This window comes from Lathamus discolor, chromosome 1 (assembly GCF_037157495.1).
Source record: "Lathamus discolor isolate bLatDis1 chromosome 1, bLatDis1.hap1, whole genome shotgun sequence".
Classification (NCBI taxonomy): domain Eukaryota; kingdom Metazoa; phylum Chordata; class Aves; order Psittaciformes; family Psittacidae; genus Lathamus; species Lathamus discolor.
Genome location: NC_088884.1, coordinates 114,607,447 through 115,760,879, shown reverse-complemented (window position 1 = coordinate 115,760,879; position 1,153,433 = coordinate 114,607,447). Strand labels below are relative to the sequence as shown.

The following is a 1,153,433-nucleotide window of genomic DNA, read 5'->3' as shown; positions in this document are numbered from 1 at the left end:
CTTCCAGAACTTACTCCTGGACTGCTAATTCTGTGGTTATATTCAAGGGGAAGTTTTCATTGCAGAAAAAAAGCCAAGATGCTCCTTGGCATGCCTGCTTACAGAGCTGAGTGCAGTGCAGCGTGGGGGTACCCAAGTAGCTCAGCACTGGTAGTGGTCAGCTGCAGAAGCAGGGTGTTCAGCATAAGACAATTTACTCTACTTTGAAGGATTCACTTATGTGGTTTATTGTACTGGGTTTGTTCAGAATTCTGCTCCATAAACCCACTTCTCTCTGAGTGAAATGGTGCTGGGTTTGTTCTATACTACGACAATTTTGATTTATTTCTGCAACGCTGCCCCCAGAGTTTTTTAGCCCTGCAGCAGCACAAACGGTTTTGGTGGATATTCCACTTTGTCAGAACCTTTCTGAAAAATCGAATCCCCCAAAAGCACCTTACTAAGCTGAAGCAAAAGCTGGAAGTCTGTTGAAGGATGTTTGTATACTCCCAGGGAACTGATGAAAAGCTGAAATGTGCGATGCATGTTTTGTTGCTACCTGTAGAGAAGGAGCTTCACTCAACCCAATGGAAAACAACATTTTTCATTGTTCGTCTCTGATCAGAATCAATTGAAGGTTTTACTATGATACAAAAATCTCATATGTTGTGATCTAATAGGGACTGGAGTATTCAAAGTAAACTTTGAATATTTTTTCTCTTTGATTTCATAGATACGCAGTAGTGTCCCAGCAAGAAAAGGGCCAAGTTCAGTTATAAACCCTGATCTTTAAATTCTTTTTTTTTTTTTAGACCTTACATAATTGAGATAAAAGACATTGTTTTAGACATTTAGTATGCTTAATGAGAAAGGAGACAAATTAGCAATTAAAAATCAAAGGGACTGTATGTAAACTGCACACAAACCTGAACTTTGTATTTTCAGTTTCCATGAAATAATTCAGACATCAGTGAGCAAGCTTTTAGTGTAAAATGAAAGTGATATTCGTGAGATTTACCCTGGCAGTATAAAGAACTCTGATGGTCTAAAGGAGGGATCACCTCCTAAAAAGAAAAGAAAGAGGGTGAACATGTGCTTTGGGGAAAGATTATTGCTTTCTCTTTTTTTTTTTTTTTTGGAGGAGGAAGAGTCTGTGTCATTTTAAGTTAACTTACTTATATCACCTTATTAACTATAACAAGGTGATGATGTGGACTCTAGAAAGTAAAATATGCTGTTAAAAAAAATCATAAAAGTAGATGTTAGACTTAATGACTAATATCTGTCTTCAATGAAGCTTTTTTTTCTCTTCCCAACTTCCTGTCATTGACAATGTATTCTGGGTAAGATATAGCCAAGTCTAATCAGTTAATTAATTCTGAAAAGCAAGTATGTTTCTCATCTCAAGTGGTTACTGGCATCTCTATAGATGTTGACCAGAATCCCCAGCCACTAATAAGATGCTGTTGTCAGCTGTTGCACTTTTTCCTCAAATATCAGCAAAAGAACAAAAGCCGCCTTCTCACAAAGGTCATTTTGGCATTCCAGCAATGCCAGCAGGTGCCAGTAGCCTGCATGCATGTGTTTTCTCTGTGCTCTGTGGTTGTGGTACAACACAAATGAAGAAGGATGAATACTTTCCCTGTGAAAGCTTGCTGCTGCGCAATCCCAAGAACCACTGGGATTTCCAGTGAAGCTTTTCCTGCACAGCAATCCATACTGAAGTGACTGAATGGCAAAGGTGTGATGTCTGCATTGGGTCAAAGAACAGGATTTTCGGAGTATTTGACATTAATTGAAATACGGAGTCAGTGGGAAAGAGATCGTTATCTGGCTCATTATTATCCTTGTCTGGGTCTTTGGAATTTTATAAGGATTTCAGGGGATGGGAGTGAAAAAGAATTATGAAAGATGAAAGCAAGAGAAGCAGGGCTATATAATAATGCATTTTGTTAAGTCCCATCTCCCTCATAACTAGAGACAGAGGAGTTGAGTGTAAGTTTCCTAAGAGGACTGCCTGAGAGAAAAGGAGATCCAAGGGCTAAAGAGAAAGGACCCAAAGTGATTTGAAAGATGAGTCAAAGCTGGATGAAGTGAAAGGTAAGGTCCCTTTACCAACACAAACTAAACAAAACAAAAAAAGGTAAGACAGGAAAAAGGAATGGGAAACAGGGGGAAGATCAAGGGGAAGAAAATCTAAAAGGAAAGAAAGTGTGCTGAAATTACACAGAGAAATGGCAAAAGGCATTGCAGTATAGGAAAGAGCAGGATAACTATAGGTTAGGGAACTGCAGGGAGTACTGAGTTCACAGAGAGGACTAAAGAAGGAAAAAAGGGTGTTTTCTAATGATAAAAGAGAAGACACTTAAGAGTGGGAAATAATAGATTAAAACCACCAAATTTCGAATGAAATGGAAAGTAGTAATAGAGTACGTATCCAGAGATGAAGAGGGGAAAAAGTGAGGGACCATTAGAATGACACCACTGCCTTGGGTAGATGGCTCATTATCTTTGAGATGTGATGATTTACTATATTTTCCAGAAATCATGCCATTAGAGTTTGTCTGGAAGCTTCTAAGCATGAGCTTCATGAGCAGAGCACACAGTGTGAGAACAGCTATGCAGTCTGCGCTTTTTTCCCTGTACATTTAACATTCGTCAGTGGTCTAAAACATCCAATTATAGCTTCTGGCACCAATCTGGGTGCATGAGTCCATGAGAAAACGTTGAGTCAAAAGCTGGTAGGCAAACAAACAGCAGGTTACCAGCAGGTAACTTTCCATTAGCTTCTTTATTTCAATTCAGTAAGAAAAGGAAATTTGGGCAGTCTCCAAAGCAAAACACTTTAGTAACTGTGTGCAGCATTATTCTGCCATGTGCTTTGGCTTTTAGGAAAGAAATTCTCACTTAGGTCACTTGCATTTGTGTCTATTATCAGTTACTAAAACAAACAGACCACCTTGACTGCTGCAATTATAATCCTTACGTCACAGGATATAAACCTACACTTCGGTATTCACGTTCTGGAAACATAACTTGAAAACAACAGATTGAGTCCAGGAACAGGTCATTGCTTCTAGTCCAGAGACAAATTAAAGCAATAAAACATACTGTACAAAATAATTAACTGAATGCATAGAACTCTATAGGTTTCAACACAGGATGTAGGAGAAACAAGTGCTGCTATACGTTATCCAATTTGTTGAACACAGTATTTTCTATTGATTTTAACAACTTATTACTTGCTGACTATTACCTAGGCTTCAGTGAAGGGAGAAGTTAAGCACAGAAATCTTTCCTCATAACCAGTCGTCTTAGGAAGCTACTGTGAAAAGCATAACTGATCTTTGTTTCTTTAACCAAGCCCAGGAGTACAAAGGCCCTCAATTAACCCCTGTCTGTTGGTATTTTTGAAAGGTCATTTGACCAACTATTGAGTGATGGTTCAGGAGCTCAACTGAAAGGACTCTAACCAGATGACAGAGCGATTGACTAAATTTTATGTGACGGTGTCAGAATGAGAACCAAACATACCTTTTCTGGCGTTCCTTCTCTGAGATTAATCCGTAGGATTAGTCTCTGATTTCCCAGTCACTGTTGGGCATATTGTTGGACAATAACTGACAAGAGGCACCAGGAATACTCTGTGCAAAGCTATTTCTGTGATGTCCTGCTTGAATTTTGCCTAAACTGTCGTCCTACCAAATTTTGTAAGTGCTTAATCGACACATAAACAAAAAACCAAAGCCTTTTTCTTCATTATTTTTTGTTGTTTATCCCATTTTGAGTCTTCACAGCACACCTGGGAGTTAGAATCTCCTGAGTGATGTTTCATGACAGCTTCATGGTGTCTTTTCCAGTTGTGTGAATTTATTAAGCTTTGGAATGGAAAAGGGCATTATTAATGCGTTTCTTCTGGTGAAGATATATCTTGGAAAAAGTCAGTTCCTAAAGCAGGTTGGACCTGGGTGAAAATTGAGAAGGGAGTTTCTGAAGAAGATATGGGTACTACAGGGGAGGAGTCTGGTATTTCTGTGACTCTCTTACGAACTGCTAATGGAGCAGTTCCTCAACAGTGAACTTTGGTGGGCATTTCCACTCAAAATGTTTGGTCAGGCTTTGTGCAATAGAACTAAGATGAGTGATAGTGATCCTGGTGTCCTGATCTATTCCAGTTGCAGATATAATGGTGTTTTTTCTTTCAGATTTCCTTTTCAGCTTCCCTAAAATGTCTCTTGACTGTTTTGTAGTGTTGCTGTGATGCAGTTTGAGTTCAGAGGTTGTTGCGTTGCAGTGCTGGATGAACCGCTTCCTGTACCTTTTCTATGTTAATTGAAGTAACATTCTCTAGTTAGAAGCACTTAAGTAATGCATTCATTATCAGTATTCTTGTTTTACTTATTTACTGTGATTGTTCTCAACTGTGATCACACCAAGCCAATGTATTTTTACTGATCAATTGACAGTTTTAATCTGCAAATACATTCTGCTAGAAAAGAGGCGAAAGCTGTCACATACTCAGCAGAGTTCACTGGTTTCATGGTAGGGGAGAAAATCTGACTGTAAGCTCTGTCGTACAGGCATTATAGATTTTGCTGTTCTAAGTTCCTTATAAATCAATGTCTGGAAATTGCAGATATACATAAAACAGATTTTGCCTATTTTAATATGGGTATACAAATTGCAGACCTTCCATAATGCATAGTTCATATAGGCAAAAATTTCTAATGAAGACAGGAGGCCGGTTTTTGGCTCTGCCAGCAAAACAAGCAAACCCTGTTCTAATAATGATGGTGGAAAGGATAACAAGCTGGGAGGTGAGATGATCAGAAAAAGATGTAAATGGGGTATCCAAGGACGCAGAACATTGACAACTTTTCCACCTTCATAGTTTTATATCTGAATGTAGCAGAGTGAATGCTGTCATCAGAATAAATAAAAGAAGTTGAAATGGAAGTAAAAAGCATTATCACTGACAAAATTCATGTGGTATGAAGATGGCAAGTATTAGGCTCAGTAGAGTTCCCGTCACCTGTATTGTTCTACACAAATCTAGCAGAATTAATGTGAGATTCTGTCATTGCCTGATCTATTCTCTCATTTCAACTATCAGAGAGGGAACAAAAGAAAAAGGAAGTAAATCCAGAAGTAGCCAGTGTTTTGTAGAACTGGTTTAAGTGAGAGGTAGAGCTCCAGGTAGCTTCATATCACCCCCATCTTGCTGTTTCAGCAATAGTTACATTTGCTTCTTGCTGCAATGACAAGCTTAAATTGTCATCAATAAATGTTGATTTGTTTTCACCTCATAATAGTAAGCAGCTCCACTCAAAATCAATGTCAACTTTATTGGCAAGGCACTGCACATTTGTCTTTGCCATGGCTGTGCCGTATAAAGGAACAATTGAATTGAAAATTAAATGAACAATAATTGAAAATAAAATGTGCCTTTTTAAAGGAAAATTGGTGCTATGCTAAATTTCCAGGAATCAGTTATGTTGGGTTTGTTTCTTTTTTCCTTAAAAAGATATAATGTGTTGGGCTAAAAAGTTAGTTATACAAATATGTGCATATTAATGTACATAATTAGAAATGGGCTTTAACCTCCAAAGGATACAAAGGCTTTTCAGTAACTTTCTAGGGTTTTAAATTTGGCAAAAGCCGTACTTTTTCTGTGGTAATCATGCTTCCAACACATTTGGATATGCTAATTGGATCAAAGTTCTAATTAGTTTCTTTCTGTGACTAAGAATGACAGTCACTGAGTAAATTTAATGCACTTTGTTCTGAACTTAGTGCTGTTTTCAATATTTTTAGTACAGAAAACGTAGACTATCAAGTGATTTCCTTTATTGGATGGCAGTGGTTTATCACAATCAGTGATAAAGTGCACACGCTTCAAATACATGCACTATATTTCACCTCATCATTACAGGTAACAAGCTTCAGCAATTTTGTTGTTCAGCTCAGAGTGTGGAGGGCTTTGCCCACAGGAGTGTTGAGGACATGGAATATGTCAGCAGTCTATCCATACTGCTGTGAACATCTAGACATACTGTGGAGGTATAGAAGAAACAGATATGGCTACTGTAAACTGATGTGGCTCTTTGTGATCAGATGGGGACATGAAATGAGGAAACCAAGCAGTGAATGTTTATGTTTTATTTAGAAATAGCTATTGGAAAGATGAGTAATTGCAAGAGATGAATATGATGCCTTATACTTTAGTTCCTCCTTGTATCCTATTGCTACTTCCAGTGATTTCTGCTGCAGTTCTGAATCCAGTACATCCTTATTACTTGAGATTAAAACTCAGCTCAGCATTACCCTTGCTCATTCCCGAAAAATAGTATAACCTTACCTTCAGAGTGGCAATAATTAGGACAGCTCTGAGCACTTCTGAAAATGTCAGAGAGAAATTATAATATGGGTTTAAGGTCATCTTCTATTGGGAAACATAGAATCATAGATCATCAAACTTAACCTTTATCATCACAGAAAGGTTTGGTTTTTTTCCTTTTTGAGGCACCCATTTCTTAAGGAGGAATCTTCAAATAATTGATATTAATATATTGAAATGAAATAATTTAGAAGTTACTCTAAGATAGCCTGGTGGGTGTAATGAAGAAAACAAGTATTTCAAATGGTCCAGTTCTTAAATTGTTATATGTGTGTACTTGGAGTTTGTTCTTTGGTTTTTGTCTCACTTCAAAAGATCTATGAAACACGTATACAAATGCCTTTCCCATGAAGGAACAATAATGCTTTCGGTAAATTTTTGTTCAGTCATGGTCAGGAAAGGTACTGCTATTCTTTCACAGGCCCCTACAGCTGATTAAGGCACCCTGCCATTTCAGTGATCGTGCATTAAAGTACAGTAATGTTTTAGTTGTTTTACAGTTTATATTTCTTGCAGCTTATAGGGTTGAATTATCTGAAAGACTAGTCTTACTAAAGGCCTCTGGGCAATGCAGTAACCTGCTCATGTTAATCTTGGTATTAATCCTGGTAAATCTTTTGTGCTTTTAAATATGAACATGAAAACGGGTTTAAACGGGTTTAAAAATGGTTTAAAAGGCTTAAGTCAGCTGCCCAAGTCAGAAGATGAGCATCCCTCCATAGATTTCATGCACAGACCACACAGGAGGTAATTCAGAGCAAGCACTGGAACCTACAGGTGCTTACCTCTGACTGCATAGCAGGTTTACATGGGTAATCAGTTTACATGACATCATTGAGACCTTGCTCCAAAGTCCAGTCATTGTCCTTCTGTTGAGTTTTGGTTTTAATACTGGTAATTGTGCAGGCCAGATGAATGTGCTAATGAATTAAAAAAATGAAATCAGTAGTGTTTGTATATGGTGCTAAAGGACAAGTGGTTGGTTTGTTTGTTTCTCCAAGATAAGCATCTACCATCATATAAAAATGTAGGCAAGTTATATTTTCAGACAAACTAAATTACAGGTCAGCATCAACTAAACTCATATTGAAAGGCAGTTAGTCCTAGAGAGATCCCTGAGAAAAAGCTTCTGTCCACAGAAGTCCAAGAAATACAGTAGCACCAATGCAAAGCATCCCACAGCTGAACTCCTTCTTCTGCATTATCTGTTGCAGTCCTTTCTCAATACTGTTATGTGCCTTTCCAATGGTCTTTTCCTCAATCAACTTAAAATGTGATTTTTAACCTGCCTAGAAATCACTGCTGTTTCATTATCAATGAGTAGTATAAGATTTAATTAAAACTAGTGTAATTCCTTTCAACAGAGTTCTGCTAGGAAACATAGACTAAGGAGACAGTGTGCTAAAATTATGGTCTCTATTATTTCTCCAATTAGTGTAGTAGTGAAAGGTGGAAGTATTGGTAAAGCCATACTACTTTTTAAATGTTTTTCATTAATATAGAAGTCCTCCCTGAGCTTTTCTAATGCAATACATATGCCCCGAAACCGTGGATGCTGTCATCTGCTGCACATTGGTATTTAAAAAAGCACAAACTGATATCCCTAATTGCTTAATTTGCAATTTAAAGATGAACCTGCACAAGCCTGACTTTCCCTCCCTTTGATTCCAGAAGGTGTTCTGTTTATTTCATACATTCCTTCTTAAAGCCACGTAAAAGGAATGACTGGTAAACTTTTATGGGCAATGACAGAATGATTTCTGTTTTCTTTCAGCTTGGCTGTTGGAATCCCATCACTGGTCTGAATGGGTCACTAACAGACAGAAAGTTGGAGAATAATATGCGAGGAGTGGTTCTGCGTGTGGTGACTGTGCTGGTAAGCAGATCCTCACCCTTTGCACTAGCAGGAATGTATTTTCTTCCTCTTATCTTTTTATTAAGTACACTATTTTACCAGGAACTTAGTCAGTGTTCTGGTGTCTGATTTTACCTTGTTAATACCAAAGCAATGGAGCAATTTCTGCAAAATAAAGTTATCTATCAGTAAAGTTCATTTAAAGTGAATCAAACATGTTTAAAACCATTTCTTCCACAAACACATACTAAATTAGATAACACAATAGTATCAACTGATAAAGGGCAACTTCAAATGCCCTTTTAGCTAAAGTTACCTAGCTAAAACTCTAAATGTTTCATAAGATATAGCTGTGTTCCAATTACCTTGCCAAAGTGAGTGCAGTCTGACACAAATTGCCAGACTTGGAAATATTCAAGGTCAGCTTAGGGTGAGTAGCGTTGTACAATAAAACTTCTGTTGTTCCATCCTAGCTCTTCTTCAGCCAGGCTCTTCCCCTGTGCAAACACCTTGCATTAAGCACCTGCAGCGAAGTTTTAGGTTTAAAGCAGAATGTCTACCAGAATGGGAAGGTATTTTATGATATGAGGCCAGTGTATTCCCTGTCATGAATTTTAGCTGCTTGAGCAGAAGGAGTGGAAAAAGAAGGGGGAGAGAAGTGAGGGGGCCCAGGAAAGGGATGGAGAAAGGGATGAATATGAGATGTATAGATCTTTTTGAACCAATGCCCAAACAAAGTTGACACAGGGTTGCAGAACTGTAAAGGTTATATTGAACTATTTCCATCTCCCTACTATCTACTCGTTGTTTTGATTAGCAGTTTAGTGTTTGAGGGCCTGACTGCTTGCTTATCAAAACCAAGGTACAGTTTGTATTGCTGACATTGCATGATGAAGAAGGAGGCTCAGAGAGGGATGGAAAGTGAAATCACCAGGGCGTGTCAGTGACAGAGCAGTTTTTTACTCTTCCAATTATTTTATGGGTCTTATAACCTATTGCCTGTTAGGGTGTCCAGTCTGTTCTGGCTCTTAGTACACTAGAGAACTTCCTGTGATAACATCTACAGAGCAAAGAAAAAAAAAAACAAAACAAAACAAATCAAACAACCACCACCAAGTAAGATATATGAACGCATAGAAAAAGACAAAGCAGTACAGTGAGGGGTTTCTAATTTAATTGCATGTTCATCAAAATAGCATTATGGTGGCTATGGCTGGTCTTTGTGTTCTGCCTGATACAGATGTTCACTGAACCAGTATAATTTTATGTTGATAAAAATGTTCAGAGGATTTTGTCTAGCAAAATACTTTCAAATTAAAGCCTTGGGGCTTGTGGGTTTTTTGGGGGGTTTTGGGTTGTTGTTTTTTTTTTTGTTTTTGTGGTTTTGTTTGTTTGCTTGTTTGTTTTTTATTATTTCTTATTCTGTCTCCCCACTCTATTCCTCTGATTTCATCCTCAGTTATCTTGGGTTGCCAGAAAGCATTCTTCTTTCCAGTCATTATAGCATGAATATTTAGCAACTTGCAAAAATACAAAAATGTCATTAGTTATTCTGGTAGGATTCTATATTAATAAGAAAAATAGAAGGTGGACATTTAAAGTTCAGCACATTGCACATGGCAGTTCAGTCTTCTCATTGCAGGCCTTCTGTTGTCTCATGTGAGCACACAAAAACTGGTTTTGTTAACAGTTTTAAAGCACAGCGGGTGATAACTTCCATGCACAACTAGTGAAAAACACAATTAGTCTGAATTTTGTTAAAATATTTGTTGAAATCTGCTAACTTATTTTGCTACCTGGCTCTAGTTTTATGTTGGATGTGCACTGAAGGCGATATATGAGAAAGATGCAAATTATTCACATTGGCTTCATAACATAAAACTTCCTTTATTCTCTTAAAATTGTAGAGCTTTGCAAGGGTGGTCAGTGCAATCTAGGCAAAACCACCTGTGAACTGCACTACAAATCAAAGTTCATCTGATTTTGCTCAGCAAAGATGAGAGGCAAGGATTTTGTAAACTGCATAAAAAAGGGAGGAAGCAGATGCTTATTTAAACTTATGAGGTAATAACAGTATTTTTCACAAGCGGTTCCTCTGACTGATGATACTTTTCCTCAAACGCCAGAAATCAGGAAGATACAATACCGTTTCTACCTCATCCACAAACTGTAATGGCTGAGAGGAAGGCAGGCAGGCAGGCATGCAGACAGACACTGATATAAAATCAAGGTACTAACAAAAAGCCTGAGAAGTTGAACAGTGCAGATGCCAGGATTGCAAAGTGCTGATTATTTCTAACCCCTTCTAATCTTTGGATATCCACAGATGTTGCTGCCACTCCTGCGGGTGACAGAGATTTAGGGTGCTTACCCTCTAGCAGTTTCTCTTACTGCTTTTAAGATGCATAAGTAAGGGTTATTCATGAGGATATGGTGGCTTCTAAATAGGTTTCATTAGCATATCATTACTTCAAATGTATATGTTGCTATAGGATAAATTTAGAAAGCATTTGCTGGTTACTAATTATAGCTTGGTTCCCATCTTTATTCATGTAGCTTATTACAATGGTGCAATTATGTTATTTTTCCTGGAGTAGAATGAATAAATAGATACAATATTTGAATTTGAGTGGAGTCTTGGCTGGGATGCTGTAACACCTGAAATGAAGCAAAGCTATTAAAAAAAGTACTAATATTTGTTTTATCTCTTTTTAAAATTAGATTTATAATCTCCCTATTTGTTGTTATTCAGTTTATAAAAACTTGTTCCTAGATATACTTGGTCAGTAAAGACACTGACTAGAATTTCATTAAGCCCTATTCATTTTACAGCTATTATCAAAGGACATCTCCTTTTAATGCCATTAATTTTGCAAAATTAAACTTGCAAGTTTTAGTTTGGACAGATCAACAGAACTCTTTCAGGTAAATCAAGACTATACTAATAGGTGGAAGTGTTCATCTGATTTCATATCTTCTGGATAGGACAAAACTGGAGATTTATATTTAACCTGTTTGCGGAAAATGTGCGATTCTTGCCTTTTATGTGAGTGCAGGAGGGATTTCACCCATCATCTTTGCTCTAGCAATGATCTTTACCATACTTCCTTTTACATCTTTTTCCAAGTTCTTCAAGTCAGTACATTTCTGTTAAAAGTGAAGAATCTATCCCTGACTATGAATGGTTAGTTGTTACTAATTCTGCCAGTTTCTAACAATATGGTCTTGATCTGGGAAAAGAAGGCAGCTTATGTTAAAATTAAATAATGATACCTTTGAATATGAATAGGTTTCCTTTTCATTGAGATTTGAGAAATTAACATTAATTTGTTAATTTTTTCTGTTAACATTTCAAATCTCTTGTGTCTTTCTAGATATGAACCCTTCTCCTCTTCCAATTTCATTTTGTTATGCCTTCAGGTTGAAAAGGACACATTCTAAAAATTGCAGTAGAATTTGAGAGGGTAGCACCTGAGTTATACTGTATTATGCTTACTATGAAATGAAACATCCTGCAGTACAAAAATGATAAATTATTGTGATTAATTTCCCTAAAGCAGTCCTTCAAAAAGCAAATGCTGAACAATTCCCATCATCTGCATCCGTCTACTAATTCCTTGCCCTAGATAAATTTAACAATTATGGGCTACATATCTGCAGATTTAAAACAAAATCTCTTTGTGAATATGACAGAATATTGTATGTCCCCAGACTGGAAATCTCTGGTTCCTTTTGACAGTGAATCCTGGCTCCTCGGAAATTAATTGGAATACTCTGCTTTGCACAAATAGGAATAAGAAATAGTTCTTTGAGTTTTATTCTCAGGGGAACTATAGTCATGCTTGTGTACATGTGATTCAGCATTTTAACTTGACTTGGATTAGTACCACACTTTCTACACTTCTAGAAAAGTTTTGTCTTGTCATACTTAAATATCAAATGTCTCTGTCTCGAACTCTTCCCCAGGTGTAGCTGAAGTTTAAAATTCATGTTTGACAAGTTACTTTTAAGTTCAAGTGACTTGCTGGTGAATTTCTGAAATATATTGTGAGTTTCTGAAACACAGCTCAATCAAAGGTCAGCATAATAACCCCAAATGAATTCAGTATCTTGACTGAACAATGGTCCAAGAACAAATTTAGCTAAATATCCATTTTGTCTATTTCAGCTTATCCTCTTTCTCAGCTGCTCTTTTTTTATTGAAAGGGAGCTAGAATACAGCAGATATTATATCATTTTAGCAACAGTGGCAATTAATGAATTATTCATATGAATGTTAAGCCATCAGAAATGGGATGAGATTTGGCCTGTTTGACAATGAAGAGGCCATCAGGTATTCACAAAATCATGTTTCTAAAAAAGCCCCTGTTGTGTGAAAAAGGAAAAAGCTTGAAATTCCATGTTTTAAAGAATTAACACCTTGATTGAAAAGTACAGATCCTTTCCTGAAAGTGCATAAGGTAGACCTTTCTAATAGTGCAAAATATATTTGTGACTTTACATGAAAATTCAATACAGCTCCCAAACAGGAGGCATTTATTTTCATATCTGGATAGTCCTGCAAATGGAGGCAGGATGAAGGAAAGAAAAATAGCAGCAATACTGAATTATGCCTTGCACTATTTCTTGAGAGTTATTGCCTGGGTTACTTGTACAGAGCTAGGTGGACCAGAGACAGTTTGGTGACCCTTGGCTCTGGGTGGGCACTGTGGCGCCTGGTATAGTCCCCTTTCACTGTGGGACATGGAGAGGGCTGGCAGAAGGGCAGCCAAGCATAGCAAAAGAATAAAATAAAGTGTTATTTACACTAGGGAAAATGTTGCCATATATGGGCTAGTTTAATTCTCAATGGTTGGCATTAAATGCATGAGCATTTGTTGCCCAGATTAGGAAAGAAACAAACCTAAAAGCAGACAGTATCTTTAGGGACATGAGCTGCCCAGAGGTCTGCATCTCCAGCCCCTTTTTCTATTGAACTTACACTTAGAGAAGATGAAAAGTAAGATATGAAGCTGAGTCTTGGCTTTGAAAGCTGTCTTTGGGATTTGACTTCCAACACGGGTTTAAACAAAGTTTTAAAAGTCCTTTCCAAAAAGCTGAAGTAGCTTTCAGAGTGATAGGAAAAGGAGACATATAAGACCAAAGAAACCCAGTGTTTAAACATACAGAGAGGTACAAACAGGATAAAAAAAAATGGCAAGACAAAACTATTGGTGAATGACTGTAAAATAAAAATCAACTGCAGCAAAGATTATGTGTGGGATACCTCAGAAAATACTGAGGTAGTATTTTGTAATAGTGCACAATCAGAAATGCCTCTTCCATTTTCTCCCAATTTTTGGTGCTCACTTTTCTCATGTGGTCCTGATCACTTTCCCCACTTTTACAATTGAATGGTGTGTACTTCTGTGAATAATTCTTCATTCTGTAATGCTTCACTTTCTATGCACCAGTGCCTGCAGTCTTCTAAAGAATAATTCTAGTTAAGGTATGCATTATGTTAAATTATATGTTGCTCTGTATTTCAACATTATTGGCTTACTGGACTATAGTGCCCCACTGTACATTTTCTGCAGCAGCGGAAGTTCCTTAGGAGGTAGTAAGGTTAAGAGACATTACATGACTATCTTCAGTAGCTGCAGTATTTGTGGTTTGAGCAAACATATTTTGCTTTTTTACCTGTAAGGGATGAATTCATATTTGGCTATTAACACACCAGATGGCTGTTAACACAACAGAGCTGGAATGGCAGAAAAGCTGTGGCTGATGCAGTTTATTCTATCTGAATTCTGTCATAAAATCTCTATATACACTACATCAGTAATGTTTTTAATGTACACCGTCTGCTGTAGTTAAAAAATTTCACAAATACTTCAAGTTTTAGAATATTCTATTGCTAGTTGTAAAGAATGTTAAATTTCCTAGGCAGCAACAAATCCCTGTGTCTTAATTCCTCTTCCTTTCTGCTGCTAATATCCATCTTTGAAAGAACGTTGGAAAGAATGGACCTTTTATAGGTAAACGCATTGAGAAAAATGCTCAATGAAATGCTGGGAAATTATAGCAACAGTGGTAGAGGAGTTAATTTCATTGGCAAATGAACAAAATCATCAGGAGTAATGATGCATGACAGGATTAGGCTCACTATTTACTATTCTTCATAGGTACCCTGGCTGTTGGCATGAAAGCTGTCATTCTGTATGAGATACATATGAGCAGACTGGCTTTCACTCACAAAAGTGTATTGGAACATCTTTGGTATTGGAATATCTTTTCATGGGGCAGATTTTCCAATTTGGAAACCTGAATTCATATTTCAGGGCATGATTCTGGACAAGCATTTATTGAAATGGAAATTCTGACATAAAAAAATTATTCATTTTTGCAGGATTCAATAGTTTTCTTATTCCTAATGTAAGGAGGACTTTTTTAAATGGCTTGGGATGTATACTGACAATATGAATCAGTTTTAGTCTCCTAAGAAGTTATTGTCATATCTTTAAAATGTAAAAAATCAAACTTAATTGCTCTGTTTGGCTAAAAGTTTTCTCAATGATTTTAAGGATAAGCAAACTTAACAGCAATTTTTTTCCCATCACAAGGTACATATACAGAGAGCTCCTATTACTCTTTCTAGTGATAGGAATACTTAGGCATTCAGTTGTAAGAAGGCTGTGGAGTCTGCTTTGTCAGAGGTCAGTCCAGAAAGAGTAGACTGATGTTTGTCTTGCTTAGTCTAGGTACTTTCATCCTGAGTCAATGAAAGGGAACAGGGTTTTAGAGATTCTTTCTAGCTTGCATTTCCATAAAACCGTATCTGTTTCTAGGCAAATAAAATATTACTGGAGTAAAGGAACATAGTAATATGTATAGAGAATTACAGACTAAGGAGAGGGGTTTGCAGGAGCAGTTTGCATTGACCTAACTCTCCTTGGAAACTTTAGTCAGAATTATTTGTAATTAAGGGTTTGTTTTGTTTTTTTTTTTTTAATTACAGAGTTTGCAGAAAATGCAATAGTCCTCTTATCCCCCGACTCTATATAATGTGTTTTATACTGCTTCTTAAGTAAAGATTTCATCTTATGAACATAATGGTTAGAAACAATTTAATTGTTAAAAAAAAAAAAGGCACTTTTCTTGCAGTTCTAAGCCTGATTATTATCTCATGCTCTTCACATAAAGACTTTTATTTCGGAAAGTAAGGAAAGACAACTAGACTTCAGTTGAGCTAGCTATTGTTAGAAAGCAAGGATATACTAGCTCTACGGTGAGCCAACTTTTTCACCACCGTCATTGTAAAAAATTTCTTCCTTATACCTAATCTGAATCTACCTTCTTTTAATTTAAAACCACTATCCCTTGTCCTATCACAACAGGCCCTACTAAAAAGTTTGTTTTATCATTTCAGAGAAAGTGGCAGTATTAAAGCAACAAAGCAGATGGGAGAGGAATTTGTGCATTTCTTTCTTGGTGACTAAGAACAATGACCCATAAACAGAGATGGAAGAAAGTAAGGTTCCTAAAGTGCCTCCTGCCCTCAGCCATCTGCCCTGCTTCTCTTCTGAGGGTTGTCAGCCCCGGTTAGATTTACTCTACTAGGCAGAAAATGGGGGCAGGAGCCATTTCAGCTCCCTTGCAACTAATCAGTGTTGATAACTGAGCACCATAATTGGCACAACTGCACCCATCAGGGCAGAGTGTGCCTTGATTAAGTATTCCTTGCTTTGCCAGATATTTAATTTTGATATAGCCTCCTCCCCTTAATCTTCCCATTCCATTTTCTTCTGTCTGCAAGCATTTGCATTTGTATTTGGGTTTCTTTTGGAAAACACTGATTTTTTAGGTTCTACTGTACCATGGTAAGATTTCTTCAAAATATGAATAATTAAAATTACTATTATAACAGAATCTGATATCCCTTGATAGAGGCAGAGCCTGTCTTTCCATCACTTTCCCCCCATCACACCTGTACACGGGCCAAAGTGAAATTGCTACTGACTGGGCACAGGTTACTTTTAATAGCTGTGTTATGTCCCTTTGAGCTACCTAGCTTTTATTAGAGCAGATAGGTCATAATCCTTATAGCTTTTCATACTGGACATGCCTACTTTGATTGTTAGTTTTACATGCTTTAATTTCAGAATCTGCTGGGAAACCCAGCCCCTTTTAATTAATACTTCAATCCATTTTTCTAAAGTAGCAGGTGCTATATACTAGATGAGGTGAATGTCGAGGAATTCAAATGTTCTGGGACCTGGCAGGGGCCACAGTCTGACAGCAAGGTAGGTCGAACACAAAATCTGGTAGGACCAGTCTAACTCCCCTGTATGTCAAAGGCTACCTCTCAAGGCTCCTTAGCTCTGCTCTTCTCACTGACCCTTACGCATCTGCTCTGTGGGCATGTTTGTGTTCCAGAGTGATCATATAGTTCACAGAGCACACAGGAAAACTGACTTTTAGCCAGAAAGGGTTTCTTACTCTGATTGTAATTATCCATACTATGCAAGACAGAAAAGGAGGTGAACTGCCTGACAGTGCAACGTCATGAATTACTATGTGAATTCGTTATGAATAGGAGCTCCTGTATGGAGGCTGGAAAAAGTATAATGCAGCTCCCAGGAGATTTACATACCCATACTACACTTTCGCTAGTTCCAGTGTCTGAGCTAACTATGTTATAGCTAGTGTTGTGCTGTTTATACATACTCTGAAACACTCCAACTGTTTCCAGTCTCAATCCACATTCCTATCCTGTAACTATAGGGGTTCAGAAAGAGCTATTAGGTGCATGAAGTTATTGTGAATTAAAATCAATACACAAAGCTTGGCCACATCTTAATTGACCATTGCCATAGATTGCTTTGAAAGAAGCCTTAGTCCTATTGCAGAGCAATTGGAAGTCTTGGGGAGGGGGGCTAACATTTTTTTTGGTTGTTTCTTCTAAATAGTACTAAACTAAATAGCATAATAAATTCATAAGCCACCATTCCATTCAGGAGAAAAAATGTTGCTTAAAGTACTGTAACTAAAAGCACAAACTTATGTCTTGTTGAAGATGACAGTAAAGCTGTCATTTAAAAAAAAATGAGAGACTAAGTACATGCATAAGGATAGTGGTAAACAAAGGCCAAATGTAAAATACCTTTCCTTTAATACTGTATTCAGCTTCTGGGACATGAGCTAGCTTCTTGCTGCAGACAAGGAGACTTTTCTGTTAGTACAACTGACTTTCTAATCAGTATATTTGAGAAGCACAGGATCTGAGAAGAGTGTTTTTCAGTATTGTTACACAGCCCGTTGGCACAATAGGATATTGAATGAGAAGAATACCTTAATTATCCAAGAGTTTGTAGGTCTGAAACCTTCATCTTTGTTTTAGTGCTATTTGGGATGGGGATTGTGTTATGTTTTGCAGCAACTTTTATAACCGTTGCTAATGGGAGAATTTCTGTAATGAGAGAATGAAATGTTTCAATTAAAATTTGGTCATTGATTCTAACATGAAGTAATGTACATTGCTGTTCAATTAAAAATAACAAGCTGTTGTTCTGTTTCCAGCCAAAAAAAATCCGCAAAACAGTGGTCAATAAAGCACTTGAGGAAAATAAGTATTGAGGGCTACATATTTCACTAAAATCTTTTGGGGAGAGAAATGCGAAATAGCTAACAATTAAAAGCAAGGGGTTAATTATTTTATGAGTCAAGGAAAATGTAATTACTCCTAGCAACAACACAGTAGCATCCTGTGCTTGAAAATGTTTTGGTTATGGTTTATGAGACAGTGCTTCTTGTTGGTTATAATGGCTCTGCTTGGTTATCCAGCAGCCATTGGAAGGGAATTGAGAGAACCACTAATGAGAGTCAATTTCAGTTTTGGGAGCAGTTTCTTAATATTTGCAGGTGATATGAATTTTAAAGTGTCACAGTGAATGTTTATTTCATGCAGTTGCCAACTCCCTTGGCAATTGGGCTACATGAATCACTTAATGTGTCTGTCCACTGTTCCTAGTCAGTGCCGAGCACAGATTGAGTCTTGCACACAACTGAGCTTCATTTCTTGCTGCTGTGTTTTAACACTGTCTTTCTACTTTCAGTGGAGAAGGGAGTATTTAATGAATACAGAGTCCCTTTAATGAATACAGAGTGTCAATATTAAAGTATTATATTCCATTGTGTTCAGAAATTTCTGATGAGTGGACACAGAGGTCATTTTCATATGCTTTGTGAATTCTAATGACCCATATAATTACCTAATTTCAAAACTCTCTTCCAAACATAGTTGAAGCACATACAGCCATCTATCTGTAATTTTAGAGTCAAGGCCCAACATGTGCTGTAGATCCCAGCAGTGATCGATTTCTCTGATCTGAAATGCCAGTGACTTTTTGTTCACTTAATAATTTCTGTATAGCCTCTTGGCTAGGAAGTTTTTTTACCTGTGCTAAGGAGAAAAGAGGATTCAGATGTGCCAGAGAATAATCTCAAATGTTCTGTTTTGCTTTTCCATTTATAAAGTATGTCCCAGAATATTTTTTTTTTTAGCATTTTTATCATTAGAGCGAGCATCAGACTCAGAAATGAGTGCAGCAGAGCAGTGTGCCATGGTTTCATATAGTTTCTAACATGAAATAAGTCTCAGCTTAAAGCCACAGAATCCACCCTTGTAATTACAGGGAAAATCTGCCCTGTTGCCCATTCAGTCATCTCCTGACAATATGGTGTGCTCATAAAACCATTAACAGCTGGGCTGAGACCACCACAGGCCACTGAATGCAACATTTTCTTCTCACATATTTAGTTAGTGCTCCATTGAAGATTTAAATGATGCTTTTTCTGCTCTTTCAAGAGAGTTTTCTCTAATTTGTCCAAAAAGAGAGAATCTATGAAAAAATACCAGAACCTCCAAAGCCTGATTTTCATTGACGAAATAAAAAGATTACTATCAAAGCTTGGAATTTAAAACCACTTTTCCAATGGCCTCCACAAATCATCCTGAATAGAGACTCTTGAGTTTAGGGATATGCTTTTTCCCTATGTGTAAGTTGTTCCTGAACGCTTACACATTCTTGCTTTCCCTCTTGCTTTCCCTCCCTGCCTCCTCTAAGGCCAGAATTTATTGCTTGACTTTATCACCCACCTCTTTAGCACACTTACAAATCAATGTTTCTCTTTGATTGTCTAATTAATTAACGTAAGTTAAACTCGGAGTAATTGTTCTTTTCTTCTATTTAGCTTAAGTATTGCTCCTTCTGTTTCCAAAGGTGAAGGTCCTCTCAGCCCAAAAGCTTTTCTCTTCTTCCTTATTTTTTAACTTTATTAGGTGGTGTAGTAAAGGATATTAAAAGATTACTTCAGATCAACTACTGCATCCAAATTATTGAGACATGTCTGCAAATTTCATCAGAGTAAATAAAAACACTATTTTCTTCTTTCAATCTTAGACTCTTGAAGTGCTTACAAAACCTGCTGTTACTTCATTTTCATGTGCACCAGAACCTAAGTCCTAAATAGGCAAAACTGTTAGCCCTTTATCTTGTTGGAAAAAAGCAAAAAAGAGCAGCATTTCTTTATACTAGCCTTGAATCTACACTGTTCCAAGAACTATACTATCAACTTCTGATTTCCACTGTTATGTTTAAAATAAAACAAAATTAATTCCCTACCCTCTACCCTGTGTAAAATTCAGGGTTTAGATGTGTGACATTCCTTTCTGTGTCTATACTGTCTTGTTATCTGTTCTCCCTGGACTAGGGCACATTACAGTTTTTATGCTGGCAAGCAAGCCTTTCAGGAGTAAGACTTTTCTCTCCCTGGGTCTAGATCTCATTTTTTGAATCCCATTTTCCTTAGTTCTCATATAACGCTTGCTTTCCACTATTGGTTTTCCTGCTCTTATGCTCAGCGTTTGTCCGAACACAGGTATAGTTGTAAGTATAAATGTTTGAAAGCACTAAGATAAAAGGAAAATTATCTATGGCTAAGGCAGTTGTCCCTTGGATTCACTTCTCAGCTGCACAAGTCATGAAATCTGTGTGTTTTGGTTCTGCATGTGAAAAAATGATTATAATAATTCTTCTTACTCGACCAAGTATTTACCAGTGGTAAATCCTAATGTGTTAAATATGCTTAAATAATATCATGTTGAACATCTGAAAATATATTTGGGTAGGATGTCTGAGCTGCTTAACCCTTCCTTCACACCATAAAGGGCACATTCTAGGTACTTTCTTCGCTTCTGCTTGTTCAGTCTTACGCCAGTGCTTATCCTTGCTCTGGCATTTGTCTGGACCTCTGGCAATTACATCAACTCACCTGAGGAAGAATGAGTAGATTTGTGATGAATTAATTTAATTAAGGAACCAAGCATCAGCAGAGCTGTTGCATGAGAAGGTAGCTAGTTGATCTGGTGGAAAGGTGATGTGTGGCTTTTCAGTGTGTAACTTCTTCCTTAAAAGGTTCTATACACCTAGTGATAATTAGTAAATGAATGGAGATGAGTGGTTTTGTGAGCTGCTTCTCCAATGTACTTGTACTATCATGTCATTTTTCCCAACACTTTGAGGTTTTTATGCCATGTTGCTTTAACTTGGGTCTGTCTTTAGGCTTCTTAAGATAGTGGGAGTCAGCTAGTATTTTGTAACTTCTCTTGCTCAGGGGGTAATCATCTCTTGAACCAGATTTTGCATTCTTGCAGTTTTAAAAAGCAATATTCACAGCTTCACCCAGTATCAGGGGGAATCTTATTGTTCTCTACAGCTACCTGAAAGGAGGTTGTAGTGAGGGGGGTTGAGCTCTTCTCCCAAGTAACAAGTGACAGGACAAGAGGTAATGGCCTCAAGCTGCACCAGAGAAGATTTAGACTGGATGCTAGGAAAAATTTCTTCACTGAAAGAGTAATAGATTATCAGAACAGGCTGCCCAGGGAAGCAGTGGAATCACTGACCCTGAAAGTGTTCAAAAATCATGTAGATGAGGCTCTCGGTGGCATGGTTTAGTAGTGTCTTGGCAGTCCTGGGATAAAGGTTGGACTTGATCTTAAAGGTCTTTTCCAACCTAGTTGATCCTATGATTCTAATATAAACTTTACCTCCTTGCTACTGATTTTCATTTTGTTTCAGGCTGTGTGGTGCTTATCTGTCTACCAGGGTTAACCCACAATACTGTGTGAAATCCTTTTGATCCACATCAAGTCTTAAATCTATCAGGGTAGCACATCTTCGATCCTGAGAAGAAAACAGCCAGTGAGAACTGTGCAGCTGTTCTGAGAAGGAGCCTTTATCATGGGCTTAGTAATGCTATATTCAGTTGCAAAGGAAGCACATTGAGGCTAAAGTAGAAGGAAAGCAGCTGCTCTATTAGAAGGATCTCCACTGAGGTTGGATGCAAAGGCATCCCCTAAATACATCTGACAGCTGTGGGGCTCAGTGAGGTATATCATCCATCTAGCAAAATCAAGAAGTTAAGGGAGAGCAATCCATCCATTTCCTTTTTTTCTTCCTTCCTTTCTTCAGTCATGCAGATTGTGACTTCTTTGCTTTTCCAGACCTCCCAGACTTTACAGGCTGGTAAAGTCTGCTCTTGCCTCACAGAGGCTCATCAGTCCCCTATAGAAGTGCTCCAAAAGTGGAAGAAAAGGAGAAGCAGGAACAGTAGACTTCCTTAGGTGACTTAACTGCATCCAGAAACAACTTAGGTTTGAAGGGACCCTTGGGTGGCATCTCTGTGAAGCAGGGTTAGTGTTAGAGCAGGTTATTCAGGACTGTCCAGCTGAGTTTTGAGTATCTGCAAGGATCATGATTGTATGGCTTCTCTGAGCTAGACCTTATATATATAGACCTTATATAGTCTTAATTACCACTTGCCTTGGAGAGAAAATGTATCTGGATTTTCTTGAATTTGTTGAGATAGAATGGAAGCTTCATCATGCAGGCGAATTTTGCCACCTCCAAATTTATCAGTTAGCTAGGCAGTTTTGACACCTATTTTCTATAAGCTTATGTTTTGTTCTTATTATTTTTCTGTTCAGTAGGTGAGAAATATATAGGCTGGGTTTGTTTTGCATATTTTCTTTCTACAAGATCTGCCTTCTTAAGGATGGAGACAATCATTTTAACACCTATATTGATGGCATGTGTATGGCTTTCCATAGTAGCTCCCTTAGCACCCTCTTAGCGTACAAAAGGACAACAGGCATAGCTTCAGCCTGCAGCATTTAAAGGGGGAAAAATTAAAGGTAAATATTTTTGTCCTCTTTCAGTACCTTTTGAGAAATATAAACAGTTACCAAAAAAAAAAAAAAAACACAAAACCCCACACAGCAATAGATTTGTTTTGTTTGGGTTGGAATATGATTAAATATTTTGCTGTTCCAGGCTTCAACAGAAATTGAGAAGTATTAGTTGGTTTGCATAAAGCTATTTGACTATTTGTATTTCATTAAATATATAGCGCACTGGACACTGGGGCTTTTTTGGCAAATCTCTCAACAGCAAACAGTATTACAAAGCTTAATAAAAGACTGAAATTAGTCATGACAAGCTGCATTTTAAACAGTGCTTTAAATCAGTACAATTAGAAATTGCTTTGTAACTAACTGAATAAAAATTCAGTTTATGAGCAATTATTTTCTAATAACTTAGAAGCGATAGGAATAAATCCTTTCTAATATGAAAATTATCAACTCCTAAAATACCCTTTGTACACACAGATCTTGAGACTTCTGTGCATAGTGTGCTTAGATTGATAAATTGCAATTTTTTTTTTGTGGAAACACTTTTTTCAGTAGTTTTGAGTCTGTATGTAGGGAATCTCTCTTCAAAGTGATCAGCAAAGCTCAATTCACTCTGTGTTTTCACTTAGGAGACGCTTTCATCAATTTAATCTTAATTTCTTCAATATAGTTGAAACCCATGCACTGGAAAGCTACTTAAAATAAAAAAATCACGTGCACTTTCTGTCCCCCGTTTATATTCCGTTCGGCTGATTTTGGATAATTTATAAGAAAGAAATTCTGAGAACGGGGAAATAATAGCTTGAGACAGTCAACCCCTTCTTGCTTTTTTGTTTGTTGGTTGGTTGGGTTTTTATTTGTTTATTTGGTTTTTGTTTTATTTGTTTTGGGGTTTGGTTTGGTTTGGGGGTGGTTTGAGGGGTTTTTTTCTGGTTTTACTGCAGACAGATAAGAGCCTCCTGCCAGTGCAGTCTGGTCGCATGCTTGCTTCTTTGGCAGCATCCTCAGCATGTGGCTGTCCTCATGAATGTTAACTTAAGCATTTACAAATGGTGCTTTCGTATTCCAAGAACATCCTGCCTACAGTTCAGTGGTATCTGTTCACACAGAGTGACATCCTACCAAACTAAAAGTATTTAGGTACAATGCTTCAGGAGATACAATTAAAGTTTGGGCCACAAATACTGCAGGAAAACAAATTGTTTTCTGTATGCCTGTGGATTATGCAGACTAGGAGAAATTAGTCAAGAAGTGATTTAATGTGCTTGTCACGGCCAAGCCACAATGAGCCAGAACTAACTTTTTGCACCACACAATAGATGTTTCTGATAAACTCATACTAAATTACAGCACCATTTAAAGAATTAAAAGGCAAAAATGTAGCATAGTTAAAAAAAAATTGGTGTTACAGTTCCATTATGTTTTTTGGAGGGATTTGATGATTTTGCTCTTACTTGGGTAGATCACAGGTGTTCTCAGAGAAAATAAAGAACAAAAATAAGTAAGATCCATCTATGGCAAATACTTTTTTCGTCTTCAGAAACATGATGTCTTTTTGTGTTTCACTAAAAAGCGAAGGAGAATGTCTACTAATTAAATACTCAATAGTATAATGGTGGAGGAGGGAAGATAAAATTTACCAAAAAGTAATTTCTTTCAGAAAATTTTATTAGAAACATTAATTAAGAAATAATAATAATTTATTTCTGAAAATTTTATTTGAAATACTAATTAAAAAAAAAAAAAGAAAACAAGATCTTGTGGAAAAGGAAAAGAAAAGCATATTGTTAGGAAGTCTTTCCAGCCAATTCCAACTTTCAGTATCTATTTGTATCCTTTATGATGATCATCCCCTACAGGGGACATGGACTCTCCTGGTGTCCCTGCCCATGGCAGGGGGGGTGGAACTAGGTGATCTTAAGGTCCTTTCCAACCCTAACTATTCTATGATCTTTTGATGAATATTCACCAGTTGTTCTCATAAGCAAACTTAAGTCCCAGAATTGATTCTCCCTAAACTAATCAAATGGATGCTGTTTGGATAGAACTGTTTAAAATCAACCATTCTATATTCACATTACAGAATAAGGACAAGAGAAATGCATGTTTCTCTGGTATAGCCTATTTTGTCATGTTTTACGTTCCTGAGAGCATGAATTACTTACTTGTTGTGTTTGCTGGATACAGTGTTTGTCCAGCCAGAGGCACCCACATATGGGATGTAATTATTTTACTAACAGTTAGCTGCTTTGTTTTCCATTTAGGAAGAGCCTTTTGTCATGGTGTCTGAAAATGTTCTGGGAAAACCGAAGAAGTATCAAGGCTTCTCAATAGATGTGTTGGAAGCCTTGGCTACTTACCTTGGCTTTAAATACGAAATTTACGTTGCACCGGATCACAAGTATGGGAGTCCTCAGGATGATGGGTCATGGAATGGACTGATAGGAGAACTTGTATTTAAGGTAAGGCTATTAATAACTTCCTAAATACTGTCATGTGATAAAGCTAAATAATATGTGCTGTATTTTTACACCAGTTCAGTAGCTTTTTTTAGCGAGTCATTGATAACACTGTGTTCACTGTGTGTTGCCAGCATCAGATAATGTGCCCAGGTGCATTGAGCGGTAAAGAAAAAGCTAGAAATAGTGCTTGCTGGTAACTATTTAAGAAGCAGGGCAATCTCTTTTTTTCCAACCGAAGTACAGCAGTGTGAAATTTGAATACAGTCAAATAATGGGATGCAGAGCATCCTAATTAATTTGGCAAGACCTGACACAAATGAGTTGAAGAGGCTGTTTGAAAGAGGAAAAATTGGTGTTGCAGTAATTAGTGATACATTACATAAATAATGTATAGCACTTAGAAAAATGTTGGTGTGATGAATAGATGAAGTATGTAATCAACAGTAAATGTTTTATTGATATATAATAACACTTACATTATGTAGATGTATGAATCGAGTAGTATATTCTCTATTCTGTAATTAATAAACCATTTAGTCTACTTAATTTTACATTAAATGTTCAATATTGTATCATAAATAAATTAAACCAAGTAAATGTGCCAATTTTTTTCCCACACTTCACATCTTATCTGGTTGCAGTTTCTCACATTGAGAGGGAAAAAGCTGTGTAGACTCTATTCTGCTGATGTCTTATTTGTGCCATGAACATATATATTTTCTTTGCTCTTAGTTAACCTGTAGAGGCAGCTTTTACAGCTATAGAGACCTACATTTGTTGGTGTTCCTTAAATAACTGCAGGAGATATTAACTTAAATAACTTACTGGTTGTTCATGGAAGTGCTTTTCCAAATCTGCAGATGGAATTTAAGAACAGTGTGGTCAGATACAGGACCCAATGCTTCAGATAAAAGTTAGCAAAATGCTAGAAAATAAGTCTTGTAGTAAAGGAGGGGAAAAGGAAAAAAATTAAAAAAGGAAAAAAAGTAAATAGCAATAGGTTTAACCTATTTTGCCTTCCTGAGCAGTAGGAAGCCTGTTGAAATGGAAAAGAACCACACATGCCATATCTGTAGCACGATTTATAATCTACACTGTTACTGTAACAATAAACTTCATTTGCCATCTCCCTATGGCCTTACAAAGCTGTGATTATAGCTGATAAGCTGGAGCCACTTAGAAAAGTATATTTTCCTTCCTCTTCTAAACTTTACCAGCAGAAAAGCCTTCATCTAATTATGAGGCATGACACTACAATTGCCTGTTGATTTACTTTTGCCATTTTTTCTGCTCCTTATATCTGATGTTATACTATACCCTACTGTCAGTACTACAGTACTCAGCAAAGTACTCAGCAGGCCGCTGCATTACACAGGCTGGAAGGGTCTTAGTAGTAGATGGCTCTAGAGATGGAAGTGGGCCTGAAACATTTTTTATTTATTTGATATTAATGATTCATAAGACAGAACTCATAACAACTGAAATCAAATGGTTCACTGAGAAATATATATGGCATTCTTGTCCATTTAGTAGACAGGGACTCAAATAACTCTAATAACACACTTAAGGTGGTAGCCACTTAGAACTGTAAGTAGATGTCATAAGTGGAACAGATTTGCCAGTCTGCTAAAGTTTTGCTGTAAATGAGTCTTAATTTATATGGAATCTTTCTGTATAGTTAGATAGTAAAAAGAGTTAATGGAATTGCTTTTGGAATTCAGAAAATGCGTTTCCCCAATACTGTGTGAGTGTACAATTTTTTATCTTCCTTAATCCCTATATAATTAGCAGTAAAGATTCACTGTGTCCTGCTCTCCTGTTCTCTGTGCCTCCTAAGGCAAGAGGGAACTTCTGGGCGAGCAGCCAGTGTATATCTACCCCTTACCAAGTGCAAGCTGTTGTTGAAAGGCTGCCTTCTGATTTACTGTAAACTGCATTCTGCTCCAAAAACTCAAATCTGCTTGGCAACTTTGCAAGGGGGAGCAAGAGAGAGGAGAATAGTTTTAAATTAAAGGTATAACCTGTTTAAAACAGAAGGTTTCATTGTTTTCCCAACCAAGTATTGCATTATAGTCTGTCCAACACATGGAGGAAGTCCAGAAACAGAGGGAGTGCGCTTTGCGTGTTAATGCGTGAGCCAGAAATAAGTTGGGAGGTATGTATTTCTGCAAAAGACAAGGCCCACTTAAGGTTAATGGAAACTGGCCACCTTTTCTTTTCAAGTGCATAAAAACGTAGAATTGCTGAGGCTGGAAAAAACCTTTAAGATCAAGTCCAACCTTTAACCCAGCACTGCCAAGTCCACCACTAAACCATGTCCCAGAGTGCCACATGTATACTTTTTAAATACCTCCAGGGATGGTGATTAAACCACTTCCTTGGGCCGCCTGGTCCAATGCTTGACAGCCCTATCAGCGAAGAAATTTTTTGGAATATCCAATCTAAACGTCCTCTGGCACAGCCTGAGGCCATTTCCTTTTGTCCTATCACCTGTTAATTGGCACCTGTTAATCTGGCACCCCCTTCACTACAACCTTTCAGGCGGTTGTAGAGAGCATCTCACTGAGAAGGAGGTCTGTGGCCACTACAGTGTGCCATATGAAATGGAAGTTGCTGTAACAAGCACATAATTTCTGTGTTCAAGATCAATACATGCTGATTGCATTAACCTGATTCAGCATTCAGCAGGCTCTAATGCAGGTCCTGGTATCAGTGAGAGCAGTCCTGGGCTGCTCTTGTCTGCAGCAGCCCTGCTTGAGCTGCAGTGCAGGGCAGAAGCCCTGTGGTGCCAAGGACATGCCCTCGGTCCACAGCTGGCCTCGTGAACATGATGTTTCAAGTTCACTCTGTTCCAGCTTTGAAGACAAGGTCCCCGTTGGCTGCTAAAACAGGAGCTGGAATCAGCAGATCAAATAACTAGTCTTTGAATTTGGAAATGGATTCAAGCCTCTCCTCCTTTGATTGTGAAGATCTGTATTAGGTACACCTTTGCTCCATAGCTTGACACCTTCTGCTGTCAAAATAAACAATGTAGCCATGCTATGGAGATCTGTGTTTGCTGAGTGCCTGAGCCCAGAGGTCTATAGAGAATAAATTCTGTTTGTGTGAAGAGCATGGTTCTTTTGCCCTTCGACTGTCAAATGACCAGGGCTTTCAATGCATCCCACAGAGCTTCAGCTCACAAACAGGATCAGTTCAGAGAGCAGCAGCTTTCTGTGGACATGCTAAAACCGTCTCAGGGGATCAACACTCTATTGCAAATCTTTCTCTTGCTGTTAATTATCTGTGTCTTTTCACAGTGCTTCCCTTAGTTGCCCTCAAGTGCACATCAGCAGAGGGATGAGCCTGTGTGACAGGCAAGAGAAGTGGCTAATGTCACTTCTGGGAGAGGACAGTAGGTTTTCTTTCCAGCACAGCTCTGAACTTCCTGGGGATATTCACATCCATCAACCATTATTTCCCACATGCTACCTTGATTGCTAGGATTTTTGGGTTTTTTTCCAATGATGAGCCATCAGGAAGCAACTAGCATAGGGAAAAATGCCTGATTCCACTTAGGCCCAATAGAAAAGGAAAACTAAATACATACCTAAATATTTTTAACAGAAACTGCAAGTCAACTAGAAGCCTCTTATGGGACGCTTTTATCACATTTTCCTAAGGGGAGCAGCATAGGGAGGAAAAAGCGAGAGTTAAAAATAATATCTGGGTAAAAGGACAGTTATTTGCATGTATGTGTGTCAACTTGAGCAAAAAATTCTCTCTGCTTAATTTTTGCATATCCATATTAATAACTGAATAACAGGGGTTTATTGCTTCTGTCATTCTTTGAAACTTGATTTAATATTTAAAATTGATAAAATGGTAGGCTCATAGGAGAAATTTAAAGTAGATTCATTTATTTTTCCTGTTCTTGATGACAAGCCATAAGAATCATCATAGGATTGCTTTCTATGTGTACGAGATGTGCTTGCTAAGCAATAGCACAGAGTCATTTCAGAGATTTCGGGCTTTGCTGATGAGCTGGTTCTGTGACACCAGTAACAATGCTATCAGACCCATTTGTCAGACATTTATTTTGGATTTTCCAATTCTGGTAATGTTGCTCTACAATGACCTCAAGAGAACTGATGTTAAGGAACATAAATTCTTAAGCCAGTCACATAAAGAAAAATAATGCCCTCTGCTGTTTTTATTCGGTCAGTCATTTTCAGAAGTCACAGTTTCATTCATCAGAAATGTGTTAAACAGGCATCTAAGATGATGATAGTTGGTTTTGGTACTGCAAAAACCTAGTGAGTGGAGAGTTTTACATGTTTATCACTCAGATCGGCAGCTTTATATCTAAATATTGATATAATTGCATGTGTTTGCCTTTCTATCTTAGAAGCACTAAGTGAACCTTGACTATTTCAAATGGATGTCTTCTCTGATCCAATTTGACAAGTTAATGACAAGCATTTAATTTTTTCATCTTACAATTTTAATACAAGTTGACAGAATCTATATATAATGAAGAATGCTCGCCATCAGTAGATCAACTGTTAAGTTAGGCTTAACTTTGGTTTTGTGCTAAGCACAGTTTTCTGGTATACTGGTGTTTGGTTCAATATAGTAATTTAAGAATATGAGTTATCCTATTTCAATGTAAATTTTTTTCCTTTACAGTTAAAAACAGGAGGACTAAGAAGTCAGGACTTTACTCTCTCCTTTCAATTTTGTACTATACTACCACTCTTTAATTGCAAGATGTATCGTGATTACTGCTGCAGTATGACAAAGGAAATGCAACATTTCCATTAGGACAACATTGATCCTCTGTCATAGCTGGCTGATAGCCAGAGTAGAGCCATAATGCTGGGGAATTTGGAGAGACTGTTGCCCAGAGTAAAATAGAAGCAATATTTCCACAAATGCCACACACTGTGCTTTTTCATGCAACGTTCGTCAATGTATTTCATAGATAGATATAGGGGGTTTTTGTTGGTTTTTTTGTTGTTTTTTTTTTTTTAAGGGAAAATAAGCAAAAGAAAATTCTGCTAATCATGACATGGTCTAGTCTGAGGCATCCCTTAGAGGGGTGGGAAGTAGATGGTCATTTCCAACCTTAGCTGTTCTATGATTCTCTGATTATATGATTCAATCCTATAGTAATCCATTGTTTAGTAAAAGTACCTTTACTTATCTATATTTTTTTTTCAGTGGAAAATCTTTAAACATCTTACAAATGCAACTCGCACCTCACAATAATCTAGTGTGGTAGGGAAGTATTTTGATGACATGCTGGTAATTAACAACATAGCTGAAGTTAAACAGCAGGGGCAAAATCTAGGACTTTATGTTTTGATATGTCTTCCTTTAATCCTGAATTCCTGTTTCACTTTTTGATATCTATTCAGGAAAAAAAAAAAAACAAACCAACCCTATTCAGTAAATACAACCATATTTTCCTGTTTGACAACTTTGGGTAGGGAGCATTGAACTTCTACATTTGTAAATTATCTGTACAATAAATTTATATTCACAATTTTTTCTATGGATAATTCTGATGAATTTTTTACTTGGATTACTGAGTTTGCTGCTGCCCATATGCAAAGGGCAGTTAAATCATCACTCACAAAAAATTGCTAGGAAGGGACATGAAGTGAATTCATGAAGCCATGCTTTCAGCTGTGCACATCAACACAGGTTCACTTAAGACACCAGAGAATCTAGCCCACAAATTAAAGCTGAAGCTCTAATTTATGGCTTTCAAGCAAATCAGTATTTTCAAACACTTTTTTGTCCAAATCATCGGGCCTCCAGCTATCTTCTGCCACTTTCTGAAGCAAGTGGACAATTAATATAAAGTTAACGTCATTGAAACCGAAGTCTTAAGTGCGCTGTGATTAAAAGTGTGTTTGTACCATGGGCAGCAAAGTGTTTTGCAGATGGCATTAAAAGAGCCCAGATGATTTGCAAATTCAGTTCTAATCAGTTTCAGCTGCCATACCTTACCACTTAATATTTCACATCACATTTCTAAGGAGCTAGTAATCTCTGCATTCTTTGGACAAGAAGAAAGAAGTTCAAGAGGGTTAATAAAATATGACACAGTACTTTCAAGCCTTAGTGCTCTCCTCACCCGCTTCTGAAGGACCACACACTGCTTTAGGCAGAGCAGAAATGGATTAAATCAAACTACTAACATCTTAAAGTATTTTAAGTACTCTTTTTTATATTAAAATGTATAGAATTTGTAGTCTTTGTTTGGTATTTTGGGCTTTTAAAAATCATGTTAATGTGTCTGTCTTAAATATTCTTTCTTGTTTTCACTGCATTTATCATTGTACCTGTGGAAAGTAAAATAACACCTGCTGTAGTTGTGCCTGATGTCTCTGGAGACCTAATACCCAGGCATGCTGTGAAATACAGGGATTAGATCAAGGAATTTTATTCATCCTCATCTCATCTGAAATGGGTTCTTTACATTACAAATAAACAAAAGCCCTAAACAGCACAAAGGGAGTCCAAGGTAGCCGCAGAACACATTGGCTAAAGCTTTGCTTAGCAGGAGGATATAAAGGAATTAGTAGCAAAGGAACTGTGTAGAACATCTGCTTTTCTGCACTTCGGGCTGCAGCCAAAATAGATGTTTTTCAGAATTTCAAGTTACCCCAGTGCAGCGGCCCTTTGTCATAATCATCATGTCACCAACATGTTGTATGTCATGTGGTTCTGTCAGGCAACTAATTTCCTCTGATTGGAAATGCTATACACAAGGTCCACTTTTTGCCACAATGACAGTGATGGCTTCAGTAAGCCAGACTGAGAAGAATGACCAGAAATAGATTTCCTCCAGCTATTATCTGTATTTGAAGTGTTTTGATTCCTTGGAAAATAACAACATGGAAAGCTAATGTGTCCAAGTCCACTAAGTGAGGTTTGCTTACAGACAGACGTGGTACAGCTATTCTGTTCAAGCCTTAGTCACATTTCTGTTTTCATATATACGATACTTAAGACATTGGCCTTGGCATCTGTTTCTGTATAACTTGCTTAAATCACAGAGGAATGAAGATCCTTTCTATAGCCTCTACTTACGCTTGTTGTTCTCTCTCCTTCTTTTCTCAGAGAGCTGACATAGGGATCTCTGCCCTAACCATCACTCCTGACAGGGAAAATGTAGTGGACTTCACAACACGTTACATGGACTACTCGGTGGGTGTGCTGCTTCGAAAGGCAGAGAAGACAGTGGATATGTTTGCGTGCTTGGCACCATTTGACCTCTCCCTGTGGGCATGCATAGCTGGCACTGTGCTCTTAGTAGGGCTACTGGTCTACCTCTTGAACTGGCTCAACCCCCCACGCCTTCAGATGGGCTCCATGACCTCCACAACCCTCTATAACTCCATGTGGTTTGTGTACGGATCCTTTGTGCAACAAGGTAAGAGACAGAGGGAGACTCCTCCTCTGAGAGAAAACATTGCTATAGAGACCTTCCTCTTCCTGCCTCCCTCTCACAGCCCAGAGAGGCTGGAAGCCCTGGAAAGCCTTCTGCTGTGAAGCTTCTAAGACATTTGTCTGCCCAGCGTGGGAACTATGAGACATCGTTACATGCTAGCTTGTTTTGATTTGTAGTTGTCTATCACTACAATTAGAGAAAGATGATTTTCCTCTGGGGAAAAAAGGAAGCATTTTGCATATACTGGAGAATTATTGTGAGTGCTGTGTTCTTGTGCCGTCAGACAGAAAACGGGTATTTAGCTTTTGAACTAAGTTTAGACTAGTCACCAGTGCAAAATGGTCTTATTGTAGCTGATAATCTTTCCTCTTTCTTCTGCTATATCTCAGTTTTCCCATATAATGTTTAGACTCAACCTTCTCTGGCCTTCCTGGATGCTTTCTCAATACCCTCTAGCAGCTGGTGTAGCCCAGGCTATTCTCCAATTCTGTTTATATTCCCAAATTCTTCACAATCTACCTGTTCTGGCAGAGCTATAACCATGAATCCTAAAGACATCAGGGACTACAGATCTTGGTGTGGTACATACTACTTAGAATTCTGGTCTACAAATCAGGGTTGTAATGCAAAGTGGAATACAAAAACACGGCTTCATATGAGAACAAAGAAGATTTGGATAATAACACTTGACAACAAAACAGAACGAATACCTTCTGGCATATCCCCTTGAAATTGTTCGTCAGTCACTACTGGCACTGCAGGTACACCTATTTGTAATTGCATGGAACATCTGCTCTACAAACAGCCATGGCTGCTGCAGCCTCAACACTCCCACTTAGTTTTTTTTTTATTTTAACATGAATTTGGATGGAACACTGTAGGTAAAAGCACCATTTTAGATAGCACTGGCAACATATAATGCAGGAATTATATTATTCCTTGTTAGAAAGAATCAGATGGCATCTGTAAAAGCTAAAGGTACGCACGAATATCAAGTATGAAACTCATAGAACAGAAAAAAAAGCTAAATTAACACCACCATCCAAAAAAAAGAAAACCTGAAGTTAGAATTTCCACAAGAGATATGATTTTAAACACATTGATCTAGAGACCTTACTTTTAAAATTATCATTTGCTTTTAGCAATGATGGTGATCTGAGGAAAGCTGAAGAGATTGTTTCATGTTTGTTGTGCAATTATTTTTTTATAAGAAAACCAAATACTTCAGAGCCAGCTGAGAGCTACACAAGTTTTTGAATGTATGTGGGTGGATTTATAAAGTTTTCTTTCTGTCCAAAATATTCCCAGTGTAATTGTTTACAGAATCCAACTGTGAAATAGCAGTTGGTCTGTTACAGCACTAGACTCATTACATCTGTCTGCCTGCTAGGTTAAAACTTGTGAATTAGTTTCTTTGCTGCATGATTGCAACTAATTTTACATAGGTTTATTTCTTGGTATTAGCCGTAGCATCCCTGCTGTACTCCAAACATCATTAGTCCCTAAAAGCCTTATAGGAGACTGCCCAGCAAACATTTAAAGGAGGCAAAGCTAGGTTAATCATACACTTCACTCCCGTGAGTTACTATCTGTATTGTTTGCCTTGTATCTATCCAAGTAAACCTGCCTTGCCTGGTGTCCCAAAGTTTCCCAAGTCATAGATCCAGAGTAGTAGCTGTCAAGGGAACCCTTCAGTAGTTCTCTGTTTGCTTACAAAGAAAAGATTTCTTTGACCAGTAAGTAAAAATGAATGCTTGAGGAGGGCTTAGAGAGAAGCCTTGAATTAAGCATGAAGATAACGGAGAAAAGAGATTAAAGGAAGTGGGACCAGATGACAAAAAAAAAATGCAGAATTTACTGGGAAAAAAGAATAGTAATTTGTTCGAGGAGATCTGTATCCACTCCCCATGGTAAGGGGGTCAGGAGGTGCAACTCATTATTGGGAAAACCTGATGGCAGGCCCTGGCAGCTGGGAGCACCAAAACTGTTGTGGGACTTCAGACATTCAGAGAACTTGGAAAGTAAGAGGCATTTATTCACAGAAAGAGAGATCTTATCACCCTAGCAAGTGGGTTTTCAGCACAACTGTTTAGAATCCACTAGAATAATATATTTTCTTGTTTCCTACTGAGAGAGGGGAAGCTGTAGATACATCTCACCTTCAAACAACAAGCAGGACAGCCTTTAATTTGCTAGAAGGAAAAATTACACAAATTAAATAGATTTGGTACCAAAATACATGAAAGTCACAGACGAATTTAAACATAAAGACTCAGAAGACCTCAGAAATCCAGTGCAAAAAGAGAGATCCATTTGTAATGTCAGCCTGTGTTTCACATTCAATTTGAATATAATAAAAACATTATTAGCTGAAACATTATTGTTTACTAACCCTTGTGAAGACAGACAAATGAAAGTAATTTCCATTGACAGTCTAACTGGCTATTGTGGTAATTTTGCTTCTGCTTCCACTCATCATCTCTTCATTTAGCAGAAAAACTCTGCAGGTTTTATTTGTTTTGGAATAGCAAATCTGTTGCTATTAATTATGATTGGCATATCTTAAGTGTGGCAGCATGGGACATTTCATATACTGTCACGTTCACTTAAGTCTTTCAGCTTCTGATTTAAAATATGACAAGGTACTCATTTCTGTGATCAAAATATACAACCAGTGATGCTTTTTTATCCTGTGCCGACAGAAACAAAGCAGCATGAACTGAAGATACCACTTTGATACCACTGGATTCTTTGTTTGGGGCTAGCAAGCACATTCTGGCATTGTCTTCTCTTTCTAGCACACAGGCTGGCTCCAGGCCTACCACGGCTCTGAAGACAAAAGATGCCTTAGGTGCAAAAATGCAGATCCCTCTTTAAGGGAACTCACAACCTCTTTTGACTAAAATGGAAAGGATTTCTTTTGCTTGTTTCTTCTGAAAGAGTTAAAAATTCTGCAGATTTTAGCAGGTAGCTCCAGTCCACTGTGTCACTTCATATTTTCTTTCAGCCTTGACTCCAATGTTCTGATCAAATTCTATTAACAAGTTTTAACCTTCGCAGTTTTCGAAACCAGAGACAAATACTGTGTCATTGGCTGTAGACTGGAGTCAGCACAAACCAGTCCAATAGTTTTTCAAGTTAGATCTACGATTACTGTCATACTCAGTTGTAAAACTGAAGTATTTTTAATGGTTTCCTTGAAGGTAGACTGAAGCTTAATTTCACTGCTGCTTACATCATTTAAACTTAGGTCTTGAACTTGTCCTTCAATTTTTTTTTCCCCATGTTGGAGTGACCAGTCTAGGTACCGTTTTGAGACTCTCATAACACTAAGGTGTATTTTCTCTCAATTGCCCTTTTAATTTTATGTTCTTTCATTACCAAGATGAGTGTGTATGTATTTATATACATTATTTTTGTATTTGTAAGATACGTACTGTTTTTCATTAGAAGAGACAATTCTGAAGATAGAGGTACAATATAACTGGAGAGGCTCGATTTATATATAGTGTATAAACTGATAAGTGGTGGGGGGTTCTTTTGCTCAAGCCCTTCATTTAAATAGAAAATAATAATTAGTGCATTGAAATGCTTCATCTTACTACTCAATATACCTGCTTAATTTGCAATATACTGTGACCACTAAGAAGGGAGAGACTTTTTGGTGATCTTGGCCATGCAGCACTGGGGATTATCTTGAAAACAAATGTTTCTAACTTGGAACTATTCATACAGACTTGAGTAGTTTAGATATCTTCTGTTACCTATGAACTGGTTGGTTACGTCTAAAGATGAAGCAAATTCATAGACTTAGACTGGAGGATTTCGATTATGTTGAAATTTAGTTTCATGGCCTCTGAATTTCTTCTTTTCCACTTGCTCATCTTAGAAAACTAAGTGGCAAAAGCTCTGTATTTTGCCTCTTTTCAAAATTATCTTTTGCCAGTTGGACAGAAAATGTTAAGGCTTCCTTTTCAGTGGGTTTCCTTTCTCTCCCCCTCCATATTTCCCCTTGGCTTCTCAGTCTACTCCTCACAGGTTTTGCTCTGCCTGCTCACACTGCAGCTGATGGTCACCATTGCTGTAACATTCTTCTTGGGACCCTACTGGTCCTACTGCTTATGTTCTTCACTGTTGACTTGGCTCTTCCTCAGGCCTCTATTATTATACATGCAACAAAGCTCAGCCAAGAGAAGTGCAAAGTCCTACGCCTGGGGAGTAACAATCCCATGCACCACTGCATGCTGGGGCCTACCCAGCTGACTGAGCACTGGCATTCAGTGGGGCAGTATATCCCTAGGATATATTTCAATCCTTGGTGATATTCAAAAGCTATCTGGTCATGGTCCCGGGCAACTGGCTCTAAGAGGCCATGCTTGGCCTGGGGGACAGGATGACTTTCAGAGGTCATCTAACTCAACGGGTTGTCTCAGTGATGTATTATACAGTCTTTGGTCAACTTTTGTGCTATTCTATTCAGTTGTGATGTTATTTCTCTTCAGCCCTGGTACTGTTGCGATTCCCTCAAATTTTGCCCTCATTAGAACATGCCAATGTTGGATATCTGCCATATGAACAGGGGCCAAAGAACTGTCTCAGAGGGAAAATTTGGTTTACTAAAAACTCCATCAAGATTAACTGAATCAACAGACTGCAATGGCACAATGTCTGTTTACACTTGCTGAGAACCTAGTTTAATCTCCTGAAGGTTTTCTATTAGCTTCCTACTACTTTATAGGTTCTTGTTATGAAATACTCTAGAGAGCACTCTGTTCTCACCATTACTGGAGAAAACTAATGATTTAAGAAACATAAGTTCAGGATTTAGAGTTATTCCAAACCCTTTTGGTATAATAGATCTTTTATGGAGACAGGTGAAATACTGCATACTTTTTATCAAGAACTTGCAGAGGAATGTTCCGGAGCATTTTATTTTGAGAGCAGCCTCTCAAATTTTGCTTCAGAATGTAGTGATAAGTTTACTTAGTTTAATAGGATTCAACTGAACGTAGACAAAATAGTTATGTAGAAAATGACAATGTTTTCTATCTCGTATGAAAGACACAATAGAAAGACTGTCTCTTATCCCTCTTCCTGTTCATTTTAATTTGTATTTTGATGTAAGAGAAGGTATTTCTCACTGGTCTGGCAGGATTAGGCAGGTAAAGATGCAAGGCTCTGTTTCACTTAGAAATATCTGTAAGAAAGGGAACACCAAGCAGATATTTTTTGGTTTCTTTGCTGTAACAGGAATTATTTTTAAAATGACTGAATCATTCAAAATTTAATCATTTCTCAGTGACTGCAACAAAACACACATTCATTAAAGTTTTATGATAGGGTTTGACCATAGGACAGTAGGTTTTTGAAGTATTACCTGCAAAAGTATTATTTTCTTCAGAGATCTTAATACTCTGGCTTAATCTAGCAAAGTTATGAAATGAATGATATGAAAGCATCACTGGTGGGTCTTTTTTTTATCCCCCTATGTTTTGGTTAGTTTAAAATGCTGGTCACAACTGGAGGTTTTGATTGGTCTTCAGTGGTGTCTGTAATGGCCATTATGTTCATAATGCCCAGCAAATGAACAAATCTTACTGTTTTCCTTGTTTAAATTACATTTCATAAGAGCACTAAAATAGGCTCCAAGCCTTGGTGCTTCCAAGTTATTATAATACTTCTCGGATGGTTAAAGCTGCTCAGAATTCTCAGTCCGTTCTTTGTATTGCCACCCAAGGTGTGATATAATCCTCCCGAAATCTTCTGCTTGGAGTGTGCTGTTGCTTCATAAATTACTCTATCTTGCTTATCTCACTCTCAGCATATCCCTATCAGCAGGAAACCATTATGCTGTAGCAACATATTTTCTTAGTGACATTTTCTCTTAATTAATTGTACACCAATCTCTATGTATTTAATACTGAGAGGAAAAATTTAAAAGCATTAAAAAAAAAAAATTTAGAAATCAATTATATCTTCACATGGTGAAACCTAACTATTTTTTAAAAAAATTTAGAAAATCAGAAAAGATCCAGTATGAAGGCTTTAGGACTAAGACCTGGTTCCTAATTTGGACTCTGCCCCTGATCTGCTGGCTGGTCATAGAAAATTCATTAAATATCTTGTATGTCAGTTCTCAGTTGTAAAATGGAGATATTGCCTATCTTCCTTCATAAAAACATGTTTCATATCTTCTGATGCAAAGCAAAACTTAAATGCCATTCTCATTAATTAACAATTTTAATTGCTCTCAAGCTAATGCCATGTCTTGACATATTCCTGTAACAAGGTGAACAGAACTGCTGAGCCTAAAATGCACAGCATTATACTGGGAAAATGAAAAGTCAAATACCACACAAGTTAGGAAACAAACCATTCTCCATGTTTTTTCTAGCATATAATCACCAGATGTATTCGTGACATTCGAGTTCCACCTTTAAACATGAAACCGCCAAACTCCGGTCAAAGGAGGTTATCCTGCCCCTCTGCTCTGCTCTCGTGAGACCCTACTTGGGCTATTGTATACAGCTCTGGTGTCCTCAACATAAGAAGGAAATGGAGCTGTTGGAACAAGTCCAGAGGAGGGCCATGAGGATGAAGAGCGGGCTGGAGCAACTCCTGTATGAAGACAGGTCGAGAAAGTTGGGGCCGTTCAGCCTGGAGAAGAGAAGGCTGCGTGGAGACCTCATAGCAGCCTTCCAGTATCTGAAGGGGGCCTGCAAGGATGCCAGAGAGGGACTCTTCATCAGGGACTGTAGCAGTAGGACCAGGGGGAATGGGTTTTAACTTGAACAGTGGAAGTTCAGTCTAGATACAAGGAAGAAGTTCTTTACTGTGAGGATGGTGAGGTGCTGGAACTGCCCAAAGAAGTGATAAATGCCCCATCCCTGGCAGTGTTCAAGGCCAGGTTTGATAGAGCCTTGGGCAACAGGCATCCCTGGCCATGGCATGGGGACTTGGAACTAGATGCTCTTAAGGTCCTTTCCAGCCATAACCATTCTATGATTCTATGTTGCTACGAAATTCACATTTTATTATATTAAATCTAGGCTTTGTATTAGTCTGTACACGTACCTGCATAAAGTCATCTCCCTGGAAAAGTTACAGCAGCCCTGGGGGTACCCATGCTCCTTTACCTCATGTCTCGATGTTTTGGCCAGCATAAAAAAATAACTAAATTTTGATAGTTGTGTCGTATGTCTCAAATGTGTTTGGTAACAAGTGATCACTGACAACATATACTGAGAATTATTGTCATGTATATAGTACATGTTTGCAAACATTGGATGCAGCTTTATGCACGTACCACTTCTGGAGGTTTATTTGATTGTCTCTTTTTGAACATATAATTCCAAGAAATAAGCATGCTCCGAGTAAAATGTTCAGTAGTGTGGGCATTTGTTTGCAACAATGTGATATCACTAGCATTAAACTGCCAGGGGATATGCTTGGATTTTCCCCTAAATTGAAGTTAAGAATCAGGCAGTTCTCAGAGGTATCCGAAATCATGATTTCGGTATCTTGTGTGCACATGCTTGCTTGAGTAATAGCACTGGGTACATGAGGCAGTATATTTAGGGATGTTCTGTCTGACACATCTTCTGTGAGGAGGTGGGAAATGAATGGTGGTGTGAAAGCCCAAAAAACATCTTCATTCCCTTTGGACTAGCTCCAAGACTGATCAACTGACTGTGAGAAGGTAGTTTCTGTCTGGCTATAGTATAAATGCTGATCAAGACCAAATGAGACAAAAGGGAAAGTAGAATTGGATGTCTGTAGCATCTATCCATCCTTCTGGGTTTTTTTTTTTTTTCAAAAGCATTCTAACGTGAATATTTTACTTGGAACAGTTTCTTTAATTGTTATGATTTTTGATATTACTTTACACTACATTTGGGTAAAGAATGTATAAATTAGATTAAGTAATCGGTTTTGGTTTTAGGATTCACCTGTGTATAATGTAGATTTAATTGAGGAAACGAGGAAGAACAATTTAGCCAGGAACTGAATGTTTCTCGCATGAAACAGGACTGTAACCCACATTTTAATCTGCAAAGATGTTTAGAAGCAAGCTTTGCTTGTCCTGCTATTGGATTTTTCTGCAGAGAAGCTTATACTTAAATTGGCAATTTTGGCTGTTTAGGATAGGGAGGAAGTGAGAAATGAGTTTTAGCTTTATTAAAAATACTCCCCCTCTGTTTGGATGACAGCAATTTCACCTACAAAAAGATCAGCCTTTTTCAGCAGAGGATATCCAAGGCACCAGATGAACATGGGTTTAGAGGGGAACCCATGGTAGTTTCCATTGCTCTTTTGGTCTGTGGGGAGCCCCTCCTCTGCAACAGCTGTGCCATGGCTGTATCCACCCATGAGGCTGCTCTTTATAACACCAACTGGTGGGTAGGTGCCAGGAAAATTGCCTGCAAACTGTAAAGGCATGAGTAGCAAAGAGGGTTTGAAGCTGCTCAAGTCCCCCTTCACCAGCTGTTGAGTTTTTTATCTCAGACCTCTTGTAATATTAAAATGTGTATAAAAGAAGTAGGCCAAACTTAATACTGAAAGGAAGCAAATAATGACACCAAATAATAGTTTAAGTTTACCATCCTGTTGATATCTCCGATTGCTGCGATGAATGTCCACTCTCAGCAAATATGGGAAAATGAGAGCTGTTGGGGGGGGGGTGTTATTTCTTTTTTTTTTTAGTCAGCTTCCCAGCATACAAATTATGGGGATTGCCTTCATTACAGCAGCATCCTGCAGTAGAAACCTTCTGCTGCCTAATTTTTACTCTTCCACTGTCAATAGAGGAGGGAGAGGTCATGAAGTAGGACTTTACCTTTTCAGTGCTTCTGAAGTTAGTGAGATGTTATTTGGTTAAAAGTCTGTGATACTTCATCTACCAGACAAAAACTGATGTGAAGGAACATGTGTAGTTTTAACTGAAGACTCTCCTTCCCTCACACTAGGATAGAGTAAAGATAACAATGAAGGGGAAAGAGAAAGTCGTCTGCAAACAGGCTACTAAGGAATGGTGATAATAAATCTGTTGAGTGGGAGTGTTCATTGTTCATGCTCAAATATACTTGCTAATAGAACATTTTTAGGTACAATCATGTATTCTGTTCTTACAATAGCCTCTTTCATTTCTACATCTATCCCCCAGGAGGAAAATCCTCACTATCCAATAAAGTCATCTTTTAAGTTGCTTTTCACTTCTAACAAATCTGAGTCAAGATCTTAAGCTAGGTGATAGCTGATTTGCAGTAAAAATCAGGTTATTCAACTTTCAGACGTAAGCATTTGTATTAGTGATTTTCATCAATAAATGACATTATAGCATTATTCTCAGTGGAACTTAAAAGGATGAGGGAATTTTTCTTTCCTCTGTTCTCTATGAACTGTTTCAGTACTACTTTAGGTCATCTGAGTTTTAGAGATCACTTTGATAACAACATCACAGGATGTACCTGAAGTGGAATTTTAGTCTAAATCCTAAAATGTGTTATTTAGGAACATAATGAGAACTCTTGCATTAGTGATGATTGAATTATGCGAGGTTAGGAGTTCATTGCAGAGGAGCACTCTGAAAATTAAAGGATAACTGGAATTAGTGACATGAAAACTGAGCTAATGTATCTGAGAAGTCTGTGATTCACTTGCCTCTAAAGTAGTCAGGTACCATTCTGTGATGATGTATGCTTGGAGATCTTGCAAGAACAGATTTTTAAAGCATTTCATAATACTTTGAAAATCCAAGCAAAAAACCTGTCTTTCAGTATGTGGTCTGCTTTTGAAATTCCCTTCATTCCCAGAATCTGGCGTCACAGAGCTACATAGAGGTGAAAAAAAAACAAAACAAAACAAAAAAAAAACCAAAATTATGGGAGATGATGGGGGAAGCTCCTGCCAAAAGACGTGGAGGCTTTACTGGAATTATTGTTTGTCCTTATGATCTCACTGAATTGTCTTTTGTTTTGCTTGGTTCATAGTTGCTCAGTTTCAGCCAAAAGGGACTCTTTCTCCCTCTTGTTCGTAATGTCCTCCCTGACAGGCGCCTAGCTAAAGCAGCATTCTAATACCTCATTAATGACATTGTTGAGTTTAATGTTAATTGTTTGTACAGATGGCCTGTTTTCAGTCCATTGTGCACAGTTCTTTTTGACATCCCAGAAGGTACTACATATTATGCTGTCAGTAGTCTATGGAAAGGCCACCACTATGTTACAATTAGCTTCCTAGCTACTTATGAGTATGCACCACAGATAATAATTGTGGTTGATCATTTCAGGCATTAGAGCATTCATATCCAGACATTTGTAAAAGGGAGATTGGGTCTCAGCACCTCTGGAAATCTAGTCAGAAGGTTGCCAGTGTTCAAGGTTAGTTGTTAAGATTGGGTGCCGATATTCTCTAAAATAATAGTAAGCATATATCATTTTGATGTATTCACAGTGGCTGCAAATAGTGCCTTTCTATGGGCATGCAATGAGGTGCAGTCTTAAATCTTATATCACAGTGCTGTAGAATGTCCCCGGCAGCTCCTTGTGTTTGTTACCCATGCACTTTGAGCTCTAGTCTGTGTTTGCTTCTGCCTGTGTGTGTGGTTGTAATTATATCATGTGAAATTATTGTCCTATGTTGTAAAAGTGGCAACAAAACATTATCTGGTCAGAGCTGCTTTTGAGCAAACAGCTGTTGGTAAAATTGCTAGGCTTATTGCACAATTATTTATCATTATGTAATTGAATGGTACTGTATTTGGTAACCCCAAAATTAAATTTGAAACCCTGCTAAATCTTCTGATAAAACAGTGCATTTCAACAGCATTAGCTGAGAGATTTTGGTCAATTTATTTATTAGAGGTGCGCAGCAAGCCTCGCAGTTCCAATCTGGTCATACTTACAGCAATCAAAAGGTTTACTTTCAAATATCAAGACTTGCATGATATTTCAGCGTCTGGATATGTGTAGTATAAGTATAGTAATGTTTCATCAAAGAGCTCCTGGTAACTACACCAAATACAAGTAGACACTTCCATTTTCAAACTTCAGCTGCAGTCATTATTCTTCTTTTGTAATGACAGCAGAAGAGAAAAATGAAATATACTTTTATGATACATTTTCCAGAACTTTTGGAAGCACTGTCTCGCATAACTGTGTTGCACAAGTCACTACAGTGTATTGGCATTAAATTACTACGCACTATCATTTGTAACATTTTATCTGTGATGTACTTTGATTTGATTTTCAACTGAAAACATCTTATTTTGCTAATTCCACAGAAAGATGGAATTTGACCAGAGCAAAGTTGTTGATATCTAAAATAAGTAATTTGTTTTGTGGGTCTAGGCTTAAAAGCCAGAAATTAATTCCTATAGCTCTTAAAGATTCGTACTGTAAATACTATATAACAGAAATGCCAGTCTGATTAAAGTATGTTGTTGAAGTACCACTGATGCCAGAAGAAGCTAGACCACTGCCATTTGCTATGTGGTGGTATGACATGTTTTCCTCCCAACTTTTGCCCTCATTATCACTGTTTCAGCAAGATGGGTGGAAAGAAACAACTTATTGTTGGGAAGGGAATTATAAATATACTATAACTAATATTTTATGCTAACATCGTTTTAATCAGGTAATTATTAAAGGACTGTTTGGCCTTTAAGGACATTGATTTAATGGGAATTAATTTAATGATTGAACACTGTTTGTGTAACATTATCATTGCTAGTGATGCAGAAAATTGGAAGCTCAGCTCAGCTGAAAAGAGGTTAGACTTTCCATTATCACATTAGATCCCTTTCTTCTGGAATACATTTATTAGACTTTTTTTATACTTTCAGTATATATTTAAATGTTTGGGGTTTATCTAAAATTTCCTGAGTAGAAAAAGTAAGTAAAAATGTTCATCATTGTACTGTTCTCATTTTTAATCAGAGGCTTGCATTTCTGTTTAATATAACCTTAAACAAAGTCCATTAAATTTGGGGTTTAAAGTGCTATTGCTTCTCCCATGAAGCGATTTTTCTCTGTTTTCATTTTCTGCTTTCTTCTCTCTGCAGACCTGATCATTAGGTTTAGGATGAATAAGGTTTTGGTTTATGGAATGGTTTTACAGCTATAAAAAGGCAGCTTTTAGAAGCAGTAGCAGAGCACAGTGCTATCTAGATTATTCTGAGGCTGAATCCTGCATTGTTTAGACATAATTTAGGAGTGATTTAAAAGAGGCTTTGACCCATTTGTTTTCAAAATGGAAATAGTGAACATTATAGAAAGCCTGTATTCAGTACCTGAGGGTTAGGACGGAGTTAAAGCTGACCTTTATAGATACAACTCCCATTTACCTAAACGGATGTTGTATCTGGCTGCCCTCCTTGATTTGCCCTTAGTAGTGCTATTGTCACAAATTATTTTTCAGCTTTATAGAGCCTCTAACTACTGTTGTGTGTAAATTAGATCCAGGGAGAAAAGGAGTGCTCTGCATAAACAAGTGATTGGAAGCATGTAGTAAATAGCTATGTCTGACAGACTTCTGCAGATAGATTAATTTTGAAACAAAATTTTAATCAAGGATGTCTATGACAGTTCCTGCTGTATCTTGGCAGAGGTTTACAAGGGAATCTGGTGGCCAAATGATTAGCTCTCTGTCACTAGATTGCAGTGGTTACAGTAGAAACAGCAAGGTGAGCAGGCTTGGTGTTTGAAGACAGAGAAATAATTTGACAATAGAAGTAGCAGAGACTCAAACTTATAAACAGTCTGTGGGTTGCTAACCCAATGGTGAGCCAGGACAGTAGTAGGCTGAAATGATTTGCACCAGGTAGCACTACCCTTTTCCTTGGTGCTAGAGCATTTTCTAGCTCCAGAAAGGAGAGTTTCAAAGAACAGGATCTTACGTTTGAAGCAAAATAATTTGTGAGTAGTCATTTGGGCCATCTTCTGGATATATCTGTTTGTCCATCAGGTTATGTGTCAAGGCCCTCTGACCAGATTTATCAGATGGGTACACTGGGCTGCAACTTGATGAGGGCTTAGTGGCAGTGCCCCTGGTCCTTGATTAGCCCCAGCATTTGAAATCTCAGCATGGGTAATCTCTTCCTATTAATGAGGAAACAGCTGAGCAATGAGCCTTAGTATGCAAGCCAAATGCCAAAGGCACATCCAAACAGATGCACAGCAGTAGCAAATGGAGGATTTTCAGATGGAGTCTGCAAGATACAAAATACAACTTTGAGGGGATTACTGGCCAGCGGTAACCAAGAGACACAAGGCAGCACGGCAGTCTCTCTGTCAGGCTGGAGCTGGCTCATGCCTGCCCTCCTTGGTAGGAGGTTGGAGGGAGCCTACGTCTACCTGCACAAGTCTGTGCATATACCGTCAGGTTAGCTGCCCTTCACAGTTGTTGATAAGGATCTATAAGAATGTATAAGAATGTATAAGATGCATTCAAGCTACTTTACAGATTTCAGATGACTGGGAGTGATTTGAAATAAGCCTGAAGGTGAAGAAAGATCATCTCAGATATTCTCCCTGTCACATAAAGGAGAGAAATAAATGAGGAGAGCTTTCTTTTGTGAATCATTGCTTCCCTTCTGGGAGGGCAATGAGGGCAGTGCTTCCCACCCAGCTGACACAGTCTTCCAGAGAGCAAGCGTAATGAGATTAGTCAGGGGATCATTACACTAACAACAACAAATGAGAGAGAAGTGATTGTTAGTTCAGAAGTAAGACATTAAAGGGGAAAAAAATTAATCAGGGCACCAAATGACAAAGTGAACACATTCTTTAGTCACCTATAGACCATTACGAGGAATCTGAGTAATAAACAAGAATAGCTGGAGTTACTACGAATATAGATTTGGTCTTCATGGTATTACTGAAATCTTATAGGAACATATGACATTATGAAGTACTGAAAGACAGATGGTCAAGGTGGGCAAAAGGGGATGAGTGTCACTATGTCAAAATGGCATTAGGCTTTTAAGAGGTATTGAGAAAGACTAGATCTTGATTTCTTGTAGGACTGTGTGCTAATGGCTGGAGCACAAAATGAGATGGAAGTCAATGTCTGCTGCAGACCACCAAATCACACTGGAGTAGCAGATGATTGGCTTCTGTAGGGCACATCTGTAATGTGTAAGGGAAGATGTGAGATATAATAGGAGCATTTAGTCTGAATTATGTATGTTTCATGTCTCAGGCTGCCCAAGTCGAAGCATTTTGAATGCACATATAGAGCAGGGGGAAAGAAAAAGGAACATTAATGGCACCGAAGAGTTAGAAGCTACAAACTTCAGGAAGAATGCTATGGGGGGCAAGTGTACACAGAAGCAAGTCAGAATTGAGGACAACAGGGAGGAGGGTTTTGAAAATGTTATTAGGAGCTAAAGAAACCTTAATGATAATAGTTCATTAGGTGAAGGTGATACCATTCAAAATAGTTATTCCAGAAAGGCAATTAATATTTCTCTTCTGTGTTTGTTAAAAGGAAGTTAAATACTTTTCATGTCAATAGCAACTCAAGAGAATGTTAAATGACAGTTTCTAACGTCAGACATTTTCAAGGCAGCAAATCCAAACAAACTTTGCCCAAACATTTTTAAAGAGCTTGCTAAGGAGCTTCCAGGACCTCTATTTCTAAATCTGACTCCTGGAGTCTTGTGCAGGTTTTAGAAAGCTGACCAAAAAATATTATGTAAAACCTGAAGACCAAACTAAACCTTCATTTCAGGTGTTTCTTCTATCTGAATATATGGATGTAACAAATTGAAAGACTTCACATGTATAGACTTAACAGTTCCAAAAGATATCACCATTAAAATGTTTGATATTGAAGATATGTATTTATACAAACTATCAGTATTTCTCAAAAAGAACAATAATAGTCCTTCTGAAAATCATCCAGGTAAGAAGGAGGAAGTCTGTAGAAATAATGGGAAAAAGGAAGCCAAAGCATGTCCATGGTAAGTACACCAGTGGCATACAGAAAAATGTTTTATGATGTATTGCTAAGAGCCACACCCAAGTCAGGGACTGAACAGTACCTAAAAACAGTTAATACTGCTAGAAGCTGATGGCAGAGGATATACAAGGAGATTTTCAGTATAGACAAAGACAGGGTAAGTTTGATTTGTCCCTTAAGCACAGTGTTTGAAATATAAAGGACTTGCTTTCAGAAGAAACACTAGGCCAGCTATAAACTCACAAGAGCTCTAATACTGCTGGAGTAGGCATATGAAAATACCTCCTCTATCAATTATATTCTAGGAAGACAGACATCAAAAAATTATCTAATATTTCAGATTTTAAGATTAATGAATGCCAACATTTCCATGACTTTACAATGGGTAATTATTTTTGTGGTAAATAGAAGAGAGTATAAACGTTTCTAAGCATTTCAACATTCTTAAATGTTTCAAATATCTCTTTTGAGGTGTTTTTTCTTTCTAATTTACTTCATGTTTATTTTTAGAAAACTAATATGTGAAAATATCTTGACAATGAAACCCCATGCTACACATGATTTTTACTATTTATGAAATAAATAAATAAAGAGTTGCTTGATTTTTTGGCTTTTATGGAACCTTTTATAATTACTTCAGTGAAAAAAATTGGTTCCACTCCAATCCTATTACTTCCAGTGAATGAAAAAAGCAATTCCTATAACTTACTACCTAATGTATTTGTAGTATTGTCACAGTACTAATAGTAATGGCAATAATAATACCTAGATGCAGTTTTCTCTCTTTAGGAAGTTAAGACCTGAAGAAATGTGTGAAACAAAATACCTGAAAGTCTCTCTTCATATATGTTAGAACTAATTAAAAAACAAACAAAGCATAAAAGAAAGAAACAACAACAAAACACCTATGTTTTAATAAAAACAAAATGCTAGGGGAGAAACAGGTGGCGTGGAGAATAAAAGCAATAGCTGGCTCTTGAGCTTGTCCAGACCTTGTCCAGGGCTGCCAGCCCTGCCTCATGCTCAGTTCCTTCTCTATTCTCAAACCACTGCAATCTGCCAATATTTGCAAGGCTAGGGAATTCAACCTCTGATTTACAAGTTTATTTGGAAAGCATTACCAATTCAAGGGGTTGTATTCTCCTGTTGAAGAATACATGTCAAGCTTGCTGTGGTCACTTCAGCACACAATGTAACCTTACAAACTCAGGTTATGACACGCCAACTTGTATGTTAAGGAAATTAATGTACTTTGAAGTGTTTAAGGAAGAATGGAAAAGTATGGGTGAAAAAAGAAAGGAATAAAAATTCATGATAAGAGATTTTCCAACAACTTGCAAACCGTATTTATTTCACAGCAGGTAGAAATAGGTACAGGCTTCATTGACTGCAAAGTGTTTTGGTTTTTTTTTTTTTGTCGTATACTGACTTGAACATTTCCAATTGAAAACAGGAAAAAATGTTATATTATCAAGAAAGGTGTTAACGGAATAGTAGCAATAGCTAATGCCTTGGAAGATTCTGCCTTTCAAGAGCTCTGCTTTGCAGAGTTTTGTGAAGATAACAGAGCTCAGTCAAACTTTAGGTTTTGTTTCTTGTGGCAAAAATAGCTGAAATATAAAACGCCTTTGCCTCTTTGTCGATATAAACTGCTCCCCTTACACCAACTCTCTATTAATGTCCTTTTCACAAAGAAAACATAAGACGTACATTGATCTAAAGTGTTTGCAACAGAGTTCTACACTTTGTATTTGTGCAAATGGAAATTGCAGATGCACAGCATAATTGATGTGACTGTTCTAGCAAGCTAAAGGCTAAACAGCAGCCAACTCTCAGTCCTTTGTGCTTTTTTCCAAAGGCCAGTAATTCACTGACTGTGGACAGAATTTTTGCAAGAGAAAACAAAAACAAAGTCTGTCCCTAAATAGCCCACCCTATTATTTCTTCACCTTCCTTTTCCAGACACACTCAAGATCCTTTCTTTTAAGTTTGATAGTATTAGAGTTCCTCAACAAGACCATCACAATTAATATCTTTTTCACAATTCTCAAAATCATATGAAAATAAATCTGGCTAAAATTCCTTCCACAGAAATTCAGCTCACTGCAGACCTCTAGCAGAAACCAATGCAGATTGAATGATTGAAATTTGAGAAAGTTATTCACAACTGAGTTACATTGATGGTAAGCATTAGTGACAAAGGTTTGTCAATAATGAAAACTTAGTCATCAGTATTTCCAGGGCAGCTGTGGTTATCACACATTAAATTCCAAGCCATGAGTTTTGTGGTGTCCTTCCTGTAGAAAAAGGGTAGAGCCTTCTCATCCAAGCCTCTCTTTCGCAGATGGAATAGTTGCAGCAGACTCCCAGTTCAGCTCTCAAATCCGCCCAGAAACATCATTTAGTACAGTTATCAAATTCAGGACATAGAATAATGGTTTATGGCTTTTCTCTCTGTGTTTAGTTGTTTTGAAAGTGTATTTCAATAATTAACCGTCAGGAGACATTATTTTTCTCAATAATCAATTCCAAGTTTTCTCAGCATTGTAGGCTCTATGCTGTGGAGCTATTTACTTTAGCAATAGTAAGAAAATTATTCTTGAGCTGTTAAGAAATTAATTTTATTTATAAATATTGCACATTCCCAGTGAAGTTGTTAAATTTATATTAAACCAGAGCAAGACCTAATCTTGCCCATTTACTGCCTGGATGACTAGTAACAAAAATTGCATTAGTTTTCAGCAAGATGGCTATCACCAAGCTTGATCTCAGAAGTGCCAGCTGTAGTTAAAACTTCTCCAAGAAACATCTCACCATTTCTTTTCGTCCATGAAAAAGTTTTTTCCATTTCTATCTGAAACGCTGTTGTAGTTCTGGACTACACAGATGGAATTATTTTAATTTAGTCCAGAATTATGGACTATATGTCCATAATTAGTCCAGAATTATATTTTACGAAGGGCTATGGTCCTCAGTTTGCATGTGTTGCTCCTTTTCCTGTTATTTCATTCCTCCTTCTTGCCTGTAATCCTCTCTTGTGACTTTTAACTTGAAGAAACCTTCAAATTTACTACTAACAAGGTATTACAAATCTGCATGGGAATCGTATAGGTTAATGTTTTATCTCCTAAGGTGGGGTTTTCCTGATATTTAGGTCTGTCGTAATTACATGTTATATTGTTTGCATTATCAAGACAATGCCTTATTTTTCTTACCTTCTAATATTTAGCTTGAAGCACTTGGAAAGAAATAGGAATAAACAAAAATTCATAAGATAATTCATAAGTTGCAGTCTAAGCCTGTCATCTGAAGTAGGCCAGCATTAAATGGGTCTAGGATTGATGAAGGAGAGCTGCACTAGATGAGAGTGGGAGGACTGAAAGTAATTTCTTTCACTGTCACTTCTGCTGTAATTCAGGTCTTTCAGAAAACTCCCAATAAGATTGATTTTTGCTAGTTCAGTTTACTCTGGAAAATATCTTTTCCTTCCAATCAGAAAATTTTAAAGGCAGATTAGATTTTTAAATTAGTGGTAATACACATCAAAAGTGTCAGCTGAATTTTACTAGGAGCTGTAGCCACAACATAGGTGATCTACAGGTAGTGGCATTTTGTGCCATATTATACCCTTCTGCCAGTGTTGAAAGGTCAAGTCTAAAGAATAATACAACCTCTGTATTCATTTGAGGTCTGTCTCTCAAGAGGACAAAGCAACTCCAGGACTGCTGAGTGTCTTCTCTGATTTCCATTCGTTTCATGAGTAAAGCTGAGTACTTTCAATGTGTTGCTCAGCATGCTACAACAGTAGTGTTTTTAGTGTAACCACAACCAGCATGTTAAATTCCATTGACAGATTTTACTATTGGAATAAGGTGTCAAAGGATAGACTTTACTCTGGCCACCAGCGTGTTAGAGGTTATTAAACTTTGCAGGTATGATATGAAAGACAATAGCCAGGAAAGACTTGTTTCATCTTCTTGGCTTCCTCTGTCATTGCGTTGTGTGTCCTATGCATAGTCCCCCATAACTAGAATATGCTGTCATCCATGAAGATGTCTGTGCACCTGAAACTTACACGAGATATTGGCAAGGAAAGCTCAGGCAGTTTTCCATGCATGTCCCTTCTGCATACTAATTTACGGTCAACAATAGTGACAGTTAAAGTCTGTAGCTCTTTTTCATGGTAATGTTAATGAAAAACCATTGAATGTTGCTCTCCTGAATAACTTGGTACTCTTCTGCACTGAGAAAATACATAAAATTGGACTGAGAGAAAGCTCTGGAAAGTTTTATCCATTGGAACAAAACTGGGGGGAGTGAAGAGGTTTCTTAAGGTGAGCTGTCAGGGTGTGGTGAGTGTTTTAGCAAACAGTACAATAGAACAAGACTGTATCACATTAAGTCTCCTAATAGATGCCAAAGAAATAATGCCGTGGTACTAAGAGATCTCCTTTGGTTTTTGTTTCTTTATTTCTTTCTTTGAATCTTTCACAGGAGAGGTGGAGTACACTGCCTGTAGTGCTTAAAAATCATGATTCTATGCAGTTGCAGTGTCAGTTCTGCTTTAGAAATGGTGGTTTAAAAAGTGTCAGTGCAAACATTATGGAGTACAGGCAGGAGTGATTAATTATTTTGATATGTATTTTGCATGTACTTGAATGCAAGCATTGTCCTTAAGCTTCATTTATGGACTGTTGATATACAAGGCACAACTGTGAATTAGGAACAAGACTTCAGAAACACCTGGGTGAAGTAAAAGCCCTTGGGATGGCAAGCATTCACCAATTTTTTAAAGTCTATTTTTAATATATGTGTTAAAAAAGAAAAGGTAGCAGTAAATACTGGGGATAACCTTACCGATGTGTGGGAAAACTATGCTGTATGAACAGTAGGGTGATGCTGTGACTGAGGGGTCTACGATGGCTCTCATGGTCGCTTGTTGCAGATCATCCTAACTTGAAAACCAGAAAGCAGGTGTGTGACTTTCAGCTGTCCTCTCTTTTCTGACATTTAATTTCAATAAAAAAATGTGAGAATTAAATTTTACACATTAAGCAGAAACATGCAAATGCAAGGATGTCTGGGAGATCGTTGACTTCTTCTTTATCACTCTACCCATCTCAGTTCAATATGAAGATTATATGTAGAGATTGGCACCTGAAAGTTAAAAGGACCAAATGCCTTTTCAGATAAATTGATGTAGCTGTCTTCTCTTTTAATTTTAGTAAAATTCATTTTTAAATTAAGTATTCCAAAGATATTGCAAAGACTCTTATAAAGTAGAAATATTCTTTTAAAAATAATTTAAAATTTGTGTAGGAGTGAAAACCACATCTTCAGATGCTGACACTAATATTCATCTTTGAAAGCCTTTGTATTGGAATAATATCTCCTGATCTGACCAATAGATTCTTATTTCAGAAAAATACATGGCATCTTGGGAATTAAATTTATTTCTGACTGAACAGGTCTAAAATAGATTCTGTCTTTGCAGTTCTTAAAAGGCAAAGGGTTTCAATACTTATATACAAAAAATATAAATGGAGTCAATTATTATTTCACATATGATACAACTTCATATCACTGAAGTAGGAAGAAAGCTTCAAATTTGTTTACTGTATGGTGATGCAGTTCCCAATGCTTTGTTATAAATAAGACAAACTTTGAACCAAACAGTAAGGTAGTCCTTCATATTCAAGCATTGATTAAATATCTAGTTTGTGTATATAATTGAAATCTATTTGTACTTGGAATGAGAATAATTGTAATTTGTATTCCCTTTACACCCACTTGCTGGGGAAACGTGGAGGAGTATTTGCATAAGTGAAGATTCAGCACAGCATACTCAGATGACTGAATCTGTAACAGACTGCTTTTGCACAAATCCCAGATATTATACCATTGTAAGATTTTGCATCTGAGAAAGCTACCTCGACAGTAATGACATCTTTTCAAATTGCTGAGTATAGGGTGAGAGGAAAAGGGTGAAGTTTTAAGCAGTTGACTGTGGGTGTTTGCTGCATTCACCTCTCCCCCACCTAGTTACTTGTAGCTGTGGTAAAGCTTACGCTGCAGACAAAATGGGTGTTTTCAGAATGCTGAATTTTCCTTCATCTACAAATCTGTCATTTGTATGTTTTCAACTGAAAGAATTATTTCAAAACTCTGAACTAGTGTGTTTTGGGAGCAGCAGTTTGAACAAAAAATAATGCTTTTCATGGCTTGCTGAACTTGGCTCTGGTCTCATAAGTGGTGATGTGCAGCTCCTGGTAGGTTTAATTGCTGCTAATGTTTTGTTTAAATGGCAGTTGGATTTTTAAAGAAAAGCAGCTGTGGGAATACAAAACAATTTTGCATTCCTCAGTACATGTGATTAGTTTTTTTGCATGTCCAAGTTCACTTGCAGCAAGTTGTACACATACACATATGCTTCTCATGAGCATATGCCTGCCTACAGAACTGTGAAAAGTAATTATGTTTCAATGGGAGTTTTTTTAACTTTATGTTCCTTAGATCACAAAAATTCTTAATTACTGTTTGTAGATAAAAGAGGAAAGAATGTTGTAAGAATTTACTTTTGCTGGTTTTGTTCTTATATTTTGAAGTCTATTTCCATTACTGGACAGGACTGGCAGATGAATTGTGCTTAACAGCACAATAGCAAAAGAAGTTAAATACAGCTGACACTGTGGGCTTCCTTCAGTACTTTTCATTGCATAGAAAGTGTAGCTCCCTGTTGACCTTGAGGCCTAGTTCTCCAGAGCAAGGCACGAGCAATGAGGATCTGGGTTTCCCTCTGCCAAATGAAAACTCTTGCTTTTCCTTCTTCCCCACAGGAGGAGAGGTTCCATACACAACCCTGGCAACCCGACTGATGATGGGAGCTTGGTGGCTTTTTGCTTTGATTGTCATCTCCTCTTACACAGCAAACCTAGCAGCTTTCCTCACCATCACACGCATTGAGAACTCAATCCAGTAAGTTGATAAAGAATGAACTGAAGGAGGGTGAACATATGTGTGCGTGTAGAGGGGTATATATGTTCTACTTAAGTGTGAGAAAAAGAATTTTTTGTCATCCTGAGAAGTAGTTTGGAAGCCAAAAAGATACCAATATACCATAGACTGCCAATCTCCCTGGAGACACTTTTGTCTATAGGATCAGAATTGTTGGCCTCTGGCAGATACTCTTTTGTGGCACTTCTACATACATGTACACTTATACATACATATGCATACATGTTTTGAAAGAAGCAATTGGGTTTGGGATAACGGGTGTATCAGTATTTGAAATGGGAAAGTTGTGTGCTGGGTGTTTTCAGGTTATGCTTTCCTTTGAAATGCTTTGAAAATATACCCAAACCATAATACTTGTGCACTGACACTTTAATGAGGAGGAGCTCAATGCTTCTTCAATATATGGGAATAGTCAGTGAAAGCTGAATTTGCCTTTTCTTGCCAAGGCAAAGATGTGTTAATAGCAACACACAATGAAAAATAACTTCTGGTCACTTTGCTTCTTCTGTTCCCAAGTGCTTTCTTACTACATTAATGGATCATATTGTTCTCTTTTTTCCATCTATTGGTTCTTTTGCTTCATCCCTCCCTAACATGAATGTCCTTGTCTTCTCCTGTTCCTTTTATTCAGAACTGTTTTCCTGTCACTCCTTCTAGCCCTTTTTCCAGATCATCTCATCTTTCTGTACCTCAGGAACCTTTCTAGGTCTCCTACCCTTTCTCTCTCTACCCTTTTGTTCTCCAGTCTCCTCTCCTTCAGCAAGCTGCATGCTGACTTATCCTCATTCCCACTGCTCTGGTGACCTCTCCCACCCCTAAATCCTTTCTCCTGGGTAAAAGCAGAGATTATAAAATACAGTGAAACATTAGCTAATCAAGTACTTCAAGGGCTGGGCTGGCTAGTTCATAGAAGGTTTTTAATCTTGAGGCTACATATCCATGAAAGTACGTGCAAGTGACAAGGTTAGCCTTTCCCATAAATCCTTCTTTGCAAAAATGGTAGAATGACTTTAAAGAAGAGAAGCATGGGATTTTGTACATGCAAAATAAATAATTATGATATATTCAGTCATTCAGTTTGTCATTACAAATACGAGCCATGCCTCTGCATCCTGCTTTGAAATTATGTCCCTTCTAGTTTTGAAGTAGTCCAGGAAAATGTTCAAATCACTGTGACAAATGTCTTGAGTTTTATTATCATATGTACAAAAGAATAAAATATACCCAAACTATAATTTAATACATCTCAGCTTTTTCTTGAAGTTTATTATGATGTCACCAGAAAACCCTCAGTGGAATTCTGAGGTTATTATGTATAGTTGGGACTACATTGGTCTTTGTGCTGTATTATTTATGGCAAAGTCACTGGAAATGTTTTATTCAGTAGAAAATGTTGCAGCTGGAAAGCTCCTGGAATAAAAGAACAAAGATGTTTTTCAGCAGCGCTTTCAGCTCAAAAATAGAGTAATTAGATGTGTTAAGTATCCATTAGGGAAAGAAGTTATCCTAACTACAGTGGGAGTGTAAAACTTTAGTTTACAAAACTGCCAAAATTGGACCTCAAACCGGCACATAAGAGGGAGGCTGTTTGTTTACCATGCTGAATTACTGCAAACTGGGAAACATGAATAAGCAATAAAGAAAAAAGCTGATGCTTTTTTTTTTTCTTTTTCTCTTTTTTTAACAGATCAGATTGTACCTTGGGGAGTTTTGAAGGCCAGAATGGAAATGAGTTTAAGTAGTTACGGCTTTACTGCTTTAATAGCAGATTCTGCTTATAGTGCTATCCAGCCAGGTTCAGAGAAGTCAGAAAAATGAAAGGAATTTAAGTCAGTGGGTTTGCACACATGTAACAAGTAGTTAATAAGTTTTCATTTCCAATTTCTAGCTAGCATCAGATATTACAGTGTGTTGCTGAAGGCATGGTCCTTGTGATATCTTTTACAGAAGATAGGAGGATTCAAGCAGCCCACAGCACATTTCATTTCCATGAAACATTTTGATAGTTACTGAATTTCGGCTTTTCGATGTGTAGCCAGAGCTCTTGCAGCTTGCTTTTCTTGACTGGTATGAATGTCGGGCCACTCATCCTAGACAGTGTCTCAAGGTATCCAGAAGCCTGTTTTGAGACGAAAAGCATAATAAGCTTTTGTTAGACAGTGTGCTAGGGAGGACTAATGAAATGCTTCCTTTCCCTATTAGTGTCTCCTAGTAGATCTTTGCTGTATAACCTCACTTGAAGTTGATGGCATTTGTTCTCTGCTTTACCGATTAATTTAGATCAAATTGCTACAATTTCTAATGAACTTAGAAGAATATTAATCTCCTTTTGCAGGCAAATTGCTACTATTCATAGCTTTGGGAGCTCAGCTTCTCATCTTCTGCCAACAGGCAGTGTCAGGAGTGGAGGCACTGAAGTCATTGAGTAGTTCCTAGATGCATCTTTTGTTCACAGTTGCCCCACATTGCAGATGACATTTAAATCAAGACAGTCAGCATTTCAAATGCCAAAACATTGTGGCAGCAAAGCAAAGCATAACTTCTGTGATCCTTAAATCTTTAGATCACTGTCTCAAATGCAACATGAATGAACAGTAATTAAGAGTGGCTTTTCTTGGTAAATGCCAGATAAATTTGGAAGTCTTGAGCTAGCTCCAGCATGACCTCAGCAGCAATCTGCCCTTCCAGGTAACTCCCTCAACTCTGTATACTGGGCATGAAGTGCTGTGGTATGGAATACCCCTTTCATTAGTTTGGGTCAGGTGTCCTGACTCTGCTTCCTCCCAGCTTCCTGTACACCTCCTCAATGGTAGAGCATGAGACTGAAAAGTCCTTGATCAGGGTAAGCAACAACTAAAACATCAGCGTGTTACCAGAGTTGTTCTCAAACTAAAGCCGCAACACAGCACTGTATACCAGCTACTGGGAAGCAAATTAACGCCATCCCAGCTGAAACCAGGACACCATCATTCACTTGAAGTTAACATGACCCCAGGGCTCTAAAAAGCTCAATAAAACTGACAAGTTTTCTGCAAGGATGGTTACACAAGAATGCAGTAATTGCAGTAGATATTTCCTTATGCAGAAAATCACAATGTTCTTAAACCTTTCCTTTAATCTGATTCAACCAGATCTTCAAACTGGCTAGTAAGCAGTATTACTAGATTTTGACACAGCCGTCACTGCCAACAGTCAAATCTCACTTAGTGTGCCCTGTTCCCTAAACCTGGCTGTGAATTAATCCTTCATGTCCTATCAAAAAATGAGGTGGGGGGAAGCATTGGAAAGCTCTATCTGAATTAGTCATAAATAAAGACTTCAGTCTAAGCCATGACATCAGTTATTTTCTCCTAAAATTTTGTGACTACTTCATGAAGACAGTTTTGTGGAACAGCCAAGACTAACAACACAGCTAGCCTAAATCAGTCTGTAATCCAGATCTACAGAGATACTTTGATGCCCAAGCCTCTGACCTCAGTGGTATTTAACCAACTAAAAAGGAATTTGGTTATTCCTTTATGGAGCTGACCTTCTGTTTTTCTACATTTTCTGTGTACTTTTTAAATGCTTTTGGCTGACATATGAGAAAAACATGTTACCAACTCTAAGCCTAGGATTTGAATTACAGAAGAGGGTATGCTTTGGGGAAAGAAACATATGCAAATCCTAATACTTTTTTTTTTTTCATTCGAGTTGAAAGCAGAGATAATTTTTTGAATTACAAAGTCATTAATTTGTGCTAAGCCAGAAAATTAAAGTGACCCGAGAACTGCTGCCTGAATAAGGTGGAGAATACTAAACAAAATCAACAAAGGCTGAAAAATACATGTATCTGTTAATAATTCATTCTCAATTGACTCAGTTCATCCTCAAAATAGCCCTTTATTGTAGTTAATCTGTATGGGATAGTATTAGTATCATCTCAGTAACTGCAATGAGAAAAAAACTCAACTTAAAGACCAGACATAACATTTTTGCCCACAGTGCTTCACGATTGATAACCAAAAATAAGGTGAACTGTTAACCTGACTGCATGGTCACTTCCCTAAAAGTAGAATTTGTCTATAGACAAACTCATTTACAGGTATTTTATTTTATAACAATTTTTTTCAACTATATCTTCCTTTTCTAATTTTTAAACAATTTTTGTCATTCATTACCTTATTGCTTCAAAATTAGAAATTCAAAGAGATAAATATTTTAAAATGTGGGATCATAATTCTCTTACTCATGTTAGATGTGTGCTTTGCTTTGCGGGTGGTTACAGAGATCAGTAAAACTATCACAAAATTAAAATCCCATCCAGTGTGGATAACAGTATCAGAAACTGGACATCAACAGATACCCCATAGGAATTAGCCAGCCTGACAAATACTTTATCGTTATTTTGAGATCTTGTGTGGCAGCTGTGTAGTTAGACTGGGTGATCCAGTGAGGATGGGGATTTATGTCTCCACTAACTGTATTTGTCTGAACAGAGAATGAGCTGTTTAATCCAGGAATAAAGGTACATCGAACAATGTGTAACCTACAAACCAGGCTGGAGGCAAAGTAGTTATAAAAATTCTTTCTGCTGGAAAGGAACCTCAATGGTTTAATAATTTTATTAGTTCTTTCAAGGTTTATAATTTCTCTTTCTTTTGCTGTATCTTGGCTGCAGGGTTGTGAATATCATACCAGTAGTCTGCAGAGTTGCAGGTTATAAAAAACAGTTTCTAAAAGAGGTCATATATATTATGATTCCATTCGACGTGTTTGTGTGAGGGGATAAGTCACTAATGTGATAGGTTGTTTCCATTTTTGCAGCTTGCCTACTGAGCAGCATGCATACACGTACACCTTGAAGGCTCCAAAACTTCTTTGTTGCTCCTCAGCATAGGGTCAGGCAAACCAAAACTTGGGTTTACTGCTGACAGTGTTTAGCACATCTGTAGAGTTTATACTCATACTTGGCTTGCTCTTGTCCTCTTGACATCATTTTCTCAGCATAGAGCAGCACCTGCAGCTGTGAAAAGATGCAGAGCAGGGCAACTGAGATAAAACCTATGTTTTAGGACAGCACACCAAACAGCAAAGAACCACAGGCTAGTTAATGCCAGACTTGGCAGCTACAACATGCCTTCCTGAAAGCATTGACATAATTCTTCTCCTCGTTATTTCCTGGCTGGTGATGCCTTTGTGTCTTGCTTGCTTCACAGACTGTTTATAATATGCTTCCCATACCTGATTGTAGCACACTTTTGGACTAACAGCTCATGTCTTGTGTTGATTTGCCTTTCTGAAAATAGCAAGATTGGGTTTATAAGCACAAGATATACAGAGGAACTGTTTTCCTTTTGTGTTCTTTCTAACTGTACTGTTTTGTGGCAGCAGATACATGTCATTTATATACCAGTTAGCAATAATATTTCACAAAAAATGCATTGTTGCTTGTTATATTAGAAATTATATGGCTTGTAAAGTAATGACTGCAATTTCACTAGATGTTGTCACTAGAAATTGGAGACTTAGTAAATACTTTTTGTAGACTTTTCTAACAGTTTGTATGACAAATAACACAGCAATTACAGGACATAACAGTACGCACCTTGTGACAATTCATTGCACTTCTAAGCACTGCCAGGACATACAGAAGTGAACTGGCAGCAGCAGCACAGAATTGATGAGTATAGAATGTTGTATTTAGCTAGTGCATTTCATGAATGATGCTTTTAGTAGATGATTTACTGTCAATGCAACAGTAATATACTTGCTTCTACACAACACTTTGCCTAATGGTGAAGCAGAGAGAAATCCTCACAAGACCCACCATTGTCTACCCGGGTGTCTTTCTACAGAGCTGCACCCCAGCCTGGGCTGTTGCAGGGGTTATTTTTCCACAGGAGTACATGTTTTTGTGTTTTGTCATTGCTGACTTTTACACTACTCCTGTCAGCCCATTCCTCCAGCCTTTCTAGGTCCATCTGAATGATAGCCTGTCCTGGAGCAATCAGCTGGTCACCCAACTCATGTCATCTGCCAACTTGACAACAGGGTAAGGTCATGTCTCAGGCTAGACTTCTGTGGTACATGTTACCAGCTTCCAAGTGAACTACCGTGTGAGCCTGATTATCCAGCAAGGAATTTATCCATCTTACTTCCTACCCAGCCAGACCTAATCGCTTAATTTGGATACCTGAATGTTATGGGAGACAGTATTGAAAGCCTTGCTAAAGTTAAGGTAAACTACAGCCATTTTTCTAGTCTTGTCCACAAACTAAGTCATTTTATTATTGAAGGCAACCAGATTGGTCAGGCACAACTTACCTTTCGTAAATCAATGCTGACTGCTCCCGGTCAGCTGCTTCTCCTTCATGTGCTCAGAAATGCACTCTTGAGAGGACTCACCCAATGCTGTTGGATAGCCCACCTGAATTCCATGAATCATCTTTTGTATATTTTTTTAATATAGTCTGGACATTTCCCCAGTGGTCAGGGATCAACCCTGCTCTCCTTCACCTTTCAAAAATTAAAGGAAGAAGTCTTGTAAGGACATTGGCCAGCTCTCTCAGCACACTTTGATGCAGCCTGCCAGGTCCATGGACTTCTATGTGTCTAGTGCTCCCAACCAATCCCTGTCTTGTCTGGTTGGCATTTTCTTGACCACCTCCTGCTGTTTGTTCATTGCCTCCTGGAACCCTGCCTCTAGTCACAGGGACCTGGGAGACCTTGTTGGGGAAGAGCGAGGCAAAGAAGGCAATGAGCATCTCAACCACAGCTGTGTCTGCTGGACGCCTCAACAGGTCCACACGTCCCTTGTTCAGGCTGTTAGTTCTGTGAAAGCTGGTCTTGTTACCCTTGAAGTCCCTCAAAAGCATCCACTCTGAGTATTTGCTTTTCTAATGCTATGAAGAGTTATTTACAAGGAAGCGTTTCTAAATTCTACCGTTATAGCCAGTCCATACTTCCACTTTCCGTACATTGTTTGTTAAGATGAAAGCCTTTTTTAAATTCTTGGGGTTTTCAGTAGTTTCAAAGTCTAGTAGATGATTGAATTGCTTTCCCTGGAGAAACCTACCTGGTGGTCGTATCTCATTTTCAGGACTGATCTTTAAAATTGTATCAATACTTATTTCAGTTTATTTACTAAATCCAACTTCTTAGTAGTTTACTTTCAGTAATTCCCCTGCTTACAACTACATCCTTTCAAAAATATTTACTGCTTCCTTTTCACACAGTGGCTGTAATGAGGTTTCACAGTTCTGCTAACAGCTCAGTCATTTCATATTTGATCTTTCAGAACTCATAGGTGTTTATCTGGGCTTGATAATTTTAGTTTTTTACTTTTCAGTTACAGATTAGCCATAGTACTTACTCTCCTCATACCTTAGTCCATTAAAGTCTCATGTTTTTCTTCCTAAAAAAAAGGGCATGTCTCAGTCCTTTGGTAGAATACCAATATACTTGGTTTCAGGAAAAGTTTCCTCTAGCAGCTTACCTTTGATGATCCCATTATGTGTAGATTCTTTGAAGGTTCTCTGCTGCTTATGTTCTTGAAGACGAATGCAATATTGTTGAAGAGGAGAGGACTGGGGGTGGGGGTTAATACTATTAGCTGTTTACTCTCAAAATTTAATTTACCCCTTCCTTATATTTGCTATATGTTATCTGCTTAGAATTTAGCTCTCGTTCAATGTTCTTCTAAGCCCACATGCCTGAAATTTAAAGGATTTCTTTTTGACTCAACTAACCTCTAAACCCTTGCCATTGAGCTCTATTGATTTCTTCTGTTCCTGCTTTCTGTTGTGTTCAGAGGCATACATATCCTTTGAGATTCAATTACTGTTTTCTCCAGTGCCATCCCTGGAACATCTAAGAATTCCTCCCCCACCCCACCCCCATAGGGCCATTTTCACTAGCCTCTATATTTACACATTTCAGGAACACAACTTGGAATTTGATGAGTTTTCTGCATTTGTGCTTGCATTTTCTGTGGCTTCAGTGAGCTTTTACAATTTGCTATTGCTCACTTCAAAACAACATTCAGCCCCTTGATTTGTCCTTTGGTGTCATCCACTACATTTAAACAGTTTATACAGAGTTAATTTGTGCCAGGAAAACTGTAATGGATTTTAGGCATAGATGTTTTCAAGTAGTTATTTTGAAACCTTAATGAATGTCATTAAAGAACCAAAGGTACTGGAAAGCAATTCTATGGGACAGGAAAATAAAGGCCAAGAGGTAAAAACACTTTAAAGGGTTATAAATGCATTTTTAAGTCCAAAGCAGGATTGACAAAACCATATTTGGGATGCTGTAGTAACTTCTAAACCGATTAAATTTTCTTACCTATAGGGAATGCGTAAGACCAGATAATATGTAAAGTAGAACAAATTTACTGGTCTAGATAACATGTACTGTGATGAAAAGGCAGTTCACAAAACCACAACATAAATCTTCTTGTTGCTGAAAATAGTGTAGGATGTGACCTGTGTGGTGGGTGCACAGTTCAGTGCAGGAATACCACAAAAAAGCTGCTCTTCATTGTGTAACCCAATAGCACTTAGAAGGACTCAGAGCCAGGTGCTTTGTGCTAGATTTGGTGAGTTCTGGTGCTAGTACTCCTGCTCCCCAGCAACCAGATGTGTGGTGGTACTGCAGGCTCATAAGGGGTTACTCAATTCCTGCTGGACTTGCTGTGTATGGCTGGAGAGACTGTAATGCTCCCTCCTCTCCTTTGCCCCTGCTCAAAGGAGCTTGGCATTTGACAAGATCCTCTTACTCCTTCTGTTATTCTCTTTCCATTCTTTTCAATTTTTCCACCCCTTCCTTTCACCTCATATTTCCCCTTGTGCTTTAAACCATACAATTTTTTGGCCTCACTTTGTCTTTTAAGAAAAAAAAAAAAAAAAGAAAGAATACAAAAAAAACCAAACCACCAAACAAAAGAAACTGGCTTGACATTTGTCTTCCAATTATTGCCCTTTGTTTGCTTGCAGCTCCTTCCTCTTGAAAATGTGGCTTCAAGTCCCCTGTGTCTCTTTTCTTCACCCACAATTAAGGTCTCTCCAGGATCTCTCAAGGCAAACGGATATTCCTTATGGCACCGTGTTGGACTCCGCAGTCTATGAGCACGTCCGAGTGAAAGGGATGAATCCTTTTGAGAGGGACAGCATGTATTCCCAAATGTGGCGGATGATTAACAGAAGTAATGGTTCGGAGAACAATGTCTTGGAGTCGACTGCAGGTATCCAAAAGGTACTGGTATGACTTATTTTTGTCTTCCCATTGGAGATGATCTGCTTTAACACCACCTTTGCTTAGTTGTTGCTTTTAACTATAAGGAATGCATTTGCACCCAGATAATGATCATGCCTGGTACCAATTTCTGCAAGCCGATTGCATCAGCACAGATGATTGTGACTTCTCAGTATGTAGTTGCTTTCAACAAGATTTAAAAATGTAAGTACCTGGACTGTTTGCTCTGAAAAGGATTTATAGGTATGAGAGATGAATGCATTTGTCAGAATGCAGAATGGGAATAGGATCACTGGACTATAACCCCAGAAGTTATGTGGCAAGGTACTGTACAAAGCTTAAAGCACTTAATACAAGACATTGATCAACTTTTTTTTGTAGACTCCTGGCACTGAAAATCTTGGCTTTCAGTTGTAGCACTGAGTCATGTATGTTTTGAGAGAGGCAGGCAAAAAAAGATGATCTGGCTTTAAAGAAGAGTCTCCCAGCTACCCTCTGTAGCTACCCTCACTGAGAGCCAGAGACAATTTATGTAGGCACATTTGTGAATGCAATAGTTCCCTCCCAGTGTTTTGGCTGACAGCTACAGCTTTTATAAGAACACTAGTCCATGAAAGGGTTCGGTATGAAAGTGAATATGGGTTTATGAGTGACTGTATACAGACTTTTTTCCTATTGTTGTATTTTCACAGAGAGAGTTTTAAATAAAATCTGAGTGATATTGTATTTTATAGATCTTAAACTTCAACCTTTGAAGGTTGATTAGAGCAAATATCCATGAAGTCATGTGTTCACTTGTTCTAAGCTTGGCTTAGCGACTTCTGAAAATCCAGACAAACACTGCCTTTTGTCTCCACCAATATCCATTTGCCAGGAAAACCTATAATTTCTGGTATTTTCACACTGGATACAAACATATGAGAGAAAAGAGTATCTTAAAAAGAATGATGAAATCGTTGGTAATCTCTTGATAATAAAAGAACTACAAAATAACAAAAATATTTTGAGTCTTAAAAATCGCTAATCCACCCTCTATATAACTGAGATAATATTTCTCCTCTGAAGGACTAAACAGCATGAAAGAAGAGGCAAGAGAGGCCTTGGGGAACAGTACTTTTGAAACCCCTTTAGATAAAGTCATAAGCTGAAAAAGCAAGGAGAAGAAAAGACAGTTTGAAGATTTATTGGCTAGAGGAAATTGCTTTTTTTTGAGAAAATATATTTTAGCTCAGTTTGGAAGAGGCTGATAAAGCTGGGGTTTGCCTTTTGTATATATATTAAAAAAAGCTAGCCTCTTTCTGGTTTGCCTTTCCACTTTATACTCAGGGTTTCAGAAGAATAAAAAACCAGAGCATGTCAAACACACCTATGTTGACTAATGGCTTTTAGCTGAAAGTTCAACCACTGTAACATGGTGGCAGATAATTCCATATTACAGTCTTTGACTTCTCACTCCTAGAAACATGGCAGTTGCTGTCCTAAAGCCTACAGTACCAGAAATATCTGAGTTATTTAATTTCCCATGCCTCTGCTTCCCAAGAATAAGCACTTGGAAATGATGGTGTTGAAAAGCCAAGCTGCAGCCTGTGATCGAAACACCCACCCTTCAATTTTAAAATACCAGAGAGCTCAGGCCTCATTCTAATGAACATATGTGTCTACCTATGTGTGCAGTTTCCTCCCGTTCTTTCACCTTAAAGGAAGAAACGACAGAAAAGGATTATTTGTCACTTGCTGTTCAAAGGGAAGCTTTTGGGAGACCACATTTGGCCTGATAGGGAAGAAAGCTGGATGAAGAATGTGATATTAAAAGCTATTATTAGGTGAGAAAAAATAATATGTAAAAAGGTATCTGATAAAAGGCAGAGGTTATAATCTGTGACATGCTTCAGAAAAATGAACACATTTCAGAGGAAAGAATTCATGGATCCCTTTAGTTTATTTATGTACTTTGTAATGTTCTTCAGGGTTTTGAATGAATTTAACTGGCCACATCAGAGCTATTAACTCAACCAGATTATAACACTGGACAAGCTAAGCCAACAGGTCTCCCTCTGTGCTTTGTTTTGTTTCTACCATTAATCAGCACTAAAGCATGACTGAACAGCAGTTTATTCAAGTTCTCTGAGGCCGTTACCTTAGAGTTCCTAGAGTGCCAAGCGAGGGCTGAGACTTAAGTGCTTCCAAATGGGTCTGTAGAAAGGGATTTCCACTAGGCTGTCTAATTACCATGAAGGGACTGTGATAGGAGGGACTGCCATGGGAGAAAGGTGTGCAGGAAGAATGTTATGTATGCAGTGGCCATGCTTTTCTTTAACAGCAGGCTCTGCTGCACCCTCTCCAATGTTAAATGAGGTTTTCAAGTAAACATCACAGAAGAGGCTTTGCCAAATGTCTTTAAAGTTCTTCAGTGCTGTCTTGATTTTATTCCACAAATTGCAGTGGTATTCTTTTTCTTTTAAGAAACATAGCAGTTTAATAGCAATGTATATATAAACAGGAGAAAGGGGAGCGGGATCAGCTGCTGATTTACTTATTGCATCATCCCGCTCACTCAGCAGGGCTGTGTGCTCTCTGTACCAGTGACTGCATGGGGAATAGCACCTGTGTGAGTGAAGCTACAATACAGCCAAATGACAGTGATTGCGTAGTCCCATTTTGCATCAGGCAATCTACTGCTTTGACCTGCTTTTCCTGGCAGGAGGGCAGGGCAGGCAAGAGAAATAAGATGGGAAGATCATTTTATTGTAAGTTTTCAAGTTTTGATATTTATTGGTTCTGTTCTTCTCATAAATCAGCTGCATACATGCATGTTTGTGCTCCTATTCCATCCATAGTGAACAGCTGTATACACCATCAGGTCTGGTTAGAGAGCAGCTGGGTAGATTTACCCTGAAGAGAGAACAGAGATACATTAAACAGGAGACAGCCTGAAAAGTGCAGGCACTTTAGATATTTTCTGCCGCTTATTGTCTCTTAAATTTCTCAAAAGGCAACAAAAAGCAGTCAAAGATCTGAACTGAAGGTAGGGAGGTATTTAGTTGTTTTCCTCCTCAGCCAAATCAAACCAGATGGGGAGGGTAGATGTATTCCTGTATATGCTTGGATTACTCTGAAGAATATTCACTTCTATCTTTTTTTTTCCTTTATTATTCCTAAGTGTTTCGTGGTTTTCATATTGATTTTCCTTTTTTGCATAGGTTATGAAATATGCATCTCATTCTGTTAAAGGAATCTCTATTTTCATGGAAGTTATTTATTCGGAGAGGATTTACAGAGGCCTAAGTCATGCCTGCTTAAACATTCATTGAGGACTCCAAGAAAAATCATTTAGGCTTAAACATATCACATTACATACCTCTTTATGTCTTCTTGAAAAGCACATTACCCTGCTTAATCCTTTACAAGCACTACAGGCTTTCCTATCCTTGGAACTATTCCCATTTAAAACATAATGAAGCACTTCCATTGTGCCCCTGTCTGCTCTTTATTCCCTAGAGTATAATATTGCCTAATGCCCTGTCCTACCCACCTTGTTCCTCTGAACGTGATACCATAGCCTACAGCGTCTGCATTTTTCGCAGCAGTACAAAGTGGAAAATTCCTTTTACCGGCTGCGTCGTCAGAATCCGAATGCATTTGAAACCTCTGTCTGTTTAACTCTATCTGCAAAACATTTAGCCAGTAGGAAACTTGTGAGTGACTGTCAGATGAAATAATGCTTCTGGATGGTGTATTAAAAGAAATTCCTCTTAGGCTCTCATATTTCCTCTTCAGCTTGCACATGATATCAGAAGAGATATTTGTTTTTCTTATGATCCTACTTTCATTGCCAGTGGAAACATTTTAGCAACTGCCAAGCCTGTTTGTTTTCCCTGGGCATGAGGAGGGCCATGATCAGGGGATGATCAGAGGGCTGGGGCACCTCCCATATGATGACAGACTGAGAAAGTTGGGGCTGTTCAACCAGGAGAAGAGACCTAATAGCAGCCTCCTAATATCTGAAGGTGGCTCACAAGGATGTTTGAGAGGGACTCTTTATCAGGGACTGTAGCGATAGGACGGGATAACAGGTTCAAGTTTAAACAGGGGAAGCTCAGGATAGATACATGGAAGAAGTTCTTTACTGTGAGGGTGGTGAGGCACTGGAATGGATTGCCCGAAGAAGTAGTAAATGCTCCATTTCTGGCAGTGTTCAAGGCCAGGTTGGGCAGAGACTTGGGCGACATGGTCTAGCATGAGGTGTCCCTGCCCATGGCAGGAGGACTGGAACCAGATGATCTCAGCCCAAATCATGATTCTATGACACTGGGGATGGCACTTTTACCTTCCTGAGAATACTGTAATAGTAATAATGCTGTTTAATCTACCTATGAATAGGCCATAACAAAGCTTTGCTAAGCTGATTTGTCTGAGGAAGAAAGGGGTAATAATGATTTATGACTCTGTGCTAGAACAAGTTGTTAATAACTGGACATGGTTATTCTTAATTTGTTTTCAGCAACAGTAACAGCATGAAAGTTGGCCAAAAGATGGGCCAAAAAATTAACTAATTATTTACTCACAGATTTGCCATGAGAATCATGTTTTAGTGGCGTATATGTTGATCACACCACAAAAATACCTTGTTAATATGTGCAAGTCCATACATCTTTGTTGTGAACATTTCTGCTATGGAGTTGGCCAATAAAAAGACACTGAAACCAAGAGATAACTGAAACAGACTTCTTGGGTATTGGACCTGTACCAATAGCAGTTTGACAGTGGCTAAGAAAGGCATAGGAAGCAAAAAAAGACAAGAGCATATAAAAATTCTGTGGTTGTACTCCAGTCCCCTTTATATTTTAACTCACTACAGGGGGGTCAGCTATGCTGTGCAGCTGTTGGTTAGCAAACTAATTATCAACCCAGACACTGGTTCCCTGGTTCCCCTATGTCTCTGGAGGTGATGCTTCCTGGGCAGATGAGATGTTCCGTTGCCGCTTTACAAGTAATAAGGTTCAGCAGTATTCTTAAGACCTTGACATGTTCAGCCCCACAGCTGAAAGTGCAATTTATCTATTTTGCAATTACTGTCTCCTCTACAGTCCGTGACTTGGAGCTGACAGGTGCCTGAGGGTACAAAATGCACCTACTGTCCTCACTTTGTATTATCATGGATGGTCTGGCTATTTATTTTTATTTTTTCCTATAATCTCGTGTATCTTTGCTTCCAAATCTAGGGCTTGCAGCCGTGCAAAAATTTAGAGTCCTGACCAGAAAGCCCTTCAAGTGCACTGTGAGGCTTCTTTCAGGCATTATCAAAAGCCTAATAGTTGCCTGTTTTGGTTAGGCGGCCCTTGTGTGGATGTATAATAACAGATATGTGACATTTACAGAGCATGAGGAAGATTCTGTGCATGGCTTTAAAAATGAGATGTAAAACTGTTTTCCTACTGCCTCATTTTCTCGGAATTCAAGGTAGGCTCAACAAAAGGCTTGCTGTCCCTCACAAACACTCCTAAGCATATATTAAAGTTTGATCCAACTTTGACTTTCTAGAGTTTTCACAGATTTTATCTCGAGTAGAGCACCTGTAAAAGTTATTTTCTGCAGTTTGGCTTTATTCAAATGAAAATGTAAGTCAAAATTTGAGTCAGACTATATATCAAATACTGGATCTGCACAGACGTGTTCACCCAACTACTAAGCAAGCCAGCTACTGCTGTATTCCTTTTGTCTCCAAAGTTTCCTGAAAATTTTATCTGAGTTCATCTTCTCCTGTTTCATCTTACATGCTCCCAAATGCACCTTCCCCCTTTTGCTTTCATTGATATGCTATACAAGTTGCTCATGACTTCTGTTCAAACGTCAGTCTGCATATGCCTGCCAGTCACTTCAACAGCCTCAGATGTCACTGACTGATGTCCTGCTGCGGTGCCATGCCATTTTACCCTCCACGACTGTCTTTGCTTGCTCGCTCTCTTATCTCTGTATTATTTTGGAGAATTTTCCAGATCTGTTCTCCAATTTTTGTGGGCTACATCCAAGACCATAGCCCTTTTTATCTGTATCTCATCTCTGAGTATTGTCAAGTCCAAACAAATTCAACTGATGGCTCCAGGGAGCCAACTTACAGTTCTGCTTCTCTTATGCTAAAGTGAGCTCCTTTTATCTGAAATTAAATGTATGTGTTTTCCTTTACTGTCTTTCCATGTCTGACCACAAACTTAGTTCAACATACAACCTGCAGTAGCTGACTTAATCTTTTTTTTCTTTCCTGTAGCTTTCTATTGCTTAAGCTTGTGTATCTATTTCTATTCTTCCCTATAAAAGTGATGAGACACTGGCACAAGTTGCCCAGACACACTGTGGCTGCCTCATCCCTGGCAACATTCAAGGCCAGAGTGAATGGGTCTTTGAGCAACCTGGTCTACGAAGGTGTCCCTGTCCATAGCAGGGGTTGGAACTAGCTGAACTGGACTGAAGGTCCCTTCCAACCCAAACCATTCTATGATTCTATGATTTAAGGTTTGCATATTTACCTTCCATAACATGTCTATTATTTGCCCATACAACCTCCAGTCCGTCGCTTCAGTAGTTTGCTGTGTTATTTTGCAGGGCCTTATAAAGCACTCTTTTTACATTTAGTTCTATTGGAAATGCTCCTGGAAAAAAAAAGAAAAAAAGTTGCCTTTAGTTTCAAGGCCCTTCATGGTCAATTCTGACTCCCCCTGTAGCTTTCTCATTTCTGAATTAGAAATCATTTGTGTGAGATTCCAATGCAACTCCTCTTTCAAGCAAGCACCTTTATGCTTTCTCCAAGGACTTTTCTGTAAGGTATGAAGTTTTCCCTCAATACAGTAGTCTGGTCTTTTCTTCAAACTCCTTAACACTCTCCTTTGTTATTACACTAACAAAAATCTTGTAACTAGGTCTCTGGTGTGCTACGAACACTACCCATCAACTGAGCAGCACTGTCTTCTTGTTTCTTTATGTTTTCTTCCTCTTCATTTGGCTTACTTTATAGCTAACAAATAAGAGGGGAGAGAGGAACTCATGCTGTAGTCATCTAAATATCATCATAGATGTGACATGAGTAAAAACTAAAGAACTGCTATATTCAAGAATGAACTAATTGACACAGCCATTATCCAATGAAGAGTATTTCTCAGAAAACCTCTCTGTGTCTGACCTTTCAGCCTTCATCCTCAAAGGAGAGCTACAGCCTAACTTTAAAAGATGAGTATGGGAGCTAAAGTTCGTAAAAGTCTGATAAAGTATAAAAAAGTAGGGAGGAAAAAAGCAATTTTATTGAGCAATCAGTCCTTATTGTCTCTCCTTTTCTCCAGCTTCATTGGTGCCAACTACGTATTTCTCTTGAATTGCCTCTTTGATTAACGTAATTGTATTAATTTCTGAGACAGTTTTCTAATCGTCAGGTTTTCTGGTTGTTTTCAGAAGTTTGTTTGCCTGAAAGCTTGGTTATTTAGGGGTTTCCCCACAGGTACATCCTTTCTCTTCAAAGGTAATTCTTTCTTAAAACCTTAGTTCACTTAGATCCTTAAACTGTCATGGCTACAACTATACACCCATCATGTGCAGCTTTAGGTGCCTAATTTAGGTGCTCACATTTCTTTCCTAGCTATTTTAGACATACAATTTTCTTCTCTAGATGATGGTTGGGAGTGCCTAAGCTGGGAATTTGGTTTTTTTGGCAGCTTATTTTGTACAGTACCTACCGAAATAAGATCATATTGCATGACTAGAAATGGCAATAAATAAAAAGAAATAGCAAAATATACTAATTTTGCTTGAATCCTGTAGAATTGCATTCTGCAGAGAGCTGAATCCAGACTTTTCAGCTTCCAAAAGGACAGCTAACAGCCCTTTGAGAAGTAAGCATGGGATGGAGTAGTCCCCATGGGGGTCCCCTCCCTTCATCCTGATGGCCAAATGCAAAGCTGAGTACTTCATGTCTGTTGTTTTCACAAGGCAAAACGGTCCACAGAGGAAAATTGATTCCTTTGTTGGTGGAGATTTCACTTGAGGTTCCTCTTGTGTAGAAGTGGACTACTTAGGATGGTGTTGTGCGAGAAAAACCTGGCATGTATTTCTGGCCTCATGGTAGGAAACCAGATCTGCAGAACTGTGAGGCTAGCTGCCACTGTAACGCATGTAGTGTGCTACCAAACGTGGTCTAAAACAACCCTCATGCACGTGCAAAAAGTAGTATTAATTTTGTGTTCATTATCCCTCTGTCTCTACCTGTAGAGATAACAAATAGGAGTTTCCCTTTTTCTTTTCTTGTTTTTTTTTCTTTTTTTCTGGAGAACTTTGGGTATTTCTGGTAAGTGGGGAAGGTAGGACCGCAACACCAAGCTCTGATAGCAAGTGTAGCTGGACCACAGCATGCAGAAAGCTTGTGGCTACATATATGAAGAGTTTGTATCTGGCGATGCTTAGTTTATCCCCCTTATACCTCGTTGTGCCTTTTTCTGGTAGTATGCAGCTTTGGGAATTGCTGCCAGAGTAGTATGTATTCCTGCTTGTTTCTGTGCCCATATCACATCTGAATACCATAATCCTGAGCTTTATATATGAGCAACTTTAAATTTCTGAATACTAAGCAGCATGAGTGTTGTTTTCATTTGCACTGGCAAGTGATGAATTGTAGAAATTCCAAGCTCTCTCCTGAAGCCGGGATTTTAGGGGATGAGAAATTTTGGAAGAGAGCAGGCAGTAAGAAAACTGACAGCTACGTGATGATTTAAGAAAAGAGTGCATTTTCAGTCAGTGATTGTAAAAGCTGAGCATGAGTATGTCAGAATAATGCTCAAAGGAAATTTTTTTGCTAGCATTATTTGTCGCTGAAGTTTTCTCAGCTGGCCACACTCAGTATTTGGGAGGCACTTGTTAGAAAGAGTAGCATAAACAGGAAAGGAGACTGAACCCACCCCTACAAAGAAGTAGCTTAATTTTTGCATATTTCGATCTAACAGAGCAATGCTGTTGTCATATTCCATTAAAAAAAAAAAAAAAAAAGGCTCTTGCGTGTTTAGTATGTGACAAGTGCATTTATTATGCATTAGCTCAGGAGAGGTCTGAAAGAGAAACAGCTCTCATGGGTGCTGTTACAAACCATCTCATGAGTAAAATACAGGCTTTAGTAAAGAGTGCAAAACAGGAGATGTCTTTATGGATGTACTCGCAGCAAAATTAAAGTTCTGCTGCATATTACTCTCTCAAAACCAGAATTAGATTATGTTTTCCGTTCTGTTTACCAGCTGCAGAGGACTGGAAGTGTTTGGGACAGGAAGATTCTCTGAGGCAGAGAGGTACTGTGGAGGCAGTTTTGTTGCGTGTCAGTTGTCATCTGGGCACTACTGCTAGAGTGACAGTGGTTCTGATGTGGCATCTTACAGTGAAAGCATGTTGGATTTTATAGTGAAAAAGAAATACAGGGAAACCTCTGCTAGATAATAAACTTTTTCCAACCCATAAATCTACTTCTAATGCAGTTGCTAAAATTGTATGTACTACCTTCATAGGCTCTTCCATCTGTGGCATTACCTCAGAAGAAAGAGTTTGACCAGCAGCTTTAAAAGACCAAAACCTGGAGAGGAATGAGCAAGCTGTGCTGTGATGCTAGCAGAGTAGTGAACCTCCCCTTGTATGTCAGCAGCTTGTGGAGGGATACACCCTTGTTTAGATTTTTGAGTAGCACGTATGTTACTTCAGGTTTTGTCACTGCAGGGTAACTTTGAGTTCAGCACTCACTGCTTTGCTCTGTTAAAGCCTGGTGTCTTCAGAAATGGGGTGTGCTGCTTGCATGTCATTCTGTTTTGGCAAGTGGTGTTTTATTTTGATTTAGCAGGAACTGGAGTGAATATGATGTAACAAGTCCTGTTATGTTTTTGGCATCTGAGATTGCTCTTTATTAAGCAAGGGAGATGCCTGATGGAAGTTACAGACTCCTACAAGTATGCTTTCTGAGTGTGGTCAGAAAATGTGAGCCATTTCTGTGCAACCTATGAGGAAGAAGGTTGGGATGAGTAAAACATCCTTGAATTATTTTTTGTTACTTCTTTGGGTCACTTCCTACAGCTAATTTCCTATGGAGGGCGAAGGAGAGTTTTGAATTAGTGCAGTTTAACAACCACACAATTTCTTTTGTGCGCAAATCTAGTTCCATATATGTTTTCAAAACTATCAGTCGAAAAGGTCTGTCAAAAAGTGCTGCCTCAGGGAGAAACAGGAATTTGGATTATATCCCCTCCTTTGTCGATTCCTTCTGTCCTCCCCCTGTTTTTTCACTCACTCATGCAAAGGCAGTAGTAAACCCACAGCTCCCTCACCAAACATCCTCTGTGGCTCATGTCGCTTTCCACAACAGAGACATATGTCCATGGTTTGATTCTTCATTTTGGTTTCTCATTATCCTAAGAAAGAAAAACTCTGTAGAGTGCCTGACAGAGAAGAGTAGTTTGGCATTTAGAGCATTCTTGTTTGGCTACAGGGGACACAAAAGGTATTAGGCAGCTGTTATTCCGGTCCTGTGAGCTCTCATTTCTCCATTTTATCTCCATTAACTTACTGTTTGTCCTACAGAGGTTCTGTAACATTTCCAGATTCATGAAGATGCTGGGGACTACACAGACTCCTAGCCAGATCCAGCAATCCTGGCTCATTCTTCTCCTTCTGAATTCTCACTTCACTTTGTTCCCCCACCCTTACTTTTTCAATTTTCTGCTTTTGACACTCTGTCCCTTCTGTTTGGATACCAGCTATTCCAACTGTTCCCCAGCAATCTGAGCATTTCTTCTTTCCAGCCTTTGCCTCTCTGTGCAGTCACACATCCCCTTTGCTATCTCCACCAGCTCTACATTGTTTCTCTGTGGAATGAATTCTGTGAATTTCAATTTGCAATCAGATGAAGCTTTCCAAAACTCTGTCTGTCTCTTTGAAGCCCAGTTGCAGGCTCGCAGTGTGGTGGGATGCACTGGGGACATATCACATACAGATCAGGGGAAATGCAGACTGTTTAATGATCGATTGATGGAAACAGGAGAGTATACTCTTGCTTCAGGCACAGAACTTGGTAATGTATTCACTTTCTTGCTTTAGTGTTTCCAGCTAGTATTTTTGTATATTAACATATTTTAATAATACCCAAATACATTGTGATGCATTAAGAAATGCAAATTATGGGATTAACTGTAAGGTTGTTTAAAGGATATATGCAACAGAAAAGAGATATGAATAGAAGTAATGGACTATGAGGCTGTGAGTCTAAAATGGTAAAGAGGTATAAGAAGTAACAGAGAGATCTCATTTCATATTTTTTTTAAGCTGCTATGCCAATCATTCTTAAAAGTTTGACAGATGTATATAATTTCTGGTAAATAACTTGTTACTAAACAAGAAAAAAGTCTATTCTAGAGACAAGCAAATGCAGTGAGTAGATCTGTAGCACTGTTAGACATTTGATAGGCCCTCATTAAATCATTAAGAATTTTTAAATTCTAATACTCATACAGCTGCAGATAATAGGAGAGCAAAAGAGAATAGCTCAAGGGGAACCTGCAGCTGCTCTGATAGCAAATTTTTAGACTATCATCCTTAAATAATCAGTGCATTAACAAGCATATTGGTAGACAATGAAATGCTAGTGAAGTGATAAGGATGCTGTAGGAAAATTAAGTTGTAAACTAAAAAGCACTGGCAGAATACTTAGGAAAATCAACCTACATCTCTAACATTTACAAGTATCTAAGTATCAGAAGCTCTAACTAAAACAAATGATTGCCCTTAACGGTCATCCTAGACTCAAAACAGGAAGGAGGAGGAAATCCAGTGTGGTCTAAGATACCATCTAGAGATACAAAGCATGGAAAAGACTAATTTTCAAATACAAAAGAGGAACCCAAAATTTTACCTATGCATCCTGGCTGCTTTATGACATTGTCCTCAGTCATCTGATTATACATAGTCGGAAATATTCTAGTAAAACTGTGTTTTATTGGAATTTATTAATTTCTTGAATCCCAAGTGTTTTGAGGAAAAAAAGATGTTTATGTTGTGTTTAAGGAGGGAGAAAGGAGGAAGAGAACTAGTTTGAAGCACCAGATTTGGTGGTTCAAAGTGGATAATTCTTACACAAAAATAGCTGGTGTCCTACTCAGCAGAGTGCCAGAACATATGATTAACTTTTGTGAGCTTAAACCAGGCTCATGCCAACAAAGTCCTGAGGTTGGGATGTAGGGGATTATTTCTTTAAAGGATAATTATTGGAAGCAGGAAGTCTCCGGCATAGATGCTGTCAGGCTGCACTAAGGTCTGGTGTCAGGACATGATCTTTACCTCTTGAGGATGCTTTGCTCTCTAGCCTTATCCACTTGCCATCTCCAGAGCAGTGTGAAATGAAAATGCACCGCTTTAACTCCCACTGAATATTTCAGGGAGGGTTCAAATCCTATTCAGCAGTTTCCCACAGCTTTCTTCCCAATATCTGTGCAGGGCTCTGAAACCTAGGAGAGGAGTGCTTTAAACTAAAATGGGACTCTGCATGCGAGTCATGGCTGTGAATACAGGCTGTGGATGGCTCCTGGGGTGGACCAGAGAGCAGCCTGGGAAGACATTATTTGGTCTCTGCCTCCTGACATTGTCTCTCTTGAGCTCTTTTGTGGGAGTTCAGAAGAGCTTTTCTAAACATTACCTGCACAGTTTGTTCAGCTCCTGCAGGTTTTGCATGGTTATACTCAGCAACACGGCAGCCCCAGCTGAGTAGAGGGTCAGATGGATGTAGAAAAATAGTTTTCTCTCTCCTGTTACTCAGACCTGCAAGGCTGGGATGTGTCAGTGGTGTACTTGCATAGGCAGTGACAAGTGAAAATGATAAGAAAACTTCATTTTCTGGCATTAGCATGACACCTTTCATAAGCAACAAAATCCTTAGAAAGCCAAATAAAGTTAGTATGTTTTCTAAACAGTGTATTATGGTGCTTCATGCTATTGTCCTTTTCTGACCTGATTCAAGCAACTGAGATGCTTTCTGAGTGCTGTTCTTGGAAAGTAATGTAGATGGAGTGAACTTTCCAGTCATCAGCTTAAAAATTAGAAGTAAGAGGAGGACAATGAGGAAGGTGTGCCAGGTAGGTAAGCTGGCTTTCTTAAAGAGCGTCAACTGAAAATAAAGCTAAAATTCTTGTGTTAAATAAGCAGAATCTTTCCTTAGGCTAAAGAGTAATGATAATTGTGTTTTTTTCCACCATTTTATTCTCTTCAGTTAAATTGCCAGCAAGTAGTTTTTGTCTCTGTATTTGATTTAGGTGGCAGAGTTGTCCAGTTTGAAACTGTGACTACAATAAATCAGTTCCTTTTCAATAGCCCAGCTATAGGAGGCGAGGATTACAGTGCCATGTGGAGTATTTTAAGAAATATTTTAACCAGGCTGTAATCACATTTCATTCTTCTATCAGTTTGCATAAAATACCCAATCTAGATAGAATGCACAACTCCTTCACTGAGATTGCAATGGCAGGAGAGGGTTATTTACCATTCCTGGCCCTAAAGCTTTCCCACTATGGGGGGGTTGATTGGTGTTTATGGCTGTTTGCAGAATGGCTAGTTAATCAAATGAACCAGACCCTATTCCCCGCTGAATATAACAGAGGGAGGGATATAAATACCAGAGACTGTGTCAAGATGGGTGGAAAAGACAATGCATCTGTAATGAAAAAAACAGTAGATAAACAGCTGTATTATGCAAGTCTGTAAGTACCAAGGGGTTTTGATCACAACATTAATTAAAGAGTGGAAGCTTTGGTTGTTTTATCACTCTGACCTCAGGACGGGATTTCGTTGTAATACTGTCGTGGTGTAACCCCAGCTGGCAACTAAGCCCCATGCAGCCGCTCACTCATTTCACCCTGGTGTGATGGGGGAAAGAATCAGAAGGGTAAAAGTGAGAAAAAGAGAGTTCAGTAGGTAAAGCAAAAACCTTGCACACAAGCAAAGCAGAGCAAGGGATTCGTTCACCATTTTCCATGGGCAGGCAGGTGTTCAGCCATCTCCAGGAAAGCAGGGATCCATTGTGTATAATTGTTACTTGGGAAGACAAACGCCATCACTCCAAATGTCCCCCACTTTCTCCTTTTCCCCCCACCTTTATATGCTGAGCATGCCATTATATGGTCAGTTGGTGTCAACTGTCCCGGCTGTGTCCCCTCCCAACCCCTTATGCACCCCCAGCCTACTCACTGGTGGGGTGTGGTGAGAAGCAGAAAAGGCCTTGACTCCGTGTAAGCACTGCTCAGCAATATCCCTGTGTTTTCAACACTGTTCCCAGCAAAAATCCAAAATGTGGCCCCTTACCAGGTACTGTGAAGAAAATTAACTCTACCCCAGCCAAACCCAACATAAATACCTTTCTAGAAAGAGCTCTCAACCTGAGTAAACAGGACACAGCACCTTCCTATTAGCGAGTCTTTTCTCTAACTGGGATAAAAATTCCCAGGAAACCTCAAAATTTCTCATCAGTCTTCCACAAAGCACTGGCTGCAGTTCCTGAGTAGTCCTTCGAATAAGAGATGGATGGCCAGGACACCTTCTTGTGATTGATCCAAGGTACTGAAACTTACCTTGGTCCAAAACAGTTTGAATTTGTGACCTCTGGGAGACACTAAAAAAATAATGTGTGTCCTGCAGCATGGAGAAATGGCACCAGCTACCTTCCTACATTGCAGGTGGTCAGAAGATGACACATCCAAATTTGAAAGCATCTACATTTTGTTTCATGTGTGGCAGGAGTTTTGAGCATGGCTGTGTTATACTGTGACACAGATATGCACTGGGGAATCTGCTGGACTGCGCCTCTCAACAGGCAGTGGTTCCCTGTCACCTCATTCATGGGTCTTCACTGAGTGTTGGTGTGAGAGAGGATACCTGCCTGTACATCCCTTATAGAGGAAAGGCACACAGCTACTGCTTGATCAAAAGCAGAATTTGGCATAGAAAAAATTAGGATCTTTAGAATCAAATTTTGGCCTCAAGTGATAAAATTTTCCTCAAGGCTTGTCTTAAAACACAAGTTTCTATATGAATCTCTCTTGGAGTCCCAAATGTTGCAGTTCACAGCATAGTGCAGAGACTACACACAATAATTTAGGTGCAGATCAGGCAGGTGTAAACAGCAAAGGCAGGAATAATCTATCACAAAAGGAAAATGTGAGCATTGGTTAATGAATGTTTGCAAAATGCTTTCAGTCCTTCAGATGATGCTGTTAATAAATTGAACATCTTTGCTTGTGCTGTAGTTGTGCTGAAAGCTAAGTGAAGGAGATGGTTTTCTTTAAATGGTAAAGTGTTCTTGGTTAGCTTAATCATTAAATCACTTTGGATTCAACAAAGTGAGCAGCAGATGGAACACAACAAAGGGAGCAGAACAACAAAAAATGAAACATGGTACGAGATCATGGAAGAGAATCAAAGTACGCAAACCTCAAAGTAAATCATAAGAGCTCATACCAAAATTCTGTCTAAAATAATGACATACAAAATACATTTTGGAATTACAGTTGTGGAAAATACTCAGGGTATTGTTTTTTTCTTTCCATAGCTGCCCATAATTTAGACCTTGATATAGACAATTGTGCTTCTGAATACATCCTCTAACACCGTGGTGGTGAAAGTCTCTCCACATTAGCAGACATAATAGCAGCTTTGCAAAATTAAAGTGAAGTTTACTGGGGTGTAAACATCAACCAAGCATGTAACTCAGTATCACGTAAATTCTTGGTATATGATGGATCTTACTACCCTTCTTGCCATGCCCCTCCACCCCTGAACTAACACCCCACTTATCAAAATCTTGCATTGCCCAATTCAGCCTCTCATCAACTGGCATTTCCACCTGTTTCTCCACCTTCCTAGGACATTCCAGCAATGGTTTGCCCTGTCATTCTAAAACACCCTTTCTCATATCTTCATAGTTAGTTGCCCCCTACATTCAACACGCGAAATCATTAGCTCAAATTTGCCATCCTTTGAAAACAGTCAGTGGTAGACTTTGGCTCTGTATTTGCATCCACCAATTTGGAAGCTGACTTGAGTGTTCCAGATCTCATGAACCAAGTAACATGGAAGGGAAATTTCGTAAGGGCAACAATTACTTTACGTAACACTATATAACATCCAGATCCATTCCTAGCTGAACAAAGACAAATTGCACCCACATAACAGAGAAACTTGTAGAAGGTTTGTTTGAATTTCTTTCTACTAGTGGTCCTAGGCCTGGTGGAGTTTCTTCAGTCCCCATAGAGTTTTGCATGGTACACCTTTTGACAGCTACTGTGTCAAATTCTATTGCATCCTTTCATGATTTACACTGCACAAATTCTGTATGTGTTTCAGTATGTTGTAGTTATTACTAGTCTATAAAATCTGTAACATCTGTGACATGTTTCCAAACCCCCATGATAAATTTTATGTACATTATGTGACTGTGGTTTTGATTTAATCTTTATCGTATTATACTCAATTTGTAGATTTATTTAATTTTTATTATGCTCTTCCCATATTTTATGCCCATAGAGGCATTTTAGCTTTCAGTTTATTCAGCTCATCCATTGCTAGACCTAGGTTCTGCTCTGAGCATGTGCCCTGTGTAGGTAAAGAGCAAGTCTGCTGAACTATTACTCACTCAGTAGCTGCCAAAAGTAGATGCCTGTACTGGGTCTCAGTTTCCCACTGAACTTGCATTATTGGGCTCTAAATAACTTGAAATACAACAAAAAGAATAAATACAGCTAAAAAGCACTTAAAAGAGACAGGATAAAATATTATTGTGGTTTTATCTTCTTCAGCTACAATAAAATAAGCTCTTCATAGATATGTCATACCTAAGATAAAGGAGAATATATTTTCTTGGCATTGTATTTACTCAACTCTCATATACATCTTGTGAATTAAACTCTATCTAAAATTGAACATGAATCATATAACAACAAAGATACTACGTTGGACTTGATGTAGATGTCCATCAGTAGGAATTATGTTCTCCATTTGTGTCTGAAGGGATCATATTTTCAGAAGAAGAACCCATATGTGTGCTCTTGCATTGCATACAATTTTGTAATTTAACTGAACACAGAAGGAAGATGTAGCTATACACAGAGCACTGCACAGCTGCATAGCTCTTGCGTGGGCTCTGCCTGCAGATGCAGACACACAGCTGCTTTTCCTGAAAACTTGGTCAGGCATATATCACCAATTTGTGAGAAGCTGTGTAGCATCCTTTAATTATCTCCCCAAACAAATTAAGAATAAAACTGTGTTCATTTTTTTCCATTTAAAAATCCATAAGGATAGAAGGAATGAAGAGTATGCCAATAGAATAGGGCCAATAGGCCTGGGCAACCAAATGTGGTTTTTTGCCTTGGCACACACTTAAGACCTTTTCTCACTGTGCTGGCAGCTCACATGTTTCCAGGTACAGTGAAGTACTGTGGCTTCTCTCTATTTTTGTCAAAGCCAGATAAAAACTTCAGTTCTTCCCCACATTTAGTATATGAGTGTCCAATGTACTATCCCTCTCATGGCATAGTTCTGTAAAAAAGAAGCTATTTTTAAGTTAGGTTATTATATAAATGTAACTAACAAGTAACCATCAGTTTAGATACTAATTCTTCTTCTAGTCAAGGTTGTTTTGTTTTTCAGTAACATAAAAGGACAACACTGAATGCGATTACGTTTCCAAACAAGGTAGTGGCATTTTTCAAGCCATCCCCACACAGATGCTAGACGATACCCACCGCACATTGCTAGAATGTGAAGTTGATAATTTTATGATGCTGTTGCTTGTGGTTTTAATTTACTTGCCCCTTGTTTGATGCTAACGAAATTATTTCATTCACTCAAGTAAGATATTTACTGGTGTACGTGGTTAGCTGGGCACTTAGTTGTCCGTGCTGCATGATCAAATACCTGATTTGCAAGTGCATTTTGTAACTAAAAGAAAATCTCACCTGTTGTTCCCAATTCTAGGTGAAATGCTACTTCATTTTAAGGTGGCAAATCAGCTGATTGCATTGTTGAAAAACACTGGACCATCAGTTTTTTCTATTCCATATATATTTTAACACCACTTTTCTCATTATTTGTCTCAAAGACGCTTTGGCATTTTTACTAATGTGTTAGGGCTAGAAAAAGTACTTGCCTTTAACCCAATTGTATTATATTTTTCGAAAGTACACCAGTGACACAGGGTATACACATCAAACTCAAATTAAGAAAATGAGCAAGACTGGCTGATTAATTGCATTAGATGTTTACCAAACAGCTATCCTTCTTGTTTATGATACAAGATCTTACAACATACTTTGTCCAAATTTGAATCTGAGGGGCACTATAAGGAACAGAGTGATTGTTTTTCAACCATTTTAATTTTTTTAATTGATTTTTTGCTACTTTTTCTTAGTTCTTGTAAATTAATTTCTGGCATCTGAGCTATTGTGTAGGCAGAGCAGGATGAATCAGAAACAAATATAATGGGAGTCTGTGGCTTGCACTTCATTCATTATTTACAAAGATGTGCAAAATGAATGTTATAACCTTAGATAAGTGCAAATACCTGCACAGGTTATATCCAGAGGTTAACTAAATTGTGTGCACTTTAAGGCAAAAGCTGTAAGTATTTCACTCTTTAAGGGTGCAAAAGCCAAACCTATCACCTGGAACTAGGTTGTGATAAACATATAAAAGTACAAAGTGCTTAGATGCATTAGCTTCACCGGTTTGGGTGCTGTCTGACCTTGAAACTCTTTCTGGACACCATTTACATCTCTATTTACCTTGGTGCGTAAAGAACTCAGGTGCCTGGCAGGGGATTAGTTGAGTGTTTTACATGACTGTAACAGTATTCTTGATATGAGCTATTTTATATAAGAGATTTGACTTCCTAGGTAATGGCCACAAAATTCTGAGTGTTTTGAATTGCAGAACATGTGCTTTTTCACCTTAGCACCCTGCTACCCCAGCAGCTTGCTGTGAGGTGGGCAGCAGCAGAGAGGAGCTGGCTTTTAATTCTATGGGGACAACATGTGACGTCTTGTTAGCTTGTGTCATCTTCTCAGTTGTTTGCATGGTGATAACAAGTAGGCAGTCCGAACTGAGTAAAAAATGCCGCAGCATTGGTCTTCCTCCTTGCACAGCTCCTAATGTTTTCCATGGGTCCTAAACTGCAAAAGAAAGAGAAAATTTTCTCAGCTCAGATCTGTAAAGTTTTCTTTTCCTGTGGGTTCAAAGTACCTTCTTGTGCGAATTAAAATGCATTGAGCAGCGGGGTCTGCAAGACCTGACAAGCTGGTGACAAGGGGAGTTCTGGAGGCATCAGGAACTCAGATATTAAAGGAGCAGTGGTTCTTAACAATGTACTGACCTGGGGGTACAGGAGCATGTATTTGTGCAGCATTCAAAATCTGGGCCGCATGCTCAAAAGGGACCAATCCACCTGCAAAAGACCTGGTGGGGCTTAAAATGGCTGCTTAGGTGGAAATACCATAGGGCAGAAATTTCTCTGTGGAGCTTATCTGGAGTACTTTGCTGGAAACCGTTTGTGGTGCCAGTCTATGCAGCAACCTGAACTTACAGCCTGAAAGAAATACTTAGAGACACCCTGTCCTGGCCCTTATCGAATTGTCAGAGAAAGGGGGTGCCAGTTATCACTGATAGGTAAAAATCTTAATAGGCTAGGACAAATCTCAGTTTCTTTCCACAGACACATGAACCACTGTACTTAACTGGAAGATTGACTGCTAGAGAAGAAGATTGATAGCTTTGTGCAGGTTTTCCAGATGAAGTAGCTTTCAAGATCACCGAATTCTATATGAAAGCAAACTGATGTGGAAGCACTTAGCCTTGTGATCTAAATCTGTTCCTCCATGCCCCAGCCCAAGCTTGTGAGATACAGTGGAGGTTGCCAGCAGTTAGCGCTTTTTGCCTTCTGCATTGTACCAAAATGAGGGGAAACTTGCTAAATTGTGCAGTACAGTTTCAGAGTGAGGAAATAAGAGGGACTGAGAAGCATTTCTTCTGGAGCATTAAAGTACCATTGTCTAGGTTTGCAGTGTCAAGCTGGCTCCATGCAAACCTGGGCAGGAAATGCTTATCAGAGAGAAGTATAAAATGGTTCAAGAGACGATAGTTAAATTCTTTTACGTAAGTAGTGGGACATTCTGAATCCTATTACTACTATGAAAGTGGTCAGAGCTTTTGTACAAGGAATATGAAACATGGGAAGTCAATGTCTTTAAGTTTCTAAAATGAAACGTATTGTTTGAAATGAGCTTTTACTGGAGGATTTTTCAGTAATGTTGGTAGTCTTACAAAGAATTTTCTGTGGTTAAACTTCTTTCTCAGATGATGAATGGTTTTGATGAGTAGTTTTTTGACTTTTGATCATTTTTCTATCCTTGCAGTTGGTATTCAATAGGTATTTCTTTGAATAAGGAATGCTGCCCAAGAATTGCAATTAGATTGACTCTACTTCTCTTCTAAGGAACAGGACAAGAACCCTTCAGTTAGTGTCATGCTGGATTGATTTAATTTAAAGTATGCTGCTTCTCTAAATTCACCTGGGTTTATCTTCTTTGTGAGACTTCGAGTTCTGCTTTCCCACCCAAATGAAGAAAATTGATCTGTGCACATTTCCTCATGTAAATACTCTTTTACTGGGATTAGCTGCCGCAAGGATACAAATATACCAGAAGAGGGGGGGGTCAGACTTTAGTGACATTTGGTTTAAGTTTGCCTCATTATTGAGATTGCCACTTGGCCACCACAGATGTAAGTTTTTGAGGAACCTGAAGTGATTCCATGTGATTTCTGTATATGATCTTCACTGGTGGTACCTGTAAAATAGTCTCTATTACTGTTTGCAGCACTTAGTTGTCATAAAAAAAGAGAAACTGGCATTAAAAAAAAAAAAGAAATCTTCCCTTTCAAAGGTCTGCTTTGCTGAGATGTTTTTTTAATGATGTTTTTTCTCCTGCTTCTATTCCATCTGAAATCAATGTTAGCTGTAATGAACCTGTGGTTCAGCTGAATGTCAGTGATCAGTGTGATCTGCTGCCTTTTTCATGTTTTGCTGTGATTACCTGGAGAAACAGCTGGCTCTGTTCTCCCACCTCCCTCAGAAATTGTACCTTTGATTGGCCTCCTCTCTGTCTTGCTCTGCATCTTCTTTTCTTTCTTGTAGCTTACAAGATGCATTTAATTACAGTGCAAGATGTGATTGCACTGAACACTAGGAAAATTCTAAAACAAAGGCACCCTCTCATTACAGAGCTGTCATACCTTTGTAATTCTTCTAATTCCAGATGAATTATTCAAAGTCTGCTGAGTGTGTCAGGCAAACGCGTGATCATGAGGCTTTTCTCAAGAAGGTGGTGGCAGGGTGCATATGAGGAATTAATGTTTTTCCTGGTGAAGCTTTGTCTGAGCAAATAGGCATGGCATTGAAGCTGATATGACGATGTAATGAAAGATAAACTTCATACTGAAGAGGAGATGAGGCTGGGATTTCTAACCTCTTCTTTCTTCCCCTAAGCTTCCTCGTGTTTCATTTCCTGCTGCTGTGCACTCCTGGGTACCAGCTTAATAATGCTTTTAGAAATTACTTTGCACTATTCTGTTTGAATAACTACAAAGAATAAGTTTCAATGTTTGTCAGATAGTGCCCCTTGAATTTAAAAAGCTTTCTATACACCCTGCAAAATGACATCCTAAAGGGTTATTATTATTATTTAATTAGATGTTTGCCTTGATGACTGAATAGAGGTTTATGTGTATAGGTATATTCATTCTGTGCTTTAATACCGCCATGGGAATTCAGCTCCTGTCATGCACCGCAGAGAGCTGTCGGTCAGATTTGTATTCTGCCTCCGCAATTGCATGACTGCATTTCACTCTGAAGTTACACAGATCAGCCACACGTGCTGGCCTGCAAAGGTGTGTGGGGCAAGAAGCTCCAAAATGGTACTTCAAAACTACAGAAAGTTTAGTTCTGAGAGAACTGTAAATTAGGGGGGTTTATTCAACAAAGCTGAAATGTGAGATTTTGTTTCACTGGGATCCAGATAGAAGCTAGCCAGAATTGTGCCTTTTGTGAACAAAACCATGGCTTGAAATCTTTGTCCCTGGGGGAAAACAAATCAGCAAATGGGAATTTCTCAAAAGGCAGAAGATCTGAATTCTGCTTCAGCCTGATAAGCAGCAACTTCACTGGCCTCTTGCAAGAGGATTATTGAGATATATGTGTTTCCATTCCCTTCTGCTGAAAAAAATACCTCTGTTGTGAATGCTGTCAAGTTGTTTGGCAACATCTGACAATACAAAAATCAAGATTTAAGCTTCCACCACAAGTTTTATCTTTGCCTTTTCCCATTTTGAAGTACCATATCCACATTATGTATATTAGCTCTCACTTGAATATTTGTAAATGTTCATTCAGTCTTGTTCCCTCTGCATTCCACATGTCATAGCAGTATTAGCCAGGCTGTTTTGCAGAATGGAGTACAGCCCTCTGCAGGCTGCAGCTACTCCATGCTTGTTGAATATGCAAAGATTATGTCAGAAATATAGTTTCTGTATTTATATATGCCAAAGCCTCAGGTCCACACTGATAGGCATAGGGCTAGCAGCATCGAATGGTGTTTTTTTCCCCTGTGTAGTCAGCGCAGCGGAATGGTCCGTACTGGAGAACATAAGCGCTGTCTGGAGTAGGTGATTAATCAGTGTCCTTGCCAGATTTTAGGTCAGAGCTGGGGTTGCTGCTGCTGTGCTGTGGGAGAGTCTGTTTCTGTTCATGTGTTCTTGGCTAAAATACAACTGACAGCTTTGTGGGCAAGGAAATGTATACAGCACAGGGAAAGGATGGCACCTGATTCTAGTGGAAATGAATAGAGAGAAGCATCAGCACTCTGCCACCTGAGTGTAGGCACAGGGTATTCAGAAAATGTGCTTCATTTGCTTCATTAGCATTATTAATAATCTTCTCCCAGGAAATTAATACCATTTTAACCAGTTGAAAATTAAGACTTCTCTGGTCTTAAAAGTCGCACTGTTTTTATAACAGGTATGATTAAATATTTGAGAGGTCTCAAGGAAAAAAAGAGGAGCCAGCTTTGTTTAACCTACAGCCTGTTGTGTATATTTTTTCTTTCGAGAGGATTCTTTGTATTTCATTTAAAGATTAATTTAAAATACAGAAAAGATATTGTCAAAAAATTCAAGTATGAAATGTTGCAGTAGTTGATGTTTACTTATAGTTATTTTTTTCTGAGGTTTATAATTTTCTAGACCTAGAAATGTGGGTGTGGAATGCTGGAATTGTACATAAGTACATTATTCAGCGTACTCTGCATGAATGGATTAGCTGTAAGAAGAAATATTATCCACATCCTTGTTGGCATAAAATATGTGCATATGCAACAGTGTAATGGCTTTAAATGATTTCCTAGTATAACTCAACTGGGTTTTGGTGGAATCATCAAAGGTGAATTTTGACTAATATATACAGGCAGGGCTTCAGTAAATAAAAATCTCATAAATGTGCAGTGATAGAAAAAAGAAATATAACAGCATTAAAAAAGTTGTTTGACCATCTAAGTGCTGGAGGCCCATATTCTATGTAACAACTCTTTTTACAGTAACTCCATTACAATTGCTTACAAAACCGTGAAGTCAAGCATTTCTGCCTGGTACCGTATCTCCCAGTTTCACTTAATGACCAGTGTAGCACATGAGTTCAAAATACCCCGATGAACAACCAACAGGTTCAATTTTGTCTGCAATTTTTTTTGTTATATAGGGGTGAGGTTTTTTCATTTTTCTATGGCTATAGTAATCAGATACTCCAAAAACCTTTTTAGCCTCTGTCATACTGATAGGCAGGATGCCACAGGGAAGGAGACTGAAGTGTCAGCTCTCTGTGCCCTGGTGGACTGGAAAGCTGGGGTTGCTGCTAAATGATAATACACTGCCCTCCTACAAACGCTTCCCTGGTGATCCTGGGCTGCGCGGTGGTATGTGAGCAGCATGCAGATTTGTCACCATGCGGAAATGGTATTATCTCAACAGAAAATGCAAATCTGCTATGTGGAAATGTAGAATCAGGGATGCAGATCTTCGGCAAGTAGTAAGATATGTATTACAAAGAACCATTTCTTTTCCCAAGGAGCTTCTGCTTTCATTTAGTCCCCATAATTGTCTGACTGTAAGCTCCTTAACTTTTTCTCATAATGCAGAGCTATCCTTTTTGCTGTTCGTTTTGAGGCCTGAAGTGGAAGTCTTCACCATAGCTATTGCAATACTACAAAATACGTGCTTCTCATAGTAAAAGGGAGAGAGGGAAGGATGTGGGGGTTTGACATTTTGTTCTGAAATTCCCTTCTCCTTTCACAAGGAGCATCATCCCCCCTTTTCCTAGTATAATTACCCCATATTTGTAGGTACAAATGTGTGCAATGTCATCAGGGCTCCAGGTACGCTAGACTCTAGCAAAATTATATTCTTAGATCTTTGGGCAAAAACCAATCTTAAGCTGTGTGAAAGATCGATGGGCAGACAGTTTAGACTATGCATCTCAGCAGAAGGGTATGCTGAAAAGGGAATCGTGTGCCCCCTGAGCTGCCAGATAACTGATTCTCTCTTAGTGAGACAGGTGTTTTTCTCGTGCATAAAAGTTAAGAATTGGAGGCAGTTCAAAAGTAGTGTCACTGCTAATGGGAGGACTGAAATGAAAGATTTGGAAGGAAAGATTAAAGAAAGCTGTATCCAGCTCAGCTAAGTAACAGAAAGGTTCATCAGGAATTGTAAAGTGTCAGCCCCAAAGTGAGAGTATTTAGAACTGAAAAAGGCAAAGTATCTAGGAAAGTTATTTTTTGTAAGAAGTAGTACAAATAAATACACTGAATAGCAACGAAAACTCTCAGACTGAGGAGCAGTTCCATAAAGAAAGTGATTGCAAGCAACAACAATTGCATCTTAGGTTTGCTCCATGGATTTGAATTCCCTAGATTTGTAAATGGATAGGGCAAAAATGCTAAAAATTATATATTTTATGGCATGGAGCAATCATGTGACGAATGTAGATGGCTGGAATGATCCCTTCTGGCTCTTCAGTCTCTTTCCTGCCCCATGCACTTTAACACAAGCTCACTGTGATCTTATCTATGAAATGCAATATCTTTGTGGAAACCTGAACTGTGATGCCATTGGGTCTGCTCTAAGGATCTTTTATACACCACTTCATCACAGATATTGTTGTCAGTAAATGCTTTTACCACTTTTATATATTCTCACTGTGAGTTGTTTTACAGCCAAGCAGCCAAATCAAGAGAATTTTTCCTGACCAGCTGAGCAGCTGATAAGTCTCTTTACACGTACTTAGGTGAATTCAGTGCCCTAGGATGCTAAAAGGGTGGGTTAGGACAAAAGCAGGTGTCAAAACATAACCCTCCGCTCTTGCCATCATCTCAAAGGTTATCTCCCTGCATGTAAAATTACTTGCCTTTTTGAACCCCAGTTTTCCTTAATGCCTTGTTTGAAAGGTCCATCTGATCCTCCTCAGGATTCATTTCCCCTCTTCTGATCTTTTTCTGAGCTTTTTTTTCCTATTTCCCTCCCTTGCTGTCTGCACATCATGATTCTTTTTCAGGCTGAGTCACTATCCTTTTCAATGCTCCTAGGAAGGGCTTTTTTATTTAGTTGTGTTATCTATTTCTTAGCCAAGTGGTGCCCGTAAGAAGATCAGAATAACCTAAGCTAGGAAGAGCTCTGTGAGTTGCAGTGCCTGTTAGACAAGCATACAAGTCATATTGTTTGTTAACAGCAAGTTCACTTCTATCCCTTATTTGCTGGCCTTTTAGATAGACCTAAACCTCCTCTGAGAGGCCAAAGAAAAAACCCCAACTATTGACCGCTTCCAGACCCAGAAGATTAAACTGACCCAATCCTGCATTGGTGTGTGTGTGTATTTTGAAAAGAATTTTCTTTATCTTGCCATTCCTGTGGAGTCCACAGATAGTATTGCTCCATTTTTGCTCCAAAATCTGCACAAATCCTCCCTGTATCATGCTTATGAATGGAAAACAAAAATACTCCTTTCCCAGGCTTGCAGTGAAAAGGAATGTGTTCCAAATGCAATTTGTTCCTTGTGCACTACATCTTGTGAGCAAGCAGCCGGTGTGCCTTGCTTCAGTAACTTTTATATGTAAACAGTCTTTAAAAACATAATCTACGTTGTCAAAGACTAATCTAAATGATGTACTGACATTGCTTATTTTGATATGCTGAGTTGGTTTTGAATTCTCTCTGGATTGCCTGGCCCCAGATGGCCTTTTTGCATTTTGTTTACTTTTCACTTAGCTGTCACATATTTATTCCCTTTAGATGTACAAAGTCAATGGGTTCAGCGTGGTTTTACAGCTTAGCTGGCTAATATGGCATCAGGAAAGCACTGAGTGAAGCCAAGCAGAGGGTCAAGAAAGAAACAGTGTGGTTCTGCAGGTCTGACATAGAGACCAACAGAACAGAAAACTGTAAAAGATCTGGTAGAGCCGCTAGAGTTTATTATTTTTTTTTTTCGGAAAAAGCATGATTTGACTGGAAAGTAGAAATCCACTGAAACAGGGAAGGATTTCTTCAGACTGAATTTCTGTTTTTAAAAGCTTGCTTCTGAATAAGTGCTGAAATTACACTATGCTGAAATATATCCCATTTAAATGAAAAGAAAAATCTGGATTTGTTTCAAATGTGAACAGGTAGCAAAATGATACTTTAAAAGCTCTTCAATATAATAAGTTGTTCTGTGTATATATCTCAGTAAAACAGTTAAAATGGCTCGCATGAACTTGCTGTACAAAAAGTCTTTGAAGACATGAAAAAACCCTTCATGCTGAGAAAAATAATTCCAAAAAATCTAGTTGTCATGGTCTTGCCACAATCATTCATAGAGCCCAAGAGAGAAATTCATTACACCTCTGGCAACCTGAAGCGTGACTGAAATGTGGGCCATCTTGAACGGTGGTCTTCCATCTGGATAGCCATGCCTACTGTCCCACTGTTCTCCCAATGTGAATATCTACCTTCCTCTGTATGGCTGGGTTTACAGCCGAAAGAAAAAAAGCTTTAAGGGAGATTTGGAGTGGAATTTAGCATTGACGGAAGGAGCCTGATGTTCCCTTTGTTTCTTGAAGAATGACAGCACAGATCTGCATGGCGCTGTTTGACTGATGCCATGTTCTTTTCAGGTCACATTCTGCAGAGGTGCTTAGCCAAAGCAGCTCTGCAGCACTTTTTGTGCTGATAGCTGTTGGGCACCCGAACTTCACTTCTTTTAAAGAAGTGACTCTGCAGAAACTGCCACATTTTTAGGTACACCAAGTTCCTTCTAGACTGGACAGTCCATAGTCTGAGCTCTTCTTCTGTTTACCACAGGTGAAACATGGGAACTATGCCTTTGTGTGGGATGCAGCGGTACTGGAGTATGTGGCCATCAATGACGCAGACTGCTCTTTTTACACGGTCGGGAACACTGTGGCAGACAGAGGATATGGGATCGCACTGCAGCACGGCAGCCCCTACCGAGATGTCTTCTCACAAAGGTAAGGGTTTGGAGAAGGAGGAGCAGGTCCTAAGGGATGGTCTTTCTTAGCTCTGGAAGCTTCTTCTAATTTAATTTTCCACGAAGGGAAACATCTTGTGCTTGCAATCCAGCTCATTTCTTACATAGGCATTCATTTCCTCAGAGACATAGGATTATTCACTTTTCTAGAAACTGCATTAGAAGTACTTTGTACTGCTCTAATTTGAATTGTTCTTGTTTCATTTGGAAAACATTAATGAGATAGGCTAAACTTCATTAGCAGGAAAATGAGGAAAGAGTTGAATCATTTGTTATAGAGGGACAGCATAATTCAACAGAAGCTGTTTCTTAAAGAAAAAAGTAAATTGGGACGCTGATAGGAAACCTGAAGGGGATGTACAAGAAAATCTGATGCTTCAGTGAAAAGAACCCTACTAGTACCCAAAAGCTTAGATGCTTATCCCACTACTAATCTGTCTCTTGGGCTACCACAGTGAGATCTCGAGGTGTTTCTGGTATTGTGTTTCTACAAGGTTATGTATTGTGCCTTTGCAGTATTTCTGTTTCACTCCGGTATTGATTCCTAAATCAGGATGTGTGTGAAATGTGAAAAACAAACATTTAAAAAGTGTCATATCTCCAGTCTGTTTGTTAGAAAATGTGGGCTAATCTCATGATCGTTTTCCATTCTGCACCTATTCTCTCAACCCAGTTTCTAATGGTTTGTGTTAGAGGCATGTAACAAAATTTGACAGTTGCTGTGATGGAATTTCTTTTTTTGTGTGGTTGCTATAATGAACATGAACCATCTTAAGAATATGCTTCATTCAGGCTATTGCATTTGCCTTCAGTACATAGGATGAGGTAGAGGGAAAGCAGTCAATAAGTAACAGTATGCAGACTCAAAGGACTCACTGTCTGCTCACACATACTGCATGAAGAGAGAAGGCTCAAATTCTTTGAATCTGTTCTGTGTTGGGAGTGGTTTGGTTGAATTTTGTGCTGACACAGTAGTAACAGAATACAAACTCTCACAGGATCAATGAAAAATTAATTTTGATGAAACATATATAACAGATATATTACAATTAGCTTTATAGGCAATTATTTACTGAATACTTTAATACTTTTATATGCCAGCTATGATCAGGCTGGCTCTGCTAAAAATCTCTGTCTCTGTAATGTTCGGAGTCTCCGTGCAAAACAAAGGAGTAAAATTTCTTCTGGTAATCATTCTAAAAAGTGCTTCCAGAGATCTCCGGTGCTGGTGAAGGTGTTAAGTCAGACCCTTCAGAGTGTTACCCGTGTAAGCTTGAGTACAAAAATCTGAACACATAGGGGAGTTTCGTAGGCTGTGACTTTATCACTAAATACAGCAAAGCCTGCCAAGCGGCAGAGCGTGGCTCATGTCCGTGCAGATGAGTATTCTCCATCCCTGCCACCACTGCTCTCCAAGTGAAGGTGGATGCATCCAAACCACCCCTTAGGGGCTGCTTCTGGCATCATTTATTATACTTGTTATTGTTCTCAGTACATAGAGGAAATGGTTATGGCTGGTTCTGGTAAGCAGTTATCTTCTTTGTCACAGAATTTGGTACCTGGAGAGGCTAGGTTACATCTTCTGATGCTCTGTTTTTAGCAACTTCTGGATCATTGGTCTGTGCAGGCCTGACGTTTCCAAGTACAATTTTGGTTTGTATAAAAATTTCAGCATGTCAGTGCATTATTATATCTTGAAGTTGTAGGAAAGCAGAAAGAAGCATAAAAATTTGCACATATATAGCTCTCTTTATCTGAGGATCTTCAAGGAATATATAAATATTAGCATCTCTCAGTGGAAAGTAAATGTCATTTCCATTTAATGCTTAGGGAGGCCATAGCATAAGGGGAGTTAAATGAATTCCCAAGGCCAGATGCTTTCCCTGGTGGAAATGGGGATCACAGGCATTTAGAATTCCCCATTTTCCATTTCCTGCTATAGTTATCAGAATTCAGATGGATAAAAAAAGAGATTATTTGTGAGATATTGGGGCACAGCAGGGTCTGGATGGATACACAAAACTTAGTACTGATGAGAAAGTAACTCATAACATTATCAAGAGTAATGGTTGAACAGAGAAACTGGAATTTGCTACTTACTGGAGAATTTAGAGAGGCCAAGATATATATTCTGAAAATGTATATGCTGCCACTTAGATCTTTATTTCCATATTATAAAAGTATATTATATTGCACTTCTAATTATGTCCATAGAATTTTACAGTCTGGAGCTGTAAAACACCATATAAGAAACACATGCCAGAGCATGCTTGCAAGGTAGCTTACAAGGTTTTGTTCCAAAAACCCTTCAGTACTGTTCCCTATGATTACTTCCGTGTGATTTTCACAAATCATCCTTACTTTTCTTCCTAATGAAAAATATGACCAACCTTCAGCTGCTGCAGCCTGCATGCTAAATAGAGAGGGAAATAGATTTCACTATATAGGACTCGCAAATGTTCACATGAATATTTCACATTCTTTAATGCAGTAGGGAACTGGTTTGAAATATATTGGCATTTCTTGATCTTTCCCAAAATAAATATATTTATGTGAAAATACAGGGCTTCTCTTTTATGAAATTTCGCATAAACCCGTAAGCTGTACAGTATTAAATCCCTAGGGTGCTGCTGTAAAAGGTCTGGCAAGCTTACTGGAGATTTCGGTCTCAGTGCAGGAAGCATGGGCATGAGCTTAAGGCTTTTCATTACCTTTTCCAAATATTCAGGCAATTCCCAGAGAAGCAGGAAAAGCGATAGAGAGGTATAAACACCCACCGTGTATCTCTAGTGCTATGGGGTATGAGCTGTAGTCAGAATAACACTGTAGTGAAGTTGCTTAAGCATTTAGGATTTCCAAAACCACTTTTATGTTTGGGATGTCTGCTATGTTGTTCTCCAGGGGATTAACACATGCAAAATGCTGTTGCCTTTGGGGACTGCAATAGTATTCACCTCTGTTAAGTATTCAAGTCTCTATGGGAGTTTGTTTACCCATCAGTTAGGCTACTTAAGAAAGGTATTAAACCTGCAATCAGTTTGACATGCTGGGGTGCCATCAAAACACTTCCATGGCCTTGCAAAAATTAAGTTCCCTGATATTTCCTCCCATAACTCATGGTAATGGCATGCCCCTTTATACCACAGGCAGTTTAAGTGGTGCTAAAAAGAAGCCTGAAACAACCGAGAACGTGGTGAAAACCAAAGTCATGGTAATGGTCCTAGTGGCCATGTGCCTGTGTAGTACCTGTGTTAGGGATGTGGGGCTGCAGCTGATGACCTCCTGGTTGTCTGGTACCCACCACACTGAAGAAGAACTCAAGACGCGGTACCCTGAGCATGCTGTGGAGCCGGTGCTGACAGCCACCCTGCCCCCAGGCTCAAAGTGTTGCTGCCTGCTAGCACCCATGTGTTTGCATGTCCTACCAGTATGGAATGAGCTTTCAGTTACTAAGGAACCAGAAGGTGAAAATGCTTATAAGGCTACAGCTAAATTAACACCAAAGGTTCAATATGTACATGATTTTAAATTGATGCAATTAAGCAAGTATGGTAAAAGAATGTACTGCCATTGAGGTACATTTGCTTGTATTGGTTCATATTGTGTTTATAATTTTACAAGTATAAGGTGATGTCTGTACTCTTTAGAGAGAAGAGTGAGTGCTTTCACATATTTGAAGTGATTCAATTTAAAATCAGGATTATTCTTACAAGTTTGGGTATAGTGAAATATTAGTGGAGTGTGTGGCAAAATGCACATCACTTAGAAACTCCACATACATTTGCTGGGCTTTAAAGAAATTAATTCTAGCCATATCACAGAAGATGAAACCCTGTTCCTGATTATTCTTCCCAAGGAAAATCAAGGAAATTAGACTCAAGCAAATCTATCATTTTGGGGATGAACAAGATGTTTTTAATGAGAAAAGTTATACCTTTCAGATTGCAATATCAGTATGCCTTCAGAAAAGCATTTTGTGCGGTTACAGTTTAGGGGAGAAGGGTAACAAACTGAAACCACTGTAAAGAATCCAGTCTTTGCGCCCTCTCTTTTTCACATGCAGAAAATCTCCTCTAGGCCACAACAAAGACATAAGCAGCAGTGCATGGTCTGAATGCAGAATGAAACTGGCTTCTTGCTGTTTTGGCATGGCAAAGTGGCCAGCTGGGATCCCACTGTCCAGCCTGTGACCACTGACTAGTGCTGTCTCTGAAAACAGATGCTTCAAGTCCATCCTGAAAATAGACGTGTGACTATAGCACAGCAATATAGAAAATAATGTGGGTAACATCTGAATGATGGACCTGTCATAACATCCTGATGACTTTATTCACATGTTGCAGATCTTAAGAAACATGTCTGGCTATGCCATTACGCAGCCAGCTGATATGCCCACGTAGATTGCTGTCCCCTTTTCTTTGCCACTAAGACTTAACCTTCTGAGCACCAGCAGCATCCAGGCAGAGTGTCAGTTTTCTCTCAGTATGTATTTTTCTTTCCAGGTAATGACAGGGGCTGTAATAATGGAACTGCCAAATTTACTAGGAGAGTTCAAAGAAGATGTGTCATTTAGTTTATGAGGAACTGCGTGCTGACACTAAATTTGACACCTGTTAGGAAGTCTTTTCAGCCCTAAACTCTGAAACTTCCATTGCACCCCTGGGAGGTATAAATATAATTGCAACCTCCTTTCAGAGTGTTTCATAGGATGTCTGTGCTTCCTACAGTGCAGGAGCAATGGCTCGGGCACTGTACTGGTGGCTGGCTTTGGTGGGGGTCAAGGAGGGGGCAGCAGCAAAGCATTTGGATCCTGCTCACGTCCCTGCTGCTTCTGCTGGTTCTCTCTTCTTCTGTACTACAGTCCTGGCCACACAATGCATTAGAAGCAGAGGGAGAGGAAACACCAAGTTCACACTTATCAGAGGCCAGCAGCCAGCTCTTCAGTTAAGTAACTAGAAGCTGTCAACACCCAGTACTATTGAAAAAAAGCAAGCTGTAGTTGTTTTGCCTTCCTCATCTCCCAAGAGCATTCATGTGCATTCTGCCCCTAAGACTTCACTTTGAAATGAAAGGAAACAGTGACAATATTTTAAAAAAGGGCAAGATAGCCTTCAGAGCCCCCAGAGTGGGACTCTTGCTTGTTGTCCATCAGCTGAGTTGCCCCAAATGGCATTCACCCTGCCCGAGCATGAGCTTACGGACACTTAAAGTTGTCTGTGCGCCAAAAGAAGCAGCAGCAGTAGCATACCTCCTGGTGGTCATCTGTGAGAGGTGGGGCATGTGATGGAATAATGTATGGAAGGTACAACTACCATATGGCTTCTGCAGAAGCTATTGAATTTGGCATAAATCACAAAAAGAAGCAAAGAATTTGTGTTACTGCTAGAGAAGCCAGTCATATCTTTCTGTCCTGGAGGCTGGAGGGAAGAAATAGATACTCATAGTGATTTCCTCATGGCAACCCCAAAGACACCTCACTAGCATCAAGTGTTGCCCTTTCAGATGTCCAAAGCTTTGGAGGCAAAGAAGAGAGCCATCGTGTAGCATTTCAGAATCTCCCTTAGTGAATCAGAAGCTATATGCTTTAAATAAATGGTATGGATTTTCTCTTGTCCTTTTTTTATCTTATCAGCAAAACTCTGAGTTTTAGAAAGTTCCTGCCCTCAGTCATAAATATATGTTCTTCCTGTCTCCTTGCTATTAATTCTCTCTCCTGAGATTTTCTTTCAGTGTCTTAGAGGTCAATGACGTCCAAAGACTCCAGTGCAAAGAAATTTACTTCCTTCCTAGCTACTTTGATTTCTTTTTCTGAGTCCTTGGGACTGTGTACCCCTTTCTTTGAGGGGCTCCTCCCCCAGCCTGGGTTTTAGGGGTTTTTTGTTTCTTTTCTTTTTCCCAGTAAAAACCCAAGAGGGAGTGTTCCTTACTTGCTGATTTATCTTTTACCACCTATGGGGAAAATCAGTGTTTTGGGTAACATTCTAACCCTGCAGAGGACTGACAATAATGGTCTAGTTGGATTTGTCATTATTACATAGAGTGATCATCTGCAGAATGGTGGATGTATTATTAAGAGCTCAACTTCGTTTTGCTTTGGTTATTTGCTTAGAATTTAAATGCTGTTCTGAGCTGTATATATAACATTCTGAAAAACACAGGAGAGAAGCTAATAAAATCCTCACCCAATGAACCTTTTTCTATTATTCCAGAAAATAAGAAAACTGCAGGTTGGGAGAATTATTGAACTTGAAGCAAACTCCTGAATTTAAGTAAAAAACTTTAATTCTTAGAAGCTGCCTTTAGATCATGTCACAAGTTCATATAACTTGAATTACATTAGTGAGAGGAAAACAAAAATCAAAATTAATTCCAGATTTCTGAGCAATCTGTCATGAGTATCCAGTCCTAACTTATTCAGATACAGGCACTGTTAATAAACGCCTTAACTTCAGAGTGGCACATAATAAAAAGACAGTTTCTTAGATAACCAGGATCCTAAATAGATACCCTGTAGTAACACACCAAAGTAATATTTCCTGGCTATCTAAAATAACGCAGTTTATCCTTTTTTTCTCTATGTTACACGCAAAGGGGTGCAACTGGTAATTGCACAGGCCATAGGCCTCAAAGCACATCCACCTTCCCTTTTCCTGACTCAAGACCTCAAATATGAACTGTAATTGCCCTTCATGCCAGGAAACTCACCTTGTGGAAGTGCTTCTCAGACAGACAGCTGCCTGCTTCTGCATTCTGCAGAGTTCATTCCCAGGCCACCAAATCCAGGCTGAAGTTCTGTAACCTCCAATGGATTATAAGAAAACACGTAGCTTCATTCTGATTTTTAAAAGTGGTATCCATTACTTCACATAAAGCTCAGCAGAAAGCTTTTGTCCCACCACTATTCTCTCTTTTTCTTTCTACTAAGCCCACAACTGTCTGATCCAAGCTTACAGTGTTCTGTAATCCTGCATGAGCACATTGCCAATAGCTGTCCCTAAGGATGTCCTTTTGCATCCAGCTCCCACTAATGCAGAGATGCAGAGCCTAATGCAGAGATGGGAGTTTTGAAGATTCCTGCACTGACATCAGAATTGTTTCTCGCTTTACTATCCATTCACACCTCACTTGCTAGCAGGGGCCACTGGCTGTGGGACCACAGAGAAGCTCTGGCTTCCACATATTGTGTTACGAGGGCAGGAGAAATGGGTTTATTGACTGCTGGCGGTGTGCATCTGATGCTTGCAGGTCTCACTATAAATTCATGGTTAGAAGTTGAGAGAGATGGAGATGCTACAGAAACACAGACTTTAGCAACTTTTTAATCTGCTGTAATATTCACTGATGAGGTGGGTTAAAAGTTTCCACAGCATCTCTAAAGTTCATAACATGCACATAATGGGGAATTAATTAATGAAAACATATAAAGGCAGCAGGCAGATTAGTGGGCTTTTTAAATATACCATAATATATTAATTGATGGAGTAAGTTGAATGATCCTGAAGTAACAGCACTAGGATGAAGCATGAGAAAGAAAATCATAAGAGAAAGGCATTTGATCCTCTTGTATTTATACAGCACAGAGCTATGAGAATCAGAGGGCTGCCTGCTGGCTTCATGATGAGACGGAATCTCTGCGTCCAAATGATACTGTGGTGATGGAGCTGTTGCACAATGGAAAAGAGGTGCCATGAAAAAGACAGCTTCATGTCTTCTCTTTTTCTTAAACAATGGAATGATTGGGAACAAAATCACTTTCAGGAAGTGATTCAGAAATTGCATTCAATGTTTCAGAAAGGCAAGCTTTGTGAGTTGTTCGTGCATATTAATTATCCATCATTGCCCATGAACCACCCCAATGAAAGCAGTCTAACTAACTGTAATGTGTTAAATTGCCGGTAGATACCACTTTGAAAGCTATTTCTTACTACTTTCTATCCACTTTACAGCTTTAGGCACCTCAGACGTGGTATGTAAAATGACCATATTGTACCACAACATGTGTGCAGTACAGCCATTGGAAGCAGTGCTGCTCATCCAACTATATGGAAGCAGCATTTATTTTAAGCTGAGTTGTTCGTCTGTTTTAAAGTTTTATAGAGTGAGTAAGTGCATGGCTGCAGAATTTGAAACTGCTTGGTTATAAATCTAGTGACAGTAAAGCTGAAAGTCTCAGTGAGTGGCTTCCCTCCAAGCATTTGCCTTTTTATGAATTCCTAAAGAAGAGATTAGGTTTACAGTTAGCGCATATGTTCCCCTAGTACATTCTTTGCTTTCTGGCTACCTTATCTTACATTTGTGTGCATCAGTCTTGAGAGGAACGGGTTTAACTTCTCACTCCGACTAAGCTGGGCAATAGCATTGCCTTTTAAGTGGGGTGGAAAATCAGCGCAAAGCTTTCCCTGGACATAGGAAAGAGCTGGTGTCCTGGGTGTAGCAGCAGCAGTCATTTTTTCTCCTTCTTAGTAGCTGGTGCAGTGCTGTGGTTTTGACTTTTGGCCTCAGAACAGCGCTGATAACACCAGTGGTTTTAATTACTGCTCACATGTTTATTCTGGCCAAGGACTTTGTGAGCCTCATGCTCTGCCAGGGAGGGGGGGAAGCCAGGAGGAACCAGAGACAGGACACCTGACCCAAACTAGCCAAAGAGGTATTCCATACCACAGCACATCATGCCCGGGGAGGTAACTGGGAGTTACCCAGAAGGGCACTCTCTTCTCGGTCGGGCTCATTTCAGCAGGTGGTATCGTATTTTCTTCCCTTGTTATTTCCCTTATCATTATTATCATTGGTGGTAGCAGCAGTGATTTGTGTTACACCTTAGTTACTGGGCTGTTCTTATCTCAGCCCGTGGGAGTTACATTCTCTCGATTCTCCTCCCCATCCCTCTGGGAGCGGGGGTGTGGGGAGGGGGGAAGGAAAGAAGAGGGGGGAGTAGAAACTGTGTGGCTGACTGGGTTTAAACCATGACAGCTGGGCATGCAGCTGTCTTGATGACTGAACATAATAACCACAAATAAAGGTTAAGCTTGCCTACCCCATACCAGCATTACCTGCCAGAGATTCCCAACTCTTGACCTAAGTTGCTCAAAACACTGGTCAACCTATTTCGGTTAAAATGAGCAAGAGCAGCAAAACAGGGGAGAGTAATAGATCTCTTCTAACCCATTTTGTTGGCTTAAAAGGTAATTAACCTTTAGCTGGACCATAGTCTTCAGCTGGTCCTGTTTTTCAGATAAAAATGGAAGGCTTTTGTCCAAAACTAAAGTTTGTTTTCAAAGTTGAAATATGCTCTGTTGAATAGTGAACTTCATGATGTGGCAGCTGAAGGGATTTATCCATTCCTGAGCTAAGAATTTTGCTTCCATCCATGGAACTGTGCAACAGTGGTTACCTTAGCCTGCCATAAAACACCTGTTTGTTATTTGTCACTCATCCTTGAATCATCAGTAGGTGAAGAAAGGTGCTAGCCTTTACTTTATGACTTCAGTCAAGTACAGAGATAGGGAAGGGGAAAAAAGAGTGTGTGGAAAGTCCCTAGGACATAGAGCCAAGGAAGAGTGGTAGCAGGGTTTGTAGCAGAGGTGTCCTGCTGAAATTGGATGCAAGCAAGAGGAAAAGCTGGTTGCATGGACAGAGGGAGTGAGATGAGAGGCACCGGGGACAGGGAGGAGCTGGGTGCTTGGGAATGATTATTGGGTGGGTGGATAAGTGGAGCCTTCCTTATTGCTCAGCTCCATACAGGGAGGAGATTACCAAAGTGAGAAGTCTAAGGAAACTACCCAGACAAGTTCTCTGTGGTGTCTCAGAGCAAACCCTTGGGGTAGGCTGCATCCCAGAGCAATCAGGTGGGGATCGGGAGGAGAAGTCAGACAGTGTCCGCAGCAGGATCACCAGTATGTCTAAACACAGACTGGATTAGTGAAGATGGAAGGTCAAGATGGTGTGGGGAAGCCTTTACTCTCTGATGTATGGGACCTCAGTATCCTTGAGATAAAAATGCTCTGGAGATATCATGAGGTCTTAAGGACCTCTGCACAAATCCCCAAGAAGACTTGGTGGTGACAAGGCAACCAAGGCAGTAAGCTGCAGAAAGGCTCAAGATTTTTTTTACTGGCATGGTGTAAACAGTAAGTGGTTTTGGAAGACTTCTGTGCTATGTGCTTTCGTTACCATGTGGCCTCAGTGGGCTCCACCAGAGCCTGCAAAGGTCCAAGTGGTGGGAAGCGGGCATGTAGGCACCTGGAGCACACATCCAGATGTCAGCTGCTGCAGGCGTTACAGAGCCTCTGCCCAATCCAGGCAGAGAAATAGCTCATGGACTTGGTCTTTAGCCTTGTCCTGGTTCAGAACAGGCTCCCAGACAAGCACAGCTTGGCTCTGTATTTTTGCAGGGTCAAAACAGATAGAAACATTTGCTAACATGAATGAGCTGTATATGTTGGGGGCTCCTGTTTGCACAATGTGGTTTAGTGCCAGTCAGGTTAGGTTGGCCCAAAACAAAGCAGGGCCCTGATCCCAGCCATCATAGCTTCAATGGCTTTTCTAAACACCAAGTGTCTTTGCAGACCCAGGGTTTGTACTTAAACATTACTTCATTCTGCTTTATGACTAAGTGCAGGCAGAAAGAAAGGATATGGCCAAGGAAAAACTGCTTGCCACTTTATTCATAACACACTTCTGCAAAGTGCATTTGGTAATTTGCCATTGTAACCACCTGCATGTAGAGCTTTCAGTGCAGAGCTCTGACACTGTATTTAGTTCATACTTTGACTGCTCAGCTAAAACTTCCATTTGTATGCATTTATTCTGCTTCACACATTATGTTATCAGTCACTTTCAATATTTCAAAGTCACAGCAGTTTTTTTCTGACATAGATTTGTCAGAATGAACTGCCTTGATTGCTATTATTATAGACGGCAGTTCCTGACTAAGGGAAAAGTCTTATATAGAACCAGAATATTTAAACTGCTCAATAAAACAATAGATAACGCAGAATAAAATTAGAGCAGATGAACAGAAATAGATGTTTTAAATGACCAGCCAAGTAAACGAAAAAATAAAAAAATAAAAAAAAAAAAAAGGCAGGAAGGCAGGATTTATAATCCTCTACAACAGAATTAATCAGGAAAAATCTAATTTTTTAAGTTCATGTGCAAGGTGTTAAAAATGGCTCTTTTCTGCTGCCAGTAGTAAGTCAGTAAAGTATGTCATACTTGGACTTCTGTTAATCAAATACTTTATCATATTCCTCTAATGATCCCTCTGAATAGAAAGATTTTAATAATCAGTCCATTATAGTCACAGCACAATATAATGAGGGGCTTTGGCCTAACTCGAGAGGGTGCTTACACTCCTGATTAAGTCCTGGTGGTAGTAATTTGTCATGGCACATGAGCACATCTCTCTCTTGCATGTGTTTAATAGCATGCAGGGACTTTGCTAGTTCACTCTAAAAGCCCTTGCAGTTTTGGACTGAACCCGGGGGAAACACACTTGTTTGGAAATGTAATGGTCCTTTTATGCTTACTTTAACTTAAAAATCCTTTTACTTATATTTGCTACTGTTGTCTTCAGCTGAAAGAAGAGTATAACAATAGGCAAATTTCCAAAGCACTGAACAAAATCTGCCACTTTAACTACCTGGCTTTGTAGATAACGACTTGTCTTGTAGATAACCCCTTGTCTCCCTACATACTACAGCTGCTCCCACCAGTGCAGAAAGGTTTCAACTAGTAACAAGCATGAAAGGGCAAAATAATTGTACTGGCTGCAGTTTCACAGGTGTGATGCCTAAACGTGACCAAAGAGATCATCAGTAACTCCAAAGACATCAGATTCCCATAGAAAGCCCACATGACAGATAAGCTGTTGGTTTAGGTTTGTTTAGCTTTTTTAATTAAAAATTTGATTTTTTTTAAATTTCAAAAACAATTTCCATTACAGTAATATTTGGAGAGAAAAGTAGCAGAGTAGTAAGCATGGATTTGCAGCTTTGAGAGAAGGGACTAGAAGTTCCTGTCCCAGGATTGATTTTTTTGGCTTTGGTTAGAGTATTCCTAGAGCCACGTGTGAGAGGAAGTGTGCAGGGCTGAGCCTTGAGTTAATTGAAAAGTATGCACTCTATTTTGAATGTTGTCTCGTTGTATTAATTTCCTTGGGTTTGGAGGGACTTTAATTAATTAGTAGCGGATCTTCGGATCATGGAATTATGCCAGATTTATGCTAGTTTAGCTGATGGGAGAATTTAATCCTATAAATATGTCTGTGGCATAATTTAGATGTAAGACTTAAGATTAACATAAATTCCCTGTTTCATGGGGATGTTAATTTCTTTTTTTGCCCGCAAAGTACTATGCAAAGCTACAGAAATGTGTCAACTCTGACAGTCACACTTGTGCAGCAGTCAGAGCTTTCAAAAAGCCATCAGGGTTCACCTGCAGCATCAAATTCACGGGCATTCTTCCACCGTTTTATAGAAATCCGGAGAAAACTGTAAATTCCGTGGAAAAAAGCAATTGAAAATGAAGCATGGTTAATACCCAGAGGAAGTGAAGGTTTGCTGATCATCTTTATGTTCTTTCTAAATTAGAAACACATAAAATGCTCATTTTTTGTTTTTCTTAGGCGCCATGGTCTAGTGTGAGGTGTCCCTGCCCGTGGCAGAGGGGTTGGAACTGGATGATTTAAGGTCCTTTCCAACACAAAATATTCCATGATTCTGTGATTCTTGAGTAGCAGTCTTGCTCCAAGTTAAATATATAATGCCTCTTGAAAATAATGGGTCTTAGAAAGAACTTCTGACTGGTTTTTAGAACAAGAACAAATACATCCATGGTTATATATATAAGTCACTGTGCTGACAGCAGCATTTATATTTTATTCTTACCTGTAAAATGAAATGTATGTGTATGTGGCTGGGCCAGTAGCAGAGAGCAGACAAATAATGTATAGCAGTACCCTCTCCTCCTGCTTTACAAGTGAAAGGGCTGTCGCTCCAACTTGCAGGGGGAAACTAAGCTTGGGGAGATAAGTAACACATCTAAGGTAACTCCACAAATCACTTTGCCAGCTAGCAAAGCCGTCACTTCTCCCACCACACCTTTTCTCCCCATTTCCCAGCTTTTCGTTCTTCATTCCTAGCGCAGGCCACACAGTTAAAACACTTACTTGTTCTGAGGCCTTTATTGTAGAAGAAATCCAGGGTGGTTTTGCGGTGGGGGGGGGGGGGGAGTGGTAAGGCCTGAGGTTAGGAGAAACAGCCTCACTGCTTCCACAGAGAGCTGCAGTAGCTGAGATTAAGGGAGACTGCAGGCTGCGGAGCCAGCACAGCCACAGGCACAGCATCCTTCCTCTCCCTCCTGCCAGCTTTATTTCAAATTACCTGACGCCTTGGCACCACCAGCTGTGTCCGTTTTTCTGCCCAAAGCGCTTTCCTACTGCTGCTTCAATTAACAGCGACCCTTTTAGCTGCTCCAGGGTTGTATAGAAACCTGTTGTCCTTTGCACTGCCAGACAGGGAAAGTGGTCTGCAGCAGGGCCCATGGGTTGCAGGGGAGCATTTCCCATTGTGGCTGGGCAAAGTCAGGGTTGAGTCAGTGTAGAGAGGGCTGCCCCTTTGGGTTGGTGGTCTCAAAACCACCTCAATAACACAAGTATTGTCTGGGACCAGAACTGTTGTTCATTTTTGTTCATTTGTATTTCCTTTTTTCTCCAGTATTTAGGAAGTGTGAGTGGTTTGTTTGTTCATTGACCGATACTGTCGTCTTTGTGTTTGAAATAAAGCCTGGGTAAGCAACTGTCCCCAGGAGACTTCCGTCCCAGGCTGTCAGGACTGGGAGCAGACCATGCTGTGCTCCTTTCAGCCTGTTGCAATTCAAGATGATTCCCACAGTGCTGTATTTCAGGTTCAATTCTGAAGATCTGCTTGCTCCCAGAGAAGCTTTCTCATCCCCCACAGGCACTTGCATACACACTTGTATCTGTTTCCAAAATTGAGGAAAAAGTAGAGCTGCCAGCCCTTCATCTTGTTTAGGCAACGATAAGCTGCTTGCTAAAATGCTTAAATGTTTCAGCCCTTTAGATCACTAATATACATCCAACTGATCCTTTTTACAGCTGGAATCGCAGGGATGAATCTTAATAGTAATGGTGTGGGTTATCTCTGTGTAAATAGCACAGTATCTTTATTCAGCAGGAGAAATGGTGCAGGTCTGCACTGATATATTGATCTGGATAAACAGGATAGTTTATTCCTAGCTGGTGGCACCTTCTCAAGGTTCAGTTTGTGATGCTTGCAGGTAAACCTGATGATTTACTGTTCGTGGATATGGCAACATACATAGTGCGCTGCCTACAAACCAAAGTCTTTTTCTCCATAGGCCTGATGCTGGACCTCATGAGCCTCCTGCAAATACCGTTGTTAACATTGCATCTGGGCAAGAAAGTCCCTCATTTCTGTTTGCTGTTCTTTCCGGCAGTCTACTTTGCTTTCATTTGGGGCGTTAGTGCTTGCCTTGAGTCATAGTGCTTTGACAGCAGGGTTGCAGGAAGCTTTCTTGGCAACATTTGCTTTTCTAGAGAATTGTTTCCTGGCTGGAGGCTCATTACCCCCGCTGAACTTGGGCTTTCTTTCAGAGAAATTTCAGCCAAGTTTTTGGACTTGGTTTGAATGAAATTGAGTTGAATGAATTTGTGGTTGAATGAGAAAATATTCAAGGATTACTTTTAAACTCAAAGTAGGGAGCAAATTATGAAATCATGAGGCATTTCCTCAAGGCCTTGTCAATCAGAACTCTTTTTAGCACACCATTTCTCCTGTGTTACACTGTCTGCTCCACAATAATACTATAGTTAGCTAAATTAGCTAACTATTAGCTAGATACTCAGATGTCATAAGACATTCCTAAACTGAAATCTTTGTTAAAGTTGAAAGAAATTCATTATTTGATAGAAGGAAATAGAAAAAATGCTTATTATAACTCCAGAATCAGTCATCAAAAAATGAGGAAAGCCTGGATTAAGGTTTCACATCAAAGAAACCTGAAGGTAAAGGATACAATTAATTCAGACAGCCAACTCCGTATCAGCCCTGTAATGATGCCATGTAATTAACCTATGCTTATAATTAAGGCATTTTCTTAATTATTACAACCTCAATAGATTAAAAAAAAGTGTGCTTAATTGTTTTCAGTTTTGTAAGAACATGTTAGATTTTTGTTTTCAGGTTATTACTTTTTGGCAGGGATGTGAAGGGCAGTAAACTGAAAGCTTAGGAAGCTGAAAATGAAATGCATGGAAGGAGGATGCCTAATCCTTATTCATGCTCTGTAAATCTTCCTCTGGCTTTTCCTGCATCAGTGTGGGATCCTCTGTGGACCAGGATGCTGGACTAGGTGTTGTAATGGCCTTTCCATCCCTATTGTCTGCAAATCTGTTCACTTCATTGTAAACTGCTCTTCCCCTGCCATCAGCCTGCTGGCTTTCTCCTCCAAGCTTATAGTTTGCTACTTTGCAGCATCTCTCCTTCATGTTCAGGGCACTTAGGTCACCCTCACCAGCATATGTGAATGCTCCAGCCTGGGATGTGGATAGCTCCAGGGCATATGGGGATCCTCCACGTAGCTCACTTGTCCATTTCATGAGCCCACAACTAACTTCCCGTGATCCATGCTACTTCATTACCCTGCTGATTGAATTTTGCTGGCAGTATTGTCTTTCATACTCTTGGGACCAGCATCAGTTGTCATGGCAATTACTGTCAGACAGTTGCAACTTGTATGCTTGAAGGAAGAGGGTAGGAAAGCTGATGACCAAAACAAGTAGCAGTTCAAAGAAGCCTAAAATACTAGTTACTAATACTCCTTGTTGACCAAAATGTTTGGGGCTGTAATGGTTGGTAGTTTGACTTCAGTATCTTTCATATTAACTCCTAGGTGACTATCATTTGTTGGTTTTTAATAATGATGACATTTGAAACAACTAATGAAAGAAATAGGTCATTCTCTATGAAGTCATTCTTCAAATAGTTATAGTAGTCGTATGTCTGCCCATCCTGCATGTGATTTGGCCATTTTATACTAAGAAATAGTTTACAAAGGAGCTACCCATGTTTGAAAAAACATGGACTATCTTTAATATCCTTTAGCCTCTCTGCAGTGCTTAGCTCCAGCTCCCCTGATGCTCTAGGGAAGAAAGACTGCAGAAGTAGAAGCTAACCACATATCTTCTAACATCTGACCATGTTACACTGTGGATAGGGCCCACAGGCTATTACTTCCATCTCAGTGCTTTCGAACATCAGGCCTGCCTATTGACACTTCTAACATAGGTGAGTTGGTTTGTTTATAGTTTTTTATGAAGCTGATGAAGAACTAAGTCTGAAAACTTCTTTGCATAAGGTTGAAGAATATCCATACATGATAATAGCATGCCATTACCACTAACTCCTTGATGGATTATTTTTACCAGATAATAAACACAAAATAGAAGGCTTCATACCCTCAATGTCTAAACCTGTCTACCCACTAAATTTTGGCTGTAATGACTGAAGAAGTTGAAATCCTTGTAAATAGACATAAATTGACAGAAGAAATGCAAGATAAAGAAAATTATGTAAACACGCCAGGTGCTCATAAGAATAACCTAGCAGTGCTCTTTTCTGTAAAACAAGGACAAAGAAAATTAATAGAGTGGGGCCTTGAAGCAGTATTACAATATATATATATTCAAATATGCTCTCCTGAGACCTTCTTTTCTTAAAATAAAGCATCCCCTTCCACGCAAAACAAGTCTGGCAAGGAGGAGAGAAGTGTGTATTAAATTTGCTCAGCTCATAGCTCTATAGATACAATCAAATTAATTTCTGTCAAAATTTGGAGAAAATGCTTCACAGCCTTTTCAAGTCAAATACACCTAATAGGACAAAATCATGTCTCTGGAATATCTTGGTGTGAATTTATTGTTTTGCTGAGCAACCTAACACAGATGTTTTGAAATACCCCAGGCTGATTGATGGTTGGTTTATGTTTGAAAAAAGAGAAGAAGGATTTTTACCTTATTGACCGAAGAAGTCCGGGCAAGCATCGTCTACTTCTCTGTTGAGCCTGGCTTTCATAATGGAGGGAAATGAGGAGTCTTTGCACACAAGTTGTCACACATGTGTTTCAGCTTTGCTGCAGGGAGGCTTTGTCACATGCTTACTGAAGTCACACAGCCACTTTTCCAGTGCTTTTCTTAACCACAAGTTTTGGAAAACAGCGAGGGCTTTTGCCTTGTGTTGGGTAGCACTCAAAAACATCTCAACAGGGGATGTATCAATATTGATCTTGTGCTGGAGACTGCATTTCTTGATGCTTCACTCTTTTGTAATGAACACCTCTAAAGGAAAAAATGTGATAATAATACTCATTCCACCAGGGTTTCAGGGGAATGGAAGCAGGTTTCTTGTCACACTTGACAGTTTTCTGATTGATGCCATTTAGGAGGGGTTGAAATAGGATTAAAGCTTCATGATGCTGGTTTATTTCAAGAACATGACATGTTCGATATGATAATAAAGTGGAGATTTTTCTTCTGTGGTTTTTTTTGGGCTTTAGGTTGTTTGAGATGAAATTATGGATAAAATGATGGCTGAAGTCAGCTGCACATGTTTCTGAGGCAGTCAGACACAAGCTGACAGGAGCCATTATAAAACTTGACAGCAAAACCAAAAGGAAACTAATACTGTAATGGTACATTTTGTGTGGAAGGCCAAGACTTTTAACAGTTTTGGAAGGAATTTTGCCCTGACACGCTTTAATATCATAGTTGTATATCGAGAATTATCATCAGGAGAAGGCACTAAAGATAGTGGTTTGAGATTACAGATATTTAGAGAGCTGGTGAAGTGAGAGTTAATCTTCTATTTCTTTGTGGACACGTAATGAGTGAGAGGAAAGAAAATGTTTCCTTGTATCACATGTTAGCACAGAGTAGAGTGTAAAATCCTCACAGAAAGGAAGAGTAGTCCCTGAACCATCCATCCAACCCTTGGATTTAACCTTCAGCTCACTAGTATATATGTTTTACCCACTAATAATAAAACCAGAATAATAGAGTTGTAAGCCCTCAGTACTAAAAGTTGGTTGCTGTAAATAAATCTCTGCTGCATCAGGAAGCCTTAAGCATATTTTTAATAAGAAAACCTTAACTTTTGAGTAGTCTTCAGGCTCTCACCAGAGTGAAGTTATGATTATTAATACCCCCTGTGGAGCTCTGAAATAACTTTGCATTTACTTAACTATTTATATGCTCCCTTACAATAATATTGTAAGTAAGCTTGGTTGGTATTAATAAAGTTAATGGTTCATTACTATTATATAGACATTTTTACTTAGAAAGGCCACTTGCTGTAGGCCATTGAAAGCTAAACTGCTTCAAAAGCTGACTGTTGGCAGCTTGCACTGCACAAGGGTCTCCTGCTGTTACTTTACCTTAGGTCCTCTGAAATGCTTCTGATGTCATCTTTGGGCAGAGATCTTTCTCGCATTCTGGCTATAGAAAGAACTAAGTTTGGGACTTACAGCTGGACAAGCCGAGTGTCCTATGCCAGGTTTCACTGACAGGCCCACAGAGGTGGAACACCAAGGGGCACTGGCAAGGAGGAAGGCAGAGCAGAGAAGGGATGAGTGGTGGGATGAAAAGTCTGATGTCTTTCATCTACCATGTGTCTTCTTTATCACTGGGGGAATACCAACAGGGTATGCCAAAACCCATTACTCTTGCTTGTTACTGGGATGCTTGTTTTAGATCCACACTAAAATCCATTATCCTGTTATTCATAGGCAAGCATACCATATGGGTCCTTTCGTAACTTCATCAAGTGCCATCTCAATACCAGTCCTGGGGATTTCTGTTCACTCTAGTGTTTTCTCCTGGAAGATCTGTTGGTTTTATGGTGCTCTTCCTGCTGGGAAGCTTTTCCTCCTTCGTGTGCATTCTTTACAGTCCAGATTTCTTCATAGCCAGTGTGTAACTGTTTCCTTTTGTTAACATTGTCTTTTCCCTCACATTGCTTTTCTCTGTCACTGTTTCTGCCTTCATTCACTCTCAGTTCTCCTATTTTTCATGCATGTCAAAGAAGCTTTTATTCTCTTGAGATAAGGTATCTTTTCTCCTGTTCATCCCTATATCTATCTGCACTGGTTCTTGTTGCTTGAAGGTGGGTAAGGGCAGTTGTGCAGAGTGTGTTAGGTGAGATCGCACCTGTACCTTCCACTGTTTGAATCAGAAATACCTTTCTTGGTGTATTCCAGCAAAGTATTTGTCCATTGTGCAACTTCATGGTGCTAGAGGTCACTAGTCACTGTTACAGCCCAACCTTTGTTGTCCTCATTCGCATCCAAGCGATGAATTACTAGCTGGTATGGTGCTAGCATCCTCATCAGCTGTGCCCTTCAACCTTCAGCATGATAAATAACTTTTACTGAAACCTCAGTAAAAAATGTTAAATTTAGGAGGCATAAATTTGGGGGTGGTGATTTTATTGTTGTTGTTGTCCTTGAATTGAAGATGGCCTTTGGTAGGAAAATCTCAATCATGTATGTAAGTAGCAGTGTAGTAATACCAGTTTGCTCATTCATGTATGAATAGGCCTGAAGCGAATGTATTACTGTAGTTCAGGGAAAAAAAGCTTTATTTAGGGTTTGTTTTTTTTTTTTTTTTTTTTTTAGGAGAGAGCTCAGTTCTCTTCACTTTTCTCACACCTACACTCCTTCAGCATGAAGTGAATGGTAGCACAGGAGAAAATGCTATTGTTGTAAACTAAAGCTCGGAGTTCTTGCTAGCAAGTCTCTCTGTTCTTTGCAAACTTAGAGAATAATAAATGCAGATTGCATCAGAGATGTAGCTGATGATAATAGCACAATGTTTGGTCTCTGATTATTCATTGTAGTAGAACAATTACAGGAATCTTGAATTTTTCTATTGCGCTACTGAGATTTACTAAACTTTGTTGCAAAGAAAAAAAGTATAGAACAGAGTTTATTTTTCTCTTTTTCGTATAGTCAGAGGTGGTATTTGTGATTGCGAAGAGCCTGGTTTCGTATAAGAGCTGTGAGACGAGAAAAATAAATTGCCTTAGTGCTCTTCACCTGGGTCCTTTACCTCTTAGCAAAACTGGGCTTGCTTTTGAGTCTCCAGCAAAAGCCAGCCTCCAGTGCATTTCCCATTGATTGAAATTTATTGTGAGCATTTTGAACTACAGCTATAGTTATCTCTGCTTGACAGATAAATTTATTATGCTTTCTGATGGATTTTTACATGTTAAATAACATATAAAATACTGTTGTTATTTGACAGGCACAGGCTATTGGAAAGTAATAAATGCAATCAAAAAAGAGACACTCTTCCTTTACCACTTTCTTTGGAACAACAACTGCATGTTTTCATTCCAATAATGGGAAGTTTTCAATGCAGGTATACTGCTATACCTGTAGGAGAAATTTGATCTGTGGTCACTGAGAAATAGTTCATTTTTGGCTAGTACTAGTAAAAATAATTGCAATGTCAGTTCTGTACCTGAATTACTTGTGATAGATATACTTTTGGATTAGGCAGTCTGCACTGTGAAATAATGAGAAATGTCAGGTTTTGGTTAAAAAATGAGAAGTGAAATATCTCTGCAGGTTATTATCACTTTGAGGGATTGTGGCTCCTCTCTATTATGCCCTCCACCATTGTTGAATTGTCCAATTTAAGTGAATAACAGCACATTCTTTCTAGAAACTGTTGGTGGGAGCCAAGAAAATAAAATGCAATAGAGGGATCTATTACATAAAGGATACCTGTATATAACAGCCATTGGCAAAGTTGAGAGCCAATAGCCAGGATCCAAATTCACCAAATTGAGAGGTTTTTCTCTTTTGTTTCTCAAAAGTCTGAGGTACATATACTGAGCATCCCAGTCTTACCAGAAAATGCATGCTTTTGTACTGCCCTTGCCAATATTGTTAACATGGCAGTCGCTTAGGTTGGATGCCTCCTACCTTCATTAAAACTCATAAAGCTGCTATTTAAATCTTTTGTAATTGTGCATGAGTAACTATGGAAAGCATTTAAGGTTGTGCACTGTCACATTTGTAAAAAAGGAGAGACATATTTTAGTTTTTCAGAATTTACATTTTTCCATATGTCCTGCAAAATCAGCTTTAATTTCAATCCCTTTTTAATGAGTGCATTAATGCATCAGCTTTCATATTGACTGGATAACAGGCAGGGATAATAAGGAATTTTGCAAGTCTTTTCACACCTATTTTCAGTCATTGACTAGATCCCTGAGGATTGGCTCACTGCAGCAGCTCACTGCAGCAAACTTCGGGGTATTTTTGTTTGTGCAATTTGTTGCTGAAGCAACTAAGTATTTGCTGAAGTTGATATTTGCCTTTGACAGCCACTTCTTTATTCACTATAAATATGCTCAAATTTCACTTTTAGTTAGCGGTCTGCAGGCTCTGGTCATCTTATAACTAAAACTTTTGTATGCCAGCCTGCACAGAGGATGTTTGTAAAAAACATTGTTCTCTTGTTTGTTTATTCCTTCAAGATTTCTTGCCATTTGGCACAGAACTGGTCCAGCATGCTGAGCATCCTTTCTGTGGGGAAAAAAGGGAGTCAGATTCTGCAAAAAGTCCCTGTTGGAAAGTAGACCAAATAAGGGCTGTACTGCCACAAGGGATCTGTGGAGCTCCTCTTCTGTCTCAGCAACACCTCGCATATTCCTTCCCTCACCCCAGTTTTGCAAGGTCTGATTGGGCTGAATAACCCATATGATCCAGTGGAAATATAAAACTCGCTTCTCACAGACTTCAACAGCTTTAGGCCAGTTGTCATTACATATTTATATGAAGCATAACAGGGAGCTTTAAGAAAGGAAACTCTGTTTGTAATGATAGCTGTCCTATAAACTATAGAATTTGTTAAAATGCCCTAAGTAACTAAATAATTACACAGAGTAGCCAGATTTCATTGCTTAGGTCCCAGCTGCCATTTGGCTCATGAAGGCAGAATATTTCTAAATGAGGAACAATCTTGCTTTCTCTTTTTTGTGTGTAAGATAGGCCAAACTGTCACGCATAATTCATCTTTAATAGAAATGTATTTACATGTTTTCATTTTGTAAGTGAATTTAGGATTTGGTCTGTGCAGGGAGAAGGAAATCAACAACTCTGTTCTGGGCTAAGATCTTCTTGTGCTTGTGCCAAGTCTTATTATGGAGCAGTTTTTTTATGGCCACATTTCAAAGCCTTGTATAACAGAGATTATGATAAAAAATGTTCCAAGGGTCTACATCCGTAACAGTGCTGGGCGTCGCTATTGTACAGAATTTAATTTTCCCTCATCAAATTGCATATTGCCGCAGTATGTTGTGTCTGTCTTTTTGATTTACATAAACAAATTTCAGAGTAGCTGGACTACTCTGGCATGATGAGATGAACGTGAAATATCACCCACCACCCTGAATAGTCCACGTTTCCTTTTTGTTGTTATTCTTTACAGGTAGTGCTGCTGCGTTGTTAAATAGGTTTTCATTCCTTCCCAGTCTCTTTCGTTCTACTTTACTTAATGATCCATGTCAGAAAGTAGATCCCAGTTTAGAACAAAACAAAGTAAAATTGATTTTCCCGGTTGTATTAAATTTATTTTACAAGATAAAAGCTACCAGTTTGATTCTTAGCTGGAGTGACAAAGGCTGCACCAGTACTTGGTTAGAGCTGTAGCAGCTGAGACCCTTGGAGATGAAGGGTGCAGGCTACCAGGTTTGTGTGCTTTGTCCCTGCAAGAAAGAGGGCAGGAGATTTCCCCTTGCATGCTTTCTCTGACTGGGGCAGAGGCAGTTCTGCAAATTGAAGAATAGGATCCTAGAATAGAATCATAGAATAGTTAGGGTTGGAAAGGACCTCAAGGTCATCTAGTTCCAACCCCCCTGCCATGGACAGGGACACCTCACACTAAACCATCCCACACAAGGCTTCATCCAACCTGGCCTTGAACACTGCTAGGGATGGAGCACTCACAGCCTCCCTGGGCAACCCATTCCAGTGCCTCACCACCCTAACAGGAAAGAATTTCCTCCTTATATCCAATCTAAACTTCCCCTGTTTAAGTTTTAACCCGTTACCCCTTGTCCTGTCACTACAGTCCCTAATGAAGAGTCCCTCCCCAGCATCCCTATAGGCACCTGCCCTTAGCACAGGAACAGGAGCTGGAGATGGAAAAGACTTGTTAGATCACTCAGTTCATTTCCCTGACAAAGCAGATCTGTCCTTTGCCTTTCCCTCTGCTCCATCTGTCCTCTGCATTTACCTGTGCTTCTTCTGTCTTGCGTTTTTTCGAAGTGGAATGAAGCAAATACTTTATCTAGTCATTAATAAGGAAAACTTCTTTCTCCTGTGGCACTCCTGTCTTTCTTGCTACAGAAAATATTATATTATTGGTTTACCCACATTTCAGTGCTTTGTATTCCTTAATGGTACTTTTTTTAGGCAAAGGCAGTCTTATTTATATTAGATGAGCACTATCCATTTGTATGGTGCCCATCACTGTGGTGTCTTAGCACCGGAGTGACAGCTTTCTTTTCCCTTCCTGTGCGCAGTGGGTTGGCATGATTTATGATTGTCAGCTGTATCCTTAATACTTATGCTCGTGTGTGCAGATGTGTTTGTTTAAACAAGTTACAGCATTTTACAAAGCTTGCTGATTTTAGCCTGTATCAGCGTTTTCTGGTGAGAGATAAGACAGGCCTTTCTGTCATTTCCCAAATTCCCGGCTTTTTAAAAAAGAGAAATATGAGCACCTAAGCAACCACTGCAAGAGCAAATGGGCACTGCAGTTACAGACAAATCCAGCCTTTCCATGTCTGTGACTGGTGCAACTTGCCCACTGATGTCTGCCAGCAATTTTGTACCCTGCTTCTTGGTCTGGTCTGTGTGAGATCCCAGCAAAAGCAAAGCACCCATGAGCCAGAGCATTCCTACTCTGGAAGCCCCATAATTTAGGGTTTGTGATGAGCTGATGTCACTTTGCATCCCTCCCTGCTTTCTTCTTCCCCGATCAAGGCTCCTCAGCCAGCAGCAATAAGGGACAGAGCTGATGGCTGCTGTGTTTGTTCCTCTGTCGTTTCTGCTAGTGGTTAATAAGAACGCCTCACATTGCTAATGCCCTGTTTACTGCAGTTTAAATGTGCTGCCTTACTTCAGCTCTAATCTCCCCACTGTTGAAAACCATCCCCAGTTAGGGCAGAGGAAGATTTTTCCAACCTACTGAGATCTGTTGGTATAATGTTTACTGTCAATGCGCAGCCTCCTTTGGCTCAAAAAGTACATCACACATGAAAAACATTATCTCTGATTTTCTGCAAAATATCTGTTTTCTTTGAGAAGTTAATTACTGATTTCAAACCAGCTGAAATGAGACCTAATGATGGCCTTCTCTTAATTTTTGACAAGTGATGGCTTGATTGGAACTAACCTTATACAGCTTCAAATGAGAAATTTAGTTGTTACATTTCCATTTCATCAGTTCCTCCAAAGGCAGTGCCAGAGACCAGTTTAATTTCTGGACCTTTAACAACAAGGAAATTGCAAGATCAGAGCAAATAAAAAGCTTAAAAAAGTAAAAAAGTAAAAAGTGGTATTTTGAAAACTCTCAGCAGGTGATGCTTGAGTCTTCAGCTGAAGCAGCTAACCTTCATGTCTAGCATCCAGGTAATAGCAGGGCGAGACAAGTGGGTTTGTCACATGGCAGTGCTGAAGAAAGCAGCAGTCAGGAGTGACAATGATGGGAACCTGGGGCTGCATATATTAGCTAAGCCAAGTTTTCAAGGTGGTGACTTCTGTTGTTGTTGCTGTTAAGATGACTGAGCAAGGGAAATGAGGTCGCTTTCCTTGCCCCGGTGCCAGATGATTGATGCGCGAGTAGCTGCCTGAATTCAGAAATGTTTCGCGCCATTGGGCACACTTACACCTCCCCGTGCTCACCAGGTCAGCTTCATCTGAGCAGGGATTTATTCTGCCTCATTCAGCACATCCCCACAGTGCCCTGGCCTTGTCTCCTTCCAGCCCTGCTCTCTGGGCTGCAGCCACCATCCTTTCCCAAGTTGGAGGAACATGGAGCTGAGCCTGGGTCCCTCCTCGCCTCCCTTTTTTGCTGTAAATCAGTGCGTGGAGCCTTGTCTTCACAGTTGCACCATTGCTCGGCTCAGTGCTGCTGTTGCACAGAGAAGCATTTTATGGGCTGGTTCATTTTCAGCAACAGGAGCTGTTTTCTGTTTTAAAGGGTGATTTCAGAAGTTTCAGTTATTTCCTGGGCATGGCAAATATTTCTAGCCATTCATCCAGAAAGCCATCAGTTGCTCTATTACTTCTTTTTCTTTCCTTCAGCCTCTTGGTAGAAGGCTTCCATTTTATTTTGTCTTTATTTTCCTTATTGTTTGCCTTGCATATGGCCTTAATAACTGATTAAATTACACACCCTTTGTCCCACCGAAGTTTTTAAAACCCAACAGGATTAGGCCTTTAGTGAGTTATTACAGAAGCAAAGCCTCTAACTCACAGTAAGCCATTTCCTGCCTTTCTATGTTTTGCTGCCAGAAACAATGAAAAAAGACACAAGAGACAGAAATAATGCAGTCTTATTTAGTGAGCAGCAAATGTAGAGTCTGTGTTATTTACACTTTATCATATTAAACTGAACTGAATGTTTGCTTGACATCTACCTTTGTGTACCAGGCCTTATTCTGATAGCAGAAAGCAAATTAAAAAAAAAAAAAAAAACAACTAAAAACAAACCTGGAAATTAGGAAAATAACAGGGATTTAGAAATTGGTTGGACCGAGGCAACAGAGCTTGTCGGACTCCGCTTTTCTTTGCTAAAAGTCTGGTGGTGGCTTTGCACTGAGCTCTCCACAACACATTTTTGGTTTGAGTAAGAAACCTCTAATGAGTGCAGACTTCAGTTCTTCACCTACAAAACTATAGGTCCCTTTGGATGCAAAATGTGTGTTCTTTCTCTCCTCCCAGTCTCTGTAGCTGGGTTTTTCATCATCTTCGCAATGTCTGCCAGTGGACCAAAAAGTTGTTTCTTCCTGAAGTTTCCCAGCAGGTTATTCTCTTCTACCAGAGAGTATGTCTGTGCCCATACTGCTTCACCTGGCGAGATTGCTTACCTGTAAAGTCAAGGTGATGAAGTACCTCTTCCCAAGCTGTGATTAGTCTTTCCTCCTCTGCTTTACTACCTCATCCTGCCGCCCAACTGCAGTTCCTCAAGCAGATTCCTGATGGCCACTACAATGACTGCTGTCCTGGGCTGGAGAAGGAGCAGCCGGAGACCAAATGATCAGGGAAGCAGAGAGCATTTCACACCTTGTAGCTTTATGGGGGACATTTTAAGTCATTTGAAGAGGAACCAGGGAGAAGCAGCAAAGGGGTAGAGAAATGTTACAGAAACCTGTATCTTAAGGTCCTTTCCAACTCTAACTGTTCTATGATTCTATGTTTAGCCTTCTTTTCTAGCTTAAACAATAAGGGGAGGTATTTGATCATATTAGGTTGTATTTAAATCACAAGATTATTGCTAAATTTTTTTGTGACTGATGCCACCAGGAGAGCGTATATTCAGTGTAATGTGGGATTCTGATTCTTAACATAATTTTACAATTTCACTGATTTTCCCTTTCATTCCCAAGGTTTGCTCTCTGTCTTTCTACTGGGTGTTTATGTAATGCTTGAAATTTTGACAAGCCCTTGCGTATTTCATCCATGAAGACATATTCTCTTCCCCATCAGCAAACACAGCTGTTGGCTGCAAACTAGGCAGGTTCTGCCATAGATAAATCTGCAGGTTTTCCCCCCATTGCCTGCTGCACGAAGGTCTCCAATGAGAAACATCACCCACCTCTAAATCAAAACTGACCACTCTCCCTAACGACTGCAGATACAGCCCGCTTCAGCTTTGCATCTCCCTTGTTGCCTGTGGAGGCAGAGATTTTATTGACACCTCCACATGTCCCTGCACACTGATGAGCACAGAGCATCTGCATTGCAGTCCCTTCATCCCTGGGACACTCCAAATCCCTGCAGTTCTTGATGGAAGGGTGGTGGTGGGTGCCCACCCCACAGGGTGGGAGGAGAAGGTCCACACAGGCTTTCCATCTGTGAATGCGACGCTAGCTTCAGGGTTAACTTTTTGGACTGGACCCTTTTCGGTATCCCTTCTACACTGGCATGGTGTTCCCAGTGTTCCTAGAGTTCCCTGTTCTCCTGCTATTTAACTGCTCTTTTCTTCTTCCCTTTCCTGCAACTGGTAGATGTACCAGTTCCCCATCAGCCTCAAGATGGTATTACGATTTCAGAGAGGTGGGACAAGGAGAAGGAAGCACCCATGAAACTCCAGGCAGATCCTGCATGTCTTGGGATGTTTCTCCTGGTTCATCAGCCCTGCAGCTGCTCACGTGTCTCTGCCCTGCTGCCTCCCTTCTCACAGTGGTTTGATATTTTCTCCTCTGGCCCAAAGGGTTTTTCTCTTTGTAATTCGCTTTTCACTTCAAACCTCATGAAGGAGAGACAGCATGCCTCTGAGCTCGGACTGAATGGTGCACAAGGCTTTGAATCTCTAACAAGCAGCTGGCTGCAGCTCTGAATATGATCTGATAGGGAGAAACATGCCCAACAAACTCCTGCCACATTCACTTGAAGCAGGAAAGATTTGTATGTACATGCTTTTGCTGAAAGACTGTATTATGCAGAGCATGCAAAGTATCAACTGCTATCCATTTTTAGAGCCATTGTTAAACAGAAAATTAGCATCGTGGAAGAGACAGTGGGAGATTTCTCATTCTCCCCTCCTCTCCCTCCCCTGGTACAGTGCCTTTATTCTGTTTTCTGTAGTTCTCTTTGTCTTACTGGCATACTGGTCTTCCAACCATCCTTTGGTGCATTTATATTGAAATCAGCTGGCAGAAGACGAAGTTCACAGCATATATTTAGAGCCGGTGTTTTTGAGACCGGTAATTATTGTTTTCCTCCATCTTTCCCAGGAAGCCGCTAGTGATTTGTTTTCAGGTTCATTTCATGAGCGCTTACTGTCATTTACTCTGAACTCTGGTCTTTTCCTTTCTCTGCCTGTCCTTCAAAACGCTGACCACATGCTGGCTCTGCTTTGCATTTCTGTATCTGAGTTTGTATTTTAATATTCATTAGGTATTTGTACTGACAAGCCCATCAATACATGAAATTAGTATATATGCAGCTAACAAGTATGGTACATGCTTAACTGACTTATAACAACATTAAAACAGACAGACACAACAGATTGTCTCAGCAGGGTTTAATAAACTGTACTTATCCACAGTCCCTCTGAAAAACAGACACACAACTGCAATGTACAGTGCTCCTGGAATAATAAGATAAACAGTAAATGTGCTAAGCTAAACATGTTTTGTTCTTCTGATGAGAAAATTAAACTTTCTTCCATCATAGAAGGCTGTTTCCGTGGCTTCTATTCTTTGAAACAATTAGGCTTTCAGTTATAAAGTACCGTGCATTTTAATTACACAAAATATTTAATGAATATCAAGTAATACTGGAGTTGATAAAAGGAATGCAGTTATGCATTGCTCTACTCATTCTCATGCAATGCTTTGAAGGTACTGAAATCTCTGCATGTAATTAGTATCATCATTAGAATATTTTTTTTTCTTCTAATTAATGCTAATGTGATTAAAATGGGAGCTTTTTTGGGATAAGAAGTATTATCTGTTCTGTATGTGAGTGAGAAAGTAGCTCTTCTAAAACAGACAGAAGAAAACAGGCAGAAAATAATGTTAGCTGAGGGGGGAAGAGAGCTTCTCAGTTTGTTCCTTTGCAAATGTGACTATCTCCCATCCAGAAGTTTCCAGAAGAAATATCCTGCCTTGCCTCTTGGAGAGAGCACAGACCCCCTATTGCATTATGTGCATCAGAGATGTCTTTTAATCTTTTTACTGGAAAATGCAATAGACATTACTTATATGTCCTGCTTCTTTACTCAAAAATTGTGTGATTAAAAATGAACAGAAGTGATATAATAGACAACAGCCACTTAAAAAACACAAGTGGAATGGGTTTTGAAAAAGTATTTATGTACTCTTTTTCAGCTTTGTCCTGAAACATGTCCTCATGCAGTTAACTTGGCTGAGGTGAATCATCCTTTAACTTCAACGGAGTTACTAAAGAAGCCTCTCATCCTGCATTAGGGCATTAGCAGTGCTCACACTCCCGGGAGTTTAATCCACAGTGGTCCCCCTCCAAGAACTTCATTTACATCAGGCCTAAGTCCCAAGAATGGGTATAGCTCCTGCCGTGCCAGGATCCACTCTGGAAGAGTTCTGCAGAAGGTTTAGGGCTTCAGAGAATCCCCTAACCAGCACTGCCCTTCATGTTGCTTTTGACGGCCCATCAGTCAGCTCCAGCAACCAGGGAGCTCAGAGCACATACGCAGGGCAGAACGCTGCCAAAAGGGAAGCCAGGGTTAATGTACTTGCTCACATGAGAATAAACATGGGGAGCATTTAAGTATGGTCCATGTAGCATCAGTCTCTAGACAGCAAGTTACAGAGGCAGTAGGGCTGCCAGCATATTCCATTAGAGCATGCAGAGTTGCCCCAAGAATCTGGAGATTCCTTAACAACATGTTTAAACATCCTTTTAATTTTTCTTTTTTATCTTTTTGTTTTGACTTGATCTGTATGTATCTATTGGTGGTGGAGAGTTGTTGGCTTGTTCACTGTTTAAAACATTTAAACTTGCTTAATTCTTTCTTCATTAATAAACAATGTTACAAAGCATCAGAGAAACTGCACTGGGTGCAGCAGCAGTAGCTCAGCAATTTCAGGTGATTCTTTAAAATCAGGTTTTGCACACTTTCCTAAGGAGGAAAAGTCATCGGGACTCATTTGAGCTGTTCTTGCCTGGATAATGCCACTGGGGTAAGTTTGAAGCATCTTCGCCTATAGAGAGAATGTTAGAAATCACACGTAATCTCTCGTAGCCTTGATCAGACTTCATATTCTGAAAGGTCAGGGGCCTTCCTTTGTATTTACATTTGTTTATAGTTTCTTGAAAGGAGAAAAGAAGAGACCTTCAGTGTCAGCTTTCTCCCCAGCCATGTTTCTTTAGGGCCTCCCCAGAGCCTTGCACCGCCTCTCCTTTCCAGGCCACATCCAGCCTTGCTGGCATCCAAGGCCAAAGCTGTGGTGGTAGTACACTGCCAATATGGGGTGGGAGACCCCAAGAGAAAATTGCTAGCTTGTTAGGGATGCCTGTGCATTTTAACTGGTAATATTATCCCCACACAAGAATATAAAGGTATGTTGCAATTAACACTGCTTTTATGAACTCTTAAGAGCATCCCAATTTTTTCTCCTTTTTTTGTCTTACGGATAGTCTGCAAATTTATAGGCAGGCAGCACCTAAAAGTCTAAGCTCTGGGGCAGGCAGTAATTTTCTTTCTCATAAACAGGCTCTTTTACAGACCAGCCTCCATAAAAGATGCACAGGTCTGGCAGCGCTGGTGCTTTCAGTTCATTAGAAGATGGGTTTCATTTCTGATGTGGCATCACCCCGAAAGATAAAAGGGATTAAGAGGTGGCTGTTTATTTATTTTATTATTCTTTTAAAATGCTAGTATATCAAAATTAAATAAGATAAGTAAGTGGGAAAACTGTTTGTCCCAGAAATGGAGGAGTCTGAGAGCTAAACAAAGCCAAGATACTTTGCAAACATCTCTGATTCAGGCTTGCTTCAGGAGCTTCCACTTAAATGCAAACAAGGTGGCATCAGGCTTTTGACAGCAAGAGATGGTAGTTCCCAGGAATACTGCTGTATATCTCAGAGCTGCTGGAACATGTCTTAATCCCTTTTACTGGGTACTTAGCCAATAACCACCCAGTTCGGTAACTGTCCCATCTCAGCTATCAGACAGCTATTGCAAAAGCAAATTCATAAACAAACACCTTTGGGAACATGCATTTGTTGACACACATTGCTGGGTGGTCCCGTTGGGGCAGCAGGGACACACTGTGGGTTTTCATACTTCTCCTTGGTTCCTCTGCAGCAGTTTGGAGGCAGCAAACGGGCTGAGCAGTGCTCCCTTCAGCTGCGCCTGACCTGCATTGCAATTTTTCTGTTTGAGAGAGGTCTAAAAGCTTCTGTAAAGGTGGAAAACACTCATTCCTCATTTTCCAACCAGCAGAAGGTGACAAACGGTGTGTGCTGGGGAAGGCAGTCTAGAGAGAGATTTCCCTTTCCAGTGCTGAAGCTTTCCCCACCAGTGATCTGGTGAGGTTGGCTCACTGCTACACATATGTCATTTTCCAGAAGGGAGCTTCTCACTTGCAGTTTTTTAGCTAGCACCGAGAACTGATTTTATTTATTTTTACTGTTAACTTCAAACCTATGCTCTTGCTCTCTTTCAGTCTGCAGAATTAGAGCTGTGTTTTACTATTGCCTTTAGGCAAAACCTTGCATTGCTTCTGGTATTGCTTTTAAAAGCTAATAGCATCAGAAACCTGAGTTTACTCTAGCCATTAATTTACTTTCCTCCCCAACAGCCTTGGTGTTGGTCTTTCTGGTAGATACATACTGTGTATTTTGCTCTTATGCTATTTTTTTCTATAAAGCTTTAATAAGTGATTTAGGAGGAAGAACTGTATCATGTTATTTAAGCAAATGGGGCTTTAGGACTGCCAGGCATTCCTTCAGTGAGCTATAATCACCCTGACTGTGTCACAGAGCCTGTCTGATTGGGACTGGGGTGCTCAATAATGAATCTTGAATCTGTTTTATCTTTGAATGAGTCCAGATGCTTTGTTAGATACCAGTTCTGTTCTCCTTCTTTCTCCTTTTTTTCAATCTCCTTTTTTTTCTAATGCCAGAATGAATTGATCCCAGGCTGCTCCTCTGTACTCTGACACTTCTGAATATGGAAGTGTCACTGTAAAATGAACCATAACAAATTCTTAATAAGCTACCTTCAGAGAGAGTTATAGTTTTTGACATATAGTTATAGATTTATCCCTTGTGCAGGAAGCCTCATTCATTTCGTGCATGCTAACCCATGGTGAGAAAAAGTCATTACTAAGTATTTTTCATACTTTGGTCTATTGAACAGCCACATCACATACACTGCCAGGCTCTAGCACGCAGCAAGAACGGGAAATGGAAGGAAAGGCAGAAAAAATGGAGACACTGTGAAACCTGTGAACCAAACTCCTTTCAAATAGTTTTAGGGTTCCTGTGCCATTGTATGGGGTTGGTATCACTGCTGCATATTCAGAAAGCTGCTGACAGTTATCCAGGCTTATTGACCCAGGTCAGATCAAGGCTCTGCACTGGTTGCTATGCACCCAACCCTGAAAGCAGCTATTTCTGATGGTAATAAATAATAATTGTTACGTAAATTTACATGTTATATATTAAATTAATTGGGGTTTTATAGTGTATATTATAATTTGAATAAGTTAATGGTAAAAAAGAAGTAACATGATGACCACTATGAAATTTATCCATTCCATTTGCTGATATTCTGTTATTCTCACCTGTTTATTTAGAATAAACAAACTGAATATAATCTATAAACAAAATCCATTAATTCACCTAGCAAATCCCACTTTTAATAGAATGGCAAGATGCTAAAGTTCAGCTTTTAAAAAATCCCCAATATTCCAGTTTCTGAGATAAATGTGTATGGGTCTGGAAACAATACTGTTATGTTCACCTGTGCTGGTTTTTTAAGTGATACTAGGTACATCAATTTTAAATTAATGTTTTGGACCTGATAAAAAAACCCAAAACCTGCTTACTATTTTGTTCCCTTTTGTACATGCAACAGTAAGTATGTTGGAGTAACTAAAACCCATCTGAAATGGGAGAGAGCTGCTCCTTATCTGACAAGTATGCTTGGAAAAGCATGACTATTTTCTTCCAGTAAGAAGCTTACAAACATATTCAGAAGGTTCACTGCCCAGTGTAATGTTAACTGTGCTCACTTTTTGTTCCTAGCAGTGAGCAAATCTTACTTAAAAAATTGCAAAATCTCTGTTCCAGCTTAACTAGTATTAAAGGAATGGCAGTGACTTCAGACAGTAGTGGTTTTTTGCAAGATACACAGTCTGGTTTTTAGTGTTATCAACTCTCTCTGTCTTCTCCAAAGACATTTTACTTTGTTCTGGATTTTCATAATTAGGTGTAGCAGGGTATTTCCAGAAGTGGCACAGAAGCTTATGTGAGATAAAATAGTAATCCTGCAAAATGAAGGAGAGATCCAAAACACACCAATGTCAATTATTCTGCAAGTAATAGAGGAGCCAGCAAGGAGAGGTGCCATGCTTGACCTCATGCTCACCAACAGGGAAGGGCTGGTTGGAAATGTGACGCTCCAGGGCAGCCTTGGTTGTAACGATCGTGAGATGGTTGAGTTCGAGATCCTCAGCACAGTGAGAAGAGCGTGCAGCAAGCTCACTGCCCTGGACTGCAAGAGAGCAGACTTTGGCCTCTTCAGGAACCTGCTTAGTAAGGTTCCATGGGATATAGCCCTAGAGGGCAGGGGTGCCCAAGACTGTTGGTTGATATTCAAGGATCACCTGCTGCAAGCTCAGGAGTGCTGCATCCCAACCAGAAGGAAGTGCAACAGGAGGGCCAGGAGACATCCATGGATGGGTAAGATGCTGCCTAGGAAATCCAGAGGGATAAAAAAAGGCTCATAAAAGGTGGAAGCAAGGACAGGCAGCCTGGGAAGAATACAGGGATGCTGTTGGGGAAGCTAGGGACCAGGTTAGGAAAGCTAAGGCCCAGTTAGAATTAAACTGATGTTCCTGATGGACAGGAACAGAGCAGTTGATGTCATCTACCTGGACTTGTGCAAAGCATTTGACACTGTCCTGCATGACTCCCTTGTCTCTAAATTGGAAAGATATCAATTTGATGCATGGACCACTTGGTGGATAAAGAACTGGCTGGATGGCTGCACGCGGAGTTGTCAGTGGCTCAATGTCCAGCTGGAGACAAGTAACGAGTGGTATCCCTCAGGGATCAGTGTTGGGCCTGGTCTTCTTCAACATCTTTGACAGTGATTGAGTGGGATTGAGTGGGATTGAGTGCACCCTCAGCAAGTTTGCTGATGACACCAAGCTGTGTGGTTCGGTTGATAGGCTGGAGGGAAGGGATGCCATCCAGAGGGACCTTGACACGCTTGTAAGGTGGGCTTATGCCAACCTTATGGAGTTCAACCATGACAAGTGCAAGGTCCTACACCTGGGTTGGAGCAATCCCAGGCACAGCTACAGGTTGGGCAGAGAAGAGATTCAGAGCGGCCCTGCAGAGAAGGACTTGGGGGTGTTGGTCGATGAGAAAATGAACATGAGCCAGCTTCAGTGTGCGCTCACAGCCCAGAAAGCCAACCGTATTCTGGGCTGCATCAAAAGGAGCGTGACCAGCAGGTCGAAGGAGGTGATCCTGCCCCTCTGCTCTGCTCTTGTGAGACCTCACCTGGGCTATTGCGTGCAGTTCTGGTGTCCTCAACATAAAATGGACACGGAACTGCTGGAACAAGTCCAGAGGAGGCCATGAGGATGATCAGGGGACTGGAGCACCTCCCGTATGAAGACAGGCTGAGGAAGTTGGGGCTGTTCAGCCTGGAGAAGAGAAGGCTGCATGGAGACCTCATAGGTCTGAAGAGGGCCTATAAGGATGCTGGGGATGGACTCTTCATTAGGGACTGTAGTGATAGGACAAGGGGTAATGGGTTAAAACTTAAACAGGGGAAGTTTAGACTGGATGTAAGGAAGAAGTTCTTTCCTGTAAGGGTGGTGAGGCACTGGAATGGGTTGCCCAGAGAAGTTGTGAATGCTCCATCCCTGGCGGTGTTCAAGGCCAGGTTGGACAGAGCCTTGGGTGAGATGGTTTAGTGTGAGGTGTCCCTGCCCATGGCAGGGGGGCTGGAACTAGATGATCTTGAGGTCCTTTCCAACCCTAACTATTCTGTGATTTTATGATTCCCTTCCAGGAATTTAGTAGACATTGGCTTAGTTCCCCATCACCTATCAGCTTGTTTGCTGATTTATTTTCGCTTTAGGAGAGAAGATGAGTTCCTGAAAATGACGCAGCCCATTGCGCAAGTGCAGCCATGCAAACGTGAGGGCAGCATACCTGATAGCTGCCTGCTGGGGGCTGAACCCCCTTCCAGCTCTGGTTTACAAACTGAAAACTACCACCCATGCAATTCTGAGTCTTCACTCCTCTGCAGGCACAGTGGACATCATCATGACACCCACACAGACTGATTTTGGGGTGCAGCCTGACCCCTACGTGTCTAACCAATACCTACTGTGTTTACGCAAAGGTGCAAGTAACATGGCGGGTGGACACAACAGTTTGCACCTGCATACGGACTGAAATAGTCCAAGTCCTGGACAGTGGGATAAGAGATCAGAGTAGTGCAGAGGTATCTGATACAGTGCTCAATGAGCAGCGGGGGAGGCTGGCTGCAATCCTGCAGGCTGATAAACCCATGTACCTGCTCTATAGGAGCAAGCAGATGCCCAGCGTCTGCCAGGGATGGCCTTAACAGCACCAGACCTTGAAAATTTAACCATAAAAGTTAAGTAGGGGTGTTACTCATCTCCCCAGGTAAAGGTAAGGTGCTGAAATACACAGCTGAGTTGAATTTTGAAAAAGGAAAAACCTCCTAATTGCATAATTAAACTGTAGTAAGAGATGAAAGGGCAACACCGTGCAAAGCATGGCTGAGCAAAAAAAATTGATTAAATGCTTATCTACCTGATAAATAAGACTGAATGATCCATAAAGTGCCTCTCTGTGTTGCAGGGAAATGCAGGTTTATTAATACCAAGAAAGACATAAACATTAATGTTACTGAATTAGGAATAAATAGAGAATTGTCATCAATATGAGACCACATTTTTTAATGCTACTTTCTAGGCTGTTAGCGGTGTCTTGCTATGCGTTCCTCATTCGATCCTGTGTGTTATTTTCGCGCAATTCTGTGAGACAATTTAGAGTAGTTACAGTAATGTTCAGGAAGATACTGATTTTACTGGCCTGTTGGGTAGTTCAGTTCCAACTAAAATCAGTTGCTAGGTTTTTATCAACTTCAGTCAGACATGACTTACTAGACAGGACCCAGATCTGTACTTGTGTTTATTTATTGTATCCTAAGTTATGCTGTTCAGTGAACAGAGATGCACTTAAGGTAATGCTTGTCCTACATCTCACAGGAGTGTGGGTTAGAGCAAAACTTTGATCGGTTTAAGGGAAAGAGTTCTGCCAAAATGTGATATATTGTGCAGATGAATACTGAAGCTGTTATGAGGCTGGACACATTAGGAGAAGTCTCAGCAAAGAGAGAGATTTGGGGAGGATTCTTTTAAGAGATCAAACATCCATTAGAATTATTTATGTGAGTCTCTGGATTTTAATGCTGCAGTGTGTGTTGAGATGTCCCTTTTCTATGTTAGAAAAGGGCGAGCACCCAGCTCTAGGACACTCAATTCAGAGTGATTAGTTTGGGCTCTAAAAGGGAGGAGAAGAGATTTGGGACAGTCTTCCTTCCTGGTGACCGCCATTCTTCATGCCCCATTCCTACTCACTCTCTTGTTTAACAAGCAAAGGTAAGTTTTTCCATATGTGGGGCCAGGAAGCATCTTTTTGTCTGGGGACTCTGTTATCACCTAATGTAAAGAATATTCAATAAGTGCATTTCAACAGATAACAGTTGTGGTTTATTCTAAAGCATTAAAACAAACCAAAGCAAAAAATCCGAAATGCTTTATCAGATGCATTATTTAAAGAAGCTGCATGTTTCCAGCTATGGGAATTAGGTGCTCACTTCTCTGCCAGCCTGTGCAGACTGATGCCTTTCTCCACCTTCTTAAAAGACCCAATTATGTCGCAGGCAGCTACCTTGTTCTGTTCAGTCTTGTATTCTGCCACATTACCGTTGGAAGCAGAAAGAACTAATTAAATAAATATACTAAATTACTGTTTTCACATTCATTTATTCTCTGTCCAATCTCACTGCGTATTCTCTTTTAGGCAGGGGATAGCTAGAGGAAGGCAAACCCTGTTCTTTCATGGGTTCTCAGGGGCTTAGGCTGCCATTAGGACTACTGCAGTTATATATAGGTTATTTTTCAATTCCGTCTGTGTTCTCAGATTGAAATCTATTCCCTCAGCATATACTGTCCTCTACTTAGAGGCATCAGAGGAACCCAGACTTTAATCCTGCTTCATTCCCTTTGTTTCAGCATATTGAAATTTCAGCTATAAAAGAGCCCTGAGATTCTTTAATAAAGACACACTATGTCAAACCAAACTCAGCAGCCTGTCCCTGATGCTGGTCATGCTTGCAGTTTACCAAGCATATGAAAACCTGGTGGCTGATGCTCTCTGGGTAGAAAAGCAATTGTAGGCAGCAGCAGACGTCCCATTTCCCTGCCACCTCACATTAGCCTGGAGTGGGACAATGAATGGCACCCTCTGAAAGGAAGGCTCCTTTAGGCAATGAGCAGGCTCCCTTTAGTTTGTGGGCATTCTCTTTCTGCCTCAAGTCTGAGCAATGGGCAGTTCATTATATTTTAAGCCTTTCTTGGGATGTCAGGAACAGAAGGTAGATGACACCCATTGAGACTTTAGGACTCAGGGATCCACACATCGTGTAAAATAAAGTTCTGAAAACTATATAATTTATCAGGCAGATGTAATTCCATCAAGGGGGTCTGGAGACAGTGCAAACCACATCATCCAATTATGGCCCGGAAATTCAGTTACTGTGCCTGCAGGAGCAAATACTGCTTTTATACCCTATAGTGTGATTCTGCAAATCTTGTTTGGATGGAAGCAGTGCTGCCCTCTTCCCACTCAGCGCAGATGTAGAAGTATTTGTGGGATGAATTTTGGTGGAGCACAGAACATATTAAAAATATCACTCGCTGATGCCACAAAAAGCCAAGGTGGATGGAGTGCAGTGGGTTTTTTTTTTTCATGAGCTCTTTATTTCAGTTTCATGGTAACAGGTTTAGTACTCAGCTGTAATCCAAGCAACATGGCCACAAAAGCAGGAGGGGTCAGATAAAGTATGCTGGCTTTGGTACAAAATACTAGAGCTTCACTAGTTTAAGTAAACTTTTGTGTTTGATTAGGCTTTGCTTATCCTACTATAGAGAGACTTTATTGAAATCGAAAAGATTATACAGATTGGATTTATCTCAATTTGAAGGATTTTTCTTAATAGGATTGATAAGTGTTGAATTATTCAAAGATGGAACCTCTCTGTGGGTAAGGTAGAGTTTGCTCTGGATGTGTTTTATAATGTACTGTGAAGGGACTTGCTGTTAATACGCTATTCCTAAAGGAGATATTAATGCTCACAGGGCCAAGTCCTAAACCTCTGATACACAAAAACAACTCCCAGACTACTCATTTGTCATTACACACGAGTCATACTTAATCTTGAGAGTGTATCATATTTTGTTATGATTGTACATGTTGACAAATGCTGTCAAACCTCTAAAATACTAATTTATTTTGTAAGCAATATTTTTTCTTTTTTCCCACTGAAATAATCCACATCTCTGCATCTAGTCTGAGAGAATGCTGCATCGGGCTTTCTCATATTAAAGTTCCCTCCATCTGGTCATAATCCTGTCAGTCCAGGCACCTGAGTGAAAGGCAGTGAGACTGGGCTTCTAATATCTGTGTCTTCATGTGAGCTGTCTCCACCCCAGCCATGGCATTGAAGGTCCTTTAGTATTTGCCTTAAGACCAGGAAACAGTCGAGAGGTCAAGGCCAGATTTTTCCCTTTTCTCGTCAGGGAGATGCACTTCAGAACCCCCCATCATTCTGATTTTTATGGATACCCCACAGAGCTTTCAGATATATCCCACTGCAGGAAAAGAATAATAAAAGCCTGGTATCAGCTGTGGTACTAAGCCACAGCACCACAGTTGGCCCATCAGGCCCCACACAGTTTTCTTACGCTGCCTCTGTATTTAGCTATATGGGATAAATAAAATAGATGGGGTTTAGTTCTAGCTGGCTTGCATGTAGCTTTTTAGATGTCAGTTTGCATTCCATACTGAGCTTTTGTAGTTGTGTATTGAACTTTTAGAAGAAATAATATTTTTATTCCTGAATATACAGGGAATATACTCCTCTTTCTCAGGAAGATGAGTACCATGTTCTTACTTAACTTAAAGTTCACTCTAAAGTGGAATAAACTGCATGGAAATGAGACCTTTGCATATTTGAATTCAGAATATTTGTGTGAGGTAATAAGGTTTCATCTCAGGTGAGAACATACAAAACTACAGGCAGACTTAGCAGTCTGCACTGTCACTTGAATTCATTGCACGTGAAAGGTGCGCACTGCCTTGCCATACTAACTGTGAATGGATTGGTGCTAGTGGATAGATGTGACCCATCAGCCATCCACAGACTCTGAGCTGTTGTGTCCTGAGAGTAAGCAGTAGTTCCTTCATAAGCAACAGAGGCCCCTTCATGCTGTGCCCTGGGCCCAGCTCCTGCCTCTGCACCAGCAGTGAAGCTTTATGCTGGCTCTGGGCATCATCTGGGAAGAAAGTGAGTTTACAAACTGGGTCCATTTGCTGAAAGCAAAACTGTAAGAGGAAAGGCTTCTTTAGGCTCTGCATCTTGCCTTCCTCCTTACATCAACTGTGATAAAAGACCAGGGAAGAGGTAATGGCAAGCTGTTCTTTGTGTTAGCACTGAACATCCTACTTCTTCAGATGGGGATGGGCCCTCACCTTCTAGATTAAGTCATTTTAGGACTTCACAGGGCTCCAAATACAATCTGTGAGCAGAGAGACTGCTGCTTTTGGAAATCTATCTTGATTGTTAAATGCCCTCTTAAAATGCAAAGTTCCTCCCAAACAAAAGATTTCATAAAAGATCGTTTTTCTTTTATGGCACTTTTTACAACCACTGCAGTGTGTGGTACCTTCAGCAGTTTTACAGCTCCCTTGCCATTGCCTTGAGTTTACTGGCCGTAGTAATATTTATAGACAGTGCAGACGTGCTGTAAACATAGAGTCTACTAGCCAGCATCAAGGATGATTCACCGGACTGACATTTTTATGTGATGAGATTTGCTAGTAAAACAGAACACATACTGTTTATTATTCACAATTTTGCACGCTCTGAAACATTCTGGTCAGCCTTCTTTATTTCATTAAAACTCCATTTGGAAGGATTCTTGCTTTTCAGTATTTGAGCTTTCCTGTTATTTTGAAATAAATAGTTCAGTTCAGTTTTCCCTTTTACAAGGATGGACTTTTATGAGGGGGAAGTCATGTATGACCAACCTTATAGCCTTCTATGAGGAAGTGACTAGGTGGAGGGATGATGGTAGAGCGGTAGATGTAGTTTTTCTTGATTTCAGTAAGGCATTTGATACTGTCTCCCACAGCATCCTCATAGATAAGCTAAGGAAGTGTGGGCTTGACGATCAAGTAGTGAGGTGGATCGAGAACTGGTTGAAAGGAAGAAGGCAGAGAGTTGTGGTCAATGGCGCAGAATCTAGCTGGAGGTCTGTGACTAGTGGAGTTCCTCAGGGGTCGGTGCTGGGACCGGTGCTGTTTAATATTTTCATCAATGACCTGGATGAGGGAACTGAGTGCACCCTCAGCAAGTTTGCTGATGACACAAAACTGGGAGGAGTGGCTGACACACCAGAGGACTGTGCTGCCATTCAGCGAGACCTGGACAGGCTGGAGAGTTGGGCGGGGAGAAACTTGATGAAATTTAACAAGGGCAAGTGTAGAGTCTTGCATCTGGGGAAGAACAACCCCATGTACCAGTACAGGTTGGGGGGTGACCTGCTGGAAAGTAGTGAACGAGAAAGGGACCTGGGGGTCCTGGTGGATAGGAGGATGACCATGAGCCAGCAATGTGCTCTTGTGGCCAAGAAGGCAAATGGCATCTTAGGGTGCATTAGAAAGGGAGTGGTTAGTAGGTCAAGAGAGGTTCTCCTCCCCCTCTACTCAGCCTTGGTGAGGCCGCATCTGGAATATTGTGTCCAGTTCTGGGCCCCTCAATTCAAGAAGGACAGGGAATTGCTTGAAGGAGTCCAGCGCAGAGCCACAAAGATGATTAAGGGAGTGGAACATCTCCCTTATGAGGAGAGGCTGAGGGAGCTGGGTCTCTTTAGCTTGGAGAAGAGGAGACTGAGGGGTGACCTCATCAATGTTTACAAATATGTAAAGGGTAGGTGTCAGGATGATGGAGCTAGGCTTTTTTCAGTGATATCCAGTGATAGGACAAGGGGCAATGGGTGTAAACTGGAGCATAGGAAGTTCCACGTTAACATCAGGAAGAACTTCTTTACTGTAAGAGTGACAGAGCACTGGAACAGGTTGCCCAGGGGGGTTGTGGAGTCTCCTACACTGGAGATATTCAAGGCCCGCCTGGACAAGTTCCTGTGTGATGTACTGTAGGTTACCCTGCTCTTGCAGGGGGGTTGGACTAGATGATCTTTTTAGGTCCCTTCCAACCCTTGGGATTCTGTGATTCTGTGATTCTGTGATCACTCTTAGAGCAGGTGTAGCTCTCCCACCTCATCCTCCCATGGAAAAGGCTAATCTGAAGTTCTAAGATGAGGATGTAGGAAGAAGGAACAGAACTCACACATTTTACATGATGAGGTGAAAAGTTTAATGAACAGCAGAATGGAGCATAGCTTCCCCTCTGGCACTATCTCAGATGCTCATCTCTCTCAGCCGGGACTGGCAAGATGGATGGAAAGAAGTGTGCAGAAGGAGAGTAGGACTATATGTGCAAAGGACTAGGTGCTGAAGGACAGAGAAGTGGCAGAGGGAGATAAAGGAAGAGGGCTTTTTTATTGTTTGGTGATTTAACCAGTCTCCTCTGCAGTCTCTAAGTGCTGCAGTGCCATGCTCAGTATTTTATTCCTTTAAATTCTGCCCCAGTCAAGGCAGGCCATATCCATCTTCCCCAGCTCCTCTGCCTTTCCCCTTGTTAGCAGCCACTGTTAGTGCAGAGGCATGGCTTCAGGAACAGAAGTAGAAGCACCTAGGATGAAAAGCCCAAATGCTGTTTTGCTTCAGTACTTCTGGGGCAGCTGCAGAAAACCTCACTTAGGACCTGCCACATACAGGTGTTTGCTCATGTATTAATGTTCTTCTTGTCTCATGGCCCTTTGGAAAGTGTAATGTTCTCTTGCATAAGATTGCAGGAAGATCTGCAGATCAAGACCAGCCCCACTTACGGTTATTTTATTTCTGTGTATGGTTGTCACTTCTGACCTGTATGGAAATGTCCTGTATGTCAGAAACAAGGCTTGTCCTGGTGCACTGCTCCTGGAGAAACAGGACTTTCTCCAAAACACTTCAGATATAGAATAATTTCACTTTCACATGGATAAAATGGATGAAGCTCTTTTCATCCTTTTTTCCTTCCCATATCAAGCATCCCTCTGCCTCTGTCAAAACCTAATCACAAGTGAAGATGTCTCCCACAGAGGACCTCTTTATAACCATAGCAACTCCATCAGCAGCTCATGGTCACATCGCAGAGCTGCTTGTCGGCAACAACAGCTTTCCTTGCTCAAAGTGGGCACCTGTAACTGTATTTACCCTTTCTGTAATGAAAGCAGGAGAAAAGCACAGCCAAGGCTCAACTTTACTTTGTCTTGGACATGCAATGACTCTTTAAAAATCAGACAGACTGGAAAAGTGGTTAGAATAATATAAATGAGTGGGGAAATGCAATTTCCAAACACAGCAGTTACAGTGGAAAAGAAGCTGATGATTTATGCGCATTAGCAAAGTGCTTTGACTGTCTTTTTAAATGACATTAATATAGCTATTGCTCTTGCAGTGGCTGAGAACCCTTTATTGCATTTGTTTCCCTTTTAAAAAGTGATGCTTAAGGCTGTTTTCCAGAATAGTGGCAGTGTGTATCCTAGCTATTGTTGTGACAATAAATAGTGCGGTGAGGTGTGTTGGTTTATTTCAGCATTGACTGCTCTTGTATTAGCTCTCTGAAAATTAACTTTAAAATGACATTGCTGGGTCCGGTGTTTGTAGTTTCAAAAATTTTCAAATCAGAGGTATTCGCGTTTCAAACAGGAATACTTCTTTGCTTCCCTAGCCACCAGCTGCCACCAGCTCAGTTCTAACTTGGCATTACAGGTAATAAAGTTCCCCCAAGCTGCATTTTGCTTTGAATGACTCAGTGCACTCTCCTCTTCTTTTGGCATGTACTGGGGCCCCACATTCAGGTTTTTACAATCCACCTTCATCTAGACAACTGTGCACTTAAAGATTATTTCTGAGCAAGATGAACATGTTCCTACTTAACTTGGTTCACTCTGAATTGGAATGAACTTCATGGAAATGAGACCTTTGTAGTCACTGTGTCTTGGTTTTGCAGTTTGCCTTAACCCAAATTAACCCTCATAGAAACTGTGACATTTTTGAGATGATTTCAGGAGGGGAAACAAGGCAAGAAGAGGCAAAATATGCTGGAATGAAGACATAAACTTCATTCTCTTTCAGAAATAGGGCCCCAAAATGAATGTCAAATACTGACATCAAAATGTTAATAGTAGTTTTTGTACTCAAAAATAATTTTATATCTAGTTGTCTTTCATTTCACTTCAAAAACGTGGAAGTTCTCTTAGGTGCATAAGTCTGAAACAAAACGTTTTACTCTAGGCCAGATGAAATATTTTTTTAGAAAGGAAATAATCTTTTTCTATTACAAACTGCCCCTAAAATTAATTATTTGGAGAGTCCTAAGGAGAAATAAATGGGAATTGAATATGCAAGTTGGACGCTACTGAGCAGGCAAAAAGGACTTGTTTCTGTATGCAACACTGGTGAGGTTTTTATTGGTCATTAATACTAAGTTCATTTCTGGTACAAATACATCATAAAAATTCAGAGCTATAAAAGCAGGCTGGAATCCGAGAAAAAATGGCTTATTATGAAAGATGTTAGAAGCTCAAGCTATTCAGCTTATCAAAATCAGAGAGAAAAGGTGATCAATTGTGGTGTGATTATAGTGTGAGTACATTGGAAGGAAATTTTGATAACAGAGTACTCTAAGCAAGAAGAAAAAAGCATTGCAAAGTCTAAAGGTTGCTATTTGAAGCTAGGTGAACTCAGTCATGAGTTAAAGCTGGGACTTGGGGTTTTTTTGTTTATGTTTTTCTTTTAAACGCTGGTAATTAAGTTTTGGAACAATTCCATTGGCAGGGAAGGAGGGCATGAAAGATTTTCTATTAGAGATTTTAAATCTTATCTCGAAGAAAGATGTGCCTTTGCTCTACCACCAGCTGGGCTTGTGATGGGACCGGTAGGTGGAATTGTCTTTCTCTCCCTCCCTCCAGTAGGAGACCACACTGTCATGATGATCCTTTCTGGCCTCCATAGCCTCAAAGTTTGTTAGCATATTCTATTTTCTAAAATCAGCATTGCTTATTGTAAAAACTCACATTTTTTCCCAAAGAAAGAATGTCTGGACTTGATGCATGATTTAAGAGTCTGTTTTCTCAGTTTTGGAGATACGTGTTTTTAAGCTGTTCTAGTACAGAAAGAAAGGAAGTAATTTACATCAACATTATGCAGACTTAATTTATTTCCAAGGTTTGAACCCAGATTTCTAGAATTGAGAGTCAAGCTTTGCTGTATCCCTTAGACAAAGTTCCTCTGCAGAAACCCTTTCCATAATGATATTTATGGATCAAGACAGGAGAGTAGATATAGCCTATTGGTTATTCATTGCATTTAAATGAGGACATAGAAACTCTGAAAAGAATTACACTTTTGTAGAGGAAAATGTATTTTTCCCTGGCAGCTCAGAATAAAAGATCGATTTGTACTTTGCATTATTTTGCCTCCTCTTCAACTAAGTTGCAAATCAGGGTCTCCTGTAGGAGAGAACAGCACAGCTGCTCCCTGGCAAAGAATCTATTGCTTGGCTATTACTTCTGAATCTTTAACACAGAGCCAGCTCTTCTACGGGTGATAATGTTCAGAAATATTACACCTATCCCTAGGAAAAAATGCTGTGAGAAAGCCCTGACTGCAAGAGCATGAAGAAAAACAGGAACTGCAAGTATGAGCAGTTCTGTTTGAACAGAAAGAGGAATTGCAAGTGCGAGCATTCCCATTTTAACCGATGTTCCACAAGCCATCATGATAAATAAAATATTGAGTTAAAATTATCACAAATTGAGCCAAATGACCTTTTTGGATATGAGTAATCATGTATGCCAGACTGGGTGCTGAAAATAACAATTTGTAGGTTTTGTTTTACCATTGCAGCACTATATTTTCAAGGGTTTTCTTTCTCAGCTTGCATAGCTCAAACTGTTATTCACATTTGAGTGTAGTTTTTCTGCACAAAGTAGATTAGCTACTGGCAGCACTTGAATTAATGGTGGCCTATATATTTGTACCGTGAGCAATAATCCTGCCGTCATTGTCACATTTGACACTGTGCATTGTGTAGGATCATAATATTTAGAGTGCAGCTGGACATTTGCATGGAATATTTAGATTTCCTATTTATGTTGCACTGTATGTAGCTTTTACCAAACAGAATTGTGAACAGATGTTAGGCAGGTAAATTAATACCTTTGGTTTGTTTGTTTGTGTCATAGATAAATTAAGCGAATTACAACTACTTTCCCAAGCAGTGCTTAGGATGAGAAATCTTATTATAGTTTGTCCATATCGAGAATGGGTCCATAGTGGATGATGCATTCTTGACAGAAAAGGAAGTGTTCTTGTCATAACTCATCTTGTGAGCTTGACATGGACCACTGAGAGAAAAACCTAATTAATGAAAATTGAGTGGAAGAAGACCTTTGGGCCTAAGTCTTCTTGTTAGGTTCAGGAGGTGCACTTTCTCTACACAGCACCGCATGCCAGGTGGGAAATACTTTTGTGAGCTAGGCAACCCTACTTCAGATCTTCCACAAATCTGAAATCTACCAGTATGTTTCCATGAGTCTCACTGGTCTTTGAGCAGCCTCTCTGACGGTCACCTTGGTGACCAAATTCAATGATCCTTTCTTCTAGTGGCACACCAGGGAGTGTACTTCAGCCTAGTTCCTTGGATATGTAAGTATATCAGTGTGGATTACTAAGCCTGACTACAGGCCTGCTTAGAAATATACTTTGGCCTCTTTCAGACTTCAGTTGCTCATGTGGCACTCTACAGTGACACTTTGAGAGCTTCAAGAGCACATCTGGCATCACCAGTGCTGGGACCATCTATCCAGCATCTTCTGACTGGCATACCCCCAAAAGATCAGATCTGTGCTTCAGCCCCTCTCCACTTTGACAGTTAGTTTTCAGGGGCTATTGGGGCAAATAAGAAATACTTTCCAGCTGCAAGGAGGAGTAATGTCATAGAACACCTCCAGCTTCATGTTTGAGATATTACAGATCCTACCAGGAAGTTGTGGCTCTGCCCCTTAGCACTGGTGTTCTCTGCTCACCTACATCCAAGCAAGCACACAGGATGTGTTGTCTGACTGATAAAGGACATCTGAGTCTGCTGGAAACAGACAACTTTGTGGTGACATTGGTTACAAGGTGAGCTAGTGGCAACAAAACATCTTTTCCAACCTATGGAGTGCTGTGAATCTTCAAGTAGCTTCCTATTTTTAGGTCACTTCAGTGTTCAGTGGTGAGATTTTGGTCTTTTTAGAAGAGTATGCCTCTTTCATACACTGCCCTTGAACCTTTCAGGAGTAACTGTGGATCAGAAAGACCTCCCACATAAAGAGTTCAGCTTAAGGCTCATATGAATCTTTCATCCTGTATGTCTTTGGTAGTCTTATAAGATGGCCTTAAGTCTCAAAGTTAACCTGATGCTCTCCAAGGCTTTACTCCTACTTAGGAGAAGCATACTTTTGTGCAAGATCTGAAAAAGATTTCATATTCCCCTCTAAAAGGGTAATGCTATTAGAGAATTTAATTGATTATTTATGGCACTGCAGGAAAAAATGTAGCAAGAAATGCTTTTAATGATATTTCTGTTAGGGCATAACCTGTGTAAAATACTGATATATCTTCAGAATCTGTTACAGTTCTCCTTGGCCAGAGCCACTCAAGCATCCAGCATCCTTGGTGAATTTCCAAACGTGAAGAAACAACTTTGTTCTAAGTTATACAATTTCAGCTGATGTGATTTTTCAGAATTAACATCAAGAGTGGTTTCCCCACTGGACAGTGCAGTGCAATACCACGTATTAGCTAAGGGATACCTACCTACATCAAGGAGGGTTGTGGAGTTTTACTGTCCTTTGGGTTTGGTTTGGGTTTTTTCTGTTTTGCTGAAGACAGAAAAATGATTGCAGAACAAAGAGATTATTTGCCAGTAGCTCCTTTTCAGCAGTCTCTGTGGAGTAGACATCCACAGTATTCCACCACATTTGGCTTTACCTTGGCAACAGACAGGATAATAGAACCACAGGGGATGGGAACAGGAACAGAAGCAGCCAGTAATGCACTGCATGCTACTTCAGAGCAGGGTGATTTTTGAGTGCAAAGTGGTTGCTTTGGGCTTCAGCTGAGGCACCAAATCGCACAAGGGTGAGTGGGTGCAGTAACGCTTCCTTGGGGATGAACAACTTTTTGGCTCAGATACAGTTTCCTGGAATCACCTGGAAGACCAGCCGCTGCATGGGGAGCAGAAGGCAGAGGATCATGTCTTCCACCTCTGCAAATTTGTCTGTTGTATATACAGAGGAGACAGAGCAATGCCTGCCATAGCAAAAACCCAACCAACCACCCACCCAAAAAAAGACTGAGCAAAATATCCATTGCTATTGATTTACTTTGTTGAATATCATGGGATATTTAATGCCACAGCATGGGAGCTTTACAAAGTGAATCTGCAGTCCTGGGAGAGGAAAAGGATGTTTTTTATCGACTAGTAATATTCTGAAATAGAGTAAATACAAGTTGTGAGGGGTTAGACGTTCAGCGCAGCGTGCAAACTACAGTCCTATTTTAAGTGCATCCTCCATTAGAGGATGTCTTGAGAAAAAATTACCTTCCCATTAGAGGACAAAGCTGCTGTGTAATTAAGATAATTATTTTTTCTATAGTTGTCTTTTATCTTACATTTCAAGCTAGGTTTTTTTTTCTTTTCGACTATTACCTTTTTGAAATTAAACATGTTAGGAAATCTTTTACAAGGTGCTAATAAGAAAAGCTGAGCAGCTGCAGGCTGCTGAAATGAGTCAGCTGAGGGGTGGTTTTGCTCAATTTAGCCCAGTGGGAACAGATAATAACCTAGTGAATAAGAAAGACTCCATCTTTGTAAGGCTATGGTCTCCCTCCTTAACACAGTGGTTGTGCTGGAGACCTTTTCTGAACAGCATTTTGTCAGATGCAAACCATAAAGGCATCAAGCTAAGCATCATAGCTGTGGCTGCATCACTTTTATCACAGTGGGTTCTGAATGCTGGGGGGATATCTGACACCAAGTACAGCTTCATATGGCTGCTCTTCCCACCTTGTAACCAAGAGGGAGCTGCGGAGTCATGTTCTGTTTTCTGTCAAGGTCAGTAACGAGCTGGAACCCATGTTGTACAAGCGCTATGAGACTAGGAAATCTCTCTGTGCCCCTCAAAAGCTTCATGCGTGCTCCATATAAATCTCTGCTCTAAACCATGGTAACCTAATTAAGAGCTTTTTGTACCTTATACTTGACGGCTCCTGAGGTGAGGTGTGGGATTCATACCTCATTTGCAGGTCGTAGCATTTCAGCAGGGTGGGATGCAGTGCTGTACAGGTTAAGAAGTGCTGTTGTAAGTAATTACAAGAGGGAAAATAGCTTTGCTGCTTGACTGCCATATACGGTATTACATGCTCCATAAAGATGATGGAATTTGCTTGCTACCCTGCTCTAACACAGCTCTGTGTGTACACCTGGTGATCTCAATGCCCAGGCTGAGATCTTGCACTGTCCCAAAGCGAAAAGTGCTAGTGTGAGAAACATTCATCTCTCTTTGAACAGCATCCGCACATAAGAAAGTGTTGCAGCATGTGCTCCTCGTGCACATGCTTTTGAGGTGCTGGTGTTCCCCAAACCTGCTAGCAGTCCACCAGAATATTGCCGCAATATAAAGACATACCAGCTAGAGTCAGATATTAATATAGTAATGTCTAAGATGCAGTCATATAAGGGAAAATTCAGTAAGCATTCATTGATGGGCAGGGCTTGTCCTGGTGGTTAGAGATGAACTGGGTGGACCTTTACCAGCCACTGCCAATAAAGTGGCAAGAAAGGTAAAATTGCTCAAACTTATTGTCTATTTTTGAAAAATCCTGAGATGCTGATGTTATTTAACTGCTTTGGAAAACGTTGCCTGAAACGGTCAGCTTGGGAGGTAATGTACTGACGTTATACACTGTGTGTCGGTATGAAAAGAAATTAAATTCGTTACATTTTAAGGCCCCATGACTAACAAGATTTGGGCTATTTTTCCATGTCTTTGTGGAGCACACAAATGAGCACTGTCTCCAGTGCCACTTATCAGGTAACTCTGTTTTTCAATCAGACTGTCATAAAAGCTCTCATACATGATTTTATTGAGATAGAAGGCAGGGAGACCATAAAATTAGCCTGTTGACTTTCCTTGGCTACTTATCCATGTTACCCCTCTGCTAAAAATTTAGTTGTAGAGAGCAGCTCCAACAAGGCATAGAAGGTCACAATCTCCTTGACAGAGAATAAGGCACTAAATAGCCATAGACCCTGTTTAGGGAGAGATTTGCCATTTACTCTGCTAGCACCATTCCTCCTTAGTGTACCAGCCATCCCAGCATGGGGACATTTCCCTGTAGCTGATGGGGACTTCACCACAGTTGGTGCTGCAGATCCCAGTCCCCCACCAGGATTCCCTTCCTCTGCTGCAGATGGCCTCAGTTAACTGTTCTGTCTCAGCTTCAGCCACCCAGTTATCTCTACCAGCCTAATCGCTTCCTGTTGGCTGCACTGCTACTTGTCAGGTATTTACGGTCCCTGCTCATTGCCCCATCTCCACCTCTCTTTCCTAAAGGTATGATTGCTTGTTTAGTCTCAGATCATAACCCTTTATGCTCTGGCTTTGCATATGATCTATTCCACCTCCTTTTTAATCTGTGATGCATATGTAAAACAGAGGTCAAGTAATATTATAAGGTAAACAGAAGTGTATTAAATCCCCTCATTTTAAGGCTGAAAAGAAATAGTGAAGGTGTAAAGGACTGCATGCCCCAAAGTTATGAACCAGACCCCAACAGAACAGATACTAGCTTTCTGAAAGGGATGCATTTAAAGAAAAGGAAATGCATCTTTCACTTTCCTCACTGGTTTTTAAGCATCTTCGGATGACGCTCTGGCGGTTCTACCCCATAGCAAAGCAGACTGCAAGCAGTGAACAGGTAACGAAATGCAAACCTGAAATTTTCACTGACCTTTCTCAGTGTGTACTTTAGGGACGAGTCTCTATCACTACAGCTGGAAACACTGCCCATGCAAAGGATCACCATGTCCAAGGAGCATGGAAGTTTCTCCATGTTTTCTAGACATCAGATTTCAAGCAACCCTGTGATCTTAAATGTCTCCCTTGCAAGCAGAGCCTTCTTTCCCCAGACTGAAAAATCTAAGCAGGTAAATGAAGCTGACGCCTCCAAGAACCCACTGTAATATGGCCACTTACCCAGTAAAGTCTCTTCCTAGCCCCAGGGCCATGCATAGGACTGGGATGGCAGGTAATAGTGCCAAATGCAAAATAGGTTCATGTCCTCTGAAAATAAAACAAATTACAAAAGAGAAACCTGAAAATGTAATGTGTCCCAAAAATTATTTAAAATTAAATGTGAGTCTGTTTTTCTACTGAACCCTCCCATCCTCACATGGGATTTATTCTTTGCTTGATTTATTTAAGAAAAAGAAACAAAAGAGCAAGCAGTAACTCTGAACTTCATTCTTAACTCTAAGGGATTTCACCTGGAACCTGATTAAACTCAAAGCTTGCCCTAAAAATAAGTCTAAAAAATGCATAGTGTATCATGTTAAATATTAATTCAATTTGCAAATATGTGCACAGTCTTTGGGAGCTCATCTATAAGGAAAAGAAGTAAAACCTGACTTCTCTTGTAGATGTGAACAAGAATTAACTGTTTTGCCAGTATTACTGCTCTAAAGTAAAATGAATGTAAGAAAATTAGCCACTGTAAGTATTTATTTGCCTGCAAAAGCTTTCTGTGCTGGGCTGCCTGCCCTGTCTTTCCCCTCTAACAGCAGAGAGCATTAAAACAAAATACATCTTCCACTCCTGTTACATTAGTATTGCTGCCTCACTGTGCTGGCTTCTGTTTCCAGCAAGGGGAAAAATCTCTGCTGTCCTATTCTGCAGCTGGTTCCATTTAATTTTATCCCATTCACCTGTAGTTGGATTTATGCAATCAAAAGACATAGGCCATGACTGGAGGCTCCTGGAGTAACAAGGGTGTGTTTATTTCCACAGTGGGAGTATGGCTTCATGCTCAGTGTGTTGCTGGTTGGGATTTCTGGCTGCAGTACTCTGCTCATTCTAAGAGGTGGGAACTGAGAGAAGATAGGTGCTAGGAGGTAGAGGGTTTGGTCTGACTTCTGAAAAGCAGTCAGTGCTGCTGCCAGCCATCTGTAGTCTTTCTAACGGGTACAAAATGCTTTTCTTGAGCAAGCAGTGTGGGTGAGCTTTGCCTTTTTGAATCTGTGTCCTTCCTGTGCCAGAGAGGGTGATGAGTGGCTAGTGCAGGCTCTGGTCCAACAGCAGTACAGCTGAAGGTGGCCCTCTCCAACAGAGAAATGCTGTGCTGATGTTTAATTCTTGTTTTTTGAAGGGCTTGGTGGAAAGCAAAAATGAAATTTCAGAAGGAGGGGGAAGGAAGAAACCTAAGCTTTGGTATCTGCTCTTTCCAGAGGCTTACAGCTCTCCTTAATGCAGACAGGTTCCTATATCTGATCTTCTTGCACCCTGCAGTAGCTTCCTAAACTAGAGATTTACTTGCAGGGACAAGAGTCTTTTATCAGTGTCTCTGGCATGACTTCTCTACCTGATAATCCCCGTTATAAAGGAGATCTGGCTTCCAGTCCGTGCTTTGAATTGCGCAAACAGGGTAGGAAGCCAATTTGCCTATGTCCTGCACGCATGTCTTTTGCTCTGAGAAATTCTGCCAGAATACCTAATTTGACCTGATGCCCAACCAAAAAGCGAGAGTTGGGGAAAAAAAACTCAAAAATCTTCATGTTTTATAACTGAAATGAGAATTACAAACTAGTCTAAACAGAAAAAAAACCTCATTGGAATTTTCTCAGCCCTAACTATCCATATAAAAATATCCATGGAAATCTCCCTTTATCAACACTACTCCACAGTCAATAACAGTCGTATCTGAATGTTCCTGGAGTTGTGCATTTAACCAGTTCTCAGAGCTTGGATGCATCTTTATGAGGTGTGGCCCAAATTAGGTGAAGAATTTGCAGCTGGTACCATAAAGGACTGGGAAATGTTACAGCTCTGCTTGGGAGTGTAAGGAAGGATCTCAGTCCCTTCTTGTGTCACCCCTTTATGTGCACTGGTGCTGCTCTAATCCCTCCAGAGCTGGGCAGTGTCTGAGGTACTGCCCCGCTGCTGTGACAGCCACGTCCTTTCCAGCTCCCCTGTCTGCAGCTCATCACCTCAGGGTTCCCCTCTGGGCTGAGCCTGCCCGGAGCTCAGCCGCGCTGGTAACCCTGAGGCTGTGCCCATGCTCGGGAAGTGCCTACAACCAGCAAGGGAGAGACTGTGCGGCAGCACAAGTGTTCAGAAGCTGTCATTGATGTAGAGGCTGAGCAATGAAGTCAGCCAACTGCTTGCTCAGGAAGTCATGGCTAATACACTTGCACATCTTTGGCCTTTTCCACCTGTCATGTAGGCTGCCAAACTGTTCTTTTTCCTTTCCTCCTCTTCCCCTCCTCCTTCTCTTAGGAAAGCAAATAAATATATCCACTGCAAATGGAACAGAAAGAGTAGAGACTGGGTTCAGCCACTGCTTCCACCTCTCATCTGATGCTTGGTCTTGCTGTGACTGCTTCACCACTTCTGCCTCAGCTTTCTGCTGTGTAAAAGCAGAGTGGTAATATTTGCTGTTAATGAAAATAGTGCTAAGATTAGGTACTTGTGGAAAATTAACGTAGCACTTTTCTGAAATTTGTCTGAAGTTATGACAACTTGCTTATTGAAATTCTCCTGTGGGAGAGGAGAGACAAATATTTTGAAAAGCTTAGAAGTTAATGTGATTAATGTGATGCCAGGATCTTATTTTCAGGCTGCTCTGTTTTACCTTCTCTCCATTCCCTGTCTGGGGGCTGTGTTACATCTCTGCTCCTAGCAGTTGCAGGCAGCTGCTGGTTGCAGGGGGAGGACTCCTGTGGCATTATTTATGGCAGCTCTCAGTGAAAGGACAGTGATTTACTGTACATCATCTTCTGCAGCTGTGAATCTGCAGCATGGCAGCAGGGCCATTTAGTGGAATCCTAATTTTCAGTCTGACACAGAGGTAAGGAAAGGTGAACTGGCTGGTGAAAATAAAAACCTTTTAATATCCTCCTTTGCCCTCCCACAAATGAACTTTTACTTTCTGGAATTGGAAATTGGAATTGTGAATATCCCACCATTTATGTTCCCTTTTCTCCTGCCAGAAAGCTTTTCAAGAGAAGCTGAGATAGTCTCAATTCTTCCTTTAAACTTGGGAGGCTTTAATTTGTTCATATGTCTCCCTTTCTCTTATATCTCTCCTCCAAACTCCACTTTTGACTGCAGCAGACCTTGCTAGGGAGAATTTCTGATGGGACCTGGTTGTCACCAAACCCGCTCTATGCTCTGAGCTGAGCAACATGAGTGGGGCAGCGGCAGGAGCTCTCATCCAGCTCTTGGATCTGCCTCTGCCAGCAGAAAAGAAGGAGCTTGCTTTTCTGTGCTATCAAAAAGAAGCTGCAGAATTTGACCTTGTGCCCTTGGTCTTGAAAAAGATATGTACAGATCGTCTGAGCAGGCTCACCGCTTATCCAAATTGAATCTTGGTGCCAAGTCACTTGGTTTTGACCTACGCTATATTAAGTGCTGAATCCCCTACAAAGCCATTGGTGTTTTGCAGGGGAGAGTTGATAGGAGTGCTTGGGAACACCTTGTGTTTTATTCCTGGGGTTCTTTATTTCAGTCGCAGTTTATCTGGCACAAACCACAGGAAAATTGAGTATGTTTGGTGATGTTACGTTACTAACCCTGGCATTGCTTTCTGTCAGTAGTAGTGAGCCATTCCAGTCTGCTGTGGCATGGTGTCATGAGAGTATGAGCAAGCCTAGCAGACCCTGCGGTAAGCTGCTCCATGAGCTGTGCCTGCCAAAGAAGGAGGAAAGGCAGAAGGAGAGAAAGGTTCACTTACTTGCTCCCGAGGTTCCTCCTCTGAGTTTTGGATGGTAGAAATTGCATAACTACAAGTAGGATTGATAATTTTATAAAAGAAGTGACAGTAGGTACAATAACAGAGGGTAAGCGTGCCCGTTATCCAGTCTGGCTGGCTATGAAAGATTCTTGCTTTAAGGCATCTCCTGTAATTGCAGATTTCTTTGGTTAAGCTGTAAAACACTCTAAGGGTACAAGTGAAGCTTCCATAGCAATGACAACACACGTATATTTTGTATGTCTCCTATTCCCCTGAGCAAAATGGACTGCAATCTTCAGGTCAGTTGTCAATAGATTGGGGGGGGGGGGGGAGGGGGAACCACACCTCTGAAAACATGGAAAACCCCCAAACATTTAGAAATAATTAGGATCTCTAAGACTGAAAAACTAAGTATTTACAGAATCATAGAATCATGGAATAGTTAGGGTTGGAAAGGACCTTAAGATCATACCGTTCCAACCCCCCTGCCATGGGCAGGGACACCTCCAACTATACCATGTCACTTAAATCATGCTGCTTACTTCTAAAAATAGAACAAAAGAAAATTACTTGGTTTAACCATGTGGACTTCGATAATGAAGATATGCAGTGAAAGAAGGCAGAAAATCATGAAAATCACTAAACTTTGTCACAATGTCAAACGCCTTAAAATCTTTCTGGAATTAAAAAAAGCCCTCAGATTGTACTACTGCTCAGTCAGGAAGCTGATGAGTATATATTTTTATTTTTTAACATTAGTTAAGAAATTAAGCTTGAGATTTCTCCTTTAAACTTTCCCTGTTTAGATTGTTTCTAACTTACTCTTCTGTATGTTTGCTGTTGATTGTAATCATTGGACACTCCAATATGAAATATTAGAAATATAGGGCAAAAGAGGGATATGCGCTTGCGGGTGGCAAGAACTTAATCTTATGCTACTTACTGTCTTTTTCACCCTTCTTACTCTATGGAAAAGTCTCAGCTCTGACCTGGATGGATTAGTTGCAAAGAAAAGCAGTTATTTTCTCCTTCTGCCTGGGCTGAAATGATGGAAGGCTTAGGTACACCAGGTACACTAGTGGCATTGCTTTGTGTATATTTTGCCTAACAAGCCTGGTTTGCACAGAACATGAATAGCATGGGACTAGATTTGAGGGGGAAAAAAGTCATTAGGTGAAATGCAAAGCTTCAGATCTTCCTGCTTCCTCCAGCAGCAGTAAAAGTAATGGTAGGTCTGGTTGCAATGCCTTGTTCCAAAGCACTAAAAACCCCAGAGGCTGAAAAAAATACTGTTACAGATGTTGACAGGATCAGCCTTTGCTTACTGTAATGCAGGAAGGACCAGAGGACCCGATTAGGCTAAGTCTGGGTTACAAGCTTAGCTGGCTGTGGCTCCTGAAAAACTGCAGCATTACCAGGGAGATGACTTTATTAACAGAACCAACACACTGGGTCCTCCTGCAGGTTGTTACCTGGATTGAATGGCACTGGGCACTCTTCTGTACTACAGAAGTGTCACGTAGCATGATCCTGTGAGTAAACACCGTGCTGATTCCTATCATGCAAAGTAGACTGCAGCCCCTCAGGACATACACTGCAGTGGAAGGAGGGCAATAAACCAGGAATTATTAAGTTTTGTAACCCCAGTAGCTAGCAGAGTGTCTGTGCCAGCCTTCATCACCTCTCTGTATTACTGGTAGTCCTGCAAGGGCACTGAAAGATGCTCTGTCTTCAAAATCTACCAGTAAGCTCTCATGTCAGCAGAAAACCTATGTGCACAGGGTTGGCAGCCTGGCACGCTGATGCGTTATTAAAGGAAATCACTAAGTCTGGTGAAGACGAGTGACTAGGCCAGCTCCTAGCATATCTCCCCACACATAGGAGCAGCCCAGTTGCAAAAGGCAGTATACATGGCATGGATTAGGGCTGCTCACAGATCGAGTATAGCACAGCACTCGTGCAGCTTCTTTGCTTGCAGAGTTGTACTACTTCATCTTTTGTCATTTCCAACCCGAGGAGGTTGGAAGATCTGAATGCTCATCAAGGTAGAGAAATTTATGATCTCGTGTGCCTTGGAGGAAGGCTTACCTGATGCAGCTTGGAAGAGAAAGCAGGCAGAGCTAGCTCCAGGCCAGACCAGGTGCCCTAGGCAGTATTTCCACAGGCACCCATCTCTGGCAGATGTAACTCGGGCCAGCCTTGTGTCAAGGTGTGGTTTGACACACATTTAGCCTGAGGAGCAGGGGGAGCAGTTCTCAAATCGCAAGATTTAGTGTAAGAAATCTCTCTTTTTTTTATATAAGTATGATCAAATTCACTCTTAGGTGCCTCCTGTAAATTTGGCAGCAGCTCTCATAATTTATTAGGCAGAACTGTGGCAATTCCTTAGGCTTCCCTAGATAGCCGCTATATGGCTGTGTGTATTTGAAGAGTATTTATTAGTGTGATTTGAGAAAGGCTTTAAAGAAAGAATGTATTTTGGGGGTGTCTCTAGAGATGATTCTTCTATGAAATGCTTTTAGTTGGGAGAACAAATTAAAGTAATGAATTAAATTCTGAAGGACTAATATATCATAGGGGATACCTTAAGCATTTTCACTTTCAGTGTGCAAAGGATTGTTTGGAGACAGCTCTCAGGATAACATTAATCTCTAAGGCTGGTTAGTGTAGTCTTGATGTTCAGAAGGGCTGTGTTCAAACCCCAATATGTATAAAACCCTGGATGGGAATGGATCTGAGAAGTTTTCATTGCTGTAACTAAGTACCTAGGAGATGAAAACCTTTGAGATATTTTTAAATGTCAGGTTTCAGGCACGAAGCATATTAGTGTGATTTGATCTTCAGACTTTGTATTTACCTGTCTAGCTTCTATCAACAACTCTGTTTACCTTGGAGATAACTTTAAACTATTGATTTGGGTTCTTTATGGTCCAACTGATGATATTTAAATCAAGCTATGTAAATCATTCATTTAAGCACTATCTAAAAAAAAAAATTTGAAGGCTTTGGTTTTCATTTTTAAGGGCTTAAAGAAAAACAAACACTGGACAAACTGTTTAAAAACCCAAGAGAATCATCAGCTGTATATTCTGCCATTTTTATTTATGTAAATAGCAAATAAATGTCAAATACGCAAGTGTCACCTAGATCTCTTACTTTAAAAAGAGCTATTCTAGACTGTCAGTTAATGGAACTTAATGTGACTGATGTGTCTTCTGTTTCTCAAAATGAGGATGTAGGTAGCTTGTATAAGAAGGAGGCTTTGCACTGCCTGAAGCATGACTCCAAGCAAAGATGATCATTTCCAGATGCTTACCCTAAAATGAAATATCTTTTCTTGTATTTAATAACCCAAATATCACAGTATGCTTAAGGATGATGCTGACATTTTCAAAGACCACCAAAGGTGTTCCCTTCCTGACTGCAGATATGCTCTTGGTCTCCATGGAACTTACTGTCTTTTCTGCTTTCTTGTGTCGTTTTGGCTTGCTTTCATTCTGCCTGTTACCAATTTGTTGGAGTCCAGCTTCAATATTAGCAAGTACCAGATTTTCATAGCTGTAATGAGTGCTTGACTTTTAAAGGTAACATAAACACATACAATATACAAAAAACTAAATTTCACTAGTCACCACAACCCTCAAGATTAATCGTGTTAGTAATTTGATTTCTCATGTAATTGCTTCTTAGCTGAAGATGAGGCTTGCATATTCATTCAGTGCTAGGTCAGGTTCAGTGAACTCATTTATTTATCCTTCTAATAGGACACCAGAAGACTGTCTAAACAGATGAAAGTAATCCCTTATGATCTGACTTTTTCTTAAAAATATCTTTTTCCTCAAAAGACAAACACTTCAATATTTCATTTTGGTGTTTTCTTAATGGAAACTTCATTGTTTAATTTAGTACTTTATGCTCAGAAAAATCTGAGACTTAACTAGGTTAAATAGTAATTGACCCAAATAACTACCTGTTTGCATTTCGCTTTTGAAGAAAACAATCACAAAATCAAACTAAAGTACTTTTTTCAGTTGTTTGCTTTCTCCTCCTAAGCAGGACAGCAGTTCTTTATGTGGCTTGTTACCACAGGGCTTGTTATGTGGCTTGTTACCTACCCTTGAGGCAGGGGGCAGCTGCAAGTGACGCTGGAGGACATGTTTGGTTGAGTGAGGTTTTGAGGAGGAGTTGTGTAAGAAGTATGTGCTGACTGAAAAGGCACTTTCCAAGCTTTCTATTTTTGCCTAACCTGGGTATCCTGTCCTGATGCAGAAAAATGTCACTTCTGTCACGGCCTCACCAGAAAGGCTGGGTTCCCAAGTGTGCCCTGGGTTAGTCTCTACTGTCTGTAAGTTAATGAAACTCACACTGACTCTGCACACTGACATTTCCCAATTCTGTGTGAAGCTGACAATTATTTCAGTTCTGAAAAGAGATATTGATTTGCTTATGTGCAGCTTGGGACCTGAAGTTGTATGTACGTAATCATACTGTCTCCTCATATAGTCAAAAAGTCATTTATGACTGCCTCTGGTGTTGCACAAGAATTAATGTAGGGGAATGTTTGAAGAAAGTGTAGTTTTAGGAAGAAGCGCTGCCTGCATTATCACATGCAACACCACAGCTGATCTTTGGATCTCAGATCCAATGTTAGCATGGATCCAATGGAAGCATGGCAGTTAGCAAGACAGCCTTTTGGGGTGCAAACCAAGGAGGAGAGGTGAAGAGCTGCCCCAGTTGCTTTGTTCTTCTGCAGACTCCAAGAGCTTTCCCTGCCTTTATGTGCTTTTGGTATATGGTAATGAAGCAAGAGGAAAATTAGGCCCCAGGCATTCAGGTGTCCGTGAAGTACTGAATATTTTACAAAGATTAGTAACTGTCATTTTTCAAGGAATTTTGTAAAAGAGGACTAGAATACAGGTAGTGCACAGGAACCAATATACCTTGAAAGTACATTTATTCATTTTAATAAGGCTGGCAGTGTACCATGACTCACCATAATGAATTAATTTGGTGTTTACCATAACAGCACTGAGCCTAATGAAGTCGTGATATTTATGTAACTGTCTGTAGATGTTCTCTTGTCACTCAGGATTTATAAATGGGTACTACTACTCTTATCGATGCTCTCTCTATGCAGGGAAGACCTGCATAGTGAAATGACAGTTAAGCTCACCTCAGCTTTTTCTGTATTAAAATTAAAATGAAAATCTTTTAATAATTTGATTTCTGCTTTCATCTAGGTTTCTGAATTGTCAGTATTCGGCAAAACTGTGTGGCTTGTTTGAACAGAGCTATTACAGAGCTGTCCTTATAAAGTTCTACCACAGTTGTATGATAAATACAGTTACTATCTTATTTTTTATTACTGCAGATGCTATTTCATTTAAATTTGGCCTTCTGTATTTGAGAGTGTCCATGTAAGTTTAACAGAGCTAAGTAGTTCACTAATTTGAACAAAGTGGCACTGATTTGTGGGATCCAAGTGATGGGTGCTGCAACTTCTGAAGCTGATGGTTCTTTGCTGAGCAAAACAGGTGGTCAGCCACTTTCTCTCTTTTCATATTGTTTCATATGCAAATCCATAATGCTGAACAGCAGGTCTGGTTTACTACTGCTTCTTCTATCATATCTAGAAGGTGAGATGCTTATCCTTGTTTCTGTGCACTGACTTCCTAGCAACAGCAGTGTAATGCCAAGCACTGCTGAAGGGCAGATCAGAAGGCAACCACCTGCCTACCCTCATGGGGCACAAGTTAGTTGGATTTAAATCTGCTTGGAGTCCCTGCCAGAAAACAGGCTTCACAGCTGGACTCAAGGGCACTCTTTTGCTGGGTTCAGTGGTGGAAATGGGTGGAGAGGGAGCACAACTTTGTCTAATCTGGCAGCCCAAGCTGCATTTGGCTGGCGTGAAAAATTTCCTCTCATGGAGCCCATGATTGGCAGCTCATTAAAACACTGGCTTAAAAATAAGAAAGAAAGAAAGAAAGAAAAGAAAACCACACAGAAAACAGTCTCTTCAAAAACAGCACTTCTGTTTACAGATACCAAGACTGGTAGTCAAAGGCTGAACCTATATGAAGGTTTAGAAAGAACATTTAAGCATTCAGTCAAGAACCTCATTCCTGTAACAGACACTTTATAAGATGAGAGGAGTTAAAGAGGAAAGACGAACCACAGGAGGGTGGTGAGGCACTGGAATGGGTTGCCCAGGGAAGCTGTGAATGCTCCATCCCTGTTGGTGTTCAAGGCCAGGTTGGATGAAGCCTTGGGTGGGATGGTTTAGTGTGAGGTGTCCCTGCCCATGGCAGGGGGGTTGGAACTGAATGATCTTAAGGTCCTTTCCAACCCTAACTATTCTATGATTCTATGAAGAACTGGAATAGCAATGATCTAACCCCAGGTGCTTTGTTCACTTGCAAGCATTGCCTCAGTCTGCTCAGGAGTAGGCGCTGCTCCCCTCTTTCTTTCACCTCGGCACAGCTACTTCTGTCCTGCACCTTCTCATATCTCCTTCACCTTTGGGCTCTATTTTTCAATGATCTGGTGTCCCTTTTAATTTTAGGCTTCTGTTTAGGGATAGCTAACTGGGTAGTGCAGCCGGGGCTGGGCAAGCAGCTCGTTCTGAATGACCACCTTCCCACCAGCTCTTTCAACACTTTTGAGTTTTATTTCCAACCATTCCCTATCTCTTTATTCTGTCTGTTTGAGAGAGACAAAATCGAGCAGGAACATTCGCCTCCTGTAGGTGAACACGGATATATCCTTCGCTCTGCTCAGCAGCTTCATAACAGTCCATTGCTGCAATATGATACAAATGTGATTTGTTGGGCAGCTGGAGAATGACAGTATTTGTTGGCACTGGGGTTAGCATCAACATGTGTCTCCCACAAGGCTGAAGGGATAAGGTCAAAATAATGAAAACCCATCAGACAATGAAGTGCTGCTGGTGGGGAAGGAGGTGACAGGGATCACCAACAGCCTCCTGTTTATCTCCATCCTTATTTCGTGTTTTCCTCTTCCCCAAGCAGGAGGCACCAAGCTGGGCTGAGCAGTGGCCATCCCTTTCCACCACTAAAGCTGGTGGCACCTGTGAAAGCTGCTCTGCTGCATAGGAAATAGGCCTGCTTTGCCAAAAGCTAAAGACTGCTCAGGGAGATGAAATAGGAGTTGGCATCACTCCTATTCCACTCCTCAAATAAAGAAAGACTTGGGCAGTCACTTCACTGAAAAAAAAGAAACCAAACAGCTCTTCCTTGGGGGTTCTTACCTGTCTGTTTTGGTAACTGAAGGATGGTCGCAAATCAGCTTAGTTTCATCTTGTTTTGTGAGAGGGAAAACGAATTCTCTGACGCCTTCATATCAGATTTTTGTTAGAAAGGCTCCAGTGTGCAGGTTTTGCCCAAGGAATTTGACTCATGGCTAGCCACTGGGGATGTTACCTGAGCTCTTTCAAGTGCCTGACCCCATCTGCAGGCACTGAGCGCTCTCAAATGTGACCTGTGCAAGCTACCCAGAAGCCAGCAACCAGACCGGGGCCTTGGCTCTAGCCCCCAAGGCAGAGCACACTGAGGTACACAAATGGCTTTTTATTTACTTCCTTGCTTACTTTTTCTTCCCCTTTCAACAGGGCATTCATTGCATGGCTCTGCACATCTCTCTGCAGCAGCCTGATCCTGGAACCTAGGAACAGAGTAGCATCTCCTCTTCCTTGTCAGTGCCAATGGTGAAGCTATCCCACTGCATAACATGTGCATTTCCTGATGCAGGAAACCAATACTGAGTAACCTTTGGCATCTCAGAGACCATGTATTGGCATTTTTGATCTCATTCTAAATGGCCTGTCATGTCTCTGGCTCGCTACTCAGAGAGACTAAAACAAGATCAAAAAACAGTGTTGTCAGAGATGTCTCAATTTTGTAGCATTTGTGACAGCTTGGTATCATAGAAACATAGACTGGTTTGGGTTGGGAGAGACCTTAAAATAAGCCAGTTCCAAACCCCCTGCCATGGGCAGGGACACTTCCCACTAGACCAATTTGCTCAAGGCCGCATGCAGGCTGGCCTTGAACATCGTAGTAAGTTGGGGATTTTTTTATCTGTGGGTGTTTTGCAGGAGTAATTGCATTTCACTGCCAGCAGCAAAGTACATAGTAACCAAATCCAGCCCTTTTCACATTGATTGAGTAGGATTTGTTCACATGACTGGCAGATTTGGAAGCCACAGGCGGTTTAGTTTTCTATGCTTAGATCCACTAGACATCACTTGGCACTGTGAATTCAAGGCCAAATTAGTTAAAGTGCATGCAGACATTTTCTTTTGTGCAGCTCAATAACTTTACATCATTGCCTTGAAAAATGTTATTGTAACAGTTTTCCTGCCAGAGAAAAATGTATTAAGACCTGCACTCTATCCATAAGCAAGTTTTAAAGGTCATGTTTTTCAGACAAATTAGATCATTTCAATATATAGGCTTCTTTTGTACGCTTTTTTAAGACTGCTGTTTCAAAACAGCAGGAACTCTTGCACCCTACTTACTACTTTTCCACCACTCTTGCTACTGGCTTATGTGTTGCAATACAACCAATACAGCAGGCTCAAACGAGCCAAGGTTGTCAAGGAAAAGTTCAGTTGTAAAAATCAGGGACTTGTGAGAAGAGGCACTTGCTGGAAGTATAGCATTTATCACATCATTATCATTCAGAGCAGTTAGTTAATGCATTATTATTTTAGTCATTTATTAAATTTGAAAATCAAGTATCAAACTGATTGTAGTGTCTGCCGCCCAACAGGTATCTGATTAGAGTGTGCGAGGGCACCCACCGGGAGCTGCAGCAAAAACACGCATTCTTATGGAAAGAGTGCCATCGTGTGGGAAGCTCCTGCAGCACCCGAGCATAGCAGTGCCTGTGTGCTTGCGAGAAGCCTTCCTTCATCACGTTGTTTTTCATGGAATTTCAATAAAAGTACGATTTTCATTTCTGAAAGTGTGCTAAAAAAATAGGAAGTTTTATAACTAGAAACAGGTTGGTAGTGTTAAATCTTCTTAGTATGTTAACTATTATTTTGGTTCCATAAACAGGTAAATTTAGAAACAAAGTGTTAGTACTGAAAGTCTAACAGAAGGAGGATCTCCTTTTTGCTCTCTGTGAAGTTAATATAGTTATATATTCATGCTGTTATAGTTTCTTTTGATATGTATTTTATCTCTCAACATCTGTTTTCAGTTTTACAAGGCTTCATTATAAGCTTTCCATTCCTCAAGCTTTTCCATGAGTTTATACAATTACTGTCTCTGGTTTCTGCTTCTTTTTTATGTTTTCCTTTAAATAATTGAACTTATGTGTCACATCCATAATGAAAATTGCCGATAATTAGCAGGAGTACAATTAGGAATAAATCTCTGCTAAGGAACAAGCCAAAGTTCAGTGTCTTTATGCAAATGCCAATTGTTAAAAAGATGTCTTGTGTAATCAGGAATTATACTGACAAGTGAAGAATCATTTAATTAATGAGAATAGAGCAATCATTTGGATGGCTCATTCTACCACTGCCTGAATAAAAGAGAAAATAGCCCTGCTCAGGGATTAGATCTGCTGCTGGAAGAAATAAACCCAGCAATGTTGTTCTGTTACTGACTTGGTTAGATAGTACAGTAATTCTCAAATATAAAAACACATACGCCAAATGTTTGGATTGGGCATCTAAAATTCATCTTCTATTATTCCACAAGAATTTATACAAGAGAGTTCTGTTTATGCTGGCTATCTGCTGCTCCTGCTAACCTGACAGACTGTAATGTTTGAGCCAAAATATTTGCATAAGTCCTATTGCAGGATGCTAGGGCAGCGAGGACCAGAATTGTGGTGGGTTATGTCTGTAAGCACTGTGTGCCATCACAGAGAAAAGCGTATGGACTGTGTTTGCAGCTGCAGAGGAGTAGTTATGGTAAGAAAGGGCCTCTGGAGGTCTCCAGCCAAGCCCTTTGCTCAAACCAGGTCCAGTTAGATCAGTTTGCTCTGGGCCTTACACAGTGGGCTTTTGAATATTGCCAAGATAGAGATGCTACAAGTTCTCTGTTCCAGTGTTTGACCTCTCCCATTTTCCTTTCATCTAGTGAGAATTGCTCATGTTCCAGTTTATTCCAGTTACATCTCTTCTTATCACTGGGTCTGGCTCTGGCTTCTCCACACACTCCCAGTAGGCAGCAATGACAAGAATCCTGTGTATGGTCCCTGTGCCTCCAAAACTCTTCTGAACATGGAAGTCTCATAACAGCTATTCTGTTTCTTGCAACAGAATAGAGTCCCCCCGTTCTTGACTTATCCTTGCCTCTCAGGAAGCTTTGGGATGGGGCTTCCCTCAGTTGGCATTGGGTTTGGAACAATTTGAAATATAGCCCAGACAACTCTGACCTTGTTTGCCATTCTTCAAGGCTGGATCTTCAGTGACATGCTTACTAACACAAGGTATTACACAGCACTGCTCAGCAGTAACTAAACTATCTCTGTGTTATCAACAGTTGCTGGCACAAATCCAAAACATGGCCTCATACCAGCTACTCTGAAGAAAATTAACCTTTCCCCAACCAAAACCAGCACAGGATGTGCCATAGAAAATTTAGTGGCTTCATTGACACTACCTGGTCAAGTTGCATTAGAGATTGAATGATCTCTGTATGGAGCAGTTGCTCTGTGCTTCCCAGGTGCATTCAATCTCCCTTTCATGCTACTGTATTTTTCTGAGGTTGAGGTAGACCACTGCATTGAGCTCTTATGGCAGCCCTGAGTCAATGGAACAGCTTTTCTTCCCCCTTCAATGCAGTACAGTCTCTGGTAGCAACATCCCAGATCTCTGCTGCTTTGTGTGCACTTGGATTTTTTGCATGCTGTGTCAAATGATTGCACAAGTAATTGTTTGCCTTCCAACACTGAAATGAAAAACAAATTTATTACATGAAGGAAAACACTCCCTTTGTTTTATTGTTTTTAAGTGTAATCATTGAAATTTTTATTTGGTTAACTAGAGGCACCCAGCTGCTGCTCTAGTCACTGCTGGATGTTTGTTAAAAAACACTTTTCTCGGGGATAAACAAACTAAATATGAAGATCTTCCTCCAAACAGAATTCTCATTTCTCAAGCTGTTCATCCCACAGGAAGCCTAGCTAAGTACACAAACCTTGCAAGCTGCCCAGTAAATCTTTGGCAGTGACTGGGTATGTAGGTGCAACAACGAGTGAGTTCTGCAGCAAAGAACCTTCCTATGGAAATTACTTACCAGCAGGTCGCATACTGCTGCTGAGCAAGATTACTTTAAGTTGTCACGGTTCTGCTCTCTCTCCAAAGCAGCAAGTAGGCAACCTGATAAAGATCAGCAGAGAAGGTAGAATCATAGAATAGTTTGGGTTGGAAGGGACCTTCAAAGGTCATCTAGCCCAAACCCCCTGCAATTTGCTGGGACCTCTTGAACTAGATCAGGTTGCTCAGAACTACATCCCAGCCTGGCCTTGAATGTCTCCAGGGATGGAGACAACCCTCGAAATACTGAGGAAGCTAGACTCCTGGTGGACTTCTGTCAGTTTTCCTGTGGAAAGACTGCCATGTCCTTTCCAAAATCTCTTTTGGAAAGAGAAATTTTGCAAAGAGATTTTTGGAAATCTCTTTTGGAAAGTGAGCCTCTCTTCTAGGTCTGGAAGGACCTGTTCCACTTGCAGGTGCCACCCTAACGCTTCTAGCGATTCCTTCAATGGTTGGGGCATCTTTTCCTCTGTAGGTTGCCAGAGCTGACAGCCACGTTTGTAGTTTTGCAATATATTCTGCCACTAGTGATTTGACCCAAGTTGATGCATTAACATGCCACCATAGCAACCATTTTGCCATTTGGATATTGTCTTTTTGAATCTTAAATAATTCAGCAGAAAGAATAGCTACTCTACCAGATGCGGGAAAATTCACATCAACAGTAGAAATAGCCTCTTGAGTCTTTGCAAATAAGGATTTCCAGTCTTCCTGAGGATCACAGTAGTCACTAAGGTTGGCAGGAGGAGTTGCTTAAGAACCATCCAGCTGTCTGGCAGCAATAGAAAGCTGACTTAAGGCAATGGTTGGACCCAGGAATCCTTTTATTAAATCCAGATAATGATCACCCCAAAGAACATGAATATTTTGCCAATCGTTGTTAAGAAAAGGTGTTAATACAGTTTCAGTATGTTCAATAAGTTGTGATATTTCAGGGAAGAAATCATCAGGAAGTTTTTCAATGCTAGACAAAGATTTTATAATTACAGGATCCATATATAAACAAGAGACAATACAGAATGTAATATCACAAGGTACAGCATTTAGCAACAGCAAATACAGACGTAAATATACCTTGGTTCTGAGCTCCCGTGGAGGTCCACCACCTCTCTAGGTAGCCTGCGCCAGTGTTGTATGACCACTGCACCCTCATTGTCCTGTCATACATCTGAACTGTATTTTCCTTTTATTTTTTATTGAAATATCTCTTCTCCAGTGATTAAAATGCAAAAAACATATTGTTAAGTATCGAATGCAGTACAAAAATCAACTGGCGTAGTCTGTAGTGAAAATCAGTTAAGAAAATACAGTATATTAAAAGAAGGAATGAGAGACTTATTTGTGCTTTCCTGTATCTTGAGTGGAGCATAGATGCCCATATGCTCCGTTTTACAGGTAGCCCAATATTCAAGCTTACTTTTCCAGCTACATCAGTCTGTCTGGATTCACCAGCTGCTTGGATTTCCAAGACATAAGGAAAGGTTGTGAGTAGCTGGATTACATCCGTGCGCTCTCAAGTGCTACCTCCGCTGCTCCACTGTAACCCCTGATTCTGTGCTTTCTCCTCAAGGATTTTGGAGCTGCAGCAGAATGGCGACATGGACATACTGAAGCATAAATGGTGGCCGAAGAACAGTCAATGTGATCTTTACTCATCTGTGGATACCAAACAGAAAGGAGGTGCCCTGGACATAAAAAGTTTTGCAGGTGTTTTCTGCATCCTCGCTGCTGGGATTGTCCTATCCTGTTTCATTGCAATGTTGGAAACATGGTGGAATAAAAGGAAAGGCTCCCGGGTTCCGTCAAAAGAGGTATTAGACCCTCCATTTCTCCTGGGGAGTTTTCATGCACCCTAAAGATTGCTGCCTTGACATTATAGCATTAGAGAGGGTGGGGAATCAAATTCAGAGATATTTCCTTAGCTTCCTGATTTTTTAAGGTAAATGTTGTTCCTCAAAATCTCTACCTATTCTAAGAAAAACTTGAATGAAAAAAAATTGTATGTTGATGATGTATAAATATGCAACTATTCTGAGTAAAACACAACTGTTACTTGCAGAATAGTACATTATTAATACATCAATGTTTCATTCATTATTCCCACTGGTGAAAGCTAACTCTCACCAGTAAGTTCAAAGGTTTCTTAGCTTCTCCTTGAAAAATATATCCCCTAAGCTCAGTGGCTGAGTCTTTCAAAATAGATTTGCAAAGTTTAGCCCTTTAATCAGCAGTTAGCTTCTTAAATAAGCTTGTCCCCATTTCAGAAATGTTAACCTCTTGAGGCTTCCGTGAACTTCAGCTCTTGTTATTTCATCTGAAGTCCAGGGACGCAAGAGCACATCAGATTTTTCACATTCAGGCCAAACTTATCTCCGAAATCTACTACAGATTTGTTTCAGGAAACCTTGGACAGAGACCACGGGGAGATATGTTATTTTACACCAGAGATGAGTTTGTTTCTGCACCTGCACATGTAATGCTTTCCTTCCCGTGGCAATCTACTTGTCCCTTTACCAGCCATCTGAGCCTTATTGAAGTCTTACAGCAAATCTTTTAGCTTCATAATTAAGTCTTTAGTTCTACAAAATACTAGGAAAACATTGGAAAAAAGAAGTTACGAGAAGGTACTTGGCAGCAATGCCCAAGCTGAACCTAAAACTGAGCTTTAATATAGCACTATCAGTTACATCTTTTCTATCCATGTAGCTTGTGGGGTATTGCTGTTAATTTGTGTGCAGTGGTCTCACCTTCTCTGTAATTTCTCCATTGTGTTTATTCCTGCTTAACCTAATGCTGTGTAATCAGGCAGGATTAATTATACTACCTAATTAGACAGCATTGGCACTGCTGATGTTAGATGTTAGAATGTTTAATCTTTTCTTGCCTGTCTTAATTCCCAAGCTTTTTTTTTTTTTTATTCAAGATCTGGACCAGACCATTATTAAAAGAAAAACAAAACAAAGAAAGAAAAAAAAAATCTCTAGTGTTTGAATTTGGTTTCTCAGGAATGGAAAAAAAAAAAAGAGTTTCAAGTGGGTAATTATTTTAAAAACTAAAATGTACTTGATTGCTCTTTACCCAAACTTTCAGAACTTCTTCATATTTATCTGACGCAAAACAAAAACAAAGGAAAAGAAAAAAAAACCAAAAACAACATGGATATTGCATATAAAATTTCCTATTTTGATTTTCAAATACAGAAAAATTCAGGTGTATACTTTCCACAAATGGTATAATTTGGCCTCCTTGATCTTTGCTACATGGTCATTAGCTTAGCATTTAAAATTGCATCTCAACGCTAAATTGAAAAGCTTGGCTCAAAACTGAGTTTAACGTGGATGTGTGTGCTGAATGTCCCCACTATCCAAGATGTGGGGGTCATTCAGCAAAGAAATACATCTTAACTAACTTTCTTAAAATTCATTTTAGCTTCCATGAAATCCATTGGCTCTTCCAGGCCACTAGTCCAGAATCGGGGGTCAGATTGGGCCAGTTTGTGGTCCGCAAGCCAACCCTTTTTCCTGGTGGCTGCCAACTTGTGCTCCAGAATGCAAGCATTTATACTGAAACAAATTGTCTTATGGTTGCGAAGATAACATTTTGGTCGCGTACCAGAAGTAACCCATTCAGTGATGTCTGCCTGAGTCTGCAGACAGCCTTAAACGGTAGCTCTGAGAGAAGTATCAACCGCCCCAGTAATCTCAATGGGATGTTGACTCTGAAGCCTGATGATAATTTAAGTGTGAAAACTGCTGAATATTTCACTACTGATCAGACGAGAGAGAAGAGGAAAGATCATATTATGGAGATATGCACAATCTTACTGTGAGTGGGTCTCATTTTGGTGTATCAGTTGGGTGGAGATCGGGTTGTGGGCTAAGCATGGGAGAATATCACCGCTTATATATTTTCACTGGTCTGACCCTAGCCCCAAATGCATGTCTGTAAAAGATGAATATTTTGAGTAACTTATAGAGGCTCAGAAGTGATGAAAATCCAGTCTTTTCATGATTGGCATTTTAAATTAGAAAGCGCTTCTTTTTTTTTTTTTTTTCTTTTTCAAAATTAAAAACAAATAAACAAAAACAACAAAAAACCACACAGATATTTATGAAAATTTTTAAAAAGGAAAAATATTTAGGATTGTACCTCAGAGACATAGTCATGATTTGCACGTGTTGCAGAGAGCCTCTGTATATTTCTTTATCTTCTGATGTGGCCTCAGTTCTCCTGCATCCGTATGCAGCTCCAAAGTTTTTAAGAGAGAGCGTTTGGTGAATGCGTTTGGTTTTGATGTCACCTGTGTAGTTGTTATGTGCATCCATGTCTATGTCCACATATGAATAAACTATAGACAGAAAGCTAAGTCCGAGAAATGAGCACTGCATTTTTTCCTTCCCATGAGGACCTCAAACCAAAGCCTCCATGGTCAGCGATCATCCAGTCCCTGGAAGATCCCTGATGCCCCATTCCCTGCCCCTTTTCCCTGTCACCCTGTCCCCACCCTCAGAAGATAAAATCCTGGAGTAGAGCTGGCCTGTCAGTCTCCTTCCAATCAGACTCTGTGTTTGGTGTGGTACCAGTGCAAATATTCAGTGATCCATATTGCTAAGTAGATGAACTCCTGCAGTTTGTTCTAGGTGTGGACTCTTTCAGAGTACTTGTCTTCATTCCTAAACAAAGGAGGGATCTCAAGCCCATACATTATTCTAGGAGTTCTGCCATTGATTCAGGGAGCTCTGGATCAAGCCAGTCAGTGAATTGCAGTAATCAAGGCTGGAAGTCATCAGTGCACATCTATCGGCTGCCTAATTATCCTCTGTGAGGTCCTAGAGTGTGAGATATTTCTAGTGGCCTGGAAGAGCCAGTAGATTTCACAGAGATTAAGGTAAATTTTAAGGTTAGTTGAAATCGATTTTTGTTCTGAATTAGCTGCACTGACTAGACTGAGGGAATACCCCTGCTTGTGTACACTTAATGCTGCTTTGAATTAAGCTTTGCAGTTCAGTGGAAATATGTATGTGCAGTGCAGGTGATTTACTACGTCACCCAGGACTTTCTCCTCTTCCATGCTTTTAAATTCTCAATTATAACAACCAAACCTGTTTAATTGAGTTCTCTGGGAGGAGAGATTTTAGAAGGAAAGGGGACAGAGGTAAGAGGAGGGGTGGTACTATAAATACCCCAGGTTGCCTTTTCTTCTCACCCACAAGAGCATAATTCCATTAGAATCAATGGAATTGCTTCTTTGTAGGTAAGGGGAGAATTAATCCCTCTGTTGGCACCTTAGTTGAAAATTGCTTGGTGTTCTTCTTTCTGTGTGATGTCAATGAGTCAATAGTGCTTGGTTTTTTGTCTTTAAGTTCAGCTTTTCTATGCCACAATTTATATTATAAAGGCAAAAAGCAACATGAGATGTTTTTAGCCTTTCCATAAGCCCTGAGAGGATGGTAAAGACAGCAACCTCATCCCTCGGAGCCTCCCATGTTGCCATCCAAATTTAGTCCTCATTGCCAAGTTGAAGAACTGGCATCATCCCTGACATTCGAGATCATGCTTCGCTTTCATGGCGGAAAGTTTACTGTTTTCAGCTGTTCCTAGTCCAGTCCAAGCTCTAGCTCCAAGCCTGGCTTTTCATGACAGAAACCCAGCTGTAGCACATGGAGTTTTGTTGTTGGGATTCAGAGTTTGAAGGCAGCTGTGGTATAAGTTTGGCTTAGCCCACACAGCTTCAGGCAGTGGGGGTGTTTGCTGGTGATACTCAGAGATGCCATCAGCCAAGAGCCAGTTGTAGTTGATTGTGTGTTGTGCTTCCCAAGCATTTCTGATCGCACTGTGAAGCTTCAGCCCAGCACAAATGGCAATGGTGAGCGGTGCCTCCTGTTTTTCTCATTCTCCAGGACGACAAGGAGATTGACCTGGAGCACCTCCACAGGCGAGTGAACAGCCTCTGCACAGACGACGACAGTCCCCATAAACAGTTCTCCACCTCATCGATTGACTTGACCCCGCTGGACATTGACACTTTACCCACACGTCAGGCACTGGAGCAAATCAGTGACTTCAGAAACACTCACATCACCACAACCACCTTCATACCAGAACAGATCCAGACTCTGAGCCGCACGCTGTCTGCTAAAGCCGCTTCGGGTTTCTCCTTCGGCAGTGTGCCCGAGCACCGAACTGGCCCTTTCAGGCACAGAGCACCCAACGGTGGCTTTTTCAGAAGCCCCATCAAAACAATGTCATCTATCCCTTACCAACCAACTCCTACTCTGGGGCTGAATATCGGTAGTGACCCAGACCGAGGCACCTCCATCTGAGCATCAGACCAAGTTTCTTCACTGTTTCTTTTTTAGGACTCCCTTTGCAAGGAGCAGCTGTAATATCATGGGACTAACATGGATGTAACCTGTTTTCTTTTTTTTTTCTTTTTTTTTTTCTATTTTGAGGGGGTTTTTTTCTTTAATTTGTTTGGGAGTTGTTTTCTCTTTGGGGTTTGGGGTTTTGTTTTGGGATATTTTTTTTTATTTTATTTGAGAATGAGGATTATTAGTAACAACTCTTCCTCTTCCTCTTCTCTGTTTTCTCAGTCTGGTCTCCTCTATCTCCCCTTATTCTCTTTACTACTTGAACCACTTAGTCTGTGGTTTATCGCTGCATTAGGTTTTGGTTACTTCACGCTTTTCGTATACTTTAAATATAGGAAACATGCAGCAATTTGTGCATAGAAAAACCCTGAGGATTACTTTACAGAAGGGCATTTGCTCCTCCTCCCCCACTGCCTTTTCTTACTATAACTGCAATAACTGAAATCCTTTCCATGTATTCTGCTGCATCCAGTCAGAGCTCCACTGCTGTGTGTCCTTTTAACTGTGGACCAAAGGCAAACCCTGCAGTTTAAAAAAAATGGAAAAATTAAAAAAAAAAAAGGAAAAAAAGAAAAGAAAAAAAATAAAACAAAACAAATTAAGTTAAAAGACCATTCAGACCCCGTAATACCAGAATGCAATTTTGTAGGATTACAAAAAGCCATTACTATGCCAGTAAAGACTACAGTTAAATCTACTTTTGCACTGCAACAGTGCATATGACCTTTATGTGATTGTACAGTGTTAAAAGTTTTTCTTATGTACAGTAAACTGTATCATATGGCAGAAGCCTCTCTTATGTTAAATAAATTAGTATCTCATACATATATATATACATATATACACACAGGTATGTATATATATATACATGTATATATAGCTAAAAAATGGCAGCCGTTGCTATTGCGATTCATTTAATAAAGCTTTAGTAAAAATGTGTTGTATACAGGAAAGATGTACAGTGCAGGGGGTCTTTTCATTTAGAAAAGACAGGTTGCTTTAATGTTATTCTGACTTGCATCGTTTGCCAACAAAGCATATTTTATACTTTTTTATTAGAACATCTGGGGCAATTTAACGTTTGTACCTAGATGTAACTCCTTTGGTTAGGTTTTGCATTGGCTATTGAGCATTCTATAAGGCTAACCTTGATAATTTTACTTTTAATTAATTAGACAAGTGGAACTCTCTCTTAGGTATACCATGTTCATGAACAACTAATATAGCTCTAGAGAAGTTAAACATAGATCAAAGGTTAATAAATTATTTTCAGATCAGTACAGTTGATCAATAAAATAATGATGTTAGTGGAGAGAAAAAAAAGCCCTCAAGAAGTACAGATGTGGCCTTAATTATAATCACATATTGTTATAAGGAAAAAAAAAACAACATATGAACAGGCACTCATTTTAATCCTTTGTATGTTAAGTTAGATGTAGAGGAGCTATGTATTTTTTACATTAGTGCCAACTGTGTAGAACAAGAGAAAGAACAGCAGTGAGAGCAAAACCAGTGCCCACTTTGGCACCAACTTTTTAAAGTAACACTGTTACCTGTTAGAAACGTAGGAAGAGCTTTCAATTTGTAATCCTTAAAACTAAAAATGCAGTTAAGTAGAAAGCAAGCAGTTTATCCTGTGAGCTTCTTTTGGTTTGGTTTGTTTTTTAATGCAACCATACACTTACTTTAACCTAACTCATTCTTTGGCTAGGATTAATAGGAATCAACCTATGTGATTTGCTTTAGGATAAATTAAAAGGTATATTCTTCAGATCTATTCTATTTTGATGCTAATTCTGTTCTGGGGGAGCATCTTGTACTGTCACTGTTTTTTGTACTAAATCTTCAAATATTGTCTACTGTGTAAGGCAGAACAAATTCTTACCATGCGGCCATTTTGTTTCCAGGGTAGCAAGTGTCTAAAAGCATGCACAGCTTGCTTCCCCCTTGTAACATTCATGAACTCATCCACATTTCTGAGTAAAATAATAATAATAAAAAATAAAAAAAAAAAAGATAATTTCTTTCCAACAAGCTACGTAGGGACATACCAGATGTTGCAGTGATTTTAGCTATTAAAAAAACAAACTGTTAACCATGTATGATATTTAAAATAGGCCTATTTTGATGTGTTGCCTATTATACAGATACACAAAACACTTTTTGGAGGCCTCAGTTACAAGTGGCAGAGCTTTCTGTGTATAATTTGTCTAAATAATTTGTCTAATAAAATTGTTTTCTAAACTTGTGTTTCCTCTTGTTTAATCCCGAGTGCTCTGGGATTTTCAGTGCCCAGCAAGGTGTCTACTTGTGGATGTTTTTGCCACACCATTACTGAAAGGGATTTAGCCCAGAGAGATGGAATGAGCTTGCCAGGCTGCCATGTCACTGTCAGCTCAGTGTACAGCATCCATGTAAGTCACCAAGATTTACCATGTGTATCAGCATCAGGCTTAGATTTCACACAATGTATATGGACAGCATTTTGGAGAATGATTTGAGAGTTCATTGGCACTGACATGTACACAACATGATCTGTAGAAATACTCCATCCCACCTCCGCGTTTTTTAGTGTTACCTGCGAATTTTTTTGGAACGTGGTCATTATTTTCATCGAATCACATTCTGCCATCTGTATTTGCACAGAAGCTAGTTTGCTCTGATACTGGACCTATGCTGTCTTTAAATTTGACAAAAGTTTTAGTGTGAGAAAATTTAGCCCGTATTTTATTATGGCCTTCTCAATCCTTACATTTCATTAACATAGAATTATAGAAGAGTTAGGGTTGGAAAGGACCTTAAGATCATCTAGTTCCAATCCCCTGCCATGGGCAGGGACACCTCACACTAAACCATCTCACCCAAGGCTCTGTCCAACCCGGCCTTGAACACCGCCAGGGATGGAGCATTCACAACTTCCCTGGGCAGCCCATTCCAGTGCCTCACCAGGAAAGAATTTCCTCCTTATCTCCAATCTAGACTTCCCCTGTTTAAGTTTTAACCCGCTACCCCTTGTCCTGTCACTACAGTCCCTAATGAAGAGTCCCTCCCCAGCACCCTTACAGGCCCCCTTCAGATACTGGAAGGCTGCTATGAGGTCTCCATGCAGCCTTCTCTTCTCCAGGCTGAACAGCCCCAACTTTCTCAGCCTATCTTCATATAGGAGGTGCTCCAGTCCCCTGATCATCCTCGTGGCCCTCCTCTGGACTTGTTCCAACAGTTCCATGTCTTTTTTATGTTGAGGACACCAGAACTGCACACAATACTCCAGGTGAGGTCTCACAAGAGCAGAGTAGAGGGGCAGGATCACCTCCTTCGACCTGCTGGTCACGCTCCTTTGGATGCAGCTCAGGATACGGTTGGCTTTCTGGGCTGCGAGCGCACACTGCTGGCTCACGTTCATTTTCTCATTGACCAGCACCCCCAAGTCCTTCTCCGCAGGGCTGCTCTGAATCTCTCCTCTGCCCAACCTGAGGCTGTGCCTGGGATTGCTCCGACCCATGTTAAACTTAATGGCCTAGTCATTAGTAAGCCTCATCAGTCATGATGATTTAACTTACAGCATCCAAAGTTTGTCTTAAAGACAAACAGTTTGTCTTTTGTTTTGGCTTTTTACCTTCGGTATATTTCATTCACAATGTTTTTGACGTCTTACAGTTTTCTATCAAGCTTAGCAGGCATTCAGGGGATTTTATTTTATAGTTTCAGAAATACATTGGAAGGAGTCCTCAGTTCATTGCTATGTTAAAAATATATATATATCTGAATTCAAATAACTTAAAAATGTTAAAGGAAGTTAGATTATTGAAAGTGACTTGAGGTTAAACTTTAAAGGTTCTTAATGCAGTAATGCCAGTAGGCTTGTACGTCAGTGGGCACTAAGTGCCTAGCAACAGGGTGCTAGAAGCTTTTATAATCAGGCTACTTTTATTATTTCATAAACTTTCAGCCAAGAGACAAGCTCTGCTTATTTTCTGAGGCAGAGCTGTGGCAAACTGAGGCACTGACCCTACAAGCCCTTATGCACATTACAGGGGGTCCAGTAGGGGTTCCCTTAGTCACAGAGATGTTTGCATAATCAGGGTCCTAGTTTTAGGCTACCCCTGATCTGTAAAGTAGTCATGACCTCTTCGGAAGAGCTGTCTTGCTAGCATCAGATGTCATTCGTTTTGTCTTGAACATAGGCATTGTCCCTGTCGCTTACTCACAGACACACCTGTCTAAACCTACAAGGTTTTACACGTACTATGTACGTTCTCTCTGTAACAGGCTACATAAATGTGAAACCTATGTGATGCTTCCCTTTCTTTAAATAAAAATCCAGTCAAGTAATGGTGTTAAAGACCATCAAGTGTGTCTGCTGCTGCAGCTCCACTAGAAATACAAGCCAGCTAGCTCTATGTAAAGATGAGTTGTTTGCCTGGTGATTCCAGTCATACATTTTCATGTACCAGCTACAAACAGAAAGCAAGCAGTGGAAGAAAACTTATTTATCCCATTCCAAAGAATCACTTATTAGGACATTTTTATTGACCAACAGTGAAATACCTAGAGAAAATAAATAGTCCTGCTGCCCCAATCAAGTGAATTACTGTAGCTGTGATTGTAGCTGTCACTGACTCATCAGCTGCAGCATGGCCAGAGCCAGTCTCCTGGGTTTCCCTCCTATCTTCACAAAACTACATGCTAGTATTGTTTCCCTAAATAGATCACAGTTTTAGAAGCATCTTTTACTCTTTCTTTATCCTTCATGTAGGATGCTATGAAGTGATGAGAGCATGAAGCTGGCCTTTCTGTGAACACTTGTAGTAGGGTCAATAGCGCATACTCAAGGTCAATACCCCTTTTAAGTTTAATTTCTCAAATCTGCACAAATGTGATGACATGAAAAGTAAACCAGCTTGCTGTGTGCATGCTTCTGGGTGTAGGTAATAAAAAAAATAAACAAAATAGAGCCTCTGAAACAACAAAGGCATCAATAGCCTACACAGCCCTGCTTTACCCATTTAAATCTCAGTCCCAATACCCATGCTTCCTCTTCATTCTGCAGAGCTGTTTTGGAATAAATCAACTATCTGCTCCTCAGTATAGTCACAGACAAAGTTTTGATAAACACTAGGACATGAACACACGCTCATGTGTCACGCCAAGACCAGTGGGCAACTGAGAATGTACCATCACAGTGTATCAGCTTGTCATGTCTCACTGCAGGCATGAGGTCAGAAATAGAATCCTCCAAAGGATAGTCAGTGCAGGCAAAGTGATTCACAGCCTAATGAATTCCTAACCAAAAAAGTGTAACAATGCCCCACATTACAGGAGCCATGAATTTAATTAAAAAAAAAAATATTAAAAAAATATTGCCTTTCAAGAGGTATAGTTATAAATTTTCTATCTTTCAAGACTTACAAAATCTGCCCCTCCCCCCCCCCCACCTTCTGTTCATCACAGTGGCATGACACTTTGTGTGTACTACAGTATTTATTTCTGTAACATTCATCAGAAGGGAGGAAAGTATTACACCTGGAAAACTGAACGGTCAAGTCATTAACTACTGAGCTCCAGGTCATACAGGAAATTTGAAATAGAAACAACAATTCAGCATATCAGAACCAGCTTGCTGCTCTGTGGGGAAGAATAAATCTTTGTGCCCTGAATGCTCGAGACAAAGACTTTGAAAACAGTGAGGCAAGAGAGGCAAGCAGAGAGCCGAGAGGGTTGCACTGCCTGATGGGTTGGCAGTGGGAAGAGGCAAGGGTCGTCCTGCTCACAGGCCAGAGGTACACTTTCAACACTGCTCCATCTGCCCCAGCAGTCACTTCAGATCAGCCTTGGCCCCTTAAAAACAGCAGCAGGGGCTGTTACATACCTACCTGAGGCTCATAAGCAGGGCTACAGAGATGGGAATGTAGGTGACACATTTCTCCCTAGCCCCTCCAGAAGTGGTGTGTGAGCCCACCAGCAGCTGGAGAGTGCCGTGTATCAGGGCAGGAGGCCTTTGCATGCCTGGCGAGCCTCCCACAACAGTGAGCTTTCCCCAGAGGTGCTGGCGATGGTGCCCAAAGCAGGGCATATGTGAACAGGGGCAGTGGCCATATGAGCCCCAGTACAAATGCCAGGGATCCATAACTACCATACCAGTGGGAAATGCAAGCTACCTGCAACTGAGCAAGCACATGACACCCCCTCCCCACAACATGTGGTCCTGGAGATAATTCTACCAGCGCTAGTAAGGCCATCCTTTGTTTTAATGTTCCAAGGGAGTGATGCACCAACACTACACGGGATAAGGGACTGCTGCAGAGCACCAAAGCAAGCATTAACAACAAACAGCTTTATTTTCAAATCCAGCTATCAGCCATTATAAGACTTCCCCTTCCCAAATCAAAATAAAGAGCTGAAGGCAAGCCCATTAATTGATTGGTGGGGGGGCGTGCCCTTGCATGTCTGTAGGAGATATTTAGCTCCTCTAGTAACCATGAAGCTACCGGTGCTTCCAAGCATTGCTGTCCTGCTCCATGCCACAGCCAGTCCAGCCTCACAGGGTGTGCAAACTGGCTGCTCAGATATAGCTGCTGCCCAGGAGTACCACACAGATTTGTTTCCACATTCCTGTATGTGGGCTGTATATTACAGCACACCAGGTGAGTGCTCTGTAGCTGGGCTCCCCCAGTTCTGTTTCAGCTGCTTCCTTCCTCCCTCCCTCCCTCCCCCACTTCCACCTCCATTTGACCCTCAGCACCGGAGTCAGGGGAGGCCATGGAGAGCAGGAAAAGAGAAGGAAGGGATGCTTATTTCAGGGCAAAGATGCTCCCACACTGATTTGGGGGTTCACATCTGGTTGCCCACCAGGACAGCAGAGCTTTGCCGGCCTTTTCCCTCCCTGCAGGGCTGTGGCAGTACCATTGCTATAGGGGGGGTGCAGTGTCCCAGTCCCCCACACTAGTACATGACCATCAATGGGACATCACTGGGAAATGTAGCAAGCCAGAGAGGTTGAAAGCGGACCCTTGCTTCTCAGCAGTCCCTTCTAACTACTCAGGCTTTCTTGCTAGCTCTCTGACTGTGTGTGGGGCACATCATCAGGTGTATCAAAGCCCTCTCTGCAAACATCCTTGTGAACCAGCCTCTTATCATATCATAGAATGGTTTGGGTTGCAAGGGACCTTAAAGACCATCTAGTTCCGACCCTCCCCTGCCATGGGCAGGGACACCTTCCACTAGACCAGTTTGCTCAAAACCCTGGCCTTGAACACTGCCAGGGATGGAGTAGCCACAAATTCTCCGCATAGGAAATTGACCCACCTTGAATCTTAACTTTGGTTGGCCCTGAAAGAAAGGCTCAGAGGTGTCTTTTATCCCCTTACTCAACTACAGAGGGACCTTCCTTTCAGTACCCAGAAGATGCTGTGGCAAGGGAGCCTGGTATGAAGGTGGTAAGTGTTGTATGACTGCTAGACATTACAAAGCACAGCTGGGAAAAACAAACCAACCCTTCTCACAGGCTGTGTTATATTTGACTTGCTCTGCCAGTCCAGCTTGTGTCCCTGCCAAGTGCCAGGAAAGAAATAAAGAGCGGGGTGGTAGGTGGGCAGCTCTGTGAGTGCATTGTAGGCCTGCCACCGCTGGTAAGCTCGCCCCTCTCCCCCACTGGCCAGGGACATGCCTCTTCACACACACAATGGGGAGGTCTTGTTTGGTTTTGAATATTGCCTGTGTATGAATATTCACTGTGGACCACAGCAAGAGTAATCACAGCTGACCCATGTTGTTACTAATTAATTCTTTTGCTTACACACGGGGGAACGGGAGGAAGAAAGCAAATACTGTGAACAAAGCTAATAATGTGGTTATTTGCTACTCCTGCTATCTATCTGACACGTTTCTAAGGCATAGTCTCTGTGGAACAACAGTGAACACAGGGAAAAATTGATGTAGTGTAACGGAAAAGCATGTTTCTTTACAAAATACTGCTCAGGCAACACTGGAATGGTTTGTCTTGCTCTGACTTTTACAGGCCTTTCTGAGTGATCTCTGCTGTTTCTTGGAGCGGTTTTACATCTCTGCAGGTGTCGGAGATCACAGGTGAAGTTTGCTTCTCTCCCCCTGCTCTGACAAAACAGAATCTCCTGAAATACTTTATGTGATAGAAAATAGTCCTGTTAGACTATCTACGCAGTACAGAAGGGGTAGCTGATGTGGGGCACAGGGAGGTTTGTTTTTCCTGCGTCAATTTGGAAGATAGGTAGGTGTAGAGCTGATATACTGGAAGTCTGATGTTTGAAAGACGTATTTACTGTCTTCAATAAATACCACTGTTATCTTCAGTTTTAAAGGCTCGCTGTATCATCTGGCAAATGTAGGCCTATTCATGTGCATATGAGGCCTGTTATATATGAGTTCTTCGAAAGAAAAAACTTATTCCCATAAATATTTCCTCCATAAATATCGACACATGCAAACAGCTCTCCTTCTCAAACTTACAGCCAGTGGGCTGGTATCCATGACATATAGTAATCTGCTGGCTTAATAATAAAATTAACCTGGAATGCAGACATGAGTTTCTATTTCACAGGCTGAGCCCATACAATGAACCGGCAGGTGCAGTGGTTTTGCACAGGTCTCCATTCATTGCGCCACAGTCCTTCCTGAGTGAATGGTGGCCAGGAAAAGGGGAAAAAGCTGGAAAAACCGCTGCTGGTGGCCCTGGTGACTCAGCTGCCGGAGTCAGAATCCCCCATCGCAGCAAACTTCTGTCTACACCTAGCTGGATTTCCCCCTGATGGAGAGTTTTGGGGTTATTCTGGTTAATTCTCAAACAGTGACGTTTGCTTCAGTGCTTTTTTTAATGACAGACTTGGAGGAACCAAATTTGCCCTTGTCTGTTAGCCTGGCTTGAATTCGCTGCTCGCTCGCTGTCGCACACACCTGTCTCGGCTGACCGCCGCTCTTACTCGCTGGTAGCTTCACCCGGCTCCTGACCGGTGCTGACGGCCTCGCACAGGTGAGTTGCACCCGCCGTAGGGAGGGAACGAAAAGGGGGGGAGAAAGCTGCGGGGCAGCCGGCGGGGCTCGGCCGGCACCGTTAACCCCCAGCTGCGCGGGGGCAGCAGAGAGGTTGATCTTGGCGTGCGGACCGGCAGGCCTGCCCTGGCCTGCCCTGCCCTGCCCGCGGCCGCCCGGATGGTGGCGCTGCGGCACCGCCTCAGACTCCCGCACGGTGGCGGCGGCGCTCGGGTCCGGCTCGGGCGGACTGGGGCTCCTTGTCCCGTCGGCTTCTCGGCTGTGCCCCCCAGGAGCTCCCCGTCTGCCCTCAGGGTGCGGCCGCTGAGGGGAGCCGCTGAAGGGGAGAGGCACTGAGAGGGCAGCCGTTGTTGCGGGGTAGATGCATTGAGGCGGTTCGCGTGGAGCGGCCACGGTGGTCCCGCGGCGGCCGGGGGAGCCCCATTTCCCGGGAGACGGGTCGGGCCGCGCCGCTATGCCGCCGGGATAATGACGGGGGCCAGCGCCGTGTCACCTCTTGTGTGCACTTTCCAAAGAGGAGCCCGGGCGTGGCGAATGGGACACAGACCGCCATTGTGCCGGCGACACTTTAATCGCCCACACCTACAATATTCAACCTGTTGCCGGCAGAGGGGCAGCCCCGGGGCGCACACCCCACCCGAGGGGCTCGGGGAAAGGGGGAGAACGGGGACGGGCCGCTGGGCTTCACCGCTGTCTCAGCAGGGCAAGGGGTTGGGGGGGCATCTGAGGGTGCACGGCCTGGGCTCTGCAAACCTCACGGGCCCATTGGAGCGGGTGCCCTGACCCAGGCAGACCTGTCTTGCTGTGAAAGAGATGCATGTTTGCCCATGCAGCAGCCTGCAGCAGGGCACGGAGGGACCACCGGAGACACCAGGCTGTTGTTTAGCAAAGCAGCTCTTGCTGAATGTCGCTTGCGTGCTACCTTCCAGGCAAGATGTGGTCTCCTTATGCTCTCACTGGGATGCAAATGCGCACAGGCCTGCCTTAAAACCAATTTCTAGTGTCATGGATGCAGCAGCTGCGCCGAAGCAAGAGGTGGGATTTTGAGCTCCTAAATGAAGGAGATGGGATGGTGACTGCTCCTGCCATCCCTCCTGCCAAAGCCAAGCGCTCGGGTGCTGACAAGGAATGCTTGTGCAACCCACACAGGGAATGTCTCGTTCACTGTGAGAGCTATACAGTCAGGCTGGTGAAAATGGGGCCGCCGCAGGCCCTCAGCTGTCTCTAATCTCGCTTCCTGCCTCAGTGTATCTCTTGCACACTGAAGGTGAATATTAGGCTTCACCCTGTGGGAATTCCTAAAACTTTCATGGAGTTCAAGACAACCTGCTTGAACAGTAAATAGAAATGCTTAGTCTATAGCAAGTCTCTCTCCAGCTCTGGAGCAATCATATCCTGCAGCTTGGGGCTATGCCAGAGGTACAGATCATGCCACAGGCAGGGTTTAGCAAGTCTGCTGCTGCAGAGGACTGCTTCCAAAGAGTTACAGCATTGCAACTGAGTGCCGCTGCCTCTGAACACAACCAAAGAGGACACCTGTAGCAGGCACTGCAAACAAAACGAAGGAGAAAAGGAATTACTCTGCTTCCACTTCCTTAACACGTTTTTAAAATTTCTTAAAGCATCCTAGTTTACAAGGTATCAGGCCAGATGATGTCCTCAGAGGGGTTTGCTTTTCACAGCCTTTCACAGGGGCAGTTCCTGAAAGCTCTGTTGGTGCTGTGTTGTGCTGGAAGTTGAGTGTTCGTAGAAGCCCTTGTGCTCTTTTACCATCAGGGATTAAATAGAAGGATTTCCTGTGCATGGCAAGGTAGTATTTTTTCTTGGCTGACAAGCGTTTCTTTCACGGGGAAGTACTCTCCACTCTGGGGATTGATGTCAGGTGCAGATCAGCACCAGGTTGGGCCCATTCATTTGTGTTTCTCCCCTTAGAAGGACCAACTCTGCATTGTTTTGGCTTCTGCAACTGTAAATATTTACTCTTTGCACTGTAGAGACCACCTCTCCTCAGGAGACCAGCAAAGGTTCAAATTCCAGGCTGGCATTTCCACTACTAAGAAACCTTCAGGGCTGCCTGATTGCCAAGAGGTTTGTACGTATGGATGTAAGAACATGATGTTAAACACCCAGTACAATTGAAGCACCCCTCATGCTCCCAGGTTACTGCTCTAGTAATGCTGTTGTTGAGAGGCAGTGCAGACAGTTTAAAATGTCAGATTTTTCCTGGTTTCCTCTTGCTTACATGTCAGCTGTTAGTTTTTTTTCCTACTTGTCCACTGAAATATGTTACTACTGTGCCACAGAGAGTCTGCAACCTAATAGTTTATGCTTTAAGCCTATGACTAGAAAAAACAAAATCTAGTACCAGCAATTCTACATGCTTAGAAATCTGGAGTACTTACACTTGCTGGGATCTTGAGCAAGAGACATCGCAAACAAGTGGAGGTGACCATATATGATTTGAAGGGAATATATTGTCTTGATGGATGGATGGATGGATGGATATCAATTCTCCAATGTTAAATCAGATGAAGTGTTGTGCTGTAAAACTGTTGATGGCACTGGTCATTTTCTTGGTTAAGTGATTTGTATCAGTAAAATGTATTAAGCAACAGCCTAATGAAAGCATGCTGGTCAACTCTTGCTTTTAAAGCACCTTTTAAGGAGGGACAGTTAGTAGTGTTCTGTTGTTGCTCGTTTAAAGAGTTGCTCATTTAACATCGCTATTAAAAGACGATTGTAGCTGACGGACACAGAGGGTATAAAGCCTCTGACACAGGTCCCATGGGTCTGATACTAGTGTTTCCATTGCATTAAAGCAGTTCTGAACTGCAAACAAAAGCTTCCAGTTCTGTGCAGGGTATAACTATTTTTAACTCATTAACTCTTCTTTCCCCGAGAGCTTAGCTCTGGGGTATACTTGGTAATGCAGATCCTAACAGCTGCCTGCCTAACCCGTTTCTAGCTCTTCTGGTTACAGTTTCTGTCAGAAGCAGTAGCCAAGCAAATGCAAACCTCTGTGCCCCTGCGATCAGAGCTCCCAAGTTCAGTACAGGAGGACACTGCTTGCTGCCTGCCAAAGCATGCCCTGTGATTGTCTGGGACCAGGGCAGTGCTTACCAGACCATGGTGACAGCCCAGCAAACCCCTGCATGGTGGTTTTGGTGGTTTGTGTTTATTTTTCTAAAGGCCTGCAAGTGTCCTGCAGCCGGGTAGTGTCTCAGCTAACCAGACCTCTGTGGGACTGAGGTATTTGGCAATTTTAGTAGAAACTCCTTTCCAAGCTGAGTGGAAAAACAAATGCTTAAAACAAAGCGACGAAAGGATATTGTTATTAGTGATGCTTCCTTGAATATGAAGGGTCTTATTTTTCCATTATGAGCATAAATCAATTCTCAGAAACAGTTACGGCCGTTTAAATAAAAGGGCAAAGTGTATGTAGGTGTAAATTCCATAGATAAGATTTCCAAATATATTATAAAGCTGAATTCATTATGCCTAACAATGACCCCAGGAGGTGGGCAAGTATTGTTACAGCAGTGCTTTGCCTTTCTCTTGGAGGCAGTGGAGTACTAGCACAAGTACTAGAATTAACTGTACAGAGCAGAAAGTGTCTGCTGGGTTAGCCTTAGCGTGCAGGTCTGTGCTGGGTCTTCATGTGGCTAACCATCACCAGGAAATGGGAGTTGGTTGTATAGACCCTCAAAAAGTCGAAGTGAGTGACATCAGGTAGTTGTAATGATGTGCCCAGGAACACTGCTCTGCAGAAATGGGAGCACATCTGCTTCAGCGGCAAGGTGGTCCTGGTCATTCATGGGTGGAAAGGGGCAGGTTTCATTAATGCTCGAGTCTGGGGTGATGTTCCAGGTACCTGGGCTTTTGCATTCCTTGTGGTTGGCACTTCTCACGTGTGTTTAGAACATACCTTACAGTAAAGCATCAGGCACTGAGCATAGAAGGAGTCTCAAGAAAGACTTGCTGCTGGACCCTCCTCTGCTTTAAGCTCACCTGCTCTAAATAATGTAAATATGAATACTTTCTCTGTATGAATATTCTGATGGTGCAGTTGATGACACTAAAAACTATTAGGCTGTGCATGGGTCTGTATGTGTCTGTGGTAGCTCACTGTTATAGCTTCTAGATGGGGTGATGGGGTTTGTCATCCAGGGTGTAGGTCAGTTATCAGGTAGGCAGGAATGGACCTTCCCTCCTCTTGCTGGAGGCCTAGGCAGGTGGCAGTTGAGATTCAGTGAGGATTACCTGACCTCGGTGAGTGACACTCACAAGTTTGTCTCTATCTGCTTGTGTGTTTAACTGCCTGAAGACCAGATCAAAGGCCAGGGGAGGCACAGTGCAGGTTCCCCCTGCTTTTCAGAATGAAAGGTGGAAATGAGAGAACACGTGGAGAAAGTGGGGCAAGGCAAGAGAGAGAATAAAATACTTCCTAAGGGGTAATGGTGCCGGCAGAGCAGCCTGCTGATCTCTAAATGGGATTGAATGAGCAATTAGACTGTTGAGCACAATTAAGCTGAGGGCTGACCCGTGTGCTTTGTGTGCTTTGAAAATGTCTCTGGCCATTGTGATAGAGGAGGCTTTTTGCAGGTCTGTTCTCCACACACACCTTTTATAACCCATCTTTCTGTAACACTAGTATGTGCCTGACCCCGAGCTGTTGCCTCAGCCCTTAACCAGGCTGGGGGGGGGAGCAGGGGGAAATCTGCATAAAGATATGGGGGTAAGTTCAGTTTGTTTTCCTCTGAAAGCTTTGACACTTTCTTAGAGAAAGCAGATTCATTTTCAAGGCTTTCTACATTCCTGCTATTGTACAGTAAGTGTTTCAGACCGGTGTGCTTGTGTTTCCGACTCCCGTGAAGTTCCCTTTGCGGCAGGGCGTGCCTCGAACCGCTTCAAAAGAGCCAACTTCTACAAAAGAAAAAAAGAAACTCAAGTAGGCTTGAACATACAAAGAGATGGAGAAAGGGAAGAGAAAAGGGCTGGGCAGTGCTGAATACAAAATGAGTTCAGCCAGCCCCAGGAGTTCTTCGTCACTTACATTTATCTTATTCTGGGAGAGCAGAGCTAAACCCAGCACTAACATAAACCACCCCTTGCCTTTGACTTTGACTCTGAGTTCGTGTGCACATACAGCACATATGGGTGTATGCAGGGCAAGGGGGTTCAATGAAATATATTTTTCCCTCTCTGAGCAGTGATGTTGGTGGGGAAAATGGCTTTCTGTGCATGCCTTTTCAAAGGCAAACTATCAAGCGAGTCTTGGATGCCTCCAGTTTCAAAGTGTGTGCTCACAGAACAAACACTTGGAAAATAAGCAGCCAGTAGTGTTTCCCGACTGGGCTGACCATCTGAGGAGCGTGCCAGAGTATAGGCTGAGCTTCCCTTGTGCTCCATAAAATCACTACGTTCCTGCTAAGGGAAGCCTCCAGCACCTGCTGTGAGTGGGTCTACCCAGAGACCAGGGCCCCTCCTGGGCATCAGTTGCCCCACATGCACAGGGGATGCTAATGGGATGCCGCTCTCCTGCCTGCCCGGGGTTTTGGCCAGGTAGCCCTGGAAAGCGGGTGGCTTGTGGGGCTGGAGGACTGGGCCTGTGTCAGCCTCATAGCCAGGAGTAAGGCATTCAAGGCTTCAGCACTGCTCTCCCCATGCCTCAAGCTCACTAGGCTTCTGGAAGTGTGTGTCAGCAGCTGCTACTTGGCAAAGCTCCCGCTCAGCTCCAAGCATTGTCCCGTGGTCCTTGCATCGAGTGGGTCAAAGCTGCAGTGCCCAGCACTGGGAACAGGGATGAGGCAAGTACAGCAGACTCCTCACAAAGCAAGCCTGGATCACCAGGACCCAGTCAGGGAATGTGCAGCACCTGGGGACAGAAAGGCAAGTCGAAGGGTTAGGTATTTAGCTAGCAAACAGAACCATTCTGCACGGTGGAAAGAGGATTTCTTATTTTATTTAAATTATAAAAGCATCTCTGTGTGTGCAGTAATACAATAGGAGCTTATAAAAGTTGCTGCTTGATATGAGCAGACGGCCTGCCAGTGTCACAGATAATATACGGAAACAAGGCATAAACTCCTCCTGCTGCTTATCTTTCTTGCCAAATAAACGTTTTCATTTTGATCAGAATTTGACAACTTTTTTGCGGTGGGAGGGTTCAGCAGCTTTGGCTTTGAAACATAACTGCAAGCAGAAAAGAACATCGGAGGCTCGCTTCGGTTTCCCTTCATAGAAGGCGGACCCCGAGCACCCCGTTTGCTCGGTCGAACACATCCAGCTGTTCGTGGAAGGTGGGTCCCAGCCGCGGAGGCGCGCAAAGCGGCTCAGAGAGCTCCGTACACTCACGAGGTTGCTCATTTTATGTCACGGCCGCATGGCTTTGAGCTGCTGCGCTCCCTCCTCGGCTTGCCAGTTATTCACGTTTGAAAAAACGTATCTACCTCATACTGTGCCCATCACTTTGTTCTCAACACGCCTATTCACACGGAAAAACCTCCTCTCTTCCCCGCGAGCGGGCGGCGGCGGGGAGGCTGCGCAGAAGAGGAGTTAAGATGCGTGCACGAAGTTACTTCCCTCTCCGCCACCTTTGGGGAGCCATTGTCGGCCGAACAAAAGAACTTGCTTGCGGGGGCACCGGGACCCGCCGAAAGCGGGGCAGCTCCCGGTGTCCCGGTGCGGTGCACATGTGCTGTCCCGGCTGCCGATCTCGGCTGCCCGCCTGTCCCCGGGAACCGCTTACTCTGACCGAGGGTGCACACGCGTCCGCGCCGCACATAAACCCCCGCGAAGCGGCGCAGCGTGCCGCCCGGGGGACGGGCTGCCCGGGCACCGCTCCGCTCCACCAACTCGGGCAACGCCACGGCTACCGGGGCGAGTCGGGACTGGACGGGACGGCCGGCTACCCCCGGGCGCGCACGGAAGGAAGGGCATTCACCGGAGCTCTCGGGCGGGGAGGGACGCGGGTGCCCCTCTTGCCCGGCGCGACGGAGCATCCTCGGCGGTGGCGGAGCGGGGAGGGCGCGCTGCCGCCAGCTCCGGTTCCCGCTGCCCGGTGCGGGACGCGTCGCTGCCAGTGGGCTTCGGGACAGACACACAGACAGACACACACACAGAGACAGACAGAGAGACACAGACACACACAGACACACACACACACAGAGACAGACACACAGACACACACACAGAGACACACACAGACACACAGACACACACACACACCCTTCCCCGAATGCTGTTGCGTGCGGGGCGCCCGCCAGGCGCGCGCCTGCCCGGGCGGGGCGGGACCGCGCGTGCCGCCGGCCGAGGCTCACTCCCCTCGCCCCCCCGCCCCCCCCCCCCCCCCCAATCCCCCCTCCATCCCCAACCTCCGCTCTCCCGCGCCGGGCGTCGGGCGCGCCGCGCCCCGCGCGCGCCATTGGCTCACCGCACGCGCCGGCCCCCGCGCGCGCGCCATTGGCCGCGCCGACACGCGACCGGCGCGAGGGGAGGGCGGGCTGCGGGAGGGGTGGGGCGCGAGGGAGGAGAAAGAGGGGGGAACGCGGGGGGGGGGGGGGGGGGGGGCGGGGGGGACCCCGGCGCGTGCCGCTCCTTAAAGGGGGGCGCGGCGCCCGGCCGACACCGGAGACGTCGGGGCGCCACGCGCGAGGCGGGCTGCCGCGCCGCGAGCCGCCCCCGCTACCCGCGCGCCCCCCCCCCCCCCCCCCCCCCCCCCCGCTCCGCCGCCCCGCGTGTGCGCGCGGCGCCCGCGCCGGGAGCCATGAGCCTGCAGCGGGGCGCGTGGGCCGAGGACGCGCGGGAGCCGGCGGCGGAGCCCGGCGGGTGCGCGTTCGGCGCGGGGTGGCTGGGCGTGTGCTGCGCCGCGCGCCTGCCCTCCGCCGCGCCGCGCTACCGGCTGCCCGCCGCCCAGGGGGAGGGGGAGGAGGGCGACGCGGACGGGGACGCGGCGCGGGCCGGCGGGAGCAGCCCCGGCGCGGTGCGCGGGGCCGCGGCGGCAGCGGGTGGCGGGCGGCCGCGGGGCGGCGGCGGGCCCGGTCTGCGGGCGCAGGTGAGCGGCGTGCAGAAGCAGCGGCGGCTGGCGGCCAACGCGCGGGAGCGGCGGCGGATGCACGGGCTGAACCACGCCTTCGACCAGCTGCGCAATGTCATCCCCTCCTTCAACAACGACAAGAAGCTCTCCAAGTACGAGACGCTGCAGATGGCGCAGATCTACATCAGCGCCCTGGCCGAGCTGCTGCACGGCCCCGCAGGCGCCCCTGACGCCCCCGGCAAAGCCGAGCACCGCGGGGCTCCCTTCGAGCAGCCCTGCGCCGCCGGGGCCGGGCCGCCGCCGGCGCCGCCGCCGGGGCCGGCCAGAGCCTCGCCTCCCGGGCACGGCAGGACTCGCTTTCCCCCGCCGCCGTCAGCGGGCGGGTACTCGGTGCAGCTCGACCCGCTGCGCTTCCCCTCCTTTAGCGAGGGCGCCCTGATGGGACAGAGAGCCCCTTCCCCCGCCCTCCTCATGCCTCAACCCGGGCAGCCGCCGCAGGAGAGGAGCAAGACGTCGCCCCGATCCCACAGGAGCGACGGCGAGTTCTCGCCCCGCTCGCACTACAGCGACTCGGACGAGGCCAGCTAGGGCCGGGGCGCCGACCCCAGCACCTCCCGGGCTCCTCTCTGGGCACGGACTCCGCCGCGGGGTGGAGCGGCCATCCAGGAGGCATCGGCTGCCTTCGGGCACTGTGAGATGCTGCCGGCTTCTCCCTCCCCCGGCAGCTCCTGGGTTTGTCCGTCCAGGGAAATGGCTGTTAGCGAGTGACTGTGCCCGCCCTGTGTGTCAGGGTTGGCTGGTTGGTTTTCTCGTTTTGTTTTCCTCTTTTTGTTTCAAGTTTTAGTTACCACTGTTAAAGTTTCTTTTGCCTAGAAGTCGTTGCCGTCCCCTCCTGCCAACACGCCACCTTGCAGCGCGGAGCCTGGCTTGCACCGCCGGCGAGCAGGTGATGCTCAAGGAGAATTTAGTCTGGCCCCGCTGCCGCTGCCCGGCGCTGACGGCGATGTCGCCGTTCCCCTCCCTGCAGGACAGCGGTCCTGCCCTGAGTCGTATCGCTGTGGAAGCACACATACACACACACACACACACACACAAAATAACGCACCGTCGTGGCCTGAAAATAGCGGAGAAAAGGTGGAATTTCCTTAGCGCACCACGTCGGCGTCTTTTGGGGGAAAACTCCGCGCAAGCACTTTATCAGCGGCTGGAGATGCGGTTTCAAGAGGACTGAATGACTGAATGCCAACCCGAGACCGATATTTAATTAAGCCACTTAATCCCAACGCTCTCTTAAAAACGAAAACAGTTTTGTCGTGTCAAACTTTTATGTCCGTTTTACTTTGCTTTTGTGATAAATAGGAAACGTATTTATTATGGAGTGTTCGCTACTATTTCTGCTTCTCCTTAAAAAAAAACCAAAACCAAACCCCAAACCCAACCTTTTCTACAAGAATCGTTTATTTTCATTTTAGCAAAGCCAGATGCCATTGTTTTCTGTATTTTAATTTTTTTTTTTTTTTGAGATCAAATAAACGTGGGAATAAATTTTAAAACACAAAAGCAGCCTGCAAGCGCGGTCGGGTTCAGCTTTTCTCCTCGCACGCCCGAAGCTGAGCCGGTGTCAGAACCGGGCGGAGATGCCCCGGGGCAGACTTGCCGCTCCGGCTCCGGGCAAAGGGGCCGTGGGTTCTGTGCCCGCACTGACGGGTAATCGCAAGAAGTTCGGGGCTCGGGGCTGTCCCCGCACCGCCGTCGTTCGAGTCCTATCGTTCCCTTCTCCCCGCCCTTCCTCGGTCGGGACAGGAGCCGGTTGCCCCACTGAGTCTCGTCTGTCCCGGGGGGGTCAGCGTAAGCCCTTGGAAAAGGGTTAGGAAAGCCGGCATGATCTGGGGGACACGCGAGCAGCGCGGTGGGTCCCGGGAGGAGCAGGATGTGGGCCCTGGGCTGGGGTTACACCCCGGGGGCGTGGAGGTGGTGATTCTTTGCCCAGCCTGCCCGTGGCACCGGACCCGGGGCTAAACCGGAGCCGTGGAGGGGTCCCGCTGGGTTCAGCAGGTGATACCGGGGAGGTGGGGATTGTCCAGGCGCTACCGGGAGCGAGCAGCCCCCGCGGGAGCGGAGCCCTTGAGGGAGTCTCTTTCTCCCGCAGAGACAGAGCACCTGCCCCCGGTAACCCGGCGGCCGCCCGGCTCTGCTGCCGCCTCCGCCCCGTACCTGCCGAAACTGACACGGCGTACGGCCCCGTCGGGTGAAAAGGTCACCCTACCGATGGGTAGGGTCAGTTTCCCTCCTAAAACCCACCAGCTTTGCCCAGGTGGGTCACCTTTGGTTTACAGTATTTATTTATGGGCTCTGGGAGCCGGTCTCACTTTACATAGGGAGCACGTGTGGGCTCCTACCAGTGGAGTGATGCGGCGGAGCGCAGTGTCACTGGTTTGGGGTGTTGTGCTCCAGCCACAGCGCAGCACTCCCTGACCGAAGGTCTTTATCTTCTTCTTTTCCTTTTTAACACTTCTTTGAAAGAGATACCCCGCCGCATTTCCATGTTAAGGTTCAGCTATAGCGTTTGCATAACAACCGCCTGGCAGCCCCCCTCTCTTCCACTCCGTTAACAAGCTGTAACGTATAGCTGCAGGTTGCTATAATCTCATTAATATTTTGGAAACTTGAATATTGAGTATTTCAGTCTGCTCATTCCCCATATGCCGGGCCACTCCCGCTATGCTGGCTGGTTCCTTTCTCTCCATTATTAGCAATTAGCTCCTACCTTCCAAAGTCAGATCCAAGTATCCAAGATACTAGCAAAGGAATCAACTATGTGTTGCAAGCTAAGCATGCTTAATATCTCCCAAACAAACAAAGAGACAACATTTCTTTAAGTAATGAAGATGGATAAATCGCTTTATTGAGCCCACGACAGTGTTTGTTTTGTACAGACCGGCGCAAAGTTTTTTAACAAGAGCGGGGACGCGCTCCAGCCCCTGGAAGCGGTTTCGCCCTCTTTGCTTCGTGGGGTTTTATCGTTTTAAACGGGCTTTTATTTGAAAAGGGCGAGTCAGATGCGCACTGTCCGAGCGTTAAATTTTGGCTGAACGCTAGATATCCTCCGGGGTGTGCGAAACCATCGCAGAGGGGGAGGTCTTTTGGGGAGCGGGGGTCCGCCTTTGTGCGAGGCGCACGGCAGCTCCGCTGCCTTCCGAGCCGCAGCCGCGGGGTCCGGTGCGGGGCTCTGCCCGCCCGGTTAGCCGGCGGCGTTAGCGCGGGGGTTTCGGGGGCCGAGGCGCGGTGGTGCCGGCTTTGCCAGGGCGCATCGTTGCCTTGCAGTTCCCCGGCTGCTGTTTGCTCAACCTCTGGCCTCGGGGAGGGAGGAGGGAGGGAAGGGGGCGAAAGGGTTAAACCCGGAGAGGGGAGACCAGAAAAGCGCAAGGACCACGGAGGAGGGAGTAGGGGGGAGCTGGTCGTGGGGCCAGTGTTTCTTAATTAGAGCGGGGCGGACAATGCGATGGGGCGGACAATGGGGGGGGGACGGGGGGCTGGGGGACGGGAGGGAGGGGGGTCTGGCCTCGCTCCCGGCCGCGGTGCGCCGTGTCTGGAGTGGAGCACGCGTTGTCAGCTGGTGAGCGCAGCGGCCTTTCAGGCGGCTCCCCAGGGAACTGCGCGCCCGCGGTGAGCTCCATCGTCACCCCTCCCCTCCATCATCATCATCATCGGCCTCCTCCTCCTCCTCGGCGGCCCCCCACCCCAGCCGAGCACAACAGCCAGCATTCAAGCCCCCTTTCCTCCCTCCTCTCGCACAACAGCAGCGCAGTGGCAGCCACGCCACCTCCCAGCAACCGGCAGCACGCGAGGGCACCGCCGGGGCACCTGAAAGAGTCAAAGCCAAAGAAAGGGAAGACAAAGGAGGAGAAAAGGATACGCAGGAATGGCCCAGCGTGTCTGCTCCGACAGCGCGGAGAGAGGCAGGCGCCCACCGAGGACGGGCCAGCCTACGCGGAGCCCCGCACGCCCGGGCGCGCACACGCGTACACACGCTCACGGGGGTCAGAGCCGCAGCAGCAGGGATGGAGACACGCAGTCACCTCCCCGCTTCCTACAGTGCAGGAGCAGGGGGCAGCGCCCCGGCCCCTATCCTCTCCACAGACCCGTGCACCTCCCGGCTGTGGCCCCCCGACAGAGGTGACCCCACCTCTGATACTGCCACCCGTGGGCATCGGCCTCTGTGTCCGTGAGGAGCCCTCCTTGTGCCCCGCACCCCCGTCGCATTTGCCTGTCCCCGGCAGAGGAAAATGCTGGGAAGGGATGGGGGGTGCCTCGCGCGTGGGTGAGGAGGGGATCCCGCATCCCGGCGTGGGGAGCATCCCCTCCGCTGGCAGACCAGCCCTGCGTGGCTCAGGCTGGGGCGCAGAGTGGCCGGCGCACCCCAGGGGCAAGTTGTGCCGCCCTGGCACCGGCCAAGTATCAGAGACTTTACCCGGAGCTGGGTGTGCACCAGGACCAGGGCCTGAACGGGGGTGCGCAGCTGGCAGCGCTCCGGGAGCGGAGGTCTGGTCCCGGAAAACCATATGCTGCCCTTTTGCCACCCTCCGTTTGACTTGAGGCTGACTCTCCAGAACCCCTTTTTCCCGAGCTAGTCCCCGGCCCGGGGAGCTGGGTGGTGGATGCCCCCTCTTCTGCCGTCGCTGGCCACGTCCAGGCTGCCCGGCGCGGGAGGACGCAGAAGCCCCTTCTGAAGTGCTATCGAATGGCACAGGATGCCTTTGGGAGCCCGGCCAAGGCGTGTCAAAGGCGGTTTGAGCGGCGAGCCATTTAAACTCTACAATGGGTGGCTTTCTGGCGTGTGCTCCTCTCCCTCTCCGCTTCGGACCGGGAGGAGGGAGAAGGCGATATTAGCGAGCTGCTACAGGGATGGGTAGGATCCCCTCCGGCGCTGCAGCCCGGTGCCGCAGCTGGGCGCTTCACTGCGGGCGCCAGGCTCCCCTGCCGGTTCCCGCTGCCCTCCGACCCCAGCTCGGTTTAACCGAGGATGCTCGGGGTGTGTGTGAGGGGTGTCGACCCGCTTCACTTTCTTCAGCACGGCGGGTACCGGGACTGGCGATGGGACCTTGTGCCGAGATGGGGATGGGCTCTGTAGCACTGCCAGGGAAAGCGAGATCTGGGAGAGGGAGAGCAAATCCCCTCCGCTTATGAAGAGATTTCGTATTTCACCTCAGCTTATTTCCCTGTTCTCCCCCACCCTCCCTCCTTCCCCCGATTCTCCCCTGTCGTTATCTCCCCTCTGCTCCAGTCTTCTCTCTCTTTCACGGTCCCTTTTTGGGAGACCCCCTTCCTCCGCTCCCTCGCTCTGTACCGGGGCAGCAGCCCCGCAGAGGCACGCTGCTGCCGCCGGGGTGCCCGGGAGAGCGGCGGGCGAGCGGGACCGCTGCACTTTTATGGGGCGGTTAATCAACTGCACATCAGCGAGACAGCGCATCAGCCCATCTGCTTAATATATATTCAGGAGGGCTCCAGCCCTTTTGAAGTCTAATTTCTTCCCCGGGAGAACGCGCCGGGTAATTTACCATCGTTTCACAGGCAGGGCAGCCAGCGGGTTAACCTTTTCCCCAAGCGCTGCTGCTGCGCGTTTTCCTCCCGAGCGATCAGCTTTTAATGCCTCGTCGCCTCACCGCCAACTTGGGAAAGTGCCTCTTAAACGGTACGTGACTCGTTGAAACAAGACACCCAGCCCACCGGCGCGGTGTTCGAAAGATCAGTTTGGGGCAAGCAAAAGCCCTCGATCCCACCGGCCCCGCACGTATCATTTCACCTCCATCTACCTGCTATTATTTTTATGTTTCGAGTTCTTTGGTTTTGGGCGGGTTTTCTTCGTTCCCAACCAATGCTCAGCAACGCACTTTTTTATCCAGAGGCAGAAGCAAGAGGTGCATAGCGTGGCAAGCGAGCAGCGCATCACGCATACCCCTGGCCCGGAGGTGCAGGAGGAATTCCTCTCAACGGGCTCCCTGAAGCTGCGGGACCCCGCCATCACTGGCGATGACAGCTGTGCTGGCTTTACCCCACCCGGGGGTGCCCGGTCCCTCTACCCCCTCAGAGGCTGATCCATGCGGGCGCAGCCTGCTCCCAGTCCCCGGAAACCCTCGGGGACCCATCCCGAAAGCGACCGGAACTCCGGGCAAAGCGTTTCACTGTGCGAGTGTCTGAACTGACACTGCCAAGCCGGGAGGCAGATGCACCGACGGAGCCCTTCACTACCGCACGCCCCCTTCCCAGGCGTAAAGTCTTCTGGTTCAAGGGGCACTTTTGAAACGAGCCTGAGGCCGTTTAGCGACATCACCTGCTTGCTATTAAAACCCCACAGCAATACCCAGGGACCCGTGCGGGAGCCGTCGCCGGGTGCTCAGTTCCCCACCTGCACCTCGCTTATCTACTGTCAATATTTTCATCCTGCCCGAGGAGGGATCCTGCTCCTCCCGGCTCCGCGGCGGCACCCGCGGCCAGCAGCTACGCCCCGGTGTCCCGCCGCTCCTCCGGCACCGGGCAGGGGCAGCCACCGCTTCCCCTTGCGCGCAGTGCGAGGAGGCCGGCTTTTCTCTTTAGTTAGCTCTTCATTAAGTTCTCCGGCCCAGCTTCAGAAAGAGCCGTGCGCGGTAATGTGCCCTGCAACACCTTTTATCTAAAGCACCCTTTTTAAAACGGGTCTGTGTGGTCGTGCATTCTCTACGTTTTACCGTAGAAAAGCCAGTCCTTTTTCCCAAGTATTTTGCAGGGAGGCTTTCAGCTGGCGTGCTGCTGGTTTGCACTGAAGTAGGATGAGGCTGCCCCAGGGCAAGAGCTGGGAGCCGGGGGAACAGGGATGGATCCCTGCCAGCGGGAGCAGGGCCCTTCTGCACGCCATCTGAAAAAAAGCAGTGGAAAGCAGGATAAGTAGTTCCAGAGAGGGGGATTTCTTTGCGTTTCCGTTGCTGTGGGCGAAAGTATCACTTTAATGTGTCACATACTCTTGTTATTATTTTTCTCATGCAAGTACTAATGAACTGAACTAAGGGCCAGTGTTATATGAAGGTCCCCTAAAATGCTGACTCTTAGCAAGCTGTGTAGGATGACTGTACTACGCACTCAACCCTACAGAAATAGTAGAGTTGACAGCTTGACTAAAGCTGATAGAGGTGCTTCTTACATAGTACTCAGTACCTAAGCTGCTCTTCAGTGTCCTGAGGAGGTATTAGCCTGTCTATGGAGAAGAATCTGAGGCCAAGCAATACTAATTGACTCGCTAAGGACAACAGGTGCCCAGGGCCAAAGCAAGGCACAAGTGCAGGTTTTGTGCCACTGCTGCCTTCTTGTACCATATGCTTTCTTCCAGTAACTAACTTCAAAACCATTTACACTTGCAAGACTTTATTCAAAGCAAAAGTTATTCAGTTTGGGGCTGGCTTTTCACCAGTGGAGAGATGGTTCACACTACCCCTTGACAGGGTCATCCTCTCCCATCACCCAGGGAAGCAAGATGCAGCGCAGATGCCTTGTCCCAGGTGTAGCCTGTTATTTAAGGTAGGTTGGAGGGTGGGAGAAGTGGAGTTTTCTGTTGCAGAGTAAAGCTGAGCAATACTTTGGAAGGATAGCAACTGGGTGCAGGTTTCTGCCAGCATAATCATTCTCCTGACCCACAGGTTGTTCCTTCATTAAGTTTGATGAAGAGTACCTGGAGGTGAACCAGCTGAAACTGGGCTGTGCCAATTGCTCATGTTCAAGCTTCCTTTCTGGTGTGCGTGAGGGTATGGGGTTGAGGTAGTTTTCCCTACTGTCTACGTGAGAAGGTAAGGTACAGCTCATGCAATATCTACCAGCCTTGGTCACCTCTCAGGTAGGAAGAATATCTGTTGTTATTCTGAAATTACTGGTGTTCTGATGTTCGTAGTTAAGCTGTGATCAGTCCAGTCAGACTTGCATTGTCACCTTGCACTACTTATCACAATGTCTTGCAAAAATACTCTCACAGTAGACTTACATACGAATTTTCTCTGGTCATGAAGGCTTCTGGATGAAGTCACTTATACCTCTATTACTTGGTTAGTGAAGCATACCAATAACCCTCTTCTCTACCTTGAAGTCAGGTGATTTCCTCTCTGCGTTGCAACATATCCTGAAAGCGTTTTGTTTAAAAAGGTTTGAATAACTGAAGTCTGGTGTTATAAAGGTGGAAACTGGGACCCAATAGCTCTGAATTACCATTTTCTGTTAAGAAGGGTAGTTGAAAGCTCAGAAGCATTGCTGGCTGTAACTTTGGGGCTAGCAAGTAATGGGATTACTTAATTTGGCTGCTGCTGCCTGTGACTGTTGACTCTATCCCTGGCACCCACAGGGAACTGGAGTAACCAGCATTCAAAGCTGAAGCTGCGTGAGTGATGCATGTTTTAAGGAGAGCCAGTTTTAATTGGTTTTGTTAGCTGCTCCTGCAAAGGCTGGTAGGTATCACTGGAATGAGCTCATTTCTCAGCTGGTCTCCTTTAGGGCTGTGAAGATTCTGTACTGTGGTTTTAATGGCTATTTCACAACCTTGGCCTGCAGGTCTGGGCTACTCCAGAGGCTGGGTCATGGTCTGGTGTGACATAAGCTGTTATGAGGAGCTGGCAGCATGCTAGGGAGCTCTAGTGCTGCCACATACCTGCAGTGTGCAGCTGTGAGGCTTGGGTGATACCCCAGTGTATAGCCACAGGTATCCCTAGGGCTGTAGCTGTGACTTCTCTGCAGCTGGACCTTGTGGTGGCAGCCACCAAGAACAACCTCCGCAGTGCTGGAGGGTCCCTGGCTGTACCTGTGTGTGGCTATGCAGCTACAGGGCTGTGTGTAGGGGGGCATTAACCCCTATGTATCCATGGAGAATACTTCTGTCTTTGGTTTCCTTTTGTTTTTCGAGTAATTCAGAAGAGTAAATAGGAGAGCATCATTCTGGCCCAACTGAAAACAGTGGGTCAAAAATTACCATAGAGAATCTGTGGTTATAATTATAAGCCTCCTTAAAACAAGGAGCAAGAAAAGTTATTCCCAGAAATAGAAATTAAGAAATATTAAAGATTAGTATCTAAAGCCAGGCTTTTCGTTTTCAAAAGTGGCTGAATGTTCAGAGGGGTTTAGCTCTTCCTCACATGAACACTGAAGTGACAGCTCTGGGTGCATTTTGCAGCTGTATTTATAATACCTGCACACCTTGACAACATTGGTGGAGTTGATGTAGAGACCTGACTTGGAGATTCCTGAAATAGATGGTGGGGCAGCATCAGGGTCTGTGCAGAGGGCTGGCAGGTGAGACCTTCGGAGTTTGCAGGAAATACTGGGAACAAATAGCTGGTTGTCTTCCTTGGCAGCTCTTTAATTTGTTTATTCAAATAAAAACCACCCATCACATTATCAGAGTTGAATTTTTTTGTGGATCCTTTCAGTTTTCAAAACCTAAAATTTGAGAAATGTAAATGCAAACCATCAAGTCAAGGTGTCTCTGACTGACAGGAAAAATTGCAGGGGCAGTTCTGAGCGATGCTGTGCGCTTCTTACACATCAGCCTCAGTCTGCGTTTCCTGCAAGTCTTACGATTCCTCAAATGGTAAGATGAAGCAATGTGGTTCTGATAATGAAATGCATTTTTGCGTTTTGTTTAATTTGTTTTGAAGAGACTGGCTTTTTGGTGAAACTACTCGAGTGTTAACCTTTTTGGGCAGAAAATGTATTCTCTCAGAAAAATCTTCAGTTGGAGCAAGAATCGTTTTATTTTGCTAATGGGCAGCATCAGATACCTTCACCAGCTTTAAGTATTTTCATTTCTTCCTTCGACTTCAGTTTCAGCTTTTGATGATACTTAACTGATTTCTATGACGTGTCAGCATCTGGCCCCTACTGAGCAGTTTAAGGATACGAGCTCTACTTTAGAGGCTTTTTGAAAAGTTATTGGAAGAAGTGCAGTGTCAGCAGATCCGTTTCAGCTTTTCTTTTTGCTGTTTTGAGATTTCCCTTCAGAATCGCATCATCTGGGAAAAATAGGTGTTAATGGCGACCATCCTTCGGGAATACTAGGTTACAAAATCGGTGTTAGGAAATTGCTGTGTTGAGGGGACAGTGTGCCCAAAACGTAAACTTGTGAGGAGTCACCGTTTCCTTTTCCACAATCTGCAGGAAGAAGTTTGCCCAAACAAAAGTGTATTTAACTAAGCTTTTGTATTGTAAATAGTAGGACGCAGTGATGTTTAACAAAATAACCTTTGAAGTTGCCTGTAAGCTGCTCTTTAGATTAACTTAAAATTTTAGGCTTACACACCCTGCAATAAACTTCATTTTTATCATTAACGTTTTATGGCAACTGAACTTCACAGCTCTTGAGCCCGCCTAATAATAACTGCCGCGATAACCGCCCCGAGGCAGGTGTTCCGAAGGATGCCCCGGACCAGCAGCAGCGCCAGCGGGAAGCCCGGCTGGGGGCTTAGGACCGGTAGGAGCAGCGCCCGCCGGGCCCCCGCTGCAGCCCGGGGCTGGCTCTCAGCTTCCCGGTGCGGACGCCTGTGGCAGCGCCGCTGGAGCCTTTGCACGAAGGGGTGTCTCCTGCAGCGCTTGCTTTGCCCAGGGCCGCCACCCAAGCACCGCTGCGGTGGCTCCCTCCGGTCCCCGTCCCGGTCTCCGTTTCCCCCCGCCACCACCGCCTCCCCGGGGCCGGGCCGTGCGGCGGGCTCTGTCCATGGTAGCGCCCCTGCTGCCGTGCTGCATGCTCCCGTGCTGCGGCTCCAGAGACCCTTCGGGGGGTTATGGTGCCTTTCCTTTCTTCCCTCCTTTCCTTTCCTTCCCTTTCCTCCATTTATCCTTGACTGACTCCAGTTTTGTTCCCTCAGTTTAGTCCCTTCCTGCTAATACCAACCAATACCAAAAAAAATCGCCACCAAAACACACCAACAAAAACTTTTTCACCCTGCCCTGCTCAATGCATTGTGTGTATTTCAATCTATACAGCATCCGTAGCCTTAAGACCAGAGTAATATGTGAAATATGAAGCTTGGTTCATTACACAGGTGACACAGTAGTGATTTCTTCTGGGGTCTACAGATTGTCTTTTGTATAAACTGTGAAAGACGATGATGATATAACTGAAAACAGACAATATTGATCCAAACTCAATTTATGAGCTTTAATGGAAACAAAATATTGAAGAAAAATGCTCAGAATGAAATGTACAGAGAAAAAAAATCTTACCGTACTGTTCTAAGAATCGGACCTAATGATCTTTGGCGTATACATGAGAGATACAAGGACTGGGCAAGATGGGTGATTGTAGTAAGTAATTATTTGTGTGTGGCATGAACCATGTTTTCAGAGTACACAGCTGACAGACCCAATGTGTCAAGATAGTGCACACACCCCAGAAAAAAGAAAGAAGAGCTAAAGAGAAGAGCACATATTTGAAATCACTGCAAGTCTCTCTTTGCTCTGCTTTGCCTCAGTCTGCTAACTGATATGACACAGCAGCTCTCCTAAATTCAGTTAGGAGACATGAGCAGGTGGCACAAATCAAGGGTCAGACTGTTCCAGTGTCTCCATGTCTAGCTCTGGCATGCCACACTGGCCTTTGCGCTCTTCCTCCTTTTCTCATCAGTCTCTGAGGCCTCAATGAAGAATGCAACTGACCAATGCAAAGTATTTGCCCCAAATATCACCCACAATTTTTGCATAACTTGACCCTTCTTTAAAGTTCTCAACATTTGAGGTCTTGGTCTTCTAAAAACTTACTTATTAGCTTAGTTTAACACAAGGAAGCAATCTCTGGAGCTCAGTCTCTGGTCCTTTTCTCTGTTTACACAGCTCAAGTAGATTTATACTGGCAGGTGCCTCTCCCTGAATTGCTTCTGTGTAGGGAGAATCCCAATAGTTTGTGGCTGGCAGGAGAAGATCTCTTTCCTTCTGAGCTGGCTTTGCCTCGGGGATGCTAACCTGTCCCCTGCTGTGGTAGGGTCCCTCTCCGAGAAGCAAACAGGATGAAAAACTGTAACAGACTGGTAAATTGTGTGGGGAAAAGAAGTAAGATGGAGACATGGAGACTTATTGCTGGTTGAAATAAAACCAAAATATAGTCAAAGCAAAGATTAAAAACACCAGTTCCTGCAGAACTGTAATCACTTTGAATCTGAAATACTCATAGCATTAAAAAAAACCACCCCAAACCCCACAGATGTGGCATTGGAAGGTAGGTGTTTCTTTCCTATGAAATAAACAGTAGCAGAAACATGTGTCTTGGATCCACAGTGAAACAAGAACTTTTCATCCTTCCAGGAACGGCAGTTCCAGTTTCCTTCTCTCGCCTTGCACCAGGGCAGGAATTGGAAGCTGAGGGAGGATCCTCGTTTATCCTTCTCTGTGTAGTTTTGCTTTGCTCAGGCATGGCTGAAAATGGAATCTATTTTATTTTTGTTGTCTGCATTATAACCACATTCTCTGTAAGCAGGTGAGCGCTGGAACGATAAGGGTGTAGCTCTTTATTACTGTAAGTCATCTTTATGCTCATAAATAAGCCTTTGGAATTGAATGCGATTACTCAACTGTGTAAGAGTGCACAGGATGTGCCCATAAACTGAACTAAAACAAGCAATCCAACATAATTAAAATGAGGATCCCATGCACAGAGGGAAAGCCCTTGTTGATGTTACAGAGCACTGTTAAAACAGTTAACACTGCTAAAACAGCATGTTTCATGTTGGTGCTTGAAGATTCTGTATATATATCTAGCTTTGGTGATTTTATGTGGGCAACTTTCGGGCCAGCAAAGTCCTGCTTACACAAAGGTGTGTGTGTTTTAGCTGGAGTCATACAGGTGTCTCATTTAGGACTCTAATGTGATCAGTTGAATAGGGGTGGTAAGTCCTGACTTCGAATGTCTTGTAATCATTTATGCACTTCATGTAAGAATGTATCTGAAAGAAATTAGAGCAGGTGAACTGATGGGCTCAGAGCCTTGAAGGTCTCTGTCACACTGCACAAATGCAAACTTGTGGTGTGTTTTGAGAGAACCTTGTAAAAGTTAACCTTTGCCATTTAGGTTTCTGAAAACTTGATGATCTTCCAGGTAATAAAACACATCTCTCCCCTTATAACAGAAATAGATCCCTTGCTACGTTCATACTTTCATTTCAGGATCAAAGTACTTATTTCCAGGAGCATTTCTGTTGGTTGGGTCATGTGGGACAGATCCCTGCTTAGAAGAAGAAGAGGAAAGTAAAATAGGAAAGTTCATCTCCTTTACTTAGGAATATACGTCCTTCCTGTTTCTGTAGCAGACACAACTGGCAATTTGCCAGTATAGCAATTTCTTCTGGCATGGCAACTGCCCATCAAAAGGGCAAGGACTGCTACTACAGCTCTTTGTGAATCTTCTACTAGAGGGATTCAAAATGATGGTGTTTATAGTGGGTGTTTGCCCTTTGCTGTGCAGCCATAACGGGTGTTTCAAAAGCCCCCTGCACAAATAAATATCTATTCAGTCAGCGGATGGGGACTGGGAGAGTAGGCAGAGTCTGGTGTGCAGTACCAAGCCCAGTATGTTGCTGGACCTGTTTTGAAGGCTCCTGTAGCTGTATGTGTGTGCGCACGCTGTTTTTCAGCCTGAAAAGAGGTGGTAGATGGTTTCTAAGAAAAGGTGATAAATTTGGTAACTGAAGAGCAGCTTCACTTGATATTGATGGCACTGAAACATTTAGTCCTGCTTATAACTGGGAGGTGCGCTGTGACAATAGAAGTCAATGAATCGGCTAAATATTTTTCCTGCACAGGGAGTTGGTGTTCAGGTTTCTTTGGCTGTGAGTTTAGCTGCCTAATTTTATCCAGGTTGGGATAGTTAGTTGGCGTTAGTTCTGTTCCATTTCAAAATGGAAATGATGTTTTCTGAAGGGGCAATAAAACCTGAGTGCACACGACAGGGTGTGTGCCTGACTGCCTTATTAACGTCTCTTGGCCAGGTGGCATAAAGCCATATGAGCGCAGCATAAATGTCTTGTAGCATTTCAGTGGCACCATAACTCGTATTTTATGGCTGAAATAAAACACACGGAAAGAACTTCCTTTTGAAGCTTTGTGTAGAACTTGCGTCACAGAACAGGGGAAAAATTAGTTTCTTAATAGGTTACTTTTGGTTTTCAGATAATTTGTCAATAGTGTGAATATATAAAAGCCATGAACCATAAAACACAAAGGTGAATATAACTTTTCAAAATGTCTTTTTATGTTTCTGGTCTTATGAGTGGGAATTGTTTAAGTGCCGAGTCTTGGGAGGATTAGAGCACTAAATTTGTCAGTTGTTTTGTCAGTATTTAGTTTTTTGATGCAAAGAAGATCAAGGTTTCACTGTTGGATTTAATTCAAAATGAAACAACTATGCATTTTCTTAGGTGCAAGATTTTCCTACAAAAACACTTTGATTGCTTGCTAGCTTAAGATAGATATGACTTTTTGGTTTAGTATACTGTCATAATGATGATATTACTCCTTCCTCTTTCCCTAATGTCTCTCTTCCTTATTTTTAACTCAGAATGTGGGATTTGGACTGACATAAAGTTTCTTATTCTGAAATCCTTCTAAAAGCTTCCTTTCTTGCCCTTTCATTTCATTAAGTAGTCTGATAGTTGGTAGTTATGTAGTTGGAATGGGGTAACTCTGAAATGTGTGGACTCTGTTTATGTCCTTATGCCTCATCTTAAATTTTCACGCTTCCAAATATCTTCCTTTAAAAAACGTTCAGGCTCTCCTTATCTGCCATATACCTATGCAGTCTTTCATTGGCCTGTTTGCTTCACCCGTTGCTGCAGGAAGCTTTCTACCTTCTTTCTGAACTTTTCCTCTCAACAGGGACCAACCCTATTTTCTTTAAACTCTTCTTGTACTTCATAGCATTTGTCATCCAAAAATTACAACTCCTATTATGTACTTGGATGAAGCAAGCCTAAGTATCCTGCTGAGTTATGTTTGGAATTAACACCTTCATTTTGGATATGGAGGACCCAATTCAGAGGTGCTGGTCTAAGCTCTGTGATACAGCCAGGAATAAACCAGTGCCTCCTGACTACTCGCGGTTAAACATCCTATCATTGCATGCTAGTCTCTAGAAGCAGAAAAGGTCAGAAGTTAGGTGTTGCATCCTAGTGAGACCCCAGTAATAGTATTTTGGCTGGTGGTATCCAGAACACAGTGTCTCTCTGTTGGGTCCCATTGGCCACTCTTCATCTCTTTGACTCTCTTGCCCTGGTAACCTTCTCAAGTGCCCCTCTATTCAATTTCTAACTTTAAGCAATTAAATTATTTTTAAAAATTAAATCATTTTGTGGGGAAAAAATGTTGCTTTGTGATGTATTTTGCAAACTGTTTTCAGAAAACCTCCTGCGCTCAAGTAACTTTTCTTGAGATGTAGGTAGATTTTGCAGGCTTCCAGGAACCTGTAGCTCTGTCAGAGGTACTGAGGCTTGAAGGTCCTCTGCCCTCAGAAGTCAGCCATGATAAAGAAGGACTTAGACCTCCCACTGGGTATGGCTACAGGGGAAGCCCCCAATGCCAGGACCGTCATTGAGCCAGGACAGCAAAAGTGTCAGAAACAGCACAGGGGATGATGTGGTGGTCTTGGATTATCTTGAGGGAGCCTGGAAGAACAGTGATTTGAAGCAGTGGCAGTGTCTGGATGTAGCATAATTTGCCCAGAGCCTGGGACTCTGCAGGGCAGCTGCTGTCAGAAGCTGCAATTTCTCTCCTTGCACAGGCATCACACAAAACAGAATTCACTTCTGAAGCTCTGAGGTGGCACGTTGCAAACCATGTCTGTGAGTTTCCAGTGAATGGGCACTGGAACAAAATCAAGTCTCAAAGCATTGATCTTCCAGGCAGCTTGACTAATTCCCTTCTCTTGAAAGGCAGAGGATTTACCACCAGCTGACTGCATTAGTGAAAGTGCTGCTAATACTCACAAGTCTGATTCTGTCCTCTGCTAAGGGTATCGCAGACAATCGGGTCCCAAATCAATTGTAAGCAAGAGTCTTCTATTATTTGACAGTGGGCATGAATTTGGCTTTCCCATGGAAAGTGTATGCTCAAAATTAACAGTTCTTATGATTTGCATGCATTTTAATAATTATTAGCTGGCTTTTCACTTGTTAGGTTTGTAATCATGTTCTTCTTGTCAGTAAGATTACAGTATGTGACGCATTTATATATATATATATATAAACAATCTGAATGGGCTTTGTAGTTATTTGCATGATGTATATCAGCGGGTGAACTGTAGAAATGTGTCATCTTAACTTTTTTAACCATCAACAAAACCAACAACACATGCTTTGCTGTCTTGGCTCATAAAATCCTAACTGGATGGGTATTGTGTGAACAATACGGAGTTCATCAGCACTACTCTATAGGCAAAAGCCCACTTCAGTTGGTTTAAATGAGGCTGATGTGCATTCATTGCTAGCGCAGTGCCTGAATGCTCCTGGTTACAGCTGTAGCCATAGTTTTGGTACCTCTTTGAAGACAGAAGAAATGTATGCAACTTTAGCTTGAAAAAGCAAAATGGATGCCCAATATTTGAATTTCATGGCTTGCCTAGTCTGGACCATGTGTACTTTTCTTTTGTTGTTTGCTTTTAACGTTCACCTGCAGTTTGGGCATTTTCCGCTTCCTTGCCCCAGGTGTGTTCCTCATCACCTGCACAAGACGAGAGCCAGAGTCCCAAAATGACTGAACAAAATGGCTGCTAGCGCAAAGCAGTGGGAGTGAGGAGGAGGCCAGGTCTTGGTTTAGATGCTGAGCTGGAAAATTAAATTAAAAATGAGTCTTTAGAAGTCGGGGCCGTCACAGGGAAGTCAAAATGAGCATCCCCTGACCCAGCTTTTGTTGCTGTGCAGGGAAGCGGAAGCTTGTCCCTGCATGGAGGGCTGTGAGTGCCCGTGAGATGGCTCTGCTTCATAGACTCCTGTAAGTTGTCACTTGCTGGTTGGGGCAAAGATCATTTTTTGACACTTGTGCATTGGCTGTCAAAATATGATAATACGAGTGATAAGTGGGTGAGAGTGTTTTGCTGAGCCACGAGAGGCAGGGAATTCAAGTGGCATTTGTGGATGCTTGGAAGACACCCTGAGAGACAGGGATGACATAGACTGGTACTTGAAAATGAGAGAACTGTTTCAAGTACCAGTCTAAGGCATTTGCAGTGATTTTCATGCTGCTGTAGATGGTCTGTGCGTTTTTGCAGTACTTTATAAAGATAAGGCTAGGCATACTGAATTTTCCTGTATAACAAATGCCACAAAAGTGACCTGCAAATAAGTAATATACCTCATGGTAGCTTGAACTTTCACCTTGCTACACTTTTATTTCCTCCCATTTCTTTATTTCAAACATGTAAGTGATATCAAGCCCTGTAAACCAAGCTGCTGGAATAAACTAGAAAATGGCATAGACTAGGCAGGAGAAATAGGGTGGGAGGGATTTGGCTGCAGGTTATCAGCCATTAATTATTCATTCTGTAAACAATGAGGGAGTGTAAAAGCAGCCAGGACAGGTAGGTAGAGGATTAGGTTGTAAGATAATAGAGATAGGGGAAAATAAGGAAAAAATCCTTAGCAAACAAACCTGAATGTTATGAATAACTGTCACAAGGCTTCCTATACCACAAAAGAAAACATCAGTGAATTATTAATCATTTTCATTAAAGTAATTGTGCCAGTATTTGATGACAGAGTTACATATGATGAATATGACTTCAAAAGCCAGAGTTTTACCAAAAACTCAAGAGAAAAGACATTACTTAGGGAAACAATTGCAAACATTTTTTTTTACCTCAAGTTTGAGTAAACCCATGTCAGAAATCTCAGCTGGTTAAGGCAAAAAAGGGTTAGGATTTTACTTACTTTTTATTGTTACTATTATTTCCTTTTCTTAAAGTCTGAGTTCAGCAAGAGGAGGAAGTAGCGAGTAGAAAAACCCATGTGGTCATGTGAGTGTCTGGTCTTTGTGGTTTTCTTGCCAGTGTGCCTGAGACTACTTGCGTGCTCCCAGTGGCTTGTGTACATATCAGTCTTATGTGGCATCCTATCAGTGAGTATTCATGCAGAAATGATTGTGTTGAAGTTTTCTCAGCAAGAAGGAATTGGAAAAGCAAGAAACATGTGTAGACATCACATTATAGCTGCACAAGCTACTCTTTAGCCTGAAACCTCTTACCAAAATTCTCCAAGCAAGCATACCTTAATCCAAATGTTATTTAATAAAGGCAAAGGTCTGTTTTTCCAGGAAAAAGTAATTGCTATAAATGGCATGGAGTGACACTTGCTGCCTGTATGAGAAGTGAGATGCCTTCCAGGAATCTGTTTTCTTTTGCACAATTTAACTGCTAGGGAGATTATATTTGGACTACCTACTAGGGCTGCTGCTGTACATTGGGTCCTGGCTTGGCCGAGGCAAGCTGTCAGGTCAGAGGAGTGCTGTTTCCTGTGCAGGAGGTAAGGGAGCTCTGTAGAATGACCCTCTGCCCAGATGGTTGGGGAGCACCATGCTCCCTGACCATGCATTCTGACCTGTGCAACCACATTTTGTTTTTGCCAGGGAAAAGAGGTTGGGACAAGAGAGGTAGATGCTGCTGTGAAGCTGGCGTATGCTGTACTTTGCATGCTCAGGTCCCATGTTGTACATGGAGCTACTGAAATCCACGGGCTGCTGATGCTTAGCCTCCCCTGTGACTCCTTCCCACTGAGCTCTGCTTCCCCAGGCCACAAAAGCTGGGGGCATCATGTAGCTGCAACAGCTTCTTCTCAGGTCCCTCCCCTCTGCTGTGATGGATCCTGCAAGGAATTAATTGGGATGGAATGGAAGAAGGGACCCCTCCACCCTGCCTCCTACCGTCCCACATGCCCAAGAGAAGGCTTTGCTCAACATTTGTACACCCCTGGCAGGTGGACTGCAGACACAGCACGGGACAACACATAAAATGTCTTGAAGACTTGTTTTATCCTCACTGGTGGTGGTTTTCTTTTTCATCTGATGGCCAGCAAAGCATAAACCAACATAGTAGAGGGTGATGTGAGAAGTGAAGATCATTTCCATAATGCTTCATGGAGAAGAGGGCTTGAGGAGTTGGAGCATGCTCCTGAACTACACCATACAACTCCTAGCCTCAGAGGACCATCTTGTGGAAGCTGTTTCATAAGGTGCCATGTAGACCCTCAGTTCAGGTGATATCAGATGTCCAGTGGTTTTGTGTTATTTTCAACAACAAGAAGGTCTTGCCATATTGCAACCATGTTTCCTTCTCTTTTTGACCTATTTGATTACCCATGCCACTTCAGATCAATAGGACATCAGCAAGTCATGACCCAAGCTTTACTTGTAAAGAGAGTGCTGGTGCTGTAGGAAGTTGCAGAGTCTGTGTGTGATGCTGAATTTTCCCTGCATCTCCATCATACTTGGGTCAAACCCTGCCCGATGTTAAAGCTGCATGGAGATTACTCCCTCTGCTGCAATAAGGTGATTTTTGTTTAAACAATCGGTTTACTGATTGTGCTTCCTGAGAATCGGGAATCAAGTTATGTAGTGGCTGTAAGGTTTTTGTTTTGCCTGTAATCATGGTAGCTTGATAATGCTTCTGAAATAGCTGAACAGAGCCTGTGATCACTGCAAGAGCTCTGAAGTGTGCATGAGCCCCATGAATAAGTGTTTGTGACCTGAAATGAACTGTGCGTGCTGGCATCAGGGCTGAAAGAAGCACTGATTTCAGTCAGGTGTCAAGACAATGGAGACTTCTCTGCCCACGCTTCACCCATATGGGATTTTCACATGTAAAGGGCAAACTGCATCTTGGAGGAGTTGTGTTTTCTTCAGAAGACCAGAGTTGGGACACCACTGCTTTCCCTATTGTGAGTTGGGTGTGTACTTGTGGTTCTCTCCTAGCAGGCAAAGTCAGACCTGGCATGTGGGGCATACATTGCATTTGGCTTTCTTCCCCACCTTATGGAGGAACACCTAAAACCATGATTGCACTTTAAATTGGTAAAAAATATCATTGAGTGACCAATGGATATGGAACAAAATCTTGGAAGTTGTAGCCTTGCTTAGGAAAGAAGCAATGTCCTACACAGTCCTTGTTCATCTGAACCAGGATCTATTCCTATATAGCACCACACACACACACACACCCCCCGGTTTATCCACCACTTTTGGGTTTGTTTAATGATTTTTATCTAGACAATAAACGAACTCCCTGGGGGGTGATTAACAGAGCCACGTTCTGCATTTATATTGCTTCCATAGCCCATCTCAAGTATTCCTTGTGTTGGACAGCAGGGATGAGCTCTCACAGTTGCCACAGTAAGCACTGGGAGCTTCTGTCCCTTCGCACTTGCAGGGTGAAAGCACAAATAGGAAGGTTGGGCCAAATGACAAAGCTGGCTTCTACTCAGGCCATTCTGCCTTCCACTGTTTTGCTTGATCTCGTACCGCATCTTTAAAAAGCACTGTATTTAGCATCTGAAATAGTTCCAAAAACTTGACTGGTATATGTATACCACTCATAAATGGCATCTAATGAATGACAACAAGGGCTTAGCTACTGAGAAAGCTTATCAAAATACTTTCACATCCCAATCTTTTTGGCAGTTCAGCAGTTTTCAGTGTCTGTTTCCCCATGTGTCTCTATAAATCAATTTTCTGTGCTCTTTTATTCCTCCTTAGTTTATGCACTACATTAACTTTAACACTAAAATAAACATGAAAACAAGAATGTTTAATGCTTGGTTTTGCATCTCTATTCCTGTGCAAGTTTGTTACAGGCATGTTTTCTACCTCTTCGTGATGATAGTTCAGCGCTAGCAAAAAGGGAGGGTGGATAATGTGACACGCATTTTACTTTCAGCAAGCTTGTTATACCAGCTCTGAATTTTTCATGAAGGCTTCAGTAACCTGTAGCCGAAGCTCGGGGGGTTTCTACCACAAAGAGGTGGATCGGCTTAGCTCTCACTTCCCATCTGGCACAGGGTGACAGGGACAGTCGGGGGCTGAAGGAAACCTGAAGAAGAAAAAAGTTCATGTGGGACATCCATTGTGATGCATGAAAAGCTAAACATGTGCCTCTTGTAGGGACGCAGCTTTGAAACACTTACTTATCTCTGGCTTCAGATTATATTTAGCCAGGGTGTTTCACTTTAGTCACCGGCACAGCTGTCCTGTCTGTAAATAATACTGCAGATAGACTCCCTCAAACCTTTATTTTGCCTGCACTTTCAGCATCTCTTGACAGCTTGTACCACAAATTCTCTGCCTGCTGCCTAGCTAAAGTGCGGCTTTAGAGTCTGTATCACAAAAGAATTGCTTGTCAGTTTATTGATTTTTGTCTATTCTTTTCTCCTAAATAATAAAGCCTAAGCCAGAGGAAGTGATCTAATTTTTCTTTTACATCCAATTAGTTAAAAGCAACCCAAAAGGGGTCTCTCTAGAGTTAAATTCATGTCTGAAAACACTTTGAAAACAAAGCTGTGTGTTCTGCAGGCTCCCAGCAGTTGGTTCCCAAAAGCCATGTAACCCCTGTGTATGGGAGCTGAGCATCCCTCTGCACGCTCAGTTACGTACAAAAAAGTAACCATCTACGATGTATTTTATAGACAATGTTAAAGTTGGGAAGACAAATATTTCAATCGTTATGGGATGCCAGGGTAATTTTTGTCATGAAAACTGACTTCCTAAGGCTTGTTTTAGTGTCTTTAAAAGCTTGTGAGGTTTTTTAGTCTCATTTACATGATCATGGGGTATTATTCTTCTGCACAAAATGTCACTATTGGTTAATTGGTTAATTTGCTGGGTAACCGCTGTTGTGAGAGTATATACTGACCTACTGAATACATGGCTCAGTTGGCCCCTTACTTTACTGTTCTCTCCTACAGTTTCTCTCCTACATTGTATGTAAAGCAGCTATTTTTATTTTTTTTACAGGGATTTTTTTCAGTCTCAAGTGCTTCACAGGTACAAGTTTAGCTCTAAGACTCCTCTTTGGGATAAGGCGGCAGGATGGGGTGTTTGGGGTTTCTGGGGGGATGCACTCAGGAAGAGAAATAATGAGACTGTGCCTAAAGTCTGGACCACCCAGTATCCTGTAGCAGGCATCACTGTTATTGCTGCTTCAGCTCTAGCTTTTCAGAAGCAGGGTTTTCCAAGAGGGATAGAAATCACATCCCACCTGTGAAGAACTTGGCCATGTTCCTTGCCCACCAGTGTTAAGCATGTCTATAGCAAAGGACACATCTACAGTCTAGGGAGGGCTCTCTCTGGTACTCACTCTAAAGCGCAAGGCCACTCTGCCACCCCTTGACTGCTCTCTAGACCACTTGTGATTTCTGCAACCCTGGAGACAGGCAGCAGGCTTTCTTGCTACACAATCCTGATTTGCACCCCAAGTGCATTTAATGAAGCAATTATCCTATAGAAGAAAAAAACAGTCCATGTTAACATAACTAGAGATATTTGCATTATGTTTGTATCAGCAACTTCAGCTCTAGCATTTCCCGAACTTTTGGGCTGCGATGTTGCACCCTCAAATGCCTTTATTGTGATTTCTATGTTTAATTTTTTGAAGTTGTTAGTAACTAGAGTTTCTGTTGTGTCTTCATATTGACATCTGTGTTTGCCATCAACACGACTAGATCCTTTTGTGACTTGGACTAACGGGTTACATGTAACAGTAGTTAGGTTTCAAGCTGTTGTTACTGATGGTTAAAAGTCCATTCTTCTCTCAAGGTTCAGAAGTCATTGCCTCTCCCAGGGAACTGTTGAGGCTTGCGGGCTCAAAACTGTTTGCCAGGTCTTCAAGCGCCCATCTCTCACCTTTGCAGTGGCCCAGCCTCTCCCATGCTTTACCTGCTTCCCTTTTCCTGTTGCAGTGCTGTCCCAGATGTCCTTATTGCTGTCCCCCCTGCTTTTTGAGAAGCAGGAGTGTGAGCAAGTGTGGTCTCCTTGCCCTGAGCTCCTCTGTCCAGGGCTGCAGCTGCAGGGGAACTTCTTCAGGTATATTTGGTCCCTAGAGCTGTGGGATTTAGCATCCTTTTAGTAGCTCAGAGAATGCCTCTGTCAACAACTTGAAGTTTTGCAAGCAGAGTTTTTCAGTGGCTTATAATTTGGACAAGTCAGGTGGACTTTTGTATGTATGGCAAGAAATACTACAACTGAAGATGCTTGTTGAATAGCAAGGCTATTCAGCCTTGCTATTTTTCCAGCTGTTGCCAGATATCCCACTTGGGATTGTGGCTTTTCCAAAGGTAAGTTGGGGAAGTGAACAAAATCGTGATGCATAATACTAAAACAGAGCCTAGCTGAAGTCTTTACCTTTTTCTTCTAAAAAACAGAGAGGAAAGTCTCCCTGAATATGTTAAATTGCCTGGCTTTTACTAGCTTCAGACCATGGAATTTATTCAACAGCTACCTGGCACTTGCCTGTCGTTACTTTGCTTTTTTAGTGAAATTGGATTTCTTGATGTTGGGTTTCTTTTCTATGTATGCATTTTTGAGAGAGGAATAGCACGTACATTCACCAGCCCTTCTGGCTGTGAGGGTTATGCAGTGGTGCGCAGAAGCCTCTGGGCAGAACTGTGCATAAGACCTATTAAGCGTGGCATGAAACGGCACCAGTCGTGGGAGGCACCGGACCTGGGCCCTTCCTAGGAAGCATCCACCCTTCCCTCCCGGTGGGACTGTTTGGATTTAATCAAACAAAGGGAGCTGCTTTCCTGTGGCTTGGTTTCTCGGAGAGCAGCTTCCCGGGGAGCCGGGCGAGCCGAGGCAGCGCCAGGCACGCCGGGGAGCCGATGACACGGCGGTATGTGCCGCGCACGGGGCTGCCGAGACCTGAGCTGCCGGGACTCAGGAGGGCAGAGCCATGCAGGCAAAGCCGCTCTGCCCCTGTCCGCGCCGCAGTATTTCTGCACGGGAAAGGCTGCCGGTGCCAGGAAACAACGATGTTTTCGGCACCCGTGTGGTGTGCGTGCGCACGTAGGCAGCGGCGCGGTGTTACTGAATGTCAGGAGTAAACAACCCCTGCCAGATAACAGACCTTGTTGAAATTATCAGTCAATCTCGAGATGTCGAGGCACGGTCTTCCCAAGGAGCCTCTTCTGACAGATAAATGTGTTTGTATTTGGATTGCAAGCTGTTTGTCGCTGTTTAGGTAGCAGGTTTAAGGTAGGCGCTCAATGTTGAAACCCACCTCTGCGAGTGACAGTGGGTCTTTTACCACCAAGTATCTTTTCTGCCTGCCGCACTTTGCTCTGTCTTTTTCAACCCGCCAAAGCGTACTCTTGAAGCTCCCATAAGCGGTTACATCGATTTCATGTGACTGGATGCTTTTTATGAAACACTTTACATTTGTGATAAAGAAAATGCCTTTTGGTAACGTCCTCCTATCTATATTTGATCATGAGAAGTAACGTGGCAGGCACCACAAAAAATGAACCCTGTGATTTTAAAGTTGGACCCAAACCCAAAAATATCACATTTAAGATGCCTGGAGTGAAATATTTTGTTGTTCTGAGCTGCATTTGTCAGCGAGATATTAAATAATCAATGCCAGGTTCAGCTTTTGTCTCTGGAGGTCAGTGGATGTAACCTGTTCCCCGTAAATTCACAGTTTATGAGGCAGTGGTGATCTCTGCACAAGTGGGAGATGACTTTTGAACTCACGCAGCCTCAGACAGGAGGAACATTACACTTTATGAGCATGTTCAGAGTCTGTTAAGGCTGTTCAGAGGCTGAAAAGTCTTCCCTCATAAATCGCATAACTGGCTTAAAAGAGACAGCTCTGTTCATCTTTAGGCAAACAAATCCACCTTACGAACACATCCCCTACATCTATTCCTACTGGAGAAAAAGAACAAATGCTATCATAAATGTTATTTTCTTTGCCCTTTTCCTTGGGGTTTGTTATTGGAGAGGGAAGCCACAGCAATCTATACCAATGTTTTTCTTTTCCATGTTGCTGCATAGTCCTAATGAGAAATAACCCAGAAAAAGGGGAAAGAAAATGCAATGATTTCAGAGGCTTTGCAGCTCACCGGTGGTGGTTATGTGTGTTTCTCCTGCCCTGTAAGAGTCAGAAGCTTGCCCCTCCCCATGGGCTGTGAGGAGTCTGTATGCACAGAGGATGCCCTTTCCTAGACCGCTTCTCTGGACCCATTTCTAATTACACAATGGCCCAGGCAAACCAAGACATCTCTTGCAAAAAAAAAAAAAGCAAAGGATGGGGGTCTTGTCTGGAAGAGAAGACAGTGTGGGGTGTCTGAAACCAGTGTTGTTTTCCCCCTCCACCCAGTAGGAGCAGCTCGCTGGGCTTGTCTGCTGGTTTTTACCTGTATTTTACCTTCTGTTCAACACCCTCAGAGCCCAGGGAAGGTTATGTCAGGCTAGAGGAAGCCAGGAAAAGCAGACATGCAGCTCTTCTGCCTCCTTCCAAATGCAGATAGGAAGGGGAAGAGTGAAGCTTCTGCATGTGTTTTGCATTATTTGGGGTGGATGGAACAAAAGGTTGCTGTATGTCCATTGGCATTTTCTATGTAAGGGTGACTTCTGCAGGAAAAGAGAATTGAAAGTGACTCTAGCACCCTCCCCTCACAAAGTGCTTGAGCCTGTGCCTGAGCCTGGCTGTCAGTAGCAGGCTCTGGGTGAGCAAGTACAACAACATTCAGCCCATGCGTGTGCTATGCTTTCTGAACACCTGTTATTTTGCACTTCTTACATTTTCTTCTCAGTATTTAGGGCCGACCATGTTCATACTTACAGGTATTTTGGAATGTATCTGTTAAAGCAAGCAAAGAACCCTGTTGCATGCATTTTGCTAATTATAAAAGGAAATAAAGTGAGACAAAAAATTAACAGTTCTCCCCCTCAACTCAAAGCCAGCAGTTAACTACAGGGTAAATGAGATCAGACAGGGCTACTACTACCACCGTCTGAATGGACAGCTTTACATAACCATAGTTAGGTTATTCTTTCTTTACACAGTTGTTAGCAGTCAGATACATATTTAATGGGGTTTCATTATATCCTATAAATGCTGGCACTGGAATACTTTCCCCAGGGCATTCTCTGAATAAAAGAAAGGAGAAAATGACGAATGCACTTAGCACATGCGCCCACAACTTCATGATAAAAGCCAGCATTTCCCCATACAACACCTGTTGTTGTAGCTGGGTTAATTACTTTTCATTGTAATCAACTGCCTGAAATATTTATCACGGTGCCTGTAATTTCCCAAATCTGAAAGCGACACCCATAAAAACAACAACACTGACTCTAATATTTCAGGTATGAAATTCTGTGGGCTCCACTTTTGTTTCGGATCCCTTGTGGGGTATAGTTCTTAATTCTCATCAGAAACTCCCATTAATGAAAAACCTTTTGTTTAGTAAAAGTGAATCTTCTCTGATGTTACACCAAAACAAAGAACTACTGCTTGTGGTGGTGTTTCTATAGCATTATGATTGCTAACATAGAATAGCATAATGCCTCCTTCCTAGGTTCCATTTTCAAGCTCCCCTCTCTTGCCTTCTAAATTACAGGATCTGTAAATCATACGGACCTGTGGTGTGGCCCTCATGGATAATGTAGACTGTTTTCTCTGAGATGAGACTGACTTTCTCCATTTCCTTTTTGTTTTTTACTCTTGAGAAGTTTGCAGAAAGGGAAGAGGTGTGAATGGAGGAGCCCCATGGATAAGTACTTGGAGCAGGTTTGGGGAAATCTGTCCTGCAAACCACCTGGCTGTACCTGACTCTGTTCCTGCTGAAGGTGATGGAACTGCACTAATATAACCATGACTGTCCTCAAATCCAGTTTCTTAGCAGTTCCACAAAGTCATTCACGAAGTGAGTGTTGAGCCAAAACTTGAGCAACCTGAGAGAATCTCCAGTTATTCTAATCTAGATTTTGACCAAGGGCAATGACATCCTGGTACTCAGCAATGACTAAGTTCCTGCAGTGCAAAGAGATAGTTTAGCTTCACAATATTCCCAATCCCTTTATATCCCAAGAACATTAATTTTTCTCAAGGTAAGATGAGGAATGCTGTCTTTCCCCTTCTTTTGTGCTAATGAGACCTCGAGATGTCTCATTAGCACAGAGAAAGAAATGGTTACCTTTGCAAAGCTGGCAGAAGTGAGAGAAAAGTAGATCAGCATGGCATGTCATGTCTCCTACAGTTTTCCCTTCCCATAGCTTTGAAGCATGGACTACAGTTAAAGTTAAGAGAGTATATGTGAAAAAGCCAAAGCAAAATGAGAAGGAAATCTATACTCTGGATTCCTGGGAAATAATCCACTTTCTAATTGCATTAGACTCTAAGGAAATCCTAAGTGCTCCAAAGAAAGCTGTGAGGTTAAATGGTCTTGGCACACGTAAATGATACTGGTGTGAGTGTCTGATAGGGCGCTTAATAAATGTGGTGCTTCTGCACCATTTAGCATCCAACACATGTAGGAGTTGGGTCTTTTCCACCATGTCGTGTCCTTTAAGGATTATTCTCCTTGGGGGAGTCCTGTTGGCCAGGGCAGGACTAAAACTGACTGATGCTGAAAAGCTCCCATACATTCCCTCAGCACGGTGTTTCACTCACCTCTGATGCTTAGAGCTCTTCTCCCAGTTCATCTCAGTGTACCAAGCTGGCAGTAATACCATTCTCTTCTGCTGTAAGTTGTCTTTGAGTCTGGTGCATGAGAGAGGGCAGGATGTTTTGGCTGGGCAGGACCTGCCAGGAGGTTGGTGAGTTTTGGATGCTGGGGAACTGTGGCGTAAATAGGGTCTGCTGCATGGACCCCCGTGGTTCTGCACTCTTGCATGGCTTTGCTTCACTGGAGCTTTTAAAGTAAGATGCTAAGCCTGAATGGCTGCTGGCAAGTTAACAGAAGCCTTTCTAGTTACAAGGAGGGTAACAGCATATGAATGGTGTAGCAGGAAACAGATAAGCCTTTTTGATACCCTTTTGGCAGCAGAGTGAGCAAAATGGCACAAAATGAAGTCAGGTATATATTTGGAAGCTATAATGATCATCTCAAACAGGTGTATCCTTTCTAATTTATCCTGACGAGTGAATGCTTTTACCAACCCCTCTCCGTCGCAGTAATTTTTGGTTGCCTTCTGTGATAAAAGGTAGAAGAGGTGGAGTTCTTTGGGAGTCATGCTCCCTGGAAGTACTCTGGTAATGAGATAATCTTTAACTGTAATGAACAGGTTTTCAAGACCTGACTGGGTAAAGGCCCAAGTAACCTGGTCTGATCTAACTGACCCTGATCTGAGCATGAGGTTGGATTATACAGCTTTTGCTGTTCCTTCCCCCCAAATTACACTGTGATTTGAAGTCAGGGAGTTTGTTTGTAACTACACTCTAAGTTGAGTGGTAAATGCATCTTAACCAATGCTTAACCAATGTTAACCAATGGTAGTAGCTACTTACTACTACATTTGTGATAAAGAAGGTGCGAGGTTTCCTGGAGAGTGACTGCATCCCAAATGGTGGAAGCTGTAGTACTCCTAAGATGACTCTGATTTTTGTCACTGACTCTCTTGGTTTAGAAATAAAGTTATTTTATTTAAATCTAAATTCCACTCTTTTTTCACCTTTTTTTTTTTCCCCTTTTTTTCCCTTATCCAAACTGATAGTTGTTAAAAGTAATGCCCTGAAAAACTCCCAGTTTAAATCTCACCCCCCTTGGTGGGGGGGGGGGGGGGGGGTAGGCTCTAACAAACCTTCAGTTGTTCTCTTGCACTTTTTCTCCATTTCCCCTAGTTTTCAGGTGTAGCCCCAGATGCTTGTACGTCTCTAGCTTGCTTATTTGCTTTGGGAAAATTATAGTCTGCATGACTATTGTGTTTTGCCCAGTATCGCTCTCGGATTAGAGGGGAGTGTTGTTAGTTGGCTATTCAAGGCTTTAAAGTCTGGGCAATTTAAAGAGAGTCGTTGCAGATGAGCTGTCCATCAACAAGATTGTTATTCGTAGATCTAATGTCATATCTATGTATAACAAGATTCTGATTGACAGGAAAGTTTGTTTCAGAGGGAGCAAAGGTCAGCGTTTTGCTGACAGCTTGACAATGGAAATATTGCATCATCAGTGTATTTTATGGAGAGATACATACATCTACATAAATGTAACATATGATGGTGAAACACTGGCACAAGATGAAGCTCTCAGCTAGGGTGAAGTTACGGAATACTTGGAAATAAAGAGTTAGCTGTGCTTTATCCATCTTTTTAAGCAATAGACTTAAAACATCTGTGGGTATGGCTTGTGCAATGAATTTGACCCACATCATGCAGAATTGCCTTCTCTGCAGGGCACTGTGGCTGAGTGGACAAGATGTTAATTGACTTTGTCAGTGACTTCCTTGGGGGACCTGGAACAAATGACTGCACCTGTGCATCAGTTTCCCCCCCATTTAAAAGGGAGAAAGCATTTTGTCTGCCTTGAGTTTTAGGGATTAAAAAGTCCAGAAGTAGTTTTGGCTACAAAAGAATTAGTTGAAAAAGACCCCTCTGGAAGATACATAAAAGATATCAGTAACTGAAAAGCCAGATGTTCAGAATATTGGTCCTTGTAGCAGACCTCTTCCAGACCCTCTCTTGCTTGGGTGGGGAGAAGTCCCTCTTTAATTTCTTCTTTGAATCTCTCTGCTGAACTTTGTCAGGTGAGTTCATTTTCTCTTGTCCCAGCCAGTCAAAGAACTGGCATTTTCTTATTTTACCTATGCAGATTTTTTCATTTAAAGTACATTAAACTAAAACGTAGACTGTTATTTATTGCTTTAACAAAATCGAGCTACCACAGTTGTGATTTGAGCTACCTTATCTGCTTTTTCATGTCCAGTAGCTCTCGAGACTCCCTTTTTCCAATCTTTGCTCTGATGAAGCTATTTTTGATGTTCTTTTTCACTGCAGCCCATCAGTTTTCATCTTCGCACTTACCTGTGCTATAAAGAGACTGAAAACTGGCAAAACAGAAATTCGAAGGACAAAGTTCTCCAAGCATCCTCCTTGCATGCAGCCAAAGTGTTTAGTTAACATTTGAATTAGATGCTGAAGGTCAACAAATCCAGGCCCTGCCAGAGCAAGTGAGTCACTGGAAGTGTATCTGTGAGCTCTCATTGCTGCCCCAGTCCCTTTGTTCACACATGAGGATATCACAAAAGGCATCATCTCCTCCAGATCAGGTTTCTTTGCCACACTTCTCCACCAGTTACCCCCTGCCCTTGAATCCCTAATATGTGGACTCCTTCTCCAGTATTCAGGGTACTTTTCCATGCTGGGTGATAATTCCTGTCTTCTCCCATATCTAGAAAACTCTGGACCCTGGGCTACCCAAAGCCACTTAATTTTCAGAGTATCTCATTCCATAAAACAGTAGGAGGAGGCACAATTATAAAATAGAAACAACGATAATGCAGTGAAGTAGCTTCCAAGAAGTGTTACTCATCGAGTACTTTAATACTTGAATAATGGATGAATGATTTATGCTGGGGAAGGACTGTTCATTAGGGACTGTAGTGACAGGACAAGGGGTAATGGGTTAAAACTTAAGCAGGGGAAGTTTAGATTGGATATAAGGAAGAAGTTCTTTACTGTGAGGATGGTGAGGCACTGGAATGGGTTGCCCAGGGAAGCTGTGAATCCCTGGTGGTGTTCAAGGCCAGGCTGGACAGAGCCTTGGGTGAGATGGTTTAGTGTGAGGTGTCCCTGCCCATGGCAGGGGGGTCGGAACTTGATGATCTTAAGGTCCTTTCCAACCCTAACTATTCTGTGATTCTGTGATTCTAAGAATTTCAATTTTTTTAAATCTAAACCTCTACTTTTTTTTTAACCTGAAAATACCCATCACCTTATCTAGCTGAAATAAAAATTTATAACATTGCTACCAGGAATGGTAATTTTTGCACTAAGTAATTCAGCTTTGTAAGCTATTCATTTTTTGCTAACATTTCTTTATTTCTTACTGGACTCACAAGTACTAATGCTCCTGTTCTGTATAAGCAGAAAAGTTGTGCCATTCATGCCTGATGGATACTGATGCAAGCAAACTAGGCAGAAGCTATGTTACTCCTCTTCTCTTGACAAGAAAAGCCAGTGATTTAACTTTTTAAAGGTTTCTTGTTTTTATTAATATTTCCCATAGAATTTTTTTGTCATTTTGGCAAACTAAATATCTAAACCCATAATGTTTGTCCCCAAGACAGGATATTCTGCTCTGCCATCCTGGCTGGGGTATTTCAGTTCGGATTCCTGTTTCAGATTTCACTCACGGTGCAGCTGCCTCATCCAGAGCACGCTGGCCTGCAAACACTGCCCAGTGAGGGCGAAAGTGACTATGGTGAGAGTAACTCTCTCTATGCAGAAATGCATTTGAGGAAGGGGAAACAGTGCAAAGCAAGTGTACTTCCTTGGAGGCTTTAGTTGACTCGGTAAGGCTTCCTTCATCACTTTGAACTACCTATATGTGAAGTATCTGCCAAGTACATCTTCTTGGTGGGGACAAATAATACAGTGCCGTATTTGTTCTGGTTTTAACGATTTAACACTTCCATCTCTAAAGGACAACTTATCTATGGATTTTGTTAACCATGTGAATATAGGTGAACCTATAAAGCCTTTTATGGGTGAACCATATAAAACCTTTTATGGGTGAACAAGGGATGAACAATGTCAGTAAGATTCTCTTCCTCCTGATTCACCCAAACTGGCCCCTGAGAAGACTCTGTTTGCCCACTGTAATTTAATGGTCTCATCAGCCTGGCTTTGTAATGCAGCAGCACTACCTGGCCAAGAGAGCATTTGACCTTTGTATGCTGCATTTCAGGGCTCAGTTGAAGATATAGAGGTGTTTTAGCGACCACTTCCTTCTCAGATCCCCCTCCACTGCAGGGCTGTTGCAGGTGATCTGTGTGTCTGTAGCAGTACCAGGCAGCAATGCTGTGTACTGAGAGGCTGCTGGCTCTCTGCACATCCCTGAGCATGGCATGCCTGCTCTCCCCGAAGGATGGGGTTTGCCCATTAGGAGAACAGGCTAGCAACAGGCTGCCTTTCCAGCAATGGTCTATGTGTTGGGCAGCATTGGTTGATTAATGTGCATAGCTGTGGCCCTTGATACAAGAAGGTGCATATTGGGTGACTGTATATTGAAAGCAGGGATCCAGCAGCTTTCAGTATGGCAGTGGTTAGCACAGGGATTGCCTTGCAGCTTCCTTCAGGTGGCTCAGAGCAGGCTGGAGCACAAATGCTTCCCTCTGCAGCTTGCTTTTTCCCAGTTCTGGCTCCCTGGTTATGTTACCAAGAGTCAGCATTCAAGGAAGCCTGAGCCACTGATGCAGACCGGGGACCAGGCGTGTGCATGATGCTGGACGCAGGCAGCATTAACCAGCTTTTGAGCCAACATAACTTTGTTGCTTTTAAATGTGTTTTTCTTAAACCTTGTGGAGTTTGTCTTTTTTTTTTTTTTTATTTTGTTTTACTCCAGTGTGATTGCACTGGCTGAGTCCTCCATATGCACACTGAAACACTGCTATAAACACGCTTTACTCCTCTTCCACTGTAGCAGCAGCAAGAGCTGGGCAAGCACCCGGCTGGTCCTGTTGTTAGGCTACCCAGCTGCACCAGGGCAAGGGCAGCCCCACATCTGTTGTGTGCCAGGGAGATGCACTGCCAGAAACTGGAGCTTATTTCTCTGCCAAGAGGAGCAGGAGCAGGGCCAGCGCGCCATGAGCCCACGCTATTCTGTGAGCTCACACAGGCAGAGAAAGCTGACAGGCAGCTCTAATCCACTCTGCTGGTACTCGTAAATGACAGAGCGTCAGTGAAGGAAGGAAAAAACCCTAATAATTGAAGTTGCACAACAAGCGGCAGGATTGATTCCTGAGGAACCATAAGGAAGGGCTCCATTAGGACCGAGTGTGTGCCTCTTAGCTTAGTGTTAGCAGGTTTTGTCCATATTCATATTTATGTCACCTCCTCTCTGCAGAGGGAGATAATATGCCCTGAAATGATATATGTTACAGTATAGGAGGACACAGAGTCTACACCAGGGGTGTAACATAAACATGTTTGCTGTGGGTTTTCTTTGATTTTATCATATAGGGGCAGGCATGAGCCTCCCACGTGTTTATATTTCTAAATGGTTTGCACAAGATTTACTTTCAGGAACTTCCAGTTTTCACCCTCAGATTCAATTTATAAGGCAATAACACATTGACGTTACATTGATGTCATTTTTTGGCGGCAAGTGATGGGATGCAACAGAAGAAACACATAAAGGTCAAATGTGCTTTGGGTAAGCAATTGCCACTTTGTACATATTTGCACTATCCCGGGCGCTATGGACCCTGACCCAGCTGACTCTAGCTATTAAGCTATAATATTAGTAGCAATCATAGCAATCTGTGGTTTGCTGTTGTGATGCCCGCTGTCCACAGGCAGAAGCTTTCAAGGAGTGAAAGGGAGGGCTTTCTGACAAACACACTTGTGCCCAAGTTCAAATTTACTATTTTTATCTTCAAAGCCCAAACCAGAGCAGGGAAGGGACTGCCTCACGCCTGGGAGATCATGACCTCCCATGACAGCTACATGCTTCCAAAACAATGGATCTGTCAGCCACAACAGAGACACTTGGAAGTGTGGGAGACAAAGATCTCTAGGCAACTTGGCCCACGATTATGGAATGCCTGGAGGAGATCAAAACCACCACAAAACTTGCCACCTTCAAATCAAATTTAAAGACCATGGCTTTTTATTTGTGCTTCCCCCCAGTACACCGTCCCCTCAGAGAAAAGAAGAAAGTCAGTGTAAAAACACTTGCTTGTAGGGGTGTGGAGGCAGGAGGTAAGATGGAAATGTAGATCTGCTTAGCTGTTTACTTGTATGGGAGGTGCTCAGGGTCCACAAGGAAGAGTCTGATATAAATGTTCAGCCACCTGAGCATAGTTGGAAATAACGGTGGAACTTATTACAGTGACATTTACAGAGAAGTGCATTTGCCAATTTTCTTTACCAAATGCTGTATCCAAATCCTTGTGACACTATCTTAGAAGGCAGATACTAAGTGTAGGATGGGCACTAAAAATGAAAGCCGTTCTGAAATACATGCCTGGGAAAAGATGATCAAGAGAATACCCCTACTCAGTTTCATGTCTCTGCTTCTAAGGATGTATGTGATTAAATAGAAACAGGCTTGTAGATGTAACATCTACATTTCTGAATGCTTCCCAGGAGGTCCACTCTCAGGAGCACTTCACATTTCTCCTACATAAATTAAATTGAAGTGATGTCTATGTAATTTAGGATTACAGAATTAGAGGCACCTCCCAGTGCCTCTCAAGAAAATTGCTGGCATTTTGTTGATATTAGGAAGTATTTCTAATACGAAACATGCCCTTTAGTGGGAATAACATTATTGTGTATAAGAAGAATAACACTGGATGCACAGATGTTCCTGGAAATGAATTAATGTTTTTCTTTGTAGTTAGAAAAAAAGTAAGTAGAGAACAGTTATGGTCCTTAGCTAGTGAGGATCTTACTAGTACTTTCCAGTCCTCAATTCACTATACAATATTTTAATCCTTAATATAGGTATTCTTCTTCAGTATGTTTTGAGTGACTTATCTATGTTTCATAAGTCTCATTTGATTTGCTTTGTAATTATTTAGAGACTTTAGTTTGCTTGATTATTTTTTTTATTTTTTTTAATGTTTTCTGGAAATAGACTCACAGCCATCAGAATTATTGCGACACCTCTTCTTTATGTTCATACTTTTTGACTAAACGCTGCATTCATAGAATAGAATTACAGAATCATTTAGGCAGGAAAAGACCCTTGACCCCATAGAGGCCAATTGTAAACTCATTAAGCAGTAAGCAAGGGTTCAGAGACAGCTTATTGTTTCATTATAAATTACCTGCTTACACTCAAAGCATGAATTAGTCACGTAAATAATAGCTGGTAGTAATACCAGTACTTTACATCTTATCCCAAGCAGCAACAGGTATCTTGTGCTCTTTCCCATAGATGCAGGAGTAGGAAGTCCTGTGGTCATTACCCTTCTCTTGCCAGTGTATCTAGTCCTTTCCTCCTAGCCCAAATCCCTTTTATAACCCTTTTTCCTGAAAACTCGGCAGATGCCTGAAAGTGACTGAGGGATGCACTGGAGACAGAGAATTGAGGGAGCATTTTGTACGGGTGTAAATGCAAATACAGGCAACTCTTTCAGCAAGAAGCACTGACTGAAGAAGAGTGTCCAATATGTAGGAGGAAGGGGGGTGTTGCAGAAGCAGTGCAGATTAGTAGTGGGAGATGGGGAGAGAAAAGAAAAGAAACCACCTTATCTGCAAGACCCCTGTCATCCCTGGAGCACCCACATCCACCTCCTGGCTCTGCTCCAAGACACTTGCTGTGGCCCATTCCCCAGAGCTGCTGAGATGCCTTGATCCATCCAGTTTGACCTGTAGTATCGGCTGCTCTCTTCTCCAATTAAAAACCTGTCTCTTATTTCAATGCAACTGTTTGTTTGCTCATAGAAAATAAAAGCCGCTGAGGGTCAACTGTTCAAGACAGAGTATTAAACTAAACAGTGCTCTAGACAGAACAACTAAACTAGTACAAATCCACAGACGTATCAAGGGAACAGCTTCATTTACCTACAGATTTACACACCTTGCACTTCTTATAACAAGCTACTAGTAAGCAGTAACTTTGTCTCATTACACTCTTTTCCAAGACAATGCTCTTTGACATCCTAAACAATTTCTCCTAGTACAAACCGTGGTGATACCATTGTATATGATTTAATTTCAGAGGGCTTGGTAGTAAATTTTTTTGGCATGGAAAGAAAAAAAAATCCCATTCTGTTGATAAGCAGCAAAAATGGGAAGAGCTAAGCATTAAGGAGCCACACTGCAATAAATAGGTGGCATACATTGAGTATATTGTTTCTTCTATATTAATCAAGCTTTCTTTTTTTGATAAACCTGTTTTTTACTGATCTAATTTGTTAAGATGTTTTCAAATTTCAGGTAGATTATCCCAGGCAGGTGAAACAATTTTCACCTTCCAAAAAGCAACAGTAAAGTAAAGGTACTAATTTAAATTTTCTTCTTGGCGCTGTTGTTTTAAAGGTGGGAACTAAAGACCAGAATTGGGGGAAAAAAGTATTTTCTTTATAATTTGGTCAGTTCTGAATATTGTTTCCCAAGGGAACGACATTAACTAAGCATTTTCTACCCAGTAACCTTACTTATGTATCGGTCTGTTAGATGGTAACACAAGCAGGAAGAGAAAGCAATAGTGTTGGTTCCTTTTTTGTTCTTCTTGTGTCTTGGCATGCAATGCAATGCTGGGTTCGATGTTTCAGGTTCGGTTTTTCTTCTTAGTTTTTGTTGTTTTGGGTTTTTTTTAAGACCAGTCAGTTGCTGTCAGCAGCTTCCCAGTCTTCCAGCCACAAGGCTCAGGCTAAAGCGTGCAGGTTACTGCTCTGTGGAGTCTTTTTTCCTCCAGGGTACTTACAGGGGATGCACTGCAGGATCAGAGCAGGGTTTGTGACAATTGTGGTGCTTGAATTTCAAACAGGGCAACCATCCTTGAAGACGTGGGAGGCAGAAGTGATTTGTTATCCTTTGCTTCAACACTGGGCTTTAACTGGCCCCAGTACACGAAAACTGTGCCCAAGAGAACACTAGTGGGGAGGTACTGTCCAATCCCTTGACCTGGGAATTCACTCAATAGAATTTAAAAATTGCAAAAGGTTTTCGATATGGTGGTTTCTTGGGAAACATTTTGATTTTAGCTTGTAGTCCTGGGAATAAAAATTAGGTCTTTTCTTGCTATGATAGCTAGTTTCAGATAAGCATGACTTACTCAGAGCTGTGCTGAGAATGCACAGGAAGAATAACTTCAACACCATTTAAAACTTGACTCGATAAACCAAATAGAATGGTTTTTGAAAGCAATCTGGCATTACTAAATAAGATGCATTCTGCAGTTTAAGGTACTTTTTTTCCTGCTGATCTGTTTGTGGTTTTCTGTTCTCACCCTTTGTCTGGATAGACAGTGTCTTAGGAAAGTGTGTGTTTATGTCAGCGTTTCTATTGAAATCTGCTACTGATGCCTTCTTTAAAAAGTATTTTTGTGCTTTTATAAGCCCACTTTTTGGAAATAGCCTCCTTGGAAACTGTCAAGGACCACCACACTTACTTTATTTGTTGTGTTTAAAACCTGGATAAAATGCATGGATAACTGTCTTTTGGCATGATCTATGGAGATCTCCCTTTCTATCTTTCTGATTCTTTTTCCTCTTAGACTGCAGCTAAATTAGTATCTTCCTCAAAAAAAGAAATATTTATATATTAATAAAGCTGACTATTTTTTTAATTGCTGTGTGTAGAAAATTAGTGAACATCTTTTACACAGGTAAACTGTTTTACAGTTTTCATTAGCCACCATACTATAGTTACATCTCTCTCTTACCAGATGTGTGCAGTGTGCTTTGCTGAACTACAGACAAATCTTGGAGTCTTCAGCAATGTAGAATGTGCTAAATCTCAAAAACATGTTTTGTGGTCAGAGTTTTACCTGATAGACCTCTTTAAATCAAAAGGTTTAACTGAATGCGGAATATTTACTTACGGAAAAGCACCAGATTTTCCCAACCTGTCCCCTGATATTTGTATTCCTGTAGGTGATTTTGGATGGAGTTCACCAGCTGGACTTTAAACACTATTTGACTGAAGGCATTTTTAATATGGAGGTGGCAGAAGCACGTCTCCCTGTCCGTATGAACAGCAGTCTTTCCCCTTTAATCCTCTTTGTATGGCTAATCCCAATCCATGTGTAGGTGATGGCTGGGCACCGGAACTGGTGGACCACTGGCAGATGCTTTTTGCTCATTTGCCTGTTTTTGCCACATGGTGTTTTCTTTTTCCAGAGGAAAACAAACTCCCGTTGGTTCCAAAATGCCTACTTTGTACGAGGACAGCCCTCTTTCCTTTTTATCTCTGAAGAGACCCAGAGCAAGGGAATTGTTTGGATGCACAAAGCATTTCTTTTACAGGAGAGAAATGCTTTTGCTTGTAGGCTGTGATGCAATTCAGCTTTCTGCAGTATTAGTTTCCACTCTTTTTGTTTTTCACTGTCAGCAAGTGTTACCGTGTATGCTACACTGCATTTTCCTGTCTGTGACTAAGGATTTCTGTGTTGGCTGAGGATGGAAATAATAGCAAAAAAGGTCGTGGTGGCCGTGGGCCTTGTTCTTTTCAAAAAAGCCCACTCCCATGGCAACAAGGCCTATTAGAAGGTAGCAGTCTTGTCACCACAACTTTAAGTCCTAATAATTCAAGCAAAAAGATAAAACGAGATGTGGCAACTTTATCTTGCTCAATCTCTTACATAAAGTCATTTCTCAGAAACTTGATCAGTGGTAGAGACAACAAGCGTTTAAAGGGGAGAGGCTTTGAGAGGAGAAAAATCCATTCACATCCGAGTTTTGAAAGATGAGTGAAAGATGGAAGAAAACATGATATTACAGCAGTCTCTTTGCTTCTCCTGCATAGCGAACAATTGACCCTAAGTTTAGGATTTTGAGATATTTATTTTTCATAGGCCAGCTGGAGATGTGAAATTTGCCTCCTATCTGAAATAACATTTGCTTTATGAAATAATTGATTACAAACATTTCTGCCAAAAAAAAAAAGAAAAGAAAAAAAAGGAAAATGAAAAAAGAAAAATAAAACAAATGGTTGGACTATTCTTGATCAAAGCAGTTATATTTTGTTCAAAGACAATTTTTAAAAGTGGCCTATGCTTAAAAGGCATGTTGCTTCCTAAAGGTTGGCAACATGCCTGAGCAGAAGTTATGACAGGGATGCTGCTTTGATACAAGATAAACTGGAATTTAATTTTTGATGTGAAATCCATCACAGGCCACCATTAACATTAAAGTTATTGGGACTAATGTGTGTGGCATTGAACCTGGGGTGTTTTGGGAACAAGAGTGAGACTCTCTTGTCCCAGGGAAGGGGGGGTATCTTCCCATGTCACAAGCAGGGACTCACCTATGCAAGGTTTGCAGATCCATTGCTTTAACAGAGCTGCCCGGTATCCAACTTAACTGCAGGTCTGACAGGCTGCTCAGAGTACTGCAGTCAGCTTCCAAAGTAGGAAACAGGCTTGTGGAGCAAGCAGCTGAGAAACTGGACAAAATAAGCCAAACAGGAGAATGACATGGCAAGCACAGAATCAAAGGCTTCTGAAATTGTGACCAGTTAGGTAAATGAACTAACATGTGAGTGTCTGATATGGAAAAGGGTGTAGCAGGTAATAAAAATAATCACAAAGTCAAATGGTTTCCTTTTCACAGTGGAGCTCTCATTTTTGGTACTGGGCACATCCTTGTATGAGGCCAAGTTACTCTGAGACTGGATCTCCTTTCAGAGATAAGGGCAGAGTAATTTGTTTCCCTTTGATGGGAACATGGGTTAAAACATTCTTTGCCAGTACTCAGATCTTTATTCTTTTGTTGGTATAATCAGAAAAAGCACTAAAATGCCTCTTAGCCAATAATAAAGAAGTCCACCAGCTTCTGAAGTTCAGTTTTATTTCCTTTGTGAGGATAATATTGTTACAGTATTTTGTGTTCTAATGCACACAAATTTCAGTGCCCTCACAAAATGTAAGCATATGTTAAGTCCTTTCAAAAATGAACAGGTAGCTTCAGCCTTGGTTGTTGTAGAGATGTTGATGTTCTGTGAATCAAGTTCTATTTTTTACCAGTTATTTCCAAGCAGTTATTCTGGACATTAATTACAGTGTATTAAACTTGTCCAAACCTGTTAAAATTTGTTGTTTTTTTTTTTTTCCCAGTAAATTTGGGTCTAGCACCTGATTTGAGGTCCGCATCAGTTTGTTCTAGTGACTCAAGTGAAAACCTCGTAACAGCCTTTGTGAGAAAAATCAGATTAAGATTTGTGCTTGAGGGAACGGATTTCTTTGTACCTAAGTAATGTTGATGTTAGCATGATTTTAGACATTATGTTCCCAAACCAAGCTGATGTGTGAGCATGCACAGCAACCTAAAAATATCTAATACTTTTCCATATGTGGCATTAGGGTGTATCTTCTACATCTGCTTTGTTTTGCTGCTGCCTCTGGGTCATGAGCTAGTCCTTTGGGTTGAACATCTTATATAAAACGTTTAAAAATGTCTCTGCAACTGTGAAAAAGGCAGAAAGAGAACTAAAGGATATACAGCTTGTGTTTGCAGTGGATACACTTTGAGCTGGACTGTTAAAAGTTGAACTAACACATTCAGGCTCCAGCTCAAAAGAAGCCCACCTAGTTTGGGTAGCTGTATTACACACCAGTCAATAGAAAACTAAACTAGGTAGTTTAGTAGCAAAAGTAGTTAAAAAAATATTTGAAATGAAATTTAATTTGTTGTTAAAGGTATGGGGTATTTCTAGAGACAGAGCTGAGGGAATGATGTAAAGACACAGAATACTTGTAGCTGCCAAGCAATTGCTAACATCAAAATGCTTCACTCCTGGACTACTGCTTTCCAGTCCCTGTAAGTTTTTCCCCAAAGAGCTTACTATGTTCATGTATTGAGCATGTTTTTTCTTGGAGCAGGGCAGTGAAAGAGTTATATAGCGTGTGAAGAGGGAAGTGAGTCCAGTAAAGGTAAAGCTTTTGTTGTTTTCTTGCCTTGCGTCTACTAAAGTAACATGGAAGATCCAGCTCTTGCTGCTTACAGTGTGCACCCTTACTGGCCTACCTGTAATTTTGGCAGTGCCGAGTAGGGATGTAAGAAACAGATGGATGAACACTGAGAACTGCAGTCCTTATTACAGTACAGTAGGGCTGGTACCTGGTGGAATAATGCAGCTGGGGAAGAGGATTCTGGCCATCTGCCTAACCTAACTGCTCACAGTTCCAGGTATAGTGCTGCTGTGTGTGCCGATCTCAAGTGTACAGCATCCCATAGTGTGACCTGTATGGGTTGGAGTGTGCAGATATCCCTGCAGATATCGCATAAGATATACATGCACATGTGCCTGCTTGGAGAATTTGACACAGAAATCGATAAACTGTCAGGACGGTAAAGAAAACTGAGTAATTCTTTGAACTAATGTGTGTTGTTCCTGGCTAGGGCACTTCTGTAAAATGGCACAGAAATCTGCAAGTTTTGTAGTGGTTTTAGTAGTGATGGGGAGCACGCTGACTTGCTAGAGGCTGTGCTGTTTATAAATAGGCATGGAATCAGGGATTTAAAAGGCTATATAAATTGTTTTCTGCCTTGCATAGATGGAGGTACAGGATTTTAGCACAGATCACTAAGTCACTTGGGCAGCGGACCTGCACGAGACTCCTCCACCACAATGTTGCATTTTCCTTACCACTGAATTCTCTGGTATTTCCTTATACATTATTCTTTTGTAGGTTTTGTTGTTGTTTTTCTAAACTCAACAGGAGATCACACAAATACAAACGCCCATGCACAAGGTACGACTTGAGTTACCGTCGCACCCTGGAGAGTAATACTGCTTTCTGGTTTTACATGTCTCCCATGTATGAGGATTTTCACGTGATGCTGCTTAAACAGAGCAACCAAGAGGCAGGAACAATGTCCCTCTATACGCCGTCGGGCCTGCATTGTTCTGCACATAGCCTGTTGATGAACGTGAGATGGCAAAGTCATCGTCATTAGGCGGAATTTAATAGTGAATCAAAGTTCGAGGGGAGAATAGGCTGATCTCAGCTTTAGCCTCCCTTGGGTCCTGCTGAAAGATTAGAGGGAAAGAGCAGGGCCTTGCTAAGTTGAATGTATCAGATTGTTTTTCAGGAATAGTTATGTGTGTTGTAAACCCCTGAGAACCACCCTGTTTAACTCTTTGGAAAAACAAATCCCACAAAGGCTGGGGAAGAGGGGTGGGAAAGGACCTGTGGAGGAGGGAAAGGTGATGCTTGATTTTATTTCCCTGCCTTTTTTTTTTTTTTTTTTTTTTCCAGAAAGAATCATTTCACTATTCAGAAATTCCAGTTTGTGTAAATTAAGCTATAATCTTCTTTAAGAAACAAAATCATAAAGCTTTATTGCACCCAACACAGGCAGGATACTGGAAGACTGAAAGTATAATGTCTTGTTTTCAGTGTACTTCTGCCATCACAAATCCTTCAAATTTTCTGTGGAAGACTTTTGTAAATCCTTTGTCAATAACCTCTCAAAATGCTGTACATGGGCTATGTGGCAGCTGTCACCGTGGGGCAGTGAAGGAGTTAATGCAGAATGTGAAGAGGGGGAGTGACCCTAGGTAAAACTCACCTACCAGCACCTGTATTTCAGGATCAGACAAAGCTACCAGTAAGAAAGCAAAATGCGTTAGGTGATCTTCCTCCTGTGGTCCCTGCTGTGTCACTGGGCACTGTCTCCTCGCCTCTTATTTCCAGCTTCCTTTCAGTCAAGGCACTCTGTGAAAAGATAGATGATGGCAACTCAGCATATCAGAGCCTAGTGATCAGCTGGGTTGTCCCAGCAGCTTTATTCCTTTGTTAATGCCTTGAGATGTGTTATGTAGCAGTGATAAAATCACTACAAAGAAAGCTAAACATCAGCCAGAGAGATCTCCACATAGATATGAAAGTAAAAAACCAGCAAAATAGGCAAAACTGGCCCTGGAGCCCCTTTTTATCTATGCCTCCCCAGGACCCTGACTCCACTGGGCTGTGCTAGGGTATGTCTTCAATAGCATCTTGCACTTTTACCATGTTCCTTGCAGCAATCTGGGCAGCTTCTTATAATCCAATAAACCTCCCTCTGATGTCTCTCCAGGGTTGTTTCTGTGGTTTGCTTTCTCAGGGGAAGTAGAAGCTCTTGAGGATGAGAGGATGTTCTGGGTTTTTTTCTTGGCAAGTCTATTGCTTTATGTTCAGGAAATAGGTAGGACTGGAACCCATTTGGGTTTTCATGGATACTTAGCCTGAGTTGGTTTATGTTATAGCTGCTGTTGCTTTGCAGTGCTGCATTGTGTCTCATAATGTTGGTATTTTTTATTCGACACCAGGCATTTCTGTCAATTCACATTATTGCAGAACTCAGAATTTTGTGTAGCATTAAAAAGCTGTGGGTTTTTCTCCCATTTGTTTTCCAAGCCTCTGCTCCAAAATTCGTGTGAATGCCCAGCAATCTCTGCTCTAGACTCTCCCATCCTCCCTCCCAAGACAGCTTCAGCTTTGTCACCAGAGGAAACTCACTAAGTAAAAAATTATACACTCAAGAGACTTTTGCTTTTAAATCCCTTGTTTTTGTTGGAATGGAATCCCAGTATTTGAGATGGGCTGAATCTAGCCAAATTACTGGTCAGGGTGAGGACATTATCCCCTTCTGTAACATTTGCGGCTCAATGCCAAACACAGAGACCCTCACCGCATCCAAGCTGGGACTTCCCTGCCCTCTAGCTGCTTTGTTTCCTGATGAGTGTCGATCTCCACTCTCCTATAAGTATTCCCAACAATTCCAAAGTCTCAGGTTTTCAGCTCAGCATGTTAAACAAACAAAACCCAACCAACCACCAACAAACCCCACCAAAACCCCAGCAGCTTTTTGGTACATTCTAAATGTTTTGAGGGTCTCCATAAAAATACAGATTACTTGACCCCAGGTCATTGGAACACTGGAGGTATGTCTGTTGATCCAACCAGCACTGCTTGTACTGCATGGGGTGTCTGCCTGAATGTCACAGTGGGTTTTAGCTCAAAATGTTGGCAGATCATGTTCTCCGAGTCAAAGCCACATCTCACAAAGGACCTCTAACTTACAGAAGTCAAAGTACACTCACCTGGGAAAAGGGCTTGAGCCAAACATTTTAGAATAAGAGACCCAGGATACAAAGGCCACCACAAATAACTGCAACATTAGTAGGCAGAAAACTCTAGCTAACCATCCTGCCCAGAGAGGCATGATTTTGAACACTGATCAAGGCTATTTTGTCTGCTGACCACTTATAGGTTTGAGAGGTAGACTCATGGGAGTCTAACTAAAGCACTAACTCACCATGACTGACCCAGTGTATCGGCCTTTCACACTACATGACTCTGCGCCAGCGAGCTTGAGTTTACTGATGTGTTTCAGACTAATTAAGGTTGGTTTTCTTTAGCATTTGTAATGAAATCCTACCTCCCCAGAAGTATGTGCGCACACAAAAAACCCCAAATGAAAACTGAAATGAAACAAGAAGAGCTATACAATAGTGACAAACTATTTTCTTTCTTTGCTTTATTAACCTGCAAAAATGTCAAGCCTCTCCTAAATAGCCTTGGGCAGTACAGATATTTTTTGCTAATACAAAGATGAGAAAAAAAGAATGCTCCTTTTTTCCTCAGAAGAAACACTGCCTTTGCAGTGTGTGTGGCTTTCCAAATTAAACCTTTAAAGGGAACATTAAAAGAGGTCAAAGCATTTATGGAAACACAAAGACTTTGGGGACAGTTAATGTTTAAAGAGACCCCTCCATCAGTCCAAGAAGCATTTGGTTTATTTTTCTATCAAGTAAGCTACTTGGCAGAATGCAAAATGAAAATATCCTCATACAAAAATACACTAATTCCCTGACAAGATTTTAATCCCCCCTCCTAGATCTGCTGTCATTACCAAATATTCTACAAAGAGAGGAGAGGAAATTTAATATGTGGATTGTTTCATTTAAGAAATCATCTCTTTCCAAAGTTTTGACTGTTTTTATTTAAGCCTCTATTAGGAAAGCAGGCAGCGGGGGAGCCTTTTGAACACAAGGAGTGTGATGAACAACAGCAAGCAGAGAGATGCTGCCCTTGAAGTGGGATTGTCACACACACTTTTTTAAATGCAATTGCAAAGCCTCCTTCAAAAATGGTCTTAGGGCTAGCCTCCCTGACCCAGAGAACTCTTGGCAGTTTGAGAGAGGAGCTGGGTACCCAAGCGGGTGCTTGTGCTGGCTCTGTGCATGCAACCTAGGAAGAAACTCAAGACCTGTGCCAGAGTCCTGTGCACTCAGGGGTTGCGAATGCTTTCAGGATATTTTGGGCCCATAACATCAAAAGGGAAAGGTTTCTTGACCTGTAGATGTCAGTGTTGTGTACTTGCACCTGACACCACACTTGTGAAATTCAACTCTTCCATCTAGGAAGAGTTCTCAAAAAAGCCATTTAGGTAGATGTAAAAATATGCAAACTTTCCACTGTGTGTGCGTGTATGTATAAATTTCCATGTGTAGACACAGTATAGAAAAAGCATAGTTATATATTGTATATTTATTGCTATTTGCTCATTACCTATCGTGAACAAGTCTTCCTTAGTATGTAGCTAGTTACCATACTTAAAGTACCAATATAAACAATTAGGCTGGTGATATTGTATGAAAATGTATATGCTATATATTTCTAAAGCCAGAATTGCATTTATATACTTGGTATCACTGGAAGCTTCTTATATTTTGTAGTATTTGGAATTCTACTATAGGATGCCAGGACACGCATGCATTCTCTCTTTCCTTCTCTATCCCTGTACATATATTGTAAATCAGTGGTGGGGGAAGAAGGGAATAATAGTGGTCCCACTATGGCATTTGAGTTCTCAGTTCATGAAAAGTGCACTAGACATTGCCTGTAAATACAGTCCCTTAGAGTTTCAGAACAGAGAATAAAAATCTAAAAGAGTAAAAATGAAAATTTGTCCCGCTTGTTGCAGTGAAACCAGAGAGTTATAAAGGACCTCTGAACAATATTGGGTTTGGGGTAGCACAATCACATCACAAAAGATTTACCTTCACTCTGCAAACTCAATATAGGGCAATAACAATCTATTACAAGCAGAGCAATACAACATCAAAGGAATATTTAAAAGAACGAGACAGAACCTTTAAATCACCAAAATTGAGTTAGGGTCTCCCAAAGGAAATACCCTGGGGACAATTCCTTGCAGGATTTTCAAGAGGTGTTGTTCATTTACCAAAAGTTATATTTAATGTATATCTTAAACATAACCAGTAACCTGGCTTCTTCTAAAACCCTAGAGGGCAGTAAGCAAAAGGCACCAGTCCCCAGGGAATTATTAGGGTGGCAGAATGACAAAAATTGTTGAGTACAAGCACGTCCATGTGTCACCTAGGTCAACATAAGTGATTCTGTCGTAAAGCTTCTGTCTCTGCATCGGCTGTGGAAGCAAGATACAGAATATCTATCGTATACACCATCCCCTAAGTGAGCAAGTCAGCCTGCAGAAGAAGGAGATGGGATATGTGCCATGTTTCTCTGATAGTCTAAGGATAGAAGTGATAAAACCAGCAGATATAGTGAAGGATGGAGACTTTAGCAACATAACTCTACAGGTACAATTCTGGTGATATTCCTTCTTCAGTTGCTATTCATTCTTGCCATAAGTAAAGATTTATAAAACAGTTATAACTTGGTAAATTGTTGAAAATAACCAGCACTGATGTTGCATCAAATACCCCTATTTTCTAAAATGTAACTTCTAAAAATATCTCCTTGCTGCCTATTCTGCTGCAGTAGTTTGTGGCTAGAACTAAGGATGTGTTGCTGCAGAGTGACAGAGTTACCTGACTTGCAAGAGAAGCTGATCCTGGCTGTAGCAGCAGAGTCAATCCAATGAGCACTGCAGGAGTCATGCCAGTGCAGCTGCAGTTGCCTGTGCTTTCTATGGGCTAACAGGTTGCCCAGAGAAGCTGTGGCCGCCCCATCCCTGGCAGTGTTCAAGGCCAGGCTGGACATGGCTTTGAGCAACCTGGCCTAGTGGAAGGTGTCCCTGCCCACGGTAGGGGGGTTGAAACTGGATGAGCTTCAAGGTCCATTCCAACCCAAACTACTCTATGATTCTATTAATTAAGAGGAAGCACTTTTACTAAGGAGGCACTAAGCTCTATATAGCCAACTGCCAGGATAACTAGTTGCTGATATTTCGAAAACATTCAGCAAAGAAAATCAGATTCAAGAAGGTGAGCACAACAAAACAACATTCTCCACCTGTGTCCCACTGGTACCTTTGCTCTAAAGTGTAACAGAGTATGTACAGAGCCATTAAGGAAGCAAAATAGGAATTATTGTGCACCCACATTTCAGGAGAATTTGATTCCAATTAATGGAAGGGGCAGTTTGGTAGTTAATGAAACTGCCTTCAAATCAAAGGTAATTCAGAGCAGGTCACGGGATTGGGTTAACTGCAAAAAGCCTCTTGCTTAAATCCCCAGGTGATACCTGACACACCCAAGCATTAACTTTTTAGATGGGAGTACAGAAGATAAGCTCAGAGTCACACAGTGGTCTCTTTGCATTTGGCCCAAGAACCAGGCTTAAAAATAAAACCAGGCTGTCCTGCACAGAGCGTGAAATGCTTGAATGTCAGAATAGTATTGTTAAGGCTCTATCTGTATGCATAGCAACTATCATGTGTACAGCAGAGAATAGGGCTTGCTTCGTGAAGGCCAGCAGGAATAAAAGCCCATATCCTGTTTTAACTATTCCCAGGTGGCTTCAGGAAAAAAAATTCCTTAGCAATTAAAATGTTGTTGACCTCAGTGACATGTGTCTCGTGTCTCTCAAAACCAACAGTAAATATACAAAATGTTTATGTAAATACATATATGTTTAGTGCAAGTACTGGTCAACAGAAGAAACATGAATAGTTGATGAAAAATGTTCTGCCTTTTCAAGAGGGTATTGAGAGAGATTTATTAACTTCTGTTTTTTTCCACATTCTTCAAAGGGCCTATTGTAGGTCACTGGGCCACATAATCCCATGTCTTTACACCACAATGCATAGGAGAGGGGTGGGGAGTGCAAGAAGCCAGGTTGTTCCCAGATGTCTGTGAAAGAGCTAGGTACCACTGTAATACATATGTTTAGGTAATACAACAAGTGTTTTCTGTCCTGAAAAATGGCCTTGGCACGCCAGGAAAAACAGGCTGTGGTGCATATTCATGTCTTCTGACCTAGGTACTCTACGAAAACTGAGACATCTCTCCACTTCCATGGGTGGGGGTATCTGTGGCTGTGCCCTGTGTCATGACATTGTTAATAGAGCCCTGGTAGCTGCTGCATGGGGTTTCTGTATAACATAGGAAGCACTGGTCACGTTGCTGCAAAATTAACTTGTAATTACCTCTCTGAGCTGAGCAGTCCCATGCACAGTGACAGTGCAGTTGTACACCCATTCAGCCTGTAGCAGAACTCCTCTGGGTACCCCTGAAGTCAAATTTATCATTGCAGTGAAGCAGTATCTTTCCCTCTGTAAGCTGGCTTCTGGAGCATATTTCTCCCTAGATGGTCATTTGCATTTGTGGAATCACATAAACATAAGAGGAATTCTAGGAACTGGTACTTAGAAAGCTTGGCATATCTAAAGGAAAGCATTTAAAGTATTAAAAGAACATTAAGTGGAAAGGGACACAATTAATTTCACTGCTATGCACAGAAGTTTTCTAAGAAGGAGCTTGGGGGAGGAGGAGTTCAGAAGCGTAGTTCCCTTAAATTCCTTTAAGGAAATGAGTTTTGTCCTCATCATCTATTTATGGGAATGTGTCTACAGTGAGACAAGGAAAAGGAACAAAAGAGTACCACTTCAGCAGCAAGAAGGGAACATGGGAATAGTCATGAAGTTAATGCTGTCTGGAGCAGCTCTGGTAGCACTTCCTGTTAGGGATCTGGAGCCTCCTAGAAAGTAACTCAGGAAAGAGATGTGGCAGGAGGTGTGATAGGAAAGGGGATTTCCTCATCACTAAGAAAAGTTAACCTTCTCAGAAAAATTACTTCAGTGAGCGAGGTCTGTGCTCTCTCTCTGTTCCTTTTATCAGCAACCTTTATTTCTGCAGTGTTTAGCAGAGACAAGGACATCTTCATATCTCCCAGGGCAGGAGTTAAAAATGAGAAGTGTCCCTGCCCATGGCAGGGGGGTTGGGACCAGGTGATCTGTAAGGTCTTTTTCAACCCAGACTACTCAGTGATTCTATAAAATGTTCTGCAGCTGACTTTCTGTATGTATGATTAGTATGTGCGAAATACCTGTTGGACTTTCCCTGATTGTATGCTTTTGCTTTGCCTTTTTTTTTCATGTGGTGGCTACATAACTTTAAATACATTTTGCATTTCTTTAAAAGAAGATGAATTTCATTTTTCCTATTTTTCTCTGCTTTGTATCATCAAACCCCATGTGACTATATTCACTCTGCAGAACTTCAGCATCTAGATGCACTTGCTTACAGAACAGAGATATATTTTGCAATCAATCTGTAAAGTCCAAATGTAAGATGTGGCAAGATAGATGTCACCCCTGCAGCCTTCATTTCAGATAGGATGAATGTCAGTTACAGGAATAATCTCTGGAAACTGACTCGAACCTGAGAGTCTTCCAAGTCTGAAGTTGTGTGTGAGCTATTTCAGAAACAAGTTTTAAATGTTTTCTGTGAAACTTCAGCATTGTCAGGACCGTCATTCTAACTCTGCTAATGATGCTCAAATTATACGAGGCTTAGTTCACAGAAAAACACTATTAAATCTGTGGGAAATTGTTGCAAAGGAAGGTATTCCTAACGGAGAGTGAGTCTGGCAGAGTCTGGGTCCATGGTAGCATGTATTTGTGTGGTAGATGTATTCAGACTTACATGTTTTCATTAATAAGTTATCAGGTGTGACTGTAGGAGCAAGAAGGCAAATCTGGATCCATCCAAACCTGAAAATAAAATAAATCAATATTTGCTTTTTTTTTTTTTTCCCTTAAGAATTAAATTTGTAAGTTATGCTGCAAAAAACTAGGCAACCCATCTGTCTTCTCTTCTTGCAGTACTGTCTCTGTGGACTCAGTTGCAGTAGGTCAGCCCTGTATAACCAAGACAGAGAAAGGAAAAAGTTTTGTACTTTGTCCTGAACTGAGGATACAGGGTAATGATGAGGATGCACCAGTCCCACAAAAGTTGCTGGCACCAAGTGAATCAGCCTAGGTCAGTCCTAGGCTGCCAAGAGAGAAAGGAGAGGGGTATTACTTCAGTAGCCAGACATTAAGTATTGCTCAAAAGAGAAATATCTCCATTCTATTTGTTTACCCAAATCTCTTGTCTGTTGCTCCTGTCATCAGTAATTTTGAAGCGTAATCTTTTTGTCCTCTAGAAATAGGTTCCTTTAGGAACTCCATAAAGTTGGAGATTCAACTGCAAGTAGATTATTGAAGATAGAGTGTTTCTCTACCAACATTAAAAAAGTCCTTGCTGATTGGGACTGTTGGCAGGAACTGCCTTCCCCTGCAATAAAAGGTATGTTAACAAAACCCCTCCAGACCTTAGAAAGCAGTAGGTGGGTAGGTCTTCCCATCTATAAATTCTCATAGTGCTTTCGTTTTCACTTCTGTGATGCTAATAGTTTCCCTCTCTAATTTCTCAGCTAATTAGCTTATCTCTTCCATGCAGGTTGGGGGAATGAAAACATAGCTCCTACTGGAGCTCTCTGATGTTCAGACAGACATCTTGAGAACACAGATCAAACTGATAGTGGGCTATTTTATAGGGCCTTAAAAGCCACTAAGAAACTAGCAAGGCCCATTAGACTTTCTGTCATGCATACGATGAGAAAAATATACCAGCATAAAATCCACTTTATTGTCCTGTCATGACAGCAGCAGCTATTGTGCTGGGAAGCTTTTTGGATGGTAGTTGTACCTTAGTGTTTCTGCTCTGCTGGCTGGTGGGGTTTCGGGGACAGTATCCAAACAGAGGGGCTTTGTGATAGGCTATCAGTGATCCATAAGGAGTATAACACACAACCCGCTGGTTTGACAAGAAGGAAAAGCCCAATAAAAGGAGAATGACCTCTTTCAGTTTCCCATTTCAAGTCTTAGCAGTTACTTCCTCGCACAAAGATTGGTTTGGAGAGCTGGTACCAGTTATATTAAAGGCTCTTTTCATCATAGGCAGAGTTCAGCTGGCTTTCCTTAGGGGCCTTTACACTTTCCTCTCTGATATCTTTAAACAGACAGGAAAAAATATTGCACTTTAACCAGGGTCCACATTCACTTTATGCTGCAAATATTTTGCATCTACTAAACTAGAAACTCACGGCAAATAACACATTTTGCTTAGGTTCTATCTTATATTCTAAGTAATCTATAATTAAAAGTGATTACTCATTCTTTTGTCTTCAACTCATTGCTGAATAATCATTTGTCTAACTATAACTGCTCTGCAGTTATATTGCAATTTAGGGAACCTGGAAGAGCTGATAGAACTACACAAACTGTGCCTGGAAGACTAATTCAGACAGATCTTTCCCAGAGCTCCCTGTGCGAGGGACTGTGGTCTTTTGTCACTGCAGTCTGACTGACAGTACATGGAGAAATTCAGTAGTCAGCAAGGAGTTACCTGTGCTGAGTTTTGCTACAGCACTGAGTTGTCCCTTTCCCTACTCCTCTAAAAGAGGGTATGTGGAGCGCAAGCTCTCAGAACTTTTCCAACCCCAACCATTCTATGATTCTATGAATAACCATTCCTGTAATTCCTTCTGCCAACATTTTTTAAAATCTACTTTTCTTTTTGCTTGCGTTCGGAAATGCCAGGTTGGTTTTAGGAAAGTGGCCAGCTTGGTGAATCTGGGTGATGTTTTATTTTACTGAGTAAGCCTCTTTTGGAAGATCTGTTTCCTTTTAGCCCTTCCCTTCTCAAGATGGTATATGCTGGCAAGTGTCTTAGTTCCTCTTCAGTGAAGCATCATGTTTATGTGAATTCATGTGTTACAACCTCTGAGCATGACTGTTGTGAGACACTATTTCTGTTTCTGTTAATTCAGGATGGACTGTGATTTTTTTGGGAGTCCTAGCTGAATTTCTGTCCCTAAAAGACCCTAGAGAAATAAAACACTTGGGTATACTAGACATAGTGTGTACAGACCTAATGGTGTGCTCAGAAAGGGCCTGGTGGCATGCCCAGTGACTGACAGCTGCTTCTTACTGTTAATTGCTTATTTGCCAGACAGGCTTCCACACTGTTGCACAACCTCTCCTGCCACCTCTCCTCCTGTGTTTACACTATTGTGACAGAGGAGACTTGCATGAAGCCTCCTTGCAGAGCTATTTTGTTTTATTGCAGGTGCTGGCCAAAGATGATACCTGATAGGTGGTGTGTTTTTTTCCCTAACAATCTTGAGATGATATTGTGGCACTGTTCATGGATCTTACTAGTCTTGTAATGCTGGGACTGAATTCGGCAATGTGATCTAGTGCTCCACTATGCTTCCAGTATGTCTCTGAAATATGTTTTAATATGTTTATTCACTGGCACTAAGGTTGTCTCCCTGTTAAAACTGTGTTCTGCACATAGCAAAGATATTCACTGGCTACTTACATATATGAGGAAAGTGAGATAAGTCTTTTGGAAGTTATTTTTCAATTAATTTCCCAAGAATTTCTATTAAAGATAGTGGTGGTTTTGCTCCATGTTAAACTGTTGCTTTGTTCTGATTGAACTTTGTAATAGAGTAAGTGCATATTTCTGATTTACCCTCACCTTAAAACTTACTGAAATTTATGCAATTACATTTAAGAACTCTTTAAATGTTTAACACATTTCTCTAGTTGTCAGAGTCCAATTCATAACGGTAATCTTCAAGGGCATCTCTGAAAGATACTATTAAATGACTGCCAGCTCCCCTTATTCTCGGACTAAAGCAGAGAAAACCACCAGCCCTTACTGTTTTCTCCTGTAGTTTTTATCTAGAAATGCTAGATATGCAATGGTACTTTCCCCCCAAAAAACAAAACCAGCAAAATAAGAACAAGGGAACAGCACTCAGGCTTCTTGCTTCGAGACTGTATTTGTGAAACTGACTGCTCTTTGGTCAGCAAGTGTATCTGTGGTACAAACACAGGAGCACGTATCTTCTGTAGCCTCTGCTCCACCAGCCTACTCCATCTGCGAGGGCAAGCAGAGCAATGAGAAATCCTGGGAATCCAAGCCCTTCTGTCTGAAAGCTGCCGTTGCTTTTACATTCACTGTCTGTTTTCTTCCCGGAGTGTGTATGGGGTTTTGGTTAAGCTGTTACCTGTGAACAGGCATTTTTCTCACTTAAGCAGTGATGAATTCTGCCAGCGAGAAAGCCAGTTTATCGTGGAAGCAAAACTGCTCTCTGGCTCCGATAATCAATCACAACTGCTGAAATTAATCCATGCATAAAAGCTGAGCTTTGGCTTTTAACTATGCACTGGCCACGATCTCTGATTTTAATTTTCATTTCTTAGCTCTAGAAATAGAAAACTCGTATTTGAAAATCTTCACATTACTGCTTATGCCATTCCTGAGGTTTTAAAAGGTGATTTTGGTTATTTCACATACACTGTTTCATACACATACACTTTACGATGCACTGCTTTACTCTGAATTCTAAGCAGTGCCCAGCAAGAGTTTCAAACAAATCAATAAGACAAACAGTCAAGGCAGAAGGTGATTTCATTATCAAAAGATACAGGTTTGTGTGTGAGCAGTGTGAGGTAAATCTTTTTTGTTTTGATCAGAAATGTATATTACTTTTAGTCCATTTTTAAACTTTGCCGTAACCTACATTATCTATGGTGGGCTTCTTTATTTACACACCCTGAAACTTTCCTTATGATTTAAAAGCAAACTTTTCTTTCTGATCCAAGCTGCTGGTAGCAGGCTCTGTCTGAGGGTGAGAATTAATGCTGACCGCCCTGTCCCCTGCCAGGCTGCGCTGACTCCCTCCGCCGTCCCTGCAACCTCTCCCATGCTGCTAAGGTCCATGTCAGACAGAGCCCCCTGTCATGTTCCCCTTTCACTCGCTGCTTTCTTCTGAGAGCTGTCACCACCCCCTGGAAGCACATCTTCAGTGTAGACACAAGGCTCCTACCAGCCCCGGCGGCAGGCTGGAGATGTGAAAGTAAAATTTATGTCTGGTGGGACTTGGGTTGCACCGGGCACGTTCGAACTGCGGATTACTGCAAGACAGGCTGTGTCCTTGCACTGATATGGGAATCGAGCCCGCCTGAGAGTGAGCGCAGAAACTGCTAGCAGCAAAGTCCTTCCCTCTCTCATTGAGACTGCAGTTCACCGGGATACGTTTAAAAAGTCTTTGGGAGAAGTTCCCTCGAATGCCAACAGGCAGGATTGCCACCTGCAGGGTACTTTTGAATTGCTTTGCCCCAGTTATCAATGGCGAATGTGTTAACATATCCCTCTTAGTTTATTAAGAGGAATTTGAAGTGCAAGCAGACAAGAATGGGAAAAGCAGGAAGTGCTGGAGGGAGATCACATGTATACCTGGGTTTCTGTCCTTTGGCATATGCGTACCCTTGCTCTCTTCAGCTGTTTTTGTTCTGCTTTGTCAAAAGGCCAAATTGTGGCCTTAGCGCTTAACATTTCATGGCTAGTAGTACTGGGTGCTGGCAGTGGAGGCTGCAGGGGTGGCCTCTGCGGGGAGAGGCCAGGGCCTCTCCTGTGCTGGACATGGCTGGTGCCAGCCAGCTCCAACAGACCACTGTTGAAGGGAAAATGTATTTAAGGGCAAAATGCTGCTCAGGAGTAAGAAAAAAATGTGACAAACAGCCCTGAGGTAAAAGAAGGAGGGGCAGGAGGTGCAGCAGACACTGGGGCAAAGACCCCTCTCCTGCAAGCCACGGAGGGCCCATGGCAGGACAGGTTTGTCCTGCAGGGCTGCAGCCTGTGGAGAACCCGCCCTGGAGAAGGCAAAAAGTGTGAGGAGGAAGGAGCTCAGAGAGGGGCTGTTATCACTGATTGCGGTCCCCCAGATCCATCCCCCTCTGCTGCTCAGGAGGGAGGGCTGGGGAGGTAGAGGAGTCAGGAAGTCATGAAGTGAAGTTGATGCAGGGAAAACGGGGAGGAGAGAAGGTATTGTTTTAATTTCATCTTTGTTTCTCACCATCCAAGTCTATTTTAATTGGTAGTAAACTAAATTAACTTACCCCAAGTCCACTCTGTTGGCAGCTGTTAAGTGAGCTCCCTGTGTTTATCTCAGCCCATGACCTTTTCTGTCTTATTTTCAACCCCTGTCCTGCTGAGGGTGTCTGTGGGCTGGGTGGGTGTCTGTCAGCCAACCCACCACAGAATATACAGATTTGGAAGGCAGGGGCGAAACTGTATTCACGTCAGCTGTTCACAAGGTATTAGTCATGACAAAAGCACATGCAAGTTGCAGCAGTACTGCAAAAAGCAAAGTGCAACAGTCCCCCCAAAAAGTACAGTGAAAAAAATCTCCAGGTTAAGAAACTGTGTCATATTTCTATTAGGTCTTCCTAACCTTGACCAAATGCACAGCTTTCTCATCCCTCTTCTTTCCCTGAACTTTCCTCTAGACAAAGTGGAATGGCTTTATTTTTGTTTTAAGATTGAATAACCTTTTCAAATGGCTGTCACTGGAGGATATTTAAATTCCAGCCTTCACCATATGCTGTCAGTTCAGGACTGCTGCCAATAAACATGGAAGAACCTTGTATGAACTGAATGTTCCTCAACTTTATTAGAGTAATTCACATTTGGACCCTTTCCCTGCCCACACACCTCTGTGCCCTGAATCTGTATTTCCTTGCCAAGACATGTAAGCCTCTGATCTTTTTTTCCCAACTAAATTTTCCAGACTCCAAATAGAAAACAATATAAAAATTGTACTGTTAGTACAATCACCCTTTCTTATCCCTTCATGTCATGACTGGGTTTAGCCAAGTTTTAGACTCAAAGCAGAAGCCTCCTGATTTGAGGAGCAGGGAACCTAGTGGTAACTTTGTCTACCTAAAGTGTCCCCTTTGATAGCATTCACTTTTTTTGCAGTACTTTCCAGTGCCAATCTTCTGGGCATGATTCAAATCAGTTCTTCCAAACATCTGTGTTTGAGGTGAGCTTTGAGATTTGGATTGCTATCTGGACTGGAGGTAACTTCATTGGTATGTTGGTGCATTTCTATTATTGAACAAGGTGAGCAGCTGTTGTAGTTTCTCAATGTGTAAATAACACAGGATGTATAGCACATGAGATGGATTCATACTTGTCCACTTCAGTTTAAAGAAAGTTGTCTTGTATTACATGTTAATTCCAATTTTAATACATCAAATCACCCTACAGATAAAAATGGATTAATTCTATGAAAACCTTTTTCATCTCTTTTACCAATTTCAGTTTGGATCCTATGAGTCTATAGTGGGAGAGGGCCTTATAAAAATGGCAGTGTTTTTCCTAAGCATGCACTTTCAGAAATTAATTAATATATGATCTGTTGTAATAGGCAAAAGAATTTGAATTTTAGCGACTTGAGTTAAACACTGGTGAAAAAATATTGGATTTGCCTTCTCTTGCTGACTTACATGAAAATCACTAACTGTGCTTTTGTAGCTGTGCACAGTAAATCCTACTGAATTTTCTTTCCTTCTTGAAAAAACAAAGCTCTGTGGTTAATGTTATTTAGCCTTACAATTGCTGTTGAAATTAACAGAAAGGTGGCCAAGGAGTTTAAATGTTGAGCTAATAACATGCTCTTGGTTTTCAAGGTATGTACTTGGTTTAAGATTCAAAAGTTCTTCCTTGTGAAATCAGGCTTTAGACACAAAACAGTCTAAAAGTGGCCACACCAGGAGGTGACATGAGTGGGAGCTTATTCCCTACCAAATACAATGTTATTTTAAGGCTGCTGAGTCCAGTTTCCCACCCTGGTCCAGCTAAGAGGCTGCTCTGGAGAGAGGCAGATTCTTATCTCTGCCACTTCCAAGAAAATCCTGTTGTTCTGTTAGGAAATACCTGCCAGCTGTTACTTTTCAGGCTGTTAGGAAAACAATACTATTTTTTCCTCCCAGGTTCCTAGTGAAATATTTGTTCCATATTAGAATCATAGAATAGTTAGGGTTGGAAAGGACCTTAAGATCATCTAGTTCCACGCAAGGCTCTGTCCAACCTGGCCTTGAACACCACCAGGGATGGAGCATTCACAGCTTCCTTGGGCAACCCATTCCAGTGCCTCACCACCCTTACAGTGAAGATTTCTTCCTCATATCCAATCTAAACTTCCCCTGTTTAAGTTTTAACCCATTACCCCTTGTCCTATCACTACAGTCCCTAACGAACAGTCCATCCCCAGTATCCCTATACCTCCCCTTCAGATACTGGAAGGCTGCTATGAGGTCTATTCATTTCTTGAATTGCAGTTAGTTACACCAAATCAGACACATCTTAACAGCTTTACTTTTCTTGGAATAATAGTCTTCTGAAAAGTAACTTTTTATAGCCTGGAACAGGAAACTGTTGAAACAAAAAATTGGGTGGCTTTTGAGACAACACTAACTCCTCTTTCACATAAGAGTTTCTGCCCAAAGTGTTTCTTAGCCTTCTTACCCTTCCTCCCTATTCCTCTTTTAAGACCATATAATAACATCTCAAACTTTTCCCCTCAACCTTTTTGTTTATGTTTAAAAATAATCTTTAAAACTAGCAACTTCATACAATTTATAGATCTATGTAACATGCTAGTTTTGACATTTGTTGTAATGTGGTTTGGGGGAGACTTATGTTTGGTTGATTCATTTAGATTATTCTGTCTTGACAGTTGGAAGTCTCCCAGTCAGTAGGATTTCAGCACCGTTTTGTTATGCTTCCCAATGCTTTCCACTGGGATTTGGAACCAGATTTTGGTACTGTGTTTACCGTTAGTGAATGCCATGGGCTGTACCTTGGGTGGTAGGTATTTCCAGTGTTAAGAACTATTAAAAGCACTGGCTCCCTGTGTTTCAAGTGGCATGAGCTTAAGTTTAGTCCTAACTACTATGGCAGAAAGCCTGAGACCTGTTGGAGCAGTCTGAGTAATGCACTGATCCTGCAAGCTCCTCACATCTTCCAGTTTTCGGTACTGCTTATGTGATACAGGTTTCTTAGCTTCTAGCAGGCACCAAGTGGGATTATTAATTGTTCTTCCTTTGTATTTTAGTGTAGATCTAAGTTCTGATTGATGACAAATGGAGGTCTTCTTTCAGTAAGTTATTGACAAAAGTCTTCGACAGCAGCAGCGCACACCTTGGAACAAAGCAGTGCAAAGCATTGAGTATACGCTCCACTAAAAACACCACTTCAGTAATAAGTGCACAAATATTGAACAACCTGGTAGCCAGGTGATCATCACTTAAGAAAGTTTATAATATCCCTAGATAATTGGGAGTAAAAGCCAAAAAGGAAGAAAGATACAGGAGGGTGAGGAAATCCTATTCTTCTAGTATAGGTGTCAGAGTGGCTTCTGCACAAGGAATGCCTGAGAAGGATTGGACTCCTCAGCATGCAGCAGAGGGGACTTAGTAGAAGGATAGCAGAGATCAACAAAATGAGCAGTATGGAGAGAATAGACAGGGATGTGCTATTCTTTGTTTCATCTAACATAAAATATGGGGAGCTCAGATGACGTGAGGAAGAACCAGGGTCAAAATAAATGCAAGGGTGTTGTTTCTTTACCCCAACATGAAGTAGCTGCATGAAATTCTTTGCCAAAGGATGTTGTAGATTTTAAACAGTTTACATGGGTTTAAGAGGAGAACAGAGAAATATTTGAAAGAAATATCCATGAAGGATTAGTAAATAAGGCAAACCACATCACTCTCAAGAAATCTCCTGAGCTGAAAGGAGTCTGAAATAGCAGCTAAGGAAAGTGTCATATACTTTTCCCCCTTCTTAGGCACCTGATTCTGGCCCCTATCAGAGACACTGGCCTAGAAGGGCCCTTGGGCTGAATCAGCATTGCCTTTCCTGCATTCTCCAACTAAACCTGACATCACTCATGTTAAGACTCTGCTAAATCAAGATCACTTTCATATTTTGCTTTGGACCATGGCAGAAGACTTCCTCTCTTCAGACCATGGATGAAGCAAGCTTTCTATCCCACCCGTTAAGTCTCAGTGAAAGATGAAGCCCACTTTGCATCCCCACCAGGATGGAAGCTCTAGGGAAAAGTTTGCTATTTTCATCATACAGACTTACCTAACATAGCACTTATATTAGCGTACATCAAATATTGCAGTATAGATTAGTGCAATGTAACCTGTTGTCAAATATTTCACTCGTGTGAGGTGCCCCAAAAGATGGAATGATTTTATTTGCCACCCAGATCAATTTCCAAGAGATGTGTAATGTGGAGTCTCAAAAATTGCCTTCTTCATAAAAGGCAAAGCTGACAGATGCAGGTTTTGTGGCTTTAAATTAAAAAACCTTGTAAAGATATATATATAAAAAATAAAAGAGAACACAATGCTCTAAAACCAAAGCAAATAAAAATTCAATCGGCCTTCATATACTGGTTTTTGTACTCAGAAAGCAAGGTTTAATAAAATTCTTTAATTTTATGGCAGAAGACATGTCAAGTGCAGTTTACATTTCTCAGCCAATAATCATATTTTCTTGCAAGTGGCTGATACATTTATTTTTTAGAGACAGACACAACAAATAATAAGGGTTTTTATTTGAGACGAGAAACAAGCATTTTTATCAAGATGAAAGGGTTATAATAAATTTATGAGACCTCACATACAGCTATAATATAATAAATTAGGAGGATTAATGGAATTGTGGGCTACAGTAACCCTCACTAGTAGAATGCCTATTTTATGGAGCTTGATAATATAGTTTATCATTGACTCCATGGGAATTCCCACAATATATTAGCTGTGGTGTAACAATAAAGCACACACAGTAAGAGGCATGTCTCTTTTGACACACATTCTCTTCCCACACTTATTTTACCAGGGAAACAACTCCGGTGCAGTTTAATTAAACTGCACTGCAATGAATTAGTCCAGGTCTTAGCCCCCTGACAGTGAGGAGCCTGGCATTACCACAGGGGGCTGTCCCCCCGTGACACCAGAGACTGCAGAAAACCTGGGAAAAAAAGTGTAGGGTCTCTCAAGTGACACTGTCACTGTGCAAGGCCTTAGCTGTCAATCACAGGGCCTGAAAAAATGCTTAGACCCCTTTGCATTCAACTTTATCTGCCTACATTTGTTCACTTTGATCTGACCTTTAGGAGGAGACCAGAAAGTGATGGAAGAGGCATTTAGAAGACCTCCCCATTTATGAAGAAGGCGGACTCTGGTGGCAGATAAAAACTGGTGCCACGGATGTTGAGCTGAGGAGACTCTTAGTTATTTGCATGATTTTTAAAGTTTTCAGGAATAGGAACAAAACAAAATCCGGATTCTACAAAAAAGTATTTTTTGGTAAGGGGCAGTGGTCCAGGCAAGTGTCAAAATCTGTATCCAAGTGGGAAATGTTTAGGTTACATGAGCAGATGAGAATCATGTTTCTACAGCCTCTGGGATTCCTTGCTGTTAGGTAGATCATCGGACTGCCTGAGTCTGTATTTCTTTGAAACAGAGCATAGCTTTATATAGAAAAAAAAAATTAAATTCCCTCTGTATTTAGACATTACCAGGAACAGGAAGGTCATGAGAGTCTTTGGGAACTCTGTGACTGGTTACTGCTATCCCATTTTAAATAGGGACATCTAACTTTGTGGATGAGTTTGTCCATGTCACGCTTGTTATATGACACCAGTGGATGGTGTAATGGCTTGTATTAAACCAGCTGAAGAGCAATCTGTCACCAAATTCTGGTTCCCCAAGAGGTGCTCAGAGGGAGTGATCAAGTCCTCTTAACTGGAATACACAGAGGTCTTCAGTCTCCCAACAAATGACATTTTCTACTCCTTTAATCGATGCTTTGTATCTTGAATCTGTCACTAGTACATCAAAACAGCCATAAGCTGATATACTCTTCAAAGAAAGGTGGTTGATAATGATTTTTAAAACAAAAAATTGAATTGTATAATTCTCATCATCTTGGAGGAGCATTTAACACAGACAACAGTATTTCCCTAGAGCCAAATGGAACATAGAGAAAGGTAATTCCCAATAAAACAGCAAAATGGTCTTCCATTATTTATAGCTATGCCTGTATGGATCCTTTCATTAATTCATGAGACTATTTAGGAGTAGAAAAGAAGAATTTAATCTTTCAAACACGCATTTTTAGTGAGAGTACCTTGCCAGACTCAGCCTAACACTTTTTTGAACATACATGCCACGCCACAGAGGAATTCATTAGACAATGGCAATTAGATCTCCAATCATTTGGCACTGCTGGAATTACTGCACTCTATTTAAATGCCAGACATGGTACCTTAGTGATTGGTTCATCCTGTCGCCACATTTCCATCGGCTACTGAGCCTGAGAAATGACAGTCACATTAGATGTCATGTAAAGCATCTGACCTTGCTCTTCTAGCACTTGATCTTTGCACTTCAAGTGGACATTTATCATTGTCTTGCAAAGACAGAACTCAGGTGGTTCAGATTTGCCACTGGTTTTCATGTTATAAAGGCATTATAATATTCCCTTAACCTTATCCTTCTATCGCAGGAGGGATAGAAATACAATTTTGCTACTAGCTGGCCAGGTGAATTTACTCAGTGGAGGTAGAGAGGAACAGGTTTGTGTGTGTCAAAAGACTAGAAAGAAGAGGTGTTTAGTCTCAGAGGACATAGTCTTCAACTCAAGTTCCGTGATGCTCATCATTGCTTTGTTAGTAGAGTCGAAGACTTTTATTAATCAATTTTCACTGCTTTGTTCTTTTTATGACACAGGGAATGCAGAGGTCAGAGATTTTCAAGTGGAATAAACACAGCAGATAACAGCGGCCATAGCTGCAAAACAATGGTCCCTCAGCTTCAAAAGAAACACAAAATCCCATCTGTAACTAGTAAACTTTCCATTAAATTCCTTTCAATACTGAAAATAATTGCTCTGGCTGCAGTTATCTTCTCAGATACACACACGAGGTTCAGGAGGACTTCAGTTTTGTCCCTGTGAAGAATTCGACCCGGTGTGCTGTTCCTCAAAGGGATCCAGTAAAAAACTCAGTTTTTTTGTTTTGTTTTTTAAATCCTAAAATCTCATGAAGAAGCTCGTTGTGACTTTCTCAGGTATTGGTGTTTAAGGTTGCAGGTTTCTCTGTGTAGCAGAAACGGGTTAATGCAAACTGTGGGTCTGAAAGTCATGGTTAATGCCCATCTCTGTGGATAAGCTGACTGGATACCTAAACTGGTGGGAAAAGTTTGCATCAGTTTCAGAGTGTGAGTTTGGGGCATACCTCATCTTCTAACACTTGAAAGGATAAATTGAAATATCTTTTGAAACTAAGGTCTGCAAAATGGGGTTGATTTCACTTTAGGCATGTTTTGTGTTTTTTTTTTCCTGGGATTTTACCTAGGATTCTCCCTCATCAGTGTAACTCACAAGTGGTTTTTTTAGAGGCAGACAAGAAAAGATAACATTTACAGGCATCACTTTGTCTGACTACCCACTCTTATTTTAATGTTTTTCATGACCACAATTTTTATCCCAGCTATTAATGTCATTTTGCCTTAGTAGTTAAACAGATTTTGCTGTAATTACAGAAAAAAACAGAGGTAAAAGGATACAGCGTGGCTGTAAAATTCCAACTATTCAGAGTTTGTTTCTAATGCCTGTTTTCACCCATTGGGTTTTGCTTCACTGTTCAGGCAGAGATATGACATTTTTTCCACTGATTTCATTCCCTTGACACTTCCCAGCTGGTGACAGTTGTCACCCAAATGTGGCAGTCTTTCAGGCCAAGGCTGGGAGCATTTCTGGTTTTGTTCAAAACTGATTCTGTAAGGTTAGGTGTTGTGAAAATAAATATTCTGATTACAGGTTTTAAATGTTGTCTGTAATCTCAGTGTGGTTAGAACTGTAAACCACATATCAGTGAGTAAACCCACACTCCAGCATATCGCCTTACTGTGGGAATACACACACTCTGACTTCTGTGAGAGGCACGGCAGACTCCATCCAAGTATGGAAGAACAAAAGGAATGCTATTTTTTCTTGTGATTCACCACCACAGTTGTCAGCTAAAACTTAGCTCCAGCTTTTTTTATTACTGCTACCAAATCCAAAGAAGTATGAAGCTTTTTCCTATGCTGAGCTGCAAAAAATAAGTGTACAAAACAAACCTTGTAGCTACAAAATGTACAAATTTGATCTAGGAGTTCTTAAGAGAGCTTATATGATGCTTGACTTTCTTACCACAACTCTTCTTGCCACTGTGGGCATGTCGATGGGATAATCGGTTCTAATGTGAGTTATGCACCCAGTGCCAAAGGTGAGGGTGAGAGTCAAGGTCAATGATCTGACAGTGGTGTCCACAGCAAAGGGAATTTTTGTGTCTCAGTATTCTCAGTGAGGGAAGGAGCACTATGTCCCACTGAAAACCCTTTACTTTCTAATTTGACTTCTGAAATTGACTAGATCTAGTTTCTGCCTTAAAAACTTTATTAATGAATTTCTGTGATTTGAAATTGTAGAACAAATACATCGGCATGTCTGACCCATTGCTTTTGTTAGCAGCACAATTGTAAAGTAAACCTAGAATTCTATGTGAAAGGGTGAAACCATCTATCTTTGATGTTTTAGCTTTCATAATAATGCAGTTTCAACCAGAAATGCAATCCATAAATTTCAGTGCAAAGACACAATATTTGGCACATTTTCATTGCATTTTGCGTGGATGAAGTCTTGCTGTGTCTGAATGTACGTAAGCAATGTCTGAAATTCACAGCTGTGGGGCTTTTTTCTTAATCACTGCTTTCCTGGATAGCAGGTGTTTTAAGAGGCTATAGAAATAAATCTATTTGCAGAGGATATAGAAATAAATCTATGGCTTACCAGCTATGTTAATATAATTCTTAACGTCTGAGGACATTAAGCTACAATTGAATTTGAACGCCATGTTGATTCTGTGTACCTGAGCTTGAGACTAAACGTAGTTGCTGTTCACTAGCTGGGCCTCCTGCAGAGGATCTTGACATCAAAGAGACAAACTAGCTAAGTCATAATTAGCCCCAAGCTTGTTTGGTGTAAATTGTAAACAATATATCAAGTTGACTAATTGTAATGAGTCTAACTACCAGACACTGAACCTTAGGGATTGGCGCGCCTTGTCGCCACATTAGCTCTTGATACGGCATCTGAGAGAAGAGCAGTGCACGGTCTGTGCGCCAGGAATCCCAGCACTTGAACCCGGCGCTGCTCGGGGACATCCATCACTGTCTGCAGCAAGCAGGAGTCAGGTGCCCCTGCTTCTCTGGGGTTTGCGCAAACACAGCAACTCAGCTGCAGGATTTCTCACATTAATCTGTGCAATTTGGGAGACTCCTTCAGAGGTAAAAAGGTTGAAAGCCACCATAGAAACTGTCAAGGAAGTTACAGGCTCTGTGTTGCCACTTTTGGTGATCCGAGCTGTCTTCCGAGACACACAGTTTGATTCTTCCTATTCTACTTCAAAATGTTCAAGCATCTCGAAGCTGACACATCTAATCTGTAGGAGCTCACTAAATATTTATTATTTATTGGGAAGATTGTCCCTGACATCACATAAAACCAAGCAGCACTAAGCTGGGTGGGAAAGAGTCCATGCATTTTAACAAACAACAAAACCCCTTGGACTAGTAATTCTGCCTGACTGATACAGATTCACTGTACTCCCACATCACCACATGTGACTCTTTTTCAAAGTTGGAGGTTCAAAGGCTGTGTAATAGGCACAATATGAGAAATGGCACATGTTTGTCTATGGGTGTCTGCTCTATCACAGGATCAACACAATAAAGGACTAGATCAAAGCTTCCTAATAGGAAAGATTTTGATTAGCTCATATTAACTCTGAACATACGAAATATATACGCATACCTATATCTTGGGGAATGTGTAGTGACATAAAAGAACAACGATGAATGGACTTGCAAACCAGCAGGCTATTGCAAGATAAGAAAAATAATCTTTATGCTCTTTTGTGAGGTCTTGGTGAGTTTAGCAGCCTATCTCTCTTAGCAAGCTATTTTTCTCTGTTTATCCTTACTGAGAGAATTTTTTCCTGTTCCGCAACCAAATTTGCTTTTCTAAGTACTTTGGGTCCGAAAGAAAAATTGAGACAAATATTTTTAGGAGCAAAGAGCGTACATAACACTTGATATTGAGCTATGGTGTGAGGACGCAAAAATCTTTCAGAATTCAACTAATGTACACACTAGGGCATATAATGCCTGTTTGCAAGAATTAGGGATCTTTCACTACTCAGTTACAGGTCTTACTTTATTGGAAAATTAAAATGTTCATTGTGTTGTTTCTGGCTCTTACAGCAGTAAGCATAACTTTTTCTGCTGCCTATGCAGACACAGATCCTGACCAGGTCATCTTAACTGCAATTCTGAGTAGACTTTCTCCCAGAGCCAGAGAGAAGCATCAATGAAATAGTTTCTCAGTCTCAAAGTGAACAAAAGAAATGCTGTCTTCAGTCTCATAAGGACCCATCATGAAAAGAGAATACCTTTGTCTCATTCCCTTTAAAATATGTTTAGTGCATCAAGGCTGAGGAAGTTATAGAGAGAGCAGCCAGCTGCCTACCACGCCAGTGCAGAATCTACTCCTCTCATCAGAGCTGCTGTAGTCCTGCAGGGCCATCAGGAGGAGTGAGCAGTGTAAATGTATTCCAGCCATCAGTCATCTAGTCAGTTATTATGCTAAGCCCAGAAGAGAAGCTTTGAGTTTTACTTCCTGGATTTAGCAGTAGAACCACACTGGGAAAAAGTGTATGTGAGAGTCTATTTGCCAATGTCCTCTTCCAAAAGGACCTTTCCCTTATGGCTACTCTTCTGAAGGACAGTGGTGTTTGTGTTTGACAGGCTGGGTTTTGTAAATTATTTGTTGTGTTTGTGGCATCTGTGTAAACTGTATAAACCAGTATTTCAACTATATCAGATTATCCTTAGCCTGCAGTACCACTTCTAATTACTTTCTAGTGTAGTTACCTTTCTCCTTTGACCCTTGATTAATCTGATGGAGTTAATTGTTTATAAACAACTCAGGTGCTCCTGGACTTCTCACAGATTCTCTTAATTTAAACACTGCAGCTAAAACCACCTCATATCACAGTGGCGAGCTTCTAGCTTTGTACTTTATGAGACTGAGGAAGCTATGCATCCCACAAGCTCTAGAGTCACTGGTTTCTGAAGCAAACAGACTTTACAGGCCAGTTCACAAACACCAGAAAACCAAAACTGATACTCTCCATGTCAGCCAGTCTGTGAGATAAAAAGGAGTTTCTACCAAGTGAGACTCACTGTCCCGTGGAATCTGAAACCCAACTGTGCTGACTTAGCTGGTTTATTTTAGCGCAATGGGAAGAACAGTGAGTCTTTGTCATAATGACAAAGGTATAATTTTTGCTTGTCACCAAATCCTACCCAAAAAGAGAGCACCGAAGATGTCATGCTGTACCTTTCAGTTTGTGACAACAATAGTGTCCCTGTGGTCCCCAGCATCCCAGGAAAGATATTCCCCATTTTGAAGGGATTCAAGATTCTAAACAGGGATGCACCTGGCACCAGGTCAGAAGTTTTGTTAGTTCAGAAGGATGTTCAGAGCTGCAGATGTGTAACTCATGCTCCAGGCTTAACATGGTCTCAACACTCCATCTGATTTGCAGGAATATGCTTTGGAATTAGCTACAACTAACCTTGCTGCGCCACAGGATGATGACAATAAATAACCTTATCACCCCTGCGCTGAGCTGATAAAGGGTCAGCGGGGCTCCGCCAGGCACACGCAAGTTGGTGCACTTTGGAATTGCCGTTCAATACCTGTATTACAGAACCTGCTGTTTGCCAACAGGGTGTGCTCCCCTGAGGCGAGTCCACAGAAGAGATGCATAAAGCAATTAAGAAGATTGTTATTCTAAAGGGCCATATCAGCTTACCCTTTTTATTATATTGCCCTCCCTTGGAGAGCTATCACAGGGGTCCAGGGAATCAAGCAATAAAAAGCCACACCTTCATTAAGCCTGCATAGCCTCAGTTTGTAGCAGCCTTATTTTTGGCTAATGGTGTTATACCTCAGAAAGCAAGTCACGTGGTTTCCCCATGGTTAATGTAGAAAGTCAAAGGAAGAGCTTTTAATTTTGGCCAACCACTATTTTAGTCATACTGAAATAAGATTGTGTGATTGAGTTTACATGAAAAAGGGAATACATCTAAACCACAAAAACATAGCTGGGATATGTCTGCTTTTTACAACAGGGCTGGATGAGGTAGCAATTGAAGGCAAAAGTGTAATTTTGTGGCCCATATAATCTGAAACCTGTATTACATGTGAGATTATCCTTTGTCCCACCTACTGTGGGATGGTGGGGATCCAGCTCTTCATTCCTGCCTGAGTCTACATCTTCACTGGCCATTTGGTCAAGGTAAAATCTCTTGACTATAGTTAGCTGTCTTGATTTGAAAGGCTTTTCCTGTTTATTTGGTTGGTTTGGGCTTTTTATCTATTGGTAGAGCTATTTTAGTAACACAGTTTTACCAAATCTTGAGACAGTCAGACTTCCCTCTGGTTTAAATGACTTAATTGATGATGTGGCTATATTATAGATTGTTACTGCGCTTTAGAACTGGTCACTGTGGGTACATCTCAATTGGTTTTACCTCTTTGGGGTTCACATTTGCCAGGTTTACCATTCTGGGTATTTTACCTAAGACATTTTGTGCCCTCCTCTGAAAATGCAAGGAAGAAAATTGAAATACTGGGACTGAAAGCTTACATAGACATGTACAGGTTCTAGAGTGTAAATGTGTGTACACTGATGTTTGTTTCAGTCTTGAGCCCATATTTGGATTTGAATTTAAATACAATGATAATGAAACAGTTGGTTTAAGAGTCAAATGAGGATAAGTGAACTATGTACAGCAGTTTTTTTTAGACACTGGAAACAGAACACACATCAAACATAAGTTTAGGTATCATCCAATAGCAGAATGAATCACAGTATCCATACTTTTCAAATGATGATTTAAAAATTTTCACAGCTATATTCTTGTAAAAGTTTCATTTAACCATGGCTTAAAGAATGCAGTTACTTGGAAAAATGAGTTTATTTTTTAAACAGCCCTGCACTAAGATCTGACTGTGCAACCAGAAAGAAAATAAATGATGGCAACATCTTTAATTCCCTAAATGTTCAAAGGAAGTTTAACTCTGAAATAATTTCTTTTATTAACACTAAGATCCTGATTTGACTTGTAAGATTTGGTAACTTATGCTTTGTTGTAGCCATTGCTGTAGGAATCTGATAAAATTCCAACTGATATCCCAATATTTGAATTTGCTGCTCTGTATCAAGCACAACATTTTGTCACAACCTGCTTTTTTACTCTTTCTTAGAGAAAACTTGTTCTTTTAGTTTGCTGTTTTCTTGGGTTTCGGTGGTATATCCTTCAATTTCAAATGAGAACTAAGCCTAGCAGCATGTGTTATATCATTGGTATATATTACTGCTGGAAGAAAACACAGCTAAAAAGTCTTAATGGCAAATTCATTGTAACATGTATAGTTGTGTCCACTAGGTAGCAATTACTGATATCGGGCAACTAGGAGCGGTGTTTTGGCTGTCAGTGATGTGTTCTACCCAGGGAAGAGAGAATAGTGTTTTTCTAATGAAATATTTCTATGATTATGCTAATTATGCTCAGCATCTCTGTGGTTCAGATGTGGTGCCCTCACCTTGCTGGTTGTTAGCAAACCCTCTGGTTGTCACTACTTCCTTGGAAGGCTGTTGTTCCTCCCAACCTCTCTGGTACCTGCTCATGAACCAGTTTATGCTATTTCTGTGGGGAAACACCTCTTTATTGTTTGGGTTCATCAAAGAGCATACTGGTTATGGGGTGTTATCACGTCTAGGTGTCCCTACTTATAGATTTGCTACATGGCTGGGTAAGAAATACCTCATTAATAGTCATTTACTTTGAACTCACCCTTTACTTATTCCAGGGGAAAACGGTAGTAAAAACACGTGTCTAAAGAACCATGACTAGCTGACACACTTCCAGGTATTCATAACAGATACAGATGAAGGAAAGCACATCATCTACTTGCAAGAAGATTAAATGTGAAATGAGATTTTTATCCCCACCCTGCCATCCATTTAGGTCTCAGTCAGATCAGTGAACCAAACTGACTCACCTTACACCTCTGAGCTCCTAGGAAAACCCTGGCGCCAGAGGTAGGAAGCATGCGGCCAGTTTTGGGGACACAGTAATACTTAGCTAACTGGTCCAGCCTTTTATTTGCTTCTGATCTATTCAACTTGCTCCTGCTAGTCAGGTATATGCTACTGCTCTGTTTAAGAGAAAGATCTGACACTCCTTTAAAGAGTTTAAATTTGGGTGTCCCCTTTTTGGAGATGCAAAAGTTGTTTTGTCGAAGCAGATCTTGTCTCTTGCACTTGACTGGCCAGTTAAGAAGTCTGACTTTCAAGAGGTAAAACTCTTCAGTTTTCCTGACTTCCTTCATGTTGTTCTGTATCTTAACATGTAGCTCATTATTAGGTCTTAATTAGACCAGACATTGTCTACTCATTGCAGGGGGGTTGGACAAGATGACCTTCGAAAATCCCTTGCAACCCAAACTATTCTATGATTCTATGATCACTTCGTGGTGTCAATAGACTGGGGGGTGATTATACCCTTAAGCCTTTTTTTGGCATTATCATATCAGCAAAGTTTTTGAAGTGGCAATAAGGGGAATAGGTTGGTTCAAAAGGTGTGTGTGTGTGAAGGAAAATCGTAAGTAAAGTGTACGTTAAAATAAAACTGGAATACTAGTCCTACAGATATTCAAAACCATAAATTTATCTAGTCCTGTTCAAAATCTGAATTGGTGTCCACACAACAGGACCAAACACAGAATTAAAATGCAGACGAATCTCAAACCAAAATCCATATGACGTGCAGCAGCACTGGGCAATCATCATCAAGAACATCTGTGTAATGAGCAAGGAGGAACAGAGGAGAAGGCTGAATTAATTCCACTCTTCATCCTTAAAGGTAACCAGAAGTCTTGAGCAGATTTGCCATTTTTATCTGGCATCTCCTGGACAGAAGCATGTGCTACACAGCACACATCCAAGGGGAGCCTGAGACATCCGACCTTCATGTGTGTGCTAAATTGAGGAAGAACTGTAACTAGTGCACGCATGCTGTGTCATCAGTCTGTGCATGTGTAAAAGCCACTGGTGTGAAATTTGCATTCAGAACAAGAGGCTCACACTAAGTGGGGCAGCCTGTAAAGACCTAGACAAAAGGCCAGAGTCTTTGTATCCCACCTGGAGAAAATCTCCATGTGGAGAAAGCAAGCGTGTCTGGGAAATATGGATGGTCCTACTCTTGCCACTGTTTGGGCAAGCATTTCTGTGACCCTTTAGGGATAAACTGTGCCTAAGAAGATGCTGTTATTTTTAATGAAACTTAAATCTATGCTTCCACTATTAGATTATTCCTAGAGTGCTGCAGCCTCAGGGACTGAAGCTGATGAGACTGATGTCCTTGATCATACCATGGAGCTTGGTTTAAACCTAGGCTGCAAACAGCACTGCCTCAAACCCAAGCTTTTTAGAACCTGCTTTCCCTAGAGAATAGATCTTATGATGTAAAAATAAAAAGAAGACCATGTAGTCTTTGCTACATGATCTAGATATATAAAATAGTTCAATGTTAAATGACCTAAATAAAATAAAGCTGGGTCCTTAATCTGTTCTGAATGGAGCAAAGAAAGGGCTAGAGAATAAACTCTTTTTTTTTAATGTGGACACATCATAGATATGAGAAACATTCAGGCAGTAGGATCATGAGTAGCATGTATGACCGTGTAATAGCCTGCTAAAATAAATAAAGGTGGATAACATCCTGTTTCATTTATGATGTACTGTACTGTAGAAGAGTGGCATTTTCTTTAGTTTGAGTTCCAGCAGGACAAATAAGTATCCTATTTGCACTTCATTTAACGAGATAGATACAGATTGTAAGAATGTGGTGTGCAGAGGTAGTCACCTCTTCTCAAGTGTTTTGGTCGGCACGTGGAAATAGCAGAAAGTGCTTGTGTGTTTGCTTACTAGCATTCATTTGTGAGTATGCGTGGGAGAGATGGTACACCTTACTAGGGATGCTTTCAAAATTGTGGCTGTTATTCTCTGATAAAGTATTAAGAACAGGCTTGGGTTTACCATGGAGACAAACAGAGATAAGCACCATGAAGGTACCAAAAAGTTACAGAAAGAATATAAAATCATCATAGACTTTATAATTTTCTAATCACAGGGACTCTCCAAAGAACTGTAAACCAAGGGAACAATTTTTTGTCAAATGTCTTTAACTGTAAGAGTGACAGGCAGCAGTGTTTCACTGTGGTACATTTACCTGCTGTAAAACTTACCTCCAAATTAATAGCAAAAATACCCTTCTTCTTTTCCTTTCCCACTTAAAAATAAACAAAATGTATGATTTTTAAGGACTATGTTTTGAAATACCTACTTCAAATCAACACTTGCACGCACTTACAGTCAGTCTCAGCTTTTTCACTACTGACTTTCACTGCAAGTTAAGGAAATCAAAATGAAAGCTCCTGCACTAGTACCTATTCATAAAAGTCACATTTTCACAGCTCTTTTGTGTCAAAAACCCACAAAGTATTTATGAATTTTAACAAATGTAAATTCAAAGAATTTGTGCATCAAAACAGTTTGATTCTAAGCTCTCTTTTCTAAATACATGTTAGGTCGCTTTTCTCAAATGTATTCAGCCATGTGATATGTAGTACCAGCTCATTCATATCAGATGAAGTGTGACTGGAAATAAAGCTGGATCTTTTTAAGAAGACACAGTCCTTGGCTCCATATTTCCAAACCAAAATAGCCGTGTTCTTTGTATTTTTCCCTACATTTCATTACTGCTCTTCTTCCTTCTAAGTGCAGACTAATGTAAAGACAATTGCTAAAGAAGCAGCAATCATAATACCCTATACTAACTAAATTCAGACTTACGGCTACCCACAGGAGAAATACATGACAGATCCATTGTTCTGTATTAGCAGGATATTGTCCCAGTATATGAACACATGCAAACTTTGAAGGCTTTGAATATTTAAGGCAAGACACTAGTGGCTCATCCCAGTGGGAACCACAGAAAAGGGGAACCTGATTAAATTTAATGTCATTGTCACTTTTTTTTCCATTGCTAAGAATTATATAGGTAGCCATAGCTACCACACTGTTCAGACACCATGACCACAATATTCTCCCTCAGAGGTTGGCGTCAAGGGCTGAATTATTCACTTCAAGAATGTGATTCATTACTAGATGTGATTCTTGCAGATTAAAAGATTTGCCAGTATATAAAATACATGTACATATTCTAGCATCTTATTTTAAAAATCAGTGGTTTGCCCTCACTAACCTTAAAAGACACCAATTTTTATTAGTACAACTTAAGTTTGGAGAACATCTGCCCCTGTCCCATTCAGAAAGCCCTGAAGTAACAGAGCAGCTTTTTACTGGTTACTGTACAACAAATTACGAAGTTGAAAACTAAGGCAGGAATACATAAAAGGCTACTTAGATACCCTGCAATTAAAATAAGAATGTTTCAAAACTAGTTTCTTAGAAATGTTTGCCTACTTGAGCTGTCCCCTTATCTATTGTTTATTCTGTCAAATGAAGCCTCAAATAAATATTCTGCTTAACTGTGGTAAGCGCATAACTCTGTTTCTTCACTGCTGTTTTGTTGCTAACTCCCATCTTCCCCAGACTTGCCTCACAGTGTTATTCGTAAGTTGGATAGACTAATTAGACTCATTTCCATCCCAAATAACTTCTGTGAGCATGCCTCATTTACCACTCACTGAGATACATGAATAAAGAAATGTCTCTATCTACAAGGATCTGCCCAGTGTAAACCGGCTGGGTCCTCATACATGTTTAGAGAACAACATTTTTTCCTGTATATGATACCAGTAACTGCCTTTATCATTTTTCCTTTTTACTCACAGGGAAAATTGAGTTCTAAAATAAATCTCTAGCTCACAGGGTTGACAAAGTTTAATACCGCAGCAATCCTTTCACATATGTTGATTACTCTGACTCAATACCACAGAGTTTTGCTGAGTTTAGGGATGCAACAATGCTGAGCATGAGACAGGCTGGACTGTTAACATTAATGCAACTTGATCTCAACTGGGAAGCTGATGACAGGCAAAGTGGCAGAGAGCCCTATTCTATCCCCCCTAATTGATTCCAGCGTGTAGTGTATGGCAGGATTACTGGGAAGAGATGGTAGGTGAGTAGAGAACTAACTGCTCTGCTCTGAGTGATTTTCTCAAATCCTTCAAGCACCTGGATCTCTGCTTAGAATCTGTGGAAGCTGCACAGGATGCTCGCTGCAAATTCCCTTCAATGAATGAAAGAAGTTAAATGAAACTGAAGAAAATGTGTTAGTCACAGAGTGGCAATTATGTTATTAGGTGGAAGTAAGCATTTATTACTATTTTCAGAAGTGTTTTTTTTTCAAATTAATCATACTATTTTGTTGTCCAGAAATACTTCATTATCCTAATTTGAATTCAAGAAAGGGCTTTCTGAATAATATAGGCCGGTCATTTTTGAGTAAGGTTCTAAGTTAGCAAAAGGTAACCTAACTATTGTAGCTTGTAACTTGCCAAAGGCCCTTACTCAAATTGGGCATTTTCTTGTCCTGCGAGCAGTCCTTTGAAATTAAGATACCTACTCACAGCAGTAATTGATCCTCTGCACTCGGCACTTAGTGACACTGCACCTTGAATACTGTGCTTGGTTTTGGGCCCATCACTACAAGAAAGACATTGAGGTGCTGGAGCATTACCAAAGAAGGGCAACAAAGCTGGTGAAGGACCTGGAGCACAAGTCTGATGAGGAGCGACTGAGGGAACTGGGGGTCTATAGGCTGGAGAAAAGGAGGGTCAGGGGAGTCCTTCTCTCTCCCTATAACTACAAAAAAGGAGATTGTAGTGAGGGGGTGTCGGTATTTTCTCCCAAGAACAAGCACTAGGACAAGAGGAAATGGTCTCAAGCTGTGCCAGGGGAGATTTAGATTGGATATTAGGAAAAATTTCTTCACCAAAAGGGTTTTCAAGCATTGGAACAGGCTGCCTGGGGAAGTGGTTGAGTCACCATCCCTGGAGATATTTAAAAGACACAGAGATGTGGCACACAGTAGCACAGTTTAGTTAGTGGTGGACTTGGCTGTGCTAGGTTAACTGTTTGACTCAATCATTTTAATGGTCTTTTCCAACCTCAACAATTCTATGATTCTAATGATCAGTAAGTCAGACCACCAGCCCCTCTGTTTAATAAGACAACAAGTACCACACAGCTCTAGTCTCTTTAGAAGCTAGAGCCAGTGTGGTTCCTGATTGCCATGCCATTTTCCTAGAGGTAACCCAAATCCCACCGTAAAAGCCTGAATTTGTGCCAGCATGAGGGAGTAGCGCCATGAACAGCTGTGACCTCCTAGAGAGGTGTGCAGTACTGCTGGAGCATGGGGTGCCCAGCACCAGTGCTCTGCCTTGGTCCTTCACGTGACAGTATGCCCTACCCCAGGCACTGGTTGTGGTGGGAGAGCTACTGGCCCATCATCCCCTGCTTCCCTCCTTGCAGGGGGATACTTGCACTCTGGAAGCCACTCTCAACAACAGAAGCGAGATAATCAGAAAGCAAATATTGCCCCAGTGTAGTTTTAAGTCAATATTTTGAGCTGCTGCCTAGCCTATTTGATGACAGCCAGAGCTGGAGGTCACCTACCTGTCGACGATGGCACCAGGAGAACAGGAGGCAGAGTCAGCAATCTTCCTTGCCACTGTTCAGCTAGGTTTGTTTGCTGATTGAGTATCTCAATCACAAAACTCATCCCGTTCTCTTCACTGGGAGCTTTTTGCTGGTAGAAAAGAGGGACACAGAAACCCCCCAATTCTTCTTACTGATAGCTCCTATTTTTAATCCTTCTGAAAAGGGTTTTGCCTCTCAGAAATTTCTGGGAGATACAAGAGAGAAATCCGGAGGGTTTGCCATGGAACCTGAATGGGATCAGGATTTGGTGCTAAACACTGAAGCTTGTGTCCACTACACAAGCGAGAGCTGACTCAGAGGCCAGCCGTATAAAGCAGGTGGAAAGCCGGGACAGCTGCTCTGCTCCGCAAAGGAAGCCTGGCATCTAGTGGACATTTAGCTGTTACATCACTTCTAGCTTTTCGGTTAGTAGAGCGGAGGGCTACCTATTCTCCACACCTAAACTGGTCCTGACCCGAAGTTCGTGTCCCTGACTGCAAATTGTAGTGAGCTTTAGACCTAATAGTGGTTAAAAATTCATGCCAACTTTCAAATTTGACCCCTGCCTCTTAAAAAGGTGCAGTGAACTGTGTTTTAAATAGCTCTTCTTTAAACTTGCTTTTGTGCCATGCATCCTATTTTCCGTGTTTTTTCCCCACAATGAATGTAAAAGTGGAAAAAACAGTATCAGAAGATATGTGAGGAAGTCATTCTGAATACATGCTCAGAATGAGAGATGCAAGGTATAATACACATAAAACACTATGGGAAGAGCCCACATTATAGCATTTAATGTAAGATTCTCTTTTATTATTTGTTCCAACAAGATGCGAACCCTCCTACATTTTTTCTTCCCTTACATTCTGTAATGTAATGCACACGTTACTCTCTTTGAGTATCAAGTCGACATTTAAGTGAGGGGTGTTTCTTTTTATTTTCTTTAATATTCTTATACAGAGTTTCTAAGAGGTGAAGGTGTAAGTATGTGTTATGCTGTATAGTTGCTTTAAATAGATTAGTTCCTTTCACATACAGCAATATTTTTTGGTACTAACTCATGCTAAGTTATATCTTACTATGCACTTGGACCTATTAAAAATGACATTATTAATTTTGAAAGACAGTAATATGCAACATTAACAGGTTCCTTCCAACCCAAATTATTCTATGATTCTATGATCCACGTAATAATTAAATAGGTTTATATTTATTAAGTAAAATTGTATTATATGGGGTTTAAAAGTACTTCAGGGAAAAACTAAAATGCATTATTTTCTCCTAAGTAATTCAGGAAGACTGCTACTACAACTGATGGACCTAAGTGTCTGGAAAGTCTTAGCAAGAATAAAAGGTACGTCTTTAAACTAAGCTTGACAGTATTCCAGATCCCAGTGGCAGTTTTCTCCCCCTGGTGGCCATCAGAAGGGGGTTGCTTCAGGTTCCACACCCGGCAGCATCCCTCATCCCTCTCTCCCTGCTTTGGCTCTTGGCGACCAGATCGCTGTCGAAAATGAAAGTTGCTAGTGGACCAATAGATAGCACAGAAGTCATCTTTTGCTACAGAGAGCAGTGGAGAGAGATTTCTCCACACTGGCACTCAAGGCATTAATGGAGCAGTAATGAAATTCTTGACATGCAGATGCAGCCTTGCTCTGGTAAAAAATTCAGCCATGACTAGATTGTTTCATGAAACAGCCATAGAAAAGACAAAGGCCTAAGAATATGCATTTTATTGTTTTTACTATAAATGAGAAACGTGCTTGAAATTAATTTGTTTATAAAGCTAAGTCAGAAATGACATAAGTGTTAATGACTTCATTTGAAAACTGAGCTGTTAGCATAGCAGTGAGTTAGAAAATAAGACACCACAGTACTTCCTAGGGAATACTTAGAAAATATCCTCTTGGCTTTTGCTATGCAAGCAATACAATGTGTTTATTTGTGTTTAATGTGCCGTGCCAATGAAGAGGCATATTTGATTTCATCCCAAAATGTTTATTCTGTTTTAATTGAAAATCTCAACAAAGGCTTAAATGCGAAGCATGTCTTCAGAAACACTTGTCCTGCCCTCCAAAAGGAAGTGAATATAAAAGTCAGAAACTAAAAAAACCCTCTGGAGATTAATTCTGTGTTGTACTGAGCTCCTTTTGTGCTAGTTCTCACAGTGGAAAAGGGACCTTTTGTAAACATGTGGTACAGGAACAAACCAGGGGGAGCATTGCATTTATATGGGGTCATGTCCATTAGCCAATAAGTGCTTTATGGATTGCTGTATCATCTTGGTTTCTCCATCTCTGGGGCAGAAGACACATTAGCTGGATGACATCTGTCCTCCAGCTCTTGGCTTTGCTGCGGCAGAAGACTACCCTGTGTCTGTGCTGGCTATAGTTGTCTGTCTTTTTGATGTTCATCAGAAAGTGTGGTCGGCAGCAGGGAAAAGAGAACTCTTGTCAGCCCCAGCCCTTAGCAGACCAGCAAATACCTGACCTCAGCAATGGCTGCAGTTACTGTAAGGGGCTGTGAAGTCTTCCTGCAAAGCCATGGCCTGTCTTTCCTTTTGTCCCTATGCTATAGAGAGGCTGATAGCATGGAGGGAAGAAGAGGCAGGTAGCTAGAAGCAGTGGTATCTAAGAGCTGTAGTTCAGCTCATCGTAGCTTGAGAACCAGAATCCTTATTCAGCATTTGTCTCTTCTTTTTGCTCTCACCTCAGAAGCAGGAGCTGGGAATTTGCGCAGTTTCTTACTTCCCTAAAAATCTAATTGCAACCTATATTGTAAATAGACTCAAACACTGGGTTTTGTCATTTTAAGAAAATTGTACAAAGAAAATTGTGTTAAATGCAGCTGGAAGGGGCTGCAGGAGATCATCCCGTCCTTTCTTTGCCTGAAGGCGGGATCAACTATGTTAGCTTTGACAGATGTTTGCCTACTTGTTTCTTAAAAGTTTCTACTGATGATGAATTCACAACCTCACCAGATGTTATACTCCAGTGTTTAATTATCTCTTTGGTTTGAAAGAATTTCTTTAAGCCTAATGCAATCACTACTTGTTCTGTTTTTCACAAAAATAGGGGACAGATGTTTCTCTGCCTCTTGCCGTTCCTTTCCATGTACTTGCAGGCATGTTCTCCTCAGCATTCTCTGCTTTATATTCAGCACGTCCCGTTTATTCAATCTTTCTTGATTAGATGATCTAGAGAAATGAGAATAAACAGAAGTCTTTTCTGAACTATATCCAATTTGACCACAACAAAAATAGCTGTATGTCCCAGACTGGACACAGTGCTCTTGCCTTACCAGGCATTAGGTAAGAAGAACGGTTTTGGAATGTCCTTGTTTTCATACAGGCAAACATGGTGCTTCCATTCTTCATAGTTGTACGACCTGTCATCACTTCTAGGTCTGCTTCTCCAGAATGGTTACGTAGGCATTTTTTCCCCCCCTCAACAGTATTTGCACAAGTTTTTTATTGTTCTGTGCTTTTTGCGGTTCCATAACATGTAATTTTTTCCAAACACTTTCTTTAATTTGCAAGATCACTTTGAAACTTAATCTGGACCTTCAGCATGCTTACAGTCCCATCTGTTTGGTGTCACTTCAAATTTGCTATGTGCAGTGTGTATCTCTTGACCCGGATTGTAAATACAAGGATTGGACAGAAGCCATGTGATTGATACATTTTTCTGTGCTGACCATTCACTCTTAGGCTATTAACCAATGCTAGAGTTTAATCTGGATCATGTTTCTATGGCTTATGGGTATCACAGGATCATAGAATGGTTTGGGTTGTAAGGGCCCTTAAAGACCATCTAGTATGCTATAGGATACCCCAAATTATGGGTAAGTCGTAAAGACACAATGTGAAAAACTTTACTGAAGTGAGCATATATAACAATTGCTGTTTTCCCTGTATTCATAAGTCTTCCTGCTCTGATTCAAAAGAAGTTAAATTGGTTTGACATTGCTTTTTCACAAATCCATGCTGGCTGTCACTCCTTAGCAGGGGGTGTGGGTGTGCATTAAGCGCTTGTAACTTCTTGGCATTTTGTTGGCATAATCATTCCCTCTCATAAAGTTTTTCAAGCTTCAGCTGGTCATGTTGTAGCCCTTTTCACTTCAGAGTAAATAGAAAATTTTGCTATGCAGATATCAACAGGAAACCATCATCCTTTCCCCAAATGTGTGAAGCTTTTACTGTAACTAGTTAAAAGGCAGTCTAATAACAGTAATCGTTACTTGCAAAGTTTAGTATATGAAAAATTTCAGTTCAAAAGCAGTTACTATTTAACAAATGTTATGTAAATTCCAGTGTAAGTATGTGAGCTTTTGTAAATCCCAAAGTTTTAAACACATCTTCTTAATAAGACTATCAAGTTTGGCAACAAGAAGTAAAATTATTTTTGTTGAGATTTGTTTTTAGAAGTAAGGTTTCTTTTCCTGGAAAGCAAAATAAAATGAAACACAGTATATTTATCCCATTACAAAAACAGAAATGAAGAAGAAACACCGAACCTAGGAGTGGAAGCACACTTGTATTTAATGTTTTCCTGTATGTAAAGTAAGGTATTTATTCAAACCTTTATTCAAGATTTTAAATACCAAAAATTGTTATAACAGATTGTAGTAAGTTATAAAGAAACTTGAAGAAAGTATAAAAATAATGCAAATAACTATTTTTCTTCTAGAAAAAGAACTGATCTAAATATATGTATGCTGGAGAGGGACTCTTCATCAGGGACTATAGCAATAGGACAAAGGACAGTGGGTTTAAACTTAAACAGAGGAAGTTCAGGTTAGATATACAGAAGCAGCTCTTTACTGTGAGGATGGTGAGGCACTGGAACACGTTGCCCAAAGAAGTATTAAATGCTCCATCCCTGGCAGTGTTCAAGGCCAGGTTGGATGGAGCCTTCCTTGGGCGGCTTGGTCTGGTGTGAAGTGTCCTTGCTCATAGCAGGGGGGTTGGAACTGGATGATCTTAAGGTCCTTTTCAACCTTTACCATTCTATGATTCTATTTAGAGTTAGCTGGTTTTTTTGTCCCGTGCAGGGAAGGCTTCTTCTAGCACCCTTAGAATTTAAAAGCATAAACTGAAGGAAGGAGTATAAAATAACACATAAATGTTTCTAATGAAAGACTGTATATGCCTTGCTTCAGTTTCTTTGAGATATTAACAGTACATGACAGAACTCTGTTACTGCTTATGCATTAATAATGTGCCAGTGAATAAATTTGCTTAAGGCCAAATTCTGTCTTGAAAGATACTCTTTCTGAAGTCCAGTTCAGTCCTCCTCTCTCTCAAGAGTAGCTGGGAAAAAAAAAGCTGAATCAGGTTTTACTAATACACTTTGTAAAGAAAGAAGTATGTTTATGCAAATGTGGGTTTATTTATATGTGTATTTATTTATGCAAGCCCCTGTGACATTGCTTCAGTGAACTATAGGTACAGTTACATGAATGCTGGGCCAAAGAACTTTCATTTGCTGTTCATTTTTACTCTTTCAGTTTATGTCCTATACAATGTCAAAAACTCAACAGTATAGGATGTTACATCAGTGTAGCCTGACAACAGGAAGCCAAAAAGTAAGTATGGGAGCATACACTGAAAACTTACCCATTTCGTTTGAATCAGAAGGACTAAAATATTTGTTGGCATGCTCTTTCAAGCTTATGCTCCTCACCAAATCGTTTCTTGAAACAAAAAGTGATTAGTCTGTGATTTGCAAGCAACATGGGAGGTCTCAGCTGTGGGTGATCAGCCCAAGATCCCTGAGAATGATGCATGCTCATACACCTCCAAACCTAAGTTCCCTTTAAAGTCCTAAGGACTGGTAGAATTATGTCCACAGGACTGCTATCACCTTTAAAACCCAGTTTCTCATACTGAGGAATTTGCTTCTAAAGCCTTGTTAGGGTTATTTCTTCAGTTGTCAGCTACTGACTTTGGGCTATTACTGATAGCCTTAACATGTTAGGAGTTTTCCTGGTAACACATAAACTCTTTAGATACAGTGTAAAGAGAAATAAAAAATGTGTTTATAAACTACGGGAACTGTCTTGCTGAAGAACTGTATCTAACTGATAAACTGTGGGCATTTTTTTGCAACGTAACTTAGCAAATGAAGGTGCTGTGTAAAAAAGCAAAAGGTTCTAAGGTCTTTCAAAAGGTTTCTACAGCTCTTGTTCTAGGTCTATTCTCAGCTTTACAGAGAACTTAAGCTCATTGCTATGGCATCCTGTGGTCATCTGGTGGAATCAAACCCTAAGCACATGCCTGGGATTTTTTAGGTATGTCATGTTCTAGCAACCTAAAATTTGAGGAACTGTTCTAGCAGGTTTAGTCATCTACAGATCTGTGTTACAAGAAACTCCCCCAGTTATTAAAGCAGACTCTGTCATACAAGGGGTTATAAAGTAAGAAATGTCTCCAGTTGTTAAACAACATCTTAACCTTAGAATAACCCCCCATATGTAATCCAGTGTGCTTCGTCACCAGTGCTGTTTTAAAAATAACTGTAAGGCTTACGATTATACTGTGTATTTCACTAGTTAATAACACCAGCAACGACCAATATGAGTAAGACCTGTATGCCCCTTCTTACTGTTCCAAAGGTCATACATTCAGCAGTTCAGGCAAAACTAATTTGGATGAAGCTCCATTTTCTTCAAATGTTTTTAACTCCTTAATTATTAAATAAACAACAACTACAGCTTTCCTTTCTAGCATAATTTTCTGAGCCAATACTCATTCTAAGTCCTTAGGATACATAGGAGGCCACTAAGTCAGGGGTGCTGAAGGAAGTACAAATTGTGCAATAGATGATTATCCTTGACTATGCCCTATCAAGAATGTTTTAAATTACCTAAAGATAGTCTGCAGTCCTGAGGTGAACTCTGCATGGGTGATCTGCTGTGCCCAAATGCAAGTACAGCAGAAGCAGAATGAAATGTGAAACTCCCTGATTGTTCCAATGAAACTGATATTCCAGCCTCAGACAGATTTATCTACAACTCAGTAGGTCCTTCTAAGGAGCAGATCTGGACAGAAGGAAGTCCTTTGGTATAAACCATAGTTTTAAAAAGTATTTAATGAAACAGAGCTTTTCATCAGGCTAGCTCAGACTAGTCTGCTTGCCTTTCTTATAACAGGAGGAAATGTTAACTGCAATATCACAAGGCCCACACCTCCAAGAGGTACATAAAATGGAAGTGGTACCAATCTTTGTAGCTGCCACTCAATACAACTGCTACTCCAGTAGATATGGGAAGCAATAAAGCTCTGTATTGGCTTGGTTTGTTGTTCCCCACCCCGCAACGGAATCCGCTACTTAAGCAATTATTCCAGTGCTGGTATTGCACATGGTTTAATTACTTTAGGATCACGAAAAGACTTTGAGAAAATATACACCACTTTAATAGTCACATTTTTTGTAAACAATTTATAAATGTCCGTATTTACTTATAAGTGGAAAGTATTTCTGGGAAATAACTAGTGGAAATCCATTCCTTGTACAATCAGCAATAGACTACACATTACTCCTTTGCATCAGTACTATCTAGCATCTTTGGGAGAAGTTCCTGCTTTTTGTAGAAAGTTTATAAGAATCATATTATGTATGAAGAGCAAGATACAGAAACAGTGAGTTTATAAAAATCATTACATACAATGAGCAAGATACAGAAAGCAACGAGGAAAGGCTCCTGCAGTGCAGGAACATTAATACGTGATACTTGGCCAAAGAAGAATTCCCCTGATGTAGGCATGGTGTGTTGTATCCCTCCCAAGGCCGTGCACATAAAGGCCAAAGGTTATGCCTGCAGGAGAGCTTGACAGTGCGAATACCCTAGTTGACATTCCTAACTGTGGTAAGCTATCACGACTGGGTAAGGTATCAAGTGCTGATACAACTTCTCAGTACCTAAACAATCCAGACATGTCATCTGGGCTTTTCTCTAAGACTGCTTTCTGAGACTAGCCCCTGGTTGCTCTGCTCCTTCCAAATACATACCCAAACTTCTCTCATCAAAATGGTCAGTTTGGACAGAAAAGCAAACAAGCAAAAAAATCAGTCTGAGTGGGAATGCCTAAGAATTGAAGTCTCCTAAGAGCTTAGTGAAAAATTAGCACCTGCCTTCTGTAATTATTATTATAAATAATTTCACAAGTGTCAAAATGGCATCTTCAAATTACTGTAATCTACTGCAGGAGACTGTTTGGCTGCTGTAACATGTAGCCCAGTTTCCTAAGGAGGACAAGCTTCCGATCAGGCGAACACTTCCTTCCTTCTCCACACAAAAACTTTTGCAATGGACATCCAAATTTCACCCAAATTTGAAAGAGAAGTCCTCATAATAAGAAGTAGGCCCTTGGAAGGAATAGTTTCCTTGAAACTTGGAGAGGATAAGGCAGAACGTTTTTGTTCCACAGTCAGCTGCTCAGCATATACAGCATGTGCTACGGTGAGGCAGCTCTCTGCTACGCGAGGGTATTGTGCAGGACTTAAGTGGGGAGCTGGGACACTACAAACAGTAAGAGAGGAGGATCTGAAGGACACAGACCCAAACTAATATGAAACCAAGCTTCATTAACTCTACTGTTGCCAATAAATCTGTTTAACTTCTCACTGAGCCATTACAAGGTAAATCAATGCTGTCCAAAGGAGCAGGACTACTTAAAATGCATGTAAATCTGCGGAAGGAGGGCAGTGTGGGATAAAACTGTGGAAAGTTGTGCTTATTAGGCTTCAGTATGCTGTCATTTCCATCTCTAGAGAAATAACCACCATCTTTACTCATGCAGAATCCATTTATTCTATGATTAAGTACTGAATCATATTGCATATGCATATTGCTTCTGGAGCATCATGCTGGAAAACACGTAATAAACTTTAAAATCAGTGATGCATTATATGTATACACACAGTTTCTGACAAGACAGAGCCACCTGACAGCCAGCCAGTTTCTAAAACATGTTTAGCTTGATTTTTGAGATAGCGTTTGCCCAAGTAAATGAAAGGGGTAACAAGTACAATGTCCTAAATTCTGGTCAGGTTTTTTCCGTCTTGTTTCTTGATCAAATACATGTAAAACCAAGAAGAGCGACTGACTACTTCAGAAAAGTGGAAGAAATTGGAATAACTAAAACGTGTTTATTTTTTTTACAACAATTATTTTTTTTTTCTTTAAGATTAATCTTGAAATAATAGTGCTTGAAATAAACTATATCAAACAGCTGCAGGTGAGAAAAAAAAGATACTGGAATAACACTTTCCTAGTAAACATGAACCACTTCTACAGTATCTTCGGACACACAAAAAAATGAGACTCATACAAAGAAATACCAATACAAAACCAGTCCTATCCTCTTATACTTCCCCAAAGGGTGTTATTTTTTATTGTCTGCTGAACAGAATAAGGCATCTATTCAATGGACAATAAAAAGTAACACCCTCTTGGATAAGAGAAAAGAGACAGCTCTGGGACAGTTCCGACCTGAGGCCTTACTCTGTAATCACTGTGCAGCTCACACATTAAAATAGTTTGGATATTCATACATTTAGGTATGGTGAGGTTGCTACAGCAACATCAGGTACTACGCACAACTCCGAGCACTCCTCCGGCTGCAGCTGAACTAGTTTCAACATTTTATTAGATTTTTTTTTTTTTTTTTAATTTATGATCAAGTAGAAACCCATCTGCATTTGACAGCTTGTCTTGTTGCTTACAATTTATAACAAAGCAGAAACACTTCCCACCAATCCTATACAATATCGGGGGGCAAGCCCCAACAGATGTGCTATGAGGATCTATGTTACGTTACAGACTCTGTTGATTTTACACCACGGTATGACTTTGGTGCGTTCCCCATTGTAGTTAATGCAGACTTTCCCCCCCTCTCGCTTTTTTATTTAATACAAAACAGCACCCTTACCAATACCTCTTCAAGTGACGGTGCAGAAAAGGCATGAATCAAAGATGAAAGAACAACAGTTGAAACAAAATAGACTTGTTAGGAACAGCTATAGACATATTTTGTTTTGGCTTGTTGTTTACTAATGAACATCAATTTTACTAATGCCTTGTCAATTTGTAAAACCCAACATGAAATGCGACCCTTTGTATCTGGACAGATTTTAACTCCCCTTATCAAACCCTTAATATTGAACTTACTTTTACTGCAGAGAACGCAAATTCAATTTGCATCAATTCCAGAAAAAGTAATTTTAATCTGATATTTTTGTTTTCCTCTGCTCCTCTCAGTGTTTGGGCCATTATTATATATCACTGCTCTATAAACCTTCCTAATTATCTCTGAAGGCCTACACACCACCTGGTATGCTTCTCTTTATCACTGGCATCGCAACAAAACTGTAGCTTAAGTAAAAACAAGTCGAATTTAACAGCTCTAATGTTGCATGTAAAGCAACTCTGTACATAAACAGATTCAAATTTCTGCTATCATTCTTCCAAAAAAATCTCACAAATCTGCCTTCAAAACAATAGCAGACAGCAATCTGTCAGTTCTCCATGAAGCATGAGCTGTCTAACTGGTGTCATTAGCACCTCAAAAAAGACGTTTTGCTTGCCTTGCTTGCCAGGAATTCACGATAGCTTGTTAATAGTACTAATACCTACCAATTACCTAGTCTTTTCAAGTTCAAAGCACTGTAAAAAACCTGAAATAATTTGCTGCAGCATCTTCTAGGTTCATGCTAATTCCTGTTAACACAATACTTTTAAAATCTAACATGTTCTGGAGTGCTGAATTTAAGCCTTTCCATTTTCACTGTTTCCTTAGCTTGCACTTGCTTTCTGTCTTGCACTTGCTTTCTGTCCCAGGTTCTGGAATTCATGTCCTTCCCCCTTGTCCTGGGTTCAGCAGTAGTAGTCATTTTTTCTCCTTCTTAGTAGCTGGTGCAGTGCTGTGTTTTTTACTTTTGGCCTGGGAACAGCGCTGATAGCACTGATGTTTTTTAGTTACTGCTCAAATGTTTAGTCTGACCAAGGACTTTGTGAGTCTCATTCTCTGCCAGGGACGAGGAGAAGCCGGGAGGAAGCAGAGACAGCACCTAACCCCAACTAGCCAAAGAGGTATTCCATACCACAGCATGTCATACCTGGGATGTAACTGAGAGTTACTCGGAAGGGCTGGTTCACTGCTCGGTCAGGCTGGGTATCGACGGGTGGCATTGTGTTCTCTTCCCTTGTTATTTCCCTTATCATTATTATTATTGGTGGTAGCAGCAGTGGTTTGTGTTATACCTTAGGTACTGGGCTGCTCTTACCTCCCCGTGGGAGTTACATTCTTTTGATTCTACTCCCCGTCCCCCTGGGAGCAGGGTGGGGAAGAAATGAGGGGAGTGAGCGAGAGGGCTGCGCGGCTGACTTATGGCCTTTGCTTAAACCACGACACCTCTCCACCCCCCCAAGACTGGTGGTCCTGACTGCCTTGTTGAGTCGCAAATACAGACTTACCTGACTCTATACTCTCCTTTACTCCTGCTTTCTTTGATTCAATATTTCTTTTCTCAGCTCTTCTATTACTCCTTCACTTTTTCAGCTTCACAGTCTATTTGTCTCTACACATTTACCATCGCTGTTTGGCTGTGTCTTCAATGTCAGTCAAGCAACGTGGCTTACAATTTATCATGCGTGTACTTTATTACAGAGTCATAGAAAGATTTGGGTTGGAAGGGACACTAAAGATCACCTAGTTCCTAGTTCATGGTTCATCCTTGTTCCTCCTATAACCCGTAGCTTCTGAGGCACCTACAAACTGCTTTATCCTATTTTGGGGGACAACTTGCCTTTCAAGTGGGTGGAATTTCAAGCTGGTAGTAACCCAACCCCTGCTGACAGGCAAATCCCTCTTCCTTTTTCTGAGTGACCTGCTGCTTCCATTATTTATCTTAGATATGAGTTGCATAGCAGAATTCTCCTATGTGAGCCCTAGAACGGTTGCTTTTTTATGTCCATAGTGCCTCTAGCTGAGGCACTCATCCTTCTCCCGCATAATTCAGCCCTCCTCAGGCTCTCTGCACCATCTACTGTTAGATCATCAGCCACATTTGTAAATCCACCTGTGCCTTGACATCCATCTCTGCCAGGAGATCTGTCTTCCCTTCAATTTACATGTTCAGCTGCAATTTATTATATGAGTTTGGGATTAACACCAATGCAGCTTTCAACCAATTTCAACTCATCTGCTATCCAAATGTTAGATTAGTATCTGATTTGGATGCAAGACATCTTCACAGAAGCTTGATTTGGAAAGGGATTCCTCCAAATCCTTTTGCTCTTTAAAGATTATCTGTTTGTTCAGTAAGGAGTTTATTTTCTTGCTCTCACATAGACCAAAATGACAAACTGTTCTGATGCAGCATTGAGGCTGGGGTAAGAGGAGACACCATTGATAAACATGAGAGATGGGTTTGTTGCTTAGGCATGCGAGACAGATTAGCCTTTTGAAGCCTACACCACTTCTCCTTGCCATTTGCTAATAGAAAGGGCAAGAGAGTTGGAGTCAGGCACAAATGAGTTGAACCAGCTGCTAGTGCCGGGTAAAGGCACCTGCCAAGCACCACAATGTATTTTAAAAGGCACAACAGCAAAGTGAGCACCAGAAAACATCCATGAGAGTCTCCTTCAGAACACCAAACTTTATTATAATGATGATGATGATGATGATTCAGTATGAGATAGCCAAGACCTAGATTTTCTGACTACTGTTGATAAAAACTAATTCTGATAGAAATTTCCAGGTAGAAGTAACATGTAGGTGGCATTTCTGGAAATACCTGAATCACCTTCAGCTTTCACGCTGTAGCAGGTTTGCCAGACAACAGTCAGCCCTGCCTCCATGCCACCTGGTAGTAACGCTGACAGCAGCACACAACGGGTATGCGATGTCTGGGCTACTTAAATTTAAATGGTGAATACTCTCAATGGTGAGGGAGCACCCCATAGGCCTCATGCTACAGAGCTGGCGCGACAGATGAGGAAGTGGCTTTTTCCGGTTAGCTAGCACCACCTCTTCAGGATGCCTTTAATAGCTGTTGCACCTGGCTCCCCAGTAGAATATTTCATTTCAGCCATGCCTTGAAGCACTTTATTTCACAGGTGGCTGATATCTGAAGGACAGCCATGTAAGGGTAGCTTCATGACCTCTCTGCCATTTACAGTACCTAAGGACACCATTTCACAGAACGGTTTGGGTTGGAAGGGACCTTAAGATCACCTAGTTCCAGCCCCCCCACTATGGGCAGACCAGGTTGCTCAAAGACCTGTCCAACCCGGCCTTGGCCGCTGCCAGTTTCAGCCCTGGCAGTGCTCTCGGCACAATGCCAGCTCACCCCATGGGCCTTTCCCTGCCCAGACCACACTGTCTTTGCGCAGCCACCACGCAGCATCAGCTGAGAGCCAGTCAGGCACAGTGATACCCAAGGCATCAGCAGGTGGTTGTGTACTTCCATCTACCCTGGCAAAGGGACACAGGCCTGGGCACCCAGCCTGAAAACTGCGCCAAACGCTGTGTTTTGTGGCTCCAGAACTTTCCAAAGCGCTCTTTCCGCAGCCCGCCCCACACCTTTTCACCATGGTGGCGGTGCAGGTGCAGTACTATGTGCCGGGCCGACTCACGCCCTACCAAGGGCCAGGGAGCCCCCGCGGGACGGGACCTGCCGGGCCCCGCTGACGCAGCACCCCGGGGCGCTCCCGCCGGCAGGCGACGCGCGCCGTTCTCGAACGAAAAGGCGCGGAAGCGCCGGCGCTCGCGCGCTCATTCCAGGCGCGGTGATTGGCTGCGAGGCGCTGACGTTATAACCGAGCGCCGTTGCGCATCGCGTGAAAAGGAACCGGGTTGCTGTCGCTGCCGTCGGACGCGGCTGCGGCTGTGCTCCGTGGCGCCTCGGGAGCCTCGTTGCCAGCAGCCTGGTGCTCCGGGAGCCGGCGCGCCGCCGCACGGTGTCGGCTCCGGGGCGCGGCAGGTGCGTACGGGGCCTGTCGTCAGGGTTTGCAGGGTTCAGGCTGCCGTGACGGGGGGCAAGCAGCGGTGCGCAGCGGCCGGCAGGCGTGAGCGGTAGGGGAAGCGGAGGGTGGCGGGCAGGGGTGAGCGGCGGTGGGCAGCGGCGGGCAGCGGGCAGGGGTGAGCGACGGTGGGTAGGAGGAGGGTGGCGGGCAGGGGCGAGCATCAGCGGGCAGGGGTGAGCGGCGGTGGGCAGGAGGAGGGTGGCGGGCAGGGGCGAGCATCAGCGGGCAGGGGTGAGCGGCGGTGGGCAGGAGGAGGGTGGCGGGCAAGGATGAGCATCAGCGGGCAGGGGTGAGCGGCGGTGGGCAGCAGCGGGCAGGAGGAGGGTGGCGGGCAAGGATGAGCGTCAGCGAGAAGAGGTAAACGGCAGCAGGTAGGGAATGGGCATCGGCGGGCACGGATAGGCATCGCGGGCAGGGGTAAGCAGCGGTGGGCAGGTGCCTGGTAGCGTGGGTGGTGCCGTTTCCATGGGAACGCGGGTACGAGTTCGAGAACGCCTGGCCGGTGGGGCGTCCAGGTGACGTCGCGGATGCCCGGCACTTCGCCAGCGTCTTCTCGAGCTGCATTTGATGAGCCCGGCCACCTCTTCCTGGCTTTTCCTACAGGAACTGCGCAGCCCGTCTTGCCTCCTGCAGACGGGACTGAGAGGTGAAAATGAGTTTCTACAATTTGGACCGCTTTCGCTTTGAGCGGAAGAGAAAAGCCACCAATCAGTGTCCTTTGACAGCCAAGGTGTCAGCAGTTAGCTCTGCTGCAGCGAGCGGTGCTGCTGGAGGTGATGAGAGTGAAGTTACAGATGACAGCAGCGAGTCGGATGCTTCAGCTTCGGATGCGAGAGGGAAATCTGGTGAGTCAGGTGTTTTGCATGTGGTGTAAAAGCAGTGTAAGTACATCGTTACTAGAGGTAAATGTAATTTATTTCGTAAATAGCATGTGCTTTTCTGTGCGTATGTATGTCACAGCAGGTTCCACAAGAACATCCTTATTTGTAACAGTGCTTGCTCTAATTGAACCTGTGCATTTACAGTCAAGTCAGAAACATTCTGATAACTAAAGCTGAAATGATTTTTTTTTCAGTTGAACAAACCAGCTACAACTTAAATGTTTAAAGTATGTTACACTTTCTTTTTTATTAATTATCTTTATTGATACTTATTTTACCCTAACTTTGGATTTTCAAAGTACGAAAAAACCCTCCTTTTAGTTGTCTGATAAATACAACACTACATAGGCATACCTTTTTCACTAGAGTTCTAGGTTAATGCAGTGTGGAATACCAGAGATAAAACTGGAAAGAAAACAGTTTATTTTTGGTTGGGCCTGGTTTTGTAAGGAGCTGAACAAGCTGCTGCTGATTCTTACAAGCTGATTGCATTAATAGTTTTGTAGCTGTGTTTTTTCTGGAAGTAGCTTGTGGTTTTCATGGAACAATGATAAGTGAAAAACTTGCTTATGTAGTAATTTATTGGTTTGCTTGGCTGATACACTAGAGATGTGCTGTTTCTGTTCGGATCCGTCAGTTATTACTAATAAACTGTAATGGCTGTCAACTGTGTAATCACAGTTTTAATATTTTTTTTTTAAATATTTTAATTTTTTTTTTAATATTGCATCTTTTCCTCTAATGTGCATGTGGACTTGTCTTTGTCAGGGGAAGTGTGTAGGACTGAGGAAGAGAAGGGATGTCGTATCCAATTTGGAGGCATGACTATGAGTTTAGGTAGGCAATAAAAGCAAAGATAAAGGGCAGCCTAAAAGAGGAACCGCTGTGGAAGTGTAATTGTGAGGAAAACTAGTGGAAGATCTAGCTAAGTACCAGTTAAACAGAGTACAGTAGATGTGCAGGCAAAATTACGGCAAGTAGCTGACTTAAATAAGAATCTGTGGACACAGATCCTGACGTAGGACTGGCGTGCTATTTAACATTTTAAATTGAGATGTAGTTACTACTACTTTGCGTAATGTTTTGTCATTCACAGATATTGCATGTTTAAAGAAGATGGAGTGGTTTGGTGACTTCTTTTTCCACTTACTTATACGTCATTATGTAACCCATTGAAAGGAATTAACCATTAAAAAAGCCAGATAACATTTTCTACAAGTTAAGCAAAATTAAACCATTCAGATTTTGTCTGCAGGGTATGAGGCATTTAGATGTAAAAGAGGAGACTAGGTTTGATTAGGCGATGCCTGTCCTTGTTTCCAAATTAGCAACAGAGGAAGACAAGTTTTCTTGCTTTGGTTCAAACAAAACAGACTGGGTTTTTTTCTTCTTGAATTATAGTGGAAGATGTACAGAGATCACCAGTTTATGCCACTCTCTGCTTTGCTGCTAAATACATAACTCAGAGTCCTTTATTTATTGTAGAAATAATACTTTTTATACTCATAAGACAAAAAAAAATAATCATTTATTTGATATAATTTTTTGTTTCTATTTCATTTGGTATCATGTAATCATATTGTATGTGTAAAAAGAATTTCAAAATCGGATATTTTTCCTCCAGGAGTGCAAATGGTTCAATGTAATTTCCTAGGGATTTCTTTAGGTGTCTGTTTTGTTAAGAATCCTGAAATATGCGTCAACAGAAGGAGACTGTTATTTTCAGTCATCTTGGAAAAAACAGCCAGGTGATGTCTGTTCTGTGTCATGAAACACCATTATCTTTTTAGCTAAATTTTTTGTTTTGTTTTTCCAGAACAAACAATGTTGGTAAATTGTTCTGCACCCTGGGTGTAAATGCATGTAATGCTTCTTGTTTTGTATTGAACATGTTTACCTTATACTTTAATAAGCAATTTATTGTATGATCAGTAAGAATTGATTGTCTTTATACACTTGCATATTCAAAATTACCCAGGCTTGCAGTGACTTTGCAGCCAAGTTGTAGGTGGTGATTCTGAACAGTTAACTCTGAGGGGTAAAAACCAACTATGGGGGCAGTTACAAAGTTATATCTGAGAGATATCTCTGTAAACACTTGGGAAGTGTGTTGAAGTGTCATGCTGTAATTTTCTGTAAAAAAAAAACAAACCCAAAACAACAGTATTGTTTACTAAATAATACATACATTTGGATTGTATTAGTCTGTTAGAAAACAGGTTATCTTCTTAATTTGCAATTAGATGCTTATAATTATGTAAATAGCTTGGTGTACTGAGACTATTCCAATTGTAGAAATGGAGCAGAACTGTATTAGAACTACACGGATTAGAATAATTTTGATCATAAATTTCAAAGTGAGATTTGTATTCAAAAAACATGCTTTACAAAGCTTTGATAGTTGTAATTGAAATTGTAGATGGAATTAAATGACTGTATATAATCCTGTATTGATGGTTGATCGTGTTGATACCTTCTCCGTACTATTCAAACACATAACCCGAATGACTGAATTTCCAGGTTAAGATGTTGAGGGTGTCACATCATTCACTTGCACTGGGACTGCTGCTTTTATTATTGCCCGGTGTAATTTTCTTAATGAACTGAGGAAGTCCTGTCTTTTGCTTATGTCACAGTTCGTACAGTATAATTCTACTTAAAGCATATTTGGAAAAAAGCAATTGCTGCATTACCTAGTGAACTTTTCTGAGGGTTCATGGGGGAGGGTATGTTGAATTAATCATCATTTTAAAATGGTCTCTTTAAGAAGCACCTTAGAGTAACACTATTTAGAATTATTTTGGCAAATGAAAAAGAATTCCCTTAGAAAATGGAATATTAATTTTCTTGTAGACTTGAGCAGCATGCATTTGATAGTGCTTTCCAAAACTAGGGGGAAATTACTTTACATTTGAGAGTGTTTGTTGTGCAATGTTAGTAAATGTGGGTAAGCCTCTAAGTTTGCTTTTATTTGGGAGAGAAGAGGCTGGCTTTCTCAGAATATGAGGTATGGTTTGTGTAGGAGACTATATTTAGAATTATAGAGCATATGGGTCAGTGTATTATGGCTCTGCTCTAGGTATGTGCTTCCCAAAAGACTGTAGTGAGCCTGATTTTAAAAAGGGAATAAACAATAAAATTCAAGGTGAAGGTTTTTCAAGAGTAGTTGAAGCTCTGCATTTAATGACTAAACAAAGCAAATTATTTGCTCTAACATTATAAAACTGGTTGCATTTGAGTACCTTTATCCATAGTTTAACTCTCCATATAATCCAAGGCATTTTGATCTAGTTATTCTCACGGAGCCTTTTTGTATGATAAAACCAAAACCAACTTACTTTTGCTGTTGTTTACAGCTCCAGTTTAGGGATACTTTGGTGTTTCCTTAGTAGAGTCGAACACTGATTTTATGATTGCAGGCGTTCATTAATAGTCCTTTGTAATTGCCTATAATCAAGAAATTGTGCCTTCAATAATTACATGCTGTGGAAATAACTGTTTAGTCTGCTACTACTCTACAAGGGTATAATTTGCTCTGAATACGAAGACTCCATACTACATATGGGATTTCTGTTCTCCCCTTCCTTCCCCATTAATAAGGTGTTCTGTTCAGTGGAATAAGTGGAAAGAGGGCGAACGCTTTTTCCAGGGAACTCAGCATTTCATAGGTGTAGGAATTAGGAGTTGTCATGAAGACTGGATAATTATGTAAAAATAAAATGAGAAGTCACCAAGTGAAACACTTAAATACTCTTTAAATCTAAATCTCTCCCAAGGATTAGATTGTAAAGAATAAAATTATTTTAAAGACTGTGGTGTTTTTGTAAACTTTCCTTGTTTGTGTTTGGGGTTTTTGTTGCCTTAAAAAAATCCTCAGACAACTAAAACCAACCAGCTAAATAAAAAAACCCAACAAATCCAACAAGCTGCTTAGCAAAGCTGTCATAAGTACGTGTCATTTCCATGTCATGCTGCTTGCAGAAGGAATATATTTGAAATATAATTTGGCCTAGAAGGCAAAGATCATGAAAACTGGATTGATCATTTTTGTTAATTCAGCTGAGATGTGAACTTCTCATGTTTCTTATAGACCTGTTTTGATATTTCCATTTACAACTTTTTATGCATCTTGCATTTTTGTCCTGTTGTGATAACCCTTTCTTGGCTAGCCCAACTTTATAATCTTCAGAATTTTTCTGCTTTATTTTTGTTTGCTAGACAGGAATTACTGAAATTTCCATGCATCTTTATGTTTAAATGTAATAAAAATATTTGATATGTTTCCCAAGGTTTCTCTAGCTCTTCTCCGGTATTAAACAGTTTTCAGGTAAAGCAAAGCAACTCTATCAAGGACAACACCTCTCCTTCCAGACATGCATAGAAGAAGATACTGCTGAGGAGCTTCCTACTGAACACGTTGGTCTTGGTTACAGGGAGGCCTGGCTTGGGACAATGTGTTACTGCTTCTTAAGCAGAAATTTTTAGGCCTTCTGAAACTTACATGTGTATGGGCTTTTCAAGATGACAAGATTACTTCTCGAAGTGAGACTGTGTGCTAAAAATCACTACAATAATCCTCTGTCATGTTTTCAAACATTAGGAAAGGTTTAGGTTTTTATTTTAACAATTAAAATTGAGGCCTTCTATCCCAGATGAAGGAATTGGACACCATGTAGCTCGTTTCTGCATTTGGTTATTAGGTTAATTTATGCTGTGTCTGGCCTCTGCTGGCAAATCATCTTTGAAAACTGGCATTATGCTTTATAGCAGCCTGTCTCAAGTTTCTGCCTAAGTGGACAAAGGCAAAAGAAACTAGCTTTATTTCCAGCTGAAATTACAGTTCCAGAGTTAGCAGCTGAGAAAGTACCACTGGTGCTTGGATTATAGGCATGTGAGCTTTAGGAAAGGATTGATGTGCTAGAGGGGAGAGGATGCCCATGATGCTATATTTGCATTATGGGTATGAGAAGTCCTTTTACATGAGGGCTTAACACTGAGAGATGCATCATTAAAACTCTCCTGGGAGTTTTGTAGCTGACTTTCCTAAACCTTCCCTATGTAGTTGGTTTGGTCTCTTCTTATTTATGATGCAAATCTCTTTGGTGTGGGAAGTGAGTGGAGTCTATTTTTTGCATCAAAATTGGAGTATATTACTGTCATTCTTCACTGAGGCTGTTAATAACCATAGCTATTCTTTCTCTAATTCTTTTCCCTCTTGTTCTGTGTTAACACCCATCTTCTTACAATGCAAATCAGACACTATCAACAATGGAGAGCTCCTGTTTATTCAATACCAGTGACATAGGTGGGATCAGTCTTTGCACAGAGGCACGGTGGTGGGTGGGGGGAGCCTGAATAGCCCAGGCTGGGAAATGGCCCCTTCCCTGTCTCTTCTTCCAAGCCTGTCACAGGAGAGCCCACAGCCTTATGGTTTGAATAAGCATGCTTCACACTGTTGTGCAGTAGCAGCAAGGCTTTTGGGAGCGCTGTTGAGACTGAAGGGGGTTGCTACCTTTTGGGATATGCAAGATGCATAGTAAAAGCTGCGTGGGTTTGTACAAAGCTTACTATGGGATGCTTAATGGACGGAGCTGAAGGTGGGAAAGTGGAAGGATCAGAGTAGTTTGAAGAGGAGCAAGTGGGGAAAATAGAGGGATAATGGGGGTTAGTTGCATGTAAATAAGTCAGTGTACTCATCTGGCCATGTGCTCTTCATGTTCATCCTTACGAAAATCATATTCTAGCTACTTCCCTGGGTAAGGGGAATCTTTTCTGTGTATAAGAACTAGGATAAGGGGACCTCTGGGTAAGGACCAAAGGTCACCTGGGCCCATATGCCTGGAGTGCCAGCAGCTGGAGTACCACAGTGAGTGGAAAATCATGTGACAGCCAGCATGGGGCATGGAGGCCTGTGTTATCTGTGGTACCAGCCCGCTGTGTGTCCCCTGCGCAGGCAGTGGTGATACCGGGGGTATAACAGCTGGCGGGTGCAGTAGCCTGGCAAGCCAGGGAGGGACCAGAGGGTCTCAGTTGCTCGTTCATGCATGGGCCAGCCCAAAATGAGGGACTCAGTGCCAGCCACAAGGTAGAGGGTGGAGAGACCCATGGCGTGTGTCTGCAAGCCTGTGCAAGGGGGGCTGTGCTAACAACCAGAGTGCGGTGCAGGCCCTGTGGGCTGACAGATAATGAGGAGACTGAGGCTCCATCGTGGGGGGATTGGGTGTCTAAAGCCAGCTATCGGAAGGTTCCTAGTTGTCTGTGTTCGCAGCCAGAAGGGGAGCAGGAGGCAGCCATCATTTGTGGGCCCTAGTTCTGGAGCAGGCAAGTGACTGCAGGCAGAGTGGCAGCAGCAGCAGGTAGCAGATACAACTTGGTGGTCCCCAGGAAAGCAGATTCTTCTTTGGCACTAAAGAAAGACAAACCCATTATTAAACCTGGTCAGTAAGAAATATGGAAATGCTAGATAATAGAGGGTTTTAGATAGAAATTAAAACGTGTGTTTCTCTGGTGAAACAGGATGCTGAAACAAGACAATTCTTGTAAATAACTCTCTGCCAGACTGTGATGGTCTTTAATGAATTAGAAGCTGAGACGACAATAATTGTGTGCTCCTCTTGATTTCTCCGTTACAAAACTGGAATGGAGACATTAATCGACAAATGCGTGGTTACGTTTCCTCATGGGTGTTAAAGAAGCTTGAGTTACACTCACTCCTATCCCTGTAACCAGTGTTAAGCTCCATTTTGGGGGTCTTCCATTCCACTAGTACGTCATGTTTTTTAGTTTGTTGGGTACCTTTCTCTTTCAAAGCCAGTATTACTGGTAGTTTCCCATGTCAGCAGATCGCTTGTACTTTTAGGAGTTATCTTTGCTTCTATCAAATGCTGTCACAGTGGGTTATTTTAAATTTATTTTCTGCAAGATTACTTTCATGTAGAAAGTGCTTTCTGCAGCTGTCACATTCTCTGCTCCATGTGTTCTTCCTCTCCTCAGTCGTATGCCTCTGGGGTCCGTAATTTGTCTGGTCTTAAACAGAATTACTCAGCTTGCCAACTGTTCTTTCTTTCCAGCACTGGCTGTAAAAGTGGTAAAGTGGTAGAAAGGAATGAAGTCTTGAGTGTATGGGGCTGCTGCAGTGGGTCAGGCTAAGTACAGTTCTTGGCTCATGCCTTTTGCAAAACGCCTTGAATGCTTTTCTTCAATTACTGACATGAGATAGCACACTTATGGTGTGACAGTTGTGTCACAGAGTTCTCTTTAATGCAGGTTTATGCAGGTTAATGCAGGTTCTCTTTAATGCAGGTTTAGAGACAGAAGAGCTAGAAGCTGTGTGTTCAAGTCTACATTTATCAAGTAAATTATATTTTTTTCCTTACAGTTTTCTGGAGATTGTATCAGGACAGTTTTAGCCTCCATAGGCTTGTCCAGGCTTATATGGGAGCATCAAGAGTTTTAGTTGAATACGCCTTGAAATAACACCATGTATGTAGTTAGAGCATACTGTGCCTTAGCTGCATTTGGTACTCTACTGAAAGAGGGCAAAGTCTAATAAAGCGTAGGCTTTTTGATTTTGTTTACTGTATTCCAGTTCTCTCTGTGCTTCAGGTTCAAAACCTGTATGGTCATGTTTTCTTCATCTAGATATGTGCATGGAGTTGGTTTCAGGTGTAGCTGATGTTAGGGGACTTAGCCATTCATTATTCATAATTAATTCAGGAATTATCTGAATAGACTGCTTATGCTTTTGTTTGTCTTACAAGCATGTTCAAAATGGAAAAGTTAATACATGCTAATGCACACACAGTAGGTCAATTTTGCTAGTGTCGTTGAAGGTAGTATATGATTCATGAGGTGTCTTTGCGGAGACATAGCTTGATTACATACGGATTCTGTATATGCTGATGCTTCGTGTATAACACAAAGCATCCTTACATATGCTAAGTTTCCCTGTTAAGAATCGTCTAGAGCATAATGTGGAAAAGACTGGGTAAACAGATTATATTGCTATAGGAGTTGCAACTTACCTGTCAAGTGCCTCAGAGTAGCTTCCTAGTTTTCTGCAGTATAATGCTGATGTTCCCTTTCAAAAACTATCAAGACAAGGAGACCATGAATCAACCATCAGATACACCAGTGTGTTCCTCTCTGTGTCCTGATCAGCCTGGAAGTATTTCAGAGGATTTTGTTGATTATTAATTTTTCCAAAAGTAAAAATGTATTTACGAGTAGTTGTTAACATAAAATACATGATCTAGTAAACTTTGCAGTATAAAAATTATTTGTTTGATGTAAGAGGGCTGAGGATCTTTTGCCAGGTAAGTTAATACTTAAAGGAATACAGCTTACAGGAATTTTCCATGCATGAGGATGTGAGTTCTCTTTGAATGGTTGCTGTGTGTAAGGAAGAAATCATAGCTATCTAATGCTGTAAGTACAGATAAATATTTGAAGTCATGAGTTATATGTGATTGTCTCCAATCTTTTCTCCTTTTGAAATGGCTTCCACAGGGTACTTGGCCATCCCTGAAACTCCTCAAGACAAGAGGCCAAAGAAAAAGCCCCATTTCAAACACCGAAAAAGGGTACAGTATATAGTTGTGTCTTCAGACAGCGAAGGTGAACAACCAAGAAGCTTCAGCACTGCAAAAGAAAACAAGGCTCCAAAGACGGATGTAGTTGTAATGTATGCATTAATTAATTTTTCTGTAATGTTTGTGCAACCTGATACAATGTTCTAAATTGAAATACTTAATTCAAAATCAGAGGCTAGGTTCTTATTTACTGGTTGGTGATTTACCTGCCCTAACTAAACTTAACTGGAATTCCAGAGAAGAAGAATCCAGCTCTTAAGCCATTTTCTCAAAGACACTTGAAAAGGAGTAGTTCTCTTAATACTGAATGATACGTGTGATGTTCATTGTATATCTGTGCATTTGTCCCTCTGAAATCCTCTTAATGGCACTAGAAAGCTTAACCATAAAATACTTGCTTTATTAGTTTTAAACCATACTGGAGTTGCTTTTAGTTTGTTTCATTTTTTTCTGAAACCTTAATGAACAGGAAAGTAAATAGAGCTTCAGTATGAAGTGTAAGAGCTCAAGTTAAGTGTTGATTGCTTGATGTGTTTGCTATGCTTAGTGAAAACTGGTTTTTTTTTTATGATTTGGAAATTTATATATTTGAATTGGCTAGAAGGGCAGAGAATCATGTGCTAGAGTCACTGGTGTGGATGCTAAAAAGGCAGCATTGAGAGTGCAGGAGAGACAAGATGTAGACAGATACTTTCCGCAACCAGCTGGAATGGTTTAAAGAAATGCCTGCCATTTGGTGCTTGCTAGTTATATGTCTGTGTGACTGATATGTGCTAATTGCCTGTGCCCCTTAAACGTTCTTGTGCTGTGCAAAACAAGATGGCTTAATCTGCATTTTGATAGTCTAGCTGAACTCATCTGTGGAAAGCTTTTAGGGAAATAGTAGCCTGAACAGGCATAGTCTCTTGTCAGATTTTCAGCCCTCAGAGCATGGAGTTGCTGGAGCAGAAATTCTTGTATTTTTTTTTATGCACCTTCCCCAAAGTTTCAACCTATGGGAGATACTTTGTAAGAAAAAGCAAACATAGTTAGCAGAGTGAACTCCTGTTTGTCTATGGCTTAAGGTACTGGTTCTGCAAGGATACAGAGATGGCAAGATGGTTGCATGCACCGAATTGGTTTGTGTGCAGTGCTGTGTGAACATAGTTACACTGCTTCTGGGATCAACCTGATTGGGAAGCACGAGTGTTTTTTACCATGTGGTACTGACACTAATAATCTGTGCAGGATCCAACTTGCAGAGCCACAGCTTGCTATTTCTGAACTGTTTTTTGATTACCAAGGGTGAGAGACGGACAGCAAACTGGCTTCTAGTGGGAGAGATGAGCATAAGTTAGATCCTCTTGTACTTATCATTATTCCTATGTAGCCAGTGGTCTCATGCCCCAGGCACCCTACTGCCTGACACGTTAGCATGGTGTGTTGGCTTGGGTGCTAATCAGTGTGTGCTGAACCCACTAAGCTGTCTCACAAGTGGTATTCAGTTGAGCTAATAAAGCTAATAATTTGAGAGCGTGGCAGGAGTTAGCTTGGATCTGGCCAAGCTTATAAGCTCTGGCTTGTGCTGAATTATCCTGGCTTTGCACAGAATTGGTCAACCGAGTATCCTTGGACTGGGCATTTTGGTGCATGTGTTACCTAATGTTTGGGAGTTTTGTGAATTTTTATCTTTTTGCAGGGTATTCCAGCCCCTACTTATCCTGAATCAGGGATACTGATTTCTTCAGAAAGCAGAAAGTTTAGAGCAAAAAGCACAACTTTCCTAAAGGAAGTGTGCTGCAGGCTTTACTACCAGAGTCACTGTCTGGACTCTGTTGGAAAAAAGCAGAAAGCAGAACTCTCACACAAGTTTTTGTGGATTGGGTTCATACTCATTTAACAATTAAATGAGTGTTCCTTCTTGCTTGGTAAGAATGTGATTATGATTATACAGAGAGAGCAAGATTTCTGGTGTGCACAACTCTGGCTTTGTTGACAAGTATCTAGATGTTGATCCCCCATAGGAAATGATAGGGCAGTTGCAATGTTGAAATGTCTTTACTGTGAACAAAAGACTGTACATAATTATATATGCTTTATCTTGTCCTGAATTGGAGATACTACTTTGAGTACAAGTTGATTCAGTGTTACTGAATGCATCTAAACACATTTTGAGAGATCCCATTTGTTTTGGTTTATGGTAATGTTCTGATAGGGTAAACATCCATAAACAAAAATAAATTTTAATTCTTCCTCCTTCCCTATACATCATAGCTCTGAACTGTCTGATGAAGAATCTGAAGATGACCTGTCCCAGTTGGCTTATGCTGGGGATCCGCTGTCAGCTGTGAAGAAGGGTGTAGATGAAGACATCAGAGCTGCAAAGCTGCCAACACTGAAGGACTTTTTTCCTAGAAAAAATGACCAAGGATTACGAGAAGTAATAATGTTGTTTTGCTTTATTTTCATGACAATTCTGTAGGCAGGTTTCCTAAGCATCTGGTTTTATTGTAGGGAACAGCCTTGTGCTTGCTACTCAGTTGTATGTAGTGCTGATGGCATTTATTCTCAGGAGAGTGTAAGATAGCTCCTGTATCATCAGAACTTTGTAGTACACAGAGGCTGTGCAAATTTTGGTCGGCAGTTACATATCCACAGCATTTTTGAAAGAAGACAGTGAAATATTAGGCAAGTCTCTTGTTCCTTCATGAAGGATCTGGAACAGTCTGTCCTGACAAACCCTATACAACCAGTGAAGGTGATTAAGGAAAAATCGTGAGCCTTTTGAAAAGGACATTTTTTTATTATAGCAGAATAGTGAGATGCCATTTACAAATGTGGACAGATACTTGTGAGTCAGGATTCACCGTAACTTCATTTTTTGTGTTTTCTTCATATTTGTAACTTTTAGGCCATTTGCTTCTGTTGCAGTTTTCTCGCTTGCAAAAACCATTCTGAAAGTCTCAACATCCAACTAATTTGTAAAAGTTACCTATTTTGAGTTTACACTTGGACAGAGAAAGAATCTAAGACTGCAAGGAAGCAGAGATAAACTTTGAAGCATGTTACAAGTTTTGTGTGTGTACTGTCAGGAAATCGACCAATGTGACTTAAGTCACAGACATAAGTATACAGACATGAGTTAAATTATGTTTTTGGATCATCTGGTTTTGCGATAGTAACATAGAATGGCTTTTGACAAAGAACTTTTAAGTAAACCTGCATGGTGTGTTTGAAGTAGGGAAAAAGGTGGTAATGGGATTGTGTTTAAAATGTTTTCCAGTAGGTTTTTTCAAAAGTATTTCCAAATGCAGCTTATGTGATCAGTCTAGCTAACTTAGTAATGTAAATTTTGTGCTTGGATTTTATATGATACATGTATTTTTGAGGTGTTTTTCTTAAAGTGTATTTCAATACACTTTTAATACACACTGATTTATTGTCCTCCTGTGTTCAACTGGATTAAATCTCATCACTTAGCAGTTGTCCTTCTTTTTTTTTTCAGTTGTTCGAATCAGCACACACAGTGAATGAAGCTGCTGGTTTGCAATTCAGTTATGAAGGTATGTTTAACAACAACAAAAAAACAAAACCAAATTTTAGGAGCTGTAACTAATTCAATAAAGTAAACTTTGCTGGTATTTAAAAAGTGGTAAAGCATATGCTAAAAGTTATACTATTTTTTTATTGCAATCACAAAACTGAAATGACAGGCTTTGCAAAGAGAAAGTTGAAAAGATGTGGACCAGAATCCAAAAAATAGAACAAAAAGGGGGAGTTTGTTCCGTGAAGCCCAGGATTGCTTTACATGTGTGTCATGAAGTGAATTCTGTTCCTGCCTGTTCCTTCCTTGCCCAGAAATTGAGGCAAATAGTAATGGGCTAGCAATAGTAATTCTGAATGCTGTAGGTAAGAAATGTGGTGATATGGAAAAAATATACTGAGTATGTAGCCACTCATAACTGTTTGTGTCAAGGCCCATCACAATTTTCTCTTCATGTTGACTTCAACACTTGCTTGTAATTCTCAATAAGAGCCATTAGTCTTTAGCACTAGACAAATCCCCATGGTTCTCTAGCAAAACATGTCCCAGAACATGTCCCAGAAGATTTTTTATTCTGCATCTGAATTTATGCAGCCTCATGCTGTTATCAAAAAAACCCCACAAAACAACAAAACAAAACAAAAACCAACACTTGATGTGTGAGTTTGTAGGAAATGGTAAGCATGTAAAAGGCTCGTAATTCTTGAGCTTTGGGTTTGCTTCTTGACATTGCCTAAATCCAGGTTTAAAGCTCTTGCCTTTATATTAATCTTTCTGACTGATGTACTGGGGTAGGTGGGGGAAGAAGGGAAGGTTGGTATGAATATTAACATCATTATAAAAAGCTGAAGATTCCAAATGCATTTCATTTATTGCACAGTTCTCCTGAGATATCTTCATGGTTTGGAGATGATTGAAAAGCTAATTATGATCACTTGATTACTTTAGTTGTTCTAAGTGGTTAATGTGGCTTCTTATGCAGTATCCTCTGGATTTTGAGGCAACATGGCTAGGATGCTCATGTGCTGAGGGAGAACAGTTTTAATCCCTCTCTAAAGTAGAAGATCTATAGTGAATTCAGTTCCCCATTGTACTTGCCATATTTTTATCTTCTGATATTTATATACAACTTCAAAGATTTTTTTAGAACAGTTATCAGAAAGTTTTTTTTTACCCAACCAGACCAACATTTTGAGGTTTCTAGATGATCAGATTCTAGAAATGGAACTTCTTGGATGCTGGCAGTAGAAAACAAAAGCTAGCATATTTTTGAGGGACACACTAGTTTTGAGTGTTGCTGCTCCTAGAAAATCCTTTCCTGGAAAACTGAGTACTTTTCAAGGGTTTTGATTAATATTAACCCAATTTAAGCAAGAATATATACTTAAACTTTGTTGCAGTCCACAGTGTTTGAACCAAACCACTTTGATTTGTGTTAATGTAGGCCCTGCCTTTTGGCCATTTTTGTGTTGATCTAAGAATGCTATTTCACATACTTTCAATATGAGCCCACAGAAAAATCTTGGCAGCAAAATTGTCACTAATCACAGCTGTTGTATAAAATATTTAGTTAGGAGTAAGCATGCCTGAAAGTGAAGGTATAAATCACATAATTTTGGACACATTTTTAGAAATCAGGACACTACTGAACATCTGCTTATCTCTGTCAATTTATGATATGCTTAACTTGTTGTGAAGCATTGACTCTCAGTGAGCTCAGGGACAAGATACTGTTTTGTGAAGCATGGCTTTGCTAAAAAAGCGTGGCTGAGTCATCCTCAAATTTTTCCATCCTTTCAAAATGACAAAAATCTGTATTTATAGCATGAATTCAGTAGTTGTATGTAGCTAAAACAAGACACATTGCAGATGGCTTAGAGGTATGACTGATAGGTATGTGACACTGAAAATAGGTATGTGAATGAGAGATGTGAAGTTATATTGATGCTTGCGGCTTGTGATTTGTTTCTGGTGGTGTTTTCTGTACATCTCGAAAACCATGAAATCACTGAGGGTGCTTCTAAGCTGAAGCCTCAGGTAAACCTGTCTGGTATTCACTGCTTTTTGAACAGGTAGAAATGACTGTTCTGTAGTATAAGAATGTCATAGTAATAAGGCTTTTTTTGTAGTGGTAGCAACAAATACCAGTGGAAGTAATTGCGAATGTTTCTCTACATTTTGAAACCCTGGAGCTGCTTTTCTTGTTGCTCATTAATCATAAAATTTCTGGAGAGATCAAGGATTCCTCTGGAAGGCCTGATGTGCTCTGCCTCCACTCCAGGGATTGTTCCCATCTAGCAGTAATAGAGTTTCTTCATCTCCTCAGCTGTATGCTCACTTAACACATGAAGGAGTAATTGAGTGTACCTGGCAAAATGAATGTTTTCAGAAAGTTAGGATTTTTTCATCATTTACAAATGTGGTGGGTTTCAGAAGACCACAGGTTGATTTCTAATTAATTCTGTGTTGATTGTCCAGGCAATCTTCAGGATTGGGAGCGTGCTCTGTGCGCATGTGCTTGTGCACTGGTCACCTTTGACAGTCTGGGAGGGAAGGGTGGCATGCTGATGCAGGCAGTTCTGCAGGCAGTTATTCTTCTAAAAAAGACTTAATTTGCAGTACAGTAATTTACAATAACTTGGTCTGGTAGCAGATGCTGCTTCAAGCAAGGCTAATGTGCGGAGATAATGGTAATGTGTTCATGAGCTGTGCACAGCAGAGTCAGAAAATGCACCTGACTGGGCAGGTCTTAATGCTGAGATGATAATCTCTTGATAATCAGCAGGGACCAAAGATATTCAGAAGGTTCTGGCTCATATGAACTATTCATAAGTATCATAGTTATCATTGATACTTAGTTATCACTGACTTAATATGCATAGTTTTCTTTCATACATTTGGTTTAGTGTTGAAAACTGTTTGGTGATAACCTCTCTGATGTGCAGCTGGGCCAGAAATCAGTCATCAGCACTTTCAGATTGGCAGTAATGTACATATTCCAACTTGTGAATGGGGTTCAACCTTCATTAAATACCAACTTTCCAAAAGCAGTCAGCTTCAAAAAAAACAGACAGACCTTTATGCAACTTATGTGTAAAGCACTTGGCAATTATTAAAAAAACAAAATAAGCAAAGCTATTTCAGTTGTAATGTATGAGAGGTAATTGCTTGATTAATTGCCAAGCTACTAAAGAAAACTTAGGAGGCAAATAAACATGTATTTTCAAGCAGCTGCTTTGCTTGAAGTTTCAATGTATGTGTGGACTGTGATAGGAAACTATTATGGAGACTAGTAAATGTCTTGTGCAGTCAATAAGTAGCTACTGTAGTGTTAGTTTGAATGATCCTATTGTTTTGGGGTAAGCTTAATGAAAGTCATTAATTCTTCCTTTCTACCTCAACTCTTTTTAAAGCTACTTCTCATAAAAGGAAACACAACGATAGTCCCCCAACTTGCAGAAAGAGGACTGAAAAACTCACAAAAAAGACAAAGACACATGACGTGAGTACTGTTTTTTCACTCTGTGCATTGTAAAATAAATGGAATTACCCGACTTGGTCAGTGACGGTGGTAACATGAACTTGGTGTGTTTCATCAGAAAGTCTACTGAAATTCAAATCTTGCCATCTGAATGAAGTTTTTCTGTGTTCTTCTTGGGAATTCGGAATGGAATTATCTGTTTTGTTCGTTTGTGGATTTGTATCCCAATATCCTGTTTGCTGCTTTTGTGGAAGTGATTAGAAAGGAAGCTTTACTGAGTTATTACCCAGTCACTCTAGCAAACAGTGCTTCAATGGACCTGGGTTTATGCAGCGGTTTGATTTCTGTGCTTTAACAGTTCCATTACAGTTAAAAGGGTAAGGATTGGGCAAAAGTAAAGCTGAAACATGGGGCTTTAGAGTTTGTGAATTGTAGTGAGCAAACACGCAGGGTTGGTTGTTAGGTGGTTTTTCTTTCCCCTTGCTTGTGCTTTTCCTCTGGTTCTTAAGGTTGTTCCTCAGACTAGAGCATACCTTGCCAGCTACTGTACCATACTGCAGCTGTATTGTTAATGATACCATACTCTCACTGTGGAAAGGAACATTGTCCTCTGTTACTAGGAGTGCTTCTGGGTGATCTGGTTTGTGCTCTTTCAGAAAATAGCATCATTCAACGAAGTAAATATTGATCAAGCCTGTTGGCATCTCTGCTGTAGATAAGTAGATCTGTAACCACTTTGCATTCAAAGCTTTGTGAAGAAACCTGTATAATTCTTTGTGGTGAATACATAACAGAGCGGCTTGTGGCATGTGGCACTTTTGGCACTGGTTCATAAAAGAACTCCTTTTTTTGCAGGCTGATAGTAGCTATTAGTGAAGCTGTTGTTGATGAAGACTTTTGCCAGGTTTTGGTGTGACTCCATGGTGCTGTGACATAGTATTTGCAGATTTTTTTTACTTGTACATGTTCATATAAACACACCATTCGACACATTTATAGACTCTGATGGGTTAAATACTGCATGCTTAGTAATCTAACCTAAAGTGGCTGTTAACCCTGCCATCTTCTGTCTTAAATATCATCCAGAATCACTATTGACATTTTACTCGAAATAAATGCAGACTAGAGAGTTCTAAATTATTTATATTTTGGTATGTAACTTTGAAGTGTGTATGTTTATCAAATAAAGAATGACAGCCTTTCAAGACTGAAGACATTTTTTTCTATGCCTATGCAAGTTTTGGTCTTGTATCAGCTACGGAAAAGGAATCACTTCCGCAAATCAGATTTGTCTTTAGTGCTTTTGTAATTCAGAATGGCTTTTTAAGGATAACCAACATTAATTATGTTTGATTGGTTTCAATTGTGGAGGTTTTGTTTGTTTTTTGTTTTGCTTGTTTCTAGGCTCATAATTTACATTAAATCTAATAGATTTCTTTTTTTAATGTAGCTGGATAAGGCAGACCCCCAAAGACAATGGGAGAGGCAAGAGATGCTGGTGAAGAAGCTGCAAGATATATACCCTGTATTGGATAAGGAGGTGAGCTCATCTCTCATGATGGCACATCAGGTTTTGACTTCTTGAGAAAATTGCAGCTGTTTATAATCAAAACTAAACAGGACTAATACCAGCAGCACTCTTGAAAAGAGCTCATGGTAGGAAGGTGTTCACTGCTGCTGCTTCTGGAATGTAATTTGCTCTGAACTGAGAGCAGTTGGTTGTAATCAGAATATGGAACTTCTCATCCTGCTTTTGGTCCTATGACAGGCCTGGCATAGTGCAAAAATGCGTGAGGAAATAATCCCTCTCTCTCACATTCTCCCTTGGATGACTAAATATACTGTGAGATTTGTACTAGTTTAGTACCTGATAATACTCAGCAACTGGTCAGGTCATTTTAGTTCTACCTTTTTTTTTGGAAGCAAAATTCGTTTATGTGTGTTCTTACCCTTTTGAAAAGTGGAGTGCAGCTCTTGCCTAAACTGAGTGTATAAAAGATAAACTGTTTTCTCCTTTTGATTTCCTTTTATTTTGAATCATCTGATTTATAGGGGTTTTCTTTGCCTTATGCAGTTAAAATTGTTAGTGCCTTAATGTTATACACAGAAAATCAGTTTTTGCTTGTCACAATACAAAATTTCTCCTACTAGGAACTGAGATACGTACTAAAGGAACATGACTGGCTGTTTCATAAAGCACTGGAGACCCTGAGAGCATTTGCGGAAGATGAGAGTAAGGACAAATTGATAATCTATTTTATCTCAGGATAAGATAAAAAGACTTGTGACACAAATAATTTCTAACGTCCATCAGTGACAGCCCTGACATCAGTATGCCTAGAAACTTGCACTGGTACTTGAAATTAGTATTATGAGGAGGATAAGAGTTTTAAGTGTCATGATTATTATATCTTTTGTTCTGTAAGTAGAGATAAATATCTTTGCCTTGCTAATACAGATTTGCGTAAGAAGTTGTAATTACCTATGGGTATAGCATAAAATATGTTTTGAAATGTCTCAAAGCTGACATGTGCTCCCCTCCTGCTTGTTTACAATTAAGCGCTATTTTTTAACTGGAGTGATTTGTAAATCGGTGATTGCCAATAACTGCATTGGTGACAAGTGACATATGCCATTTTAGCCTTTTAAAATACATTATAGGAGAGGAAAATACTAGAAATAGGCCCTAAATTATGCAACCAATTTACGAATACCCAGTGCATTAAATGTAGTAGGGAGCAAGAACTGTGATTCCAGGTAAATCTGTGAGTTACAACTTAAATAATATTTAATGAGTTGATTACTTTTCAGTATTAAATGGCTGTCAGAAATGTGTAAGTTTTGCTGTGTCAGCTACTTAAGTATTCTTGGGATAGGACTGGATTCTTTACAAGTGGAAAGAGTTAGCAGTTTGCATGAGGTTGGGCCCTTGCTGCTGCTTCTAAGAAGGTACACATGAGGGTTGGAGTCAATCAGCAGCGAGCTGGGATTGGGCAGAAGATAAATGTTGCAAATACTTTCTTCCAAAGAAGACTGCTGTACTGAGATGTATTAAACTGGGAAAAATACCCAATTTTAGTGTTGAAAGTAGGCTTGTTTTATGAAGTCAGCAGAATTAATCTCTCTGCAGTTGGGTGGAGTGGGACCAGTATCTCATCCCAGTGATACATCAGGTTCTTAACTATCTGCTATTACCTCAGAGCTTCTGCAGCTCACACATACTACATTGTGTTGATGACCTGTATTTTAAGATAGCTACTTAAAACCTTCTCCTGTGAGTAGTGTACAAGTTAGTATGGCTTGTCTTACACTCACAGTTGGTACTATTTACATGTTTTAGACAGACTTCCATGGTGTTAGCTACTCTTTTCTCTTAGTAACACCTGCTGTTGACATGTTGTGTATTAAATCCTCGAACTGTATGTTATATCTATATAGGTTTATTTTGGAAGAACAGTATGTTTTAATTTGCTCCTAAACAGTACGCATTGACTTGTTGCCTTCTATATTGCATTCACAGACGTAAAATTTCCTCTCCACCACGACACTTCTGGCAGGACCAAAACCTCCGACAAGAGCAGAAGTGGTAAGAGTAAAGAGAAGCTGAAGAAATCTCCCAGAAAAAAGGAGAGCAGCTTTCAGGAAAAGGCCAAAGACCAAATGAACTTCTGGAGTACCGAAACAGATTCAGAGGACACGTCATCTTCTGAAGATGATAGTAGCGTCTTTGACAAGGACTACCACAGCAGCAACGAAGTGATGGAGGATTGCTACAAAGCAAAAATCCTCAGCTTCCTGCAGGATGCTTCCATGAGTGAACTGGTTTTGATTCCCCAGTGTTCTCAGAAAACAGCTCAGAAGATAATAGTGCTCCGGCCCTTTAATAGCTGGGAGGCTCTGGTAGGTCTGCATTCTTCTTTTTCTATCCCCAGCTTGCCTAGAGTCAAGGTGGCTTCAGCCTAGGGAGGCTCAGATGGGTGGCCTTATCCTGATTAGGCTAAAATGCTATGTTCCTCCTAAGCCAATAGCGTTTCAAATAGTGTCATATGACCTGATTTTGAATGAATTAAGGGGTGATTTTTCTGGAAAACTCAAGCTGATTGGCTGACTTTACTGCCACTCACTCTGTTGCATAGAAAGTTGGTTGATTTCACTGCAGAAGAAGAAATTAGAGCTTTCTACTTGGAAAGGAGGTGTTTGCTCGTTTCTCCTGAGCTCTTAGAGCTGAAAACCTATGCAGGAAGCAAGAATGTGGCAGGACCTTTATTGCAGACATTTGAACAGCAACAGCAGCAGCTTCCAGAGTAGCTCCATGATTGAAGGTGCCAGCATGGATATTTTCAGTTGCATACAAGAAACAGTCATTTGGCGGGGCAGAGGGTGTTTGGCCATTTTTCTTTAACCTACTGCAGCTTAGTCTCTAGCATGATTTTACTAGCTGCGCAATGCAGCCATTTTTTAGTGAAGCAAGCTGCTGTGATTTTATTAGTACAAGGTAAAGCATCAGAAGTCTAATCCACAACAGAGGGAAAAACGGTATCTCTTGGTAAGTAGATTATCTACTGTCATAGGGATGTTACTTTCACATGTTTCCCATGGTTTATTTGTTGCCTTTACATTTCATGAAACTTCAGTTAAGTGCCAGCCATCAGACCCCGGTAAGAGCAACATTGGTAAAAACTTTTGACATTACAGCAGATTTTCTTGATTTAATTTATTAGTGCTTTGGATTTTAAAGCAGTAACTGTGCATAGGCCGTCTTACAGAGTAATTGATATGTTTTGTTATCAGTTTGTGCTCCGAAACCTCTTGTACTGATGTATGCAAGATCTGCTTGTACTTTTTCCAGAGTAGAGCAGAACAGAACTTCTTCAGTATGTGTAAAACAATAACATTTATTATTCCGTGTGTGAAATGTTTTACCACAAAATAGTAAATTATACTAGACAGATTTTTAAGGAAAACAAAATGATCTTTGTATGCTGTGTGGCAAGGGGGGGAGACAAGAGGAGGATAGATGGAAAAAAATAACAAGGTGCAGGTATGCTGCAAAAGAAATCCGTTTTGCCCCAAGCCTTTGGCTTCTCAGAGAACATCTGTCATGTGGCTATTACTTTCTAAACTTGTTGGATTTTGCCTGAGCTTAAGTCTTTGCAGAAATATTTGCTACAGGGCTGTTCTCCTGTTCTGTGTAAAATATTTAATGGAAAAAAAGCTGCATGGGCCTGTTTGTGTTCGAAATTTGCCTTTCATAAAGATTCCTGCTGTCAGCAACCACATATTTATATAGTACTGTGAATACTTGCCCAGAGTAGAAGAGGTTTGCAGCAGATTTTAGCAGACGTTTTGTATCAGTATGGATTTAATTGTTTGTAAAGTTTTAGTAGCTCAGTGACCCAGTGTTTTTCCTACTAAATAAAAAGAGTGGTAGAATAATGGAGGGAGCTGATTCAGTTTCAGCATTAAAGAAATCGGCTTGTTTTTAAGGTTTCTTTTTATTGTAATGGTATATTTTATAAGACAATGTAAAGCACTAGAAGTTGTTACCACTTATGCATTATTAGAATTGAGAAAGACTGGAAGGCTTTCAGCATATATGGAAATTGGACGTCTTATTCCAGGAATACATAAATTAAAATGGCTTTTTTATTGTAGACAACCTTTTTAAGTTGGTCTTGTCCATCATATTCTGTATACTGCAACAGTATCTGAGTGAGGAGATAGAAACTCAAGGGAAAGTAGCTTTGGCTTTTTTATATCTCATTTTGTTTGGCTGCAAATGTGCAAACTGCTTTGAAAACCGAACTAGCAGGAAATCCAAAAGCACTTCTCACCAAAGCAAACTGAAGGGAAGCAGCACATGCATCAGGTTAGAAATGGAGGCTGCTTAAAGTGGAGTTGGAGTTTGCTGGTTGAGGCTGACTTTCACCCTTAGGGAGTAAAGTGGAATCAAAAAAATTGCCTTAAAGCGGTGTAAAGTAAGCCTGGACAGGGTGTGCTGGCATGGTGGTTATGCACTGAGGAGCACTGCTGCAGCCCTGAGCTCCACTGGACCTTCCGTAACATATGCTGTGGACCTCCATGGGTTCAGTTGTCTGTGATGGTCTCATTGCTGTATTCTGCATGACAGGGCAGCATTGTGTGTTTGACATCTAAACCAGTGGCTGAAGTTTTTCTTGTTTTAACTTTGAGACTAATGTTATTGTGCTGATATGAAACAGTACAATTTCTGTTCATAACAGATGGCTTCATTCTCCACACCTTCATTTATAGATTACAGGATTTATATTCATGCCAACCGAAGCTTTAGGCATCAAAACAAATGTTGAAATTTTTTAATAACCTATTAAAAATCACATTCCTTATGTCTCTGTTATATCTGAATAGAGGTGTTTATTTAGTAAACTTCATTGTGAGTGTTGACATGTGTATCTTGGCCTGCTGTAATCTATGAGTGTTGGTAAACTGGGTTTTCTTTAAAATGGAGCAAAACCACAAATGAAGAAAACCCCAAAACTGTAACAGGAGGCTTTCAGTAGAGGGCACCATTTTGTTATATTTTTTTTTCTCTCCCTCTGCTTTTACTCTGCAATGTGGCAAAATTGATCAGTTACTTAACACGTGTAGGTTTTTAAAGGAAAGAATTCTAGGGGGATTTATATTTCAGAAAAATCTGTGTGGAAGTTACTTCTGTTTTAACAAAAGAATGGCGAATCCAACGGACCTGCTATTCTTCAGTTCTTTAAAACCATTAATAAGGAAGATGTCTGTTCTTTACAGTGAAATAACTTTATGCAGAAATATGCATGAAAATACTATAATTACAAATATGACCAGAGTTACTGCAGGACTAAATTTATTAGAAGGCTTTACACTTTCTGCAGACAGCCCTCCATGGAATCAAGGAGAAGCTGGTGGGCCTGAAGGGTGTGTTTTGGCACAACTTCAGGGTGCCTGGCTCTAAAAACAGAGAATATCCATATTGTAGTGAAGATAATGAAGTTTAGGGGAAGAAAATACGAAGAAGTGTGGCCTTGAGGAAACACGTGGTAGAAGTAAGGTTTCTCTGTCAATAAGGCTTTATAGTTGAAAAGGGGAAAAAAAGGTACATTTAAGTATTAAAGATGCAGTGTCACATGGTAGGTCTGTATTTGGCACCGGTTGCAAGAATGAGACTTGTAAGTAGCAATTCTCATAACAACTAAGAAGCTGGGAGCTCTTGAAGAAAGTGTGTGTTCATGATTGATGTAGGAAGGATTGTGACATGGAGATATTATTTAAAAGGAAATAAAAGTTAATGCTAGATTATATACATACTCTAGAAAGCACAAGTGAGCCGCCTCTGGTCTTGGTAGTCTGAGTGTATGGAGCAACAGAGGAAGTTAGCCTTGATCAAGGTGGGAACATGTGTGTAAGGAATACTTGAAGTTTTGAGAGGAGATCAGAGTGCCATCGCTGTCCTGAATTACCTGCTGCTGCAGTAGCTGTGGATTTTCACCATAGCACCTTTGTTGCTATTATCAGAGTTCATAATGTCTATTTTTTCATTATTATTATTTTGCAGCTTGCAAAAATTACTAAGACTACTGGCTTGACTGAAGACATAGTGTGGAACTGCAAAACACTGCTGAAGGGGAGGGAGGTGATTCTAAAGCTCATGAATAAATGCGAAGACATTTCAAGGAAACTGACAGAACAAGTAACCAGACTTTCTGTAGGTGGAGCATGCGGATGGAACATTGCTCAACCTTCCATTCTGAATAAGAGGTATCTTTCCCTTTTTTATTCTTGCAAGGGTGTCAGGTAACAAGGTATACTTTTGAAGACTGGGATTTTCAAAACTGCGGTCTCTGAAAGTAGAGTTGCATATGTTTGACACTTAGCTCTCAGTGAGCTAGACAGTGATGTGCAAGACTTGAGGGAATCCAACAGCTGGTTTTAAGCATATCAGGAAAGCTGGTGAGGTTTTAGAACAGTGCTCAATATCTTGTTTTACTTGCTCCAGTTTTTTGTGAATGTAGAAAGCCATCTTTGAGTGATGGGATCATGAGTTGTCAACTTACTCCAAACCGAAGACCAAAAAAAATTGCTTTTGTAATGGGGGACCTTATATTTCAAAGATGATAAATCAAAATTTATCTGAGCTAACTTGTAAAGTTTATCAGCTGGGCTTAAGACATCGGTTAGGAAGCTCAGATGTACAAAATTACCTGGAACCCTGTATCCAGTGGGACAGGCACCAGGGATGTAATAGAAGGAAGGATTTATTTTAGAGAGATAAATTTGTAAGGTTTTCCAAATGAATATTGGGAATAAAGAGAGCGCTTAGGAGGAGCAGAAGTGGATATGGTGGGGGAACATTATCCTAAGGGTTGGGAAGCATAGGGGTGAAGTGTTGGAGTAGCAACCTGGATTAGCCTTGGAGGCTGTTAGTGGTAAATAGCAAAAGGGTTTTCAGCTGGGTCAAAATGAAACCTGAGAGGAAGATGGAACTGTTTGGAGGGAGCTTATTAGTGATACTCCATCTTTGGCAAAAAATTATGAACTAGGTGACTTGCTGTTGAGTGTGTTTTGTAGGTTGTGTTTGGTTCCAACACCACTAGTAATTGTACAACAGAGCAAATTTAGTGATGCAACTGCTAAATGCCACTTATTTTTTTTTGTGTATTTTAAAAATTACCAGTTGTGTAACTGATTTTAACTGGTCATGGATCACTGATTTTTGAAGAAAGGTATGTATTGTAACATTAATTTTGATCATTTAAGATGTTGAAAATTCAGATAAATTGCTTACAAGGATCAGAGATACTCTTTGGTATTCAGGTGACTGATTAAAGTTTGTGGTTTTCACTACATGAGGAGATCTAGAGCGAATTAAAATATAGGCAGTATTGAACTTACTATTCTGTGATTAACAGAAGTGTAAAGTTGTGTTTCATGGAGAAACAAATGAGAAATCAAGCTTAATATGTCACCATCTTTTAACAGTTTTGTTCTCAAGCCATATCAGAAGATTGGTTTGAACTGGCTAGCACTACTGGATAAACACAAATTGAATGGCATATTGGCTGATGAAATGGTAAGTATACACCCTATTTAAGAATCATTGAAAACTTTGGAAAAATGAATTTGTTGAATTTTTTAATTTCCTGGAAACCCCAGGCAGATTCTAAGTAACTTGTTTTAGCTGATATAACTGAAATTGCAGACAGTTACTCCAAATGTTCAGAAGCTGCTGAGCTCTTACTTTCAATTTGAAAGTCAAAGGTAGCCTGGGCACTAGTAAGTACAAGATGCACAGTGTCTTCTGATGCAGTGGAAGTAGTTTCTACCACAACAGGTTATCCTCAAATCCACTTATTTTAATAGCTCCTTGCCAATAAATAAAATTCACTCTACTTGTCTAGCATTTAGTTGTTGTGAGCCCCTAACTTCTACACTTCTCCATCAGTTTCGAAACAGGTAGTTAGAAATACAGGAAAAAAAAAAAAGTGGGTAGAAATGTTTTCTGCTTCTTCAGCATTTCAGCAATCTCTTGTCATTATGCTCCCTAGAAGTTTTGAAATAAAAGAGAAAATATTATAGGTTTGAGGTTTTGTTTGGTGCTGATGCCACCAGTAATTGTATAGCAGAACAAACCTGGTAAGGCAGCTGCTAATTGTGTTGGCAGTTGCTTTTAATCCTGGCTTCTGTTCATCTTGTGAACCACAAGTGAATGGATGGGTTTGCTTCACTAAGATGTAGGCGTAGTTTCTCAACTTCCATATGTTTCATATTTGTAAGAACTACCTTACGTATATATTTTGTGGTAGATAAGGTAAATTTTTAAATCCATGATACAGAAGACGGGAAAGTGGGTGCTGGCAGAAACATAAGCTTATCTTGAATTTGATTTCCGTGTTAGATTCCACTTCAGAAATAGCTGGAATAGCCTCTGTACAACTGCCTCAAATAGAAAAAAGCAATTAGTTTCCAAGTAATCGTTTGTTTGCAGCACTGTTTCAGGAAAGTAATTTTTTTAAGAAGATTTGAGGTATGAACTTGAATAAAATAAAAAACTCCATAAACGGAAAAAAATAATCTCTGATGCTCAAATGCTGAGCTGAAAAGATAAGTGAGTTTGACTGCAATTGTACTTAAGAAGGAATTGCCTTTTGTAGCACTATGTGGGTAAACAGAACAATTTTTCTGTGCAGATTTGTAATCTCTAGTTAACATCGACTACACTGTAATTGTCTTCTGAGTACAAAACACTGTTATGTTCTACAGATTGTAAATTTTGTTTAAATGGATTTGTTTCCTCTTAGGGCCTAGGAAAGACAATTCAAGCTATTTCATTTCTAGCTTATCTTTACCAAAAGGGCAATAAGGGTCCGCATTTGATTGTTGTGCCGGCTTCAACATTAGGTAAGTTACAAGCTTCAAAATTATTTGTTTGTTTAAAAAATAAAAAGTCATGGACAGGCTGAAACAAAGGTAATTTTGTAAAGGAAAACTTGATTTTCTTAGGGTGTTACCCAGCTCCTTAAGTAACTTGAACTGGAATGCAAACCATACTGAAGGCATGTTTGTTCTGAATTAATTAGGCCTAACATGGAATTTTTTCAATATGGCATGTATGCTTCACAAAAAAAAGTCAACCTGCTTGTTGAAATTTGTCTCTTTTAGCAAACTAGTCTTTTTAGTTACTAAATGTTGGCTGAAATTCCTAGTCTTCAGGCTGTGCTTGGGATTAGGTTTCATGGCGTTTGAGACATTCAGTGCCTTTTTTCTTCAGAATGTGTCAAAGCGGATCAATACCCTAAACTGATGAGGCTGTCTTTTAGATGCGTATTTTAATTGTTCGGTGGCCTCAGTCAAAAGCAGAGAGAATATGGTAGAATAAAATGTCAGAAAAGCTGGTGAGTTTGGAGAAACTAGTTCTGCATGGAATTTAACTTGGTTTTGTTGAGTGATTATAGAAAGAAGAAAGTAGCAAGTTTAATTTAGACGGAAGATGTTGCTTTTCGTAGAAAATGCTTTTTTGGACTTCAAAAATTCCACTTAACACATCGAAAAACGTTGTTTCACCGTCAGTTTGAAATTGCTATTTTCAGTATGCTTTTAAAATCCACTAAAACCTGTTTTTTAAAATAACTCTTAAAAACATGTGTTACTTAAAACCTGAGGTGTACATAAATGTGTAAATGAAGGTGCTTTTCTGAAGTGAGTTGTAGAGGCTCATGAGTTGTAGTGGCAGGTTGGCTTAAGCCATCCATCTTGGGGATGCCTGGGAAGTTCCATCTCCCTGAGCTTTCCTGACACTTCCCTGGAGGTGTCTCCTCAGCCCCAGTCTGGGCCGAGTGGCATTTAACAGAGACTCCCTCCTGATGTGTTTTTGGGTCAGCACTTGTGTTGGCTGTCAAGCAGCTTCCCCTTGGGCATGGTAACATCGCGGGTGGCCGCTCTGCTGGCTGCACACCTGGAGCTGGGTTGGGCTGTCAAGCTTCCTTGCCTATTCCCAGAGGCATTGTTTCTCCTGATGAAATGCTTGCGGGTGTGAGTACCAGCAAATGAAATGATTTGCCCTCTGAGCAGTTAACTGTCTAGGGAAGAAATCGGGCTGAAAAGTTAAGTGTTGCGTTATTTTTACATGGCAGTTACAGACCATGCAGAGTCTGTTTCTGTAGGACTTTAAAGTGCAAGCTGGTTAAGCAAGTTACTTAAAGCACTGTTGTGCGTTGTTTAATTTTCCTAAATATTACCAGTTTTTCCAGCATTGAGACAGAAAGTTTCTTGACCTTCAGTAGAATTTAAAGGGATTTGCTTTAAAATCAGATGTTTGATTTAATGCTGAGGTGGGTCTGAAGTTATGTAAGTCATAATAAAATATAAATTATTTGTTTTCTGTTTATTTTAATGTTTTACAGATAACTGGATAAGAGAAGTTGGTCTGTGGTGCCCTGATCTGAAAGTCCTTTTATACTATGGTGAGGAATCCAATTTAGGAATGAATCCAAAAATACATTTGCTTTCATGGTCACCCTAAGAAAAGATGGAATTGCTATGGAAGCATTGTTTTAAGACAGTTCTTTAATTACACAGATTTATTGCTGAATGTGTTTCTGCATACTGTCCTAAATTTTTTATGTATATAAATATATGTAATTGTACCCATTTTGTACTTTGTTCTTTTATAGGATCCCAAGAGGATAGGAAACGTCTCAGAGGGGAAATAATTCACAAAATGGTCGATTTTAATGTGATTATAACTACGTAAGTACAGCAATTAAATAGTAAATGAGATTTAGTTAGCTCCTACTGACCTCTAGTGGTGCAACACAACAAACAATGTTAGGAGTTAGGTATGGGAAAGGAACTTACTTTTGTTTTCAGAGGTAACTAGGATTTTATTAATGTGTGACAGATACTGTGTTGTAGAGGCTTTAGATACTATCTCTCAAGACATACTGATAGATAACATATTACTGTGTAATAGATTTGCACAGTTTGAGGGAAAGTGTTACTGAGAGTACTGGCTCATAGAGTAAATTTGCCAGTAGTAAACCGTGTTATGGTTGGTTACTTCTAGGCAGTTTTACTTACTGCCCTTCTTGTATTCTCCCCATAACTCTTCAAAATTTTAGAGTTTCTGATTTGATTGTCGTAACAGGATGTCCATGTTAAATTTACATTTAATGTATCTTCTATGATGTCTTTCTCTGACAGATACAACTGTGCCATTAGCAGCTCAGATGATAGAGGACTGTTTCGCAGACTGAAACTTAGCTATGCAGTTTTTGATGAAGGTCATATGCTCAAGAACATGAACTCTGTACGCTACCAGCACCTGATGACAATTAACGTAAGAGATTTAATTGTTGTTGGGTTAGTGGGAACAACTGCTATTTTTTCTGCTTTGTGTTTACAAGCTGGGGCAAAATGGGTATTAACTGTAAAGTTCATATACACATAATGTTCCAGAAACTGCAGTATGCAAGTGGATATAAGTGTTGGTGTGGTCTCAAGAGTGGATTCGGTGGTGGTGTTCTGGGTTCAGATAGCTGAACCCAAAGCAGTTGTGAACTCTTTCAGGGAGACAAGCTCCCAAAGAAATGTACTAAAGTCCCTATAGCGTCATTACAGTGACGGTTCAGTTTCAGTATTGAGCGATTTCCCAGTTTTCTCTCACTGCAAAAGTAAACTAAAGATGGTAAAAATGCTATTCTGGTGAGTTGTGCTGAAACACTGTAGTATTTAAGGACCTCCTCTGATTGGACTGTGCAGGAAAAGCTAGCTTTAAAATAATTTTTTCTTGTAGCTTGTGGCCTGAGTCAGCATTTTGAAAAAGAGCAAACTTGAGTATAGCTCTTTCTCCAATTACTGTGATTTAGCACTGTTAGTATCTGTACAGTAATAATATACATATGATCACCTACTTACAACTTGCTTTTCAAGATCATATTTTCATCAAAAGCCTTTTTAAGAAGCTGATCCTTAAGCAATTAAACTATTGCTTGTACTTGCAATTCCAAACTAGTGCATAACTAATGTATGAGATTAGAAGAAATATGACATACGAGCAATAATTAGACAGTTACTTAAAAAAACTAAACCGCCAGTTAACAAGCCAAACAAGAAAAATCCTAATAAACCCAGGAAGGCTTTTCTTAAATCTGGATTAGGCTCTTGAGTAGTCTGAAACTGATATGTGCTCAATTCCCTACAGATCTGTAAATAGCTTTTTTTTAACAAAGGAATTATTGCATGAGACTTAAATATTTATTGAGTTTAAATAGCTATAATTTAAACCAAGCTCTTTTTATCACTTCTTTGTAGCTGTGTTGTTTCTGCCAATATTAACATTTAAGCTGTTCAACTGATGTTTCTCACTGCTGTTTTCCACTTCGAACAAACAGGCGCAGCATCGCTTACTGCTGACTGGGACTCCGGTTCAGAATAATCTGCTGGAATTGATGTCCCTCTTGAATTTTGTCATGCCACATATGTTCAGCAGTAGCACAGCTGAAATCCAAAGGATGTTCTCTGCAAAAACAGTAAGTAGTGCATATTCTTCCCTTGAAAATAACGTTTTCATTTTTTTTGCTAGAACGCTGCTCTTGCTTCGTAACTCATGTTACACTGGTATATTATGGAAATGGGTAATACGATTATAAATATCTAGAATATGAAGCAATGAAATGAACTATATAAAGAAATAATGTGTTGTATAACAGGGCATCTCAGAATGCTAATGGTCCTGTTAGATCTGTCTGTTCCGGCTGGGTTTTTCAATGAGTTAGAATACTTAAGGTAGTTTTGTTACACCTGAAAACTTCACACTAATTAAATTCTTGCAATGTTTTCCTTAAAAGAATGTTGAAGAACAAAGTGCATATGAAAAAGAGAGGATTGCACATGCAAAGCGGATAATAAAACCATTCATCTTGAGAAGAGTAAAAGATGAGGTAATGTTTTATCTTTAAAATAATGGTTTCATGTTATCAAAAATCTTTGAGACTAATGATAAAATTTAGGGTCGAATTTTGTCAGTGCTAGTTTTAGCTTTTTATCTAGGGAGAGTAAGAAGCTTGAGCTATCTCACATCTTTCACGAGTTTGCAAGAAAAAATGTGACCTGCTGCAGCTTTGAGTTTTGATACTTATTTGCTGTCTACAGTTAAGAATTCTAGTTGGGAAAGATCACTGAAAGATGATTTGGCACACTGAGAAGTGAGAAATCCTCCACATTAACCACAAAAATATTTGTGACTTCATAGTAATGATATTTTATTTTAACTGAAAGGATTAAGGTAATGAATGTGCCTATGTGTATTTGTATGTATGCATGACTAGAAATGTATGTTACAAGTTACTTTGCTATCACCAAATTTTTTCTTTTTTCATTCTAAAATCTGAAACCTTTTTGGATTCTTCTATTTAGAATTGCATATATAAAAGAAAGGGAAAACTGAATAGTGACCTGAAAAGTGTTTCTGTGTATAAGTGTGCTTCAGTAGTCAGTAGTTTGAAGAGAATATCTCTGATTAGCAGAGGAGTAGGTTCCAGGTATTGCATGTATTATTATTTCATGCAGTTTTAGAATGTGCTGGTCATGTTACTTGTTGAGGGCTGGTGGCTGTGATGTGTAATCCACATCAAGTTCTGGATAAGTCAAACTGCTGACTCAGTGAAGTTGCAGCCAGTTAAAGGAGTTGGGATGGGGAGAATGAACAGAGTAGCTTAAAAGCAGGTTTGTAAGATAGTACAGAATTACTGACTGTTGTCTGCAGTACTGTTTTTTTACCTGGTATGATTTTATTTTGTCAGGTCCTTAAGCAACTACCTCCCAAAAGAGAATTCACTGAACTGTGTGCCTTGTCTGAGAAACAGGAACAACTATACTGTGATCTCCTAAAAAATTTGGAGAAAAATATTAAGAGTAATGGTATGTGACAGTCTCGTTTCCTTTTGCTGGATTTTTTCCATGTCTGGAATGTCAAATGTGACTACAAAGCCCTTGCTTTGTAGAAATGTCTTGATACGCATAAACTGACTGTATCCCTCCTGTGCATTTTTCGGAAGTTCATGTTATAGGTGAAATGTCAAATTCAGCTATTACAAGTAAAGTTCTGAGAGGCAGAGATGTGTCAGATAGGAATCTGTGTACCTCTCCTGAATATGCCTTATTTCTTTATTAACAGATAAAAAATCCGATATGGGAAATGTGATGATGCAACTTAGAAAAATGGCTAATCACCCTCTCTTGCATCGCCAGTATTACAGTAATGACAAGCTCAGGAAAATGTCCAAGCTTATGCTCAAGGTAAGATGATGACATTCCAAAGCTGTCTTTCATTTCTCACAATTTTTAATGCAACTTAAATAGATTTTTTTTTTTTTTAATTGTCAGTCCTCTGGTCAAAGATATGTCTTTGCAAAACTTAATTCGTTATTGCTGTTTTTTATTTCTCTGCATCTATCCAATGTTCTAATCAAGCTCTGCGTTTAACACTGATTTTTTGCATCAAATATTAGAATGGAGAGAACAGTTATGGGACTGCAGTCCCCTTCTTTTCATTAGCTCCCCCTTAACACCTCTTCCTTCAATCCCAAAATTTAAAATCAAAGTAGTTATCTTGGGTGGGCATTTGAGTTTACTAGTATTTTCTGAGTGGCAAGAAATCCAGGCTATACAGAACTAAAATAGGGAAAGTACGAGTATTGAGTGGTTGAGGACTTTTTTTGTTTTGTTTTGTTTTGAATTTGGCTGGAATTAATGCCTGTGGAGTTTGGGGAAAAATGTTGCTTCTTTCTGAAGTATAAAAAAGAATAAAATCAGAATGTGCACAAGGGCTTTAAGAAGGTTGCAGCTAGCTTTGAATGTCTTCAGCTTTGTTTTAAGATAAAGCCAGCCAAGGCTGGGGGGAAAGGAAGAAGTGACCCATTGGGTCGTGAAGGATTTTTGTCCCTTTTTACTCCTGCTCATACCATTGTACCCTTTAGATATGGCTTTTCTTCTCCTTTTTCTTCCAGGCATGACATCCCTCTACCCACCCTACATCTTGGGCTGGGCTTACCATGTCTTCTACCATCTATCCAAGGATTGGACCTTCCTTTTAGGGAATGTGTCATCAGGGGAAGAGGTCTGATACGGGGGTGAAAGGTTGTAGGGCTTGATGGGAACTAGGTAATTGTTATGGAGGTTACACATACATCTTAGTTTTTGGTAGTGCAAGTTCTTATAAACACTGAATTGCAAAATAATGGTCCTCTACTATAAACCTGGGGTTTCAGAGTTCATCTTCTGTTGCTTGCATGAGCCACGCCTTGGCCGTTGTCCATGTCTTGTTGTGCTACTTTGGTTTTTGGTTTGGTTTTGGTTTTTTTCTCAGAGATTCTGGATGTCATTGTGTGGTGTTCTTGGTTTTTCTCTTCTGTTTGCACGATTGTGTATTACATTATTTCGTTTCATTTCTGCTAACAGGAACCCACACATTGCGACGCTAACCCTGACCTTATCTTTGAGGATATGATGGTAATGACAGATTTTGAGCTGCATATGCTTTGTGAGCAATACTCTTACATGAATAACTTCAAGTTAGACACGGACGTGATCTTGGATTCTGGAAAGTTTAAGGCACTGGACCACATTCTCTCTGACCTTAAAGAGAAGGTTGGTAGTGAAGATGTCTGAAACATCTTTTCCTGTCCATCTGAAGAGTGGCTGTAAATAACTGATCAATTTAACATCTGCTAGCTGTATATGCAACCCAGTTGCTTTTCTGTGGAGTATTACAATGTGTTTTAGTGCACATGCAGTATTGCAAAGCAATGCTTACAGCTTTTAATGTGCAGTCCTGCCTATGCACATCCCTTTAGAGACAGCTGGAATAAGCTTTCCCATTTTCCCAAGTTTCAGAATAGTCATCCCAAGTTAACACTACTTCTCAATCTACATAGGGATAGCATTATTTTCACAGCTCATTAACTCTGACCTTTTGTCATTCAAGTAAGTCTGTATTACAGTAAAATAATCATGCATGTGTTAAGCAAGTGTAATGGTAAGATGAGGTCACTCACAGATTCAGGCTGGCTTATGTTACAAATAAGCATGTACCATAGTACTTCAGAGTATCCTGAATTTGCACAAGGGTTTGCTGTGCATCTGTTTGATTATTTCAGACAAAAGGGTGCTGCTAGTCAATACTGTATGGAATATAGCTTAAATTTAAATTTTAATGAAAATATTTTCTTGATGTTTATAGAGGGAGTAGATCTGTCATTTATGCATGTGACATGTGATTTCTAGGTTGAGTCACCTAAGTGCAAAGTATCTAGAAAACAAATTGCGCTCATAAAAGGTGGGTTAATGCAGCAGCAGTACTGGGTATGATACCTTCACTGAAAGTTAGTCCTGACTTGTTGCATTTCAGCGTAGCCTTTTAGTTCAGCAAATAGGGATTCAAAGTAAAATCAACTATGCATACATATTTGCACTAATAAAGTATTTGTGTAGTTCGTTATCTGTAATTGGTGTGTTTTAAAACTTTTGTTTCACTTTGTCATTTCCAGGGAGACAGAGTTGTATTGTTTAGCCAATTTACTATGATACTGGATATCTTAGAAGTTTTCCTAAAAGAAAAGCAACATAGATACTTAAGATTGGATGGAAAAACACAGATTTCTGACCGGTATGTGACTTTTTTTGCTGAAGATGCGAGGAAAAAAAATGGATGTGTGAATGGGGAGGGGAGGGAAGAGAAGGGTGTGTGACTTAAAACCTTTGCTTTGGTTTTGCAATGTGTAGAATTTTGTGGTCACTGGCCATTACCTATAGGAGGGGGTTATATATAACTGAGGGATTATGCTTGATTTCAGATCGCCTTAGTAAGGATGAGGCAGAAAGGTGAGTTTTAAATGGTTGGGTTACAGTCTCAGCCACTAAAATTCAAAACTTTAGTCTTCAGCAGTTCATGGCGTGTATGATTTGCTTCTGTACAGCATGCCATAACAAAAGCTCACTTGCAAATATTCCTTGGAAGTATAGCGTATATCTGTTACAATAGGCATACAAACCCATTTGTTTCTCTAGGACAAGCCATTTACTCTGTCCTTTGCAGCTAAAAGTAGTGCAGTGCTTTTCTTTGAGGTGTGCTGTTTTTCTGCTGCTTCCTGTTTTATTTTTTTTATGTTTCTTAGATGCTCTTTTCTTCATCTCAAAAAACCCTTGTTACTCCTTGTTACTGCTGTGATATTACTTCCTACTTACAGCTGATGTCTGTTACTTTCCTTGTATATGCAATTAGTACAGAAGACAGTCATGAAGCTAAATTCCTCCTCCCCTCTCACCATTTGCTTCATGTATTTCAACCTTGGCTTGTCCTCCAGCTTGCTCATTGTGTTCTGTGGTCATTCAAAATCTTTTTCCAACCCTCTTTTCATTCTTTGCTATTGATCTGTTATTCTGAGTATGTTTCTCTGGTCACTGCTGAAGACTGCTGGTACCCTTTTTCCTTCTGCATAACATCTGTACTTTTGCGCTGCTTTGCAGTGCTACCCTCCTGCCTTTCAGAAGATCATCATCCTAACTACTGTATTTGACTATGGAGCCAGCGTAGTGGTTTCTCTGGCCTCATGTATGTTTTCTTGTGTTCTGCAGGATACACCTAATAGATGAGTTCAATAACAATAACGACATATTTGTATTCCTCCTGTCAACCAAAGCTGGTGGATTGGGAATTAACCTGACCTCGGCAAATGTTGTTATTCTTCATGACATTGACTGCAACCCATACAATGACAAACAAGCAGAAGACCGATGCCATAGAGTAGGACAGACAAGGTAAGACTTTTTAATTGTAATGCTTGACTTTTCTTGGAGGCAAGTTCTCAAAGGAAGCTAAAAGAACAATATTTAATGATTAAAAAGTCATTTTTAAGCAGAGATTTGTGTAAACCAGCTCTGGATTGTGTGGGAGCTAGGTAGTTGTGTCTCAGCACATGTTGTGGCCAGAATAAACTTTATTTACATTGTCTCCTTATTTTGTCTCTAGTTCTCTAGCTCACAAATTCTCTATAATCCTCAAATTTGTGGTGGTAAGTACTATTTCAAGGCAGATCTGAGGTCTTTGAAACTGTTTGGCAGAGCTCGTTGTTCTCTTTGGGAGACTTCTAAGCTCTGAAGAGTGAAACCATGGACTGTTTTAAGAGTCCGCTGTCAGAAGAAGCTGACGTGAGAAATAAAACACATTTAATAACTGGTATTTTTGTAGTATAGCGTGAGAGGGAAGTTAAGTTGTTTCTGTTAATGGAAATTTTGGTGACAGCCCAGACTTACGGTGGCTGGAGTGCAGGAGGAAACAAGTTTTCTGGCAGCGCAGAGCACAGTTGGTCCCAATAGAAAAACCAGCTTTTTCTATTGCCCTTTTGTTCATTTCCTCCTTGTTTTAAACTGAGCTGAGCAAAGGCATAGCACCCCTCCTTTTTACACTAATCCAAAGAAACTGTAAAAATTGATTCATCCTATTTTGTGGTTTTCAGGGAAGTGAAAGTCATAAAGCTAATCAGTAAGGGGACTATTGAAGAATACATGCTCAAAATCAGCGAGCAGAAACTGAAGTTACAACAAGATATGACTGCAACAGATTCAGGTAAGTTTCTTGCACGTAATTGTGTCCACTTAAGTGAATTAAGGTTGTTGCTATGTATTACTCTGAGAAAGAGAGGGGGGAAAAAAAGTTTTTGATGCAGACAAGCCTTTGTTTTTGCCCCATGTTAAATACACTAGAAAGATGCATTTGTGCTGATGATTGTGCAGTTTGACAGGCAGTCCCTCTGAGTTTGACCCACAAATCAATGACAGACTCTTACAAGTAGAGGATTTCATACAGGTTTGGGGATCTAGACTTTTGTCTGTGTGAAGCATTTTGAGCTCTACTAACCCTTGTTCCTGTTCCCTAGGAGAAGAAGGAGCCATTCCAGCGGATATAGCCACGCTATTAAAAGCTTCATTGGGTCTCTAAATATGCTGTGAAATTCAAGGAAGACTGATATTTTACTCCATGGACTCTACATTTCTGATTAACTTGAATCTTACGTACTTTTATAACTTTTGGTAGCTTATTATAATTATTTCATCTTGTTGAAAATTTTTAACACCAACAGCATTCTTTTAATGCTTAAGAACATTAATGGCCCAAATGTGCCAACATTGGATGCTGAAAAAACATCTTTTACAGATTTTCAGACCAGGGACCTGTGTAGTCATCATTTCAATAAATGTGCTACTGCTTAAGATCTGTCAGTATTTTTATAATTATTTCTACCTCCAAATATGTGTATTTAAACTGTCAGTTTCACTGGATTACATGTATAGATTTTTTTATATGTGCCTTATTTGACAATGCTCGAGCCCGTTCCAGCTAGTCACGAGTCATTTGACATACCATTCTGGCTTTGTATCAACTTGTTCAAATAAAATTACACAGGTTAACCAAATGTTTCATTTTGTGGTTTTTGGGGGAAGGGGAAAGGGGGAATAATTGCCATTTATAAAGCAAATAGCTTTCAAACTAGCTGAAATGTTCCATTTGAACCGATTTGGCTTTATCCAGCAGTAATTAATTACTGTTTCATCATTCTCCAATCACAGTTGTTTTAAGGATACTGATTATAAAAGCAGAATTCCTGCCAAATGGACTTTCCATCCAGGTTGCAGGGGTTTTTGTCAGTCCTTGGTGTAGGTACCACATCTGTGTTCTGACAGTGAAGTGCCTTAAACACAAAATGTATTTCTTGCTCTTCTCTGGAAGTTTCAATGAATTTTTAATTCATCTCAGTGAAATGAAGAGCTTCAGTGCTATCAATGGTGAGGTGTGCCTTCAGCCAAAGTTTATAATCTCCTGGCAAGGATGTGATTTGAGGAGGGAGGAGAAAAGGATGTCCATTTCCTTGGACAGAGGAAGAGACTGAAATTCAGTCTTTTGATCCCAGGAGTATTTAAGTTTTAAGACTGCTGCTTTTTTAGAAGCTGGGGGAAGGCAAAGTGTGGGGAAGTCCTTATTGTCACGGCTCTCTGTTAAAGCCTCAGCTGCTGTGTGCTCTGTGCAGGGCTCAGTAGTTTGTGTGGTGTTGCGATGTGATATGTGCATGTAATTGGTTAGTGTAGCCCGTCTGAGCGGTGGTTACTCCTTAAACCATCTCTTAAGGGGTCTTAAGGGATTGTAGAGTCACCAAACTTGGCGATACTCAAAAGCTGTCTGGACACAAGTCTTGTGCAGCTGGCTGCAGGTGGCCCTGCTTGAGCAGGGCGTTCAGACCAGATGCCATCGAGAGGTCCCTTCAGCCTTAACTGTTCTGTGGTTCTTTGTGTGGAAAGATGTACAGGGGAAAAAAGAAATAATACAGCTGTCTGAAGTCTGTTGAAGAGAGTGGGAGCTGAAGAAGGAAAAACCTCTAGAGAGGTAGAACAAAGCATGCAAGGAATTGGAAAGGAGGTGAAGATGCCATATTGGAATGAGCAGAAGACTGGACCTTGCTTTTAGTTATGCTATTACCTGTTTGTCTCTGAACTGTTAGTGGTTGGTTGGTGTTGCTTAAATGGTTCAGTGAAATTATATGGTGAGAGGGAAAAGCAAGTGTGAAGGGAAATACTTTCCCAGCAGCGGCCATTTTCAGCCAAGAGGATTGCCCAAGTTTGTTGTGGCTTATCTGCTTACACGACACAGTGGGGTCCTCTTGCAAGCACTTGTCTCCCCTTGAGTGTGTATAAACTACTTGCATCTACAACCCTCCACCTTGGCAGGGTTTCCACCTACCTGTTTACCCCAGTGCCAGAACAACGCACCATTCATTCATTCATTCTAAACCTGGTTTCCACCACTGCCCCCCACCAATTTGTCTTCTCCTTAGTGGAAGAGATACATTCGTTTTGCAGCTGGTGTGCATATGGAGAACTGGCACTGGTGTGGGTACCACCTCAGCTGTGCTGCTGCTTTTTGTTTGATTGGGGCTTTTGGTGGTTGTTTTTTTCAGTGGCACAGCATGCGTTTCAAAGAGGCTAAAGAAACTGCTTTAAGAAGCTTGAAGTCCATTGACTAAGCAGGTCTTGGGGTTTTTTTTATCCTCTCTGTTAATTACCCTGCTTTCCTCCAGAGCAGGAGTCTGCAACAAACAGTATTGTTGAGACTGCATCTCTCCAGGAAGGTTTATTCATCTCGTCTTCTTTTAAGATCCCACAGGACATAAATTGGGTTGATCAAGCACTTTATTAGTGGGGGGAATGTGGTTGAAACCATACCTCTCCCTCAGGCTTTACTAAATCAGCTTTTTAGTCTCCTATAAATGGATACAAGTGGTAGATTTTGATTTGGCGTAGCCTACCCATCTGAAATTAATTTAGATGATTCTAAAATCAATAACTTAGGATGTTTGTCACGTTGAAAACTAAACATGCATTTGTATTTTCCAGTCTAAAAAGCTGATCTACATTATGGTCTTGGGTCTTTTCTGGATCCAGGCTGCAATGGCTGGAAGCGCTTGCACTCTGTCCCTGAGAGCCAGCAGCCTGGGGTAGTTGTCTGCCAGGTCAGGTTTGCAGGACAGAAGTGTTGTACTGCACACATCCCAGTAGAAATCTGCCCATGTTACCTGTTGGAAATGGGAGAGAAAGCGGTAAGTTTTAGTTGGTAATCTCAAAAGATGTAACTGCCGCTGCCAGTATCAGCGAACTGCAGAAATGAAGCATGGGTTGATCTGGTTTGTGTAAGGGTTTTTTATATATGTATAATTATAGAACGTGTAACTAGGTTGCAGTGCAAGGCTTGATTTAAGTAAAAATTGGTTAAATAAAGCCCTTGTTATGAATATTACTTGCATTATAATATTGATCTTCCCTGCTGAAACTGTGCTGCAGAGAAGTGTTTTGATTAGTTTCCGAGCAGTTTTGGGTAAAAAAGCAGATTACATTTTCAGAGTTATTTTCATATGGTCCTATAAACTGGTCAGTGATTATAAGCGGGGTTCTAAACTCCCATCTGTATTGACTAGTACAAAGGCATTTATAATGTTTTTTGTTAACATACATACTTCTAAACTGGTTTAGAAAATGCAGAACCTAGTCCTGGTTTGCCTCACTTCTCTAGTAGTACAGAAAACAGTTTTCACTTTGCGATTGAGTGACCAGTGGTGTACTGGTAATAACAAAGAATTACAGGAGTGAGGAGAATTGTTTCATGGGCTGGCACGAAATCCAGAGATTCAGCAATAGTCAATGCGTTTATTTGTCTGGCAACCTGATTGGAACAGAGAAATGAAAACTATACTTACAGACTTCCCTACCAGCCAGGTGTTATCCCCTAAGAAAGTATCCAAGTCTTTCAGTAACTCGGGTGCTTTGTTCGTGAGGATATCATCAAATGCTTGTTTCTGGGGGATGAACAAAACACGAAGATGCACAACAATGCAGGACAGCAGTTCACAAAAGTGTATTTTGGGGGTTTCTTACTTGTGAAAAAGCAAGCCAACATCTGAAAAAGGGGACAATGAAATCCTTTGGTCTGACCCAAACTTCAGAGGATGGCCAGTTCTCTTTGGAAGAAGGAATGTGTTAACATCCAAGTCAGGATTAATACAGCAAACTGCTATTATTTAAGGTAAGTAAAGAAATACAGAGGATACGCTTGGGTAGATGCAGTGGGGCACTGCAGAACTTAAGAAAGCTGAAGTAATTGCCCATGAAGTGGCTTAGATGCCCAAAACACAGCATTTGTGGTTCAGTAAGCCATGACTTAAGCCCCAGTTGCTCCCTTATTGCACAGCTGAGAGCTCCTGGATGCTAAGACATAAGGTGTGGGATGATGCTGTTCATTCACCTGTGCTAACAGCCACCCAGCTTCACCAAGATGGGAGCCCTGCCATAGCTTTGGGAAGACTCCATCTATAAAACAGACTCTCAAGGTCTTATGGTCTTTTGGGGCACCCTTGGATGCTATGCTTTCTAGTGCACAGGGTCTCAGGTTTCCAGAATCCCTTAAGCTCAGTCTTTGTGTGCTGTCAGATGCTGGTCAGTTATCAGCCATTCTCATGTGAGATGTGTAACCTGGGTTTTGAGCTTTTGCTGGGTTTATCTTTGGACTTTGCTGTTAGCAGGTTATTCTGCTTTTTTTGTCTTCACAGCAATGAGATTTGAGATGGTTAAAAAACATTTTTAAAGGCTGAAATCTGCACTGAAGTGTATAGGCCTTATTACTTCTGTGTTAATGGATGAAGGATGAGGTTGTGTATGGTGGTGTTTCTCTGCTAGCTGCTCCCCACAGCAGGAAGTTTTAAGGCTAATTTAAAGGGTTAGCTGTTTCTTTTAGAGAGAGAAACTGGTTAATCCTAGTAAATTCTACTAGTAATTTTAATGCTAGTACTTCTAGAAATGCACCATCCCTGGCAGCGTTCAAGGCCAGATTGGACAGAGCCTTGGGTGGCACGGTCTAGTGTGAAGTGTCACATGCCTCAGGCGTGATCGTGACAATAATGACCTCTCCCAACTACAGAAGTATGCAGTCAGCCAGTGACACTGGTCGGGACAGGACCAGGATCCACCTTCTAGAGTGGCAGGACCTCTTGTCTCAACCCTGGAGCTCTCCAGTAAGGCATGGCAAAGCTACTGCAATGCCAGCTATAGTTTTTTATGAGGGGTGTAGGTGAAGGGAGACTCTCTCCCTGGCACCAAGGGAGCTTCCACAGGCAGCATCTCCCTTTACCTTGCTTCGTTTTCTCTTTTCTGCTGGCCAGGTAGCATAACGCATCCTTTCATCCTTCTCTGAGGGATGTGTGTTCCTGTAAACACTTGTCCTGGAGAGATTTTCTTGGCTCGTGTGTGTAAATAACTTCTGTCTTTATGAGACCATGAGACGGGACTTCTACCACAAGGTGGTAGCAGTGGATCCGGGAGGAGAGAGGGAGAACAGCTAACAGTGGGGAAAACCGATTCCCAGTAAGTAAGCTTCTTGATCTTCCTCGGCCCTGAAACACTTGCATGCATACGTGCGTACAGGCATATGAGGGCTTCCTGAGAACTCTCTCCTCTTTTAAATTAACCAGTGGTGACATGGTCGGGGTCATTATTTTGGAGAAGTGCTTCACCATGAGCTGGGACACACGCAAGCGTTACAATGGGAGTTTCCCTGTAAAGGAGTAGCGGTAGTGCTGCTGCTTCTACACTAGCACGCTAGCAATAGTGTGGTTGTTCCTAAATGATTAAAAATCATGAGTCAGCCTCCCCTCCCCATATTAGGAAACTTCAGGAAATCACTAAGAAATTAAGCAATTCATATTTTTGAACACTAAACCCTCCGAATACTCTCAGATTTTAGCCTGCAAGATTTCAGAGCACTTTCATATCTTTTCATTATTTATTATTGGTTTGGGGCAACATTTTGTGGTTTCTGAAATCACAGAATGGTTTGGTCTGGAAGGGACCTTAAAGCTCATCCAGTTCCAACCCCCTGCCATGGGCAGGGACACCTTACACTAGATGAAGTTGTTCCAAGCCCCATCCAACTTGGCCTTGAACACTGCCAGGGATGGGGCAGCCACAGCTCCTCTGGCAACCTGTGCCAGCGCCTCAGCACACTTATAGCGAAGAATTTCTCCTTAATATCTAACCTAAACCTACCCTTAACTTCAAACAAATGGAAGGTGGCTGCACCCATAGCAAATGGTGGGACCTGTTGTTATGCTTTCCTAAAAGGGTCATCTGCTTAGCTCAGAACCATTGTAACACAGGAGTTAACTCATCCATCACCCTCTTCCCCCAGCAGCTCATCTGCATGCTTGCACTTGGGGCTGTGGTGAGAAGAACTGGGCTGATGTCAAAAAACAACCCCAAATGCTATGGGACTTGCCCATAACTGTGTGTTGAAGCAGCCATGGCAGCGTTTTAGCCTGGTCTTAGTATATGCAGAGGCACTGCATAGGACCAATGAGGTGCCACGGGGATCTGAAGAGCAAGGCTGCAGCGACAGTGAGGGATGTGGTACCTCCCCTCTTTAGCAGCACCCATTACTAGTAATTGAAAAGCATTTGGCCCTGGCAGCTGATGTTATTGAAGACTGATATGTACTAAAATTCCCTAAGAAATCAAGGTGCAGAAGCACAGAAACAAGATGGGATGGGGCTGTTAATCTTGTTGAGTTAGCAGAAAGAGAACTATTCAATCTTAGTCTGTTTGCAACATGATACAGGTATTGCATGGTGTTGGCTGGGGTGGTGTCCGGTCTTTCCCCTTTGAAGTGCAGTTTGATGTATGCACATATGGCGCCCTTGATGGCCTTATTGCCACCAAAGGTGGAAAAAAATCTGAAGGAGAAGGTGGGAGGGAGCAGAAGGCCTTGGCTGGATTATCCTCAAGGAAGAAATACAGAGCTCCTCCAGCTCAGCTTTGCTGAGAAGAGGTGATAGGCCCAGCGGCTGACACACACAGTGTCTCCACAGGAGATGCTCAGGTATGGAGTTGTGCCCTATGTGGTATTTTTCTTTAAACTAGTGATTGTCTTTGTTTAAACTAGTGATTGTCTTACTCTCACGTCCTGGTTTTTCTCTGCCCAAGGGAACAGTGTCATGAAATCATCGATGGTGTCCACGATGGCATCAGCAAGCGCCTGTTCCACAGGTGTCTGTCCTGCCAGACCTATGGGAAGCAAGCATATGAAGGGAGCTTAGAGGCAGCATCAACAGGAATTTCTGATACCTCAAAGGCAAACTCTGTTCTTTGTGAACATTTCCATATATATATACATGCTCTCTAGGGGGCATTTGATGCTAGCAACATGTATTTGACTCCTTGCTTCCAGGTTCAATCTCGTCTACCCTTGCCTTTTTCCCCCCTCCAACCTCATACAGCCATCCCAGGTAGTGAGCTGCTCTTTTCATCACTTGAACCCCCAGCCTGACTCCTGCTTCTTCATCCTTCTCTCTGCCTTCCACTATCCCAGCACATTCAGTGAGGCTCAGCACTAATTCCTTTCTGTTAATCTTTCGCTATCCCAGCTTTCAATGTCACTAATTCCTTTCTGTTAATCTTTCCCTATCCCAGCGTTCAATGTCCTTCTCCACCTCATGGCCTTTCCCTCTTGGTCAATAGTCTCCTGCTTCTGTGAAAGTCTGCTTCTCTTTCCCTCTCCCCTACTCATTCAGCTCCATTTAGAATCTTCTTGTTACGCCCTGCTTGGTTTTGATCACTCCACTGTAACCAGACACCTTAGCCTGACTTTCTCTTGTTTACAAATCTGGTTTCCTCCCCTGTTGTCCTGTGGCTTGCCTGCAGTCCTCTTAATGCTGCTACTTCTTCCCCTCACTCTCATTTCACAGACCTATGTTCATGCTTTCATTTCTGTGCATGTTCAGGTCATCTTTCTCCTCTTCTTTTAGACTCACTTGGAAGCTCTGTGTTTCCCATAAACCATATACCCATCCTCTTTCAAGTCATCTCCCATATTGAAACAATATGCTCTTGAAGGCGAGAGGTGTGCTTCCCCTTTTGGGCATCAAATTCCGTGAGCCTTCAGTAAAGAGTTGTTGGTGATAGTCACTGAAAAATTCTTAAAGAATTGGTGACATGTATGCAGACTTAATGGCAGGACTAGCAAGTTTGACTATGAAGCTGAAAATACTTCTTTCCCTTTCCATGCATACTCTTTGTCTTGCCATAGCTGACAGTGTGACCAACACTGTCAGGAGACTAGAGTGGTCTGAATGTGCTCCAGAACCCTGGCTTTTGTGGCTGTTGCAAGGCAATGGGAATGCCCAAGTCAGAAATCCAGACTGTAAAAAGAGCACAGGCCCAGATCAGCATCCCATCAGGAGGTGGGGAGGGCTGCAGTGTGAGTGGAAGGCAGGCTTTCCCATCCGTTTCCATTACCATGTGGACGCTCATCATTCTCTTCTCCTGCAAGTAGTAGATTGTATCATGGGTGGAGGAAACCAGCAGGAACACAGTATTGCAGACATGCTGTGTCCTGAAGAATAACCCTGTGCACTTCTGCTTGTTTCCTTAGTTGCAAAATGTGGGATATTTTGATAGGTGGGTTATGTCTGTTTGCTCAGAGTATGAAGAAGTAGGACAGTACTCACTTCCCAGCCCCAGTCGGCACTTTGCTGATGTTCAGCACACCATGAACACATCTGCCTTCAGCCGGACCAGTTTTGCAGATGGTTTTGAACGACAGCTTGCTGACCTAAAGCAAGCCCTGACTACACTCTTTGATTACTTGCATTACTAAGTCTTATATCACTTTATCTACCCATTTGAATACTTCCCTAACGTGTAAGTATTTAAGGATACAAGTGATGTCACCATATGATCTAATCTCTCTGCCAGCTCAGAATTGTTGCCTAAATCTGCCGCAGAGTGCTCCGTCTGCTGACTGTGATCATCTCTAATGCTTCCAAAACCTCCTCTTCCTGCTCTCTCTGGTTAGCCTGGCAGCTCAAAGTTCAGCTCCAGGGGAAACTGCCCCAAGAGCCTCAGGGAAGCCACAGGTTCCTGCTTTGTGTTGTTCCTGACACATGTATAAAGCTCATTGTCTGGAGAAGTAAGTCCACACTTTGTATGGTATTGTATGCAGAGAGGAAACTCAATTGGACCTAAGGGGGAATTTCTGAGTTCTTCTGCAGGCACTTTACACACAGTGCAGGTGCGGAGCTGAACCACCTGAGTCTGGCTCTGAACAGCATGGCATTTCACAATATGGGTTGTTACTTTGAACCCTTTTTTGTCTGCTTTTTTTACTTTCTACATGACCTTTGAGTGACTCCAAACCCTGTCACACAGCATCCTAGCAATGTGCCTTGCTCTATTTCTTCTTTCTGACCTCAGAACTGCAATGGGATGTAGCCTGAGATCTCATCAGGATTACAACAGTAGCCCCAACCCAGAGAGCAAAATTGGTACCAAATTATGGTAAGGAAGGCAGTTAAACATGGACATGCCACCACACAGTGTTTTTAAAAACCATCACTCTTCGAGTGGCACCTCGAAAAGCATCCTATATGATACGTTGCTTTTCTGTGGCCAGCATTTGGTGCTGACAAGCTATGGATGCAATAAGAATCTGATAACTATTAGCTGTTTGTGCCTGGGAAAAGCCCTAGTACCATTGTTGCCACATTGGTATTGACTTCTACTTGGTTGGGCTTGCCAAGCTGTTTGTTTCTATTTTTGCTGCGAGTGTATTTTTCCTGAGCTTTAAAGGTGGGTGCAAAACAGAGCAAGAAAATAGCCAAATGTGTTACCTGATTCTCTGGCAAGGTATCTTGCTATTGCCAGGCTCTGGTGAATGGTAACTCCGTCTACTTCCAGAACAGGGATTTTGCCAAATGGGATAGCTTGGAGGAGAAAGCAAAAAAGAAAAAAACAACCAAAAGTTAAATCACAGCCCTTGATGGTGGGAGTCTGCAATAGCTGCACTTCTACCACTTAAGCACTGTTATAGCACTTAACAGTATTTCTGTATGGAAATGCGTGGGCTAAAATGAAAAGAACTAAGGTTGAGGATATAACCAGCTCACACTGCGAGAAGGCAACTATAGAGTAAAAACCAAGTACTGCATTTCCTACTTCCTAGGCTTGTGCTGTAAAGGCTGAATGGGCCCCTACATATCCTAAATTCTTTACGCAGGGAAACTTTTCAGTAGAATCTTGTTTTTTCCTTCACTTCCCTGCTTTTTCCTCCCCAGGAGAGTGACTGCTAAGGTTAAGCAAAGTATTACTGAAGATCTGCATGATCCAGATGGGGTATGAAGTAAAAGACTGGGTAAAGACTACAGAGGTGCTTTTTCATTTACACTTGTTTTAAATTCAGCAGCAGTGACTCAGAGAGGTATCTGTATTTCAGAATTTACATTGTGACAAGGCATTTCACTTGACAGTCATCACCAAGAGACAAATATATCCTCCATACTGAACCACAAACGTTAAGATACTCAAATTTAATTGACTTGGCTTGAATGAAGAAGTCATGGGGGAAAAGCTTCATAGAGAAGAAGCCCCCAGACTTCAAGATTAGGGGAAGACAAACTAAGCAGCTGTCATGGATATCTGCAAGATCATGGATATCTGTAATAGAGTTTGAGATAAGAAATCAATCGTACTTTTCAGTTATTAATTTCATAGCATAATGCACATGAAAACTTGGACTGCTGTTTTGCTGCACTATGGAGAAGCTGCTGGCATGGTATCAGACGGGGCTGGAACATCTGAGGAAAGCTTAAGCTGGGAAGAACTGTAGTGTTTAGGGCAGTGAAATCCGCTCATGGGAACCGGGTGCTGTTCACCAGAGGAAGTTTAAATCTCTGCATTTCAAGGAATGTTATTTCATAAATTCCAAGTATGTGACTGCAAGTGCTGGTCACAGCCAAGTGCTTTGTACCTGATTTTCATCTGGATTACACTTCCTGTATGCTCATTTTAAGACTGTAAAAGGACGGTAGCAGAAAAATTAGCATGTTGACCATTGGAAATGTGCAAAGCAATTTCCAGGAGAACTGTCTTTACGGGACAGATGCAATGACACTTCTACTCCCTGAGTGGTTTTTAGTTCTTAATGAAAAGTAATAAACAATGAAGCCTCATGTACTTGTGTTGTTTAGCAAGCTGACTTCACCAATGATGAACACTGCCATGTGGCTCTGTTGTTTAGCATGCAGTGGGTGAATCACATCAGTTACAAGATCTCAGATGCCAAATCTGTATCTGCAAAATGAATTCGGCAGCTGCATAAGACATCCAGGACTCCTTTGTGCAATTTTTTCCCCTTGCATCTGAACACACTACTCGTGATACCTTTTATCCCTCTCAAGTTTAGCACACTGTGAAGATTAAATTTTGATACTGATGACTAGAAGAAGCAAGAAAGCTCAAAGAGCATTAGCTGCTGTACCCCAGGGAGAAAATGTGTACTGCTACTTGTTATTGAAATGAGAATAGACATGTTGCATAGAAGACTTCATATGTTTATTATCTAGCGAGCAGCAAGGCCCTGGCAAATCCATGTATTGCTTCACTGAGAATTGAGATGCACTGCTGAAGGCTAAACTGAAAAGCTTTCTGGTTGTGAAAATGAGAAGAGCCTTGGTTCTGTGCTGTGGATTGATGGTGCAGAGTGCCCTGAGCATCACTGCCTTCAAAGCCAGAGCTGTGAAGGAATGTTTGCTTATGCAGGATACCAGCACATCTTTCAAGCAAGTGTGAGTAGAAGGGATGAGAGCATGCTTGACTGCTGGAGGTGCCAGCATGGCAGCCTACAGCTACCTTCAGATCCCCAGACCACACAGGTCTGTACATCAATGTCTGACAAGAGGTAACAGCAAAGTGCATCCAGCTCAGGAGCAATAGCAGCCACCCCTGACAGAGTTAACCAGTCTTTTCAGAGGCCCCCGTAGGAATGCCACAGGCTGATGAAGCTTTGGCTTGGTCAACTAAGCCAGTGACTAAGCCAACCTCTGTGGCAATAACTGTCTAAATGACGATTGATGCTCAGGTTGGGAAACTATGGTTGCTTCATCTAGAAACTGAATAGAATATTTCTGCCGTGTTTAGATACAGGGGAAAGTCTAAAAGCCACAACTCTGTCTGATGTTTCACTTTATCTGTTGCAACAAGGAAAATGAAAGATGGTTTGTTCGTATAGATATACTACTTCTTAAGAAACATTTACAGCAAAAGGAGGGAGGCATCTTTCTGACAGTTGAGGAATATGGATTAAGGTGTGAAAGGCAGCTGGGTTGCAGAATGGTTGTAATCTCTTGTATTCTGTTTCTCAGGTATCTGACCATTTCTGGATTCACTTTTTTTTTCCTAGTAGTTGACAGAATTAAAGAGAATTGCTATTCATTCCTTGAAAACTTGAGTAGTGCCTACAAAATGCTTCTTCCTCAGTGCTGAGCTATATTCGTTAAGATCTTGTTACTCTTTCTTGGAAAACAAACTGATTTTACAGTTAGAAATGCAAATACAGCTTTGTTTTGTGTGCATTATAAATATTCATATACTTGCGTGATTCATAATGGAAGTCTAAAATTAATAAATGAGAGCGTATTTTATCGTACATTGTCCCATGTGACTTAAATTACCAAAAGGCATTATGCTTTGATTTATAATGAAGTTTGGGGTTGCTTGTTTTTTGCTAAGAGGCAGCATATCTGTTGCCATCATTATTAAACAATGGATTATCTTAAGCATAAGAAATGGTAAATGGGAGATGTTGCTTCCTTTCTTGTGTGTTCAGAATGCCATTTGATTTTTTCTTAAAAAGAAAAGGGGGAAAAATTGTGATTTGAACATAAGCACGGTGCTTATGTGCACTTGTGCTGAGCAGATCATTGTAAAAATCATTGTTTCTTCTTGGGTTCAGGGTGTGCTGTTCTTGCACACCAGAAAGCACAGCAGATACCCTGATGCAGCTGAAGAAATAGCAAAGAACAGTCAAAGAGCAGAAAATATTTATAGTACATCCCTTCTCTCTTGGGCAAAAAGGTATAATGGCTTATAAAGTTGCATTTTCAGTCTGGAAAAGTTGGGGAAGGGGGGAAATCTCTTTGCCTTTGAAGCTTTATTATCCAAAATTCATGTATCAAGACCAAAGTTTTTAGTAACCGGCAGCAAAATATGTCTTTGCTCTTGTAACTTACAAGAACAACTTCCTATATTGATAAATTCATAGCAAAACCAGAAGATTGATTGATTCCCTGTGAAAACTTGAGACTTCCTTTGCCAAGTGGAGAAGAGGAGGGTGGATTTGTATCACACAGTTCATCCTAAGGCAGGATGCGAAGAGCCTTCAGGATGGATGGGTGCAGTTTGATTGCTGGAGGCAAGGTCAGGGTTTAACAAGCTACCTCAATGTGACTTGTAGACACCTTGCCTGTAGCCCATTTCTTGAAGTGTGACAAAAGCCATAGCCATCTACACAAGGGCTCCTTGTGCACAACAGAAAGCCATATGTCCGTACATAAATTTGGGCTGTGTTACCCTAAAATTCATTGATACAGGCTTCTGTGGCTTGCTTTGAGTTTCCTGTGGTGGTTTTCACCCCGGCTCTGCTCATTGACAACATATGTTCAAAAAACCTCTGGGCATGGCCAAATGTGCCATGTGTATAAGCATTGTATCAAAACTGCTAATTTTTACATGGTTTTGATGAAAGACACAGTTTGTGTGACTCCAGATGAGCAAAGCATATAGGTTCTTTCCTGCCAGGCTCCTGCTTTCGTCGAGCAAGTGAAAGGAGGTGCCGCATGAAACTGGAGTGTGAGAGGGATCTCAGCTGGGGAGAATGAGGTTGTGGGGGCAAGTCATGAAACAACATGTATCAGAAAGCAATCGTGAATGAACAGTTAAGCCAGAACAGTGCAGACTGGAAGGACATGCATGTCACTTGGCTAGTTTTTCTTTAATCTTGGTCGGTTAGAGGGCTGCTTCATGCTTACGTCAGTTTATACCCTTGTGTATCCATATGGATGTCATTTCCATGCTTTTCAAAACAACGTTGTCTTGCAGAGTTTCTGACTCCCACTTAAGCAAATATATTTTGAGAAGGAAAACTAGAAAAAATTCGTTGCTGTCATCGTACAAACAGCATCATTTCTCAGGCATGCACGAAATATATGACCTTTCCCTTTCAGTTTCTGCTTGCTTTGCTGCTCCTCTGAAGTAGAAGGTGCTACGAACGCTTGTGTTGATTTCCAGATTTGGATTCAAAACTCACTGAAAAGAGGAACAGGGTTTTTAAAAAGAATACGGTTTGGATAACCGAAGTTAGTTATCCAAAAAAGTTAGTTAGCTCCTTTAAGTTGAACTTCATGAGCAAATTCTTGCTTTTCCTGCTATCTTGGTTACCCAACGGTTTTAACATTGAATGCTGGCATGAAATCTGCACAGGCTTTACACTGTCCATGAAGAAAACATTGACACAGAGGGTGAGCATAAGTCATCAGACCGATGCGCAGTTTCTCCTCTCATTTTAGGAAGGACCCACTGAAGGGCCTGTGAGGTGTTCAGGATTCGGATGAATTCCTTTTTACACTGCTTTAGTTTTGGTTGGCTTTTGTGAATAAAACTGTGATGTTTATATAGTCTGCTGGATGCTGAGCAGGGGAGATGAGGCCCAACATATGTTAAAAGCAAGGACACCTGTGTACATTGCCTCAATCCCATGAAGTCCCTAAGGGCTGTGATAACTCTTCCCATTTTGGCATGCCTATAGGCTCTCACTAGTGTTGTTCAGGCCTTCCCTTTGGCCATGAGCTCCTTAATCTGCCTCCTGGGCATGATTCAGTGGATGGTGCTCATGTGGGCCAGTTTATCCGTCAAGGACAGGGAGGGGAAACACAACACAACACAGCTGTGCAGAGTTTTGTCCTAGCCTGGCAGCTAGACTGGTGGGCTGCTGGTGTGGAGAAACTAGCACTTGGTGCTGTGCTATGCTTCTCATTGCTGTCCTCCCCTAGCCAGCGAGGAGCCCCTGTACAGGTACCATTTTAGTTTTCTCCTTCACTTAGCTCTTTCTTCCTTTTCCACTCAACTTCATCATTCTTCTTCTCATCTCTGTTCTTTCCTCCCCACACTTATTCTGACTCAGCTTTGCTTCCAGGAGTGAGTTCAGGTTCTCCTGCTTCCCTCAAGCTGACCCATTTTTCCCTATGCTTCCTCCTGCCTCTACTGAAAGCATCTGCAACCTTGATGCTAAGCCGCCTGTGTTTAAGCATTTATTTGTCCCTCAAAACCTGAATAATTAATGGTTTTGCAATCAGGTAGCTTAGGTAGATGCAATAGTAAGGCAGCAGGTTTGGTCAAAGATGAGGGAAAAGAAATGTCACAGCCATGCTTTTCTTGCTATGACATCTCTGCCTAAACAAGTTCTCCTTTGCCTTGGAAACTAACAGTAACTTCTTTTCCTTTTCGTTCATATTTAATTGGATCATGAGGAATAAACACAACAAAAAAGCCAAAACAAACAACAAAACACATTGCACTCTTCTGTCTAGGTCAAAATTAAACTTTCAGCAGCTACAAGTCTGATTTCTACTGTATTTATTGATGTTATGCATGTATTTTCTGGTTGATATGGTATGAAGATTTGGCTGGGAGGTGAAATTTATTACAAAACCTTACTTTAATTTTGTGAAAATGGTTGAGGCAAACCTACCCTCTGTGCAGAGACCTGACTCCTTGTATTCTTAGGCAAATCTGAATTCTCTGGTTTGTTCCCTTAGTATCTCATAAAACATGAAATGCTCTCCTTGTCCAAATTTCTGCCTTAAGTAGTTTTTATTTTGTCCTATTTCATCGTATTTGAAGTTATTAAAAGGAGAGACATCACATTGTACTTGCAGGCTCTAAAGTCAGAACTGGGTTTAGATCTTTCATAGACAAGTGGGTAAACGCAAACTTGGTATATGCACGTGTGCATAGCAATTTGTCAGATATTTCTTACTCTCACTTCAATATATAATTATGTAATTAGTTTAGTTAATTGGACCAATGTTTAGTTATTTTTGAGGGCTGCAAAATAAGTGGTGTACCAAACTGTTTTTATATTAGCTGCTGTTACATCAAATACAGCTGTAATTCCCCTTTATCATTGCTAAACACCCTGTACTCCTTTTCTGTTTGAAGTAAACCCAGTCCAGGCAAAAATGGGGAAAAAAAGCCTGATCTTCATAAGAAAGATCTGAATGCAGAATACGAATGATAGCAGTATAGAAGATCTCAGCAGAGTGAACTATGCTTCTCGTATGTGCAACGGCTTGGATGGATCCCCTCATTTCATATTTACTGTTGAACACAGCAGTAATTGAGGTTTTCGTTTGGCAAGGATCCTGCTTTCCTGAGGATTGGCTTTTTCCTTTTCAGCCCCTGAAGCACATTTTGACAACTCAGGATAGTAGGGAATGCAAGTGGTTTGTTTCCTTTACAGGGCATGGTTCATCTCTGCTGCATGCAATATTGTTGTGGTATTAAGACACAAACCCTATACAGCCTAGTCCCTAGCTAGGAGGTAACCATTTCTTGTGTCTAGTCTTAGCCTGCCATGTCAGTGTTTAGGTACCTCATGGCAGACTAGGGAGGTGGCTATTGGTTGTCTTGTACAGTGTAAGGCTGTTTACTGCAAAGCCCTATTGCTACCTTTTATTCAGAGTTTTGCTGAATGATTTTCCTGTGGGATATTACTTTGTCTGGAAGTACCGTGACTAATGATTGTTTCACAAAGGAGGAGACAGTCGTCAGTTAGTTGATCTCCAGGCGATTTCCTTAGCAGCATTACATTGTTAATCATGCAAACAAGATACATTTACTCTTGTTTTAGTTGAGGAACCTCTTAACTTGCATATTGTCTGCAGTGTGGATGCCGCTGGTGGCAAATGCTACCATTACATTGGTGCTTGAGCTAGAATTCAGGGAGCCTTCCAGAAGCAGAAGTTTAGCATCCTGGTATGAGATGTAATAGCACTTTCAGGCATGCATCCAGCTATTTCTTTGTAGGTGTATGTTTTCCCGGTCAATTAGTAGGATACATTCCAGTTCCCATCCACTGGCTGCCTGGGTGTCTACAGAAGCCTGAAGTTCAAAGAACTCCTAGGCCAACATAAATTTTGCACAGATGATTTCACAAACCTGAGAGCAGCAGCTCCCACATTTTACTAAACTCCTTATCTGCTTTGGCATTTCATCTCGGGATCAGTCATAGTAGGGGCCCCTGTGAAAGGCCATTATGCAGAGAAAATGAAAAATCTCACTTAACCCTCGGTAAACCTGCTAACAAACTGTTCACTCCACAGAAAGAGAAACAAAGACACCCAAGAGTTAGATGACTTATCCAACACTCATTAATGCAGCAGATACAGCTACAAACTGTGTGTCTTAGTATTTCTAGGGTGCATCTGCTCCCAGTGTTTTCATGGCCATACACTGTAGTGAAAAGTGCTGTACACATGAAGCTTCACTGGGAGGTTTATGATGCGAGCACATAGGAAGGATTTTTGCACTGGCTCAGGTGTTAGGGACATCATCACTATTCAAAGAGGGATGCAATACCTTCTCCTTTTCTGACACACCTGCTGTTAGAGCATCTTGTCCTAGGATAGTAATGCTTCTGTAACCTTTAAGTGACTACATATGCTTTGCCTTTTTGTCTTACTTTAAAATCAGTATGCAAAACGCTACATAGAATTTTACTTTGCTAATATTATCTGAACCTTGGTTCAGGACATAAATGGGTGTGTGTATATGTGTGAGTATGTGTGTAGTCAAGTATGAATAAGGTCTATGTAGAGCTCTCCTCAACTCACTTTCACAAGTGAATTCTTGATCTCGCTTTTAGGTTCTACCCTGCTTCCCTGAGAATTGCAGTGGGAGAGAAATAAGCTATACCACATGGTCAACAGGCTTAAGCTCTTACAAAGAGGAGGTTTCTGAAGTCAGCCATCCCTAACTGAAAAATAGTACCCTGTTTCCACTCCTTCATTTACACTCCTCTCTGTGGATTGTTAGCCAGTGTTTTCCAGATTTGGCACCATGGGTGGCTTCAGCTTGCCACCTGGAGAGCAGTGGTGCTTGAGTATTTGTCATTCAGGTCACTGTGAACATTATGGGAAAAGACCGAATTTAACTGCACCCTACAAGAATTTGGTAGCCCGCTGGCTGGGCTTATTAAACGAAGTGAAAACCTATCAAGACACAATTCTTGATTAATAGAAATCACCTTGTGCATTAGTTGCGTCTTTTCCTCAAACTAAAGGTTCTTCATTCTGGATGTGAAAAGTCATAGCCTGTTAGTAAAATACAGGTCAAATCAATGAAATTTAGACACAGATAGCTCTGATTTCATATTCTCAGTCCCCAGACTCGATCTGCTTCATTTGAACTGAGGCTTATTTAATGAACAGAAATAACAAATAGCTTTAATAGCTGGAGAGAGGTTACTTTGGCTAAAAATCATGAAATGGATGGGGTATAGCAGCATGCAGAAGTACTTTCAGAAGGTCTGGTAGGGCTTGTTCTTAGAAACAATTGTTTTCTAGCACCTCTTTTGATCCTTTTGTTTTCTCTTTGCTGTATTGACTTCTTTCTTTGTTTTCTATCATCACTCTCTCTCTCTGAAGACCTTTCTGGTTGCAAAGGGGTGTCCTTCTTGACACTTATTTCCAGTGTGGCTTTCCAAAACCAAGGTGTAGGCTGCAGTGTGATATTTCAGACCAAATCCTCCAAAGTAGCTGAGAAGATTAGCATGCATCTGGTTAGCTTTAGACAGACAAAAGCTGAACTGAATCGATAAGCAGTAAAAGCCCAGCTGGTTGACAGCAGGTAAGTCACTTTAGATTGTCTAAAGATTTGGATCTGGACTTGTGTGAGAGCATTAGAAATGACATTTGGCTGTGTAGAAAATCAAATGTCCATATAAGTAATTAAAGAAAGGAATTACATGTATTTCTGCTCATGAAATATATAAGTACCTCTTCGTTCGCTATGCTTTTTGACAGCATTTGTGCTTTGGGCATAAGAAGTCATGCTACTTACTTGGTTTGATTTTGGGCCAGTCTGCCGCTTCTATCCTGTGGTCTTCATACTTCTTGCCTGAATAAGCAAACAGGTAGCGGCTGATTTCTGCTCGTCCTCGCAGATTGAAGTATGTCAGCTTGTACTGAGGCATGCTGGATCCCTGAAAGGGAAGGCACCGTGTTGTTTTAGAAATGGGTAACTCAACTCCTATTTGCAAAAGTGCACTGTATGCTTGTTTTTGAGACACATGCTTGTACAATGCAAAGGACATATTACAGTAAAGACATCATGTGTTGTACTTTGCAATCATTGCATTGCTCACGCCTTTTTGTTCTGCATTTGTCAACCACAATATTCGGACGTGGACAATGGCAGTTAAACCTGCAGTTCCTCCTTGTGTATCTCCAGAAAGATGGTTTGAATTTTTTGGACATATTAAGAACTTTCAGCTTTTTTTTGTTTTTCTTGTGACTCCAAATTTGAGCCATTTTTATTAAGTTTTTCAGAGTGCAAATCTAAAATCACATATTGTAACAGAAAATAGCTGTTGTCTTGAGTAGCAATTTTGCTCAAGCCTGCCTTGCACAGGCTCTATTGCTTATAGAGACCTTAATCAAAGACCAAATCATAGGAATTGCCAAACTGTTGTGATTTTTCTCATTAACTATTACCCTAGTTGCATAGGCAGTCAGCCCAAGTTATTTTAGAAGAAAAAATTGATGCGAAAACCAGTCGCCATGGTTGTTTTGGAGAAATGGTCATAGAATTCTCAGTTTCTTGCATAGAAGCCAAAAGAAAACCTGAAATGACTTTGTTAGGTTTTCATATGATTTTTCCCCCGCCCTATAGTTCTAGTTAGGACTCATCTAACAGGAAAGCTCTATTTGGCTCTTGGTGTAACAGGCAACAAAAGAAAACGTTCATGAGTTTGGTTGTACAACAACAATGATGCAGGAAAGATAAACAGCTATGTCTTCTTTAAACCAAAGTAGACTTTTAAACTCTGCACACACAGCACCTAAACTAGAGAGATCTATGAGCTCAGCTGAGATGTAAATGTACTGTCTAAAGCAAACTAAAACAACCATCCACCTCCTCACTGAAAGCAAAACCCTGTCTCATTTTGGCCTTAAAGTAGACCTTGCATGTCGTTTACCATCTTTATATATCCATCAGATTCAGAGTGTTAGTAATAAAGCACGCAACACAGATCATCAGCTCCAGGAAAGAAAGGGAACTTTTTTAATGAGTAAGTGCTACTACGTAACCTTGTGACAGAAACAACCCCCTATTTAGTCATCTTGCCTTTGGAAACATATGCTTGAAGGCAGATGTATCATCAGCTTTCACTTTAGAGGGAGAGGCTTTTTGTTCAGAAACTGAAAAAGTTTGCACTTCACTCTTGCTGACAAGAGCAAACTGCCTTTGCCGCTTTCTCCTCAAAGGTCAAAACATCTACTTTCCATCCTCAGAGTAGCAAAGGCAAAAAAGAAATATCTACAGCAAATTAACACACTGGAGGCTGCTTAATTCAGAATGAAAGTTACCTGGTCCCCTACTACACACAGCAGGGTCAGAGGAGATTAGTAAATGGAGATTTTTCACAGCTGATGTCCCAGCAGAGAAGCAGAATTATCAATGGAGATATCTACAAACACTTCAAAACAAGGACATCACTACAGTTGTTATTTTTCCTTTTTCTTGTCTTTAAAGTCAAGCAAGTGCATTCCTTTGCACTGTATAAAAAAGGGAAGACAAGCAAAATTGGTTACATTAGGATGTGATTTGTTTTCTAGATGTATTAGCCACCAGTTTGTCTGTTGCTTGGTAAACACAGTTTGCAGATTACAAGAGTAATCTTCCTCTCTAAAGAGAGAAATTTTGCAATTCCAAATTTTTCAAGCAAGTTTTAGCCAAGTGGCGAAACTTTGTTACTCCATTTTCAAATTCAGTGCCCAGATTTATTACTACTTATGCTTTATTGTGCTTGTATGATAACACTATGTATTATTATACTTTATCATTTATTTATGCAGGATGAGTTTGGATTATATGTCCACAAAGTTAATGTTAGAAGAAAGGATGAGTTTGTAGATTTATTTTCTTTTCCCCCACCATTCATCCCTGTTTCTGACTTTGTGTGGTCATTTGAGAGCAAGATGATCTCATTTTAGATGAGATTTTAGGCATTTTTAGATGATCTTAAGGTCCTTTCCAACCCTAACTATTCTATGATTCTACGATTTTTAAAAGAGCATGTGTTATCTGAGGTTCAAGTTAGACATGACTTCATGATTTGGGAGTCCAAGAGGAGAAAAAAACCCGCTTGGTTCTTACCTTTCACTTTTTTTTAGAGGCAAGCAGATACTACTGATTTAATTTGCTTTTGGAGAGGACATGACCTTTAACATGCAGAACCCACAGTGTGTGCTTTCCTTCTTTGACAAACAGCCACAGAAGTTCATTAGCAGAAAGTTGTTGACAGCTGAAAGGCATTTAGAAGCACAAAAATAAAAGGTCTCAAGGTAGAGAGAGGCATGAGGAGGGCAGTGGGCAGCTACTTTACACAGGGGGCTGGAGATAAGTGAAGTATAACATTTCTGGTGGTGAGTATTTTGAGAGTCTAATTCTTACTGTGGGAGAACTTTGTATATAAAGACATGTATAATCAGGAGTAGTGAGATGATGTAAAGAAAAGGGAATTTTGGCTGAAGATCAGGAGGTCTTTCTGGCTGTTGCAGTAGACAGTGGAATATTTAGGTCTGTCAAGGATGCGGTGGGAACTATTGTTTGAAACTTTGAAAGCAAAGCTAAACAAATTTCTAATGAATACACCATAAGGAGTAATCAAATATTTGCAGTGCTGATGCACATTTAAGCTTATGGATTTTTTTTCTGTCTGTGAACAAAAAAGTCCTACAAGGAGTTTACCAAAAATACTTGACATTTGAAAGGTCTCTATAGCTTTATTGTAAGCATGTTTTTGTAAATGTTTGTCGGTTTTATTTTTTATTTGTATTTATTGTGAAATGTCAGGAGTAGCGCTTCCTAAACAATTACAGATACTTTTCTAAATGAAAGAAATGGCTGTTTTGGGAATAGCTTTTGGCCAAACATACAAATTCAGTTGGTGGTTTATTCCCTTATGCCCCTTTACTTTGTTTCCCAGTGTGTTTTGTAAATGAATGGATCACGAGGAACAAATTAAAGCCATTTAAAAAAACATCCAAAATCATTAAATAATCGAAAAATGTCATTTCTGGGGGAAAATAAAAGTTCTATTCTTAGACTTTGTGTTTGTGCTTTAGGGATTTTTTGGGGGAGACCTGTGGAAACCTCAGCCCCAGTTTTATGACATACCCCAATTTTATGACATACTACTTTCAAAGCAGTGAACTAATCTAAATTTGCTATTAAATTAGCTTTAATACTTTAAAGTTGTTGACCTGCTTAGCTGATTTTCTAGCTTGCTTCTGCAGCTTTCTTAAAGCCAGCTTAACTGGCTTTAACATACCTTTAAACAGAAGATTAGTGGATCTTGTGATTTAATTCAACTTTTGGAGCCACTCAGTGACAAAGTCAAACAGGAAAAGAGAAGGTCGAATATGTTTAAAAGGTGTTACCCTCTGTTTCACTCATGAGTCAAAATTCAGGTTGACGTTACAAGTGTCTCAGACCTCTTAGAACAGATTTCAAATAATTTCTGTTCATGTCTTTATGGAGATACTACATAACCTGCTGCATTTGGGATACTTTTATCAATTTCAAATCGATTTGAAAACTTTAAGCAAGATCAGGGTGAAAAAACAGAGCCCAGGAAGGAATCAGCATCATTCTCTGAGAACTAAAACGCTGAATTTCAGAAAGTACTAATGCAGAAGAGAAAAAAGCATTGGCAGACTGGAAACTCTATGAATGTACCAGAACAATATAGAAGCAAACAGTCCTGGTGACTGCAAGTTGTGCAATACTTTAGCTTTCACTGGATGACAGCGTATGTGTCCCTGCTCTGTTTTAAAGGGTAAATCACAAGTGCGCCGCCTGCGTTTTGCTTCCTCAAGATGAGTTTATGGTGTGTGCCCAGTGCAACTGGAGCAAGCTGCTTCTGTCAGACAGTGTGCAGTTCTGCATTCCCAGCCCAAGTCGTTGCCCCATGAAAGCTGGACTTTGTAGATGAACAGGGTTTATTTCTGTTTTGGAAAATCCAGCCCTCAAAGTAATACATGGAAATATTACTCAGGCTAATAACAGACACTGAAACCTGGATGCAGGTGTTCAATACGTGAATTCAGAAATCAAAAGAAGAAGAAAGCAAAAGGCAGGACTTTCTTTCATTTTCTTGGATAAGGTTATTAATACTTGAGGTGACAGGCAGCAGAGAGCTTTTCCCTGAGCTGGGAGCAGAGGAGGAGAAACCAGCTAATTCGAGCCATTTGTTCACATCCATCCAAAGTCTGACAAAGGACCCTGTGATTCAAAGTCTGCTTTAATTGTACTTCGCACTGTGAGAAATGAAGGGTTTCCTTGCCTTAAGGTTTCATCATTGATAGAAGATTTAAAAAAGCCCAGCTGTTTCCCCTAGCAAGCAAGACCAGTAGGGTTGGGTTAGGGTTCCTCTGTGTGTCTCTAAAAATCTGGAACTCGGGCTGTCTGCCTGGAAGAGATGATGCATAACACTGCATGTGTACTTTTTTAATATAGAATGTGAGGGTTCTTCATTAATTTAGGAGTCACTCATGGAAAGCACTGTAGCTTTCACTCATGAAAGCACTGACACAGCGCTGGCCTGGCCATGAGCCTGCCAGAAAAGGGGAGCTGGATGTCTTGGCTGCCTAGTGTCATAATCCTCACTTGAATTGCAAGCAGACCAAAATGTGGGCCTTGAAGGAGCTCCGTTTCCTTTCCCTGTGCTAATACAACTTCAGGCTGCATCCGTAAACTTGGGGCCTGTGGCCGGCAACCAGGAGAATGTGCTGGACCTTGGATCTCCTGGTGGAAATCCAGTGCTTGCTGTAAGGCCTTTTCTGATGAGAAAGGTGAAAAAGTCCCTCCAAGGACTATGACTGATGATCCGGCCAATAGATACCTCTGTGGATTTTATTACAAGATTCAGCTGTCATGCCAGTTTGGAGTGTTTGCGTTGCTGGAGCTGATGTTATACTATTGTTTTATAAAATCATGAAAATGGAATGTATAATAACAGATCATCTTCCACTCACGTAAGCCTAAAGGTCTCTTACTGCCAAGAAGCATCCTGCTTTATGAAGTGTGAAACAGAGTTCATGCCTTCTCTAAGCAATAATCTAGCCAAAGCTGAAAAACTTGGTGAATGTTTCTTTTCTTTTTGTTCTTAGTGCTGCTTTTAAAGCAGTTACTATTTCTATACAAGGTGTTTCTGCAAAGTTCGCCTGGATATTTGATGAGTAGGTTTGAAATAGATGCATACCCAACAGCCTGAGCTGGGTATCCTGCTCGGGTGGAGAGGGAGCTGCAAGCTCAGGCAATTCACGTATTTACTCATCTCTTTCTGTGATGTCCTAGATGTACCATGCCACCCATGAGGCTTGAAGGTCTTACAACCAGTATCAGCTGAAGATCAATGGGAACACTGGCATTTCAGAAGGAAAATTATTCCTTCTCTTCCTTACTACCAGTCACAGGGTCCAGTAGTGTTAAAGTCCAGTAGGAAGCTAATTTTAGAAAGGGAAAGAGAAGTTGGCTGCTGTAGGGGTTGTTTTTTTCTTTGTATACACAGACAAAAGAGTCTTGACACATTATGGGACAATTTTTCCTTAGGCTATTAGCTCAGGATTTTTGATTCTAATCCTTAGGGATTGGGGAGAGTCGTGTTACTTTACACAGTACTAAAGAGAAAATTTTAACCAGGGAAGAGACTTACTTTGTCTTATTTGACCTGAGAAACATTAGGAATACAAAGTTCCATTTTGCCTGTCTTGCTTATTATCTTTCTCAGATCGGTGAATTCCTCATCCCTGTAATTGGAAAGCCAAGTATTAAATTAGATTTCTCCTTCCTCTGTTAAAAAAACCCAACGATGTTTCCCTGTCCAAGTGAGTCTTCCTGACTTAATTTTTTAAGTTTTCAGTTTTCAGAGGAAGGGAGCAGAAAGACAAGATTTAAATAGTTATAGTAGGAGACAAGTGAAGAAAAGCTTCCACAGCCATTACTTTGTGAAACTTGCCATTTTAGCAAGCTAGGAAAGACAGAAAATGTCAGTGTGTCCAGTATTTCTTCCTTTCTATTTTACCAACCTAACATAAGGGTCAGAAAAGTTTGGGGAAAGGCATGCTTAGTCATCTTTTCCTGCTTGAGCAATGCCAAAAAGGGCTGCTGGGAAGCAGCCTTGCCCTGTTTGCAGGGCATGGTCCAGCTCTTGTGGCTGCTGATCAAATCGGTTACTGCAGGAACGCCTTAGATTTTTTTCTCTGGGATGAAAAGTTATTCTCTCTAAAGACTCCCTGTGTTTAGATTTTATACATAACCTCAGGGCTGAAATTCAACGCAGAAATAACCTCCTATTAGCCCTTTTTGGAGAGGAAAGAGTTTGATGTTGAGAAATCCATCCACGTTAGCAAGATCTAGCCTTGGCCTTGCTGTTGCACCCTTCTGATTCCTTGCTTGTAAGGGAGGTTGGTGACTGCCAGGTGGTGGCACTGGCTTAATCCAAGCAGTTTATCTGGATGTAAGTAACACTAACACAAATAACTTTTGCCTTTCCCTGCTAAAAAATAAGGGATACAGTAGGTATCTTATGTGGTATAGTCCCTGAATAGGGTAGCTAGTGACTTTGGGATTCTCATGAAGAAACAGAATTGAAGAATCAGGATGGTGCTCTCTTTTGCACAGCAAAAAGTAGAAAGGCTCATTTTCCCTTTCTCAAGCATAACCTTCTTCTTTTAACATGGAGTAAAAAATATCAGAGGCTTAAGAGATATTTTCAGCCTTTGAAAACAAAAAATGATTTTTTTTCTGTTTCTTCTCTTGCAAAAAAAATTATATTAATTCTGTTGTTGTTGTTGTTTTTTTTTTTTTTTTTTTAAGAAAATAGGAAATGTTCTGCCCTCCTTTTGGGGGGAGATGGATTGGATTAATGGAAGACTTCAAATCTTCCAACAGAAGATTTCCAAAGCAGTCTGTGTTTTGACAGCAAATAGATTGAAAAGCTTTAGTAATTCTATCTAATTCCTGTCAGCTCTCAGTCTGAGATAAACTTTTTATGAGAAGCAATGTTCTCTTTTTCCTGCTCTGCCCCAGTTATAGAACATCAGTATTTTAATTGGATCCCTTCTCTTTCTATGCCAGATAACAGTCTGGACCTTGGAGAGAAAAGAGAAAAAAATCTGCATTCTCTTTTCTGTTTAATACACAAATAATCTGAAGTAAATGCTGATGCAATTTGCTGTAGGGTTGAGTTTTGAAATAACAGATCTCAAATGTAATGGTTGTGGCCTGATACTTCTAAGCATGATTTTCAAGATTAGATATGTGCGCGGCTTAAAGCATGTATATGGGGGGTTTTAGTGGGATTTTGCATGTCTTTACCCAGTTATTTGCAACCTGTGGTGCAAATCAGCCTCCTAACATGAGGTTTTCAAGGAATTGCTGTGGATTCCTGAGAAGTGTTAATGATATGAGTACGATAAGTGACCCGATGAGTAAACTCTGCTGAATGAGCAGGGCCTTTTGAAAGCCCAATCTGTGAATGTGTGGGTTTAAAAAAGAGGGTGTGGAGACCTTAGAGTAATTGTCTCAGAGCTATAGAAAAATCCTTAGAGAAGACAAGGGGAAAAAAACCGTATCTGTATGAAAGAGGAGGATTAGAAACAGACTTATTCTGAGAGGTATTTTTGAAGGTGAGAGTCCCCTGTGACTGGACAGTGAATGGGTGGTTGCTGTCAAGACTGTTCTGTGAAGGAGAATACCAGGGTCATATGGGTTTCTCCAAGCTGACTTCATAGCTGCTGCTCTTCATGTGAGTGCCCCTTAGGCAGCTGCAGTCAAAACGACAAGGATTCAGGCATTTGAAGTTCACCCCAGTCATTTGAACTGAGTGAGGGAGAGCTTTCATGTCAGCAGGGACACGGAGGCAGAGCGGCTGTGACAGGCAGGGCTTTGTTGGGCTGCTTGCGTGCCAGGCTCTTCCGTTTAGGGCCTGAGCATCTGTGATGACTTTGCTTTCTGTCTGATCCTCAGTCTTTTGATTTGCAGCTACTTGGCCTTAGTTTTATGCAAATAACTTTTACAGCTGTTCTGCGCAGCTTCCCAAGCTGCAGTGAACTTCAAATGAACAAATTGCACACCTCAGTCTATGAAATACTGGGAAATAAAATTGCAGGAGGAGAGATCTCAGGAAAGATGCAGACTAAGGAGCAGTTAGGATAATATTTCAGGAGAGACTATTTAAGTCTTTTATTTTCTCATCAGATGTTTTAAGAAATCCCTGAAGCATTTTGTGGTAGAACAAAAGCCTAAATAATCTTAACTCCTGACGACACCAGTCGTTCCCATAAAACTCATGTCTTGCATCTGCCTCTGTAGTCTTCAGATAAACTGGCACCGCCTCATAGCATTCCTCCAAAGCAAAGAATGCAGCTGTGAGTGACGTTGCTGTGTGTTAAGTGGCTGCTGGTTTTGCCAACTTGCACCTTTCCTTGGATAAGAAAAAAATAGCTTTTTTCCTGTCTCATCTCAGCCATGTGCATGTGTGTATGTACAAGGGGGAATGCAAACACTAAATCCTCCCCCTGTTAGTCTAAACTACTTTGCTCTGAACTGTTGCATGTTGTGAGTCTGCTATACAGCTTGTCACAAATACGCAATATTACAGACATGAAAGAAAATGAATTAGGTAGGTTTTTCAGCACAACATGTGCTCCCTGTAGCCAGAACAAGGCGAGATGGTGTTCACTTTGCAGAGTTCTCCAGCATCACTCACCAGCTCTCCTGGTCACACGTTCCTGATGTCCCCTTGCTCTGCCCTGGCGTGCCTGGTGCATACCACCCTGCAAAGGAGGCAGCAGCACAGTGGGCTGTGGCACAGACCTCATGTGTTTTCAGGTATTTTTAAGCTGTTTTCACAGCCAGAGCCAGCCTGAGGAGACCCAGGACCTCTCTAAAGTGCACTTCAGACATAGCCCGTTGCCTTGAGGGTGCTAGCACTGGTAAGTGTGGACCTACAGCCCTGAGCACAACCTGGCTAGAAGCCTGGGGAGTGCCTAGATTTGGCCATAAGTAGTGAACGTCCAAGATCCCATGAGCTATGCATACAGAGTGCTTGGTATGTAAAGCCATAACCTATGTGTCCCTATACTTAAGAAGAAAGTACTTTTTGAGCACTGGTTTACAGCACATTTTGCCTTTGCTCTTGGCAACACCAGGCAGACGCTGGCTCCAGGGCAGTGCCCATTGCTGTGGGCTCCCCACTCTGCCCCAGAGTACCCTGGCGCACACACAAAAAATGCTTGTTTACCTGAGGCATATGGTAACAGAGGCCAGTCTCCGGTGTCCCGTATTTGTTCTTTCCTGTTGTCAAACATCAAACCATCCTTTCTGAATACCTTTATTTGTTCTCCTTCTCTCTTTGCCACCTGTTACCCAAATCCAAAGTGTAGATGTATCTGCCTGGTATCACTAAATGTCCCTGTTTTCTCTCCTATCCCACTTCATGCTCATGCTTTACAGAGTCATTCCAGCAAAGTTTTTAGTTACTTTTGAAGAAGTGCAAAATAAAGGTTGTTCGGTTTTGGCTTTTTTCCCCCTTGTTCATTGTTCTAGTGTATTTTATTGGAGTTTTAATAGATTGGCTCCAGATAAAAGAGGTTCTCTAAGATGATGGCACTTTAAAATATATATGTGGGATTTGGCAGATCCTATTTTGTTTTTCTTCTCGCCCTGCCCCTCCTTGGACTAACTGACAAAAGGGTAAAAAAATCACCTGAGATTTGCAGCATATATGCTGATGTGAATAAGCAAAGCTTTTAGTGGCATGGGATGCCACTTGCTAAGCCAACACCAGCAATACGTCAGTGGCTCCTAGGCGGTGTAATTACTTGCTAGTGAGATTTTGATCAAAGGTATTTTGAAAGTGAGCACTGTCTTCAATTACTTCTGCTTTCTAACTGCTTAAAAGAAGGTGATGTATGGCAGACAGCAACTAGAAATCTTAAAAGAAAACCCCTAGAGCAGCAGAGTGTGTTTTTCAGTGACACAGAAATGTGCTGCGTTGAAGGTGACTGCTTGACATGCTTGCGTGTGCACAAACCCAGCAGTCTAAGAATCGCTTTGTGTATATTTTTAGTTTAAAATTTGGAGAGCTTCAGTCTTATTTCCATCCAAATAGATTTGATTGTGTGTCTGGGTGTGCGTGCATCTGCAGCATGGATTCGTTCACACTATGTATGCATCTTTAGGGAGAGGTGGATTCTGTTTTGGATTAAAGAAAGCAAAAGAACAAACAAAAGTAAACTTACAAAAGACCTCTACATCTATTGCAACTTTTGAGTATGAAAGAACCAGTGTTTACTAGCAGTTCTAAGGAGTCCAGGGAAAATACTTTATAGCTGTGGTTTGTTTGCTTGGATAGTTTGAAATGAGCAGTGAATAAAAGATGGCTTTTAAGAGATATGTGTGCAGGAGGATTATGCACACGGGCAAATGGTGGCAATTAGAATTTAAAGGTAAAAAAAATCATGAACAGTTATTCAGCATACCATCAAAAAAAAAACTTGTGAGTTTTGGTAAGGCGAAAAATGGAGCAAGCGGAAGCAGAATCAGGAGGTTTCCCTCTATAGGATAATGGTGGGAATTAGGACAAGAATATGTTAATCCATTGGTGAACCAAATGACAGGAATTTAGAAAATGGACAGAACAGCAGATAAAAATGACCTGGAGGAATTGGTTGGTGCTGCTTAATATAAATCTAATTCCTCTGACACTAGCCTAGATTCAGCTTGGTTATGTAAGTAAATGTATATGAGTCAGCCTTTACATCTAATAGAATATTGCTTTGAAATGGTTTTTCACTGAAAACTCCCTGCAGAATGCCAGGAGCTTCCCCACACCAACTGCTATGCTGATGAGGTTGTCTTTTTGGAAAGTGTCTCTCTGACATGTACCCAGATTATCAACGCAGCTCAGTGCTGATAGCATCAGGCACTGGTGAGAGGAACAGGTCTTGCTGTAACAACAGGGGAGTCATCTACCTTTTTGCCTCTAGAAAAGCAGTTCATAATTTATGAAGTCTGATCTTAACAGTGCATGTGATTGTACAGATGTCTTAAGTACAGCAGGGGCTTTAAAGATGCCTGTAAGTAGCAAAGAACATACACAGATGGGGTACTTGAGTTACACTTACAGCCACTGTGTAGAGCTCATGGGTATCCCTCTTTATGTCAGTAGCACTAGTGTGTTGAATAAACCAAGAAAAACTCTAAAAATGAGATACTCAGTACTTGTTCTACATGTAGCACAATTGGATGAGACTAACCCCCATGCAGCTGGTGTAACAGCAGCCCTAGGGAGGGCAGAGTAGGATTAGAAGAAGAAAAGAGAAAGAGAGGAGCCAGACTGTTGCAGTAAGCAAAACTGAAACAGAACTCACTCTGGTGCAGTGATACGTGGTCCCTTCCTCGGTGCACAGGAGTCCCTCTGAGCTCTGGCCCCGGTGGAAAAGGTTCATATATACTGTTTATTAATATGCAAACCACTCCCCGTGACATGCTATCATGACTCTCTCTCTCCCCTCTCTCACATGCACAGACACACACACAAAGCAAATGCATCATTCCCTCGGATAACAAGCAAGCTTTGTGACTTTTTGGACTAAGTACAGCAAATTGGGTACTTGAGTTTTTCAGCTTGTGTTTAAGGGAAAGAAATACTTTTAAAAGCCATTTTAGAAAGAACATAACAATAATAATAAAAAAAATAGATACTGAGGAGCTGAGTCAGATGATGGGTGTTTTGGGGATGTTTTTAAATGTAAAAAGTGTGGAGCAAGCCAAGAAACATCTATAGTCTGTGACTATTTCTAACCAATGTGAAACCTTACAGTATCTGATCTAATTATAGAACAATGCCTTAAATAACTGCAATCTCATAAAACAAAACAGAGGAATCAGAAATTAAAACAACCAAAAAAGGAAAATATCACTTCCAAGTCTTTGTCATACAGAACAAAATGATTTAAGGTGGGGTTTTTTTCTGTTATCAGTAAAGAAGAAGAAAGAGGATTTGAGCAAACTCTGTCCATGAGTAATGCATGTTAGTAGTTAGAACTCTGTGCTGTTGCTGATTCTTATCTATCATGGACGTTGTGCTTTTTTGTTTGCTTTTTCTTTTTAAAATTCATTTGTACTTTGACTTTCAGAAAGTCCGTTCACTGTTGCTGTGCTTTGCTTCCTTCTCTGTGTGCAACCAGAACACGGCAGTATTGGAGCCAAGCTTTATGGTGATAAAGAGATAGGTCTGATGTGTACCCCACAAACGTGCTTTGAGGCCTCATTCACTTTGTATAAATAAACAGCTGCAGGCATTCTCCAGGAGCGCAGAGAGCAGCTTTACCCAAAGGACTCTTCCCTGGAATAAGGAGGTGCCAGATCCCCGTAGCTCACACCATTAATCACTTGCTGCAGGTCAACTCATTTCCATGCAATTCATGTTTTATCCTGATGTCAACAGCTGAGTTTTCAACCAGCAGCCTCTACAGCTAAGGTAAAGTTTACAAAAATCTCTGAAGAGTCTTCTATTTGGTCCTGGTATAATCTGAGTTGTGAGCCAGATTACTGGGTTTTACCTTAATAGTGGCACTTCCTTGCATTTGGACTTGCCTTGGTTGCAGGTTTATGCTTTAACATTCTTTTTCTGCAGTATGTCATTGCAGTGGTGGTTTTTGAGTACATCCAGAAAGGAAAGTTTAAAGTAGTTTAACTAAAATCATTATTTCACCAGTTTTTAATTGTTGACTATACAGAAAGCATCCTCTACGGGGTATGACTGTTCCTTCAGGTGCAGACAAGCTTGAGATTTTTTTCTCATTTCATTAGTAGAAAACTGAAGCAATATTTACAATTCTCAAAAACTTTGCTCTTGGAGACAAGTAAATGGAATATGAAACAAACTTACTTTACAAATACCAAGATTTTGAGCCACAAGAAGTTTAATTTATTTTAAGATGGAGTAGAATGTGGAATATATTGTGGGATCTGGTTCTCCAGCTTCTAGAACAGACAGCAGTTTACTCCTACCTTGACAAGGTCACCATACACAGTAAAGCATCAGTAAGAACGTTGGTAATCTAGCCTTTATTTTGATGTGAGGTGGCTAATAAATTGAAACTTGTACCTTCACTCAAAGAGCTCCCTTTGTTGAGCTAGTATGAAGCACAGGCATTTCTTTGTGCTACAATTATACCTCAAATGTCTGGCAAGGCATCAAAAAGCCCCTTTTCCCTTTGCCTGTAGGAAACCTTTAATGTGCATCAGGCAAAAGAGCATTTCAACCTACGGCAGGACTGCCCTGGGAATAAATTTTTAACTTCCTATTTTGAATGTGTAAGCAAGTCAGGCCCTGCCCAGTGGAAGCCATGCTCAGGCCATGTATTGTGGGCAGGCGCTATTTGTTCCCCTTGCCACTGCTCTGAGCACCTGAGGGTCTGGCAGCGAGTGTGGTCATACAAACAGTGGGATTTAGGGAGGTTGTGTTCATAGCACCTATTACCCAAGAGCACAGCTCTTTACAACATCAGGAGGTAGGTTTCTTCTCCTGAAGAAAAAGTAATTCTTCCTTTCTGCCCATTTGGGCTCAATGCGCACGTACACAATAAAATCCTGTACTTCCCAAAATGGGGAGTGATCCATGCCTGCAAGTTTAAAATAATGAAGTTAGTAATGCGCTGAACTGATTTAACTTTAGTTCCCTCTGTTGATGATTAATCTCTCAATTTCTGTTGCCCTTTTGGCCTGCAACAGCTGTTGATGGCATGAAAAATCTGCTGAACTGCAGTCCAGCTGGGGCTGTGTATGTTTGTTGCATGAAGCTCTTGAACAGAAGCAGAAGAACACCTTAGGAAAACTTCTGGAAGCTTTAGGGCTGGGAGAACAAACCAGTCGACATCATGATGCATTAAATAAAGCTTCTATGAAACCTGGGTGGAGAGACATCCATTCAGGTCACACTTCTTTCCCTTGGACAGCAGCAGGGTCATCTTCATGGGAGGATCTTCGGTTAAACACCCGCAACTCAGTTTGCATTTTGACAGTTTGCCTCTTGGTCATGGATCAACACCTACTTTTCTTGCAGCTGGCCAAGCCCATGGCCAGCTCTGTTCATGGTGTGTCTAGCAGTTGTGTGGACTCACCAGGTCAGTGAAAGGATGTTTTCTGTGTGTTATATACAGGGACACAAAGACATTAACTAAATGACACATTTTCTATCTTGGTCAGAATGGAGGCTCTCTTAGTTTGAAAGCCCTGGATAATGCAGAGGAAGTCACATGGATTAAAATTAAATCCAAGATTTAGTTCGGCAGATGTCCCTTTCAGAGCATTCGTAGGCTATTATGGGATCAGTACAGTACAGGGCAGATCTCTTGCCCTGTGATTCCCTAAGCACTGTGGGATCACTCTGGCTGTTGACTCACAGCCAGCCCTTACCCCCCTCTTCTTTCCCAGTTGCTGCACTACCTTGCACTTCAGTTAATAGTTAAGCAGAAGTTTTGAAATGAGCCACAGCATTTCATGCTTTTGAACTTGCTTTAAGTCCCTTAGGTGAGCTAGCTTGCTTACTCCATGTGCCAGTAGGAACATCTGTAGCAGAAGTGTTTCCTGATGGCTTGCTTTGGGAATGGTATGAGTCCAGCTCCACATGAGCTGAAATGGGAGTAAGTACATGACTGTGCTGCAGGCTTTTCCCTACTGGGAGGGAAATCCCAACCAGGCTTTTACAGTGAACCAACTTCCGCACTGCACATCACCTTCTTATCGAGACTGGTAACCTTCAGTTAGTGCTTCTAGTTGTGTGTCCAGGAGAATAAATCTACTCAAGCTGAAAGTTTCACATATATTTAGATACAGCTGTTGTGTTCACTTCCTTGGTAATTTTCTCATCTCATCCCTGACATTTATCTTTTTTTGTTTTTAATTTTTATTACAGTATTATGGTGCAGATTTGACAAAATAAATATTTAGTATAAGATATAGGAAGTGAATAACAGTTGTCATAATTTTTAAGCCCCTTAAAATGAGGGATATTAGGCCTGTATTTAGAAACCTGCGAATGCAGCAAAGGTGCTTGATCTTTTATGTTTATAACAGAGGTGGTGAATGCCCCATCCCTGGCAGTGTTCAAGGCCAGGTTGGACAGAGCCTTGGGTGACATGGTCTGAGGTGAAGCGTCTCTGCACGTGGCAGGCGGGTTGGAATTAGAAGATCCTAAGGTACTTTCCAACCCAAACCATTCTGTGATTCTATGTAATAAATCTCAACAGTTTCCCTTCTCTTTTGGAAAGCACTAAATTCAGACGAAGAAACCGGCTTCAGACAGTCCTAATGTTTGGCAATTGCAACTTAAGTTTACAAACAGTTTTGCTCAAAGAAACGCTGGGAGGTATTGAAAAGTTTTAATTTATTTTTAAGTTGACATGTTTAAAATGTTTATTGTGAGTCAATGTTCTTGGTGCTTTTCTCAGATTTGAAATCTAACCATAAAAACAGTGAGTGTACTTTAAAAACACCATCTGTGGGACTATAACCATGCTCTAACATTTGCTGCTTGCTTTGTTCATGCATATGGCATTGCTTTGTTTACTATACTCTGTCAAAAGTATTCAGAAGTGTCACAAATACATTTGAAAGAAATTATCCATTCTTAGTCAAAGGTCTTTCCAGTGTTACTATAGCTCTAGTAAAAGGCAATGTTTAATGACCAATGAGATTATTAAACAAGCAATAATGAGATTTGCTTTTGAAGCAGAGAAGCTTAGAGAAGTCATCAACTACAGAGAAGCCTGCAGTTTGGGGGTTTTGAATTTAGATGGTAACTTCTTTTGCTTCTGCTCCTGGCAGCAGGGAGCTTTTGTGCATAGAAGAGTGAAAAGCATCAGCTGAAAAGATTCATCTTCAGTTTGCTACTTGGAGAGCATAAGCAGAGAAAAGCAGACTGTTAGACACAGTTCTTCATGTTCAGAAGCTGTCTCTTGGCTTTATTCATAAGAAGTAGGGAAGTTCATGGGTGCTGGTGGTTGTATATGAAAGACCCTGATACAAAACCTGTTGAAGCTTGCTTAAGGACTTGTGCTAACTTCAGCAGGCTCTTGTCTCAGCTGCTGGTTTTGCATTTGAGAATTTGGGCAAGGCCATAATGGCTCACTTAGATGAAGCACTTGGAATTACTTTTTCCAGTGCATTTGCTTCAGCATTTCAAGTAAGTAATGCTTGGTCCTGAGTTAGCTGGCAGACTGTTTATATTCTTTATCTTAGCCCTCCTACTTATGAGAAACTGGCCAAGGTAGTGAAAACCTGGTTAACCTATAGAATGTATTATCCTAAAGCTTCTCTGCCTTTGCAGAGGAGCAATGACATTCTTCCACACCCGTAAGGAGTTACATGCATGCAGGATATTTAAGCACAAATTCTTGATGAATTGCCAGAGGATCCATCTATTCAGAAGATGCAGTTCACCATAGACACAGAGTAAAGGTCCTTGGTGTGTCAGCTGACAGCTAACCTATGCTCTTTTGTGGTCTCTGTACTGATGCTTTATTTCCCATTACATCTTGCAGAAATTCCTTCGTGAAACATTAAAAACCACATAGCCAAGTCAAGGCCAGTCAGCTGCTTTTCTTATTTCAATTAATGTTTTGTTATCAGTCTACCAAAGTGAAGTAAGATTTAATAATTAATTATCTGTGTACAAATGAGATTTGTTCCTCATTTCATGTATGTGATCAAAGTATTGCCTGTTCATGTTTGAATAGTAAAATCACAAGGTCCGTCCCCTTGTGGGCCCTTGCAATTGTATCACATTGCAGGAGCAACTACGTAAAGCAATCAGACGTGCTTTATGAGTCTGAGAATAATCTGTGATTCACAGAAGTAGGCCAATGCAATTAGTGAAATGTTAAGCCTTGTAATGGAATGTAACATGTGCTGTCTGCCTGATTCCATCTGCATCAGTTTCAGCACAGATAACATTTCACAAATATGCTGCTTAACAAGCAAATATCAAAAGCTTTCAAAGAGAAGCCTTCTTAAAAACATTAGGCTGCTTCATCTTGTCAATGAGTATTGGATTGTCTTGCTAGGAAGCCCCCAGGAGTCCTGAGCAGGTACAGGACCTGTGCAGGGAGGGCACATTCCCTGTTAACACATAGGCACTGAAAGGCTGAAAGAGGAGAAATCCTTCACTTCAACCTTTTGAAATGTGAGTTTCCCCAAAAAATTATCTCCAATGCCATCCTCTGTGATTCAACAAAATGAATCATTCTGTATCACAATCACTTTCAAGGAAACTAACATGGATTAGGAAGAATAGTGTTTGAAAAATTTGTGGGACTTTTTAGTTTCGGGGTGGGGATTTTTTGGGTTGGTTTGTTGGTTGTTTTTTAAATTTTCCGGGTTATTACTGTGGAAGACCTCTTTCTTTGCATTGTCTTTTGGGTCAATACAGTGTTCAGACCTGTGGGTATATCTTTCAGGGTACTTCCAGTTGCTTGAAGCTCTGGGTGCAAAACTACAGGTAACTGTGTGGTAGGCAGCTGTGTTCCTGATTTGCCCACAGAAGGGGAAGAAACACAAAGCTAGGTGCATGGACTTGGAGGCCATTTCTAAATCTAGCTATAAACACTTTACTGCTTTATCTCTGTCTTCTGCTTGTCTGCAGTTGTTGAGGCCCAGACGTTTTAAATGTATTAAGGCCGTGTCTTTTGTTTAGTGGCTTAAAGCAGAATGGAAAGGGGTCTAGCATTCATTTGACATTAGACAGGTGTAAACCGCAAAGCTAAACAAAAATGAACAAATACCAGGCATGATTAGAATAAGAATCAGTCTAGAACGGGGAAAGCTCTGCAGGGAGAGCAACAGGGGTTGCCTTTAGCTTCAGACACTCCTCTCTCAGCTCCAGAGAATAGAGGGATGTCAGTCCTTTCCCCTTTTTCTTAGGTGCCAGAGAGACTAAAATAGCCTTGTCAGCATGGTGCATGGAAAGATGCTTGGTCAAAATGCCATTTCCAACAGCAGCTGTGCTCTATGTTCCTGCTCTGATAACCAGATGTAGAGGCAATTATGAAAAATACAATTATGAAAGCGTGGATTGAAACACTCTCTTTACACTTCTTCTGTAGAGGCAAAATGGAAAAAACACCATCTTTTCTGGTAACATGCTAATTTTATTTTTGGGGAGATACTGGGAGTTGTTATTAAATGCCTTGGATACATTTGGGTAGAAAACATGAGTCCATCACCAGCAAACAGCCAGAGATATTTGCTCATAATGGTACAGTTCCCAAGGTGACAGAGTTGGCACAGAACAAAGTGACATTTCTGGAGGAAGTAACTTTTGGGTAAAATGTTCTTACATAAACCCAATACAATTACTGTATTCTGTCAGTGCAAAAATATTCATCAACTTCAGTTCCTGTGAAGAGCAGAGCTTGCCTTGTTGGGATTCCTGGATTTGTCATGCTTTCTCCTCAGCATAACTGAAAGTGATGTGAAATGCCTCCAACTCTCCACAGATGATCTTTGCAAGGTCAGTATCAGTACTTCTATTGCCTCACCAAAGTCAGAATATGTTCCACCTGTTTCCTTTGCATAAGTCTGAAATTATCAAGATTCCTGTCTAGTGAGTTGTTACCAAGAGGTTTCTGGTTTTGAATGCTTGGGCCTCCATCAATCACGATACTGTGAAAATGTTTATTTCTGCCCTCACTCCTCCTCCCAGTTCTCTTTTCAAGAGATGCAGATAGCATAGCAGACTCTGAGAAACAGACTTTCAAATGGCCAATGTCCTTTAGTTATTTGTCACTCTTTTGCATAAACTGCACACTTTTAAGCAGTGAAAATCAGAAGCGAGCCTCCTGTTTCTGACAGATGCTGCCATATAACTGACTTCACACATCCAGCAAATACTGTGAGGACTATAAAGCGGATGCATGTACTTTGCTGTTAAGTTTTTAGCACAGAAAGTGAGAGTGACAAACTGCAGTGGTATTCACACAGCAGCTTGATCTTTGTGTTCCGGTGCATGTACTGGGAGTGTTACTATTGCACTACTTACAGGATTAGACAAATACAATTGGCACTTCACCAGAAAAGTTTTTGGGCTTGGGTGCAAGTTGTGTTTGAAAATCCTTTGGTAACAGGAAAAACAAAAGTTAAAAGTGCACCATGTGAAAAGAACGAGTTCTGCGATGTTGTAGACATTGGTAGTTTTGTCATTGTTTACTGTGGGAAGGAAAAATACTTGGACATCGATGTAGAACATTTGATTTACTCCTACATAGCTTGGACCATTCCATCTATCCTCATAAAATAATAGGCAAACATAAATTTCTTGAACTACAGCTATTTTGATCTCTTATCCAAAATATTTGCTGTAATCTTGAGGCTTTTGCAACATCATCTTTATCTGTGTTTCTTAGCAAAAACAGATTTTTCCAAGAGCATTAAGTACCTAAGTGTTCCTTTTCTCCGTGGTGGTTATTTTTTGTTTGGTTTTGGCTTTTACTATTTTGATAACTAAAATAATCTCTAACCTGCAAATTCTTGTGGAATTCTGACCCATTTAGAAATGTCTTACTGCATGGCACATGGATTGACATATTATGGTATTTTATAATAAGCATTAAAATTTTGAATATAATGCTGCCCATTCGTGATAGAGGCTCCTTTGAGCCCTATGTATGTTAAATAATCAGTGCACTTCTGCAGAGGACTGAAATTGAGACAGGATAAGGTATCTGTTTCCTCTTTTAGTGCTTAGCTTTTCTGTGATGAAACCACTCACCCGTTCAGACAATGTGCCCTTTTGTTCCCACTGATTCAGACAGCGGCAGGAAGAGGGGAAGGAAAGCAGGTTGCAACACGGGCTTGGAGGAGCTGACTGTGTTGTCAGGGTGGGGTTGAATATCAGATGTACACCAGACTGACTGCAGTCCCAAAGGTAAAGCAGGGGTATTTGTCCAACCCTAACTGTTAGGCTGTCAGCCAGTTTGCCTGCAAGCAGCTTTCTCACCTCTTTAACAATCTCTCACCTCTTTATCAATCTCCTGACCTGTCTGAATGAGCAATTAGGGTGCTTTTGCTTATGCAGGTGGTCTTCTGAGTCCCTTAGAAGTCACGCAAGTCATCCTTGTCTCATTTCGATCTCGGTCTCCCTGTCGAGATGCTTCTTTCTCCTCAGGCATCAAATACCAGTTGCTCAGACATGGCATGAGATCCCTTCTTGGGGTGGCAGTTGGAGCTGGAGAGACTGTCTACACTAACAGCCAAGTGGGAGCTAAGATATTTGAGAGCTCACAGGCTGAGTGTCGTGTCCTGCACAGATCCTCGCAAGAAAGCTTGCAGCCTTGGTGCATGCCTGAAAATGAGAGAAAGACATAGCGCTTCACTGGGTACTGCTATCTCTTCTCAGATACAATTTTCTCCTCTTTTACTGATTGCAGCATTCCCAGATATGACATGATACTGTATCATTTCCTTTGGTGCTGAGTGTGAAAAGCAGAGAGTCTCCTTTAAGTGGTGAACATTATCTCCTTCTCACTGAAGAACACATAATCCTGACAAATGGATTTTATGTCTTCAGGCAATAGAAAAACATTGAAGAATAAGTTCACCATGCTGCACGTGTCTCTTCTTCCATGCTCGATACCGTACTGAGTACTTTCTGCTTTGAAATTTCCACTTTAGTTAAGCTGGTAAACTCAATAAATTGCTTTTAATTGGAGCCAGACTCTGCTATTATACAATTTTTCAGTAGTACACTTCTGGTGTACTGAAAGAAATGGAAGTAGCTTTGTATTCTTTATAGCTAATAAAATATTTTGCAAACTTTTGAAAGCTGTTGAGTTCAAGCAGCTGAAATTAAAATTGTACATTTAAGGAAGGCTATATATAAAAGACAGAGTTATCTGCCTATCCCTTGCAGTGCTGATCTCTTACCATGGGTAAGGGCCAGAAAGGTAATGAGAAGAGTCCATAGATGATAAAATCCAGCTAGAGAGGTAAGGATCTCTTTTCTGAGTTGTCTGTGGAGATTTCTCTCCCTAGTGGAAGCTGAAGGATGACATTTCTCTTTCCAACCTGAGATGGATCGGTTACTTTCTGATATGAATCAGAAGGTGTAAGGGATTTCAGGACACTGCATGAGACACAGTGCAGTGCTCTGGAATGAGAGTACAGTAAGTTTCTCAAGGAGTAGCTATATGTGCATGTAAGTGTTTGAAAAACAAAGGTGAATTTTGTCACCTGCGGAAGCACAATTGTTGATTTAGTTACTCAGTGGTGCAGGAATGTATCTGCATTCTTCTGGGGGGAAAAAAAAGGTAAAAATTGTTGGCATGCATCCTTCAGCTTATCATAGTTTACACTTTCTCACAGGTTTATTTTATGTAGGTCCTTCTACTCCTAAGCAAAGAACTGAACCAAAAGCAATCATAGGCAATGCAAGGATTATCTCTTTTAGCACAATGAGTTGCTGAAAAGAGGATTTGCCCTTTGTATGACTTTGGTTGCAAACACTTTAGGGGACCACTAATGCTGCAGATGATGTGTTTGTTCCATTGCTGAAGCTGTCTTTGACCTCATTTCCTCATGTTACCCACCAACTAGAGGCTAATCAATAGGAACTATTTGCAGTTACTTGTAGCCCAATAAAAAACAGAGATAATGCAAAAATTGATGTTATATGTACAAGAACATAGTAATGATTTTGTGTGTGTGTGTATTGCTGCTGCAGATTATGGTGTTAATATTAGAGTTATTTGAGTTGGAAGGCACCTCTTGAGATCTCCAAGTCCAGCCCCCAGCTCAAGCAGGGTAGCTAGAGCCAGTTGCTCAGGACCAGCTGGCCTTTACTATCTCCACAATCTCTGGGCAGCCTGTTCTTGTTTTTGACTCCCTTTGCAGTAAAACAAAAAGTGTATTCTTGTGTACAGATGGAATCTCATGTGCTTTAATAATATATCCGTTGCCTTTTGTCCTGTCCGTGGGCACTACTCAGCAGAGTCTGGCTCCCTTATCTTTACCCCCCTGTGCTTGGGTATTTATATACATTGATACTTTTATATACAGCAAAGAACTTTATTCTGGAAAGAATAAGAATATTTCTATATAGCAAAGAACTTATGCATTTTGACTTGGCAGTCCTGGGGTTACAGTTGGATGTGATGATCTTAAAGGTCTTTTCCAACCTACTTGATTCTATGATTTTATGACAAGATCCTTTGAACCTTCCCTTCTCCAGGCTGAATTTCCCCAGCTCCAAATGATGATGTTAATTTTTAACAAGTTGAGTAAAGAAGTTACGGTGTTATGATCTATAGCTATTGTTCACCTCTTCCTCATTTGGAAACAGTTATGAAAGTGATCTCTTTTCTGAATTTGAAATCAGTGACTATCTTCCCGGTCACAGGATGGGAGGGTTATTTAGCAAGTCCTGAATCACTCTTTGTTTCTGAAATAGTGAAGGCAGAAGCCTGGAAGCAAAGTTCCATGTTCTTATGGATGACATAAACATGGAATTTAATTCTCAGTTTATGAGTACTGCGTACAATCACCGTGACTTATGGAAGTTTATGAAAGTGCTGTTGTAAGTAGATTTGCCAGAAGAAATATTTTACCTAATTCTTAGAGACAGGTGTCTTTCAGGCAAAGAGAGCAAAGACTGTTGAATAAGTAATCCAGCTGTATTTGACTTCTGTGCCTCAGAAAATTACTGGAAATTGATATTTCAATAAAAATATCTCCTAGTACCACATAGTTAAAGTTATAAAGTCAGTGGAAACTACCAGTAATTTTGTGAGGCCACGTGTTTATTTGTACTATGTACATCCTCATTCCAGAAGAGTCATAGATTGCATCTTCCAGAAGATTAGAACTTGTCAAATTGGCATATCTAATCTTAGTGTTCAGAGTGAGACATGTTCCTTCAGATCCTATTTTCCAATGCTTTCCAGCTTTTACTACACTTTTATCATGGAAATTTTGCTGCCCTCCCACTCTGGGAGCCCATGTGGCAAGTAGGGCTCTGCTCAACATGCCCAACATGTCAGGCCCATTGGCGAATCAGATCAGAGGCTGTATGTGAGCTGCTGGAACATGTCCTTTGAAGGCAGGTTCCCTAGCAGCAGTCAAGCATTGCAGTGTGCTTGTCGCATTCACAGGGGCACATCTGCCCCAAGTCATGTTCCTCCTCATGTGACCTCAACTTACGAAAAACCTGTTAAACTATAAAACTTGACAGAGTAAACTATAAATAAACTATAAATAATTTGGAAACTTGTGCTTTGGTGAATGATCCAGTTTTCCATAAACATCAAATTTTGAAGTTGCTTGGAAAATGAAGTGATTATTGTGAAGCAACAAAAAGCCTCATTGTGGCTTAAATTTTTCACAAGTCCAGCATGTTATAGTTGTGTTCCATGCTTAGTTTCAGTTTCTAAAATATTTCACTGCACTAAAGGTGTTTCAGCTCTCAGTTCTAAGGAGGTTGAGCTGTTCTGCAGGAAAGTATGAGTGTACTGGCAAAATGTGATGCTGAGGATGGTTTTATGTATGCGACTTCTCTCCTTGTCAAAGGTTGTGGAAGCAGGGCTTTTAGGCAGGCAGGAAATAGCCTCTGGCTGGTACAATTGATCATACCACTTTGGATGATCAGGTGAAATGCATTCATGGCATTGGTTTATATCCAATATATTATTTTTTTAAAAATGAAACTGTTCTCCATACATACTGTGTGGGGTTAGTGCAAAATATCCTGACTGCCTGCAATCTCTTGAATACCAACATGCTACATTTTATAAGTAACATATAAAATGACTAGGCAATCAAACAATTAATTGATTTTATAATGAAGCATGAAAATCTAATAGACTTTGAGATAGATTTGAGAGAAGCTGGTGTCTGATCTGATTAAGATCAATGTCATTTTCTGCTTGTCAGAGCCCATGGGCTGCTGTTGAAGAAGTAATTAGTCTTAGTTTAGTGGTCATAGAACAGTTTGACAGATTTTACTTTGTGATACTTGAATGACAGCATAGTTTTAGGGATCATCAGTGTGATTGTTTTGATGTGGCATGACTTACATCATGGGGAGAAAAATGAGACTGCAAGAAAGTGGATGCTTTATGTTTTGATCACAGAATAAGTTCTTTGCTGAGCTGGAATGGGGAATCCATTGTGTCCTTATGGGTAGACATATGAGAGTACTTTGTGGAAATGGTAGACATCAGTAGACTCCAAATTTCTTTGGTTTTAAATCATTTTGGGTTTAAATCATTTCAATGCACAGCAAATTCACAAAAATTCAAGATGCCCAACTGCTTTTGTTCTAGGATGTGTTATTTTTCTTGCTTGTTTGATTTCTCTACAGCACTTTCCATGTGAACAGTGACCTCGGAAAGATGAGTTTGTGAGGCTTCTCTACCTGGCAGGTGTTTTGCATCTAGATGTTGCCCCATGGAGTTAAGTTTGCACAATCATGATGAAGCTGAGTCATGTGTTTAAAAGATTTTTTGGATTTATAGAGTGATACAGAGAAATGTCAGCTTCCGGAAGTTACAATTTTATCACTGGGTAACAGCCTGGGTGAGGAAATGTTCTTTACCTTGGCGTATGAGTGTTAAAAGTGTTAATAGAAGAATTTCTAGGAGAGTAATAATTACACTCACATGGTGCATGTTACAAAAATCGCTGACTGAAGGGGACTATTATGAAAGCTAAGCAGAATTTGGAATTGCCCTGCGCAAGAAAGTCTGGTTTACACGCAGAGCTTTGCTGATATGAAATGCTCATGTTTCAAGATTTTTTCCCAGTGAATCAAAGTCCTTAAAAATCAGGAATTTACAAATGTAGAAACACTTTCAATGTCAACAAAATATTTTAATGCTTCAGAGTTCATAAATTGCACATGACTTGGTGAAATCTCCTAAGGCACTTTAACTTCAGTACTTATCCAGATTTTCCTATTTTGAGTGCCCTGGAGGGGAAAAATGTCCTTAAAAAAACAATTAAAAAAATCTTTTATAGATAAGCTTACGTTACTAAAATAATTTTTCTTTATAACCCACTTTTGTGTGACTTCCAAGTATCAATCAGTTCAGATAGAAACTTGCAATGTCATCTCTGAATGAGAATGTGAGTCAATATATTTCCTCTGGAGTAAAGGGAGAGGTAGTTTGTTTTGTTAACTGCTAGAAAGTAAATCATGCCAGCTGGCTCAGCAAAATTAAATACACTTACTTCTGGATAAGCCAACCTGAAATGAAATTGTGGTTGTGTTTTTTAACTTTTCTTGTCTGTTTGTTTTTTTGCGGTTTTTGCTGTTATTTATTTATTTATTTATTTATTTTTCTTATTCTAAATTAAATCAGAAAAATTACCATAAAATCTGTGCTTCCCTGGAAAATTTACTGAAAATGCATTGCTGTTTGAAATAACCTCATTAGTTCTATGATTGCATAGCATTGAAGATGTATTTAGTCCTTTACTGAGTTCTTGTTTTTAGCAAAACTTTAAGTAAAGTTAATACCCCTCTGCAATATCACACTGATTCTTTTTCATTGTATTACTGACTTTCTATGTTATAACTAAGATGTAGTATTAAATGTTTCAAATTTTTTGCCACGGTAGGAAAGGGAAAATCAGCAACATGTTAGGTATAGAAAATAGTTGTGAATATGTTTGGGAAGAAAGCTTAAGAGAGTCCTTAAGCAGGTAAGTCAAAAGGGAAAAAGTACTTATACAATCAAATATGGTTGCAAAAATTAATAAATTTAAATAACTTCTAGCATCCTTTGTTTTCTGTAAGATGCTCCTTCATGTTCATAAATTCTGCTTTTATACTTCTCACCAAAATCCTTTCCCCCACCAAATATCCCCACCAAAATATCCTTTCCCCCAAAATAGTGATAAGGTTTAGCACTGCCTTTTTTAACTTCCGTTAACCACAAAATTTATTTGTCAGTATAAGGACCCGGAAAAAAACAGAGTTTTGGAAACTAAATCTATACCCCAGGCTAACCTTGCTACGTACCTACTTCTCATACCTTAAAGTCAAAGTTTTTTGTAAGATATTTTTGTAGCAGCATTGGTAAACCTAAAATTATCTGCTCTCTGGCAACCTGGTTGTTAAGTGTGCCAAGTTACCACTTTAAAACAAAAATACTTTATAACCATAAAAGTAAATTTTATAAACAAAAATAATTTCTAAGTGTTCAAAGTTTTGGCCGTAGTGTATCTTTTAACGAGCCAACTATTAAACCTGGTCAGTGCCTGTAATTTTTATGCCACAAAGGAAAAGAGCAAACAAATGTGCCTTCATCAAGGCAATTTGACTTTATTTACTTTATTCTTCTTTTCAGTTCCGCCTGAGATGCATTTTGCCTACAGGCTTTTCATGAGATGTATGGCATCATGAGGAAATACCATGTCCAGAAGCAATCATATGATATCGACTTATGCTTACATTTCCTTTCCAGATGTGACCACTTCAATTAGGTGGATGTGGAGCAGCTGTGAGAATAGATGAAAGAGTTTTGAATCCTTTGGAGAAAGCAGGAGGCTCTCCAGGTGGCACAGAGGCAGTGGTGATCTAGATGTGGGGAAATGCTTCTGCTGGGAAGGGACTGTAGAAATCATTATATGTGCCAAATCTGTCAAGACTAATAATTAGTATTAGCAGTAAGTTATGCTGTTATCATCAGATCACAGTGAAATAGTGACAGCAAATTTAACGAGATGTTTATGTAGTTAATCCTTCCATTGATGGATGGTTTATAAAGTGCTACAGTGGTAAGGAAAATGTCATGCTTCAACGAGGAGACTCAAATGAAATACAAACAAGTTGTTGCATGGGTAAAATTGAGGCTGTACAATTTTGCACAGTGCCACACTATGCACCATGTTACATTCCTGTTAGACCAAAACAGGATCAGGGAGGTCTGAAGTGGGAGTCCTTGAAAGAAACAAGAAGCAGGGAGACAGAACAGCCTCAGTTGCATCTTGGGCAGTGATACCCAGAGGCAGCTGGGCTGGAGGTACCTGTTCCACTGAAAGGTTGGCTCTGAAAGATGGCGCCCTTGAGAAGGATGAGTCTGAGTGCTGTTGTCTTGGCTCTGTGACTGAACAGAGCCAGAGGCTGGCTTTGGCAGGCAAGGCAAGATGGTGGAGAATGGCATGCTGGTTTTCCAGGCCAAGATATATATCTCAAAGAAATCTCTGGTCAAGCAAGAAGGACAGACGGAGATTAGGTTTGTTCTCAGTCTTGTCATGTCTGTATTTTTCTTTTCTAATGTTGTTTCATACTCATAATCCAAAATTTAAACCTTGACCCTATTGAGTAAATTTGATGCTTTTCCTTTTTTTTTCTCCAGCATTTAAAGTGAGGTCAGCTGACTCATGAGTTAGGCTTTCCCAATCCCCAGGGCATGAGTTTCCCACACCACTCCCTGGTATGAAAGCTGCTTTGGGGCTTATTGGTATTAGTTACACACAGTGTGAAACAACTCCCAGCAGGAGACAAGGCAGTCAGCCGCCGAAAGAAGTTTTCTGGTTGTTGGGAAGCTGAAGCCCATATGGGCAAAAATGGTTGGAAGCTCCAACATCAGTCACTTGAGCAGCCTTTTTCTGGCCATGTTTAGCTAGCATGAAGCAAGTTAGCTAGTCACTTCCAAGCAGAGGAAGGAACCATAAGCTGCACCCAGCAGCAGACAGTGGAAACAGATTCTCAAAGGCCTGGATCAGATCCCTGCCCAAACTGGGACTATTGCAGCAGACCTGGTTATTGCAGTCTACTATGTTATAATTAGCAGAGGAGCTGCATCTTCTAGCCTACTTTGGCTACAAATCACCATGTGTGAATATGCATTAAGAAGATCTACATATGTGATGGACCAGGAGCAAACGCGAGAGCAACTGCTGTTGCTGAGCGGAGTGAGGAACTGACAAGGCTTTGGTAATGCTATCAGATGCTATTGCTAATGCATTCTGAGAGGCATTTCCATGGCCAGAGGAGTAGGTCACAGAAACCCAGCTGCCTGCCCAAGAATACATTTCTTTACCACCGAATGTTGCAGGTATCTAGGCAGCCTAGAATATTCTGGTCAAATCTCCATTTATCAGCTCTTATTGTTGCTGTTTAAACTATCAAATCATTTTGGATGCAAGCAGTTTGGTCACATCAAAATACAGCCTCAGCTATCACCTCTGTGATCATTATGTGGTATTTGGCCAAGTGAACAAATATATGTGAGAACATTTCCAGTCTCTGTATAGTTACTCACAGTTCTACATTTCTGTTTCTTTGTCATAGGCAGACAGAGGTTGCCTTGTGCTTGGCTTTTTTTTTCTTTACAATTCCTTTGTGTAATGACTTTTACTTCTATCTCCAGCCTACCAGCCCAGCCAACTGGTGATTTATCTCCTCTTTTCACTTCTTCCTTTCCCTTTGCCTACTTAGTAGCCTTTTTCTGGCTAGCTTTTCAAAGGCTTAATCTGCTGGTCTTTTTGTCTGGTACTTCAGTTCCTTCTAGTTATTTTTTCTATTCCTGATCCTGGAGCCATGACCCTCTTCTGAAGAATGCAGCCTTCTGTGGTTCAAGACATTGCTGTGATTTAACACAGCTGCAAAACCTCCGCTTGGACTTCTGAGAAAGTTGCTTAAAAGTGAGAAAGTACAAAGACTAGCACCATGCAAGATAAGAAAGGTAACTGCAGGCAGGGGTAAGATTAGCAGCTCAGAGGGTCAAGGAAATAAACCCCACAGTGATGTGAAGAGGTATAAAACTGAAGAAGCCAATGGGGAAGCTTGAAGTTGGTAGTTCAGTGATATGAATTAATGATTTGTGCTCAGAAATAGCTCTCATCGGCAATGTGAAAATAGGATAAGGCTGTGTTTTTAATGCAAGTGCGAAGATCAATGCTGTAAACCAATTTCTGTTCTTGCTACCCTAACACGAATATGTAAGCCCAAATGAAGCTTGAGATTTAACAGTAGAATTTAGTTCCATGATTCCAAGAAAGTGATTTGTTACTGAGGTCCCAATGGCTAAGGGAGAAACTGATTGGAGGAATAAAAATACTGAATGACTGTATGAACAGGTTCTGCTGAAAAGCAGTTTATTGCTCCACTGTATCATACCAAGTCCAAATTTGCCATCATGTGACTTTACTAGATTGAGGTGAATGGAGTGACATTTTCTTTTAATTTTTATTTTATTAACAGCAAAAAACCCATGGAAAATCTTGCCGGCTGAGCACAGGATTTTTTCCCTCCTTGACTTATGAAGCTATACCATTGCTGTGATGCTGCATGAGGTGTCATAGTCTGCTTTCTTGGCATTAGTTGTTGGATTCTGACAGAGCTGCAACACTGAACTAAATAGTGTAGCTGGACAGATGCTACAACATTAAACAGACTTGAGAGCTCACAAATCTATGCTGTCTGCCTGACAGAATCTGCATTAGGCTGCTTTGGTTCTTCTGAAGCAAATTCAGTAAATTCCTCTTGTACTAACTGACCTGCTTATAGCTCTAATCCAAAATTTGCTGTAACACCTAGGCATAAAATTGTGTTTTGAAAACCCCACTCTATTTTAAATGTTTAAAAAAATATGAACCCCATTTCAGATAAACCTGAAATGGTCCTCAAAGGAGCCCTCTGTAATTCACCACATCTCCTGGCAAAAATCTCCTTTTAGGCTGTTGTTTTAATAAATACCTTATTCCATCTGCTTCTCTCTCTGCCCTGCAGCTTTGAGCTTTGGGGAAGAGCATCTATCCCACTGTGGGAAACCACTGAGGGCTGATAGCTGCTTTTACATTCTGGCTATCCCTTATTCACTGTGTGTTTTGGGGAAAAAAGTTTAACTCATTACAAAGCTTTCTTCATGATTATAGAGGAAGCAAAGCTTTGTCTCCTTCTCAGAGAATTTGTTTCTCTTCGTGCTTTGGTTTTTGTGAGAAATACAGGACAGCAGCTCCGGCAGTACCTGCGCTTACTATGCCTGTTGCAGAGGGAAGGAGGACACCTGCTGGTCTCAGGAGCCCGGTCTCTTGAGTTCCATACCAACTTCCTTTCTGGTATTCATCAAGTCTCCTAATTTGTATGCCCTGCTCTTAGGAAAGGGGCTTCATTTTAAATAATGGATTTCAGTGAAGTGCTGGATTTTCAGTAATACCTATTTTGCTGAAGAAGGTAAGTGCACCCTTATGACTTCTGTACCAGATGGGATAGGGATTACAGGAACCCATGTGGCATTAGGCAGAGAAAAGCCCAGATATGAGCTCAGTCCATGACAAGAGAAGAGATTTATAGGCCAGGGATTGTATGGTGAATGGAAGAACATTTGAAAACTAGTCTCAGACTCTCATATCAAATTGTCACCCAGAAGGTATTACATTATGCTTATTTTCAGAGCAGAGACAGAATTCAAGTTTCTTCTCAGTACAAGTGTATTATTATGCATCTATTTCAATTATCCACACTATTGCTTCTGTTTTCTGAGGTAAGAAAACAGTGGGGTTTGTATTTGCCATTGAAGATATTTAAGATAAGAAGAAGATATTTAAGACAAGACTAAAAAAAACATTTTAAAGTACTTTGTAGTTTATATTCCATTTTATCCTGGGTCAGCTTTTGTTTTAGGACAATGTTATGTGAAGGACAATTCAAAACACAGGGTTATTGGACCTAAAATGGTTGCAGAAATTGTTATGTATTGGTCTTTGCATCACAGTACATCTTGAGAGCTTCTGAAATTCATTATTATTTTATACCCTTAATTTTAATGGGAACTGGATTTTAGTTGCCCTAAATGGATGGGAATGCATTACAATGAAGACACCTGCAGAGGTGGAACTGTCATCTGCTCACTGAGGTGCCGTCTGTCAGGGCAAAGCTCAAGGTCACATCACACGTGCTTCCATCACTGCACTCTGCAAAGTGCCATAGTTAGGATATGTTAGGCCATTACCTGCGAGCATTTTGCCTGGTACATGCAAAACTGATGTTACCTTATCACCAGGGTGTCAGAGCCCTGTTAGGTGCTGTGCTGGATCCCCTGGAGCCAGCACTTAACAGGGCAGAGCATTTCCTGCTAAGTGTTTGGGAGTTGGACATCTGGGCAGTAGCATGGATATTGCCTAACATGTATTCCTTCTGGATTTTAACAATTGTTTCTTTGGCTCTTCAAGGTCATGCTGGTCACGGTTACTTTATATCCAACTATATTCTTCCCTCCTTCAACATGCAGAAACTGAAGACCTATGAGGTCTTCCTTGTTTTGGCATGTCTCCTTTTAAAACAGTGTTTGAATTAGGGAGCCAGTAACAAGTTTGGGTTTCTGGGTTTTAAACTCATTACAAAGAGTCTTTGTAAGCATTGATAGGACCCTGGTGAATTCAGCTTCCAGGATTAAATACTCCAGGCTGGCTTTTTAGGCAAAAGGATTTTGTTTTAAGCATTTAAAGTGTGAAAATGTTTCTGTTTATAGAAATAAGTCACCTTTGACCAGAAATGGAAAATTTCAGTATAGAAGATAATAGTACAACAAAAAAATGTCTGTGTAGCTGTCACTGACATGACTTTTGCAGCAAAAGTTGTGACTTTCAGTGTTTTTCTGTAAGTTCTTGGAGAAAACTTTGTGATTGAATGAAGCCAGAGGAAAATTTCTGAGTTAGTGAAAACTCAGTGTCTTTCCCATGGAAAATTCTTGTATCACAAGTGTGTTTTTCAACCAAAAAGAGAGTTAAAAGTAAAAATATTGAATTTTGTCTGCTGAAATTTTGTCAAACAAACATAATTGGAGTTGGTTTACAGGATGCACAGCAAAGATGTAGATCTGAGGACCCTGTTCCAGGACAGGTCCATTTCCATTTCAGTTCAAACAGTCTAGAGGGTATGTAGCAGTGTCAGAAGCACCAGCTAAGAGCCAGGATTCCTGTCTCCCAGGTGAATGTCTCCCCAGTGGACTATGGAGTTGAATTCCTCTTCTTTTGCCCTGTGGCCCTTCGACATCTGCATTTTTTCCTCTGCTATTGTCAGTCTCCAACAGACATAACACTCCTTGGATGTGGCTTGGAGCTGAAGTCCGTCTCCTGGGAGGCAAGAGTTTCAAAGGTCACACAGACCACAAAAGTTGTGGCTAAAAAATCCTGTACCCAAAACAATGAATGCCCTCACCTGAGGAACAAGACTGAGAGTGGATCTTGGCTGGGTTGTTCTTTCCACAGAAAAGACTCTAGGAGAGGATGAACCTGGGATGAAAAGTCATGGCTGAGTCCTGGTAACTCACTCCTGCTAGTGGAATAAGGGGATAGGACAGATGTCAAAGGAACACCATTTAATGCAATTAAAATATTTCAGCTGCCATGTGAAATATATGAGACTTTTCAGAGTTCTTAGAAGCTCAGTAGGATGACAAGTGTTGCATTGCAGTTTATAACAATCCTGAGATTAATTCCTGGATCAACCTTGTAGCTACTTTAAACCGTTGGATGATATGGGCTGCTGAATAAATCCATTTTGCTCATTGGCATACGATTCTGTTCTCGCCCTTTATTTCACTCTTCCTTATTCTACAGCTCAAAACACACTTACAAACATGCTTCTGTGCCATCCCAAAATGCACGTGACTGTAGATTAGCCATCTATTTTTGAAAACCTAACTTTTCTTTTGGTCTAGCAGCAAATCTGGAAGGGCCTTTGGATGCTATTTCTTTTCTTTTTAAAGCTAGAATATACCAGTTCAGTGGCCGTGTACTTCTCTTTCATTGCACTCTCTTCTTTCCGCCAGTTTTTTGTTGTTTCAGGTTTTTCTAATAATCATGCTGTATTTGCCTTGGTTTGCACTCTTTAGTGATCCATAGCATCAGTGGCCGCAAGTATGGCCTTAATCCCTTAAAGGAACTGAGCTCCCTGACATGACTGTGAGAGAAGGGCAGTGTGAAACTTGCTCCCACACCACTGAATGTGTAGCCTGGAGGAGATTTTTGGTGTGACTCTGCTTTTGTTGCTGTTCTAGATAATAGTCCTTAAGGCACAGTGAATTTAGCCTGCTTTGTTACCCTGTATTGTTAATGTTGGCAGATTTTCAAGGAGCTTCTGTCTTTGTGCCTGGATGTTTACAGTCAATCTTTGCTCTCTCTCCGTCTGACAAATACAGCACTAAAGCATTGCCAGGAGTGGGGCTATGGGTTGTGAAGGCACCTCATGCTGAGGCTGGTGTCCCAAGGAGCTGGCTCATGAAAATGCCTGCCCTGGGCATGGCAGGTCTGCAAGATCTGTGATAAAGTCTTCATCACCGGCGCTAACTGGACAAATACTAGCAGACTTTTCCCAGCCAGTGCTCAATCCAGGATTCAGCACCAGTTCTGTCTGTTGACAAATTATACTCTCCCCGTAGCTTCACTTAGATGTGGTGTTTGTCACAACAAATCTAACCTGTTAAACAGACACTGCTTTTTGACCCAGCGGGGATACCTTCAGTGACAGATAAAAGGATTTCAGTGTACAGTAGATAATGTCCTTCAATTCGTTAAATTTCCCAACTGCTTTGGGGGCCTGTGGGATGGAAGGTGTCACAGACATGTAAAGTGCTATTATTCATCCTAAATTGCTCTGCTCCATTTTCTTTTTTTTTTCTTTTTTCTTCTTTTTTAAAGTATACTTTCTCCTGCATTTTGTTCAGTGATCTGTTGGTTTCTTTAATTCTCCACATGGAACTACGGCCATTAGTTCCTTAGCCTAGGTTCTTGACCTTACCTACTTCTTTAGTTACTTGAGCGATCTGTTTCCTGTGACTAAAGTACTGATTTTCAGTGCTTTATATTCAAACACATAATGAGTTTAAGCGTGCAAATGCAGTTCATAATGCTCAGTGAGTCCAAATACTTTGTCTGGTTGTATTCACTTGAATGATTAACTGTATTTTCCTATGTCCCAGGATTAATCACAAACAGCTGAAACAGAAAGGCCTGATGAAGAACTAATCCTGGTGTAAGTGCAGGGAAAAGAGATGTGTGAGATAGGAGTCCAGTAAGCTGCTGGCTGTAGGCTTAATTGCACCTAAACTCTGTCATTCATGGAGCCAACTCAAACCATCAATCAAAACCCTGTCAGTCTAAACATACCTGAAACTTGAAAAAGTTTGCTTTAGTTGGCATTTAACTTTCCCTTCATATTCGATTCTTAGCTTTAATTCGAATACCTCACACAAAATGGGGTTGATTTTGAGTCCAGCTCTGCTAGGTATTGCGTGTGGTGGCCTGACCTCAGAGAAGTTTCAGCTCCAGCTTGCAGACGTAGGAGTGAACAACAACACGAGCAAAGCAAGCAGTTCCTCAGAAAGGACATCTGAACAGTTCATCAGGTCTCTCATTGTTTCAGAGAGCAGCATTTCACATTTCTGTAAATGGAGGAAAAAAGGGAACCCATCTGGGGATGTTAGACGGCTGATCATTTCTCATGTGGCCTCTGTTGCCTTAACAAAAGTCTAAAATGCATTAGTGATAAAATACATTATCAGCCAAGAAATTATGAATCTATAGGTTCTGAGACTGCAAAGACAGTATATAGTACTTCTGAAAGTGTGTATAAATTCTCCTCTGAAATCCAGTGTTTGTGGAAAAAGTTGCAAGGTTAGCAAATACTTGATGTCTCATGATACCTATAGGACATCAATCATAATATTTTTAAGGGCAATAAATATAATCTAATGGATCACATCATTTAGATAATAGATGCGATGAACAAAGAAGGAAAAAGCTTTGTAACTGTTATGATGTCTGAAATATGTGTCATTTGGTGGGTTAGAGCTTTGAGCATATAAAGCAATGGAAAGAAAACTGCAGCTTGCTTCCAAACATATCTGCAACTCCCAGATCACAGAGATCAAGTCAAGAGGCTGACCTGAAAAACAAAGCATTGATAAACCAAGGTATGACTGACTGTGAGAGAGAGCAGCTGATACCGATCTTGTGTTTTACTTGTCGTCTTCACAGGAGGGAAGTTGACTTGTCGAGTCAGATAACTGAAAGGAAATAAGGTGGTTCAATAAGGAATGAAAGCCGAGGATGAAGTAATAATGATCAACAGACAGTACCAATGTCTGAACATCTGTTTGACAATGATATCATAATTTTGGCTTTTATAGTACAATGCATAACAGCATATTGTGTTTTCACTGAAGCACTTTTATTTTTCCTGTTCTGGCAGATTATTCATCTTATGATAACGTATCCATCACGTCTTTAGTATATTAAATGCCAAAGCAAGCTCTGTTTTGAAGTCTAGGCCTGCCATTTAAGACGTTCTGCTCTATTCTTCAGCATTTTACAGATTATCTGTGGGGTATATGTTTGCCATATTTTTAAGTTTTATGTCTGCAGTTTATTTCCTATCATCTTTAAAAACATCAGTTAAAAGAGCTAATCTGGGGGCAGAAATATTGTTAAGCTGTGACCACTGTCATGTCCCAGATAGAGGGGGAATAATATGTTTAATTTGCTATTTCTACTCCTCACTCTACTACTTCGAGCCCTTTTTCTCCAGACAAAGCTTAGTCTCACAAATCCTCTCCATTCATGTCTTTTAAAAGAGAAATGCTGAAACCAATCATGTTGAAAATATTGTCAATGCATTGGATAGAAAAAATAAAAATATTACTATTTTTGTGATGTCTTTCTGGCCAGACTGCAAGAGGCTCTTGGAGAGCATGCCTGCCATCAGATCCATGCTGTTTTCATCATGTTTCAGTGCCTCTGGAGAGCTCAGCTTTACAAACACGACACCAACAAGATGCTGTAAGTAAGAAATTCCTGTGCCCCAACTGGTGCCGTTTACTGTATTTTTTGTGGTTATTCAAGTGTCTTCAGGACAGCAGGTGCTTGAATGTTGAGGCACGTGCCGCAGATGAAATTTTGGTAACTCCAGGGTGATTTTCTGTTTTTATACCCAGTCCCTGCTCCTTGACAGCCCCTCAAGAAACCCAGCTGTGGGCTTAGGCGTGTGGCTGCTCACATGGGCAGCAGGGCAGAGCCACCCTAATCTAGCCATGGGGGTTCATGGGCCGTAGGGGTGGAGCACAGGGCATGCAAAGTGAAAGCCAGAGCTGGGTTTGACCAGCCAGGAGAGGCGGGGGGTGAAGGGGGTGGCGGTGGGGGTGCTTGGCTGCTGTTCTCAGCCACCTAGAGGGGGGTTATGGGAAAGGCAGAGCCAGGCTCCTGGCAGCAAAAGCATAAGAGGACAGCGGTGTGAGTTGCTGTGAGGGACATGCAAGATTCAGCCTCCCTCCCTGGCTGCCCACCCAAGACTGCAGGGAGCAGGTACGGAGCAGGCAGAGTCCAGGGCACTGACTGCCTGAGGATGCGCAGCCTCGGGGGTGGTACCCTTTGGGGCTTGAGATGCTGCTGGGCTGTGCTGGGCAGAGGTAGCCAGCTGGGATGCCCTGGAAACAAACTCCTCTGGCTATTCATCCTTAAAAAAAATATAAAATATATGCAATAATAACAAAACAAAAAGAGTGTTGTGGGATTTTTGGGTTTTTTGCTTGTCTGTTTGTTTTTTTTAAGTAATCTTTTTGCACTTTTAACATTTGTGGTGGGACCAGTCAGGCTGAATAACGGGATTGGTGATTTGTTGTGGGTTAGTGGTGCAGTTCGATATGCTCCTGGAGCTGTCAGGCTGTGAGCTGAGGAGGGCTTGCTTGCGAGTGGCTTTTTAAATCCTGGGATTTCAGATGCTCCTCGTCATGAGTTGCAGCTCGGCAGTCCTGCACAGAGCAGATGTACGGAGGGAAAGGAGATGCTTACGGCTGAACCCAAAAAGTACGTGCCAGGAGGAAGGATTCAGAGAGTGGGAGCTGGGCAAGGAGAAGGGAAGGGTGCATTTCTCTTCTGCTTTGTTTTCTAAAGAGTGGTTTAAATTAATTTCTTCTCCTTTAAAAGGAAAGAAAATTCTTATTTGAGTTGTTTTGATGTGATGAATTTTGATTTATTTCTTTTTGCAGCTGACCCAGCTCTCCCCAAAGGAAAATGTTTTTATTTGTGCTGTTTTGTTTTGATTTTCAGGATAGATTTGGAGTTTTGGCTGATGGGAAAAACTGGCTATGCAGGGGAGGGTGTAGCAGGTAATTGCTTATGGTGATACTTGTTGCATCATCAAGATCTAGCTGATTAAACCTTAGTGTGATATGGTCATTAACAGCAGAAAAATTCAAATGAAAAGTAAATACAAATGAAGTCCTAAAACAGATTTCAGAGTTGTTAGCCTTTCGTGGAACTTATTAATGTAATGGAAAGTGACCTAAATGAAGTGCAGTTGGAAGGTTTGTCAGTTGTTTATATATTTACCTAGGATTATTTGAAAGCATTCATAAAGAGGATTTTCTTGTGCATTACAAATTAGTTATGATGATTTGGGGTAGAAGACTGAGATAGATCAGCAAACTAAATATGAAGAATTTGTGTACCCCTGTCCTCAACCCCCTCCCCACCATGTATACCCTGACCTTATCATACAATACTTTGTATAGATTTTAGCATAGAAGATTTCCTCCTAAATCTCTGATAACTTGCCTGGAATTAATGTTTTTAGACAGCCAAAGGCTGGCATTTGAAGAAGTCTACCAAGAGTACTTGTTTCTTTTTCTAATCTTAAGAGTGGGGGAGAAAGGGTTATGGGAATGGTATGGGAGAAACTTCAGCTTGGGAGGGAAGTTGTGGATATCATCTCATTGCAACAGGTCATTGTCCTGGAATAAATCAGAATGAAAAAGAGTCAGGCAAACTTTTTGTTTTAAGTGGCAAGTGAACAGGACTTTAAGCACATATCTCACAACTCCAAATTACTTACATGTACTGTGTTCTCGAAGTGCTAACGATCTTTACTTTTAATTGATTTTTTTCTATTTTTATATCTTTCCCATGGTGGCTCTGAGGGTTATATTTTTGCTGTTAAACATTCTCTAAACTTTCCTAGGAAGCCCGAGTTGTATTCTCTGTCATTATTTACTTCCTAAATTTTGAACTAGTTCACATTCTCTGTTGCTTTCTCTTGCCATGAACTTAGCTTTAAAAAACATGCATATGTGTAAATATACGTCAGTAAGCTACCAATAGGTTTAAAGTTGAAATCTTTCTGACATTGTTTGACTGCTTTCAGAGGTTGCAAATTATGCCCCCGAGGATGTCCTGTACTTTCAGTGTGCTGGGGTACCAGTCTGCACAGAGAGTGTGACTGCTGAAGATGCTCTGCTTAATCCAGCAGTCCTTGGCCAAGCGGAATTTGAAGCAGAATTCATTGTGCCTGCTAGACTGGACCCACAATAGAAGCGTGTGTCTCCATATCATTGCAGGTGATTAAATGAGGCTGATAAGATTCCTGAACCACCACAGCATGACAAAGCAGTGTTACTGAGATGATTCAGCTTTTGGTTTCAATGTACCCAAGAGTTTCTCAGTAATGTAAACGTAACAAGAAACACAGAATTGTAAGACATTGCAGCTCAATACAAGCAAGCTCTCCAAGCCCTCAAAAGTGGGAAATCTTAGTATATTGGTGCAAGTGAATTGAAGGAGTTATTCATAATGCAGCTGAGAGGCAACCATCGGGCTAACTTGCACAAACAGATTGCACTCTACTAGAGCACTTAAAAATATGGCCACTAGACACTTCATGAATTCTGTGATGAGGACAGATGTCACCCTGGGAAACATGGAAATAAGAAGATGTTCAAATGTCATATGTAGCTTTGGTAGGTACTGGGCCTTGAGAGCATTCTTAGCAAAGAGATAACTAACCAGTTGGAAATGACTGATACCAGATGGTAGTCAGTAGTTCAGTATGTGATGTGACACGTGCAGAATGCATGGTGTTGTACAAGTATGCAGATGTGGGCTGCTCTGCAGCTGGATCACTATGTATGCCTCTGGGGCAGCTTGGTGCAGTGAGGTTCAAGCCTGGAGTTACCGGCTCTTCTGCTGAGAGTAGACCCAGAGAATGGTATCAGCTGCTTTGTTTGACAGCCTCTGCAAAGTTGAAGCATACTTCAAATAGTAGCAAGCTGAAGAAATAAGCCAATGAACTTTTCTGATGTTTGCCATGCAAATGCACAAGAGCAGTGTGAGGGGCTGGCATATTTAACAGGCAGCAGAGGATGCAGACCAGACTTGAATGCCAGGTGGGATATGTGCCTGATGCCTCTGGAAATTAACAAACTACCATTAGGATAGCTGTGCTACCAATGAAATGACTGGCTAAATGAAACCAAGTCCACACTGGATAGTGAAGTGAACATTTAAACACCTACAGATAGTCTAGTGCTAATAGAACAACAGGAAGAAGCATGCTTTATTTGTGCCCTGTTAAGTTAATAGTGCCTGCAAAAGGACTTGATCTCAAATGAGAAGGAAATTTATTGGGGTTTTTTGTTTGTTTTTTTTAATTATAGCAACAAAACTAACAGCAACAAACTGCTGTTAAAGTTCAATGCAAATTTGCAATTAACAGAAACCGTTTGTTTTCAATGCACTCTTTAGCTATGGAGAAATCTTAAAGTATCTCTCTTACCCCCCAAGCTGTTGTAAGCAGATTTTCTCTTCATCCATTTTTCCATGGAGAAATGCTCTTTAATGTGAGTTGTGTGGACTACAAAAGGCCCCATGTGGGCTTAAATCTAGTATGAACATGACTTGAAATACACACAGTACTTTGTTAGACTTTTGTTTGTTTTCTGAGATTCTCCAGTGCACATTATTTTGCTGGCTTGCTTTTAAGCTATTTAAAAATACAGTTTCAGACGGAGCTAGTTCTCATCTGAGATGAGAGCTAAGGCTCTGCAGGAAAAAATACTTGTGGGGATCACTGAGGCTTTCTGACTTGGCACAGTAAAACCAGGTCTGAGCCTAACTGGGTTGTGGGCTTCTCTTTTTGTGAAATGGCACTTTCTCCTTAACTCAGAAAAGTAAGCTGCCTTGTGCTGAGATTTTCTCTCCTGGTAGTTCATCATGGTTCCAAGCTGATGATACAGAGGCAGTGTAGGAGTTGCTTCAAACACATCCCATATCTGGAGATTATTGTGAGGGTGAGAGGAAGATGATGTTTCCTAACACAGAGGTGCTGAAAATTTTATTACTTTTCATAGTCTTGAAAAATGGTTTGCAGAATTAAAACAAGTCACCACATAAAAACAGCTACGTCAGTCCTATTTTCAGTGTGCTGCATATGGCAGTGGAGAGGGAAAGAATGAAGCTTCTTCACTGCTTTATCATAGTTGCCTTGATGCTTCCCCAGATCAAAGTAAAGGCATTTGCTTTTGTGTGAGATATTGCTTCTTCCTCCAAGATGAGCACTGCCATAAGATAATTAAGTTTTCTGATACTGAAATTAATTTTAATATACACACTTACGCCCACCAAATGTACCAAGGCATGCTCCATTATTTTAGCATTTTATAGATCTGAGCTTTTTGGTTGCTGAAATTTCTTTCTAATTATGCCCATATTACAGTTCCTTATTAGTTTGCCAGTGCTGCTTCAACCTTCCTCTGAAACAAGTCTTCATTACTGCAGTAGCTTGGTAATTGTAAATTGAGCTGCCAGTTTCACTTGTTCATTGCACGTTCGTCTGTTTGTGCCTTTAGTAATGCTAAATCCACAAGGAATTCATAAGCACTTCACCCGCCAGGTGACTAGAATGGCAATGATATCCTTTCTGGCTGAGAGCTTGTTCTGTTCTTGTTTTGAAGAGTTAAGGGAGGTTACTTTATTGCCAAATGCTTTCACTTGACAATAAAGAGTTGCCTTTCAGTGCAGAGATGGGATCTTGAATATCTCTCAGTTTCCTTCTGCTCCCAGTTATCTCCATCATCTTCATCACCTGTGGTGGTTAGGTGTTTTTTTCTAAACAGAGTATTTAGAGTACGTAGTGGGAATCTGTCAGACTGAAACATGTAGGCTATTAGACTAAACAGTGTTTCAGCGATCCAGCTAAATTCTTTAAAATTAATCACAAAATATTTCAAAGCCAGGTTTTCATGAGACTTAAGCGCCTACAGTGCAATAAACACCAAGGAGTATTTTCAGCAACACAGAAGAGTGGGTGTATTGCTACAACTACAATCAATAGGTGTTAAGTGCCTAAAACCCTCTGGAAGTCTGTCTTTCCATGTGGGACTTGAAGCCAAAGTAGGAAAACCGTTACAAATTAAGTGGAGCACTTACCACAGCCTTCCTATTCAATATGGTCCCTAACTGAAACTACGCTCTCTGGGTGCAAACACGCTTATAGGTTCATTTGGCTTTTGTTGTCTGTCCCCCGTTCCTTGTGAAAGTAAAAGAAAGCAAGTAGGAAGATTTTCAATTTACTAAGACAGCATACCTGTCCTCAAATCACTGAATTAAGATTTCATTTTACTTATGGCCTAAACCCCTTTGGTTTTTTAACTGTATGTTTAGGAGGGTTTTATTGCTGGCATCATGGAATATTTTAGGTTGGAAGGCTGGTTATCAAGTCCCACCTCCTGCTCCAAGCAGCTCTAACTTCAATGCTTTATGGATGAAGACTATGCAGCCTCTCTGGGCTCATGTTTGTGTGCTTCACCAATCTCATTGAAAACTTTGCCTGATGTGACTGTGTCTGTTGCCTCTTGTCTGTTCACTGTGCACCCCTGGGAAGAGTCTGGCTCTGCCTTCTGCACATCCCCCTTCCATGCACAGAGGAATATGAAATAAAAGCAAGCAGATATTACATGGAAATAATCCTCAGCTTAGTGTGATTAGATATTTCTTTGATCTAAACAGAACCTGAATGCTACAGTGCTCATACTAATATCGCAAACACGCTTAAAGTTAACAGATTGAGGATGTACCCTTCCTGTATTCCCCACGTTCTTCCCCTAAAAGCATCTGTCGCCAGACACTGTCAGGTGTAAGATACAGGAATTGGTGGGCTTCTGATCTGACTACTTTTAGCAGTTTTCATGTTCCTAAATGTACATGATAGAATGATGCAAATGGCCTCAAGAAGCTGGGGGAGTTGCTTTAAATTGCTCTTCACCCCCATCCTACAACCCAAGGCCAAAATCTCTTGTTGAAATATGGAAATAATCCTAGTTGGTGAAGAATATCTCCTGTTTCAGGCCTTCAATTAATGATATATACTGCAGAAGAAAAATCGGTTTGCTTATAGGTAGGGAAATGTAGGGAGTGAGATGGGTTCTCTGGTAGAACTGCAGGTCTTTAAGGTCAGAGAGTAAAAATTATAAATAAAATTTACTGAAATGTAGTTAATAGAGCAAATGTATTTCCACTGTTATCATTGCACTTCATCATTCATCACACTTCTTCAGAGATGACAATAGAAGAAAATATAAAGCAGAGAATCCAGCAGGAACCATATTGCCATATTGATGAAAAATATTAGCTATGTGTGTTAAAAGTAGCATTAGGAAGAATACATAGGCTTAGTATAAGTTATTAATATCTTGCCTTAACTGGTTTATTGGGGTGGATGTTTTCATTTTGAAATCACCCTTTGAAAAGCTGATGTCAGCTGCTGATTCTTTCTTTTTCCACAAGCCTTAAAAGTAAGCGTATGTTTTCATGGGACCTATTTAAAATGCAGGCCCACCTCTCAGAGCAGTTTTCACACATGGGTCTTCTGGCAGCAGCTGAGTGGGTCTCCTCAGGAAGCAGAACAGACAGCAATGAAAAGACTACTCATATCTTGATTAGATCCATAAACCCAGAGGCAGCCAGTGAAGGAATTATAGAATCATAGACTCAACCAGCTTGGAAAAGACCTTTAGGATCATCAAGTCTAACCCTTACCCCAGCACTGCCAAGGCCAGCACTAACCCATGGTACTGAGGGCCTCGTCTACACAGGGTGTGTGAACACTTGCAGGGACAGTGACTCCAGCACTGCCCTGTGCAGCATCTTCCAATGCCTGAGCACCCTTGGGGGAAGGAATTGTTCCTTATCTCTATCTGTTCCTTATCTCCAACCTCCCTGGTGCAGCTTGAGACCGTTTCATCTTGTTCCATCCCTTGTTTCTCTGGAGCAGAGAGCAGCCGCCTCCTGGCTCCATCTTCCTGTCAGGTAGTTGTAGGGTGCAATAAAGTCCCCCTTGAGCCTTCTCTTCTCCAGAATAACCCCCCCGCAGGTCCCTCAGCCATTCCCCATCACACTTGTGCTCCAGGCCCTGCACCAGCTGCACTGCCCTTCTCTGGCCCCACTGCAGCACCTCAATGTCTCTCTTGTAGTGAGGGGCCCAGAGCTGAGCGAAGGATTAGAGGTGTGGCCTCACCAGTGCCCAGTGCAGGGGCACAGTCACTGCCCTGGCCCTGCTGTCACACTGGTGCTGGTACAGGCCAGGATGCTGGTGGCTTCCTGGCTGCCTGGGAACAAGCTGCTCATGTTCAGCTCCATCAAACAGCAAAACAGCACCCCCAGCTCCTTTCCTGTGAGCCGTTTCCAGCCGCCCTTCCCCAAGCGCTGCAGGAGGTTCTTGTGGCCCAAGTGCAGGCCCTTTGCCTTGTTGGACCTCATCTCTTTGGCCACAGCCCATGGAATTGCTCTCAGTTATCAACAGTAAGGAAGAAAATATTCTTTATATATATGTATACATATATATATATATATATAAAGTCTAGCTGCCCAGAAGCCAGATACATGTTCAAGCTCTTTGAAACCTCATGTCAGGATGTTATATCAGCTGCCAGAGATCAGAATTCCAAAGTGTGGTAACATGGTGCCAACATCTGTGGACAGGCAAGTGTGCTCCTGTTAAAAACAGCAACATGAGCATCACCCAGCAGTTGTGCTTGCTGTGCCTGAAGCCTGGGACTGCAGGAGTGGGAGAGGGCTTGATATGAGCAGGTAATGGGTGCTGCTGCACTGTTGCCATCAGCAAACAGTGGCAGCTCATGAAATTGTTCCTGATGCGTGGCACAGTGGGCAAGCTAGAGTGATGGGCAAGCTCCATCCTGGCTGGAGGCATCCATGACTGGTGAAATGAGAGCAGCAGTCACCTGGCAGCCTGGGATGAGATAGACCAGGACAAGCTATAAGAAGCTCAAAGGAGGTGGAGAGGAGAAAGCAGCTCAGGAGAAGAGCTCCGGTTATGCCAAAGTGCTACAGTGCCAGCGAGTTCAAAACGCTGAATGGTAAGCGTAGAATAAAGGGTTTTATTTGTTTGGGGTGAACTTCGTGTGATTATTAAAGAACTTCAGTTAGCACTAAGATGCTCTGAGGGAGAAAAACTACCTAGGAAAATGCGATGTGTTATAAGATGAAAATGTAAATATTTACTGTAGTGTATAAATGATTTCTCCCTGAAGACTGCAGAATATCTTATGTTGAAGGAAGTAACTCTGATGCCATGTTTTGACTACACATGATTTTATTTAATATTCTTTAATCCTCTAAAAATATATCCTGAGAGTTCTGCCTACTGCTTTGTTGTTGCTTTGCATTAACAGTCATCCGTTCTCTCATGGCCAAATGGATATGCATTGATGCAGTGTTAGTATTGATTAGATCTGTTGAGTGTGCTGCCTGCCTAAGCATGCATACCTTGTGTTGTAATTTGAGGTGCATTTGGACATAGTGTCAGATAATTCTGAAGGCATTTATGGCCCACTATACCTTCTGGTAGTGGGCTTTTGTTTGTCTTGCTTTTCAAAAAATGCTTAAGTCAAATTAAGGTTGAATTATTATTTTTTTTTTTTTAATTTTGCACTCTCAGGTTAGATTTGGATGTGTTTAAATGAACATAAAATTTCTGTAGAGGAAGATGTTGTGAAGACCTGGTTAGTGCTATTTGATTATAAAAGTATACCAGTACCGCAACAGAAATGCCTTCAGCAAGCATACCTTTGGTATCTTGCTTTAAAACTTTCAGGTCTAAGAATAAAAATCTGTTGCCTCAAAATTTTATTAACTCAGATTAAGGCAGGGAAAAATATGTGCTAGCTACTTGCCAGTGCTTTCCCACAAAAACAAGAGTAACACTGTGTTCCTCCCAAGGTTGGGTTGTGCAGACACACTCACTAGAGTAACTTGCGGAAGTTCAAGTAAGCCCTCCCATTTGCTAATCGCTGCCCAAGTGGTGCAGATAGTGCTTGAGGTGGAACACAAGCCGGATTGTTTTACAGCCACACTCATTTTCATGTTTATTGTTTACTTTTTATTGTATTATTCTCATGTGAATAACTTTTAATGCCTTATTAATCATAAAACATATTAGTGACTGATAACCCTTGATTTCATTAACTTATAAGGCTGGATATGCAGACATCTTGTTGAGTACCTTGTTGAGTAACCAATATAATGAGTTCATATATATCAATATTCTCCTGATACTGAAAACTTTATCAGGTTTTGATGGTTTTCTTTTGGATTTTTTAAGAGATTTTTCTATCACATTAGCTATATACCATTAGATTGCTTGCAACTGTGAGAAGTTTAAGCACAGATACTGAGGACCCGAAAGAAAGTATCTTGTCAAAAAAGCAGGGGCTGTGCTAAACGTATGAAATGAAAGATACATACCTCAAGTGAGTCTTGAAGTCAAGTACTGAAAGCTTTTTTCAACTGGTTGTTCATTTCACTAACAGTCCAGAAGCACTTGCTGGAATGGAATTAACTAGATACATATCTTATTATAGAAGAATATTCTTTTTTCCACAAACTTATGACCTCTGACTAGATAAACACCCATCTAAATCTGGAGCAGACGCCTGACTTTGGTACCCAGCTGTCTTTGCTGTTTGTCCTGTTGTACACAGCACTGGCAGTTCTTGTTCTTGTTTGTCACTTTTGGATGAACTGCATCAAATTCACAGTTCCATTTGTTTAACCAATTGTTTTCTTAATTAAATGCATATGTGTTTGAGTACCCCTGGCTTTGGCATGTGAACTGTTTGGAATGAGCTGTGAAAGAAGAGTGTCATCCAGAGACTGGTAAGAAAGTGGCTTTTCCACATGTGGATGATCAGCAGTTTGATTTGACTTTCTGAGGATGAAATTCATATGTACTTACAGTGTGATTTTGTAACGCAGTACTTTTAACCAGTACAAGCACAGATGTTGGTTTGGTTTTAGCTGGGGTTTGTTTGTTTATTTTAATACCCAAAGGTACTAATATTTTCCACAAATTTTCATTTTAAATATATCATCCTTTAAAAAATGTCTGACCATCAGTAGTCACCACATAGCAGTAGTCTTCTGTTTGCTGATTCAAGAGTTCCTATGTACAATATAATCACTAAGCCCCAAATAATGTCATCATTTCAAACCAGATGGTGCTTCATACTGAATTACCTCTTACGCTGACCATCACAGAAATTACAAGGAACTTGGCAAGTGCTACCTACTATCTGGCACATGTGGGTTGTTCCTATCTCATCATACCTAAGTATTATTTAGTACTTTTCTTTATACAGTTACACTTGGAAATTTCAGACTTAAATGTTTTATACAGTAAAATCAAACTTCTACATTGTAAATCCACATAGCAGGTCAGCCCAAGGGAGGCTGCTATGTTGTTAATTCTCTCCCTTGTTAGTGTGCGTTAATCCTGCATGTAAGCAAGCCCTTACTTAAGCTCATTTTAGTGTCATTTCCACAAGATGGGCTTGCATCCATGACCAAAATCAGAGTGTAAGTAAAGCTTTAGATACTCTTATATCCACCTAATACCAATCTTACAACCATTTCTGAGTTCGATCCAGTATTTTCTACCCCTACACGCTGAAGGGAGCCTGCCCTTGCCCTCCTTTTTTAACTACATTTTTTTTGTCTTCTGCATTGCAATCTTTATTAAGCTTACTAGCTGGAAAACAGAAACAGATGGCTCTAATTATTTGGACATCATTTTGTCACTAAAAATCAAATTACAAAAGCTTTCACAGAGTAACTTTCCTCATCTGTTAAGTTTTCCATCTTTATTTTGGGAGAAATAGACCAAGTTTATTTTTATATCTGGTGCCTGCATCCTTTGCCAGCTAGTTGAGGGACAGCTGTTAATTGTTTATTCTCTATTTGCTTGCAGATCTTTTAGTTTCCCTGACAGGAAAGCCCCCCAAGCTGCCATGTAGGTGACAGCATTTTGATGTTGTAGTCACATCACATATAAGGGTAAAGCCACATCATAATTTATATGAGTTGTCAAGTCCAACATCTTATAGAGCCAAAACTCAAGTGACTGTAGCATTAATTTAAAAGGAGCCAAAGAAAGTGAGTACAGAATAGGCAAGGATGCCAGAAGCTGGCCCTGCTGCAATTACTGGCACCTTCATGGGCTGCTTGTTTACATTTGTGTTTTTGAGTGAAACAGTATAAATTCTCTTTGATAAAATAAATAATTTAATCAAACTAGTGGAAATTTTCTAAATAAAACAGGCTAAACTGGTACAAATAGCTTCAAACTAATCAAAGTTGAGGTTTTCTGTTGAAATATATATATGCACACACACATAGATGTGCACATTTATCTTCTTAGATCCAAATTAGTGTTATAAATGGTTTTCTGTCTTTATCAGATTGCCACATTTCATGTAGCTGGATGCTTGCCACATTCTGCTGTCTCAGGGTAACACCAACAGAAGTGAATAAGTAGCTGTCTTTTCATTTGGATCTTAAAGTTGTTCTTACTACTATTAATATTGCAGCAAAAGTGAATGGTATTTTATGGACTCCTCTGAAGGCAAGATCCCTTCTTCAAAGCCTCTGTAATCCAAACATTCCTCACTTTAGCTTCTCACTGAGATTGCAGGCTCTGTGTAGCACTGAGTATTTACTGCCTTCCAAATTCCACTCTGTAAGCATTAGTAGTTTATATTTCATCCAATATCACCAGCAAACTGTAATCTGAGTTTACAAATGTGTCACATGAGGCATTTTCAGCTTTTGACATAGTTCATCACCCTTAACTGAATGAACGAAGCCAAAACATCCAAGTCAGCATCTCTTCAGCAGAGAGATAAGGCGAGACACCTTTGGGTGTGAAATTCATAGTGCATTTCTGAAATGAGTTTCTGCAACAGTGAGTACTCGTATGGTGAAGTAAAGCGTAATACAGACAACAAGAAAGTCCTCCTTGCCCTGAATTAGATCTGTGTAATACTCCTATGTAATAACCCTCTATATATTTAGATGTAAATCTTGAGCATACCTAACAGATAAGCTGGAAAGGAAGAAAAGAAAAAGGATCCTTTCCATTTCTCCCCAGTTTAGCCTCTTTAGTATGCATTGCCAGAAATGAGGTAGGGTTCTGATTTAGAAACGAGGTAGGGTTCTGATTTAGTGCACACACTAAAAAATGAGGTAGGGTTCTGATTTGGTGCACACACTAAAAAATGAGGTAGGGTTCTGATTTAGTGCACACACGCTGCTAAAATTACGTTTGAGGGAAAAGGAAAGGAGTTTAACATGGTTAATTTCTGTGCCCAGGCAGTCCTGCTCTGAAAGCATGGTGCAGCCTGTGCTTGGTGCCACTGAATGGCCACGGCTGCATTTCCTCTGTGCACTGCCTGCTCTGACACTACCTCTTGCACCTTCTTCAGGGGTAAATGCTGCACAGGGTGACATTTTTTCTTGCTGCCTAATTGCTGGGAGCAGCAATGGAAGCCTCCTGGTGCAGCCAGCATCAGCAGGCACTCCCCTTTCTTTCTTTCTTTCTACTTCTGAAGTGACGTTAACTTTGGTGAATTGTCATGTTGGTGGTAGCTATCCTATGATGGGTAGAGCCCATCAGGTTGATGAGAAGGCTTGAAGGCAGCTTTCTGCTTTAGAAGACATAGCTTTTGTACCATTTCCTACATCTTTTTAGCCCTGGGAGCTTTTCTGTCAGTGTTTCTGCTACAGACCTGCTGTTCTGTGGATGCTCGGGCTTATGCATCTCACCCAGTGCTCCCTATCTCTGAACCCAACCCACCCTGGGGAGCACTGCCAGTGGGATTGTACAGCTGAGGGAATAATGTCCAAAGCTAGAACCGTTGTATGACGAGGGAGCTGTAGTGTGTGCACTTCACAGATGAGTGAGGAATAATAGAAGGCAGAAAGGAGAAGCAGCAGTATGGGAGATGAGGAGCTAGCAACAGGGGGAAAGAAAGACTCTTCTCACCATTTTCAAATGACTGCTTGAATTCTACCAATGGGGTAAGTATCATCTTGAACCTGTTCTGTCACCCAGCTCCTCTCTCACAGACCACAATCAGCTTTGTCTGACATTCGGCGCATCACTGAGCTGCACACCAGCAAAATGCAGTGATGAGAAGCAGGTCCTTAGCTGTGACAAGTTGCCTGTGTGAGTGCTCTGTATGGCTTAGCTGCTTTCGACTTGATCAATAAGCATCTCCATTGGGCAATTCAGACTATTCTTGTTGATAATGCTCATGAGAGCTGAGTGGATTAGCTGTAGGCTGCCCTTCTGCTGAGTTTAGCCAGTGATAAATCTGAATTTATTTAGAAAGAAAAGTAGAGAGTTAGCGGGGTTTTATTAATGTGCTGGAGATAAAGGGCAGTGAAAGAGGTGTTAAGACTATTTAATGCATTTGTGCTTACACAGGCAATGCTACACTGCTGTTTGAACTCTGGTCTCCTACCTTTTCCATGGTTTTGCAGCACTGTAAATTAGTGGATAGGAGTTTGGGGAGACCCAGAGGACTTAATGTTTGTTAAAAGTGGGATTTGGTATCAGTGCTCCTAATAATACGAAACTCTGATGGGCAAGTCCTTGTTGAACTGAAGTTTGTATTTTCAGGTAGCTCTGAGAGCTCTAAGTGCAGCAGTTACCATGAGTGAGTTTTATGCTAGTACACCTTTGCCCTTTCCACATCATCATCGTAACTTCCTTGGTATTTTTTCCCAGTCTGTTTCCCCTGTTGTGCTTTTTAATATATGTACTGTTAAAGTAATGAAAGTTACTCTAGGAAACTTGACGATAGGGGCTGTAAAAAGAGCTCAGAGGTGTGTATTTGATTTGCATGAACTGTGGAAGTGAATGCTCTGCCTTGCTTCAACAGGCTGAGCATGTGACTCCTGAAATAAGTGTCCTCAATGGGCTAAGCTTTCCTTTTCCTCTGTTTTCCACTCAGGGTTTCAACATGGGCACCCAGCTACACACTGTGACCAAGGCAGAGATCCCCGACTATGTTCTTTACACCGTAGGAACATGTGTGCTCATTATTGGCTCCATTGGCATCATTGGAAACCTTCTAGTTCTGTATGCATTTTACAGGTACAAAAATTCCTTTTACAGTTCATCTGACTGGCTTTTAGGTTCACATCTTGCAAGAAGAGTTTAATACTTTTAATGATAGAAACCACAGTTTCTTAGTTACAGGCTTCTACACTCACCCTGTAGAATGTGCAGAAATACTTGACAAAAACTGATAATCCTGGAAAGACCCGATGGCCTGGAAGTACCAAGAAAACAATGTGCTACATGAGATGAACTCATGCCATCAGTGTATTCCCTGCTTCAGGCTGATCATAGGATTTCTGTCCGTTTGTTTGCTCACTTGGCTTGTGACAGTGTAATAGACAGCCAAAGCTACTGCAGCTGGAGTATGCAAAAACCTAATGGAAAAAAAATAGGCACCTTCTGTCTTACACTGTGATGCTGGCTTTCAAAATCCTCCTCGCTCACTGCTTACTGTCATCATACATGTTTTATGCAAAGGGGGCTTACAGTGCTAGAAACACTGGTGGGGTTATGAACCAAGCATTGGTTTTTTATTCTTAAATGTTTATGACAAATAGTTTAGTTATTTTGAATAACTGGCTTTTAATATGAGGTAGAGAAGAAACTGGATTCCCTGCAACTGTAGATACCTTCATGATTTTTGAAATGCAGCACAAGCTGTCTGTTTTTCTTGAAATTTCTTTGTTTAGCTGCTATAATAAAAGCATTAAATTGTCAAAGGAGGAAAATCTCCATAGGCAAAGGTGTGAACTCTCTCACGCAGGCAGTTAAGAGACCCAAGGTTTTGTTAGAATTGCAGCAGCACTGAGATGGCTTTTTCAATTTCTTTTTCAGTATTACTTTATCTGCATGAGGAAAGAAATTAATGTTATCTGCAAATACTGGTATTTTAAAGCACATCAGAAAGGCCTCAGTTGTTCAACTTTCTGCACTAAAGGAGGTGTTTGAGGGAGAAGAAGCAAGTCTTGAAAATTACTGCATGCAGTTTGTAAGAATAGAGTTATTTATAAATCCTGCTTCTTCCCTGTATCTCAAAGAGTGTGCCATGTTACCTCTTTTTGCATTATATGTACCTAACTCTGTGAAAAGCCCTGAATTCATACGCTAGGTATCAGAGCATTTTACTTCACCATGCAACTAATACAGAGGTTGACAGTGAGGGACTACTAGTTCACTGTTGCGCTTTCTCAGTATGTCCTTCAAAAGTGACAGTCTTAAGGTAGATTTGGGTGACATTAACTCACAGCTTAACTTAACTTTCCTAATGGGACATAATATTCGATCAGAGCAACAAGGGCATATTCAACCAAATAACCCTAATTAAAAGTGAGAGGCTCTTTATTATGTTACCAGTATCTTTATTCCTCTTGGCCAGAGCCAAGGGTAACCTTGAATACCAGCAGAAAGTTTCCAAGGAGGTTGTGACCCCAGATATCCCTGTCAAGTGAGACTATGTGAAGTGGTGAGATGTGGGGAAAAAACCCTGGAAGTGATGTTTGTTTTCTTTGGATAAATTTTGCTTGCAGACTGGCTGCTGCTTTCACACTCTTTGTTCTGGAATTCAATGCTGCCTGCCCATCTGCAGCTGAGAGCTTTTGTTCTCCCTTACAAGATGTATATGAGAAGTATTTATTTCAAATTTCTGTGCACGCTTTGCTTGTGCCATAGCACTTTGCAAAGGGTCATTTGATCAGTGGTAACGTGGTGATTCTTCAGGTCAGCACCTTTTAAAAAGTCGCCTAAAGGAGGTTCTTTGGCTCTGTAACTGCTTCAGATCTTGGTCTTGTGTAGTGCCAGACACTCGCAGTATTACTGCACTTATAGGGAAGCGCTCTTGTCCTGAACAAATTAATATTTTTCAGGATAGCTAGAATTCTCCTCATTTTGAGGTGGAAACAGCCTATTTTATCCCACCTGCTTTTGTCAGTTGTCATTTTGAAATAGCTACATCTGTGGCTGCAGTAATTGCTTAATTATTAGCAATTGACTGTAAGTAACCGCTGGATAGTATTTGTTCATGCTAGTAAGCCAAGTTATAAAGTTAACTGTTCACTTTGTCTATTTAAAATCATGTTATTTCTCATGTCTTTAAGCAACAAGAAGCTGAGGACACCCCAAAACTACTTTATAATGAATTTGGCTGTGAGCGACTTCCTGATGTCAGCTTCTCAGGCACCCATGTGCTTTGTCAACAGCTTGCATAGAGAATGGATACTTGGAGATATAGGTACTTTTCAACACTAATTTGTTTCTCACCAGCTCTATACTGGCTGCAGCCTATTTTAGCCTTAACCTCGGCTTGTGCTGCTTGAGCAGCACAAGACTCTTCAGTGACATCAGTCAGCATGATAGCACGTGTTTTATGTTATATATGTCATTCTTTGATCTTACTTATTTTGGAAAGAAAGGAATCAAGATCAGCACGTAATCTTCTTACCCTTTAGCTCGTAAGGGCAGATGCAATGACTATAGATGGATAGAAAAGCTGTATTAAGTTGTAATTATTTTTTGCTGTATTAGTTTAAGAGGGAGTTATTTTTACTTAGAAATATATGCTGATATCCATTAGCATGCTTCTAGGAATCTCGCATTTAATTAAGAGATTTAAATAACAAGAGTCAGTTGAGGACTCTGCAAATTTAAGCTCCTTTCTTTCCAACTATAAAAAACCAAAAGTGATGCATGCTCAAACTATATTTGAAATGTGAGTATAGCAGGTTCCTCAGAAGGCTTAATGCTCTGTTTGGTGCTGCTGGTCACATCATTGGGTGAAAATCTGCACCAAATAGTGGTCGTATATTGGTGGAGCAAGCCCAGAGACCATGTATTATTTAGTGGCACAGAAGGGACTCTTCTTCAGTTTGAGGAATGTTTTTAGTTCTGTTTATACTCTTAGATAAGATCAGTGTAAATTATCATGCTGCCACAAAGTGAAGCAATTATTTGGGTTGAGTGTCATTCGGTCCTTTATTACAGGTTACTTATAAAACCTTTAGAAGAAGTCTCCTTTAAGGTTGAATCTGGTGTTTTGACTGCCTCCTATTACCAGTGGGCTGTTGTCTATATCCACATGGGTTGACACAAGATCTCAAAAAATGAATGATCGTTTGACACAGGTTTCTGAATCAAATTAGGGACAGTTTAACTCTACAAGATTTCATCTGCTGGTGCAATACCTGAATGCAAAAAAAGAGAAAAACCCCTGCTTTATTTAAAAACTCTCAGGTTTTTTAAAAGGGCTCCAGCTGGTCTTTTAACCAGCAAATTTAAACCACTTCTACATTTTTAAGCCATATAAACCAAAGCCATTGTTTTAAACACTCATCTGTCATTAGCGGACAGATGTCTGCTGCCTGTTAAGATCAATATACTGGGCAATAATCCAGGAAAATGTAACATTAATTAGATTTGATTTTATTTGAGGCAGTTTTCCATTAACAAAAGGTTCCCAGTTGCAGCCCACAGGGGAAAGTAGGACTTGTCAAATACATATATTTGTATTTTATTAATATTTGTGGGTTTTCTAATGAGCTTTTAATAACCATGAAATTGTGAGACTAAGAAAATCCTACTAATGTGAGAGAACTACTGAGCCAGGAAAAAGATGGGAGGTTTTTCATGTCAGACTCTGAGAGCAAACATGCATCTGTTTTAAGAAAATCACTGACATTGCCATTTTCTACTTCAGGCTGTGACTTGTACGCTTTCTGTGGGGCACTCTTCGGAATAACCTCAATGATGACTTTATTAGCTATTTCTGTTGACCGCTACCTTGTGATCACTAAGCCCCTGCAATCCATACAGTGGAGCTCAAAGAAACGCACCATGCAGATCATCGCTGTTGTGTGGCTGTACTCGCTGGCATGGAGCGTGGCTCCGCTCCTCGGGTGGAGTATGTTGTCCGCTCTCTCTCTCTTCTAGTATTCCCTATGTGGCCTCTTTTAGCCTTGCTTGGGGTACAAAACAATGAGATTTTTAATAGGTTCTTGGGAGGATGCCTAGCCACTGCTTCATGGTTTGTTGTAGCAAATATCTGTATATGTTGCAGAGCAGGTTGTATCCGAGCAGAACAAACTGCAGATGGAGTATTAGGTGTATATGAGAGTCTGGCAGTCAGGAGCTACTCTCCACACATGCACTCACATTCTCATGTCACATGTATAATATGGCCAGCCTAGCTCTTGCAGAATATGTATATAGTACACGGTTTATTTTAAGTGCTCAGTTGTTGGATCAGCAACTGCGCAAGCTTTGGGTGTATGTGTGAATAATGTATTCCATGTATTTCATAGGTTCCTATGTGCCTGAGGGGTTGATGATATCCTGTACATGGGACTATGTAACCTACTCCCCTGCAAACAGAAGTTACACCATGATTTTATGTTGCTGCGTGTTTTTTGTTCCCCTGATAATAATATTCCATTGTTATTTATCTATGTTCCTGGCCATAAGACGTACTGGCAGGTAAGCAATATAGCTGAAATAAGTAAATTCCCCTTTTCTTGTGTTAGAAGACTTCCTCGATTTCTTTAGCTGCAGAAAAACCTGAATCAAAAATTAATCCTAGCTGAAACTGGAAATTAAGTGACAGATCATTAACAACTGTGACTAGAGAAATATTTTTATTAATGTAAAAGCTGGAATGGGTGTGTGTATTTTGGCGTAGGGGAAGAAGTCTTTGGTGTTTCTAATCTTATCACAATGTGCGGTAGTTAATAATACATCAGATGATTTGATAGTTTGGATTATTTGTATCTCAGATTTGCAATAGAAGGAACATGGTCCTTGTGCATTCCAACAGAGTTTTCAGCGTGTAGCAATGGGGGCATCATCTGCCTTTGAGCTGCTCTGTAAACATAACATTCCTTATACTTTTTGTCAGTTTTATTTAAGGCAGGCATCCCAGAAAACCTTGTGATTCACTCAAGCCTCACAACTGTACACACAATATCTGACTGTGCTTTTTCGGACACTTTCTTTTTTCTTTCCCGAATTCTTGGTCTAGATTTGAAATAAAAAAAATCATCAGTTTTAGATCTGTAAAGTAACTTCATTCTGTTAGTTATTTCCCTCCTAATAAACACATGACTTATCTCTGGTCTGATCCAATACCAGATGGGACTGTGAGTCCTTCCCACTGCTTTCAGTGTCACCAGCACTGATGGCTTTCCTCTGTGCCTAGGCACTTGGTGAAGTTGCTTGGCTTCACAAGGCTAAATTCCATTTTAACAAACATGTTTAGCTGTATGCCTAAATTGAACTTCTTACTGAACTTTATATTTTGTCCTTAGTCTTGGCTTTTAAGAATAAATCTTAAAAACAATGGCGTCTTGTACACCTATGAAGCACAATGGCTACAAGATTTTTCTGTGCCTTTTGCTCACTAATACAGTACACTCACTTTACAAGTATGTTCACAGTGCACCAGGAAACAGTTTGTTACCCTGGTGGCTAGTAATCACTGACATATGTCTTCATTTAAAAACACTGATATATAAAAATTGTTATTTCTGTGCTAAACCATATGAAACAGTCTTTCTAATAAAGTGGGGGGGCTGTTTGTCAGATATGAGAAGATAATTTGATAGGGCCTTTCTGTGGCAAAACCAGTAGGACTACCTGTTGTACCCCCCTCTGAAAATACTCTTCTTCAGTGAATGAATCTGCAGGGAATGTCTCCTAAGTGTTTGGGGCCAGGTTCCTCAGACTAGTCAGGCTATTCCAGCACATATTACCTCATGAGCTGAACTTCTGCAAGCTGTTACTCCTTGAAAAGCAAAAGCCGTAAGATTTGATTTTTGCATCCAGCTGTGACTTTGCTTGCTTCACTTCTGAGAGCAATGAAGGGAAAGGGTTGCCAGTTTCTTTACCCTCCCAAACTGAAACCCTCCTTGTGATAGGATAAGGACACGGCAGTGCTGTCCTGGAGTCCCAGGGGTTCTTCTGGCTCAGTTCCACAGACAAACAAAGCTCAGACAGAATGCCTGGGACCATTTCACTACATGAACTACCAGGGTTTTTAAATATCAGAGGACAAAATAAGAGAGAAGAGGGAAAGATGAAATCTGCTTCACTTTGCATATTGCTGAGAACATATTAGAGATGTTGCACCTCACTTTTTTACCCTCCTGCTGATGTGTTTGTATTCTTTTTCCCTCACAGAGATGTTCAAAAGCTGGGGTCCTGCAGCCGGAAATCCTACCTCTCTCAATCCATGAAGAATGAATGGAAACTGGCAAAAATTGCTTTTGTGGTCATCATTGTGTTTGTCTTGTCCTGGTCTCCATATGCTTGTGTCACCTTGATTGCCTGGGCAGGGTAAGTAGAAACACTATCCAAAGAGCATGGGTTATTCTGAAATATAAATATGATTACTACTGTACCCACAAGAAGCAGATCTCCCTTTGAAAGGCTTTTAAATAGTTATTACATTAGAGTTGATATTGCATTCTTCACTATATTTTTGTGGATAAAGCTAGAAAAGGGATTATTTTTCTTTGTATTTTGAAACTATTATGACTTTCTATCTACATTTTGGTGTATGTTGTTTCCTCTCCCCCGTGATACTTTACATGAATTGGAGGAGTTATCTCTCTTCTCTTCTAATACCTGTTCTCTCAAGAAGCTTCCTCCATACACTGCTGGCTCTGACAAAGGGCAGAAGATAAGTTATATTACCTCATACTCACCCTGAGCTCTCAACTTCCTCCAGCTGCTCACTGCTCCAAAGGGATGTTCTTTCTTGTCAGTGCACATTCTTGATTACAAAGTCAGGTTGGATGGGGCTTTGAGCAACCTTGTCTAGTGAAAGATGTCCCTGCCCATGACAGAGAGGTTGGAACTGGATGATCTTTAAAGGTCCCTTCTAACCCAAACTATTTTGTGATTCTGTATTAGTTGTAATTATCCAGTGCTGACACTGATCAGACATGACTGACTGTGGGTTAAGAAGAAAATATTGGTTTCAAATCACTTCTAGTCCTCTCTTCCTTCTGCAGTGTTTGCAGCTAAGTCATTGACAACTATTTCTGTGCAGCACAGATGTTGTTGCTGAAAGATTTTTACGTTTGATCCCATTTTCTTTTTTTATCGCCATTCACTTTTCCCAGATGGCCACAACGGGCTTGATTTAGCATATTGTTCTTTCTTTTCTTTTTTTCTTTTTTTTTTTTTTTCATTTTTCTTTTTTTTTTCTCTGGTATAGAAACAGGGGAGGTCATTCTGTGTATTCCTGGTTACCCTCAAATAAATTACTAATTACTTGCAATTTTCCATCTTCTCCAAATAAATGAAATCAAGTACGTGCTGTCAAATGCAAACCTTTCATCTGAGCAAGGAATACATGTGAATGAATTAACATTTCGTACACAGCACAAAAATGGTCAAAAAGAGTAATAAATATGTTTTAATAATTTGGTATCAATCCATGGCATAGCTGTGTGTAATGTTTTTGCTTTGTTTTAGTCGAGCCAACACCCTAACACCATATTCCAAATCTGTGCCAGCAGTTATTGCCAAAGCTTCTGCAATCTACAACCCCATCATATATGCAATAATTCACCCAAGATACAGGTACAGTAAACATATAATTATGACTATAACTGTACATACAATTGTGGTTTTTACAATGAATGAACTACACTCATTCCTGCACCCTTATCCCATGCAGCGTGTGCTCCTGCCCTGATCACCCCATGATGGGATCCAGATGATTAGAGCCTTCACTGCATCCATCTGGTACAGGGCAAGCTGTATAGCACATGGAGCTCCAAATGTGGCTTCAGGGGTGGCCAACAGGGGATAACAGTCCCTGTCTTCACTTTTCTTCCCCCTCACAGCCCTGCTTTGTCCTGTGGAGCTGCACAACACTGTGACTGATATAAGAAGGAGTTGATACTCAGGGTCATCTTTTGCCATATCAGGGGCAGCCGCAATAGGTTTCTCCATATAATAGGTCCCAACCAGCAGGGTTCAAAATCCCATCATCACAAATTTAAGAAACTGTATATGTATATGTTCAAGGTTTGGTTTTCTGAAGCACTTAAGTTATTCTCTTTACACCAACTTCAGTACGAATGTGAATAAGTTGTTGGTCTTTGGGAGACGTTCTGTAAGAAGCAAACAGCGTTTTCATAGCAGTTCTGTGCAAAGTGAGAGCTGTAGGAAGCTGGTAATCCAGGTAGAGCTCCATGCAAATCAGCAAGTTTTCCAAATATACTGAAAATACTGCCTTTTCATTATCAGGCTCGCTAACTTTGGTCAAATATTTGCCTTTGAAAAACAAAGCAAACATTTCTGGAATACTCTGTGGACAGAAGCGTTTTGTGAAGGCTGGTTTCATATTTGTTTAATTTAGTTGTTTCAGGGAAAAGAATCTCAGTTCTTGGCTTTTTCAAAAATTAGCTTTGACTTGAAAAAGAAGTTTTGCACTACACTAATGGGGTTCAATGCGCAAAATGTTGATCACTTCTCTGAAACGCCTGAATGGATTTTGCAGGCATAAAATATTTCTGACCCTATGCCTACATAAACAAATTATAGTATAATTCTACTTATTATTACAGATATCAATTACTGTGTATTTTAAAACAGAACACTGCCAACCCAGCACAGTTTCACTAACAAATACTTAAACACTATTCAGTCTCAGTAAGGTGCATGGGTAGCCAACTTTTCTTGACTTTTTAGTTCCTTCTCAAGCCTCTGACAGTCAGTGAATGAGTTTCTGAGCTGAAAGCTATAAATTCTGTATTTTTATCCAGGCCCTTTCTGACTGCAGCAAGGTAAGGAACAGAGAGTATGAAGATGTTCCCACAGAGTAGATGATTAGAAAGGTAATGATGCATTGTAAAAAGATTTCCATACTGTCTCTCTGATTGGAAATCTACAGGAATAGGTGAATAGAATGATAATTTAATATACCATAACAGACGCTTCTCTAAAGAATCAGAAACCTTTCCCTTTGCAGAAGAAGGTCCATTATAATCTCCTTTAATAACTTCTCTAGAGCATCCCAGTTGGTCTCCAGAGACCAGATCAGCCTTCCCTGACATTTGAGGAAAGCATGAGAAGGAGCCACCTTGCATTTCAGAAAGGTCACCTGCTCTTTGTGCAAGTTAGGACCTGCAGGCATGCAGAGCATGGACACATCTGAAATGATTATGTTCTCAGTCATGTGGTCCTAGAAGGTGTCACAGAGGACTTAACAAAGTATTTTTGCAAGGGAATAAGCTGGTGTGGTGTTCTTCTGAATGGTTTCAAACAAGGACAAACTTACCTTGCTCTTCCCAGACACTAAACAAGCTAAAACTTCTTTTTTGTATTCAATGTTTTATTTAGACATGTCCTGCCAGCTTCAGCTGAGAAACATATTCAGGTCCTGGCAAAGTCAGTCACTTCTGTCAAAACTTCTGAAATACTTGGTTTCCAAAAATCTGGTGAAATTAGGGGGTGTTAGAGGGTTGTTTCTGAGGGTTTTATTTGTTTGGTTAATGGAAGGAAAGAGATACAACTCCATTGTGTTCTCAGTCTTATCTCCAGCATTAGGTGGGCAGCTAAATGATTTTTTCTTTCCTACCTTTATAACCCACAGCAATGCACTCTGAAGAAGCTATACCTCACATACAAGATATAGCTCAGAGCTCGGACCTTCCAGAGCTGTACATAATGTGTTTTTGAAACACTGGCAGTGAAAAATACTATACAAGCATTTTGCTTTTTATGTAATAAGAAACTGCTATTCAGCATATCTCTAGAATTTTCTGCAAGTCTTTCAAAGTGTATCTTCCACAAAGGGATGCTGCATTGAGCGTGGATGAAAAATGGCTATGCCACCGTGGTAAATGTGATAAACGTGCAAACGCCACTAGATGGCAGGGTTAGTCGTCGGTATGAGGTTTGTTTCACCCAGGAAGTGGAAAAGCTGCTAAGTTATACAGCCTGAGAACTAGGATTTGGGGGCTGGAAACTGGGTTTATTGTTTTGAATGTCTAACAAATGACAGTGAAGTTGTAAGAACAGCTAAAGGTTCTCAGATGGCTGGTGGAAATACACCCAGAAATGGTGAAAACATATATAATGTCTGAAAATGCCTGTTATCGTAACTAACATCTTTTTACATCCTCCAAGAGCCTGAGCTTATCTTACTTTCTGAAGGATCCAGGGAATTTTAATTTAGAACAGGAGAAGGACTAGTCTCTGATGGGTTGCAGAAGTTGAATGAGAAGTTTTGCATTGCTGGCTGACCCATTGCTAACCTGGTATTATTTTTTGTGATCCAAAGCTACTCTGTTGAATGATTCCTTATATTATTTCTGCAAGGTCAAGTGAGTGTTTTCAAAGCAGATACCATAGAGCGAACTACTTCAATTAGTCTTTTTCCTACCACCAGCATTGGCTTTTCCAAGTAAAGTTAAAAAAGGCTGGAGTTCACAGGATTTCAGACACTCTCTTAAAAAGTGGGTTTTTTTTACTTTTTCCCTGCCTCCTAATTTGTATTTCCAAACATATCAACAAGATAAGTGTTTATGGAGTTATTGTGAAGGCTTTTCATAGACCTGGGAGTTTTCCAGTCAGGAAAAGCAGTAATGTTGGGTCCCTTGTGATCAATTAAACATGCAGTTTTAAAACTGAAAAAGCAGCTACGGTACACCAGCAACTCAGCTGGTGACAATATGTTGGCAGGACCAATTTTGCTTGAACAGTAAATAATGAATATGTATGTAGAGATCAGTGTTTCTGGGTAATTCCCAAATCTTCTAATAATTCATGTTAGGAGTTGAAAGTAATTTATTCGATGATGGATAAATGGGCCAGTCTGTTCAGGCCGAAGACTTCAGGGTTTGGGCAAGGGATGAATTACCATTTTGCATTGGTAATACTGAAACAAATTAAATCTATGTTATTTTCCAGATCTTTCTAGAAGGAGGCATCTAGAAATCAGGACCTAAAGAATTCAGATATGGCCCAAACCAAAAACGTACAGCTACAACAGCATGGGGCTTTTTTTGCACAGAGAATTGCAGTCACTGCATCTTAACACCCCAACAAATCAGAGAGGTCTTTTTGTGTGGTTTCCTTACCTTAAGCAATGAGAAATAAAAGTAAATTACAATGGATGTAACAGAAAATGTAACAATGACCTTTGTGCTAGCACTTGGCTTTTAAGAACTGGTCTAGAGGTTAATTGTTGTATACCCCTGCCAACCCCTTCCCCACCAGGATAAAGAAGAAAAATACTTCTCTTCCTGATAACTGTCACTAGAAATAACAAATATGAATAAGTGAGGAAATGTGTACAGATTTTTAATTCAGGAAATGCTGTTTTGTGTGGGAATAGAGTTTTTACTCCTTGAGCAATCTCTATGGGAGAGAATGTCACTTGGCTGTGTTAGTCATTGCAGAAACTTCCTTTGCTTTTGGAAGTTTTAGGTTTTGTAGTCATTTGTTTGTAGCAAGCAGTGAAATTCTGTACCTTTGTGTTTCCAATTTGCTCCCAAGGGAAGCACAATTATACAAAAAAATTACTTGTTCAAAACTGCTCCATCATAAATAGCTGAATAATCATAAATCTTATTTTTATTTGTATTATTTTATCAAAAATGTGTTTGCAATTACTACATATTTCAGTTTTGCTTACTTTTATTTCAAAGGATTATAATGATACCATTAAATAAGCACCTCAGTTTATACCTACTTTGTACTTCATACATACAGTATTAAAACACCTTTCAAAACCTGTTATTTCATTCCAGCCCACAAAATGTCCCCCAACAGTCCTCCCAAATATTAGTAAAATTGGGACTCTGGTCCCTCAAGACATCAATAATGTTGTTATGTTGTCCTTGAAAATTCACCATTAGATATACATTTCATGAACCTTCAGTGTGCCGAGGTCTCTGCATGAAATCCTTCTTAATAAACAGGATAGCATGTTTTACACAAACTTGAAGTTCTTGAATACTTTACAGCCCTGGATAGGCTGTGGCAGACATTAGAAGTTACAGCTATGTCTGAGGGAAGTGGTTGAGCTTCTTAGCTGGGGATAAAAGCTGTCAGCTGCTTTTTCAGCACCAGCCTGAGGTCTTCAACATGAAAATGAGCTTATCGGGTCCTGGCATTTTCTCATGTCCTGCAAACCCCTGCTGATTCTCAAAACTTATTTTCTGCACAACACTAGCTCCCTTTTCTGTCCAGCACCATGAGGGCAGGCTCCTGCACCTCCAAGCAGCTGGCAGGCATCTCAGCAGAATCAGGAACAATGGTGTGACAGGAAGCTTTCTTCAGTCCTCATCTCCACTGTAGGCACAGAGTTGCAGTTCAGTTGCCTTTGAAGTTATAAGTAAGGACACAGAGGAGTCTGGTATACTGAGAATCATGAGGATGGCAAGTATTGGGGTTTGTGGGGTTTGGTGGTGGTGGTGGGTTTGTTTTTGATTGACAAACTTGTGACCCCATAATCAGGTCTCTGAGACCTGAATGTGTGGGATCTTTTCTGAGAACAGAAATGATGACTTAAAATGTACTAATTATTCAACAAACCTGGCAACTATAGAAGCAAAGATTCTACAATATACATCCACTTGACTTGCATCTCAGTGTGAAGTCAGTATTCAAACATCCTCCACTGATCCTTAAGTCCTGTGCATCAGTTGTTTTCCATACACCTTGTTGCTGACTTGCTTCTTGGCTCATTCATTTAGCTTTGTGCCATTATTAACTTAATCTGTTGGGCTGAAATAATGGACTGGGGGGCACTGAGGAGGTGTTATACCAAATGCAGCCCTCTGGCTAGCATCACCCTGCATCACAGTCCTTGGCGGCAGCAAGGAGCAAGGCCAGCTGGCATTGCACAGGGGAGGCTCTTGGGCTCTTCTGCTCCATATGGGGCTAGGGATGGGGTCAGGAGAAACAGAAATATCGTAACTGAGATTATTATTTAATGAATAGGAAGGTTTAAAATTCTTTGGGGCCTAGATCATTCTTCTCCCCTGTGCTTGTATGGAGTGTTAATTCCAAATAGGACTTGCCATGATACAAATAAATAACAATATCTGATTCTTCTGGCCAGTTCCCCCTTTGTTTTTTTCCCTTGTCCTGTGCCTTTGCACAGTGAAGAACTTCATACCAGCTAACCTGAAAGTTTTCTGGGCTAACCTTGTAATTAAATCAGAAGCAATCATATTCTTCAATATATTTTCAATTCTTATTACTTATCCATGCAGCTCTTCCATACGTGTTTTGACTTGAGGCCCAGAAGGCACCTGCTATTTTCCTTTCAGCCTGTTAAGTAGTTTCCACTAGATATACCACACTTTTTCCATGTAGTCTTTAAGACCTCCTCAGTCAAAACAGGAGCGGTGCTGAGGTTATGGAAAGAGACGGTACTTTCACCATGTGATTTTCAAAGCCATCTCATCAATGTGCCATCTGTTTTGTTTCTTGTCTCATTTTCCTTCAGAAAAACCATCCACAATGCTGTTCCCTGCTTGAGGTTCCTAATACGAATATCGAAGAATGACCTCCTGAGAGGCTCCATAAATGAATCATCATTCAGGACCTCTCTCTCCAGCCATCAGTCTCTTGCTGGCAGGACCAAGAGCACTTGTGTTTCATCAGTTTCCACTGGAGAAGCTGTAAGTCTTTTCTTGTTTCCATGAAGGAAAGTGAGTATAATGTTTCTCTGACTCCCAAAATAAGTGACTCTACAAATACATATTCAGAATTAGAGAATGGAAAAGGGGGGAGAGAGAGGCAGCACATCTGCGTGGTTCAGATGCTTACTGGGAGCATGGATGTCCCAGTTAAGCCTTTAATATGAATTTAAAAGAGCCATTATCAGGCATGTCCTATGTAACCAACCACTTCCTATAATTCATTATCCGAGGAGGCTGGAGGAGGGGAAAACAGTCTCCCTTCCGAAGTTTTCAAACCTATCCAAAAGATGTGTTACTAGTTTAAAGGAAGTCCATTTCCTGCAGGACAGAAAATCTTTTGATTTGTTTCCCTGGATTTTAACCATGAGGAGTAGAAGATTCCTGCACCTAGGGCACGGTGGGGTGTTTTGTAAGGCCGGTGATTCAGGCAGTTAGAAATAAAAGGAGTGTCTTCATAGCCCCTCTTGGTATAACTTCCTCTGCCCCTATAAGCAACAAGAAACCAGCCTTGCCCTCAGAGGTGCCGGGAAGGTGGCTCTGGGGAGAGGTATCTGCCATGGCTGGGGCTGGTCCTCAACAGGGATCAGCACTGCTCCACACTCAGCTTGGGTGTGAGAAACCTTCCAGAGCAATGGCTGCAGTCAGTAACCTTTCACAAAGGTATAAATCACTGCGACAGACTGAGTGTCAAACTCTTGGCTCCCCACCTTGAGCCAGGTGGCAGCTGTCTGAGTGAGGACAGGGCTCTGTTATTTGCATGCTTTCAGGGTGCTGCTTCTGAGAGTCAAGCCATGGAGCTGCATTTCAGTAAAACTGTAATGACTGAGTATTTGCAGGAAGACTGAGGTCCTTAATGTAGAAATGGACCACCAGGAAAGCACACCAGTCTCAGACAAGATAATTTAGCATTGAATTTTCTGCTGGAGAATGGAAGTTCTTTTCAGGTAGCAGCACTGGGGAGATTTCTGAACTTGTTCATGCCAGACAGACTGTAAGGCAAATGCACCTGGGCAAAAAATGCAGTGTTTACTGGGAAACAAAGCAGTCCCAGCCAATGCGAGCACTATGCCCAGGGTGCTGACATGAAATTCAGGCCTCCTAGCTGAGAAATCCAAAAACAGAATGAAAAACACACTCAAACCCAACAACAAATGAAATAAACACTTTAAGTGCCTGAGGGGAAGGCTCACTGCCTGAGCCCTAATGAATCAAAATCTATCCCATTGTGAAAGACAGTTTACTTCGCAGTCCCTGCTGCTGCTTCTGCTCTTGCACATTTACCAGGCAGCCATATCAGGTAGACTTTCAGTTAAAGTAACTAACTCTGCTTTACTGAGTAGCCTCAGCCATACAGCTTGTGAAGTTGTGAACCGTTTTGGGGCAAGGATCCTCCTCCACTTGTGACTGTATGTCACATATCACAGCAACATTCCTAGCTATCACTAAACAGCCTATGGATTACTGCATTACAGACAGGTATAATGATGATTAAACATCATGAAATTACTTAAATGGGGTGTGTTTTGTCACTCAGAATTAAAAGGTGTTTAAATGCCATGCAATGGATAAGCTAGTTCTCAGGAGAGACCTTGTCTAGAATTGGCAATCTTTTTCTATAGTGTTTCATAAAATGCATCTATCATAAAATTTCTTTTAAATAAAACAATAAAAGGAAGACTGAAAGGCCTTTCTTAGCCCAGGCAAAGCCTTTTTTAAAGTACTGTTGTTCATCTTTAAGTGAGCTTGAAGTGTGTGATGGGACTTCTGTGGAGTGTGATGCTTCTGTACTGCACATCACGAGGAACCCAAAGTCATAGAATAGTTTGGGTTGGAAGGGACCTTCAAAGGTCATCTAGCCCAAACCCCCTGCAATGAGCATGTACATCGTCAATTAGATCAGGTTGCCCAGAACCACATCCAGCCTGGTCTTAATTTGCTTGCCTAGGCTCTCATAGTCTTCAGGGCACAGGAAGCGCTTTCATATTTATTTCTGTAGTAGGGCAAAAACCTTAATAAGATAGAAAAAAAGAGTGACTCACTTTGTATGGGCTATGAAATTTAGCATTTGTCTTGGCTCTAAATAATAATAAATTTATTATATATATGTAATAGATTTAAACAGATTAAGTGCCCTAACTAAATAAATGCAGATTTCTTTTGCAATGTAAATTAAAGTTAGATAATCTATCCTGCTGACTTAATTCCATTCACAGACCACTGATTACACAATGATGCATGAGAGTATCAACTCTGATGATTCAGTAAACTGTAAAATACCCAGATCATCCTTGAAATATGAGGTTAGTATATGCAACAAGCCAATATCCTACTTTTAGAAAAAGAGTGTGTGTGTGTGTGTATATATATATATATACTATATATATACATCAGCTTGAGCAAACAGAGCACACATACATATCTGATTGCCATTAAGATCATGGGTACTACTTGCCTGTTTACATTCATGCTTCAGCCCCCCTCTACTTGGCACTTGTGAGGGCTCACCTTAGAACACTGTTCAGTTCTGAGCCTCTCACTACAAGAGAGACATGGAGGTGCTGGTGTGGGTCCACAGAAGGGCAACAAAGGTGGTGAAAGGTCTGGAACACAAGCCTGATGAGGAATGGCTGTGGGAACTGGGGATGTTTAGTCATGAGAAAAGAAAGCTCAGGGGGGACCTTTTCTCTGTCTACAACTACCTGAAAGGAGGATGGTACAAGGAGGTGGCTGGTCTCTTCTCCCAAGTAACAAGTGATAGGACAAGAGGAAATGGCCTCAAGCTGCACCAGGGGAGGTTTAGGCTGGATATTATGAAAAATTTCTTCACCAAAAGGGTGCTCAGGCATTGGAACAGGCTGCCCAGGGAAGTGGTGGAATCACTGTTCCTGGAAGTGTTCAAAATCCATGTAGATGAGACCCTCAGTGACATGGTCTAATGGTGGACTTGGCAGTCCTGGGGTAACAGCTGGACTTGATGACCTGAAAGGTATTTTCCAACCTAGCTGATTCTATTCTATGTTTCTATGATTCATTCACTGGTTGTAGAGAGCACGTCTAGTGACATGGAAATGTGCTGGCATAGTTTAAAACAGGGGTGCCTCCTTGTTTACTTATTTCCAACCTCTTTTGCCCCTTTCATCTTTTAAATTGCCTTGACTTAAATTTATTCCTTCACTTTCTCCCCATTAATCCATTGTTTGATGTCAAGTGAGGTAATTTCAATTGTGTCACCTACCTTGATCCAAGAAGCTTTCTGTTCTTCACTGTTGGTCACTACATGGTTTTGGTTCATTGGGGTTAGCAGATTATTGTGTGTGTTTAATTGGGGGTGCTATTAAAAGAGATGATATAATGTGGATAAGAGGCTTCAGTCTTTGGCACAACTTTGGCTTAGGATTCTCAAATAATGCTGTTAGTAAAGTGTGGCACTGTGTTGTGAGTGGATGCAGCCAAAGGTAGTTGTCCTTGGGGCAACCAACAGCTCAGTGCAGTTATACAGATTTTAGCTGAAACAGCAGCTGCTGAAATAAAAGCTAAACTCAACAATTCTTGCATGGCAGCAGGACTGAGTGAAAGTTTGGAATGCTCCAATAAAGTATTGATGAGCAGGAATGGCACCACCAACACTGTAAAAGACGCACCGGTTACCACCAACACTTCCCTCTGTATGTTGTGTATGACATTAGTGTAGGGAGGCAACGCTTTCACAAGTCATATAAAGTTGTATTTACAGTTTTATTCTACAAGGGAGAAGAAATAAAAAGGTGGCAATACATAGATGCACAAGCAACGTGATGCAGTGGAATTATGCACTAGCTTCCCACTTGTGTGGAAGCCTTCCTGTCCGTCCGTCCGTCCTTCGATCCATCCATCCATATCTAAAAGTTGGTGTGGAAAGTAGTGGAATGGTTTCATCACTGATATTCAATAAAAAAGTCACCACAAAGTTAGGGATGATAGGTGGCTTCTGCCCAAGCCTGTAAATAGAATGGCATGGTTGCAGTGTCATGATAGTGCTGCATTACTGGCATGCTATCAGAAAATCAGCGCAGAACCCACTCATTGTGACACATCCACGAATGATGGTTCAGAGAAGAAGCAAGGTCATGGGGCTTAAGAAGGCCTGGATGTTCTGTGTATCCAGTTAGGATATATACAAATGTGGATTTGGACCTGTCCATGTCCATGGTTTTGTACCAGCTGATGGTCATGCAGACTGCCATAAGCCAAACAGATTGGTTGTACTTGCTCCCATCTTTAGACTTCAGGCACTATGGAGCTATAAGCGTAGCACAAACAATGAGATAAAAAAGGGTGTAAAACATATTGGTGAAAAGAGATTAATTAATTTTTCATTATTTCAAAGTTTTGTTTTGGTTCAGAAAAATACTCCAGGGTAAGTGTCAAGATTAAAAATCAAGCCTCTCCCAGGGCAGTTTTGAGGGCGAGACCTGCGTTAGAACAGCTTTAGTTTCCTATAGGTGTGCATGGTTTCTGCTAGAGTTGGAGAACTTTTAGAATTTGAGAAAGGATGCACCTGTCTGAATTTCTTCATTGTTTGTGATTAGACCTGGAGTGATGTAGAACTTGACCCTGTAGAGCAAGCTCATAAGAAGCTGCAGCCATGCCGAAGTCACTCTTTCTCAACAAGTCCAAGACAGGAGAAGAGAGATCTGCTCCCAAAGACCTGCAGCTACGATGCAGCAACTACAGAAAAGGTAAGGAAAAAAAGTCTCTGCTGGGGACTCTCCATTATAGTGTTAATCTTGCTACAAGCACATAATCTCTGGAATAATAGTTCAGTCTTTATACCTAAGTGTTTTATCTGAAGGCTTTATTTATCCTGATTCTTATGTCCTCTTCGTCATTGCCTTTATTTCTTTTTTTGTACCTAACGAGAATGCCAGTAATGCTTTATTCATTTTTTTCACTAATACGTTGCCTATTTTTGGAAAGCCAGCATCAACTCATAGCTCTAAAGCTGCGTCAAAGCACAGTCAGTAGTATCAAATGCAAGATGTTGAATTCTTTGCCTCTTTTCCTATTTATCTAAGCCAGTTCTGCTTCCTCCCATCCTGACCCTTGTGTCCACATTGTGGTAGCCTCCTTTCACTACCAAGTCAGGGCTGCAAAAGAGTTTGACATGATAGAAGCCACCTTTTTCCTTCTTTTCAGAAAAAAAACATTAAAATGTTTTATTTCTGTTGAGGGGGAAGACTCGAAAGAAACTCCCATTTCTTCCAGTGGTGGGAGAGTCTGGCAGCTGCCACCCTCCCTCACTGAAAGAGGAGATGGTGAATACTCAGTGCATCTTCTGTGGATGCATCATGCTCGTTGCCCAAACTGTTGAAGTTTTGGGCAACAAAAACTTTGTTCCATAAGGAACCTCTGAGGATGGGAGCAGTAGGTCACCCATGAGTCAGCATCTGCCAGAACTGTAACACCGGTTTCAAAATGAGTGTTTGTATGGGTGGCACAATGTCAAGCGTACATCAGTGCTGTTTTTCCAGGCAGGCTTACAATCCTCTGTCTGTGGGTGGACTGAATAGCACCCATTTTTTGATTCAGGCACCTTTTCATGGTCTTACTCTATTGTGTTTATCCAAACATCCACATCTTGGTCAGCTGCAGCATCTGCTTCTGTCCCTTTTGCTCCCTTCTAGCTCTGACGCTGTGTAGAGACAGCATAGTTTAAAGCAGGATCTGTTCTGGAAATTTTCAGCCAGCTGATGAACTGGTTCCTGCATGCATCTTTCCTGTCTTCTTTCATGTGTCTCTTTAAGATCAAGTCCTGAGAAACCTTGGTCTTTCTCTGCAACTGTTGTGAATAGTATTGATGGAAAACCAAGGAATTCAAATGTAGTGGCAGGCAACATGGGATCCACGTTAACATCAGGAAGAACTTCTTTACTGTAAGAGTGACAGAGCACTGGAACAGGTTGCCCAGGGGGGTTGTGGAGTCTCCTACACTGGAGATATTCAAGGCCCGCCTGGACAAGTTCCTGTGTGATGTACTCTAGGTTACCCTGCTCTTGAAGGGGGGTTGGACTAGATGATCTTTTGAGGTCCCTTCCAACCCTTGGGGTTCTGTGATTCTGTGATTCTGTGATATCTACTACCCGCTTCTGCTGTCCTCCATCACTAGCCCAGTGTGTCTGAAATGGTAGCCAGGTGTCAAAGACAAGAGATTGTCTCCAGGTTCTAGAGAACCACCAGCTTTCAGTCTCATAAGGAAGGAGAAGGAAAATAAATCTGAGGTGGTCTGCATAAAAGTACTCAGCAATTAAAAAAAATGACCCTGGATTCTGGAATTTGCCAACTGCATAGCCCACAAGAAGGCTCAGATGCTATAATTTGTCCTTGAAAAACATCTGTTGGATTATTTTGATAAATAAAAATGTATTTTAAACAAAATACTTCCAGGCTGAGGCTTTCAGTGTTGTTCACCAAGATGTGTAGAGTTCATTTACATTGAATATTCAAAGCCTCATTTGCTTAGTATTTTCAGCAAAGATTCCTGCGTGGTGCGAAGTTCCCTTGTGTGTTAGCCAAATGCAGTGCATCACTACTAATTCTATCAGAATAAATATTTATTTGTCAAGCTCAGTTAGAGTGTTTCACTATATGGCCACCCATTTATCCTCAAAAAAAACCCAACCAACACTAAAGAAACCCCACTATGTTTTTAGATATTTAAGGTTTTAATAGCATTACTGGATTGTTTATGGTAGAATTCCAATTATAGCACTTTCAAAAATGCTCAGTTATGGAAATGCAAGTGTGAATTTGGTGCAGGGTCACCTAACTTTTTGATTTAACGAAATAGATTTTTTTAGGTAAAGAATCTTCACACTTCCTTTGTTTTCTTTAAGAAGACCATCTCAACAACACCTGAAAAATTACGTACCTCTGAATTCTTTTCACTGACTGAGATCAAAACTCCTTAATGCACAGTTGCAGATGGGTTGTCAAAAAAGAAAAGGCATCCCTCAAGTGAAAGTTAGAAAGCCAATCAGTGTCCCCAGCTTGTTGCTTTGCAGAGCACAAACCACATGGGACTGTTTTCTGTGCTGCCACAGAGATACACTCTAACCCCATGACTTACTGCAGTTAGTTAGGATGGTAGGAGATGTGATGTAGACTGACATCTGGAAACCTGGTGTGGCAGTGAAGAGGCCTTTTTGGAAGCATTAAGATGCAGGCATGTATTACGAGTGGAAGATAGGTTTGAATACTTGATTTCAAAAGAGAGTTGCCAAGTGTGCTCTCTGCATCCAGGATTCGTGTCAAAGGAATTACCTGGCCTGAAAACTATTTAAAAAAACTTGGAAGTGGTGTCCATATTCAAAAGAATCTCTTCCTTCTGCTGTGGTGAAAACAGCACTTGAAGCAGGGAGGACTGGTTTTAGGTTTTTCATTCTATAATTAACTTCGATTTGGAAGAATGGACTTTTCTTGTCTTGCAGGTTGATTTAAACCACTGTTTTTCGCACATTGTTCTTTGCTCCACTTGAATAAGTAGAGTGGCTGGAGAAATCTTCATCAATAGGAATCAGTGAATGATTCCTGCTTGTGGAGTAGATTTACACAATGCTTCAGAATATACTAGTGTCTTATTCTATACCCAAACTGACAAAGAAACAGAGGGGAAGGGAGTGAGACTAAAAAATCTGTTGTGGTTTGTTGGGGTTTTTTTGACAACATAATTTATATGAAAAACAAATATGTTTTGTTCTCTGTCTTTAAAATCAGACTAGACTTATGCTATGCACTAAGATATTCTGCTAAACTACTTACTGAGATAATGACCCCTAAATTTTAAAGAATAAAAACCAAAACTAGCCACTATACTCCCTCTCCCTCCCCCCCCCCCCCCCCCTTTCCCTTTTTGATTTAAGGATTTCCCAGTATAAAGGCAGTATCACAGGCCATGGACTAGGTGGAGACAGAGGAGCCAAATTATACCTCCTGCTGGCTGTAATCATGCCAGAGATCAATATCATTTTGAAAAGATGTTTTAGCATCAAAGCTCTATAAATCCATGGGAATTACATGCCTTAATGCTTGAAGAAGACTAAAGGTGAATTAATGAGGTTTATGACTAGAACAGAAATATCTGCAATAGAGGAAAAATATTTACAAAACTATTATGGGAAGCTCAAACTGTGGAGAGACTCATTGTAGCTAGTTAATACGCCTTACAAGTGTATGAAGAGAAATAAATAGAACTGCTACTCTGATAGAAGCTTCATAGTAATCTGAGTAAATCTCTGCATGCTGAATTCCATTAGGCTTCATGGGAATTCACATAGTAATGAGGTAAAAACTACATTTTTTTTTAAATGTTGTTCTTCTCCAGGAAGGAGGGACTTCTAATTTTTCTCTCTATATGGCATTTTATAACCTGAATTGTCATTTTGTGTAGGAAGCCAAAATTGATCACTCATGCCTTCCGTTGCCAGTGTATTTAAATATTAACCAATACTTTAAAAGCTTATTTAGTTTACTCTGGATTTGCATACTGTGCACAAAGAGTTATGGAAAGGTCACAGGGGAGTTGCCATCAGGGCCAAGTAGGAAATTAAGTTTTCTCAAAGAAGGCAGATGGGAAGTGGTTAGCAAAGCAAAATAGCAGTTGCTGGTTTTCTCTTCTTTGCTCTTGGAAATACTATCCAGTATATGAACGCAAAGCCACTGACTGCCCTGAGACAGTAGCAGGAGCCATTTGGGGATACCATGGCAGAGATTGTCACAAGGATGATGAAAGTGTAGGCAAATAAAGAATACAGTGTGCTTGAGTCTTACCTGAGATCCCTCCAATGAGAGACAGAGAGAAGTGCAATTATCTGGTACCTTGAGATGTGTTAGAAAGGGAGAAATGCTTTTTTGAAACATAAAAGAGTCAGATATAGAAATGGGCTTTTCTTTTCTTTCTTCTTTTCTTTTTGGTGTCTGCTGATATTTAGGCATGCTTTCTTTTGCCTCGTTTAACATCCTGCTTTCCAAGCTGTAGATGTTAACACACCATGATTTTCCCTCTTTCTAGTGAGCGATTCAAATGTTTAGAAAATATGACTGGTGACTCAAAAAATGTCTAGTTGTAATGAACGTTTCTGCTACTGGTTTCCGTAGTCATATGCTGTATGACAACACTAAAACTTATGTCTCCATTCCAGGTTTCACTCTCCTCCAGCTGTTTGGAGAAGGTGCTTAGGCAGCCAGTCCTACACGGAATCCCTGCAACACTTGTGACCAGCTCCCTAAAAGCAGCCTCTCTGCCTGTTGGTCTGAATAGCAGCAGTGTGAGTGGAGGAGAGGGCTCAGGTACTCCACAGACAGCAACTCAAGAAAGTCAAGTGAATGGAGTCCTGGGCTCCATCATTAGCAGTACAGTCCCTCGCATCATTATCATTCCTACCTCAGAGACAAACCTATTTCCAGAGGAGCTGGAAGAGGAAGAGACTGAATTATTCCACTTTCATGACAAAAAGGGCAATCTGCTGGACTTGGAAGGGCTTAGCTCATCCATGGAGTTCCTTGAAGCTGTTGAGAAATTTCTATCATAAGTTTCTCAAAAGAAAACTTTCCAGTAATTATTTTATTGGCAACTTCTCCACTTAATTATACCAAATAACCAAAGCCTTGTAGGTTAGATCATCAGACTTTCTGTATGTTTATACAGTAGTCACTAGGCAGCCTTCAGATTTATCTTTGTCCAGACCAGCTCAGGCATGGAAACAGGCTTTCTTTCAGATTATGCTGCAGGAAATGAGCAGTGGAAGATCTAGCAACATGATCGAGTGACATTGGTCGAGCTGTCTGCCTGCTTCACAGGGCCCTGACTTGTAACCACAGATGAAGGTGCCAGCAGAAGGAAAACTGACTGAGCAACAGCAGGGGCAGCTGCTGAATGTTTCTGCTACCTGCGCATGAAGTGGCATTCCTGTTTTGGTCCCTGTCTTTTGGATGGTGATGGGAAGAGCCACAAGACCACAGTTTCCACCAGCCGCAGTGGTAACGCAGATGGCTCAATGATCTCAACTAAATTGTAATCAAATTATTTTCATCGTGACTTCTGTTGCATTTTGTTTTTTACAGAGGCAGCTTGCTAAAAATAAACAAACAGATGGTGTAACCAGGAAGTGACTGCTTGCCTTTGAAGTTTAGTGCTAGAAGTCTGGATTTTACCTCAGCATGAGCATGATTACCTGAATGTTGAAATGCCAGGTGCTGTATGCTAAAACATACGCTACTACCTATAGAAGCATTTAGAGCATCTTCAGAGTTACAGTCTTGATTAGATATAGGTGGACCCTAATTAGTCTGTGATTAAAAGGGTGAATGTTTACAGCTGGCTTGACAAGTCATTGATAAAAATAAAGCCTTGGCTGCTATGTATAACATCTTTCTTCAGAAGAGATTCTTCTCTCCTCTAAAATGACACAGTGGATGTCTTCTCCTACTGGTCACTTACCAGAGGATTTCAGAGCAGGTAAAACATTGTCCCGGAGAGAAAACATAGTACTGTGGTGTTTGCTACAGGATTTGTACTTGCATTGTTATCTGTGGTTACTGACTGTGTTATTTCATCTGTACTTCACTTTATGGCTCAGGCTCATGAGAGCCTTCTAGCATTTTATTCCTAACTTTATTCTTAATTTCATTATTCATTTTCCCATTTCTCCACTTCCTTTCAGTCTCTGACTTTCAAATGTAGACAACTTGAACTATATTTTTCTCCACATTGTATTAGTATAACTTAGTAGAAAGCAGGCATTTATCTGGATATAATAGTGCAAATATTTGGTCTCCAGTGAGTCTAGTCAGATTCAGATATCCCACAAGACAGCGAGAGTTTATGTTTGTAGTCCTGATTTATCCCCTTGACTTCATCCTTGATTGTGCAGAGACCACTGAGAGCATTTCCAATTCTTGTGTATGCACTGGCTGGTCTTGAGAAGTAATTTCTCTTTTCCTGTTCTACCAATGCAAAAAAACAGATGGAAAATGGAAAGCATAGAAGTATATTCTTTAAATTATTTTTTTATTACGAAGTTAACACAAATCCTGTTTGCAACTAGCTAGACAGGAACACTACTGAAGAACAAGCTAAAACCCAAAGCAGTACAAGAGAGAGAGGAATACCTCACTCACAGATCTGAGGCTTTGCAGGGTGTCAGCACAGCAGACCTTTGAGACAGTTGCTTTTGGTACAGGCTGTGCTTTATTTTTTAGGGCTAAAAAAAAAGCACTGGTGGGTTGCAAAGCTGATTGCTGAGGTTGGCTGCCTATTGCAATGCTAACACTCTTTATGCTGCTATTATTTGAGGTACCTTCCTGTCTAGAACCCTCACCAGAAACAAGGCCAATGTTTCTCCTTACGTTGCGGAGGAGGGGTGAAAGTGGCGGTGGAGCCACATCACATATATATGTTTGCCTGTATGCCGCCCTGGTGCTGGCAGCCAGGGCTCAGCTGGGGCAGCACCACGTTGTGGTACCTGCAGCAAGGCTGCCAAAGGCTGCGCCCACCCAGTGCTGGGATTTCTACTGGGGCCAGGAATGACAAGGTAATTTTCCCTTATGTCAACTGTGCAGTCAGTGACCTTGCTACTTCTTGCATTTAGTATCCTCTGCTGCTGTACCTCCTTTCTTCTTGAGCCAGATGTTGGAAAGCAAGTGGTCTTATAAGGCTTCCAAGTCTTAATCCTGACTTTTACTGTTGTAATTACTCTAAATAACAATAACAAAATGTATTTGGTGTTCCAAGATATAAAAAACATGCCCTGGAGAAGATTTTTCACTCAGATGTTGACAGATTTGTGCTGGTATGCCTGTAGCAGGATATTGCTGTAGTTTCAGACAGGATGAAGAAAGTAAGACCTAAAGTAACAGTCAACAAATTCCTCTGTATCTGGACAAAATTTTGCATTCTACTTGTTAGGCTGAAAGATGACTTTCCAGTGATCTCTTGGTATGTGCTGGTATTAATAAAGGGTATCAGAAAACTGGGGGGCTAGAGATATGTACAAAGAAGTGTTTTACACTGTTAATGTCATATACTATTAGTACCATTGCTTCTAAAGCTAATGTCAAGATTACTGTTTACATCAAATGATGTAGGCTAGAATGACAAATAAGATAGCAGTAGAGAGATAAAACATAAAGTTGTATGGAATATCAGATAGATTTATTCCATTCACTGTGAGACTTCTGCAGAAACACCAATCACAGAGTAAATGAGTCTTAAATTGACTACCACAATGCAGGAAAAATCTGCAAACGTCTCTGTTACCACGGTAGAATAGATGGCACATAAAATTGTACAATGTTAACTGTTGCTTCCCATTTCATAAAGGAATGTACTGGTACACTCAAATGGAATAAAAAAAAATCTTAGGCATTAAACTGAACTATCCATTGCTTGTTTTTCTTATTTAATCATTAATTTCAGGAGCCAGGAGGAGAAATGACAAAGATGAATCAAAGCTGTTGAAAACTGTGTCGTGATCCAGTGAGTAGTGAGTTACATATGTAACCTTATTTTCAAGTCATTGAGGTGTGCTCATACACAACCAGGCACTCTCCTGCTTGAGTGGAGAGCATCTAAAATGAGAGTTCACTGATTTGGTAAAAATCTGAAGTTGATCAGCAGCTTTTGAAATACAATGACTTCAACTGGGATGTCAGGAATTGGGTGAACAAAACTGGGAAAAATTAACCAAAGTCAATACAGTAGAACTGTGATAGCAGTCTTTGATCTTTGTCCTATAGCTGAATGACAGTTAACCAGCAGTTGCTTGTTTATGCTTAATCTTTGTATAACAGCACAGTTACGGTGTATTTCCAGTTTTCATGAGTAGCAGAAGATTCAGACCACAAGTGTAAACATTTTCTTTTTCCCTGGAGAATGAATTTATTTATTTTTTATAGCTAAATCAATGGTTACATAAAGGTTTCAAACAAGAAGAAAAAAAATACTTGAATCTTAATGAATTTTGCTGCCTTGAATTGGTATGAAACATTACTTGATACCACTTTCTTCCAGAAAGCTCATTCGGTTGCCAGACATCCATCCATTTCTCTCCTTTCAGGAGACACCCCTGAATAAGAAAACCCTTCCACTCTGCTGTCTGAAAAAGGTTTATGCTGTGATGTGCATACCCTCTTTTGTAATTTTCTCACTTTTATTTTTTCACCCTCTTTTTTTACAGCTGTTCTTTACTGATTTCTTGTGTATCCTTGATATTGTTTGTCTGGTTCTTTCACAAATATATGAAAGCCGTATAGGTTGGTAAGGAAGCTAGAAACTTAGGTGTGTATTATGCAGTGTTTGAAGTGTCAACTTCTCTTGCATAGTATATCAAAACTGACCATAGTGATTTGGTTCAAAAGTGAATGTACTGGATAACTGCAAGATGAAGTCAGACAATATGAATGCAGCTGAGATGAGTCATATCAGCACAAGCTGATGATCATTTCTTGCTTTGCACCTCATCCATACCCTCAGACTATACATCAATGTTCTGTCTGCACACCTTGAATGGATAGGTATATAAGTGGAGATTTTGGTGCTGAGATACTCTTGTTGCACCTGTCACGTTAACCTGTGTATTAACACTATAGGTTACTAAGAACTTGGATGTCTGTCCATATATTTTACTTGCTTTATGATGTGCATGGGTAGCACTCATGTATGCACTCTGGTTGCACTTGTCAGAGCTGCAGGTTAGTAGCACAACATGAAAAGTTTAACTGTGAAATGTCAAATGTCAGGTGTAAATCCACCGTTACTAATTCTCCCCTGCGCCAGTGTGGGGATTTATCTGTGTGCCAGCAATCCTGGTGCCAATACTTCATGGTAGAATTTCCCGAGAGAAAATTTCTGTAGGGGATGGAGTCTTATACAATATATTGACATTTTTATCCTGAAAATTTGACTCTTTATTTGTGGTTATACATCATGTAGGCATTTTTATTTAAAAAGTCAGTTGTGTTCTTGCCTGAAAGCAAAGCTTCAGAAGACCCTTGTCATCTTCAGGACCTTGTGCTGGATGGAATGAGCCAAAGACCTGGGCAGAAACATGTGAGGAGATGGGGTGCGTGCCATGCATGGTCCTCAGGGTGATGCACCCCAGCCCTTTTCCTCCATGCAGAGGGGCAGGTCTCATTCCCATATAACAGTCAGAATCATGTTCTAGTGGGTGCACGTGAAAATGGTGTTTTCCATAAATTCATAGGGAACTAACTGTGAGTAGATTTTCATGGAGACAACAGAGGATACCTCCCTAGAGTTTCTCCTTCCAAATTTCAGGTCCCTTTCCATTATAAGCAGGTGGTAAAGCCCTACAAAGGAACAGATGGATATATTTAATGTTAACAACTAATTTTCCACGGGCGTGCTCTTGGAAACAAATGATCCCTATTTCCTGAGATGGAGAAAAAAAAAAATCCAGCTCAGAGCAGACTACAAGTGTGGAAAATGTGAGGCTGAACACATTCGAGTTTGGTAAATGTAAACCAAATGAAAACAGAAACTTATAGTGGAAATTGTTGAGCCACCAGGAGTGCAGAGAAATGGTCAACTCCATCTTCATAAAAAATGTTAAAAGCTCTATCCAGGCAATTAATACACCCAGGCCTTTTTGTCTAACCCTATCTATGGGCAACTCAACAGAAATTAACTCAGAGCTACCAGCAGCTTTGTCAAGTTTGGGTCACTCTCATCAGAATCAACTGTCTGGGGACCAGCATATGAAGGAAAGGGGGATAAAAAGGTTCTCTTACAAGAGCAAACTTTATTTGCCTTGTTAAACCCAGCAGAAAAAGACAGAGGGGGGATATGACTGCTATCTTCACATATGTCTGGGGAGGAAAACAGGCTGTACAAGCAAAGTGTCTATTTTGGCACAGGAATAAGTTACCATAAACTGTGAATTAACGTATTCTGAAAATTACTTGGGGGTTTAAGTGCTGGGGTTTTTTTTTTTGAGCCTGAGGCATGTGTGTTGTGAACACAAACGAAACAACCGTATTTTGTACCAGGCTCAAGCCTCATATGAGTGATGCCATCTGGCCAGCTATAGCCCCAGCGACAGCAATCAGCGTCCAGTCTCAGACACTGATTGCTTCAACAGGTTTACAAGTAATTCTTTCAAAGTGCAAATTCACACAGAAACAAATCCTGGTATTAAAACTGAGATGAATGATTTGCTGACAATTTTAAATAGGCTGAGGTTGGTTGAGTCTCAGTGCATGGGTGACTGTCAGGAGAGTGCGCGAAGCAGGAGTCTTGCTGGAGAATGCAGCAAATTTCCTGAGGATGAACAACCATCAGGCAAATAACTGCTTTCGATTTGATGAGGGGAAGTTTCCAAGTGACCCGTAGAATCTCTGTCATTCTTTTTGCAAATTTAGTGGAAAAATTGCCTGGTATTTTGCAACGTGGAAATAACTTGAGCTCCAGCTGCCTGGAAGGGCTGAGCCTGCATTTTGTTATATTTCGGTCCTCGCTGTCACGCTGCCTAAAAGCCACACTCTTTTCTGGGGCTGGGAGTTGAGCTTATTTGGCCTTCTCCCCTGGCCCCAGGTTGTGTTTACAATTGCAGTATAGCGTAAGACCTTATTTTTCAGCATCAGAGAGCCCAGGGACAAGTGCTGAAGCCCCCGACAGGCCCCTGGGGACCTCCACTACATGCCTTTTCTTTCCAGCCTTTAGTCTACCAGATGTGCCGGTCTGCGAGGCCAAGAGAAAGAGGCAAGTGAGAAGAAGCCTTCTGTGTTTTTCCATGGTTTCACTATCTTGCCTATTTTGGAATGACTGGGTTTTTTCTTTCTTTTTTTCTCATGGATGCCTTGCATGCATCCCTGCTGGCAGAGGGTGCTTACTCAGAAAGCCTTTAGGTTTGTGCTGGTTTGGATTTATTTTTCCTGCATGATGACTTTTCCTGGAACAGCTTCTGAGCATTGCTGGAAGTGCCTGGCTGATGGGCCTTCACAGTTGGGTTATCCTGCCACACTCTGGTGCTGCTGGTGCACCTAGACATTTGCTATTGGGTGAAGCTTCCTGTCCAGCAAGACTTAGCAACTAAGACCTTCCAGAGGAGAAGCTCCCATGGCATGTTTCCATTTCGACTGAGGTACTGTTTCCAAACTTGTGTAAGAGCAGGGATGAAAATGGAAAACTTGGAGGATGGTTTAACCATTCCACAAAGTCTGCTGGTTTGAATCTGTCTTCACATGCTTCTGTTTCAGTAAAGGCTGTTGTGTAATGGAACGTTCATTCGCGTTAGAATACTGAAAACTCTGCTACCACAGTTCTGCAGAGAAGGCAGTGGTCTCAATAACCCAAGGGGAAAAAAAAAAAGGATAAAATCAGCCTGTAGATGGGAATCAATGCACTGTCTAGGTAAAAGGCAGGTAATAAAGAGGTCTCCTCCATTGTGGCCCTGAAGTCCAGACCTGGACTCCAGCGGACACAGAGACACTCAGGATGGGTGATTGTATACACTCCAACAAGCCAGACTCTAAAATAACAGACCGTGTAAAAAGCAGAGGACTACCACAGTGAATTTTCGTGAGTCCTGACCTTGTTTTCAAGCTTTGCTCTCCAGCCTGAACAGACAGAAACTCTTTTTGTTCGCAGAAAAATTAACAATAAAAATCATACAGACCAAGGAACTGGCTGACTTAATATCCTGACTCTGAGAGTGACCAGCAACAAGTGTCTAGGAAGAGAAGCAAAACAGGTACAAATACTTTCCTGCTCTGCTCTCCCACCCTTCAGCAGTTCTGTGCCAGAAATTATATCTAATAAGCTTTCACAGACCTCTTTTTCTTTCACGGATTTATGGAATTGCTTCTGGGACTCATGTGCAAGCTTAACTGCCAAAACATCCTGCAGACTCTGTGGTTTAATTGCAATGTACATGAAAAAGAGCCTCCCTTTGCTTGTTTTGAGGCAACACCTGGTAATTGCATTTGGTGCCCTCCAGTTTTCATAGGGTGTGAGAGAACATATAATCACTGCCTGCTGGGCACCTTCGCTGCAGCCCCCCTGGGGCTGCACAATCTCCACTGGTGGTCTCCTCTCTCAGCTGAGGGGCCCTGCCTTGTCCTTCTGAACCCAGGAAGTCCATCCCATTGGCAGTGCAGTGCAGTGAAGCCACTGGATACCATGGGAAGACTGCAAAGCTGCTTTGGTTGCTCATCCCGGGAGGAGCTCCTGGGTCGTTTGTTCTTACCCCTGGATGCCCTGATCTGGAGCCTTGCTCCTTCCTCTCCCACCCCCGTGTGCCTCTGCCCTCTATCTGCTCTTTCAGCAGCAGCATTGCTGGGAAGCCAGGAAAAAGCCTGAAAAACTTGAAGCAGGAATGTGATGTGCTTGCAGTTAAAGAGTGTCTGCAAAATATTTACAGACTATTGAAGCAGTTGGCAAGCACTTTCGGGAATAACTTATCAAGAGGCTGTCTTCCAGCTCTTCTGGGAGGAAGAAAAACTTAATTATCCTCATTTAATATTAGCAGAGACTGGGATGAAGCAGGAGCATGTGCCCAGACAGTAGCAGCATTGTGGCAGTCTCCTCCTCACCCCAGCCCAAGCCCACACACCAGACCCTTCACCCTCCCTGACTGCAGTATGTGGTCAAAGTCACTGAAATACTTGGGTTTCAGCTGTGGGTATTACATCAAAGAACAAACCAAACCCCTAGATCTAAACAATGCAATAACCGTGATGTTGGATCTCAACTGGGCTCCAAATTCTGCCATTTGATTTTTCTACCCCTATAACATGGTGAATTTCAATGATGGATTCAAATGCACAGCTGGAATAGCTACCAAAACGTACACCTGGGACCCATTCTGGGACACATGACTAAATAGCAGGCACTAGAATAATATTATCCTCACTCTTTAAGCTGGCATGCCTCATGGCAGTAACCAGAAATCAATATAAAAAAGGTGTATTTAAAGGCAGGGTTTCCCAGCCTTCTCTGCCAGAGGATATAACATTTTTTAGTAACCAATTTAGAGCAAGTGTTGCCCACACTTCTATCCCAGCCTATAGGATGTTTTCTTTCTGGCACAGTAGCTGAACTTTCTAGTCTCAATGTTACAAAACACTGGCAAATGACAGTGAGAGTCCAAGCGTAGTGAGTGTGCTGCATGGGACATCCTGTTAGAAAATCAATATTATGCTTATATTGTCTTTGAAGGGAAACAGCTGAGGGTGGCATAAGGTTGAGGATGCACAGCACATCTGCCTAAATGTCCTCATACGGCCGTGGCAAAGCACAAGAGCACTGTCATCCTTAATACCCGTCCTGCCTCTGCCAGCACAGCATGACCTGTCATAGCCACCACTGCAGGCAGTCATTGCCTCCCGTAGGCTCACGAACAGGGGCCCAGGAAAAGCCTTAGTCTAGTTTTGGTGCCCCAAACCCCCGAGTGCCAGAAGGTAAGTGGCTATAAGCCCTGGCTGGATTTCTGCAGCGCGGAGTAGGTGGGAGCATGGAGTGGCTCAGCAGGCGGTATTACAGAGTCATAGAATTATAGAGTATCTCAAGTTGGAAGGGACCCATTAGGATCACTGAGTCCAGCTCCCTGCTCTTGTCTCCCTGGAGCTGGGTCAGGGAGAAAGTGACATCTTTCAGGGGCAGCTTCTGCTCCATTCAGGTCAGCGAATAACTTGGGTGAATATATTTCCTCTGTCTGTCTGTCTGCTGCGGCTTAGGGAGAGACCAGTATTGCTTCAGCATGCGTGACCCTTGTTTCTCTTTGCCAGTGCAGTTCGCAGGGCTCACCCAGACACAAGCGAGTGAGTCAAGTCTTTCCTCCCACTGGCTGGACAGAGAGAAAGGCAGGGGGAGGCTGCTCTATTTTTAGCTGCCTGAGACACGCAGACCTCATGGTGGTGGTGGGTAGATTATTACATAAGAAGTCATACTAAGACTTGCTATTTAAGTCTATCTGGCCTCTTCCTTATCTCAAGTGCTGTACTAGCAGTTCCCGCTCTGAATGCCCGTAATCAAAATAGAACACTTCTTCCTGGAATTCATTACATCAATTTAATGAGCAGCTTTTCTCCGTATGCTGTTCTTCCCGGCTAATGCTTACAGCTAGGTGCTGCTGCAGTAGCTATATTGGCATGCCCAGATCTGTTGTGGCCCCACAAGCAAAACTATGGGGTGAGCATAAGAGGGTCATTAACCCCCAAGGAAGAGGGGCTTGCTTTTGAGCAGGCTGTCGAATACTGTGGGTATTACCTCCACCCTGCTGCTGCCACCCCTCTCAAGGGAAAACAAACCTAAAAAAAGTCTCCTGTAGCCAGTGTGTCCTGGATGCTTTCATGCTGCTATAACCCAAAAATGCACCAACCTATGCATTACCCAGCTGCTCACAAAGGCAGACCAGGGCAGGCAGGCAGGCAGGACTTTGGGCATAGTCTCTTCCACAACAAGGATATTTCAGGTGTATTTAAAATTCCTCATGATTGATTTAGGGATCTTGTATCATGCCTGAGCTCCTGGCTATGCCCCATTAAGCAACTCTCTACATGAAGTTTGCCATGGGTATCTCCACACCTGCTTCATCGGGTTTTTTGCCAGTAAAAACACGTTTTCCCAGTTCCACCAGCAGCAAAAGAGGGGAGCAGTGAAAGCAAGGAGGCTAGTTTGTAGGTAAAGGACAAGGGAAGCTGCAAGGCCCTTTAGCGGCATTGTCCCAGGAAAGGCCATGTTACTGCAATTTGAAGCAGCAATATCTTTAAAAAATATAACCTGTTATCTCCATGCTGCTATAACACACTCTGAGGAAACAAGCCCATTAAAAACAAGGCAGAGGCCTGCAGCTCCTGGGAATGTCCTGTGCCACATGCCACAGGGGTCCTTCTAGATTTCAGGTGATGCAGGGGCTATATCAAGCTCCAGGCCACCGGGGTGAATGGAAACACTTCTCATCACATTAATAACGAAGGGCCAGACTCCAGCCCTCTAAATGCAAGGAATTAGTTGGTAGTCTGGGGAGAAACCAGAATCGCTCGCTGCAAAGTTTTTTGTTGTGCTACCCATGAACTGTGATAGATCTGAAAAAAAGTGGACTCAAGGTCTGTCTATTTTTATACAGCAGAGTGAAAGTGTTGGGTATCTGTGGCAATATTTAGTCCGAAGGCAAGTGAAATTGAATCTGAGTGACATAATGAGAGAGCGCCTGGCAAAGCCCGCGCCAAAAGAAAAGCAGCAGGGATCGTTGCCTTCTAAAATGTAATTTTTAATATAAATACACAACAGACCTGAAAGCTATGGTATAGATAAAGCTGTTGTGTAGTGGAGGCACACTGTGGGGGGAGAGACAGAGGTGTTGGCATTTTAAAGCATGAAATGTATGGGGCAAGAAGTAAGAGAAAATTTTAGTGGAAACTTGGAAGAGTTGCGGGGAGTAGAGCAGCGAGCAGCAATACAGGGGGGAAGAAGCGAGCGCAGAATAAAGGGAGACAGGATGAAAACTGCCGAAAACTGGCACAGCGGGGTAACCTGGAACATAATTCAGGCAGTTCCAGCTCCTGAGCCTTTCTTTGAGACACTTTTCTGCTACAAGTCTGCTACTGTGGCAGGTGCCTCAAGCTAACGTAAGTCAACACCAGTGATTTCGCTCCTCCTCACAAAATGGGGCAGGGAGGGGTGCTCCTGCAAAGAAAGGGTTTTAAGAAACAGCTCTGAGTCAGGTAATGCTTCTTTTTGTTTCCTTGAGTTCCTACAGCAATAAATAGTGAAGTAGTCAGTGTGAATGAAATAAGATGTGAGGAGTGAGGGAGTGAGAAATCCTTCAGATGTGCTGCAAAGATTCAAAAGAACAGGCAAATCTGAGAGGAGCAGATAATGTTACTGCAGACTCCATCCCTTCAGCAGCCTGAGGACATGCCTGCCAGTGCGGCTGTTAAGTTCTGTGCACATATATATATATATATGTATATATGTATATGCTCAATGGGTACGATTTTTGGAGGGACTGATTTCTCCCTGGAGCTCTGTCCAGCTGAGCAGCGTGCTGTAGGTTGTTTTATTGTGGCGTGCTGGTTGTCACAGCCCCACTGCCCTGGCATCCCCTCCTCAATGGCCCAATGCAGGCAGCAAGGGGAGCTTGAGGGAGCAGGAGCCTCTGCTCTTCCCACATGTACGCAGGCTCTGATCCATGCTGTGTTTTGTGCCTTCCTCCTCCTGGCATAGATTTACCTCCCTGAGGCCCAGCAAAAACAGTGCAAAGAGGTTACAGGGCTATTTTCCCAGGAGAAAATCTTCAGTACACATCTTTAGTTGAGCTTCTGTCTGTACAAGAGATATCTATGGGGTTTCTCAGCTACTTTTATTAGTGCAGGAGATACTGAAGAGCTGTAGTGGTTTTCTAAACCTCAGGTAAGCCATAACTATGAGGTCTAGAAAAGAATCTCTAGCACTGTATTCCAGGCTGTCCTGTAGCTCTTGGTGCTTTGTTACACTTGGACATTATTTATTTACACCTGCATTCAAAAATGCTTGGTGTTGGCTACCATGTGAAATTAAGATACCTGAATTAAGATACTGGAGCTGCAGGTGACAGGTGAGTTGAATTTCTTCTGCAGAATCACTGCTGCTGATAACATTTGCTGCAGTCAGCAAGAAGTGCAGGGCTGGCTTCTAACCACGCTGTTGCTACAAAGCAGCTTGGGAGAAAATTATCACAAAAATTATTAAATCCTTTAAAAAAGGAAAAATACCTTTTTTCTTTCTTCTTTTTTTTTTTTTTTTTTCTTTTCTTCTTTTTTCCTGCTATGGCTTTGAAAGCTTGCCTTTGAAATACTAATAGTGATAGAGGAATCCAATAACAGTCAGTAACTGTGAGATGTACAGTCAAATTAAGCTTTTAATCAGGATGCTCCTTGGTTCTCATGCTCTGCAACCCAGTAATTGATGTGCTTTCCCAAGGCTGCCTTGCCACTTACGATGCCGTTACTATACTTTTGCTGGCGTTAATACATGGTTGCAACCATACCAATTGAAAGCATGCTGGCAATGATGAGGAGGAAACAAAGGACAGACGAAGGAGATAGATAGACAAAATCTATAAAAAGACAGAAAAGTTACTCCGATGTTCTCTCTCTCTGCTATCAAGAGCCTATTCTTCAGAGCAGTAAAAAGAAAATCTTAGTCTGATCAGTATTCATGGCCACCCATCATGCTGCTACAAGATAACGGATGAGATAGCAGCAGGAGTTGCCATTAAAGCTGTAGGTGTAGAACATGTAACCATTAATAATGATAACTCATTTTTCCACTAATTGCTTTCAGGACCTTTCCTTGGAGAGACTGCAGCTCACCATTAGCTGTGTGCAGAGATACAAGGGGGCTTACCAAGAGAAGAGCTATGTGCTAATTGAAGAATAGCCAGTCTTCTAAACCCAGATATTTTTGAAGTGGTGCTCTGTCACTTTATTCCTAGTTTCAAGTGCTCTGACCTGCAGGAGAACCAGTAGTGGCCATGCACCAAAATGCAAAGTGAACACAAGCAAGAAAAAGTTGAAATCAAATTGCTGGGTTTGTGCTGAACTCTTTCAGGAGGTTTTGTTGTTTGTTTGTTGGGATTTTCTTTTTTTTCTTTATATATATAAGCTAATATTTAAGTGTTGTGCCCAAAGAGAAGCCATGTTTCCTTGGGGATTAGCAGAGCCCCCTTATTTTCCATTTTTAACTGGTAAAAATGGAAACATTGCTCCAAGAATGCCTCAGGGTCCCATCTGTTACCTAAAGCTGAGAGATGGAGGAACTGGAGGTCAAAGTTTGAATTCAGCTTCCTGTGAGAAAGCAGAGCCAAGATTCCTTAAACATGTTAAACCTTTGCTTTATACGGATTTTTTTATCTCCCAGTTCTCATTAAATACTTCTAAAGGAAGCATTTACATCTTGAAAGCATTCTTCCTTGGTTTCCATGCTTCCTCACTGAAGGTAACAGAGTCAACTGAGCATCTATGGCTTGGCAGTTCTCCCTTTTTTTTCATTTTCCCTTTTGCTGTTTTCCAATGCTTCCCTATACATAGCCACATTTTGAAAAGCTGCAGTGTAACAAAGCAACCTGATGGAAATGGATCTCTGGGCCATGTAGCAGAGCAAAGAAGGAGAGCAGGAATGCAACAGAAAATCCAGCTTTTCTGCTTTGGTGGAAAACAAAGTTTGATCAAGAGCAAATTGAAAGGCAGTCTTAAAATGCTGATGGCCTCACATGATACAATCGGCTGAGCTAAGCTGCCTGGTTTCATTTTTGCAGTATATTATATACAGCACTGAATACTCAGTGGCTGTTTGCCTAATGCAAAAGAAAATGGAGAACACATGGGCCAGATTAATAGGGAAAAATTGGACTGTTTTTTCTTTTTCTTCTACTGCATTGCTTCCCCTTACTTTGGTGGAGTTATTAATGATTTCTGCTGCCATGCAACATATATAGCTAGCAGAACTAAGGTAAAAGAACAGCAGGCATTTCAAGTGTACAGGACAAGGAGAAGAGCTTAAAAACAATAGTAGGTGGAAATGCATTCACTAAAATTGTGCCTGCTTTTTCCTCCCATAAGCTAGAAATGAGCATCCTCTTCTCCCTCCTATGCTACCTGGCAGGGGAGACACTGGAGCCTGTCTGGAGAAGTGTTCCAGGGCACCTGGCTGCTAAGGAGAAGCTGTACATTACAGGGAAGGGAGCTCTGGATGGAGGCATTTCTTTCATCTAAACAGCAAAATAGAGAAACTACACTGTATGTTTCAGTTTTGGTTTGTTCAGCAAAGACAGAGCTTGACTCATGTGTTTTCAATTGCCATTGATGGGTAAGTAAGAACGACCCCAGTCTGGCTGAGTGATTTGTCTTTTTTTTTTTCTTCCAGTTCACTTGATCTGGAAATCAGTGAGACGCAATAAATAGAAAGCTATGAGTTTATCATTCACAGAGTTGCTTTTCCTAGTAGAACCATTCTTTAAATCAGCAGGACTGTCAACTCCCTGACACGGCTAGGCTGTAAATACTCAGTTATCGCTTCACTCAGCGTTCAGTGATGTGCTGAGAAAGGAATGACCGGAAGCTTTCCCAGAAATACACTACATTGAGGATTCATTTGTTAAATAGAGCTGTGCCAATGCATGGCTCTGCCAGCCATGTACCTCCATTGAAATGTCTCCACGGATGTATTCTCAGAATCTGCATTCCCACATGTGAATTCTGTATCTGTCTTTATTTGCCTTCAAGATCTATAGACTTAGGCTAAAGTTTACAGGATGCTGTGTGCAACAGTACAAGGCAAAGACAAATTTGCTCTCTTTCCTTTCCAGCTAGTCTCAGCGCTCTTCTCTTACCCTTTAAAAAACATGTTGGGTTATTTTCTTTTTACTGTTTTTGTTGGTTAAAAAGAAAAGGTTTCTAAAGCTTTATCCACTGTTTCTAACTCTTCAGGAATTAGCCTGGGTACTGGCCATTTGTAATGCATGTGACTATGTGACTGGTCCTCTTTGTTTGGACTGGTGTCTGAGGATTAAGAGATTTGGGAAAACTCATTCACTCTTTCATTCTTTCGTGATCCTCTCAGTTGCTTTGGCTGGTTTTCCGTCTGCCCAAAGCAGTGAGATGGAATCAAAGATTTATGACTCTACACCATGCTCCTCACAAACAGCTAAACTGGTCACTTGACAGGAACCAGCAGGACTCCTATACGAGCTTGCACCCAATCTGTTTTTTTCCTTTCATACCATAGTACTGATGTTGAGTGCTTCATATCAGCTGAAAAGCCTGACTCCAGGCTTTCTTTCTACTTTGCTGTTGTACAGCTGCTAAATAGGCCCTGTCAATAAACACAATTGTATACCTGCTGCTGAAAGTGGTCACTGCTAAATTCATGAGAGCTTCTTCTTCAAACTAGTTAAAAGAGAAGTTTCTATTCTTGGGCTCATTATGCATCCACAGTCAGAAGTCCATTTCTTCTACTGAAGATCAGTAGAAATTACTTCTTCCACCCCCTGTGTTTTATTATCAGATGTTGTTAGGAGTTCACAGCAAATGTAGTCAACTTGGAAGTTGTGTGTTACTGTGTCTAAGGCTGTGATTTGCTTTCTACACAAGTAAACCTCCTTGCACAAATGCCCTTTACAGGAATTGGTTACCAGGTTGCTGGGAAAGTGACAGATCGGCGGGGGTTTGTGCTTTGTCAGCAGATGTGAATTCACTGAGGTTCAGTCTCCTTCCCCACCGGCATGATGGCAGCAAAGTGGTTTCTGTAGCTCTTCTTCACTGACGTAGTTGTGGAAAAGCAAGCCCTTGGGCATAAACTGCGGCTTTGCCACTGGCCATCTCCCTCCAGGGCGACCCGTGGGTGGAGAGGCCTCTTGGGTACCCTTTAACGTCTTCTCAAGCGTGATTTGGGAAAACACTAGGTGTCATCAGTGAGGTTTCTTCTCCCAGCAGTAACATCTGCATTTGAGAACCCACAGCAATGCTGTTGATAAAGTAGCTGCCCAGGATCTTGACGCATTCTTATAGGAAAGCCAGGAAGAGTTTCTGAAATCCCTGTCCCAGACAAGTCTAGCCAAGAGTTCAGGTTGTCCAGTAATAACCATGTCAGGATTAGGTTTGATTTTCAAGTGCATAAAAGGCTATTTTTTAAAGCCTGTTTTTATGAAGATAAAAACATTATTAAAATACCAAGTGAAACAGATTTTTTCCTTTATTTGTTTTTAAGTTATCAGTTAGATCTTACTGAAGACTTCTTTTTTCCTTTTCTCTCTGTTGCTCTTTCTCCTCTCTGCACAAATCTTTTGCAGCACTGTGTTCCTAAAATGAAATGAGAATTACCTTCTTGTTCAGAGAGGCTATTTTCTGTCATTGAGATGCGAATAGCAGTGCACCTGCACAGCTCAGCCTCCTGGTCCAAGAGGAACTTTCTGTCAGTAAAGAGGACAGGAAACATACTAAAAACTGATTTAAAGAGAAAAAAAAAAGGGGGTGGGGTGGGGGTGGGGGAGGGAACCCCCCAAAAGAAAACTTCACAAAAACATAAAAATTACAGGGAGAACAGAGACAAGCACAAGGAGCTGAAGCTGCCCCAGCAGTTTTCAAAGAGGTCAAAACCCTTCAGGCTGGAAAAATCTCCTTTTGTCTCTTCACTGTCTTCACTGTCCCCTGCTGAGTCCTCCAAACCTCAGAGAAGAAAAGGGACTTTTTTTGACCACAAGCAGGCAGACACTTTTTTCTTTATACATAATGATCCTTTTGCTTCTTCTCTCCCTCCTGGTCATCTCCAGTGCTAAGGTTACAAGGAGGGAAGTGGCAGCCAGAAAGAGACAAACTACAGAAAGAAAAATGTCCTTTTATCTCTTTTCCTCTTCTTTTCCTAGACCTGTGTGTGTATCATTCATACTAAATAGCAGAGATTTTTCAGTACACTCTTAGGTAGCTAGGATTGTTATTTATTTATTTTGGAGACGCACTCTCTGAGCTGCTGGGAATGAGGGAGTTTCATCTGTTTGTGTTTAGGGATTAAACTCACTACAGATGCTCCAAATGCTCAATTATGTTCTTGCAGGTGTTAGCTGTAGTGGCACTGGAGACTTCCAAATCCTGGCACCCACCTAGTCTAGCAATCATTTAGGCACGAAAACCTCCATAACATCACATTTGACAAGATAGTGTGCACTCTGAGCTACAGGAAAACCCTTTTGCTACCTCTGCAAGCTTCAGCAATATTTCAGACTCCTACCATTAGAGTGGCTCAAGTGTTACATCTATAAAACTAAGACCTACATTTAAACTAAACTCTAATCTAGCATCTATTAAACTAAAGCAGACTCTCTTTGCAGTCTGAGAAATAAATGTATGGCCTAGCCCCCCTTATCTGACTGGAGCAAATCCTGGATTACACAGTAAAAATACACTTAACTCCTGAAGAAAAACAAGAAGCCAGTCAGGAAATTGCAGCACATGAGGAATTAGCTGTAAGTAGAGGAGATGGCAACATCTGTGGGAGAGAACGCTGCCATAAATAGAAATTGCCAAAATAAAGCTTAGGGAGTTACAAATGACAACAAAACTTTCTATCATGGTTAAGCAGAGACACAGGTTTTGAGCTGAACCTGTTAGGAGAGGGACCATCACATAGAACAGTTCTAGCTGACGTGATCCTGTGTCATGCTCTGCAGTTAGTATCGTTTCTGTAGCTCCTTCCCAACTAAAATGTTTTTTAAACAGCCGTTTTTCTTCCCCATCTGATGAAGCAAAAGATTTTGCTCCACAGTCTGCTTCACTTCCCCAGCCTGAATGACCCTAGGTGATAATTCTCAGCCACGTGTGCTGCCGAGTGATGGCTGTGCTTCACCAAGCCAGAGGGAATGTGGGCAGTGTGGTTCCCAAGATGACTGCAGCTAAACACCCAACAAATTTTGGGACAAGGTCAGTGATTCTGGAGAAGGGTGGATTGGAACAAACATGTACACGTTTTGTCCTTTGTTGTAAGGCTGGCAATTTCTTTCAGTTCTTTGGCTATATCTCTGCCTCTGAGTCAGCTCTCAAAATAGTCCTTAACTAACAGCATGCCTTACAAATCCCTCTTAAAACAAGAGATGCACAAAAACTGTTGTGGACCTATGGGATGCATTAGTTCAGCTGGGGTTTTTTTGTTCTCCTTTAAATTTAACTGGAATAAATCTTTTTTATTTCTATTGCTCTGACATCTCTACCTACAGGGATGACAGGATTGCCTGTCACTTAGATGCCGCAGCTGGAGAGCAACAGGCAGTGGAGTGAATCCAACAAATTCACCTTCAAGCCCCATGATGTCTTTTCCTCCACCTCCACATTCAGCACAAAGGTACAAGCCTTGTTTCTCTGATTCTCATCTGCTTCCCCATCTTCAGTCTGTTTCATTTTCCCCAGCATTTAAAAACAAGACAGAAAAAAGCCTAAAATCCCTCTGGCATGATCCGCCTCCTTTCTCACAGATTTTCTAGTAAGCAATCCCTCCTTCTAAAGCAGGAAGTCTTTGCATCCTTCACTGTTGTTCCTCTCCTCCTGCTGGGGTATGCTAGGGTTGTTCCTTTAGGTGTAGCTTTACTCATCTGCATGGGTTAGAAAACAGTTAGTTGCCTTTAAAGGTGCTCAAGATCCATTTCTGAGGAACATCTATGGGAAAAAAGAGGATTTTGTTCAATCCTTCTTTTTTCACTGGACACTAGGACTGGTGGTGAGCCCTTGGGAAGAGACCACTGTCCCTTGAAAGAGGGCTCATAACTTGACCTCAGCAGGGTAATTCCACCCAGTCCCCTTTGTATCTTAAAACAAAGACTTTTTTCCTTGCTTTTAGTGTAAGACCTCAGGGAGTTTATGCACATATACGTACACGGCCGCAACATACCTTTGAGTGAAACTGAAAGACGAGGGCAAGCAAAGACATAGAGTAAACACTCAGAGCGTAGTAGATGCTTTTTAAAGCACCTAGGATCTACAGCTATCTTTCCATTAAATCCCTTTCATCACTTGGATACGCTATTATTAGAATAAAGGTACACAAAGTCTTCTGAGTCCATTACATAAAGGCTGCTAATAAATCTTGTTTGGTTCCTTGCTGGTCAATGCCATTTCTCAGTAGAGCAATTTCATTAATGCCCTGGTGGTTGTTGACCAGGCCTATGGCAGTCTAAAGTGGGAGCAAAATGCTGCCCTTCTGCTGTGGAATCATTTGGCATTCGCTGTGGGGATGTATCCAAATGAACACACAGGCAGCAAATGGAGACTCACAACCACCGCATACGCATATGCTTAGATCAAGAAGCAAAACTACCCCCAGTTTGTATATAAATAGAATTGCATATAAAATCCCAACACCATTACCTTGCACAAATTGTGTATGCCAATCATTCTAAAAATTCTTTCCAAGCAAGCAAATCCTCCATAAATCTCAGAGATAATCAAATACAATGTTTAGCAGACACTTTACACCTTTGATGACCTCATCAAAGCATGCCAGTGCTTTGCCAAAATCCATGACTCTGCTTGCAAAGTTTAGCTGTTCCAGAAACTTTGTGTACCTGATGCAACGTTACTTTTATTAAAACTCCTGCTTGTTATAGTTCCTCCTTTAAATTTAGCTAGGGTCAAATCAGGTTTCTAGCCATTGGAATAAAGTTGAATGTGAAGAAAGATCACTACTGGAATAACATCCTGTACCTTGTCCTTACCTAGAGAAATCAATACTTCCCAAAGATATGCGAAGAGGAAAAAGCGATAAACTAATAAATTATTCCTGATATTTTAAATGTTTCAAGGATTAAAGATTATGTTCTGTATTACTAATCTTTTAGACAAAGTGAAAACATAAGATCATTCAAAGCCATTCCACTCTTAAAATAGCTCTTCCAAAACTGATTAATGAATATAAAGGGCAAGTGTGTATTATTATTCCTGATAATGGATGCAATAGATTCTAGGTTTATCTATGGCTGCAGTCTGAATGATATCAAAGCACCTCACAAACCTATCAGTCAGACTTTTTGTCTTCGCCTTGACAATCCCAATTCAGCAATGAGTAATTACATCTCTCAACTGGGTAGCTGCAAGGCTGCATGAAGAGGTGCTCCTGGTTTTGCTCCTAAAGAGCAAACCCACATCACAGCTTGCAGTAGACACCCACCCTTTGTCTCATCACATAAAGGCAGATGTTTAAGACAGCAAAACACTTCCTGTGGTTGAAGTGACGTAGTCACAGTTCACAAGCTATATCCAGCCATGAAGAGGTTGGCCAGTGGTCACCAAAGGCACAGGCCGAAACAAACACCCAAAACTGTTTTCCAGGTTCAGAACTTTTTCTTTCTGCTTAAGCATGAGGAGGTAGCAGTAAGTTTGATGTGCCAAGCTGTTCTTTGGAGAAAACTGAACATGTTTCAGAAACAACACTTCAGAACTTTGTCTGAGGGTGAGATGAGGATCTACCTGTATTCAAGCAGGTGGAAAATTCATTGGCAATTCATTTTCTTTAAATTTGATTTCTCCTACAGCAAGCCAACTTGAGTTACACAGCCTTGTTCACATCTTTCCTATTCTGCTCATACCACACAGTCTTTTGCAAACAAGACCAAATAACAAACTAAAAAACCAGTGAGGTTTCCTTGTCCCAGCCGCTCTGAAGTTTAGTCCAGGGTTTCAGTCCTGCAAGGCTGCCAGCGTCCAGCCTTAATTTATTCCATGCTCTGTCTTTGTTAAGAATGCCCCCTAGTTATTTATCATCAAAAAGAAGAAAACAGAGTTTTTGCATTAGGACAGCCAATGAGATATGTAATACTTTCTGTTTCAAAACTTACCCAGAGTAACTGCATGAAGCCCTCCTACATCCCCGTACGTCCCTTTGTTACAAAGACTCGGGGGGTTCTTTGAAATTTCCCGTTTGAGAGTTGCTTACCAACTTTCCATTTTTTGTAGGCATTCCCGTTTCCTGCAGTTCGTTTAATAGCTTCCCAAGCAGTCCTAGATCTGATGGCTTCCTGAAGCTCAGGGAGATAAAATCTACTTCATTTCCATAGTCTAGCAAAGGGATTGCTCTATCCAGCAGAGCTATGGAGTGAGTCCTACAGCACCTGTTTTTAGGTAATATCCTTTGTTTTGGCCTACCTTTCATTCACTTTTCTACCTCCATCACATGACAACCTTCTTTACAGTCCTGTATATTTCTAGGCTTGCAACAAATATATATGGCTGTTAAACTTACCTTTTTCCCCATGCATTTGCTCTTAAGTCGGACCTTACTAACACCATCTCAAGCAACTGATGACAGTCTCCTGCTAGAGATGCTCACAAGTTTGGTAGTTACAGTTTGGCATGCCCACCTTGCCAAGGCTGCTTGAGCCCCAGTAGCTGGCTGACCCCAGCGATTCAGGGACCTGCCCAGCCCCTGGATCAGTGGTGCAGCTTTGCAGGGATTAAGGCATTCCTTATACAGCTGATTGATTTCCTAGGAAATCACTCTTCAGGTTAGCCAGAACATGCAAGTTGTGCAGATGGACTGCCCAAATCATTGCAGGGATCAGTGAGGCAGGGTGAGGGAAGTGATGCAAAAGTCTGGCTAGACAGACCCAAAAAAAGACAGAACATAAGCCCACACCCTCTGGTGATCCTGATGACTGAACAACAGTGGAAACGTGTTTATTTGCCAAAAGGAGAGCTTCTCTCCTCCTTAAAAGGAGCTGTGTACATTCATCCCTCTCTTTGTGGTCCCCCTCAAGGGCTGCATCTCCAGTGACAGGAGTGAAAGGCTGGTCAAAATTCGTCACTGGAATGAAATGCCAGTTTCCTGCCATCACTCATCCTTTACCTCTTCCTTTCTTGCTGAATAGATAAGGAGGTGGTTCAGCCCAGAAGGGTTTGTTTGCTTTATGAGGCATTTCAAGCAGAGTGCCCGAGGCTGTAAGGTTACCGCTTGTTGTAGGACAGGGCGTATTGTTCTCAGCAGTCAAGTTCTGATTTGTGCAAGAAGGAAAAAAGTAATTTCTCTTGCTCTTTTCCCTCTCATAACTAGAGCTGGTTAGAAGCCTTTTTATTTTGCAGAAGTTTTGGTGAGACACGGAAAATGTGTTCTGTGCTCTCTGTTTGCAATCAGCTCCTCTCATCTCTTCATTTTGTTTTTCTATTCTACAGCAGCTGTTTTGAAATAAGTCTGCCTAGCCTGCTCCTAGCACATATTTTGGGTTATGGCATTTTAAGGTGGTTTATGGTATGTATGTACTGTATACACAGTGTGTTATTTTCTTATATCGTTTTTTTTTCTTTCTTCTGCTCTTCCTGTCAGCTAAACAGAGACAACGGAATCTGGATGTGAATTTTATGGGTGGAGAGGGAAGGAAAAGAGGAGGTGGAGGGGAAAGGAGCAGCAAACTGTTTTGTAAAAAGCCTCTGGGCCTGAGCCATGCTTTTGTTTGAAAACATAGATATATGCCCAGTGACTGCTAGTGTTAAAAATAACGTGATGGCAACAACTTATGAGAAGGCCTAAGTTATAGGTCATGTAACTATTAATGAAAGCTTCTATGGCTCCTAAGGGCTCTTTTGCAACATGTTTGGTTCCTGCTGTCTCAGTCCACAGTTTGTGAGATGAGTGAAACAAGCCCACGGAGGCTCATCTGTCTGTGCCCATGTCTTCCCAGGAAATTGTCATTAGTCCACTGAGAAACAGAAATTGAAGATTTCTGCATCCAAAGGAGCGTGACCAGCAGGTCAAAGGAGGTGATCCTGCCCCTCTACTCTGCTCTCGTGAGACCTCACCTGGAGTATTGTGCGCAGTTCTGGTGTCCTCAACATAAAAAGGACATGGAACTGCTGGAACAAGTCTAGAGGAGGGCCACGAGGATGATCAGGGGACTGGAGCACCTCCTGTATGAAGACAGGCTGAGGAAGTTGGGGCTGTTCAGCCTGGAGAAGAGAAGGCTGTGTGGGGACCTAATAGCAGCTTTCCAGTATCTGAAGGGGGCCTATAGGGATGCTGGGGAGGGACTCTTCGTCAGGGACTGTAGTGACAGGACAAGGGGTAACGGGTTAAAACTTCAACAGGGGAAGTTTAGATTGGATATAACGAGGAAATTCTTTCCTGTTAGGGTGGTGAGACACTGGAATGGGTTGCCCAGGGAGGTTGTGAGTGCCCCATCCCTGGCAGTGTTCAAGGCCAGGTTGGACAGAGATTTGGGTGGGATGGTTTAGTGTGAGGTGTCCCTGCCCATGGTGGGGGAGTTGGAACTAGATGACCTTGAGGTCCTTTCCAACCCTAACTATTCTATTCTATGATTCTAAGATAGGTGAGCATTGGTGTCCTGCTAGGGCTGGCCTGGTGGGGTGGGAATGGGAGAGCAACCTGCCTTGGGGAGGGCCAGGCTCCATGCTTAGTGTCTGAGCTGTGCCCCACAGAGGGAACCTTCTCAAAGAGATTTTTCCCTGCCAGGCTAGGAGTGGTGGAAACCCTGCCCACAAAAGTAAGGTGAAAATATTTTTATAGCCACTTGTGCTTGTGCTTCCCTGGATTATTCAGATACTCCAATGATGAATGCAGTAACGCTTGCGAGGTACTCAGCTACTACGGTGTTGCAAGCTATATGAGGTAATACAGAAATATTTCATTCATTTCCAGAGGCCAGCTTTCTGGCCCTTTTCCAGCAGCACTGTAAACTTGTAAAACGGATGGATCAGTTTCCCAAGGGTCTTTATTACCAAGACTTCTGACTTCTCAGCAACTGGAACAGCCTTGTAAACTATTCAGACCATGCAAGATGCTTAAAAATAAGCTTGCAATTAGTGTTCCCTAGGGTTTTGTGCTGGGCTTCTTTTCCCAAAGACTCTTTTCTGTCATATTTAGCATGAGCACTGGATGCAACTCTCTAGGGGCTTATCTCTGTCAACAGGAAAAGGGCCCTTTCGAATGAAAGTAAGTGCTACTGCTCTCTTCCTCAAAGGCAAAATACTGCAATGAGTGTAAGTTATGTCTCAGGTAGGTTTGAAAAATCCTAGCCTTTGGGATGACCTGGATCTGGTTCCAGTGAGGCTTAGCATAAACATGTATAATTGAGCTTCAAACATAGTTCTGCAAGCAGATTAAACTCTGTGGAACACTGATAATTGTACTTGTGCCATATCAAATCTGAACTGGTGCATGCCCCCTGTCTCTCTCAGCTGTTTTGCTTTGCTGTCTGTGTCTATCTGTGTCATTCACGCAACCAGTTCCCAAGTGAAGCAGTCTTCTGTTCGCTGACGTGCAGAGCACAGATCAGGTACATCATCATTACACGTGGGTTACCTTTAGGGCGTTTTTGGTTTTGAAAGTTGAAATGATATTTATACATAATAACATGTATATAACACAGTAGTACACAGACGACTCTTCTTTTAACCAAAAAGGTTAATAAAAGAGCATTGCTCATGCATGCTTCTGGGTGATAAAAGCTGTGCCCTTCCCCTTCAGTTTCAGGCAAATAAAGTGGGAGCAGAAGAACAACTTTGCTCCCCAGCCCTGCCCCCGGGGTGTATAAATAGCAGGCGTCCCTGTGCCCGGGTGGCTGCTGGAGTGCCTCTCATTCCAGAGATCTTTGGCCACCCTCTTATCAAAACAGAACGGCTGACTTCAGCCCTGCTCTCCCCTGATTGATGTCCTGTTGGAAACAGGTAACACGACAGCTTCCATTGTCCTTGAATTAGCCACCTACTTCCAGAGGTCAAACAAACAGGCTGAAGGTCCAGAAACTCACTTCAGCTAATTGCTGCCAAAATTCCTTCTCCACAAAATAAGCAGGGGCTGGAGCAGTCCCGGGTGACAAATGTTCTCCAGAGGGATGGACAGAAACCATCCCAGCATCCCAGGCAGGCTAACAAGGGGTATTGAGCTACAAGGGCTGGGAAGAGGTGAAATGCGAGACAAAGCCCAGTGCCAATTTTAAACTTAGGAGCTGGAGACGCAGAAAGTTTCTACTTGATTTTAATAGGCTTTGAAGTTTCAGTCAAGCTGATGATAAAGCAGAGCAGTAGCATTAGGACGTGGCTGTCTGAGCACGTTCCTCATGCTCAGGAAACTCAGTTTTACACTGGGCACTGGCCCTTTATTTGCTGAAAGTTTTCTACTGGTATCAACATTTCCTACCAGCTTTCTGCTTCTGTATTTTCAGAAATAATACGAGTTTAGAGGTGATGGATGGTGGCTAAAACTTTTAACTCTTCCCCCTCACATTTTCACTTATTTTCCCCTTCCACCAGCTTTCTAGCTGTTTTTCTAATTAGTCTCCAATATGTTTTTATTATGTAGCACAGACACCACAGCTGCTGCCCTGCAGCCTGAGTCAGACATTTGACATGTACACTGTGCGAAAGGTAATTGGTACCACCCTCTTGTCACTGTCATACTTTCTTTAAAATGGAAGCTTAGAGAATGAGGGGATTGTATCACTGTGCTTTGGAGAGTTGTCCTCATAAAAAGAGAAGGGAAGTGCAGGCCTGTGCCCAGCTAATACATTGCAGACACTTCACACTCCTCCAGAGTACTGTCAGCTCCTGCTTATCCCTAGATTGATTAACCTGACTACATGTCCCACCTGTAGCTGCACAGATGCTTTGGACCGCACAAGGCAGCTCGTAAAGACAACTGCATTAAGTCCTGCTTCACTTGCAGTTGTTTATATACTGTCCGTCCTCTATAGGAGCTGGCTGATACGTTTTCCCACAGGCGGATACAATAAATAAGCTCTTAGAGAATAACCCAGATATCTACAGTTTTGATTTATCCATGTTAGACCACCACCTTGCTGACAGAAAGCATTAATACTTGCCTCCCAGCAGCATATTTTTCTATCTTTTCCTCTTTCCTTAATCTGTGTAAAGTTTTTTGCCCTTGCTTTAACAGCCTAAACCCTACTTTAAAATACTGTTTTCACTATCTTTCTTATGTTCCTTGTCCAGTTTTGAAACAAATGGGTCTCTGAGCAGCCCGATCTAGTTGAAGATGTCCCTGGATGGACTAGATGACCTTTGAAGGTCCCTTCCAACCCAAACTATTCTATGATTCTATGAAACTGCTAAGTTCCCTGCTTCCGCTGTCTTGCCAATATTGGTATGATAATGTTTTGTGTCTAAGACATTGTGAAACTTCTCTATATTTTAATCCTGGTGCTCTCTGTTTCCTCCTTTCCTCTTTCCTTCTTCAGACTTCTGAGTGGCCCGTGACTCCTGCTGGATCTTGGCTCTGGTCTGAACATCTCTAGAGTTACTTGCAGTATATTTGTGGTTTCCTCTCAGCAAGTCTTCTTGGGCTTGCCAACGGCAGCTCATGTCAGACTAACCTCATAGCTTTCTTCATTGCAGCAATTATAAACAAAAGGAATGTGTTAGATCCCATTTGTCTGGGCTTTAGGACAGCATGTGGTGTCCTGCTCCAGTTGTTATGCTGCTGAAGTCCATCATTTTTACACAAGGTGAGCAGGTAATACTGCAAAGAAAGTACCAGGCAGAAAGTTTGTTAATGGATTTTATATACGTGTATATATATGTATAAAATATATAGTTATAAAATTAAAAGGTCTTTGAATCACTCCTTCTTATTATTTTCATCAGTAAACTAGGCACAAAGACAACAAATTTGCTCATGACATTTGTGGATGATAAAATGTTGGGAGGCACTATCAGGAGGGAGGAAGATCTAAAAAATGTTATGGCAAGAATGAAAACTGAATGAAGTAAAATTCAAAAGTATATATGACATAGGCACACTTATGGGGATTACTCATCAGTAAGCTGAAAATGGAAGTATTAAGAAATTAATCAACTTGGCAGCTCTCTGCTACTTCTGGAGCACTGATACAATTTTCTTCAGAGAAGAACGAAGTGTCATTCTAGGACATGTCAAACAAGATGTTTCCAGTGGAAACACTAAATTCATTCCAGAAGATGACATAGGTAAGGTGTCCTCAGGACGCTGGATATGATTTTGATGTGTCATGTCCAAGGAAAATACAAATCTGAACAGGTGTTAAAGAAAGGCTTCTGAGATTGCCAGGACTGCCGTGATCTTTCCTTACAAATGGAAGCAAGGCAAGCTCAACTTGTCCAGTCCAAGAAAATGAAGGTTGACAGGGGATATGGTTTCCATCTAAAAATACCCGGGCGTGAAACAGTGGTGAGGGAGAAAAACTATTTAAACTTGTCTGTGACTAAACTTAGTCTGGAAATAAGATGCAGGTTGCTGGCCATTAAAACAAACAGAGGCAAGGGCAGCCTTCTGATGGGAACAGCTGGGGCCAGAAATGTAAATTCAGTTGGGAAGATGTAAATTTATTTGGGAAAAAACACTGTAGCACCTCAGGAGGGAAAGGTTCAGGCTCGGGCTGGTGACGCTTCATGTTTGTGTGGCTCCTGCATCCACCCAGGGGATACACAGAGAGGGCACTCTTAGGCCAGTTAGGGATGCAGGATGCTCTTAGGTGCCTATCGTCCCTTCCGTCTGTCCTGCTCATTTTATTTTATGTGTGGCATGTCAGCCAAAAATACTGGCACAATGCAAGTTTTATTCTTCTGACAATAAGACCCAGATACTATGTGGCAGCCAACCTAGCAAAGCCAACAAGGAACTGGCTTTTTCTCAAATGAATCTTTGTAATTCACACAGAAATATGCTATTGGTGTGTGCAAATTTGGTTCAAAATCTTAAAATGTATAAATATAAGCTTCCTTGGTGTTTTGCTTTGTTTGGCTTTTTTTCTCCTCATTCCCTTCTGTCAGTAAGGATTAAATGTATTTTATTTACTGTGGGAATAGCTATTAGCTGCTTTAATATATATATAGATTATTTTTCTGCGGGCAGCAGCTAAAATAAGATTTCCCTGACGTGTTCTCAGATCTTACTGCTCTTATGGTTGGTTTCTTTATTTTTTTTACCAGAGAAATGTAACTCTAGAGGTGGTTAAAAAGGGCTAGAGAGGTTTCTCTGCATGCAGAGGTTTTTGTATGGTTTTACCTAATTAGTTATAAAATCCAGGTCAGTTAAGTCAACATAACAGGAAAGCTATGTTGATTTTTCTTTTTTTCCCTTAGTTCATTTCCATATGCATATAAATGTATTGTTAAATCTGTTGATGCTGTGAGATTTCACTGGTTTGGGCAATGTTCAGCCTTGTGACAGTTCAGTTATGTGAACTGGCTGAAGGGATTTGGTTTGGTGAAGATGACACAGGGCTGTAGTGGCTGAGCCGCAAGAGGCATCTTCTGTATGCCAATGTTTGAACTGCTGAACAGACCCATCTTGTGAAAAGGCTGCGTGAATTACTGGTGACAGCAGGAATCACACAGGGAAACTGCTCACTTCCCTCCTGCGATGCCTGTCCAAACCCCTGTGCCAGGCTGCTCCCAACCTGTCAGGCAAAGCTTTCTTCATGCCACAGCTTGCACCCACTCCCTCCCTCGCTAAGGCGATATATTACACAAAAGATTATAGGTGAAGCTGCACCTCTTCTCCCATGGCATTAATATAAATAACTGCAAGGATCACTCTGAAAGTTTGGCTGTTTACTTGCCAAACCCTACTTAATTGGTGTTTGCGGCATATGTCAAATGTAGCTCAAAGACCTCACTCAGCAGGACATTCCTGCGCAGCTGATGGACTGTAACTAAATCACACCGAGCCACGGATTTCTGCATTAACTGTTCCCTGCCATTAAGGAAAAGGAAATTTAAGCAGACAGCTCGCTTCAAGAGGCACGAGTGGATGGCTGAAGGCGTTACTCCTGTAATGTGCTTGGCTCTGTCAAGAATGGTAAATATGAAGTCTGGGGGTGTTTTCACTTTTTCCTTCCCATGCGTCGTTGTAGTTAAAGAAGCGGAAAGGGCTTTGTCAGCCTGGGGTAGGGTAATCCAGTAGTTCGGAGCTGCACAGGAATTTGGAAGAACTGGTTTCAATTCTTTGACAGTTGATTCCTCGCATGCATAAATGTTTATTGCCTCTGGTTACCATCTGTAAAACGAAGCTAATGCTTCACAGCGGGGCTGAGGATGAAGCTGTCCAGGCTGTGATATACTGAGAAGCTTCACATTGGTTTCACTCCCCAAAACAGGCCATGTTTAACACATAAGTATGTAACCTGGAATTTCTCAAAAGGCTTCTTGTGTTGTCCAGAATTGAAAGATTTAGTTGCTGCTTCACTGATTTGGACTTGCTGGGAGGAATTGTTTAACCTGTACCATGGGCTGTGGCTTCCACACTGGTGGTCCTTGTTTTACCTGAGAAGGAGGGAATAAACCAGATTTGCCTAGTTTACAGCTGCTCAATGAATAAGCAGGCTCCAGATGCTTCCACTCGGTCACTACAAAGGAGTCCAGTAATAACATACACTTATTTCCCTTGCTTACACAATTTACCAAGATTCTGGGGGACATTTTAAATAAAGAGTATTTTATTAGTAGGTATATTTTTTTTCTTTAAAAAGAAAAAGCACCAATAAAGCTAAAATAAATTCATAAGCTTAAAAGGAAGAAATCACAATCATTAAAAGGCCATAATTTATAGCAGTAAAAGCTTTAATGGATAACAGTCTAAGGTGGGAAGACCAATGCTGGTAACGTTTCAATCTGATGAAAGCTACAGGCTTAAAACCTGGCCTGACCACTGACACGGTGAGTGAACTGCAGGCAGAGAGGACAGCAGCTGCAGAAGCAGTAATGCCAGACAACATGCCTGTGGCAAACAAACTGATGAAAAGTGAAGATGGTCAGCATAGCCACAGGAAGAGCAGGGCTCTAAGGGGAGAAAAAAAGGGGTGACAAGTAAGAGCAAATTTGACCACGGGGGTCTTTTGGCTGACATATCTGCCCCAAAATTAATTGTGTGGGTATAGCTGCCCAGCTGGCTGGGTGCTGACCCCCTGGCTGGCTGCTCTGTGTCCCAGTGCTGGCTTCTCCTGTACAAGGAATTTTTCCATCTAACCGGAGTTATTGTGGTGGACAGGATGTATGAGAGAGGATGTAATTCAGCACTGGGTATCTTTCCAAAGCAGGACAGGAAAAAGAAAGAAAAAAACCCAACAAAACCGAAATAAAACCCCAACAAACAAACAAGCCACATAAAGAAATCAAAACAAAACAAAAAAAAAAAAAACCCAACCAAACAAAACCCCAGAAAAACACAACCAACCAAACCACAAAACACCAGCAAATAGAAAAAAGAAAGCACTGCCCTGTGATACCAGTTTGGGGCAGTTTGGGCTTCACCATGACTGAAGCATAACAGCTTGCCCTCTCAAAAGCTGACTGCAGCTCCTGCTTCTCAGAAACACTTAGAACTATCTAATTTATTTCATTGTTTGGCCAGAAAGCTATTTCAGCATGGGAAAAAAGCTGTTAGGCTATAGACGATATTCCCATTACCCTCTTTAGAGAGAGGGTTACTTTGCACTGAACTCCAGCTATATGCTGACTGTAAATATTTGCCTTAGCTTTACCTCTGGAAAAAAATGCAAAAGCGAAAGCAGCAGTGCCATCAAAGCACAGCTCGCAGTTCAGTGCTGCAGCACGCAGCTAATGTTAGATTAACAGCTGCTTAATTGAGAATAATTTCACTGTGCATTGTTAATATGTTCATAATTTATGGGCTGCTTTTTCTGTTTACGAGTGCCTTTTTGTAGTTCAGGACCGCAGGTGATATTCTTTGTCAGAGTTCTGCAGTGCCCATTATCTGGTACCTAAGGCATTTCATTAGCATTTAAACAAGACTTAAGTGCCTGAGTAATTTTGAGATAGGCTGTATCTGCATGGCTAACTGACTACTGCGTTTAATTAATTTCCAGACTTGTTTCCTTGTTCAGAGGGAAAAATGCAAGCTCTGTCTGAAATCCTGTGGTGGTAAGAAGAACAGGCAGGCCACAGTTCTGGCTGCTCCTGAGGTTTCTTGCTCAGCTTGCTATCTCTTGTTTCACTATTCAACTCTAATGAAAAGCTTCTTCTCAAAGAGGAGCATATTTGAAAAGTGACCAAGAATGGAGAGATCTCAAACCAATGAGTTGCCTCTAATTCTGTGCCCCAATTCTGTGCCCTGTCTATGGAGGCAGATTCATTTGTTACGAACTGATCACGCCGCAGTAAAGTGACGACGGACTTAAGGCTGAGACTGCCAGCTTTGAGCTGGGAGTGGTGCTGGCCTGGGTGCAATGGGTGCGTATGGTGCAGAGTGCATGCAGGCTTGCCAAGGGTGAAACTTGCTTCAGCGCGAACCAGCAAAAGTCTCTCTGCAAGTTCTTCTTCAGTCCTGATGAGTTAATGTAACATAGTCTTGAGATGCTGCATGTGCAGATACCTTGGGCAAGCTGCTGCTCCAAGGAAAGCTGAAGGCTTTTGGAGAACTGAAGTGGAAAAGGATGTTTTTCCCTAGCGCGGCTAAGTGCAAAATGAAGCAAACCACGGTCTGTGCGCTCTGGTGAGCTGAGAGCAGATTGCTACCCAAGCAATCAGCATAGGGACATGCTGACCGTGGAGATGTCATGTGAGTCATGTTGGAGAGCGGGGTCCTGGCGCTTTTTCTACTCTAATAAATAAGACAGCATGGGAGTGACCTAAGGGCCCTGTGACACAATGTGAAATCCCTGGGTTGGGGAATTTTTACCTCCATGAATTAGAATCATGTGAGAGAGTCTGTGTGTGTAATGGGGATTTCAGTTTTGCCTGATTAGAGATACTTAATAGGAAAAGAGCAGAGTAAAGAAGAAAGATTTCTGAACGAGTGGTTTGGCTGCATTAGTGTGGGATTTAGATGCTTTTATTTTTGTGATGTGTTTTGAGATGTATTTTTCCTGGTCGTGGCAACTGAGAAGACACACAGCTCAGAGGGACAATGTTAAAACACCCCTGGTTAAGGTTCACCTAAACAGGGCTCAGAGGACTGGACAGGCCCTGGTTTCACACACGCCCATGCACCGGGGCTTTAGTCTCAAGCCCCAGCATCATATCGGTACCCTGTGTAGGCATGGGCAAAGCATTGGCAAACGTGGCCTCTGGGCTGTGCGGGTGACAGCAAAAGCAAGGGGCAGTGCCTCCCACCTAGATGGGGACAGAGGTCTGAGGCAGGGCCGTCTATGATGAGGACTGCATGCTGTGTTGGCCGGTGATAAAAATAAATATAAAGCTTTCTTCTGCACTGTTTCTCCACAGCAAATCCGTGCTTAAAGAGGGGATTGAAATCCTTTGAATTGTAGTGCTGATGGCACTGTTAACTAGATGCACGTTTCTTTCACACCATTTCTACTTGTAGTAACTTTTAGTACACATGAAGTATGACATGAACCTCACCTAACTGTGAGATACAGCTACACTAAACTGAAGTGCTATCGCTTCATCTTTGCCCAATTCCTCTGTCCTGTGAGGCAGCAGCTGCTCTCCCAGTGAGAGTGTCCTGCTCTGTCCTGCTCAGCGAGCTTCTGGATTGTCAAACTGATAGTCTGTGTTCAATAATTCTCCTGCTCTCAGGCAAGCATGTCATATAACATAATATGATCAAGCATCACCTTAGAACCAGTTTGATTTCTTGCACCCGCTCCTAGAAAGAGGCTGTGCCAGAAAGCTCCTTTTTCCTCCTTGCTTGTGAACCTTTTCTAATTTCTGAGCTGAATTTATTCATGGCCAATTTATACCTATTTGTTCTTGTGCCAGCAGTGTCTTTTAGCTTGAACAGCTCTTCTTCCTCGCTGCAGTTCCCTATCTTGATGTGCTTCAGGAGCTGAGTTTATCCCTGCCAGTCCTCGTGTTACTCCCCGCATTAAACCGAACTCTCATTTTCTAAGGTCTCCTGCTCCGCTGCGGGCTGCCCTTGCAGCTGTAGCCGCCTATTACTGAAGAGAGCGTACATTTGACGCAGCGGGGGGCTTCCTAGGGGGGGGGAGACACTTTGTGGGTTGAGCTCCTTCCCTCCCTCCTTCGCCCAGCACAGCAGCCCTTTTAGTCGGACCTGGGACCGGAGCGGCACCCGGTGAGCACCACCCCTTCCCGGCTCGCCCTCGCGTTCACAGGTGCGCCTTGAGGTACTTGTGTGTAACGCACAGCGGAGCGAACACGTACCTTTCCCTGGTAAAAGTGAATCAATAACTTAACCAGGCCCGCCCGGGAGCGCCACTTTACAGCCTCCCCCGCTCTGCTCTGCCGTCCCGTCCCGTCGCTGCGGGGCCGGGCCGGGCCGGGCTGGGCAGGGCTGGGCTGGGCTGGGGGAGGAGCGGCGGGAGACGGAAGTGAAAACAAGACCGGGGGGACGGAGCCGCCGCCTCCCAGACGCGCAGCGGGTGTCCTCGCTTTTCCGCGCCGAGCTGCACCGCACCGACGGGGTGAGTGGCGGCCCGGCGGCTGCGGGGTAGGTGGGAGGAATAAGGAGTCAGCAGGTTGGACGGGGTTTCTGCAGCCCCACGGTGCTTATCTCAATTCTTTCTTTTTAATGCAATTTGTTTTAAAGCGGGTTTGTCGCGCACCGGAGCTGCCGGTGGAGTGCCGCGGGTAGCGCCCGATCCGGAGGGCAGCGGCTCGGAATCCCGCGGGGAGCCCCGTCCTGCGGCTGTGGGGCACCTGTGTGGTTCCTTGCTCTGGGCCGAGTAGGCTGGGGCTTTGGGGTGCCCGCTCCACAGGCTTTGCGACATGACGGGGTGCCAGCGGGGCTGTGGGGCGCTTTGGACCGAGAGCAGCGCTATGTGGGGCTCTCTGGTCTCCGGCTTGCGGTGGCCTTGAGGGTTCTCGTCCCGGAGCGCTTAGAGGGTTCGGTGGAGAAGCTGTGCAAAGGGGGTGCCGGGGGGTACGGGGTTTTTTGCTGGCGCCGCTCACCCAGGGGGTAGAGGGGCCCCGCTGGCCACTACTGGGATCTGCTGGCCACTCCTGGGCCCCTGCGGCTCAGTGCCCTGAAGGGCAGTGGTGCAGGCGAGCGTTTCTGCTTTCGTTTTGAAATTCCCCCTTCCAGAAGGAGATCCCCCGAGCGTTTGATCATCTAAGTGAAAGTTGCACAACTTCACCCTTGGTTGGTTGGTTTGCGCAATGCCAGTGGGGTTGGTGGGTTTGCAACGCTTTCTTTTGAGGTGTTGCTTTAGCATGTTTTAAGACGTCTGTTAAATTAAACTTTGAGTGGGTCTCCTTTGTCTGCCATGCCTTCCCTGGTGTGTGTGTAAGCCTAGAGATGCAGACATGGCAGAATCGAGGGGTTAGAAAGGAAAGATGAGTGATGCTGAGTGTGATGTGTGGTGTTTCAGCCTGCAGTCTCTTCCCTCCTGTTTGTAGTTGCTACAAGTGGAAAAGAACAGTAGTATTTTCTAATGGAGTTTAATCTTTTCCTAGGTCTGTTATTGTAACTAGCTGTTGATTAGAAAAGAGAGAAAAGCTGCACAAGTGCTTCAGTTTCAGCTGCTAGGTAAAGCTTTCTGCCTGTGCCAATGAACTGCTTGTGTGCTGGTCACGAGCTGTGGTTTGCTTTTCTCCAGTCTCTAATTTATAGCGACCTGTCACCGCGGTGGATTTCATTTAGAGGGAATGAAAAGAATTTGTGTTTTTATATGGAAAGAAATCTGTGATTAATTAAAGTCCCCTTTTTATAAGGGATTCGGTGCGCAGAGCAATTAAATGACTTGTAGCCTAGCTTTAGTGTTGAGCGAGGCCCCTAGGAGTCCTAGCTGAAACTTCGTGGAGCCTTTTTGTTTCTTTTCTTCCTCTTCAGCCACATATAAGCTCAGCAGTGTGTGTTTCCCCTCTGTACATTGGTGCTTGTTGAGACTTTTAGAGGTGGGCTTATTGGATGCCTAGAGTCAGAGCTGTCCTTTTGCTGGATGCCAACAGGCGCGTCAGGAACTGGCTGGGTACCCACTCCGAATTCAGTTTCCTAATATATATATTGCTCTGCCTAGTGTCAGTAGCTGTGTTCTGGTTACCTGAGTGGCCATTGGTGTGGAAGGAGTTTACTGTTTGATTTGGAAACTTGTCTGAGCAGTGGATCTCTGTTACTGCTGGATTTCTAAGGGGGCGACATTAAATGTTCATCTGTGCACTGACAGAGGCTGCATGACAGACCTGCTCTGATGGTCGGTGGGGTGGGCTGGTGGAGCTCAGTGGGGTTTGCAGCCCGCTTGCTTCTGTTTGACTGAAGGTCCACCTTAAATGTCCCTATATGAGTATGGAATCAGGCTGTGCCCCGGTGTAGTCTTACACCAGCCCGCCCTGGTGTGCTCCTGCCTGGCTTCAACCATACAAAAATAGACGACATCCACTACCTAAGATGTCGTTGTAACATTACTTATCTGAGGCGAAACTGAAGCCCTTATCTTTGACGCTGAATGGCAATTAAGTGCCTCAGTTGCCTTTTAAAGGTAATTTAAAGGAGGGAGATGCCTGGGTTTTGCTTCCTCAATACCAAGTTGTGGCTGTGGGTATTTCACTTTAGTTCATGGCTTTCATTTGAGGGTTGGTTTTAAGATCCGTTTTGTCTGTTACATTGTTCTACCAATATGAAGCTAATGCTATAAAAATAAAGAAGTCACAGGGTTTTTATTTTCTTCTGATTAACTTCAAAACGGCGTTGTTTTGAAACTGTCAGGACATAATGTGTTTAGAAACAAGCTTCGAGCTGATGACATAGAAGCATATGATATTCATTTTGTTAGAAATAAATGTGCCAGTAGTGCTAATTTCTTCCGTACTTGGATTTAAGGGATGCTATCAATTCATGCTTGTTTCATTGAACTTTTTTAATATGAGCTTCAATGCTTGGGGTCCCCCCACTTTCCCCCCCCATGTTAGTGTTAGGGAGAAGTAGTTGTCAAGATGTCTGATGCTGGGAAGTTCCCCAAGTCCCAAGTCTGTGTTACGTTCCCTAGCTATGTTGCTTCCTAAGCTATGGAGGAAAACAACATATGAGGAATAAAAGCACAAGTAATGACCAACCTGATGTGTATTTATTGGCTGGTTTTATACTGTGAAGGGGAAAAGATAAAGAAGGCTTTCAAAATGATAGACGGTGCCTTTTGTTTTTTTAGTCTTTAAATTAGAACTCTAATCCTTTTCCACAGGCATCAGTTCTTTGGATTTGATCCTTGAAAACTAAGCAACATGAGCAACTACAGTGTGTCTTTGGTCGGCCCGGCTCCTTGGGGTTTCAGGCTTCAAGGGGGCAAGGATTTCAATGTGCCTCTGTCTATCTCTCGGGTAAGTGCCTGTGTCTCTTTGTCTGCATGTGGGTATCTGTTATGCTGTGGCCAACCTGCAGCCTTCAGGCATAAGTATGCAAAGCCATTAGAGTTGCTGGGGTTCAGCTTGCCCTGTGGCATGGAGGGCTGTTTGGGGTGGGGAGGAGGGGAGAGGGGAAGACACTGGGAAAATAAATCAGTGTTGTCCGAAGGCTCCAGCAAAATTATTTTAGGAAGGATGTGTTTGCTTGGAGTGGTCATTTTACCTGCATTTATTCATGCAACAAGAAAACAAGCCACCCTTTAATTCCCACCGAGAAAACACCAACGTGGAGGCTGGAGGCTGGCAGGAAACAAGCAATTTTGTGTGCAGGGCTGAGTCTGTGCTGTTCAGATAGGAGGCAGCAGGGAAAAATCACTCAGGTTACCCTTGTTTATTCAGCAGCTCTTAGCAGCTTGAGGATCTCCTGGTGTCTGTGCTTGCAAATCCCAGTATTTACAATAAAAAGGCACTTAAATGGCAGTAGCTGTAAATAGCAGTTCATCAGTATGTGCCTGAGTGAAAGTGACAGTTTCTCATGAGTGTTTTATAGTGTATGTGTTCTGAACTGGTATTCAAAGGATTTGAGGAGCTAAATCAAAACAAATGTGATTTCTGTACCCAGGCACTAACTAGTTTCCTACTTTAAAGCCACTTTTTCATGGAAGGCTGGCCTTTCAGTACCGGCTGAGTTTCAAAGCCTTCCTCATACAGCTGAAGCACTTCACATATGAAATACAGGGATGAACAGTATTGAATTTATAGGATCATTGGAAATCTCTGGGTAAAGAAACTGGTTCCTGATGGCTCTGTACTCTGGGACCTTTAAATTTGGTTTGCAGCTTGGAAGCATTTATGTACAATGGCCTCTTGTCTGTTGACAGCTCTCCTCTGCCTCCTGCATATTCATATAGTTTAGTGACAAAGATGAATTATTTTTACACCTGTTGGGACTGCAGAACTGATACTGCCCTGGAAGATGGAGCAGGTTTCTATTTGGGTTTCTGCATCACGGGAATATTTTTAGCTAATCTCAACTAGCAATTCAAACCCTGCCAGTTCATTTAAACTTGGCTTATTCTACCCACTGGTGGATTATGCTGGTGAAGTTAAAATATGGTTTGGCTCTACAGCATTACTTTCATATGGCTAAAATGGACTGGAGAGCTGTAGAAATACCTGTGTACAGATGAGTACAGATGATATCTGAGCCAGAAAGGGGCTGAGAAGCAGCTTATTCCCAAATTCCAGGGATTTTCAAGCCAAACTGTAATTCAGTTTTGTGTTCAGTAGCTGGTTACTCCTACAGTAATGAGAAATTTGAACTAGGATTGCGGCTAATGCTCTTCGGATTTGATGATAGAATTGCTGTCATAACAAGGATTTGAAAAAGCATAGGCTTCTGCCTACATAGGGTATTCGTACATGGTACTGATGAGCAGTTAAGTGCTTGGAGGCAGTAAACCCTAGTAAACAGCTAGTTTTAGGAAAGGGAAATACTTTTGTTGTAGGAGCCTTTGCAGTCCTGGAGATCTACCATACAGTTCCACTCTTAAGCAGCCTTCCTCTAAAGAGGAAACATATGTTGAAATTAGTCTAGACTACTACTTTATTGCAGGAATCAAATATGCTGTCACATGGAGTAGCCTAGGGGAATTGGCCTAAATAGCTACATATGAAAGCTTCAGTTATGGGATTCCCTAATGACAAATGTCAACAGCCACAAAAGCAGAATGTAATGAAAGATGTGGACTGGGTGGTTTTAGGAGTTTAATTTGTGCATGGGATGGGAAAGCACAATATCCAATTCAGCTATTGTACCTTAGCACCGCTCCACAGATGAACTGTTTCTTACTTGTAGTTATGTGTGTAAGAGTATGCAAATATTAGACTGCCAAAAAATGGTGTTTTGTTTCCTCTCCTTTGGATTAAAAAAAGTGCTTAGTTCTGGTATGCCAATCCAGCTTTGGCCTGATAGCTGGGAGAATTCAATGCTGTGTTCCTGGTATGCTAGAACAGTGCGTACCATTCACACCCCTCCAGCCCTTCTTTTCCTGATGAAGCATAAATGACTTCCTGTGTCCGAAGGCTGCTAATTAAATTATTTTAGCAAAACAGTAATGAGAAAGCAGAATTATGTTCTTTGGCAAGGAGGACTTCTTCAGTTGTGCTTTGATTTGTTTTTAGTTTGTCCTCTAGATGCTGAGGATGAATCTGGCTGCGCTGCTGAGGGCCAATTTCCTGCTTTAGTTTATACTCCTTGAAATTAAGTTCAAATAAAGTACAATCTATGAAACGCAGAAAATAAACAGCTTTAGAAACCAGTGTATCTGAAAAGCTAATCACTTTTTACTGATGATTTGAACAATTTAAGGTCTCTTGTGGTTCTTTAGAGAAAGTCTTTAGTAAGTTAGGTAGTTCTGTGCAGAATGCAGTTTTAATGAGTGTATTCCTTTTTGCCTCTGTAAGGTAAACCAAGTCTGGTTTGTGTTCTTCAGTTGAAATTCTTGATGTCAGCCAAGGTGTAGCAGGTTATCATTAACGCAGGAGTAGCAGTAGCGTTTGATTTTTCATGAGCTAGTATTTTGTAGACTGGTTGCAGCATAGCCAATAGCAACAGTTATTGCAGGGTTACATCAGTTTATATAGCTCTCTTAGTGCTTTATAGTTGCTGTGTATACTTATACAGCTGTACACATTTCATGGTAAGTAATATACGTGATGTTGGGTATATAGCCTTATAGTTAGTGGCATAAATCAGCACAACAAAGATGCCTGCAGTGCCTTTTATATATACTTGAATCTGGTTGGACTTCAGCAGGGTGGCATTTCACAGTCCTTCTCCTTACCTTGGGAAGGCACCCATCTGAGCCCTGCAGAGCCATTATGCAGGTCAGGAATTCAACACTGGGAAGTTGATGTGGGGTGGAAGTGGTGATGGTAGTGTGGTAGTGGGACTGAAGAGGGGTCAGTGGGAAGGAAGCTGCTCTGAATGTAAAACAATTACATATTTACTCTTCAACCAGGAATAAAGGGTGGGCTGAGGTAGTAGATCCATATCTTTTATTAATAGCTAAGCGTTAAAGCAGCTTGGGCCACCACATGTAACTGTACTGCAGGGCTTCCAGGTGGTTTATTCTGTGGTGGTACTTGCAGAACAGGAGATTGTGCAGTCTCGAAACAGTACTTGTCTCTGGTTTATTTACCACTAGAAACAAGGAAATACTGAAGTGAAACCTTGCGTTGAGCAGCAATGTAGCCTGTGTGCATTATATACCCTTCCACCTAATGCAAATACATGGGATGTTTTCTTTTATTTAAAAGTTAATTTTTGTTTAATCCTCATGGCAGCTCTAGTCAACTTCCTTCAGAAAATGTTTTGCTATATGTCTTTCTCCTCATGCAAGAATGAAATGCAATATATCTTCTTGAAATGCTTGACCTGACTGACAGCTCTGTTTTTAATACTGCAACTTCTTTGAGCATGTTTTCCCCCAGCTTCTTACTGCTTCACTGGTCACTTTGCCTCTTAGAGCAACAACAAAAAAAACCTAACCCAACCAACCAACCAGAACCCAGAGAAACAAACAAAACCCAAACAACAAAAAACAAACCACAGAACAGCCCACCCCAGAAAACAAACGGGAATTCCAAACCTTAGGAATAACATTTTCTTTTTGCAATTTTTAAGTTTTCCGTATTTCATCTTTTTTGAGTGTGTTTTTCTGTGGTATAAGTGTTGCAAGCTTATAGTTGATGGGAGACTCACAATAATGAATGTCAGCAAGCAGTACCACCAGGGAGTAGGTGGAAGAGCAGCCCACCTTGGGATGAAGTAGGGAGTACCTGTGCATTCAGCTATGCATCAATGCATCAACTGCTTGGTATTCATCCCATGTGAACGTGTTGAAGTCTCTTCATGCTGGTACCAGGAGGTCACTGTCAGAGAATTTGACTCCTTTTCTCTCCTGCTTTCCTTCCTTCCCGCCCAGGTACATACATGGCTACCCAGCAAACTGTGCCCATGAGTGGAGCATGTATGATTGTTTTTGCACAGTGTTTGCTTATTCAGGGGTTTGGCCTTGGCCACCTTAATGTTTGGAAGCAAGCTGTTTTAAAGGTATTTACATGTGTGAAAATAATGTCAATGAGAAGATAATAAAGGAAAATGGTGCATTTAATACACCTAGAGCATGTCAGCTTTGATTGACTGAAGTCTGGCTGAGACTGTTGCCCTTGTGTTTGAATTTTATTAAGCCAAGTGTGTAATTTCGAGTAAAATCATGGTGGTTTTTTTTTGTAAGTATGAAATAAGTTACTGAAGGGGGGAAGGGGAGCACAGGGACGGCTTGCGGAAATGGTCTTTCAAGCAGGCATGTGAAATAGGAGAGAAAAACTGGAACAACTGGTGGCCTGGCCAGTGATGATTGTGTCAGTAACTTTATGCTCCATCCTGGAAGCTACTGACTAAGCTCTAACTGGCAGCTGCTGCCATTGCTGTGCTGGTTTGATCTGCCACCGAGTTGTGATGTTTTGCACAGAATACAGCTGAAGATGTATTCCACTACTGCAGCTTCCTGGCACAGGGTCAAAGGTACTGGTGGAGGTCATGGCACTTACCTGCCGATCCTGCTCCTAGGTCAATAAATGCTGTGTTTTACAGGAGCTATCAGTGCTTATGAAATGGATTAGCCAAGACATACACGAAGAAGTGTTATTCTGTTCTGTTTAATTCTGCTTACAAGATAAAGTTTACTGCAAAAATACTGAGAATGACAAGTGAGCTATTAGTGCCAAAGTTTGCATCCTCCCTGCACCAAGCCCTGAAGGAGCAGAGTTTTTCCTTTGAGAACCAAGTGGAATATGGACAACTGTAAAGCTCCCAGGTGCACAAGTGGCTTAATATGAGTGTTTTCTAAAAGTCCTAAGAGTGCTAGTTAGTGCTTCAGAGCTTGTGTAGTTGCCTGCAAGCAACATCCTTCTTTAGGGCTCCTCAGTTTAACTTGAAGATGGAAAGAGAGATCAGTTGGCACATTGTTTCCTGACTGCCTCTTTTCCCACCACTGTTTAACCTCTTGTGCTGAAAAACTGGGAGAAGGGCTGTGTTTCCCCAGACCATTTGTTTCCCTTTGTTTGTCTATTCTGCTGTGCAGTTTAAAGCAAGACAGATCATCACTGGAGTGAGGGTGGGAAAAAGAGGGAGGTATGGGGGAGAAGAGGCTGAAGAAAAGTGTCTGCATTTCATCTGTTCATGACTTTATTTGTCAGAGAACCTCCTCAGACCATGGAGGAAGCTAACTTATTTTAAAATAGTTCCTCTACTGATGTCATTGCCTCCAAAGTGAATCTGGCTGTACTGGGGGGTGAAAAGAACCAAAGAGCTTGTAGCTGAAGGATATTTGATTGGATGTGTGAACATGTTCTTTTTACATTCAAAAATGCTTGTAACTCCTTTTTTTTTCCCCTTGGAAGTGACTGTTCAGTTACAGTATGAGAAGTACAAGCTAAATACTTCATGATGGAAAAACTAAAGTATTTGTTTGCAGTGTCTGCTTCTCAAAGACAGATGTAGTGGAAAAAAATAAACTCTGATTAGATGTTCAGAGCAGATGCAAAATTGGCAGTTCTTCCAGAGGCCAAAAAGCAGGACCATTTATTGAATAGTAACTGCAAAGAAATTAAGCATGTTTTCTTCGCAAGTATCTGGCCCTGGAGGCTTGACAACTTCTGTCGACTTCCTCACCGTTTGGAGATGCTATTTTTAGTGTAACTGTTTTTCTCATTATTCATTGGCTGATGGCTATCAGAAGGCATTGTGAGAAGAGACATGGTGTTGAAAGGTTTGATTGTTTGGCTTTGGTATGGAGCCAGGAGATAACATTGTTGGCTTTTTTTTTTTCCCCTCATTTGTTTTGACTTTTTAAGAATAGATTTCGTATGTTATCAATATAAGGGAAAGTGTGAGAGAAAACTCTCTTGTGTGCCTAAAGCAGTGGAAATACGGGAAAGGTGATATTCCTCCTGCCAGTGGTCAAAAAGAAGAAAAATGGAGGCTGAGGCTTGTTTGAACAGATATGAGAAGTAGAAGTACGTTTACTTTCATAGCTGGCTCTTACAAGAATAGTCAGAAGAAAAAGATGCCACTCAGAAGGTCAGTGTTACATGAAGCTTTGGATGACGCAAGTCGTCAGGGAAGTCAAAGTAGGGAAAATACAACAAAAGTGCCTGTTTAGGTCCTCCAGCTGAATCTGTGGAGAGCTGTGCTAGCTCTTCTTGGAAGAGTTGACATGGCTGGAAGAAAAGGTCTATGAACTTCGGGCACAGAGTCCTTTGAGGGCTTCAGTTACCATGCTGACGTGTGTTGCATTTAGGAGTTGCTATGCTTTGCCTTTCTTGTGTTTAGAAGTTTATAGTGTCCTGCTGCTCTGATGTGTTCTGCTGAAGGCAAAGCTGATAGGTAAGAGGCTGAGTGTCACTAACTTTGCTAGTCTGGTTTAAATGCAGACAAGCTGTTGCTGTACATATGATAGCAGGTCATTGTGAGCTGTATGTGTCTAGATTAGGGCTACGGTGATTTTAGCAGACAAGTTTGCTGGTAGATCAAGTTTGTAATTTCATTTGCTTCTATGAACTGATCTTGAAAGGGTTTTCTTCAGGAGCGTGGTCACGCTAGTAGTGCTGTGCTGTGGCAATTGAGTCCTGTCTTCTGAAAAGGAGGAAAAAATACCAGAAGGCATTAGGATCTTGTGCTGTGATTGTGCTGCAAGAGCAGCCTCTCTAATTACTTGCTTAAAACTAGATAAACAGGGAAATGGAGTTCAGGGAAGAGTAGGAATGGGCAACAGAGGAAGAGGGAAACAAAATGTGGATGCTGTTTGGTTTGGTACAGCTGTGAGGAGGGGCAGGTGCTGTCTGTGACTGACTGCTACTCAAGCACAGGCCAGCTGCAAATGCCCGTGGCCACTAAACACTTCTGCAGAACAGACCTAAGGTTTCAAGTTTGGGAATGCAAGCCACCCTTAACAGACAGGCTGTAAAAGCCTGATTTTAATGACTCGCATAACCGTGCACGGGGGTATTCCCATCCTCTTTTTTCCATTTCTCAGCTTCATCCGTCACTTGCCTTTCAGTGCTGCCAGTTAATGAAATGGTGTTCCACACTCAGTAGCTTTTCATCTTTTGTCACTTTGTGACACCAGTGCAGTTCCCATCACACAGTCCTTTGTGAATGCTGGCCCAAGTAGAGAAGTAGTAGGGGGACAAACTAACATGTTACAAATCGAAGACTGCATCATGATGCGCACCCTCAAAGCAAATGAGTAAGTGCTACACCAATGGAATAAACTACATACCAAAACTACTGAGTAAGCAGCCACAGAACACAGAGTTCTGCTGTCAGTCACTTTATTTTTACTTAACGGGGAAAATAGTAGTCTTCAGCGTTTTATGATACAGAAAACTTGGAGTGAAATTAATAATTCTGTGGAGCTGAGTGGCTTCTGCCTGTGTACTGTTGAGTTTCAAGGTGTATGAAGTGTTGAGTCCCCACTTAAAATGGGAAGATGCTATGTATTGCTCGAGATTGGTGTTTCTTCTTTTAGTGTAGACCAGAAAATTTCGAATGGAATAGTTCATAATATTTTTTTATTGTGGATGATTATTATAGCTTTCTCATTCTGAGTTAGTTTTGCATTAGAAACCTCAGCTTAAACAGTTAAGCTTAGTAAAAGCAAGAGAAAATAGCATGTATGTAGCTGAAAGTATGATCTCTTGCAATTGCTGTCAGCTGTGCTTGTAACAAAGCCCTGAAGTAAAATGTAATGCCTTGTGTGAAGTCCCATAGGATAAGACGTGGATCTTGCCAGGTCTTTAGTAGTCCTGTTGGAAAGGTCAAATGGTTTGCATGTTAACTGGATATGAAAGAAGTTTGACTTACCCTGGCCTATATTAAGGGATGACCTAATGCGGTATCTAGTTCTTTCCCTAACAAGTGATTGAACAATCTGAAGTACTTAACACAAGAAGGTACCAGAAACATTTATTTTGTGTTAATTATTTCATAGCTCTGGAAGGTTTGAATAGTTATTTATATGCTAGATCTGGATTAATGTAGAGTCCATAAATTTCAGAAAGGTAGAACTCCCTGTTTAAGTTTTTGTGTTTATGAATGTAATTGGATTATCTGTATGTGTTTTTACACCCAAAATCTATTAAACCTGTGCAGAAATCGACTGAAGTGTGTCTCTTAAGTGTGGTGTTGTGTTGGTTATAATAGCATTTGAGATCTTTAACAAGGAGTTCTGTCGAGTGAAGGCAGAATGCTGTAAATACGAAAAATGCAGATATACATAAAGATGTATTTTTTTTTTTATTAAGACTATCACCCTAGTGGAAACTCTAGCTATAGAACACTTTTTTGTTTAGAACCCTTAGAAGAAAGGCAGCTTTGCTGTGCAAATACTTCCTCTGCCAGACAGAGCAGCCTGTTCTCAAAAGTTTTTACTATTGCGTGTTATTAAAGCTTTTTCTTTCTAATGTACATCTGATACATGACTAGCCAGGCATAGTTTCTAGTCCGGTGCTGCTAGTAAGTGAAACTATTCTTATCAAGTAAGAGGTCAAAGTTGTTGGGTTTTTTGGGAAGGAGGATGAGGACTTCTTGCCAGTGATTTCTGCCTTTTCTCTTTTCGGTACTAGACTCAGCCTGGTGTTGTGAAAGACACGGAAAGGTAGACTAACGGGATTGCTTGCTTCCAGCTTGCTCATGTGTCTCTGCAATTCCTTCTATGCTGTTCTGGTTTTCTTCACCATATGCCTTTAAAAGGAAAAGCCAACAAAAAAAAAAAAAGACAAACAGTAGAGATCTACAAACCAGAGAGCTTGTGGAAGTTAGGTTGGGCTTACTTTTATTAGATCAGTAGGGAAATGGAAGGCTTGTAAAGCTTTAAGACATCTTGGTAAATTCTCTTGTTTCCTCCTGGCTTTCTGCAGCATCTGGTCAGGTCACAGGGTTTTCAGTCCAGACTGAGTAAGAGTGTTCTCTGCTTAGTGTCTAAGGTGGTTTGCTAGCAATTATTCAGGAATGAAAAGGCGTCCCCACAGATATGTTCTCTGACAAGCAGAATATAATCCAGCCTCAGAGGACAGTTAGCTGGTACTTTGCAAAGGACTTTTTATGGCTTCATCAAGTGCCATGTAGATAGTGATCAGGGGATGCAATCAACCTTTGCAAAGGAAGCAGTAGTGGTTGGAGAGTAGGCAGCATTGCATCCTATCTGGCAGCCTGAGCTCTTGTTCTTTTTAAATTTTTTCCTAATGTACAGAGGGGAGTGTGTGTGAGGGTGGTGGGGGGGACCGAAAACACTGGTAGTTCACTAAAACAGGAATAAGCTTCATTAAGAAAAGTTAATGCTTTTCTTGTACATGAATTAGCAACCACCCTTCTGTCAGTGATAGTGATTGGCTGAAGAAGGTTGGCAGAAGAAAATGTGTGCTTGTATCTGCATGTCGGAGCTCAAAGTAACTCTATGGATGAAACTCTCAGTGCCCTAAGCAGGGATAGTAGGTAGGACTGGTGCAGCTCACTTAGCCCAACAGGAACTGGGGCTGCTGTCACAATAATAGGGGCACGTATCTGGGGACAGTACAATTTGAAGTACCAAAGCCAGACTTGCTAGGACATGTCTGTCAATGTACTAAGCTGTGAAAACTGCCACTGAATGCTTATTAAATTACAGCTTTTGTCAGCTATGGATGCAGTCTATTCTTTCCACTTTCCAGCTGTCGTATTTTGGCAACTGGCTACAAGCAAAAGTCATTGTAGCAGGGGCTGACATGAATTTCCTTTGAGAGCATACTCAATTTGTAAATTAAATTATCTTGCTATTGTGCAGAGTGAGCATAATTCTGTAAATGTGAAGAACCCAAGCCTTGGCACTGCAAAAACACTTGCAGAAGTATAATTTTAGGCATACAAGTTGCATCCATGAGATGACTCTTGCTTAAGGCTCAGCCTATGGAGATGTACATTGCTGCTCAGCATCCTGCAGTGCTGGGTCTTAAGACTGTTGTTACCAGAAGGAAAGAAACACTGACTTGCTTGGAGGAGACCTTTCCCAGCCATCTCTCTGCTTTCTCTCAAAGATGCATTAGCCAGTGACTGTTAGCCATAACACCTTGAGATGCGCACTTAGATCTTGGAGACTTGCCAGTATCTCTCTGTTCCAGAGGGAACGTGATACTCTCGGGCCCGTCGAGTATCTCCTCTGCAAGAGCGTTTTCTTCTGTTGACACATCTACACTTAAACTTTAGAAACTGCTGATTATTGAAACTTCAAATGATGTTAATTTGTGTTGATACCTGACCTGATGAAAACTGCTGTTGTTGCAGTTGACAGCCCAGATCAGTTTATAGCTCTGTACTGGATGGCGTGGAATTAAATAACTGGAAATTGCTCACAGGAAACTCTGATTAAAGCAGTTGAAGTGAGGATTTAGGGCAAACCAGTCAGTGTTGATGCTATACTTTGTAAACTCGTGCTGTTGAGGAAGGCTAAACTACTGGGTTTCTTTCCCTCTGCTTCTTCCTTGCAAGTGTAAGCACAATTTTGGCATGGTGATGGAGGCAGTGTAAGTACATGGTTCTGGATGCTTTAAGCCATTGACGTCAACTGGCTCCTGACCTCATCAGCAGGACGGAGTGCCTCGAGTGTTTTTAGTAACTCTGAATGCCTCCTCTTGTCATTCACTTGCCATGTGTGCAACTCTGTACTTGGTTTTATTGCATATCCCAATCCACGCTTGTTCAGTTAGCTCAGTGATTCCCATTCCTGCTCTCTGACTTCTGTTGCTCTCTTTAGCAAACAACATATGCCCAGGGTACCAAATGAGGATTTGTAGAGATTCTTTTATTCTGCTTTGCGCTGCTGATGATTACCTTGTATAAGTTGCCCTTTGTTCTGCAGCATAGACTTTTTCCCTTGAAAGAAACTTCTGTAGGAATATGGGGGAGAGGTGAGACCTCACAAGGGAGAATCCCTCATGGAAAAAAAATGTTATTCAGAATGAGGGGGTAAAGATAAGCTTTGTGGAATGTGTAGCTGCTGTGCTTCAGAGGGGTGCTATGCAAATAGTTTAGACTTAGATGCAATGACATTTATGTAATATTAGTATCAATTCTGGGAAACATAATAAATAACAATAGGCATTAAGAGTTAGGAAATACCTAAGATTGCTAACCACTCAAGTTGAATCGAGTTGGTTTTCTAGTGCTGTTTTTTGAGTTTATGCCAAGTAGATTTGAGTCTTTCAATTTGTCACCTGTTTTAGCATAAAGAGGAAGGTAGTTTTGCAAGAACATAATTTGTACTGGCTTCTATTTCCCTCCCCTTGCTTTCCTTAGCCTGAGGATGTCTTTCTTACTGCTGAAATAAGTCTACCAGGTGTTTTTTGCTGTTAGTTATGATTTAAGAGGAATGCTGTTCAGAAACCATTATTATTTGTGGCATTAACAGAGCTTAGAGTTCAAAGAAATGTATGATGGTATAAGAATGAAGGGAATCATAAGAGCTAGGTGGAGAAAAAACACTAACCCCCAAACTACAAAACCCCACAAAACTATTAAAATCAAGTATATAGGATATTTGTCAGAAATCTCCAAATAACAAATGGTGAAGGGTTTGGACTTTGTATACCTCATGGTATAAGTTTATAGGGATATTTTGCTTTTGTTTTGAACTAAGTACTGCATATAAATCTGTAACCATCCTTTGCCTTCTAATTTACTCTTACTGTGCCAGTTCTTGCCAGGCTGTAGTGCTCCTGGTTTTACTGTGCCCAGCAATGGGCTTCAGTTAATCAGAAAAGCAAGGCTGTATGGCATCTCTTTTGCGTTATTGGTACGGTTGCGGGAAATGCTTCAGCATCAAGAAACAAGATGCTCTTTTATGCAGCAGAGAGCACCTTGGATACCACTGGATTCTTAAGCATAGATGTCGTCAGCAGCATGTGCACCCTTTGGGCCGCCAACCTAAAAAGCACTACTGACTTCTTCAGGGAGAATACGGTAGCTGCAGTTACATGAGAGGCGATCAGGTGGGTCTAAAGGTGGCTTCTGACTTTTACTCTCCTGACAGGCATGAGACCACACTGGCTATGTAGACTTAACTATCTATTTCAGTTTCGTGAAGTCCCATGCATGGGGCTGTCTTTTGGAGCCTGCCACGAGAATCCTATTGCTCTCCCAGGTTCATGGCAAGAGTAGCAGCTATACTCCTTCAGCCACTTCAGGCCCTTCTGGTTCAGGAAAGCACAGAGGGTTTAGGTTTCACTTGCCCATGAGGTTGTAACAATGTGATAGGGCTAAAGGGCTTTGTAAAGAAAGTAGCAGCTTGCTTGGGTTGATCCCTGTTCAGCAGTAAATGCAATCTAAAAGCAAAGTGTTGGTTAAAAATCACACAAAAGATACTATTTTGACCATTACCCATCCCTTTCATTCATGCTGGGAGGAGGGGTCAAGTTGTTGAAAGGCTTGAACTAAAATGGACTCAAAATCTAAGTAATCAGAGGGGCCACACTGCAGTTACAGCAGAGCCGGGTTTGTTTTGCCAATCCTCCCATAGAGGAGGAAGTGCTCCGAGTCTACTACCTCACCAGTAACCCTAGCTGGACATTACTCTGGACCACCCATTGCTGTCTTTGACCTCTTTTGCAGTTTTCCTGCATGCTCGAGTGATATTCCCAAAGCAGCCCTTTTGAACGGAGGGTCTGTGGGAAGATTGCTACGGTTGAGATTGTAGAGGAAGTCAGAGTTACTCCTGCTGGTGCCATACTTGAGTGTCACTGTGAGCTTTTGGGAGGGCAGTGTTGCAGGGGTGCTGTTAAGCTCCCAGTTCTTGGCATTGGTGTGCTTTTATCAAAATTTGGTTTTGATTGAAATTGCCAAAATAATTCTTCAGTGTTGCATTGAAGAGTCAAGAGAAGTAAGTTGAATAGCCCAGTGAAACCTCAGAGTGTATCTTGGCATTAAAATCGTGAGATTAAAAAGCGCTCCTTATTTCTAGGGCCTGACTCATGGTTTTTGAATGTGTGAGGGTGGCAGTGCTAGCTCCTATGGTCAAGTAGCATTATAAATATTTCAGGACTGTAGGGCACAGAGCTGTGCCAAATATTTTTCTCATGTTTGGGTTTTTTCCTGTTTCCCAAACCAAATTTTTGCAGATCTCATATAACCCGGTTTGTGTGTGTAATTAAATGGACAACATGTTAAATCTCCCATGTTTCTGGCAACGGTACATCAAATCCAAGTATTTAAATTGCTTATATAGTGACAAAAGTGTTGCTGACCGTCTAAAAGCTGTTTTATTGGGACATAGTGTATGCGTTTTCAAGTCTATGTGGTAGGGGAAAGTGAATTGCAGAGCAGCTGGCTGGCTAGAGACCTTCAGAAATAAACAGCACATGGCATGTGTAGTAGAATTTGACCCTGTTAGGAAAATAAGTAGGGCAGAGTGGCTGGTTATTAATGGTGGCTCCAGCTTCTGGTGGCAACATAGGCAAGGCAAAAGAATGGCAGGGGGGAAAATCAAGTGGGATTTGAATAATTCTTCCTGCCTGCCAGGAAGCCCTCCATGCCCTGAAGCTCATTTAGCCAGGTCATAAATGAATTCTCCTCTGACAGATTGCTCTCTGGGGGAAGTATTTTTCCATTAGTTTTCATGAAGCATTACAAGCTGCCACGAGTCCGGAGCAGTAAAGGGCGGAGAGGGCTTTCAACAGAGGTGTGTGGGAATGTCTTGCTTGGGACTTCAGCAGACACTGGGATGTGGCGTGCTGCATGTGAGGAGTCGGCACATCACCCGCTGTGCCATGGGGTCACCGCCAAGTGGCATGGGGAGGAGCGGGTGGCTGGGAGTTGTTGGCTTCATGAATTTCTTCTCAGAAATGCTGACAAGGTCCCTCCGTGCTTTAGCATGACAACTGAACTGATAATTTGCTCTCTCTGGTTACCAGACGTGTGGGTGTGAAAAGGCTGCCCAGTGTGCTGTTCTGTGCAGTGGTGAAATAATGAGGTTGAGCACTGTGGATGGAAAGTGGTGGGTCTTTTCTGCCTGCATTATATACAGATGAGAAAAGATGGAGGATAAATACATACAGTTGTTTGTCCAATACGAGTATGCTCAATCCAAACTGCTGTGCTATGTGGAATAAGCCCTTTACCAGATAAAGCTTTGGGCTCTCTTTGTCCTTCAAGAATTCTAGGTTTCTTTTAATCTGGAGATTCTAATCTGTCTCTGCTAAAGGGAGACAAACCTTTAGCCAGTGAAAAATGTGTATTACTATGGAAAGATGCTTTGCTTGTTGTGTTTGCTGCTGCTTTAACGAGTGTGTGTCGTGAGGGAAATCCTTGGAAGTAGGAGATGGAGTGTGGCAGGCAAGATCCTGAGGAAATGTTGGAATAAGTAGATATGCAGATAATGGTAACTTAAACTTCTCTTGAAGAAGTTTAGGAAATTTATTGCTTGATTTATAAATTTGTTATGCTTCTAAAAGGCACTGAAACATAAAGATGCTCAAAGAAGGTATAGAAAAGATCTGTATCGTGTTGCATAAATAGCTAGGCTGGGTCCTTGTAAACAGCCATTGTAAACTGTATGGGACTGTAATATAGGTAAACTCATGATTTCTTTTTCTGCAGAGGGGGAAGAATGATGTTTACAATGTGTACCTGATGTGTCTTACGATGTGTCTCCGTATGCTATTGATTAAAATGAGGTAACTGAGAGCAGAACGTAACAATGTGTAAGCACAGTACTCCACACTTACCAATGGGACATAATTTTGATTGGCCAGCTGTGTGTCCAACACATGTAATTTGAAAACTGAATTTCAATGTAAGAATGGGCTTTATATTGTAAGTTAAACTGGCTTTTAGATTTTCAACTAACATGTTGTGGAGGAAAAAAAAGATAGAGGAATGAATACAATCCCCTTAAGTGAAACTAACCTTAATTTCTTTTCCTCTCTTGATTTACTTCACTCTCTATATACATGAATATGACAGCTGGCATGATGCCTTCTTTTTGAATTGTGCTATTTAGCATTTCTGGCAGCTGGATACGTGTGGAAAGCTGTATAGTGACAAATCGGTTTCTCATACCTTTTGTAGTCTGGTTTTCATCAGATAGAAAAATGTTAATACCCCCTGAACTTTCCTCCTTTGGCTCACACGGACAGTAATTTACTTGAGCATTTCCTGTATGTTGTCTTTGGGTATGGAGCCTGTGCTTTCCATCTCTGCTGCGTTGCAGAGCTACATCAGGGTGCTGCCTTGTCCCCAGGTTTCTTGGAGCATTTCTGAGGACAGCCTGGACTCACATACTGCAGTCAATTGGGATGCTGCAAACGTATGGAAGGGAATTTATCCTCAGTATCTGAAGTGAACCTTGGAGAAATACTTCATGTATTTGTTGCCATGCTGTTGGTGTTCCCTGCACATCTTAGCAGAATTTCGTAAGTTTCCTGGTCGAGCAGAAGTCTGCCTACAAAGAGTTACTGCTTAGAAAAGAAAAGCTTAGACAGTCCTGACTTTTCCACATGCTAAAATGTATTTTGATGCTAGTAAATGAATATTTTCATAAGTGATGAATAGAACCTTTGTTTTCAAGGGAATTTTCCTTGGTTTTGTTAATGTGTTTTGGCTTCAGAAATGTACAGACAAATGAAGAATATGGCATAGAGCAGATCTGTCTGTTAACTGAATATTTTGCGTTTATTCAGGCTGCATGAGGAATTTTGTGTTGTTTGTGGGCACATAACTGTTTCTAGCCAACTCTGCCCAGAGTGCTTTAGTATTTAAGCGGGTGCTGAATTTTGAGCTCTCGGACATGCAGGTATTGTGATCCATACACTGCAGTCTGGAATGGATGCCTACTGTAAGCAATCACCATAATGATTTTACCTTCTATTCCTTTTCTTCTCCACTTGGGCACTTAATAGTAGTTCTGCAAGCACACATAGTTCAGCTCAACAGTTTACAGTTACAACTTTCTCATCATGCCAATATACAGACTTCCAGCAATACAAAGAGCTTTTCTGGAGATGGAGCTTAGAAGCACTGAAATGCTCCTTGGAGGTCCTACCTTCAGTGCATGGATGGATGCTATAGTGATGACAGTGCCTGAAAGAAAAGCATGCAAGCCTCTTTTTCTGACAGCAGATGGTCTTGTCTAAATGTTTTACTTGACTAACCCCCTTTAACAGTATAGTTGTTAAAAATGCAGTGTTGAGCCCAGAACATCAACATTTTGCTGGTTTTCACTTGGTAAATGTTTCTTTACTGGAGCTTCTTTATCCTAATTTTCCCTTCTTCAATTTCATTGATGGTTTTGAATGCTACCGAAACTGTAATTTGTCCTTCTTGTCTCCTTTCCTCCAGTACTAAGACTTGGAGCAATCCTCAGACCTCAAATATTTTCACATTTGGAAAAAAAGAAAATCTTAGATTATTTGAGGCAGGCTACAAGAAAATAATAAAAATATGGAAGGACCAAAGCATGGTCACACCCTTGAGGGGAGGATGAGGCGTTGTCTTTGAACAAGCTCTTCCTCAGCAGCAGTTCACTGGAAAAATTACTTTGGCTCTCCTTAGAAAGTGCTTTGAGTTATTAACAGACTTTGAAGCTTTATTTGGGACACTATTTTCTTTTGTCAAGAGTGTCTTGAAGTTCTTCAAAAGCCAATTTGTAAGTTATTGCAAGGATTAAAGAGACTCATGTTGACATAAGTAAGCTCCTATGTTTATTAGGTTTTAATGTAGACATAAAAAACACGTATGTGCAGGTCTCCCTGCATGTTTTATTTTAGCGCTGCAGAACGCCGAGGAGAGATATGTTGCAACACTAAGTTTTTTGTTAAAAGTACAAGCTGACCTGCTGCCAGCAGGCACTGGAAAGTTGTCATGCAAAGCCTTGCTGAAGGAGAAATCAGAAGTGGTTTCCTTAGTACAGCTTTTTATTGATGCATACCAGCCCTAAAACAGGGGTGGTGACACTTCTGCAGGGATCATGCCTTTAAGAACTAGCACGGCACTATTGCCAAAATCTTCAGGAGTGGTATAGGGTTATATATATAACTGAGCATTGCTGTTCAGTTGGGAGCAGATTTGGGTCTCTGTAAGCACCCACTGCAAGCCTTGGTCCAGGATCAAAAACTTACTCCTGGATCAAAAGCTTGCTCCCAAGAAAAGCAATCTCTGTTCTGGCACCTTCCTGGGGAAGGTGTGGCTCAGGCCATGTCCTGTAGGGCAGCTTCATTCATGCAGTGATTCACTGTGGCCTTACCCTTCTCCTACCTGGCAGCATCACAAAAAATGCTGATAGTTAAATTGTGCTTGAATTTACTAAGAAAACCAACCTGGTCTGTATTTTCAATCCCCTTCTGTCACTGGGGCCTTCAAACAAGGAGTGATAAGTTATACTGTCAAATTAAGTATCACTTACAAATGAGGTGGCAAAGGTCTCCTTTTTCTTTTCTCGTTGTGGTTATGTTCTACATACAGCATTTGTTACCTAGCACATGAAGCAGCGGTGGTCTGCAATGCTTCAGTGCTTTGTTCTGTTTTCACATTGCCCTTCAATGTGAAGTTTGCATGTGGGTAATGCCATAGCTATGGGACAGCCTGTCCCTTGCCCTGCCTGACCCTGTTTTCTGTGCAGCATGCCACGTACGTGCTGCTGGTATAGATGACCCCAGCCCTCCAGGCACAGCGCTGGTGCTGTCCCTGCCCTCTTGCATTTTCTTTTATCTCTGCCTGAGCCTGGCCTAGGAATGCACCCAAGACCTTTGGTTTTTGCCAAGTATACTTCAAGTGGATACCGGGATGCTTTTTGTATTTCTACGTTAAAACGAGGCTTTTGTTCGCACTTGGAAAGCAGTGAAGACAGAGGCTGTAAATTGAATGTGGAGTCTGTAAATCCTAGTTAAATTCAGCTGCAAGCTGAGTTCATTTCACTTATTCACTGTAAATTTTATCATTTTTCAATCTGAGACCCTTTGCCAAGTGCATATGACATTTTTCACTGCCACAGGATACTTCTGCACATCTGGATTTGGCAGAATCATTGGCTAAATCTCATAATTCTTAAAACCCTGGAGCTGTGGCCGTCTGTCTGCTCTGTTTCACCAGAGAGCGAAGCCTGTAACATAATCTATAGGCAGCATATTGAAGTGACGTGCCAGCTCGATGTGCCATGGTTTTAAATAACTTGCATTCATCCCCCCCAAGTACTAGATGAAAGTTTAGACCCTCGCTGAGCAGCTCACACCACGATTGGAGCTTGCTGTTCAACACGTACACTCTGGGGTGGCTGTGTCCGTTTTGGAGGCTTTCCCCTACTACTTGCTCTTCCATTTCTTTTTTAATCAGACTTGTGTTGTAGTTTGTGGGGTTTTTTTTTTAAACCAAATTAAAGTGACAGCTCTGGAGACAAAGCTTTCATTTCATTTCCTATGCCATATTTGTCTGCAGGTGAATGACTGCGCCTTTACATTCCAGCTGCTTACAACCCTGCTGTCTTTGGTACCACTAAATTAGGCTAGAGTGATATTATTTTTCCTTCCAGATGCTTCATGTAGGTGAAGCAGCATTTGACCAGAATTAGATTTTTGGGCAACCATACTAAAATGTCATGACTGGATGATATTTAAAATTAGAAAACAGTATTTAAAAGTATTTAGTTATGCAGAACTAAACCAGAAGACTCTTATCCTAATGAAGTTATTGTTGCATCAACCAAAAGAGATCAGGTAACTTGGAGAAATAAAAAGAGAACCTCTTCATTAGAGGACAGTGTTGTTGAGCTGTGTGACTAGTACTAATTTTGTTATGCGATGTGTCCCTGAAACGAAGAGGAGCTTGCCTGGGATTGCCTTGGTAATGATGTGTATTTATGTGGTTCACAGTGTTACTCAAATTCTTTTCTAATCTTGGGTGTTCCCTCCGGTATTGCAAGTTTTGCTCTTATGGTTCAGTGAGCTCCTCAGCCCCATCTCCAATAACCTTGAGTAGGAAGGCACAGTCTTAAGGACTGACTTAAGCCAGTATTGACTCAACCCTGCCATTCCCCTGACCCCATGTACCACCCTCAGCCCCTGTGCTACCACCGCTGCTCATCCATTCGCATGCTGTGTGTATCCTAAAAATTTGACTGCCATGAGAGCTACCTGTAACTGCAGGCACTGTGTTATTGAAGTGTCAAGTTTAATTATATGAACTGGAAGCTAGAGCAGACTGTTGTTTTGGTGAGGTTTTCTTAATCTCCCTCTAGGGACATAAGAGTTTTCCCACCTGTGCTGGAAAATTAACTTTCACTTATTATTGACCTGTGCTGGATTCAGTGATATAAAGGGAGATGGTATGTAGCATATCTGACTATTAACACCTGACTTACTTGCCTCCTCTGGTACCTTCCTTTTCTTTACCTTCTTGTGTGCCCTTTTATACGCAGTGATCTGGGTCACCCTCTTTTCTCTGAGCTGTAACTAGCAGACTCTGATGAACGTGACAAGTTATTTTGTTTTCCAGCAGATTGTACTTGATCGCTGCTGTTGTTCCACCCTGCTCCTTATGCTGTTGAGTTGCTACACCAGTCTTGTACTCATCAAGATGATGAAAACCAGCCTGCCTGTGTCTCCTCTGCAACGTTGGGGGGGGGGGGGGGGGGGGAATGACAGCTCTTTTATGTTCAGTGAGCGCTGTGGTTAGTGTTTAGGAAGTGCATGTGACAGTAACAGAGAAGCAGGGAGGTCTGCTGTAACCTTAGGCAGGTTAATCACTATACATAGTGACATTTGAATGCAGATTTTCAGCGGCACCAGTATTTTCATGTCTGCTTAGTATTTCTTTTGTTTTTTTGTTTTCATTAGTATCTTGGTGTAGTCTGGAAGAAGAAAGAAAGATTGTGTTCTGTTTTAAGCTTTGTTTATTCAGAACAGATTTTTTTTCCCCCTCAATTTAATAGGAATGTGGAAGAACTCTTTCTCTTGTGTCTTGTGCTGCTGTCATTTTAATTTTAATTTTACATGCTTTCAGTTCTCAAAGGTTTGAGCTTCCTCATTCCAGTTAAGCAATGTGGGCTGAAGAAGTGAACTGCTTGCTTGTGCATCTGAAGAGCTTGAAATGTGACTTCTTCAGCAGTTGACTTAGTGGTTTCATGCTCTTCAATATGAGTCATTACTAGAAAATACAGCTCTGCCAGTGCTAGTCTTTCCCTTGGCACATTTAGTTTGTTTTATTAATGAGAGGAACACTTCAGAGGTAATTAAACACTTTGTGAAGTTTATGTTAAGCTCCTATAAATAGGAGGCTGACGTCCTCCCAATGCTCTGTGGTGGCAGAATACCCAGAGGCACTGAGAGTGGCTGGGCTGTTGGCTTCTGAGCGGGGGCCTGTCCCCTGTTGTTCTGGAGACAACATCCACATCTGGGAGCTAGTGGAGCAAACACCTGGGATGGACACTTTGAAGTCACCAGGTGACTGGTCCTAATGTGGCATGGGCATTATTTGTGTGACTCTACACAGGGTTGCATTAGTCCCATCACTCTTTGTCAGGCTAACAAATACCTGTTCATTGCTGCATAAGTGACTTCTTACACTAGCAGTGATAGTGGAAGCTCACACACGTACGCATATAGACAAAGGAGTGTGGGACTGACCCTATTGCTATGGCTCCAGTCAATGAGCACCCCAGTGAGAGTGCTGAAGTACCCTTATCCTCTACATCTGCTTACTGTGTTCATGCCTTTATTTAGAAATGTTTGCAAGACTGATTTCTCCCTTTCCCTTCCCACCAGTCCTGGTTTGGATGCTGCTATTTCAGAGTCTTCAGGAATACGTGCAGCAACATGCTGTGCTTGGTGTGTGGTGCTGGAGGAGACTGCTGTTCACACCATTGTACTGGTGTGAACACCGAGCCTTTTTGTATCAAGCTCTTCAGAAGTGCCTTCATTAATGAATTTGTTGTCTCTAGATTATGGTGTGAGGTAGAAGGGTTTTGGGGTGGTCCTCATATTGGGGGGAAGGATGGTTAAGTGTGAAATTAAATGGTTGATACCAGGTCAGTAAGGGTGTGTTGTCACCCAAGTGTCTTGCTAATATAAACTCTGCAGAAATCTTCAGTTTGGCATCACTGTCTCGTGGAAGGTGCTCAGACCTGTGCACTCTGTATTTTGGTGATGACTTTCTCACATCCTTCCCTCAGAACAGAGACTGACAGTTGCATGAGTTTTCTTGTGGTAAGGAACTCAACTCCAGGTTAAAACCACAAATGCTTCAAGTAATATATGTATTGTAAGGAGGATCTTCAGTGTCTTTGTTTAACCTGATCATACTTCCAGGTCACAGGTGTCCTTTTGTGAATGGGAAAAGAGAAAAACCCATAAAGCAATGCTAAACTAGTACTCCCCTCACCTCATTGGTAAATGAGACTGAAGGTTTGTTTCTGGGAAGATGTTTTAGTTCCAGGGTTTTCAGCTTCATTAATTTTCCTGTTCTAGTCATGCTGATTTTTCCCTCTTGCTTGTATGGTTTGCTTTTGTTCTTCATCTCTATACGTAAAAAGCAGTGCAAAAGGTACTCCTGTAATCTGCATGAGCACTTGGATAACAATTCTTTTCTGGGAGAGGCTGTATTTTATCTAAGGTGGAATATTTGCCCTGTTGAACTACCAAATACTAACTTTGCTAATGCATTCTTCATTTTCTGGTCATGAAGACCTTGTGGAAGCTGGGTTCTCCTGCCCATGTGGCTGTTGTTTGAGTAGGTGACTTGTAGCGTAGTTCACAGAGATCGGAATACTTTGGTGTATAAAAAGGCATTGAATCCTTCTCCAGTTAGTGCCTGAAGATGTTTAAGGACAATTTTATTGGAAAGCTGGAGGGAAAAGGAAAAGCATCTCCAACTACCCTGCAGGCCTCTCTTGTTCAGTATTTGTTTCTCACTATAACCAATTACAAAAATCCTACTGATATTAATAATAGTTTAACTTGCATATGATTGTTCTGGGTCAACTTGAATTATTTTATGTAAGTGCAATAAAACTTCAAAGTCAGGATTTATGCATATTAAAATAATTTTATTATCAAATTCAAGTAACGATAGACCTTACTACTTTTTTTTTGTACCTGTGTCAGTGCTAATGCTTTTCTTCAGAATTCTTAATGCAGTGTGCTCTTGGTTTTATTAATCCATGAAACCACTATATTCTCAGCATACCTAAATATACTTTGGATGCTATAATTGTGCTAAGTTCCCATTTAAATCTAACAGAGAAAACATCCCTGTGCTCCCTGGCAATGCGAACCTTTTAGTGGATTAGAGATATGGGCTGTAACTGAACACCCAGTAGCGAGAGGTGTAAAATGCTTCCAGACTCTTCAGTCACTGTAAGACCCTGTCAGGGATGCATGTGTAAATCTGGGGCTTCTCTTTGGTAAGCTGCGTAATTATAAGATACCTGATGCCTTCTAATAGGTGGCTGGTGAGGTATATATGTATGAGCCTGTTAGAAAGGCATGATGGATAGCTTTGTGAAGAGCTTAGATCCTTCTGTACCTTTTCTATTGTCCCACTGAACCTGTTTTTGTTTTAGAAACTGGTTGAATAAAAATGATGTATTTATGAGGAAAAACCTTTTCCTTAAAATAGGTTTGTTAAACAGGCAGTAAATGTGCAAACGATGCATTTTAGGACTGGAATGAGGTGATCCCTTGATCTCACCAGCTCATATGACTTAAGGACCTTGCTTGTCAAAGGTCACTGGCTGCTGTTTAAGTCTCACATGTGTGGTTATTCCTGCCTTCCACCTGCAGAGACAGGGCTGGGGATGCTATTGCTGTTTGATGATTGAAGTATGTCTTGAATGGTGGTCTTGGCTGGGGAGTCATTGGACCCTTCTTGCTCTGGTGGCGAGCCTGATCCTGTGATAGCCTTTGAGTAATGCGTCTTATCCTGCCTGCTGATGTTTGGGGAGGGAGGGAGCTAACTAAAAGATCCTTAATTTTGTCTTGAAGAGCTCTGCTTCACAAACATCTAGTGCATCACTGCTCAAGGAAGTCTTAGGCCCTGTGAAGTGAGTTATATGCTTATGTGTCTTGTTAAATTATGGCTTAGAACATTAGTGACAGCTGACGGATGTATCTTGCTGTTAGCTGAGGGGGGAAGGAGCAGATGCTGCAGAGTCTTGTAGTGATGTCCTGCTCCGTCATCGTCCCTAACTTGGGCAATAGGCCCTGGCATCTCCTGCATGGTGATACTGACCTTGCCAGCAATCCCAGCTGTAGTAAGCCTCCAAGCGGAAAGAAGCATGAAGGTGTAGTAACCCTGCCAGGACAGTTATGCTGTCCTGCTTTCCAAGGTATTTCTTGGATATTCTCGCTTCCTTATTTTGGGGGGCTAAAGAGATTTTCATTGCTTTCAAGAGGCTGTGTTAGTTGTGTAATTTCTGTTGAATTCTGACTGATGCGGAGAATCTCTTTTGAGGATAAGCTTTCAGCAGTGAATGTCCCTGATGTTTTATTCTGATACCTTTTCAGCTTGAAAACTTTGCTCTTCATCTGGTACAGTTGATGCAGAATTCAAATGAAAGCAAGCTGAAAAATACCCAATTAAGTACAGATTTTTATGTATTTAACACTTTGGAAGAGTTTTATAAATCAGTATTTCCAGCAGTTCTGGAATTAATTTGTTTACTTCTAGAAATACCTGAAATCTAGCAAAATCTAGTCTTCCTACACTAAATTTTGTTGTTGGGTACTCAATGATAAAAAACAAACCAACAACTGTTAAGTGACATGCTTGAAAAGAAACTACACAGATTTAACAGGCATAAAGGTAGGCTCGGTCATGTTTATCAAAAGCCTCCTGCTTGTGTGATGGTCAGACTTTTATTCTTAAATAGCTTCGGAGGCGTTCAGGAGACTGTGTGTAGGTCTTGGAGGTTGAGAAGAGTGTAAATCACATGGAGGCCAGTGACATCTGTGCAAGTGATCAATATCTTATATTGTTATCAGGATTAATAAAACCAAACAAACCCAATCTGTAGGCTTTCCATACCACCTGCCTTGGATTGAGTTGGAGAAATGAATGGATATTGGGTTTTGATGTTGTGTTGTTTAACCTGGAATAGCTTTGTCTGTAACCAGCAGTGCATATTAGATTTTACTTCACAGTTTTTGAGCAGTGTTGGTGTTAGTCCTAAATTTTAAGACTGCAAATTATTTTTATTTCCTTAGATGTGAAAATGAAACAGAGTTTACAATGAATGTTTAGGGTGGATTGTGTGTGTGTGTGTGTGTGTCTTAATTTTGAAATGTCCTGATTTTAGTTTTGGTAGTACAGAGCTCAGAGATCTTAACATACAAACTGGGGGGAAGGGTGAAGGAGGAAAAAGAGAAAATAAATAAAAAGACACCAGAGAGCTAAGGTGACTACTAGGCTCTATTTTACAAGACTCTTCTGCAAGTCCAGGCCTTGAATGACTGGACACTTTCCACTGCACAGTGGTAAGCAGAGAGCAAATGATAGACTGTTGCAAGGAGTAAATTTGAAGGGTTGAATTTTCCTCATCGGTTTTCCAGAGGTAGTTGATAACCAGCCTTATACATTGTTCAGTTGTGTACAACTTTTGGGTTTCAGTATGTCCAAGTAAGAAAACACATGCTGCAGTATAACTCAGACTCTAAGTTATGATTAGCAGTTGCAGGTTTCTAGCAAAACTCAGAAGACTGTTAAAATAGAGAAGCAAGAAATTTAGACAGAGCTCACAGTGGAAACAAGTACACTATCATTTTCCTTTCTGGAGCTTTAGTAAGGAAATTTTGTGTGGGTTTATATTCAGTCCTAAATGCCTACAGTGCATTTAGGAATCATATGGTAAAGTGATTTTACTTAAAAAGAGGGTCTTCATTTTGCATCCAGGGTATTTGTCCTCAATAGTTTCCTATTTTCTCTGGACAGCTTCAAAAAAAGCTGATAATCTTCATGTGGTTTTAAAGGCACAGATCCCCAGGAGAGAGGAGAAATGCCTTTTAATTTATATGGCGGTGTGTGTGTGTGTGTGTGTGTGTGTGTGTAAAATAAATATTTATACCTAAATACTTAAAGAATGTATGTGTGTAACACCATCGATAGTAATAGATCTAGTGTTTTACATACATGTATAAATGTATATATAAAAACCCCACACCTGGGACGGTATAAACAAATGACATAAAAGTGATGCTTAAAGTCAAACTGAAACTGTGTGTGTGTATACATTAAAAATGGCAAATTAAATTTGAGATTGTTTAATAAATTCATACAGCTGTTTATAGCTAAGACACAAAAATATTTATTGCTAACTAATGAAGCTCATGAGAACATTTAACAATGTGCAACACCTTTAAAATTTGTTTCTTGTTTTCTAAAGGTGTTTTTTATTGGCCTTTTTTTCCTGCAGTGTTTCATACTTTGGGGTTTTAGCCAATAAGTGTCTGGCTTAAAATAAATGTCTGCTGTAATGTTCCCTTGAGACATAAAAGGCAATATATCCACTTGGATTTACTAATATCTTCTATTTCTGTTTTATTTCTTTGTGCCGGAAGTTTGTGTTGGACTGAGGAGTTATCTTTCCATTGTGCTAAATAAAGGTACATACATAGAGGACTGTGCTTCATTGATCTAGAGTAGGTCTCAGCACTACTAGTGTATTATCATATATACTAATTAGTTTAATTGTTACTTTACATGCACTTCAGAGCATGCTTATTTTTCTGAAATGAGTTGTCTTTCACATGTTTAAGGTTGCCTTTTTCTTCCATATGAACAGAGCGCCATAAGCACTAGTGCCTTTATACTTGACATGTGAACCCTTTATTGGTGTAGCATGGTTGAGTGGGAGAAGCTTCTGCACCTTGATGCATTTCTTCTGTGCTTTCTTCTTGGGTGCTGAGCTGAATGCTCAAAGGAGAGCTGGCAGAAGTGCGGCTCTGAGTCTCCAGCCTTTGTGTCTGTGGATGTATGTGGTGGCTCTCCTGGCTGCACTTGGGTTTCACCTAGAAAATGGACTTCTGCAGTTCTTGCAGAGTGCCAGTTTGGGATGGCGTTCAGGTGAGCTGTGCTCCCTGGGCAGATGACTTGTGCCAATAAGCAATACCTGCAGTGTCTGAACTTGTCTCCATTTTCCTCTTATGTGTTGCAGCTTATCATTATCCCAATTCTTTGAAACAAGCATGTTGTTTCCTACGTGTTTATACATGCCTGGTTTGTTTCCAGATAGGAGAAAGTGAAAGAGCAGCTGGTGTGTCATGGGGGATCCAATACGTAGTAGTGTTTTCTTGCCACTGGCTGGCTGTTAGTTTCTGTTAGGTGAGTTTCTGGTTCACGCTTCCCCACTTAACTCTTTTGGCTTTGCTTTCATATGTGGGATTGCTTCATTAGTTGAATCATGTACCACCCCCCCCACCCCCCCCAAAGTGGAATACCTTTAAATTACACAGTATAGCATAACACTATGTTTGTATTCCTAAATTGGATGCTCTGGGAAACATGGAGTGAAATTTATATCCCATTAAGAGGGACTAAATCACAGACCATGAAAACAAAACGAGATATGTTGGGCTACTAAGGTTATTAAGGAGATGGATGTTCTGTTAGTTGAACTAATTTTATCATCTGTATATGAATAAAAAGAAGCCTTCATGGGAAGGGAGGAAGTACACTGTTACATATTCTGTGAAATTCTTCATCTTTATGGCCTTACAGTATGGAAACTAATTTCCGCTTTGGAAGAAGCTGAGCTGCTTTTGTGCCCGTTCACACTTAACCTCCATTAAAGAAAACTAACTCTGCTTTGGTTTGGGTTTGTTCAGGACCAAGTAACTTTTTCCAAACTGTTTATTCCAAATGAGGCAGGCACTTGAAACTTCTGTTCTGACGCAAATCACTCTGCTCCTAAGGCAGTGCCAAGTCAGCAGTCCCAAGTAATTGTGTGCTTTGGTTATGGAGTTAATTTGTGTTGGCCATCCAGAAAAACCCAACCCCAGAGCTGAAGGAGAGACTCTAAAGACTTGCAGCTCCCAAAAGCTTAAAGCAGTCACACAAAGCCTACGTTGTGTTTCTAACTACATTTTCAATTTCCTCTTTCTGCCTCTCTGAGAAATTAAGTAGGCAGTAATTTTTACCCACTGGCATATAGTTTCCTAGGGAGAAACCTGGATTAATTCTGTAAACACTCTGAACACAAGAATAATCTTCAGAGAGAAGACAGTTAAAATAAATAGGCTTCTAAGGCACGCTGGCAGCATGAGAACACAACTGAGCGCCTTGAGGGAAGGCTTAGTAAAAGCTACTAATTTAGGGTCTTAAATATCTGCAGACATTCTGGCACTTGGCTGTAAATCATTTTCCTTCCCTTCAGTATTTGGAAAGCATATATTTTTTGGAATTGCCCATGTTCTTCTTGCAGGTCCAATTTTAGCCGCAGTGTCAAAATTATTTTGCCTTAGTCCTTTTGTCACCTTCCTTTTTGACATTGTGACATAATTTCTTCTCCAAAACAGAATGTTAATTGTCTTCTGTTATTCAGGAAGTATTGCCCATTCCACCACAGTGGTGATATTTTCACCTCTTTGTTCTTTACAGTGCTTCAAGCGGCTTGGAGAAGCAAGACCAGATGCTTAGTCTTGTTAGATGCCAATAGAGCTACACTTGCAGGGAGTAGTTTCTTTATGCCTTGTGCGAGGTGAGAATGAATTTTGACTCATTTTAATAATCCTGTAAACCCAGTGGGTATTTTGGCATTTAAGCTTGTCTGTCAGCACCTGAATACAATGTTTAAGGTACGCGTAAAATGCATTAATTGTATCAGAATTTATTGCTATATGTATAGTTAACTGTTTCCCTTTCACACTGCCAAGTTCAAAAGCAGGGGTCATCCTTTCTAGGAACTGTTACTGAACTTGCAGTAATGATGAGGTAGTGGTGTTCTGTGAAAAATTAAAGCTGAAGGCATCTTTCGTGAAGTTGTTTCTGCTTCCTTACATCCTGCAGCAGTTGTAAGGGAACGGGGAGAGGTAGCAAAGACAAAACCTGCTCATAGAAGAGCAGAGCTTCAAGGCAACCATGATCAGTCAAGCCATGACAAGTGAGAGATGGCAAAGTTAATAAGCCTTTTGGCATCAGCATGTGGAAACTGTTTCTGCTTATTAACAGCCTGTTCTGGGGCAAGTGTAGGAAGCTGAGGGCTGCTGCTTTGGCTTTACTCCGCTGCCATTCAAATTGATTTGTTTACTGCTAGCTGATTGAAAAATCAAGGAGCATGTTTCCAAAAGGCCTGGACATTGTGCAGTTACTCTATTTTGTAAGCTTAATTTGTATTTTTGAATCTTTTTCTGTATCAAGCCAATTGTGTGTCAAAGTGATTTATGCTGTGTGGTGCCTTTCCTGGTTTTAGCAGCAACAGTCCTCTTGGGACTTCTCTGTAGGTACATAGCTCCATGTTTGGTGCACAAAAGGATGGATGAAGTGAGAGGGCATTAGCTAAATATTAAGGTTGAAATATAGTAAGAGAAAAACTTTAAGAAGGAAAAGAAGAGGGTTGAAACCAATTGTCTTTTCCCTAAAATGTGAACCCACAGCTGTGCTCAGCTAAGACTTCAAACTTCATGTTGCTTTTGTTTTGACGTAGTTCCTCAAGGTGGGACTACAGGCATATACAGCTCAGCCATGTTAAAATCTATGTTGTCAGGGTTACTCCTGAGGATGAGTAGCAGAACTGAGAATGAAATGTGAGAGATGGTTTTGTGGGTTCTTTGCTAAATGCCTGTGGGATTTTCCCATGCTTACCCATGGGCTACGATTAGTCAAAGCATTGGTTCAGGGCTTCATCAGCCAACCCACTGCCACACCGCAGCAAGGGAGCTGCTGTGCATGGAGAGAAGGGGTGACGCAAAGCTGGAGAACCTGGGAGGAAAGGCCAGGAGGCATGGGTAGCCCTCTTGCCAGGACTTTAGTTGTATCTGTTCTTGGGCACCACAGCCAGACCAAGAAGTACGGTTGGTACTTTGCCTTTTTTTTTTTTCTGTTACACATTGTCTTTAATGGTTATTGGCATGCTGTGCACACTTTAGGTTACAGGTGTATAAATCAGTCAGGAAGCACCTTCAAAGTTATGGAGAGTAAAAGGAGGGAAATGAAACCTAATCTAATTTTGATCCCTGCTTGGTTTGGGGAAAATCTTTGGCTTATTTGTAGGACTGCCTCATAACCCCTTTTATAGCTGGTTGTGTCGGTGGTTTCCACTGCAAACCCTGCATTAACATTCTTGTAACTCAGCTGTATAAATTTGATCTGGACTTTAAAATTGGTATGTATGTTCTTGATTTGGAAGCAAGTATCAAGGCTGGTGGTCTAATCTGTTGGCTATGTGAACAATATTGCTGTAGTAAAGGCTGTTGAGGAATATGATACAGCTCTTAGTTTCCATTGAGTGTAGAGGAAGCTTATTTGTTACAAAGAGCAGGTGCTCCCATGGCTTCTGCCCCCCAGTGCAGAAGCAGTAAACGGGACCCTAAATGTCCCAAACCTGTCAGCAGTCTGAAGTATAAGCTGGGGTTTTGCTTCTTTCCCAGCAGGGAAGGTGGTGAGGAAGGGTTTTGTCTGGCCACCCCATTAGGAAAAGTGTGCTGGAGCAAAACAATACCCTATTTGTGCTCATGGTGTTGAGGTGTCAGATCCCAGTACCCTGTGCTGCTGCTGCTACTGTGAGTTGCATGGTGCTGGGGCCACGCATCAGGAAGGAGTCGGGTCAGATGTGCACAATTCATGTGAGGGAGCTGGTGCAACTACAAAATATAAGCATGCCCTCCCCATACCCTTTTGGGGTAAGCGTCTGTTCTCCAGAAATACAGTAAGACTTTGTATAGAATCATAGAATGGTTAGGGTTGGAAAGGACCTTAAGATCCTGCTTTCTTTTGCTGTATTTCCCCAAAGAGGTACTTTTTAATGTAATTTGAGCTCTAAGTACATTTGAGAGCATGCTGTTAAAATACTGGCTATTGTGCAAGGTGGTACTTTGGTCAGGTGAAATGAGGCTAGGGATACAAACAAGGTAGTAACAGGTAATGAGTGTCAATATTAGCATAAAGTGTATTATAACAGGGAGATAAAGCTCCTGTGGTTTGAATGTCTGTGTGAAAGAGCAGAGGGTTATTTGATAAAACAGAGGTTGTCTGATTGCTCATTTTGTGATTCTGCGAAGTTCTCTTGTAATGGTCTTTCTGTACGTGGATGTGTTGTGTACTTATTTAAAACCCTTTGTTATAGGGAAGGATATTGACTGAAAGAGGAGCAATAGTGGTAATGATACAAAGATCATTGTCTGGTTGACTTCTGCTTCGATTGTGCATGTTTTTAAACTGAATTGCTATACCCAGCCCAGTATTGGAAGTGTTCAAGGGGTAAAATTCAAGCTGGAGGGATGTCAGGTAGCCCAGGGAGTTTTAAATTGGGAGCAATGAATTATATTCTGAGAGAAAGTTGCAGATGACATTGAAGGATGTTTGTGTGATATGGAGAACATTATTTACTGTCAGGCTATGAAATACATTCTGTGGGAAAGTAATTGTGATGTACTATCACATGACCTGTTTTCAGCTAGGATTGATTCAAGGCAGGCAATGTGGAAAAGATAAAAGACAGCTTCCATCTCTTGCCAAATAGGCCTTTGTTCTATGAGTAACGGCAGTTTAAGTATTTCATTTATTACTGCATAAAATCTAAATAATGACAGTTCAAAGAAGAGATGCTTGTCAAGTTTTCTTTGCTTGTAATGTGAGTAGAAATAGACTGTTATGTGTTAATTAGAAATTCATTAAGCTGCGAATTACATTGATTTAGAGATAGATGCACATGTATGTGCACACATACGATTTTCCTGGAAAGGATCTTCCAAAATTAAAGCAGTCTAAAACTTAGCTCAAGAAAACAGTTGTATTCCAGTATGCCTTGGGTTGTTTGCTTTTAAAAACCTGAGGCATAGATTGCTTATAGTAACCTATGCTGAGATTACTTTTTATGCCGTTGCTTTTAAAGTTCATCCTGGATCAAGAACTGCTTTATTTTTGTTTTATTTTCATCAAAAATGTTCTTTAGGACAATATTTGCAGGTTTAGAATTCTGATGTTTAAAACAAGAACAACAAAAAGGTAATTTTTTCTTTTTTTGGGGGGTGGATGTCAAACAAAACTGAAAAGTGAGATTAGATGGGTGATTTTACTTATATGTATTAGGAAGTGTCCTGAGCATCTCTGGATGGCATAGGCTGGCTTTTGGCTTTTGGCCATGAAGCTGATGGGGCCAAAATGAGGTTTGCTTCTGAAGGCTGTGGGAGTGATTGGCCTCAGCAGGTGCCTGATCATGAAATCTGTCCTGCTTGACTCCCCCTCTGCCTCCAAATGAGCTTCCCAGAGTATGGAGACATGGAACAGAGTAGGAGGAAACATCTCTGGTTTGGCAATTTTGTAGCTTTGAAGTCTGCTGTGTAACAGCAAAACAAACTCCCTTTCTTTAGCAGCTATAATTCATGGTTGATTTTTAAAACTTGCCTCATGCTGTAACTAAGATAGATCCATCAAGGATTTGAAGAATCTTTGTGGTGCTGAGAAGTTAGTTTGATTTGTAGGTAGCCAGTTGTGTAATTTTAATGCTGTACTCTTCTGTACCATACGACTTGTTGAATTGAATGTATTTGTTTGCACGTATACATTCAATAAAGGTATGTTTTTTAAGGCTATGCCTCTTTTTCCTACTTGGAATTAAGCATTAAGTTTTTTTTCCTTTTGCCTACTGGTTTACTCTTTTTTTGGCATTTAAGCATAGGAAATACTGTAGTTCAGTGGTGACTGATGCCAGATAATTTCATTAAGCTAAGGTTGAATTTGCAGTTGAAGAACAAAACTGCTCATAGGGGGCAGGGGGAGGGGGAATCAGTACTAAATGGTAAGGATTTATAAATGCCATTTAAAACTTTCCTACATAGCTTAGCACCTACATATTTTTGTATCTCCTGCATCTATTGAATTTTTCAAAATCTAGAAGGGGAAAAGAAAGATAAATGGAGTTTCCGTTGTGACAAGGAATATGGAAGCTTTCTTTTAGCTTTGGTCGAACCAATTTCAAATATGTATGCAGTTTTGCTTATGTGATTCCTGGTACATATATGAACCTATTGTTTGTAATGGTAATGCACATTTGCAGAATCTAGGAAGTGTCAAAACTGAGATTTCCAGACTATGTATATCTGCAGTCTGGAAAAGATCCTTAATTATTTCAAATGTTCTAATTCTCCCTGCTGTATAAAGTGTAGATGTTTGCTTATTTTTATATACCTGTTCTTGTGATTATTTTCCTCTTGCATCTCTGGTGAAACTCTTCCCTTGTACCTTCAGTCCACTTCATTATAGCTGCTTCACAAGCTAAGAATGCTGACTGGTACTCTCAGGGAAGACTTGTGCTTTGGCTGAAATTTCCTAGAACTATCGAGTTCACCTGTCTTGGTTAGTCAGACCTCTTGTTCAAAATCAGTAGGTGTTACTTAGAAGTCTTATCCACTGTGTCTAGAAAAGGAGATTACTGCTCTGGCATCCCTCTTCACACCGTTGTCCAGTAATTTGTTCAGATGGGTCTGTGACAGCCTCGCCTACCAGGCAGATTCAGTACCCTGCCTACACAGCAGGTCTCATGGATGCAGCCAGGGCCTTGTCATGCTTCTTAGGACCTGTCTGCTCTTTTTCTCATCTCCAGGGTGCACTTTCCAGACGTAATTTAAAGGGATCTTCAGCCTGGGGTTTTGCTGAAATAATTTTATAGCTGCCTGCCATGTGTGCTTGCAAAAACCTTCAGTCCCAGTAGGCAACAGTTTAAGATTGACCTCTTGAAAGTGAGGCGATTAGTTGCAGGTTGTTGTGTGTTGGCCACCAGAATTGAGGAGAAAAACCAAACAACAGTTGTGGGTGGGTTGTTTGTTTGTTCATTTTTAATTTATCAATTTGTTTTGTTTTACACTTCTGTGGATGAGAAACCTATCCCTCCATGAAAATAGTTACCCTGAAGGCTGCTTTTAAAGTCTTACTGCTGAATGCTATTTTCTAGTCACAAATTACATGCGAGCATCGTGCATATTTACATACCTTCAGAGAAAGGTGAATTTTATTCACCTGGGGAGTCCAATCACAAAGCACAGTGATCCGTTTGACCTTTGGTTTTTAGCACCCTTACGTTCCTTTTCCTTTTCCAGACCTTACTGACAAATGTCAGCATGCTGTAATGTATCGGTTTAGGGATCTGTTTATGGCAGGTTCCCCCCTGCTCCATGCAAAGGTTTGAGGAGCTTCCCTATAAATAGCTGTGTTGGTCATAGCTTTCTATATGCTTGTGGGTTTCCTGATCTGTGTTTTATAGTAACTGGGTCTCTTTGCTTGGAATTTAGGTATGAACACCAAATTTTGGAGTAATTTTGGCTTTGTTGTTGCAGCCCTTTATAAAAGGATGCACTATACAAGTTGTAATTATTACAAATTTAGCACAACAAAGAGATGAAAGCCTTCCTTCTGCCTCCCTTTGAAAAGTCACTTGCTAGAGTGCAATTGTGGCCCAAGGAGAGCTCCACTTTTGGAAATAAAGTCATTCTGCTGTTTGCTACACCTCCCTAAAACCATAGCATTTTCTTCAAGGAACACGCTCGTGTTTGCAGGCAAAGGAAAGACTTGTGAGGTTTTGCATGCACAGCACAAGCAGCTACAGCTTTTCTGCTGTAATACAGGAAACACATCTGGAAACAAAGAGGGAATTTGCACCATTCAGGACCGCTCTTAGCGGCCACCTATAAAATGCAGATTGAGGACCAGGGATATAAATCAGTACATAGATCTTACCATATGTTGCTTTATTTCTGCTCTATTTCAGTTCTTTGGGATGAAGTTTGTTGAAGTTCAGTGGCATAAAATTAAAAGATTCCTTTTTTTTTTAATTCAATTTGGGTCAATAATGTGAACTTTTACGAAGGTTTTTGTTGCAAGATCATTTCGTTCATGTGGACCATAGGCAGTTAAACCGAAGTTTGGCAGTGACTTTGATCAAAGAGGTAGATTGCTCAACAGGCCTTTCTTATTCTGGTCTGAATATACTAAGGGTCACTGGGGCTATAAACCTACCGAGAGAAAGGCAAAACTAAGTAACAGGTCTGTGTGATGTTGAACTTCTGACTTTCTAATAATTGCCGCTGGGGAAAAGTCTACTTCAGTATTAGTAGTCATCTGTGCATATAACCAGTCACTGACAAATACATGAAATTTGAAGGGGTTGTTTATATGGAAAATCTGGAATGGGGAAAGTCTTCATCTCTCCTCTTATGATTAAAGTTTCATATATGAAGAGATCAGAGGCTGGAACTTGGCATCCAGGAAACTGCGTGCCCATTTCTGCTTATGCCTTTTGGTGAGTGTACACAGTTTCCAGTAGAAGTGGTGGCTGATTTTGAAAAACAGGCAATACTGTGCAATACTTTTCCTGTCATTCAAGTGCCTATATCTGTTTTGTCACCAGAAAGACAGATAATGCAGCAACTTTCACAGGGACATACTCAAAAAGGAGAAAAGAGAACTTCCCCCCGCTTTCTATGGAGCAGTACTGTGAATAAGATACTGTAGTCCTGTGTTCAGAGGACACAGACAAACTATCCAACTTTCTCATTTACTGTTCTTGTGATATTTCAGCTTAATGATGGTGGCAAGGCAGCCCGAGCGCACGTCGGGATAGGTGATGTAGTTCTCACCATTGATGGGATAAGCACAGACGGGATGACTCATCTAGAAGCGCAAAACAAGATCAAGGCATGTACAGGCAATTTGAACATGACTCTGCAAAGGTAAGATACCTGTTAGAAAAAAAAATGAGAATTAATTATCTTTTTTAACAGTTGTTTGGAGGTTAAAACCATGTAAGTGATTTGGCAAAGTGCATGGAGTTAAATGCTCACAATTGAAGGATATGCTTCTGTGGCTTGAAATGTGTCTTGATTTACCGCATTTTAGAAAACATGTTATGTGAGTCAAACTATTTTTTCCAGCCTTCTGTCAATGCAGTCTAGTTCCTCTTCCTTTTGAGCTTCAGTTTTGTTAACAGTTTTTTAATTAAAAACAGATCTTATCTTTTTCCCTCCCCTTCCCCTGACTGACTAGGGGCACTTCTTTTTTTGGGTCAAGTGCTTCATTGTCTCTTTTACTGGCAAACAGAATGATGGATTTGGACAGTTAACCCCTGAGTTACATGGATTAGAATACTGCAGCTTAAGAGTCATGAAGAGATGTTTCCAAAGTGATACTGCTGTTTCACAAAGTAACAGCTTTCGTTTGCTAATTACAGTGTCCACTATAGCAGTTACAGCCTGGTCTAGCCTCATTCCTGAAATGTACAGTTTACTGAATATCAGCATACTTCTGTTAGCCCAGGATTATGTTTTGGGAGGGATTGGAAGAAGGACAGGATGCTCACGTGTGGGTTATTGGAACTAAAGCAGGAAGAGCAGCAGTGCAAGCAAGAAATTCCTTAAAGCTCTCAAGAGTCTCCCAGAGCTAACTATTGGCTTTTATTCGAAGACTGCTATTTTTACTTAATGAAGTGAGTGAGCATCCTGGAGGAGGATTGGCCTCTGAAGCCATCACATAATGAGAACCATCTTTTCTTGTTATCAAAGAAAACAACAGCACTTGCACCCTGTGATTGCTGTTTGTGCCTGCCTTCAGCAGTGCAAGGTTCCTGGATGAGTATTGGTTGAGTATAAGTGTTTCTTCACTAGTTACTATATTTCCTGGTAAATAATCCTGCCTTTAACAAAAGGAGTTCCTCTTTCTGAGACTTCATCAGTACAAGAGTTAAAGAGATGACATGGTTGTAGGTCTGACAAACACCCCAGGGTGGTGGTGCTTGTTTCCAGTCCTAAGTGATATGTAGTTGAACAGTTGTGAGTGCTTTTTTCTCTAAGAGGCTACAGTTCAGTCCTACTTGTTGATTCTTGTTTTTCCTCTTGTCCTTCTGTGCTTTGATACTTAGCTAGCCTTAATAAGGGATTCCCTTTGTTAGTCTCTGAGGAAAGGATCATCTTATGGTGTGGTTCATGCCTAGGGCATCTTCTTGAGTGAAACTTGTAAAGGTGGCATTAAAAATTTCTTGATGAAAAAGGTATTATACCAGATCATATACGCATAGTATCTAGTGTGTCACTTGCTCCTCTTTCTCCTGATGAGGCAAGCAGATCATTTAGAAATGAGCTTTCCAGGAGCCCACTGAATCACTCCAGCAGGCAGCTGGGAGTGTGGGGGTTTGGCCCACTTTCTCCTGTCACCACAGATTGATGGGCAGGGTTAATATCAGATATAGGAAAGGAATAGCAGGTGTGTCTCGGTCAGGCAATAACTTGTCTGAGGCTGCTTCTGGTTGAATGCAGGGATGAGTGGCTTGAAAATAGAATTAATCATGAGTTAGCCTGGTCCCTTCCTGTTCTCACCCTTCCTGCCCAGTGCAGCATCTGACTCACCAGCGTCTGCTACCTGACAGCTGAGGGCTAAGTCAGGATCAGACTAGCAGAGATCAAAGAAATAGCATCTGGGGGTGTGACAGATGTCCTCTCTTGCAGCTCTGTCAGTCTGTGGTCCCATTGTCTCAGCTGTTTTGAATTCTGTCTGGATCCCATGAAACCAAAGCTGTGGATGGCTCCTCTGCCTGTGAAAACTTCCTTGCGCAGATTGCTGTTGAGCAGGAGATTTGCTTTGATTGTTTATTTGTTCTTTATAGCCTGGAAGAAAGTGCGTCTTGGAGTCAGACTGGCACACGCCAATTGCAGAGGCTGGCTGCCCATGGGAAGGATGACTTGAGAGTATAAACAGGGTGGCAAGATAAGCCATTTTAATATTGAGGGACCTCCTTAATTATGTTCTTCTGTTCCTGCCTCTTCTTCCAAAACAAATCCAAACTAAATAAAATATTTGGCTGTTATTGTTCACATGCAAGATTAGAGATGCTGTCAATGTGAAACAGTGTTGGCCTTCAAATTATGAGTTGATGCCATAGGTATGAAAATGTAAGGCATATTTTATATGGGTTTCACTGCTTTTAATGATCTTTAGGGATTTTTACACTTTTCTGGGCTCTTTTCTGTTTCCACATGGACTACTGATAGTTTGAACTACAATTCAAGAATGCTGAAGTTAGTCTTGAAAGAATATATATATTCTTAGACACTGCCCGATTTGCTGCTGCTTTAGGGGAATACAATGATCAGTTGGTTAGTGGTGTTACCTAGAGGTCCAAGAAGATTGGAAGGGCCTTCTGGCTTGAGCTAATGGCTTTTGCACTGGGAGCATGTCCATGTGGCATTTTATGAAAGATGTAAAAGAACTCAGTTTCATCAGTCAGGGGAACCAGAATGTAGTTTGTAAATTCAATCTGGTACATGTTCAGTGCTAGCACAGGCTAACCTTTATTCATGCAAATTGTAGAAGTACTTTGTAGCCATCTGCGGATGCCTGCTTTAATCTTGATCAGTTATAATTTGTCATATATTCATGTGGAATATGTAGAAATTAACATAGACTTAAGTATAATGTGAAGATAATATGAGTTAAAAATGCTGGATATGCCATCAGCCTCACGGCATGTCAAGAGAAGTGGCTGGCTTTGCTGTTTGCTGAGGAGAGATCAACCAAAACAATAAGTAGTTATTTGAAAAAGAAACAGGGTCTTGCTCTGGCTTTTTAGGATTTTGTGTATGTGTTGAGGGGATCCAAGTTGATAGCTGGTAAGAAAGCAGTGGTACATCCTAGGGATTAGTAAGCTGTTGAACCTGAGTGGGTCCCATCTGGGGTTGATGGGCTCCAGCATCCCAGTTTGCATAGTGGCCAGCACATGGCAACAGCTTGCCTTTTAAAAGATACGAAAGAAATTTCATGAGTCTACATGGCAAAGGAAATAGAGGCAATTCTTCATGGTCAGCTTCCTTATTATAAATATTTTAACTTGATGAGCTTTTGTAGCTCTGGTCAGGCTTTCACTTGACTTCCTCTATTCTTTACGTACAAACTGGAAAAAATAAAATTAAGAGAAACAAAATAAGGGGCAAGTAGCTGCTTTCCTGGGAGTCCGGAAGGGATATTGAAAGCAATGTCTTCAAAAACTTTACTTGCAGGTTGTCAGCAGAGTATTTATGGAGGCGGATGTGTGTGTACCTCTTGTGGAAAACCGGGTTAGGTGTTTTGTAACTTTTAAAGAATGTTTGCGATATATTTGAAGGGAGAATAAAATCTCCCTTTTTTCCCCATGTAAGGCAATGTTACAGCTTGGTTTTTTAAAAATGGAATTGTTCTCTACCCCTGAAAGAACTGCAGCTGTCACAATTGCAGGTCCACCTTGCTTCGGGATTGCTTAAATACAAATAGATAAAATAGATGTAGTAGGTGCCTAATACTCGCATGTGTTGGCAAGTATTTCCAGGTATATGTCTTTAAAATTAATCCTGTAAACAAGTCTCACTGTTTAGTATGAAGGTTCTATTTTCTTAAGTTGTGAAATAAAATTCTAATTTTGGCATGTTTTGGCATTTTTCTCATTAGATATGGCCCAAAAATATGGGGTTTGTTTTTCTTCTTTGTAACCTGTGATTTTAGCCTCTTGGTAGTGGGCTGAGGTTGGTTTTTTTTTTTTTTTTTCATTGTTTCAGTTTGGGTTTTTATGTTGTTGTTTCCCCTCCCTTGGGAAGTTCTTTTTACATGCATCCCTCCTGCCCTGAGATCTTGCTCTTTTGCACCCCAATATTTTATTTTCGGTTAAAACCCTTTCCTGGTTCCCAGGAGGTCAGATGGAAACCAGATGCTCGCTTTTTGGATGTATTTTCAAGTTCAGTAACTTAGTATGGGCTTCCATAAATAAATCTGTAAGTTGCTGAACAGCTAAGAGCCACCACCTATTTTTTAAATATTAACTTTGGGGACTGTTTCTCCAGACCCCTGATTGAATGATTCTTTGGAAATGAGAAAGATACAGAATTGTGTGTTTCTACTGTTGCATTAGATCACGATACCCGTGGAACTTCTGGGAAAAGTGTCAGCAATCAGGGATAAAAATAATACAGCAAAGCCTAAAGACTTGATTTGTTTTTTGTAATATACAGCTTACCTCTATTTCATAAAACAGATCTGCACAGCCATGGTGTGCTTTTTAAGGAAATTTCTTTCACCTATCCCTATGAATTTAGCCATCTGGGGGTAAAAGGCATTGGGATCATTTGGCTTGGGAAGTGAAAGGAGGATTCTGAAGGGTGTTTACCTCTTGCTGTGTTACAGTGCTTCAGAAGTCTTTCTTGGTACAGTTGGTAGGCAGTGAGCTGTTGCCACACTTCTGCATCCTTCGATGGATGTTCTAATGGCTTAAAAGCACAGGGTTGCCCAAGTGTCACAGGAGAGGCCAGGGCCTGCTGGGTGTTTTTGATGTCCATGTTGAGAAGACTCAGAGCCAAAATTCTTAAGAGCCTTAAGGCTGGGCTCTGCAGCTGGTAAATCTAAGTGTTAAAAACCATGATGCTTATTTTATCTGCTTCCCTGAATACGAATCTTTATCACACCATTCTCCCTCATCTTTTTTGGTTTTTCTTTCAGGAAACAAAGTCTAGACTTCTAGCTGAAGAGCGGCTGAAATTGTTATGATTTGAGGTGGGGTAATAGGGAAAAAACGTTACGGATCATTTGATTTCTATTTTCCACGGTAATTTTTAAAGTTATCCAATTGAGAAAGGGTTTTCTGCAGCAAGACTAGCTCATATGCTTTTTACTATTTTTGTTGTTCCCAGTCCTGCTTTTATTAGAAAACAATATAATGATTTTACCATTTATTGTATTTAGAGTCCTGCTCTGCTTTGGAATTGCAAAGGAGGAAGAGCATTTGGTGTTCGGGGAATGTGTGTTCTGACAAAATGGATGCTTTTGCTCCCTTTTTGAAGATGGGGAAGTGAAGCACTTTATAGACTAGGTTTTAAGAGACTCAAATCCTTTGTTCCTCAGGTGTTGATGCATTACCGTAGTGTAGGGTACCTGTAATCTATTTAATTTCTCAAAAATAAAAACCAGCAGTACAGGAAAGTGCACCATGGAATCCAAGAGCCAGCCTTAGTCACTGTTACAGGGGAATCTGAAGACCTGAAGTTCATTGCCTCTGTAGAAAAGAGCATAACTGCTAAATCAAATGGCAGGTGAGTCTATTGTAATAAAAATAAGAGAAGCAAGCAGAATACAAGCATAGAAAGGATTTCTATATAGATATGTATATGTATATATATAAACTATTAACAATACAGGCTTCACTTTAGATGATGGTTAAAACTCATGCTTTCAGGTTTATGAGTCATGGGTTCCTTGGGGTGGATATCTTGTTTCCATAAACCATATAAGGATGAGCTTTAAGAAAGCTATGATAAGAATGCATTCGGAAGTCTGATTTTTCTCCAACTTTGGTTTACAAGTCATCATCGTTTCCCTTACATAGGCATTTTGACTTAAGCTTTGTTCTTTAGTGATTTGCTTTTTCTAGCACATAGAAGAAGGCTGATTGTCCTGTGCCAGTTGAACAGAGGCAATAAATGGGTTGAAAGCATCACAGCTTCAGAGTATTTTTTTCTAAATCTGTAAGTAATTTTGGTTTTTTGCTGGAGTTTTTTTCTTTTTTTTCTTTCTCCTGTAATGTTAATTCTTGCATAATTTTAACAGGGATGTCAAAACTGAGTGTTGGACGATTAAGGAAATAAGCACCATTATCCCTTTTCAACTGAGAATTGAGACACAGAAAGATTGCAAAACTCAATAGAAGTCATATGGCTAGGAGTACATAAACTATATACTGATAATTTAGCTGCTAGTCAAAACTTTAGGCAACAGTGGGAGATTTTTTACCCTCAGTCATTAATATTAGCTTTCAGTAATTATGCCTGAAAAGAAACTGGCTGAAAAATAATGCCTCCCAAACAGAGGGTCACTTCTCTCCTTTGTCAATGTCTGTAAGCTTTGAGGTGGTGGCTATTCTAGGTAGCTTGCTCAGTGGAGCCCTGTATAGCCCTGTGAGACTTTAAACATTCCTGTTGAACTTTCTGAATTAACCACAGACTCTTCTGGAAGTTTCAGTAGAAAACACTTAACCCATTTCTGATGTGTTGCTGATCTAAATGGTCATGGCCTCCTCCCTGCCAAATGCCAGCATTTAGAATCATAGAATCATAGAATAGTTAGGGTTGGAAAGGACCTCAAGATCATCTAGTTCCAACCCCCCTGCCATGGGCAGGGACACCTCACACTAAACCATCCCGCACAAGGCTTCATCCAACCTGGCCTAGAATACCGCCAGGGATGGAGCACTCACAACCTCCCTGGGCAACCGATTCCAGTGTCTCACCACCCTAACAGGAAAGAATTTCCTCGTTATATCCAATCTAAACTTCCCCTGTTTAAGTTTTAACCCATTACCCCTTGTCCTGTCACTACAGTCCCTGACGAAGAGTCCCTCCCCAGCATCCCTATAGGCCCCCTTCAGATACTGGAAGGCTGCTATGAGGTCTCCACGCAGCCTTCTCCAGGCTGAACAGCCCCAACTTCCTCAGCCTGTCTTCATACGGGAGGTGCTCCATCCCCTAATCATCCTCGTGGCCCTCCTCTGCACTTGTTCCAGCAGTTCCATGTCCTTTTCAGTGACTTAAAGACTTAAAACTCTCTGGTGAACTTTTAGGGGAAAAAAGAATCAGTTTTCAAAGTCTTACGTAGCCTGTAAGCTCAAAGCAGTACAGGCTTGGAGACTGAGTCTAATCAGCTTAATGATGCAGGTATGGATCTGTTTTGTTCTGCATATTACAACTCTTGTTTTATTATTGTTTGGAATTGTGTTTTCCCCAAGAAGCATTCAGGTTACAAAACCAGGCATGAAGAAATAGGAAAATGTGGTAATGGAGAAGTCTCCATTAAAACCAAAGCTATATCACTGAAGGCTGCAGACAAGGGTTTTCATGACGAGGCAAGGAAAGTAGTAAGGTGAAGTAAGTAATATGGCCCTCGGAGCTTCTTGGTTGAAATATATGGTGACTTGTTCCGCAGTCCCCTTCATGATCTCTAAAATCTCTATTTCAGCAGCACTTAACTCACATGTGTTCAGAAGTTTTTGCTGAGGGTGTGAAAGGTCAGGAGAGCAGTGTCAGCAGGGCTATATGGATGTGAATATTTGCATGGGGGGCTGGCACTGGGAGCAGTTTTCAGTATGGAAGTGTAATGGACCATCGGTGCATGTGGTGTGGGGCTGCCTGTCCTGTCAGACCCTCATCCTGCTGCTTTGGGGTTTGCTCTGTGGCATGGGGATGAGGAGACAATCCATGCAGACCTGGGGCTTGCCCAGCCTGCTGCGCTCAGTGGCGGCTGATGGAGATGCTCGGTATGTAGCTCATTGAGGAGGGAGGTGATCCAAGGTTGTGTGCCTTGCAGCATGAGTATTGCCAAGTGCTTTTGCCAGCCTGACCTTTAGGCCTGTAAGGAGCCTGACTTCAGGACCAGTGCTCCTGTCTGATTCACAGTAAGTGGATGCTGCTGAGAAAGCCACTTCTTATCTGCAAATTTGCAGAATCTCTGTCTGAGCCTTTGAAGGTAAGTCCTGTCAAATCTGTGCAGGCTCTTCAAATTCCTATGAGCTCTGTGAAAGCCAGCTTCAGGATGTGGAGGTGAGGCATTGCTGGTCTGGAGTCGGGCAGTTTCACCTCTCTTGGCTCTGCTGGTGATGGTGTTGTATGGAAAGCTTCCTTCTCTCATCAGAGTGTGGGCTGGCACCTTCTCTGACCACATCTGAAGCTGCAACTGCTGCTGTGTGCTTAAGTGCAGGGTGACAGCTGACCCGAACCCTTCCAAGCTCATACCCTTGCATCTTAACAAAAGCTTTTCTAAAGCTGTGAAAGGGTTTTGCCTGTGGCTTTTTATGCTGCACATTGCAGTGTAAGCAGCTGAGTCATCTTCAGTTCTCCTGTTTTATCTGGCTTTGAAATTAAGCAGCATTGAGTAAAACATTATCCAAGGAATTCTAAGCTAATGAATGATGCTGGTCTCTTCTTTGCATACAAAGGTGTCTTGGTATAAAAGCATATGGGATTGTTTGGGTTTTTTTCTTAATTGGAAGCAAGGTAGAAAGCTTTTGCTCCTAATTCAGCTGCTGAACAGGTTTTGCTAGCTAAGCCATGCCTTTGGAAAGCCTGCCCGCAAACTGAATAAATGGAAGGGTACAACTCTTGCTTCTAGCTGGAATACAGAACCTTCTGTTGCACACAGCACTTTGCTGCACGTCAGCTAGCAATTAGGTGAACCGCAAAACATGCTGCAGCTAAGTGAACCTGACAAACTAAAGACTTGCCTGGAGGTTCAAAGGAGAGTTGCTAGGATGAAGATGGAGAAGGTTGCAGCCTAAAAATGGAATTCAGTGACTTTGTAGGATCATACCTACCCATCTGCCAGGAAAATGGGTGGGAGTCAGTGATAGTTAAGTAATAGCAGCTTTCTTCACATTGTGTTCTTTAGAGCCTTCCTGGGGATTTTAAGAGCTGCAAAAGATGAGGATTTGTAAAGGTGGTTCAGTTTCTTGAGCCTGATACAATATATAACATAGGAATACAAATATATATAGTGGACAATGTCAGATGCTGATCTTGGATCTTTACTTACTGAGTGTTAAAATGTTCAATTCAACTTTAAAGATGTTTTTTACTTCAGTTTCCCTCTACCCAATCATTTATACCACCATAGAAGAAAACAAGGGAGGAGGGAGGCAAAGAAAATGAAACAAAGGAGCAGCCCTGCAATTAAGTATTTAATTTGGTGAGGATTGAAGAAGAAACATGAAATGTGTGTGGGTTTTTTTATTTTTATTTTTTTATTGTTATTTTTTTTATATTTCATGTTCAGTTTGCCCCCAGGGAAATGCAGAATAAAATCTGTGAGTTACAGCATTTGTGGCAAATTTACCATTATGCTTTTGGGGGTTGTCTGTGTGTAGTGTTTTGGTGGGCTGAACCAGAGGACACTTACATTAGGAGGATATTTCAAAACTCCATCTTCATGTTGTATGAAAATAAGGAGGCCAGCATCAAGTAATTTCCTCTTGCAAGCTGGGAACCTGTAAGTTCAATTTGGGATAAATTTTCAGGATTCCTGCACTCATAGTTCAAGTCCTCAATGGAACAAGGGTTGGCCAGTTGAGAGGCTGCCTGGGAGGATAGCTCAGATGTTACAGATATATAGAGCCTTATAAGCTGCTGGATGGGAAATGAGTTGGGGTGTCGTTATTTAAAGGGTAGTGAGTGCTTGTGGGAGGAGGTTTGCGAGTCTTGTGTAATCTGAGAGTCCCTCGCTGAAAATGCTGGGAGAAAGAGTTGGATCCCATAAGTCCCCACCTGTTTGCAATGGATCAAGTGGTAACTAAAGGGCCTAACTGGGGAGAAACGTCTATGCCTTTGCTTCGTACAAGTTGTTGCATAGCACAGACATCTGACAAATACAGCAAAATCTAATTCTGAACTTTGTCTCTTAACTTTTACTTTTTAAATTGCTTGCTTTCAGAGAGAAGGGAAGATTTTTTTTTAGTATTATATTTTTTTTCAAAGTAATGAAAAGGATTTTGCTGACCCTATAAATGTTTGCTGTAAGGTCTGAAACTATGCATATCTTTCTGATATGTTGGGACTAGCCAAAGAATAGATGTTTATCATCTGTTGTTATCACATGGACTGTATTCTTTAATTCCCACATTTAAGATGTGAAAATAATTGCTTTCTGTTATAGTTCTGATATAAGGGTTAAGCAACTCTGATGGTAACTAGTGTTCCTAGGAGTTTGACTATTGCCTAACAGCAATCTACAGGATGCCAATGTTTCAAGTTAATTTTGCTTGTCTTTTAAGTTGATTTACATTTCCAGTGTTGAGAAGCTTTTTCACTGCTGATGGAGAGTGGAAGAAGAACATGCAATACATGCTCAAACAACCCCACTTTGAAGAGGTGTAATTCTTCCTTAAGCAATCTTTAGATTTAGTAGATTGGATTTATTTCAAAATCATTATATACATGTATTTTAGGAATGTGGGAACAGAACTAAGCCAATAGGTATTATGGAAGTCTAAAAAATCTCTTGAAAACCACAGAAGCTAACTTTGCTGACTGTTGGTATCTATGTGATGTGCAATAAAACTCCTATTTAACAGAAAGAAGTGCCAACTTCCTACATGAGGGGAAGGTTTCAGCTGACAGTGCAATACCAAATCAGTCTTTCTGTAGTCATATCCCAGGTGCTTTGGGCCACGCCACTGTTCTCAAGACCTGTAGTGGCCGTAGAAGTTTGCTCCGTGTGCTTTTTATTTTTCCTTCTCTCCCTTGCTTACACAGATGATGCTGAAAGGCGTGCTGGGGTTCTTCGGGGAATGTGGGGTGCATTGTGTGGTGTTGGTTTATGGGTTTGAATGGGTGATAGGAAAGCAATATTGTTTGCTCTTAGTGTGATTTCCTGGGTAAGTCCTGCTTTTTAGTTATTCTGAGGAAAGGGTTCATAGCTGTGTTTCCGGAAGTTCTTTTGGTAACTTTCTTCCTCCCATTCAGAAATAATCCTCAAAGGGGAATGTAGTTTTGTTTCATTTTCTTTAATGAGTTATAGCAAGCCACCAGAGAAGTGATATTATTAGGATTTTGGTGTATTTTGTTTCATCTGAAGTGATTTTCATGGAGGCCTTTGATGCCATTCTGGATATAATTTCCTTATTTTCTAATAGGCTTCCATGGTATTCAAGGTGACAGTCACTGATACTCCATAAGCACTGCAGCATAATTTAGCAAAATATTTTTTTGCTTCCCTGATAATATTATCTACTATGTATGTGTTGATCCAAGAGTTTCAACATGTGATTCTGCCGTTATTTTAATGTTAGAAGTTATTAATATTTCAATATGAATAGCAAAGAGCTCCATATATATTGATTTTTACATCTCCACTAGCTGCCTCACATTTTCTGATGGGACGTGTTTTGGCCTGACAATGAATAAGATGTGTTTCAGTGGACATGTTCTGGTCAGAACAGTAAGCCTGAACAATAAAGAATGAATTGAAAAGCTGTAGGGATGGCTTTGTTTTAGAGGAGTGTACTGGATCAGTGAGCCTGTTAGTCTGGTATCCATACCCGTTGTGGCTGGTATCTGATGATTCAGCAGAGGAGGGGGGTGAGAACTAAACCATACCTTGGTAACCCCTTCGTGGTGAAAACCTGGGTGCTTACACAAGAGATGTGGGTTTGATGATCATAAACACTTGTAACTAATAATTAAATTGGTATCTTATGGGCGTTGTTTCGTATATCTAGCAACAATACTGTCATCACAGATAGTCTTAACAACATGAAGGTGGGCTGTGTGTGGATGGAAAGTATTTTCTCACATTGATACTTTGCTTTTTAATTGCCCTTCCCTCCAGCTTTGTGCACAGTGTATCCCCACTTTCACCTAATACATGATGAGTTGTTTGGGAAAAAAAAACAGTTTTCTTTACTCACTTCTATATGCCATTCCTGCTTTTAGAATCATAGAATAGTTAGGGTTGGAAAGGACCTCAAGGTCATCTAGTTCCAACCCCCCTGCCATGGACAGGGACACCTCACACTAAACCATCCCACACAAGGCTTCATCCAACCTGGCCTTGAACACCGCCAGGGATGGAGCACTCACAACCTCCCTGGGCAGCCCATTCCAGTGCCTCACCACCCTAACAGGAAAGAATTTCCTCCATATATCCAATCTAAACTTCCCCTGTTTAAGTTTTAACCCGTTACCCCTTGTCCTGTCACTACAGTCCCTGGCGAAGAGTCCCTCCCCAGCATCCCTATAGGCCCCCTTCAGATACTGGAAGGCTGCTATTAGGTCCCCACGCAGCCTTCTCTTCTCCAGGCTGAACAGCCCCAACTTCCTCAGCCTGTCTTCATACGGGAGGTGCTCCAGTCCCCTGATCATCCTCGTGGCCCTCCTCTGGACCAGATCTGAGCCTCTGTCAACTCTGTGGTTCAAGACTTGAAACAGAAAAGCTCAAGGATTCACCTGACACATCAATTTAGTCACAACTGAATCCTTATTCCCACTAGAAAAAAAACAAGCACTTTGTGCACATGATCAACTGGAAAGACATTTACTGAGATGTCATTCACTGAGATGCAGCTATTTCTGGTCTTGAAAGGCCTTTGGTTCCCAGCTGGGGTAGAGCCCTGGAGAACATGCTTCCCTCCTTTACTCTCTCTGTTTCAGCCTCTGCCCAAAAAGCCTTGGAAAGAAAATGTTTCTTTCCTTCCCGTAATAAGTAGGGAGGTTTGGGAGACAGTACCTCAACTTGGCAAATGTTTTGAATTGCATTTTAACCTGCTGCATTTGTTTGGTGTTTGCTTCACAGTCCTCTGTCTTGACACCACCAGCTACCACTTGACACCACTGTCCTGACACCACCGGTACTGGTGGCTACTGGTCAGGTCCTCGCTGTCCCCAACTGTGGGGCAACTAATTCATATAAGGGAAGAGTTTGACGCTGCCAATTTCAGAGAGCTCTAAGAAGTGGGAATCTAGATAGAAAGGTGGAAACAGATGTCAGAGCAGGAGGGAAACAATTCTGAGAAAGAATAATAAGTTTCAAAGAATGAGCAAGCTTTTAAGGAAAGATAAGGTAACTCTCAGGAGAAGTTGTGGCACATCCTCAGCGCAGAGATGCTAGTGCTGGCTCAGATCGCTGAATGACCATCTCTTCTGCAAAAATACAAGATGATGAAGACTTGCCTTTGCTTCTGATCCATGAAAGTATAAAACCGGAATCAGTAGCAATAAATGTGTAGGGATGAAAAAAAGTTTATTACAAACGTATCAGGAACCCTTCAGCTAGTAATTTGCCCACTTAAAAGTTTGGGCAGGTGTGGGGGAGTCTTGCCTGCCTGAACCAGAACTGGACCTGGTTTCATTTATTTATATGTTTTTACTTGATGATAACTACTTTTCTTATAAACCATGCAAATGGTTCTGATTCTTGCCTATTTTTTCAGTTTAGGCTGAATTGCACTTGATTCTAACAAAGTGTTTAGTGCATGCTTTAGAAAATGTTGGCACAAAATTAGGGTTTAGCTTTCTTCCAGCATTCTTGTAGACTGTGTAAACTGAGCACAGTCTGTTAAAATGAAATTTGCAAAAGGTTTCAGTCTCTTACATTTAAATTCACAACAGATTCATATGCCTTCATATTTTGGGATCTTTGATATTCCTCGTAATGCTTTACAACTTTCAAGGTTTTAATGTCTGCTGAATTTTGGCACAGCTTTGTTTTCCTACCATTTCTAACTCTTACCAAGAAACAATTAAAATACTACTTTCAAAAAACCAAACCAAATCAACAAAACAACAAACAAAAAGCCCCAGAAGGTTTGCTAAGTTATTTTTATGTGGATGTAGCTGAGCACAAAATCTTCCAAAATAAAAGAAAAAAGGGAAGTTTTGAGAGACTTCACTTTCAACTAGACTGTTGAAGCTGGTGTTTGTTGCTTACTGTTCGGAATACTTTTCACTAGGCAATTAAATGGGTTTTCTGAGTGGCAGTTGTTTGGGGGTGAGGGAGCTTGCTTTTTTGGCCTAGTCTGTTGTTTGCATTTAAGCTGTGACTGATTGCTGCTATACAAGAGAGAGCATCTTGGCAGAAGGGAATGAATTATGGAAATAATGTGAGCATCAGTAGAGGGAACTTTTAATGCTCGATATCTTTTGGAGGGGAAAATGACCAAACCCAGACTAGTTAGTTTATTGACCATGTAGTATCCTTTTTAACTGCTAAGCCTCCATGCAAAAAATGGAATGTGGAATACATTCTTAAAATATATTACAGAGTTTAGGAAGCCAAAGTTTTAATGAGCACAGTGACTTCAGAGGTAACTAATGCTTCTCAATTACTAACAGATTATTTTTCCTTTACATACAAATCCACTCCCCATGAGCAGAATATAAGTTTCAGTGACACATGGAGTCACTAAAATACACGTACTGGGCTAAGTATAATATATAATAGTTTTTGCAAGCACAAAAATGTGTAATATTTTCCATTCAAGGCCTCTCAAGTACTGCAGTTCATAAGTGTGCCTGCTGTTACTAGTCATCTTGGGGTCCCCTGGCCAAAAGAGTTGCCAGTTATCTCCTTTCCAAGTTTTGGAAGGAAGGTGATGGGTTGACAAGTAAGAAATTTTCCACAAAGTCTTGTTAACCCGTAAGAGGTTGCCCTCTTAGTGTGATAGCTAAGTGAATGCTGGGGCTAATATTTGCGTGTTGCATCTCTTGGAGCTGCCTACGCAGGAGCAACATTGAATAGCTTGATTACAAAGAGAGTATGGTTGTGGGATTTTTGTATCTCTAACTCTTGCCTAAAGGGAGCAGAAAGCTTTTAGTGCTGTTTGAGCAAGTTAGAGAAAGGGCAGACTTGATTTCTTCCCCTTGTGGGCAGGCTGCTAGACTAAGGTGACAGGAAAAAAAGTATTGAATCTCAGTTATCACATAACATGTATTTTGGTAGGAAATGGGACTGGGGAGAGCTAGGTGTCTCATGTAGTGAAAATTGTTTCCAGGACTTCCTAATGAATAAAATCCATGGGTCACCAAATGGTTGTTCCTTACATTAGCTGTAAAAGTATTATAGTGATACACAATGTAGTTGTTGCAATTTATAAGCAGTATTTGTTCTTTACTAATTCTGTCATGCAGAATGCATAAAGGTAAGTGGAGGTAGCATGCCAGTGATAAAATAATTAATAATATACTAATTCAATGTTATTGTGATAATTTCAAAGTTGGGGGGGAGGGGAATAGTTGGAGGAATCAGAGCTATGTGTTTTGGAATTGTTAAGTGGTGTAATCTGGTAGATTTAGGAGAATGAATTCCTAATTTACATGTTGGTTTATTTTTATACTAGAAATTAAAAATGCATTTTTGAATAAAATAGTTATTAAGTCTTTAATTTCTCTTCATGTGGTGAAAAAAGAGTTCTTTGTTTAATGAGAGACTTAATCTGCTGGTAAAGATAATGGAGCCTGAGGCATTTAAGAGCTTTGCTGGAGAAACATAATACCTTGCAGGGCTGGACCTGAACTGTTTCTTCCATAAGCCAGTAATTAGCTGACACAGCACATATTTGATCAAGATTTGAATAAAGGACACTGCTAAAACTGTGCCTTTTGTTTTCCTTTTCTTTCTTTACAAAAGAGAGATGAAGGAGGCTATGTGGCTTTGTGGATATAATTTTATGGCAAATTTTTGTTTTAGAAATACACCTTTAATTTTGATAATGGATATTTTTTTTGGATGAGATGGATTATATCCCCTTTTTTTTTTTCCCCAGTACATGAGCACTGGAGAGTGTCTCCTTACTAAGACATCATGAATAGCTGCACACTGTGGGTGAGGCCAAAAGGAAGTGTGGGTGAGCTGGAGTAGTTGTGATATTGACTCTTCAGTACCCCTATTCATTGTATAACTTGCCCAAATGATTTTATTCTTAAAATATGCTAAGAATTTGTCTGATCCTTCTTTTGATGCACCATGGTCCTCTGGTTTTTTTTAAACACCACAGAAGACTCACGATGAGTCACCAAAGCATTGCATTACCTCTTGACATTTTCAGCATTCTTTTTTTTCTCTGTCTGTCTAGCAGTCTGAGTGGGGTACTTTTGTTTATGGGGTTTTTTTTGTTTGGTTTTTGTTTTGTTTTTAAATTGATCTTCCTAAAGTTCATCTGTCAGACTTTGCTACTACTCATTTAGGTAAAAATGTGGAAATGAGTCATAGAACCTTTTAGGTTGAAAAAGACCTTTCAGACTAAGTCCAACTGTTGATACTGAAGACTCAGTATATGTAATTAATGGTCTAATACTATTCCGTGCTTTATGTCACTGTAGATTGCTAAAAGTCATGTAGGGGAGGCAAAAGGAGAAACTGGTAGAAAGGGGAATAAACTGGTAAAAGTGGGCAGGACCCGGAAGATGATGGTCACGATAGATATGGTAGTCTTTCAGTGTGGTATTAGGGAGCTCTTGTAGTTGCAGTAATTTCTAACTCTCTTCACCTCTAGGGCTGGTCAAGCCTGTAGGAAAGGCTTGGATAGGCAAGGACCAGCACTCTTGAGAGGTCTCCAACAATCAGGCTTTGTGCAGCCTTCAGGAGTCAAGATGACCATGGACTATCACATATGGAGACTGAAGGTGGCCAGACTTTGTTGGTTTCCAAAGTATGGTACCCAACCAAGGCGTTGTGTGATTACACAATGTTTTTCAGGACTGTGTAGAAATGCTTTCCATTGTTGCATGAGACTGCAGAAATCTTAAGCTTTCCACAACTCATTGATGTGTTTTTTCCCCTCATTTGTGGATGTTTCCTCTTGGAGATAGGAGTTGGCCCAGGACAAATAATGGTGGTCCCTGGTCTGCTTAACATAAATGCATTATTAAGAAAAGATGTGTGGACAGTTGAGCTTTTCATCTTTGTCCAAAGAGATCACTCAAGAAGCACAATTTACAGTGTGGAGACCAATGTTTCACATTATGCATTTCCTAGCTGCAAGACAAATGGATGCCAAAAAGATGTGGTAGAAAGCATCTGGGTCCTATGACTTTCCCCTCTTCTGAAAAACGTCTTCAAGCAGTAGACTATGGAGTTGCAGTCCTCACTATGGCCTACCAGGACAGTATCTTCTAGTAAAACAGCATCCATATAAAAATAATTTTCAGGATCAAATTAGTGTATAACTGTTTGGAATGGGTATTTTCTGCAGTCAGTAAGCTAATGCTTTCAGAGTTCTTGTATTTCAGGTAACTAATTTAAAAGTTCTCCCCAGTGCTGCTGTCCATTTTTTTGCTATTACCTGTGAGAGTGTGTAGGTGTCTTCTGTATGACTGGTGGCGATTTACCATTCACAATCTCAGGTGAAACTTTTCTCCCTGTTCCTAGTTTGATCTGTGCAACTCATCCAGTATCTCTTTGACTGTTAGGGGGCTCTCTAGCTAGTCACCACTAGCTGTGGTGCTGTTGACCTGCCCATTTATTTTAAGCTGCATTCGTAATTATTGAGTGAAAGATTTACGGAAACAATGTGAGGCTGGACAGTTTATCTTCACTTCTTAAAATAACACAGATACCTCAGAGGGTGGCATGATCTTTAGTGACATTTTAATTCTGTTGGCACACTCTGAAATAGCCAGCTGGGGCATCATAGGCAGACTTGAATTTTGAAGCCTTGCAGATACCATCTAAATGCCAAACTTTTGAGCAGCAAAATAATGCATTTATATATAGATTAAACATGCAGTAATCAAAGTGTCTCACAATGCATGCCAGTAATTGTGAACAGCTGCATTAAATAGCTGTTAGAACTACTCTATGCCCCAGAATGCATGTATTGCGTCCAAATATTACTCAGGGGTATATCTGTATGCTTGTTTTGAGAATACAGAGAATCATTTGGGATGCATTCATCTGAGGAGATTGGTCCTTGATTGTATCCTGTCAAGAGAATAGAAGGTATAAGCAGGCTCAGCCATTTAAAAAAGTAATCCAGCTCCAGTCTCACACAGCAAATGAGCAGTATCCTGCTCCAAGGATCTTTGCTGTGTTGTCTGAAAACAAGCATTGCTTTAACAAAGTTGTATGGTGTCTATATGTACAGTGTATAGTACTTTGCAGTGCTACCTCCTCACAGGCTTTAGGTGTACTTGCAGAATAAGCAGTGCCACCATAGAAAAACCTAATCCTCTATTTCAGCTTGATTGCTATTCACTGCATACTGTGTTTGGCTGCTCATTATTCTGAAGGGGAAAAAATGCTTTAGCCAAATCTTTAGTTATTTTACAAAGGAGTAGGCAAGAGTATTGAGGGGCAAGGCGCTCGGATGTGTCAACATAAGCTATCCATTGCCATGTGTTAGGACAACTCTCTGACCCTTTTCCATGGAGTTGGTAATCTAGGCTCTGTGAGGCATTTATCAGAAGAGGTAATGGTAAGTTTAGATATGGAAGAATCACAATCATTTTTTTTTCTTGGAAGGATTGCTCCTCTCTTAGCAGGTAATAAATTACTTCTCAAGTTTTGCTCACTTTGATTTTATGACAGCTATAGTAGTTGTGTTAGGGCAGGCCTGGCCCTGCGTTGCCAGCCTGAAAATGTTGCATTCAATTCACTGAGAAAGTGGGACCCTTTAGGTTGCATGTACCAGCAACTTAATCCAGTGGCTGGATAGGTTTTTATGTGATATGAGGACATGAAACACTCAAAACTCTCCTGTCCAAGTGATTGAACACAAGATTGAGAGGTGTCAGCTCTTAATTGCAAAAATCTTTTAGTGTTTCGGGTGGCATATTTTTGTTAAGAAATACTGCCTGCAAAATGTATGCCTAATTTCTCATATGACTGAGATGACAGAGGTAGTTTGATCACTTTCTTTGTGTTTGTTTTCCTACAAATTCCTTTATTTTAAATTTCCTTGTATAGCCTAAGGTATTTGTTTTGTACTTATTTTCGTTTAAAAGCATTAAACATAGGATGATTTAGAGGTTAGAAAATTGAAGGTGACTTCATCATTATGCTGTAACAAACCAGTAGCAAAATGGAGAAAATCTTGGAGGTGCTTTAGCCTCCTCTAGTATGCCAGTGTGTAGCTATAATAGTAATTGGTAGTTACAGCTGTTATTCTGTACCTGTTGGTGAGGCATGTTTTGTGCCAGTGAGTGTTTGAGGACTGGAGCATGAAGACGTAGAAATTCTTTCACCATGATGGAAACCAGTCTTGTCATCATAGTTGTCCTCATGCTGTTTGTGTCGTGTTCCCCTTGGGTTTTTATTACAGGATGCCTCCAGCAGCCTCCAGTTCAACTGCAGAAAGTTATGTCATGCAGAGGAGACCAAGTGTAAAGCTGTTAAGGTCTCAGGCTAGAAAATACAGGGGAAACCTGTGCCTCTGCGTGAGAAGCTTCACTTTTGAAGCCTGATGTGCTTCATGTGCACCGTAATTTGCAAAGGAATACAGCAGCACAGATCTGATTTGACTGTTACTAATTTACAAACAGCCTGATTAAAATCTCCTTGAGGCAGTCATGACTGTACTGTTTGTAGTGATTTGGAACACTGATAAATTTATCTCCACACACAGCCCCCCCCCCCCCCCATACTAGTTATGTAAAGATAAGTGTTAATAGAAGGTAACCAGAAAAGCAAGAAAATTATAACCCCCTGCAAATATTAAGCAAAACTTTCTGGCTACTGCTTTTGAGTCTGCAATGCTAGCGTGAAGTCAAATGTCCATTGAACTCAATAATTTCCTAAGACTGCCAGAAGGACAGCAAACTTGAAGAATAGCAGTTTGACCCAGGTCCAAAAGTTTCCTGATCAAATAATTTCTAAAGCCCTGTTGATTTACTTCCCAGAACCTGAAAGTAGCCTTGGGATTTGGCAGTCGCTTGGTAGTCATGCGTGAGCAGTGGTGCTTCCTGCACTCCTGGCCAAGTCTAGATAAATGGAAAAGCTTGCGCTCAGGAAAGTTGAAACATTTCTTAGTTTGTGACTGTTCTTACCTGTGAACTTGAATAGTATGTGAATATATTTGAGAGTGAAACTTTTTGTCCCCTTTCTCAGAAGATGTGGGGGGGTGTGTTTGATACATAATCTGGATTGAGTGACATGTCTAATGGCATTTATTTAAAATCTTCTTTTGAAAATTTACTTAATGTTGCTTCTGTTATCCCAGTATTAAGAATGGGTTCTCTCTTCTATGGGTTTCCTGTGGCTCAAAATCTGGTAATGTACAGGCAGTTTACCTGACTTAGTGATGCCCGAGTCCATCCTACCTCAGTCCACTGTGTAATGTGTGTCATTTTTCCCTTTGTAAACACTCAGCTGATTGTTTGGGTGCCACAAGTGATGTTACTTTTCTCTATTTACACTTCTGTTTTTCAAATACACAATGTGCCCTGCACCTGTTGCTTTACTTTGAAAAACACCTCTCTCCGATGTACATGGTTTGTGATGCTAACTTGCAGGCATTCCCCAATTATTAAAGGATATGTGATGATCTGTCAAGGGACAGTTGTCTCTAAATGGATTAAAAGAAGCTTACACAGTTTAAATGTGGACTCTGCCCCTCATATGCTGAAAATAGTTCCAAGATAGCTTGAAGTAGCTAAATAGTATATTTAGTACTTATGCAGGTCACTGTTTTCTAGATTTCAGGTAGTTAATTTTGCACCTCTGTGAATGTGCATTGCAAAGACTAGAAAAAACCCTAGGGTAAATGGGTGAACTAACCAGTGTTGTTAGATAAACTGTTCCTAAGCATCAACTCACAGGACAAAAAGAGACACTCTGTAAATAAAAGCTGTCCTCTGCCATGCAAGATCATCTCTCAGCTGTTGAGAATCAAAATTGTAGTGTCCTGATGCATCAATAAGGCTTTCGCTATCTTTTCCTCTAGTAAAGAGTGGGATGAAACTATATTAATGTTTGGCTGTTTGGAAAATAAATGTCTTACTGAAAGATAGTGGTAGTATCATGAAAGCATAACAGCATGAGAAAAATGGGATGTTTGGTAATGCTGGGAAAAACAGGCAGGTTTTCAGGAGTACAGGTCTGAAACAAAGCTAAATACAAGTTGAGAGCCATTACTAAGCAAGTTTAACTAGATAAGTATCTGTTACATCACCTAATGGAAAGGTAAATGGTAGTGGCAGAGTTAGACATCTATTAATAGCTGAACTGCACAGCTGCACTGTTTCTGGGCTCTTTTTTTTTCCATCCAGTTTTGCAAAAAATTACTGCCTTTGAGAAATTCCAGGGTATTGTCAGTAGAAAGTCATGTCTGTGGCACCGAACCACAAAACCCCATGAGGTAATAAAAACACACTTTGTGCCTGTCAAACATCGCTCACTTACTTGAGTCTTGCATTACAGCTGAAGTCGTGTTTGCAGCATTGTGAAAAATCCCAACAGGTTTTGTGGCCATCGGATGGTCTGTTTTGCATCAGTGATTAGTTGCTCACAAAGGCAGTTAATTGCTTCATATGCTGTGAGCCTGCTGTGAATGTTATTCCCTAAGTATTTAAGGCCAGAAGGATAAAAGCTACTTTTTCTAAAGCTAGGCTGTGGGAAGGGAAAACTCTTTAGTTAGCTGGATCAGGCTTGGTCAGATGGGCTTATTAATGTTTCTCTTCTTTCACCATTGTTGCAAACAACAGAATTGCAGTGCTCTGCTTTATGCACCTTTACTTAATCAGTGTTAGCATTTCCAGTAAGTTGGTTCCCTGTCTGATTTGTTGACTACAGGAATTAACTATTTGAGATCACTGCTGCTTTTTGTTTTTTTTCATGCTTAGCTTTTGCAGGAAACAAAATAACTTCCAGTTACAGCTTATACTCTGGCAGCTGCTCTTTGACTTGGCTTTCCCTTTAAGGTGTGGTGAGACCTGTTGGTCAGGCTAACTTGAGGTCTTCTAGATGCAATAGTTGGAGGTTTTCTTGTAAGACTTTTTTTTCAAATTGAAGTTGTTAGCTATCTAAGGCTATAGTAGACAGCAGTTTTGAGGCATAAATAGCTCTTCTCAGCACATTAGACCTGCTATACATGCTGCTAAACCAGTGACCTTAAATACACAAGCATATAAACAATACACGGAGATGATAAAGGTCAACAAAAGTGAGGACTTTTAGTAGAAAAGTTAATTTCTTCTGGCAAGTGCATGTTCATTAAAAGGATGCTGTGATAATTTTGTAAGACGGTTTACAGTGCTTCAGCTATGATGTTCACAGCCACTACCACCTCTGGTAGTGTCCCCTTTGGGGACAGCCTGGGGGCCACCCCTTTAAACATGCCTGCTGCAGTGAAGACTGGTGCAGGTATGTGCTGGCTGCAGTATCCCTGCAGTGGAAAAGTCTGTGATTGTCCTGGTGGTAGTTTGCCAGTCAGGTCCTGGGCTCATGCACTTTGAGGGTGGATGTTCATACCTCACTACTGGGGTGGTGTGGGAGAGAGGAAAGCGGTGTCTGAGGGGCCAGATGGGAAAGAAAACTTGCTCATTTGGTGGTGGGTCATGCTTGGGAGTTAGACAAATGCTAAATAGGGTTCCTGACCTTAAGAAGAATTAAAACCACAGCATATCCTATGAAAACCAGTGGAATTCATCCTTTCAGATGCAGGTAGCATCATGCTTATTTATTGGTGACCTCTGGCTTTTCTGGACCATCTCCAAGCTCAGCGATTTTCATGATAGTCATGCAGTCGCAGCAGGTTCTCCGCAAGTCCACATGGTTGAGATGATGTACAGGTCTGAATGCCACAGATGGAAATTCAGAAGTTATAGTCTTAGGTTGCTCATACTGTTCCCATATCATCATTAAGTCATTAAGAAGTGGGAAGTGTGAGAAAGCAGCTGGGATTTGGCCAGAACTGCCTACGCAGTGCTTCTGGGCTCTGTAGGGGTGACACCACTTCCCCCCATGCTGATGACCTAGTGAGGGACATGGGTCTTCTTTTGTATTGTTGCCTGACACCTCAGAAACAGTTCTTGTCTTACTTGGTTAACTACGTTTCCCGTCTTTTCATGTAGCCGTGGATAGGTGAGCTGCGTCATGGAGGAGGGATATGCTTAGCCGCTGTAAGAAGTAAAATATAATAATCTAACATCTCTCTAAATGGCCAGATTCTTTATCTGAGAGAAAAAGTAGTTGTACAAATACTCGTTTGTCAGCATGTGCTGAAGGGGGAAGAAAGTAAAAATCCATAATAAGGATATGTTTGGGACTGGGGAACTGTGTCATGAAATCCCAGTTAAAATAGATATCACTGCACTTTTAAGCTTATTTGCGCTGTGTTCTAAGTAAAGGAGGTAATCCTTGGAAGTGTTTAAGGCCAGCCTGGATGGGGCTTTGAGCAACCTGGTCTAGTGGAAGGTGTTCCTGCCCATGGCAGTGGTGCCAGAACTGCGTGATCTTTAAGATCCCTTCCAACCCAAACCATTCTGTGATTCTAATGTAAACATTGTGGAAACCACTGGAAAAAAGAAAATTAATGTTTAGTTTTCAATCTCCTGAATTTGATGGAATTTGATTTGATCTCCTAGATTTGATGACAGACTGAAAATATGAAGTGGGCTTTGAAGGACTAAGTCCAAAAGTCATTTAGGCTTCTGCTTTTTATTAAGCTGACTATTTTTAAAAGGTAGCTTGCTGTGTTAGAATTAGTATCTAGTAAGCACTTCTAAAGAATATCAAATGAATAAATTCCACTTTATTAAAAGCCTGGGTATAGTTGTTTTGTCTTGTTTCTTGCACTTAACAGTTAAGGGGATACTGTTATGTAGCAAGACAGCTTTAGGAAAACTTTTATAATATTCAGGTTATAACAAAATATAACTGATAAAAACCTCCATCACTGAAGGTAATGTAAAGGAGGTCTTACATACAAGCCATTATTTTTCCTATGGCTTGTGAGTAACCAAGGATTGGCGAGGTGGGATTCCTGCTTACCAAACTTGATCATATAGACATACTGAGCTACCATTTCTATATAGGCTGCTTTTTAACTTTTCTAGGACAACTGACAGTGATATGCCATACAGGATTGTAAGGCACTGGCCATACTTGGTTCTGGGAGTGCTTTACCTGTTTAGGCTCTGATTAGGGGAATCATGGGCAAGTACAGACCGAGCTGCTCCCCATGTCCAGTGCTGGCCATATGCGTGGGCTCTCCAGGTTTCTAAGCCTTCTCCCTCATGGGAGTAAGAAGCTGTCGTGGTTTAAACCACCCCACACAGGTCGTCCACTCACCCCCCCCCCCCAACCCTCCCCACTCCCAGAGGGATGGGGAGGAGAATCAGGAGAATGTAACTCCCACAGGCTGAGATAAGAACAGCCCAGTAACTAAGGTATAACACAAATCACTGCTGCTACCGCCAATGATAATATTGATAAGAGAAAACAACAAGAGAATATGATACCACCGCCGAACAAGTTCGACCCCCCCAAAGAGGGTAACTCCCAGTTACCTCCCTGGGCATGACGTGCTGTGGTATGGAATACCTCTTTGGCTAGTTTGGGTCAGGTGTCCTGTCTCTGCTTCCTCCCGGCCTCTCCTCGTCCCCAGCAGAGCTTGAGACTCACAGAGTCCTTGGCCAGAATAAACATTACTTAACAACAATTAAAAACAATCGGTGTTATCAGCTCTCTGCCCAGGCTGGAAGTCAAAACACAGAGCTTGCACCAGTTACTAAGAAGGAGCAAAACGGCTCCTGGTAAACCCAGGACAGAAGCATGTTTTAAAAAGTCTGGCAGTCAGAAGGTAAGTGAGATAAATTCTCCTGTTATTTTTTCCTTAGCTTTTTATTAGGCTTTCGGTTTTGTTTTAATAGAATAAAATATTATCTGCCTGCACTTAAACTCTCTTTACAAATGCATTTGGTAGGGTTGCCACAGACCACAGGAATGAGACTATGAGCAGTGGCCTTTGGGTGGTCTTGAAAACAACTAATCCTTTGTGGGTAGGAATACCAAAGCAGAGGGCAGCTTGTTTCCCTCCTAAAATGTCAGCAGTGTTTCTTTTAACACATAATGGTGAAATCCTGAACCTTATTTAAATTTAAGAGGGGGGCAGAAGTTTGATTTGGCCAAATATCAAATAGTCAGTGAAGCAAGAACATAATTTTTCTTGTTTTTACCTGATGTAGTGCTTTATCATAATCTGGTGTGCTGGGGAGTACAAGGATGTAAAGGTGTTACATAGTGTATAACAGTATGTGTAACAATGGTAAAATACTGACATGCACGTGAAGTTGGTTCTCCCTCTTTAAACTTACTGAGAATGTAGAATCTGTTGAAGGTGACTCATGAGCTAATACTCCCTGGCTAAATATAATGAAGGTGTTAAGTATTATCTCGAGGTATTATTCTATCCAGAAATAAATACCGATATTCTGGGCATACTTCATTAAACATGACTCATCAAAGAGCATCAAGCCCAAAAGTTATAAAATGGTTTAAGTGGCTCATCTGACTGAAGAGATCCTTTTCTGAAATTCTGCATAGAAATAGAGCATCTACAGAAACTCTCTTCAATATTTTGTTAATGCTGAGACAAGTATGCCTTACACTGCATTTTAATGTTTGAATTATCGCAAGTTTACGGCATGTATTTTGTAGGCTAAGAGGGAGAGAATGTGTTTATGTAAGAATTAGTTTGCAGAATAGGATGTTTGTAACAAGACTCCTGGAGACGTGTGGTATCTGAGATACAATTATGCATCCCATCTTCTCTGCTCTGTCACTGATTTGAAGTTGCCATTTGCTCCTTTCAGCACGTTGTCAGTGCTGATGCCTGCATTGTTTGATTGTAATTAACGTTCCCATATTTGTCATAATTTGGTATGTTCAGCTAAATGAAAACTACCATAGTAAACTAGGAGAATGACTTAATAAATAAAATGTTGACAGTCATTTGCTTGGATGTTAGCAAGCACGATGACTGGAGTATTGATTTGAAAATATTGCTGTGTTTCTTAAGGCAGAAGAAAAAATCATCTCATTTTTCAGTGACTGCAACAGATTTCAGCCCTTATTGAGTGGTGCTTAATGATAATCTTGCTGCCTCTGCTTTGCCTTGCATTGGCAGAAGTTTGCAGTCTCAAGGCCATAGGTGCTTGTCCGGGCAAGATTGCTGAAGTGCTGATTTACTGACTGGTGTTGCCTGGGGCAGTGTGTATGTTTCTGTAAAACTGTGGGAAATGTATAGTCGTATGTTATATTACTGTATGTAAGGAAGTAATTTCTGATGCTGTGTAAGTTGCAACAAGAAGCAAGCTGAAGAATGTTTTCACTTTTGTGTTTTGCTTTTCTGTTGAGCCAGAGCAAGGTTGGTAAGAAATGAATTATGTCTGTGACAGAGAAGGGCCTTTGGGTCTAAGGAAAAAAAAAGAAATATTTGGATTAGGGTTTTTTTTTCTGGGCTTTAAATTACATCTGCGTTTGTTTTTGTTCAGATAACCCCTGGTGAAAGTCATGGCTTGTTATATATGTTAAACGTTTTCTGCTTGTCATCTTATTTCCAGGAGTTGGCTAATTTATGAAAAGCAGCTTCATTTAGCTTTCTCCCCTGACAACTGACTGCTCTCTAGAAATAAAATGAAGCAAACAAACAGAACTATAGGCTACAATGGCAAAATCACTAAAAGATCAGGTTTGGGGAAAGAAAATCTAACCAGTGGATTTTGAGGGCATAGATTCTACTGCCAAAGCCTCTCTTCTGGTTGATCAGCTGGGAAAAACGAGTTAGTTTTGAAAATGAGATGTGGGAGCAAAGATTCCTTCCTTTCTTTCTTCTTTTCTTCTTAGAAAGATTCAGTTCAGAACAACAGATAAAATTTTGTGGAAAATCATCCAGCCTTGACTCTATTTGGTGGACATGGCGGTGTTATGTTTAGGGTTGGACTTGATGATCTTTTCCAACCTGAAGGTTTCTGTGAAGGTCTTGCAGCTTTTTGTTGTATCTTACACCAGAGTTAGAGCAATTCTGTTGAATTTCTTGCGTACTTTTTTATTTTTTTAATATGGGTGAAATATTTGGAATGAATAAAAGGGGAATTTAAAGAATGAATAGTTTTTGCTGGGCATATTGCTTCCAGCGCAGAGCAGACCAATTCATTTTCCTAATAAGGCTGTGCTGCATGTTGGAATGTTTTGAATTGCATTAAATGTCATGAAAAGCATTCATTGGAGAGGAATGGCTTGTGGTATGTTTACAGAGCAAATTTGATCACGTTTGGTCGAAATGAACTGTTTACACAGGCTAAATATAGTGCTTTTTTTCCTCAAAAGAGAATAAATGACTTTGATGTAGAAGCCTGTGCAAAAACTTTGTGCGCTTTTGTTTTCAATATTAGGCTGTCAGTAAGTGTTGGCTGCCGCTTTTATTTTTGTCTATAATAATTCATATGAAGCTTGAAACTGTAACCATTTGTCAAGGTCTTTTGTGTAAGTTGTTTATAATAAGCATTTGTGTCTTTGCTTTGTTGGTATGTGATTGAAAATATTGCATAAACTAATATGCTGGTTAGTTTTAAATCATTTAGAAAATATCCTGCTTTTTTTAGTAAGTAGTAACAGAGCAGGTGTGTCATCTCATTGTGAAAGCCTTTATCATCAGTTATTATACATTCAATGTGACCAAACCAGCATGAAATCCTAATATGTTTAATTGCTAGATGACAAGCAAAGTGCTAATAGCTAAGAAAATATGCAAGATTATGCAGTTTGGTTTTTTTTTTTTCTATGCAATTTGATAGTATCTATCAAAACCTTAAGGGAAATAGCCCTGAAGGAAGTATTTTCTTAAATGACTGTTGGGTATGTTTTGCTCTCAAGCTTGAAGTGAGCATTTCCTTTTGTACTGTCTTGTCTAACAACGATGCATTTTTCACATTCAGAACTTGGTGGCTCAGTTTGCTGGGTGAGCATTTTCTTTATATGATACAGGATAAATTACAGATTTCAGTCAGATTATGATCTGAGGTCAAGAAAGCCAAGTTAAACTGTTTGAAGTATGTCTGGGACACACAAATTAATGTCCTTGTTTCAAGTATATTTAGGGGAAATAAAGTAATGTTGTCTGACTCCAGTGTTAAAAGAACATTGGGAACATTTCAACCTCTTTTTTTCCCCACCGTTTTTTGCTGCTTTTTGTGTGATACTTTTGAAGATGAAATTTGAAGAGTATGTCTTCAGATCATCTGGACGTTTTGGTTTGAAGTATTTCCTCCTCAGTGCTGTATTGATGGATACAGAACAATTTCATCCATTGCAAACTCAAATTTGATTTTGTAAAAACAAAATAATATTTAAGTATGTTCCTTTTATGAGACTAAACCTTCAAGGTCCAGCATTAGGCAAAGAGATTTTTTTTTTTCCTCAAGCATGAAATATGGTCATTGACTTGAATAATTAATGGCTTTCTACTTCTTGCTCTTAGATCAGCTTAATAAATACACAAAATGTTCCAAGTTATTGTATTAAAAAACATGTCTTAAAATATGGAGTGAGATGCATGTTTCCTTCTAACTTAAAAAGAAAGGTTTCCGTATGTATTGGCACTTTCTTCTTCTTGCTTTTGTTGCTGCAAATTGACAACTCTGCAATTAGGAGTGATTAATGATGCACCCTAGTGCTTTGGAGGGCTGGAGGTCAGTCTTCTTAGAGGCTGCATACTCTGTGGGAAAGGGGAGAACAGACCTGTTCCTCAGTGCAGAACAAAACCCCCTCTCTGTTGAGAATTACTGTTGATGTGGACATAATATTTGTCAGCAGCAATGCAAAACTGGTGAAGGCAAAGTGCAGAAGATGATCTTCTCGTGGTGGATTTTTTTCCTTTTTGTTTTTCTTTTCCTCAAAACATAGCATGTAGTTTTTAATGTATCTTCCTTTTTGTAAATTAGCTACCGACCCTGCAACACGGTTGCTGTTGTTGGAATCTGAGCTCTCCATGTTTTCCTGGTAGAAATAGGATAGCTGATAGGTTTATACAATAGAGGTGTTCTAAATTGTAACATCTGTTAGCTGATCTCCAATTAAACAAATGTATTTGTCTCCCTGGCAAATTATCTTCTGGAACTGGGATTCCAGATTCAGTTCTTCAGAACCTTTTTTAGAAGACTTGTTGGAAGCTGTAGTTGTTCAGGCAGGATATGATTGTTAGTTCTTGGATCATTAAGGATGCCAGCTGTTATTAGCAGCTACCAAATACGGCCAGAAATGTTTTGAAATGTGGCAAGAATCCACTTTTCTACCAAAAGAGCATGGAAAGATTGAAGTGTATCAGCAGCAATATTTGCAGACAGAATGTTAGTGTGTCAGGTTTTTTTCTGGTTGGTTTATTTATTTTTTGTTTAATTTTGTGTATGTATGTATTTTTACATAGAAGTATATGCAAATCTGAAAAAAAAAACCCAAACCCAACCCAACTATGAAGTGAAGTGCCTTTATCTGTAACGTATTGTCAGTTCACTTCAGGTATAACAGAATCTGTCAATTCTTTATCATATTAATCCTTTCCATTGTGATACTTCCTTTCTTTCCCACCACCCCATAGTAGTTTCAATGCACCCATTGTTTGGAAGAAGTTTTTTTGCTCTGTACTGTGGAGTTCAAGTGACATTAACCTTACCCTTGAAGACCAAAGACTGTGCAAAAAGTTTCTGTGTTATTTAATTTCCTAAGTCCTTCAGAAGGATTTTTGTTGCTGTTCTAAAAGGAAGCCGTCTGATATAAGCCTGAATATAAAGGTTATGCACTATTTAAAATGCAGTTTACTTGACTAGAGCTTTTGAGTTTTATGAAAGGAAGGAAAACAATAAGCAAATTAGTCTTCTAACTGGTGATAGGGTATTATGAATTTATAAATGAAGTATTACTTGATGATAGGTGCTAGAGTTCCTAACACTGTATCTGGATAAATTAATCCAGTTTGGTTTTGCCTTTTCCTCGTGCTAACAACAACGTTGTAGGTTTAACTTGAATGCTTCCGTTCCCTTTAGAGGAAACAAAATGTGATGTTTTATGTATCTCTGATGACATGATGATTTGGAAGAGATAAATTCTTAAACATTGAAGAACTTTGTTTTTTAACTTATATGTATGGGTTTTTTTCTGTTACAGAGTGTCTGCTGTGCAAAAACCCGATATTGTTCAGGTACCAAAGGTATGTATATAACAACCAAGAAATGCAGCATGTGGTACTGTTACCCATCTGTCACACCCTGTTCTTGATAAGCAGTAATTCAAACTTTCCTTTCAATATAACATGCTTGATTTCTGTGTCTTATGTTAACAGCATTGCAGCGTTTGAATCTGAGTGATCCCTGCCCACCCCCCAAAAAAGGAGAGACATAATTAAGAGACTTGAGAGATAGTGATTAAAAAAGAAGAAAAACTTTGTATTTTCTTCCAACTCTCAGAACATTATATAGAAAGATATTGGTCAAGTTCTTCCTTTATCCTTAAGGGAGAGACTTAGTAGGGTTTTTTAGTGATGGGTTTTGCTGGTTTTTGTTTTGTTTGGGTTTGTGGATTTTTTTGGTGTTTTTTTTTTTTGGGGGGGGGGGGTTGGTTTTGGTTAGTTTTTTGGGGGGTGTTTTTTTCATTTTTTTTTGTTGTTTGGTTTTTGTTTTTTGGTAGGTTTTTTGGGTTTTGTTTTGTTTTTTTTTTTTTTTTGTCTGGGGATTTTTCAGTGAGGACTGAAATCTTCCTTTGTGTTTGGAGAAAGCTTATCTAAATATTAGCATTTGAGAGAACAGTTTCCCTCACTTTGCTTAAAACCCTGGGGAGTTTTTTATTCTCAAGTGCTTCTAATATTCAGTTCTCAAGCAAATCCACCTTTTGGATAAGAAGGCTGTTTGCAAACCTGAAATTGCTTACGAATGTCCGGTACATGAAAATCCTCTCCAGTGGACATAAATAATTTATAGTATATTATTGCTTTGCTGACTGTGATTTGAAAGGCCACAGTTTGGGAACCACCATGGTAAAACATAGCTCCCAGAAAAAAAAAGTGGGGTTTTTTGAGCGTTTTGATCTGACAAGGGTATATGAAGACATTGAGGCCCATTGATGGAGTGCAACTGGAAAAGCTCACTGAGTCTTGAGGCACTGGACACTAAAAAGTGAACTCCAGGGCTCTGGTTCCTCTCTTAAGGGCCGTATCAACAGATAAATACATACAGTGTGTGTGTACACACACCCATGCTGTTTGTTTATGGGGAACGTACATATCTCAAGTTGGGTTTTAGAAGTGGAATGTGGATTTTATAAAAAGCCACTAATTTTTTCCGCATGAGTTTACCTGATGGGTTGTACAGTGGAGTGGTTCTTCAGTTTCTCTTGAATTTGATTTGTGGGGTGTCTGTTTCGGATAAGATGAGAAGAGTTATCATCATGGGATTACATTTTGACTGTATGCTTGGATCATTCCCTTTCCTAAATGCATGGCTTGTTTTCTTCTATACTCTTCATGGCTGCAGTCTCAGTAAAGCTTGCTTCTATGCTTCTCGGTTTCATGCTAGGTGGGTTATCTCCCGTAAGAGCAGCGAATATCCCTGCTGAGGAATGTGCATGCGTTTGGCGTGGTTTTGTGTGTTTCTTTTTTGTTTTTCATCTCGCATAGGGAGAACCTAAAGAAGTAGTTAAGCCTGTGCCCATTGCCTCTGCTGCTGCACCCAAAGTCACTGCCACGGCGAGTGTGGCTTACAATAAGACACCGAGGCCATTTGGAGCCGTAACCTCTTCCAAAGTCACCTCCATCCCATCACCATCCTCCGCCTTCACCCCGGCCCAGGCAGCTGCTGCCCCGGCCCCGTTCGCTGTGCCCGGACTGCATGTTAACGCCAAGCCTAACGCTGAGCAGTGCTCACCAGTGCTGAGCACTGCTAAACCTGCAGTTAATGTCCCACGGCAGCCCGCCACGCACAATGCCGGCCTGAGCGCCTCTGCTGGCGACGGCACCCAGGATGTAGCCGAGGGGCAACGACGAGGATTCAGAGAAAACCAGGGGGAGAGTAAACAGCAAAATGGGTAGGTGGGATTTCTTTTTGCTGTGAGGGTCTTTCCTCACAGGAAAAAAGCTGGGCTTGTTTAAGGGCTAAGTCAAACACAGCTTGGAGGCGGAGTCGCTTCGTCCTCAGACACGAATCTCTGAGGGAAGGACTTGTGTTTAAAAGGGGTGGTTTGAGGGGTCAAAGTGGTGGTTTTCCTCTGGAGTGACATACCAGTTTATAGAGTGTCACAGCTAAATTGAATCAGGAGCACAAAATGCTTTATATAATGGGTTGTATGGACCCAGTGTGTGTTCTGGACCTTACAACAAGCCCAGCGTTAATTTCACTGTCTGTATCTCACTGTGCATTTTGACTCTTGATACAGTGACTGAAAGCAGCAGGCACACAAAAATGCAAGAGTGGTCTGTTAGTAGGTGCTGTGATGGCCAGGAATGAGATGCTCTCAGTGAAGAGAGGTACCAGAAGGGAGGCAAAGGGACAGATGTCTCATCACTTCTCTGCACACATATGCAAGAACATGTGAGAAATTTTTAAGGTGCTTTCAAGGAAGCCAGCAGGGTTAGGCAGATTTTTTGTAGCATTATAATATTTCAACTCTAAATGTTGTCTTTATCCTAAAAAAGAAATAGGTTTAAAATTTCAGTAACTTTCATGTTCAAATAATTGTTTATGTTAAAGCAGTATTGGAGACCTAACATTTAGGGGACTGTAAGGCTGCATAAAAGGCTTACACTGTATAGTGTGTAGTATCTAGACAAGTAAACAAAGATTAGTAAATTAAACTGAGCCCAGCGGCAATCCTGGGCACTCAGACATGCAGTGCCACCCTGTTTCAGCATCATGCTTTTGGCAGGGGCCACCTTGGGCTCTCCCAGAAATTCTTGGGCAGGGCTTGGGAGTTGTAGCGCCTTAGGGACTGGTTCCCAGCGGCTGTTGTGCTGTGGGGAGAGGAGGAGGCTGGGCAGGAGTGGTTCCATGCCAGTTGGCCTCTGTGCCCAGCAGCAGTGTCCAGCAGATGGAATTAAGTAATAAAAAGGGCTGGAGGGGAACTATAGGTTTCTCTTCAATCTTGAGAATGTAAAACCTGAGCATAAAACCTAAAAGCTGTCGTTACTGTTTCACATCCCTCAAAAGAAAGTGTCTGTAGGAAAAGGCTTAGTGCCTCTCGTCTGGTATTCTCTCAGTAGATGAAGTATATAAAGAACCCTACAGAAAGGTAAACATCCACATCAACTGAACTACAGCATAAATTGCAGTTTCAGTTGAGCACCTCATGGAGGGGAAACTTCTTTAGGTACCTATTCCCTTTATATTGTGGTACAAATGTTTTCCATATGTGGACTTGTATAATGCAGTCCGTATGCATTTTATATCACACTGCTGCCATGGTAACTTCCAGGCTTTTCTTAAACAGGTGTTGGCAGGAGTCCACACCACTGCATAGAAGTGGGATGAAGTTGGGAAAACCCAAGGACTTGCTTGATGCTGGTCGACTTGTTGAATTCACTTTGGCAAACCATCTCTTTATCTTTCCAGGAATGTTGTTTTAGCAAATAACCATATGAGGAATATTTAAAAGCAGTAATTAGTACTGAAAAAGAGGAACAATAGCAGTAAAACTAAGTCTCTTGGAGGGAAGTGCTGGGAAGTGTGGAGTAAGCACTTGACAATCAAGATAGAATGACTGGATGAGCGCTGTTTCATGCCTTACCTTATGGTTATGAGATGGATAATACCAGCTGAAGAGTATCACAGCTGACAGGTGAAGAAATCCCTGTTTTGCTGCTAACCTTCCAGATCTACTTTGGGAAAGCTTGAAAACGTTCAGAACTGTAAAAACCTACTTTATTTTGCCATCTTTCTTGCAATAGTGTATTTGGGCGTGTCAAACTAAGGCAGAAAACAATAACCCCTAAAGTGATTATATTGGTCTGCCATTACACTACTTATTTTACTTAGAAAAATCGCATTTCTACAATGATGTCTATCTCCCTCCCCATTTAAAATGGAATTGGTGACATTTATGAACTATCAGAAACATTGAAGTTTGGAATAATTGAGCAGTCTGAAATAAATTCCATTTTGCTTCTGTGTTTTATAGTATTCATTTTCTCAAAAGAAAAAGAAGTGTGTGTGTGGGAAGTTTGTATCTTGTTCATAGCTCTGCTGAGCAAATGCAGTTCTTCTGACATGCACCTTGTACTCAGAATTTCCCCTCTTCCTTCTGGCTTCCGTCAACCCATATTCAGGATATAAACTATTTGTCCTCACTTCAGTATGAGGAAGGAAGTTTTGTTTCCCTTGTTTAGTCCTGGCTTAGAAAGAAAGCAATTTGCCTTCATTAGGCTGTATGCAATTATGCTTTAAGACCTTCTTGCCAACTCTTGCATGAAAAAGTGCCTGCTGCTTTGAACAGGTAAGAAAGAGGTTGATGGATTTCACTCAGTTTAAGCTCAGCTGGGCTGATTTTTTTCCCCTTGTAGGTTCTCTTGATGGTTTTAAGTTTGAATTACATGGTATATGGCTTTACCAGAGCTTGGATTTGGAAAACTCCTGTAATATTTCAAGGAGCAAAGAATGTGTTAACACATGAAATACTTTTTTTTTTTTTTCCCTTGCAGATAACAACAATGATAAAGTTAGTATCGACAGCACTCGAGTTGAATTATGGTCATTTTTCCTGTTGGTATAACCAGCATGTATTGTTGTTTTGAAAAATTATAACTCTTAAAGTTTCATATTTAAATTTTGCGCGACAGCTTCAGCTCTTCTTTGTAACTTCTTAGTGCAGTAAATGATTTTGTCTGCATTGGACATGATGTGGTCTTGCTTTTCTCAGTGTGTTACATTTTGCAGCTTTTGAAAAATTATTATTATTGTTTACTTTTATTATTTTTGTGTGGCGTTTGTGTGTATTGATCATTTCTTGGTGCAGTTGCGGCTAATTGGTGTTGGTAATACCGCTAGTTAATGGTGAAGTACCCTATAAAAACAACCATGGTGTGAGGACTATGGAATGAAGGGATATTGAATTTATACAACAAAAATAAAAGTAACATCCATATACATCCGTGTGTGATTTGTACATATTAGGGATGATAAAAATGATTGAGGGTTTTATTGGCTTGTCTTTTCTCCCCTCGCCTGAAGGGTGAGTTAAGGCAGAGCCTTTTCTCATTGACTTTTCCTTTGTCTTTGGTACCACCTTGTGGCCTCAACGAGTCATTGTTAGTAGAGTCTTAAACCTTTAAAAAAAGGGACCAGTAGGATCCTCAGAGGGTCAGCGGGCTATTTTGTTTATAATAGTACTTTCAAAAAATGTGAAAGACTACTTATTTTATTGTGACATTTGCTAGAATGCAGTCAACTGCATGTAAATAATTACATTTCCATGTAGTTCCACACCTTTAATTACTACTTTAATGTTCAGATTGTCTTTTTGCTATTAAATGCTTTTTAATAATGTTTGATGCTTTACTTTAGTTTTCTCTGTACTTCTTGTACTCCATCCTGGAAAAAACGCTGTCCTTCTTTCTATACCTTTCTCTCTTTTAGTAACTTTGATATATGCATATTTCACTAATAGTATGTGTCACTAAATTAAATCTTTCAATATAATTTCATGTGATACCGTATGAAGAAATATAATTTTCTTTATATACAAAAGAATAATTCCAGTATTAATTATTCTTTTAAGCTTAAGTATTTACTTGTGCATTTCATCGAGTGGGCCTAATTCTTACTTTTTGACAATTAACAATTTACATCATTCTCATTAATATTTTCCATCTTTCTTCACCATAAATACTTTAGTTATTAAGAGTACAGTGGGGGAGTAGTGGCAAAAATGAAAGCTACTTTTTAAGTTTTGTTGGGTTATTTAAAATTACTATGCCTAAGGAGCTAGTTTTGCACAATTGATCTCCTGTGAATTATGTAATAGTAGATCTACATTTAGAGAGTCTTAAAGATTAATGCTTTGGAATGACGAATGTAGCATTTAGAAATAATATAGATATAGTATGGATCTTCTGTTCCCTTTTCCTAAATTGATCAGTGCCATTGCATGTTCTTTACATTAGTTACTGAAAACAAAGCTCTCAAATTCTGTCTTCTTGCAAGTCTGCTAGTGCAGGCATTGATATTAGCATGTAGGTTACTGTGGGAAAAGTTTCTAGATGAAGCATCACCTCACTTTTTTGACTTCCAGAGAGGAGGGTACTGAGCATCAGTATCTCCACGTTATGCTCCAAAATGTCATTCCTACTCTTCTAAATGGCCTGAGCCTCATCCAGTCTTTGACAAGTGCAAAAGACTTGCCCACAGTGAGTGCTTGGCCTTTTGTGAGCCAAGAGGAGAATCAGGGCACCTGATCTGAACTAAGTAGACTACGCTGCTTTACCAAAAGAAATTCCCCTCTCATACCCGTGAGGAAGTTCATGCAAGTTTAACTATGGGAATTCTCTGCTGCAGTTTTGGTAGTAGAATGAGAATATCTCTCTCTATTGGATTTCAGTGCCCTTTCCCACAAATCTTAATTCAATAGAATAATTAGCTGCACTTCTGTTTCATGTTTCTGACTTTATCTCTTTTCTTTTTTTCCTTTTTCCTGTTTATGCTGGGGAAACTTTCTCTTGCTGTCTTACTCTATCATCTCCAAGGAAAACTCCACCTAAACGGTAAACATCGAAACATGTACATGTCTTGACAATAAAATGTCTTTTACTGTTTCAAAAGTTCTGACAGTGAAACAAGGGGAAATATTTGTTGGGTTAGAGTAATTAAAAAGCTGTGTTTGGTTCAGAGAACTGAATCTATGTTCATGTGTGCCTGTGAAGCTCACTGTGGCACATCTGCATCCAAACACAGAAGCTGCCTTTTAATGCTGTGAGAAGTCACAGTCCTGCCTGTGTCTTTGTAGCTACACCAACGCAGGCGGTCTCTGAAGCTGTTCACTCACTGCTCTCTCTTCTCCTTGCCGCAGCCCCCCGCGGAAGCACATTGTGGATACCTACACAGAGTTTTACCACACACCCACCCACAGCGATGCCAGCAAGAAACGATTGATTGAAGACACTGAAGACTGGCATCCCCGGACAGGCACTACCCAGTCCCGCTCTTTCCGTATCCTTGCCCAAATCACCGGCACTGATCATAGTAAGTAGTGTGGTGTAAGCCAAGTAAAATTAATGGCCTTGGGCAGATAGATGTTTTTAATAGCTGGGGGTGGGAACAAGTAGTAAGAAGATTCAGTCAAATTTCTTTCATTTTTCCTCTTTCGTATTAAATTCAGTAGGCAGAATTTTGGTTGTTTCTTTCCATCCTGCCCTGTTCATATTTAATACTCCAGAAAACTTAAGGTGTTTTCAGGCACATAGAAAATATTTGACAGTCTTACCAAAAGTGTGTGATCTGCAATGCGTTAGTCAATCAGAAGCATAAATCCATAGTTCCTCAGTTTATTCCCAGGTTATGTTTTCATCCTCTGCTTATGCTATAGTTTGATTACATATACTGTCGACTGTAACAAGTGATTCATTTCCAGTCATATAATTTTATGATAAAACTTCAATTTCATATTATGCTGTCAGTTACAATTCATTGGCTAAGATCTGTAATGTGTAAAAGCCATCAGAAGTACCATCAGGAGACTTGAGCTCAGTGATGTTCAGACTGAAGCAGTTCATGTAGAGGTGATTATTTCATTCTGCTTTTCACAGCTAGTGCTACAATAAAGAAGGCAGTGAGGAAATTGGAACCCTTCCCTGGGGGCAGGTTTGATTAAATCGACTACTGATTCTCTGGCAGAATTACTCTAGAAGCCAATGATAACCTCTTCCCAAGTAACAATTATTATCCATCTGTGATAAAGATTCTGAACTTGGACAGTTACCTTGGTGGGTCACAGCCTGGCTGCAAACAGACGCTTGGATTATCACCTGTTATAAATGCACTGGGTGTTTGTCCAAAACAAATGCCTTCCAACTTCCATTCCTCTTCCCCTTCTTAACGTGCCTTTCTCAATGCCTACATGGAGAATGGCCCAAGAGAAAAGGCAGAGACCAGCAGAGCCACCTTTCAGCAATACTGCTGGCAAAGGGGCTTTGCCCACATAGCTCATTTCCATCGGGGTGTCGTTAGAATCTAGGAGTCCCAACAAGCCTTTTTGTGATTTCCTGTTGTGAATGCATTGGCACAGGGTAGGATCGCAGTGTACGGTGGTACAGTGCTATTAGTGCCTTAAAAAGTAAAAACTTTCTTCTTTCTTGCAGTGAAGGAACCAGAACATGAAGCTTCGAAGAAGACTAAGTGAGTTGATGTTTTACATTTTTATTACTTTAATACTTTGCACGTCTTGATTCTTAACTGATAAGTGATTGGTGTATTTGTGTGACATCTGGTGTTTTTAAAGCATTGCTGCTTTTTTTGCCTTCTACTTCAGCATGTAAAAATCAAGATATTTTTCTGTGTAGACAGACCTTTTAAAATCTGCTGCTGCAGTCCAGTAGTAGTGTTTGTGCAGGAGTTTGAGATTTTCCATAAGCTTGGACTGATTTGGTTTTCTGTACAAGGTCAGCTTGGCAATTGTGTTTTCCTTTTCGTAAACCTAACCAGGCATTTTTGATTTGCCAGTGTAGATGAGATTGCAAGGCATAGCTGGAAAGTATTACCCTTCTGGACTGCAAATAAGGGTCAGCTGTTTCTTTGCTTCGGGATAAGTGTTGTTCAAAATGAGGACCAACCAGCGGCTAAATCTAGTCAGTGGGAGATTTTTGTGCTGACTTTGCCTAACACTGGATCCAGATTTTTGACAGATAGGAAGGCAATGTGCAGATAGGAATAGTGCATGGAGATTGCATGCTCGCTTGTGAAACTGCTAAAGGTAATCTTTCTTCCTTTCTTACTTTTCTTCTATCACTTCTTTCCACAGGGAAAAGGTTCCCATCCACGTCTTTAGTCCCAAATACACAAAATTACGTGACTGGCACCATGAAGTCTCAGCACGTGTTCTTAATGTCCAGTGATTTTACCCAAGTTGCAAAAGCATAACACAAATACTTCCTTCTTTCCTTCTTTTCCATCTGCTTTGCAAAAAAGGAAAAAAAAAAAGGAAAAGAGATCTTATTTCATTAGCCTTACTGCAAGAGAAATTCTGTCCTTTTCTATACTTTTCTAACACTTTCCTACTGATGTGTAAAAAATGAGATTAAAATGTTCTTGTGCTAATCAATAGTTGACAAAAACCCCTCATTTAAAACCGAACAACTTGGGTGCCTTAATCTCCCAACGTGGGGGATTAGGTGGCTGTTGCAGTTCTTTTGTTGCCTTGAAGGAGTCATTTGCATTGCTGAGTTTGAGTTACTGTAGGTTGTTAGGAAGAAAGTTATGAACAGAAGAATAAGAAATTGTATTACTTTGATTTTGGGTCTGGGGGAAGAAGACGAAGAAAGACTGTATGCACTTATATCAAACTACCAGGATAATTATCTTGGATTTCACTAGGTATTTAGCTGGTCAATTTTAGAGTGGTTGTAAATGTTTTACCAAGTACAACAAGAAGATAGGCTGCTTTAAAGCAAATAAATAAATAAATCCACTGTTGCAAATCGAAGTGCGAGCTCAGTATAAAGATTCTACTGCTTAGACTAGTAATATGTTCATATTGTGGAAGACTTAGAAAAAATTAAGCAGAATGTTGCTGTGTACCTGTAAAAGCTTCAAAACATCCTCTAACAAGAACAAGATGGTAGTATTTATTTATTACAGTGTGAAGCTCATAAGCTTTTTTTTTGTTTATAAAGGCTTAAAGGCCCTATGGTTCTCCTGTAAAATAATGTATTATAGTAGCTACACATTCATTTATTTATGCTTTTTGAAGCTTGAAGAGTATTTTAATAAAAGTTGCTTTTATCTTAGGTCTGTTTGTTTTTCTTTTGAGTCTCTCTGACTCCTTGAATATTCCTCTCATGCACAGAGCTGTAATTTCATTGCACTTTCGTAGATTATATTATTAAGAGAAACAGTTAAATCCCTGCTGCGTAGTAGAGACAACCTGCACTGTAAAAAAAAAAAAAATCTCACAGTAGTAGAATGGGGTTTGTGTGTTGTCAAAATCGACACATTTGTAGGTATCAGTCAAATGAAGGAACTTTGGGTGGCAAGAAATTTACCAAGTAAAACTCAGTCTTTTGCAGTGCTTATTGAATCAGAGAAGTTTCAAAGCTCAGAATTCAGTTGTAAATCACATATAAAAGCTGAGTCTTTCCTAACTGCTTAATAAGAACCACTACAATGGCTTGTAGTTTGTGCTGCTGACCTACACTCTTTTCTGATGTGCAGCTGACCTACACGCTTGGTCCTGTGAACAAATTCATGTCCACTGCAAATGCTTCTGCAGATTTGGTGGGGGTAAACATTTTTGTTGCACAACAGTGAAATAGGAGACCCTTGGAAGCATTTTAAGCTTGTGTTTCCTTTTCAGATGGTTTATACTGCTATACAGTACAGTAGTAGTTATCATATTTGTCATTTTATCTTTAGGAAAAGCCAAACAGAAAATGGAGACTTCAGGTAATAGCAAAGTTATCTAACACTAACAGTCACTGATCTGGATGCGTAACACCGCACAGCATAACGTACAATTAGATTTGCACTGGTAACAATGGACCACTGCATTTTGCACACCTTTTGGGTTAACTAATTAGGGACAGTAGGGGAAAATATTAATTTCAATAATTTCACTAAAGACTGTTTTAATGAGAAGTGCCAATTAGTTATCCCCCCTGCTTGTTAGTAAGAACTGTTACTAAACGCAAGTGTATTTCTGAGTGCACATATGCCACAATATAATAATTTTATATATATATAATATAATAGCACACTGCTTATTAAAGTAGGAATGTGAAGTAGTGTATTAAAATAGTGTTGCTGGTTTTAAAAATTTTTTATGAATGGAACAGAAGATGGGAGTTTTAGAGGACACCAGTGCAATGAAAACTATGCAAGATTATTGCTTAGGCTCTCCCTAATGTTTTCCTCATAAGAGTAGAATGATTTGGCCTTCAAGTATTTTTGTATTTTGGAGATGTCCGTAGGTAATGAGAAACATCTTCACATTATTATTTCACTCACCGTTATGTCTGTCTATCTTGCCAGCTCTTATCCCTTTGAAGGGTGAATTGCTTTAATGAAAAATAGAACAAATCTGAAATGTAGATTCTGAAATATAAAGCCTCTGTTTTGTGCAAAATTAAAAAGTCATAGAGCCTAGCTGCTGAGGATACGAATAGTGTGAGAAAGGCAGGAAAATTATTTGTTGCCTATAAATTCATATCAAGAACTCATTAGTTCAAAAAATGGTTTATGAACATATGAAATTAATTCAATTTAGGGCTTTAAAGATGTCATCTCTTCTCCTGTTACCTACATTGCAGAACACTTGATGTTAAATTTTGGACTTCATTACTGTTTCCAAAACAATGGAATGCTTGTCCATTTGCATGTGGATAACATGCCCTTGCTCATGTCCAATTCCCAGCATAGATCTCATCTTTGAAAAAAACATTTTGAGAGGTTTTAATATAAATGAATAAGCTTAAATTTAAGAGATTACCTTAGAAGGATGAATATGATGAGCAATGACACAGATACTTCTCTTCCATAAGTAATCTAGAGATGAATACCCCAATTTAATAATATTTCAACTTTTTGTGTGGATAAACCAGATTTTTCTTTCCAGGAGCTGGAAGGACAGGAAATAGGAATAGAAAGCCCTCACTGAAATGTGTAAATTACAACTCTTTAAACTAGTTACATAAAGCTTAGAAAGGCAAAGTCTAGCCTTTGTGTAAAGTTAATTTATGTGCTTGAATAACTGATTAGTTCTAAAATATACTTGGAAATAGGGTGGTGCAGAATTAGATGTTCACTTTGAATCATTTGCTTTTGAGCAACTAGGTACAGATTTGGGTTTGGCCTTGAACTGTAATGTCTGTTCATTGTCCTGGGTGAAGGTGTGTCTGGATTTTCCAGATTTGTAGCTTACTTAATCCATAGCCAGTGGAAAATACTTCTCCCATGCTTGTTCAGTCCTGAAACAACCTGTCTTAAAGGATGTGTTTTTCTTTTTTCCTCCCCATGGCATAAATATCTCTAAAGCATACCTGCAGATCTGCCTAATGGAGCAGGAGTCCAGGATATTTAGAATCATAGAATCATAGACTAGTTACGGTTGGAAAGGACCTCAAGATCATCTAGTTCCAACCCCCCTGCTGTGGGCAGGGACACCCCACACTAAACCATCTCACCCAAGGCTTCATCCAACCTGGCCTTGAACACCGCCAGGGATGGAGCATTCACAACCTCCCTGGGCACCCCATTCCAGTGCCTCACCACCCTTACATTAAAGAACTTCCTCCTTATATCCAATCTAAATTTCCCCTGTGTAAGTTTTAACCCGTTACCCCTTGTCCTGTCACTACAGTCCCTGACGAGGAGTCCCTCCCCAGCATCCCTATAGGCCCCCTTCAGGTACTGGAAGGCTGCTATGAGGTCCCCACACAGCCTTCTCTTCTCCAGGCTGAACAGCCCCCAACTTCCTCAGCCTGTCTTCATACAGGAGGTGCTCCAGTCCCCTGATCATCCCCGTGGCCCTCCTCTGGACTTGTTCCAACAGTTCCATGTCCTTTTTATGTTGAGGACACCAGAACTGCACACAGTACTCCAGGTGAGGTCTCACGAGAGCAGAGTAGAGGGGCAGGATCACCTCCTTCGACCTGCTGGTCACGCTCGTTTTGATGCAGCCCAGGATACGGTTGGCCTTCTGGGCTGCGAGCGCACACTGAAGCTGGCTCATGTTCATTTTCTCATCGAACAACACCCCCAAGTCCTTCTCTGCAGGGCCGCTCTGAATCTCTTCTTTGCCCAAGCTGTGACTGTGCCTGGGATTGCTCCGACCCAGGTGTAGGACCTTGCACTTATAATGGTTGAACTTCATGAGGCTGGCATCAGCCCACCTCACAAGCGTGTTGAGGTCCCTCTGGATGGCATTCTTTCCTTCCAGCGTATCAATCGAACCATGCAGCTTGGTGTCATCGGCAAACTTGCTGAGGGCGCACTCAATCCCACTGTCCATGTCAGCGACGAAGATGTTAAACAAGACCGGTCCCAACACTGATGCCTGAGGGACACCACTCGTTACTGGTCTCCAGCTGGACGTTGAGCTATTGACCACAACTCTGTATGTGGCCATCCAGCCAGTTCTTTATCCATGCAGTGGTCCATCTGTCAAATTGATGTCTCTCCAATTTCGAGACAAGGATGTTGTGTGGAACAGTGTCGAACACTTTGCAGAAGTCCAGGTAGATGACATCAACTGCTCTACCCCTGTCCATCAGTTCTGTAGCCCCATCATAGAAGGCCACGAAATTGGTCAGGCAGTATTTCCCCTTAGTGAAGCCATGCTGGCTGTCACCAAGCACCTTGTTGTTTTTCATGTGCCTTAGCATGCCTTCCAGGAGACTCTACTCCAAGATTTTACCAGGCACAGAGGTGAGACTGACTGGTCTGTAATTCCCTGGGTCTACCATTTTCCCCTTCTTGAAAATGCGTTTATATTTCCCTTTTTCCAGTCATCGGGAATTTCACTTGACTGCCATGATTTTTCAAATATGATTGCCAGTGGCTTAGCAACTTCATTGGCCAGCTCTTTCAGGACCTGCGGATGGATTTCATCGGGTCCCATGGACTTGTGCACATTCAGGTTTTTAAGATGGTCTTGAACCAGATCCTCTCCTACAGTAGGCCTAAGGTCTTCATACTCACAGTCCCTACATCTACCTTCCAAGACTTGTATTAGTCTGAATAAAAACTCCATGGTTACCCACACTTTGGAGAGGCCACCTGTATCAGAATTTCCATCTACACCTTTACTGCCTGTGAGGTCTGTTCTCTGGTCGTTCCTAAGACTCTTCAATGATTTTCAGCACTTAAGATTCCATATGTCATTAAGTTACTTAATTCTGAATTCTTATATATATAAGGCAGCAACACCTACTCCTGTGGATAATCTAGCCTGCTCAAAACTTGTGGTTGTGATTGCTCTTCTTATCTCGTAGTTTACTTCTATTTTTGTGTATTACAGTGACATGTTCTTTTCTTCAATTAGAAGGCTTTAAGACGTTTTCTATATTTTTTCTTTTTCCTATCACAATTGAAAGGAAAGATATGAAAAAATAGAGAAATATATAGTCTAACCTCCACAAAGCTAACACCCTAAAAAAGTTGCAGCAAAAAGCATGACTTGGAGAGTGAATTCCGCTAGCACTTTGGTCTGTTTCTTTTCCATTATTTCCTAAAAGTTTTCCATCATGTAGCCTGATACTAAATATATATATGTTCCATATTTTTAAAGGCAAATATTGTTTGGCTTTCTGAGTTTATATTCAGCAGGACACTTCTTAACCTTCATTAAAAGCGTGACACTTCCTAAGTGTATTGTGCATCATTTGTGCATTGCTGCAAAATCCACTTTTTTCTTTAAAAAGAAGAAATTACTAACACTTACATGCACAGTCCCTCCTGTTCAGCACGGTATTTCAATGTGGATTAAAAATCTCTTTTCTGTGTGTCTCCATTTTGGTTTTATTATTGTGAATGGTGTGAAAATGGTGCTAGACCAGAACCTGCAGCCACTCTTTTGCCACTAGCAGAGTCCTTCTCTGGCAATGTTTGCTCTTCCAGGCTTTCAGAGCACATTGCTGCAGCAACTCCTGGGAGGTAAATCATTCCGATTCTGTTAACGATCTACCTATGTGTTGCTTTAGCCTAGATTTGTCTGTCTTAGGGCAGGGAGGGTCTGTCATTCACTTAAAATAAACTTTGTTAACCTACTGCGATTAGGGATTTTTCCTGGAAGTCATAGGAGGGGGAAGGAGAAGAGAAATTAAATGAAGCTGAGCAGATTTATGAACAGTTGTGTGGGTACCAGTATAAGAAAACATGATATGTAGTGCGTGTTGCTGTGTTGTCAGTGGGTGTCCACTCTGTCACCTGGATGGAGTAACTTCTCAATGATCTCAACAACCCAAAAGTGAATTCAGTTCTCTTCAAAACACAGAAAAAACCTTTTAAAACGATAAAAATATTTTTTAAAAGTAGATAATTTTGTTCATAACACTATGCTGTGTGCTATGATGTAATCAGAAAAAATCAGATGATTATCTGGCAAATTCTCTGTCATTGGCCTAGCTTCACCAGCACTTATTTTGGCAGATTGATGGTGGTTTGGAGGTCATTTGTGGGTACTAGACAGTGACAATTTTGGATATTAGACAGAAACAGTAATTTGGAGGGGTTTGATGCCATTATTAAAGGTAAATAACTTTTTCTGATGGTTTGTGTTTCATAGTGCAGGGGAGTCTTTTGAATTCCAGGTAACTGGAGTTCCTTACATATGCACAAGCACAAAGTTAAAGCACAGAACAAAGCTGCTGCTTTGAAAGTGAGAATTGAATGAGCAATGCCTGGTCCTGCCAGGCCCCTAGACAGAAGTATTTATACAGATAGTCAAAAAAGTAGATGATGAGTATTTTCTACTCAAGAATGGCAGAAATCAGAGCAGCTTACACAGAGCCGTAGAAGGAAGCATTAGTGTTCAGTGTGGGAAGGAGAACATAAATTATTTAGCAAAGCTATGTAGTCTTGCTACTCTCCTGAAATTAGACGTATCAGCATAGCAGCCATATTTGACATTCATGTTTTGTTACTGAGCGTCACTGCATTTACAGTATGTTTTCATGTGGGAAATACACCCAGAGCTGATCCCTAAAGCCCTTCATTTTTGTTGTTTTATTTTTATAAAATAGCAGCTATGGAGCAATTGGTGTTTGCCATGTTAGACCTTTGGTAAAGCACAATTACCCATCCAAAGGTCAGTAGACTTGCTTTTGACAGTAAAGCCCCACATCTGTTATTGATGCCTGGCATGGGTCTTATTTTCGTACTGGGCTCCATCTCATTTTGGCTGAAGCTCTGATTTGTACCACCCAGTACTGAACCACCAAGAAAGAAAAGAACTTGCTGTGAAATGTATGAAGGGTCTGGATTTGATTACTAGTTTAAAGTTAGGTTCATTACGTATAAGGTAGACTTCATAATATAAGGTATAATGCTTTTCTATTGTAGTTTTAGTTCTTTAATGAAAGCCTAAACTAGTCATATGGCAATATAGCCATCTACTGTAATTTATAGTGTATTAGTACTCAATTTCATATATGCAATGTCCTCCTATTAGTTTAACAGTAAAATATTTCAAAGCAATTGCAGCCTTTCCGCAAAGTTGCAAAAAGTCATCCTAAAAAGTCATCCTGGCAAATTTAGATCATATAAACCGCAGAATCTGGCACTTCCTAAGAAATACATAACTAATACAAGGCAGCTCCAGTGCCAGCTAGTCTTTACATTGCTCTTTTATATACACACTTTTTAGTCATACAGATCTACTTTTTTCTTTTAATGGAATTATTCATGATACTCATAAATACAAAGACTTAGTATTAAGTAGTAGGTATTAATCCTGATTTTGGTTGTGTATTTTCTGATTAGTGGACAGCCAAGATTATTCTCTGCAGAAATCGTGACTTCCAAGAGTAATTTCTTGCTCATAACTACTGCCAAAGCAAGATTAAAATGAAAATACAATATGTATGTATGTATGTATGAATAAGATTTGGAGTTGGCTTCCTCTCGCTTTGGAGCATATACCCAGTGTGATATATTCCCCTTCTCCCTGCCTTTGTCAGGGCCCTTTTTTGTAACATACACAGCTTCGCAAAGATGCTCTATAAAGTTTTGGAGAACTTGAGGGCAACTCCAGGAAATACAATCTGTGCATACCCATGTTTTGTCATGAATTGTTCTAACTGCTGCTGTATTCTCAACTCAGACAGATCACCTTTTTGGCAGGTTTGGCATTTCTACATTGATTTTAAATTACTTCCCTTGACTGCAAAAGAGAATTTGCAAAACTGGGAGCTGCTCATTTAATTGGTCAGTGAGCGTCAGGTTGGGTCTCAGACTGACCAAACTGAAACTGTCAGATCTTTTACGGTTGTCTTTGTTTAGTGATAAGCAAGAAGAAGTAAAATGGGGGGTGGGGGGGGGGATACTACTTTCCTGGGGTGAATGCTGTTTGTCCTTCTGCTTGCTTTTACTTTACTGAACTTTTGTTTGAGAACACTTTGAAAGCCTGAGCAAAATGAGTATTTAACCCCCCTGCAATTGTTCAGGTTAAATACTAGCAGCCAAGTAGCTACAGTGTCTAATCTACTTATACTAGGTAGAGTTTCTAATACACTGTTATCTGTTTTTTTGAGTAACTAGTTTAAACTAGCCAAATAGTTTGGTTTTGTGGTTAAACAAGCCTGGTTCTGAGCTTTCAAGCTTCAGCTGTAAAAATGCCCCAAAGAACCAGTTTCAGCATGGTCTGATTCCTAGGGGATGAGTATTTGTTTCCTGGGGAATTAGAAACAGCCTTCATTGGCTACTCACTCTTTTTACGGAAGATACAAGAACACTGACTACAAAGGATTGTCCATTGCTGATAGGTATCTTTAGCAGATGAGAGATTTCTTCTCCATGTGTTGTCTTGTTATAATTACTTGTGAAATTAACATCAACTAGGGAAATAACTGTGGAGTTGCCTGCTCCGGAGGCAGCAAGCTTTTTGACACCTGATAAAGCACCTCTCCCTGCAAAGTGCACTGTGGCCACACAGACCTCCGAGCTCCCGGTACCTACCACCGCAGCTGTGGGACTGCCTCTTGCAGCCCCAACTATGGAAACAGCCCTTGAGCTGCCTTCTGCTATAGCCAGGTACATCCGAGCCTGCTCTGTTAAAAGGCATGATGAGAAACTAAGTTTGCATATGGTTTTACTTGATTTTTTTTTTTGATGCTGCTGCTGCTGTCAAGATGGAGCAGCTTGCAGGTGTCTCCTGACCCTCATGTGGCTCTTGAAACCTGAACAGCATTTAGAAATCAAAGGAGTTTTTAGACAAAATGTAAAAAAATACTTAAAAAAATGAAAATGGCCATTAGATGGAGGCGGATAAACCAGTAATGGGTAGGAGATTTGGTTCAAAGGTAACATTGTAGTCGGAAGTTGGTGGCATGGGCTGAATACATAGTGTCAAAAGTGTTGAGGAAGGTTTGAGGGGGGAAAGTACATCAGAATGTGCATAATATGTGATGCTTTGGTATTCCACATTTTATTCTCTCAGTTTTCAAATGTTAGTCACCCATGCTATAAAAAGTGTATTTTTGGATTGCCCACTAGCCTTAAGTTTTTGGAGGAGAATACAACCATTAACTTGTGTAATGATGGGACATCCAGAGTATAGTGTTTACCGATAGGTAAAGAAAGCACTTCCTTCAGTAATTAACACTTTGGGATATTAAACCATACCTGGGTGGTTTTTTTGTTGTTTGTTTGGTTTGGTTTTTATGGGTAAAGAGGGCTTTTGAAAGTCCTTGAATGAACTCCTCCTGAGCTTTAGTTAGCAGTGCCAAAGATATAATGAGGGCTTGATTAATGACTTTTCTTCTCTTGCTGCTTTTGGGCAGGCATGAAGCATCTTTGCTTACTTGTGAAACAAATTCTTTCAGTAAAATTTCAAGCTACCAGTCTAAATCATCTATAAATCATACAAGGTAAATCTTTTAAGGTATATCTGCAGCAGACTACTAGGTGTAGGCAAGGTTTTGAGGCAGCATTTTTGCATTTAAATCTGAGAAGTAGTATTTAGTTGTGTGAGTGTTTTGTTGATTTCTGAAATAATTAAAAAATATACACAGCAATTCTATGGATAATATTGACATTTTAAAGTAATTTACCGCTGTGGAAATTACTTTGGATCCAGTCTGGGATTTCCCTTTTCCCCTGTTCATATTCCCCCCGACTTAGATAATAAGTAGGGAAAATTAAAAGGGGGTGAGGAGTATACTGAATTTGTACAGGTGACTAAAACTAGACCTGATGAAATTGTATCAGCAAATATTCCAATGTTTTTCAATGTTTATTATTTATTATGAAAAAGAGAATCTAAATGATTTTCAGGGGTCTTTCTGTCAGCACCACAGAGACTCAGGTGGATCCCCATGGAGTGTCCTGGGTCCTGGTTCAGTCGGAATGACCTAGGGGTATGAGGCAGAGTCTGGAATGGGGAGTTTGAATACATGCTGAATGCTGGCTTGGTGAGGGGAAAGTTTTGTTTGTGGGTGAAATCAGAATTGCTTTTTCTACATTAGTATTCAAGTAGTTAATATATTGCCTGACGTGTCTGTGAGCTGGGAACCTACATTCGCATAACTTTCCAACTGTTAATATGGTCTGGTATTGTGCCTCTGTCAATCTTTCCTGCTTTCTCTGTTTTCTCCTCTGTTGGCTCAAAGCTTCTGTGCTGACAAAGTACTGCTGGAAAATCCTTTGGGAAGTCTGTCCAAGTTGGGACCTACTCCTCTTCCCGTTCTTTCTCCTTTCAAGCAGAGATCAACAGTAAAGAGTATGGCTGCTGCTGCTGTGTCTGCTGCCATTGCTGCCCGGGCCAGGTAGACATCAATTCTAAAAGGAACATTTTATAGCTTGGTTTAAGAAAGTTCAAGCTCACACAAGAATAATGGATCCCTCGCAGGGCTGTGAAATCAACTTTTTTCAATAGCACGGTGGGCAAGCTGTTGGGGTATGTCCAAGGCTCCCATGCCATTTTCTTAGCTTAGTTCCACACTGTTGCTCTGAACCTGGGTGAATAATTCTACCTTTCTGATCTTCATGATTTCTGTTTTACGGTTCAGTCGGTAAACTAACTGTAAATAACAATTGTGTTACATGAATGACAGAGAATAATTACATCTTTGAGTAACTTTTAGATGCTCTCTGAGTTCCATCTACGTCTTTACTGCACTGCTTTTTATGAAGGCTTACTCAAACCAGTGGTTTCAAGTTCTCTCGTGCATTCATATCTGTAAAAAATTTTTGAGTATGTAATATATGTATATTTATGTATTTCTAAATTATATAAATGTCCTAATGTACTGATACATATACTGATATCATAAAATATACACAAACCCATATACCAATATAGGATGAGAAAGAGATGAAGTAAAAGCTATTTTCAAGATCTTTTCTATTTTACTTCATTAATGGTAACAATAAAATAAGAAAAGCTTCTCACATCCCAGTGGGTTGTCTTGTGCATCCTCTGTAGCATGTAACCTCCACTTTGGGGATTGTTTATTTAGACATAACTTTTATATCAGTTACCTTAGGTTCAGTGTCTCCATACTGCTACATAATTTACAGGCTTTTCATAAGGGTTTAGGGGTTTTCAGTGGTCCCAGCCAACATGAACTTTGTTTGATCACCTAGTTTGTTTACATGGTCTTTCTAAATGCTTGCTAGACTCTCCGAACCTAGTGTCTATCGCTCACTCTTGGATGCCCTGCTCATCTCGCCTGTTGCTAAGCCTCCTCTGCAGGCCATGAGGCCCTCCAGGAAGTCCATGAGTGCTCTGGAGTTGCCAAAGAGCCACAGGTATTATCCGAGTGCGGTGCATGGTTGGCACTTAGGACACGCAGGAAACTGGCTCCTACTTCAAAGCCTTTTTCTGTTTGCACACTTGAAGCAGTCTGCCTGTTGTGGTCTTTGGCATGAGGTCACCAACCCCAAATCCTACTCGTTTCACCACTTTGCAGAACTAATCTGCACCCTGGTCCTGCTGATGGAGTTTGTGTAAGTCCACTGTACTAAGCAAAGACTTCCCCCCTGGTATTGGGGGCATGCACTGAGGTGCACGGTGCTGTTCATGTTGCATCACAAACCTCTGAGGGAGGCACTGTCACTTTGAAGAGCTACCTAGAGAAGAAACAAGATATTCTGGCTTGAAACTTCTATCCAAGTGAATTATTTGCAACAGTTCCTTGAGCAAGTAAGTGGCACAGTAGGCTGCAACAGTGCTGCAGGAACAAAGGGCTGCTATTTTTCAAAGCTTACTTTTAATGTATAAAATAACTGGCATGTGGTGCAACAAATAACTATTGAAAATATATTTGCTGTCTAGGCCCTTTGTTTCAGTGCTGATTCTGTCCAGTGCACAGGACTTTCTATTCTTGTTTCCTGACCGCAGCTGTGTTAACACTCACTTCTGCGGAAAGCTGCTTTTACGTAACTGACTTCAGCCTCAAAGTTGGAAATCTGTTTCTTGAGTTGGGTTTTTTTTTTTTACAGGAAAGTACCTATTAAGTTGTGCTAAGGAAGAAATAATTGTGGGGTTTCATGTACGTATTTGTATTTTAACAAGATTAAAACTCCTCTAGAAATAAGGCCCAATTCTAAGTAGAGCTGAGATCCAGTTGATGTAGGAACTTGTATTCAGTAAGAGGTATTTATTATTTCCATCCTGTTTCATGGCTTCTAAGGTGACCTCAGTCACTAGAAAAGGCTAAAGTACCCCTAGCCTCGGGGAGCAAAAAATGGTACTTACTAGTCACAAACAGGCAATCTTAGATTTTATTGAAGTTTCTTACATCATGGCTTATCTGCTTTTAGAAGAAAAAACTATTAACAGAATTATAGTGCTGTAACACAACCTTAAATTTTAATTTTCTTTTTGCTGCTAAATGATACTCGCTAGGAAGTCTTTTTATTTATGGTTCCAAAGGGAAAACCTCTCCAGGTGTTCTGATACTTGTGCACTACGGATGAAGTCCAGGATGTGCTGCCAGACTTTTCTTTTTTCCTTCACTCACTAATATGCATCGTTTCTGGCATAAATGAAGGTAGATTGCTACAAGAATGGGAACCTTTTCCTTCTTTATTCTGAAACTGACTTTATGTTTGCCATTGTTTGCTCACCGTACAGGGAGAAACCCTCCTGGTTTTGAAGTTTTATTTTTTGGAGATGCAAGCACTTATTTCTGCTAGAAAGTTGAGATTCCCAGACTAGCTGCATTCAGTTGCTGTTCCTTGGTACATAGGACTGTCTGTTGGGAAAGGCAGCAAGCAGTGGAGAACTTCTTTCATCCTGCCATAGTTAAATTGCAGCCTTGGAGGTTTTTCTTTGTTTTGGCCTTACAACTGGCAGAGCTGCGTAGAAATGTGCTGGGAGCCAGGAGGTATACAGGGAGTACAGAGACCATGTAAGCCTGCCCAGCTGACCTTATCAGTATTGGATATATCAAGATCCAGGTTGAACGGCTTGAAATAAACATCTGTAGATTATTAGGGGGAGGGTTAGACGTTATTTCTAAACTTACTAATTTTCTCTTAAACCATTTCAATAGCCAGGTTATTCTGGTTCAGGTTGCTGTATGCAGTCTGTGGAATAAAGCAATACAGGAAGTATACGATTTTCAGACTGTTAGGCACCTCCCAAATGGGGTATGGCCTGAAATTTGGGAAATGCGATGTAGCAGTACTATTAGTCTGAGAATGTTATGCATAATCTGTATTTTGAAGGATTTTTCCCTGAATAACTGCTGTTGGTCTGCAGTTATCATCCAGCATACCAGGGTAATGATTTGTTTTCCTTATTATCATCCTGAGCCAGTTGCCAGTTGATGGAGCTGTAGAAATGAAGCTTTGTGCTGCCTATCTTAGTGAATAACGGAGCATAACCTTTATTGTGTGGCTTGAGAAACATATAGGAAAAGGAGATAAAAGAAGATAAATTATGCTTACAGTTTGCTGTCAGTAAGTACATAGACTCATTTAAGTACAACAGACATCAAGCAAAATGAATCAATTCTGCCAGAAAAAAATAAAGACAAATATAACAGATTTGAAAGAAATGTAGCCAATGAGTGTGTGAAACTAGGTATTAAAATGTCTTTGCACTAGTGTGCCTCTAGTGACATATTGTAATATGTACATGAATGTAATGCTAAAAAGATGTTTTAAGTGTCAGCTCACTTCATCCCACAACACAGTAGCTGATAAGAAAGACCTGAAATCTTATGTCCCGTAAGTACAGAAATGAGTATACAACATTGCGTAGTAGAATAACTTGTTCAAAAAACAATCGGCCCAACAATGTAAGGCAAGTAAATTAGCTTAAACAACTTTGGCATTTGTGTTCTGGATCTAACTTGTATAACTTTCATGAAAAAGTAATGGGTCTATTTTACCAAGGTAGCTTAAGTTTGTTTGAATTATCTCTGGGGAATATCTCAAGAAGGGTGCAGCTATAGCAAAAGCAGGGGTTTGATTTTGTTCTGCAACACGGTTGTTACTCCAGAAATATTTTCCTTTTATTCTTCTCTCTTCACTGTGTCTGTTCCAGAAAGCTGGCTGTCTTAAACTGCTCTGCACTGGTTAGCTGCCAGAGAACTTAACCTTTTTTTCTGGCTTAATATCTGTTATTAACTGGTCTGAAGTATGCTGAACATCCACACATTTTCACTGCCTAACAAACTCCTCAGAAATGGTCTTTTTTTCTTGGTAAAGAATCAGCTGGGTCGGAAGAGACCTTTACGATCATCAAGTCCACCAGTTACTCCAGCACTGCCAAGTCCACTACTAAACCATGTCATTAAGAGCCTCGCCTACACGGCTTTTGAATACTTCCAGGGACAGTGATGCATATCTTGCTTCTCCCCACAGCTCAAGGAAATGTGTAGCTTTGTTGTATAACAGCCATGCAGTCTTTCAATAAGCTAAGTTTTCATCCTGATGTCAACAGAAGTAGCCTTGTGTTTATAGAGGCCTATGTTTTATAACAACATATATGCAGCAGAGAGAATGATGTATTTAATATCCAAGAAGTGGAGTCTGCCATAAAATCAAATCACATGCAAAAATGCTGTAAAATTTTGGGGAACGCTAGTGAGATTGGGCTTTGACATGGCTTTTGCTTTATTTACTTGACACTGTGCCATTACTTGAAAAGAGGATAGTCTGGCCATGTGAAATAAACAATGGTGTTGACTCTGGGAGAATTCTTGTTCTGAAAGATGCTTTGAATTGTTTCTATGTAGAGCACTGCTTACGAAAGGGTTACATATTCCCTTACTGTAACTTGATATGGAAATACCTACAACCAGGTGACTTTCTCTCTCCTGTATTATTTTATTTTGCATTTTCTTCTTTCTTGGAAGTCGTTGGAACACTGCTAGGTCAACACAAAACGTAAACACCATTTTAGAAAGCTGACTGAGACCGTGGGTTTGCACTAGGGGTGGGAACAAGCTCAGCACTCAGTATTTTCTGTCTTGTGTTTCTCTGTTATTATATCAGAACACCCTTGCATAAAAGGCATATGTATTTGCTCTATTTGTGAGGTTTTGTTCTCATTCTCATACCTTTTTCTGGCCTCCTATATCTGTCTTCAGCTAATGTGTATTTTGATACTGGACAAAATACATCATGTGATGTGTATGATTTAACACATCTTAAACCAAGAAATTTTGATCTGAGATTCAAGTTTATCTCAGCTGTGCTAATGCCTTGCTGTAAAGCTCTGCAGAATCATCTGCTTGACAGTTTACTTGGTCTTAGGGCAGACAGATCATTCTTTGAAGTTGCAGTTTCTTTAATATAATTGTTTCAAAAAATTCATATTGAAAAATTCTCTTTCTTCCCCCTCTTCCTCTTCTTCAGTGCTATATCAAGTACTGTGAATAAGTTAGAAGCTGTTTATTCAGGTTTCAGCAGCATGCTCTATGCCTGCATTCAGTTAACAGACAACAGGCAGCCGTGTGTAAGGCAAGGGAAGCCTTACTTTTTTTGCCACACATTTTTGGTTTTAGAAGCCATAAAGCAGAATCAAGGCTATTCCACTTGGTTGTGCCAGAAACCAAGAAGAGTGATTTGCTCACATCTTTTTTTGTCTTGAAATTTTTAGTACTCTTAAGGGAAAATAACCTCACAGAATTCCTGGCTATCAGAAGAAAGCATTTACAGACTGTCTCTTAGATACTACATGCAAGCTTCTTAGATTCTGTCAGCAAGCTTCCTTAGATCACAGAGTTCCTGACTCACACAGTCATCCTGGACAAGTGGGAGTTAAAAGTATCATTTATAATCCAGAGATGTAATAGGAAAATCCTGATCTACCAGACTGAGGTCGGGGCTCAAGTGATGATGATTACCAATGGATAACCTGGTGTTTTGGGCTTCCATGAGAAAAAAGTCCACCTAAACCTTTTTGAATCTGCTTGGGAAAGTCTGGGAGACTTGGCCCTTGTCAGCATTTTAGTGGTGTTAGAAGTTATATGACAAAAAGCTGTATTCATTTTTAGATAGGACCATAGCTTCTCCTTTGGCTAATAACAACATGACACATAGTTAGTCATCTTCTCTAAAGCATGTGTAAAGATATTCTGGGCAGCCTTATATAGGAGTTTCCATGGAAGGATGGAGGGAGTTTAGGCATCTATAGCCCCAGACCATGTGATTTTCTTCTGTTGGATTGTGGGGGAAGAGGGAAAGCAGGGCGTCAGAACCTCTGAGTACATTCAGAAGGATTTTCCAGTGCAAATTTCTTAAAATGCCTTTGAAATGTGTTCAGCCTTGTCTTGATGCACCTGATTTTGGGAAGAAAGCAGCTGTGGTATGGATGCAAATATCCCAGAGTGGTCTCTGAAAAACTGGTGCTCATTTCACATGTGAACTGGACCGGCTTCTTCCTCTGCAGGTTTCTTGCCTCTATAGCATCCAAGAAGTTCTCGGTGCCATGTCCAGCAATAGGACAGTCATCTGGCATATGTCTTTTCCCCCCTGTCCTCCTATGAAAAGCCAGGGTGTAATACAGTGGTTTAGATGCAGTATAAAAGAGCAGAGGAATTATTACTTGTTTTGTAGTCTATTTTTCCACAGTGCTTTTGTTGATCAGGAGAGGCAAGTCTGAGGAGCCTGTTGTGAGCTCTGGATAACGTTTGCACTGGCACTGGAGCCCTGTGTGTGTCCCCAGGTCTCAGACCGGCATCCCAGGAAGTTATTTATTTTCTGTACCTGTCCTTACTGTGATAGAATGGGGCTGCAGTCTGTGGGTATTTATTGTTCATGGAAGTTCAGGAGATGTGTCATGTACTAGCTATCATGTACTAGCTAGCATGTATCAAAGGTGGAGAGGTATCTTTGGCTTGTTCCTTTGCTGAACTTCGTCTTCCTTAAAAAGGAGTGTGGCTCATGGTTACATTAGTTTTCATCATGGAAACCTTTCATTTTTGCTGTAAGTATTCATCAGGTGTAAGAGGAATAATGTAAGAGTTATGAAACAGAGGTAAAAGGTTAAAGCTAGAGTTAGAAGGTAGGCTTGTCATTAATAATAGTAGAAGTGTTTTGACATCAAAATGTGCTTGACCTGAACCTGGCCTACGAGTGTCATCTGGGAAGTCTGAGAAAGCTATTCATGTGAAACTTGGTAAACACGTAAGGTTTATCATTCCTCCTTCAGATTTCTAGTGATGACACTGAAAAACAGATGGGAGCTCTCTTCCATGACCCATTAATTTTCTTAAATTTCTGTATATTTTTTTGTCTCTTCAAACCATGTATTTTCTAGGTAATGAATCATGTACAATATCCTAGTGAATTACAAAAATACTAGCAGGGCTAATTGTGGGTATTTTACAGCCACTTTGTAGAAGGTAAGGTTAAGTGTGCTTCTAAAAAGGCATAGCTATATTTATAAAGTGGATAAAAATAATTGGAGTTTGAGTGTTTTTCAGTATAGAAGAACATAAAGTAAAATGTTGAGGAATTAATCTTGAAGCATGAATTTGAAGAAGCTTAACATTTAAAAGGTTGAACGTCTCCAGGGTGCAGCCGCTTGTTTGAAAGTGAGACAAAGATGGATTTCTCTCTGTCAATGGAGAACACTGCACATGCACTCCCAAGCAATTGTGTGATTAGAGGCTATAATGCAGGAAAACAGTCATGAGCACCTCAGCCATTTCTACAATTTTTCTATCCTTCTCCTGCCTAAACGATACTCTTTTTACTTGTCTTGCATCCATTTTTGCTTATTGAGTAGCTTCTTCTGTGTAAAGGCAGAAACCCTGGCAGCAGGGTTTTCTTATTTAGGACAGATTATTTATATTATGTATGATTTACGTATTCCAGACAAAGGCAGTAAAGAGATGCTATGTTTGAGAAGTGGTTTGATAAGTGGATGTGTTGTTTGGATGGAGAAGGAGGAAACTGTTTTTAGTATCAACAGTGTTTTGAGGAATTCTTTAAGTTGTAATGGGGCTCGGGCCTGGAGCAGGTTTGATAGGTTATGTGTCAAATGTACTCAACAGTACAGAAGGGCGCTTCTGTGACACTGAAGTTACAGCCTTGTACTTTTTTCATAGTGGAAGCCAGTCCTAAACTGCCTTGTCATCTTCACCCACTGAGCTGCTGCTTCATGTTGGAGAATGTCTTCCTATCTTTTTTCTGTCAGTCTGCAACAGTGCTTTTATGCAGTGTATCTCCGCTGCCTCAAAATTTTGTTAAAAGACCTGGATCCTAAGCTTTTCAGGAGCCTGAAGTGTAACTTGAGTGCCTCTGTTTCCACAAATGTCTTTAAATATCTTTTAAAATGTAAATGTAACAGAATGCAAAGTCTCACTTTGTGCTTCACTGGGTTTGTGCACACTGCATATTGCAAATCCATCAATGTCAGGTAAGCTTCCACTGTTCCCGAAAGCCTACAAATGCAATAGCTGTTACTCATTAAACTGAACATTCATATATATTCTCTAAACTGTGAATATTTTTTTTCATCCATTACCAAGAAAAGGTCCTAAATGCATCAATTATTAACCCTGTAAATCTAGACACAAAAAATCAGGGTTATGAACTTGCTTTTTGACCTCTCAGTGTGTTCAAGTTCTTTCATGTCATACGGGCAGGGCGATATTGTGCTGGTGTAAAGCAAAAATAGCTCAAGGATTTTTACTTTAGGAACTTGGCACAGTCTGTAATTCTGTGAATGACCCTGGTGAAATATGAACGATGCACATGTGCTGTAAATTGTTGTTATTTAAATACAGGAAAGAATACAAGACTTCTAATGTGTTGGCTGACGTGTTTCCAGATTGCACAAAATATGTATTTAGAATTGTGCTTTGGCTGTACCGTGCAACATTATTGAGTTAATTTCCTGGTTTTGTGATCTTCTTGGTTTGCAAATGACCTTCATTAGCAATTACTCTTCTACTTCTAAGATTTTCAATAAAAATATTTGTTTTCAGCTTCTGAAAGGCAAATATCCATTACACCAATACTATTACAGTGCATAAAAAACATGTTATGATAACTTTCTCATTCTTGAACAGACCCTGGAAATGAGAAATGATTTTTTTTCTGTCTCGCAATGTAATTAGTGGCCATACACATTCTACATGAATTGTGATTAAGTACAGTTTTCATCGTCCATGGTTTATAAATAGCTGAAAGAGTTCTGCTAACCCTTAAAATGTTAAAGCTGCTGTGAAGACCCAATATAAAATACTGCTTAATGAATAAAGAAACTTACAGGTCTTTTAAAATACTTAATTTTTTGGAGGCGCAGTGGCACATAGAAGAAAATTGCATTTAATTAAAGCACTTTTAGGTAGATAATTTTATTAAGATCTACAAGTATAATCTGACTAAATGAGTATTTGCCTACTCTCCAAGAAAAAAAGAAGTATTGAAAAAGTCTAGGAGTGTACAAACTTTACAGTAAGGGATCTGCTTTAACCTGTGTCATGCCAACAATTATTGTAAATGGAAATTGTGAAGGGATTTAGTTGTCTATATTGAATTTTGGCAGGAATTACTGAAATGTGCAGTTCTTGGGGGGAGGGGGGAAAGCTTAAAAATGCAGCTTCCCCAGCATTGTCGATGACAGAGTAGTGAGGGCGGCTCTGTTGCACCAGAGTGCCAGGGTGTCACTCCACATCTCCAATTCAGTGATTGTCTTGGTCTAGCAGGAAATGCATTTTATTTTCTCCTCCTCATTTCTGAACAGTGATTCCCTGGAGGCTGCCCAGCCTGCTCCTTTTACAGCATCCTCGTCAAGGAACATGCCTGCCCACCAAGAAAACATGGACACGAGACCTGCTCCCGCCAGTGCTGCATCTGTTGCCGGTCTCAAGCCAACAGGACCCTCAGGTGCTGCCAAGTACTCGGGCTGGCAGCCTGCAAGCCAAGCAGGTAAATGTCAGGGAGGCTTTTTCTTGTTCGCCTAAAGAGGCTTGGATAGCTCAGGAAAACATATTTCACCTTGGGTGTAAAAGCAACAGCCTTCAAATGGCTGCTTGTGTGTTTTGAGTACAAGCCAGTTTATTTAGGAGAGAGGAGAAGAAAACCAAATTTAGCAGTTTTAGTAAACCACTAGCCCTTTATAAGTTACCTCATAGATGTGATTGGTTTCACAAGCAAGCAAAATCAGATGTCCCTGACCTCTATTAAAAGCATGTATGTCAGTCAAATGTGTATGTATGTATATATATATATGTACACAGACCCCTCAGTTTCAACTTGGCACTTCCCATGTGACCTCAAATTTCATGCTGTTTCAGGGGTGGGAATATCAACAGACAAGTGTTTTCCAAGTGATCTTTCCTGAAGTTAATTACAAAAAATCAAATCAAAACAAAAAAAACCACCCAAACCATAACTAAAACATCATAGCAGTTATGTATCTGGTATTTGTAGGGTTTATTTGAGAAGAGTGCTGGAGTATTGCATAGGTTTGTGATACGGAGGTTTGTTTAAAGGTGCGTTCTTGCAAGGACAATGTACATAGCTACCTACAGGCTTTGACTGTAGCTTGGTGTTTCTTGTCCCTTTAAACCCACACCAGAATGTCTTATGCCTGGAAAGCATGCTGTTTCTTTCATGAATTTCAAAGGATCTGGGAAATCTGTATTACTAATTAAGCTTTCACTGTCATTCTTGTAAGAATGAGATTAATATCCTTGATACTCTTTCTGACTTTTTTTAGTTCTACTGTTAAGGGTCTTCTGTCTTTAAAAGTGTATTTTAAAAGTATATCCAGTCCAGAAAAGGAACTGCAGAGGCCCTAGCTTAAAAATAAATATAAAACATATGGTGTTAATGTTGTGTGTTTTGTAACGGCTTTGGCACATCTGGCTCAATTACTGTTGTGCTTGGTAACAAATATATTTGGACATGTAGTTCTGGTACCAAGCCTCAAGATGGCAATACACTGTCATTTCTATACTTCCCTGTCAAATGCCGAGTATATTCTTAAGGTCAAAGTAAAGATATATTTAAATTTAGATCGGTTTAATTCTAGCATTGTTTTACTTCTTTGAGTTAGCTATCATTCGAGGAAAAAAACTCAACTTTTTGAAAGTTACATTTTTCATAGTATGTGTACTTAAGGCGAATGTTTGTGGAAATATGATAATCTTGCAGGTTTGTAAGTGACTGAGTGTGCTTCATGTTTGACATAATTCTCTGAGTTACCAAGTGATAGTTTTATTTCACTTGCACAGAAATCACCTGTCAGCTTGGGGTTTTAGTAGTACTGCAACCATTTTCAGTGTGTTTGTAGGTGTGTCATTGTTAAAACCTGCTAATGCCTTAGTATTAATACAAGTCTAATGTTCGAAATAGACTTTTTAAGTGACAGACAAGTGACAACAGACTTTTTAAGTGACAGAAAGATTTTAGATTTTTAATTTAGGATTAATTAAATTACAGTTGATTTCATACGTCTCCAAAAATTGGTGCCCATGCTCTTGGATAATGTTAAAAATCTCTTCACAAAGAGGTACTAAGTCGGTAGATGAGAGGGGAAGCCAGCCAGAGAATTGCTGGGGCTTATGTTGCAGAGCACCGTACCGAAACACTAAGGAAATTTATACTGGTGGAAAAGCAAGTGGAAGGCAATGGTCGTGAGGATGTCAGCTCTGCACTACCTTGCTGTAGGGTCCTGAGACGCACTGCTTAACTTCCAAAGGAGCAAAGTCATTACCTCCTCCAAAAATGTTGGGGGATCCAGAAGTAAAAACTATAGGAGAAAGAGGCATTGAAAACTCGAAGTTTCTTAAAATAGTAAAGTAGAGGGAGCAAAACACAGCAGGGAGAATGGCAATGCCCAGGAATTAACAGGGGCAGGAGAAGATAGGATGTCACGGATGCCGGAGGAGCTCTTTTAGCATTTGCATCTCAGGAGTGTGAGGAGTCACGCACGGCCCCAGGAAGCTGGTCCCTGATGAGGAGCTGCTTGCTGAAACAGTGAGGAAGAGCAGGCTGTTTGGAGATGTCAAAATAATCTTGGGGTTTGTTCATCTTCTACATTATCTGACTTCATCAGTCTGAAGGCACCTTCATCTTATAGCGGAGTCTGCAAATGAGTAAAGAAATGACAGACCTAGTGTGCCTGCTAGCCTAATTTCTGAGTTGAAAGAAAATGTTTTGTGATTTGATTAAATTCCAACAGTTGCCAAGGTGCCAGAGGCTTGTCCAGAGGTTATCTGACAGGTTTCACTGCAGGTCTGCCCTGTAAACCTGCCCTAGGCTCACCTCAGGTTTAATCTGCCATGCATTACCCACGTCATTCAAGAAGTCAGTAGCGCAAAACTAGAACATAGGAGAGACTTGAGCATGGTTACAGCAGAGATGGACTCAGCATCTATTTCTCAGGCCTATATTTTACAAAAATAGAAGCATTTGGTGTACCTGAGTTTACTCAGAATGGCTGAACCCAACAGTCCGACAGGTGAAACTGTTGCAATAGTTGAGTGTTTCGATAAAATTAGTCAGATGTTGAAGAAAAAGAAAGACTAGGACTGTTTCTGCTGTTTGTTTGCAGTCTGTGAGCATAAAGTTTTCTTTAAAGTAAAATTGCCAGTGCTTCACAAGCCAAACAAAATTTGGCTTCATAGGTCTTATGCCTGACAAAATTTTAAACAAACAACCCCCCCCAAGATTTCATAGTTGCAGTCTAGCTTACGAAATAATTAGAAAGAAAACATAATCTCATGTAAATGTGTATATCAGCATGCTATTAATAGCATGCTTATTTGTAGTGCAGTTTTGTAGGTCTAATAGCACTCACCCTTCTAATGAATATTGTATGTAACACCAAGTTGTTTCCATAGCAAAGCAGGCATGTCGCAGGATTTTGTTTGTCTAGGGAAGCTGTAATCGGCTGTTTGATGGCGTGGCATGAATATTACCAGTGATTTTTATTTATTAAGATGTCTAACTACACAGATAAGTCATTTGGTCAGACAGCGTCTTTTCATTTATCGGCTGGAATCTCCCTTTCTTGTATAGGCCACCAGAGAATGCCCTTACGATTGATTTTTTTCTTTTTTTTTTTTTTTTTTTTTTTTAATTAAAAGTAGCAAGGTTTCTTGTTTTGGTTTTAGTTGGGTTTTGGTTGGGTTTCCAAGATTGTTCAGAGATGCCTAAAGCTGTCAGAGGGTTTCTGTTGGAACTGAACGTCTCTATTTCATGACCTAGCAAAAAAATGGTGTAGGGGAAAAAGATGGTCTGAAATAAATAGCTGAGATTGTGAGCCTGGAGCTGCTTCAAGTACTGGGTTTCTCTGTAGAGAAGTCAGTCATGATCCAAGAGATCTCGCAATGATAGCACCCTTAGAGCTGAAGTATCCTCATCTGCTGCTGCACTTGTATGTTACCCACAAATATACTGCGCTAGTCACCCACTGTGAAGGTAACAGAGGTTTTATTCTCCTCTGGAATAGAATCCTGGTATTACAGGATTCCTGAGTGATTTGGTAGAAAAAATGAGGGGTGACTGCCTTTTGTTTTCTTTTAAGGCATGGGTAAGAAGGTGGATAAGCAGGATAAAAGCCTGGCTTGTCAACAAATGAACAAAAAAAGTCTCATCTTTGGCACATAGGATGCATGAGGAGTTGAAGATGGGGAGCATGTGAGGGGTGCAGCAGTGCCATCTGCCTGGAGAGTGGTTTCCAGGTAACGCATTTGCTACCAGCCTCCCTTGTCTGTGTTGCTGATTTTTTCAGCTGTTGAAAAAAAGTCTCATTGTGGCTGTTACTGTGTGTTAAGCGCAGAGGCTAGAATTTATAACAGTCCTCACTTCGTTTCTATTGAGCTGTGATGCTCTGTTCACCCACCAAAAGGAAAAGCTTTTTACCAGATTATATCCAATTAAAAAAAAACCCACTCAGAACATCCTAGCTACATCACGGCGAGTTATTCTACTATTTGATAGCTATTACCCTCTGCTTATGCAGCATAGCTCACCCCCAAGGAACCCCAAAGCATTTTCCACCCCTGGTACCATGTGCAAGCACATGATGCACGCACAGGAGTGGTGTTCACCCGCCACTGCTATGCAGTCACTTCTTGGGTGAAACGTAACAGCTGCTTGTCAGCACACAGTAATACTCCATGGCATCTTGAAAGGAAGTGAATAGCACCGTGGCAAATTGAAGCTGCTGGGACAATTGAAGAAAGTATAATTACGCAGTAAATGCAGTTACACAAACTGGAGTTTGGCCAGGAGACGAACTGTTCTTGCAAAAAGAGCAGCAGGATCTGTGATGGCCAGAAGTGGTCAGGACTTCCAGTGTTGCATTTCTCACACAAAAATGCCCCCACTTTGTGGCATCTTCAAAAGGCTGTTGTTGGCAGGGGAGCTGCTGGTGCAGTGGGACCAGAGAGGCTGGGTACCAGGTATGACACTGCAGCGTGCTCCATGCAAGAGCTCAGGAGGCAGCATCCTGCTTCACTCTTGGGGGTCTGTTTGGATCGCGGGTATCTCATGGTGAACTGGTACAGCTGGTGACCAGAAAAGCTGGTTTGCTCCTTGGAGAGGAGGGCTTGTTGTAATTGATGACCTTTGTTCCCCCTAGGCATAGACAGCTGAGTTACAAAAATGGGATGGGGGTGGGTTGTGTTAGAAGTGTCTGAAGCTTGCAATTTTAAGTGAACAGTTACTTGCCTGTGCCAGTTTCCATATTCCCAGGGTTTCTCTCAGCCTGATACCACTGGGATATATAATCCCCTTCCAGTAGAGCTGCTTGGGAATGTCAGCATATTCTGCAATACCCACAACTGTCAATTGCCTAATCCCGAGCCAGCACATGTGTTAAGCACATGCTTCCTTCAGCAGAGGGAACACATTTGGAAGCTGACTATAAGCGCAGAAAAATTCTGCTCTTTCCTTGCAGTTGTTTTCATGTGTTTGATACACTTGTGTTTACCATCTCTGCAGTTATCCTTAGCATGCTGCTTTGCTATATTTTTTTTCTATATTCCATTTCCTTGATAATATTAGTAGTTTAAAAGCAGAACAAAATATAAGCCCGCTCCTAGGTGTGATTTGACATCTTCTATGTATACTGACAGTTTGGGTCTTTGTCTCCTTCCTTGCTGCTTTTTCTGTAAAGGTTTGTTAAGGAAAATGGGGTAAAAATCCAGAATGTATCAGGTGGGGGAGGTTGGCCATCAGGTCAAACAGTATGAAGCTGGGGAGAGGGAGGAAGGCACTGACATTTATTGTGTTATCACAAGATACTTGTCCTGCCAGTAAGGCTTTGCTGAAAGTCCATAAAGGATGGACTGCAGTACTTTCTGTCCTGGTCACCTTTGATTTTCTGTGTTACCCAGCCTCTATCTCAGTTCTGTTGACCTTACAGGCCGCTCTAACTGGGTAAGTTAAGTTGATGGCCCATTAGTCTTGGAAATACTTTTGCATGGAAAAGGCAACCGAATTATTGTATCAGCATCGCCTTGATCATAACCTCCTTCAATTTTGTTTTCTAGTATACTCTTATCCCATTTTTTTTTCTTTGTAGAACAGAAAATTAAAGGCAGGGCTGTATGTGCCCATTGAGGACAGTGGTCTGATCTTGGGGAAGAAACTGGAGTAGCAAGTTGTTAAGACAAATACTTACATATACTGCTAGAGTCTCAAAATATGAACAGTTCCAGTACTTTTCATTGGAGAAGATTGTTAAAGATTGCTCCTTCCATGATGCACTTGCCATTCATAGAAACAGGAAGCCTTGTCCATAAAAGTGGTATGATTGACAGGTCAAAACACACAAGCTTCCTGGTCCTGGTGTATGAACTGTTATTCTTATTAATTTTTCATTTAATCTAAGTGATTATATCATTATGTGACAGCGAACCACAAGAATTTATTCTATAAGTTATGTTAAGTCACCTAGCCAAGCAAAACCCATTGTGAAACCAGAGTAATTTATAAATGTCAACCTTAATTTGATGGTAGCATGAAACTGTAACTACTGCAGACATGGTGAAAAAATGATTATGTGTCTGAAACTTGAATGTTTATATGCAAGAAGTAAATAGTAATGATGCAAAAATGGACCACCCACTTGTTGGAGGCTGAATGACCTGGTGTACCTCACTACAGGATTTGCTGAACAGAAACTCAGCTTTCTGTTACAAATAAGACCTTTGACAATTTCCATGTGATTTGATGTTGCTGAATTCATATGCTATTGCATCAACGTGTGTACTTAAACTAATTGCATACATGAATCGGATTGATGCATGTTCCTTTCTCTAGTTACTTGAACAGATTGTTTCTCTCTGTGATTATTTCACATCCATTGAGTGGGAACATTCACTAACTTTCAAAATTAGATGCTCATCACCTTTGATTTGTTATAAAGCGACTAGCCCATTGTTATGGACTGACTTGCCAGATCAGTTCCCCCCCATTCGCTAGTGCCAGCTCAGAGCAGTAATGTGTCCTGTTCAAATGTACAGGTGTAAGACATCTAAGAATTATGCCTAATATTTGTTCGACAAATGAAAAGTCAATATTCCTCTGGTAAATGCATTCTTATCAGTATTCAATGTTAAACATCAGCTCCACGAAACAGGCAGATAATCTGCATATGAACGAGACTGGGCAGTCCTGCTCTCCGCAGGCATAGTCAAGCTGTCACAGTCAGAACAGGAGCTTAAAAAGCAAGGGAGGCAAAATGTTACCTGCAGAATGCTACCAAATGGGTTTCTAAATCCTCACTCCAGAGAAATGAAACACTATTGTACGGATCTTCATTTTCTCTTCCCCCTCAAGACACGTTTTCTGTAAAAGCGACTCCAGTTGTGCCAAATTTGTGATGGTATGTGATGTAACAAATCACACGGACACAGGCTGAAGAGAGCCAAACCCACCATACTCATTTTAATTAAGCTGCTTTACAGCTAATTCAGCCGGAGCCTTTCCAGTTGAAAGTCTGATTGCTACCACAGGAACTAGTCCCTCCAGTTGCAGGGGTTGTTGAAATTGGGTCCGGGTGGCACCTGTTGTGATTTTCCACGGGGCACATACCAGCCTTCGTCAGCATTTAAAGACATGATAATGGTATAATCCTTCCTGTTCTGCTTTTAATCAGTGGCAGGGGTTTAGCTCTGACTGTAGTTCCAAAACTCGTAAGAAACAAAAGGAAAACGCTGAACACAGAGGTTTGGGAGGTGAGGGGGTGGATTTTGTGGTTTTGGGTTTTTTTTTTTCCTTTGCTCTTGCTTGTCCTGTAGCTTTCTCCATTGAACTTGTGCGATTTCATATGGGCCTGGGAGTGGATGGGGTGTTACATACAGCTAATGTAACAAGCTGACAGCCGAGCTTTTCAGACACGTTGCTTCATCCGGCCATCTGTTTGGTTTGGAGGGAAGGAACAGGAAGATTTCTTACTCTACAGATATATTAAGAAAAGTCAGAAAATGCGATGTATGAAGCTTTATATTTTCCATTTATAATACAGTAGTTTGATAGCAGTGTATAAATCACTGAGGTAGAACACTTTAAAATGAAGTTCTGGCACTCCCACCGCTTAAAGTAGCATTGTTATTTATAGATATTACATGAAGTCTGATGTTATGTTTAAGTGAGCGTTAAACAGTTCAGGCTGTTGTATTGTTGCTATGCACCAGAGAACCTCTGTCAAAGTGACTTTGGCACCGCCATGTATCCGCCTTTCTCCCTTTGTCTTCCAAACCTTTTGCCAGTGTTTGCAGTTATCCATGTGCTCAGTGATGGAACAGCCTATTGTTAGTTCCTCGAGGGCAAAGTCACACTGGGATTTTTGAAAAAGAAAAAAAGGCAGTTCTTCGCCTTGCCTAAAACTTTGTTAAATATTAAACTAGCCATACCAAGGAGTTTAGTGAAAGCAAACACTGAGGGTTTGCTTAACTTAAACCTAATAAAGTAGAAAGTTAATAGTCAGGTACAGAATGTTTTCTGTTTTAGAAGAGCCAGCTATGACAATGCACAAGAGCAAATCAACAGAGCATTTGAAGGTTTAATTAAGGAGTGTGAAGGTGAAGCGAAGCCTGGAAACCTCTGAAATTTGTCCACTAAGCTTTTTTCATGACTTGCAGAGAACCCAAATGTCTTTGGCACTTGGGGTAGAATAGCTCCTGATGGGGTGTGTAATTCATACAAATTATTAATTTTATTTAGTTATCATAATTTGTAATTCTTCTGGGCACTCACAAAAGTTGCTGTGCTCTGTCCTGTTTCAAGCAACAAAGGTAGTGCCCAGAAAACATGTGCTTCTGAAATTGTGTCATAAGGTAGCTGGAGTGGTTTCCTTCTCCATCCCCATGCAGTCATCATTTTCAATTAAAAATGTGTGTGCACCCCCCAGACCATAGGTACCAAGTCACCCCCCCCAGCACTCTTTGAGAACAGAGCTGCTGATGGGATCCAAAATCATGTATGTAAAATGTAAAAAGCAAAGTATAAAACATAAACCACACGAGAGCTCAGACTGATTGCCAAGAGTTGAGAAGCCTTTGCTTAGATTGAGTGTAATAACATGTACCTACCCTGTTACTACTGGTATGCCCTGGTAAAAGCCTCTCATTGTGAGAAAAAACACTTGCATAATTTTTCCAGGCCTCATATTTTTCTTTAAATCATGTGGTTGTGTTTCAATCTGAAAGGTTTCCAAGGGAATAGGGAGGAGAAAGGAGAGGAGGAGAATGTCCCCTTCCTCTCTGCCTGCAGAAAAAGTATCTTGTCCAGTACACGAGTGTTAAACTTGCTGTTGAAGTCACAGGGATATTTGGGAAACATCACTGTTCATTCTAAACGAGAAAACAGACCTAATATATGAAATTCTGTATCTACAAGAGGTGGATTATTGTTGGAAAAGAATACTGAGGATTCATACAGATTTTAAGTAGGGAACTACTGGTGGGGTTTTTTAAAGAAAAAAAACCCCAAACAAGCTAACAAAACAAAAGCCCTAAATGCCATCACAAACAAAAACTTCTCCATGGGTTGAAGTGGAAGTAATGAACCTTTGGTAGAATCAGTAGAGTGTTAAAGGCACGTTTGTGGTCTGTGGAAAGACATAAGTGGGCAATAAGAGCTGCCCTCCAGCTGGTGTTCAGATGGGAATGAGGAAGATAAAAGACTGAGGCAAGTCAGCCAGGGAGAAAGGGAGAATGATCTATGGTGAAAAGAAGTCTAGCAGAACAACTGCTGAAGGTTTACAAAGAAAGACATATAATAAATGTGGTGAAATAGCTGTTAGTGTACTTCACTGGTGTATTTTCTTTAATAAGAATATGGATCTAAAGGCAGTGGAACCAAACTGACTCCTCTTCTTTAAAATGAAAAATCTGAACTGAAAGGAACTTGAGTCCACTTCAGAACAAGAATAGAGGGGAATAATATTGCGCAAGATCAGTAGGGTCTTCATGTGAATACTAACAAAGAGAAAAATAGCCCTTGAGAGAAAAGAGGTATATTTTGCTGTGAGGGCAAATTGTGAGCGTGGGCAGGGAGCTTCCTGGCTTGACACTTGCCTCAGGAGGTGGAAGAAGAAAGTGTTTCATAAAATTCTTTTAAATCTTGCTTTTCAAGGATTTTTGAGCAGAAAGCAACCTTTTCGGTCTCAGATCCCAGAGAGATTAGCTACTGTTCCCATTATAGAATGATAGGGTCTCCTCTAATGATCTATGACTGGTTTCTTCTCCCAGATAACAAGTGGTAGGACAAAAGGTAATGGCCTCAAGCTGCACCAGGGGAGGTTTAGATTGGATATTAGGAAAAATTTCTTCACTGAAAGGGTGGTCAGGCATTGGAACAGGCTGCCCAGGGAAGTGGTGGAATCGCTGTCTCTGGAATTGTTCAAAAACCATGTAGATGAGGCCCTTAGTGACATGATTTAGTGATGGACCTGGCAGTCCTGGTGCAACATTTGGATTTGATGATCTTAAAGGTCTTCTCCATTCTAGTTGATTCTGTGATTCTATTACTGTATGATAGTAGACCAAATGGTGACATAAATCTGCAAATGACAGTCCAAAAGCCCTTTACAATTTAGCCTTTGTCTAGGATCCAAAAATATTCTGACAAATATAGAAGTATCTGAAAGCTTAGGGCTTATTTGTTATTCCCCATATTCTGTTTGCGTTGTGCTTGTGATCCCATAGGAGTCCTGCATCTGCTGAAGCATGGGCACTGAACTTAAGTTCGCCAGTTTCAGTGGAAGTAGAGTGGGTCTTTTTGCCTTCACTGCTTCTCAGTGCTAAAAGCCCAGTTTGTTCTTGCTTAGGCCACAACTCTTGCTTAACACAGTACTAATTTGTGTAGTTTATATTATGGTTCGCTTAAAAGAGTATATTTGCTTTAACATAGGATCGTTAATAGACCAGAATTATTCCCCATACAGATGGATTAGCTCCTTCTCTCCTTTTTAGTGCTTTGAGTAAGTCGGAAATGACTGATCTGTCTAAGAACTCTGTAGAGAAAGTTTATGTAGAAAATTCTGCTCCTGGACAGTTGGGTAGAGCTGAGAAAAGCATCATTTGTAAAAGCAGCATTACTGAAAGCTGTAATGAGACCAAAGAAAAGGGAACAATTGTGGTGTTTGTACTTCTTTTTGTGTGTGTGTGCTTACTTTAAGCAAGCAGAAGGTTGGGGTTTTTTAAACTTCACAGTGCAAACGACCTTACTGATGTGTCTGAATGGGCTTTGGGATTCAGCAGATAAACAGAAATTAGCGATATGCTAGAAGCTGGACTGCAGTTTGATTTATGGCAAAAGCAGTCTTCAAACAGATTTGGTTTTAGTGTGGATTTTTGTCTTCTCATGAAATGGGACCTGAAAATTAGAAAGCCATATGTGATGACAGAGGAGGAAAGTGCAATTAATCAAAACCACTTTTGTTCCGATCTTCAAAGCCTTTTAGCCACCTTTTCCATTTTTATCTGTTCCTGTGTTTTCAGTTTAGCAGGAATTTGTAATCTAAAATGAACTACAGTAGCAGAGTGACTTGTTGAAGATCAAATGCTAACACATTCCTCAGTACTTTATCCTCAGGAATGCTCAATATTTCTAGAATTGACTTTTTTTTTAAAGTTACTGCATATTAATTATACCTTAAATATAAGTAACCTTGTGTTAAAAAAAACCAACACCCACAATAAAACAAAATAAAAACAAAACAAAAAAACCCCACCACCCAAAACCACAACACAAACAAAACAACACCTCCCCCCAAAAAACCCAAAACAAAACAGCACTAAACCTCAACAGCCACCCCCGATGAACCGGTATACTTTTTGCTACTTCAAATACTGAAAAGGATCCAAAAATGTCACTCTTGAAATGACCTGATTTGAGAAAATTTGACGAACCAACCAGTTAGACAAAGAAACTATCTGACTATATTGCTGCTTCATACAGAGATAGAGTAAGCAAAAGTAGTATATTGAGCCCATATCAGCGGATTAATACCAAGCGTAATTATAGAACAAAAGCATTGGTGTTAAAAAAAGATTTCTCTTCCAGCTGTGTTGCCTTAGCCTACAAATGTGCATAAGTAAAGGGGTGTTTTGTTAACTAAAGTTCACTGTATTGTTTTGATTAAATTGTGTAGTGTGCGGCTATCTTACTTGTGTAAATAGCAAAGGATTGGCATTTCTATAGAATTTTCTGTGTATTTACTGTCACTTAAATTTATCTTCTCTGTGAATTAGTATGCCACTTCCGTTTGAGCAGGGAAGGCAGTGTTTCACCTCAAAGGTATTTGCAACTTTTCTGTGGGGTGGAGGTTTATCAGCATTACGTTAAGGGAGATAATGACAAACAGTTTTTCATCTTTTCCCTGAAAGATGACATGAAAGGTGAAAGAGGAAGACTACCACAAAGGTTAACAGCCTCACAGAAACTATTTTTTTTTTTTTTTTTGCAAAGCTACCAAATGCTGAATATATCCTGAATGCTCTTGTTTTGAAGAGCTGTATCATTGCAACAGAAGCATCATCCTGTGCTGTCCGATATCTCTGTCATTGCTTGAATTTCTACTCGGATCTTAATTTTGCTTTTTGATTTACAAGGTTTAGTATGGCTGCACTAATGTCAGGACACAGAGTAAACACGGTTTCTCTTGCCTGTGGTTACGAACAAAAGGTTATGGAAATCTGAGGGGATTTTAGCATACTTGAAAAAGTTACTCCCCAGGAATAACTGCTCCTATAAAACCGTGTTGCTGTAGCTTTTCTGTTACCAAGGTGCATATATCAATAGAGGAGAAAGGAAAGCAGAGGACTGTTTCTTCATTACCCATGGCAACAGTATCATCTGTGCCTTTCATTTTTGTAAATGCATTTTTCATACTCCATAAAAGCTTGTGACTATTCTACGCCTCTAAAAACCTGAGCACAAATGGAAGTCTGTGGATGTATACATTTCTGAAAAGTCAGGTTTTTATTTGAGTCATAACTTTTATAAGAGGATGTGAACATGGCCTTTGGCGTGCTTCAGAATGGCAGTATCTAGTGATCTAGGCTGGTGTTTAGATTCACTTTAGAAATATGTTTTCCTTATGCAGTACTGCTTTTTAAGTTCCTGTACATGTTGTATTGAATGTGTACTTTTGTTTAATCTGTTAGTAATGACGTATGATGTATTGCACTTACTGTAAAATGTTTTGAGTAGGTATGTCATGTTCTCCTGTCTCTGTTCAAACACTGATACTCTTGGTGTCAGCTTTTGTGTCTAAAGCAAAATAATACCTTCATGGGTTCTATATTCTTTTGCCTAACTTCTTCAATATGTTGAAATTTGTCCAGTCCTTCTGCAAGTTACCAAAAATCACTTTGTGTTATTTCACAGGCATTTCATAAAGTAGGTGAGGACTTACTTGGTGAGGGAGGGGGGGAAATAAGTGCTTTTTAATTTGTTCCTTTAAGTAGGCAGGTATACAGTGGACAAATATGTTAGGCAAATGTTGATGGTTGCTTGTATTTCAAGATAGTTTACTTGGCACTGAAAGATGGTCTTCTTTCCCCAGCTCCTGTCAGTGGATGGACATCAAATAGTGTTAAACCACCTGGAACGGCTGCTCCTAGTGAAAAACCTGCGACAGCACCCCAGCTAAATGAGCAAGACACGTTGGTTCAGAGGGCAGAGCATATTCCAGCAGGAAAGCGTACTCCTATGTGTGCACACTGTAATCAAGTAATTAGGTTTGTATCTGTGTGCTGGGTATACTCTTTGCTGTGTAAAAAACCCGTTTGGGTTGCCAGGCCCAAAGAGTGGTGGTGAATGGAGTTAAATCCTGTTGATGGCTGGTCACAAGTGGTGTTCCCTAGGGTTCAGTAGTGGGGGGGGAAGTTCTCTTAAATATCTTCATCAATGATCTGGATGAGAGTATTGAGCGCACCGTCACCAAGTTTGCAGACTACACCGAATTGGGTGGTAATGTTGACCTACCTAAACGTAGAAAGGCTCTGCAGAGGGGTCTGGACAGGCCAGATTGATGAGCCAAAACCAATTGTATGAGGCTCAACAATGCTCAATTCTGGGTCCTGCACCTGGGTCACAACAACCCCATGTGACACTACAGGATATGTCCCATGTTTGCAGTGCACAGAACAGGAGAGCCTGCACTGTGTTTCACCATGGTTAAAGAAACTTGTTTGATTAGAAAACATGAGTTTGAAAAAATGAGTAGCTTTATAATTTTCATTCAGTATAATAAGCCTTTCCACCACAGGTTTTTGTAGCCTTTTGAGCCCTGGCCTGGATTCTGCATCAGAAGATGCAGCTAACTCAAATTACTTGATCTCTAGGGGTCAGCTGAGTCCAGCTTGTTTATTTCCATCAGATTTCTGTTCTGATAGTTCACTACCAGTTCAGTTAAAATTGGGTTAATATTAGAGGATGCTTTACTAACCGATCTGTGATCTTTTGGAGGATTTTTTTCCTACTTCCATTGTATATGTCAAGGAAATAAAAATACGTGACCCGAATCCCCTTGAAGCAATAGAAAAAACTATTCAAATTCCCAACATAGGTGCAGATTTTTTATTTTACTGCAAAATGGAAGATTAATATCAAAAAGGTCCACACTTGTGGGATGAGATTGGTCTGATTCATTGAACAGCTTGACCTCTATAACCATTCTGTCTGTCTGCTATTCTGACCTTTTTGTTCCCTGGCTTTTGGATTTGTGTCTAGTAAATAATAAGCAAGCAACCATGCACTGTCCTTTTTGTTACTATCACTTCAGTTTAAAATTAAGACTGAACAGAGTAAATACATTACATGCTGAATCTTTAATGCAGGAAGCTTCACAGCCTTTTGCAGTGCCTTTGTGGTTTAGCAAGGTTTGCTGAAGCTCTGTGCTGCAGGGTCTCAAAGCACAGTCAGCAGATTGTTCTTGAGCAGCCAGCATTTCCTCTCAGCCCTTAAATCACTTGCTGCTACTCTCTGCTTTTCCACCTTGATCACCACTAAAAATGAGATTAGCTGCCAGTAGGGTAGTGTACTGGTCCGTGGAGCAGCTTTTGCTCCTTTTGTGTATGCTTGAGGAGGACTACTTCATAGAATCATAGAATACCAGACTGGAAGGGACCTCAAGGGTTATCTGGTCCAACCTTTCTTGACAAAGCCTGGCCCAGACTGGATGTCCCAGCACCCTGTCCAGCCAAATCTTAAACTTGTCCAGTGTCAGGGAGTCCACCACTTCCATGAGGAGATTATTCCAGTGGCTGATTGTTCTCATTGTGAAAAATTCTCCCCTGGTGTCCAACAAGAATCTCCCTGGGAGTATTTTGTACCCATTGCCCCTCATCGTTTCCATGTGACTCTTTGTAAAAGTGGACTCTCCATCTTCTTTTAGCCACCCTTTAAATACTGGAAGTATTAAGTACTTGACAGTACTTAAGCCATTGACACCTATTGTAAGTGATACCTCTTCATGAATAGTAACTGATACTCATGTCTAACTTCTTTGTAATCTGCTGGTGGTGTTTAAATCCTTATATTTTTTCATATGTTAAATGCCACTTCAATTATTAAAAGCAAGCATTATTGCATTTGAGGATGAGTTGATGTGCATTAATGTTAAACATGCCTTGTGTTCACAGCATACAGTGGATTTGGAATATTGCAATGGCATTTTGAATTCGAGTTTTAGCATAATTACAGTTCATGCCCTCAGGTAATGCTACCACTATGAAAAGGTAGGAGGAGGATCAAGCGACATTGCATTGTTCATCTGTTTTGAAGCCAAAATGCGTTGTGGAGTTGGTTACTTTACACTCAGGCATAGAATAACCATGGCTGCTCAAGCCAAAACCATTTCTTAGAGGCATCTTATAACTTTTTAATATATCTTTAATTATTCATGCAGTGATTGTCTGAATATTCCAGTTTTTTCCAAAGCTTCAGTAAGTAAGCTTTTCTTTCCATGTCTAAACGAATCAAAGCTGGAGGCAAACTAAATTTCCCATGATCTGCTTGCTGTGATGGTCTGATAAACTTCTGACATTTCCTGATGAAGACTTCTGGTTCCCAGGCAGTCTTACCAAGTGCTGCAGTGCAGAGTTGGCTCTTCCTTTGAAGTCCAAATATGTGTTCCCTGAATCTCCGCTGAGAACGTACTTGTTGGCATGTCTGCTTGTGAATGATGAGTTGGCCATGTCATCTTTTCATACAGGTTAATTGTTTTTAAAGGGAAAAGGGAAAAATACAAATGGTGCTTCCCTTCAGCATCTCCTATACAAAAATTATTATTCTGGCATTTTCAAGTGAGGAGAAAAAGAAACTTCCCAGAATGTAGACTGCTGTATGGTTAACTGTAAAGTGATTGGTCTACTTAGCAGATGTGAGGATCCTTTTGATCTCTCTACCACTAAATTTCAGTTCTGGCTTGCTATCATAATAAAAGCCACATGGGAAGTTAGATTATTGACCTACTAACACATCATGACCATACTGATGAGGTTATATTTAGCTACAAGTGTAAAGATAGAGAAATTGTGATTGTATTCCCTGTATGTTACTTACTTCTTCCTGGTGGCCCCTATATCATTTCTGCATGCAGAACCCAGATGTTTTAGGTGGCTAATCCCAAAACCAACAAACAAAAAACCTTACTGTTTGCTTCCTTCTGTATGGTTGCTTCATGTGGTCTAGATGGTAATGCCAAAAATTTGTTCAGAAATGCTTAGCATGTCAAAGTAGCCTGGGATAGAAGCGCATTCATAGCCAACTTTTGCCTCTTTGATCATCCCATATCTTTGGATGGAAGCAACATGGGTTTTTAGCACCACCTTTAAAAAATATGTTCTAGTTGATAGAGGCATGGGGCAATTTTTATTGTTTTGGTTTGGTTTTAAATGGGGAAGGAAGGATGCAGCCATCTTCCTAATATTTCATAGCCTAGCTACTTGCTGTTAGTTGCGTAAGAGTGGGCATGCATCCCTCTTACTCAAATCAGAGCTTTAAACACCTTTTCAAATGAATACAGCAAATTAATACCTTTCATTACAGAAAGCTGTCGTTTTGATCACAAAAATGTGCAAAGACCAGGAACACCTCCAAGTTCTGGATATCACATTTTGGTGTATTTTATGTGGCAGGTGTTTATTTTTTTCTTTCTTCCATGTGCTTTGGGGCAGCTTTTAAGTCACTGGTGTCATTAAGCTGCAGCGATGGCTTGACATATTTAAAATACTGCCTGATTAAAAGCAAAATTGTATTTAGAAAGCCTTTTTCTAGACATGTGTGTGCAAGGAGCCAGCCCACTAATGGAACACCTTGGAGACATTGTGCAGGGCATGGCCACAGCTGTCTGGGGACTTTGGGAAAGAAACTCTGTAGATGCACTCTCAGGCTGTTCCCCATCCGTCTGCGTTCCTGCTCGCTGTCCTGAATGGCTAACCTCAACATGTCAGAGTTGTAAACTCTGGAGGGCTAAATGCAGCAGATGTTGTAAAAATTCCTTCCTCTCCTGTTGCTAGTGTGCTTTCTTTCCATTGCAGAGGTAACCGAGCCTATTGTTTCAGCGCAGATGGCCAGAAACTCAATCCTACCTGGAGCCAGGAGAGCCTCTTTGGTGTCAGCCCTGCGTTAATGAATCTGTTAAATTAGCCTGTGCTGACACGGCGCACTGAGAGCACTTGTTGTACATAAGGGCTTGTATTGTTTGATCAGTACATAACTGAAAGGGCATTGATGTAAAAAGGTGCTTGTAGAGCAGTGAGAGGGTATCAGGTTAGGTCAGTGTTTGCACTGCTCAGGCATCCGCTGGGAGTGGGGGCCAGAGAGCTGTGCTCGACCCTAGCTCCCTCCTTAAAGGGCTATGAGCTGCTCTCCGGCAGACTTTTTCACTGCTTTCTCTCCCGTATCAGAGGTGAATAGAAGAAACTGTTTCAGATTAAATATGTTCATCATCTCAGATGGTGTGTGAGTTGTCCGAAAACTGTTTGAGGCACTTATCTTTGACTTCTTATCCTGTTGAAAATCCATAGCAGCTCCAGAGAAAATGTGGAAGAGGAACGAATATAATTACCCCCTACTCACGATGGAGTTGCCCTCTGTCCTCTGCCCACTAAAGTCAATATAACCCTGGAAGCAGATTTTGAGGGGTTTTTTTATTTCTCTATTATTGTTGCTTTGTTCACATGAAAATCTTATCTTACACAAAAATGTTCTCGTAGCTTACTCAATTTCCAAAGAAATGTTTAGCAACGGCTTGGTGGTATTAGTACCTTACGCTTTTCGTGCAGTGAAGTATTAGATCGAAAAAGAAAAAAAAGATGTGTTACTGAAAAGATATCATCTTTATTGGTCTTCAAAAATGGGAAATCTGGTGGGGGAGATGAACTTGAATCCCAAAGTTCACCTGAAACCTAAAATTTGAAAGGTTGAGTATTGGTGGGACCTTAGAGGCACCTCATTAAATATGTTCATTAAAGAAATTAGCATGCAAAATATGTTTTCAGATGAACACAGGTAGAGTGATATACGCCTGGGATTTATGAGTTACAAACTGAGATTTTTTTGTTGACTAAGAAAAAGACAGTTTATCTCGTCTGTTAACCTTGTTGTATTAGTCACACAAACGCTACTAGAAGCATCATCATTTTGTGTTTGCAAATAATAGAGGAGGCTCTGTATTTGGAAAATACGGTCCTATTTTAACTGTCTTTTGACAGAAAAGAAAAAAAATAAACACCAATAACTGGGATGGGTTATCCTGTAACAAATTTGTTGGATAAGGACGGTGATTGAATTTTTGTCTCGCGAGAAACAGATGTTATCAGCTCTTAATGGAGGCAAGTCTACATATATTTGTGTGCTTGATACAAATGCAAGCTGAGAGTGGATCATATCACTGCATCAAATATCTCTTTGCAGTAGATGGAAATAATTGGGAACACAAGAAACATCCTTCTTGTTCTCCTTTTCCCTAACCTCCACTTCAGCACTGTATTTAATGTAGTTTTTAAATTAAGATTTCTGAAATGCAATGAAGCGAAGAGAATTCATATTTATTGCGGTCAGGTGTTTCTGGGAGATGGTTCAATGGGAATAAATACAGTCAACACTGGATGCTTACTCGAAGTCTGTAGAGGGAAAGTGGGATGAAGTGGTTTATGTTTGTGAACTGTGTAGTAATGGCACAGAAGTGTCATTGTTAATAGGTTAAGCCTATTAACAGCTTTTGCAGGAGCCAACCCAGGGGCATTAGCTGACAAAGTCTCTTCTTTCTAATCAGAGGACCCTTCTTGGTGGCTTTGGGGAAGTCATGGCATCCAGAGGAGTTTAATTGTGCTCATTGCAAAACGTCCATGGCTTACATTGGTTTTGTGGAAGAGAAAGGGATGCTTTATTGTGAGGTCTGCTATGAGAAGTTCTTCGCCCCCGAGTGTTCAAAGTGCCAGAGGAAGATTCTTGGGGTAAGTGACTAGCAAGTGACCCACTTCTCAGTGGGAACAATAACCACAATGTCATTGCTTCTCTGTAGTGAAATTCCCCTTTATCTGACAGAGTTTGCATTCTTCCAGATATAATCTGACATACCTTTTCAGCTCCAATCACACACAGAATATGTTTTTGGCTCTTCCAGTGTTGTGCCTTTTCGGTCTCTTTGAGAAGCTGCAGTCTTCTCGGCACTTCAGATTCAGCTCCTGTATTTGTGAAGCTGTTCTGCAGCTGTGGTGATTTACTAGGTTTTCTTGAGCAAAATTTAATTGGCAGCTCTTTACAGAACTGGGGGGGCAGGGTGAGTGTGTGTGTAATAAATAATGCTCTTCAGCTGAACTGAGCACTGCAGAACTTGCTGGTTGGCTAGACGTGAAGTACTGAACTATTCCCAGGGGTAATGTAGATAGAAAGACACGTTATCAACACCAATATTGCTAATTTGAGCCCGCCAGCTGATCATCCACTGCTCTACTGCAAACAGCAATGTGTCTGGACTCTTGTCCAGGGCTCTGCAGGGCTCTGACAGCACAATTCTCAAGTCATATTTGGCACTACTGCACCTTCCGAAACAACACAGAGCAATCGTAATTTTCTACATGATGTTTTCTGTTAACTATTCACAGACTTGAGGAGACGTCAGAGATGCTGCTTTTCTTATTTCAGGGGACTGTTGTGAGATCCTAATTAAAATGGAAAGGGTGAACAAATGAGCTGTTAAATCTGTCCAGCTCTACATTGAATCTTCCAAAAAGTGAAAGGCTGCTTATGACAAACAAGGGGATGTACTGTAAATAAAGCACTTTGTTAAGTTTAACATCAGCAGAAATTGCATGTGCAACCCGTTTTCAAAGTAACAGTAGGAAACAAAATATTCTTGAGACGAATCAAGTGTGGAGGCATGGTCACCACAGTCTAGTCATCACTTCAAAATAATGTGTTAATAACACGTTTTCTAATCCCCACAGGAAGTAATAAATGCTTTGAAACAAACTTGGCACGTTTCCTGCTTTGTGTGTGTGGCCTGTCATAACCCCATCCGCAATAATGTCTTCCACTTAGAAGATGGCGATCCCTACTGTGAGACGGGTAAGAAGCAGCACACCCAAGTTTACTGCAGCTGTGTGGGGAAGGAAAGGAGAGCTCAATAAGGCTGGAAAAGAAAAACGATTCCTTTTTCTTAAGCTTCGCTTCAGAAGCAGCTCTCCAGAAAATTTGTGTAACTCTGATGTGTCAGTTCAAAGCAGCATCAAACACTGTAGACACTTCCAAGTTAGCAGGAGAAGTTGGTGACAATCTTTTCACTGGCTTCAGCAGGAGCAGGCTTCTTGTCACTGGTTTTACTGGTTGTTCCTGTTAAGCCCTCAGCTGTCAGTACCAGTGATACAGCAATGTTAATTTTGGGGTGACTTTCTGGTTGACTTTAATCTGGAATTTATGTAAATCTCCTTATTTACTAAACCACCAAATGCCAGTGGAGTAATGTGTTTCATTGTGAATAGCTTTACTTACAGCCGGGAGGGACTTCCAAGAGTAAGCAGTCTGCCCAGGAAGTTTTTTGCAGGATCAGGGATAACATCTGTTGAACATAAGCTTGGGATAAAAAAAAAAAACAACAGGCTGTTGGGGGAATACAGTGATATGATTATAGCACTTGAAAGCCTGATGAGCAATATTACATGAAAGATGTGGCTTAGAAGTTCGGAGGGACTCTGTTTTGGTTTTTAGCACTTCCAGCTAATCGTATCTTTTTATTAGTATGAAGTTTTTATTTATGTTGGTTTCCTCACTTGCTTAAAACTTTCCATGTAGCCTTCTGGGGTTGGAAGGAAAAAGATAGTATTTGTAAAACAATTCCCACAAAATTGAAAAGAAAGAAAATTGTATCAAAATTGTCTATTTTCACACTGCATGATATTTACATCTGTGTTAGAACCATCAGTCAAACCTTTTCTGTTTTCCCTGTAGTTTAAGTAGAGATGGAAGTAGATTGGCCGGGAAAAGATTTAGCATAACATCCTGGCAACCTGTTTAGAGCTAAGATTTCCTTTTGGATCAATCCCGCAGTTGTTCACAGTGGGTGCCATGGAGAGTGCTAGGTATAGAAAGGATGAGGAAAGCAGGCAAAATGTATCTAAAATTTATCTGTCAGAGTGGCTGTAATAAGGTGTTGGCAGATACGGAAGGACGCAGTAGGTTATTGCTAATTCAGTGACATGAGTAGGGTAATGTATTGCTCCTATTGAATTCATGGAGCAGCAGAGGAAACAGATACATGAGCAGCATCCTCCAGTGTGACAGCACGGTGAAATTTCATCCTGGAGCAATCCGAAGCCCTTAATCTTACAACCATTTGATGATTCAAAAATAGTACTGAAGGAATCAATAACTCCCCTTGGGGTGGAAAGCTCGTGACCAAGTTTGTTCTGCTAATATTGAATTCTTGTTCCTGCCACCAAATGACCCGTATGTTGTGTGGTGCATTGATTTGTGCTACTGTTACAACTTCCTTGCTCAAATGCACACTTTTCTTTACTGTGATGAAACTGGGATAAAAATATCAATATGCTTCTCACAAAGTTTATTTCTGAGATAGAAGGTTTCTATCACAACTTAATGTAGGTACATTCTGTGAGGTGTTATTGGCAGTGACACATTGTAATGGCCATGGCTTTCTAAGTAGATGGTAATTTGAGATATATTTGTTCTTCAAAGACTTCCAGTCTAGCTGGAGCTAAGAGTCTATGACTAATTTTAAAGGAATAAGGAGTAAATGTCATTGCCAACTTTCCTTCCTAGTCAAAGGAACATTCTAATTTTAAATCTATGTTTGAAATTATAACAGCATTAGCTATTAGTATTAAGGGGGGTTTAATCTGCAAAATGTTCTGGGTTTGGATGTCAATGCTAAATTAAATTAAAAGTGCAGATATCTACAACTTTGAACTTTAAGTGCAGAGTTAGTAATCTAGTTTTGAAAATGCTTTGTGCGGGAAGCATTGATATGTGACTGTATGAGAAGTCTGCTTTGGAAGGCTTCTATGGTATCACAATTCAAGCATGCAAAGGAAAGCTGATGCCCTTCAGTCTGCCTTATCTATTGCCCTTTCTTCAGAAGAAAAGCCAATAAACTTATCAACACAAGCCACAGCTAACTTATAAAGGGCTTTAACTACTGGCACCAGGAAAATATCACTGAAAGAAGAATCTGTGTATGAACACAGATGCAAAGAGCTGAAACAGTATGGTCATGAGACTGTGTCCTTCAGGGGGTTTGCACAGATGTGTCCTACCATTTCACATTTTTATCGTCTGCTGCTTAAACACTTGCAAATTCATCCCAATAGCACAAATTAAGGAAGGCAATCAAGGAAGCTGTTTCTTGCCACTGGCAGCCATCAAGGGCTTTGCTTTTCCAGAACACTTGTGTTCCCCATTCTTCTGAGATGCCTCCTACGGTTATGCTTTTTGAGGTCATCATACAAAACACCGTCTTACTGAACAAAAAGAGGACGTTTTTTCTTGGGCTTGACACACGATAAAGCCTCTGTTGGCTCTCCTGCAGTAGTTACTAGAGCTTCAGCACATCTGTATAATCTGGTAGAGAAACAAAATCTCCTTGTACCCTGTGTGCCACTCCTTATAAGTCTCCTTGAAAACAATTCCTGGTATCTAATTTCCCTATCAAAGTCAGACTGTTACTATTAAGGATGGAGTCCAAAGCTTCATTATGGTTGCCACTCTGTTCTTAAGTTCGTCTTACGAAGATGTAATGTTGCATGACATTATGTATTTGCTATGGTAGCGTGCCAGTTCCAAATTCTTTCATTTTATAGCACTCATGCTGTTGTCTTCTGTGCAGGAACATAGCATTTCCTTCTTAGAATGGGGTGGTTGAGGGTCGAAATAAGTAGAAAAGACCAGAAAACCTGGGGTAAAATTTAGGTCTGCACTGGCAGACAGCAAAGGGCTGTGGTGACTTGCAGCCCCTGAGATGGCTCTATGCACAGAAAAATGCGTGCCACACACTGAGGCCATGGGGATGGCTGTGGATGTCAGTGCCTCCCACCCAGTTTTATCCATGCATTTTATCTTGTTAGTCTGCCCTGCTCTCTCTTTTTCAAGCTCTGCAGTCAGTGAGGAATATGAACAATTCGGTGCCCTTTGTTTTGGTCCCTTTTCCCTGAGACTGGTGGAGGAACTTTTTTCTGCTGGCTCCAGGGTAGCCTCCAGCATCGCCAAGTCAATCTTGTGCCTAAAAATGTGTGGTGCAAATGCACTTCAGTTGATGGCAGTCACTAAGAACCACCCGAACACCTTACTGATACTTTTCATTAGAGGCCTCTGGTTTGGTTTTGGTTTGGGTTTTTTGTGGCGAGTTTTTGGTTGGTTGGGGTTTTTCAAAGCCATAATAAACTCCATTGACTAGAAAATTGTTCTGGCTTGATCTGCATTGCTGCTGTTTAGGACAGATGCCTAACGATTGCATGATTGTGTGTGGTGCATTCTGGGGCAAATATTGTGCCAGAATGTAGGCAGGCTCTCATTACTTGCTGAGGTCTGTCCTGTGAACAGCCAGGGTGTGCTTTCAAGGCAGAGGTGGAGAGAACGTAAGGAGCACACAGAGCCCACACAAGTGCTCTTGCATTTGTGTGGCACACAAATTTCCCTACCTTGAGTACGCTATTGATCTCAAGGAAATGAAACACCAGAAAGATGGAAGCATTGCTCACTTGAAAGGGTAAGGAGGGGGCTGAGAATTGAATTAGCAAGGAAAGGAGGGCATCCTGGTCTCTTGATCTAGGAGCTCTTTGCTCAGGGTACCCAGTATTACAAAACTCAACTAGTGTAAACCCACTGCCATTGAAAGAAAAGCACAATGGTTTCAAAGGTCTTGCTTTTCTGCGGATGCTTCAGCTTTAAAATCTGATTGTATTTGTTTGCAGATTACTATGCCCTCTTTGGTACTATGTGCCATGGCTGTGAATTCCCCATTGAAGCTGGAGACAGGTTTCTTGAAGCTCTGGGCCACACTTGGCATGACACTTGCTTTGTATGCTCAGTAAGTAAAACTAATGTACATTTTAAACAAACCCGTGGCAGCAGTGCTTGTGCTAACCTGACCAATGTGGGAGTTAACAGCTATAGCCTCTTTCAGTCCTCTGAGTCCAAACAAAAAGCACTTTCCCAGTTATTTGGAAGGTGTGTTGCTATTGTGAGCCTTTGGCACCGGTCCAGAGGAGTTGGCCTGTGTCGCAGCCATGTGTCCTGGCATTTAACCCTTGATTTAACCCTTCTTCATGGCAAGCTTTGAAGGCCGTACAAGAACAGGCTGTGTTTTGATATAAAGACACTGTAGCCAAAATATCACCTGCTAATATTGTGTGACCAAAAAAACCACCCCAAACCCCAGTCCTAATGATTGGGTTTCTTTTTAAATGCTGAACCTCACGCTGCTCCCAGTTAAGAGCTTGCTGACTTAAAGAAAGAAAGGTTATGCTTACATCAACCATTAGTATTTCATCAAAAAGAATGTCCCTAAGAAAAATGTAATAATTCTTACTCTTTGAATATATTTGTGCACAGATGCCATGGTTTAGCATTCTGAATAATGTATGGTGTAATTCCTTCCTCTGAATTGGATGATCTTTTACCTTTTTTTTTTTTTTTCCATCCCATTTCAGGTATGTAATGACAGCTTGGAGGGTCAGACTTTCTTCTCCAAGAAGGACAAGCCACTGTGCAAGAAACATGCTCACTCTATCAACATCTAATGCATGTAGCTCATCTCGTGTAACAAATGTACTGAGCAGAAAGAAAGGTTAAAATGTCCATGTTCAATAATTGGTTAAAATTATTTATCTATGATTTTCTGGAGTGGAAAAAAATGTAGAAACTTGTGGAGGGGGTTCTACACAAATTTAAAATGTTTATCAATTATATGGGTTTCCTTCATAAAAAGATAGGAATCAGGGAACTGCATCCAAGCCAAACAATTGGAGTGCCTTTACCTCTACATTTGGCACGTTAGTGTATTGGTTTCATGATGTTATGACCACATTTATATCTGCTTCACTATGAGAAGTGAAGCATCTGTAAAAATAAATACTGTTATTAGAAGTCTTGGGTTTGCTGCTATTCAACAAATAAAAAGAGATTGGCTTCAGCAGTTCAGATCACTTTACTGCAATGTCATTTGCAGTGTGTCTAGAAGTGTTGCAGCTAAACTCCAATAAAAGGAATTCAAAGCAACGTTAATATTACAAGGAATATAGACTTCAACTGATATTTTTAACTGATACTCATATACATGATGAAGTCTCCTGCACAATTACATGTACCTGTGCCTTTGCAGTTAAATCTCTGATGAATCTGCAAAGGACAGAGATTTTTACAAAGCAGTTACATGGGGTGGTGTCTGTGCTGGTGAACAAGAATAGTTTAGAAGATGGTACTTAGAATAAATCATAAATGGGATACTCTTGCTTCTTCCTTAACTACCAGAATACTAGCCAAAATTCTGGTGTTCTGGTGTACTAACATAATACTAGCCAAAAAAACCTTGCTAGTGAAGGTATGTTTGACAGGATGCAAATGTCAGAGCAGATCTTAAAAATAAGGAAGCGGGGAATTACACTCTTATGTTCGCAGTTCAGATTTTAGATAGTTTTAAGTGCCTTGGAAAAGGGAAATTGCACTGAATCTGCACGCAACAGGTTTATATCCAGAATGTGAGACTCTGGTGTTGAATGAGGGAGACTGCTGAAGTGCAACTGAGGACATTGTTTTTCTCTCAGTACATTCTTTACCATGTAGCTCATGAATATGTGTATTGGTGATGTGCCAGGTAGTATACCGAAGACTTGCTTTCTTGCTCAGCTGGTATGATTTTTTTTATTAGTTTAGGTTCTATTTGTCTCTCTTCCTTCATGTGTAGGGAATATAATGACTAATATAATATTGAGTTAGGCAGCTCAGTATCTCTCAGTTCTTGCAAAGGAGCAGAGAGACAATGCTGTCATCATGCATTTACTGCAAGCCAGGAGATGTAGCCATTTCTGTGGCTTGATATGGATTTTGCCTCCATACAGAGAGTCAGTGCAAGACCTGTGCACCAGCTAGGTCCCACTTAGGGATAGGGATGGTGTTGGTAGGGAATAGAGAGGGAAGAGGTGGTGACCCTTGGCGTGGGGTGAATGTCACACTAGCAAAGTTGCACAACAGGGAAGGGGGCCCTCTTGGGGCCAGATCAGATTCCTGAAGGAAAATGAATTTACTTGCTATTTAATTCAACTGGGATATCACAGCTGAATCATTAGTCTTTACCGCTCTTTCCAGTAGACATTAAAAGTAAGCATTTGCTGATTTTGTTGTTTTGGGGTTGGTTTTTTTTGTTGTTGTTGTTGTTGGTTTTTTACTAATACAGAAGACAGGTTTATGCATAAAACCATGTGGAAAATCGCAAGAAATTGCCATGGTTGAGTGAAGCAATTTTAACAAGGAACGTCGACAAAAGTTGGGGGGGGGAGGGGGCACTAAAATTCCTACTACCTAAAATTCCTAAAAGAAATTCCTACTAAAATTCAATACTACCACATCTCTTTAACTTCTGGTGGTACGGAAGAAATGGCATAAAGCTGTTTAAAATGTTTACACTCTTGCAGATGTGTTCTTTCATGAGTTTGGCTGAAAATCAGAGGGGTAGAAGCAGACTGGACAAGATACAGTAATATATGAGCCAAGTTGCTTTTGAAATTAGGTGAAATGGGGAGAAATGAGGCTTAGAGGGTAGGTTTCAGCGGAACTACATTGCACATGCATGAGGAAAGAGAATGGGAATGCACAGGATAAGGCGTTCAATTATTTCTGCAATAAAAACCTTTCTGTTTTAAAGTAGGGTAGAAACTTCTCATTTTGTCATCGTCCTTAAGATCAAATTGAATTTTGTTTAGTTTTATAATTTTAATTGGACTTATACTTCTTCATCTATAAACTCTAGGGATTGAAATTTTGCAGTCAAGAATGAATTTGAGGACAAAAGCCTGGAAGGCTCCAATAGTACTGCTTCATTTAGCTGCTTTGCCTTTTAATTTCTGCTTTTATCTATTTGTTTAAAATTTAAAAGGAAGCATAGAGTTGCTGATACATAATAATATTTAATGGCTCTACCAAATTATATAAATCAACTAAAAGGAGCATAATTTTTATTGTTATTTTAATAAGTGAGATTTTAGTAGAGCACTTTATAATAATGCCATATATCTCACTGAATATTTATTATCTGTTTTTTGTTTAGGACTATTTCATACTAGTATCTTTGGGTTTTATTTGTAAGCCTGCATATTTACCTCTAGAATTTGCTGGTGTGTGTGTGTATGTGTTCATATATACCTCTCTATACATGCACACATATGCATGTACATTGGGAGATATACATATATATGCACATGCACATGTGTATTTAACTGCAGAATTGACATAGCAAAAAATCAGCACCCTTCTATCACCATTTGGGGATTTAGTGAGATTCCCAACTACTTTTCATACAACACATATACAGCATTCATGTTTTGAGGGAATGTTAGAAAGTCAGGAGAGATATGTTATTAACCTAACTACTGTAGTTTTTTGCATGCATTTTTCAGTCAGTAATTATTTTTCTTCCAAAAAATTATTTTTTTCTGCCTGTAAGAATACTGGGTTTAATTCTGTTTGAAGGTAGAAAGTCTGTATAAATTAATAATTGAAACATCACAACAGTTTCAGTATATTGTAGCTAAATAATTCAGAATTATATGTAAATATAAATGCTTAATATAACAATGCAATAAACTTGAAAGCAACAGTGAGTTGAAATGTGTGTTGATCTCTTCAGTTGCGTACCTGTTTCTTCATGGAGCGACTTGCATCATCTAGCCATACAAGTGGCTTCGCAAACAAGAGTAAGAAGGGGAGCTATGTGAATTCACAGATTCCTTGTTTGAATTTAATATTTTTTTCTCATTATTTTATGCTAAACCACCAGCTGTAAAGTCCTGGTGATTTCCTTGCTTGTGTTTAATAGTCTTGAGCATCAGTTTTGGCTGTTCACATCTGCAAATTTAATTATAATTAAAAACCAAACAAACCCAACACAAACCTCCAAACTCTCTGTTCTCAGTTGTTTTGTGGTTGCTGGATGTTTTTTTTCCTGAATCATAGGTACTAAAGGAAAGTTATGATTGTACACATGAATAGGTATTATTTGTGTTGCTTGTTCTTCAGATTTTTGGGGTATAATGGAGGTTTGCTTTACAGTAAAGGACCTGGAGGTCCTGGTGGACACCAAGTTGACCATGAGCCAGTGATGTCCTCTTTGTGACAAGAAAGACCACCAGCCTCCTGCCGTCCATTAGGTGGAGCGTTATCAACAGCATGAGGGAGGTGATCATCCTTCTTTGCTCATTCTTGGTGAGACACATTTGGAATGCTGGGTCCAGTGCTGGTCTCACCAGTACAAGAGAGATGTGGACATACGGGAGTGAAGAGCTAGAGCTTGGAGCATTTGTCACACATGGAGGAGCTGAGAGCTGGTACTGTTTAGGCTGGAGAAGAGAAGGCTCAGGGGACATCTCATACATGTGCACAAATACTTGGAGGGAAGAGTAAAGGAGATGGAGCCAGACCTGGCAAAGTGGTACTTAGTGACAGGACAGTCAGGATGAGGATGTCAAACATTGTGAGGTTGTGTCAAAACTGTGAGGATGGTCAAACATTGGCACAGGTTGCTCAGAGTTTCTGTCCTTGTTGATACTTGGAACCCCACTGGACATGGCCTTTGGACTAGTCAAGGTCCCTTCGTCTCCGAACACCCGTTCCAACCTCAGTGAGTCTCTGATTCTCTTCCATTCCATCTTCCATTCTTAAGATAGAGTGGAAGATGGAAATGTGATAGTGAGCACTGTAGAATATGGAACAATGTAAAACTCAATATTAGTCAATTACTATTTATTTCCTGTTGTTGCTTCATTCTACAGACCATCTTGGAATACTTTGCAATGCTTGTTCAGAAGTGGTTAATATTTTCCTAAGTTGAGACTGTTCAAGGAAATACTGCCTACTCTGGCAAGCAATATCCAATACTGTAGCTAGCCTTGGCACACAGCAGTCTCTGCTTTCACCACGGGATACTTAAGTGTCTACTTATAACATGGCCAATTACTTCATGATAATACCAGCCTGGTAAGACTCTCCTTAGCTAAGTATCTCTTAATTAGGCAAATGAACCGTTGTTTTCTACCTTTATTTACACAAGCAAAGGAAAACACTGCACACAGCTCTATAAAATTTAGAGGCAACTTTACAGAAAGCTTGCCTCCCCTTCAGTGTTTAGGCTATGAATGAGACAAATGCACGTCTATTTGCAAACAGTATATTAAGCTCCAGAAGCCAAACTTTTAAAGGCATCAAGTCTGTATTTGACGTTTTAATGGCAAAGGTTTGGTTTCTATCAATCACAACGTCATGTAACATTAAAATGCTCTGACAAAAAAAAAAAAAGAGATCTGTCATTCATTCATTAAGATGCTGTAATCCAGTGTAAGATTTATAGGCTTTAAACTCAACGGTGTGTTTTCACAATAAATCCACTTTCACTGCTCAGCACAGAACAAATCTCTCTGTCACTCAAAATGTTTGCTGGTCAAAATGCCCAGTATGAGATCTTCAAAGGATTTCTCACAAAATTGCATATAAATCCTTTTACCAGTAAAGGCTTAATTTAGGTTCAAGTTTTACTTTCTTGGGACATTGGTTAATATCTTGTGCTCAGACAAGATCTTGGTTATATCAGAAACACATAGGGCCTAATTTATTATTAGCAGGCTGGTGTTAATTAGGGGGAATTACCAGAAATAGTTTGCTTGATGGAAATTTATTATGGGATCACACTTTACTGATGGCAAAATAGGAGTCACTGAAAGAGTGCAGCTCCTTCTCATAACCAACTAATTAATAAGGTGCCAAAATTCCTCTGAGAAGGGTTTGGTCCTAACTATGGGAACCTCACAGAGAAAGTGGTTCCTATGCAGTATTTAAAATTTAAAAGGGGAAAAGAGAGAGGAGGAAAAGCTGCCCAGCAGAAGTCTCAAAAGTGGTGTGGCTTTCTCTTGAATTTATGAAAGAAAATATTTAGCTGTGTTTCCAAGCTCGTTAAAGAATTGCTTTTCCTAGACAGAAAAACAAGAGCTAGTTTATAATCTCATTTGGTGTGCTTGAACTTGGTTTTCAGTTTTACTTGTGCAAACTGCACACTACAGCCTGTAATTTTATGAATTGGGCTTATAATGAGCTTTTATATTGCTCTTTATTGCTTGCCTGAAGGTCTTTTTCATTATTGTTTACCATGAAAGTTGAGATTGGCATAGATAGGAAACTTGCATCAGTGACCAAAAAATAAGGCAAAGTGTTCACATCTCTGATAAGCCCAAATCTAGCAGTCTCATGAAAGTTTGTCTTGGGTCAGAATGGCATGTTATAGTAAGATGGAGTGCAAGGAAAAGTGTGACTAAAAAAATTTAAAATAACCATGCTCAAATTTACGTGTGGCTGATTTGGAAAAAGTATTTTCCATAAAATCTAATTTTTTCCCCAAATATTTAGTAATAAAGCACTTTCATATTTGCACTAGAAATACCTTAAACTTTTAAAAAATATCTGTTGTTTTGAGTAAATTTTGAAAGCTTTCTCCTTATACTGAAATGAAAGATTGTGTCATTGTGCTCTAAGTAATATTCACACTTTCCATGGAATCACAGTTATTTCCTTTTCAGCACGCATGCCTTTGCTTTCCTTTTTCTTACTGCTGGGCAGTGCCATTGTTTGTTTTAAAGCATGTCAATACGAGATAATCCTGTCAGGTGTGTCCCTTATTTCTCTTTGTGATGCATCAATGAAATGTCAAATGTTCCTTTGGTAAATATAAACTTGCACTGAGTTTTGGCATGTTTTCCAAAGTGTCAAGTTTTCCCACCCAGAAGTTTCCACTGGAAAAATAACTCAAGATACTAGACCAAAGCAGTAATTATATCCCACATACATAACTCTTTCTTTCCCTTGAACTCCATTAAGCAGAAGGGAAACACATGAAGAAAAATGTAGGGCCAAAATCATTGATAACCTAAGCAGATACAGCGTCACTGATTTCAACTTATTCCCCTCCAAATTAAACATGACTGTTATCAAAGCTGTATTTAATCTTCTGCTGACATTCACCCAATGACTGAGATCAGAATAAAACTAAGTATCTGAGTGTCACAAATCTACTTGAAGGAATGCTCTCATTTGGTAGATGACAAAACAGGCGAGTAGCATGTCTATCCAGAGACAGGAGCATCACTACAAGTAAAAATCCTTCCTAACTGTATTTCGTTTCTCAAATCTCAGCTGTTCAGTTCTCTGCATGAGCAATAACAGGTTGGGTATGAAAGTGGAAATCTTTCCCTGATACAAATCTGCATACTCAAGCACCTTGCTGGTTCGATTGAATTTAATTAAATAGCTATGCATTTCTACTCAAATGTAACATAAAATTTTTGACCCTGTGCTTGGATCAATATTCTCTAAGACTTAAAAAGATGGTAAATTCATAAATAACTTGGCTCTGTATGAAAGATGAGCTATTGGCATTTTCACTAAGTGAAAATTAGATTTTACCAAATCAGAATTAAGTAAACCCTTCAAAGTGTCCATTAGGGGTGGATTGAGAATTACTCAGATCAAATTAATGGAGTGTTTGTTTTTTCAAATTCACTTCCATTATTGAAAGTGTTGATCATGACATATAAAAGCAATCACCTTTTCCTGCTGCATGCAAAGAAATTATGTTTTATAGGGAAGGATTATAGATAGATGGATGGATGGATGGATGGATAGATAGATAATTTTAATATAGGGCATGCTTTTCTTCGTATGTGCCCAGCCTCTGCTTGTTGGAGGCAGGTAGGTATTATGAAATAGAGCAGCTTCATATTTATAGCACCTAGGCCCCAATCTTGGACTTACTTACACTTGGCTTTAATCAACCCCAGTGAAATTAATCTGCTGTGTGACTTTTTTTTTCCTCATGTGGTACCCACTGACAAGCAATAAAGGATTTCTGGGAAATTCTGACCAGTGGTATGTGGAGAAGCAAATAGGTTGGGCTTTCTCAGAAATAATTCAGTGTATATCAATGAAAATAAAATGGTATTATAATAAGGATGCAAATTTGTCTTTGAATCTTGCATATTCCTCATTTCTTTATATATTTTCCCAAGTATGTGGCTGATCAAGTGCTTTTCCCCCGTTTTAACAGAACTCATGTCATAGTTGGCTAGAAGCTCCTGCAAAATCTGGAGAGATGTTAGGTTTTGGTGCTTTCCTTTTTATTTATTCCAAGTAGATGTCTGTGGTGGTGTCATGGTTTAACGCCAGCTGGCAAGTACCATGCATGACTCAGTGGAGATCAGTTTCTAGGGATGTGCTGGGGAAGCCTATGGTACCAAAAAAGTCATCAATAGCCTATTTTCTTGCTTTTAAAGTTTGTCTTTTACAAGGTTCTAGAGCTTTGGTACAGTTTTCCTGATACCACAATCATCTTCTAGGCAGTTAAATCATTGTAATAGGAGAATTCTGTATTTGTCTGCTTCATGGCAATTAGCTGTCAAGGAGTGCGGTGCATTGTGGGAGGACTGGATCACTAGCTAAACAATGTTCTGCCACTGTGAAACTGAGAGTCATAATTTGGAATGACAGAATAGGTGCAAACAGTTAAATGAACATCAATATATGAACATCAACACCACAGCTGTATCCAGGCTCCAACTCCTTTCCTTGGATAGGTCCTGTGGCTACAGAGGTCTTGTCAGAAGCAGCCAGCCAGGCCAGAGATTCATGAGAGCATGGTCTGAAAAAGGGGGAAGATCTGGCGATGGCAAGGTAAAACAGCAAGCAGGAGACAAGGATGCTCTGAAGCAGAATGCAGACTGTGTAGCTTCATGGGAGGGGACTTTCTTCCCTTCCTATTCTACATTTATATTCATCATTAAACTGTACACATTTTTCTTCTCCTTTTTTTTTTTTTTTTTCCTTGAGGTCAAATAGCTTTTTCATCTTTATGGTGTACTTGGGAGCACAAAGAAATCCTTTTCTTTCATCAGATGATCCTGGGATACCCAGAGGTTGAAGGAACTGTTGTTTAACATTACCAGTGCCAACTGCTGCTTCAAATTACACCATCCCATCCTGTGCTGTCTGGAGGCAGCAGCAGCAGCCGTATCTCAAATTCCCTCTGGACTTTGCTTCTCTGAACTTCTTCCAGCTCCTGGCATAGCCACCTCTGCTAAAGTCTATGTAGAGATTCTGCAGAGCAGTTCCATGGGACTGTGAGTGGGAAACACACCTCGAGCTGCTGCAGCCCTTGTGTACCACCAGAATCTGTGGGGAAAGAAATGGACTGGAAAATCTCATCTAATCATTAAAAGTAAGCTTTATACCCGCTGCTGTGTGCAAAGTCAGAGCTGCCCTTTTCCACACACTGTTTAAAGTGCTGCATGAGGGAGCACTGAGAGTCTGTGCTAACCCATGCCCCAGTGGAAGGGGCATCCAGCTGCTCTGGGAGCTGACTAGTTTCTGATTGATAGCTTTTTGCTTGGCTCTTGGCTAAACGAATCCATAGCTCCTTCTGATCTGGGTTATGAACCTTGTCCAGCACTACCTCAGTGCACAGATTTCATATCCTCCTCCATGTCCAGCATGTCGAAGGAGGTGATCCTGCCCCTCTACTCTGCTCTTGTGAGAGCTCACCTGGAGTATTGTGTGCAGTTCTGGTGTGCTCAACATAAACAGGACATGGAACTGTTGGAACAAGTCCAGAGGAGGGCCACGGGGATGATCAGGGGACTGGAGCACCTCCCGTATGAAGACAGGCTGAGGAAGTTGGGGCTGTTCAGCCTGGAGAAGAGAAGGCTGCGTGGGGACCTAATAGCAGCCTTCCAGTACCTGAAGGGGGCCTATAGGGATGCTGGGGAGGGACTCTTTGTCAGGGACTGTAGTGACAGGACAAGGGGTAACGGGTTAAAACTTAAACAGGGGAAGTTTAGATTGGATATAAGGAGGAAATTCTTTCCTGTTAGGGTGGTGAGGCACTGGAATCAGTTGCCCAGGGAGGTTGTGAGTGCTCCATCCCTGGCAGTGTTCAAGGCTGGGTTGGATGAAGCCTTGTGTGGGATGGTTTAGTGTGAGGTGTCCCTGTCCATGGCAGGGGGGTTGGAACTAGATGATCTTGAGGTCCTTTCCAACCCTAACTATTCTATGTTTCTATGTCAGCCAGAGATAAATAACTACATGAGGATCCACAGTTTGAGACCCTGCTGTGTCATTTTTGTCAGTGCTACCTTCTTTGGAGTTCCTGTCCATCTAGACCTCCCTACCTACATACTGCTAGGTACCAGATACGATTTGACCAAGCAGTGTCTGGTCAATGAGGATGCTGGAGGAGTGAAATGCCTCGCCTCCCTCTCACAGTCCTGGGCATCCCCTGCTTTGGCCAGGCTGGTGCTCTGGACCATGGATGGAGGAAGCCTTCAGGAGCTGCTCCTTTTCTCTCATTTAGGATTCTTTCTCCTGGTGCCTGTCCAGCCCCAGCTGGCTCTCATGGAGCAGGGTAGGAATGGTACCCCAAAGAGCACATGGCATGAACCTGCAGCATGTTTTAATGCACAAAATATTTTCTGTGTTTGGGGGTAAAAGACAGCTTAGCCCAGAGAAATTTATTTAATGACCCAAGTGATTAGGCATCAGTGTGTTCTCTGTTACTCTCAATGAACTTGGCAATGTGATTGTGTTAGATGAGCATAACACGCCCTATGGTAAAGGCTCTTTTTGTTATTATACGTAGTTTGATGCTTCAAATAATAATTTTTTTAATAAAGGGAGGGAGGAGAATAAATTTTGCTTTTGATTAATCAGCTTTTGAGGGCATTGTTCATCTCAGTCCCAGTGTAATTGAAAATTAGGATCTGCATCTCATTTAAAATGTGCCAAGAGCAGTGGGGATGGTACCTTTAGGAGGTGCTCTCATTTCGTTGTGTTGAACTGTACTGAATGAGAGTGGATTCCTATGGAAACCAGAGCATACAGAGGGGTAACTGAAGGTCCTATCTGAAGAAGACTGAATTGGAGTGCCAGAGTTCGAGGATTCCAGGTGAGAGAAAATGAGAGACAAATAGACAACTCGCACCTAGTGTGTTAATATAAGAAAATATAGAGATAGTAAAGGGATACAGTAAAGGATATTTCTGATGTTTGGTTATCTTACCAACCCCAAGGACCTTGTGAAGATGATCAGGAAACCAGCTCTGAGAATCATCATCACAGTGTGAGGTGGCAGGCTCAATCTTAGCGGGCATCCCTGTGGAGGCAACATTGACCTGGGTGGTATGAGGTTCTGCCTCTCAGCATCGCATGAGGTTCGGGCTTTTATACTGATAAAAATGCACACTCATTCTGGCGCAGGGGACCAGCCTACATTGGAAGAAGTGGCCAGCAATATCTAGAAAGGTCTCCAAGGGTTGAGACTTTTCCAGGGATTTCTAAAGCAGAACTGTCTGGGAAGGAACCAAAGATGGACTTTTCAGGGAGCAGCCAAATCCGGACTCTTCAGAGAGGAGCCAAAGTGGACAAACAGTACTTTTCTATCTTCGTGTGTTTCACCACAGACCATTATCTGTTGTCCCTGACACAACTGGCACCATCTTTTAAATCTTACAGATGTTCTTTAAATGGAGTATAATCTGTACAGCAAAGGCACATGCTGGTATGATGTTTATATCAGTGCTCTGGTCTGGTTCAAACCTCGAACTATTTTGAGGTTTGTAGCATAATAATAAATCCCAGGGAAGATTTATTAGCCGGCAAAGAGCAGGCACAGCAGTCAATGATATAACCTGACTACTGCAATATCTATATGGCTTGTATGTGTTCATGCACGCAGAAATGAAGGCCCTATAGTGAAAGATAACAGTGAACGTCCCCTAAATTTTCCTCCTCTAGGAATGCATCAAACGTCACAACAAATGGCATATGAGGAAAAGGACTTTGCTCTAGGTAGAAAGAGATTAGTAAAAGGGCAGGTCAAGGTCCTCTAATGAGCAGAAATGAAGACGTTTTAATTTCTACCAGAGATTTCGGGCAAGCTCAGTTCAAATATTGATGTTGATACACTAGGCGTATACTCAAAAAAGCTGAAGTGAAATTTGTATAGCTGAAGTAAAGGCTAATATACAGCTTTCCTTGCTAATGGAAATTCTAAGTAAGGTAAAAGTAACTAAATACTTTTGGGGTTAGTTTAATAAAAAACATCCTGGTATGTTACTTAGACTCCTAACAGTTGGCCAGAGACGATGCATCAAAGACAGCAAATGGAGATGAAGAAAGAATTGATGATACTGGAGAAGTGATGCTGGCCATTCAAGCAGGATCAAAAAGGAGATTGTTTTCAGGTGAAGTAAGCTAAATATTTTGCTTTTTAAAAAAAATTCCTCCACACACACACAGAGAGCTTGTACAGAAGCATTTGCTTCACTTATAAATTAGTCAGAGATATTAAGCAAACTGTTTATTATTGTGTTAATTCCAATCAGGTTGGCTTTAATTATCTTTTGTTATGGTTGTCATAGGTATAATATGCAGATATAGGCAAAGAATAGAAAAACTTATTCTCTGACTCAGGAAGATGTTGAACACAAAACACAGTCTGCAGCTCATCTCTCATTCTTGGTCACTGGCTCTGGACAGAGGAGCTGCATTGCAACACCCTATGTACAACCTTTTGACCTGGGATCTGGACCCATGGAATTGCCCATTGGAGTAAGCCAGAGACTGCAATTTGCGCACCACTTGTTGCAAACACAATACTCAGTGCCTGGAACCCAGCAAAGCTCTGATGCACGTGCTTCTTCCTAAACATGTAAGAAGTCCACTTGAAGATAACTACTTTATTAGGCTTTGACTTCAAGCAGTCTGTCACAGGCATCCTTACAATAACATTTGTAAGGCAAGTTTATCAATGTTTATATTCCTAGACTTTTTAAACAAAATTATTATTGTTGTGAAATTGAGCAGGCTGCTTCTCTTCCTTGCAGACCCAGGCAATATACACACTTTCTAAACCCCTTACATTTGTCACTTCATACAGAGGGTGAGTTTTATCAAAATTATTCTCAACATCATTATTATTCCACATGTAGAAGGTAACAAGTCAAAGTGAACTTGAATGAGTGCAATTATATATGTGAGTCTAGTTACAGTGTGAATCTTCTCCTAAAAGTTACAGCAGCCTAAGAGCCAGCAGTGGCAATTTTTAATTCTGGACAAGTGACATATTTAGTATTTGATATGTTGTATGTTTGCACAGCTAAAAATAGCTGTAGTCTTTGCGACTGTTCTGTCCTGATGCTTCCCAGGTCCATATCTACATGTTGTCCACCCTATGGTGTAACAAAACTATCCTCAAGTTAGCAGCATTGGCCTCTTCTTGTTGCGTAGCGGTCTAAGATGCCAAACCTAAAGCATGGCACTGCTCCAGAATTGGGCAGATACAAGTTAAGAGGGAAGTTTTATGCTAGAACTAGAGGAGGAAATAGGTATTTATAGATTCCGTGAAGACAAAAGAGGTCATCTGAAGTTGGTCAGGTTGGAGTCTGGTACAGATAGAGCAGCTGTGAGGGGAACTGTGCCCTGGCAGTGCAGGGCTCAGCAACAATCATCCCTGGGCTTGGCCTAGATGGCTGCAACTGGTAACCACTGCACCCTCTTATGAGAAAGCAGCTGCTGTTTTCCTAGGGGATATCTTAAAGTACCTTGTGTTTTGACAGAGTTTCCCTGTTCATGTTGGAGAGGGTTTCCATGCCTCGCATCGTTGGCTTTATGCATCAGTCTGCCCGTGGCAGGAACGTTTCCCTTCTGCAATGCCATGGAGGAGCCAAAAGCAGTGCTGTGGAAATGAGTCCAACAAAATGTCAACGTGTGCTGTATGCAGACTGTGCCAAGCAGCCATTTACCTGTTGGGATTACAGCTGATAGACCACCTTCACGTGGGAGAGTTGGCTTTAACTTTTAAAACTCCACATGAGAATTACGCTGTGTGCAAGAAACATGTTGCCTGCAGTTTTACAAGTGAGCCCCAGGTGCCCCAATACACCAGAGCACAATAAGAAATAAATGGTTTACAGAAGAATTTAATTCAGTGGCAAATAACTGTAACGAAACAGATATCCAAGAGTTTGCTGGGGTAACTTGGCAACTTTGGTGTAAAGAGATGGATATCTGCAAAGAAACCAGGTTTTGTAGCTGTGGTAGCTTATTCATGTCCAAGGTAGGATCAGCCACCATCACATTTATCACATGCTTGCATTTCAGGGGTGGTTCAGGCTGCCTTTGCTGTTTCATAGGGCACCCGGCTCTTCTCCTCCCTGGGAAAAGTGCAAGGATGCATGCAGCACCCTGTGAAAGGGAGAGGAGACAGTAGAGGTTTGCACCATCACGCAGCTCTCATTACAGATGCTGTCCAAGCCTCTCAAACTCCTCTTCAGAAATGAGATAGCATTACAGTGCATTTGCACAGAGGGAACACCTAGCAAGAACTGAAGTGAAATGATTGCACTGTAAAGGCTGGAGACTTGAATAAACAAAAACTAAAACCCAAGCAAACCAAAAGACAGCAACAAAAGTCATAGAATTCAAGCGGGTTTGGTGATTCCTTTTTAAGAGACTGCAGGTAAAGTTACTATATAAAAATATATTCTGTCACATTTGCTCAGAATTTGAAGCCTCTGTAATATATACTGTCTGTGTAACTTATAAATGTCAGAGCCATTCCCAGCAGATTTCACCTGTAATATAATTAATGTATGGCTCTTATGCATAGCCAAAATTACCCTTCCTAAATAAGTTTCAGCAAGGATTACAGCCCTTGTTACAAGAATAGCTCAAGCTGGCACATGGTGTGAGTTTACCCAAGTGGACCGAGATGAAGGGAAGTGTTACCTCAGATCTTGATATGATTATTTGTCCATCTGTGTAGTCCTTCTTCGAATATTGCCAAGATAGGAAATATAACATAGCTTCGAAATGTCAAAGTCTTTAATTAAAAAGTAAGCAAACCAGTGAAATCTGAAGCCAATATTATGGGGAGAAATAAAAATAGGAACGAAAGCATAGGTAAGGACTTCGATATTAGTCAAGTGCCAAAACTCAAGCTCTGAGGGTATTTTGTGGGAAGCGATTAAAGTGATGGCTGCACTGCTTGCTGTGATTACCATTACTGGGTGCTGCGATTACCATCAGGGTTAGGACTGGTCTGTTTGGGTTTTGGTTTTTTTTCTGAAACACTATGATTGAGAAGTTGGAACCAGAGAAGTGGTTGGGATGCGCACGGCAGCTCCTGGGGTTCTGTATCTGCCCATCTTTGGCAGAAAAAGGGACAAAAAGGAGCCTGTCCACTCCTCACCACAGCCCGTCTGGGCAGCAGAAGCTGAAGCCAAAATCTTATGTGTTGTATTGCCAGTGTGCTCCCATGCTTACAAAGCATTCTGAACTACAGAAGCAGGGTGGATGAGAGAAGCCTGGTTATGATTGCTGTTTCATCGATGAGCATTTCAGTCCTGTTCTCTTGGCTGCGTCCTGATCTGCTGAGGTAAGGCAGGAGCCAGCCCTCCTCCCCTGCACCTGTGGTGCCTCCTGCACCTTGCACCGTAGTGGCTGTCCCCACCTGCAGCTCTGGGCCAAAGAAAATATGCCCCAAGAAAGCAGAAAGGTTAGCTCATCTGTTGGTTCTAGCCTGCAGTCTTTGTTCACAATGGCTACTATATTGGGAGTTTTCTTGGAATACATAGTTATAAACAGTAATGGGAGTTCTCAGAAATATCATTTCAACCCCATGTGCTTGTAACAGATGCCAGAGCATTCAGGCTCTGATCGCTGTTTCCAACCTTGCCCTCATCTTTGAGGCACTCGGCTTCCTTCCTCCCCACAGACAAAAGATGTTGGCCTATAAAATGCTGGGGACAGCAATCTGGCAGAAGAATAGGGCTTGTCATATGCGTTTCAACACTTGTCTCCCAGGAGATGCTCATTAGCCAGCTTGAAGTGACTGCGTTTACATCCAACACCAAGGGACAAATGTGCCCTTGAAGTGATCAGCCTGTAAACATTCCATGCTGTTCCAAAGGAAAGGATGATCTTTATTTTAATTTTTTTCTATGGAGAATGACAAATAAAATGGTTTTGAAGGGAGTTTTCCCTGAAAGCAAATCTCTTAACAGAGAAAAAGTTCTTTATTTAGAAAATGTCATTGGCTGTTGGAGAATAAAGAAATGTGAATTGAAAGGGGTATCACACTTCAATTTTAACTAGCGGTTTGCAGTCACTTTCTTTGGATATCCTCTTTCCTAGCTGATATTTCCTCTGATTTATTCCACTGCCGAAGTGGATCATTTTGGTGAGTTTTATGTAAGTCCACTTGGCTGGTTTATAGTTCTCTGCATGTTTCAATATATTCCACTGTTAAAATTTTTAAAAGTAGGTGGGGAAAGAGGAAATTTCTGGTTAATATATAACAATTTCTGAAGTCAATGTGCCTGGACCCAGTTTTTCAGGGCATTTTTCCAGACATCTAATGATGCCAGAAAATAAAAATAGCCAGCTAGCAGGACCTTTCCTACAAACTGCTCTGCAACCCAGCAGAAGTTTCATGGCCCTAATCAGGTCCTTTTCTATCCTCACTGGGGAGAAACTGAGAAAAAAACCCCTATCACAGGCACACATTAAAAATAGAAGTGCTGTATAAAACTGTAACAGATGACCAAGTCTATTACAACAGGAAGAGCTGAAATGAATTTGTGATTTTTTTTATAACATCAGAACAATCATGGTTGACCAAATTGCCTAGCTGAGTTTTGCTTGCAAAAATACTGCAAACTTCAGCTGATCGTTTGTATTCATTTACAGTTGGCCACAGGAAGGGCAGCAATAGCACAGACACCAAGCTGGTGCTATTATTGTTGCTGCTGCACATGCTGTGGACAGAGGTACATCTGGAATGAATGTATGCAGTCCCAGGAGGTTTCAGGTAAGTTCACATACAACTGATGAGAGCAAAATGCGGTATTTGAAAAAAAAAAAACAAACCAAAAACTACTCATTTTCAAGCCATTTTCATATTTTGAATCATAAATAAGAAAAGCCTCACACTGATAGTAGTTCAAGTAATGAAAAACTAAGTGGGTGAAAAATGGGAATAGAAGACTATTTTTCACTTCTTTTTAGGTCTCCAGCTTTGTGAGAGGATGTACATCTTAAAAAGAGTGCAGCTTGTGGGTTTGTCCACAAGATTTATTGCATTGGATTTAATTAATTTCTGTCTTATTGGGGTATTGTGTTATCCAGAGAGGTTGTGTAGTCTCTGCTCTTTTTAAGACGCAGCTGAAGAAATCACTGAGCAACTTGGTGTGACCCCACTTGGAGCAGGAGTTTGGGCTAGATAACTTCCCAGGTCCCTCCCAGACTAAACTATCCCTGCGACCCTCTCAATCAGACAAAGGAGGATGATTTGTATTTCACACCTTTAGGCATAACTTTTTGCATTTGTGTGTGAGAAATGCTTTTCTTAATGGAAAGCAAGGACTTAACTGGATTCGTATATAATTTTACACACTTTCCAGGAAACGTTGCTGAAAATATCATATTAAACCACCTTCTATTTCATTAATAGCCTTGTATGATTTTAGGTGTGAATTAAAATATTACAAAATGTGGAAGTTAAATAAATGACGAAACACAAGAGCAGTTCATGACTGAGCTTGGCAGGATAATGTGAACTATATTAGCTTAGTAGGTTGAGCTATGCATATTGTTGATAATACTCTATGTATGATCAACATAATGGGCTTTGCATTTATTGCTAAAGCAGAAAAGCTGATCTAGAATACCTCTGGGAGCACCTCATTCAACCCACCTATGATTTATGCCAGCTGCCAAATGTTCTCTATGAAATTCTTTCTCATGTCTTTATTCTTATTCTTGGTTTGGCTGATAAGACAATATCTGTGCTGCTGTTCCTTATTATAAGATTTTTTCTGTCAATTAGTTTGTGTTGTTAATACTTAGACATGTTTCTGATAATTTATCTGAAGAAAAATGGATGTGTAAGAGACTGAATCATAAATCTTATGCTTGTGCCATTCTAATATTTCAAACTCTTCAGTAAAATATTATTTTGATTGGCCAAAGCTGTTAGAATAAGCATAGGGAAGAGGCTCTATATTCTTGCCTCCGTGAGTGCATACATGTTGTTTTAACCTGACTGCAGCCCTATATAGTAATGTTCACGGAAAACTCCACAAAGCTGATGTGCCATATATTAGCTTAGCAGCTGAAAGATGAGTAAATTCAACAGCAAGAGAAAAATGAAATTAGGTAAAGGGAAAAATCAGACATGTATTTAGTGATCCAAAATCACTTAGACCTCAGCTGTTTTGGGTTTGAACACAAGAAAATAAAACTACATGGGCTTTATGCTAAATCTCTTCCATCTGGTTCAAAAGGGAAGCCAAACTCTCTGTCGTTTGGTTAGCTATGAATTTTTCAAACATGTTTTTCATAGATGCATCCTGAGTTTATTGTGACGTCTTCCAGAGGTCACAGTAGAAGTCACTGTAAACAGATTGAATTACCGTTCCTGTACAAAGACAGGAGTGTACACAGTCACTGGAGTAACCCCACTCTACTGACTTGCCAACCTTTTGTGCTTGTTTCAAACAGCAAAGTGAAAATCTTTATCTGCATTTCTTTTGCCTTTGGATTTTTCCAAGCAAGTCATCAATTTCCCCTTCACCTGCACAGGGCTATCCAAATCCTCTTGATACATGATTCTCTTTCCTTTTTTTTTTTTTTTTTTTTTTTTATAATACTGATACTAGAAGGATCCAAACTAAGGCAGAGTGACTTCTGGAGACGCTTTCTGTCTGCGGGGTTCTTCAAAAGCCAGATGACTTGAGAATAACATTAAAGAAGAGCCCCTTGTCGTTGTCTGAGAGGTTAAATCTAACGGACTGTAATTCAAATGTGGCAGTGAGATTAGTGAATTGTGGGCTGTTGGCATTTAGTAGAGCATGTGAAATTTTGGTAAAAGATTAACAGGCTTTGCAAGGAAGATGTGAAGCAGAGAAGATGGACTAGGAAGCTTATAGGAAAGAACAATTTGGATTCTTACTGTTTTGCAGTAATTATTTAAGGCTCAGGGTCTCTCCTCTGTCTTCTGGCCACATAAAGAGATAGTAGAGCAAATATATTCAAAAAGTTTGAAGCATGTATTAGTGCAAGTAGGCTTATGTATAGTACCAAAAACTAAAGTGTTATGATTTGGAAAGAGGTAGACCTAGATTTAGTCACAGAACAGTGTCTGGAGTTGATGGTAGCACTAGATAGAATATCTACTTTTGAGAAAGAATTTACAATAGCTGTAATTTTAATTACAGCTATTACTATTTAATTACTGGGATTAGAATTTTGCCTTACAAATTAACTGCACAAGAAATGGAGATATACATGTTAATACAGATAGGGTAATACACGTTATTTATTTTTTTTAACGATAAATCAGTTCTGAGGTAAAATAAAAACCACTTGTTTCTAGGTTTGATCTCTGCCTTTTCCAGAACTGGAAAAAAAATCTCTGTCCACAACTTTTCAGTCCTCAGATGAAACTGCTTTTGGGACTGTGAGATGCTCCTTTACATCTGCCTGTGAACAGAAACTTGCTCTAGTCCTCAAGGTGAAAATAATGGAGAAAAGGAAAGCGATTTTTTATAGGTGAATCGTGTTTCTTAAAGTAATATTAGAACGTACTGCAAGGTTTTAAATTTTAGAGGTAGTTGCAAAAATTACATTATTGAAGAGATACGGGCAGAATGTGGACTGACTGTGTCACATCCCTTCCAAACTATCACATGGGTTCTAACTTCCACATCAAGTGTGCTTGTGGATATCAATATTGGGGTAATATGTGCATGCATATATGTGTGCACTTGAAATGTCCTGTATACTTTATCATGGGTTACGCCCAGCACATTCACTTAATTATTCAGTAACGACACACACTACCAGGTTCTTGGACCTTTTTCTTTGTAAAAGCTTTGATACTTTTTGGCACTGGTTCATGTAGTCAGTAGAGTACATTTAATGGGCCAAAGGCATTTTTATTACCCTTTAAAATGTTTAACAGAGTTTCTATATAATTTCTCAACATGTTCTATTTGTTTATTTCTGTATATTTTTGGTATAAAGAGGTAACATTGTGGTGTTAGATTTTATTACCTTGGCCCTGTCACCATTAAAGATGTATCAATCCTTCCATTATGTGCCCATATTTTAGGAGCTTATATTCTGTACATGGAACTCATTCCCAGTGGGTGTCCTGATACAAATACTCCAGTAGGATGAGAATCATGATTTTCTTTAATTAAGCTTAAAAGAAATCGGTTTGGCAAATTTAAATAGCACAAAATCTGTTTTGAGATATTTTTTTCAGAAGTGAAACAGAAAAATCAGTGTTTTTATTCTAACAGTTAAGGACTTTAGGGATTGTTCCAGCACTTCTCAGACACTTTATTATCTTAGTTGTAATGGGATATAGTTTGAGATGACAATGAAGGTTCAAGCTCCAGAAGAGGCATACAGTTACTGAATACCTTAGCCTTACTTTTACCCTTATGTAAGAAATGCAAGTGGACTGGGCACTAAATAAAAAAGAATAGTTTTTTCATATGAAACAGATAAAAACTGAAGTGTATAGAATCTGGATTTTCTCATCTACTACAAATGGGGAAAAAGAGTGCATACTCTTTCGAGTCTAAAATAACAGCAATGTGTTACTCAAAAGCATATGCACTGCATGTGGTTTTGTTTACAGCTTTGATTATTCCTTTGTTTTTATATGTGGGTATTTTGCTACTTGAATATTCTGATTTGTACTTGATTCAATGTAGATTTTTGAAGAGAATAATCAGTAATCAGGATTTGGTTATAAAATCCAGGATAAGGAGCTGTACTGAAGTGCTGGTTGCTTGTATGCAGAAGTCAGACATCATTATCTGAATTTTGTAAGTATAGAGGTATTATTAATTCAGTGAATGTGTGTGTAGTAGACCACCTTCTAGGCATCTGGTGGGTGGCAATGCAGGAGCTTTTTTATTGCCTGAGTTCCAGTCTGTTGCTCCATAGAAAGAAACGGTTCATGGTTAAAACAACTTAGAGTCAGATTTCGTTTCTGACTCTGCTGAGCTTTACCATTCAGTAGGAAAGAGGCAGCTACAGCAACAAACTCCTCAGCATTTGGAATCTCTTTCTCACCGCTGTGTGTATTTTGCAAGGATATTTTTTTCTTTTTTGGCAAAGAAGACATAGCAAGAAGCCAGCAGCACTGTTATCCTGTACTCTATGACTCCTCCTCCCAAATGGCGCTGAGAAGCTGGAGTTCTGCAGATAGAGAAAAACAACAGATCTGCAGTTTGACCCTAGATTCTTCCACCTTTCCCCATTATCATGTGCAGAATACAAAGTTTCAAACAGATGCTAGAAAGATCAGTGGTTAAGTCCAGCGCTACACCAAAATGATAAATACAGCAGCTATATTACAGAGCCCAGAGCATTATTAATAATCAGGGCCAATATCTGGGTACTGCTGTTCAAATAGTCCAAAGGTTCTTGAGAGCTCAACGCAGAGTCAAAAGCCAGTTTTCTTTTCAGTTTCTCCAGACAAGGCCCACCAGTGATTTCAAGTTCAGTGCTATTCCCAAATACAGAATAATGCATTAGAAAGGTCCAGTGCTTGGAAATGAGACCATCATCAAAGATATATTCACTACTGTTCTGACCTTATGAAAAATGGCTCCACTTTGTTGGAACAAAATAGTCAATGTATGTCCATTACAATTTAGAGGCCTTCTAAAATTATTCCAGAAATGTCAGTGCATGTCATTAATGTACACGCAGCATATATAAAATTTACCTTGTATATATACAGATAGATACATACATATAGATTATCCAAGAAGTTGGGAGGTAAAATGTGTAGGAGGCCTGGATATCTTACCCAGTTTGCAGAATGAAGCATCACTTTCAAATCTGTTCTAGAAGCTGATGAAAAATAACTAGACTGCAGTCATTTACTCATACTACATGATATACTAAACTGATGGGAGATGAGTAAGTACAATACCAACTACTTTTTTCCCTATTAAGGATTTACTCTTCCCATCTTTGATCAAACACCATCCCCCGCTGGAGTGGCATGGAGACTTGCTCCCCACGAGAATTAGCTTCGCCATAAAGCCATGAGGCACTGCACAGGGAAGAAGCAGGTCAGAATGAAAACCTGTATGAAAAGCTCCTATATGTCACTCGTTTCCCTGCCTCAAGAGCAGCTATAATCTTTGCCTGTTCTTGCATGTTTGGAATCTGCAGTGTGGAATATAATGGTTCATAAATCACAGCATATCAACTTGCTGATTGTTCAACTGCAGGTCCCAAAAGTCATGTGCTGTTGATGAAGAGCCAGTCTGAGCTTGGGCAAGTGAAAGAAGCCATCAGGTTCCTGCTGACATTTGGAATCTGCCATCTCAGAAACTGTCATTTTTAATGCATGACTGAAAGCCTTATTTCAATTAGGGGGCTGTGCCATTGGCTACCAGCTGTGATGCTGTGGAGTTTGCTGTGACAGGGTACTCCCTTTTCCCAGACCAGAGTCTCCACTGAGTCTCTTGATAGTCTGCCAAGCTTTGCAACTGGAATGTGTGAAGTTCAGTTTAGAAACAGTTTCTTTCCATCATTCGTGCCTGTTTTGATCTAGTATGTGAAACAGGTTTCTACTGTTATATGATTCTTGTTCATTCTTGGCAGATTCAAATTCATTATATAATCTAGTGGCATCAGATGACTGCCTAGGAGTGAATAGCAGATGCATCTCCTGAGATACAGATTTCCTTGCTATAGCCATGCATTGGTGACTTGATAGCCGCCACTATATGACCAGAGTGGTGGCAACAAAGTCATTATGAATTTGATAAAATCAAAACCAGATGTAATGGACTCTGAAGTGGTGTGATAGAGAACTGGCCTCCCACACCTGAAGAATGATGGGGAAAGCATTTATCCTGGCACAACCACATGGTTATGGTAATCCTTTCCTGCCTAAGCACAGCTCAGGACTATCCACCCTGAGGATAGTCATAGCTATTGTCAGCGTTAGTCTGGCTTCTCCATTTACACGCTGCTGTGCTGTGAGCAGACTCTGTGCAACTGACGTACCACTAAAGTATGTTACACAGCTCCTCTTGTGGCTAATCTACCAAGAATGACCACGGATCCAAGCTAATGGATGAGGCCCTCTCATTTGTGGGGCTTTCAGACTGTAGTCTGGGTTTTCATTCCCGCTGTTGGCATAATGAAAAAGAAGTTACAGGTGGCAATGCTCATGGAGGTGCCAACTGCTGTGCACTTCAGAAACTTGGAAAGAGCTTCTGAGAAAATGGACATGACGTATTTTCCATCTCTTTTATTTTTTTTTTTAATAATAATCTACAAAAGACAGCTGTCTGCTCCTGCTACCAGCAAGCAATGCTGTGGCAAAGGCTGTTAAACAGCTTAGGAATCTCCATCCAAAAGTGCTCCTAAAGAGCTGGCTAGGCTGCTACTAGACTCTGGAGGTACCTGACCCCTCCAGGAGCTTTTCTGCTTGGTGTTAAGCTCTCCAGGTGCCTAGAGTTGTACCTCTGAGCATTTCATCCTAATCTTCACAGCACTGAGCAACCTAGCTGCTAGCATGAAAGTGAAACACACCAAAGTCTTTAAACAGTACATTTTCCCCCTGATGTCCTCAGGAGCAGTTGATCTTGTGGCACTGGAGTCCCCAGAATGGATCATAATCACTGTGCAAGCCAATCCAAGGTGGTACTTAAGTCTGAATGGAGCTAGTAGATTTTGCCATCAGTGGTGGTACCTAGTCCCATAGATGGTGACTCCCTAAAAAAACCCCAAACCAACAAACAAACAATAAAAAGCCCCACTAGTGGTTTTACCCAGTTGCAGGCATTCTCAGAAAATGACTGATAACGTACTTGAAAGGATTAGGTTCCTCAAAAAATGAACTCACAGATGCCAGTGCCTTTTAAAACATAGCTAGAAGAAGAGAAAAAGGCCTTCATTTCCATAATAGTATCCTAGTCAGATTATTCACCAAGTGAGAGGATGCTTTTGTTTCTTCCTAAACTGAAGGGAATTCAAGGTCAGGATGTCCCATCTCTGAAAAGCATCCCAGAGCCCCTGCTATAGGTCTTTGTGTTTTGGTTTGGTTTAATTCCAGATTCATTGGCCCAGATGAGATGTGTGACTTCATAGCCCATAGAGCAGAGCTTCAACATGTAAAGGGTCTTGGGTTCTCATCTCATTATCCCAGATTATTTGTGTATTTCAGAGCAACCTGTCCTTGGACAAGTTGTACGGGTGAGTCCTTCAGTGGGGGCTTAGACTTTCTTCCTTCCCTGTCCAATCTATCTTCAGTTGCTGAATGAGAGGAGTCCTGCTTAAGATTACTACCTTTTAGGTATAGAATTATGAGTGGTATGAGACAGCACCATCCTCTGATCTTCTTCCCTCTGTTGGTTCTCAGCTGCTTTTACTCCTGCTCTGACACCCCAAACTCTCTTGCTTCATGCAGAGGTACTGGTGCTACTGCACTTAATACAGGGCTCGTTGACCTTCACTGTGTTACCGGTTTACTAGCTCAGCTAGTAAAGGTCTGTCCCTGACTAGTAACTGGGGATAGATACCCTAAGGCCCTATTGGGTGAAACCATGGTGAGAAGAAAGGGTCTTTCTTCTTAATCCATCATTGTATTTTGCAGAGGTGGGCATAAATTAACTCTAAGCTTTGTATACCAATGTTTATAAACAGTTCTGCAAGCAGTGTGTTACAGCTTAAACTACAGGCAGCTCTATAACCAATCCTCACTAAATTATTTACAGGTTTCTCTTGTTGATTATCAGTTGGCAAGCAGTTTCCCAAACCTGACTAATACATTATATGCACTGTCTTGAGAATAATAAATGGAAGAACATCTGTGCCTAATACTTTTCTGCCTTTCAGAAATTCTCCAAATTCCACAGATGGGAAATGAGATCCTTCATAAGCGAACAGTGCTTTTGAATTTCTTTCAAAGCTAAAGAGGTTAATAACCTGACAACCACAAGAAAATAACTTGGAAGATAAGGCTTCTTTGGCTATTAGATGAAGTAGTTAAATTTAGTAATAGTGGTTGCTGTATAAAAGATCCCAATGTATCAGTCATGGAAATCTAAATGTGATACTGGTACATATTGTGTTAGATGTTTGGATATGCATGTAGCAACTACCAGAGGGTTTTACAGTTCTCAGCTGGTGATTGCCACTCTGGTTACTAGGGGTGCTTAAGAGTTTTCATTTCCAATAACTGCAATTATCAAGAGTGTCAAGAGCAAGTTGAACAAACCTGGGTTGGCAGCATGAGGGAGGGACATATATTAGGAACGACTATCATAAATTATATAAACCACAGCCAGCTGATTCATCACAAATAGAAAAGCAGAAGGAGATATTTGGATCTTGAATTCTGTGCTAGGTGTGGGTCACTTCTTGCCTTGAGACAGAGAACATGCTGTAAAGGGTGCTTTGAATTGTTTGGAAGGCAGTATGCTAAGATTACTCATTAATAATTGATTTTTTTCAATCTTATTTCCCAGGTAACAGTTGCTGAGTCATAAAGTGGAGCAGAAAAAGCAATATGCCACAACACTTGCATAGCCCAGCTTGTGTTCTCTACTATATGTGAAAGACAGCAAGCAGTTCATCATGTGCAATGCGCACCTGTTTTGACACACACTGAGACTAATTTTTGGTATAGAGTACATCTGCATGATCAGGGGTAAGGACTTTTTGTTGCTGTTGCCCAAACATTCCCAGTGGGCTTTGGTTTAGTCAAAGTATAATTGGTTCAGATAATGAATCTGCATTGTAGTTATCTACAAGGGACTGTGTGAACACTGTCTGTCCCTCTCTCTCGCTCAAGAGTTTCCTCTATATTATTCCACTGTGGAATAGGTGCTCAACTACTAAAGGCTAGCTAGCAGCACAGGACCTCATCAGCATGCACTGAAGTCTCCTGACACAATCCCCACTGAGTTTCTCAATCTAGCAAATTGCTCTGTTTGCTTCCTGCCAAGTTGCTGACTTGATGGGAGATCTTCCAGGACTCCTCACCTATAAAATGACTATAAGCAAACCAAGAAACAAGGTTTCTTTATGTAATATGGACAGCTTCTGGCACAGGAGGAGGGGAAGAATGATGTGTATTTGGCAACTCAAATTTCAGCGACAGCATTTCTTGGGTTTTGGTGAGAATACTAGCTTCATGGATCATGCATACTAGACTGACATTCTTCACTTGGTGTTTCTGGTCTTATGTCATCATCTTGCTGATTTGAAATCAAGAAGAATTTTCTTCTGAGGTCAATGGCTCTGTACTTTCCTTGGCTAAACTCCTTGCCTCAGCAGTTGTCAAACTGTGAGGGCATCAGTGACTTTGTAAACTACACATTACTATACAAAAGGGAGCTGCTAAGTTAAAGCCATCATGTGGCCAGATTTTCTTATAATACCTACCTGAAGGCTTTGGCTTCATGAAATATTGTTAAGTGTATTAGTAGCCCCAGATTTTCCATTTACCAGATATAGATGATGTTCTTATCAAAGACCTGTTTCATATGTGTCAAAACCACTGTTTGGCTTACGTCAGAATTCTTCAGTATTTCTGAAATTGCTGAGTCCCTGGGTCTTTGGGTCAAAGTGAGGATCTATTCTAAAAGTATGCACGTTTCAGATCAGGGCATGTGAAACTGCTTTTTGTGTTGTCCCTTTGTGGTCCTCCAGAAGTAATTCTCCACCCTTCTGGGCTGAAAACTACATATCTGCACGTATTGCTGCACTGGGTTGGGTGTGCTCTTTTTACCAGGAAAAAACAATCTTGGGGAATGAATAAGCTGTCACAAGCAGCTTTGGAAATAAAGAGCAAAGTCAGAGAAAGCACAGAGCTATGAAGGTTCTTTTTGTCAATGCTCATATTCATGGTTCATAAAAATCTTATTCAGAATGTTAATTTACACACCCCCCTCAATAAAAATAAAAAAATCTATGCAGACACTGTGCATTTCTCACTTGTGAGCCAGATGCTGACAATCCTGGTATTGTCCGGTCTCACAGTCCAAGAAAAAACAACTTTTATCTTACGAAAAATTATTTATTGTACCTAAAATGCTGCAATATTTCTGGGGAGAGGGTGTTTGTAATGCATTGCTATATTACAAATATATTACAGTAATCTATCCTTTTGTGGTTTCATGTTCATTTTTTAACAGATAAAAGGAAAATAAGAGCAATGCATCTGATGCTGAGGTTGTAGTAAGACAAACTTCCAGATCATAATGAATTCAAAGTAAGATTCCTGCCATATATTTCTTATTTGTTAGAATGCTCCATCCCTGGCAGTATTCAAGGCCAGGTTGGATAGAGCGTTGGGCAGCATGGTATAATGTGAGGCTTTCCTGCTCATGGCGAGGGGGGTTGGAACTAGATGATCTTAAGGTCCTTTCCAACCCAAACTATTCTATGATTCTATGTGAAAGACCAGAGCTTTTCTTTTCAGGGTCCAGTGCTAATGCATGCAGAGAGTCCCTTACTCAATGAATTTATACCCTGAACAGAGAAGATGGGTGGCAGGGGAAATAGAGGCACACTAATGGAAGCACTTGGGCCAAGCTATGCAGCAGTTACTGCTGGAGCTTGCCACAACATCCAATTTGCCTGACTGGAAAATCAAAGCTGCTGGTCTTCCCTGGAGACATCATCTTTAATTTAAGCAAAGTATTTATTTAGGTTGATTTCCTTATCTAGAGATTTTTATTTTATATAGCCAGGAGGTTCAGTGATGTGGCTGTAGAATAGGATCAGAAAACCTTTCTGATCCACACCCTGTTCTTGCTCCCAAATCTGTCAAAAAATCTGCCATAAAAGATTCCTCAGATGGCCACGTAGGAACAGCTTTTGGCTTTTTCATTAGTCCAACTTGTAGTGACAGGTTTGATGCCTCTGGGAGGTGTGAGGCTTTGAGGCATATCAGGACATCTACGCATGTGTGCAGAAGGACATTTCTTCCTCAGTTTTGCAAGCAACCAGACAAAGCTCTGAAGTCTGAAGGCCACGAGATTCCAGTCTGCAGAAAGATGAGTATTCTGCACCAAATGGAGAGTTTTCTCACCACAGAAGGCACGTCTTTATACAGGTTGGAGAGATCTCTAGGCAGTCAGCTCCGTACAGTTCTAAAACCTGTCTGAAATGTGTCCAGGTGCTCCATATCGAGCTGTCAGGCAGTGTCCTACAATAATCCTCGGAGCAGAGGAACTGAAAGGAAGGACCTTCAGAGGCAGGGGTTGTAGCCCAAACTAAGCAAAGAACTGTTTTGTTTGACATTCTGCCCAAGGTTCATAATTGAAAGAAAAAGCTTTGACCTGTAAGAAAACTCTGGGTGTGGTGGAAAGTGCTTCCTGGGCTGGGGGAATCAGGCAAGCTGCCCTGTCAGCTGCCTCAGGCAAGGGTGAACAAATACAGTCTCTGGCCGAAAAATTATGATGGGAAACATTTTGGATGGACTCATACTTAACGATATTTAGGATTACTCAGGTGCTTTTGTTTAAAGGCTTCAGAAAAACTGTTCTTAAGGGCTGTAGGTACAATCTTACGCAATGAAAGTTGCTGATCATAGAATCATAGAATAATTAGGGTTGGAAAGGACCTCAAGATCATCTAGTTCCAACCCCCCTGCCATAAGCAAGGACACCTCACACTAAACCATCCCACTCAAGGCTTCATCCAAACTGGCCTTGAACATCGCCAGGGATGAAGCACTCACAACCCCCCTGGGCAACCCATTCCAGTGCCTCACCGCCCTAACAGGAAAGAATTTCCTCCTTATATCCAATCTAATCTTCCCCTGTTTAACCCGTTACCCCTTGTCCTGTCACTACAGTCCCTGACAAAGAGTCCCTCCCCAGCATCCCTATAGGCCCCCTTCAGATACTGGAAGGCTGCTATGAGGTCTCCACTCAGCCTTCTCTTCTCCAGGCTAAACAGCCCCAACTTCCTCAGCCTGTCTTCATACAGGAGGTGCTCCAGTCCCCTGATCATCCTCGTGGCCCTCCTCTGGACTTGTTCCAGCAGTTCCATGTCCTTTTTATGTTGAGGACACCAGAACTGCACACAATACTCCAGGTGAGGTCTCACGAGAGCAGAGTAGAGGGGCAGGATCACCTCCTTCGACCTGCTGGTCATGCTCCTTTTGATGCAGCCCAGGATACGGTTGGCTTTCTGGGCTGTGAGCGCACACTGAAGCCGGCTCATGTTCATTTTCTCATTGACCAGCACCCCCAAGTCCTTCTCTGCAGGGCTGTTCTGAATCTCTTCTTTGCCCAGTCTGTAGCCGTGCCTGGGATTGCTCCGACCCAGGTGTAGGACCTTGCACTTGTCGTGGTTGAACTTCACAAGGTTGGCATCAGCCCACCTCACAAGCGTGTCAAGGTCCCTCTGGATGCCATCCCTTCCCTCCAGCGTATCAACCGGACCACACAGCTTGGTGTCATCGGCAAACTTGCTGAAGGCGCACTCAATCCCACTGTCCATGTCAGCAACAAAGATGTTAAACAAGACCGGTCCCAACACCGATCCCTGAGGGACACCACTCGCTACTGGTCTCCAGCCAGACATCGAGCCATTGACCACAACTCTTTGTGTGTGGCCATCCAGCCAGTTCTTTATCCACCGAGTGGTCCATCCATCAAATTGATGTCTCTCCAATTTAGAGAGAAGGATGTGGTGTGGGACAGTGTCAAACGCTTTGCACAAGTCCAGGTAGATGACATCAACGGCTTTACCCTTGTCCATCAATTCTGTAGCCCCATCATAGAAGGCCACCAAATTGGTCAGGCAGGATTTCCCCTTAGTGAAGCCATGCTGGCTGTCACCAAGCACCTTGTTGTTATTCATGTGCCTTAGCAAGCAAAATTTTACTCAGAATATTTACATTTTCCAATTCTATAAGCAGAGAGACCATTGGTGAGGTGACAAGTCGTTTGCTGAAATGCACAAATCCTAACAAATGAACATAGTACAACTTGAAAGGCTCCAGAAATGAAGCATCTTAATATGCTGCCAATATGCTGCGTAGAGTATACAGCAGAAGGCAGCATGTGTTTGGGAGCAAATGTAGGTGTGTGCACGTGTGTGTATTTTCTACAGGACAAAAGTGCAGGCCTTACATTGATGAGCATTAAAATCCCCATCAGATAGGTAGGCAGATATTACTGGTCCTAATACTATGGTTGTAATTATTGTATTTTGTGCTGAAGACCTTTTTTAATTCCATCAAAAGAAAAGTCCTTTCCTTAGGCCAGGATGTGAGTTTTACGCGCTCTTACACCCCACCCCCAGACTTCTTGAGGGAAACACATGTGGGTTTTTTTCTTTAAGTAATTTGTATTGAAATATACACCCAAATCCCTCCTCAGAAGAGTAAGAGCTTTCCAAAACAGCCTGAAACTTAATCCGACATGAGAGACTCTCCCCTAAGTGGGAACATTTTGGAAGGGCTGTAGTATTCCTGGGCCTTTCTTTTTTTTGCATGATACTCTTGATAAAACATGCAAGATCTTGTGACCCTTGAGCTTAGGAAACCCAGCATCAAACATCTCACAGACAAGAGCATCTTAGTACAGATGAAGAAGTCTATGCAAGAAGACTTTGTACAGCCTCCCAGCACGGAGGAATTTTAGTCTGTACATGCCGTACACTCTCCTCATTATTTCACAGTATAGTCTTGCTTTCTTTTCACAGACCAGCCATTTCTCTGTCAGCTGCTTGAATTTGGCATTTTCCTTTGTCCCACAGCCATTCCCATGAGAATGGGAATATTCTGGCTGTTATGTTGCTTCTTAATGCATGCGCTCAGAGGCCAGATGACACTGCTTCTTGATTCCCCAAGCACCATCTCATTTAAGAGTTTAAAATCTATCTAATCTAGACTTTTCCAAAATGTCCATGTTTATAATTATAGAGCAGCACCTCTGGAAAACTTCTGCCACTGTATAACCACTAGGTTATCTATAGAAGGTATTTTCACCATCACCTTTCACCAGAAGTTTCCATCACCATTTTGGTTGTAGCTGTATCTCTGTAACATCTATTCTGTTCTGCATGTGGGCTTCACCAACAGACGTAAATGGGAAGTAGATGATGATTTATGTGACCAAATGGCTGCTACCTGTTTTCCTGCCTGTCCTGCTTCCCACTTGTGGCCATTGGAATCATCTGGGATTCTGTTTATTAGGATTTCTTGTCTCCCCACCCACTGCATCTGCTTACGCTGCTTGTCCCATCTATGCTTCATGGAAGAAGATGAAGACTTTTTTTATTCCAAAATATCTCTTACAAAGAGGGACATAAGTAAGCTGTGAATTCATTCATATATTGCTTTTCAATAGGGAGATGGGCAATAAATTTCTTAAGAACACATGACTTTTTTATGTCCTCCTCTGATGTGCAAGCTTTCCATACAGAATGATCCTAGCTCAGAAAGTATATTTATTTGAAATAACATCATTTAGTGGCTGAGCTATGGCTGACAACAATCTGTTCACTGTTTTGGCCAGATCCTAAAACTCCATTGAACTCCACTGTATGTACCCATCTCATGCTGCTGCTGGTCCCACTTTGGAGACTGTGGGAGATGCTACAGGATAGCTTACATGGAGGCTGTAATAGCACAGAAGAAACATCATTACAACTTGTAAAACAGATTGTTTTAATCCAGGAGACAATAGTAACATCCAGTAAATGGTAACCAGCTGGTCCAAAGAAAAAATCTGAACCATAACATTGTCACTACTGGGAACCGTGAAATAAGAGTCTACTTTAGTAGCCCTCAGGAGTACTTTTTTTCCTGGTAAATGTTGTGGTGTGGGTAAATGGAGTGTATGTTTATGGAATAGCTTTCTCTTTGAAGGGATCAGTAGAACTCTGATGATGCTCATATCTGCAAAAACAGAATTTCATTAGGGAATTTGAAAACACTAGTATCCATTATTATGAACAGTAATGTTTCATTATTATGTGCCTTTATGTATGTGCTAATTGGCAATATGTGACAGGCTTTTGCTTAGCGAACTGGTCCTGAGGGTAATCTTGTTGTTTTCTCATGATTTAACAAGGAATTATAATCCTAAACATCAGTAAAATGCATTCAGAAGTATTTGACCTTGACCAAATCACAGCTTTTAGTTTAATTTTATTTTCCATTCTCTGTGGAGATTTGATAAAGCACAGAAACTGGCTGTGAGTTTTGCACCTGCTGTTACTTATTGTTTGAGTGCTGTTTGGAATTTGTGTGTTTTGTGAGACATTTAGCATATTTATGTCAGTCTACCCAGCACAGTCTGTTCCCGTCACTGCTCCAATATAAAGTGCCTGTTGTTTTTAAATTCGGTTACTTTCAGAACACTTCAACAGAATACGTTTCCCTGAAAAGAAAAAGAGAGGGTCTTGTCTTAGCTTGTTCATGCTCCAGTTATAGTTGGAGAAGCTGCCTGTGATCTAAGTGTCCCCAGCTTTCCCCAGACAGGGCAAATGAAGGGAGATGATAACTTGTTTCTGGGACCTTGAGAGAGCCTCAGTTTCCAGTGTTTGCATTTATGGCATGTAGTTTTCATGTGCAAAATAATAAACTGGGAAACAAGCTCCAGTCTTACAGTAATCCTGTAAGCTTCCCATCTGCTACTGCTCTCACTGCTCTCTTTGATGGCCTGAGCAAGCTAATGAACCTTAATTGCCCAGAGGCCCCACCTGAGACCTCCACCCACAAATCCTTCCAGGGCCTCCAGTTCTGATCTGATCTGAGTACCTTCTCCTTCTCTCTAAGCCCATCTTTCTCCAACCCTTATTTCCAGTCCTCTCTCCTGCTGTTCCTATCTCCTTTCCCCAAGACCTAGCTCACTCCTTGATGTGTCCAGGGCTGTCAAAGAACCTAGCTCTACCTTTTGAGTTCAGGTACTGTGTGGGGACGCGGTTCTGGTGGGTGTGGGCATGGCTGGTGCTGGGATTGCCCTCTGCTCCTTCTGCACTGAGCAGCCTGTCTTGCTGTTCCCTGACACTGCAGCTTTGCAGCTTAGTATTCTTCATTGTGGTGGGGTAAGGACAAAAAAGAGCATAACTGAATAGTAACTAAAAGCAGTTTGTGCTTTAGATAGGCTGTTTGCCTACCTGGTGAGCACGTGCTTGAGTGGGGACCAGCCTACTGGCCCTTCAGCTGGGTTTGTTGCGGGTAATGTGGACAAGTCTGTACTAATGAGTTTGTTTAGAAGCTGTGTTTGGTTTATATGTTGGTGTGTGAAAACTTTAAAAGGTAATTCTGCAGTGTGGTCCTTTTGCTTTTGTTTGTCATTCTCAGTGTTCACTAATTTGGGGTGGAAGAGGAAGAAAGCCCTAGAGGGAAGGGCTACCTGGGGAGTCCATTGATTCCAGCCTTGGCCACAGACTGGGAGAGTGGCAAGGCTTTTGACTATGTTGAGATCAGCTGAGTGGGTAAATGCTGGTTAAATTCTCAGAAACATGATGGCATAATGAGTTAGTACAAACTAGCCAGACCTCAACGTTTTTGAATGTGCAGATTGGGAAGCTGAGATGTGAATCTGGAATGGGATTTGATTGCCTGCTCCTGTCTTTTTTGTCAAACTAAACTTTGCCTGTTTCAAAAGACCACAAAGACAGTGCTTTGCATTATAGATGTAGAGCCTTTGCATTTTGCTTACCTAAGGAGAAGTGAAGTTAATCTCACCAGAGTATCTCATTTGTGCAATCTTCTGTGCAGCTCTTGCATGTTTGCTTATTGTCTAATGCACTTTCAAAATCCTAATAGCTGGGGATCTTTCTGTATCTGCATTAGTACAGGCCATTACAGATGTTGGTTTGTTTCTTGCTTGTTGTTTTGTTTTGTTTGTGTTCGTTTCCTTGCCATAAATTTCTTACATGGACTTTTTAATTTACATTTTCTTTCATCTGGAATGTCAAGGCCTTTTATTCATATTTTCTCCTGGCTTTTGGTGTTTGGAAAAACCTTAAGACATACTTGGCTTTAATAGTTTGTACAAATTTAAGCACCAGTAATGAATAGAAATATTTGAAACTGACTGCATCCTGGTGTATTTAGGGATTTCAGTTACCATACGTTGCGAAAGAACCTTATTATCTGTATTTTATTAGTAGATCTTAAAAGAGTAGAATCAGCAATAGTTTACATGCTTGCTGGGTGATATTGGGTGTTAAGGAGGAGAGAAAGCTGAGGTTTGCTTCCAAAGGATTCTTGGGAAGTGACTTTGAAACTCAGCTTAAAGGGTAATTGCTTTTCCATCATAAATTTTTTAAAGGAGAGTGATTTTCCAGGTGTTTGATAAGCACTTGGTTAAATAACATGTCTAAAGTCAAATGCTCAATGAAAACCTGCGTTTGGAAAATAGCAATTGTGAAGAGAGAGGAAAAAACTCAGCTACTCCAATAGTATAGCACCTCACCCATAAAGAATGTAAAGGGCTGTAATCAAAGAGTAATCAAATTTGTAAATCCAAATTTTATGGCTAAGATATTGATGGATTCATTTATTTTTTCTTTCTTTAACACTGTTCAAAAAAACGATTTTAAATTGCAAAATGCTTATAGCTTTCCACAGTCTGGAGAGAAAAAAAAAAGCCAAAGCCAAATATGCTTTGGATAAATAGGACCATATTTTTAAAAGCTTTACCTCTATGTGCCACTACCTTTAAGCAGCACCTCAAAGGAATAACAGAGTTCCTATGTCATGATAGCTGTAAGTCTGGGAGGAATACTGGTGTTGTAATAAAGTTCTTCAACTTCCATTCCAATGGCTGTTTTAGTTGTGGGTTTTCTTCTTTCTTTCCAATAACGGCTGGGATTTTCTATCCCTTGATTAAAAAACAAAATGAATCCATGTTGTGTATGTGCTGTCTCTGCATTTTATGATCGCATGTATCTGCATTCTTTAAAACTTCAAAGGGTTAACACTGAACAAATAGACACAAAACTTCTTTCCAGAAAGATCTCTGAAAAAAGGTGTGAGGTTTTTGCATGGAAGAAAACTGGATCCTGTGGTTGTAGAGTAGAAGAGAACATTTTTCTCCAGTGGGATTTCCTAAATCTTACTTTTCTCCCACAAGTATATCTCTTTCCAGCATTAAAATGAAAGTCTGTGGGAGACAGAGAAGGAAACAACCAAGTCATCAGGGCAATCTTTTCTTGTTTTCAACATTTGCATCCTCTGAGCTTTACCTCTTGTGATCACTGCTTTTCTGTGCTCGGTATAAATACGTCTGCTGAAACACACTTGTGCCAGCCCTTTGCGCTGCTTCCCTCCCACTTGAATCTATCCAGCAGGGTTTCAGTGGCGCTCAGGCGCTGCCCTCAGCTTCCCATCCATTACCTAAACCTTAGCAGGTCCACTCTATCACAAGAGCTTGTGGGCCAAAAAGGGCTGAGCAGGAAGGGATTTGTAAAGCTGTGTTTCTGTATTGTAAAACACTTCACAGAACTGGCGGGATCTGAAGCTCTACAGTATAATTGCTTCTTCACCTTGGGAACTGGAAGTAAAATATAGAGATCTTGTGTATTTTTATCTTTGTGATGGATGGTGATAAAAGGAACTGTGCCTCATCTGCTGCTGCTTTTTATTATTATTACAATAACAGTAATAGGAAAAGGTTTAAAGGGGATTTCTGTAGCTCTTCATGCAGGGATGGTTGTATTTCACTAGCAGCGGTCCCCTCTCTGTATTACGCTCCTGTGAATGCAGGATACTGCCTAAATGCTTACAGGTAGCCCGTGTGTGATTATTGGTGTTGACAACCAAGCCTTCATAAACTTTTAATCTGCCTTAAGAAGACAGAATAAACGTCAGATTTAGGTGATGTCGCCATATTGGTAGCACGGGAAGAAAGAAACATGTTCTCCTGATACACCTTGTTTTACCTATAGCCCACATGGAAGGTACTAGATCATCATTTACTGTGTGAGGTTGTTAAGACCTGGAGAAAGCTGCTCAAGGTTAAATAGCTTGGTCAGAATGAAAGGGAGCAGAGGATGAAAGCGCATAGACCTACCAGCACGCAAGGAAATGATTTGTTGCTGGAAAAATATTTCCTAGAGTCGCAGCTCCTCCCCTCTTGCTCTGCTCTGCTTCTAGCACAGCATCACCATACACAATGATAACATTACCTGTGTCCTCCATGCATATTTAGATGCCTGTGCCTTGCTGATCTGCTGAAAAACAGATTAGTGCAAGCATTTATTAATAGGGACTGCTAACATTTATGTGCAGTAAGTGTATGTATGTTGATCTGCAACTTTTATCTGCTGAGACATATTTAGGATTCTGGGGGAGTTTTGCACTCAACATCTTGGCAGTGTAAGGAGACCACTTTCAACTTCATCATAGTATGAAGTAAGAGCCATCTATTATAATTGACCATACCTAAGCACTACAGTGGGAGTTTTAGAAATCCCACTTTATTTTCCACCAGATAAGCATCTGCCTGTTTTTTGGCCTGGGTCTCAGAACACAGCAGGAAAGTAACTGTCATCCAGTTTGTGTAGTGTCTTCTTGCTTCTTACAAAGGTTGGATAATTTCACTGGTGGTTCTCCCGGTTCTTATCTACACCAACTGTAATGGAGCTTGTGGTATCCAGTTACTGTACACATTTGAAGACATTTCTTCACATGGCTTTTGGTAAATGCAAGTTATTTCAGTTTCCCTGCTTATTTCAGTTTTCCCTGCTTTATTCTCTGTCAATAAAACTGTCTAAACCCAAGCAGTGCCCTAACAACGTGGCTGGAATGCATGGTTGCGCCTGTAGTAGCCTTTATAAATGACATGGGGATCTCTGCAGCTGAGCTGCAATACATGCCAGGAGAGGGGCTGGGATAAAAGACACTAATGGGAAGCTCAGGATCTGTCTCTTGAGACATCTTGGGTAGTCCAGGGAAATTTTGCCTGGCTTCTCTTGAAGTTGTTCTGTTGACTAGGCCAGGGAAGGAAAAACAGGCTCTCCAACCTCTGGTTAAGGGCTTCAGCTGGAGAGAAAGGGTCCTTTCTCAAACTATTTGTTTGATTGTATCTCTTACTGTAACAGGACATTGGCAATTATATGTAAGTGGTGATTATTTTGTTGTTGCTTCTTGCTTCTTTAATAGCATTTACCTCTGGGTTCTTTGGTTACAATTTCTATGGCTAAAAATTGGTTTTAAAGTTTTCCTCCTAATGGTATTATGAAGATTTAAGTTCTTTTATTGTGTTTTTTCTCTTTATTTTAGGAGAGAAACCGTAATAGCAAGATTTGGCCCAAATTACTAGCTTTCTAAAGTTTCAATACATAGCTAGTCCTTTAGCCAGCATGTGTAGAGAGGAATATACAACAATGAATATTTTAAATCTGAGTAGCATGAAGGCATGGCAAAGCTAGGGGTGCGGAGGGGATGTGGTGGGTGATTCCTGCATGCATCAATGGTTTTATGTGTTTCCCTGCCAAGAAATTTTTATTTTTTCATAACAAACTGGCTACAAAGAAGCTTTCTGGATGTTGTACTCATTGGGTTTCACCTGATGCAGTGCTCTGCCATTAACTCATCAAAAAGCTGATTCCTTGGAGCCTCATCAGGAGAAAACTAGGATACAAAACCACTAGAAATCATCTCTGCATTGCAGAGAAGAGAAGCAGTCCAGTGGATTATGTGACGTGGCAGATCTTGAAAGCATAGCACATCAAGGAAGGAAGGAGTGCCATAACTGCAGGGGTATTTGGCTTTTATTTTTAGAGTTGTTTGACAGATCGCCATGCAACACTGGTGTGTATGGGGACAGCTAGTGAAATAGTGCTGGAGATGGTTATAGTCTGATGTAAGTCCAGTGTGATGACAATTCCCTGGCTGTTCATGGTGTTTTATCCCTGACATGCAATGTTCTACATGTCAGCTTTCTTTTGTTTTCCATGGCTTGTTTCTCTTTGCTTTCCACACCATATAATAGTGAGCAAATGAAAAGGATCCTTTTATGAGATGATAAATTCCTTGTGTATTTTTACATATTCTGCTTTACGTACAGGAGAAATGCACTGCATGGTTGGGCCTGTAGCTGGCAAAATGGGTACCCACAAATAAAAGGACACCTGATTTAAAACAAAGTGAGACCCTATTCCTTTCCAGTGGGAATTCTCCAGCCTCTCAGCATGCGACTTCTTTGCAGCGGGTGGGTCATCAGCTGTTTTATTACTCCCATTTTCTAAATCAAACCTGACACACGTAGAAAAGGCAAAATAGGTCCAAAGGAAGATCTCAAAGAAATGTACCTTTTTCCTTATGCAGGCTTTGCGGACTTCCTCCGGCTTCCATTAGGGTCTCTTTTTGACGTGGTAGTCATATAGCTCACTGGATAAGAGTAAAATGGCTTAAACAGTTTTGTTCCAAGAACTTTCTATGGCTGCTTCGAGATCGAGCCCCTTCGAGATCTTTGTTTTGATTTCTTAAGGAATATCTAGATCTTTCTCTATCTTTCTGCAAAAGGTCAGATTTTATCCCCTGTGGCAGCACAGCTGTGCTCAGAGAGAACTGCTGCTTTTATTGCATTAAATTGGTCAGTTTATGCTCTCCAGAAAGCCCATCCCTTTTCAAAGGTTTAAATCCAAGAGGAAATCCCACTAATATCAAATAACATTACAGTATAGAATGAATAAGAATGTTTTTATATATATATATACTCTATGCAGAAATAACAAACAGTAAATATAAAAGTCATATTCTTTATGTGAGCCCCAAGTTAAAGCGTTGCAAGAGGAAGAAAATGTGTGAAATATACTCTGTAGTAGTGAAAAGAAATTAGTATTATAAAAGAATGATTATAGACTTGCTTTTAATTAAAATAACACCTGTTGTGTTAAGTTTCAAAGAAGTGATCAAAGAAAACACTGAGCACAAAACAAGGCTCACAGTAAGTGTTTAGTAGATCGAAACATTTAAAAATGTTTCATAGGGTACTAGGAGATGTAAAAGGGGAAAAAAAAAACAGGGATTATGTTGGGATTATACTGAAACTTGACTAAAGGACCAACAGTCCTGAACAAATAACATTACATTAAACTAATTAGAGTTCAGAATATGAAATTGTTAAAGTTTGCTATCTCAGCTGTTTCTTTAAACTGGAAAAAAGATTAATCCATATTGTAAAAATAGTCAGTGGTTCAGGTGGTAAAAGCTATAAAATACTGCTGAAGGTTGGAGAAACAATAACAAAATCCACAAAAAAGTGGAGCCTGAAGTCCTAGTCCAAGGAAGCCTTAGGCAAGAGAAGAGCTCCTTGTGCGAGACCATTCACCGGACTTGGGTGCGTGGCTGCTATCAGGAAGGTGTAAGTGGGTGCTCTGGGATGTATCCTAAATCCAGGATTGTCTGCAGTTTATGACTGAGTAGTGTAACTGAAGTTAAAAACATCACAGGCAACAGATTTCCTCTTAATTGGAGGGCCTTATTCCCCACTGCTGTTGTTCTAGAGACAGTAATTTGTTTTTATTCTTTTAAATTTCCCCTAAAGACTTCTGCACTGTAAACTTTCTTATTTAGTAAAGATGTCTAGCATTCAGTTCTGACGGCTTTCAAGCCCCATTTAAATCAATAAGGATTGTGAATGCCAGAAATTTATAAGGAGAGGACTCTGGCACATTGAAACTCGTGGAGGATGTTATGGCTGACTGCTGGCTCCTCTTGCTGGTGAAAGATGCTGAGGCAGGCAGCCAGCTGCTCTCCCCAGGAGGGAGTTAGTGCCTGGATCTCAGTTTGGGAATGGCTGTCTTACATAATTTTGTTCAAATATAGTTCCTTTTATGTTCTTTCCAGTTCTCCATCCCTCTCACAATTACCATTTCACATGGGAAGCGTGTACGCTTTCTTCTTGTTCCTCTGCTTTTAACAAGTTGGGCTGTCAGTGTTTTACTCCTATTGTAATACACATATTCATATATACATATGTGAATATATATATTAGATATATACATATGTGAATATATATTAGATATATACATATTACATATATGTACATATGTATCCTATGGCAGTGATGTAATGAGAAGTACATTTGACTCTAAACCTTTGGACTTTGCACAGCAAGTATGAAATAAGACTGTGCTGCATATAAATAAGCATAACTTGAGTCTGCAGTTAACGTTTGGATCAACTCTTGGTCATGAAAATGTGTTTAACTTGGTTGGGTTTTTTGTTTTTTTTTATAAGTATACTCTAGGAGATGCTGGGGAAGTGATCAGTATACCTGATGAAGCATTTTTGACAAAGTGTATGTGGCAGTTATCTCTTCCGTAAGTAATTTTCTAGCTGGCTGATAGAGCTTTTTGATATTCTGTTTATGACAGTTTAAGGGCTGATTTGAAAATCACAGCGCTGCACTACAGACAGTATATTCCAGCAAACAGATGGTAAAGAACCATCAGTTGTAATCCGTGAGTAAACAAAGACAAATGAAGTTTGGTATTCAGTTTGGAAGACGAGGTGTAATTGTGCGATAGAACTGTAAGAAAGCCATGAAAATGTGATATCTTTCTGCCTGTACAGTAAAGAACAAACACTGTTTAATCTGGCATGATAACACCATTTCTTGCTGCCTTGCTGAAAACTGCAACTTTGGTACAGTAGGAAAATCATAGTGTCTGATCAGCAGTTCGGAAAATGGGAATAAATTGGTTGCATGTGTTTGTTTTTCCCTTTGTGAAATAAGTAGGGCCACTGAATGACAAACAGACTTGGTGAAGTTGTTTACTGAGGAAAAGCAATGCATAAAGCACAAAGCCAAGGAGCTCTTCACAAGACAGAAAGAAAATACTACTGTTTTGGAATGAGAGCATTCATTACTAGAATAGAAGGGGTTATATTGCCTTTTCTAAGCACAGCCAAAAGGTGAAGAGATCACACAATATTTGTTTTTCCACCGGATGGTTGATTTGCATGTGTTTAGGGGGGGTTTCTTCTTTGACTACACCTAGTATCTGAAGGGACTGGAGTAGTGCAGCACTCAACATGTTGAGGTCAGGAAGGTGAAAGCATGCTGAAAACTTTGCCGGGAGGCTTTAACATTTTTGTGGTTTCATCTGTTTACCTTAGCAATGATAGAAGATTTAGACAATTACCCAATAACCTCAAACACTGTCTTGTACAGGAATATCACATCTTCTTTTCGGCATCATCACTGGGAGCTCGATATTTTGAACATTTTCATTCAAGTGTTGTTATAACCAGGCCTGATATAATTGGGAGCTAAAGAATGGTGTCTGAAGTGATCCAGTGAGATTAGCTGGAAAGGAGGGAAACTGTTATGCCTTCATCAGAGCTTGGTCCAGGGCTGCATAGTTTCTGTGGCTGCTGATTCATCTCCGCTTGGAAGGGTATGCATTTTGGAAGATTTGGCATGTGTTTTCAAGGCAACTAGTAAACAACTTGCCGCATTTGGGCTGCACGCTGGCATTGCAGCACTGTGGCACAAATCCTTGATTCTCACATACTCAGCAGATATTTAATTGCCTTTGTACTTCAAAGGCAACCACACTCTCAGTTCGGCAGTGTGAAGCAGGAATGTTCACAACACCTCTTCTCTCCTTGCCAACTGTTTTACTTTATAGCGCTTTTTAATTCTGTTACACCTTCCCTTTGTTCCCTATTTATTTTTATGTTTTCTCTTCCTTTTTATCCCTCCCTCTATTGCTTCCTGAGGGTGGGTTGTTTTTTTTTTTCCTCTTTGAGTTCTCTGTTTTCTAGGCTTCTCTTGCCAGTGCTGCATGGGGCAGTTACTCAGCTGTTTTCTGGAAGAGCCAGTACTTCTTATTTGTCTTAGTCTTGTTTGTCTGCAGAAGGCAAAGAGAAGCAGGGAAACCAATTAAAAAGTGAAGTGTCTCTGCTGACAGCGAACCCTTAGGCACACAACAGGGAGTATACCTGTGTTATAATGAACTGTGCCTAAGATACAGGCCAAAACATAGCGCAGGACATGAAGTGCACAAGGACAACTTGCACACACAGATTTCACAGAATACCAGTACAGAAATCTTGCTGGAATAGCTCTCTCCTATATATTACAGCATTTCCAGATTTGCCTCAGCCAGAAATAAGTCTTTCCCCACTTCTGCATCTAGTATTGACTGACACACGTATAGAGATAAAACCATGCCTACAGTGATAGAGAGAGTATAGGTTTGGGCCCAAGAACAGACAGATGCAGTGGAAGAAGTTAGTTTGCTCTCTCCTCTAAGTATGTGCCCCAAAATCTTGACACAGTATGCTGCAAATTAAATGTTCTAGTCAAAGGGGGATAGACTAGCTTCTTTGTACATGAATGTACAAGCCCCCTTGGAAAGTGAGGGAGAGTACTAACTCATCCCAAGTGTGAGAAATTGAAATTATACAAAGTTAAGGTAAAGTGTGTCTGTGCTACCAGCAAGTGCGGCCTGGTAGATTTGCCATCTGGAACAGATGGTGCTGAGGACCTGGTGCTCAGGTCAGTGCATGTGAAGAAGCTGCAGCCTTGCCTGGTGCATGGGATGCCTGTTGGCCCCGTAGTGCATCATAGGTGTGCTCCTGGGATGCATTTTCTGGCTTACAGCTTGGGGTCTGTGCACTGAGGCTGCTCCATAACCACTTCAAAGTGCACTCCTGTTGCATGCTGCAGTGTTAATGTAGTCATAGCTCAAGATCTTAAATTTGCCTTTTCCTCAGAAGTCACAATTTTAATGTATGTTTTAACACACTAAATTGTGAGCACAGACTTCTAATATGATAATCTGAACTGTTGATGTTTTTTTCTTTAACTGATCATAGAAAAGAGGGAAGCAGTAATAAAATAATGAGATTGAAAACCCTGGGCTGAGGTTTCTGTTGTCCCAGCACAGGGTGGTACTAGGCTGCCTGGGACACGTAGTAGAAGTTGCAGCAGGAGTATACACACGGGGGTCATGGTGCAGCCTCCACTTTACAATAATTTATTGCTGATGGTATGAATGCTGTAGGATGCATCGGCAATTCATTTCTTAATCGGCCGTTCCCACGCTGTCCGTTTTATCTCGGTTGTTAATTGCATCCTGGCAGTAAATGGCCTCTCTTCTCCTAAATCTTCCCGTCTTGCCGTCCTAGTGCGGGGAGACTTGGCCGGGAGTGTGGGAGGACGCGGCGGCCGGTTACTTGGCCGGTGATGAATGGATGTGGGTAACGGGCCCGGTACACCCCGTCGTTGTGCTCGGCAGACCACCAGGGTACCCGCGGGCGGCGGCTGGGCCGGGGAGGCGGCAGCTCCGCGGCGGCCGCCCGCGGGGGGGCGGGAGGCGGTGGCTAGTCCTCCGCTGGCTGGCCGGCCGGGTGTGCGATCACTAGTGGGAGCTGGAGAGGGCGGGGGGGTTGGGGGGGTGGGGGAAGAACTGCAAACCACCTCAAGCCCAAGTGCAGTCTGCGGGCCGGGCAGGAAAAGGAAGGGGGTGTGTGTGTGTGCGGGCGGCAGGCGGGGTACGAGCGCGGCGGAGAGGCAGCCCCGGGGAGTGCAGCCCCGCGGAGCCCGACAGCCTCTGCAGCCGGTAAGGACACCGCGGGGGAGCGGGTGTCGCGGAGCGGGGATGCTGTGGCGGCGGCAGGGCACCTGCGCGGCCGGGGTTGGACGAGGCGGAGCGAGGCGCTGAGGAGTTGCGGTGCCCGAGCACTGGCCTGCGGCCGTCCCGCACCGCGGGCGGCCCCGGGGAGAGCCGGCTCCGCGCCCGCCTCGGCGACAGGAGCTCCCGCAAGCTCACCGGCGCGTTCAGCCCGAACCCGGGGTTCTGGCTCCCCCAGCTGCGGTGGTGCGTCCCGTCCTGTCCGTGGTGTCGAGCATGTGCTTTAGGCTGCTCCGAACTTTCCGCAGCGCAAGAAGCTGCGGCGGAGGGTGACTTGCTGGCCCTAGCTGGGAAGCTGCTAGGAAGTGTTTGGACCTTCTCTGTTGGGTCACACGCGGCGCGTTGATACGATCTCGTTGCTTGCGCGCCAGAAGCTGGCGATTAATCTTCAGTGCTCCCTAAATGCGCTTTTAAATCAAAATGCCAGTCTGTCGAGGTAACGTCTGGTTCTGTAGCTGAAGATGATAGAGGGCTCTTTGGGAAGTGGTAATTCCATGGTGGAATGGGCTTTGTTGCTTGTGGTGGGCTGACACAAACTCTGATTTACCAGTTAGATCACAGCAGTCCAGTTTTTTTGGTGATGCTGTTCAGAAACATAGCGTTTGGCTGGTAGATTGAAGGATCCGATTAATCTAAACTACAGAAGTTGTCGCTATTTAGGAGACTCTTGTGGGTAAAACTAGAGGTCTGCCTCGCGTCCCATGTCTGACAGTGCAAGAAATGGTGCCTGGGGGGGTGGGGGTTAAAAATAAGGCAGGCGTGTAAGAATAATTCTCCAGAAGGCTCTCTCAGCATGCAGTCATTTGCAGCTTGGTTGCTTCCTAAGGGAGAGCTGGTGTCTTTATAGTTCTCACTGATTTTTCCTTTCATGAACTGCTTTGATTGCCCCTTGACCCTGTGTAAACTTTTAGCATCTGCAGCGTGGTGTGGCAGGGAATTTCATAGCTTTAACTTTACACTGTGTCAAACACCACCCCCTTTTATGTTGAACCTTTGTTTGATAGCACCTATATCTTGCTTAGAGATAGTGAGGAATTGGTCCCTATTCCTCTCTGTCCCATTCACACTTTTAAAAACTTCCAGTATTCCTCTGCTGTCTACCTTTCAAGCTGAAATGCGTTCTTCTGCTTCATTTAAAGTTTACCTTAAGAGAAGGGAAACAGCCATTGTTCTTGTCTGAGGATGGATCACTTTGAATGACAGGCATGTTAAGGTTAGGATGCTGAAAGGATACAGTCTTTGGATATAATTAATGGAGGCACTGTGTAATAATTTGACAGAATGGCTACCATGTGATTGGCTACAGAGGGCAAAATTGCCTCTGTCTGATCACTAGTGAGAAACTTATGGCTCCTCTTACTCCTGTTTTCTTTTCCCTGCCAGGGCTGCCTGCACAGGGAGTGGATTTCTTTCAGAGCTTTTTAAAACCAACCAAAAAACCCAGAGCATCACTTTACTATTAGAGCAATATGATGAATCCGTTATCTGCTTGTAAGCAGATTCTCTGGTCCACGTGTTGTAATTTTGCACAGTTACGAAACAGTTTTGAAGTTATTTCAAAATAAGGAATCCATCACAGTAGATACAACCTAAGGGCCTTGACTGCCTTCCCACAACCTACTACCCCGTTAGGCTTCAGCTGAGCTGCTTTTGACTGACACTTGTGCAGTCAGGAAGAAAACCCTCAGGCCTTTGGGGGGGTTGTATATGCACCTATCTATATTTGTGTGTGTGTGTGCATCACGGACTTAGCAGTCCTGCTTCTGGGTCAGTATACCGAATTCTCTGGCTTCACCTTAGCACTTAAGAACGTACTTAATTTTAGGGATATGAGCGGGTCCATTTTAATTGGTGCACTTGTGTAATTAAAGTGATGCATGTGCTGGGGTCTTTGCTGCAGTGAGGCCAGATCACACATCGCTTTGCAGAATGAAGCCCTCGGGTCTTGAAACTCTCTTAAAGAGCTCTTAGCTGGTAATGATGTAAGCTGACAGATTGACAAAGGCTGTTCCCAGCATCTAGTCTTTCTTGCCTGTTTCTGCCATTCTTCTCTATGTATTGTTTCCTAGAAAACAAGAGTTTCAATAAATAAGACAGAATATCTGTTGCCAGGTGCAAGAAAACAATGAGAGAGGAAGTCTGATGCTCAGGTGGGAAATGATGTGTTACTATTCCCAAGAAATAAGATTAACTTTTTGTTTAGATGAATGTTTCAGCTGCTCTGTTTCTTAACCACTGATCACTTGTTGTAGACTGCAGAGAACTTACCTGGACTGTAAATTCTGTGAGGGACTACTTTGCCTTGTCTTATGAATACAATACTTGATGCATTGTGCTGAGGGAAATGAAGGGGTGTCTCTGGGTCCTGCCAAACACTGCTGCTAACACCAGCAGTTGCAAGTACTTTACAGCCTTCAGACAGAACATGGGAAAAGCCAGAAAAAGTCTCTAAGAACACGAGATATTTTCTACTACCTTTAGGGTGGTTGCAAGGATAAGGTAGTAGGTAAGGCAGCATGGTCATCCTGGTTGTCATTACTTAAGAAGTTGGTGGGAATTTGAAATGTATCTGTACTTGACATGTACATGCCAAAATGATCTAGATCATTGTGCTGTAAATACTGCAAATACTGAACAGAAACAAATATCATGGATCTTTTGGAGGTACCCCGTAAACCAAATTACCATTCAGATTTTTGTTCCTTTTCAGAAGAGATGAGCTCCAGTTTTTAAATTGGCTTGAACAAACTGAAAATGTGGCTGCTCATAGGCAAAATTTGGAGAAAACTGATTAGAAAACATGGCCATTTCATCTAAAGTTTGTGTGTGTCAAACTCTTTTTTTCACTAGAGCATGTTTCAGACTGGGCTTCTGATAAGCACTTTCCTCTTGCTGTGTTATATCTGGTTGAGGTAGCAAAAATGTAACAAGGGTTATACCATAAGGTTTTCAAAAAGTCTACAAATTGTAACATTCTGATGATATCCGTGAATTGTGTCATGATGCCTTACATCGACAATCTTGTTACGAGTGCATGAAAGAAGGAAAGACTTAGCTATTACAGCTTCTGTGAAGGTTGGACTTTTTTGTAGTAAGGTAACTAAAATACATTATAATGTAGTGTTTGATTACATTATGCCATTTTTTTCATGCATTGCATTACAGGGTTTACTTTTCTCTGTTTAAAACGTCAACACCTCACCAAGCTGTAAAGAAATTCCTATGTGATCAATTATTCTTTATGATCAGTTCACGTCACGCTGTGTGCGCACACCCAGGTGTGAGTGCTTACACAGCGCGCACACAGGGATGCGTGGGTCTGCGTGTCTCTGCTATACAGGCAGTACTTTAAATTGCTCTCATACACAGAATATATTGCAGGATTTTGATAAGAAGCAAAACTCAAAGGAACCTTTATCTTCAGGCATTGCATCTCAAGGCTGGAGTCTCCACTAGCTGAGTCTCAAGTGCCTGCTCCAGCCTTTCTCTTGACATGGTCATTAACAGGGGCTGTGCTCTCAGCCCAGCTGCCTGCTTTTCTGCCACTTGTCAGAGTGAATATCTTTTAAGCCTCCAAACCGATGTCAAATTTGGTTATAATTGGCCAATAGGCTCAAAACTTATTAGAGGGTGAGGCAGACATGTTTATCTGCAGATAAGTGAGTCTAAACATTTCCTTGGGAAAGCAAGCTGGAAGAATTATTTTCTGTTTGAGCCTGGATGTGAAGCAGGCCCTAATCTGGTGGTGCAGCACCAGCTGAGAGGGTGTTTGTATGGAGGTTGTGATTACAATTTTGAGCCCCATATCATCAGTATTCGGAGACATTAGTGGCAGCTTGCAGGACTGCAGGTACAGGTCCACAGAGCCTGCAGAGTGATGAAATGGTCACAAACCATTGAATGTAATGAAGAGACTGGTGTAGTGATGTGGGCGCAGGGGAGAGCATTGGTGAGTTTAAGTTCCCCCTGTACATGTTCTACAAAGTATTTTTCAGCAGTAAGTGAACTATAGTGCATGTTCACGGGTCCTGAAGTTTCTTCCCCTGAAACTGTTATTCATTGAAAATTAATTCAGTGCTAAGGTCGAAATACATTGCTACAGACCTCTACACTTGGACATTATTAAGCCAAAGACTTAGTTTCATAGAGCAGGGTGAATAAAGGCACGTATTTAAAACATTCATTCTTTAAAACTACCACTGATTTTCTAACACAGATACAACTGTTGCTGTTTTTTCTGAAACAAAAGCAAATGCTGTTTGGTGTTCAGAAGTATTGCACATGTAAAGCCTAAAATAAAAAGTGGCTTGTATCTAAGAAATATTTATAAAGCAGCTACTTATAAGTCTTTAAAAGGTTAAGTTATTCAAGACTTATTCCCTGAAGCTACAAATGTATTTGCTCATGCATAACTTCACTGAGGAATACTTTTGTGAATAAAATTACGCACTTGCAGGTTTGTAGAATCAAGACCATAATTAGCTCCAGGTTAATTCTCCCCCCCCCACTTCCTAATTAAAAGCGCACAGGTCAATTAAGGATCAAATGAGACATTACCTTTGTGATTATCATCCTTGGCAGAAGTAGCTGTTCTTCTAAGTGTTTCAATTGCAGTATAATGCAACCTTTTGTCCAATTTGCTTTCCCTTATCCTTACCAATTTTGGCCAAGGAAAAAGGGATGTATTTAAAACAGATTCCAAAAAGTTGAAATGCTGAAACACGTACTTTGGGTACACATTTATTTCAGAGGACAAAACTTCAAATATGATAGGTGAAATAAAAGATTTATTTGCGTTGGGTTGGTAATGTGTATATGAACAGGATTTGGCTAGTTTTTTTTTGTCTCTCCTACATACACAAATAGAGCTTTATTTGTAACCAGATAATTAAATAAAATTCTCTTCGCACGTCTGCTGATTTCTCTCTTCTCCATTCAAAATGCTGATGAAATGACATCCGCAAGTGTGTGTACAGAATACAGTGCTGAGAGTATAGGTGTGCATACAGGCTAAATCTTTGCTAGTCAGATTTGCTTCATAGGCTGTTGTTTGTAGGCTCCGTACATACATGAGAAGATTTGGACAAGGCAAAACATTTTTGCTTCTGTGCCAGAAGTATTGCAAAGTCAGGACAGTGTAATGGAGATAAGGTTAATTAGCTATTTGCATTTGCTGCTGAAGTTGGATGAACAGTTGGGTTGGTTTTTTTTTCCTTAGCAGGGAATTTCTCTTCAGGCATAACTATCTGGTGGAGTTTGTTAAAATGAGTCTAGCAAGACTTTTGTAGCCTGAAGAAACACAATTAAATGTGTGCAAGCATCATAGACTTCTTTTATCCATAGGCAAGTCTTGTAGGGTCTTGTCCTGCTGAAGAATCGAAGTGGAGAAACCCTCTGAGCCAAGCAGGGTCCTATTGTTTCCAGGAGATGCCATAGGAACAGTAACACCTCTGTATCTAAGTTTCTGTCCAGTGGGGTACGGACAGGAGTACCCTTTTTAAAGTGTTTTGAGACCCTGGGGCAAGGATGGGATTGAGTCTGAGATGCTCTTGATGGACAGAATGAGACTTCAGTTACTCAGAAGATTCTTCCGTGCTTTCATCTTTAAAAATATTAATGTCTTATCATCTTTTACCTTAATCCACAAGCGTTCCTAGGCAGGGGCTACTGCATTCAGCACCGTGGAGCTATTAAGAACATGAAATTTTGAATCTACGTTGCATTTAGGGTTTAAGAAGTGCTTTGTCTGAAGTCTGACAGTGTGATTTCTGTGTTCAAGCCGCAGTCAGCCTCACTCAGTGGTTTTCACAGGACACCCATTCCTATCACATGAAGTGAGCTTCTTAGGGCAGGACACGTTTTTCCCACAAGTATTGATTTCCTTCTCTGAGTTTGCCTTTGCATAGATATAATTGCTTTACTATAGCTAAAGAGCAAAACTGTTTTTCTCCACAATTTTGTCATTAATTGGAAATAGATGGTAAACTTTGGAGGTTTATTAAGGGATTAAGTCTGTTTACATAGGGCATGTGAGTTATGCTTGCCAGTGGTACATGAGCAGCAATGGCATCGAGTTTACTTAATTTAGAGCTTAATTTGTGGACAAATGTTCTGCAAAAGACTAGATGTCATGCTTTGTGCAGAACTAAGTTTTTCTGATTCACCTTGCCAGTTCAGGCAATGTAACTTGGAATGGTGTGAAGAAAAGAGAGCTTGTCAAAAGAGTTTGATCTATTTTTATACTGCCCTTCTGCTCTCAAATGCTGCACATATATTCAAAATTATTAATCCCAATGTAACTTCTTTCCTTAGTATCATTTCAGCTGTTTCTATAAACTATTCCTGGCGCTTCTTTTCTCTTAGTGCATATTTAATAATGGCTGAAACTGTGTGACTCTACATCTGTAAATGGATATATTCTTATAGGTTTCATCTTTGATCCTAAATCTTTTTAAAAGTTAGAGGGTCCTTTGCATGAAGACAGGAGTTGTCTTACATGTACTGAAATGCCTTTTGAAATGTTTTTTTATGCTACTCATACTTAAATACTGGACTTAACTCATAGTGAAAAGTAAACTCTTAAGTAGTCTGATTGACCAAAAGCAGTGCTGTTAAGGATAAATTAATGTTTTGAAGGCTGAATTAAGCTTTTAAAAGTGCTTTGCCATAAAATTAAGAACCTAAACAGGCAGTTGCTTTGGGAATTGTTGGAGCATTTGAGGTGCTGCTCTTCCTAGCTCTTCTTTTTATCCTTCTTGCCTGAAAATAGGGTCCTCAGCATTCGCTGCATCTGGTGGGAATGTGCCTGTCTGCACCAGTGCAAAGGCACCTGCCTTGTTTTGTCTCTTCCTGAACTGCGATGTGAGAACACCTCACTCACTGTCCACAAAAGAAGTGGGGCAATCCTCCTGTGAAGTGTGGCTTGGCTTCACTGGGTAGCTCAGAAATGAATTGTTGAAGATGCCATCTTTCTCAGAAGTTAATTTCTTTCCTCTCTGACTGCAGAAAAAGCAATACTCAAATGGTACTTACAGATATAAAATGCTAAAGTTTTGACTTCTGTTTTTGAGGAGGTGTGATATCCTGAAGAATACATGTTTGTTTAATTGAAAATAGCAGTACCCATGGGATAGAGAACATTGAAATGCAGTAATTAATACCAGCAGAGGTCCTGCAAAGTTTACCATGTTTGGTTTTGGTCTTGTGAATAGGCTAACTGGTAGTAATGGTGTAACATGCAGAGCTTAACGTGATACGAGTAACTATACTGGTGTGAGGTGCTCAGATCCCTGCTGGCCTGAACAAACATAGCTTTAGAACCCTGAAACAAATCCTGTGAGTTGTCTGAAGGTATCGCCAAAGGTGAGTCCTGTCAGCCTAAACCTGGGGAGAGAAAGCACAAGGAAGTTTTCAGGGGAAGGTCAGGGCTGCTACTGCGTCTGCTTCTCACATTGGCTGAGGACAGAAGGCACAGGTGACTTCAGGCAGCAGCTGCCTATGTGTTCTATTAATGGTTAGAGATCATAGTGAACTTTGGAAAGAATTACAATAAAATCCTTGAAAGATATGCATGGCAATTCCTGTTTTCATTCCAGGCTCTGGAGTTGACCCGTTCATTTAGGCTGTGTGTATGTGTCACACCTACAATGTAGACATCCTGTCAAGAACAGCATGTATCTTTTTTTTTTATCTGCATAGGTTATTTCACCTAAACTGGTATAGGCTCAAATAGTCAAATCATGCTTAAATTGGCATAACTGTCCTCTAAATGTTATTACTGTCCCAGGAAGCAGTTGCAAACCTAGGTAGTAATTTCTGGGTGACCACTCACTGACCATCACTAGTTAGGTGGTTTATTGGCTTGATTTAAAAGCATACCCATGCATCTCTGATGCTTGTTAACTTTGAGCAGGATGAGTATTCAGGACCTTTAAAAATTAAGTAATTGCTTGTATGCTGCAAGTATTAATTCAGTTTTGTAAGACCTTTGGACTATTCCAGGTGATGATCGGTCTTTTCAGAGAAAACATATGCCAAATTACAGGTGACTTTTTTTCTTTCAAACGGGTGTTGATCCAGTTATGTGTTTTTCTCTAGGTGCAAAAATGGACTAAGCAGTGGCTTTTCTTTTTGTGGGGCGTGGAAATTAGCACAGAATAGTAGCTAGCATCTTCAAACTACACTTTAAACTGCTTGTGGTCTTTAAGCCATTTAATCATCAAATAAGGAAAGGTGGTAGGGAATGAGTAATAAATGAATGTCAAGAGCTGAGAAACATTCTGCACAGAAAAACCCTTTCTGAATCTCATCATCCCTTTTGTATTTTCCCTAAGGTATATAAGGTGAAGTGTCAGACCGGGGGCTGTATTCTTGAAAGAGACTGTATCTGAAAGAGGGTAATTAGGGTGATTTTTCTCCCACCACGAGGCACGGCCAAGTGTATTGCATGGACAGATCAATGTGCTAATCTTTGCTGAAGGAGGAAGGAAATGGTATGATGGTAGTGGTGGTGGCAGTTCTGTGTGGTTTCAGGGGGTGGGGAAAGAGCTGTGGGCCACAGTGCAAAGGATGTATGTGTGAAGTCATTAATATGAGGGATTTGCTTCATATACTTTTTTTTTCCTGCAGCCCACACACAGTTTTTGGCTATGGGTATGGCATTTTCCAGCAGACAGGCCATTGCACAGGAAGGTGAGGGTGCTGTTGGAGGCTTTCTGAGAGCACTAATGTAGTCAGCCCTTTTGCTTGTATTCTTAAATCCTGTTAGCCAGTTTCAAAGGAGCAGTGTGTGACTGTAAACTTAGAATGTCTTTGTCCCTCCTTTTATTTTCTTTATTGTCTTTGGACATGTATAAGCATATGGCTCCAACAGAATGTATGGCTAGATGAGGAGAATAATTAGTGCAAGTCTGGCCACCTTCCCCTTTCCCTTCTTTTTTAAAAACAGGAAAATAGTTATAGAAACAGAAGAGCTGCTAAATATTTGTTCAACTGCAAAACAAGGATCAGTGTATGCCCTTGAGAACCCTTCACATTTTGTTAATCTATGCAGGCAAAGATTTAGATTTATAATGAGATAAAGCTGTTTTTGTAGTTAAACCTGCTACTAATGTCCTTTAAAAAAAATGCTCCTTCTCTAGATATGACTTATGTAATGTCAGGAAAATACACCACAGCTGATGGGATAAAGGCAGCTATGAATGTGTATAATTTGGGGGATGCAATTATAGTTTTGTTTTGTGCAGAGCAGTTGTGGTCTACAATATTGACTGTTGCATGAACTTTTAAAAGGGAGATCTTCACGTTTAAATATAATCGTTTCTTTGTGATGTTTCTTCCATAAAACTCTTAAAGTGAAAATATATTTTCAAAGGAGATGATGTTTTGAAATGTTTGTATATCTGGGTTAAATATTTTACTGTTGTTTGTTACATTAGCACCCCAAGAATGAAATTCTGTTATCAAAATGAAGAAAACAAAAGCCAATCGTAAGTCTTGCAAAATGTCTTTTAAAATTATTTCAGTTAAGAATAAACAGGATATCTTGTAAAAGGTATTGCAAGTGATCACTCTTGAGTCGACTCCTGAAAAATAAAACAAACAGGTTGTCTACTTAACGAATGAAACAATGAATTGATGGAGGCCATTCTGCTATTTCTGTAATAAATGGAGTTATTATTTCCATTTAAGTGATTGTATCTCCCCTTCTTCTTGCACTGTTTCAGTTCTCTTCCAGCCACGATCCTCTTTTGTCCCCACTCCCCAGTTCCCTCTGTCACGGTACTCCTCCCTGAACAAAAGCAGCAAACTGCTGTGCTGCTTGTCAAGTAAGCCAGTATCAAAATTTTCAGTTGCTTTTATTGTTTAGATGTTCCTTTGTGTAGTATGAAAACTTGTTGAGTGTTAGCTTAGTGGCAGTAATAATGGCATTTATGATACTACTCTCCAGTCAAATGATAAATGCCTGTTTATAGCAGTTCTTTAATGCATCCGTTAGGATTCTTGACACAGTGATAAATATAGCTGATTGTTGCTTAAATGTACCATATACAAACAATTCAATCCTGTTCATCAGTGAACACGACAGATATACTGTGAGGTGCATAAAAGATACCAGGAGTGTGTCAAAGAACAGAAAATTCTTCTTCCACGCATTCTTGTTGAAATGATATTGTACACTCTTAGTTTTGCAGTTTTATGGCTTGCTTACTTCTGTGCACTTGTGTCTATGCATGCACTGATGCTTACTATCATGTATTTCAGATGTTCAGAGAAACATTTTAGTATTAGTGGTGCATCTACCCATCCTTACAAGGTGATGGATCCATTCTGCTTGATTCTCCAGTGTCCTGGATGTATCAGCATTGAGAAAAGGCACTGACCAGTGAACATGACAGCTCGTGCGCAAGGGGTCTTTCCCCAAAACTCGTGCCCACAATGGTCTCACTGGCAGTATGATGTGAGGATACGGCTAGATTATGTATGTAATGTTGGTGCTAAAACTTCCCTTGCTGACCCTGACTTAGTAAAGTTAGCATTTTGGGGAATGCCTCCAAATTCCTGCTTGGCAGTCTCATGCAGTGCATGCTCAAAAATGGTCTCTGTGCAGTAGGAGTTAGTTTGAATCTGTTTCCTCTCTTTTGGTGTGGTAGAACTAGCAATGGAATTCACTTGTGCCTTCCATTTAAGGTCAAAAGAATGTAGGCAAAATAATACATTCTGCTTCTTTATGAGGAGTGTAGAGAAACCCCATTTATCTGTAACAGTCTCCAGGTAGTTTGAAATGGAGGCAATCCCCTGTGACACAGAATAGTCATGTGGGCTTTTTCTTAGTAATTTTCCTTTCCTAATCAAAATTTGAGGCACACACTCCCTTTTGATCTGCTTTTGAAAGCAATACTTGGACTGGATCCACAGTTGCATCTCTGAACCATTTTAACTGAGTTTTAACAATTAGTTCAGATTCTCTGACGGCCACATTTCGCTTATGGGTTGGCATTTGCAAAGCCTGTGAACTGTGCTCATGTAAACTCTTAGCTCTTTGAGCCGTAGCATTCTGTCAGTAATGTTACTCTAGTATATATAAAAGATCCTGGAGGTGGTTTCTGTGAGTGTTATTCTCTGCCTTATCTTTAATGTTGCAGTGTTTGTTTTTCATAGGAGTCCACCTGATATTGTAATTATCCAGGAAACAGGGCCTCACACTGGTGAGAATACAAATCGGTTTGAGTTCTTTGCTTTGAGAGTTTCTCAGTAAATTCTTGTCTGCCTTGAGTCTTGAGATATTTTTTCAAACTCTTTATGCCTGAAAAGATTTATAATTTCTGCTAAACATCCAATCATAACACTTCTTTGAGGAAGGTTTGTTCTCAAAATAGTAGCTCTTGAAAACATTGTGTGCTTTCTGTAGGTGGTTGCCGACATCTGCTGGGACCAGCTGACCAACTGACTGACTAACAAGATTAATTATGATTGTGTTATTAATATGTTTGTTACTCATTGAATATGTCCTTTTTTTTCCCTCAATTTTTTCGAATAAAGCTTGTTATTGCTTGGTCTTTCTGAAGCCTAGGTAACTACAGATCTGCATGCTCAAACGACTAGCTGACATTTGTTAAAATCCCTGTTTGTGGGAAGTGTGTACCTAGTTGGCTTAAAAAGTATCTAGAGAGGACTTGACCAAACAACTTCTTACCTACCTGTCAGATGTGTCTGTGTAAACGTGGCAATGTTTCTTTGTCTTGTCAAAATGTAATTTTGACTTTTGGAGTTCTTACATCTAAGCTCGTGGGGTGCCATCACTTAGAGAAGGTGGACTTGAAGGTGACAAGCACAGGGAAGAGGCTGACAAGCTGAGACTTTTCACACTGAAAAATCAATAACTCACAGTTTAGTTGATCTCCTTCTAACCTTGTTTATTCAGATTTAAGGTCTAGTCTTTAAATATGACCCTGCAGTAGTCAGTTAGAAGGTTGCTCTTGTGTTCAGCAGGTACTTGATGTAATGGAGTTGCTGACGTTATGCTCATGAGTTAAAAGGAAAGAATGGCAAGATGATATGAAAGGTCTGAAATGAAAGCAACAGCTGATTTTGTTCAGTTCAAAATGACCCTGCCAAAAGAGGCAAATGACATCACAAACTGGAAGGTCATTGTTTCTTAACAGACTTATAAAAATCTGTTTTTGTCCAAAAAATACACCGAGAAACTTGAATGATGAAGGATAAACCACTTTAAGCTCATGGGAAACAAGCATCCTTAGGTATTCAGAAAGCTTAAAAACTGCTGATGGGTAGGAGTTCTAACTTCATCTTAATGGATGTAGTCAAATTCCTCGCTTTTTTTAGGTTATTTTCAGGTATGTGCATGTGGTGTATTTTCCAATGTCCTATTCCGCTTGACTAAAAAGTCTGAAAACACAGAAATTACACAAGCTCACTTGGTTATTTTTACAGACATTGAGAGGGTGCAGTGTCATTTACCTTATTTTTCCTGAGTCAGCTTTTCCCAGTTACAGTTCTTCCATCTTCAGCTTTGGAAATGAATCACAACAGAAGCAGGAATGTTAAAAACGTTTCTTCTTCTTTTTTGTTCTGATTATTTGTTTGTTTTTTTTTTTTTTTAATTATTTTTTTAATTATTTTTTTATTGTTGGGCTGTGCAAATTACCGTCATTATGAGTAAAATACTCTATGTAGTTTCCCATTTTAAAATACAATAAAGCTCAGACTGAAGTATTCTAGAGACCCTGTTTATGACCCAGAAATGTTTGGAGTGCATCCTCTTGCCTTCTAACACTTTCCCGCAGCTGGAATTTTATTATTCCACAGGTGCTCACTCTTGTTTGCATTAGCTCCCTGTTCTGCTTTTTCCTCCTATGTTCTAAACCCACTTCTGAGTTAGAGGTGGAGGCTCCAGAATTCCCCGCTCCAAAGAAGTGCCAACTAGTACTGGCGTATGAGAAGGTCTCCTCCTCCATCTTTGTCTGCCATCACTGAGTACAGGGAGCATTTGTAGGGGGCAAGCTTGTGTTTTAAAGAGCATCAGTTGCTTTCAAACTCTTTCTCTGTTCCCTGTAGCTTTTACTGGTTTTGCATACTCAAATTATGTTTGAGAAGTCCTTTTGATTGCTTGAAGACATTGCTTTGACACCTTAATGTCATCTCTTATTCAATCTAGTATGTAGTCAAAGTCCCTTTATTTATCCTTTATCCTCAGTCAGTCTTCCCTCTTAAATCCACTTCTTCAGCCATTAAGCATCTTTTTGTTCTTGCTCTCTGAATTCTCCAAGCTTTTTGTTTTTGTAGTGTCGGATACTGGGCTGATGCTGCTCAGTGGTTGTCAGACTTTCTGATTGTATGCCATTGTTTAACAATGTAGGCTATGTATAGATAGAACTCACCTAGAAGGATGCTTATCTTCTCTCTGTAAATTGAGTTTGGCTGTATTGAAGTCCACTGATTTTTCTTTCCTTAGCTGCAGAACCCTAGCAGTTTGTGGGTTACAGTTAGTAAAGACACAATTTCCACTCAACAGTTTTAAAATAATTTTCATTTTCACTGGTTATGCTGCACTTTTGTATTTTGTTGGCTGTGACAATAACATTTACTTTGGACCTTAATCCTATTAATTTTCATGCGTGACTTTAAGTACAATATTGACTGAATTCCTCTCTTTTCTCCCTTAGGAGATGGTTCAGGATGAGTGTTTAAAAACAATCTGAAGACCAAGGAAATAAATTATGTATGTGAACCAGAGCAATTCCATTAGCAATTTTTGTTCATTTTGATAAACTGCTTTTACGCTGCATTCATCAAATGTATACCTTGAACACAGTAACCTATTCAAATGCCTTTTATTTATTTATCCCTTCTTTGAGGGGGTGGGGGGGTGGTGGTGTTCTGGTGTCTCCACCTTTAACTCAGAAGTGGATTTAGGACATAACAGGAAAAATGCCCAATCCCTCTGTTGTTGCAGTTGTGGCTGGTTGCTTTAAGTGAATGCTGCTGTGTGTACAAGAGCTCATCTGTTAATCTTGAGTATCTCCACAATTTGTCTGTAGGCAAGGTGTTTTGTAGCCCCTTTCTGTATGTGGTCTAAAGCCTGCTAAATACATGACTCAGAGCTTGACACAGATGGCATGATTTTACCCCATTTCACAAAGTAGAAGTTGCATTTAATTTAGAATCATAGAACAGTTTGGATTGGAAGGGACCTTCAAAGATCATCTAGCCCAACACCCCTGCAATGAGCAGGGACATCTTCAACTAGATCAGGTTGCCTGAATGGCAAGTAGATCATGGCCTTGAATGTCTTCAGGGATGGCGCATCTACTGCGAGGTGCTGTATCCATGTCACTGGTTGTTTCTTGAAAGCAAGCAGTATTTTGGCAAAAGGACCTCCTATGTCTCAGGATGGATGTGGACAGGGATGCTCGCTCATCCCAAGCTGAATATCAAGCATATCCCATATATGCAAAGCAGTTTTGTTGTTGCATAATTTCAGATACTTTGTCTGGCAGGCTTACCTTCTCCTTGATAATACCCTTATTATTCAGTTCTCTTGACTCTGATTTTCTAAAGCTTCAGAAAATGATGGATCATCTAATGGACTAGCCGTTACAAGAGGTTTATTGTGGACGTGAAAGCATGTCTCATACAACTTGAGCATATCCAGAGCAAATTGCATTCAAACTTTATCTTTGCCCTCTTTCAGTGGACTCCAGCTGTTCAACTGGACACTGTTTTATATCAATGTGCTGGGCTACAGGATACAAATGTTGAGATTATAGATGCTTTTATCTAGTGTAAATTTTCAAAGAGTTTTACTGTTGGCAGTTTACGTCGCTCAACCTATTCTCTTTTATATAACATACACGGGAACCACTAGATAGAGCCATACTTAGCAGCTGGTTACACTCTGTGTTTCTTTCAAGATCTGGTGCAAAACTTCAAAGTTTACATCAACTTATAGGAAAAATAATGCTCGGGTATCAAAGGGAGAAATAAACTAAGTACTCAAACGGTGCTGGTTTTGAGTGCTTCCATGTTGCCCTGAACACAGCTCACTTGTTTCTTTAGAACATGTGCTGTTATTTATATTACCTTTCACTATGATCCTTTCTAAAGGATTTTTATCTATTAAGAAGCAGGAAAAAAAAAGGAGCAGTGGAAAAGTTTAAAATAAGTTTTTAAATGTGCATGAGGTGGAGATGTATCTTGAGGTTTTTTTTTTGTTTTTTTTTTTTTGCTATTTTTCAAAGTTCATTTATGAACTGCCTTTAATCTACTGAAGGAAACTAAGATGTTTATATTATGTCATTGGGTTCTCATTAGTTCCTTGCTTGTTTTTTAATAGGATCATAATTTCGTCTGGCAAGCCAGAACTTTGTCTTACCACCCCTTTACCTCCTCCTCTGTTTGCAAAGCCCAAGAAAGTCTTTGTCTCAAAGTTATGTTTCAAAGCAAAACAAGAAACCCCTAGACAAAATAATTCAACTCCCACTCACTAGGCTGGTAGGAAAGGCTTAGCACTGTGTGTGTAACATTCCTGGGGAGTCTTTGGCTCACTCAGCACTGCAGCCCTCTCAACATCAGAGCAATTAGGTGAAAGCAGCCACAAGCTCAGGGGCACATGTAAGTCAGCTCCACTCCAGCGTGGTTGAGAACATATGTGGAGAATATTTCAGTGAAATCAAAATGAAATTTTCTTGTTTAAGGGTTGCAGAAGAGAGAAACTTCTAAAGTTTTATTATGGTTTACAAGAAATTAGATGTGATTCACCCATGAATTTGGGAATTATTTTTCCTCCGAAGTTTAAAAAAATAGAGTGAGTTTGTAATTCATTTGAAGGCAAGTTACTAAATATAACAGTTATGCTAGGAGCATAGACTCTCTCACCTTAACTACCAATGAAGTTATTACTTAGTAGGTCTTCTAATGGCCCATTCTGAAAACTGTAGAAAAACTGTGTCTAGATCTGTCCATATATATATATATATATATATATATACCTAAAGAAGTATTTATTTTCTTTCTATGTCATTGCTTTGGTAAATAGGGTTCAACTCAACTTTAATTCTTTGGCATTTGTCCATAGTCAGTGGTGGGAAATCGACCCTCCAGAGGACAGCTCAGTTTGTGCAAATTCAGAAAACATCGGTTGAGGTAAAGACAATTTAACAGGTAAAGCAAAAGCTGCATAGGCAAGCACAGATTTCATTCACTACTTCCCATCATGAGGCAGGTGTTCAGCCATCTCCAGGAAAGCAGAGCTTCATCACATCTATCGCATACTTGAGAAGACCAACACCATAGCTGCGCATGTCCCCCTTTCTTCTTCCCTCAGCTTTTATTGCTGAGCATGGCACCGTATGGTATGGAATATCTCTTTGGTCAGTTGGGATCAGCTGTCCTGTTTGTCCACCCTCCCAACAACTTGTGCACCCCCAGCCTACTCTCTGGTAGCCTACTTGCTGGTGTGGTGGGATAAGAGACAGAAAAGGCCTTGACTCTATGTAAGCAATGCTCAGCAATAGCTAAAACATCCCTTTGTTATCTGTAGTGTTTTCATCACAAATCCAAAACATACCACCATACAAGCTGCTATGAAGAAATTAACTCTATCCCAGCCAAAACCAGTACATGTGAGTCAGGGAGCAGGTGTGGACAAGGGCTTGTAAATGCAAACTGAAGGTCTGATCTACTTTCAATGGCTGGTGCTTGCAGTCCAGAGCCAAATCAGAAGATTTCTGGTGTGATGTCTGTTCTTTTTTGCCCTTCTCCCCACCACCGCAGGATTGGTTTGTCTGTCTGCATAAGTGTCCACATTACTGAAATTCCAGTGGTAGCAATACCGCAGAACTAGTGTTACGTGGTGCGGCAGTGACCCCTGACCATTGTTGGTGGTTGTAGTGAGGCTTCCCAGCAGAACATGTTCCGGTTTTACGATGTATACTTACCTCTCTGGTCAGGCTGATTCAGTATTCTTCTCCCAGCACAGTCAGGAGCATGTGTCTGGGTCAGGAACACCTTTCCCCTTTCTGAGATAAGAGGAGCTCCTATGCTAGATGCTACTGGGAGCAGCTCAATGGTAGCAACTCTAAATAATGGAAAAACTTTCTCCTGTTAATTCATTGTATGATTCTTGCATTTAAACAATCCATTTGTTTTCTCAGAAGTTTCAGATTTCTAGATACCTGACTTTTCATGCCCTACAGTTGCTTGCCATTGCAACTCTCAACTATAGGGTCTAGCTTGCGAAGCACAAGGGCCCATGTTCTTTTCTGTGCTCTAATTCTGAGCATAACTAAAGTGACTGTAGGTAGAAGACGGACTAAATACAATGGAACTACATGATGTCACAGTGTCGAATCATATTTGTCAAACACCGAATCCCTCCTGATACTCCTATCCAAAATAAGTATTAAGATAATATGGACTGCTGTGATAACATTGGACACTTTGGGCAATGATGGTGGGGGATTCTCCTATGCTCTGCTTTGCCAGCCTTTCCCTCTTGTGTTGCTGAAGCCCAGGAGATGCAAGCTTATTCCACTTGGAGAGTAGATAAGAGAGAGATGCATGAGCAGAGAGGCATGGATTGATGACGAAGTTGATGGGATTAGTATTGAGGGTTTAGTAGTAGCATGGAACTCTCAACTGATAATTCTGGTATTGCACATGTTTAGTCAGGAAGACAATGAGATGCCTGTCATGGAGAAGTAGTAGGCAGAGAGAGGCTCAAAAGATGGCTTTAGTGGGAGGTTGAGATGTTTGGGTTTTTTTTCTGTTCCCACAATTTTAAGTGTTTGCTCCCCCCCCCCCCCCCGCCACCATAGTTCTTTAAATTGTAAGACAATGGCGAAAACCAACTTTTTCCTTTCTAATGCATCAATTTGAAAATTAACTATTAAGATTCTGGTATTTCCATTGTGAAGCGTCTTCCACTATGCTTTCCTGTAGTGAATTATAGCACAAATGAATGACAGTAGCGGTGTCTGAATCCAGCCTTGGTTCACCATACCTGCTGTTGCCTGAGTAAATGCATTATTCATAACTTACATGATACTTCCCTGAAAGCAGTATTCTTGAAAGCTATGTATGTAATATAATGTGTCATTATTCCAGAGCTGTGAAAATGTTCTTTTAGAATTCTCCTTCGTAGTACAGTTTATGTGATATGGAAACTATTTTCTAACACGTGTGCCTAAGCAGTGAGCCCTTTGTTAGATCCAATTAGAATTTCTCCCTTGATAGAGTGTGAGGCTCTAAAGTGGTGTTATGCTTGGCCACAGCTAAAATTAATCCAGTCAGCTGGGACTCTCAGCATCAACTTTCTGCAATCTGAAGGTCTAGAACCACTGATACATGTGTTTACATTCAGCAAATCCAGCATTCAGTGCAAGTGCCAATAGCCAAGCCACTTGTCTGGTGTAGCGTGCAATGTGTCAGCACGTTTCAAAATTATTACGTGCATACGAGCTACTGTACAACAACACTTTCCCCCATGATGTGGTGTAGCTCCTTTCCTGGTGGTGAAGAGGGTTTCTCATTTGTCTTCTGAATTTTGAGGGTATGATGCGCATGATGTATATGCCGTGTTCATGAAGATACTTCATAGTGTTTGAGAAAACCTTTTGTATTTTCTGTTTCTTTTCCACTGAGAATTGTTAATTAAAAAACCTCAATAAAACAAACACTTTGTGGATTGCCAACTATTTTGTTCATTTTAGTAAGTGTTTGTTATGGGGCTTAGCGTTATAAAGGATTGCTTGAAAAACTAAGGTTTTGTCTTAAGCACACTGATGTCAGGTGAAGTAAAAAACTTTCAGTATCATTGATTTGTTTTTCCCCCCCATGTAGTTCCTATGCTAAAATCTGGGAATGGACAGTTAATTGCAGTTGATGCATCGCTATAGTAAGAGTGATGAATGTGACTTAAATCTAACCCAAATTTACTGGTTTCCCTGGGAGTTGATATGAAGGCTGTTTAGACCCATCAGGGTCCACACAAATCTCTAAGCATCAAAATGATTCATCAGCATCCTCAGACATGCAAATGCTTTTAAACTGAACCTTTGTTTTGCTGTCTGAGCTCTTCAGGCATTGCAAGTCACAGAATCACAGAATCACAGAATCCCAAGGGTTGGAAGGGACCTAAAAAGATCATCTAGTCCAACCCCCCTGCAAGAGCAGGGTAACCTACAGTACATCACACAGGAACTTGTCCAGGCGGGCCTTGAATATCTCCAGTGTAGGAGACTCCACAACCCCCCTGGGCAACCTGTTCCAGTGCTCTGTCACTCTTACAGTTAAGAAGTTCTTCCTGATGTTAATGTGGAACTTCCTATGTTCCAGTTTACACCCATTGCCCCTTGTCCTATCACTGGATATCACTGAAAAAAGCCTAGCTCCATCATCCTGACACCTACCCTTTACATATTTGTAAACATTGATGAGGTCACCCCTCAGTCTCCTCTTCTCCAAGCTAAAGAGACCCAGCTCCCTCAGCCTCTCCTCATAAGGGAGATGTTCCACTCCCTTAATCATCTTTGTGGCTCTGCGCTGGACTCCTTCAAGCAATTCCCTGTCCTTCTTGAACAGAGGGGCCCAGAACTGGACGCAATATTCCAGATGCGGCCTCACCGAGGCTGAGTAGAGGGGGAGGAGAACCTCTCTTGACCTACTAACCACTCCCTTTCTAATGCACCCTAAGATGCCATTTGCCTTCTTGGCCACAAGAGCACATTGCTGGCTCATGGTCATCCTCCTATCCACCAGGACCCCCAGGTCCCTTTCCCCTTCGCTACTTTCCAGCAGGTCAACCCCCAACCTGTACTGGTACATGGGGTTGTTCTTCCCCAGATGCAAGACTCTACACTTGCCCTTGTTAAATTTCATCAAGTTTCTCCCTGCCCAACTCTCCAGCCTGTCCAGGTCTCGCTGAATGGCAGCACAGTCCTCTGGTGTGTCAGCCACTCCTCCCAGTTTTGTGTCATCAGCAAACTTGCTGAGGGTCCACATCCTTCCAGGCTGGAAATGGTGTGTCACCCTTGATGTTCTCTTAGGCCTGTCTTCTTCATGTTTGGTGGCTTCTGCAGGTGCTTATGCCAACTGGAGAGCCCTGCTTACCGTCTTGGTACTTCAGACAGGTGTTGCAGAGTGCAGCCAGGTCCTATCTGTACTTGTCCTGCAGCCTGATTGTGCTGTTATGGCATGAAAGAGCCCTGAGCGAGGTAGAAATGACTCTCTGAAGAGAGAAAAAGTCTGGAGAGAGGTGATGGCTTTGCTCAGTGCTTGGTCATGTAGCTTTGGAAATAGACTTGGAACCTTTTAGAATAAAAGGTTAGGGGTATGTGCTATGTCATGGTGATGTTCAGCTGCAGAAGAGGGGTTTCCAAACTGGAGGCTCAACAGCAACCTGAAGCTATAAAGAATGCTTTTGCAGTTACAGGAAGGAATCAGAAATCTTGTTTCAGTTTTTAAAGTATTTTCTTCTTAATATGCATGAGTGGCAGAAAACACTTCTTTTTTCTGGTATTGCAGGCCTGTCACTCCCTACTATGCTCCAAACTTGTTCGCTGTTTTCTTGAGAGTGACTCCGTGGTGGTGAACTTCTCCTCCTGGGCTGATGATGATGGGTCATATGTCTTTGGGTTGAAAAGCACTGTCAAAAGCTGCTTTTGTTCCAAAATCAGTCTCTCTCTGTGTGTGTGTGTGTGTGTGTGTGTGTGTGTGTGTGTGAAAGCTGGACCAGTGCTGGTTGCCTGGGAATAACCTATTGTCAGGTCATTCCTATTTGCTTGTAGTAGCTCCCTGGAAGGAGCAAAATACCGTGTACCATATATAGGAACCATGAACCCTACCTTGGAGATAAGTCTAAAAAACACGCAAGTACAGCATACTAATTGTGATATAAAATTTTAGCAAAATGCATATGGACAGTCATATATTTAAATTTTCTGGATAGCTATGATAAAATTGGATTCTTGACACATTTCTTCATGTACGAACAGTTGCAGTTATACCTCAGGTTTCCATTTTTTTAAAGTTAAGGATGGTATTGTCTTAAAATTGGGCATAATACATTTTAGTTAGCTAGATGTAAGGTACAATTTGTAATTACTAGCTTTGCTACAAGTGAGAATTTGAGGGCTAGCAAATCTGTTAAAAATCTGTTTAAAAAAGTTAGCTATGCAGTTACAGAGTGAAGCAGCTAATTTGTGTTCTGGATGCTTTTTGCATTGATCTGGTGGAATTCAGCTGAAGGACAAGTTTTGAATTGCCCTGAAAAATGTCACCAGCAGATGACTGAGAGATTTATTAAGATATTAATAAATGTTCCTGAATGTAACTAGTATATGCATGCTGGAAGTGTGTAACTGATCATTCAGATGATCATAGAATCATAGAATGTTAAAGATGAAAAGGACCTTAAGATCATCCAGTTCCAACTACCCTGCCATGGACAGGGATACAACACAGTAGACCGTGTTGCCCAAGGCTCTGTCTAACCTGGCCTTGAACACTGCCAGGGATGGGGCATTCACCACTTCTTCAGGCAACCTGTTCCACTGCCTCACCACCCTCATGAAGAAGCCTTGATGTTAACTTTTTTCTTCAAACTAATATATGATGGTTTATTTTACTCTTAGCTAAACCATACATTTTTATATACTGTAAAGCACACAAAATCTTGTACTCCATTATTTGAGTGTGTATAAGTTAAATAAAACACTTTATGTAAGACTCAAGTATTAGTTTTTATGAAGCTAAGTTCTAGTATTCTGCCAAAACTAGTGGAAAAGTTAGCAAGGCTGAACACCAACCTAAATTTTAGCCCTCTATCTGTTCTATCTATTATTATGAATCTTAGGAATGAAGGTAAAGTGGCATGGATCTTAGCGAAGGAAAATGTCATAATAATTCTTGCTTAAAAACCCCTTACCTGTTTTAACTTTCTAGCTTATTTCTGTAAAACGTCTGTTCATGAATTATACTGTGTTATCAAGAGAATGATTTTGTCTGTGATTTTCCTGTACTGGGTTTACATTTCCCATTTGGAAAACAATGACCTGCCATCTTGGTTGTTGTCATATTCAGCTGTCTTGCTGCACATTGTTAATCTCTTTTGCTAAATTTGTCAGAATCTGGGTTTTACTTTGTTCTCAAGCCATGTTGTTGTCTTGATTCTCTTGTTTCATTCATAGCTCTGCCGAGCCCCATCAATTCCACATGCCGTAATGCTTAGTTTGCTTTCAGGCTTGCCACAAGTACACAGCCTGTTTTCTGCATCACTCATCCCTGTCCTCTCTTGAGCATAACATCACATTCTGCAGCATATGTCTGTAAATCATATTATAAGCTTTTTTGATCATTGTAACAAGTTTGAGATATCCATCCACATGCAGACTAGCGGCCAGGGTATTACATAGGTAGAGTGAGTCTTTGCATATAAAATGCTGTTACTGGAAAATCTTTTGCATTTTACTTTCTTTGATTTTTAAGAAATACTTTTTATGTAGCACAATGTATTTAAATTTGAGTGTATAAAGCAGAGTGTAAACCATTGAGGAGTAGTATAGGCAAATTTGTGTGAGTAATAAAGCCTGAACATGAACTTCTTAGCTCTTCCTGACCATGAAAAATCAGTGGTTTGGTCATACTCCTGTTTTATTCATTCAGTCAATAACTGAATGGTTGTGACTGACAAAGCACTGGAGTGTGTGACACAGTGAATCCAGTCTTAGGGGTGAGTATTTGTCAGTTTAAGTACCAGTTCTTCCTCTGAGCTGTAGTACTAGCCGTGAGTCCTACAGCTTTTTCCACCTGCTTTGGGAATGAGCATTAAGGTTGCACTGTACCCTGCATATGTGCTTCTTACTGTTCTGTGACACTTGCTTTATCTTAGCATTCGTGAATTGCCTCAAGACTGGTTATCCTGCAGATGTTTCAAGGGCTTTTTAACAGCACAGACTTCAGAGGAAGATCAGATAAGTTTTGAAAAAGTGAGCATTACTTCATAACTGTTACTTTTACCATCAGTTTATGTTTATTTCTTTGTCTTAGGTGAAGCAGCAGAAATGCTTTTGAACCTTCTAAAATACTGGGGTCTTAATTTGTGGGAGATCCACACAGATCCACAGAACTGTGGCTGACTAAAACACACGATAAACCTTTTCATGAATGGAGTATAACTTTTGGTTTTGGTTCCATTAGAGAAGCAGTAAGTGCAGGAGAGTGCAATTTAAATTATTTGCAGTGGTTTGGACAGCATTTTCTTAGGCAAATAAAGAGCAGTTTTTGCCTACAATTTTTAATGATTAGTCTTATGTTTTTAATCAGGCTCATAAGTCCAAGGGGTTAAAGATTTACAGGGTCAGAGCTTTTAACTTTACAGTGGCAAAGAAGGGGAAATCTGTCTCTAACATATTTAATTTGTACATTTTAGTTTCTGTTTTGTTGAGTTGCTTAATATTTGATGACATCTTGAGGGAGTTGTATTTTTATGTCGTATGTTTATGTCAGCGTGCTTTGGAGAGAAAAAAGGGAAGCATGCGCTTGTTGGGAAGGGAGATATAAACAGATATCTTGTTCAGGTATTGCACTGAAAGAAGTCTTACACATGCAGAAGAGCATAAGCACCGCTTATTAGTAGACCTGTAGCGCTGTACCAGGGAAGATGATGTTTCGCATGAACCTTTCACTGTATTTCCATTCGGTGTTCTTGGCTCATTGTGTTGGACCTTACTTCTAATAGCAGTGAGGTGGCAGAGGTCTTGACAACAGATCTTTTCAGAAAAAGGACTTTAAGAAGAGGAATAAGGAGACATGAAGCATGAGTGTTCATAGTGGTCTGTTTGGTACCTATGGAAATACCCAGGGTACAGGAATGGATGGAATTCCCCTAAAGTAGTATATAAATTTACGGGTCAGTTACCACCACATACTTCCCTTTTTCCTTAGTCTTCATGGAAAAATCAGACACAGACTGGGAAAGTTAATGAGAAACCATTTGAAGGCCCCATTCTTCCAAAGCAGAAGGGAAGAAAGAACACTTTTTTGCTTTTTCACATTGACTTCCTTCATGTTTCATATTCAGGAAAGAGTGCATTCCACCACATCAGCTTCAGTCCTGGTTGAGAATTAGCCTTATTTTTTCCACTGCTAGACTTAAATTTTTCCCCTCAGTGTTCAGTATTTAACTGCATGCCATAACCTAAGAGCCCAGCCCAACCCTATTCAGGCAAGTTGTTGTACTGATGTTGGTATTAAGCATTAGGCACCAATTTTCCAGTCCATAGCTGTCCTATAACGCCCCTGTAGCAAACCATCAACAGCTGTCCAATACACTGCAGTGCCTGCAGTATGATGCTTAAGAACATTTCAGTTGAAGTCAGTTAAACGAGTGGAATGGGGATCTTGCACACATCCATGACAGGACAGCACCTTGAAGTTGTAACTTTTACATTTCTTTTCTTCTCCTTATATTTTGGGTTTTCTTGAACCACTTCCTTTTGAAAACTTAATCTTAGGGTATTTTTCCCCCTTCTCATTTGTTTTAACTCTCATGTGCTGTATTTTCTTTTGCCTTTATCTTGTTCATCCACTGACCGTATGTCTGTCCTAAAGTAGATTATTAGTGCTTGTCTTATTTTTCTCCTGATGTTTGTTAGATGGACACAAGCTACTAGAAACTTCAAGGATGGAAGCACTTTCTCCTGTTCAGAGCATTTATGTGTAATATCAGAAGTTTGGGGGTTTTAACAGTAGACCTCAGAGAGGTAAAAAAAGAAGTTCCAATAAAACAGATCAAAGAGACAACATTTATGAGAACTGTATATTGAAAGATGCTTTTGAAATATATTGCATAAATGACTTTTCCTTTTGGGGCAACTGCTAAAGTACTTAATAAGCTGGTTTTGAACAGAGCTGGAAGGAAGTAAAAGAATTAGAAGTATTTTCTTACTTTCCACTTGTTATGAAGAAAATTTAGTTGCTCTGCCAAGCCTGCTTTTAGCGCTTTTTTTTTTTCCCCAAATAGGAGCTCAAGAAATTTTCTATTGAAAGGAAAACTTTCTGTGTAACTACAAAAAATTATTTACATCTTGCATATTTATGTAAAACAATGTTTTGCATATCCTAGCTTTATAGAACTTCAGTATTGCTAAAAGTACCCCTTGTGCAGCTCAAGGATGCAGTTAAAGCTATGACAGTATTTTTGAGGACTGTAAATTGGGAGTGTTTAGGAGAACGGGGACATATTGGATTAGTAGACTGGCATGGTTTTGTACAGAAAGAAATTTTTGAGTAACTTCCAGAAATGAACAGCAGAGTAGAACCAGGCAGAATTGTCATGATTAAAACAGGTTGAGATATGTGTCAGACTAGCAAATATGTTTAAGTCAGTAAGATGGTTTTTAACTGTCTGCTTACTGTAGGGGTATGGTTTTGGTCTTGTGTCACAGGCAGGTGTTACAGAGCCTCCTCATAGAGGGTGAATGCACCCTTTCCCTGACTTACGGGCCACAGCTGTCCCAGCCCACCAGCTGGGTCAAGCAGGGAGTGCCAGGAGAGCATTGGAATGAGACTGAGGATTTGTTCTCATGTGTAAACTGAACCCCATGTTGACATAAGCCAGCATTGACCACAGAGGAATTGTTCAGCCCCTGTGGAGGTCAGCCTGTCTTCTTTAGAAGTGCCTAGAATTCACATTGGGATCTGTTTTGAACAATCTAACTTGGTTTCATATAGGTTGTTGGTTTTTGTTTTTAATTGAAAGGTTTCTTGAGATCAAGTAGTCCATTCATATCTTCCTGTCTGATAGAGAAGCCATTCAGCTTGCACCACAGGCATACAAATTTAAGTAAGTCTTTTGTACAGTAAGAGGGGTAGTAAGGCTTTTATTCTTGTTTGCTTAGTCCAGTTTGGTTATTCAATGGGACCTAACAGAAGTGAATATCGATTCCAGTTAAATGATTTTAAAAATTGTATGTCTGAATTCCTTTGGAATTCTTAATATTTGGGCATCTGGGATATAGATTCTGGCTTTCATACTGTGTTCATTTCAGTGGGATTAAACTTCCCTGTAAGGGGGAATGTAAGCTTTTTGCAGATTTGTCTGTAACTGGGTAGAAATGTTGTAGTTAAAATATAAAATTTAGCAAGTGGGAAACTTGTGTGAGCAGTCAGGTTCCTAGTCTGAGCAGCCAGTTGTTCAGTGAACTTTGCAGCAAGCTAGGACTTTCTGGTGGCTTTTGTCTTCTGATGTTTGTAGAGAGAGGTCATTCTCCCACCATGTATTTTGCTGCAGTACTTCATGCTCAGGTATCTCAAAGTTTCTGTGTGATGTAATGTATATGTGATGTAATGTTGTATATGGTTCTTCTATGTGTTGGTCATTTCTCCTAACTTTGTGTTAGAAGCTCTTTTTAATAAGGTACTGCTGGTTTGGGGTTTTTTCCTTGCTGAATTCATTGGTAAAAGTACCAAATGGCTTTCTGAACAAGTGTTTGTGGAAGTACACTAGTAATGTGCACATGGTGCATGCTTTCTCTTTTTAAAACTCCATAAGCTAGTTAGTTCATTCAAACTGCTGATGTGTACTTCAAGTTTCCCCTCAGTTTGAATCACTAAAGGATTCTTTACATCATACTATCACAAGCTTTATTGAAGGCCAGATAAAGGCTGTCTACTAGAGATGCTCACATTAAAAAAAGAAAATGAAGTTAGTTTGACATTGCAGATAGAAGTAAATTCCTCTGTTTACTTCTAGTTCTTCAACATTCCTCTAGCTGCCCTCTCCCCGCCCACAATTATCCTGAAGCCTTGCATTCTGCTGGGATCAAAATAACTGGACTTTCTTTGCCCAGATTGCATTTTGTCTTTCTCAAGTTATGGATATTATATTTACTATTTTCTGATCAGACGGCACGCTCTCAACACTGGAGACCTATTAAAATATTTCCTTTGCCAGCGTTTCCATTTGCAGAGGCCTGGGATGTAAATTATCTAATGTTTTGAATTTTTCTGCCACGTTGGCTGTGTTTATTTTCATGTCCATTAGCTAATCTCAAAGAAGAGTATATAATTTTTTGCTTCAGTTTATAAATTAAAAACATGCATTTGGTAATTCACGTTCTGCAGCAATCTTGGAAACAGGCTGGTAAACATTCTTTAAAGCTGCTTGTAGAATTCACTGGCCTATTAATATTACCCAAGAAGCCATAAAAAGCACAAGCCAATTTGACAGTAAAAGTAATGTACATTTCCCAGAAATTTAAAATTTTGGGGTGAAGAGTCATTTGGCAGAAGATTGATCATTTTCCTCTGTGGCTTTCAAGGTTTGACTTTTGTTCCGTCTGTTGCCTCTTGACATTCCTTCAGTGTATGAGGAAGAAAATGCATGCCCTGATATCTTGCATGTAGAGTTTTTCCTTTCATGTGTCTGATGTTCCGGCCCATCAAAAATGTTACTTTCCTTCCCATTTCCTTTCTCCCCTACATGTATTTCATCTCTGTGCTTCTATCTGTGTTTTGCTGTCATCTCCTTTATAGTCTTTCCAGCTTCCTGCACAGTGTTCCAATCCTTGCCCTATTTCTCTTGAGCTACCTTCCCTATGCTGCTTTTTTTGTCCTATTCTTCCATATTTTAGGAAACAGTCACTTTGCATATTCAACCCCCTATCGGTTTTGTTTTTTTTTTTTCCTAAAAATCTGTCCTTCCCACAGATAATCTGGTGGATATAATTTAGAGAAATAAAGCTTCTAGGTAGCACTTGCCCATTCTATTAAACAGCGTTTGTTCTTCATCTCAGGAACTTTGTCTGACTCTACCAGAATATATTTATTTTTATCTTTTCCTTGAAGACCTGTGAATTGGTGCAATTTTTATTTTATTTTATTCTTTTTTATGACTCCGTGATTTGGAGTCCTTATTGCAGTAGTACAGTTGCTAGTAAGTGCTTCATATTCCCTAACAGAATCGGGTGCAGCAGCAAGTGTGTGGTGTTATTAGCAAAACAGCTGTCAAGGTATAGACATGTAGGTACAGAGCCTTCCACAATTATGTATGGAGAGAGCCTTGTTTTCCCTTTTGGTGTGAAAGGAGGAAATTGTTCATTAGACCTGTCATTCAGGAGGTCCCTTCCAGTGCTGCTTTCCAATGAAATGCTGTGATCAGCCATTAGCTTTTCCAGAATTGTCTTCTTTGGGGTTACTCAAGTTTCTGGCAGCATTGATTGGAGCACTTTCTATTTTTAAGTGTTAGGAGCCTTTTTACGGCTGGCTCTCTTTATGGGTGGACAAGATGTGATTTAACACATACTTTTCATTGCAAGACCACCCAACTATAACACTCTGAGGGAGAGAGCTGTGGTGCTTGACCATGTTTTTATATGCTGTATTGATATGTATTGGCTGTGAGAGTATCTGGTTACACGTTTGAGCACTCCCTAGCTGTTCTCTAATTGCTCCTGTTTTGCTCATGGTTGCTTAATGTGTAATCTTGACTGCTACACTGAACTCGTATTATTTAAGCTGCTAGGAACCTGTTCTCGGCATTAAATGTACAGCTGGTACAGCTGTGGCTACTTCACTCTGCCACTGTGGAAGCTGCAAGTCTCGCCAAGGAGCAAGCTTGCCAGAGCGTTGACCTGTAAAGTGAGTTGTTTTAATATAAAAGCTGAGGAAAACACTCCAGCACATAGCTGCTCTGGTACAACTCATTGTGGTGTGAGTGCACTGCAAAAACCCCTCTAATTCCCTCCCATGCTGGGGGAGCTGTGTTTCTAATCAGGTTCACTGGAAAGGTTTAACAAGGTACAGTGGTCCAAATTGACTGTAGGGGTGTCTTTTGTATTCACAGTGGTTTTCTGATCTTGTCCCCAAAGCAAGCATGCATTGGTTTAGAAAGCTCTGGTTGCTGATGGGGGAAAAAAACTCTCACTGTACAAGCTGTATGTAAGACTAAGAGCTAGATCTCTGCCTCCTGTGAATGGACAGTTCTTCATCTGACCTGGTATTGCTGCAGCAAACCAGAGAGAAGTTACTGCGATGGGGCCAAACTCTGCTGGTTCCTCTCATGCACAGGGGGTTTTGTCCACAGGACAAAAGCTCAGAAGCTGCCAAAGCCAAGGTTGTCCTGACTGGATTATAAAAGTCTAGTTTTTCTTTCTAGCAAGGTAGGTGGCTGTTGGGGAAACTAGACTCTTCTACAGAGAGGCAAAAATCTGTGTAGGATGGCACTTCTTTTGAGTAGTCATCCCACTCTGGCATATTTCTCCTAATTTTGTAAGTTGATAATACCAACCTAAAAACTGCCTTTTGAAGCTGTGTAGGAATTATGACCCCAACTCTCAGATCCCAAGCCTGCTGTGGATTGCCAGCGTTGGTTTGTCGTAACAGGTTTTAGATTTCCTGCCTTAGGCAAAGTGCTTGCCTCTTCCTTGGCGAGACTTCAGTTACCAAGCAGTTTTTAAAAGAAGAACTAGCAGCTTTCTTCAGAAGGGTTAAATTCGTGGTGTACGATGTTGGAGGCTTAATCACAAAAGAGAAGCATTAGGGCAATAAAATCCATCTGCGGAGTATATTTGACATTGATCTTTTTCTAGAGGTGTCTTTGGGTTATCAAGAAGTGTTTGTGAGTTACAGTAAACTTCAAACTGAAGACCTGTTCTGCCAGGACATATCTGTGGAGTCCTGTGTTTCACAAGATCTTCCCGAGTTGTTGAGCTTCTGTGTTTGCGCTACGTTACTGACTTTCAAGACCCTTCCTAAGCCCCTACTATAAGAATGTGTGGAGCTGCCTGACTGCTTGGTGTCTTTGAGATTGCTCAGCTCAGCTTCTGAGTATATACTCATGATGAGTACAAGTCTGGGACGTGATGATCTTTTCATTCTGCTTGGTCTTTTTCTCAGAAAAGTAAATTGATTGAAGTGATAAAAGTCCGCTGTTCCATTTGGCAGACACAAAACATAGAAGCTTTTATGTAAAAGCACAGAGGCTTTTAACATGAGCTTTTTCACAGCTATATCATGGCTTATGTATTATATATTTTAAAGTATATATATATATATTGTACTATGCAGCTTCTGTAGAAGGCTCTAATATGATGTATTTAAAATATCGATGCATGATCTACATGACTCAGTTTCTTCCTCCTCTAGTTCTAAGGAACTGCGTAACATAATATAAAAATTTCTGTTGTTCCTGAACAACATTTTTATTAGATATGGAAAATTCCAAGTGGAACATGGACAGAGATAAAATACCATTTGGAGATTTAAGGATATATTTTAGGATTCTGACTCTTTTTTGAAGCAGACCACACAACCACCTCACTAGTACTCTCTTTTACACTGCATTAGGCTAACTTATACTTAGAGAAATAGCATAGGTAGAGAAACACAAATTGTTTGTTTGAATAACCCTCTCTTCAGTGCTTTCCTGAGAAGCTATAAGGCAGTACCACATACTGCTGAAAACTTTTTACAACTAAAATACTTTGTAGTTATAGGTAATGTCTATTTTTGAGTTAGTATTTGTGTTGTTCAAGCAAGAGGGCAGTTCTTTTCCTTTCTTCATCTTATAATAGCTTAGGCCAATTTTAGGGCCAACTGTCAACAGTTAAGGGCAGCAGCAGAGTCATTCCCATCTGTGTAGACATCCACAGCGTGTTCACGGGTAAGACAGCATGCAGTTCTCCTTAGAATAAAGGTTGCGTCATAGAGATTGCTGAGGTGAGGCCGAGGTTGAAAGGATATAGCAGATTTTTTCTTTTCCTGCTCCAGGTTTAATTTGCTAGCACACCTGCAGGTCTGGCATTTGTTTTGTTCTTTGCTTCTCCTTCTTTTAATATATATATAAATGGCCCACTGGAGGCAAGACTACCTCTAGTTTTATTTCCAGCTAACTTAACCCCATGCTGCTGCCTCCCCACCCTCCCAGCCAGAAGTGCACTCCATCCTTTTATGTCTCTTTGTTAGGTAGTTTGCAGAGGGAATTGGTGAATGCTCATCATGGAAATCTCTACAGGAAGAAAAATAATTTAACACATCTCTCATTTAAAAATAATTTTTAATGTTTAAATATAAAGGTAGATGTAAAAAGCTTGTAAGAGGAACAGAGTTTATTGTTCTGCAGGGACGAAAGCTGAAGAGCATGACATCTGGAAAGTTTGGTAATATAAATAAAACCAACTGGAAACAGATGGATAATGGGGAGCTCATCTCCTACTACAAGTCTTCCTGTTTTAAGAAAATGCTAAATCTGTTTTTAGTACCTGGCAGTATTTTAAAAAGAACTCTCTGTATCACAGAGGAAGTTGATAATAAAGAAATAGAATTCTTCTGTTCTCTGTGGAGCCAGGATTTATTCACCCAGGTGAGTAAAAACAATGAGGTCAAGTGTTTCAAACTCAGCTGTTGAACCTTCAGTCTTCAGAAAAGGAGTGTTATAAAAGTGAGAAATACACAGAAAATGTGCTGTCTGTATAACACAAAATCAGGTCTAGCCTCTAGAGTTACAAGGGGCAGTTGTACCGGTACTAATAATTACTCTTATAATAATTACATTTAATATAATATTAACATTACGGAGAATTATAATTACCATAATAACTAGTAGCCTATTTATTCTTGTAACTATTAGGTTAAAATCCTTGTCCGTCTGAATGATTACTGAAAATTAACACTAATGGCACCCAGCGTAAATGTCAAATTGATAATAATAACATTAGGGATCATTTTAAGTCATAGGATGTGGTAGCCGGAAGTTACAGCCAGATGAGGAGGTAATAGCAACAGCTGAATTGTTCCTTCACCTGCCACAGAAGACACATTCTTATCCAGAAATACTAGTTGATGTAGTTTAAAAATGCTATCCCTTTGATTTATTTTATTGCTGTATGGTATGTTTAATGCCATGATATGTTCTGGAATGATGAAAGTTTCAGCTGAGGTAGACAAATATTAAATAGTGAGTCTTTTTTAGCTTTGCAGTATTCATAGATGAAGGCAAGGCAATATCAAATTTTTTAAAAGTTAAATACTTATTTGTGTTTGATTTACAATTCTGTATCATTTATATGCATGTGTGACCGCTTCTCTATACGTGCATTTACATGATACGAAGAAACAAAATGAAAAATCAGTTTTCAAGTGTGAGGAATTATCAAGAATGGAATACAGTGATTTTGTGTTTGTGGAACTGAAATGTGTACGTTTTGAGAAGTGGCCAGAATGAAACAAATTGTTCTCAAGGGCTGAACACTTCAGCCTGACAATCATGTTTTGTTTTTATTTGCTTAACTAATAAGAATGATGGTGGCTGCTAAGAACAGGACAGTGGTGGGTGTCGCTCAGGAACCTGGTGGCAGTTGAGAAGGATGCACCATAGGGAGGATAAACAAACCTGTCCCCATCAGTGTTCACTCCCCACTAATCTTCACAGCACCTACTGCTGTTGGGTTGTGGGTGTTAGAGATGACATCCCAGCCTCTTCTTCTGAGCTTGCTTGGTCTGTTTTTAAACTCTGAGTCTCACACCACAGCCTCATCTTTTAGCAAAGGTGTTTCCTACCCATTGTGAAAACAGGGCCTGTTGTAAAGCTACCTAGATTTCCTGTTTAGTATCACTAACTGCTATTTAGCATTACTGCCTTGTTTCTGTTTCTTAGAAGAATCTTGTCAGCGTGGTGTGCCTGCATCTAGCAATATCTGGTCTGATTTTTTCTGTTGAGGAGTTTCAGTAGTGTAATGAAAGATTGTAGGCTTAGATGTCTGGAGTTTGTGTCTCCTTACAATGAGGTAACACTGTAACTGGAAGGTACTCTGTAAATCAAACCATATACATTTAAGTATTATGCAAAGAACAAAATTATGGGAAATACTTTTACAGATGAGCAGGTCTCTTCTGAAAGATGAAATCTAAGAAGATACCAGGTGTTTGCTTTTATTGGATCCATAAAGTTACCTTATGAAATCTGGTTTTATAATTGCAGGTTGAACAGAAGACATCTGAAAAACACCCATATGTTTTAAGGTACTAAATACCTTACTGGTGTGCAGGGGACTTAAGATAAGCAGAGGTGAACAGGTCTAGCAAGTTTTTGTTTTCCCTTCTCAACCAGATGCATTTTGAAAATGCTAATACTTAACTAATCTCTAGAGCCCAAAGATGTTCTCAGGTTTACATCAGGAGTGACTGCAGTAATTAGAGGAGGTTACAGCGAAGCAGGGCATTGAGGCTGCAAAGGTGGGTTTGTGATGAGGGCAGAGCTGGCTGCAGGTGGCCAGGGTTGCTTTGCACGCAGTGCTAAGTCAGATAGGGTTGTAGTGAGAAGAGCTGGTGATTTTCTTGCTTTGTTGAAACTATGTGTTTTTGTGAAGACCATTGAGTAGGATTTGAGATTTTACTCTTCTAGCTACATTCATGTTTCCAGAGCACTAATAACTACATGTCAGTGTTTAATTTACTCACCCCACTTTTTCCTTCCTGGTAATAACTGGAATTAGAATTAAAGCTGTATGGGTAATTCCCACGTGGTTATTTTCTTTGTTTCATATTGCACAGATAGGTTGAGCACTAGCCTTTAACAGAGTGCTGCGCTTGTGGAAGATAATTATAGGACATACTGGACAGCCCTGGAAGTGTTCAAGGCCAGGCTGGATGGGGCTTTGAGCAACCTGGTCTGGTATAAGGTGCCCCTGCACATGGCAGGGGGACTGGAACTAGATGATACTTAAGGTCCCTTCTGACCCACACCATTCTATAATTCTATGCTGTTTTATACTTGTCCTGCTAGGCAGGACCCTTGTACAGAAAGCTGAAGTAACTTATAGAGAATGCTGTGCCTCAACATCAGCAGCCTTAAGCATCTTTTATGAATGAATGGGCCATCAATTTAAACTCTGGCCACCATCTGCAACCATAGAAAACCCATGGCCAACAGCTACTCTAGTGGGCTTTTACTGAGCTATGACAGGCCATCTGTGACAAAAATACCAAGGAGCTTTATTCCCCATCTGAAAGTATACATTACACTTCTTCACAAACAAAGTATGTAGTGTTAGTGTGGCTATTTTTAGGTACCATTTTAGCCTCAAGTGTTGAAATGTTATTGTAGGCTGACAGCTCATTTCGGTGAGACATTCTTTTGAACTTTCAAGGTGGGTAACATGTTCCAGCAAAAGTAGGCGCTTGCTGAATCAGGGCCTTAGTTTCTTTCTACTGAGCAACATGGAGAATTCACAAGTCGGTTTGCTTTGGCACCTTTTCCTTTAGCAGTGGTTGTAAACAACAGGTGCATGCTGTCATAGTTCCCTTAACAAAAAACAGAATTAGTAGTTGACTATGCATACATTTTCATATTGTTTTTCATACATGTCTCACCAGTATTGTGCACCTTGATTTAGATGAATGTTTATTTCAAATTGATTGCAGTTGTCTGAATTTTGGATATTGGCATGCTTGTGATATTTGCATGTATCAATTGAACACTATTTTTCTTACACAAGTTTTGCAGTTGCCTTATGCTTTAAGAAAAATAGCACTCAATTTATAATTCTTTGCATGCTGAATAAGATCCATTGCTAGAGATGTCTGAATCCACCCTGATTCCGTAAGAACTTTTTCTTTTTACCATGTGCCACTCTCTTCAAAAATAGATCTTCAGATACATTAAGTGACTGATGTGTGAGAAGAGAAATGTTTGGAACACTTGAAGAATTCACATAATCTGCACTGACTTCATCTCATCCTTTGCAAACTTTCAGTATGACCCAAGAGCGAGTTTTTGCCTTGAGGGAAAACCAAGCAGTGAATACTTGGAACAGACTTGCAAGTGTTCAGCAACAGTAATGGGCTCTGTGTAGCATGTGGCAACTCACTAGTACTAGAACAGAGAGGGAAAGGGAAGTTTAGAGCCTAGGGTAAGCAATTCTGAAGTTTAAAGCTAACCTGCTTCTGGTGTTCCTGCTCTAAACAAATGCAGCTCTTGCCAGCAAGCAGAATGTCTAAGTCTGGCCGTTTCCCCTGTCACTCATAAAAGGTGACCAATTTTACCATCAAGACAAAAGGATTACTGATGCAGAGAGTTGGTGCCCATTTCCGATCTAGGAGAAAAGCAAGATACTGAAGAAGGAAGGAACTGAAGAGCCAGACCTGTTAGGGAAAGGGTCCTGTGTTGTATCACTGCCCTGGGTTTACATTGTTGATGGTTTCCTTGGGAAAAAAGAAGTAGAACAAGAAGACCTGAGTGCCAAGTGTTAACAAAAAGATTCATACCTGCTACAATGCAAGAACTCTGTGAGAACAGTTAGTCCTTGCGTAAAGATTGCCCCATAGTGCTGAAGGGTCAGGGAGACCTTGGGGTTATCTGCTGCTTCATGAACTGATAAATGTTTCCTCACACCGGAATTGGAGAAACAAAATCCTGCTGTTTCCATTTCCTCTCCATCCCCTTGATATCATCAATATAAACTGGATTAGAGAAACAATTAGGAAATTATTTTTAGTGTCAGAGGTCTCTTCCTTATTAGATACAGTTTTATGCTTTTATCTCATAGAAGATATTTGGGAAATCCTCTCAAGATGCTTTCAGATCTCATTGTAGCTCTGGATGTTAGAAGGGCAATAGTTAGGAAGTGTGTCCAAAACATAAAATATCTTGGGTTTTGTTCTGTATTTTAATGTCTGCTGCCTTTGGCAGATACCTACACAGATCCATTAGCCATCTGTGTTGGTGAGTGAGATCTTAATGCAACTCTGAAGAAAAATTGCTGAGGAAAGGAAAACACTGGGAGAACTCTGAAAATATGTCAAAACCAGTTAGGGTGGGTTTGGGGCTTTTTAGTAAAACTGTGGAATGTTTTTAAAAACAAATAGTGGAAAACTGTGTAAGCCAAAATTCGTACGCATTGCTGATGGTCATTTTGGTTTGGATATAAGTTTCGGCTTGGCAGTATAGTAGCTATGTAGTATCTTCTGAAACTCCCCTTTGCACATTTGAATACAGTTTTTGTATGTGATGGTGCAGGTCTTTCTTAGACTTTGTGTCCTCTAAATCAGGATGAACAGTGAAAATAAAGGTCCAGAAGAACAGTTTTAGCTCAGGACATTGCACTGGTCTCTGGTGCAGTTGTGGTTGTCTTGGTTTTCTTTTTGTTTGTTTTGTAGTTTTGTTTTTGTTGTTTGTTTGTTTGTGGTTTTTTTGTTTGTTTTGTTTTGTTGGGGTTTTGTTTATTTTCTCCTTGCCTGCATAGACGGCTTGCTCTGTAATACTGAGAAAAGCCGTTACACAGAGTACATATGAGAGGTCTGAATTCATGCTTCACGAACAGCCTCAATTCTAGTATTTACTAATTTGAGAGCTGTTTTTTTTTTAAACATTAACATCCCTTTCATGAATTTTTCAAGTTGCATATTATTTTTCAGTCAAACCTTGGAACCTGCTTGCCAGATTCCATCAGTTGCACCACTTGCAATAAGTAGCAAAATGTAGCTGTTTTTCAGGACCCAGCTTTGAACTGGTGCTTACAGACTTCGTGATGAACACCTCCCGTTGATGCTTTCATGTCAAAAATCAAAGGGAGGCATAGCTGAGCAAAATCTGATCCTGTAAATAATGGCAAATAGCCTTTTATTCATGTATTATGAATTGCAAATTAATACAATTGAATATGTTTTTTGTTTCAAATTGATGGATACTGCATATAGCACTCATTGTGCATATTTAACGGGAAGAAGGAAATTGGAGGACTGTAGATAAGAATTGTAAGATTCCCTTTTTGTAGTACATTATGCTTGACTTGAATTCCTGCTGGTTCTGAATTCTTATTTCTTCTCCTCCCAGGCAATTTAAATTCATGGGGTATTTGGTTGTTTGTTTGCTTTTTCCTAAGAGCGTAATTTATCTAAATGAGTATATCATGACATGCACGGTTCATGAGTTCTCTTCCCATCTTTGAAAATGGGTTTCTGCTCCAAAAAACAAGCATGAAAAAGCAAATAGGTGGTTTGTGTTTGTGTGAAACCATATTTTTCCATTTAACAAACAAGGTTGCTCGATGCTTGCGCTGTTGCAGTGATCCCCTGTTTTGATCCCTGACTGAATATGGAGCAATCGACAGCTTTTATGATTCTTTCTTTGAATGAACTTGAAGATTCTGTTTTAACCATTTATTATAGCTGAGTAATAATGCTTTGTAATCCAGACTGTGCAGGTTGCAGATAGCTTTTCCTTTTGAGATACACTTTGCATAGAACTGAGTATAAATAATGAAAAGGAAATTCTTCGGAATAATTCTCCTCTACAGTGTATTTGAGAAAAATAAATTCTTTGTGTGGTAGGTTTCCCAATGTTACCCACAGGCAAAGTCTTGTAGATATAATTATGCTTTAGGAGACATTTTAGGTGCTAGTTGAACCTTTAACCTGTGTTTCCCCTGGAATAATTACAGGATGTGAAAATGGCCAAATGAAACACTTACTCAATAGAGATTAATAGAATTAGTTAAGCTACTGTTACCTTATGCTTGATTTATATTGTACGTTTAGGTCGAAACAGGCTTTAATGGCATGTGGGTGTTTTCCTATCTTTTCATACTCTCTACTTGCTATGTTATGTGAACTGCTTAAAAAGGCATTTTAGATCACTGGCGGGTAGTTGAATTTCAAAGGCTGGCTCTATTTAAAACAAAAAGTAGCCTTTGAACTTCTATCAATTTTTCTGAAAATAACAGTAATAGAATTGATTCCATCACCTTCCAAGGAAACAAGTTGAAAATGAAACTTCTGTGGATCCATAGTCCAAACACCAAATGTATTTTGCAGACATTTGAAATCAAGCCTGAGTTGGCTACAATGGGAACAGAGGAAACTCAGAAAAATCACTTCCCTGTCTGCATTGCTGAAATTGTTTGAAAAGGTAAGAATAAAAAGTCTATAAACATGAGGAGCAGTATATCAGAAGAAGAGCATTTAATCTTATGTAAAAACCTAAGATTGGTGGTAATTCTAATACATATTTTTTTTCAAGTAAAACAGTTAAACATGATCTGCCTTTTAAAATTTGATTTGGTGTGTTTCTCTAAAAAGAGAGTAATGCATTGGCTTTGAGACAACTTGAATTTTGATCTTTGAAGAAAGCATTGAACAGTTACCATCCTAATTTTCAGAAACTGAATCTTTAACAGGAAAGTTATGTTTGTAATTAGAGGAAAGCTTGAAATCAGCTTGTATTATTAGATAATACTGTGGGAATGATTAGGGTTCTAACAGGCTTTGCTGCAGTTCAACTACTTTATATTGGGATATTTTGTGAGCCTTTCACAGCACTCCTCCTGCAGCCTCTACCAGGTGCAGCATTTGGGGGCTTCACCCAGGTGAGGAGGAATTTTCAGTGATGTTATCAAGGAACAGGTACTCATTTAAATACCTCTGCAGGTGCCAGCTTAATATATTCATTATGGGCTTTGTGGTTGTTCAGCTGAGTCCTATTTTGAGGTGCAGTTGATGATGCTCATCCTCTCTCAGGATCCAGGGAAGGCTTTGGGGAAGTAAACTGAAACCTTTAAAAATCTGACCCATGATTAGAATAAACCTTACTTGTAGAAAATTCTTTATTCAACAACTTCATTTTGAATCAGAGCATTTGTTTAAACCCATTTTACACTGACATAAGCTATCTTTAGTGAGCTATTTCACTACTTTTAAAATCCTGTTTTAATTTGGTTTAGAGGTAATGTTCGTTTCAGTGATTACAGCAGCCAGTGAAAATGAGATTTATGTTTTTTTAAGGTCAGTGAAGTAGAAATGCAAAGGAGATTAAAAATCAATTATTAAGTCAAGATTTCCTTTATTCTCATTCTATTCATGTTTACCTCTCTTTGACTTTGCCTTAAAGTATTATACTAATGTAGGAAATTAAAGATTTTTCCATATATACATTTCTGTATCATCTGAGTTACAGGATTTCTTGTCTCTTTCCTGATAAGCGTGCTCAGTAAGTCCACTTAGTATGAGAGATGTCAGTGTACGGAGAGGATACAACTTTTTTATTTATAATAATAATTCTCTTACTAATTATACCAAATATCTTATAAGAAAGAAATCTGTATTTTTATTTTACCCCTGTGTACAATGGGTGTACAATGCAGGAATTATAGCTTTTAGCCAGAGATGTAAGAAGAAATCTTAGAAAAGGATTGCTAAGCGTGTGATCTGAATGCAAATGTTCTGTAATAAATGCGAGTTACTTTTGCCAAAGGGTAAATGTGTATCCATCATTGTAATACTATGATGGCATGAAAAGCATTTATGGGCACAGCTGTGTGTTCTGAGGTGTGACGCTTCAGCTGGGAAATTATGTACTAAAATATCTTTCCTTTTATCTTTGTCTCATAATGTCATTTGCTATTTAAGTAATTTTTAAGGAACTTTGAGAAACACAGAGGCTGTGGCTGAAGGGAAATCAACTTAGCAAATCATTAACATCAACAAATACAATAAAATAGTAAGAGAGAGACAGGAGTATTGAACTATTGGCTGTTCTGTGTGTTTATTAAAGGACATTAGAGTACCGTGTTGAAAACAGTTGACTTAAACTTCAAAAGCCTTGCATTAGGGTTGGCTTTATTAAGAATATGCTGTTTATGTTGAAATGATGAGAAGGGACACCTAAATCCTTTAATGTACAGTTATCAAATGGTGGTCAAAGATCTTCCAGCATGTACTGGAACATTAGTGCCTTATGAAAATGTTTTTAAACTTGTACCAGATTTTCTAAGATTATAAAACGATTAAATATTAGCCAGTTGTTGCACTTTTGGGAATCATGAGTTTCTGGAAAATATCCCTCTGCTGTCTAAGAAATGAAGTCCTGTTCTGGGGAACTCATCTGGAAAAAGCATTTCTTTGGGGGTGATGGGGACCATCTGTGGAATTCCAACTACGCTGAAAACCTGGAGCAGAGATGGGCAAAAAATACACCAGGAGGCAGGCAGTTCTGAAGAGGTCACTGTGGTTAACCTTGTTTTAAGGAAAGGTTTGCATGCATGGGCTGACCTTCTGACCCTTAATAACTCAAGAGTAATGTTATACACTCTTCATGTCTGCATAGTATTTCCATGGCATAAGGCTTCTAATCATTCTCAATCTTCATACAATTTCCAAATATATATTTACACATACACAATATATGCAAACACAAACCCTGTGATTGTTATTTAGTATGCAGCCCATGTACTTTAAGAACATTTGAGTCCAAAGTAAACAAAAGCAAAAGGAAACATGCTCTGAGATTCAGTTCACAAATTACTTTGTACTGCAGTGAATTAGTAACTTGCTTTGTGCTGTAGTGAGGGGCATTTTTTCTGTTTGAACCGTTTGGTTCGCAAGGGGTAATGGGTTAAAACTTAAACAGGGGAAGTTTAGATTGGATATAAGGAGGAAATTCTTTCCTGTTAGGGTGGTGAGGCACTGGAATCGGTTGCCCAGGGGGGTTGTGAGTGCTCCATCCCTGGCAGTGTTCAAGGCCAGGTTGGATAGAGACTTGGGTGGGATGGTTTAGTGTGAGGTGTCCCTGCCTATGGCAGGGGGGTTGGAACTAGATGATCTTGAGGTCCTTTCCAACCTTAACTATTCTATGATTCTGTGACTTTGTACTCCAGTGGTTTGCTACTGTTGAGATTTCATCAAGCCATCAGTGTTTGTTGAGTTACCAGTTTTCTCATGCATGTTCATTGGCTTTTGGCCATCTAGTATGGAATTTCATATGCCGTATTCCAAAGTTGCAATGGAAAGCCACCCTTTTTCTCCCTTTCCTTCAAGGCAGTGAAGTCTGTTCATAAGTGGAGATGATCTGCAGGAAGTGTTAATTGGTCTTTTTAATGCAAAATGCTGAGAGCTTGTGTGTAAAGTCTGAAAACAGGAAAGAAAAGATCTTGTTCCTTGTTTAAAATGGTAATAGCAAGTCATGTTGTAAATGAGGAAGTATTTAGAAATTACCCTGTTTTTTATGCCAAATGCTTTAGCTTCCTTGTTTTTTCACTGCATCAACCTGAAATGACCTGTAATTCTATTTCCTATAGGTGTTTCTCACTGTTTATATTTTTAGCCTTATTTAAAAGAAGAGAATAAAAATTGAAGGCTTGTAAATTTCTTTATAACCGTGTCCCATTATAGCTATTTCTTTCATTTGGGAGTTGTCATATGATATTAGATAGGTATTATAAAGATAATTTTAACATATTTTACTATTGTCATAATCCTATTGTTTCAATAGGAAAAGGTTTCAAATTTAGAGAGGACACCTGTAGTTGTATGCTGAATTGGATAAATAGTTTTCTGTTTTAATTCCAAAGTTGTGGCCTACCATATCAACACTGAGTTACAGATTAAGCTGAGAAGGGGAGCCCATATAGGAGGACCATATAGGTTTCCAATAGCAGGCCATCTGTCTGTTTCAGGTGGATGTCATGTTATGATACAGAGTGTGCTTTCAGAAAGAAGGGGTTTGGGCTTACAGTTCCTCTTTGGACTGCTGTCCTTGGGATCCTGCTTGCATGCTGCATGCCAGCTGTGGGAGGTGGGGAATGTGTGGCCCTTGATGTCTCTGGGAAGACAATCTCTATGCTGAATGTCATTAGCCAGCTATACACATTGAGCAAGAGGTCTCACATAAGCACCCATCAAAAAATATGAAGCTAGCAGGTGCTGACCTGCTGCTCCTCAGCATGTACTTCATCAGATCTGATTTTGGGTACTTCAGCTTTGTTAGTCCCCTGTGGGGACATTATTGAGTTGACACTGGGTGTGTCAAATGCTCTTCAAATATACGTATGTGCTTTTGTCATCAGCATCCTATAGTTTCTTGTTTGGTCTTCTCAAATATGCTTTTGTGTAGGTAATGATGTTATTTTCAGGAAGCACATAGTGATGTCCTTTACAGTCTCTAGCATAGTGCTCCTTTCAGCATCTCTAATAATAGTCTTCATAAGCTGCATGTGGAAAATGTAGCACCAATAGTGCCAGCCAGTTTGTATGTAGAGAATAAGATAGATCTTTGCAGCCCAGTCTGTGCTTGAGACTGGAAATGAATTTCTAGTTGCTAAGTGTAGGTGTAAGACTGTTAAAATCTTAATCTTTGTCCTTTTAAATGTATTTTTTGACTCTTCCCTTAAACTAATGTGCCCCAAACTAACTGTGGTAGTTACCTTAAAAAGTGTAAATAGATGACTCATGATGTCAACACACATGATTTTTGTAGTGCCTTTTCTGCTTCGGAGGTAAAAACAGCACTATAATGTCTCAAGTATTAATGTCATGACTGGCTAGAATACAGTATTCTAATATTGATGACTCTGATTAGTCTCAATAGAGCCATATAAGCTGTCTCATTTGGTTTGTACTTGAACTTTGTAAAGAATCTTTTAAAGTTGACTTTGTTTTAAGCAATTACATTTATTTAGTTTCTTGGTTTCTTTTCCATGAAGTAGGAATGAGTACAATGTTACTACATTTCCATTGATAGGGAGACATTAAAATCCTTTGAAGCTGAGTGAATTATTACTTATAAGTTGAAGTTGTTCATCAAACTTTTAAATAACAGATTTACGCATTTGAAAGATCTGTAATTTGCTTTAAAATGAAAATAAAGCAAACAACAACAACAACAAAACAAACCAAACAAAATAGAACCCCAAATCAGAATCGATTGCTATGCCAAGCAGTTGACAGCTCTTGTCATCTGGCTTGTTCATGATTGTGTTGCATGCTTGCATAAATCTAACCTTGTCTCACAAATTGGGAATTAAACTTTACTCCTTGAGCATCTCATTTGTGGTACTTGTGTGCTACAGGAACAGTTGCAGCAGATACTGAAGCCAAATTTCCTATGCTTTTTGTAACACTGGGAATGTAACTATGCTGTTTTTCTTTGCAGATATTTTTCAGACTGGAAGGGCAGAATTTAGTCTTATCATACTAAGAAAATATTTGCGTGTATTATTCTGAAAGACAGTCTGAAATTTCCTTTTTTTTTTTTTTTTTTGTGTGGATTTCAGTTGAAAACAGATGGATCAGGTTTCTTACTGGCTGTTTAGATAGGTGCTTGTCATTCTAATAGTTAGCAAAGAAGGCTGTGTGTGAATGCTTGAACGGCATGGAGCCATTGGCAGGGAAAGCGGATTATGGGTGGATGTGGGAAACCATGAGCAAGACTTCATTGCATAGGAGATCACCTGTGGATTTTTAGTGCTCACACCTTAGAGAATCTCTGACAGTGTAATTTGCAGCATAGAAAGTACAGAAAATAGGAAGTGATAAGAGCTTACAGAAATGCATCAAAATAGATGAGCCTTTGCTGAATGGCAAAGCAGCGGTAGTTTTATTTCTGTTTTAATTTAAGAATGTGATAAGAAAGGGCCTTGAGATTTTCCTGATAACCTAAATGCTGGTAACCATAGTGAATCTAGGAGATCTATAGAGAAAAGTTTATCTGTGAATTAAGTTAAAGGTGGTGGATTATCAGCTTCTTAATTTCCTCTAATGTTTGACTGCGTGTGGGGAATAGAAGAGTTCACAGTTTAAGTTGCTGATGGCTGCCTTCCTGCTAGAATCATGTCTTTCCAAAGCTTCAGTTTCCCTCATTGGAAGGTTCATTGCAATTCAGCTGTCTTGCTGAATTCTCTGTTCTATTTTTTCATTCAGAGCCCTTTGCTTGTTGCACTGATATGCCACTTTAAGTTTGCTAACCTAAAATTGCCCTGATCTTAGCAAAAGTGGTATCTTACATGAGTCTGTATTATTATGAAATCATCTTATCTAATGGGAGGGAAGGAACTGATTCAGTTTCTCGTGAAACTTTTTTTGTCTATTTGTAATTAAAAGGATGTGTCTACTTAGCTTCTTTTCTGTATTGCAGTTATAATTTTCACTGATAAAATTTGTAAGCGCAGACAACTGCTATTGCATTAAATCAGATAGAGTAGATACTATGAAGAACTTATTCACCGTGAGAGTGGTGAGCCTCTGGCAGAGGTTGCTCAGAGAAACTGTGGATGCTCCATCTCTGGAAGTGTTCAAGGCCAGGCTGGACAGGGCTTGGAGGAACCTGGTCTAGTGGAAGGTGTCCATGCCCATGGCATGGGGGTTGGAACTGGATGATCTTTAAGGTCCCTTCCAGCCCAAACTAGTCTGTGATTCTATGAAATTGATTTTATTCTATCATAATGTTGTATAATTTGACAAAAGAAGCCAGTAATGAAAACTGATATCCAGAAAAATTATCTGTGCTTGTACAATCAAACTACATATTTATATATGTTATGTTTACACATGCTAGAGAAAAATTTCTCATAGGCATTTCCATTCAGTTTTTTTCCTTGTGGAGGCAGCATCAAGTGAAATCTCATACTCCTCATGCTGTAGCACTTTTCTATAATCTGTCTCCCTTAAAAACTTTCTGATGACATCTGTTAATTTTTTCTATATATTTTAAATAATATTGATTCTGAGTAATTTGTTTAGTTAGCCCCAAACTATGTGTGTAATTATTACAATCTGTGCTTCTCTCTCAGCTTTTGCCTGCAAGGCTGACAAATGGCAGGAGGGGGAAAGGGCACCCTAGCAGGAAGTTAGTGGCTGGGGAGCCTTTGGTCCTCGGTCTGCTTTGTGCCGTGGGCTCTCAGGATGAGTGGACTCCTTCTGAAGGAGCTGAGAGAGAATGATGAAAATATTATCTAGCTTCATTTAAGAAATCAAAACAACTATTACTAGTGGCAAAAAGCTTTCTTATCTTATGAAATAAGACGGTTTTATAGTTATTTTATTGTTTCCCAGCTTTTTATTGCCATAGTAGCAATTTACGCATGAAATCCCATTGTATGAGCCAGTGTTAAGATAAAATTTCTGTCTCTATTCCTGCAGGGTTTAAGAGGAAAGATAAATTATCTTGGGATTACTGGTGTTCTGTATGAAATGTAGAGTAAAATGCTAACTGAATCATCTTCACATTTTTATGGGCCTTGACCTCTTTGGCTTCTGTATTGGTGGTGTACCAATTCTGAGGTTAGATACATGGACGTCAAATTGCAGGATATTTGTCTGCTGAAGCACAGCATAAATTGTACTGCTTATTTTTTATGTATTGGGTGTGGGTTTTTTTACTCACTGTAGTATTTTCTGTCTTTCTGAGAATAAAATGAAGAAAAATCTTTACATTTTAACCCAGCTTGTACAGGTAGCATATCGTCAAATGCCAGCTGAAATGTTTTTTTGTTAGGTATCTCCTCCAGATCAAAAATAAAAGTTAAAAAAAAAAAAAATTACAGAAAAGAATGGAAAGCATTCTCAAATAAGATGACATGCCTTTTGCAGCCAGAAGCTTGCAGGCAGTGTCACGGCTAACGCAGGAAGAGAGACCTGCCTTGTCTGTAGTGCATTTTGGGGAAGGTGTGCTCACCTTTAGAAGCTGGTCTCTGTTAATTAGAAGCAAAACCAAATGATCACAGCTCACTTCAAGGGTTTGTTCTATACATGAATGTTCACGTAACTAGCATGAACAAAGCACATGGGAGATTTTCTTCTATCCTGGAAAAGGGAACTGTTAATGAATTATGTCATTGCAAGCTAGTTACATATTTAAAATTACTTAGGTATTTTCTTTAATAACAACTTTTTCCCTTTTTTTTTCCTGTTCAAACACAACAGCTATAGAACAACAAACCTTGTACAAACAAGGATGGCTACTTGAATCAAGGCATTATCAGCCAGTCAGTTGTATTTATGCCCTTACAAAATTTCTGGCTGTTCCACTATTGTGAAGGAAATGATAAATATTTGGCCAGTGTTTGGGACAGGAATGAAATTGAGCCATTCTGCAACTCTTGAATTGGTGTTGATATGTGTAAAACTACTTCAGATAAGATAAGCAGTGACATTTATGGTTGGACTTGATGATCTTAAAGGTCCTTTCCAACTGAAATGAATCTATGATTGTAAAGATTTTAGGGAAGCTGTCTAAATGAATAATTTCTGCTTCACATTCTAGTGTGATAATGGGGTACTTAATTAAAGAACAAAGAAGTAGAAGCTCTGGTCCTCCTATTTCTCCTTGTGTGTGTGCTCTTGTGCCTTTTGCTCAACCCACAAAATTGCTTTTCCTAACCGTACAAGCTTGTAATGTGTTCATCCTCATCATGCTAATGTAGCTGTTTCTCCATCTTCTTTTTCTCTTTTGCTTTGAGCCAGTACGATTAGGTTTCTGGCTTTAGTCCTGTGCATCTGACTGAAACTGCTCTTGCTGAGAACTTCAGTAGAGCTCTTATGGCTACATCGTAGAATAAAAGAATCTCAATTTCTCTGCTGCTTATGAGGCTGTTGATCTCACCCTAAGACTTGTAACATCTATTGCCACACAAATCCTGTCCTACTCCCATGGAAGTGTTTGGGTTCATGTGGTTGTTAAAACAGGGAGGAGTGATGATACTTAGTCTATAAAATATGTGAATTGTTTTTAGTTAGTATGTATTGTGTTATTCTTCTGGGGCCTCTCTTAAGATGTAAAGGAAAGCTGTATGGCTGAAGATTGCACAATGGGTTGCAATACTGACATTTTCTCTTGCAAGGTGACCTATAAATAATAGCATAATTTTCCTTATAAAACAGTATTGTTGAATATTTCACTGTCTGCGGTTCATATGAGCATTTACTATGTTATTTATTAAAGTGATGTAGTAAATATGTATCTATATGCCATCAGTGAGCTTTTTTCCAGATACCATTCTATTTTTACCTGAGTATCATACAAGAATTGAAAGGTCTGTATTATTTTGTAATGATTTAAGCCTTCTGTTAAAATATCACTGATCACTGGAAAAATGTTCTTTGCCCACAGGGTGGAGTTCGTTTCTTTTGTTCTTGGGAGCTGAATAGGAGAAAGGGACATTTCAGCTTTTCTTGATAAAGGTAAGACGGCATCTGTTGATAAAGATAAGACACTGTTCACTGTTAGGAGCTCAGACAAAGTTTGTCAATGGAGGGCTTGTTTATTTTGGGTTATTTTTCTTTTTTTCAACTTCTATGCTTTGTAGTAAGTTCAGTATGCGATAACGTAACTTGTATTGGGAATGGAATGTGTAGTTCTACTGCAGGTATCAGTAAATGCTCTGAAGATAAGCAGCTACCTGTAGATCAGCATGACGAAGTGGGTAGCAATTTGTTCTACTGCTGGAACTTGTGACATTCTTCATATGCCTTTGAGCTCGCCTGCTCAAGCTCACTCCATCACACTTGTGCACACTCATTGAGAGATCTTAAAAGCAGTAGAGTTCTGTTTATGCCACTTCTCGAAAGAAACCATATAGGTCTGGTGCTGTTGTTACTGCTCTGTATTGTTGCATGAGAATGCAAAGGTTTGATGTGATGAGAAAAAGATGCTGGGACCTATTTTATTTGAGATACACCTTCAAAATTAAGTGGCAAATACCTGTCTACTTTCGCTTGTCAGAAGTAGGAGACAGAGAAGCGGTTAAATTCTGGAAGTCTTCTCAGAGGCATGTTTTCCCCAATGACTCTTGCTTCATGTTCTGCTAAAAGGTCTGATGTTTTATAAATCACAGAGAGTGTTAAGTTAAAACCTGCAAGAAACATTTAAGGGTATAGCACACAACTCAGTGTTGAACCTTTTCATTGCAATTTTTAATGCAGAAATCAACACAGCACCGTCTTTCCTTATTTCCATTTGGCAAATTTTGGAAACTGTTTGTAGGTAGTTTGATGTGACAACTGCCAAAGAATGTGGTTGGTCTGGTTTAACAGTTACCACATGTGCAGCAGATTGACCATCTGTGTGTCCACCTGCTGACTGATGCCTATAGCCTGTCCCTGGGTGGTGATTGGTCACCTCCTGGCCAACTCCCCCTAGTTTATATACTGAGCATGACATGCTGTGGTATTGAGTATCCCTTTGGCTAGTTCGGGTTGGCTGTCCTCACTGGCAGAGGAGGAGAGACTGAAAAGTCCTTGATCAGGGTAAAGCTACTTGGCAACAACTAAAATATTGGTGTGTTTATCAGCATTATTCTCAGACTAAAGCCAAAGCACAGCACTTCACCAGCTAGTAGGAAGAAAGTTAACTCTATCCCAGCTGAAACCAGGACAGTAAATAATAAACACTCTTTATTTTATACTATTTACGTCATGCCCAGGTCCCACACTTTCCACTACATCGCCACCTTTTCTGTTTTTTGATACATACACACAAGATATCGTTCCTTAACTTTATGATTAGCATCTACCTTAACAATGGGTTCTGCACCCGGGCAGTGAAATCCTGCCACAGTGCAGCAGCCCAGATGGGTTTACCTCTGCCACCATCCATGAGTCAGTATAGAGATAAAGTACTGGCCACTTTTCTCATTCAGCAATGTCCAGGGCCAGCTGGATGGCTTTCACCTCGTCAAACTGACTTGATTCACCCTCTCCTTCAGCAGTTTCTGCAACTTATTGTCGGGGTCTCCATATGGCTGCCTTCCATCTCCGATGCTTTCCCACAATACGGCAGGACCCATCAATAAGCAAGGCATACTGCTTTTCACTTTCTGACAGTTAATTATATGGTGGGGCCTCTTTAGCATGCATCACCTCCTCCTCTGGTGACATTCCAAAATCTTTGCCCTCTGGCCAATCCATGATGACTTCTAGAATGCCTGGACAACTGAGATTTCCTATTTGAGCTCGTTGTGTAATTAGTGCAGCCCATTTACTCCATGTAGCATCAGTTGCATGATGTGTAGGGGAGACCCTGCCTTTGAACATCCAGCCCAGCACGGGCAACCGGGGTGCCAGGAGGAGCTGTGCTTCAGTGCCAATCACTTCCGAAGCAGCTCGAACCCCTTCATAGGCTGCCAGTATCTCTTTCTCAGTTGGGGTATAGCTGGCCTCAGATCCTTTGTATACCCAACTCCAAAAGCCGAGGGGTCGACCTTGAGTATCCCCTGGAGCTTTCTGCCAAAGGCTCCAGGTAGGACCAATCTCCCCAGCTGCGGTGTACAGTACATTTTTTACATCTAGCCCGGTGCGGACTGGTCCAGGGGCCACTGCATGAACTATCTCACGTTTAATTTGCTCAAAGGCTTGTTGTTGCTCAGGGCCCCATTTAAAATCATTCTTCTTCCGGGTCACATGATATAGAGGGCTTACAATTGAACTGTAATTTGGGATGTGCATTTTACAGAACCTCACAGCACCCACGAAAGCTTGTGTTTCTTTCTTATTAGTTGGTGGAGACATTGCTGTTATCTTGTTGATCCCATCTGTGGGGATCTGGTGATGTCCATCTTGCCATTTTATTCCCAAAACCTGAATCTCCTGTACAGGTCCCTTGACCCTACTTTGTTTTATCCATCAGAAGGAGTTGGGTTTCTTTTTCTCCCCACCCTGCTTTTTTTTTTTTTTTTTTTTCCCAGTCTGCATGTATAATCTCAAAGGTTAAATTGCTGTTGGACGAATTCTCAGTCCATCCTGAAAGGAGTAAGAAATTTTCCTGCTGAAGTGGTACATCTGTTGGAGGACTCGCAGACTCTTACCGAAGGAATGTGTTCCAGTGTTAGATTGCTAAAGATGCAGAGGGAAAAGTTGCTATGCTGACATACATGAAAATGTATTAATAATAATTTACAGATAAATTAATATGGCCTGAGCTTAATCTCATTCTGGCAAAACCCATGATGAAGGAAATGAGAATTTACTGGGATCTAATTGAGTCTAATTTTTTTTTTCTTTCTTTCCTTTCTTCTCCTGCACTGGAGAACTCATTTAAAGTAATAGCCTTAAATATTTAATAGTACTGCACCTATTGTGTTAATTTGTTGTTTAGAGGTACATAATTTTCTTCCTATCCTTGTAAGATTCAGTTGCCTGTCCTCTGATGAAACAGCTCTTGCATTTTCTGAACATTGAGAGCAAGCTATTCCTCCTTAGAGATTACTTCATGCTTCTTGTGCATATGTGAAGCCTTGCTCAGTGATATATGTAATAGGCTAGCTCTGACTTGCTGTATTCCTTTATTTAGAAAAAATCAGTATGTGTGAGGTCTCTAGGGTGTGTGGTTCACCATGGATGCACAGACAGAGCAGCAGCACTTTGCTTGCTCTTTGTTACTTTGTGGGAGTAGAAATGCTCAGAGTTCATATGTAAGTTTATCAGTACTCAGCAGAGTTTAAGAATTGCACTTAATGACAGAAATTCATGTACGTAATCAGTGGCAAGTTCAGTTTCTGTCTGTGTTGAATCAGTGCTCACGTGTAGCTGTGGGAGGAACTTTTATACCCACTTTTGTGGGAGGTACTGTTGCTGTGTTACACAGGCAGGATCATTTAATGGTGTCACTGAAAGAAAATTATGGTTTGGGAGCTCTGATGCTTCCCTATATCATAACTACTTCTTCAGCTTAAATACTCCTGCAATGGCTCCAGGCTTCATGAATAAAAATATTAACTGTTCCCTGCCTCCTACCTACAGTCTGCTCCAAAAAGACTGCCCTTAAGTATTGACGTAGCCCTATTTTCAATATTATATGCTTCTGTATTGTACACTGAAAATGTAAGTCTGTAAATTGTGTGTAGGTGTAGGATGACTGCTTTGAAAAATGAGGATGCCAGCAGGCTGCCAGTTCAGCTCTGCCTTCTCCCAGGAGAGATCTGAGTTAATGTCATAGGCTGGGAAAACTTAGGTCCTTGGGAGAGGAAGGCCAGAAACTGTCCTTCATCTTTCCTTCATCTTTTTTTCCCAGTTATGACGAACGGTGTAATATTTTTCATCAAAACATATTTCAAGTCCAAACCCAACAGTCCTCCCCACGTGTGTCTCAATTCTTTCTTCCCTGACCCTTTTTTTTAAGATCAAGAACCCGTTGGGGCAGAAACGCTCTTCATATTTGTCTGGTTTATGACAGAAGCACATGTATTCTGCTCAGTCTTCTCCTGGAACAGAGAGCTGTGTCAGAAAGCAAATGCTGTCCCCAATAATAATATTTGCCTTAAAGGATCTTGACCTGCTTTGCGATGTTTTTGGAAACAAAATGCAGGAATAAGCATTATATCACAAATGAAACAAGGAATAGGGTTGCTGTTTTCCTTAAATATGAACAGAGCTTTCAGACTGCTGAAATGTTTGGTTTGCTGGGGGAGGTTAACTGTCCAGGAAATTGGACATTGTCTTGCCTTGTTTATTTTGGATATTTCCACTAATTGATTTTAATCTAATGATCAAAGTATAAAACCAGGCCTCTGAAACAGACAGTAACTGCAGCTGGAAAGATTTACTGTAGTTCTTCCATTGAAAGAGAACTCAGTGGCATTTAGGGTTGTAGTACTGTATGTAGCTGGCAGTGAATTCCTGAGTTGGTGGAGTGTACAGCGTTTCGGAACTGGGAACTACCCTTCAATAACTGTTGTTACGATTTTTAGCTTATCCGTGTATGACGTAGTTGCATGTTGTAAGATAAATATCAACAGAGCAGGGCTGATTTGTGTAGAAAATTATGCAAGGGAATATCTTGTTACCTTTCTGGTTTTGTATTTCTAACAAAATAGTTCATTTCAGGTTACTAGCAAGCTATTTTCTGTTTGGAAAGGCGAGTGCTATAAAATATAAATGCTGGGGAATGTGTAACTGGTTAAAATACACCTCTTCCTCACACTGCAGCTGATTTTCCTTTGTGTCTAAAAGGCTATTAGCGCAGAAGAAGGAGGTTGGGGGAGGAGTGGATATTGCTGAATTGAGTGGTACAGGTTACTCATTATTTAGAATAGCCAGAAGGAAAACTCAAGTACACTGGGAAAACCACACTGATAAAACACCCCATGTATAGTTCAGGCTTTTAAGTATGATGTTTACTATTGACTTTTATATTGGGTTAGAGAATTAATTCACTCACAAGAATGCACTGGAAAAATACAGCAATGGAGGATGTTAAAAGTGGCAGTGTAGGCTGTGGTGCTTTGCACCCAGCACAGTCACTTAAATGCGTGTGTGTGGTGTGCCTATGTTCTATATGCATATATAATATACATATATATATATATGTTCTATATACATACATGCATCTATAAATATTCTGTATATAGAATATACATCTTTTCATATATATGCATATATATATATGCACACATATATGCGTATGCATAAGTACAGAGATACCCAGACTAGGGATGCCGGAAGTATCATGGAAGGCAGGAGATGGTCCAGGAAGATAAAATCTATGGTTTTCCCTTCCTATTCATCCGCAAATTGTGTCTCATCACCAGGACTCATATGAAGACAGAATGTTTAACCTGATCTAGTGAGGAGGCAGCAACCAGAGTCAGTGAGGGAGTACAAGAAGCTTGTAGCACTTGGGTGGTGTTATCCCCTGCTGATAAGTGAGGCGTGGGATTTGGGAAGTCAGGCTGGAACAGGCCAGTCTGTCTCTGAGACAGTAAGGGAGGAAAAGAGAGCAAAGTGGTGGATCGTATGATTTATTACTAGACCTTGCCAGACTGAAGTTTGGGGCAGGTTGGGAATGAGATTCTATTGAGATACATATTCATATTGGAGGGGGAGAAGAAGCAGAAGTGTTAAAAAAAACCAAAACAACCAAACAAAAACCTATTAAAAAACAAAATAAGAGGAAGGAGAATTTTCAGTGCTGGAAAAATGTGGAACAAGTCTGAAACCACAGACTATGCATGGAGAAGTTGCTTGCTAAAGTTATTAGCTTTGTTGCGATTACAAGAAAAAATAAACTTGTTCAGGCGTTTATGAAAAGATGAAAATAAGGTAAAATAAGTTGTGGTGGCAAGGGCAGGGTAATGTAACCTTTGCAGCCTTGAGGGATCAAAAGCAGGATGTAAACACAGAACCTAAACCCACCTAATCTTTGTACAGAAAGCGCAGTTTGCATCTCCCATGGACCTGGATAAAAATTCAAGCTGTAGGATGCCTAACAGAAGTTGTTCTAGACACTTAGAGTGGAAAGAAACCTATATCATCATATGAAATGAATAATTTTAATTATAAATGCACATCTAGATGAAGATGTTGCTCATTGCAGGGGAGTTGGACTAGATGACCTTTGAAGGTCCTTTCCAAACCGTACTAGTCTATGATTTTATGATTTCTATGATCTTGCGGATACATGGCGTTGCAAGTCCACTGCTGAAAAGGTGTTGGGTGCCGAGTTCAGAGCAAAAGAGGAAGATGCTAAATAAGATTTTGATCTGCCAGAGTTGCCTGTTGCTGACTGAGACTATTTTAACTGAATCCTGGCATATTAGTATTAAAATATTGACTACATCAACCAGTGTTATCTAGTAGAATAGCAGAAAACACTTTGGAAATAACTCATCACTGCAGTACCCTGGAAACTATTATGTGCACTCATGACTACCTACTGCACAAAAATGTAGTGTCCTGTGCCAGTGTAATACAATAGAAGTGTTGTGATAATGTGATAATTTCTGTTCCTGGAAAACCATCATTTAGATCCCTGAAATCAGTGGGACTGAAGGACACAGTTAAAATAAATCATGTGTTGCTCTCTGGAGTAGTGCTAGGTGGGCCTTATGTGCATTCCTAGGTAATACAGTTGGAACTTTAGCACATCCCTCCATCATATTTGAGACGCTGAGATATTCAGCAGCCAAAACTCCTATATGTGTTATGGCTGAACGACATATTGCAAACTACTGAAAGTATGCATGAAGATACCACATTTCGATAACCACAGCTCTGTGTCTGGAGTTGAATTATTTGTGTAATATATTGCCCAACCTCTTGGCATGTTGAATGAATAAGAATATCTCTGGAGACTTACAAATGGGAATACTTACTTGGAGAATCAGGAGACAAAACCAGCAGATTAAGAGTGCTGTAGAGATCAGACTGCTCCACTGAGAAAATCAAAGTCTGTGTGCAGTGATCTAAACTATGTTTGACATGCCAGGCTTTGGTTTCACCAGGAGACTCGCTATGGTATTTGGTTATGTTTTTAAAACCCACAAGTGTAAATTAGAACAAGCTAATTTTGTAATTATTCCCAACAGACACAGAAGTAATTTAGTCTCAAACATGTTTATTTTATAAAGACACAATCATTCAAAAAACAAGTGCTGAGAAACCACAAGTGGTTTGAGCAATAGAGGCTTAGAGCTTTTGCAAACACACACGTTTTAAATGTGGAAGTATTTGTTTAAAAGCCATTGAGTGTTCTGTCTCCTTCTTTGTGGCTTTTATGACTGTCCTTAAGAGTAATATGAAGGAACTGGAGGGTGGGAAGGTTGTTTTGGTGGTGCTGCTATTAGTCATTAATTTAGTTGAAATTCCAGGAAAAAACTCAGTTGTTCAGACTTGAGGAATGGAGAACAGATCACGCTTGTGTAAGATGCTGCTGGAGGAGAGACTGATCCTGAGATATTACAAATATGCTGTGTGGAAAGGGCACCGTGTACAAATATGTTAAAATCAAGGTTGTAATATTAGCCTGTGTAGAAGTCCATAAAGAGGTGGTTAGAAATGGTGAGGTTCTTAGCAGTTAATGAGCAAGTTCATGTATGTCATGACTTACCAGTTCTCTGATGGTTGTTTTGGCATGACCCAAGAGGAAATAAATATTTGACAGTGACAGAAGGTAAGTGCCCCACAGCTTTTGGGTCCTATACAACGTATGATATGATGTTCCAATTTCTTGAAAAACAGTGTGAGTAATAATACAACTTACAGCTGGCAAACAGCTCTCAAAGCCATTGTGCTTTCTGAGAGCAGTGAGCTTTATTGGCTGGTTACTCTGCTTCTTTTACTGGGAAAGATTAAACAAACAACTCCAGTGTGGCTGTAATGTGCTGTCAAAGGTGAGTTGCAGCCTACTTCTCTTCTTTAAGGTGGTGTTTAAATCAATCTATATTTGCCTTTCTGTAAGCAGTACTTTGTTTTCTGTTTTTTGAGACAAGTACCAACTTTGGAGGGGGGAAAAAGGAGACTCGTGGTTTCTGTGTGGTTGTTGTACGGGTTGGTCTGTTTATAATGTCTGGTTTATATGTACAAAGTGCAGATATAAAGCTTTTTGTACACTTTTTGTAAGATTTTTAAATACAGCTAGGTAGCAGCCAGACTTTTTACATTTCCCATGTAAGTTTATAGGATTGAATAAATAATCCTTAATCAGGCAATATGTCATGTTTTAGGTTCAAGCACCCTGCTTCTGGAATAAGTTATTTAGCTACATCTGAAGCCTAATGCTGCTGGAGTTAATATATAAATCTCTACTTCTGGATTATCAAAAGGTCTACAAAAATCCAGCACCAATTTTTTGAGAAAGGTAATAGGGCTATAACTTCATATAGGTTTTTAAAATTCGAAGCCCTGCTCAAAGTCGGATAGTCTGGTTAGGAAGTCAAGATGATGCGAACTTCAAAAACTTGTAGCAAATGGTCCTTTTAGATACTAGACCTTGCCGGCAATTCCCGTGGAATTTCTGGTGTACAGTAGACATGAGTATTTTGGGAGTGAATCAGTTGCTAAGTTAGAAAAATATATTTTAGTCTTCCAGTCTGGAGAATTCACACTGATTTAAGGAGTTTTTAGGCTTTATGGAATATCTTAAAGTGTATTTAAGATATTTTTAAGAGCTTTTCACTGAATTCTAGATAAACTTTTTAACATCTTATGGGCACTGGTTTTGTAAAATATACCAGATTCATAGCTTTAGTGAAAATCAGGTTGTTAACTTAAATGGAGAAATACAGCCCTGATGAGAAAAGATCTTAGTGTCATGGGGAAGGGAATTATTATTAGCACTCAGGTCAGATTTCTGCTTGAACTTACTTTGTACTGATCTGCAGTGATTTAATACTGGTCATCAGGTTCCCAGCACAGTCTAAAACTGTAATTCCAAGCCTTTTTCTTTGGTCAAAGGCACAAGTAATTTCTCTCATTGCTCCCTGCTCTAATAGGTATGCCTTCATATTTACATTTCCCATCAGAAAATGTGTGTTTTAATTTGTTGAGTGCAGGTTTCAAAATTGCCTCCAAAGTTGGAAAACTTTATGCATCAAGGGCTTAAAGGGCTTACATGTGGTATATCCTCCTCTATGTCTCACCAAGGTCAGCAGAAAGGGATCCATTGATGGCAGTGGGTGGCTGAGCACCAATGATAGAGTTCTCCTCTACTACGTTACTGCATGCTTTTAGTTTATATGGCTGTATGTTAGAAATATATTTTTGCAGTTTCAGTTATTAAATAAGTTCTGCTTTTCTGTATTTGTCGCCGTATGTATGACACATAGGTCTTCTGTGAAGTGTTTAATGTAGATGCCCTGTTTCATCACTTCTATCTAAGAATGTTCTTGATAATGGGACAGTAACATCCTCAAATGTCTTCATTTTCTAATTGACATTTTATCCTAAATAGTTATCAAACTTGAGTACTTACGTACTTGCTTCCTGTAGGTTTTAATGATGAAATATTTTGTTTACATATTCCATTTTCTGTTCATTATCTACAGCATGCATTTTCCTATTTCATTTTGATTTCCTTTCTTATGCCTCTAAGATACCTTGTAGTTTTTGAGGTTTGATGTTACGCTTCCGTTTTTGGAATATTGGCTTAGATGAATGGGAATGGATGTTCAATACAGTCTTTGTAGCCCATTGTTATGAAAAGCAGACATAATAGGTGATTCCTACTTTTTTTACTTCAGTAGTTTCCTAGTGTCATTTAGCTGGTTATGTTAGGAATATCATTGAGGACAAGACAAAACTAAGTGCAATGAATATTGCAAAGCTGTAATGAAAGAAAGTGTCACTTACTTTGTCAAAGCTGAAAGAAACTGGTTTTAGCCTCAGGGTTTCTGCAGCTGATTTAAATTCTCTTAAAGCATACATATCTAAAACACCAACAAACATGTGAAACCTATGAATGCTGCTGTTATTCCACATGTATCTCTAGTGTTTATTTATTGCACATGAAGAATTGCACTAAACACTAGTGCTACAAAGTAAAAGGAAAGAAGTACCTTAGCAAATTTGGTACCATAAGGAAAGAGCTTCTGGGCGGCAAGCAGACATTACTTTTTGTTTCATATAGCCGTGGAGTGTTGGATTTCCACTTTGTTTTTTGCATGTCCATCCTTCTGTACTCTTAAAATGTTTTCACAAATGTAAATATTGCCAACGAGGCTTTGCATATAAAGACCACCTAAAGAACATCTGTGAGTCACTGTAGTGACTGGGGAAGAATAAATTTGTTGATGGCTCAAAGCAAAATACATAAATAAAATAAAGTCACCGGGTATTCCTGGGAGAATTTCTGGTTCTGGGAATATATATATATATACACACATAGACACTGCAGGAATGCTTGAGAGAATAAAAATACTCTTAAACAATAGAGGTAGCAGATGCGGAGATTTGGGAAGTTGTTTCCCTAACGCCATGAATTATGAAATCACATTTGGATTTTAAATGCTTATGCACTGCAAGTAAAGCTTCAAACAAAAACCTTCTGCAATCCATAAAGTTTATTTTAAAGGCCCTTTTCCCGAATTGCATTTAACAATATTTATAGGTATCATTTTAATATCAAGTTAAGCAGTACAAAATAAATTCTCAGTAAAGCCTCTCCATCTGAATGCGTACTTGAAGAACTTTCTCCTTGTTTTTTCTCCATTAGCCTACATGTAGTTAAAAGCTACAATTAAAATGTTGTCTGAGATAGGTGAGCAATGAATTTGTTTGAGACTGATCTGAGTCCAAAAGATTAAAAGGAGGGGGGGGAGGCAAAGAAAAAAAGGATCCTACAGTACTTTAAACATGATGCATGCTCCTGTTTGGCTGCCAAAATTACCATGAAGACCTCATTTAAAATGATACAGATTTACAGCACTTGTGTGCACAGTTGACGAAGGGAAATGAAAATGTAATTGCAAGCACTCATCAAAAGCTCCAGCATTCAGATAGCTTAAGTTGAAAGGCACAGTTTGTTATGAGGTGACATGGTAAAGTTGGCAGGATTTTGTCAAGTCTAAGCTGTGGTTGATTCAGCTCCAGGTAGAAGATCAAAGGCCCAATCCATACCCCACTGAAGTAAATTGGAAGCTTCCCATCAGATCTGAGACTTTAAAATTTGCCAAAAGATTTTGATTGCGTGTGATGAGATTTTTTTTTTAAAGAATTTTCAGAATTATTAGAATCATCATTTTATTCAATTATATGTGCTTGAATAAGAACAAATCAATATTACAGCTGAAAATCCTATCGTAATATATTATGGAAGTCATGGTGTTGGTCCCAGATATTGATGCTTGAGCCCTGGGTGTTTTGAAGAGTTCAACAGTGCCTGCTACTGATGATCGCAACCTCACAGGGTTATTTGTCACTACATCTGTGTGCTGTAGTACGCCCCAGCCATATGGATTTGAACCAGGTCAGATGTGAGAACTTGCTCATGCTTGTGTCAGCCTGGCAGGAGTGCACACTGAGGTATTTATAGCTGCCTTGTACCAGCTGCAGGAAGGAGGAGGATACCTGATCTGGCATCTACCAAGATAAAATTACTTTCAGGAAAATTTTTAAAATGCATTTGTATCAGCAGAATGGTTTGGTACCAGTTCAGCTTTTTTTTTGTCATGAGCTTTCCTTGCCTTTCTATACTGGGCACCCAGAAAATGAAGTTCCCATCTCAGTGAACCACAGCTTACCGTTATTATTACTACATGCTAAGTATTAACATATTAATAATTTACTATTCTAAATATTTGAGCTGTATTGAAGTAAATTTGGCTGTTTTCTGAAAGCTACTAGTTGTCAGGGTACAATTTGAGGAGATTTCCCTCTTGTTGCAAAGAGGATTTTCCACAACAGGCTGCTTTCACCTCTCCTTTCCCCCAGCCTTTCCTCCCAAAACGTGTGCTCTTCCTTGCCATGTTGTAACCATTTTTCATAAATTGGAGCCATACTATAAGATAGAATAATGCTATTTTTTAAGTGGGAATTTATCAGACAGGATCCTTCTCTTTTTTATCAGCGTAACTGGTGCCCTGGTGAACCTGACTGAGGAACATGTAGCTGAGCATGACGAAGGACAAATGTCACAAGATTTGTTACAGGACGGAGAGTACTGGCCTTATTGGAGTAAATGTTTGTGGAATTGCACCATCGGAGCAGGTGATGGTGTGGTAATATTTCACATGAGGAAATCTTATTAACAAAGGATTAAAAGTTGTGTCATCTGGTTTAATTTCATTTTAGATATTAATGTTTTCAAAGTTTGGTCAACTTGTTCTTTGGTAGACATGGGGTTGATAAGTTTGTTGAAGGGGAAAGCAGGATAATGAAAATAAACTGTTCAGCTCTGAGATCACCTGTGAAATGTGTTGGAAAAAGTAATTTAGGAAGGAAAAAAAAGAAAATTGTGAGAAGACCAAATAATTATGTTTCAATCACAGGTGCAGATACACGCTGCTGTTCTTCTGTGTATAATTGCATTACAGTCCAGGATAAAGTGAATAGAAAAGCCTATGCAGATTTCAGTAAGTGATCCCTGCAACACAAGGTGTGGGAGGTGGAAAGCTCTGGTGAATGCCAGTTGTTTTTATCTGGGTTAGAGAAGAAATGGCACTTTCACTTCTCACTTTTATAACATGCTATCCACTGTTTACATCAATAAATATCCTGAAAATAAGGTCTCGAATTGACTTTTACATGCAGCTGCAGCAGTGTCAGGAATTTCAAAGTATTGTCTTGTTTTGCCTCTGAACTCACAGCTCTGACTCGGGCAACAGCCATCATTTATGTGTAGAAATTTGGCAGCACCAAATAACCACTGGTGACAATTTTCATCGAAGAGAAGAAATACAGGACAAGCGTGTGGCTTTAAAACAATTTATAGAACGTATTTGTCTGGGTTGGACTATTTCTCTCATGAAGTAATGACCCATGCAAGGTTTTGCACAACTGCTTTTTTACAGTTTTACTGACTTGCTGTCCATGACCAGGAGTTGGTCTATTGACAGTACTGCCACAAGTAGGCAATACTGGCGCTCAGGCAGGAGAATTTGATGGATAAGATACCCTCTATATAAACTAGCAAGCATATCCTTTGGCTGCATGAGAGAAGATGACGGCTGTAAGGTCACGTTAAAGTCCTGGATTGTTTAGGAAAGCTTATGTCTTCCAGCTGGGAAACATCACACAGACAGTTCAGGATACACCAAAGTTTTCGTTTAACAGAAACACAGCAAGTCAACTTAGGTAATTTTATCGGCTGTGTTCCTTTGGGCCAGTGCTTTGGGAAGGAGAGTAAGATCTGCCATTACTCATTGTTGCCTCTTGTGAGCTATTAATTTATTATGCTCTTTTATGTCTGTATGTATTTTTGTAAATAGTGCTTAGATTAAAGTTAAGTGTACGTATTTGTAAAAACGGATGGATTGGACTTTCGGGGAATGTCAAGCTTTTTTGCTTCTGAGTAGGGCTGGTACCATTCGTACTCATGTATAACATCTGTGCTTCTCTGCTGTTTCTGAAAGGTTTGGTAAATTTAAAAGCAAGACTAATGGCTGCTCATAAGAGCAGGGTGCAGAAACTCCAGTTTTTCGCGCTCTTATTAACAAAAGAACAGCCTGTGTGCGCTGGATATCTTTAGTAACGTTGTAGAACTTCATATACCCACCTCTGTACTTCTGGGGATGCTTAAGTGCTGTTCTGTCCCAGGACTGGGTGTACACAGTCATGGAGTGGCTGGGAGAGAGCTGTGTAAGAACTCCTGAAAGATCTTTCAAGGCAATGTGTAAATTTAGCATTGTTGTTTTATTAAATAATCTTTCAGCTTTTACAGCTTTTGATCCTGCTACCGCAGTGCTTTGTGTTCAGGTAAACAGCGACCTTGGAAACATGATGTGATGCTGCGTAATCGAATTCTCAGAAAGTCAGTTGTGAATGAAACTGTGTCACTGAAGGAAACTGAGCTAGGCTGCATGAACAGGCACTACTTTAGCAGAAGGTGAACTCGGCTTTTTGAAAGGAGATTAGGCACAAGCTACATAGCTTTAAAAGTGTCGGGCAGGTTTGACTTGTCTTCAGATGAATTAAATATATTCTGTAGCTGCTATGGTTTGATGAGGAGTGTTGTCTGACTTCACTGTGCCATAGGCAGCTGTTCTACTGTTTCATAAGTCTTGGATTCAGTAAAAGATGGATTGAGAAAGAAGAAAACGGATTCTGGTATTCGGTGGCTCCAGGCAAGCAAAGTGATGACATAAAATTAGATGCATATTTAGGTTAGTGTTTTGGCAAGGTAAATGGTAGATTAACAAGGCAAAGATAGTAATTAGATATACTCCTGGTTTAATTTCTCTTTTAGTTTCTCATCAGGTTTTGCCTTTGGCTGTAGTCAGCTGTGGCATGAATTTATGCTTTATCATGTTGAAAGAGTGTATTGTAATTTGGGTGCAGGCTTTGGTGTGAACACCCTTCTGGCAGAGCGAAGGTTCTGTGGGAAGGATAGATCCTGAAAGGAGGGACTCCAGAAAAAATCAGACGTGCAGAAAACCTGTCCTGTTAATGCAACATGACCTTTTGCATGCTGTCTCTTCTTTCTTGACTGTACCATCGAGCTACAGCTCTACTTTGGAGCTTAGCTCATGCCCTCTAAATATCATTTTGTCCATCTTTTGCATTACAAGGAAGGACAGTGGAGGTGTTACAGCTTAGCAGTGTCCCAGTTGTTTTTGTGGCAGTTCCTTAAGCAGAAAGGCAAAAGAGAAAAGACAAAGCTTGGGGAGTGTGTGCCTGGAGCTGAAAGGAGAATTGAATCACATGCAAAGCTGCTCTGGCACTGTTGGAAGGTGTCATAGGAGTAACCCAAGTTGAACTATGTTCTAGTGTAACACCTGGGGTTCTCTTCTAGGAAAGATATGATAATTCTGAGTTATCAGAGGTATTTCACCTTTTCTTCATTCAAAGAAAGGCATATTTGAGGCCTAGTTGCAGTGTTGCTACTAAGCATGATGGAGCTTCTTTACCCAGTTTCCGCTTTCTTCTGAATGGATTTTTGGATGCCAAAAAGGGGATTATCCCAGTGTTGTCAGCAAGCGTGACCCACAGTAGACTGCGAAGAGAAATCCATTATGCATGCTATGGAGATAAACTCTTTTCCCACTCATATTCTCTGTGACTTGCATGTCTGCATGGTCCCTCTCCCAGCTCCCTTTTTGTCATTTTAGCTGTCTGAGTGCTGGAAACACATGAGGTTTTTTCCTGTTTGCATTGTCTGTGAAGAGATGGCCCCATGAGCTTTCCCAGCCTAGAGCTATCCTTATGCTCTGCTGTGAGGGTAGTGCTCCAAAGCTGAAGAAATCTGAGAAGGAGAGACAGCCTTCCTGCAAGTAACAGATGGTTAGTGTTTTAAATACAGGCTAAAAAAAAGAATTAAAAATAAGGATTCCTACCTAACATGCAGTGCTGTTTGAGAAGGGAGGGTTTTCTTGGGGGGTGGAGGGGGAGCTTGTCTGAAGGCAAAAGAGGTGGAAAGAGGGAGGTGAGGCATGAAAAAGAGAAAAATTGATTGGAGCTTTTTCATATCGTACTTAATCACAGTCATATGCCAGGCTGTTTGAGAGGAGGAGGGAGGGGATGGCTTGTTGAAATCTGTAGTGTGCTGGAATTCTGCAAGTGAGTTGTGTGGTGTGGTGCGTCCTGTGGCTTGCTGCTACCCCCATGAATAGAGCCTTTCCAGAGCTGCCAAGCCTGAAGCAAACGTGGTCAGGGATTTATTACGAAATGTACCAAACCTTGGCATGGGGCTAATTGCATATAACAAGGAGTGTGCTGAAAACTCAGACCTGAAAGGTGACAAATGTAGAAAGTATTCTGTATCTGATGCTGGTGAAAGAGGTTTTGTGTAAGGGAATGTCTGTATGTCTGTGCTTTTTGCTAATGAACTTCCAAACATAGCTGTATGTTTTCTTGTTATTAGCTTGGTTAAGATGGATGTAGATTTCTTGGTTTGGTTATTTATTTCACAGCTAACAAAGAAAGAGTAATTGCCATATGGCTGAAACAGCTAAAGGTCTCAGTTCATCTACTTCCACCCGTCATGCCATGGGCAGGGGCACCTTCCAATAGACCAGGTTGCTTAAAGCCCCATCCAGCCTGGCCTTGAACACTTCCAGGGATGGGACATCCAGCACTTTTCTGGGCAACCTGTGCCAGAACTTCTATTTAGTATCTAATCTAAATCTCCCCTCTATCAGTTTAAAGCTATTTCCCCTTGTCCTATCGCTACATGCTCTGTAAAAAGCCCCTCTCCAGATTTCTTGTAGGTCCCCTGTAGGTACCAGAAGGCTTCTATGAGGTCACCCCTGAGCCTTCTCCAGGCTGAAGAAGCCCAACTCTCTCAACCTGTCTTCATAGGAGAGGTGCTCCAGCTGTCTGGTTAGTTGTGCCTAATGACTGGCATCAGCTTTGAGACACTAATACTAGTGCCTTCTGGGCTTGTACTTATCTGACCCTGGCAAGTCCATGGTAGGTGAGTCCTGCCAGGTTTATCTTAACTTCTTTCTATCCACATTAGTCTTTATTGTATTACGTTCTTGTCAGTGACATGGGAGAAGAAGCAATGAGGACCCAGCAAAGTCAGTGTTCCTTAGTCTCTACGGTCCTCCAAAGGGTCAAAGCCCTTTATTTCATAAAAACACTGAAAGAGCTCGGGCCAAATTCTTCGTTGTCAGCATCAACAGAGGTTTCATTGCCCTGTTTGGTAGGGGGAAAGCAAGTGGTTGGTGAAAGCTGGCCTGAACCACACAACAAACATTGCCTTTTGGTCCCAATGCTGTTTCAGTCTTTGTATTCTCTCGGTGCCTGTCTCCTCTGATGCACAAAAGGAGCAGTCCTGCACTCCTGAAAATAAGTGATTACGCCTTTATCATCAGAATCTACTTGATCCATTTCACCTCCGCAATAAAAATGTAATCCATTGTACTGTAGAAAATACCTGAGATATTTGGGATTTGGTAATACTTGTACATAGGTAGTGCAGCAGCAGCTAGTTCTACAGTTAAAGATTCATAATCCTTGGGACAAATTGTGTCAATATAGCAATATATTATTCTGAATCATAGCATGTTAAACACAGAGAAGGGTAGCTTCTGTATTCTTTCTTGTATTCCATATTCTCTGTGAACTAGTGTAAGTTACTGGTAGTACCTCCTGTCATGCTTTCCTGTCACGTTGGTAGTCAGGAAATGAAAGATATATAAACGTATCTAAATAAAGCACAAGAAAACAGAAAATAATTCTAATACAATTATAATACCCACAAAATCATTTTATTTAAAAAAAACAAAATGCAGTAGGTATGAATCTAACAAAATGACAAGGTTCCTCCCAAGAACTATTCTTGCTGGCTTTAGCAGCATTGCAAAGATCACATTTTCACTCAGATAGGCTGTTCTTGAACCACTTCCTAAACTTATGAAGTCCAAATAAGACTTGTATTCTTCGGCATAGAACTTATACATGTTCTATTTTACCTTCATTTTCCATAATAAATGTAAGATTTTTTTTTTGTAGAAAGCTAGAAAGGTAGTTCTGATATTAAAATGGTAGTGTAAGTTGTGTAAAGATGCTGCCAGTTAGATTTGAACACATACAGAGCTGTATCTGAAAGATATTGAATAAAATACAGGAAAGGACCACAGAATCAGAGCGACAATCTCGGAAGACTTCGAGGGTGCTACATCTTCCAGGATAGAAGCTACTGATTGCTACTGACTGTCATACTTTCATCTATGCAAGTTACACTAGTGTTTTTACCCATTACAACTTCTGTCCGGCCTGATTTTTCTTCTGCTGAAGCTATCAGGAAATCTGTACTTGATTCCAGCAGAACTGAAGTATGCTGTGAGGGATGGCGCTGAAGGAAGAAAAACAAATGCCACCATAAAACATTTTCATTTGCGCAGGCATAATGATTGCACATCAGAATGTAAGTTTTTGTGATCTCTTAAGTGTGGTGCCTTCTTGCTACCTTTCTAGTAGTCGAGCTTAGACATGAGGGGATGCTAAATCTTGCAGTCATTTGCCTGCTTTCCCTAAATGAACAGATGAAATGGGATATCTGGTGGGAGATGAACTGGCATCTTTGAACTGTTTTTTTAAGTAAGTGGTGGCCAAGTTCATCCCTCTGTTTTCCATTCCCCAGCGTAAGATTTAAATTTAAGAAGGAGTCATAAAAGCTGCAGTTTTAACTCTGAGAACAGTCTCCAATTTTGGAGGCTTCCGCTGGGGAAATCATTTTCTTCCTCAGTTCACGATCCTAATAAGCATGTAAAAAAAGGCAGCATACAACTAATGCTGTGACCCAAGCCAAAAATAATACTGAACAAGAGTGTTGTCATGGCTTAACTATATCAGAAGAACAGTAATAAGTTTATTACTTCAGACAGCATAAAATTTGAGAGAATCTCTCTCTATTTCTTCCTACAACCTTCAGTAATGTTCCGTGACAAAGTAATGTCTGTCAGGAACTTAAAAAGGTGAAGATAAAGACTGTAGTAAAGTTGGAATACGTGTGTTAAGTAGATGGCTATTGGGTTTGTGCATGAAGCAAAATAAAAGGACATCTGATGTCGTAGCAGTAGTTGTGTTCCTTTTCTAAGATGTTGCTGTTGCTGAAAGTTCATAAGTAATACCTAGCGTGCATGCGATGGTGTCATGGTTTAAGTCCAGCCATAAATCATCAAACCACGCAGCCTCTCTCACCACCCCCGCCCCAGCTCCCCGACGGATGGGGAGGAGAATCGAAAGAATGTAACTCCCACGGGCTGAGATAAGAGCAGCCCAGTAACTAAGGTATAACACAAACCACCACTGCTGCCACCAATAATAATAATGATAAGGGAAATAACAAGGGAAGAGAATACAACCGCTCACCACCCGCTGACCAATACCCCGCCCAAGCAAGCAGAGAACTAGAACTTCCAGGTAACTGCCCCCAGTTTACATCCTGGGCATGATGTGCTGTGGTATGGAATACCTCTTTGGCTAGTTTGGGTTGGGTGTCCTGTGTTTGCTTCCTCCCAGCTTCCCCTCCTCCCTGGCAGAGCATGAGACTCAGAAACTCCTTGGTCAGAGTAAACATTACTGAGCGACAACTAAAACCATCGGTGTTATCAGCGCTGTTCCCAGGCTGAAAGTCAAAACCACTGCACTGCACCAGCTACTAAGAAGGAGAAAAATGACTGCTACTGCTGAACCCAGGACAGATGGTTTGCACCAAAACCAAATACCCTGCATCTGGCCCAAAATTTTACAAAGGATACATTTAAGGAAAGTATAGGTGACTCAGTGGGGCAGTTTTGTTTGCAAGAATTCTGTGTTTTTGCAAATATGTCTTTTATTGCTTCGCAGTTTAAGAATCTTAAACATAAATTTCAGACAAAAAGTTAACAACTCTTAATATAAGCAATGGAAGATTGATCCTTGGCACTGTTTTAATGGAGTAGAGGCAAAAAAATAAACTTCTTGTGAAGTTAAAAGCCCTGAAATGGTGACTTCTGTTAAAAATACCTCCTAAAACCACATTTTAATGTAAGATCAAATTACAAATGTCATATGTGTGAATATATAATATGTTCAGGAATAGATATACGTGAGCCCATGGTTAGAGTGAGCACATAGGCTGGGTTTGGATAGCGGTCAGGAATTGTGTAGGTCTGTAACAGCTACCTGTAAAATGTGGTGCTTATGAGTCCTTATACCTATGCATTAGGATCACAGACTTCCAGTGAGTTTGATATTAGCTGCTCAGGGATGAGAGGCTGGCAGCTTGGTAAGTGCTGCTGGAGAAAGTTCATTAAAAATAGCCATGCAGATTTCATCTTATACAAGTACGAGAACAGGTTGAGAGGACTGGGCTTGTTCAGCCTGGAGAAGAGAAGTCTCAGGGGTGACCTTATGGCAGCCATCCAGTAGCTAAAGGAGGCCTACGAGAAATCTGGAGAGGGACTTTTTACAAGGGCAGGTAGTGACAGGACAAAGGAGAATGGTTTTAAACTGCCAGAGGGCAGATTTAGATTAGATATTAGGAGGAACTTCTTTACTAAGAGGGTGGTGAGGCACTGGCACAGGTTGCCTGGAGAAATTGTGTCTGCCCATTCTTGGAAGTGTTCAAGGCCAGGCTGGATGGGGCTTTGAGCAGCCTGGTCTAGTGGAATGTGTCCTTGCCCATGGCAGGAGGGGTGAAACTACATGAGCTTTAAGGTCCTTTCCGATCCAAACCATTCTGTGATTCTATGAATTATGTGGAAGGGGAAAATATAAAAAAAAAAATAAACAAAAAAAACCCCCATAATCCCAAACCTCAAATGTAATCTGTGCTAGGACACAGAGAAGTGCTTTTGTTTTCTGAAGTTTAGGATAAAAAGTCAGGTGTTTATCTTCATAAGTTTGAATTTCTTTCAAGTGCATTCTCCTAACTATTTCTGCCACTTTAATAGTGCATAAAATAGACAAAACTTAACATAAAAAAGTAAAAGGCAAGTGGAACACGGTGTTTGCCTGTGCCTCCCCAAGTGGGAAGGGCAGTCCAGTTGTCACCTGACTGGACGAGGGCCAAATGCAGTGGTCTTAAGACCTGTGGTGAAATTCCCCTGGGTTTCAGTGGATTACAGTCCTTAAACATGAGAAGTAAGTAGCTTATTCAGTGTGCTATCAGTCTTGGTCTGAACTTAGGTATTTGTAAGTGCTACTTGAAACAGCTTCCTTGCTCTACGCAACATGTGCCCAGTGATGAGCAGAAGCCACAGCAAACCTCGTCAGCTGGCTGAAGTTTTTTTCTGCTGATTAAATCTGCATTTCTAGCTCTCCTGGCTGAGCAAGCAGAATTGCAGCAGGGCATGTGAAAACAGGGATTTGGTTTTTCTTTGCATTTTCTTGTTATGTATTGTTTGTGCCAATGCACTGCCTAGACCCATCGCACAAGGACCTCCTTGGTGCCCTGGTTGGGGTATGTTATGATACTAAGTGAAACCATGAGGTCTGCCCTAATGAGCTTGTGAGTAAAGTACTTCTTCGCTTTGTGTTCTGGGCTGCAACTGATGTACAAGTATAGATGTAACTGCAGACTGCTAGGTCATACTTCCCCCTGTTTTGTAAGGAAAAGCTGGGTGAAGTTCAATGACCCATGTTAAGAGTCAGTCACATAAGTACTGGCTAATTCATTACAAACATTACTTCAGCTAAAAATGGGTTTGTTGGGCAGTTTTGCCTAGGTGCCAAGTGATGATGCTGTAACAAAAACTGCCGTACCAGTAGAGTTGGGCTTAGATGCAGTCAACCATTTCTGCCTCCCTTCTCCAGCTAGAATAAATAGTTACGATTCAAAGCCTGCAGCACTGGCAATTTATGGCCAGATGTTTAACCATCACCACTGCAGAGAATGGCAGGTTGTTACCGTGGGGGCTGGCTGGAGAGGGGCACGGGGGTTGGGAAGGCGGCCAGGGGTTAGAAATAACCTGCTGGTTGGGATCTTTAGAGCCTTTATGTAAACACAACTGGAATGAAAACAAGGTGTGTGTTTTGTTTTGGTTTTTTTTGTTTTTCTTTGGAGACCTGTACAGCATCCAAGCACAACATTGCAGGCTGAGCTGCATGCTCCCTTTCAGAAGGGCACCGCAGTGCAGGAGATTGGGCCCACAAGTCCAGTTCAGTGCTGGCTTTGTGCACGGTGCTGACCTTCTATGTCAGTTATAGTTTTGCACTCCAGCCGTAAAGGGTGGAAAAAAAGAAGGAAAAAGAGGATAGTCATCATAGGGGAGAAAAATAGCTAGTATACTAGCAGTGAACTGGAGTGAGTATTTAATTTGAATTATAGGGCCTCAGGTGTAATGGAAAGTAATAATGAAAAAATATACTTTTAGGTCTTCTGTGCTTAGGGTTTTTTATAAAAGTCATGTGAAATAGAACCTTCTTCACTTCTTAATCTGAAAAGAAGTATAAATTGATATTAATGGCCTGTCTTGCTTCTAGTAAGATTCATTCTTTAGTCATCTCCACATAGAGCAGGAGTTTGACTGCATACTGATATATCTGCTAGAAGACTGTATAGTGGCATGTCATTCTGACAAATCTGAAGTTCTTTGGCTTATGCAGTTCTTACATGAAGTATAAACGTGGTTATATAATTTTTTGCTTGAGAAGGCGGGGTCAACATGTGTGCTTTGGATTTTGAGCGGAAGGCATGAGGATTAGTCTGTGTGGCTTGGAGGATGTTCATTTCATCTTTGTGGGTCAGCACCTCTGTAAATTTGTGCCAGATGCAGGAAGCTTGTTGTAGAAGAGTCGTGTGGTGCCGGCACACACAGGTGTTCCCAGGAAACCCTGGTCAGAAAGGTAGAAGCCCTTGCACTTTGCTATACAAGGTGTCAATTTATAGCACAGTGCAGGATCAGACTGTGCAATCCTTTTTACCACTTGTTGTGCTGTGTTGTTCAAGGACCATGACAATCCTAGACAGAGATTGTCTCTATCCCTGGCTGGTTCTGCTTTGACTTGGGGGATTTTGCTGGTAGCCCTTCTACATGCAGGATCAACTTACAGATCAGCCCTGATTTCTAATACTGTTTCATTTGTTGTCTTACTTGTTTGGGTTTTATTTGCCTTTTTTTTTGTTTTGAGGGGTGGGAGACTGGGGGTAGGTAAAAATAAAAAGCAGAGGTTTCAGCAGCCTGTGAATTGGAGTTCTTTCGCAGATGGTGGGGCAGGGGATGGATACCACTTTTTGCTTTGCTCCAGACAAAGTTCAAATATGTTTATCCATGCTGGGCTTTGGCTGGTTCCTTCATCGGCATTACAACCCAAGTGGCATGCGGCACATTACATCCACTGCTCAGCCAAGAGTCACTGAAGGGCTTTGTCTGTGCTGGGGAGCTGGGAACAAAAGCAGCCCCCAAGGTAGAAAAATGTATTTTTTTTTTTAAAGGGAAAAGAAGAATCAAAGGGGTGAGGGGCCTTTGGCTTAAGCGCTGTATTTCTGTAGGTTGAAGGCAGGTAGGGAGTGACTACTACAGTGGGTTCCATGCCGTAGAAGCTGAAAAGCACGCCTGAATAGAGAGCCTGAACTGGGGAGTTAGGCGTTTCTTGCAGAAAGTGCTTTCCCCTGCAGTAACCAAAGTCCCTTGTGTTTGTCCCTGTGTATATAGTTGAATTTAGTTTAGCTTCCTGAAGCATCCAGCCTAATGCCTGTTTTAATGTTGCAACAAACATAATAAGCTTTAGTGTGTTTTGTAGAAGCTTAACCAGGTTAGTGAAGAAAGAACTTTTCTTCTACTTTTCCCTGACAGCAAATATAAGCAAATAATGATTATAGTCAATTAGAAACAAAGGATTTTCCATTTAGTGTGTAAACGCTAAATGGAGGCTATCACATAGAATCGTTACTTGATAACTATATATACAAATTACTTGGAAAATGAGATATGTGCAGCTTCTATTTCAAAATGCATTGGTTCACAGAATGCAACTCGTGATGCTATTATACTCTTCTACAATTTTCCTGAGATTTAAGAAACATTGACTAGTTGTTAAAAGACCCATTTTCAGTTACTATTTTCTTTTCTAAGCAGATATTAATGATTGGTTTTGCTCATGTTTGAGAAATGTAAAATTTCAGCTGCCCTAACCACATTAAGTCAATAGCTAGTAGCTCAGGAATGCTGCTATTAGCATGTGGTCTTGAAAATTAGTAAGAGAGAAGAGAGTGCAATCATTAGATTTAATGAATAAAATCTTCCTGGGATTTTGTACAAATGGTAGATTGTCAAGAACTATATGAAATCTGTGAGAGATGTGAGAAATGGGTCATATGGCCTAAAATCAGAGCTACTCTTGCAGTATTAGTTTGCTTTTCCTCCAGAGATTAACACTTAGGAGTTCTGGGCTAAATTTCAAGAAGAGTGAACTCTAAACTGTGCTTTTCCCCTTCGCTTGTTTTTCTTAACCTGAAAACAGTCTTAAGAGTGTTTGCAATAAAATGCCAGGAAAAATAAAATGAAATTAAATAATCCATTTTCAAGCTTTGGGAGCTACTCTTTTCTGTTTGAAAAGAAAGCTAAAAATACCTCCTATACTAGGCCTTCGAAGGTATGCTCAAGTTCAGCTTGTCCACTATCAAATGTGCCTAGGTATTTTATGTTTTAGGTGCATGCCCCTGTAGAAGTGCCCTTGCCCTCTCAGGTAAGTTTGTTCATATGTAGCTCTTGAACCTGTTAGCAAATATATCTGTGTTTGCTGCATAGGATGGGAGAGCTCCAGTCTGCTGCTCTTCTCTCCTTCCATCTCTGTCCTGGAAGAAGACTTTGTGCCAGCACAAATATGATTCCTGTTTACCACCAGAAAGTTTGTTTTCTTCAAGGTATGGAGTATAAAGTGATTGCAGAAAAAATGTTACAGTAATAGCTACGTGAATAGAAAGTAAGGAAGTGCAATTTAAGGGAAGATCAAGGAATTGTACGGCAAGATTCTGGGTTGTTGAAATTTGAATATATTTGAACTCCCATTGAACTGAAGGGTAGTGATATTGTAGCTGAGCATAGTTTTGATAGGAGACGTGTATGCACACATGTTGGTTTGCTCTTTTAAAACGACAGGAACTACTCCTAGACCTAAGGTCATGATGGGGTGGACTAGAAGTCAGCCCCAGGCACAGGGACATCCAGGCCTGGATACTTGAGGGATCTGGGTCCTACCATGTATTTCACCACACTTCTGCTGTAGTTCTTATGCAGCTTTTCATTATTTTTATAGTAAAAGTAGTAGCAAAATATCTGACATCAAGTGTTTTGAGATGCTCAATGTGCTGAGAAAAGGCAAATGTTTCAACATGCTGCTGCTAGGGGGCTAAGAAGTACAGAAAAACACATACATACAGCTTTTCAGGTGACTTATTTTACGTGTTACTTGCTGAGACATTCCTGTGGCTGTAAAGATGCATAGCTTCCTCTTCATTAGTGTCTTTTATCCTGCTTGTCAATTTTAAGCTAGATTTTTTTCCGAGGTATGATTTTGTTCTTTAATCAGCCTAAAGTGTTTATTTTTCTACATTGCACAATTTTCTAGTGCATAAGAACTTGAAATTGAGTAGGAAATCACTGTGTAAGCTACTGTGAGCCTCATTCTTCTGCATTTGCTGCCCTTCTGGATAGAGAGCTCTGATTCTGCGGTTCTGGACATCCTGGAATAGATAAGCAAGGACTTATAAATAACTTCAGATCTTTCTACTTATGTAGGCAGTTGTTTCAGTTGACCTGAAATAAAATAGTTGCTTTATTTTTTACGGTTTCAAAATCAGCAAGCACCCAGAAGTAAAGTGTGTATAGAAGAAAGGAAACCTCTGCAGAACAAACCGATGTTCATATTCGTGCTTTCTGAATATCTTTATTTTATTTTTTTGTCTCTTGGATTCGTAACTGGAATTCAGAGGCGGAAATCCCAGAACTGCCAAAGTTGCTGATTAGCAGGGCCCTGGGTATATGAATACAAATACATATTGTAAAATAACAGCACAATAATTAACACAAGTAATGATTTTTTAGCACTAATTTATATGTTATATTTGAAAAGTAAAAGTTGTGAATGAAATTTGCATTTGAAAAGTGCTTTTTCCCTCTGGGGCATTAACTTTTGAAATAGCTGAATGTACATCATGAAGTATAGCTTCATAGTAATGGCTGAATTCATCATGAAGTTGGAGATTCTTAAAGAATTAAAAGAATGGAAAAGATACTCTGCTAAAGCTTTCAGGGAATGGTGCAATTAAAGTTCTGCAAATTTTAATTTACCTGAACTGGTTTTCTTTAGGTATAGAGTTAATTTTTAAATTATTAGGAAGTCTAAATAAACCCAAACCAAGTTAATAATACTTGTCTAAAGTCTTCCCTAATCACGAGATTTCTCATCTGCTCAAGTTGGAAAACGTTTGGGTGGCTCATTCGCCTTTGACCCAGTAATACAGACATGAATGTTAGCTGGACTTAGGAACATTTTTGCTTTGGGCAATGAGAACAAGTCAAAAGAAATGTTTGATAAAAGTTATGAGCAACTGAAAAAGTTGAATTGTGAAACCAGTATGTCTTCAATTAGAGGAATCAGTTTGCTTTCTTTTTCCTCAGTCTTAGAATATGTAATCCTTTTTAACCTTCATTCTCAATATAAATGATACTACACTCCATAGAAAATAATGTTTGCTTCTTGGTAATAAACTTACAGCAATGTAAAAAGTGTCTGTAGGTCAGTAGGAGAATATAGTTCCATGTCAGCAGCAGTTTAGGTACTGAGGATACCACTCTTGGGTATGGGTCCATAGACACTTTTTTTGGTGGCAAAAAATAATTTTTGCCTAATTTTCTCTGATTGTGGGTACTCGTTCTTACTATTGAGCTGCTCCAATAATGGAGGCATTGCAGCTGATGATGTGGAGCTGAGGGCTGGGTGATGAGCTGGAGGTGGGACAGGACTTGGGTACTCCTCAGTCCAAGTTCTCCCTGCAAACATAAACCTGTGTCCAAAGCGTTGCCAACATGGTTTGCTCATGGCCATGTCTGAAAACCTTTTAGTGCACTTTTAGCTTAAAATATAGGGATTCTTCTAAGTTGGGAAATGCAGCATTTTGCAAGTGAGGTAAGGTTCTTGCTGAAATTTTTGGCACCACCAGGGAATGGCAGCTCAAAATCTCCTGTGTCTTATGCTCTCATTTTTTGGTGTCTTGAGTTACTGACTTGTTCTGTAGCAGGTACGTGACTTTTAACACTTGGTTTAGGCACTTTCTTTGTATCTTGGTGCATCGTCTGATCATATTGACACAAATCAGGCCTGAGACTTATCATCTGGAAAGGTCTGTGATGAAGGTGTGTAGGGACACTATTTGCAAGTGGTTTAATTAGTGCATCTGGCAGTGTACCAGCTTTCCTTTAATGGGTCTTAAGTTGGAGAGTGCTGCTTTTCATTTAGGACACTTACAGTACAGTTCTAGCATTTGTACCAACTGCATCTACTCTGCCCTGCTCCCAAATTTGCATTAGTAAATAAAATTTATGTTAGAATTTAACCTGTGAGTGATCTCCTCTCTTTTAATACTATTTATTTGGTTATGTGCAGGTGTAGAAATAATTTTGTATCTTTTTCTTAGCAATTATTTCAATGGGAAGTGTGGTGTTTGTAGCAGTGCTTCATGTGAGGTAACAGATGCTAATTGCGATAGCTCTGAAACCCCTCTGTCCCAAAGAGATTTTCTTCTTTTCAAAGAAGAACAGGTTTTAATGGATGTTGTAATGGGAACAAGACTTCTTCAGTATTTTGGGCTGCCTTGTTTCAGAAGAGTAGTCATTTAATGAATGAATAATTTCATGGTTGGCTGCATTGATAGGCAGATGTTATACAATTCAAAAAGATAATCAGTTCCAATAAAAAGAAATAATTAATGTTGCAGGACATGAGAGCATTACTCTCTCCCTGGAGGTAGTATTAATTAAGAGGCTAAACTCGAGAACAAGGTCAAACATTTTTTCCACTTAGAGAGCTTGTTGGAGTAAATTGATTTTTGTCTGTGTTTGTCTTTTACTCATGTATCTTGTTAAGCATATTAAGTCAGAAGTGGTCTATGAACAGGAAAGCATCTAATTACTTTTTCCTGTATTTTTGTGAGCAATAGTTGTCTTTGGTGAGTATACTGAACACTTTGACTGCAGTAAAATTAAATACAGAAGGACTGCTGGTCATATTTGTGTATTATTAGCAAGGTGTGCTAGTGATGGTGTTTTATTTTTTTTATTAGAAGAACTGTTTTGCCACTTATGTGTTACTTCTTCCTCGTGCCTTCATTTCCCTGGACTTCACTGCTTTTCATTTGGTATATTTATTTCAGGAAAGATAATTCTTGCATCATGGCTTTCACCTGCCCTTCACAATATAAAAGGTAGCTTTGTGTTACCTGAAATTGGACAATTTCAACTATCTCCTGAATCAAGATAGAAAGATGCAATAAATAAATTCAAAAGCATTGAAAAATCCAGTTCTGCCAAATGTTCAGCACATTTTGTGAGGTACTCGGTGCCCTCAAATACCTTGACGTCTGTAACAATTAAGTCAGTTACCTCTTTGTTGAACAGCATGACAGAAGAATATATTAAGGATATATGTAGAAACATTGTTGAGATTTCACCATTTGCAGATAAGCAGAAAACATGGTGCATTTTTCAAAGTGCCTTCTACTTGAGGCTAATTGTAAAAACAAGGGGAAAAAATCTATTTTTTTTTTCTCCCAGAAATGAACAATTGTATTTTCTGAATGTGTTTCTAAATTATTTTGTCTTTACAGAAGTAAGAGGCCAAATATTTAGTAATATCAAGAAGACTCTTCCACAGAAACAGGCTTTGCAGACTTCTTAGTTTTCGTTTGTGGTGTCTGTAATTTTCCTCATTGTTTTAAGAGTTCCATAATATTTTGTTTTCCTATAGAAACACCTGACCTCGTATTTCATCAAGTATGGCAGCTTTTGCACTGGGAACCATTTATTTTCATGCAAACATCATAATCCACCCATGTAAAGTGATGAATTTTGTTATATCACCATTTAGGAAATAGTTGCTCATAGGAGGAGGTCCTCTTTAAAATATGAGTTATAAACTGGGAGGTCTCTTTTCTGCTCCAAATTTCTTCTCAAACATAGTTAATCCATAAGATTAAAATGTGAAAATGAATTCTTTGTACGTTGCTGAAACTTGAGAGCACTATCAAGGAGTGAAATTATCCAGAGTTTTGGCAGTACCATGAATTCAATAATGTGCTTTTTGTAAAGCGTACAATACCCTCTATCTTTAATGTTTCCACGCAAGGAATTTTGGGTTTGAATGCATATTGTTTCTCATGATTTACACCAAAACCATTACTTAATGTTTTGGACCAGAGAAGTTCTGTAGTGCACATCTGCTGAACAGAAGTTCCCCTTTGTGATCATCTGATGGAGAAATATTGATGGATTGTACAAGGTGGCTTTTGTAAGTCTCAATTTGCATGAATTGTAGTGGCAGTGACTGAGCAAACCTCAGCTGGGCACAAGAGGGGAGGTTTTCTGAGATGATAATAAGGACAAGGACTGATGCTTTTTTGGTATTTTGGGTTGTAATCCCTGGGCTATCCTGTAGCTGAGATGTAATTTGAAAGAGTGTAACAAAAAATCAGAACTGTTACTTTAGATAATCAGTGCCAGTTTCACATATGTTCTGAATCCTTCGTCAGTGCATACTGTGTTTTGTTTGCCTCCGGTTTTCCTTAGGTTGATTCTCTTCTAACATCACATTGTCCTGCTGCTAGTCCTGGCCAAAGTACTGTTATTATCTGACGCTTTATGCAGCCTTCATGTTGACTGTAAACATAGAGAAGTTTTTGAGTGTGTTCATAAAGAAACAAGTTCTCTGTTTTTTGTGTGAACCCTCAAGACTGTGAAGTAGCCTGTATAGAAAAGAAAAAAAGGCAGGTTCTTGTTGAATTCAGAAAGTGTAAAGGACTATTCCACCTGCTAAAAAACCTAGTGTATGTATAGAGATGGTATTTGCACAAGAGCAATAACTTTACTCATCAGTGAAACAGGTTAGATGATGACAGTAATTAGTCAAATTCCTCATGTGTAGTAAACTGTAACACAGAGTGGTAAATGTGGACCATGAAGAAATGGCTACATATTGCTTGCTCAGTAAATTACATGCTATTATATGAAGAATTGAAATGACCTAGTCACAGGACACCTAAGTTATTCTAAACCCAAACCAATTTTCAAGTTGCCCGGGCAGGCAGTTTTTTCTTCCAGGGCAGGGATACCAGTTGGTGTCAAGCTCATCTGTTTGGTTTCCACGAGTAATTTTCTCACTCCTTGTGTATTCATTCCTCGTAGACCTTCTTCATTACTAGCTGTGTCAGACCTAGTAATAGATTGTCTGTGTCTGTCACACCAGAGCAAAAGTTTCATGTGTAAGTTGCAGCTTCATTGACACTACAGCTTTTCTGTATTTTTTGGCAATAATTATTAATTACATCAGTTAGTGACAAGGATGTTACTTATGTCCTAGAAGATGAAGTTTTGCTGAAGTTCTGAAAATAGCTTTTCCAGCTCCCGATGCAGGCAGTTGCATTGAACAAACAGAAGCACAGCAAGATGTGTTTTATTCAAATGCTGGCCTGGCAAGCTGTTTATCCTGTATGTGATCCAACAGGCATTGTGCAAACTTTGACAAACCCTGTGTGGTTTTGATAGAAAAGAAAGCAGTGAAGTGCTCTAGCAACTCTCCTCTGACCTTGCTCCTTTATCTAGTTGTACAGTTTGTTCCTACGGGTACATTTCTGTAGCTATGCCGTGTTTTATTTCTGATCTTGCTCTGGCCCTCCTGCCAGTTTCTACTGCCACCTGTCTTCCCCTCTGGTTTTGAGGTCTTCTGCTGCTGTGAGTTTTTTCTTATCAATACTGCTTCTTTCCGAGCTGTACTTCCAGTCTGTGAGTATGTAAAGGAACTGAGTAAACTCTCCTTTCAGTGCTTGCTCATTTGCAAAGGAAATCCAGTTTGCCTGAGACATGCTTGCTTTTGCTTAGCATATGATTAAATTTGACTCCGGTATCTTCCCTGAGATGTATTGCTTGTTCTAGCTGCAGTGTCTTGGGGATTTATGTTGTTGATGTTTTGTTGGGTTTTTTTTTTTTTTCCTTTGGCTTCATATCACTGATGTGCTACCAAAGCAAACTTGACATTCAAGTAGGATAATGTTATCAGTTTCATGTTGTACTGTACTGGACACATTCTACTTCATTTTCCTCCTGTCAGGGACAGCAACTCAAGCAGGCTGTAAGTATTCAAGACAATACAGTAAATGAAGGAGAAGAATAGAGTGCTTTTTTCTTGTTTATTTGTACAAGTAAAATCTTTTCACTATTGAGGCAGTGTTAAAGTTAACCTTCTTTTGTTAAGACTAAAAATACAGCTAAAGATGCCTAAAGGATCTTACCTTGGAACTTTAAGTGCCTCCCCCCCCCCCCCCCCCCCCTTTTTTTTTCCCCCTCTTATTTATGCAGTCAAAGAAAATAAGACCAGGAGGGTTTGTTGAAAAAGTTGTCTGATCTTCCTGTATATATACAGGCCATGGTACTTCTTGCAATTACCCTGTATGAAGACAGGAAATTGTATATGACTAATGCAAATTTGTACTTTGCCATTATATATATTCTGGAAAGGGTGCCGAATCTTAATCTTGAGGTATCAAGATTTGAAGAATCCACCATGGCTGGCTTTGGTAATTTGGGCCACTGATTAATCATTCTTTCTGGAACTTCTGTCCGCTACTGAAGGGTTTTTTAAGCCTTCATCACCTGAAGTATGATTGGTGTTTTTTTCCAATGGAGGCCCTTGGAAACTGCAGAAAAGTCTGTTCTCAGAGCTTAGAATCATAGAATAGTTAGGATTGGAAAGGACCTTAAGGTCATCTAGTTCCAACCATGACACTAAACCATATCACCCAAGGCTCTGTCCAGCCTGGCCTTGAACACTGCCAGGGATGGAGCATTCACAGCTTCCTTGGGCAACCCATTCCAGTGCCTCACCACCCTTACAGTAAAGAACTTCCTCCTTATATCCAGCCTAAACTTCCCCTGTTTAAGTTTTAACCCGTTACCCCTTGTCCTATCACTACAGTCCCTAATGAAGAGTGCCTCCCCAGCATCCTTAAGCTTCTCTGTAAGTTGAAGAGGTTGAACTTTTAGTTGCTAAGTATAAATCTTTTGTTGTGTTCTGTCTGACTTTGTCACTTTATCATGCATATTCCACAAATTTTTAAGCTAATTTTGATGTCAGTAGTGCTGTGTGTAGAAACACTGTGACTTGATGTTGAAGACTATTGGGAGAATACATGTTATTGTAGAGGCTTGCTTCATACAGTTGTTACTAGTAGAGCCCTATTTTTCATTGGTGGTGGCTCTGAGATCTTTGGAATAAGTGCTTATTAGTTATTTTTAGCATCAACATTCTGATCAGAATTTTGGATAGTACAAAGTGAAATGCCTCAGAAATACTGCTATCCTTTATTTGTAACCCCTTATTTAATCCAATAGATTTGTTATACTCATCAGAGGATGAAACTTGCTTTGTTTCATTAGATATATTCCAAATATCCATGATGTCTGGAACTAATCTAATAACTATTATTTGCTTCTGTATCAATTGAATCCCCTGGAAATACTGTGTTTCCTTGTCTGGATGGATGTAAGGTTATAAATGGCCTGTAAGTTATTTGGGTTGTCCTTCTTTGGACATTGACATGCCATTAACTACCTTCCAATTTTTTTGGAATGTTCTTGCTATTATGTACTGTATTAAAAGCTGCTAGTGGAGTAGAGATGACTTTATCCAAGCCTGTTAGCATTTATGCCACATGTGGTCAGAGCTTGTTTAGTCACAGTGAGAAATGAACAAAGTGATACCCCATCTTACTGTGCTGCAGTGTATTATCTTGCTTTTCTCATACAGTGTACAATTAAGGGCTATCCCTGTGTGACTAGAATGGTGCCTTCTGTCTTTATGTAATCTATGTGTTAGAAACTTAATGTGTGTTCTGTGTTGTTAGATCATGTCCATCTTGTAATGTTGATAACCACTATGACCAATACCCTTGAAAAAGACCTTACAATTCTAAGAATTACTAAATATATTTTTTTTTTCATTTTTAGCTTCTCTATTTTCACTTACTGTAACTCATCTAAGCACCACATAGAAATAAAAAATGGTTGGTGTCCCTGGATCCAGCCCGGGATCTAGAATGGCTATGTACGTGCTTGCTGCATGGGGACCAGATCAGACCAGATCCCAACCTATGTATGCTCCTGGTCATGTGCTTCTTGGTCATCACTGTGGGGAGGAGGAAGCCATGCCTGTAACGTGAAGCACCCTCCCTCCCATGCAGAGCCAGCTAACCTACTCTCCTCTTTGCCCACTTCCTTTTCTCAAACATTATAACCTTCACGTTACTGTTATGCAAACTATGTCAGCAGGTTTCAGTTGAAATCCCAAGTTCATGAAGTTGTTTCTCTTATTTTATTTTATTTACTTTTAAAACCTCTTTCCAGTGACCTTCTAAACAGTCCCAGCAGCTGACCTGAGCTTCCTGCCAATAAACTGTGTTGCCACGGGACCTTTTCTTTGCAAGCTTCCGCTTTGTGTCTCTCTTGCCAGGTGCCAGAATATCAAATTCCCGATTTGCAAGTGCCCAGTAAACACAAAGTAATTTAGAAACTTAGAAGAGTAGCAATGGGTGTAAGGGAGTATCTTGGGAATTAGAAAGTTTCACCTGGTTTTGTTTTGTCCTGTGCGGGAGCAAAGCTCACCTGGGTACAGGTTTTGCAATTACAGAAAACAGCAATAATCTGTTTCAAGAAAAAGTTCTGCATCTTTGAACAGCTTCTCGGTGCCCCCTTTTTTTTGCCAGCAGAGCAGTTTGTCAGTCCCCTCTTCTTCAGTGCTAAAATTCTAGGTGTTAAGAGTTTTTGCCTTCTGATGCAGCTTAAAGAAATCTTTGAAGTAAGGTACATTAGCATATATAAACTCTGGAACTCCTTGGTTGCACTTGGGTCAGGATAATAAATGTTTGTTCAGGTCCTCTGTCTTAGGAAATGAGTGTTTTCTTCCTTGTCACAATACGTTAGCTATTGTGCCATGTTCTTGTTCAACACTTGTCATATTTTTCAAACCTGGGCTTATTATTTCTAATTTCTGTTCCCCCAAATTATAGCTTGAATGTTCTTTTGATCTTGCCTGCTTCAAGTCAGAATGAGTGTTCCTTTCATGCATATGGATGTCTCCCTCCCTTGGGGGATTCCTCTCTGACTGGTGGAGGAAATGGAAACCGATCAATCATCTGTCACTTCACAGTGTTATAGATGATGTGAGCTTTATCTCTTACCAATTCTGATAAAATGCTTGGTCCAATTGCACAGCCAGCATCCATGTTTGGTAGCTGGTATCTAATGAATCATTTTTTTTTAGGGCTGGTCATATGGATTGTACCTGGGTAGTGAATCTGAAGCACTCTAAGTATTGCAAATTCACTGTCTGTTGATGAGTTGTGCGGTTGCTTGCCACATGTAACAAGTTTGATATTTAGAATGTGTTTATTAATTACACGTAAGGCATTTGTGCTGTGATTGTGCATTAAGTAGCGTGCAAGAGCCTTTCTCCAGGACAAATGGCCAAAAGAGTATTTTCTGTTGGAAGAAAAAAATAAAGCATTTTGGGAAATGAGAAACTAGCCAGAATATGCGGTATCTTCATTTTTTTGTAAGAAAGAGTATGAATGGAATGACACCATATGCAAACAGCAGTTTCAAAAGTATATTTTCTCACAGAGTTTATTAGGGACATCTGATATCTCCCATGTTTTGTATGTGTGGTTTTATATAGGCTTTCTTTTTGGGTTTTAATAAAATTAAATTGTGCTGGGAAAAATCAGCATAAGAACAGTCCACAATAGGAGGTCTGTAGAACTTGTGCATGTGCCAGAGGGGCTCTATCATTTGCTTTTCCTGGTTCTCTTGCATTTAAGTGCTCATTTGCAATATTGCATTAATGTAGGGGTTTTGAGTGTATTATAAAGGAATGGATAGCAGCTTGCTTTGGCTGTAAAGCTGCACTCTCATATTTTTGGCAGTAGGTAAAAAGGGCTGATTAGGAGAATTTATTTCCTGTATATTCAAGTATAAACCAGATACTCAGTCACGAAAAAGTCATTCACTGTTTTCCAAAGACCTCGTTGGGCTTTTTTTTTTTTTTTTTTTTGCCAATGTGAAATGATAGTTTGAGTGAAAAACTGGGCAATGTGTTAGTCCTTACACACCAAACAAGCATCGAGAAAAGGTGATTGTATTAATTCTTTCTTTCCTTCCTTTCTTCCTTCCTTCCTTCCTCTGTGGATTCTGTGATTGTTTCTGGCTTTAAACAGATGACACTCCCTAAGGGCCACGTTAATGCTTTTAATCGCTCAAAGCAGGAGTGAAAGTGAAATTACTGTAGATGAATATAAAAAAGGCTTCAGTGTTTTTGATGCTTCAGGTTTCATATAATTTTTAAAAATGAACATCAAATCCGTAGCAGTGGGTTGTCCATATTCTGTCAGTTGATGCTTGCACTTTTTTTGTGGTCTCCCCTTTGAATACTTATGTTGTCATTCATATTATATAAGAGATCAGCTTTATTTTTTCCCAGGTCCAGTTTGTAAGCACTCCTTTCTGGCGGTGGTCTTCTCTTAGCCTGCTTAGAGGCACTGCTGTATTTTTCTCAGGCTGACCAAGTGGTGGTGGTGGCGGCTTTAAGTAGCTAGGGGAAGCTGCGAAGCACTTAGGTAAACAGGCAGATAATACATTTTGGGTAATAGTCACATTCTCCCACTTATGTTGTGCCGGTCAGTTTTATAAGGGGGTTTTGGGTGATGTGGTACGTAAAGTGTCATAAGCACAGACCTGTATATCCAGGAAATCCCTGTTTCTTAATGAGGCTCATTGAAGCAGATGTGCCTTGATGCTCCCTATGGTCCTGCAGCCTTTTTTCCAGGCTGGGATCCTGAGTGTAGCTGACTGGAAGGTCCCTGTAGGACAGAGCATCTGTACCCTGCATCACTGGGGTCCAGGAGCCACGAGTTAAGCAAGAGTTGGATGTGCTTGGTAACTGTGGGTAGGGCGACTGGCTTCATACCTGTACATACTTATGTACTGCTCTTCAGAATGGGGGTCCTGCCTTTGGCTCTGACTAGAAATGACTAATACTTGGCATTGCAGGTAGAAGAAGTCTGCAGAGCTTTTGCTTGAAGAGAAGGGTGTTACATTTATATGTAGTGGAAGAAAGAAGAGGTAAAAAGACAGTATTGTGCATATCCTTTCTCAAGATGGCCTTGGACTGCCTTCCACCTAGAGAGAGTTATAACTGATAATCCTATATCTTAAAACAATTCATAAAGTGGTATTGAAAGGTACCATCCCAGTGGCGGCTGCATATCACTGTTAGATTCGGTTGCCTCCCCAGCAAACATAATCCAGGAGGCTTGTTCTGTAGTCCTAATTTACTGATGGGCTTTCTACAAGTTAACCTTGCCTCTGATGGCAAGTGATATTGTTGTTCACAGTGTTATTATTGTTATACAGTGTTTGCTGGAGGAACTGTGCCTTGATGATGCAAACTTTCTAATGGAAAATTACATCCCAGAAGCTCGTGGTTAGCTTTGGGGCTGTGGGAAGCTGTATGCTTGGGCTGGCAATGGTACCTTACAGGAGCTTAGCTCTTTATACAGGTGTATGCGTCTCCTGAAACTTTTTCCAACACGAGCCTGCTGTTTCCATTAAAGGACTTTATGAGGCTCCCTACACATCATATCTTGCACAGCTTACCATATTGGCTCTTAAAAGTGGCTTTGAATACAATGCCAAGGCCCCCCAGTAGCAGCTTTATGGGCTGTTGGCAAGCTGGGAAGCCCCAGTTGGCTATCCCCATGCTAGCAGAGCCTCCCACATCGGCTTTTCCAGCTAAAATGATGAAGCACCTGTTTTGTTTAGTTCCATTAAATATGACTTCCCTGCTGAATAAAACAGGGAGCACTGAGAATTGCCACAAGCTCTTCTTCCAGAAGTGCCTCTTCCTATTTGAAGAAAAAACAGATTATAATTGAACACAAACACCTAATCCGCCTCTGTACTGCACTGCCAGTGCCTGTGTAAAGGTCTGTCTGTAGGCCCTAAAAATGAAAACAAAAGCTTCATCATCAAGGTAGTGTCTGTTTCTTTCAGGATCTCTGGCATGAAGTTATTTTTTCTTGGTTTCTGTTTTGTGGAGTTGGTAAAAAGCCACAAATACCAATATTTTGTGGGGAGATCTGTCACTCATTGTGTATCATCAACTTATACACGAGCTCTGGGGGACAGACTCCTAAACTCATCAGTGCTTCTGGATCATTAGATCTGGAATAAGCTGCTTAGAGCACTTTTGTCATTGTTTTTTAAGAGCCAGGTAGAAGGCACAGCCTGTAGCAGCTGATGGCTGCTTAGAGGCAGGGTGCTGGCAGGCAGCGGTGGGAGCAGCTTTTAAGTCCTCCTTGCCTGTGTGTGGGTGTCCAGGCACACACAGTATATTGTGGAAGTGCAAAGTGATTTCTGGTAGCCTTAACATGAGCTCCAGCTCTTTTTAAGGTAGAAAAAAATGGAAAGGTGTCCTGCTGATATGTAAGTTTCTTGTGAGCAGCAATGTTAAGAGGCATGTATGGATGTGTAACACAGCTTGGCTGGGTTTTCTGTTGCCTGTGTAGTTCAGTGCACAGGGAAAACAAGTGTGTAAAACCTAAGCATCTTCTTGCATTCTAATTTTAAAAGTGATGAAAGGATGTACCATCAAGTGATGAATCAGACACTTCAAGCACAGTACAGCTTGTTTGCTGTTTTTTTTTAGCAGTGATAAGGACTGAATGATATGTATTTTTGTTCTGTGGGGTAAATGTTAAAATACGGGGGAATACAGCAGAAGGATATTTAAATACACATTTTATTCTCCTCAGTGAACACAGAGTTAAAACTCAGCTGCTTAGTAAACCCCATGTAAAGATTAGAGCACTGCAGAAACAAACACTAGATAAGCTTTTAATTTAACAGCAACATAGTCTGGCTTCTTTTAAAGGAAGAAAAATACCCTAAAGATTTTATGCAAGTATGACACATATGAAAGAAACTTCCTACAATAGAAGTTTGATGCTCTGTTTAACTTAGATCTGAAGATGAAGAACCTCAGGGAGACAGGAGAGGTAGAGTACAAGCAACTTTAGATTTAACCAGGCTTCATTAGCAAACAAAATTTGGGAATTTGTAGTACAGTTTTGAAAAGACACTGCTAAGGTAAATTCTTTTCAGTCTAATTAGTAAAGAAGGGAGAACGTGTTCAGTTGTTTCACGTTCACCATCTGCCAATGTTGTATTTCTGTTTTTATAAGAATTTTCTACTTCAAGTTCCTTCACATTGACATTTGGAGGAAGAATAATACATGAAGTAAAAGGCAGCATTGGATGGGGAAGGAACGAACTTAAGGATAGTGCTGGTATCCTTTCAATAGGTGGGGAAAGCCAGGCAGGACTCAGTGGGTTTGATTTAGACCCAGTACTGTGTTTTGAATATAGCAAGCCAGTCAATAATGATATCTGCTTTTGGTTAGTCCTAGATCGGAATATAACACATGTTGTAGTGCACTTCCAGATGTGATTTCCCAGGGTGATTCAGAGGTTCAAACACTTCAGTGAGTCACAAAGCAGGGTGTCAGCAACCACATCTTTCAGGCTCACTATGTTCAGGCAAGAGCCCAGAGAGAATGATGTAAAAGGCTACCATGTGGATTGATTGCAAAACTGTTGGCTCCACTTTCTCATGAAGTCTGTGTATGAATATGGCTGGAGCCTGACATCTTATAGCTCTGGCATGTCTACAAAATTTCCAACATCTTTTTTGCACAACAGCTACAGGCAACATCAGCTAGCACGTGGCTTGTATTATTTTCGCATTACTATTGTTAGGATTTTGAATGTTGACTAATCTGTTATTGCTGTAGTGTATCACTGAAACAAAATGTGGCCTTATTTTGACAGGGAAATGTATGTCCTGTGACACAACTGCTTTGTGATCTATTGCACTGCCTTGTTAGTTTGACATTTTCCATTAATGTGAAAGGGAAGAGGAGAGCAGAGTAGAGGAGCGTAAGAAGGAGAGATGTTCATCTGGCCATGAATTACTCTCTTCGAAAGGCTCTCATGTCCTTTACCAGTTAGCCACCATCCCAGTACTATGTGATGTGCTTGCCCACTCAGAGTTTAGCTGGCAGTTCAGACACAGTTGGTTCCCGCTGCAAAATCACTGCAGGCAAAACAGCTCCAGTGGTCTTCCTGAGCTTCCCTGTGGCTCACTTGGCTGCCAAGCTTGGGAAATAGAAGTGTATTCTTTTGTTTAGCCAGAATATAAAGATCCAGGTGTTTTCAAGTAAGTGTGATCATCCTTAATTTCAGTTTATTTGAAACAGTTTATATAGATTACTTCAGATGGTTTTGATTTTTTGGTTATGATTTTTTATGTGCTAAAACTCAATTTTTATCTACACTGTCAGATTTTTCTCAGGTTTCATGATGCAGGTATTTATATAGATGAGGGGTTTACTGGAGATGGAGATTTATGGAAGCAAAAATTTATGCAGATAATTTTGTGGAGTTTTTTCACTTTCAGAGAAAAAAATCAAAGACATTATTTGAAGAGTTGGTATAAGATTTCTAATAGCATGACTTAATATTTTAATTATTTAAATATTTAAGTATTAATATTTCCCAGTCACTAGTTTCTTTTTCACTGTGTTTTTTCATTTGGTTGGCTGTTCTTTTATTGATCTGATTTTATTCAGTAAGAGCAGCAATGATTGGAGACATTAATTTCCAATAAAGATCTTGTTTCACTCTGTTAAAAACAAAAACTTATCCCCCCAAAGACTCTTCTGAAAATTCCTATCTGAATGGGAAGTTTGAACAGCTGTAAAACATCACAGCAATATGTGTATGTGTGTAGGGAGGCAGAGGAGGTGTTGATTTGAAAGGGGCCCTGGTGTCTTCAGAGGAATCCTTAAACAGTTGTGTGTTTTAAGCACTCTGGCTTTCTTTGAAATCAGTACTTTTCTCATAATTTAAGAGAATACTGTGCATAATACAAGCTTTTAGTCAGCATGCTTACTGTCCTGTGTTAGTCTTTACAGGGCAGAGTGCTAACTTTCTACCTCTGTGTCAGAGTAGCATCTCATGCAAAGTAGTTCTGAAGATGTGACCGAGAGTGCTCATGTCATAGTACCAAACCAAGGGCACACGCCATTGCCACCCGGGTTGTGAGGTTTTAGCCGGTATTTGGAGTTGTATTTCAGTGGACAGGTGGAAGTAATGACGACAATAAGAATGTCTTTGATGCCATATTTAGCAAGTGCTCTTTTCCTCAAGTTGGATGATCAAACAACAGGAAGCAGTTTCCTCACTTGTAATACGAAGCCTGGCTTTGCAGCCAGCGCCCTGTCTGAAAATCTGCCTCTCGTTTGTAGGGAAGAATAAACCATTGATTTCCATGCTGCTCATGACTTCCATGTTGGGTTTGCTCCTCCAAGCAATTTTAATGCAGGAAATACACCTGGAACCAAGCCAGCTTTTCATCCCTTTAGGTACACCTGTACCATCACAGGTAGGAGAGCCTGAAAGCCTCCTCCCCTTCCTGGGAAGCTTATGTCCTGACTGCGCTCAGGGCAGACAAAGTAGATCCCTGAGTTAGGGAAATCTAGCCATGAACTGGGGGCTATTGCATTTTTCTCCCCATGAGTGATGTGCTCCAAAACCCTGATAGTTCCCATTATGAATGCAAACCAGATCATACTAGTAAACCAGAACTGCAGAATTTTGTCAAGCACATCTGTCAGACAGCAGAAGTTGTAAATTGCTGTTCACACTGGTCTTTGAGTGGAGGCTTTCATTGTTAGCACTCCAGTGAGTTAGGACTCGCTTGACTTGAATGAACAGAGCGTGGCTGCCTCATGTATGAACTCAATAAAGTAATTATTAGGAAGTGTATATTCATGTGACTATTATAATGCTTGTAGTTATGTGGAATATAGTGTTAGGTCCATGTATTTGTAATATTTGAATAATAGAAAATATAATCCCTGTATTCTAATAGCTCATTAGCTATTAAAATACTATTATATATACTACAGGTATATTTGGTCTGTTTTCCATATATGTATGGGTAAACACACTGCATGGGTTTTCCTCTGTTTCATAAAGGAAAGAGCAAATATAAATGAAATCCTCTTTTATTTATGTAGATAAGTTTCACATCAGGGGTTGGAAGAGAAAAGGCCTGTAAGTTAGGTTGTAGTTAAGCACTATTGCATGTGATCTCCTAATTTATGTATGTGGCAAACTCAAAGGTGAGATGACCCAGATCTGATTGCGATCTTGTATCAGTGTAAAGCAGATGGACAGCGGCAGCTCCCCAGGCAGCCACGATGCTCTTGTCAGTGGGAGTCAGCCAGAGATCAGAATCTGAAAAATTTACATATTCTAGATAAGGTGAAACTTTATATTTTGTGGTGCTTGTTTTGAAAGAACTGTAAAAGAAACCACATCTTCGCTGGGTTTCTACATGTCCTCAGTTTTCTACTGTTTCCTTTTCTTGTGCTATGAAGTACAAAAAAAAACCCTAAGCTGACAGTAGTGTAAAATAAAAGCTATTTGGTACTTCAGAAAAGGAACATACTCTGAACAGTCCATCTGCTACTAGTGGGGCATACAGCTGGGTCTCTGCAATAAAAGTACTACAGGGTGCCTCAGGTCCTCTCTGAGCAGGCTAAAGGGATTTCTGAACAGAGCATGGTCATAATCACTGGAGACAGTACTTGATGCTATGGAGAGTTCTTCTCTGTAGAGAGAGACAATAAGTACACTAATGTGATGAATTTTCAGCCCGTTTGATTTCTTTAGAGTACTGGTTTATTGTACTTGAGCACTAGCATAAATTTGTGCCACATGTATTTCTCAGATGTGACTGTGTAAAAATAGCTGCAAATTGACAAGAACTGGCTTCTGAGATACGAATGGGAATATTCAAAAGACTTTTTATATAAGGTTAAATTAAAGGAAAACCAAGGGAAAGACCTTCAAGGTCTTTGTGTAAAAAAAAAAAAAAAACCAAAAAAAAAACCAAACCAAACAAACCAAAAACAAAACCCCAAACACCACAAAACCAACCAACCAAGATCAAAACCAACAAACAAAACCAAACAAGACAAAGTGTGTTGTGAATGTTTGGCTTCTGACAATATTAATATAGGAAACAACACCCTAAAAGAAACAAAGGTCTTAACCCTTACGCAAATGTGATGGGTATCCTCGACCTAAAGCCCCAAAATACTAGATTTTATTTTGAAGCAGGATGTGCCTTCTGAGTATGGATGAAGAATCAGACTCCCCAGTTTTCTTTAGATAAGTATTTCTCCATTTAGACTGTGGTACTCCATTGCTATTCATCTCATCTTACATGAATTTTTCAAATTTCCATAGAAACTATGTGGGGTTTATTGCAAATGGTTGGGTTTTGGTTTTGTATTGACAGACTGTATAAAATCTTTCAAATGTGTGAATATATGTTTCTAAAATATCGCTGGATGAACCTCCAATTATGCATCCTCCAATTTTACCAGAGCTAACAAAATGTTGAGCAAAATTAGAACTTGTTGAGACCACCTCCCATTTTAGGTTTGTGTTTGATTTTGCTGCTGTTGAATTCAGGGCAGTAATTAACTCAGTGAAGGAATGTAGTACAGGAGGCTGGATCTGGATGACTGGCTTTCCTCCTAGTTTTCCCACACCAACCTAGACCTCCAAGATAGATATCCGCCTCTCTGAAAATGAGCCTCAGACAAAGTGCAAATTCTTCATTTCCTGAAATCTCGTTGTTTAGGCCAACAAACATGCAGGTCAATGTGCAGGTTGCAGAACCGAAACTGAACACCAGCTTAGTTTCCCTGGATCAATGAAGTGTAATTTGAAGCTTGTGGTTGTCTGTCCAGCTTGAAGAACCAGCACTGGGAACAAAGGCTCAGCACCCGTTCCTTTGGATATTTGAGCAGCAAAATACTGTTACCACTGTTCACTTCTGCTGGTGTTAGGCTCAGTGCTGTGCAGTTTAGCTAGTCCAGGTGTATATTTGTGGTAATGTTTATGCCAGCCAGGTCTCATAGAATAGAGGCATCTTGTGCTGTCCCTATGTAGGTAACCTGAAAAAGGGGGGTGGGGGTGGGAAGGAAATTAAAGATTTTAGCTCTGCAGATGTTCACATAGGCAGTCTCTTACAACAAAGCTGCTTGCTCTCACTATAAGTCAGTCTCTCTCCATAAAATCAAGTCACAAAAGAGTCCTCAGTGAACAATAAATGAAAAACTTTACACAAATCTGGCACCAGATGCAGATTAAAGAGCAGTAGATTTAACTGGCTATGCTACCTAATGGTGTTCTCCCCAAGACATATGAAAGATTAAACTGATAGCTTCTACCCTCAGTGGGAAATGGTGCATATAAATGTGTGCCGTCTTGAATATCTTTGGAGTGTGACTGCTGCTTTTTGCATGGGGAGCCTTTTTTAGTCAGTAGAAACTTGGGCTTACAGTGTTTGTTTAGTTGAATTTCAGGATGCTAATTAATTATTAGGCTTCACTGAGTGTTCACTAGGATGTAATCAGATCTGCATTTTAAGTGAGTTTTGTTTGTTTTTGTACTGAAGAGTTCATTAGAAGTTGATGGGAGTTGAGTGCATCTGGGCCCAATCATACACCTCTTCCTGAAGTGCCTAATTCAGATGATTAGGTTGTTTGGTGATAAGAAATACAATGTCAGCAGGATCCCAATTATTTAATCTACCTAACCACAGCATGAGCATTATGAGGAATGCATATAGGGAGATCAAAACTCTTACATCTCCATAGCAGCAATGCTAGAAAAGGAAAAAGGTGCCTCTTGTTTGTGTGTATATGCAATACTGTATATTGCACTGCTTGACACGTTTCTCCATAAAAGATGCGTCACTCCATGGTAATAGTTAAAACTTTATCTGTCAGTTTGCTTACGTGTGATTGAATTATAATGCTGATGTTAAATGCACACTATCAAATATAATTGATACATCTTTCTGCTCTGTTGCAGATTACAACATCTTACTTGAACTGTGAGACAAGAATATTTCTTGAAAATTAAGAGATCCTCAGGTAAGGACTAAGTTAAGCAGTTTTCTTTTTATAAAGACCATACCATTGTTAATAAGCACCAGCATGAAGTAAACACAGAGGACAGATAGGGGTAATGAACTATACTTTGAAAAGGTGCAGAAAAATCACCCGAGTTGTTCACAGTGATACAAGCCGAAGTAAACAGGCTACTTGAGAAGGACACATGTATACATGATTGGATGATCTTACTATTTTGAATGCTTGGTACCTAGGATGTTTTTCAGGAAGGGATTAGAAAACAGTTGTTTTCTGACAGAAAAATGGAAGCCAGCTGAGAAAGCAGATGGAGGTAATGGGCAGCACTCTGACAGTAGGTTTTAGCAGCATGATTCTGGTGCAGGATTCTTACTGTTTCTCTGCTATTTCCAGAGGAGCATTGGTAGACCCAAACTTAGTGTTCAGGAAATGTCACTTCTCCCCTCGGGGTTATTGCTAAGTAATAGCATACCCAGCAAGTTAAGTTGTCCTTCTTTGATTGATGTCTCCCCTGGGATAAACAAGCAGTAGTTCTGCAGAGTGAAAAATCAGCAGCTCTTTGGTTAAACAATCTGTTAGAACTCCTGCCTTGTGCTTAAGGAAAAGGATTTGAGGCTTTTCAGGAGGATTGTTGAAAGATTAAATAATTACTCTCTTCATTATGGGAAAAGTCCCAATTTGTTGGAAATGGTGGTTTAAAGCAATACCAATTTGCTGGAAATGGTGGTTTAAAGCAGTGCAGTCACAGCTGACATAAAAATAGAATGTGAGAAGTTTTACTTTGTCAAATAATGGGGTGGGGGGTTGTTCTTATTTTGCTTCTAATGAAGACTGGTACAGTGCAGGTAAGAAGTTCACTGACTCCAAGTGAAGGAAATAAATTAATTTGATAGATGTTTACAAAACATATGAAGATACTCTCTAAGTTATGAACTGTCAATTTACTTTTCCCAGGTAATGAAAACTTTGTGAGCTGTTCAGTCCACAGAGCCTTTGCTGTCCTTTCAGTTTCTTCCATTTATATACATACATTTCATCTTAAAGCTCATAAAATAAATAGAGGAAGTTGTTGAAATTTGATAATTAAACATTTTTCCGTACACAGATAACTCTTCCTGACCACATCATACTCTGTTACTTTGCCTGAGTATCATAAAAAGCCTGAAATTGAGAAATTGTGTTGAAATTCCTTTGGGTTTGCATTCTTGGAACTTTTCCTAGAGCAATTTCATGACTTAATTTGCATTTGGTGTTAGAAAATTTATAAGACTCTGGTGCTTTGTTACTTATGCCTAGGTTTTGAAAAGAAAAAGGATGAATGTCTGTTAAGTTTAAAATAAAATCGTAGTCTTTTCTTACAAAAATGGGCGTGTTATCACTGAAGTGACAGTAAGTTGCATGGGGGTATTAAGAAAATAAAAAGCTATCTGTTATCTTCCAAAACTTATAACCTAGACAAATGAATTAAGCATAATCTTTTGTTCTGTCCCAAATCTTTGACTTCCCATGCCTGTAGAAAATAGTTATTTTTCTTGTTAGATGTTCAAGAAGGTTTTAAACTGAGTTTAGAAAGATTTCCTTTTACAAGAAACTTCTCACCCCCTGTGTTGGTTTTGAATCTTTTAAATGCTGGTAATCTATTTACCATATGTAATTACATGATAGCTACTACCGATTGTGCTTCTCCGACATCATCTGCTTGAATCTGAGTAGAAATGAATACAGAGATGATAATAGCACCAATTCAGTTGCATAGGTGTACACATTGCATTTGATTGTACATCTGCACAGATGTAAATAGCTTTACTACTTCACACTGAGGATCTTCTGAAGGTCGTGGGCTTACTCTGTGCTTAGTATGTCTCCCTGGAGGAAGGGAATACCTTCAACATCTTATGTGCCTATCTAGTTCAAACATTTTAGGGAAAAAATGCACTAATAACTTAAACATAGAAAGAACCATGAGGAGGCCCATGATTTCTGTAAGCCCTGTAATATTCCTTGGTTTTAGATTCAGAAAAATTTTGAGCTGGCATATATTGCATGATAGGATTCTGCCTGTAAAATGCCATAGAAGATTACTCTTTTAGCAGTAACTTTTTAACACTTGACCATTTATAATTCAAATCAAACTTTGAAGTTTTAGTGACTACTTAAAATTTTAATGCTCTCCCTTATGAGATGACTAAAGTATTTCCAGTGAGTTGTGCTGGCTGTGTCTGCTACTGCTTTACCAATATAGAGAATTGTACTTCAAAGGCTGTATATAAATATTTTGTTTATATATCTGCACTACCATTTATTACTGGAAAAAGCAATAATAAGGATAGGAAAAAGCAATAATAAGTATAGGAAAAATCAATAAGAAGACTGGTGCTTCATGCATTGTGCACCTTAAAAACCTATTTGAGCTGGGTTTTGCTTTGAGAAGGGCTTTAACTTAATTGTGGTTATTCCACAGATATTTCTTCTGTGGAAAGAAGAAATAATAATATAATAGTAATAAGAAATAATAACATCAAACTTAATAACTTCAGCTGAAAGCATTTTCTGCTAATATTTCACATGGAACCCCTGCAGCTGAGGATATGGCGATACTCAGCAATTGTTGTTCCATGGCCTGGGCTTGAAACCATTACGATTCTTGAGCTGACTTCTGTTAAGCCCAGTGAGTTGCCTTATGGAGCACAACCACCTGAAACACTTCCTTCTGGTAAGGGGGACCAGGGAGGAAGAAGACAGAGTTACCACTCATGATTCAGCTTCGTAAGCTGGTTTCACTGACAGGGTCATGAGAAAAGTAGCAGCAATCCAAGGGAAATAGAAGGAGCGGGAGGGTGGGACTGGGAGAGGAGAGCAGAGTATGACTTCCAGTAGCGACCTACTGTTGTCTGAGCTCTGCTGTTTCATGAAACATTCTTTCAAGTCGGTGAGGAATCCTCCAGTCTGCTGAGCAGGGCAGGATAAAGAGGAGAATGTTTTATTGGTATCAGACCCCATGAAACATCTCCATCCCCATAGCTCCTAAGGAAAATACTCTCTGAGCCTCTGTCCAGCTCAGAGCTCTTCTCAGACTTCTGTTATTCCTCCTCCTGAATCCTTTTGGCAGATTCAGTTTACGTCATGTCTGGGGATTTGATTAATTTCCTATTACTGGCCCAGTCCTGCAAATCCTTACACTCAAGATTTGGCAAGTATGCTATTGGATCTTGGTATAGGCAAGTTCTGTTCCTGAACGTTCAACCTATGGCGTGTTTACTGTATGGGAAGATACACCCAAACATTGTTTGCTTGTTGAATAGGTGGCACTAGAATGAGAAATCTACCCTAGTAACAGAGTGAATAAACACCCAACATAGAACTTTAAAGCAGTTTCCACCATATGCCTTAGTATCATAATTTTAAATTAGATTTGCTCAAAATCGAAATCCAGATTCAGGCTGACATCATAACATATGACCCCCAGTAGCAATGAAAATTGAAAACATGAGACAAGGGCATTAATCACTGAATAGTTTATAAGCTTGCCCTGAACGTTCATCTGAAATGTTAACGCTGTTTTATTATATCCAATAACATCTTAAAGTCAAAATTTATGAATACTGTGGGGTGCCCTAGATAAGACATTCAGACTCATTTTATTGTACTCTGGCTCAGATCTTTTGAGCTTTTAGTTAAGTGCACAGAGCTACTTGCATGCCCAACCTATTATTTTTTAGTGCACTCATAACCTATTGCTTTTACTGGGACTGGAAACATGGGCAAGATAGCAGGAATACGGTTTGGCACCTCTACTTGTGTGGACTCAGAAATTTGTACATACCCAGTTGTAGGAGGAAGTGTTAAATGGCATCAGCATGGATCTGTCTGAGAAGTTAGGGTTATTGTTTTCTGGGGGTTTTTAGTTTGTTTGGCATTTCGAATTTTGTTTTGGAGTTCTACTAGTAATTCTTTTTCACAGAGATAGTTGTTGTGGTGTTCAATGGTGTTTAATATGGAGCATAATGAAATCAATTTAACTTACGTATGCATAACTGACCAGGACTGTAATCACATCTTTTTGGATGACTTTTTGGATGGTAATTTGGATGGAATTATCCCTTTAAACCAATTTGAAGTTTCATTAATTTTTTGAGTCTTAAGGTATTTTCATTGATTTTGTTTGTTTATAGCTGGTATTTTATAATTAACATGTGCAGAATTTATTTGATGGTTTGAAAAGGAATAAATTTTCAAATGTCTTATTAATTTCTAGTTGCTCTCAAATTCATAATGCTTCCTCTATAATATATTCGCTTTACATGTCACCACATCAATGTTTGACAGAATATTCAAAATATGGTGTCATCTATAGTGGACTTGAGTTTGGAAAAGCACAAGGAAAGGTGGGATCATTCATTTCCAAACTATTTACAGCTACTGTTGAGTGTTTCTTCCCTTATCTTGAAGAACATAGGTCTCTTAGTCTTTTTGCCCTCCCAGTACGCAAGTTAGAACTTTGCCTATGGTATTTATGTCCAGTTTGTTTTGGTCTGTGTATTTTCATTATGACTTAAACATATTAAACATGGCCAGTCATGCTTTACTTTTCCAGCTTCTGAGCATGCAAAAAGGCAGCTTGAATGGTTAAAGAATGTGTGGTCAAAATATGATCTCACATTAGCAGAAGTATATGCATGTTCTGCTAAGTATTTTTGCATGTGTTAGGAAGATGTATTTAGGCCACCATTGGTAAAATGTTTCTCATGAAAGCCTTGGAGAGGAAGGTGTAGCTTATCAGAAATGGGGTAAATCTAAAGATTGCTTTAGTGACATGCACATAGCCACAAAACTTACCAGTTTTCTACCACAAGCTTTCCTCTTTTCAATGTACCTCAAAGAAGAGAAGCATAATCTTTGAGTAAGCCTTGGGCTGTGCAGCTCAGAGTAGTATGCAAGCAAGCTACAGCAAGAGGTGCAAACTTGCTAGAGCCCAGGAGTAGCATCATATAAATGAAGAATGTCTAATTACTAATTATAGGTCAAACAGAGTGCCTGGATGGGAGCCCTGTCCACTTTAATTCCCAAGTTCGAGGTGTGTGAGGGGGGGAACCCAACAAAACACCCCTCCTAATGAGCTGAAGTTTATACCTGGCATTTAAGCGTCCACCTTGTCAATGGTGAATCTTTTGTTGGAAGAGCTTCTTTGTTTCTATGTAGCTTGAGCCAGTGATTTCAAAATACGTTTAAAAGCTTTTGTAGGTGAAAATTGAGTTTAATTGACAGTGAGCTGGTTGTGGCTTTTGTATTTTGCTTTATTGGGTAGTTCCAGTAGTAAACCAAATTTATTGAAGTTAAAGCTATGAAATTACCTAAACTGCCTGTTCTCTATAATATTTCTGCCTGTTCTTATTTTAATGTAAGGTACATGGTGCAGCTTGTATACGCATATTGTTTGGAAGCTTTGAATGGCTTGCCTGTCTGATCCATTTTAATAGATTCCAGCCTTTTTCCATGACATCATTATTGCAACAGACTTCCTAGAAAATATGAACAGCTGCTGTGTATTTTTTTCCTGTGTTTTATATTAAAACTGTAGCAGCTTTTCCGTTCTCTATAAATGACAGCAATAGGCTTGTCTGATGTAAAACAAAATGAAAAAGGAGTCCAAGGAGCTGCAATACTGTTAACAGGCCAGTAATGTAACAGGTCCCCATGTATGAATCGCTTCATAATGCAATAAGGGGTTACTTATGCTGCTGTCATACTGGTCAAAGGTTGGTCCCATTTCCTTCTTCCCCTCCCCCTGAACTAAACTGTGCATCATTAAAGATGATGAAAGCAGTATTGTACTCAGCTTCCTGGCCCAGATGGCAATTTGCATGAAGAATTTTCTTGTTGGGGATTTTTTTTTTTCTTTCTTTCTTTCTTTCTAATATCATTCTTATGCAGACAGTGCATGGAGGTTTTGAAGTTCTTTTCAGTTATTACAGTTCAGGTCAAGGAGGCTTACTGCATTGTTTTCCTAAGCATCCTGGTGTTTGGGGATGGTTTAGAGGCCACTTTACGCAGAGCCTGGAGTATTAAATAAAAGTAGGAATTCAGCAATTTTGTTTTTACACCTAATTTTCTATCTGGCTCTATCTGTGTATAGCTGAAAGGTGTCAAAGAATGGTGTGGGTCTTTAGATTGTTCTGCCTGGAATGCCTCGATTGGTATTTTAGTATCTTTTACATGTCTTTTCCAAACCAACCATGAAGTCCGGTAGCTTTGTGCAGCAGCATCTGTGTTTGATTTAACAAAACTAGCAGGTATGATTAAAACCTATCCTTTACCTGACTCTGGATAGAACTGTTCAGCACTGTGCAGGATAGCAAGGTGCTATCCAGCAAGCCAGGAGTTCACAGCCGACTTGAGTCTCACTTGGGTGCTTCAGCTGGACAAGGAGACAGCACTGATTGTTATGGAACAGCTGCTGCTTCGAGAAATCTGCAAAATCCACTATAAAGTCCAGCTTTTTGTTAGCTGGGGTGGGTTTTGCTTAATGGTTCTGCAACCAGAGCTCAGCTTCAGCCAGTACTCTTTCCTGTGTTCCCTTACGATTCTTTTCAGACTTGGCACCTGTCTAGAAGATCCAAAAATCAGACTGTGTTACTGGGGAAATGCCCAACCAATGTACTTCAGTGTATGGTTCCAGTAATGCATGAACTGTGGCTGTCGCAGAGCTGTCTCATCCTGTGATAGATCGTGGCTGTGGTGGTCAGATGCACTAAGGGATGTGTGGTCCAGAGGTGTGCTGAGTATGAATCGCTATAAAGTTGGTCTCAACCGCAGTAGGAGAGCTTAGGTGTCAGCTCTGGGTGCTTGGCATCCAGCAGGCTGCAGGCTCCAGCCCTGCACAGACTTGTGTGGGAAGTGTGGCCAGTCTGACTGGAGGAGGGTTTACTGGAACCCAACTGACTTAGAGACCAGCCAAGCCTTACAATGTAAAATGGCCATAAGATTACTCATTGTCAAGTAATGCTGTTATCTCAGTCCTGCCTTTTGGGGTGCTTTCTCCCTTCCTTTGAAAATAAGACACCTGTGTATTGTCTCCTGTGGGGGAAAAAAAGTGCAGCAACTAAGTAGCTCTCTTCTTTGGGAGGCATGGAGATGCCTCTCTGGTTTATGCACAAGGTAGGTGACTGTGAGCTGATTGAAAACTACTAAAAGAAAATCAATACTAACCTTGCAATGCGAAGATAGATAAGGACAGGGCTACATTGTCCCTGTCTGTGGTGTTCATCAAATGGTGCCCATTTTGCGGCTGCATGTAGAGAAATAATTTCCTGAAAGAAATAACTAACGCTTTCTGGCAGTTATCAGTTACAAGGTCTTCTACATCTATTAGGAACTTTACAAAAAGCTGCTTGACCTGTTGTCCATGTCCTAAAGCAAGCTTGAAGTCACCTTAATATATAAATAATATTAATGCAAATTATTATTAGCACAGATGTGGCACAACACATGAAAATTATCCTTTATTTATAACCACAGAAGGTTACAACCTAAACCAACAAGTGAGTTTATGATGTGACTGATGCTCATGTTAAAAAGCTAAAGCCATTCTGTCAAATATTTGATGCATTGTGGTACTCGGTGGCTAATGGTCAATGTCGATGACTCCTGTGCAGTACAGCAGTCTGGGTAGGAGGACACCTTCAAACCACTCATCCTCTTTTGCAGGTCAGCTTGTACCAGAGTGGTACAGTTAATTAAAGTGCAAGTTGATTCCAAAGTTAAATGATTTCTGAAACTCATTTTTTCGGTTGCCATCTTCTTGTTTACATTGAAGTGAGTGTAAAAAGTCTGATGTTCAGTGAAGCAAAATCTGTGTCTCATTTTCACTTAGCTTTTACAGGTAATTAGAAAGCAAAGTGAAGAAACAGCATGTTATGTATGAAAGTATTTTGAGACTGTAGTTTTTATACCACGTATGTTCTGAGGCAACTGTCTTTCTCATTACCCTAAAAATTCCCAGTATGGGGAAAGCTGTAGGGACTTATTGTACCGATTTTTAGCTTACTGTTTTTCTTTTGAAAGCATGCAGAAATTAATTTCTTCCTTCCCTCTCTCTCAACCTCCATATCATTTTAGAAATTGTAGCTCTCTGGCATTGCATTTCCAGTCAGTCTGGCTTATTTCAGGCGTATAAACAGGCTGTGGATTGTTTTATTAGTTCATTTCAGTATACAATCTTCTTTGTAAAAATGTTTTTCCACTTCCTACACCCCCTCCCCCCCCCCAAGAAGGCTCCAGTGAATGATTGATATTTGTACAAATACATTAATAGGTTTTTAAATAGACATCAGAGATAAATATTCTCCAACTCAGCTTATAAAATTTTATCTACAAAATAAATCTTACTTTGTAGCTATTATTTTTATTTAAAACCTACAAAGCATCCTGTAGAGACAAAATACTTAATGGTGGAAAATAATTTTGCAGTCATTGATACATATAATCTATGATATATACAATATCAAGTAACGTAATGATAGTGACCACATCCATTTTTATGACAAAGCAAAACTGTGGGAAAATTCCCCTGAAATTAATGTAATTAACTATTGTTACAGCACTGAGTCAAATAAAAATATGGATTGTGCATTTGTAACTTGAATCTGGAAAATAGAAGTTCTACCATTCTTCAGACATGTCGTGAAAACTGTCTCACATTTTGCTTCGTAGACTTCTAGATAAAACGCAGACTATGGCTTGGTGACAGAGTATGTCCAAAAAATATAATTTACTGAAAAATTACTTAGCTGTGGCTCTCCTGTTGAGACCTTTCTTACAGTGAAAAACCTGAAATGGCTATTATAAAGAAAACATGAACCCTTGAGTGAGAGAACAATGAGGAGTGTTTAAATACAGTCTCTTTTATAAATAAATAACAGTAAATTGTATGTTAAGGGTGACAGTTGATTTTTCTCATTTGCAGTATAGATACTTTTCAATTAGATTAGTTAATGGCAGACTATGGGAAGAAAAAGTATGTCTTAATCAGCTGAACATGAGCTTTCAGCTCTTTATTGAATCTCCTAGCATCAGTGCCTGCCCATGAAGCAGGTCAGTCAGTGGCTTCATCAGTTCCACTAGAACTGCTCAGAACATCAAAATACATTAAGACAAAAGGACCTTCCTCAGGCCCACAGTATTTAAAAGGCTTTACTTCTTTCTGTGTGGGGTTTTTTTTTGGTCTTCTATATAAATATGCATCGTTATGACAAACGCTTTAGGATGTAGTTCAGGTATTAGAGTATCACTTGCCAAGACTAGTCCTAGTAAACGTGGCAGTGTTGCCACAATGTAGGAGGAAGTTTGTGGATGTGTCTTGAAAATAACTTTATCTCATTAGCCCAATTAAAAAAAAAAAAAAAGCCTTTGGGAATTGTTTTATTACTCCCTCAGCAAATACTCGAGAATTTGTGCTCTCCTGGCATTTCCTCACATTGTGTTACATGTCATACTTAGAGACTATTCTGATGGTTGATGTAAATGGTAATAAGAGATCTTGGGGTTATTTTTGGGGTGGGAGGTTTGGGGTTTTTTTTCGCCTTCATCACCATCAGCTTTATGCTGACCTATGTTGGCAATGAATTCTATTTATAATAAGCTGTTGCCTTTAAAAACAGTAGTTCTCTGTGAAATTAGTTCATGCCTGTTAGACCAAATGCAGAAGCCTATGCTGTAAGCCATCAGTACCACCAAAATGTAATAGTATCACGTTGTAACCACGATGCTCAGACTGTTAAGTGGGGCAGGGCTTGCAGAGAGAGGTAATATCTTACTGGATGAACCAATATGGCTGGAAAAAACACTTTTAGACAAACAAGCCCTTCTTCAGGTCTGTGCAGGAAGGACTTTCTGTGCCCAAAAGCTTGTCTGTTTTTTCCAACTGTATCAGCCTAATAAAAGATGCTACTTCTTCCTGCAAACTGCCCACTGAAAAATTAACATTCCTCCCAATAGCTTTAACACAAAAGCCAGCAGCAGCATGAACATGGTGTTTTGCTGAATTTCATATGCCATACATCTGCCCTTGCTTTACCTGCCCTGGACAGAAAGTATGAATATATTCAATTACAAAAGTGACTCCTTAGTCATAGACTGACAACACTCATCAGAGTGTTTATTGGTTTTGTTAGCTAACTTAAATTTTTGATGAAAAGGAAATTTTGCCTTCTGTGGGGTCTGTTTCTTTCTCTCCTCTTGAGACATGTAGGTCCATATCTCCCATTAATGCTAATCTTCCATGTGTAGCCAGCTCATGCATTGGAGTGCATACAAGAAGGGAAAATTGTTCCCTGGGCATTGCTCTGCTTTTCTGATGAGTCTGATTAATGATGTGCTTAGGCCTGGAGCGATGATACTCACCAAATAGCTGTTCATAAGTCTCTTGCCTACGTTTAGAAAGGACTCTCCTCACAGAAAATAAAAGACAAAAATATTCAGTGTCATGATGGAAAGTGGGTCTAAAGGGGTCTGCTGTAATGTAATAACAAAAGGAGCAGTGTTTCCAGCGAGAGTGCCAAGCATCTTGGAGTCCAGTGCAGAAAATGTTTATAGTGTTGTGTAGTTTTATTGCTACAGACTGAAGGAAAACAGCTTATTGAATGACGTGGTGGCTTTCGGGGACTAGATTTTGTACCAGTGGACCATCAAATGCTGGACAAAGAAACCCCTCTCTAGTATGTGGTGGGAGCAGGGATCTGTAAAGAGTACTCAGCTTCTTTGTACAGTGTACAAGGACAAATGCTGTTTTCAGACTCATTGAAGTTCCTAAGATCACTATGTGGAGTTCACTTGCAATGTTGGAAGGCGGTGTGGCTGCCTATGGGCACACGGATTACCAGGCTTGAGGTATTGCCAAGTCCTCCCACAGGGACACTGTGAAAACAGCATTTGTGGAGCTGTTGCCTCTCCACTCCTCCACTCCTCCACTCCAAAGATGCTTCATATAAAACCTGTTTATTTGGGCTTGGTTTTTAGCTGACATTCTCTAGTTGTGTTTTGCTCAGTGTTTCATTGGTGCGGTGGGCACTAAGATGTGCAGAGCAGTCCCTTCTCTCTGCGCTGGCCAGACCATATGTGATAACTGCAGTGCTTGTACCCTTTCTGGTGGGATTTTTCTCTTCTCGAGCAATAAATGTCATTAAAGCAGGAAAGGTCAGTAGCAAGGTCATCTGTGTTGTTTGTTTAATTGTCTTTGGTGTCTGTGCTGCTTTTTAGTGCTATACTAATGTCAGCTGTTGCTGAAGACCGTAGCTGCAGGTCGAGCCTAGGGCTGCTGTTGAGTCCTGAGGCAGTTTGGCTTTTGCAGCAAAAGAACAAATAGTTCTTTCTGAGGGCAGCAGAATGAGGTGCGAGTGAGCTGTCGTGTCAGTGTCTCTAGGAGCTGGACCAGGGAGCTATGCTGAAGCCAGGGCCTGAAAAATGTAGCCTGAACTGATGTGCCAGGTTGAAAAATAGTTGGGCTGCCATTCTCCGTGTTTTGTTCATAGGCAGTGACTGAGGAGGACTTGTATTTGAACGTGAAAACAGATGTCTCTGTGTTAAACCTACATGCAGACTAAAATGAGTGGGGAAAGGTGTGAAGGAGGAAAAGGTAAAAATGTGTTTTGTCAGACACTGCTTTCATACAGTCTGTTGTGCCCCTTTCTCTTCCACATCCAGGCAGCATGAGCTGGTCCACTTCTTTTTGTAGATGTCTATATATCTTTGAAGGCTGTAGCCTCAACACCTCCCAGCTCTGTCCCTTCAACAGGCACTGATGTGCAGCATCCTCAGTTTCATGAGTTACATGTGCTCCTTTCCTCTCCCTGAAGATTTCTTTGGCTGTGCTGTCACAGGACTACAGGAGTGCCAGGGTGGGATCCTTCTTGATATCAGACTCCAGGTAGGATGTAACAAATCAACCTGAAAAGAGCCTAAACCCTAGTACCCTATAGGAAAGGAGGTGGAAGGCATCCTTTCTGCTTTGACTTCTGTGGTGTTTTCACTGCTGCCCAGCTGCTGTGTTGTGTGCTGTCCTCACAGGCAGCTGTTTCTTGATGCTCTCATTGCATCTTGCACAGTTCTTGTGAGGAGCTGTGATCTGCAGCTTGGCATGTACCTGTGCAGCTGAAGAGGTATCAAAACAATTGTTTACTTGCTTGCAAACATGAGATGCACGTTCATGTTCGAAAGATCATTTTGCAGCCAAAAGAAAGCTTAAAATCTGGAGACATTTTGGCATTTTTCTCGCTGAGTTGGGTGAATAGATTGTTTTCAAGTCGTGATTAAAGCACATGTTGGGGCACAAGGATGGAGACTCAAAACAATGCAAATATAGTGTGAAGTATTGTTTAGGAGTTAAAATACAGATATATATCGTGACATGAAAATATAGGGTACAGGCCTGCTATAAGAAGCTACATGGCACGTATAGCCAAAAAAAGTCAAGGAGAAAGAGAAACATGACCTGGATACACAGACCATGGACGCTAACACCATCTGTAATGTATAAGGTCTGTGTATGTGGGACAAATCACTGCCATCTGAATCTCTCTTTAAAAATGTCATGAGACACACAACTACCACCATGAAAGCTTAATGTGTAAGGTTTGCTGTAAATTACACTTCAGTGTACTGTGCACAGATACTCTGTATGCTGCAACTGGCGCCTCCCTGAATATAATTTGAGGCAAATGTGGTAGTAATTCAAAGATACATTAGAAATTAGGATAAGAGAATATGTGTGTTGTAGTCCAGTCTTGTTTAACTTTTGCCAAGTTTAGGCTAATAATAATAAACAATATTTAATATTTTTGCTGATATAACAAGCTTGGAAGGCAGTCTATTGAATTCAAATAGCTTTGTGATGATAAAATAGCAGCATCAAAAATTAAGGAAGCGGTGAGTTTGATGTGGAATGTTTGATATATAATAACTTTCTGTTACACACAGTTTTCATGTAACTACTTTGAATGGTGTTGATGACAGAAATAAAATTCACTGTGTTTGTTCTCATTGATAAATGAAAGGTAAATAGAGCTTATATTATTTTAACTTTTCCAAGAGGAGTCTTGCAACACAGTCTTCTTGTTCCTGTCCTTATGTGTAGTAACCATCCTCTTGACAGATGTTTCTTTCCTGGGTGGTAACAGTTAGTTAAATTTCTCCACTTGAGCAAAATTCCTTTCCACATAAATTAGTAGGTGCGACTTACCTCTGTTTCTATAAAGCATGTGAATTTTAGCACATGTGCAGTAATCCTACTTTTTAATATTTGCACTTTGCAAACAGCTCAAGGATTTAATGTGTTTTTTTTAACTCCAGAAAATTTCTGGAACATTTCCTCTTCTTAGAGGATTCTTCCTTATGCATCCTCACATCAGTTTGTACTCGTTCACACAATAGCCTCACTCTACTCACCATTTTTACACAGCCCCACAGGGCAACAGTTTTCTTGTGCTGTTTCCTTGTGCTTTGAAATACGTACCTTTTCTTTGTGCGTGCTTTCCTTTTCTTGGTCGGGAATTAAATGCTTTTAAATCTCTCTTCTCCGAAGTTATTACTAGCTAAGAGTATCGGTCTTTCTATTTTCCTTTAGTAAATCCATTAATTCCAAGTTCTTCAGCTGCCTCTGAAGAATCTTAGTTTCCTCTTCTGGGCAGTTTGCTGCTCTTCCATCATGGGTGACGAAATCTCTTCTTTCTTTTTCTGGTGATTATCCAGGAGCTACCTCTTCTCTGTTCTTCTCCCATCTCTCTGATTATTTTAGAGGAGGTAGAAGCGCTTTTGTCTAATGTCAGTTCAGTTGTGCGCATGTTATCTAATCAGTGACATTTTCAGGAGGTTTGCAACCTCCTGGCTCCGACTGTTGAAGTATCTGACATTTTTCCGTTGGGGCTCCATATCTTTTCTTCATTGGGAGGAAAGGACATCATAACCCCAAACACCTTTCTATCATAATATATTATGACTAAAATTATTTTCTCTGTCTCAGCTCCTGGAGAACAACAACAAAATAGCTATCTTATTTAAAAATGTGTGACTCCTTATGTACTGCGTTTATGCCTTAGCCAAGAAAAAAGGTATTTTTCCAGGCAATGTAGTTGAACTATATATAATTTCCAGGATGTTTTCATTCAGTATTTTGCTTATTTGAGCTGCTTTATTTTTAGCTTAAGGAGGGAAAGAGTTCACATTTGGCAAATAAACTAACAATTTACCATGGGCATCCAGCAACTACAAAGTCAGCCAGACGATGGGTTCTTCATTCTCTGTTCTCATGTTTTGCAGTAGATAACACACCAGCAGAGTGTCAGGCTTCGTTAACTATCTTAAGTTAATGCTTTTAAAACACTCATGCCTTCTAAACAACGTATTTCCATCGTCATAAGAATAAAGAGTACAAAACCAAAATGTTTCATACACTTGGAAGATTTTATTTTTATCCCTCTTTTTCTTACCTGTGAGAAAATGCCACCTCCCTTCCCTCCAGGTGAATGTTTTTGTGCTTGTCCACTTGGACCTAAGTTGCAAACTGCACATCTGGCTGAGCATGTGTGTTTGCTGCAGGAGCGATGACACATCCAGGTTTTTGTCAGAGGGTCTATGAAGCTGATGTATGGCACAGCAGGTGATGAAATGGATTATTTCATGGGCCCCCACTTTTGAGTGCCCAATTTCTTTTGACTTCCACAGCTTGAACATTTCCAAAATGCTATGTGTGAGATACTAATGCAGGATTCCCCTGAGACTTGTTTTTTGAGACCAGGATTTTGTGAGCACAGTATCCATCTGTAAGTCTGTGTCTTACTAATGTTCAACCCCCATTGACCATTTTCAGCCTAACTTGTGTGATGGCAGAAACTAAAAAGACCCAACGCTTCTGCAAAAAAACTGGAAAATGTGTGGAAAAAGGGACAAAGTCTCAAAGCAGTATGCTCCCCTGAATTACACACGCACACATACAAAAGCCATATTAAAACTCTGAATTAAAACTCTGAGTTCCCTTTGCATTTACTATTTGGGGTTGTTTTTAAGCTACAAGCAAGCCACAAACCCATACTTTCCTAGACTGCCAGCTTCACAGATAGCTGAACAAAACTTGCTCGCTTGTATTAGTGAGCAAATGCATACAGTTAATCAGCTTCTAATCAATTACATAGTTGCAGGGATTGATAAAGGGTTGATGGCTGTATTTTATAAACTCGTGTACCATAATCAGCTTTCTTGCCACATGTGCACCCTGGCTGTCTAGTCATAAAAGCAGTTTGCAACTGTAAGTAACATAGCTCTGAACAGCCTTTCCTCTTTTTCTGTTGTTTTCTTTTCAGCTGGTAGCCAATGGATAAAAGGTTTTGGAAGCAATCTAGGCATAAAGCAGGGAAGTTTTAAACAAAAAAATGTATTTTTAAAGGAAATGACTTCTCAAGTTTTGAAGTCTCATTTTGAACAATTTAGCAGTTTGATACATGGATTCATGTTCATTACATTGTAGTACTTTCCAGAAACATGTTGAGAAGAGTAATGGGGAATTGAGTCCAAGACTGTGAATAATTGTGGAAACATCCATACCTGACTGAATAAATTATGATCTGTGGTCAACGAAAATGTTGTGATACACAGTGAGAATTTTTCCATTCATTTCTTAAGATATTTCTTCTTTTTGCATTTTCCTCTCATCCACTGTTTAGATCAGATGAATTTTCAATGTCTTTATATAACTTATTTTGGAAGGTTTAATAGTTGTCAATCCATGTACACTTTTATGTAGCTTGCTTTTTTTACAAAAACACCAAGCTTTTGCCAGGCAACTAAAGAGAAAAGAAAAAAGAAAAGGGTTCAAAGCTTCTCTGAATTGCCTAACTAAATGACTGTGTGAATATTTGACTAATAAGAGGAATTTTCACCAGTATGAGGTAACTCTGAAATTCAGAACATTCATAGAGTCAGTGCTGAAAATTAAGCAACATTCATATAATGGTAACTCAGAGAATAGAAAAGATTAAGTAACAACATAAATGAGCACCTCCTGTATGAAGACAGGCTGAGGAAGTTGGGGCTGTTCAGTCTGGAGAAGAGAAGGCTGCGTGGAGACCTCATAGCAGCCTTCAGGTATCTGAAGGGGCCCTACAGGGATGCCAGAGAAGGACTCTTCATCAGGGGCAGTAGCAGTAGGACAAGGGGTGATGGGTTCAAACTGAAATAGGGGAAGTTTAGATTAGCTATAAGGAGGAAGTTCTTTACTGTGCGGGTGGTGAGGCACTGAAATGGGTTGCCCAAAGAAAGTGATAAATGCTCCATCCCTGGCAGTGTTTAAGGCCAGGTTGGATGGAGTCTTGGATGACACGGTTTAGTGTAAGGTGTCACTGCCCATGGCAGGCGGCTTGGAACTAGATGATCCTTTCCAACCCTAACTGTTCTACAATTCTATGAGCAAATGATGTGCCTTTGTGGGCTGCACTGGGCAGTGTGTCTGCCAGTGCATTTTTCAGCATGTTGTGTAACTTTCTGAATCACTTTGGATTCATATAAATGGTAGTCATCTTTTGGTTAGAAGTCATTCTTCTGGGTGGGAGAGTCTGAGAATCCAAAGCAAGGTTCGGTATCCTAATAAAAAGCTGTTTTGAAGCCTGTTTCAAATGGTGGTGGGGCTTCATCTCTAATTATAACATGATCTCGGTAAGTGAATCTATGGCTATACCTGTAAAGTATGTCAAGGTGTCCCAGGTGAGACTGTGCATCTAGGACCCCATTCAGATTTCATGTCAAGGATAAACCCAGCGTACCCCATGTTCCTCCTGCATTTGGTAGCTTGGCTTTTCAGAGGGAGGGAGCTTGACAGCATGGAGGAATCAAAATTTCCTGTGAAATATTGGTGCTGTCAGCATGATTTATAACAAGGTAACAGAAAATGTTGCTGTTAGCCAAGTGTGAACTTTGTGTGGTTCTACTGCTGTCATCAGTAGCAGTGTTGGTGTGGGATTTCTGCTGATATAACCAAGGATAGCATCTGTCCCAGTAGCACTAAATCTTAAATCAGGAGACACTGTTACATAAGAATATCTTACAAGGATGTTTAAATTATTGCATCCATTCTGTAAAGAAAAGGAAGATGCATGAGTGAAGTAGAGATGAAGAAATTAGGACATCAAATCATGATAATCAAATCACCAAAGCTTCCGCACGTTTGAGAGATGCCAGACTGCAGTAATTAACTCTACTAAAAACCTAATTCTTACAGGATTGAAAGAAATAAATCACTTGCATTTGTCTGAGAAACACTTGGGGAGTTAGTTTCACTTTCCCATGCACTGGAGTCTCACTTATTTTTTCATTTATATTTCTCCTCCAATGAACTCATCTTCTGACTCTCATACATATGCCTGCAATATGTATTTTAGGAGGAATTTGACTCTAATCCAAATATTTAGTCTGATTCAAACAAGCCCAATTCACTGTATAGAAGGAAAACCTCTTACGGCTCTGTTTTCCTTCTGCCATAAGTAGTGTAGCTGTCCAGCAGCTTGCATCCAGCTGTGAGCACAGGCATGCAGCTGTTTTGGGAAGTCCAACATTGATCAGAAGTAAAATGAAGCATCAAAGAGAGAGGCATTTTTAGATAAGTAATAACATTTACTCTCACAAGACTACATTGATCCATTACCATTGAAAATGAACAATCAGTGCATTTGAGTCAATAAGTTGCTTAGTTGTGAAGTAAAAAATAATTGCATGTGTAGAATAAAGTATTCTGTCCTTTTGTTTGTTAAAAAAGGAAATGAAGACATAGTGGACTGCAGAACCTAAGTAAACACAGAATCATAGAATAGTTAGGGTTGGAAAAGACCTTAAGATCCTCTAGTTCCAACCCCCTTGCTATGTGCAGGAACACCTCCCATTAAACTATGTCACCCAAGGCTCTGTCCAGCCTGGCCTTGAGCGCCGCCAGGGATGGAGCATGCACAACTTCCCTAGGCAACCCATTCCAGTGCCTCACCACCCTTACGGTAAAGAACTTCTTCCTTACATCCAGTCTAAACTTCCCCTGTTTAAGTTTTAACCTGTTACCTCTTGTCCTAGCACTACAGTCCCTAGTGAATAGTCCCTCTCCAGCACCCCTATAGCCCCCCTTCAGGGGGGGAACATAAGGAAAAACATAGGGAAACATTACATTTTTTGTAATAGGCAGTTAATTTGTTTTCATTTGTGCTACAGTGACACTACCATACAAAGCCAGAAAGAGATATTCTTCAACATGTGCTGTAATAGATGTTTTCATTTCATTAATTCCTCCAGGAATTATTTTATTGTGGTTGAGTACAAGCTCTGCGTAATATTTTTTCAGAAGCATCTTAGGAAGTTTTGGACATCTTATAGTATGAGGATTTTTTTAATACATTAATAGGAGGTTATTTATGTGTATAGTTGGTTTTATCATGGGAATGGATCACTTAAGTATTATCTCTGACATATGTATTGCTTTTCTTACTGGCAATCTTGCAAATTATCTGTTGTTAATTGCTGTCCATGCTTGGTGCTTTTTTTAACTCTACAATCATATGTTTTCAGTATTTCTCTTTGTCTCTTCCTTCCCCATTAATCTGTTCCTCCTGTACAATGTGCTTCTAGTCTACTTCTTAGTTGCGTGTAAGCCTTTTAAGCAATTTAAATGGTGATTGTTTTTTCTCTTGTAGTCATTAAGTGACAGTTATTTAGCGCATAGTTTATTAAGTGTGGTCTTAAAACCAGTGCATTAATCAACAGTGATTAAGTGAATAGCTGAAAAAATTTAGGAAAAAAACCCTTTAAAATGGGGTTATTTTCTTCTATATGAAATTAGACTCCTTTTAAAAGGGGGAGATGTTCAGTTGTGTAGCTTTCGCTCTGACAACTTGCTGGTGGTTTGCAGCTCTTCACCTCGTTTGTTGTCTTGTGCTTCAGGGCAGCATTTATTTCCTGGGAGAGCCAAGGTTGCCATTTTTTGTCCAGAGAACAGGAAAACGATTGCCTTGTGTTGTTATAAAGCTGTACTAAGGTAGTTACAGTTTAGCTCAATGCCTCATTTCTTGAAAGCTTCTACATCATTTATAGGGTGTGTGAGCAGCCTGCCCTGCACTAAATTTTTATTCAAGCAGCAGAAATTTTAATCGATGCAGCATTTGTTAATTGTGTTGCGATGAACAGAAAACTGAAACCACATTCCCCAAGTTACCTGCTCTGTGATGTCTTTATATTTTTAATGGTCTTTTCTTCAGAAGTCCCGTTACAGTATTGCTTCAGTTGAGAAGAACAAATAGGCTATTTATTAAGTGTGCAGTCAATAGCATTTCAGCTAATAATGAATAAGCACTTACAATAATCTATCAACAGTAAAGGTTGGTTGTTTTTTTTTTTTTTTTTGAGTCATGTATGATCTTCCTGTCTGCTCCCTGGAGTCTGAAGTATTTATTACTTGGAAACAAAGACCTTTAGAGTCAAAGGTAAGCAACAGCATGCTGAAAGAGCAAGAGCATGCCCGTAAATAGGAATACAGTAGGGAGCCGTTAATAAAGAACTTCTAGCAGTGCCCAATGTATGTTCCTAGTCTTCTCTTCCCACCCCATCCCCTCTCAGCTATTTCAGCTAAGAGACTCTTCCCTCTGGCCACGCTCGTAAAGAGCGAGTTCATGTATCATCATATATTTCACATGCATTCATTGCTCTACAAGGAATGCAATGCTCTTGCATGTTTGTGCAAGAGTAGTACATAGCATGTGCTTCTGCAAATCCCTCTTTCAAGTGCATTGTTGATTACCCTGAGTAGATTCAATATTCTGTGAAGGTTGGACCTTAAACAGTGTTTGGATGAAAGCTCTTCTTAACTACATAAAGCCTTTGTGGCAGCATAGCCACCCATATTGTAAAGCAGTAATCTTTGAGCAAGTGTCCTTTTACCATGTTGTAATTCTTGCGATGTTACAAATCTGTATCATGGATGAGCATGTTTAAGGTTTTTAATTATATTAAAATTTTAATATTTTAATTATATTTAAGTTACTTATTCAATTCCTAATTGCATAAATTAGGAATTGGTCTGTTTTCAGACTGTTTCTCATTCTGTTTCTCACTCTGTCACTCTGCCTTTTCTCCCCCACTTTTCAACATTCTCCCAGGTGTTCTTTCATATGGACACGCTTTTAAACTCAGGTGAAACGTTAGGCAACAGGGATGTCTGATAAATTCAACCAAAATAGTTTGCAGATCAGTTCACCTTTATTTCACTGCTCAGTCATGTGGCACGCAAAACATGTTTTATTGGAAGAACTCATTAGTAAAGAGCAGACTGCGTAATGTTAACTGTGCATCCACTTTTGGTAAATAAATGAATGCGAGTCATTTACGCCTGTAAATTCTGGCATTAGGGACTAGATTTGTTCAGTAAGAAAGAAATTCCACTTGATCTGTTTTCACTTTAAGAACGTGCCAGCCTCTGCATTACTGTGTGAAACTAGCTCTTTGTGTTAATACAACTCCTAGTTTTACCAGACAAATCTGAGATGAAGTAATGTAGAGGTATATCAAAGTGGCAAGGTATTGTTAGCAGGTTTTTGACTGTACAATAAATGTCACACTGACACTTAGACTATGTGGTTAAAGTTGTTCACTGACCTTTTTATAGGAAATAATTCAACAAGAGGGCATTCCAAACAAGTCATCTGTAGGTGTATCTCTTTTATTGTCACTGTCTTTCGCTATAGCTGTGTCTTCTGTTGCTTACAGCATTTCTGAATAGGGAAGCACAGTGATGTAGCTGGAAGGTTTCTCTTGATTAAACAGCTAAGTTAGTTTTAGAATAAAAAAAAATTTAGACTAACTTTGTTTTTAAAGATGAAGATCTCAAATGAGTGCTGGCTGAGTGAGGAAATGAGAAAGCATTTTTACGCTAAACTATCGCCAAGGCATTGACCTGCTATTCATCAGTTTTAAGAGATGTGGAAATAATTTTTGTGAAGTGTAAAGAGCTACCCTACTGTAATGAGGTGTGTTAAAAACTAGCCCTTATGCTTGACCTCAGGCTGTAAAAACTCAGATACGCACAGGCTGCTTTTCCCACAGTTCACTAAAATGTTTTTGACTAGACCACAGACATCCATTATGTTTACTGAGAAACTTTCTCCTCTGACTTCAGCCTTCCAAGATTTTGGAAGCTGTCATAAGTGACCAAATGTTGTTTTAACAATGGTTTCTTTATCTGTTCACTAGTAAAGTACAATATCCAGTGCTACAATTTCCATGCTGAATGAAAGTTAAACATAAGGCATGACATGAATCTAAATCTTCCCTCTGCTTGTGCGGCTCACTGGGAAACATATGCTATGACAGTGAGGTGGCTAGTGCAGAAATCAGTCATTCCTGATGGACATTTGTGGTTGGGGTGGCAGACCCCAAAGATGATACAGTGCTGCCATGTGGAGCTGGTGAAGTCCAACTCCAGCATGCTTAATTAATTATTGATTTTTGGTTTTTCTTTCTTATTATGAGGCCATTAAGTTCGCACAGGTTAAAAAGTAACAATAGTAATTTACCTGTTACTTGTCAGCAGTGGCACTGCCTTGGGAGGATTTCACGTTCCCACGTTGTGTAGTTCTATTTGGCAGAGAATTACTGCACTACAGGAAGAGCTTTAAATAAGCAGAGTATCTATGTATATTGTGTTGTCTGTCAGGCAGCAGTTTGACTTCTCTTGTATTTTTCTGCAGTACCTTTAAGGTATTGTTTCAGATATATGCAGCCAGTTTGAAGCCCTGCTCCTCCTTTGTGGCACCCTTAAGGTAGCATATGGCCATGCAGTGCCAGGACAGATGATACAGAGACAGAGTTTATCAAATAGAGTCGATTTGGTTGGAAGCTGCTGGGATGCATGCACTTTTAAAAGCTGTTGAAGTGCCAAATAAGATGTGCTGACTTTGGCAGCTGATCTTAGCATCCAGCTCTTGAACAACTGACTTTGTTATTTACTTACAAGCTTCCTCCTGGCAGTCTTCACTGCATATGCCCAGAGATCAGACTGACCAAGGTTGCTGCATGTGTCCATTCACAGGGAGGTCTGAAGTGCTGGCTTGTAATCCAGAGTTTGAATGCAGCGGTCACTTGGCAAGTCTAGGCTCTCTGGTTTGAGTTTTTGGGGTGGTTTTGTGTTTTATCTATCTATCTATCTATCTATCTATCTATCTATCTATCTATCTATCTATCATCTATCTATCTACCTACCTATTTATTTATTTTAATTGCAACATTGCCGTGGTTCATTATAACTTAACCTAAAGCAATATTTAGTTTGAAACCAGTAGAAGCATAAAGATGTTTAAAGTAAATCAAGAAAATTAAATATTTGGGGTAAACTACTTTTCTCAAAGTCTGTGATAGACTGTGAAATTTTGCTGAAGCTTATAGAAGCTATTTGGTGACTATTCTGAAAATAATGAATCTTTTCAGTGTAGCCTTAATATGTATGTGATAGAATAAAATATGTTTCTTTTTGCTATTATTTTTCTGGATGCAAACAGTATTAATCCTGTGATGTATCCTCTGCTAATTGTCTTCAAAATGAGCAAAACATGAGGTGGATGATTGAGTTATTTTTAACAGCTTCTCTTCCCAACGACTGTTCAGTGTTGTCCTCCCAAGGTATGCTTCACTGCCAATTAGTTTATTACTATCATGTCCATTTCATCTTCAATTAAATAGATGTAATCTGTCTTGGCATCATTTACTTCAGTGTGAGATCACCAAGTTTGAATTAATTTTCCTAATAGGGAATCCATCCATGAAGCAGAAGTGAGTTTTCACAATTTCTGGACAGTCCTATATGACTGTCTGACAAAATCCCTGCTATAATTTCCACAAATTTTAGTGGTCTTTGAAATAAAGAAATGGCATCATCAGAGGCCAATGGATTCCTTCTGGTTTACCAAGTCTAAGACAAAAAAAGTTTGTGACATAATTCACTTTAATTATTTCAAAGTGTAGCTGTCTTTCATGACTTATTTATGTTCTTGCCAAAATTTGTGTGCTAGATTCTTGAAGATCTCGATGAGAATGCATCGTATGAAAGAGAGGGTGCTACAGTGTATGCATAAACATACATTGTATATGTGTTTTCTTGGTATTAAGTCAGTACATCAGACATTCTTAGTGTTAGGTAATTCAGTGCCTCAGAATGAAATGGCTTTTCTTTGTCCTGGAATTGTACCTTTCTAAGGAGTGGGGAGAAAGACTTTACTGTTACCAGCTACAATTAGCCTAGCATTCTGCACTGGTGTGTATAGCTATAGCCAAACGGCACAGTTGTCAACAGCAGTTAGTCCAGTTGTTCTCAGCTGGACTGGGACCAACCACCAGTTGACTATATATACAGGCCATTCTAGAGGCTTAAGAGGCTCTTAATCACTGGAGAGAGAGCAGGTCACCCTGCTCATGGTCCAGTCAAGAGAGATTGGGTCCTTTATTTGGTGGATCTAACAGTACTGAGTCAAAGCATGTATTCATTGAGTAAGCATTACAGAATGAAGTCCCTAATAGTTATCAAGCACCCCAACAGTGGGTTTCAGAAGATATCTTATTTTTTATAAACATGTAAGTGGTTAGAAAACTTACTATAAGGTTAGAAACCTTATAGTAAATGTAAGTGGTTATAAACCTATAATTGTTTGAAATGAACTTTAATACTCAAACTTAGTTCCAGAATTGAGGATAATCAGCACAATTCTGCAAATGTAATACCTTGTGTAGCGCTGGGTGACTGCAGTGAGTCACAAAATGTGGAAGAAGTGAATGCCTGCTGTCATGTCTTTAAATTCTCTGGATTTCATAAAAGCAAACTGAAGGCATATTCATTAGTGTCTGCACAGCTGATAGACTTTCCCACTGTGCAGTGTACACAAGAGTAGGCTATGATGAAGATGGAGTACTCAAACTCAGAATGACTGCAATTCCACATACACTGCATTTGAAAATGTACCAATCTAGATGACAGATGTTACTATCCTTGTGTGGTTAATATAGGCTTGTCTAAGTTTTTGCTACATTATGAAAACCCATAGGGATGCTTATTTTCTTATTTTTCTTGGCTGGTTGAAAGGTAATAGTACAAAATGCCATAGAATTTGGTCTTACTGCTTCAGTCATCTGCTCGGAGAGCTCAGAGTTTCTAAAGCATTTATTAATTATGGAAAGCAACAGAAAAAAATTTGGAGGATTTTTGTCTCACTTTTACAGTTAAAGGGGAATATAAGCCATCTTTTACAGTGTGACACATATAAGCTAATTCCAGTATATACATCTTCAATTAACTTCTTTCTTTAAATTAGGAAATACAGCTGCTGCCTATACAGATAAAACTTACTTCTGTTATGGTGTTCTAGGATGCATTAAATTTCTAGTTTTGGGGTAAATTCAGAGACTTAGAGATGAAAAAAAAAAAAGGTTCAGAGTCAGGAAACAGAAGTAGAATGAAAATAGTTTACATGATCTATCTTTTACTGATTAATTTGCATATTAATCAATATTTGCATATAATATTTGCATATCATTTTTCCCTTTAATACTTCTTGTACCGGTGGATGCATTCCCTTTTTCCTTCCCAAATAACTTGACTCTTTCACACTACAGTTTTTCTTTTTTCAAGTTACTTAATTCTTCTGGTTTTTTTTTTTCTTTTTTGTTAAATCAGACTAGTCGATTATGAAACTTTGTATTTGTCTCACTAAAACGGGATTTTGGAACTATACTGTTCCATACTGTTCATTTACCCATGTGTCCCATGGGAATTCTCTCATCTAATTACAACTTTTAAAATTTATGGTACTGTTGTAATATTTTAAGTAAGCCTTTTTCAGGCTGGCCAGAAGCATTTGCTTGTAGAATAAATAATGCAGGACAAGTAATCAAAATGCTATTAAACAAGATAATACCTCATTTTGGAGCACCAGCGGCAATTTCTGCCAACCGGGGCTCACACTTCAGTGCAAAATTGTTATGAGAAGTTAGCAAAAAATTAGAAACTGATTGGCAACTACATGTTCCATACAGGCCTCAGGCCAGTGGGCAAGTAGAAAAGATGAACCATCTGATTAAACACCAGATCAGTAAAATATGTCAGGAAACAAATTTATATTGGTACCAAGCCTTACTACTGGCTCTATTAAGAATTCAAACTAAATGTCGGTCAAAAAAAGAGGTTAGCCCATTTGAAATTCTATATGGAAGACCATATCAATCCCAGTTTAAAGGAGAAGGTCTTCAGGAAGTGGGAGAAGGCTATCTCCGGCAGTTTCTGGTCAATGAAAAAGGTCTTTGATTAATATTGGTGATAGCCCTAAATTTAGGGATAACCAGATTGCATTGTAAGACTTTGTGCTTAAGTGATGTAGCAACAAATGTGCTTTTGTGTGGCGTGGTAGTGATTAGTATGGTAAAGTGATGCTACATATTTCTAGAAGTACAGGAGTATGCATGTTTTGGTAAAATTTGTATAATTTTAAAAAATGTAAGATAACGCTGTATTTAACAAATGTGGATGTCCAAGAATATGTTGACCTTATACTACACATAAAGCTATGAGAAATACTTCAATTGCTTGCTCAGTTTTATTAAACCACTCTGGTTTCTGCTTATTCAAGGGTTTATTTGTGGCAGTTTAGAAGTTTGATGGAATGATATTATGAAACTGTCATGTACATCACTGAGGATAAGAGCTATGTGCAGGAGTTTTATGACTGAGAAACTTGTAATGAGCAAATTAGTTGGAATGCTTTGCATCTGGCAGTTCACCAAGGCTTAGCAATTACCCTTGTCATCAAAATGTATTTTCATTTAAAGACAAAGGGTTTCTCTGCCATCAATGACAAGCTTCTAAACCAAGGTTTTATAAACAGTGTCCATTTAACCAAAGTCAGCTTCAGTACTCATGTATTACTAGTGATAAAGTTAGTTTTTCAAGCTGTGCAGTAAAAATAAATAAATCATGCGAAAGGAGAGCCTTAATTCTGTGAACAAGGTACTAGGAGCACTTCCAAAAGCTGTTGTTGATGTAAGTAGTGAAAGTAAAGCATAAGAGTTAACATGTCATTCAGTCGATGCAGGAGATGAAATACCTGTTTTGTTCCAAATTCGCTATTTTAAAAGTTCTTCACCGGACTGAGCTGCAAATGGGTGGGTAAGCATTGGCCATGACCTGGCTGGTAACCTCAAAGGTGTGCAGGGATGCTAGCCACTGGATTATGTGAGGCTGTGCCAGTGGCTGCAGAAACTGGATTGTCTTAATCACACAAGCTTGATGGTCCTATAAGCCTTAGAAAAGAATTGCTTTTTGTAGATATAATGTCTTGAGAGAAGTGCAGAGGGCAAGGAGAATTTTATGGTTATAAGCTACCTTAAAAAGACACCAATTTTATGATAAAACAAAGTATTGTAGCTCTTAGTGTTAATACAGTTATGATGTGTTTTATGTCTTGCTTGGATAAAACCTTCCAGTTATGCCATCTAATGTTTTGCTTGAAGTCAGGACGTTTATCTTCATTGGTGGTGTCTTTCCCACAGTGTGCACTGAAGGTGTGTATCAAAGACAGAGTTATTTGTGCTGGTCTTGCCATCTTTTCAATTTCCCTCAGTTTTCTGCTTCAAGGCACCCATATCCTAACAGCACAGGTTATCAGCGGGTTCACAGGGATGCTGATCCTGCATCCCTGTGGATGGATGGATTTTAAACTTTGAAACTCATATTTATTGCAGGGCAGGACGGTGGATTCCTGCCCCCAGTGATGGCTCACACTTACTGTCATGCTGTACGTAATTTTTAAATATGAGTTTGGGCACCAAATACCTAACTACAGACAGAAGTTTTGAGAGGCGATGTTAACGTGCATTTTTCATCACACTGTGAATACCCATGTGGTCTTAATGCTTCTGCGTGAATTCTATAACAAACACGCACTTTCTTCAATTTGGAGACCTTGTTTTATAGAAATTTTTTGTGCAGATTTTTTTGATATCCACGTTATTTGGGGATTAAATTCCAGAATCATAGCTAGATGTTATGTAGATGCGCACTGTAAAGGGGGCTGAAACAAAATGCTTCGTCCTCCTTCCCCCCTCCCCCATTTTTCCACCTGCTTGCAGAAAGCTGTATTATTTCTTTATTATTTTAATTTTTTTGTTCTCAGACAAGCCTCATAATTACCCTTCTGGGCCTGATCTGGGCCTGCAGGAAAGGCCCGCAGCATCTGTAAAGCTGGCAGCAGCATGGTATTTCCAGGCAGGCGGGGTGGGGAGCCAGTCCATGGCTTTGTCTGAGCAGCTGAGAACTTCATCTGAGCCATGCCGCGGTGTACAGTAACACCAACCTGTGCCATCAGCAAGGAAAGCACTGAGCAAGTGTTGGGGCCAATATTTATAGACCACTGCGTAGCAGTCCTGAAAAGAGAGGCAGGGAGGGAGTGTGAGAGAAATCTTGGCTGAGCTGAGGGCACTTTTATTTCAGGTTTCTGTTATTTAAGCAACATTAAGAAAACACCCCTTGTCAAGTTTAATCTTCTCTTGGTGAATCATAGCAGTCCTCTTCGCCTTAAGACCAGGTGGAAGCAACAGATTTAAAACAAGACATTTGAGGGTAAGTAACTGATTTAGTGTCACTTTTACCTTCAGCTTCCCAGCCAGCTCACTGCCCTTCGAAGGCCCTGCATCAAGAGTTCAGTGCATGTTGTGACTGAGGCATAGTGCTGTCTGCTGTGTAAGGGTGTTCTGTGTGCAGGGATTTTGTATACAGTTACAGAGGAATATCAGGTGGTTTCTTCATTTAGCAACATGCTTGAAAAGGTCAGTTAGCATCAGAGAAGAAATACACGCAGCCCACTTCCACTACTGAAAGTAGCATGGGTCATTTAAAATCTCCTAGTAATGTCAAGGTTGTGGCTTAAAGCATCTGCTTCTTGATGTATAGATGGATATACTTGCATTGCAAGTCTGCTGTCCTATATATACTGCTTTTAGTAGTGGAAAACAAGAAAAAAATTAGGCACAAACTTCTGTGTGCTGGTGTATTAGCAGTCAGGTCAATACTCTGTTTTTCTAAGAGGACCAGGACAGTACTTGATGTATGTTCTTGCATACCTCAATTAATAAATGAATTTAAAAAAAGATGGGGAGGGAAATGGGTTATTAGGAGAGAAAAATTCTCCCTCCTTCATGAATTGTTCAAGGTGACATAGAACACACACCCCTGCAGGATATTGCCTGATAGCAGAAGGGAAATGATTGTTTACAGCAAGCTGTTATAACCAAAGTGAAAGAGATTCTCCCTCACCTACCTTCACACAGGCAGCTCCCCACAGCTTTTGAAAAATGAACCTTTTTCCATTACTCACAGTATCTTTTTCAACAGCCTCCTCAGTGCGTACAGGCTGCTGAGTTCATTAGTCTTCTTTGTTTGCATATTCTAGGGTGTAATTTTAAAAGCCAGGTTACCTAAAAAGGGGATAATTCTTCTAAAACTCTCTCCTGGCAGCAACATGTGAAATCTGTACAGTTCAGCATTGATGTTTACTGTGGTTAGCTCAGAGAAGATTAATGTGTTGCTTAAAGAACACAGCGTTTCCCTGAATGAAATTTATCAGTTGACAGCCCTGGAATTACTTCTTTAAGTTAAGAAAATATAGACTTTGGCACTGCTTGAAGATTTTTGGGGGTGAGTGGGAGGGTGGCTTGCAACTCCAGAGGGTGTTAGACACATACTGAGTATGTGTTGAAAACAAAAGTGTGTTAAAATAACTTTAAGCTTGAGACTCAAACTAACAAATAAAAGGAAATTCAAGATAGGGCTCACTTTAGATCCTGAACTTTACTTGTTAACACCAACATTTTGCACGCATGAGGCATGTAACATAAGCCACTATTCACTGGTTTAAGACTTAGAAGTAAAGGAGAACAGTGGTGGTTTCCAGGTAAGAAAAGCAATCTATATTGAGAACCTGTAGAAAAACTTGTATGTATTTAAAGATCATGGTGATCATAGTTTCCTATGTGTATCATATATTCCATATTTCACTTAGAACCCTGCTTATGACAAACACAAGAAACATAGAAACTACTTTGGGAAATGCAACAGGTGAGACAGAAATGTACATTATATGGACAATTAACATTACTGAAACTAATCTGCTGGGAAATTCTCTCATTATGGAGCTATTCCAGTACATGGGCATAGAGAGGAGAAAAAAATAAAACAATGAATCAGCTGCCTTATAACCAGTGCATATTATAGAGGGATAGCGCTGTTACATCTATTTGAAGTTTATCAGTAAATGATAAATACAAAGTGAAACCTCCTTTTTGTTCCTTCTTCCTTACTCAGATTTATCTGAGCTTCTGCTAGAAGGTGATATGGATGCTCTTTCGTCTGGTATCTTGGCCAAAAGGCAACTAATAAGAAGTGAGTTGTTGAAAAGGGACTTTGCATGGTAGCTTACTATCATTACTCTAAATTCTTCGAGTTTCATTGTTGTCACTGTGCATCCCTAGGTGATCACAACCTTGTCAGTTTTTACTATTACTGTATTTCACTATTGTGCCTTTTACTGCTGTAGGCATATATGTGATTTACCATTGGCAAATCAGCGTGGTCCTTACAGAGCATAAACTGTTCTTCAGTAACTGCCTCTGTGTATATATTACCCTGTGCTAAAGTGGCTTACCTGTTGGTAATGGGTGAAAAAAAGGTCTCTCATTTATAACGAGGGACTGTAAACTGCACATGTGTACAGTGTGGTGAAGTATTTGATGCAGAATGGTATCCACCTGACCTTATAATGAGGTAGGTTATTTGCTTTCCCATATAACTTAGTAAAACATTTTCTATTTTGAATATTTAATTGATACTCAAAGGAAGCTGTGAGTGTAATGTCAGGCTTGCAGATATTGCTGGTCTCGCCACAGGGAAGAGAATAGCCTCTGGGCTGAATTTGACCTGTTGATGAAGACCTTGGTATAACTGCATATGAGCTCCTTAGATATTTTTGTTCTTTGTGATGGAGTTTTCTTGACCCTTCCTAAGCCCCACAGAGAGATGCTTTAATGGCATGTTAACCTACTGATCGGTGAACTCTGTGTTAATGGGTCATGTTAGAGGCAGAGATTTTCTCTCTGATTGCTGGGATTATCCATGGAAACTCCAATTACCTGCTCTGGCTGGGGTGAGAAAAGTCACGCACTACCTCTTTAGTGCTTGTGTCTGTAGGAATTGTAGCAGCGTTGGGTGTCGCAGGGGTTAATGTTGGGGCATTCTGACTATTGTTAAAATGCCTGGGAGGGCTGTCAGGAAAGGATGAACTCCCAGGCTGAGCAGGTTGTAGTTGTCTTCCAGAGGCTTTATAAATCTGATGGCTAGGAAGGCTCCACAGGGAAGTACAGTAGGAATAACTTTTTTTATGATGCTCCCTTCTCCCTCTTAAAATTGGAGCAGGAACAAAGACATAGAAATACATTAGTGGGCATGGCTGTATCTCTTCATGACCATGGCTGTGTGTGGGGTTGGATGTGGGTTATCTTTGGTGTTTTGAATGTCAAAAGCCAGCCTGCCCCTTCTCTTAGTCATTCTGGAGCATGAAGTTCATTGTATGATTTGAGCTTTAGCAGCTGGATTTCCAGGGATGGTGTAAACTGGGGCGTTTGCTTTCACGTTGTGTTTGCTTGCTGTTTGGCTTACTCTCATGTTCCATCTGAGAAGCAGCCATCAGGAGTGAGTAATCAGGTTGATTACAAGAGTGTCGTACATGCTCTGCATTCGTGGGGGAAATAAGATTATTGTGTGGCCAGAAAACCCCAAAAGAAAGGAGAAATAGACTTAAAAAAAAAAAAAAAAAGTAAGTATGTAAAGGTAACCTCATAGAAATAGATGCATGTCTTGGTTGAAGGTTGCCTGTTGGAGTCCTTCCACAAGGTATGCTGCACAAAAAGTGGTAGGTAGTCTATGGGGATTTCAGTCATTTATCAGAGTGGGGAGAGGGCTGAGCATGATTTCTGATGTTATTTCTAATGGTGGTATGCCACTGTGGAGGCTTAGCTTCTAAGGCATCAATTTTGAAGAACCTTTAATTGGGAAAGCTGTCTTAGCTGTCTTGGGCCTGGGAATGAGTTTCTAGACAGGACCAGAACTACAAAGACCATCATGTTAAATAGCTAATACCTCATGGAGAGAGCACATATGTGGGTTATGGAGAATTCAAATTTAATCTCATGGGTTTGCTTGATTCATGTCAGGGATGTGGGCCCTTATTTCCCATACCGTGGCTGAGCACTTCCCACACTACCCTATGAAATATTGAGTTTCTCAAGCCTCTCCATCCAAGGCTATTTCTCTTAGTACATATGCTGAGATGCTTACTGGCTGGGGTCTCAAACCTGTATCTGTTTTGAGTGACTCTTCTAACATCTGGGCAGTTTATCTGTTTTAAGAAATACTATCTTTTGGGTGTAAATTCTGTAATTCAGAGCAGGCAATTAAGTATTCACTCCCTCTGTGATTTTTGAGTATATCTTTTTGAAAGATCTTGGCTTCAAGAGATTGAAGTGTAAGATATCTTTCTCTCTTTTTAAAAAATACTCCTTTCTATCGGATTTCCTGGCCATGACCCATTCAGACTTCATCTTGTTTCCTGGTAATACACATTTCCGTATTTATTTCAGTCTTCAAGTTGGTTTCATCTACATTGTTATGATCTTAAAAAAAATAAAAATCTATGCTACTATTCAGAGATGGAAAATGGACATAAATTTACGTTCTATACCAGTGTCACCTTAGTTGTGTTAGTTTTTTAGTGTCAGAAGAGTGGCATCTGCATCTTTTCATTGCCATAGCTTGCTAAAGATGACTTTGGGAGCTCTTCAGGTTTTGTGATGAATTAGAGAGCAAATTAAAAAAGCAAGAATGCATTTAGGTGACCAAAGAAAACCATTTAGGTTTTAGAATAAGTGCTCTTTCTGTTTTCAGGACAGCTCCTGTTTGGCTCTCATCTCTCCTGGAAGAGATTTTGCCTTTTCTACAGCTAAGCATATTCTTTTCCTAACCTGAAAACCTTCCTAATCAGAACTTTTAAACCCTTTCTGCAGGTGTACCATATAGCAGTGTTATTGGCACGATGCTGTCGATATTTAAAAACTGAACTGGCACTGGAATTTACTCCTGGAATTGGTAGCAAGTATTGCATTTTGCAGTTTTATTTGTATTTGCAAATCCCCACTAAGTGCTTCCGATCAGTGAATTTCCCCCGTGGGTGAGAAAATTTTAGTCAAAGTGGTTACATCAACAATGTTACGTATGTATACCATGAGAGTATTAACTGTCCGAGGGAAATGCTGCTTGCCCTGAGAGCAGGTGCACATTCAACAACATGTGTGTTTACAGAAGACTGTATCTATCTGTGGGCACTGAATCCCTTGATCACTGACCTTTATCTTTCCCCCCACCCTGCACAGGAAGTCCAGTTTTATTTGAGCAAGACTTGTATGCTTAACCAGTGCTCATTTAGACAGACCAAGAATGCAGAGAATTACACGTGGTCTTATTTATGCGGGTTTAGAAATAGCATTTGCATTGTGAACAGTTCCTTCAAGTTTATCTTAGCCTATGATGTAATTGATACATGAGTACTGAGAGCATGAAGAATAGTCAAGTTCTTATGCTGTTTAAAAAAAAGGTTTGGTTTTCTTTTTCTGTTGTTTACTGCTGATTCTTATTTCTTTGTAGTGTTTAATATTTGTATTAAAAAAATATATGGTCATTGCTAACCCTTTTCTGTGGTTTGGAGTTAAATTGCTACCAGTTGAATACTGGTAGCCTCAGACAGACCTTGAAATCTGATCTAGATTGGCATTCTTGTACCTTTGGAGTTGTAAATGCACAAAACCCCTACAGAAAGAAGGGTTTGGGAAAAGAGCATGAGCTTCTAATGTGCTTTTTAGTTTAGATGCTGTCTTCCATATTGGCTAACATGGACAGATTTTAAGATGGATAACCCTAACAAAATGAGTGTGATTCACTGACCATGCAGAGGAAGAACCAGGCAACTACTCTGTGTTCTAAAACACAAATTAAAAGTTCAGCCTATTGCTTTTGATGTCAAAATGGCACTCAAGAATGTGTTTCTCACAGCGGAAGACAAATATTCTGATTTTTCTTAAGCCTTTGTGGCCCACATTGTTACTTTGCCCACAGGCCATATGTTTGATATTTCCCTCTTAAGGTCAACATACCCTTTACTTAGACTTTGCACTGTGTGCCAGGGGCACTGAAGTGGGACCACAGTTTCTATAAAAATGAAAATAAGCCAGTGAATCGTAGTTATTTACTGTATTTCATCCCACCTCAGAAAGCATAAGTGTAAAGTGTGATTTTTAATTAACAAGCACATTGTCCCAGTGCTTTGACTTGGAAAATTACATATCAGTATCTAGACAGGTTAGCAGACCATTCATTTCTCCCTCTAGACCATAAATAATATCCTTCAAGTTCCCAGGAATGTTTTTCTGCTTACTTTTAGTATTCATAGGTACATATGAAGTATTACTGATCAAGGTAAGATAAATGAAGGGTGGTAATTGAATAAGGCTGTGTCATTTGTTAAACAAAACAAAAACCCCAATGCTTTCCACCCCTGCATCTCCTTTACTTCATCACTACAGTGGCTTATCATGACATCCATCAAGAGTTTTGCCTACTAACCTTGAAATGTATCTTTGTGTTTATTGTCAGGATCTTGCTGGCAAATTGAGCTTGACAATGAGATGGTGTAGGCAGGGGGAAGCAGGATGACCTGGGACGCGCAGTTCTGCTAAAACCTTTCAAGGTCCGTAGAGTGCCTTTTCCTTTCCAATGAATCAAATTACCAACTGGGCGGCTAGTTTGGTTAGCTAATCATTAATGTGGGACCTGTGAATGATGGAGTTTGCAAACCTTTGTCTTGGTAATTAATTTTTTCTCTGTGTGTGTTATAATACTCTTCCTCCTTGTGAGAGTATTTAACAGGGGCAAGCACACTGAAACCTGGCCCAGTTTGTCCTGGATGTGGGTTGCTCAGCATTCGCCCAGAGCCCTATTGTTGCCTTGGCTTGGAAGAAACCACTTGAGCCAGCACACTTCTCGTGGCCAGTGAATTCAGAGACTGGCCCACAGTTGGTGCAGTTGGCGGGCAGCCCTTTGCATCTCTGGGGGTTAGGCAGCAGCTGCCCAGGGGCTTCTGGTGCCTTCAGAGGTGAGTGTGTGAGGTGAGATGCTATGCTGTGCCCTTCACTGGGGATGTTTTCCACTTGAGAAAATTCTTTTCTCTTTGTGCTGAACAGTGCACGTCTAATATGTTTGAAGTATGTGTAGCATAGTAGTTCTAATTGCTTTAGTAGATGCATGGCTTTTAGCTATCTTTTGCCAGTAAAACCGGGTCAGGTAGGTGCCAGCTTATGTTCCCCTCTATTCTGCTTCAGAGTGCTTGTCTCCTCCCTACGTGGTACACAGGGTCACCCTGGGTTTGAGGCTAGCTTTTATCTCATGTTTTCTCAGTAGGATAATGGAATGAATTTGTAAGGTTAACCTTCTTGTGATTGCTCTGGCCTGCCTTGTCTCAGCCAGTCTTTTAAGTCAGGTTTAAACGGGGTGTCCCTTTTCTTTTTGTTCAGAGGGGCTTTCAGGGCACTTCTTCCATGTGCCTCTGTCTCCCCAGCCATGCTGCTTCGGCTTCAGAGCCTGTCCTTTCAAAAGCAGTGCCAAAGCAGTCAGCAGCAGCAGTGTGGGCTAGCTGGGTCTTGTTTTCTGTCAAACCATCCTGCTTTACTTCCTGAAAAGATGGGAAGAACATATATGGTACATGCTTTTTGCTTTAAGATACACTTAGTTAGAACAAAGATGTTTCTTATTTCATTATAATAGTGTCGGCATTGCATGGCAGGTACTAACTCTATTTCCTAATCAGCTGAGACCAGCTGTGCATCTGTCATGAGGCAAAGAGTTTTTCTGGAGCCATTTTCAGCAGTTTGAGGGAAGGAAATCACATATCCAGTGTATGTGGCTCAAAAGGGATGCTATTTAAAATGCAGTCACTTTCCCAGTTCTGACCAAGCCCAGCTAAGATGCTGTGGGATAGGGGGAATTGTTTGTAAAGTGCATATATGGTCAGAAAATGACTGTGTACAAATGCTATCATCCTTCTCCAGAGATCCAAAATCTGTCTCTCTTCCAAGATATATCTGCTTTCCTTAGTTCAAAAATAAATGCTGATGCCTTTTTACTTTTATTGGCTCTATAGCAGTATGAGAAAATGAGCTGGATTCTATTCTGGTTTGTTGATTGTCAACAAAATTGTTAATTGTTTTCTAACGTGAGCCAGAGAGCATGCAGCGTAGCTTCAGGTCAGGTGTCAGGTGTGGTTTGTAAAGCGGGCTGTTAGAAGAACAACTAGTTTTCTTATTGGGTATATTTGTTTTAAACACGTAGCTCAAGAACATGTACTTTGGAGTCATTGTGAGACAAATACGAATTTCATTGTGTCCCTTCTGCCAAACCACTTTTCATCCTATACTTGCACTACGAGGTCTTATTTCTCTCATGGAGGTTTTTGAGTATTTCTGCCAGTTAGCAGCATTTTAACTTCTTCCACCCTCAGAGCTCTTTAAATTTTAAAGTAGTATCTACCACTTAAATAGCAATTTGCATCCTAAGAAGATTTTGAAAGTCTCTGTTAATGCTTCTTTCCTGTAGGGAAATAGCAACGTGCATGTTTTTAAGATGAGAGCTGCGAGTGTGTTAAGTAACTTATTCTGGGCGTATAAGGAATTGGGGCCATTTAATCTCAGAGTAAGTGACTTGAGAATGTAATTAACTTTCAGCTCTAAGCGTATGAATGATTGAAAATTAATTATAAAAAAGAAAAATGAACTGCAGTGTGGTTACTCCATCTGCACTAAGTCGGTATTTTGTATAATGTGCCTGGGAAGGAGGGTTAACTCTTGGTCCTAAGGACAGGTATTTAGGTTATGTCTTCGTAATATAACATGAAAATAACCAGGCATGCTTGTCTTAGGGCAGATGAACTCAAATGAAGTAAAAGTTGCTATCTCTTTTCAGTTCAGATTTTCCATGAAATGCAGGGCATGATGTAAATGACAGAGGGTTTTGCTTTTGCCATTAGAGTCCACTGAAGTCAGCAGTAAAAATTCTAGCAGCAAGACAGCAAATCAAGGGATGCAATGTCATGATTGCAATTCAATGTGAGGAAGTTGATTGCTGTGAGCAGTAATTTAGCGGTTCAAAATGATGCAAGTCATCTCATGTCCAGTTTGGGTTTTTTTCATAGAGTTTTTCTTATCAATGTAGTTAGAAAGATGAATGGCTTAAAAAACCCAAGTCCCAATTTCTTTTGAATGATGACTGAATTAAGAATGCAATTTCAGTCAGACTGGAGAGCATATCATGAGGTGGATATAATTTTGAGAACGTCCCCTAAAAGCTCCTGATGTTGTTGGGTGTGAATGATGCAGTTCATTAATGGGAAGAAGGGAGAGATTTTAGGCTTAAGTAGATTGATGCTGTGTTTGGTATTGATCTACAAAGTAATGCTAGCCTGTGCGCCTAGGCAGAGAATATAGTACATATAGTCATACTTTAAGTATATTGAGAAACCTGACATCTAAATATTAGAGCTGAGTTTTATGCCTTCTTGTAAGCTGGAGCATAGCCACAGCGAAATAACATAAATACGGGAAATATTCTGCAAAGGAAAAGAGAAATGAAATAGTGTAATGAGACTAATCAAATTAGTTAACCTAATAATAAATTTCAACATTAGTGAAAGTTCATTTTTATTGAAAATACATACACTCAAGCACTTGCTATCTGAAAATACTATCTGGCATATTCTCTCTAGGTTATTTATCTCTTTGTCAAGGTGAAATTTTACTCCATAGTAAAGGAGGTATCTTAGCAATCAGGTCATTTCAGGGATTTCAGTAGCATCAGTCATGGAGCAGGATATTATTTCACATGGGTACAGCTGGTAAAATTTGAGGCCATGGTGGCTGGCTTTAAGATACTTTGCTGCACAGGTCCTCAAAAGATTTATAAGATATACGTACATTTCAGTTGTTGACAGTATCATGATTGCCTTATTTATTGGCCCTCCATGTTTTTGGAAATGCCACCTTTAATTGTTCTGAATAATTGCAGCAACACCTGCTGGCAAGCCCAGAGCTGATATACTGGAAGCTTTCCTGTGGTTGACATCAGTCAACAAAACATTTGTGTCCTTAGCAGATGTTTTTCATTTGTTTTTCACATGAGATTTACTTAGATCTTTTCTCTTACTCTGGTAAAGGCCAGCCACCTCTTTCAGGCTGTTTGCCATCAGAAAATGTATCGGCTGGGTTACTGGCACCAAACTTATGTTATTTATCCACAGTGTTGATTTATTTTGTGCTTTATGAATTTACTTCATCTTCTCTGTTCTTCTGTTTTGCAGAAGTTTGACATTTTGTATTTTTAACATTCTAGTTTAAAAAAGGGCGCTGGTGAGGGGGGTCTTCTACATTCAGCCTTTAAATTATAGGTCAGCCTGATGGCGTTGGCTCTGGTTTTTGATCTTTACATTATTACCATCTTGGAAGCAGTGACTTTTGCTTCCATTTGCTTTTAACATTCAGAGTCTTGGTTCTTTGCTAGTTTGCATTCTGTATAGTTTTACAAATTTCTGATTGCTTCCTCACTTTTCCTTTTCAGTTTTTATGTATGTCTATGCTATATGCCACAAAGGCTTTGCTTCTCATTAAAAATAAAAGGGGGGGGGAGGGAATATAAAAGATTAACAAACAGCAACAAATACCCAGATGAATGGTTATACAATGGAAAGCAGTGACTCCCAAAACTATACATTGTTAATGATATGTACTTTGAATCTTTTTAGTTCTTAAGATAATGTGTCATCTAAATAGAATTTAGATATTTAGATGATTTAGAAATTATAATAATTTCTGTTTCTTTTGACAGTAGAGATTTTAGTAAGTTGAAACCTCCACATTACTTGGGACTTTATAAGTTCAGGTTTTGAGTCACTGTTCCTTGGTAGGATAGCTACACTAAGTTGCTGATGCCAAAATGATTTTTCATCAGTGTACAACATGGACATATACACATAAAGTGTTTCTAGACATTTCAGACTGGACTGTGATACACAGCAGCAATGTCTTCCCTCTCTCCGTCCCTCCTCTGCCAAAGGATTGCTTCCTTCTCCTAAAAAAAAACATGCTCAAAAGCACATTTCAGCTATCACAGAATCCCAGAGGGGCCAAGCAAACCCTATTGCTTTATTAAATACAGCAAGAAAAATGGTGTGCACGTTCTCAATCTTTCTGCAGTGGCAGAAGAGTATTAAAACCAATACACTGTCTTTGTGTCACATGTTTTGCTGGACAACTTTATAAAATGCAAATGTACAAAGTCCTGAGCATGGGCTTTTACTTCCCTGTCAGTGGGGCTAGTCAGGGCTTATGAAGTCTCCTTACATTTATCCAGGGTATTAACCTTATATATCCAATGCCAGAAATTGTTTTTGACTGTCTCCTAGGCTAGCTGTTACCATTTTCTACCATACTGTAGATATTCTTTTCTTAAAGGTATTTATTTTTCATCCAAGAGAGCTTTTTTCATCAGTTAGGTGTGTTTTCTACATGACTTCTTTTGTACACGGATGTTAGTCCTCTGCCTTGGAATAAATAGAGAGGTAGATAAGTGAACGAAGTTATTTCAGTGACGCAGACTATGTTAGTAAAGCTTAACTGTATTTTCCATACTAGCTTAGGTACTGAATAGACTTCCTTTGATACCACTTAGTATTGTGGGTTATACTCAACCAATAATTTTGTCCTGTGACTGCCTGTTCTCCACTCAAATTTAAAGCAAATTCCATCATGACTCAGGAAAAGAATCACTGCTGTTATGCTCAGGTCTCATCCTACTCAAAAGTTAAAATTATATGCACATAATGCCCTATACCAATTCATTCCTTAATATGGTAGTTTAAGCATGAACACATCTGGTTGTATTAGCTAAGTAAATTATATACTTTCCCCTCACCAACTGTTCCTCAGTGGTGAGATACCAAGATATTTGCACTGATACAGTTAACATTTTACAGACATTCTTTCTTGTGGAAGGTTCCAGTTATAATCATCTCCAGGCTCCAATTTGTGCCGTACATGGCCATCTATATGGCTTTTTGTACCCATTCCAACCACCTGGGTCCTATTACTCCCATTTGGTTCCCATTGCACTGACTTCCTGTCTGTATTACAGAATTTATTTTAATTTTAAGCATTTAACATTAAAGTTGTTGTATGGTCTGTGCATGAAAAAAAAAAAAAAAAATCTCCACCCCATGTTCCAAAAGGTTTATTGAATTTCTGCATATTCTTACATATTCATTGTAATATCAATCCATAGGAAGGCAGTATCAAAGAGTAAGAATGCCTCTTGTCAGAGTTCCTCAATAGAACAAAGAATGTTTTAAAAATATATCTTTTTTTAAATCCCCATAAACCTAATTCTTACAGCGTCATAGAAGAATGCTGAGATCGATCTCCAAGGGCTGGCTGTATCCCAAGGCAGGATCCTGATATACTTAAACCACTCTAGAGAGACACTTTTCTGACCTTTTCTTAAATGGATATAGTGTCAACTTTATTGGTGTTGCTAGACCACATGGTATGCAACAAGAATTTTGTGTTGTGAAGCAATGCCTGATGCTGAGTCTAAATTTGCTGTTCTCGTTCTCACTGGGAATTCATTGGAATTTATGGGATTTTTTTTTCATTTCCTCAAACACTTTTTTTTCTTTTCAAAACATTTATTTCTGTATATAAAATGTACTAGAACATCTTCCATAGATCAAGTGTTTGCATTGAGCTGCACTTCAGAGATTAATGGTAGGTAGACAGGAATAGTTTATTACTTGTAGGCAAGAACAATTAGGATGCTATCTGAAGACCTGCAAAAAGGCTTAGACCTTTCTTTAGTCATGACGGTAGAGTTATATTTCTTTGCAATCAATGAAAATTTTAATTACATGTTAGTCCCGCATGTGAACAAAATCTAGCTCTTGTAGCAAAGCAAGAAGTACTGTGAATGTCCAACTTCCTCATTCCTCCTTTACTTTTCCTCCCAGACTAATGCCTTCTACCCCAACCTTACCTAAAGCTGATGCCAGAATCTGTGTATCAGATATGTAAAATAACCTGTGCATAGACCATGCAGTCTGAATATGAGATTTTGTGCTGTGCTTATAGACTTTTTTCCCAGGTTCCATGTCGTTGATACCTGGTCATGTAAGGGAGCAACTGCAGCCAAGCAGAAATAGGGTCAAAATGGTGCTCCATGCCAGTTACCCTGCCGTTTCAAACAGCAATATTAAATGGCTCTATTCCTGTCTCAGAAGATCATGGAGGGGATACACAGTCAGTGAGTAATTCTGGTACTTTTCACTGGGGAAGAAGCTGAACTGAGAGCTGGAGAGGGATTAATTTTCATGGTCATCTAGTCTAGAGGCAAGTCCCTAAGCTATCTGGGTGTATTTATGTCTATTATATGCCTGTTGGGGTCAAGAAAGCAAGGAGAAATATGGGTCTGTGCTTCCATAGACTGAAATGGCACATATGTAGAAAGCTATGCCATAAATCCTAGAATTCTGTGAATTTTTAACTTGGTTGGAAGGTGAAAAGACAAAGGCAGAGCAGAAAATGCCAGCTGATTAGTCTTGTGTATAAAATCTATTTAAGGGGCAATAACAAAGTTCTGTATAAAAATTAATTAGAACATAGCACAGTCAGTTGTGATCAAAGAGCATACATTTATTGTGAAATATATGGTTGCTGGAGACAATCCATTTTTAATTTATTAGATTCCATAAATTGTTTTCTTGATAGGTTAGGAATGGATATATATCAAGCTTAGTCACATAATGCTGGCTCTGGTAACTAGCTAAGTTAATTATAGTTTTGAAGTATATGCTTACCCTTTAATAGTAGTTGTAGACATCAACAATGAAAATGCATGGAAGTAGCTCTAGCGTGTTTTCAGGATTACAGAAGTGCTTCTAGCACAGAAGAACATGTTGATATTAGCAAAATAAAGCCCCGTACTACTCCTATAAGGAGTGAGGGAGAAAGTACACATGGTTTACCTCTTATTGGGTGAGCAGTGCTCTCACGTTTGCAAACATTTGTCTTAGTTGCATGCTTCCCTTGCTTTCTCTCCAATGTAACTGGACTTTTTAGTTTGAACCTCATTTTATCCCAGTACAGATTGGGTTTCCTAACAAATAAGCATTCTGTGTTGCTTGTGGAAACCAAATTTATTTATTTTTATTAAATAAAAAAGAATCCTTCATGGATTTTTTAAAATTTTTCTGTGTCCTAGTGTAATTAATTTCCAAGTACAGCCCTTTATGAATGTCAAAGATGATCTGGTAAAGTAGAACAAAGTATTTTTCATTCATAAGAATCCTAAAATATCTTCTCAGTAAAGAGACCTGATGGCTGAAGGATGGAGGGAATGTATGTATTCTGAGATCTGTGTTTGGGTATTCAGTACAGGACGTATATACCAAACTCTTCAGGAAAGCAACATTTTAGTTTTAGGATTATTCTAATACCCTGGGCCTTTTTTATGTTGTCCAAATATCTGGTAGCAATTTAAATATAATACACTCACTCTCTTCTCTCTAATTTAGGAAAGGAATGATTTTCTCAAAAAGGAACTGTGTTTTGGGGATGTCCAGGTGTGCACATCTAAATCCTGTGGAAAGTTGCATAGCATCAGACTTTTGCTTTCTGAATAAATAAGCTATTGTAAATCCGCAGGCACAATGCCAAGTTATAATAGAAGAATTTATTATAATTTAATGTAGATGGTGGATAGAATGGATAGCTTGTAATTAAAGCTAAGTGAGTAATTCCAGTAAATAATTTATTCAATGAATTTATCCTGTTTTTCTACTCAAAGATTGTTCTTACTCCCCCCATTCCCCCTTCATCCCCATGTTTTATAGCCCGTCTTGTTTTTTTTGTGTAACCAGAAGGGTGAGGGCTGTCTTTATTTTCTTACATGCTGGGCTGTGCCGACCACCATGGCATCTTTACAGTTTCATGCCTCTATGTCCCCAGGCTGATGCAGCTGGGATCCCGTGCTTGAGGGAAGTGTGGTGAGGTTGGTCAGGCTTTGTGTGGGATGTTCCCACCACATCTGCAACATTTAGAGATGTGGGTCTGGCTTTGGCCGCTGGTGCCTGCAGACACTGGTCTTGCCACTGCAACCAGTCCTCTGGGTGCTGAGTGACTCCCAGCACTGCAGTGTGCATCCCTTCAAGGCAAGAATTACTTAAGTCATGGGGTTTGAGCTTCATTCTCTGGGTTCACAGTTAGTTTGGACCTTTTTAACAAAGAGCTTCTCAAGACAGATAAAGGGAGTTTCTAGAGAATGAGAATAATGTTTCACTTGGGCCATTGCCATCTTTAGTATTGGGGGGTTTTCTTTTTGTGTTTGTGTGTGTTAGTTTTTTATTTTGCTTTTTAGGGGGTTCAAGGAGAGAGTAGAAATATTTGTGGCATACAAACTCCTGATAAAAAAATGTCTCTAGTCCAAGGAATTTGTTTACTGTGCAGGAGCTTTGTTTTTAATACCATATATGTTAGCATCCTGCCTGTTGAATAAGGCTAGTCAACATGCTGAGTCCTTGCCCATATTCTGTCTTATTCTGCCCTTTCTTCTGTTTCCTCCCCGCCTACACCCCAGCTTTTAAAGCAGTGTTTTGGATTTTTGGAAGTTTTAACCAAACTTTGTATTTCCTCAGCAGCTCATCCCTTCTCCTCAGGACCTTGAACTACGATTATTAGATGCCTACACATTCAATCGATTCATTTTTTAACCAGTTCCCTCAAGGGCCTAAGCTAGTCCTCTGCACTTCATATAACAGTAGATGCAGATTTTTGTAACATTTCCTGTCTCTATTGCTTTGAGTAGTAAAAGAGTTTAATGTCACCAGAATTCATGTTCCTAATTGATATTTGAAGTAGGACCTACTAAAACAAATTGAGCTGCTGACATCTTATACCTATTATTATTCCAGATGGGTTGCAAACTTAAGTAGGCATCACTTCACCAGGATTACGGTGGTCACAGCTTGCTTAGTGCTCAAGTAAATGGAGCCGAGACAAAATCTGGCCAGTGGTGTGAACATGTGATGTTTAATTTTAAACCTTTAACGTAGTAGGATATCCAGAATGAAGTGCTCATGGCATGTGCTCTTCCCTTCCTCCTGTGAGAGCACTGCATCAGATTAATGTACAGTGGTGAGCAGGTCCTACTGTGGTTATAAATTTGCCAAGTTTATCTTCCTCCCGGGTACTAAATCAGGGTCTGCAGATTTTAGTATTATTATTCTGATGTATGCATTATCTCTTTGCCCTCCATGCTTATGCTTAGCATCATTAATATTTTGATATTAATATCAAAATCTACTGCACCATAGAATCTACTTTTCCATGCCCTGTGTCACTTCTTGCTCCTTGTAGCTCTATGACTTCTGCCTGTACCTGTGAAAGGGCTTTAATCCTATCACTGTGTGCTCATCACAAGTTTGGAGTGGTATCATACCAGATTGTCCATCTTCTCTGTGCAGCTGTTGGTCAGAGTTCATCACTGAGCATAAAATTAAGTGGCAGGTTTGATTTCTCAATGAGGCTTTCAATTTTCTTTTTGTTTGGTTTTACGTAGGTAACCCACGTACTTTTCAAAGTGACACTATTCCTCTTGAACAACCTCAAAATGTTTGAGTTTAATATTAATTTATAAAAGCAAATTATTTCAGTAATAGAATGTATGAACAATAGTCTAATCTGTTCAGCAGTCCAGTGTATTTTTTCATTGATTTCTATATTAATATTGGAGCAAAGACAGTAATTTTTGGTGCTTTTACAGCTGTGAAAACATGCCTATTGCAAAAAGAGACTAAACTGTACCAAAGGACTCACTGTGCCAGCAATATTTAATACTTCATTGTAGGTCCACTGTTTTAAACATCTGTCCCTCATTTAGTGTATTTTTAATACAGAATTTTTAGTGTGGGCAGAAATGTAACTGTTTATAGTAAGATGTTTTTGCTGCTACTGAGAAAAAAGCAACATAGGATTCTATGAGAAAAAATATTTGTAATGATTTATAGGATTGGGGTCATTGGCCTTAAACTGCCATAAAATTGTAAGTCATTTTTATTGAAACAAGCACACTTCTAAGAACGAGAACGTGACTGGTAAACAAATTTTCTGTGAAGTAGATATGGAAGCTGGAAAGGGAAAATTACCATGTAGCCCCCTTGCTGTGCTGCATGTTGTGCATAAAAGAGGAAATACTTGAGTTGTTTGGGCTGAGAAGGGTGGGTTCAGCAGTATCCTACAGTAAAAAGGAAGAATTAGGAAAAGAGCTGTGTGCGAAAGATCCTAAGGTTATGGCCACTTAGCAGTATTCTACAGGCATCATAGAATTGTTCAAGTTGGAAGGGACCTTGGAAGTCATCCCATCTGAAACACATCTTCAGGTAAAAAGAAGACTCTAGGGAGACTTTACAGCAGCCTTCCAAAGGAAGCCTACAAGAAATCTGGAAAGGGATTTTCTACAAGGGCATGTAGTGATAGGACAAAGGGGGATGGCTTTAAACTGAAAGAGGAGAGGTTTAGATTAGACATTATGAAGGCCTTTACCATGAGGATGGTGAGGTGTTCACACAGGTTGCCCAGAGAAGCTGTGGCTGCCCCATCCCTGGCATTGTTCAAGGCCAGGTTGAATGGGACTTTGAGCAACCTGGTCTAGTGGAAGGTGTCCCAGCCCATGGCAGGGGGTTGGAACTGGATGGTCTTTAAGGTCCCTTTCAACCCAGACTGTTCTATGATTCTAAGATGTGCTAGAGTCTTGCTGTGAGTTACAGTCCATCATCTTGTGTAGGGACTGGCTACAAAAGGGAGTACCAAGTGTACAGTGTAATTATACCACGCTAGAGTAATTTCCACTACTATTTTCTGGAAGAACATTTAAATGAGTGAATGTTCACAGCTTTTTATGCATGCAGAAATTTGAAAATCCTTGTGCTAGCCTGGCTAATGTATTTGACTGTGAATATGTAACTTTTTTGTAGCGATGAATATAGAAGAAGTCATATCTAACACTCTTTTAAAACAAACAAACAACTTTTGATGTTAGACTTGCATAGCATGCCTGTGTATCATCCCTATAGTACTTTAAACAAGTGTGCACAAAAGCAGAAAAAACACCACGATGGCTACCATGTATTAATCCAGCTTTCTGAATCCATGGCAAATGCCCATGCCCATCTCATTTAAGTATTTATCAGAAATGCAATGTAGAAGAATTCCTCCATTACACAGGTATGAGACTGCCTGGCTTGTTTATGAAAAGAGGACTTAAATTTTCTTCTGTAACAGCACAAAAAAAGGTCTACCATTAACTGTTCGACCTGCAGTAAAGGTGCTTGGGCACTGATCAGCTTGTTCAGATGACATTTTCCCAGATCAGCCTGCTAGAGTTATCATGTGGATAGAGATGGTTTATCCTGCAAGGTAGGAAAATAAATACTAGATTTGGTATTTTGATTTGTAAAATGAGGAGGTCAGACAGGGAACTCTGTGTTGGGACTCAGGAAATTAATGGTAAGACTCAATGATATTTTGATTACAAGGAAAAAATAGGCCTGTTTGTATATGAAGAGCACTTGAAATTATATCCACAGGTATGTTTATTACAGCTTCCATTTGTTCTTCTATCACATTTCAGTATAATTTATTGATAGGGATTTACACTCTGTGTCTTAGATGAAGGGACTGTCTGAAAGAAGGAAAATCATTTGGCTCATATTGCTGCCTCAGCTATACCTTCCTTTACCTACTTTGTATAGGTATACTACTACCTCTGAAAATGGACTACAAAAAGGCCTCACTGGGAACCTCCAAAAACCAGGCTAAATGCTCTTCTATACCGAGGAAATGTTTCTTGAATGTGTATAGCTTTTGTTGTTGCATCAGCAGGGTGTTTCCAGTGTAATGTTAACAGGGCTGGAAAGGGAAATATGTCCGAATTTATGTACAGATACTAAAAATATACAGTTCTTTTTCTTTAAGAAAGTGTTTGTTCTCTTTGTACAGGTGCATAAGGTCCATGTGAACTATAGGAATTCAGTGTCTATTATGTGGGTTTTTTTGGTTTGGGGTTTGTTTGGTTTTTTGGGTTTTCTTAAGCGGGTTTATTCTTAACAGTTTTCAGTGAAGTGGTACATGGATCAAAACTGAACCCTTTTTAGTGATGTACCTAACTTCAGAACATGCAAATTAAAAAAATTAAAACATTTAACAATACACCTGATGTAGATGATAATGGTACTAGAAGAGGAAGCCAGGATGTGTCCCGCTTCATTTTCCAGAAGTGTCTGGAAAGAGTCCCACAAGTGCTGGCAGGCTTCATACCTTAGTGGAAAGCCGTGTGATTCATTTTCCTTTCAGAGTTAACTCTTCACAAAACCAAGGGATTGTAAACTGAAGATTTGGTTCAATGAATGCAGCAGTGTTGGCTTACAAACATCCTTTACAGGAAATTTATAATTATTTCAAATGAAACAATTATTTTGTGAACAGTAATTAATGAATTGCGCTAGATGGAATATATGAAAAAAGAAAATCCACAGGTACAATGTGTTTTAGAACACCAATTGTCAGCTGCATCACCGATTAGTGGAAATTATGAAAACCCATAAAACTACATTTGACATAGTTTGGGAAGACTTGATATTAGCTAAAAATATAAAGTGTGGTAGGTTGACCCCTGGCTGGGCACCAGCTGCCCACGAAAGCTGCTCTATCACTCCCCCTCCTCAGCTGGACACAAGAGAGATAATGTAACGAAAGGCTCATGGGTTGAGATAAGGACAGGGAGAGATCACTCATCAATTACTTCACAGGAAAAACAGACTTTACTTGGGGAAGTTAATTTATTACCAGTCAAACAGAGTGGGATAATGAGAAATGAAAACTAAATCTTAAAAAACTTCTCCCCCACACCCCTCCCTTCTTCCCAGGCGTCACTTCACTCCCAAATTCCCTACCTGCTCTCCCCCAGCAGTGCAAGGGGATGGCAAACGGGGGTTGTAGTCAGTTCATCACATGTGGTCTCTGCCACCCCTTCCTCCTCAGGGGGAGGATTCCTTACACTCTTCCAGAGTGGGGTCCCTTCCGAGGGAGACAACTCTTCATGAACTTCTCCAGCATGAGTCCATGTTTAGAAATATGTCAAAATACATTAGAGAAAAATCTGTTTTCTTTTGCATTTTTAGACCATTTACATGTGCTCCACTATGGTCTCATTTCAAATAATAGATGCAGAGGGGGGTGTAAATGTGTTTCCTCTACTAGGAAGCCTGCCTGCCTGCTGAAGCAGAGTCTGGAATCATCAGGATGTGGTCAGGAGCAAAATCCCAGTTTGGAGAGGTGTAGGTAGGCTTGGGAGACTGCTGAGGTAGGAATTGTGTCTGACAGTTCCTGGTATTGGCAACCCAGTCCCCTCTGCTAGGCCTCTGTCCTCAGAGGAGAACCAGGATTAGGCCTGCAGCTGTACAGACTTAGCCACTAATTAAGAGAACCTGATTTTAATGGAGTTACATGCAAGCTTAACACTCCATATGGAGCCAACTGAGAGATTCAGACTCGACTGCCATCGGGATCACCAAAAAGTTGTCAATGGTAAGATTTACCCTTTTGTAAAGATATCTAAAACAAATAAAAACTTTCTGAATTCTCTTTTCATGTAATACTGGGGAAAAATTTTTCCCATCCCTTGCCATTGTATGCGTGGATAACTGGTTCACATACACTTGTTTTAAACATTGTAGAAACAATATATCTGTAAAATATCGCAGCACTAAGGGCCTCATCTGTCCCAGGCTCAGCAACATGTTTCAGTGCTCGTTTCCATTTGACCATACTGTGAGATAACATTTGCGAAGCAGTTCCAATGTAATAAAAAGTGCTGATTTCATAGGGGATTGTAAATGACAAGCTCCGCGTCAAATTTAGCTGCTCTTTGGAGGTAAAAATGGAAGCGGAGAAAATTAAGAGCCCAGTATAATTAAACATCTTTCTGAACTGTTGCATTTTATATATTATGTTAGTTTTCAAAGGTGAGGGCCAAAGTAAATGTTTGGAATTCACTCTTGGCGCTGTGGCGTGGCAGAGATTGACGTGCGTTTACAGTTCCATCATGGATATTGGAAAAACCCCGCTCACTGTCGGTGCGAACGCGCTTGGCGCCAAGTCAAATGCACGGCGTGGAGGCATTTGCCCAATTAGTGTTTTAACAGCTGCTTAAAGTTTGTTTCAATGGGAAGAAAATTATTGAGCACAATTTTATGTAATTAGTAGAGCATAAAACACGTGGTGTGTCTAATTAAATGTTTAAAACTATTGACATTACGTAGCTACTGTTGAAGTAAATGAAGTGGAAAATCGTTATGATTTTTTCAGTTGGTAAATTGCTTCACAATGTGCTCAAAGGCCCATTTGATAAGATGAACTCAATCCTGATGTGGAGTGATGAGCACCGGGGCCTTTTGCACCCCACAGGTGTGCAAAGGTCTCAGCAAGTTAACTGGTGTGACTGGTTGGTATTTCGGGGCTTTCAAGCCCTTCCAGCGTGTGCTCCACTCTTCAGAGCACATGTTAAATGGAAGTATGTCCCTCTCCTTTGGTTCGCAACTCCTTTATCCACAGGGTGACAAACTGCGCATTGTAGAGCTGAAGCCCTCACTTTCTGATCCCCAAACAATAAAGCCATTGAGTAAAGATCAGCAGGAACTTACAAAAGATGAGGAGTTTGGAATTGCAAGCAAATTTGCTTTTGAAAGCTATTGTATTTAACAAGTTGTCGTTGAAGTATTTGGCCTTTGTTTTTGCACTTCTCAAGATAGAGATGAAAATGTAATTATGGATTATGCGATATCAGTTGTACGATTAATTTAAATGCAGTTGTTCTACCTGGTGCTTCTATCCAAGCTTATAATGTCCATGTTCTTATTTTTATTTACAGGAGCATTGAACAATGATGACTGTGAAAACAAACTTTTGAAATTATTTTTTTTCCTATTTTAATCAATACAGGTTTTACCTAGTTGCTGCTTAATGGCAGACTTTGTCATATGCAAGTCTTTCTCTTCTATTTCAAAGGCTATGTAGAAGATACAGTACAAAACTAGGGTGCAATGTTTAGTTGCAGTTGTGGCACTCACATCCAGGAAAGACAACAGAATAACACTGGATTTACACTGGGCTAACTGAGGGTTCACCCAGCTTTTTTGTACTGAGCATTTATAGATCTGTAAGCCAAGTTTATCATTCTATATCCTACTTTTAGTGGCTGTCAGTGTAACCATAAAATGAGCATGTGCATAGTGGAGAGGTAAATACTCCCTAAAAGAAATTGTATTTCAGGGAAGTAAATGAAAAAAAGAGAGCAGTTGCCTTTTTTTCTTCTGTGGTTTTGTATCTATCTGATTGTTCATTTGTTTTTTATGACCTTCAGGAGACCATGAAGCTTAGTGACCATTAAGCTGTGATTACAAGTTTGCATGAAACATGCTAGCACTGCCTCCCCCGAAAAGCAGCAGATCACTTCTCTGGTGAGGTAGGGTTGAAAATGTCATTACTCAGTGTCTTTCCTCCAAATACAGAAGCCCCATGTATGAAGTACTAATTCCTCTTTGTGACACAGCTTCAAGCCTATAGATTGAAGGGAGGTACGATTTTGAATCTTCTAGGAGGAGGAAGTTCTACTTAAAGTAATATGGGATTTACACCAGGGAAGGGCAAATGGCAGTAGTTCTTCCCTTTCCAGGGCCACCATCAGTCTGTTGTGCAAGTCCTTAAGGCAGACTCCCCTTACGGACACTGCAGTGCCTTTGATGATGGCTCACACTGCATAGATCCAAATCCAGAAGTCTATGGAATTCTCTGGTACAGGCTGGATTCTCCAAGAAAACAGATTTGCAGTTAGTTGCTGCTGTTGAGCCTTACTTCCTTTATTGGTAAGCCTTTTACTCCCAGAGGCATCCTACCCAAAAGCCTGAAAGAGAAGTTATTCTTCCTCTTACATAGAGAGGGAGAGAAGGGGGTAAGTACATATGAGCCAGACCTACTTTTTAGAAAACTAAAACTTTTAGCTGATTTCTGTCAATAACTGGAATTCTACTCAAGAACTAGCTGTCTTAAAAACTTCCTGGTACAGCATGGAAAATTACCTACATTTTCCTAGCATATCTGAAGCACAGAACAGTAAGAAATCCATCTTTTTCTTTGAGGATTCCTTTCAAACTTGAATGATTTTATCTGCTATTTTACATTGCCTAGCATAATCTTTAAAACTACACCGGTGGCTTTAGGAAGAGCAGAAGCGCTCATCCTTCACAAGATCATGGATTTGCAGAAGTTTGCTGTGTGTTTTCAGTGTGGGGCTTTTTGGAGGGCTGTAGCAGAAGCATCAGGGCTGCGTGAGGCTGTGGGGCTTCAGCTGTGAGCTGAAAGAGTTAATGTTCAAGTTCACCATGAGCTGTGTTTACTGGTCCTTTCTTACTCCTTTGTGATAATTGGCACCTCAGATTCTCTACTAATTAATTGGGTTGCAAGGGGCAGGTGGCGCCATTCTATTTTGATAATCCCTGTCAGCAATGTCTGTATAATCTCTTTGTTTAATTAAAATGAATTTGTAATAGGGGTGCGTGAACTTACAACAGTTTTTTTCCCTTGTCTTCCTTTCCCTCTTTCTCCCTCTCTCTCTCCAACCCTCCCCCTGGCTTTGCTTTGCTTCGCTTCAGTAGACGTTCACTGCTGGGGGCAGTTCTGCGGTTGTGGCACTGCCACAGTCCGTGTGCTATTGTCACTCTCTGAGCTCCTTGGAAATGTCTTAACTCATTAATAACACTCCCTAAGCCATAAGGCATTTATTTTGAAACGCTTCCCCCTTTTATTTATTTATTTTATTTTTTAAGAAAAGAACATATCTATAAAGAGATTTCAAAATTTCTTCCTACTTTAACCTAAGAACAGTTGCACTGAAGATTAAAATTATTTTAGTTAAACCCAAAATATTTAACCATTGAAACACATTCCTGTGATGTTTTATCAATTCATTGCTCGTGTATCTCCATGGCCTTGACAAAAATTTAAAGCAAGCAAACAAAACCCTATGCCAAAAGCGTTGCCTATCGGAGCTTGAGTCAGTTCAGGCAATATGAGCAAGGGTCAACTATTTTTAATACTTACTCACCAAGGACAGATTTCAGCACAGAGAGCTGAAAGTTTAAATTTCTGCTAAGACATGCACAGTTTCAGTGTGTATTTTATTATGGTTATTGAAACTTGCTCATGCCAACTGCAAATACAGAAGTGGATTGTAAACTTCAGCCTTCAGGAGGTTGTGTGGGCCTGAAGGTCTCCTCCTTCTCTGAGGGCCTCCCTGCTGTTTTGTCTAGCTCATAGTTGCATTCCAGAGCAGAGGACAGAACGTTACAAAAGTTGGAACCAAATACAGGATTGATTTTACAAAATCTTTAAACAGACGAGAAGGTGAAGGATAGATGCTGAAGGCTTCCTGTGCTGTGGAGGATATTTCACATCATGTGCTCATCTCCTCCAGTGGCCTGTTAGCTTGCTTCTGCTGGCTGCTGTTCAAGGGGAAAAATATGTATTTTTTTTATTATTATTCTCTCTTTTTTTCCCCCTGTGCCTGTACAAGAGGCATGCTGGAGCCTAGCAGAAACAATACCAATTTTGGACAAATTTAGCAGTAACCTGCTAATAGGTAACTAAAGCAGCCTCTCAAACTCTTGTCGTAATGTGAATGCACACACTTGCCTCGAATCTAAAAGGAAAGCAGAAAAGGTGTTATGTAGTAGTTTATTTACATTACCATCCCCTCTGCATTCAAGATGGGGCAGGTTAGGAATTGATTGTGGCATTCATTGTTTCTTTATTTGAAAAGGGTGCACAAAAGATTACTTCTTCAGTGGCATCTGTCTCAGCACTTCCTCAGATCCCTATGACTCTCCTGTTGCAGATACTTTTCCATGTTACATTTGATGTGTTCACTTGCATTGTGTGCTGAAGCCACACATCCACCCCATTTTTCAGTGGTGTGTTTACTGGTGACACAGATACATGGGAATGTCCCTATTGTATACCTTACAGAACTTGTGAATTGTGTGATGCCAGCCAATATGGTGATGCAGGGTGTGTTTCATGCTGCCTTTCCTACCTATTCCCTTCCTGGGCTGTCTCCCTGAGGTCCTTCCCCACTCTTACTGAAAAAGCAGCTGGTGCCTCAGTGTGAGCAGTTAAGGTCAAACAACACTCCAGTCATCTGTCAGTGATCATCACAGATGGGAAATCAGCTCATATCTAAGAGATGATGTCCTAAAATTACAGTGAAGAATGTTTTAAAAAGTCCCATTTGAAAGATTTAGATTTTTTTAGTATATGGCAATGAATTAGCATTTTCAGTGGGAGATTGAAGGATAAGCAGGCAAACTTGTCAGCATCCCCCTGCAGTGCTCTGAATGGATGCACAGAGCTGCCAGTGTTTGTAACCTCATCATTAGCCTCCCAGTAATTGCTCTTTGTCTGTTATCCTTGGTGTCTACACTCAAGTGATCAAATGAAAATTTCTGCTTTCATACAAGAATGCAAAATGAACTTCCCAATCCTCATCGTCAGGGAGAAGTTTGAAAATGTGATTTCCAAAAGCTTGAAGACAGCATGAAAAGAAAATCAAGAAATTCTCATGTTCAAATCATCTGTGTTTTTAAGAGTATCTGAAGCTACAAATGGGCTTTTACTAATAAATGACAATGAAATCATAAAATGAACGCTGTGCAAATGATTGCAGTATGCTTTTATCTCTCCTGAAAATCACAACCTGCAAAGATATAGGCAGTTTTCCAAATGTTTAGCCATTAGTATATGGCAGTGTGGATATGATTGCCACAGCCATAAGCTGTCTGGTCACTGTTTGCTAAGAGTGCTGTGCAGTGCCTGCTTGGCAAGAGAGTGGAAATTTCAGTTATGTTTCCTGGCATTTGTTAAGTTTCATGCTCAACTTTTGCAAGAGAGCAAAAAGCAATCCCTAAACTTTTCTAGAACTGGGATGTACCCACGGATTTGCCTGCATCACAGAAGTTGTTAGTTTTTTCTGTTGTAAAATTATACCTTTGAGGTACAGGACTGTGCAGATGTTCAAAAAAGAAAAAAATATCTCAATGTACACTGGCAGGAATAAAAGCACTCTGACATCTTAAAAAGCTCAGAAGGTCCAATCTAATCTTTTCTCCAAATTGAGTGTAACAACTAGGGATCAGCTCAGCAGCATCTAGCCCTTACAGCTGGTGTCTACTGTAAGTGTGACTACAATGTGTCTCATTTTCCTGTTGATTAAGAGTAACTAAGATGTATTGTGTAAAGGTGTGTCTTCAAAGTTATGTCTGTGCCACCACTCTTCTGCCCTATTAGTATGTGTCAGGTAATACTGATAGCCTGAAGGGTTTTGCTTGAGTTCTGTTTGTTTGTGAGTGCAAATGAAAACACTGGGGGAGTTGAAACAACTGAGACATGAAAGAGCTCTTGTGTTTGGGGAGTTAATTGAATTCCCATCCCTCTGGCTTTAGGCAACAGTGTGGTAGTTAGGGTTCGGCGGTCGGAAGATGTCCCGCTGTACAGAAAGATAAGAAGATAAGGCCCCTCTCCCTAGAGCCAATAACACTTGGTTTGTGATATAAGTAGACGGAAGTGACGTTGTAAACTCAGGGTATATAATGCTGTATCACCTACCAATAAATGCCATTTGCCGTCCACCACATTGGTGTCTGTGAGCAGATGGACTGAGCGGCCTGGGGTTGGTCGCCGTGCCATTCCTACGCCACCCAAAGGCAACACAACAGACTCCCAGGCAGTTTAATGGTTTCTTTGCAAGTATCTTCTCATTGTGACTATTATATATATGCAGTGTTAACAGACTCCTAATTCAAGTTACGTTACTGGGTTTCTGAGATATGTATGTAGTATACACAAAATATACTACTACTACTAACATGGAAGCCTGATGGGGCATTTCAGTTACCTGCATTCCTCCTATTTTAAGTCTCAGGTTTCATGGTTTACTTAGAGTCCTTTTCCTTGCAGACTTAATTCTTGATCACAACAGGCAAGTATGAACACATTTGCTCTCTATTACTCTGTAGAACAGAGGTGGAAACTACTAAAATGCAGCATTTAATTTGTGAAAATACAGCTCTGAACCTGAATCATTATATATGGTAACTTCCGTCCAAGTTTTAGTGTAGCAAGACCTGAGTACCTCCCAATGTCATCCTCTTCCGCTAAACATTAGTAACAATGGAATAGCAATTCTGTTGCAGCTGCTACCCTGCAGTCTTTGAAGGAATTGCATGAATGCTAGAAACTGAATAAAAATTACTTATGTCACTTACTGCTGTGTAAATACATTGAGTTGAATCTCTGATGCTGCTGGCTATTGACTTATTTGTTGTCTTTTTGAAGGTCTGAGTCTTGGTAGAGATTGATGCTATTCAAGGTTTTGTAGGATAGTTCCTTTAAATTTATCATTACTTGCTTCAGTAGTGGTTTGGGGGGGAGGGGAAGTAGATAAATCTTGAGTCTTCAATATAGCACCCTTATGGGTCTGTTTATCAAGAATTAAGATCAAGACTAAGAAGTTACTGAAGTGATCAAGATGCTGAATCATGCAACATACGAATTTTTGACGAAGAGCTACGCATTTTGGATTTGTGTGGCTTATGGAGGAGAAAAGAGTCTCCTAAACTGTCAGAAGCTTGAAATCCAAGCTCTCTGTGTATGTCTCTTTTATCCTAAGAGCTACTTAGCATGCTTTTTTTCTTTCCTTTTTTTGTTTTTCTCTGCAACAGGCAAGCTGTCAGCACCAGGATGTAACCTTGAAAAGGAGTAACAGTTGTTGCAGTAAAGCTTTTAAGCATTATGGTGGCTGTGCTTTCATACTTCGACTGTTTTTAAACTGTGCTTTTTAAAAGGTAAAGAGTTGCTCCTAAAGAAGCATGGAAATAACATCTTGATTTGGTAACAGTTCTGGGAAATAGCACTTCTTCGGTATGCTTGAATTAAATAGGGTGAATGAAAAAAAATGTTTTTAAAAAGCAGTATTAGTTCAGGGAGCCCATTGCATATATTAGTGTTATTGTAGGATTATTGCCTATTCAATATTTAGCCAGGATACAAGGTCACAGCCACTCTGGCAGCTGATTGACCACACTTGGCCAGCAGACAGCTTGCCTATCATACTCACACACCACTGCATGGTGTCATACGGCCTTCCTCATGCTCTTCAGTGGGGCATGTCACTCTTCCCTAGTCAGCTCTTTCTGTTGCCTTTGAGATAGCTTGCCATTGGCTTCTAGCTTTGAGACCGTATTTGCATCCTACACTTATGCATAAAGTACTATCTCAGTGTATATATTTTAATAATTGTAGCACATCAACCCTAAAGCAAAATACTGTCACTGGAATAGTGGCTTTTTACTTATCAGAGAAGGGCTACAGTAAATGCTTTCAAGCTGCATTTGCATATCGCTGGGAAAGTTTAGGCAGCACTTATAGTGTTTTAAGAGTTGTAAAAGAATTGCAGTCATCCCCTCTAAATTTGCAATTAGAATATTCAAATAGCTGCATTTCATTATATCAGTTTCTAGACTGTTATAAACTTGTGCAAGCTTATAGGTGTGAAGAAAGCAAGTAGTACCACTATTAGCCAGTGTCCTAGCAGGGTTAGAGGGCTTTTCAACTGAAAATGAACGATAAATATCTCATTCACATCCCCCTTTACAAAGCTATTTGTGAGTAGCTCTTGAGAACAAGATGGGACTAACCTGTTCATGTCATGTTACTTCAGCCTGAATAGGTTTGTGGTTATTGCCCCATCTATCTGGGGAAAATCCCTTGCAGAGGTTTTAAAGAGATCATAATCAGCTGCAAGGTGATATGTTAAAAGGACTACCAAAACCACTGATAGAAATCTGAAGCACTAAAGAAGCAACCACTGGAGACAGAAAATTCAGACAACACAGCAACTGTATTGATTTCTTCTTCCTGAAATAACAAACCCATTCTTCACTTAAAATTAGCAATCGGCAGGGGCTGGGTCACCCAGTTCATGATCCAGACCCCACTTTCCCTGTTCCCAAGGAGTGTGGAGGTGTGGGCAGGCCAGATGTACCACGCTGGTGCACTCTGGTATCTTCCTTGACACCTCCTCTTCTGCAGGGTCTCAGGGAGGTGTGCATCTTTCCTCTTGCTAAAGACAGAATTCCCCTGCGATGGTACAGAGGAATCAGTTTCAAGAATAACATATCTTTTGGGTGTCTCTGCATGAAAGTGAGGCCTGTTGTGGTGAAAAAAGCATTAGCATCTCTGGTTCAGATTGGTCGGTGTGTGCAGCAGCCTTCTGAAGCTGCACAGAAGCACGTCTCAACTGATGAGCAGAGGAAAGAAAAAAGCTGACATTTAAAAAGCTGTCTTTTAGAATGATCAATCTGGGAAACGCTTTTCCCAACCCAGGATCATACATAAGGAGGTTTTCATTAGATGCCGTGGTACTTATGTGTGCTCGTGGTATATAGGTTATTAAAGCCGCTTAGGCCATAGAAAATAATGCCTGTGGAGATGTGGTGATCATCAGTGATCAGTATGTAAGCTGAGCTCAAAATCAGAAGGGTCTGCTAACTTCAGTAGGCTGCTAGTCTGATGTTAAGTATCAGAAAGCAAATTAGTAATAAAGTAATTGCAATCATCTCTAGTTTATATTGGGGCTCTGTAGCACCCTTAACCTATGCTGGAAAATCTTAGTCTGAGTGATAGGCATTGTAGATAGGAACACTGAGCTCCCTTACAGTGCTGAACTCCAGGTCTGTACAGTGATAGAATAGGATACAGACAGATGTTTGCTGCTGGAACAGGCATGCTGGTCTTAATACATTACTGCTTATCTGCTGATGATTACTGCCTTTCTTCCAGAGAGATGGCAAAACCACTGAGTGCTTCTCATCTGCTTTGGTATAAGCTTGGATATCTCGCCTAAGCTGCTGTTGAAGGCTGTTTAAACTAAGCCCAGCTGCAAAATAGATGGGGGTCTTGCACTATTCCCTCTAGCTAGTGTTTTACAAGGAGCAATAACATTTCAGCGGAGACAGAAATACATGTGATAACTTTCTGTGTGACTTAAGAAGTTACAAAAAAGCCCTTTGTAAGATCTCTGCCATGATCTGGATGAAGAAGATAGGAAGGGACATTGCTGTTACATTGTATGTACCTACAAACCCACCACTGACCTGATAACCATACATCTTCTTAGTATGTAACTCTTTAAAGTCATCGTAATCAACTCTTAGGGTTCCTGAAGCTTGGAGTCAATTGAAAATATACTGTATTTTCAATTGTTCATTTTTGTTAGCAGCATTTACGAGGTATACAGATGTATATGGTAGCTTCCTCCATTATTCGTGCTGCAGGTTCCCACAGAAGTAGAGAAACAGCATCTTTGCAATTAGGAAAATAAGCAGTGGAGTTAAAGAAACAAAACCAATGCTTCAGACATACAGATTTCAAATAGAGAGTGTTTCTTTAACTCAGATCTGATTTTGGAGCTAGGAGTGGGATGTGTATTTCAAGAGATGACATTAATACCTGCTTATGTGAAGCTGTGTGATACTGTGGCTAGTGTTTACAAGGAAAAAAGTAAACATCTTAAAGATAAGATACCATATGCTTCCTTAAAAAGCAAAGGGTGTTGAATTTGCAATGATGCATGCTTAAATTAATGGAGGTAAGAATATACTGCTACATGGCATGACAATTCAGTGGAACTATCTTTACATACAGCTTGTGTTTCATGCAGTTTTACTGACCAATTCCACAGGATGATTTGAAAAATAATAAACACATAAACAGTTGAAAAGCCAGGTTGGACCATGTCTTAAGTAGTTCTTAAATACACTGCCTCAGCCATAAAAATAGCTCTGAATTGCTTCTGGATGTTTCTTGCTTTAAGGTTAGAGGCATTATGTTCATGCATTGTGTAGACTGCCTGCATGACTTGCTGCAAAGTTCATTATACTGCTAAGGCTGTCAGTGGTATTTATGGATATTCATGTGCAGTGAACCCTTGAACCTCAGCTGGTCATCTGAGCTTTGCTTGTAGTTAAGAGTTGTGTTTATGCTTAACATTGGTAGCAGTATTTAATTGCTCCCTAGGAAAAATAATTGCAATTTGAACTCAAGTCGTATAGTGGACAAGGGACTGTAAAATTGCCAGGCTCACAGGAAGGATCATCCTTCTTATACAAGTGTTAATTGTTAGACTTCTGTTTTCTGACTCCCGTGTCCAGAGTTTGGAAATAAATGTGGAACAAGTATATAAATCAATCTGTGCTGTGTCCCACTCCCATTTAAATCAGTAATGGCAAAAATTGTGTTATGGAATTAATCCTATTTCAAAAATATTTTCCAGGCATTTTTCATGTCAGCTGCAAACGGGAGAAAAGGTGATGATGCCATTTTGCAATAGAGAGGAGTGGAGATCTCGCCTTATACTCATCTGAAGAATTTCTAATTCAAAGTATTGTAATGCTATCCGTGCTAAAGTTTCAGTTCTCATAATATAATATCAGATGAGAAAATCCTGCGTAACGTCTGGTATGTCAGCAGCACTGTTATGGTTCTGAGCCTAGGGGTGGTATACGTGTCTTCAGAGTTGCATTTTAGAGCTCTCCTGCCAGTGTAAAGGGAGTTTATATTTCTGTAACTCTAGTGGGGATTCCTTTGGCTTGACACAATCCGGGGAATGTCTTTCAAACCATGTACATGCACAGAACAGATGGCTTTCATGGGAAGCAGGAACTACCGTTCAGCATATAAGACTTCTGTCCCGCCCCCATTTCTTGGTAGCTTTGACTTGAAATAATCCTTCCACAAATACTGTGTGACGGGAACAATGTCTTGATTCTCCCTTTCTCCACCCCTCTCTTTTTTCATTTTCTTGTCAAATTCAAGGAAAACTGCTTTTCTCAGATTCTGAGGGGGCGAGGGAGTTGAGCTTTAAATTCAGTTACTGCTAAATTTAAGCGTTTGGAATGAATGCTGAATTACTGAAACTAAACCTTAGTAGATAATTTGACAATACAGGGTACTATTTCCTTCCTTTTGGACACTGATGCAATCTGACCAAAAGTCAGAAATGTAATTATTGACTGAAATGTAACTGCATATGAAAAATCATTTTTAGAATGTAATGCATTTGCTTGTAATCTGATGAAATATGATTGTCTTGTAGTCTTATATAGCAACATCAGTAAGTGGTATGTTATGATAGGGTATGATCACGAGAAGATGATTAAAAATCATATTTTATGCAGTTTTCACACCCTTGCACTTATAAGGTTGTCACCATAAATGGATTATTAAATAATAAATTGGCTACCCCCTGACTCATTAAATGATTCTGCTTTCTTATAATCATGTGTTTGCTTTCCAAGTCTTGCGGCGTAGGAAATTAGCCGTTTTTGCTTACAAAACAGCAATAATAGAGCTACTTCTGTTTCTGTTGTATTACCCACTCCTCTGCACTCTTGTAAGTCTGGCAGTCAGTTTCTCATAGATTTTGCTGATAAAAAAGGTAAGAACAAGGAACCATATAAAGGGAAACAAGGCAACTTCAAAAATGTGGTACGTAGATATCTCTTTAATAAAATCAGGATTTGACCTGGAAAACATTTCCTAGTTACTACAAAGAACAGAAGCTGTAAGTTAATATTCAGCTGCCTGAATATTAATAATGATAAATACTTATTATAATAATAAGAATTATAATAAACAATAATGAATTACAACCTAACATTAAAGAGAAAAAAATAAGAGTAGTGTATTGTAATTCTTTAATTGGAAATCTATCATCGTGGAATTGTTACTTGGATACAACTCATACTCTTATGGAAATGTGTTTCCTTTTATTAGCAGGTCAATTTATTTGATGATATTACAGAATTGTAGTTTAATCTACTAACCCTACATCATATTGATACTGTCCAGGTACATGTTTTAAATAAGCATGTAACTTCTAGTTTCTAGTTCTTATTTTCCACCTGAATATTTCCAAGCGATGAGATTAACATATTATCCTGCAGCCACAGAACTATATTAGCACATCTTAAAGAAAGTACATTCAGAGAATATACCAAAATTAGATGAGTCAAAATTAATGAAAAATGTGGCAAAACTGAGCCTGGTCATGGGGTATTTATGTTAGACTTGAGTGAATATAATGGGACTTGAGAGCATAAAACTGTAATGTCTGTCTGAATCACATCTCTTTAAAGATAGTAGGGAATTGTTCAAGAAAAGAAGTTGCATTTCTGTGTTTGTTTTGATCACATCAGATTTGTGAGTGTTCCATCATCTTCTAGTTTTCATCTGAGAGTAGGAGAATTACCACAGCCTGATGATGGTTTAAAGACATTGAAGATACCAGACTTGCATTAGCACATGAATGGGCCATGCAGATGTTGCTGAATTATCCCAGCCAAACAAGAAACACTTTAACCTCTGTCTTCTTGGATGTTTTGGTGGAGGTACATGGAGTGCCATGGGAGTCAGGAAATAATATATATAACACTATATAATTGAATGTCATTTATACTTGGGAAGTTTAGTGGTAGAAGTTTAATATGCCCCCAAAAGCTTCCTCTAATACATCACTGAGAGGTCTGTGCCGGCCCAGTGTGATTTCATGGAATAAATGTGTCAGTATGGTTTTGGTGTATGCACATGCTGCTTTCCAGAGATTGGGCAAAATTCCTTTTGTGGTACCAGAGCTGCCAAGGATCAAGCAATTATTATGCATTACCTGAGCATTCCTTTCAGCAATGACTGACTCAGCTGAGTTCAGCATCATAAAACGCTGGGCTAGTTATTCCTGATGAAAGCAAGCACTTATTTTGGTTGCAGTGCGTGGCTGGGAGCTTACTGAATGACAATTTTCACTTTATGAATGTGTAACAGTTAAAAAGTGTGTTGCTGCTTGATGCAGTGAGGCCTATACCACTAATTAGATTTCACATGTTTTTTTGAGCGTTATGAGTTCTATGGATGAAGCTGGAGCCTGCATGCCAGGGCAGTGTACTGATGGTGCCCTGCAGCAGAGGAGGTAGTGGCAAGAGCTGCAGGCTTTCAGTGCATGGAAATTTGCAACCAATTCTTATCTTAGATAAGGTGTTTCAATTATGCAAAAGTCTTCATCAGTGAAGTCTCAGGAATCAGAACTGTCCCCAACGATGAGCACACAGATTGTGCCATTAATATTTGCTTCCTTGTACACTGAGATGTAGGAACAATGTCCCTGCTCATTGCAGGGGGGGTTAACTCGATGACCTTTAAATGTCCTTTCCAACCCAGACTACTCGGTGAGTCTGTGACGGTTTTCACCTTGCCAGATAAAAAAAGCATGAACTGCAGTAGCAACTCAGACTGCAAACAGCTTATGCTATGTGTTCTTGAAGGAGCATGTTTTTGAAAGACAAATTCTGCATAACCCTTAAAAACTGTGTTTAATGCTTATTCAGAGAGCTAGCAGGGAGATCATAAAAAGTGACACCTATATTTATGGCGTAAGTAAGAAGATCTGTGCTTTGATCCTGCAAAATCTTAGCATAGTGCTCTGCCGCTGAGCCTTGTTCCTTCTGACGGCATGAGATATCCCACATACCCCACTCGGTCTTTTGACTGCGACCCTCAGCAAGACAGCACCAGTCGCTGCTGCTTTGGGTGTGGAATATGCCCACTAGAGAGCTGGTTTGTGATTACCAGCTAATGTTACATAGCCCGCCCTAGAGCTGTTGGAGAAAAATAAATCACTGCAGAGCTGTCCTGGATTTAAGCCACTGAAAGGCCTGTAAAAATATTTGTTATCCCATTACCTGAGCTGGCCAGCCCTTTCTCTGGACTTTAAATTGTTTTACACATTTTTCATTGGCCATTTTGAATAGGTTTAGGCAGGCAAGCTGAAAAAGTAGGTTTTGGCAGCTGGCGCAGGAAGTGCGCATTTGCCATTTAAGTGCATGTAAATAGGGAAAAGTCCCATTAAACTGCAGTTGATGAGACCGTGTACAGTGAAATGAAAACCGACCATTTGATAGAAATAGGTGATGCTATAGAAGATTTTTTTTTATGGAACCTAAAAATTGTTCCCATTTCCTCGTAGAGTGGTTTAAGACATTCTAGCCTTTCTTGCTGTCACTCCCAATGTCTTGCTTACATCTGCTTCTTTGTGGAGGTCTCTCTCCTTGAAAATGCTTTCAGGACACCCACGGCATGGCTTGTAAGATCTGATAGAAGGCATATCTATAAAATAATCAGGCCTGGTTTTGGCTCATGTGTGTTTCACACTCTCTGTTTCCCCTGGGGAGGCTTGACTCCCGTTCTTGGGAATGGCTGAGATATCTGAGCAGCCAACCTCATCGTGGAGCTTCCCCCAGAAAGCGCAACAGTCCAGTTCCTTTGAGATGAGTGCTTCCTAGACTAGTGGAGAGAGAGCAAGAGAGAGACTTTTCTACATTTAAACAGAATGATTTACAGGTAAAGGAGCTTGCTTAGCACATGATTTGTTTTACATGCAAAAGTTATTGGGGATTACACTTTTAATGCTGGTTTTCAGCTGCAGACAGAGAGCTGCTACATCTCCAGATTTGTTCCAGCTCCTTGTTTGGGGCCAAGATTTTGTTCCTCTGCACTCTCTGGCTGCTGAGGATTGCTCTGCAAGGAAGGCTTTGGGGGACTTTTGCAAGAGATTGCTTAAACAGCCAATCCTTGCTCCACTCACACCAGCGAAGGAAATCCTGTATGAACTGGAAAGTGTTAGAAAGGATTTAATGAGATTATCATGAACTGTTACTTCACAAAAAAAAAATCTTAAACCCTCAAGCAGCTGTACTGTGTAACTGGGGACAGGTGAAGGAATGCGAGGGACTAAAGAAACTGTCTACTTATTTAAAGAGGCAGAGCCAAGGGTGGGTTTTTTTTGTTGTTGTTGTTGAGTAAGTATTTTAGCTAAAACACAAGCAAACAAAATGTGCTGCCAGAATAAGCGACACTGTTGAAGTCTCGTATCTTCCAGTGCAAATTTATTGTTAATAATATTGTGGAAGTGAGCAATACTGAAATTAATTCTTGAGAATTCAGTAGCCCAGGGGACTATGCAAGCTCCTATTTGCCTTCATCATACCAGTGAGGAGTGACACAGAGAGGTTGTATTTTGCCCTTGCCACATTAGGGACTACTTTGGAGTTTAGATGCGTCTTCTGTTGTAATACAAAGAAATGGAGTGAAATTTGGTTGTTGGTTTGGTTTGTTTTCAGTTGTCTTTTTGGTTTGGTTTTTTTTTTTTTCCTAACATTTGCTTGTGGTAAACCTGTAAATACAGCTGAGATGTATTTGTATGCCAAGTACTGCTTTGACTTTACGACACTGAAGTCATGAAATGCATTTACTTTCTGTGTGTTTGGTTACTTCTGTGATCTTTGTGCACCTGTCACTATAGAAAAGTTATAAATAGTGGGTGTGTATTATGGCATTAAGCTCCCTGGAGGTCTGGGTACCTAAAGCCAAGTGTGGTTTTAGGTGCTATTGTGGTTCTTCAGAGTGATCTGCTGTGAAATCCAACCTACAGAACAATGTGATTGCAAAGAGGAACATGTTGTTTGCTCAGTTAAAAAAAAAAAGTTATTTCAACTGGAAATTGTTAACCAGTAAGAGGTATGGGAATAAAAAATATCCTCTGCAAGAATTTAGTGTTGGATTTATTTTGGCAGATGCCTATCTTGAGTTTGTAGGCCAGTTTCCAAATCCATCAGACATGCATTTAGGGTGGGGGATGAATCTACATCCTTCTCCATTTATTGCTTGTGAGAATACCTTGGAGGCTGAAATGCAGGCTGTGGTGGAAGGAACTATTGAAACATGAAATTTTGTACTGATACAATACTGTACCAAAAGACTCTTCTTTAACTTGGTGAGAACACTTTATGTTTTAAAAGCATTGCCTATTATTGTTATGCAAGTTTAAACCTGTTAGTGTAATTTTTCTCAGTTATAAAGGAAGAGAAAATTTTCAGTAGAGTGGCTTATTGCTGTAGGTTTAACCTTGGTTTTCCACACTTTCAGTTTGGCATGTTAGCTGTCATTATAACCACCTAGAAAGATCCCACCCAGCAAGGAGATGTTCAGTTTGCCTAATAACGTACCAGGCAGGAGTCCGCGTGTGCAGAGATGCACATGCATTGCTTAAGCTACCTAACAGCATACTGAGAATAGGACTGAGCCCGTCTGCCCTCAACCCTTCAACCCTTTCTTCTGGCCAGACCAGAGGGCTAAATTTAGGTTCCCAGGTGGCAAAACAAGCTGAAGAGCAGCTACCAGCTCTGCCTGCAGCAGGCAAGCGGATTGGCTCCCAGGGACAGGGGTTTTGGCCCAGGTTGGTTGCGGATCTCGTCTACGGATGAGAGAGGAAAGCCCTGAAAAAATAGTATGATTAAAAGATTTTTTCTGAGGGTAGATACAGCCCTCTCTTTGTTCTCCTCCCCTCTGTACCCAACCATCAAGGTAAACCATCCATCCCTGTTGGTGTTCCTCTTCTGTTGTCTTGCAGGCTTATTCTTTGGCATGTTGAGAGGGAAAGGAGAAACAGAGATTTGGGAGGCACAACTGCTCCTGCCGTGCTAACCAGGAAGGCAGTAATAAGCTACTTCTGAAACTGGTTTTGGATATTTTAGGCTTTGGAGGAAAGAGCGACTTCAGAGAAGGAAAAAGTAATTATCTAAATTAGCTTAGATCAGAAAGAATCAAGCAAAGCTGCAAGAGATTTGCTAAAGTGATGGGAGTAGGCAGGTTAAAGTAATTTTGGCAAGCACACATTGTCAAAAGCAAAATACTGGTATATTTCCTGGATGCTGAATTAACTCTGAGTACAAAAAATATCCTTTATGTCCTCTTGAACAAGTAAATGGAATCTTCTGCTTTGCACAGTGAGAAAAGCAGATAAAACATTTTACTCCAGCTGGCAGATAAAGCTGATTTCTGGAAGTGACCACGTGGCTCAGTGAGTGCCACATCGGTTGGGGAATACTGCATTCGGATCTGGCCATCTCAGCTCATTAAAAGGTGCAGCAGAAATAGGTGGGTGACTTAAATACGAGATGAACTATCTCCTAAAGGAGCAAGGAATTTAAAATTTGGGGGCTGGTTAGAGAGGACTTCAATAAGAGGAGACAGAAGAAGGAAAATAAAATAATACATATAAAAAGAGGAGGCAAATTAGATTTTTCCATTTAACCTTTTACATAATAAAAGACAGGAGACATCCCAATGAAATTACAAAGCAGTGCATTTAAAAATTAATAAAAAGCAAATACCTTTTATTGGAGACAGGAATATGGACAAGCTGAGCTGTTGGTCTGCCCTATTGTTTCAGTGCAGCGATCGCTATGTTATATGATCTTTTGGGGATGCCTTTAGCCTTTGTATCTACGTGCAGTTTTGTTTTGACATAGTCTGAGACATCTGGGCACAGTCTGCTCTGGCTCAACAGCTGAGTAGATATAGCCACTGTGGTAGTGGGAGCTGCAGCAGACAAATTGTTGTGGGGTGCTAAGCTGTTTGAGCTGATGGTGGCTGCATGACTCCCAGTTTGTGGGGGTAACTGCTGGTTGTAGTACCACAGAAAAGTCTGTGCAGGTTCTCATTGCAGTATCAGGCAGAGTGCGACAAACACCTATAAATAATTGTTTCTGGTTTATTAAGTCGAATGCATGTCCAAGCTCCTTTAACTTTTCTGAATAGCCACCTTTTACAAAGCTACCTCCTTACAATGATTTATTTTATTGAAACTTGTAATCCAAATGCTGTGTAGCCAGGATCTTGCTAATGAACACTTCAGTTAAGACTGAACACAACTTTATAGACAGGGCACTTGGGCTGAAATCTCAGCCTTTAGTTAGTGTCCCGATTCCCTCATGTGATGAAATGGATGGTTTGCTGTCTGTATTTTAAAAAGAATATGTTGCAACACTTGATACACAGCCACAGCAGTTTCTCACTAGGAAATGTCTCTCCTGAAGGCAGTCAGTGTCCAAACTACTGCTGAGAATGGCTTAAATAAAAATTCAGAGAAACAGTTAGTGGTTTTCATAATGCTATCATCTTGGACATTGTCCCTTTTACTGGAAGCTACTAGATCTTTGTCTGCCTGAAAACTACTTCCTTCTCAATATACTTTACCTGTGGTTTAATCCAAAGGTCTTTTCACCTCTCCTGGCAGTGTGCTGCTGCTTTTCTCAAGGATCAGTCACTTTTGACATATAACTGAGAAAAAAATGGTTTTAAATTGGAAGGAAAACCTCTGACAAACCAGCCCTGGAAAAGCAGCAGAACTTCCCCATGATGAGATGCATCATGCTGTGAACTGATCTCCCAAACTGCAGCAACAAGCCCTCCATCACTGACAGCATCTAAACCTGAAAAGGAACACACTGAACTCTTCAGGGCCCCCTGTCCAAGGCTTTGGTTGATGAGTGTTTGCACTTTGTGCTTATTTCTAGTCATATGAAAAATGCCTTAGCTCACTGTTACTCCTGCGGTGTCCAGATGTGGAGAGTAGAAAGTTTATATGGTGTAAGTAAGTTTCAGAGTTAACAAGCATGTTCTAGCAAAGCAAATCGTACCTTGTTTTGAGAGTCATTTCATGTTGTCTACAGATACAGGGAATAAAAAAGATGTTTGAGAGCTAGGTATGATGGTTTATTTAGGCTGCTTGTTTCCATGAAAATTTGCGGTCTGTAGAGTCTGTTTTTTCCGTAAGGATGATGCCGTATGAGAATTCAGACTTTATAAATGAAGCTGGGCCCTGCTGGTAAGTACATTTCTGAGCAACACATGCATCAGCTGCTGTGTGCTCTTATTTCCTCCTGACTCTCCTGATTTAAAATAAACGTGCAGACTGAAACAGAAGGTTTATAAATCTAGTTTTAATTCTTGTGAAATCAGGAAAATCTGAACAGAGGTGTCAGTCATAGCAACAGATGAAATGTTTCAGTGGTTAGTGATGTTCAGAATATATTCTTTACAAACGCATGCATTGTTTGAGGTAATGAGTGTATTTGCGTATGGTGAAAAATAGGTTCGTGAGTTCTTAAGGGTGTGATTTGCTTTAAACATGTTTTGAAATTGCTATGGTTTTAGGAAATATTTTGAGAAATTGCTTAGTTTTTGTAAATATGTGGCAAAAATAGAGAGAAGGGGGTTGGTTGGTTGGCGTGCTTTTATTTGTCTTAAAGACTTGCTAAGCCCTTTGTTTGCCTTCCCTCCTCCTTACAGTCGTCGTCGTCGTCCCCCCCCCCCTGCCACCCCAATTTGTTAAAGATGGATTGTTGCCTGTGGTAACTGCAGAGAATCTGTTGAAAAGCATGATTTTAGAAGACAATGGGCCCTAAATATACTGTGGCACAGCTTTAAACTTTATTAAGTGTGTCTTGGACTATCCTCTCCTCTCCAGAGTTAAAGGGAAGAAAAGTTTGGCAGCCTCCACGCTGTGAGTGTGATTGATGCCCAGAACATCTGAGGGACTTTTGTGTCCAGCGTGCTCTCCATGAGTGCATAATGTGTGAATACTCAAATAAGGTCAGCCCTTATCAGATGTAATCTAGGCCTGAAAGCAGATCAGCAGTGACAGTCATACCACATACGTGCGAACACAAATCATCCTTGCATGCTTTGGACAAGTTATGGGATTTTCTCCCTTCTTGCTCCTGTTTTACCCTTTCCAAATGGGAGGAAGGTGACAGAGGGGAGGGGAAACTTTGGCAGATCTCCGGAAAGAGAAAAAAAAAGACAAACCCCAGAGGAATACGTGCCTGGAATACTAGACGGGCCCCTAAACCAGGCAGCAGGGGGATGGAAAGGCAAGGCAGTGGCAGTCCCTGTGCAGGGCCTGGGGTATGCTGCTCAATGTGGGGCTGTCAGTGGAGCACCCTACAGGTGGAGCGGGGTGGAAGGGAAGCAACTGGGGCAAAAGGGTTCAACTTGCTTCTCCGAAGCCTTTTGGAGTCTTTTCAGAGATTTCTAAGCACGTCACAGCTTTTGTTTTCCGCCTGTCCCTGGGTTTGAATGGCACAATTTTTCAAAGTTGAGTGAAAGCATCTTTTTATTCTTTTTGAGTTTGTGCTCCACAAATGGGGATGCTTCGTTTGAGCACAAAGCAAGTCAAAATATTAGAGAACACTGCCTTAAAGAATTCATTTCTGCGAGCTTTTGTGGAGAAAGCAGCAGTAAGCAGATTTCATCTAAAGGAAGAGCCTTCCATATGTGGGTATTACTTACTGTAGTTTAAATATTGGATTGTTTTTGTAACTAGGAAATAAAAGAGAGCAGCAATGAAATGTTAGAGTTTCTTGATTTGTGCTTCTGCTTAGAAAAGGATTTTAATAGGTGAAGAGCTTATACAGAACACAAAATATATAGGAAAATAGCATAATTAGCAGGAAGAACTCAAAGATATTGTTATATCATTGATGACATTAATAACTATGGAAACAACGAAGTCATCCTCTATGATGTGAAAGTATTTTTTCCACATTTATGATAACTCGAAAGTTTTCTTTCCATTTTCAGAAATACAATTTCCCTATCAGGGCAGTAATTTGCAGTGGTTTTGCTTTCTTACACACTTTATATGAGTAAGTGTGCAATATTGACGTATTCCCCAGGACTGAGGGGAAGATCCATGAACACTGACAGCCTGCCAACAAACCCTGTAATTACAGCACGTTACTCACGTTACTGCTTGCTTCATTTATTTATTTTGCTTTGTGTAAAATACCTTGCTGCTCATTGAAAATGCGGAATAAAAAAGATTCCCTAGTTGCAGTTCACACCTTGATCTCTGAGGACATCAGAGAAACACAACCAACCTCTTTCTTCCTTTTGCTTCCCATCACTGAGCTGTCGCCTCTTCATTAATTTGTGCTTTCTTTCTGGCCACTGCCCCAAAGAGGAATAATACCCCCTGATATCCATATATACTGTATGGATTTGCAGGGAAACCTAATTTAAAGAAAGAGAGACATCACTACTTTGTCTGTTAGAGTCCTCCACCATCCACACTTAATAAGCAACTATTAGGCACCATGGGTTAATACTGATGAAGAAGAACTGATGAAAGCCAGTAACTAAGACATGCTCAACCTTGGCTAACTTTTGTATGCCTACTTACAGATCTCTGGTTTTCTTCAGTGAACCAGAGTAGCTAACTGTGGCTATCCCAGCATATGTTGATTTAAATTGCCAAGGTATGGTGCAGATTTCCAGTCGCATTTGAGGTTCTTCCCACTTGTGTTTGCTTTAGTCTGCACAAGGAGCTCTGGGGTTTTTTTTTATGCATTGATTCTGCTGGCATCCTAAGAGCATTGCAGTTAGATTCCCCATACTTTAATGGCAGTCTTCCAGATTCAGATGTTTGCAGCTCTGAATTCATCCAGTCCTTTATGGCTACACAGTTGGAGCTTGTGGTGTCTGTTCCCTGAGTGTCCAGTATAATAGTATGCTTGCATTTTGGAGTAAAAAAGGTCACAGGAGTGCCATCCAATGTCTGATGTAGGAAGAATGGTATGTTCTGTAGTGTTTGTTGAAAGGTGTCTGATATGTGGCAGTTTGGGATTTTTTATTTCAGTAATAGAAACATTTAAAATGGTGTCGTAGACATTAAACCATTGTTTTAGGGGATCTTTGTGTTGTTTATATGGGAGCTTGTGAAGGAAACATCAAGCATGCTTTTTTAAGACAGTGTATAGGTTAAATATGAATTTTAATATCAAGATAATTTTTCCTCTGAAAACTGATATGTATGGAGCAAATCTGTAATCAAGACTCACAGAATCATAGAATGGTTTGTGTTGACAGGGGCTTTAAAGCTCATGTAGTTCCAGCCTTTCTGCCATGGGCAGGGCCACCTTTTAGTAGACCAGGTTGCTCGAAGCCCATTTAGACATTACTGTGTTAGTTTCTTGCATTCATCGGAATGAAAACACGTGAGAAAGACTGAAAGCTTTTATTCACATAAAAGATGAATTCCAGTCGTGCATAGAAATGTATGTCTGTGTTGCAGTTGCATTGTAAAATGGTGTAGAAATTAGGCAGGTAATGGAGTTTTAAACAAAAGGATGAGGGAAGGAAAAGACATTTCTGTACATCACTGGGAAGATGAGAGTAATACTCATCACATTGATAATAGCTGCTCAAGGTCTGGTTTATGGACACTTTGGCCAGATTACTCTGAGTCACGTTAAGCTGAATTTTATTCTGTCATTACTAATTGTTGTATGACAGCTGCTATACGGCCACTTCAAAGATTTCCATGTTGCTAAGCATCATCAAAAGATGTGGATCTTCCCGAGAAAGTGTCTGGGGGTTCACTTTTTTCAGAGCCAAATACCATTTGAAGTGTGGTAGTGGAATTTACCCTACTTCCATTAGCTACAGCAGTCCAAACTGAACAAACGAGCTAATGAATCACAAACTCTACTTTTCTCATTCTTGTAGATAGAAATAATAGTGCTGACATTAATAATGATTATATATTGATATGCAGTTGATTTGTAAATACCTAGTTTATCCCTGCTCTTACATTTTTTGGGCATTGGTAGTTGTGAATCTCTTTTTATTGTGGCATGTTGGTTTGTAATTTTCCTGCTGTATTCAGTGTTTTGGGGATCTCACCTGTGTTTTGTTCAAGAACATTGCTGTTTGATGCTGTAGAAGTTGTTCCAAACACTTGTTCTGGTCCTAAGGGGCAGATGTATAGATAGGTTATTTTGTGGGTTTGCAGCCACTGACATTGCTACCTGAACAACCTTTCTCTGGGTACTGATCAGAGTTGGTGTATCAGTTGAAAATGGAATTATGTTAAGCAAATATCAAGAAACAATTAATGCAGAAGTCTAATAATCATACCCCTATAGCTGGGGGGGCTTTCGTTTAGTGCACCCAGCAGAGAAGTGACACAACTGCTGTGCGTGTGTGACCATCAGGGGTGAAGTTACATCTGCGTGCACGCCTGACTCACTAACAGGCTTATAGGGAAATCATGCACTGCACATATGCTGAAGCAGCTCATTTAGTACTTGAGGAATGATACCAGCTTAGAAAGTGTTTATAACAGTTGTCCAGCGAAAAGATGCAGGGAGGGTGCCTGATCTTTAAATGCCGCCGTGCAGAGGCGCAGCTTTCTGTGTTTCTCCTCCGTTTCTTTCTCTCGCTGCTATCGCTTGCGAGCACTTTCTGCCTGTGAAGGGGTCGCAGTTCCCGAGGCGCTGGTGTTGGTCTCTTTGCAGGCGGAGGAAACGTTTGATGTGCGAAAGCCTAAAGCAGTTTGACGTGACGACTCCGGCTTCCTTGCGCGGCTGGGGGCTGCCGGGGCAGGGGGAGCCGAGAGGTCCCTCTCCCGGCGGCGGCTCCCCCTGGCCAGCGGGCTCCCTCCCGCCGGGCACGCCGCCAGCCCTGCCCCGCCAGGGCCGGCCGCGGGCAGGAGCCGCAGGGAAAGAAAGGGAAAGGGGAAAGGAAAGGAGAACGGAGAAAAAGAAAGGAAAGGGGCGCGGCGAGGAGAGGAGGCGGCCGGGCCGGCGGCCATGGGCCGGCGGGAGGAGCGGGGCTGGCCGCGGCGGCTCTGCCTGCTGGCGCTGCTCTGGCTGCGCGCCCGAGGTGAGCGGGGTTGTACGGCGGGGAGCGGGGCTGCTTGTGGAAGGTGCCTCAGACGGGGCGCGGGAGGTGGTGTTCCGCTCAGGACGGTCATTTCGGTCCGGTGGGGTGATGCTCCGGGGGTCACGGAACCAGGCAGCGGGCGGGGGGTGCAAGCGGCTGCCGGCGCGGTCTCCAGCTTGCGACCACCTGCACCCCGCGAAGGGAGAAGTTTTAAAGCGACTGTGTCACATTCAGTCTGCCTCTAGAAATCTGGAGAGTTCCAGGCTTATGCTTTTGGTGACTTGTCCTTTCACCCTTTCGCCTGGGGGGGTGGGGGGGTGGTGGTGGGGGTGTCAGTGGTGTCTGTAGCCTAAGGAACATCGCGCAGCTTTCGTGGGAGGACCAAACTTTTTCATACTTCAGTTTTAACAGGAAAGCATCACACTAACTGTAAGTGAAAATAATATATTTATCCGTCAGGAAGCAAAAATTTGACATAGCTAATAAGAAACGGGGGCACTAATTAGCAGTAAAGACAGATTGTAATAAGGCAGAATTTTGATTGACAGCAGGGTCATAATAGTTTCATTCGTTATGGAGACTGAAAATAAGGAAGGTGTATTAATTGGTTTGAAACATCGTTACAACTGTTGCATCTGAAAACAAGTTCAAGATGCAGTAAAGGAGATGGCATTTTCGGGAATTTATGATGCTTACAGGAGTGTGCTGCATTTACATACCGATGTTCTTTGGAAGAAATGTGAAAATACTGTCATTCTGTTAAGCTTAATTTAATGAAACACTCTTGATGTTTTGGCTTGGATATTTTAATTGTGAAGCCATTAGTTAGCAAGCTGAGGATCACATCTGAATAGGAAAAAATAAATGCACAGCAAGGAAGGTTTTTCTTTCTACCCATAAATTAGTCAGTTCTGTTAACAAAACAGATAAACTTTCCGTGACCTCACCTACAACCCTTCAGCATTTCTGATGTTCAGCCCTCCAGAGTTTGTCTAATGCTTGAGATGATTTTACGCTGGCTTCCTAGTAAGACATGCTAAAGCTAAGGGGCAGAAGAAACAGCAGTAATGTTTGCGTAGCCCATTTGTCCTGAAGACATTCATGTGGTGGGAAGCAGACAGAACGCGGTGTCCATGGGAGCAGCTGGGCTTGGGGAGAGTGTGGTTGATAGCTGCAGAGCAGAATTAAGAGCCACAGGTGGTCAGCAGGAGTCTGTACCAGCTGTAACGGTGCATGCAGTTCAAATTCAAACTTGAGTTTCTTGATCAATCACTTTCTTCTTAAATTACAAGAACAGCTGGGCTGATGTTTTATATCTAATGTTTAACCTTGTTTCCAGACTCGACTGCAGAAGCTGTGTATGGGGCATAGGAGTGAGCATGCTGCGCACTTTTGCATGGGGTGAGCAGATCTTACAGACTTTAGGTGATGCTAAAAACGTAATCCAAAACCATTCACTCGTGCTGATCTTCCTAAGTGATACTTGTGTGAAGTGTGAGCTCTGGACAAACGGCAGTCACACCTGAGCGACCAGCCCTGTGTATTTTTGCAGGGACCCTTGGTATTCTGCCAGCACCCTCTGCTGCCAAAGTGGGGAGTGCAGCTGGGCTGCATCAACTCCTCAGAAACCAGGAGTTCTGACTCCAGGAGTCAGAAGCGTTTCTGAGTCTTAATAGTTTCTCTGTTCCTTTGAAATAAAAGGGGATTCTTAGGTTATCTTCAGAATTATCTATGCGAAAATAATGCGCTCCTAAAGACACTAAGAATCTTGGTGTGATGACCTTAAAGTAAATGAGATGTATTCCAACTAAGGAGCATCTGCAAGGACTTAAGGCAGATCTGTAGGAGAAATGCAGTGGGTTGCTGAAAGATGTACAGAAAACTTCTCTTGTCCGTAAGAGACCAAGAGAAACCCTCTGCAGGTTTTCAAAGATGAGCATGCGAAAGTTATGCCAAAAGATAAGATCCTTGGATATTGCGTCTTGTCAACAGTATAACCAGAAGTGTCAGTAGGAGATTCCCAGTAGCATGATTTGAAACCCCGTTGCTCATGAGTTGGCAGTTTGCACTTAAAATGTGTTCTCAGCTTCCTGGCAGTTGAGAGTCAAAACTTTTTGTGATTTCTGAGCAATGTACAAACTTTTTAGGAAGTGTAGCTAGTGGCGTGTTCAGCAGAGGATTTTTTTCCCTTCCAAGGACTGTATAGTTCTTGTTTGCCAGCTCTGCTAAGAAAGCAAGAAACTTGTGCTGAGGAATCTTTGCCAGGGAGCCCCCATGTGGGTTCCCATGGATGCTCTCACCGGCTCCTTGGATTCCTCCAAGATACTGAACAGGAGACGGAATCCAGCCCAAAGTCTTTCAGCAATTAAAAACAGACAAAGTGATAGCAATTAGAGTGCATTAAGATAATTTTAGGAACTAAATCCTTAAGAAAACCCCACAAAGCACCACTTTATAAAGCTATGCTTTGTGTAGTGATACTCTTTATGGTTTTATTTCTTTTTAAGTTACATGCCTGTAACACTTTGCTTCCTTCTGCCCTTTGGGTTATGGATCAGAGTCCCGTTGCTCTAGGCAGTTTCAAGGCAGGAAGTTGTTATGAAAAGGAGCTTAAAATCAAATTAAGATTGGTCTTAAAATAAGAGGTCTTCTAAGTAATTCAGTCTGTGCCTCAAGCCAGGAGCAAGGTGTTCTAAAACCATATTAATTCTAGCTTAAATTTTTGTAATAGGTGCTTCTATTCTTTCCCTTCAAAGCTTCTGTTTCGTTGCAGGATGATCACAGTGGGGACATGAATTATTAGCCTGTGGAGTCTGCCTTTACCCTGTTCATATGTCTGGGGAGATCCTGATGGTTCCACATGATTACTAATATCAGATAGCTATATCATTAATGTATTGGCAGATTTGCACTGGATATAGGACAGGAAAGCAATGCCAAGCGGTTAGCCTGTCCTTCTGACATGCATGTGATGTTTGTTACCAATACTTGACTTCCCTTCAGTGATGAGGAGACCACAGGTTTCTAGGCAGTCAGTTTCAGCGCCTCCGTAGTCTTACCTCTAAAAAAATTCGTTGTCTTTTCTTCAGTTCAAGACCAGTTCATTTTGTGTGGTCTTGAGTGTCTCCCAATTGCGCTTTCTGACCTCTGCTGCAGATTTTTCCGTCTTCCTATACTACCCTTGGTGGCATCCCAAGAGGAGCCACAAATAAGCATCTTTCCAGTAGACACCAAGCACGTCACAGGCCTGTCCTAAACCAGTATGTGGAAATCACAGAAAAGTCTTTCTGAATGGAAGAGTATTGCATTCATGAAAAAAATGGGGGAGAAAGTATGAAAAAATTGTGCAGGAGCCAGTTATATCTTCAAAGAGTTGTCAAACGCTTATGTCTCTGGTGCTCTCTGTTGGTATACTTCAGCATCAAGCTGTGGAGTGACATATCAGCCTATACAATTAGTAGATCCAAAGCTGTAGGGACTTTGAGTAGATGCAATTGTTAATTACTGTTGCGATCTGGTAAATACATAAACCTGATGTAGTGAAATTCTTTGGTATAATTCTTGTCCTACAGTTTGTTGCTCAAGGGATTTAGCAGGCAGTACTGTACTTTGATTTCATCCAAAAAAATTCATGTTCACCTGCTGGTCTAACTGTTGTGTGGTAAAGCACCAGGCCTCCACCTCCTGCCTCTGATATGTGCTCCTCCAGGATGCTTTTTAACTCTCAGAGGCTTAAAGCTAAAAATTCTGGGAATTAGGAGGTAGGACCTGGCATTGTTTGCCTTGAAAGCTGAAGGATGATTTGGGAAGCACAAGGATAGGGAACCTTTGGTAGCTATATGGTGCAGTTGTACAGCACGCGTTTAAAGCAGTAATTTTGTAAGTGTAACCTGATGCTGGTTACCATATGGCAGAATCCACTGAAAGTATGAACCCAGCTGTTAAATGCATAACCACAAGTGCATGTTCAAGAGTTTTAGACTGCAGCTATTATGTGACATCCCCAGCTCTTAATCTCTCACTATTAATCAGCAATAAAAGTAGCTTGTGGTGAGCATCACAGATGCTTGAAATCTAAGCTCTTCAGCATCATACCTGAACAGAAGATGGCAATAATAGGATTTTTACATCCTCCATTCCCTCCCTCCTTGTTTTTTCAGTAGATACAGTTCAACTCAGGACATATGAAGCATATTTTGCACCCACTTGTTCTGACCTGGAGTTTATCACCCACGAAGTGTCAGGTCCTCAGCTGTCTGGCCTTGACAAACATACTGGGTTTGAAGGTCTGACTTGCTTTGCAGTTTGCCAAATGCTTCACTTGGGTGATTTATTTATTTATTTACTTAATGCCTTGTGTTCCAGATCCATTGCTAGAAAGCAGAATGTTTAAGTGGAATGAAACTGGATGTGCCATGTGTTAGCCAAAGTAACCCTGAAGTGTTTACTCAGCAGGTTTCTTCAAACACCTGTATGATTTTAAACTTAAATGATCCTTTTAAGACTGACAGGACTACTTTCTTCCTTGAGTACTTTACAGAAGTGGAGGCTTAACTCCTAAAATACAACAGGACTTATGCATCAGTTTGTTATCTATACCAAGCTTAGTCATATCTGTTTACTAACTTCTGTTTGCTGCTCTACTGTTTTTCAGTGTTTTGTGCTGCAAACTTGACTGCAGGGAGATGCCTTCTAATGCTACTGATTTTTATGATGTCTGTTTGTGGAGTTACTGTGATGTTGCAGCAGTACTGACCATCTACCAGAAAAATTTTGGACTGCTTCAGACAGAGCATATTCATCTAAATACAACTCAAAACATGCATGCTAAGAAAGCGTATTGTTATTCCTCTGCTGTAATGTGGCTTTGCATTAGCTTAGCAGTGTAAAAGGTACTCGAGTCAGCATATAAATATCCTGTGAAAAGGAAATGGGATATTTGTTGCTTCTCTTTTGAAAGAGAAATGTCGCTTGCTGGGTTTCTTCAAATAAACTCCTGATGTCCTTTGGGACAGTTCTGCTGTCCTGGCTTATCCAGTGGCTCTGTAATGCACTTGGGAGGCTTTTCAGGAGCATAAGGGCAGTGGGAACTGTTAGATTTGTCTATGTTCTTTCTTAGCTTAAGTTAATGGCCTTTCGATTTCTGTTTCAAAAGTATTCAGTGAGCCACAAAGGGAGCTGCAGCCCCTGTATTATTAATCCGTAGAATAAATATTAAGCTTGTGTATTAGTTTTGCCTTGTTGAGAAGATCACATCTGTGTGAATTAAGTAATGAATTAAGTCATAGTTCTGTATCTCAATGGGTATTTATATGAGGTGTGATTTTGAAGTGAATTCTTCTGGGTTTCTCAGTCCCCCAAATCAGAGAGAACAGCACCTTGAAAGAGTGTGCCACACTTTCTAACATGGTTAGGAACAGCTAGGAAAAGAAAACCTCATCAGGTTCTGTAGCAGCACTTACCATACGAATAACAGATCTGCTGAGACAGGCAAGACCTGAACCATGGAGGAAGAGAGATGCTAACTGTGTTTGGGGATTTTAAGCAAGATGTTTGTGATTGGGAAAATGGAGATGTTTAGTGTTTCCATGGCTTCACTTAATTTAAAATATTAAATTAATTATGCTTTCTGTTGCTCTTTTACCACATTGACCTTTCTTTTCATTGTTTTTTTGAGGAAGCCAGCATAAGCATGAAGTTCTGATGAACACATAGTCTGAAGATGTCTCAGAATATATTAATTTGCTTAAATATCTGATAGCATTCCCTTAAATGTGCGACAGGACGTGTTTTGTTCATTTGAGCAGTATTCGGTGTCAAGGGCATGGTATCATTCCGCGGAGTACTGCATGTGATCTGAGTTTTTTCCCAGCCTTCGAAGTACTAAACTTCTGGTGAATAAGGAGTAAAACATAATATTTCATTTGAGTGTGTCGTTTATAAATATTTGATACACTGGTGTCCCAGACTATATTTGTGGTCGCTGTTTCTGGAATGAGTGGTTTGAATAAACGCTAAGCAGTCTGCGGGAAGCATAAGCATCTCAGGAACTCCATGAATACCACTGCTATAGCATAACCTAACCTGGTTGGGTGAAAAATGTGGTTTCCTGTCTTCATCTGAAAAAGTGTTTTTTAGGCTTACTGACATGCATCCTGCAAATTTAATTTTCATAAATATTTCATCTCTTTCTTATGCTCAATTTAGTCTATCAAAGCCACGCGGTGCAGGAGACATCTGGGATTGTGCTTAACCAGCTGGGTTTCATTTGCAGGAGATTTCTAGCAAATTTCTCTTTCTTGCCAACCACAGAATGTCTTGGTGACTGTACAGTAGCACTGGGAGATTCATCATAAGTGACATAGGTTCAGAAACAATTTGGCTTAGTTTTTTCCTTTATGTGAGTTTGGTACCATCTAAGGTGTTTGAAGGGCTGCTCAGTTTTGTGTCTGGTCAACCTGAGAAATAGGAGAATGTTTTTATTTTCTAGCTGTGGCAGCCTTTATACAGAGTGAACCTTTTCAGCAGCCAGCTGGATTTTCCTTGAGCAGAAAAAAGCACGAAAATCTTATTCGGAGATGTAATGATTAACAATCTAATTCTACACGGACGTATGTTGCAATTAAGCAACATGTGTATTAAATAAATTATTAATTAAATACACTCTGTAACAAATTAAGGGAAAAGCATTTCTCACACTTCTCAGAACAGAATGTACAGTGACAGAGTGTGAGCTTTATCTCCTGGCAACTCAGTTTTATTAGAAATATAAGGCAAGCACAAACATCATGTGGTGTTTTTCCTCAGTGTTGGCTGTAACTGAGCATGTCTTGGTTCTTTCTGCCCAAATAGATGCTTCTCACTGTGTAATATTGAAGCTCTTACCAACTAAGATGTCTCAGCATAAGTAATGCAGCATCTTTGTACAGAGCAGAAGTATCTCACATCGGGTTGACACAAACTTGCCCTCCTGAGATGTGACATTCTGCTGGGTGGATTAGCTGAGTCTCTCCCTTGTAGGAAAATCTAGTGTTCTCTTGGGACTTATTCTTCAAGTGCAAATAAGCTGTTGGAAGCTGAACCAATAACATTTTTATATTTAAATCTGAAAGCATATTGATTAGATCAATATGACATTATGCTAATCTGTTTTCTATTGCAGCGAAGTAACAAATGAAAACTCAGTATTTTATATAAGATGTGAAATATGTTCTATTTGAATAAGGGCTACTGAGTAGATTTTGTTGAATGAATGATAGATGCCTGTAGGAAGTTGCTGGCTGAAAATATGACTGCAGATGAAGAAATAACATCACTGCCTTCTGAATCTGTCATTACTGGCTTAATTTTGCAAATGAGGTTAGGCTTGGGGAGCATTCTTTTAGCTCAGTTTTCAAATAGCTGTCTGGAACCTCTCATAAACTATGTTATTCGTTAAATGTAGTTTTCTGTATGTCCTCTTAGCAGTGCAGTTGTTAGTAGCTACCTGCAGATGTACTTTCTTTATTATTTTTGTTGCCTTGTAATTTGAAAAATAAATAAACACATACTAGAAGGCATCAGTAAAAGAAGGAAAGTTAAAAATTATCTGTAGTACTTACGGTTTTTGTAAAATTTTATACCTGCTTCTGCCCAAAACAGTTGTTAGAACATTTCTTCCCTTTAAAAAAAAGAAGGGCAATGAAAAATTCCGGCTATAGCCATGACAAAGGAAATTTAAAGATGGTTCTTACTGCAGATAGGGATAGCACAGTTGCAGTAGGTGTTTTAGCTGGAGTGTGAGAATTAAACTGTCTAGGGAGAGACTCGTTCACATGAAAAAATTTGGGCATGGAATTGCTGCTCTGTATGAAACAGAGAGGCCGGTATGGGTAATGGCTCCTCCTTAGTAGTGACTGTATTAATGTACATAAATTCACATTTCGCTTAGATTACTGACTCCATGCAAACCTGATAAAGAAGTATAGTTATATTATGATAGCTGACACTATCATTGTGTGTGGTTATTAACCACCAGTACTGTGTGGCAGTTTGTTTTTTGATTAGTTTTTTTAATGCTTGTCTTGAGCTGACTTCTCTCTGGAATGGAGGGAGACACTATGCGTTATAAAACCCGAGGATTCAGTTTGAAATACGCACTGTGGTTGTACTTTGGTATATTGTTTTTAAATATAATACTGTAACTGTTACATAAATCACTCAGAAATTATGGGGCGGGGGGTGGGGGGGAAGCTATAGATTCTTTCTAGCTCTGTGGGCATGCACTTGAGTCATACAGATGTTTTGTTTAGTAACAAAATAGTACCACCAAAGAAGAGCAAACTAAATCTCGTGAACAAATAAAATGGAATGCCTCTAAGTTATGGAAGCACGTAAAGTGCCTGGGCAGTCGTTTATGTAACGGAGTTTCTTTCAGCCCCAAGAAGGGGCTACCAGACACATTTCCCGTGAAGCATGTTTGCGTGCTGAACTGGCATCCCACAACCAAAAAATGTGTTCAAGTGAGCCTCATGGTATATCCTTCCTTCTTTTACAGAGAAATGAAGGCTTAGCTGATATGAAAAGAAGGACAATAAATTCTCTCTCTAAACCGTATTGTTTTTAATAGGTGAAGAAGCTCCTGTTTTTCTGCAAGTTCTGTAAGCAACGTGCTTGCAGGGTCCTCTGCCTGTTTAGAGAGCAAGAAGGGAATTTATTCTGTAGGTTTACAACCATGGGCACCAGCGCCCACTGAGAGCAAACACTTCCACCTGTATGTTTTCATGTCCCGATGCTAAGGTGACATTGCTTCTTTTGGGACGCACCTCCATGTTTCAGTGGGCGGTTGTTGGATGGGTGTTACATCGGAGAAGGGCTGCAGTGCTGCCATGGACATGCTGATAAGTGATGGGCAAATAGTGGAAATGAGAAGTGACGAAAAAATTCCAGTGAGTGGTGCACTGCTGTCACTTCTCTGCAAGCAGTATGTTTCTGCTACTGGGGAAACACCTTCCGTGCTTGGACTTGAAGAGCTAGAGGAGCACTTTGGTCCTGTGGTTAGGTTTAACACTTTTGTCTGACATTAAAATGATTTTTCAGAGCCAGCTAAAGGTGTTGTTGTAAATCTTTATTGTTTTGTTGAATAGATCTAAAAGATGCATAGAAATTTGTGCTTCTGAAACTATTGGCTAAAATTACAAGATTTTTCCTATTGTGTGAAAACATGAATGGTTTTTAAATTTTCAGTGTTGATCAGCAAATTATTTCTTCCAGTGTGGGGGGTAAAATAAGTCATAAACAGTGCGAAAAGGAGCCATTAAACCCAGCAGTGCAACCATTTGTTATAAATAAACTCCCTCCTCCTCCCACATGGCTCCCCAATTTCTTTTCTCTGTTTAATATTGTGTCTGGGTAGTAACAGAAAAGAGGACCTTACTGAAGGAAATAATATAGCTCATTTTTTGAACAGGCATTTTTGTGTTCAGTCCCCTGATGACTTTTAAAGGTATAAAACCAGACTGGGAGTTAAAAGCCTTAAGTTCGTTTTGCAGTTTTGTAGTGTAATCCCACCTAGATGCGCAGCTGATTTGTAGATCCAGATCCACAGAAGTTCTGTGGTTGGCCCAAGTTTGTCTGATTTCAGTGGGATTTAGGCACAAAGATACCTTTGTGAATCTGGTCTGCTCTCTTGTTTCACCTTCTCTCCTGCTAAATGTAAATAATAATGCAGTATGACTCCATAGAGCTCTTTACGAGAACCATTAATTGGGAGCAGCTGTCTCCGCTGGTGACAAAGGCCATAGAAATATTTGTAGACGTATATATATGTATGTATATAAACAGCAACAGACTGTTGCTATTCCATACGCTGTACCAAATGGCTTTCAAAATCTGAGTGGTCCTTTCGCAGTGTATTTAGGATATGAGCTAGTTTTGTGTTATTTGCCCATCATTTTTCTCAGGGCAGCTTGATCTTAAATAATACTGAAAAGAAATTTCCCTTGCAGAATGGCAAAGAGGGTTTTGTCATTCATTCATTTGCTTGTCTCACAGACAGGATCTTCACTTGTGCAGTGAAGGCAACCATGTTTTGGCCTCATCATGAGAACCATAGGAGGGATGTGGTGGACAGGTGTGTGTCCCAGCCTCAGTACTCCAAATTGAATCTGTTAATCTGGTCTCCTGCCTGATGTGAACCAAAGAATTTAACAAAGCACTTAATGCACCCAAGTTAGGATGTTTTAGGGGGAGTAACATGACAATATAAAAGAATTTATAGATCTAAAATTATGGCAGGTCTGCTAACACTGCCTGGTTAGTTTTATATTCAGAGCATGTCTTTCTACACAAGCCCAAAACTGGATGAAAATACCCTTACTAGTGTGCATTTGTCTGCATTTATGTTGCACATGCAACCTTTGTTTGACCTCTGCCTAATGCAGTACTGTTACTATCTGTATGATAACAGATTAGCTTTTCATTGGACCTCTGCTTTCTTCAGTCCAAAGGATGGGCAGCACTTGCTTAATGAGTCCCTATTCAGTATTTTGGTTTAGTTTCATTGTTCAATGCATGACCATCACCTTATTTATGTTGTAAATATGCCCATGCTGAGGCCATAATGATTCACTTCCTCACATTTTTTTCCTAAGACATCTATCATCTTAGTATCTGAATGTTCATTAGCTTCATTTTAGTTTCACAAACCCATGTAGTTAGAGGTATTTGTCCCCCCACTTTGCAGATGGAGCACTGAGGCAGAGGGCAATTCAGGCTAGAAGATGACACCCAGGCTTTGGTTTCACATTTGGGTAAAACCAGCCTAACTTAGCATGAGTGGAGCAGTGTATGCCTCCTTACTGTTGATCTCTCCATGTGTCACCGGTACTTATGCAGCTGTTTGGTGGAGCAAATTATTAACAGGACTGCAAAATAACCCCACCAAAACAACAGGTAAACGAGCATTTCTAATGTTTGGTTGGACTGTCTCTTTCCGTGGAAGTGTGTGCTGACATTGGCTAAATCCAGTTGTGAAATTTCACTGTTGTTCTAGCGTGTGCTTGGTTTTGAGGCACTTTGGGCTTGATCTTTTGGCACTTGCATCAAGGTAAAGGATGTCCTTCCTGACACCAGTGGCACTTGTGAGTGCTCAGAGTGCTTGCTGATTAGACACTAGATTTTCAGGTTGAGCACACAGAAAAGTAGAGCAAAGAGCTGAGAAAGAAAAGAGTGACTTAGATGGTTCTGTGGCCTCACCAGCCAGATAGTGCTGGGAAAGACCTATCATGGCAAAGTATGTAGCTTCATTATTCTGAGATAATTACTTTTTATTTTCCTTTTTTCCTACTTTTTTTTTTTTTTTCTTTATTCACAGTTGTTTGCCTTACCTACCTTTTAAGTTTCTGGCAAAAACTAAAAAAGGATTCTATAGCCAACAATAAGTATCCTGTATTAGAAGTGCAAAAGTAACACTAGTTCAACTGTTTCCTATGTTAGTGGGTGGTTGGGTAAGTTGATGATTTTTTTTAAGTCCGCTTCTAACGTATTGTGGTTTTATGGGCGATTGTTTAGACATGAAAAAAGCAAACGTAGAACAGAAGTCCTGTCACTTAGTGCTTACCCGCATTGTGCCAGAGCATGATGCAGCATGATGACCGTGCACGTCCAATGCACCAAACTTTTCCCTTGAGTGAACAAAGTAAGTGGCACAAATAATAGGTTGCTTATCTCCATGTGTCTAGTGCTTGGAAGGGACAGGACATTTTGCCAGGGCTTTGTAGAAGGATTTTTCCTCAGAGGAGTGGTGAAATTTGGCAAATCAGAGTGCCGTGCTAAGCTGCAGAGAAGCATTCAGTGACTCTCATCTGCACTCATTTTAATTGTCCCCAACCTGTTCACCTGCTTGAGCCAGTTTACATAGTTCCAAGTGCCATGGTGTTATAGCTCTCTTCTGCTGCTTGTCAGGCTCATCGGTTTTACCTCCACCCATACTTCTCAGCTTTTCAGTCCAGCTTGGTGTTTTCCCTCTACCAGTTCTGACTCTGCATCAGATCTGCCTGTGTTTCCAAGTGCTGGGACATCATCTGCTGTGCTGTTGCACAGTCTGCTATAGTCTCAGGCAGGCAGCAGTCAAGGCTACTGGAAAAGTCCTGAAGAGCTGGCGTATTTCCTTTGGAGTTGATGTTGACAGAAAATCAAACTCCTCAGTTCCCTGGGGTCTGAATTAGTACAGCCTTGGGCGGGGGGGGGGGGGGTGTGTGTTACTGTTTTATTACGTGGTCAAGCTAGGTTGTGTTTTCAAAGGAATAGCAAACAAAAGCACACCTGATAGAAACTCTTTCACTTATAGGTAAAGACTTTGTTTAAGGAAAGGTTAATGGAACCGCTTTGTGGAATTAACTGCAATGCTTCAAATTGCATTTACTATAAGCCTGTAATATTGAAATATGTTTGGAAGTCTCTATGTCTTTGTGCCACTGATAAGAATATAGATCTTTAAGGGGAAAAAAATCAATCTATGCATGCTTTGAACATTTTTTCCTTGGACTCACACTATCAGTATTGTAGGCACAATAGAAATCAAAGCTAATGGCAGTGTTTGCATCCAAGATCTGAATGTCAGTTTAAATGAACACGGGGTTTTTCTCTTTTTGGAAATGTTTCAAATAATGCTCAGTATAGCACTGGAATGGCTTATGCTTTGTAGGCTTTGGAGTGAGATTCACTGCTCAGATTACAGTCATAGTGCCTTCCCTACCATTCATTTCGACAGGAGGGAGGAACTTGGTATCTCACAGGATCAGGTTATTTGGATGGTTTGGTATCCCTACAATGCTTAACACTACCTGGTAGAGCTTTCTTACTTTGATGTATATTGTAGAATAGAAAAAGCTGTTTCTTCTGTTGTTAACAGTCAGTTGTCGGGTGTTTTAACTCAGGGAGGGTGTTTCTTCTTCTTTACCACTTTCATCCGTTCATTCCAAGAAAGGAATTTTTTACTCAAGCAAAACATGGCCTTTTCCTGTCAGCAGCTGGGAGAATGAGGATTAAACTCTCTAAACAAAGCTCAGCGCCCTTGTCAGGTCTCCAAAGCCATCATAATCAAAAGGCAGGTTTCAGGCAAAGCATTCTTACAAAACACCTGCATGTGCTTCCCAAAAGACAAAGCTGAACACAGCATCCTTGCAGTTGTTGTGCTCCAGTGGTGTGTACGGAGCTGCCTCTTTGGAAATTTCCCCTGAAACTCAGTGGACACAGACCGTAAAGAAATTCAAGATATTTCTGCTATGTTGTGAGCACTTGGTATATGTTTCCTTAAGCCCCCTGAGAAGACAAATGAAGGAGCTCTTTGAATTTTTTCTCCCTTTTTTGAAGCATTCTTTTGCCTGTTAGGAATCCAGGCTATACATAGAATACTGTTAGTAAGAAAATGAATGGGGGAAAACGCAGAGAATTGTATTGTTTGTCACGACTTTGAAAGTTCAAGGCAATTTATAAAATAAGTAATTTTGTATTTCAAAATATTGATTAGTCTTTTGGGAGAAAAGGATTGTGTAGATGAAATTTCACATCTTCCAAGGCTAATTGCACTAAACAAAGATTTGGAGACAAATGTGATATGGATTGTTTTACTTGAAAAAAAAAATGTTTTCTTGCCTTCATTAAAATAATCTGAGGGGATTAGGAAACATGGGTAGAGTCACAGAGCAGTTTTTAATGTTGCTTTATTCCCCTGAATTTAGGCTGTCATGACCAAAGAAACATATTTTCTTCACTCTGGTGATAGCAGTCTGAATTTCAGACTGTCACCGAGATTGATACTATAACTGATCCAACCTCTATTCGTAATCTGATGTGAACACAACACTGAAAACAATATGGAACCAAATTGTTGGAATCTTGGATTTTCAGTAGTGGCATTATCTTAATTATGTTGATAAGAGCTCTGTGAAGGATGATCTTTACACTTGGTGGGCAACTAACAGTGATACAGAGAGCAACTATAATACATAGAATCATAGAATCATAGAATAGTTAGGGTTGGAAATTACCTCAAGATCATCTAGTTCCAACCCCTGTGCCATAGGCAGGGACACCTCATGAGCATTAAATTGAAACATTTTGGGTTTAGATTATTTTCTCTTTTGTTCATTAGGCCAAGTTAGAATTTCAAAGTCATGAAATAAAAAAAGTGAAAGTAGATTAAAATGGTTTTGGTATTTTTAAGATAAAGAGGTTTGGATTCAATTTTTGAGTGAGCTGAATTTGCATTTTGGGGTAAATTTGTTTAAATTGTGGCAAAGAGTGACAAAAAGGAAGTCTGGAAGTAAGTTTGAGGTGTCTAGCCTGTCCCACCACCTGGAGGCGCATTTAACTATACATAGGCAATTTCTGACAACTATTTGTGTAGCTGTTTTTTAAACCTTTGGGAAGAGTGGTTTCTTCTTGTCCCTCTGTAGACAATCTGTTCCCATTCTTAATCAGACTTTTGAAGAAAATGTGATTTTCTGAGTGTCTGACATCTCAGCGTTAAAATTTCAGCCTTTGTTTCCCATCCTGTGCAAGTGCACATGGAGCAAGAGACCGTTTCATCTCTCTCTGCAAAGACCTTGCACTTATTTCAGAGCTGTTACTGTGTGTCCCTTGTGTCTACGCTAAACAAACCTTACCGTTTTAATATTTCCTCATAAGCTATTGTTTTTAAATTTGAGAGGATGCTTCTTGTGCCTTTCCAGACTTTTTTCCACAAGTTCTTGTCCTGCGGAACTAATGCTGCCCACTGCTCCTGAAGCACCTTCCTAGCTCTTGAGTGTGATGCTTGTTTCTGCTTTCTTACACAGAATAGTCTATGAATATGGTAACTGTTTCCTCATAAATTATTACACTGATGACTTGCATTAAGTCAGTGACCCACTGCCTGATGCTGCAGATTATTGACTAACCGTTTATTCTCCATGTTGTATTCGTGCAGCAAATTCTGACACATCATTATTTGGACTTGCCCTTACTGAATTTATGGTGTGTCAGAAACGTCTCATATGGATTTATCACCAGTGCACATTGTTCCTGTTGTTAATAAATGTTACTGTTTTTACAGATGAAATAGTTTGGGGTCAGATTGAAATTGCAGAATATGATAATTAGTGGGGCAACACTTGAAAATGTGTCAAACTGTGAAAGTAAAAATTACCATTACTGAGATCACTTAGCAGTAACAAAGTGATAGTGATAGTCACTTTATATTGTGTATGGTTATTATAAACTGTGCACTCACATGATTTAAGAACAAGTAGCCTGGAGATACAAAAGGATGTGATGCCCATGCACAACTCCTCTCAAGGGCACTTTTGCATCAAGACATGTCCATCCTAACTATTTGATAAGATTGGTTTTATCTGGCTAGTATTCAGTGCTCAGCTGTGGGGAGAGAGCTCCATACTAGCACCTGCCTCCACAGTAGAGAAGCCTACTAGCAGGTGCTGCTACTCAACATCCACAGCAACGGTAGCTGCTCTTTGCTGTGCATTCCCAGAGTCGGGTGCTGCTGCCACATCCCTGCAGCTCTCAGGGAGGTACCTCCCTGCTAGCATGGAGGGAGGGAAGCTGCTGTCTCACATTACGTGGAGAGAAGTCAGTGCAGTGGCTGCTTCCTGTCATCCACAATTCCACATGTCACTATTCTCACTAACCTTTTCAAGTACTACCAAGAATATGTGATTGACGTCTGAAACAACACATTTGTTCCTAGCAGCAAAGACTAGACCCAGGGTAACTTATTGTAAAGCTGTTTCTACCAGACAGCAATCCATATTGAAGCTTATTAAAGTCATGTGTTCAATTTTTTCGTAATTGCCTCCATTCAAACCATGGCAGGCAGCCAGTAAAGCACTAAGTGGAAGTTTCTGTCAGTCCACCTGTCTTTCTGTAGCTAACCAAGTGTGCCGTTTTTTGTCTTGTAGACGTTACACAATTTATTGTCAGAGGAACTTGTTATATATAGACTTAAACCAGTTCGAGACAAGGCCAATACTTCTATACTTCTGCTACGGCTATACTTCTCTGCATAGCAAGTCATGTATTTGTTATACAGAATGACACATTAATACTTTGTTTGGGTGGAGAGCTTATCCTGAAACAAGAACAGGCAATTCTAGTTCTTGGCCATATTCACCTGTTAAATATCCTAATTAAAAAGGATGACATCCTGAGCATCATGGATTTCATCAATCTGGAGTATGGGCTCTGCTACTTTTGTTCATCGATTAGTTGGAAGCTCTTCCCCTGTAAGGTTTGCTGTGTTTTCAGGCGCTTGTCCTCTGCCAAAGCCCAATTTACAGCTGAGGTTTCCTTTTGCAGCACTTCAAACTATAGGACGACATCAGCAATTGGCTCATGTTAGCCTACTTGTGAAAGTGGGAAATTAACTTTACAGACTTCTAGGAAATAAAAGGTGTTTTAAAGTTTACCGCTCCTGATCTCTATGAACAACAGGTGTGCCGTTTATCAGAGCTGTAATTAATTTGCAGTTGGAAGTGCCTCCAGGATCAGAAACTTGACTCCAGGAGAAGCAACACTGGCAAAGCAGAATCAAAAAAAAAACAAAAAAAAACTCCTGCTTTCTATCAGAGCAATTCATCTTGAAATTTTTCTTTGCCTGTGAGGAGATTGGCAAAGACAGCTGTTTCTTCATCCTGGAAAATAGCCCAAAAAGGGTCTGCAAAGAAAGATCTTGCAGTGATTTCATTATAAGCAGTAAGTTTAGTGGAAGGGTTCTGGATTTTCCTTTATTTCTGCTGTAAAATGCAGGTGTACTGGTGCATATTCATAGAAGGAAATGAGCAGCAAGCCAGTGACTTTGCTGGCCATTAGCAGTGAAGTGCTTCTGGATGAGCAAAGATAATTCTTCAGTTGAGTGATCTCCGAGTAAGACTGACACGTTAATTTTGGTGATACCCAAACTGTCAGCATGTGATTTCCTTGTCCAGCTGGTTTGTAAGCAGCAAAGATGTCTGGTCAAGCCTGAAGCAGGGAATAAAGCCTAGTTTCCCTTGGATCAATTTTAGGCTGTCCTGATTGCCATTACAGAGAACCTTTCACTTTCATAAACTGCTCTTCTGGAGGGCTTTTTCTGATTCATTTTCCCTGTTCACCTTCCACAGAAAGATTTTGTTAACAGACGCTTCTCCCTACAGAGTGTAGAGCCTTGCCCCAGTTTTAGAACTTTATCTTAAGACTCTTCAACAAAATTAATTTTCTTTTTTGATAACTTAATTCGGGAACAAGGATACAATTCACCTTCCTCATGTATCGCTAGTTCTTTGTTGTTGTTGAGCAACTTAGGAAAAAGGAGAGAGGAAAGGAAGGATTGAAGAGGTTGCCAATGGTTAAATTCTTGCTAAGACGGCGTGTGGCTCGTGTCAGGTGACTGGGCATATGACTTGTCCTTCGGCTAATAGGTTTTCTCATTCTAGATGGTTTTGCAGGCTGGATTAACTTTTGTGACCTGTTTTTCCAGGGTGAACATAAATGTGATTCAGACAATGTTAAGCCTAATCAGGATTAGCTCCTTTGTTGATTTTGCTTGGAAGGATGTCTGAGGTGACTGATTACTGTTCAGTAGGTGGGACAAAACACTTCAGGGCAAATTTGCACACAGTTCAATCCAGCCACTTTTCGGAGCAATACAGAAACTTGGCTTTTTCTCAAACCTGCAGTATACACGTTCATGTAGCATGCACAAGAGAATGAGATGTAATCTCCCATCTTTGCCCATGCAAAGACATTCATGCTTTATTGGAAGATGTGTCTCAATATAGGCACATTAATTGCTTTGGAAAGTTGGAGAAAACCTCCTAATGTCTTAATGATCTGTTAAATAATTTGAAAACTCTTCTAAACACACTTATTAAATGGTAAGAACTCTTCAGTTTATTCAGGAGCTGGAGAATGGTCTTCTCACCAGAGAAAAGTAAAGGGGCCCTAGCAATGCACCTAATTTTAACTGAACAAAGATTATTTGTCTAAAGTTTTTCACACAGCTGTACTATTGGGTTCTTTCACCACAATAGTGCTCACTAAGATCACTGTGTTGGTTTATCCCTTCTGAAGGAAATGCCAGAGCTTTGAGTTTAATTTTCAGCACCTCCCATAACATACCTCACTGTTTCTATACACTTAATGTGTCTGCTTGCAAATGTATCCATCATCATCTATTCAGCATGTGAGAACTGACACTGGACTTCTGACTCGAAGGCTGCAGTTCTGTCAGCATGTAGGAGACTAAGACAAGCTGGAGTCTCATTTTAAAAGATACACAAGAGACAGGCATGGCAGTTTAAGGCTCATATGGTTATCCTAAGAAGTCTCTCACCTCAAATTACCATTTGTTTAAACTTTTTTAAAATTGTAAAATAAAAGATTGCATTTATTGTGCAAAATCCCAGGGAAGGGCAGCATTCTGTCCTTATATACAAGTAACCACACTGTATTGTGAGAAACAAAAGGTTAGGTTTTGACTGAGTGGGTTTCAGTTTCAGTTCTCCATAGTCCATATCTTCTGTTAATGAATAAAGGTGAGCTACTGGGTGACAGAAAGGTGGTAATGGAGAAAGAATTCCAATAGCTTTTTTGCCTCTGATCTGTAGAGCGTGGAAGTAAATCCCACTGCCAAACCCAAACACTTGAAACTAACCCACAAAATAAAAAATCAGAGCCATTCTTCTCTGCTCCTTCACTGCTGTTTTTCACACAGCTGGCTACAAGAAAGTGAAGTACAGACACACTTTGAGGGTGAGCAGTTTCGTTTATAATGTTATTATAATAAGCATTATACTTAAAAAAACCCATTTTCAGGTTGTAATTTTTCATTTTAAGTTATATGAATGAGGATTAATATCTGAGCCGGTGAATGCAGGGGTGTTCTTTGTAGGTGTTTTTTGGCAGTGTTTAACTCTCATTCTGCTAAGATTTGCTTCAGTCTTCTCATATTATTCTGTGTGGAAACAACATTCATACATTGTCCTATCCTAGCAGGGCAATGTAATGCAAAGTACAGATCTCTTCAGAGAGTAAAGACCCTTGCATAATTTGGTCCCATTTTTGGGGCAAGTGTTTATGAAAAATAGGACATTAAAACATTTAAAGTAAACCTATAAATTCCCTTTGGTTTCACTTTATTTTCACATGTAAATGGGGCTTTTTTAGATTTTTGTCATAACTCTGTAGATATTTAAATGACTGTCTCCTTATTATGGTGACAAGTGTCTACAATGACTTCCTATGAATTTTCTAAGTGCTAAGTCCCCAGCAGACCTCTTCTGTTCTCTGGCATGGATGATCCATAGTATTTCAGGACAATTAGTGATGTGGTTTAGTGGTGGACTTGTCCACCCTGGGAAAACAGTTGGACTTGATAATCTTAAAGATCTTTTTTGACCTGGTTGATTCTGTGAGTCTACTTTTGTGGGGGAAAAAAAAAAAAAAGAAAATTAAAAAAGGCACTTTTATTTGGCTTTATGTTGTGTTTCTTTTCAATTGAGTATGTGTAAATCCTGTAAATAGGAAATTCCTAATTAACTTTTCCATCATTGTCCTTAATTCGTCTCCTAGAAGACTGGAAAGTTGATATGGTTGATAGAGCTGATTGGAAAAGTTAAGACAGCTAACAAGGATAAGAAAGTAAGGTTCAGCAGAAAAATATTTCGTTTTAGGCCCAAATTATTCAGAAACTTGACGAATAGTTTCAGCTAAATAAAACCTGGATTTTTGCAAATTAGTATAACTGGTTCTCAGTAAAATGTAAATATTTTTATTTCAAAATAACATTTCCATATAAATATTAACCTAGCTCCAAGCAACAAACCCCAAAATACAGTGATTTCAAGAAGCAGTAAATAATGTAGAAAAGAAACAAAATTCTTTGAGCTGAACAATTTGCATTCAAAGTCGGCTGAGTCATTATCAGAGGAAGCTTCCATAGCATATTTAAGCTTATTTCCAATCTTAAATTTGCTTAGTCATCAAATTTGAAAATTCCTTATGTGCTCATCCTCAAGCTAAAGTACCTCTGGTTTATTAAAAAAACCCACCTAACACAAAAGTAAAAGAACCTGATGACAAACAGGAAGACCGACCATCCAGGAAGAGGTACTACAGAGGTGGGAGTGAAAGGTAGGTTAGGTAGGTAGGTAGGTAGGTAGGTAGGTAGGTAGGTAGGTAGATAGATAGATAGATAGATAGATAGATAGATAGATAGATAGATAGATAGATAGATAGATAGATAGAGCAAGCACACAGCATACATGTGAAACAAAACCATGGAGATTTTAACTGGATGCTTTTCATGGAGCCTTAATATTGCCATGCAAATTGCATGAGTGTCTTCTACTCGTATCGATGCGAATTGCGTGTCTTCTACTCATATGGAAGCATCATTGGTGATGCAGGGTGCTTCAGGGGAAATGCATTTGCTGTACTACTTTTCAAAGCTATTTTAAAGTTAAACAAAGCATCTCCCGTGCCAGCAATGCAGATCACTTAGTGGCTTTCCTCAGGCAGAAACTCCCAGGCATCTCCTTTGATGAGCACCCTGCAAGAGCAGGGAACACTTGCCTTATAAACAAACGCAGCCCAGGGAGGCTGGCCTGCCGACTTGCAAAAATAATGTACTCGGAGGCAGGGTAAATAGTTTACATCTCCCTCTGCCTCTGGGTTGTGTCATGGAGCTGCTAGTTGAAACTGGCAGATCTGCTGTGGCCTGAAACAGTGCTGTGGCTCTGGAACAGGAGGATGGAGAAACTGGGTTTTAGACAGTATTTCATGGTGAGAAAAGATCTCTAACAATGTCCTGGCTGGCCAAAGAGCGTGACTGTGTCTGGTTTTGGCAACAGGAGTCAAAACGGTACACAGGCTTAGAAAGCATTTTGCATATTGTGTCCTTTGTTTTTTGTTTTTTGGTTTGTTTTTTTTGTTTTTTGCAAAGCATAAGGAAGAAAGGAGTCATTTGCTTCTAATTCATATGTTTATGAACCTCCAAGTGAGCTTATCCAAACCATGGGAGTACAATATATGTCACCTCTCCTTTCCTGTGATAATGTTAGCTATCTGCCCAGTATCCATAGATAAAGGAGAGTGAAAGATGCTTTAGAAATATTTAAATATTTTGGAAAGATGGGTCCAGAAAGGTATTCTTTTATCTGGAATTTGTGTCTGAGTTATATGGCAAGAAACTTTGGTGACTAAATGATTGATTGATGGCTAAAATGAGAGGAGACCTACCGTAAATCTGCCAACATCCAATTTTTCTTTGTTTACAGCTTAAATCAGATATAAATCTGATCTCTGGGGATTATTTAGGTTTAGATTTCCATTGCTTGTTTTTCTTCAACAGTAATCTCTATAGTTTAGGGAAGTCCCAGCACTGGTGGTTTGGGACTGGAAGATGAAGAGGTCCTTCAGCCAGTGGCCTAGAAAATTAGGAGGGGGGAAACACCTGCACATCCCTGCTGGCTGAGGAATTCTGAAAGGGGTGTTTCTTTTGGCAAGAAGAGCTCCCTAGTTGGGGTCACTCTGGAAGTGAAGTCCTTTGTCGATATCCTAATTGCTGGGGAAGGAGGAGGGGAAGAATTCATAAGCAGAGCTAATTGCTTAAGCACATTGTCATCCATTGCTTCTCCTTGAATGAACCCCTGAAAAACTTTTATGGAGATGAAGCTGAGTGTCAGCCTCTTGGCTGGCTTTATTGAGGGAAGGTTTGCCCCCACCTGTCAGACAGTCCTGTGATTTCATTTGGGAGATATTGGTGATCCTCTGCTCAGGCAAGTTGGAGGGAGTTTTAGGCTGACTTTCTCCTGGAAAGGGTTTCAGGGGCCAGAAAGGAGACAGTGGTGGGATAATCCATGTTTTTTGTAGAGCAACTTAAACAGTGGATATAGCATACTGGTATGCAGAAAAACTAGGAGGAGCAAATTGTTTGGGGGATGGGGAGAAGATGTTTCTAAGGGAAATTTTCCAGTGCATCTGTTCTGTTCTCCCCACATCTCTAAGATGGATGAGTTGTGGTTGTTTTTCAGTATGTTACTTTTCTTCTCTTGTTCACGTATTTAGTTAGAAAGCTCTCTAAAAGAAACATACTGGAAAAAAAATGAATCTGTTTCACTGTACTTTTTTGGACTTGTGTAAGAAATACAACATACAGACAGAGTAATGTGGTTATGCTCATTTCTTGTGAGCATGTCTGAAAAGCATGGGGTTTTGTTGCTTTTAATTTGGCAGTATTTTGGTTTGAGCTGTTCTAATACAATGTTCTATATTAAGCACATCTGCTCCTTGCTGAGTGTGCTGAGCCCCATTTTGCCACCACTGATATGGGCAGAAACTGAATTGGCCTTTGGCAGAAACAAAAACTCCTGAGAGTGCTAAGACGGAGTAATTTTGCAGAGAAAGGAAAAGGTGGTCTTAAAACACTTGATTAATATTATTGCTAAATCTAAAACATTTTATGCTAGTGAAGGGAACCAGAAATATGATGCTAGAATACTGTTGTTCCTAATAATCTCTTTCTGAATGGGTGTGAGGTTTTAAAGTCAAGGGTTTTGACTTCTTCCCAAGGCTCCCTAGTATTTCATGGGCTGCAGAACAATGAACATGAAATCCAAAAGGGACCCTATAAATCTATTACAGTGCATGCTGGGCTTGGTTTCACCGTCATTTTTAACATCACAACTCAGTTTATTTTCAGTGAGAACTAAGGTCTAGGCGAGAAACAAGGGAATTACTTAAGTACATAAATTTTTTAATTGACTTTCTCTAAACGACAGAGAAAGCAAGAGTAATTCTGCACAGATGAAATCTTGCCTTGAAATCCTAACCCCGTTTGGAGGTGATGGCAAAACAGCCAGGATTTTCTTCTCTAGGTTCAGAATTTTTAAAGGGGTGAAGATTTGAGATCATGTCCTACATTAGAGGTGCACAAACAGATTGCAGAAATCACTGATTCTCTCCTGAAACATAGCCAGCTTTGCAATTGAATCTCCTCAATTTAATAACTCATGTCAACAGTGCTGTTGAGGATAAAACTGAAGAAGTATGGTTGTTTTTATCCTGAGTGTATCACATCCTACTGAAACTGCAGCCGACAGGATGTAGAGTAAATTATAAAGTGCTAATTCAGTTATTTTTTATTTAACTCTTCCTCTTTTGGATAGTTTTTCATGGGTATTCAATGCCCTTCTTTAAGTGTGGCTTCCCAGGTTTGTTAATTTATGACATTTATTTCCACATAAGAAATTCCATTGCTGAGTGGCAAAAATACATAGTTGATTGTACAAGAAAATACTTCTTTTTCTCTCAGAGTATATTCTGGACCTTTCTGAACATTATTGTAGGGGTCGTTCTGGCTTGTTTTGAGTTTAGGTGGGTAACATTTAGAGAAGTAATGTGTATAGCCTACGAATACTTTCACTATCTATAGGCTTGTTATTGAGCTTCGTGTTTTTCTTGATACAGCCCAGCAGCTGGAATGCATGCCTTGCAGCTCAGCTCCTAAAGAGGATCCTACAACCATGGCTCACTATCAATTTGTCAAACATTAGTCATAGTTGCAGCTGAATTTCCGATTGGCATTCTTGGGGTTGTGCCATCTGTCTTACGTGTCATTTTTGTTGGTGAACAGTGTAGGCACTGCAGATGTGCAGCCCTGCAAGTGCAGTATTCTAAAGAAACAAGTTTTGAGTGAGATTAATTAATTACTTATAACCTAACTATGGTATGTTTTACAGAAGACTATTATTAAAACTGACATATTTTCTGATGTCACATCTGTAAGTGTTTACATTGATTTTCTGCTGGATATTTTAATTGCATTTCTTTGGGCACTGTGGTAACTTAGGTCAAAATGGTGAATGCTTTGCTGGACAAATCGACAGGCCTTTCTTTAAGGATTATTCCACAGCTTGGGTATGGAGATCAGCCTGATTCTTTAGCTTACAGAGATGGTACTTCTGTCCACCACCTTCATTCCAGTGAGGAACTACTTTGAATGGAAAGCAGAGTTGAAATATAAACTATTATATGTAGGAAAGTGTATGAATGTCTACAGTCATCACATCAATCCTTAGAAACTGGTTGTACCCTTTGCCTTTTCCATCTGGCTGGAACTCAGTGGGACTGGTTGTTTTAGCCAATGTGGTCTCCACCCAGGAAAGGGCTTTAGAAAATCATTCCTCTGTTGGAGAGTTGAGTAGGGAATTGATTTAGCCATGGTGCATTAAAAGAACAGCAATAAGAAATACAAGTTGGGAGGGAGTAATTTCAGATGACTTTATAGGAAAATAATATTCCCTGTGCTTATTTACAGAATATCCAAATACTTTTCCTTATTCCTTAGTTAAGGTTGATCGGACCAATAGTCAGCCTGTGTAGCTCGGAAACAACCTCTTATTTGTCAGAGACTTGACCACCAACACATTCTTTAAGAATTCTGCTATTTTATAGAAGAAAGCTGACTTCTTATATTTTTTTACCCTATATTTGGCACCCATTCCCTTACATATTCTGATGGAAAATGTTGCACAATTCATGCATTTAGTTATGTTAACAGTATTTATAGTGAGTTACAGTACATTACACTAATGATGAAGTTTAATTTTACATCTTTACCTAGCTATAAAATAAACTATTTTATACAAATGAAAAGTTGAAAGCTTGGGAAAATATTTTTCTTTCTCTCTGAAATTACACAGCATCTCAGCTTGAAACATATTTGCTGTAGGCCCCTTGTTCTTATGACTTAGAGTATTTTTAGAGATTGACTGGAGCTGAAAGAAATGAAACTTCAGCTGGATGACAATTTCGAACTCTTTAAAGTAGCTGAAAAGAAGAAAACAGAAAGAAAAATCTAATTTTCATATTTTTAATTCAGATCAATGAGCATAACCACTTCCTTGAAATTGCATGTGAGGTCTCTAGAAAACCCAAGCAATTGTATTTTGTTGATATTAGTTGTAACTTCTCTTTGATTTTTGCTGAAGTCAAGGTTTCTAATTCAATTTTAAAAGGTTAATGGAAGCTTGGTGGACTTCATATGGGATCTCAGTTGGTATAAGTAGATGGCAGTCTCTGTTAACTTATCTGGCTCTTCTCTAAAAAACATACCAGTGCCCCCCAAAACAAACCCAAAAAACTTGATCAAGGAAGAGAAGGCAGCTTGTCATGTCAGCTGTAGACTTGACTAGCAACATGTTGCATCCGAAGGCTGTTGTCTGTCTCCAGTTTGCTTTTCCTTCTCCTCAGGAGTAGCAGTGAGTCTCTTGCCCTTGCTCCAGTCAGCAGCAGTCATTCTGGGGGGAAAACCTGCAAAGGGAGAAGGGCTTCCTTTCCCAGGGAAGCATGAGGACCAGCAGAAAGGACATGCAGAGGTTGCAGTCCTGCAGAGGACTCTGTTGCATTGCATATGTGCTGGGAATGCAGGTACAGAGCAGCTGGGAGCAAGCAGTGCCTGGTTTGGAAGCGGGAGTCCATATTGCGCGTGCTTTTAAAGGGGATGTGAAAGTGGGGCAGATGTACAAAGGCTGAGGAAAGAGTTGGGGTCAGATGGTTTTGACGCAAATAATTCAGGTAATGAGGAGAACATAAGAGAAAGAAAAGGGAAAAATATCAGTGAGTTTGTTAAAGCTCCCGCTGGAAATTGGGAGGAGTGAGGTGCTGGAAGAGGGATCAGATTATAGAAGAGAGTAGAAGAGCAACTGAGAGAGGGAGGAAAGTAGTTCGGGGGAACATAAAGGGGAAGGGGGAATTAGTTTTTGGAAAAAAACTTGGTTTATTTAAAAGAAAACGCCATGAAAAAAGAAACAAGTATATATTGGAAAGAGAAAAGGAAAAAAAAAAGATTGAGAAAAAAGAATTAAGTGCTTAAAACATTATGGAGGAAAATAGGTTGAGGGAAAACAGAAAAGAAGAGAAAGTGATTTGAAGAACAGAAGAATGAATTATAGAGAACACTGTTTTATTTTTGTTTATAAATGGTGTAAAATATGATACCTAGATTTTTCTTTTCAAGTTTGGGAATGTATAAGCAGTCATTCTTGCTGTGCTTGGCACCAGGTGGTCGTCGGAGCACGTGCACTGCACACTCTGTCTCCCTGCAGTGCAGTCTGTAACAGCTCTCCAGAGCGAAGCTGGTTGGTTTCTTATGTGGGGCTATTGCTCTGGCTTGTTTCTATGTCTGTTCATAAACAGTAACTTTCATTTAGAGAAGCTCTTTATTTTACAGTTAGTTGCATGTGATCAAAATGTCGTACCACAGACTTGTGTTCATTATGCACGTGTGAAAAGTAGTTGTGAGGACCCTAGCTTTCATAGTTACGTTGCTTATATTGACGTTCTGATATGGAATAGTATCTGTGCTTTTAATTTTCAAACAATTTCATTTTCACAGTGTTTTTTCTGTGTAACTAATGCTTTATTCCCCCAGTTTGGAGCACTCGTGGATTATGTATTTATATATGTTTAAATAGGATATATATTCTACATATGCAATATGTAAATAATATAAATATTTGTATGAAAGAAATATTCGTATTTCTTTCAAAAAAGACTTACCAGACAGAATTGAACCGGCCAAAGACTGTAGACGTGTGGCTTGCCTTCTCCCAGTGCTTTTGCCTGCATTTCCTTTTTTTCAGTGTCCTTATTCCTGGCAATCCCTTTTGGGTGTTTCTATGTTGAACAGCAGGAAAAAGAATCACTGGAAGATACAGCACTGTTTGGTGTTTTGCTCTGACCAAGCAACTTAGGGTACATCTGGTTTTATCATTTCAGGATTGTTATTGGAGTGTGTTTTTAGGATAGGCAGATACCCTCTGGCTGCATCTCTTTTACGTATTTTGTTATCATCTGTTGAATTTAGTTACAGGACAATCTGTAGGATGGAGCAGGGGAAGAAGGAATGCCTGCAGATAGTATTCTTATGCTAGTTCTGTAATACAGATTTTCACTGGCAAAACAGAAGTGCTTTTAAAAGAACATAAGTTTGCTTTTTAAGTTCTTCTAAAACATAAGGAAGTCCCGAAGTGCTTTTAAGAACATAAGTTTGCATCAGTGACTTGCAGATGGGAAAGGTGCATCACTGAGCATCTGGGATATGGTCATATAGGTAGTCATCACTTCGGGAAGAGGATCCGCTTTTAGTATCTGCATGTCATAACCTCACATCTATGTTACACTGCTTTGCGGGGGTGCTTGAATGCAGACTAGCTCTTTTTTTGGCTCCACGATAAAGCTACATGAAAGCACGTTCAAATGTTTTAATTGTTTTAATAGCAATGGCTATTCATGCTAAGAGAAGAGAGTCTGTGTGATCCCACTGAAGGCAAAAGGATTTGCCAAGGGAAGGATACAAAGCCATTTCAGGAGCATGAACACTTGCAGGTCCAGGAAAACACCTGCTTTTGGAGTACTGTGCCATTAATTCACTTGGGCTTGTCTGCTTGCTGAGATGAGTCACCCATATAAATCTGTCAAATCCTGTTTGGAGAGTGGTCTCTTTATATTTATTTATGGGAACAAAACCTCTCTCTCTCTTAATCTGTGTCATAGTCTTTAGGACATTATTACCGTATGATGAAACTGAATATTTTTATTGGATCTATTGTGTAGTGCCAGTGGACCTGAGTAGCAGAAATGATACTGGAGAGGACATAAAAGGAGTTTTCTTTTCTTTTTAGGTGGGCATAAGGGAGTTCAATATTACCAGAAAATCTGCTTTGAACAATGGTGATAAAGAAGAGGTTTAATGAGGCTGGGGCTGTTTGTGGAAAATTAGTCTGCATTAGGGTAATATTCCTTCAGGGAGTGTTTATAATGCCTGCAGGAATGTAGGGGGGCGGATCAGATTCCGGCACAGCCTCGCAGGCTTTCAGCTGCTGATGCATGGTGCACCTGCATGTTCCCCTGTCTGACCTCAGAGCTAGCTTGAAAAGCTCTGGCATTTGGAAGTGCAAGGAAAGATCAGGTTTTAATTTTTGTGACAAAAAAAAAAAAAAAAAGGAAAAAGAAAATCTATTTTTCTTTGATCCTTAGAATGCCTTGTATTCAGCATCTTTTTAAAGGATACTGGAAACTGTTTTGTGGATATGCTTTTTAGTGGTTTGGGGTTGGGTTTTTTTGCTTTTAATTTTATGAAATAAGTATCTTAAAAGATCTCAGAAAGACATGTCCGAAGAGATGAATAGTATTGAGTTAAAAAATGTGGTTGGTTGGCAAGGCTCAGGAAAATAATTTCATAATCTGTTGCTTATCTCAATAAGAAAGTTCTCCCTAGTAAATGCGGATTCAGGCATGACAGCTTCGGCATCTTATCTCATTTGCAAGGGTGTGGGATAGCATCTCATTTTCAAATTGAAGCGATGTGGAGATAAAATGTAAATACTGCTGTACAAGGTTTGCCACTTCATAGCATTGTACTTCATAACTGGCATCTGTGGTAGTAACTTGCAAATTGTAAGTGCATGTAATTTGCATCACTTGGAATTAACTGTTTTGTAATTACTCTTTGGTTTGTATTTCTTATCAGACATTGTGGAGTGGTTAAGCTATGCTGCTTATGAACTTCAGTGTCAGTAATTTAATGGTATAAAATTGTACTTCTTAAATGCACACATTTTCCGCTTCAGAATTCAGAAGTCGCTTGCTTTGGCAGCTGTAGCTTATTTCTTGCAATCTACTTAATTGAGTAGCTTCTCTGTTTATCTTGAAATGCAGATAAATGGCTTTCAGAGCAGTGTTTATAGCTTGATAGTTCCTGAAATAAGAGTCAACATTATCTCCTAGACTCTACCAGTCATAACTAATGATCCCTCTGCTTACACTGTTGAGCAAGCCAGGAGACACTGAACTCTGCAGAGAGCAAGGGCCCTGTGCAGTGGGAGGATAGTTTGTATGGGATGGCGCCTAGTAGACAAGGCTTTCATGGCTCAGTAGTGTTAATTGGGAACTGAAATTTGTCCTCAGCCACCTCTAACCCCCTATCACTGAACTATTCAGCGAATATGGATACGAACCCGAGGGTGAGTTGACAGCAAGCAGTAGTCTCACTTCTCTCATAATTTAAAGTAAATTATATTGGCTTACTCATATATTTGCTTCAGTTTTGCCCGTCAGAGCACATTTAGCAACGTGAAATCTCTGCAGAAATTGGGGATATTTTTAATGTTACAGATATTACTGGCATGTAGCCTAACAGAGGCATTGTGTTGAGGGCTGAAAGAAGAAGAGAAAATAATTAAGCAGCTGGTAATTACTGTACTTTGTCCTAGGGCTTTTTTAATGACTTTTTAATGTATTAATGAAGATTAGATACCTTTTTTTTTTTGTATTTTCCTGACAAGTCCTTTGGCTTGGTTCCTGAATGGAGAGTGGTAGGCTTTCCATTGTAATAGGGTTAAGTGCATGCTTCAGGAAGAGCGAAGGGAAAGAAAGAAAAAAGGAGTAGATTTACGACCCATGAGAAATGCTATATTATTATTGCCTTGGGAATAAAAGTTGCTTGTTTATCCATGAAATTTAAATAACATGGGAAGCAGCAATGCTTCATGGCGTTAAGCATTAATATTCTTCTATTCTTCTTTCAGCTTGTCAATATGATCTTTTCCTTGAGATTTTTTAACACACAAGGATAATACTTACTGAAAATTGCAAATATATGTGGTGTGAAACAGATGTTGCCCTCAAAGAATTTCAGCCATGACAATATTCTTGTTTCAAATAGGTGATACAACAGACAGCTTTTGCTGGCTTTAGGTGAATTTTAGCTAGTGATATACAAAGCAGTCTCCATACCTAATTCCTGTGTCTCCACAGCCATCTAGTCCACTGTTTTGAAAAGCTAATTGAATGTAAACATTTAGGTGGGTGACTGGTTGTAAAAGAAACTGTGTATGAAAGCTGTTCGTACTTAAAGAAGCTTATATCAGTCTTGTTTATGCTTCAGTTTCCATGTTTTTAACTGTTTTTCTGAACTTTCACATTATCCTAGAAGTAGGTTTTGAGCTTTGTATTGACTAGACAACAGCAGGCTGGTACAGAGCATAGTTTGGGTAATGCCACGTACGCTGCAAAAGCCACACTGTACAAAGAAAGCAAATTCAAAACACTGCTTACAGATCTGAAGATGTTTTTATTATATGTTCCTATGAACGGACTAGAAAAGGCACAAGGATGCCCTTGGTGTGTTGAAGAGAAGGAACGTGATGGCTGCTGGGAATGGTGTGCCTGCTGTTAAGCAGTTTCTAGCCAAATCATGTTGCAACATTGAATTGGCAACTTTTGAAATTGGAGGCAACTTTTTTATTTTGATGTTGTTGTATAAAGTCTTGTTTCTTACTTTTTCTTCTCAAGATCAGATCAAATATCCAGATACCTGTCATTGGTTGTTGCTCTAGGAGTCAAACTGTTTTCACTCAGCACCCTGAAGAGACAGCCCTTCAGTTGAAAGTTCATGGAGTTCCAGATTAGTTTTGAGCATTTTCTCATAGGAATATAGCTCTTATTTCTTTGGAAATAATGACATTGGTAAACAACAGCAGCAATAAACCTTCCAACAAGAAATTGGATATGTAGTTGTGAATGTGAAGATCTCTCTTATTTTCATTACCAGTTTCCAAAGATGGAATTGAATTAAGTAATTGATGGAGCAGAAACTGAAGCATCATTTTGTAGTGAAAAGCATTTAAGTACAAAATACTGTGAGCATATTCTAACTGCAATGTCTCATGCTTACAGCTTAGAAAGAAAAAAAGCTGGTTAATAACAGTAGCTATAGGTCATCTCTAACAGTTACACTCTAGCAGGGAAATGATAGATGTTATGTGAGGGGATGTGATATATTAAATGACCATGTTGTGAATACTTCATCCCTGGCAGTGTTCAAAGCCATTTTGGACAGAGCCTTGGGTGACATGGTTTAGTGGGAGGTGTCCCTGCCCATGGCAGGGGGCTTGGAACTAGATGGTCTTAAGGTCCTTTCCAACCCTAACTATTCTATGATTCTGTGTTATCTGGAGTAAATATCAATTACCAGATTACTTTTCTTTGCATTAAATTTGCAAGTTAACTATATTTCAAGGATGTGAAATAATAGTCTGTGTTTGGGGGTTTTGTTAGTTTGTTTTAAAATAATGTTCTTCTGTTATATCTCTCTGTGGATTGCAATTGCAGGGAATTTTTAACAGTGGTTAGTCAACTTGTAAGACAAACATCAGGATAATTATTCTCAACTGTTATGCCTCAACTTGAAGTAAAATTCTTGCCATCTTTCCATTATGGGACCAAATTTTGCTGCTCTTTGTATATAGTTTTTTCCAAGTTTCCTGTCATTTTTGTGACCCGCTGTGATAAAATCTATGGATCCTGGTAACGACTTCACAAACTCTTTGGTGGCCCTTTCTCTGAAGAAAAAGAACAAACCACCAATTGCTGGTTGTATGCCATTTCTTTTAATAGTCTGTTCTCTATTGGCATTTTTTGTTTTACCTGTGAAATAAACAAGAGGAAGCCTAAAACCCACTGAAAACTTCTTGTGATTGTGCTCAATGGAAAACGTGTATTGAATTGGATAAATGAGAGCCAGGCCACTGTGGTGTATCCCGTATTGCAGGTAGACCCATTTTAAAGGGAGGTGGGAAAAGCAGAAGGCTCCAGCATGCATTTCATATACTGACCTTGGAAGCTGCTATCAACCATCTGGAAATAGTTACAAATTCTGTATTACTCAGAGTCTTTATTTTATTTGTAATTCTGGGATTTTCTTTTTTCTTCCACCTTTCTACTGTCATATCCTATGTAGCCTGAATCTTGCTTTGCGCCTGGCTGAAATAATATTGTTTGCCAGCTTCCAATCAAAAGGAGTACAGAGAAAAACAGCTGAGCTGCATTAGGCAGAGGTAGTCTGGACTACATTTCTCTACTGCTGAATAACACGTCACAGGTGCAGGATTAGCCCAGCGTACGGTGCTGTGTTTGCTTAGTGGAGCCCCCTGAGCCACCCTCTGCCTCCTCACATGACTCTCATCTTCGGGGAATCTGGCAGCAGTGTAGGAAGCCTGTGGAAACCAAGTGTAAGTAGAATACTTAGCTATTCAGCTCACAAAGCACTTGTGTGTGTGTGTCCCTGACCCCCCCCTTCCCCCCTGCCTTTTTTCCGATTTTTTTTCTTTTTTTACTTTTTCTCTCTTTTTTTTTTTTTTTTTTTTTTTTTTTAAGCCTGGTTTAAGCAGAGCACTAAAGAGACTGAAAAAAATAACCCCAAAACATGACGTTCAGTGGGTTTTGCAGAAAGGTCAAGGAGGGAAACGTGTGACTGACAAAAAAGCAGTGTCATTGGCATGCTTGAGTTGTGGGGCTGCCCCATGGGGCAGTGGGGAGTCGGCTGCTTGTGATGGGCGTGTGTTGTGTTTGAAGTTTCAGTTCTTGGTAGGAGGAAAGATGACAACCTACCGGGGATTCCCTATCCATTCACTTGGTCTTTGTGTCAGAGTTTATACAGTGTTGGGGTCTGCTGCAAAACTTTACATGCACTTTGGTTGGTTTAGTTTTAAAAAGGGAGGTAGTAGATTTACAGAGAAAATACTGCAGATAAAAGATTTCCTGTTCTCTTTTTTTGGTGAGGAACAAGCTAAAAAGAAGAGATTTTCCTCTATTTCTGCCGCATGTGCTTATATGTTAATCTTTGGGTTTGAAGTTAATTTGAAAATAAATGTTTTGGCAATAATAGACAAACTTTGTTGCCAGGTCTGCATTTTGAGAATGAATTAGAGGGCTAGGACTGGTTTTAGTCTTTCTCTCAAACTTTAAAGGTACTTTGGCAATATATAACTCATGTATATGGCAGTAATGCTTTTTAAAATGCTGCATCTGTTCTATACATTTGAAATACTAGTTAATTGGAAAAATAGCTGAATAATAAAATCAAATATACTTTGTCTCCTAAAACTTTTCAGCACAGTTCAAATATGGCTGGGTTCTGAAAAAAAAAAAAAAAAAAACAAAACCAACAGTTTTCCATTTGACCAGAATTGTTCCTTGTTTCATATTCTGTAGAGAAAGTCTAAGGAGAGAAAGGTTGTCACCAGCTCTTGAAAACTTCTGGCCCAGAAAAGCATGTGTGATTGATAGAAGTTTTAAGGGAGGTTGCCGTTCACTTTTCTTTCTCAGACTTAGAGGTGCTTTATGAAGTGTAGTGATGATCATGTGTCCATATGACACTGGAAAAAAATGAAGCAAGCAAACTCAGTGGGGTTGATGGACAGTTCCTCCTCTTTCAGAGACCCAACTGGGTGGATGAGCAAGGCAGCCTGCCAGCAGGGACTGGTTGATGGTTTGGCAGCACTGTCATTGGGTGTGGGTGGCATTCACCTCCTTCCCTCCAGACACGAGCTCAGCAGATGCTCTGAAGCATTCAGACAGGGAAGTGCTTTTAGGCTACTCGAATACTTCAGGAAAACCATAGTGCTTATGTCTGCGGTCAGAATTGATTATTGTTGTTCCACGCATGCAATTAATTTTGGTTTGCAATAGAGATGCTTTCCTCCCCCTTTAAATGGATTTATTTGTTTTCTGTCAAAGTGAGTCAGTCAATGACACTCTGTTGCATTCAGCCATGTTTGCAGAAGATAAGATTTGTGCCTCAGCCCTCCTTTGCGAACAAAGATCTTCTTCATTGCTTATGATTTCCACACATGCGGTTCAAATCCCTTCTCAGCGTGTGTGCTGAGGCCAACAGTAGCAGCAGTCAGTTCAATTCAGTCCCTGCCTTGGCAGCTGAACAGGCAAGAAATTATACTATCACTTGCTCAATTACTTAAAACACTGCTTGGCCTGGTGACCTGGCAAGGTAGCATTTACTTCCAGGAAGAAAAATTCATACAGATCCTTGAGTGCTTCATTCAGCAACAGTTGGTTGCCGAGTGTGTCGTAAACAGGTGGGATTGAGGGATGCCGATGGCATCCACCCATGAAAAATTATCCAGACATACTACTGATTTTTTTTGGGCGCTAAATAATCTGTCCTTCTGGGAGATAGATAGATGCTTGAGGAAGAGTGCAGAGGGGAGTTGGTAGGAAACATCACCATCCCCATCACTTGGGAAGCATTTGTGATAAGCTAATCAATAATCCAAGTGTAAAGTTATATATGTATGGCCATAAAATTTTTAAAAAGTCATTGAAAGCATAGCATGCTTATGCCATAAGATAGCTGTATGACAAGTTTTGGTTTTGTGAATGTCTGCGTTTTTTGTGTATTGCATTGTGTAATTTATTCTCATAAGAGTTGTGAGGGAATGACTCCAACGTACTAGAATTGAGAAAGGAGATAGTGATTTATGAAGTGGGTTGCTCTTCAGGCTGAGCTGGGGACATGTCACATCTACAGGCAGACCCGGTCAGTTAGAAGGGCACTGGCACCTCTGAGTAATGTTGGCACCATCTTCTGCATGCATGGCATGTGCACATGCTAATTATATTTTAATATGCAGGTGCAGTCTTTGATGTTGGGGTGAGAATGGCTAGCTGATATTTTTATCTTCCAGGCACTATTTTTGTCTTGACTACTGGCATGGTACCCCTGAGTTTCTTTTCTTTGGAAAAGGGTACGGGAGTGACACTGATTTATTAAACGTATCTGAGAGCCACAGGGTCAAAGCAGTTTATCACTGTTTCTTTTAAATGCTGTTGTCTGAGTGCCTCAGTCTGAATATCATCTGAAATGATAATAAGTAAAAATCTACAGCTTGCCTGTTGCAATCTTTGATGCTTTCCTAAAGATCAGATAGCAAAGCATAGCTTGGTAGTAGTAGTATCACATTGCACTGCTTCTCTGCTTTTCTTTTTTGTACCCTACTGCTAGTCTTCATGAGAGTTTTCAAGATCACTTGTAGTGATGTTTGCATCATCTCCTGATGGTGGAATTCAGTGTAATTCAGTGTTTGCTGCTTGGAATTACAAGTGTATGTGGGGATTTGCAGCTTAAAAGCAGACATAACTAGCTTTGGATGTTAACAGCAATGTTCCTGTCTTATTTTTACATAAACATTTTCTAAATGAAGAGTGTGGCACAGAGTCTGCTGCTTGTAGCTTAATAACCAGACTGCTTGTTTCACATCTCTGTACCTGAGCTTTCATTCCCTGTTTTGATCAGGTGATGCTAATAGCTGGAAGATGGGGTTTTGTGGCTGGCATAGTTTCGTGAATTTTGATTACATTTAGTTAGACATTTTCCCAGGATGCTGTTGAAGAATAGATGAAAAAGCTCAGGTACATGAAAGTGATGAGAGGGAAAAAACAACCTCTTTCAAAGAAACTGCTTCAGCAATTTTACCAAAATAGCTGATGCAGTTTTCTGTGGTAAGGAATACTGTTAAGTTTGACGAAGTCATGAGACTATCCTTTAATATGCCTTTGTACACTGTACATATTCAGTAGCTTATTTTCTATCTGAAGCTCTCCTGTAAAGTAAATGTAGGTACTCAGTATGAACTGAATTGATAAATGGAGATAAAAAGTAATGCCACCAGGGAAAACTTCGATTTCTGCATGTTGTCTTTCAAAGCTTGGCTGGTGTGCCTTTGAAATAGATACCTTTCTAGTTATTTTTTGGTACTTTAAATACTGACATCTTGTGGGGATCAGAAGAGGTCTAATCTATCTGTACCTGCATTTCGTCTACTCTGTTATGACCTAAAATCCTTCTGGGGATGAAGTCAAAGAGACAGTCATTGTCAGATCATTGGATCTCATCTTGGTATTTCTGAAATACTTGCATCTTGCTATTCCAATTTTATTACCTGTTACCCTCATGCATGCATCAAACAGTAGTGCTTTTGCACAAGTATATGCAAAATGTTTGTTCATTTTGGATTGTACAAGAACACACAATTCAGAAAAAACTAGTGGTAGCTCCAGCACACTTTACGTTTGCTGAGTAAAGTGGGGCTCTTGAGATTAGAAATAAGGAAAATACATGGATATCTTAATGAGAATTATGTGAAATACCTTTTTATTAATCTTTACAAATATTAAAAACTTTTATTTTAAAAGCTTTTCTTTGTCATGGAACATTTATAGATGGAACCAAACGCCTGTAGAAGATAGAATTAAGTAAGAGATTTGACAGAGTTGGGGAAATTCTTTATTAATGGGGAATTACAGTGGGTAGGGATAGACTTTACTGAGTCCAACCTGGCAGGCTAAAATGCTTTGCGTCTAATTTCCACTGGAAATTTTAAAGAACTCTTGTGCCTTTTTTTCTGTTCTGTTGGTACACTCGCTTATGCTATGAGAAATGCACCAACCGTTTCTCATTTTCTTCCAAATTAAAAATAAGTCAACAATTAACTGTGGATAGCAGAAACGAGAGGAAACCAGGAGAAAGTAGCACTCAATCAAACTGTGATGTAATGGTGGACAGCAAGTTACATGTGCATTTTACATGGGCCATGGCACCAAAGAAGCCTTTGCGGTTTTAAGTTGCAAGTAGTATAGTACGAGTATTAATTTGAAGGGTCTTGTTTCAGTGGCTTTGTCACGGCTTGTTACATTCCATGCTGAACTTGACTAATTTAGCTAATAACACCATGTTTTTAAGATGGTTTAAACAGACTTTTTAGAGAAGGGTTCTTATCATTTTCAAACCAAATGCAAAAGAAATTTCTAGAAATTAAATACGTTATTTAAAGTAGTGCCGTATATGTCTATCTATACTGGCACTCGGTGGCAATTCTATGAATATAGACAGAAACAGTTTTTAAGAAGACCACTTTGATAGACTGTCTAAGATTGCATCAGATTGTAAACCTCATTCCTTTGGGTCATGAATAGAAGCAAAACTAGCCCAAATTTTTAAGTATACAGATAAGAAGGAGCAATGCATAGCTTCTACTTACTAAGGTATACCAGAAATCTAGCACAGGTGGGAAATGAAGCAAATCATACATGATGAGCCTAACAATGCTACTTTGTTTTGTTTTTTTTTTTTTTTAGTATGCCATTTTATTACAGTGGACGTGCATCAGGGTACAGCTCTTTTCAAGCACCATTTCATACCAACCTCGGTTAGGGCTCACTAGAGCAATGTAGTCACACACTGAGAAGGAAAGCACGTTGTTTTCTTTTTTTGGTGTTTTTATGCGAGATTTTGTTTACTGTGGTTTTAGATCAGAAATGTGCAGGTCTCAGCATCTGACCTTTCCTTGAGTTTTATGGTAGCCTTGAATATCCAGCAAAGGGAAACTGTCATGGTGTATTTTCCTTCCCTGTTACGTGATTGTCACCAATAAAAAGTGTTTTACTGTTACCTCTTGACTATTTTACACAGTAGATCAGGCTGAGTTAAGAGGTGTAATTTATTTCAACTTATTTAACTGTGCTGTGTTTTCATTGCTGACTATTTGCCAAAAAATATCCCATGGAAATTCTTTTATCTGATGACACGGTGAGTTAGCAGTTAGTTATTTCCCTTTCTCTTAAAACAATCATGTTGATGGTCTAACCCTGGCCTGATGAGAAGTCATCAGGCTGTAGTTCATAATATAGCATAGGAAACTCCAGCCAGCTGTTGCATGATATAGTTTCATATTTTAATAAAAATATGATTTAAGGAGAAGCACAGTAACTGTATAGGCTAGTGGAGGGTATAGATGAAGTAACCTTCTGGTTTAAAATTTCCATCTGTCAGTTTTATCAAGTAGACTGATTGTCTTTTAAGGTTTGGGTGGGTTGTAGTTTTTGTTTTGTTTTTAATTACTGTTCAGACACTTTTATATGAAAGTAATTAGTTTCAGGTCCAAAGCAGCAGCAACAGTTGAAACAGACCTTCCACGAAGTATAAAAGTTTTTGTATGTTTGGGGTTTTTCTGTTTGGTTTTTAACAGACTTGTTTGTGGCCCTTAGACTTGCTTCCCAAAACAGATGCTGACTTTTACTCCTACAAACCCATGGAAGGTCATGGGAGATCAGCTTTTTCACTGCATAGGCAACACATAAATCACATAGCAGTGATACAGAAATAAATCTGTTAAGATAACTACTGCTAATTACTCATCCTCTGGAAACAGGATGGTTCAAGATTTGGACTACAAAATACAGAGCTTTTCACCTCCTACATTACCAGACTTGTTGAATCAGACCAGTGCCCAAAAGTCATTACCACTGATGGCTGTGGGCCAGTGTGAAATGAGTTATTGGGTTTTGTCCAGAATCTAGTGGAGAAATCCTGTCCAAATCGCATAACTATGGCTACAGTTGGCAGGGGCCAGAGTACTTATTGGCAGCCATGGCAGAGAGCTTGAGGACTAAATGTGCACTAAGAGATGGGATCTTTAGATCTTTTTTTCTTTTTTTGCACCTACATCATGAGTCGATCCAAAGCTTGAATATGTGATTTTACTTTCGGGTGTGAGGTACCACTGTCCATAGATCTGTCAAACCACCTTTAAACAGCATCATTTAAAGCCAAGATGCAGTTAATCCCTCTAGTTACTTCACTGTGATTGTTGAGCAAGGATCTGTGATCACTTCTCTATCATTTAAAAAAATGTTAGCCAAACCAGAAAACAATGAAGGGTTTGCCACATGAGAAAGTATTTCAAAGCAAAAGCTTAGTGCTCATGAATTACCATGAAGTCTAGGATGATGTGAAGCAAAATGGAAGAATTTATCTAAGAAGGATTATTTGTTGGCATGTTAGTAGGGGGCTTACAGTAGACATTAGTCATTCTCATGGTCATCCAGGATAATGCTGACCTTTTACAGCACTTTATTTTCCCCGTTTTCCTTCTCCTGGCTTCAGGATCACTGTAGGTGTGCCTTTCTGTAAAGGAGCTCAGGTGAAACAAAGCATGGAGAGAGACACTGAGTAACCCATTTGGAAAAAAACAACAGTAGCATGCTGCTTCTGAGCACACATTTCCCGTTCCCATTCTGTAAAGATTTGTAACAGAGGCTATCACATGACAATTGTGAGTGGTCCCAGTCCTACAGAGGAAAGTATCTCTCAGGAGCAGTACTCCAAAGAGACATGAAAGCTGTGGTGGCTGCCTGCCTGCCCTTGTGGTGGAAGGTGCTTTGTAAATGCTGGTGTATTTTAGTGGAAACAAGAGAGAAGCTCTAAATTTGATGAAGGTATACCAGTCTGGTGGTGACCTTCAGACATTCAACTTTGATTAATTCCCTGATGCAGTCAGGAAGTTTCTCAGCAGACTACAATAACCTTATTTCTGATGCTGCTGTTTTTCTTCAGTTGTCCCAAGCTGTGCTGAGTTCATCAGGGACGGGAAGCTAGCCGTGAGCAGACTGACAGAATAGGCTACTGCAGAGAAGCAGCCAGATTCAAATAGCCTGAAATACCTTGCTTTCATGGCACTTGGGCATAGCTCCTTAGGAGACCTTTCAGAATGAAGAGGGCTTCTAATCCCTAGATAGAGCCAGGGCTGCATGACCAACATGAGCTTGTTACAGCACAGCACAGCAGCAAATGCAAAACGAGATGGCTGTTCACCATCCCATACTGTGTATTTCACACGTGAAATCAGAAGGCACTTGTTGCCAAATTGGCAAGCTCCTGTGGGTTTCTACCTACATGTTACATTCTGGAGAAGGGACTGCTGAAAAATCTTTCTTCTCTGAAGTCAAGCAACCTTGTTGAAACTCAACTCCGAGTGGGAGAAGTGTTGTTGCGTGTTCCATGGTCATCTGCTGGGTGAGAAATCAAAATTTCAGAGGCAAAAGATCTGCCCATCTTTTTAGCTAGCAGTCAGGAATTTAAGTCATGAAGGGATCCAGAGAATGGAATGAGAAGAGTTTTTCTTTTTAGAAGGTGGGAAAGGATCTGATTGAAAATGTTATTGCTATGTCTTTTAATTTTGTTTTCAACACTAAACTGCAATGATTTTACACTGGTTTTGGCCCTGGGCATTAGCTGAAAGCAAAATCATATGCTACATGACCTCTTCAAACTCTTGGAAAGTGTAAATTTGAATGCCAGCCTATTTGTGTCCTAAATTTTCTACCAGCTCCACGATGTATTAGTCCTGATGATGGAGCTTTGGGGAAGATTTTAATTAAGGTCAAAGCAGCAGGTCAGGAGCCAATCAAAATAATAATGCCAATTGTTTCTAGAGACCTAACAGTAAATCAAGAATGTCAAGCCTGCTCTTCAACTACTCTGTTGGAGACAGCTGTTTGTAAATGACCCTATAGCAAGATTTCTTACAGAGAAGCAAAAGGAAAGTGAGAAACTGTCAGTTGAGGCTTTTCATGCTGATCGCATTTTTGTCTTTGAGGCTTAAAATATTCACAAGCACTGAAAGCTGATATTTATGAGTAGAGCTGGGGGGAGGGGACTTAACTCCCAGCTCATCACCAACATGTCTAGCTGTAATCCACTAGCTCCATGGAGATTCAGTGCTCTGATATTTTTAGAAGTAATCACCTCCATATATTTTACCATTGTTCACTCTAAACCACATTCTTGCCTTTTACTATTAAAACAAAAATATAAATCTATGAATAATTAACTGTTTTTCCTAATTTTCCAAGTAGTGCTTATGCAATTCAGTGAGAGAAAGTGCTGCTGAACTTGTAAGAGCATAACTTTCTGTTAAATCTTCATTGAATTGTATGTCCATGTTCTGCTCTGCCTGGAGTACCGTAAATCTCACTGATTTTTATGGGGTTCAGTGGCTGTAGATACGTGCCAAGTAGAGAGACAAAGAAAGCGTGAAGGTGTAACCAAGGATTTGACCTGCGTAATACAAAAGGCAAAAGGCTGTATTTCGCAGTCTGGAAAGCGCAGCATATCTCTTTGGCAGGAGCAGAACTTGAACATCAATTTGCTTTAATGCCACTGTGGCCCAATAAGCCTCAAATCCAGTGACCATTTCAGAGGCTTCCAGAGAAAACCACTGTAGTTAACATCAAGCTCAGATAACTTTCTCAGATTTTGATGGGTAGAAATCTTTAATGGCTTCCTTCAAGTCTTGCAACGCAGCCTATAACTATGCCTTTTTTGTTTTTCCACCCTTTGCAGCAAATTTTCTAGACAACATGCCCTTACGAAGTTCTGCCAAGTTGAGCATGGAGACCAGAAAAGAAGATGGTGAGAGCACGGCACCTGCCCCTCTGCCAAAGAAGCTGTCCTGTCAGTGCCACCACCACTGTCCTGAGGACTCAGTCAACAGCACCTGCAGGTTTGTGGGATATATATTTGGTGGTGAAACATGAGGAAAACCTATTTGTGGTAGCTCAGCAGTCCTCGGTTGGGTGTTGGAGTTTTTGTTTCAGCAGTAATAGGATTGTTTATACATTTTGTCTAAAAAATCATAAGTATCAACTACATACTTAGATTTTTATGTTAGGGTGTTTATATCTTTGCAGTTTTAGGTAATGCTTGTGCTAGTTCACTGTATATGAAATATTCTGAAGGTAGGAGTTTGTTTTTAAAGGTGCATGCAGTTAGTGAGAGGAGACTTAATGGAAATGCATACTGAAATGTCAGTAAATGCTTATAAATTTATAATTACTGTCTATGGAACACCATTTATAAGAACCCTGCTCTTAGTGTGTCTTTGCAATAGCTGAGCTATCTTTTGTAGGTCCTTAAGGCTTGTTTTTCTTGTTTCTATGCTAAAAGGATACTGATCTTTTTCTTGAGGTGTTGAGCATTTTCTTACGCTAGCTATAGTCTTCTGTTTGCTTTTTGTTTAGAGTACTACAAATCTCTCATTTGGATTGGATTCTGCTTCCTCATATCCTTCTGTCTCCTCAGGGAGGGGCATGTCCAGCTCTGCACAGTCCTCTTGAAGGCACAGCTGTGGTCTGTGTTGACCTAACGCTGCCTGAAGCAGCAGAGGTGACTGAGGGTACCTGTTTGCCCACCCATAAGCAGCTTTTGTGAACACATACTATGGCTGTTGAATGAGGGTAGTGGTTAAACATCACTGTCATAGCTTGAGGTGCATGTTCGGTTTGCTTCAGCTGCAGCAAAGCAGGTCTGAGCCCCTCATATTTCACATGAGAAAATTAAACTTTTCTGCTTACTTAGAGCAGGTAAGATACTGGAGATATTCACCATCAGCTATAGCCTAGTGGATTTGTGGGAATGTGAGAAACAAAGCAGGGCACGGATATGAACCCAAGCAGACATGCCAGTTGGGTACGCACTACTGTTTGAGGTGAGACGCTACCATTGTGTCAGCTTTTCAAGGCAGCACATTAAAGAGATAAATGTGGAAAGCCTAAGGTTGCTAAAGATATTGTGGGTTGGATTTGAGTGTTGTTTTGTAGCCAGACTTAATTCTGTTCAGCCTCCAGTTTCACACTGAAGTCTATCAAAGCTTTGATGACAGCTGCATATACCATTTCTCATTTCTATCCTCTTCCTACAAACCCATCCTATAGTGATGAGTTAAGTCTAACTGTTCTCACATGGCAGTCAATTTAAAAAGCTGTAAAACCCCACTCTGATATCAATTTGTATATCCCCTGCAGTGTGAATCAGCTGTTTCCTGTTCCTGCCCAGCAAGAGTCACTGCTTTCACATGTGCTGTCTCACACACACAGTAACAGGAAAGCTGCAGATGACACTCAAATCCATGAACTAGGAAGCACAAAGGGACCCATGTTAAGGAACCCACTGAACAAGGTTTATACCCCAGCTGGGTAGCCCTGCTGTTGCACTTTGGTTTGTAGGCATTATTGACATTAACCATTTTTCATGTTACCAGGAGGTATGAGCAAATGTCCCATTAAAATGGATTTATGGATTTTCACCTCTCTGCAAAACTTAAAAGAAACTTTCTTCACAAATCCCTTTACAGTGTCAAATACCAAAGTTATTTTTAGGTAGTTAGGTGATAGTGAATAGGTAGATAAGATAGGTAGTTAAGTGGTAGTGAACTACAAAATTATAACCCCTTTTGTCTTAATAATCTTAGCACATTTCAGGCTTGAATGTTCTACTTGAGTGACGAATTTTTTTTTCTTCCAATTTAGACATCAAAATAATAATTGAAATATTTGATGGTAAATTCCAGTTTATCACTTTTCTGTCCAGGAAAATGGAAATAGTTAAAGGCTTGTATTAGAGCTATTCCTCTTTCCTATCCTGTGCTGTTACCTGAGCAGTATCCACCTTGCCACTTGCCTAGTGAGCAACACAAGTGAAAAGTTGCTGCAGTGTTTGAAGTAACATAAGCAACAAAAAAATGAGTTAACTTGAACTAAATACCCTTCCTTCATGACTTGTCAGCAATAATCATTTTCAGGATGATCACTGTTATGGCTCTCCTACCCTGGTGTGAGATACAAAGGGTACAACACTCCTTGTTCCTTTTCACTATATCTACTGAACTGTTAGTCTGTAATAATTTCCTTCTTGAATTCCTTACCACATAGCTGGAAATCTGGACAAAATATGAAATGGGCCATAACAGAGATGAGAGTCCTAAGCCTACTGTTAGGAAAGAGTAATAGGTCTCCAGTTAGCTGGCTGGGTTGACACCAGGTTTCAAAAGATTTGGCCGAGATCAACCATGTTAGCAGAGATTATTCATTTTCCCTCTGTTTTGGGATCTTCCTACTAGTCAGGCAGTAACTTCATACTTCATCTAGCCCAAACAAGTGCTGGCACAGTTTAAAAGCACTCAAGATTTCTCATTGAACCTTGCTGTAAAGGAAATCTCCACATATTGAAATTTAAGCAGTATTGATCACACTGTGTTTGTCTGAATAATAAATGAACTGCTTTAGATTAAAAGTTACTGCATTAATTATTGTTTCTCTCAGATGTAGCCACTAAAAGCCTTTTACATTTTGTATTTAAATTAATATCAAACCTCTTGTTAGCTCTATCGGTCTGTTAAGCTTTGGGCTGTGCTTGGACTTGCAGTTTATATCTGCCAGCCCTGCAGGAGGAGCCAGCATATGCTGGCGTACCCAAAGGCCTGGTAAAGCCCTGACACCTAGGAAATCACTGGTAGCATATATAGCCAGGGTGTAGGTTCTGAAGAGCATCAGGCACTGTCCCCTTCCTCTCACCCAAGCAGGGAAGGCTTTTGCCTGCCCATGAGCAAGGGCTCTGAAAGTTCAATGGTAAAACACTTCCAGCTGTGTTTAAATTAAAACTCTCAGGATAAAATAGCTAGTCCTATTGCAATCATTAAAAATTTCTCATAAGAAGTAGTCTGCCATCCCACCTGAAGATTCTGGCCTGCTGCTATAAGTTACTTATCAACTGAAGTGTAGATCCTGCCTGTAGTACCAGTAGTCTGAATGTTTTTATAAAAATGAGGACATCTGGTGGCCATTTCCAGTCCTTCTCCATGATTGTATTTTTAGCAATTTAAAAGTCAATATTCTTTAACCACATCTGTATCAAATCCTTTTAACAGCTTGCTGTGTTCCTATACAGAGTTTCCCTTTCTTTATACTTCCACAGCTTAAGTCCAATAATACTTTAGAAAGCTAAGGATAACACTCTAGCTTAAAATGCAGATTGTTTTCTGTATCGACAGAAAAAATATAGCTCTAGGTAACGTGCTTTAAAAAAATGGGGTAATCCACAAGCACGAGTTTTGGAAAACCCATTACAGGCTCATCTCATCAAGTGAGGGTTAGTCTCAGAGAGCATGAGGTGGCCTAGCCAGAAACTGAAGGTGATGCTAGGGCCAGCCATATCCTCACCTACCAGGACCCCATTTCCCCAAGGGTACCTGAACACGACAGGCAAAGACAGCTTCCCTGAAGTCCTTCCACATGACTGGTAGTGATTTGGATCCAGGCGGGAAACAAGGTTGCAGACAAGCACTCTTGTACTGTCACTCAGAGAGGTGTTTGAACTTCACACCTGAGCTTAAGTAGAAGCCCTGGCTAGGGGATGTGAGTGGATAGGGGTGTCCCAGATGCCATGCTGGGCAATTGAAGCTCATTAGTGTGCTCTTAATGAAGCTTTAGTGTGCTCACCAGGGGCCCTGACAACAAAGATCTTTGCAGAAGGTTTGCAATCATCTGCTTGTAATGGGTGTGTTAACCTGCAGCATGTTGAAACTATTCTTTCTTAACATCTGTGTGACTCATAAAAGGCTTTCAGTGAAGAAGCTTAAAGCTGCTTTGAACACAACCAGGACCTTGATTTACTGTTCCATTTCAAGCTTTGTGTGTACAGAGTGAATGCACAGACAGTTTGTATCTAATCATAATTAATCACGTACTTTAAAGAATTAGCGTTAGATTTAATTGGTTTTGACTGCAGTGGGATTACAGTAAAGGCAGAGACTGATTAGGTGCCTTGTTGTACTCTAATTTCCATTCACAGATAAATGCTCATGGTTTTTAAGATCAAGCTGATAGAGTTTAATTTCTTACGTATTGCCTGCTGATCTTGATTGTATTTCTGGATAACTGTGTCTTGAGGTAGTTTTGGTTATCTAAAGCAATAAAATGATTAAGTTGCCTTTCTAGTGTTACCAGAGGTGATAATTCACTTGAGCTATGTTATTTCCATTCTCCCATTCTCCAGATGATAGGGCTGAATTTTCTTTGTGATTTGGTATGTAGAAGGAAGATTTCCACAGTGGGCCAAAGCACTGAATTCAGACAACTTTTCTTTTAAGCACCTTTAATTTTTAGGGTAAAGTTGAACATTTTCCGATAAAGGAGTTGTGGTGAGGTCTTACAAGTTAACTCTTTCAATTTTTTTTATTGTTTATTTTCATTTTTTGGTGGAATCCTTTATACTGTACCAGAGGCAGTCAACTCCCCTTTGATGATTAAAACAAAAAAACAAAGGTCAACAGAGACAGATTCTTGCAAGCTCCAGTGTTTCCTTGCCCCCTCTCTATGTTTCAAATGTGGCTACGCAGATGACTTCGCCCCAAGTGTTTAAACAGAAACACAAAGTCCCCCTCCCACACTTTTCAACTGTGTCCCAGAAATTCCTTGTTCTTAGTTTTGCTTAGGTCTTGCCCATTAGGTATTTAGTATAAACCTTAAGCTAAACAGTAATGCAATCCCTCTATTGAGACCTGTTGCATTAATTACTCTCAGTGTGGGAGTATTTTGGTGTTACTGTGCAGAAAGTGCTGGAATACCTAGCACTTCCCTTGCATATTAAATTTACTTATATTAAAAAACCAAAGTGTAACAGCAAATCTCCATATTAAGTCTGTCCTAGCATTAAAGAAGAAGCTACATCGTACAAATTCAGCTGCAGTGTAATCTTAAGGTCAAGTAAAAGAAAACATTTGGTCTGCGTTTAAATTTTGGAGACAAAAAAAAAGGAATAAAAAAAGTTTAAAAGGAAAAGAAGAAGATGAGTAGCTTTATTTTGACTGCTTCTTGATGGTTCTCACATGTACTGAAATGGATTTTGCACAGAAGTGAAAGGTGCCAGAGAGCCCTTGTGAAAATGCAAAGGTACCCTGTCAAATCTCACACTCAACGTGAAGCCTGTAGTTTCTAGGGCTGTCCCTCACAGATTGGCATAGTGGCATGTTTTCTGCATTGTGACGCCATGTGTCAGGGAGAACTGTTTGATTTGATTTGTGATCTAGTAGAACAATGCAAGACATATTTGGTGGGCTGGGTCATGTCTCAATCCTGGGAGAATAGTTAAGACACATAGAATAGAGAAAATATTGATTGATAGACCCATATATCATCTATGAAAAGATGCTCTGCTAGTATGCATTGGGTATTCTCCTTTCTGTGTGGAGGGAGGGTCATCGTTGAGCACCCAGAGAGCCAAAAGGTACCATGCACAGAACGGCATGTGTGGTAGGACCAACATCACCATCTTGGGGACTCGTGGCAAGAAACTGTGGCCCCATGTGAGCCAGCTTCTTTGCTTTGTTACACCTGTATGTCTCTCCTTGCCTTCAGAGTAGCTGTGCAAACATCTGAAGGTGCATCTGTGTAATGCTCTTCTCGCTTGGTTTCATGTTACTTCCCTGATGCACAGCTGCTAACTATATTATTTTTTCTGAAAATGTGTTGAGCACATTTACAGTGACTGTTTGTTTATGGATGGTGTCCAAAGTCAGCGCTTTCCTAAATTTGGCCTTCATCATCTTCCTTAAGTGAAGGATGCAACAAAATACATGAATTAGATGCAAACTGGGAGTCAGCCAATTTTTGAATTAGATTATTTCAGCCAGTCTTTACAGAAGAATATGAACTTCCTACTTTCTGTATATAATATAATTTAACATTTTTACATTTTTGATAATTTGCAAAAGGTGTAGAAACTTGCCATGTTGCTTTGGATGGAAATGAAAAGAGCTTTAGCTCTTTCTGATATCAAAACGAGGAGTATAAAAAGGAGTGGACAAAATTATAATACTCATATGGACTCAATTGCAAATAAGATTAAAGATAAGGAATCTTTTCATCAGGGTATTTAACCGATCTGTTTGTGATAGGCACTGAACAAAGGGAAGATGTTGCTTTTCCAAGTTGTATATTGCCATCCCTGGCTGCATCACACATGCAGAGAGCATGACAGGAAATCTTCAGCAGCTAAGTTTTGGTAGCTGAAGTATGGCATCTTCTGTTAGAAATGGCTGCTGGCCAGTGAGGACATCTGTGTGAGCAGCTGCAAAGCTGTTGGCCTCTGTTCCTCTCTTCTGACATTTAGTAAAGGTCTCCATTAAGATCGCCTTTTTCTTTTGGGTAATCTGTAAGTATAGCAGCACCTTCTACATCAGTGTCTGTCAGTATTTCCTCTGTTAATTCCCCCTATTTTGTTTGCATTTGACTTGGCAAATATGTGGCATACTAAATATGTGCTTACGAGTGATCACATCCAAAATGTATTTAATCGTTCTCCTCCACCATACTCTAATAAGATGTTGCTTTAGTGTAGTGGAGGCTAGCGGATGTGTACTTGGATGTATTCAGTAACATCAGGTTGAGTTCCTTCTTTATGCTCCATTTGTAGAAACAAATTACACAGTATTCAAATTACACAGTTTAAGAAATAATTCTATACTACTAATCTTTGCTGGGAAGTGGAGAATAGGTTTTTCATCTTGCTTTGCATGTATCAGCAATGTACATATGTTTCTATTTATACAGTCAACAAAATAAACATAGAATTGGAGATGATACAGACTGATCTGACATGGTTTTGAGTTGTTATAATAGTAAGAACAGTTTCATTTCTACCATACAAAGGTATGAGGTAATCAATAAAACAGCAGGGGTATGCCCTGCTCTTTACTTGCAGCATGTGGTCCATCTGACACCCTGTGAACCAGGAGAACAGGTCAGGGGCAGAAGGGGGGAAGCAGATACTTCTTTCTTTTAAGAAGAGTCACTTCTTCTTCTTGCCCAAACACCTGAGATATTTTCAATATGATAATGAGTTCTTACACTGCATGAAAGCTTCTGCTCAGCATTGCTATTTTTGTCTCATGCTTTTCCTTCATCACTCTTCCATTGTCTGTAAAGAACATGATTTATCCTTATTGTTGAAGCTTTGCAACTTTTCTGTTTTGCCCTATCCAGTCTAATTTTGTTTGTCTTTTTAAAATTGGGGTAAAATTTTCAGAGGGACTGAAATGCTTGAGGATCCTGAATTTAACTTTCAGAAATGAGCTAAGAATCAGTATTCTATGGAAGACAGAAAAGAAATAAAGCTGCATACTTTCCTGCTTCTTTCCCCCCCCCCCCCCCCCCCTTTTGCAAACAATCTGACTTTTCCTTCCCTGGCTTTCCTCTGGTGAACTGTTTTGGTTTTGCTGGGGACAGTTGGCTGTGGAGTTCATTTTTGTGTTTCACTTGATTGCAATTTATTGTTTTGTTACTCTGTCCCCTGGGTTAAACTTACTCATTACTTTGAACCAAAGGCACCATGTAAACAAATAAAATGTAATCTAATATAATGTTCTGCTCTAATGGATTCCTTACAGTCTCTTTTCTTGGCAATCCTATTGTTCCTATCTTTTAAGTTTAAGCAGTGAAATCAAGGTGGTTGTCCAGAAGGATTGCTGTCTCGTTTGCATTACTCGCATGCACAATGTCAGAGAAGGGTAGAAGTCATCTCTTGCTTCTCTGAGAAAGTCATTTGCAACGCACAACTGGTTACTTTTCAAATCCAAAAGTCAATAACCCGTGATAGATTATTATTTAAAGTAATAAGCTTACTATGGCTAGACCCTGCACCACTAATATAAAAATATGCCACTACAAATATTTGACATGATCCTATCCAGCATCAGCCTGTCATGTAGTTAATACTTACAAATTGTGTTTATCTCTTACATGTGTAACTGTGCCTCTCGTTTCCTAATCTTCATTGCCTTTGCTATTATAGCTCTGTTAGATTCTCCTTTCATTCAAGTAAGGAACAAATAATCTGAAATTTTGCTGTCTTTCAGTTTTCTAATCCTTTTTTTCTTTTTATTTCCTTGTTTTAACTGAGTTTGTTCTCTTCTGAAAAATACTCATTGCACGTAGTAACCAGTGTTATTTTCCTGGGGAAATAACAAAATATTTTATTTGTATATTACTTAAATATCTTATATTTAATATTTTTTCTTTATTTTTGGCTCCTCTTTCTGCAAATCAATTTGTGTTTCTTGCACATGGTGTGTATCTCCCTCAGAGGGCAGAGAAATCCATGTACAGAGTCTCAGTAAAATGCAGACACCCTTTTTGTGCCTTTCTCCCCCTCTTTCCGTAGCATTCAGGCATTTGACCTTCATTGAGGAAGGACATTTATCACTAGCACCATCTAGCCATCTGTTAGTATACTTGTACTCCTGGAGCACGTTCTTGTAAATGGAAGTGTTATGGATCACTTCAGCCTTATAACCCAAGTAAACAGTTATGAAGGGTGTTGATAATAACTCAAGGACTCATACACAAGCGTGTTGCAGTTTGTAATGTGGTTAAAACAAGAATCACAAATCACTCTTAATAATATTTTGTGTTTAGTACCTCAAAAATCTTTCCTTCTTCGGGTCTTCACCATGGTGCAAATATTCATGCCTTGTTCCCCACACACAAGGTAGACCTGCTGTAGCATTGATGCTTGCATTTATATAGGTCTCCCAAGTCTTAACACACTAATGACCATAGGCAGAAGATGTTTGTTAGTGGTGTTTATAGGTGTTAAATGTTGGAAAGGTAAGTGTGAACTCCTAAGGCAGAGCTTCCTTTGTGTGTGCAAGAGCTGGTCCACAGCTGCTGGTAGGCTGTTTGACTGCACTGAGAGAGGTAGGTTGCCTTGGGTTCCTGAGTTGTCCAGCCTGCCTTAGTACATCAAATTGTTAATGGCAGATTTGCCTTGCAAGGAACAAAGTTTAAGACTATATTCAGCAGCATATATTTCACTTCAAAGCCTTTTCCTGATTTATTCTTTCCAATCCTCAGTACTGATGGCTACTGCTTTACCATAATAGAAGAAGATGAGTCCGGTGGACATTTAGTCACTAAGGGATGTCTTGGATTAGAGGGCTCTGACTTCCAGTGTCGGGTAAGAAAGCATTTACTGCCAGTGTTGCTTGGCTTTTTGACAGCTTTCAATTGAAGTGCAGTCAACAGATATTACCATGTCCATATTTTTCACTTCCATTTATTTGGTAGGTAGGTAGTAATAGGACAAGGGATAATGGCTGTAAAGTGAAAGAGGAGAAATTTAGATTAGATGTAGGGAAGTTGTTCTGTACTGTGAGGGTGATGAAACATTGGAACAGGTTGCCCAGAGAATCTGTGGATGCCCCGTCCCTGTCAGTGTTCAAGGCCAGGTTGAATGGGGCTTTGAGCAACCTGGTCTAGTGGAAGGTGTCCCTGCCTATGGCAGATGGGGGTGGAACTACATGAGCTTTAAGGTCCTTTCCAATCCAAACCACTCTATGGTTACATAATAGTTGCTCTACACTGATTGCTGAGAAGAGTGAATTTAAATCCCTGGATGTTGATATTATAGCTGCTTGTAACAATAACATAAGTTTTGGGGTTTGGCACTGCTGTTACTAGTAACAGTCCAGCTCAGAGGAAGTTCAAATTTAGAGAAATGCAGTCTAATTCCTGAAGTGTCCGTGGTAGCTAAAGTTAGTTAGGATGTTATTTGATGGACCACAAGAATCTTAGTGTCTTACATGAAGTTGTGCTTTAGTTTTTTGGATTTCTGGTGCCAGAAATTCCCTTCAGGTGCAGTGACCACCCGATGACTACTGCAGCAGTGGAATGGCTATGGGCAGTGGAGCAAGGTTGCTTTAAAGTGTTTGTCTTTTCTAGCATTAACCTTAAATGGTTCTACATGAGTACAGGAACAGTCTAACCATCAAGGTCCATGAAAGATATTTTACCCAGCTTCCCATGAGAGTAGAAGTGACAGCTAAATTAGTCCACGGAAATTTCAATATTATTCTGGCTAAACTGTTTTGAATACTCGTGTTAACTTATTTTTTAAATACAAGTCTAACTGATGGATTCATGTCACTTTCACAATTCTAATAATTGCACCCTTAGAAACAGTCCCTTTTGCAGGACTAAGGCACTAACAGAAATCCGTTCGGGTGAATGGATCTCTTAATTATCTGGATGAAATGTTGCTGGATATGTTCAGTGGCAAATATCCTTACTCTGCACATCCTAGAAATCTGTAACAGACTGCAGACCAGCTAACAAGTGCATCTTTTTCTCAAGTGCCAGAATGATGATATGTATGTACAACATAGATAATTACTTTACTTTCTATCAAATTGTTTGTTGCAGGACACTCCTATTCCACACCAAAGAAGATCTATTGAATGTTGTACAGGCCAAGATTTCTGTAACAAACACCTTCACCCTACGCTGCCACCACTGAAAACTCGAGGTAAGGGGAGGTAAATCAAGTCCCAAACTGACCTTTTCCTGCTGTTTCTCTTTGTGCCTTAGGAAGAAGAAACAAAGCCCAAACCCAAAGCACCCCCCTCCAATTGCACATGATTAGAAAGATAAACTGCATTGAACAGTGTTGCTGAATTCCTGTAGGTGATGTGGGTAGCAGTGCCCTGACCCATGGTTGCTGATACTTGGTCTTATTTCTGTTACATGCATGCAGTGAGCACCAGATGCATTTGTTACACGATTCTATCCTAGCACAGGCCTGCTGGCTATCAGTGATTATCCCAAAGACTTTTGCTTGTCATGGCAGAGGATGCCTTTTGCTATGTATGTTGTTAACCTGATAATAAAATTGAATCTTATTTCTAGTCCCTGCAACATGCATTACTGTTCACAACTCCACACACATCTGGGTCCAGGTCTTCATTCCAGGTTGACTGAAGACCATTAAGCTTTTCTTATATAAAAGACCTGATAATCTAGCACTAGGACAGTAATTAGTCACTAAAGTGGATTTTCTACATGAAAAATGCAGCTGAAAATAGAATGTAGAGGAAGAGTCCATGCAAATGTATGTGTACTAACTTAGTAGATTCTGGGGCAAGTTTATAGCTTTGTCATTTGCTAGTTTAAACATCACTTCCTGAAAGCTGGTAAAGCTAGTTTGGCTGGATGTTGCAGATAAATTTTATAGAAATGTATTCCTAAGTAACTGTAAGCTCATCCATGATAAACTCCTGGCGTTGGCAGCAATGGCCAAGATTTGAAGTGGTCAGCATGGAGTTTAGTCGGCAAGAGTCAGTTCAAGGTTGCAGGACAGTTTGTAATCACGATGTTCTGAGTTGAAAATCTGCAAACAGCAGATACTTCCACAAATGCATGCTCAGAGAAAGCTTTCACTCCTGTAAGCCGTTCCCTTCATGCCCATGAAATTCTGCGCAGATGGGCTGCAAAATCAGGCCTATGGAGAGTAGTATGTAAATATTTCACTGTTTACTAGTAAGCCGTTAAGTCAGCGAAACCTCATACAGTTCTTGACTTCCAACATAAGAGTTATGTACTACTTTGTTGTTTTTTTCATTTCAAAAAGTTCTTTGGACTGAGAGAGAAGCTCTAAAAAGAAGTCAATATTTGTTCATACTTAGTATATCAATAAATACAATTTTAGTTAGGAAAACATTGCCATGATTTCTTGCTGCTGCTGAGTTTATTCTACGTTGAAACTATTTAAAAATACTGAACCAATGCCTAACACTAGACATCTGCCTTATTAAGATTTTAGTTATTTGGCAATACTCTCTGCTACTTATACAGAAAGCAATAAAACAAGCTTTTGGTAGTGGCAGAAGTTGTTTGGATCGGTGTTGATTTTGCTCTGTGTGTTTAGGCACCATGGTGGCAGACCCATAAAATAGCAGAGAGAATATTTGTTGAAAGAAAAATTTCATAGATTTGGAACAGCATTCCACCGGCTCTGTGTTGCAAAGTTGTCTGTTTGGCAGGACAAACAAAAGGTGTTGTATTCACTCAACATATTCTGAAGACTTCTGTTTGAAATATGCTTTCCACTACTGGTATCCTCCTAGTATATAATGAAAATACATTTCAGGAGCTGCTTCATTAATGTGGCTGGACAGGGCTAAAGTCAGCACCTCTATTAAGGCCTTAAGCAAATGCGTTGTTCTTGGTGTCAGGCCTGCTTTAATTTGTCATTGCTGTGCCCTAATCTGAAATCTCAGAGAAAAGCCATAGTTTTCACTGCAACCAGGTGAAAATACAGTTTTCAAATACATGCTACTGCCAGTACCAAGTGCAATGGCTGTGAACATTATTTCTATTGGAAATTTTTAGATTAGGCTGTGATTGACTGAGTACTGTTAGAATTGTCTATCAAATGTAACATAAACTGTAAGTACAAAGAAAGAGAAGATGAACTTAAAAACAAGCTTGTAGGAACAACCTTCTGACCTCCAGGATTCATGAAAAATATGTATGCTCCTCAGCATTTAAAAGCAAACAGAAATTTGGCTTCTGATGAACTTATGTCCGAGGTCATATCACATGGGAAACAGTCTAGGGAGAGCATGCAGCTGCAGGTCAGAGGTTGCTGAACTGCAAATTAACCTATGCACCAAGGTAACATCACAAAGGCAAGTCACTTATGTTCTCAAAGTTATTTCCAGACCTGGCATGTACTGGAAAGTGGTTTTTACCCTCATCCCTCTACTCACTCCCCTGCCATGAAAAGAAGGCAGGACCACATACATGAGACTGGGACCTAGAAGAATTAACACTGGTCAAAGAAGGCTTGTTAAGCAGGATGGAAGAAACAACAGCTAAGCCTAAATTTTGAGTTCATCTTGGTACAGAACTAGCAGGATAAAATGCCCCCAGAAAAGCCTCGTCCAAGCTGTACATCTCTCTTATTAAGGAAATGAAAGTCTTAATTGGGTCTGATACAACACCTTTGCTTTAAACAATAAAAGATATTCCTGGAAATCCCAGTGAAAGTGCAGGCGGAGACCAGTCAAAAGGAGAAATATGTCTTTACTGATTTAAAGCCTATATAAGCAGAAGTAGTGGTGCCACCGTGTCTGGCTCCCTGCCTGTACAGCTTGTGATGAATGGTCAAGGGAATGATTGGAGGAGTGATGGGGTTTGATGTGTGCACACAGTCTCCACGCCTCAGATTTCACTGCAGTTTTTACTTGGATAACTGGAACAGTGTGAACTGGGGAGGGAAGAGAGCCTCCTCTCATTTTGATATGCTGACTTCTCCCTTGAACCTGCTGGGTGGCATTTGCAGTGCACTCCTCAGCATGGTCTTGTGAATGGGAGAGTGAGGGGATCAAGTGATGGTGGGGGGGGGGGGGGGGAATCACAGGAAAATAACTGAGAGGCAGCTTGGTATCACGAGAGATCTTCCTCCTGTTGCCCTCTCTCCCTTTCCGTGCTGCTCACCATTGACACTAGCACACACCACCATTTCTGTACAACATAAAACTTCTAACATGCCATTTGCTGGGCTTCGCTGTTATTGGCCAGCTGAGGTATGTGAAGAAGCTTCCCAAAGCTACTGCATGTTTGTTTTGCACACCCCCCACTGCAGTTGCTCGCTGCTGCCTCCGTGGAAGCTACTGCTTATTCTCATAACCCTGCTGCTTGGCACATTGCAGTTGCCAAGTAACATAACACTAGAAAGCAAAGTACTGCTGTTCTTAAAGGACAGAGTCTCTCTGTCACACAAACTGACACTGACTGGTACCCTCTACTACCTTTACCCCGGAGCCCATGAGCCAGTGATTAAGTGGACTCAAAGCTGAGCCGCCCCATCCCTTTGCATGGTCAAGGAGGTGCCAGGAAAGTGAGGTTTGTCCTGTGCTCTGTAGAGAGCAGCTTGGGCTGTAGGAGGAGTTGGTCTCCAGCAACACCAGCCTGACTCAGTTCAGCAGAACAAAGAGATGTTGCTTGTGTAAGAATGGGGGCATGCTTTTAACCTTGTGTTGTCCATGTGCCAGCGGGTTTATGAAGTCCTTAGGTGAGTAAGCAAATGACATTCTGCCAAATGCTTTGAAGATGCAGGAAGTATTTAAAAGGTGAGACAATAGCTCACTTATCATCTCTGTTGCCTCTCATCATACATAGCCAAATAAATATAAAGACATATGGAAGTTTTTCTCCTCTGCTGTGAGAGCCAGTTGCATACCCATGCTGTGCACAGTGAACCACTAGTAGTGGTCCTTTGTTAGCTATAGGGGACATCACCTGCTGCAAGATTGTAAGCATCACTGCTGCTGGAGTCTGCATTAGCCGCTCGCAGCATGGAGATCAAGACATGTTCCTTTGTGTCTTGCATGCTGCCTTGTACTTGCTTCACATAATTGCATTTGGGTATCAAAAAATCTGTCAGTGCTGGAGTCTGAAGTTGTATAGCTACACAGCACTTTGGGAAAATCAGACTGCTTTTGTTGACTTTTCTGAATAGGAGAAGCCCATTAGAAACATTGAGCACAGAGTGTGGATCATTTAAACCCTACATATGTCTGGAATTTGATTCAAGATTTCAGCATCATTATCATCCCTCTCCTGAGTGTACATACTCAGGCACACACAGGCAGCATGAACCGTATGGATGCTTTACAAGTTCTGGCTATAATGTCTAGCATACACAAGTATGAGCAAGATCTGAATTGCGCCCTCTGCATCTGACATCAGCTTTCATTACTGCTAAGCGCAAAAGCCCATCTTTCATCATGGCTTATTCTGTGAAATGGTGAAAGCCTTGCTGTGGACAGATATCCAGGTTCTTCTCAAGTACAAAATTCCAGCGTATGATATATGTGCTCTGTTTATCCTCTCCTCAGCTGATGGGCTGCGACATCTTAAACTGTTACAAACCACACATTTTAGAGAGAAATGGCTGGCCAACCCATGCTGCTTACAAAGCATGAACTAGAGCCCTTAGCCCTACTGAGCAGCCTTTGTGGGAGAGGTCTGGATTCCCCAGTGGGCTCTCAGTTTCAGCTCACAGCCCACTTGGAGTGGCAGGCCAGGTAGAAATCTGCTGTGGCAGGGAGAATGATGGGCTCCGCTGTTTCCCTGATAGACATCGTGTCAGTGTCCCCTTTCAAAGGCATCAGCCATGTCTTGAATGTTTACATTTTTAATGCTCTGGGAGCAGGGAATGGCAGGTTACAACATGACCAGTGTGATCAAAAGGTGCGTTGGTAGGTAATCTCTGTTTGTAGTGGAAAGGGGAAGGAAAGAAATAGTTTGGGTGCAAAAACAGAAGGAGAAACTGGATCTTAAAAATAAAAGAGCCTGACAGTGAACCAAGAGTCCCCTAGGAATCTCTTCTCATTACCCTTGTAAATCTGAAATGTAATAGTGCTGTTCCAGGATGAGTTGGTAAGGATAGATTTCTTGCATATTACAATGTGTTGGGCATTAGTGTGGAAGATGCAAGACAGCAAGGCTGGAAGAGCTTCAGAAAACATCATCCTGATTTGCATTATATCAGATAACAATTCTGTGAGGGTGTTGTGTGTACCTACATGCTAAAATGCCATAGTTCTGAGAGTTTGGGGGGTAGGAGAGGTTAAAGAGTAATAGTGCTAGGTTTCTTTGGCTCTCAGCAGAAGAGGATGCATGAAAGTCAGACTCACCTGAGTTAAGAATACAAATCTGGAGATTAATGGTATACTTTAAAGGAGAATATGAGTCTCCCATGCAAAGATTGACCAAAACATTGTAATAGTTTTTACATAATGGCATTTTCTACAAGTTATTTGGCACATTTAATTTTCAAAGTGTTTTACAGAATAGCTGCTGGAAGGATAGTTTTGCCTATGAGCATAGGAAGGACTTGCCGACACACAGTGCTGCTATAGAGTGAATGGAGGAGAAAAATTCCTGCTCAGGTGTTTAGAACAGAATCCAAGAGGCAGATTATTCTGCAGTGATGGAAAGATACTTTCAAGGCCTCTTGTGGTGTCCTTCCTTGGGGGTTGGATGATCCTCTGTGTCTTCTCTCCTAGCATAAATGCAATTATTCAATTTTTTTATGTTAACTGCTTGATAGGATGCTACTTAGTAAGAGTGATTTAAGACAGAGGAAGTAATTTTACTATGTCCTGGCTGACCACTTAGGTTAAGATACAGAGCTACAGGTCTTAATCGATTTTTCATTCAGAGTCAAACAGGGAGTTGCAGATCAAGGTGATGTTTTGCCTTATTGAGGGCTGAAAAGACAAATAGGCTGTTGGAGGTGCTGGTTCTGCCCTGATCAGAGAGGGTCAAAGAGGAAGTGTACAAAATGCCTGGGGAATCCAGGGGTATCTTGCACAGGACTTTGGTAGGAAAGAGAAGAAATCATGTTTGCTGCACTTTTGAAGGTGTGTGTGTCTCTTAATGCTGACTTTGTACCACCTCCCTTTCCAAATTTTCCACCTTCCTTGTTTTAATCCCAGACTTTGCTGAAGGAAACATTCACCATAAGGCCCTGCTGATCTCGGTGACTGTTTGCAGTATTCTTCTGGTGCTTATCATCATATTCTGCTACTTCAGGTAAATAAAGAATATTTTACCAGCTTGTTAATGTTCCTCCCAACATTTATCTTGTTATAGACTTCGGAATTTGAAAAACTTGAAGTTGACTTTAAGGAAAAAAATGGAAAATGTAATTTTATGATGAGGAAAAATGTGTATTTTATTCACCCTAGTCACAGGTATACCTGTGAGGTGTATATCACATAGCATCTTTTGCCAAACATCCTAAAAAATCCATTCAGGTAGAAGCACAGATTATTCTTTACTGAGTATAAGAAATCCGCATGACAAATTTTAGATAGGGTAAACAAACCTAAGGCTTCTAAATGTGTTTACATGGTGAATAACTGATCATAGAAAAGAGAGGGATACGGGAATGTGAGTAAATATGTCTGGAATGTCATGAAAATCTACGTGCATTATGTTTAAGCAATTTGTTCCAGTTTTTAAATAGTCACAAATCCCATGACCTTACCTCCTCTACCTCTTGAAAGATCCACTGCAGTCAGTAAAATAAAACTGGGTATCTCTTGGTCTGTGTTTTAAACGTATTTACATTTCTGAATGAAAAACATTTGGTTGCTTTGCAAACTTACGCCAGATTGCGCAGTCTTTGAGTTTTATACTGAAAGCATCAAACATTGCTAAAAATAACATAGAAAGTTTTGGGCAGTAAGTCCAGCACATTCCCCGGGGAAGCAGAGGAAGCTGTGAGTCTATAAATGAAGCAGACGTGGAGGTCCGTGTGCATTATTCATTGCACGTGTGTTCATTGTATTCAGAGCTAATTTCACTTTCATGTAAAATGGCAGATACAAGCGCCAAGAGACGAGGCCCCACTACAGCATCGGGCTGGAGCAGGATGAAACTTACATTCCCCCTGGAGAGTCCCTGAAGGATTTGATTGAGCAGTCCCAGAGCTCAGGGAGTGGCTCCGGACTCCCTCTCCTGGTAAGGAAGCAATATTATCTCAGAGCAAGTTTAAAAGGCAAGAATGAATAGAGGAAGACAAAATGAGGCAGAAGAAAATACATTTGTGTGTCCTCATTTACTATTTTAGGTTGTTTTTTTTTTTTTCCTCTCCCAGAAATGAAAAGGACTTAAGCTGAGAACAGCTGCTTTAGAAAGCTGGAGACTTTTTTCATGCAGACTACACCAGAAAAGCTTAAGAGTTTTTTTACCTCAGCTTATTTCTTATTTTAGATACCATAGAATAAGTACAGACTAACAGAGCTCACAAAAATTCATCAGGATTTGCCCCAGTGTACAAGACAGCATCTGGCAGACTGATCTTACTTTCTTGCTTTTTATGTGCAACACACAATAGCGTTTCGAGCATTGACACACCATCTTTATGTAAAGGGAACTGTGATTCATCAAACTGGGAGCCTTTTTATGGGTAGACTTCACTGTGCATTCAGAATTCGAGAGTGAATTATTTTCCCTCATCGTCTCAAAGGTTAAAGTCACAGGGATGGAGTTTGTGATTATTTCTGAACTGACTCCAGAATGACTGAACTCCTTGAACTCACCTGCTGAAAAGGCAGAAGTTTTACCTTCTGTGGCAAAGCAGTTCTGTTCAGCAGGGTTTTTGTTTCTAGGGGTCACTGTTGCTTTTAGTACTGAAACAAAACAAACCAAAAAAGCCAGGTTACTTATTTAAAAATACTGTTCTGAGAAAATGAATTAGATTTCATTTTCTTTTTTCAGAGATGATGTGTCCCTCCTGTCTCCCAACACCATTAGTTTACTGATCCTATTGCTGTAGACGTTGCCCAGTTTCCAAGTACTGTGTACTATCTATCTGATTTTTGCCCACACGTTTTTTTTTTTCTACACGCTAAAGAAGTAATAAAATTGGAGATTGTATAAATCGTTAAAATTAAGCAACAGAACGAGTGGTTGGCAAAAACCTGACTGAACACAATTTGTTCTGACAGGAGAAAATGCTTAGAGCCCCATTTAAATAAAGTGCAGACTTTTTTAAAAATCCAATTTTCTGGCAGTTAACAAGCTATTGAGGAAAAAGCCAGGCTGCCAAGTGGGTGCTGTGACTGGTGATGAGCATGGAAAACCCATGGTCATTTTTCTCCATCATGTAAGTCTAGGCTTTAAGAAAGGTCTGTCATATCCCATACCGATGTCCCTCTAGCATTCCTAGTGAGTGCTTACAATTCATCCAATTGTGAGGGGCTCTTGCTCTTTTTTTGCTTTGTTTTTTGGATAACGCCTGCCACGTCAAGGTCCTGGTCTGCGCTTAGTGCTTCTACCTGTTGTAGTAGCAGAAATAGTATAATAATTTAGAGCAAACACTATGAACTTGGTTGTTCTTCTCTGGAGGATGTGTTTCCAGCAGTCCATGTGGGTAATAGGTGCCCTGAGGCATCTCATATCAGTGCATGGCTTGATACTTCATCCCAGGATGCCTGTGAGACAAAAAAGATAGAGGAAGGCTGGATGTGGCTTCTTGTTCTTTATGCCTTCCTCTGTCCCTGTGAGCTGGTTAAGATGGGATGTATGGTATTACTGGTGTCCCCAGGTCTACTCTTGCAGTTTACAGAAAAACTAACCTGCTAATCAACTGCTGTAATGGCCAAGGTGGTGTCCCAGCTGGTGCTCCATAAAGCAGAAACCATTCTGTCTTCTGCCGGTCCTCTCTCAAGCCTGGAGACTTTGCAGCCTCTGGACCAAGTGTTCTTCCTGAAGGCTATGAAAATGCATACATTTTTTTCCCAGACTTTCCTTTTAAGTAGTGCTTTTCTGTGGCAGCGAAGAAAAAGGAGAGCTGTAATGAATTTTGCACTTGGTTAATAGATGTGTGCTTCCTTTCCCAGAGAGCTGTAACTGCTACAGGCTCACTAGAAATGCGCAGATTAATACTTCTGGGCTGTCTGAAACAAATATGTAGAAAATGCCTGGCAATAATGCTCTAGACTTTATTGTGGGAGGGTTTGTTTTCAACTGTATTATTTCTTACCAGAGCAAAGCATCCAAAGTTACTATTCCAGGAAAGTAAGCCACAAACTTATTACAAAATGTCACTTTATGCTAAACAGTAATGTTTGCCTTCTGTGCAAAACATTTATTCTAATGGGTACAAATATACCAAAACTAGGCATTAACCAAGGTTTTATTGATACTTTGACATTCAGCAAACGTTCTTTCTCCTGACCTGTTTGTACCTCTGACAGAGAAGTTTGCTTCAGGTTAAATGCTGCCAATCAAATTTTAAACCAAGGCAAAAATAAATTTAGTTCTAAATAAAGGCTTTGAGCCAACAAGCCAGGGGGCACAATCAAGTCTGTGCAAGCAAGCAGAATCCCATTGGCCTTGACAGAGCAAGAAGTGTAGGGTGAAGCTGTTGCCCCCATGAATCCACATGCAAAACTGGAGAAGGAGATTAGACCCTGGAGATACTTATTGCAGTCTGTATGAAGAGTTTGCTGAATTACAGTTTCTTCTTTACCTTTTCATGTACTTTTTTCCTAATTCGTCTCCCAGTGAGTTTCACTTTTCAAGGGACTGCAACCCAACCATAGGTATGAAGTTCTGTCATCAAAATATTGATGTTACAAAAGGTTGGTTTGTCTGAATTTTCATCTGAGATAGCTGAACATATTTAGCTGAACATCACAAAAACAGAATGCAGAAAATAGAGGCAATGGGTAATTGGATTGATTCCAGCTAGGGAGGGGAAACAAAGGGCTGTGTAACCTTACCTGGCTGTTCCTAGAGCTTGAGCAGCAAAATGCACAGAAAGAACTAACTCCACCCCCCCCCCCCCAATCTACTCAGTGTAAATAATTCACATGAACATACCATTCAGAATGCTCATGAAATCAGTTCACCCAACAATTTTGATTAACAGATTTGTTTTAGAAATTGTAATCAGTGTATGATTCAAGAAAGGGCTAAATTCCTTAAAATCAAATAAATTGTTCATAGGAAATCATTTGACCAGTTCTAGCAAGAGAAAACCAGGTTAAGGACCTTCACATAGTATTCTGCCGCCTGAAAACCCATAACAGAAATGCGTTTTCATTTTCTTAATGTAATTTGATAAGGAACTTTTCATCATTAGGTATTGTAATTCCATGTACTTTGTGATGCCATTACATATATTTACACAAATTAAGTTATTTGATGTAACTGCATTATTGTTCAGGATGCATTTTTAAAATGGGCAAAATAGAAAGCGACAATGCTAAAATGACATTACGAAATGTTACAGTAAAATTCCAATGTAATATAACTGTTGTTCAATCACTATCTGAGAGTATAAAAGAAAATAGATCAGGTTAAAATATTAAGGCTAATCTCTGTTGCTGGCTTTCACTGATATTATTCAAAAATAATGACACTGAAGCCACCATCTTGGAAGTCTAATAATGCATTACAGGGCTGCAAAAACGAAATTCTGTTTAAATGACAGAAGAAAAAAGCTGGGACTTCTGAAATGGCTTTGTGTAAATGGCACTGTATGTTTTTCTTCTTTAAATTGCCTAATATGAAAATGAATAATTATTTACAAAATAAATTATAATAGACCTTTCCTAATAGGTTTTGATTTCATCTTTGGACATACATTCATGCTGCAGTGGGCTTATGTCAGTCCTGCTCTGCAGTACCAAACTGGTAGTTTCCTCTGCACCTCCCAGGGATAGCGAAGCTAGTGATTTTAAAATCAAGTTTTGATCATTTCTGTCAGCCAGGATTGCAAAAAAGTTTGGGATTACATGGGGATTTCCTAGGGATTTAGATAGTGCACACTTGCTGCAATAAACTGCTTGAAATTTGCATACAAATCATGGCAAAAGCAAGAGAACTCAAGTTTGCATTTGTCCAGATTTTGCCAAGTGCTTGGGCCAGATGAAAAACCAAAAGTCATTACCTGTGGATTGAACTGGCAATACTGAAGAACAAGAGGGTGACATTTTAATGCCTTGTTATAACAGGGTTAGGCTGTCAAGGGTGAGAACTAGTGGGTTGTGTTGCAGCATCTATTTGAGTTTTTATTTTTGGACTTTTAGAAATAAGTGCTCTGTGGGCATGCTCCAGTCCTGTGAGAATGTATCAGGCTTCATTTATCCAAGATTTTTTGTAGTCATGAAAGCTTGTTAAATGTAGGATCAGTCCATCTGATATTGGGGTCTGCCATCCATGACATCCATGACAAATGCAAGGTCCTACAGCTGGGTCGGAGCAATCCCAGGCACAGCTACAGGTTGGGCAGAGAAGAGATTCAGAGCGGCCCTGCAGATAAGGACTTGGGGGTGCTGGTCAATGAGAAAATGAACATGAGCCGGCTTCAGTGTGCGCTCGCAGCCCAGAAAGCCAACCGTATCCTGGGCTGCATCAAAAGGAGCGTGACTAGCAGGTCAAAGGAGGTGATCCTGCCCCTCTACTCTGCTCTTGTGAGACCTCACCTGGAGTATTGTGTGCAGTTCTGGTGTCCTCAACATAAAAAGGACGTGGAACTGCTGGAACAAGTCCAGAGGAGGGCCACGAGGATGATCAGGGGACTGGAGCACCTCCCGTATGAAGCTAGGCTGAGGAAGTTGGGGCTGTTCAGCCTGGAGAAGAGAAGGCTGCGTGGAGACCTCATAGCAGCCTTCCAGTATCTGAAGGGGGCCTATAGGGATGCTGGGGAGGGACTGTTCATTAGGGACTGTAGTGACAGGACGAGGGGTAACGGGTTCAAACTTAAACAGGGGAAGTTTAGATTGGATATAAGGAGGAAATTCTTTCCTGTTAGGGTGGTGAGGCACTGGAATGGGTTGGCCAAGGAAGCTGTGAATGCTCCATCCCTGGCGATGTTCAAGGCCAGGTTGGATGAAGCCTTGGGTGGGATGGTTTAGTGTGAGGTGTCCCTGCCCATGGCAGGGGGGTTGGAACTAGATGATGTTGAGGTCCTTTCCAACCCTAACTATTCTATGATTCTATGATCCTTATGAGCGATATCTCTGCAATGCTGCCAAGTATGTTGACCTGATGCTACAACTGCCTGTAGCTTATGCTACGTCTGACTTTAGCATCAATTTACAGTTTGGCCATTGGCAAAGCTGGTACGGATACTAGAGACAGTAGATATAAACCTGTGCTTCCATATCTTCAGAAAAAAAATCTGACTTATTATTACTATGTAATGATGGTTATTAAAATTAATGTAGGCACATAGGTTCTAACTGTGTGAGTAGTGGTTGAGGTTCCTAACACCAAATTTATATATGTTGAAATTATTAGGCATGGGATTTTCAAGCAAAGTGTTAGGGAGTAATTTTGCTAGTTTTGGAGCGCTGATACGCTTTTTGCTCTTGTGAGCCCTAGCCTTGAGTCTTAATTGTGTTGAGCATGCAACAAACTTCCCCATTTTACTTAAAAATGTGTTAGCTACCCGTTTGGAATTTGGTGTGGATTGGGGTAGCCAGGAGTGTTTTCAGTCAAAGCTTCTCCAGAAATAACAAAAAAAACTCCACCAAGAGTGGCAGCCTCCCACAGGAAAATAAAAATTTCAGGGATTGTAGGCCAATGTTTCCTTCACACAGACTGATTGACTTTCTTGAGAGGCCATGGTTTGTTTTGGGATTGCGTGGAAAGGCTTCTTCACAGAGGCAGGAATGGCTTCACCCATTCTGTGTCCAGGGAAAGCAGGGAGCATCCGTGCTGCAGTGCTTTACTGAAATCCACATTGCGATGGCTGTGCATCCCCCTTTCCAACAGGCTTGCAGCACGGGAAGGAGGCACAGAAGGAGGGAGGTGAATGCTGAGCAAGTTGTAACTGCCCGTCTTGGCATTTCGCAGGTTCAAAGGACAATTGCAAAACAGATTCAGATGGTAAAGCAGATCGGAAAAGGTCGCTATGGAGAAGTCTGGATGGGAAAGTGGCGTGGCGAAAAGGTAGCTGTGAAAGTGTTTTTTACCACCGAGGAGGCCAGCTGGTTCAGAGAAACAGAAATCTACCAGACTGTCCTGATGAGGCATGAAAATATTCTTGGTGAGTGAAATTAAAGAGAATTATTTGATAACATATAGGTTTCTTGAGTTTTAATAGTTTTGTATTTTCTGTTGTCTGATGCCCTTTCCTATGTGCTTTGTTACCTGCTGTGCTCCGCAATTATCCACCCAGTACTTTCCAAAAGAAAGATGTTTCAAGGATTACTGACACATAAATAAAAGTTAAAAAAGAGTGGGCTTGGGGGACTGATACTGCATCACCACACGTCTGTTTCTGCCACCTGTAGTTCCATATCTGGGCTTTCTGAAAGTATGTTAAAGGCTAGAGGTGTATGGAAGCAAGATGAAATAATTTAAATATGTTATTAAAATAAAACCATTGAAGTGTCTTGTCAGTTGAGAGTTCTGAGCAACCAAAAAAAGCCCTGAGAAGTATTATACATTGAAATCTTTTTTTCTGCAGGATTCATTGCCGCAGACATTAAAGGTACAGGATCTTGGACCCAGCTGTATCTCATCACTGACTACCATGAGAATGGCTCACTTTATGATTATCTAAAATCCACTACCTTGGACACAAAAGCTATGCTAAAACTGGCTTACTCCTCAGTTAGTGGCTTGTGCCACCTTCACACTGAGATCTTCAGTACTCAAGGCAAACCTGCTATTGCTCACCGTGACCTAAAAAGTAAGAATATCCTGGTGAAAAAGAACGGCACCTGCTGTATAGCAGATTTGGGCTTGGCTGTTAAGTTTATCAGGTGAGTAGAAGTGCAGAGGGCAAGGCAAAGTTGGTAAATCAAAGGCAAACTCTGGTTTTGTTCATGACTGAGGAAGTGTGTACATGTGAATAAAGCACCTGCAGTGTGCTCATGTCTGTGTGTCAGGAAGGCTACCTGTGTGGGTGAGAGTGCGACATAAACACATAATGTGGGTGTATAAATAGTTGCTTTTTAACTGTCAAGCACATTAGTTGCATTTGCATAAAGGTTCCATTTTCATCACTTCGCTCTCAATAACAAACCTGAGCATTGCTGCCACACGCTAAAAGGGTGTGACAGCACTGACAGGTTGAAGTCACGTCAGTAAACTTGTCACTGAAGCTTTCAGTTTGTCTGATCCCAAGATAATACATTCACAAGTTACATAGCATAATACTAATCATTTGCACAAGTTACTAATTGGGCTTTATTGAAAAGCACCCCATTTGGACCGCCTTTTGTTTCATTTCCTACAAATCAAATTGCCGAAGCACAGATTTGATTTTTGAAATGGCTTTTAAATTTGATTTAAAAAAAAATAAATTAGTTGTGTGTTTAAACAACTTAGAGCAGACAAGTAGGACAGGTTACTCCTGGGATTCATAAAAGAGTCACTGCTGTCTGACAGCTCCATTGAAAAGGAGCTTGAGCTCTCAGCAGTGGTAGAGATGTGTTCAAAGTGTCTGATCTTCCTGTGTACAGAGATGTGACCATACCCAAAGGTTGCAGTTTCAGAGGTCAGCTTTGAAACCGTGTGCTCCCTGAAGTATCAAAAAAAAAAAAAAAAAGTAAGAATTCTGTACAAATCTTGAACTGAAATTGTTCAGAGGGTGAGGAAAGGCAGTTTTTATGTTCTCTTCTCACTGTTCACATATCTACCTGATTTCTTGGTGAGGCTTTTCCCTTACGAACCTAACCTTTCTTTAGGAGATGAGGAAAGAATATTTTTACATTAAGGAGCGGGGTCCTAGAACACAGCAACTTGGAAATGCACTATTTGCTGTAAAAGCTTCAGGGAAGACATTCACGCTTTGTGGGTATTCCTTGCCTGATAAGTATAGAGGCAGCATGCTGCTTAGGTATGAACCGAGCTAGGAGCTACCGAGTGTTGCTGTAAAAGAAGGTGAAATATGTATTTGTCATAGTCCAAATGGAATTTACATTACATACTTGACTTGTTTTCATGCTGAATCCTTCCCTAGGCAGCATTTCTCAGGCAATGATGAGGACAGAAAAAAGTAGTTGAAAGGGGTGTGCTCTGCTGAAGCTAATGAGTTAAGTTCTCTGCATTTCTCATTTTATTTGAGATGTTGCAAGGCACTGCAGGTCACTAAATTTATGTTACATTCTTGGAGGTATGCAGAAATACCACCGGCATATGTATGATTTAATGACTGTGTAGGTGACCTCAGGCTCAGCTTTTTTTGTCATTTTCATAATGGTGAAAAAAAAAATTGCTCTAGGTGAAAAAAATTACAGAAGAAGTTGTGTAATTATCCTGCAAGATTTCAGTGTATCCATCACATTTAAAATGCATACGTTTTGAATGTGGAGAAAAGAACAGAGACCTTTTTAAGCTAACCACAATATATACCATATTGAACTTCTAAAAACGTTAAAACTGATACAACTGCATCTGAGTTAATAAGAAAAAAAAATTAGTAAATCCAGTCACGTAATTAATGGGAATTTTCTTCCCATTAGGTATACATTGTATTTTCTGGTAAATGTGTGGGGTATAACACATTTGCTTAGATTTTTTTACACGTTTATATCTATTTTCTTATCTTGATGTGTAAAGGTTGGGAGAGATCAAACATAATGCATGCACAAAAAATGGTTATACTTCTCTTCCCTGCAGATCTGATTTGCTATAGCTTAGTGATCCTGCCCCAGCTATTAAGTGTCCTCAATTAATTGCTAAGACTAAAGCATTAGGTGGTGGAGTATGCTAAGAAAATAGCATTTGATGAAGATGTGATTGTTATCACCAGCATTAGAGCTCAGGCTAATACTAATGAAATCTCAGAAACTGGTTCTGCATTTGAATGCTTAACATAGCCTCAGGTGGGTCAGCCTTTTAAGGAGGGTTGCCTTTACGCTAAGAGGCTTTCCTTGTAAGAATGGTTCCATTAAGATTGTGCGTTACTTTTGACCTTATTCGAGAGTAGCTATGGTGTGAATTTACTACTTCTCCCATCTAAGTTGCTTTCTTTTCAAGCCACTTTATCACATATTTAATGCCCTTTCCCCCCCTTCTTTTTCTTTTAGTGATACAAACGAGGTGGACATACCTCCCAACACCCGTGTAGGAACAAAACGCTATATGCCTCCTGAGGTGCTGGATGAAAGCTTGAATAGAAACCATTTTCAGTCGTACATCATGGCTGATATGTACAGTTTTGGACTCATCCTTTGGGAAATAGCAAGGAGATGTGTTTCAGGAGGTAAAGAGCTGAGAGATCACTTTTAATTGTATCAGCGAACCCCATTTATAACCCAAGTCTTCTTTTTCACTGGGTAGTTGTTTTTACTGTAATGAGCAAAAGTGGATAAACCATACAGGTAACTCTCTTAGTACCTGTTCTCTTGTTGAACCTTATTTTAAAGCATCAGTCAGTGCTACTTTGACAGCAGAGATTTAGACTGTGTTTTAATGGCTCATTTGAAGGCAGCCGATGCCTGCACTGAAGAAGGAATACAGAATTCATTTGGGGGCCTTTCCAGTGGTAACACATTTTGCTGGACTGAGGGTATTAGCCATTTTAGAAGAAAGAAAAGAGTGATTTCTTTGTTTTGTTAGAGTTAATTAGAAGGCGGAGGACAAACAATTTTGGGGGATGCTGTGCCATTATTTAAAATAAATAATATGTTTATAAGACAAAGAGAAATAAAAAAAAGAGGGGGAAGTGGCACTCATTACACTGTTGTCATATCAGTGATTTCCTTCTGATATCAGGCATTCAAGTGTGAGGACAGCAAAGATAAAGCGATGCAGTCAGCTGCAGATTTAGGGCATAGATTCATCCTTGTATGCATAGGCTATGTGTGCTTTCTGCACGTAAAGTTCAGTGTAGTGCAGAAGTGATGGGTGTTATTACCTCTGTTTTGCCACCAAGGAAAGTTAAATGCAGAGAAATGACTTGGCAGCGGTCACATTGCCACATTGGTGGCAAGTAAGAGGAAAGCACGTCTCTCTCGGGTCTACACGACCCTCACCAGACTTTATGGGTCTTTAAAGCCCGCAGTATTGTGCTGAATGCTCACTCCGTCACTCCCTAGAGAAGCTGAATTTCGCTGATGAGCAACAAGATCCCTGTTTACAAACTGGTTAAAGTGTATTGCAATTATGTAACGTAAAATCTGTAATGTTGTTGTCTTTGTTGTTGTGCACCACATGTTCTTGCCAAGTTCTGAAAAGGCACGGAAATGCCCTTTAACATACACCAGTTCCACTGGTAAAAAGGAGACCTAATTCAAGATTATTTCACAGCCAGATTACTCTGATAGAGGCCCTATGCTAATAGTACTTCCTGTGATAACTTACTGAAGATCGCTGGATGGGACAGTAGTGGTAGAAACTGTCTCACTTGGCAAGTAATCGCGCTTTCAGATTAGGATACTTGCCCAGTCTTTACGTGGCAATGATTACATTGGAATTTGACTGTGGAATAACTTCTAGGGCAGGGAAGTCCTTTTAAGAAGTACATCTAATTGTTAACCAGTATGACCAATCTGTCATAAAATGAGAGGGGAAGAGTGTAGTGGAAGGTATCTTTTGCAAATGACAGGCAACTAATTACTTCTTTCAGGAATAGTTGAGGAATACCAGCTTCCGTACCATGACCTTGTGCCCACCGACCCCTCGTATGAGGACATGCGGGAGATTGTGTGTATCAAGAGACTGCGCCCTTCATTTCCCAACAGATGGAGCAGTGATGAGGTACTGTCGCTTTAAAGTACAGCCTCTGTTTTCAAGCAGAGCGAGTGAGTGAGGTTGACCCAATTCTGCATCATTTTGACTGAGGAGGAGCTTTACCACTGGTGCCAACACCAGTCACACTGTAACATGGCTTGGGAAGGAGCATGACCTTCTCAGATATCCCCACGGAAGGTTTCAGAGCCCCAGGGGCCATAACCTACAATAGTTGCAAGTGTGTTCCTCATGTGCTATTTACCAGATCCCACAGCAATAGCAGCTGTGCTCAGACCTTCTTGGACTCTCTGTTTACCTCTTGCACTCATTTTGCTTTCTGCTTCCTGCATTAATAGCATTAAATCAGTGCCTAGCCAAGAAACTTGAAAGAGAAGCTGTTTTGTATTATATAGTACAATTGCAGCATACTTGGTGTATTGGCAGCTACTTCGGTGTATGCTGACATGTGGGCTTTGATCCCAACCTTTTTCCTTTTATAAGAAGGAAATATCTCCTCTCTCTTTGACATGAACTGAGCATACAGCTTTCTGTGATCACTGCGTGCAGTCTTGGAAACACAATTTTACCATGATTTTATGCTAACATGATTGCAAGATACTAGCAGTAGTACAACCACAGTAGCTGAGCTGCACTGATCATTCACTCCTTTACATCTGAAAGAAAACAGTGCTCATGTCCCTCTTGGTATTTTAGCAGAGGGCTACAGATGTGGCTTTTCAGAGGAGACGTAGGATCCAGAAAATACTTTACAGAATAAAACCAGGAGGTGAGATGGCTGGGAAGGAAATCTGAGCTCTCCTGCTGAGCATCTGTAACAAAGCAAAGTTGTGCTTATGGGGTCGGAGACGAACAGTTGAGTTACCGCAGGCAAACCTGCTCTTGAGATACTACGGGGAAGAGGTCATTAATCATGTTAATTGGTACAGTTTAATGAGGTAAAGTTTTCTACAGTCACAGAAGGCTAGCTGCCATTTGGGAATAGCAGTGTGTAGATGAATATACTGCAGGTAGATGAGAGATTTAGGTGGCATGAGATACAGGCAATTCAGGAACGGGGTGGGTGGTGGGGGGGGAACCAAAACAACCTCTCTGGGACACTGGAGGACTTGTGCAACTGGGCAGGAGCCATGGGTGCATGCTCAAGCTGGGCTGTACCCCAGGGGCTGGTCGCTGGCTGAGGAAAATTAATTCCACTGTTTGTACAGCAGAGGGCTCACTGTACAGAGCCACGCTTGTGAAGGTCAGGCTGCACAGGTTTGGGGAAGGAGAAGTAAGAAAAGTGCTCTTCTGGAGCATATATCCAAGTCTAGACTATAATTTGTCATAAATTATAAGAGGAATTGGCATGTTTGGAGAACTCTCAATATACAGACAGCAAAAGCTCTTGAAAAGCAATACGAGCCAGCATGTTGTCTGGTTTTTTGGCTGCCCTTGGAAAAGACCTTTTCCCTTCAGTTTTTTGCATTGCTGCCAACTGCAGTCTGCTTTTCCACTGACCCAGGTGGGACTTTCTCTCCCATTTCTCTCCTCAGTGCCTACGGCAGATGGGGAAGCTGATGATGGAGTGCTGGGCTCACAATCCTGCCTCCCGGCTGACAGCCCTGCGAGTCAAGAAGACCCTTGCAAAAATGTCAGAGTCTCAGGACATTAAACTCTGACTTGGCCAGAGGCTGCTCTCATGAAGGCCCATGGAAAAGGACTTTCTCGTGCAGGCAGAAGAGCAATCGACAGTCCTCAGTAATAAGTACCATCAATACAGTCATGCTTAAGAGCAGCTGTAAGTTTGTTTAACAGCTTTTAGAGAGACTATCCTTTGCAAAAAAAATCAGCTGAATTTTGACATAGAAGATCAGAAGAGGCTTGTCTGCCCTTGTTTACATGGGGAAATACAGTTTTAGTAACTGGTTTAAGATTATGCATGTTGCTTTCCGTGAAAGCCACTTATTATTTTATTATTATTATTGTTATTATTATTATTTTGATTGTTTAAAAAAGATACTGCTTTAAATTTTATGAAAATAAAACTTTTGGTTAGAAGTAAAAAAAAAAGATGTATATTATTACGTTACAAAAAAAAAAAAAGGAAGAAACTGCTGAAAATGAAAGCAAAGCAACTTCTTCATTTCTAAAGAGACTATTGCACTCCAGCTTTTAACAAAACAGGCAGGTGCGCCTATGCAGTTCAGAGGAGCTGTAATGGAAGTTGTCTTAGAAGTCACCTACATGCAGAGATGACTTTCCATAGCCCTTCTGGTGTGAGTAGTTCTCACAGTATAGACATGAAGCCCAATTGCATTCCTGCCGTGGTCAGAGCACAGGCAGCCAGGTTCCTATGGGTGGCTTGTCCCAGGGGAGACTGTACTTCATTTGAGATAATCTGGAGCTGTATGAATACGTTTTGGTGTGACTTGTTTGAAGAAGCTCTTCATGTTTCCAGGCAATCTGATGGGTATGGTACTAGGGCGATAAGCAAGTGCCCCTTTTCTTGGCTTTCTTTTTTCTATCTTTCCTTCCACTGCAAAATAAAATGCTTGTGTGTGAGTGGAAATGAAGTACACATTTGGATCTGCTGGTGAATTTGAAACTGCTGTCATGTACATACACAACCACTAGGTGAGAGGGAGTTCTTGCGAGAAAAAATTACTAACTTGCTCTTTTGACTGCGTGGAAGTAAGGTATCCATCTGTAACCACAGCTGGAAAGAAACATTTGTGTTTCCTTCTTTAAGGGAAAGTGAAAACCCCCAAAATTGGGAATTTTGGCAATCATTTTTCTTTAAGCAAGAATACCTGGTGCTTCCTGACTGCAGTAGGAAGTCCACAGGGAAGGAGTATGGGACTCGGGTGGGTGGTGAAGGCTGGGCACTGTAGCCGACAGCAGGCAAGAACCTGCAGTGCTTCTCCGGCTGCAGGGAGAGGCACCACAAAATGAACCATTTGCCTCAAGCTTCATTTGCCTTACTTTTTCATGCGGCATCCCAGAAGCCTCCATACCTCTGGGAGGCAACATTAGGGCTGCATACCATCATGGTTCCCAGCAAGATGAGCTTTTAGAGGAGAAGAGCAAAGGGAGATGTGTTGATGGTCTCTCTCTATTCCTCCTTTCTGGGGCTGCAGCAATTGCTGCAATGTTCATGCCACAGAAGGGGAAATTAGAGGTGGAATATGTCCTATGAAGTACTTTCTTCGGAAGGGCCTCTGTTCTTCACCAGATTATGAAAGCTGAGATGTACAGGAGTTACCGGTTTACCCTTCTTTACCCTTGGTTTGTTTTTTAAAGTTTTTGCCTATGTCTTCTTTCACTAGATAATGTTCAGTTTAATCTTGAAGTAAGTCCTTACAAAAATGCTGCTTTGATTATGCTAAGCCTGCTTCTGAATTGAAATAATTGCCATGCTGGATTTAGCCTCAGCATTTCTGTAATGCTTCTTTTTTCCCATTTTGGACAAAACTGATTTGTGGTAGGTAGGTCTATAATTGGGGTTTAACTTCACAACTCCCTGAAGGCATTTCTAGCTGGAAAAATTTCCATTTTATAGTTTCAAGCTAACAGAAAAATGCACAGGTTCAAGAGACTCAGCAAGAGCTCCATGATTATAGCTATTAAAAATTTTAATCAGGGGATTTTTGTTAATTAGAATGTTTTTACCACAGTGCAGTTTTGCTGCCTGTACCCAAAAAATACTGAGGAATACAAAAGCAAATCTCCGAGAGCTAATAGTACACCAAACCGTGGCTCCAAGGGGGCGATGCTGGTTTCCCCTGTCCTTAAAAAGCAGTGTGCTTACTTGTCTGAGAGCAGAGTTTGCTCCTTTCCTTGCCTGCCTTGGCTTGATGATTGCGGCCCAAAATGAGAACAGCCTAGCATCTCTTCACCTTTTCATCTTACTGAATTGAGCCACAGGGTTTCTATTCTCACTCCTTTCACCTTCATGCCCTTTCATAATAACAGCACAGCCCCAAGGAACTGGGGTTTTTCAGCTCTGACAAAGCAGATGGGACTTTGGTTGGAGGCAGGCTCAGTTGATCCCACCTCCGAGCCTGGTCCCTGCAGGTCCTGGGTAAGTGGTTGTGCAGGAGAGATGCCTCTTCCCTTCTGTGTTTAGGTGTATTTCATGTCTGCTTTCCTCAAATACATTTTTATTATCATTATTATGGCTTTCCCAAAAACTGTTTTGGAAGGTGCTTTGCTGGCTAGTGGACACGGGGCATCTGCCATCAGTGTGTGTTGTGAGAGAAGGGGCCATTCACTGGTTTTCTGAACAAGTCTTACCTTTTTCGGTCCAAAAGAAAGGGATCTAAGATACTGGTTGATAGGTTACATAAAGTATGTATGTTAAATGTTCGAGTTTATGTGGTTTATATATATATATATACAAATATATATATATTCAGTTGGGAGTCTGGAATAACTCCAGTGTGTGGATTAAGAGTAAACTATTACAGATGATAAAGCACTAAATAAAATATAGTATTTATTTATGAAAATGCATAAATGACAAATTGCTGCAACGGTGCTGTATAGGAAAACAAAGAGAGTGATATATATGTGAGGAGACACACTCTGAGAAAGCAAAAGGTCTGTGGTTGTTTAACTAGTGCCTACCCGTTTTCTCCCAGGACTTGAAAGGCCAGATTTTACCCTCAAGTCTACCCACTTGTAATCAGTGCTATTGCAAAGGGATATTCCTATGGCCAGAAAACAGCCTTAAGGCAAGCATAGAAGTCATTCTAGCACTGTGACATTCAAGTTACCAGCTGCATGGTTGACTTCCTGCTACACTTACTGAGTACATTGTGTTTTTAGCAAGTACAGTGACTACAGGTTAGTATATTTATTTTGCCAGGTGTAGCCTTTTAATGTCACTTCCAGATTTTGGTAGTTTCACAGTTCACATCGATGAAGGCTTGGAAGTCAGTGGTGAAGATGATTCAGTGCCCAAAAGTCTGGAAATCCAGCTTTGAAATGTAAATCACTGAAGGAAGTTTAGTTTAGTGAGTTATTGATACAAATAAGATGGCAGAGGTAAGTGGGAGAAGAGGAAAACAGACTCACCCACAAAAAAGGAAGAAAGCTGCCATCTAACAACTGCTATCCTTTCTCTAGCACAAAGTTATTTCTGTTAAAGAAAAGGTTGACAATGTAAAGACTAAAAAACTAATTTGTGTTCTTTTTTGAGAACCAGTGCCTTATTAAAGCTGTAAATACTGTAATTAGAAAACCTGGGGAACAAACTGTGTTACGTTGTATTTGTTCAAACTATGTGTATATGGTTGTTTTAACATTCCCCCCAAATAAAATTGTTTCCATGTCGCCATGAACAAGGTTGGTTTTACTTCTGTTTACTTCTCATGTGCTTGAAAAGCACCACCTTTGGGTTCAATTTCCCTGGCTAGATTGTTTTGACCATGCCTCATTTTATGTATTTATTTTAAATAGGATTTTTCCTCTGAGCAAATAAGTAAACCAACAAGATGTTGCATATGTTTTCACTGGCATATAAAAGCATCACCCGTTTTCACAACTCAGTGAAGAGAGAAATAGTAATTAAAATAGTGTTATCGCTAATGGAGCAGTCACTCACATTTTGTGGCTGATTATGTAAATCTATAGAAATTTAGCATTCGCATAATATTTTTGTGAGGCCCTCTCTTCCTTTTTTTCCCCCCACATATTTATGAATCGTGACTATTTTTAACAGCATAAGAGGTTATCTGTGCACAAAGCTGTATTTTCTAGCCATGTGCTTCAGGGGAAAAGAAGTTGCAGCCTACATACATTGTGTCAGCGGAAATGTGGTGCTGCTTAGTACTGAGAGATGTTGGAGCATATGCATCTTGACATATAGGGAGATATTTGTGTGTATTTGTATGTACAGCCTGAGCTCTCCTTTTGTTCCGCACTGCTGTGTTGCAGCATGCAGCATTCAGCTCAGCGTTTCCCAACATGTAATCACCTTGCCAGTTACATCCACAGTAAGTGTGTAAACGGCATTCGTCCCTTGAGCGAATCACCCTAGTGCTAACACAGACCCTGCAGCCCTCCTGCTTTGCCCCAGGCCACCTGTCATCAGCGGCAGAGCTTTGCAGTTATTCTGCAGCATTTCCACAGTCCCTTGGCCAGGCCAAGTCTAGGTGGGAAAGCCCCGTGCTTGCTGCACGTTGGCCCTGGCATGTCCCTATATCCTGTAGTTTTGGGCTGCTTCTGCCCCTCCTTGGCTGCACAGTGCTGAAGGTGAGGCGTTGCTCCAGCACAGCCCATCTGGGCTGCCCCTTCCCTAGCATGCTGCTGAGATAGATAGGTGTTTCTGTAGCTGCCCTCTGTTTCTCCTATCCTGCTAGCTTTTCCCACCAACTTTCTAGATAGGGCTTTGTGGGGCAGTCTTAGGCTCTCTTCTCATTTTCTTTCCTCTCCACCTTGCTAGGTCCAAGATTAATACTTAGCCTTGGGCTCAGCTACCTGTGTCTTCTGCAGTTGCAGGTGACAGTAGGATTGTTTTGCTTCCATTTAAGTTTGGCAGAGTCATGCTACTGTCCCGTGCCAAAGCCAGAGCTCTGCTTCCCTGTGAAGCATGCCAAACAGTACCTTTCCCTGCTTAGGAAGGAGACCTGCAGTCCCACCTTCAGAGCAAACAGTTCCAGGAGTCACAGAACAGCTAGAGGTGAGGTACATGGAGGAAAAGTCCTTGAAGATAGCAAGTCCAGATGAGGACCATGAAAGTGATCAGAGGGCTGGAGCACCTCTCTGTGGAGGCAGGCTGAGAGCTGGGCTTGTTCAACCTGGAGAAGAGAAGGCTCTGGAGAGACCTTAGAGCAGCTTCCAGTGCGTAAAGGGGGCCTGCAAGAAAGCTGGAGAGGGGCTTTTCACCAGGGCATGCGGTGACAGGACAAGGGGGAATGGCTTCAAACTGAAAGAAAGAGGGTAGATTTAAGTCAGTTATAGGGAAGAAGCTACCGTGGTGAGGCACTGGCACACATTGCCCAGAGAAGCTATGGATGCCTCATCCCTGGAAACGTTCAAGGCCATGATGGGGGTTTGAGCAACCTGGTCTAGTGAGTGGAAGGCAAGAACTAGATGATTTGTAAGGTTCCTTCCAACCCAAACCATTCTTTGATTCTATGACAGGAGGGAACTGCTTGGCCAGTACAAGGCTGCAGGCTATAGCTGATGCAACCCACGGGGCTGTCAGAAACTAAAGGAAAACTTTGAGTTTGGCAATACATGTAGACAGGGTGAAAATAGTGTGATGGACAGAAAGAGCTTGTCTCCTGTGAAAGCTAAAAGTATGCAAAGAGAAAGGCAGCCAGACACCCGGAAATCTAAAAGCAGTGACTTGTGTCCAAAGTGAGCATCTTAATTTTGCAGAAACTAGCCCTGCCTGCAGCTCAGCTCTCTTTAACAGTGGCATCATATGATGGCCAAAGTTAGCACTGAAGAAGTTATGATGCCATGTGTCCCTTGGGATGCAGCTCTTCATGTCATAGCTCCAAGTCCTCTTCATATATAATCTACCTCTTCTTATTATAGAAAAGATGACAACAGTGACATCTGAAAAACAATGAATAGTTCTCCCTCCCATGTTGCCAAAGGTGCAGTGGCTTTTGCATAGAGTAAACCTGCCACTGGCGCTTGGCCGTAGCTCTGCGCCATACTCAGTGTATTTGATTAAGCCCAGTATTCCATCTGGTCTCAGAGCATCAGGTATTGGCTCAGTTAGCTGCCAGTCCTGCCAGACCCAGTTCCATTCCTATAGCTGCAAGGGACAGCCACATGAGCTGGTGCTGCAGGGCCACCCATGCCTGCACTCTTGCAAAGAATCTTTTGAGTAGATTTATAAAGAACCTAAATAAAGGCTTCTTTTTCCTTCACAGCTTCCAGGAACTAAACAATTGAACACAAGGTAGTGGTGTATTTTTTTTTTTCAGTTGCTTATAAATATAATTTATTACCTGTTTAAAAATTCTTTCTTACACTTTGTACATGTCAGGCTGACAGAATAAATGCAGGCATTTACAAACAGAGGGAAAGAGAAAAAGGGGAGGGGGGGGCGGTAAGAGGCACACTCAGAACTAGTAAACCACACCTCCACTATACAGCAATACAAATAATGCAATGGCTAGCACTTCTCTGGTAGTAAGTCGGTCGTTAGAAAAGGAATTGCATAGAAGATACAACAATAGGGAAATCAAAATAAAACCAGTTCTCCAGATCTGAATAGCAAAGAAAACAAATCCCATGAACCCTGGTATAGCTGAGACATGGGAAGCAGAGGGAGAAACGCAATACACCCTCTTTCTTGGCCCAGGCTGCACAGACATTTCATTTCCTATAGGCCCGCCTTCTTTGCTTTGGAAAGGTACCAAAGGTACCATCTTACATTTTTATTATTATTATTATTATTCAACATTTACAGACAGAAAATGTGTTAGCAAAAAAGTCTACCACACAGATGTGCCAAAACGGTAATGCCATAACTTCTCTGTCTTGGCTGTGTCACGCATCCTTTTTCAAGGTAGGTTATTGGCTCATGGCTCAGGGGTGTATTTGCAAGGTGCCTTACAAGATCTATGGGAGATGAGTGTTTTGCTGCTTATTCTGCCTAGTTTTGTTTACTTTCCAGACTGATTTTGCTTTCTATTCATGTTGTTTGAGCTCCCAAATTTACTTGCAATCCATAGCAAGAGCCAGCTGGCAGCAGCCAAAGAGGATCTTTGGGCCACACGAGCTTTTCTCATCTAGGGCTATTGTCCCACCAGCTGCAACTGGCAGCTGGAGGCCAGAGTGCCAGTAGTTGGAGACCCACCTCACCACTGAGGGGTGGCCCTGCCTGATTACATCCCGCTTCTTCACAGGCATCCAGAAGTTACTCGCATGCCACAGCATGGGATGCTTTGCGAGACAAGGCCAGGCCCAGGGTACAGCAAACATAGCAATTAATCTCTTTGTAAGCAGTCAAGGAGACTGAACCACTATTAAATACATTTAACCAACATCACAGAAAATGTGAAATACCTATTTGGTGATAGAGGCTTGTGGGAACTCTGGATTATCGCTGCTTTTTTGTACAGGCAGAGCTTATCAAAGGACTTTCAGATAAAGGGATTTTCAGATTTCAGGGAGCAGGTGTCAAGCTTAAAGAACAAGTAAGTAAATAAACTAAATGCAGCTATTTCAATCGAGGAGCTTGACCTACCAAACTTGAGAGTTTATTTATGTGGCTTTGGTTCAAGTCCAATTCTAGTGCCTTGCCAGGTTTTATTCTGTTGGCTCTCGCGGTACTGCCTATTTGACCTTGCAGTGATGATACAGCACTGAATTTTGACCTTCACCTTCACAAGCAGAAGTTGGTCATAAGAGGATACCCACAACTAACATCACAGTTAAAAGCATCCAGCAGTAGGTTTCCTTTGTTTTCGTCTCTGTATGTGTGTATATACACACTTCACATTTCTGTTAAATTCCCACTTCAAAGGATGTCTGAGATGATACATGCTTCAGCATTTAAAATTCTGCAGTGCAGCTCACTTTATGAACTTAAGCTACTCATACACAAGCTAGGAATGGACTGTGGTGATGACCCCAAAGTCAAACCTCATTGGAGTCCCTGCGGGAGAAGGGCCAAAAGTTTGGTTTCCACTCACAAACTACTCACATCTTTGCACTGCCTGTCATTAAGTAAGCCAGCCTGCGAACAGTTACTTTGTGGACAAAGTAATACCTGAAAAGACTTCTGAACACTCATTAAGCTAGTTTACAAACTGCCCTGGACATGGGATTAAAAGAGAAACAAACAAAAACACCTCACCAGTATAATCTTGTTTAGAAGTAACCTCAGAGCTGTGGTAACTAACTACTTGGCTAGAGCATTCAATGGCCTAAGTACATCCCCTCCACCCCACCCTTTCCCCATACCCCCACACCCCAAAACAAGAAGAAAAGGAGAACAAATTAAAAACTAATGTAGGTAGCAATAGAAGACATTAGGACACTGTCCACAATGAGGGGCTTACAGCATGTAAATACTTTTATTCCATGTGTAAGCATCAGAAAGAGTGAGAAACCCAAGGGACAGAGATGTTCTGCTCCATGGGCATCCCAGACTTCAGTATGTCTCATGAGTGTCTGCATTTCTGCCAGCAGTACAGGAGAAAAAAAAGAGTCTTGGTCTCCCAAGGAGCAAATCCTGACTGAAGAGACCCTCACTGCCTCAAAACTTCTGAGATTCAGTAAAGCAGCACTTAGGTCTTGCACTGTTTAGTGAGATAGATACAGTGGATCAGCTGTGACCATAAAACTCTGAAAAATCCCAGCCAAACCCCAAACTTACCCTATACACAGACAGCCACCTTTACTAGAACACAACACAAGAGGAACTGAAGAAAAAGTCAGGTGAAAAGGACTGCTTCCAACACTGTTTCTTACTTGGAAAGAAAAGGTTTTCCTTGAAGTCAGTAGATATGTTATATATATTTGTATAATATATATATTATTTATAGCGCTAGCAACCAACATGTAGTGAAGAGATGGTATGAAGAGCAGCAACACTGCTACAGCACATAGCTGAAGGTGGACAACTAAGAAGATAAGCATTTAAAAAAAGTAGTAATAACTGGAGGATAGAAAGCCTGTAGCCATTTTTTTCTTTTAAAGCAGATGTGCTTCCCTGACATAAAATGTTACAATAACCTGTAAGAATTGGTTCTCTCTGCCAAACTTATTGGCCCTTTTAAAGAGCCACCACACGGGAGAAAAACCTTTCCCCAAGCAATGTGGCATGCTGGAGCTGGAGCACAGCCCCACGAGATGGCACTGTGTCCACACAATGGTTTTTCTCCTACGAAAAGTAATACTCGAAAAGCTCTGAAAAAGCGGCTGCCCTTGCTCTTTGCTTCCCAACCTCCCTCCTTGGGGCAGCAGGATAGGGATGCTGAGGGATCCATACCACCGGCCTATGCCAGAGCCATCTCCCCAGCCACATACCCTGCCAGGGGGAAAACAAAAGGAAGAAAAAAACCCTGAGCAAAATAAATGCAGAGGAAGCATCAGGTGAGGTGGGAGCTGCTGTTAGCAGCAGTGGCAAAGCAAGAGTGTGGAGCTGCTGGGACAAAATGTGGCGGCTCTGTGGTGGAAACTTGCCCACCCCTGGCAGCCTTTGCTCCATGTCAGGGCTGAGGCAGCTGGCACAGTGCTGTGCTGGGACCCTATAAAGGCTGATAGAGCAAAGGCTGGAAAAACCATTCAGCACCTAAGTAGGGAAGCGGAAGTTTCTGAGCAGTTGGAATGGAAGAAGAGCAGCTCCACCTCCCAGTGACAGTGATGCTGCTGCCAGCAGTGATGTTCTTGATCTCCATCCACTTCCATGAATGCTCCTCATAATCAGAGCATGTCTTTTCCTCTCAATAAATCCCCTTTACAGTGACACTGCAAAAGGAAAATTCCCCAGAATACTTTAAGGCTGTTGCTCGTCTGTTTTTTCTTGAATGAGTCACTGGGAGTAGGTCAGAGAGTTGGCAAAAAGATCATCGACTGATAGTGGTAACTATGAGACACTTTCCAGCAAGGCTCCAGTGAGAAGGCTGCACACGCTGCCTACCAAGCAAAAACTGAGAGCTAGGAGTACCAGTGAGCTTGGGCATCAGCTAACAAAGACTGAGCCGAAGAGGAGAACGGACAGAAGGACAGTTTGGCTCATGTACCTACCTTGGAAAAGGAGCCACACAGGAAGGATGCATGGGAAGGGTAAAGAAGTATGAACTAAATACAACCGTGGTTACACCTGAAGATGGCAGAGGAGGGAGAAAAGCTGAGACCTATCTTTTAAGGGCTGTTTTAGAGCTCCAAGGTAAGTCAGAAATGTAAGAAAAGGGCAGAGCTGGAAGCCCCAGTCAAAGCTTGTTGAAGCTGAGAGCAGGGTTTCCATTAGCATTGCAATGGCTGCATCAGATGCCTAAGGTGAAAAAGATGATTGCTGTTGAAAGGATGCCCATGGCATCTCCACATTAAAAGAAGGTGGGGCTTACACAGCCAAAATGCAAACATATTTTGAAAGTTAAAACGTATGTCCTCCAGGCTCCAGTTGTGACTGAGATGCTGGTTTGCAATCTGCCGGGTTACCTTTTACAGGGGAGAGCTTTATGATTGCTGCCCAATGGTCAATCAAAACCCCGCTGGTGTCAGGGAGCTGAGAAATTAAAAGGTCCTAAGCCTGTGAAATGTCAAATGGGAGAAAGGGCAGATGCAATTTTCCTTTCCTTTTGACCGATGACATTTTCAAAGTTACCTTTAAAGGTGCAATCTGGAAAGCCCTGGGGAAAAACAAAACCAAAAGCATGAAAGAAAACAAGCCATCTCCAGTCTTGGGAAGTACATGGGGTGAGACTACATGCATATGTGCACAACAGGGCCTGGCTGGAAACCTGGAACAGACAGGCTGGGGAAGAAAGCCTTTTCTGCACCAGGAGAGGACAGAGAAGCCTGGCAGTAAAACTACTGCGGTCCTACGCACTGCCATGTACCAAAGAGCCAGTCTTTTCACTGAGCAGAAAACAAAATACATGTTCAGTGACAATCGAACAGGCAAAAGTTGGCTCCCTTTGCCAAGTTCCCACTTCACCTGCTTGTGGTGGACAAGAGGGACATGGCTGCACCTCACCCAGAAAAGATCCAGCAGAGGACTCCCAGTTAGCCTGGACCACCATAAACATCATGGGATCCGGTAGGTTTCTGTACAGTGAGTGCCTGCAGCTCTGTGGGAGCTGCTGGCTCTCAGATCACTTCAAAGCAAAGCAAGATATATGGAGACCCACACTGGATGCACAAATCAGCGTCAGTGCCTCCATGTGCTTGCACCTGTGTCCCTGATCCAGTGGTCTACGTGTATTTGGACTGGGATACTATCACCGGTTCACAGCCACCTTGGGACAGGATTGCTTCTTAGGGCAACCTGGAGGCACCAAAGTGATGCTAAACATCCCAGGGAGGGGTGCTGGGTTGGATCCTCTATGGGTGCAGATCAGTGACTATAGCAGTGTTACCAGTCTATACCACCTTTGCAACAGGCATGAAGCACAGCAATGCTAACATGATGTGAGCAACCAGTGTAGGCTAGTAGAGGACTTTGAAGGAAGAAAATGATGGCTGAAGAAGGGAAAGACAGATGTCTTGCAAGACGTTGAGGAAGGGGACAACAGGCGCCATAAAAACTGGAATGATTCATTCTGCTGCTGACAAAATTAGAAATAAAGTAATAATAGTAACAATAATAATATTAATAATAATAATTATAATCCTTGTACTAGATACTAATTAGTAAATAATTATCATAGCAACTTCTCTTTTTTTCTTTTTTTCTGGGTTTCTTCCCCCCCCCAACCACTCTGCATTGCATATCAAACCCCCTCATATTGCACAGGGGTACAAAAAGGTGGTGTTATGTTGCGAAATGAAAACTGACTCCAAACCTTATGTTCCCTGCTGTCCTATAGCTATTCTCCACTCAGCCTCAGTGAGACTGCCTCAGGGAAGGAAGAGGACTTTACGCGCGTTCCCGCTTAGCACCCAGAGTACCTGCTTTCTAGATGCACACCTTTTAACTCTGGTTTTCTTGTTTGCTAATTTTTTACAAGTAGGTCTAGGAAACAGAACAATGACAGGAGGATCATTGTGAGACAATCAATGTGCAGAATTGTAGCCAAAATCTGAATTCACCAGAAACCAGTAAGCTGAAATAGCCACAACCAACTGTCCATAGCCTTGTCTAGAATGGCTTTAAACAAAAAATATAAAGAGCCATGGACAGTCTCCTTACCCCTGTCCAGAATTTGATGTAAACAACATCCATAGAAACTGGGATTGTTAAGAAAGTTTATCCATATATCTGGATAGCAATAAAAAGCGTTTCCTAGGAAACTGTAAAATCCTGTACCAAGCAGCGTACAGCCAAGCCGAGAGGAACATTAGTTGATTTATATTTTCAAGGTACAACTTCGCATGATTTCTTTTAGATCCTGTGATAATGTACAAGGAGAGCATGTGTGAAGGTCAGGGCTGTTTTTTTTTCTGTTTGTTTGTTTGCTTGCTTTCTTCTCTGCAGTGTTTCTTGTGTAACTCATTGGTCTGGGTTTTCATTTCAATTCTTGTTTGTAATAACAGGGCATTACCGCTCCCTGCGTCTGTCCTTCCTGTCCACGCCAAGGCTGCATCAGTAATTTCCTTCTGCTGCCAAAGAAACAACGGTTTCGTGTCTTCCCATTTCTTCAAGAACCGCTGCCAGCATGCTCAGGTTGCCATCAGGGAAATTCTGGGCTTCCCAGAGATCCAGGATCACCCCAGTGGGACTCGATTTTGTAGCAAAATAATTTAGGTACCTGCAACAAGCCAAAAGGAAATATGTTTTTCCAGGTGCATGAAGGATATCTGAGTTCGCATGGCAGTGTTCACGGCCAGGCTGGACAGACCTTTGGGCAACACGGTCTACTGTGAGACATCCCTGCCCATGGCAGGGGAGTTGGAACTAGATGATCTTTCCAACCCTAACTCTTCAATGATTTCAATGCATCCCTGTTGCCAGTGCTGTCAAGGTCCTCACCTCACGTGCTGTCATCCTGTACTCCTGCTTTCACTCACCTCAGCAGGATTTTCACCAGGACCTGATTGCACATCCCTCCCTGGGGGCTTTGCCACCCGATCCACATAGACAGCCCCACTCACCTGTCCAGTTTCAGCTTGTGGGCCAGCATCCGCCAGTCATGGCCCCTGGTCTGGGGCGCATCCAGGCTGCTGCACAACTTCTGCCTTATTGGGAGGGGGATGCTGAAAGCGCTGGGCCCTACTATGGTGGTGATGGTGCTTGCTGAGTCCATGGGAGGATAATCAATGCCAGTAGGTTCCTGACATTGGAAAGAAAGAAAAAGACAAAAATCAACAACAGTTTTGTTACTGAGTGAAGAGACCACTATAGTTTATACCCTCAGAGCCTCAGTTCTTTCACTTGCATTAGCATTTATGTTAGTCAGCTGAAAAGGAGAAATATTTATAACCAACTTTGAGCAGACAGCACATATTTTTTTTTCTCGTTTTTGTTTTGAGGGTGAAGATTACTATGGCTGGACAAAATTTAGTCCAGCTTAATTAATCACATACCGGAAATAATGAAAGATCAGTACTTTGACACATTTGAGAGCAAATTGCTTCTACTGGGGCAGGACTGGGCTTTCCTGGCTGGGCTGGCAAAGGCCCCTTCCTGGCAGTCCCCAAGCCCCCCCACTCCACACTGACCCAGTAGTGGGCTCACACCACTGACATCTGTCTGGGAGCACCCAGTCTCTTGGAAGCCTCTGATGCTGGGCAGGCCAGAGACAGTCAGTTAATACTGCCCCAGGCACAAGCTGATCCCTCATTTTTACACAGCTCTAACTCTGTGCTGGAGATAGATAACTGGAATGTGTGCGCTCATACTCTTTTATACACACCAATTAATCCTCTTCCCCTTTCTAAGTACACCTTTTTTTTTTTTTTTTTTTTTCCCCAAGAAATGGTGTTTATGGAAGGTTTACACCACGCTGTAATGTCCTCAGCTAACAATGCCCAAAGCAGTGCTGAATACTATATCCCTACTTGGGTGCCAAGGGCCTGCATTGCAGACTGGCCACCCCAAACCCACCGCTTCAGTCAATGAGCTACCGTTCTCTAACTGCCTGGCAATGGGGGCGGCCCAGGAGCTGGCAAAATGACTTGCATGCCACCACTGCTGCCTGCGGGCTCACCCATGCTGCTAGGTCAGAAGTGGCTGTAGGGTGGTGACTGGTAGCATCACAGATCGACAACCTTCCCTTCTTATTTTAGGCTAAGGGATGCAAGTGACACATTGAGGCAGCACTGCCCTGGTTCTCGAGGTGGCCTGCTGCCCCAGGTGCATCAGGATTGCTGCAGAAAGAGCCCAGGTATTTGTGGTGGTGCCCTGGAGCTCTTTTGGGTGAATATTGACAGCATGAGATAAAAAGGAGATTTCAAAAACAAGTGGTGGGAGAGATCTAATTCAGTCTTCCTCTTGCCTTGCAAATATGCATGTTTTGGCACCCACTGCATTTGTAATTTTGAAGTCCCAGAGGAAGACATTGTATAAAGCAAGAATAGGACAGTTGAATCTGCAGAAGTTTTGCATCCTTTAAACGGGACAAAAGAGAAAGCCCATTAAGGCAGGATGCAGGAAACTAGTAACTGTGTTACTGTATTTTTACCATAGGGTGACAGAGCAAAGAGGTAGATTCAGCAATGAAGAAAGGTGACAGTATGGTCCTGCAATGACTAACCACTAGCTGGATGCCACTGGCTTACCCACAGAAGAAAATGTGAGGAACCACAGCTAAGGCTTCCTGATGTCTGATCTGGTGTCTTTTTCACACTTCTACAGGCATACACATCAGTTTCCAGATTGCTGTTATTACACTTTGTAGTGAATTTGTCATCAAATTGTCTGAATTTTAGAGTTTTTTTCTAGTTTACACAACCCTATACACCAGCCCTTAGCAGCCCAATGTCCTCCTGCCCCTTGCTGGGGCTCAGGAACATCACAAGATGTCAACCACAAGGAGCAATTTTGCAGGAGGCAGCCTTGATAACAGCGGTATTATTCACTCCCTCTATTAAATCCTGATGGATGGGATCACAGCACAAGACGAGAATATTATCCTGTTCCCTCTGAATCTATTACCAGGCCCTATTACACACAACCAGCTGAAGATGATTATAGTGTACAGTTGCATTTCATTAAAGTTACTCTCAGTTCTTTTCTCTGTGAGGTTAAATTAGAGATTACTTCAATGCAGCACTTATTACAATAATTGTTTATGATACTTTGTTTTACCATCTGTCTTTAATGCTGTGTAGTCCCCAGCTGAATCTGCAACCTTATATCCACTAACCAAGCAGATGTTGTGGGTAATAGTGCACACTATCGGGGCCCTACAGCACAAGTAACTTTCATCAGTGGCCTCCCAGCCCTTCCCCAAGTCAGCCAGCAGCAATTGCTGCCCGAGAGCCTGCTTTCATAGCTGCCAAGGGTACCAGGCATAAAACCCACCAGCACATTAACTGAAGTCAACGCCGCATCACACCTGAACATGTTGCTTGGTCTCAGCCCTAAGCTTGAATGCCCCAAGAAATGAAGGCTCTCTAGGTGCTACACAGCATTGGCAAAAATGTTCCTAAACTTACATTTTCCTACTAGAAAATGTCAGCCATCAAAAGAAAAAGTGTCAAAGATAACTGTCAGGATTTGTAGCAGTAGCAAAACATGAGTAGAAAAGTCTATTGCAACTAGACCATCTGATACTCCCTATTGCACAGCTGTTACTGTGTGGGATGAGAGGGGAGTGGCTCATGCAAACATACGGCAATGACATTTTTCTATTCTTTCTCCCCCTTCAAGGAAATGTCAGACATGATGGTCCTGTAGCCTGCCAGGAAAGAGGGCCATGTGGTGCTTTGCAAGATGCATCACTGAACGGTAGGCAAAGAGCTCCTTCTCATAAACACAGAAAGGTGGCAGTAGCAGGGTGACCATGGCTGCCCTCCTCCCTCCCTTGAAGGGAGGATGCTCCCTTCCAGATGAGAGAAACTAAGGGAAAATACAACAGAAGATAAAAAGCAACAACGTAATCCATCCCTTATATCCATCCCAGCAGTCAGGAGGAAAAAGAGAAGCACTAAACAGGTAGCAGTGGGAAAGGATATACTTCCTTAGTCCTCCCACGTTCCTGCAATTAGATAGAGAAATGCGTCAATGTAATTTACCTCTGAGACAGAGCAGTTGAGCTGGAAGATCTGCCCTTCTCCTTCGACCTGCCGGACACAGAGTTTGCACACCAGCTCCAGGGTATTCAGGCTGAACCTTTCCAGCGTGAAGGTGCAGTGCAGGTTCCTCTGGCATCCACTCCAGATGTGGTAAAAGGGAATTTCCTGAAGGATGAAAGCAAAAAAATGTATAGTCAGGGGGTGGTGTGGGACCAGAGTGTGGATGAAATAGGACTAGAGACTGTGGGCTCCATGATACTGTCACTGCAAATAGTCCAGGTTAAAAAATGTCCACAGGACTGTAGCCTGGCATCTGGTGTTTTTTAAACACCCCTTTGTGCCACTCTATTTCTTTAAGGCCCACTGCTAGCATACAGTGTGAATGGTTTGTGATGCTCACCTGGTATTTAGCTGGCAGTTTGCTCTTCCAGAGAGAGTGGGCAATATCATGAATGGACAGCCGGAGGTTGTGGGTGCTTCCCTTAAAATACAAAGTTTTGGGCTCCTCCAAAAGCTGCCCGCCCATCTGCCGCTCGAGCTGGAGGACCTCCTGCAGTATTGTGACAAAAGGAAGAAGGTGGTCAAGTTTCAAGACAGAACACTTCTGATTTTGAATCTTCTGATCCCTTGAGATCAGCTGCTACAGGTGTTGTAACTTGTGTAACACAGAAACAAATAGCGCACAGGCATTGCCCAGGATTCTGTTTCCCCGTGAACCAGAACTGTATTAGTGGATCTGAGTATGATTTAAATACAGAAATATATTAGTCTTCATTGCTCACCAAATTGGACATCTTATGGTAACATTACTATTTTGGTTTTGGAAGCTGTTATTTGTGTAGGTCTTGTTGATATGGGGCCTATGCATACTGTTGGTCCTTCGGCTTGTGGCCTCCTGGCAAACTGCTCTATGACAGAGTGATACAGGAGGTAACAGATGCTTATGCTGAGACTCAATGGTCAAGCAGGATGGTATCAAAACAATGCAAGACACTGTGATGGAGCGTTTTGTACATAGGAATACATAGGTTCACAGTTATGAAATACTGATCTTTTAATTAAAAGCCAGTAAGCCAAGAGCCTGGTCTTTTTCTGCAGCTAAAAATAAATACATGCCAGTAACTAATGAGACCACAGTGGACTGCTACCTACAGCCTAATTGTAGTCCACGTGGAAGAAGCAAGCTCAAAGGCACCTACGTGAGACACATTAGAAACTAACACAGCCAGTCTCAGTCATATTTAATTGTAAGAGCCAACCAAGCAGTCTCACATGGCCAAAGCCAATCATGCACGGAATAAGCATGCTCAAGAAGTACGCAGGCACACAAAACCAGGATGCTACACCAGGCCAACAAAGGAGCCTCCGTTTTAGCCCAATATAAAATAGACTACTCTTGATCACATTCAGGATCTAGTTAGCACACAAGAAATGGTCCAACTCAGCACCTGGCAGATCCTGAAGCTAAAATGATGTTTGTTTATCAACCGTTAGAGGAAAAGAAACAAAATCAGGAAACCTTTTAGATTAAGGTTATGCCAATGAATCCATTCCAGCTTCTTTCCAGTGCTCCCTAATTACCTTGTCAAGATGTCTAAAGAGCAATCGATAGTAATTATCTGATTACTATAGATCTTCATTATGTCCAAATTACCTCCCTGGAAGGGCCAGAAGACTCAAAGCACTGCGTGAGCTAATTGCAGATGCCACCTCTCAGGCACACAGGGCACAGGGGCCAAACAACTGCTCCTGCCCATGCAGTGCCAGCTGTGAGGAAAAACATTGCAGAGTGATGCTGCATCATCCCACCCACCAGGTTTGGGGACCTAGTTTCAATATCCCACTTTCAGTAACCACCCTTGGTCACTGTAGCCCCTCTACACGCTCCGACTGGAGAATGCTGAGCAGCCAGTACTTCTCCCATGCCGTTCAGTTAATTAATTCAGAATTTGGAGCCATGATTTCCACAACCCTTCAAACCTGCAGGCTGGCTCTAGCCATATGGCATTTTATTTAGAGCAGCACTTATCCGGCTGGCTGGTGCCTCTGTACCCTCCTGAGCCAAAACCTGAGCTGCATGTTGCTTGCCCAGTGCTGTGGTGGCTCTGGCCACCCTTCCCATTGTCTCTCACCACTCCTGTGAGCTGGGACTTACGCTCTTACACCCTTCCAAGGAGAAGGAGCTGTGTAAGGCATTGCTCCAACATTAGCATCACCAGGGCAGATACTACCTGTATTTGGAAAGGGCTTCTTCATTCATGTGGCACAAGCAAGCAATGGTGTTCAGTCTAAGCTGTTGCCTTTCTTCATTAGAAGGAAAAATACTCATTAAACAACCAAGAGAATTATTGTGCAGCATGAGGCAGGTTGGGGCACTCCACCCTGCTATAGCCTGAAATCATTCATTCCTGGTGTCAGAAGCACCATTTCCATGTGCCCAGCTGCTCAGCACTCACCACACTGCCACACATGGGTGGCATACCTCAATCTCGAACCCATACATGAATAAATAGAATAAAGCAGCTAGACTTCTTAACAGTTAACATATTATTGGTGGTTTTTAGTTTTTTTTTTCTCAGCAGACTAGCTTGGGCATCCCCCTTGAAATGCAAAACTCAGCCTTAAAAGAAAGAGGCCAGGGCTCAAAGGCACAGCTACCCTCAACCTTCCCCAAAAAGCATTTTTGTGAGCATCTCATCCAGGTGGCTTAGGACCCTGTAGGGCAGAGGATGACACACACATGATCAGCACTGAACTCACTTTGCTTCAGAGCCCCAGGTACCCTGCTAAGCCGCTCCCACAATAACCGAGCCCTTATTGATGACAAAGTCATTACACTTCCCTACTGTATGTACTGTGGGTGCTGGCAGTTCGGCAGCAAGCACTTATGCTGCATGATGACAGGGAAAAGCCTGGATAAACACAGCACTGTGCCTTATACAGCAAATGCTTGTCTTCCTTTGGTGGCTGTTAGGATACATTCAGCATATGGCACACTCATTCCAAGTTGTAAATAATAACAGAATGCATTTGGTTGCCTATTAAAATAAACAAATAATCCCCTACAAAGGCTCTTCCAAACCTCATACATCCCATCATGGTAACATTTCACACTGCTCTTCCCTCTTCTTGCCATGCCTTGCCTGGAGCAGCCAGCCCCAAGACACCGAGATACGGCACCTGGTGCCTCACTTGCTGTCTACAACTTTCCCTCCCTGTCCAGATTATTTTTAACCTCAGGACCTGCTGGTCCAATCCCATCTGCACGCCTTGCTCTGCACAGCTAGCGGTAGCTGCCTGGTGAACGCCTTCCCTGAGGCAACACAGCAGTGCCAAGGACCTCATCCCAGCATGGCTGGGGCTGCTGCGGTGCCAGCAGTTGTGAGAGGATGTGACAAACATCCCAGCTTTCTTTCTAAATAGTCATAGTTTGAGTCTACACAACATTGTTGCACGTGGCTGCTTTGTACACATCAATTCACACTCACTGGTCGATGCTCAACTCTTTCACCTACACCTAGCTTACTAGGGTCATTTTTCTTAAACCTTCTCCTTCTCAAGACCTTTCATTTTCAGAGAAGTGCAACTGAAACATTCATAAGAGTTTGGGGTCAGCAAGTAGGTATGCTTGTCCTCCTCTAAACCACCAGCTAGCTGAGTCTTAAATCTCATGGATGGCCTTCAAGTCTTAGGGAAGATGTGCCAAAAACCCAAGAAGATTAAAATGGTCACTTCACTCACCTTTCTTTACCAAATTACAAGCTCACTTTGGGGTCTACCTGCAGCAGAAACCCGAAGAACAGCCTGCTCCCCTTCCAGATGCTGGCTGCAGCTTCTCAGGTGAAAGATGGTCCCTCTGTGTTCCCCTGCATCTCTCCTTATCCCTTCTGCTATTGCACTGAATTGGATTAACTTTACCTCACAACTCCCTCCACAGTCACTTAGAAACAAACCAACAGCTCCTGAGTAGCACCTAATTGGATTCCCCCAGCTCTGACTGCATTAGCTGTCTGTCCAAGGCCCCTCTGACTTGCTTATTATTACCTCAGGCCTTGATGAACCCATGGAAAATTGTATTACGCAGCACAGGCATAAAACCATTAGGACTCTTGAAGGTTGATTGCTATGAAAGATCCATTTCACTTTTTTTAAAGAGGAAAAACAAAAGGGAAATTAGGCAAGGGAAAATAATTGTTTCTAAAAGCCTGATAACGAATGCATTGACAGAGGCCCAGCTCTAAGGCCCTGTAGGGACAAGACTACACTAAAGTCACAATATAACTTCTCTTCTCCTTATACATATAGCAGAAGAGTATCCCTCCAACAGCCTAGGCTGCCAGGCCTTTATACCAGATAGTACTGGGGAGGAAAACAGAGCATGCCATTTGCAGTAATGGAAGTCACTGTTCCAAAACCCACAAACATTTCCCAGCCAGTGGATTTAAATCCCAGTAATTCCCATGTACAGCTGAGGAAACAAAAACTTACAGCACCAGGATGACTCTGCTTCGAGTCAGGCTTTGAACTCATTTTGCTGCGAAGAGGCACTTGGGAAGTTGCACTGGCTATGACTAAAGAAAAAAACCCCACCTTTTAATACCTTCTGCTGTTACATGTGCAGTTGGAGCTACATATTTAATGAGTGCATCTATTATAGATACCATCTATAAATACAGGTATTTATAAAGAGAAATAGCAAGTACGGTTATCTATCTGCTCATCTGTATGTAGTGAGTGTGTGTGCATGCCAGAATTATTCAGTGAGAGTAAGGTTACATAGTTAGAAACAGCAACAGCTTTGGTTTATTTCGGTTGCGAATTCCGAACACAAAAAGCCGCATGCAAAGAGGTGTAATAAAGCAGCATAAAAGCAGGCAGTGATTAACAGCCCAGAAGCTTCTTTTATCGTTATCAACTATTTACAAAGAAGCATTTAAATGTTTCCCCATCTCTGGGGAGCTGGCACTTAGCATTAAAAATACATGAATAACGAACGAAGCCCTGTGTACCTTATGGCCTTTTAATAATGCAAAAATCTTTGGATTCAAGATATGATACAGGTAAACAAAGGAAAAAAGACTGGTAGGCAGAAAATAGTGTGAGATCCCTATGTAAAAGAGACTTGATAGTATGTGAGGGTTAAACTGTGTAACAGCAGTTTGTTAGAACAACCCAACAGGCAGGAATACAGGGAGCAGAGGGTCCAGTCACCACTGTGACTGCAGTCCTGTTGGAGAAGGAAAGGGAAGGCAAGTGAGAGAGCAACAACTACCTTAAGGGCATCCTGCATGTCATCGAGGCAGTAGATCCGGATGCTGTACTCCAGCGAAGAGCAGGACAGTGGTCCAAAGATGGCCAGTTTGAGACGTTTAGCTGCTGCTTTGGTGATTGACTGTCCCACCAAGGCATACGTGCTGAGGGTTTCTGTCAGGATATGGCAGGCCTCTGGGTCTAGCTGAATATAGCATGGAGTCGTAAAGTTTTCCTCCCCGACCACCACCACATCCTAAGGGAGAAAGAGACCAAGTTAGAGTTCCTGACCCCCTCAGAGCTATTCTCCTTTTAGTCAGCAATACCCCTTTGAAGCCTGGATGATGCATAAAGTCCTTGCTGTTTGCACCTTAGATTAATAAAGATTTATAGTTCCTGATTCTGGCTTTTCTTCCAGATAGGCACACAGAGGGGACGATTTCTCTGAGGTGCTGGTGGTGATAAGAAACTTCTTGCTGTCTTCACTCCCTTAAGACTTGTGACTCTTTCCTCTGGGCCCTGCAGCAGCTTTTAAAGCTCTGAGCACTGTTAGGCAAACAACAAAAATATCACAAATACTTTATTGAAAAAGATATTGCAGAACTAATCATTTGGTGACCATGATTTAACATCAGCTGAATCAGTGGTCACAGTGCAAATAAATAACCACCTTTCCCTTTCTAAGCATGATAATAAGAAGTTATAAAAACTCAAGGAAGGGAAGTGACCTCTACGATGGCCGAATGCCACATCTACCTGAAATATCACCTGCTGCTTTGTCAGATTAATCCTCCATGGTGAGACTGCAGGGTGAAGTTAAAAAATGCATACAGCCAGAATGCAGACAATCTCCCCACCTTGAGGAGGATGACAGCTCCCCTACTAATTTCTCCATTCAGCCCTGAGTGTAATATCCTGCATACAACACAGGTGCTTTGAATGGCTTTGAGAGAGAGCAGAAGTGAAAAGGCAGCAGCGGATGACGGCCACCTCTTGCAAAGACACCATGTGCCACATGATGCTCAGCGCAACTCATCTGTTCCATCCCTGCTGCCTGCAGGCTGTTGAGCAGAATGGGCTCAACAGAAGTTTGCTGTTAAGCTCGGGCACCCTGGTCTCAGGGAAGCAAATGTGCCATGTTTGTTGGGGTGGCACAATCCTTCTGGAGGGCAAGGTGCTGCAGTGTTGATTGCACCCTCTATGGCCACACCAGCAACCGGCTCTGGCGTGAGGCGCTGGCCCCGAGATATGCTGCAGGGGTGTGCATGCATATGCACATATGTATGCACATGTGTGCGTATGTGTGGGGCTCAGCTTGGAGGAGCTGCTCCAGAACAGAGCAAAGGAAAAAGATCATCATGTGGTGGCCAGAGACCCTGTAGACACTGCGGAGGCTGTGCTGGCACCACAGTGTGTGTGCGGCTGGCGGAGCAACCGCTCTGTCAAGGGCAGGAGGAAGATGAAGAGAAAATGAAGAGGTGCCAGTAGCACACAGACACGAATAAGGAACATATGTGTGGTGCCAAGAGTCAGGCTGGTGGGGTGCAGATTAGCTGGCAAGACAGACATGCGTTCGCTGCATGCTCCTTCCCAGTGTGAAGAAGAGCTGGTGCCACAGGCGGAGGGACTAATGAAAAAGCTGGTTTAAGGCAACACTGGACATGGCGCTCTTGCTGCTGTCAACCCAGCTGCCCTCAAAAGCCTCCCTGACCTTATTAAACCTACCCGTAGGAGAAAGTGCCCTTGCCAAATTAATTATGTGAGAGCAAACTTGTGGCAGCAGGTACCCAGGAGCACAGGACTGGAGAGGAGGGCTTTGCCAGGACAGCACAGCCTTGCTGAAAGCATCACTTTATGCTTCAGTTATAGCATAAGGTCCTTCTGCCACCATGCCCGAGGACATCTTCCTGCTGCAGTACTGGGAAGGAAGCACCCCAGGCTCCCACCAAGACTGCACTGCCCAGCAACACTGGTGCAACTTTCCTGAGGCCACATGGTGCAGAGCTGGATTTCGACTGCATCAACTGAATGAAAGTGACGCTCCACCAACATCTTCGGAGGGAAAAAGAAAAGTAAGATAAGGTCTATGAGTTTTATTAAGCTGGATGATGTCTTGGTGCTGAAGCAGGGGATCATTTGCAGCACTATTTTCACTTTCTTGAAAACAGACTGTGAACCAGGAGAATGAAAACTGTTCTGTAAAAAACATTTTCTTATCTCTAAGGTTAAGTGAGAAACTCTTTCAGCCACTTTTTTTTATTTTGCCTTTTCCTTGTGTCCCCATGACTTTGGCACTACATCCCGACACGACCAAAAGCCCAAGTGCCAAAATCCTATGGTGAAGGCTATTTGATGGAAAATAGCTAGAAATAGGAGGCACCAAACTGCCCCAAGACAGCAGCTCTGCATGGGCAGTGGGCAGCTTTGACACCTGGTGTTGAAGGGTACTGCTGCCTGCTTGTAGCAGCTGTGCATCTCACACAGAAAACCCCCAAAACAGCAGCTGAAGGACTAGCAGAGAGCCCTGTGTGCAGTCAGTACAAAGATGGAGCTCCTGAGCCTTACCTCCCATGGCCCCTGGGCAGCCTGGTGCTTCAGCTGGATCTGCCAGTCCTCCGTGTTCGGTTCTGCACAGTGGTGCATGGTTAAAATGATGGGCCGGGTTAGCAGGGCTCCTGGTGGGCCACAGCTCACCACCGGTGTCAGCAGGGTCTGGTTGTCTTCTATGGGTGGCCTGATGGAGGAACAGAAAAATGGATACATTAAATGAGCTGAAAAAGGCAAACTGGTACATTCAGGTATGCAAAAGTAAAAAGATTGTGCAAGCAAAGAATGGGTGGGTTTGGTTTGGGTTTTGTTGCTTGCTTTTTTTTCCAAATCACAAAATGTGTTTTATTTTTCCAAATACCACCCATTTATCCAAATGCAGGCTCAGGCAGCGGATTACAGACCACATTTGCTGAGCACCCTCCACTCTGAAGGATGCTTGCAGACCGTATGCAGAAGCTTCATTTCAGCCACTGCCAAAATGTGGTCACTGCTGCATTTGGCAGTTGTTTATGTTTGTATATTTAGCCACATACAAAACTGAACGGTAGCTCTTGTAAGCTCCACGTGTGAGCATTATTTACTGTCTGGACAGAGAAAATTGAAGAACAGAGGAAGAGATGAACTAATAAGCAAGTCTGAAACCTCCTAAGTGGTATACAGCACATCTGAGATGTGCAGTATGAGTTCACAGTCGTCACCAAACCCACTGACACTCCATTTTACTTAAAAGGCTTTCAGATCTACTAGAACAGATAACACAAATACGCCTGTGGGGAGCAGATGTCACCAGCAGTAGAGGAGAAAAGGCAAAGGGCTGCTAAGGAATTGTGCAGAGAGCAAAACACACTTGCAAAGACCAAGTTTTCTAGTGATAACCCAGAGCTGTTCAGTTAAACCCACAGCTATTGTCCAGTACACTTGCTGCTAGTCATCAGCAATGGGTGTTACAGCATATCATGTAAATATTTATGATACACAGAATACACTGTAGCTTGAAAATGATTGTGAGTGTGTATGTGCACCCATGTGCACTTGTAAACTATCCCAGATCAACTGCTGAGAAGCTTAAAAACAGAGGAAGCATGAGTGACTTTAACTATCCCGACATCTGGTGTATGACAAATACAGCTGACTGCGCCTCATCAACTGCCTCCCTAAATAATACAGAGGACAAATTCATGATCCAGAAACCAGCAAGCAGGAGATTAAAAGTGTTCAGTGTGATCTGCGCGTAAATTCCGTATCTGCCCACAGGACCTCCCATCCTCTGCTCCAGCTAAGTTTCAATCCCTTGTTGATTTACAAATGCTTCTATTTATTTACAGCTGTATTGGTCTTAGTGGAATTAGTTGAAAGAGCATTAGCTACTGTTTATTTCTGCAACTCTCAACCTTCACTAAAAGAAAGCAAAATAGATAGCTGTAATCTTAGATTACGTTTCCAGGGAGGTCAAATCACTACAAAAGCTGTTTTGATACACAATTTATTGCACCTATTCTGGTTATTGCAAAGACATGTTCACAGGCATATCTTAATTTTGTCCACCTTAATTCTCCCTGAATATTCTATTAACCTCATAGAACTCAAAATACACAGTTTTACAAAATCCTTTTTTCAAAGTGGGATGAAGGCGCTTCTGAAAAGTATCTGTTGTTGCTACAAATGTTGTAGAAGGTTTTTGTAACATTTGAGGAAACAAAAATAAAACCAAAAAAGGTCCAGCATGGAAAAATTTAAATCTATGCAAATCAGTAAATCCAGATGATATGCATCCATGGAAATTAACTGATGAGTTTACTAAATGACTTAACAATTGTTTCTGAAGAGCCACGGACTGGAAAGAAACAGCTGTGATATAGCTGCCTTTCAAAAAAGATGTAAAGTATAACAATCTGGACAGCTATCATGTATTATGCTGGCTATTTTAGCTTAACAAATAGTACACAAAAGAAATGAAACACTGGCAGCTAGATTAGCTAGTCCAGCTCCTCTTGCATGCTGCAGGGATCTCTGGATTCAAGGATTTAGAAGATCAGTGGTCATTCTGTTGCAAGACTGAACTGAACAAATCATTGGACAGTTTTTGACTAAAATGTTACTTCTTCCCTTCTTCCTCAGACTCATTTACTTTTTTTTTTCCTTCATTTTTCTTTGTAAGAAGCAACAAGAAGCTTCAAAACACTCCCATTGTGCCAGTGGTGATTTTACATGGTCATTACCTTGTGCATTAATGAGCATTCAAACAGTCTCCTGCAGTCTAAAATAGAAGAAATTTCAAAAACCACAATGTTTTATGGAAAAGATCTTTCAAAATTACAGTATTTGTCTGCAAAGCTACAGATATAACAAGCTACAGACTTAATCATCTTGTTAACCTAACTTTCATCTGAAAGACTACTGACCCATGAAGAAGAAAGAAAAAAACCCAACAAGTTATCATAGTTTTTTGACTGAATTACAAAACCAGCAGTCAAAAATAATTTAGGAGGAAATATATCATGATTGCCATAAACAAAAATATAATTTTAGGTGAAAAATGAGTTAAAATTGACAAGAATCTGAGCACTGATGCATGCAGTTAAAAAAGCCAAAAGGTCATTAAAATAATATGGTACTGATAAATCATATAGCCTGAAGTTGTCTCAAAGTAAAATTAAGTTTAGTCACTGCTCCGTGACAAAATTTTGTTAGCTGTTAAATTTTAGGACTGTGATGGAAAGCATAATTCTGCACTGCAACATTTTACATCTGATTAGCAGAAGTATAAAAAACGATGCAGAACACGAAGTCAGGCTGCACCGTCAGCAAATGAGATGGGAAGCGGATACAAAAGTACAAAGGACATGCAAAACCAGCAAGACTTATTAGTTTTTCCCCAAGCTGGTAAACAGCATCTTTGCCACCAGAGATTCACTGCCGAATGGATGAGATACGCATTATCCTGACTTGGGTGTTTATGCTACAGGACACTTTGATGAGTGGGGAACAAAAAAAAGGGTGAGTTGCAGGGATGTGTGACTTTGCAGCCCCTGTTACCAGATACACATCTGAGTCCAGCACCCCAAAGTTACTCAATGTTGCCACTCCTAGTGACTGTCCACTATCTACCTCATGCAGATAAACCTTTAAAAACTGACATAGAATGGGTTGCAGAGAAGTTCTTGAGTGGTAAAAAACAGTGGTCAGTGTCACTGAACAGGTGAAATCCCAGCTCTGCTGAAGTCCATGCTAAACCTCTGACTCCTGTGAGGCCAGGATTTCTGCTCAGAATGTGGTGAATAATGTAAATAGCAACATTAAACTTACAGATAGCAGTTAATAAGGAATATTGCAAGTAACAATGAGAGCCAGAAAACAATGTAACAGATTCAGAGAGGGTGAAAAGATAGGTAAGAAGTAAAATCCTATTAATTGTATAGCAGCTCATGCTGCCAGAGGAAAACAAGTTCCAAACATACTTATTTAGTAGTAAAGAAAGCAATAAAAGTGAAAAAGATCTCAGGTGAGCTTACTGCAACACAGCAGACATCAACTTGTAATGTGACATAGCGGCAAAAAGCAAATCTGATTCCTGCGGCTGTATGGGACAGGACCTGTCAGAGCACTCAGAGGTGCTTTCCTATTCAGCTGTAATGTGACTGCAGGTAGCAAAGTGTTTAGGGACCGCAGCAAGATCTCAGAAACAAACACTCGAAACCCAGAGGAATGAGGCTAAACCACTAAATGGCACATAGAGCAGAGAAGTACGCTATGACAACTGACGGGAAAAAGGACCAAATATCCCTTGACAGATAGTTTCTCATTTCTCACTGTTTCCAATTTCCATTTTAAAACAAAAGGATTATGCTTTACTATAGCTAATGAGAACAGAAACAGATGCAGTACACAAGATATATCATACAAGATATATTAATCTTTCTGCTTCAAGGCATAAACCCAACACTAATTGGTGGAATTAGTAAACAACAAATCCCCCTGAAGACAAGTAAATTTGTAGTCATTCATTATGAGCAATTTTCTTCCTTCTCCTGGAGCAGGTGATGCAGCACCAGCAAAGCCAGGATGAGCCAGGCGTAAGATGAGTACCTGTCATGATTGAGTACTGTGATTTCTGTATTATAGATCACAGAAGACCCAGCACACAGACACAGGGAAACATACAGAGCAAGAGAGTTATCTCCTTTAAAGCAGAAAGATCTACGAGCAGAAATCTTAAAAACTGTGAACCAGAACATACTTTTGGGCTGTTATCAAAAAAAGAACCTGAGCCCCCAAAAACCTCATGTGCATGTGCTTCACTTTAGGCTTGCAGCAGTCATGGGACAATTTATAAGATGAGATGAGCATTGGGCTGTATGACTCCAAAGTCTCTTCCTTGGAGGCAAAGAAGATGCTTTTGTTTTACAAAGATCTGACAGAGACTAAAAATCAATCCCCTGTTTAGCATTGCTATTGAAAGGCACTGACAGTAACTGAAAGGTCTTCAGATATTTTTAGATGTTGTCCCATCCCACACTGCTTATCAAGAACATTCAACTTTAATTTAAAAGCAAACAAACTTTTATGCACTATATCTGGTCTCTTCACAATCAAATTTGTGTTTTTAATGGGATTACTCATTTGAAACTGCCTCCTTGTAATACACCAGACCATATTCATTAAGGTATGAATCAGACAGCAGATGTGAGCACAACTAGAGAAATCTCTGCTTCTCAGTTGGCCTACGTTGTGCTTCCTGGCACCATGAGTAGATCTTACATGCAATCACAGCAGCTCAGGAAGCACAGGATGGAGCAGCAAGAGAAGAATGGCTGCAGCAACAGATGGCAACCCTTCTACGCAGCTTAGCCAAAACTCACAGCGAAGACTTTTTACTTGTCCTTTCATTCTTAGGGCTTTATTTTTAATACATGTTCCTTTTTAAGTTACAAATTTAATTTGAATTCTGGACTGATCCTGATTCTTCTGTCAGTCTGCCTTTAGAAGGAAAATGATCTGAAATGTTGTCCTCTCCTTTTGCTCTTTTGCTGACGGTCTGTTTTTTTTTATGTTGAATTTTTCAATTACAGTGACTGGCACTTCATGAAATTGTCTTCTGGAGTTGCAAAGTAATTTTGTTTATGCAACTGAGACACAGATGGAAGGTGGAAAAATGAGATGCAGAAGACTTCAATTTCTGTTACTTCACATCACAGCTTAGAGTTTACTGGTGAAAAAAACAACATTGCTCCTTGGATCAAACTCATTGATTAGCTGTGTGACTTTAATATAAATCTATACATACACTGTGAAGAGACTGATCCAAATCTTGACAAGGCTCACCTGACCCTTCTCTTTTTTAGGGTAGCTAATTTGGAAGTTGCACAATTTCTGTGGGTCTTCCACCAAGATCTTCAGGAGTGCTGCTTGGTTCATTCTTCAGGGTTGTTACATTTTGTGGGCATGGAGACAACCACTCTCATTTCCATCATCTCCTGTGTGATGGATTATACAGGAGGGTCCTTCACTGTGCCATATTTAGTGCAGTTCTTGCCTCCGATTATAGTATGCAAGAGTAGCTCCACCTAAAGCTGTGCAAGCTCGGCAGGGGTTCATACAGGAACACGGGAACTGCCAAACAAGATCAAACCAGTGGTCCATCAAGACCCAGACACCATCTAGCGCTGACCGGTGCCAGATGTTTCTGAAGGAAGCACACAGCTCCACTAATTTAGCTCACAGCTACATTTGTTTTTTAACCCGAGGCAGTCAAGAAAATCCTTAGGGTTGGAGGTTTATACTTGTGCTATTTAATGCTTAGTTGTGTAAGACCTAGGCTCTCACAGATGCTCATGGGTACACAGATGCTCTTGTCAGGTTACTGGTCACAGCAATATGTTTATTTTGTAGATGAAACCACAACTCAAGAAGGAACCTCTTCTTTTAAATCTCCAAGTTGGTGATACTTCCTCAGACTAAAGGAGAGAGCATCTGATCACCACGTCAGCATCAACCTATCACCACATCAACATCATCTGATCACCAAGTCAACAAGCTTCAATACAGAAACCTGTCTGATGTCTATGAAATATGCTCATAGGCTTGTCATTTTTTTCATACACACACACACATATCTATACAGGTATGTATACACACATATACATACCTAGATACCATTTTTCCCACCATAGCCACTTCATAAAGCACATGGACCTTTCTATGAAGTCAACATGCCAGCCAGGGATCAGAGCCCGGTAGCTTCTTGCCATTCATACTGCCCTGAATGACAGCAGAATGAGGATGAGCTTGCAGTGCAGAAGCAGGAAAATAAGCCTGCTGGAGTACTAGTCTAGGGAAAGAGAAAACCCACTGTGCCATACGCATGCTAATACACTTAGAGAAAACAACTGCCTCCAGGTGGCATTTATTGCAAACCACCAGAACCCTAGCTCTCTGCAGAAGGATAATGCTTTTAGTGCGAACCTCCTGCTCTCACATGTTTCAATGGATATGAAATGGAATAAGTGGAGTGTCTCATAAAGCTCTCCTAACCAATCTGCAAGGCAACATAAAGAGTGCTATTGCTGGGTTGTGAAGTTTCTGAAAATTCTGTGCTACAGGATTCAGAGACTAACTGGGGAAATGTATTTGGAAAACAAAAGAATGAAAAGGGGAATTTGCAGGACTCTGAGGTACCACAGATTTCCTGTTCCAGTCTGACTGTTCCAAAGTTCTTTCCTATTTCTACAAAGGGTGAGCTAAACTTTATGTTGCTGTAGATACGTGAGCTATGATGGTGAGACTGTTGCTGCACTGATTCTATTTAGGGTAGCACTACAGGGACCACATTCTTGCCTCAGTGGTGGCTGTATATCAAGAAAAAGAGACTGCCTTCATTTCTGTTTATAGCACCCATTTTATAGTTTTCTATATGTCCCCTTCCAAACTACATCAACACACAACAAGACTTTTCAGCCCATACGCATTTACACAGTGCTCACGAAAATAAATACAGGATCTCACAGGGTTTATAGAACACACTCCAGTTACTACTTGGCCACAAAAATGAATGTCTGCATCGAGTCCTTACTGTGGACTATCACTCTCTGCTGGAGTGCTGTAAGAGTGCAGCAGCAGATCTGAAAAATAATTATGCCACGCACTAACTTGTGGTACTCATATGACTCCAATTATATGAAGCAGCATCTGTGGCCCATGAAGTCACTAAAAAGAGGTTTAGGCTGAGCAGCAGCTCGGCTACAGCAATTGAAGTGTCTGCACAGCCCTCCAGCAGGAGACCATTACAGCTGGGTGCTGGGTGCCGGGTGCTGCTCACCCCACTCTGCACTGGGGAAAGGGGTCAGGTAACAGGGGGAGGATGTTACAGTCCTGCAGAGTTTAAGCCCTTTTCAATGAATATTCAGTTGCCAGCAATCCAAACAACACCTGATGAGCTCCATTTTAAATGTCCTAGAGGTAGTTGATCTCCATGAGCATGAGGAGCCTGGCATGCTGGAGGTGGCCTGAAAAACTCCCATAAGCAGCTGGGCCCTATGCACCCATAAACAGATTACCACCACAACAAAATGAGCCCTGCTGCCCCAGGGGAAAGAAATCACTTCTCAAAGTCTTCATTGCAAGTAAGGACTCACACCTTTCCGTTCACTTTTGCAGGCATACTTCAGCATACTTGCTCAGGTCGGTGTCCAACACGGCTCTAACCATGGTTTTCCCAATACAGGTTAACCTAGCCTTCTATCCCCTGGGTGACCTGCTGAGTAACAGCTATCACAAAGCACACAGAGAAGGCTTTATGACCCCTAAAGAAAATAAATCAGACTAGCCTGTGACATTGTTGTCCGCAGCTGCATGAATGGGAAGCAGTGATTCCCTCCGTAACTTGCTGGAAAGAAAATAATTGTACATGTAACTCCTCCTAGGAATAACTTTTTTTTTTGTTTGTTTGTTTGTAATTAGATATTTTAAAAAGGGAGATTTAAAGCCAAGTTGAATAACAGTGGATGCCTTCTGATTTCAGGGTTTTTTTTCCTTCTGTAGGAAAGGGTCCTTTTCAATGCTGTTTGTAAATCTCTCTAAAACAGCCAAAACAAACAGGAATCCAATCAATACTAGGTACGAACAGAGACACTTTTATTGTAGCTGCAATTAGCTATTTTCAAAGAGCAGGCCATGAATAATGTATGCAAAAGGGTGGGTGTGGGAGTTACTCAATTTTTCTTTAAGCAGATTATTTTAGCATGGGTGAAAGACTACCAGTCTAAAGAACAGTGTTCAGTATCACGCAGTGTATAAACAGCTGTGGCTTAGCACATAATAAAAGCCATTAAACGGCTGAGCCAAAAAACCTATCTAGCTATGAGGAGGGAAAAGAGGCAAAGTACCATGTAATGATTGCTTAGATTCACATTTGCCATTCAGCCTTTGTGCACGAGTCCATTCTGCAGACTAAGATCTCACCTTTCTATTCATGAGGTTTTTCTAAACTGCTTCAAATGGTATCGTGACCTTTTTAGAAACTCTTTTTTTTTACGCCAGGGCTGCTAGATCACTCAGTAGATGTTAAGGTCTAGAATATGAACTGGCCACACATGCAGGTAACAGGTGGGAACAACACTGGTTATCCCAATATTGGCTGTGGGTGGCCTGGGGCTGGGCAGAACAACCTGCTTGCTTCTACCTTAGAGTAAGGAGGGGTGGAGGACACTAAAAGCTTTGGCTCCATCCTCTTCACTGCATGGACTAGCCAAGCCCATGGAGGGTAAAATAACAATTCACCTTCATTATCATAGGAGAGGAGATTTTACAAGCCAGACGCTCAGGCAGCTGTCCCTCTGCAGAGCAGACTTGTCACCTTGCTCCTTCGCTCCCTTCTCATTCACAGCATAGGTCTTTATCAAGAGGTTACCTCACACCTTCTCTGCCTCACCAAACTCGCGCTGGCACGTTTTCCTCACTTCTGGCTATGATTCAGCACTCCTCCAGCCTGAGGGCTTGCTGAAGAGTGCAACTCTTGATTAGAAAAGCAGAAGTCTGAGCTTGTTTTGTGGCAAAGTTTATCCTTGCTCGCATTTTACCTCCAAGTCAGCAAACAGCTTCAGTACTGTAGGCTTTGCATAAGCATATTACCAGAGGTCTTCGGGTACTGCATTTCCCCCCTCCATTAATACACAAGCAAATGAAGGCAATCTTTTACCTCATGTTCTCCTTCCTGTGAACTGTCACATACATTTCATAGACTCTCCCTTGTGGAACGGCACCCGCTGGGATCAGCAAGCTTACTCCTGCAGAACAGAGGAGACACAAAAGATGATAAACTGGAGAAAAACGAAACCCAGGCAAATGGACCTGTGGAGTGACAGAAGAGGCAGAAGATGAAGCCTGCAATGCCAGGTTTCCACCCAGTCTCACCAATAGACTCTACATGACCTCAGCAACTTCGGAGAAAAAGTATTTACTGTGACCCATGTCTCTCTGGCAGCGAGATGGTTTGTTGTTACTCCCTTTGTGCATCAGCACTGACATATGGGAGTGGAGAAGAGGATTTTTTTCCCTTCCCTTATATTTTATTTAAAGAGGAGGCAGATGCTTACGCTGCTGCTTACCTTGTAAAATGATGGGAAAATGAACAACTCTGACTAAAATTTCCAGCAGCTGTAACAGGACATCTCTCTCCAGTCGATTCTTACTTAATTAAAATTGGAAAGAAAGGCAATGGAGGACTGTCCCAGGAAGCAATGGGAAATAGTTGTTTCCTGAAAGATGGCTTCTGTGACTGGCATCCTGTCTTCTAATGCACTCAGCTTCTAATTAGACTACTAGGGAGACAAAATTTGGCTTCTTGGTATTCTGAATGTGTAAAGTGGTTCAAAACTTGGGTATCCAACCTTGAAAAAAATGTGGGCAAATATGCTCGGTGTCCTTTTCAGGGGTGATTAGCTGCACACTTGGTTACAAAACCCTGCCGTTACTGCCATTTCAGAAATGTCCTGTTGTTACATGACAAACACAGCACATGAACCAGCTATTTCACTCTGCTGGACATGTCTCAGACAGCTGTCTTTGCAGATGTAGATTAGCTGGGAATCAATGGCAATGATTTTAATACACTTATTACTACATAGCTGAAAATAAACCTACAAGCAGACTATTTACATATATACATATGCAAAAGAGAGGCTTTATAGAAAGCTTGCACAGCCCTGTCTTTTCTTTAGCACATGTGGTTTGGTTATGCTGGAGACCTTCCATGTGTTGGCGTACAGGGGCTCAGTCCCGTACCTGGCTTTGAAGGGTAGAGAATAGCTACGAAAGCGTTTTGCATGAACACCTTCTGACATTTGTTTCCTTGCAGGCATGTAACAAGCTAACCTGTGCATGTCTCATCAGCAAACTTGCTGAGGGTGCACTCAGTTCCCTCATCCAGGTCATTGATGAAAATATTAAACAGCACCGGTCCCAGCACCGACCCCTGAGGAACTCCACTAGTCACAGACCTCCAGCTAGATTCTGCGCCACTGACCACAACTCTCTGCCTTCTTCCTTTCAACCAGTTCTTGATCCACCTCACTACTTGATCGTCAAGCCCACACTTCCTCAGCTTATCTATGAGGATGCTGTGGGAGACAGTATCAAATGCCTTACTGAAATCAAGAAAAACCACATCTACCGCTCTACCATCATCCCTCCACCTAGTCACTTCCTCATAGAAGGCTATAAGGTTGGTCATACATGACTTCCCCCTCATAAAACCATGTTGGCTGTTCTTAATGACCCCCTCATCCTTGATATGCCTAGTGATGGAGTCAAGAATAAGTTGTTCCATCATCTTTCCAGGGATGGAGGTAAGGCTGACCGGTCTATAATTACCCGGGTCCTCCTTCTTGCCCTTCTTATAGATTGGTGTGACCTTTGCCATCCGCCAATCCTCAGGCACCTCGCCCATTTCCCACGACTTACCCTGGTGGATAGGAGGATGACCATGAGCCAGCAATGTGCTCTTGTGGCCAAGAAGGCAAATGGCATCTTAGGGTGCATTAGAAAGGGAGTGGTTAGTAGGTCAAGAGAGGTTCTCCTCCCCCTCTACTCAGCCTTGGTGAGGCCGCATCTGGAATATTGCGTCCAGTTCTGGGCCCCTCTGTTCAAGAAGGACAGGGAATTGCTTGAAGGAGTCCAGCGCAGAGCCACAAAGATGATTAAGGGAGTGGAACATCTCCCTTATGAGGAGAGGCTGAGGGAGCTGGGTCTCTTTAGCTTGGAGAAGAGGAGACTGAGGGGTGACCTCATCAATGTTTACAAATATGTGAAGGGTAGGTGTCAGGATGATGGAGCTAGGCTTTTTTCAGTGATATCCAGTGATAGGACAAGGGGCAATGGGTGTAAACTGAAACATAGGAAGTTCCACGTTAACATCAGGAAGAACTTCTTTACTGTAAGAGTGACAGAGCACTGGAACAGGCTGCCAGGGGGGTTGTGGAGTCTCCTACACTGGAGATATTCAAGGCCCGCCTGGACAAGTTCCTGTGTGATGTACTGTAGGTTACCCTGCTCTTGCAGGGGGGTTGGACTAGATGATCTTTTTAGGTCCCTTCCAACCCTTGGGATTCTGTGATTCTGTGATTCTGTGATTCTGTCCTCAGCTGTAACAGGGCAAACATAGTGCAAATGAAGGGCTTTCATTATCACTAGGAGGATATACATACATCTAGAAGCAGCATGGAGACATACACGGTAGTGGTAGATGGATTCATGTATTTTAGAAAACATAACCATTTTTAAGGGATTACAGCAATAAATAACCATTTTTTCTTTATAAATTGATATTAATATATGTGAGTTAAATGTGACTAATAGACTGATGACAATGTGCACCGCCATGGCATAATAAACTTGAGTATTAATATCTACCTGCAGCTGCTATTTAGAGAAATGTGAAATCCAGGATTGTATAGCATGAATATTCAACATTGCTCAGCAGTCAGCACCAGATTTCTTTAAGTAGTTAAGCTTTCACTTAAATTTAATAGCTATCTTTGCCCCCTATTCCATGGTAGCTCAGAGAGAGTGCCTACAAGGGTACACACCACCTCTTTTTGGTCAGGGCACCGTGCTATAAAATGGCCAAGAGTTGACCACAAGATGCAAAGGAGAAATCCCCGACATCCACTGTTTCATGCATTTGATTCAATCCCACTTCAGATGTTAATGTTGCTTCTCATTAGTATGCCAAACCACGGGAACATCTAGGTGCTGAACTTCCTCAACACTTCATTTAAGAACCAAACAGCAGTATGCCTCTCCCAAAAAATCCAGCTGCATGAGCTGAGCTCTCCCAAGGCTGCCCAGGAGCTATCTGGATGCTCTGAACCTGCTTCCTGATGCCCGGGTGGCATCAAGGGGCCCAAGCAGCCTGGCCTCGTACTGTAAGAGAAAGACTGAGCAGCATTTTGCAATTACATCAAAAGGCTTTTGATGCTCAGTCCCTCTCTTTCCTAGTTGCAAAAGAAGTCAACAATACATGTAACAGGGTGAGAAATACAGAAGAGACACTCAGGTATTATTTTTCTTGGAGATGTAATGTGTGCAGGAAAAAAGTCCTCAAAATTAGTATTCTGGTGTCCTTTAATACCACATAGTCTGAAATGAATTGGAACAACCAATTTGTTTTTTAATTATTTTGTCCTTTTTATGTGTGATAACAAGATTGAAGCTTTCTTGGCTTGGAGTCCCTTTTCTAGAGCTGCATGAAACGAAAAGGTAAAGGATGCTGAATCACACTTCACACAGGGAAGCTCTAAAGCCTTGCATGTCTCATAAAGTGGCTAAGAGCCCTGCAATATTCTGTTTAAAAGGTGGCCAGGACTTTGGAAAAAGAATATTTGAAGTACCTTGGTAAACCTGAAAGGGAGAGGAAGAAAACATCTGTTTGTTCTGAACAAAGAAAAGGCAGGGTCCTTGCTTTTTCCTGCATAAAAGCAAGCTAACTCCACTTAAAACTGCAAAACAACCACACCTTTAAACCCACAGTGACTAGCACTTACCTGAATTGGGAATTACTAAATGACCTCCTAAGGAATTGAATGTCCCAAATGCAGTGCACGATGGGTCCGTCTGCCGAGCAAGGCTCTGGTTCTTCAGGTTCAGGGTCTCATTCTCCAGCAGTGACTGTGTAATCTGTGGGGACAGCTTGGAGGAGAAGTCAGACAGGTCATCCTGAGGGGTGACTGCACCGGAGGTGTTATAAACCTTGATTTTCAGGTTGGGCAGCGGGTCCAGGATTGGAGAATTGGTCATTGGGATTTTATCAGAGACATCATGCAAGGCATAAACAGGACCCCTGTACATGGCTGCAGCAGAAGTGAGGTCTGGTGGCACAGCCAGAAGGTCTGCATTGGAGATGAGAAGAAAGAACACTATTACTTCTCTATTCTGATACCTTTCTTCTGGCTAATAATTCAGATTTACATTTTGCATTTTGCTTTTCATACCAAAGGTTAAGATATGCAATGTCCTTGCCAGACTGACCTTCGTCTCCTTTTCCATGCAAACTCGCAGGGCTTGTATTGCCCTAGCTGCTACGGAATCTAATTGTCATACAAAATTACAGCACATTTCTGCTCTCAAGATTTTTCACTGTGATTATTTTGCCAGGCTGCAATCAGGTTTCAAGTATGACATGCTTAGCTTCAGGGCAAGATCTTTTCCTTACTCAGTAAATACCATTTAATTACCTAATACCCCCTCCCTAAATGCTAAGTGACAATCATTAACCAATTTATCTAATTGGCCTAACGACAGCATTCCTAAAATAAAAGACAGAACAAACCTATTTAGTCATTGTGCCCACAACTCCCTGCAGTGGGGCATTAGTACCTGCATCACACTTTTTGGAGATTTGTTTTAAAAGTACCTCCAATAAAGAAAATCACACTTCTGCTAATCTACATGAAAGCCCTCTTCTAATCTTAACTCTTACTTAGATTTATTCTTCTGGCACACATACTGGGATAAAAGAGGAACCCTTCAGCTGAAATATATGTCTCGAAGAAGTCAGAACTACCTTTAGAGGGCTTTCCCCCCCCGCCCAATGAAGTGTAGAAATAATCAAGCTGTTATGCACCAGTGATAAAAAAGCTCATTATTAAATTATGTTCTACTGCAACTTCTTCTACATTGTCTATTGAAAGTACAGTATTTCTTAGACTACCGTTTATGCCTGCGGAGACAGGGCACTGGAAAAACGGCTATTAGTGAAATAAAATGGAGGAAGATGCAATAGAATTACTGTACCATAATATCACTCTTGTGATTAATCCTGCCTCCATTGTTTCTGTTAGACTTTGATTTAAATTTCAGCTGGACCTGTATTTTGATAAATGTCTCTGTGTTTCACTCTTGCATTCATGCTCTCTCCAGAAGCTAAATCCCTGTGTTCATCTCCTCTATGCTCTTAGGAACATCTGACAAATGCCAGTGTGGGTTTTGAGCACTTGACTATCAGAAACAAATGATCTTTCTCCTTTTTAACAAGTGTCAACAAGTATCCAGCCAGTAACATTCATGCAGCCCAAGAGAGCATAGCCGTATAGAATCTCCCTGAACTAGTCAACATGGAGTACAGTGAAATAACAACTAACCTTGCCTTGCAGCCTTGATATTAACAGGCTGAAATCCCCCATTTAGCGCCGAGGAGTCAATAATATCTGACTCAAAGTCACGGTGGTTCTTGCGATAGACAAACAGGGCCACGACCACGGAAATAGCCAGGCACACGATCACGGCTATGACGATCCCAACGTAGAGAGCAACATCATCTGAGTCAGGAGCAGCTAGAGGGAGAGAGGCCAGGAACCTTGAAGGAAAGTGTTCTTCACAGGCACTTTCAAGAAAACAGATTCTTACTATTCTCGTTTCCTGCACATATTTACTACCCTTTTTATAGGTTAATTTAAAATCCATTTCCAAAGCTATATAACAGGTCTATGCCCTTTTGATGGAAAATGATCTTTGATTTCTTTCTAACTTGTGTTCTAACTCATTCCCTATCTACTTGTTCATCTCTCTAGTACCCAGGCTGTGGAATACTAAGTATAACACGTTATAGACTTAGTCTCATGAAGTAAATCCACCTTATGAAATAAAATAGTATATCTTAGTGATGTGGCATTATAATATTGGTATTAGTGGCTCATCTAATCACAAAAGCCATATTGTGGGCTTTTAAACTTTGGAAGTCTAATTAATTAAAAAAAAAAAAAAAAAAGTAAAACCCCCAAAAATCTGTTTTCTATTGAATGTCTGGAATATCGGGTTATATTTGTGGGTTTGCTTTTTTTATAACTATAACGTGTCAAGCCATTTTTCCTTTCCATCCATTTCAATTATAAAAAAATAATCTGTTAAAGCAGAGGATCAAACACTGAATTCTCATCACTGGCATTAAGGCATATGTATTTGGATAAAAGCTGAAGCAAGTACAAGAAATAATGTGGTAATTTACCAAAAGGAACCAAGATTTATTATGGCTGTCTTGTAAGAAAATGGCTATGATATTTCTACTAGCTGCTTATATCCTATCTTCAGCACTAATTCCAGGCTAATCTCTAGCATCATTATCCACCAGTCATTTTTTTTCCAAAAGATCTGAATATGTGATCAAAATTTCATGTGTTTCTATACAGTGAAGAATCCCAGTTTTAGAAATAGCGTAATGAAAAAAGAAAGTGCAAAAACAAATCAGACTTTTTCAGTATCCCATTTTTCTTAGTTTGAAACGTGTGAAATCATTTTTATTCTCTTTTTTTTGCTCCCTGCCTTTTAGCCATTTAAGCCAAGATACCCTCCAGTTGCAGAGGTGAGAGCCGGCAGATGTTGAAAGGGACTGATCAATCTCCTTAAGCTCCTGGCTATCAAACCTTCCATGTACCAGCCTCAAAACATCACACTTTTTTCCCCCAGTAGTTCAGGAAGTAGATCTCTGAATTCCAGCTCAAATGAAAGTCACCCCTCCACCACACTTCTTCCATTTGCTAAGGAAATTTTAATGAGAAGAGGGTTCATTCTCTCCAGTTTCTGTCTCTGAGGCAGCATCTTCAACCATTTTCCTCGCACATGAGGGCTGTTACCATTCTGTGTCAGCCCGCTGACAGTGAAACACTGCGACTGTTGTCAAGCAAGCAGCATGCCACTTACTCTGATGAACAGGTTCCTCCTTTGCCTAGGCATACTGAGCTGGCATAACAGTAAAGCTTGACCCAAGGAACAGCATCAAATTAGCATCCAGGAATGTAAAATCAAACATTAAACTTACAAGAAAATCCATATTCATTCTGGGTTCTCTGTTCAGTTGAAATAGGATAAATGAAACCTTAAAAAGAAAGAAATTAAACAAAAATGGGAACAAAATCAAATTAATGAGAACAAAAAAGGGAAGCATGAAAAACGGTTTAATTAAAAAAAAAAAAAAAAAGGAAAAGAAACTGATGGCACTTTAAAATTCTGATATAGCACAGAATTATGATTTTGCATCCCCTGTCTGCTCCAGAGCCTTACTAAGAATTAATAAGCAGGCAGATTGAATTTCTAAGCCAAAATCGGTCTCGAGTCACTAACTTTGGAGTGCTTAAAGTCTTTCTTTTATTGAGCATAAACTCTAATGGATCTAATTTATTTCAGACATCAAGGGTCATTAGCATATGGAAAGTCTTTTCTCCCTATCCCTGCCATATGCTTTAATTCCGAGGAAATGTTCAGTAAGGCTCTAAACAGTTTTCTTATTAAATTACAGTAGCTTGTTGTTGATCTAATAGAGCTAAAGGAGACCTGTCGTCACTGGTCAGAGGTTAAAAACCCATTCGCTGAGCAGAATCCATACGCAAAGCCCTCTCTCTGTATTTCTTTGGAATTATTTTATCCTTTCTTTAATACGTGTTCGATAGGAATTCCTCGGGGAGTGAAGAATTTGTCAGCAAACAGGAAACTGAGTGGCTTCTCTTCAAAATTATTACAAAATCAATAAGGCCTCTGGGGTTATAGCATTATTTATTTGAAATCTTTGCAAGCACCATACATTGACAAAATCATAATGCAATTTACAGCTGTAGTTCGGAAAGGACAAATAAGAGAGATCGTTTCTTTTGTCTTTTCTTTCTGCAGCTCCTACCACATGGCACACTGGAGCTGCTTAGTGTGAACTCACTAAACATCTCCCAGCTGCTTTCCATTCATATAGGAAACTAATAAAATGCCCCCAGTCCCATCCTGCTGGAAAGGTAAATGACAAATCCAAAGTAAGCAGAGGAGTTGCTGTCAGGGACAGGATTAGAGTTGATGCAAAACAGAAGGTACTTCTCCATCACCTTCCCTTCAGTGCTTTTGAAGGGAACTTCACCCCCTCCCCTTGGATCACACTGTGAGGAGCCTGCACAGCCAGGGACTCCCTGCAGGTGAAATGAAACTGGAAAATGCACTCCTGGTGTGTGCCTGATGCACAGGACCACATTACAGGCAGGCCGAAGTAATAATCCCCAGCTCCCAGAAATGCTGAGCTTGGGTGCTCAGCATCTGCTGTGCTTTACATATCTCTTCCTGCTTGGCAGCACTGCTTGCTAATGAAGACATAGTCTATCCCAATCGCAGGTACAGACACCCCTCCGCCGAAATTTCTAGACATTTGTGTAAATGCTACCTTAACTGAAATACCAGAGCAAGAAGAGCTACTTTTTGATGATGATGTTGTTTCTGAGGTATCACGGGACAGACTATATTGCCTGCAATATCTATTTAAAACTTCTATTTCACAGCAATGATTCCAGCCTTACAATTGCTTTTAGAAATATTATATTCTTACATTCATTTATTTGGTTCTTTGAGGCAAGTTCACCTATGTGTACTCTCAGCATGCATACTCAACCTTTCTTAATCACTGCTTCCTACTTCTACTAGTGTACTCTTGGTATGTGACATAAAAAGTCAGGCGAGCAAGTTCTGAGGGCTCAAGTGAGTGTTCATCAAGTCTGGGCATGAATTTACAGTACCCTAGTTACTCCTCACTTGCTTCCCAGATGAATGCTAAGGCCCATATTTAGTCAACCTAAATTCCAGCTATAGCCTTATGCCCAATATTTCCTTGGGCAAGATGCCTCTGGAGACCAACACACAGGCAGCAGGAAATACGAGGCACAAGGACAAGGTAGAATTTAGGCGGGCTGCATCTCTGAATGCCTTTTTGCTTCATACTTAAACCCACTGGGAAAGCTGAGGACATCTCCCTGCACTTCATGTGTCCCAGCATGTTCTCAGGGGACCTTGCATCAGGCAGTATGCATCGCCTGGCTCTGCATCATCCATGGAGCTTGACCTTAACTGTGCAGAGCTAGGAAGGCTATTCCTCTCTCCTTATGTTGCATTGCAGCTGGCAAGTTTTACATTCAAAGTTGTGTGTTATTCCTGTTACATCTGAAGTGACCTATCAATTGCCACTCAATGGGCACAAAGGATAGCACCGCCTGGATTACCTGTGATGTTACTGAAAGCATTCTTTCCTCCCAGGAAAACGCTATTCCAAAGTCAAACCTTTTCAACAAAGTAAACACGTGTGGTCCTCAAATACTCTAGTAGAAATTTACCTCACTGCCACCTCTTCATAGACCCTGTTTGTTGCAAAAAACAAAGTTTGCATAGATTCTCTTACTGATATCTTTGGAGAGCATCCTTGCAGCTACGTAAGAGTGTCACCAATTTCTTCAACAGAAAGGTTTTGTATACATATTCAAAGGCACATCTGTTAAAATGAGAGGAAGAGGCAAGGATACTGCTCACTACTTCCATTAGCCTCGCAAACCCAAATGTTTAGTGAAGTGTGCTTGATTTTATTCTCCTCTGTGCGCTGTGAATAGAACGAAGCACCCAATTCCAGCGATTTCTGTGCAAACACTGCTTGGCTTGCACAAGTGTCTGCAAGGACACATTTTCAGCCTGAAAAGCATGTTTTTTACATAGAAGGAAGGTGTGGCCAAGGTGGAAGGGTTAAAGGCTGCTGAGTGAGATGGCTTGCGCTTGAGTCATGGGCGTGCCAATTCTTTGCTGAGGGACAAGATTTACAGGTGATGGTAGTGGCTGGGCAGCAGGTAGCATTAATCGTAGAATCATAGAATGGTTTGGGTTGGAAGGGACCTTAAAGATCACCTACTTCCAACCCCCTGCCATGGGCAGGGACACCTTCCACTAGACCAGGTTGCTCAAAGCCCTTTTCAACTACAAGGGACAGGACAGCCACAGCTGTGGATAACCTGTTCCAGTGTCTCACAAGCCTCACAGTAAAGAACTTTGTAATATCTAATCTAAATCTACCCTCTTTCGGTTGAAAATTATTCCTTCTTGTCCTATCACTACATGCCCTTCTAAAAAGTCCCTGCAATGATGCAAAACCTGCTGGGATTAGTAACTGAAATAATGAAGAATGATTTCCCTCTTCTCTTCAGTGTAACTGCAGTGAAAAGAGACTTTTCCTTGTGGGTTTATTTTTTTTCTCCCTTCTTGTATGAACAGCACAGCTTGGCAAGTACCTGAGGGACTTCTAACAGGATCATCAAAATTTTAACGAGGGTGAATTTAGAAAGGTGCTGTTGGGTTTTACTCTGGGAAGGCTGCTGAGGCTGCTGACTCCCACTCGGAGCACCTGGTTTCACAGTGAGCTACTTGCTTTGAGAAAAGTAATTTAAGCTTCTTCCTGCAACTTGTTGGGAAATGTACATTTTCAAAGGGGCTTTTGATGTCTTGTTGTGAAACGTACTGTTGGATGAGTAAAATAGCAATAATCATACTTCCCACTTGCAGAGTCCCTCCTGTTTGAGGCTCTCGGAGGCCTACCAACAGTGGGTATTTGTTTCCCTCATTTTACAGGTACCTCACCCTATGTGATATGTAGAGAATCAATGAGAGGCTTGGGTTAACCTACAGGAATTGTATCACTGTAATTGCACTCTAAATGCATTCATTAAAAAACCTTTAATTAAGTTGATGTTTCTTCATGCATTGTATTTTATATTCCAATTTAGGCTTGTAAATACATTTTTTGTCCCTGTGGAAGTGCTTCTATTAAGTGTTAACAGTGGGCTTTTTTAACTAACATAATCACACTAGCACAAATCTTTTGTACAAATGCAGAATGTATCATTATAAAGGCGCATTACGCAGGCATTGCCTATTTCTTTAAAGGATGTGAAGAGCAATTTAAGCACCTTTATAATGATTTAAACCATAGGGGAACATGGAGAAGGGTGAATATGTCAGATTGTACTGGAAAGATAAACCAATCCAACACTGGTATATAGAAAAGACTTCAGCAGGCTTTTTATCAATTTAGTTTAACTCAATTTCAGCATCAGTCACACTTGCAGTGATTTCGGGAATTGTGACCATTTAACTAAATAGATTTTGAAGCTCATTTAATTAGTTTGGTGCAGTTTGTAAAGGCAGATGATCCCCAAACACTGAGAGTCCAGCCTGAGCAGTCTGGTCCCTTATGTCTTGCTCTGACCTTCTGGAAACACATTTGTGCTAGAGGCCACAGGAGACACAAAGGCAGGTCTGTGTGGCTGAATGGCTTCCAGCGTATCTGCATGTGTGGGATCATCTGCCTTAGGAAGTTAGCTCTGACAAATAGGCAGGCTGACCCTTTTTACAGCATGAATTCATCTGCTGCAATTTTCCTTGGGAGAAGTAGATGAACCTTCTGCCAATTTGGGGAAAAGAAACATTTGGGAATAGAGAATCTTAGACCTATAAAAGGTAATTATGCAGAGATTATGGCACTGACCCTCTTGGGACTGAAATTGAAAGAGAATGCCACCAAACATGTCATCAAAACAACTTTTCTAAGCTATTCTATTCTTCTGGGGGAGAATCTACCCCTGAGAATATCCGTGAGCACGTATACACACACACAGTGTTCAGACTGGAAACTCAGTATCATGACTATGAGCATCCTGAAATGTTTTGCTTGATTTTACCTAGAAAGCCATGGGAATACTATCTTGGCCTGCTGATTGGCATATTTTAAAGACATTTATCCCTGTGATACAAAACATTAGGTCACAGCTTCATGCAGAAGGCACTTTGTAAATGGCTCCCCTTTTGGGGATTTTGCTACCTGTCTTGTCATAATGAATTTATATTAATGGAGATCAATTTTAGGGTGAGTTGATCAGATTATGAAATATTTGCAAAATATTTTCAATATTTGAAAAATGCTTGCAGAAAAAAAAAAAAAAAGAAATCACATACGAGAGAAAGAAGAATTCCCAGTTTTCCATTTGTATTTTCCCAAGCTATTTTCCCTCTTCCCAGCCAGTAACTAGGTAAAATGGTAGAGCTGCTGAAGGTGATCCTTCTAGGCACTTACAGGGCTCATACAGTGTGGGTGGTATTTACAAAAATATTTACAATTATCCTGCAAAGAAATTGCTTTATACCATTAGCTGCTGAGGTCATAGCTAATGATACATGTTTTGAGATTATTTCAAGGTCAGTGAGAGTTGGAGACATACACTTTCATTTAATAAAGTGAAGATTGCATAAAGCATGCCATAACTGCTTGTTTCTTTAATGCATCACATTTTAATCTGGCACCACTTGCTTCTAATCTGTAAATGCTCTTTACCCTCTAAGTAGCAGTTCCAAAAGAAGCTAAGGTCATGTAATTATGTGGCCCTGTTGAAAGCCTAGCCACATGCTATCTCTCAATAACATCCTGTTGCAATGAACTCAACAGGTTAAGCATAGTATATTGTAAGAGCACTTTTTCCCCTTTTGGCTCCAAAGTCAATGCCCTTAAACAGTATTCAACTGCTGTCTGCCTTTCTCTACTTTGATGGCTTTCTCCATCGCTGTATTGACACTGAAGCAGGAATAAGCTCTTGCTGGCAAAAGGCTGCAAACCACAGAACTGGACAGATGAACACAGACTAATCCTCACATGCAGATGCCTAAAATTCGAAGGAAGCAGTTCTTAAATGCTATAAGGCTTTCTTTCAGCATTTTTTTAAGTTATCTTCCTCTTTTCCCCAGCTCCAGTGGCTCAGAATTTTATTTAAAATCTTTGGGGTTTGCTGAAATTTCCTATACTCATCCTCAGTCTCGTGACTTGTCCTAAAAATGTTTGATTAAAATCAGACTAAAACCCCTAATGATTTTTATTTATTTGGTCTGGTTTTGTTGATTTTTTAGTTCACCAGATCTCAATGGGAAAATAAATAAGGTATATATTGCTGTTTCCAAACTCCAGGCTCTTGAAATTCAGCTTTCCTCCTTTTTCCTGTAAAATGCCATTCTCAATTCAAAGTCAGCCCAATTTCAGATCTGTAAGACTCTGCACTCCTGGGAAGAGATACCCAGCAATTCTAAATTCTGAATTCCATTACAAAGAGACATTTTGGAGACAAAGAAGAAAAAAGGCACATGTCTCTACAGTGTTTGCAGTGCAGTGCACTAGCAGGGATCTTGCATTACCAGTCCTGCTTCCATCTTCTGCCTCCTCTGCCTTACCCAGCTCACCATTACTTCTCAGCAATCATGCAGCTATCAACAGCTTGTTGAATTTCTTCATTATCTTAAAGGAAACCCTAGATGATCAATGCAGTGTGCACAGGCTCAACGATTTCAAAAGACCCTTTCGAAAAACACTTTCAAGGGCTTTCCAAATGTTAATTCAGATTCATTGCAGTGCTGTAGATTCCCATCTAGTCCCTATGATGGACAAGCAGTCACATATTTTCAGGATAGGAGAGGAAATTCAGGAGACTTAATTTGACGTTCAAGACTTTTAAATAACTCTGTTCAGGTTCCACTGTCCGAAGACTGGGACTGCACAACCTTCCAGTACTTTCCTTTCCCACAAGGGGGAAGAGTTAACAGTAAAAGAGCAACCTTAGAATAAGCCCCATATTCTGACAGCTTAGTGCTAAGGCTTCGTGTTCACTTAACATGTTGCTAATGCAGATTTACCCCAGGAGAAATATTAGCAATAACCTTTGAATCATACCTGCTGCTAATTGCTTCTTTCCCCTGCTATTTCCCGGGAACTCTAGCACCTAAACATGAAGATGTGACACTTTATACTGTATTTGTGTGGTTAAAAGTTTTAAAAACAACAACAAACAAATTCCCTGGAGCTGCAAAAAATCTCAGAGAGAATGTGCCCATCTATTTGCTATTCTAATGAAAGACCTTCATGTCTGCACTAATGATGCTGAAGGGCAGATATGATACAGGGCATCCCAGAGATGATGCACAGTAATTTATTTTCCTTCTAAAGGACTAATTATTGGCATGCTCAGGGTGGGCTAATAAACAAGGAGCTTGAGGTTTTGTGACTGATTATTTACTTGGGTATTATCTCAGATCTTTCATAACAGGGTAGGTTAAATGGGGAGTCTCTCTTGTTCTGTCCTTGAGCTTATGATATACTATAATTAAGACTGCAACTCTGTTTTCATCTGAAATTACATACCTGACATTTTGTTAACATTGTGAGAAAGGTCTTGTTTGAGTTTAAACATGCATGTCATCTATATAGGGGTAGGGGAAGATGCAACAGTAGGGTAACTTGTTGCTAAAATTTGATGTGGATTAGAACAGGCAATTTTGACATTATGCTATCTTTTACAGGTAGGGACTTTGACCTTTTGGCTAAATCTTTCGTCAGTCTTTAGTATCCTAGAAGCAGAGAAGTTTAACACTGGGTTTGTTATGCATGTTTGACAGCAAAAACAAACACATATCTAGCATTGCAATTTGCTAGATTTTATATCTGCAAATTCCATGTTTGCAATGAGTGAATGTTAGGTAGACTTCCTGGGGTTTGTCCTGTTTTGAAGTTATAGTGGGATAAGAGCAAACAGGTCATAGAGAGGGCTGGAGTAACAACGTGGGGCAGCACTGAAGAGAGAACACACGGCAAACAGCTAGATAAACAAAGGGACAAGCTGAAAGAGGAACTAGAAGAAGGGACTGGAACTGTTAGAAATGCTGGAAAAAAAGCCTCATGGAAAGCATAAGTTCTCTATCTGGATGTTCAATGACAGGTAACAAAATCTTTGGTACATCTGTAAGCTCACAGATTCCCTGGCTGATAACCTCAAAAGTCCCAGGGACTCCAGAATAACCCTATGAGCTCAATGTTCTTTGCTCAGACTACAGAAACTTCCTTCCTCAACATGATTTTTTTATTTAAGGGTGCTGGCAATGTTTTTGTTAGTCCTTTGTGTAGAACACAGATTTAGAAATAGAGGGTGCTGAGTTTTGCTCTTGAACCTGTCACTTGACTGCCTGATGAGCCTTGGGCTGCTCATGTAACCTGCTTTGTCTGACACCCTGGCAGGAAAGCAAAAATCACAAAATATAACCACCTTTGTACATCATAAGGAAAATATAAACATTATTTTCACTGTATGTTGTTTGGGGATTTTGGTTTGAATTTTTTTTTCCCTACAATGAAGTTAACGTATCAGTTAGACTTTATTGTAAGATTTCAATTTTCCTTTCATCTATCCAAGTAACTCTTCGGGGTTTTTAATGTGCAGAGGAATAAGGAAAGAATAAAAGAAAAACACAAGGGAATTAAGAGGAATGGAAGTTATAGATGGACAAGGTTTGGGTTCTTCTCCTCTCTGCAGGCTAGGATATTCTGTAATTAGTTGATTGAAAACAGCCTAGAGATCCTGAAGTACTTGTCTTTCATTAGAATTAATGTGGAGGTGGCTCTTTCTGAACTGACTGGGGCAAGACACAGCAATTTCAGTGTCCTGGGTTCTGCTTGTGGATCTGTACTTCTATTTTCTCTCAATGCTTTTATCTGCTTCTAGCAGTAGGTTTTCTAGACAAGAGCTCTCAGTTGCAGAGGCCCTCCCAGGGTGTGGACACTTCTCAGCTGGGGATTTTTCATGTCACTACGATAAAAACAAAGATGAGTTATTACTCTGAGATGTGTGCACAACCCCCCCCAGCTGCCACGCCATTACCTAGTAGTTGGGTTGAAAACAGAGTAATACATCTCTCAAATGAAGTAACAAAATTAGAGCAAACTTCCTCTAGGAACAGTTGAGGTACCTTCTCCAAGTGAAGGAACCACCCCCTGCAATGACTCAGCGAAACAGGCCAGGTGGTATTATCATTGTGCCAACAGACTGAATGTATTAGAAGTTCTCTACTGACCCACATGCTCTTAATAAAAGGTTGTATTTAATCCCTTTGCACACACAGGCTTCTGTTGCAGTCTCCCTTGAGAGAGCTTTGCTTGCCTCCTGGAGTCTGGAAACATTCCCCTGTTCTTTGCACACTAATCTGCTCTGGAGGAACAGGGGTCCTCATCAAACTGCTCTGCCCTGTAATTCTTTCCTGAATACCTGCTTTCAAAACAAGCCAAAAAGGGAAATGAATGCTTTTTCCATCAGAGGTTCTGGCATGTCACGTTAACCAAGTAGGGCATGTGCGGAATATGTATGTTTTGGGAAGGAAGAGATGCTAGTATCAGATTAAGCTTACTTTCTACTCAAGACCTGTGTATAAACAGGCATGAGACTGGAAAAGGGCAGCAGTTAACCATTTCATGCACAAGCAGGACAAATAGCATCTTCTTCACTTGCTTAGGTGCTATCATTGTAAATGTGAAACTTATGAACATCATACTGCCTTTCAGATGAGGATCTCGAAGTGCTCAGAAAATATAATTTGCTGTCATTATTTCACATCAACTCACTCTTGATTAGAAAACAGCCTTTTTTTTTTTTAATAAGGAATGGAATTACTAGTCTGATAATAACAACTTCACCATAGTATAGATGCCTTTTCCTCAAGTGGTGTATCTTCTATTTGAATGTTCAAGGAGTTAAGCTATGCTCAGGGAGAGAACCAAAGTGACCCCAGAGTGAGCCCAGAGTGCTATCTCTAATAATGGGCAAAGATGTTTTGAGCCTTTAAGTGATAGTAGCACGTCTCAGTTTTTTCACATTTATTTATTTAAATCCAAAGCAACAAAGGAAAAGTCCATGCTGGATGTGATGACACTTGGCAATGATTCACAAGTAGAAACCTGATTTTGGACCTATTGGCTTTCTATTCCATATTGTGAGACTGTATAAAGTAAACAGGTTTTACTACACAGAGCAACAGTACCCTTTATGTAACCATATAGTCCACAGCCCTCAAGTGACAACATGCACTTCAGTACTACCTTACCATTGTAAGATAGCTAGCCCTTTGTTTTGGAAAAAATTGAAAACACAACTTAGACAGCCTTTTATGAAAAGCCACAATCATAGAATCATAGAATAGTTAGGGTTGGAAAAGACCTTAAGATCATCTAGTTCCCACCCCCCTGCCTTGGGCAGGGAGACCTCACACTAGACCATGTCACCCAAGACTCCATTCAACCTGGCCTTGAACACTGCCAGGGATGGAGCATTTATCACTTCTATCACAATGATCTACTAAAGCCAAGATTGAGCTGAAGAAGGGACAGTAGCTGTCTCCTTCTGACTGTGTTAGTGCCAACCCTAACATGATTTCAGAAAAGACCAACAGCTTTACCAGCATGCACAGGCACCAGCCTCGTGCCTACACACTTTAGGTACTTATTTATTCAGGTCAGGGACAATACCAACCTGAGCACTGTCACTTCAGATCCTCAACTGAAAGGACACAGGTGACATGCTCTGATTGTGACAGCTGCACATCACAACTCATGTAATAAGCCTTCAGCGTAACCATGCAACACAGCTAACGCTCTTCACAGATTGTCGACCTCTTCTGCATTACCAACACCATTTTACACATAATGCAAACCAGAATTTGGCCCACCAGAGAGTTTAGCATGTGTTTGGTACCACACACATGATCTCACAGGCATTCCAGACTGGTCCCAGCAAAAATAAAAAACACTTCCCTTTGTATATTGCTTTGAACATATTTCTGATCTAGTGAAGGGAACTGCTTGTGCAGAAGTTTGAGCCAGCAGTGGAGTGCTTTGCTTTTTTGGTCCCCACACAGAACACCCACCAAAGTCATTAGGCAGGATGAGTGGGGAGCTAATTGCGGTGTTTCAATTTATAGTAATCCCCTGTGAGATGCAGTGCCTGCCTTTAGAAGTGTTGTTCCTTGCTCTGAAGTATTTACCACTCAGTACTCATACTTCAAATGGGAAATAATGCAACTATGGAGGTAATAATGCAAGAAGCGTGGGTGGTAACCAGCCAATTCTTCTTAAACCTACATTTTTGTTCCAAAAGATCATATATGCTATTATGGGAATTATGAAATTGTTACAATGGGACCTGCTGGGCAATATTGTGTATTTGGAAACTTGAAATAGCAACGACAGTCCTGAATCTTCACTACAGCTGCTTTTCCTCCTCAATTCAGCCTGCTGTCTCTGCAGGCTCTCTAGTTTAATGACTGCTCATCCTTTAATGTTAACAGAAAAATACTAACTACTGGATAAGAGAGTGTATGTGTGTACTAGCAAGATCATTAGTCTGAATAAATGCGACAGCAGAGTTGCACGAGAAATGCCAGTTAGTGGTAAGCACAAACTACAGCTTTGGGTGTAAAATACTGTAATTACAAGGGATGGAGAGAGCTCCACAGTTTTTATCCCCACAGAAATCGATAGTGGTGCAGACTGCTGCTCTTCGCTGGAGCAGGGCAGTCTGATGAAAGAGCTTATTGATTTATCCAGCTGATGCTACTGAAGTGAATAATAGACTGGAAGAGAAAGGGCTTGTAAATTAGACTCATTCAATCCAACATTTTCCAGGATATCTTTTATGTACAGCTATACAGAGATATATATATTTACAAGTGAGGTTTTGTTAAAGCCACAGCCTAGTGACTCCTTGTAAGTGGGTCTGTCTCCTAATTCTTTAACCTCAACTACACCCACGGTGCTAAAGTCAACCTTCAAGCTCTCACTAGAGACAGACACTAAGGAAGAAGCACTAGGGCACCTAGGAGCAGGATCTGGCTACGGCGTAGGTAAGCAGCTGGCCAAAGCAGCTCCCAGAGGACTATGGCTACAGAGGAAAGGTGGCTGCAGCTTCCTCCATGCCACCTGTGCCATACCAGACCCACCGGCATAAAGGCAATGGAAAAAACTCTGCTGTGGATCCACAGGTCTCTAGGCTAGGACAAATGCCAGTTCTAATCTGGTCCCCACTAGCCTCAGATAATGTGGAAAGAGGCATGGTGTTTTAGGAATGAAAGGAGTCTTGTGTTTCTTTCTACCTCAGCAGATTCTAGCGGCAGATTTTCCATGACTCTAGATCCACACTGGCAAAAATGTAAGTGTTCGGACTGGTTTTGCATAAACTGAGAAGGGGTAATAAAGAAAAAGAGAGGGAGGAATAGAGCGAGCAGCAGGCACGCTGCCACCAAGTACAGCAAATCAATCTTAGCAGTGATGGATCAGGGAGCAGGACTGTAAGTTTTAGAGGTATATGAAACCCCACAAGTATAAAGACACCATTAAAACACTGCTGTTAAATTCCAGCACTGAAGGATTATCACAGCCCCTGGAGCCAAGGAGGTCAATATGTGACTGTATATTTTTATTAGCATTTTATATATACATATATATGAAGCAGCATAGGATTCACAACAGCCTCACCCGCTCTCTTGCTAAAGACCTCTGCTTTATACTCAGCATCTACTTTCACAAATAAAATGCAATATACCATCGACAGATAAATGAGATCCCTACAGGGCTTTTATTCTATTGTACCATTATATCTACTTTTCCACAGGATTTCTGCTTAAATGGCTCTCCTTATGCACATACACAAAGATGACATACACCTGTCTAAATATAGTCTGATAGTGAAGAGCTCTTCTGATGAGGAAATGTATCTTTTCTTCCTAATTTACCATAATGACTTATTCACACTGCGGGAGTTAGGGGTACGTTAGCTTCCCCATGAAAAAAGTCACCAAGGTGTTATACACTAAGATGTGGATGAATTGTTTTTTCCTATCTTTAGAAAAGAAAAAGGGTAGAGCTCTGAATCTCACCTTTCTGTGCTCCCCACAAAAACAAACGTTTTGAGGAATTATAGCTTTATAGGCTCCTGACATTGACTAATAGTTTTTGATGTAACAAAAGTGTTTGTGTGAGCCACACTGAAGAAACCCTTTTTGTAAATACCTCGGAGAAAAGACCATGCTGTGCCATAGTGTAGCTCAGAGATTGCTGCCAGCACAGTAGCCACCTACATGGCACTAATTCAAGAAGTAGGCCTATTTATTAACTGGTAGTGTTGCTTTTCTGTCATTGTGAATATTTCAGTCAAGAGTAACCTTCTTCAGAGAATAAAAATTCCTGACTACTTTTTCAAGACAGAACTCAAAGAATTTTATGCCCAGGACAAAGAGATACCTGATAGTTTCAGCCACAACTCCTGGGGCAACAGAGAGCTGAGGCTCATCAGAGAAGTACTGCTGAGAGACAGGATGTAGCAACAGTAGGGAGGTTTATAGGAGGAATTTGACCCAGCTTATTGTGCTAACAAAATGTGAAAGGAAGATTCAATGCACCAGCAGAACACAGAAAACCTCATTTTTGAGAAGGGATGGGGTGCAGAGAAGACTAATTATTCATCAGCATATGTCAGAATCCCAGTGAAGCCTGCTTTGCTTTACTTCTTGCTCTTATCAGCCACAAAAACAGGACCATGGCGTGAACAAGGGCAGGCAGAATAGATTTCAATGCTAGAGATCATCTCCATGAGGCTCCAGCATGCTGATAACTATATTTAAAGTTTGCACAGGCACTGCACAGATACAGGGTACCTCTTTCTACTACAGGGCACCTGAAATTTAATAAGGGGCATAACTATTATTGTAGAAGTAAATGCACCCACCATTCCTGACAGCAAGAAGGCACACGCTGACCTGTTTTGCCACATTTACTCTTTTGAAAATGCTGGCTTTGCCCCACGTCCTTTACTTTTAACTTGCGTTGCTGTAAGATTCACTGCCAATCTTCCCTGGACAGATGCTGAGCTAGTATTAGAGAGGAGGGATCTTTGATGGGGAGGGCAGGGAGGTTAGGACTCTGTTACAAGCCTTTCTAATTCTTCATGGCTCAACATCATAAACCTCAGAGAGTATTACATTCATCTTCAGGGAAGAAGAATGGGGTGTCCAGCCTGATGAGAACTGGATTAACTAATTTCTCCATTCTACAAATGGTTCTGTGACTTCAGGTCACTGATGCTGACCTGTAGCTATTGCAGGATTTTTCTTTGGCTGCATACACCCCAGACCCCAGAGGCATCACAGCAGCACTTACCCTGCATGCAGAGCCCGTTGGTGCAGTTCTTGGACTGTAGTACCAGCCCCTCACAGTCTTTCCCCCCATTCTTGGGTGCTGGGGCTGTGCACTCCCTCCGGCGCCAGTGGGTGCACTCTGTGCCACAGGTAGACCACTTGCTCCATGATGTCCACTTGCCATCCACTGCAAAAAGGAAGTGACATGACTTGTTAGGGGGTACATAAAGTGAGACCAAGCATGAACAACACATGTATCAGCACAAGCAAGCCTGCAACCACTGGCCATTCCCTGCAAGGCAGAAGGATCGTCAGTCTGCTCTTCTTAAAAAGAGTCAGTCTGCTCTTCTTAAAGTTCTGTTTCTGGCCCATAAATGCATGTTCACTCTCTCTCTCCTTTCTCTCTGCCCCAGCCTCATTTCTGCTCTTTCCTCCCTTTTTTATAAACTTGTCAGCAGTTTATCTGTGCTCAAAGTGCGTTAGAAAATAAGCAACAAGTTGAGAATCTCTCATTTTAAGGTTTTTTTTTTTTTTTGCATTTCTCAACACAGAGGTTAAAGTTAAACTTAGCCAGAAATTCTTCTTTAGTAGGAAGATAAGTAATGTTTCATATTTTCTATTAAGCGAAATACCTAGAGGCACTGATCTATTTCACATGAGCCATATCAGGAATGGGTTTAGTGCCTTTTAAAATCCCACAAATGATTTTCAAAAGCATGAAACTGAACATCGTAAGAATAATCTATGAAATTGTTCCAGTCGGTCACCTGGAATAGTGAACAGAGATTATATTTCAGCTCTTCAAGTTCCACCCACCACTAAGACCCAGAGTTGGATGGCTAAGCTTCACAAGCTGGACTGCCTCAACTGCCATTGATCTGAGTGGGACTGCAGAGGTAGGAAAGCATCGGACAATAGGACAGATGGCAGAACTTTGCCACTGAAGAGCTAACAAGTACCTTGCATGCCCTAAAGCAATTTCACATTTTTCAGAAATTTAAATACCTTTTAAAGGTATGGATACACATCTATTGCCAGTATAAAAGCTTCTGCATGAGAACTCAGGTAAGCATGTGCCTCACATTTAACATCCATGCCCCAGATGCTTCACTTGCTGTGACAGCTGGACTGGACATTGCAAATGTATTTACATCACAGTTACTTTCTATATTCAAATTCCAGTCCTCTTCCAGAGCTTTCAACCTTTATCTCCTACAATTTGAAGCTCTGAATGTTCCCCAAATCCCCTGAATTACCAGGGCTGAGACACCAGTGCAAGCTGCATGCAAAAGCAGGGCTGAATCCCTTGCTGCTTGACCTAATGTGCTTGCTATTTTATCTACTTACATAATACACTTTCATATTCGTTCATTGAAATGTTGGATTTATTAATAAAGAGAAGGAGGCTTTTGTAACTAATAGTGTTCTCCTCAAATGACTGGTGACAGGCAAACTAATCATCTAGGCTGTGTACTCTTCATACTGAACCTGGGCAGAGAGTGGTGCAAGCTATTTTCTGAACACTCTGTCCCTCGCAGAAGGCACCACCATTGAGTGGGGCAGGATTGGTGCAGGTCCTTGTACGCTTCTGAAAGCCTCTCCCGCATCGGCTGTTACACACTGACCACTCAGTCCAGGTAGACCAGCCTCCATTGACTGAAAAGCAAGACAGAAAGAGTGTGATCACATAAGAAAGCCATCCTGTCAGCCCAAAGGTATCTTTGGCTCTGTGTCACGCTGCCTCCAACAGCAGTCACAAGTGATGGCTGGGAAGAGCATGAGAAGCAACCCTGAAGTGACACAAACCCATGTCTCCAACGTATCAAATGCACAACATGCCAGAAGTCATTGTACAGTTGAAGAAATGCTGATGCTAAATGAAAAACAAACACCATTTGATGACTACTAGGGCTGGCGGATGACCTGCTGTCTCCTGAAAACCAAACTGACCAAGCATTAAGCACCTGGTAGCACGTGTACAGCCAGAATCCCTGCAGGTTCAGAGAGCACTCACAGCTCAGCTAGCCAGAAACCTGTGCTGTGAAAGCTGCACCATTTTCCAAATGGAGGTATCATGCACTCCAGATTGTTCTTGGATGTACCCATCATCTATGCATGCTGAAAGACCCCTGTGCTTTGATTAGAAATAGATAAATTTTTTTTTCCTTTCTTTCCAAAAGGGAATTTCAGGATGCAAGGACAACTTCACTCACCCCTCTGTGGACACAGCTGCTGCATGTGGATGTGACAGCACTTCCATAACAGATATTTAAGCTGATCAGAATGATCTCACACTAAAGGCATTTTCGTTATTGGACTTTGGGAAGATATGCACCTCTTTGGGAAGATATGTATCTGGGAATACATTTGTGCTGACTCCCTTTTTCATCTACCTCAGTTTCTGGGATAGACAGATGAAGAAGGAGCTGTGCTGCTCTATGTAATAATGTCATCGCCAGGGTATGGATAACATATTAACTGCTTTCCCTAAACCCAAATGTTTGTGATATAACACAACCCTCAGGCACTTCTGGTAGCAAAACCCATAAATATGGCTGCACCCCTGCACATGTCTCTTGACAGCACTGTTGAAAAACATGCTGTATATGTATGAGGAAGAGTTGCCTACATCTTCTGCATTCATTGCAGTTACAAAACACAGCGCCCTTGCATGGTCCACCCCTCAATATCACAAACACTGCTAATCAACTCAATTCAGTCAGTTTTCTATAAAAACTGAGCTAAAAGGCCCTCATTGTAACTTCAGGGAAGCAACTGCTTACAATTAAGTCTAACTGCTACCCTGAATATGAAATGAATATTAGGGATAATCATAGGGATTTTTTTTCCTACTTGTCTATCCTATAATTAAGCTGATTGTAAAGAACACCAGGACAGTCAGCTGGCACATCATTGGAGCAGGGTTTTGTTTTGGTGGATACCCCTGCCTGGGATGCACTGGGGCAGTAACTCTGCAGGGGCAAAGTCTGTTGGACTAGTAGGGCAGAGCTGCAGTGAAATGCAGGCTGGAAGAGTCCCCAGAAGAGCATCTCATCCAGCCCCTCCACAGCCAAAGTATGGTCAGCCTCAGTATTATACCCTGACCACGGATGCAGACACAGAATAATGTTATCCCATGCTTTCTATTCCCATGATGTTTAATTTTAAGCTAGGTTGTGTTGACTGCAGCCTATAAGCTGTAGTCCCAGACTATTTTGCTATTTTGTGCTTTCAAATGTTGGTAAGAGTGTCAGAGCTCACCAGAATCTTCCATCTACTTATATCTCATTAACTAAACTTATTTTTGGTGTCTAGTACCAAAACATACTCTGATGCGGGGGCAAAATTCCTTTCAGTTTTACTCCTATTTATGAAAAGCATCACTAAGAAAATGAAATGTGTTGGCAGAAAGCAATGCCTTGGACGCTCATGCTGGAAGAAATGCCCTAATGGCTCCTTGCTGCTTCCATCTGATATGTGTTGTGTTATGGCAAGGGGAGCAAGTGCCTTCTCTTCAGTGTGGCACTGTCTGTTTGTGTAGATGTCTGCTCCTCCTTTAATGCCCCTGTCTGTCACCAATAAGCCAAACCATTAGGCACTTCTGCATGTTTTCAGTAATAAACCCTGACTGCAGTCCCTGCATATGGGTGCAAGTCAACAGGCAGCACAGGCTGAACACTGACCACAGTAGGAATTGCACACAGGCATTCTGCATCCCCTTCCTTCCCCACCTCTGGCTTTCAGTGCACGTCCACCCACGTGCAGTGGGACAAGGCATCACTTACCATAGACAATCACAGTCGCTGTGGTGCTTTTCCTTTTGGCCACAATGTTTTTGGCAACGCAAGTGTAATTGGCGGTGTCAGAAAGCCGGGCTTGCTTGATGATCAGGTTGTGATCAATGGTGATGTAAAAATTTCGGTCTTCCACAGGATCAATCACCTCTTCATTCTTCAGCCATTCCACCTTGGGGTTTCAAAGGACCAGAGTGGAGGCACTGAGTCACTACCAGGTCACATTGCAAAGGCCACAGTATCTGTGATTACACTTCTCAGCCCAGAAAGCACTAAGAGTCAAGGCACAACACGAAGGACTCACCTGATGCACACTTAGAACTGAAATAAAACACCACAGCAGAAATGTTGGAGAACACCCTTCATGCACCATCAGCACAACAGCTGTCTCGCCTTGTCTTGAAAATATCAGTGCATTTTCAAAGGCTGCCAGCTACTGTGCAGACAAATAGCTGATCTATGCTTTCAGAGTCTGAGGCTAGGGATAAGGAGGGGGAGGTATCGTAGGACTGTATCTACAAGAAAATTCCCTTACAACATCAGAAACGCTAAACCAGCAGAGAGCTCACCCATTCTTTTGTACGATTTGTCTAATCTGGCAGTTAATAATGCAGTAACCTTGCACGTACCTGCCCTGGTCTAACACGATAAGGCCCTATACTGCAGTAGGTCACAACAACACCTAAGTAACACAGTAAATCACAAACACACTAATGTTTTTAAATTCACATGTACATGCATGTCATTGTTTTGCTGCAATCAGGACTAAACAAAATAGAGACAGTTACCAAGGAAAAGGGGAATCACAGACTGCATCAGTGCTTATTTTTTCCCTTTTCTTGATGTAAGCTATATTTTGTTTTAATAAAGCGTAATTTCCTTGGTTACACAGAAAAATATTTTCATATGTGATTTTGAATCTAGACAATGTTCTCTTTATTGCCTTCCTAAAGAAACAGCCTATTAAATCCCAGCTGACTGCTGCAAGCCACTCTAATATAACTTGGCTGCAACTCTAGTAGCTTGTTTTCATTTGCACCGAGTGTACTCTGAAAGACAGGACTGGGGCCCTGGATGGATCAAAGCTGGGCCTCTGTGTCACTGGATCACTTCAGCTTGTGCCCAGGATTTAATTAAAGGAAGAAAAACATAAACACAATCAACCCTCTGGACCCACGAAGTGCTAACTGCCAAGACCTGCTCTAACAAAACCCATCTCTACCAAAGGCGTTTGAGGAACTGCACAAGCATTGACATACCCCAAAACCAACAGGGAACCTGCTCTCCACCTAAGATAGACATACAGACCACCCCAAGTCGTGGAGAAAAAACCAAGAGCCTCTCCTGGTGTTAAACACAGTGGGTAAATTCATCCCAGTCCAATGTCGCAAGACAGGCACTGACAGATGTGGGCTTGGGTTCAGATTGCCTATCACTCATCTTTAGCCCTACTTTAAGCAGCTCTAGCTCCCCTAACCCAATTTGGGTGGATGAGCATCAGGTGTGAGCTGCTTCCAAAGATGCATATCCTAGTGAATGTAAAGCCACTGGCCTGAGGAAGGCTTGATTTAAACCCTCCTCTCCCAGAGCAGATCACTGCAGTATGTGGTAGCCTCACAACTATTGATACTGTATAGATTAAAATCAGTGGTGCAAAAGGCACAGTAGAAATGGATATGTGTGTCTCAAGGAACAGGTAAAGAAGAAAAAAGACAAAACTTTGGAGGCTGTGTCTCTGCTTGTACAGACATGTTTTACCATGGAAAATACAAGCTTAGTCAATAGCCTGGCAGGATGACTAAAATTATCCTTCCTTCTTTCTTGAATCCTAATAGGTATCAAATATAATCAAGACAGATTACTGTTTTGTCAATGGCAATATCTAGCTCCTTCACCTGCAAGTCAAGTCTGCATGCATCCCAGACTGAAAAACAAGACAGGAGCTTACCTCCCCACCAGTGGTAAGCTGTAACTTAACCTGTGCCTCTCACACAACCAAAATGTCTTTCTTGGGTTTTAATACTATTATTTAGATCTTGGATGGAATACAGACTTGTGTCAGGAGTCTAAAAGATGCTATGTGCACTGCCACAGCTGTGTATGTTAGCCATCCAAATCCACCAGTGCTTTTCTTGTGCTCTGCACACAGAGAATATCAGGACATCAGTGAGGGCAGGACTACTGTCTACGTGGTCTAAGGCTCAGCCCAAAATGTTTTTGGTATGCCCATCCAAGCATATACTCTAGGATCCCTCAGCACTATGCAAGGCTGCATGCTCAAGGATAAGGTTGTCTTTTTCCAGTACACTTTCTCTCTCCACAAAACCAAATACATGCATGTTCAGTCTGGGTCTCAGCTGATTAGGCAAAATTAAAGCTATGAACATTAAATTCCCTGTCATCCCTGCAAAAACACTGAAGATGATATGAAAACAGCAGTTGCCAATATCAGAAAAAAACCTAAGATATTTTGTATAATTCAGCATACTGCCTTTGGCTGTTCACCAAATCTCTTAGGAAAAAGACCTTTTTCACCTACTGGCTCACTGAAATTGCTAACAACAAAACATTAAGCTTGCAGAACAACAGGATGTCTTATTTTCTGAAAATCCTGTTTTGCTAGTACATCAGTACCTTGTGTGCTTGTCTAAACCCCATCTCTTTTACAAGATACCTCTCAAATAGATCTACTTCAATCTTCTTCTGGCATCCAGGTTTTTATGACATCACGAGTCTGTTCATGTTGCAAATGATAACGTCATCAAATCTGAAGGGAGGAACTGATGGATGATTTGACAAGAGGCAGGATTCTCCTGTCATACACGTTTTAGCCATCAACAGAGCAACACAAAAAAGAGCGTCTTTTTTTCTTCTGGTGCAGGTGGCCACAGTGCTCAGCACCTCCAAACTTCAGGTTTATTTTTTGAGGTAGCCAGAATAGGTGGGAGCAGGGTTGTTCTGTCATGTAAGTAGGAAGAGATCAGACATCAAATACAAAAGAGAAGAGAACAATGCAGAAGGAGACAGTGTGATTTATGAATGACAAGTATGCAAACTGTTATTACAGAAGTTAAAAGCAATGATCTCTTTTGATGCCATGTCATTCCCCAAGGCACAGCCCCCTCACTTGAAGTAGGCTGTTAATCCAGTCAATGCTGAAACTTATCCTGACTTTAATTCTGCTGCCTGAATAACAGTGACTGGCGCCCTGGGAAAACCACCATGCTCACAACAAAGCTGGCAGGTGAGGCACCAGGCACGTCTGTGTCAGAGATCTGCACCCGTCTGGCCAAGTGACTAGAGGGGCAGCAGCATACCCAAGGGCAGTTCAAACTGTACCAGGATGCCTGTCTTCAGGATCATACCAAATCACACCCTCGTGGGTCCATTTATAACTCTATGGAGAAGACATTTCTACAGTAGATGTTTGCTTTTGCCTAAATATCGAGGATGTGTATTTACTGGCTATAGTCACAGAGATTCTTGAAAAGATACCCAGCTCTATTTATTCAATTAAATCAGGCACATCCCTCCAACTGTTACAAATAAATGTATAAATGGTTGGGCATCTATGTAGAAAAAGCCTGGGCATAAGTTTTTCCTTATAACAGAAATCATTTAATTGGCAACTACTGGCATGTAGGATGCAAAATTACAACAACATGCAACTGTTTTTTCTTACACACCAGTCCCAAGAACAAAGCAGACATGAAATCCCCATTTCTTTTTTCAGTTTTCCACTCAACAAGGTATTTTTTGCTTTATGTCTGCAAACTGACTAGGAAGAGAAGGCCTCTCTGTAAAGGTGTGAGCATGGTGAATGAAACCCTGAATCACAGCAACTGCAGATGCTGAGAAGCTGGAGCGCATCTGAAGTCAGATAACTTTCTGTCAGAGCTCCTTAGTGCTCTGGATGCAATTTGCAGAGCAGCGAGGCACACGGCTCCTGCTAGCTGTGCTGGGTCTGCATGTCCAGTGCTGCTAATGGCTGGCAAGCCTGCCATGAGACTGAGCTGCCCCTGCCACCAGCTGAGGAAGTGCACAATCCAAGGCGGCTGCAATTTAGAGCAACACACCTTGTAGCATCTTTTCTGTCATCCCACTCCCCAGTGAGAGACAGATGCGTTGTCTCTAATTATTCACTGATTGGTATCGGGAGATACATTAACATAATTGGCACATTTGTTCTAATTAACAGAGGGAACCTGCCACATGCCACCCAACATGAAAAGCAAGACCATCAAGCAAGAACAGCAAACCTGCAATCACCACCTCAGCTATACCTCGGAGCTGCAGCCAGGCCTGTGCTGCTGCAGGGTGATTACAGCAGCAGCCTGAAAGAAGGCAGCATACACAGAGACTAACACTTGCAAAGACAGGCCAGGCTTCTGCGCAGACTAAATGAATACAGGGAACATAAATCACACAAGCGATTACACACACAGGAAAACCTATTACGGAAGCTAATTGTTGACACAAATTTAGCCATACCAAGTTACTAGCACTACTAGACACTTTAATCTCTTGGCACACTTGCATATGAATGATGGTTTTGAAACTGGTAGAGCAGAAGCACATCTGTTCCAAACGAAGTGCAAGAATGGAAAAAGGGATACGAACTCATCTAGATCCTCCCCTTCTTTTCATACCACTTGTTCCTTAAACTTCCACAATCTCAAGAGGAAAGTCAGCAGGGTGTGAGCTCTGGATCCTGGTCTCTCATTCCCTTCTCCACCCCAACCTGCCCTATGGTCATCTTCAGAGCAGGGAGCAGCTGCCAAAACCAGCAAGTCTTCTACCCTCTAGACACAAGCAAAGCCCTCTGGTGCAATTCTCCAGAAGAAGTAAGATGCAAATGGCTGGGAGCAGTAAGAGACTTAAATTGATTGACAAAAGCCAAGTTCGGATTCTGGAGGTGTGACTATTTAGGATTAGGAGCTGAGACTATTGCACCCCATGCCTTCCCCCTGTCTGGCTGACATGGCAGGATCGCTTTCCATCTGGTCCCCCACTGAGCCAGCATTGCTGCTGGGGTCCTCTGCAGCCGTGCTGACTGGTCACAGTGGCACTACTCAGCTTGCCGCAGCTCCTGCTGAGCTCACATCGCCTCCAACAGCCACAGGGGAATCACAGCTCCCCTGCTTCCCCTGAATTGTAACAACAGACGCACCCCATCCCATATTGATAGTAAGGGCACACATACACATGCCAGTAAGAATCAAACACTTGTGAAGTTAACTACTGAGTTGGGCACAGTACAAGATGCCTGAGTAAGACTGAGAAAACTTTAACAGTTTTCATACAGGTTATTTAGCCAGCAGCTATTTCAGGTACCTTGAGACTCGAGTACCTCTTTGAAGACTGTTATTTGATTTTGGGATTTGGTTTCAAATGTACACTTTCATCCCAGTGACTGCATGCTGAAGAGGATGCTGTTCTCTGTCCTATATTACTTGCTTGATATAGATTTCACACCCATTTAAGGTTAAAAAAAAAAAGGGAAAAAAAACCCAAGGTGGTCTCCAAAGAGGCTGAAATTACAGCTATCAGGGACTGCAAAACACATATTGAGAATGAGATGGTAAATGAAAGCACCATGACATTTTGTTCAGTTGTTGCTTATTGTGCTTCTGCTGCCAATAAGGGGAATTTGTGTTCCTGCTGTGGAAACACTTCCTTAATTGCACATATATCCAGCTTTCTGTTTGAGTACTAAAATCTGCACAGGGCGTATGTACAGCTGCTGGATGTCTCTGGCCCTATTACAGCTTTGCTTTATACAGAACAGGCAAGTTCAGCCTCATAGAATATACTTCAAAGGCCAAGGTGGACTGGTAGCAGCAGATGGAGAGCTTCATTTCATAGGTCTCAAATTCAAATAGAGATCATTGCACTATTAACCAAAACCCATGGAGGCTGCCAAGTGGCCACTAGGACTTGCTGGTCTTCCTTTCCCACCTGAAAAAGGGGCTTGAACTAAACATCTCATGGCTCATGTGTATTACTTGGCACTTTTGGCACCATGTGGGCATGTGGATTCCCCACTCCCGGAAGTAATGGGGAGGGGCCTGTTTGGAAACACCTTTAAATGAATTACCAATGTGATGTCTGCGGTTCTTCAGCTGGAGGGATAGATGAATCCCATTCTTCACAGCACAGAACTATATTCTCTACAGGATCATTACATTCAGTAAAGGAACAGGATATTGTAATACTGATGGGTGGCTGCAGTCCCTGAGGAGAGATTCTTTCCCTTTCTTCCTGAATGTTGCAAAGTGCCTGTTCTTGTACAGATCACTCCTCCTACCAGTTTCAAATGCCATATAGGATTTTGTCCAAGTTACACTTTTTTATGAAAGAAAAGTATCAACTCTAGACGCACATGGAAATTCCTCAGCAAAACCTGATCAAACAGTGCTTGAGTGACAGCTGATGTGCTGTCTGCAGACTGCATTTTGGAAATATCTCCATTAAAACATGGGAGCATCATGATTCTTCATGCCTAATGCGAGCACTGCATCTGAAGTTACTGACAGAAGAACTGATGAAGGCAAATGCTATCACTGAGTGACTCAGGGTGCTGATAAGGTCTGGGGGCTCTGAAAAGCCCTCACAGAGGGAACTCACACTTCAGGTACTACAAGGCCTGTTGGCTATAGGGAGCAAGAATCAGTTGGTGCCAAATTAGGACCTGATGGATTAATCATAGAATCAATCATAGAATCATGGAATAGTCAGGGTTGGAAAGGACCATAAGATCATCCAGTTCCAACTCCCCTGCCTTGGGCAGGGACACCTCACACTAAACCATCTCACCCAATGCTCTGTCCACCTGGCCTTGGACACTGCCAGGGATGGAGCATTCACAACTTCCTTGGGCACCCATTCCAGTGCCTCACCACCCTCACAGTAAAGAACTTCTTCCTTATATCTAACCTGAACTTTCCCTGTTTAGGTTTACAGAATGGTATCTCCAGGACAAGATACTTCTTAGAGATTCTTCTCTACGGGGAAAGCTGGGAGCCATGCCCATCTACCTCCTAAAAAAAATGCAGCTAAAAGCTGTGTCCCACACTGTGTGTCTTCAAAAAAATACATAAGGTAAAATTGTGCGCTTTCTCAGTACAGCCTGAAGAGGGGAGGCATCTTGTGTTAGCTAAACCAGCATCCCAGAGCCATCTTCGACACAAAAAGCAAACTGTAGAGAAGATAAGCTAGCACGGTTCATGTCAATGCTCTTGTACAAAACCTCCCATTATAATACGGAGTTGCAAGGCACTGCAAAGGACAGTGTCACTTCCCAGCTAATTAGCATCTGTGGCCATGAACTCCTCTACTTGCTTCTCTTAGAGCTCACCTTCGTGTTCGGAATATAAAATACTGTCTCAATGACAGACACCTGCATGGCAATGCATACACATGATCTCCCAATTAAGGGATAACACTGCAAAACATAAGTGGCTCTCACAAAATAAAGCAAACAGCAGTCATATTAATAATCAATTAGATGGAGCAGCCACCCGATGCTGCCTATTTGGAGAAGTCCCTAGCTTCCACCAGATTTCGCCCAGGCAAAAGCAGCTGAATGAAGTCTGTTTCACAGTCATCTTGACTTGACAAAACACCCTCTTTTGCCTCTTGACTCAGGGATGCTTTTCCCCTTGCTCTAGTTCCTAATTAAAGCCATGAATGTAGATAAATATCACATTCAGTTTTAAATCCAACTGGGTCACCAAACTGTACATTACACCCTGTTCTGCATTTAAACCACTCTGTGAAACACCTCAATTATAATTAAAGAAGCAATTATCCCCCTGTTAAAGGTGCCACAAATCACACATTTCAAGGCAAAAATTTGTCTGGCAGCTTATGGCGTATTAACCAATCTTACATCTCATTTATGTTTTGATCTATAACCTATTGCAATGAGCTAACTTGATTTGATTCCGTGTCTTTAACTGTATTTTATCATGTGCAGTATGATGCTGGCATCATTCAAAGAACAAATTAAATGAGCTAAGGGTTTAATTGCTAATAACTCTGCCATTACTGTTGGAGTGTTGCAGAGTAGGATGCTTCCTGCCTTCTCAGGTTAGGTTTGAAAACATGCATACAGAGTAGAGAGTGGAATTGAAATGAATGTTCCCACTGATGCTGAGGAGCTGTCTGATTTCCACTGAACACTGGCAGCTCCCACCAAGTCTGGTGGGCCAGACTGTTTATCTCAACTCCCTTACCCTATTTCTTCCTGTTGAAGAAAAGCAGGAGACAGAGAGCTACAGAGGGCGTTGTTTGGTTTTATGTCCCTTCCTTTTTGGTTTTGGTTGTTTTTTTGCATTTGGGTTTTTTTTTGCCCATAGTAGGCATATGTAAGTTTTCCCTTCATCACTTGGCTATGTGTGGAAACCTCAGTGTAACAGTGTCTGCATTGGTCCTTCTGCTGCTTGCTGGGGCCATGCACTGGAAAAGACATAACATTTACCCAGGTGTTTCAGAACCTGCAGGTAGGTTCAGCTTGATATATAAGATTGGGAGTGGTGAGGCACACCACGGTGCAGCTAGCACCGATGGTGGTCAGGGATGGTGGGCTGGGGTATATGGCTGCAGAGGAGGTGACCTGGTTTTCCCAGAAACTAAGCAAACCCTTGGTTCCTTACCTTGTCCCAAGTGAACAAGTAAGACATACTTTGATTTGACTTCAGGCTGGTGTACTTTAACATACTTTCTTCTATTTGGATCTTGCGCTTTTTCTCTTTTTCTGGTGGCCGTGATCTGAGCCTACTCTAATGCTTGTCATGTCCTAGTGGATCTGAGGGACTGGGAAGTGCTGCCTTAAAAGCCTTGCCTGCCATCTCTTTGTCCTTCTTGCCCTCTGGAGCAGCTGTATGCTGTTATGTGGTTCAGCTTTTCAGTAGTAGTAAGATCTGCTCTAGCATTGATCCGCAAGAGCTTGACACAGTTAATTGTAGTTAAATATGCTGGGAATGATAAGACTAAATTCCCCAGCTACTGAAAAGAGGACAGAATGTATCTCTGAGCATGCTTGTTCCCACCACTTTGAAATACCAGGAAAAAAAAAAAAAAAACCACAACAAAATTAAGGGGGAGAATAAAATCAAAGAGAAAAAGAAAGGGGAAAATGCTGGGACTCTCCAGTGTTTAGAAATGCTGCTCACAGCTGCAGCAATGCCTTATCCCACTCAAAGTTGTCTTTCAACAAGATGTGAAATAGCCTCAGCCTGTTGCCAGCCTTCTCCTAAGTCCTTTCTTACTTAGTTACCTGTGCCATCCTATCAGAAACTTCTGTGAACAAATAAACGAAGTCTTAAACAAAGAACTCATTCATCTTTAAATTCAAATAATCATGTAATCCTTCAACCCACCAAGTTACCTTTCATCTTCCCATTTTTTAAAATTTATCTTACCAGCTTCAGCAAGTGGCTGTAATAAAGTGTCACATTAAGGTATTCATATTCATTAGTGTTCGGGTCTTTGTTCTTTTAATAGTGCTGGAAAGAATCTACAAAGAGGCTGTATTAGGCGGCTGTCCAATCTGGGTGTTTGATCTCCTTCTGACTTCAAAAGTCAGAAGAGGAAAAAACCAACATTGAGAACAGTTCTTTTGAATGTCAGACAGGGAGTATACGATTTCTGAACCTGCCAAGTGCTAATTGGTGTCTGCCCTGACCACACTACAAGTAAGATTCAGAGCCAGTTGATGTACAGTCATGAATCTCAGCTATCAACAGAGTGAGCCAGAATACTAGAAGGCAGGAAAAAGTTCAACTATTATGAGAGCAGCTCACAGAGGATCTTTTCAGAGATCACTTCCACACAGCATGTCAAACCAAACTGTTTTAGTCCCAGCCACACAATGGGGCATTACAGACCTTTATGAGGGAATAACCAGACTGGCTGCTGAAATTTCAGAGGAGCCTGTAACACGGCATTCAAACTATCCGTCATCATCAATCTCTGTTTCTAGCAGGGGTAATGAAGTTCCCCAGTACTACTCTGCACTACCTGAACAACATATCCCCCTGCAAACACTCCTGTCATGGCACAACAGCAAGTTGATTTGATGCAAAGAAGCCTCAGAAAGGAAAATAAAAAATTGCTGCTAAGTTCCTGAGGAAAGCAAACTGATTATTACAGTTGTCAGGAAGCTGGTTCAGTAGACCTAAATGGTCTCTACTGTTTTGGGGATCTTAACAGGGAAAGAAAACAGCCTATGGAACATGAAAATTGGGAAAATCTTCCACGTTAATTATTCCTTCTGATGCTTGTGGGCACGTTTCTGCAATTACGATTAAATCTAGACTTGGGTTAGATGGGGAGGTAACACTTTAAGCTTCACCTCCTCTGAGAAATCAGTCATCAGCACTGAGTGACAACCACTTTGCTACCTAGCCATGACAGTCTCAACTTATCCTAATGCAAATTGGCAACAGCTTCTTCTGTAGTGTGGTGGAGGAAAACAGATGAGAATTCAGATCGGGGAATTACCATCATTAACTGCCAATTTTTCTCTTTTAACAGCCGCAGCAGATTTAGGATTTCAGAGGCCTCCTATGACTCAGATACCCCCTTGTGAACAGTGTATCTGAAGCTGGAGCCACTACTGCACTCAGGGAAGCTGCTGTTTCACAGGGACACCCACTGTTGTTGGTGGGCACAGATTCTGATGAAGTGTAGGCTTGCTCCTGCAGGTGGGGGGCAGACTACCTACTGTGGGTTTACTTAAAAGCCAGAAGGAAAACCATATAAGCCTCTGAAGATGGATTATTAGGCAGATACATCCTCTACTTGCCCCCATCTCATGCTGCTTCACCTGGGAGCCCATACTGGACCATGGCATATCTTCTTCTGCCAAGCTGGTTGGCTGGTGCACACATGAGCACATGCATAAACATGGGAAGGAAATACAATCTGGCAATCTAAAAATTAAATACTATGATTGAAAGGTGCCTCTCAGAATAAGTGATTTTTTTTTTTTTTCTCTAAAAGGAAAAGGATAGATAGCAGGCTGTTATTGATATGCTCGACAAGCTACGTGTCCTTTGGATGACAGATATAACTGTGATCTTTGAAAGGGAAGAAAAAACTGAAACCAAACTGCCTGCAGCTCTTTCCAGCAAGGCACTATAATCCAAAACCATTAATCAGTTCCCGATCAATCTTGTCTATGAAAAGCAGTCAGTCAGCTCTCCATTACCACCCATTCATCATGCCATGCCCCATTACTGCACCATTAGCCACCGATCAGGCCTTAGAATGTCCAAGTGCCAGGACACTAGTGTTACTCCTCACCTCAGCTACTGGGATGCCTTCAGGGGGACGGCACTGGAGCAGGACCTCTTGCTCCAGGGACACTTCTTTCCCCAAGGGCTCCTGCTCAAAAGTTTTCCGGAGATCTGGGAGGGAGAAAGAGAAGAAAAAGAAGCAATAATATTACTAGCTGGTTGTTTAAATTGCATTTGATTGCCAAAGTGCATAAATGCAAGAGTACATTCTAAACAGACAAAAAAAAAAAAAAAAGGCATTTCTGTTTCCCAGAAAGTGAAGCACTTAAAAAAGACTGGGACATGTTTCCACTTCATTCCAACATTAAGTGATTAAAGATTTCATAGTGGATTTGGTATTTGTGTTGTGGTAGAGCATGTGAGCCCAAGCAAGGATCTACGGTCTCACTGGGGAAAGTCACATCCAGACACAGAACGAAAATGGAAACAAGTCCTTTTTTCAGATAATTTGGTAACCTATGCCAGTGATGTACTAAAGGAAGCTACAAAGAATTAAAAAAACCCTAGAACTACAGCTCATAAGCTGAGCTGCCTTAAACTCATGGATGAAAGTGCTTATGCTGCAATTTAATGTACTTTTAGTTTATAAGCATTAACTTATATTAACTTTAGCTATTTGTCTTCACTTTCTCAATATCCGTGTAGCACTAAATAAATATTACAATAAATTGTTACTGTTATTAGTATTATTATTATTAATGTGGAGCTGAACTGTGCTTGGATCCCTGAACAGCACCACAGAAATGTGGCAGGCAGACAGGGCATGGAATGTGCCTCCAAACATCAGACCAGTTCCATCATACTGGACAGCTGTGTGCTCCAGCTTTTATGTACACTTCTGTAGTATCTTTACATTGGTGGTAAAATGGACTTGATAAGTCCCTCTTTATGACTGGCTCCATATTTCTGGCACAGACTGGCATCCTCTCCACTGTGCTTGGGAGGACATGGTTCTGGAGAACCAAACATCCAGCCCCAGTAGCAACTGGAAATATTTCTCCCTGCTGCTGCTTCCATCTACAAATGGACATGGGGCCATGTTCAAAGTCACACCAAAGAGCTGGCCTGACTTCAAAAAACTTGAAAAAAGTTATTTTTATTTTACTTTTTGTTCTGAATTCAGAACATTTCCCTGTGCCAGTGCACGGTGAGGTTGCACAAATACTTGTGTCATATTGGAAACAAGTAATATAGGAACAACTTAAAAGCCAAATATTTCATATTTTGAAGCCATAACATGCAGCTGTGCTAGAAAACAGGTCACTGAATTGAACCAGTTTACAAATATGCCATGCAAAGAGTTATATTTCATCTAGATGACCTCCAAGAACTGATTTGCAACTGACCCCACAAAGGAACTTTCTACCCAAAGGCCAAATAGGGCCAGGTGAATGTACAGATGCAAAAGGCGATGTGATGTCTGCCGCCAAAATCATCTCCTCTGAAACTCTCCTTTAGATAGCATGAGACCTCTGTCTCTTAACCTATATGCAGAAAATGTGGTTGTACAACTACCTGGAATTAAATGTGAATCTAAACGTGACATGGACAACCTCTGCCATAACTGAAGATGCTGATTTTAACTTAAGTTGGTAACATGGTAAACTTCTAATGTCCTTAAACCTATTCATTTCCCTAGTGAAACTGAGGCATCTCTGCTCTTCCCCTGCACCACAGGCATGAGAGGAGTGACCTCAAACCCGTCGCCCTCCCCACCACTGGCATTCCTGCTCCCTCCAACACACAGGGCAGGGATGCTGAGAGCCTCTCTGATGGGATTTATGGCCACAGTTTAGGGCACAGAAAGATAAGCCCTGGCAGATCTTACCCTGGCAATACAAGAACTTATTGCCTTCAGCTGTCTCCTTGTTTGGAGTTTACCCTCTGTTGAAAGGAAACACACGCCAATATTACAGCTACCTCCATACAAAATCCACCACTTTAACCTTAGTTGTTGATGAAGGGTGCTTTAACCTACAACACTGGATAACTTTCATCAAAGAAAAGGAGCAGACATCTGGAAGCGATCATTTCTTAGGATCACATGCCAAGCTTCACCAGACTATGCCTGTCAGCATCTTTGTCACATAGGATTTATTTCAGGCCAGCAAGGCTTGTTTATGTGAGAGTGAGTGACCACAGCAAGACAAACAGACAGATTAAGGCTGTCTAAGGATGCCTGTACATAGCTCCCACTGCATTGCCAGCTCCAACACCACCAGCCCACCGACTTCAGCCTACCCTCTCTGGCAGGATAACCAGGTGACATCTGGGTTGTACAGGTAAATTTGAGCTGTACAACCAACACCTTCCAGGTGCCCTGTGGGAGTAGGAGCCATTCCAAGGACAAAATGCTGAGTTTTGGAGTGATGTACTTCATAGAATGGTCAGGGCTGGAAAGGACCCCAGGATCATGAAGTTACACACCGCCACCACCCTCCCCACACACCCCCATCTAAATGTTAAACACGGAGATGAGCAGCTCTTTCAGGAGCTGGTGGGTTTCTCAGGACGTGACATTCTTCCTTTGGTCCAGGCTTCCCACATATCCTCTGGGCTCAGTAGGTATCCTGGGCATATATCATGTCAGGTTAATGCAGTTTGCCTTAAGTTAGCAAATAACTAGGGTTATATTGCTAGCAGTACCCTTAGGATCATATTATTGCTATTTACACAGGTATTACCTCTACATCAGGTACGCCTGGTACACACATGTGCACAGTGCAGACAATTACAACAGAAGTACCATGCTCTGATATCATGGCTGAAGATAAATGAGAAAGTCACCATGCCGGTAATAGAAGTGTATAAGCACAGTAATAAATAGTATATTGATAATAGCTTTCAGGTGTCCAGATATGGAGGGATGAAGACAGTAGCGGGAGATTAGATAGACAATAATCTGATTTTTTTTACTTGACACGTTGATTTACTGTCCTACCTGCCTTCCTGAAACACTAACAGCTCTGAAGTTCACCATAGCCTCATGTGTACAACTATCACCTAACTCATAAAGCTCCTGCCTTAAAAAAAAACCCCAAATTTTAGTGCATACAAAATGAAATAGCATTAGTTTAGCAATGCATAATAACATTAAAAATATCCCACTTCAACCTCTTTGTTATCAACAGCTGGAATTGCTGGGTATGAACAGACCCTTTGCCACGGGAGCTATCGCAGTGGGGCTGCTGCAGGTGAGACAAATTCTTCAGGACCCCAGGTCCCCCTGCTCCCAGAGCCTTGCTGCATGTGACATTTGAATGGAGCCATTGGATCTGAGCAGGTCAATGATCCACAAACTAAAATTACACTAAGTAGGGGCCTTGACATAATAGCCAGTAATGTTCTCAAAGGAGCCATTAGACACTATTGAGTAAATTATATTAATTTCAGGGGAGGGGGAGAGGCAAAGTACATAATTGTGTATTTACAAGATTTAGAGCTCTTATACCCTATTCTGCTGGCTTTCTCCCACATGTTCATAGCTTTATCCCACCAGAACTATCCCACCACCTCCCGCTGCAGCCATTCCACCTACAAAGAGCTACAGATGGTGGCTGTATAGGGCAGGTTCTACCTAACCAAGCATCAGGTTTGCCATTTGTAACAGACAAACAAGCCAACAAGGTGTTTCTTCAAGTGATGAAGAAGCGGAGGGCCTGGACAAACAACTCTGTCACCTGCTCTAATGATCATAAAACAGCATTGGGCTTTGAAATTACTGCTTTCTTTTTCTATGGCCCTTGCTATGACTTCTGTAACAACACTGTCCTTCTAATCCTTCAATCTTCAGCTTCCTTTGCCATTTAAACATTACAGTCATCATGGCAACTTCACACTGTCAGCCGGGAGTGGGTGAGCTTGCTAATGTATTGAGGGACTTTGGATCTTTTCCAAGCAGACTATGTTCAGTAACAGTTGTCACTTTTTTGAAGTGTCATGTAAGTTATAATTCCTTACAAGCAAGGACAGAAGGGACACATTTTCTCATGAGAATGGCAACAGACAAATAAAATACACCCCATAAAAAAAAAAAAAAGAAAAAGAAAGAAAAAGAAAAAGAAAAAGAAAAAGAAAAAGAAAAAGAAAAAGAAAAAGAAAAAGAAAAAGAAAAAGAAAAAGAAAAAGAAAAAGAGAAAGAAAAAGAAAAAGAAAAAGAAAAAGAAAAAGAAAAAAGAAAAAGAAAAAGAAAAAAACAGTAGGGAAAAAAAAATTAACAATCTTCAGAAAATATGCCTGAAAAAAAGCAAAACAGTAAAACAAATAAAACATTTGATCCATTCTGGATCAAGACCTCTTTGTCTGTGAAGAGGTAGTATGAATTATTAAAGCCTCAGGTTGGCAGCAGCCCTGTTATTGCAACAGTGAGAGAGAGCCTTCTCTACCTTCGCCTTCAATAGGGAGAGACACGAGTGTGAAGTAGTTGCAGTTTCTTTCCATTATTATTTGGGTAAAGAAGAATAATCGCTGATTGTCCGTGCTAGTGATACTCCTCCTCCCCTTATACAGGTAATAGTGCTGCCACAGCTCATGTCCCCTGGAGGGGAGCAAACCCTGGTGGACAGTGATCCTGAAGGGTCCATCTTGTTTTAATCACCAGCTCTTTCACGTATTTCACTCAGCAGCAGGTGGGGATATCACCATTAGGCTCAGGAGACCGCCTGCACCCACATCTCCCACCTATAATTTCCCTTGAAGGCTGTCTTCATAAAAAGAAACTAAGGAGAAGAATTAAAACTCTGGTCTGCCAGCTTGAGCCAGACTTATTTTCTTTACTAATGTACAGTCTTAGTAAATTCAGAGGGGGCTTTTGTGGCATATATCGTAGCACATTTACAGCATACTTAAGATGAGACTTCCCTCCAAGACTCCTGAAATACTCCTGCACAACTGTCTCTGGTAAGGACAGATGGCTGCATTCAGACCTGCATTGAAATGAGAGCATTTTCGCAAGCATAAAACTGAAATAGAGTAATAATCTCAGTGTACACCATATTGTTACATTTATTTGTGAATCACTATGGGTTTTGGGGAAAGGGGCATTAGATCTTAATTTTGATGCACTGCTAAATGACTTCTTTTCATGTTTAATGAAATTTTAGCCACTCAGAAGTTGTATTTTCACTTGCTAAAAGTAATAGTTTTTATAGGAACTCATGACATTTCCCTACTACCTTTTCTACCTGTCAACTTCTATGAAAGAGTAAAGAATGACCCTATTCCTTTTTTTTAATCCAATGTATTTTATCTCTTCACTGTTTGGGGTTTTACTGTGATGGGTGGGTGGGTAAAACTTTAAGGATATCTTTTATCATTTCTGAGAAATGTGATAAGAGGTAGACCAGATGCCTTCAAGGCAGTGCTAATACAAGGGTGACTAATGAATGAGCATGAAAAACAGACACTTGTCAGCCAGGAATTAGATGTAAACCAGAAACGAACAGAACAGTGCAGCATTACTGTCAGGGAAAGATGGATTTCTGCCCTTGATAGACCTTAGACTCAGTGCGCCTTCTAGTAACTCCAACGTCAACCTTCCTTCTATAACAAAAAATTCAAACAAATAAGCAAGCTTTAAGAGCACAAGAAGAAAAAACACATTATTTTCTTCCCAACTTTCATAGTAGCTATGCCCATTGAGAGAACTACCTTTGGTGTGTGCTTTCAGAAAACTAAGGTTTTAAGAATGTGAAAAGACCTTCACAAAACATATGTATTTCCATATAGAAGATAGCTTGCTTTATATGGGTTAAGTATACACAGGTTTTATATATATATGTATAAAACCAAACATGTCATAAGCAAAACTGCAATTAAAACACTACGAAAAAAGGGAATATGGTTTCATATTATTTTTAACCATTATTAAAGGATCAATATGTAGCCAAGCTCTCCACTTCAAGTATACTTCCTAATGCTGAGTGTTCTCAAGAGGCAAAGTTCAATGCTGACTTAATTTTACCTAGCCTAGTAAGAAATACCCAAACAGAAAAATAATTGTGGAAAAAGAATGGGAAAATATTCTACAAAATGAAGGTTGATCTATGTACTTATGAAAACACATCTCACTGCATTTATTCCCAAACTTGGATGACGGATGCTGAGTTAGGGAGACATGACTAACATTGTAAAACTGGCCTGTTCTCTTCCATTGCTTTCCATGATGCTGGTGGAGTTAAGAGACACCTTTTTCTGCAAAAAAAGGCATTAGAGACTGAATTGCAATTGTGAATGTAAGAAACCATGTGCTATCAGGCATACTTTGGCCTCTCTTTAATGTTCACAGCTGAGTCTATGGCCTCTGTGCGGGGATCAATCACACTGGTGGGTAAGTAATGGAAAGGTTAGGCACATAAAACTTCTTTTTTTCACTTTGTCCTTGTGTGGTTCCAGCTCTCTGATGTTAATTAGATCAAACCAGATTTCCACTGAGACAGCCACAGGAGTGTCTGTAAACCAGGGGATCCCCCTGAAACCTCTATGAGTTGCTGTTTTAAGTGTGGTGCCTTGCCCTGTGGAGTTTCCGGCTCTACCAGCCACATGCTGGATGTTGATAAAAGCCTCCTGCCCTCCTTCAGTATGCTGCTGCTCACAGGATGAGGCCACAGCTGGACAGGGCTGTGCTCTTATCTGGCTCAAGTATCAGCAGCTGGACCTATCAACAGAGGCAATAAGTCAACAGCTCAAAACCCCATTTTTATGCTCAACACACAACTCTGTGCCACTTTCCTTTCTCTGGAGGGAATGCTTCACATCTGGCCAGCTCTAAAGACAAATGCTATGGCACAGAGAGGCCCTTTGCTTGCTATGATACAATCTGCAAGACACTTTGCCTGAGCCCAAGATCTTCTCTCCTCTTTTATTTGCTATGTGTTCACAGCCTGAGTAAATGGGAGGTGCATGTCGGTCAGGCCCACATTCTGCCAATGGCATCTTCAACAAGCTGGGGATAACTCTGTACCCTGATGACTCCTCAGAGACTCACTGCCTGCACATCTGCAGAAGAGCCTTTTCTTCCCTTCCTCCCTTCAGCTCTAAGCTGGTTCAGACAGCTGATGGTAAGACAAAACACTCTTTGCATCACAGCTTCCATGGGGGCTACACTTATGGAAGTAAGTGTACTTACTTCCATAGTACACACGGAACTTGCTACAAGTTTGGTGTACAGGTAAAAAACAAAACAATAAAACAAGTAAAATATTTGATCCATTTTGGGTCAGGACCTCTTTGTCTGTGAAAAGGCAGTATGAATTATTAAAGTGTCACATTGGCAGCAGTCCTGCCAACATATTTGGCATTGATACCAGCATAAAAAATACAAGCAAGTAAACTGAAGAATTCACTGAGCAGATGTGTTCCCAGGTGTACATAGATCCTCCTCTTATATTTTTACTTGATAGTCAGTATTTCTTGGTTGTTTTGGTTTTTTTTTAAGCTGAACCTGCAAACTAACATATGAACTTAATTCTATTTGTCATTTTATTTGGTGACTGAAGATGGAAAACAAAGTTCTTGCTTTTCAAAAAAATCTAAATATAAAGTTCAAATGACCTAACCTCAACAGCTGTCTTTTTAGATGACAGATATACAGGAGGTACTAAAGATAGACATTAAAGCATCAGGTTAACACAGCAATTCGTATGTAGAATTGAATTTATAACACACTGAAACACTAAAACAGAAAAGTTGCATAAACTGGTACTTTGCTATTGTTGCTCTTTCGATACACTGATCTCACTCACACAGCTAGCCACTACCAAACATACATAACATTTTGCTAATTTCCTGACTGTATCTATGCTTCACCATTAGGCACTAAGCAGACTCGACTAAAAGACGGTAATTTCTTAGGTATGACAGAGTAGGTAGGATATTCTCAAGGCTCCTATTAGGGGATTAAATTCACATAAATTCAGTAAAATAATTTCCTTTTGTTTTTTTTTTTTTTTTAAGCAACACTAACAATTAAGTCAAGTCCACCTTAATTTGTAAAGTCTTAGTTCTTTATTAAAAAGCAATGTGATTTGTATTTATTACTGTTGCAACCACATCCTTAAGCTTGGGAGCCAGTTATGCCCATGTTAACTTGAGAAGCAGTACAGAAACATTCCCATCAGAAGCAAAAACAGAGTGGTAGTATCAAATATGTTAAATGCTCAGTTAACTTCTCTGCTGCCCTTTCCATGATCTGCTATTCTCTCTTGTCATCTCAGCTCACGACCACATGCCTCAGTTATTCCTTTATTAACTACAAGCAACAGATATCGATTAGTGGCAACACAAGGAAGGAATTCAGCTCCTATCTCTGCTAACTCTCATACACATTTACCAAAGTGCATAAAACATATTTTTGAGTTATTTTTAAATACTGCATATCCCAGACATACCTTCTTATCAACAATTTCACGTTATGTCCTTCCCAGCTCTCTCTCCCTATCTTGACATCCACCCAACTTTGTATTTGTTGCAATGTGCTCTAATGCTTTGGTGGCTATAGGAACATGCCCTCACAGCATTGCCTGGATTAGGTGTGAGAGGAGAGGGAAGAAAGGCACTGCAGCACTAGAACATGGAGTACGGGCCCCAGTACTAAAAGGTGAGATAACCGAGAGCCAGTAAAGAATCTGTGATTTTTTTTACATCTGTTTCTTTGTGTGACTGCATACCTTTTAAGTGGAGATAAGCCATCAGATGAAATAGTCTGCTTTTCTGAACTGCATTTATCTTATCAGTATACACTATCTGACATGCATATATTAGCTACATGCCTTTGAAAAAATGTCTGGGGGAAAAAAGGCTTTTAGATAAGTACATAGGAAACCAGGATCAAATTATACAAAAGATTAAGCACAATTCTTTACTGCATCAGGGCCTTTAAAAAGGTTTTATTTAAAATTCGTATTTTAAGATAATGAATAAAGGAAAAGAAGAGACTATCCACATTCACTACACCCAGAAAGACTGGCTAACAGAAATTGCAGAGAAAGATGCTTTCTTTTTACTTTCAACAAATCCAAATCCTGGCAGCAGATTTAGGGCTTATATTCTTACTAGATTTTCTCAAGGACAGCATGGGTTAACATCATGAAGTCAGTGAAGCTACAGCAGCACCAAACTGGAGCAAATGAAAAGTGAGGTTGCTCTATGCACATGGGCTCAAAGCAATTTGTCTTAGCCACCCTTTTATTATCTGATCTAAAATTAGGTCAAATGCTGCAGCTATTGTTTAGTCTTTATCAGATGTATTTTCCAGCGGGTTTAACTCTACTCTTGGTTACACAGGCTTAGACCTCATTCATCCTTTTAACAGGAATTTTGCCCTGTTACGTTTTATCTGCTTAATGACATCAGTCTTGTTACATGAAATTCACACCAAAACTTTGTATTGGGCTTGTTTTTTTTCAGCCAAAGATAAAACTACTCCCAATCTCCCTCTTTCCTCCTTCCCTACTACACAAAAGTAACAGAAAAAAACTGTATTGAAACATATTAGTGACTCCTAGTGCTCCTGATAGGATGTGCCTAGAATAAATAAAAATGTGTGAATAAATAGGAAATGTGTTTTAGCACTTTCATAGGCAAATATCTCAGAAAAATTATTGTATCTTTCCAGCTCCACCAAGATATACATTTGGCGTCCCTACTTTGTTGCTTACTGAGATCTCTAGAATGGCAAAGTCAAAATTAATCACAACAAATCTGGTAGTTTAAGAGGACAAAATGCTCAGCTCTGTTCTCATGGGGAGACCAATGCCTCAGGAAGATGAATTCCATGAAATAGGAAAAAAAAAAGCTTCTTTTCAGAAACAGCCTGCACAGAAGGGAGTGATTTCCTAGCATACTCATGGTCCAGAAGTGCAATGGTGAGATGTCATTAAATTCCCTGAACACTTCAGAGAAGCCAGGACGGTGTCTTTAGACTCATACTCTTTTCCTGTTTATATTGCTAACATGGGCAGCCTTTGAAAACCAGCAGCATCTTCACTCCATATTTATAGATTACTCCCTTCCTGAATAACTGAAGCTCTTGGCCAGAGTGATGTTGCGATTGATTTTCACAGAGAACATTCATTGACTGGGTTGTTATGTACTTTCTGACACATGCCTGACCCTGCATTAAACAAATACAAGCCACTTTTCCAGGATGCACATTCTTCACACTTTCAAATTACTTTTCACTTAATTCTATTACACGCTCAGTGAACAGAGATGTTGCATGCTATTTTTTTTTGTTTGTTTGTTTCAATGGAGTGCAGCTCCAGCCCTTGAGAGGACAAGGAATTCCAGAATTAAGACTAGTGGTCATAAGGGTGAAAAGAGAGAAACAGTAGAAGGAGAGAAGAAGGAGAAAGAGAAGAAGGAAGAAGATGAGAAGAAAGAGAAGGAAAAGGAGAGAAGCTTTTCTTACTGTATGGCTAATTATGATACAGTTTGCGCTTGTAGAGATGGAATCACCAGGTTTGGGTATTAAGATACATAATGATGTAACTTAAGCATAGCACTTTACATGCTCCATTTACCCCTTACCTTTCCCAAAGGTGTCAGTGCTTACTTTTTGTACCAGTTAAAAGTGAGTACTGTGTCAAACATGCAGACAGAGCTGGAGAGGTAGACTCTTCTGTCCCTCTTCAATTTTGGACATCCTTGATTTTCTGGATTAATAAATATAGACCCTACATTGCATCACAGAATGGCACACTGTATAAACATCAGAACACTTACCAGCTGGGCTTAAATTTTACTAGGAAACAACTATTATATTGCCAATTCATATTCAGTCTTTTGAAGTATGAAGATAGGCTGAGAAAGTTGGGGCTGTTCAGCCTGGAGAAGAGAAGGCTGCGTGGAGACCTCATAGCAGCCTTCCAGTATCTGAAGGGGGCCTATAAGGATGCTGGGGAGGGACTCTTCATCAGGGACTGTAGTGACAGGACAAGGGGTAATGGGTTAAAACTTAATCAGGGGAAGTTTAGACTGGATATAAGGAAGAAATTCTTTACTGTAAGGGTGGTGAGGCACTGGAATGGGTTGCCTGGGGAAGTTCTGAATGCTCCATCCCTGGTGGTGTTCAAGGCCAGGCTGGACAGAGCCTTGGGTGGGATGGTTTAGTGTGAGGTGTCCCTGCCCATGGCAGGGGGGTTGGAACTAGATGATCTTAAGGTCCTTTCCAACCCTAACTATTCTATGATTCTATGCTATCTGAGTCCATAGTTTAAAAGTGATCTTGTAGACAAAATGACATCACAAAATAAGGCGTACACCCCATATTATATGCCTGAGCCCTCCAAAAAAAACATCCTGAGTTACCTGAGAAATTTATAGAAATCTGTGAAATTGGAAATGGACAATTTTGCAGAGAGCGTGCTTTTGCTGCTGCTCGAAAATCTGCAGCTTGAAGGCCTTCAGCCCTTAATCCCAAGGACTCTAAGTGATTTGCCTGCACCAAGGCTGCCCTAGGACCCCAAAGTGATGAACATGAAGTAAAAAACGCTTCAGTAAAACACAAAGCCACATTTGAGTTACAGGCACATGAAACTCCCTGGAATTTATTTAATTAGGCTGTTCTAAAAAGGCCCACCAAGACTTTAGAAAAATCACTGAATTCATTGTTCCTCTATCTCCAAGACATGCTTAGTAAAAGAAACAAATTATGTTTTGAGTGCTTTCAGCAGAAATTTGGACACCTGGGAAGAAATGCCAATTGATATAAAATAACTTGCATACACATACAATGATTATGTGTTATATAGAAATTAAGCGCATAGGTATGGCAGTACACAAAAGTCACTTAGCCATCAAGTGAAATACACTCGGACTTCCTAAACCGGGTTAATTTCATGATCATCTGCCAAGGGCTAACTGAAAGGAAGTGAAAATCAACTTAATGAGTTAACTTAGAAGTCATAATCTAAAAAATCTGTTCAAACACTGCTAAGCCTCTCTGAAGTGCTGACTGCTTAGAAGAAAATAAAAATGAAATAGCGCTCTTTTGTTTCAGTATAGAAAAAGGAAATCCTCCGAAGTCCTGAAAAGTTTCCTGCCATGGGAAAGCACCATGCACATACACAATGGCATTTCTAATTTTGCAGGAAGACAGTCTGTACAATAATTTCAACTTCCCTTAACCCTGGGGAAACTCTTGTATGAGGTTAATCCTGCACTCAAAAGTACAGGTCCTCAATTTCCAGTCCATTACTCAGACCAAAAACATTCAAAAATGGGTATTTAAATTGAACCTTCGAGACTTTTATCCGGATGTTTACACAGAAGGTAACTCCTCTTCAAGGATTTAACAACATAATACTTTATCAAGAACAATAGGAAATTCAAGCTCTCAACTGAGAGTTTTAAATGACAGAGAGTCCTCCCTCTAACATGTCTGTGAAAAGCTTTATTTGGCTGGAATAATAGAATCGTAGAATCATAGAAGAACTCTCCTATCTCAGTACAAATTGTTAGGCACAGAAGTGCAGGAAATATAAATATGCTGCAAACCCAGCTTCTAATGACCTCTTCTCACAAAATGTGCTTTTGCTGAGGAGAAAACAGGGGAAGAGATATAATTCCAGATGATATATTTTGTTCCCATCATACAAAGCAGGATTTCATCATGTGAAAGAGAAATGGGAGTCCCCAGTGTAACTCCTCTATTACAAAGAAAAGCATCTCTTTGAAAATTAATGAACATTAAATATTTGTACAGTCAGATGAAGATCTGTTTTCAAGGAACTGGTTGCCCTGTGTTCTTGGTGTCTAAGCTGGGAATGGTTCAAAATAAATACTGAAGTTAGTAGCCATGAATAACAATGATGAATTAGTAAGGCTGAGATGACCACTTTCAAACTTGTACTACCAATCTGAGTACAAGATATGCTAAACACACACTTCTTTCTTTGTTAAGGAACAGCAGCTTTATTATATGGATGCAGAGATACACATTTTATTTGCAGAAAAGGACCTGGGGCTCCTGATGGACACCAAGTTGGCCAAGAGTCAGCAATGGGCCCTTGTGGTAGATAAGGCTAATGGTACCCTGGGCTGCATTAGAGAAAAGTATTGCTAGTAGGTCGAGGAAGGGGATCCTTCCCCTGTGCTCAGCAGTGGGGAGTTCACACCTGGAGTGCTGGGTCCTGTTCCACTTTTTCACTGTGACGGTGACCGAGCATCAACACAGGTTGCCCAGAGAGAGGGTGTGGTCTCCTCCCTTGGAGATATTAAAAAGCTGCCTGGAATAAGTCCTGGGCAACTGACTCTAGGTGACCCTATTTGAGCAGGGTTTTAGACCAGATGACCTCTAGAGGTCACTTCTAACTTCAAACATTCTGTGACTCCATGAAAGGAGCAGCTGTCATTTTATAGCTTACTTTGGTAACATTCCTATTAACTGGCTTCAGACATTTTTCTTGAGAAATATAACTGCTGTACTCAAAAAAAACCAGTGGGTTTGATGCTTTCCCCACAGAGAAAGGCGAAGAATGAGATTTCACTCTTAAGAACAATATAAACTGAAATTCTTAACTGAAAGTCTAGTACGCATCCGTAACTGCAGAAAATAGAAAGCCTAACTGGTTGGAAACAAAATCTCTCTCCCAGAGGGAGACTCCCCTTTTCCTCACCCAAACATCATCAACTCAACACACAGAGCAAAGACACTCACATGCAATGCGGACGTAGGCTTTCCTGCTCTTGGTGGTGCCTGCAGAGCTCCAGGCAACGCACTGGCACCAGTAATCTTCTGGCCCAAACAGCTCCTCCACTTGCTGGCGGGAAATCTCAATGCTGACCTCTCGGACAATCAGACCTGTCAGGGTGTAAGTAATGATGATCAGTGCTTAGAAAGGAGAGAAAGAAAAAAGTGTATTTGCCTGCTTGCAAAGGTGTTGTGAGACCTTATAGCTCTCTACCAAAATCTATTCAGCAACACAGACTGCCATAAGGATGTGAAGGAAGAACCCCACCACTTTATCTACATAAGAGAAGTGGGCGAAGGAATAACTGATCAGTGGGATTTTTACTTTTATCTCATACTGCGTGTATGTTAAACAAGTAAGAGGAACAGCACCTCAGCTGATAGAAATTGTATCAAGTCCCTGGGACAATTTACATGAAGCAACAATCCAGCCCACTTTTAGTTCAATTTATATGACTCCCTTAACCCTCTGGTATTTCATCTCCTTTTGCTAGACAGATACAGCACAGGAAGAAGTTGTGTTCACTCAAACACTGAACTGCCCAGGAAAATGGATTTTACCATTGTAGAAAATGTCCCAATACTCTGTAAGGCCGAGCACATGGGCCGCAGTACAGTTATTGCAAACTACAGTTTGGGGACTATTATTGTCATATATACTGCAAATAGTGTGGTCTTTTTCAGGTGATTTTATAATACAGTGCCTGACAGCCTCCCTGGCCCTGCCCTCCATAACGCATCTCAGCACAACCCCTCCCCAAACCCACACTTGCACCAATGATGATAGCGACCCACTCATCATCCTTCCAAGCAGACCAATATTTGCCCACATATCCCACACTGTGCTCTCTGTTGGGAAGCTGTTTTGCATCTTCTAAGTACAAGGAAATATTATGGTGCCTCAGACACCACTGCAAGGATCATTGGTAATGTGTTGATTCTCTAAAGACAGCGACTGTGTTTCATACTGACACAACTCCTTTCTCTGCCTCAAAATGCACTGCTTGTTCAAAATGCTCTTAATTCCAGCCAAGATATTGGGTAGGGGGTAAGAGAGAGTGCTCACATCCTTGTCAGCATATTTGGTCTTTGTTGCCAATGCCAAAGTATCAGTAAACTTCTACTGTGTGTCTGACAGCAGAAAACACCATTGCCATTTCAAAAACACGCTTTTGCAAAAAGCCTTGAACATATAAATCCACATACAAATATTTTGTGTGGTGAGGCTGATTTCCTTTTTCTTTCCAGAACTGCCAGGAAACTCAGCTGAAAGATCCTTGGATCACAGCATGCACAGTTTGTCCCCATCACCAAACACCAAAGGGCAGGTCCTTCTGTTGAGTGCAGACTTCAGCCCGTGGAGACCAGCTACCCTCAGCCTCCTGCCACACAGCTTACAAGGTGATATTCATAACATGAATGTTCCCAATTGTACAGCACGGCATGTTCTTCAAGTGCTGGAAACCAGGCCAGCCCTTTGATTTGCTCCAGCCTCACAGAGGCTCCATTCAGGGAGCCAACGATTAATTACTGTTTGTACACAATTGTGCACTGTCACTGAGGCAGCACGCTGTTTGCATCCAAAACTTGGTTAACAACAGCAGAAAGGAATTAATGCATGTAATACCATAGACTTCTCTGGTGGGAATGCCTTCTAATGAGATGCATTTTCCTGCTAGAGACTATCATAGCCTAGCTCCCTTTTTACTTCATTATCTTTGACATCTTTTGCCATTGAATAATCAGCTACTTTGGGGGAAAAACTTAATAGCTTCCCTCCTTGAAATAGAATACTCATAATATGGCAACTGCATTCCACTCCAAAAAATGGAAATCAGAGTGGTGCATGGGCATTTGATACACAGTGAATACTGTGCTACAAACTTGTTCTGCTTTGATGAGCTAATTCAGCTCCAAAAGGGGTCTGAGGGATAGCTTTTGTCCTGTTGAGAAGAGCATGAAGAGGGTGGGAAGGGAAGATGCACATTACATGCATAAAAATAGTTGTATTTTCCCATCACAACTGCAGCTAGCCTAATGATTACTTCAGTTCACTCCCAGTTTTTATAGCACTAGCCCAGGGAGCCCTTGCAGGTTATGATATTATGTTTTTATAATAAGGCTGATTATGACAGAGCTTGATGGAGCAGTGAACTTTGTTACCTGAGGGCTAAAGCAAGCAGGCTCATAATAACAGTACCAGTTAATAAGGATTATGAAATAGTCTTAACATTCAGGACACAAACGCCGTTTTCTGATAGTCTGTTGAAGATACAAAACCATATGATAAGTAGCTCTCACTGAACACACCAGCAGAACTTTTTATCTCTGACTTCCTGAGATACTTTCTAGTTCAAAGTAACAAGCTGCTCTAGGTAACGTCCTCTGGGACAGCTGTGAAGTACTGATAGGTTTCAGGTTATTCAAAGTAATTTGGCCTTTGATCTTTGAGTAATATCAACAGTTGTGCTATGACCAAAGAGATGCACACCACCTTTACATACCAAAGAGATGCCCCCTCTGTTTACAAGAAAAAATACTGTCTTTGTCTCCAATGTAAATACCTTTTCCTTGAATTCAAAAAGTATCAAACCAGTTGTTGATGCCATGAACCATTCTTTCCCAGCTCTGCCACTGCCACCTCATTGCACAAGCAGCCACACTGATTTAGGAGAAACCTCTCACCAGCTGCAATGCACTCAGCTTCAGCCTCTGGGGTAAGTGCAAAGGGATGCGTTCCCTTCTTGTAACAACTCCTTCTGCAACCACACTTCAATACAACCCCTAACAGAAAATCCCTTTCTAGGTTAGATCACAGAAAACACTGTGTGCTGAGATACCCCAGACAGCAACTGCCTTGTTACCAGCTGCTGCACATCAGATTTCACACGGAAGCTGGTACAATCGGTCTGCTTTCATTCAAGAGTTTATCTACCTCAGGTGGGCACCAAATGCAGGACAACCCTCATACAATGACTTCAACGATCTTCTTCTTATCCCTGTCAAAGCTACTTCTGCTTTTACATCAAAGAACGGTGGCTGGAGTCATTAAAAAGAAAAAAAAAAAAGCTGAACAACCCATGTCTCTAAACAGTGTGATACGCTGTGCCTCTAGTTCAGGCAACTGTTTGATTACAGGTGAGGGTGCAACCTCTGAGTGCAAAATTAGAAGTCACTTTATAAAATGAGTCCCTATATTTTGCTTAAATATATGTAGGACAAAACAGATTAAGAGATTAGCAGTAATTTATAGAGCATATAGCCCAGCTGGTATTGGCCAATTCTACTTTGCCACAGAGCAAAGTAACAAATTGTCACCTTCTCACAGAGAACATTTCTTCTACCCTACATTCTTTGTTAGAAATAGACTGAATTTTTCAGTCTAATTCCTCATACGGCTAAGCTATACAACAGGTGAAGATAGGCAGCATAAGTGTTTTCTTACAACACCTGAGTAAGCTGCATATTTTCAGAATTAATACAATCACATAGATGGTGGCACAATCCACCAGAAGTCAGCATCTTCCTGTTTCAAAGCAATTCAATAACACAGTGGCAGCTAGAATGCTTGATAGGTGCCTTCTAATGGGTATAAGTACATAAAGAGCTGACCAAAGGGATATTCCAAACCATATGATGTCATGCTCAGCATATAAATCTGGCGGAAGAAGGAAGTGGGGGTACATTTGGAGTTATGATGTTTTGTCTTCCCAAGTGCAAGTTACATGTGATGGATCCCTACTTTCCTGGAGATGACTGAACACCGGCCTATCCATGGAAGTGGTGAATGAATTCCTTGCTTTGCTTTGCTTGCTCGTGTGGCTTTTGCTTTACCTCTTACACTGTCTTTATCTCAACCCATGAGTATTCTCTCCCGTCTCCTACACAGGGGACTGAGCAAGTGGCTGCACTGGGGCTTAGTTGCTGGCTGGGGTTAAACCATGACAACCAGTCTAAGATACCCTTTTGCCCCTAATAGTTTTCTGTCTAGTTGAGGACAGAGAAAAGCTCACAAGAAGACTCAGGGCATCTGGAGTAATCAGTTCGCAGTTATGTCCCAGTCCCATGAATTAAATAAGTTCTCCATAAACGACAAATTTTGCATATTTAGTAGCACAGCATATACACTCATTTCAATAAAATAAATTTATCTCTGAGACTAATACAACTTGGGCTCTGCAAAGGAGTATGAACGAACCAGAACTTTCTGTATTTCTGTGTTTGCACATTAATGAAGGATTAATGGTGGGAGAGAGGCAGAGGGAGCCTTGTTCAGTCTGCCTACTGCTAATGTGTGTAGCCAAACAACACTGGGGAGAGGCACTGGCTGATGGTATATATCAAAATAAAATTACTACCTCTCCTGGAGCAAAAGGAAGTGTGAAGGGGGAATTGTGCCTTATATACATGGTCTTTTATTATAAGCTGTATCCTAGAAACATAATCAAGCAAAGACACACTTCATTCACACAGTCCCCAAGTGCTTAACTTCGCTGGCTATACAAATTGTAAGGTAGATTATCCGGTCTTCAGAGGCACAAATGTTATCTTTTTTTAATGTATGCAAATGTAATGTAATTGTAGGATATTATGGTAGATTATTAGTAACTGCAGTAATAACTCATGGGTTCCACATTGCACCCTTCAAAGTAACTGGCAAATTTCCCAATGATTTTAATAGGAGTGGATCTGCCAATCAGACATTTCTTTCTAGAGGGAAACAAAAATGTCTTACAAGGTTCTGCAACTGTGTCTGACTATGCAAGACAATAGATGATCACAGCAAACATCTGAAAACAGAAGACTATTATCAATTAATCAAATGCAACTATCCAGCCTAGAGTCAGTCTAGGTCACAAAGTTAGTAGCTACACCTCACTGGGCATCATCCTGCCAATTATTTTAATGTATTATGGCTGCCATAAATGTTCACCATTTGATATTAATACCCCACGTGTGTGAAAATATTCCTCAGGATTTTAATAGAGCAACTTTTGTGGAAATATTATATTGGCATGAGTTTGACCCTCTGGCACAGCGCTAAACAGGAGCTATTTAGTTGCAAGACTAAACTGTGCTTACAAACTTTAAGAAACTGCATGGATAATGTGCTTGTTTTCTCTGTGAGTAGAAGTTCAAACAATTTCTGAGCCTTTGTGGTTTCATTTGCCCAAAAGGTATTTCATTAATTAGTAATCACATATGCCATAGAACACATTTCTCAAGGAGATGGAACTTTATGACCTACTGGTCTGGAAAAAGACATTACTGTAATACATGCATATAGATTGCAGGTGTATTGCAGCCACTGTAAATAAGTATGGAAATACAGCCCGTTTTCACGCAGGTAACTTGCAACCCTTTACAAGTTCAACTTCTTGAAATCAGTAGACAGAGCACCTTCCCAAACCTGATGTTCAGTGTTGTTGGCTCCTTCTCTGCTTAAGACAGACACAGACTATACCCGCCACATGCACCCCAAACCTCCTTTCCTGCAGTGCAGTGGGGACAAAGAGGGTAGGGATGGTGTTTCTTGATGAGGTAAAAGCGGCTTTGGGGAGTCAGCAGCAAAACAGCTCTGGGGTAGGGGGACTCCTCTGTGTCCATGCAACTCATGCTGATTATAGAATTGATTCTATAATCAAATTATACAGCATGTAACTTAGAACACCACAGTGCATCCCTATTCAGACCCTCAACTCAGACACAGAGAAAAATGCAGTGGCTTGATCAGTCCTAAAAGAAATCAGTGCCAGTCTGAAACAGTCCTTGCTTCTGACCCACAGCTCCTTTTCCTTGCTATTAGGAGTAGAAGAGTGTAGTGATGAAACACTTTATGAACATTGCTCAGTCAGGACAGGTTTGAATGACATAAGTATACACATTTTTAAATGAAGATGAGAGTGGAAGGAGAATCCTGATACCAAAAAAGAAAACTGGAGTTTCACAGTAATTTCAGCAGGGGCTGAGTTATCTCCATAGTATTTGGCAAAAAAGGATGAAAGCATTTTTAGTTCTCACAGTCCCCATCTGCCTTACATTTCATACGGAGCTTCATCCAAAAATCCTTAAAACAGCATCATATTTTTTGCTTCCTGAAAGTGGCCAAGACCATACTCCAAAGTGGTATAAGTGTAAACAGACTTAATAAGGTAAACAGATTACTTTCTTATTATGCAGTCCTTTGACATTAGATTGCTCTCTGAGAGTAAAACTTAAGTGACCAAAGTCAAGAATTATGATCTTTCTACTTACCCACAGTCCAGAATAACCTGTCCGTTTTATATAATCACTCATGATGGGTGCTATAAATAACCTGTCTCTGTAGCAGAAAGCTGATCACTCTATTTGGTGAAATAACCTTTATGCATAGGTAAAAATAAAACCAGTGCTATGTCAGAATTGAAATTTATTTACCCTCTTGCAGAGATGGATCCCTCGCAGTCAGAGTTATTCCACTCAAATATATCAGAGTACCTAAGCTATGGAATTTGGTGTTTAAAAAATGAATAAATAGGCTATGCACAAGAAGAACAGCTTCAAATATTAAAGTTCTTGCTGAGAAAAATGTACTTTGTGCAGCCTAATGGGACAGAGATGATTGTATAATGGCACACTTTGCCTATAGCTTATTTTCTATACAGAGTATATGTAATCTTAACAAAAGATAGATAGACAGATAGATATCTAGAGGTAGTTTAAAAGAGCAAACAGCTTTATCACCCAGTAATCCCTCATGCTGTGATTGCATGCACCTGGTTTTGCCTCAGTACTGCTTTTTGGTAAATTGTGGCTGGCTGGTGACATGAAATGATTGCAGGAAGATCACAAACAAGTTTTCATAAATATTAGCTTACATATTTAAATGAAAGGCTTCCAGCTATTTCTGCTGTCTTCATAACTCTCTCTTTAGGAAACAGATACATTCTTAAATTAATATAGATGAAGGCAACAGCCTAATAAAGTCAAGTCTGCCTTAAAACTGATGTCAAGCCCACACTGGTTTGCGTTAGTTACCTATGGTATCCAATTACCAGCTAATAGCAGTGAGTTGAGCTAAAATCCCAGCTCCCCTACTATTTTTAACTGACTTACACAAAAATTACAAAGGGCTGTCTTCAGAGGGATTTTACTTTGAACTGGAATTAAAGAACATGCATTCTGCTTGCATTTTATTTTCTTTTAGTGAAAACAAGTCCTTTTCGTTCTTTCCCCATTAACACCTGAAGGACCAAGCTGTGTAAGATGCACAGATCTTGAATGCTGGTGGAAAACAAATCACATGCCCTGGTCCCTGCCAGCATGGTGGAGGTGGGCAGTACAGCCCTGTGGGAAGGTAGAATAGCCCCTCTGCTATCACCTCCTCCAGTCAAGCTAGGCAGCTTTACATCAGCCTTGAACTATTGCTGTTTAACACCTTACTTAGAACAGCATTGAGTTGCTTGTTCTCAGCCTATAAACAGTTCAGAGACAAAGGAAAAACACTTCCTTTCTGTTTTTTAGGTTTTGGTTTTGTTGGTTTTTTTTTTTTTTGTTAATGGAAGGTATTTTCTGGCTGATGGCATTTTTTGCTAATATGCACAAATTGTTCCAAAACACTTTGTTCTCTTTCACATGTAACAACGTGTGCCTATTGTCGCTGCTTTCTTTTTTCAATTTTCCTGGTACATTAGCAATAATCATGCCACAGAATTCTAAAGAAAACCTCACCACGAACATGTATTTGCGTTCAACCACAGGTGTCATCATTTCTGAACAGAAACAAATGTGAATTGCCACATCTTGACCCAAGCCATCCCAACACTAAGCAATCCCAAGCGGCTGTACCCGAGCAGTTCTATGCCAAGCTGGTGCTCCTTACATGAATCAGGAAGAAGTGAGACCATCTTCATAGGACAATATGAGCATGAGCTGTTAGCAGCTCCAGCTTTTGAGTCACAGCCCAATCTTCCTTTCTCTTGGTTGAGGCACATGCAGCCAAGAAAAGATGTTGGTTGTGTTTGTGGGGCTTTTTTTCCAAAGGCCAGGAATAAAATGCGCCCATGGTTCAAGTTTTACTTCAAGCTGCAGTCAAGACTTCACAAAGAAAATCAGTGCACTTTTTATTTCTGGTTCAGAGGATTTACATGCACTTTCTAATGATCTGGGCCTTCAGCAGTGGGTAAAGCTTCCCAGTGCCCAGCTTAGTGCTCATGCAAAATTGAAGCACTTTTGAGGCAGTTTAGAGCCTACAGAGGAATCTCAATGCACAGGCAAAAAGGAATAATGGTTGTTCAGCACTTCACTAGAAGAAGACATGAAAATCATGAGAAAAAAAAAATCTATTGATCTTAAAACATTTGGGAAGCCACCTGAGAGCATCTGAATTTGGAACAGTGTGTTTACATTCCCTTTTTGGAGGGGAAGGGGAGGAGGCAGCGAAATGAACAATAGATGGGTTTGTTTGTGAATTTTTATATAAAAATAAACACCAAATTCTTTATGTTCTTGACTTACTGACATAAACGTGTGCATGTATACATATAAATATGTATCTGCACAGGTACTTATGTACCACACCCATTCTGTATGGTTTTGGGAAGTAGAGACAATGAAAATGCCTTATTTCTGTGAAGCTGTGCGATCACAGTTCTTTGGTGGGAGCAAGGACAGTCGCAATGTGACACAAGGGGTCACTCGGGAGCCTTCCTCAGCAGTTGTTTTCCCATTTTTCAGTTCAGAACAGCAGGTTACGGGAGAAGTGTAAAAGCCCCACCGTTTTTTGCTGCTGTTGTTGTTCTGCATGCTAGGGATGGCATTTCAGAGCCGCCTTAGGTATCTTAAAAAGAAAAACAGAAAAAGGCAAGCAGCTGTTTTCAAAACAGCTTTGTCCAGTGCGCTGTCAAGTGAAGTGACTTTCTCCAAACAGAGATGAAGCTCTGGGAATTTACTGTGTGCTCCCCCATCCAGCGTGTTTTCAGGACTATTGCCAGGGCAGCAGTGAAAACATCAGATCCTGAACACTATGAGATTTTTCGTAGTATGTAGTGAATAAAAGAATCATTGCAGGAAGGCATGCGAAAAGGCAGCCTGATGGTCACAGAAGTAATTTGGTGTGCACACGCTTCTGGATACAGCACAGCTCATGATCCCCGTCAGCTACAGTGAGGCACCAGGGATGTGAGCAAGTTGCTCTGCAAATCCGTGTGACTTGGGCATGTAAAAAGATCTTTCTCATTATGTAAGCAAATGCCATCAACAGTATCCCTGTAGTTCTGTCTGCCTCTACTTTTTATTCTTTTTTATTTTTCCTGGGTACCCACTCTGACTGAATTCCAGTACTGGTTTCCATCTTAGCTGAAGAACAAAATGATTAAAACTAAGCCCCAAAGCAAGCCTGATCCACCTCTAGGCATCACTATTCTTCAGGCTTGGCAATCTTTACTCCTCTTCAGAAGAGGCCATGGCAACCGAGCCAGGTGCAGTGTCAGCACTCGTTACAGAAGCACCATTATACAAGTCACTGGGAAGCCAAAAGCAGCAATCAACTAACCAAGATCCTCTCTCAAATCAAAACCTGGGAGCAAATAAGAGGAGGCATTGCGAGAGCTTAAAGATCAGTATTCAGGGGAAAGAAGAGACACACAAGAGTCTGACAAAAGACTTCTTTTCTGCTCTCACAATCAAAATATGAAGATGGATGAGGGATGAGAAGTTATGAGGAATTGTGAAAGGCATCCCATCAAAACCTGATGAGAAAGAGCTGTACATAACCTTGCAGATGAATGGCAGTCCTGCTGGTACCTACCATATCACGCTGTTCATTTATGTACAAATCAGGAATGCATGGGAATGACAAAATGAATACAGGCGGTGAACCCACAAAGGCAGCACAAAATCAGATCCTGTACGGGTCAGAGCTGCATGTGACAGCTACCTCTCTTTCCCTTACACATTAGCGATGATTTGGTACCCTACCTTCGCAGTGAAAAAAGCCTCACTAAATCTGATCTATGTGCAGCAGTTGTTCCATACAAATGGCTTTATATTTTTTTTTTAGGGAAAAAAAAAGTATTTCTCCAATGTAGTTTTAAGCAATAGGAATTCTTCTTCAGAGAATTATTCAATTATTCCACTGTCTAAGGAGATACAGGGAAAAACTTAAAAGATCCTACACAGGCGATTGAGATACAAGCTTACACAGACATCAGGGGACTCAAAGACAATAACACTTAACTGTCTTGTGCAGTCAAGACCCCAATGTCTCTAAACAGCATTAGCCACATTTCCAGTGGCTGCAACAGACTATAACTTGTTCTCACTGAAGAAAAAGTAAGGTAAAGTTTCTACCTTCTACTTCTCTGAACATTTTCAGGGATTTTTGCAAACAAACTACAGACCTATCAATCCTACTTGTTTAACTGAAAAAAACCTACATTTATAGGGTGCTACCAACTGCATCACTTTGACAGCACAAGACATTATCTCTGCTCTTCTTTTCCGCTGTTCCTGTATCCAAAAAACAGTTGTTTTCCATTTAGACCAGCAGATGCAGGATGGAGACTAACCTTTGGGACTCACTTAAAACCAAGTTAACATTTATTAGCTTTTCAGGCACCAGACCACCCTCACTACAGGGACTCCAGATCCCACATAAAGGGCATTTGGCTTCAAAAGAGCCAGAGGACATAGATGGAAAATATTACTTTGCACTGTGGTGCAGAGACATGGCTAGTCTGAAGCTGTGGTAGGTGGACGAATATCTGAAGATGTCTTTTAAGGAATTAATGGGATTATGAATGTGTAACAAAGGGTTTAATGAAGGAAAACCTTGGACAGAGATAAGGTGTAGGCTGGAAATATTCAGAGGGGTATCCTCAAATGCTTCAGATGAGTTCACTAAGCATCCATATGCCTCCTCTTATTATTTTAAATGTTATTTCCTGTCTCAGGTTTGTTTTTCTAGAAACCCACAGGAAACCTTCAGGACAATGAGTCAAACAGCTGCAGATAGGAAGTTAATGCTGTAATAAGAAATTAATAAATACCCTAAAGCTTTTATCTTTTGGTCCCAAAGCACTTTGCAGAGGTAAATAACAGAGACATTGAGCAATTTGCACAGAGATACATGGTGAATACACACAAAATTTGGAATAGGCAAACGACTCTTCCCATAGGCACACCATTACTCAGAGGAAGAGCTTGAGCAGGATTAACTTGCAGGAAGAATACCTCCCTTTGGGCCCCCTGTTGGCATCCCTGAATACTCTGAAGGACAGAGCAAGTGCTAAGGCTGGAAGAGTCCACCTTGGTCAGCTTAGTAGCATGAGGGCAGAGGGTTTCTGAGGCTGCTGTCTGTAAAGGTGTTTGGGCACAAACCCCTGCATGGCAAAGAGCATGGTAACAGCAGCATTAGAACTGGCAGGTGTCAATGGCTGTGAACATGTAAAGAAGGTGGCTAGGTCTAAGAGCTAGAAACAGCCTTCCACAAAGATTTGATGGGATAAAAACCTCACATACAACAGTTTGATTAAATAAGGAATTAATGATATGTTAGTACATGTATTATAAGTGAATACTATACTTAGTAGTAAAACTCAAAAACCCCAAAATCTTTTGCAGTCTTTTATACAAAAAGATAATCTCCCTGGGTTTGGGGGGTGATTTTGTGTTGCCTGTAAGCAGATTTCCCCTCTGGAAGTAAGTATCTGACCCAATGTTCTTATGCTGTATACAAAAATATTATTTCCTCTCTTTAGGTCAGGACTGACCTCGGTGATTTCTCCACTCACACCAAGAAAACTAACCACCATTCTGAAGTTACGTACCAGAAAATCTTGATTCTCTGCCTCTCTGTTTCTTCTGAAACTTCCAAAGCAGCTTTTCCCCTATAAAAATATACTAACTACTCAAGATAAATGTGGAAACTTTGTTTGCTTCCAAGAAACGTCTGCAGCAGCTTTGCTGCCAGGTATTCCCTTGATGTGGGTGTGCTGGGGACCATGTCCCCAGGAGCTGATTTTGAAGACATAGATGACAAGAAGAGAGTTGTGATGGGCACGCTAGATGCCTATGCAGCTGTCCTGGCAAAGAGGACATCTAGGACAGCTGCCCACCAGGCCACAGGGAGTGATAAACAGAGAAGAGACAGTCTGAGTGACTTCAAAAATGGCTGCAAAAATAGGAAAAAAATAGGAAAAAAAGTGTGGGTTCCTTCATATACTTTTATGTAAGAAAACAGCCTGTATTTCCCCAGAGAATTCTGGTTCTTTGGAGAAATAGAGTTGTCTGCTCCTTTCTGCACCAGCTGCAGCCTTTCAGATCATACATACAAACATATTTTGCTCACACCATCCTTTCAAAGATGGGACATACTTCGAATTACTAAAGAAAATGGACTGTAGTATCGATTCTAACCCACATCCCAAAACTATTAATAGAAGCAGTTGAGAAGAGATACATAGATAGATACATTTTTAAATTTTCTTGAAATGAGTTGGATTAGGGCAGAGTACTGAAGAAACAGAGCTAAAAATTGGCAACATGTTGCTGGGAAATAATTATTTTGAATCAGGTTGCTTGATGTTTGTAATGGATTTGATCCAATGATAAACGGAAAATAAAATGACTTCTGACAACAGTGGAATGAAAACAATCCTTACTTATGATATGTGGCTACACTTACTAACATAACTCCAAGGTATTCTACCCTAGAGAGTCAAAATATTACAGGCTAAGTATAACTGCAGCATTCAGCATCACTTGTCATCTCCTTACTGAAGTTAACATGGATACTGGCCATATTTGTTCAGAAAAATAGCTTTTTTTCCTTATCTTTTGGACTCTTGAAAAATAATACCAAGAATTAGGAAGCTACAGGACATCAAGAAGCAAAAAGAGATTAAGGAAGGAAGATGGGCAGAGAAGGAAAACAGCAGTAAGGAGGGGAAGATCTGTGGCTCAGAGAAAACAAGTAAAACTTTACCCCTCCACAGTCCTCTCCCTGAGCTGTGCTTACATGGTGGTGGGAGACACTTGAATTTTGTATTTGGGCTCCCAAATTAGGTCCTTCAACACTGGTATTCAAAAAAGTGCTATACTTAGAAACAATAGCTTTTCTTATTTATACAGCATAGTAAGACAAATGAGAACAACTTCCCGAAATGAGTGGCTGTACAGTGAACTTAGCTATATAATCAAAAGTCCCAGCTTAAACAACATTAAAACAAGTTGATGTGACTTTTGTCATGAGGGCAATGTAGCCTTCTAAATTCTGGTGTCACAAACACCAAAATGAATGGCTATCATGGGATGTAGACACAGACAGGAAGATAAAGCGGCATTCCATTATGTGCTAAAAGTGATTTTCCTAACTCTATATGTGGTACCAGAAGAGCAGAAACAGTCACTGTGAAGGTTTCCCCACTGCTGTCTTGGCTGCAGCTTTTTGTAAGAGCTGTTTTAAAGGCAAAAGAGCAGACGTCAATCTTTGATCTTTCTGTTGAGAGGGTGATCTATTAAAGGCTTAGCTAGCTGGGTACCTACTCCCTCGACAGGCTTCCATTGCTTAAGGTAACAGCCTCCCATTTGCCAGATCAATGCCAACCCTACGTCGAAAGCTCCGTCTCCTTTCACCAAATCTGCAAGTCATCCAAAAATACTTTGTTCATGAGGAAAGGTAATGGTGGGAGGCAAGAACGGGAATCAAAGCAGTAGCTATGTAAAGAAACTGAAACAAAGAAGTCTAAGATTTCTGTCTGAAAAGAAGAGCACATTCATCCACCTCAGTACAGTTTGATAAATACCCTCAACCAGACAAAAATCTTATTCTGACTCAGACTTTAATTTTGCTGTTTTCATTGATTTGTGGGTAGGCAGAAAGTTGAAGAAACAGCTGAAAGGGAAGTTCCTGGAGCCACCCATCCTTGCGGAAGCCTGGGTGGTACCATGGATGCTCTTGGGGGACATTAGGTTTTCTGAGAGCCTGCCTCTGAAGGCAGGACATGGGAAAAAGGATCGGCAACTTCACCTGCTCCTTTACTGAGCCCCCCTCAGCATGCCTTTCTTCTGAGATTGCACACATAAGCCTGTTCATTTTGCATTAACTAGAGCCTCAGGCCAGGCTCAAGAGCCCTTATTCCATCTTGTTTCTATTTGGGAACACAGAGGAGGTCACCAGCAAACTCCCTGTGCCCTCTTCTCCCTGTGCATCTAGCAAAAGAAGACAGAAAGTGTAGTCAAACAATAATGCCAGCTGAATTGCCCAATATGTCTATTTAATTAGCACTTAGAAGAGTCCCAAATGTTGTTTTCTCCTTGCTTGAAGGAGAGAGAAGAAGAATATGTCATTGGCATTGCAGAGGGCAAGAGGGTTTTATAGATCATTTCACCTTAACAGTAATGGAGAAACTATTACAATGCATATCCAAGTTGAAAAGACAAAAACAAGGTCCCTGTAGTCCTGATTTTTCTCTATTGTACATCATAGGATGTGGGATTTGATTTAGCATTTAATCCCTCTGGACAAACAAAAAGGGTGCAGGACACTGATTTTGTATGCATCTGCAACTCACCCCCCACTGCAGGACTGGTGTGTGTGTGTCTGAAAATATATCTCCGTAAAAAGCAGACAAAATAAATTCTTTTGCCATAGTAATTTTCAGAAGTACAGTAATTTGGAAAATGTGCACAAATTGCTCTAATAATTGTTGATGCTACTGAGCCTCCTGCCTTATGACAACGAAATTTTCTTGCCCCTAAAAGAATCAATTTGGCAGGGTTCCTTTTACTTTTGTTGCTGTTACCTTCTATGACAGTCAGCCATAAAATCAAGTGTGTTCCCTCAAACCAACTTTCACCTTTGTTTTTTAAAACCAGTGCTCTTATTCTTTACATATGTTTTTCCACATTAATGGGAAAATATTCCATAAAAACATAAAAAGACCATGCCCTGCCCTGTACTTCACTTACATAGCGAATGAGTCAAAGATGTGCACTAAAGATTTTCAAAGCATCTGACTTCCTTATGAAAATGCTTTAGTTTTTTCACTGGAATGAAAATTCCAGTGAGTCTGAGGATTAAGAAACAGAACATAATGATCTTCTGTGTAAAGCTTCTGGCTTCTCAAACTCGACCGTTGCAATTTTCTTTTGCAAGGCTCTCTCTTCAGGCTAATTTAATTAAATGAAGTGGTACTAGAACACACTGTCACTATTACTATTCTCATCCTCTCTAACCAGAAGGCAACAGCTCCCACAGAGTCCCGATGCATGTTCTTTACAGCAATGTTTTACCTACTGTTTAAAAATACCCCACAGTGTAAATTGCATATAACTCTTATTTTGTACCTTCTCTCCGTTACAAAGAAAAAAATGTAAAAGTAGGAAAAATACATGAGTATTTATTTTCCTATCTTAAAAATAACCTTCTTAATATATTCGACTTTTCTATCTAGCAGTTCTTCTCAATGAGAGCTTGCTGCACTCTCACTGCATTCTCTGGTGCCACTGCTATTGTTGTGCTGTTGTCTCTGGTTTTATCAATGACAGAAACAAATTTGCCTCATAAGAGTTAATCATCTATACGTAGATTTCATCCCTGAGCGCAGGCTCAAAGTCCATGAACACATAATCTTTTGCAAATCAAAACCTATTTCTCTCTTTCATGCATCATTTACAATCCCAAGATGATGTACCGCTAGCATCACACCTGTATTTTAGTCCTCTTTCTTCCTGATTACCTGTCCTTTAGAAAAGAAAGCATAGGTGACCTCTACTTTTTTCCTCTCATGTATTTTATTGTCTGTCTTGTTTTCCTTTGCTTTGCTTCTCTACCTAAAGCACTGTAAGAGAAAGCCTGGTTCAAAAACAGAAGCAGCAGACCACCTCAGCATGGTGCTTTTCTTTGTATTTAGGCAGAACGGACCTTAAGAACAGTAAAATATCAGGAAAGAAGAAAGCACTCAGCTTTCAGTTGCTGGGATTACATGACAGACCCACCAGAAACACTGTGTAACTGAGATCCCTTTGAGCCCTGGGTTACCAGTATAAAGGCTAGACCTAATTTGGTTTGCAGGAGGATTTCACCAGCCTCTCTGGATAAAAGCCTGAAGCCAGCAGCAGTGTAGACTTGGGCTGCCATCCTTACGCCATCCTCTGAGCAACTCAGTCACTATTGGTGTGCCCTCAGTTACAACTACTGCACTACCCAGCCAAAAATAGCAAAAGACACCAAAATAGCCTCAAAAATGATAAAGCCAAAGGGCTTTGCCAGCCTGACTGGTGCAAGTTGTCAGGCTGATGCCTCTTTCTTTGGGTACCAGAATGAATCCTCACAGTCAGTGTCTCCTGCAACTTCTCCTCCAGGTCTATCTGCACTGGATATATTTTCCTGAGCTTCCACTGCTTTGAAGAAGATATTCTCTTGCCACTGCCTTAAATAAATTGTTTACCCATTTCCATACTAACTATGTGCTATGAGCCCCAGATTCTCAGTCTGCATACCAGAAGGTGCACAATCATTGCAACCATGCTCTAACCAACCTTTCGGCAACAACCAGGTTGACTAACAAATGTAGGTTCTGACAGTTGCATTTTAACAAGCTATTAACGCGATGGGTTTTGTAGGTCTTGTGCTAAAAATCTGATACACACAGCTTTCGACACCCTCCTCTCCCTCTCCCCCCCCCCAGACGCCAGTAGATTATGTTAATCTCTAACTGGATATCGGTTTTGTTTGTGTATAATTGCTGCTGTTTGTTATGCAAAACATTTGTCCTCAATATATTCAGATGCAACTCTTTTCAAGGCTGGCCTTTGACATTTGTAGAATGCAGTTTGCTTTATGGCATCATGAAGTTTTTCTACAATTAAGTTTTGTGAGAAAAAAAGAACGAATATTCCACCTGCAATGAAAAATTTCACCTGTAGTGAAGCATTTCCATGTTTCTGAATGCTGATATTAATAAAAGTTTACAAATTAACACTAGTTAGTTTTTTGAACTGGTGATAGCTGCCCTCCTGCCTGCTTTTCATTCCAGTGGACTCCCATGGATGAAGTAAAATGAAGATGTCTTAAGTAAACAAGAATTTCTCTTGTTTTTACTTTTTCTGCTGCAGTCAACTTGCTGGAAAAGCCAATTCTTACAAACAAACAAACAAACAGGCTCGAAGTTTAATGCAGCCTTTTTTCTACAGCTTTTCTTCCTACACCCACCTTCCCTTTTTCAAGCTGAGTGTACCACAGTACCATTAAAAGCTTATGCTTTTGATCTCTGTGCAAATAAATGAGCTGAAACAAATAAAACCCAGTTCACAGGAGATTTCCAAGACATCTGTGGAGTTATTTTTCTAAGTAATTAGACCAAATAGTGGCGTAATTCCCATATGAAAGGTAACTTCTTGCTTGGTATCCAGTTATTTCTTAGAGCCATCAAAACAGCAGTAAGTCCTGCTCCTCTCTTTGCATATGACACAAACTCTATTGATTACTGGCCTTCCCAAATAAGAACAATCGTATCTTTGATCTATGCTGGTTTATTACTCTAGTTTTGAAACCTCATTCTGGTATTGACTGAGGAAGAATGAGGCTCTTGGCTTCCTTTTCTTTTTCCTTGCTAACCTACTGTAGTCTTCCTTCATACAGGGTCAATGGAACAGGCAGAAGAGGGTAGTGGAACAACACCCAAGTGGTTGCTCTGGAGCGACACACTGCTCTAAACTGTGCTCAGGTGTGCTTTCTGCTTCTTTCTTGCTGAAAGCTGATTAAAATTGTCCTTTTTTTTTTTTTTTTCCCTTGAGTCTCCCCAGGAAAACATCATTCTAGGAACAACCCAACTGCTCTTTGGCAGTTTGGGGAGAAAGTGGTTCGTGGTCTGTGACTACGATACAGTGCAACCACTGGAATTTGTGATGCTGGGGAAGTGAGCAGGGAGTAGACCTGCCTGAGAAAGCAATTGCATTTTGTTTGTGCATGGTCTCCTGGTTTATTGTTTCAAACTTGAGCAAGGTGCTCTACTATCATGTTTTACTAACTGACCTAAATGCAGAAACCACCTCTGTGCTATGACAGCAAATGTTCAGTAAAGACAGATACAGAATTCACAGCTGAATCAAAAGTGAATTAAAGTAGCTGAAGTTTCTGCTCGACTACAACAGTGGGCTTGATATTAATGCCCTCCATCTCAGCCCTCCATGACATAACACAAACTCACCAGAGGTCTCATCTACTCTCTCATCCACCACATGGTCCTTCTGATGAACCCATTCACTGTTGCACTTAAAATAGATCTGCGTGGCTGGGCTTGCCTTGCAGTACAAATTCACAGGCTTGTTCTTCACAATGTAAGCCTCTTCAGGTTCAATGAGGAAGTGGGGCAATGGCTCTGGAGGATCAGATGGAAAAGTTTCTGGAAGTTCATGAAAGAAATCATCATCTGTAGAGGAAAGAAAAAAAAAAAAAGACAAATGAAACAACTAAAATTCAGCTGGCAAATACTTAAAAGCACTTTCTGAAAGTTTCAAAAGGAGCAGCTTCTTTAGAAAATGCTATCTTAGGAGCATTCCTAGACCAAGGCTTAAATGCACTGGTGTTTTCAGACTAGAAGAAATTATTCTTCACATCCTGAACTCTCTTTCCTCTGTGAGATGTGACAGGGATGTGCACATTCACGTGTGGGAATGGTCCCTTGTTATCATCAGCAGCAATACCAGCGATAAAACATTATGTTAGCACTTAGGAGAGCTGCCTGCAAAACCATAAAAAGAAATAATAGAAACTTTTGGAGGCTTCAAGGTCACACTTTCCACACACACTTATCTCACTGTTTAATCAAGTGCATGCACATAGCTAGCACTGGCTGAGGCTGGTATAAATAGGAAATAGTGCTTTTCATTTCAGATCAGCAATTTGAAATCTGCTCTAAGGGCAAACAACTAAATGTAAGTTCGGTTTGTGCCTCCTTGTTCATACCCTTACTCTCTTGCTAAGACTGCTGATGAAGGTACCAAGCTATGCTTTATTTAATTCCTTTGTGGCGCACTAGTCTGTGCAGTCCTTACTATGGAGAGGAATCAGAGGTGGGACATGGGGCAGAGCAGCTGTGAGATGTTGACATTTTGAGCCAACACAGATGCATGCTATTGACATAAGGAACCTCTGCATCTCTCTAGTGCTCCTGGTAATCAACAAAGTCAATGTAAGAAGTCTAGAGAAGGAGGAAAAGAATCCAATGAACTGAAGGCAACCCTGAAAACACCTAACACACATACTTCCTTTCCTCTCTCCCTCCCTCTTCACAAATTCCCCTTTATAACCAACCCCTCTCCCCCTTTCTACAGACGAAGTCTGCCACATCAGAAAGCACCAATTCAGCAGAGAAATAACCTTCTTCCATCCACCTCCCCCCCCCCCCCCCACCTGCCATCAATGCACAAGAACATCCAAGAAGCTCCCAGTGGCGAAGCAGAGGGGGGCACCAACTACTGACACCACGAGCAGCAAGCTGACAGTCCTGAAGACCTTATTCAATCTCCCCCTTTCTGCCTCTAAAGCAGTTATCGTTATACAGTGATGGACACTGCTGATGATCAATAAAACACTGCAGAACATCAAACTAAAAATACTTTGGATGGCTGGCTATCTTCTCCCTGCCAGCATTCATGAAGATGAAATATCAGACAGCTACATCCCCGTACCAGAGACATGCCTGTGCAGGCTGTGTCCAGAATTACAAGGGGTATGAAAGGCTCTCCAGCTGCTGCTCTTCCAGGAAGAAAGAAGAGGAACAGATGAAGAAGATGGGGGAAGAATGTAATATGGTACCCATCCGTGCAGCTACATGGAGGCAGACTGTACATCTTCATCAGTAATAGAAATACCTTACACAAGAAAAGATTTTTGTTGAACTATTTCTGAAGAGAACATACGTTCACCAACTTACTCTTTTTTTTTTTCCCTTCATATTGATTTAAAAATACTCCTGCCCTTTTGGATGTCTCATTTTACAAAGAGTAACGGGCCTGACTCATTACCGTATCACTCCCTGGGAATTAGTAGAAGTGAAATGGTTCAATGGTAGAATTTTTATCACTTTTCTGTCATTCCTTTTTTTTCTGCAGTTTCTTTTTCATTCTGACCACACCAGCCTCCTTTTCTGCAATCCCATTTCCTCTCACCATTAGGTATTTCTTCCTTGCTTCACTTTGCTCCCCATTTTTTTCAAAAGAGAAAGACAAGTTATGGTAAGTTAATGGGAATTCACATTTTGTTTCATGACAACAAAACATGTCTGAGCCAAAGCAAGAGGCTTTTCAGCATTCCTCATACCCTTCTATCCATATCTCTCTCTCTTCTCCACTCCCTCTGTCTCCCTCTCGCACATGCCACTCCATAGACATCCACTACATAGAACCATTAGAGATGAATCATTTCCTCTGAATTGCCACAGGACGTATCTTTTTCTTCTGGTCATTTAATTGCAAATCAGTGAGCAGACAGATGGAAACTAACAAAGCACACATATGTTTCATAATTAAACAAGTATTGCTTCACTAATTTCTGGTGACTGGAAGAACAAATGCATTTATTTTCACCACTAGATTTCTGCACATTATCAATGACAATACTTACACTGCCTGACCAATTAACTGCATCTTATCAAAGATGTAACTATAAGGTCTAAAAGGAAGGATTAGCAAGCTGCAGAGAAGAAAAAGGTGGGATTTAAAGTAATTTCTTTCATCAGCCTGGAGAACGTGTGTGGGCTTTGTCTTTTCTTACTGAAGGTAACTGCTTCTGCAGTTTAAATACTGTTTTTATTTTAAAGTGGATTCACAGTATTGCCCAGTACAACCTAATCTCATGTTTTGATTGTGGTGATCGCTGTTTCTCTTCATCAACCTGGTATCCTGCAGTCAGGTACAAACCAGTTTTCTTACAGGCTTCTTTCTATAATTCCACTTCACTCTTTTTAAGTGATAATAAAGCTCAGCTTAATTTTTCCACATTTTTTTCTCATTGCTATTGAGAGGCATATGAACTGCTCTTAAATGTTAGGGACATAGATGGAAACCATTCACAAAGTGTCACACAAACAGAATGTGCAGAAGCTGCCTTGACCCTAGAAACTGGCTTTTAAAATCTGCACTTTTAGAATAAATATAAAATAGTAGCTAAGAAAGGTCTTTTTTTCTTTTTAATCTGGAGTATGTTCATTCAATCCTTGCGTTCGTACTGTTCCTATCAGTAGCAACACTGGAGTAATTTTTTTTTTTCTTTATAGAGCAGATTCTCAATAGAAGCATCCATAATATGATCACAACTGGGTTTGGCAGAAAAACCCCAATCACACTGCAAAGTTAGTCCTACCTCCATTAGCGTTCAGGGCCTCTCACTCCTTCTATCGACTGCTGAAAGGTAACAGGTGGCTTAATCAGCCTGTGTGATTCACAGTGGGAAGTCACTTGGTGTTCCCTGCTTTCCCCAAAGAGATTTGATCGGCTGCCCATGCACGCCAGCCATCACCGGCAGAAGTTGCAGGGTGGTTATTTACAGGTATACAGGGTGTGCAGCCACGGCTCCCCTGTGCCAGGCTGTGGTACTCGCCTCTTGGGATGAGGATGGGTTAAGGAGAAAGAACCTTAAATCTCCTAATGATGGCTTGCCTATCACAACAGGCATGTCTGTAGCACGGTTTAGGATGCTGATTTGAGGCAGGTTTTGAAACAACTCACATAGAACCATAGAATCAACCAGGCTGTAAAAGACGTTTAAGAGCATCGAGTCCAGCCATTACCCCAGGACTGCCAAGACCACCACTAAACCATGTCACCGAGGGCCTCATCTATACATCTTGGATCCAAGTCTTGCATTTTGGTTTTTTAATTAGACTAATAGGCTGTTATGCTTCCATTGTAATGCTTGCAGGAACATGTGAGCATTATTATAATGTCAGTGCAATTATAAACCACAATATTCTTTAAAAAAATCTCACACAGATATTTACCTCTGAAAATGACAACATAGGACATTTGACCACGCTGAGGCTTTCTGCAGTTCTCTATAAAACAAATTTCTGGTAACACCGAAGCAATCTCATGAATCAATGTTTTCACAAGGCCACTGTTTCTAACAATCTAATAAATACTTATATCAAAGTTTCTCCTGACCAGCTCTAGTTAAAGACAGGTCATTCCTCTGTCCATACAAAAACCAAACTCTCACTTAGGCTTTTCAGGGATGACTTTGTTATAGCTGTGTGGCCTGCTGGGCCTTTTTCTGTGATTTGGATGGGGGTTGCCTCCCATTGTGCACTCCATCACTATATGAGGGTATAAATCTTCCCTGAGACTTTGATCTGAATCTTCCTGACAGTTATCACTGGTTATTAAAAATGTTCATCTCCCAGTGGTGTGACAAAGCAGCAAACTTGATTACTCTCTTATTTAACTCTCCTAAGTAGATAGACATTTTTTCCTTCTCTCTGGAGGAAAAAAGCTATTTAAACCATTTGGGAGTGATCTGGGAGTGTAGATACAAACACTAAAAATTCACATACTTGATTTCCAATCATTATGCCAATATCATGTGCAGCAAGTTCCCCTTACAACCTCGATCAAACACAAATGCAAGGCACACATCATTCTCTCTTGTTACAACAAATCCCCTTCTGTGCTCAGTAACTTTGAGCTGCAAGTTTACTTCTGCAGCATGTCACATTCATCTTTATTTTCACATAATAAAGTGTACAGCCCATCTGTTGTTATTGACTGATTTATATTAGTAAGACAAAAGGCCTGATTAATGGTACCACTAAACTGGTTTCGCTCCTGCAATTCATTCACATTATAAAAACAAATTTTAAAAAGGCATTTTAATCTATAAAATTAATTTGGAATTTTTATTTTAGTTGCTGGACCAAATATGGTTATGCTCTTTTATTTACCTTCTGTAATATCTGACAACTACATATATTTTTTTAACCACAAGTCAAATGTAAAATTTATGGGAACAGGTGAAGTGCCACTGAAGTCAGCATTGATAAAAGCTGGCATGGACTGCCACACATAGGAATTGTAGTTTAATATTAGATCAGTTTTATTTTAAGGTAAAACAAACCTTTACCTAAGCTAGGCAAAGGTTTGATGTTAGGAAAGGTCTTTGTTCTTTTCATGCATTTGTTTGTAGAACTGTACACATTATAGCTCTTCATGCATAGCAAGTGAAAAAGGAGATTTTATGGTATTCTTCCCTTTTTATGGACTAGTATCCCTGCTCTAATCTGTGGCAGGAAAATATTTTGCTCCATACACCAATCTATTCATCTCTAGATCACTAGTTTTATTACTATATATCAAGCTTTAATTCTCATCAACCCAGCATATAACTCACTATATCTCTGAAGTGCGAGATGTGAACTATTATTGCTTAGATCATAATATATTGGACCATTATCTCTTTGTGTAAGACCTGAAGCAAATTCTTCTCAAATGGAATTTACTTCAGAATGATTCAAGAGCAATTTAAAATGAATGGCTGCAAAGCTAATTCCATTTGCATTTGGATGCCCATCACTCGGCAAGATCATTCCCCCTGCACTGCAAGAAAGGCAGCTGGAGTTGACTGTATGGATGGGATTTTTGTTCAGGTTTTTTTTCATGTTATGATTAAAAAGCTTCCTAGAGCAACAAGTACTGTTTACTGTGAAATTAACAGCAGGTGCCAGCTCAGTAGAACAGCTTATCAGGATGGAGACAAGGGTCTGGATTACAGCGCACATGTTTTCAGGAAAGGAGAATTGCTCAGCTGGAAGTCCTTTGGTCCCAGGGTTTTCTGTCCTCCTAGGAAGGGTATGCACTATCATGGTGCCACCAAATGGAAAGCAAGGAAGCAAAACATCCTGTATACCACACAGCCCACCTCTGTCTTATAGCCCCATAACACCAGTGGAGCTATGAATGCAAAACTGGCCAAGCTTCATGAGAAATAGGAGAAAACAGGATTTTTTTCCTATGAATTACTACTGAGTAGTTCCCATATCAGAGGGCCTTCTCTCCCCTACCTCAGCCCTGGAGACCACACAGGACATTGGCACAGCAAAGTGCAGCCCATGCCTTGAAGGAGAAAGCACATTTTCCTGCTCTGCCCTGGATAAAAAGGAGGAGGAGGGTGGCTTTCTCAGCACTTATTCTCTGTCACAGCTACCTCCAGCTGATTGCAAGGTAGGCATGCAATAAGGCAATCATATGTTATTCTTCAGCATCTCAAAAGTAGAAGATTTCACCAAATAGCCCAGGAAGATTGCAAATTTATAACAGCGTAGTATTTGGCCAGCTTGGAAGGCTGGATGAATTCACTACAGGGCTTTACACCCCTAAAGAGGAGGCTTGGTTTTGTGGCAGCCCACAAACCAGATGCTTGCAGAACCTTGCTGAACTCTTGGGAAAGCAAGGTCAAGGGAAATTCAGACTCAAATTTACTGAGCACCCACAACATTAAATGCTCTTTTTGGCAGGGAAAGCAGAGTGCAGGAAAAGTCACAGAGTCTGAGAAAAGTCACAGAGAAATCGATAGGACATATAATGTTAATTATTGGGGGGTGACTTCAGTATACAAACAAAATAAAAAAAGACCATAAAGAGGAATGAACTTCCCCTGCACCTGCACAGCTCAGCGAAGACCCTCCTAGCACATCTCAGCTAAACAACACATCCCCAGGAGGTTAAACCCAAGCCTTGCATGCACTTTGAAAACAAGGAACATATCCACCGAGTGCCTATGTATAGATCAGAAGGCTGCTGGCAAAAGCCTACCCCCCGCACCAAACACACACTCAGCAAACAAAACCCAAACACATTCTTTCCTGTCCTCCTGCACCCCTACCAAAACTACAGCGTCCACAGAGGCATGGAAATCAATATGCGAGACACTGCCAGCCACAGGCACCAACCTGAAGCCCTTTCAAAAACAGAATCAATGGGATTCTTATATAAGAAATACTGGATTTTTGGCTCAACTAAAGAGTCCAGGAAGAAGGTTTCCATTATTCAATGACAGGCCTACATGGAATGCCCTGAGAAGGTAGGCTACGAAATATCTAATACACTAATAGTATTCATTATGCCCATTCTACCCCAACTAGCCTTTCCCAGAAAGCTTGAAAGGGCTGAAGGGGAAAAGAAACTGCTATGCTTTTCTTTGCAACAGCAGTGCATGGCCTGGCATTAGACAGGGTGCCTGCTGAGACTGGGAGTTGTGGTTCCAAAGCAGGAATACTTCATCGGCAGCACCATGCTGAGCAGGTGCCTTTCTTCTTGGGCACTCCTTTCCGTGCTCCTATCTCATATGAATGCTGCATAGTTACATATAGAGAAAGATGAAAGAGTAAACAGTTACCACTTGGCCAGGGCCAATGTGGCCACTGTGCAACTGTGTCACCTACAAGCAGTCAGCTTGTGCTCCATATCGCCTCCTTTAATAGCCCAGTTCCCTTCTCTCAGGTCAGTGCTTGGAATGTATTTTGCCTGGCTTACCCTGATAAACTGTGCTGCTGGTAATCAGCAATTAATTCAACTGGAGTCAGATCTAATTTGCATCATATTAAGCAAAAGAAGAATCAGGTCTAGATGAGGAAAACTGACTGTACCAGCATAAAGCAGCTTGCAAGTTATATATTACTGTCTGGGAAAAAAAACAATCAAAACATCTTCCCCTAGTTTGTTTACCTCATAATTATAATTAAAGTTTCTGCTCCTCTTGAGGCTAATGGCAATTTTATGATCAATCAGATCAGAGGAAAACTAAAGACAAAACACGCATCCTCAAAACAACTCCCACAGTCCTCTGCAAGGGAGAGAGATTTCTTTATACACCCCATTGCTAATCAAAGACAAAAATTGCAGGTACATACACAGGCATGATATTTAAGGTTTGGCATCCAGAACTTTACCACTGTCCTGAGACAAACTGTTATACTACCAGCTGCTGTCTAAACATGCAAGAGATGGTACAGATACTGGTTGCCACTGGACTTGGTGTAGGAAAAGGCCAGAATATGGTAAGATTTCAAGCAAGGCAATGAAATTATTCTCTGTTGTGTATAAAAAGCACCAAGCTGTTCTTTGGGCAATGAGGTTTATGCTAATTGTTGTTAGCATAAGAAATCTAATCCAGTGATCTGAAAGTGCTATTTATTATAGGGGTGCCTAACCATATAAATGCATACAAGAGGAGGCAAATCAGTGGGGATCAGGCTGATTTATGAGCATTAACAGTGTGAAATGTCAAGTGAAGATGCAAAGGCCCTGTTTCTTTGCTGCCCTGTCTTGTGTGCCAGCAGCCACCATCCCTCTTTACAACACTTTCATTAATTCTCAGCTACTATAAGGTTGGCTCAGTTACTGTGCCATGAGTATCACAAGTACAGCACCTGAAAATAAAACAAGAGAGTTTGTACAAACAGCAAATCACATCAGTGACATTTCTTGGTAATTATTATCCTGTGGATGATTGCTCTCCTTTGTCCTGTTGCTTTCTCTTTCTACTTCCAGGGTTGTCAAGCACTAGAACCGGCTGCCCTGTGAGAGAAGTGGCCGAGTTACCATCCCTGGAGGTGTTTAAAAGACATATAGATGTGGCACTTAGGGACATGGTTTAGTGGTGGACTTGGATGGATTAATGGTTGGACACGATGATCTTAAAGGTCTTTTCCAACCTAGACAATTAAGTGATTCTATGATTTGTTTAAAAAACTAGTGAAATATTCATGCTTCAAAATAAAAACATAAAAGCAAAAGTGGATTGCAGGCTGTCTCTGAAACTTAATCTCTCTTACTCCGTCGTATAACAAAACCACAGAGAATAAAATGCAAGTGTTACTTTGCCAAACACACACACTATATTCGTTAAGTGTGAGCTCTAGGCATTTAGTCTGATTAGAGAATGAACACAGCTCCTGTTAGACATGGTTTGCTGGTAGTATTCTAACAGTCTGGCTGCATGTTATTGTTAGTCCTGTTTTCCCTGATACTAAGGCAATGTACGAACAGTGGAGGAACTTCCAGTGTCAGACCACGAGTCCTGCCTGTAAAATTGAAATGTAGTTTTCCTTTTGGATTCTAGCTTGTGATGGGTCTTCATGATGGCATGGGATCCCCTCCTTTGCCTGGAAAGCAAAGTCTAATTCAAAACATTTCTGCCCCAGCTGCCATTAGTAGTCATAATGGTTGACATGGGGTCAAAAAATTATTAAACCTCTGAGGAGCATCACTTCCTCTCCAGTGTTAGGCTTCACTTTCTTTTGACACATTAGTCCTAAAGCAGCTCCAGGCTCTTGACCCCTCCTTTAACCCTGATAACTAATTAAAGATGGACAAGGCTTAGGCTAAAATACTTTGTGTTAAACCTATTCATTCTCAAGTCCCCTTCGGGCACTCTTTGTCACACCAGACAGAGCCTGTCATACATACATGAACATGAAAGTAGGTGCCTGTTACAATACTATGAAAAGTCTTTTTACAAGACCTAACTTAACCTTTGTGGTTAGATGGTAGGATGCATTTTACAGCACAGAAAATACATTCTCAACACCTACCAAGAGCAAGTTTCCTGGGTATAGTCCAAAGCATGCTGTTCAGGAAAATCCAAGGATAATTAATTCTGTATCTATTTTTAGAATCAGAAGTTCAGACTCAGGTCCTTCATCTGACTGCTATGTCAACAGTCCAAATGCAGCATCCCAAATGCAATGAACAAATGAAGAATTGAGCCTACCTTTTCTCATGCAAGGATTTCTTAAGGCTTTATCATATACTAGAAGCAATGACAGAGCTCAGGCTGCAGAGTCGTCCTCTGTGGGCAAATGGATTTTAGGGCCAGCGGTAAATCATATTACACAGCACAAGTTGGTTTAATATAGATAAATCTCTGTGCAACCTATTGTTGATGGCTCAGGCACAATGAAAGGAGTCCCATACTGCCAGCTTGAGAGAGGATCTGTAACTGAACATGGTACTTTGTAAATGTTTTCTTAGTGTTTTATGTTGTTTCCTATTAATAATTGAGCTTGCTTCTTGCGTCATTATGTTAGGGTTAAAATGTCAATCCTTTGGTTCCAGCAAGAATTGTTATTTTGCTTCTTACTTTTCCCATTATTAAAACTGCTGCAGAGCTCTGCTCACAGATTTCTAATGCTCTCAATGCAAGCATCTTTCTCAGCAGAGTGATGATCCCACATCTTGCAATTAATAGAACTGAGATCTAGTGGGATGCCATGGATCCTGATTTCATGAGCTATCTGAAGTGTACAGTTAATCTAGTTACTGCAACCACTCCAAATCTGAAAAACACAGGACACTTGCCTATACCTAATATAATAGCTCAGTTGTACTGCCACCTGGTTAGGGCACTGAGCTGAGACCCAGGGGATAGATATTTTTTGTGTGACCTTGGGGTAATCTACTCTCTCAGATTTGGAGTCCCATCTGCAAAATGGATGTAGCAGACTAATAGGCAGCACTCTCATTTGAACTGAGTAAACAACTCAGTACTCATATTGTCCCTTCAAAATTTTTCCAAAATACCTGTCAGCATCGTTTACTAAACGGCCAACAACTGTCACACAAAGGACCACAAACAAATCTATGTTTATGAAATAATTAGGGAACAAAGTCTGGTTATCTTGGAAGTGATGCAAGTTTTGCTGCTGGTCTTCCTCTGTATTAACGGAGCAGTTGAGGAGCAGGATTCGGAGCAGGAGCCTGATGTTGGGTGCTCTGAAGGACCTTCTCCACAGGCTAGGGGCAACCTGGTAAGACTGCTGTCCAGAGACTAACATTAGGCCTAATGAATATCTACCTATTCACTGCTTTTTCCATGGACCTTAATGAGATTATTATTTGCCTGGTGCTAGCTACCTAATTTCATCAACAGCCAATTTTTCAAGAACCATAAATTATTTTGTATGAGGTTGATTTATCCCAGCAGAAGTCCAAATTTAATTAGAAATCCATTAGCTAAATTCTAAGCTGGAGCTTCTGGGGAGATAGGGAAAGGGAGGGGGCAACTTGGGAATGTGAGCACCAGATGTGGAAAAGGGGAAAAAGATCCTTAAAAGAAGTAGAAAAGGAATAGAAAAGATAAGTATCTTATCGAATTAAACACCCAGGTATTTAGGAAGCCAGATGGAAGAACACAGATTATTGCCTAGGATCAGAAATATGACTCAGATATTTATTTATTTATTTAGACTAGCGATTGGTTTTGTAAATACATGAGACTTTTTAAGCAGATGAAAAGCACTGGTCCGCTTCAGTATCACAGTTGCATTCATGAAAATAACAGATTGTGTGTACCATATATATTAATAAAGCTAATAATAAGGTGTTCAACCAGATCTTAGTACCAAATAATGAAATATATTCCTCCCTCTGAAGGAAAATGAAAGCAAGAAAGGCTTATTTACTTTGGAAACATGCAGGATGATTTAATCAGCTATCATCCTCCATGCAGAGCCTGCTTATTTGAGGAGACATATGGACAATGTACCTCTTTGGGCACACATTTATTTACGGCAGAGCACATCCTCTCCCCTTGCCACTCTACCCCACCATTAGTAGACTCAGCAAATGAAGGATGATGGAAGGAGAATGCAGCTGGTTCATTGACATTCACACCCACCTTATTGTTTTCTAAAGCTGGAACCTATGATGGACAGATCCCAAGGCCCACATAAGGAAACTGAAGTACAATCCCTCTCATGTGAGTTACAGAAACAGACTACACCCACACAGTTATTTCAGGAGTCCATAAATGGTCTGAAGTATTTGGTTACAGACTGGGAATTTCCCCTGCAGTGACTAATTTCATTCATACTTCCCAGATTTTCATTCACTTTTTCACAGATTTCCAAAGTCTTGCTGATTTCCTATTCCAAACTTTGTAATAATTAATTAATTAAATAAATAAATCTTAACATTCAAAGAGCATCCTGAGACAGCAAGGTCCTGACTTTGTTTTACCTGCAACTCAACCGTTAGCCCAAGTGCTTGTGAAGTATTACCCTTTCCACCATGAAAAACACCCAAGATAGCTCAAATAGAAGTTGTTAAGACCTGATAGCAAATGTGCAGTGCCTATGGGAAGCTCTGACATGTGCCATCAGACTTCTTCCAGATCCCTGCACGTAAAACTCCAGTACCTGCAAAGAGCATGGTCACCTCTCCTAGCCACCAACCTCCCCTTCACCTCCAAATCTTTTCAAGTTCATTCCATGGTCACTAGCAGGAGGAGCAAGGGAAGAAAAGGAAAATGAAACCTTCCGAATGCTTAGTAATCACAGTTACAATTGGCAATGCTAATTGGAGAAATCTCCAGCAAATGCTGAGAACAGATCCAGCACTGTTTTGTGGAAAGATGTGCTGATGTTCAAAGACTGGCAGCAGAAGTTTAACTCCTGGATCCATCACACACTGACCTGCTTCCCTTCCTGAACTACAGATAGTTTCTTGTCTGCCACATCCATTTTTAATGTAAGGATCCCACAGGGGCTGATATCTCTTAATATGCCAAAAGAAAATGCTGCTGGAAGGGGGGCTTCAGATGCTGAGCAGCAAAAGCCTTGCTACCAAGTTACACTACTGTTTCTCAACAGCGCTGTGAATTGGTTTGAACTAAGTCAAAAGCACTATGAAACTGGAACTATAGGCCACATAATAACAGTATAGTGTTTCAGCAGCTGAAAGCACATAGGCAGAAACAGAGCAAAAAGTGGCTTGAAGTGTTTCTAGCTTGACTGCCTCTAGCAGCAGGGCTAAGAAACGCTGAGCAAAATCTGTGTCTTACAGATACCACAGGGGCTAACAGACTGTGTAGCACACAGGATGATACCATTTAGTCAGGGTTAAGCTTTCCCTTAGATGTGCACTACCTGTATCTGGACACATAGTCATTTATACCTCCCTTGTGTCTAAAGAAAGCGGTATCGTTCAATAACAGCTCAGATTATTCCAAGAAATCACATTTCTCTGTATCTTACTCTAGTCCAAAACCATAAATCTTTGAGGTCTCAACTCCCTGCACAAGTAACTTCGCTGCCTGTGCCAGAGCCCTTGCCCTAACCAGAAACAAATAGACTCCTTTGGTTTTGATTTTTAAAGTACAGACCTGCACTCAAAAAGAAAGCACGGCAATGTTAATGAATCAAACCAAAACATACAGCAACACTGTAGAGGAACAATAGAAAAACAATTTGCAGGATTTGCTCAATGTGTTTTGTATTGCTGCATCATATTTATTTACTCAGCGCTCCTTAGCAGGTCAGCTTGAAGCTGGGGAGCAATGAATCAGTGCTCTAATCTCCCTCCCTATCATCCCCAGCCTTTCTGAGGAAACCAATATCCAGCCCTAGCTGAATCTATTGAGTCCTGATCATAAACACTGTTACTAGAGGAATGCAGACCTACGCTGACTGATTAGAGCACGAAACATACGTATTTCAAACCCACTTTCTAATTTCTCATCTCTGACCTTCTTCATGGCTTTTCCTGGGTCTTCTGTCCTATCTTTTGCTCCCCATTTTTATCCTCCTCTTTCTTGCTTCTAGGCTCTCTACCCCTTTTAATTCCACACCCCTCCCATCCTTTTTTCCTCATGTTCAGCAAACCCAACTGGTCAGGAATCTCCCTATGTTGTTACAAATGGATGAAGATTAATAGCCAAGAAGAAGAGACAGAGGATAATTGAGGACAGAAATTTCGCAAAAGCCAACATCAAACCAAACTAGTTGTACCTACTTTTATAACTCTCAGAATAATTAACTACAGATTACTCACATTCATGCAAAATACATCCATCCATGTAACAGCAATAATATTCCAATATTTAAATAAGGCAAGAGGTAATCCTGCTTTATTTTCGTGCCTAACTAGAGACTACAGTTTAAAGTGGTTCTCTCGTTAGTATGAACAGCTTTTTTTCTGCTTTTCATTTGGCAAAATTAGCTTGAATAGCACAAGTTCATTTTGACATTAGGTAGCCTGATTCAGTAGGTTTCTAATTTGTGATCAGCAGAGCACAGTGGTATTAAATTAAACATCTGTAAATATATGGTAGAAGGTCACATTATGTGATTGTACAAGGTTTGGGGCAGAAAGGGTAGAAAACACATAAATTAACTATTAGGCATAGTATGGAAGAGTTTTACACCAAAAAGGTAATTTGCAATGGCTCCATTTCATTCTCTAAGCTACATTTCCTTTTAAGTGGCAAAATCCCAGCACATGAGCAAATTAATATCTAAATCGAAGCAGCTGTGCATTTGGGTAATAATTGTATGCAAGAAACCTCAGAAGCTCATTGCTAATACCTAAAGCAAGGGGTGTGTTTTGGTTGGATTCCCACTGTACTCCGAGCTGATGCCAAAACGCATTACAGCACAGCTGAAAACAGGTATTGTATGAGCAAGACAGTCAGCATTTTGCCTTGGGAGTCTGGGCTGTAGCTTCCTGTTAATGAACAAAATCTCTGTTAGCTGAGCTTCTTTCCTTAGTCCAACTCTGCTGTTTGGTAACATGTAGTACATTGTCACCCTATCAACACAGCACTTCCCACCACTGTGAATTAACCTGAATTAGCCCTGCCCCCCACCCCCCCCCCCCCTGAAAAAGAAAGAAAACAACACTGTTACTACTATATAATTTACTATTGCGTTAATCTCTGGCAATATGCTGAAGTTAGTCTGCTCTGCACTATTTAGTCACAGCTGGAGGTAGTTTTTGAGTGACTTGTTCTCCTTCAGGATCCTTGTTCCCATGTAGGACAGTCTAGGCTCTGGCCAGGTGAGCAGAAACCCAAACAGTTTGGAAGTTGAGTGGGAAAGGACTATTTTACACATAAGCCAGGCAGCAAATAGGCCAGGATACTGGGGACACACTCTAATGTATCACACACACTTCAATGATAGCAAATTACCATCCAGTTTCTTCACTGCCTCCCCCACGGCAGCTTCTTTCAAGTCCTGAAGATTCCTCCATAGCACCCCTTAAACCCTGTAACCTTCAGGCTTGGAGACAAGATGTCCTGTGTCATCCCCATTTGCCACAACCACCACTACTGCCTGCCCCCAATGACTGCAGCACCTCCTGACTTCATATTCCCCCATCCTGCTACTCTGAGGTAGAAAAATGTCATTACCCCAAAAATATGCTTAATATATGCAAAGGTAATCTTGGACACAGGAGAAGGGACTAGGCAGCAGCACAGAACAAGTTGCTGTACATGACAGTTCATTTCTGGATAGCTAAGGAGATTAATGCCTTCACCTGCTGCTCGTGCGTTACTGTCCCCAGCCATACAGAGATGAAATGCTGTCATGTACAGCAACTTGCTCTTCACTGCTCAAGCAGAGCAAACTCATGCAGTGACTGCTCTCTTGAACCCCACGCCATGGTGCAGAATGTTTAATTAAGGAAAGCATGAATATGAAGCATGCTTTGTATTTAAATAATGTACTGTAAATGCTACAGCCCCAAACAACTTGAGGAAAAGTGTAAAAAATGGTGCAGCCATAAACTGTCTTAGCACAGATCACAGCAGTCAGCTATAAAACCAGTCTTCTCTATCTTTGTTAAATGAATAACAAAGAATATCACTCAAACCCTTCTCCATATTTGTCCCTCTTTCTCTGTTTGTATTACTGCTCTTATCATTTGCCATTTCTAGTATCTTCTTACAAATCTGAAAATAATGGTTCCCCAGATAATTTATTTTTTTAAATATGTATTTATATCATGAATAAATGCTAGAAAAAATGCTAGGCTGGTTGCTTTAACACCCAGAGACAGACACATTACGGAGTTCCTGCAAGCGCACAGTAATCCTGCCCTCCTGCCAGAGAACTTGTTCATTTCCCACCCAGCAGTGATCTCGTGCATCTTGGGGACAAAGAGGTGTGGGGGTTTTATTTTCCTTTTTTGTTTACAGCATGGGGACCCTGTCACACTGGCAACTGGCTGAATCAGGAATCAAACCCAGTCTTCTGAAATCTCAGCCTAGTCTTCACCCTTCCAGATATCCCTAGTCATATTTCTAGGTTGTCACTCTGAGTAGATATTTTTGTCATAGCCTAGAGAATTAGACTCGATTCTTCCTTTAAAGCATTTTTTCCAGTTTTGCTAGACTGTTTTAAAAGAGCAAACCTTATCTCTGAAGCAATCTAACACATGCGCTCTCTGCTGAGGCTGCAAATTATGACCAACCTAGGCGCCAAGATCCATGCAACAGGAAAGCGTTCATCAGAAAGCCAGCAGGAGCACAAATTAACTTCACAACTCTCTGGTTATCGTTTGACTTCTACAATAAGAACTTTCATCTTCAGCAACCTCAGACCAGAAATAAACCAAAAATAAACCATATTGCTGTCCCCAAATCTTCCAAACAAATCCTGTTCAGCTCTCCACCTGCACTCTGCAAATCAGAATACACCTGTAACTGAACGAAAGCAATGTTTGTCAACAAAGTTCATAAAATTACCTGAATATCTTGATCCCAGTCCATATACATCAACCTTTTCTACAATTAAGCTACAGTAGAGTACAGGGTTTTGATTTGCACATCAGCATCATGATAGGACCCCAGCATATGTTCCCACTGTAACTGCAGTCAGAACAACTCACATTACAGCTGACAGTTTGGAAACTTGGGGAGACTTCATATTTTGGGGAGTACATATCTATTTAGATTTATATAGATAAAAGAGATGCTTTTCTTTAGAAAGAATAACTGTTTCCTTCTGGAAAAGAAAAACTTGCACCAAAATGGGCATTCTTGAGCTCGTATTTACTGGTCTTGCAGCTGCTTCCACTAATGTCATGTGAAAACTATTGCCTTCATCAAGACTAACATTGATCTCATTATTTGGTACAATTTTCTCAACTTATCTATTTTTAGCCTTATTGTCTCATCAGCTATATCCATTCATTTCACTCGTTCCCCTGCTTTCAGGGCTTCCTGATCTTATTTCTGGGATGACCCAGGTTTCAACTGCTTATATATATATATATATATATATATATATGTCAGTCTGACACACTCTGTAAATACCCGTTTATGTACACTAGCAACCTTACTGCCTTACTGAGATGATGAAGAAGGCAAAGCATCTTAATTCAGGAACACCCATATGGATCTTGATAGTCTGCGGGCTGGGAAAATAAAAGCCTTTTCATGTTGTGGATGTTATTGTTCCTATGAACAAGAACTTGGAGCATCTTCTGCCTCCTCTAGAGGGATAACGTAGGTGCGACACCATGAGACCTTTGAAGATGTGAGCCAAGAGATTTTATGCTCTCTTGGCCATTGCATTCATCTTATCCTTTGCCTATAAACTTACAGGACTGTAACAGGGTAAAACGTAATCTGAAAGAGCCATCAGATAGGTAACAGCTCTTGTGCTAAATCCATCTGCCTGAGCTTGATCCTTGTTGAGAAAAACACATCATTGTAATTATTTATTGTATAGAATTCCTCCCCATTTTCAATTTTCTGACCACACTTCTCCCCAGAAGAAGTGACCCAATTGAATTTAAAAAGAGAGAGAGAGTGAGAATATGAAAGCTGGAGAAAATTAGCATGCAATAAGCCACTTCTTCCTGTCAATTTTCTTGTCTCCTTTTATTAACAGATTTGTTTTTGAAGCAATTATACACGTGCAATCCATTTGTGGCATCTCTTTACTTGCCTCCTGACATAACCATTATTAGGGCTGTCACAGCTGATCGGCTAACAACTAGAGAAAGACAGTTCTGCAGTGTCCTGGTACTGCCAGTCAATACCAGCCAAATAATAACAACACAGCCTGCGAGCTGCCTATTATTTTTCTCTCCAGTAGCTGTGCTGAGAACATTTCCTGCAGAATTTTGACAGAAGCAGGGGAGATGGAGCATGGTCTTCATGTGCTCCACAAATCACATGCTAGCTGCAGCCACTGCCATTTCACATATCCTTACAAGCAGGCACCAACCATGACTTGTGCTAAGCTCTCAGCAATCCCCATTACATCCCCAGCCTGTAGCCCGTGCGCTTCAGGAATGATTCAGGAATATTCCCGCAAACGTACGGAACTGCTGGTCCTGTTGCTCCAGAGCAAGCTGAGTATGCCCTGAGGTTTGCAAAACTAAATGCAAACCAGCTGCCTGGATGAATTTCCCCCCTCCGGTAGAGAGGGAAAATTGGCAAAGCTGTCCATTAATATGAAGAACCTGTGAGAGCAGGGCCGGGAGTGCCAGCACTTTTTTTCAATCATACATCATTATGGAACATTTGATTACCGTTGCTGTAAAGCATGCTGTGTGCTGACTGTATCAGTTTTGCCAGGAAATTTGCAAGCACACTGTATTACAGCTACCAACAGCTGTGTCCCATGCTGCAATCATATCTCAATTCTCTGTGCAAGGATGTGCCAGTCAGGTGGGAGCACAACTTTGTGTCTGATGCATGTCTTTTACTGGCTTTCCCTGGGCTCTCAGTGTCCTAAGCGAGGGCAATGCTCCTGCCAGGCATGGAAAGGAGGATTTCACATCTCACATGGGAAGCAAGTACAGCCCAATATAACAGAAACCCCATGGTCCTGTAGGGAAGGAAGCCAAGCTACATACAGATGTGTGTACACAGGGATTATGAGGTCAGTCCCAGTTTGGCCACAGACAACTTAAGTAACCATGGGTAAGCCATTCTGTAGGATAGTACCAGTAATCTTTATTCCTTCCACCCTTATTTTACCCGTTAATATTTTAAAGCATGGCAGGAACAAAGATGCCCTTTCACTGCATTCACGTTGCATCTAGAACAGAGTGAGCTTAGCCTTGAAGTTAAAGGCACGGCTATGTGTCTACAATAGCTTTCCCAAAATTACAGAATTTAGGCACAGATGCGAGAAAATATTTACACTTCTAGATGGAAGACACTTGACCTTCTACCAATAATGAGCTTATGACTTTGATCAAAGAAACGTTTCTCTGTGAGACAATGCAAATACATTGATTAACATATGAGTTTACTTTAAAATAAGCTCTTCAAGAAATTTGGCCTGTGGGTGTCAGACCATTTCCTTCTTATTACTGGATAAGATGGATGCATTATGCTTCCCTTTGAGTTAAATCTGGGTCTACATCACAATCTGAATTGTATTTGCAGGCACTGAGCCACTTTAATCTTTATGGCTTGGATAATAAAAGCGATGAATATGTGACAGGTTTCTCTTTAGTACATTGTGTGCCAGTCCACCTGGGACCCTGGATATTTAGCTTCCATCGCAACCTGCAGTGCTGGATCTTCAACAGCATTTCTACCAGTGGTAGAAAGACAAATGCAAGCTGCTGTCTAGATACTCTGCAGTCAGAAACAGCCAGGGGCTCACAGAAATAGCATGCAGAAGCTGGGCATGTGTCAAGGGAGGGAGCCTTTCAGTATTTTTCCAGTGATTCTTTTTAACGTTGAGCACATTTTTTTTAATTATTTTTTCCAGGATTAGCACATGATTGTACCATAGGGAATTTAATGTAGGATTGCCATCTTTCCAAGTGATCCAAACATCCTATTGCTCTGAAAGGGGCAGAGGCCATAATTTACCTATTGTTAGGTGGCTATTTTGAGAATATTTATCTCCCATTATTCACAAGGTAACTACAAGGGACTACAGCTAGTTCCAGAAAAAGACAACTTCACTTCCTTTAAAATAATGAAGGACACGATAATGTAAAGAGAAGCCACCAAAGCACAGCTCTGTCACTTGTCTCTGGATACTAAGGGGAGGGGGCAGCAGTCTTAAAAAAAGGAAAGCAGGCATTTACAGCTGCGGGGTGGGAAGCCCTAGCAGAAGATGGGGATACTGCAGAGAGAGGGAGCATAGGTTCACGTGGGAAAGTGTGCGTCTAAGGAAAGGCTAAACGCATGGGAACACAGCATAATCACACAGCCACAGAAGGGAAAAAACTGCCATTCAAGATTATCTTAACCTAAATCAGCACCAGAAAGGTTAAATACCTCAATCGTAATAAATGGGCTGTTAAATGGGGCTAGTGAGCATTTAGCTTGTTTAGATAGTGAGCGCTTCCCTACCTTGATAAGCACGGATATCTGAACTGAAGTCTAAATATCCTGCATTTATAACCTTGATTAGGAATAATTGGACTGTGTTTCGATCAAAATTATAGGCATCTACATTTCAATATTGCTTCATTTTAACACAGGCCTTTCCTCCTACTAATGGTATTCCATGAAAAATAATACCAATCCTATTCCAAAATAAAGTTACACAATATAGAGAATCTTCACTGACTTTCTCTGGTATTGTCAAACGGCTCATCCCCTATACTGTCAACAGAAATGGGCTTCTGTGCAGAGTCAGATAAATCCTTACCCAACTCTTGGCTACTGTAAGGCACTGCCTTGTACCAACTGTTAAGCTCTTCCAGTGTGCCAGAGTAATATGTCCTTCAGTCTGCTGGGACTGAAGGATTTGGCCTAATGCACTGAATGTATATGCAAATGGGAGCAGAACCCCTGTTCTGCAGTTACCCAAACACACAATTAGTTTTCCCAATAGCAAGCAGCGTTTGTGCCCTTTGCTTGTGCAACATATTCCACAGACCTGGTACAACTGGTTGGGGTTTCTAGTAAAATTGTCATTTAAACAATAATACTGGTTTTGCAAATTCTGCAGTCGAAGGAGCCTGACCTTATGAAGAAATAAATGCCAATTTGCCTCTTTAGGTGTCTCTGTGCTCTAGATTAAATAGCAACTGGACACTGCTTGTGTGAAGATGATGATCATGGGATTGTGCAGATGTGTGAAGCCAGGAAGTCAAAACACCAGTTTTTGCCCTGTGCCTTTAACACAAGCAGCACAGAGCACAATTTCAGGTCTGCCTGAGCTGCCTCTGAACCAGGCTGCTATCGCAGCACCGACTGAATGAACGACATGAGTAATTCTCTGCCTAGTTATTCATGAAGTCATGGCTGACCAAGAGCAAAGCTTTTACTGTCAGGCAGTGCATATCTCTGCAGCATAGCCTTTGTGTAACATCAGAGAATGAGACTGAATACGTAATAAAGTTGTGCTCCCTGGAAAAGGAACTGTGGAATGAATCAGGCAGAAGAAAAATTTATCCTAACCATTTCCTTTGCTGGGTGAATTGGTAGTCTATCAAGAATAAAATCAAGACTTCAATAAACTATCCATGCCTTAAAATGTCTATCAAACAGCAGCTCTGAAAGTATGTAATACAAGCACTAAGATACTTTTCACATCAAAGAAACAAGTACATGAAAGCATGGGTCTTTGAAACAAATAAAAAAGTGACTGTTCACTGTGCCACTGTACAAAAAAAACCTGTTTGTTTTTTTTTCTCCTGCTATTCAAATAGTATTTTTGCTATTATATTAATTTTACTCTAAGAGATTTTCTCAAGATGTTAAGAGGTGAAACACTGCTCTTTAAAAGAAATACATTAAACAGGCACTACCTTCACTGTCCCTTATAGCTTACAGCCTCAGACAGTATTTGAAGAGACCTGTTTCTAAGATATTCTCCCCTGTTTTACTCAGCCTCTCTTGCTGTTATTTAGATGCAAAGAAATAATGCTTAGGAATCAAGATGAATAAAGGCCCTTGGCACAACCTCATCTGAGCCATATTAAAAATGCTCCTTCATTCCTCAGTTTGCCAATAGTTGAGTTCCTCACCTGTCCCAAATCAATACTATGATATAGATTGTACAAACTTTGGTATTGACTTCATGAGACTTCTATTTTACTGTGAAAAATCAAGAAGAGCTTTAGAAGGGTCACATTAAAAACAAGGAGTAAAAAACAGATGACAAACAAGACACAACCAAGCCTCTCAGGCTATTAACATTTCCTATATAGATTAATGAAATCAGTTGAATTCCCATCTCTTACATCTCAGAGCTTACATGTGACTCTCAGTCATAAGTCAAAAGCTAATTTGACATAAAGAATAAACAGGAGTAAGCAAACGCTGGAAGTGCTTACTGATCGCAAGGCTGATTATTTTTGCATGTGTTTACGAAACTGTTCTAGGTATAGGTCAACCTTTTGCTCCTTAGAAAATTGACAAACATGCTTTGGCTCAGATTTTCTAAGTTAAAAACAAGATGTGTTTGAGGTAGGTGACCATTTTCCATCACAGCCTCTGTTGCTACTTGTACCTGCACCAAAATCACTGCCTCCACCCTCTCATAGTTAGGTCCCAGTGAGTCCATTCAATGGAGAGACTCTCTTCAGCATCTGTGGGTTTTCAACCTGAAACTTGCAGTATAATATTAATTTCATATAGGGAAACAGCCTCAGCTAATGTTTTAGGTTACATCATTTCAATGCTGTGCTATTACGAGACTGAGGAAAGAAGGGCCAGATCTTCAGCATCTCCAAGTGACGTTTCAATCACTATCAGGATAGCAAAACTTCTCTATAACAACAGAAGATTTTTCTTCAAAGCACTGCAGGTAAAACATACACAATTTTGCCATAGTAGCTGAGGCAAAAAAATTACACATTTTTAGGGTAAGAATGGTATTAATGAAGGAACTGTGTCAAGAAATCATTTCAGCCTTTTTTCTGCAGCATAGTTCCACATCTTAAGACATACAATGCATCACACAAACACGGTAGAAAACATGCCTACTTTTGCACACACAGGAACAAATATTTGTACATTTGTTGCCAACTTTAGACACCTTTTTTGACGATGCATCTCCTGTCATCAGGGATATAATTAAGCTGCTTCCTATCTATTAAGTAGTAGTAGCATGCTACCTCCTACTGCTGTTTCCTAAAGACTGTAGCAGTTCCAACCACAAAATCACATAAAACTTTCACCACTGATGGCTGTTGTTTAATGCTAATTTCTTTGTGCTTACTAAGAGAAATTGCTATTGACTGCTTTCATTAGGAAACTATTGACCCTTATCCACTGGAACATCCTGGAAAAGAAATTCACTAAATGTGCTCATATTTCATTCTCTGAACATCAAGGTAGAAGAGTCATGCTGAAGGATACGGCTTATTTAATCCAAAATTAAAATTTTATAGGCTACATTACCTAAAGTAAATTGCTTAATACATTCAGATGAACAGCTGCTTTCTAAGTGTTTGGCTTCCATGTTTTCAAGGCCTAAATTAAGCTAAACAATAGAACATCACGGCTAACACCACAGACTTTCAGGAGATGAGATATGCTATACCTAAATTTAAGAGGAAGAATTTACATTCAGTGAAGCGTTGATCTTCAGTGCATTCCTCTAATACAGCCTTCCTAGTTTAATTTTCCTTCCAGTAATAGCTTTTTTCAATATACATTTCACATACTCATGAACTGTACAGCAAAAAGAAGTGTAACAATTGTAGTCATATTTGCCACTTGCTAGCGATTATACAGAAACCACACTGAAGTACAAAGATCCAGTATGCACTTAAGATTTTGGTAGCTGTACCCAACATCGATTCACTTACTTTCATGTCTCAGGCAAATACATCTCACCAATGCAGAACATTATGGCACAGCGAATGAATCCAGTCACATCTCTCTTCGTACATGACATTGTCCTGCCTCTGCACAGAACCACTTGAAATGTGTGCCAAGAGTCAAACATTTAAGGAAAAGTCCTGTCCAGGCCCTATATTTTATGGGCCAGGGGTACCTGTGCCACTGGCTGGGAGACCTCTCCAGCTGCAGCCCTTCCATGAAAGTTACTGCTGGGAAGTGACAATTCTGGACTTTGTATGGTAGTTCAGTCTCCGTTTTGGCTAATGCAGAGTACCATTTCAGAATGTCAGGACCTAGTAACATCGCCATAAAAACCACCAGGTTCATTTGCATCCCTGCCATCAATAACCTGTACAGCTCTGCAGACTCCCTGCAAGCCTACCTGAAGGACATAATATCAAATTCACAAATAAATCTCCGTGGTACATGACATCTGCTAGCTCCTCATAACTGAACCTAAATGTAACTTTCAAAACCCCGTCATAAATTTATTTGTCATAGTTTTGACCATTTACCTGTTTTCTCCCAAGTGATCTATCTCCTTGAATACAAGCCCAAGAAGCCAAGAATGCTCACTCCAAGATACTGACTCACTTCCATCAGTTGCTCTTCTAAGTTAATTTATTCTCCTTTTAAACAAATGTGTAAGTGGAAAGCAGTAGGAAAACACTATGTGTGGAGTAGAAAGCCATGCCATAAAATCTGAGGCATATGAGAATATATAACACCTTTGATAAACTCTGTTACAGTCTGTCTCCTACCACATCCATACCCTTAAGACTTCTAATATTAAAAAACCATGCAAAGAGTTGCAAAAAATCACCATTGGGTTTTATTAATTCATTTAGAATTGTGGAATTGTTTTGTTGAAATTATGGCAACTCAACACAAAACTGTCCATTTTCATGTTTCACTGATATATGAATATGTATAGAAAAAAAGGTACAGCAAAACTATTTTCTATGCTGGACTTGTGACAAGGATTTTTATGTGATCAGCAGAGGCACATTTCAAAAAAACAGTGACATTTACTATAAGCCTGATTATATACCTTACCCACAAATTAATCTCATTAAGATTTATTTCAGCATTCTAAACTTCTATACATATGTCTGTGTGGTTCTATTATTGATATAATTATTGTTTATTAGTTCTGTTCTGATAGTGTTCAAATACTACAATTAGAACGAAGGCCAAACATGCAGTACAAATACCTATTAAATCTTCCTGCACTGGCAAGCATAGTGTCTAGAAAAACACAAAAGAAGATGGGAGAAAAACAGAACAAAACAATGAAAAAAGCAGAACAGCTTCTGATCACTGCCTCTTCTTCCTTCCAAACTGTTGTGCCATTTCCTTCAGCATGAATCTTTGAAAGCTTAAGCACAACACTCCTTACAATAAACTGAACCACTGCCTTTCGTTATCACATCATTAGTTTTGACTCTTTCTTGTCGCTGCCATTATAAAAAAGGCACAAAGCCTTCTGGGATCTTTAAAATCAACATTAGTGATCTCCATACCTATTCAGCTTCATAATGATCTTTATTAATCACATCTCTCCTCCTAACATTCGTTAAATAAATGCACTTATCCCTGCCTCCTCACTCCTGCTGTCAATACAGACACCCGCTGCTACAGGTTTGGACCTATCCATGAATGTCCCAGGTACAGCCCACTGTGCCAACATGCTTCTCGAACTGCGAGCCATAGGAGGTGTACATCCCTATGGGTGTATGTGGCACCTCCACATACCTTGAGCATTGTGTAAATAAACAATAAGCAGACTAAGTTACTAATTACTTTCCCCAAACTCAAAGGGACAAAAAAATATGAAGTTCAAATTAACAACTGATAGGCAGCAGCCTGAAAAGTGCTGACTGAGCTACAGGGGCTGCAGGACTGGGTCACGCTTTCTGAAAGAAAGAGAGCTGAACATAGGGCACAGACATTTATTAAGTTGATTCCATCCATTTATTAAGCTGCCTCTTTTCACTTGCAACCTTCCCTTGAAAAATGGTCATAATACATTTTTACACCCACCAGACTGACCTGGCAGGAGTGCAGTGAGGATTAAGTAATTAATGGTTACGTGTTTCTTTGAGACCCTTCTGAGAAAGCTACTTTATGCGTAACTAGTAGTAATCATAAGAATGATTACTGGTGTGTTACTTCCAATAGAGACATGAACAAAACCTGTAGAGATTTGAACAGAGTAACCAGAAGAGGTCCAGCTCTTGCATAACTTTTGATAAAGAATTTGCAAGCTCCTGGCAACTGATTTAGAAAACTGCTTTCACTGTTTTGTAAGATAAGCCACCAAGAAAAGGATTTATTCTCACTTTTCCAAATGTCTTTACAAGAAAGCCTCACGCTGTAAAGGAAGTAATCTGGCCCTGCATTCACACATTTCCAAGGCCTGTCAAAAAGTTCCATTTGCTTACACCAGACTTTCTACATTCTTCTGCAAAACACACCGTCACTCTGGACGTAACGACATTACAAGGGCAAACAAGATAAAACAGCAGCAGATGTTGTTTCTGTGCCCCTCTGCAAGAATTCCTGCCAGCTTGCTTCTCCGCCTCAAAATCTGCACAAGTTGGGGCTCTGATGTCACCTTGCCTAGACAGCTCTGGGCCTTTTATGCTGTCTAGCATTATTACCAGTGATATAATAAGCATAGCTACATCTTCATCTAATGCTATTCACTGCATGTACTTAGTGTCTGCCTGTATTATGCCATTATAAGTGGTGGAGGAAGAAAAGGGTAAGCAGGAGGAATAACAAACAGGATTTTCTTGGAATAATGTTTCTCAGCCTTGGACTGATAATGGGCGGCAGTCAAATATATTCCCATCATCACTGACACAGAAAGCTGTCTAACTTTATAACATTTGTTTTACTAATTGAACAATCAATTATTAACATGGATTATTTTCATATTCGTAAACAGCATTGCATACAGACACATGCTTGATCTGACAGAGCCTCGGGTCCAATTTATACCCCTCAAGCAACTTAACAGCCTTTGATTTCCATTAACACTATGCTCTCTTGTACTGTTTCAGCTCCTTGGATTTTACTTCTGCCCCTAAATGCCACCCAGCCAAGTAACTCTGACACCTACGTTCCTTCATCTCTTCATCTGCAAAATCCTCCAAATCCTTCTTTGCTTATCAGCACACTGACAGGGTAAGCTAAAATGCAAGCACTCTTTGCATTGCCTTTTGTCATTAGAGTACAGTTCACTTGGTCACAACAAAATGCTTTGAATCTCATCAGAGCTAATGACCTTAAACTGCACCAGGGGAGGCTGAGACTGGATATTAGTAAAAATTTCTTCACTGAGAGGGCAATCGGGGATTGGAACAGGCTGCCCAGTGAAATGGTGAAATCCCCGGAAGTGTTCGAGAACCTTGTAGATGAGGCCCTTAGTGACATGGCTTAGGGGTGGTCTTGGCAGTCCGGAGGAAATGGTTGGACTTGATGATCTTTAAGGTCTTTTCCCACCTAGTTGATTCTATGGTTTGACTCCAAAACCAATGTTTCCCAGTGGGTGAACACTGCAAACTGTAGAGAACCCACCTGACAGATAAGCATTGTCTATCCCTGAGCTTCAGTGCTCCAAGACCATCACCAATTTGAGTTTACAGACATTAATTACACCACAGCCACCAGAAAACCTTGCTGCTTTGCCTTCCAAGCCATTGCTCTGAGGGAGCAGCCAGCCAACTGGCCCTCAGCTTTAGCTGCTCAACCCAGGCTGAATGTCAGCCTGTGGGAGTATTCGTGCCATTGTGTAAAACCTCACACCAAAGCTGAGCCCATGGGCTGTGTACATTATACGTAAGCAGGCACCAGCCCGCACGGATAAGGATTTTCAAAGCAAGATTTTTCTGTTATCAGGACACTTTCTGAAAGACAAACCCCACAGTTTTAGTAATCTTAGCGCAGTTTCGGTTCCACCTGGAAGCCACACAGGGATGTTATGTAAATTATCTGAGCCACTTCAATTGGATCAAATGCACTTATCTGCTGCCCTACCTTGCTCTTCTTCAGTGATCACAGAATCATACAATAGTTTGGGTTGGAAGGGATCTTCAAAAGTCATCTAGTCCAACCTCCCTGCAATAAGCAGGGGCATCTTCAGCTAGATCAGGTTGCCCAAAACCCCATTCAGCCTGTCCTTAAATGTCTCCAGGGATGGTACATTGACCACCTCTCTGGGCAACCTGTGCTAGTATTTTATCACCCTCATTGCAAAAATTTTTGCATGAAAACAACCAAACTGGAAGAAGAATCAGACTTGCATGTAGAGAGGCTTCAATAGATTACTGCTTCAGGATCGCTGAATGGAAATTTCACATCCCAAAATCCTTGTTAATCCTACCTTCCCACTAAGTAAATAAGTAAAAGAAACAACAAACTGCCTTGGCATTAGACTTAAGTTAAGGCACGAAACTTTGATGGTCTCCCCTTTTCCCCCAGCCTACAATGACATTTTAAAAATCATTCTTAGATTCCTTCTTTGCATTTGGCGTGAGAGTCCTTGAAATGCCCTGCTCATACTGAGGCTTGCAGGAAAACCATGGTTTGGCTGTTTCTCCTGCCTGTGCATGCACACACGCAAACACACCTTTTAGAAGCCACTTCATAAAGGTTTTAGAAAATTAATCCTGAGTATGGATTAACGAAAAAAAAAGAAGGGGGGGGGGGGGGGAGGATGCATATTGATTCTTTGCTGGTTTGGTTGAGAATTCAAGCTGAAGAAACCAGAAAAATTTCATCCACACGTAGGCTGCTGTCCCCTGACCACAAGCACGCAGGCATGCAGACATCCCTTGCAACATGCCACAAGCACTTTCAGAGGTGTCCCCACAGAGGGAGCTGCATTTGGTAGCAAATGAGGAAAGGGGAGCCAGGATGGGAATAAACTAAATCCAGAGCCAAGTTTTCCCCCAGAATTGCTGAAGGCCGTAAACATGAAGAACACCGACACTAGGCTGAGTTTGATGTGTTTGAGGCAGCTTGACCTAGCAGTCTACACTGATGCTGGTGAATGCAGTTCTGCTACATGAAGCCCATTTCCAAACTTCAGAGCAACTCTCCTTCAAAAATAATGCCTAAGCTGGAGGCAAGTACAAGACAAAGCATAGGAAGACACTGAATATGCAGGAAAACCATCAAGAATCAAGGGCCCCATCCAGCAATTCAATTCATTAATGTGCAGAACAACAGCCCAATGACACAGCTTTTTGTCTCAAAGTAAGGCTGGGCTTTAAGGGACCAAGAGTAATTATCACTGCTCTGAACATCCATGCACTCAAGCCAGGCGAGCTCTGAAAATACCCAAATATCTCCCCACAATAAGTCTATTTCCTTACTCAGATCACAGAATCCTAGAATCCCAAGGGTTGGAAGGGACCTCAAAAGATCATCTAGTCCAACCCCCCTGCAAGAGCAGGGTAACCTACAGTACATCACACAGGAACTTGTCCAGGCGGGCCTTGAATATCTCCAGTGTAGGAGACTCCACAACCCCCCTGGGCAACCTGTTCCAGTGCTCTGTCACTCTTACAGTAAAGAAGTTCTTCCTGATGTTAACGTGGAACTTCCTATGCTCCAGTTTACACCCATTGCCCCTTGTCCTATCACTGGATATCACTGAAAAAAGCCTAGCTCCATCATCCTGACACCTACCCTTTACATATTTGTAAACATTGATGAGGTCACCCCTCAGTCTCCTCTTCTCCAAGCTAAAGAGACCCAGCTCCCTCAGCCTCTCCTCATAAGGGAGATGTTCCACTCCCTTAATCATCTCTGTGGCTCTGCGCTGGACTCTTTCAAGCAATTCCCTGTCCTTCTTGAACAGAGGGGCCCAGAACTGGACACAATATTCCAGATGCGGCCTCATCAAGGCTGAGTAGAGGGGGAGGAGAACCTCTCTTGACCTACTAACCACACCCTTTCTAATGCACCCTAAGATGCCATTTGCCTTCTTGGCCGCAAGAGCACATTGCTGGCTCATGGTCATCCTCCTGTCCACCAGGACCCCCAGGTCCCTTTCCCCTTCACTACTTTCCAGCAGGTCAACCCCCAACCTGTACTGGTACATGGGGTTGTTCTTCCCCAGATGCAAGACTCTAAACTTGTCCTTGTTGAATTTCATCATATTTCTCCCCGCCCAACTCTCCAGCCTGTCCAGGTCTCGCTGAATGGCAGCACAGTCCTCTGGTGTGTCAGCCACTCCTCCCAGTTTTGTGTCATCAGCGAACTTGCTGAGGGTGCACTCAGTTCCCTCATCCAGGTCATTGATGAAAATATTAAACAGCACCGGTCCCAGCACCGACCCCTGAGGTACTCCACTAGTCACAGATCTCCAGCTAGATTCTGCGCCATTGACCACAACTCTCTGCCTTCTTCCCTTCAACCAGCTCTTGATCCACCTCACTACCTGATCATCAAGCCCACACTTCCTTAGCTTATCTATGAGGATGCTGTGGGAGACGGTATCAAATGCCCTACTGAAATCAAGAAAAACCACATCTACTGCCTGGTTTCTCACCAGAGCAATCCAAATGAGTAATAGGAATAGCAAATACAGGATTAGCAAAATTTGCAACAAGTCCCAAAATTATTTTCCCTTCCTTTTTTACAAATTCATACAGGAGTTTTTGCCTCAAAGCAGGCCCCTCCCTAATTTCCCCCCGCCACTGGCATATATACTCCAATTAAACTAAGAATGAGAAAAAGAAACCATTTTTTTCTGCATCTTTCTGTTTCTGTTTCACTTGTCTTAACCCTGATACGTACAGAGGAATTCAAGCATTCCCTATGCCTAAGCAGCTGTTGGTAACATGATTAGCAATGTTCATGCTCTTTTCTTTCAATATATACTTTCATCATGATTGAGTGTTCCAAAGTTTTAAATGATTAAGGAGACAAAAAGACAGAGAGTGACAAGCAAGGAAAAAAACAGATAAGGAATGGATTACTCTCTCAGAAACTGAAAACTCCTCTAGAGACCCCAGGCCTTCAAGTTCATTTAAACATTAACAAACTTTACATTTCAAATCATATCTAGGAGGACAAGAGATAGGATTACATGGTTAAATCTATAAGCATTGATTTTGTCTCAGTCACAGATGCACACTGTGCAGTATTGGAAAATCTGCTAAGAAGATAAGGTTATGACACATGGCAAATAGCATGCAGCCATGGCTTAAATGAACCCGTGTCTTTAAAAAAAACCACCACAAGAGTCACGTTGTCTGAAAAATATAAATGCTTGTAGATTCACATGTAGACCTTTCCCAGTGTTGGCATTTCATTTAGAGGTTGCTACAGAACCTGTGTGAATCACTGTTACCAGAAAAAATGTGTTTTGATTGATTGCTTTCTAAAAATCACCCTGCACCTCTACATGTTAAAATCACCATATTGTTTTGTACAATATGCATGTGTATCTCAAGACAGTCTTGCTATGCTTCCAGCTCAAACAAGCCTATCAGTCACCAGTGCATCATTAGTTTTAATGCAATATGTTTATATTCCTTAGATTCTTGGCTCCTATGGAAACCACTCTTGAGTTTCTTAAGTGATGGATATATGAATTCACAAAGCAGCTCAAGACATATTGTAACTCAATTTCTTCTTCCATACTTACCCCCAAACAAGAAATCTTCAAGAGCCCTTGAGTGAGAGTGGCAAAGATGGAAATCAGACAATGTTTCATCACTCTCATTTAACTTTCTTCCTTCAGGTCTTTATCATAGGCTTCTTCAACATAACCAAGAATTGACATAGGCTATGGAGTTAAGGGAGTAAAGCAGGGAAGACACTTTCCTAAAGATTTAGGGCTGAAAATTTGGATCTCATTCTGAAAACCTCCAAAGGACTCCAAAGGTGGCTGCCAGCTGAATCTAATTTAAACAAGCCCTCTTTTATTTGCACTACAAAGTCAAAGGCAGTAAGACATTACTCCTACCACATCCATTTGCAACTGCTGATCCATAAACTGCTGCCCTTTAACTGTACTAGAAAGGTGCACAACTAGGTATTTTAATGCAGCTGACCTCCTTTTTCAGTTGGGTGTTGGTTTGGAGTTTTTTTCATTCTAAAAGGAGACCTATATGCTATATCCTAACATTGCATTATGCTACATAACATCACTAACAGAAAATCATAGAATGGTTTGTGTTGGAAGGGACCTTACAATCATCAATTTCCAATCCCTCTGCCACGGGCAGGGACACCTTCCACTAGAGCAAGTTACTCAAAGCCCCATCCAACCTGACCTTTAACACTTTCAGGGATGGGGCAGCCACAGCTCCTCTGGACAATGTTCCAGTGCCTCACCACTCACAGTAAATAACTTTGTCCTTATATCTATTTTAAATCTACCTTTTTCCAATTTAACGCCATGCTACTCTGTCTTATCACCTACATGTCCTGTTAAAAGGCTTTTTAAAGCCCCTCTCCAGCTTTCTTGTAGGCCCCATTCAGGTACTGGAAGAATGCTATAAGGTCTCCCCAGAGCCTGCTCTTCTACAGAGCAACTCTCTCAGTCTGTCTTCATATGAAGTGTGTTACCAGAAGAGAATTCTCACTGGCACATTTTATTTAGATCTGGTTAAGTACACGTCATTAACACAAGCAGAACCTATAGTGTACAGTGTAGTATGAGCATCTGCTATGTTACACAACCACGTAACGCTTTGGTTTAGCCAGCTCTGTAAAAAGGTTGATGCTACTTAACCACTAAACTTAATTTTCTATCTTCTGGTACAAAGCAAATTTAAGAAAATTAACTTCTTATAGAAAATACTGGGATGTATTAGAAAGATCTTGGGACCAAATGTTCTCATTGCAAGTCTCCCATGTACATACTTTGTGTCATCTGCGCCGAAGATTACTAAGTGTGGGGACAATTCAACAGCAGGCAGAATATGGTTTGGTCTTTTCCTGGCAGACCTGCTGCTAAAATCACAACCAGTAAGTATAATGCTGTTGCTGTTGTTTCCCCTGATCCTTTCTCCCTCTTCCACCCACATAGGTTTGGATCTGGAAGTCTGTCTCTCCTGGCTCCCTACTGCTGTCCCACCTGCATGTTTCTTGGCTCCTGACCTTGAACAAAGTGATATTGAGGGGACAGGTGCTATCAGTGCAAAGCAGCAACCTCCACATCCTGATGCTATGAGCCATTCACTGCCAAATTTACTAACTTGTGACTGGGCATTCAAGACCAAATCTATGTTTTCCTTCCCCAGCACTGAGGTAGGCAACAATATAGCTTTATTCAGCCCACTAGAGTCCACAGCTGATCTGTGGTCTTAGATCTGTATCATAACCCAAACATAACATTTAGGTCTTGCTTGTAAAAAACAGACCCCAAACTAGTGAAAAATACGCTTAGTTATAACTTCAAAAATGGGTCATCTCAGCAAAGGAAGCAGGTGCCTGTGTTAACATGCAGACATATTTTAGGGAGTGTGGGGGAAGACAGGAAGTAGGACAGGTTTTAGAGTTTTCATTTTTCAATGTAAAATGAAAAATTAGAGGGAAGGATTTAGAGGGAAAGATTATTTCCAGTGTCTTTACATACTCTGAGCTGAAATTTTAAGCACCAAAATCAATGATCTTGAAGAGCCCCATGACATCTGATGGATGCATATGATCTTTGGCAACCCCCAGTTATTATAGCAGAATGTGAGCTCTGAGTAGTATCAGACAAAGCATTATGATGCAGAAGTATCCAATCTCTGAGATGCACAATTTGATTCAAGAAATAACTCAGTGAAAATGTCATAGATTTCCAAATTTTACTTAGAACAACCCCTCATAATTTCTGTTGAATTTCTGATATTTTGATATATAACTCCAACTGGGAACGGGCGGAAATTAAGATGGAATTTTAAGACAAGCACTGATTCTGAACATAAGCAACTACCTACACTTGGGTTAAGAACTAAAGTAAAACCAATTTGAAGAGTTGAACATGACCACTTTTTGGTTACAGATCTGGCTGCAGTGATCCAAGAGAGACACAACTGAACAAGAGCCACATTAAAGCATAAGGAGACAACACCCTGGAGAAAAGCTAGATGAGCAACAGAGGTATGGTATCCCTAAAAGTTCTTGGATCAGCAAATCTGAGTGATCAGGGCAGCTGGTCTCAGAAATGTTAATACACAATTTCATAATTAAAGATTTTAAAAATAATTGTGTGCACATGTACAGGCATAATAAGCCAAATTCTGCTTTCAATGTGCCTGGGTATAAATGTGAAACAGATCTATCAATTTCAGTAGAAATGCAGTGAATCCATATCACTGCAAATTAAAGGATTTTTTAATACAATTTATCCAAAAGATTTGTGCTTGGTGAAGAAAACACAGGATTAGGCATGGAAGTAACTGTCTGTCTGCAGAACTTCAGGACTAAAAGAAAATTGCAAGTGTCTGCAAAAAGTTGCCAATGAACACTGGAGGAAGATGAATTGGTCTCAGACTGCTGTAAGCTCCTAAACTACCACTTTTCAAACTACGTATTATCTTTATTTTTGAAGAAGTACTTTAAAAATACTTATTGTATAAAAACTACATTTCCCCTGATTGCCTTTCAGATAACACTGTTTGAGTTTGTCTTTGCTTGCAGGATTTTCCTGGTAGTTTTAGAAGACGAGTGCTTCTGTACCAAGTAGAGACCATGTGGTTTATGTAAAAGAAATAGCTATATTAAGACCTGGATAATCCCAATAGCCATCCCTTGTAAAAAATCATAGTTCTACTTTGGATTTTAAATCCCTCAGGAAGTTTAGATTAATGCCTCAACAGCACATGCATAACACTGTTTACTCCGCTTACGGGTCACTCTTTAAGCTACTCGAATACTCCAACATCTGGACAAACCAAGCACTGATTAACCAGGTCAGCCCATACACATACATTCTTTGTCTCATCACTTTCTTTTATTAAATATTGCCAAGATCCCCTTTGCATGGCTGCACAGAGCCTGCATAGTTTTCCCAGTATCTGTCATCCTGCCACCTTGCATTAATGAATGCAATGAGGCCATACATCAGCAAAGACTTTTACCATTTTCCCTATCTCCTAGGCCATTTATTTAGAAAGAAAAAAGAGAAAAGGAAAAGCCTAACAGCACCTGATGCATAAAGAATATCCAGCCAAGCACAGGGCTTATTTGAATAAACATGCCAAACAAATGTCCTCCAGGCAGCGAGGTTTGACAAGAGAACCTTTTGGCAACGGGATAAATAGCCATGCTGCTGTTTGATCGGAAAATATTTCTCCTATTTAGCCCCTGCTTCATCAGTGCTTGGCTGGATGCAAACCCAAGGGGGAGCAGCTCCCATGGGGTGTGCCATGCATGACAGGTTCACTGTCAAACGGTCTGTCATCTAAATTACACCGCTACCCACACTTCCCACAAAGAAGAAACAATTTACGGAGGTGTCGTGCCATCGCTCTTCCAGCCACTAGTACAGTTAGTTTGCAGGTATCAGAAGCTGATTAACTTACTAGGGGCATCCAAACACTTGCTTGAATTGCCTGTCACATATTCGCTACATTTCCTATCCGCTATCTTGTCAGCATGGTATGATAATGGGATATAAACACTGAGCGTAGCACATACAAAAGAATCACTCTACAGCACAGTGTAGTATCAAAGCTGGGGTGCAAGTAGTTTGACAATTAGACAATAAAAAGGAACTTATAAACCTTACTGGTGCTTCATTTTTAAAGGGTGCAGATGCAAGGCCATGACTTACTTAGAAAAGAAGCACTTTTCACTTGCTAAATGTATTTATTACAGGCAGTAACCAAAGCAAGGTACAGACTGGCCAAAAACATGCACTGGACCCCAGGCTACAGACCCGCTCTATAGTGTCTAGAGGCTTAGCAGCCGTTAGCTGCACTCTTGGCCAGCATCCAGAGACCCGCTTGAGGCACCCTCGGAGCCAACAGGCAATATTCAGAGGTTAAAGAGGTTGTCCCGTTTTCCAAACTGGCAGAGGCGACACTGAGACATGAGGGCCCCACATATCCTGGCTGGTAGGCCAGGCAGCCAGAAACAGGACAGGCTCTGGGGAAACTTGGTGCCTCTGGCACCTATAACCCTATATAATAACCCTATACCAGCCTGTGGGACTGGGCCATACCCAGTTACCCCAGGTAAATCATTCTAAAGTTGGACTTTCAGAAATGCCTGGCTTTGGCCAAGAATTCATCCCACAGATGGTAGCAGGCAACCCCACTCTCAAACAGCTTATCCATCCCCAGGGTATGCACAGCAGAGCCTGACACCTCTGATATGGTCTCTGCACTTAACTGTGCCTAAAGCACCTCCATTCTTTACATCTCACATACGGCAAAGTAAGCAAACATACTCACTACCCACCTGACATTTACTTGCCTTTTCTTTTAATTTAGGATAACTACCTCGAGCTGACATGCCTCCACATGCTCCTTGACAGGAGATGGCATTTTTCTGTGGCCACCCAAGGCAGATACTTGGGCACCACAGCAAGAATGCTTGGTAGCCATCACCAGGCAGTAACTGAAGGGAAAAGTTAGATTTTCTTACATATAAAAATTGTGCAAATTGATTATCTATATAGTTAATATCTGAAAGGGGCCTACGAGGATGCTGGAGAGGGACTCTTCATCAGGGACTGTAGCGACAGGATGGGGGGTTATGGGTTCAAAGTTAAACAAGGTAAGTTCAGGTTAGATATAAAGAAGTTCTTTAATGTGAGGGTGGTGAGCAACTGGAATGAAGAAGTGGTAAATGCTCCATCCCCAGCAGTGTTCAAGGCCAGGGTGGACACAGCCTTGGGTGACACGGTCTAGTGAGAGTCATCCCTGTCCATGGCAGGGGGGTTGGAACTAGATGGTCTTAAAGACCTTTCCAACCCAAACCATTCTGTGATTCTGTGTTTATCACATCAATTTAAAATTATTCCATTAACTTCCATTACCTGTTCAGTTAATTTATCAGCTTCCTATATTTACACAAAATACTGCTCTAAGTTCTTTGTTACCAACTGGAATTTTGATTATTTTTAACCACAACAAATATAATTTTTTTATAAGTCCCTCTCCAATTGCATACCTACACTTGTACTGCCTCTTTTTGCACAGCTTGGTGAGAAAACTACAAAAATTCTCATTGTGCCATGTAGGTATAAAAAGCACCATCAAAGAAGATTTAAAAACAATAACCTGTGGTGTGCCACTGACATAATGGCTTCATCTATAGCCTACCTAGCTCCAAACCTTACTCTCTATATGAAGCACAAATGCTTGCAGTCACAGCTTCTGGCTGGCAGTGCTCTGTGACTCAGAATGAGCTGCAGTGGCACCAGGGTGATAAAAGCGGCTGGCATTTCTAGCATGCCCTCAAACCATGTTTTTATGTTTTGAATTTTGTTCATTTGTGTTTTCATTATTTTAACAACTGGATTAGCTAAATCTCTTGTAAAACTTCAGGTTTTCTAAGATCAATGGTTGAATTTATGAAAAATACATGAAAATTGACAACGATTACAAGGCAGTTTGGCAACTGACCAAAACTCACTGGAGTCCTACTTGACTTTACTGTGGGTACAAAACCAGTGCCAGCACCCAATATTCAGTAAGCAAATGCAGATACTTTTCAATGAAGACTGCATACTGTTGGTGACCTATTTTAAAATAAACATGGCAGACTTATATGTGACGTTACCTAAAAGCATGCTCTGAGAAACAACCAACCTGGTGAATAGCAGATTTAAAGGAGGAAAATAATAAGATAGCAAAAGCAATCAGTACAGAACCACAGTTGTGTTTTTTTTTAATGTGCAATTGTATTACATAATACTATTGTGCAATGATTTTGTAGCTATGAAGACCACTTCTTTATTAAAAGCTCAATGCACTATTCATTATAGTATTTTAGTGGATTAACTACATAAATCCAGGTTTCAAACAGACTTCTGCTGTATAATACTCTGGAAATCTCAGCAAACCACAGACCATATCAATGCAAACTAGATGTGCTTAAAGTGATAGTTTGGTTTACCTGCAGCTGCCTTTACATCCTTTAGAAAAGCACCAGCCACTCAAGAAGGGCTTTGGTAATTGCTAGCTTCTGCCTTTGCACTTTCCAGCAAGTCCATAAACTATTTCCCAGCCCAAAAGTAGCACACACTTCACCCTCCTGCCCAAACACACTGCCATCCTCTCCTCCCAGTGTTAAACTGAACCCCTGTTTGCGGCACGGCAATAGACAGACTGACAACCAACCAGCCAAAAAATTCAGTCTGGCCTGGATCTGAAGCAAATCCCAAGAAAAAAACTCAGCAATCAGTTAAGAAAGGAGTTAGGGCACGTTAACAGGCAATGTGAGGAGCACTGTGCTGCTGCTACTCCTGTTTTAGGGCCTCTGGTGACAAAGGAGTCTTCCCTCTCCACCACTTGTCCATCTGGCACCTCCTCCAAGCACTAAAACTTCATGTCCAATTTCTTAATATATTAATTCCCTTTAGTTATTAAATTACGCCTTAAAATGTAACATATGGGGAGCAATCTGCAGATGGGAGGGTGAGGAATGCTCAGTATTCTACTCTGCGCATGCACTTACCGGAATTCAAAGAGAGTGATATTATGCATCTGGGAAAGAAGGATCAACGCTATATTTTAAACCTGTCACTTTAGGATGCATCAACACAGGAGCTGATACATTTCAAAATAACAGCGACAGGGAAATTTAATGCTGAGCTCCTCAATCTGCTGAGTTGGAGGACACTTTACCACATTGAAATATATACAAATAGAAATACAAGGCAGATCTACTACTACCCCAGCAGATTTTTTTGCCACACCTGCTAGTTTCAGATTGCTCCTTGGGCAGTATGGTGGCTTTACTTCTTTTTAATGGCCCACCACTCCCTAAAAGTCACTAGAAATCACCCCAAGAATGTGGTTCCCTCACAGCACTAGAACAACCCTATAAGCAAGTCTCTGCCTCACTTGACAAGTGGCTTTGGAAAAGCAGATTGTTAAGATGAAGGAAACCACAATACGTGGTTGACTTGCTGGCAGGAGCCAATAGAAGAAGGAAAATAAAATTTCATCAGAACTATAATGGGAAAATCAGAGTTAAGATATGAAATAATTGTGAATGACGCCTTTGACATGTTGCGCACCTTCTGCGCGCTCTCCAGACTGAGGAGGTTTAATTAAGAAGCTGAGCAAGTCCTGTGCAATGGCATGAGATGCTCCACAAAAGCACATTTCACTGGCAGCTGTTGATAGCAGAAGCTTCATTTTCAGCAGACTAAAGCCTCCAATTTTGTAGGAAGTTAGCTAATAAACTGAAACAGATGTTGCATGGCCTGATAAGGGAGGAAAGTTGCTGTCTTTTCATTGAGCAAAGACAAACTGACAGCTGAGACTGCAGAGTTTTAGGCTGTGTGGGAGCAATAAATATGTGGTACCTTGACACTGTCAGCCCTTGCTGGGCCAGGGGAGTGTAAATCACATCCAGGCATGCTGGGCTGTCTCCTGTGTTGAACAACACTGAGGCCAGGGTGGTGTGGAGGAGAGCTATCATTCCAATTACTCATCTCCTTCAGTTTCACCATATTTAGATGGTGGGTATTTATGGATAGTCTTCTGAGGCAATCTCATGTTCTCCAGCTTGTGTGGCTCCAATGTGTTATCAATTCAATAGGCCATGGCCAGCTCTAAGGTGTGCAGACTTTGGTCAGGTATCCAGCACAAAAGAGAGAATCATAGAATCGACTAGGTTGGAAAACACCTTTAAGATCATCAAGTCAAACTTTTACCCCAGTACTGTCAAGTCCATCGCTATCCCATGTCACTAAGGGCCTCACCTACATAGCTTTTGAATGCTTTCAGGGACAGTGATTCCACCACTTCCCTAGGAAGTCTGCTCCAATGCCTCATCGCCATTTCAGTGAAGAAATTGTTCCTAATATCCAATCTAAACCTCCCCTGGTGCAGCTTGAGGCTGTTACCTCTTGTCCTATCATTTGCTACTTGGGAGAAGAGACCAGCCATCTCCTCTTTCTATCCTCCTTTCAGGTAGCTGTAGAGTGTGAGATCACCTGCCTTATGCTACACTGCCCTTTCCCCTTGAAGACTCTCTGCCCTGAGGGCCTCTGCATCAAAGCTTTCACTTTTACCACTGATACGATTTAATAAATGGAGCTTTTGGGAAATTCATCTTAACTGCTAGAGCTGCAGAGAGGACAAAAAGGAGGTACATATCTGAAATATCTAATCTGAAAATCAGAAAAATGTCAGATGTACTGATTTATTGAATTTAACAAAATAAAAACAAGCTACTGTGAATATTACTGATTTAGAAAAAGTAACTGCTTAGCACTACCTTTTATATGCCACAGAGAGAACTGCATCCATGAGCAAGGCATCAGCTTGCTATCAGGATAATACTGGAGAAAAGGCAAGGGGCAGTATCCATCAAAATCTACCCAGTTTAGAATAGAAAAAAATCAGCAACCCTGATGATTTTTAGAAAACAGTAATGAAACACTTAAACCCCCAAAACTGACAGTCCTGAATCCCTGTATCAGTATAGGGGACTACTCACAAGTGGAAGCTATACCCTTTTCAACCTTCTCTTTCTGTCTGCGTTTACCAAGGATAGCTAAAACTATCCTGAAAGCCAGGGAGAGTTGCTGCACTTATTCAATAGCCAAACGCACTGTTGAGCCCCTCTTCCCAAGCATGACTTAATCCTTCCTGGCAGAGCCACCTTTAGGGATATCCTTTCACACATGAGAACACAAAACACATCTGTATCTCTGGCCAGACTCTATGCATCCTTTCCCAAACTCTTTCTCCCCCCCACCCATCACTCATTCTTTCTTCCCGTTAGCGTTCTTCCCCTATCCAATATAACTTCTTACATTTTAAAGGAAGTAACAGCTTAAATTGTGATTATGATAAAGGTGAAGATTTGAGATCAGATGATAACTGAGAAAATAATAATGAGAAATAATAACAGAAGGGGGAAACAACTAAAAGAATTACTTACTGAAGTTATTTAGTTGGTTAAGCATAAGCATGTGGGGTGTTTTTTTGCACAGGATATCTCACATTCCATACTGTTTTTAATCTTAACTCCTGTGGCATTCCTCCTTACTCCCACACTCCCAGTCTGCTTACTGGTATGGGACATATACCAGAGCCTTGGACTAGATCACAGGGAGTTGGCATGTATGGTGTGCTGAGCATTTTTTGTTTACTTACAATGAAAATCTTTCTACTCCACTGTTCATTTACTGAATTCAGTATCTGTTGATGTAAAAAGCTGTTTTGAAATCTGCCCTTAATAGATCTTCTTGTTGCTTATTGAATGAATGAGTTGCTATAGCTCTTAATAGATCTTGTTGCTTATTGAATGAATGAGTTGCTGTAGCTCTTCAGTATGATTAAACATACTTTTTCAACTAGTTAAGGACACACAACTCCTACTCTCTAGAAAGCTATGCTTTTCATTGCAACAATCTTCAACGCATGCTAAGCAAACTAAGGGATTCCTAACATATCCACTATGTCTTCCTGTCTCATCTATTTATTAACACTGCAGAAGAAACCAACCTCTCTGTAAATATATAACATGAAGTCCTTATAAAAAGACGTAAGAACCATTTTCTCTCATCATTCTCATTTGATGAGACAAAAGCAAGACAACATAGTTTAAGTAACCCTATGTTTTACATAAAGGCCAGTGCATGTTTCAAATTCTACATCATATCATCAGGTAACCAAACCTACTGCAATCCAGTCACTGTGAAGTTAGCATACAACCAGTCACTGTGTCAGAAAAGAAGTACAAGATTTCAAATTGTAAAATGAAAGAGGGCTGGAACAGTTTTGCCACCAAAGTCTAGTAGCCTAAGCTTTCCTTTCAAAGTACCATTGTATGGAGTTTCTGAGCCCACATTAGCTTGAATGCTAACTGCTGGTTTGCTTTTCAAGAAGTGATCTTCCCATGGTGGGCAAGCTTACGATAGCCACCATTTCAGTCTCCACAAAAAAATCTGAGCTGGTTTCCTTCAAGGGCCTAGGAAAATTGTTTAAAATGGAAGTCTATACTGGAGAATCCCCAAAAGAGCATCAGAAGGAGCAAATTTGTTCCCAAAGGACGTAAAAGCTCTTCTAAAAAAAAAAAAATAATAAATCAGTCTTCAGGTTATTTTGTATCCTATCCTACTATGTGTCCTAGACTCCATCAGTAAATTATGGATGGGTCTGTGATGCTGAAGTAAGTTTAAGGTCTTCAGGGAACAAAGGTGGTAGAGAAACAGGCATCAATATTGTTTTAACTGGCACCTGACATTACAGGAAATCTCATCTCAAAAAAGCATATCTGTAAGTTATGAAGACATTTACGTGGGATCAGTATCATGAATGCTATATTTCTAAACAGCCATGGGATGAAAAGGCTCCATTTGTCCGCTTCATGGCCAACATATGCTAAGTGAGCACCTATTACATTGAAATGTTACAGCAACTCCTCTCTCAACCTTGAAAAGATCCTGTAAGAACAGCAAAAAGAAGAATAACTTAAAAATCTGAAGGTCAACGATTTAACAAAACCTGCATTTAGAAACACTTTCTCCCTCTCAAATTCATTAGAGGTCACACTTTTTTTCTAGAAGCCAGGGTAGATGACCTTTGACCATTCAGATGTTCTTCTGTGGATTTTCACAGGCTATTATTTTATCTGGCATCCTTTTCAAACCTGTTACCTTAAGACTTTTTAGCAGTAAAGAGACAAAACACTTATAGTTGGCACCTGCACCTTTCTAAATGTGTTCCATATGATTGTATTTTTCTACATGGTGTTTATTTCAGTTTAAGGACTCAAAAGTAGAGCTTTTCTGATGTTTTATTATGGACAGATGTTCTGTAAGTTACAAAGGATTTTATAGACTATAAGAAGTGATTCACAGGCAATCTGCTTTCTTAAGATAACTGACTAAAGGTCTTTTCTCTAGGCCTTGAGGCTTGCAGGAAGAATTTTGAATTTAAACAAGATAAAAGTTATGATAATAGTGTCCCATTATGAAACCTGTTCCTGGCAAGTTCTATTGAGAAGGAAGAATAAGGAAGGTTGGGCATTTTTTCCTTTCAACTTACACATCCCTTAATTCATGTAGCTGATGACAGTGAAATGACACAACAAATAACAATACTACAATATCCCTCTCTAGATGCATTATTTATTTCTTTGTTGAAAAAAGGTTACTGGCATTTGGTCAATTTTTCTTTTAAGTCAATAATCAAGATTTGAAACTGTGATCAATGCCTGTTGCCTAAGAAGCATTTACTTAACAAACTGAGGTTCTTTTTATGTAATTTTCAGTTCTTTGGAACTAACATTTTTCATGTTCCTTTCACAGCCAGAAACCTGAAAATTACTTTCCAGAAAAAGAAATCCAAAACACAAAAAGAGCCAAGACAACTTCTTTTACCTCTATGCTCATTGTCACTTATTTCCTTATTAAAAAATGAAAGCAGAGACTGTCAGCAAACAGCCAAGGAATCAAAAGATACAAGGAAACCTCCTTTGACTTACTTAGCAAAACTAAACCTGTTATCTTCTAATGCAATAAAAATGCAGTGGATGTTGATTGCCAACAAAAATCAAAAGTCATTGTTTACCACACCTGCTAGCAAGAGACAAAGCAACACCTTCAAAAGGCAGTCAGCCCTGCATCTGTGCAGTCATTAAGCCAGTAGTCATCTCTGGAATCTCTTTCATTGTCCAGAGTAGTGGATAGTAAGTGTAATTCTGTGAAATTAAGTGCCCAAATATACGGAGACTCAGGATCTCACCACTTGGTACCACATTTGCAATGAAACAGCCTCAGCAGGCAAACGCACATATTCGTGCTGTGACGGGAGATGAGAGATACTGCACTTTCTTCAGGACAGAAGACAAGATGGAACAGCAATCTCATCCAGTATCTTAAGTCCTCCATGTCAGGACAAGGGGTAACGGGTTAAAACTTAAACAGGGGAAGTTTAGATTGGATATAAGGAGGAAATTCTTTCCTGTTAGGGTGGTGAGGCACTGGAATCGGTTGCCCAGGGGGGTTGTGAGTGCTCCATCCCTGGCAGTGTTCAAGGCCAGGTTGGATGAAGCCTTGTGTGGGATGGTTTAGTGTGAGGTGTCCCTGCCCATGGCAGGGGGGTTGGAACTAGATGATCTTGAGGTCCTTTCCAACCCTAACTATTCTATGATTCTATGTCTGAGCTAAGGGCAGAGTGTAAATTCATGGCTATTTCTCACAGTTACTTCAGTGCATCCCATCATACATACATACTGTGTCTAAAGGCTCAAATGCCAATGCTCCACAGAAGTTTAAAGCCAGAGTAAGATGCTCCTCAAGTCTGCTTGCATATGACTCACAGGTAAAGACAGAAATACTTGGTTATGTCTCCTGCAAGAGATATCTTTTCTTAATCAGTGGTTATATTTTACACTACTTTTATCTGCTGTGAAAACAATCCTGCTGAGCCAAGAGTGAGGAAAGGGGAGTGCACTGTGCACACACAGTTAAAAGCAACCGCATGGCACTGGCAACCCTGAAGAAACAAGAAATAGAATACGAACCAAAAAATAACCTCGCTCTCCTCCACTTGCAACACCTAAAACAACAGGCTGTGAAAATGGTTTCATTAAAAAATAACAAGCGCACGCTCACCAGGGGATATATCAGGGCAAACTGAATAAAAAATTCTTCAATCATTGCTGAAGTAGGTCAACCAGAATTAATTCAAAGGGCAAACATTCAAACTGAGCCTGCCATCCCCCCGCCACCTCCCTGCTGCATGTCTCTCTGCCTGCCCTTTGACAAGGCGAAGTGGAGACCCAGACTGACTTATTACTTAATTTTGTACAATGCACTCGCCACAGTGGGTCTCTTTCTCTTCTTAGGGTAAACTGATAGGCCATGGATTTCCTTCTGATTTACACCAGTGTGAAAGACAGCAGTGCCTGGTGGTATATGAGAACACAAAACCCAGAGCAGTTTGGCTCCCCAGCTCGGAAGCCCTAAGGACACCTCTGGATAAGGCAGTGGTCATGCCAATTTCTGCCAAAGAGACATTTACACCAGCTTAGAAGCTAGAAAATGTGCATAAAGTAAACAACAGGACACAGGATGAAAATGCCTATGCAGTAGCCAACAGTAAACCACAAAGACCTGGACTGCTCAACTAGGATCCACATACTGCTGTGACTGGATGCAACGTCTTAGCCAAGTACATCAGCTGGATCAGGTCATTGTTCCTTTGAGCTGACCTCTCAGCATGAACTAGCTCTGATGTATTGTACGGTATTAATTGACTTAATGGCTTTCAGCTATAACACTTTTGCATGCAGTGAAGCTGGCCTAGCATTAGGTGTTCTTCTAAACTTATTTATCTTGCAGCAACGGATTTTATGAATCAGTATTTGGTCTTAAATCCCCTCTCTCTTCTCTCAGGTGAGCTGTCATTTCATTTACAGTAAGACAGAATAATTCAGGTCATCATGGAATAAAAGATTATTTTTTTTCCTTAGCTGACTCTAATAAAATACATTAACCTCCCCTTCCTCACCCCATCAGCCTTTTCAAACCTAACCTCACAACTGAGCTTTGAAATGAAGGCAGGAAAGGTTAACTCTGGGAGGTGCAGTCTCTTAACTGTTTTATTCAACATCTCATCTAATGAAACAGCTGTCACACTTCCCCTCCTTTCTCTCCCACTGCCCTAAAAAGCCAATTAACCCTATCCCTAGAAGAGCGCATCCTGATGGTATAACAAAGATGCATCACTTTTCCTTCACAGCCAGCAATGACATAGCCAGATAAGGAGCAAAAGCATTAAGTTGTGCCCAGATTTCCAGCTTGTGGAGGGCACTGTCCCAACCAGAAGGGAATCGTGGCATTTTGGGCAACAACCAGGCTTCCCCCAGGCATTAAAGGGAGCTGCTGTTTTACTGCCGCCACAAACACCAGAGTCAGCCCTTTTACTGAAGAGGCAAGAGAAACAACACGAAGCTCTCGTGCATTTGGAGCTTCCCTGGAAAGCACTTAAGGGAGATGGGATGCTTATAATACCTGTTTCAGATGGCCTGCAAGAGGAATGCAACCAAGCTTTAAAAAGTTAGAGGTTTTCTTCTCTGGGACAGAGACCTCTCCTTATACACACTACTTAAAACACAAAAGCTGGATTCTACTTCCACTGGTATCAATAGGGATTTTGTCCTTGATTTTAGTGAGAGCTTTTTCCGCTCCTGAGAGAGAAAATCAATGTGCTATAAAGCAACGCAGACATGAGATTGGGTTGCTAGCGGCCCTCCGCCGGGAGACAGATTGGGGCCGTAGTTTCTGCCATGCTCTTTTGAGAAGCCAACATCAACAGATAAGGGAGCAATTCCATGTTGTGGCGCCGTGCAATCTTCCAGTGTATAATTTCCAAGAGATGCATTTAAAAGCCTTACTGGATTACTCAAAACAAGAGAGACTGAAACACGTCTGGCTGCGTTTGCATTACAGAGCCCTCATAACAAGCTTTTCCCTCCTGTTCCTGTGAAGAGCGTCACCTACCCTGCAGTGGGTGTTGCCTTGCATCCCACCAGTGCACAGCACTAGGCTCCTCCAGTGTGTCCTGCCAAGGGAGGCAGAAACTTCTAGTGCCAACACCATTCACATCTCACATACCATTTTGCATTACAGCCACGGTCATGCCAGTGCAATATAGAGCTAGGAGAGCCCCCAGCTAAATTCAGCACTTAGGATAAATGGGAATCAAACTTTGTCAATGTGCTCAGGAAATAATGACTGACATTACATTGTACATTGAATACCTAAGCCTGGTCTTGAGGGAATAGAGGACATTTAAATGAGCTCTTTTGTGCAAGGCAAGGAGTGTGGATCACTTTATTGTGCTATTACAAAAAGATTATTATCAAAAACATTATCCTAAACTCTCCTTTATATTTAAAAGCAATTTTCCTATTAATTGTCTGGGCTCCCCTTACTCCATAATTCAGCGTGTCCAAGCCTGTTTCAGTTTCATGAAACAGGCATCTTTATTACAGCCTTGGGCTACAATTTTCCAATGATAATTGTCTAAATGCAGTTTTTTTCCCTCTTCCTATGTAAAATGCTACTCTCGATTACCTGCAAACTCACTCCCAAGGGGCAGAAGAGGAATTTGTACTACTGAGTATCTGTAAACTGAAACAAAAGCGTCTGTGTCCATCATCAACATCTCCCACCCAGTACTTCAGACAGACTGGCTAACTGGGAGGTGGCCTTTCCCACCCTTGCTCATGGACAGAAATGCCTCCCTGCTGAGGACCTGAAAGAACATTTATCTCCCCATTAACCCTGGAATTAATGAAGCCAACAATTTGACATGATTTCTCACATTTCTGGCATCTTGATTTCTTTCCAACATTATGCTCTCTTAAAGAGTCTTCATAACATCTCTTATCCATCTGAGAGCCCTTTCATTCTGCTCTTGCAACTTAGGCCTATGAAGTCTTTTTGGCATGTCATGCAATCCATGCTCTTGTTCAGATCTTACAGGCAAGACAGTAACACCACAGTTGTTAATTTAAAACAAAAGAGCAGAACTATTACTCTTTTATACTTATCTTTCTCTTGCCAATTATATGGATCTGTAAGACTTTACTGCACTGGTTTTAAAACACACATAAACAGAGAATCTGGACTTTGTCTTAATGCGATAAAGTTTGGTCTACACTTTCTCAGCAGAATTATCTTTACTGTATAATTGGTAGCAATGATTTCAGAGGCAAGTCCTCATTTTGCCCACAGCACGCTCTATGAGGAAATGAGGGAGCTGGATAAGGCAAGCTTTCCTTCTGAGGGAAAGCTGGCTTTTGTCTAATTAGAAAAAACATCACAGCGGAAGAAAGTCCTGTTCTGCTGACCTCAAATCCTCTGAACACTGCAAAATAAAACACATCCTCTTTTGAAACTCCAAATGGCAAGATACTTGTTTTTAGAGATGAGCATTGTAACATCAGGCACAGAAGCCTTCCTTCCCACTCCTTTAGGATGCTCTGATACAAAATTCTTGGCAAAGATCAGAAGCTAATACTTTATCCCTGCTGCACTGAATTATCAATCCAGCTCTTAAACAGGCAGACTTCCTATTCAGCTGAATGCTGAGAATTTGGAAGAGATGCCTATAAATCTTTCGTGAAAAATCCAGACTTTTGATCCCATGAAGGAAACCAGATCTCAGTCTGCTATTAAAAAACAGTCTCTAGATGTTTTCTTTGCAAAGCTGGGCTTGAGAATGTCAATGATGCAGACTTCTTGCTGGATGTGAAAGGAGTATGAGTAGGACTTTATTGCTACCCTGAGTAGAGCAGATAAAGTAGACTTTTCCCCTACCTAGACTGTGAAGTGAAATGGATCAATTAGCTCGGGGTCTGTAGAAAGTGCCTCCTTCAGAAACGTTCTCCAAATCATTAGTTACAGCCTGTGCATAGGAAGGGAGACAAATTGATTTCCCAGCACTGCTTCGAACCTTCACTGCCGTATCTCTTTTCTCACTTGTGTCTACCACTCCTCTAATTTTTGGTGAGCCTTCACTCACTCTTTTCTCTGCTATCCTTTCCTTTTTTTTTTTTTTTATCAGAATAAAATGACTGACAGTAAATCCCTTAATAAAGTTGAAAAAGTATAATAGACAATATTATCTTCTCCTTAACAGAGTGCAACATTTCGGTATTCCACTCATTGTCTCTCTGCCACACAAGTACTTTTAGTTATCTTTATTCAGTGCCACTTGACTCTGTAAGGTTAATTATGCTCGTTACACATTTGCACAGGGATGGAGAAGGGAGGCTGCCTGGATGCCTGCACAAAGCTAAGGGACGTGTTGCATAAAAGCACTAGGAGACACAGAGCCAGTGGTATTGTTATGTCTGGGGCAACAAAAAGGCAGGCACTGGTCATCTGGTGCTGCTTTGAGCAGCACTCACCTCAGACATCCCCACGACATAGGACACTAGTCTCCCTCCCCTCCAGCCACAGGGCTGAATTTATTCTACAAGGGTGTGGGTATGCTTTGATGGAGAAGGGACAGGATTTTACCTCCCATCCTTTTATCTCCTCCAGGGGTGGCTCAGGTTAATCCAAAACTTGTCTGAGTATTTGCCAAGTTTCTCGTTTCAGTATATATTTCATTGCACCTGCCTATCGTGAATTACATTGCCTGAGTTTCTAGATTTCAGTGCACTGTGTGGCTGCACAAATGAGTTCCCGTTGTGCCAGCAGTCACCTCTTTCCTCCCCCTCCTACTCTAAACGTGTTAAAAACCCTCTCTAGGTTTGAACCCCGTGGCTACGCATTAATAACCTCCTTCTGAGCTGAGGTATAGTTATTAGTCGTTGCGTTCTTTCTCCTTATCTGTAATCTAGGTAATCTAATTGCCTCTCTTAATCTCTGTACAGATCTAACTTTGCCCTCACCCTCTGGTTAACACATTTCAGTAACAGACTTTGCAAAAAGAACTTCATAACAAGACATTTAGGGGTGGAGGGTGGGGAGAAGTAATAGCTACATCCTATTAACACAGTTTTTTTTCTGCATTGTTTTAAATATCTTTTTAAGATGGTCAAAGACTGTAGAATATCAAAAGTAATGGTAGGTTAATTTTAATAAATTATACATTATACATTTCTTTTTCTACTATGGAGATTAAATTCACTGGCCACAATGTAATTCCTGCCGCTATTCTTGTCTTTTAAAAAGCCTTTTCAATTGACAACTGTTCACATTTAATAGATGAGGTTGTTTTCAGTGATAATCTATACATATTTTGATGGTAATTCTGCTACTGCGTTTTTTGGTAATCTCAGAAGAATGCCATCTGGTCCCAGCGATTTACTGACATTTAATTTCCTGAGTTCTTCCACTTAGAACACACACATACACACACACACATACATATATATCCATATATATATAGAAAGAGATATATATAGAGAGAAATTTTCTTGAAACATCTGTTGATGGGAGCATGGCACCTTTACTCTCTGGAATTCCCCCCCTCCAAATTGATTCATCATCCTCAGTAGCAAAGACCAAGGAAAATACAATCTTGGAAACGATCTGTGACATTCTTATCTTCTGTGATTACTGCCTAATATCTTAAGGGACCTGCTTATTTCTGTGGCTTCCTGCTCCCGATATGCTTCAGCATTAGCTTGTTATTTCCCATTGACCATAGAGATCTTCCTAATGAGCACTCATTTAAAATTTACCCGCCAATAAATTTTACTTTGTACCATAATTATACAAAGAGAACTTAAGATGAATTTCCATCTTTAACAGCCTTGAAAGAAGAGCTTTCAAGGCGGAGGTCAGTTATATATCTTATAATACAACTTTGCTTCTTCTGCATTACCCAATACACCCAATGCACTAAGAAGTTCAAAACATTTTTATATGTCCTGCATACATGTGAGCACATATACGGAAATCTTTAAGTCTTTTTAGTACCAGGTCTTTCTACTAACACTGGATAAAAGGAACGCCAATTTTCTTTACAGTATGAATTGCTTATGCATATTTTATTATGTAGTATGAATTAATAATAAGGTCATCACCATACAAAGGGCTTAAATGTAGATATCTAATATAATTTGAGATGTGCTCTCTCAGAACTCATGCATCCACCAAGTTGGCAAGAGTTAATAACTTAGGGGAAAATAGTCCGGTTTTGTTCTATATAGTATTTTGAATACCATTTTTGAAGCAGCAAGATTTACCCATTAAAAACAAAATGACTAGAAGGGAAGCTTTCTGGATGCATTTAGCAGATAAAAGCAGAAAATTAGTTGTTGGTGTTAAGTTTCATTTGGTTTTTGGCTTTTTGTGGTGTTTCTGTTTGTGTTTATTTTTCCCTCTGTTACCAATAAGCACAGTAAATAGCACTCAATGGAAGAAAGCTATAAGCTCAAAACCAGCTGAATTCTTTCTCTCTCTGGAATTTAACTCACAGAATGGGATGCACCCCCACCACTGTCACCATATGTTATATTAAATCTGAATTAGAAAATGAAAATGGTCTTCATTGAGGTACTAGCTCCAGACAGACTCAGGAGACCCTTCAAAAGGCAGGAGAGAAGAATAATATTTTAAAACCAACTCTGAAGCTAGTACAGCTTCAGGCTCACACATGTTCACACATGTCCTCCTGGTATAAAGATCACACCCCTATCCTTAGGGATGATCACACTGGATCATGACCTAATTACAATAATACTTTAGCACTAATAGGGATTTTTCATGTCCCTATCAAACCCTTACAACTCATCCTGAACTAGGTAGCTATTATTTCTTACTCAAGTCTAAAATTCACCAAATCTTTAGGTCTTTGTAATTCAATTAATTTACCATTCAGTGTCACTTGTGATGCCAGGAGACACAGACATATGCACAGGCTTTTTGAGGACAGGGCTCTTTATAAAGGTGGTAATTAGTGCCCCAAGCCAAGAAGTGGATTTCTGGAAGGAAAGACTGCAGTGAAGGACCAAAATGAAATCTTCAGAATGACTCTGTTGTGAAACTCTTATTTGTAGACATCTTCTTAACACGATTGCTAGGTTGAATTAATTTTCAACTCTTATCTAACTTTTCTCTCAAACAGATAGAGGTCATCAAGACAAATGCTGCTCATGCTTTAAATGACATAATGATACTACTAGGAAAACCTGAGGGATTAAAAGCTAGCCCATTTATTCTTGCTAACAGTCCCACTGAGGTTCATCAGACCAACAAGATGCACAAATTAACCAACCTTACATAAAAGAAAAAGAATTTTAAAAGTTCACCGTAGCTGCTGTTTCTATTATTTTGTTTTGTATCCAGCTGAACCAGTGAAATAAGGAACTTTATATACCCCTTATAGTGTCTATTAGGGTAAAGATTTTAACTTACAAGTGCAGTATGAACATCTGTGTAGCATAAAGCATTTCAAACCCAGCTCTCAGAAGCACAAGACTTGGTGCTTGCTCAAAAGCAAAAAGAAATCCAAAACAAAATAAAAAAATCCCCGTGAAAAACATTGACCTGTTTTGTCTCATAATTTGGCCACAGGGGGGGTGGAACTAGATGATCTTGAGGTCCTTTCCAACCCTAACTATTCTATGATTCTATGATCTTATCCCTTTTAGTCTCCTCTGCAATGTGGCTTCTGTGCACTGGCAGCTCAGGGCTGCCCAGTCTCTGCATGGGCAGGAGCTTCTGTGAGGATGTAGTATTTACTGCTGGCTTACAGCTCTTACAGCACAGCTGGGGGCTCTGCTCCCATGTACTCAGGTCTTATTCTAATGAAGATTTGGGATGCCGTCAAATTGTACTCCCAAATCCCAGACATGATCAGTGCATCTAAAACTTAGCTGCATCCAGTTAAACCTTCTGAGTAATCACCAAAGATAAAGGTTCATGTAGTCTTTAGCAAAACAGTGCAGTAGAACAGAGCACTGCCACTTGAAGCCAGCGCTCCTCCTGTGAGCAGAAGAATTTCATAGGTAAATGAAGACGACCAGGAATGCAGGGATGCTAGCCATGGCTATGATCCCTGAAAATACTTTAGGAATTCAGTGCCTGCACTGTTAATAGCAGTGAGGACTGTAGCCTCAGCAGATGGCTGAGAACCACTGCCCTACCAAGCACCACAGCATCTTGCTGATCTCATGGTTCAAGATGGTGCTTAAAACTGTTGTGTCAGCTGGCTGTGCAGTTATGCTAACGCACCTCATCTGGGGTCCCAGCAGAGATAAACTACGTTATCCAATTGCAGTAATTTTTCTATTGCAGACAGAGGCTGATTATCTGCAGTGATCATTACAGGAGGGTACTGAGATTCCCAGCGAAGCACCTGTACTAAATAACACACTGTCTGCAGCAAAGGCAGAAAGAGAACTGAAGGAACAAATCTTGCTATGCATTAACTCTTTAACCACTTTGATTCGGGTGCTTCCACCTAGACTCCATATAAATGCTAGCAGCAGAAATCTGCATAAGATTGGTGCGTTAGCATATGCATTTTGTCCACAGCAAATGCAAATATTACAAATATCAAGACAATCTAAAAACTCCTAGGAATCAAGAACATCAAACAAATTACCTGCTTCACTGAGAGACCGAAGCATCTGTTTTCCAACAGTAACAATTACCAATACAGCTGTGCTTACAAATCCAGATGCTAAACTGAAGTGCAGAGTAAGTTAAATCAGTCTAACACACCAAAAGCGTATTTTTACCAAGGTGCAGTGCCACATGAAGTTGACACACATGAAGGGGGTACCATGTACATGCTGTTTCTGGGGTGAATGTTTCTGAGGAAAGAAAGCAAACAGAAAGGCCCTTACAAGCAATAAAATGTCAGCCTTCAGTGTTTTTAAAGTAATCTGAGTAAAGACCAGGGACTTTCATATTTACCTCTCAAAGCACAATGATTCCCTTCCATTCCTCCCCAAGCAGGCTATTTATATTAACAGAAATATCTATACAGTAGGAAATATATAATTCATCATCACTGTTCTCTATACGTCAAAGTGAATTGGTAACATCCATGTTAGAGAAAAACCCCATGAATTCAGAAGGCTTAAGCAAGAGACCTGGAGACCCACGTCACCCCTGGGATATGGACTGGTTACCTAAAGATTAGGTGAGAATTGTAAACTGGCCTCTTCGGGAACTTTGCAGCTGGATGTTTGGGATCAAGAACTGACCAGGGGAAGAATTTCAAGTCAAAATAAGGCTTGAATTATCGATCTCTTAATACTTTCCTGTCCCCCTCCTGTTAGCGTCTCAAAGACAGGACACCCTCCAAAGCTCCTTTAATGTAACAAACAGTTCAAGGATGTGTTTGCTCCTGTGGCCTCAGTGATGTCCCACACAGAAAGGGCCTAACTGCTTCCTGTGCAGTGCCTGACGTGAGGCTGAAAATCTCAGGCCATTTTCTGCTATGCAAACCTCAAAACCTCAGTTAGACCATGACATTAACTATCCTTCCTGGCTGCGCAGCCAGGGAGGCCAAAGTCTGAAACCAACCCCCAAAAAAGTGAGAAAAAAACCACAACCAACCAAACAAGAACACCAAAAAATCACACAAAAGGCAAAGAAAAAAGTGGTATTTCAGTGAAATGGCATGGTTTCTAGGTGCTACTCGTGTTTAAGTGACTGTCTATTGCCAAATGCTTTGGGAAGAGAGAGAAGCACATGGAAAAGGCCCCCTCCCTGGTGGGAGGAGATGTAGGGAGGGCAGTGGGTGCAGCACTGCAAAGCTAACACAGAAGCAAGCCCAGTCAGGGAATGGGGCAGCGGGTACACTGAGCTCTAACTAGCTGGCAGCTCAGATGTACAGGCACCCAAATAGGTTCCTTTTTTGCCATCTTCTGCTTGTCCTCTCTTGGGGCTGCCTCTGCCCAGGGGTGAGTAGCCAGTCACAATCTCCTCCTTGCTTCCCTGGCCACTAATGGTCTGCGGCCACAGGAATAATGCAATTTGTCAGGAAGGGGACAAATGCTGCAATAACAATGTTCACCCAAACTCAGGCAGCGATATGGTGTAATCGTTTCTGCGAGACACCCTCAGTAGAGCTAAGCTGGGGAAAGCCTGGTAGAGAAAGACATTATTTGCCTGTCCTTTATTGAAATTCTCAAGAAAACCAAATGTTACTGTCCCTAGAGACTTCAGCAAGGAAACTAAGTGACAGGGAAGATAAATGCTTCTTACTGCCAGTGACATACCCAACACAGAAATATAGAGAATATTTTCATAACTTTGTGCTTTAAATGCCTTTATTAGAGAAACAAGATTTATGCTTCTGGCTCTGAGGGAGGCCAAGAGAAACAAACTGTACAAGTAGTTGTGTACATATGGATGTGTGCATGTACATACCGCACCAGGGGCAAGGAAGGGAAAAGGATTAATGATAAAGTAATCTACCTCTGAATAGAAAGGACCTTCCTGCTGTTCTCAATTTCCCTGACTTTTGTTCTCGTTAGAACCTCTGAAATGAAGTAAGTTACAATGCAATATCCTATGATCAAAGCCATAGCCTCAAAGAGGAGCAAACCTATCTTTTTCTTGTATAGGTATATCATAACTAAGATCAATAGAGGACACAAAAAGTAGGTATAATTCTTCAAGTAGTTGTGTGTCCATCTGTTATAGGCAAATATCTAAAAACATCGCATATATTAAAAAGAAACACAAAAGAATTTTTAGCAGGCATAAGTCTCTGATGACAACTTCAGACCAACATAATTATTTTAACTTCACTGTGACCCTTTGACTGGTAAAGAGAGGAGAAGAGAATGTGGGCAATGACATTCATTCTGTGTGTTAGTTTAGGCATTATAGGTTAAGTACAATCACAGCCAAAAAAAATACTTAAAATAAGGAAAAGCAGCAGTACCGAAATCCAGTATTTCAAAATAAGCTCCCCTGAAATATGCAAACCATGCAAAGATGAATACACAGGGAAGAATACAGGAAGCATTTTTAAATCCCTAACTTGTTTTCTAGAATCAGTAAAAACACAATCAGGATGGAGCAAACTACTTATCTTTCTAAAAACTTGCATATGCTTTATGTCTGTCTTTAAATCCTTTGGGGTTTTAAGTCTGTTTGTACCCTTAAAGGTGTTTTTTTTTAATCCTATAGCAGGCATACAGGCAGAAATAGCAGCTTGATAAATGAGCATTTGCTAAATGAAAAAAAAAAAAACAATCATGCAATATAGGGCAGACTCTCTGTCCTATATTCCAACAGGCTTCCCACCCACGTTGTAACAAATACACACTTATTATGCGGTTGACATCAGGCCAGCCTGGAGAGGATGCTGCTATCTTCAAAAACAAGCCTGCAAGGCAAGCTCGCCTTTAGTTCTGTGATCCGCTGTGAGAAAGGGGCAGGGAGAAGCGGGGCTATCTGGGCAGCAAACTGGAGAACAAATAGTGCTTCAGAACAGGTCTCAGCTCCCTCTCAGTTCTCATCTCATTTTAAAGGAGCCATTAAAACCTGTAGTCATTGAAAGTTGCAGTGCTTTCCCCTCTTCCACAGCCATTTACTTTTTCCACCTCTAAATGCAGATCCAGATGGTTCTCCCACCTATTGCTTGCCAAATAGCCACAGGTACTCTTAGAGATTCTCCAAAAGGTAAGCTGATTGCAGCTTGGTCTCTAGATTCAGCAGGCTCAAGTCAGTGAATATTACCAGATTAAACAAATGTTGGGGCTTTGGGGATTAGGCGATAACCTAGGCCCACATACCAAAGTTGTATTTGGAGTTCCCTGCAAATTTGGCTATATTTGGCTGTGGCTCTTCTCTGTGAAAAAGAGGCTGAAAAAAGAACTGCATGCAATTTCCTGATCTCTCTGTAATACGTGCATGAAGTCACACACTTATACAGATTTGCCCAGACCCCTGTACAGAGCTGAATTCAGCACAAGATTACCTGAAACTGCACCAAAGTCTCCTGAAAGAGTTGTAAACTGGAGAAAAATGTTCATTTCTGAGCTGACAAGAAAACCAGAAAATGAGGCAGTTTCTCGTTTGATTTTGAAATCAATCTAACCATCCATCCTCCCTCTTTGACATTTCTGGAGAACAAATCAGCAAGTACCCACTTGCTAACCTGTCAGTTATACTGTTGCCATAACCAAATTCCAGCATGCTCTATCATTCTCCCTCTCCAACATCCTTGTGGATGAAACATTCAGCTCAGGCATACTGAGCAGCCTGTAATATTCACTACATGCTGAAGTGAAGATCAGTGATGAAAATGCAAGGACTTAATCTGGCTCTAGCATCACAAATGAAACAAGGTGCCTGTCCTAAAACCAGAGAGCAACTTGAACTTCCTGTCCTGCTTTGCTGCACAGGAGAGTCATAACATTTCTGCCTCTGCCCAGCGCTCAACTGAACCAGCACTTTGAGAGTCTTGAACAAATCCCCTTCTTTGCCAATTCACAAAACTTTGCTGGCTTCCAGCAGTGGAAACCGAAAGTGAGTCTGTCTGAAGGAATCACAGAAATGGATTTGGCTCCATGTAACTACACAAGGCATTTGCTATTCTTAATGTTCCCCCCATTTCCTCTCATGCGAATTGTAAGGCTACTGTGAACTCTTGCAGAAGCGCTTCATCTCCTCAATATACCAAGTTAGAAGACATTATACCTTTAAACACAATCACATTCACATAGCATGTGCTCCTCTATTTAAACATCAGACTCTGTCTTATGTGAACACGCTATCTCTTTAAGGTTTCTGCCAATTTATTCAGGAATTTATGTTATTACTTACACGTTTTTTCCTGCTAAGATTTAGAGCTGTTCACAGACAGATCAATCAACAGATAAGGAGAAAAAGAGATTAAATGTGATTTCTTTTTCAGAGGAGTGAAGTCTGTATGAAAAATATAATGTACCTCAGACATTCTGGTGACCAAAAGAATTACACAGATTACATAGCAGCATGAAGATAAAATTAATTGGGTCTCTTTGCATGGTATCTGCTATGAAAGCAGTTAAAATAGTTTTGTATATTTTGGACGAGTTGAGAAAATGTCACTTTCATGATTTTTTCCCCTCTCCTTTCAATCAGTGTCCTTTTATTTTCATACACCTGCTAAGTGCATCCCACTGTACTCACAGTTCAGCATGATGGGTTTCATACTTAGTGGAAAATGAACAATTCGTACCCTGAAGATTCCAATTATTCGGTTCCTTCAAAGATTCATACCAATGAAGAGAATGGGAAGTCAAGCCAGGAAAAAGTGAGAACATATCTTTTTTTTCCAATAAAATGTTGCTTCAGGGGAAGGGGGGGGGGGGCAGTTAAAATCAACAGCTTGACAGCCTTTAAGAAACAAACTAGGAGCAAAAGGTTGTTGAAGGAGATCAGCAATTTCACACATTTGCATCATTATCAGGACAGTTTTACTGCAGTTCTAATTCTGCCAGATATGCTTGAAGAAGAAAAAATAATATTAAAAGGAGGTTGTGAGTCTCCTTCATACTGAACAAATGCCTCTGTACCTTCAGGAAAGTACCAGAAAACCCGCAATGCCACCCTGTTCTTGGCCCTGTGACCTTCTGGTGAGGACTGTAAATTTAACGGTCTAACATGGGAGGACTTTCTCCAGCAGCTCGATCTGATTCTGAATCTGAAGATGATTTTCATCTCATAAGTGCATTTGTTAAATCATAGTCAAATACAATCCTGAGCACAGGGTATGCCCAGATCCTATGGGACACTTAATTCCCTCTTACGGATTTGGAGACTTTGAGATGTTAACTGGAGGACAGTTCAAGCCTCTGTATTCCTGGGCTTTCTGCCAGCTGTTCACCAGAAGTGAAATATCAGATGTTCAGATTTACTGCATGAAGAGTTAAGGGCAGAGCTTGTTCTTACTTGGAAGCCTTGGGCTCAGAGTTTGATGAGCCTACGAATCTCTCTAAGGTTCAAAGTGTTTACATTTTCCTTTCTTCCTTCAAGTACATTCTCCTCCTGGATTCAGATGCTTTTAAATCTGTGACGGATTTGACTCCTAGGTATCACTGAGCACAACCTATACGTCAGGCATGTTCAGAGCACCTTCTATTCCCAATTACACTACACTGGCATTTCCAGCCAAGCAGACTGGCACCTACGGGTTATGGCCAAGGCAAAAAAGGGGACACAATCCACTGACATGAGAGAATCATGACCATGCAGTACCCAAGACATGGAAATGTTACGTTCCCCTTACTGCTAAAGTCCAGCTCCTAATTTTCCAAGTCTTGCTCCAAACTCCAACTTCTACAACACTAGTCTCAAAGTGAACCAGAAACGAAACAGTCAAAATACCACAAGACAGGCTATTTTTGTAATATCAGTATATGCGAAATGCAAAAGAACATGAACTTTTGTATAGGAAATACAGTTCTATAAACATGATTCCCAAAAGCCACTCTAACTCTCCAGCTTTAGAAATCCAAACGAGTATCTGGTGAGCTTTGGGATCTCTACTGATCCTGTAAATTATCTAGTATACCTCTATATCTATAAGAACAACCATCATAAGAGTAAAATGAGGACAGACAGACAAGAAATAGTCCAGCTGCTTAAGTTCTCTTCTGGCTACCCAGCTGACTACAAAATCCCATGCACCCTCTAACCAGCACTGTTCCCTTTCTAACCCTTTACAATGCAGATGTGCAATCAACTTTGGAAAACAGATTAAGGTCTGCCATTTTCACTTCACAATTTCTCATGCAGATAGAATCATTTTGCAGTAGTGGTATCCACTAAATGGATGTTCATTGTTGTCTTTGTCACATTATTCAAGTAAGATGGGAGCACTGATAGTTCGCAAATGACAACGGTACAGACTGCGATGACAACTGTTCTATATAGCAAATTTTGCTTCCTTCTGAAAGGGTTATTACATGAATTACTTGGTTTGGTCTTGTTTCAGTGTAATAACCTGGTGGCAGAGACAGAGGGAGAAATGTAATGAGTAAGAAAGAAACTGGAGAGCAAACAACCAAAGGTCTGAAATGTACCTTTTAGACAGAGGTATGAAGCATGGGAACAGAGTGTACTTACAGCCCACTGAGGCCTGTCTTTTACTACAATAACAGGGACATCATTTACTAAACAAACACCAGCTGCCTATAGATCTCTGACACCTGACCATTTAGGCAGTTCAAAAACCTTCATCAAACACAGTCATCTATTTAAGAGTAAAGGCAGAGCTTTCAGCATTAAGAATCAAGGGAAAAATAATATGGCTTGTTTCCCTCAAAGATATGGGAAATAATTTTTGGACAGGCATTTCTTTTCTTCCTGGGCACACTACATCAATCTGCCAGAGCTGTGTGCAGCAGGGAAGAGAACACATCTCTTGTTTCACATGGGAAACAACACCTAAAATAAGGATGGCTGTTTTGAAAATAAACACATGCACGGGCACACTCCCTCAGTTTCCTCAACTGACAATCCAACCCTGACTCTCAAGGAACCTTTCATTTGGGCACAAAGATGGAGGAAAAAAACATGAAGCATCTGAAAACATACTTTCCTTGCTCGGTTGTCTATTCTTACCTGCACATATTAATTTCAGCTGCAACGTGGATTGCTTAGCAGTACTGTAGCACAACTGAAAGCCAATAATCACTCACATTCAAAGGTCCATGCTCACAGGATGGCACTGCTGCATTTGGGCTGCTGGAAAGCTTTCCCACCAGACAGATGGCCCATGTGTGATTATCAGTGTTCGACCCCAATGCATTCTTAGCAAAGGTACTAGAACCACTTCTTCAATATTTAACAGTGAAATAGCTGATGACAGGAAAACAAGAGAACTACCTCCTTCTCTCTTCGTTTCTCCAGAGGTGCCTTGATGGCAACATCTACTGGGAGAAAAGCTGCAAGACCAGTGCTCTGTAATCCACCTCTCCATTACAGCATACCATTCAGGATGGAGGCTGATCACTTTAAAGGAACCTTACAGTGAGTGGAGGATGGAAGAGTTGTGAACCACACATCTTGGAGGATACTCTATATGCACCAGTGTTAATGGAGTGCCAAGGTCTCTGCAGTCATTCACCACCACCCTGTAAATCTACCTACTTTCCAGAGCTGTTATTTATTTGGGAATGAGATCCTAAAATTTCTGCTCACAACTGCTTAAGGTTCAACCGGAAAGCAATGTTGAAAGAGAAGAGAATTACAGTTTAAACAATGTCAGAAGGGCATTTGCCCACTGGTTTATTCTCTTCTGCTTTGCTTAAGTTTAGCTGTTGTTGTTTGCCAAAAGCTTACTGCTCTCTGGACCATACATCTTTCCACTTAACTCTGAAATAAGGTCATTGACATTTCCTTGCAATTATTTCCAAACTACTGCACTGCCACCAATACAGCACTGTTAGGGGGGATTATAGACCTCTAAGCCCACAATCCATCTTGGACAAGGAGAGGTAAGTCCAGGCAGAACAGTAGTACCTGGTGTAAAACCTGATCTCTTTCTTCCTTGGTTCTTGGGAATCAGCTGAAAACAGATGCCACCCTTCAGTCCAGAGGCAAGATCCACTCAACTTTGGTCACGCTTATGACATGCATTCTGTGAGGTTTTAAACCCCTTCACTGCAGACCTGATCATTTCTCCAGGCAACTGTCCCAGTGCTTAATTACTCTTCTCCTTTGAAAGATTTTCAGGAGATCTACCCAAATCTCCTTTCCTGTAATCTCAGCCCACTCATCCTGCCCTGTGAGAACACAGGAAGCTCTCTGATCCCTTCTTCCTTCTTCCTTCTTCCTACCATTTTTTAATCTACTTAAACACAAATATCTCATACAAATTTTTAAAATCTCCTAAATATAAGCAGTCCCTAATTATGGAATGGCAGAGTTGCAAGGACAAAAGTATGTGCTACTCAAACAAAGATTGTATGTCTAAAGAAAACTGCCTAAAGTGTGAGACCCATATGGCCTGTATCACCTGCATCATCTTATCATTGTTTCAGTTCAGGCTTATATTGCAAGGGACAGAAATATACAGGATATATTGAAGTTTGAGAGCAGTCAAGTGCATGTGCCATAAGCCATACACCAACATAAGGCAAGCAGAAAGAAGTGGGATGATTTCTTGCTTTAGATAGCCATCTCTAGTGGAGATACAATTCACATTTTGAGAGAATGGCCATATGAACCATCAAAGAGAAGATATAAAATCCACAAACTGTTGTTCGGAGGTGATGGTGGCAATTGTTTTGGGGGTTACATTGCATAACTACAGCAACTGGCAATAGATTTCTTTTGTAAGCAACTATCATGGGAGACAGTAGTTCCTTTTAATATTACACTCTGAGCTAACATACAGCACCCCTGTCTCAGAGTGTGTATTCTTCAGGATAGATAATGTTTCCTGTAGGTTGTTCTACATTGCCAGTCATAAACGCAAGCATGGTCTCAACCGCAGTTACTGCAATACTAAAACAACTCCTGTGAACCTTACTTCACCCTGTAACCTGAACTCCAGGTTCAGCTTAAACTGCAGACAGATGTAACATTTTCCATTTGTGCAATTTTCTTTCCTTTTGCTAGTTCATTTTATCAGGTTAAAAACTTGGCAAGCCCCAGATGCTAAAGCTGTGTGGCAGTGAAAGGCCACGCACCTTCCAAGCGGCAGCTCTGCTGTACAGGCTCATTTTCAGCCTGCATACACCCCACCTATTCTTTCGCTCAGCACCCAATTAGGATGTTCAAAGGAAAAGCAAAGCCAAGACTTCAAGCCATTTTATAAACTCTCAAGCTAAAAGCTTGACATATCTCTGCGTCATCTCGTGACTGAGCCAAATTCTTTAATTTTATGTGCCTGGAGGTGTAATAGATTTGCTTTCATGCAGTTGTGTGTCTTCAAAAGAACTCTTAAAAAAGTGGACTTTCTTTTACTGACTTACCTCTTTGCGGCTGCAATCCCCAGCAACAGTCAAATTTCTCCCCTTTGTGCCCAGAGATCTTCTCTCACAAAACTCCATACCAGAGATGCAGTTGAAAATGACAGTCATTTATCTGAAGTCACTTCAGCTGGGAGTCCTGTGCCCTCACCTGTCAAAACTAAGCCTCTTTACCACAGTTCCCTCAGAGACTTCCCAATACCACAAGGTTTTCTTTCACAAATACATCACCTCCAGCAACAGAGGATCTGTAGGTGCAGGCAGCCCACCAGCACCTCAGTGTCTGCTCTCCCCCCGTGGTGCCAGGCACAGCCCAGCATCACTCAGGGATGCTGAGCATTCTTCCAGTCTGCTGCTATCACCTCAGCTGCCTTTTGCTACTTGCTTCTGCAGTGCACACACACACACAACAGAAAAGCCCTTTTATCCACCTTCAAGCATTTCATCTCCCCAGACCCACACAAGGCTTTACCCCTTGGCTCCATCACTAGTGCTTTCTTTTTTAAACAAACTTCACAGACTCATCCTCACTCTCCCCTGACCCCTGTCTCTGCCAACCTTTCCATCTGGTACCTTTCTGGCTGCCCAGTCCCATCAAGAAACCCTCGCTCACACACATTTGCTGGCCAAAAAAAAAAAAAAGTATGAGTGAATAAATAAATGATTTAAAGGAATTTGGGCAGCCAGAAAACTGCCCGTTGCCCTCTGATGTTTGCCAGCGCACAACTAATATTCCCTTAATAGCAAAATGACCCGGAGTAAAACATTGCAGTTTTAAAGGAGAGAGAAGGTGGTGAAGGGCTGAGGTGTGACTTTACCAGCACATAGCAGAGAAAGTTAGGATTTCCTTTAATCAAGACTGATTTCTGGAACTAAGGATGGCTGGAAGATAATTCTCTAATGGCAGTGAAAAAGCTATGTGAATCCACTACTAGAAATTTTGGCAGAGATATTTTGCCTTAATTTATTTATACATGTATATAATCAGAAAGCCATCCGCTGGAGGCTAGTGACCAGGGCACACTGAAAGGAAAATAATCATAGCTGCGGAATGCTGACACACGACCACTCTCCTTAAATTACTCATTTGGAAGCATTTTAGTTTGCCTGTTTATTTTACAAAGTGCAGGTGGATCAAGAGCTCAGGCACTCAAAAATGGAGGAAAAGAGAAAAAAAAAAATAGGGAGAAACTCTGGCTTATTTTAGAAGTTCCTATTCAAAACCACTCACGTGATCCCCCTCCAGAAGGCAGGGCAGACCTCTAGATAAGGAGTTAATATGAGGGGAGGGCTGATAAAAGCTGGAACACAGCCGAAGCAATTAGTAGACTGTCAGTAATTGGAATTAAGTAATCAACTTCAACCACTATGAGAATGTACTGTGGAGAACACTCTTCCACTGGCAAAGAGATGAATGGGATAATTGTACGGCTTTTCCATCTCTAGCTGCTATGATTCAATGGCAGAATAATCCACAGGCAATTGAATGTCTGCAATTCAACAATGAAATACCAGGATCAATATTTAATTCACAATTCTCTTACTTTTTCTTCAAATCCACTTTAAGCTTATTAATGCTCTGAACACATTAAGAGGCTCTTACTCCTTCTGGGTGAGTGCATCTGAAGCATTATACCTCCTGCGTGGTCTCAGGTTGTGGTATGTATTGACTCACGCTTTTTGCCTTGCATATGTATTGTGATAAGTGTTCATTAAAATCACAGTAAAGAAAAGAGCAAGTGAGCCCTTGAATCCTGAGACCCATCCTGCAGTCATGCACAGTCCTCTGTCACTGTGGCTGGGCTGTTTCACAACAGCCTGCCTGCTGAGCAAGTGGCTCAGCAGTATTTGCTCAGTGCAGCATACTGCAAGGCTTAACGAAGGTGAAACTACACTTGCACCTTGTAAAGTAGTTGAGGAAGAGAGAAGAGGGGCAGGACCCAGCCATAACTTGGTACCGGCTGCTGGTATTAGCACCCATGACCAGGTGGCCCAGAGAGGTGGCGGATGTGCCATCCCTGGAGACATCCAAGGCCAGGTTGGATGTGCTTCTGGGCAACCTGATCTAGCTGAAGATGCCCCTGCTCACTGCAGGGAGGTTGGACTAGATGACCTTTGAAGGTCCCTTCCAAGCCAAGCTGTCCTGTGATTTCCAATCACATGAGGCTTTTTTTTTTTTCCTGGGGAGGATGTGCAACATGTTGTTATGGGCTTGGAAAGTGGCACACATAGTGCTGCGCACACCCAGATGCCCTGCTCCTCTTGTGGCTGACAGCCCCCAGGGCAGCCCACCCAACAGAACACAGCCAGTCCCCTGACTCGTCCCCAGATAACAGTCAGCAAGAAGCAAAAGTAAGTTTCAAGACCCTGCTTATGACAACAGCCCTCACAGACAGCTGCCCAGCCAAGGGACTGTGAGCCTGTAAATTGAAACATGCCTTGTGAAGGGAGGCACGCATTAAATATTCATCTCCTAGACTGCCTGCATTTGCATAGTAATAAAAAGTTCATCCTCATGGCCCTCTCTGGCCCCCATTAATGTTTTTATTGTTGTACCTGAGGTTTGGGGGAGGAAGGAAGAGTTAAAGCCATGGAAGTTTCCTTTGGAAATGACAGCCTTAATGGAGCTTATCTCTACCAACAGTAATTTAATCCGAAACACTAAGGTAGAGGGTTGTGGCACTCTGCTAAGAAAACATTCTCTAAAGTAGGATCACTTCTAACTTCAGTTAGGCCTTATCCTTTTATTTTCCTCCCCTGCTTTTTCCCTTTTCTTCTTTTTAGCCTTCTCTTCTCCCTGCCCCCATCTCTGAAGTCAAAGGCCTTGCAGCGAGGCCAGGATTTTCTGGGGAGAAAGCTGTTTTGTCAGTTGTTGATTTCACAGTGGAGATGTATCTGACCATCTTAACTGATGCACCGCTTATGACAGTTCAATTAGCCCAGGCGAAGCCCCAGTGTTCCTATGATAAAGCCCTAGTATCTCTGTCTCCCCAGGGCCTCAGGAGAGGGTGCAATCCAGCTTCACTTTGTGCATGTTAAGATATTAAGTTCTTTAATTACTTTTACAGCAAGGATGAGTGGTCATTTTCTGACTTTGCAGGCTTCCCCAGTGTTGCAGAAAGATAACCAACCCCTATCAGTAGCTGAAGAGAAGTGTAAGCAGAAATCTGTTGCAGACAAATCCTAAGATTAGACTGGACAGTTTGTAAGACATTCAGATCTTTAAGTTACTGCCGATAACACGAGAAGGTCCCCTCTGCTGGGAGGCAGCAAATCAAGGCCGTCTGCTCCCTGCACATTCCCAAGGACCTAAAAGTACTGCAGGAGACTACAAAGAATCATAATTTCTGTTTTTAACATGCAAAATCAGCTACTTGAAAGCACACGCTGCTGCTGACCATCACAGACAAGGCAGATCGCACATACAGTGAGATACCCTGCAAATATTGAGTAATGAGGTATTTCTGGTAGCAGCGGGTCAAAATGTATCTTCCTGCTTCAGTAACTTTTCTGGTTGGGATTTGTGTTGGCGCAGCTAAGCAAACCAACAAAAACCCCTAGACAGATATAGAAGCGTTATTGATTTCTTGGAGGGCAAGTTCCTTTTGGGATAAACTTGCACAAAAAGAAACAAGCAACCGCAGCACATACTTTGAAGTATTCGGCAAAGGGCACCCTCAGTGCCCAGCTGCTCTCATGAGATAAGGTATTTGCATACGTGACAGCCAGGTACTTGTTACTACAAGACGATTCATAATGGAGTTTCAGGGGATTAAACTGTAATAACCTCATAAGTGAGAATTTCAGTGTAATCTGTGTAAAACAAAAGCACTACAGAATGCCAGAGGCAGGGCCTGGTTTTCATTAAAAGACAGGGAGCACTGGAAGAAATCCCTGCCCATGGCAGGAGTGTTGGAACACGATATTTAAGGTGTTTGGGAGCTTAATGGTAACTGACTTGCACAGAACAAACAAAATTACTAGATTGAAAAAAAAAGACCACTTTTGAACTGAGAACTTTGAATGAAGTCACCATTCAGCCATGTCACGCATCTGATGGCTTGTATGGCTCTTAGTCTTTCAGTTCCACAATGGCATTGCAGCACCAAGGTCTGATCTCGAAACTAAGTCTTACACCAGCATAAATGAGAAAAAAGGTGTTCTGCAGCTTTGCGCTGGGGTTCCTGGGATCCTTGTGAGTTTTGTTACTGCCACAGCATTTGTCTCTGCATTTACCTGTTCATGTAGAAAATCTTGGGCACTATTGAGCACAACAAAGCTTGCAGCCTGCATGCACACCCCAAATACTCCAAAACAGATTTCTGTAGCCAGTCTACAGGATCACACCTAAGGCTTTACACATTCAAAATCTGCATCCCTCCCATAATTCCTCCTCAAGTTTTGCAGTCACTTCACTAGTTATTTTAAACAACTTCATATTCCTCAGCAGGAAACAAATTCGGCAAATGCAGAAACACAGAAGTTTCTTTTTATTCCCATTAAACTGCAGGGGGTTTTTAAACACATATTTACACAAGACTTCATATAGCAGGATTTCAAAGACTCTCTGAAGGCAAATAAACAGAGGGGCCCAAAAGAAACAGCAGCCACTGGCCTCCGAACTCAACACAGCCCTGTGAGCATCAGCAGAGAAAACGGCTTCTCTGCAAAGTTCTTTGACAGCCCCTGAAGCCCATCTTCTCCCACCAGAGGACAAGTGGGAAAGCCCAGCAATTCTCCCTCTGTGACAAAGCTGCTCCCGTATCCCTCTCCCACAAAGCCATCTCTTAGGTGTCTGGTCTTCAGGCACAACCCAGACCTCTAGCTTCAAACCAGCTTTCTCCTTCACCGTCTGCTTTATCAGCTCTTTCTAATGGCTTTTGGAAAGACAGCTAAAAGCTTTAACCCCCTCACTTTATTTATTTAAGGCAGTGCAATTTAAGTGGCAGTAGCTGGGGAGGATGAGTAAGCTTTTCCTGATGATGTAGACTCTGATAGCAACCACACAGCTCCCCGGTCCATGGGGCACTGCACCCTGCTTGCTACCCCAAGCCTTGCTCTTGAGGCATCACAGGGACAGCACTTTCTCCACCAAGCAGCCCAGTCTTATCTTGCCGTGCAAAACGATGACTGACTCCCCCTGAACCTTTCTTTGCATTTTGAATGTGGCAGAGCCTACTGATCTCAAGTTGAGGCTGACAACCTCGGGAAGAGATGAAGTCTTCCCATGCTTAAAGCCTAACCTCCTATATGTGCACCTCTTGAGTTGTACTTTGTTTCGTGACTCTCAGCTGTGTGTCTGGACTCTCACACAGCTTCAAAGGGAGAGGAGCAAATGAGGCACTCACAGAGATGCCTACATGTGAAAGTGAAAAGAAACATTTTCAGGTGCTGATGGGGTGCACAAAGACTAGCCAGCATGGAGATGGTCCAAGAGCTAGACAGAAAGGATAGAGGCAGTGCCATCCTTCTGGGATTGCGCAATGTATACTGAAATGTAAATAGATGAAGTTATCCCCCCAAAAAATCAGATTCAAGTGAAGACAGCTTAGAAACAGCGAAGACCCTTGAGGTTAGTTCTGCAATCTGTATTTGCACTTCCTCTACTATTTTTATTATTATGTTTTTATTATTCCTTGGATTTAACTAGCTGCAGGGCACCCTAGAAAGAGTCTTAGAAATTCCTAACATTTTCTGGACTCTTTCCAGTCATTAGAGGACCTTGCCTTCATTATGAATTGATCCGAGTATGGCTGTGAATGTAAACAGCATTGTAACTGCACCCTGAGCCCACTGCTAGTCAGATAGATAGAAGAAAATTCTTCGTTTTACAGTCTGCTGGGTTATCCCAAAGAAACATGCATATCCCTTCTGTTGAAGACACTCTAAGGACACATGTGGGGTTTCTTCCCTAATATGAAACACATATTGTTTCATATTTTTATATTCTCTAATATACCACATTTATATGTAGTATGCTATATACAGATATATTGTTATACTCTCTAATATACTATATTTGGCCTTCTGCCCACAGCAGGAAAGAAAGGGCTATTTGTAATTAGGAAAGGCATTCTTTGATTGACTGTATCTTATCTCCGCTCTCTCTCCTGTCTCCTGCTTGGAAAAACAGACATCACAGTGGTTGGTCAAAGCAACATTTTTTCCATTGGAACATGACCAAACTCATACTGATATTGCAAAAGCCAATTAAATGTCTCTGATTTACAGACTAATAAGGGAACCCTGTCTCCTGACTAGAAAAGGTCAGTAAAAACAAGGGTCAGGGAAGCAAAAATGTTTGCACAGAAAATGTATGGGGATTGTAAATGACCAAATGCTGGGAACCCACTATGATTACCTGATACTCTTGATTGAGCTCCACAACTGTATTGCTTCTACTGAGAAGCAACGTATCAGAAGACCAAACAGCCTCCACATCTTTGCTCACAATCAATTCAATGTTAGCAGAAGCAGTTTATAAACTAAGTCATAAAATTTGCACAGAGCATTTAACAGGCTCTCAGTAAAACTCTTCATTTCTATAATCCAATCTGACATTCACCATCATACCTTGAGGACAAAAAAATTGATAGAATAGAATTTCTTAGCCTAAATTGTAGACTGGAAGCTTTAATAGGCTCCATGGAGAAGGGCCAACTGTGGAACCAGATGCAGAACTCCCACATGCCCAGCTAATACCTGACCTATCTGTGAATCACCAGGGAAAACACAGCCCCACTGCAACTCCACTGCAGAAGACAAAGTGGAGCCAGAACAAATGGATGGAACAAGTTCTCAGGTTGGATCAGTCTTTGCTGGGGAAAAGGTGCATTTGGATGTAAATATTAGGAGCTGTGTCAAAAAGCAACTTTTACGCAGGCACCAGCAGGACGAAAATCAGCACCTATCCATCAGCAGGGAGGCTCCTTAGTTTTAAGACCCTGGACAGCAGAGGTGTTCTCCAGGAGGATTCCCAGCATGACCTCCTCTCTTGAGGGAGATCTAGCAGAAGGCAAAGGCAGGAAATACATTAAAAGCCTTCCCATTATCTTTATTTCTGGCCTGATTTTCATTTCCTAACGCAGCAATGGCAGTTCTGTCATGTTGTCCATTGTGGCCAGGCAAGCAGAGGTAATTTACTGCTTGGTTTAACTCAGTAAATAAGTGCTGAGCCACCAGGACAAGAGGCGCTTAATAAATCCACAGAAGAAATTAAAATAATTTATAACGAGGATGCAAAGGCAGCCAAAAGGAGTTACGGTTACTTGTGTGAATACTGCTCTGCAGAGCTGGTCTCGCTGGCTTCCCACCATGACAAGTATTTCTCTCTCTGTCTCCCCACCAGCCCAACCTCACCCCTGCCTTGTTCATCCCCTCAATTATTAAAACTGGCATCCCCGGAGCCTATGGCCACCTTGATGAAAAGCAGCGATGATCCCTACGAGGGAGGCATGCTCCCTCACTTGCCTCCCAGACCCCATAAGAGCTCACTAAGCCTCCTACATCCCCGCCAACGACAGTGGGGACTTTGCTCCACCACCAGCAGATAACAGAAAACACCATTTAGCTGACTGTAACACATGAAGACACTGCTGGGTTATGGACCAAAGAGGTCTCAGTGCTCAGATTCACAGAAAGAACTGCTTGAGCAGGGCCGTACCTCTCAACCTATGTTTTCTGTACAACCCTATGTTTTCTGCACAAGAGGATGGTCCTAGTCCTCTTCTAGATAACCCCAGATTCTGCCTGGACATCAGTGAAGCCTGCCTTGCTTCCACATCATTTGATGCAGACCAGATGCAAGCAAAATGTAACAAATTGCAAATGCCAATAATAATTTATCATCGGACGGCCCCCAGACCAAAGAAAGGCCAAGCACAAAAAGTCATTGCTGAATGCAAGGAGAGATCTGCCTTTTGGTCACACTGACATTTCCAGCAAGCCTGACAGAAATGAGTATTTGTTTAATCTGAGGTTTAGGTTCAGAATCATGCTAAGGGAAAAACAGAGCATATCACAGAGAATGAGCATTTTTTGCTATTCGTTATTTCACAGTTAACAGGAATGGATTTACATGGATGGATGGCTAGATGGATGGATGGGTGGACAGATACATATGGACAGACATGTATTATTTATTATCTCATTATGTTATAATATATACTACTACTTTTAAACATGACTCTCATTGTTACATCCACAAGCTTGCTTTTAAATATGAAACAAACAGCCTTTTTAACCAAACACACCTCACAGTTCACATCTGAACCAAAAGTGACATGGGAAAATGTCTTTTTGGGCAAAGTCAGCATTCTTTGAAGTGCCTGTAACTCTGAATCCAAACCCTTAGTCTTAATTGGTTAGACTCCTGATTTTAATTCCTTTTAAGGATTAAGTACAAAGACATCAGCTCTCCAGTGCTGTCATAAACTTAAGCTAGTGAGGCAACAGAATAAGAAAGCCATCTTGGAACACACAGAACTTCAGCGGAATGCCGAATTTTGCCATTTACTTTTGTGATTCATATTAATAAATGACACAGTCCTAAGTTTCAGATTTCTGTCAAGAATCTTGCTGATAACTGCAATAGTCTTATTGTATTTTATTAAGCAAACTGATTAAAACGTAAAATTCCCATGGCTGATATTTTAGATGTGAGCTTTTATTTTTCTTTTTCTATACTGAAACTCATCTTTGTAGTAATTTAGCAATCCCATAGCTCAAAAGACACATTATCTAAAAAACCCAAGGATGTTTATTAAAGATTTATCGATCTGCACTCTACATAAAAATAGAGAAATCCTTTTAGCCATTGTTAAATGGTAGGTTAGTGAGCCTCCAAGCCACACACATTTTCTGACCATTTTCTCCTGGGTAGATTTGCAAAGAAGAAGTTTACCAACAGAGGTGAACTAAGTGCAGCTTGACAAACCTGGGAGCCTGATGTGTAGCTGCTGTGAGCAGTCATGTTGATTTGAGTAGGAAGAATAAAATGGAAACAGATTATTCCCCTGTGCAAGGGCCTGAAGGAATAAATCAAAGGGGAAGAAATGGGTTGCTCAAATGCACAGACAAGGGATGTTATGGGCCAGACCTACTGCTGAGCATCCTGTATGTTTTCCATGCTCCATAAGCACGGGTGACCGCACTCCCCCGCTCCTGGAAAGGGAGCAGGATGATCACAGGAGCTCCCACGAGCAGGGCCAGGGGTTAAATTCTGCAAAGTTACACCACCAGCAAACCGCAGTGATGCAGGATAAGTTATTCTGCATTTCTACTGCTGTGACAGCCAGGAGAGCCCGGACATCTCACCCACCCTGTGCCTGGCACTCTGCATGACCATCACTCACCCATGTTCGGCATTTGAATGGAGGCACTTGGATACTGCAGCAGGTGACAGACATCTGGCTCCACAGAAATGCCTCCAAAGAGGATGAGAATCTGTTTTTTCACTTTGGTTTTGGTTGTACTCAGCTAATTAGCTGCTTCCAGATCTACTAGATATGGAGGAGTGTCTGAGTGTTTATATTATTGCATAAAATTGACAGTCAACCAAGAGCAAAAGCAGAGCATGCTAAGGTACCCATGAGGGCACAAAGTGGGAACAGTGGCCCCTCCCGCTCACACACGTACAGCTACCCTTGATAACACATCCCTGATGTCAGTGAGGGCTCTACACACAAAGAGCAAGAGCACGTCACCCACCCAACGCTGCCCAGGCACAGAGAACAGCATCACAAAACACAGAGCAGCATTAAAAGTATCTTGAAAACACAGGTATTTCAAGGGGCACAGCAGAAGCTTCATTTCTAAAGTAATTTCTGAGTACAGGAGGTCCTATCTGCCAGCTACATCCACCACCATCAGGGTGTGAATGGCCGAAGTTCAGCCTCTACCCATCTTACCACTGTGGCCCTCCACCTCCTCTGACAATCCTGGGCTGAAGTGGCCTGTAGAGCATCGCACTAAAAGTGTTACTTCAGCAAACAGTCTGTATTAGTTTAGAAGCAAACTGAATTCTAACAACATTGTTGTCTCCCATGGGCAGCCCCAAGAAGTTCCTGCAATTCCATATGTCCTATCATTAACTTACAAGTTGTTTGTGTCAATGCTATTGAACCCAGATGAGCTAAGCCATTTCCAACAGCAGCAAAGCACACGGGGCTGGTTGGGCAGGGGCTGCATGCAGTGCTCCTGCACACAAGCCATGAGAATGGAAGTGCTGAACTAGCGAAAGAGTGTGCCTGGCTGCAAGCACCCATTGAACATTTTAACTTGACTCTGAATGTCAGAAATTATCAAAAAAGAAGTGTGGAAATTTCTGTGCAGCTCACCAATATAAATTACCTTCCAGATTCTCATCACAAACCAATCCTTCTTAGTTTGCCACCTCAACAGCTTTAAAAAAAAAGACAAAAAGGAAAAAAGAAATCTTTCTTCTTCAGACCTTTAGTGGCACAGCTCCATTTTGCAGTCTTAATGACTTTAAAAGGGCCTTATCTCAGGGTACTGTTTGGTCTTAAGGTCCAAAATCTGCAAAAAATGTACATGCATGCTTTAGTTTATGGAGCCTAGGTGAAATCCTAGCTGGCCATAGGATGCCAAGATTTCATCTTCCAAAGATTTTCCTTGATGTCAATGGACTATTCAGCCAGTACACCTAAGCATGTGCAGAATCAGCACATAACACAGATTACACCTTTCTCTGCTTGTTGAAAGCAGGCAGAGAGGTACTGTCCTTCCAAAGCAGCTAGAGGAAAACCTGTAATTGGAACAGCCTTAATGTTTACACTTACAAAACATGCATATCCTTATTATGGGGTAATATTTTGCAATTAAGCTCTCACTGATGTTAAGGGACCTTGAATGCTGTGGATAGCAACAGGCTTATTGTATTAGTGCCTGAAAGCACACTGTAAAAGAACTTATCTCCCCATTAGTGTCAGAAATAACAATCTGAAAATAGGCACTTAAACTCACTTGAAGCAGTGGGTGTTTTTTACCATATATATGTATGCACACAGAGACAGCTCCCCCATTCGCCCTTTACTCTCAACCACTGGATTGTATGATGCACAGAGGGCAGGGCTCTTCTGCACTAATCCAATTAAAAGAACCCTAAAATGGGATATTGCCTTCTAGCTTACCTGTGAAACTTGTATTTAGCCAGGGCTTTTTTACCCTACAACTTAAAAATCCACTTTCAAACAACTTAAGGAAGAAACAAAGAGATCTCGCTGAAGCTTATTAGCTACTCAGCCAATATTGCACATCATTCTGCAGCTATTTTATAACTGTGGAAAGCATCTTGAAATACACTTTCTATGAAAGACACTTTGTACCATATGAGCTAAACTGTAAGATCTGACTCCTAAGATTTCAATGTACAATGTTTCAGTATAGCTGGTTAATGCTTCCATATAGCAAGCTCTGCTGACAGTCTTTACTTTTTGCTATGGAGTAGTACACAAGTGAGATCTGGCTCTAAAAATACTCAAAAAACAAGTTTCCCAGACTTCTTGCAAGTTTTCCCAGTCATGCTGTTGTGTAGGCATTTACAAGTGCCTAAATATGAAGTAACTTTTACTCTTGGTGCAGAGCTACCCAAAAGCTCAGATTTGTTGAGATCTGGTCTTTTGGCTTGGCTGAATCGCCTTCATAATGCATCTATATGTTTTAGTGTCTTTCTAGTTGCTCAGACTATTAAAATGTGCAAATATGTATACTGGACCTTCAAATTGCCTGAACATGCCTGCAGTAGATTGGCTTAAATCCACAGGGACAGTGAAATGCCTAGTTAAGTCCTGCATTTTGCTATTAACGCATCCTGTTAGGACAGTACATTGCAATTAACATAGTCTTCTCTCATGCAGAAATAGATCCACGAGTAGCCAATGCATCTGGCAATAGCAGCATGAATTCAGAACGGACTGAAGCTTTAAGTGGATTTTCCTATTTTTTAGGTTTCAGTCAAACCATAGCTTAGTTTCAGAATAACCAGCAAAATGCTGCATGCATCAGAAGAGCACTGCTTTGGGACCTTGTCTAGCATGATTTTAGTGTGAAATATTCTAAGATTTCCCTACTTCAACTGAAAGCTAAGATGTACCTTTCAAATTAATATGTCTGCATTAAGATGAGAGGGAGATGAAGAGCATTTTCCCAGTACAAGAGTTAATGGGTCCAGCCATAAATCTTGTCTCATGGATTAAACCTGGAGGATCAAATGCAGAGATTTATTACTTCATTTATTACTCCATCCGACTTAATCACTTTCAGGAAATAGTTCATTCAATGGAACTAGAATGCTTTTTTATAATCAGGTCAGGGTTTCCTCAGACATACTTGTTATTTTTTATGACTATGGTTTATAACATTTACAGTACTGAGTGGGCTTGTACATACAGCAAATCTAGCAATGCCCTGTAGAGGATGTGGCTTCAGGTTTGGAGCCTACCCCAATTTGCATGATTTGTTAGGCTGCATTCCTTCCTGCCTCCACAATTTCCTCATCCCAGCTCCAGCACAGCTTCCTTCAACTTCTTTTGCTAAAAGCAGTGAGTTTCCTCTGTTCCCACCACCTCCAGTCTTTCCTGAATTACGGATGCTGGTGGTCCGTGGTTTAGCAATCCTCGCAGGCCTGGGTAAGGCAGTCAGCAGACCAAGCAATATTATAAATCAGAAACGGAGCCTAGGCCCTTCCAAATTTTCAGCATGGTATATAATAAAAAGATTCTGGATCTTTTGGCAAACAGCTGCTGCCACCTCTGTCTGCAGGTCTATATCCCAGAGATGTCTGACTGCCATTTCCCCCAAAAAAACACATTTTGTGGAGCCCCCAACCTCCACAGGATAAAACAAACTTGTCAAGGCTTGTAGCTCTCAGAGTGCATTTCTTTTGTGTGGGTAGACTGGGTAATAGGAAACTTTCCTCCATAGCAAAGGTGTAATTAGCTTTTCTGTCCCAGTTCATTTAGCAGTGGAGTTGAAGAAGGTGGATATAATCACTGGAATGATGCTTAGACACACTAATGCAGGAGCAATGATAAGATCTAATGTAATGCTCTAGGATGCTGAAATGGAAGCAAACTGCACATCCAGAGGAACTCAGCTAAATTGTTTTCCGGGCTCAATATAAATAAAAATAGAGTGGCATTTTCCTTATCAGGACCAAAAATTTAATGTGATTAATTCTGCAATTTAGCTACAGTTTATTTGTGCGTTAGAGATAACAGCAGGGCTATGGGTAAAAGCCAGCTCACTTATGCTCCTGACTATTAATAATGTGTGCAGATCGTATTCACTCATGGAAACCAAAACAAAACAAACCGAGAAAAAAGAAACAAATAAAGGAGCTCTGCTGCATGGAAAATGCATTTAATGCTTTTGCCCTCTTCTTCCCAGAGAGCATCCCTCCAACATTTTTGTTAGCACTGCAGGTAAATCAGATTCATCTTGCTAGTCAGTGCCACTTTTCCCCCCAGTTTTAGAAAAGGATTATCTCAGACATGTAAAGCAACAGAAATGCAGCACAGAAAATATGAGTGTAATAGGCATAACAAACACACACTACCCAGATAGATTTACACAGATTACATAAAACGATCCCAGAATGGTTTTTAGTTTCTCCTACTGACAATTTGAGTTACTCAGTGCCTAGATAAGACAGTCAAAATGGAGCTCCCCTCATTCTGGTTATTGTACAGAGATGTAGCAAGGGAGATGCAAGAGCTAGTTAACAAGAATTCATGCAAGGCTTGCATGCTTTGTTACTTTCCCATGTCCTTGGCTAGGCATGTGGTTTGCTCTCCTGGATTTCTAGGCTTGAAGGAGCCCGTATATCTTACAATTCTTGCATACTTCCTATGTGCTTCTACCATGCAGTATCTGTGGCCCCACATACAGTGGGTTCCGCATCTTTTCATTAAGTCTCAGGAGGATCACTTGCATACCACCAGTTCCATAAGATGGCTCTCTGAATCTAACCTTCATTGCCAGATCCCTGCACATGGCAGGTAAACAAAGATGTCTTCCACTTCTGCACGCTGCAGAACGCACTGGTCCTTGACTTTCCAGGCAAAACTGCAAGCATTTACAGAAATTAGATTACTACTGATCCCTAACAAAATAAGATGAGGATGCAAATCAAGACTAAAAAGAGGCACATTGCAAAGCTGTAATACCTCTATGCTTCATCTACAGAGCAAAGCCCAGCTGGGTGCAAAAAAAGAACTCCTAAGCTTCTAAACTCCTAATCTCAGTATCCTTAGTCCCACCCTGCGGCATTCTCAGTGCTAGATCTCATCCTCCTGATTTCATTTATCCAGATCATGGCCCATGTAGGCATAAGTAAGTACAGAGCTGCACAACATCTGACATCATGGAGCAGCTTCTCATCTCATACATTTTGCTGCCCACCAGCAGTCTGCCTGCTGACCTCAGTGGGACTGTGCCAGGTTTACATCTGCACAGCAAAGGTGATTCTCCAGCATCTGCGTGTGCTGGGCATGGGGTGCTTTCTGCCAGATAAAGCACTCATGACCATGTTCTGTTTGGTCAAACACTATAGCGCGAAGCACTCTGCAAGCACATTGATCTGCACGTGATCTGGACAGCTACACTTCCACTTCTTTGGTATTGTTGCAAGGGCCTTCTGCATAGCGATTGCTAATGCTCTGCCATATGTATCAGAGATATTTGTGAGCTGATACACAGACTGAGAACCTTGGAGTATTATGCCACCCCTTAGTTGTATCTGCTACATGAGCTATGGCCAAGGGTAAGAAAAAATAGGACAATTCTCAGCAGTGAAAAGAAGCCATCAGATTAGGCCTGGGAAAATATCCAGAGGATTAGGTTTTCTGCACACTGCCAGCTCAGCTACAAAAACTTCTACTTGTATCACCGTATTGGTGGATAATGTTTTTCTTCTTCTTCTTCCACTTCTCTTATTTACGAAGCATTATCACATACTTACTAACACACATTATTTTTCCCTTTATTTCTGAGGTACTCTTGCACAGGCACAGCAGGACAAAAAGGGCCTCCAGATGTGCTCTATGCTCAAAGGAAAAAATCCTCCTGCACCTCAGTTTTATCACCTTATTTATATAAGAATCCTTGTCAAGATCTGCAGGCAAATACAGGTAAATAACTGTGGTTAAAACAGATGTGCAGGGGAGGCAGGAGGGAATAAAACCCTACTACTACCCCATAGAGGGCAGAGCAGCACTGCCTCTTTTACTAGCAAAAGTAGAGGGTACAAATTAAGTTTTCTGAGGATAATGTGCTCTTTAGGAAATACAAAAGCTTTGCTTTGTCTTGGCTCCAAGAGTGCTGCATCAAATCAAGCTTAACTAAGGCTCTCTCAATCCACATAAAGCCTCAGGGGACCTCAGGAGCTCAAAATTGCAGTATGTCAAAAGGAAACCACATAGAAATTGCAACAGCATCAACCCCGAAACTCCAGCAGTGTTCAAGTGCCCTGCCACGCAAATCAATGGGACTGTGTCTACTGCAGTTTTAGCCTTTAACTACTCAAGAAATACCACTTTGGTTTGCTCTTCCTTTTTTGCCCCCCTCAAAATACCAGGGGACCCGTGATGAAAAAGTGCTGATCATTTTGTGTAGCAAAAATATGAAACATGGGAACTCCTTTAACCCCACACAGGATAGGTGGTAACGAGTCAGATGAAGAATCAGCAGTGGTAGTTTTCCTTAAGTATCTGAAATTTGACTATCACCTAGAAAAACTTATCTACTCAACAAGAATTAATCCACTTTTGTGGCAAACAAGTACATTTTAAAAGGTCTCAAAAGTGGCAAAAAAAAAAAAAAAGCAGCGACATCAAATTACTGAGTAACTAGTATATCCTCTGAAGAAAATCCTTCAGAAAGTCAATGGGACCCTATTGTTCTGCTGCCTGGTTTTAATCAACCCGCACTTTTATGCCAATTTTCTATGTTTGCAGAGAAATTTGATAGTGTAGAACAAAAGAGAACAAACAACAAGAGGAAAGGGAATGGTAAACTGACTGGCTCACCTCACCCACCAGAGCACTTTTTAAAGGAAGGGAATTACATTGCATTTCATGACTTCTGGACCCCAGCACCTGACAGTTAATAAATGCCCTGGTTATCACACCAAAAGAAACCTAATTTCTACCCTCATGTGCTGCTGTATCTCCCAGCCTTGCCTTCTCTGGCAAAGACTCTCTTTGGCTCCCCTGACTACTGTGATCTCTGTCCAGTATTTAGCAGAGCTCTCCATGAAGGTGTGTGACGTCCTCCCTCATGTGCCAGGTCCCAGTGTGGGAAGGACCTGGAGCAGCAGGAGTACCTGTTAGCAGGTCTTTTCAAAAAAGCACAGCAGGATAGTAGCAAGGTTGACGTCCAGGTACAAGATCAAAGCCACCAGGGCTGGAAGGTTCATGGAGCTCAGGTTCCCTGTTCGGCTCCCTGCTTACTTAAAAAAACCAAACTTCCAGGAAACTTTGGACTGGGAAAATTTGATAGAAAGAAAAGTGGGGCAAGAGTGGGAGGGATTAACTCCTCTTCTGGGTCCTTGAGTACATCAATGTGTCAGAAGCAGATGGGCACATCTGACAGGGTTGCTCCCTCGCAGAAGCTCCACGGGATTTGAAAGCAGTTTGAGGAGGGAAGGTGACAGTTTGGAAAGTGAAGTACTGAGTATGTCAGTCATGAAGACAAAGAGGAAAAAAAAAACCCAAAAAACCCAAAAAAAGACAAAGCTTCTGCCTCATTCCCAGTTTGCTGTGATTTTTGTCATGCTTTGGGGCAAAGGAAAGAGCCTGAAGAAAACAGAACATTATAGTGAAATTTCCAGAAGCCTTTTGTCCTACTGCTGCTTCTTTCTCTCTTGCAGTCTGAAAGGCACTTGAGGAAAAAACTATTTACTAAATGAATTGTGCAGGATTCCCATTTATCTTTTCAGTATTGTTTATTTTCCACTTCTTTCTTAATTTTCCTTTGCTCACATAAACCCATCGGGAAACAGATCAGAGAAGCAGATTATTTTAAACTCTAACCACAGTAGACATTATTTGTACTAAATATTTCTATACAAAGGCTCAGGTCACCTATTAAGTTAACCTACACAGACACCCCTTAATAAGGCATGCTCTTCATTATAGCCCTTGATCATCCCTAGAGATACACAATGCCCCATCAAAGCTCGCTGACATCCAATAAGTGGATGTGGAGTAAGACCTCTTTTGCAGTAGGGTTGCGATTGTACAAAGCCAACACAAAATCAATACAGCTGACTAATGAAGGATCCCTTTGCTTATGTACCCAGACCCTGAAGTGGCTAAAAGCCATCAATGTAGTGGACTACACCAACTGCTCTGGGAACTATTCTAGTGATAGGCAAAGATGCAGACGGAACACAAGCTAAAGGAATTCTCCCCAAATCAATGGTGGCCACCCAGTTTTCTACTAAACACATAGCTGGCACAACTCAGATCAGTCTCCATAGTCCCAGCCCTGTGCAAACTCTGCAGAAACCGAGGGACACAAGGATGCTACAGTCCAGGCAAGGGTGTGACCCCTGCCGCAAACATGGCTGAGATTTTGCATTTCCAAAGCAAAGCAAAGCAAAGCAAAGCAAAGCAAAGCAAAGCAAAGCAAAGCAAAGCAAAGCAAAGCAAAGCAAAGCAAAACAAAACAGGAATTACAAACCTGACACACTGATTGGAAATGGTTTACTACTGCAGCACTCTGGGTTGAATCTCCAAGTCCCCGAGTTTCTTAGCAATTTGGAAGGATTAATTTTGCCTAGTACATATTCCGGACTGTCCTAAGAACTGCTGTTAGCAAGCGGTTTTGGTTAATCTTTTGATTAATCTCTTTTCAACAGGGGGAATTGTTTGTGCCGCTCAATTACTGTACAGCAGGCTAAATTCTTTTCTGATCATTTGACATATAAATCTCCCTGTTATTCTTCTTGCCCCCCCCCTTTTTTTTCTCCTTGCTTTTCCAGAAACATCAATAAATAACAGAGAAGAAAACTAATTCAAAACTCAAATTCTTACTATAAAAACCCATGCAGATGACAGCATATAGGTCACCAGCTGCAGCGCAGCATAATACAAAATTTGCAGGAAATCTGTTCTACGATTTCAGCGAAGAGGAATACACGATAGCATAAACAATTTCACACAATGATCACAAAATGAATCTGCCCTTCCATTGCCCTCCTATTCTTCTACCATTATTTCAGATTTGCCTCTGTATTACAAGAAAATATACCTCTTGGTTGTATTAGAACGTGTCTGGAAGGAACGCTCTGTGTGATAGATAACATAGATCAAAACAAGACAGAAGTATGACTCAAGGCATGTAACAAGCCTTATCTTGTAAAACCCCATGCAACCAGCACTGAGGATGTAACAGTCCTGTGTTACTCACTATATAATGGTGATATTTTTTTCACTCTGAAGACAGTTACCTGCTCTTATCCAAAAGCTTTATGTCCAAATTCAGATGTAATTTCCAAGATTTTCAGATAAATACTCAAAGCACAGAAGAAAAGCAAGAGAAATACATCATCAATCCAAGAAATGTTGCATAGCACTAGGGACACAAGGGAAATTCTGAACAATGACACCAAGACAAATCCCTCTGCGGCACAAGGATCCTCAAAGAATGACATGTAGCCAATCGAACTTCCATTTTTAAGATGAAGCCTGAAAAATCTACCCAGTGAACAGCATGAAACCCTTTGAGCCAGTATCAGTGGTGTTGCCTGAGCAAAAATCCTCCTAAAACCAGATAGTCAGACCAAATGATCTGTCTAGAAAATAAAGGTATAAACAAAGCTTGCCTACATTTGAGTTGATGGCCCAAGGGAAAGTGGATATTTCAAACCAGATGCTTAGCATAAGGCCATCTGCTCTAGAAGTGTATGAAAAGCCAACTGCTACCATGGAATTCTTCTCCCTCTCTCATTTTCTCCTTAAGTCAATAGGTCTCTTTACATAAAGTATTTATACCCAGTATTTTACTTTTTCACCTTCTTTATTTGTAAATCCTAAGGACTTCTTTCCCCAATGGGCTGTGAGGAGAAAAGGAGCTTTAGTTGTTTCCCACCAGGCAATGGCATCTCTTCCTTCAAATTATGAAAGCAGACTGTTGTTTATTAAGGAGCATTCACTTTTCAAAATATACGATTAATTTGTGCAAGATCATGTCAAAATATTGTCAAAATCATGTGCTATGAAAATGGATTTCTTATATAACCCTGCTGCAAATGAAAATAGTCTGTATCTCAATCTTGAATTTAGGGATATATGCTACTTTGAAAAATAACGTAGACAAACCAGTCATTTAAATCATCTAGGAATGCTTTTTTCTTTGCTAATTCACTTACTGAAATATTCCTATAAAAAAAAAAAAAAAGGACAAAAAAAGTCAAGAAATAACATATAGCAGGTAGGAAGCAACACACTGTGGATGCTAAACTTCATAAGCTCTAGGCGCTTTGGGAACCCATTAGTTCCCTGAGGTCATTCCAATCTGAATAACTTCAGTCTTTTGATGCTAGGTCTCACACTGCACAGAAGCCCCCACCCCTTTATCAGTGCTTTTGTTTTACTTCTCTCTCTCTCACACATTAGGCAATTAACCTAATCTCAACCAGCAAAAATAAATTAAATGGTTTCATGCTCATTTAGAAACTTCCGACTTGCAAAGTTGCCCAGGTTAGTTCTGCATTTTGTGCAGCTGTAATGAAGACCTAACCAAAATAATACCTTTTCATTTGTTGCTCTCAAAGCAACTGGAAAAAGAAAAGGGGGAAAATAAATGTAAAAACTGAAACAACAACAAAAAAATTATCTCCTTCCCCAAATCTATATTTTGCAAAGGACAAAACATCTGAATGTTTTTGTTTTTCAGTAGGACTTACTACAAATCCAAAACCCAGATCCACATAGCCTGAAGTTTGAGGAGGTGGAGCTACATTTAACATTGCAGTTCATTATTTACTCAACTTAAGCACCTACATGGAGAAAAATCTTCCTCAATTTCTTTTTCCTCCCCTTGCCCACACTTTCCAATACCCTGAAAAAGGATTTAGGACTCCAGCTGCCCAGTTTCACTCTGACTCCCATCCCATTCTCCTCTGCTCACCTTGCTCAGGCTATTGGAGCATCTTCTTTTAGTTTTTTTTTGACTTCTCATAATGTCCTGCAAATATACCGATCCTTCTGACCATCTGCACAAGGGCTTTCTATTAGAAAAACTCACTGCCTATTTGGAGTAGGCTTGGCATAAAACACAGAAATTGGGAATGAACACAGTGATTAAATAACAAAATCTGAATGTGGGTAGTTTTTTTTCTATTTCAGATAAAATGCTGTTGGGATTAGAGGGAACATTTGCTCCTCATTCTTAGTTAGGATTTTCTCTGTGTGCTAAGTCAATTAAATCCTAATAGGGTGATTCCCTGGTTCTTTATTTAAAACAGAACACACAAAAAGACAGAATACAGATAGTATGGAAAGGTTGGACTTGATATTTTATTTGCACCCATATGGCAAGCAGGGTTGCTCATTTCAATAATAACGATTTTTAATTAAAAAACCCTCCATAACTCCAACAACAGTCAAGCGGTATCTGCTGAAGAGAAGATGGTTATTATCCTGGCAAGTTTCCCCATGCCTCAGACTGGCACTTCTATCTCTTGCACCCCAGTTGCAACCAGCTACAGCTAATGATGCTCCCTGCATCCCAGCACGTCTCTGCAGAGAAGGGAAGTAGGAACAATGTGGGGGTGGGTAGCACTTTTCCGTCCTGAGAAATAAATTCAGCATGCTGTAAAAACATTGACTAGTTACGATGCCTCAGCCTTGTTGATGCTGAAGTTCTTTCAAGGCTTTATTTTACCAGTTTGTAAAGCGATGAGTAATAACTGACTTTTCCTAAGTGTTTCCATTGTCATAATGGCATCATAGCTGAGCAATCTCCAAATTAGTCACAGTTATGTCACAACAACTCTACTGAGAAAGTGTGTTTACTTCTCATTAAAAAATGAAGAACCCAGTCATGGAGAAATCGCATGTCTGGACCTAACAGAAGAAGTCTCTGCAGATCCACAGCTAGCACCTAGGCTCCCTAAACCTGAGCCTAATCTATTATCTACACAACTCACAGCACATTACAGTAACAATAGCTTCAAAATGGTGGCTTGCATTAATATTTAAACATTGCAGTTTGTGGGCAGGACAGCAGACACAATGCACAATACCGAGTAAGGGAGCCTCATACAAAGTTGAATGAGAGGCCAACTGGAGGCATGAAACTGTACCTGCATCTTGCAACATATGGCCTGTTAGTCTGCTTGCTGCAAGACTCACCTGCAAGTGAAATGATAAAGACGTATGAACATATGAACGCTTTGCTGCATTCAAAAATGCAGAGCACACGAGGAAAGCCAGAATCCCTTTTGTATGCATGGAAATATCCTTAAGCAGAGTGCTTTTGCTCCTAGCCTCAGCATTTGCACAAAAGAGGCTAAGTAGAAGGCAAGACCTCCTCCAAAACACTCAGGAAATCTCTGGGTCAATGGGAATCACGATAGCAGCCAGTCCTAAGTGTTTTAAATGATGTAAGAACACGAGAAATTAATAAAGCCAAGCTGCGAGAACCAATTTTATCTAATACTGCTTGTAATCACTACCAAGACAACACAGAAAGTCTGCAGATAGAGTTTGGTGAGAGGCCAGGAAGCTAATTTGCCATTTGCATAAGTCATTTAGAAGAAGGAACTATTCAAAATTACGTATCCATGACACATTACACGTGAATAGATGAACAGTAATCTTGAATAATAGTTTGGTGTGTATGTGCAGAGGAGGGCGAAGGGAGCTGCCTTGATGAAAGAACATAATTTGCAAGCATTAGAGCAGAGGATGAAACTCCCCAGGTTACAGACTATAAGATATGAAGGAAAGCAATTTGAAGATGCTGCTTCAGGGCAGACATTTTGGTTTGTCCATAACTTAAAGGGAGAAGGGAAGTAGCAGCCTGACATGTATGTCCCCGTTTCACCACAGCAGAGATTCTGATGGCACCATACTATCATCCAGGATAACTTGTCGTTCTTTGTACTATCTCATGCCACCGTCTTTTAAAATATCACTACGGAAACACAGTGTTTCTGTCACACATATGTGTAAAAAGAGAGCTGTTTTGCCCAACGTTTGAATTTGTCGGGAGGGGAAAAAGGAGGGGGAGAGACACACACACACTTCATTTTCCCTGAAGAGCAGTGTGAGATTTCCAATCCTCAGCTTTAACACATAAAATATTAAGAGCCAATTTTCAGCTGCACCTCTGTCACTTCCATTATCATTCTACACGTCCAGAGGTGATAATGGACTCAGTAAATTGCAGCCTCTTTCCATCTCTGACCACGAGGGCTTTCACCTGGGGACAGCTCTGCACAAGGGGCGGCCCAGATATATGCTAATGGCATCCAGCAGCAAGACTCTAGGGAAGACAACAGGATATGTTCAAAAAAAACAAGGTACTGTGTAACAAAGGCAAAGCAAAATTGAAAAGGAGTGAGCTTGCTCCCCAACGTTGTGTGTTTTGGTGTCCTCACTGACTTTAGCTGAAAATATGCTGGGCAACCAAACTCTGGGACACATCCTACCTGAGCCTCTCACTGCTTCGGTTCAGCCATGGTACCAAACATTACTGAGAGCAATTATTTCTTTTTTTTGTCACATTGTGATGTGACAGCAAAATGGACCTCAGCATGGGTGGTGACAGAGCTGCAGCTGGTGTTAAGCATGTCCACTGAGTTCATGGGCATGGCTCAGAGCCAGGAAAACAAAAACTATTCACAATGAAACATTGCAGCTGATGGCTGCAGCATTCGTGTTGTCCAAGCTCTGCTTGAGAGCATGAGACACCACACTTTTAGTGACACACAGTGAATTCTGCAGTAAATCACCCCAAAAGTCAACATTAAATTATGACAGTGTAAAACAGTATTACAAAATCATAGAATGGTCTGGGTTGGAAACGACCTTAAGATCACCCAGTTCCAGTTCCCCTGCCATGGGCAGGGACACCTCTCAGTAGACCACACCACTCTATCCAACCTGGCCTTGATGGATCATAAGCATAAAAGGTAACTCTTTCTTTACCCATGGATGCAACAAAACTAAATCTCAAATACAGCAAGTAGATGTAAAGTCTCCAATTGGTATTAATGAAATTGGAATCACACCCAATACACTGCAGGGATTTTCACTTTTAACAAGCAGCCTTCAAGGAATAAACTGAAAAAATTAAGAGCCAGACCACAAGGATGCCGGTCAGTACTTGAAACCCCTAAGTAGCTACCTGTATCAGGGCTGAACAACCTGGTGTACTCAGGTCATGGGGACGCTTCCCTCCTACTCAGGCCCCATGAGCATCACATTTTACTGAACTTTGAAAAAGTGACATCTGTTGAAGCCTCCACCCTGCCAAACTGCTGAAGGAGCAAGGGCTCACTTTGCTACTACATGCTGTACTTTTCTGGTTATCATTTAATTATGTTTTCCCCCAGCAAAATATTCTTCACATATAACAGGAAAGTGAGACAACATGGAACACGGTTAGCACCCAAACACGCTTTATCCCACAATGCAGAGCCAAGCTTTACAGCTTGGATGACCAGTGCAAGGGGAAAAAAACCTCTGGACTGATTAATTCTTAGAATTCAAGAAGTCACATCTGATGCAGGCTTCAAGTTGACAGCACCACAGCTAATTAACAATACAGAGTGGATATGCAGCCAAGAGCTCTATGCAGCCCATTAACAGTGGCAAAGCATTACTATCTCACTATCCTAACTCAGGCACTGCATTCTGTTAGAGCATGTATCATCGTATCAGCATTTAACAATCTTTTAACAGTCTTGTCTCTGCGCAGCTATGTATCAATTTTACCTGCACTTACTGCACGTGCTTACAGGTATATCATGCATAGGATGATATTATTTTAGGAAGTCAAACAGCAACACTTGATCCACGTTGTAAGGTGGCCGCAATTAGCTCTCATGAGAATTACAATTTCCAAAGTTCACGAGGTTGGATTACTCCAGCTGCATTTCAACAAGTACTAATTCTGCATGTGCCAGTCTCCTCACAAAAATTTCATTTCTATGAATTTTTAATGACGCAAAGTAATTTTTTCAAGGTCACTGAGAGACCGAGCAGTTATTCAGACATTAAATTTGCTCACAGTTCCTCGGCAGCTTTGCAAGAGAGTGAGCAAGGATGGTGTGTGGTGGCAGCTGGGGGAGGGAAGAATGACGGAGGAAAAGAGCAGAAAGTTAAAAGAAAAAACAGGCAACAAACTTGACAAGGAACCGACTCTGAAAACAGACTCATTGTTTTTATTCATGTCCTAAAAGAAGAAAGGAGTGGAACTCATGCCTTGGGCACATACATGATCATTTAAATCTCCTTAGCATTTTATTTTGTTCAAATAAAGGGGAAGGCAGGAATAGTTAAAAGACATATCTTTTTATTTTGGCTTTTTTTAAAGTCCCTTTATGTCATGGCACATTTTCCAGTACCATAAACATGGCAATATTGGAATGACTGCTTTACCTCATTAACCAGATCTGTTAAAAAGCTGGCATGACATTGACAGAAATTAACAATTCAAATGGTTCTGGCAGCCACAAGAGTGCCCACTTCCAAATACTTCACCTCCTAACACCACCAAAATCTTACTGCTATAGGAGCTTAGTGCTTGACAGCCGTGCAGCACCACCACCCTCTCTGCTGTTCCGGACAAGACAGCTCAGAGCACTGTTTTTTTCTATTCATCAAGTATTTCCTTTTCTAGGCTTCAAACTGTAATCATTTAGCAAAGAAAACAATTCCCAGGAAGAGTGTCCACACAACTCCCCTACCTCACTACTACAGCATGTGCTGGGGGAGCCCGTACTACAACATTAACGCACAGAATAAATGTAGGAACATCACAGGTGAAGCTTGGTACTGGAGAGGTAATGCAGCCCAGCCTGAGGTCCTGATTCACCTCAACATAGTCACTCATGTCACCAAGCCTTCATGGTCATGGGCTTGGCAGTGGCAGCGGCAGCTGCCGCTGCACGAGAACACGTGTTTTTGCCCTAGCTGGGCTACATGCTTTCTGGCAGTGGCTTTGCATTGCCCGAACAACCCATGCTGCCTGTTAAATCTTATCAGACAGACAGCTTTCACTATCAAAGAAGGGCTGTTTCAATAACTGCCGTCCTCATCACCCCTGTCACTCTTCATTTGGACGAGCAGAGGAGACTCCCCGCTGGCAGCAGCGACACAGGGAGCAGGCGAGCTCCAAGAAAACCGCCTGGAGGAATCTTTGGCCTGTGCACACATTTCTGATTCACCTGCATTTAATGCCGTTAATATTTCAGCAGCTGCAGTGCCAGGGTCAAACTGGGATTTTGTACTCTCTGTTTCACTCGGAAATGTCAGCCTCAGATCTTCTGCTGGCTTTTTCCTTTTTTTTTTTTAACACTGGTGAACAAAGAATAGAAATGAAAAGAGTGAGTAGCAAAAAGTTTACAGAAAGGTCAGAATACTCATTCTCATGGCCTGTAATTTAAATACTGTTTCATGCAGAACCTGATATTGCCGTCTGCCTAAGGCAGGCTACATTTCCAGGCAACATAAATGGAGCTGTAAGCTCAGCATCACTGCTGGATTCTCTCCTCTCCAGCAAATTCCACAACTGCACAGAGAGCAGGCTACACAAATCGTCCTGCACCTGGTGACTAAGAGGAACCTCCCCATCCTCTGAATGCTTGCTGCAGGTCTGAGACCAGCAGTGCTACAGCTCCTGTGCAGTACCAACCCTGAGAAACACTGGAGATGGAAGCTCCCAGACACAGCCTGAGGCGCAGTAACAGTGTAATCTGTGAGGGGCACAAAGGGCAGCAGATGGGACACCTCACCTCTACCTGTGTGACCCTGAGCATCCACACGAGACCATCCACAGACCATCTAGGGGATCAAATTAAAGTACAAAAACATTCTATAAGGTACACTGTAGGAACAGCTGAAAACTTGAGATCTGAATAAAGGTTAATATTCATACAGATAACCCATGACACCACAGCACTCAGGCTGACTGCATGCTGTAGCTGTTCCTACTTAGTGCAGGGCCAGGGCCCTTATTCCTACAAGCTCTAAGGTGAGGAAACGATTCAGTGTCCATTTCTGTTTAGCTTTGCTACATTGCAGAAACACTGAATAAAGTTGTCAATAAACATGTGACTCATATTCACACATGTTCATTCATACAACTAGAATGTATACTCCTAAGTATATAGAAGGTGATCCTCTTATGTATTTATACTGCAGCTTTGTTTTCCATTTATTTCAGAGAGGTAAATTTTAATCCCTCAGATTTCGCTACAGATTTCTCAGATCAAAGTCACTTGTGAGATTTGATCCTTTTCTGTCAACGTCATTTATTTAGGTGGGAAAAAAACCCCAAAACTCAACACATTAGATTTTTCTTAGAAACTACAAGTTAAACAAAGAAAATCAACCCTGAAAGGAGCCTCTCAACCTTGACACACTTTGAAGACATAGAAAGGAAGAATTTAGAAAACCAACCCCACCAACATGATTTTCACAGACATACCAAAGTAAAGATTAACTGGCCATCTAGCTCCTTTCATTGGTTATGTGTGTGGAAGCCCCTCCTTGCCTCAAATGAGACAGAAATAGTCAACAGAGGGATGCCACACTGCCTTCAGAGATTAGGTGCAGGACTTCTGGTTTCAAAGGGACTCACAACTGGGAAGCACTACTCCAAAGGCACAGCTATTTCTGAACACCCATCCTTGCAGCTGGGCCACACTGCGAGATGCCTCAGGCCACAGCAACTGACTGCAAGAGGACAGTCCATGGCTAGGTCTGGTCTGTGCTTCCCACATTATTCCTGACGGCACAACCTCCTCCAATCATTAGGGACTCTGTGGGACATTTGCAGGTGTCAGCAAGTCACTAAAAAGCTTAGCAAAAGCAGTTCAGATAAAGAAGTGCTTAATGAACTCGATACCCAGAGAGGACTTCGTATTTCAATGTAAATGTTCAGGGGGGAGTGGGTTTTTTTGAGCTGACTCATCCTCAGAAAGGCAGTTTGGAGCAAAAATCTGGACTCTTTTCATCCAGACATCACTTTTTCCCCAGTCGTCTACCAGCAGTCCAGCTGACCTGACTATACCCCTTTTATCTTCTTCAACATATGGTATCAAATTTATCACTTACAACTGAGCTTTTTAGCTATGGCCTGCAGATAGTTACTGAGCCAGTAAGTATTCAAACATCCCCTACTTTCCTCCCGCAGATGCAAACCGTTTAGACAAAGGAGTACTAAGATGGACCTCTAATTTCTCTGAAGACTGATGATTCATCTTGTGTAGGTCAGCTATAAATTTAACAAGATTCCCAGGAGCATCCTTATTTTCCCTCTAGATCCAGGTATACCAGGAGCAGTATTAAAAATTAAAATGTTAGCTGTTAGTTTTAATGAAAGAAAATTAAATGAATAAATATTAATAATTATATTCCCAAACCAGTCCTGTGAGCTGAAGAATTACATTTTAAGTATTTCATGCAAAGAATAAACACTATAAAATTCTGGCTGATTGGGAGAGGTTTGCATTTTACTGCAAACCATGAATGAAATGGAATTAAAGAGATGTGTCTGTCTATACAATGTCTGAGGACTCTAGTAGATGCTCCAGGCCCATTTTCCCATTTGAAAAGTGGAAAATAACCTTTCTTTCCTTCTCCTCTCCCCCACCCCAGTGTAAAATAGGCAAAAAAAAAAAAAAAAAAAGGCAATGTAAGGGTCTGCTGATCAGTGTTGAAATTCTTGCTCTTCCTCAAGGTTTCTCTTAATTTGAAACTTAACCGCAATTGGTCCTACAGTATTAGTAAGACTGAGGAGCAAGTCATGTATGTGACAAATCACAAGTGCAAAGCTTTCCTGGCAGCTGACCCTGTGTGCCACAGGATGGCACAGCAGACCTGATCAGAGGGATTTTGGCCACCAAAGTGCAAATGCTACCTTAAAAACCAACAACAAAAATTACTTAAGAGTTGGGTAACTTTAGATTCCCTTTCCCCCTTTGTTGGTCTTTTGGGGATGGGAGAAAGAGCTGCCCAATGGCGGCTTTATTAATTTTTATTGTCCCAACTGATTCCCCATCAACTGGCTAATGAATTTTATGATACAGACTCCATAGCTGAAAAATAATCATGCTATCAATGAATGAGGGATACATTAATAATTAAAAAAAGATTAAAAATGCTGGGTTTTAGCATTCATATAAACAGTAGAAGCATGTCGAGATTATTAACACCAGGAATACTTTCTGACCACTGAGCTTGTTTTTCAAAGCTTAAAATGTTTTCCTTTCCCCTTCTTGATGAAGACAGGATCGTCAGCTTCACACTTGTCTGCAGTCATTTCCTACCCAATTTTACTTTCATAGCATCCTGTCTGAATTTCAAATGCTTAAGCAGAATTCCAATAATCATCAGTGATAATGCATGATCTGTCTAATGTGAATAGATAGGTTAGATTCAATTCACATCCACCAAAAGTTAATATCCCTTTAACAAAGGAACTGCAATCATTCTGTGTCTTGGAGTGGGCAGCTAGCTCTGAAACAGCAGTAACCTGTCTATAGAAAAACCTTTCCAAACTGTAACTTTATGAAAGACAAATGATGGGCATACTTTTTTTCCCTCCCCTAAATATGCCAGTCCTAATCTTGCAAGCCAATACAAAACCTGTCCTGGTTTAGCAGAACTCTACTTGCGGGTAGTGCTCTGGCAGCCTGCAGACAACCATTTGCAAGATCTAGCACTTAAGAAATAAGGCTTTTCCCCTTCCTCATTTGCATAACGATTTGCCACATTTTATTCTGACTCACAGTCCACAGTTACAATGCTAAGGGAGGTACAGCTCCATTTAGAATAAAATTCATGCCGGTGCCATACCATTTACATCTTTAGCTTCCCCTTGCACTCGGAAGGGCAGGCAGAGCAGCTGCAGAGATGAAGGCTGGATCAGCCCCATGTGCTTGGAAGAGTGCTTTGCAGCAACCACCTGGCAGGTAGCGCCTACCCTAGGAGAAAGTTTAAGCCATGGTTTGAAAAATGAGCAAAATGCAAAGACCACAATGTACGGCTGCAGCGGGACTATAGGTATCTGCCATCTGCATCCAGATCATATGAATACAAAGGAAAGTTTCTCCACTGCACAGATGGGGCTACAAGATACAGGGGAAACAGATGTAGGGCTGGCTTTTTATTCAAGCACTTTTACCCGTGTTTGCTCTTGAGATACTCAGCTCCATTTTAAAATATCTAAGCCTTTTTCTTTCACTAGTAGCTTATAGAGCCCCTGTGCTTGAGCAGGGCCTTTGTGAAGGTAATCCACCATGCACAAGCCCCTGACTCCCCTTTAGACCTTACAGAACCTTTGCTGTGCTATTACCAGCAAAACCTTGCCTTAATAACAAAGGCCTGCAAGGAGAAAGGGAAAAGTGAGTATGAGGCACAGGATGGCTTCACAAAGCCCTTCTGAAATGCAACACTCACCCACTGGCTTCTCCTTCCCTGCACACAGCTGTAGAGAAGCACAAGCCACCACAAGAGCCCTGCTTGTTTGTCACTGAGCTTTTCTTGGCATTACTGTTCTCTTGCCTGATGCCTTCCTGAGCTGCAGCTTCAAGTTCAAATTAAAACGTTAATGAATTTGGTTGGTTTTTGTAACTTCTACTTCATGCGATAACATATTCTCGTTTCTCCCACTTTCTAGAAGAAAACCTGAATCCTGCCTTCCTTCAGTTGTTCCAAAGGCTGAGGCACAGCAGAAACATGGTTTTCTTTTTGATTTCCTAAAGGATCATGTTTAGAAGGCACTGAGCAGTGAATACCAGCAGTAATTAGTGCGGTAATGAGCCTGTTTTGTTAACCTTCATGCCATTATAACAGATGTATTTTACTTAGACATTGTTACAAGCTGCACTTGAAGAAACCAAGAAACCAGTACCACATATTGTCAAGCACTGGAAATAACTGGACTGGGTACCTCTTTCTGCTGGCAATGCAGGACTCCAAATACACGATGGCACCAGACATAGGGAGTGCAATCCTGACCATGTGAAGGGTAAAGGAAGCTTTGCCTTTACAGGGCTATGCCCATGCCTAGAAGCATGCAAAGGGACATATGGGGTGGTGACAGCCAACCCTTTGGAGTCTGGTCCTGCACTGGGACACCCACGGATGTGTCTGAGGGACTTAAAGTTGATAGTGGCTAAATTCATTTAAAGCTGTCATGTAGCAAACAAATGCCCCGCACATGCCAGCCAGCCACACACACACCTATAGGATTTCAGCTTCTCGGAATTTTTGGCATCGCAGGGGTTAATAATTGCCCTTGAACCCCTGGGAAGTGGACTTGAGAAGTTCCAGAGTTCAAACGAGATGCCATAAGCAAGGTGTTAAATAATTAAAAGAGCAGCCTTGTACAAAGCTCCCTGGCAGGGGATGAGCCAGCCAGAAGCTCCGCCCGGGCTGATGGTCCAGACTGTGACGCCGGCAGCATAATTTCTACAGGGTGTCAGAAAATGCATTACTACTAAGTGGCATCACTCTGAATGAAATCTGTATGGGTCAACTGCAGGTTAAGCTAACAAAACAATAAAAAATTTAAAATGCAGCAGTCGCAGAGCCCCCTCGAGCACTCCAGAAGGAGCAATGGGTGGTTTCTCACGTGGACAAAGAACGAGTCCCCACCCCATTTTTATTTTCCCAAGTGATAGTGACACATTTGCCCTAAATGGGTTTCACCAGCTTATTGTCTTGAAAACTGGTTCATGATCTTCCCTTTCATTATTGAGAAGAATCTCAACCAATAATGCTTGAGAACATGGCCTACATGTAAGTGCTCACTATGAACCTGAATAAAGTCTACCAGTGGTGAGATCCCAGTGAAAGGACTCTTGCATTCTCTACTACTATTGTATATAGAAAGCATGTAGAGGATTTGGCACAATTTGTTGATGACAGTTGGTATACAGAATCATGAATAGTTAGGGTTGGAAAGGACCTTAAGATCATCTAGTTCCAACCCCCTTGCCACGGGCAGGGACACCTTCACACTAGACCATGTAGCAGTGCTGTACATTTGTGACCATATTGTGTTCTTGAAGGAAGGTTTAGAAAATGGGATCTAAGGGATCTAAATCCCTTCATAGGATACATAAGGGAGACATTTTGGTGTCTCACAGACATTTTGGAACATCTCACAGCCCCCCGAAGAAAGACTTTGCTGTAAGAAGCAAGAACGGGGAAGCATCAGAAAGCCACGAGGGGGTGTTTGTTTCAAGAGAGGGCGCGCTCAGGGGAAAGATGGGGCTTCTGGGTGAGGTGTACCACAGCCTAGGACATGAAGAGCTCCATAAGTCCAGAAAACCAAATATAGGGCACTGGAGGAGCAAATGGCACAAATGGGTTCTTATTCTGGATAAATGTTCTCATTCCTCTTGAAGACCCTTCCTAAGCAGTAATACTTGCATGTGAACAGAGTCATGCTATTTTCTGCATTAAACGAATAATGAGGCTGGAGACATGTTGCTCTCATGGTCAGTAGGACATATAAGTAGGAAATGTATTTCATCTCACAGCAAGTTTCAAAGTATTTCTGTGCAATCCCAAAATGTATTTTGCCTGACATGTTTACATACATCACTGTATACAGGGTCATTAGCAATGAATTTTGGTTGCGTTTTGACTTCAAACCTCATGTTTTTTCCCTCTTAAAGCCCAAAGGAATGCTATCTATATACATCCTGCTAATGGACTTTACAAATAATTGTACTGCTTTTAAGACTTCTTTATATGTTTTTAACATTTGTATTGGTAATGAAAAACTATTCTGAGCCAAAGACACATTAAGCTAAACCTATATATATATGTATACATTCTAATGGAATGGCTTCAACCATCTCTTGAAATATATATATATGTATTTAATAAAGTTAAAATGGGAATAATTTTTTTCATGATCTCTTCCCTTAACTGTAACAGCTACTCATTTCCTGATTTTGTTTTAAGTAATTGAATTGAAACAATGGCTTTATTTAAAAAACAAAAGAAATAAATAAACATCAGAACAGAGGAATGGAAATCCAAGCAGCAGAGTGCTGTGCGGGTCCACAGCGTTTCCTCAGTGAGTGCAAACTAGGAGTGGAAAGCCATCAGACACAGAAAAAGCCTCAATCAGTTCAGATCTATATCGGTATTAGTCATTAAAGTGGAAATAGGAGAAGGTCACTGCCTTACCCCGGTTCGAGTGAAATGCAAAAAACTGAATGCATTTGCTGCAGTAACTTTTTTCTAAATTAAGTAATATAGAAAATAATAAATACCCCTGAAGTATGACTCAGTTTTCTCTTTGAGGGAAAAACACACAAACAAAAAGGGCAAAATTAATAGCATTGCCTTCTCTTAGTTCTCAAATATATTACCATGTATATTTCCTTCATCAACATCACAATTCGACTAACAGGCTACACCATTGCTCCAGGCTCTCCTTAACAATTTCTGAAACTTCATAATTATTTCTCCTTTATTTTTCTCTGCTGCCAGACCTGCTTCCATTGGGTGACATGAAGGTGCTTGCTTGTTACTGAGTGGAAATTACATGGTGTCCAGACAGTGCTTTTCAGTTAACAAAACCACATGTGCACACACAAAAATTAAAAGATATCTCTGCTTTAAAATGCTTTTGCAGGGCTGACAGCAAGTACCAATTTCGTTTTTTATAAATACGGACAAACTCCAAATTTTGCAATTCCCTGTACACTTGGATTTCTTTTTCTAAACTTAAAATCGTCCCGGCATCTTCTATTCATCCATCAATCCATCACCCGTCTATCCATGCCTATCACCCCCCACACTTTTCATGAACAGCTCTGCTAATTAACTCCCATATTGTAGCAATCTTTCCATTACAGAAAAAGGAGAGAGAGATTGAATTTATCTATACATGATGAACAAATGCCCTGGAGAAGCTCTTGTAATCTATCATGTCAATGTAGATGAACTCCTTGGGATTTCTTTTCTTTGTTTTACCATCCAATAACAGTAAAAATAACACACAGAAGAATCCCAGTACTTAGGCTACGCAGCTAATCAACGCCTGGAAAGGCATTCAAGGTTGCTCTGCATTTATCCTTTTTTTGAGCAATAAAATGTAGGGGTGACTGCTCCTGGGTTTGAGGCTTAATGACTATAACAATTAGGCTCATCAGTGCATTTATTGTTATTAAGGAATGACGACAGAAAACTGATCTCTATCTGATTTAACAAAATAAAGCACTAATTGAGAAGAACAGCAAGTCCATTATTTTCCAAGACCCTGAAAAAGAGCTGCACTTCATAAATGAAGACAGAACTAATCCTTACTACAAGGAAAAGGGATAAGAAGGGACATCTTTATAAAGAGATGTGGGACAAGCAATGTCTCAAAGCAGTGCATAAAGCAGCACCAGCAGGCGCTTCTCCACACTCCAATCCCGGATACACGAGCCTGTCACCATGATTTTCAGAAGTCATTTATTACCACGACACCTCTCATTTAAGACAAGCCCTGCACTTGGCTTTGGAGTGATTTGTTAATGTCAGAGTCTTCACTTAAACCTTTTTTTTTTTCATGTAATTATTTTCTCAGTTTTTTGGGCACCAGCTCGCACTGCGTGGTAATGGGGGTAAAGCTCTCGCAGTGGGCTTCTTGGCTGCAGACTGAGTGGGAACCCTGAGACACTAATGTAGGGAATAAAAATCCCCATTCACTAGGTTTTTAAAACGTTTCCAACACTGGGGTGTGTCAAAGGGAGATTATCACGGTATGTCACACTCCTCTGTCCTTTGTGAAGCACATGCCAAAGAGCTAAGGCATTTTTTTGCCTTTTTAAACCGACAAATATGCCAGTATTTCAAAACTACAAAAAAAAAAAAAAAACAAAAACAACACCAAAGACATCAAAAAAACCCCCGAAGAGTAATTACTTCAAGCTTTAAACTTTGATGTAAAACCAAACAGGAAGAGGTCAGACCAGGAGAGATGTAAAATAACCCCGGTCTCCTCTTTTCCCTCCCCACCTTTGTACATTTTCAGTAAGTAAGAAACCATTTTGCTTTGTGGGTTTGTTCTCTCCTTCCACACCTGAATAGGTTGTAGCAGACTCCATTTCATCTCCAAACTCCACCTAAATTAGAAGACTGTGGCTTTTACTTGGTGAACTTCCCTTAAAATGTTTGCAGTCAATACTGTTTGTACAAATATCATGAGATGTGAAGTATTAAGCAGTCTCCAACCAGTTATTTAACCCAGAACAAACAGTGATGGTTCCACTTCAGGAAAGAAAACAAGACTTAACTCGCTTTCAGTGGAGAAGGAAGCATGCTGTAGTAAGTAATCTACTTGCACACAAACACATACACTTTCTTGATCAATAAGAAAAAAAAACATCAGCTCTGCATTTCTCACACCAATCTCCCCCGTTTGAAAAATGCAGCATTGCAAAGCATATATAATGCAGCTGACAAAATATTTGATGTGGTTTGAATGCTGATGAGTAAAGCAATAGTAAGGTTTTAACAGGAATCATAAAAACTTTGGATTTCTAATGTTGTTGAACTGACAGCTAACAAACAAACATTCACACAAGCAACTTTGTGACAGCATTTTACCACAACCACAACAGGACACCCCTCTAACGAAAAAAGCTACCAAGAGTTAGGGACGTGCTTTCTCAGATGCGTCATTCGTTTTATCCTGTACAGCACCGTTTCAGAGGGCACCAGATTAATCCCAAGCACCGCCTGTTCTCAGCAGCATGATGCAAATATAAATTCACCTTTCAATCACTTCTGCGGGTTAATGACACTGAGTAATAGCACATTAGCAAAGTGCCACTCCAGACACCAGTCAGGCATGCCAAACGGATAATCTGACAAACGTTTCAGATTCATTTTCCATGAACAGAAACACCGTTCGGGCTTATTAACTAGCAAATCTGCATACAGTGCAGTGCAGAGCACAGAGGCTCCATTAAAAGTAGCAATCTATCTCATTTATGTAATATATAATGGTATTTGGCCTCTTCTATTGTTGCAAAATTAAGAAAAGAAAAAATGCTCGTTCTCTGTAATGCTGTAGTATGTTTGCACTAATTGCTTCATAAACTCCGGTCAAGTTCTTGATGTAGAGGAATTCCCCACTGGTTTATGTTTTCAGTTACTATCACCTTCAAGAGTGCAAATAACTCAGGTAGTCTTCCCAAACTAATTGCTGTACTCACTTCATTTTTCCTGTTTCTATTAAATGCTACCCTTGCAAAAGCAGTGTCTCTGTATCTGGTCTTCCCATCTGTTACTGCATCTCTGCTTTTACAGATGTTATTTGAGCATGCAGAGGAGTAGAGTTACAGAGGCTGATTGCTCACTTAGTCCAAAATCAATAGGAGATGAACAGTATTTGTCTTCTTATCTCCAGCATATTGATAACCAAATGGGAAAAAGAGCAAATAAAAAAGAAGAGTTCCCCAAAATGTTAATTCAAAATTGTAAATAAAATTACTTGAGTGTTTTCACAGCCTTTAAATAGCAATCTTACCAGAATGTTAGAAAACAAGAAGGTTGCTAAAACGATGCATTAAAAGCAAACTTCCCAGCAGGTTTATCCAAACCCAATTCTAACAGCAAGCACATGTACTGAAAACCCAATCAAAAGCATCATTCCCATCCAGAAATCAGAAACTATGCTGTGTTATCCATATGTCAGCTTAATTCATGATTTTTTTTTTTCTAACAAACAGCTGGGATTTGGAAAACTATCTATAGACATTTCCTTTGTTTGCTAAATCTTAACCATCTTCCTTTGCCCTAGCTTGCTTGTCACATTCAGTTCTTTGGATCTTGATACAGTACCACTTTTTAATCTGATTTTTCCCATGTAAAGACCTGGGGGTAGGGGGCAACTTTTTTGGCTTTGCCTCAAGTGCGTTAACACATCGTTTCCAGCCACAGAATCACTCCCTTGCAGTGTTCTGCCTTTAGGACCAGGAGTCACAGTTTACTACCATTTGAAACAAAAGGCAGGTGGAAAATTAGCTTTCTGACCCTTTGTTGGTCACTCTGTGGCATTCTCTTCCTTCAAAGCTTTTGTTTGAAAATGTGGCTGCAGGTGAATACTCCAGTGGACCACAGCCTGCTTAGACGTGCTTAATTTTTTCTTTAAAGCTGAATTTGGAATTTCAAAGCTGCAATCCGCCATTCTGGATTTCCTTTTCTGTGTAATGCCACCCTGCTTGAGGGTGTCAGAGGCAACAGGGGCATGTTCTTGTTCTTGGCCTCAGATCAAGGTAGCCTAGGTCTATTTTTCTCCCTTTTTAATCTTGTGTTCCATTTTGCATCCACGTTACAGAGCTATGCACAGTAGTAAAGAGGACGTGCCATGGGGGTGTGACACTGGGAGGCTTTCTCCAGATTAATTCAAGAAGGATTTCAGGTTTGCATGGCTGGATAATCAAGTATTTTGCTTTATTGCAGTTATATTGAACGGCTCACACACTATTTCCTTTAAAAATGCCTCAAGTGCCTGCGTTGGTTAAAATTCTTAAATAACCTGGTTTTTAATGGCACTGCAGGGTATTTAACAACAAAATACTGCTGCAATTATGGGATGGCAAATAAATGTGTTATCGATTAGTTCAGAATTTCTGATGATGTACCAGGACTCGGGAGATTCAATCGCCAGCACATTCGTGAAGACCCTGGGAGATTACAGGAAACTCTGCTAATTTTTCAGTCCACCTTCCCTGTGGAATAAGGATGAAAATACCCCCTTCTCTCCGAACTTTTTGCCTGCTCAGACAAAGCAAGCCCCTTTCTGATGGAATGGCTACGGTGTGTGCAGCAGTTCAGCCAAGTGAGCCTTCACCTTGTGTGAGTTCCCTAGGCACTGCACTGCTACACAGCAAATCTGCTGCTATAACATATTAAATTATAGTAAGAACAAAGGATTTAAGTTATGACTAGTTTAGGATTCAGTTCAACAGACAGTGAGTTTCTTAAATACATAATTTACAGCATTCCACATATTGGTACATATAGTAAGACAGTGAAACTCTAGCTTTTTCTTGAATCATACATATTGTTTTACATACTTTACAGCCCACAGAGGCTCAGCAACAGAGAGCAATTAAGAAAACAAACTGTAGTAATGAACCATATAAGGAAGAAAAGCAGAAATGTCACCACCAGCCTTCAAACATATGGCTCTCCAAGGCCCTCCTTGCGCCATGCAACTTCCCCTGCTCCATCAGGCCCAGATGCCTGATTATTCTGAAGGAGAATTTGCTTGGAAAATGTCGCATGGCCAGCATGATTTCATACCTCATTAACGTTGTCCTGATGCAAGTAATGGAAATAAAAGTCCTGAAAGCCAGCAATTTTGTACACATGCAGAAGCTGTTTGCATATCAGACTCTTAAGGAAGGTGATGGATACTGAAAGGAGAATAATGTGGCCAGTGGTAGGTTAGAGGAGCTATCAAAAAGAGGGAGATCAGATGGGAAAACAACAAACTGTTTGCCCAGCTACACAGGTTATATTCAATGTGTTATTACAAACTGCTATGGGGAAGTGATACGGGTTAAAAAAAAACAACAAACCCAACAACTCTGAATCTCTTCTAAGTCTTTCTTTCTCAACTCAGATCACGTCAATAAGGTTACAGCACTGCCCCACAAACACTAGTGTGGGCACAGGCAAGAGGGAAGAATCTGGTGAAGTGGGTAACAGTGAGCAAAGAAAGGATGGAGAACACAGAAAAACCCTGTAAGTCAACTTTGCTGCCAAGGAAGGGCGCATAAATCAGACACAAGCCATTACTCAGGTTATTTGGTAACATATGTAAGAAAACGCTCAGCAATCTCACTTAATTTGCCCATATTAGTAATTCACAGACTTCTGCATCAGACATTTGGAGACCAAAATTTTCCAGGTGACCTTGAGCAGGTTAGCTTTTTGCACATGCAATAGAAATAAACTAGGCATTTAAAAGGAGAGCAGAGTTTTTAGTGTTCAATTTACATTAGGGTACTGGGTGTCTTGAATTTGGGTCTATGGCCACTGGCCATCACTTCAGTAAACTAGCAAACTCTGACTTGCTGTCAAAATCTGCAGTATTTTAAGATATTCTGTCATTCCTACAGAAGAAAGTGCCAACAGTTTCCCATGGCGCATAAAGCGAAAACATCCAGTGAAAGAATGTGATGTTAAAATTAACAGGAAAACCATTCCTTCGACTTCTTTAGCCTATCAGCTGAGCACCACTTTAACACTAGCTAAGCTACCTTACTGCATTACAACTAAATGTCATGTCTGTTGATTACTGCAAAACTCAATTGCATTTTTCAAGTTGCCAGCCACAGAAACATTAAAACAGAAGAAACCCCCCCCACTGTAGCCAGCATCCTGTTTTAGTCATCTTGGCTGGCCACTATCAATAATAAAATGTTCAATTTGCTCGCTCTTTCTTCGTTATTGAAACAACTTGAGTTTGTGCAGAATGGCCTAGTGATTTCTAACCAGTATCTTATTGATCTGGCAAAAATGTTTACAGATTAACAGTGACAGAAATGATGTCTCTAATTATGGACAACATGGAAAGTATTTTGAGAAAGAACAAGATCAGATATGGTCTTAAAGCAAGAGTGTAAATGCACATAGGCTCACCAGGCATGAATATGTTGATCCTGGGAGTGGGGAGGAACAGAGAAAAACCAGAAGAGGGAAGGTTAACAAATAAACTTGCCACAAACACTACTGCCTGAGAAGAATTGCCCCACGATGCCCTGACACCACAATCTGGACCTGTTTCCCACAGCCTGACACTTCCTAGGGCTATTAAACACAAGCAGCAGTACCTCGACCATCTCTGAATTCAATTCAGTAGGAAAGCGAAGGCTGATCACACAACAAATCTATAAACTTTAAACATCACCACAAAAAGTCCAGCAAGGAGACATTGTTATGCTAAGAACTTGTGCCAAAACTAACTTCAGCACACCCCATTGTATGCTGGGACTGGCAGTGCCCCACTGCCATGCCCTGCACAAGAACAAGGCATTTCCAAGTGATCCTGGCATGCATCCAGTTCAACAGCAGAGCTCAGGCTTTCCCCATAGCCAACTGTTGGCAGCCTACTGCAAGCAACACTCTTCCATTGCCTCCCCTTCAGGACCCCCTGCCAGAAAGCAAAAGCCCAGGCCTCCTCCTGATATACTAGGACATCCACTAGCAAGTGACTGGCTCCATCAAGCATAAGAAGTCATCAGTCTTACAGCTGCACATAACTCACTCCGCCACTTCCTCTCTTGTTTGGCAGCTGACCTGTGGAGGCAGCTGAAAGGGGCATTAATGGTTTTTGTCAGCCCACTTTGTTTAGCTGCTATCAAAATTAAATCAATGCCTCCTCCATTGTCTTCACTTTCTCCTTTGCAGGTTTTTTCCATACTTCACCTCATCATCGCTGTGGGCTTTGGACCATGATTTATCACCAGGTTCACAAGGCTGCTGCTTCATGGGAGCAATAAGCAAAAGTGTAATTCCAGCAAGTTTACTTTTCAGCGTGCTCTTGCTGAAGGCAACAGCTGTATCTGCGCTACCTTTAAACATAACTCATGCCCCAGTGTTTCCAGAAGGAACAAACAGAAAAAAACTCTATAAAAAAAAAAAAAAGCCTTTTGTCTTTCCTAACTCTTCCTTCCACTTTTGTTCCTGCATCTCCAGGCTCCATTGCCCAGAGGCCAGCTGCAGGGACATCACAAGCTTCTGCAAGGTCGCCAGCTGCAGAAGAAGGATGGAAGACAAGGCAGGATGGTGAGTGAATGATCACAGGAGGCAGTAGAGAGTACTGGTCCCTCCTTGCCCCAGGCTGAGTGTGCCTCCACACCCCAGCTAGACCACCTCTGGTTTGGGATCTGGGTCACTGCTTAGTGACCCAGGAAATGCTAAGAGTAGGTCTGACAGAAGCAGAGTGGCAGGGAGGAAAAAAAGTCATAAAATCAGTTGATTCAAGAAAATCCTATTTTATGCTCACCAAAGACAAAGATTATGAAATAACCAATATTGAATGACTCACTGAGCTCTGATCTTACAGTCCTAATACAAGATCTGCCCTGCTGTAGCATACAGAATACGCTCCATCATTCTCAGAAGTACTGTTTAGTACTTACTTTTATATAGGCAGTAACAGATCTTGTTTATACATAAAATGTATTTAATGCATTTACAAAAGTAAATTCCAAAGCAAATGTAACTCTTCAGAGCCATCATTACCCAGTGGTTTATAGCCAGGCTTGCTAACCCTCGTGGTAAACACTAGGTCCAGCTGCTCTGCTCTGTCATGACTCTTCTTCAGAGGCTAGTAAGGTTTATTTTAGTGCCTGAGACCCAAGGAATCATAGAATCATAGAATGGTTTGGGTTGGAAGGGACCTTAAAGCTCATCCAGTTCCAAACCCCTGCCATGGGCAGGGACACCTTCCACTAGAACAGGCTGCTCAAAGCTCCATCCAACTTGGCCTTGAGCACTGCCAGAGATGGGGCATTCACAGCTCCTCTGGGCAACCTGCTCCACTGCCTCACCACCCTCATAGTAAAGAATTTCTTCCTAATATCTAAGTTTGCTTTCTTTAGTTTCTGCATACATTTACAGTGTGGCAAACTTGCTCCTTTGTTTTATCTTGTACCTTTTCTCCTCTGTATCCAACTCACGTATCTGTTTGACTTGCAGTCAGTGAAGACGTTTTATTAACAAGTGTCCTCAGGATGATGCCTTATTTCCTACCACATTTGAAATGCACCTTGTGCAATTAAGGCCTGATCTTTACATACAGCCTCTAAGAACTACAGTAATAGAAATAATAAATCATTATAAACAATGCTGTCACAGGGAAACTTGCATTCCCTTCCTTTTTACCCCAAGGCCCCCAGCAGGGTGTGTGGATTAAGGGTGGGAGGTAAGAAGTGAATAGCTTTTCGATTTAGGGACCCGCAGCAGCACCGTTTTGACATGCTTTCAGCAGAAAGTGGGAAATAACAAACCAAACAGAGAAAGAGCACCACTGCATGCCAGTACAGATGTTTCCTCTTGCCCTGGGTCCCTTGGTTAACTCTCCAACACTTGAATGAAAAATACCAAGTATTTCTTCCAGGTGATGCAACACTGCACTAGGATACCGCAGGAAGACTGAGTCAATGAAACATTTCAAAGGCATAAATAAATCCTGAGCTTCCTTTTTAAAGCTTAAGGAATGGTGCAACATTTCTATTTTTTTCCTCCTTCCTTTTGGCAAACCAGATACTCTAAAGAAAATCAGTCAAAAGGTCTAAAGCGAACCTGCCTCTCCAATGCATAAAGTTCTGCATGAGCGAATTTCTGCACAGAAAAACAACTGTGGAAGGAACGTGTCAGTAGGTAAACAAGATCAATCCACCCCCAGGCTGTTTCTCTGCACTGAAGCTGTATTTCAAATGAATCCGGTCGTCTCAAAACAGTTTGGAATATCTGACATTCAAAATTCTGCCCCATTCCATCAAAGCAGGCATTTCAACTGCGTAAAATTTATATTCCGCTTACATTCAGAGCTATCCTATTACTGACGTGTCTCTGGGTGAAAGTTCTTATGGGAAGCAGCAAAAATTCATTAACTCACTGCCACTAGCCCAACATCAGGGAAAACTGGGCATCTTCAGGGAAAACATTTTTTCCAAGAGAGATGAAAACCAAAATTCTCTTTCAAAATATCTATCCATTGTGTACGTACACACACACACGAAGAAGAGTGGAGCAGGGGAAATAAAAAACACAAAACATTAATTTTAGGGAATGCAGCAATGAAAACTTTTATCCTAAAGCACTTAATTGTGTAATACACAGTATTCGTCTATTAAAGGAGCTCAGGAGGGCTAAAGCAGACCAGACGGCTGAAACATAAGAATTAGTGCATTTCTTAACATCATCAGTTGCTTAATGTTGCATCGCCAGCATCATGTTTGTTTTGCTTATTATGGCTTTTTCAGAGAGTACAGAGTCACAGCAGATTTTTGAGATCATAGGAGGGCACGCGAGCAAATGAGCCAGACAGATAGCCTTACGATGTCTCCAGTATCTCTTGATCTTACACATTGACAGCATTTTCTGCTTCCTACTCACCGCCTGAAGAACAGCACAGTGCTGATCAATGAGCAGTAATTAGTACAGGGTTGTCAAAGAACTCGGAATGGAGTTTTACCTTCTGGGTAATGTAATCTATCAAGCAAGTGAAGCTGAATCTTACTTCCATGGATATCAGTGAGTGTTTCCCCCACTGACTTCTTGCAGGAACAGATATGGTGCACTGAAGCTTTCCTGTTCACTCTGTGCATGCACCACACAGGAGGAAACAAATGCTTTGGAGTGAGTTACTCAGGTTGAAGAGCATAAGATGTGTAAAGGGACATTACCAACATAAGCACCACAGACCAAACCCTCAACCAGAGCCCTGCCAGAAAGAGGTAGGCAGAGGCCAGCAAGGGTTCTGTCCTCTTTAGGTCATCTTATGCTTTGTACCTGCTCTTTTTTTTTCATTTTCAATTGCTCTAAGATCACTGTAGCTAACCAAAATTTTAAAGCCATGCAGTTTATACTGTATAAGATATGCTGTTAAGTCAACATTCCTTAAGATGTCCTCAGTATCAATTTCCCTCTCAAAAGCATCAATCTGTGCCTGTGCCTGAGTTTGGGAACACATCAGACTGGTTGTCATTTCTGCAACCCTACATTTACATGCCCCCCATATCCTACTCTGGTTCCAGGACACCCTGAGAGGGATGGGGCCTTTCTCCATGCCGTAGGTCAGAAGATATTCTTGCTTCCACCCTTCTACCAAGGTCAAGAATCCAGAATGCAACTGGCCAGTACTACTAGCCAGCAGCTTCAGCAGCTACCCCAGATTGCTTCTTACTCTCTTGTCCAAGCTCTGAGGACAGTGAGAGTGCCCAAACTCTGTTCTATCTGCAACATGGGACATGCCAAAGATGAGATGGCCTGCAGTGATCCCACACTACTTGGTGGAACATCTTTATTTGTGCTACCACTCAATCCTTTACAAAAATTTAGACTTCATGTACTGTTGGGAACTGAAGTTTTAATTGTGTCTAAAAGTCCAACTCCTACATAGTGTTGTGTGGAACAGACCGTGACTTGACTGGAGACTTAAATCACATGGAGGCTTAGATGATGTATTGAAATCTATTCCCCGTGCTTTTATCTCAGCTTGGATAATGAAACTAAACTGTTTAGCTTCATTACCCATGAAATACCCTTAAGAAACAATTGTGTCATATTACAGCGTGCAGAGTTGACTCCCATTTTAACACTCTTTATCTGCTCTGGCCTGTGCCATATTCTCTGTGCCTATACTAAGTTGGAGAGCTCAGCAGCGGAGGAATCATGCCTTCCTGGTATCTGTCCTACAGCACACTGGATATTCCAGTATAAACAGCAAATTATAGTAATTCACCAGTACCAAATTCTACATTTCTAATTTTCCATGCTGCAGCATACAGAAATGTTTTCCACCCTGCCACTTTTTTAAAAAGTCAAAACTAAAAAACCTTTGCAAAATAAAGGCAAACGAAAGCACAGGCGTATTTATTTCTCTTAAAACCAAAACACTGGGAATAAATCTTTAGCCTACAGAAAGTGCAATTTCAGAGGCAAACCATGACCAGAAGTGAGCTAAGGGCAGCTACATCACAACAGGTCTGAACCCTCAGGAGGAAACCCCTGACTTTATTTCACTGCTAGTTTCATGGTCTTTACCTCACTGTTCTCTTGTGATCAGCCCAAGTAGATTACTCCCAACAACTGTAAAAGGAGCACTAAGTTCTCTACGAAAGGTCTTAAAATGGCCAGAGGTACTGTCACCTTGGCGTCACCTTGGCTTCTTTTCTCCTTAGCTCAGCACACAACATCAGTTATATGAAAGCAACTTAAGACGGATAAATCCCCATAAGGAACTGACTGATATTTTCTTTATCTGATACATATAACAGGTTTTACTTTTTACTGATACAGTGTCACCAGCCTTATGGCTGCCACAGACCAACCAAACAAAAAACTAAGCATCAGCTAGTAGACAGAAACAGGCAAACCAGAAATGAGCTCTCAAAATTCCCCATGCTGTCATACCTAATACAGAATGGACAAACCTGGGTGTCTTAATTATTGAGGAAGTGCAAGATTTTGGGGTATGCTTAGCTCTTCACAGGCTTGAGCCCCTTCTTTTTCTTTCATCAATCCTTTGACAAGCAGATGAAGGTGGGTTTCTACCTTAGATAGAGGAAGATGTTAATGTGTCACAGGGTGCCCAAGGGATGAGGTTGCAGTGCATCACTGAGCATCACCCCTGAGCAGCATATCAGTGTAGCGGACAAAGAGGTAACCTTATCATATATGCTGAATGGCTGCAATTCATCTCAATCCTAATGCAAGCTTGTCAGCCTCAAAACACTAAACTCTCCCATTACTTAAGTCACGTAGAACAGCTTACTTCATGGCACCATTTGTTTAGGGAAGGAATAAATGTGATGCCCATTGTTTAAAATGCAGTAAAAGCAAAATGCAAGATGCAATTTCAGCCATTCAACAACTACGTGAGCTTGTAGGAGAGAGCTCACTTTCTACATCTACTGGTTTAATGACTTCACAAAAACTATTTGTGAGGTAGGGATAGTTTCAACTTTAGTGCAAGCGCTTTCTGCAGGCCTGACAGAACCTAATAAGTAACTCTTTAACAATAAATCATGAACAAGCTGGACTTGATTTGTCTTTTAGTCCACAGATTATATTGAAGATAGAAGTAGTTACTGATGTTTTGTAGTAAGTACAAAGCTGGATTAAAAAAAGTTCCAGAGTTTTATATGCTGTAAAGTGACAAATGACTGGCAAGAAGGAAAACTTGTGGGGAGGTGGTGATGGTAATTTTATACTTTCAGCTCATTTTTGTCACCTATACAAATACTCAACACTTGAAAAAGTGACAAGCTTCTCAGAAACCTCCTATACATATCTATGGCATCTAAATCAAAAAGCATGTATTTTTAAGAAAAAAAATCAAGTATTACTCTTTCTCCAGCCCACAGAAATGAAGCTGATGCCCACTGATACAAATCATCATATCTAAAAGTACGATTCAACTATTCCTTTCTGTAGATATAACAAACAGAAATATCTGATACAAAGTATAATTTAGCCTGGAATTTATATATGAGTGAATTATAATGAAAGTTCCACAGTAATTGAGTAATAACATATGCAATTACCTCAACAAATAAATCAAGTCAGTAGGTGATACCATTAACATAAGGGTGTTCAATTTGGTGACCCCTGAGATATAGACTTAGCTTTCAAGTCTGGTGCTAAGTAACTGGGCTTCTCAGGGCATGTGAAACATGCCCGACCCTTTCATGCAGACATTTGTCTATAATTGCATGCGGTTCACATACGGCTTCAGAGATGTTGGCACATTTTATTGAGGACATGGCCAATTAATTATGATTTACTATAAAATAGGCATAGCTCCATTTTTCTTGCCAGGTAACATTCTCTGTTCATACCTTAAGTGCCATACTTTATGCAGCAGACTGCTACACATAAATGTAATGATTTATGGATCATAGGTCCTTATGGATACATGGTGCACTGGATGCTGTCATTCTTTCAAACATCTATACATCTACTACAGTACATCATGCTGTCATGTAATGGATTTAGAGAGTAAGGACAGACATTTGGGGACCCCTTCATTCAAGTCGACTAGAAACTGGCAGGTGCAGATATATGTGAATTTTGACTGTAGAGGAGTGGATACTAAAACACACTTATTTCATCACCTGTGCTTGCTGGCCAACTGAGGAACATTTTTAATAACAGTCTTAGGCTGGGATATGATACAAAGTTTGTCTATAAAGAAGTTCACGATACAGTCCTAATTTTATGCAGAAAGTATCACATCCCACAAGCTTAGCCTAAAGCTTTTTTTGTGTTCTGAAATAGCTTGGGTCTCCAGGACTCCTTAAACTTTTGCAATGAAGCAACTTGACCCAATGCTGCAACTTAATCAAACTGTGTTAATTTATGAGGAAGGTGTCCTGTCATATAATGACAAAATCATGACAGGACATGCCTTCATCACACATCAACACAACATGACAAGAAACTACAAACAGTGAAATAAAGTTACTCTGTGCAGTGCAACAAATACGATCATCTCTAGTGAAAAACCAAAGAGAAAAACTGTGAGTTATGTCAACTGCAGTGACAAAACAGCCTGTAGTACAAATCCCTTGGAGCCCAGCCAAAACAAACAACTAACACAGACAAGATCACACACTTGGAGATGTGAGAGTGGTAAGCCCGTACTGCTTGGTGTGCTTCTCAGAAGCAGCCATTCTTTGCATGCATTTTTTTGGTGTTAATTTTTTTGCCATTGATACAGTGCTGAGGCCAAGTAAAATAACTCTGAATACTACACACCATATAATTTAACTACTTAGTGCCCTGCTTTATTCTATCTTCTTTTAAAACCAGTCCAATGCATCTTTAAACATGAACAGACAACTTGTGCAAACAAGACATTTAAGTGGAGAACGGCAGCCCTCTGAAAACTTGGCCAAGCCTTGAACAAAAGCAGCTATTTAAACAGCGAACACTGAAAAGTCTGTTAAATCATCCGATTTGTGTAACCTGAGCCACACCATGTGAGGTGTTTCCTCTCCACTGGCCAACTCTGACTGCCACAAGGGTGAAGAGAACAGGGTTCCTTAGAAATGTCAACCTCTATTTATCAAAGAGCTTTGTAAAATTACTAAAATAACATTTCGGCTACAGTGGCGGCTCTTAGAAACCTGCCAAATGCTTCTGATAACTGAATAGGTACCTCAGTAGCCCCAGTATTCCAGGAATTTCCTACCGTAAGTAGCAGGAAACAAAAGTCAATGCTCAAGCATGGCAACACCTAATGCCACGCTGGCAATCTTACAGTGGAGCGTACGCTGCAGTGCCCTACACTGGCACAGTCATCCCTCAGAAAGCATGATGCATTTGTCAGCTATGATATAAAACCAGAAGTTATTCCCTCAGCAGCAGAAATGCTGAAGCCTAGTTTCGTTTAAATTCCTGCTTTACATCTCTTAGACCTCCTTCTCTGGTCCCAGTGGGGTCTCACCACTGGCAGCACTGCAGTCTTCCCATTGCGGCTGCTGGGGCAGAATGGAGTAGGGCTGCAGGGGCAGAGTGTATGCACCCTCCCCTCTATATACACATGCATCCCTCCACCAGAACATCATTTAGGTCCTTTCATACCCTACTTATGAGAGATATGCAACTGACTTTTGCAGAACTTGGTGAAATATCTCATAGGGTTTTTTACCTCTTTCTGTTGAAATGGGCTATCTAAATTCAAAAATACGAAGTCTTTGGAGGAGCAACCTGCTTGAATTCACTCAGGCTTTTTGAATTCAAATGCATGAGCACCTACATGTCACACTTTTAGGAATCCAAAATGGTTTCAGAGGAGAAAATTGGAGGAACACATCATGAGACCATTTTAGTGAAAACATGCACACAAACAGGTAAACTCTGGTTCCATTAGAGATGATGATAATTCTGCTACCATCACTGGTAAGGTCAGGGCTTCATACTGACTTTTCATGATTGAGATACTTGGGATGACAAACACCTACTTTCTATCCGTTCACCTTTTTACCACTTGTTCATTCAGTAACGCACCACTATGGTAAGCCAAACATAAAGCTTGAGACTAGCATTGGGTAGTTTTAGACTGACTTTAAATGTGCTCCCCAGATTTTCTCTTTGAGCTGTTAACATTTACTGGAGCTGACCTCCTCTGTGCCAGCCATACAGCTCCAAGAGCTGCTCGTTGATAATTAAAAGTGACAGTGCTCCTTTTGGTTAAAATTAACAGAGGTGAAACTTAACAGAAATTGCCTACTCAAGGAGTCACACCACTCTCCATTATCAGACTCTAAATTATTAACTCGCCTTAGTTTTATCATAATTAATTATTAAAATTCAGCTGCTTGTCAACATATTCATCACTGAACCGACAGATTAGCAGTGTCTCATGCTATATTGGCTGTGCTCTAAACAGTGACCTTTCAGCAGTATTTCATGTCTCAAAAGGATTCCCATAGTGGCAGATTTTACTCAGGATAATAAAACGAGAAGAACAAACAGTCAGCACTACACTGAAAATTTAAGGCAAATCCTACCCTCCCTTTTATCCCAAACATCTGACTGAGTTAAGGGGGAAAAACAAGAATCAAAGCTAGCTGGTATGTGTTCTGCAGCAAGAGGAGGAATTATTTTACCTTTATCCCCTCAGTACTCTTTCCTTTAGACTGAAGATTTAGAAGGACTGTTCAGACACTACGTGCTGCTTAACTGTACCAAGGTTTGCCTCTACTGTCAAGAGGCTACAACTGAAAGCACTGATTCCAAGGTGTTGTATTCCTTGCACTAAAGACAAAAGACTTTGTTATTTGAGGGATATTTTTTTATTCCCTTTTGAATAGCAACGACTACAATTCTATGCAGTGTCCTGCATATTTCACACTTATTGGAAAAGTCAGCTGAATACCACAGATTGCAGTCAACATCTTTCACAGATGCTAGTCTTCTTTCTTTTTTCCCTTTGAATGTTCAGAGCTTTGCAAGTCATTAGTCCATTAGCACAAAGTTAAAGTACGCCAATCAATGTCATTTAAAGCTGTAGGTCATCTCGGGTTTTCATAAACAATCTTAAGGCTAATGACAGCTATATACCCTTCTGCTCTCCTTTTTCATTTCATCTCGAGCTTTCTTTGAAACATTAGATTTGGCATTTGCAAAGGAATCAACCCACTGCAGGTGCTACATTTACCATGGTAAAAAAGAAAGAAATTAGGTTCTCAAATTCACTAGGAGACTTCAGGAAAATGCAGGATATTGTGACCTAGGTTTATTCTTAAACTTTCTAATATCCTTGGATTTACTATGATGATGTGAAAGAAGCCATGCCAGAAAGAACTGTAACTGTTTGGCTTTAAACATTTTATTCAAAGGTTAGAAAAAGTCTTGAGCTCAAGTTACACAGCCAGGCAAAAGTAAATTCAGGTCTGAGCCCTGGTCAGACCCCCTGCCCAGCCTTAGGCATACCACTTAATCTCTCAAAATGTCTCCATTTCTCCCTCTAAATGAAAACAAACCAGATTGCCTGAGATTTCCTCCCCCTGTTTTCTTTTTTTTTCCTCAAGACAGCATACTGGTGCAGACCATTATACTAAGCTGGCAGGGAGTTAAATGGCTCTTTTGCGTCTTCCATCAACCTACTGCTTTCTTAGTGCTACCTATGGGGAAAGGCCCGTTTGGGAAATAAACCTGCTGAAATCTGAAGCCCAGACCCAGAGCTTTCTATGAGGGATGAAAGGATCATTTGCAAAATCTGCTGTCGTCCTTGAACCAGTAGTGTGCAGAGTAAAGAATATTCACTCCCCAGTCTATCAGACTTCAGGTAGCTGTGTGGGGATGCTGTAGAAAGGATGGCTGGACTCCCTGCAGAAAGGCAGGTGCAGAGCACCCTGGCATAGGAAGTCAGGCACCCAGGGCTGGGTATCCGGAAGGACAGCTAAAGACAGCTGTACTACGTGGCAAGAAGGAATGAAGGGGGAAAGCTTTGCACTCTCTTCAGTTCTGTTCAGCTATCAAAACAATTCTAGTTTCTAGTTTTCAAACCTAGTTTTATTTGAAGGTAAGCTGTTGTTATCTTGGGCACGCTGCAAGACCCTGCGTAGGAATCAAGTACTCTGCTGGGTAATAACTCCCCACCAACAAAGCACTGCACTAACCCTGGGTAACTGCTTCTCCAAGCTGTAAATGTGTGGTTGGAAGTTGTCCACAGGCTGGCAAGATCAGTGGCAGACACAAGGATCCCTGTAATATTGGGTCTGAAGGACTTTGCAAGGACACCAGGACTGGAATGAGGATTTGTCCAAACACTTGTCGCAAAAAACCATCATCGCATCTCAGCTTTGGCAATGCAAGGATCTTTGGGGAAGGAAGGGATAGTGGGTGCCAATATGACATCTGTATTTTGTTTCATTCTTTATTAGGTTGTTTGGAAATTTTTAAACTTGCTCCTTTTTCTCCCTCCCAAAAGAAAACCGCCGTAGTATCCATAATGAAAAGAATTTATTGAAATAAGCTTATTTCTCTGAAGCTTTTGCCAGTTCTTTCTTCAGATCTAAGATTCAGAAATTAACCCAAAAGCCAATAGTCAGGATACTCAGTGGGTGTTCCTCAGTAGAAACCGAAATTCACATCCCTAGTCTGACTTGACCCTGTCACGCTCAAGCACCCAAAGCAATGGGTGCTCGCTACTCTTGAGCAGTTAACTATTCCATGAACAGCTTTGTAATTCTAAATGTCTTCTTTGATAGGTCTGTAGTTTCAAGCCCTATTAAATGCCCTAATCCCAGTTTTCAACTGAAGAATGTTCCTGGGCATTTCTTTTTTAGGAGTGTATCTATTAAAAAAAAAAAAATCAAGAAAGGCAATCACTGGCGCAAAACCTGAGGGTTTACTGGAAAAAGGAAGGCACTGTCCCAGTGGACATTAAGCTTAGAGATGGCCTGTCTAGATTCTCCACATTACTTTGGTAAAAGAACTGAGCAGGAAGGCAAAGGCATTTCTGCAACAGTCTTGCATGAGTCCAAGTCTCTCAATGTTCACAGCATCCAGGGGGTTAGCCACTTCCTCAAGGTCTTAATACAACAGCTTTCTGCCTGGGAAGCTTTTGTTACCATTCTGTCTTTATCAGAGTAAGTGGGTCAAATAAGTGCCAGCATCCTTTCTAACACACACCAACTCTCCTGATAATTCTAACTACAGAAATATTTCTTAAACATCATGGATTTGCTTTGCCTAACACTGCTCTCACCCCATCAAGCCACCCTAAGTAAAATAAGCATTGTGCATGGAGTTACTCCAGATGAGTCAGGACTGAGCATGCACTAGGTTTAAACAGGGTTTACAAGCAAGCTGGCTAGCTCCAACTTTTTTTCATTTAGTTTATTCCTTTTCTGTCTCCTTTTTCCTCATTTCCCTTCCCCCACCAGTACAAGGAATAACTTTGAATTATCCTGCACCAAGAGAAGAAATAAATTGTCTGCTCCTGATGACACTCTTTATAGACCCTGAAATAATCTCACTTCCCTACAGTTTTGTAAGTCACCATTTGATCCCTCACCTCTTAGGAAAAACAAAGGTATTGGTTTTGACTGGATACATGAGCAAGAGTGACTATCAATTACAAGAGCTACAATTCCTTTTATTAACCCTGTAACAGCTCTCCCTGGTCTTTTATTAGGCCATTTAGAGAATGATGCAAAAGTGACAGTGAACCCTTTCCACCAGTACTTTCCAACAGTGTCAACTGGTAGCATTCTGATGGCATTTGTTAACAATTAGGGCACTAAACGCAAATGGAGGGGTTTGGTGAGAGCTCTGGCCTGGCCCTGCACACCTTTGGCCAGCACCTGGCTGCAGAGATGGGCACTCAAACCTTTCTTCAGCTCAGCCCCGTCGCTAGGATCCGCACAGCATGACACCTGTTGTGATAACCCCAATCAGACTCCAGCAGCCAGAAGGGAAAAGTTAGTCAATAATAAATACCACAGCGCAACACTCCCAAGCTCTCATGAGCACTTCCATGTTCAAAAGTGGGAATCACACTCATATCAGTGGCTTTTTCATCCAAAACTGTTCTACACCTAATACAATAAAACCACTGCTAGCAGTCTCACCTAGCCCTAAACCTGGTGTATATTGTCATCATCTGCTGCTACTGAGTTGTAGCAGCTGAAACTTAGGGTGACTCTTGCACAGGCAGTTTAGAAGAGGTAGGTCTCACATTTTCAGATCTGTTTGTCCTTCTTCCACCATACCATGCCCCAAAGATAAATACATCTGGCTAAAAGTATTTTCCCCTCTGTGGGGAGCAGGATCATACTCATGACGTCTCTAATACTCCTAAGGCCTTTTCAGCCTCCAGCAGACTAACTCATTCCTCACTCCTAGCTCACACCTTTCAGAGCTCCTCCACACACTATTTTCTCCACTGTTTGTGAAGGGTTAAGGTTAACCTTTTGGCAGGACTCCTTGCAGTGCCAAAGATGAAGAGCACTGATGAACAACAGGGAAGTCGGTTGATAGCAAATCATTGTCACGAAAAACCCCAACATTTATTACCCGGCATCCACCACTAACCTACATTACAACAGTCATTTCATGCACCAGACCAGGCTTTGGTATTTATGGTATTTTGGTAGGCTTTTGGTATATATCAGCAGGAACCCAATTCTCAGCCTGCTCCACCCTCCTCTCCAGCTCTCTCCGTGGCCCCATGCTCTACTGAGAGCAATTCCCTGATAATCAGAATCAAGCACTGACATTACAAACCTTTTCATTACTTGTGGTGTTTTGCTGGTTTGTAAAATATAGATTAAGCATAGAGTCATGCTGTGCCCCACATCAGGCTGGTGTTACATGTTTATTAAGGAAGTGATTTAAAAGGGAGATCATGCAGTGAATTACCAATCCTACACAACCTACTAAAAACTGGGTGAGGAAACAACATAATCACCATACATCAGCTTCCCATTACCTGATTTAGGGTAATTTGTATTCTCTGCCTCTGTGCAAACAGAATGTCACTTATTGCACTGTCAAACTTTATTTTAAGAGTTAAAAGGTGGGTTTATTATTCATAATGCTAACAATCAGGACTAACTAAAATGTTCCATATGCCAGAAATCAAAACCTGTTACCATGGAATTGGTTACAGGAGATTTAAAGCAAATTAAAGCTCTGACAACATTAGTCTTTGTGCAACTCTTCTTTCTTACGCTTTCCCAGTCTAAAACTAATTCTATGCATCTGCTCCTGCAGGCTGTTTTTGTATTTCAAATGCATATTGAAAGATAGAAAAGTTAATTATTTCTCCGGGCTAGGACAGCACGTGTGAGAGATGGCAAGCACGTGAGAGGGCAAGTGCATGCTGGTGTGTGCTCCAGAGAGAGTCAGATGGCCCTGGGTTTGTCCTCTTTCCTTGTTTTTGGTAGGACACCTGCCAACACCCGTAGGCAACCACCACCCAGGGCTCTTGTGGCTCTCTGATTCCAGACCTCTGGTCAGAAAGTGTTCTGAAGGGCAGTAAACCACTCAGCCCTGGTCTCCCCTTCATAAATAATTCCTCTTGGCCATTGAGGAAGACTAGAGCTGGCTTTCAGCTTCATTATGGTTACTTGAGAGCACTCTCTCTGGTCCAGCATCTTTGCAGGCAGCCGATTCCTCTGTGGGAAATCCTAGTGGGCTATGGGGAGTGGTGAAAGAGAGCCGTCAGCAGTGACTGCTCGCCTAGCTGGAAGCCACACTCCTGTGCACTTTTCATGCAATCAATCATGAAGGAAAGGTCAACAGACAGCTTTCAAATAACCGATCCATTTAACTACTGACATTGATCTGGGCCAGAGAAGTGGAGCTGGTGGGGGGGGGAGGGAGGAAGGGAGGGTTCACTGGTCAATCAGTGGAAATCTAAACCCCTTTTAGCCTAATGGGAAGACTAAACACAGTCCTAAGCTTTCTGCTTTAAATCTCACAGCGACTTGCCTAAGGCATTACGGGACCTTTACACGAATGTCTTAAAAAGAAAAGGAAAAAAAGCCCCACAGTATTTTCCTTGCAGAAAATTAAATACCTAAACCAGAAGAGATCCATCTTTCACACCATAACGCAGTGCTGTACCACTGAGCAGGATGGGTGTGACTGAGAAAGAACAGGGAAAGCCCCTGGCATGATCCCAGGGCCGATAAAACCAATTGTTTTGCTTTGGTTATAGTTTGGAAGATGTTCTTCTTCCCATCCTAAGCACATCCTCCAGTGCAACCAAAGCATCCTGTCACCAGCCATTCTGGAGACAAACTAATTGCCTTTTAACTAAAAGAAACCAAAAAACCCCAAACCCACAATTGCCAGCTTAGAGCTTTCCAACCCTGAACCTTCTTCTGGAGAAGCAACGTCTTGCAAGAAACCTCAGAGGAGCAAAGCAGAACAATAAGTCACTGGTCATTCAGTACCCAGGCACAGTTCCAGGTAACTTAGGTCCATAATCTATCAGTAGAGTCCTACAGACACCAAACAATACTTTTAGCAGGGTGGATTTTACTCTTATTGCATGTATGCCACTGACCATAACACTGAGTGCATGGCATACCCAGGAGAAAAAGAGCAGGGACAGAAAGAGAAAGAAGGTTTGCTGTTCTCACTTAAGGCTGTCATCCCAGAAGGATGGCTAGTCCTGGATCCCAAGCTGTGCTCCCAGAACTGTTTTCACACTACTTTCCATGAACTGCAGCATCTGCATAAAGGACACATACGTTTCACAAACACCTACAGCCACTAGGCAGGGCCTTTTGGTGACAATAAATTGGCATTTATCTAAACCAAGGCTTTAACAACTGAATTCAGTCTCTTGACAGATCAAGCACTTTATCTCACTGTACTTCAAATCCCCACCAGTAAAATGAAAAGACTATCACTTCCTTACCTCGCAGGCATGTAATAGGATAAATATATGTATTATGATATGCTCCGTGATAATGATAATGAAGCATAAAAGACAGAGAGCCTGACCAAAAGATAACTGAAATCAATGGAAGGATTCCTTCTGTATTAATTGGGCTTGGCTAAAGCTTCCATTTAAAGGGAACAAGGCGCACAAGGATTTCTCAGTCCCTAAGCTGGAGGTATAGAACAATTCTCTGAATCCCACAGGAGCTATTTCTCAATCAAGTGTGGTAAGAAAAGAATCTCTGCATGAGACATTACCGCAAAAAAAAAAAAAAAAAGACATGAAATCCTGTGCATGTTTATGTATGTGTGTCGGGGGAAATGATATTAAATTCAAGGGGAAAAAATAGAATTAGATATCAAAAACAGGATTAAACCATAAAAATCTCTCCACTACGGAGAATCCAGTTTGTAAGATAATCTTTCCTATAAAAGGCAGAATATTAAAGTAAATAACTCAGAAAAGCCCAGGAGAATCTGTGCTTTCAGTAACCAGCCAGATGGAGAATACGATATAGGCAAGAGCAGTGCATGCCACGCTTCATATAGCTAAAAAAAAAGGGGAAAAAAAAAGATACTTCTGGGGACTGTTATTGCTCTTTGTGGCTTTCCCAATCATTTCTTTGTCCTGTTCTTCTCCATGTGCATCAACACCACTATTAGTAAAGTCAGCCATTAGCACTGAAAAGTGTGATTTTGTTGCGGCGTTAACCACACATTTTGTGCCCTTTGCCATGTCACGGAGAGGCTCCAGTTCTTCACTCCCAACTCCATGCCATGCTGCGATCTGTAAATACATTCCTTGGCCCAGAGCAAGGAAGCCAACTGAAAGGTACACATCAATCTGAATATGCTTTTCAGTCTTCATTTTGTCCAAACAGAGAAGGCTGTTATTTAGTCCTTTTCCCGGGGAGGCTACATAGACAGGCTAGAAATGCTGACAGATTCCTTAAGGGAAAAGCCAGTGCTCATGACAGTCTGTAACCAGTAAGGCCATAGTCCTGTCCAATCTCCACATAACCCTTTCCACCTCCACCCAACCATCACGCTATGAATTTACCAATGGAAATCACTTTCATTTCTGAAAATCCAACACAGTACATACTCCAAAAAATTAACTCCATATACTCAACTTTCAAAAGTAGCCCCTAGATCTATGGTGGCTTAGACAGTCTTTGAGGAAAGAGTATAAGCACCCAGGTTTTGGGAGGTACTAAGGTATGCTAGAGTATGCTGCCAGTCCTTATAAGTACACAAGCAACAAGCAACAGATTGCATCTACTAAATTGTTGTGTTATTTTAGAAACACATTTATTCTATCATATTTAAATTCTCTTGGCTTTTTTTTTTAGATTTATAATGAAAATAAGACCCTTTGTGGTAAGCTGAGGTTCTGAGGCTTAATTAAACCTACAGGTTGCAGAAATACAGACAAAAACGGGTCTTAACTGAAAAGCACAGAGAAAATAATACAAAAGGAATCACAGCTTTACAGTACAAACTATCTAAAGCACACATAGGCCAAGCTAAGATGGAAAAAACAAACAAACAAACAAAATCTTGGCATATTAATCTTAAACTGACTTTGTTTTCTAAATACCCTTGGGAATCTAGACTTGGTATCTAAATGTCTTTGAAGACTACAATGTTAGCTATCTGCAGCCAGCTTGCATCCAGCCTTTTCAAAAAGCCCCACTAGAAACAGTGGTCTAATTCTGCATCTCCTTCGGTCTTGTGTTTATTACATATATTTACATGTGTACAGTTAGTGTGAGCTGATCTTGAGCATCACAGCACAAGCGCCAGCAGAAACTCCCACCTGATCTATAACATGACTAAGACAAGAATTATTCAGCTCTGTCAGGAGGTTTTATCATCAGATTTATCTAAACAATGATAATACCTGCTACATTATCCCACAGGGGCAGAATTCTGTTTTAGCCAACCGTATGAGGTTGCTTCTTTTTGGCTGATGTGTCACACTCAGGGAAGGACAGGGACAGGGAGACTGGTATGGGAATCAAAAAGCAAACAGAAGCATAAATATGTTCAAAACAAACAAATAACCAAATAAGCATGTACCTTAATGAAACATACCCGTGTTTTTCTTAAAACATAGTTCAAAAAAATGTACATCTAATGTGAAAAACAGAAATCAAGCTTTAGCAATCCACAGCTCTTCAGCTGGATAAACAACAACTTGCCCTTATTTTGATTAAGAAGAGCTATTACATGTTTTTCCTGAAGCTATTATTCTGCTAGGTGCATGCTGTAATTTACAAGTCTTTCCAAAAAATGTCCCTTTAATGAAATGAATAGGAAATTAACGCTGTCAGGCAGAAAGCTTTTAGCTAATAGTTTCTAACACTTCTCTCTTTGAGAAATTGGAGAGCAATTTTCGTTTACCAGCTATCTAAAGGTGAAAACAACGTTTTACTGATAGCACCTTGCTCATCTTGTCTGCAGTTGTCAGACAGTTTTGGTTTGGGGATAGCGTACAGCAATCCCTGAAGTCTGCCCAGTAACACTGCCATGCAGTATATGCCTGAACACAAAGCAACAAAAATTCTAGAAAACAGCATTCCACTTAAGGCACAAATGGGTCTAAGATGCATTCCTATTCCTAACACGGTCAAGAGAAGTTGGGCTTAAAACTCCCAGTGGCTCCTATGTATCGATGGAGATGTTAGATAGATAAGAACATGGCGAGACCAAAATACACGTTTGTCACAGAACAGTGGAAGGGTCTATCCAGACTGAGACCCAGAACAGCAGGAATGCTGCACAGAAACAGCAAGATTAGCAAAATAATGTCTTTACATTGGTCCAACGCAATGACATGGAATAAAATGGTGAAACGAATTTAAAGAACTGAAAAAAAATCTAATTGAATAACTGAAATTTCTGAAAATTCTAACTGAATAACTGAAAAAACAGCATTATGAGCAATTTAACATGTGCTAGTCTCACCCTGTTTTCTTGAGATAAAAGTACTCAATTTGCTGAAGGACTCGAGTACCCATCTCTCCTAACATGACTGCAGCTAGGTCATGGGCTAGTGAATGGGGTCTCATGGCCATAGCAAGACACCACCAGTTTGTTCTGGGAATCCCAAAACTACATCTCAGAGTGGTGGCTGTAGCAGTGGGAGTGAGAGAGTGAGGTGACCGTCAAGAATGGGATCAGGCTCCAAGGCAGAAGTGTGCAAGTGATTCAGAGACGCAACATCTGCTGCTGTCGAACCAGCAGCAACACAGAGCCACATCACAGCATCTGCTCCCTTTTCTTACTGTGGAAGTGTGGGATACCAGCTGGCAAGCACACTGAGGACCCAGCGCTTACCTTACACTGATGTCATATTAATGGAGCCATTTCAAATGTGACAATACCCTGAATGGGACCAGTGCTGTCCCTATCTGTCTGAGAACGACAGGGCACTGCCGGCCAGCTGAACCCACACCAGTGCTCTGTGGTGCTCAGGCATGACCAGTAATGCTGAACCTGGAGCCTCTGAGATGGGGACAAAAAGCCACGTTTCTCCCATTAGGAAAAAACAGATAGGGCAGGACACAGGGAGTACTGGCGGTGCTTCTCTCCTGTTAATTCTTCTCTCAGGAACCCTACTTTGAAGCGCTTTTGAATTACATGCCTGACACTCACTTTGAACACACTCTCAAAGTGATGAATGTTTCCTTAACTGACTTTTTTATTTTGAAATACATTATTATATGGCCTTCTAGAGAGATGGAGTTGTCAACCATGTGAATGACAACCCCTGGCAGAAAACCAGCTCACAAACCCCCTCTTCCCACTATCACTTGCACAAACCTTAAAGCCGAAACAAAAGCTACTAATTAATCATTGCTCGCACATCATCTAATAGAAAAGGGTTCCAGCAGATGTAGAAATAAATAGATTATTGGTTGGTGGTTTTTTTTTCTTGGGAAAGAGCCAAATTTTTTAAAGAAAATGGGAGACTAAATTCTGTTGAAGATGAGCCAAGCTCACAACCAGGGCTGGCTTTTCCCAGTTTAAGGCTTGCCACAACTTCTCAAATACGGTATTTGCTACCCATCTGAAAAAAAAAAGACAAACTTAAAAGTGAAAAATTTCCTACACTGTGTTATCCATTATGAACTCTTTAATTATGTTAATAAACAATTTATTAGAGAGTTTAAATATTAACTTGACTTTTTGGTCAAGAAGTCAGAAACTTCTGAGACCTAAGAGAGGATGCAAAGATTAATGTTACGGGGGGCATTTAATCAGAAAATAAGGAGAGCTCTGATGCAAAGCAGCAGGCAATCATTGCAGGCAGCATATATCATTGCTAGGATACCCACAGACCAGCTATCACACTTATGGGATTGTTTCACATCAAGGAAAAAAAAAAGGCGTAGGGGCAAAGACCAGACCCCAGGCCTTGGATCTCTGTGCTCAGAGCTGTAATTAGGGGAACTCAGGTCACACTTCCTTTCTTTCTTGCTATCACTTTGGACCAAAGGATCTGTCCTTCTGCTCTTCATTTCAGCACACTTCACAAAGGAGACCCCAGGGGGCAAGGAATGGTTTCTCACAAAACAGCCTTATCTTTGCAATCACAGCTGCCTCCTGGAAGAGGCAGATTTTGCAGGGAGAGGAAGGACTGGAAGCTGGATTCCCTGGCAGTGCTCAGATCATTAAAATTAACATTAAAAGGAATCCCATACTTTTCCCAAAACCGGGGGAAAAAAACACAGCCATCCTGACCAGTTCTTGGAAAGACAGTGACCATTCCCAATTATTTTCCTGGGTCACAAGGATGCTTAAGTTGTACAGGCTGCCTGCCCTCACCTGAGCAGTCTAACTGGGGCCAACAGAGCAAGTCTCTTGCGGCAGGGCTGAACCCTCTACATACAGAGTGCACCCTCATATGACACCCTCATCATATGGTTTCTGCTTCTGCTGTGTATCTTGCTGAAGCACCAGAACCACAGCACCGGAGGATCTTTTCTTCCAACAGGACACCAATTGAGTTCAGGGGGAAGGACAAGCCTGCACAAGGACCTACTTGCTGGTATGAAATACTCAGGTCCACTGAAACCAGTGTCACCAGAGTTCAACAACAATCTGGTGGATGGGAAATGACACTTCTTGAAACAGTAGCTGCAAGAAAAATGAAGGCTTCCATCTTCATGTTGTACTTTTTAAGAGCACAGGGTTAACTTGCAACTTCAGTGTAAAAGTAATTTTCTCCCTTATCTTACAAGTCTGTACAAACTCACCACAGAAGAAAAGGACACTATGCCCACCGAACCTAGTCTATCCCCTTTAAATGTATTTCACCCCCTCTTACTTGCTTGTTTCAGGGTTTTCAGAATCCCCTCCTTGTTCATAACAAACATGTCACCCTCTTTGTCTCACTGCAACTCAAACATTGGTTTTAATAGCTTTGCTCTACAACTTATTCCATATGTTTGCTTCCCTCTGAGTAGAACAGTTCTGCCTGATTTCCCTTTCACTCTTAATTTCCTAATAATTAGACTGATGGCATAGCTCACTCTTTTATATAGTAAAAACCCCAACAAACACCACACACACAATTCCATGCAATTAGATTACTAGCGGTCTACTTTATCGTTATCATTTTCGGCCTCTATTTTGTTACTGCTCTTATTAGGTCACATTAAATTGTTCTCCACACAGAGAGATAAATGGTTCTTTTATTTTTGTCTCATTAAAAAAATTAAATTGCAAAAAGCAGATGACAAAAGAAGAGACTATGTCCCTGGCCATCCACTCCTCCAGCCTCTGAATGGAGGGCAACTGCAATCAATTCTAAAAGAAAAATAAATCAAAAAATTACTCACGCAAGTCTGAACCCTTTATTGTCAATGAGGTCTAGTTTATAGCCTTCAATAATAACACCAGTTCGTGGACACATACTATTATATTTTACTGATGAAGCCTGTAAATACCTGTATGCCTAACGTTTTTAAGGATGTTTTGCTGCAATGGGCATGAAATTCTGGCTCAGTCTGAATGAAGAAGACCGAAGTCAAGATGTGGTCTTGTTAGTGTGATTTAATCTTATTATTAGACCCACCTTTTCTGTGATGATATTGCATCTTACATTAAACTGCATTTCCTATCCATTTACCTCTTTGTCCTTGAAAGCTGAGCTCAAAACAGGGCAATTCAATGAAAGACACGGCCTGCGAGACCAAAATCCCACCAATTTTTTCATTACACTGATAGTTCCAAACAACAACTATAGCGAATCCTACAATACCCACCATTTACGCATGTTCGCAAACAGACCTCTTAAAACTAACCACACTAGCTTTCTGAATTAGCATCTTTCAAAGCGATACACACACGCAGTGCTACATCTGAGCTCGCAATCACAGTATGCCACCCGTGCAATTCAGAATGGATCAAGGGGGGCTCGTAACTGCTCCCCTGGTTATCTTACCTATGATTCCACACCTAGAAGATGGGGAAGCTGCCCACATGCTAAACTCACAGAGCTCTCTCAATGGCTTGGGTAAAAGGGACTTTCCTTTTATTATTCTTCCAGCTTCCTTTAGATAAATGACATTCTTCAGCTGCAATACTCTCCCCATCAAACCCTCCAAAAGAATTTCCTACAAAATCCCCCCAGCAACCAAAGCCTGCAGTTGCTCTACTCTTCACCCTTTTAGAGAGGAGAAAGAGTAGCCTTCTGTTGTTCACAACTTTCCTGATCTCCAGAAGACGGATCTCCAGAAGAAGTATATCCAGAATAATCCCATCAGCGTATTGTCAACCTACCATTAAAAACCTAGCAGTCTCTGTGTTCTTGGAAAAGGCATGCATGCAGTTGTGAAAACGGGACATATGCACACACAGGGCCCAGAAGTACTTTACTACCTTCAAAAACCTGAGTAAGCACCTACAGGCTCTACATACCTAAGCCAAGCTTGTGGAGTACAGCAGCCCTGGCATCAATAGCAGCTCCATGAGCTGTTTTGAACCCAGCTGGCAGAGTCGCAGGGTGACGCACACAGCTCAGACAGGGAGGGGGCCGCAAGTCCCCCTTCCCATGGTGTTGATGCCAGAGACCTTGTGTCACAGAGCCACAGTTCCGCCAACCACTGGGCAACCCCTTCTTGTGCTAATTATTATCAGCAACTCTATTGCAAGACTGCTTGAATTAGGACCCCTCTGAGCTAGACCTGGAGAAACCCACTGCTACCCCTTTTCCATTCCTCTCTTTCCAAAGCATCAGCTACCTCATTCCCTTCAGGTTCAGTAGAAAGAAAAGAGTTGGTAGTAGTTTTGGGGTATTTCTTTTGGTCTTCTCACCTTGTTTGTTCTCAGATTAGCAAATAAACACATTTTACATGACATTTCAGTAATTAACGAGAACTCTTTTCATGATTTAGCTTTAGTTCAGCCTTCCAAACTTGGTCTAAAGTGGCTGGGGGGCAATTTACAACTGGTTTTTGCTTTTTTTTCCCCCATAGTGTATGGATTTCTTTCAGAAAACAGGTTCCCTGGCACAAAACTGTTTGCCATAGCCTCTCACTCTAAAAACAGAAGGAAAAATACTGTCGCACACATGTGCCGTTACATGACTTGTCATCCCTCCGCTTCTCCCATTCTCAAGTTTGCACAAAGCTATCCCTGCTCGTGCTTGGCCACAGATCCATCATGCCGAACATTTCTATTGTTACGGGCTGAAAAGCATCTTTGCGAAGCTCACTTTGTTAATGGTGCTGCAGAAATGCCAGAACACACGCCAAGCACTGTCAGCCCCTCTGCCTTTTGAAATATGCTTTTGCACAGGGCACCTTTCAAAACAATAAATCTTGAATATTTAAAAGTCAGCAGCAGGGTAAGAAAAAACAAGCTTTGCCACAGTGAGTGATAAGTGTAAGGACTTCCTTATTCTTTCTTGAACTTGCAGTATCGAACTTGAGCGGCTTAGAAAAAACAGAGGACACAGGTGTTGCCAAAAGTTAGTGATGGAGTTACTGAAATTTAACCCTGAATCATTTGTTGACCCCAAACTTCCCCCCCCCCCGCCAGCCAACTGCTGCAGGCCCAGGGAGCACTGCAGGCCCATGCACAGGCTGGGGGAGGTGGGAAAACAAGACACCGATTCAGAGGAACTGGAAGGGATCCTAGAAAAACAAATGGTAGAAACACTTCAGTCACTGAGCCAGGACTTCAGTGAGCCTCTCAAAGAGTGCACTGGTACAGCCGGCTCCCAGCAAACGCCACCAGTGAACTGCAGGGCATTTTCTTTCATGGCTTTTTCAGTGAGCAAAACACACACACAGCAGTGAAACAGCAGGCTGCCTGGCTGCTAGGCTCATCCGCCAGGATTTCATGTTTTGGAAGTACTCATGGGAATGCATTTACTCGTCTTGCTTTATAGGAAGCGAAGCAGCCCCATTGCCTCAAGAATAATTTATTGTCATTAATAATAATACACTGATATAGAACTTTTCATCCCAAAGGATCAAAAAAGCAATTTACAATCTCAAAGCAATTTTCAGAGTGGAATAGTTTGTGCTTTAAGGCACACACAACAGTGGCACTTGAGTGTGCCTGGCTGTGCCCGCTCAAGTGCTGTGCACAGAAGTGAGTCATGCTGACATCCCCCCTTGGCACCTTAGGGAGCAGAAAAGGGTAGCAGTGGGTGAACTAAATGCACCAGGGGATGCAAAGCCATTTACTCTACTGAATTCAATGGGATGAAGCCATTATAGCCATGTTTCCCCTTCCTCTAGGCAGGGAAACCCTCCATGAATGAATTGGTGCAAAAGGAAGCAGCAATGGACGAACTAATGAAGGTTTCAGAAAGGAAAAAAGGGTGAGAGCAGACCAGAGAGAGACCAGCAGTTTCTGCACTCATGCTTTCTTTGCTGCACAAACCTGAAGCGCAGGGCTTGCTGAACGTCAGTAGTTAAAACATCAGTATGCCCGTGCAGCTTTTGCGTCTGTCAGGCTGAAAAACCCCCAAAGCCCAGGCAGCAACAAGGACTACTTTTTGGTTGTGATTTCACATTGCGAGCTGGGTGACAAGTCTCTCTCCTGCTGCAAACCTTGACTCCAAAAAATTTAGCCAAAAGTTGAAAAAAAATAAAGCTGCACAAATATTAGCAAGCTTGTACTTGTCTTTGTTCTGTATACCTCCTAGATCTTCCTTCCCTTAGAACTTAACACATAAGCTGGAGAGATAAAAATCTAACTTGTGCTTAATGACCACCCAGAGGAAAAGGCAATACATACAGAATTTTTCACCATACGCCACTAATTCCAATCTAACCTACTTTAGTAGTGACTCGGATGTATTAGTGTCTACTGTTGCTTGGTGGCTTACAAGTAAAATGATTTTTCCATCTCAGATGATGTTTTGTGCATGCTTGTCTCCAGCTTATACAGAGTTTGTAAAATCTCCAGCTGCAGTAAGGAGGGCGAGGACCAAAGAGGAGAGGTTCTCCCTTCACAGCTGACCCAGCTGGTCTGTGCAGACCTGGACTGGAGGTGGGAACTCCATTCTTCTAGCATGACCCTCACATACCTCTTCTTCCAATCTCCCTTTGAAGCTCTCTTTATTTCCTTTATTCACCTAATCTTCTTCTTTGGCTTTCCACTTTTACAATGCAAGTATATTTTCAGGTATGTGATAATCCTCCTACCCCCCACTCCCCCCCCCCCGACCCACAAAACCAAAACAGCTTATGAATCAACTGTGTTAGCACTTCCCCTCATCATGAGCTACAGACCTCTCTCCTCCGTGTCTCACTCCTTAGCTTGTTGGGAACACAGTTCATACAGGAGCTGAGAAATTAAAACAGTCAAAACAAAGTCAGAGGATGAGGTCAGGTGGAGAAATCCCCATTGCTACCCAATGCAGCTAGTTTTCATTACAGTGAGGTAAAGTGCTGCTAAAAATAGGTCTGAGTACGAAGCACTGTCAGTACCAGGATTCCTGTAACAGCTAAGGCTGGGAATTAGTTTATGGAATTTCCCAATGCAGACAGAGTCTTAAAAACACACTTCTGTGATCTGAAAGAAAAATAAAAAAAGAGAAGGAAAAAAGAAAAAGCGAGAGGCCATGTCAAATATTTATAGATCCCTGGCAGTGTTCAAGGCCAGGCTGGATGAAGCCTTGGGTGGGATGGTTTAGTGTGAGGTGTCCCTGCCTATGGCAGGGGGGTTGGAACTAGATGATCTTGAGGTCCTTTCCAACCCTAACTATTCTATGATTCTATGATTCTATGAATCTGTTTACCTGGAGGGGAGACAAGATAAACAAGTACGTCATATATCAGATTGTATTCTGGAATGGAAGAATCTATGGGTTTTGTATGCTATGCAGCTCACATCCATGAATTCTTTTATAAGAGTACACTGAAATTTTCATTAAGCATTTGGGGATTTAAAGTATCGTTTGTGAGCATTAAAATCAGTATTAACTTGCATTGTTCACCGGAAGTCACTCTACTAGCATTATACAAAATGTTTCCAACCATAGTGAATGAGTGATAATGGTATAAACCAGTTTTGAGGGAACTTTGATTGCATTAAGTGCAGGGTTGTTATTTTATTCTTAAACAGTCTTTACCAGCATCAAAGGGGTATAACTGTAATATATTGCAATGATTTCAAATGTTGATGGCTGCTGACATCGATTTTACAAACACGCAGACAGAAATTAGGATAGCACAGGCTATTACAGCTGCAAATAAACTTTCAAGCAATTTAGGAATGTTAAAGGAAGACAGAACACTCAGAGGACCAAGCAGCTGACTCTCATGGCTTCTGATGAGTAGGTAATGACAGATAGTGCAGCATAGCAAAAGCACTCTTGCTGCCAGGAAGAGTGGGTCTGGAAAAGCCAACAGCTCCCCTACCTCCAAATCATTACAGATAAGACCTGTAAACCCAGGATCCTGCCTGCATTTCACAGCTACAAAACTTCCAGGGAACTATTGGGTTTTGATCACCAGGTTCCGTGGTGGTCCAAGCATTTCACCCCTGCCTTGCTGAGCCCTGTCCCTGAGTGGGTTTTGTCCCAAGACAGAACAGCAGTCAATGCATGTGTCCCTAAAGTTCCCGAACACCGAGCCTTGCTCTGCTGGGTTTCATGTGATATTTAACATGAGTGCAAGCTGGGGCCTTCTCTAACAGAGGGACAGTGGTGCTTCCCCTGCCCTGTGGTGGAAAGGGAAGAATCACCTGCTTCCTGCAAGGATGCAAAGCTTTGAGTGTTTGCTCAAGCATTGAAAGTATACTATCACAGTAATATCACTACATGGTACCAGTAACGCTATTTTCCCTCCAGTAAGATGAAAGTTAGTTGCTAAATTTATGCATTCCTAGTTATTGTATACATATACATGTTTATATATATGTAAATAAACATATTTATTAAGATATATGAAAAATCTCCAGGAACATGTGAAATGACCAGAAGAGATGAGTGTCCTTCTCTACACATTGACCAAGAACTGACATATCACCCCTACCGGAGTCCACTCAGCAGCTACCCTAAGCAGCTTCTTCTGCTTTCAGGTCTTCCCTTCCGGGCTAGCATGTCAACAGGGATGCTAAGTAATCTCTACCCAACACTCCTCTAAACTGCCCTTCTCCTACATGGTCCTTTATGCCTTCTCACAGGACAAAAACAATTTACAAAAGCTTTATTATTTTTGATGCTGTCACATTTTGTATGCTATACAAATACGTATTTTTGTTTAAAAAAAATAAATAAAAAGCAGATTTTTTGGCACTAGAGATTTTTATACTGGTTTATGGTATATGCTGCTGAGCTGTATTATCCATAAAACGAACGGTAGGCTGCCTCACTTTGTTTCTAAATCTAGGCTTCTCTGAGTTTGCCCTCAAAGAAAGAAATAAAACTCTCTCCCAAAATTATTAACAAATAATATACTGTGGACAGATCTCCAAATTGCTCTAAATTGCACTGTAACATTGATTTGAATGTGGTTAGAGCAATTTACATCACTGCAAGACCTGATTAAAATGAATATTTCAGGCAGTTCAGTAATACTGGTACAGGCTGTTTCCATTTGTTTATTTAATAGCTTAAGTTAAGTGTAAATTTGCAAATAATAAATGTGCTCATGACTATATTTATATACACATGCTTCTATCAAAACTTCTAACAAGGCCTGAAGCACAATAATAAACTGACAACGGAGCTGAATATTCAAGCCAATGTGTAAAAGCAGACATCTTCCCACCCCCCATTCGTGACTGCAGATACTTCCAGAGAAAGCAGAGCCAGGCAAGTGGAAAGAAAGAGAAGATCTGGGGGGACCATACAGCCTATTCTGGGAACACCATTCCCCCCCCCCCACCCCCAGTTTCCTTACAGTCTAGCACTGGCTTCAATATGGGTAAGAGGGGTTGGCAATGGGGCAGCTAAATCGTGCATTGTTCCACACTAAATATGGGCAGGATGAAAGAGACATCCATATACACACACTGTTCATACAGATACAGCTTCGAAGTATCACTCTGATATTAGTTACACAGGAAGGTTCCTGAAAGACCTGTTACTTGTGAAAAGAAAAAGCTCCAAACATCTCAGACCACAAAACCCAAGCTGCACAGGCAGGCAGTAAGCCCTGCAACCATTGCAGTTAAGTAAATATCTGTCTCATTAGTAGAAAATTAAACCAAAACATGTACTTAATCATAAGTGGACAGGAAGGGACAGTGTAGAACTCCCTCCTGCTCTGCCACCCCCAAACCCAGTCAAGCAGTTGCATCCATGCTCATGGGTGTCTCTAGCCCCATGAATTACCTGATTCTTTATGATCTTTCTTATTTTTATGATTTCTCAACTCATAAAGAAAGGACCTGGAGCTCTGGAGTTCTTATGGCTATGTTAGCACCTTAGCTGCTTTTAGAAAGTGACAAGATTTACCATGCAACGTGAAATATAAAAGGAATATCACAGAATGAAATACAAAAGGAGTTTATCGCTAAGTTGTTCTAAATTGCTGTTTAAAGACAACTAGAAATTCCAGTTAAGGCATGCGTACAGATGAATCCAAGTTGTATATGCAAAAATAGCAATCAAAACTTCATTACTCTTCTTGAGGTGTTTAAAACTTCTGATTCATGGGACGCAAGGGACGGATAAGCAATAGACGTGATCTTCTTTTTTAACTGCTGTGGAATTAGCTTCGTGGGGATTTAGTGGCAGCATTACAACGCTTCAGATGTTTCTCAGCGGCACAACCGCCTGCAGTTCCCCCCCACACCCCGTGCTACCCCAGACACCCCGACGGGCCCCACGCTCCCCGGCGGCCCCCAGCCCGCTCCCGGGACCGGCCGCCAGAGGGAGCACGCCGCCGCCGCCGGCCCTGCGCGGCCCCTGGGGCTGGGTTTTCCGGGAAGGAGCTTTAGAAACGCCGCTTCGCTTCCTCGCTCCCTGCCGCTCCATCTACGTGGGCAATGTCGCGGCTGTGGGCACCCTGTTTTCTCTTCGGCCCTTCCCAGCGTGGAGACGTGGTGCGGCGGTGACTCACACCGGGTGATGATGGCAAGTAACCGCTTTGGGAAGGACGGTGAAGTCCCGGGAATGCCGGCAGCGTGCCCTGACTGTGATGTAACGGCCTCCCTCACATTCCTCTAACTGCACTTGTGTCTGCTCTGACGGAGAAGCACGGGGCTGATATGCAAAGAAAAGCACTGTGGTGGTGTCGGGAACAATGAAGGTCTGTGCTCCTGTGACCATTAGCTGAGTGATTCGGAGCTGCTGGAAAGGTTTAGTCATTCCTGGGGGGGATGAAGGACATGGATACTCTGTCTGGGGATATTGATTGAGAAGGATGCAAACAGCAGTGAGGATACTTTTTCAGTGACACAGAAGTTAATGATTTAGTGCTTCATAGTAGAAAGGCTGCCTTGCCACCTTTGGTAATTGTTTGCATTGCAGATAGTGCCATGTGAAGTGACCTTATCAAATTAGCAAAAGCCCAGAGCACCGTACAGCAGGTAACTCGCTGGCAAGTTACAGAGCTGAGTTTATTGACGAGAGTCTCTGCACGATCACACACACATGCTCCCAGTGTTTCACCCTTGCTGAGCGCAATTTCTAGGAGCTCTTTTTAGGACAGAGTAGCTCAGCACTGGATTTCTGTTCTGCTCATCCCATCCCTTCCTGAAAGATCCCAACTCTGACTTTCCAACAGACAAGGAAATTAAGCCCCACTCCCCTTCTTTTTCTCCACAAACACAGAGTACAAAGGCAAAATTAAGAGACAAAATGTTACAGCAATCCTTCTCGAATCACAGGAGAAGCCAGAGAAGGAAAACCGCCTAACATCTGGGGAACCACAACGCCATCACAGAGCAAGTTGCTCCCCAGTTTGCCTGCAAGCCAAAGCACAGCAAAGCAAATGCAAACATGAACCGAGCTCTCAGGAAGAGTGAGAAGTGGGCTCAGCTGCAGGATTACAGGCCTCTGGAGACTGTTAATGGGCTACAGAGACTGTCACCTGCAGGCTACTGTTTGGCTCAGATTCACGCTGGCTGAAAGTTTTTACCAGATGACAACTTGCTGGTGGTCTCTGTCTGGAATAAGCTGGTGCCTCCCTGTGTGTCTTAAAAATTGCTCTTGCAATTCACAGTAACTCTGTTATTGTGGCTGGTTTATGCTTTCTTCTTACCTACCTTGGGATAGTGGGGGGTGGTTTTCTTTTACACAATTCATGCCCAGCTAGTAAATTCAAAAAACATTGGTGTGGAGAGAGCAGTTTTTAAAGCAGTGTCATTTAATGTCGCTTAATAAAGCCAAAGGCCAATGTATTTAAAAGCACAGCTCTTGGTGCTGCTACAAGCAAAAGTGTGTGAAAGCTTTTGTTCTCCCTGTTTCTAAACAGCTGGGGTTTGCCACTGGATGTGTAACGTTTCCCATTACATGGCAAGACACTATACAAGGCAAAGCAGAACAGCTTTTCAAGAAGTGTGACTGAGCATCTTTCCCCACACCTTGCAATGGGGTGGGGGAATAATTTAATATTAACACATCCACAGGGATTTGTATCTTTTCCATTAAAGTGTTCAACTTGAACAATATATTTCATGGTCTCCATGTTTTTAACAGACTTTGGGATGGAACCACCCTGTTCTTGAGGCTAATGAACTGTTTAGATCAATTATATTCACCATGTCCCAAAATATATGCGTACATCACACCACATTGCTTCCCGGCACCCACCACACCTCCCTCTGAAATACAGTATTTTATGAAGATGTCAAGTAACAAGCTACAGTGGGACTCAAAAGTTTTTCTAAACACTTCTAATTATTTGCATTTAACACACTTAACTGGTGTGACTCCAGTTTTGGTTTAGTGGCACTATACCTGTGCAAAACCGAAGCACCATTGGAGGTGAATCGGGCCCAAGACTTTTGAAGTCCCATCCTGGTTTCATGAGGGATTAATTAAGGTACCTCTGGAGGACTGGGTACTCAATCTGTTCCTTTTTCTTAACTCTAATTAAAGAAAACCTTTAGCTAAAAGCACAACTTCTTTGATGTGGGTTAATCATATCCTCCTCCCTCCCCCTGCAAATATAGTGTTAAGCATGTTAATCATACTGAACATTACCAATCTAAAGCGAAGTGACAGATGACTGCGACTGCCATTAAATGTTTATTGCATCCCTGCCATGTAATGCAATTAGATGCAAAGAACAAGTAATGTGTATTGCTCTGGTGGGAGAATGGAAAAATTATTGGATTTTCTCTCTTAATCTATTTATATCTTGCAGTGGGGGCATTAGGTAGATTAAGCTAGGGACAGTGCCCCCGTTCAGTATGCTAAGTAGTATTTGTCACTCACTGCATTATACAGCAGTAACAGCCATAAGTTCTGCTCACTACAATAACACTGAATCAGAGGGAAAGTGGCTGAATAAGTCTTCTGCTACCAAAGCAGTCTCTAAGTACCCATTCTTAAGTGCTTCTCTCAAATAAGGGACAAAATCCCCTAAAACCCAGTAATTTTTAAAATTACTAGCTCTGGTTATTTATTTACTGCTATAGACTGGTGCTATAAGAGTATCAACCTGTGTGCTTGTTGCTTAAATAAAATACCACTGTGCTCCCTCAGCAGTGCTTTATATGCAGGTAGTTCTTCAGCCTCTGCAGAGGTTGAAAACTTCAAAGCTTAATGGACTCAGCTTCACAGTAGCTTCTGTAGGTCAGCAAGTTAAAAAGAATCCTCATGTTAAAGTGGGGACATGGAGCCATTAGAATGTACAAGTACAAAATACCAAATGAACAGACAAGCAAGCAGGATTCAATATACTGTTCCAGCTTTGTTACTGATGCATGGCCCTTCAGCATTCACAAATTATACCTTGTTATCTCTGCCATCCAGCTCAGACCCCCTATTTTTCTCAAGCGCTTCTAACACTGAATTTGCTGCTTGCCTTCTGCAGGGGGCTGGTTACATGGCTATAGCTTCTGACACACTGTAGCCCCAGGACCACATGCTGCTCAGTGGTGGTCTAAACCCTGGAGTCTCAAAGGCTCAGGATGGATCCGTCAGCAGGTGGTTTTTCCAAAAGTTAATTAATCCTTTGAACATCTGATCTCAAAACTGTCCTCACAATTTTGCTAATTCAGGCTTCCTCTGCAGATTTCTAGGGTTTCCTGACTGGAGCCCAGCAATGGCTGCTAATGACAAGCTAAGTGGCCAGCTGTGGCTCCTTAATACAACCTCACGTAATTGCTGCTCTAACATCCTTCTCCTCCAGCCCTTGCATTTGTTCATCTGAGGTAATGGATAGGTAGCCCTAGAAACTAATGGCCTTTGTTCAAGCACAGATAGATTTAACATGGTCAAGAGCAATGTGAGGCTTCTCTGAGACATCCTACTGATTCACTTTCATTCTACACAGCAGCACCATTAAAAGTGCATCTTTCTCAGAGGGTTAACTCAACGCTTGCTCCCCATGTTTGAGCACAGGGCTTAGCCCAGCACAGCCCCAGTGTCCACGTGCTTTTCGTGAGACCATGTGACCTCACATTTGCTCTGCATGTGCAGAAGCATGCCTGGAGTATCTGAAGACCTCTTCCACTGTTCTTTGTGCTGCAATAAGCTCTGCTGCTCTTCTGTAGTTTCCTAGAAAACTGTGGGAGGACATAGCCATCTGCCTGGGTACATGGCAGAAGGCACTGAAAGATTCCTCCCTGCATGACAGCCTGTGTCCTCTATGAACACATACTAGGGGAAATGAAACTGAACCCCTCTGCAAAGCCATGGCTGGCAACCCAACACCATAGTACAAACAGTGTAATTCATCTCGTTAACTGCTTCAAACAGCTTTACTTCAGTCCTACCACTCTCTAACCTCTTCATCAACCCCAACCCCTTGTGCAAGTCTCTGTGCTGCAGTCACAGCCATGACTAGCACCCAACAGCCTTGAGTCATCTCCACTGGGTGTTTGGCTTTGCATTTGGTGACAGAGAATTTGCATCCCTGCTAGCACTGAATGCGGCAGCAGCTCCCACGCTGCTCTCACTGATCGCTGATGCCTGGGGTAACACTTCGAGCTACTGCCACCTCCCTCAGTACAAAAAGCCAAGCAGCAGAGAAAAGTCTATGCAAAGAAAGATCCATGTCACCTCATCTTTGTCAGGCGGGCTGGCAGCACTGTATTACTCTTGTGGCTGCCATATGTGATATTTCAGGGGGATTAAAGACACTCCACTTTAGTAGCAGATCTAGGTCGGAAACCCAGAAAACAATGAGGACTATTCTGAACTCACTGCTTGGCCCAAGGAATTTGAGAGCCATGACTAAACTGAGCTTCAACTCAAAATTCTCATTTAGACATTAACAAACTAACAGTAGCAAAGACCTTCCATGGAGCCTTCTGCACCTCTCCAAGATTAAAGGATCGTAGGGGTGGAAAGCTCCTCTCCTGGGGGTGGGCAATTACCAGGTGAGCCAGTAAAGTCTGAACCCTTCCGCTGCTTTCCAAAGGCTTTGTAGCAATTCAGTTTTCATGCCTTTGTCAGGCAAAATATTTGAATTGCTCTGTCTGATGATGGGATACATAGTCACAGTGAAAATCCCAGTCCTTCCCACAGCGTTATTTTTACATTGAGCACAGGAATGCCAAGTTTCTGACTGACACCCTTTCATTAAAGGGAGACAAAACTGCACACATCTATCAAATCTCTAGATGTAATAATGTAATATGATTATTGCTAAAAATAAGATCAATTTATGGTACAAAAATCAATTCTAGCAATTTCTACTGCTAGATGTATTGCTTTTATGTCCTTTCATGTACAATACTTCAACTAACTGAAACCTGACACTCAAAAGTTCTGATATGAACAGCTCAGCTTTTCAAGAAACTAATGAGGAGGAGAAAGAAAGAAGTACTTTCTCAAGCTGTTAAAGTGGACCAAATGGAGCCCTCCTGGAAAAGAATGCAGTATAAAGTCAGCAGAGCTGCAGTTGTTCATACTCGGGCAGAAGCTGTGCACACAGAAAACCTTGATCTCTTGTTTCCTAGGGCTACAGTAATTTGATGGCAGATAACTAATCTGTAGGCTATACGGGCAAAGGATATATTTTCCTGAACTGAGACAAAGGAAACTCAGTCTGTCTGCTCTCAAATTTGGGAGATTAATAGTATTATGAAGGGAAGGGTTTATTGCTATATGTAAATCAGGCTTGGAAAACCAAAGAGTGGAATAATATGCCTGTGGAGCCAGTGAAAGACCACTTTGCAAATTGGCAAGTCATTGCATTTTGATATTTTTTTGGCACTGCAGAACATCTACAAACCAGTAATGCTATCTATCTGATAATCTTTTTGGTATGTGATAATATAGTACTAAAGGCACAAGTGAACAAAAGGCAGCCAGGGAATTATTTGTGAATTATACAATATTGGTATTCAGTAATTAAGCCTTAGAATTAGTTGCAAGAGGAGAGTATTAGACTTCAAAATTGCCCTACTGAGTACAATATTTGTCTTCAATGTCAAACACATTTATTCAACTGAATCATGTAGATACGCTTCCAAGCTTTGAGACTTTATGCCTACTGAAGGGCTTGAAAATTACTGACTCCAGCTGAAGACGGAAGCGCTTACCATACACTCACAGCTGAATCCCCAGCCCCCTTTCATTCCCCAACTTCAGCAGCCAGACAGGACTGTGAGAATTAAATCCCTATTCTTTATGTACAGGAATATCCTGGTTTATATAATCTCATGTAAGCAATACTTCCCCAACTCCCTGTTTGACAGCAGGCTTTCTTTAGGTAAATGTTTACTATATACTCAATCTTGTTTCTACTGAAGCCAGTTTATAAAAATCCCACTAACTTCACGTAGAGCTGTCAGACAGTAAATGTTTGTTACCGATTGCTAAAGTGGAGTGATTTACATCTTATAAAGGAGATGTCCATTAGAGTATAGATTTAACTGAAAATAAGAGGAAATTATGGGCAACAAAGAGAGGAATTTTCTTGTGAAACTGATGCAATGGACTATAAAACATCTGGAAGACGTTAGCAACTGCACTGGCTGCAATCAAAGAGCATGCTATCTACACTCTGAGCGCTGATTCCCCTTGACTTAAAGGGGAAAGAAAAAGTCGAGCACGATAGCGGATGTGTTGTCACTGGGTGTAAGCTGGCACTCCTCATGCACACACTGATAAAATACCAGAGGGAGGCTCTGGCTATGCTAGTTCTTCAAAGGGAGACAGCCAGCCTAAGCCCCTGTCCGCTGGATATGAGCACCACTGACAATCACTCAAGAAACATGGAGTGTGTTCAGCCCCAATGCATCAAGCACTACACAGCCTCCCACTGCTTATCGCCCTTGCGAGATACTCTGAGGAGGAAGGAACTGCCCTCTCCTTCTGTCTTACTCCCCCTCTTTCTCCATCCCCCCCCCCCCCCCACTTTCAAAAGAAAAAGGTTTATGTGAAGTATCCCAGATTTTACTGTTTTAATTTTTTTCTCCCTTAGAGAGATTTAAACACTCATTTTTCTCTAAACAAATATTTGCAGTTATAAAAGAATAACATACATCCAGGTACAATGCCTAGAATGATGGTAGAGGCAGAACATGGTGGAAGAAATTACAGCTGGAATGGGAGAGAACACTAATGTGTTTCAGTTGCTTTTGTCACTCCTCTAGTTTTCTCCCATGCTCTCAGGGGTAGAAATTAAAGCAAGCTGAAAATCAGCACTGCCTGTCCTGTTCTGAAAAGCAAACTGTGCTCTCTGCCACTGAAATGGATGGTTTGGTTGTGGGTTTGCTTTTGTTTTTTAAGTAGAAGTGCATTGTGAAAAAGTCCTGCATGGGGCTGGTTCACTTGTTGTTTCACTCTGGTGATCCCTGAATACACTGAGTACAGCCCTGTCCCTGCCAGCACTAACAGAAGTCTTTCCACTGGCTGCTGTGGAGGCACAGTTTGAGTCCTGCAAACTCCTTCTTCCCCTCCACACCATCACCCCTGCTTCAGGCACCAGCCACACTTCACCAAACTTCTCAACTCTACCCGTGCCAGGCTACTGATGTTCCTTTTAACTTTCTTCCTAAGCAAAACCTGTCTTTTATGTGCAGTGTAAGTCAAAGGTGGCATCAGAGCTGTTCAGATTTATGCTTCACAAAGCTCCATAACTCAACCTCGTATTTTGAAATAACCACAGTAATTCCGACTGGCGCTCAAGAATGGCAGCAAGAAGATAAAGTAGTGGCAAAAAATGAATTACCATGTTCTTCTCTTTAAGTTATATACCACCTTACTCCTTTCTTAGCTTTATTTACAATCCGATCTGAGTATCGTCCAGCTATGTTTGCTATTTGCCAGTAGTCACAGAATTGTTTTCAAGGAAAATTTTTATGTATGCTTTACTCCCAAACTCTTTGTGTTGGCAATATACCATTTCACCTGGCAAGGCATACAAGATACTAACAGCCATTCCTGCTTCCTAGCGCTAGAAAATACTAAATTATAAGTATGCCGCTGACATCCCTCTGATAGGCAATATATTTTTCACACAAATTTTCAGACAAATGATCAATCACATCACAACTCAACAGACTTTAAGGATTTACAAATAATTTCAGTACTACCTTATCCAGATGCTGAAAATAGTGGCAAGGATGACCAGTACAGTAATGCAAATTAAAACTAGTGACATGCTGACAAATATGCTAATCCGTATTAACACTTCTGTTTGCTCTGGGAGATAAAAAGCATTACAGCTAATGACAGCATCAACCTTATCAACAACATCCAGAGAAGCAACAAAATATTTGGTTAGCTGTTGGGACAGCTTCTGAAAAGAGTCTGCAGAATTCCACCAGAAACTTTCTAAAGAAGGCTGCTGGGGATGGGTTTTTTGGGGAAGATAGGCTGGTCTCCTGACTTGCAAGACCTCTGCCAGAGGCAAACCTGCTGCTCTGTCAGGACCTCCCTTCAAAATGATGTGCAGCAACAGTATGACAGTGAAAAGCATGCAAATTAACTGAAGGTTTTAGAGACTTCAAAAAGATTCACGTTTAAATCCAGAGTGTCTGGCAGAAGTGAGGGGAGGAAGGAGCGGGGAAACGAGGCAGAGATTAACAGATTAACTTTTGAGAATTGCTTCACGTAGTCACAGAAAGAAGAAACTGGAAGAAAAGGCTGAGGCTATACTAGAGAGAATTTAACGTGCTTTAACATATTTCTGCTTTCATTTGTTTTATGCTCAGGGAATAGTGAGAACAGACAGCTACAATGGATGTTATTTAAATACAAAGCAGAAAGCAAGTCCTAGCAGCATGTCTTTTTAAAAAGGAAGGAAGAATGCCAGTTCTCAATTACATGTTTTCATTGGTCAAGTCTACATACAAAACAGTTTATACAACACCACAATGTTGTCTGCACGTATTTCTGTCAGCAGAGAGCAGCCAACAGCAGAACCATTTTGGCTGGGAGACACAAAACGAATGGAGAGCTCCGTCTCCCGGGTCCAGCTTCCATCACACCCTTCACTGATGCAAACTTGCCAGCAAAGCCTTGAATATCAACCTGCACACATGAAGAATTTCCTGAACTTTTAAAAAGTAGCTTTTTTTCCCCTATTTTCTTTTTTGCCTCTTCACACAGAATAAAGGTGGGGAGGGGGAGGGGGGAACAGAGTCTGTGCATGGGCAGGGATGCTTTTGAGCAACACATGAGGAGGGTTAATCACAGCCAGAAAGGCAAGGATACTTTAAAAGCTACTGCAACAGAGTCCCATTTTGTAGCTAAAAATCACTTGTATGAAGCTTGAATTCTTGTTCTGCACTTCCTAAAAGCAAGTTTTGTGTTTTTTTGCCACTTGTCCAAAGTATGATTTCTTGGCTGTAGTTATGAGACCAGTGAAGTGAGTGCAAGTGCTTAGAACATACCTACCTAGGCTTTAACCCCTGCTTCTGAACTTGTGGGGAACATAGTTTGCCTTTTAAAGCATATTCAGTACCAATACTGCTGTACCCTGGTAGCACTTCTGTGCAGGATACTGCCATTTCTGGGATTCAAACACCAATTTGGACCCAAAGGTATAAAACAGAGTAGTAACAAAGATACTGTCAAATTCAGCATCAGGAAAGAAGCCTCATTTAGCCCGGAGAAGCCACCATCTCCATCCTGTTCAGAGAAGCCAGTAGTATCAAAGGAAAGATAAAACCAGCCAGCCTTGTAGCACAGGTCATCACTTCTTAGCTTCTGTAAAGCAATAAATGCCAAAATACAGGTAAGAGTTTCTGAATGTTAATGGATTCCCAGACTGATGGGAAATGCCGGGTGGGAGGACCCAGCACAGCCAGGGGTAAGGTGCAGCTCACCCATAGAGCAGGGCCAAGGCTTTTGGAAATGGTTAACAGTTTTGCGTGACTCCACCATGGGATGTTTGAAGCACAATGACTGCTGGAGAAACCCCAGAAACCACTTTAAGAGGAGCACCCCTAGGTCAGTGGTTATTATTTCCCCTTTGAATTATGTTATCCTCCTTCTACGTTGTGAATCAGTGACCTGGGCAAGCTGCAGAAGCCAGACAGAGGGCTAGGCAGCAACATCTCTGACAAAGGCTTCGCAACAGCTTTTATTTTACTGGTAGACTCATCATCGGCACATGCACTCACCTGCAAGCACAAAGGAGGCTGGTGTGTGCAGTTTGGGGACAGAGAAATCTGAGTCACCAGGACAGCAAACGGGGCCATCACTCCCCAGCAGCCAAATGCCTCCTCCACTGCAATGTGCTAAAACCAGCTTTGTTCAGACTCACTTCTACGGTCAGCTGGATTGTGCACAAGTATTTTTAGACAGCTCAGCACCCTCTCTCCTACCCCCCAGCCTGGCTGCCGAAGCCATTGAACACTCTCTCAAGCACACAGAAAGTAGTCACGTCTGCAGCATATACTATGCTTGCAAAGGATGGATTAATCCCAACTATCTCTCTTCATCTTTGCATCCACCCATTCATCTTTTAATCTCTCCATCTGTTCAGTTATCTCCCAGTATTTTTTCAGTATTTTCTGTTACAAAACTGGAAGTGTCTGCCTTCTTGGAAGCATACTGCCTGGAAATGAGCCTGGGGATAGCCTATACTATTTTTCTTATTCCTTACAAATTGAGTCCAGATACTTTTTGGTCCTTTAACCCTACATGCTCATCTGATCAATAAATAAAAATTCAGCAGCCTAGCTGAAGTAAAAACTAAGTATTAGCAGCCATCAAGACGCCTTTAACTTTCAAATACATGAGTCTACTGATGTATTGACATCTCCAAACTGCAGGGAATTTTAACCAAAATGTTCAACTAAAAGGAAAATAACCAAACCCTTATTCCTTGTATTACTTATACATGAAAACAAAAGGTAACATGCCTGCCTGTCCCTCTGATCCACTTACTTACCTCATGCATTTTAGACGTGTTGTTCAGGTAATCCTTCCGTTTTCTTACAGTATCTCAGAAGGTTACTCCAGCTGTTCTCTGGGGTGCTCCCACACAGGGAGACCCAAGCAATGGATTCTCCAGATACATCTTCCAAAGGAGGAAATAAAGAGAGGCTAATGTACTGCAGATCTCCAGTGCAGGCATAATTTCATAAATGCCAGAGCCTTAATGGTCATTACTCAAAATCCAAACCAGTAATAGAACACATACTGCGACTTATAAAAAATACAAACCTGTATGTGTTTCATGAGCTGAGAAATGCAGAAACATCTAGCCCTCCGTTTCATGACAGCCAACAGAAGTGCAAGAGCACAGCTGAAGACTGTTTCTCTGTTGTGGGATATATCTCTTTACAGCCTGATTTTGCAGTTTTCTGAAGACTGGAGCTCCAGACTGAGATGCAGAGCCATTCACACTCTGGGCAAAGGCAAAGTCTTGACCCACTACTTGATGCCCCTCCAGCAACTGCAGATAACCATCTTCAGCCCATTCCACCCTCCTAAAATAAAACCGGTGCCTGACGCAGGGGTGAAGTGAAGGCACTTCAGTAACTGCACCAAGACCCTGAGGGACTTCCACCTGTTTAGACTTCAAGCATGCAGCATTGCTGCATGGCTCCTTCATGAAAAACCCAACACAGTCACCTACTCGAGCACAGCCCCGTGGGGCACAGGGCAGTGGTAGACCTGCATCCCCTCACCTTCACTGCTAAATGGTCTTGGAAATGCTCTGGGAAGGCTGTCCATTCAGTGTGGGGAAAAGGAGTTTTTTTACAAGGGCAGTGTGTAATGGATGGGAACCTAGCTGGGAGCCGATTCCCTTTCATGACTGAGAACTGTAACAAAGGATGCTGTTTGCCACAGTGTATTCAGCAGAGTATATATGTTTGTGCTCATGGTGACTGTTTGTTGGAAAGAGGCAGGAAAACATAGGTGTGCAGTTGTTCTAAGACCTTCATACTTGGCTGCACTGGGGCGCCTGGCCATTGCTGTCAGAGTGGAGAACAGTGAAATCACAAGAAACTGCATGTTCACACAAGTAAACGATTGGAGATCTGGCATAAAGCCAGTTGTTTTGATAAGGGCATAAAAGTGGGACCCTCTTGTGGCCATGAGAGAAGCCTCACCTATGGGTGGATGCACCGCACAGGAGTTTTCCCAGTTACCTGAGACTCCTGGCATCGGCTGCAATGGGGCTTCCCAGCTGGAAATGTGGGCCTAGATTATGATTCAGTGGTAACTGGTGATGTATTTCATCTTAATCTCTTATTCTCTCTATACAGTAATGATCTAATGCATTGCTAACTTTATTTGGTGCTTTACTTATATACCTACATCTCTGATTTGACTTATTGTACTTATTCTCTATATATAGAGAGAGATATTTACCTAATTCACATTAGTGGGCTTGCTTTTAGTGTGCGTATTGGCTTTAGCGTGCTTGTTTAATAAACTCTGCATATTATACAGCTAGTGTGTGGTGACTTTGTGGCGTACCCTGTCTGTCAGCAGAACACAGTGAGTAACAGAAAAGCCATGTAAGGGGTGTCTTTAAAATCACACAGACTCATTCATAACCCCATGGCACGGAGCAAGCCATAGAGGGCTGCCCCTCTGAGACACTGGCAAAGCAGGACAAATGGCTCTGCAGGACAGGGCTCCTCCAGCTGGGCTTTTGCAGCCAGGCACTTCTCACCACAGGTCTGCAGAGCCAAAAATCAGCATCAGGAGCCCCACTCCTAATTTCGTCTGTACCCACAGCTTGCCGGTCACCCACTGAAGCCAAGTTCAGACTGTGGTGTAAAAACTCAGCGCCTGCTTCCTACTTTCTCCATGGCCTTTTGATGGAAACAAGCAACACCAGCCATTTTCATGCCACAAATTACTTCCATGTTTTCTGTGAGCCCACCAGAGGGGGAATTCCTGTGTCTGTTCGCTACCCAGTTCTGCCGCCCACTCTTCTGGTTTCCATCTAAAAATGGAGATAATTATACTTGCCTCTCTCCAATATGTTTTTCCTACTGCAAATAAAAATATGTGACATTCACTCAAAGGCTTCTGAGCTTCCACTATGCAAAGGCATCCTTTCTCAGGGGGCATTAGCTTTGTACTTTGTAGCCAAGATGGTCTTCATTAATGTAACTGGTATAAAAAAAATATGTTTAAGAAAATAATTTGGAATGAAATCATAGACTGAAAATTCTTCCCAAATTTTATTATGAATAGCTTTTAAGTTGGTGGGTAATTTTTTAATCCAATGTATCATGTTTAGTGTGTACCAAGCCAAATCTGTAGATACCCACAGCTCTTTACATTTCTTCCTCTGTTAGCATAATATAGTGGGTCAAATGTGACTACTGTTTATTTTAACTTTGCAAAATTGATCCCAGCTTCATATTTTTGAGAAAGATTGGTCCGTTTTGGTACATTTCCAGGATAAATCCTGCCTGTTCTTTTAAAGTGGGACAGACTCTTGACACACCACCATTGTGACTATGGAAGGCATTTCTGGCATGCATAGTGAGTGATTGACTTCCCTGCTTGTTTTCATAGTGATAAATATGTGGTACCATTAGGCAGGAAAACAAAGTATTCCAAAAAAAATCTCTGCTAAGCACATTTTGGAGTTAATGGGTTAGTATAGATACATCATGCTCTCTTTCTGTGCTAAGAGGTATTTGATTCCATGAAATTCACTTGCTCCCACATAATTTAACCCACCAAAATGGAACATTGTATTTTCCCTTTTCTGCACATGTTAAAAGAGCAGGCAATCTCGCCAAGGTTAACTATACAATCTTGTTAGGCTTCTATAGATTTCATTAATGGCTTATAAAAGAGAATCAATAAAACTCCTTGCACACCAATATAAAAAATGACCTTTCGATTTACTCTTTGAGATATGGAAAAAAAACCCTGTAATCAATAGACATAATCAAAACTTCTTTGATGAGAACTCCTGCAGTGGGGAGTTTAGATTAAGAATTCTTCAGAGAAGTTATGTTCCTGCTCTGAACTCCTTCCTAAGGGACTGTTCTTGATCCCGCTGGGAAACTTTGATGGGACTACTCATTTTAGGCCATAACCTTGCAAAGCTGCATATTAGAGGCATGTGATTACTCACACACTGAAACACAGATACTGGCAGAAGTGTCATCACACTTTGAAGGTTAATAGGACTGCTCACAAGAGAAAGGATTTTTACAGAACTGTGCCTGTACTCTCATTTATGCTTTAAATTTTCTTTGACATTTTTCGATGGGTATGAAGCACCACAATGCTGAAATTGACTTTGTCAGTTCCTTTTATGTAATTTACAGTTTAGTGTACCCAGCGAGCGCACCAGAACACTACCTATCTCAGCATCCCAACAGGAGAGTCATAGACAACATGTGGCTCTGCCCTGGCAGCAGCATTAGCACTCAAAAACCAAGGGCCTGATCCATGGCCTTTTCACTAAGACTTTCCACTTACTTCACTCCAAATTCCCCACTCCGACAGCTTGTGAGATGCTGTTTTATACTGTCTTTGGGTTTTACAGTTTCCTCTTGCATACAAAGATAACAATGACCCTCTAATATCTTTTATCTAGTGGCTAGATGGACCAATTCAGAAAATTGTTCTAAGTGCTCCCCTCTCAATTCTGCAAGATTCCTCAGGTGGATAAGGGACAGCCTCACATTAATGTGAAATAAACCAAACCAGGTCAAAACAACAACAGCAGGAGATAACATGGGGGCAATACTAACTTTTTGTCTTGTTTTTAAAGTACCTCTGTTATTTAATATCCCTCATGGCCACAATATCATAGCTAGTTCATATAGATAACGACACATTTCTTTTAAAAACAAAACACTTAAATTCATGCCTTTTCTGCTGGCATTCAAGTTCTCCTCCCCTGCTTGCCTCAACTCATACAGACTCGTTTTCCAGCCTGAAGAGAGGATCCTGAGGTCTTTCCCAGAGCAGCATTTGCCTCTTCAAACATTTCTCCAGTGCTTCTTTATGAACACCCACTGCTGGTAACTTTCCTGCTTCTCCCGGTTTATGTCAGGGCCACATTCAGTCCACTCAGCTGCAGACAGCTGCAGGTAAAGACTGCATAGCCCCTCGTGGTCACTAGCCAGGACCAGTCCCCTGTGGATGCTGGTGACCCAACAGAACAGACTAGCTACTTTACCACCATCTCCCCTTTCTTGCCCCAAGTAGGCCCATGCGTAACATGCTTTGGTAACCTTTAAAGAGACTGCCTGCGTGCATTTCTGCCTGTCTTGTGGGTTTGAAGTGGCTAGTAAATACGTACTCCTCTGTTCCTGCCTTTCTACAGCATGGAATCCCGCAGTACAGTTTGTTCCCATCCCAAGTTTTCATGCAAAAGAAAATAATGTTTAGTCTATACCTTCTATTTATAAAAACGTATTCTGGGGGAAAGAGGACGCTTTAACTACTTTATACAGTGCAGTATTTGTCTTACCAATCAGGGAATAAAAATAAAAACTTCAGTATATTCAAAACTCTCAATTCCCCAAATAAACTTATTTTTTGCACTCTTGCTAATACGCATTTGAAGCTGCTAATCCTAAAAGGTCTGGTTTTGTATGTTTTAAATTTTCCATTGCCTACTTTGAGAGAAGACAATGAGGTAAATTGAGTTTTAGTTTTGTTTTTGTAAATATGCCCTAAGATGATCAAAAGTGACCCACTGTTGTCATAGCTAGGAAAATGGCTGTGATGGTACAGAGACCTACTGAGAAAAGTTCATCTCAGGTTTTGATCAGAAGTAGGGTGACGTTCTGAGAACAAATATCTGTAGAGAGCGGGCACAATGTGAACATAGAAGCTTTTCTTTTTAATTGTTAAGTCTTTGCATACGTAGGATGGTGGGTGACTATGAAAACTTAAAACAATAATAATATTTTAAAAAACAAAGATCCCAAAATAACTTGTCATACACCAGCATTTTACCCAATAACTGCCATTCTAGATGCCTATCTCTTCTTTAGGCTCTCTTAAGTGGGACAAGATCTTGTAAAGATACAAACGTTTTTCCTCCTCATTTTAATGGCAAAGAATCTTTTTGTTAACACCGGATCTCTCTCTGATGTACTCTGCCATGTCTGCTCCTTTTTTTTTTTTTTTTTCCACTCTTTAAAAAGCTTTCTTAGAGTCCTGGAACACTTTTCTGTCCAAACAGATGAGATAGAGATCTCTCCAGCATGAACAGTCTTACAGAAGTCCTAACTTAACAACCCTGGGGTGGTGCAGAACTGAGGCACTCACTGACTGCAGGGGAGCTGTGTTGGTTTACACAAAACGAGAGGCTCAGTTGGCAACACATTTTATGAAGGCTGGCTGTTCCACTTAGAAAGTTCACCTATCTGAGAATGATCAGAAGTTTCAAAACTTCAAGCCTTTGGGCTGAAATTTATTAGGAACAGATGGAGCTAAGTGGCATACACAATTTACCTGTATGCCTAAATACAGTTACATATATTTATAAGCATAAAAAAACCCAGCTGGTATCCATTTCCTCACTAATCAAAACACCTTTGGCCTTCTCGAATTCCAGACCCGCACTGCTATGACTACTGGGTTTTCACGCACACAAGTCCGATCTGCTAGCCCTCAAGTCATGAAAGCTACGTGTTGCACAAATTCTCGTTAATGAATGTGGCTCCTGTAGGAAGACTCCTGCTCCTGATTAGATAATGGCAGCAGCCAAAATCTAAAGGTCAACACACCTAATATGAAACAACCCAGCATTTGATAAACAACCCAGGGCACAAGTCAGAAGAACTGACTTTTGAAGGTAGGGCTATTATCCAGTAAGGTCTTTACCCTTGCAGGTAAGTGCATCTTCCCAAGTAATATTTTACAGTCAGCAAGACACTTCCTTGGCAAGAGACTTGCATGAGCCTTTAAGCTGGGTTTGTGGGAAGGAGACACATAGGCTTACATAAGCTATTTCAGTCCAGAAATTCCTTATGGTTAGGTAATTATATATACTAATAACTTCCCAATGACAGTGTCTGGATGCAGCCTGCACATACACATAACAAAGCAATTTAATATTGTTCATGTACCGCAATGTTCTCAAGCACTGACTCACACTTCAGTGCAAGTTCTCACACTACAGAAACCTAAGAATTGGTACTTCTGCTTTCCAAAAATCAAAGTACTGCATTCAGGAATCCTGCCACCTCTCCAGAAACAACAACCTGCTATATAATTTACAGTAATACCTTTGCAAATCATAGCCATGTATGTGCCCACAGGGTGTTGATAGGGACACTTGATACTGATCATAAGTATCAAGTGACACCACAGGTTATTATACTGATCAAAATGTACTAATTTATTGTAAAATACTGACCATCTAAAAGCGAGGCAAAGGTGGATGAAATCTAGTCACTAAAGAACATGGTTTTCTTTTAAGGTCTACCTTTAACAAAACCTTCCCTGATACATTACAATATGCACAAGTGATAATAAACAGTCCAGTATTTGTATCTGTTTTCCAGATGCCATTTCAGAAAACAAGCAATACAACATTTTTTACTTTGCACTGCTGGTAAAAGTTACTTTACTCAAACAAACTAAACTTCAGTAGCTGACAAAAAGTAATCAATAGTGCTTTAAGATTAATTTTGACCTTACAGACCCTGTGGCAAATGCAATTCGCAACTAATGTACTTCCATGAAAGTGCTAAAGTCCATGGCTCAAAACAAGACACTTCAAAAGTCTGGCTGATCTTGTTGATACGCATAAAGGAACAGTAAAAAGAAGCAAATACAGTTGAAAGTCCTTACTGTTTTCTAGTCAAGTAAGAGCTATTTTCATGACTCGGGAGTCAGAAATGCATTTGTACCAGCAAATTCCATAATGCCTAGATATCATAACAATAGAAACTGTAGCAAAATCGTGCTGAAGTCAGACATATCCCCGACAGGAGACAAAATCAGAACATCCCATGTTTTGCTTGATACAGGCATTTACTTGCATAAGTGACTGCGTGGAATCATTTATTGTCCTTAACTAACTGCAGAATATATTATTGGCAGCTTAGTGTGCCAATTACGCCACAGATCTTCATCTTCCTCCATTGGGTGAGGCTCATGGCTTAGAAGAGACAGCATTCATAAGAGAGCCTGGCACAGTTTTGGAGACTAATAAGTTCTTCAGAGAGCACAATGGCCATAAAATTTTAAAATTTGTACCAACTTCTGCGAGGGAATGCAACTGGGAAAAAAAAAAATAAAAAAAAAATAATCCCCAAAGTGAACATTTTTCAAATTTGACTTTCAAAATAGCACTTTGATTACTTTATTTCTTGGTTTATTTTAGAGGTTAAAGAACATTCCCAAGCAAACAAAAATTGCAAAATGTTTTGTTTCACCCAACTGCTTTTTTAAGGTCTTTGTTTGGGACGGGAAAATGACTTGGGGGATGACTATAAATCTTTCTTGAAATTTCAAGGCCTTCCGCTGAACTGGACAAACTACACGCACAGTTCTAATTCACAAAGATGGTTTTGCAGCTTCATGCAACCCCAAATATTCTGTGGTAGACAGACTCTCGGTCTCCCTCCTTCTATTTAAATACAGGCTTAAAGCCTTCCCAGAAAGAGGGTCTCAGAACACAGTCTCCCAGGTCCCCAAACCTTCAGTTTTCACAGCCCTTTTGGCACCCAAATCAGCTGCATAACAAATGGCTTCTAACAGTTTTATGCACGTGTTTCGGGCTTAGAGTACAATATACATTCAGTGCACAATAGACATATTGCACTGAATAGTCAGATAAAAATAGTAAAACTTTGAGAAAGACAAAGAGTATTGGCACTGAAATGCCTTTTCCAATGAAAAAAATTCACAGCTGTATTAGAGCAATTGTTCCGTGCCAACGTGAACAGCATCATTTTGTTAGCTCCTGCATAATTCAATTACATAATTCTCCCAGCTCATGAACATGTCTATATTTACTTTTTTATAATCTAATACAATAATGATTTTTTCTTAAGTAACTTTTAGGCAAAGCAGTGTAACAGATTAAGAAAGAACATATGCGAAAAGTAATATCTGACCTGTTTTATCCCTAAAACTCAGAAGTGGATTCAGCATTAAAATCAAAGCACTCTAAGTATATTGTGAAATATTTACAGCTGTTATTACTGCCTGATTTATGCGTGCCAGAGACCAGATTATTCAGACTAGTTTCATAAGCAATATGTCAGTAAACAGGATTTTGTTTGGTAATTATATTAAACATGTCCATATAAGCTTGGAATTAATTACAAATGGTATTTTACTGTACTCGATAAAAGCACTAAGCAGCAAGAACTAATGATGGCAAAAAGGTCTTCTCTCATTTTCAATAAAGCTTTCCATGTGAAAATCTGTCAACATGAAAAAGTTACTGCTCGTAATTAAAACCAGGCTTTATTTCAGTAATATGTTTACATGTTATGTTCCAGAAGGGGGAAAAAAATGCAATTGAATTACTCTCCTTAAACTCTGTGGTTCTCAAACACAGGATCCGTTCTGGGCATGCTACTGATGTCAACTCCTTCAACTTGGCAAGACAAAAAACATCAAGTTCAGCCTCATAACACAGTCAAGAGTTTTGCACTACTAACACAGTTTGTTAAGAGTTTAAGTGAGCGCTCCAGATGCGTTCACAGGATTTTTGCAGTGGTATGTCTACTCACATCAGGCATTCAGGCTCTCCTTCTGTCAGTACTTATACAAAGTTTCACTAATGGATGGATAACTGCAAAGAGGAGGCAGGGGAGGTTACAGTGATACTTAGCCGTACTTGGGAGCGTGTCAGTAAGAAGCTAATTATCCCTCTGTTTCCAGCTCTCACATTAACTTCCTAAGCAACCCTTCGCCCGTCTCCATAATGGCTTTATAGCACAAGATCTATTTTCAAAATAGACTTCAAAGTGTCTTCTCAGAATTAGACCGACTGCCAAACTGGGTGCTACAGTGTTCTTCAGTGGGTCTCAAGACCACAGTACTGGACATCAGTCTGCTGGTTGCTTTTGAAGATGAATAACAAGCTCATCCCCTACCACACTCCTCTTTAGCACACACTATTTTTTGTACATATTTCTCAACATTCTTTTTGATCCACTGAGATGGGTAGATTCTATTTCCTGAACCAATGGTTAACTAGAACTTAAGTCCATAAGCATACAAACACTATCTTGACAAGTTTAAATGTTCTCATGCTGCTGCAATGAGACATATTTCCTAAATAGCCAGCAAATAACCTTTTTTTTTGCCCATGGCAAGCCAGTGCTCCACATGACAAAGCATCTTAATGACTTCAGCAGAAACTTTCCTCAAACAAGGTCGTAATGTATTTAACAATAAAGAACCAAGCAGATAAGCAGCTCTGTGCTTATCCTGTGTTTCAGAAGCCTATATACTGGATTTGTTAATCTAGCTTTAATTCAGAAACCTGACACTCCCTGCTTTTCTTGTTAATGCAACCAGATGGTAACTTCAGTTTGATTACAGTCCTCCCCACTTCAATATGAACTCTTCATCTTACTACTATCAGATGACATTTGCTTTCCTTAATGTACATAGTTTTAGAGAAATTACAGAAGTGCTATTGCTGTGTTACATGAAAAATTCCAATGTACATTTAGCTGACATAGCATCAGCTGGTGTTTAAACTGGGCTTTGCTAATGGACTTTTAATGTCAGTGGGGTTATGTGCAGTTACTGGCTATTAGCAGGAATGGGCCCTTTCTATAAAAATCGCTTTCCCTCAAGTGTGTTGTTTGAACATTCCTTCCTCTGATTTAGTGACTGTCACCAAATACAAAACAAATGCAAGGACGCTGGAATCTACTGTTATCTTTAAAACCAACTTAACCTCAGCCTGGCCTCCACGAGCAAAATATGTGCTCCGCATTGGTAACTAATGGATATAAAACTTTAAAGACAGAAGACTGAACTTTCCTTGTCGTGCTCCAGTGAGTAAATCCCAAGCAACCTCATGAAACTAATCAGACAAAAAGCAAAATCTGATCGAGGTACTGCCATCCATTAATTTCCGTATAAGAAAGGATCTTTGCAAAGAAACCAAATATTCAGAAAATAAGCTCATCAGTAAAATACAGAAGATGAATAGTCCAGACAATGTCACTTTGTCATTTTAATTTGGTTTTCTCCGAGAATATTTCTTATAAAAGCAAATTGAAGACTTTCTTCTAGATACTACAAAATGAAAGAATTGCTTATAAAGCAAGGAAGTAGATTAGGATTTTCTTTTTCTTTTTTTTTTTTTTTTTTTAGATTTGGAAGGTTTTATCTAATAGCTGTGTTTGCTACAAAGAATTAACATATAACATTTAGAAGAAAAAAGAACACCATACAAAATAGTGCAGGACAAGCAAAGGACAAAAGCTAGCGGGAGCTAAATAATTTTGTCTTTTCCTGTACTCACGAAAGGCATATGACACTTCTCATTCTACTGCCTGAACCAGGATAATAACCGCTTTTGTTACCAGCTACTAGGTTGCATTTCTGACTGAAGTCTTCAAAGCCCAGGCTTTTAATAGTAGAGGTCTTTAGTTCAAAACTGACTGATTGCCAAGGCAGGAAATTGCCACACATTTGTGTGTAATAGATATTTACGTGGATATCTGCCTACAGTTGGTGACATTTGGCTGTCAGTGTTCTCATCTGAAATAACATGACAAAACGCAAGAGAAAAAACATCTACTGGAAGAATCTCACCAACATGATTTCCAGTGAGTCACTGTGTTAACCCCTCCACAGGAAAGAGCCACATCGCTACAGGAAACAGAAATAGAAAGTCTCAAAGTTACTCAAATTATTGAGTTAAACAAAAGAGAAAAGAAAACACAAAAAGACTTCCTAGAAAAAAACCCAACAAACAAATGGAACAGTGAGATCAAGGTCTGTCCAGCCTAGAATCTCACTCAACCGTGTCAACCTATTTTTAACACAGAACCAGATAAGCTTTTGACATACACTGAATTTGAAATTAATGGAGCTATATTTGTTGATGGTCATAACCTGGCCTTGTATACAAGGTAAGACAGTGTAAGTATATCCTTGGTATAAGCACCAGTGATTTAAAAAAACAAAGGGAAACTGATAGTAAATTGACAGGTCTCAGTACTGAACTTCCTAACTGCAAACTTTCTAGTTACTTAGGAACTAAGGAATTAGGAACTACCTATTTGTTACAGCACAACTAGTTTCCATGAGGAGGAAGCAAACCAGCACTCATGTTTGTCCCAGCACAGATGTGCTGTATAAGACTACTGCATTTTATTGAACAAGAGACCAAAAAAGTTGCTCTCATCTTCAGAAACTGGTGAGGAAGCAGAAAGGAAGTCCCTAAAGCTACATTTGCAACATCTGCATGAAAGGAATTTGTAATGGGGATGATAACTTGCCAAAAATGAGTGCAGCTTTGGGGCCAAAAAGCTTAGAGCAAGGAATACTGGTATTTCAAGAGACAATTCAGTGAGATTTTCAGTGAATGACACCAGTACAAAGGCACATTCTTCATCATTTAATTATAGGCCCATTCCTTAACCAAGTAGACTTCTAGTTCCCATGGTCAACTCCCATTTTTCAGATCCGAAATGATCAGGTTTAACAGGGGAAACTTTATCTTCTCCTAGTGGAGAACACCACTTAGTTTTGTCCTAATTCTAAAGTAAAAGAAAATATCAAGGAGCAGAGATTTATCTTTAGTCTTATCTGACTGCAGACAACCTGAAATTTCAGTCTGAACACTGCATCATTACCCTGCTAGCCCTGGCTATTCACCGCTTGCCATAGCCACTCTTCCTTCATACACACAGAGCTGCAGAGCAACCAGGTGGACACATGAAGTTGTTGATGTTATAGGGAAAGGTGAGATAATACATCCGCACTAACTTCCTGAGCAACTGGCAAAACTAGGAGACATATTACTGAAAGAGTTAATTAATTCTGACTAAGGCAGTGTGCATGTCTGTACTCTGAATTACTCCCAGTAATTACCTGTGCTGTAGTCAGTGTAGGTAAATCCAATGCATATAACAACAGGCTTAGTCTTGCTTGCTACTCTGTCCCACTTCTTATTACTTGATTTCAGTAAGACTGAACTGCAATTAACATCATTCAGAGAGACCATATTATTATTTTCACTCACTATGTAAACTTCACAGCATAAACACATATGCTGGGACTGGATAAGACAAGTGATATATTTAAACAATAAATAAATACACCATATCATAAGAGTGCAGCAATTCATGTTCCAGCTGTCATTTTAGCAAATTTATAATTGGAATATAGCTCTCCAAGAAGCTCTGAATTACTAAAAACCCTCTGGTTTATTTCACGTCACTGCCTGATGTGAAATGCACTAAATTCAAGCAAAGAAATGCCTGGGGAACAGCTATCAGTTCAAACAACTTTCCAAAACGGCTGCAATAGAGTCAACATCTTTCGAGAGATCATTCAAGGCTTACTTGCATGTTTCCTTGTATCTAGCTGATGAAATTCAAGATTTCTCAAACAATTGCATCCAGCAGTCAGGGGACCAAGAAAAACACAAGCTTTCCTTTTTCTCAAAGGATACACCGTTAATCCACAGAGCTTAACACTTCAACCTCTCACTCAATATGAGACTAAGAAATAAAGCTACTTTACTTCTTGAAAATAACTAAAAAGGGATTGGCAGCAGCTACCTAACAAGAAAATGCTCAGCTGTTGCCAGGCCAGTAAAACCTATCCGAGCTCCTCAGCATTAGCGTTGATAATGTTACCTCAACGGGAGAAAAAAAAGATACCGATCCAATTGCCTGGGCAACTTCATAGCTTTTATGACTCATAAAGCAACAGGGTCCTTTGGAGTGTAAGTCGTTCATTCAGATGAATGAAGTACACTTGAGTAAGGTAGTCCTGAACTGCAGATTAAACCCAAACAAAATAAAACAGCCCAAGGCAGTGATCCTCATTCCATTTACAACAGTGCTGCAGTCATTCACTGGATCTGCTCTTGCTCCTTCCAAATCTGGGATAACACTGTAGATCTCACTCAGTGAAGCAAATCCTCCCAAACCACCTGCCACTATGAAGTCAGAGCTTGCAAGAAGCATCCCTGTTTCTGAGCAACAGCATACGTATGGGTTTGCCCTTCATTTTTTACACATATTTCTAGATACCAGCAGATATAAAAAGAAAACTATTAGTGAGACCCAACAAATTCGACATTTGGGAAGGCAGGAAGGCACCCAGGAGCCTTCAAAGTAGCATTCCCCCGTAGCATCCATCTTTGGGCTTGTCAGACGAGGAGGAGGACGGACTGGAGCACCAGACTCTTGGATACTCAGATGCCTCAAGTTCACATTTTGGCTTCCTGACATATTTGCTCTGCACCCTAAAGCAATTCCCCTTGTATCTCTCCGCCAAACAGGGATAAATACAACTGTTCTCCCAAGCCAGCAAGATGAATTAAAGATTAAATAACTAATACAACATGACAAATAAGAAACTCCTATTGTCTCGAGCAACGCAAACATGTAGCAAAACTATCCTAAAGACACAACTGCAGATGTCCCCCATGGGAGGGCAAGCACACACAGCTTTTTGGCTACCTCCTGTCCTGCCTATGTAGGACCCATAACAAAGGAAAGTGGGAATCTGAGGAGGTGCTGATGCACTGCAGCATCGCATACTGACATAGGGGACATCGCTGCCCCGATGGGATTATTTCACTGTCATGCAAGCTGGAGCAGCACTGCTTGCTTTTGGGAATAGCAAAGGTGCTCACTGAAATCCAGCACTGCCTGCCCTTCCATGGGGGCATTAAGGGCATGTTTGGCACCAGTGAGAATTTGGGGTCTCTATTCCAATGTCTATCAAAGTAGTATCCATGTGATTTAATAAAAGAGAGCGAAACCTAGAAAGTGCTGTCAATATATGCTTTAACCAGCTCTTAGCCAGGACAGTAAGTCAAGTTTAACAGTGAGGTTTTTTACTAGGCCGGTTGAAATATATGGAAAAATGAAAATCGAAATGAAAACTGTTATTGTTGGAAGACTTTACAACTTTTAACTTTCTCATTTTCACTGAATACCTAGAGATTTGCAGAGAGCAAAGTAGAAAGAGTTTGGCCAGTGAGGTAAATATTGACCTTTTCATGAAAAGAACTGCGTATTTTCCGGTTTCGATTAAGATTTCTTGGATTTTGTTTGTTGCTTTTTCAACCTCCCCCCAGCAAATAAACCAACCGGTCACTATTTTTGTTTTCTGTTTTCCCCCAGATTTTCCATGTTGATGAAAAGGCTATTTTTAAATGAAACTGTCTTTGCATGAAGTTTTTCCCTGGCCCGGACTTTTATATAATAATGTGCCAGGCTATAAAGGGACTCCCCAAAAACTGGCATTCAATGAATTAGGAGGAAATTGCATGTTGCCTGCTTAACTTACGTGTGATTTGGTGGAGTTATAAAAGCAAGTAGGGAGCTGTTCTAGTGATGACTACCTAAGGGAAAAGCTGTATACAAGCACCTCTGAGGTTACTCAAAGCTGGGAAAACCTCTGGCAGCCCTTGCCTGCTGCTCTGACTTGTCGTTGCCTTACCTGTGTGTGCTGTTTGTATGAGCACAGGCAGCCTCAAGGAAAGCAACTGGAACACAACTACAGTCTGGGGCTTGCTTTCACCTTCTCCAGCTAGCATGCACATCTACGCCTTACAGTTGGTTTTATGTTACATCCTTACCCAAGGCAAATCCGAATACAAAAATCATGACTGATGCTCTTCAAATGTTTAAGCAGACCTATCACAAAACCAATGACAATAGTAAATAAATCATGTCCCCACCACAACACTGGAGTTTGGAGTATCTGCATATGACTTCATTAAATTAAACGAAGGGAAACAAAGTACATGTGAAATTAAGGGGAATTTTGCTGTTCCCATTTGTTCGACATGAGCGTTGTTATAACCATTTCCCTTTTAGCATAATTTCAAATGCTTGCTTACAAATGATGCAAATTAAGTCTTTCTTTGGATACAGTTTGCCTCCCAGAAGACTTAATACTATTTCCTTCAGATCGCCTCTTGGATAATGTTATGATGGAAAGATTCAGGGGAGCCTGCTCCTGAGACTGGACTCTAACAAGCACATGCAATAAATCACATAAAACACCACCATCCCTTCAGTCCTTGGAAGCAGTTAGTACTGAATTGTGCCTCTGAACAATAACATTCTGCCTCTGTGTTGATGGAGGTTGTAGCCAACTGGAAAAACACTGCTCGTCTCTTACTACTCGCTTTTAATCCTTGATTTAGCCATTAAAAGCTTGCGCTGCTTTATACCTCCAAGTCGAACATGAAAGCTAAGGCAGCTAATGAAAATGACAGGCGATGTAATTACTGCTTTATTGGCACCGATGCCAAGATCGCTGCCTGCTAAACTTGAATGCCTCCACTGGGTGGCTAACAAGATGCGCACTTTGCAAACCAGCACAACTCTCTCCCCACTCGAAAGGGAGGAAAGAGGAAACGTGAAAGGGAAAGCCATTTTTTCCCCACAGTGACATATAGTTATATGGAACATATTGCATAGGCAGAGCACCCATGATTAAATTAACTTCTATTCCACAGACAGCTTCCAGTGATGTATTTTCAATGACAAACCAATGATCTGAATATTTGAGACTCACACTGAGTCAAATCCTCTGACTAAACCACAGCAAACTGTTCAGTACTTTGAGCAATGCACATTCACCTAGGAATTCTCCTTTGCAACAGCAGTTAAAACACATTTTTCTGATAAGCTGCGAAAGCAACTTTCATGCCTTTTTCCAGAAAAAGTAAGCAGAACTGGTTCATTGAAAGCCCAGTGATTTAAAAAACGGAAAGACACCATAAAGCAACAAAAATATCCATTGACTACAAAACAGGTTACCTGAAACAAGATTACTTAGCTGGCAGCACAAAACAGATCTAGCTTCACTTTTCGAAGTACAGCTCTCCTTTGTATTTTACATAAACACAAAACCCTGTTCATTTACTGTATTACCGTATGGAAATAACTGTTGTCCTAGTCAGCCTGGGTTCCTCTCACCTCCCAAAGATGCTGCTTTACATCCCATTCAGTTGAACTGGACAGACTGCACCTCAGTACCTCACTCCAGCTTGCACAAAACCCAACTTATTTACTTGTAAATGTCTAATAAATATAATCCACATTTTCTCCTCTCTTGCTGCACAGACCAGCTATGGAACTGATTTGCCTGGCCTTGGCACAGAGTGTATTCCTGTTTTCAGACATACTGTATTTGGAAAATTAAATTAGGAAAATCTTTTTAATATGGTTAATGCCGTTTCCTGTTTCTGAATTTGGATGGCACATACAAAGCTATCCCAAGACATAGTGGATAATCACGGTTTGAGACATTACCAAAAAACAAAAAGAAAAGAAAGAAAGAAAAAAGTTGTGTGATGAATGATCCACATAAAACTATTAAGCGTAAATATGCACAGTAATTGTGGAAACATGTAGCTACACTCAGGCATTGTTACCGTACGGAAGAAGAAATGACACTGACAGTAATGCTGAGAAGCTATCAGAAGGGGGCTGTATTTGATGTATATACTTTTTTCATAACTTACAATCAGTTGCTGGAGCCAGAGGAAGAGGAGCACAGATTCTAGCTCATGTTCCCAGAGAGGAATCCCTCCTCCACAGACAGATCCATCCACTTCATTTTAATCCTACTTAAATTGCACCTCAGTCAGCAAAGAAAACCCGGTGGCTGCTTTGCTTTCAGCGCTGACAACTGCAGTACTAAAATACTACCCAGGACCAGTCTTGGCTACTGCATCCAGTCCAAACTTGATAACATCACTGAAATCTGCCAGAGCACATCACTTTAAAACAAACTAATGTTCCAAAGGGGCTTATCCATTCCCAACAAAATACTACTTGGCCCTCATTTCACTAACACAAATACTATTTATTACACCTACATGATCAAACGCCAGCAGTCCACTGATGCATCAAGATAATTAAGTCCTTCTCCCCCCCTTTTTTCAATGAGATGTGTTTAGGTATTCAATTAAGTAGAGCATCCCAAAAGGTTAGTACATTCACATGTTATATTTCACTTTTTCCGCACCAAGCATCTTCAAACTGCTGCTGCTGCTAATACAGACTGCACTGGGGCAAGACAAATATCTGCACATATGGCTCTTTTACAGTTTTCTTTTTAAATTATCACTTTGATTTAATTAGGTTTGAGGGGTTAGGCATAAAAAAAAGAAATGTACTCTTTTGTTGTAAAGGAACAACTGAAATAAAAATTCATCAATATGTAGTCCCTTTAGCTTTCCTATCCATCTCCTATACTATCATTATTAGCCCATAAAGCTGTCTGAAACACGCTGGTCAGTACAGATATATAGCCTGACCCTCCCTTTCATCCCATCTACACCCCAAAAAGGTGGGGGCCACAGGATAAACTCTTCAAACACTTTTAATGCCCAAAGATTGGGGGGGGGGGGGGGAGAGAGGGGTCTGGTGGAGTGGGGAGAGAAGGAGGGGAAGGAGAAGGAAAAGGGGAGAGTAAGGATTCCCTACTGAAACTCAGTCTCTGCTGATTGAAAAACCAAAAGGAAAAGTTGTTCTTATAGATGGCACTGAAATGCCAGGCTGGGGTATGTGCTTGGGCCCAGGGACAGTTGCTGTTTTTCTCACAGCCTGGGACATTTGAATTGTCATTTTGATGTAGGTTATCATAGAGGTATAGTAAATGCAGTGAATGCCAGATCAGAGTTGATTCTAGCCTGATTATCCCTCTGGCCCCATTCGCACTGCTTTGAGAATTAAGGTCTGTCTCCATCATTGTGGCCATTTCCTGTTCTCTCCTGATAACTGTGAAAAAATACTTAGACAACTTCAGATAAGAAGATAAGAAATGCTAATAAAACAAAAAGCGTATTTAGCTCTGCTGAGAAGCTCACAGGAGGATGCCGAGATGCAGTGATATTAATCTCTGTGCCAGGGAGTGTGGGGGTTGGTCCATCAACTATTCAGTTAATAGATTTCTTTTCCATGAGGAAATGGAAAAGGAAGACATAAAAGCAGAAGCTCCAGCAATGCTCACAGCTGCCTTAGCCTGCTTCAAAAGATAAAGATAGTTGGGGAACGGAGAAGAAAAGTAAAATAAGAAACAGTAGTAGCAGCAAGTACTGGAACACGCCCTCTTTCTCTTCTGCTTTTTGGCTTTCTAAATCGTAACTATGCGTTTGCTGCATGAAAACACCACTTTTAAGCTTTTTTTTTTTTCAAGGTATCGCAAGTATTTAAGACATGAACGATTAAAAAACAAGTCAGCTGATTCCAGCCCCACTGAAATCAGACAACCGAGACCAGCTGAAGTGTAACTTCCATGTGTCCTGTTTCTATTGCTCTCAAAGGAATGCAACCGAAAAGACTAGAAGGGTATTTCCATTTCGAAAGAGACAGACTGAATGGAGAATTACTTTGGGAAAAGAGGTTGGGTAAGAATCATTTCAATGTTAATGCATTTTTGGAAATGTATAAATAAAGCAGACGAAAAACTTTGCCCAGTGCTACACGATGAGAAAACTTCCTGAAGAGGGCATAGTTAAACTGTTGATTCATTGCCTTGCTGAAGCGCCACACACACATGTGAAGAGCCCCACGGCAAACGCCAACCAAAATCCCTCAGCTCTGGGAAAGACACCAAACCCAGGACTGCACCCAAATTCTATGCCTGGTCCGAGCAAACAGGACATGAAAATACACATATACATGGAAAAATAAATCCAGAACAAATTATGATATCCCAACCACATCCCCTGGATTTTCCACTCGGCTGTGAAAGTTTATCACATACAGCACAACGGGAAATGCTGCTGAAGAGGTCTCATCCCCTTCTAGGCAGATGAGCACACCCATGTCCTGTGCCCCTCTCAGCACAGGGGGCCTGGCTGCTCTCTCCTCCGGGTATTTGCCACCCCAAGCTGTGTTATGTAGGAAGGGTACACGTGGAAGGGAGAAACCCTCTGAAAGTGTGAGGTATGCCCTGTGGCTCAGAAACAGTCGAACGCAGGGGGTCTTCTCTTTCCTGCTCAGGCCATCTGTCATGCGAATTACCCGTGTCCTGCCAGCAACTGGGCAGGCTCCTCTTCTGCTCCAGATCCAACTATCCAAGAGGATATTTTCTCTGCATCTACACAGAGCGATATATACCTACTGACATGTAAGTCTACTGACATCTAAGTCTACATTCACATGCCACTATTAAAACCTTTAAATACATAACATCAGACCTGCCCTATCTTGAATATGAAACCAAGCAGTGAAAGGAGATGATGGTATACAAGACACAGAAGAAACAAGACATAATGCATCAGTGATATATGCACTCTCCTCTCCTCTCCTACCACCTTTTCACAACCACATTTCTGATCTTCCTGAAAGATAAACACTCGATATGGGTAAGGGAACGTGACTCTGAGGATGGAGTAAGTATCAGCAGGAAATGGATTAGCACTGTTACATGTACAGACATGATGTACGGAGCACGCAGCCCACCAGCAGCTAGTCTGCAGCTCTCGAAAGCCTGCCAGGGGCACAGGGAGTCAGAGCAACCAGCCCCAGTCTCCTGGCAGCAAGGCCAGGAGAGGAGTGAGTGCACTTGGTAATGCTGGGGAGAGCCTAAGATCTGATCAGTGCAGCCCACTCAAAGTGCCCCTCCACAGAGATGATGGGGCAGGAAACCAAACATGCTTCCACTTGCATTATACTAACAGCTCCAAACCAAAGCTTTGGTGCTTATTATTATTTCTTGGTGGCATATATAGAAAAAAAAAATCCTTTCTCCTGTTAAGCAGATAACAAGGATTTCCACGAGCTTTAATGAACCCACACATCCTTGCTATACACAGCTCTGCCCACACGCAGCAGCAACCTCTCTCTCTCTCCAGTGCTCAGTAAAAGCCACGCATTTCCACTTTAGGTCTTAACTCCTGGGAAGAGAGAAGAAAAGCACCGAGAAAGTTTATCCGGTATCAGCTCGCAGGAGAAACAGCCCCCTGCTGTGGCTGTCTGCCTGGTGGGTGACACAGAGAGCCTGGGCTCTTTGTGATGCTCTGAAGACATCGCTCAACGCACACTGAGAAGTAAGACACTGCCATTTGGAAAAGGGGAATTTAGACATGGGCTACAGGGAAAACGGACCCAGGGGTACTCCAGGACCCCCCGACAAGGGAGGAAAAAAGGGAAACAGTAAAGCAGAAACGCAGGAACACGGTAACTCCTTTCGGATACATAAGGTTTGAGGCGAGAAGGAGAAGGGTGTGGGGGCGATGGGGGCTCACGAATGACCCCGGCCTGCAGAGCCCGAGGCTCGGCCGTGCAGCGGCAGGGACACTCGCTCCGCACCTGCCGGCCCCCGCCGCACCCCGCCCCAGGGCTGCCGCTGAGGCTCACTCAGCCCCTGCCAACCACGGGACCCCGCTTCAGGGCGGTGTGCAGAGAAACGCCTGTCCCAGCCAGGCTGAGCAGCCACAGACCCAGCCAGGCGGGGGCCAGCGGACCCCAGAGCCCGGCGGGGCAGTGCACGAAGGGGAAAGCGCCGTTCGCACATATACACACAGGAAAGAAAACTGGAATGTATAAAATAAATCACGGCACCAATTCGCCCTTTCAGCCCGCAGCCGGAGAGTGTCCCGGCCCCTCTCACCCGCCCTCCGCCTTACCTTGAGCCGCGGAGCCGGGGCGGCTGGCCCCCAGGACGGCCAGGGCGGGGAGCACCACGGTCTGCAGCAGGTATCCCAGTCCTACACCGCAGCGGGCCGCCGTCCCCTCCAGCCCCTTCCCCATGGCCAGGGCAGGCGGGGAGTCGCGCAGCAGCCGGGGACCGCGCAGCAGCCGCGGAGCTTCTCTGTGCCGCCTGTGCCTCCGCCAGCCCCGTCCCACCGCCGGGCGCGGAGGGGCGCGGAGCCCCCGCGAGGCGCTCAGGCTGCGCAGGGAGCGGCGGGGCGAGGGGCAGCGGGGGGGCAGGGGCTCTGCATGGCCCCGCGGAGGGGAGCGGAGGGGCGCGGAGCGGGCGCGGAGCCCGGCGGAGCGCTGCCTTCTTCCCGCGGGCGGCTCGGCGCGGCGCTGCTGCTTCCACCCCGGGGGCGGGCGGGGGCCGGGGCCGGGTCTGGGAGCGGGGGCTGCGCCGGCCGCCTGCGATAGAATGCGAGCCGGAGCGAGGAGCGGACCCAGAGGGAAGGGGGCGGGGGAGGCTGGGAGCCACCCGCTGCAGAACCGGCCCCTTTCGCCTCCCCCGCCCGCGCCCCCTGCGCGCACACCCGCGGGTGCACACACCCGCACGGGGATGCTGGTGCACACGCACAAGCACCCACTCGCACACACAGCCCTCCCGGGAGGAGCCCCCGGAGCCGGGGCCGCGCTGGACCGACCCCGCTACACCCCTGGAGCTCTCGTCCCCGCACCGTCCCCGTGGGGCTGGCACCCTGCACGCCCTCAGGACGCTCCCGTCCTTAGGGATACACAACGTGCAGGGTGGGGAGCTCCACGCCGGCCAGCGATCACCCACAGCTTGCTCACACAAGCAACAGGGTGGGGGGCAAGGGCAGCATCAGGAGCGATGTCGGGAACCTCCTCATCCCTGGGGAACGTGTCCCAGTGTGCCTCCCAGGGTCTCTCTGTTAAGGCTGAGGCTGCTTGTTTCCAGACCTTACCCTTCCTTCCTCTTTACACCCCCAAAAATGCCTCCACTGGCCTCTGCCTTCACCATGCCCCCTCAAATCCCACTCAGTCGGATGGCAGTGCCTACAGAGGTTCACTGCTCAGCCACGGCTTACCTGGGTTTTACTGTTGCTTTCTAGGGCTTGTTTTGGGTTTTAAGTTGCCTTTCCCTTTGCAGAGCCCAGGCAGGCTGTACCCAGCCATAACCAGACCCAGGTACTCACATGCCAGGTTTGCCCATGCCGGGGGGCAACAGCCCCAACAGCCCTCCCCACACCATGGTACTCTGGAGACCACTGCCTTCTCCAGCCCAGAAGCTCCACCAAGCAGAGCTGTATGCAAGGCAAGGAGCGCTGTTTCCTCCGAGGCACAGCTGGGATCTTCCCAGACACTTTCACTTTGGCTTTGCCTTCTGCCCCTGGCAGGAAAACAGTAGCAGCATTGCTAATGCTGCAGGAGGGTTTCCCAAGGGCCACGGGAGCTGCCTGCCCTAGGGAGGCTCCGTCACACCTGCCCCCTGACTTTAATGCCCTTCCCAGGGAATTGCCCAGACTGTTCCCATCTCTGGGAGATGGGGGGGGGGGGGGGGGGGGGGGGGGCAGGGTTTTTCTCCACAGCAGCTGACACAAAGCTGCAGTGTGACAGGAAAGAAACATTCCTCGTCTTGTACAAGCATAGAAGAAGAAAATGGGGCAGATTTTGTTCTGGGCAGTGCACATGGGTATGCCTGGAAAATGCACCAGGAAAGGTGCATGTCAAGCCCAACAGGCTGATTTACCCAGTAACTCTAAGCAGTTCTTTCCAAGTAAAGCGCTGCAGCTCTCCATCTCCTGGCTGCACTGTATCTTTTAAGGGGACAAATCCCATACACTTCAAGCACTATGGCATAGTTCAGAAAACACTAAGGCTCCACCAAAACCCAATGGGTTAAGTCCTGAGGCTGTATAAATGGTGTAAAGGAAATTCTCAACTTGTAGCATGTTCTGAAAAAGAGCTTTTTTGATTGCACATGCTCCCCACGCCGATCCCTGACCTCCTGCTCTCCAGCCTTATGTCTCAGGTTGGTAGTCAACAGAGCAGTTCCCCACATATGGTGTTTGTTCACCAGTTTTGCCTTAACTCTGTAAGTTGGGAGCATCTCTCCTTTGCTAGGAGAGCTGGGCATTTACTGTTTTCCATGTGCTACAGGAAACTTTGCAGAGACAAGAAAAGAGACCCCTGAAAGATGTCACACATGGAAGATGTATTCCTTGCAGCACCAGCTGACGGGCACATCTACTGCCACGAGGGACGGGGGGGGAGGGCTGGCTTCTCCATTAAGTGGAGTTAATTTATTTTTGATGTTTTGGGGCTTCCCAGGAGTAATACCTATAGTTCCAGGCTTAGTTTCTAGTTAGTAGCTCAGTGACCTCATTAAATAGGTCCATCCCAATTTCAAGATGATGTCCCTGCAGCCCTGCCTGGGGATCCCTGGTGGTGCCAGCCTGTCAGCCTCTCTGCCCTGGAGTAGGTGCACAGGGGAGCATGGCTGCTTCACAGCTGTGACAGAAGTGATGGCATGGGGATGACAAGCTTTCAGCCTGGGGAGAAAGCAAGTCTTTTCCCAATACCCAAGGTGTGGTGGGTAACAGAGAAACAAGGGTACTGCAGCCTGAGGTGTTCAGTCATCACTTTTCTACTAGAAGCAGGTACACCTCAACCTGGAGAAAATGGTTCTAGCAACAGCAACAAATAGCTAAATAAACATCTTCTCTAGAAAATGTGCTTTCAAATACTTCTGTGCTCCATTATGCATAACAAAGGGCATCCAAGGATGCTCCGTGTGCCTGAATCACAGAGCTTCCTCAGAGGTCCTCCATGCACTGACAAACAGCACTTGTGTTGGCGCTATCCCTAATGTCACCACACTGGATTCTGCCTATACAGGAGCCAGCCTGTTCCAAGGGCTCTTTACCTTTCTCCCTATGAGATAAGCAGAATTATTAGCCCAGCTTACTAAATTTCAGATTTGACACAGGAGTTAAAGGGCTGAGATAATTCAGGGATTTGGCATTAGAAAGTGCAAATTGCCTGGATTTATTCCAATAGTGGTTTTTTTCCATGATAGAACCTGGCTGGGGAAGTGTTTTCCTAGCTGAATCAAAAGTTAGTGACTTAAAGCTACATATAATGTAAGTTTACCTTTTTGTTACCTTTAATGTCCTTAAAACCCACTGCATACCCTTCATAAACTCATTTGAAGTAAATATAAATCTCCAATTTTCTACGCAGACAAAAATACCTGGTGTCAAAGAGTTTGCATTGGGAAGTGGATTTAGCAGCCTTACAGGTGTCACCTTGGCTAATTTTTTAGGTAAGTTGCAACTCCAAATTAGAAACCCAAAATAAGTGACTAAAATTTAGGCTAACATTTAAGAGGTTTCTATGTAACTCATGTACTTAAGGGCTTGCTTGTTTGTTTTTCCAAAAGAGCTTTTTAAATGAGAGTTAGGTTCTAAATCGATACTTGAAGTTTTTCACCCTGTTGTCAAGTCAGAAATGTCAAGCCTTTGACATGCAGTTTTTGAAAGCACAGAGCTGGTGAATTTGACTTCAGTGTATTTTATTGCCCAAGCATCTGGAGCTGCAAAACAATCAATTAGAAGGCATATTGGATTTGAAAAGTCTTATCAACTTTCATAATTAATATCATGAATGGTAGTATAAGTACCAGGTTTTACTCTAGATGTGTTCTTACAATCCTCTACATTTATAATGATTTATACAAACCTTCATTTAATTACAAGCTCAAGGGAAATTTATATTTTCTTTTGTTGCAGTGGCACAGCTCAGGACCACATTGCAGCAGGCACTGTACTAAAACAAAGAGCCTCAATCCCCATTGCAAAGAGTTGTGAAATTTGATTAATGGCTTTGGAGCAGAGGTACTAAGGTCCCTTGTGTTACATGGAACTTGAGCAATGCTGGTTTGAACAAGGGAAGGAATCTCTTCTGTGCACTGATAATCATGACTAAGATTCGGTAACCCATCCTCGCACTGAGGATTGCATTCCTTGGAGGATACTGTCACCTCTGGCTACCAGCCTGAGGACTCATTAATAAGGGATGTAGATTCAAGCTTCACATCAGGTGATTATATTTGATAGTCAAGAGCAGCCCCTCAGCTACTGAGATACACCTAAAGCAGCACGGGAGTATATGAGAGAGGGCTGTATTTTGCAAGCTTCTCCACTAGCTGTTTGCAGTGCTGGGGAGCACCTGGCATGCATGCCATGAAGGGTATATCACACACCTGCTTCTGGCCATACCATTGCCCCAGGCTCTGCCATGCTGCTTTCATTTTATGGCAGAACCCAGCACAACACAATCCAAAAACCAGGTGTGTGACAAGCCTTTCACTTCACTGACATACATACCACAAGCTAACAAGTACTTCAGTCTTCTCTTGCAGTTTAGATGGGCAACTGCTTCCTCTGTGGTTGTCTTGTGTGATACTGTGGATCAGCAAATGAAACTGCCCTCATGATATCTTACATTTTGAAAGCAACACAACCTCGTTCCCAGTAAAAGCATCCGAGATGATTTTTTTCATGCTGGGAATGACTGTTTGGGGTGGAATTGTGGTCCAAGGAAAATTACGTTCATACCTAGTGAAATCTAATAAAACAACTTATTGTGTTTCAGCTTCCAAAATCACTGCTTCTTTTTTTTTTTTTTTTTTTTTTTTTTGCTTATTTATGGAAACAGATCTTCCAAAGTTCACCCGTACTCATGGACTATACTATTGTGCTAGATTTTCAGTCTTAACATTGCTAATGCAAGACCCTGGGTCAATATATATGTTACTACCCACAGGAACAGTTTAAACTGTTTAAACTGTTTAAACAGTGTTTCACCTCATAACAACCACCACTCCAGAACTGTGCTGGATCACCTGGGAGGCCATATGATGTCCTGCTCCTGATGCTTTTTCAGGTGAACGGCTTCTGTTTGTTTAATAAATTTATGGCAATTAACTTGGTTGTCCTCATCCTTCTTTTGAATAGTTTTTCTTTTCATAACATCTGAAACGGATGTTCTTGAACTAAAAAACCATTTCAAGTAATTTTACTAAAGGTAGGGCCAAATTCTGTCCCTGTGTTCATGCTGGGTGCTGTGCACATCATCCTGTTATATTCTACTATGCGTAACATCCTGTTGTAACTTGTGTGAAAGGATGCTGCTGGAGCTGGGGACTCATATGCCTCAGGGAACAAAGGTAAAATATTCAAAGGTGTGTAAGTCTCACTTTCAGTAGTCAGAGGCATCACGTTCTTGAATGGCACTGGGACTTGGGCTCCTTGCCCATTCTTGAAATCTGCATCCTCCAGCAACAGCAAAATAATGCACCCAAAGAGCTTTTCTTTTATGTGAATTTTCTGGAAACAGATCACAGATTTCTTATTTATTTATTCTCCCTTCACATTTGTTTGGAGAGTGTTTTCTCTGAACAGCTCCTGAGCTGTAGCTTATCCATGCACAATTCATCAGGAGCATTTGAAGTTCAGTATTCAAACTATCTTCCTTATTCCTGTTGCACAATACAATATCAAAACATTTCCCATCTACTAATATTCAGTAACACTTAAGAGAAAGAAAGAAAAAGCTTGATCATTTTAGATTCCATGTTCACTTCCTTGGAAATTCACCGTGGAAATACAAAAGGGGAGGGCCACTGTCAGTTTACATTTGTTCGGCGCACCCCGATGGGAACCGGTGCTGAGCGCTTGCGGGGTCTCCCGGCAGAGGGAGGTGTGATCCACCGCTGCGGCCCTGCCTCCCAGTGCTCGCTCTCTCCAACAGAGAGATGAGTTATGAATGTTTTAGGAACATGTCAGAGTCCCATGGCTTCTCATTATCTAAGCATTTTATCTGGGAAAACAAACTTCACTCAGGTCTGGCCCTCTTAAACTGCATCATCCTACACCAGGTTTCCTAGAGCTCTGGCTTGGGCTGAGCAACAGCATGCGAATAGCTAGAAAAATACCTCAGTCTGTCGCATAACACAGTTCTAATCCTCTCTGACTTTCCACTCGCTTTTTATTTTTGCAGCATTGTAACTACACATCTATCTTTGAGTATTAATGTGACTGACAGATGTCAGTCTTTGTCCTGGGATAATCCCATCAGCTTCCACTGTGTTTGAGGGTTTTTATTCACCAAGTACTAATTCTGTCCAGTTCAGTGTCAGCTTCCTCCAAATCTCTTTACTGGTGTCAGAAGAATCCTTTCTCCAATGTCTCAATATTACCACACTGCCCACCTTTGCTTTTGAGTTTTCTCTCTCCCTTATGCACCAGGACATACAGGCACAATTGTGTTTGGGATCTTTGTCTCAAATTCTCCATGTTGGTGTGTATGCTGGATTGCTTTTATTCCATTTCTTGTTTTATAGATTCTCTTGCCTGATGCTAGACTTTGCATAAGGTGAAGTTATAATTACCACAGTTATAAAGCCAGTTCTTAAGGGAGGAAACTAATAGCACACAGAAAGAAATACAAAGAAAGAATAAGGAAACTTTCTGACAAATACGTTTAAGATGCAGATTTTGTGAAGAAACACATTTTTCAATAAACCCAGTTGTTAACATAGCATTTTGGTACTCCACAATAAGATCTAACCTCCACAGAGACCTGTATACCATTCGTCATCTTCTAGATCAGAAATGCCATGGTTTTAATTGTTACAGACTTTCTTTATAGTTCAGTGTATTTGCAGTCTTGTGCATGAGCTATTTTGTGAAAACAGATCACATTAAGAAAACGATGGGAGGTTGAGCGTATGGCAACAGCCCCAGCCTTCCCATTTATAGCTACTCTGTGAGGAAAAAAAAAGGAACAGGAATAAACGGCCTTGCTGTTTATTTGTTTTTCTTTTTACCTTTTTCATTTTGAAACTTGACAAACTATTCCAGGTTTGAAATGCAACTCCCCCTACTAGCTTCTCTACTGTACCTTTCCAGAATGCATTTACTTCCTACTGGTATGTAGCAGGGTTATCTTTTTTACCCAACAGAAAGAAGCTTTCATAGGGAAACCCTCAAATTTCTGAGCAGCGTGCAGCAGCAGGAGGAAATCCGTTGTTGCAGCCTGTAACGGGAAGCCTGCCTGGCGTTTTCAGTCTTTTTTTCTCCTGGCCTCTTGGTGGCGGGGCAATTAGAGCTCAAATGTACAGGGAAAAGATATCCCAGTACAGTAATCAAAGCAAACATTATATAGATTTTGATTGCTCCAACAAGAATGAAGTCTTTGTTAACTGAAGTAGCTTTATTGATTCGAATGAGGAGATGTATTTATTCTGTTTTGTGAAGTGCTCCAAGCTGTGAGTGTATTTAATGCTTATGAACTCAGAGAGCAGAAAACTTCTGTGCAAAAGCATAGAAGAGAAACTGTGCCATTTCCAGAACATTTATTCTAAAATTCTTTTCATAAACACAGATATAACACTCAGCTATTGTTATCATCTTATCATAGACCTCAGTGTTTCACAAACAGTGTGATTTAAGTCATATAATTAACATTTCTGACTGTTTAGCAATTTGTTTTTATAGAAATACTCAGCTTCATCTAACTGTACAAATGCTGGAGAATGACGGACTAACAAAAATGTGCAGCCCCACAGCTGAAGATGAAAAGTTTATGAAAATAAAAATCACTCATAACACAACATGTGATCCTGTTTTAAGTATGACCTTTAGCTCCTTAAAGGACATGTTATATTCAGCTCTACAAAGCAACTTATGTAGTTTGTGCTACTACAGTAATTTAAATCGACAGCCTTAAGATTTCTTTCTCTGAAGATGTTATTAGGAATTCAGCTGTGCATTTCCTCATGTGCAGCACAGATACTATCAAACAATACTTGAAAAATAGAGGACGCCCCTTACTTCTGAAGTCTAACCATGTGTTTCTCGTAACAGACAGAAAAAAAGAGGTTTAGGCTTTGTCCCGAGTAGATGTACTTATTCTGGGTCTGCTCTTACTTCAGGTGAAGTTCCACAGAGCTTTACAGGCATCAGCTTGCGCCCTCTGGGAATAAGTCCTTTATGTGAAAAACTGTGTGCCCTTTCACCTACAGGACTCTATTGTAAAGGTAATAGCGAGAACCTTATTTTGAATGGGGAGCACTGCAGGTTATCTGCGGCTGCCTAGTTTATTACTGCTTTAATTCAAGACCTACATTTTCATTCATTGTTTCTCTTTTGAGTAACTTTTTGAAAGGTAATATAAATAAAAAGACCCTTGCCTGTGGCCCCACACAATGCATTCTGTTATTAGATATTTCAGCTAATCCATGTTCAAGGATGATAAAAGTATCTTGCACTGAGTTTCTTAGTTAATTTCATTCCATGTGCGTTCATAAATTAGTTGATGGTAATCTATTAAAACTTAATATTCTACATTATCCCCTATAAAATGTTTCAGGTTTTTTCCTATTTTTTCTGAACTAAAACTATTCACAGACTTTCTCCAAGAGTCTGATAAGACACAGATTACAATACTGGCCAAGACTTTTGCTTCCTCTCTGAGTAACACAGGCTTTAAGGCGATAAGGGATACCTTACCTTCATAACTCAAATATTATTTATTATTTAGTTTCTAGGTTATTAAAACCAGCTCTGAAATGCGAAGCAAGAACTTACCACTGAAAATCTGAATGTGATAAATTCCACGTTCTTGGACCCGACCAAGCAGTACCAGTGATTGTGTTACAAAAAAGAATAACATCCTTAAAAGCTCCCCCTTCTCTAGACTACAGGAGGTGAAGTAGTGAAGAACATTTTGACAACAAGGTTTGCCCATAACAGACCCACCTGGGGACTTATAGATTTCTCTGGAATTAAGTTGTTCCAAGTAGCAACAATGACAGCTTGCTTAATGATCCCTTTGAAAAGCAAGTTTTAATGACCAAGTGACCAAGATAGAAAGCATAGGATGGAAGAGAGTAGACATGGAAGGGGTATCAGACAGCACATTACCAAACAATTTCAAAATTCAGAATGACTGCAAACCTCTGATGCTTTCTGCCTGCTCACCATGCAATCATGCCCTGGAAGACAAAGGCATTATTTGGAACTGAGCAAGAGGAACATTTTGGATGATGCTGGCTGGCTTTTTATGTCTTGAATTTTTTTTTTTTAATTTTTAACTGATCAGGAGATTTGGTTACTTTAGAAGAAAAATGAAGAACTGATCACAGTTTACAAGCATGAGCATGTGGGAGTACTGCAGGGGGGGAAACACTGTAAAAGTAGCAGGACATTATACATAAGCAGAAAGATCCTCTTTCTCAGAAGAATCAGATAAACAATCTGATCATAACTAGGACAAGATTCACAGTTACAAGCCAAGAAAAGATTTCACAATTCTTGTTCCTCTCCACACCTCTAATGTTTCAAGGATTGTCAAAATCCCTCCAGAAGCACAGAACAAAGTAGCACACCCCAGCTTTAGCCAGCTTTCCTCTTTTTTTTTTTTCCCCAGAAAGAATTTATTTTCCATTTATATTTACTTCTGCTCCACACACGCTTTCCACCTTTCTCTCCATCTCACAGTGATACAGCTTGCACTACAGCTGTGTTCTGCTTCATCTTCTCCAAAGGGAAGGCCATCGGCTGAGTGCAGCAGCCAGGGTCATTGTCACAGCATGCAGAGAATCCACAAAGTCCTTAGAAGTCTCAGCTCTGTGGGGTGTTCAGACATGTCTTAACAGCACAGACTTCAGTGACTGCCCTCAGCAGTCACTTACTCACCCTCCTTTCCACAGTCATGCCAGGACAGCAAGGGTTTGCACAGCAGTATTGTGCATGTGGTAGAAGGTAGCTCTGTGACTCCATGTATCTAGCCACAACTTTGTGCCTGGTGGAGCTCCAAAACAGACTGCAGAGAGTGCAAGGGAGTCACTGCTCAGTCTTACCCCATTTGGGCATGGGTCCAGGCCTTTCGTTGCCCTTTTAAGGACATTCTTCTGCCCTAAGAGTGCCATGTGTCCTTAATGTTTACAAAGAGAATTAAGATCTCCAGTGATAGAAGTCTTAACGATCAAGAGGCAAGTCTACATTCAGTACCATGTTTATCTTTCTGGTTTTCCCAGAATTAATACACACATCAACAATTCCATAATGTGTAAGATTTGTTTATTCCTTGCCACAGCGCCAGCATTAATCATGTGTCTTTCTGCAAACCACCAGTCAAACTCCATGCTGTGGAAAAGTACAAAACTATGTGTAGTGTGTCAGGCCTAGTCTGGACTTAATTCAGTTTTGCACAGGAACATTGCACTGCAGTCTGTCTCTCTGTCCCCAAATAAGGGAGTTTTTCAGTCTTCCATCAGCTGATAATACGTATAAAGTATTGATAGACCTGTTTAGTCAGAGTGACAACCTTGCTTTCAATCAGTGATTTTGGAGAAAAGATTATTAAAGACATCCAAATGTAAATGTATGAACAATTTTGATAACAGATCATTTATGTGGTACTTTATACCTGAATTACAGGAAAAAAAAGATAAATATAAATTGGGAAAACCCCTAACATTTTACAGTGCTGTACAAAGCTGTAAGGCCAAAGCTGATGGAGTCTGCTTGGGTATCAGATTGGTGTCATGCTTATTGTCTGCTGATAACTGGCATAATTAAGAAACCTGTACCACTCTGGGGATTTATGATAGGAGGCAAAACACATTTTTAGATCACTGCATCTAGTTGATTCGTTTGGAGGCATTGATAAATAGATACAGCTGGTGGTGGAACAAGAAGCTGAGCTGCCCTTTTTGTCCTGTCTCCTATTAAGTATTAATACAAGGTAAAGGTGATTGGTATAGAGAGGCATAAACAAAAAGCAACTGGAAGAGAAAATAACAGAAGAGAACTATTATTTTTCCAGTCACTTTAAATCCACAAAAGCCTGAAACAACTCTTCTACACTTTGTCTGTAACTGATGCCCCGAGACTTTCAGTAGATACCACTTGGTAAACTAAGTCCTCCTATGGCTACTAAAGGTTGCGTGTGCATTAGTGGATTGGCCATGAAACTACATAGCCATTGCTGCAAATCACTGTGGGGGTGTGTGTTTCTTGAAACTCAGGGCCACAATGCTCTGTATGGTTTTCACCTCTCACTATAATAGTTTTCATCTGGACCACCTAACTGCTTGAGGTTTTTAATTCAGCTGGTCTGCAAATAGGGATTCTGTTTTCCCCATGTACAATATTTATGTCCTTCCACATTTAAATCCCAATAGAATTAGTGCCAAAGGTGAGCATTAAACCAAAGAACGTCTCCTTTCATTACATCTGCTACTGACACAAATATTCTTTATATATGGAATCTCCTGCTAGTATTCTTATGAACTACTGTATACTTCTGGCGGAAAAATCAGTGTTCACAAGCTTAAAGAACTCCATGTGCATTTTATTGATGGTAATTCTGTTAGTTGTGCACTCTGGGGCTGCTCCTGGAATGAAGACTGTTTTGGCTGATGGATTCTGCACACAGAGCACACATTCAAGAGGAATTCACGAGGGAATTGAAAAATGAGCTATTACCCTTATATAGACATTGGGAGGAAAAAAAAAAAAACCAACCCAAACAACGAAAAAACCCAAAACCAAATACAAGAATATTTATCAAATGTGGCTTAGCCTGTGTAGTGGGGTTTCTAGAAACCACACTTAAATGTTTGTAACCCCATCAAACAACAGAAAAGTTTAGTGTAAGTACCTAAAACATACGCAGATGGCTTACAATCTTTCCTCAGACACTGCTACAGATACAGGCTCCATGTGGCTTCTCTTTCTTTGTGTGCACCTCTGACATACAGAATCCTCAGCATAATCTCAGAGTTTTTTTCAGGAAGGTGGGGTGGGAATGAGTTGTCACTCTGGGTACATGGGGAGACATTCAGTGTCTTGACAGAGTAACTTGGCTGCCTCCAGGATGGCAGGCAGCTGGGAGATCCTTGGCCAGGGTAAGTACTCTCAGTCAGTAACAACCACGTCTCACACCCTCAGTGCGAAAGAAATGCATTTTCTGCCAATACGGCTTTTCCCTAACTCTTCACCACTCCCTTTCAGCCTTTTCACAGGCTCTCTGGGAGCTGCAACAGACTGAGAAACACCTAGAGGACTGCTGGTAGCCTGTTCAACCTGTATGCAGAAACCAGTACAAATTGATGGCAAAGGAAACTACCCAGTTCTGCAAATCCCAGCACACATGAAAAGTCCTGGTGATTTATTTCTGTATAAATTACAGAGTAAAATTGATTAACCTATATGGAATATCTCTTGGGCAAGTCATGTTTCCATTAGAGAAGCCCACAAAGAAATGCTTGCCACAGTTTCTATCAGCACTTTGTGAATTCCCTCCAGAGAACGGCAAGGGGCAGAAGTACTTGTTATTAGCCGTAAAATGCTGATAGGCACAATACAAAGAGGATTAACAATGTCAAGAGCTTGGGAAGTTGGGGATGAACATCCTTAGTCTAAAGCCACACAGGCTTTGTACTTCTGGACTCCTCAGGTCATGCTTGGTCTAGATGCATCTTAACTAGACATTAAATGGAACTCATTTATCCCTTAGAAGCCATAGGAAGAAAGCGTGGAAGTTGATCTCACTGCCTGAAGGACAGGTAAATTAGCCCATGTCTACAGCACACTGTTAGGAATGACAATTACAATCTAATTCTAATTAGCAACATTGGATGCTACTCTAAATCAACAAAGTGCAGATTTGTTGTGCAGATTCTTAGCGGCAGAAGTAGGCAACAAGTAGACAACGTTAATCAAGTTAATCACCTCTACAACAGCAAATGGACTGGCTTGTAAATACACAAAACACACACTTGAGATTTCTTTTGCAAGATGAATTACTGTGAGAGCAGGCAATAAGGCTGATGCCGAGGCCAGGGCAATCTCTTTAGTCCTTAGTGTCTGGTTTGATTTCTGGTTACTTAGGGCTGAGAAGCTGGAAAGTTTGCAGCTCTGTTGCATATACTTTACCTGCTCTGAGGCAGGTAAATTAGGAGAAACTCTAGGCTGTCAGCTTTCTATCCCTAATACAATAAAAATTACAGACAAGCAGAAAGGCTTCAGCTGCCAGCTTGGACTCGTTACTGCTGGTCATGTCATCTGGAGAGCCAAATCTGGGAACTCTAAGCATTAAATGTGAATTGTCTTTTGTTTAGCCATTATTACTGAAAAACTTCAGGAGATCTGCAAGCTGTGTTCCAAAGAAGATCACTATAGGGTGCGGCATTTGATCCCCTTGATTTATGACCATGGTCCTAACACATACCTTCATTAATTTCAGCACCATTAGCTCCTGATCCAGCATATATCCCACCGTTCAGTAACTTCAGAAATGTAGAAATGTGACTAGCATTGTTACTATTCATGTGTGTACATCCTGCATGTGCCTAGGGCCAAGATCCTCAAAGTTCAGCATTTAAATATCTCTTGAGATTATGGCCTACATTAAACAGAATTGAACTTGAGACACATTTTGGCATAATACTTCCAGAAAGTAATACTAATAACTGTAATAATTGTTAATTGTTATAAAGGAGGGAAATCTAATTAGAATTATAACAAACAGAAACATGTATTTAGAGGATGTCACCCAACATCATCTTTTGTACTTTTTAATTGCAAGGGAGCTGAGACTGCAGTATAAAACCACAACACCTGTGAATTTGGGCTGCCATTACTGTCACATTTTGTTGAGCACTACATTTATAAGCATTTTAATGGTACTCAAAATAGAAAGCCAAACCTGCTCAGCTTTGCTCACTCTATAAAAAGAATCTGAAGTCAAAGTCTAGAAGCAAAGAGAGAAAAAAAAAAAAAAAGATGAAGAAAGAAAACCTAGGTGATGCCTTTCCTGGAAGCAATTCAGTGGAAATAGCAACAATAAAACTCTTCTAGAAATAAAGAAATATAATCTAATTCTTTATAACAAAAGTAGATCTTTTTACTACTGCATAATGTGTGAAGTGCTACCTGCCAGTAGTTAAGCATAAAACACAGCTTTTCTCTTCATCTTCAAAACCAGAAATCTGAAATCTTGACTGCAAACCAAATACAAATCCAGTTAGTTTCATTAATCCCATTCTGTACACATTTTTAAATAGCCCTTTAAAACTCCACTTAATTATAATTTATGTGAAAGCCTTACAATAGAGCCGCAGGCTTTCACAAAAATTATGTATTTTATGACTTCATGAAGGCAACTTAATGTATTACAAAAGAAAAGGAAGAGGAAAAGGAGACAATTTAGCTCAAAGATGTTTAGATACCTACTTTCTTGTACTTTCAGACAGCAATAAAGTTTTTGGCAAATAAAAGACAAAATTGTCCTTTTTTTTGCATATGTCAAACTGTAGAGTCCATATTAATATTAATGGCCTCTCCTCTATCCCACCCTGAGCAGCTTCAACTACAACTGAAAGTCTGAGTGAGTCTAGCACTTTGACAGAGACCTTTATCTTGGCATTCATTTAAGTTCTGCTTGCCCCAAAGTGGTGAAAGCAAATTTGCATACATTGAATTTACAACATTAAAAAGATCTGCTTTAACTTCCAAAACACTACAATTCCTATTTCTGAGCTAATTAAAATTTAATTCAACTCAACCATAACTGGACCAAAGCTGTAGAACAAGGTCTGCCTACACTAAAGTGATGGATGCTGAGTTGCAGACATGGTATTGGATTGGTATTTAAGCTGCTTTTCAACTTGTTGGCAGTATCAGCTTTTTTAATCATTCCTGGAAATGCATCTTCTGAACACATGATGCCTAGAATTGATATTACAATATTGGGTAATTCTTATTAATTCAAATTATTACACCACTGCTGCACTTCTGCAAGCCATGTGAAGTTAGCCTATCAGTTTAATCAGGATGCAGACAGGCTGCATATTTGTAAAGTAGATGGAGAAGTTACCTTTGTTTTCAGAACTTACCAAAGAAGTTCAAATACACTCCCTGCACTTAAGGATCATACACCCATGCCTTAAGAATTAATACGCTACCAGTAAGAATCATCTGAGCTATTATTCCTTAACTGAGTTTAAAGGCAGTGACATATAAAATTAAGCATTAAATAGTTCAAAATAAAGGACTTGATCTCTCACTCATACAGTTACTGAGAGATGTCAGTTAAAGAAGGCAGCCGGATAAACATCTAACTTAAAAATGCAAGTTAGAGTATCTCAAAACATTGGAGCAACTTCAGAAGATCATTGACTCTGTAAACATTCAGTGATGCTGAACTCCTTCTAGGTTAACACAATTTATTGTCTGAAATTCAACAGCACGTGAACTGGACCTGAATTTCTTTAATCAAAAATGGGTGCCTTGCAATTCAGACCTCCTCTGGCCAATTCTATAGTGTAAAGATGAACTGCAGAGGTTTGCACTGTATTTGTGCTGCTTGTGAAGATAGAGTGAGTTTTTAAGTACATATGGGCACGTGGAAATTTGTGATTGGGTCTTATACCCATGCAGCGCAACCCTTAGATTAGAGGGGATGAACTCAACTTTAGGGACAATCCCATGCATACGCCTCCTTGGGCCTAGAATGGAGAAAACTGGGGAAAAGCTCTGTAGCAACTGGGAAAATATCCTCCAAGATTTTCCTCCTTTTCCCATGGCATGGACATAGTGCTTCAAAGGATTAGAAATTTTTGTTAGAATGATTGACATACTTGACTGGGAAATAGACTGAATTTGCCTGAGGGAAAGAGGCAGGCCAAAAATCTATTCTAATACAATTATTTTCTATGAGATGCAATGGGCCATGTATGCACAACCTATATTCAGTATAGCATAATTACACTTTTTTTTTCCTTTCAGCTCACCAAAGCTGAAGTACAAGAGCTGCATGAACAAAATAAAAATACAACCAAGCTCTGAAATATAGAAAATTTATAGCCAGATGTATTGTGCCCCAGATATGTATCCTGCTGCCAAATCTGGATATCACTTTTGCACAGAAATCAACCATCCTCTTTTATTGGTAGCAAGAATTCTCAGTAGCAAGTGCTTCCCATTGAGGGTGCAATGACAAGCTGCCTCCTAATCTTGCTTCCTTGGAGGGCTTGCAGCTGGCTTGCTCAGCATTTAAAAGTTAGATGAGTGGTTACATATTACAGCAACAGGCATTATAGATATACTGTTCTGCTGTGGGCTTATGAAGCTGCATTAGCCCAGTGAAATTTACACGTGCATCTGGAGGCAAAATGTTCAACGTGGTTTCACCCCTTACCCATACTTGTAATGACCTTCCCAATTATCCAGCTAGAATGCTTGATGTCCCAGGATGCTGGGCTGAATCATTTCTGCCAGCACCTACCTGGGAAGGACCAGGTATATCCATCAACACAGCTGCACTTCAGTTATGGCCAGGTTCCTGCTCTGTGTGCTAACGAGTGGCATCAGGAAGGACCTCAACTCAGTGGCCTCAGGGACAGTCAGCACCTCCTTGCTGCTCTCATTCCCAACAACTACAGTGGGAGCCAAGGGCACTTGGAGTCTCCTCCTTCTGTGGCCAGCACAGCTATCAGTGAGTCTCATGCTACACATCATACAAGAATCACCCTCTATCTTTTGCTTCTAACGTAACCTGCAGTCGAGTCATTGGTGAAAGAATTTCTAGCTCTGAGTAATTGCACTGTCCCCATCAACATGATTAAAAAAGCAATACATCCCGAGCTTTGCATATGAGATAAATTAAAGCTTTTTGTTCAATGGCACTGAATGCCTTTGAGTCAAAAAGGGGTGTATAGAGTGTCCCTTCAGTAACCCTGCTTTATCATCATGATACACCACCCTGTACTCCTTGGCTCAGAAAGATTAAGAGAAGCATTTACAACTTCCATTAATGAAGCAACAGATTATAGGGCTGTGCACTGTTACTACTTGTTTGCTTATTTTTATTCATTTATATATTTATTTTACAACCTAAGTGAATCAAAGTTACAATTGGACTGAAGACGATGATCTCACCTGATATCTGAAAGTAATTTATAATTGCTCCATAAGTCAGAAACAACAAAACCTACTCCTTCTTCCTTGCATGGCGCTGAGACCACCAGTTGCTCTATTTCCTGCCATGCTCTATGCTGTTTATACTCAGGCAGTTTCTTTACAAGAGGAAAACTGTTTACATCCATGACCTACAGCAAGATATATTGTGTGGTGAAGGATATTTGGTGAGAGACTAAAAAGATGAGGAGACAGAAAGGGAATTAAAAACAATAAATGGTGATTTAAGCCTTCAAACATTCTCCCTTCTTTTTCTAAATAGTGCTTTGGGGTTTTGGGGGGGCACAATTTCTCAGCAGGAGCCTAGGGATTTCTCACAGATAAGAGTTATGCATTTCATCCAACTGTTTTTGCTATCTGGTAAGGATAGGAGCACACTTACTTGCTTGAACAAAAGGCACCTGCAACCCTGCCAGCATTGGAGAGGTTCATGTGACTCCTGGCAACCTTTGTAGGAGGGAACTTTGCTCAAATTGACGCTGTAGCAGCAAAGCCCGGGTGCCGAGAGGTGCAAACCTGAGCTTTCTTATTTAATCCCAAACCTTCTGTGAGCCTAGCAGATAGCACTGAAGTTCAGAATTACCTCCATGACACTCTCCTCAGGGTAAGAATGTAATTATGATAAATCCCACTTCCTCATTGTACCGTTAGGTAAAGGTAAACAGAATGAGTCAGATCTCAAAATTACCAATTACTGAACTACTTTCAGAGCTATTAAAGTGTCTCTCTCCCTTGCTTAACACATGCTGTCTTCTGCTTTTATGAGAGACAATCTGCAGCCAGCACTGACATTTGTACTGTCACCCCCATCCAGATTCCAGAGCACTGAGAGGCTTTTACTTATGAGTACATACAACACAAAGACAAGTTGCCATGCAAATCAAGAGGAGGCAGGATGCAATGAACCAAGCAGCCAGCCTCGTTGTGTTTAGTACCATGTTTAACTCCCTGCTCTCTGCTAGAAAATGAGGTTGTATTATTACACGCGCAAATCAGGCCAGTGTTTTGTGGCTGGGCACTGTTAACCTCATTCATGTACACTCGCTGCTATTTGATTGCAGGGGCTCCATTTGTACACCTTATAATGTACAAAGTCCTGGTCTCAGGTGGGACCTGTGGGTGATACTGCAGTAAACTTAATAGGGAAGTCATATTTTGTGATATCCTTCACCTTTTTGCAAGGGCACCAGGCACCCTGAGGTTGGCCAGTTGGGATTATTCTTTTTTGACTGGTAGGCTCCAAACTATGTCTCATCTGATTAACTCCTTTTATAGTTTATCTGCAGGTGTCAGTGAGTGCAGTGGGGCTGCCTGTAAGCAGTTCTTCACTGACAAACTTAGAGAAACCAAGTGACTTTCCAAATATTTTTTTTCAGGGGGCCTGCTGCATACAATCTGTCTCTTTGGCATTTACAAGCCTTATGATCTGCATGCCTTCCCACTGTCTGCTATGGGGCTATTGTCTTGTTTAGAAAAGGTTCTCTGGAACTTAAATGTCAACAGGTGTGGCAGAGTGTATGAAGGCATGGAGTACAGAAACATGACTAATTATAAGCTTCTCACTTAAATGTTTTCCCAGTTAACAATTATAGTTAAAAATAACACGCTCATACAGAACCCTGTGACTTCAAAAAGTTTTCTAATTAATACAGATTCTAATTAATGAAGCCTCACATACTGTGGCAGTGATAAGTCATCCCAACTCATACATACTTTGCTGCTGTCTGCAAGTAATAACTGAAAGTCTGGAATCAAACTGACCCATCAACCTTTTAATACATGGCATTTCTGGAGTAGGGGCATGGGTCTGACCAACATCTAACCCACATAAGCAGCCTACTAACAGATGGGATTGGAGAGCTAGCAGCCAAAATAACCATTCTGTTCATTAAGTGTGGGCACAAAGCTTAGCTTCTCCAGCCAGATTTTCGTCTTTAGTTAGCATGCCTATGGCAAAGGTGTTGCACAAGGAGACATGAGAATATTTTAGAGCTCTGAATCCCAAATATCACTAGTGTTGCAATGCCAAATAGAGAGTATTTGTCTCTGGTTAAAGTGCTCCTCAGCATATATTTCTGCAGATTGGCATCCCACAAAGAGAGAATCAAATTTTGGCTCATTTGTTGCTTTACAGGTGAAGAGCTAGCAAAGGATCTGCCAGCATGCACCTCACTATGACCTGTGGCAACAAAGAATATACTCTCTTCCTTGTTTCTCCTTACAGACAAAAAGGCAAAGAAAATACATGATTTGTGCTTCATCACATACAGTTGCTTAGATTGAGGGGAAAGAATATCACATGGCTTCTTGTTTGTACCTCTCCCATAAAAGCTAACCAAAGTACAAAGAAATGGGCTGCCCTTAACCTGAAGGACATGATCCAGAATACCTGCCCTGCATACTAAAATGCTGACTTATGCTTATCTTTAAGCATCTGTAACTCCATGCCCTGTGCAGCATTATTAGGCTAAATAAAGGAAACATCTGGGGCAAAAGATAGAGAGAAGCAAGACAAGGAAATACCTCTATTTTTACGGTTATTCACAGGACATGGATCCTTCTCACTGCTTTTATCATCAGCCTCATAGTCACTTACTACTCCAAAGCTCCTCTTTGCTACACTCAGGGTCAGAGCAAACACTTTGGATTATATTTGTGTATACTTGTTTGTGCAAGCGTGGCTGAGGTAAAGGGAAGAACAAAATGTTAGGAATGCCAGTGTTGTAATTCCACCCTTGTTACTTCATTTTGAGATTTTCCTGTGTTCCAGGTACTGCCCATTTATCTCAGTGTCATTGCCTTCCCTGCTCCTCTTAATCCAGACAATGCAGTAAGGTTAATGCAGAGGCTGAGCACAGAATATTTTTGCATTATGCCAAAAATTTTCACCAAAACATGTCCCTGTAAAAAACCTGACGATGAATTCACAAAACCTCCTGTAAATGCCTAAAGGAGTTTGTACCCTATAAATATTTAAAACAAATATCTCCCAATACATAAACACTCTCATTTCCTGCTGATAAAACCAGACAGCATCAGCAGGGGTGGAGGGAAGGTGGCTATCTTCACTCAGATGTTGTTTAGCATATCCCTAGATGCAATGAAACTTTGTGTTAATTCTTCCTTTTCACTTGTCCTTTTCATCATCACATAGCACTTAAAAAACGCAGGAAATGTAATCCAGCTCTTAATCTTAGCTAATGGGAGCTGTGTCTAATTAAAACCTCCTCAGTGTAAAAATATGTTTTGTTCAGAGCAAAAGTATAAAGAAAAGCCACCCTTAAAAATCCTGTCCTGCAATTTTGCTACTTTTATTTCTTGTGCGTGAACTGTGCAATTACGTGGTACTTTTCCTCAATTAAACAACATCATGTGCTTGCAAAAAAGGCCTTGTCTACAGTAAACAGTTTGGGAAGAGGAAAGCAGTTTTCTAAGACAGGAGCCAGCTCATCCAGTACCGAAAAGTAACAACTCGGTGGTAATAATGTACATCTTGACAGTTCAGTGAAGTATTGAACAACAGAGAATTATTCTTATTATTGATAAAAATAATTAAAAATATAATATTTTTAAAAGGATGATCAGGGGGCTGGAGCACCTCCCGTATGAAGACAGGCTGAGAAAGTTGGGGCTGTTCAGCCTGGAGAAGAAGAGAAGGCTGCGTGGAGACCTCTTAGCAGCCTTCCAGTATCTGAAGGGTGCCTACAGGGATGCCAGAGAGGTGCTCTTCACCAGGGGCTGTAGCAATAGGACAAGGGGTAATGGATTCAAACCAAAACAGGGGAAGTTCAGGTTAGATATAAGGAAGAAGTTCTACTGTGAGGGTGGTGAGGCACTGGAATGGGTACCCAAGGAAGTTGTGAATGCTCCATCCCTGTCAGTGCTCAAGATCAGGTCAGATGGGGTTTTGAGCAACCTGGTCTAGTGTGACATGTCCCTGCCCATGGCAGGGGTTGGAACTGGATAATCCTTAAGGTCCTTTCCAACCCAAGCCATTCTGTGGTTCTATAAAGAAAATTCTACACAGACAGAATATTTCTGTATAATGAACAGAGCAGCACCATTTTCTGCTTAGTGAAACAGCACATCTGGGTTATAAGGGTGTCCAAACAATCAGGCCCCATTTTTCTGTCTCAGCTGTGCAGTGCCTGTTCTGATCCTGCTACTGAGCAACTGTGGGTGGATTCAGGGAGTGAATACTTTCAGCAAGTACTGCCATCATGTCTTAGGCACGTGGGCTCTGAATGCTCTGCTTGGTAACTGAACCTTGGCTCTGCTCTTCTGACCTCGCACCATCTCTGAAGGGACACAAGGACAGCAGATATACAGAACTAGTTCCAGCATCTTGAAGTCTGGCACTGCTCCAGAGCAACAGGCGATGCTTCACTGCCCTCTCCCAAGATCTGCCAGGTGGCGAGCGAAGGCCCAGAAATCATGCAGGCTGTTGTCTTTGCAGTTTTATAATTTACATCCACTGCAAAGCTCAAGTATGTACGCCGTTTACTTACCACTATTTGTTTGCATTGCTGCATTTCTGCCATTCCAACTTCGAGAACTGCCTTCCTCTCCCTGCCTTCCAGCACAATGCTTTGCAGGGAAAGGCTTATTAATGCACTCTAGAGAGCTCCTGCTGCCTTTGTGTGGGAAAGGGTTCCAATTGCATGTGGAGATAGAGTCATGTTATATCTCCGCCTTTCTAAGTTCAAGTAAACTAATTTATTTGGTAATGTGGAATTAACTTCACATTTAAAATAGGTCCTGTCCCTGTGAACACAGCATAGCAGGAAAACACTCTTTGAGTTTTAAAGCCTTTAACCCTTACAGAGCTGGATAATTTTCCTCTTCCCCCTGACCCCCCCCCCCCCCCCTTTGCTATTCTTGAGTCCCTGTATCATCTGAGAACAGCACAGTAATTGGAGGTGAATCAGACAACCTGGGTGACCAAAAAGACAAGTGCACAGTTCTATCAAGGACATTTTATGTCTGCCTTTACAGGTGCTTCATTTGCTCCAGAGCATGATCTTTATGTTAAACAGCTCTACAGCTTCCCTTATTTTGGTGGCATACGGTACCCATATTTTGATACCATATTGATGTCTACCTGTGGCTGACAGTATGCAGGAGTTGCCTGGCACACTGTTAGGGAACAAGCCATCAGGTGTTTCCAGAACCCATTCATGAGCAGTTGTAGTTCCTTTTTTTATTTTATAAATACACCTTTTTGCCGTCAGCTAACCAAACTAACCCCTCTGAACCATTTATCAGCTGAGCTTCTGCTGTTGGTGCTTCAGAGAATTCACAGCCACCATGCTGCAGGACTTAATATTTTATTTTTTAAAGAACTGAATGGAAAGGAAAGGAGGTTTTCCACTGGAAACTTGAAACTAGTATCATCACTGCTTTGTCAAGTATCTGCAAGCTAGACTTGTCATCATGACAGCTACCACAACCAGGGCTCAGGCTTGGCTGCTCGAGAAATCATTACGGAAGTACTGAATTATGTTCTGTTAATCTCCAAAATAGTATAGCATGCTTGTTCCACACTGCTTTATAATTTTGGCTCAGTCAGATCCACAAGGCACACAATCGGCCAGCACATCTTCACTTCTTCCAGTGGTACACTAAGCTATTTAAATCCACCAAGTCCAGATCAGACTGTTATATATGTACACACTGTGAAGCTAGGAAAGTTTATAGAGACACAGAACTGGTCCAGACAAGAGCACTGTCAAAACTCATGCATGGCATTAGAACCTACCCAAGGAACACAGGAAAACAGAAGGAAAAGCTGTTTCTCTGTGTAAGTGATGAACAAAATTCTACATAGGCTGATTTTGAGAAGCATCACCCTGAAGGACACCATTTCTGCCACCAGAACTACATGACGACTGCTCCAAGTCCCTGCTGGAACTTGGCATCCCAACCCTGAAAACCTCCTTTAGCAGGCTACCTAAAGAAGCACTGCTAGACCCCCTGGAGCTGGCATTATCACAGTGTAGTCTTCTCTTCTTAATCTCAATCTATTCCCATTTCCCCTTTGCCTTCAGTTCTGACTACCTAGTCAAGTGAATTCCTTTCAGTACTGTTAAGGCTTTGTAACCCCTGAAGCCATCAACAGCCATGTAATAGCACAGAAAAAAGTTGCAAGCTCACTGAGTTGTGGTGAGCTTCGGGTTATCCCTGTTGTCATCCATCAGGGGACTGGAGAAGTGCAAGGAAGAGTCACTACTAGCAGCGAAAACTCATTTTTCTGTGTGATTGCAAGCGTTTGTTTTCAGAAAGCTGAGGCTGGACTCCAACGGCAACAGTATAGGCCACCTCAACAAACTTGTTTCCCCCTTCCCCTAAAAAAAAAAAAAGTTTCATTCTACATGAGAATAAATATTTGCTTTCAATTCCTCCAAACAAAGTCAGCTCTATAACTAAAGGGTTAAAGGAAGGCCAAGTAAAAGCTACAATACTCTACATTTCAGCAATTTCAATGTTTTTCTTAATTCTGCTGAATCTTCAATGAAAGTAAAAAGATGTTTAACAGTGCTTTTCACCATGGGACTCGGCTGAAGTCTGTGCTCAAAACCCTAAGCCTCGCTTCAGTGTATGGGGACAGGATCATGCTGATGTCTTGGACTCCTTCGGCCAGTTTGCTACATTTAAATTAACACAACATCAACAAGTCCTTGGCCTCTCTGCTAAGGCAGTCAGCAAGACTGCCAGTTGTGATGACGGCATTTGCAAGATGAAACCTTGCCCACTGTGAGCTGCTGGGATGAAAGGAAACTGCTAGACATTAAAATCCAATGTTAGGCAAAAGTGTAATTATGTTTTGGGAATGAACTTGTAGTAAGTTTCCAATTCATCTTAATTTTGGTGGTACCACATTTCTTCAACAAGAGCCTGAATCATACTGGGAAGTTTCTCTTGTAACACCTTACATACAGCAGGGCCTCCCTTTACATGGCCTCCTCTGTGGTCTGAAGTCTGAATTTATTTGTATTTCCCATTTCTAAAGTCTTAAACAAAAATAAGAATTGCACAGCAGCCCTGTAGTTCTTCATCCTTTGCTTCTATCTGTATTTCACCCCCGTTTCTCTTGCCTGATCACACAAATGTAGCAATGAGGAGAATTTATTGCTTTTTTCCTTCCTAAAGGACTAAACCTGGGGAGCGTGTCTGCCTGCCTCTTTCAGTCACTATGCTGAGGTGTGTGGCTCTCCACAGCCCCTTGCTCTTCTGACCTGGGAGAGTTTTATTCCACCTTGTGTGGTTCAGCCTCCACAAGTAGGTGACGCACTACCATGACATATGCTCACCTAACAGAAGCGGTGAAGGATGGCAAGATAATTTACTCACCAGTGTTTTCTGTGAACTGAAGCAGATTCTCCTCAAACAGGGCAATATCTACCACACAAATTGTATGGAGAGGCAGGCAGAGGCAAGCCTAGAAGACTTTTCATCTTTTTCCATCCTGCCCAAAATCTGATTTTTGCACAAGCTTTCTTCATTTTTGATTCAAAAGTAAGAACTTGTATTAGCAATTATATACACAGGGTCCACCTCTGCTTTGAGCTCAGTGTAGCCATTTACACCTATACCAAGCAACTACAGAACAGCACTTGAGAGAAAGGCAGAACTCTGTACCTGCTCCCTGGAAGTATAAGCGTGACAATGCACACAGCAAAGGAGATACAGCCTTACCACGCTCTACTGCGTACATCTCTATTTATGATCCATCAGAGAACTGGTAGGAGGAGCAATACCAGTGCAAGGAACTGAGAAAGGTGGAAGGAAAAGTATTTGGTGGTTATAAAGAAGCATTTTAATGTATTTCTGCTTCAATGGCAGAGAAGAGTGTGATGTGGCTAGCAGGAGAAAGGTGGACAGACAGCAGTGACAGTAGCAGTGGGACAAGATGGAAGCTCTGCTCTAGGTGGGCAAAAAGCAGCAACTTGGAATGTCTTTTTCTACTCAATAAAGGAAAGAGAGTGCTTTCACACATGCCTATTAATTAATATGACACCCTTCACATGCAATATCAGCAGGTAGTGTAAAAATGAACTTTGTTTCCCTTGTAGGAGATTTTAATCTCTGAGCAAGCAGTAGCTAAGTGTGCTGTAGAAAAAGCTATCATAAACGCTGAATTTTCATAGCAAGGCAGAGCTTTTGCCTCTGCTCCTTCGCTGACAATCTCTTGCTACATGAAAATTGGGACAATTAATAGAAGAGATTCAGGTTAGAAGACACAACATGGAGACAGCAATTCCGCTGCTATTCCTGCACTTCTTACAGTAACACTCTTGCTCTTTCCAAACATCTTCCAATTAATTCCCATTTACAGTGGTTTATGTCCATTTCTACAGGGTAGGTGGCAGAAATTGTGGTGATTTTTAACAGCCTATATAAAGACAAGTTCATCTACTTCACTAGCACAGTGGTTACTTGGCATCATGCAAAGCAGAAAATTCAGGCAGTATCAAAGACAGTGGGAGTTTAGAAAGCAGCAGTGGGGCTGAGCTCCACTGAATCTAAACAATTGCCTGATCCCACAGGACACACCTGGCTGCATTACCTGAAGCTGGGCTGATGCAAAGCCTGGCTGTGATCACCTAGATTTCAGAACCAACACACTGAGCAGAGCTGGAAATTCCTCTGCATCACAACTCAGGTTGTCTCTTGACTTGCAAAAGTTGTTAACAATGTTTAAGAAATAGTGGATGAAAAGAGATCAGAGGGAAATAGCCATATTTTAAATAGCTGCATTCCACCCCCCCTCACCCCCCCTTTCTGATCACTGCCAATTCCTTCCTTATCTGGGAAGGGGGAAGCTCCTGATCTGAAACATTGCAAGGAACACATGGAAGCAGAAGTGGGTATGGGTCTTTGAGACTTGGAAAGAAAGATCAGGCACTTTTGGCTCAGGGGTGCTGGCAAGTCATTGAATCAATCTATTGAGGCAAAGAACAAATGGACTGAACACTGGATATCAGGACTATGTGCTGCCTGTAACACATTACTTACTGTCCAAGGTTAAAAACCCACTGTACACAAAATAAGGTCAATCACAGCATCATCTGATGTATTCAATGTAATTTTGGATGCGTGTAACTTCTCAATTTCACACCTGCACAGCAGGGATTGATTCCTGTGTACAATTGCTTCTGACTCAGTAGACACCACAAATAATCAGTGCTCTCTGATTTCCCCACCTTTCTTCCCAGTAAATCTGTTACCTACATTTGGTTTTATACCAGGCCAAAAGCAACCAATTCTGTTTTTAACCCTGAAGCTGTGTAACAATTTCTCTTCCACCCATTTCCTTCATTGTGAGAAGGCAATGACCCATTTCTGAATGGGTCTGTAACAACCCCCCTCCATTACACAATTAGCTAATTTAAAACTAATCCAAAATATTTGATTTACAAAGAGAGAACATAGCCTTAAAAGCAGGTCTTAGAGTTACAAGAACAGTCAGACAACTTCACTGCCACGCAGCTACTCACAGTTTCTACACTTCAAGCATTTGGGGTGTGGAAAAGTGGAACTCTGCTAGACTTCTTTAGGCAGCACAAAACACCCTGGAGGTATTTCAGTTCTGCTCATACCATCCTCACATACACACTGCACACTACTGCTGCACAGCCAAGTGAAGATGCTTCTCTGCTGTGCTATTCCCTCTCCATTATGACCAAATATAGTGTACTTTATTACCTACCTCCACGTTAAATTCACAACAGGTACCAAAGCAGAAGCATAGTACAATTACTGTAAACTACCCTATTCACCTACCTTAAAGCTCTGTTGGCTACTTGTAGGTATTAGCTTGACTCTTCTTCACCAGCCTGCATGTTGTAGGAAAGATTTGAAAACAAAATGAGTTCTTTGGGAAGCAACAGATTTCAGGGAGAAAAAAAGTTTTGAATACAGAATTTCTCATGGTTAGGGAAAGAACAAGAAAAACAAGTCAAAGGAACACCTAGAAACAAGGATCTTGTGATTCTTCTCAGCTTGCTTTTGTTGGTTCAGACTAACGTGCAAACACAACACAGCTGTTCACAGCCCTGTGGGCTGCACCTTCTTAGTTTCTGCCTCTAGCAGTATAAGCAGCTAAAGTTGCAAGGGTAGAAGTCCCTTTATACAGAAACCACAGTCCTATGATACTACAAGGGTTAGCATGGCTATGCCTCTAACTAGAATATGCGTGGTTGCTTCTTACAGCTTTGTTCAGGAACTGCAATGCTTCAACCTGCACTCCTCGGCAAAGTACTAGAAGACCTGGTCACAGAGGAAACTGCCAGCTAACAGGAGCCTTATCTCATAGCAGAGGGAGTGAATCTCCATTAGCATATTGTCATACTCTGCACAGCGTAGTGGTACTGATGGGGGTCTAGGTAGAGCACTCAAAAACAACACATGCTGGCAGAAAATCCTCTTGTCCTTCACTGATCCAAAAAGCAATGCTCCTAATTTTCCCAAAGCCAGAGGCAATGGTTAATCAGATCACTATGCATGAGTTTGTGTGAAACTGTTGTAATGCTGTGATACCAAATGGATATAAACAGACTTGATGGAGTTATGAATTTTTGTGGCTTTCAGAATGGGGAAGTCCAGAGTGATGCTCCTAGCATCTGTGACTGGAAGAGTGACATACAGAGAACAAAGTGAACATTAGTGGGAGCATCACAAGTTTCACATTACGAGTGACAAGGATGTACTTACCAGGGACTGAACGTTTCAATATCAGTCACGTTTTCCTACTTAATCTGTTTTTTGCATTTTGCTTCCTAGGAAAGGTCATAGGTATTTCGCATATGGGGGAATAGATACCTGGCCAAATAATTCCAAATACTTCTACTCTGACTCTTATTCACAACTCATTTTTTTGCCATCTTGGCTGTACTTCAGGTGCTACCTCTCCTTACGAAGATTCAGTCGCTTTCAGGCTGGGCAGTAAAAGGAGCTCAATGAATTGAAGAATGTCAGAAGCCTTGACCATGTTTGTAGCAGGCATTAGCCCATACACATCACACTCTTTCAAGGTAGTTTATAAAATAATGAAACAATAAGAGCACATGCCATATTAAAAATTGTATCTAAAATAATAGACAAAATTATACAAATATTTCTCATAAAATTCCTTAAAAGGGATTCTGAGCATTTGAACTTATTAATAAGGATTCCAACCTACAGCTGGCAAGTACTCTGGGGAAACAAAAAATGATCAAGCCTTTCCCTTCATAAAAGTAAAAACAAACCATGTATTTCATCTATGTCTTAAGCAGCAACAAGGTGTAATTTTTGCCCAGTGGTTACTAAGAGGTATCCACCCTCCCGTGTCATAGGTATTGCAATGGGAAGAAACCCAGGTGGCTCAAACAATGTTTATCAGCCCTGTCTTGATAAAGCAACTATCTTATGTTGAGCTGATGTTGATGCTTTCAAGCAGACTGATTGCATTCAGTCAAGGTGATGGCGTTCATTCTGCAATGCCTCCTTGACCTGCAGGATATTTTGCTTTTCTACAATGCACTGCAGCAAATGCATGGGTAAGTCTTGTCATTTATCCAGCAAGCTTACATATCCACAAGCATGTCAGCACCTCTTTGGATATTAGCAGGAGTACAAATGTTAGTTTATGCTAATAAGTAATACAATGAAAAACAAAGAAAAGGTCAGAAACTGTAGTTTTATATTAAGTATGATTTCCCAAGACAAAATAAATCCAATTCATGGCACATGCTTACAGTTTTCCAAGAGATATATTTATAGCTGTGAATATGTACTTTGGCTAACCCTGTTGTAAGCACAGAGAAGGGAAGAGGGATTTTTTTTCACTTTTAAAGAAAAGAAGGAGGTTAATTGGTTCTGCTAGCTGAAGTGCTATGTGCCAGGCAGTAGAAGCATGCATTCAATGGAAGAGCTACAGAGACAAATGAGCCAGTCTGCATGATGAAAGTACCTACTTAATGCCTTGGGATAAAGAGAAAAAAACCACCCAGATAATATAAAATAAAACAAAACCACAAAATCTCTGGCTACTTCAGGCACAGCATTATTAACCAGCATTTCATGCAAATAATGAATAACTGCTTAAAAAGGTAAAGAGCATATAGTTTCTTTGTTGTAATTGCTAGAGGAGGCAGTCATGTCAAGACTGAAGTATTGCTCCGTGGTTGCCATCGCATTTACCCTTTCCAGCCCAGAGACTTTAGATCCCAAACTAGCTGAAGGCATTTAGTCTTTAAAAGGTTTTCGTCATGATCACAAAGAACAAGTCTCACTTATTTTCTCCATTTAAATCAGGGACAAATGATTTCTGTGTGCAAAAGAGCAGTGCAATAAAAGCTGGCAGGGACAGACTTTGTAGGCCTTAAAGGACAATCACTAATGAAAGGGACAGTTACTTTATGGCAATGTTTCACAAACACTGGCCATCACAAACATGTACAGAACTCAGCACAAAATATCTACAGAAGGAATGGGAGTTCTTGATAAACAAAATGAACCTCTACATAATTTCCCTGTTTGTCCAACTCTTTTTTTTTTTTAATGCTTAGTTGCAAGGACCCCATGGGCAAGATGTATGTTTTTGTGGAGCAAAGTTCTCTTTGTCTTCTTTCTTCTGACTCTGTCTAGCTTACTGTCTCTCTGTCCTTCCTTTCTTTATTTGTCAGAAACTACAATTTCCCTTCAACAGCTACCGGCTTTGGAGAGTCTCTTAGTGTACTTATCCATCACTCTTCCTTTAAGGGCACACTTAATTTCCAACACTGATTGAAAATCGTATCTCATACCATCCCAAGCAACACAGAAGCCAACAAAAGCCCCTGCAGCAGCCCATCCTTGGAAAAAGTGTTAAATACCACTTATCATACTCACAAAACTTCTGTTACAAACCTGCCAATTTCTGTCAGGTTGTCCTGGGTTCAGCAGCAGCAGTCATTTTTTCTCCTTCTTAGTAGCTGGTGCAGCACTGTGTTTTGGCTTTCGGCCTGGGAACAGAGCCGATAACACAAATGTTTTAGAATGACCAAGGACTTTGTGAGCCTCATGCTCTGCCAGGGAGGAGGGGAAGCCGGGAGGAAGCAGAGACAGGACACCTGACCCAAGCTAGCCAAAGAGCTATTCCATACCACAGCACGTCATGCCCAGGATGTAACTGAGTTACCTGGAAGGGCTAGTTCACTGCAGGGTTGGACGAGGTAGAGGTCGGTGCTCAGTTGGGTGGGGTGGGGCGAGTTATCGGTCAACTGGTGTTGAGGTGTTGTATTCTCTTCCCTTGTTATTTCCTTTATCATTATTATCATTGGTGGTAGCAGTAGTGGTTTGTGTTGTACCTTAGTTACTAAACTGTTCTTATCTCAACCCGTGGGAGTTGCATTCTTTTTGATTCTCCTCTCCATCCCTCTGGGAGTAGGGGGAGGGCAAGAAGGGGGGGAGCGAGTGAACGAGCTGCGTGGCTGGGTTTAAACCACAACACAGATCTTCATTTCTATTCACAGCCTTATAAAAGCTCAGGAAGAGGTACTATCTCTGGGGTAGAGATGGAATTTTATGAAAACCTATGGAACAATATAAGCCAGCACTGCTCTGTGACAGCAATTTCCTCCAGTCCTAGCTTGAGCCAGAATGCACCAAGCTGCAAAGGTATTTTATTCATTAGGAATTAAGAACCTGAATAGCTTTCAGGATCTGGGACAGCAAGATTAAGAGATGGATGTCTGGAAGATATTTGGTCTGACTCTACAGAGACCTAAGTGACTAAGGGTCTTAGGTCTCACTTTCAAACATGACCTTCATTTAACAGCTTGGGATCACACCTTTTCCACGATTTTCACAGGAATGTCCACATGGACGAATAGGAGTTTGCAGCTTGGATTAGAGTTAGTCTTTTCCTGCTGGTAGATCTTTTACTTTATTGATGTCACAACTCATCAGCTCAGTTTTCTTACCAGTAATTTTTACAATTGTAACAATTTTGCACTCTGCTCTACAAAGTGTGAAACAGTTTAAAAATGGATATTGCTAATGCTAATGCAAGATTTGGAAATTCTGCTGTGCCAACTCCACTGTGCACTGCTAAGGTCAAAGTCTTTTTTCATTGCGGCTCTTTTTAAATGGAGTTGGGAAAGTAAGGCCACATTTCCTTTGGTAGGTCAGCTGTAAAATTTTGCTTAGTAACTAAAATAAAGTTAAATTATTTCCACTGGGATTGAACAGATGTGTAACTTTGAGAGAAACAGAGAATTAGCTTAGCAAGGAGTCCTTTTTCTTTCATTTCTTAGTAAAGCACCAGACCACGAAGCACTGAGTACTAAAATTCCTACAGCAAAATTTTCTGTTATTTCTAACAGGCTGCAAGCACATATTTGGCACACATAAGAAAAAAATATTATTATTTTGTTGATATGCTGATATAGATCAGGTTGCCCAGAGAATTGGATGCACAATCCCTGGAGACATTTAAGGCCAGTCTGGATGTGGTTCTGAGCTACCTGATCTAGTTGAAGATGTCACTGCTCATTGCAGGGGGGTTGGACTACACAACCTTTGAAGGTCCCTTCCAACTCAAACTATCCTATGATTCTTTTTTCTCTTTTTTTTTCCCCCAGGGTCATATATTAAAAGATAAACCATAAAAGCTGCCTATCTGATGAAGCTCAGCGCATTGCTATGTGAATGTCTATCTTTTGTAAGAGTGGGTGGGTATTTATGTAGATTAGATGATTTCTTTTATCATAGAAAATACTGTGCATTAATATACATAGCATTCATGTACATAATATTTATAAATTCATGGCTTAAAAAAAGTAGCAATGTGCAAAAAATATCATTTGTGGAATTAAACATTAGCATTGGAATGATTTTGCTTCTAACATGTCATCTTAATTTTTCTGGAAGGGGTGGCTCTTATACAAAAATCCCTGTTACTTTCTCCAGTAAAAGGCCATGTTAACATATGCTGAATGACCTAGTTTTCAATTTCTCTACTTTTACCCTCCTACCTCATAATGATCGTTCTGCTGTGCTTGTATTTGTGTTAACATAATCACGTCTGTTTTTCACTCTTATTACAAAGGACAGATAGGATATTTATGGGAAAGAATGTCTAAATGATCAGTCCTCAAAATTAATAACCAGACTATGAGTAAATTCAACAGCTGACATCTATCTTTAGAGGCAGAAGTGGGGCTTACTCTTGTTCTGAAAAACTAACTTTCATTTGCTTCACTATCAATCCACTAACAGGACTCCCACCCAGGAGCAAGGATCCACGGTCACCTTCTGCCACATTGTTTTCCAAACAGTCCTATCTTAGCAGTGAATATTAAAGGTCCTGAGTTATTGGTGAAATGAAGTACAGAACAACTGATAATCTCTTTTTCATTAGCTTTCAAGTCTCTTTTAATGCGCAGGATCAAGGTTAAGCGTGAAAGGATTATGGTTTGTTTCCACTGCTGAGAGACACAACATTTGTCCACACATCAGTCACAACTACAGAACAGTGTGAATTGATGTGATGACATGCCAAGGTAACAGGATTGCTTCTATGCCCAAGCATAGCTGCTGAAAAGTCAGTACAGGTATACCAACGCCTTGCGGCAGTCATTGCTATTACTGTAGTGTGCACACCCTGTCTCTTGGGTATAAGCCTCAGGTAATGGGCAGTAAAAAGGAAGCAGGAGCAGCACCAGCTGTAGCTGAACAGACCCACTGCAAAGGAAACAAGGAGTAGGATGATGACTGAGAGTGACTGATATATGCCTTTTGTTTCTCTTTTGATTTTAGAAATGTTCTTGTACAAGGTCATTGAAATCCACAGCCACCTGAATTCTGGGGGAGTTTCATTTGGCTAATAAAATCACTTAGATACATCTGTGGTGATTCCTAGATAGTGCAAACTAGTGGTGTGCCATGATGCAGAGGCAGTCTTGACTCCAGTGAGTAGATGCTTATGATGCCATGCCTTTCAGAAACACTGGCTTGGACTCAGGTCAGTACATCCCTGGCAGTGTTCAAGGCCAGGTAGAATGAGGCTTTGAGCAACCTGGTCTAGTAAAAGGTATCTCTGCCCATGGCAGGGCAGTTGGAATCAGATATCCTTAAGGTTTTCTTCCAACCCAAACCGTTCTATGATTCTGTGACTATGATATTTATCTTAAGAGTCTATGTGCTACTAAAGTGGCCTCATTTATCTGCACAGTCTTTCCATGCCTGTGTTTTCCTCCATGTGTACCTGATGAATGGTTAGAGGTTTCCTATGCTCATTCTTACTTAAACAAATGCAACTAGAATTATAAGAATAATTCCTGGTTTTATTTATTGTAGCTTCAGAAGAAACATTTTCCAATGCCTTCAAGTGACCTGCAAGGTGGGATTTTTTTGTTAGTTTGCTTTTGGTTTCTCAAATTGAAACTAGAAAAGTCTTATTTCTTTCTGTATTGTTGTTGATTTGAGGTCTTTTACAGGGGGAACATGAAGAATGAAGGATTAAACAAAGCAGCTCAATAAGGACAAATCAGGGCAGTAGAAAGCCACAATTATGATTGCACCACTTAAAGACAACCCCCCCTGGAATTTCAAAATGTAAACCCTTTTGAATGAAAAATTAAACCATTTGAATTTATTAAAAATAATTCTAAAAGTTCCAACTAAAATAGTAACCTTTTTTTCTTTTGCCATTGTTCTTTTAATGGAACAATTCAGTAAAGATGAATGGAATATACATTCCTCCCATTTACATTTTTCTTCAAAAGAATTGCTTCAGCTAAAAACTGACATGGCTCTGAACAAAAGAAATTTGAATACATATTATTTTGTCCTTACTGTGATTTATTTGCTTGCCTGAACAGAGAAGCCTTTGTGAGCCTTACCATTTGATGCTCAGGTGAATTTAGGATAACTAGAATGGAAATTTTCAGAGAATAAATAGAAAAATGAAAACTGAGAAAAAATTCCCAATCCAACAACTGTTGTAATCATTTGGGGCTACTATGGTATGCACGGTTGAAAAAGTATGTCTTTTTATTAGTTTAACTACTGAGATGACCAAAACACTGTAACTTCTCATTCACTTTTATGGGAACATTAAAGTTAATGATAGAACTTCATAGAAACCTAGTGCCATCAAAGTCTTTATTTTTAAACCAATTGAAATGTAAGCCATAAAATGTGATCACATACCCCCTTTTCACAAAATGCTTTACATTTTGCTTTTATTTATATGACTTCGCTGAAAAAAAGGAGGAAAAAAGAATAGCAAGGTTAGATGTTGATTTTTTTTCATTATGGAATTTTTCAGAAACTCCACTAAGACTTTCTATTAGTATAAATAATGAAATCATTGAAGTGGATTATTTTTTAGTTTTCACAGTTCTGTCTTTTAATTAAAAGTTTTTCAACTTTTATTTTACTGCTAGAAAATGCTTGTTGCCATTTTAATTTAAACTAATGTGAATTATGTAAACTTTTAAATGTTCCATTTAGTAAAAACATTTAATTGAAGCCTATTTAGAACATAACAAATTAAAATGAACTAAAATGTATAAATCAGACTGTTAGGCCTTGACGCTAGATTTGTACTTCACTCGGAACAGAAATAAAAGTATTTGTTTGTCTGCATACGTACTCGTGAATATTCCTTAGAAGAGAGAATTTTACTTCTACTATTGAATTCATTTACCTTGCACTACATAAATCCTTAAGTGTGTGTCATGGTTTATGTCCTGTCAGCCATGCAGCCCACTCGCTCACTCCCCCCCACCTTCCTCTCCCCTGCTCCCAGAGGGATGGGGAGGAGAATAGAAAGAATGTAACTCCCACGGGTTGAGATAAGAGCAGTTCAGTAACTAAGGTATAACACAAACCACTACTGCTGCCACCAATAATAATAATGATAAGGGAAATAACAAGGGAAGAGAATAGAACTGCTCACCACCTGCCGACCGATACCCAGCCCGACCCAAGCAGTGATCTAACACTTCCAGGTAACTGCCCCCAGTTTATATACTGGGCATGGCGTGCTGTGGTATGGAATACCTCTTTGGCTAGTTTGAATCAGGTGTCCTGTCTCTGTTTCCTCCCAGCTTCCCCTCCTCCCTGGCAGAGCATGAGAATCAAAAAGTCTTTAGTTGGAGTAAACATGACTTAGCAACCACTAAAAACATCGGTGTTACCAGCGCTGTTCCCAGGCTGAAAGTCAAAACCACAGCACTGCACCAGCTACTGAGAAGGAGAAAAATGACTGCTACTGCTGAACCCATGACAGTGTGCTATGGGGCTGAGGGAATGAGCAGTACCTATAGTCAACAAATACCAAACAGGATTATCAGACTTCGCATTTGTTGCATTTTCCAGACAAGACAGAAAAGAAACTGCACCATCCTTTATGCTAAAATTGGGCTAATCAGTCAAAGACATCAATCAACTTCACACCATGGCAGAAGTGTTGTGAAAAAAATATGATAGTATACTGACTTTGCTGTTTATATTAGTATTCAACCATGCACCTTTGGCATCAGGGACTAGAATATCATAGGGTGTATGTTAAATGATGTTCCACTCCGTGCAATACTCTCACACAGTGAGCACATTAAAATGGAAGTAAGAGCTCTGCTTAGGACAGGATGAGTAGTTTCATTTCTGTTCACTCAATTCCCACAACTTGCACCGTGTAGAAGAAACAAGGCAGACTGACAGAAGGCAAGGAAATTGGTACTGATGTATTTTTGCTTTCACATCAGAAAATATTGAAATAAGCACTCAAGACAAATAGTTACCTTTTTCAAACCTGCCCAGCCTTCCTCCTTCATTGCCGATTCTATCAGTCTGAGAATGGGAGTGAGACATCTCTTTGCAAACAGAGGTCATATTGGAAAGAACGATGCCATGCACAACTAATGAAGTCCTCTGATTCATGAGGAAATTTTGATTTACATTTCAAATCAATAGTGATCTCCACCCAAAACAGGTTGTGAGCAAAGAAGAAAATGAACTCTGCATTTCCAAGGAGATAGTTTGTGAAGCATAACATGATGACGCTAATCTGTCATATGTCATTTCTTACCACCAAAGGATATGTTACTCCTCACTAAAACAGCACAGCAATTCATGAAAGCAATCTATATTTTCCCATTGGTTATACTATGTTCCATATATAGCTAAAGAAGTGAAGTTCTTTATTATCCTGTTATTGACATTACTTTATAAAGTTTTCTGTCTTACATATAATTGAGATAGATTGTAATCTTAAATACAGAATAGTTTCCATAATAGTTTAAAAAGAGAAAAGCAAAACAATGCTATCAGTAATAAAACTTTCTTATCAGCAATACATTACTTAAAATATCCTTCCCTTTAGCTAGGAAAGGTTTGGTTGCCGTACATCCTCCATGGTTTGACTTTGGTTTCCTGTCAGGGTATAAAGCTGGCAGTCCCAGTTATGGTCATGGGAAAAACATTTTTGTGTGGGTTTTTTTTTTTTTTCTTTCTTTCTTTTGCCAAAACCAGCTTTTTATTGCTTAGCACAACTTAAAGGGATGTATAGAAGGGAGACAAATACAAATGGTTACACCAAAATAGAGGCAAACCTATGTGGCCATTACCTCTTCTGTTGACATGAACGCAAATAGCACACTGAATGAGGCAGTGGTTGAAAACATTTTCTCTGAACTGGCAAAAAAAAAAACAAAAAAAAAAACAAACTCAGAAAACAGTCCCTCATTCAAAAATATGCCAAAAAATTCCCATCACTGGACCAGGTATGTGAAGTGTATGCTTCTACCAAATCGTGGGAATGGATGCATTCCAAGACAAGCTGATGTGAATTATCAACAAAATGTGTCTTAGCTGATGTCTTATTTTCGCTAGTCATGCAAATCTGGCACAGAGCATGCCTGAGCTGGATTCTGCTCTTGTTTATGACAAACCTGTTAACACAGCTGCAGATGCCAGTCCAGATGTGCCTCCATGGCCCCTGTACAGTTCCACTGTCTGCATCCCTTCAGGGTTATACAGAGAAAAGAACCCAAACATGTGACGCAAACTGAGATATTTGATGGCAATGAGGTTGCAAAAATGTAAATTAGGAAGGATTTTGCCCTTCTAGAATTTTTGTTGCACATGAAGTTATCTCCTCTAGACAGAATAAAGATGGATTTTCAGATGCTAACTCTGGCAATAGCTAAAAGCACTGGCAATTAGGAAATCCCTAGTGCACTTTGCCTAGGACCTTTATGAGCAGATACTCCCAACTCTAACAATGTTCCTTTTACAGGTACAAGTTTCAAATCATAATTGCGATTTAAACCTGGAAGCATGCACACTTCTGGTTGCATGTGAGGTGCTTTCTGCTGTCTGTCTGCACTTCAGAGCTTTTCGTTTGCCTAGTGGGGTAAACTCTCCAGGTATGGGTATCACATTAAATCCTAGTACAGCATTACACAGATGACAGAAAGTACTAAATTACTGAGGAATGTGCTACGTAGAAAGTTGAAAAATGTGAAGAAAAACGGCACCAAAAATATCACATAAAAATTCTCATACAATAAGAACTGCCTCAAACCCTGTTGTTATCCTTTCCAAAGACTAAAAGGTGCTTTGACCTTGTCGTTAAAGGCAAACCCCAGAGCATCTCAGAGCAAACCACAATGTTTCTCTCTCTCTCCATAACTTTTTGTCTTGTTACAAGTCAGCTAAGGAGAAAACAAAATACATGAAAGCTGCCACTCACCTGGCCTAACACCTCTCTGGAATAGTCATGGGTGCAGAATAAGGACATAAAAAATATTCAACTGCATTCTGTGATTTAGATACAGAATCAAATAGAGTAAAGCGAGGAGATGAAGGATTAGATCTATTACTCTGTTTAAAAAAACAAGTGGAAAAGGCAAAGAAGAAGCCAAGTCACAGTGAAACCACAAGTGGAAATTTGAGATAAAGGTAACCTAATTATATAAGTGGATTTTAGCTCTGACAGCAAGGTTAATGATTCAACACTTGGAAGTATGCCAAGACACATTAGTGACCATAAGCAGTCATAAACTTGGTTTTACAGTGAAGTGAAAGAAGTCCTGCAGTACAGCATCTCTTGTCATCCTGGTGAAACATTGGTTATGTATGTGATGAGTTCGGAAAAAGAAAACCTTTGTATTCAATAACATTCTTTCCTGTGACAGCTGAGCTGTATCTGGAGATAACCCACTTGAATGCTGATGGCAATCCTATTTCAGTTTCAATATTGTTTTATTATTATAATTTTCTTGTTGTTTTTTTGCTTATACTCTGAAATACACCACTGTACAGGGGTAGTAAAGGCCCCACTGTTCTTTCTCAAGGAGTATTAATGGTATATGAGCTCATTTGTGAAGGGGACAGAGAGAAGGTGACTAAGGCCAGTTACCACAGTGCAAGATACATAGTACAGCATTAGTTGGAAACTGTGGAGAGGAGAAAACTCTCCCAGATTTTTGATTTTTCATTTTTTTTAATTTAGGGAAAATTAAGGTCATCTATTCAGACAGAAGTGTGTGATAGAACAGGAAGCATGTACTGTGATCCCAGCTCTAGATGATACAGCTGCCCACAAGAAGAAAGCAGAGGTGAAAAATGCCAAGGGAACAAACAGCAGGTCTAAAGCAAGGAAGGAGAGAATAAACAGTAAGCTGACAGAGCAGACAAGAGAAATGAATCAGTCAGACACAGGAATTAAAAGAAGAGCAAAACTGAAAGAACTCTGTCAGTTTAACATAGCTTTTAAAGTGTCTAGCTTGACAGAACCTTAGGAGAAAAAGATTATTTCAGTAAGAAATACTGACAACCCTTCTTGCTGCATAAGGAGTCCTACAAGGAAGCCTTGGCAAGTTGGAGCTGGGGGGGACACCTCTGAACAGCTCTGGGAATGGCAAAAAAAAAAAAGGAAAGAAAGGTTTAGATGAAAACCTTTCATAGTACTAGCCTGAAAATCCAAAATCAGACCATTACAATGCAGATAGAAAGACAGATCAGAAACTGAAGATAAACAGGAACTGATTTCATTAAAGAAGCTCTCAGCCTGTGATAAACAGGATATTACTTGGGCAAACAGTGCACAGGCAAAACTTTTCCAAGAACAACTATATTCAACAGTTATCTCTGTTTATATTCACTGTAAATATACTTTCCTAATGTATGTCACGATAATAGCTCCCAGTTTTTCTCTCTCACTGGATTTACACTTCTGTAAATGCATTGGAATCATCAGTGGGCCTCCCAGATTGTCACAGGCTACATGAGAGCAGCTCATAGCAGTCCTGTGTAAAAGGAAATACATTTCCACTACAGGCACTGCAAACACAATTCTGTTTCACTCCCACTTGCAAATTCTTCAAGGTCCTTTGTGTCATTTTTCATTTCTGTATCCTTCCAAATTTACTTTCATTCTTTCTCATAATTTCATTGGAGCACATCAGTGCTTGTAGCAGAGTGCAACAGCATAGATTTTCTGAGTGATGAGAAACACAACTATCACATATGCCCATACAAGCCCTGAGCAGTCCGCCCTAGCTCCCTGCAAAGCTTTCAGTTGAATTTAAGCCAGAATAGTTGTTTTCAGGACTCCCATTGTTGCTGGATCCCATTGATGCTAGCTACCAGCAGATCAGGGCTCTGACTTCCGGAGCACCTCTTCTACCTCATCTTGATACCTGCTTGCTGTCTGGTTTTCCATTTTAAGCTTATGAATAAGTATCCTTTGGAACATGGGTCCCTTACAGCTGCAGACCATAAACACTAGAGGCTGCTCACCTACGAGGTGCAAGCAGGGATCAGGCTATGCACAGTGGGCACAATGCAGGGGAGCCTGGGGTGCTACAGTACATGAGCACAGTGAGCTGCTTCCTGCTAACTTTCATTACCTTCTCCAGCTTCCTAGAGCTGTGTGGCTTCTCCATTCTCTGTCTAGTGGCTAAACGCTACAGCTGTCTGTTGGTATCAAAGCACAAGGTTAATGGTTATACTCACAGAAGGAGTCTTTTTCTCAGCTGACATCAAAATTGACGTGTCCTGAAGAGCCAGTCATGTATTCCTTCATGCTTTAAATACCCCTGACTTCATTGGGAGCTTTGACTGAATGAGCAATGCAACAGAAGAGTTTCAGTCAGTTTCAAGATATGGGGAAATTGAAGAAAATGTTCTGTTTAATTTTAGTGTCTCTTAGAACGTAAACTTATAATTATTTCCATGATTGTATAGTGTAGATTTTTGTAGCTTACAAGCAAGAGCCATTTTTGCTGGGCAAATACCAGTGGTACTTTCTGCATTTTCTCTCCATGCGTCTTGCCTTACTACATTGAGAATTGCTATTCTCTGCCTCTGAAATAAAAGGAATATTTAAATGATTTGTCTTATTTTGACTGAGGTCCAGTTAATTCATCTTCTCCCATTTTCTATCTCTCGTTGGCATTGAGAAAGCCTACACACAACACTATAGTATTTCACAGATGTACAAAGCTATGGAAGAACAGGATGAAGAAGGAAGAACTACATAAAAATATTTCACTGTTTCTGAAAGGATGATCATGTACTCATGTCCAGAAAGGAGGAAATCCTGTAGATATTGGCCAATATGATGTAGAAAATACTCAAACTGTATTTCAGTAAAGTACCATGAAATAATAAAATTACTTATGCTAATACAATGATTTTAGGCTTAGTTTTAATTTAAATGTCCTTTTGAGGATAAGGAAGAAAGTTGAATTGATGGTGAATGGATGAAGAATATGAGCCTTTATTGAACAAACTAGCCCCACACCAGGAAGGCATCTAGGGTATTTACACCAGACAGAGTGGCGTGTTCACATAACTACAGGGTATCAAGGTCCTTCAGAGCCTATGGCTCATTCACAGCAAGCACAGGCATTTCTACAAATGGCAACTATATTAGCCTTGCTGAATTTACTGTGCTAGCATTGCCATACCTCTCTGGGATGGAATTGTGTTGGCCAGAGCTAAGCTGGGTATCTCCCAGTCCGTGGTTGTACCTTCCAAACAGCCCTCAGTCAACTGAAGCGGCTGCTAGCGAAAAGCAAGTGTGAGCCAGAGCCTTTCCTGTTGTCTCTAAATGGGAGAAGCAGAAGGTAAAACCAAATGCCTAAGCTTCTTTTGAGGAAGTATATAACCAAGATGATGTCAGGCACTGTGGAGCAGTATGGTGAAAACACTGCAGATGCAAAGCTGCCTTCTAACTGCCAGAGCAAGGTGAAAGGTCTTTGTATAGCTTCTTTTTAAAATGATTTTGCACATAAACTAAGAATAAATTAGGAATAAATTAGCAGCAGACTAATCAGGAGATGCTTAGGAAGACCTTATTAAGAAGTCAATGCATATAGCACTTAAAACATGAAAAATCTGTGACCGTCACTTTCTTTATGAAAATCCTATTTGAACACCATCCTAAATATCCTAAATATGAGGGCTTATTGTTAATTAAAAAAAACCCAAACAACAAAAAACCAACCAAACAAAAAAACCCCAAACTACAAACCCAACAGCTGAATGAGAACAGAAGTAAGTTTGAAATCATAGTTCACACTTGCACTAGCACATCTGGCTAGCTGGAAGGAGGTGCCAAACATAAAGCATAAAGGTGGAAACAGGAAGTGACATTCTCCAGAAGTTAGTAGTGATAGCGGTGCTTAGCCTGTAGGTGTTCACTGCACAAAGACCTAATGTCCGGGTTTCATGGAGCTGAAAACCGTGAAAAGATGGAACTTCCAAGAAAGGGGCGGTTAGCCCTTTAGCATCTGAGCCATTATTTGCCTCAGGCTGAGCATGCAGAAATTAAGCCCTCCTAAATCTGTGTGCAATCCTGGAAATGCTGACTTAAACTTTTTAACCCTCTGCTAATTTGCCATAGTGATTTTTTATTTCCCAGCTTACTGTACCTGCAGGATGTACCCTGCTAGATGGCTGCAGCATCTCTAGAGGAAATACCTTTTCCATCTACAGAAACAAATGTTATCGAGCTGCCAAGCTGAACAGAAAGAGTTCACTTTATGCCCAGAGACACCTGCCTCAGGCGTCACATCCCTGACATTCAGCTTTCACTGCCTGTGGCTTTGCCCCTTCCAGGCTGCTATTATCAGCCATCCTATATTCTCATGTTCCGTACATCTCCCAACAGATGTAGCAAAATTAAACCACATCTGTTGGATAATGTTTTAAGTTTCCTGTGCTGTTTAGGTCTCTTTGGCCTGCAGTCTCCAAAGACAGATTTAAACCGCTGGTTTGCCTAAGGCTTCGATTAGATACTTGCAGAGCTACGTGTGTGTGAGCCTTCCCCTGAAGTCATCTTCCTTGTTCCCTGTTTACAACAACCAGGCACTTCAGCACAAACTGTTTTTGACAGGGGAATAACGTGTGTACTGTGCGGGAATAGTTATTACAAAAGATGTTCACTTTGCTGGAATTTGCGTAGGAAAACTCTGCCCAGAGCCCTGAATGGGGAGCCTCTGATTTGCAATAAGTGCAAATGGACAAATTATTTCCATTCCTCAAGACACTATGCAGAATTTGCACAATTTCAAAGCTAGTCGAGAGAAGGAGTTTTACAAAGCACTGGGGCAAGATACTCAGAGGTGTTGTGAAATGCCAAAAGGATTTCTCAGTGGGCAAAACAAAGGTTACAGGAGAAAGATCTCAGATAATCAAGAGAGATCTTAAGATTTCCTCCTGCTTCTTGCCACTTGATGCTACTGAAACATATGTTTTATTACCTCTCAGGAGGCTGTCAGTAGTTTTCTACTGGTTTTCTTTTATTCGGCAAGCACTGTCGTAGAGATGTCTCAATTCTCACACAGGAAAGAATGTTTTTAGTGATAAAATTCCCCTAAGAATACAACCAAGGAAAATTCAATTCAGCCAAAAAATATGCAGGCATATTACCAAATTGTTAGCTTTTTGTACAACAAAGAATCTACGTATAAACAGGCTTCTCTCCCATCCTCCTCCTGGGGTTTTTTTTTTTTTTGGTCCTTAAGAAACAAATCCCATTCCCCTTTAGGCTTCTCTGCAGGGCATAAGAAGGTCCCTTCTTTGCCTCTATCCCTACCCTGCAGCCCACTTGGCCCTATCCTGGAAGCTGTCACTCAGCTGGTTGTGTGAGAAAACAGCCATGAAACCAGTCTTGCTGGGCTGTCACCAGAGAATGTTTTCTGTTTGTATTACTGGTGCTAAGTAAATGTTAGCATTTCCTTGATAAGAGCAGTGCTTAGTAATGAAAGAAACCATGTGGTAGGCATGAACCTTGGTGTGCCATTAATCCATTAAATGGGCAAACTGAAGAGACAGTTCAGGGTCCAGTGCCTGACTATTTCTTGCTCTGCCAGAGCAGATTTCTGCCCTATTTCAAAGAAGTGATATCTATTCCAAAAGATAATGCAATTGCCTGATTTTCTGTCTCTCTGTGTCCCAGCTTGAAATTCATAAAGAAAAGAGTCTCCGAAGTTATTTAATAGTAAGTGGTTCTGAGAAAGTCAGAAATCAAATATAATAGATATTTTCTGGTACTGAGATGTTTCTGTGGATGTGGAAAAGGATTAGAGGATCTCTTTAGCTTCCTGCCAGACCATCTCCTGTGATTATATATAATCACAAAAACTCTGAATCAGTGAGCCAATACTGCTAAATACCAGAGTATTTAGAAAATAGTATTTTTCCCCCAAGTACTATTTCTGATGGCAGAGAAGGGGGGCTTGGCTGTTTTTTAAGGTGCGAGCTGAAACACTGGAGTTGGTTTTCATTTATCCCAAGCTGTTTTACCAACTATTCATGGTTTTGGTCTTGTAAATTGTGGTAATTGAGCGGTCAGTTCTCTTGGCTTTTTATGGCTGATTTGGCATTTATTCTTCAGAAATTTAGGTGTGGGCTATTTAAGTCTTTGTTCCACCCACAGCATTGAATTCCTCTACAGCTGTTAGAATATCTCTAATGCTTCCTGTCTCTGCCTTTGCTGCCCTTAAGTAGCTGCTACTACTTCTCCATTCGTTTCCTCTCCTGTTTACCACTGGCCAGCTGTGAGTTGCTGTTCCCTGGCCACTAACCACAAGTTTCTAAAGAGAAATGTAATGACCAGACTTGTATTTATCTACAGATCCTCAGACTACTCCATCTTCCTTCCTATCGTTCACATTACAGTGTAGTATATCACAATTTGTCCTACTTCTCAAAGCAGAACATCAATGCCATGGTCCCTACTCTCTTCCGTTTGCCCTACACTGTCTTTCCTTCCAGTGCTTCCAATTGTATGCCCATATTTTCCTCCTCCACTTCCACAAACCAGGATCCCAGGCCACAGTTTTGGTCTCCATAAGTAATAAAATATGAGTCTTGATGAAAGTCTACTTTACATTACTCACCACTTTAATTATGCAATAATATCAGTGAAATCCATGGCGATATTTCAGAGCTCTATGTAATTAAGATGAGAAACTTTCCCTTTGTGCAGTGTTAAGTAAATTGTTATCAGATGACATCTGCATGATGACATGTGTGAAGAGAGGCAGTGGTCCCAGCTCACCTTGCATTTGGCACTTGCAGAGGTTTCTTACCTGCCTGCTACTGCTCGCATTGCTTCCCTTCAGACCATGACTCCGCTTTTGTAGGTTCAGACCCTTAATTAAATTAGGTTATCATAGTTCTACAGAGAAAAATGTAAGACCAAATGAAGGTTAGCAAGTGCTACGGTATCCATGCTTCTTTCCACTTTTCAGATAGATAGAAAGTCAGACAGGTCTCATGCTGTTTTGCTGCTGAAAGGGAAAAAACGTTGATAGAAGAAAGAAAAATGGTAAAAAATTACATTACAAAAAATAAATTAAAACCAGTTCTGATGACCCCTTAGCTCTGGTCCTAACAAAGCCCATGAGTAGTATCAAGCTCAGCAAAATATTAATCCAATTTTCTTCACTTAAAAAAGGCTTGCTTTGTAGGTTCTGCTTAACAGGGGTGGCTCACATTTACTGCATAGCCCCTACCTACTACTGGTCATGATTTCTCTTCTGACTTCCAAGCAAAAGCTGCTTTCCCAAAGAGAAGTAGCTGGTTTGTAGGTCATCTGCTTTGCTTCCCCTTTGACTTTTCTGTACAGCTCTTCTCAGTTTTTTAATGTGCTTCCTCCCCCTCCTGCCCTTTTTTCACCCTTAGTTTCTAGAGGGCACTACACTATTGTTCCTGCTCACTTTTCAGGTATTGAGGGACCTGTATTTTTAGCAGGCATAGCTCTTCTCATCTACTTGGAGGCAAGCACTAATGATGGTGGGAGGGCACCACAGACAGAATGGATCATGGACCATCATGCCTCAGAATGGCAGCTTAACCTTTATGGTCTTAGCCTTGGGATGGGTGGCAGGCATGGGATCTTCCGACTCGCACCCATGTCCAGTGAAGATTCAGAGGAAACCTTCCACCAAAGCCAAAATCAATCAAATCATACAATGTGCTTAATTTAAAAGCAGTGAGATTTTAAAATCATGACACAATTGCAGTTCTTTTTGTTCTTTTCGGAGTCTTATCAGATATCCAGATAAAAGATTCAAATTTCTTTTTTTCTGCAGTTATGAGATATAGAAACCTTTTTGTTTCCTTTTTGTGATGAAAAAAGGTTTCTGATCTCACATGATTGTAGGACCTGAAGTACCAAGTAAAATATATAATACAATTTTTAAAAAGGGTGGATATTGATAACGCTCAACCTCACTGAAATACTGAGATTTAAAAGCAGTAAACTGGTGCCTTTTCTCTATGAAAATGTGCCTATTCTCTATGAGAATACGATGCTTACAAGTGAATTTACAAAGTAAGAGAAAAAAAGCTGGTTTTCTTTTAGTAGAATCATAGAACAGTTTGGGTTGGAAATAACCCCAGGATCATCTAGTTCCAACTCCTTTGCCATGGGCAGGGGCACCTTCCACTAGACCATGTTGGCCAAGGCTCTGTCCAACCTGGCCTTGAACACTGCCAGCTCCTTCAGGACATTCAAGCTCCTAAAATGATCTCAAACCTGATCCTCTCCTACAGTGGGCCCAAGGTCTTTATTCTCACAGTCCCTGCATCTGCCTTCCAAGACTTGGGCACTGTGGTCGGAGCACTTGCCAGTGAAGGCTGAGTCAAAGTCACTGAGAATCTCAGCCTTCTCCAAATCCTGGGTAACCAGTTCTCCCGTTAACTTCTGGAGAGAGCCCATGGTAACCCTAGTCTGTCTTTTGTGTGTGACATACCTCTACAAGCCTTTCCTGTTACTCTGACATCCCTGACAATTTTCATGGCCATGTCAGTATTAAAGCTACTAGCTTAATATGTGTGGTCTGTTTATCAAGAAAAAACCACATCAATTTGTTTAAGAAGGGAAACAACCATCATTCAGTAGGTGGGACAGACTGGCTTTTCCACAGCACCTGGCTTAGATGCCACCTATTCAAAATGCCAGATCACATTGATGGGCAGGTAAAGGGAACAGAGTTGTAGTGCAAACTCATTTGTTGTTTATAAATGGGGTTTTGCAATATAAAAAAAGATAGAGAGGACATGCAGAAGATAATATTCAACTTAAGTGGAAGTAAGTGCAGTGAATCAGGCTGTCAAAACTTAAGCTTAAACATAGAATCATAGAACCATAGAATAGTTAGGGTTGGAAAGGACCTCAAGATCATTCAGTTCCAACACACCTTCCATGGGCAGGGACACCTCACACTCAACCATGTCACCCAAGGCTCTGTCCAATGTGGCTTTGAACACCGCCAGGGATGGAGCATTCACAACTTGCCTGGGCAACTCATTCCAGTGCCTCACCACCTTCACAGTAAAGAATTTCTTCCTTATAGCCATCTAAACTTCCCCTGTTTAAGTTTTAACCCATTACCCCTTGCCTGATCACTACAGTCCCTGATGAAGAGTCCTTCCCCAGCATCCCTATAGGCCCCCTGCAGATACTGGAAGGCTGCTATGAGGTCCCCACGCAGCCTTCTCTTCTCCAGGCTGAACAGCCCCAACTTTCTCAGCCTGTCTTCATACGGGAGGTGCTCCAGTCCCCTGATCATCCTCGTGGCCCTCCTCTGCACTTGTTCCAACAGTTCCATGTCCTGTTTATGTTGAGGACACCAGAACTGCACACAATACTCCAGGTGAGGTCTCACAAGAGCAGAGGGGGAGGATCACCTTCAACCTGCTAGTCACGCTCCTTTTGATGCACCCTAAGATACGGTTGGCTTTCTGGGCTGTGAGCGCACACTGAAGCCGGCTCATGTTCATTTTCTCATCGACCAGCACCCCCAAGTCCTTCTCTGCAGGGCCGCTCTGAATCTCTTCTTTGCCCAGTCTGTAGCTGTGCCTGGGATTGCTCCGACCCAGGTGTAGGACCTTGCACTTGGCATGGTTAAACTTCATGAGGTTGGCATCAGCCCACCTCACAAGAATGTTGAGGTCCCTCTGGATGGCATTCTTTCCCTCCAGCGTATCAACCAAACCACACAGCTTGGTGCCATCGGCAGACTTGCTCAGGGCACACTCAATCCCACAGTCCATGTCCATGTTAGTACTAGATACTTTCTTAAACACAAGCATCAGGATTCAAATCTTTTTATGCAATCTTTTTTTTTTTTTTTCTTGTATGTGTATCCCTGTGTGGAAAGTGGACTAAATCTTCGGGTTTTTTTCCTGATAAATATGCAAAAGATTAATATATTCCACCACGCACAGGCCTTGTTTCACATAATTTGGTTGATTTCAGTTATGCAAGTATTAGATATGCAGTGGGTAACTCCGACAGGAACTACAGTTTAATATAGTTTGGTGTCAATGATCTGACAAATTGACAGGTAAGCTAGAACTATTTAAGTCAAAAGTAAAAAAAAGGCAGAACAGCATGATTTATAAAGAACAAAAGTTCATCCTGGGGTCTGTTCCTCGTTATACTGGCATGAAAGAGAAGTAACTCCAGCAAAACAAGATTGGAGAAGCAGACATTTGCTGCTGAACCACACAAGTCCTGGAAATGGAATTTCACTGCTTTTGTTATTTACATTTGTCTTTTAATGTCATCCTTTGGATTTTCATGTTTAGTGCTCTATACAGATTTAACTGGGCTCTCAGGCAAAACCACATAATTACGAAGTTTTCTAAAACCTGTATTATTTAATTCACTGACCATCTGTTGGCTAAATACCTAATTAATCCTATTTGTTATTTATAGATCGTATCACTATATGTTCCAAAAAAAGCTGCTTTGGTCTTTTGGGTAAATACTGAATAAATCTGACATAAAAATGTTTAGGTATTTTTAAAGTAAAATTAAACAAACACATCTATAGTGCAGCAAAGACGTGAAAATGTCGGGGTTTGTTTTGCTTTAGGTTTTTATGCTTGGTTTTGTTTTTTTTTTTGAATCCTTTATAAATGAAGAAAAAAAAATGCATGCCACATATAAGACAGAACTCAGACCCCAGAACCGCCTGTAACAGTGCTGTGGAAAGCATCTGGTGCTCAAAGTCGGAAGTGCACAGCTGACCTTTTCTGCCTAACACCTACGTGATGAACACATGCTTTGCATAAGAAGGGAAACGCCAAAATATCCAAATGGAGCCTGACATGAAATAACATTGTTGCCATTGCCATGTTTGCCCATATATATATATATACTGTTATATACTTATATACTGTTTTACAAGCTATAAACTGGGTCCCAGTCTGATCTTGGGGAAGGGAAAAGAGTGAAAACAGACTGATTTAGAAGGCAAATGGCATCTTAGGGTGCATTAGAAAGGGAGTGGTTAGTAGGTCAAGAGAGGTTCTCCTCCCCCTCTACTCAGCCTTGGTGAGGCCGCATCTGGAATATTGTGTCCAGTTCTGGGCCCCTCAATTCAAGAAGGACAGGGAATTGCTTGAAGGAGTCCAGCGCAGAGCCACAAAGATGATTAAGGGAGTGGAACATCTCCCTTATGAGGAGAGGCTGAGGGAGCTGGGTCTCTTTAGCTTGGAGAAGAGGAGACTGAGGGGTGACCTCATCAATGTTTACAAATATGTAAAGGGTAGGTGTCAGGATGATGGAGCTAGGCTTTTTTCAGTGATATCCAGTGATAGGACAAGGGGCAATGGGTGTAAACTGGAGCATAGGAAGTTCCACGTTAACATCAGGAAGAACTTCTTTACTGTAAGAGTGACAGAGCACTGGAACAGGTTGCCCAGGGGGGTTGTGGAGTCTCCTACACTGGAGATATTCAAGGCCCGCCTGGACAAGTTCCTGTGTGATGTACTGTAGGTTACCCTGCTCTTGCAGGGGGGTTGGACTAGATGATCTTTTGAGGTCCCTTCCAACCCTTGGGATTCTGTGATTCTGTGATAATAACTGGAGAAAGAAAACCTTGGATAGCTCTGGCTGTTGAGGGAAGATGAGTTCGGGATCTTCCCTGCCTGAGTCACTCTCCACCTCTGCTGCCTGACAAAAAGGCAAAGCTACACTTGCAAGCTGGAGCGCCTGGCCATGCTATTGAGCTCCTTTTCCTACACAGTTATGGGCTAAAGCATCTCAGCCACCAAAGAAGGTCCCCTTGCTTATGCCAGAGTAACTTGCCATACTTGCTTTGCATAAGCTATGCAGTCACTAATACATTTTCAGCATGATGCTCATCTAGCTGATGCTCACCTTTTGTTGAAGTGTATACACATGAATAGGGAGGATAATTTGGACGAAAGAGTTTATTGGATTTGGCATGAACTAGATAACAGAAGTGCTTTTCTTCTCACTGCCATCTTAGGCAAGCTACACTGTAAATCTCTTTTTCCAACCTTTCAATAAGGTTAAAAATACGTGAGATATTGTGTTTTCAGTTAGCCTACACAGGCCTTCCACCAAACATCAAAAATCTATAAAGGCAAGGATGCTCCCTGTCTGCTAAGCCGACACATTTCTGATGATCATTGTGATAATTTCTGATGCTCCTGTGTACAGGGGCATTTTATACATTACATTACATACAATATTTGCACAGATCTGGAAGGTGGTAACCCATTTATTCTTTTTGGGTTACAGCTCTTCCTCCATGGTTTCTGAGCTAAATACTCATTAAGTCATTCTTATCAACAAATTAGTATGTGTGGTTTTTTAAGAACCCACTCAGAATGCTAATTTTAGGAAGACATTTGAACGAGAAGCAGAATTTCTCTATGTGCAATTTATATATCCACTTGAAAATATGGTTTTGTAATGATATGCTGAGAGATCCTTAATTATTGCAGCTTTAGTGGCACCATTATAATACCAAGAAGAGACCATCTGAAAAATAATTCCCTTCAGCAGAGATTTGCTGACTATACACCTGCTTCAGCAAATGAAAACAGAATTCAGTGTCAAAGCATACTTTTGACTTAGTGCTGCTTTCCTGCTCTCTTGGTCTCAGTATTTCTTGCACATGACTGACAAGTATATCTGCAAAATAATAAAATGTGAGGAAAAAAAATAGCCTTCTAGTTAGTGTTTCTGCTGATGCATTAATTCATTTCACCTCCTATGTGATATCAACATTATGTCTAAGCAGATTTTATGAGAAGGCTAACTGAAGCGAAAATCAAGCCAATGAATTGTTTAATACGAACTAATGAAAACCAGATATAAAAGACTTGCAAAACTGGTTTGGAGCTTTAATTGTCAAGGTGATGTAAATTCAGAACACTTCTAGGTAAAGAAAAGGAACCGCAATGGTGTCACTTTGTGATAATTGATTTTAATCAAATAGTCCTATAAACAACCCTGTCCTGAAAGGTACTAAGTGAAATAAGGAGTTCGCAAGGTAAAAGTTGGAATTACTATAGAGTGAAAATGGCAAGTGCATTATCGTTTGTGTCTTCTGCCTTGTACTTACACTGTAACTGCTGATGAATGTATCTTGTTGTAACTTAAATAATCAGTCATGTCACAGTGGCATTTATTTTTGCTTGATCAACAAATGCTTCTTCGCTGTACAGCCTGAAACCCAAACAAACGGCATGACTGATTTTGTGTTTGAGTCTCTCACACTGTTGTACTGCAGTAATGCTTGTGATGCCAAGTCTCGGACTTGGAATACACTGTCTTAGAGTCTTCTTCCCTTCACCGTACTTGTTAGACTCCTGCTGGGGTGAATATGCCTACAGACAAATATCTGTATTCTGTGAGACTTTCTGCATTTCCACATTAATAGGCAAATGATTGATTAACAAATGAAAAAGAAGAAAAAAGAAGTGTGTAACACTTTTCCTCTAGTTTTGCTTCAGAAACATTGAAGACTGGAGAAAAGTATTTTGCATTTTATATCTATCTATATCTATGTGTATGTCTATGCCTGTGTCTATGTCTATATCTATTTCTATTTCTATATTCTATTTCTATAATCTATAGATGATAATCTATAATTTAATTTATAATTTTTAACACTATTTTACATAACAATTCTGGGAAGCAGTGGCTATAGTACTCTCTGTAGAGTTCATTCTTCACTAGCTTTTTTTCTTACACTGCAGTTACATGCCTTCAGTGGGTATTTGATATTCAGCTTTCATAAGGCTTCCCACCTATCTTGCTCTCATCTTGTAATGGTGGGAACAGTCAACCTGTGGATGCTGCAAGGGAGGATCAAGCCCTGTATTACTAAAAACACCATGCTGGGTGGCACCTGTTTTTCAGATTATTTAAATTTCATACAGCCCACATGAACAGAGGCACATATTTAACCAGAATTCAGTGTTATGTAACAAAAGTTATGCAGAAAGGAAGGGGAAGTATCTACTCACACTGAAGGGATTATCAGAGCTTCATATTATGGAATTTAGTTTTTATTACGTGCAGAGACTTAACTACCCTCCAGGATATCGGTCTACAGCAGAATAAGTTCTGTTCCAGTAATCACCCGATTTTGTGAATCTTTTGTATTTCAATATACACTTTTAGCTAAAGCAATTTTTAGATTTTTAAGTTTTGATAGTTACTTTGAGGTAAAGAAAACTTGAAAAATCATACTCATCAAATCCCTCCACCTAAAAAGTTATGACAACAGAATTCAGGGAAAGAAGCGATCCTTCAGGGTACAAGCAGAAAAGCCACACACTGGTAGACCTGGACACCCAGTACACATTGGTCCAAACTGAGGAGGGAGAAACACTGCTCTGGGGCATGCTTCACTTTCCATTTACCATTCCACCACTCTGATTAAACCTAGATGCAGTTTTCTTTTGCCAGTGCCCTCCTCTTTTCCTATCTACTGCTGGGAGAATTGGTGCTCAATCTAGCTAAATAGCAGGAGATAGAGAAAGATGATCCAAGCACTACAGAGATCCTTGCAGAAGGACCTTTGATAGTGCAAACACTCAGCTGCTTCTTACATTATGGTCTCTCAATTTCTCTTGCATGCAGTTGCTGGTGCTCCTGTATTTTCCCTATTCTGAGGTAAATCTATAGGGGTCTATTCTTCACTTTCAGAAATATTACAGTTCTTTTCCTCAGAAAGTCAAAACATTACATGCCACAGCACTGAAACAGTGCAGGACAAAATGGCCCTATGTCACTAAACTCCCTTAAGACAAAGAACAAAACCCTAAAATTAGTCATATAAACTGGAAAGCCCAAGGTTTTGGTCTGATGCTGGTACATGGGTAGAGTTTTATGTCATACTATCTCATCGCTGTCCAGAAGACTGCTTAGGCTCTTGCTTTCCAGGCCACGTCACAGTGTTGAGAGAAGGGTCACCGCAAGCTGCAGGAAGAAAATGGTCCATACTCCGTTTTTGCAGAATATTTAGGAAGCTGGTGAAGGTTTATGCCAGTGTCTAATGGTTAAACCATGCAGCTTAGAAGGGCACAGATGTTCCTTGTGCAGGATGTCCTTTGGCAGTATGGAAGTCCTTCGCCTTCCTTGATCTGACAGGAAGCTGAATTGCAGTTTCTCAGTAGCTTTCTGAGGTATGTGGAATTCCATCCTGCTTGTTGAAATGTAGGGTTTAAAATGAGTGAAGAATAATGTTTGATAGGTTCTATTTAGCATGCATGCTCATCGATCTCAGGGGAGCCTGGAATAGAAAGGTCCATGAGGAAGGTAACAATCCATAAAAATCAAATGTAACAGTGTGCCTAATACTTAGTGGCAGAATCAATATCTGAAGAACTTTCTGTTTTGATGCCTTTGAATGATGCCACAGAAACCTTACTGCTGCAAGGCTGATGAATGGAGTCAGCAGAGGTGATCTGACAAACATGGGTGAAAATGAACTCAGAATCTGTCCTCCCTGAACAAGACTGACTTTAATCATTTCATTCATGAAGATAAAGTAACTGCAGAGAATCTAACTTTATCTGGGGCACTCCTGTTTCAATTGATTTGTCTTGTCACATATTGGAGATATGCTTTAGCCCACAGACATCAGCATTTTCTTTGGAAAGGTTTGACTTAACTAGCTGACTGTTTGGAGATGCAAAATAATCATACCACAATTAGCATTCACTTCTGAAATAGCAAAACATTTTGCAGAACATGGACCTTTCCATTCCTTCCAGCTTCGTTCTTACTTTCCTCTGTTGTGTATGCTCAAGAAAAAAAAAAAACAAAAACCCACCAAAAACCTTAATTCAGCACATATTTAATTTTTTGCAAGACAAAGTTAATTTTGTGTTTTACTCATGGATCTTCATTATGCTGGACACAATTATCAGGTCATCCAAAGCAAACTCTTTGTTTAATGCATACAGAAGTACAAATACATATGCTGTGTCTCATTATTTCTCCATTTTCACTGGAAATATTAAAGAAAGGAGCTGGCTATGTCATACAGATGAGTGGATGAAGGACCCAGTCCTTGGAATTCATTTACCCATATGTCTCCCTAATTACATATTATTTTTTGAAGTACTCCGCACATATCCTTCAGCATGACTGGCCGCCTTCTGTCTACCTGATAGCGGAAGCACCATTACTTAGTGCATTTGCTTTCAGATTAGCACAGTCAATCTCCTCGGTATGGTGGAGCACCCAGAAAGATCAATCAAGCAACAGTCTTTGAAGGCAGCAGCATTTCTGGTATCAATACCTGGTGTCTCTGGCCTCAGCTCTACCAGGATAGCCCTCCTTGGGCAGCAGACACTATGAAAGCGTGTCGCTTTTCCCCACCAGATGGCAATGTGACAGCAAGAGGTCTACCTCTGGTAGGAGGGATGCAAACTGCACTTCCCCTGTTGCAAATCATTTCCATATGGAAATTCACCCAGTTACAAGTCATTTCCAAGACATTTCAATTTCATGGATGATGGATGTACCTGGAAGAGCATTCTTGCTTACTTCTTTCCTCCCCATCTTTTTTCTTTTTCTTTTATTCAGTCTTTTGATTTTTTTTCTACATTGCCTACTCTTGCTTATAGCTAGAATGTTCATTTATCTTTTCTAAACTAAAGCAGTCTTTTATTCCCTCCTTTGCAATGTAATCACCCATAGAAAAGTATAATAACAATACTTAGCATGTACATAAGGCTTAACATCTTCAAAGCACTGTGAAAAATATCCCCTCTTCTGAGAGGTAGGTAAGCAGAGTCAGCTATGTTTTACAGAAAGAGCAAGTGAAGCAGTTAGGTAAGTAATACAGCTAAGGAGAGACTGGATGACTCAGAAGTTCTTTCTAGTCTTAGGTGTTGACCATTAGATAACAATTCTGCTGCTGTGTTTACAGCTGTTTCTCTTTGTTCTCTTTCAAATGCTGAAACCCAGGTTTTGTCTTTGTTTTGGAAGTGCATTTCTTCCTTCATTTCATCTCAGAATATGATAGGATTTTTTTTCCCCTACTTGTATTTCAAAGCAGAATTCTTTTGCTGCTCAGCTAAAGCAAGGTTCTTCTTACTGGTACCTCTTTTTGTAGTTCAAAGCAGGATTTTTTAACTTCTTGTAGTTCAAAGCAGCAATCTTTCTCTTGTAGTCTAAAACCAGGGTTCTTTTTAGTTCAACCCTGGATAATTTGTTCATCTCAGTGAATTAGATATGCTATACATAAGTATTCTGGACATTAAGTCTTTCCTTCAATACTGAGACTAATCGCAGTTGGTTTCAAAATCTTACGGCTTCCCATCATGTCCTTTGGCTGTCTGTTTCTCTCATGATCCCTGGCGTTTTCTATTTCATATCTAATAGTGATGATATATTCAGTGCAGACATAGACATGAATAGTGCTTAGACCACATTTTCAGATGGAGCTTCTGTATTTTGTCTGATTTTTGGAGGCAATGCTTATTTTGAGGCACTGACATGGCTAATACGTACTGTACTTTGAAAACCAGACCTTTTCCTCTCACTTCTTACTGTCAGCCTTTTTCTGCACGCAACACGAATGAAAGAAAAATCCTGTAACCCAGACAAACGTTATTTTTTAAAAACATTTCATTAAATGTCTCTCACTAGGTATTTTGGGACAACCTAGAATTACCAAATGCAATTTGGAAGCACTATCTTGTTCCACTGAGTAATTTTTAACCCTTACTTAGCCTACATTTAAAAATGTCTCTCTATGGCATGTTGCTGGAAAAGATCTGTGCTGACAGAATTCCATGATATGTTATGATGCTGTACTGACAAAAAGAAACAGAAATAACTGCGAAACATATTTACAAATCTACACAGCTCTTGGGAGAGTAATGAAACTAGAAGGACTGCCAGTGGGATCTCTGGAAGAGATTTTCAGCTGTGGGCTACCTCAATTAGTCATACCATCAACTGGAATAAATGTGGTATGGCACCATCTAACCATGTAACAGAAATATATCCTTCTCTTTGATTAATAATACATAAGGTCTTATCATTTTAAGTGTGGAAAATTAAAAAAAAATAGAACTCCTTAAAGTGATTTACAGTTCTGACAACTGAAAACTTTTACTACCTCACCTCATGTGCTCTAGTCTTAAAAAGTGAGCGCTCATTTGGTCTTGGATGTCACCACACCATTAAAAACAAGACACCTTGGGATTCCCCATTGTGTGACTGGGGCTTTAACTTATGCAATTGTCCATTTCATGTCTGCTTGTGTGCTGCAAATCTGGTCTCAGCAAAGTTATTTTTTTTTTTTCACCTAGTACTCCCCCTGCTCATTTCTGAAGAAACAAAAACAGATTTCCTGCAAACTGGCTAGAAGCTCTGTTAGCTTTCTTCTCTCTCTGGAGGAACACGTTTTAGTCATGGGAATGCAGCTGATAATGGCTATAGAAATAACACTTCAGCTCAAAGTTTCTTTAAGCACTACTTTGTCTGTCACCTGAGTATTCTCAGGAGTAAAAACTATTATTCTACCTGCACTGAAAAATGTGTGTGTTTTTGAAAGCATTTCTCTCTCACCCACAAATATGCACACACAATACCTATCTCTGCTGAGCAAAAAGCACTTATCGGTATACTCCCATTCAAGTGTTCTCCACAAGTTTCTCCTACTCCTGGCTTTATTAGTAACAGATTTGTTATTTCCCAGACAGAATATCCCTGCCATTTAATATGTGGGAATACAAAGTCCATCTTCTCAGTCTTATCTGACAGAAAGAGGGATTGGGCACTCAGAATGATAAAAAAATAAAGAGGGAATTGATCCATCGAGTAGTGCCAATGGCTCAATAATTTTCTCTCACAACCTTATTATCTATATTCAGTGAAAAGCTAAGAAGCAGTGTTAAACAATTTTGCATCAAATTCTCTATGAGTCAGTATATTCCTGCCTCCCAGAAGAGTAGCTGTGGTCCTAGCACTTGCCCACACGGAAGCCAGCACTGCACACATTAATTGTGGATGGCAGCCTAACAGCCTACATCAGCTGCCACGTTCCCTACACCTCTTATAAAATATGAGGGGTTTTTTACGGATAGAGGAGAAATGAATAGTTCTAAGATCAGCACTAAGAAATTGGTTTATTCCACTGCACTTTATTTCATAGCTGTATTCTACATGAAGATAGCCCTCTTTCACATATCCAGCTACTTATCCAGAATCATTGTTTTCCCCAATGTAGTTATTTCTTGATAAATACAACATAAAACATTATAAATGCAACATAAAACAAGATAAATACAACACTAGGAGTATAGCTACATCTAATGAGTTCACAGGGCGTTTAATTTGATGTAACATAGTTGCTAATGAGGCTGAAATTTCCCACTGACATGTACGGTTCAGTCCTATGAAGTATGTATTTAAAAGGCAGAGGATCCGCACTGACAGGATCCAAAATTCACAGACCAAACAGCTTACTGAAAAAGAACTGATGCCTTGTTTTCTGACAGCACTCTGCACGGTGACCTGGGCATTGGTGTAAACTACAGATCTTACAGCGATATCCCCTGGTCACTGTGGAAACCTGTTCCAGCAACAAGACATCAGTGCCACAATAGGTGGGAGATGGTGGCAGCTACCTGTGAGCTACCATCCTGGACAGGATAGGCTGGACACTCTGGTTACACTTCTGCCAGGAAACAGTCCTTCTATTCCCCTCCTCACTGATTGCTCCAGATAGCTCTGAATGCAATGCTTGCAAAAGTGTGTCTGAATGACTCATGACTCATTTGCAAGGAGTAATTTACCAGATCAATTCAGTCTCATTTCCTGTTTGTGGGACTATCTGCATGCAAGTCACGATTTCCTCAAATGTATTCATTGTCCAAAGTTAATTTTCTTTAACCATGTGGACTGAATATGAACTATTCTCTGTATGTGATCTCCCTTGCTCCAAAAAGATTTGCACAAAATTGTAGGAGATCGAATCTATCATGTGACAGGACAAGGAGGAATGGCTTTAAGCTGAAAGAGTGGAGATTTAGATTAGAAAAAAATCTTCACTACGAGGGTGTTGGGACCCAAGAACAATTTGCCCATAGAAGCTGTGGCTGCCCTATCCCTGCCTTGAGGCCAGGTTGGACTGGGCTTTGAGCAACCCAGTCTAGTAGAAGGTGTCCCTGCCTATGGCAGGGGGTTGGAACTACATGAACTTCAAGATCCTTTCCAATCCAAACCATTCCATCATTCTCTGATTCTGTGTGGCTTCACTTCTGTTTCTTGGCCATGTGAAAGCAGTGTTGCATGTGAAAGGTGCAGTAATGGAGCTTGGAAGACACCTTGCACGTGAGTGTAGAAATGAGAACAGGATGGCTATGGCTCTCACATCTTGCATAAATGACCACTGGCTGGCATGCACAGGGCTAGTGTGAATTCCAGTCAGTGGCACCACTGGGAGAGATTGCTTGCCTTATGCTCATTTCAGTGTCTGACATTCTGAAACTAACCTTCTATCAGCATAGATCAAGTCTCAGCCACTGAGGAGCTGGTCCCCAGTATATAGTCCAACTTTTTCACCTCTTTGCTGAGAGTTCGTAAAAAATGTTTTTTCCTCACAGTAAACTATGGCACATCTTTTTAAAATACCATTATATAACTTTCTTCTGTGGCTGACTCATCTCTCTGTTATGTCACTGTTATACTAGTGAATGCACCGAAGATGTTCCTGATTTAAACAAACAAGCAAGAGGGCAATCAGGCCCTAGATACTCAGGCAAACAATCTAGAAAGTGAATTATAGATAGGCATAAAGTAAATGTATGAATGTGTTCAAGCTGATTTGTTGACTCAGTTCTATAAACACCTCTTGGATTTTAATCTACACTCTTCTGTTTTCTGGTTTTATGCATCATTCATTTTTATTTTTTTTTTTAATTCATCTTTTGTGTTAGTTTTCTTCATGTATTTTGCCATTTGGAGGCATATGAATGCAGCACATTTCAAGATGTGGATGTGATATATATCTGTTTTTCTCAGGAAAAATAAAAATGAAAAAAACATAACAAGTGAAAAATATGTAAAACCCAGCAACAGCAACATTTGCAGTTAACAAAAGCAACAAGACTTGCTATTCATATTGGAACCAACACCACGTTTCCCATTGTATTTTACAGAGGCATTTGATTTTGTCTAGGCAAATGTCCCTCCACATCTCCTACACTCTCCATGGTGCACATCTCCACCGTCAAGTTGGTCTGCTGAGCCTTTCTGCCTCTTCCATTGTCACTGCAGCCAAGTTAGATCTGCCAACTAGAGAATCCACCAGTGGGTCTATATGGCTAATGTAATGGCTGCCTTTACCTCACAATCTTCCTAACCTTAAAAACATCACCAACACCACCACCCCCGCCCCAAACCCATAGAGCTTTTGTTGTCAGGGGAAGAATGGGATAGACAAGCTTTTAAGACTGAGAAGAACAGCATCTAAGTCCATGCTACTCAGGTCCTAAGACTATTAACCCCAAATGCAGACCAGGGAAACAGAAAAAATAAAAAGCACACAGGAAAGATAGCAGTTTCAGAGCGGTAGCTTAAGAAGAAACAGGTAGCAACGTGTAGCAAAAGAAGAAGGAAACTACTGATTTTACCAGGCACAACTGTGATGTGTATAAGGATGTGAAAATCAGCTTGGATGAAGTGTTTACCTGTTTGTCTTGTGGTTTATATGTCTGCATTTTCTTCCCCAAATAAATAGTCCCTCAGTCTTTCCTTCTTCTTTCTTCCTATCTTTTTGTCTATCCTAACAAGCCAACAAGTTATCAAACAAATACTAGTAAATTGTTGCTGCTCCCTGTGACACTAGGTGTATATGACTGTACACAAATGAAATCAGAGCAAAGGTGGTCTGAATAAAAACCACATAGCAATCTGCTGAATCTGAATGTAACCTATTTTACATCTGCTTAACACTAACACAGCAGAACAATCGGGTCACTCATTTGCACAATATGTCTAACTGTAGTGGATTGGT

The 1,153,433-nt window shown here is 40.9% G+C and overlaps 8 protein-coding genes and 1 long non-coding RNA gene across 37 annotated transcripts in view; 7 read left to right on the top strand and 2 right to left on the bottom strand.

Annotated features, from left to right (window-relative positions):
* Positions 1-165,641, top strand: part of GRID2 (glutamate ionotropic receptor delta type subunit 2) — a 744,966-nt gene extending 579,325 nt beyond the window's left edge. For 4 of the 5 annotated variants that reach the window (XM_065691904.1, XM_065691874.1, XM_065691883.1 and 1 more), the window contains 8 exons: positions 8,151-8,252; positions 24,726-24,923; positions 32,037-32,349; positions 54,165-54,303; positions 63,384-63,579; positions 91,057-91,223; positions 158,656-158,896; positions 162,986-165,641. In XM_065691904.1, the coding sequence (XP_065547976.1) occupies positions 8,151-8,252; positions 24,726-24,923; positions 32,037-32,349; positions 54,165-54,303; positions 63,384-63,579; positions 91,057-91,223; positions 158,656-158,896; positions 162,986-163,408 (1,779 nt within the window). In that variant the 3' untranslated portion in view covers positions 163,409-165,641. Of the gene's footprint in view, positions 1-8,150; positions 8,253-24,725; positions 24,924-32,036; positions 32,350-54,164; positions 54,304-63,383; positions 63,580-91,056; positions 91,224-158,655; positions 158,897-160,514; positions 160,911-162,985 lie in introns of all 5 variants that reach the window. The other variant, XR_010615424.1, reaches the window with a different exon arrangement.
* A 14,604-nt stretch (positions 165,642-180,245) lies between these two features.
* ATOH1 (atonal bHLH transcription factor 1) lies at positions 180,246-181,103 on the top strand. Its single transcript, XM_065665224.1, has one exon. The coding sequence runs from the start codon at positions 180,246-180,248 to the stop codon at positions 181,101-181,103; it is 858 nt and encodes a 285-aa protein (XP_065521296.1).
* An 88,080-nt stretch (positions 181,104-269,183) lies between these two features.
* On the top strand, positions 269,184-306,825 carry SMARCAD1 (SWI/SNF-related, matrix-associated actin-dependent regulator of chromatin, subfamily a, containing DEAD/H box 1). 2 transcript variants are annotated; one of them, XM_065691860.1, is made up of 24 exons: positions 269,184-269,328; positions 269,975-270,216; positions 278,761-278,935; positions 281,097-281,262; positions 282,328-282,385; positions 285,780-285,868; positions 287,298-287,387; positions 287,999-288,080; positions 289,368-289,747; positions 293,412-293,614; positions 294,836-294,926; positions 296,155-296,254; positions 297,757-297,816; positions 298,027-298,102; positions 298,556-298,691; positions 299,746-299,883; positions 300,202-300,294; positions 301,156-301,273; positions 301,530-301,651; positions 302,813-303,001; positions 303,901-304,019; positions 304,988-305,170; positions 305,869-305,978; positions 306,289-306,825. In XM_065691860.1, the coding sequence occupies exons 2-24, from the start codon at positions 270,024-270,026 to the stop codon at positions 306,348-306,350; spliced, it is 3,033 nt and encodes a 1,010-aa protein (XP_065547932.1). In that variant the 5' UTR covers positions 269,184-269,328; positions 269,975-270,023; the 3' UTR covers positions 306,351-306,825. The 2 variants fall into 2 exon arrangements, with proteins under 2 accessions (XP_065547932.1, XP_065547922.1); XM_065691850.1 differs by having other exon boundaries at positions 305,869-306,825.
* A 1,750-nt stretch (positions 306,826-308,575) lies between these two features.
* Positions 308,576-336,599, bottom strand: HPGDS (hematopoietic prostaglandin D synthase). 3 transcript variants are annotated; one of them, XM_065691822.1, is made up of 6 exons: positions 336,499-336,599; positions 324,896-325,037; positions 315,613-315,705; positions 312,900-313,009; positions 309,655-309,753; positions 308,576-308,976 (listed from the first exon to the last, which is right to left on the bottom strand). In XM_065691822.1, exons 1-6 carry the CDS (start codon positions 336,574-336,576, stop codon positions 308,812-308,814), a joined length of 687 nt encoding a protein of 228 aa, XP_065547894.1. In that variant the 5' UTR covers positions 336,577-336,599; the 3' UTR covers positions 308,576-308,811. The 3 variants fall into 3 exon arrangements, with proteins under 3 accessions (XP_065547894.1, XP_065547903.1, XP_065547912.1); XM_065691831.1 differs by lacking the exon at positions 336,499-336,599 and adding an exon at positions 333,834-333,900; XM_065691840.1 differs by lacking the exon at positions 336,499-336,599 and adding an exon at positions 326,425-326,517.
* A 24,233-nt stretch (positions 336,600-360,832) lies between these two features.
* On the top strand, positions 360,833-399,984 carry LOC136020573 (melanopsin-like). 5 transcript variants are annotated; one of them, XM_065691769.1, is made up of 11 exons: positions 360,833-360,913; positions 375,211-375,353; positions 377,414-377,547; positions 379,009-379,212; positions 379,613-379,784; positions 381,483-381,638; positions 382,785-382,892; positions 388,780-388,954; positions 391,189-391,275; positions 393,544-393,693; positions 398,152-399,984. In XM_065691769.1, the coding sequence occupies exons 2-11, from the start codon at positions 375,220-375,222 to the stop codon at positions 398,539-398,541; spliced, it is 1,710 nt and encodes a 569-aa protein (XP_065547841.1). In that variant the 5' UTR covers positions 360,833-360,913; positions 375,211-375,219; the 3' UTR covers positions 398,542-399,984. The 5 variants fall into 5 exon arrangements, with proteins under 5 accessions (XP_065547841.1, XP_065547879.1, XP_065547862.1 ...); XM_065691790.1 differs by lacking the exon at positions 360,833-360,913 and adding an exon at positions 361,365-361,435; XM_065691780.1 differs by lacking the exon at positions 360,833-360,913 and adding an exon at positions 361,890-361,936.
* A 1,439-nt stretch (positions 399,985-401,423) lies between these two features.
* Positions 401,424-407,088, top strand: LOC136007320 (uncharacterized). The gene is made up of 3 exons (XR_010609620.1): positions 401,424-401,486; positions 404,606-404,729; positions 405,618-407,088. It is a non-coding gene; the product is annotated as an uncharacterized LOC136007320 (long non-coding RNA).
* Positions 407,089-431,725: 24,637 nt separating this feature from the next.
* Positions 431,726-556,537, top strand: PDLIM5 (PDZ and LIM domain 5). 11 transcript variants are annotated; one of them, XM_065691700.1, is made up of 20 exons: positions 431,731-431,838; positions 434,551-434,686; positions 469,515-469,666; positions 499,578-499,620; positions 501,373-501,488; positions 506,134-506,151; positions 506,457-506,629; positions 507,745-507,781; positions 510,014-510,043; positions 514,148-514,249; positions 517,154-517,345; positions 518,095-518,181; positions 518,923-519,078; positions 519,932-520,063; positions 528,468-528,652; positions 541,758-541,932; positions 547,476-547,656; positions 548,650-548,770; positions 552,628-552,743; positions 553,366-556,537. In XM_065691700.1, the coding sequence occupies exons 2-20, from the start codon at positions 434,591-434,593 to the stop codon at positions 553,453-553,455; spliced, it is 2,202 nt and encodes a 733-aa protein (XP_065547772.1). In that variant the 5' UTR covers positions 431,731-431,838; positions 434,551-434,590; the 3' UTR covers positions 553,456-556,537. The 11 variants fall into 11 exon arrangements, with proteins under 11 accessions (XP_065547786.1, XP_065547772.1, XP_065547759.1 ...); XM_065691687.1 differs by having other exon boundaries at positions 431,731-431,864; positions 501,082-501,488; XM_065691684.1 differs by having other exon boundaries at positions 431,732-431,838; positions 501,082-501,488.
* A 29,238-nt stretch (positions 556,538-585,775) lies between these two features.
* BMPR1B (bone morphogenetic protein receptor type 1B) lies at positions 585,776-831,889 on the top strand. Of its 8 annotated transcripts, XM_065691656.1 has the most exons (14): positions 596,483-596,566; positions 643,533-643,603; positions 687,496-687,557; positions 706,974-707,050; positions 800,629-800,788; positions 809,973-810,075; positions 811,320-811,422; positions 817,403-817,499; positions 818,294-818,432; positions 824,283-824,475; positions 824,899-825,196; positions 827,468-827,643; positions 829,009-829,139; positions 830,666-831,889. In XM_065691656.1, the coding sequence occupies exons 5-14, from the start codon at positions 800,646-800,648 to the stop codon at positions 830,789-830,791; spliced, it is 1,509 nt and encodes a 502-aa protein (XP_065547728.1). In that variant the 5' UTR covers positions 596,483-596,566; positions 643,533-643,603; positions 687,496-687,557; positions 706,974-707,050; positions 800,629-800,645; the 3' UTR covers positions 830,792-831,889. The 8 variants fall into 8 exon arrangements, with proteins under 8 accessions (XP_065547711.1, XP_065547728.1, XP_065547703.1 ...); XM_065691639.1 differs by lacking the exons at positions 596,483-596,566; positions 706,974-707,050 and adding an exon at positions 585,776-585,937; XM_065691631.1 differs by lacking the exon at positions 706,974-707,050.
* Positions 831,890-839,056: 7,167 nt separating this feature from the next.
* Positions 839,057-1,093,672, bottom strand: UNC5C (unc-5 netrin receptor C). Its single transcript, XM_065691615.1, has 17 exons — positions 1,093,549-1,093,672; positions 932,020-932,241; positions 913,796-913,939; positions 900,146-900,249; positions 888,827-889,007; positions 886,530-886,697; positions 885,064-885,228; positions 871,033-871,089; positions 869,360-869,551; positions 867,764-868,108; positions 863,920-864,007; positions 854,742-854,910; positions 852,199-852,432; positions 847,327-847,476; positions 846,927-847,091; positions 843,843-844,021; positions 839,057-843,499 (listed from the first exon to the last, which is right to left on the bottom strand). Exons 1-17 carry the CDS (start codon positions 1,093,670-1,093,672, stop codon positions 843,334-843,336), a joined length of 2,853 nt encoding a protein of 950 aa, XP_065547687.1. The 3' UTR covers positions 839,057-843,333.
* Between the last annotated feature and the right edge of the window lie 59,761 nt (positions 1,093,673-1,153,433).

Excerpts from the sequence above, each read along its gene's own strand:
- ATOH1 (XM_065665224.1), top strand. The coding sequence starts at position 180,246 with ATGAGCCTGCAGCGGGGCGCGTGGGCCGAGGACGCGCGGGAGCCGGCG.
- SMARCAD1 (XM_065691850.1), top strand. The coding sequence starts at position 270,024 with ATGAGTTTCTACAATTTGGACCGCTTTCGCTTTGAGCGGAAGAGAAAA. Across the intron at positions 281,263-282,327 it reads ATGACCAAGGATTACGAGAA|TTGTTCGAATCAGCACACAC; the intron begins GTAATAATGTTG and ends TTTTTTTTTCAG. Across the intron at positions 305,171-305,868 it reads CATAGAGTAGGACAGACAAG|GGAAGTGAAAGTCATAAAGC; the intron begins GTAAGACTTTTT and ends TGTGGTTTTCAG.
- HPGDS (XM_065691822.1), bottom strand. The coding sequence starts at position 336,576 with ATGAACCTTTTCCACCGGGGCCAGAGCTCAGAGGGACTCCTGTGCACC. Across the intron at positions 313,010-315,612 it reads ATACCTTGCCAGAGAATCAG|GTCTGGCAGGACAGACACCT; the intron begins GTAACACATTTG and ends TGCTTCCCATAG. Across the intron at positions 308,977-309,654 it reads CCTGGCTGGTAGGGAAGTCT|GTAACATGGGCAGATTTCTA; the intron begins GTAAGTATAGTT and ends CATTTCCAACAG.
- LOC136020573 (XM_065691769.1), top strand. The coding sequence starts at position 375,220 with ATGGGCACCCAGCTACACACTGTGACCAAGGCAGAGATCCCCGACTAT. Across the intron at positions 377,548-379,008 it reads ATGGATACTTGGAGATATAG|GCTGTGACTTGTACGCTTTC; the intron begins GTACTTTTCAAC and ends TTTCTACTTCAG. Across the intron at positions 388,955-391,188 it reads CAGTTTCCACTGGAGAAGCT|ACCACTGATTACACAATGAT; the intron begins GTAAGTCTTTTC and ends TTCCATTCACAG.
- PDLIM5 (XM_065691687.1), top strand. The coding sequence starts at position 434,591 with ATGAGCAACTACAGTGTGTCTTTGGTCGGCCCGGCTCCTTGGGGTTTC. Across the intron at positions 518,182-518,922 it reads TCATCTATAAATCATACAAG|CTTCTGTGCTGACAAAGTAC; the intron begins GTAAATCTTTTA and ends GTTGGCTCAAAG. Across the intron at positions 520,064-528,467 it reads GAGTTGCCAAAGAGCCACAG|TGATTCCCTGGAGGCTGCCC; the intron begins GTATTATCCGAG and ends ATTTCTGAACAG.
- BMPR1B (XM_065691624.1), top strand. The coding sequence starts at position 759,500 with ATGGGCCGGCGGGAGGAGCGGGGCTGGCCGCGGCGGCTCTGCCTGCTG. Across the intron at positions 759,573-800,628 it reads GCTCTGGCTGCGCGCCCGAG|CAAATTTTCTAGACAACATG; the intron begins GTGAGCGGGGTT and ends CACCCTTTGCAG. Across the intron at positions 827,644-829,008 it reads AAGGAGATGTGTTTCAGGAG|GAATAGTTGAGGAATACCAG; the intron begins GTAAAGAGCTGA and ends TACTTCTTTCAG.
- UNC5C (XM_065691615.1), bottom strand. The coding sequence starts at position 1,093,672 with ATGGGGAAGGGGCTGGAGGGGACGGCGGCCCGCTGCGGTGTAGGACTG. Across the intron at positions 900,250-913,795 it reads AGCCTACGTCCGCATTGCAT|ATCTCCGGAAAACTTTTGAG; the intron begins GTGAGTGTCTTT and ends TCTCCCTCCCAG. Across the intron at positions 864,008-867,763 it reads TTTAGTAATTCCCAATTCAG|GAGTAAGCTTGCTGATCCCA; the intron begins GTAAGTGCTAGT and ends TCTGTTCTGCAG.